At 41.0% G+C, this 1128545-nt stretch overlaps 11 protein-coding genes, 3 long non-coding RNA genes, 3 other non-coding genes, 8 pseudogenes and 14 gene segments (V, D, J or C); 29 read left to right on the top strand and 10 right to left on the bottom strand.

Moving 5' to 3' along the window:
- The first annotated feature begins 10531 nt into the window (after nt 1-10531).
- On the top strand, nt 10532-22962 carry LOC128588631 (T-cell receptor alpha chain V region PHDS58-like). The segment is given in 3 exon segments: nt 10532-10722; nt 10849-11202; nt 22625-22962. Coding segments are annotated over 3 exon segments (738 nt in total).
- Nucleotides 22963-37760: 14798 nt separating this feature from the next.
- LOC128587407 (T cell receptor alpha variable 4-like) lies at nt 37761-38800 on the top strand. The segment is given in 2 exon segments: nt 37761-37859; nt 38312-38800. Coding segments are annotated over 2 exon segments (336 nt in total).
- A 13330-nt stretch (nt 38801-52130) lies between these two features.
- On the top strand, nt 52131-53834 carry LOC128588630 (T-complex protein 11 X-linked protein 2-like; annotated as a pseudogene).
- Nucleotides 53835-55034: 1200 nt separating this feature from the next.
- LOC128588629 (uncharacterized) lies at nt 55035-57700 on the top strand. The gene is made up of 3 exons (XM_053595520.1): nt 55035-55143; nt 55317-55616; nt 57366-57700. The coding sequence occupies exons 1-3, from the start codon at nt 55092-55094 to the stop codon at nt 57698-57700; spliced, it is 687 nt and encodes a 228-aa protein (XP_053451495.1). The 5' UTR covers nt 55035-55091.
- A 16404-nt stretch (nt 57701-74104) lies between these two features.
- LOC128587401 (T cell receptor alpha variable 8-1-like) lies at nt 74105-74753 on the top strand. The segment is given in 2 exon segments: nt 74105-74238; nt 74365-74753. Coding segments are annotated over 2 exon segments (384 nt in total).
- Nucleotides 74754-89128: 14375 nt separating this feature from the next.
- LOC128588628 (ADP-ribosylation factor-like protein 2-binding protein) lies at nt 89129-90919 on the bottom strand (annotated as a pseudogene).
- Nucleotides 90920-93944: 3025 nt separating this feature from the next.
- On the top strand, nt 93945-94548 carry LOC128588627 (T cell receptor alpha variable 14/delta variable 4-like). The segment is given in 2 exon segments: nt 93945-94073; nt 94241-94548. Coding segments are annotated over 2 exon segments (357 nt in total).
- Nucleotides 94549-115988: 21440 nt separating this feature from the next.
- On the top strand, nt 115989-116588 carry LOC128588626 (T cell receptor alpha variable 12-2-like). The segment is given in 2 exon segments: nt 115989-116037; nt 116266-116588. Coding segments are annotated over 2 exon segments (372 nt in total).
- Nucleotides 116589-127158: 10570 nt separating this feature from the next.
- On the top strand, nt 127159-127842 carry LOC128588625 (T cell receptor alpha variable 8-3-like). The segment is given in 2 exon segments: nt 127159-127353; nt 127472-127842. Coding segments are annotated over 2 exon segments (417 nt in total).
- Nucleotides 127843-147961: 20119 nt separating this feature from the next.
- Nucleotides 147962-148510, top strand: LOC128588624 (T cell receptor alpha variable 14/delta variable 4-like). The segment is given in 2 exon segments: nt 147962-148054; nt 148203-148510. Coding segments are annotated over 2 exon segments (357 nt in total).
- Nucleotides 148511-152620: 4110 nt separating this feature from the next.
- LOC128587393 (BRO1 domain-containing protein BROX-like) lies at nt 152621-154092 on the top strand. Its single transcript, XM_053593469.1, is given in 1 exon segment — nt 152621-154092. A coding segment is annotated over 1 exon segment (1233 nt). The 5' UTR covers nt 152621-152631; the 3' UTR covers nt 153865-154092.
- Nucleotides 154093-192614: 38522 nt separating this feature from the next.
- Nucleotides 192615-194038, top strand: LOC128588622 (T cell receptor alpha variable 12-2-like). The segment is given in 3 exon segments: nt 192615-192739; nt 192962-193248; nt 193934-194038. Coding segments are annotated over 3 exon segments (465 nt in total).
- Nucleotides 194039-194744: 706 nt separating this feature from the next.
- Nucleotides 194745-203347, top strand: LOC128588621 (T cell receptor alpha variable 14/delta variable 4-like; annotated as a pseudogene).
- A 9665-nt stretch (nt 203348-213012) lies between these two features.
- Nucleotides 213013-837681, top strand: LOC128587405 (T cell receptor alpha variable 8-3-like). The segment is given in 3 exon segments: nt 213013-213200; nt 213310-213600; nt 837618-837681. Coding segments are annotated over 3 exon segments (342 nt in total).
- Nucleotides 232907-244160, top strand: LOC128587408 (T cell receptor alpha variable 9-2-like). The segment is given in 3 exon segments: nt 232907-233024; nt 233147-233351; nt 243980-244160. Coding segments are annotated over 3 exon segments (291 nt in total).
- LOC128587402 (T cell receptor alpha variable 18-like) lies at nt 303833-304868 on the top strand. The segment is given in 3 exon segments: nt 303833-303985; nt 304113-304405; nt 304669-304868. Coding segments are annotated over 3 exon segments (363 nt in total).
- LOC128587403 (T cell receptor alpha variable 19-like) lies at nt 336440-337133 on the top strand. The segment is given in 2 exon segments: nt 336440-336555; nt 336808-337133. Coding segments are annotated over 2 exon segments (363 nt in total).
- Nucleotides 371697-372652, top strand: LOC128587399 (T cell receptor delta variable 1-like). The segment is given in 2 exon segments: nt 371697-371813; nt 372033-372652. Coding segments are annotated over 2 exon segments (552 nt in total).
- LOC128587412 (uncharacterized) lies at nt 380507-384250 on the bottom strand. Its single transcript, XR_008380587.1, has 3 exons — nt 384120-384250; nt 382707-383024; nt 380507-380565 (listed from the first exon to the last, which is right to left on the bottom strand). It is a non-coding gene; the product is annotated as an uncharacterized LOC128587412 (long non-coding RNA).
- LOC128589325 (U6 spliceosomal RNA) lies at nt 451450-451556 on the bottom strand. The gene has a single exon (XR_008380920.1). It is a non-coding gene; the product is annotated as a U6 spliceosomal RNA (small nuclear RNA).
- Nucleotides 472225-473913, bottom strand: LOC128587392 (T-complex protein 11 X-linked protein 2-like; annotated as a pseudogene).
- LOC128589388 (U6 spliceosomal RNA) lies at nt 619607-619710 on the bottom strand. The gene has a single exon (XR_008380980.1). It is a non-coding gene; the product is annotated as a U6 spliceosomal RNA (small nuclear RNA).
- On the top strand, nt 638042-868682 carry LOC128587398 (T cell receptor alpha chain MC.7.G5-like). The segment is given in 6 exon segments: nt 638042-638102; nt 638358-638450; nt 864514-864771; nt 866264-866308; nt 867397-867504; nt 868172-868682. Coding segments are annotated over 5 exon segments (552 nt in total).
- LOC128587655 (60 kDa heat shock protein, mitochondrial-like) lies at nt 662947-669574 on the top strand (annotated as a pseudogene).
- LOC128589474 (small nucleolar RNA SNORA70) lies at nt 672730-672863 on the top strand. The gene has a single exon (XR_008381042.1). It is a non-coding gene; the product is annotated as a small nucleolar RNA SNORA70 (small nucleolar RNA).
- Nucleotides 710049-718883, bottom strand: LOC128587410 (uncharacterized). The gene is made up of 3 exons (XR_008380585.1): nt 718790-718883; nt 715546-715681; nt 710049-712380 (listed from the first exon to the last, which is right to left on the bottom strand). It is a non-coding gene; the product is annotated as an uncharacterized LOC128587410 (long non-coding RNA).
- On the bottom strand, nt 719401-733531 carry LOC128587411 (uncharacterized). The gene is made up of 3 exons (XR_008380586.1): nt 733465-733531; nt 725026-725130; nt 719401-721851 (listed from the first exon to the last, which is right to left on the bottom strand). It is a non-coding gene; the product is annotated as an uncharacterized LOC128587411 (long non-coding RNA).
- On the top strand, nt 745805-786727 carry LOC128587409 (immunoglobulin lambda-1 light chain-like). Its single transcript, XM_053593478.1, has 7 exons — nt 745805-745912; nt 746059-746356; nt 776985-777049; nt 782483-782761; nt 783349-783459; nt 783780-783899; nt 785676-786727. The coding sequence occupies exons 1-6, from the start codon at nt 745867-745869 to the stop codon at nt 783896-783898; spliced, it is 918 nt and encodes a 305-aa protein (XP_053449453.1). The 5' UTR covers nt 745805-745866; the 3' UTR covers nt 783899; nt 785676-786727.
- Nucleotides 868683-881211: 12529 nt separating the features above from the next.
- Nucleotides 881212-904099, bottom strand: DAD1 (defender against cell death 1). Its single transcript, XM_053593476.1, has 3 exons — nt 903776-904099; nt 892897-893068; nt 881212-881450 (listed from the first exon to the last, which is right to left on the bottom strand). The coding sequence occupies exons 1-2, from the start codon at nt 903984-903986 to the stop codon at nt 892938-892940; spliced, it is 342 nt and encodes a 113-aa protein (XP_053449451.1). The 5' UTR covers nt 903987-904099; the 3' UTR covers nt 881212-881450; nt 892897-892937.
- LOC128589502 (uncharacterized) lies at nt 903558-903696 on the top strand (annotated as a pseudogene).
- Nucleotides 904100-911998: 7899 nt separating the features above from the next.
- ABHD4 (abhydrolase domain containing 4, N-acyl phospholipase B) lies at nt 911999-925389 on the top strand. 2 transcript variants are annotated; one of them, XM_053593470.1, is made up of 7 exons: nt 911999-912092; nt 915319-915407; nt 917109-917481; nt 917638-917792; nt 919910-920021; nt 923147-923333; nt 923976-925389. In XM_053593470.1, the coding sequence occupies exons 1-7, from the start codon at nt 912031-912033 to the stop codon at nt 924063-924065; spliced, it is 1068 nt and encodes a 355-aa protein (XP_053449445.1). In that variant the 5' UTR covers nt 911999-912030; the 3' UTR covers nt 924066-925389. The 2 variants fall into 2 exon arrangements, with proteins under 2 accessions (XP_053449445.1, XP_053449446.1); XM_053593471.1 differs by having other exon boundaries at nt 912083-912205.
- Nucleotides 925390-930823: 5434 nt separating this feature from the next.
- LOC128588620 (olfactory receptor 6J1) lies at nt 930824-935576 on the bottom strand. The gene is given in 2 exon segments (XM_053595519.1): nt 930824-931967; nt 935372-935576. A coding segment is annotated over 1 exon segment (1044 nt). The 5' UTR covers nt 931868-931967; nt 935372-935576.
- Nucleotides 935577-950925: 15349 nt separating this feature from the next.
- Nucleotides 950926-952214, top strand: LOC128588619 (eukaryotic translation initiation factor 3 subunit L-like; annotated as a pseudogene).
- A 29982-nt stretch (nt 952215-982196) lies between these two features.
- On the top strand, nt 982197-983126 carry LOC128588618 (olfactory receptor 49). The gene has a single exon (XM_053595518.1). It carries the CDS (start codon nt 982197-982199, stop codon nt 983124-983126), a length of 930 nt encoding a protein of 309 aa, XP_053451493.1.
- Nucleotides 983127-991078: 7952 nt separating this feature from the next.
- LOC128589434 (uncharacterized) lies at nt 991079-991179 on the top strand (annotated as a pseudogene).
- A 41463-nt stretch (nt 991180-1032642) lies between these two features.
- Nucleotides 1032643-1050794, top strand: OXA1L (OXA1L mitochondrial inner membrane protein). Its single transcript, XM_053592995.1, has 10 exons — nt 1032643-1032771; nt 1033217-1033378; nt 1034090-1034303; nt 1037159-1037302; nt 1047337-1047422; nt 1047609-1047773; nt 1048241-1048345; nt 1048457-1048619; nt 1049543-1049623; nt 1049707-1050794. The coding sequence occupies exons 1-10, from the start codon at nt 1032709-1032711 to the stop codon at nt 1049832-1049834; spliced, it is 1311 nt and encodes a 436-aa protein (XP_053448970.1). The 5' UTR covers nt 1032643-1032708; the 3' UTR covers nt 1049835-1050794.
- Nucleotides 1050795-1051190: 396 nt separating this feature from the next.
- SLC7A7 (solute carrier family 7 member 7) lies at nt 1051191-1098542 on the bottom strand. 5 transcript variants are annotated; one of them, XM_053592990.1, is made up of 11 exons: nt 1097288-1098542; nt 1095142-1095247; nt 1092277-1092822; nt 1059981-1060106; nt 1058735-1058879; nt 1055355-1055478; nt 1054987-1055090; nt 1053584-1053680; nt 1052266-1052415; nt 1051869-1052052; nt 1051191-1051684 (listed from the first exon to the last, which is right to left on the bottom strand). In XM_053592990.1, the coding sequence occupies exons 3-11, from the start codon at nt 1092773-1092775 to the stop codon at nt 1051578-1051580; spliced, it is 1536 nt and encodes a 511-aa protein (XP_053448965.1). In that variant the 5' UTR covers nt 1092776-1092822; nt 1095142-1095247; nt 1097288-1098542; the 3' UTR covers nt 1051191-1051577. The 5 variants fall into 5 exon arrangements, 4 of the variants coding, with proteins under 4 accessions (XP_053448965.1, XP_053448966.1, XP_053448968.1 ...); XM_053592991.1 differs by having other exon boundaries at nt 1097762-1098542; XM_053592993.1 differs by having other exon boundaries at nt 1098188-1098542.
- An 11947-nt stretch (nt 1098543-1110489) lies between these two features.
- Nucleotides 1110490-1114651, top strand: MRPL52 (mitochondrial ribosomal protein L52). Of its 8 annotated transcripts, none has more exons than XM_053594294.1 (5): nt 1110490-1110538; nt 1110646-1110703; nt 1110780-1110847; nt 1113068-1113132; nt 1114476-1114651. In XM_053594294.1, the coding sequence occupies exons 1-5, from the start codon at nt 1110511-1110513 to the stop codon at nt 1114626-1114628; spliced, it is 372 nt and encodes a 123-aa protein (XP_053450269.1). In that variant the 5' UTR covers nt 1110490-1110510; the 3' UTR covers nt 1114629-1114651. The 8 variants fall into 8 exon arrangements, with proteins under 8 accessions (XP_053450269.1, XP_053450275.1, XP_053450271.1 ...); XM_053594300.1 differs by having other exon boundaries at nt 1113068-1113139; XM_053594296.1 differs by having other exon boundaries at nt 1110499-1110542; nt 1110643-1110703.
- A 3395-nt stretch (nt 1114652-1118046) lies between these two features.
- MMP14 (matrix metallopeptidase 14) overlaps nt 1118047-1128545 on the top strand; it is a 12470-nt gene continuing 1971 nt past the window's right edge. Inside the window, exons 1-10 of one of the 2 annotated variants that reach the window (XM_053594292.1) lie at nt 1118047-1118433; nt 1123485-1123633; nt 1123866-1123988; nt 1124360-1124667; nt 1125190-1125351; nt 1125618-1125778; nt 1126826-1126964; nt 1127089-1127239; nt 1127720-1127835; nt 1128535-1128545. The exon at nt 1128535-1128545 is cut by the window's right edge and continues 1971 nt beyond it. In XM_053594292.1, coding sequence (XP_053450267.1) covers nt 1118326-1118433; nt 1123485-1123633; nt 1123866-1123988; nt 1124360-1124667; nt 1125190-1125351; nt 1125618-1125778; nt 1126826-1126964; nt 1127089-1127239; nt 1127720-1127835; nt 1128535-1128545 — 1428 coding nt within the window. In that variant the 5' untranslated portion in view covers nt 1118047-1118325. Of the gene's footprint in view, nt 1118434-1123484; nt 1123634-1123865; nt 1123989-1124359; nt 1124668-1125189; nt 1125356-1125617; nt 1125779-1126825; nt 1126965-1127088; nt 1127240-1127719; nt 1127836-1128534 lie in introns of both variants that reach the window. The other variant, XM_053594291.1, reaches the window with a different exon arrangement.

Below are 1128545 nucleotides of genomic sequence, written 5' to 3'. Positions count from 1 at the left end.
AGGATGAGTTCTGGTCTGGGTGTCAGGCAGTCAATTAACAATTTATACATGCACACAGCCCTGTTCTTATTACGTGATAGGAGTTTCACCACAGTGATTAGAAGAAGCATTTGTGAAGCATTCCTTAGAGTAGGGGCTGGCTTAGGTCTCACCCCTCTGTCGAGCATACCTCAGGCATGTATCCAGTCTAGCTCAGATATCTTTCCAGACTCACATGTGTACACACCCACATACAGAGGTATTTTTAAAAATACAGAATATTTCTTTTTTTTTTTGCATTTTAAATATATTTCTTTTTAAAGATCCCATTGTTATAGAGAAAGGAAAACAATACAAGCATGAGTGGTCATGGAATAATACAGAATATTTCATTGATAGTTCCTTGTGTTCTCTCCCCAGATTCTCTCCAGCATGGATGCTGGAGTTTCTACATGGTGCCTCCTGGCTTCTAAGAGCACAAAACACAGAACTGCTGTCTTCAGCTTAAGCTCAGAATTGGCAGGATACCACTCTTCCTGCAGTTTATTGGTTATGTGAACACAGACCAGCCCAGCTTCATGGGGAGGGGTCTACACAAGTCTGTGAATATAGGAAACAGTTTTCTTTGGGAGTCACTAATGTAAGAGACTACTGCAATCATCAATTTGGAAAATATGGAAAAGAATGATAAACTAAATGGATAAAGAAATAAAAATGGCTTCAAATCTCAACACCGTTAGTTAACGATAATTTATATATTTTGGTACATATGCCTTTGGAATTTTTCCACAAAATATGAACGAGTTAATTCTGTGTGTTTAATAAAGTTCCCGTGTGTGAGATAAAAATTAAAGACCATTTGAGCTATGACTTTGGCAAGTATTGTGTGTTTGTTATACCTTCTGGATGAGTTGATTCTGAAAGTAGAAAATCAGTAATAGGGTAGGTTTTATGGCAGTACAGTGTTTTTACCCACAAGTAAATGGTGTACTATGATCAGATATCTTTTATAGTACAGCTTTTTCTTTTTCATGGACTTTCTAATTGCTTTTATTTCCTATACCCTTTTTATCCTAATGTCAGTCTTTTTTCAAATTCCTCAATGTAGTTGATTTTGTCAAATTTCTTTCTTCCTGAAGACTTCTCAGTAATAGTTGTGGGAAAATTTGTTCTGCTATTTTTTAAATAAATCTCTCTCTTTCCTTTGGTTCTATTTTTCTGAGACAAACATTATTTGCTTGTTTTATCTTAACATCGATTTTCTATGTGCTATATTATATTTTAGTATATTTTTTACTCTTTTTCTTCTGTGTCCAGATTTTCTCAATTTTGTTTTTCAGATAATGTACAGATTTTTAGTTGTGACAACAGTAGTTTAGTCTTTAAGAGGTTTCTTGATTGTTAAATTTTTCATGATATATTAACACAATATTTTTGAAAATTCTGTTTTATTCTTGGAATTTTCTGTTTCCTTTTGTGTCAGGTTTTCTGAGTTTTTTCTGGGTATTTTGTATTGCTTGCTTTATATTTATGATTCATCCTCCTTCCTGTCCCTTCATATTATGGTAATGAAGGATTATGCAGCTGTCGTTGTTTAAGAAGGTCTGCATTCCATTATTTTTCTTGGAAGATGTGATTTAGTTAAGGACCTTGAGATAGGAAGATTATCCTGGATCATTTAGGTAGACTCAGTCTCACCACATGGGATATTATAAAATTGGAGAGACTTTCCTTGCTGTGGTCAGAGGGAGATGTAACTATGGAAGAATGGTCAAGGAGATAAAACACTCCTGGCTTTCTAGATGAAAAAAAAAAAAAAAGGCCACCGGCAGCCTCGCAGCGCTCCCTCTGAGCCTGCGTCGCTGACTGAGTGACCTACTGATCGCCCGGGCCGCCGGCTGAGGGAGCAGCCGACGTCCGGACGCTGCCGCTGCCGCCCACCCCCGGTGCGCACAGGACTCGGTGCCCCCACTGCCCCCGCCCGGCCCCGCTCCGCTGTGCCTGCGGCCCTGGCAGGAGGAGACAGCTCCATCTTTTCCTCGCCTGGGTCTGCCCTGGGTTCCTTTTCAAAATTTGTGAGCTGGTTCCACACAAGCCCACTGTTGCCCTAGCTAGCCAATCCACAGGCACGAGAACTTAAAGAGCAAGAAGAAGTGAAAGGAAAATTAGGGCAAGGAAACAGATAAAAGAAATCACTCATGAGGAAGAATCAGCAGAAAACTCCAGGCAACATGAAGAACCAGTCCAGAACAACCCCGCCAAGGGACCATGAGGTAGCTACTGCAGAGGATTCCACCTATACAGAAATGTTAGGAATGACAGAAAGGGAATTTAGAATACACATGTTGAAAACAATGAAAGAAATGATGGAAACAATGAAGGAAACTGCTAATAAAGTGGAAATTAACCAAAAGGAAATTCAAAACAGAATCAAATAAGAGATGAACGATATGAAGAATATAAAAAGGATATAGCAGAGCTGAAGGAAATGAAACAGTCAATTAGGGAACTTAAAGATGCAATGGAAAGTATCAGCAACAGGTTAGACCATGCAGAAGAAAGAATTTCAGAGGTAGAAGACAAAGTTCTTGAGATAACTCAGATAGTAAAAGAGATAGAAAGCAGAACGTTCACTGTCAGAATTATGGGACTTTATGAAGCGTTCCAACATATGAGTTATAGGAATTCCAGAAGGGGAAGAAGAATGCCCCAGAGGAATGGAAGCCATACTAGAGAATATTATAAAAGAAAATTTCCCAAATATCACCAAAGATTCTGACACACTGCTTTCAGAGGGCTATCGGACCCCAGGTCGCCTCAACTTTAACCAAGCTTCTCCAAGACACATTGTGATGAACCTGTCCAAAGTCAAGACCAAAGAAAAGATTCTGCAAGCTGCCAGGAGTAAGCGCCAGTTGACCTACAGGGGCAAATCCATCAGAGTTACCGCAGACTTCTCTAATGAAACTTTCCAAGCAAGAAGACAATGGTCATCTACCTTTAATCTACTTAAACAGAACAATTTCCAGCCCAGAATTCTGTACCCAGCTAAGCTAAGCTTCAAAATTGACGGAGAAATCAAATCATTTATGGATATACAAACATTGAGGAAATTCGCCACAACAAGACCAGCTCTACAGGAAATACTTCAACCTGTTCTGCACACTGACCACCCCAATGGATCAGCAGCAAAGTAAGAACTCAGAAATTAAAGGACAGAACCAAACCTCCACACTGATGCAAAAGATAAAACTAAGCAATGGACTCTCACCAAATAAGACGAATAGAATACTACCACACTTATCAATTATCTCAATAAATGTTAATGGCTTGAATTCCCCACTGAAGAGACATAGATTGGTTGACTGGATTAAAAAACACAAGCCATCCATTTGCTGTCTGCGAGAAACACACTTGGCTTCAAAAGACAAATTAAAGCTCCGAGTCAAGGGTTGGAAGACAATTTTTCAGGCAAATGGAATTCAGAAGAAAAGAGGAGTTGCAATCTTATTTTCAGATACATGTGGATTTAAAGCAACTAAAGTCAAAAAAGATAAAGATGGTCACTTTATATTGGTCAAGGGAAAAATACAACAAGAAGACATTTCAATTCTAAATATCTACGCACCCAATTTAAATGCTCCCAGATTCTTGAAACAGACCTTACTCAGTCTGAGCAATATGATATCTGATAATACCATAATAACAAGGGACCTTAACACTCCTCTTACAGAGCTGGACAGATCCTCTAAACAGAAATTAAACAAGGATATAAGAGATATAAATGAGACCCTAGAACAACTGTGCTTGATAGACGCATATAGAACACTCCATCGCAAAGATAAAGAATATACATTCTACTCATCACCCCATGGAACATTCTCCAAAATTGATCATATCCTGGGACACAAAACAAATATCAACAGAATCAAAAGAATTGAAATTTTCACCTTGTATCTTCTCAGACCATAAGGCACTAAAGGTGGAACTCAACTCTAAGAAAAATGCTCGACCCCACCCAAAGGCATGGAAATTAAACAATCTTCTGTTGAATAACAGATGGGTGCAGGAAGAAATAAAAGAGGAAATCATTAACTTACTTGAGCATAACAACAATGAACACACAAGCTACCAAAACCTGTGGGATACTGCAAAAGCAGTTTTGAGAGGAAAATTCATCGCTTTAGATGCCTACATTCGAAAAACAGAAAGAGAGCACATCAACAATCTCACAAGAGATCTTATGAGATTGGAAAAAGAAGAACAATCTAAGCCTAAACTCAGTAGAAGAAAAGAAATATCCAAAATCAAATCAGAGATCAATGAAATTGAAAACAAAAGACTCATTCAGAAAATTAATGAAACAAGGAGTTGGTTTTTTGAAAAAATAAATAAAATAGATAAACCATTGGCCAGACTAACGAGGAATAGAAAAGTAAAATCTCTAGTAACCTCAATCAGAAATGATAAAGGGGAAATAACAACTGATCCCACAGAGATACAAGAGATCATCTCTGAATACTACCAGAAACTCTATGCCCAGAAATTTGACAATGTGAAAGAAATGGATCAATATTTGAAATCACACCCTCTCCCTAGACTCAGCCAGGAAGAAATAGAGCTCCTGAACAGACCAATTTCAAGCACTGAGATCAGAGAAAAAATAAAAAATCTTCCAACCAAAAAATGCTCTGGTCCAGATGGCTTCACTCCAGAATTCTATCAAACCTTCAAGGAAGAGCTTATTCCTGTACTGCAGAAATTATTCCAAAAAATTGAGGAAGAAGGAATCTTCCCCAACACATTCTATGAAGCAAACATCACCCTGATACCAAAACCAGGAAAAGACCCAAACAAAAAGGAGAATTTCAGACCAATCTCACTCATGAATATAGACGCAAAAATCCTCAACAAAATCCTAGCCAATAGATTACAGCTTATCATCAAAAAAGTCATTCATCATGATCAAGTAGGCTTCATCCCAGGGATGCAAGGCTGGTTTAACATACGCAAGTCCATAAACGTTATCCACCATATTAACAGAGGCAAAAATAAAGATCACATGATCCTCTCAATAGATGCAGAAAAAGCATTTGATAAAATCCAGCATCCTTTTCTAATTAGAACACTGAAGAGTATAGGCATAGGTGGCACATTTCTAAAACTGATTGAAGCTATCTATGACAAACCCACAGCCAATATTTTACTGAATGGAGTAAAACTGAAAGCTTTTCCTCTTAGAACTGGAACCAGACAAGGTTGTCCTCTGTCACCTTTACTATTCAATGTAGTGCTGGAAGTTCTAGCCAATACAATTAGGCAAGACAAGGAAATAAAGGGAATCCAAATGGGAGCAGAGGAGGTCAAACTCTCCCTCTTTGCTGACGACATGATCTTATACTTAGAGAACCCCAAAGACTCAACCACAAGACTCCTAGAAGTCGTCAAAAAATACAGTAATGTTTCAGGATATAAAATCAATGTCCACAAGTCAGTAGCCTTTGTATACACCAATAACAGTCAAGATGAGAAGCTAATTAAGGACACAACTCCCTTCACCATAGTTTCAAAGAAAATGAAATACCTAGGAGTATACCTAACGAAGGAGGTGAAGGACCTCTATAAAGAAAACTATGAAATCCTCAGAAAGGAAACAGCAGAGGATATTAACAAATGGAATGACATATCATGCTCATGGGTGGGAAGAATCAACATTGTTAAAATGTCTATACTTCCCAAAGCAATATACCTATTCAATGGCATTCCTATCAAAATACCAACATCGTACTTTCAAGATTTGGAAAAAATGATTCTGCGTTTTGTATGGAACCGGAAAAAACCCCGTATAGCTAAGGCAGTTCTTAGTAATAAAAAGAAAGCTGGGGGCATCAGCATACCAGATTTTAGTCTGTACTACAAAGCCATAGTGCTCAAGACAGCATGGTACTGGCACAAAAACAGAGACGTAGACACTTGGAATTGAATTGAAAACCAAGAAATGAAACTAACACTTTACAACCACCTAATCTTTGATAAACCAAACAAGAACATACCTTGGGGGAAAGACTCCCTATTCAATAAATGGTGTTGGGAGAACTGGATGTCTACATGTAAAAGACTGAAACTGGACCCACACCTTTCCCCACTCACAAAAATTGATTCAAGATGGATAAAGGACTTAAATTTAAGGCATGAAACAATAAAAATCCTCCAAGAAAGCATAGGACAAACACTGGAAGATATTGGCCTGGGGAAAGACTTCATGAAGAAGACTGCCATGGCAATTGCAACAACAACAAAAATAAACAAATGGGACTTCATTAAACTGAAAAGCTTCTGTACAGCTAAGGACACAATAACCAAAGCAAAGAGACAACCTACACAATGGGAAAGGATATTTGCATATTTTCAATCAGACAAAAGCTTGATAACTAGGATCTATAGAGAACTCAAATTAATCCACATGAAAAAAGCCAACAATCCCATAGATCAATGGGCAAGAGCCATGAATAGAACTTTCTCTAAAGATGACAGACGAATGGCTAACAAACAGATGAAAAAATGTTCATCATCTCTATATATTAGAGAAATGCAAATCAAAACAACCCTGAGATATCATCTAACCCCAGTGAGAATGGCCCACATCACAAAATCTCAAAACTGCAGATGCTGGCGTGGATGTGGAGAGAAGGGAACACTTTTCCACTGCTGGTGGGACTGCAAACTAGTACAACCTTTCTGGAAGGAAGTATGGAGAAACCTCAAAGCACTCAAGCTAGACCTTCCATTTGATCCTGCAATCCCATTACTGGGCATCTACCCAGAAGGAAAGAAATCCTTTTATCAAAAGGACACTTGTACTAGACTGTTTATTGCAGCTCAATTTACAATCGCCAAAATGTGGAAACAGCCTACATGCCCACCAACCCAGGAATGGATTAACAAGCTGTGGTATATGTATACCATGGAATACTATTCAGCCATTAAAAAAAATGGAGACTTTACATCCTTCGTATTAACCTGGATGGACGTGGAAGACATTATTCTTAGTAAAGCATCACAAGAATGGAGAAGCATGAATCCTATGTACTTAATTTTGATATGAGGACAATTAATGACAATTATGGTTATGGGGGGGGAAGCAGAAATAGGGAAGGAGGGAGGGGGGTGGGGCCTTGGTGTGTGTCACACTTTATGGGGGCAAGACATGATTGCAAGAGGGACTTTACCTAACAATTGCAATCAGTGTAACCTGGCTTATTGTACCGTCAATGAATCCCCAACAATAAAAAAAAAAAATTAAAAAAAAAAAAAAAAAAAAGCCGGGCGTTGTGGCGGGCGCCTGTAGTCCCAGCTGCTCGGGAGGCTGAGGCAGGAGAATCACGTAAGCCCAAGAGTTAGAGGTTGCTGTGAGCCGTGTGACGCCACAGCACTCTATCCGAGGGCGGTACAGTGACACTCTGTCTCTACAAAAAAAAAAAAAAGGGCCACCAGCCAAGATATGTGGGTGGCCTCTACAAGCTGGAAAAATGGAGAAAACATTCACCCCTAGAAGTTCAGAAAAAAATACAGTCCTTCTGACACCTTGATGTTTGGTCCTATGAGACATTTACTTAACTTCTAACCCACAGAACTGTAAGATAAGTTTGTATTGTTTTAAGTCACCAATGTTACTTGACAAAGGGGTCTCACCACCTATCACTGTCCAGCCAGTACTTAGAGACAGGGGATATTTCCACCAAGGTTTATTATATATCCAGGGGCAGCAATTCTGGAGAAGAGTGAGAGTAGACCTTTCAAGAATATTCTGCCCCTTTTTTCCAAAACCACAGTTTTACATACAAAAGTTCATAGCTAAAACCATATTAACCCGTATCTTAAACAATAATAAACAATAAACAGCATAACCCACTACCTATTACAACATTTCTAATTGAAAAGTTAATCTCCTAAATCAATCACTCTAAACTACTCAAAATATACATTTTTAGGTTGAAGCTAACTTTGCAAAAGAACAAGACTGGAAGATGTGAGGTGAAGGTCTTGTAGGACCAGACCAGACTGGCTGTGTAGTCTCTGCCCTAGCCTGACTTACTCCACCTTATTCTTTCTATGAGGAATATCACCAAGTTTGTGATAAATTGTTACAGAAGCTGTAGAAAACTAATAAAGTAGTCAACACATGTCAGCTTGTAGCCTTTCGTTTAGAGTATGTGAACAGGGTTTTCTATTTGCTGCTGTTTAATCTCCTACCTCTAGAATCCCCCAGATCTCCTCCCATCCCTCCATCATGCCAATGCCAGTTTGAAAGGTTATTCATTATAATTTCCATTACAGTCTTGTCGTGGGGTGTTTTGTTCTGCTTCACTCTTACTTTCACTTCCCTCATTTGCACATTATCCCTTTGCACTTTTGTCAGTGGGCAATTTGTAGAGATAGGCAGAGAACAGATATGGTTGGTCGATACCAGGAATCAGAAGCATTATTCATGGACATTTAGAGTGTGAAACTGGCCAGACATAGTGTATCATGCCTGTAATCCTAGCATATTGGATGGTTCAGGTGGGAGAACTGCTTGAGGCCAAGAGTTTGATACTGCTTGGACAATTGTCTTGGACAATTTCCAGACCCTGCCTCTACAAAAAATTTAAAAAAGTAGCTAGGTGTGGGTGGCACCTGTGGCTCAAGGAGTAGGGCGCTGGCCCCATATACTGGAGGTGCAGGTTCAAACGCAGCTAGGTGTGGTGGTGTGCACCTGTAGTTCCTGCTTCTTGGGAGGCTAAAGCAGGAGGATCACTTGAGTCCAGGAGTATGATGTTGCAGTGAGCTACCATTATGCCATTGCATTCTAGCTGGGGCAAAAGAGCAATACCCTGATTCAAAAAATAAAAATTAAGTGCCAACATAAAAATAAAGTGTCAAACAACAAATTCTGAGAGGTAGGAGCCAAGATACAGGCAAAAAGAAGCAAGAAAATGAGGATCCTGAGGGCAGTTTTGATGTTATATTGCTAGAAACAATCACATCCCTGGCAAAGAGGCTTTCTCCCTTTAGAAAAGGGCCCTATCTGCCCCAGGGGAGGCAGCTTGTTTTTCTATTCTTATTTCCCCTGAAAGGGTGTAATAGTCACTTTTTTAGCCCCAGGGATCTATAAGCTTAAGTGGGTAGGAAGAAAAGGCTTCTTTCCAATTGCTGTTGGTCACAATTAACACTGCTCTCATTTTATAAGACCTGACTTTCAGTTTAATAAAACTGCTACTTGTCTCTGTGAGATTTCATGATCAAACTGCTCCCATGTCTTTTATTCCTCTGAGAAATTTCTTTTAGCTCCTGTCTAATGGGTGTACTCCCTCTAAGATTCCAGGATTAATGCAAAGGTATTTTTACTCTGTCCTTAATTTTGTCAAAAATTATTTATGCTTTATTTGTCAATACCCTCACCAGTCTGCTCAGTTTCAACTGTAGAAACTAAAATTTATCAATGTTTCATTAAAAGTGTGGTACCTAGAGTTGAGCGGAATACTCCACTCATGTTGTGAGCAGATGTCAATGTTATTTAACTTTTTTATCGGACTATTATTATTGATGTAAAGCCACTGAATATTTGTAGTTCTCTTTGACGTAGACAAATTGGTAATTCATTTTCCTTGGTGAGGACCCTTGTTTTAGCCTTTTATTTTGTAGATCCAGTCTTATTTTTATTTTTATTTATTTATTTTTTTTGTAGAGACAGAGTCTCACTTTATGGCCCTTGATAGAGTACCGTGGCCTCACCCAGCTCACAGCAACCTCCAACTCCTGGGCTTAAGCGATTCTCTTGCCTCAGCCTCCAGAGCAGCTGGGACTATAGGCGCCCGCCACAATTCCCGGCTATTTTTTGGTTGCAGTTTGGCTGGGGCTGGTTTTGAACCCGCCACCCTCGGTATATGGGGCCAGAGCCTTACCGACTGAGCCACAGGTGCCGCCCCCAGTCTTATTTTTAATATTAGCAATCAAAACAATTATCTCTGGATCCTCCACATCTGATTCTCACTGCCACTAAGTCATCTAAGCTCAGCCTAGAAAAGTTGATCTGATTGTTTCTATGGAAAGACTCCACTGCTTTTACACAAAGGTGCTGATGGACTCCAATATCTGATAGATTTATTGTATGATCATTTTCTTTGTAAGGTAAATTCTTCCTCTATTTTACAGTCTTCATTTTTTTCATTTCTGCTAGGATTCATGTAATATACTAGAGCGGATGACATAGTACAGATTAGTGAATAAAGAAATATGTTCAGGGGAAGTTTTCTATACATTTCAAAACAGAAGGAAAGCACATAATAGCTTCCCGTCGGGAGTCTGTGTCTTCTGTCCTACATCTGACCTCCAGAGGGTGATGTTTCACAAACTAGAGATTCTCCATTTCCATTTCTGATCAACACTTTCTTCTGATGAGCCCCTCCTTCCTGCAGCTGACTGACAGACGCACCCTCCCTGAGTTCTTTGAAGACAAGAAGAGTGAGACGACTCAGAGTCAGAAAGCACCCAAGATCATCTCAGAAGGTTTTATATTTTTACAGAAAGGAGGGACTTGACTAGCCCAACCTTACTCACACCTCCTGTTTCCAAGAACTGGGTTCCATAGCCATTTTCCTGATTTCCCAAGAGAAGAATTTCCAGAGAGACACCTGCAGCATCTCCCCTGCTCAGTCATGCTCCTGTTGCTCCTGGCAGTACTGGGGATGATTTTTGCCCTGCGTGAGTAACATTCCATTATGGTCCCATGTTCTATAGAAGTTAACTGTTTTCTGTTCAAATCCTAGTAGACATGCTTTTCATAGACAAGCCTGCACTGCTTTCACTGATACAACATTAATTTTTCAGGAGATGCCAGAGCCCAGTCTGTGACTCAGCAGGTCGGCCCTGTCACTGTCTCTGAGGGAGACTTTCTGGAGTTGAGATGCAACTATTCATATGGTGCTACTCCTTCTCTCTACTGGTATGTCCAGTACCCAGGCCAAGACCTCCAGCTTCTCCTCAGATACTACTCAGGGGACCCCATTGTGAAAGGCATCAATGGCTTTGAGGCGGAATTTAGGAAGAGAGAATCTTCCTTCAACTTGAGGAAACACCCAGTGCATTGGAGTGACTCAGCTGTGTACTTCTGTGCTGTGAGTGCCACAGTGCCTGGGACTGCAGGGGGAGCTGAACACAAACTTTGTGAGGATGCTAGGGAGGGTGAGTGTCTGAAAGATTTTGAATTCTGACAAAGTAGAAGCCATGGTGTTCTTACTTCACAGTATGGAGGTTCTCAGAGATTTGCTGTGCAAGCTAGCATGAGACTGATACACTATAATGGTGGGTATGGGTATTGTGATGTGGCACAGAAGAATTTTGCTTTCCATTCATCATTTTGTTCTTCAGTGATCCAAAATGAATGCAAGCCACCTTTTGTAGGCATATCTTCTTGAATACTTAACTGCTTCCCCAACTAGTTCATTTCAGGGTAGTTTTCTTAGAGTCTTTTTTTCTGGCTCCTCTCAATATAATAGCATGTTCATATAGATTTTAATAATTTATTGGGAATATTGAAGAAAGAAGAATGAATAACTCAAATTCTTCAGTATTTTTTAAAGGACTATTAAGGAGAGAGGGGATGGTAAATTTAGATGCCACGTTCCATTAATTTTACATTAAAACTTATTTTATTTTTCCCAGTTGTAACAATTGATTCTTATTCTTTTGGTATCTTACATTCTCCAAATGCACATCAGAAATATTCAAAACTGAAGGGATAGTAACTTTTGCCAATGTTGTTTTTGTTTTCTTTTTTATTATTGTTGTATTTTCAGATGATTTGACAGTTGGGATATTAGAAATCAATTCTCATATGTTTAAAATTGCTACAATTTTTTTTTACTCTTTTTAAAAAATTAAATCATAGCTGTGTACATTAATGCAACTATGGGGTACAATGTACTGGTTTTACATACCATTTGAAATATTTTCATCGAACTGGGTAACATAGCCTTCACTGCATTTTCTTAGTTATTGTGTTAAGGCATTTATATTCTACACTTAGTAAATTTAACATGTTCCCTTGTAAAATGCACCGTAGTTGTGTTCCCACCAATTACCCTCCCTCTACCTATCCTCCCCAACTCCCTCCCCTCCCTCTCCTCTTTCCCCTTTTTCTTGGGGTATAGTTGGGTTATAGCTTTCATATGAAAGCTATAAATTGGTTTCATAGTAGGGCTGAGTACATCAGATACTTTTTCTTCAATTCTTGAGATACTTTGCTAAGAAGAATATGTTCCACCTCCATCCATGTAAGAATCAGTTACTCTGGGTTGAAGTCTCAGCTGTGGAGAAATACCAGCAATTAAGGCCCCCCCCGCCAAACAACAATTGGAAAAGGTAAATCAAACCTTCCCACAACCACACACCCAGGGTACCACTTGGATAGTCCTTGGGTGATTGGCCCAGTTCAAGAGGTCCAAATCAACTGTCTCAGTCAGCACCTATCTCAGGTGGGAGAGTTCAAAATGTCTCCAGCAACTAGATAGCAGGGATCTGCTGGAAGCTCAAGTATGACTCACTACGGTGCTCTGTGAGGTCAGAAGGATCCACTCGGCAAATAAATTAGTCTTGGAAGACTAATGCCTCCTTCCCCACCTTGCACCTCTGTCACACCCAGTCACTGATAACCTTTCAGGGCTGTGACCCAATTCCCTCCAATGAGCAGATGCTCCAGGGGTTTGTGCCTGCCTGAGTCACAGGGAAATCTATGTCTCCTCAGTCAGACTGCTGCTCTCTGCCACTATCTGGTAGGGGGAGGTGAGGTCTGACAATCTTGGGTGCTTAATGGAGGCTGGGGCGATTCACTCAGTTCTAGCCCGGTCCCAGTTGATGTTGCTGACAGAACAGAACAACTTCACAGAATTTGTTTCTGTCCCAGCTATATTCCCCTGCAGATCAAATGCTGTTTGAGTTCACAGAAACTGCGACTCAGGCCCGGTCTGTGCCGCTGCCTGATCTCTGCTGCAGTTTGTGTTGGGGTGGCTGTCACACTCGGCTGTCAGTTTCAGCCTCTGCCTGCCCGCCTTTGTCTCAGCTATGATCCCCTGAGGGCCGGGTGCATCTTAGGCTCAGTAAAGCGGTCCTCTGGGTCAGCCCTGCCCTGGGAGTCTACCATCTCTGCATGTGCATATTCTAGTCCAGGGGTCCTCAAACTGTGGCTCGTGGGCCACATGAGGTGGTGTGATTGTATTTGTTCCCTTTTTTTTTTTACTTCAAAATAAGAAATGTGCAGTGTGCATAGGAATTTGTTCATAGTTTTTTTTTTTTAAACTGTAGTCCGGCCCTCCAATGGTCTGAGGGACAATGAACTGGCCCCCTGTTTAAAAAGTTTGAGGACGCCTGTCTAGTCCATGTGCTCTGCCCAGGCCCATACTGCCTCAGGCATACCCTTTACTCATGGGGCCTGCATTTCTTTCCCAGATCTGTTCTGCCAGTGGCTGCCATCGGAGAAGATGCCTGGCCTCCTCTGGTTGCCCAGAGAGACAGGGGGTGCCTGTCCAGAATACCCCCAGGGGTGTGAGCCCTATTACTCCCACTGAAGCTGCTGCTCTGTGCCTTGGGGCACCGCTGCTCCTGTATGGTTCCATTTCAGTTGACCATCTTCTCCCTATTCCTGAGCCACAGAATCAGCACTGACCAGCAGCATTCCATGCCCTGTCCACACCTCTCAAGAACATACCCAAGAATCTGGACTCCATGGGGGACAGGCTTCCAGACCTCAGGGTGAGAGTTGAGGGGAGTGCTGGGAGTTCAGAATTGTAGGTAGAGAATATATACAGTTTTATGCCTGGCCTGAGAGTGCCATGGCAACCTAGTAGGGGAAGGAGGTCTGGTTTTGAGAGGGTCTCTCCCATGGGATAAAATGGGAGGATATTTGAACTTTGCTTGCTTGTTTGTAGAAAGTGTGCTGCGAGTGTTCTAATGGGGGAGGGGACTCCCGTCCACTTGGCGATGGATTCTTTTTTTATATTTTTATTTATTTTTATTAAACCATAGCTGCGTACATTAGTATGATCGTGGGGAACCATACACTTGGTTCATAGATCGTTTGACACATTTTCATCACATTAGTTAACATAGCTTTTGTAGCATTTTCTTAGTTATTTTGCTAAGACCTTTACATTCCACATTTACTAGGATTCACATATACCCTTGTAAGATGCACCGCAGGTGTAATCCCATTAATCCCCCTCCCTCCCCCTCCCTCCCCTCCCTTTCCCCTTTCTCCCTATTCTTAGGCTATAACTGGGTTATAGCTTTCATGTGAAGGTCCTACATTAGTTTCATAATAAGGGTGAGTACATTGGGTACTTATTCTTCCATTCTTGAGATACTTTACCAAGAAGAATATGTTCCAGCTCCATCCATGTAAACATGAAAGAGGTAAAGTCTCCATCTTTCTTTAAGGCTGCATAATATTCCATGGTGTACATATACCACAATTTATTGATCCATTCGTGGATCGATGGGCACTTGGGCTTTTTCCATGACTTAGCAATTATGAATAGGGCTGCAATAAATATTCTGATACAAATAACTTTGTTATGGTGTGATTTTTGGTCTTCTGGGTATATGCCCAGTAGGGGGATTACAGGATTGAATGGCAGATCTATTTTTAGATCTCTAAGTGTTCTCCATATCTCTTTCCAAAAGGAATGTATTAATTTGCATTCCCACCAGCAGAGCAAAAGTGTTCCCTTTTCTCCACATCCACGCCAACATCTCTGGTCTTGAGATTTTGTGATATAGGCTAGTCTCACTGGAGTTAGATGATATCTCAAAGTAGTTTTGATTTGCATTTCTCTGATGATTAAAGATGATGAGCATCTTTTCATATGTCTGAAGGCCATGCGCCTGTCTTCTTCAGAGAAGTTTCTCTTCAAGTCCCTTGCCCAGCCTGCGATGGGATCCCTTGTTCTTTTCTTGCTAATGCGTTTGAGTTCTCTGTGGATTCTGGTTATTAAACCTTTGTCGGAGACATAACCTGCAAATATCTTCTCCCATTCTGAGGGCTGTTTGCTTGCTTTACTTACTGTGTTCTTGGCTGTGCAGAAGCTTTTTATTTGATCAAGTCCCAGTAGTATATTTTTGAAGCAGCTTCAATTGCCTGGGGGGTCCTTCTCATAAAAAACTTGCCCAACCCAATTTCTTCAAGGGTTTTCCCTACACTCTCTTCTAGTACTTTTATAGTTCCATGTCTTAGGTTTAAATCTTTAATCCAGTGAGAGTCTATCTTGGTTAATGGTGAGAGGTGTGGTCCAGTTTCAGTCTTGTACAGGTTGCCAGCCAGTTCACCCAGCACCATTTGTTAAATAGGGAATCTTTTCCCCACTGAATGTTTTTAATTGGCTTGTCAAAAATCAAATAGCGGTAAGTAGCTGGATTCATCTCTTGGTTCTCTATTCTGTTCCAGACATCTACTTCTCTGTTTTTGTGCCAGTACCATGCTGTTTTGATCACTATCGATTTGTAGTATAGTCTGAGGTCTGGTAGCGTGATTCCTCCTGCTTTGTTTTTATTTTTGAGTAATGTCTTGGCTATTCGAGGTTTTTTCTGATTCCATATAAAATGAAGTATTATTTTTTCAAGATCTTTAAAGTATGACAGTGGAGCCTTAATTGGGATTGCGTTGAAATTATATATTGCTTTGGGTAGTATGGACATTTTAACAATGTTGATTCTTCCCAACCTACCATGAGCATGGTATATTTTTCCATTCGTTAACATTCTCAGCTATCTGTTTTCTTAGAGTTTCATAGTTCTCGTCATACAGATCTTTCATGTCCTTTGTTAGATAAACTCCCAAGTATTTCATCTTCTTTGGCACTACTGTGAATGGGATAGAGTCCTTAATTGTTTTTTCAACTTGACTATTGTTGGTATATATAAAGGCTACCGATTTATGAATGTTGATTTTGTAACCTGAGACACTGCTGTATTCCTTAATCACTTCTAAGAGTTTTGTAGTAGAGTCCCTAGTGTTTTCCAGATATACAATCATATCATCTGCGAAGAGCAAAAGTTTGATCTCTTCTGACCCTATATGGATACCCTTGATCGCCTTTTCTTCACTAATTGCGGTGGCTAAAACTTCCATTACAATGTTAAAAAGCAATGGAGACAATGGGCAGCCTTGTCTGGTTCCTGATCTGAGTGGAAATGATTCCAATAACTCCATTCAATATGATATTGGCTGTGGGTTTGCTGTAGATGGTCTCTATCAGTTTAAGAAATGTCCCTTCTATACCGATTTTCTTGAGTGTTCTGACCATGAAGGGATGCTGGATATTATCAAAAGCTTTTTCTGCATCCATTGAGAGAATCATATGGTCTTTGTTTTTTAATTTGTTTATGTGCTGGATTACATATATAGATTTACGTATATTGAACCACCCTTGAGACCCTGGGATAAAACCGACTTGGTCATGATGTATAATTTGTTTGATGTGTTGCTAGATTCTATTTGTTAGGATCGTGTTGAATATTTTTGCATCTATATTCATTAGTGATATCGGTCTATAATTTTCTTTTCTTGTTGGGTCTTTTCCTGGTTTGGGGATCAGGGTGATGTTTGCTTCATAGAACGTGTTGGGTAGTCTTCCTTCTTTTTCTACCTTTTGGAACAGGTTGAGTAATATAGGTACTAATTCCTCTTTAAAGGTTTGGTAGAATTCTGACGTGAAACCATCTGGTCCCGGGCTTTTTTTTTTAGGGAGGTTTTGTATGGTTGATGCTATTTCCGAACTTGATATGGGCTTGTTCAACATTTCCACTTGATTCTGGCTAAGTCTTGGAAGGTGACGTGCTTCCAAGTATTGGTCAATTTCCTTCAGATTTTCATATTTCTGAGAATAAAGTTTCTTGTAATATTCATTAAGGATTTTTTTGATTTATGAAGAGTCTGTTGTTATTTCATCTTTCTTGTTTCTGATTGATGAGATTAGAGATTTTACTCTTTTTTTCCTGATTAGGTTGGCCAAAGGTTTATCTATTTTATTAACCTTTTCGAAAAACCAGCTTTTTGATTTATTGATCTGTTGTATTATTCTTTTGTTTTCAATTTCATTTAGTTCTGCTCTAATTTTGGTTATTTCTTTTCTTCTACTGGGTTTGGGGTTGGAATGTTCTTTCTTTTCCAGTTGCGTGAGATGTCCCATTAAGTTGTTAACTTCCTCTCTTTCCGTTCTCTTGAGGAAGGCTTGTAGTGCAATAAATTTCCCTCTTAGAACTGCCTTTGTGGTGTCCTAGAGGTTCTGATAGTTCGTGTCTTCATTGTTGTTTTGTTCCAAAATATTGGTGATTTCTTTCTTAATCTCATCTCTGACCCAGCTATCATTCAGCATACGGTTATTTAATTTCCATGTTTTTGTATGAGTATGCAGATTCCTGTTGTTACTCAGCTCAGGTTTTTTTCCATGGCAGTCCGAGAAGATGCATGGAATAATTTCTATTCCTTTAAATTTACTAAGGTTAGACTTGTGACCTAAGATGTGATCGATTTTGGAGTAAGTTCCATGGGCTGATGAGAAGTATGTGTATTCAGTTTTGTTAGGATGAAATGTTCTGTAGATGTCTGCTAAATCCAAATGTTGGATGGTTAAGTTTAAATCTAAGATTTCTCTGCTCAGCTTCTTGTTGGAGGACCGATCCAACACTGCCAGGGGAGTGTTGAAATCTCCGACGATTATGGAGCTGGAGGAAATCAAGTTACTCATGTCTGTTAGAGTTTCTCTTATAAATTGAGGTGCATTCTGGTTGGGTGCATAGATATTAATAATTGAGATCTCATCATATTGAGTATTGCCCTTAACAAATATGAAGTGACCATTCTTGTCCTTCCTTACTTTTGTTGGTTTAAAGCCTATTGTATCTGCAAATAAAATTGCAACAACTGCTTTTTTCTGATTACCATTTGCCTGAAAGTTGGACGACCATCCTTTCACCCTGAGTCTGTATTTGTCTTTTAAGTTAAGATGTGACTCTTGTATGCAACAAATATCTGGCCTGAGTTTTTGTATCCAATCAGCTAACCTATGCCTCTTTAGAGGACAGTTTAAGCCATTCACATTAATGGAGAATATAGATAAGTGTGGTGAAGTTTTGGGTATTGAGTTTTTCAAAAGTCCAGTCGGCAGTTTTAATCCTTTCACCAGTGTGGAACTTGGAGTTTGATCCGAAGTTTCTGAGTGAGTTCACTTTTGTGGTATAGGATTGGGTTGGTCATTATGGAGGATAGGTCTGAGAATATCCTGAAGAGCTGGTTTTGTTATGGCAAATTTCTTCGACATATGAATGTCATTAAAGTATTTAATTTCTCCCATCATAAATGAAAGTCAGTTTAGCTGGATACAAGATCCCGGGTTGAAAGTTATTTTGCTTTAGGAGATTAAAAGTCGGTGACCACCCTCTTCTGGCTTGAAAAGTTTCAGCAGAGAGATCTGCAGTCATTCTAATATTCTTCCCTTTGAAGGTAATGGTTTTCTTTCTCCTGGCAGCTTTGAGGATTTTTTCCTTTATATTTACTTTAGTGAAGTTAATTATGATATGCCTGGGGGATGTCTTATTGGGGTTGAGTCGTGCTGGGGTCTGAAGCTGTCTGCTATCTGAATTTCAGAATCTCTAGGCATGTCTGGAAAATTCTCTTTCATAATTTCATGTAGAATGGCCTCTGTGCCCAGCGAGGCCACTTCATCTGTTTCTGGAACCCCTATGATTCAGATATTCGCCTTCTTCGAATTATCCCAGAGCTCTCAGAGCGAGTGATCCATTTTGCTCTGCATTTCTCTTCCTCTTTGAGAGTTTGGGAGCATTCAAAGGTTTTATCTTCGATGTCAGAAATCCTTTCTTCTGCTTGCTCCATTCTGTTGCTGAGGGATTCTACTGTATTTTTTATATCTTTGAGGGCTGCCAATTCTTGCTTCAGTGTGTCTAAGTCTTTGGTGGTTTTGTCTTTAAATTCATTAAATTCTTGAGACGGCTTTTGAATTTCTCCTGGAATTCCTAATTCCACTTTGTTAATCTTGTCTGCAATCCAAATTCTGAATTCAATTTCTGACATCTCAGCCAGTTGTTTATGAATGGGATCTTCAATTGCATCTGCCATATCTTTCCTTGGGGGGGTTGATCTATTCTGGTTATTCATCTTACCAGAGTTTTTCTGCTGATTCCACCCCATGGTTGTTTTACTCCCTCTGATTTTTTCCCCTGGAGCTTTGTTGAAGGCCTGTACAGTGTTGTGGCCTGAGAAACTGGGGCCCTGTCTGGTGTGGTGGGGCTAAATGGTTCTGTCTTGTTTTCAGCTTGTTTCTGTTCCACCCTAGTGAAACAGATACTTTGGATTTAAGTCTCAGCTGTGGAGAAATATCAGCAATTAAGTCACCCCGCCCCCCACCGGCAAACAATTGGAGAAGAAAAATCAAGCCTTCACCGTGCACCCAGGGCACCACCTGATATGTCCTTAGGTGATTGGTTCAGTTCAAAAAGGTCCAAATCATTTGTCTCAGTCTGCACCTGTCTCAGGTGAGAGAATTTAAGAGGTCTCTGGGCACTGGACCACAGGGGTCTGGTGACTACTCTGGTGTGGCTTGCTCCAGTGCTGCGTGGAGTCAGGCGAAGCCACCCAGCCAATAAATCAGTCTGGGAAGGTTGCTGCCTCCTTCCCCACCTTGCACCACTTCACATCCAGTCACTGATAGCCCTGCAGTTGACTGACCCAGTTGCCTGTAGTGAATCGGTACTCCAAGAGTTTGTACCTGCCTGAATCACAAGGAAGTCTGCCAGGCCGCTGCGCTCTGCCTCTCTCCAGCAGGAGGAGGTGAGGCCTGACAACCTCGGGCACTTGATGATGGTTGAGGGGTTTTCACTCAGGTCCAGTCTCACCCCTGATTAATGTTACTGACAGAACAGAACAGAACAACTCTGCGGTTCCCCTGCAGAAGAGAAGCTGAATTGAGCTCCAAATCAGCTTGTCTTTGCTCCTGTATTTTCTATAGGCTGACGATCCCCTGAGGGCCAGGTGCATCTTAGGTTTAGTAAAGTGGACCTCTGGGTCAGCCCCACCCTGGGAGTTTCCCTGGTTTGCAAGCTGGAGTTGCCTCAGGCAAACTCAGAGTCTCTGGTTGCCCAGGGAGACAGGGGCTGTGGCTTCAGAATATTCGGTAGTGAGCCATATTGCTAGCAAAAGAGGGCCGCTGCCCTATGGCTCAGGCAACGGACGCTCCGGTGTAGCTCCCCTCCAGCCAACCCTCGTCTCTCCGCTCCCGCACCGCAGAGTCTGCACCGACAGGCTGCAGCCCAGCACTGTCCACACCCCTCGAACAATTGCCCAAGAGTCTGGACCTCTGGGGGTCAGGCCTCCGGACCTCGGAGCGACAGCAGAGGGGAGCGCGGGGAGCGCTGGGAGCCTGGGGCTGCGGGCAGAGAACACACAGAGCTCCACACAGTTTTATGCCTGGCCGTATTGTCACCAAAAGATGGCTGTCGCACTGTGCCTCAGGGAACTGCCACTCCGGTGCAGTCCCGTCTCTGCCAACCGACCGGGACTGGCCTCCAGACCCCAGTGTGAGCGAAGGGGAGTGCTGGGAGCTCAGAATTCCAGGTAGAGACTATATACAGTTTATACAGTTTTATGCCTGGCAGCAGGATGCCGTGGCACCCTAGTAGGGGAGGTAGGTCCAGTTTTTAGGGAGTCTCTCCCATGGAGTGTAGTGTGAGGACCTTTGAACTCTGCCCGGTTGTTTGTGGGGCATTCTGAGCCGTTCCCATGGGGGAGGGGACTCCCGTCCACTTGGTGATGGATTTTGTACCTTTTGTTTGTATCCTTGTGGTTGCAGCTCGCCTCAGAGGGGTTGACATGCGTTCTACAACCTTCTCTCTTAGTGCAGCTCAAATCCACCAGGTTACTTGCTGAATTTTTATCCTTTAACTCTCCTTCTGAACAGGAGCCTCTGTGGAAAGCTGGCTTCAGTCAGCCATCTTGTCTCCTCCCCCCCCAAAAGGACCAATTTGAAATATTTTCATCAAACTGGTTAACATAGCCTTCATGGCATTTTCTTAGTTATTATGTTAAGACATTTATATTCTACACCTAGTAAATTTCACATGTACCCTTGTAAGATGCATCGTAGCAACTTCTTTAAATTAATACTCACTTCATTCTTTTAAATTTGAATCTATTGACAAATGCATTTAGTGTAACCAGGTTTCTTGTACCCTCAGTGAATCCCCAACAATAAAAATAAAAAAAAATTTTTGAATCTATTTAATAATTAAAATGCTATTGTGATATTTTTTCATACAAAATTTTAGCCTATCCTCCCCTCAAATGAGCCCTTTATCACCATAATAATACCCCAGCTTTAGTTAACTACACATTTTTACTGAATATGCAGTTCCTTTGATGTCTGTTTTAAGTAGCCTCTGCATGTGGAAAATATCTATTTTCAACACCTTCAGAAAGGTTTTCTTTGCTTTTTATCTACTGTTTAATAGAACAAATCTGCCATGAGGTGTTCAAAATACCTAATCTTCCTTTTCTCTCTCAAAAGACATGTTTATGGAGAAGCTTGAAGGTTCTTTTTGTATGAATCTTTAACTTCTGAGTTACTATTTGTTCACCAAGAGTTTACATAGACACCAGCTCTAAATTACTTCTAAAGAGAAGAACAAGATTCTCATTTCTTTTGTAATTTCTCTTCTCTTTCCTTACTTTGTCTCCTGTTTTGCTTTTTCTTATCTCTTATTTTTATTTTTCTCTCTGTCTTCTTGCAAAGGTGCACATTCTCTTCATTTTCCTATTTATTTCCTGAAATACCATTTGGGAATATGGTGTGCACCTGTAGTCCTAGCTACTTAGGAGGCTGAGGCAAGAAGATTATTCGAGACCAGGACTTAGACATTACAGTGAGCCACTATGATTCCAGTCTGAGCAACATAGTGAGAATATCTCAAAAAAAAAAAAATTCTTTTTCCCTTCTTTCTGTCTCTACATTATCTTAAGAGAACACAAGTCATTTAAAACTTCATCCACTCAGCATGTACAGACTTGTTTCTTTTCCCTTGAACACCAAATTCCTCCATTAAGTCTCTCATGGGAAGTGTAAATGTCCACAGGTTGGCCCAGTAAAGGGACTAAGAAGCACTTGCTACTTAACAGTCAAGTCACCCACCCCACCCTGTGTGGTCTCTAGGGGGCAGTGCAGTGTAAGGTTTATCCCAGTACAAGAGTTGGTGCAGGCTTGCTCCCCACAGAGGTCTGGGGAGCTAGACCAGGAGTGTGCTCAACAGAGAGAAGATACAGGTGCCAGGAATCACTAGGTTTCCTGAAAAACCCTGTGTTGATACAGGGGATGCTGATCCCTCTCTAGAGCACAGTCTCTGAGGTGGGTTTGTATCCCCAGGCAAGGAGGTCTGGGAAGGAATCCTCAGCAAGCTCAGCTGGAGCCATGACTTCCGCATGCATCTTGACACTTGTGCTTCTCTTCATGTTGAGTGAGTAAACCCTCTGACCATATCCACTTATATAGTCCACTTACATTCTCTTCATCAGCTTCACTAACATGCAATCTGAATTAATTTGCAGGTGAACTGAGAGCTCAGTCAGTGACTCAGCCGGACGCTCAGATTACTGTCTCTGAAGGGAATCCTCTGACTGTGAAATGCACCTATTCAATTTCTGGGAGCCCTTATCTCTTTTGGTATGTCCAGTATCCCAAGGAAGGCCTCCAGTTTCTTCTAAAATACATCACAGGGGACAACCTGGTTAAAGGCAACTATGGTTTTGAGGCTGAATTTAATAAGAGCCAAACCTCTTTTCACCTGAAGAAAACATCTGCCCTTTGGAGTGACTCTGCTGTGTACTTCTGTGCTGTGAGTGACACACTGATGAAACTTCAAGGGAAGCTGAACAGAAACGCTTGAGTACAGCCAAACCCATTTTCTGAGGTTTTTATGTCCCCCACCAGGGAGTAGTGTGGCTCTAGATTGTGTCTCTGAAACTACAGTTTAAAACCACAGATTTTGTGTGCTAAGTGTTGGTCACAATAGAATGAAAGAACTTTAAAACAACTAGAAGAAATCATAGGAGAAAGCTTTATGACATTGGTCCAGGCAAAGAGTTTTTGGATATGACCACAAAAGCCCAGGCATGGAAGGAAAAATAGACACATGGGATTATATTAAATGAAAAATTTCTGCACAGCAAAGGAACAATCAGCAGAGTGAAAAGACAAGTGATGGAATGGGGAAAACATTTGTAAAGTCTACATCGGATAAGGGGGTAGTATTCAAAACCATTAAGGAACTGAAACAACTAAATACCCAATAAACCCTAGTAACCTGATTAAAAAACGGGCAAAGACATTTCTCAAATGAAGGCATACAAATGGACAAGAGGTATATTAAAAATGTCCTAGTATCACACTGCTCATCAGAAACAGGCGAATTAAAACCACAATGAGAGATCACCTTCCACTTGGTAGGATTTCTATTATAAAAGGTACTGTTGGTGAGAATAAGGAGAAAAGGGAACTCTTTCACACTGTCGGTAGGAATGTAAATTAATATAGCCATTATGGAAAATAAAACAAACATTTCTGGAAAATTAAAAATAGAACTACCATATGATCTTGTTGTCCCACCATTGAGTATATTTCCAAAGGAAATGAAGTTGGTATGTCAAAGAGATTATCTGCATGCATCCTACACTCATTGCAGCCAAGACATGGAATCAACCTAAGACTCCATCAGTAGGTGAATAGGTATAAATTTGTGGTGGATACTACAATGGGTATCTCTTTAGACTTACAAAAGACAGAAAGCCTGCCATGTGTGACAGCACTGATGAGCCTGGAGGACATTTTGTTAAGTCCCAACGTAAGCCAGGCACAGAAAGACAAATACCACATGACCTCACTTACCGAATCTAAGAAAGTTGAACTCATAGAAGCAGAGAGTATAATTGTGGTTGTTAGGGCTTTGGGGGGAAGGCAAGAGGACAGGGAGAGGTTGGTGAATGGATACCAGATTTCAGTTAGACAGTAGGAATAAGTTTAAGAGATCTATTGTAATGGCGACTATAGTACATAGCAATGTATCACATACATGAAAACTGCTAAAAGTAGATTTAAGTGTTCTTATCACAATAAATGATATGTGAGGGAGGGCATATATATATTAGCTCGATTTAGCCATTCCACAAGGTGTACATATTTCAAAACTCAGATTGTACACCACAAATATATGCCATTTTTATTTTTCAACTACAAAAGAAGAGTTGAAAGAAGCTCTCCTTGATCTCTAGGTATGATTCCAAACATTTATGAACCCATTCAATTGTCACATTATTAGCATAAACTTAGTTTATAGAGGAAGAAACTAAAGTGCAGAAAAGTTAAGTATCTTACTCAAGTCACAAAGCTAATAACAGGCAATGTGAAACCCAAGCGGTCTGCCTCTAGGGCACATGGTCTAACCGTTCAGTTCTCTGCCAGTCCATAAGCTCCTTGAGGCACGAAGTGTGATTTCCGTGAGGACGTAGCCCTAACTTCAGAAATGGTCCCTGTCAAGAAGCTATTGGTTGTACGAGCGAGCAGTCAACTAAGAAAACAGTTTGGTAAGTGCTAAGATAGAGAATGCACAAAATGCTATGTGAGGTGGGAATATAGAGACAGAAGAGCTGTGAAGGAAGGAGAGAGGCAAACTCCCTTGATTCCCGTCACAGGAAGAGAGTTTCAATTAGGGGAGGATTTTAATGTATAGTTTTATGTATAGCTGCCTAGAGTTCCTGTGTTCATATCTCACATAGTGAGAGAGGATATCTGGGGAGAATGTGTTCTGACTTGAATAAAAAACAAAACAAAAGACCTCTCATACATACCCAAGGACACTCCTTCAAGGTCCTCCCCATGGTAACTCAGCTCTTAAGAATTTATAAAATTTAGCTTCCTAAGTCCTTGAAACTAACACTAGCTGCTTGCTTCTACTTCTGTAAACTCTGATTTGACACCTCTACTTGAGAGAGGATACCTGGAAAGGGTGAGTTCTAGGAGAATAGTGGTCTTGTCAAGGAGACCCCAAGGATACACCTGCAGGGTCCTCTCTATGGTGACTCAGCTCTTAGGAATTTGTAGACTTAACTTCCTGAAACCTGGAAATTTCCACTTGTGTGCAATCCTATAATACTGTGGGAGCTGGAACAACTTCTCCCGCTTGATTCAAACTGACCAATTAGAAAGGTTGGAACTGGGCGGCACCTGTGGCTCAGTCGGTAAGGCGCCGGCCCCATATACCGAGGGTGGCGGGTTCAAACCCGGCCCGGCCCCGGCTTAACTGCAACCAAAAAATAGCTGGGGCATTGTGGCTGGCGCCTATAGTCCCAGCTACTCGGGAGGCTGAGGCAAGGGAATCGCTGAAGCCCAGGAGTCAGAGGTTGCTGTGAGCTGTGTGAGGCCACAGCACTCTACTGAGGGCCACAAAGTGAGACTCTGTCTCTACAAAAAAAAAAAAAAGAAAGGTTGGAACTTTTTGACTAGAGATAAAAAGGGAAAGACCAAGCTAGTTGGTGAGTGCAGCCATTCGAATTCTTCTATGCCACAAGCTCCCCAGGCTGAAATAAAGCCCTTTCTCTTATAAACATGGTGTTTGGGTGCTCTTTTTCTCCATTGGGCCTCATTTTCCTGCAACATCATGAGAGGCAATATGGTAATTCCTTTGTCTGTCTACTTGTGAGTCCAATAAAAGGACAGAGACAGAAGTGATGGGGAATTTGACCATTTTGGGTTCTAGTCTGCTGCAACTCCACGGGCTGAAATAAAACTCTTCCCCCTCTGTCATTGGTTTTTGTGTCATTCTTTCTGTTTGCTTTCTCTCCAGCAGGACTAGATTCCTGCAACAATATATTCTTAGGAGGGACAGACTTCACTTTTTTGATCTCTTCTCAAGTTAGAATGTCTTGGGAAGTTAACAGTTTGAGAGTCAGTGGTGGACAAGGGTGTGGGCTCTCGGTGTTAGCCCGGGTTGGCTTCTGCTTTTGGCCAGTCAATAATGGCTCAGGGGAGGATTCTGCAAATTAGCAGCTCTATTTTTGTTTTAAGTGCAAATTTATTGCATTGACTTTAATATTTTCATATAAATAAGACAAATCAGAGAAGAAATATTGCAAAGGCAAATCAGCATTCACAGAAATGTATTATATTATCATTGCGGGTAGTCTGAGATAGAACATTCACTTGAAATAAATGCAAAAGATCTTAGAGACTTAAGTGAATGGTTTTGAAATGTTCCTAATAAGGACATGCTTGAGTCAGTGCTCAAGCAAGTGTAAGTGGGCAGCAAGATACACCCTATATTCCTAGGAGCAATGGAGGGTTGATACATATGAAAAGAACAGAATTGCAGGACACTTCCCTGTTCCAACAGCTGCATCCTCTTTTCAATTTATAATCTGTAAGACTAGATACATTAAAAAAGTAATTATAGCTCCTTCTGGGAAGATGGTTCTTGAAAGACTCATGCAGACTTTAAAAGTGGATTGAGGACATTTGTGAAGGGAGTTCTGGAATCCTGGAATCCTGGATACCCAGAGCATGGCCTAGAAAGGGTATTTAGACTCCAGAGTGTCATGTCCCCTTGTGGACTTCTTGTAGGTAGAAGGGTAGAAACAGATGAATGTTGGCTGTGGTGGGACGTAACTCGCTCAGGTCTAAGGGTAGCCCTGTCCTGTGCTGTTAATTGCCCCAAATACATTTGTGTTCATGAAACCATAGTTCCTGTTGCAGATTTAAATACACAGTTGCACTTAAATACACCTCTAGGTCTGACCTCAACTTGTCCTACCTCTGTTTTTGTTCATGCCCAGAAGGATATTCTCAGCACATCATCCCATTGACCTTTGATACTTTTCAGTAAGTTTTATGCAAGTTCTGTGGAGGAAAAGTCATTTTACACAGTTTTGACTCTTTGATTCATTTAGCCACTCACTCATTCACTCAACAATTGTTCACAAGGTTCCCACTATGTGCCAGGTGTTGTCATCACTGGAGATTTGATGGTGACCCAAAGCTTCCCTCTCATCATTCCCCAGACTGCAAAAGTGTTCAAACCATTTCCCTACCCAAATGTAACTATTTCTTCGTCAAAGAGACATGGCTCTCAAGAATTTTCCTTCCCAGAAATATTTCCCAAGGTCAGACTAGCCATCAGAGATTGATCTTTTGCTGTATAATGGTGATTGGTGGTAGTTATGGGAAAGGAGTCATGTAGGGAAATGGGAATTAATATTTTCCCCATTTTTGAAGTGGTCAGGAAGAAGCAACTGTGTGACTCCTTGGAAGTTCTGTTTAGACTTTAAAAAGTTAACTTAGTAGTCTATTTTCCTGTTTGTTGGAAAATACTCCTTGTAACCAGGTAGCTTTCAGGCAAAACCACAAATTCCATAGAATTTATCTTCATAATATTCATTTTTGTACCCTTTTTATCTTACTTCAAGAACTTTGTGGAAGAAATACTTGAGTTAAGAATTAGGAATCAGGTTCAGCACCCGTAGCTCAGTGTGTGGGGCACCGTCCACATATACTGGGGCGGCAGGTTCAAGCCTGGGCCTGCTAAACAACAATGACAACTGCAACAAAAAAATACCTGGGCATTGTGACAGGCGCCTGTAGTCCTAGCTACTTGGGAGGCTTAGGCCAGAGAATTTCTTGAGCTCAGGAGTTGGCGGTTGCTGTGAGCTGTGATGCCATGGCACTCTACTGATGGTGACATAGGACACTACGTCTCAAAAAAAAAAAAAAAGAAAAGAAAAGAAAAAAGAAAAAGAATTAGGAAGCATAAGTTTTTTCTGATTCTTCCTCTAAGTAACTATGTGACATTGGACATACCATTTATAATCTCCATGCCTCATTTCTTAATAATGAAATTGAGATAATAGTAAGGATTGCTGTTGTTTGTAAAAATATTCCTTGGGCCCCAAATAAAAGTGACTGCAAAGGGTGAGATAACAACCAGAAGGGGAGGCCCCTGATATTGTAGAATCTGTGTGTCTGCCCTGACCTGATGATAATTGAACTGTAACAGGAGGAAAAATACTGTCCTACCTTGTTAAACTATTTTACTTTGGCTTTTGTTGCTTCAGCTGGATCTGTATTATAATTCCATCTTCTATGTCCAAAAACCTGCTTTTAGCAAACAAACTAAAATTTCTATTTACATAGTAATGGAGTTTCATTTAAGCAACAACTTAAAAAAATTATCTTTAGAGTCATGGCATTTGTCCCTGAAATACAATTTTAATCTTTTTATAGAAGATAGATCTAGAAAAACATGTTTGGGGCAGAAAAGTTGCCCTGGTTTTCTTTTTTTTTTTTTATTAAATCATAGCTGTGTACATTGATATGATCATGGGGCATCATTCACTAACTTTACAGACCGTTTACCAAGTTTCACATATACCCTTGTAAGATGCACCGCTGGTGTAATCCCACCAATCCCCTTCTCTCTACCCCCTTCCCCCCTCCCTCCCCTCCCTTTCCTTCTTCCCCCTATTCTTAGGTTGTAACTGGGTTATAGCTTTCATGTGAAAACCCTAAAGTAGTTTCATAGTAGGGCTGAGTACATTGGGTACTTTTTCTTCCATTCTTGAGATACTTTACTAAGAAGAATATGTTCCAGCTCCATCCATGTAAACATGAAAGAGGTAAAGTCTCTATCTTTCTTTAAGGCTGCATAATATTCCGTGGTGTACATGTACCACAATTTATTAATCCATTCGTGGATCGATGGGCACTTGGGCTTCTTCCATGACTTAGCAATTATGAATTGAGCTGCAATAAACATTCTGGTACAAATATCTTTGTTATGATGTGCTTTTTGGTCTTCTGGGTATATGCCCAGTAGAGGGATTACAGGATTGAATGGCAGATCTATTTTTAGATCTCTAAGTGTTCTCCATGTCTCTTTCCAAAAGGAAAATATTAGTTTGCATTCCCACCAGCAGTGCAAAAGTGTTCCCTTTTCTCCACATCTGCGCCAAGATCTCTGGTCTTGGGATTTTGTGATATAGGCTAGTCTCACTGGAGTTAGATGGTATCTCAAAGTAGTTTTGATTTGCATTTCTCTGATGATTAAAGATGATGAGCATTTTTTTCATATGTCTGAAGGCCGCTCGCCTTTCTTCTTCACAGAAGTTTCTCTTCAAATCCCTTGCCCAGCCTGCGATGCGATCCCTTGTTCTATTCTGCTAATGCGTTTGAGTTCTCTGTGGATTCTGGTTATTAAACCTTTGTCAGAGACATAACCTGCAAATATCTTCTCCCATTCTGAGGGTGTTTGCTTGCTTTACTTACTGTGTTCTTGGCTGTACAGAAGCTTTTTAGTTTGATCAAGTCCCAGTAGTGTATTTTTGAAGCTGCTTCAATTGCCCGGGGGGTCCTCCTCATAAAATACTTGCCCAGCCCGATTTCTTCAAGGGTTTTCCCTGCACTCTCCTCTAGTATTTTTATAGTTTCATGTCTTAAGTTTAAATCTTTGATCCAGTGAGAGTCTATCTTAGTTAATGGTGAAAGGTGTGGATCCACTTTCAGTATTCTACAGGTTGCCAGCCAGTTCACCCAGCACCATTTGTTAAATAGGGAATCTTTTACCCACTGAATGTTTTTTAATTGGCTTGTCAAAGATTAAATAACAGTAAGTAGCTGGATTCATCTCTTGGTTCTCTATTCTGTTCCAGACATCTACTTCTCTGTTTCTGTGCCCATACCATGCTGTTTTGATCACTATCGATTTGTAGTATAGTCTGAGGTCTGGTAGCGTAATTCCTCCTGCCTTGTTTTTATTTCTGAGTAATGTCTTGGCTATTCGAGGTTTTTTCTGATTCCATGTAAAACGAAGTATTGTTTTTTCAAAATCTTTAAAATATGACAGTGGAGCTTTAATGGGGATTGCATTGAAATTATATATTGCTTTAGGTAGTATAGACATTTTAACAATATTGATTCTTCCCAGCCATTAGCATGGTATGTTTTTCCATTTGTTAATATTTTCAGCTATTTCTTTTCTTAGAGTTTCATAGTTCTCTTTATAGAGATCTTTCACGTCTTTTGTTAGGTAAATTCCCAAATATTTCATCTTCTTTGGCACTACTGTGAATGGGATAGAGTCCTTAACTGTTTTTTCAACTTGACTGTTGTTGGTATATATAAAGGCTACCGATTTATGAATGTTGATTTTGTAACCTGAGATGCTGCTGTATTCCTCGATCACTTCTAAAAGTTTTGTAGTAGAATCCCTGGTGTTTTCCAGATATACTATCATATCATCTGCGAAGAGCGAAAGTTTGATCTCTTCTGACCCTATATGGATACACTTGATCGCCTTTTCTTCCCTAATTGCAGTGGCTAATACTTCCATTACAGTGTTAAAAAGCAATGGAGACAATGGGCAGCCTTGTCTGGTTCCTGATCTGAGTGGAAATGATTCCAATTTAACTCCATTCAATATGATATTGGCTGTGGGTTTGCTGTAGATGGTCTCTATCAGTTTAAGAAATGTCCCTTCTATACTGATTTTCTTAAGTGTTCTGATCATGAAGGGATGCTGGATATTATCAAAAGCTTTTTCTGCATCGATTGAGAGAATCATATGCTCTTTGTTTTTTAATTTGTTTATGTGCTGGATTACATTTATAGATTTACGTATATTGAACTAGCCTTGAGATCCTGGGATAAAAACCGACTTGGTCATGATGTATAATTTGTTTGATGTGTTGCTGGATTCTGTTTGTTAGGATCGTGTTGAATATTTTTGCGTCTATATTCATTAGTGATATCGGTCTATAATTTTCTTTTCTTGTTGGGTCTTTTCCTGGTTTGGGGATCAGGGTGATGTTTGCTTCATAGAACGTGTTGGGTAGTCTTTATTCTTTTTCTACCTTTTGGAACAGGTTGAGTAATATAGGTACTAATTCCTCTTTAAAGGTTTGGTAGAATTCAGACGTGAAACCATCTGGTCCCGGGCTTTTCTTTTTAGGGAGGTTTTGTATGGTTGATGCTATTTCCGAACTTGATATGGGCTTGTTCAACATTTCCACTTGATTCTGGCTAAGTCTTGGAAGGTGACGTGCTTCCAAGTATTGGTCAATTTCCTTCAGATTTTCATATTTCTGAGAATAAAGTTTCTTGTAATATTCATTAAGGATTTTTTTGATTTCTGAGGAGTCTGTTGTTATTTCATCTTTCTTGCTTCTGATTGATGATATTAGAGATTTTACTCTTTTTTTCCTGATTAGGTTGGCCAAAGGTTTATCTATTTTATTAACCTTTTCGAAAAACCAGCTTTTTGATTTATTGATCTGTTGTATTATTCTTTTGTTTTCAATTTCATTTAGTTCTGCTCTAATTTTGGTTATTTCTTTTCTTCTACTGGGTTTGGGGTTGGAATGTTCTTCCTTTTCCAGTTGCTTGAGATGTCCCATTAAGTTGTTAACTTCCTCTCTTTCCATTCTCTTGAGGAAGGCTTGCAGTGCTATAAATTTCCCTCTTAAAACTGCCTTTGCTGTGTTCCAGAGGTTCTGATAGTTCGTGTCTTCATTGTTGTTTTGTTCCAAAAAATTGGTGATTTCTTTCTTTTTCTTTTTTCTTTTTTTTTTTTGTAGAGACAGAGTTTCACTTTATTGCCCTTGGTAGAGTGCTGTGGCATCACACAGCTCACAGCAACCTCCAACTCCTGGGCTTAGGCAATTCTCTTGCCTCAGCCTCCTGAGTAGCTGGGACTACAGGCGCCCGCCACAACACCCGGCTATTTTTTTTGTTGTTGCAGTTTTGGCCAGGGCTGGGTTTGAGCCCACCACCCTAGGATATGGGGCTGGCGCCCTGCTCACTGAGCCACAGGCGCCACCCGGTGATTTCTTTCTTAATCTCATCTCTGACCCAGCTATCATTCAGCATAAGGGTATTTAACTTTCATGTTTTTGTGTGAGTATGCAGATTCCTGTTGTTACTCAGCTCAAGTTTTATTCCATGGTGGTCCGAGAAGATGCATGGAATAATTTCTATTCCTTTAAATTTACTGAGGTTAGACTTGTGACCTAAGATGTGATCGATTTTGGAGTAAGTTCCATGGGCTGATGAGAAGAATGTGTATTCAGTTTTTTTGGGATGAAATGTTCTGTAGATGTCTGCTAAATCCAAATGTTGGATGGTTAGGTTTAAATCTAAGATTTCTTTGCTCAGCTTCTTGTTGGAGGATCATCCAACACTGCCAAAGGAGTGTTGAAATCTCCGACTATTATGGACCTGGAGGAAATCAAGTTGCTCATGTCTGTTAGAGTTTCTCTTATAAATTGAGGTGCATTCTGGTTGGGTGCATAGATATTAATACTTGAGATCTCATCATATTGAGTATTACTCTTGACAAATATGAAGTGACCATTCTTGTTCTTCCTTACTTTTGTTGGTTTAAAGCCTATTGTATCTGCAAATAAAATTGCAACACCTGCCTTTTTCTTATTACCATTTGCCTGAAAGATGGATGACCATCCTTTCACCCTGAGTCTGTATTTGTCTTTTAAGTTAAGATGTGACTCTTGTATGCAACAAATATCTGGCCTGAGTTTTTGTATCCAATCAGCTAACCTATGCCTCTTTAGAGGACCGTTTAAGCTGTTCACATTAATGGAGAATATTGATAAGTCTGGTGAAGTTTTAGGTATCGAGTTTTTCAAAAGTCCAGTGGGCATTTTTAATCCTTTTACCAGTGTGGAAATTGGAGTTTGATCCGAAGTTTCTGAGTGAGTTTACTTTTGTGGTATAGGATTGGGTTGGTCATTATGGAGGATGGGTCTGAGAATATCCTGAAGAGCTGGTTTTGTTATGGCAAATTTCTTCAACATATGAATGTCATTAAAGTATTTAATTTCTCCATCATAAATGAAAGTCAGTTTAGCTGGATACAAGATCCGGGGTTGAAAGTTATTTTGCTTTAGGAGATTAAAAGTCGGTGACCACCCTCTTCTGTCTTAAAAAGTTTCAGCAGAGAGATCTGCAGTCATACTAACTTCTACCCCTGTCCCAATTTTTTTTTTAGGGTCTCACTGTGTCACCCTTGGTAGAGTGCTGCGTTGTCACAGTTCACAGCAACCTCAAACACTTGGGCTTAAGTGATTCTCTTGCCTCAGCCTCCCAAGTAGCTGTGACTACAGGCACCTGCCACAACACCCGGCTATTTTTGGTTTCAGTTGTCACTGTTGTTTATCAGGCCTGGGCCAGGCTCGGACCTGCCCGCTTCGATGGATGTGACCAGTGCCCTCCTCACTAAGCTACAGGCGCTGAGCCCACTGCCCCCAAATTATTCTTGCCAAGTTTACCAAAAGATTTCTTGGGCTAAATACAATGACTGATCTATTATTCTTTCTTTGAAATCTCACCCTCTCCTGGCTGCTGGGATACCACTTAATTTCATGATTGTCTTCTCCTGTCCTTTTTTGTGAACTTGTGATCTTCTGTGCACCCTCTAATATTGGTTCTCCTTAGGGTCTGGCCTTGTCCTGCTTATTTTCCCAGTCAATGCAATCTCCCAGGGAAATTTTATTTATGCTCATACTTCAGCTATTTTCTGGTAATTACACTCAGATCAGATATCTCTTTTAAGCTTCACTTCAGTATATCAGACTGGGGTTTTGATTCTATGTGGATTTTTTTTTCTTTGAGACACAGTCTCACTTTGTCACCCTTGGTAAAGTACCATGGCATCACAGCTCACAGCAACCTCAAACTCTTGGGCTCAAGCAATCCTCTTGCCTCAGCTTCCCAAGCAGCTGGGACTACAAGTGCCTGCCACAATGCCTGGCTATATATATAAAAGTATATACGTATTTTTAGAGATGAGGTCTCTCTCTGGCTCAGGCAATTCATCCACCTGGGCATCCCAAGTGCTGGGATTACAGGTGTGAGTCAATGTGCCGGCCGATGCACATGGATTTTCCAGAAGCACTGCAAATTAAATAGTACTCTTCGTCTTCCTCCATTCTTCAAAATAAGATAAATTCACCCATTCATTTGAGTTTTTTATATCAGACATTGGTACCACGGTCTACCCAAGTGCCCTTCACCCTCTTGGTCCAAGTCTGTCTGTGTTTGCAGCCCTCTCAGTTTGGCCCAGTCTTTGTCAGGCTCATTGTCCCCTTGTCCTTAGGTTTTAGTTGAGGTATCAGCTAAACCTGGGGCTGGGAAGCCTTCCTAGAACCCCACAAGTAAAACAATTTCACTTCATATGTGCTCCTATAGTAAGTACTCTGTTCTTTCCCTGTCACAGCCCTGACGGGGGACTACCATTTCTCTCTAAACTCTCTTCCTTCTCTCTAGACCACTGGGTCTTTCACAGAAGATGGATGTCCCAGTTCAAGCAGATAGAGGAAATTTGCCTTTCTTCTGCCTTTTTGCTCTATTCAGGCCTTCACTTCAGGCAGTGTCCACCTGTATCAATTAGGGAGGTCTTTACTCAGTCTACTGATACAAAAGCTGATCTCTTCCAAAACCACCTTCGTAGACACTCCCCAATACAATGTTTTACCTGCCCTCTGCATATCCCTTAGCCCAGTCAAGTTGATGTATACAATTAATCAATATGAGATATAGAATATATGACATAATTATTGGCACCATGGATTAGTTTGCTATGCTGCTGTAACAAAGTACCACAAACTAGGTGGCTTAAACAACAGAGTTTTTTGGTGTGTCTCTCACAGTTATGGAGGAAGCAAGTCCAACATCGGGGTGTTAACAGGGTTGGTTCCTTCTGATGGCAGTGATGGAAGAATCTGTTCTGGGCCTGGCTTCAAATTTCCCCTCTATTTATTTGCCTCAGTGTCCCATTTCCCCCTTTTTATACAGGATACCAGTCATATCGGATTTGGGCCCACCTAGATAACCTCATTTTAACTTGATTATCTCTGTAGAGAAACTATCTCCAAATAAGGTCACTTTGTGAGGTACTGGGGGTTTGGATCCCAACATAGCTTTATTGGGGGACAGGAGGGGACACAATTCAACCCACAGCATACCACCACCATCAACTATGGACTTTCATTCCATAGACTGAAGCATAGAAAATCTTCTAGTGTTTCTTCCTCTAGTTACTTGGTACCCAGCATATTCTCCTCAGTGAGATAACAGGTGGCAACACAGAAACATTCTCTATGTTGGCTTGAAAATACAAGATCATTTTGGTTTGGGGCTATTTCCTGGCTCAAGCCTAGTTTCTATTTTATGGAATACTCTAGTTTAGAGAGAATTTACTTCTGCTCATTTGAATGATCCTTACAATCTCTCTTGCAAGAGGTCAAGAAATTGTGTCTCTCAAAGGGTAAGTGATTTGTACAAATTGGCTTGGCTGTCAAGTCTGTAAAATGGTTTACAATTCAGGTTGTCCAATTCTTCATTCAATGTTTTGTTCAATAACATAAAATAAATTACACAGTCCATGCCAGGCTACCTGTCATTGTGTTAACCAAGAAATATATATAGTAAGACCCATAACTTGCCTGAGTCTGAGACCTATTGTGATATATCTCTGCTATTTGAGTATCTACCACATGAGGTCGCCTTTGCTTTGAGTTGTGTCAAAAGTGTAACCACGTATTTTCATATTTGTACAAGGTATCAATATTTTGAGTTCCCTCATAAAATCTTCCTTTCTTGAGTTCCCTCATAAAATCTCACTTCCTTGGTACTGAGTGAAATTTGGTTATTTACTTCTTGAATGGTGATATCTACTCTGTCGAAGGTTACTAGAAGTCATTAGTACTTAGTGACTTTTTTTGTTTGTTTGTTTTTTTGCTATAGGAAAATAGAAACATTGTTCACTCAGAATGCTTTGGGAAATTCTAGACATACAAGAGGCACTTCTTGAATATTTCTAGTGATTTTCCATGCCTATATTGTATTATAAAAACACAAACACACTATCTTTTCCACGTTAATGTAAGTATCTAACATTTTTTAAAATAGCATTTGGCTGATTCAATTCACATTACAGCATCTTTGGATATGGCTCTTTTCTGGAATGGCTGTTACTGTTATAGAGTTTATAACAGAATGTTTTTTGAAGAAGAGGTGCCTGAGTCAAATGAGAAAGGAAGGACTTATGTACAATTTAGGTTAAGAGTTAAGTTACTTTTCTCTAAACTCTTGCCATGTAGCCTAATCGGCTGTCACCTAGTGATAGAGAGAAAGGATAATGTCCATGCTGTTGCCACAAAGGGGCACATAGCTGGGATGTAGAAGAGTCTATTTCTCAAGGAAAAAATTTTGTAATTCCAAACAACAATGTTACCAATGTGTATTTTAAACCCTAGAAATATTTGTTATCTGGCTTTCACAACTTCATAAAAATGAAACAAAGAAACAAAGAAACAAACAAACAAAAACAACAACCCATAGAACCTGACCTTGTAATAGATTTTTGATGAAGTTGTATGTGGAGAGGTCAGGAAATTCCTAGGAATTCTTTATGGAAGATCATTTGGAGGAGAATTCTTCAAATGTAAATTAGCCTCTGACTGAGCCATTTTAAGAAACCCACCTGGGTTTTTAGACATGTAGTCCAAAGGCTAAGATTCCAAACTTTGTTCACTCCTTCTAACAGCATTCCATGTGCTGACCCTGAAATAAATAATATTGTTCCTATTTTGCAGATGAAGAAACTGAGGTGCAGAAGAGTGAGTTCCCCAAGGTTGTCAGTTAGCAGAGCTGAGATTGGGATTTAGACCTGTCTGACTCTGAACTTGTGCCTTTTCTCCTTCATTTCACCCCCTCCCTGGTTATGTGGATGATTCTTCATGAAATGTCCTATCCTAGCAGGTGAGTATGGACTAGCAAGGGGTCTGTTTCTCTGTGTGACACCTTTAAACAGGACTTGAGGAGGGCAGTGCCTATGGCTCAGTGGGTAGGGTGCCCGACCCATATACTGAGTGTGGTAGGTTCAAACTTGGCCCGGGCCAAAAGTGTAACAAAAAATAGCTGGGCATTGTGGCGGGTGCCTGTAGTCGCAGCTAATTGGGAGGCTGAGGCAAAAGAATAGCCTAAGCCCAGGAGTTGGAGCTTGCTGTGAGCTGTGATGTCATGCACTCTACCGAGGGTACTAAAGTAAGACTCAAACTCTAAAAAGAATAAAAAAATAAAAACAAACAAATAAATAAACAGGGCTTGAGAAGCAGATATACAATGTAGATTTAGTGGAACCAGAAAAAAACAGCAGAGTGTTAGGAGATGGAAGGTCCAGTTCAAATCACCTCATTTGCTCTTTTTTGGAATAAGGTCAGGATTCTCTGTTTCATCTTGGTGAAATAGGGATCAGTGGAATATTTTAGAGGAGAAAGTACTGGGTCAAGATGCTGAGAGCAATGAGTGTCCACAAGTCCATGAGCCTCAGACTGACTACTATAAATGACCACCCTCTGGGGTTATGCAAGTGCAATGGGGAATGAGGAGCTTGATGGAATCTACCTCCTCATAGAATTGCCTCATTTAAATCTTGAAGGGATTAGACCTCAGCAAAGATCGAAGATGAAATTCAGGCTGCTATGCTCTGCTGCCAGTAGTTTTATCCCCCTACTCATTTGGGAGTTCAGTTGACCTTTGAGGGAGCCCTGCTCTGAGGAGCTGCTGCCCTGCTATTGGCTGCTCTTGGGGAGACAGCCCAGGTGAGAGCTGCTGTTATCAGCCCTGGCAGTTGCTCAGACAAAGCAAAAGAGCCTAGAACCTGGGTCCTAGTTTTCCTATGGAATATGAAGCAGGTGGCAAGAGTGATCGTGCTCCTGATCCTGGGTGAGTTATTTTGGTATAAAGAATCAGATCTGGGCCTGAGGGTGTTGGATAGGAATCTGCAGTCTCGCCTGCTAGTAATGTTCTTGATACTGAGGGAGCGCTTTTGAGTCCCATTTCCTCCAGGCAGCTCCTAAGGCTTTATATGTGGTGTGTTGCTCAAGGCAGTAAAGGTAGTCTGGGTTTCTTATTTACCATCCATGGTCAGGGGTTTGGTGGCACAGAGAAAGTAGACCTGTCTTCATACATATTTTCCTGGGCCTCCCTGGAATGCATATAAAGAATATTTTTGCCCCAAAACACAAATGAGAAGTAAATTATATGGTATGTAGATAGTGGAAAAGCAATGGTGGGAGTGGATTTGACTGTGGTGAGAACCATGGAGGTGGTGAGAGGAATGATCCAATTCACCTCAGTTTCGGGATAAGAGCTAGTTTTGTGTTTTACTCCCATAGGTACTTTGAGCCTCGCTAAGACCACCCAGCCCATCTCCATGGACTGTCATGAAGGAGAAGAAGTGAACTTACCTTGTAGCCACACAACTATTGCCACAAATGATTATATCTTCTGGTATCGACAGCTCCCTGCCCAGGGACCACGATTTATTATTCAAGGATATAAGACAAATGTGACGAATGAAGTGGCATCTCTATTTATCCTTGCTGACAGAAAGTCCAGCACCCTGAGCCTGCCCCGGGTGGCTGTGAGTGACAGTGCTGTGTACTACTGCATCGTGGGTGACACACAGTGAGACAGATGGGTCTGCACCTGCACAGTATCCCTCTGTGGGGTGGGAGTTGCAGTCTGTGCATAAGTCCCAAAACTATGTTTTCTAATTTTTTTTTTATTTTCAGAAGGTGTTAGCAAATTTATGTGTTTTGTAGTCATTTAAAAATGATCTTATTTGTTAAGTAGTGATTTTATTTACATGATGTACAATTTAAAAAGCATAAAAGGGTATTCAGTTCATTCCATTATTGTTCAGTCCTCATTCCATTATTGTTCTTGGCTACTCAGTTATCAAAACAAGGTTATCTAAGGTAATTATACTGCAGTTGCTTAGCTCACTGTTGCTGCTCAGTTTGGGTGTATAGATAGACACAGACACACACGTACACAGGCTATGCACACACCACACATACATTATATCCACATAGTACATAGTCAATATGGGAAAGATGTTTCTCAACTTTTGAAACATTTAGACTAAGAGTCAGTTTGTTATTTATTTATTTTTATTTTTATTTTTTTTTGAGACTCTTGGTAGAGTGCCATGGCATCACAGCTCATAGCAACCTGTAGTTCTTGGGCTTAAGCAATTCTCTTGCCTCAGCCTCACAAGTATATTTATTTTTATAGTAGAGCTGAGTACATTGGATACCTTTTCTAACATTCTTGAGGTACTTTGCTAAGAAGACTATGTTCCAGCTCCATCCATGTAAACATGAAAGAGGTAAAGTCTCCATCTTTCTTTAAGGCTGCATAATATTCCATGGTGTACATATACCACAATTTATTAATCCATGGGCACTTGGGCTTCTTCCATGACTTAGCAATTATGAATTGGGCTGCAATAAACATTCTGGTACAAATATCTTTGTCATAATGTGATTTTTGGTCTTCTGGATATATACCTAGTAGAGGTATTGTAGGATTGACTGGCAGGTCTATTTTTAGATCCCTAAGTGTTCTCCAAACATCTTTCCAAAAGGAATGTATTGGTTTGCATTCCCATGAGCAGTGTAGAAGTGTTCCCTTTTCTCCACACCCATGCCAACGTCTCTGGTTTTGGGATTTTGTGATGAGGGCTAATCTTACTGGGGTTAGATGATATCTCCAAGTAGTTTTGATTTCCATTTCTCTGATGATTAAGGATGATGAGCATTTTTTCATATGTCTGTAGGCCGTGCACCTGTCTTCTTCAGAGAAGTTTCTCTTCAAGTCCCTTGCCCAGCCTGAGATGGGATCCCTTGTTCTTTTCTTGCTAATATGTTTGAGTTCTCTGTGGATTCTGGTTATTAAACTTTTGTCAGAGACATAACCTGCAAATATCTTCTCCCATTCTGAGGGCTATCTGCTTGCTTTACTTACTGTGTTCTTGGCTATACAGAAGCATTTTAGTTTCATCAGGTTCCAGTAACTTATTTTTGGTGTTGCTTCAATTGCCCAGGGGGTCTTCCTCAAAAAATATTGGCCCAGGCTGATTTCTTTAAGTGTTTTCCCTGCACCTTCTTCTAGTATTTTTATAGTTTCATGTCTTAAGTTTACATCTTTAATCCAGTGAGAGTCTATCTTAGTTAATGGTGAAAGGTGTGGGTCCAGTTTCAGTCTTCTGCAGGTCACCAGCCAGTTCACCCAGCACAATTTGTGAAATATGGAATATTTTCCCCACTGAATGTTTTTAATTTGCTTGTCAAAGATCAAATGACGGTAAGTAGCTGGATTCATCTCTTGGTTCTCTATTTTGTTCCATACATCTACCTCTCTGTTTTTGTGCCAGTACCATGCTGTTTTGATCACTATCGATTTATAGTATAGTCTGAGGTCTGGTAGTGTAATTCCTCCTGCTTTGTTTTTATTTCTGAGTAATGTCTTGGCTATTTGAGTTTTTTTTCTGATTCCATATAAAATGAAGTATTATTATTTTGCGATCTTTAAAGCATGACAGTGGAGCTTTAATAGGGATTGCATTAAAATTGTATATTTCTTTGGTATGAAAGAATGTTTAACAATGTTGATTCTTCCCAGCCATGAGCATGGTATGTTTTTCCATTTGTTAACATTTTCAGCTATTTCTTTTCTTAGAATTTCATAGTTCTCTTTATAGAGATTTTTCATGTCCTTTGTTAGACAAACTCCCAAATATTTCATCTTCTTTGGCACTACTGTGAACAGAATATCATCCTTGACTGTGTTTTCAGCTTGACTATTCTTGACATATATAAAGGCTACCAATTTATCAGTGTTAATTTTGTAACCTGAGACACTGCTATATTCCTTGATCACTTCTAAGAGTTTTGTAGTAGAATCCCTGGTGTTTTCCAGATATACAATCATATCATCTGCAAAGAGTGAAAGTTTGATCTCTTCTGACCCTATGTGGATACCCTTGATTGCCTTTTCTTCCCTAATTGTGATGGCTAAAACTCCCTTTACAATGTTAAAGAGTGGTGGAGAAAATGGGCAACATTGCCTGGTTCCTGATCTGAGTGGGAATGATTTCAATTTAACTCCATTCATAGGATATTGGCTGTGAGTTTGCTGTAGATGGCCTCTATTAGTTTAAGAAATTTCCTTTCTACACCAATTTTCTTAAGCGTTCTATCATGAAATGATGCTGGATATTATCAAAAGCTTTTTCTGCATCTATCGAGAGAATCATATGGTCTTTATTTTTTAATTTGTTTATGCGATGAATTATATTTATTGGTTTAAGTATATTGAACCAGCCTTTAAATCCTGGGATAAAACCCACTTGGTCCTTGTGTATAATTTGTTTGATGTGTTGTTGGATTCTGTTTGCTAGGATCTTGTTGAATATTTTTGCATCAATATTCATTAGTGATATTGGTCTATAATTTTCTTTTCTTGTTGGGTCTTTTCCTGGTTTGGGGATCAAGGTAATGTTTCTTCATAGATTGTGTTGGGTAATATTCCTTCTTTTTCTGTATTTTGAAAAAGGTTGGGTAATATAGATACTAGTTCCTCTTTAAAGGTTTGGTAGAATTCTGATGTGAAGCCATCTGGTCCTGGGCTTTTCTTTTAAGGGAGATTTTGTATAGTTGATGCTATTTCAGAACTTGATATAAGTCTTTTCACCATTTCTGCTTCACCCTGGCTAAGTCTAGGAAGGTGGTGTGCTTCCAAGTATTGGTCTATTTCCTTTAGATTTTTATATTTCTGAGAATAGAGTTCCTTGTAATATTCATTAAGGAATTTTTGAATTTCTGAGGAGTCTGTTATTATTTCATCTTTACCATTTCTGATTGATGAAATTAGAGATTTTATTCTTTTTTTCCTGATTATGTTGGCCAAATGTTTATCTATTTTATTGATCTTTTCAAAAAACCAGCTTTTTGATTTATTGATCTGTTGTATAATTCTTTTATTTTCAATTCCATTTAATTGTGCTCTGATTTTGGTTATTTCTTTTATTCTGCTGGGTCTGGGATTGGAATGTTCTTCCTTTTCCAGTTGCTTGAGATGTCCCATTAAGTTGTTAACTTCCTCTCTTTCCGTTCTTTTGAGGAAGGCTTGTAGTGCTATAAATCTCCCTTGTAGGACTGCCTTGCAGTATCCCGGGTTCTGGTAATTCATGTATTCATTATCGTTTTGTTCCAAAAACTTGGCAATTTCCTTCTTAATCTTATCTATGACCCAGCTTTTCTTCAACATAAGGTTATTTTGTTTCCATGTTTTTGTATGAATATGCAGATTCCTGTTGTTATTCAGTTCAACTTTCATTCCATGATGGTCTGATAAGATGCAAGGAATAATTTCTATTCTTTTAAATTTTAGAGGTTATACTTATGACCTAAGATGTGATCAATTTTGTAGTATGTTCCATGGGCTGTTTAAAAGAATGTGTCTTCAGTTTTGTTAGGATGAAATGTTCTGTAGATGTCTGTTAAATCCAAATGTTGAATGGTTAACTTTAAGTCTAAAATTTCTTCGCTTAGCTTCTTTTTGGAGGATCAATCCAATACTGCCAAAGGAGTGTTAAAATCTCTGACTATTATGGAACTGGAGGAAATCAAGTTGGTCATGTCTGTTAGAGTCTTTCTTATAAATTGAGGTGAATTCTGGTTGGGTGCATAAATGTTAATTATTGAAATCTCATCATATTGAGTGTTTCCCTTAACAAATATGAAGTGACCATCCTTATCTTTCCTTACTTTTGTTGGTTTAAAGTCTATTGTATCTGTGAATAAAATCACAACACCTGTTCTTTTCTGATTTCCATTTGTCTGAAATATAGATGACCATCCCTTCACCATGAGTCTGTATTTATCTTTTAAGGTAAGATGAGATTCTTGTATGCAGCAGATATCTGGCCTGAGTTTTTGTATCCAGTTAGCCAACCTGTGCCTCTTTAGAGTGCAATTTAAGCCATTCACATTAATTATAAATATTGATTAGCCTGGTAGAATTTTGGGCATTGAGTCTTTTGAAAGTTTAGTGGACATTTTTAATCCTTTCGCCACTGTGGAAGTTGGAATTTGATCAAAAGTTTTTGAGTGAGTTTACTTTTGTGGTGGAGGATTATGCTGGTCATTATGGAAGATAGGTCTAAGAATATGCTGGAGAGCTGGTTTAGTCATGGCAAATTTCTTCAACATGTGAATGTCATTAAAGTATTTAACTTTTCATCATAAATGAAACCCAGTTTCACTGGATACAGGATCCTGGATTAAAAGTTATTTTGTTTTAGATTAAAAGTTGATGACCACCCTCTTCTAGCTTGCAAGGTTTCAGCAGAGAGCTCTAATATTCAGCAGTCATTCTAATATTCTTTCCCCTTGTAGGTTATGGTTTTCTTCTGTCTGGCTGCTTGCAGAATTTTCTCCTTCATTTTAACTTTGGCAAAGTTAATTATAATGTGTCTAGGAGATCTCTTATTCGGTTTGAGTTGTGCTGGGGTTCTGAAACTGTCTGCTATCTGAATTTCAGAATCTCTTGGCATGTCTGGGATGTTTTCATTTATTATCTCATGAAGAAGAGCCTCTGTGCCTTTTGAAGCCACCTCATCACCTTCAGGAATTCCTATAAGGTGAATATTAGTTTCTTTGAATTATCCCAGAGCTCTCTGAGAGAATGATTCATTTTTGCTCTCCACTTCTTTTGTATCTGACTGCTTGGGAGCATTCAAAAGCTTTGTCTTCAATGTCAGAAATCCTTTCTTATGCCTGCTCCATTCTGTTACTGAGGGATTCTACTGTATTTTTCAGATCTTTGAGGGCTGCAAATTCTTGTCTCAATGTGTCAAAGTCTTTGGTGATTTTTTCTTTGAATTCACTGAATTCTTCAGACAACTTTTGAAATGCTCCTTGAATTTTTAATTCCAACTTTACCTCCATTATATTAATCTTATTTGTAATCCAAATTCTGAATTCAATTTCTGACATCTCAGCCATTTGTTTTTGAATGGGATCTTCATTTGTGTCCTCCATGTCATTCCTTGGGGGAGTTGATCTACTCTGGTTATTCATGTTACTGGAGTTTTTCTGCTTATTCTGCCCCATGATTATTTTACACCATTTGGCTAGATAAGCAGATAAGGTGAAGTTGGGTTGGGGGCTCCTGGAGTACTGATTAACCCACCCTTTGCCAAAGAACTGGAACTGGTGTCTATACCTTTTCCCCTAGAGCTTTGCAAAGGACCTTACAGTGCTATTGCCTGAAAAACTGGGGACCTGCTTGGTGTGGTGGGGCTAAGTTACTCTGTCTTGTTTTCAGCAGGTCTCTGTCCTACCGTAGTGAATCAGTTACTCTGGGTTGAAGTCTCAGCTGTGGAGAAATGCCAGCAATTAAGTCACCCCATCCCCCACAGGCAACAACTGGGAAAGGAAACCAAACCTTCCCACAACCACACATCCAGGGTACCACTTTGCATATATCTGGCCACTTTGGGTAGTCCCTGGGTGATTGGCCCAGTTCAAGAGATCCAAATCAATTGTCCCAGTCAGCACCTGTGTCAGGTGGGAGAGTTCAAAATGTTTCCGGGACTACTGGCAGCTCAAGTATGACTTGCTCCGGTGCTCTGTGAGGGCAGAAGGACTCACCCAGCAAATTAATTAGTCTGGTAAGATTCATGCCTTCTTCCCCACCTTGTACCTCTGTCACACCTAGTCACTGGTAATCCCACAGGGCTATGACCCAGTTCCCTCCAATGAGCTGATGCTCTAGGGGTTTGCGCCTGCCTGAGTCACAGGGAGATCTATGTCTCCTCTGCCAGGCCGCTACTCTCTCCCACTATCCTGCAGGATGAGCTGAGGCCTGACAACCTCGTGTGCTTAATGGAGGCTGGGGCAGTTCAGTCCTACTCTTGATTGATGTTGCTGACAGAATAGAGCAATTTCGCAGAATTTTTTTTTGTCTCAGCTATATTTCCCTGGAGTTCAGATGCTGTTTGAGATTATGGAAACTGTGACTCAGCCCCGGTCTGTGCCACTGCCTGGAGCTGGGGTATCTGTTTCGGCTGCAGTCTGTGTTGGGGTGGGCATGGTTAGAGCTCACACTCAGCTTTTGTCTCAGCTATGATCTCCTGAGGGCCGGGTGTGTCTTAGGCTCACTAAAGCAGTCCTGGCTCAGCTCTGCCCTGAGAGTATGCCGTCTCTGCACAGGCATATTCTAGTTCCTGCACTCGGCCCAGGCAGGTAATGCCTGAGGCATACCCTTTCCTCACGGGGCCTGTGTTTTCATCTCAGGTCTGTTCTGCCAGTGGCTGCCACTGGGGAAGATGCCCGGCTTCCTCTGGTTGCCAAGATAGGTAGGGAGTGTCTCTTCAAAATATCCTCAGGGGTGTGAGCCCTATTATTCCCGTTGCTGCTCCTGCTCTGTGCCATGGGGCACCACCTTTCCCTCTCCCATAGGGTTCCCTCAGCCTCAGTTCACCATCTTCTCCTTACTTCTCCTTACTTCTACTCCCATGCTGCAGAATCAGCACAGACCTACAATAGCCCATGCCCTGTCCACAGCTCTCAAGAAAATTCCCAAGAATCTGAAGTCCTTGAGGGACAGTCCTGCACACCTCAGGGTGAGAGTGGAGTGGAGTGCTGGGAGTTCAGAATTGCAAGTAGAGAATATATACAGTTTTGCATAGTTTTATGCCTGGTGGGAGAGTGCCATGGCACAGTTGTAAGTCCTCTCTAGGGAAGGAGTTCCAGTTTTTTTAGAGGGTCTCTCCCTTGGGATAAAATAGGAGGGGATCTGAACTCTGCTTGCCTGTTTGTATGGAGTATACTGTGAGCTGTTCTCATGGGGGGAGGGGACTCCTGTCGGCTTGGATGGATTTTGTACCTACTGTTTGTTTCCTTGTAGTCGCAGCTCACCTCAGCAGAGTTGATATGCATTGTTCAACCTTCTCTCTTGGTTCAGCTCCAAACCATCAGCTTACTTGCTAAACTTCTGTCTTTAACTCTCTTTCTGGATGGGAGCCTCTGTGGAAAGCTGGCTCAGTCAGCCATCTTGCCTCCCAGTTTGTTATTTATTATTAAGAAATTTTGAACATTTTAATGACCCCTTTTAAGTATGTAAATATTGGTTTCCTTGTATCTCTGAATTCACGTCTTAGTTCCCTGGTGTCTGTCTTTGTCTTCTCTTTTGTCCCAGGACCCTGTGGTGGATGGTACAGCATGAGAATGGAAATGATGGAAGCATTTTTTGTTTCTTCTTGGCTTTTTAGATTATTTTTAGAATACCTGAAACAGAACCATAGAAAATGTGGGTCATTATCCCTTTTTAGAGCTGGATTCTTTGGAGACCCGAGGGAGATAGGAAAAATAGCAAAGTTGCTGGGAATTTTACTAGTGCTACTGTGGATTTGTTAGGCCTATGAGGTACTTTTTATTTTTTGTTGTTGGTGGGGGGGAGTTGTCAGATTCTGATCAGAGAGAAAGCATATGTGATGATATTTTCTAATGCAAGTAAAGGACTAGGCTTGGGATGGGAGTATGTTTTCAGCTAGGTCATCTTAGGGCTTGGTAGGGTAGTTGTATTGTGGGAAAAAACCAAATAGAGTATTAGAGCATGTAAGCTCATTTTCTTTGGCTCACATCTTTCTAGGCAGGAGTGAGAAGCTTGTAGAAGTGGAACAGAGTCCTAGTCACTGAATGCCTGGGATGTAGCCACATCTTTCTTCAATTGCATCTAAGAAGATCGTTGTTTCATGTGGTATAGACATATCACTGAAAAATTCTAAGGATTCTGATTCCCACACTCTCAAATTGACAAAATTGCGAAGGAACAGTTGTAGCTCATTTGAATAAAACCTTTTGTATGGCACAGATCCAAAGGTTGGAGATTCTACCATCAGCAACTTCACAGCGAGGTCAGAGTGATCCCCAAGCTGGACAGCTTCTGCCTTAACCAGTGGTGGAGGATCCAGGAATGAATGAGGAACTTTTCTTAAAGTTCTAGATAATGAAATCTGTTTGTGAATACCTGAAAAACTGAATGGGTAGTTGGAGGTTAAGAAGAGTTAGGAGAAGGAACTGGAGAGCACATGGTAAAACAAAATCACTGAGCACACTGGGAGGATATTTCTTGACTGTTTGTGCAATTTACTCAGATCTTTCATTTTAATATAATCTCAAGAAGTTGGAACTCAGACCTACAAGAATCCATTACTAGATCAGATTGAGGAGGGCATGGGTTGTGACAGTATGACAGAGATGTAAATTTGAGCACTCCTAAGAATGAGTTGTTTAGGGGCAAGTTGTTTAGGGGCAAGTGTTTGAGGTTTCTTTTCTATTTTTGTTTTCCTGACTTTTATAACTAAAAATTCTTATCACACCCTTCTACTTCCCTGATTAGAAATTTCTCCAATGTTAGCCAGTTAGACGAAAATATTTCAAATTGTATATAAAACCAGCACATTGTACCCCACGATTACATTAATGTACACAGCTATGTTTTTAATAATAATTATAATAAAAAAGAAATTTCTCCAATACTCTGAATGAATTCTTTCTCCTATATCTCCTCTAAGAAAGAAATAATAGAAGGAAATAAGAGAAATAAACAGGAAAAGTAGAGAGAGTAGTAAAGGGGGGAGAATTAAAGAAAGTATTAGGGAAAGAAAGAGAAACATTTTGTTAGAATGGCAGTATGTGGCCCTTACCCTATGTTCAAAGAGCAGAATCAGTCATTTGGGTCTGCACAATGTAAGAGAAAAGGATTAGATGAGAGAAGGGAGGAGGGGAGAATGAGATCAAGGTGAATATCTTACACATGCCCTATTTGTTTTTTGTCATATGCTATGTTCATGTATAAATATAAATCTGTAGTGCTTTTGCAAAGCTATTTTATTTTCTTGTATTTACTTTTCTAAAATAGGGGATTAACAAAATGATATGTATCCTAAAAGAATAATAATTTTGAGATAGTCCACATAAGTAAATTCTCAAATTCTGTGTAAAACGATATGCCTTGCATATATAGTTTAAGTATATATATAGTATATAAATATATAGTTTGTATATATATATATATATGTATATATGTACAAACAAGGTCACTGAAGTTGTGGTTCTGCAGAATGATTGAGTTGGATGAGGCCCTTGTTTCTCTTCAAGTTGTCCTCTTCCTCTTCTTACCCTCCATGCAAACTTTCAAATGTTCCTCTTTACATCGTTTTCAGAAAAGACTGAAAATGTTTGGAATACCTCTCTTTACTGCTCCCTTCAACTCTACCAGTGCTTGTTCCACCTACCCACCATGCATGTGCGCACACACACACACACACACACACCTGAAAAAGATTTCACCTTCAGCCTGGGATCAGCCATCATTCTTGGAACTTCCTGTTAAGAAACATAGTGCAAAGCTCAGATGTCACTGTGACTGAGCTCAGTGAGTCTGGAGAAAGCTATTAGACTGTAAGAACATAATTTGTCTGGACCCACACCTGGACACTCCAGAGGAGGGGTGAAGGCACCCCAGTAAGTGGGCAAAGAGCTGTGGAGAGGAGATTGGCAGCTCTGCTGGGGCTTCTGTGGGTCCCAGTTTGCTATGAGTTGGGGGTCATTGCAGGTGGGGGGGAATGAGCGTTCCATAACTGACATTGGGAAGAAGGGGAAGGGACCTGACACAAAGCTTCTGTTCTGTCCTACATCGTCTTGGGTATTTCTTGCGAAGTTTCATAAGTTTAGAAAGTATATTAATAATTCTGCATTGACATCACTTGTGTTTGCTTTTCTCTTTCCAGGCAGGGATGAGAGGGCTGCAGGTGAAGTTGAGTCCTGAGTCTCCAGGAAGTAACTAGCCTTACTCTGAGGTGCAAGTTTTCTGCCACCATTAACAGTATACAGTGGTTCTGACAGAATCGTGGGGTGGCCATATCCATCTGTTTTTCATGGCTTCAGAGATAAAGTAGAATGGAAGGTTAATGCTAATAATGAATACTAAGAAATTCTCTACTATCCAACTCATCACAGTCTCTCAGCTGGAAGACTCAGGAACCTCTCTCTGCTCAGTGTAGGTACAGTGTTGCCATGTAGTCTGCTTCCTGGGCCCAAAGTGCCCCTGGGTTTGCTCCACAGCCTCTGGTATGGGGAAGACTTGCAGAGCAGGACTGTCGCAGCTTGGGGTTTTCTGATTTATGTGGGAAGCATTTTAATTCCCTTTATAACTATAAATATATTATGCTCAGATGGAGCTCTTAGAGATGCTAGAAATGATGGCAATAGTCAAATCCATGTTGAAGTAGACAGTGGAAGTAGACTCATGGACAGTGCTAGAGCCTCAATGAGTAGACACTAAATAGGTTGGTATGGAGAGAACGCAAAAGAAGTTCATATGCTGCTGGAGCAACTTGCTTGTTAATACCAGCACATGGCTCAGTTTTTTAGGAAGGTAAAAAAGAGCAGATTTTTGGAAAAACAGAACAAATTTGAAAATCATCCATTTAATAAAAGTGCCAACTCACATATCCTAGAAAATTAGGTAAACTCTAATAGGAAACAAATAAATGACATCCAGGCACACCATGGTCAAATTGCTGAATCCAAGATAAAGAGAACATCTTAAAAGTGGAGAAAAAAAGATATATTGTATATAGAGGAGTAACAAGGAGAATTTTTACTGACTTCCCATCAGAAATAATATAGGCAGGAAGACAATAGAATTAAAGTATTGACAGTAATTTATAGAACACATAGACAGACTATCAGCAAAGATAAATGACACTGAAACAATCAACTTGACATTTACAGAACACTATACCCACAATTGTAGTATACACATTTTTTTCAAGTACATCTAGGCCATTCATCAAGGTAGACCATATGTTCACATATTAAACAGTCTCAATAAATTTGAAAGAAGTGGTCATACAGTTTGCTGACCACAATAGAATTAATTTAGAAACCGCTAACAAGATATGTAGCAGAAAATCCCCAAATGTTTGCAAATTAAGCAACACACTTCTGTGTAGCCTCTTGGTAAAAGAAGATATTAAAAGCAAAGTTAAACAAATATTCTGAACTAAAAACTAATGAAATTCACAAAGAAATTCTAGGTTCAGGTGCTTAAAGGATAAATTGAATCAAACATTTAATGGAGATTTAATTCGAATCCAACATCCAACCCTTTCAGAAAACAAAGGAGAGCAGTCCAGCCTTGTCTGCGGTCATCCAAGTTTTGCTAGTCATTGATGATCATCAGCAGCAACATCACTTGGAGTTCATTAGAAATGCAGAATTTTAGGCCTAACTCCATATCTAGTGATTCAGAAAATGCATTTTAACACAATCGCTGATAATTTGTATCTTTTTGATCAGCAGTGTGATTCTGGAGTAAGGAAGTGAACAGAATGGTAAAGAGAGGCAGGGAAAATTGTTTTTATTTTCGAATTCTAGTTCATTTTCTAGTTAATTATTCTATTTTATTGAACTTCTCAACTTTCCTTAAATTAGTTTCTTTCTTTGTGAATGAAATTGGGCCAGAGCAGGGGGTCTCATCTTCTCTGGGGATATTTGACAGTGTCTAGAGACATTTTTTATTACCATGACAAGGAGTTGAAACTTGTATTTTGTGGACAGAGATCAGAGATGCACAAAACATCCTATAATGTACAAGACAGTCTCCAGCAAAGAATTACTTGGTACAAAAGTTAATAGTGCCAGTTTTGAAAAACACTGGACTACAGAATCTTAAAGCTCCTTACTGGTCTGAAGTTTTGGGATTCAGTTTAAGAGAGCATTCACTGAGTACCACGGTCTTCGGGACTTACATTGGTATGCCAATGGGAAGACATTGTCCCATAGCATGGGTATACATTATCTGGCCACCAACCACATATGTCACCACTGGTCTATGCCCACTAGACCATACATGTTCAGAATTTTGGAAAGTAGAGATCTAGGCTCAGATACTTTCACTCTACAAGGAAATCAGTAGATTATTCTCTGGAATCACTAAGAGCAGGCCAAGGACCTTTTGTAACCAGGTTTTCTACCCAGATGTATTTTATGCTAACAATAATAAATTGTAGTCTTTATCCTGCATTTGTAAGTATAATGTATGTTACACATACAATGAAAGAAAAAAATGACCAAGGGAAGAGAAATAGTAGGTAAATTGGGATCAAAGCAAGTATTACTTGTGCATATAGCGGTCCATGCCAGTACTAGAAAATAGAGATATTTTATGCATATGTTTTTGACAATGAGGCAAGATTTAATGAAAAAATAATAAGGGTGAGAGTTTGCCAAGGTGATATTTATACCAGGGCTCTAGAAAATGTGTGGAACAGTGAGCCATAAGTCAATCACCTTCAACTAGTGCTTTCAACCATGGATTATATGTACCAAAAGCACACATATTGACCCAAAAGAGTCAAGGAAAGTATAAGAAAATTTGACTAAGATGTGTGATAAAGAATCTGAAATTTATATTGCATGGAAAATGAGTGAAAGAATAAAAAATTTCAAAATGAAAAATTTAAATGGATTTATTTAATATATATGAATTAACATATATTTTGCAATATGTACTTATCTTTCTATCTTAGGAATGTGACTCTGCATAACCACCTTCTTGAGATACATCAGGTGTGCCATGTTGATGAGGGATTAGCTTAATTTTCTATACTGGTGAGAGATCTACTAAGTGAAAGCACAGAGAAGGGACTTTCACTTGTGAAAAACAGTCATACTAAGTTTCTCTGGGCTGAGAATAAATTTGTCACTATCAGTTTCCTATATATTACATCACAAAAAGATATTGGTTTTAGGCTTATTTATATTTATCCCTATAGGAATAGAAAGATCCAAGAAATTAAAATAGATGAGAAGGGGTTTGAAGGACTGAAAGACTTTCACAGGAGGATATCTAAGCAATAATTTGAACAGTAGGGAATACAATCTAGAAAAAAGTTTTTGGGTTTAGAATCTAAGTGAGGAGTGTCCAGAGTAAAAGGAGGAGAAATTCAGCTACAGATAATTATTCAGTAATCCCACTTGAGGAGAAGCCATGCACTTTGACATTAAAAAATAAAACAGAGACTCAGCCGCGGGGCAGCCGGTCCAGAACAGAGGAAGAGATAACATCAAGATGCCCAAGAATGAGGAAACTGTACTCCAAAATGATCCCAATGAAGCAAAGTGTGGGGCCCATAATTCTGAAACATCAGAGAAGAACCAAGAAGAGGGAGACTTCTGTTTAAATAACTACTCTCCTTGTCTAATAGAAACAATTAATGAAGTTTCCAGGATGAGCATTGCTCATGAAATCATGGTAAACCAAGATTTCTACATGGAAGAGAATGTTTTATCTCCAAACAGTCTGGAAGACAGGTTCATGGAGACATTGTACAATGTTTTTTGGGACCATTTAAGAGAACAACTCTTGAGTAATCCTCCTGAATTCACTTGTGCTCTTGAACTTATGACAGAAGTTAAGGAGGTTTTGCTATCACTGCTATTACCACGCCACATCCGCGTAAAAAATGAGATTAAAGAAGTTCTGGACATGGATCTCCTCAAGCAAGAAGCAGAACATGGAGCCCTAGATGTCTCTCGTCTCTCTAGCTACATTCTTAGTTTGATGACCCTGATATGTGCACCAGTTCAAGATGAAACAGTAAGAAACTACAGAGCATGACAGATCCAGCACAGTTACTGAGGGGCAGCTTCCATGTTCTGGGCCTAATGAAAATGGACATGGCGAACTGTACCATCCAGAGCATTCGACCCTACCTGCAGGAATATTCCATCCAGTATGAAAGAGCTAAATTCCGGGAACTCCTTGACAAACAACCCAATCTCCTTGATTACACCAAGAAATGGCTAACCAAAGCAGCCACAGACCTCATTACGCCATGTCTGAATTCTCCTGACATCCCCAGCTCCTCCAGCATGGCCTGTTCACCTCCAGACAAGGCAGCTAAGAATTCAGATCCTGAATCCTAGTAAATGTGGAATGTAAAGGTTTTAGCAAAATAACTAAGAAAATGCTACAAAAGCTATGTTAACTAATGTGATGAAAATGTGTCAAAGGATCTATGAACCAAGTGTATGGTGCCCCACGATCATACTAATGTATACAACTATGGTTTAACAAAAAAAAAAAAAAAAAAAAGAAAAAAAAGAATTCAGATCCTCCCAATCCCATAGTGGTGCTATACCAGGGCTACCTGAATCTCCTTCTCTGGGATCCTGAAAATGAAGAATTCCCTGAGACTCTGCTGATGGACAGAATCCGGGTCCAGGAAATGGGGTCCCATTTGACCACTTGACTATATTGGCCTCAGTCTTACTAGTGGCTAGAAGTTTCTCTGGTTCAATTTTATTCAACTCACCTGGATTTGTGGATAAACTGAAATGCATAACCAAGGCTGTGACTGAGGAATTTAACTCCAAGCCTGAAGAAGCTATGTTGAATGTGAGTGAACAGGTGTCTCAGGAAATTCATTGTGGCCTCAAGGACCTGGGCTTTACTGCTCTAAGCAGTGAAAACACAGTATGTCTTATAGGACAACTCCAGAACATCGCCAAGAAAGAAAACCGTGTCCGTAGTATCATTGATCAACGCCTCCTTTTGTTTCTCAAATGCTGTTTGGTTCGTGGCATGCAGGAGTCTCTGCTACACTTCCCTGAAGGCCTTAATCACATCGAAGGAGAGTTGACAGAACTAGGCCGGAAGTTTGTCAAGCTGATGCATCATAATCAGCAGGTATTTGGCCCATACTATGCTGAGATCCTAAAAAATGTCGATACTCTAGTTCAAGCACAAGAAACAGAAGTGGAACCTATCTGATAGTGCTGGACTCCACATGGCAACAGGGACCCAGGAGAGAGGGCTCAGCATGTTCCTGAGATGATATCACCTGTGGCCAGCAGAGAAGCCAGCCATCTTCCTCACTACAGCCGGGATACAGGGCTGCAGGGGTCAGCATGTAAACACCAGCTGACCCAACCCCCTTCGTTAATAAATTTCTGAGCTGCAAGAAAAAAAAAATAAAAAAAAATAAAACATACCAGTAAGAGACATACATTTGTTTCCATTATCTCAATCTGCAGGCTGGTGTTTCTGCTTTATTTTAGTACTTTGCAATGAGGAGGCCATATATCTATAATATCAGATGGCCTGTTCTCCCAGAGGCAAAGATTTCAGAGTGCATGTCAGATTTCTCATTATAATTTACAACTGAATCTAGTCCTTTTAGTTGGACTAATACTGTTAACTCATGGAAGCCTGTCTCCCTCCTTTCATCTTTTACTGTGTAATTTTAGTCCATGTTACTAAAAGTACATTGATGGTTTGACCATGGCATTTTCAATTTCTTGGGAATGGTAAGGTCAGGAGCCAGACCAGGCTTGAAGAAGCAGGGCCTGCCATGGTGTGCATCTGACATGCTTAGTGAACCTGTTTTATGCCAATCTTTGTGCCTAAGTGCTACCTTAAAGAGTTTTCCTGAATGAGAGCTGAGCCAAGATAGTTGACTTTGCTGATCAACTCTCTGGCCAATTCCAAAAGTAGTAGAAGTATGAGGAGGAATAGTTTGATTGCTCAATTGCTTTGCAGACTGAATTATGGCATTTTTTTCTTTTCAAATAAACTAAGTCTGTTGAATAAACATGGAAAATCTCTAATTTGTTCAAATTCATTTAAAATGACTTAGTAGTGGGATGAGAAAAAATGGCATTCTGAAACCTACATTTGCTCTATGTTTTCCTTCTGCTAATCATGATAATTCCTGATTGGGAACTTTATTTGATCTTTTGTTGCTTTTTGGTGTTACAATCTCTCACAGATGGAAGATAAAAGATTTGACCAATTGGTTTAGCTTTTGGGGATCCGACCACAAGGTGGCAGACCATCTCTGCTGATGCCGAAAACGGTGTGTGAAAGGGTTCTTTTGTGTGGTTGACTTCTGTGAGAGTAGGCTAAGGACAGACGCAGACACCTGTGTAGACAGCTTACAGAACCACTGCTTTGGGGGAAAGGAAGAGATTATCTGGTAATAGAAGTAGCTCTCCTGTCTGGATATTGCAGGTTCCAGTGGGGAGAACAATGAAGACACTAAGTGGATCTTTGTTCTTGTTTTTCTGGCTGCAGCTAGATTGTGAGTTGAGAGCTTTTGGAGAACAGTATGTTTAGCACATATTCATTAGGAGACAAGCCTTTTTCAGAATGCCTGAAATTACAACTGCTAAAAAAGATATTATTAATACTAATGAAAACAAACTCTGGAGAATGATGACTTGATGAGCTTGTCTGACTTTTCCTTCCATGCAGGCACGAGTAGAGGAGAAGAGGTGAAGCAGAGTCCTTTCCTGAGTGTCCGAGAGGGACACAGCTCTGTTATCAACTGCACTTACACAGGCAGTACCTCGATCTATTTCTACTGGTATAAGCAAGGACCTGGAGGTCTCCAGTTGCTTATGACTGTTTTTTCAAGTGTGGAGAAGAAACAAGAAGGAAGACTCTCTGCCTGGTTGAATAAGACAGAAAAACATCTCTTCCTGAATATCTCAGACACCCAACCTGGAGACTCAGCTGTCTACTTCTGTGCAACGAGTACACATTGCTTCTCAGGCACCTACAGCCTGTACCCAAACCTATGACTGGGGCTGAAGCCACCTTCTTTTTTGGGGGCACTGACTTTCACATCAGGGATCTTGCTGTATCATATTCTTAATGTTATAGACATTATAAAACATTCTAAGAAATCAATTTCAAAATGACCTAGTAGATTTTAGAAAATTTTGATTGAACTGTTTTGGGGAGTTAGTGATTTCTTAGTTAAATGTCTTGCTCCAAAGGTTGACTTTATGGGTCCCTTTCAGGTTTCTCCCCTAACAAGGACATCTTGGTGTCAGTGTCAGAGAATACCCTTTACAGAATCTTTTATCTTTTAGTATTAGTATTTATTAACTTTTCCAATTATAACAATATTAATGATATGATATAGTAAAAACAGTAAAATATAAAATTAAAGTCTTTTGTAATCCTGTCACCCAGACAATTTATGGTTAACCTTTGGTTTTCCTTCTTCATTAAATTAAAAACTGGGATTATAGAGATTTATGTTTTAACTTATTTCTACTTAATATTATATCCTATCCTGAATATTTTCTACTATCAAATCTTTATAAAAACTAAAAGTGAGCCTCCCATTTTTACTCGTATTGGTTTCTCCACAGGCAAGAAAATTACTGTTTTGAAATCAAATTTCTTTTTTCTTGAACTTGTTGGGATATAGCAAGTGGACATTCAGTTTAAATGAAGCAATAACTCAAATCAGTAAAGGTTCTTTTCCTGTTTATGCACAATATCTTGTGATAGGATATTTAAAGCTATTTCAGAAGGACAACAGTCCCCTTATTGTATACATCGTAATTTATTTCTTTTCTACTTTGTTAATGCCAGGTAGCCCACTCCCTTGATCTGAGAAAGATTCCTAGCACTTAATCATGTTTTCTCCCATGCTTTATGTCATTTAGAGCACATGACATCCTTTGGCAACTGTAGTGGGAACAACAGAATAGTTCCACTAGGCAATGGAATGGAGACCTTGGGAAACCTGATCATTTATTCTGTATCCAGAATTAATATGTAGTAAAGCAAATTCCATTTTATGTACCATGCTCCTACACTTGCTACTTACAAGTGTGGTCTGAGAACCAGCAGCATCAGCATTACCAGTAAGCTTGTTAAAAATATAGACTATCCAGACCCACGCCAGACCTAATGAAACAAGAGTCTGCATGGTAACAAAATCCCTAGGTGACTTGCATGCACTTTAAGCTTTATCATTTCTGCTCCATTATTGTAATAGTCTTCTGAACACCAGGGGGCAGTGTTTCCTATGCCTCAGAGCCTTTCTCAGATAGGAAACAAAATTTCACAGTATATAGTTGGATTAGGCCAGTGTGTGTTAGGGAGTGGGTGAACAGGCTTTTCACTGATTGGCTGAGTCAGAAGGCTGAAACCTCTTCCTAGGAATAGAAGAATCTCAGTAACACCCACCAAACTAAACAGAATGGCTTATTGACTTTGGAGGCTGAGTGCACCACGTTTCAGTTCACTGTTGGGGAAAAGAATGGAGCCATTCCTGGGAGGTGTTTTAGTGATTTTGTCACTTCAAGTGGACTGTGAGTTGAAGGTTTCCTGGTGATGGGGACAGAGAGATCCAGGGACACAGTATGCAGACTGGAGGGGAAGAGCCATTATCTACTCTGCTTCATCTTTGGTTCTATCTGGGGCTGTGGGAGGAAAATGGATTCTTACAACTGTCAGTACAGTTACTAAACCTCTTGTTTCTGGCATTATGTTTCTGTCTAGGGGTGGCCAGCCAAAAGATAGAACAGGATTCTCAGGGCCTGAGCATCCATGAAGGCAAAACAGTCGCTCTGACCTGTAACTATACAAGTTATTCTCCAACATCGTTTCAGTGGTACCGACAAGATCCAGGAAGAGGCCTTGTCTTCTTGCTACTAATACGTGAAAATGAACACGAAAAACATAAAGGAAGATGGAAGGTCACCTTTGATACCACCCTTAAACAGAGCTCCTTTTATATCAGAGCTTCCCAGCCTGCAGACTCAGCCACTTATCTCTGTGCTGCAGACACACAGCAGTGCCCTGGTAGCCACTTCCTGCACCCAAACCCTGCTTAGCCTCAGAAAGTCAACGGAGCTGGTCCCTGTGCTGTTCCCCGAAGGCTTACCACAGCTCCCAGCAAAATAAGGTGGAGCTTATCTGACAGGGACGACGTGTGTTGGACAAAGTAGGGAAGACATCTTGCAGTCTCAGTTCTGCTGACTTTGAGTCACTCTAAGCACTGGTCTCCGTTTACCCATCTGAAAATAATGGGCTCGCAAACATGATTTCTCAAGTTTCTCTCAGCTCTGAAATTCAAACAAGTCTCTTTTTCCCCTCTTGGAACCAAGAAACTCCCTGAAGAATGCCCATAGCAAGGAAAGAGGATTTGCTTCTTAAAAGACGTTAATTCTGTCCAGTTTTTGTGACTTGCTTGGAACAGCTTGAGAAATACATGAGGTTAACATATTCCCCTTAAGCATAACAAATACATTCCTCCAAATGAAAAAATAGTCCAAACATTTTTGAGACCCTGAACATCAGATAATGGTGTTGATGGTGATAAGGATAAAAAATTCACCTGTATTCCTTGCTATTATTCATCTTATAAATGAATGACACCACCATATTGTCAAAGTGTCATAAGTCATGAACTCAGCAAAGGTAAATTCAGAGCCCGAGTTTACTATGGGGGTGGTTATCAGTGAGTGTGTCTATATATAACTATTTTGAAAAGAGGGAAATTGTAACTTCTCATGTTAGGCATAGGATCTGAGTTGATAACCTCTCTCTCTCTGTTTTGTTAGCTTGTACTACCATTTTCATCATTTTTGTCATGTATGTATTACTTCCTGTCTTGATCCATTTTCAGATTATTGCTGAGATAAATTGATTCCACATGGCATGCCATGTTCAGTTATTGACAAGGCAGCATCTGTGGGGTTCCCCCCTTTGGTTTACAGTCATTTTCATTTGTTTATTTATTTATTTGTTTTTATTTTTGGGGATTCATTGAGGGTACAAGAAACTCTTGTATAGTTGTATAGTTACAGTTGTATAGAATAGAGCAGTACAGAATAACTTGTATAGTTACAGTTTCCCCAGTTTACCTTCTTGTTTGCTTTATTGAAGATTAGGTGGTTGTAAAATGTTAGTTTCATTTCTTGGTTTTCTATTCCATTGTTACACTGATTGCCTTTGTTAGGCAAAGTCCCTCTTACAATTGTATCTTGCCCCTGTAAAGTATGTCACACACCGAGACCCCACCCCCTACCTCCTTCCCTCTCTCTGCTCTTCCTTTCGCTTACCCTCCTCCCTCCGTCTCTTTCTCTGCTCTCCTCTTCCCCCACCCGCCACCATGTAGTAGGTCATTAATTATCCTCATATCAAAATTGAGTACATAGGATTCATGCTTCTCCATTCTTGTGATGCTTTACTAAGAATAATGTGTTCCACTTCCATCCAGATTAATACAAAGGATGTAAAGTCTCCATCTGTTTTAATGTCTGAATAGTATACCATGTGGTATATTCCATATACCACAGTTTGTTAATCCATTCCTGGGTTGGTGGGCATTTAGGCTGTTTCCACATTTTGTTGATTGTAAATTGAGCTGCAATAAACAGTCTAGTGCAAGTGTCCTTATGATAAAAGAATTTTTTTTCCTTCTGAGTAGATGCCCAGTAATGGGATTGCAGGATCAAATGGGACGTCTAGCTTGAGTTCTTTGAGGGTTCTTCATTCTTCCTTCCAAAAAGATTGTATTAGTTTGCAGTACCACCAGTGGTGTAAATCCACGCTAATGTCTGCAGTTTTGAGATTTTGTGATGTGGGCCATTCTTGCTGGGGTTAGATGGTATCTCAGGGTGGTTTTGATTTGCATTTCTCTCATAATTAGTGATGATGAGCCTTTTTTTCATGTTTTCTAGCCATTCATCTGTCTTCTTTAGAAAAGGTTCTCGTCATCTCTCTTACCCATTGATACATGGGATTATTGTTTTTTTTATGAGGATTAATTTGAGTTCTCTATAGATCCTAGTTATCAAGCTTTTGTCTGATTCAAAATATGCAAATATCCTTTCCCATTGTGTAGGTTGTCTATTTGCTTTGATCGTTGTCTCCTTAGTTGTACAGAAGCTTTTCAGTTTAATTAAGTCCCATTTCTTTATTTTTGTTGTTGCAATTGCCACAGAAGTCTTCTTCATAAAATCTTTCCCCAGGCCAGTATCTTCCACTGTTTTTCCTATGCTTTCTTTGAGAATTTTTGTCTTTTCATGCCTTAAATTTAAGTCCTTTATCCATCTTGAATCAATTTTCATGAGTGGAGAAAGATGAAGGTCCAATTTCAGTCTTTACATGTGGATATCCAGTTCTGCCAGCACCATTTATTGAATCAGGAGTCTTTCCCCCAGTGTATGTTCTTGTTTGGTGTATCGAAGATTGAGTAGTTGCAAGATGTTAGTTTCATTTCCTCATTTTCTATTTGATTTCAAATGTCTATGTCTATATTTTTGTGCCAGTACCATACTGTCTTGACCACTATGGCCTTGTAGTACAGCTTAAAGTCTGTTACGCTGATGCCCTGGCTTTGTTTTTATTACTAAGAACTGCATTAGCTATATGATTTTTTTTCTGGTTCTATACAAAATGAAGAATCATTTTTTTCCAAGTCATGAAAATATGATGTTGGTATTTTAATAGGGATGGCATTGAATTGGTAGATTGCTTTGGGAAGTATAGACATTTTAATAATATTGATTCTTCCCAGCCATGAGCATGGTATATTCTTCCATTTGTTAATATCCTCTGCTATTTCCTTTTTTAAGGTTTCATAATTTTCTTTATTGAGGTCCTTCACCCCTTTTATTAGATATATTTCTAGGTATTTCATTTTCTTTGAAGCTATGGTGGAGGAAGTTGTGTCCTTAATTAGCCTCTCATCTTGGCTGTTATTGGTGAATACAAGGGCTACTGACTTGTGGACATTGATTTTATATCCTGAGACATTACTGTATTTTTTGATGACTTCCAGGATTCTTGTGGTTGAGTCTTTGGACCTCTAAGTATAAGATCATACCGTCAGCAAAGAGGGAGAGTTTGACCTCCTCTGCTCCCATTTGGATGTCCTTTATTTCTTTGTCTTGCCTAATTGTACTGGTTAGAACTTCCAGCACTATGTTGAATAGTAATGGTGACAGAGAACAACCTTGTCTGGTTCCAGTCCTAAATGGAATAGCTTTCAGTTTTACTCCATTCAGGAAAATATTAGCTGTGGTTTTGTCACAGATAGCTTTGATCTGTTTAAGAAATGTGCCACGTATACCTATATTCTTCAGTGTTCTAATTAGAAAAAGATGCTGGATTTTATTGAATGCTTTTTCTGCATCTATTGAGAAGATAATATGGTCTTTGTTTTTGCTTCTGTTGATATGGTGAATAACATTTATGGAATTGCGCATGTTAAACCAGCCTTGCATTCCTGAGATGAAACCTATTTGATCATGATGTGTGACTTATTTGATGATAAGTTATAATCTATTGGCTAGGATTTTGTTGAGAATTTTTGCATCTATATTCATGAGTGAAATTGGTCTGAAATTCTCCTTTTTATCAGGGTCATGTTTGCTTCGTAGAACATGTTGGGGAAGATTCCTTCTTCCTCAATTTTTTTGAATAAATTCTGCAGTATGGGAATAAGCTCTTCTTTGAAGGTTTGCTAGAATTCTGGTGTGAAGCCATCCGTTCCAGGGCATTTTTTTTTTGGGAGATTTTTTATTGTTTCTTTGATAGCAGTGCTTGAAATTGGGTTGTACAATAGATCTATTTATTCCTGGCTAAGTCTAGAAAGAGGATGTGATTCCAAATATTGATCCATTTCCTTGTCATTGTTAAATGACATCATAAAATTTCTGGACATACAGTTTCTTGTAGTATTCAGAGATAATCTCTTATATCTCTGTGGCATCTGTTGTTATTTCCCCTTTATCATTCCTGATTGAGGTTACTAGAGATTTTACTTTTCTATTTCTAGTTAGTCTGGTCAATGATTTATCTATTTTATTTATTTTTTCAAAAAATCAACTCCTTGTTTCATTAATTTTCTGAATGATTCTTTTGTTTTCACTTTCATTAATCTCTGATTTAATTTTGGCTATTTCTTTTCTTCTGCTGGGTTTAGGCTTAGATTATTCTTCTTTTTAAAATTCTATAAGATGATTTGTGAGTCTGTTGATGGGCTCTCTTTCTGTTTTTAAGATGTAGGCATCTAAAGCCCTAAATTTTCCTCTGAGGACTGCTTTTGCTGTATACCACAGGTTTGGTAGTTTGTGTCTTAATTATTATTTTGCTCAAGGAAGTTAATAATTTCCTCTTTTATCTCTTCTTGAACCCAAATATCATTCAGAATAAGATTGCTTAATTTCCATGCCTTTGTGTGGGGTTGAATGTTTTTGTTAGAGTTGAGTTCCACTTTTATTGCCTTGTGGTCAGAGAAGAGAAATGCTAAAATTTCAATTCTTTTGATTTTTTTTTTCTTTTTATTGAGGTTTGATTTGTGTCCTAGGATATGATCTATTTTGGAAAATGTTCCACGGGCTAATGATAAGAATGTATATTGTTTAGCTTTGGGATGGAGAGTTCTATATATGTCTATCAAGCAAAGTTGTTCTAGGGTCACATTTTTGTCCCTTGTATCTTTGTTTAGTTTCTGTTTAGAGGATCTGTCCAGCTCTGTAAGAGGAGTGCTAAAGTCCCCTGTTATTATGGTGTTTATAGGATATCATATTGCTCAGACTAATCAAGTTCTGTTTCAAGAATCTAGAAACATTTAAGTTGGGTGCATACATATTTAGAAGTGACATGTCTTATTGTATTGTTTCTGTGACCAATATGAAGTGTCCATCTTTGTCTTTTTTGACTTTAGTTGCTTTAAATCCACTTGTATCTGAAAATAAGATTGAAACTCTTTTCTTCTGAATTCCATTTGCCTGAAAAATTGTCTTCCATACTTCAACCCTGATTTTTAATTTGTTCTTCACGGCTAGGTATGTCTCTTACAGACAACAAATAGATGGCTTTTTTTTTTTTTTTAATCCAATCAGCCAGCCTGTATCTCTTCAGTGGGGAATTCAAGCCATTTTCACTTATTAAGATAATTGATAAGTGTGGTGGAGTTCTTTTCATCTTATTTTTTGAAAGTCCATTGCTTAGTTTTATCTTTTACATCATTATGGAAGCTAGGTTTTACCCACTAGTTTGTAGGTGTTTAGTTTGCTAGTTGTTCATTGTGATGGTCAGTGTGTAGATTAGGTTTACGTATTTCCTGTAGAGCTGGTCTTGTGTGGCAAATCAGTGTTTGCATATCAGTAAAATATTTGATTTCTCTGTCAGTTTTAAATCTTAGCTTAGCAGGATATAGAATTCTAGGCTGCAAATTGTTTTGTTTAAGTAGATTAAAGTTAGATGACCATTGTCTTCTTGCTTAAAAAGTTTCATTTGAGAAGTCTGCCCCTGTAGGTCAATTGGTGCTTACTCCTGGTGGCTTGCAGAATCTTCTCTTTTGTCTTGACTTTGGACAGGTTCATGACAATGTGTCTTGGAGAAGCTTGATTTGAGTTGAGATGGCCTTGGGTTCAATGTCCCTCTGAAAGGAGTGTGTCAGAATCTTTGGTGATATTTGGGAAATTTTCATTTATGATATCCTCTAGTAGAGCTTCTAAACCTCTGGGGTGTTCTTCTTCCCCTTCTGGCATACCATATAACTCATATGTTTGAATGGTTCAGGAAGTCTCATAATTCTGTCAGTGAATGTTCTGCTTTCTTTCTCTCTCTTTTTTTTTCTTTAATTGCCTGAAGTTGCTTAAGAGCTTTATCCTCTACCTCTGAGATTCTTTCTTCTGCATGGTCTAGTCTGTTATTTATACTTTCTACTGCATCTTTAAGTTCCCTGATGGATTGCTTCAATTCCTTAAGCTCTGCTACATCCTTTCTATATTCTTCATATTGTTCATCTCTTATTTGATCCATTTTTGGATTTCCTTTTGGTTATTTTCCACTTTCTCAGCTATTCCTTTCATTGTTTCTACTATCCACATTTTAAATTCCCCTTCTGTCATTTCTAACATTTCTTTATAGGTGGAATATTTGGCAGTCGCTACCTCATGATCCCTTGAGGGAGTTGCTCTGGTCTGGTTTTTCATGTTGCCAGGATTTTTCTGCTCTGTCTTCCTCATGAGTGTTTACTTTTTGTCTGTTTCCTTGCTCTACTTTTTCCTTTCACTTCCTCTTGCTCTTTAAATTACTGGACCTCTGACCCAAGGTGTTGAAGTGTCCTTTTGGTAAAGGACTAAAAGGATGAGAAGAGTGAAGAGCAAGAAGGAATAAAAAGTAAAAAGAGAGAGAGAGAGAGAAGAGAAAAGAGAAAAGAGAAAAGAGAGGAGGTGAATAAAAGGGACAATTGACAAAAAGAAGGGAGGAACAGAAAGAGAGAGACAGGAGTAATAGTGTTGTACAGCAGGTACTGTGATCCACACCACAAATCCCAACCTCTTGGAGGTCTGGGTTGTGTGGGTCCCTTCCTTGTTGTTTGCAGCTCTTTGTCAGCCTGAGCAGACACAGGACCCCACCTCCACTATATAGAAAAACATAAATACTATAAATAAGGCTAAACAAACAAACAAAAACCTTAAGAGATAAAATTGGGTTGGGTCAAAAACAAATATCAGGGGCAGAAAAACCAGCAAAAATGAAGTTTTTATTATTAAAAAAGGCAACAATGAAAAAATATATTTACATGAGAAACATGAAGATTAAAAAATAAAGAAAAATATTGGGGGAAAAATTTGAAAAACAAAAAAGAAAAAAATTTTTTTGAAAAGAAAAAATAATCAGACAAACTAACAATAACAACCTCAACAACAACAACAACAACAACAAAAGAAATAAAAACTATGTATATATATCTTTCTGAATATTGCCTGGGCAACAAGAGATCTTCTGGGATATGAGATGTTAATCACAATACAGCTGTATAAGATGGAGACTGGAAGCCTCTGCTGACTTCTTTGCCCCCCAAACCAGGTTGGGAGCCTGGATCTTTCCTCAGGCCACTTAATATACATGCCTGAACGTTTCCAAACTGTGTCTCGTGGCTAAGCAGTGGCTATCCTGGGAATTGGTATGTTGCTCAGATCTCTCTGGGAGTGGCTGCCCACTTGTCAGGTGTGTCTGAATGGCCTTGCTCTAGGACCCAGAGTGCTGTGCCTTTAAGGCAATTTTCCCACAGTGGCTGCACATGGCCTGCAGCTGAAGATTGAAATGTCTGCTCTGCCCTGTTGGGTCAGTTCCTACCCCTGGGCTCTGTTCAAAGTCACTTGCTCACTCACCCAAGGTCTCCCAAGGTAACGCAACCAAGTGCCCAAGTCCAAAAAACCCCACAGGGAAGGCTTTCTCTGCCTGTACACTTGCACCCCTGCTGTAGTTGCTGATGCCTGCAGCTGCCATAGCTGGTGGCCTCGGATCAAATGCAAACACTTGCCCTTTCACCACTACTTTCATCCTCTTGTGGTCCTGAAGTCTCCCACTGCTTCCCTGTGCCCTGGAAGGGATCTTTCTGAGTGAAGCCCTGAGTTGCCTGGAGTCTTCTTTCCTCTAGCTTCTTTCCCCAACTCACAATCCTGACTTGTCTGGAGTCTTCTTTCCCCTAGCTCACTGTGCCAAGTTTTAAAAAAGCTGTTTTTACTCCCCTATCTTGCTCCACCTCCATCCCTTTGCACTTCTTTTATCAGTGAGGATTTTGTAGAGATAGGCAGGGAGCAGATATGGTTGGTTGTTATCCAGAATCAGAAGCATTATTCATGGACATTTTAATTAATTAATTAATTAATTTATTTATTTTTGTTTCACCAAGAAAGGATTTTATTGAGAGTTGTACTTTTTAAAATTAAATTATAACTGTGTACATTGATGCATTTATGGGGTTCTGTGTACTGAATTGATATACAATGTGAAATGCTTATATCGAGCTGATTAACACATCCATTACCTTGCTCTTATTTGTTGTGGTAAGACAATTATACTCTTTTCTTAATAGTTTTGAAATGTACCATTGCATTATGCACATTAGGTGAGGTATTCATGGACATTTAAAGTGTGAAACTGGCCAGACATAGTGGCTCACACCTGTAATCCTGGCACTTTGGAAGGCTGGGGTGGGAGGACCGCTTGAGGCCACTTGGACAATATTTCCAGATCCTGCCTCTACAAAAAATTTAAAAATGTAGGTAGGTGTGGTGGTGTGCACCTGTATTCCCAGCTACTTGGGAGGCTGAAGCAGGAGAGTCACTTGAGTCTAGGAGTTTGAAGTTGCAGTGAGCTACTGTTATGCCATTGCATTCTAGCTGGGGAAACAGAGCAATAGCCTGATTGGAAAAACGAAAACAAGTATCAACATAAAAATAAAATGTCAAACAACAACTTCTCACATGTAAGAGACAACATATAGGCCAAAGAAGCAAAGAAATGAGGATCATGAGCACAGATTTGGTGTTATCTTGCTAGAAACAATCACATCCCTGGCAAAGAGGCTTTCTCCCTTTAGAGGCCCTATCTGCCCCAGGAGAGGAAGCTTATTTTTCTATTCAATTCTCATTTCCCCCAATATTGACCTCTTGGTATAATAGTCATTTAGCTCCAGGAATCTACAAGCTTAAGCGGGTAGGAAGAAAGGGTTTCTTTCCAAAGCCTGGTTTTACTGTTGGCCACAATTAACACTGCTCTCATTTTTCAAGACCTGACTTTCACTTTAATAGCATTGCCAGTTGCCTGTTTCAGATATCATGTTCAAACTGCTCCCATGTCTTTTGTTGTTCTCAGAAATGTATTTTAGCTTTGGTCTAGTTGTGGTACTCCCTCTAGGATTCCAGGGTTAATGCAAATGTCCTTAATTTTGTCAAAAATTATTTATGTTTTATTTGTCTTTGCTTTCATCAGCCTGCTCAGTTTCAAATGTAGATACTAAAATTTATCAATGTTTATCATTAAAGATGCGGCACCCAGAATTTAGTGGAATATTCCAGTCATGTCGTGAGCAGATGTCAATATTTTACTTTCTTTTTTTTTTTTTTTTTTTTATTGTTGGGGATTCATTGAGGGTACAATAAGCCAGTTATACTGATTGCAATTGTTAGGTAAAGTCCCTTTTCCAATCATGTCTTGCCCCCATAAAGTGTGACACACACTAAGGCCCCACCCTCCTCCCTCCATCCCTCTTTCTGCTTCCCCCCCCATAAACTTAATTGTCATTAATTGTCCTCATATCAAGATTGAGTACATAGGATTCATGCTTCTCCATTTTTGTGATGCTTTACTAAGAATAATGTCTTCCACTTCCATCCAGGTTAATACGAAGGATGTAAAGTCTCCATTTTTTTTAATAGTTGAATAGTATTCCATGGTATACATATACCACAGCTTGTTAATCCATTCCTGGGTTGGTGGGCATTTAGGCTGTTTCCACATTTTGGCAATCGTAAATTGAGCTGCAATAAACAGTCTAGTACAAGTGTCCTTATGATAAAAGGATTTCTTTCCTTCTGGGTAGATGCCCAGTAATGGGATTGCAGGATCGAATGGGAGGTCTAGCTTGAGTGCTTTGAGGTTTCTCCATACTTCCTTCCAGAAAGGTTGTACTAGTTTGCAGTCCCACCAGCAGTGTAAGTGTTCCCTTCTCTCCACATCCACGCCAGCATCTGCAGTTTTGAGATTTTGTGATGTGGGCCATTCTCACTGGGGTTAGATGATATCTCAGGGTTGTTTTGATTTGCATTTCCCTAATATATAGAGATGATGAACATTTTTTCAGGTGTTTGTTAGCTATTCGTCTGTCATCTTTAGAGAAAGTTCTATTCATGTCTCTTGCCCATTGATATAAGGGATTGTTGGCTTTTTTCATGTGGATTAATTTGAGTTCTCTATAGATCCTGGTTATCAAGCTTTTGTCTGATTGAAAATATGCAAATATCCTTTCCCATTGTGTAGGTTGTCTCTTTGCTTTGGTTAATGTGTCCTTAGCTGTACAGAAGCTTTTCAGTTTAATGAAGTCCCATTTGTTTATTTTTGTTGTTGTTGCCATTGTCATGGCAGTCTTCTTCATGAAGTCTTCCCCCAGGCCAATATCTCCCAGTGTTTTTCCTGCGCTTTCTTTGAGGATTTTTATTGTTTCATGCCTTAAATTTAAGTCCTTTATCCATCTTGAATCAATTTTTGTGAGTGGGGAAAGGTGTGGGTCCAGTTTCAGTCTTTTAAATGTAGACATCCAGTTCTCCCAACACCATTTATTGAATAGGGAGTCTTTCCCCCAAGGTAAGTTCTTGTTTGGTTTATCAAAGATTAGGTGGTTGTAAGATGTTAGTTTCATTTCTTGGTGTTCAATTCGATTCCAAGTGTCTATGTCTCTGTTTTTGTGCCAGTACCATGCTGTCTTGATGACTATGGCTTTGTAGTACAGACTAAAATCTGGTATGCTGATGCCCCCAGCTTTATTTTTGTTACTAAGAACTGCCTTAGCTATACGGGGTTTTTTCTGGTTCCATACAAAACGCAGAATCATTTTTTCCAAATCTTGAAAGTACGATGTAGGTACTTTGATAGGAATGGCATTGAATAGGTAGATTGCTTTGGGAAGTATAGACATTTTAACAATGTTGATTCTTCCCATCCATGAGCATGGTATGTTCTTCCATTTGTTAATATCCTCTGCTATTTCCTTTCTGAGGATTTCATAGTTTTCTTCATAGAGGTCCTTCACCTCCTTCGTTAGGTATATTCCTAGGTATTTCATTTTCTTTGAAACTAAGGTGAAGGGAGTTGTGTCCTTAATTAGCTTCTCATCTTGACTGTTATTGGTGTACACAAAGGCTACTGACTTGTGGACATTGATTTTATATCCTGAAACATTACTGTATTTTTTGATGACTTCTAGGAGTCTTGTGGTTGAGTCTTTGGGGTTCTCTAAGTATAAGATCATGTCATCAGCAAAGAGGGAGAGTTTGACCTCCTCTGCTCCCATTTGGATTCCCTTTATTTCCTTGTCTTGCCTAATTGTATTGGCTAGAACTTCCAGCACTATGTTGAATAGTAAAGGTGACAGAGGACAACCTCGTCTGGTTCCAGTTCTAAGAGGAAAAGCTTTGAGTTTTACTCCATTCAGTAAAATATTGGCTGTGGGTTTGTCATAGATAGCTTCAATCAGTTTTAGAAATGTGTCACCTATGCCTATACTCTTCAGTGTTCTAATTAGGAAAGGATGCTGGATTTTATCAAATGCCTTTTCTGCATCTATTGAGAGGATCATATGATCTTTATTTTTGCCTCTGTTAATATGGTGGATAACGTTTATGGACTTGTGTATGTTAAACCAGCCTTGCATCCCTGGGATGAAGCCTACTTGATCATGATGAATGACTTTTTGGATGATAAGCTGTAATCTATTGGCTAGGATTTTGTTGAGAATTTTTCCATCTATATTCATGAGTGATATTGGTCTGAAATTCTCCTTTTTGTTTGGGTCTTTTCCTGGTTTTGGTATCAGGGTGATGTTTGCTTCATAGAATGTGTTGGGGAAGATTCCTTCTTCCTCAGTTTTTTGGAATAATTTCTGCAGTACAGGAATAAGCTCTTCCTTGAAGGTTTGATAGAATTCTGGAGTGAAGCCATCTGGACCAGGGCATTGTTTAGTTGGAAGCTTTTTTATTGTTTCTTTGATCTCAGTGCTTGAAATTGGTCTGTTCAGGAGGTCTATTTCATCCTGGCTAAGTCTAGGGAGAGGTGTGATTCCAAATATTGATCCATTTCCTTCACATTGTCAAATTTCTGGGCATAGAGTTTCTGGTAGTATTCAGAGATGATCTCTTGTATCTCTGTGGGATCAGTTGTTATTTCCCCTTTATCGTTTCTGATTGAGGTTATTAGAGATTTTACTTTTCTATTTCTAGTTAGTCTGGCCAATGGTTTATCTATTTTATTTATTTTTTCAAAAAACCAACTCCTTGTTTCATTAATTTTCTGAATGATTCTTTTGTTTTCAATTTCATTGATCTCTGACTTGATTTTGGATATTTCTTTTCTTCTACTGAGTTTAGGCTTAGATTGTTCTCCTTTTTCCAATTCCATAAGATCTCTTGTGAGATTGTTGATGTGCTCTCTTTCTGTTTTTTGAATGTAGGCATCTAAAGCGATGAATTTTCCTCTCAAAACTGCTTTTGCAGTATCCCACAGGTTTTGGTAGCTTGTGTCTTCATTGTTGTTATACTCAAGGAAGTTAATGATTTCCTGTTTTATTTCTTCCTTCACCCATCTGTTATTCAACAGAAGATTGTTTAATTTCCATGCCTTTGGGTGGGCTTGAGCATTTTTGTTAGAGTTGAGTTCCACCTTTAGTGCCTTATGGTCTGAAAAGATACAAGGTAAAATTTCAATTCTTTTGATTCTGTTGATCTTTGTTTTGTGTCCCAGGATATGATCAATTTTGGAGAATGTTCCATGGGGTGATGAGAAGAATGTATATTCTTTATCTTTGGGGTGGAGTGTTCTATATGCATCTATCAAGCATAGTTGTTCTAGGGTCTCATTTAAATCTCTTACATCTTTGTTTAATTTCTGTTTAGAGGATCTGTCCAGCTGTGTAAGAGGTGTGTTAAAGTCCCCTGTTATGATGGTATTATCAGATATCATATTGCTCAGACTGAGTAAGGTCTGCTTCAAGAATCTGGGAGCATTTAAATTGGGTGCATAAATATTTAGAATTGAAATGTCTTCTTGTTGTAGTTTTCCCTTGACCAATATAAAGTGACCATCTTTGTCTTTTTTGACTTTAGTTGCTTTAAATCCACATGTATCTGAAAATAAGATTGCAACTCCTCTTTTCTTCTGAATTCCATTTGCCTGAAAAATTGTCTTCCAACCCTTGACTTGGAGCTTCAATTTGTCTTTTGAAGCCAGGTGCGTTTCTTGCAGACAGCAAATGGATGGCTTGTGTTTTTTAATCCAGTCAGCCAATCTATGTCTCTTCAGTGGGGAATTCAAGCCATTAACATTTATTGAGATAATTGATAAGTGTGGTAGTATTCTATTCGTCTTATTTGGTGAGAGTCCATTGCTTAGTTTTATCTTTTGCATCAGTGTGGAGGTTAGGTTCTGTCCTTTGATTTCTGAGTTCTTACTTTGCTGCTGATCCATTGTGGTGGTCAGTGTGCAGAACAGGTTGAAGTATTTCCTGTAGAGCTGGTCTTGTTGTAGCGAATTTCCTCAATGTTTGTATATCTGTAAATGATTTGATTTCTCTGTCAATTTTGAAGCTTAGCTTAGCAGGGTACAGAATTCTGGGCTGAAAATTGTTCTGTTTAAGTAGATTAAAGGTAGATGACCATTGTCTTCTTGCTTGGAAAGTTTCATTAGAGAAGTCTGCGGTCACTCTGATGGATTTGCCCCTGTAGGTCAACTGGCGCTTACTCCTGGCAGCTTGCAGAATCTTTTCTTTTGTCTTGACTTTGGACAGGTTCATCACAATGTGTCTTGGAGAAGCTCGGTTAGAGTTGAGGCAACCCGGGGTCCGATATCCCTCTGAAAGCAGTGTGTCAGAATCTTTGGTGATGTTTGGGAAATTTTCTTTTATAATATTCTCTAGTATGGCTTCCATTCCTCTGGGGCATTCTTCTTCCCCTTCTGGAATTCCTATAACTCGTATGTTGGAACGCTTCATAAAGTCCCATACTTCTGACAGTGAACGTTCTGCTTTCTCTCTCTTCTTTTCTGCCTCTTTTATTGTCTGAGTTATCTCAAGAATTTTGAGTTCTACCTCTGAAATTCTTTCTTCTGCATGGTCTAACCTGTTGCTGATACTTTCCATTGCATCTTTAAGTTCCCTAATTGACTGTTTCAGTTCCTTCAGGTCTGCTATATCCTTTTTATATTCTTCATATCGTTCATCTCTGATTTGATTCTGTTTTTGGATTTCCTTTTGGTTATTTTCCACTTTATTAGCAATTTCCTTCATTGTTTCCATCATTTCTTTCATTGTTTTCAACATGTGCATTCTAAATTCCCTTTCTGTCATTCCCAGCATTTCTATACTGGTGGAATCATCTGCAGTAGCTACCTCATGGTCCCTTGGAGGGGTTGTTCTAGACTGGTTCTTCATGTTGCCTGGAGTTTTCTGCTGATTCTTCCTCATGAGTGATTTCTTTTATCTGTTCCCTTGCCCTAATTTTCCTTTCACTTCCTCTTGCTCTTTAAGTTCTTGTGCCTGTGGACTAAGGGTTACAGGACCAGAAGGGTGAGAAGGTTGAAGAGCAAAAAAAGGGGATGAAAGAAAGGAGGACTGAGTGATAAGAAAGAAAGAAAGATAGAGAAAGGAGAGGGGGTGGGTATAAGAAATATTGACAAAAAGAAGAGAGGCACAGAAAGGGGGAGACAGGGCAATATAGGTGTACAGTAGGGTACTTTGACACAACCTTAGAAAACCCCACCTTCTGGGGGTGCCCAGTTGCGTGGTTCCCTTGAGGTCAGCAGCTCTTTGCTAACCTGATCAGACACAGTACCCCACCTCCACCAAGTAGAGAGGAAAGACAAAAATGCTATAAATCAAACCAAAAGAAGCAAACAGAAAACTTTACGGGGATAAAATTGGGTGAAAAACCAAATTATATTGGTAGAAACACTAGCAAAAATGAAGTTGAAGTTATTAAAAAAGGGCAGCAATGGGAAATTATAATTAAACTAGGAAAATTGAGAAAGAAAAAGGGATCTGTGTGGAAAAGATTGAAATTAAAAAAACGAAAGAACATCAGCAACGTCAAAATAAACAAACAAAAAAAAAACCAAACCAAAAAAAAAAAGAAAAAAATACACAACCAAGAACAAAGCAGTTTGTATATGTTATTGAATATTGTCTGGGCAACACGTGGTCTTCTGGGGTATGAGATGTTAGTCACAGTTCTGATACGACTGGAGGCTGCTGATTTCTCAAACCCCAGCAGGTAGACACCCTAAATCTCTCTTCAGCCCACTTAAAAGGCACTTTGAACATGTAAACTTGCTGAGTAGAAGCTTTCCCAGCTTTCTCGCTGGAATCGCTGCTGAAGTGTCTATCCACTTACCCAGTGTGCCAAAACCGGTCTCACTCTGCCCCTGAGGGTTAGGGCTGCAAGGCAGCTCAAACCCCACCCTTAGGCTACTTGGTTGCTGGGTTACCAGCTCCCACCCGTTTCTAGCTCTGCGACCCTGAGGGCGGAGCTTGCCGGGGCAAATCACTGACAATGGATCCGTGTGACCCACCGCCAAACACTATTAGCTCCGTCTGGCTCAGCGGCTCAGACTGGGGCCCTAGACAACGGCCAAAGTTCTCCGCACTCCCGCTCAGGCCTTCCCCAAGGCAGTTCAACTCAGTGCCAAGTCCAAGGACATCAAAACAGTTCACAGGTAAGGCCTTTCTGGTTTGCAGTCTCGCTGCTACTGAACTTACAGTTGTGGGCCGGTTTAGACGGATTGAACACACGCGACCACTTGCCAGTTTTCCACTGTTTTAGTCCTCCTCTTGGGGTCCAGAAGTCTCTCGCTGACTCCCTGTATCTTCATAGGAGTGATGATAGGCAGTTCCCACCAGCCAGAGATGCCTGGAGTCCTATCTCCCCAGACTCACGGTGCCCAGATGCAAGGAAGCTGTTACTTGTCTGCCATCTTGCTCCGCCTCTCAATATTTTACTTTCTTATCTACTATTATTGATGCAAAGCCACTGAATATTTGTAATATTCTTTAAAGTATACAATGACATTGTTACTTCATTTCGCTTAATGAGGGCCCTTGTTCTTACCTGTTATTTTGTAGAACTGATCTTATTTTTAATTTTGGCAGTCAAAACAATTCACCTCTGCATCCTAACACATGTGATGCTCACTGCTACAAAGTCATATGATGCTCAGCCTAAGAAAGTTGATCTGAATTTTTCTATGTAAAGACTCCACTGCTTTTACACAAAGGTGCTGATGGACTCCAAAATCTGATAGATTTATTGTATGATCATTTTCTTTGGAAGGTAAATTTTCCTCTATTTTACAGTCCTAATTTTTTTAATTGCTGTGATGTACTAGAAAGGGTGCCTTAATACAGATTCGGGAAGAAAGAAACATGTTCAGGGGAAGTTTTCTACACATTTCAAAACAGAGGGAAAGCACGTAACAGCTTTCTGTGGGGAGCCTGTAGACTCTGTCCTGCATCTGACCTCCAGAGGGCGATGTTTCACAAAATGGAGATCCCCATTTCCATCTCTGATCAACACCTTCATCTGATTAAGCCCCTCCTTCCTGTGGCAGGCTGACTGAAGCACCCTCCCTTAGAGAGGAGAATCAGAGATCAGAAAGCACCCCAGATCATCTCAGAAGTTTTTGTCTTTTTACACAAAGGAGGGACTTGACTAGCCCAACCTGTTTCCAAGAACTGGGTTCCATAGCCACTTTCCTGATTTCTCAGGAGAAGAATTTCCAGAGAGACATCTGCAGCATCTCCCCTGCTCAGTCATGCTTCTGTTGCTCCTGGCAGTACTGGGAATGATTTTTGGGCTGAGTGAGTAACATTCCATTATGGTCCCAAGTTCTATAGAAGTTAACTGTTTTCTGTTCAAATCCTAGTAGAAATGCTTTTCATAGACAAGCCTGCACTGCTTTCACTGATACAAAATTGATTTTTCAGGAGATGCCAGAGCCCAGTCTGTGACCCAGCAGGATGGCCCTGTCACTGTTTCTGAAGGAGATGTTCTGGAGCTGGGATGCAACTATTCATACAGTGCAACTGTTTATCTCTACTGGTATGTCCAGTACCCTGGCCAAGGCCTCCAGCTTCTCCTCAGATACTTCTCAGGGGACCCCTTTGTTAAAGGCATCAATGGCTTTGAGGCTGAATTTAGGAAGAGTGAATCTTCCTTCAACTTGAGGAAATACCCCGTGCATTGGAGTGACTCAGCTGTGTACTTCTGTGCTCTGAATACCACAGTGCCTGGGACTGCAGGGGGAGCTGAACACAAACTGTGAGATGCTAGGGAGGGTGAGTGTCTGAAAGATTTTGAATTCTGACAAACTAGAAGCTATGGTATTCTTACTTCACAGTATGGAGGGTCTCGGAGACGTGCTGAGTGAGCTAGCATGAGGATGATATAATTTAATGGTTGGTTATGGGTATTGTGACATGACATGGCACAGGAGAGTTTTGCTTTTCATTCATCATTTTGCTCTTCAGAGATCCAAACAAAAGTGACCCACCTTTTGTAGGAATATCTTCTTGGATATTTAACTGCCTTTCCAAATTGGTCATTTTATGGCAGTTTCCTTAGAGTCTTTTTCCTGGCTCCTCTCAAAATAATAGCATGTTCATATAGATTTTAATAATTTATTGGGAATATTGAAGAAAGAAGAGTGAATAACTCAAATTCTTCAGTATTTTTTAAAGGAGAGGAGATGCTAAATTTAGATGCCAATTTCTATTTATTTACAGTAAGGCTGATTTTTTCCCCCCAGTTATATCAATTTATTCTTATTCTTTTAGTATCTTAAATTCTGCAAATCTACTTCAGAAATTTTCAAAACTGGTGGGATAGTAACTTTTGTCAATGTTGCTTTTGTTTCTTTTTTTATTATTATTATATTTTGAGATGATTTCACAGTTGGGATATTAGACATTGATTCTTATCTATTGAAAATTGCTATAATTATTGATGTGAAAAGTTTAACAATGTCTGATCCCTGAATAGGCATGGGTTAAGTATTGCAATGAGAATTAAAAGGTCAAAAGGTATGTGATAAATGTATCACTTTCCTCTAGCTTTGAGGAATAGAGTAATAAACCTTTTTATTCTTTTTTTTTTTTATAATGAGTTACTTGGTTTTTACTTACCAAGATGACACATAAGTATAATGAAGAAAAAACAAAGTCTGTGCCAATACACTATAATAATGCCTGTTTTCTTCCATTTCCCTAATCACAGCCTAGTGATGAAAATGCATTTTTTAATATTCTTTTGGAAAAACCTTGGTAAAATGACTATGATCACTACTGCCTCATTCTAGAGGTAGACTTTAACAAAGGTGAGTGCCTTTTTTTTTTTTTTTTTTTTTAATGGTGAGTGCCTTAAGCCAAGTGCCGAAAGGTAGAATTTTAAGCATTAGTGATATGTGAGGTACTAGGTATTCTGAAGATCATAAATATTCACTTCAATTTGGCCTTCAGTACTGGTTCTTTTTTTAAATTTGAGCCAGACACTGTGTTAGTATCTAGACTTACACAAGATATTTTCTAGCTTCAAAGAAGCTTACAGTCTATAGGAGGGATATAGACACTGCAAAATATAGTCACAGTGTGATTAGTGATTCGGAGTAGTGTGTGGCAAGTAGTGGGAGTCGAGAGAAGAAAGAGTGACTAACTCCTAACTCTGTCTCTGAGATGGAGGACATCTTTATGGAGGAGGTAACATATTAACTGGGACTTAAAGACTTTGTATTCTTGAGTACCTGAAACTTTGGATGTTAATGGCAACTTGGAAGGAAAAAGGAGAAGGAAAAATGTTGGACATTTTTGTTTTGTGCTTCCTGATGCTGTCATGGATAAGAGATTAAGGTTAAGGGAATTAATAAAGTACAGAGAATAATGGTGGATTGTGTCCAGTGATTTACTGTAGGCAAAGGGGATACCAATAGAAATTAGTATTATTTTTAAGTCATATTGACATAGTTATTTGTGATATGAATGGGGTATGATATATAAAATTATTCATAAGAAATTCATTCTTATTTAATATGTCTTATTCTTCAGATTATTTTCTCTGTTATTTCTGAGAAACTGATTACCTTTGAGACTTAAGAACACAATTCAACTCTGTGTTTCACAATGGTGTCATATAGGTACTTTGTATAGTAGGTATGAGCAGGAGAAATGCCAATTTCTTTCAATTCCAAACTGAAGCTTAATATGGATGAACAATAATTCCTGGCACCAAGGACTTCACGTAATTGGGAAGGTATTTTACATCTTTATACCAGCAACCCTGCCTGAGATATCAAAGTCATTTTCTTCATATGATTATTTTACAAGTAGGACAATTTTAACATAATACATAATTATATTAAGGATATTTAAAACATAATTATGTTTGCCATGTGAATAAAGTATAACATCTTAACAATAATATTATATATTAATCTCCACATATTAATAAATATTGTTATCTCCCAATATGAAGTTCAAAGTTTTAAAAAAATAAATAAATGTTACAAATAAAATTGTCATCTTTCTTATTTTTCTCTTTAATCGCATTTCCTCTCTCTCTTTTACAGAATAAACTTGTTATGAATTTTATCAAATCCATGTTTTTACATTTCTAATACACATATGTTTCAAACAATGCATGATGCTATAGTTTATGTTTTCTAAATTTATATTAGATGCTATCCCATTGTTAGTGTAATTATAAAATTTGCGTTCCTTATTAAAAATATTTTTGAGATACAGAAAAATATATAAATGTGTTTCATTATTTTTAATTGCTGTATATTATCCCTTTTTATAAATAGACCATATATCCCTTCTTGATGGAGATTTTAATTGTGTAGTGCAATTGGTGATAATTGTACTTTCAACTAGACAATGAAATTGCAAATCTCAATAGGCCATACAGATATTGGTTTCCCTCACGCCAGAAGTGTTTTTAAGAGGAGTCCCCTCATCCGTCCACACAGTTCATGAACTATTCTTTTTGTGATTGCTCCCTTCCTTTCTCTCATATTAAGTGTTCAGGTGTGAGAAAGCAAGACCAAACAGGCCACTCAGACTTAGAAACACCTTGTCCAAAATGGGAAACAATATCTCCTGTAAGAGTTACAAAAATCATTTCCCCAAAGCTATGGGGTCTACCAAGTATTTACAGTCTACTTACAGTCCAGGAACAATTTATCAATCAGGAACACTTTAATCATAGGACTGTTCCTTAGTAATACAGTCAACATTCTATTTTTATTTAGTTTCCAGAGAAACAGAGACAGAAAATTAACTTATTTTGTTCATGTAGAAGATGAAAGGATTTTGTCACTTCTTTATTCAAGGAGTGTTTCCAATTTTTTATCACAATGATTCTATAAGGAATGTAATTACAAACATTTCCTTATACATAGGTGCAGAATGCTTTATGTTATACACCTGGAAGTGACATTTGCTGGTTATATGATTTGAACTTTTAAAAATTTACTTGCTTTTGCCAGATTGCTCTCAAGATGTTTTTGCCAGTTTTCACCCCCAGCAGAAAAGAAGAACTCCTTTTTCCTCACACCCTTGTGAACACTTGATATTTTCTATATTACATCCCCTCTTCTCTACCTATGTTCTTGTACATCCCAAGTAAACTACAGTAGGACCTCCATAGTGGACCACCTCTCTACATTGACCACCTCTTTAAGTTGACCTAATTTTCATAGTTTGGACAAGCACCACATTTACATATCAATACAAAAGGCCTTGTTCCTTATGTTGACCACTTCCATATATTGACCAGTTTGTTATAGTCCATTGGGTGGTCAACTCAAATGCTGTTTTAAAGATTTGCTTCTGGAGGAACCTAATATAAGAGATTTGGTATAGAAGCAGTCATAAGAAACAAATAGAATGGGGTGCTGGGATTAAATTATTCATGGCAACAAAGATCCATTCTTTGAGGAAGGGAGGGTGGTCATAAGGGCTGAAAGGTTGGGGCATCACAATTACTAATTGTGGTGAATGGGCATGGGATCAGATGTAAGTTGTTGCAGTAGTTCAGGTGATATCTTAAGAATTTGAGAAGTATTGTGATAATGGTAATTTTCTGATTTGTACGGTTCATTATTTGCTTTTAGATGCCATCATCGTAGAAGAGCAAGAACAAAATTGAACATGCCAAACCCTCTGTGTCTTTCACTAGTTCTACTCAATGAAATCTTCAGAAGGTGATGAGTGCTTCTTCTTCTCTGCCTCCAAAAACTTGTGCAAATTGACTTTTGTACTTAGAACCATAAAGAAAAGGGGACTTTGGGAAATGTAGTTTCCTGTGCAACAACAGTGACAGACTAATCCAGTATAGACAACCAAGAAACATTATTAACAAAAAGAAAACTTTAATGACTTTCTACACACTAGACTCTTTCAATCCAGAGATTTCTCAAATTTTTTTTATTACATTTGGTGATACTTATTCAGGAATCATCATAAATATCTGAGTAGGATGGAATGGTTGGAGTCCTAGCTTCAGACAGTAGAAGACTGTTGTTATAACAAATGGGAGACCATGGACAAGAAAAGTTAGGGATAGAACTAGACAGCATGAAAGCCAGAATTTTCAAAAAGTATATTAATTATGAGATAGTAGTCACTGACTCATGCTTGTAGAGTCTCACTCTTCACCTCAGTAACAAACCAAATTTCTTGAGTTATTTTACAAGCAATTTACTAAGTACACATAACACATCTTTAGACCTTATGGTAGGTCTTAAAGTCTTAAAAAGTTCATGTAATAATGGAATGCAATGTATTTTTCATTAGCTTAATTTCCACTTTTCATGTGATGGCTCTTTTTGTATTTAGTGCCATTATTCTGAAAAGTAACAAATTCTAAATGGCAATGTATAAAACATGAAATGGTCATAATCTATATTTAGTTACTATCTACTGTAAATTATTATTATTTGAGACAGTGTCTTACTGAGTCAGTCTGGGTAGAGTGCCATGGTGTTGTCATTATAGATCACAGCAACCCCAAACCCTTGGGCATGAGCAATCCTCTTGCCTCAGCCTCACTAGTATCTGGGACTACTGAGATGGGCCACAATGCACCACTAACTTTTCTATTTTTAGTAGAGACAAGGTCTCACCCTTGCTCAGGGTGGTCTTGAACTCCTGAGCTTAAGAAATCCATCTGCTTTAGCCTCTCAGAGTATTAGGATTACAGATGTGAGCCACTGCACCTGGCCTATCTGCTGTAATTATTATTGAGCTCTTCTGATTACAAATCATAGTTGTGCTAGTTTCTCTAAGTTTAAATTACATTTTACTTGGTAAATATTTTAACCCTTCTTTGGCACTGTTGGATAGATCCTCCAATAAGAAGCTAAGCAAAGAAATTCTAGATTTAAACTTACCCATTCAACATTTGGATTTAACAGCCATCTACAGAACATTTCATCCTAACAAAACTGCATACACACTCTTCTCATCAGCCCATGGAACATACTCCAAAACTGATCACAACTTAGGTCACGAGTCCAACCTCAGCAATTTTAAAAGAATAGAAATTATTCCTTGTATCTTCTCGGACCATCACGAAATAAAAGTTGCACTCAGTAACAACAGGAATCTGCATACTCATACAAAAACATGGAAACTAAATAACCTTATGCTGAATAATAGCTGGGTCATAGATGAGATTAAGAAGGAAATTACCAAATTTTTGGAACAAAACAATAATGAAGACACGAATTATCAGAACCTCTCAGATACTGCAAGTCTTAAGAGGGAAATTTATAGCACTGCAAGCCTTTCTAAAGAGAATGGAAAGTGAGGAAGTTAATGGGACATTAACTTAATGGGACATCTCACGCAACTGGAAAAGGAAGAACATTCCAACCCCAAACCCAGTAGAAGAAGAGAAATAACCAAAATTAGAGCAGAATTAAATGAAATTGAAAACAAAAGGATTATACAACAAATCAATAAATCAAAAAGTTGGTTTTTTTGAAAAGGTCAATAAAATAGATAAACCTTTGGCTAATCTAACCAGGAAAAAAAGAGTAACATCTCTAATTTCATCAATCAGAAATGGTAACGATGAAATAACAACAGACCACTCAGAAATTCAAAGATCCTTAATGAATATTATAAGAAACTTTATTCTCAGAAATCTGAAAATTTGAAGGAAATTGACCACTACTGGAAAGCATGCCACTTTCCAAGATTTAGCTAGAATCAAGTGGACATGTTGAACAGGCCCATATCAAGTTCTGAAATAACATCAACCACACAAAATCTCCCTAAAAAGAAAACCCGGGGACCAGATGGCTTCACATCAGAATTCTACCAAACCTTTAAAGAGGAACTAGTACCTATATTACTCAACCTGTTCCAAAATATAGAAAAAGAAGGAATACTACCCAACACATTCTATGAAGCAAATATCATCCTGATCCCCAAACCAGGGAAAGACCCAACAAGAAAAGAAAATTATAGACCAATATCACTAATGAATATTGATGCAAAAATACTCAACAAGATCTTAACAAACAGATCCAGCAACACATCAAACAAATTATACACCATGACCAGAGGGTTTTATCCCAGAGTCTAAAGGCTGGTTCAATATATGTAAATCTATAAATATAATTCATCACATAAACAAATTAAAAAACAAAGACCATATGATTCTCTCAATTGATGCAGAAAAAGCTTTTGATATTATCCAGCATCCCTTCATGATCAGAACACTTAAGAAAATTGGTATAGAAGGGACATTTCTTAAACTGATAGAAGCCATCTACAGCAAACCCACAGTCAATATCGTATTTAATGGAGTTAAATTGAAATCATTTCCACTCAGATCAGGAACCAGGCAATGTTGTCCATTGTCTCCACTGCTCTTTAACATTGTAATGGAAGTTTTAGCCATGGCAATTAGGGAAGAAAAGGTGATCAAGGGTATCCACATAGGGTCAGAAGAGATCAAACTTTTACTCTTTGCAGATGATATGATTGTATATCTGGAAAACACGAGGGATTCTACTACAAAACTCTTAGAAGCGATCAAGGAATATAGCAGTATCTCAAGTTACAAAATTAACACTTATACATTGGTAGCCTTTATATATGCCAACAATAGTCAAGCTGAAAACACAGTCAAGGACTCTATCCTGTTCACAGTAGTGCCAAAGAAGATGAAATATTTGGGAGTTTACCTAACAAAGGACATGAAAAATCTCTATAAAGAGAACTATGAAACTCTAAGAAAGAAATAGCTGAAGATGTTAACAAATGGAAAAACATACTATGCTCATGGCTGGGAAGAATCAACATTGTTAAAATGTTCATACCAAAGGAATATACAATTTTAATGCAATCCCTATTAAAGCTCCACTGTCATAATTTAAAGATCTTGAAGAAATAATACTTAGTTTAGTTTTGTATGGAATCAGATAAAACCTCAAATAGCCAAGACATTACTCAGAAATAAAAACAAAGCAGGAGGTATCACACTACCAGACATCAGACAATACTATAAATCGATAGTGATCAAAACAGCATGGTACTGGCACAAAAACAGAGCGGTAGATGTATGGAACAGAATAGAGAACCAAGAGATTAACCCAGCTACTTACCATTATTTGGTCTTTGACAAGCCAATTAAAAACATTCAGTGGGGAAAAGATTTCCTATTTAAGAAATGGTGCTGGGTGAACTGGCTGGCGGCCTGTAGAAGACTGAAACTGGACCCACACCTTTCACCATTAACTAAGATAGATTCTCACTGGATTAAAGATTAGAAGAAAGTTCAGGGGAAACTCTTGAAGAAATCGGTCTGGGCAAATATTTTATGAGGAGGACCCCCCCGGGTAATTGAAGCAGCATCAAAAATACACTACTGGGACCTGATCAAACTAAAAAACCTTACAACCTAAGAATAGGGGGAAGGGGGAAAGGGAGGGGAGGGAGGGGGAAGATTGGTGGGATTACACCAGTGGTACATCTTACAAGGCTATATGTGAAACTTGGTAAACGTGGAATCTGTCTTTGCACAGTAACTCAGAGAATGCCAGGAAGACTATGTTAACTAGTGTGATGAAAGTGTGTCAAATGATCTGTGAAGCTAGTGAATGATGCTCCTTGATCATATCAATGTACACAGCTATGATTTAATAAAAAAAAAACAAACAAAAAAACCCAAACAAACTAAAAAACTTCTGCACAGCCAAGAACACAGTAAGTAAAGCAAGCAGACAGCCCTCAGAATCGGAGAAGATATTATGTCTGTGACAAAGGTTTAATAACAATAATCCACAGAGAACTCAAACATATTAGCAAGAAAAGAACAAGTGATCCCATCTCAGGCTGGGCAAGGGACTTGAAGAGAAACTTCTCTGAAGAAGACAGGCACACAGCCTACAGAAATATGAAAAAATGCTCAGCATCCTCAATCATCAGAGAAATGGAAATCAAAACTACTTTGAGATATCGTCTAACCCCAGTAAGCTTAGCTCACATCACAAAATCTCAAAACTAGAGATGTTGGCGTGGATGTGGAGAAAAGGGAACACTTCTACACTGCTGGTGGGAATGCAAACTAATACGTTCGTTTTGGAAAGATGTTTGGAGAACACTTAGAGATCTAACAATAGACCTACCATTCGATCCTACAATTCCTCTACTAGGTATATATCCAGAAGACAAAAAAAATTGCATTATAACAAAGATATTTGTATCAGAATGTTTATTGCGGCCCAATTCATAATTGCTAAATCATGGAAGATGCCCAAGTGCCCATTGACCCACAAATGCATCAATAAATTGTGGTATATGTGCACCATGGAATATTACAAAGCCTTAAAGAAAGATGGAGACTTTACCTCTTTCATGTTTACATGGATGGAGCTGGAACATATTCTTCTTAGCAAAGTATCTCAAGAATGGAAGAAAAAGTATCCAAAGTACTCACCCCTACTATGAAACCAATTTATAGCTTTCATATGTGAAATGTGAAACTTACTAAATGTAGAATGTAAAAGTCTGAACATAATAATTAAGAAAATGCCATGAAGGCTATGTTAAGCAGTTTGATGAAAATATTTCAAATTGTATATAAAACTAGCACATTATACCCCATGACTGCATTAATGTACACAGCTATGATTTAATAACAACAACAACAAAATAACAAATGGGACTTAATTAAACTGAAAAGTTTCTGTACAGCTAAGGAGACAACCTATTTGCTATAGAGTGTGGGAAAAGGATATTTGCACAGTAGGAAAGGATATTTGCATATTTTGAATCAGACAAAAGCTTGATAACTAGAATCGATAGAGAACTCAAATTAATCCACATGAAAAAAGCCAATAATCCCATATATCAATGGGCAAGAGATATGAATAGAACCTTCTCTAAAGAAGACAGACTAATGGCTAGCAAACATATGAAAACATGCTCATCGTTCCCAATGATTAGAGAAATGCAAATCAAAACAAGCCTGAGATTTTATCTAACCTCAGCAATAATGGCTCACATCATAAAAAATCTCAAAACTGCAGTTGCTGGCATGGATGTGGAGAGAAAGGAACACTTTTGCACTGCTGGTGGGAGTGCAAACTAATATAACCTTTTTGGCAGGAAGTATGGACAACCCTCAAAGAACTCAAGCTAGACCTCCCATTTGATCTTTTTTTATTTTTTTTTTTGGGTTTCTTTCTTTCTTTCTTTCTTTTTTATTAAATCATAGCTGTGTACATTGATATGATCAAGGGGCATCATTCACTAGCTTCACAGACCTATTGACACACTTTCATCACACTGGTTAACATTGCCTTCCTGGCATTCTCTCAGTTACTGTGCCAAGACACTTACATTCACATATACCCTTGAAAGATGCACCGCTGGTGTAATCCCACCAATCCCCTTCCCTCTACCCACCTCCCCCCTCCCTCCCCTTCCTTTCCCCCTTCCCCCTATTCTTAGGTTGTAACTGGTTTATAGCTTTCATGTGAAAACCCTAAATTAGTTTCATAGTAGGGCTGAGTACATTGGGTACTTTTTCTTCCATTCTTGAGATACTTTACTAAGAAGAACATGTTCCAGTTCCATCCATGTAAACATGAAAGAGGTAAAGTCTCCATCTTTCTTTAAGGCTGCATAATATTCCATGGTGTATATATACCACAATTTATTAATCCATTCGTGGATCAATGGGCACTTGGGCTTTTTCCATGACTTAGCAATTATGAATTGGGCTGCAATAAACATTCTGGTACAAATATCTTTGTTATGATGTGATTTTTGGTCTTCTGGGTATATGCCCAGGAGAGGGATTACAGTATTGAATAGCAGATCTATTTTTAGATCTCTAAGTGTTCTCCATATCTCTTTCCAAAAGGAATGTATTAATTTGCATTCCCACCAGCAGTGCAAAAGTGTTCCCTTTTCTCCACATCTGCGCCAACGTCTCTGGTCTTGGGATTTTGTGATATAGGCTAGTCTCACTGGAGTTAGATGGTATCTCAAAGTAGTTTTGATTTGCATTTCTCTGATGATTAAAGATGATGAGCATTTTTTCATATGTCTGAAGGCCATGCGCCTGTCTTCTTCAGAGAAGTTTCTCTTCAAATCCCTTGCCCAGCCTGCGATGGGATCCCTTGTTCTATTCTTGCTAATGCGTTTGAGTTCTCTGTGGATTCTGGTTACTAAACCTTTGCCGGAGACATAACCTGTAAATATCTTCTCCCATTCTGAGGGATGTCTGCTTGCATTACTTACTGTGTTCTTGGCTGTGCAGAAGCTTTTTAGTTTGATCAGGTCCCAGTAGTGTATTTTTGAAGCTGCTTCAATTGCCTGGGGGTTCCTCCTCATAAAATACTCACCCAGACCAATTTCTTCAAGGGTTTTCCCTGCACTCTCCTCTAGTATTTTTATAGTTTCATGTCTTAACTTTAAATCTTTAATCCAGTGGGAGTCTATCTTAGTTAATGGTGAAAGGTGTGGGTCCAGTTTCAGTCTTCTGCAGGTTGCCAGGCAGTTCACCCAGCAGCATTTGTTAAATAGGGAATCTTTTCCCCACTGAGTGTTTTTAATTGGCTTGTCAAAGATTAAATAACGGTAAGTAGCTGGATTCATCTCTTGGTTCTCTATTCTGTTCTAGACATCTACTTCTCTGTTTTTGTGCCAATACCATGCTGTTTTGATCACTATCAATTTGTAGTATAGTCTGAGTTCTGGTAGCATGATTCCTCCTGCTTTGTTTTTATTTCTTAGTAATGTTTTGGCTATTCGAGGTTTTTTCTGATTCCATATAAAACAAATTATTGTTTTTTCAAGATCTTTAAAGTATGACAGTGGAGCTTTAATAGGGATTGCATTGAAATTATATATTGCTTTGGGTAGTATGGAAATTTTAACAACGTTGATTCTTCCCAGCCATGAGCATGGTATGTTTTTCCATTCATTAACATTTTTAGCTATTTCTTTTCTTAGAGTTTCATAGTTCTCTTTATAGAGATCTTTCACGTCCTTTGTTAGATAAATTTCCAAATATTTCATCTTCTTTGGCACTACTGTGAATGGGATAGAGTCCTTAACTGTTTTTTCAACTTGACTATTGTTGGTATATATAAAGGCTACCGATTTATGAATGTTGATTTTGTAACCTGAGACGCCATTTGATCTTGCAATCCTATTACTGGACATCTACCCAGAAGGAAAAAGATCCTTTTATCATAAGGACACTTGCACTAGACTGTTTATCACAGCTCAATTTACAATTGCCAAAATGTGGAAACAGCCTAAATGCCCACCAACCCAGGAATGGATTAACAAGCCATGGTATACTATTCAGTCATTAAAAAAGATGGAGACTTTACATCCTTTGTATTAACCTGGAAGTGGAAGACATTATTCTTTACATCCTTTGTATTAACCTGGAAGTGGAAGACATTATTCTTAGTAAAGCATCACAAGAATGGAGAAGCATGAATCCTATGTACTCAATTTTGATATGAGGACAATTAATGGCCTAGTACATGGTGGGGTATGGGTGAAGGGGAGAGCAGAGAGAAAGAGAAGTAGAGAGGGGGTGGGGTCTCAGTGTGTGACAAAACTTTTGGGGCAAGACACAATTGCAAGAGGAGTTTTACCTAGCAAATGCAATCAGTGCAACCTGGTTCCTTGTACACTCAACAATCCCCAACATAAAAAAAGAAAAGAAAAGCTCCCTATGAATAAATTTACATGTGTTTACCTTTCCAATTTGTAGCCCAATGTTTTCTGAGAATGTCTCCTCTTTTTTTTTTGTTGCAGTTTTTGGCTGGGGCTGGGTTTGAACCCGCCACCTCAGGCATATGGGGCTGGCACCCTACTCCGTTAAGCCACAGACACTGCCCTGTCTCCTCTTTTTTTCAGTACTTTGAAGAATATAAGACACACACCACTGGGAAGAAATTTCTTAAAACATGCCTTATTTCTTATTTGAAATCTCTCCCCACTATGGATCAAATTGTTGCTTAATTCAAGGAACTGACTTCCTTGCTCCCTTATAATTAGGAATTTTAACTTTACTAAAGCAAGATTCCACATTTTGACTGTTGGTACAGTCAATTCTCTGGGAATAGGAAAGTCATAGGGAAGACCAGGCTTGGAGGAGCAGAATCTGAGACAAAGTCTACTTGATGTAGTGAGTGGTCTTTCCTCTCTTAGTCTGATCTTTGGCTTCCATATTCGTTTAAAAAAGAGTTTGTCTCTATACAAACAAACCATGATGACAAATTTGGCTGAAAAAGAAGGTAGTATTTCATTTTTTTTCTCTTTAGGAGAGTGAATCATGGTGCTTTCCTGATTTCAAACATGTAAACTCAATCCATCAGTGGATAAACACTAATAGCATCTAACTCCTTCCAGCTTACTAACAATGATTTGGTAGTGTGCATACGTACAAATCTTGATCTCTCGGTTCTTACTGTGCATTTAATCTCTGATCTAACACCTAATTTTTTTATCTATTACTGCAGCTTTTGTGTATCCACGCCTTTCGTAGGTAAGAGAAAAACAAACAAAAGACCCCCAGATCAAGCAATGAGTTCAGCAGTTAGGAATGTGACCACAAGATGGTAGTATACCTCCTCTGATGCAGAAAATGGAGGGTTCGTTTACATGGATTCTGAAGGGATAGGCTTGCAATAGAAGCAGAGCCTTTTTCTTATTGGCTGAGTAGAAAAGGTGAGAAACCACTGTGATTGTTAAATGATAATAGAAGTAGCTCTAATGGTTGGAGATCGCAGGTCTGAGACTGATCCTAACTGGGAAGAACAATGAAGACATTCACTCAAGCTTTATTTATGTTCTTGTGGCTGCAGCTAGACTGTGAGTTGAGCGTTTTGGGGCGGGGTGAGGGGGGAGTATATTAGTGGATATTCTTTAGAAGTCCAAGGAGGAGACTAGACTTATTCAGGCTTCTTTAGTTACTAAGAAAAGAATATTCTAGAGAGTAATGATCTAACAATCTTCCTTTCTCTCATTTTTTCTTTCTGCATAGGGGTGAGCAGAGGAGAGAATGTGGAGCAGAGTCCTTCTACCCTGCCTGTCCAGGAGGGAGACAGCTCTGTTATCAACTGTACTTACTCAGACAGTGCCTCCAGCTACTTCCCTTGGTATAAGCAAGAACTTGGAAAAGGTCCCCAGCTCTTTATAGACATTTTTTCCAATGTGAAGAGAAAAAATAAAACAAAAAGAATTACTGTTTTATTGAATAAGGAGGCCAAACATCTTTCCCTGCACATTGAAAGCGCCCAACCCGGAGACTCAGCTGTCTACTTCTGCGCAGCGAGGGCACATTGCTTCTCAAGCACTTGCAGCTTGTACTCAAACCTGATGCTGGGCCTGAAGCTCCACCCCTTTTCTTTGGCACTGACCTTCAGCCACAGCACTTATCACATTGTTTATTTGCAAGTGAAAACTAACAAATGAAAATTAAAAGCATAAAATAAGTTTAGGTGCAAAATGATCAGAAAGAGTTAGACCATTTGTTTTCTCATCTTTGCTTAATGCATTCTTAAAGGGAATTAGTGGCATTTTATTTTGAAATTCATGTTTTAACACTGTATGTTTGCCATTCAGTCTCCTTTTTTATAAATAACTTATTAATATCAACACAACAATCTCTTTTATGAATGGGCTTTTACCTCTTACCTTTCAAAAGTATATTTATTATTTTTATGATTTTAAAAATTTACATGCCAAATATAGAAAATATGTGAAATATAAAAATATTAGGTTAGCTGGGTGTGATGGCTCATGCTTTTAATCCTAGTGCTCTGGAAAGCTGAAGGAGGTAGATTGTTTGAGCTCAGGAGTTTGAGACCAGCCTGAGCCAGCAAGAGTGAGACCCAATCTCCACTAAAGACAGAGAAACAGCTGGGTTTTATGGCAGGCGCCTGTAGTCCCAGCTGCTTAGGAGCCCGAGGCAAGATGATTGCTTAAACCCAGAATTTTAGGTTGCTGTGTGCTATGACACTACCCCACACTATCTAGGGCAATGGAGTCAGACTGTCTCAAAAAGAAAAAAAAAATTTTATATAAAGGTTATAATTTTGTACCTAAATATTGCTAATATTTGGTTTACTGTCCTCATAAATATTTTTATAAGTGGATTCTAATTTTTTCCCCTTGACATTTTATCTTGAATTGAGCATTTTCCATTTCTTCATGTCCTCTCCTCAAACACTTGCCTTTTAGAACCTGCATGATAGCCTTTTGGCATTTTGGGCAAAAGATTCATTGGGCTGGATGTAGGACGTAGTGCTGCAGATTGTTCTGGGAAATTGGTGTAGAAGATGATTTCCACAATCAAACCAATGCTTAAGATCCAGACTCTGGTCTTGCTTTTCTGCTCTGTAGTTCAGAAACATTTCTTTAAAAGCCGGAACATGCATAAATATGAGCAGCATGTTGAATATTTCACCGGCCACTTCATCCTTATGGTGTTGTAATATTGTGGAGGCTGCCATGTTAAATCCTGGAATCTGCTCTGGCAGCTGTTTCTCAATGTACTTTTCTACCAAAGAAATATATTTATTAAAAAGAGGTGCCTATGGCCGGGCGTGGTGGCTCACACCTGTAATTCTAGCACTCTGGGAGGCTGAGGCCAGTGGATTGCCTGAGCTTACAGGTCTGAGACCAGCTTGAGCAAGAGTGAGACCCCTGCCTCTAAAAAAAAAAAAAATAGCCAAGCATTGTGGTGGGTGCCCATAATCCCAGCTGCTTGGGAGGCTGAGGCAAAAGAATCACTTGAACCCAAAGAGTTTGAGGTTGCTGTGAGCTATGATGCCACAGCACCTTACTGAGGGTGACAAAGTGAGACTCTGTCTCAAAAAAAAAAAAAATAGATTCCTAGGTGAGTTTATTCTCTTTTTTGTCTTCAAATTCCTGGTAGCACTTGTACATGAAATTTCTCTGTAATAACCGGAACTCATCATCCCTGAGGATGTTCTTTAAATACTACACCACAGCATTAAATCCCGCAACAGAAATGGAGGAAAAGGACAGTGTGAAGCTCTCATCTTCTAAGGCACTATTTTTCAATCTATTTTATCTCATGGCACACTTGAACTTATAGTTAAACTTCCATAGCACACTTAAATTATGTTGATCATAAAAAAGAGTAAAAATAAGAAAGCACTTACTGTGTTTTAAACTTCTTACAAAAATAATTTAATTAATAATCTTTAAAAAATTTCATGGCACACCTAATATCCTCTCATGGTACACCAGTGTGCCATGGCACGCTGGTTTTAAATCACAGTTCTAAGGTGTCCATTGTCACCTTCACTGCATCCACCCAAGCAGGTGAGTGGGCCAGTTGGGCTCCCAACTTGCCCATGGCCTGGAGCTGGGTCCAGCCTCTGTTCTGTCCTGCAAGGCCCCAGCCTGTGTGGAGAGCCTGGCACTCAGCTGGCTAGTAGGAACCCAGTCGCCCATGGCATTTAGTGCTTGTTCATCCTTTTGTCTTTCTTGTTCATGCACTCCTTCTCCAAACGAGAGCATGTCAATTTGTGCTATTACCTTAAGAGAGGTGGAGTACAAGCCAGTTCCTTGGGATGCAGTTGGGGTGTTAGATTTGTGTTCCAGTTCCTTCTTTACTTGTAGAGAAGCTGAGAGCCAGAGTTTACCTTTTACTCATTCTTCCCTTTACCAAAAAGAGATGCCTTTACTCTTGATCAGATTGTTCACTCTGAACCTGGAGAGATAACTACAGAATGTTTTCAAGTTTAAGTCACATTTTTGTTCTCTGTGGTCTGAACTTTTTTGCTAAAGTAAGCCAGGGAATAAGGTATAGAGAGTGCACACAATTCTTTTTGACCAAGAAGAAGTTATACCTTCCTAACAGGGGAGATTTCTTGTCTGGAGTTATTGCTGAAGTAAGTTGAGGAGGAAGGCTCAGGAAGTGCTCGCCTTCCCTGTAAAGCACATGTTCCCACTTAGGCCTTTTAGGCATTTTTCCAGCTTCCCACTAATGAGAGATTATAGAAATTCATCCAGTGGTGATGTAGGGAGCAGGTGCAGAAGTGAAATCCCTCCTGTTGTTGTTGGTAGAGGCTTCCAATATCATTCTATAAAGAGATTGTAGGGTTGGTTTTACAGCTGCAGCAAGCTGGGGAATAAGATGTTAGGATTTCTGTCCTTTCTGCTTAAGTTCAAGGAGGTTTATTCTTTATTTGCTACATAGGCTTCCAGATACTGTCTTGTTAAATTTCAGAATCACAGGAATGTTCTAGAAAATATGTGGCAAAACTCTTTCCAGGGACAACTTGGAAACTGGGCTGATCCCACAGACTATAGCTGCTGGGAGCGCTTGCATTCAAAACCCCCTGTGTTCTTTGTGTTTGAGGAAATCCTATGAGACCCTTCCCTTCTGTTCCTCAGAAATGGTGAGTTAAGGGTCAATCTCTCCATCACAGAGTATAAAATGTGGGCACTTTTATAGTGTGGCATAAGCCTATTGCCCCCCAAGAAGAAGCTGGGATTTGGGGTTTCCTTCCTAACTGAACAATGTTGTGCTCAGAGTGGAGTTAGTGGGAGACTGTACTTTTGTTTTTCCTACTTGTTTTGTGGATATTTTCTCAGTTGTCCACTGGGTAGGACTCTTTCAACTGGATTCTGGCTTTCTCTTGGAGAGAACTGATCTACGTGTAGGTGTTTACTTAAGAGAGGTTCAGTGTGTCTTGGAGGAAAGAAAGACACGAGCCTTCCATTTTGACATGTCACTAACATCCTGTGTTCTAAATTTTTATACATACCTATTTTCTAACATTTCAAGGTAATTTTATTGACCAAAATTCACTCAGCTGTACTTACTGGGATATAATTATTATTTGAGTTTTGCCAGGCATTGACATAGTCAGTAACTCTTTTAAGCTTTTTGCACTAGCACTGGTTTTGCAGAGCTGAGTTATAGCCTTTAGGGTAGTTATGCCTCAAGGGAAGCCTATACCTAGAAAAGTTATTTCAAAGTAGTGTAAATTAGAAATATATAACATTATACCATTAAAGTGAGAAAATACAATAAAAGTAAGAAAAACAAAAGAATGTAAAGGAGAGTATGACAGTCAGTGGTTTCAATCGTCTAGAAAATTCTATTCAAATAGTCTTGGATGAATTGTCTATTTTATGCAATTATGTATATTTGAAGGACCTTAAGACATTGCTCATCTTCTGTGGAATGTCTGCTTTTGAAGGTTCTTTTGAGAGCCCAAATTATATAAATATGTATCCAAGAATAAATTTCTTGTACTTTATCCAGTGAACTAGTAGTACAGAGTACCTAATAAGGTCATTTCCACAAGGTGAAAAATCAGTCTTTTTCTGAAAAAATTTTTTTAGTGTCAAATTACATATGTTTAGGTCATGTGAAGGCTGATTAAGGGAAAGGCTGATAAAGGCAACCTATTGATAAATGGACTGAATATTGTAAATTTATTCATTTAATTCGGTGGTGAAAGAATGGAATATATATGGTTCAGGATATTCTGAGTAATATGGACCTACGAGTGACCGGTTCACAGCAAGACAGCATAGACTTTTTAAGGAGGAAGAATGTCAGGCTGTGAGAACTAAGGATAATAATATGTTAGGCTATGGGAGTTTAGGATGTCTGATACAGTAATTAATTTCAATATTCCATCTGTTGTGTCCACATTTTCAGATACCTGGAGGTGAGAAGAAAAGTGAAATTGCAGATCTCTGTCTCTTACCATATGTAAAAACTCACTCAAGGTGGCTTAAAGACTTAAATATAACGCATGACACTGTAAAAATTCTAGAAAGAAAACATAGAAAAAACTTTAGTAAACACTGGCCTATGCAAAGAATTTATGACTAAAATGCCGAAAGCAAATACCAAATCACTACCAAGAAGAAAGAAATGGGACTTCATAAAATGGAAAAAGACCTGCACATCAGAGGAAATGATTAGCAGAGTAAATAGCCTCCAAAATGGGAGAAAATATTCACAGACTATACCTCTAACCAAGGGCTAATATCTGGACTCTGTAAAGAACTCAAACAAATCAGTAAGAAAAAACCAATAACCCCGTCAAAATTAGGAAAACAGACATGAACAGATTTTTTTTTTTCCCAAAAGAAGACAAATGGCCAACTGTTGTGGGAATGTAAACTAGAACAACTTCTATGGAGAACAATATGGAGATTTTTCAAAGAACTAAAAATAGACCTACCATTTGATTCAGGAATTCTACCACTAAGTATCTTCCAAAAGGAAAAAGAGTTATTTTATGGAAAAAAAAAAACAACCACCTATACTTGAATATTTATGGCAGCACAATTCACAATCACAAAGATATGGAATCAATATAAGTGCCCATCAGCTGATGAATGGATAAAGAAAATGTATGTATATACATACATACTCAGCCATAAAAAGGAATGAAATAATGTCTTTTGCAGCAACTTGGAGGGAGTTGGAGACCATTATTTTAAGCAAAGTATGTCAGGAATTGAAAAATAAATACCACATGTTCTCACTTATCAGTGAGAGCTAAATGAGGGGTATATAAGGCCATAAAGTGGTGTAATGGACATTGACAACTAAAAGGGGGGGTGGGGGAGGAAGGAAAAAAATCGCCTATGGAGTATTGTGAAGACTATTCTTGTGATAGGTCTATTCAAAGTTCTGACTTTAGCATTATACATTTTATTCATGTAACAACAACCAATTTTTTTCCTAAGTTTATTGAAATAAAAAGAAACTGGAGCAACAAAAAAATTCAATGACTGAATGTAGTAGTTGGTTGAATTATTCCCTTTCAAAATTTTCATGTGTTTTTTCAGATTTAATTGTTATCACATTAAGCGTTGGTTAATCCAAAAGGAAGCTTGCTTTAGGTGAGATTCTCAGCCAGTACATACAGCAGTTTCACATGACACACACCAACTTGCTACTCCATAAAACCTCTGTTTCCTGCTCTAGGGCAGCAGCAACAGCACACAGCTCAGTGCTTCTCTCTGTCAGGTTCACTTCACAGTGGGGAGCCCTGGAACCATTGAAGAAGAAGGTATTTTCCTGCTAGAGGAAGAAATAGACATGTTGCTCTGCAGCCTGTTGAAGGTGGTCACAGCTTCCATGTGGCTAGGTAGGGATGGCCCAGTGGGAATATGCTTCTGCTATTATGTAAGGACTGGGGGTACAGGATGGACTTATGGAGATGTTGGGAAGGAGGGGTGACAGTATATAAAAGTAGAATTTCTTTGTCCCACACCACTTATCCCTTAACTTACCAATTCTATATTTTTCCTTCAGTGTCTGGTATTGCCCAGAAGGTAATTCAAGTCCAACCGGCAATGTTGATGCAGGAGAAGGAGGCTGTGACTCTGAGCTGCACATATGAAACCAGTGAAAGTAGTTACAGTCTATTTTGGTACAAGCAGCCCCCCAGTGGGGAGATGATTCTCATTATTCGCCAGAACTCCTATAGCCTGAAAAATGAAACAGAGGGTCGTTACTCACTGAATTTCCAGAAGACCAGCAAATCCATCACCCTTGTCATCTCAGCTTCACAACTGGGGGACTCAGCAACATATTTCTGTGCTCTGCAGAACACACACTGAGAAAACTGTTGGAAGAAGGGGCACAAAAACCCAGGAGTTGGCTTGAGACATTCACCTGCTGTAGGGACCATCACAGACAGGAAGTGGCTAGGTATGTGGCAACACAGCTGCAGAGTTTGAGGGAAACACAATGTTAAGGAAATAGTTCTGAACAGTCATAGAGCATGTCCAGTCAAAAACATTCTTATCTCTGGATCTTTGGCTTGATGTTAGACACAGAACTTTTGACTGAAGATGGAAAAGAAAGAACAGCTGTAATAAACAATTTGCCTTTGGCCACTAGAATGACCTAGAATAATTGATTAAGGAAGTTCAGAAAAATATCACTGAAATATTAGTTAAAATATTTGTGAATTCCTGGATTTTTAGATCAATTTATTCAATAAATATTTATAGGGTGCCTATTTTTTTAATTACAGAGGTCTTAAAAATCTCTCTGTATGTTTTCTTTCTTCAGAAGTACAAGAGAAATGAGAGAATGTCCATCTGTCAATACATTTTTTAATCTGTACAATAAATGCTTCATGTTTTCCTGTCTTGGAAGGTGCACTGTCTGAACATACACTCACTAAATTTGCCAAATTCATTCTAACTTCACTAAATTTATCTTGAAAGTTGAAGATATCTATTCCCTGTGTTCTAGTCTCAAGGGTACCCATAGTGTGTAAGAGCATCTTCTAGTATGACCTGAATGAGGTAAAAAGCCTGTGCTGAGTCAGTAGCATCAGTTGATTCATCCAACACAATTGAATAATTTATATTTTCCTTTTGAACTAGCCCATGAAGTTGTTCTGTTGAGGAGCAAACATCTTTCATGACAGAATTTCTGGTGTTGTGATAGTTGAGTGGGGGAACAGAATATTTGTCTCATTTGTGTCAAGTCAATTCATGTAAGTCAAAAACATCAGGCATCAGTGGGAGTATGAATTCTTTAATATAATCATTCTATTCCCTTAATAGAAACTGTTTGAATTCCCTTAAAAATTTAGTTAAGGTTTAAATATCAAAGGTCAAGCTGGGCATTGTGGCTTAGGCCTGTATTCTAGCACTTTGGAAGGGCAAGGAGGAGGATGACTTGAGACCAGGAGCTAGAGAGCAGCCTGAGGAAGAGTGAGATTTGTCTCTACTAAAAATAGAAAAATTAGCTAAAAATTGTAGTGAGCTCCTATCTCAGTTACTTGGAAGGCTGAAGCAGGAGGATTGGTTGAGCTCAGGAATTTGAGTTTGCTATGAGCTAGGCTGATGCTACAGCACTGTAGCCTGGACAACAACAGACTGAGGCTCTGTCTTAAACAAACAAACAAACAAAAAACTCAAAGGGCAATACTCTTCTAAGAATAAATATTTTAACATTTCGTGATTTCCTGATGCAGAATTTGTAGTAGGGTATTAATTTTTAAGACTAATTTTTATTAATAGCAACCAAAAATAACTAATCAGGAGGAAATAAAATCCGCTCTAGTTTCCGCACTATAAAGACATAGATTAAGTTTTGCATTATTTGTCAAATATAGTGAATCAAAGATATAATATTTAAATTCATTTCATTTGATTTCAGTTGATGGATTTTCATCATAAATTGCAAAATAAGTCATTTCAGTATATAACTCAAGAAGATAGAAAATACACAGTAGGGTGGCGCCTGTGGCTCAGTGAGTAGGGCACCGGCCCCATATACCGAGGGTGGCGGGTTCAAACCCGGCCCCGGATAAACTGCAATCAAAAAATAGCCGGGTGTTGTGGCGGGCGCCGGTAATCCCAGCTACTCGGGAGGCTGAGGCAGGAGAATCGCTTAAGCCCAGGAGTTGGAGGTTGCTGTGAGCTGTGTGAGGCCACGGCACTCTACCGAGGGCAATAAAGTGAAACTCTGTCTCTACAAAAAAAAAAAAAAAAAGAAAATACACAGTAAAATAAAATGAATGATAGAAGATTAAAAGAATTAAAGATAAAATTCTTAATATGTCAGTTCTACCCTGATTAATGTATAGATTCAATGTAACCCAAATAATAAATCCTACCATACTTTTTGTTGAAATTGACAAGCTGATTTTAAAATTTATGTAGAAATATAACAGACCTAGAGTAGCCCAAGCAACTTTGGAAAAGGGCAAAGTTGGAGAGCTAATAATCCCTGACTTTTGATAGTTTCCTTCAATATCAAGACAATGTGGCTTTTGTGTACAGATAGACAAATAAATTAATGGAACAGAATAGAGAGTCCTGAAATACACCTGCACATGTTTGGATAACTAATTTTTGACATAGGTGCAAAGGCAAGTCAATAACAGAAGCATAGTTTTGAATATTTAATTGCTGGCAAAATTGAATATTAATATGCCAAAAATCAACTTTGACCCTTATCTCATAGATCAGATTTACTCAAAGTTGATCATAGACATAAATGTAAAACCTTAAATGATAACACCTTTAGAAAAAAGCAATAGGAGAAAATCTCTGTGACCTTGGCCTATGCAACAATTCCTTAGTTATGGCTGCAAAACATAATCCATAAAAGAAAAGAAATTAATAAATTGGACTTCATAAAATAATAACTTTTGGGCAGTGCCTGTGGCTCAAAGGAGTAGAGTGCTGGCCCCATATGCTGGAGGTGGCGGGTTCAAACCCAGTCCCAGCCCAAACTGCAAAAACAAACAAACACAAAAAACAAACAAACAAAAAATGTTTGCTTTTTTGAAAGAATGTCAGTAGAGTTAAGAGATAAACTATAGACTGGGAAAAACATTTGCCTATCATGTATCTGACAAAGAGTTGAATTGAATTGTATAAAGAACCCTCAAAACTCATTAACAAAAAAAAAGAACAAAGATTTAAATATTTGAACACACACTTCAGCGAAACTACATTAATGGAAAACAGGCTCAAGGAAATATGTTCAGCATCATTATTCATTAGGGATATGCAAATTAAAATCACAATAAAGAACCACTCTATACCTGTTAGAGTGGGGCTGACAAGGATGTAGACCAAGCAGTGCTCGATGTAGTATTAGTGAGAATATAAAATGGCATAATTATTTTGGAAAACAGCCTGTCAGTTTCTTAATGAGTCAAATACACACTTACTGTATAATGTAGCCATTGTATTCCCAAATATTTCCCTAAGTACTCAGCAATTAAAAGCAAAGAATCATTGATCCATATAATACCGTGCAAAACTCTCAAAATAATTGTGCTGAGTGAAAGAAGTCAGACCAAAAAAAAATACATAATTTAATTTGTATGAATTTTTAAATATAAAAATGAACCTATAGTAACAGCAGAGTTGCCTGGATATGAAAGGAGAAGGTGGGAAGAAGGTTGAGAGTATGATTACAAATAGACATGAGGAAATTTATGGGTGACACAGTGTTCATTGTGTTGACTATGGTGGTAGCTTCACAAGTCTACATGTATGTCAAATCTTATAATCCATGTATTGTTCACCTAAGTAGGTGCAGTTTATGTTTATGCCAATTATACATCAATAAACCATCTAAAAATCCAAGTGTAACAAGTGTCTTCCTTTAACGTTGTGTATGTCTTCTGGTGTGACCCCAAATGCAAAAATGTCCTGACTGGGTTTAAATCATTTTTTAGAGTATGGTGAGAACTTTCTGCTCACATGGGCTCTACTGTTTATTTTCAACCTAACATCATTCCAGCTTACTTTGCAGCCTCCCCTGAATGTCAGAATAGACGGTTGTAGCTGATTTTCCTGAGTTCCTTTCTAGCATAGTTCCGTGCCAGGTTCTGACAATAGGATTTGGAAGATGGAAGAGAAAAAGGGACATGTGCTCCCAAATGACAGTCGGGCCTGAATGTCTTACTTAAGTCTATATCTAGGAAACTATTCATATATTGACTCTGAATGCACGAAATTACTTTCACTGAATTTGTAGAGCATAAACTCCAAAAAACAGACTGAGCTTAGTCTCCATCCATGTGATTAAGCTTAAATGTTTACAGGGCCTTTCAGAAAATTCCATTCGTCTCCTAAATTTGTCCTGATAACACCCCAAGAGGGTCTGCTTTTCCTTTTTGGTTATAAAATGAAAAGTCTTAAGAAGTTAAGAAGTCTTCATAGAAAAAGACTAGTTTAAAAAAATTTGTGCAATCATGGGGACGTTTTCTCATGATGAACTCAGAGCACTCTCTGGCATAGGATGCTATTCACAAATGAAATCTTATAGACTGGTATTAAACTGAGTGCAATAAAACCACCTGAAGACTTTTATAAAATAATAATCTTGGAACTCAATGCTACAAATTATGATTCTTTTTTTTTTTTATTGTTGGGGATTCATTGAGGGTACAATAAGCCAAGTTACACTGATTGCAATTGTTAGGTAAAGTCCCTCTTGCAATCATGTCTTGCCCCCATAAAGTGTGACATACACCAAGGCCCCACCCACCTCCCTCCTTCCCTCTTTCTGTTCCCCCCCATAGCCATAATTGTCATTAATTGTCCTCATATCAAAATTGAGTACATAGGATTCATGCTTCTCCATTCTTGTGATGCTTTACTAAGAATAATGTCTTCCACGTCCATCCAGGTTAATACAAAGGATGTAAAGTCTCCATTTTTTTTAATGGCTGAATAGTATTCCATGGTATACATATACCACAGCTTGTTAATCCATTCCTGGGTTGGTGGGCATTTAGGCTGTTTCCACATTTTGGCAACGGTAAATTGAGCTGCAATAAACAGTCTAGTACAAGTGTCCTTAGGATAAAAGGATTTCTTTCCTTCTGGGTAGATGCCCAGTAATGCGATTGCAGGATCAAATGGGAGGTCTAGCTTGAGTGCTTTGAGGTTTCTCCATACTTCCTTCCAGAAAGGTTGTACTAGTTTGCAGTCCCACCAGCAGTGTAAAAGTGTTCCCTTCTCTCCACATCCACGCCAGCATCTGCAGTTTTGAGATTTTGTGATGTGGGCCATTCTCACTGGGGTTAGATGATATCTCAGGGTTGTTTTGATTTGCATTTCTCTAATATATAGAGATGATGAACATTTTTTCAGGTGTTTGTTAGCCATTCGTCTGTCGTCTTTAGAGAACGTTCTATTCATGTCTCTTGCCCATTGATATAAGGGATTGTTGGCTTTTTTCATGTGGATTAATTTGAGCTCTCTATAGATCCTAGTTATCAAGCTTTTGTCTGATTGAAAATATGCAAATATCCTTTCCCATTGTGTAGGTTGTCTCTTTGCTTTGGTTATTGTCTCCTTAGCTGTACAGAAGCTTTTCAGTTTAATGAAGTCCCATTTGTTTATTTTTGTTGTTGTTGCAATTGCCATGGCAGTCTTCTTCATGAAGTCTTTCCCCAGGCCAATATCTTCCAGTGTTTTTCCTATGCTTTCTTGGAGGATTTTTATTGTTTCATGCCTTAAATTTAAGTCCTTTATCCATCTTGAATCAATTTTTGTGAGTGGGGAAAGGTGTGTAAAAGACAGTTTCAGTCTTTTACATGTAGACATCCAGTTCTCCCAACACCATTTATTGAATAGGGAGTCTTTCCCCCAAGGTATGTTCTTGTTTGGTTTATCAAAGATTAGGTGGTTGTAAAATGTTAGTTTCATTTCTTGGTGTTCAATTCTATTCCAAGTGTCTATGTCTCTGTTTTTGTGCCAGTACCATGCTGTCTTGAGCACTATGGCTTTGTAGTACAGACTAAAATCTGGTATGCTGATGCCCCCAGCTTTATTTTTGTTACAGAGAACTGCCTTAGCTATACAGGGTTTTTTCCGGTTCCATACAAAACGCAGAATCATTTTTTCCAAATCTTGAAAGTACGATGTTGGTATTTTGATAGGAATGGCATTGAATAGGTAGATTGCTTTGGGAAGTATAGACATTTTAACAATGTTGATTCTTCCCATCCATGAGCATGGTATGTTCTTCCATTTGTTAATATCCTCTGCTATTTCCTTTCTGAGGATTTCATAGTTTTCTTTATAGAGGTCCTTCACCTCCTTCGTTAGGTATACTCCTAGGTATTTCATTTTCTTTGAAACTATGGTGAAGGGAGTTGTGTCCTTAATTAGCTTCTCATCTTGACTGTTATTGGTGTACACAAAGGCTACTGTAATCCTGAAACACAACTGTAATTACACAGTTGTAATTACACACAAAGTAATCCTGAAACATTACTGTATTTTTTGATGACTTCTAGGAGTCTTGTGGTTGAGTCTTTGGGGTTCTCTAAGTATAAGATCATGTCGTCAGCAAAGAGGGAGAGTTTGACCTCCTCTGCTCCCATTTGGATTCCCTTTATTTCCTTGCCTTGCCTAATTGTATTGGCTAGAACTTCCAGCACTACGTTGAATAGTAAAGGTGACAGAGGACAACCTTGTCTGGTTCCAGTTCTAAGAGGAAAAGCTTTCAGTTTTACTCCATTCAGTAAAATATTGGCTGTGGGTTTGTCATAGATAGCTTCAATCAGTTTTAGAAATGTGCCACCTATGCCTATACTCTTCAGTGTTCTAATTAGAAAAGGATGCTGGATTTTATCAAATGCTTTTTCTGCATCTATTGAGAGGATCATGTGATCTTTATTTTTGCCTCTGTTAATATGGTGGATAACGTTTATGGACTTGCGTATGTTAAACCAGCCTTGCATCCCTGGGATGAAGCCTACTTGATCATGATGAATGACTTTTTTGATGATAAGCTGTAATCTATTGGCTAGGATTTTGTTGAGAATTTTTGCATCTATATTCATGAGTGAGATTGGTCTGAAATTCTCCTTTTTGTTTGGATCTTTTCCTGGTTTTGGTATCACGGTGATGTTTGCTTCATAGAATGTGTTGGGGAAGATTCCTTCTTCCTCAATTTTTTGGAATAATTTCTGCAGTACAGGAATAACCTTCTTCCTTGAAGGTTTGATAGAATTCTGGAGTGAAGCCATCTGGACCAGGGCATTTTTTGGTTGGAAGCTTTTTTATTGTTTCTTTGATCTCAGTGCTTGAAATTGGTCTGTTCAGGAGCTCTATTTCTTCCTGGCTGAGTCTAGGGAGAGGGTGTGATTCCAAATATTGATCCATTTCTTTCACATTGTCAAATTTCTGGACATAAAGTTTCTGGTAGTATTCAGAGATGATCTCTTGTATCTCTGTGGGATCAGTTGTTATTTCCCCTTTATCATTTCTGATTGAGGTTACTAGAGATTTTACTTTTCTATTCCTCGTTACTCTGGCCAATGGTTTATCTATTTTATTTATTTTTTCAAAAAGCCAACTCCTTGTTTCATTAATTTTCTGAATGATTCTTTTGTTTTCAATTTCATTGATCTCTGATTTGATTTTGGTTATTTCTTTTCTTCTACTGAGTTTAGGCTTAGATTGTTCTTCTTTTTCCAATCTCATAAGATCTCTTGTGAGATTGTTGATGTGCTCTCTTTCTGTTTTTCGAATGTAGGCATCTAAAGCAATGAATTTTCCTCTCAAAACTGCTTTTGCAGTATCCCACAGGTTTTGGTAGCTTGTGTCTTCATTGTTGTTATGCTCAAGGAAGTTATGATTTCCTGTTTTATTTCTTCCTGCACCCATCTCTTATTCAACAGAAGATTGTTTAATTTCCATGCCTTTGGGTGGGGTCGAGCATTTTTGTTAGAGTTGAGTTCCACCTTTAGTGCCTTATGGTCTGAGAAGATACAAGGTAAAAGTTTCAATTCTTTTGATTCTGTTGATATTTGTTTTGTGTCCCAGGATATGATCAATTTTGGAGAATGTTCCATGGGGTGATGAGAAGAATGTATATTCTTTATTGTTTGGATGAAGTGTTCTATATGTGTCTATCAAGCACAGTTGTTCTAGAGTCTCATTTAAATCTCTTATATCCTTGTTTAATTTCTGTTTAGAGGATCTGTCCAGCTCTGTAAGAGGAGTGTTAAGGTCCCCTGTTATTATGGTATTATCAGATATCATATTGCTCAGACTGAGTAAGGTCTGTTTCAAGAATCTGGGAGCATTTAAATTGGGTGCATAGATATTTAGAATTGAAATGTCTTCTTGTTGTATTTTTCCCTTGACCAATATAAAGTGACCATCTTTGTCTTTTTTGACTTTAGTTGCTTTAAATCCACATGTATCTGAAAATAAGATTGCAACTCCTCTTTTCTTCTGAATTCCATTTGCCTGAGAAATTGTCTTCTAACCCTTGACTCAGAGCTTTAATTTGTCTTTTGAAGCCAGGTGTGTTTCTTGCAGACAGCAAATGGATGGCTTGTGTTTTTTAATCCAGTCAACCAATCTATGTCTCTTCAGTGGGGAATTCAAGCCATTAACATTTATTGAGATAATTGATAAGTGTGGTAGTATTCTATTCATCTTATTTGGTGAGAGTCCATTGCTTAGTTTTATCTTTTGCATCAGTGTGGAGGTTAGGTTCTGTCCTTTAATTTCTGAGATCTTACTTTGCTGCTGATCCATTGTGGTGGTCAGTGTGCAGAACAGGTTGAAGTATTTCCTGTAGAGCTGGTCTTGTTGTAGCGAATTTCCTCAATGTTTGTATATCCGTAAATGATTTGATTTCTCCGTCAATTTTGAAGCTTAGCTTAGCAGGGTACAGAATTCTGGGCTGGAAATTTTTCTGTTTAAGTAGATTAAAGGTAGATGACCATTGTCTTCTTGTTTGGAAAGTTTCATTAGAGAAGTCTGCGGTCACTCTGATGGATTTGCCCCTGTAGGTCAACTGGCGCTTACTCCCGGTAGCTTGCAGAATCTTTTCTTTTGTCTTGACTTTGGACAGGTTCATCACAATGTGTCTTGGAGAAGCTCGGTTAGAGTTGAGGTGACCTGGGGTCCGATATCCCTCTGAAAGCAGTGTGTCAGAATCTTTGGTGATATTTGGGAAATTTTCTTTTATAATATTCTCTAGTATGGCTTCCATTCCTCTGGGGCATTCTTCTTCCCCTTCTGGAATTCCTATAACTCGTATGTTGGAACGCTTCATAAAGTCCCATAATTCTGACAGTGAACGTTCTGCTTTCTCTCTCTTCTTTTCTGCCTCTTTTACTATCTGAGTTATCTCAAAAACTTTGTCTTCTACCTCTGAAATTCTTTCTTCTGCATGGTCTAAACTGTTGCTGATACTTTCCATTGCATCTTTAAGTTCCCTGATTGACTGTTTCATTTCCTTCAGCTCTGCTATATCCTTTTTATATTCTTCATATTGTTCATCTCTGATTTGATTCTGTTTTTGGATTTCCTTTTGGTTATTTTCCACTTTATTAGCAGTTTCCTTCATTGTTTCCATCATTTCTTTCATTGTTTTCAACATGTGTATTCTAAATTCCCTTTCTGTCATTCCTAACATTTCTGTATAGGTGGAATGCTCTGCAGTAGCTACCTCATGGTCCCTTGGCGGGGTTGTTCTGGACTGGTTCTTCATGTTGCCTGGAGTTTTCTGCTGATTCTTCCTCATGAGTGATTTCTTTTATCTGTTTCCTTGCCCTAATTTTCCTTTCACTTCCTCTTGCTCTTTATTTTTTTATTTATTTATTTATTTTTTTTATTAAATCATAACTGTATACAATGATATGATTATGGGGCATCATACACTCACTTCATAAGTCATTTGACACATTTTGGCACAGTAACTGAGATAACGCCGGAAAGGCTATGTTAACCACTGTGATAAAAAATGTGTCAAATGGCCTCTTGTTCTTTAAGTTCTTGTGCCTGTGGAAGTTGCGGGCGGGTTTAGACTGGTTGAACACACGCGACCACTTGCCGGTTTTCCACTGTTTTAGTCCTCCTCTTGGGGTCCAGAAGTCTCTTGCTGAATCCCTGTATCCTCTCAGGGGTGATGATAGGCAGATCCCACCAGCCAGAGGTGCCCGGAGTCCTATCTCCCCAGACTCACGGTGCCCAGATGCAAGGAAGTTGTTACTTGGCTGCCATCTTGCTCCGCCTCCCCCTACAAATTATGATTCTTAAGGTTAGTGATGGAATTCCAGCATCTGTAAGTTCAAATCACTCACAAGCTGAATTTATTTTCAAATAGCCAATTTTGGGAACTTCTATCTCTTGATGTGTCTTTATCAATTGGAAAAGCCAAGGATAAAGAGAGCACTAACTGATGCTCTGGTGTTTTGATACACATTTGAATTTCTACACTGTGGGGGAAAATTATTCAGTTGACATTTGGCAACAAAATTTTGGCAGATATACAATGGTAGAAAGCATTCTTTGGGCTATCTGAAGGCTAGCAGAGCATCTTTTATGGTATGGAATTTGTAGTTGTTGCCTGACTACCATATTAGAGTCTCCTCACTTTGGAGTCACTGAAATCATGAGGAATAAGATACTGCACTCACATCATTGTATAGGGATTCAGTAACTTTAATTATGATGTTTTTTCTGTCTAGGATTCATATTTTTCCCTTTTTCATAATTCTGAAATGCAGGAGTATTTATTTATTGATAAGATAGTGTGACTTTATCCCCTGAAAAGCTTTTATTAAAATGAAAGCATTCCTTATAATTAATATTATTTTAGAATTGAGGAAATAATTGTCTTTCAAGTGGTAGTCATTCTCTTTTTATTGTTTGGGATTCATTGTGGGTACAAACAATTAGGTTACACTGTTGCATTTGTTAGGTAAAGTCCCTTTTATAACTGTGTCCTGGCTATAGAGGTGTGCTATACATTATGACCCCACACCCCCCTCTCTACTCCCCTATCCCCTCTCCCTCATTCCTCTACCTCCCCTGACCTTGTATTAGATCATCTACTGCAGTGGTTCTCAACCTTCCTAGTGCCTCTTAAAGCCATGACCCTTTAATACAGTTCTTCATGTTATGGTGACCCCCAACCATAAAATTATTTTCGTTGTTCCTTCATAACTGTAATTTTTCTACTGTTATGAATCGTAATATAAATATCTGATATGCAGGATGTATTTTCATTGTTACAAAGGGGTCATGACCCACAGGTTGAGAACCACTGATCTACTGCCTTCACATTAGAATTGAGTACATTGGATTCTTGCTTATCTATTCTTGTGATGCTTTACTAAGAAGAATGTGTTCCAACTCAATCCAGGTTAATACAAAAGATGTAAAGTCTTCATCTTTTTAAATGGCTGAATAGTATTCCATGGTATACATATACCACAGCTTGTTAATCCATGCCTGGGTTGACATTTGGCAACAAAATTTTGCCAAAATTTTGGGCATTTAAGTTGTTTCCACATTTTGACAATTTTAAAGTGAGCTGTGATAAACAGTGCAGTGCATGGTAGTGATTCTTTTTTGTTTGTTTTTGTTTTTACTAAATCAAAACTGTTTACATTGATGCATTTATGGGGTTCAGTGTACTGATTTGATATACGTGTGAAATGCTCACCTGGAATTGATCTATCACAATTATACTCTATATAATCTATCACAATTATACTCTTTTCTTAATAGTTTAGAAATGTACCATTGCATCATGCACATGAGGTGAGGTCCCCCCAAATACCCTCCCTCCTCACCCCCCCTTCCCCTCTACTTTCTGAACTACAGTTATGTTTTACCATTTGTATGAATGTGTAGGTGATTATATACTGATTTTATAGTAGTATTGAATACATTAGATACTTTTTTTTTTTTTGCAGTTTTTTTTTGGGGGTTTGAACCTGCCATGTTGGGCATATGGGGCCAGCACCCTATTCCTTGAGCCACAGGTGCCACCCTGGATACTTCCCCTCCCCCCCATTCTTGAGATAGTTTACTAAGAAGAATATGTTATGGCTCCATCCAGGTAAACATAAAAGATGTGAAGGCGCCATCTTTTTTATGGTCACATAGTATTCCATGGTGTACATATACCATAATTTGTTAATCCATTCATAGTCAATGGGCATTTGGGCTGTTTCTATGTCTTGGCAATTATGAATTGGGCTGCTGAAGGAGCACAGTCCCCTGCAACCTTGTAAGATGAATCCGTCTCATTTGTGCTCCTTGAGGTATGAGGCCCTGAGAAGGAACATTTCCAGTACTTGGGCTAGATATGAGTTTTGAGGGATATTCTCCCCCACCTCGCAGAAGTGGCCTTGCTGAAAAATGCAAGCAGTTATGCCTTAAAGAAAAGAATGTGCCGGAGGGCCCCACCAAATTGTAGCTGGGGACAAATCATCTGCCTGGGGCAGTGGACTGTTGCACTTTGTTCCCTATCTCAAGTTACACAATGACTTTCAGTTAGTCATATAGGGAAGTGGGCACACAGAGCAGACAACACAGCACCTTTGTAGTTTATCTCCATTGTTGTTTATCTCCAAGCAGGACATTCTTAGTTTGGAAAGGTGTGTACGTACTTTGCTGCATTAAGGCTGATAAGGAATCTTTATGACAGTTTTTGTTACCTTTTGTCTTCTATATTCTTGGATTATTTTTATCCGATGAGTTTGGATATATAAGAAAGCGAATAAAGATGGCTGATTGCTGATGTGCCTGAGCGAGCACCAGCCTTCCCTGTTAAAATCATTCATTTTGTCTGCGGTGCTTCCTCTTCATCATTGACCAAGTAGCCCAGTGGACAGCAACAGGCTGCAATAAACATTCTGGTGGAAATGTCTTTGTTGTAAAATGATTTTTGATCATCTGGGTATATATCTAGAAGAGGAATTGCAGAATTGAACTGTCGGTCTACTTTTAGTTCCTTGAGTATTCTCCAAACTTTTTCCCAAAAAGGTCCTATTAGTTTGCATTCCCATCAGCAGTGTAGAAGTGTTCCCTTCTCTCCACAGCCATCCCAATATCCTTAGTTTTGTGATTTTTTGATGTGGGCTAATCTTACTGGAGTTAGATGATATCTCAAAGTGGTTTTGATTTGCATTTCTCTGATGATTAAAGATGTTGAGCATTTTTTCATGTGTTTGTAGACCATGGGCCTGTATTCATCAGAGAAGTTTCTGTTCAAGTCTCTTGCCCACAATGAAATGGGATTATTTGTTCTTTTCTTATTAATTAATTTGAGTTCTGTGTGGATTCTAGTTATCAGACCTTTGTTGGAAGCATAACCTGCAAAAATCTTCTCCCATTCTGAAGGTTGTCTGTTTGCTTTACTTACTGTGCTCTTGGCTGTGCAGAAGCTTTTAAGTTTGAGCAGATCCCAGTAATGTATTTTTGGTGTTGCTTCAAATGCCCAGGGGGGCCTCTTCATAAAATATTCTCCCAGGCCAATTTCCTCAAGTGTTTTCCCTGCACTCTCTTCTAGTATTTTTATAGTTTCATGTCTTAAGTTTAAATCTTTTACCAATGAGAATCAATTTTTGTTATGGTGAGATGTGGGGGTCCAGTTTCAGTCTTCTACAGGTCACCAAGCAATTCGCCCAACATTGTTAGTTAAATACCGGAGTTTTTCCCCCACTGAATGTTTTTATATGCTTATCAAAGATCAAATGATGATAAATAGCTGGGGTGTTCTCTTGGTTCTCTATTCTGTTCCATAAATCTACCTCTTTGTTTTTGTACCAGCCAGTACCATGCTGTTTAGATACTATATAGTATAGCCTGAAGGCTGGTAACATGATACCTCCTGATTCATTTTTATTTCTGAGTAATGTATTGGCTATTCAAGGTTTTTTTCTGATTTTATATAAAACAAAGCACTATTTTTTCAAGTTCTTTAAAGTATGACAATGGTGCTTTAAATCTGTAGATTGCTTTGGGTAGTATGGATGTTTTAACAATGTTGACTCTTCCCAGCCATAAGCATGGCATGTTTTTCTATTTGTTAAGATCTTCAGCTATTTCTTTTCTCAGAGTTTTGTAATTCTCTTTATAGAGCTCTTTCACTTTCTTCGTTAGGTAAATTTCCAGATATTTCATCTTCTTTGGCATTACTGTAAAAGGAATAGAGTCCTTGATTATATTTTCATCTTGAGTATTATTGGTATATATAAAAGCTACTGATTTGTAAGTACTGATTTTGTATCCTGAGACACTGCTATATTCCTTGATTGCTTCTAAGAGTTTTGTAGTTGAGTTCCAGGGATTTTCCAGTTATAGGATCATATCATCAGCGAAGAGTAAGAGTTCGATCTCCTCTGACACTATTTGGATACTCTTGATCACTTTCTCTTGTTGATTGCCATGGCTAAGAGTTCCATTATTATGTTAAATAGCAGTGGAGACAGAGGACATCCTTGCCTAGTTCCTCATCTAAGTGGAAATGTTTGCAATTTTATTCCATTCAATGTGACATTTGCTGTGGGTTTGCTGTAGATGGCCTCTATCAGTTTAAGAAATGTCCCATTCTATGTGTATTGAAAGGGTGCTGTATATTATCAAAAGTTTTTTCTGCATCAATTAAGAGAATCATATTGTCTTTGTTTTTTATTTTATTTATGTGATGTATTATATTTATAAATTTGCATATGTTAAACCGACCTTGTAATCCTGGAGTAAAACCAACTTATCATGGTGTATAATTTTTTTTTTTTTGTAGAGACAGAGTCTCACTTTATGGCCCTCGGTAGAGTGCTGTGGCCTCACACAGCTCTCCAACTCCTGGGCTTAGGCGATTCTCCTGCCTCAGCCTCCCGAGTAGCTGGGACTACAGGCGCCCGCCACAACGCCCAGCTAATAGTGTATAATTTTTGATGTGTTGTTGAATTCTGTTTGCTAAGAACTTATTAAATATTTTTGCATTGATATTTATTAATGATATTGGTTCATCATTTTTTTTCTTTGTTGGATCCTTTCCTGGTTTGGGGATAAGGGTGACATTTGCTTCATAGAATGTGTTGGGAAGAATTCCTTCTTTTTATATTCTTTGGAAAAGGTTGTATAATATAGGTACTAATTCCTCTTGAAAGGTTTGATAGCATTCTGATGTGAAGCCATCTGGTTCTGGACTTTCCTTTTTTGGGAGAGTTTGTATTGTTGATGCTATTTCAGTGATTGATATAGGTCTATTCAAGATTTCTAATTCTTTCTGGTTGAGTCTAGGAAAGTGGCATGCTTCCGGGTATTGGTCCATTTCCTTCAGATTTTTATATTTCTGGGAATAGAGTTTTTTAATAGTAATCATTGAGGATTTTTCAAATTTGTGGTTTCTGTTGTTATTTCCCCTTCATCGTTTCTGATAGACTATATTGGAGATTTTACTTAGGACTGCCTTTGCAGTATCTCACAGGTTTTGATAATTTGTGTCTTCATTGTCATTTTGTTCCAAAAATTTGGTCATTTCCTTCTTAATCTCGTCTTTGAATCAGCTATCATTCAGCCTAAGATTATTTCATTTCTATGGCTTTATTTGAATATGAAGATTTCTGTTGTTGTTGAGTTCAACTTTTATTCCATGGTGGTCCAGGAAGATACAAGGAATAATTTCTAGTTTTTTAAATTTTCTGAGGTTAGACTTGTGTCCTAAGATATGGTTAATTTTGGAAGATGATCTGTGGGCTGATGAGAAGAATGTATATTCAGTTTTATTAGGATGAAATGTTCTGTAGAGATCTGTCCATTTGTTCTAGGATCAGGTTTAAGTCTAATATTTCTTTGTTTAGTCTCTTCTTGGAGGATCTATTCAAAACTGTCAAAGTGGTGTTAAAATTTCCAACTATTATAGTGCAGGAAAATATCATGTTGTTCATATCCATTAGGGTTTACTTTATAAATTGAAATCTATTCATGTTGGGTGTTTCCCTTGAGAAATATGTAGTGACCATCCTTGTCTCTCTTTATCTTTGTTGGTTTAAAGCTAATTGTATCTGCAAGTAAAATTGCAACCCCTGCTTTTTTCTGGTTTCCATTTGCTTGTATTATAGATGTCCATCCCTTCACCCTGAGTCTATTTTTATCCTTTAAGGTAGGATGAGATACTTGTATGCAGCAGATATCTGGTCTGAGTTCATGTATGTAGTCAGCCAACCTGTGCCTCATCTTAACTTTGGCAAAGTTAATCACAGTGTGTCTAGGAGATGTTTTATTCAGATTGAGTCTTGCTGGTGTTCTGAAACTGTCTACTAATCTGAATTTCTGTATCTCTTGCAATATTTGGGAAATTCTCCTCCATAATCTCTTGGAGTAGAGCATTTGTGCCTTTCTCTTATCCTTCAGGAATTCCTGTTAGACAAATGTTTGCTCTTTTGGAGTGATTCCACAACTCTCTCAGGGAATGATCTGTTTTTGCTCTTCATTAATCCACCTCTTTGAGTGTTTGGGAACATTCAAAAGCTTTGTCTTCAATTTCAGAGATCCTTTCTTCTGCCTGGCCAGATCTATTACTGTGGGATTCTATTGTATTTTGGAGCTTCTTGAATAACTTTTTCATTTCCTTGAGCTCTGCTATCTTTTTTCTCGTTATGTCCATATCTTTGGTGACTTTGTTTTTGAAGTCATTTATAGAAAAGGCACCTGTACTTGAATGGTTATTGTAGCACAATTCTCAATCACAAACCCGTAGAATCATCCTAAGTGCCCATCAATTCATGAGTGGATTAACAAAATGTGGAGTAGTACTCAGCAATAAGAAGGAATGAATCAATGTCTTTTGCAGCAATTTGGATGAGCTTAAGACCATTATTCTAAGTGAAGTATCTCAGGAATGGAAAAACAAATACCATATGCATGCTCTAATAATTTGGAACCAAGCTATGGGTACACATGGCAGAGAGAAATCAAAGTCACTGGACATCAAGAAGAGGCAAGAGGGGAGGATGGGAGGTGTAAACAACTACCTAATGGGTACTATGAACAGTATTTGTGTGATGGGCACACTAATGCCCATCCTCTAAGTATCACAAAAAGTGACGCTTTTTAACCAAAGAAAGTGATCCATTTAACCAAACCATTTAACCATTTAAACAAACCATTGAACCATTTAACCATTGTACCCCCTAAATATTGTGAAATAAAAAGAAAAGAAAAAAGTGTTGGTCATACTGATAGGAGTGAATAGATGTCTTATGGTGGTTTTGGTTCGCCTTTCTCTGATGGCTGATTATTGTTGAATATTTTTTCACATATCTGTTAGGGGTTGTATGTCTGTTTCAAAGAAATGTATGTTTAGGTCTTTTCCACAATGTAATACATTTTTTTGTTTTATAAATATTTGTGTTTCTTGTGTATATTGAATATTGACATCTTGTTAGATGTGTGGATTGTGAGCATTTTCTCCATTCATAGTTTGTTTCATCATTCTGTTGATTTAAATTGGTGCTGTGAAGAAGCCTTTTGGTTTGAAGTAATTCCATTTGCATATTTTTATTTTTGTTGCCCAGGATGTTAAGTTATATCCAAAAAATAATTATTCAGATCAATTTTCTGGAGTTTTCACCTTATATTTTCTTGGATCAGTTATAGAGTTTCAGGACTTGGGTACTTACCCAAATTGGGGACAACCCAAATCTGCATCAAAATAGAAATAAGTAAAGTAGGTTATGTGTTCTTTCAAAAATGGTATTATACACATATTGCCATATTACAGATATATATGAAACTTTTAAGAATAATTAATTCAGGTTGACATAAAACATACATTTCTTTGATTTCATTTAAATAAAGGTTCACAGTAAGCAAAACAAAAGAAAATTAAATAGATCTGTTTTATTCTAGACAGAGGTTCTCAACCTGTGGGTTGTGACCCCTGTTAGGGGTCGCCTAAATACATTTTGCATATCAGATATTCACATTACAATTCATAACAGTAGCAAAATTACAGTTATGAAGTAGCAATGAAAATAATTTTATGGTTGGGGTCACCACAACATGAGGAACTGTAATAAAGGGTCACAGCATTAGGAAGGTTGAAAACCACTGTTCTAGTACCTATAACTTCACTTTGTTTTCATAGTCATTTCCTAGCCACATACAAACCTTTTGGAGGAACAAATAGCAAGAAAGACAAGGGTATATTCATGACATTTACAAACAACCATTCTATTCACCACCTTGGGCGATCCTCCCAACCCCCAAGCCATTGTGCAGGAATTTGTAAAGCAGTGTTATACTCAAATAAATGATAGTTAACCTCATGATCTAGGACTATGTTTATCCAGCAAAAGAATCCAGGTGACTGAACAAGAACTAACTTTAATACCATTCTGGCCAGTTTGATACTAGCTAAGTGTACCAACCAGGTTGGGCTAAGATTGCTGTTGGGAGAAAGAAAGAAGCATTGTGACTTCCACTTCTAGAAAGGTGAGGTAGATGCACTTTTTTATATTCCGCCTGTTAAGTATAGCTATCAATCTCAGATGTTACAGATGCTTTGTGATCTATAATGGAATTACTTCCAGATATACTCATTGTAAGTTAAAAATACTGTAAATCAAAATGCATGTTAATACACCCAATATACTGAACATCAAACTTAGCCTATCTTACATTAAACATACTCACAACATTTATATTAGATTGTTGGGCAAAAATTATCTAACACAAAGCATATTTTATGCTAAAGTAGTGAATATATCTTGTAGTTTGTTGAATATCCTGAAAGAAAAAAAAACAGAATGGTTGAGTACTCAAAATATAGTTTCTACTCAATGTGTATCACTTTCACACCATCAAAATATCATTAAGTTGAACTATTAACTAGGGAGTCATCTATATGCAAAATCATAGGATATGAAGTGTCTAAAACATGGAGAGAAAAAGTCAGCCTGGCTAAGGAATGTAGACCTGAGTAATGCTAGAGCAGTGAGTTCCATGTGTTTCTTTTTGCTTCATATAACCCAGTTGCATCCAGGAGTCATCAGTAATCTGGAAATGCCAGTGGGTACAGACTAAAGAGCCCACAGAAAAGCCTGCTTTCTCTAGCCAAAAAAAAAAAAAAAAAAAGCAGGAAAAGGTTAGACTCACAAGACAGAAAACTGTAAGACCATAACCAGACTACTCCAGCCAAATACCATAGAAAGGTTTACAGCAAACAGGAAAATACTTAATAAAAGGGAAATGTAACCTGCTAAGAGAGCTGTGTGGTACTTTAACTTACCTTTGCTCCTCTTGCCTTCACTGGCTTGAAGACAGCTTTTAATAGCAGCCTGCATCCCCAGTGTGAGTTCCTGTTGCTGAAGGGAGCAGAGTGGACCTTGTTATGGAACAATAGTGCTTGGCACTTTGATCTGCCAGGTGGCTCCCTGTGGAACATAACTCACAACTCTCTCAGGGTGAAGTGGCTAAGCAGAAGAAATTTTCTCAAAAACAATTTGCTAAAGGTTCAATGGCAGGCAAGAGAAAGCATTTGCATACTCAAAGATAGGTCAGTTGAAATTATTCAGTCTAAGAAGAAGAGGAAGAAAAGATGAAGAAAAATGAACAGAGTTTAAGAAACTTGTGGGACATTATTAAATGTATAGGCTAAAGTAAGATTCTGGAATGACAGGAGAGAGAGAAAGGAAACGATACTTAAATTGGACAGAAGACATAAATCTAGAAAATTTACTCATAGAAGACATATCTAGAAATTTTGCTACTGTGAAAAATACGTGCTGATTTCTTTTTGATGGATTGCTGTACCATTTTCCTATGAAGGAGCTTCCTATTTCCTTTAGACATCATTAGTCACAGGAGCTTTTGCAGGAAAATTTTGATGCTGTATAAATTCTGGTATTTTAGTAGCACTGATAAGACTCTTGGTCAGCTACATTACATCTATTGACTAACTCATACTATTTTTGTTACAAATTTTAAAAATGGAGGTACTTATTACAAAGCTGTGCTTCATGTCCACATTCAATGTTGAAGATGTTATATTTGGTTTTCATAGATTTTCCAAGACTGTGGTTGGCTGTCATCTGTGTTGCTGTCATTTCTCCTTGATTTTTACATTACTGAGAAATGTCTTTGTGATTTCTGTCAAGTGGAATATATTCTTGGAGAAAAAGATTTCAACATAAGAATCTTCTCCCTCATTCTATTTCCTATGCAGTTGTTGGTGGGAATGAGAATATTCGGTGGGTACTGGTTACATGGCTCTTCAGTAGGAAAGGGCTGTGTCATTGCTGGCCTATAGACACCAGCTTCTGCAAGAGCATGAAGTAGATTGTAGGACAGGAGAAGCAGCAGCTCTCTGTGAGTCTCTGTACACCTCATTCAACTTCTTGCCTAGATTGCTCTCGGATAGATGTGGTTTGCTTTTTAGGTGAGGATGGAAATGCAGAGAGAAGATCCATAACTTTGGAGATTAATTTGTGGATATCAGCTTTGTACAGGAAAGGGAATAATAGAAAGTAGGCAAATGAACAGGTATATTGGGTTTTCTTGATAGTGTAAGTAGTGAGGGTAGGTCTATCTCTATTGTACCAATCCAAAAGGTTGTGGGTTTAAAAATTATACAAAGATTCTGTTCTGCCAATTAGAAAAAAGAGGGCCTTTTACCACCACTGCTGCATCACTAGGCCGCTTCCCTGATATATATATCCTCTGTCTCTCTCTCCCCCATACACACTGTTTTGACACAGAAGTGTAATTGGTATAAAATGGAATGACAGATTTCAAGCTCCTCTCATTCCTTAACTTGATAAAAATGTTGCCCAGGTTGTTTATTTAGATTTTAGGCACTCTGGTTTTTTTTTTTTTTTTTTTTTTTTGAGACAGTCTCAAGTTGTCACCCTTGAGCTCACAGCAACTGCAAACTCTTGGGCTTAAGCGATTCTCTTGCCTCAGCCTCCCAAGTAGCTGGGACTGCAGGCGCCTGCCACAACGCCCAGCTACTTTTTTTTTCTTTTTGTTGTTGCCAATGTTGTTTTAGCTGGCCCAGGCTGGGTTCAAACCTACAATCTCGGTGTATGTGGCCGGCACACTTACCCACTAAGGTATAGGCGCCACCTATGCACTCTGTTTTTAAAGAATTTTTTTAAGTTGCATGAGATTTCTTTAAGAATTGGAGATAATGGAGTGATGTAAGGGGTGTCTGGCCTGATATAGAGAAGATCTATATACAGATGCTTCCTGAATTGCAAGAACCTCATGCAAGTATTGAAATACTTCATGATTCTTCTTTCACTGTAGGAAGGTGGCTAGTGAAAATGCTGTTACTCCTGGAAGAGTTGCCATTTGATATAAAACATGTATACACATATACACTCCCCCCAACCACATTGATTTGGAGCATTTGCTACTCAACTTTTTAATTTAACTAAATTGTTATATTTTTACTTTCATCAGCTTGCATAATAAAGGTCTATACTTTGAGTATATGTTTGATCACTATCATGATTCCACAAGATGGCAGTGTCTTCTTAAGACCTTGAGGAAATCTCTTAAGTGCTCGTGTGTGTGTGTGTGTGTGTGTGTGTGTGTGTGTGTGTGAGAGAGAGAGAGAGAGAGAGACAGACAGAGAGAGAGAGATAGAGATATATATGATATATCAGGGGAGTGGCATAGCAGGGGTGATGAAAAGAACCTCTTTTTTCTAATTGGTAGAACAGAATCTTTTTATGATTCTTAAAGCAGAAAATCTTTTTTTTTTAAGGTTTAAAATTTAGTCCTAGGGAGTTGTGGAGATGAAATCCTTGAGAGTTCTACTAGCCATCCTGGGGATTCATTTAAGCTGTGAGTTTTGGGCATCTCTTGGGAAATTCCAATAGTATAATTTTTGGATGTATTTGGAGGTATTGTCTACCTTAGGCCATCAATAAAAACATAAATGTCTTTTCCTTCTAACTAAGTGTTGGTAGTGGGTGGGAAGCCTGTGAAAAGATAATTTTAATTTTGGGGAGTAAGCATCAAGTATCCACTACCCAACCAACCTTCTTTGTCTGAACATTGTCTTCCGTACAGGGGTGAGGAGCCAACAGAAGGAGGTGGAGCAGAATCCTGAATTTCTCTCTGTTTCTGAGGAAGCCGTGGCCTCTCTCAACTGTTCTTACAGCAACAGTGCTAATCAGTACTTCATGTGGTACAGACAATATTCCGGGAAAGGCCCTGAGTTGCTGGTGTCCATATACTCGAATGGTGACAAAACAAAAGGAAGGTTTACAGCACAGCACAATAAAGCCAGCAAGTATGTCTCCCTGGTCATCAGAGACTCCCAGCTCAGTGACTCAGCCACCTACCTCTGTGCAGTCAGCACACAGTGCTCCCCAGGCACCTGCAGCCTGTAGTCAAACCTGCTAGGGCCCCAGGAACACCTGGGAACACAGCTTAGTCTGTTGTATGGAGACATTCTCTCTTTCCTCTCTAGAGGCAAACAGAAGTTAAAAATAGTAGTATGGAGGGATTGATTAATTAGGAAAGTATTTTCACAATTCTGAAAATAATAGTGAAGAAAAATGAAGGACATGATACTGCTCTGGATGAAATGTTTCCCACTCTTCTCTTTCTACTCTAGTTTTTAAAATTACGATTTAAATTTATTGTTGAGTTATGACTGCATACAAAGTGTGCACATATTTGCCTCATATACTTGTTGTATTTGCAGACAAATATAAACCCATTAAATCATCATCATAACCTACACACCAAAAATATATCCATTACCTCTAAAATTTTCTTCTTCCTTTTTTTTTATTGAGATGGACACAAAAAGGTGTGCGTATTTAATGTATACATATTGATGCCCACTCTGGTTTTGTCGCACAACTTGTCTTAATGGTATTGATTTTATGATTTCTTTTATATATAAGAAAAAAATGTTTTAGTAGGATAACAGATATTCCCTCATAATTCCTAGTTTACCTTGGTCTTGCCTCATTTAATTACTCACGATATTAGACAGTTGTAACAAAAGTCATTTGCTCTAGAAATTCAGTGGCAACACAGAAATGGGAAGGGAAGGAAAGAGTCATTAAAACCCTACTTTGAAAAGCTGTAAGTCATACTCGCAGTTAAAGATACCCATATTCACCCTCAGTTGCAACGTCACTTCCCTGCCAGATAAAGATAACTTTGGTGGACAAATGGAAATGAGTAGAGTCAGGGGATGAGGACTAGTTAAAATAAAAAGCTCATTTTTATTTTATTTTTATTATTTGAGATCTTACATTTAAGTCTTTTTTTTTTTTTTGTAGTTTTTGGCCAGGGCTGGGTTATGAACCCACCACCTCTGGCATATGGGACCAGCGCCCTACTCAATTAAGCCACAGGCGCTGCCCTTACATTTAAGTCTTTAATCCATGTTGAGTTAATTTTTTTTTTTTTTTTGGAGACAGAGTTTCACTTTGTTGCCCTTGGCAGAGTGCTGTGGCATCATAGCTTCACAGCAACCTCAAACCGTTGGGCTGAAGCAATCCTCTTGCTTCCGTTTTTCATTTTTAGTAGAGATGGCCTCTCACTCTTGCTCAGGCTGGTCTTGAACTTGTAAGCTCAAGTAATTCACCCTGTCTCGGCTTCCCACAGTGGTAGGGTTACAGGCATGGGCCACTGCACTCGCCCATGGAGTTAATTTTTTTACGTAGCTCACTATGAAAGTTTTGAGACAGTGTTACGATCCATTATTTCATTATTTCACTTCCAAGAAACACAGTCAACAGTGTCCTTTCTGATTCATCCATGCAAGATTTTACATTTCTTTAAAAAAAATAAGGTTTTACATTTGTTAATCTCTGAGTGTCTCAAAACTTTTTTTTTAATTTTTATTTTTTTTATTAAATCATAGCTGTGTACATTAATGCGATCATGAACTTTTTTAATGACCCATATATCAATATAATTTTGGTATATGGTGAGAAATAGGGATTCAATTTCATTCTTATGCATGTGGGTATCCAATTTTCCCCGTACCATTTATGGAATAGTTCATCCTTTCCCCATGTATGTCTTTGTGTGCTTTTTCAAAGATCAGTTGGTTGTATGTGTATGGTTTTGTTTCTTAGTTCTCCAAAATATTCCATTGATCAATGTGTCTACTTTTATACTAGTATCATGATATACTTTTTTTGGCCGGGACTAGGTTTGAACCCACCACCTCCAGTATATGGGGCCAGCACCCTACTTCTTTGAGCCACAGGCACCACCCCATGGTATACTTTTATTACTATAGCCCTGAAGTATAATTAGAAATTAGTTGTGTGATGTCTCCAGTTTTGTCGTTTTTGGTTAGAATTGCTTTGGCTAGTTTGACCTTTTTTGGACCCACATGAAATTTAGAATTATTTTTTCTAAAACTTTGAAAAATTATATTGGGCTTTTTATAGGAATTGCATTGAATTTGTAGATGTATGTAGTACTGTGAGTGGGGTGTTGAGGTCCTCCATATTTATTGTGTTATTGTCTATCTCTTTCTTTAGGTTCTGTAATATTTGTTTTGTGAATATGGGTATTCATATGTTGGGTGCATATATACTTAGAGTCATTATATCCTTTTGCTGAACTGATCCCTTTATCATTATATATGACCTCTTTGTCATTTTTTTTCCTGTTTACCTGATATAATTATACCCACTCCTGCTCATTTTGGTTTTTGTTTGCATGAACTATTTCTTTCCACTCTTTAACTTTCCATCTATGTATGTCTTTATGAGTAAGGCGAGTTTCTTGTAAGTAGCATATTTGGATCATGTTTTTTATCCATTCTGCTGCTCTATGCCCTTTAAGTGGAACATTTAATGCATTTACATTGAAGGTTAATATTCATATGTGAGGCTTTGTTCTTGTCATAGTGTTACCTGATTTCTAGTTGCTTTGTAATTTCTTCATTTCTTTTTCTTAGTATTTTTGTCTTTCTGGTTTGCTTAACTTCCGTTATGTTGTCATTTAATTCTTTTCTCTCCCTCTTCCTCCTTGTTCATCAAATCTGTAAACTTTAAACTTTTGTTTGTTTTCATGATGGTGAATTTTGAACTTTTATTTCCACATTTAAGATTCCTTTCAGCATTTCCTATAGGGTCGGTCTAGTCATGAAAATTTTTCTCAGTGTTTGCTGGTCCAGTAAAGATGTTATTTCTCCATCATTTATGAAGATTTTCTCTGGCAAGACATAAAATTCTTGAATAGCTAGGCTTTCACCACCTACATTTTGAGACTAAATCCTATTCTCTTCTGGTCTGTATGGTTTTTGCTAAGAGATCTGCAGTAGTCTGATGGGATTTCCATTTCTGGGTGTGTTGCGTGAAGTTCTCTGATCAGCGTCACAGAGACAAGGCCAGCAGTCAGAATGTTTCAAAGGATCAGAGGGCCACAGCTCTCTCAGGCATGTAGCAACCTCACTTTATTTCTATCCATTTATATATTCTAACAATTTAACATTCTGCACGTACACACGTATGACATCAAGTATGTTTACAACCTATACTCAGACCAGCTCGCACAGATGGTTCCAAATATTACAATTCAAAGAAATCATAAACCTAATCTATTTATAGCTGCAAGGAACAAAACATTCATCTAAAAAAACAGGTGCAACCTTTAACTTAGGTGTACATTAATCTTATCTTGATTTTCCACTCCTCAGGCTCCTTCCAGGAAATTCCAGACCAAAGCAGGCCATGTTTGCAGTGCTTGCCTCCTACAAAACTAGTTTACTAATCACTTAGGAGGGTCTTCAAAAGAACATCCTTTCCCGTAGATCGTGAGACAGCTTTCCACCAAGTATAAAGTTATGATAGTCTAAGTTTAAACATGGTTACATTATCCTCCAGGGTGACTAGCTGCTGTTCTCTTGCTAATTTAAAAATTCTCTCTTTGAGTTTGACTTGATTTAATCTGATTAAGATATGTTGCTATGAGGTCTTTTTTGCAATGTATTTGCTTGGGGATTGTTCAGCCTCTTATACTTGAATGTCTAACTCTCCTGCTAGTCTTGGGAAGTTTTCATTGACTATCTCCTTAAATAGGTTTTCTAAACTTGTTGATTTCTCTTCTCCCTCAGGAAGACTGAAAATTCGTAAGCTCAGTCACTTTTTGTAGTTCCAGATATCTCAAAATCATTCTCTTTTAGTCTTCTTTTTTTATTTTTGTCTGATGGATTATTTCAAAAGCTCTGTCTTCATGGTTTTAGATTCTTTCTGTTGTATGACCTAAGTTTCTCCTTGAAGCTTTTGAATGCATTTTGTATTTCCATCAATGCATTTTCAGCCACAGAACTTTTTTTTTTTTTAACTATCTTTGGTAAATTTCTCATTCATATGCTGAATTGATTTTTTGATTTCTTAGTATTAGGTTTAAGATTTCTTTTCCATCTTATTGAACTTCTTAAGAATCAATATTTGAAATATTTTGGCTTTATGAGGAATTATTTTTTATTTGGATCCATTGCTGGATGATTGTTGTGGTCCTTTGGTGGTGTTACATTTCCTTGCTTTTTCATAATTGTTGTGTCCTCCCATTGATATGTGCGCATCTGACCTGGCAGTCACCTGTTCTAATTTTTTAAAGTTGCTTTCGAAGAGGAGAATTTTTTCCTGGAGATAGATTATGTTGTTGGTTTAGTAGGGGACTTTGGCTTGATTTTGGTGCCTACAGTGGTGTGATCCTTGTATAGGTTCCTAGGCAGTAGGCAGGTTAGTGGTATTTGTGATTTTCTTGGTAGCCAAGAGAACAGTTATTAGTTTAAACTGCGCTGAAGTTTTTCTGGGAATTTGAACATAAGCTGAGCCAAGCTTTGGGCCCCAGAAGTGAAGAGAGGCAATGGGGTGAGTATGCCTGATATTAGGCCCCAGAGCAGCTTATACTGACAATGGTATTAGTTTGTTTAGGGGGGCACACTTCCTGGGCCTTCAGGTAATTTGCTTAGATGCTAGTATTTGGAGCAGAGGGCCTTGTATGGGTAGGTTATCAGGCCCCTGAGCAGCTGGTGTGATATGTGAGGTGGCAGTAGCAGTGGTGGAGCCATCCACTCGGTGGTTTGTGTTGGTGTTACTGGTTGTGATTACTGCTAACTATGATGGGATGGGTAGACACGTCACCAGTCCCTTAGCTACTTGTAACAGGGTATGGGGTATTATCATAAATGTGTTTAGGGTCTCCCCAATCCTTTCTGGCCAGGTGACAGCTACAGCCATGTCACTTTGAACTTGGCCTGAGGGTGGGGCATAGCTCAGCATTAAATTCTCAAAATGGTATTGGATGTGAGTTTGCAATCAAAGTGGACAGGGACCCTTTCAGGCAAGAGTCATTGGCAAGTAACTATAGAGAATGCTGTTTGCTTGCATCTCAGTATCATGGGAGCCAATAGAAGGCTGTGGGAATTGTCTCAGGTGTAGGTAGAAGAGCTTGGGTTCCTCTGTCCCTCCTCAGCCAGGTGGAGCTACAGCTATATCAGCCCAAAGTCAGTCCAAGGGTAATGTGTTGCCGAGCTTCAAACTCCCCAAATTGCTCCCTGTGTCTGTGATCAGAGGGTAATATCCATCTCAGACAGGCAGCACAGGGAGCATAGTCTAATCAAGATTTGGCCCCATGGCACAGCCAGCTGCAGGATAGTGGGCACCATCCCAGATATATGCTGGACGGCCCTGTTTCCCTGCCCCTCTCCAGTCAGGCATAGATTGTAGCTGCATGAGCACAAACTCAGCCTGAGGGCAGGTTGTGGCAAAGTGTTAAACTCTGAAAATGGCACCTTGAACTTGTAGCCAGAAAGGCTGGGGCCCCACCCAGGCAGGCAATGTGGGCAGAAAATTGTGAGAAATGCTATCCGTTCACATCTCAGTCTCAACAGCAGCCTACAGCAGGGCTTCACATGGGTGTGTGGAAGCACCTGGGTTCCTCTATCCCTGCATGCATCTGTGCAGTGACTGCAGGTCCACTTGTGGTTCCCTGGCATCTAGGCTCTCAGAATGGCATGTGGCTCAAGCTGCTCTAGATGCAGATGTTTGTGGGATTCCACGTGAGTTCTCTTTCTGGAGCAACATGTCTGTGTAACTTCTAAGCAGCTGCCTGTGTTAGACCCTCCAACACTTGCATAGGCTTCTTTGTAGCCGACAATATAAGAGTTTGTCTCAGAGAGGGCAGCCCTGGTGGGTTTTCTCTTACCATTCCCATGTCCCAGAGCTTCTCCCAGTTATTAGCCACTCCCCAGATAGGCTAGTTGCCCCAAATCCTCTTCTTACCCACTTCTGGTATTTCCTATCATTTCCTTGGTAAATTCAAGCATTCTGTCCCTGAAGATGTGTTCAAAATGTGGAACCCTGATTACTATTCTGATTCCTCTCCTTAGAAGAGGCACATACTACCTGTTTAGTTGGCCATCTGGTTCCTATCTATATGGAGCCTGTTTAATATGTTTGGTAGAATTTAACAGTAAACTTATGCATCTTAGGCTTTTTGGTAGGGGCATATTTTTATTACTGATTTGATCTTATTACTTGTTATTGGTTTGTTCAAGATTTTTTTATTTTTCCTGATTCAATCTTGGTAGGTTGTATGTGTCCACCAATTAATCTATTTCCTCTTTTCTAATTTATTGGTGCATAGTTGTCCATAATATTCTCCTTTTGTATTTCTGTGGTGTTAGTTGCAGTGTCTCCTTTTTAACTTCTGATTTTATTTATTTGAATCTTGTCTCTTTTTTCTTGGTTATTCTAGCTAATGGTTTATTGATTTTGATTGTTTTTTCAAAAAAGTCTTTCTGTGTTATTTATTCTTTGAATTGTTTTTCTAGTCTCTATTTCATTTAGTTCTGCTCTGATTTTTAGTATTTCTTTCCTTCTACTAATTTTCAGTTTGGCTTATTCTTACTGTTCTACTGGCACACTTGAGGTGTGCCATTGGATTGTACATTGTCTATTTGACTTTTTAAAAATTTTATTGATGAAAACTTACTTCTTAGCACTGCTTTTGCTATACCTCATAGGTTTTGACATGTTGTGTTTCCATTTTCATTTGCTTAAAGAAAAGCTTTGATCTCCTTGTTAATTTCTTCACTAACTCAATGATTGTTTGGGAGCATTTTGGAGGTATTTATGCTAACTAAAACAAGGAGACAAGTGTGGCATCTTTTCACTTATTTGTGGGAGCTAAGTCAATATTGTGGAGGTAGAGTAGAATGGATGGAAAGGGTAAGAGGAATTGAAGAGGGGGTATGTACGTGGGATGTTAATGGGTAAAAACATATGGTTTGATAGAAGGAATAAGTTCCAGTGTTGGATAGCACAGTAGAGTGACTCTAGTTAACAATGATTTACTGTATATTTCAAAATAGCAAGAAGATTTGAGATGTTCCCAACACAAAGAAATGACAAGTGTTTGAAGTGATAAATATATTACATATCTTGATTTCATCATTAGCCATTGTATATGTATCAAAATATCACATGTACCTCCTACATATGTATAATTATTATGTACAACCTTTAAAAAGCCTAGAAAGTTACAGATATTAAAGATTAGAGAGAGTTTCTGTTGCCATTTTAGATTAAAGTCTGAATAGAATACAAAATTCCTCGTTTGACCAGTGTGATGGCTTATGCCTATAATCTTAGCACTTTGAGAGAATGAGGTGAGATGATTGCTTGAGACCAAGAGTTCAAGACCAACCTTGGTATTATAGTGAGACTCAAAAACAAAAATAAAAAAAAATAACCAAGTATGGTGGCCTGTGCCTATAGTTCCATCTGCTCAGGAGGCTGAATCAGGAGGATCGCTTGAGCCCAGGAGTTGGAGGTTGGAGTGAGCTGTGACCACACCACTGCACTCCAGCCTGGACAACAGAATGCGATCTTATCTCAGACAAGACACCCTGGCTTGATTATTGTGTGGGAAAGTTTATTGATCCCTGTGTCCTTGAGTGTGGCATGGAGATCACAGGGAACATTAACTTTAGTCATAGAGGGCATCATACACCCAGCAGGATGAGAAGGAACAGAATGACTGCAGATGTCTAGAGAAGGATCTCTAGAAAGAGTCCCAGACACCAAAAGGCTTTGTTATAGTGAGGAAAGACCTATATCGAATAATTACCAAGGCCATGTAGCATATTGAGAATGTTTTGGCAAATATTGGTCAGGATAGTTGAAATCACTGAAGATGTCTCTCTCCTCTGATTTCTAGACACCATTAATTTGCCCTGCAACTTTTGCCAAATACAGAAAAAATGTCTGTGGCCTAATGGAACATAAGACCTATAATCAATATTATATTTAATTCCAGGAAAAATGTTAATGTCACATTTATTGTAAAACTGAAGTTGTGGTCTGTCAGTCATGACATTGTTTATGTAATCCAGCATGTAGGAAAAACTTAGAAATGCAGAATTAAGTTTTTTGTTCAGTTTGTTTGCATAGTAACTCAGGAAAAGAATGCAACCCAATAAGAATTTGCTTCAAATTCTCAGTCAAAAGAACTGAAGATGCTGGAACAAATTATTTCCAAGTCATGGAAGAAAGATTTGAAAGATACTGAGGCAGATTATAAAGTTGTGCTGGAAACAGGATACTTAAATTTTAGTTCTAGCTTTATTGTGTACCTTCTGGCATCACAGAGCCCTGGAAAGAACCCATTTCTCATTTGAATCTCTATCCTGTTACTAATGGGCCATTTGATCTTATGCTGTGTTATTATTTATTATTCAGAATTGGTTTCAGAATTAAATGAGATATTTATACTATCATCTCATTTAACAATGCTTGTCCCAAGCAGACCCTGAATTGGGAATTCTTTGCCCATAATTTATTGAGGGAAGCAGGTTAATCCTGAGATGGTAGAGAAAGGCTAAACATGGATGTGGCTCAGCAGGAGTCTTGATTCAACCGGATCAGGGGAGCTCTGGAGTTGAATTGCATCACAGTGTTGATCCCTCTCACCTTGGAGCAAGGGGCCATACTGCTGAGCAACTGTGTGTAAGAATAGTCATTGACTGTGGTCTTAATGGGGGTAGAGGTATACTCTACTGCACAATGGTGACTCTCACTGGCACAGGTCAGTTCTCTGGGGAACAGGGCCAAGAATAGCCAACACTGACAGTAGTTGGAGATTGGTTACAAAGGACCGGTAAAGGGGATTAGGCTGGGCAATAACAGTTTTCACTATTAACACTGAACTTTCTTGGCACATGGGCAGTTTTCAAGAAATGATTGACTTTATAATTATTATGTACTAAATTTTAATTTCTTTATTTAGTAGAGTTTATATAGCTTGTCCTATTAATCTTGAAAAGTTGAAAAAATTCAGGTTAAAGCACTTGTTAACAGAAAACATCTTAATAAATAGAAGGAATACATATAAGAAAATACAATTCAAAGCCAAGAGTCAGGATTTTTTAAGAATAATGACTACAGAACTTTGAACACACTGGGCTTTGCCTATGCCCAGGAACTGTGAGAGGAGTTAAAATTATCGTTCATCTGAAAGCCAACAGAAAATGCTTCTCATAGCTTATTTTTCATTAGTTTTTCCTATCCTAACTTTAATCTTCAATATGATCCCGTCCTCTGAGATGCCAATGCTGGTGGATTACTTTAGCTCAGGAGTTTAAGAACAGCCTGAGCAAGAGCAAAACTCTCTCTGTACTAAAAATAGAAAAACTGGCCAGTTTTGTGGCAGGCACCTGTGGTCCCAGCTATTCAGGAGGCTAAGGCAAGAAGATTGCTTGAACCCAGGAGTTTGAGGTTTCTGTGAGCTAATGATGGCCAGGGCACTCTATCCAGGGTGATAGAGTGAGACTCTGTCCTCTAAACAAACAAACAAATATATATACATATATATTTGTATATGTTTATATTTATATATGATCTCATTTGTATATATTTGTATACATACATATATGGTCTCATCCACTTTCCATCTGATATATATATATCACCAGATAATTGTTCTCCAGATAATTGTTATTCTTTGTACTCTTGGGAACTTTTGTTTATTTCCATTTAAATTTCTACTATTTTAGTCAGAAAGAAATTTGGAACTGATGGAAGATAAGCATATAGCTGCAGGAGTCAGACATCCATGTCTAGGCTACAAAATTTACAAAATAATTATATTACAAAATCTTCTGTGTGAAAGACTATCTCTCCAATCAGGAACAAGTGAATAAAGAACTTAAGGAGATGACTCATACTCCTAGAATCAAAGAAAAGACGTTTTCTGACGTTGTCAAAGAATTGCATTGGCTACAGAGAAAGCAGTGAATTTCTTCATTCTCATGTTTTTGGAGTTTTCTCTCTTGGTCTGGTGTTATTTTCCTTAGCAACAGACATTTCTGTAGTTATATTTCCTCTGGGCATAGGGTCAAAGCCTTCCCCTCCAGAGTTGCATCTTGACTTTAGTCACACAGAGGCACTTTTCTCATTTTACGTGCCGTGTTTTATTGCTATGAGTGCATAAACTTCATCCAGGGGAAATATCTCTATTACCCTCTATCACTAGGATGGTAGTGCTGGACCATCCCGTATCATCCTGGGACAATGTGTCTGATTTTAAAGACTCTTACAGAGTCACATCTGAATTCTGGCATACTATTTAAAAATTGGTTTTCTCAGTGAAGTGACTTGTTATTCTACTTCATATGACTTTCTATTTCTAATGAACTTTAGGACTAATACATCATAATAGATTTGAGATGAAAGGAACATGTGTGAAAGTTGTGATACGTCTCATAAAATAGAAGGAATACACACGAATGAGTTCTCTGTGCTAAACTCTGGTTCTACACCTCGCCTCCAGGAGGCGATGCTACACAGACGCAAGATCTTTTTTCTGGTGAATATCGTCATCAATTGCTCCTTTTCTTCTCCCTTCAAGTGACTGAGTTCTTTGCAGAGACATGTGACAAGAATCAGAGATCAAAAAGCATCCGAGCCTATTGTAGCAGCTTTTGTACTTTTATCTAAGCAAGGAACTCGTCCAGCTGAACCTTCCCCACACCTATTTCCAAGGTCTTTGCTTCCCAGTCACTCCTGCCTGTTCTTGGGACATCTTTTAGAAAAAAGCCTGCAGTATCTCCCTGCTCAGCCATGCTCCTGGTGTTCATCACAGTGCTGGGGATACATTTTGCTCTGAGTGAGTAAAAAAATTTCTTTATGGGTTTTGTTTTTGTCAGTTTTGCCTAGAAATGCTTACTCTTTTTTACACTGGTGTCTGAACTGTCTTCACTGGTGACACAAATTTAATTTTTCAGGAGATGCCAGAGCCCAGACTGTGACCCAGACTGATGCCAACATCACTGTCTCTGAAGGACACTCGCTGGAGTTGGGATGCAAGTATTCCTATAGTACAATACCTACTCTCTTCTGGTATGTCCAGTACCCTGGAAAAGGCCTCCAGTTTCTCCTCCGGTACTATTCTGGGGACACCCAAGTTCAAGGCATTAAAGGCTTTGAAGCTGAATTCAGGAAGAGTGAATCTTCCTTCAACCTGAGGAAACATTCTGTGCACTGGAGTGACACAGCTACATACTTCTGTGCTGTTAGTACCACAGTGAGTGGGACTGCAGGGAGAGCTGAACACAAACCACTAGGTGGGTGGAGTTTTCAGAGAGTCAAGATGTGACTTCAGAATGTGAGCTTCAGATTAGACTCACCAATCTTTCCTTCTTTTTCAAAATACTTATTAATATCAGTTCATCTTAACTTTCCCAATAACTAATAAGGGAAAGCTGGGGGAAGGTAAGATGGCTGACTGGAGCCAGCTTTCAATAGAGGCTCCTGTCCAGAGGGAGAGATAATGGTCAGAATGAACTCAATGAAGCTGAAGGTTGGGAGCTGAGCTGAGAGAGAAGATTGATGAGTGCACGTCATCCCTGCTGAAGCAAGCTGCGACTCCAAGGAAACAAACTTCAAGTATAAAACCCATTGCCATGAGGATGAGAGGCCCCTTCCCCCAAAGAGTGTCTCCACTTTGTGGTCTCTACAAGCAAGCAGTGAACAGAAGTTCTGTTGTTTTACCCAATGGGAGAGAGCAGCTGAAAACCGGGACTTGTTCTCCAGAGAGGTCCTACCTGTGAGCACAGGCATTCTCTTGTCTGGCATAAAAGTTGAACAAATATTTTCCCCACAATTCTGAACTCCCAGTCCACTCTTCCACCCTCACCTGGTGGTCTGGAGGCCTGTCCCCTGCAGAGCCCAGCGTGTCTGGCAGTTTCTTGTGAGGGCTGGGCATCATGTGGGCCACAGCCAGCTGTGCTGAAGCTATGACTTGAGTGGAAGTTGGGAGACATGAGTGAAGGAGGATTGGCATGGCAGCACGAAAGTGCGTGGTGACAGTGGGGCAGTGGCAGCAGCAGTGGGTTAGCAGCAGTGGCATGGTGGTGGTGAAACCTCGAACAGTGCAGTGGTGAGGTATGATGACTGGCACAAAGACCTGTGCGGTGACTTGCATGGCAGCAGAGGCAGCACTCTTGCTGGGGTCAGATTTTGGAGCTACACTTTTCTGATTCTGTGGTCTGGTGGAGGAAGCCAGACCTTGGCCCACAGAAGTACTGGAGGCGAAGTGCAGCTGTCGCAGAGGCATGGACTCTGTGGGAGAGAAATATGCTCCACAATGGTAACCACCAGCTTGGGACAGACTTTGGTGGAAAACTTCCCAGTTTCTGTTGAGCACTGGAGGGAGCAGGGCTTGAGCCCCTCCAGGTTGTCTGCTGAGGGCTGAGAGTGGTGGCCAAGGAGGCACTGACTCCCTTTTGATTCTGGCAGGTGCATATCCCTGGCTCATTTGCTCATTGGAGGGAACTGGTCACAGCCCCACAGGGTTATCAGTGGTGTGGTGTGGCTGTGGTGTAAGGCAGGGATGGAGGTGCTGGCCCCCCTGGACTCTTATTCTTTGGCTGGGTGGGCCTTCCTGACTTCACTGAGCACTGGAGGGAGCCACACTCCAGCCTCTCAGGTCTTCTGGACAGAGCTGCTAGTGGATCCCTGCTGTCTGATTGCTGGAGTCTGTTAGAACTCTCCCAGTTAAGCAGTGATTGTGATGCCTGGGACAATTGATTTGGAATTTTTGACCTGGGCTGGCCATCTGGAGACCATCCAATGTTGAGCTCTGGTTTTTGTGTTGTAGTGGGAGGGACTGATTCTCCTCTTCCAGTTGTTGTTGGAGGGAGCCGGGGGTGTCTTATTGCTTGTATCTCTCTCCAGCTGAGATTTTAGCCCAAATACAGGGCTGAAATCAGACTCACTAGAATTAGATAGAGGCTGGCTGAATACAAGACAGAGCTACCTAGCCCCATCACACCAATCAGGTCCTCAGAATCTCTGGCTACAGGATGAAAGGGTCCTTTGTGAAGCTGTAGGGGAAAAGCCACAGTCACCAGTCCCAGCCCTTTGGAGAAGGGCTGGTTAACTATAATTCCTGGAGCCCTCAATCCAATCTCATTCTATCAGCTTCACCAGCCAAACTGTAAAAAATAATCAAGGGACGGAACCAGTGGAAAAACTCTGGCAACATGAATAATAAGAGTAGATCAACTCCCCCAAGGAACCACAAAGGAGATACACTAGAAGATACCATTCATAAACAAATAGCTGAAATGTCAGAAATAAAATTCAAATAGGAATGGCTAATAAAATGAATAGAATGGAGGAAAAGATAGAAATAGAAATCCAAAGAGTTGTGCAAAAGTTTTCTCAAGAAATCAACGAATTCAAAGACAAAATTTCCAAGGACATGGACACATTGAGAAAAGAGAGCATAGCTCAAGGAAATGAAAAAGCTATTTGAGGAGCTCTGAAATACAGTAGAATCCCTCAGTAATAGAGTGGAGCAGGCAGAAGAAAGGATCTCTGAAATTGAAGATAAAACTTTTTTTTTTTGTCAGACAGAGTCTCATTATGTCACCCTGGGTAGAGTGCTGTGGCGTCACAGCTCACAGCAACCTCAAACTCTTGGGTTAAGCAATTCTCTTGCCTCATCCTCCCAAGTAGCTGGGACTACAAGTGCCTGCCTCTATGTCTGGCTATTTTTTTTTTTTATTGCAGTTGTCTTTGTTGTTTCGCTGGCCCTGGCTGAGTTCAAACATGCCAGCCTGGGTGTATGTGGCCAGCACTCTACTCCTGAGCTATGGGCACCACGTGAAGACAAAGCTTTTGAACACTCCCAAATGCTCAAAGAGGCAGACAAATGGAGAGCAAAAACTGCTCAGCCCCTGAGAATTGTGGGACCACTCCAAAAGGTCAAAATTCATCTTATAGGAATTTCTGAAGGAGAAGAGGATGGTCCTAAAAGCACAGATACTCTATTTCAAGATATTATGGAGGAGAATTTCCCAAATGTTGCAAGAGATAAAGAAATTCAGATAGTAGACAGTTTCAGAACCCCAACAAGACTTAATCCAAATAAAGCAAATAAAGCATCTCCTAGACACATTGTAATTAACTTCACCAAAGTTAATATAAAGGAGAAAATTCTTCAAGCAGCCCATTGTAAGGAAAGTATAACCTACAAGGGGAAGAATATTAGAATTACTGCAGATCTCTCAGCTGAAACTTTTTAAGCCAGAAGAGGCTGGTCATTGAACTTCAATCTCCTAAACCAAAACAACTTTCAGCCCAGGATCCTGTATCCAGCTAAACTGAGTTTCACCTGTGATGGATAAATCAAATACCTTATTGACTTACACATGTTGAAGAATTTTTTCATAACTACACCAGTTCTCCAGGATATTCTTATAACCATCCTCCATAACGATCAGCACAATGGTCTACCACCAAAGTAAACTCGCCAAGAAAGCCTTGAACAAAACAAACATCCATAATGATGAAAGGATTAAAAATGTCCACTGGACATTTGAAAAACATGATGCCCAAAACACTACCATGCTTATCAATTCTCTCAATTAATGTGAATGGCTTAAATTGTGCTCTAAAGAGGCACAAGTTTGCTGACTGGGTACAAAAACTCAGACCAGATATCTACTGTATACAAGAGTCTCGCCTTACCTTAATGGATAAAAAAAGACTCAGGGTGAAGGGATGGATGTCTATAATACAGGCAAATGTAAATCAGAAAAAAGCAGGGGTTGAAATTTTATTGGCAGATGCAATTGGTTTTAAACCAATAAAGATAAGGAATGATAAAAACGGACACTACATATTTGTCAAAGGAAACATTCAAAATGAAGAGATTTTGATAATGAACATTTATGTGCACTACCAGAATGTCCCTCAATTTATAAAGCAAACCCTAACAAATATGAACAATTTGATATCTTCCTGCACTATTATAGTTGGAGATTTTAACATCCCTTTGGCAGTTACGGTTAGATCCTCTGGGAAGAAACTAAACAAATAAATAATAGACTTAAACTTGACCCTAGATGGATTTAACAAATGGATTTAACAGACATCTATAGAACATTTCATCCTAATAAAATACATTCTTCTCATCAGCCCACAGATCATCCTCCAAAACTGATCATATCTTAGGACACAAGTCTAACCTCAGCAAATTTAAAAGAATAGAAATTACTCCTTGTATCTTCTTGGAACATCATGGAATAAAAGCTGAACTCAACTGCAATAGGAATTTTTAAACTCAAATGAGTCATGGAAACTAAATAATCTTATGCTAAATGATAGCTGGGTCAAAGATGAGATTAAGAAGGGAACCATCAAATTTTGGGAATAAGATTATAATGAAGACACAAATTATCTAAACCTATGGGATACTTCAAAGTCAGACCTAAGAGAGAAATTTATAGCATTGGAAGCCTTCATCAAGAAAACAGAAAGAGATGTCAACAACCTAATGGGACATCTCAAGCAACTGGAAAAGGAAGAACATTTCAACCCTAAACCCAGCAGAAGAAAAGAAATAACCAAAATTAGAGCAGAATTAAATGAAATAAAAAACAAAAGAATCATCTAGAAGATCAACTAATCAAAATGTTGGTTTTTTCAAAATATTAACAAAATTGATAAACCTTTGACTAACCTAACCAGAAACAGAAAAGTAAAAACCCTAATATTGTCAATGAGACATGATAGAGAATAAATAACAACAGACACCTCAGAAATTCAAATAATCTCCAATGATTACTATGAAAAACTCTATTCTCAGAATTATGAAAATCTGGAGGAAATGGATCAATACCTGGAAGCATGCCACCTTTCTAGACTCAGCCAGAAAGAATTAGAAATTTTGACTAGACCTATATCAAGCACTGAAATAGCATTAACTATACAGAATCACCCCAAGAAAGAAAAGTCTGGGGCCAGATGGCTTCACATCAGAATTCTACCAAATCTTTAAAGAGGAACTAGTACCTATATTACATAACCTTTTCCAAAACATAGAAGAAGAAGGAATACTTCCCAACACATTCTATGAAGCAAATCACCCTCATCCCCAAACCAGGGATGATAAGATCCTATACCTGGAAAACCCTAGGGACTCAACCACAAAATTCTTAGAAGTGATCAAGGAATACAGCAGTGTCTCAGGATATAAAATCAATACTTACAAATCAGTAGCTTTTATATATACCAACAAGACTCTAGATGAAAATATAGTCAAGGACTCTATTCCTTTTACAGTAGTGCCAAAGAAGATGAAATATGTGGGAATTTACCTAACAAAGGATGTGAAAGATCTCTAAAATGAGTATTATGAAACTCTGAGAAAAGAAACAGCTGAAGATGTTAACAAATGGAAAAACATACCATGCTCATGGCTGAGAAGAATCAACATTATTAAAATGATCATACTACCCAAAGCAATCTGTAGATTTAATGCAATCCCTATTAAAGCACCATTGTCATACTTTAAAGAGCTTGAAAAAAATAGTACTGTGTTTTATATGGAATCACGAAAAACCTTGAATAGCCAATACATTACTCAGAAATAAAAACAAATCAGGAGGTATCACATTACCAGACTTCAGGCTATGCTATGAATCTATAGTGATCAAAACAGTATGGTACTGGCACAAAAATAGAGAGGTAGATGTATGGAACAGAATAGCAAAGCAAGAGTGGAACCCAGCCACTTATCATCATTTGATCTTTGATAAGCCTATCAAAAGCATTAACTGATGGAGGGAATGATTCCCTATTTAACAAATGGTGCTGGGTGAACTGGCTGCTGACCAGTAAAAGACTGAAACTGGACTCCCACCTTTCACCATTAACAAAAATTGATTCTCACTGGATAAAATATTTAAAGTTAAGACATGAAACCATAAAAATACTAGGAGAGACTTTAGAGAAAATGCTTAAAGAAAGTCGCCCGGAAGAATATTTATGAGGAAGACCGCCCCACCCCTGGTAATGGAAGCAACACCAAAAATATATTACTGGGATCTGATTAAACTAAAAAACTTTTGCACAGCCAAGAATACAGTAAGTAAAGTAAGCAGACAGCTCTCAGAATGGGAGAAGATATTTTCAGGTTATGCTTCTGACAAAGGTCTGATAAGTAGAGTCCACACAGAGCTCAAACTAATTAATAAAAAACACACAAATAATCACATTTCATTGTGGGCAAGAATGAACAGAAGCTTGAACAGAAGCTTCTTTGAAGAGGACAGGCACGTGGTCTACAAACACATGAAAAAATGCTCATCATCTATATTCATCAGAGAAATGCAAATCAAAACCACTTTGAGATATCATCTAACTCAAGTAAGATTAGCTCACACCACAAAATCCCAGAACTACAGATATGGGTGTGGCTGTGGAGAGAAGGAAACACTTCTGCACTGCTGGTGGGAATGCAAGCTAATAAGACCCTTTTGGAAAGAAGTTTGGAGAACACATAAGGAACTAAAAGTAGACCTGCTGTTCGATCCCGCAATTCCTCTACTAGGTTTATGCCCAAATGACCAAAAATCATTTTACAACAAAGATATTTGCACCAGAATGTTTATTGCAGCTCAAATAATAATTGCTAAGTCATGAAAGTAGCCCAAGTGCCCATCAACCCATGAATGGATTAACAAATTGTGGTATATGTATACCAATGAGGCTGGGAGGAGAGAGGGTATTTGGTGGCACCTCACCTAATGTGCACAATGCAAGGGTACATGTCAAAACTATGAAGAGTATAAATGTCTTAACAAAACATATAAATAAGTGAGGTGAAGGTTATGTTAACCAGTTTGATGTAAGCATTCCAAATTGTATATAAAATCAGCGTGTTGTACCCCATAAATGCATTAATGCACACTGTTATGATTTAATGAAAAGGCAGTATGGAGAACCATCAAAGAACTCAAGTTAGACCTCCCATTTAATCCTGCAATACCATTACCTGGCATATACCCAGAAGAAAAAAATCCTTTTTTTTGCACTAGACTGTTTATCGCAGCTCAATTTGCAATTGCCAAAATGTGGAAACAGCCTAAATGCCCACCAACCCAGGAATGGATTAACAAGCCATGGTATACAGGGAGGCGGAGCAAGATGGCAGCCGAGTAACAGCTTCCTTGCATCTGGGCACCGTGAGTCTGGGGAGATAGGACTCCAGGCATCTCTGGCTGGTGGGAACTGCCTATCATCACTCCTATGAGGATACAGGGAGTCAGCGAGAGACTTCTGGACCCCAAGAGGAGGACTAAAACCGTGGAAAACTGGCAAGTGGTCACGTGTGTTCAATCCGTCTAAACCCGCCCACAACTATAAGTTCAGTAGCAGCGAGACTGCAAACCAGAAAGGCCTTACCTGTGAACTGTTTTGATGTCCTTGGACTTGGCACTGAGTTGAACTGCCTTGGGGAAGGCCTGAGCGGGAGTGCGGAGAACTTTGGCCGTTGTCTAGGTCCCCAGTCTGAGCCGCTGAGCCAGACGGAGCTAATAGTGTTTGACGGTGGGTCACACGGCTCCATTGTCAGTGATCTGCCCCGGCAAGCTCCGCCCTCAGGGTCGCAGAGCTAGAAACGGGTGGGAGCTGGTAACCCAGCAACCAAGTAGCCTAAGGGTGGGGTCTGAGCCGCCTTGCAGCCCTAATCCTCAGGGGCAGAGTGAGACTGGTTTTGGCACACTGAGTAAGTGGATAGCCACTTCAGCAGCGATTCCAGCGAGAAAGCTGGGAAAGCTTCTACTCAGCAAGTTTACAAGTTCAAAGTGCCTTTTAAGTAGGCTGAAGAGAGATTTAGGGTGTCTACCTGCTGGGGTTTGAGAAATCAGCAGCCTCCAGTCGTATCAGAACTCTGACTAACATCTCATACCCCAGAAGACCACGTGTTGCCCAGACAATATTCAATAACATATACAAACTGCTTTGTTTTTGGTTGTGTATTTTTTTCTTGTTTCTTTTTGTTTGCTTGTTTTTTTTGTTTGTTTATTTTGACGTTGCTGATGTTCTTTTGTTTTTTTAATTTCAATCTTTTCCACACAGATCCCTTTTTCTTTCTCAATTTTCCTAGTTTAATTATAATTTCCCATTGCTGCCTTTTTTAATAACTTTAACTTCATTTTTGCTAGTGTTTCTACCGATATAATTTGGTTTTTCACCCAATTTTATCCCTGTAAAGTTTTCTGTTTGCTTGTTTTGGTTTGATTTATAGCATTTTTGTCTTTCCTCTCTACTTGGTGGAGGTGGGGTACTGTGTCTGATCAGGTTAGCAAAGAGCTGCTGACCTCAAGGGAACCACGCAACTGGGCACCCCCAGAAGGTGGGGTTTTTTAAGGTTGTGTCAAAGTACCCTACTGTACACCTATATTACCCTGTCTCCCTCTTTCTGTGCCTCTCTTCTTTTTGTCAATATTGCTTATACCCACCCCCTCTCCTTTCTCTATCTTTCTTTTTTTCTTATCACTCGGTCCTCCTTTCTTTCATCCCCTTTTTTTTTGCTCTTCAACCTTCTCACCCTTCTGGTCCTGTAACCCTTAGTCCACAGGCACAAGAACTTAGAGAGCAAGAGGAAGTGAAAGGAAAATTAGGGCAAGGAAACAGATAAAAGAAATCACTCATGAGGAAGAATCAGCAGAAAACTCCAGGCAACATGAAGAACCAGTCTAGAACAACCCCACCAAGGGACCATGAGGTAGCTACTGCAGATGATTCCACCAGTATAGAAATGTTAGGAATGACAGAAAGGGAATTTAGAATACACATGTTGAAAACAATGAAAGAAATGATGGAAACAATGAAGGAAACTGCTAATAAAGTGGAAAATAACCAAAAGGAAATCCAAAAACAGAATCAAATAAGAGATGAATGATATGAAGAATATAAAAAGGATATAGCAGACCTGAAGGAACTGAAACAGTCAATTAGGGAACTTAAGGATGCAATGGAAAGTATCAGCAACAGGTTAGACCATGCAGAAGAAAGAATTTCAGAGGTAGAAGACAAAGTTCTTGAGATAACTCAGACAGTAAAAGAGGTAGAAAAGAAGAGAGAGAAAGCAGAACGTTCACTGTCAGAATTATGGAACTTTATGAAGCGTTCCAACATACGAGTTATAGGAATTCCAGAAGGGGAAGAAGAATGCCCCAGAGGAATGGAAGCCATACTAGAGAATATTATAAAAGAAAATTTCCCAAACATCACCAAAGATTCTGACACACTGCTTTCAGAGGGATATCGGACCCCGGGTCGCCTCAACTCTAACCGAGCTTCTCCAAGACACATTGTGATGAACCTGTCCAAAGTCAAGACAAAAGAAAAGATTCTGCAAGCTGCCAGGAGTAAGCGCCAGTTGACCTACAGGGGCAAATCCATCAGAGTGACCGCAGACTTCTCTAATGAAACTTTCCAAGCAAGAAGACAATGGTCATGTACCTTTAATCTACTTAAACAGAACAATTTTCAGCCCAGAATTCTGTACCCTGCTAAGCTAAGCTTCAAAATTGACGGAGAAATCAAATCATTTACAGATATACAAACATTGAGGAAACTCGCCACAACAAGACCAGCTCTACAGGAAATACTTCAACCTGTTCTGCACACTGACCACCACAATGGATCAGCAGCAAAGTAAGAACTCAGAAATCAAAGGACAGAACCTAACCTCCACACTGATGCAAAAGATAAAACTAAGCAATGGACTCTCACCAAATAAGACGAGTAGAATACTACCACACTTATCAATTATCTCCATAAATGTTAATGGCTTGAATTCCCCACCGAAGAGACATAGATTGGTTGACTGGATTAAAAAACACAAGCCATCCATTTGCTGTCTGCAATAAACACACCTGGCTTCAAAAGACAAATTCAAGCTCCAAGTCAAGGGTTGGAAGACAATTTTTCAGGCAAATGGAATTCAGAAGAAAAGAGGAGTTGCAATCTTATTTTCAGATACATGTGGATCTAAAGCAACTAAAGTCAAAAAAGACAAAGATGGTCACTTTATATTGGTCAAGGGAAAACTACAACAAGAAGACATTTCAATTCTAAATATCTATGCACCCAATTTAAATGCTCCCAGATTCTTGAAACAGACCTTACTCAGTCTGAGCAATATGATATCTGATAATACCATCATAACAGGGGACTTTAACACACCTCTTACAGAGCTGGACAGATCCTCTAAACAGAAATTAAACAAAGATGTAAGAGATTTAAATGAGACCCTAGAACAACTATGCTTGATAGACGTATATAGAACACTCCACCCCAAAGAAGAAGAATATACATTCTTCTCATCACCCCATGGAACATTCTCCAAAATTGATCATATCCGGGGACACAAAACAAATATCAACAGAATCAAAAGAATTGAAATTTTACCTTGTATCTTTTCAGACCATAAGGCACTAAAGATGGAATTCAACTCTAACAAAAATGCTCAACCCCACCCAAAGGCATGGAAATTAAACAATCTTCTGTTGAATAACAGATGGGTGAAGGAAGAAATAAAACAGGAAATCATTAACTTCCTTGAGCATAACAACAATGAAGACACAAGCTACCAAAACCTGTGGGATACTGCAAAAGCAGTTTTGAGAGGAAAATTCATCGCTTTAGATGCCTACATTCGAAAAACAGAAAGAGAGCACATCAACAATCTCACAAGAGATCTTATGGAATTGGAAAAAGAAGAACAATCTAAGCCTAAACCCAGTAGAAGAAAAGAAATATCCAAAATCAAATCAGAGATCAATGAAATTGAAAACAAAAGAATCATTCAGAAAATTAATGAAACAAGGAGTTGGTTTTTTGAAAAAATAAATAAAATAGATAAACCATTGGCCAGACTAATGAGGAATAGAAAAGTAAAATCTCTAGTAACCTCAATCAGAAATGATAAAGGGGAAATAACAACTGATCCCACAGAGATACAAGAGATCATCTCTGAATACTACCAGAAACTCTATGCCCAGAAATTTGACAATGTGAAGGAAATGGATCAATATTTGGAATCACACCCTCTCCCTAGACTCAGCCAGGAAGAAATAGAGCTCCTGAACAGACCAATTTCAAGCACTGAGATCAAAGAAACAATAAGAAAGCTTCCAACCAAAAAATGCCCTGGTCCAGATGGCTTCACTCCAGAATTCTATCAAACCTTCAAGGAAGAGCTTATTCCTGTACTGCAGAAATTATTCCAAAAAACTGAGGAAGAAGGAATCTTCCCCAACACATTCTATGAAGCAAACATCACCCTGATACCAAAACCAGGAAAAGACCCAAGCAAAAAGGAGAATTTCAGACCAATCTCACTCATGAATATAGATGGAAAAATTCTCAACAAAATCCTAGCCAATAGATTACAGCTTATCATCAAAAAAGTCATTCATCATGATCAAGTAGGCTTCATCCCAGGGATGCAAGGCTGGTTTAACATACGCAAGTCCATAAACGTTATCCACCATATTAACAGAGGCAAAAATAAAGATCATATGATCCTCTCAATAGATGCAGAAAAAGCATTTGATAAAATCCAGCATCCTTTGCTAATTAGAACACTGAAGAGTATAGGCATAGGTGGCACATTTCTAAAACTGATTGAAGCTATCTATGACAAACCCACAGCCAATATTTTACTGAATGGAGTAAAACTGAAAGCTTTTCCTCTTAGAACTGGAACCAGACAAAGTTGTCCTCTGTCACCTTTACTATTCAACGTAGTGCTGGAAGTTCTAGCCAATACAATTAGGCAAGACAATGAAATAAAGGGAATCCAAATGGGAGCAGAGGAGGTCAAACTCTCCCTCTTTGCTGACGACATGATCTTATACTTAGAGAACCCCAAAGACTCAACCACAAGACTCCTAGAAGTCATCAAAAAATACAGTAATGTTTCAGGATATAAAATCAATGTCCACAAGTCAGTAGCCTTTGTATACACCAATAACAGTCAAGATGAGAAGCTAATTAAGTACACCACTCCCTTCACCATAGTTTCAAAGAAAATGAAATACCTAGGAATATACCTAACGAAGGAGGTGAAGGACCTCTATAAAGAAAACTATGAACTCCTCAGAAAGGAAATAGCAGAGGATATTAACAAATGGAAGAACATACCATGCGCATGGATGGGAAGAATCAACATTGTTAAAATGTCTATACTTCCCAAAGCTATCTACGTATTCAATGCCATTCCTATCAAAGTACCTACATCGTACTTTCAAGATTTGGAAAAAATGATTCTGCGTTTTGTATGGAACCGGAAAAAACCCCGTATAGCTAAGGCAGTTCTTAGTAACAAAAATAAAGCTGGGGGCATCAGCATACCAGATTTTAGTCTGTACTACAAAGCCATAGTGGTCAAGACAGCATGGTACTGGCACAAAAACAGAGACATAGACACTTGGAATCAAATTGAACACCAAGAAATGAAACTAACATCTTACAACTACCTAATCTTTGATAAACCAAACAAGAACTTACCTTGGGGGAAAGACTCCCTATTCAATAAATGGTGTTGGGAGAACTGGATTTCTACATGTAAAAGACTGAAACTGGACCCACACCTTTCCCCACTCACAAAAATTGATTCAAGATGGATAAAGGACTTGAATTTAAGGCATGAAACAATAAAAATCCTCAAAGAAAGCATAGGAAAAACACTGGAAGATATTGGCCTGGGGGAAGACTTCATGAAGAAGACTGCCATGACAATGGCAACAACAACAAAAATAAACAAATGGGACTTCATTAAACTGAAAAGCTTCTGTACAGCTAAGGAGACAATAACCAAAGCAAAGAGACAACCTACACAATGGGAAAGGATATTTGCATATTTTCAATCAGACAAAAGCTTGATAACCAGGATCTATAGAGAGCTCAAATTAATCCACATGAAAAAAGCCAACAATCCCATATATCAATGGGCAAGAGACATGAATAGAACTTTCTCTAAAGACCACAGACGAATGGCTAACAAACACATGAAAAAATGTTCATCATCTCTATATATTAGAGAAATGCAAATCAAAACAACCCTGAGATATCATCTAACCCCAGTGAGAATGGCCCACATCACAAAATCTCAAAACTGCAGATGCTGGCGTGGATGTGGAGAGAAGGGAACACTTTTACACTGCTGGTGGGACTGCAAACTAGTACAACCTTTCTGGAAGGAAGTATGGAGAAACCTCAAAGCACTCAACCTAGACCTCCCATTGGATCCTGCAATCCCATTACTGGGCATCTACCCAGAAGGAAAAAAATCCTTTTATCATAAGGACACTTGTACTAGACTGTTTATTGCAGCTCAATTTACCGTTGCCAAAATGTGGAAACAGCCTAAATGCCCACCAACCCAGGAATGGATTAACAAGCTGTGGTATATGTATACCATGGAATACTATTCAGCCATTAAAAAAAATGGAGACTTTACATCCTTCGTATTAACCTGGATGGAAGTGGAAGACATTATTCTTAGTAAAGCATCACAAAAATGGAGAAGCATGAATCCTATGTACTCAGTCTTGATATGAGGACAATTAATGACAATTAAGGTTATGGGGGGGGAAGCAGAAAGAGGGATGGAGGGAGGAGGGTGTGGCCTTAGTGTGTGTCACATTTTATGGGGGCAAGACATGATTGCAAGAGGGACTTTACCTAACAATTGCAATCAGTGTAACTGGCTTATTGTACCCTCAATGAATCCCCAACAATAAAAAAAAAAAAATGAACATTCATAAAAAAAAAAAAAAACAAAAAACAAGCCATGGTATATGTATATTTTGGAATACTATTCATCCACTAAAAAGGATGGAGATCTTACTTTTGTATTAACATGGATGGAAGTGGAATACATTATTCTTAGTAAAGCATCACAAGAATGGAGAAAGAAGAATCCTACGTACTCAATACTGATATGAGGACAATTAATGACCTAGTACATGGTGTCAGGTGGGGGAAGGGAAGAGCAGAGAAATGGAAGCGGGAGGGGTGAGGCGGTCATGATGTGTGGCACACCATTTGGGGGTGGGACACAATTATAAGGGTCTTTATCTAACAAATGCAATCAATATAACCTGATTCTTTGTACCCTCAATGAATCCCCAACAATAAAAAAGAAAGAAATACAAGAAAAAAAAGCAACAACAAAAAAAGGGAAGGCTGTATGTTTTAATTGCAAGCTTTATCACATAGTCAGTAGACTTTTGCTAAAGAATGGAAAAAGAAGTGAATTCTGCTATACTATATTAAAGTTTTAATTTAGGCTTTGTGGTTAAATTAAATATATAAATTGATTTGTGAATAATAAAACACCTAAAAAAGCATAGTTAATTACATATTATTCTGTAATGTAATATTTCTTGCTGCTTATCTATATCTTTTTTCTCTATAAAGTTTTGATATTTTAAGATAGTTACATTTATTCCCAGACATTTAATTCCTTTCTTTCTTTTCTTTTCTTTTTTTTCTTTTTGAGACAGAATTTCACTCTTTCACCCTGGGTAGAGTGCCGTGGCATTATCATAGCTTACAGCAACCTCAATTTCTTGGGCTCAGGAGATCTTCTTGCTTCGGCCTCCTGAGTAGCTGGGATTGCAGGCACCAGTCATAATGACTGGCTAGTTTTTCTATTGTTAGTAGAGACAGGGTTTTGCTCTTGCTCAGGCTAGTCTGGAACTCCTGAGCTCAAGTAATCTATCTGCCTAGTCTTGTGCTAGGATTATAGGTGTGAGCCAGAGTGGCCCCAGACATTTAATTTTATTTGCTATCTTTATCTTCCTTTTGGGACATGTGGGAAAGTTTTTCATACATATTTTTGAGCTACCTCTTAGCTGAGTTATGGTTGTTAGTTGTTAACTAGACTTGTTCTTATAGGGAAACTCATTAGATTAAGTTCAGGTTAAAACAGCTGAACAAGAATGGTATTAAGGCCCAGCACTTCAAGTGGATTTTGTTATTTGCCTTTATATTCCACTAGCTCCTGTCCAGTATAAACAAGTTGATTCTTGATTGACCCATTTTCTGCAAGAATGAAAATGGAATGAGTGGAATCATGGCTTATATTCTATTGGTTTACTTCTTGGTTGAAAGCCAGGGAGAGTGTCATTGCTATTGGTTTAATTGATGTATCTTACTTAGGTTACAGTTTTTCCAATGGAAGGAAAAGCAATTCTTTATCCACAGTATACAGAACCAGAATAGAGTTAGCTCTGGTTCAGACATATTTAAGTTTTAAACCTTAAATGGAAAAGAGTAGGGGTGAACAATTTAACCTAACAGGTAATAAAACTCACTGTAAAACTACCTTGTGAGGTTTTCATGGAATGAAACAAATAGATCAATGGAACTAAATGAAACACATGGAACAAATATACTAATGTTGGTTATTTTTTTCTATTGCCTCTGTACCAATTTTCTGCTTTAAAACAAGAGAAATATTCTTGTAATAAGTTTCACTGGACAGACATGGAGGTGCCAGTAGGGCCCCTTCCAGAGGCCATGGGGAAGAATCTGTTCCTGACCTCTTCCAACTCTGATGGTTGTTGGCATTGCTTGGTCTGGGGCCCTATTACTCCACTCTCTACCTCTCTACAGCCATGGTGGCTTCTCGTCTCCAGTTGTCATGTCTCTCCCTCTGCCTCCCTTTCATAAGGCACATGGGATTGCCCTTAAGACCCATATAATACAGTATACTCTTCCCATCTCAGGATATTTCTGTTAATAACATTTGCAGATTTTTCTTTTTTTCCATAAAAAGTAACATGGAAAAATTTCAGGGATTAGGACCTGATTTTTTGTAGCCATTATTTTGCCTACCCCAGTTGGCATGGCTGTTTTTTTTTTTTTTTTCAACTTCAGGAAATGATGTGTGTATTATGCAGAATCCAGTTATGAAAATAGAAAAAACACCAATTGTTGTATTTTCTCAGTGTTTTAAAAATTTTATTTCAAAAATTATCATATGGAAATAATAACCCCTTTTTTGTGTGCAGTGCAGTCTGTGAATTTTGAATTTTTATACATTGAATAGATTTGTGCAACCATCACCCACACATGACATAGTACAGTTTTATCATCCCCAAAACTTTCTTGTGCTGTTTGTTTGCAATCAAACCCTTCCCATCCACAACTGCTTGTGCACCTTGCTCTGCTCCTTTATCTTTTCCAGGATGTCATGTGAAGGAAACCGTACAATATGTAAACTGTCGTTAAGTCTGAGTATTGGTTAGAGGAAGTACATGCTTGATCTCCATCCCTGCCATCATGCACAGGTTTTCCTGTGCTTGAATATTTGAAACTTTTAAGCTATTTATAAGATTAACTCATCATTTCTAGTGATTAAATACCTTCAGAAATCTGTTTTATAGTTCTACAGGCTATGGAAGTTAGTTGTACTAACTCTATTCTAAATTTTTATGGATATTTTTTCTAACACTTTAGGGTAATTTTGTTGATAAAAATTTACTTTAGTCATATTACATGGGCATGATTGCTATTTAGGTTTTTCCACCATTCTTTAATATTTTGTACAGCTATGACTTTGTCAAGCTGAATTATAGCATTAGGGTGGTTATTGCTTCAAGTAAAGCCTGTATATGACAAATTATTTTATTACCAAAAGAATAAAATCTGGTAAATTAGAAATATGTAACTTTAAATCACTAAAGTGAGAAAATACAACTCAAGGACCAAAGGCAAAAGTGTGGGGAGAGTATGACAATCAGTGGTTCCAATCATCTGAAGAGTGCTACTCCATGGGCAGCACCTGTGGCTCAAAGGAATAGGTGCTAGCCCCATATACTAAAGTTGGTGGGTTCAAACCCAGCTCTGGCCAAAAACAAACAAACAAACAAAAAAACAAAACTGCAAAAAAACTGCAAAAAAAAAAAAAAAAAAGAGTGATACTCCATTAGTCTTGGATGGAGCTGCCTAGTTCATGAAATTTTGCTTTTTTCAAGGATTTTGGTTTAGCACTCATCTTCTGAGGAGGTCTACTTCTGAAAATTCTCCAGAGAACTTCATTTTAAGATGTTCAATGTGGGTAACATTCAACTCTTGTCATTTAAAGATGGTTGATGTCAAGCTAATCATTAAAAAGTACTCTTTGTGCTTTATCTACTGATCTGGTAATAAATAGTACCTCAGAAAGTCAGTTTCAGGAAGTCAAAGGCAGTCTTTCTCTGGAATTTTTCTCAGAATAAGAAGTCACCCAGATTTAGGTTAGAAAGACTGATTAAATAGGCCTAGCATGGTGGATCATAAGTGTAATCTAGCTTTGTGGGAGGCAGAGGCCAGAAGATTGCTTGAGGTCAGGTGTTTGATACCATCCTGAGCAAGAGAAATCCCCCATTTCTACAAAATAGAAAAATTAGCAGGGCTTGGTGACACATGCCTGTAGTTCCAGCTACTTGGGACGCTAGAGCAGGAGGATCACTTGAGCCCAGGAGTTTGAGGTTGTTGTGAGCTATGATGACAGACTGTACTCTACTATACCCACAACAGTTGGGACCTGTCTCAAAAAGAAAAGAAAAAAAGACTGATTAAATAAAAGACCATGAAACGCAACCTGTACTGAATATCATAGGTTTACTCACCCTAGTTAAGAGAATAGAATATTTATGGCTCAGGACATTCTGAGTAATACGGACCTATTAGTAACAAGTTCACAGTGAGATAACTCTGACTTTGTAAGGGGGAAGAATGCAGGGCCATGAGAGCTAAGGGTAATTAATATATTAGGCCATTGGAGTTCAAGGATGTCTGATACAGTAATTACTTTCAGTTTTAATATCTCATTTGTTGTTTCCACATTTTCAGAGAATCAGGTGGTGATTAAAAAAAGTGAAATTCTTGAGTGTGGGCAAACGTTACATAAGTGTCTCCAAAAGATATGTTCCCATATGCATAGATAATTTCAAATGTCACAGGTAGGGAACAGAAAATCTTATTGATTTTTAGTGGTAGTTAGTGCTGTGTCTTTCTGGCAGGAGAATATTTCAACCCATGTAGAAAATAGAATTACCAATATAGGCTCATAACACACACACGGAATATACAATCCTTTTGTAGATTCTCCAATGTTTCCTTAAGACACTAGTTACATTTTTTGCTGTACTAACAAAGTTTCCCCACAATGACTTTTTTTTTTTTGTAGAGACAGAGTCTCACTGTACCGTGAGTGCCGTGGCGTCACACGGCTCACAGCAACCTTTAACCCTCGGGCTTACGCGATTCTCTTGCCTCAGCCTCCCGAGCAGCTGGGACTACAGGCACCCGCCACAACGCCCGGCTATTTTTTTGTTGCAGTTTGGCCGGGGCCGGGTTTGAACCCGCCACCCTCAGCATATGGGGCCGGCGCCCTACTCACTGAGCCACAGGCGCCACCCATGACTTTTTTTTTAATATCGCAGCCATATGCCCTGTGATGAGCTGTTTCTGGATGGCTTCAGTAAGTTATTTGGAGATCATCGAGTTCTACTAGGAAACTTCTCTGGCTTTGATATTTCTAAGCTTCATTGATAAAAAGTTAATAATTCATCTCAAGTTGGAATTACTGACCTTTCCCATGAATTTGTCTTTCTGTTTTGTCAGAGGTACTTGCATAAGGACGTTAGTCAGAAAGGCATGTTTAGCATCATTGTAGGCTTAAGCATTTTTTCCTACCTTCTATAGTGTCCTTCATAGTGTGGAACTTTGTCTTTATTACAAAAATTTCCTTGGGTAGCATCAAGACATCAAATAATTTATGTATTTGGTGTCTATTTTTAAAAAGATACATGAGAAAGTTAAGAAAGGGTGAAAAAGTTTAAGAAACCTCATTGTCTTCATAGTATTTCGAAGTTGTGAACTACATTAAAATATCCAAACTATAACTCTTTGCATTTTTTGTAATTTGACATGCTGAAGAGAAAGTCACAAATTCAGCTACTTGAATTAATTTTGCTCCTGCAAGGGAATGGGTTTCATAATGGAGTATGTGTTAGATACTGCATAATCAGTAGTATATGATCTCTTTTAAATTTGAAGATATTAAAAAATAAAATTGAGAGGTAGGCATGAGATTGTGCAGATACCTCTTGAATGATAGAAGTACAATTATGAAACTCTTTGATAAATGTAATAGAATTGAATACAATAAGGGGAAATTTATGATATTTCATAAACTAATTGTAAAAAATATTGGGGCATTTTTAGAGAGTGGAAGTGTTGTATTGTATGTGCTTTTGTCATATTTAATGGTAATTCCATGAAAGATCTGAAGATGCTTCAACCACCTGAGAGAAGACCAAAATTATTTTGAGACAAAGACGATACGCTATGTCTACTATATGTGTTTAAGGAGTAGGCTGGGATAGGCAATAAGTTTTCATTGTTTGCCAAGTCTTGGGGTGATATCCCTAGGGTATGGGGTTCACTCACAAAGAAAGGTTTATCACAATCAGTGCTGCTATGATCAGCTGTCTTGGGGAGATGTACAGGTCTTCTAGGATACGTTCTATTCAGAGCTCGGCATAGACAACGTAGTGCCTGCTTGTGGCTCATTTAAGGTTCCAATTGAAGTAATGGGAAAAACATAAATTCAAAGATTTGATAACTTAATGACCACACTCTGGTGCCTAATCTGGCTTTTATAAACAGAGCTGGATTGTCAAAGCTAGATAGAAAAGTGAAGGAGAGGTTTATAATAGGACCCAGTGTCTGAACGCTTCCCTGTTAACACTTCAGCAAAGAAAGATTAGTTTTTTTATGCTGATTGGCCCCAAAATAGGCAACTGAAAAGGCAACTAAAGTGAGGAGGAATGTTGCTATATCACCAAGGAAGTTGAAAGGCCTGCAGAAATCAGTCCAAATAGCTTTTCCTTTTTATCATAACATGATTTTTTTCTATTTCAGGAGAAACAGCAAGATGCACAGATGTGAGGATACATGACTACTACATCTTACCTGTCCCTCTAATCCACAAAATGTAGTATTTTTGAATTTTTATCATTTCTTTCTTAAAATTAAATAATCTTTTAGTTGTTATGAGTACATACTAGTTGTATATACATGTATTATTTTTAAATAAGTCCTTATCTCCTAGTTCTGTCACAGATATACTGACTTAATATAGTAGCTGGTCCAATTATAGTTTTCTTTTCAATATACCTAGGTTTTTTTCAGATTTAATTGTTATCACATTAAGCATTTGTTAATCCAAAAGGAAGCTGCTGTAGGTGCGATTCTCAGCCAGTACACGGAGCTGTTTGACTTGACACACACCAACTTGCTACTCCAGGAAACCTCTGTTTCCTGCTCTAGGGCAGCAGCAGCAGCAGCAGCACAGCCAGTGACTTTTCTTCCTCTCTGTCAGATTCACCTCACAGTGCAGAGCCCTGGAACCGTTGAAGAAGACAGTATTTTCCCTGTAAAGGAAGAAACAGATATGTTGCTCTGCAGCCTGCTGAAGGTGGTCACGGCTTCGATGTGGCTAGGTAGGGTTGGCCAGTGGAAATACGCTTCCTCTATTATGTGGGGACCAAGGGTACAGGATGGATGTATGGAGATATTGGGAAGGAGGGATAACAGGTTATAAAAATAGAACTTCTTTACCACTTAACACTAAATTCTTTTTTCCTTCAGGATATGGTATTGCCCAGAAGGTAACTCAAGTCCAACCGGCAATGTTGGTGCAGGAGAAGGAGGCTGTGACTCTGGGATGCACTTATGACACCAGTGATAGTGATTACTATCTATTCTGGTACAAACAACCCAGTAGTAGGGAGTTAATTCTTATTATTCGCCAAGGCGCCTATAGCCAGAAAAATGAAACAGAAGGTCGCTACTCACTGAATTTCCAGAAGGCCAGCAAATCCATCACCCTTGTCATCTCAGCTTCAGAACTGGGGGACTCAGCGATATATTTCTGTGCACTGAGTGGCCCACAGTGAGAGGACTGTTGGAGGGAGCTGTACGAAAACTTCAGGTGTCTGCCTGTGACATCCACCTGCTGTCAGGACCGCAGCAGGGAATCACCATGACAGACAGGAAGTGGCTAGTTCTGTGGCAACACAGGTGCAGGGTAGGAGGGGAAAGATTCACCTTAAGAAAATACTCCTCTAAATTCATAGACCATTTCCAGAATTATCATTCATCAAAACGTTCTGTCACTGAATCTTTGGACTGAGGCTAGACAGGCAAAAGTTTTGACTAAATATTGAAGAGAAAGAACAATCACAAGAAGCAACTTGCCTTTTGGCTGTTGGATTGAGCTGGAAGAATTGCCTAAGGAAATGCAGAAATATGTGGTTGAAAAAAAAACATTAAATATTTGAATTTTGGATTTTCAGATAGGTTGTTCAGTAAATATGAGGGATCTTTAAAAAGTTAATGGAAATGCACATTACAAAAAACTGCATGGATTTCAGTTTTTCTCGTATAAAAATAAACTCACACTATTTGTTATATCATGTCTCAATAGGATCTAGTTTGAAGCACTAAGAAGGATATGACATCGGTTTGAAAACAGCCCCTAATAGAGCAACATGAATCTTGGCAAATTTGAAGCAAGCCCAAATATTGAATTTGTGGTGAAACTCAAATGGAAGAATGGTCAAATCACTGATGTGTTCTGAAAGTTTTGGGGAGTAATTCCCCTCAAGGAATCACTGGTTTATAAATAGATAACTTGTTTTAAGAAAGGATGAGACAATGCTGATGATATAGTCCACAGTGGGAGACCATCCACCTCAGTTTACAAGGAAATCATTAATCTTGTTAATTAAAGAGGACCCATGATTAACAGAAGACATGTAGCCAACACCACAGACATCTCAACTGGTCCAGCTTGCACAATTCTTACTAAAAAATTAAGGTTGAGCTAATTTTCTGCTGTACAGAGGCTAAAACAGTTGCACCCAGATCAGCTGCAGGCAGGAGCAGAGCTTCAATGAAAATTTTAAACAAGTAGAATCAGATCCTGAAGGATTTCTTTGAACAGCTGCCACAGGAGATAAAGCATGGCTTTACCAGTGTGATTCTGAAGACAAGACAAGATAAAAGCAATGGCTACCAGGAGGTAGAAGTGGTCCAGTCAAAGCAAAAGCAGAGCAGTCAAGGGAAACATGGTTACCAGTTTCTTGGGATACTTCAGATAATTTGGTATTAACTTTCTGGAGGGTCATAGAAAGATAACATCTGCTTATTACAAGAGTGTTTTGAGAAAGTTAGCCAAATGTAAAGCAGAAAGATGTTAGAAGGGAAATCTTCACTCGAGAGTTCTCCATTGCAACAATGCTCCTGCTTATTACTCTATCAAACAAGGGCAATTTTGTGATAGTTTTGATGGGAAATTATTAGACATCCACCTTACAGGCCAAATTCGACTCTTTCTGACATCTTTTGCCGTCTTAGTCTTATAAAATCTGTAAAGGGCACCCATTGTTCTTTAGTTAGTAATGTAAAAAGATTGTATTCACATGATTAAAATCCATCCCACTTAATAGCCTTATTGCAATCTCTAGCAAGGAAGAGCTCACATTCTATACTGTAGGTTTACCTGATCCCATCCCAGACTTATGTATAAAGAGACCAATAATTACTGCCTTTTATTTATTTATTTTGCAGTTTTTGGCCAGGGCTGGGTTTGAACCCACCACCTTGGGCATATGGGGCCAGCACCCTACTCCTTTGAGCCACAGGTGCTGCCCAATTACTGGCTTTTAGAGGGACTTTGTGAAGAAGCTGAGAATGAATTCTCTCTTTTCTCTGCTCTTGTCCTTCACTTCATCACTTCTTCAAGAACATTTAATGCCATCATGTGGATAATTTTGTTCACCCCCAGACCTGTTATGCTCAATCAATGTTCCACAATCAAAAATTTTTATTTTTTCCAATTTCCTTCTTCTACCTGTAACAATAGTTTCACTTGCCATAAAATATGAATTGTAATAGTTGGGTGGTAAGTGGTCTTGTATTTTAAGTTCCCCTTATGTTTGGATTTGGAAATTAGACGCATAGAGTAGAAATCCTAAAGAAAGCATGTTTAATTTTTTAAATATTTTAATTATAGAAAAATACACATGACAAAATTTATTTTAACCACTTATACGTTTATACAGTTCAGTGGTATTAAACACATGCGGAGTGGTTGAGCCTTCACTTACCATCCATCACGAGAACTCTTTTCATTTGCACACCTGAAACTATGAATCCACTAAACAATAACTGTTTATTCCCCATCGCCCGCAGCCCTTGAAAACTACCATTCTACTTTGTGTTTTTGAATTTGACTACTCTAGGTATATAAGTGGACAAACATTCCCCTCTTTCCCACTGATGACAGGAGTTCAGCTGGATCCTCCACCGCTGGAGGGCAGAAGTTGTCCAGGGACTTGAGGATCACTCTGAGCTGGCTGTGAAAATGTTGATAGCAGAATCTCTAACTTTTGAATCTGTGCCATAGAAAAGGCTTTTATTCAAATGAGCTACAACTGTCCCTTCCCAATTTTCTCAATTTGAGAGTGTGAGAATCAGAATCCTTAAGATTTCTCAGTGATAACATCTATACCACAAGAAATAACGATCTTTTTAAATGTACTTGAAGAAAGACCTGGCTACATCCCAGGCATTCGGTGACTGGGACTCTGTTCCACTTCTGCAGGCTTCTCACTCCTGCCTAGAGAGATGTTAGGCAAAGAAAATGAGATTACAGGCTCTAATACTGTACAATTATTGTTTTTGTTCCACAATAAACTACCCTACCAAGCCCTAAGATAAGCTAGATGAAAACATACTCCCATCCCAGGCCTAGTCCTTCACTATCAATAGAAAATATCATCACATATGCTTTCCCTCTGATTGGAATCTGACAACCCGCCCCCCCTGCCACCCCCAACAACAAGAAAAAATGAAAAGCACCTCATAGGCCTAACCAAGCCACAGGAGCACTAGCAAGATTTCCAGCAACTTTGCTATTATTCCGGTCTTTCTTGGGTCTCCAAAGAATCCAACTCTAAAAAGGAATAATGATCCAGAATCTCTATGGTTCTGTTTCAGGTATTGCAAAAATAATCTAGAAAGCCAAGCAGAAACAAAAAATGCTCCCCTCCCCTTCTCTCCCATCATCTCCATTCTCATGCCGTACCGTCCACAGCAGGGTCCTGGGACAAAAGAGAAGACAAAGACGGCACCAGAGGAACCAAGACTTGAATTCAGAGATACAAGGAAACCAGCGTGTAGATACTTAAAAGTGGCCATAAAAATGTTCAAAATTTGCTTAATAATAAATAATCTGACTCTTAGGCTAAATGTTTCAAAACTTGAGACACATCTTGTCCACGTTGACTGTGTGCTGTGTGCAGAGCATGTGTACGCGTGTGTCTGTGTCTATCTATACACACAAACTGAGCAGCACCAGTGAGCTAAGCACCTGCAGTATAATTACCTTAGATAACCTCGTTTTGGTCACTGGGTAGCCAGGGATCAGACATTGCACTGGATACCCTTTGGTGCTTTTTAAATTTTAGAACATGTAAATAAAATATCTATTAAATAAATAAGACTAGCCCTCCACCCCGGGCCGCCATCGCTATTGCGGCGCTCCCCTCCTCACCGAACCCGAACCGATGCCTTCTTTCCTCTCTGAGGAAGAGGCCGCAGCTCAAGAGGAAAAACCAAGAAGGAGAAGTTGGAGAGGGCTGATGAACAATGTGTTCTGAGGGGTCTGAAACACCGCGACAGCCACTCCACCTCTGGGCGGCGCCATAGCTGTCACGGTCCCCGGACCACATGACTCCGGCTCGGCGCCGGTCCCGCTTCGCCTCGCTCTATTTCAGTAGCCTTGATTCTCCGCCTCCCTCCTTTTCTTGTCGCGGACTCCAATACTGCCTTTCTTCCCTCAGGAGGCCTGCTGCACAGACCCAGAAATTCCATGCCTATTAGGAAAGAAGCGTACGCTGGTGACGGCGCGTGCGCACGGTCTGGCCCGCCGCCCGGACTGCACCGGGCACCAGAGAAGAGGCTGCGTGGACGCTCCAAGCTCTGGGCGACGCTCAGAAAACATCTGGAGAAAATGACCCATTGGTTTCATAGGAAGCCATTAAAAGCCGCTCCTGTTTCTTTTAATTACTATGGTATAGCCACTGGCCCTCCTGCTTCAAAAATTTGCAATGATTTGAGATCATCCAGGGCACGCCTCCTTGAACTGTTCACTGATTTGAGCTGTAATCCAGAAATGATGAAGAATGCAGCAGATTCATATTCTTCGCTTTTACAAGGCTTCATAAATTCATTGGATGAATCTACTCAAGAAAGCAAATTACGATATATTCGAAATTTCAAGTGTACTGATACATTACAAGGACAGGTTCCAAGTGCCCAACAGGATTCTGTTTTCGAATTAATTTCCATGTGATTTAATGTAGCTTTATGGTATACCAAATATGCTTCAAGACTGGCTGGAAAAGAAAACATAACAGAAGATGAAGCAAAAGAAGTCCATCGAAGCCTAAAAATTGCAGCTGGGATTTTTAAACATCTAAAGGAAAGTCATATCCCCAAATTTATTACACCTGCAGAAAAGGGAAGGGATTTAGAAGGACGGCTCATAGAAGCTTATATTATCCAGTGTCAGGCTGAAGCTCAAGAAGTAACAACTGCTCGAGCAATTGACCTAAAACCTGCTCCTGGACTAATTGCCGCACTGGCATATGAAACAGCCAATTTCTATCAAAAAGCTGATCATGTTTTATCCAGTTTGGAGCCTTCGTATTCTGCTAAATGGAGAAAATATCTTCATTTGAAAATGTGTTTCTACACAGCTTATGCTTTCTGTTATCATGGTCAGACTTGATTGGCTAGTGACAAATGTGGAGAAGCAGTCAGGTCTCTCCAAGAAGCAGAAAAATTTTATGCAAAGGCAGAAGCAGTATGTAAAGCATATGGAGAAACCAAAGGACCTGGGCCAACAGTTAGACCTTCAGGACATTTGTTTTTTAGGAAACTTGGAAACCTTGTGAAGAATACCCTAGAAAAATGTCAAAGAGAAAACGGGTTTATTTGCTTTCAAAAAATTCCAACGGAAGCCCCACAACTGGAACTCAAAGCAAATTATGGTCTTGTAGAGCCTGTACCTTTCCAATTTCCTCCCACAAGTGCTCACTGGACACCAGAAACATTGGCTGCATTTGATCTCACCAAGAGACCCAAAGATGACAGTACCAAACTCAAACCAGAAGAAGAAGTAAAACCTGTGAAAGAGCCAGATATCAAACCTGAAAAGGACACTGGCTGCAGCATCTCCTAAAATACACCTGAACTTCAATATGCACTTAGAATTTCTCTACTAGCAAATAAGACAAACCACAGAACTTCAGTGTATATTTCTCAAAATGATTTCTCTGAAGCCTGTAGAGCAATTATTACATTCAGAGGGAATCTGCCTTTAGTTTATTTGTTCTTGATTTTTAATATAGTGAAGATATTTCACGCTTTGCTTTTGGATTCTCCTTTTTAATCAGGACAACATTTGAGAGATTTTATTGTGTCTCTAAATGGTAAAAAAAATAAGATTAAATTATTTAAATAATTACAATGTACATAAATTTGCTAATGTCTTATGAAATTAAAAATAAATAAAAATTTCAGAAGGCATTGCTTCTGGGCTGAGGCACAGACACTAACTCCCACCATGCAGAAGGAGACTGCTCAGGTGCAGACCCATCTGTCTCACTGTGTGTCAGCCGCGATGCAGTAGTACACAGCAGTGTCACTCAGGGCAACCTGGGGTAGGCTCAGGGTGTTAGACTTTCTGTCAGCAAGGATAAATAGAGATGCCACTTCATTTGTTATATATGTCTTATATCCTTGAATAATAAATCTTGGTCCCTGGGTGGGGAGCTGTTGGTACCAGAAGATATAATTGCTGGAGCAGTATTTGTGTGGCTACAAGTTATGTTTACATCTTGGCTTTCATGTAAGTCCATGGAGATGGGCTGGGTGGTCTTAGCGAGGCTCAAAGTACCAAAGGGAGTAAAACACAATACTAGCTCTTATCCTGAAAGTGAGGTGAAGTGGAACATCCCTCTGAGCACCTCCATGGTTCTCAACCATTTTCAAATCTACTTTTATCCCCTGCTTTTCCACTATCTACATACCATACAATTTACTTCTAATTTTTGTTTTGGAGCAAAAATATACTTTATATTTATTCCATGGAGGCCCAAGAAAACATGTATGGAGGTAAAAGGTCTACTTTCTTTGTGTCACCTCCACCACCATGGATGGACCCTGTAAATTAGAAATCCAGATAACCTTTACTGTCTTAGGCACATATAAAGCCTTAACAGCTTCCTTGGGGGAAGATGGGACCCCAAAGCTCTCCCTTAGCATAAAAAACAGCTGGCAGCAGGCAAGACTACGGATTCCTATCCAACATCCTCAAGGCCCAGATCCAATTCTTAATTCCAAAGTAACTCAACCAGGTTCAGGAGCATGATCACTCTTGCCACCTGCCTCATATTCCATGTAAAAACTAGAACACAGGTTCTAGGCTCTTTTGCTTTGTCTAAGCAACTGCCAGAGCTGATACCATAAGCTCTCACCTGGGCTGTCTCCCTGAGAGCAGCCAATAGTAAGACAGCCTCAGAAGGGCTTCCCTCAGAGTTCAACTGAACTCCTGAAATGACTAGGGAGCAAAAAATACCAGCAGCAGAGCATAGCAACCGGAATTTCATCTTACATATTTGCTGAGGTATAATGCCTTAAAGGTTTGAATAAGGCAAACCTCTGAGGAAGTAAATGCCATCAAGCTCCTTATTCCTCATTACATTTCCATAACCCCAGAGGGTGGTCATCTATTGTAGTCAGTCTGACGCTCATGGACTCATGGACACTCATGGCTCTGAGCATCTTCATCTGGTACGGTCTGCCCTAAAATACTCCACTGATGCCTATTTAACCACGAAGAAACAGATAATCCTAATCTTTTTCCAAAAAAGAGCAAATGAGGCAATCTGAACTGGACCTTCCATCTCTTGACACCCTGCTATCTTTTTCAGTTGTCCTTTATCTGAAAATGTCTGTATTCTTTATTTCACCTTTATTTCTGAAAGATGTTTTCACCTGATCTGTAATTTTGGGTTTACATTTCCCCTCTTCACTTTAAAGAAGCTGTTTCATTGTCTTACAGATTCACATCTGAATTCACACTTTAAAAATTGGTATCTCAGTGAAATAATTCAATACTTTGTTTTTTCATGACATCCCATCTATTTTACTGTTTCCTCTGGCTACTATCACTTTCACTCATTGCTTTCATCATGTTCTTATGTGATTTTACAGTTGGAGTATTGAAGATTGATACTTATATGCTCAAATTGTGATAATCAATCATGTAGTAAGTTTAGACATGCTGACCTCTGCTGGAAATACTAATAAAAATTGCAGTGGATACTAACATCTAGTATTAATCCCAGTATAAGTTTGATTTATATAGAAAGAACTGTATTCAAAGTTTTTATACTCCTTGCATGCTTGAATCTTTGCAGGATACTGAACACTCTGACATAATGTAGGGGGAAGAGAAGGGAAACTTTCTAGTTTTTATTTAGCTCATGCTATAATGAATAAGATGGTAGGAATCCTCAAACTACCTGGAGAATAAGTTGAATGTGGCCAATGGAATGCACTAGCCAAATGATGGATTGGGAGATCAGAAGTATTTTTAAAGACATAATTATATGGTTATATTTGAAAAATCTGTTTGAGTGATTGCTGGAGTGATGTAAGATAAATGGAAGGTAAATGGGCAGTAGAGACATAAAATTATGACCAAGAAATACATGCCCATTAATGTTTCCCTCTCTTCCTCCTTCCTTTCCTTTCTATTTCTGGACCACACTCTCTTTTATCTTCCACGAGATGACTAATTTCAGGTGACTCACTGTCATCAGCTCAGCCATATTGCCCAAAGAGACCATGGTGGACACTCTCCAGTTTCTTTGGATCTGAACTCAAGCTGACTTTCAAAGAAAATTATTTTCCATACCAAGGACCTCTAGCAGCTGAGAGAACACCCTCCATCTCCCCCCCCCCAAATTTTGCCTGAGTATTCAAAGTAATCTCTACTTCCTATTTTTATTTTATATACAAACTTTGGGCCTTTTGTCCCAGACTGAGTAGTGGCTTCACCTTATCTGCAATCCCTGTATGCTTCAGAGTTATTCATTCCATTTTATTTTTATCCTCTCTTATGTATAATTCTTAATTTTAAAATTCCTGGTTTAAGATGTTTGGGACTTGTAAAAATATAAGTAAATAATAAAGTCCCTTAATTAAAGTAAATAATTAAGTCCCCAAACAACTGATGCTGGTGTGGATCAGAGAGAAAGGAACTCTTGCACACTTTTAGTGGGACTGTGAACTAGTACAGCGTGTATGGAAACTGTGTGACAATACTTCAAAGTACTTAAAAGTAGACCTACCATTTGATCAGGAAGTCCCATTGCTGGAAATATACCCAAAGAATAAAAATTCATGTTATAAAAGGACACCTTCACTTGAATGTTTATAGGAACACAATTTACAACCACAAAGATGTGGAAACAACCCAGTGTCCACCAATACATGAATGGATTAGTAAAATATGGTATATGCATACTATGGAGTACAACTCAGCCATAAAATGAAATCTTTCTATCAGTCATGCAGTTTTCCATAGAGGTTGTACTATTTTACAGTCTTTTGCGACAACATGGATGGAACCAGAACCCATTGTTCTAGGTGAAACATCACAGAAATGGAGAAACAAACACATGTACTCAATACCAAGTTGGAACTAATTGTTCAACACTTAAATGCACTTATGGAAGTAAATCTCAATGAAAATCAAGCTAGAGGGAGGAAAAAGAAGGGAATGGGTAAATTCACACCTATTGGGCATAGTGCATGCTATCTGAGTGAAGGGCACACTTATAACTTTGACTCAATCTGTACCAAAAATAAAAATAAAATTAAATTAAAAAAATATAAATTAAAAAAATATTAATTAAAAAATATAACATTTTTAGGTTCATATTACTATGTGTCTTTCTCTTGATTGGACCAGACTTATATATGCACCAAGGACCTCAAGTAGCTGATGAATATCTTCTATCTCTGTATCCCATTCCTAAGATATCAAAGTAGATGGCTTACTTGCTTGATTTATGTATTGTTTTGTGTGTATTTACTGTACTCTATAATTATCAGAAACTTCTTGTAGTAAAGAATTATATTACTATGGGCATTATGAACATTTATACAATGTTGATTCTAAGTATACCCATTCTTGAGCATGGGATATTTTCCCATTTGTTTGTATTATCTGTAATTTTTTTCTTTCAGTAAAGTTTTGCAGTTCTCCTTGTAGAGATCTTTCACTTGATTAAGTATATTCTTGGATAGTTTATTTTCTTTGTATTCATTATAAATTCTATTAAGTCCTTGATTTAACTCTCAGATTAACTGTTATTAGAATATAGAAATGGGATTGATGAAAATTTATTCCTGAGCTGAGGGAGGCACCCGAAAGGAGAACCACTCAAAACCATGGGGAGCTGGGCAACCCAATGGAAAATTGAAGGGAAGGGATCCTGCCCGGGAAACAGACATTTTGAACTATCCAAAATGGCAGACGCCTTCCCTCAGAACAACAGGAGTGATTAAATAGACCGGAACATTCCTGGTGGGGAATGTTGGAGGGGGCTGGCTGTTCAGGCTGCTCCGCGAACTGGCGGGTGGCTGGACTCAAAAGTCCCAATTCAAAAGGGAGACTCTGAACCACAAAACTGAGAATAAGGTCCCCGAGTGCTCCAGCCACAGGAACTGGCTACAGCTCTGGGACTCTTCAGCAACTGTGGGAGCTGCCAGCAGCCAACACCCTCCCCACAGCCGATTGCAGTTGCCAGTTTGCAGGAGAATGTGGGAGCAGAGTGGAAAGATTTGTGAAGTGTGGACTCCTGCACTGAGTTGGGAGGTTGGATAGGAGTGCCGTCTGGAACAGAGCAGCTGAGGTTGCACAATAGTTAGGTGACAAACTTTTACAGAAACTCCAAAATGGCGATAGGACAGGTAGGGTGGTTACTGTGGTAACAGCATGAACTGTGAATCAGGTATAAGCTTGGGAACCACTCACAGCACCACCTGGTGTCCAGAAAGTATATTGCATTATAAATATATTCCTATGAAAGTTGATCCCTACATCATACATATAGATGTATATTTCTAGATATATATAAGAATAATATTTTTGTGGTTGGTGCCTTTTTTTGTTCTGTTTTTCCTCACCATTTTCTTGGAGGAGCTATTGTTAATTTATTATTTTTTATAGATATGTTTTTTATTTCTATTTTTTCTATTTTTAATTTCTCCTTTCTTCTTTTTTAACTTTTTTATGAACACCACTTTTTTCTTTTTTTTTCAATTATTTTATGATTATCACTATTTTTATTGTAGTTGTTTTTTGTTGTTGTTGTCATGGGTGTTGTCTGTATGTCTATGTGTCTCCATCTGTGTATCTATGGGCTCGTGTGTCTGGTAGCCTTTGTATCTGTTTATTTGCTCATTTGGTCTCAATGAGCTTGGTGTTATGACCTCCAATTCTGAACTCCCAGGATTCCCCTCCATTCTCACTCTGAGGTCTATAGGCCTGCCCCCCAGGAGTCCAGATTCTTGGGTGATGTCTCGAGAGATGTAGACAGGACCTGGACTGCAGCTGGACAGTGCTGATTCTGCAGGATGAGAGTAAGGAGACAAAAGTCGGCTGAGACAGAATCACACCAGAGTGGCAGTGCCCCGAGGGGCAGAGCAGCAGCTGTCTTTAGCAATAACAAGGCCCACCCCCGGATATCCCAAAGCCCTCCCCCTGTCTCCTTGGGCAGCCAGAGGAGGCCGGGCATCTTCTTAGATGGCAACCACTGCAGAACAGATCTGGGACTGAAACACAGACCCCATGAGTAAAGGGTTTGCCTGAGGTGGTACTGGCCTGGGTGGAATGCGGGGACTAGACTATGATGCACCTGGCCCTCAGGGGATCATCAGCCTGTAGACAAAGGAGGACAGGAGGCTAGAGCTGACAGCTAACCGTGCTGCAAATACAAACCTTCAGGAGCAAATACAGGACCTGAATCATAGGTTCTGGGAACTCAAATCGGCCCCTCTTTTGCAGAGGAATTTAGCAGGGACAGAAACAAACTCCCACAGGGTTGTTCTACTCTACCAGTAACATCAATCAAGGGCGGGGCTGGAACTGAGTGAACACCTCCCAGCCTCCATCAAGTGCCCGAGGTTGACAGGCCTCATTGCCCCTGCTTTATAGAGGCAGAGAGCATTGGCCTGGCTAAGCAGATATGGACTTCCTTGTGATTTAGGCATGTGCAAAACTCTGGAGTATCTGCTCACTGGAGACAACTGACTGGGTCACAGCCCTGCGGGGCTAGCCAGTGACTGTGTGTGACAGAGCTGCAAGGTATGGAAGGAGGCATCAACCTTCCCAGACTAATCTATTTGCTGGGTGGGTCCTCCGGGCTTCACGGAGCACTGGAGCAAGTCATATTTGAGTTGTCACCAGACCCTTGCATTCCAGTTGCCAGAGACCTTTTAAACTCTCCCACCTGAGACAGGTGCTGACTGAGACAATTAATTTGGACCTTTTGAACTGAGCCAATCACCTGAGGAATATTCAACTGGTGCCCTGGGTGTGTGGTTATAGGAAGTTTGATTTTCCTCTTCCAATTGTTGCCTGTGGGGGGCAGGGTGACTTAATTGCTGGTATTTCTCCACAGCTGATACTTCAACCCAGAGTAACAGTTTCACTAGGGGTGAACAGAGACCAGCTGAAAACAAGACAGAACCACTTAGCCCCACCACATAAAATAGGTCGCCAACATCTCAGGCCGTAGCACTCACGGGTCCTTGACAAGGCTCCAGGGAAAAATCAAATTGCATAAAGTAATCATGGGGTGCAATCAGCAGAAAAACTCTGGTAACATGAATAACCAGAATAGATCAACCCCCCCAAGGAAAGATATGGCAGATGTAACTGAAGGTCTCATTCATAAACAGTTGACCGAGATGTCAGAAATCGAATTCAGAATTTGGATTGCAAACAAGATTAACAGAATGGAGGAAAATTTGGAATTAGAAATCCGAGGAGCAATTAAAAGGTCAAAATTAGAAATTCGAGGAGAAATTCAAAAATTGTCTCAAGAATAGAGTGAATTTAAAGACAAAACCACCAAAAATTTTGATGCACTGAAGCAAGAATTTGCAGTCCTCAAAGACCTGAAAAACATAGTAGAATCCCGCAGTAACAGAGTGGAGCAGGCAGAAGAAAGGATTTCTGACATTGAAGACAAGGTGTTTGAATGCTCCCAAACTCTCAAAGAAGAAGAGAAATGGAGAGCAAAAATGGATCATTCTCTTAGAGAGCTCTGGGATAATTTGAAGAAGGCTAATATTCGCCTCATTGGAATCCCTGAAAGTGATGACGTGGCCTTGCAAGGCACAGACCCTTCTCCATGAAATTATGAAAGAAAAATTTCCAGATATGTCAAGAGATTCTGAAATGCAGATAGCAGACAGTTTCAGAACCCCAGAACAACTCAATCCAAATAAGACATCCCCCAGGCATATTATAATTAACTTCACTAGTGTCAATATGAAGGAAAAAATTCTGAAAGCAGCTAGACGCAAGAAATTTATTACCTACAAAGGGAAGAATATTGGAATGACTGCAGATCTTTCTGCTGAAACCTTTCAAGCCAGAAGAGGGTGGTCATCTACTTTTAATCTCCTGAGGCAAAATAACTTTCAACCTCGGATCCTGTATCCAGCTAAACTGAGTTTCATTTATGATGGAGAAATTGAATACTTTAATGACATTCATGTGTTGAAGAAATTTGCCATAACCAAACCAGTTCTCCAGGATATTCTCAGACCTACCCTGCATAATGACCACCCTAATCCTCTACCACAACAATAAACTCACTCAGAAACTTTTGATCAAACTCCAACTTCCACAATGGTGAAAGAATTAAATTTCTCCACTGGACTTTTGAAAAACTCGATACCCAAAATTTTATCAGACCTATCAATATTCTCCATTAATGTGAATGGCTTAAACTATCCTCTAAAGAGGCACAGGTTAGCTGACTGGATACAAAAACTCAGGTCAGATATTTGCTGCATACAAGAGTCACATCTTACCTTAAAAGATAAATATAGACTCAGCGTGAAAGGGTGGTTGTCCATATTTCAGGCAAATGGTAATCAGAAAAAAGCAGGTGTTGCAATTCTATTTGCTGACACAATAGGCTTTAAACCAACAAAAGTAAAGAAAGATAAGAATGGTCACTACATATTTGTTAAGGGTAATACTCAATATGATGAGATTTCAATTATGAATATTTATGCACCCAACCAGAATGCACCTCAATTTATAAGAGAAACTCTAACAGACATGAGCAACTTGATTTCCTCCAGCTCCATAATAGTCGAGATTTCAACACTCCTTTGGTAGTGCTGGATAGATCCTCCAATAAGAAGCTGAGTAAAGAAATTTTAGATTTAAGCCTAACCATCCAACATTTGGATTTAGCAGACATCTACAGAACATTTTTATCCCAACAAAACTGAATAGATATACTTCTCATCAGCCCACGGAACATACTTCAAAATTGATCACATCTTAGGTCACAAGTCTAACCTTAGTAAATTTAAAGAATTAGAAATTATTCCTTGCATCCTCTCGGACCACCATGGAATAAAAGTTGAACTCAGTAACAACAGGAATCTGTACACTCATACAAAAACATGGAAGTTAAATAACCTTATGCTGAATGATAGCTGGGTCAGAGATGAGATTAAGAAGAAAACTTGCCAAATTTTTGGAACAAAATGACAATGAAGAAGTGAATTATCAATACCTCTGGGATACCACAAAGGCAGTCCTAACAGGGAAATTTATAGCATTGCAAGCCTTCCTCAAGAGAACGGAAAGAGAGAAAGTTAACAACTTAATGGGACATCTCAAGCAACTGGAAAAGGAAGAACATTCCAACCCCAAACCCAGTAGAAGAAAAGAAATAACCAAAATTAGAGCAGAATTAAATGAAATTGAAAATGAAATAATTATACAACAGATCAATAAATCAAAAAGTTGGTTTTTTCAAAAGGTCACTAACATAGATAAACCTTTGGCTAACATAACCAGGATAAAAAGTGTAAAATCTCTAATCTCATCAATCAGAAACAACAAAGATGAAATAACAACAGACTCCTCAGAAATTCAAAAAATCCTTTATTTATTTATTTATTTATTTATTTTTATTCAATCATAACTGTATACATTGATATGATCATGGGGCATCATACACTCGCTTCATAAACCATTTGACACATTTTTATCACAATGGTTAACATAGCCTTTCCGGCGTTATCTCAGTTACTGTGCCAAAATATTTACATTCTATATTTACCAAGTTTCGCAAATACCCCTGTAATATGCACCACAGGTGTGATCCCACCGATCCCCCTCCCTCTACCCACCCCCCCCATTCCCACTTCCCCCTATTGTTAAGTTGTAGCTGGGTTATAGCTTTCATGTGAGAGTCCCAAATTAGTTTCATAGTAGGGCTGTGTACATTGGGTACTTTTTCTTCCATTCTTGGGATACTTTACTAAGAAGAATATGTTCCAGCTCCATCCATGTAAACATGAAAGAGGTAAAGTCTCCATCTTTCTTTAAGGCTGCATAGTATTCCATGGTATACATATACCACAATTTATTAATCCATTCGTGGATCGATGGGCACTTGGGCTTTTTCCATGACTTAGCTATTATGAATTGGGCTGCAATAAACATTCTGGTACAAATATCTTTGTTATGTTGTGATTTTAGGTCTTCTGGGTATATGCCCAGCAGAGGAATTACAGGATTGAATGGCAGATCTATTTTTAGATCTCTGAGTGTTCTCCATATATCTTTCCAAAAGGAATGTATTCCTTGGATGCTCCATGGATGGAGCATTCCCACCAGCAGTGCAGAAGTGTTCCCTTTTCTCCGCATCCACGCCAACATCTCTGGTCTTGAGATTTTGTGATATAGGCTAGTCTCTTTGGAGTTAGATGATATCTCAAAGTAGTTTTGATTTGCATTTCTCTGATGATTAAAGATGATGAGCATTTTTTTCATATGTCTGAAGGCCGTGCGCCTGTCTTCTTCAGAGAAGTTTCTCTTCAAATCCCTTGCCCAGCCTGCGATGGGATACCTTGTTTTTTTCTTGCTGATGCGTTTGAGTACTCTGTGGATTCTGGTTATTAAACCTTTGTCAGAGATATACCCTGCAAATATCTTCTCCCATTCTGAGGGCTGTCTGCTTGCTCTGCTTACTGTGTTCTTAGCTGTGCAGAAGCTTTTTAGTTTGATCAAGTCCCCGTACTGTATTTTTGAAGCTGCTTCAATTGCCCGGGGGGTTCTCCTCATGAAATACTCACCCAGACCAATTTCTTCAAGGGTTTTCCCTGCATTCTCCTCTAGTATTTTTATAGTTTCATGTTTTAAGTTTAAATCTTTAATCCAATGAGAGTCTATCTTATTTAATGGTGAAAGGTGTGGGTCCAATTTCAGTCTTCTGCAGGTTGCCAGCCAGTTCACCCAGCACCATTTGTTAAATAGGGAATCTTTTCCCCACTGAATGTTTTTAATTGGCTTGTCAAAAATCAAATAGCGGTAAGTAGCTGGATTCGTCTCTTGGTTCTCTATTCTGTTCCAGATATCTACTTCTCTGTTTTGGTGCCAATACCATGCTGTTTTGATCACTATCGATTTGTAGTAAAGTCTGAGGTCTGGTAGTGTGATTCCTCCTGTTTTGTTTTTATTTCTGAGTAATGTCTTGGCTATTCGAGGTTTTTTCTGATTCCATAGAAAACGAAGTAAAGTTTTTTCAAGATCTTTAAAATATGACAGTGGAGCTTTAATAGGGAGTGCGTTGAAATTATATATTGCTTTGGGTAGTATGGACATTTTGATAATGTTGATTCTTCCCAGCCATGAGCATGGTATGTTTTTCCATTTGTTAACATTTTCAGCTATTTCTTTTCTTAGAGTTTCATAGTTCTCTTTATAGAGATCTTTCACGTCTTTTGTTAGGTAAATTCCCAAATATTTCATCTTCTTTGGCACTACTGTGAATGGGATAGAGTCCTTAACTGTTTTTTCAATTTGACTGTTGTTGGTGTATATAAAGGCTACCGATTAATGAATGTTAATTTTGTAACCTGAGACGCTGCTGTATTCCTTGATCACTTCTAGGAGTTTTGTAGTAGAGTCCCTAGTGTTTTCCAGATACACAATCATATCATCTGCAAAGAGCAAGAGTTTGATCTCTTCTGACCCTATATGGATACCCTTGATCGCCTTTTCTTCCCTAATTGCGGTGGCTAAAACTTCCATTACAATGTTGAAAAGCAATGGAGACAATGGGCAGCCTTGTCTGGTTCCTGATCTGAGTGGAAATGATTCCAATTTAACTCCATTCAATATGATATTGGCTGTGGGTTTGCTGTAGATAGCCTCTATCAGTTTAAGAAAAGTCCCTTCTAGACCAATTTTCTTGAGTGTTCTGATCATGAAGGGATGCTGGATATTATCAAAAGCTTTTTCTGCATCAATTGAGAGAATCATATGGTCTTTGTTTTTTAATTTGTTTATGTGCTGAATTACATTTATAGATTTACGTATATTGAACCAGCCTTGAGACCCTGGGATAAAACCAACTTGGTCATGATGTATAATTTGTTTGATGTGTTGCTGGATTCTGTTTGTTAGGATCTTGTTGAATATTTTTGCATCTATATTCATTAGTGATATTGGTCTATAATTTTCTTTTCTTGTTGGGTCTTTTCCTGGTTTGGGGATCAGGGTGATGTTTGCTTCATAGAACGTGTTGGGTAGTCTTCCTTCTTTTTCTACATTTTGGAACAGGTTGAGTAATATAGGTACTAATTCCTCTTTAAAGGTTTGGTAGAATTCTGACGTGAAACCATCTGGTCCCGGGCTTTTCTTTTTAGGGAGGTTTTGTATAGTTGATGCTGTTTCTGAACTTGATATGGGTCTGTTCAACATTTCCACTTGATTCTGGTTAAGTCTTGGAAGGTGGCGTGCTTCCAAGTATCGGTCTATTTCCTTCAGATTTTCATATTTCTGAGAATAAAGTTTCTTGTAATATTCATTAAGGATTTTTTGGATTTCTGATGAGTCTGTGGTTATTTCGTTTTTGTTGTTTCTGATTGATGATATTAGAGATTTTACTCTTTTTTTCCCGATTAGGTTGGCCAGAGGTTTATCTATTTTATTGACCTTTTCAAAAAACCAGCTTTTTGATTTATTGATCTGTTGTATTATTCTTTTGTTTTCAATTTCATTTAATTCTGCTCTAATTTTGGTTATTTCTTTTCTTCTACTGAGTTTGGGGTTGGAATGTTCTTCCTTTTCCAGTTGCGTGAGATGTCCCATTAAGTTGTTAACTTCCTCTCTTTCCGTTCTCTTGAGGAAGGCTTGCAGTACTATAAATTTCCCTCTTAGAACTGCCTTTGCAGTGTCCCAGAGGTTCTGATAGTTTGTGTCTTCATTGTCGTTTTGTTCCAAAAAATTGGCGATTTCTTTCTTAATCTCATCTCTGACCCAGCTGTCATTCAGCATAAGGTTATTTAACTTCCATGTTTTCGTATGGGTATGCAGATTCCTGTTGTTACTCAATTCAAGTTTTATTCCATGATGGTCCGAGAAGATGCATGGAATAATTTCTATTCCTTTAAATTTACTGAGTTTAGACTTGTGACATAAAATGTGGTCAATTTTGGAGTAAGTTCCGTGGGCTGATGAGAAGTATGTGTATTCAGTTTTGTTGGGATGAAATGTTCTGTAGATGTCTGCTAAATCTAAATATTGGATGGTTAGGTTTAAATCTAAGATTTCTTTGCTCAGCTTCTTTCTGGAGGATCGATCCAACACAGCCAAGGGAGTGTTGAAATCTCCGACGATTATGGAGCTGGAGGAAATCAAGCTACTCATGTCTGTTAGAGTTTCTCTTATAAATTGAGGTGCATTCTGGTTGGGTGCATAGATATTAATAATTGAGATCTCATCATATTGAGTATTACCCTTAACAAATATGAAGTGACCATTCTTGACCTTCCTTAATTTTGATGGTTTAAAGCCTACTGTATCTGTAAATAAAATTGCAACACCTGCTTTTTTCTGATTACCATTTGCCTGAAATATGGGTGACCATCCTTTCACCCTGAGTCTGTATTTGTCTTTTAAGTTGAGATGTGACTCTTGTATGCAACAAATATCTGGCTTGAGTTTTTGTATCCAGTCAGCTAACCTATGCCTCTTTAGAGGACAGTTTAAGCCATTCACATTGATGGAGAGTATTGATAAGTCTGGTTGAATTTTGGGTATCGAGTTTTTCAAAGGTCCAGTGGACATTTTTAATCCTTTCGCCAGTGTGAAAGTTGGAGTTTGATCTGAAGTTTCTGAGTGAGTTTACTTTTGTGGTATAGGATTGAGTTGGTCATTGTGGAGGATAGGTCTGAGAACATCCTGAAGAGCTGGTTTACTTATGGCACATTTTTTCAACATATGAATGTCATTGAAGTATTTAATTTCTCCATCATAGATGAAACTCAGTTTAGCTGGATACAAGATCCTGGGTTGAAAGTTTTTTTGCTTTAGGAGATTAAAAGTTGATGACCAGCCTCTTCTGGCTTGAAAAGTTTCAGCAGAGAGATCTGCAGCTATTCTAATATTCTTACCTTTGTACGTTATAGTTTTCTTTCGCCGGGCTGCTTTGAGAATCTTCTCTTTCATGTTAACTTTAGTGAAGCTAATTATGATATGTCTGGGGGATGACTTATTGGGGTTGAATCGTGCTGGGGTTCTGAAGCTGTCTGCTATCTGAATTTCAGATTCTCTAGGCATGTCTGGAAAATTTTCTTTCATAATTTCATGCAGAAGGGCCTCTGTGCCCTCGGAGGCCACTTCATCGTTCTCAGAAATTCCTATAATCCTTATGTTGCTTTTTTTCGAATTATCTGAGAGTTCTCTGAGTGAGTGATCCGTTTTTGCTCTCCATTTCTCTTCCTCTTTGAGAGATTGGAAGCATTCGAAGACTTTATCTTCAATGTCAGAAATCCTTTCTTCTGCTTGCTCCATTCTGTTACTGAGGGATTCTACTGTATTTTTCATATCTTCGAGGGCTGTAAGTTCTTGCTTCAGTGTGTCTAAGTCTTTGGTGGTTTTGTCTTTAAATTCGTTAAATTCTTGAGACAATTTTTGAATTTCTCCTCGAATTCCTAATTCCATTTTATTAATCTTGTCTGCAATCCAAATTCTGAATTCGATTTCTGACATCTCAGCCAGTTGTTTATGAATGGGATCTTCAATCACATGTGCCGTATCTTTTCTTGGGAGGGTTGATCTATTCTGGTTATTCATGTTACCAGAGTTTTTCCGCTGATTCCGCCCCATTGTTATTTTACTCCCTTTGGTTTTTCCCCTGGGGTTTTATCGAGGGCCCGTACAGTGTTGTGGCCTGAGAAACTGGGGCCCTGTCTGGTGTGGTGGAGCAAAGTGGTTCTGTCTTGTTTTCAGGTGGTTTCTGTTCGATCCTACTGCAACTTCTACTCTGGCTTGAAGTCTCAGCTGTGTGGAAAAATCAGCAATTAAGTCACCCCGCCTGCCCACCTCTGGCCCCAGTTGGAAAAGGAGAATCAAACCTTCCTACAATCGCACACCCAGGGCACCACCTGAAAAGTCCTCAGTCTATTAGCCCAGTTCAAAAGGTCCAAATCAACTTTCTCAATTGGCACTTGTCTCAGGTGGGAGAGTTCAAGAGGTCTCTGGGAACTGGATCACAGGGGCCTGGTAACTCCTCTGACACGGCTCACCCCAGTGCAGCATGGAGTCAGGAGGAGCCACCCAGCAAACAGAGCAGTCTAGGAAGGTTGACGTTTCCTTCCCCACTTTGCCCTTCCGTCGGACCCAGTCACTGGTATCTCTGCAGATGGCTAACCCAGTTGCCTGCAGTGAACAGACACTCCAGGGGTTTGCACCTGCCTGAATCGCAAGGAAGTCTGCCAGGCCCCCGCAGACTGCCGCTATCTAGCAGGAGGAGATGGGGCCTGACATCTTTGAGTGTTTGATGCAGGTGATGGGAAGGAGGTGTTCACTCAGGCTTAGCCCCGTCCCTGATGGATGCTGCTAACAGAACAGAACAGAACAGAACAGACAACTTTGCGGGGTTCTGTCTCTGTTCCTGTCGAAATCGCCTACAGGAGACGGGCTGTTTTGAGTTCAAACGTCTTTGCTGCTGGAGATTTGCGTCCGAACACCTCTCTGGGTCGGCCCTGCCCTGGAAGCTTCCCGGGTTTGTGAGCAGTGTCAGGAAATCCCCCGCTCACCGGTGGCCTCCTCTGGTTGCCCAGGGAGACAGGGGGTGTGGCCTCAGAATATCCAGAAATGAGTGTTCTGCCGTTAAAGAAAAAACGGCTGTTGATCTACCTCCAGGGAACTGCTGCTCTGGTGTGGGTGCTCAGGCGACCCTTTTCTCCTCTGTCCCACGCCCCAGAGTCAGCACTGAGTGGCCGTAGTTTGTGCTGGGTACACACCCCTCAGGAGATCCCCCAAGAATCAGAACTCTTGGGGGATGGGCCCCCAGACCCTGATTGGGATTGGGGGGGGAGCTAGAGTTTCATTCAGTTTTACGCAACACTACGGCCCGGGGAGGGCTCTTGCACTGCACCACAGGGAAGTGCCGCCAAGGCTTGATTTCCCCTCAGCAGCGTGCCCTCTCCTCACTCACGTGTCCCAGAGTCAGCGCTGACCTGACACAGCTCAGGCACTGTGCACTCCCCTTGAGAAATCACCCAAGGATCCGAACTCCTGGGGCATAGGCCCTCAGACCCCGAGTGAGAGTAGGGGCTCTCAGCTCTCAACGGGGAAGCTAGAGTCTTATTCAGTCTTGTGCCCCGTAATGTTGCCCCGGGAGGGTTGGTGCACTGCACTGCAGGGAAGTGCCGCAAGGCGTGACTCCCCCTCAGCCCGGTGCCCTCTCCTCACTCGCGTGCCTCAGAGTCAATGCTGACCAGTCGCAACTCGGGGACTGTCCACTCCCCTTGAGAAATCACCCAAGGATCCAAACTCCTGGGGGACAGGCCTCCAGACCTCAGTGGGCGGGAGAGGAGCGCCGGAAGGGTTGCTGCGAAGGATTCCCAAAGTTTTATTCAGTTTTATGCCTGGCAGGAGAACACCACGACACCCCAGTAGGGGAGGTAGGTCCAGTTTTTAGAAGGTCTCTCCCATGGAGTGTAGTGGGAGGGCCTTTAATTTCTGCCTGCTTGTTTAATTGTGGGGCTTTTGAGCCGGTCTCATGGGGGAGGGGGACTCCCGTCTGCTTGGTGGTGGATTTTGTACCTTTTGTTTGCATCCTTGTGATCACAACTTGCCTCAGCGGTGTTGATGTGCGTTCTTCAACCTTCTCTCTTGGTGAGGCTCAAGTCTACCAGGATACTTACTAAATTCCTGTCCCTTAACTCTCCTTCTGGACGGGAGCCTCTGTTGAAAGCTGGCTTCAGTCCGCCATCTTGTCTCCCTCCCGTCAAAAAATCCTTAATGAATATTACAAGAAACTTTATTCTCAGAAATATGAAAATCTGAAGGAAATTGACCAATACTTCGAAGCACTTCACCTTCCAAGACTTAGCCAAAATCAAGTGGAAATGTTGAACATGCCAATATCAAGTTCTGAAATAGCATCAACCATATGAGATCTCTCTAAAAATAAAAGCTTGGGACCAGATGGTTTCACATCAGAATTCTACCAAACCTTTAAAGAGGAACTAGTACCTATATTACTCAACCAGTTCCAAAATGCAGAAAAAGAAGGAAGACTACTCAACACATTCTATGAAGCAAACATCATCCTGATCCCCAAACCAGGAAAAGACCCAACCAGAAAAGAAAATTATAGACCAATATCACTAATGAATATAGATTCTAAAATACTCTATAAAATCCTAACAAACAGAATCCAACAACACATCAAAAAAATTATACACCATGACCAAGTCGGATTTATGCCAGGGTTTCAAGGCTGGTTCAATATATGTAAATCTATAAATGTAATTCAACACATAAACAAACTTAAAAGGGTGGCACCTGTGGCTCAGTCGGTAGGGCACCGGCCCCATATGCCGAGGGTGGCGGGTTCAAACCCGGCCCCGGCCAAACTGCAAACCAAAAAATAGCCGGGCGCTGTGGCAGGCGCCTGTTGTCCCAGCTACTTGGGAGGCTGAGGCAAGAGAATCGCTTAAGCCCATGAGTTGGAGGTTGCTGTGAGCTGTGTGAGGCCACGGCACTCTACTGAGGGCCATAAAGTGAGACTCTGTCTCTGCAAAAAAAAAAAAAAAAAACAACAAACTTAAAAATAAAGACCATATGATTCTTTCAATTGATGTAGAAAAAGCTTTTGATAATATCCAGCATCCCTTCATGATCAGAATACTTAAGAAAATTGGTATAGAAGGGACATTTCTTAAACTGATAGAGTCCATCTACAGCAAACCCACAGCCAATATTGTATTGAATTCAGTTAAACTGAAATCATTTCCACTCAGATCAGGAACTAGACAAGGCTGCTCATTGTCTCCACTGCTCTTTAACATTATAATGGAAGTTTTAGCCATCGCAATTAGGGAAGAAAAGGCAATAAAGGGTATTCATATAGGGTCAGAAGAGATCAAACTTTCACTCTTCGCAGATGATATGATTGTATATCTGGAAAATACCAGGGATTCTACTACAAAACTTTTAGAAGTGATCAAGGAATACAGCAGTGTCTCAGGTTACAAAATCAACATTCATAAATCGGTAGCCTTTATATATACCAACAATAGTCAAGCTGAAGAAACAGTTAAGGACTCTATTCCATTCACAGTAGTGCCAAAGAAGATGAAATATTTGGGAGTTTATCTAACAAAAGACGTGAAAGATCTCTATAAAGAGAACTATAAAACTCTAAGGAAAAAAACAGCTGAAAACGTTAACAAATGGAAAAATATATCATGCTCGTGGCTGGGAAGAATCAACATTGTTAAAATGTCCATACTACCCAAAGCAATATACAATTTTAATGCAATCCCTATTAAAGCCCCACTGTCATACTTTAAAGATCTTGAAAAAAATAATACTTAGTTTTATATGGAATAAAAAAACCCCTCGATAGCCAAGACATTACTCAGAAATAAAAACAAGGCAGGAGGAATTACACCACCAGACCTCAGACTATACTATAAATTGATAGTGAGCAAAACAGCATGGTACTGGCACAAAAACCGAGAAGTCGATGTCTGGAACAGAATAGAGAACCAAGAGATGTATCCAGCTACTTACCGTTATCTGATCTTTGACAAGCCAATTAAAAACATTCAGTGGGGAAAAGATTTTCTATTTAATAAATGGTGCTGGGTGAACTGGCTGGCAACCTGTAGAAGACTGAAACTGGACCCACACCTTTCACCATTAACTAAGATAGACTCTCATTGGATTAAACATTTAAACTTAAGACATGAGACTATAAAAATACTAGAAGAGAGTGAAGGGTAAACCCTTGAAGAAATTGGTCTGGGTGAGTATTTTATGAAGACCCTGCCCCCTCCCAACCCCCCCCCCCAGGGAATTGAAGCAGCTTCAAAAATACACTACTGGGACCTGATCAAACTAAAAAGCTTCTGCACAGCCAAGAACACAGTAAGTAAAGCAAGCTGACAGCCCTCAGAATGGGAGAAGATATTTGCAGGTTATGTCTCTGACAAAGGTTTAATAACCAGAATCCACAGAGAACTCAAATGTATGAGCAAGAGAAGAACAAGGTATCCCATCGCAGGCTGGGCAAGGGACTTGAAGAGAAACTTCTCTGAAGAAGACAGGTGCACGGCCTACAGACATATGAAAAAATGCTCATCATCTTTAATCATCAGAGAAATGCAAATCAAAACTACCTTGAGATACCATCTAACTCCAGTAAGATTAGCCCATATCACAAAATTCCAAGACTAGAGATGTTGGGGTGGATGTGGAGAAAAGGGAACACTTCTACACTGCTGGTGGGAATGCAAATTAATACATTCCTTTTGGAAAGATGTTTGGAGAACACTTAGAGATCTAAAAATAGACCTGCCATTCAATCCTATAATTCGTCTACTAGGTATATACCCAGAAGACCAAAAATCACATTATAACAAAGATATTTGCACCAGAATGTTTATCGCATCCCAATTCACAATTGCTGAGTCATGGAAAAAGCCCAAGTGCCCATTGATCCACGAATGGATTAAGAAACCGTGGTATATTTATACCATGGGATATTATGCAGCCTTAAAGAAAGATGGAGACTTTACCTATGCAGCCTTAAAGAAAGATGGAGACTTTACCTTGTTCATGTTTACACTGATGGAGCTGGAACATATTCTTCTTAGTAAAGTATCTCAAGAATGGAAGAAAAAGTATCCAATTTGCTCAGCCCTAGTATGAAACTAATTTTTGGCTTTCATATGAAAGCTATAACCCAGTTATAATCTAAGAATGTGGGGAATGGGGATAGGGAGGGGAGGGAGGTTGGACAATGGGCGGAGGGAGGGTGATAGGTGGGATTACACCTGCGGTGCATCTTACAAGGGTACATGTGAAACTTAGTAAATGTAGAATATAATTGTTTTGACACAATAGCTAAGAAAATACCAGGAAGGCTATGTTAACCAGTGTGATGAAAATGTGTCAAACTGTTTATAAAACCAATGCATGGTGCCCCATGATCTCATTAATGTACACAGCTATGATTTAATATTAATAAAAAAAATAAATATATAGAAATGGAGGAGGAGCCAAGATGACCAACTAAAGCAGTATTCACCAGAGGCTCCTATCCAGAGGGAGAGATATTGGACTGAAGTGGACTCAGAGAAGCTGAAAGTGGGGAACTGAGCACAGAGACAAGAAAGTGAGGTGCACATCATCTAGGCTGAGCCAAAGGGCAGAAACAAGAAAGACAACAAAGAACACGTATGGAGCCCAGTGCCATGACAATGGGTGACCTTTTCCTCATATAGGAGCTCTGCAGCAGGCTTTCCTGAGAGCAGGCCACGAGCAAGCAGGGAGCAAAAGTCTTCTCACTGTACTCCATGGCAAAATGCTGCTAAGCTCCAGTCGTCCTTCATCAATGAGGTCCCACTACACAGCCTAGGTCCCATCCCATGAAAGTGATGATACGTGTTCCTGCAATCCCAAGCAAACAGTTCATCCTCCCCTCATCTTAGTTGCTGAAGGTCTGCCCTTTGGATGGAGGTTTTGGTGAGTTCACTGAGAGGTCTAGGAAATCTGCGGGCAACCAAACTTCAGCTTGAAAACAGTAATGCCACAGTCCTAACTTAGGTAGGGAGAGGGGCTAACTACCCTCCTTCAGCTCCTGAGAATCCTTGAGGATTCTCAGGCAGACCTGCCTGCAGTTTTCTGTGTTTGGCCTACCAGGCCAAACTCTGAGCTTAATTGGGAGGGCCTAGTGCCTTAGAGACTTTGATTTAAACCCTGGCCAGTGCTGTGTGCCAGGTTCTGGCCCTCTGAGCTCAATTTGGAGGGTGGAGCCCACTGCCTTGGCTACTTTGACTGTAACTCTGGGCCAGTGCTGTTCATTGATTCTTGTCCCCATGGAATCACTGCCTGGGGCTGCTGATTCATCACTTATCTGCCTTTGTTATAACAGTGGTTGTATTGCAACAGTGAGGGGAAGATTCTGCAGGTAAGTTTGCATGTTACCCTCCTCCAGCTATCCCTGGCGGGGGTGGGGCCACAGGTGTCTGTGTCTTTGCCCAGCAGAGATTACAGCCTAATACTGCAACTTTTTGGGATTGGGTAGATAGCAGGCTGACATCAAGACAGAGTCAGGCCGTGCAGTCTCACCAAGCCAGCCCTCAGAATCTCTGGCTACCATCCTATAAATGACTTCTGTGAGACTGTAGGGCATAAGCCACAACCATAAGCTCCAGCTGTGGAGAAAGGGTAGTTAGCTCCAGTTCTTTGGGTATCCCAAGCTGATCTTACCCCACCCAATTTAATTCCTAAATAGGTTAGTACAGTGCTTCCCATGGAGCACCTGTCAGATTATCTCTCAAAAACTATTCAGGAACAACCTATCAATCCAACTAAAAAGTATAATTAACACATTTAAGAAAAAGAAGAAGCCAAAAACATTCATTGGAAGGAAACAGAAGAAGAACTTTTGCAACATGAAAAATCAGAGTAGATCAACTCCCCCAAGGGATTTCTGAGATACATCAGAAAATAACCATCCACAGGGAAATTGCTGAAATGTCAGAGATAAAATTCAGAATAAGGATGGCAAATAAGATTGGATTAGAGGAAAAGATGGAAATAGAAAACCAAAAAATAGTTCTGAAATTGTCTCAAGAAATTAATGAATTCAAAGACAAAGTTACCAAGGATATGAACATAATGAAGAAAGATATAGCAGAGCTTAAGGAATTGAAAAAGGCATTTGAAGAGTGTCAAAACACAGTGAGGATCTTCAGAAATAGAGTTGAACAGGGAGAAGAAGGAATCTCAGAAAATTAAGACAGGACTTTTGAACTGTCCCAAGCATTCAAAGAGGCAGCAAAAAGGAGAACAAGAATAAAATATTCCCTGAGAGAGTTATGGGATCACTCCAAATAATCAAACATCTGAATTATAGGGATTCCTGGAGAAGAGGATGGTCCCAAAGGCACAAATTCTCTATTTCAAGACATTATGGTGGAGAAATTCCTCAGTATTGTGAGAGACACAGAAATTCAGATAGTAGATAGTTTCAGAACCCCAGCACAACACAATCCAAACAAAGCATCTCCTAGACATATTGTAATTAATTTCTTCAATGTTAGTATGAAGGAGAAAATCCTGCAAGCATTCAGATGTAAGAAAAGTATTACCTACAAAGGGGAAAATATCAGTATGATTGCGGATCTTTCAGCTGAAATTTTTCAAATCAGAAGAGGATGGTCATTGACCTTTAATCTTCTTAAATAAAACCATTTTCAGTCCAGGACCCTATATCCCACCAAACTGAGTTTCACTTGTGATGGATAAATCAAATACTTTATTGACATTTGTATGTTCAGGAAATTTTCCATAACTAGACCAGCTCTACAGGAAGTACTCAGACCCATTCTTCATAATGACAATCACAGTGGTCTACCACCAAAGTAAACTCACCCAGAAATTTAAGAACAAAGCCTAGCTCCCATAATGGTGAAAGTGATAAAAATAAGCTCTGGACTCCCAAGAAACAAGATGACCAAAATCTCCATTATACCTATTGATTCTCTCAACTAATGAAAATGGCTTAAATTCTCCTTTGAAGAGGCACAGGTTTTCTGACTGGGTACAAAAACTCAAGGCAGATATCTGTTGCTTCCAAGAAACTCACCTTACTTCAAAGAATGAAACAAGACTCAGGCTGAAGGGATGGGCAACAGTAAGCTAGGCAGATGGAACGCAGAAAAACGCTTTCCATCACACCTCTCACGATTGACGAAAATTGATTCTTGCTGGATAAAAGATTTAAATTTAAGACAGAAAACAATAAAATTTCTAGAAAAGAGTGTGAGGAAAACACTTGAAGATATTGACCTGGGAAAAAACTTTGTGAGGAAGACCCCCCCTAGCAATGGCAGCAACATCAAAAATAAATAACTGGGATTTGATCAAGGTAAAAACTTTTGCACAGATAAGGGCACCATATATAAAGCAAACAGACAGCCTTTGGAATGAGAGAAGATTTTTGCATGTTATGAATTTGACAAAGGCCTGATTACTAATCTTTATAAAGAACTCAATTTAAACAATAAGAAAAGGGCAAACAACCCCTCTATGAGTGGATAAGAGACTTAAACAAAAACTCCTCCAAAGATGACAGATGAATGGCCAACAAACACATAAAAAAAATGCTCATTGTCTTTAATCATCAGAAAAATGCAAATCAAAACCATTCTGATATATCACCTAACCTCAGTAAGATTACCCCATGTGGAGAGATGGGAACACTTCTGCACTGCTGGTGGGATTGCAAACTAATACAACCTTTTTTTGGAAAGAAGTATGGAGAATCTTGAAAGAACTAAAATTTGACCTTTCATTTGATCCTTCAATCCCATTACTACGTATCTACCCAGAAGAACAAAAATTATTTTATCACAAAGACATTTGTACCAGAATGTTTATTACAGCTCAATTCATAACTACCAAGTTGTGGAAGCAACTCAAGTGCCCATCAACCCATGAATGGATCAACAAATTGTGGTATATGTATACCGTGAAATACTATTCAGCCATAGGAGAGATGGAGACATTATATCTTTTATGTTTACCTAGATGAAGTTGAAACACATTCTTCTTAGTAAAGCATTACAAGAATTGAAAAATAAATATTTAATGTATTCAATACTAAAATGAAACCAATATATAAAGAATTACATGCTCATGTGAACAATAAAACACAAATAGTCTACTACAGGGGTAGGGGGATAAAGAGAAAAGGGGGATGGGGGATGATTGACAGAAGGAAGGAGGGCATTTGATGATATCTTACCTAACGGACACAATGCGTGGGTATATACCATGTCCCCTGGATAAAGGGTTGTTTTACAACTGGAACTTTATCTTAGAGATGAAAATGATGCAATCTAAAAATTTGTATCCTCATATTAATTTGAAATAAAAAAAATAGCAATGCTATTAATTTGTGTACACTAATTTTGTAACCTGAGTCTTTGCTGAATTTATTTATCAAATTTAGAAGTCTTTTTGTGTAGTCTTTAGAGTTTTCTTTTTTCCCTTTTTATAATAGGTGGTAAGATAACTTTTATTTAGTCACTCATGTATTTGTCTATTCAACATTTTTATTAAAAACTGTAAACATGCCAGGAGCACTTTTAGGTACTACGGATACAGAATTTTTTGAATATATATAATTTTTATCATAACAATGTATCTTTTAGTATTAGAGAAATAGACAATAAATGTATGATAATACACTAGTCAATTTTTTCTTATTAAATTCTTTTTACTTTTTATTTTTATTTCTGAATTATTATAGGAGTGTACATGTTTTCATTACAAAATTTGCTTTTAAGTACATTTTAAGTCAAAGTTATCAATGTGCGCTTCACCCAGAATATATGTGCATTACACAAGATATGTGTGAATTTACTCAACCCATCCTCTCCCCAACCACCTACTTGATTTCTGTCGAGTTTTACTTCCATATGTGCACATAAGTATTGATTGAGCCATTCCAATTTAGCACTGAGTACATGTGATGTTTATTTTTCCATTCTTGTGATACTTCACTTAGAAGAATGTTCTCTCATTTCCATCCAGGTTGCTACAAAATATATTAGGTAACCATTTTTATATGGCTGAGTATTACTCCATGGTGTACATAGATTGCATTTTATTAATCCACTCATGATGATTTTTTTTTTTTTTTTTTTGAGATAGAGTCTCACAGTGCTGCCCTGGTTAGAATGCTGTGGTGTCATAGCTCACAGCAACCTCAAACACTTGGGCTCAAGCAATCTTCTTGCCTCAGCCTCTAGAGTGGCTGGGACTATGGGTGTCCACCACAATGCCCAGATAACTTTTCTTTTCTTTTTTTTTTTTTCTTTTTCTTTTTAGTAGAGACAGAGTCTCACTATTTTGCTCAAGGTGATCCTGAACTCCTGAGCTTAAGCAATCCAACTGCCATGCACTCCAAGAGTGCTAAGATTATACGTGTGAACTGCCATGCCCAGCCTCCACTCATGTATTTCTGGGGGCAGTTGGGTTGTTTCCACATCTTTACAATTGTGAATTGTGATGTGGTAAACATTTTAATGGAGGTGTCTTTTTAATAAAATGTCTTCTCTTTCTTTGGGTAAATATCTAGTAGTGGGATTGCTGGATTATATGGTAGGTCAAGTTTTATTTCATTGAGGTATTACCATACTACTTTCCATAGAGGTTATTCACATTTTTTTCTTTGTAAAACTGAATGAAAATGTATAGTAATGACCTAAAAAACATTCACTGATACAACATAGCCCTTAACCAGTTGACACTGCTATCTTAGGTGTTAAAATTTAGCACTATAGAAAAGCCTGTTTGTTAATTTTTGATAGTTAATGCATGTGGGATACAGTCCTACCTTTGCCTTAGACTCAGCTTAAGACTCCATGGAAAAAAATCTTCATAGGAATAAAGGATGAGGTTCAGAGTAAGCCTATTTAATAACTCAAAATTAGTAAGTTAAGTTTTGAATGAAGACTGAAGACTTTTGTCTTACTAATCCAGCAGCCACATTTACAATGTAGGAGTTTCAGTTGGTCCATTTGATGTTGAGCAAGCATGCTAGTCTCCCATGCAGACATTTTCTTGGCCTGCAGAGAAAAGGCTAGTAAGTTGAGAATTAATTTCTAGCCTTACTAACTCTTTAGGGTTTTGTAGAGAGCAGATCATCAGAGCATCAGAATACACACACACACACACACACACACACACACACACACACACACACACACACACACCATGGAGTACTACTAAGTCACAAAAAGGAACAAAATTGTGTCTTTTTCAGCAACTTGGAGGGAACTAGAGACCATTATCCTAAGTGAAGTATCTCAGGTGTGGAAAAACAAACACCACATGTAATTTTTAATAATTAGAAGCTAAACAATGGGCATCGGTGGGCACAAAGAGATGTAAAGAACATTGGAAACTAAGAAGGGGTTGGGGTGGGGTAAAAACTTACTTATTGGGTACAACGAACACTATTCTGGTGATGCGCACAATAAAATCCTGGACTTAAGCATTATACAAAGTATGCAGGTAACAAAAATATTTGTATCTCCTTAATATTTTGAAATTAAAAAAACAAAAACCCATTTCACATATTCATTATGCTATTTAGTATACCACTAATTTTTTTTTTATTAAACTTTTTTTTTTTATTGTTGGGGATTCATTGAGGGTACAATAAGCCAGGTTACACTGATTGCAATTGTTAGGTAAAGTCCCTCTTGCAGTCATGTCTTGCCCCCATAAACTGTGACACACACCAAGGCCCCATCCCCCTCCCTCCTTCCCTCTTTCTGTTTCCCCCCCCATAACCATAATTGTCATTAATTGTCCTCATATCAAAATTGAGTACATAGGATTCATGCTTCTCCATTCTTGTGATGCTTCACTAAGAATAATGTCTTCCACGTCCATCCAGGTTAATACAAAGGATGTAAAGTCTCCATTTTTTTTTAATGGCTGAATAGTATTCCATGGTATACATATACCACAACTTGTTAATCCATTCCTGGGTTGGTGGGCATTTAGGCTGTTTCCACATTTTGGCGATTGTAAATTGAGCTGCAATAAACAGTCTAGTACAAGTGTCCTTAGGATAAAAGGATTTCTTTCCTTCTGGGTAGATGCCCAGTAATGGGATTGCAGGATCAAATGGGAGGTCAAGCTTGAGTGCTTTGAGGTTTCTCCATACTTCCTTCCAGAAAGGTTGTACTAGTTTGCAGTCCCACCAGCAGTGTAAAAGTGTTCCCTTCTCTCCACATCCACGCCAGCATCTGCAGTTTTGAGATTTTGCAATGTGGGCCATTCTCACTGGGGTTAAATGATATCTCAGGGTTGTTTTGATTTGCATTTCTCTAATATACAGAGATGATGAACATTTTTCATGTGTTTGTTAGCCATTCGTCTATCGTCTTTAGAGAAAGTTCTATTCATGTCTCTTGCCCATTGATATATGGGATTGTTGGCTTTTTTCATGTGGATTAATTTGAGTTCTCTATAGATCCTAGTTATCAAGCTTTTGTCTGATTGAAAATATGCAAATATCCTTTCCCATTGTGTAGGTTGTCTCTTTGCTTTGGTTATTGTCTCCTTAGCTGTACAGAAGCTTTTCAGTTTAATGAAGTCCCATTTGTTTATTTTTGTTGTTGTTGCAATTGCCATGGCAGTCTTCTTCATGAAGTCTTTCCCCAGGCCAATATCTTCCAGTGTTTTTCCTATGCTTTCTTGGAGGATTTTTATTGTTTCATGCCTTAAATTTAAGTCCTTTATCCATCTTGAATCAATTTTTGTGAGTGGGGAAAGGTGTGGGTCCAGTTTCAGTCTTTTACATGTAGACATCCAGTTCTCCCAACACCATTTATTGAATAGGGAGTCTTTCCCCCAAGGTATGTTTTTGTTTGGTTTATCGAAGATTAGGTGGTTGTAAGATGTTAGTTTCATTTCTTGGTTTTCAATTCTATTCCAAGTGTCTATGTCTCTGTTTTTGTGCCAGTACCATGCTGTCTTGACCACTATGGCTTTGTAGTACAGACTAAAATCTGGTATGCTGAGGCCCCCAGCTTTATTTTTGTTACAGAGAACTGCCTTAGCTATACGGGGTTTTTTCCGGTTCCATACAAAACGCAGAATCATTTTTTCCAAATCTTGAAAGTACGATGTTGGTATTTTGATAGGAATGGCATTGAACAGGTAGATTGCTTTGGGAAGTACAGACATTTTAACAATGTTGATTCTTCCCATCCATGAGCATGGTATGTTCTACCATTTGTTAATATCCTCTGCTATTTCCTTTCTGAGGAGTTCATAGTTTTCTTTATAGAGGTCCTTCACCTCCTTCGTTAGCTATATTACTAGGTATTTCATTTTCTTTGACACTATGGTGAAGGGAGTTGTGTCCTTAATTAGCTTCTCATCTTGACTGTTATTGGTGTACACAAAGGCTACTGACTTGTGGACATTGATTTTATATCCTGAAACATTACTGTATTTTTTGATGACTTCTAGGAGTCTTCTGGTTGAGTCTTTGGGGTTCTCTAAGTATAAGATCATGTCGTCAGCAAAGAGGGAGAGTTTGACCTCCTCTGCTCCCATTTGGATTCCCTTTATTTCCTTGTCTTGCCTAATTGTATTGGCTAGAACTTCCAGCACTACGTTGAATAGTAAAGGTGACAGAGGACAACCTTGTCTGGTTCCAGTTCTAAGAGGAAAAGCTTTGAGTTTTACTCCATTCAGTAAAATATTGGCTGTGGGTTTGTCATAGATAGCTTCGATCAGTTTTAGAAATGTGCCACCTATGCCTATACTCTTCAGTGTTCTAATTAGAAAAGGATGCTGGATTTTATCAAATGCTTTTTCTGCATCTATTGAGAGGATCATGTGATCTTTATTTTTGCCTCTGTTGATATGGTGGATAACGTTTATGGACTTGCGTATGTTAAACCAGCCTTGCATCCCTGGGATGAAGCCTACTTGATCATGATGAATGACTTTTTTGATGATAAGTTGTAATCTGTTGGCTAGGATTTTGTTGAGAATTTTGCATCTATGTTCATGAGTGAGATTGGTCTGAAATTCTCCTTTTTGTTTGGGTCTTTTCCTGGTTTTGGTATCAGGGTGATGTTTGCTTCATAGAATGTGTTGGGGAAGATTCCTTCTTCCTCAATTTTTTGGAATAATTTCTGCAGTACAGGAATAAGCTCTTCCTTGAAGGTTTGATAGAATTCTGGAGTGAAGCCATCTGGACCAGGGCATTTTTTTGGTTGGAAGATTTTTTATTGTTTCTTTGATCTCAGTGCTTGAAATTGGTCTGTTCGGGAGCTCTATTTCTTCCTGGCTGAGTCTAGGGAGAGGATGTGATTCCAAATATTTATCCATTTCCTTCACATTGTCAAATTTCTGGGCATAGAGTTTCTGATAGTATTCAGAGATGATCTCTTGTATCTCTGTGGGATCAGTTGTTATTTCCCCTTTATCATTTCTGATTGAGGTTACTAGAGATTTTACTTTTCTATTCCTCGTTAGTCTGGCCAATGGTTTATCTATTTTATTTATTTTTTCAAAAAACCAACTTCTTGTTTCATTAATTTTCTGAATGATTCTTTTGTTTTCAATTTCATTGATCTCTGATTTGATTTTGGATATTTCTTTTCTTCTACTGAGTTTAGGCTTAGATTGTTCTTCTTTTTCCAATTCCATAAGATCTCTTGTGAGATTGTTGATGTGCTCTCTTTCTGTTTTTCGAATGTAGGCATCTAAAGCAATGAATTTTCCTCTCAAAACTGCTTTTGCAGTATCCCACAGGTTTTGGTAGCTTGTGTCTTCATTGTTGTTATGCTGAAGGAAGTTAATGATTTCCTGTTTTATTTCTTCCTGCACCCATCTGTTATTCAACAGAAGATTGTTTATTTTCCATGCCTTTGGGTGGGGTCGAGCATTTTTGTTAGAGTTGAGTTCCACCTTTAGTGCCTTATGGTCTGAGAAGATACAAGGTAAAATTTCAATTCTTTTGATTCTGTTGATATTTGTTTTGTGTCCCAGGATATGATCAATTTTGGAGAATGTTCCATGGGGTGATGAGAAGAACGTATACTCTTTATCTTTGGGATGGAGTGTTCTATATGCGTCTATCAAGCACAGTTGTTCTAGGGTCTCATTCAATTCTCTTATATCTTTGTTTAATTTCTGTTTAGAGGATCTGTCCAGCTCTGTAAGAGGAGTGTTAAGGTCCCCTGTTATTATGGTATTATCAGATATCATATTGCTTAGACTGAGTAAGGTCTGTTTCAAGAATCTGGGAGCATTTAAATTGGGTGCATAAATATTTAGAATTGAAATGTCTTCTTGTTGTAGTTTTCCCTTGACGAATATAAAGTGACCATCTTTGTCTTTTTTGACTTTAGTTGCTTTAAATCCACATGTATCTGAAAATAAGATTGCAACTCCTCTTTTCTTCTGAATTCCATTTGCCTGAAAAATTGTCTTCCAACCCTTGACTTGGAGCTTTAATTTGTCTTTTGAAGCCAGGTGTGTTTCTTGCAGACAGGAGATGGATGGCTTGTGTTTTTTTAATACCGTCAGCCAATTTATGTCTCTTCAGTGGGGAATTCAAGCCATTAACATTTACTGAGATAATTGATAAGTGTGGTATTATCCTATTCGTCTTATTTTGTGAGAGTCCATTGCTTAGTTTTATCTTTTGCATCAGTGTGGAGGTTAGGTTCTGTCCTTTGATTTCTGAGTTCTTACTTTGCTGCTGATTCATTGTGGTGGTCAGTGTGCAGAACAGGTTGAAGTATTTCCTGTAGAACTGGTCTTGTTGTGGCGAATTTCCTCAATGTTTGTATATCCGTAAATGATTTGATTTCTCCATCAATTCTGAAGCTTAGCAGGGTACAGAATTCTGGGCTGGAAATTGTTCTGTTTAAGTAGATTAAAGGTAGATGACCATTGTCTTCTTGCTTGGAAAGTTTCATTAGAGAATTCTGCGGTCACTCTGATGGATTTGCCCCTGTAGGTCAACTGGCGCTTAGTCCTGGCAGCTTGCAGAATCTTTTCTTTTGTCTTGACTTTGGACAGGTTCATCACAATGTGTCTTGGAGAAGCTCGATTAGAGTTGAGGTGACCTGGGGTCCGATATCCCTCTGAAAGCAGTGTGTCAGAATCTTTGCTGATATTTGGGAAATTTTCTTTTAAAATATTCTGTAGTATGGCTTCCATTCCTCTGGGGCATTCTTCTTCCCCTTCTGGAATTCCTATAACTTGTATGTTGGAACGCTTCATAAAGTCCCATAATTCTGACAGTGATCGTTCTGCTTTCTCTCTCTTCTTTTCTGTCTCTTTTACTCTCTGAGTTATCTCAAAAACTTTGTCTTCTACCTCTGAAATTCTTTCCTCTGCATGGTCTAACCTGTTGCTGATACTTTCCATTGCATCTTTAAGTTCCCTAATTGACTGTTTCAGTTCCTTCAGGTCTGCTATATTCTTTTTATATTCTTCATATCGTTCATCTCTTAGTTGATTCTGTTTTTGAATTTCCTTTTGGTTATTTTCCACTGTATTAGCAGTTTCCTTCATTGTTTCCATCATTTCTTTCATTGTTTGCAACATGTGTATTTTAAATTCCCTTTCTGTCATTCCTAACATTTCTTTATATGTGGAATCCTCTGCAGTAGCTACCTCATGGTCCCTTGGCGGGGTTGTTCTGGACTGGTTCTTCATGTTGCCTGGAGTTTTCTGCTGATTGTTCCTCATGAGTGATTTCTTTTATCTGTTTCCTTGCCCTAATTTTCCTTTCATTTCCTCTTGCTCTTTAAGTTCTCGTGCCTGTGGACTAAGGGTTACAGGACCAGAAGGGTGAGAAGGTTGTAGAGCAAAAAAGGAATGAAAGAAAGGAGGACCGAGTGATAAGAAAGAAAAAGAAAAATAGAGAAAGGAGAGGGGGTGGGTAAAAGGAATATTGACAAAAAGAAGAGAGGCACAGAAAGAGGGAGACGGAGCAATATAGGTGTGCAGTAGGGTACTTTGATACAACCTTAAAAAAAGGAAACCACCTTCTGGGGGTGCCCAGTTGTGTGGTTCCCTTGAGGTCAGCAGCTCTTTGCTAACCTGATCAGACACAGTAGCCCACCTCCACCAAGTAGAGAGGAAAGACAAAAATGCTATAAATCAAACCAAAACAAGCAAACAGAAAATTTTATGGGATAAAATTGGGTGGAAAACCAAATAATAGCAGTAGAAATCCTAAGAAAAATGAAGTTCTAATTATTGAAATAGGCAGCAATGGGAAATTATAATTAAACTAGAAAAATAGAGAAAAAAAAGGATCTGTATGGAAAAGGTTGAACTTAAAAAACAAAACAACAATCTACAACATCAAAATAAACAAAAAAAAACAACCAAACCAAAAACAAACAAACAAACAAAAAAAAAAAACAGAACCAAAAACAAAGCAGTATGTATATGTTATTGAATATTGTCTGGGCAACACGTGGTCTTCTGGGATATGAGATGTTAATCACAGTTCTGATACGACTGGAGGCTGCTAATTTCTCAACCCCCATCAGGTAGACACCCTAAATCTCTCTTCAGCCCACTTAAAAGGCACTTTGAACTTGTTCACTTGCTGAGCGGAAGCTTTCCCAGGAAAGTGCTTGTGGCTGGAATCACTGCTGAAGTGGCTATCCACTTACCCAGTGTGCCAAAACTGGTCTCCCTCTGCCCCTGAGGGTTAGGGCTGCAAGGCGGCTCAGACCCCTCCCTTAGGCTACTTGGTCACTGGGTTACCAGCTCCCACCCAATTCTAGCTCTGTGACCCTGAGGGCAGAGCTTGCCGGGGCAGATTGCTCACAATGGCTGCCTGTGACCCAGAGCCAAACACTATTAGCTCCGTCTGGCTCAGCGGCTCAGACTGGGGCCCTAGACAAAGGCCAGATTTCTCCGCCCTCCCGCTCAGGCTCTCCCCAAGGCAGTTCAGCTGAGTGCCAAGTCCAAAGACACCAAAACAGTTCACAGGTAAGGCCTTTCTGGTTTGCAGTCTCGCTGCTACTGAACTTACAGTTGCGGGCGGGTTTAGACGGATTGAACACACGGGACCACTTGCCAGTTTTCCACTGTTTTAATCCTCCTCTTGGGGTCCAGAAGTCTCTCGCTGACTCCCTGTATTCTCTCAGGGGTGATGATAGGCAGATCCCAGCAGCCAGAGATGCCTGGAGTCCTATCTCCCCAGACTCACGGTGCCCAGATGCAAGGAAGCTGTTACTTGGCTGCCATCTTGCTCCACCCCCCAGTATACCACTAATTTTTAAAATAAAAACTCAGTATCTGATATTCTCTATGCTATGTGTATTTAGCAGATTTTCAGTATCTGTCAAGATGTAGATACCAGAATTAGAGTTTGCTTTGTGTGGCCTTCTGTTACTGCAGTAGCTGACCACTTTGGAGTTTGCTTTCTTGATTAGATCAGTTGACTCTCCTTAGAGTTGAGACTTAATTTAACTAGCACATGCTCAGCATGTATGATTTGTGTTGAAAAATATTTAATGTAAATTACATATCCTAGCACTTTGATGGATTCATTTTTCCTTGGTAAGTGATATACAGATAGTTTGAACAATTTATCATTGGAATTGTTACAAGGTTTTAGATCTGTAGGTCATGTAATTGTAATTTTCCCTCAACAGTTGTTCTAGGGAAGTTCAAATTTAAGATTTAGAGCCACTTTGCTATAAAAGGGAAATATTAAAATATCAAAAATTTGTTAGGTAACTTATGAACATAATCTCACTAATTTATTATTTAATATTGAATATACAGCACATCTAATACAAATCTCTAAGCAAAAAGCACATTGACTGTATATTATTAGGATTATTGAAGTTCCACATGTAATGCCTACGGGGATATCACAGACAAAGAAGCACCTTTATTCAGGAAATAAATGCACTAAAACATGAACATAAAAGGTAGATTATTCAGATGTTGGGTGGCGCCTGTGGCTCAAGGAGTAGGGCGCCGGTCCCATATGCTGGAGGTGGTGGGTTCAAACTCAGCCCCGGCCAAAAACCACAAAAAAAAAAAAAAAAGAAAAAGATTATTCAGATGTTGAAGATACTTTATATGTACTGTCATAGGGGTAGGGTTCATCTTTTTTTTTTTTTTTTTTGAGACAGAGTCTCACTATGTTACCTTTGGTACAATGCCATGAAATTGATAACAAATACAGTTAGAAAATAAAGTCACTGAACGTCAGCCACTCTCTATGGCTTAGTATATATAGTATCTTGGCACTGACGTTTTACAAATAGGTACTTTCTTCACACTTTGCACATGTGTAACCCGGGGATCACAGAGCATAGGTGTCTGGACCTGGTGATGTGTTTGGGGGAAGGCTATTAATTATGCAACGACTTTTTTTTAACAGATAGATACAGGATTATTCATATAATCTAGTTCTTCGCGCTTGAGTTTTGGCTATATTATATCTTTCAAGTAATTTATTCATTTCATCTAGGTTGTCCAATTGGTAGGCATAGAGTTTTTTTTTATAGCATTCCTTTGTTATCCTTTTAAGTTGGTATTGTTTGGATGTGGTGGGATCCTACTAAAAGGCAAGTTGAATTTTAATTGTTCATATATCATGTTGGGAGTTGGGACTTTTAAATAGTGATTAGATTATTAACATGAATTAATATCCTTCTTGAGAGGCTGGGTTAGTCTTCAAGAGACTGAATTAGTTCTCATGAGACTGTGTTGTCATAAAGCAAGTCAGCCTTTTGGTTCCCTGTCTCTTTTGCACATAGCCCGTTCCCATTCTCCTTTTCCACTGTAGGGACTCAGAAATTGATATTCCAAAATATACATGTTGACATGCTGAACTGAAGAAGACTCAAAGTCTCTTTGACTCTCTCTCTTCCCACCATCTATCAAAGAAGTTAAAGTTCCTTTATCTGTCACTAAGGAGAATAACTGTTTTTCCTTCCCCTCCCTCTAAGACCACAAATGTCACTATAGTTGAACAGACCCTTTCACTGACAAAGAGAACTGTTTAAAAGTTAATCTCTGTTCATTCATTCTCCCTAGTTCCATAGTAATCATTTATTGTCCCTCAACAGAATTCCTCTTTACCTTCTTCCCATAACCTGTTTTGCTAGGCTGGCACATATGTTTCTGAACTTTCTTGAGAGGGAGGAGTGGGGAATAGAGAGTGGGTAATAACTCTGTGACTCTCTTTGTGTATACACATTTAACAAATTTGTATGCCTTTTGTAGAGGATGCCAAGAGCCAGACGACCTCTGAGCAAGATGATTTGCAGCTAGGGGGCGGACCCTCGGGCAATTCGTCTGCAGGTGCTCCTTGCGGAGAAAGAGCCAGAGCCCCTGGCGATCCTTAGGCACGTAGTCATTGTCTAATACTACCCTCATCCAACTCGTACTGTTTCAATAAAAGACTATTGAGGAGGTTGCTTGGGGCTACCCTGCAATTAAGGTTAGCCCATCTCCTGCAAGCTTGTATTTCTTTCTTTTTTTTTTTTTTATTGTTGGGGATTCATTGAGGGTACAATAAGCCAGTTACACTGATTGCAATTGTTAGGTAAAGTCCCTCTTGCAATCATGTCTTGCCCCCATAAAGTGTTGTATTTCTAATGCATGTCATGCCTGGTTGGTTCCTTCCTGCGGGGATGGAGACGAGGGGCATGGGGGCTGTGACACCTTTTCTCCAATTAATCATGCTTTTGTGAGTTGATTTTTTTTCTGTGAAATCACAGAGCCGAGGGTCTTAGCCCTTATGCCAACATGCATAATACTGTATGAAGCCCTCACAAGAAGTTGACCAGGTGTGGCTGCCTGATCTTGGAGTTCCCAGACTTCAGAATCTTGAGCCAAATAAACCTCTTTCCTTAAAAAATTACCTAGTTGGAAGCATTTTGTTATCATAATAGAAGACAAATTAAGATATAAAATTGATGTTGAAGGTGGTGCTATTGCCACAAAAATGCTTGAAAATGCGCAAGTGGCTCTGTAACTGAATAATGGACAGAGATTGGAAGAATCTGGACAAATGTAGCACGTTAGGAATGATTCTGATGAAGGCTAAGAAGACCAGATGACTGGGAAAAATCGTTGTGACCAGAATGTTGATGAAAATGTGGACAGTAAAGGCTACTCTGATGAAGTCTCAGAAGGAACATAGGAACAAAGTATTAGGAACTAGAATAAAGGCCATGTTTATTTTGTAATTGCCAATAACCTGGCTGCATTGTGTCCATGCTATAGGGCTTTGTGGAAGGTGGAACTTAAGAGTGATGAAGTAAGATTTCTGATATAAGAAATCTCTAATCAAAATGCAGTAGTTGCATTGTTTCTTTTAACTTCATACAGTAAAATTTTTTTTTTTTTTTTTTTTTTTTTTTTTTTTTGGTTTTTGGCAGGGGCTGGGTTTGAACCCGCCACCTCCGGCATATGGGACCGGCGCCCTACTCCTTGAGCCACAGGCGCCGCCCTCATACAGTAAAATTTAAAAGCAAAAGGAAGCAGAGCACAAAATTTTGTAAAAATTTTAGCTTGCCTTGTAAAGAGTAAGAAGTGTGTTTGACAGGACAAAATAAGGGTGTGGCCAAGTAACTGGTTACTGAAGAGATCATGCATAGAAAGAAGCTAGGTACTAGTTAAGACAATGGGAAAATGACCCCAAAGTCCATTTCAGAGATCTTTGGGGCTGTCCTTCCCATCACAGGTCCAAAGTTCTAGGAGGACTGAATGGCTTCAGGGGATGTGTGCCTGCCCAGGGCTGCCTCATTGCACAGGGTTGCCAGAGGTCTGTGCAGTGCCCCAAACTGTCTTTAAAAACCCTGTCTTCTCAATTCTCAGGGAAGATAATTTGAGAAATTCCTTCTGTCTCCCTACTTAGCACTATGAGGAATAAACTCTTTCTCTGCCATAAACCCTGTTGTTTCTGGGTACTGGCATCCTGTTGGGCACTGGGCAGATGAACCTGGTTGGTTGGTAACTCTATGGGTTAAGTGGGCCCAGATATGGCTTGTGCCATAGCTCTGAAAAGCATAGGCTATAGCCTTGGTGATGCCCAAGTGATGCTAATTTTGTAGGCATGCAGTTTGCCAGAGCTATGGAGGCATAGTTTCTTCCACCTAGATTTCAAAAATGTTATAGAAAGCCTATAGGAGCAGGCATAAACTTCCACAAAGGTGGAGCTACAAAGAATTCCTGTGGGGCAATGCTTGGTGGACCCATGAGAATGGGGATGTTGCTGCGACCCCAGAACTCTTGAGCTACCAGCAACATGCCATATCCACTTCGAAAGGCTTCAGCCCCAGCATGTAACTCCAACCAGTGAGAGCAGTCATATGGTGGCACCTAGTAAAACCTTGAACACAGGGCTACGTGAGACCTTGGTTGCCTATTTCCCCTCACCACTACCACAGTATGTCCAGAAGGCTGCACATGGAGTAAAAGATTATTTTGGAGCTTTAAGATTTAAGATCCTCCCTGCTGGGTTTTGGACTTACTTTCGTCCAGTTACTTTTTTCTTTATGTCTATCTTTCCCTTTTGGAATGGCAATGTTTGCCTTTTGCCTGTTCCACCAGTGTCTTGGAAGTAGATAACTTGTTTTGATTTTATAGGCTCACAGCCAGAAGTTTGCTTTGAGTTTCAGGTGACACTTTGGACTTTGAACTTTTGAGTTGGTGATAGAATGAGTTAAGACTTTGGGAACTATTGGGATGGCATTATTATGATTTGCATGTTAGAATGATATGAGTTTTTAAGGGCTAGGTTCAGAATACTATGGCTTGGATGTGGTTTGTCTTCACCAAAAATCATGTTAAATTTTCATTGCTAACATATTAGTGGTGGCAGGTGGGAATTTTAAGAGGTGATTTGGTCATCAAAATGAATTAATGGCTTTCTTGAAAGACTATGTTAGTTTTCCTGAGAGCAGGTTGTTATAAAGCAAGTCACTCTCCTTTGTCCACTGTCTCTTTTGTACATGCCAACTTCCCCTTTTACCATGAAGGTGAAGCATGAGGCCCTCACCAGAAGCTGACCAGATTTGGCTGCCCAATCTTAGGCTTCTCAGCCTCTACAATCAAAAGCCAAATAAACATCTTCTATTATAAATTACCCAGTTGCAGATCTATTGATTTCTTGTTTTCAGTTTCATTGCTTTGTGCTTTAATTCTTATTATTTCTTCTTCTTTTTTTTTTTTTTGAGATAGAGTCTCACTTTGTCACCCTCAGTAGAGTGCTATGGCATCACAGCTCACAGCAACCTCCAGCTCTTGAACTTAGGTGATTCTCCTGCCTCCACCTCCCAAGTAGCTGGGACTACAGGCACCTGCCACAATGCCCAGCTGTGTTTTTTGTTGTTGTTGTTGTTGTTGTTGCAGTTTGGTTGGGGCCAGGCTCAAACGTGCCACCCTCAGTATATGGGGCCACCGCCCTACTCACTGAGCCACAGGTGCCACCTCTAATTCTTATTATTTCTTGGCTTTGTCATATATGAAAGTGGTTTGGCAGTGTACCTAGAGATGAGACTGGGAGAGGTTCAGGCCAACTTTAATGAAAGGGACAGAGACTTGTCTGGGCAAAGATAGTGTCTGCACTGAGGGTGGTTGGAGGTTTGTTTTTATACTGGGTATAGAGAGAGTGAGAATCTACAGTTTCCTGGAAGGTTCTGTTGGGCTAGGGTATTTCCAGTGGAATTCTTGGGCAGGATCAGGTAGGCTTTTTGTTCTAGGAGGAGAGAAGGAGGAGAGGGAAGTGTTTAGGCCCCCAACAATATAATTGTCATATATGTGTATATATTCTTTTTAAAAAAGTTTATTATTACCTTTTAACTTTATTTTTCCTATTAAGGTTTTCAACCTAGTCATTGTTTTTTCATCCAAATGTACTTTATTAAGAGTGGTGCATCATGCCAATGATTTATTGCTGGATATGAGAGTAATATATGGCCAGTTACTCTCAAGCCCACGGTAGAAATAAGTACAGAGAATATGATGTGAATAGAAAGGATACTAGTAGAGAAGGAGGTGTCATCTAAGGAATGACATACTTCTTAAGAGTATAGAGTGAGGTGTCATCTAAGGAATGTAAACCATCTGCCAGTTTTCCCAAATCTATCAGTTGTTTTGAGTTGAGAGGATGAAGAAAAAGCAGTAGACAGCCTTGTTCACAAATTGCCCACCAAGTGAGAAGCAGACAAACAACTTTGGAAAACAAAGACAACTGTGAATCTTTTTGTTTTTTTTGAAGAGGAGAATTAAGCAATTTGTTTTGCTTCTCAAATTTGTAATTTAACTAAACTGTTAGATTTTTACTTTCACCAGTTCGCATAAGGGTCTACATTTTCAATACATCCTTGATCACTATCATGACTCCACAAGATGGCAGTGTCTTCTTAAGGACCTTGATGAAAACTCTTTCAGTGTTTCTGTGAGAGAGAGAGGAAGAGAGAGAGAGAGATACGATATATCAGGGGAGTGGCATAGCAGGGGTGATGAAAAGAACCTTTTTTTTCTAATTGGCAGAACAGAATCTTTTTATGATTCTTAAAGCAGAAAATCAGAATTGCTTAAGTTAGGCTCTTTTTTTTTAAGGTTTAAAATATGAGTTCTCAGGGAGCTGTGGAGATGAAATCCTTGAGAGTTCTACTAGCCATCCTGGGGATTCATTTAAGCTGTGAGTTTTGGGCATCTGTATGGGTAATTACAATAGTACAATATTCGGATATATTTGGAGTTATTGTCCATCTTAGGGCATCAATAAAGATATAAATGTCTTTTCCTTTTAAGCAAGTGTTTGTAATGGGTGGGAAGCCTGCAAAAAGCTAATTTTAATTTTGAGGAGTAAGCATCCGCTACCCAACCAACCTTTTTTGTCTGAACATTGTCTTTCATATAGGGGTGAAGAGCCAACAGAAGGAGGTGGAGCAGAATCCTGAATTCCTCCCTGTTTCCGAGAAAGCCAGGGCCTCTCTCAACTGTACTTATAGCAACAGTGCTAATGAGTACTTCGTGTGGTACAGACAATATTCTGGGAAAGGCCCTGAGTTGCTGGTGTCCATATACGTGGGCAATGAGAAGAATACAAATGGAAGGTTTACAGTCCATCTCAATAAAGCCAGCAAGTATGTTTCCCTGCTCATCAAGGACTCCCAGCCCAGTGACACAGCCACCTACCTCTGTGCAGTCAGCACACAGTGCTCCCCAGCCACCTGCAGCCTGTAGTCAAACCTTTTAGGGCCCCAGGAATGCCTGGGAACATAGATTAGACTGCAGGACAGAGATGTTCTGTTTGCCCTCTAGACACAAACAGAAGTTAAAGGTAATATGGAGGGATTGATTAATAAGGAAAGTCTTTTCACAATTATGAGTGAAGGGAAATAAAGACATGATTCTTCTCTGGATAAAATATTTTCCACTCTTCTCTTTCTACTCTAGTTTAAAAAAATTTTTATTTAAAGTTAATGTTGAGGTATGACTGGCATACAAAATGCACATATTTACTTTGTACGTGTTGATGTATTTGCAGACAAATATAAACCTATGAAATTATTATCATAATCTACACACCACAAATATTTCCATTACCTCTAGAAGTTTCTTCTTTCTTTTTTTATTGAGTTATAATCAGTACACAAAAAGGTACACATATTTAACATATACATCTTGATGTCCACTCTGGTTTTATGCCACAGCCCATCTTAATGGTATTGATTGTATGATTTCTTTTATATATAAGAAGAAAATATTTTAATAGGATAACAGATATTCCCTCACAATTCATAGTTTACCTTGGTCTTTTCTCAGTTACTCAAGATCTTTGACAGTCATATCAAAAGTCATTTGCTCTAGAAATTCAGTGGAAAAACAGGAAGGCAAAGGGAGTCATAAAACTGTACTTGGGAAAGCTGTAAGTCAGACTTTTATGGCTACCCATTTCCACCCTCTGTTGCAACTCCACTTCCCTGCCAAATAAGAATATAGTTGATGGTAAATAGAATATACATAGAGTCAGGGGGTGAGAACTAAAGTGAAAGCCTATTTTAATTTTATTTTTTTATTGCTTGTGATCTTACATTTAAGTCTTTAATCCATTTTGAGATAAGTTTTTTACTGGGTCACTACGAAAGTTTTGAGACAGACTATGTTACTGTTCATTATGTCACTTCCAAGAAACACAATCAACAGTGTCCTTTCTGATTCACCCACGCAATATCTTACATCTTTTAATTTCTGAGTATCTCAAAACTTCTGAAATGACCTATACACTGATGTAATATTGGTATATGATGAGAAATAGGGACCCAGTTTCATTCTCTGCATGTGTCTATCCAATTGTCCCTGCACCATTTATTGAATAGTGCCATCCTTTCCCTTGTGTATGTCTTTGTGTGCTTTTTCAAGATAAGTTGGTTGTATGTATGTGGTTTTGTTTCTGGGTTCTCCATCATGTTCCATTGATCGATGTGTCTACTTTTATACCAGTAAAACAGAGACAGCTCTGTTATTAATTGTGCTTATTCAAAGAGTACAAATTAATTAATTGTACTTATTCAAAGAGTGCTTTGGTCAACTTGCCTTGGTGTAAGCAAAAACTTGGAAAATGTCCTCAATTCATTATATATAATCATTCAAATACAGACAAAAAGCAAGAACAAAGGTTCATAGTTTTATTGAGTAAGATGGCCAACCATCTCTTCCTGCATATTGCAGCTGCCCAACCTGGAGACTCAACTGCCTACTTATGTGCAGAGAGTGCACATGCTGTACATCTGTAATCTAGGTGCAAACCTGAGTCTGGGCATGAATCCACACTCCCTTTCCTTAAGCATAGACCTTTAATTTACATAGTAAAAATGAGCAATCAGATAGCGAGATCCATAGGGTAAGCTATGGGGCAGGGGTACTGAAATTCCATTCTTTCTTTGGCCATGTTCAGCAATCAGGAAGCTCCGCCTAATGGCTTCTTAAAGGCAATGAGTGAAGTTTTATTTTGAAATTCAGGCTTTAAAGATGACTTTACTTTTGCTATTTAGAACCCTTTTGTGTCAATAACTCACTAGTATCCACATCACAATCCCTTTAAGGTTGAACTTTCAACTTTCGTGTTTTAAAAATTGCTTTTGTTAGTTTTTTCTGATTGTAAAACATTGGATGCCAAACATGGGAGATAGAAAATTGATAATTCTGAGCTTAGATAATTTTTTGCTAAGGTTTGGTTAATCTCTTCCTAGACTCTTACTATAATGATGGTCATGATTTTTCACTTATTTTGTCTTGAATTGAGGATTTTTCCTATAATCAAATATTTTCCTCAAACATATGCTTTTTAATAGCTTCTTGACAGATTTTCGTAAGTCACAGTGATTTTCATTTTCTTACTCTTTATATCTGTTGTAAAATTTGACAGCCCTTTTTACTTGCTATTTCTTGTTGACAAAATGTGACTTAGGCTTTCCTTTAGAATCTAATCAGGATGTATGCTGTTCATGTATTTGAGGAAAATTATGATAGGAAATAATTTGAGAATGTGAGATTAGATTCACCAATCTTTCCTTCTTTTTCAAAATACTTTTTAATATCTATTCTTCTTAACTTTTCCAAGAATTAAGAAGGGAAAGCTGTATGTTTTAATTTCAAGCTTTTTTTTTGAAACAAGAGTTTCACTATGTCACTCTCAGTAGGGTGCTGTGGCATCACAGCTCACAAACCTCAAACTCTTGGGCTTTACCAATTCTTTTGCCTTAACCTCCTAAGTAGCTGGGGCTACAGGCACCTGTCACAATGCCAGGCTATTTTTTTGTTGTAGTTGTCATTGTTGTTTAGCAGACCCGGGCTGGGTTCGAACCTGCCAGCCCCAGGTGTATGTGGCCAGCGCCCTAGCCACTGAGCTATGGGCACTGAGCCAATTGAAAGCTTTTTCACATAGTTAATAACCAGTAGATGTTTGCTAAAGAAAGTAGAAAGAAGTGAATTTTGCTCTAGTATATTAAAATTTAATTTAGTCTTTGTGGTTAAATTAAATTTCTAAATTGATTTGTGAAGAATAAAACACTTTAAAAAGTATAGTTGATTACATGATTGTTCTATAATGTAGTATTTCTTGCTGCTTATCTATGTCTTTCTTTCTCTGTGGAAAGTTTTTTTATTTTAAGGTAGTTAAATTTATTCCCAGACATTTAATTTCCTTCCATCCCTCCCTTCCTTCCTTCATTCTTTCCTCTTTTTTTTTGTTTGTTTTTGAGAAAATTTTACTCTGTGACCCTGGGTAGAGTGCTGTGGCATCATCAGCGCTCACAGCAACTTTAATCTCTTGGGCTCAAGAGATTGTCTTCCCTCGGCCTCCTGAGTAGCTGGGACTATAGGCAACAGCCATGATGCCTGGCTAGTTTTTCTATTTTTAGTCAAGTCAGAGTCTTACTCTTGCTCAGGCTGGTTTCGAACTCCAAAGCTCAAGCAATCCACCTGCCTAGGATTACAGGTGTAAGCAAATGTGCTTGGCCCCAGACATTTAATTTCATTTGCTGTGTTTATCTTTCTTTTGGGGATATGTGGGAAAGTTTTTCATATATACTTCTCAGCTACCTTACTCAATTCTTATTAGTGGATTTCAGGATGTTTTTGGACTAATTAATTTAGACAGCTTGCTACAAATATCTCTGACTCACTTTCATATTTTGACTGAATTAAACAAGTTTCTTTTATAAGTTGTACCTTCTAGTGTTGTAGATAAATCAATGGAAATAAAGAGGTTGCATAAATATTTGATTTCCCAATTCTCCTCCCTCTGGTCAAGGCAATGTTAATTTTAAGATTCCTCATATTCTACTTATGGATGGATATAATTGCCAATTTGTATAGTGACAGTGGTCTGTCTTAACTGATTTATGGTTGTTAGTTATTAACTAATTGACTTGTTCTTATGGGGAAAACTCATTAGATTAAATTCAGGTTAAGACAGCTGAACAAGAATGGTCAATACCAAGGCTCAGCACTTCAAGGGGATTTTGTTATTTGCCTTTATATCCCACTAGCTCCTGTCCAGTAGAAACAAGTTGATTCTTGATTGGTCCATTTTCTGCAAGAATGAAATGGAATGAGTGGAATCATGGTTTATATTCTATTGGTTTACTTCTTCACTAAAAAAGAGGGAGTGTGTAATTGCTATTATTTTAATGGATGTGTCTTACTTAGGTTACAATTTTTCTAATGAAAGGAAAAACAATTCTTTCAGAACCAGTACAGAGTTATCTGGTTCTGTACAGAGTACAGAGTTAGCTCAAGTTAAGACACATTTAAGCTTTAAACCTTAAATGGAAAAGAATATGGGTGAAGAATGATTTAACCTAGCAGGTAATAAAATTTACTGTAAAACTTTTGTCAGGTTGGCATAGAATGAAACAAATTGATTAATGAAGCTAAATAAAACGTGTGAAACAAATTTGCTAAGGTTACTATAATTTTTTTTTTTATTGCCACTGTACAAATTTTCTGGTTTAAAACAACAGAAATATTTTTGGCCTGGCACGGTGGCTCACACCTATAATCCTACCACTCTGGGGGGCCGAAGCGGTGGATTGCCTGAGTTCACGAGTTGGAGACCAGCCTGAAATAGAGCGAGACCCCACCTCTAAAAATAGCTGGGCATTGTGGCCAGCACCTGTAATCCCAGCTACTTGGGAGGCTGCGACAAGAGAATCACTTGAGCCCAGGAGTTTGAGGTTGCTGTGAGCTATGACGTCACAGTACTCTTCTGGGGGTGACAAAGTGAGACTCCATCTCAAAAAACAAACAAACAAAAAACAAACCCAGAAATATTGTTGTAATAAGTTTCACTGGACAGAAATGGAAGTGTCGGTAGGGATCCTTCCAGAGGCTGTGGGAAAGAATCTGTTCCTCATCTCTTCCGACTCTGATGGCTGCTGGCATTGCCTGGCCTGTGGCTCCATCACTCAAATCTCTACGTCTGTGGCCACGTGGCTTCTCATTTCCTGTAGTCATGTCTCCCTCCCTTTCATAAGACACATGGCCCTTAAGGCCTGTACAATACAGTAAAATCTTCCCATCTCAGGATCTTTCCTTCAATTACATCTGTAAAGTTTTCTTTTTTTTGATCCATAAAAAGTAGCATGCACACGTTCCAGGGATTAGGATATGACTTTTGTAACCATCATTTTGACTACCACAGTTGCCATGCCTGGTTCTTTTTTATACAAAATGAGGAAAGGATATATATATGCTAATATATATATATATATATATATATGAGTCCAGTTAGGAAAATAGAAACAACATCAATTGTTGTATTTTTTCAGGGTCTTAAATTTTTATTTAAAAAATTACCATATTGAAAAATGAACACTTTTTGGTGTGCAGTTCAGTCTGTGAATTTTGAATTTTCATACATTGTACAGATTCATGTAACTATCATCCACCCATGATATAGTACAGTATAATCATCCCCAAACTTCCTTGTGTTCTTTGTTTGAAATCCAACCCTTCTAATCCCCAACTGCTTGCACACCTTGCTCTGCTCCTTTATCTTTTCCAGGATGTCATATGCGGGGAGTCATAAATATGTAAACTTTTGTTAAGTCCGAGGATTGGTTACAGGAAGTACATGCTTGATCTCCATCCCTGCCACCATGCACAGGTTATCCTGCACTGAAATATGTAAAACTTTTAAGCTATTTATAGGATTAACTCACCATTTCAAGTGATTGAATATCTTTGGGAATTTGATTTATAGTTCTACCAAAGAAACACTATAGCAGTTAACAATGGAGAGGTTTAGTTGAGAGTTTTTAGTTGTACCAATCCTATCCTAAATTTTTATGTATATTTTTCTAATATTTTAGGATAATTTTCTTGATAAAAGTTCACTTTAGTCTTATCACTTGGCTATGATTGCTGTTTAGGTTTTCCCACCATTCTTTATTTTCATTTTATTTTATTTTAATTTTTTAGAGACAGAGTCTCACTTTGTTGCCCTTGGTAGAGTGCCATCGTTTCACAGCTCACCGCAACCTCCAGCTCTTGGGCTTACGTGATTCTCTTGCTTCAGCCTCTGGAGTAGCTGGGACTACAGGCGCCCACTACAACACCTGGCTATTTTTATTTTGTTATTGCAATTTGGCCGGGGCTGGGTTCGAAACTGCCACCCTCGATGTATGGGGCCAGCGCCCTACTACTTGAGCCATGGGCACCTCCCCCCACTATTCTTTAATATGTTGTTTTAGCTATGGCTTTGTCACACTGAATTATAGCGTTAGAGTGGTTATTGCTTCAATTAAAGCACATATCTGACAAACTATTTTGTTATCAAAAGAACAAAATCTGGTAAATTAGAAATATGTAACTTTATATTATTGAAGTGAAAAAATACAATTCAAGGACAAAAAAATAAAAACAAAAACAATAACCAAACAAAATAAGCCAGCAAGGCAGAGTATGACAATCAGTGGATTCCGTCATCTCAAGAGTGCTACTCCATTAGTCTTGGATGGAGCTGCCTAGTTCATGAGATTTTGCTTTTTTAAGGATTTTGGTTTAGCACTGATCTTCTGAGGATGTCTGCTTCTGCAAATTCTCCAGAGAACTTCAGTTTAAGATGTTCAATGTGGGTAACTTTCAACTCTTGTCATTTAAAGATGGATGATGTCATGCTAATCATTAAAAAATAAACACAGATGAACTCTTTGTGCTTTATCCACTGAGCTGATAATAAATAGTACCTCAGAAAGTCAGTTTCACGAAGCCAAAGGCAGTCTTTCTCTGGAATTTTTCTCAGAATAAGAAGTCACCCAGATTTAGGTAAGAAAGACTGATTAAAAAGGCCAGGCATGATGGATTATGAGTGAACTCTAGCATTTTGGGGGACTGAGGTCAGAAGATTGCTTGAAGGCAGGAGTTTGAGACCATCCTGAACAAGAGAGACCCACGTTTCTTAAAAAAGTAGAAAAATTAGTGGAGCTTGGTGACCCATGCCTGTACCCCCAGCCACTTGGGAAGCTAAAGCAGGAGGATCACTTGAGCTCAGGAGTTTGAGGTTGCTGCAACCTATGCTGACACCATTGTATTCTGGTATACCCGGTAATAGGGTAAGACCTGTCTCAGAAACAAACAAACAACAACAACAACAACAACAAAAGACTGATTAAATGAAAGGCCAGAAAAGGCAACCTGTACTGAATATCATAGGTTTATTTATTTAGTTGTGTTTGTAAGAGAATAGAATATTTATGGTTCAGTTCACAGTGAGAAAACAGATGACTTTGTGAGGAGGAAGAACGCAGGGCCATGAGAACTAAGGGTAATTAATACATCAGGCTGAAGGAGTTCAAGGATGTCTGATACAATAATTATTTTCAGTTTTTATATTCCATTTGTTTCCACATTTTCAGAGAATCAGGTGGTGATTAAAAAAGAAAATGGAAATTCTTGAGTGTGGGCAAACCTTATATAACTGCCCTCCAAATATATGTTTCCTTATGTATAGATCATTTCAAATGTCACAGATAGGGAACACAAAATCATAGTGACTTTTGGGGTTATTGTGAGTGTTGTATCTTTCTGGCAGGAGAATATTTTAAACCATGTAGAAAATAGAAAGACTATTACAAATATAGACTCATAACACACATAAGGAATATAATTATGGAAAATCCTTTTGGAGATTCTCCAATGTTTTGTTAAAACACTACTCTAGTTCAGATCCCATTTTTATAGTTTTCATGGTTCCAAAAAGAACATGAACTGGCTAGATTTCTTGTTGTCTAGCAAAGTTTCCTCACAAGTGTTTTCTTTTAATATCACAGCCATATGCCCTTCTGTGATGAACTGTCTCTGGATGGCTTCAGTAAGTTCTTTGGAGATCATTTGGTTCCAACAGGAAGTTTTTCTTGCTTTGATATATTTAATACTCATTGATAAAAAAATTAATAATTAATTTAAGTTGGACTTACTGACCTTTGCCATGGATTTGTCTTTATGTCCTGTCAGAGGTACTTGTATAAGGACTTTATTCAGACAGGCATTATTTAGCAGCATGATAGGCTCAAGCATTTAATCCTCCCTTCTATAACATCTTTCATACTATGGAACTTTGCTTTATTACAAAATTTCCTTGAGCAGCATCAAGACATCAAATAATTGATATATTTTATATCCAGTTTTAAAAGATTCATGAGAAAATGAAGAAATGATTAAAAAGGTTGAGAAACCTCATTGTCTTCATAGTACTTGGAAGTTGTGAACTACATTAAAATATCCTGACTATGACTCTTTACATTTTCTGTAACTTGACATGCTTAAGAGAAAGTCACCAATTCAGTTACTTGTATTAATTTTACTTCTGTAAGGGAATGGATTTCATAGTGGAGTCTGTGGTAGTTATTGCATAACCAGCAGCATTATTATCTCTTAAATTTGAAGTCATTAAAAAATTAATTAAGAAGTAGGTGTGAGAAGTGCAATTATGAGACTCTTTTAACTGATAAATGTAATAGAATTGAATATGATAAGAGGAAATTTATATTTCACAAAGTAATTATAAAAAATATTGGGGTATTTTAGAGAACTAGCAGTTGTACCACATGTGGGTCCATCAAATTTAATGGTGATTCCATGAAAGATCTGAAGATGTTTCAACCAACTGAGTTAACACCAAATTATTTTGATAAGTTATGGCTACTGTATGTGTCTAAGGAGTAGGCTATGATAGGCGGGGAGTTTTTATCGTTTGCCATGTTGTTGGGTAATAACCCTAGGGCATGGGGTTCACTCACAAAGAAAGGTTTATCGCAATCAATGCTGCTATGATCATTCCTGGGGAGATGTACAGGGTCTTCTAGGATATATTCTATTCAGAGCTGGGCATAGATAATGTGGTGCCTGCTTGTGGCTCATTTAGGGTTCCCATTGAGGTAATGGAAAAAGTATAAATTCAAAGATTTGATAACTTAATGACCAGACTTAATGACTGGTGTCTAATCTGGCTTTTATGAACAGAGCTGGGTTGTCAACGCTAGATAGAAACGTGAAGGAGACATTTATAATAGGACCCAGTGTCTGAGGGCTTCCCTGTTTTACACTTTAACAAACAGAGATGAGTGTTTTATGCTTTTTGGCCCCAAGATAGACAACTGGAAAGACACTGGAAAGACACTGGAAGTGAGGCGGGAATATTGTTATATTAATAGGGAAGTTGAAAGGCCTGCAGAGATAAGTCCAAACAACTTTGCCTTTATATTATAACGTGATTGTTTTCTATCTCAGGAGAAACAGTAACATGAATGGATGTGAAGGTACACGATTATCACATCTTAAGTAAGTCCTTATCCCCCAGTTCTGTCACAGATACAGTGACTGAATAGAGTAGCTGGTCTAATTATAAATTTTCTTTTCAATATGCCTAGGTATTTTTCAGATTTAATTGTTATCACATTAAGAGTTTGTTAATCCAAAAGGAAGCTGCTGGAGGTGCGATTCTCAGCCAGTACACGGAGCTGTTTGACATGACACACACCAACTTGCTACTCCAGGAAACCTCTGTTTCCTGCTCTAGGGCAGCAGCAGCAGCAGCACACACCCAGTGACTTTTCTTCCTCTCTGTCAGGTTCACCTCACAGTGCAGAGCCCTGGAACCGTTGAAGAAGACGGTATTTTCCCTGTAGAGGAAGAAACAGACATGTTGCTCTGCAGCCTGCTGAAGGTGCTCACAGCTTCGATGTGGCTAGGTAGGGATGGCCAGCAGGAATATGCTTCCTTTATTATGTAAGGACCAGGGGTACAGGATGGACTTATGGAGATGTTGGGAAGGAGGGGTAACAGACCATAAAAATAGAATTTCTTTGTTTCACACCACTTATCCCTAAAACTTCTAATTCTTTTTTCTTTCAGGATCTGGTATTGCCCAGAAAGTAACTCAAGTCCAACCAGCAATGTTGGTGCAGGAGAAGGAGGCTGTGACTCTGGAATGCACGTATGACACCAGTGATCCTAGTTATAACCTATTCTGGTACAAGCAGCCCAGCAGTGGGGAGATGATTCTCATTATTCGCCAGGACTCCTATAGCCAGATAAATGAAACAGAAGGTCGCTACTCACTGAATTTCCAGAAGGCCAGAAAATCCATCAACCTTGTCATCTCAGCTTCACAGCTGGGGGACTCAGCAACATATTTCTGTGCACTGAGGGGCCCACAGTGAGAGGATTGTTGGAGGGAGCTGTACAAAAACTGCAGGCGCCTCCTTGTGACATCCACTGCAGCAGGGAATCACCATGACAGATAGGAAGTGGTTAGACCATTGGCAGCACAGGTGTAGGGTTGGAGGGAAAACATTCACTTTAAGCAAATAATTTCTCTAAATTCATAGATCATTTTCAGAGTTATTATTCATCAAAACGTCTATCATTGAATCTTTGGATCGAAGTTAGACAGAATTTTTGACTGAATATTGAAGCGAAAGAACAACCACAAGAAGCAACTTGCCTTTTGGCTATTAGACTGAGCTAGAAGAATTGCCTCAAGAAATTCAGAAACATGTGGTTGAAAAAATTATTAGAAGTTTTTTTCAATTTTGGATTCTCTGATCAGTTGTTCAATAAGTATGAGGGATCTTCAAAAAGTTAATGGAAATGCACATTACAGAAAAATCTGCATGAATTTCACTTTTTCTTACATCAAAATAAACTAATACTATTTGCTATAACATGCTTGAAATAGGATCTAGTTTGAAGCACTAAGAAGGATGTGACTTCAGTTTGAAAACAGCCCCTATTAGAGCAACAGGAATTTTGCCAAATTTGCAGAAAGAACAAATATTGAATTTATGGTGATGGTTGGATGAAAGAATGGTCAAATAATTGATGCATTATGAAAAGTTTTGGGGAACAATTCCCCAAAAGGAATCACCAGTTTGTAAATAGATAACTCCTTTTACGAAAGGATGAGAAAATGCTGATGATGTAACCTGCTGTGGGAGAACATCCACCGCAGTCTGCAAGGAAATCCTTCATCTTGTTAATTGAGGAGGACCCATGATTTTCAGAAGAAATGTGGCTAACACCACAGACATCTCAATTGGTTCAGCTTGCACAATTCTTCCTGCAAAATTAGAGGTCAACAAACTTTCTGCTGGATAGATGCAAAAACAGTTGCATCCAGATCAGCTGCAGGCAGGAGTACAGCTTTAATGAAAATTTTAAACAAGTGGAATCAGATCCTGAAGGATTTCTTTGAAGAGCTGCCATAGGAGATGAAGCATGGCTTTACCAGTGTGATTCTGAAGACACAGCAGGATCAAAGCCATGGCTACCAGGAGGTAGAAGTGGTCTAGTCAAAGCAAAAACAGTCCAGTCACGGGAAACATGGTTAATGGTTTCTTGGGATGCTTTAGACATTTTGGTGTTGACTTTCTGGAGGGTCATAGAAAGATTACTTCTGCTTATTGTGAGAGTATTTTGAGAAAGTTAGCCAAAACTTAAGAGAAAGATGCTAGAAGAGAAATCTTCACTTGAAAGTTCTCCACCCCAACAATGCTCCTGCCTATTCTCATGAAACAAGGGCAATTTTGTGAGAGTTTTGATGGGAAATCATTAGACATCTATCTTACAGGCCAAATTTGGCTCCTTTTGACATCTTTTGCTTTCTTAATTTTATAAAATCTGTGAAGGGCTCCCATTTTTCTTTAGTTAGTAATGTAAAAATGATTGCATTGATGTGACTAAATTCCCACAATCCTTCCCACTTAATAGTCTTATTGCAATCTCTAGCATGGAAGAGCTCAAATTCTATACTATGGGTTTACCTGTCCTCATACCAGACTTATCTATAACGAGGTCAATAATTACTGCTTTTAGAGGGACTTTGTGAAGAAGCAGATAATGAATTCTCTCTTTTCTTTGCTCTTGTACTTCACTTCATCACTTCTTCAAAAGCACTTAATACTAGGGCGGTGGCCCCACATACTGAGGGTGGCAGCTTTCAACCGACCCTGGCCAAACTGCAACAAAAAATAGGCAGGTGTTTTGGTGGGGGCCTGTGGTCCCAGCTACTTAGGAGGCTGAGGCAAGAGAAGGAGGCTGAGGCACTTCAGCCCAAGAGCTGGAGGTTGCTGTGACGCCACCGCACTCTACTGTGGGTGATAAAGTGAGACTTCATCTCTTAAAAAAAAAAAAAAGCACTTAATACTACGATGTGGATAATTTTGCACACCCCCAGACCTGTTATGCTCAATTGATTTCCACAATGCAAAATATTTATTCTCTTCAATTTCCTCCTTCTACTTATAGCACCATTTTCACCTGCCTTAAAATATGAATGGTAATAGTTGGTTGATAAGTGATCTTGCATTGTAAGTTCCTTTTATATTTGCATTTGGAAAGTAGACATGTAGAGTAGAAATCTTAAAGGAAAGGCATGTTTAAATTTTTAAAAATATTTTAATTGTGAAAAATTTTAATTGTGGAAAAATACACATGACAAAATTTATCGTTATCATTTTAACCACTTGTAAGTGTATACAGTTCAGTGGAATTAAACACACGAGCATAGTGGTGCAGCCATCACTTGTCATCCATCATGAGAACTGTTCACATTTTGCAAACCTGAAACTATGAATCCACTAAACAATAACTCTTTACTTCCCAACCACTTGTGGCTGGAAACCACCATTCTACTCTATGTTTATGAATTTGACTACTGTAGATATGTAAGTGCAATCATATCGTATTTATGTTTTTGTGATTGGCTTATTTCATTTAGCCTAATACCCTCAAAGTCTGTCAAAGTTCTATCACATTGTCAGAATTCCCTTCCTTTTTAAGGCTGAATGATATTCTGTAGTATATATATATCTGCACACACACACATATATACACACACATACATATACAAATATATGTGTAAACATATTTTGTCTATTTAACTAGTAATGGATATTTGGGCTGCTTCTCCCTTTTTGTTATTATGTATAAACTCGCTTGATTACAGGTGTGAAGATATCTCAATATTATGGGTATATACCCAAATTATTTTAATTTGAGGGATTTATACTATGAAGTGGAATTATTGTATGAATCTTAGGGTAATTCTACTTTTAAACTTTTGAATCAGTGCCTGTTTTCTATAGTGGCTGCTCTACCATTTTCCATACTCACCAAGAGAGTGGAAAGGTTCTAGTTTCTCCACATTCTTATCAGCACTTCGTCTTTTTTTTTCTCTTGATGTAATCATCCTGATGGCTATGAAAAGGTATGTAAGTATGGTTTTCATTTGCATGACCCTAATAATTAGTGATTATGAGCATCTTTTCCTGTACTTACTGATCCATTGAATGTATGTCTCCTTTGGGAAAATACTGATACAACTCTTTTATATGTCTTTTAATTTGCCGTCTATTTCTTGTTTCTGAGTTGCAGGTGTCCTTTATATAGTCTGGATATTGACTTTTTCTCAAATATATATTTGATACAAATATTTACAAATATTTTTCCCATTCCCTCGATTGTTGTTTCACTCTGTTGGTTGTGTTTCCTTTGATGCACAGAAGTTTTAAACTTTGATGTCGTCAAATTTATCCAATTTTTCTTTTGCATCCTATACTTTTGGTGTCATATACAGGAAATTATTGCCAGTACCAGTGCCATGAAGCTTTCCTCCTGTGTTTTCTTCTAATGCTTTTATAGTTTTAGCTTTTAAATTAAGGTTTTTGATCTATCTTTTGGTTTGATTATTATATATGGTATAAGATAAGGATCCAGCTTCATTCTTTTCCATGTGAAATTGGTTTTTGCTGAAAAGACTTTCCTTTCATCCTTGAATAGTTTGTGATAATTTTCCAAAATCATTTGACCACATATGAGAAAGTTTTACTTTGGACTCTCCATTTTATTCCATTGGTTTACATGTCTGCCTTTGTGGAAATACCATATACTTTTGTTCCATTTCTGAAGCATTATAATCAGTTTTGAAATCATAGACTGTAAGACCTTCTGAACTTATTCTTTTTCAAGATTATTTTGACTATTTGAGTTTCATTAAGATGTCACAAATTTTTGGATAGATTTTTCTATTATAGGAAAAATACTTTCGGAATTTTATAAGGGCTTCTATTGAGTCTGTAGATTCTTGTGGGTAGTATAGACATTTTAATATCCTTGAATGTAGAATATATTTCTATTTACTTGCTTCTTAGAGCATTCTTTAACTTCTTTTAGTAACATTACCTAACTTTTATGGTACAAGTCTCTAGCATCCTTGTTTAACTTTGCTCCTAAATATTTTACTCTTTTTGGTACTGTCAAAATGTAATTATTTTCTTGATTTCCAGACTGTTTATTGTTAGAATATAGAAGTGCAATTGATGTTTGTGTGCTGTTTCTGTATTCTGCAAGTTTGCTGAGGTAAATTATTGGTTCTAAGAAGCATATTTAAAGGTGGAATTTCAAGTGTCATGACAGTTGAATGAGGAACAGAATATTTGTCTCATGTTCCTCAAGTCAACTCATATAGGCTCCAAAACTTTAAAATAAATAGGAGGATGGACTTCATAATGTAATAATTGTATGTCTTTAATATATCAATTTCTTTAAAATTTAATTTAAAGGTGGAGAAGTCAAAGGACTATGTTTTTTTAATAATAGATATTCTAACACATGATGGTGTATACAACAAGATACAGAGTTTGTAGTTGGGTCCTAATTTTTAAAACAAGGTTCACCTAGTAATTGAAAATACTAAATTAGGAGAAAACAAAGTACACTCCACTTCTATACTATAGAGACATAGGAGCATTAATTTTTACTGCAGTTCACAAATCTAGTAAATGAAAGATGCAACATCTCCACTCAGGTCATTTTCCTTCAGTTGATGGATTTTCAACAAACAATAAAAAATAAAAATAAACCAATGTAAGAAGTTAGATTTACTATAGAAAATCAATAGTAAAACGAAATGAGTGAGAGTGGCAGCTAAATTAAAGCTACACAAGGGCACACAGAATGGTATAATGGACATTGGAGACACAAAGAAGGGGAGGGTGAGGTTGAGCTTATTTCTAAATCAGGAGAAAACGAAGTCCTCACTATTACTCAGGCTGGTCTTGAACTCATGAACGCAAGCGATCTACCTGCCTCAGCCTCCCAGAGTGCTAGGATTACAGACAGGAGTCACTGCGCCCAATCACAACAATCTGGTACTTTGAAAGCAACTTGAACACTAAACACAGTCCAGAAAAGAAGTGAGTAGGGACAAACACATGCACAAAAAAGTAGTGAGTAGGGACAAACACATGCTTAATTAAGTTGAGTTTCTTTCAAGAATGTAAGGATTATTTAATACTTAAAAGTCTGTTTATATATTGCTTCACATTAAAAAGTTTTAAAAGACCCAAGTGTTCTCAAACCTGGTTTGATGGAGTGCTTCATTTGTATTTGGTATGATTTGCTGCTGTACCTGTAACTACATGTGTATTTGTGCAAGCTCATCTGATTATGGTTGCTCTTAAAAATATTTGATTGTCTCTTTGATTTGACCTCAATTGTAGATGTGTGAAGTGTGTTTGGGTTCTTTAATTTCCTGTAGCATTTAGATTATTTCAGTGGGGTTAAGGGGAGAATGATGAGTTTATTCACTCATATTTATGTTGAATTCTTGGCTTCACAAATATTACTGTTTATGTGTTCGTCTGTCATTGTGGACTTCTCTAAGTTTTATCCTAGAATATGCCAGATTAATAATTATGGTTGAAATTTATGGGTGGTATAGACATCAGATGCCTGGAATATTTCTTAAAATTATTCTCCATTCTGTCCTTGAACCTCTCATAATGTTGTGAAATTAGCTTCATAACTGTGACCAATTATGTACCAAAACACAATAGTAGTCATTAGGAAGAATCAAGCTATAAATCCTGGTTAAAAGACATTTACCTTGGTTAATTTAAACACCTGTGTTTTAGACTCCTTTATCACAGGCAAGTTTCAAAGAGCAGAATGAGAGTAATCACTAACCATGAATAACGTTCCAGTACCCTCCTGGTTCACAGAATCCTAGAAGCCTTGTAGCCTTGCTAAAATCAGGTGCCTAAATAATTTGAGAAAAATACTCATGTCACTACCTGGTGGTCAGTTCTTAAATTACAGTTTGTGCACCTTTTAAAATATGTTTCCTTTCCTCTTTTTGTCAAAGCCCCGACTTGTAATTATTCAATTAAAAAATAGTTTAAAATAATGTCATTTAGAAAAAGACAGTGCCTATTAACTTACTGTCTTAAGATATTTCAAGGGCTTGATTAGAAGTCATTTTTCTACCCTCTATCTACTCTCTCATTTTCTCTGACAATAATCCATGCTGGAAAAAACAGAGAACACTGATTTTGCCATTAGAAAGATCTATGTTCAGAACTATTAGCTCTGCCATGTACTTGTTAAAACACCCTGTGAGCTTTGTTTCATTATTTATGAAATGTGACAGTAATATTTTCCTTAATATTTTTTTGTGAGAATGTATCAATAATGTATCCAAAGAGATTGACAATTAGCTAATGATCTATTAATGAGGGTTTTTCAATAGGTACAAAGAAAAACTTTGACAAAATTCAGCGTCCATTCCTCATTAAAAACTGTCTGTGAATGAGGAATTGAAGGGAACTTCCTCAACTTGATAAAAGACACACATACAAAAAAAAATCATGTCATACTTGATGGTGAAAAATGGAAGGTTTCCTTCTCAAGATTAGGAACAAGGGAAAAATTATTGCTCTCACCACTTCTATGCAATATTGCAGTTAGAGGGTCTATCCAGTACCACAAGTCAAGAGAAGGAAATAAAAGGCATACAGTTTGAATAGGAAACAGTGAATCTATGTTTGTCTGCGGACAGCATAATCATTTGAGTAGAAAGTCCATGAGACTCTCCAAAAAATCTGCTAGCACTAATAAGTGAGCTTGATAAAGTTGCAGGATAAAGAATCAATTATGAGTCAGGTGTGTTCCTATATACTCAACATAGAACAATCAGAAATTAAAATTAAAACAATAATACCATTTATGATAGTATCAGTAATATTAATGACAAGGATAAATCTTATAAAATATGCAACACAATGTCACTTAAAGCTACAAATTTGCAAAGAGAAATTAAGACCTAAATAAATAGAGAGATGGCCTATGTTCCTGGACAAAGACTCCATCTTGAAATAGCAGTTCTCTTCCAGTTAGTCCATAGATTCAAGATACTCATAATAAAAATCCTATCCATTTTTTTTGTTTAAATAGCAAGTTGATTCTAAAACTCATACGGAAATGTGAAGGATCTAGAGTAATCAAAACAAATTTAGAAAAGGATAAATTTGGAGAGACAACATAACCTGACTTTAATCCATTTTCCAGAGTAATGAAGACAATGTGACATTGTCAGAAATGGACCCACACATATATGAACAAATTTTTGACAAAGTATCAAAGGTGATTCAAGGGAGAAGGGATAATCTTTTCTACAAACAATGTTGAAACAGTTGTCTTTCCATATGGAAAAAAAGATCCTCACTTCATACCAAAACTTTACTCAAAGTTAATCAGAAACATAAATATAAAACCCCAAACTGTAACATATCCAGGAAAAAAAAAACAGGAGGAAAGATTTGTGATCTTGACCAATGCAGATATTTCTTAGATGTCATAATAAAACATGGCCCATAAAAGAAAAAAATTGATAAATTGGATTTTATAAAACTTAAAAACTGTTTTTCAAAAAACTTTACAGCAAGAGTTAATAGATGAACTAGAGACTAGGAAAAACATGTACAAATCATGTATCTATCTTCATGTCTCCATGAATTCAATTGTTTTCAATTTTTAGTTCCCACATTTGAGTGAGATTTGTCTTTCTGTGCTTGGCTATTTCAGTTAGCACAATGTTCTACAGTTCCACCTATGTATAGTTGAGGGGAATGAATGCAAATTAGCATAACCACTATCAAGAACAGTATGGAGGGTCCTTAAAAACTAAAAATAGAACACCAGATATATCAGGGGCCGGGTTTGAACCCACCACCTCTGGTGTATGGTGCCAGGGCCCTACTCCTTTGAGTCACAGGCACTACCCTTAATCCTAAGAATTTAATGATACCCAAATGCTCTGTCTTGAATCATAAGATCATCAGTTCTTGACATCTAGACTTGCCAACCAGAGCTACATTGTTAAATTTTTTTAGGCATGTATTAGATTTCCATAAAAACTTTGTTTAAAAGTCAACTTCACACCACACTGTCAGTTTTGGTCTTAATAAAATTATAAAACCTGTGAGCTCAGGCAATCCACCCACCTCGCCCCCACCCTAGTGCTGGTATTACAGGCATGAGCCACTGTGCCCAGCCTTGAGACATCAATTTTTCAATGAATCTACACTTCTAGTTGCCTAGGATGTAGGAAGGTTGGGTTGCAGTGATAAAATTTTTTAAAATTGATTTTGGTAATGGCCGAACAATTTTATGAACATACTAGCAAGCATTGCATTTTGGTTTAAATGGACAAATCGTATGGTACACATGTTATATTTTAACAGAGATATTAAAAATATAAAACTACTACAAGTTGACTACTGTAAGCCTTCTTAAAGTATGCACTTTAAAAAATAAAAAAAAAAGTAAAAGAAAAAAGTCTAGTGGCTCAGCCTTTTAACTATAGCTAGATCCTATGCATTTCTCACTACCACTGTTGCTACCATCCTAGTGGAAGCCCCCAATTGTCTCTTACCTAGATAAGAGATAACTCATCTCTCTTCTTGCCCAGACTCTCAGACTCCCTATTCACTAGGCAAACTTCTACTCATTCAGCTCAAGTGTCTCCTCTTCCCTGCCTGACTCTTTTCAAATCATTTGAATATTGGGTGGCACCTGTGGCTCAAAGGGGTAGGGCACCGGCCCCATATGCCGGAGGTGGCAGGTTCAAACCCAGCCCCGGCCAAAAACTGCAAAAAAACCCCAAACAACAACAACAAATCATTTGAATATCTTCTAATATTATATTTTAATTTATCATTGCCTTTTTGGCTATGTCTCTTTGTAATTTTTTGAGTGGTTTCTCTGGATATTATAACATACATGCTTAGCTGTTCAGAGTCTACTAAGAGGTAATATTGTATATCCTTAGGTAAAATGTAGAAATCTTGCACAATGCGTCTCTTTATCCACCAACACTGAAGTTGGTTATACTTGGTCATGTATATTGCATCTATATACATTGAAAACTTCACCATACAAAGTTATAATTTTTGCTTTAAAGAACTGAATATACTTTATAAAACAAGAGGAAGTAAAACAAATATTTTCCATTTAACAGCTGTTTACTACTCCTGGTGTTCTTCCTTTCCTTCTGAAGATTCAAGTTGTCCTCTGACAGCAGGGAAGGTGTCAGAAATGCATTTTCCTTCAAACTTGAGAAACATCCTTTAGCATTTCTTCTAGAGAAGGTTTGATGGCAGTTGCCCTTTATCTGAAAATGTCTTTATTCTCTATTTCCTCTTTATTTCTGAAAGACGTTTTCATCTGATTTGTAATTTTGTACTGACATTTCCCCTCCTCACTTTAAAGAAGCCGTTTCATTGTCTTATGGATTCACAGCTGAATTCTGACATTTTAAAAACTGGTTTCTCAGTGAAGTAATTTATTACTTTGTTTTTTACATGACATCCATTTTTAATGAACTTTAGGACTTAGCATGATTCTTGATTTGGGAAGGAAGAAACATGAAAGTCTAGATGCATCTCCGAAAATAGGTCCCTAATGAGCTCTGTGTACTGAACTCTGGTTCTGCACCTGGCCTCCAGGGGGCGACGCTGCACAAACAAGAGACAGTTTCTCTTGAAGATCATCATCAACTGGCTGAATTCTTTGTAGAGACACATGGCAAGAATCAGAGGTCACAAAGCATACAGGTTCTGATAACAGCTTTTGTTTTACCTAAGCCAGGGACTAGTTCAGCTGAACCTTCCCCACACCTGTTTCCAAGGTCTTTCTTCTGCAGCCAGTCCTGCTGTTCTTGGGACACTTTCTGGAAAAGACCCGATAGCACTTCCCCTGCTCAGTCATGCTCCTGCTGCTCATCCCAGTCCTGGGGATACATTTTGCCTCGAGTGAGTAAAAAAATTTCTTTACGGTTTTTGTTTCTAGATTCTGCCTAGAAATGCTTATTCTTCATAGCAAAGCAGCATTCTTTTCTCCAACACTTACCGACTTTTGCAGGGGATACCAGAGCCCAGTCTGTGACCCAGCTTGATCCCTACATCTCTGTTTCTGAAGGAGAATCGTTGGAATTGAGATGCAACTATTCCTATGGTGGACCTCTTTATCTCTTCTGGTATGTCCAGTACCCTGGACAAGGCCTCCAGTTGCTCGTCTGGTACTATTCTGGGGACACTGTGGTTCAAGGCATTAAAGGCTTTGAGGCTGAAGTCAAGAAGAGTGAATCTTCCTTCAACCTGCGGAAACAGTCTGTGCACTGGACTGACATGGCTAAGTACTTCTGTGCTGTGAGTGCCACAGTATCTGCTACTGCAGGGGGAGCTGAACACAAACCACCAGGTGGGTGGAGTTTTCAGACACTCAGGATCTCCTCCTGTGGCATTTTCAGATACCCTACTATGTGATGGCAATGAGGCAAAGTGGGGTGACCTGACTCAAGTACTTTTACTTGTAAGTCTACAATTCCTACTGTGCCCCAGGTCTGATAAACTTTGTTTCTGAGGCTTTTTGCTCATTGTAGAAATCATTTAATAGTAAACAGTATTCTAGAATGGTGGAGGATAAAGTCTTCTCATCACATAATAATCAATACTTTAAGGATTCACCCTGATGTTGACTGTCAAAAGGGGCTGACTATGTGAGTTGTGTAATGGTCTAGAAGAAGCCAGATTTTTATATGTTATTTTATCACTGAACCGACTCAGAAAACAAAAGATGAGGCTTTCATGTTATTTCCCGTAAATTTGTCTTTTTGTCGACTTGGCGTTTTGTAAATTATTTTCTTGAGTTTTCTTGTGGTTCTAATTATGCTAGTCATAATGCATTAGAGTGTTTTAAAAAACTGGTACAGTATTAGGGTGACAAATTAGGAAAGAGTCTCCCAAATTATTAACGAATAGGAGACTGATTAAATCATGATCAGCATAGAACATTGTCATGGCAATGTTTTGGCCACTATTCAGGAGTACTGCAGAAGGAGAATGAAGATTTAGAATTTGCCAGTGTTTCTCCAAAGACTTTTTCACAGTTGCACAAGTAGTTCCTATTCTTTGATTTCACAAATTATGTAAATCTACATCAGAAATTTGTGGATATAGTCTACTTTTTTCTTCTGGCTTCTGTCACTTTCATCCATTCCTTTCATCATGTTCTTGTGTGATTTTACTGTTGGAGTATTGAAGATTGATACTCACATGCTAAGACGGTGATAATCAATGATGTAGTAAGTTTAGAAATGTTGACCTCTGCTGGAAATGTTAATAAAAATTGCAATGGATACTAACACTCGATATTGATCCCATTATAAATTTATGATAAATACAGAAAGAAGTATATGCAAAGCTTTTATACTCCTTGCATGCTTGAACATTTGGAGGATAATGAATACTCTGAAAAAACGCAGGAGGAGGAGAAGGGAACTTTCTAGCTTTTAGTTAGCTCACGCTATAATGGATAAGAGGGTAGGCATATGGGAACTCTCAAACTACAGGGAGAATAAGTTGATTGTGGCCAATGGAACACACTAGCCAAATGATAAATCAGGAGGTAAAAAGTATTTTTAGGACATAATTATATGATTATATGTGAAGAATCTGTTTGATTTTTCATATTCTGGAGGGATCTAGGGAAGGTAAATGGGCAATAGAGACATAAAATTATGAACAGGAACTATATGCTCATATAATGTTTCCCTCTCTTCCTCCTTCCCTTCCTTTCTATTTCTGGACCACACTCTTTTATTTTCCATAAGATGCCTAAATTCAGGTGACTCACTGTCATCAGCTCAGCCACATTGCCCAAAGGGACTGTGGTGGACCTTTCTGCAGATTGGTGTGAGAAGGAGAACTGCCAGTTTCATTTGCTTCTGAACTCAAGCTGACTTTCAAAGAAAAATATTTTCCACACCAAGGACCTCTAGCAGCTGAGAGAACATTCCCCCATCTTCCCAAACAACTCTGCCTGAGTAATCAAAGTAATCTTTACTTCCTATTTTTGTTTTATATGCAAACTTTAGGTAATAAACTTTATGATTTAGTGTGTAGGTAACATAATTTTCACAAGGACTCTCACTAAATTTGAAGTTATTCTTTATCGTATTAATATTATCATTGTTGAAGAAAATGACCCTTGGGGCTGTCAATGTCCTAATTTGGGGGAAAGGAGAGAAGTTTTCCACTTGTAAGAAAAATTTCAGTATCTCTAAATTACAGTTTCCATAGAAATACATAATGGGTTTTTGCATGTGTTTTAAATGTGGGTAGAAAGTTGCCTGTCAGTAGTTGAAGGGGAAGATCAATTTATTGACTCTTAGTTCCAAATTCACTCATTGCCTGTTTTGTGAAGATGAATCTGAGTGCTTCAACTATTTTCCTTTGCCAGTTAGTACAATGTTAAGCTTTGTGAGAAGAGAGAGGACACGGGAAGGAAGTTTTCTTTCTGGTTTCTGTGTGCTCACTTGACAGGATTAGGCAGGCTGGGAGGGTCCTCCCCTGCTCAGCTCATGCAGTGCACCTGCTCCAGGTTTCTGCATGGCACAGTGGCCAGAGCTTCCTCCAGCACGCCCATTTGGGGGTTGTTTTGTAGAAGAGCACCTCCAGTGAGAAACCACTCTGTGAATAGCTTTACCTAGCACCCTAGAGGATAGCTTTTTGGCTAGTTCTAGAGGGGTGGGTTTCCAGTTCTGCTGGTACAACACCACAGTGACCACTCTGTTATCTAGTGAGCCCCAGCTGTGCCTTTTCCAACAAGCTCTCTGTCTCAGTCCTGGGGGCCTCTTTGCTGGGCTTTTTGTCCTATTGTGAGGAGTAGTGGTTTCACCTTATATCTACTATTCCTGTATGCTTCAGATTTATTCACTCTGTTTTACTTTTATTGTAAAACAATTTATAATTCTTTATGATTTATAATTCTTTATGTTAAAATTTCCTGGTTCAGGTTTTTTGGACTTTTGAAAATATATTAAGTCCCCAAACAACAGACGCTGGCATGGATCAGAGAGAAAGGAACTCTTGCACACTGTTAGTGGGATTGCAAACTAGTACAATGTCTATGGAAAATTGCGTGGTGATACTGAAAATAACATAAAGTAGACCTACCATTTGATCAAGCAATCCTATTGCTGGGTAAATAACCAAAGGACAAAAGGTCATGTTATACAAAGGACACCTGCACTCGAATGTTTATAGCAGCACAATTCACAAGCACAAAGATGTGAAAACAACCCAAATGCTCACCAATACATGAATGGATTAATAAAATGTGGCATATGCAAAATATGGAGTACTACTCAGCCATAAAAATGTGATCTGGTATCTTTTGTGACAACTGGATGAAACTGGAAACCATTGTTCTAAGTGAAACGTCATAAGAATGGAGAAACAAACACATGGACTCAATACCAAGTGAGAACTAATTGTTCAAAATTTAAGTGCACATAAGGAAGTAAATCTCAATGAAAATCAAGCTGGGGGAGGATGGTAGAGAGGAGGGGTAAATTCACACCTACTGGGCACAGTGCATGCTGAGTAAAGGGCACACTTGTAATTTTGACTCGATCTGTAAAACAACAAGTATGTAAACAAAAAATGGGTATCCCTTACTTTTCTGAAATTAAGAAATATAACATTTCTTGTTTTATATAACTATGTGTCTTTCTTTTGATTGGACCAGACTTATATGTGCACCAAGGACCTCAAGTAGCTGAAGAATACCTTCTATTTCTGTATCCCACTCCTGCTTGAGATATTAAAGTAGATGGCTTGCTTGTTTGATTTATTTATTGTTTTATGTGTATTTACTGTACTCCATGATTATTCTGTAATCATGAGAAACTTCTTATAGTAATGAATTTTGTTACTGTGAGCATTATGGACATTTCTACAATGTTGGTTCTACATGTACCCATCCTTGAGCAAGGGATGTTTTCCCATTTGTTTGTGTTATCTATGATTTTTTTCTTTCAGTTCTTGTAGAGATCTTTCACCTCCTTGATTAAGTATATTCCTAGATATTTTATTTTCTTTGTACTTATTACAAATAGTATTGAGTCCTTGATTTAACTCTCAGATTAGCTGTTATTAGAATATAGAAATGCTACTGTTTTGTGCACATTGATTTTGGAACCTGAGTCTTTAATTTATCAATTTTACGAGTCTTTTGGTAGAGTCTTTAGGATTTTCTTTTTTTTTTTTTTTGAATAGGTGCTAAGATAACTTTTACTTAGTCACTCATGTATTTATCTATTTTTTTGGCAGGTTTTTTTTTTTTTTTTGGCCAGGGCTGGGTTTGAACTCACCACCTCCAGCATATGGGGCCGGCGCCCTACTCCTTTGAGTCACAGGTACTGCCCTATCTATTCAACATTTTTATTAAAAACTATAAACATGCCAGCAGCATTTTTAGGCAATAGGGACACATAATTTTATGAATATATTTCATTTTTATTATAAAAATGTATCTTTTAGTAACAGAGAAATAGACAAGAAATGGATGGTCATATACTAGTCAATTTTTTTCACACCGATTTCTTTTTACTTTTTTCTTTTTAATTTCTGAGTTATAGGAGTACACATGTTTTGGTTAGATAACTTGCTTTCGTATATTTTAAGTCAAAGTTATAAGTGTGCCTTTCACCCAGAATATATGTGCATCACACAGATAAGTGTGAATTTACTCAATTTATCCTCCCCTCTTTCACCTACTTGATTTTTGTCAAGTTTTACTTCTATATGTGCACATAAGTGTTGACTGATCTTTTGCTGCTGAGTTTGGGCATCCAAGTCTCTCATAGGTAAGAGAGGAAAAAACAAAACAAAACAAAAACAACCCAACACCAAAAGCCATTCAACCCATGAGTTCAGTAGTTAGGAATAATGTGACCACAAGATGGTAGTATACCTCCTCTGATGCAGAGTATGGAGGGTTCATTTACCTGGATTCTGAATGGATAGGCTTCCAATAGAAGCAGAGCCTATTTCTTATTGGCTGGGTAGAAAAGGTGAGAAACCACTGTGATTGTTAAATGATAATAGAAGTAGCTCTAATGGTTGGAGATTGCAGGTCTGAGACGGATCCTAACTGGGAAGAACAATGAAGACATTCACTCAAGCTTTATTTACGTTCTTGTGGCTGCAGCTAGACTGTGAGTTGAGAGTTTTGGTGGAAAAAAGTATATTAGTGGATATTCATTAGAAGTCCAAAGAGGAGACCAGATTTATTCAGGTTTCTTTAGTTACTAAGGAAAGAATATTCTAGAGAGTAATGATCTAACAATCTTCCTTTCTCTCACTTTTTCTTTCTGCATAGGGATGAGCAGAGGAAAGACTGTGGAGCAGAGTCCTTCTACCCTGTCTGTCCAGGAGGGAGACAGCTCTGTTATCAACTGTACTTATTCAGACAGTGCTTCCATGTACTTCCTTTGGTACTTCCAAAAACTTGGAAAAGGTCCCCGGTATTTTGTAGACATTTTTTACAATGTGAACAGAAAAAATGTAATCCAAAGAATTGCTGTTTTATTGAATAAGGAGGCCAAACATCTCTCCCTGCGCTTTGAAAACACCCAACCTGTTGATTCAGCTGTCTTCTTCTGTGCAGTGAGGGCACATTGCTTCTCAGGCACCTGCAGCTTGAACTCAAACCTGATATTGGGCCTGAAGCCCCACATCTTTCCTTTGTCACTGACCTTCAGCCATATTCATTTGTCACATTGTTTATTTGCAAGTGAAAACTAACACATGGAAATTAAAAGCATAAAATAAGTTTATGTTCAAGATGATTCAGAAAAGGTTAGACCATTTGTTGACTCACTTTTGCTTAATGCATTCTTAAAGGGAATTAGTGATGTTTTATTTTGAAATCGGGGCTTTAATATTGACTGTATGTTTGCTATTCAGACACTTTTCCTATAAATAACTTCTCAGCACCAGCACAACAACCTCTATTATGAATGGAGTTTTACCTCATACCTTTCAAAAATTACATTTATTATTTTCAGTGATTTTAAAACCTTACATGTCAAAGAAAATATGTGAAATATAAAAATATTAAGGTTAGCTGGGTGTGGTGGCTCAAGCCCTTAATCCTAGTATTTTGGGAGGCTGAGGAAGGTAGATTGCTTCAGCTTTGAAGTTTGAGACCAGCCTGACCAAGAGTGAGAGCCAGTCTCTACTAAAGACAGAAAAAATAGCCGGGTTTTAAGGCGGGTGCCTGTAGTCTCAGCTACTCTTGGAGGCTGAGGCAAGAGGATTGCTTGAGGCCAAGAATTTGAGGCTGCTGTTGTAAGGACCAAGTTAACTCAATTTTGTTAAAACTAACTTCATCTTGTCCCTCAGTCTTCATTTTGTAGCTGCATACCAAAGGTGTTGGGCAACCTGTTCTCTTCCCTGCCCGCTGTCCTTGCCCCATGATCCGTGCCTTTGCACAACATCTGCTCCTAGCAATAACACTCTCCCAGACAGCCAAGGATAAGTGCTCAGTCCCCGAGACCCCCTATCAACTCGCCCCAGCAGATCACCTCACCCTCTCCTTTTTTTTTCCTTTCTGTACCCTTAAAAACCTCCCTCCTTTTCGAGACTGGGGCTTCTCTGCTCTCCTGCTGTGCCTGGACCAGGGAGCCCAGGCTTGAGCTTGTAAATAAGCAACCTCTTGCTTTTGCATAGGACTTGGTCTCTGGGTGATTTACGTGTGGATCCCACAACTTGGGCACAACACTGTGAGCTGAGGCCACCCCATTTTACCCAGGATAATGGATTGAGACTCATTCTCAAAAAAAAAAAAAAAAAATTAAGGTTATAATTCTGTACCCAGATAATTTATTGGTAATATTTGGCTTACTTTCTTTATAAATTTAAGTGGATCCTAGTAAATTACACTTGATATTTTATCTTGAATTGAGCATTTTCCATTTCTTCATGTCCTCTCCTCAAACACTTGCCTTTTAGTATCTGCATGACAGCTTTTTGCCTCTTGGGCTGGTAACATTCAGAATGATCCCATTCTTTGGGTTGGATCTGGGACCTAGGGCTGCAGATCATTCTGGGCAGTTGGCATAGAAGATGATTTCCACAGTGAAACCAATGCATAAGATCCAGGCTCTGGCCTTGTTTTTCTGCTCTGTGGTACAGAAACATTTTTTTTTTAAATACCAGAACATGCATAAAAATGAGCAGCAAGTTGAATATGTCACCAGCCACTTCATCCTTATGATGTTGTAATGTTGTGGAGGCTGCCATGTTAAATCCAGGAATCTGCTCTGGCAGCTGATGGAGTTTTACCTCATACCTTTCAAAAATTATATTTATTATTTTCTGTGATTTTAAATGTACTTTTTACCAAAGAAATATTTTATTCAAAATAGGTGCCTAGGTGAGTTTATCCTCTTCTGTGTCTTCAAATTCCTGGTAGTACTTGTCCATGAAATTTCTCTGTAATAACTGGAACTCATTATCCATGAGGATTTTCTCTGAATATCCAACCAAAGCATCTAATTTTGCAACAGAAATGGAGAAAAAGGACAGTGTGAGGCTCTCATCTTGTAAGGCAGTGTTTTTCAACCTATTTTATCTCATGGCACACTTGAACCTATAGTTAAACTTCTGCAGCACATTTAAATTATGTTGGTTAAAAAAAAAAAGGAGTTTAAAAAAAGAATATACTTACTGTGCTTTAAACTTCTTTCAAAAATAATTTAATGAATTATCTCTAAACATTTTCATGGCATACCTAAGATCCTCTAACACAGTGGTTCTCAACCTTCCTAATGCCTCCTAACGCTGTGACCTTTTAATACAGTTCCTCACATTGTGGTGACCCCCAACCATAAAATTATTTTCATTGCCACTTCGTAATTGTAATTTTGCTACTGTTATGAATTGTAATGTAAATATCTGACATGCAGGATGTATTTTCCTTGTTACAAAGGGGTCGTGACCCACAGGTTGAGAACCACTGCTCCAACAGCACCTAGAAAATCACTGTTTTAAGGTTTCCATTGTCACCTTCACTGAACCCATCCATTCACGTGAGTGGTACAGCTGAGTTCCCACCTTGCCCATGGCCTGGGGCTGGGTCCAGCCTCTGTTCTCTGCAATGCCCTAGCCTGTGTGGAGGGCATGGTACTCAGCTGGCTGGTATGGACCTACTAGCCCAGGCAACTGCCTGTCACTGCTCAGCCAGGTCAGCGCATGCACTCAAGGCCTGATGTCAGGCTTCCTGGCTATGGTCATATGCCAGCTGGGCCTCTGGGCCCTGCAGGCTGCACTGAGTGTACTGCCATCAACTTTGCGTTCTTTAACCAATTTCTGTAGCTGTGTTTATAAAAACAATTTTGTCTTTTAACCTTCATGTTAGAGATGTAATTGATTTTCACACCACCATTGCAGAATAATCATTCTGAGTTTGACTATTTGCTTATCAGTGAGTTTTATATTTTAATATGCTTTCATGTTGTTTTTGCTTAGTGAAGTTTTTCATCAGCTCGAAGGACTGATTTTAGCATTTCATGGAAAACAAGTAATACATTCCCTCTGCTTTTGTCTGAGAAAAGTTTTTATCTTTCTTTTATGAAGGATGGGAATTCTGGGTATTATACTCTTGGTTGGTAGCTTTTCTTTCAGCTTTTTAAATATGTTATCCTACCCTTTTGGGGCCTGCCAAGATTCTGTTGAAAAATTAATAGAAAGTCTTATACAGTACTTTTCTATGTAACACGTCACTTTTCCCTTTCAAATTTCAATATTCTCTGTTTTTAACTTTTGACAATTTTATTATTATAATGTGTCTTGTTATGGGTCTCATTGAATTCATCCTATTAAGTGTCCATTGAATCTCCTATTTGTCCTCTAGATCTGGAAATTTTCTGACATTACTTCTTTGGATATGTTTTTTGTCACTTTTTATTCTCTGTCTATTCTAGTAATACATACTTTATTCATCTTAATGGTGTCCTAGAAGTTCATTATACTGTCTTAATTCTTTTTTTTTTTTTTTGAGACAGAGTCTCAAGCTGTCACCCTGGGTAGAGTGCCATGGCATCACAGCTCACAGTAACCTCCAACTCCTGGTCTTTAGCCATTCTGCCTCTGCCTCCCAAGCAGCTGGGACTACAGGCGCCCACCACAATGCCTGGCTATTTTTTGGTTGCCACCGTCATTGTAGTTTGGCAGGCCCAGGCTGGATTCGAACCTGCCAGCTTAGGTGTATGTGGCTGGAGCCTTAGCCACTTGAGCCACAGGCACCGAGCCTACATTGTCTTAATTCTTTTGTCTTTTTGCTCCTTAGTGTAAATGATTTCCAATGACCTGTTTTTAAGTTCTCTCATTTTTTTTCTCTGCTAGATAAAATCTGCTATTGCACTTCTCTATTGAATTTTTGCTTTCAGTTATTGTAGTCTTTAGCTGAATGGTTTATATTTGGCACATTTTTACATTTTCTGTCTTTGTTGAAATTCTTATTTGTTCTTGCATTGCTCTCCTTACCTTGGTAAGTGTCTTCACCATTGTCATTTTGAATTTCCTGTCAGGGAAATCATATAGCTTCATTAGATTTGGTTTCTAGAGATTCATTTATTATTATTATATTTTTCTATTCAGAACATATTCCCTTGTTTCTTCATTGTTATTGAATCTCTCTGCACATTAGACAAGAGAGCCACCTCACCTGGCCTGATTTTATGTGTGTGATATTCCTCCTCAATTAGGCTGGGCAGAGATTCTAGATGTCTGTAAACTTTTTTTTTTTTTTAGAGACAGAGTCTCATTTTGTCGCCCTCAGTAGAGTGCTATGACATCACAGCTCACAGCAACCTCCAACTCTTGGGCTTAGGCAATTCTCTTGCTTCAGCCTCTTGGATAGGTGGGACTATAGGAGCCCTCCACAATGCCTGGCTTTTTTTGGTTGCAGTTTGGCCAGGAACAGGCTCCAACACACCACCCTCAATATATGGGGACGGTGCCCTACTCACTGAGCCACAGGCACTACCCAGATGTCTCTAAACTCTTCAGTGCTTGTTCAACCTTCTGTCCTTGTTGTTCATGCACTCCTTCCCCAAATGAGGAGGTGTCAATTTGTGCGATTACCTTGAGAGAGGTGGGATGTAAGCCAGTCCTTTGTGATGCAACTAGAGAGACTGGGGTTTCAGATGTGTGTTCCATTCCCTTCTTTATTTACAGAGAAGCTGAGAGCCGGAGTTGATCTTTTATTCATTCTTTCCTTCACCAAAAAGAAGTACAGAGATGCATTTAGTCTTTATAAGGTTGTTTACTTTCAACCTGGGGAGATAACCGCAGAATATGTTCAAATTTAAGTTACATTTTTGTTCTCTGTGGTCTAAAAGACTCATGAGTGCAGAGCTCTGTACGTTCCTGGAGTGGATGATGCATTATTCAGTCCTCTGGGTGAAGACTGTGAAAGTTGGGGTCCTCAAAAATGACCATTTAAACGCCAAGCTCTCTTTTATGGAATATACAGTATAGTCCCTGTAGATGCGGTATAAGGTCATTACCCCTCAGGAAGAAGCTGAGATTTGGGGTTTACTTCCTAATTTAATGATATTGTTAGTGTGAGAATATATCTTAGTCTTTATTTTTTACCATTTGTAAAAATTAACTCAAGATGGCTTAAAGACTTACATATAATGTATGACACTGTAACAATTCTAGAAAAAAACTTTTGTAAATGCTGGCCTATGCAAAGAATTTATGACTAAAATCCCCAAAGCAAATATAGCACCACCGAAAAGGAATAAATGGGACTTCATAAAAATGAAAAATACCTGTACATCAGAGGAAATAATTAGCAGAATAAATTGTCAACCTCTATAATGGGAGAAAATAGTCACGAACTACACATCTACCAAAGGGTTAATACCTAGAATCTGCAAAGAACTCAAACAAAGCAAAAGAAAATAACCAATAACTCCATCAACACGAGGCAAAAGACACGAACAGATATTTTTGCAGAAGATAAATGGCCAACTGTTGTGGGAATGTAAACTAGAATACTTCTATGAAAAACAGTATGGATAATTTTCAAAGAACTAAAAGTAGATCTAACATTTGATTCAGCAATTCCACTACTGAGTATCTCCCAAAGGTAAAAATGTCATTTTATAAAAAAGACACCTATACCTGAATATTCATGGTAGCACAATTCACAATTGTAAAGATGTGGACTCAACAGAAATGCTCAGCAACTCATGAATGCATAAGGCAAATGTATGTATATATCATTGAGTACCAGTCAGTCATAAAAAGGAATGAAATAATGTCTTTGCAGCAACTTGGAGGAAATTGGAGACCATTATCCTAAGTGAAGTATCTCAGGAATTGAAAAAAAAATACCACATGTTCTCACTTGTGAGTGAGAACTAAATGAGGGGTATATAAGGCCATAAAATGGTGCAATGGGCATTGACAACTTACAAGGTAGGAGGTTGGGGGAGGAATAAAAATCACTTATGGAGTCCGGTGAACACTATTCTTGTGACAGGTCCATTATAAGCCCTGACTTTAGCATTATACAATTTATCCATGTAACAGCAACAACAAAAACCTCTCCTAAGTTTATTGAAATAAAAACCAGAAGCAACAAAAAAATTCCACAACTGAACATAGTAGTTGGTGAAATTTTTCCTTTCAAAATTTTCTTCTTCTTTTTTTTTTTTTTTAGATTTAATTGTTACCATATTAACTGTTGATTAATCCAAAAGGAAGCTTGCTTTAGGTGAGATTCTCAGTCACTCCATGGAGCTGTTTGACATGACACACCCAACTGGCTACTCCACCAAACCTCTGTTTCCTGCTCTAAGACAGCAGCAGCACCAGCACGCAGTTCAGTGACTTCTTTCTCTCTGACAGGCTCATCTCATAGGGCAGAGCCCTGGAATCGTTGAAGAAGAAGGTATTTTCCCTATAGAGGAAGAAACAGACATGTTGCTCTGCAGCCTGTTGAAGGTGGTCACAGCTTTGATGTGGCTAGGTAAGGATGGCCAGTGGGAATATGCTTCCTCTATTATGTAAGGACCGGGGTACAGGATTGACTTATGGAAATGTTGGGAAAGAGGGATAATAGGGTATAAAAATAGAATTTCTTGGTCTCATGCCACTTATCCTTAAACCTTCCAATTCTTTTTTCCTTCAGGATCTGGTATTGCCCAGAAGGTAACTCAAGCTCAACCAACGGCTTTGGTGCAGGAGAAAGAGTCTGTGACTCTGGGATGCACCTATGACACCAGTGATAGTAGATATAGTCTTTACTGGTACAGGCAGCCCAGCAGTGGGGAGATGATTCTCATTATTCGCCAGGATTCCTATAGCCAGAAAAATGAAACAGAAGGTCGCTACTCACTGAATTTCCAGAAAGCCAGCAAATCCATCACCCTTGTCATCTCAGCTGCACAACTGGAGGACTCAGCGACATATTTCTGTGCACTGATAGAACTCACAGTGAGAGAACTGTTGGAAGAAGGTGCACAAAAACCTCAGGAGTTGGCTTGCAACATCCACCTGCTGTCGGGACCAAAGCAAGAGTCTCCATCACAGACAGGAAGTGGCTTGACCTGTGGAAACACAGCTGCAGGATTTGAGGGAAACACAATCCTAAGGAAATACTTCTGAACAGTCATAGAGCATGTCCAGATTAAAAACATTCATCAAAAATATTCTTATCTCTGGATCTTTAGCTTGAGGTTAGACACAGAACTTTTGACTGAAGGTAGATAAGAAAGAACAGCCATAATAAACAATTTGCCTTTTGGCTATTAGATTGAACTAGAATAATTGGTTATGGAATTTCAGAAAAATATGACTGAAGTATCAGTAAAAACATTTGTGATTTGCTGTATTTTTAAATCAATTTATTCAATAAATATTTATAGATTACCTATTGTTTTAATTACAGAGGTTTTAAAATCTCCCTGTAGTTTCTTTCTTCAGAAATACAAAAGAAATGAGAGAATGTCTCCATCTTTCTTTAAGGCTGCATAGTATTCCATGGTATACATATACCACAATTTATTAATCCATTCGTGGATCGGTGGGCACTTGGGCTTTTTCCATGACTTAGCTATTATGAATTGGGCTGCAATAAACATTCTGGTACAAATATCTTTGTTATGTTGTGATTTTTGGTCTTCTGGGTATATGCCCAGCAGAGGAATTACAGGATTGAATGGCAGATCTATTTTTAGATCTCTGAGTGTTCTCCATATATCTTTCCAAAAGGAATGTATTAATTTGATGGAGACTTTACCTCTTTCATGTTTACATGGATGGAGCTGGAACATATTCTTCTTAGTAAAGTATCCCAAGAATGGAAGAAAAAGTACCCAATGTACACAGCCCTACTATGAAACTAATTTGGGACTCTCACATGAAAGCTATAACCCAGCTACAACTTAACAATAGGGGGAAGTGGGAAAGGGGGGGGTGGGTAGAGGGAGGGGGATTGGTGGGATCACACCTGTGGTGCATCTTACAGGGGTATTTGCGAAACTTGGTAAATGTAGAATGTAAATGTTTTGGCACAGTAACTGAGATAACACCGGAAAGGCTATGTTAACCACTGTGATAAAAATGTGTCAAATGGTTTATGAAGCGAGTGTATGATGCCCCATGATCATATCAATGTATACAGTTATGATTTAATAAAAAAAAAAGAAATGAGAGAATGTGAATCTGTCAATATATGTTTTAATCTGTGCAATAAATACTTCATGTTGTCCTGACACGGAAGGTGTACTGTCTGAACATACACTCACTAAATTTGCCAAATTCAGTCCAACTTCACTAAATTTATCTTGAAAGTTAAAAATATTTATTCCCTGTGTTCTTTCACAAGAGTATCCAAAGTGAGTAAGAGCATCTTCTGTTATGACCTGAATGAGGTACAAAACCTATGCGGCATCAGGTTCATCAGTTGATTAATCCAAAACAATTGAATAATATATATTTTTCTTTCAGAGTATTGTATGAAGTTGTTCTTTAAAGTTGATGGGCAAACATCTTTCATGGCAGAATTTCTTTTTTTCTTTTTATTAAGTCATATATACATAGATGATGAATACATTTATGCTTTCGTGGGATTCAATGTGTTGATTATTTGTACAAATTAGAGTGCTTACATCCTACTTATTAACATAGCTTTCACCTCATTTTCTTAATCACAGTGTTAAGACATTTGTGTTCAAAACCTGATAGATTTGACTTGTACTTGCAATATGCTCCACAGGTGTAGTCCCACCATTAACCCTCCCTCTAGCGAATCTCCCTTCCTTCTCCTCCCCCTCCCATTCTCTCCTGTACTCAGTACTACTATAAAACCAATTTATAATCACTCACAATTTCATATGAGAGATGAATCATAACTATAGCCCAGGATGAAGGAGACATGGCAGAATTTCTGGTGTTGTGACAGTTGAGTGGGGGAACAGAATATTTGTCTCATTTGTGTCAAGTCAATTCATGTAAGTAAAAAATCTCAGACATACATGGGAGTATGAACTCTATAATATAATCATTCTATTTCCTTAATAGAAATTGTTTGAATTCCCTTCAGAATTTAGTCAAGGTTTAAATATCAGTGGGTCAGGCTGGGCCTGGTGGCTCAGGCATGTAATTCTAGCACTCTGGCAGGTCAAGGAGGAGGATGGCTTGAGATCAAGAGGTTGAGACTAGCCTGAGAAAGAGTGAGACCCTGTCTCTACTAAAAATAGAAAAATTAGTCAAAAATTGTGCAGACACCTGTCTCAGTTACTTGGGAGGCTGAAGCAGAAAGATTGGTTGAGCCCAGGCATTTGAATTTGTTGTGAGCTAGACTGATGCTACAGCATAGTAGCCTGGGGAACAGAGTGAGGCTCTGTCTCAAAGCAAACAAAGAAACAAAAAAACCCAAAGGCAACAGTCCTTGAAGAGTAAATATTCTAACATTTCATGGTGTCCTGATGCAGAATTTGTTGTAGGGTATTCATTTTAAAGCTATTTTTTATTAATGGCAATCAAAAATGCCAAATCAGAAAAAATTAAGATATGCTCTAGTTTCCATAACATAGAGACATAGAATAAGTTTTATCTCATTTACCAAATCTAGTAATAAAAGATCCAACATTTAAATTCATTTCATTAGATTTCAGTTGATAAATTTCCATCAAATTTTGAAAAATAAGTCAATTTAGCATATAACTCAAGAAGATGGAAAATACACAGTAAAATAAAATGAATGAGAGTAGATTAAAAGAATTAAAGATAAAATTCTTAAGTTGTAATTTCTACCCAAATTAGTGTATAGATTCAATGTAACCCAAATAAAAATCCTACCATAGTTTTTGTTGAAATTGACAAGGTGATTTTGAAATTCATATGGAAATATAAGAGACCTAGAGGAACCCAAGAACTATGGAAAAGAGTAAAGTTGGAGAGCTAACACTCCCTGACTTCAGACAGTTTTCCATAATAATCAAGACAGTAAAGTATTTGTGCACTGATAGACAAATTAATGGAACAGAATGGAGTCCAGAAATACACTCAACACATATATGGACAACTAATTTTTGACAACGGTACAAAGGCAATTCAATGACAAAAGCATAGTTTTCAATATTTAATTGCTGAAAAAATTAAATATTAATACACTAAAAATCAAACTTTGACCCTACCTCATACCATATACAACAGATTTACTCAAAGTTGATCATAGACATAAATGTAAAACCTGAAAACAATAATATCTCTAGAAAAAAGCCACAGGAGAAAATTTCTGTGACTTTGGCCCATGCAACAATTCCTTAGTTATGATTGCAAAAAAATAATCCACACAAAGAAAGAAATCAATAAATTGAACTTTATAAAATAATAACTTCTGTCATTTGAAAGAATGTCAGTAGAGATAATAGATAAACTATAGATTGGGAAAAATATTTGCCTATCATGTATCCATTAAAGGAGTTGATTTGAATTGTGTAAAGGAGCCTCAAAACTCAATAACAACAACAACAAAAAGAAAGATTTGAATATTTCAGCATATACTTCAGCAAAGAAACTACATTAATGGAAAAATGTGCATGGAAAGAAGCTCAGCATCATTATTCATTAGGTATATGCAAATTAAAATCACAATGAGGAACCACTGCATACCTATTAGAGTGGGGCTGACAAGGATGGAGATCAAGCAGTACTCGATGTACTACTAGTGGCAATATAAAATGGTATAATTACTTTGGAAAGCAGCCTGTCAGTTTCTTGATGAGTCAAATATACACTCACCATAGGATGTGGCCATTGTACTCCCAAATATTTCCCTAAGTACTCAGTAATTAAAAGCAATGAATCATTGTTCCATATAATACCATGGAAAACTCTCAAAATAATTATGCTGAGTGAAGGAAGACAGACAAAAAAGCATATATAATTTAATTTGTATGAATTTTTAAATAGAAAGATGAACCTAGAGTGATATCAGAGTTGTCTTGATAGGAAGGTGGGAGAAGAGAAGAAAGTTGAGAGTATGATTACAAAGAGACATGGGGAACTTTTTGGGTGACACGTGTTCATCGCATTAATTATTATGGTAGCCTCACAAGTCTATATATGTCAAGTCTTATAATACATGTATTATTCACCCTAACTAGGTGAAGTTTATTTTTATGCCAATTATGCATCAACAAACCATAAAAAATCCAAGTTTAACAAGTGTCTTTCTTTAATATTTCATAAGTCTTCTGGTATGACCCAAAATGCAAAATGTCCTAACTGAGTTTAAATCACTTTTTAAATTATAGGTGATAACTTTCTGTGCACATGGGCTTTACAGTTTATTTTCAACCTAACATCATTCCAACTTACTTTGCAGTCTCAGCATATCAGAATAGAAGGTTGCAGCTGATTTTCAAGAATTCGCTTCTAGCATAGTTCTGTGCCAGCCTCTGACAATATGATTTGGAAGGTGGAGGGAAAGAAGGGATATGTAGTCTCAAACAATAGCTGGGACTAAATGTCTTACTTAAGTCTGTGTCTGGGAAACTATTCATACATTGACTCTGAATGCATGAAATTCCTTTCTCTGAATCTGTGGAGGGTAAGAAAACAGACTGAGGGTCAAAAAACAGACTGAGTTTAGTCTCCATCCATGTGTATAGGCTTATGTGTTTATAGGGCTTTTCAGAAAATTTCATTCTCCTCCTAACTTTGTCTTGATAACATCCAAAGAGGTTCTGCTTTTCATTTTATTTTGTTATAAAATGAAAAGTTCTGCTTTTCATTTTATTTTGTTATAAAATGAAAAGTTAGCAAAATAAAATGAAAAGTCTTAAGAAGTTAGTATAAAAAAATGCTTGCTCTTATTGCTGATACTTCACAGAAAAAGACTAGTTTAAAAAATTTGTGTAATCATGGGGACATTTTCTCATGATGAACTCAGAGCACTCTCTGGCATAGGATGCTATTCACAAATGAAATCTTGTCGACTGGTATTAAACTGAGCACAATAAAATCACCTGAAGAGTTTTATAAAATAATTTCTTGGATCTGAATGCTAGAAATTATGATTCCTAAAGTTAGTGATGGAACCCCAGCATCTGTAAGTTCAAATCACTCACAAGTTTATTCTATTCTCAAAAATCCAATTTTGAAAATTTCTACTATTTCCAGATGTGTCTTTATCAATTTGAAAAGCCAGGGATGAAGATTGTTAAGTGATGCTCAGGTCTTTTGATGCAAATCCACATTTGGATTCCTACACTGTGGGGGAAAATTATTTGGTTGACATATGGCAACAACATTTTGGCTAACTCAGGGCTAGCAGATTATCTTTTACAGTATGGGATTAGTATTTGTTGCCTAACTATCATATTCTAGTCTCCTTACCTTAGAGTCATTGAAATTATGAGGAATAAGATATTGAACTCAGATCATTCTATAGGGATTTGTTAACTTTAATTATGATGTTTCTTCTGTGTAGGATTCCTATTTTTCACTTTTTCATAGTTTTGAAATGCAGGAGTATTTAATTATCGATAAGCTAGTGTGACTTTGTCCCCTTAAAACCATCTATTAAAAAGATAGCATTTCTTAGAATTATTATTACTTTAGAATTGGGGAAATATTGTCTTTCAAGTGGTAGTGATTCTTTTTTTTTATTTTTATTTTTTACTGGTTGGGCTTCACTGTGGGTACAAACAATTAGGTTACACTGATTGCATTTGTTAGGTAAACTTCCTCTTATAATTGTGTCCTGCCCCCAAGAAGTGTGCCATACACCATGACTCCCCTTCCCCCTCCCTCCTCTCCTCTCCCTGCTCCCTCATTCCTCTACCCCTCATCTTGTATTAGATCATCTACTGCCTTCACATTAGAATTCAGTACATTAGATTCTTGCTTCTCCATTCTTGTGATGCTTTACTAAGAATAATATTTTCCAACTCAATCCAGGTTAATAGAAAAATGTAAAGTCTTCATTTTTTTAAGTGACTGAATAGTATTCCATGGTATACATATACCACAGCTCGTTAATCCATTCCTGGGTTGGTGGGCATTTAGAGTGTTTCCACCGTTTGGGAATTGTAAACTGAGCTGTGGTAAACAATCTAATGTGTGGTAGTGATTCCTGAATCAAAGACTTTGTGTTTATCTGGATGGAGCTGAAACATATTATTCTTAGTACAGTATCTCAAGAATGGAAAAAAAAATCTAACGTATTCAACACTAATATGAAACCAATATATAAACAACTACATGCCCGCCTGAAAGATATGACACAAATATAGTGTAGCAAGGGAGAAGGGAGAGGAGACAGTGGGATGGAAGGAGGAGGGAGGGCAACTGGCAGGATCTCACCTAATATGTACAATGTGAGGTTGCTCAGAACGACCCTGAGTTGCAGAGCTCAACTACAAGTTGAATTTCACCTTAGAATTGAAAACAATGTAATCTAAATATTTGTACCTTTATATTAATTTAATATAAATTTTTTCCTGAAAAATTCAGAGAAAATAACAAAAAATATTTCGTATTCTTTTTTTGTTTGTTTTATTTGACAAGTATTTGTTGAGCACCTAGTAAGTCACTAATATATAGTCACTGTTCTGCATATTGGAGTACAGTGCTGAAAAACACAGAAATCACTCAGTGAAGATTTGATTTCTTATTACTTTCCAAGATTTCCACCCCAAATGCTCTCCTGACATCTAAATGTGTTATAGGCTGACAAAGAATGGATACATAAAAATATGTGTATAAAGGCCAGTACTAAAGTGTTCAAGAAAATTCCTGTCTTCACAGTTAACAGAAATGCTCTGGGATGCTGTACTAGGGAAATTCCAGTTCAGGAAGTCCTAAGAACAAAAGAGACTTTAGAGCGTATGACGGCTGTCCTTCAGGTTTGTGATGGCCACCTGAGACTGATGTGTGAGCCAAAACACAAAATGTTCTGGCTGGGTTTAAATCATTTTTAAAAGTATAAGTGAGAACTTACAAATGAGGTCAGAGTTGAGGACCTATTTCTGGCTTGCGGCAGGAAGCCTTGAAAATATTCATCCTAGTTCAGTCCCTGCCCACCAGGGGGAGTGGCTTCCTCACACAAACTCATTTCCTGTGTGAATTGTAGGTTAGATTTATCATAACACTGTGACTTCAACATTCTTCCTTTTAAGAATCAAGAACATTATTTAGGCGACACTGTGAAGATGAACTCTTCTCCAGGCTTAGTGACTGTGATGTTCTTGTTGCTTGGTAAGTAAAATGCCTCCCCAAATCCAGGGTCTTTCTCCTATCATGTCAGCAAGATCTTTAACCATAACTTTATGTAAGAGTTCTATGGCCAAAGTGACACAGGTTTCTTTTTTTCCCCCCAGGAAGAACCTGTGGAAACTCCGTGACCCAGAGGGAAGGTAAAGTGACCCTCTCAGAAAGGGATTTCCTGAAAATAAATTGCACTTATACAGCCTCAGGGTACCCTACCCTTTCCTGGTACATCCAGTATCCTGGTGAAGGTCCTCAGTTACTCCTGAAAGCTGCAAAGGCTGATAGTGAAGGAATCAACAAAGGTTTTGAAGCAAGGTATGATAAAGAAACCACCTCCTTCCACCTGAAGAAAGCCTCAGTCCAGGAGTCAGATTCAGCTGTGTACTACTGTGCTCTGCAGGACACAGTGACAGGAACTGCAGGGGGAGCTGAACACAAACTCTGAGCAGCACAGGGCCTGGCTGCTGAGTGTCTGCCTCCGTGACCTGCTCAGGTTTCAGTACGATCTGTGGCTAATACAAAACCATATGGATGGTCGTAGCAGAAGAACAAGCAGTAAACATCCCAATACCCAACTCTTCCTAAGTGAAAAGAAAACAGAGCCTGACATCAGCATCAAATGCTTCCTCCTCCCAGACCAGAGCAGTGTCAAGGTATAACCACCCAACAATGAAGTAATCTCTATGCCATCCTTGAAGACAAAAATCTAGCCCCCACGTCTGGTTCTAGGTCACATTGAAAGATATTATAAATAGATATGTTTTATTAATTTTTAGATAGCCAAATATGCCAGAGGAGGTGGCTTCTATATAACATCTTCCTCACAGAGTACACATGAGAGATGATAGCAGAGCTACAGCCTTCTAGCAGCAGGATTCTTAATAAAGAAAGAAGGAAAGAGAAGAAAAGGAAGACAAACACAATCTCACATGTAACAAAACAATGCACAGAGAGGAAATAACATTTATCATAGAGAGGAAAAGTTTCATTACTGGAAAATCAGATGGTAGATAGAGGCTCATGTTCAAAGACAAGGGGAGTGGTGGAAAGCCTAAGAAATGACTCATGTCTAAATCATGAGAATTCCTCAACAGTCACACAGAACAGTTGGCTTTCTAACAAGTCTTCGAGTGAGTTAGTTTTGCAGTGCCAATGCACATGTATTTATCTCTGCTGTCCTTTACCTTATAAAAGAAACAGTAAAGAATATGATTCTTCACTTGACAAGTTCTTTGGGTTTTGGTTTTACCAATCTTTGAAATGAGACTGCTGGAATAAATAATCTCTAATGACCTCTCTAATTCTATAACTCTCCTATTTAAAATAAAGTTCTGTTTTTGAGAGGAAAAAGAAAAAGAAATAAAAAAGTCATAAAGCCCAGAAAAAGTACAGGAGATGACGTTAGGCAGTGATGTCTACAAAATTATACAGTGTGAGAAGTATAAGGAAAAATCAAAACTTGCATAGCAGACCAGTTAAAGAAGAAACTTGAGTGAAGTAAAAGCTAACAAGGAGTACCCTGATGTGCATTGTACCCTTGCTTTAGGGTTTAGAAATTAGAAGCACCAATTGCCTTTGAATAATTGTGAAAGATAGTTCTGTGTGTGTGTGTGTGTGTGTTTGTGTGTGTGTATTATTGAAGGCATTTGGAAGGGAGGAAAGAAAAAAGAAAGGAAAAGAGGACCAAGTGATAAAATTTATAAGTAAAACACAACCCGTACTGTCCACCACTGCTTGTATAACAAGCAATGATCACTTTCCAAACTCAGCTGAAAATTGAATTTAGTCTCTGATGATTTGAAGGATAGCATTATTCAGGAAAATGAACATACTCATGGTCTATGTGGTTCAATAAAATTATCTTCTAGGTAAGTTTCACTAATTTACACCATCCAGTACAGATTATTAGGCAGTGGATTTCTTCTAAACCTTGTGTATTACTAAGACTTTTTACTTTGTCTTATCCACTGGGCTTTCTTTTTTTTTTTTTTAATAATTCATTTAATTATGAATAATGTGGAGATTCATTAACTATATTTAAAAACTGTTTTCATTTTCTTGTCTGTTGCCCATTTTCTACTTTTTTCCCCTCATGTCTACCATTTTCTCTCCTATCCCATATTAAACAAACTCACTCTTTTTTATAAAATATTTTTTTTTGAAGAGCAGTTTTAGGATATAGCAAAATTGAAAGGATGATACAGAGATTTTCCATATGTCCCTTATCCCCCACTCACATTGTCAACATCGTCCACTAAAGTAGTGCATTTATTACAATTGATGAACTTGCATTAAAACATCATAGTCAAAGTCCATAGTTTATATTATGGTATATTGTTTGCATTTGAGCAAATGTATAATAATATATATCTACCATTCTAGTATCATACGGAGCACTTTTTCCCACTGCTCTAAAAATTGTCTGTACTCTGCCTGTCTATTCTTTTCCCACCAAACCCCTTGCAACCACTGATCTTTTCACTGTGTTCAGAGTTGTGCATTTTCTAGAATGTCACAGCTGTCATCATAAAGTGTGTAGTCATTTCAGATTTACTTCTTTTACTTAGTAATATATATTCAATGGTCCTGTGTGTTTTCATGTCTTTTTTTTTTAGATGTGCAATTTTTATTAACACATTACTGAGTAATATTCCATTGTATATACCATAGTTTATTCGTCTCATTGTCATTTCTTCCAAGTTTTGGCAATTATGATTAAAGTTGCCATAAATATCTTTATGTGGGTTTTGGTGTAGATGTAGGTTTCCACCCACTTTGTGTAAAAACCAAGGAGCCTAACTACTGGATCATGTGGAAAGAGTATGCTTATAGTTTTTTTCCAGAGTTTTTAAACATCATTTAATAAAGACTGCCTTTGTTCCATTGCATTAATATTTCCTTTGCTTCTTTTTTTTTTTATTGTTGGGGATTCAGTGAGGGTACAATAAGCCAGGTTACACTGATTGCAATTGTTAGGTAAAGTCCCTCTTGCAATCACGTCTTGCCCCCATAAAGTGTGACACACACTAAGGCCCCACCCCCCTCCCTCCGTCAGAAATAGTTGACTATGTGGATCTATTTTGGGGCTCTCTATTCTGTTCCACTGATTTATTTGTCTATTCTTTTATAAATGCCATATTCTCCTGATTCCTATAAATTTATATTGTTTTGATGTCAGGTAGTTTTAGTCCTCTGACTTAGTGTTTCTCCAAGGCTGTCTTGGATATCCTGGGTGTTTTGTCTTTCTATATTAGTTTTAAGAGCAGTTTATCATGCCACTGCACTCTAGCCCAAGCAATAGAGTGAGACTCTGTCTCAGGAAAGAAAAAAGAAAAAAAAAAAAAAGCAATTCATCAATATCCAAAAAATACTTGCTAGAATTTTGGTTGGGATTGAATTGAACCTACAGAACCAAGCTGGGAAGAAGAAACATTTTGACCATATAGAGTCTTCTTCATGAACATTAATTATCTCATTTCTTCATTGTCTTTTTATTTCTTTCATCAGAATTTTGTAGTTTTCCTCATGTGAATTTGATATATATTTTGTTAGATTTATACCTATTTATTTTATGTTTGGGGTGTGCATGTGAATAATATTGTGATTTTGATTTCACATTCTCATTGCTCATCGCTGGCATATAGGAAAGTATATATAATAAATAAATAATTTTTATTAGATGCAATACATATTATAGAACCTCTGTAAGTTAATCACCCAAGAGACTACAACAAACTGGTCAACATATGGAGGTGGTCACCATAAGAAATTAGGGTTTACTGTACTGATATGTACATGTGGTGCATGTCCAGTCTATGAAATTTACATCCATTTAAGGAGGTGATCAACATGGGAGGTGGTCAACTATAGAGGTTCTACTGGTATTTTGTGTGACAATCTTATATCCTACAAACTTCCTGTAATTGCTTATTATTTTCAGGAATTGTTTTTGTCAATTCTTTTAGATTTTTTACATAATCATGCCATCTGGAAACAAAGTTTTGTTTCTTTCTACTCAATATGTATGCCTTTTATTTTCTTGTTTTATTGTATTAGGTGTGACTCCAGTATGATGCTGACTGAAGAGGAGTGAAGAAAAGGTTCCTCCTTTCTTGTTTCTGACCTTAGTGGGAAAGCTTCAGGTTTCTCATCATTAAGTATGACATCAGTTGTAGATTTTTGTAGATATCAGTTATCAATTTGGGGAAGTCCCCCTCTATTCCTATTTTACTAAGAGTTTTTATTCTGAATGAGTAAAATTGTTAAATGCTTTTCCTGAGTCTTTTGATAATGTGATGTGATTTTTCTTTAGCTGGTTGGTGGGAGGGATTGCATTAACTGATTTTCAAATTTTGAACCAGACTTGCATATTTGGGATAAATCCCTCTTGGTTGTGATGTATAATTCTTTTAATAGATTGTTGGATTTTTCAGGGTTCAGGTATCCGCTCTTGCCCTAAGAATGACCAGACCCAACAAAGCCAGGCAAGCACAAAACAAAGTTTATGAGGAAGAGAAAGGTAGGCTTATAGAGCTAGTGCAAGATACAGGTTTACAGAGAAAGATGCAGTGCCATAGACAATGAACTGGCTGGGTCCCCTTTGTCGTGACAAAAAAGGCTCTGGTAGTAGGCTGGGGTTCTTTCTGTTTTATGCTGTCTGGGTTGACCAATCCTCATGGTTTAGATGTTACCATGGAACCACTTTGATGGATAGTTGACAACATGATAATTAACTCTAAGTCACTTTGTAAATCCTGTTGTTCCTGGTCTGCCTGGCTTGTGGGCATCCCTCCTTCCCCTCAGGTGTGGTAGTTCATTGCTCAGTATTGGCTTAGGGTGGGTGTCTTTTTTCCTCAGTTAGCTTGGCTAGAAGCTATCAATTTTAGTGATCTTTTCAAGGAAACAGCATTTGTTTTTGTTGATTTTTTCTATTGATTTCCTGTTTTCAGTTTTATTGATCTGTGCTCTAATTCTTACTATTTCTTTGCTTTGTCATATATGAAAGCTATTTGGTGGTATACCTAGAGATGAGATGGGGAGAGGGTCAGGCCAAGTTTGATGGAAGGGACAGAGACTCAACTGGGCAAAGATGGCATCTGCATTGAGGGTGGTTGGAGGTTTGTTTTTATGCAGGGTACAGGAGGAGGAAGATTCCACAGCTTGCTGGGAAGTTCTGGCAGCCTAGGGTCTTTCTAGTGAAATTCTTGGGTGGGGCCAGGTAGGCCTTTTGTTCTAGGAGGAGAGAAGCAGGAGGGGGAAGGTTTTAGGCCCCCAATAATATAATTATCATATACCTGTATATATTCCTTTTTAAAAAGTGTGTTATTACCCTTTTAACTTTATGGGTTTTTCTTTGTCATGCGGAATTTAAAAATATTATGTAGACAAATTTATCAAAATTTTCTTCCATGGAGTCTAAGTCCAGTTTAAAAATTCATACCACTGCAGAACGGTAGAATTTTATATCATATTTTCATTAGTTTTTCATATTATTCTCATGTTTAAATCTCTTAAACATGTGGGGGTGCAGGGGAAAAAGGAGGTTGAATTCCAAGGCTTTTTATGTCCCTCACATTATGTTTGTTTCTTTATTTTGAGGCAGTTACTCAGGATCAATTTCCATTCTTGACTAGTGTATTTTTCTGCCTAGATTTAAAATTTTATCTCTGTCTATTTTTTGTGTTTCTTATTTTTTCCTATTAAGGTTTTCAACCTAGTCATTGTTTTTTTTTCATCCAAATACACTTTATTAAGAGTGGTGCATTATGCCAATAGTCTACTGGATATGAGAGCAATATATGGCCAGTCACTTCCACACCATGCTAGATATACATACGGAGAACATGATGTGAATAGAAGGGATATTGTTAGAGAAGGAGGAAGAGATAAACTACTCCTCTACTTCATAAGAGTGTAGAGTGAGGTGTCATCAAAGGAATGTAAACTATCTGCCTGTTTCCCCAAATCCATCAGTTGTTTGAGTTGAGAGGATGAAGAAAAGCCGTAGACAACCTTGCTCACAAATTGTTCAGCAAGTGAGAAGCAGACAAACAACTTTGGAAAACAAGGACAACTTCGGACTTTTTTTTTGTTTGTTTGTTTTTCCTGAAGAGGAGAGTTAAGTAATTAAGACTTTGTTGTAGAGTTCTGATAAGTACTAACTACCTGGCAAGCCTTGAAATCTGCTACTGCTTCAGTGTTTGGGATGCTGTCATTATTTTGGAAAATTTTTGAATTTTTTTCTGTTACCACGTATTCTTCTTGATAATGTTTTGATACATCCATTGCTGTAATTCAAATAGGTCTCTGAAGATATTGTTTAAAATTGATTATATTTCAAACACACTATTTCTAATTTAAGCAGAATAAGTATGAACAGGTTTGTTGACACTGAAATTCCCTCTTTTGAACGTTTTCTCTCCTTCCCTCTCTTCCTTTCCCTCTGTCCTCTGTCCTTTCTTCTTTCTCTTTGTTGACTTCGATAAACTGATTCTGTGTTTTCGTTCTTTCCTGAAGTAAACATCTCTGAAAGAGCAACCATTTCTTTGGGCTGCAAATAATCATCATCAACATTTAAAAATCATTTTATTATGAAATGAAATAGCTGTTCACAAAAGTTTATAAAACCTACAAACATGATTTGGTGCATATGTATTAAGTCTGAGACGTCCATATCTATCTATCTATCTATCTATCTATCTATCTATATAGATTTATTTTAAGGAATTGTTTCATGCAACTGGGGGCAACTTCTGCAGGTCAGGCTATTAGGCTGGAGACCCATGGAATAGTTGACTTTGCAGAAAGCAGACTGGAGGCAGAATTTCTTCTTATTTGGGGAACTTCAGCATTTTTCCCTTAAGACCTTTAGCTGATTGTATGAGGCCCACCCATATTATGGACAACTATCTGTATGTAAAATTATAGGATAAAAAGCATTTAAAACACGGAAAGAAAAAGCCAGCCTGGAATGTAGGAATGAATGTACCCCTGTATTCTAAGGAATGTAGACCTGAGGAATGCTAGAGCAGTGAGTTCCATGAGTTTGCTTTTGCTCCATATAACCCAGTTGCATCCAGGAGTCACCAGTAATCTGGAAATGCCAGTGCATACAGACTAAAAAGCCCAAAGAAAAGGCTGCTTTCTCTAACCAAAAAGCCAGGAAAAGGTTAGACTAGCAAGAGAGAAAACTGTAAGATCATAACCAGACTACTCCAGCCAAATACCACGGAAAGGTTTACAGCAAGCAGGAAAATACTTAATAAAAGGGAAATGTAACCTGGTAGGAGAGCTGTGTGGTACTTTAACTTACCTTTGCTCCTCTTGCCTTCCCTGGCTTCAAGGCAGCTTTTAATAGCAGCCTGCATGCCTGGTGTGAGCTCCTGCTGCTGGAGGAGTGCACCTTGTTATGGAAGCATAGTGCTCGGCACTTTGTCCTGCCAGGTGGCTCCCTGAAGGGCTAATTCAAAGGACTTGCCTGTGTTTCGCATAACTCAAAACTCTTTCAGTTGCTATGCAGAGGAAATGTTCTCAAAAATAATCTGCTAATGGCAGGCAGGAGAAAGCATCTGCAAACCTGAAGACAGGTAGATTGAAATTACTCAATATAAGAAGAGGAAAAAAGGATGAAGAAAAATGACCAGAGCCTATGAAACCCATGGGACATTATTAAAAGTACAGGCTTAAGTAAGATTCTGGAATGACAGGAGAGAGAGAACAGAAACAATACCCATATTGTACAGAAGACATGAATCTAGAAACGTTAGTCATAGAAGACATATCCAGAAAATTCACTACTGTGAAAAATGCAAGCTGCTTGCATTAAATCAGATGGGGAAGGGGACTGTGATTTCTTTTTGGTTTATTGTTGTAATTCCTTCAGGCATATGAAGGAGCTTCCCATTTCCTTTAGACATCATTAGGCATGGAAGATTTTGCAGGACAACTTTGATGCTGTATGAACGCTGGCATTTTAATACCACCGATAAGGCTCTTGGGTCTACTACAACATTAGATCTATTGACTAATTCATACTATTTTTGTTACAAATTTTACGAAGGGGGTACTTATTACAAAGCTGTGCTTTACATCTGAATTTAACGTTGGAGATGTCATATTTGATTTTCATAGATTTTCCAAGACTTTGGTTTGCTATCATCTGTGTTGGTGCCACTTCTTGAGTTTTACATTTACTGAGGGATGCCTACTATGATTTCTTTTTTGGTTTTTTAACTTTTTAATATAATTTTTTTTTGTTTATGTTTAGGTATTATATTTTGTATTAGAAAGGAATTTTAGCACTTATTTTTTAACATATTATGATATAAGAAGTTTTATGTAACAAACAATTATAAAACACAGGAACAGATATAAGGTATAAGAAATTTTGTGTACCAGTAACAAGTAAACAATATTTACCCATCAATAGAAGGGCTGTTGTGATTTTTGTGAAGTGTAATGTATTCTTGGAGATAAATATTTCAATATAAGAATCTTCTCCCTCGTTCTATTTTCTACGTAGTTGTTTGTGGGAATGCAAAGTACCTGACCAGGACATATTCAGAGATACTGGTTACATGGCTCTTCAGTAGGCAAGGACTGTGTCATTGCTGGCCTGTAGACACCAGTTTCTGTAAGAGCATGAAGTAGGTTGTGGAACGCAGGAGAAGCAGCAGATGTCTGTGAGTCTCTGTAGACCTCATTCAACTTCTTGCCTAGATAGCTGTCTGATGGATGTGGTTTGCTTTTTTTTTTAATTTTAATTTTAATTTTTCACATATACATGTGTTTATTAGGTTTCCATTTTTTGCCTTCACAAAATTAAAGAGGCTTAAAATTTAATAACCATAACAATGTTTAAGATAAGGACTAGAAACAAAAACCTCATAAATAATGAACGAACATAAATACATTCAGAAAAGAAATCAGAGAATTGCTGCATCGAAATATTAAGCAATAATAATAATGCAAAGAAAGTAACATTCACATTGTCAAATAAGAGTATGTCTATTATAGAATGCTTTGACTCTGAGATTCAATATGGAGTCATCAGTTAACTTCTTATTTTTTCTAAGTCTCAAAAAATAGACAACTAATATTTATAAATAAAAGTAAAAGATAATTTCAAAAAAAAAAAAAAAGATCATGCCAAATCTTATAGACAACAGAAAAAGAAGAAATACTTCAAAATCATTCTACTTGATCTGGGTACACCTGATATTCAAATTGGAGAGAATGGGTGGCGCCTATGGCTCAAGGAGTAGGGTGCTGGCCCCATATACCAGAGGTGGTGGGTTCAAACCTGGCCCCAGCCAAAAACTGAAAAAAAGAAAAAAAATTAGAGAGAATATATTATTATAAAGGGGAAATTACAAACATATTTCACTTATAAATGAGGATGCAGTATCCCAAACAACATATTAACAAATTGAATTAAAAATTAATGTTTAAGTAATGTACTTTGGTCAAAATTAAATCCAATTTATGTGAGAATTAGTCACTATTTTCTTTTGTCTTTTTTTTTTTCTTCTTTTCCTTTCCTCCAAATCACTCCTGTAGTTTGCTTTTTAGGTGAGGTTGGAAATGCAGAGAGACATAAGATCCATAACTTTTGGAAATTAAATTCATAGACACCAGCTTTGTATAGGAAAGGGAATAATAGAAAGACGAATGAATAGGTTTTGTTGATAGTCAAAAAAAAATGGAAACTTAATTAACACATGTATATGTAAAAATAAAAATAAAAATAAAAATTCCACTAATAGTCTAAATAGTGAAGATAGGTCTATCTCTATTGCACCAACTCAAAAGCATACTGTTTTGACACAGATGTGTCATTGGTATGAAATGGAATGACAAATTTCAAGCTCCTTGCATTTCTGAACTTGTTACAAAATGTTGCCCAAGCTGTTTCTTTTTTCTTTTCTGTTTTTTTTTTTTTTTTTTTAGATTTGAGGCTACTCTGTTTTTAAAAGATTCTTTTGAGTTGCAAGAGATTTCTTTAAAAATTGGAGATAATCTAGTGGTGTAGGAGGTGTCTGGCCTGATATAGAGAAGAGTTATTCAATACAAACTGTTCTTCAATTGCAGGAACCTCATGCAAAACTTCTGTATTGAGATACTTTATGATTCTTCTTTCACTGTAGGAAAGCGGCTATTCAGAATAATTGCTCTTACTCATGCAAGAGTTGCCATTTGGTATAAAACACATATATAAACTTCTCCCAGCCACATTGACTTGGAACATTTGCTTCTCAAATTTGTAATTTTACTAAACTGTTAGATTTTTACTTTCACCAGTTAGCATAATAAGGATCTACATTTTGAATACATCTTTGATCACTATCATGATTCCACAAGATGGCAGTGTCTTCTTAGGGACCTTGAGGAAATCTCTTAAATGCTTTTGTGTGGGTGTTTGTGCGCGCATGTGTGCAGTGTGGTGGGGGGAAAAGGGGGAATAGAGAGAGAGCTAGAGAGAGAGAGAGAGAGATGCTATATCAGGGGAGTGTCCTAGTGGCATACAGGGGCGGTGAAAAGAACATCTTTTTTTTAATTGGTAGAACAGAATCTTTGTATGATTCTTGAAGCAGAAAATCAGAAATGCTTAAGTTAGGCTCTTTTTTTTAAGTTTTAAAAAACTGAATCTTCAGTGAACCATGGAGATGAAATCCTTGAGAGTTCTACTAGCCATCCTGGGGATCCTGGGGATTCATTTAAGCTGTGAGTTTTGGCCATGTCTATGGGAAATTCCAATAGTATAATATTTGGATGTATTTGGAATTATTGTCTATCTTAGGCCATCAACAAAGGCATAAATGTCTTTTTATTCTAACTAAGGATTGGTAGTGGGTGGGAAGCCTGTGAAAAGATAATTTCAATTTTGGGAGTAAGCATCCACTATGCAACCAACCTTCTTTGTCGGAACATTGTCTTTTGTACAGGGGTGAGGAGCCAACAGAAGGAGGTGGAGCAGAATCCTGAATTTCTCCCTGTTTCTGAGGAAGCCATGGCCTCTCTCAACTGTTCTTATAGTAATAGTGCTAATCTGTACTTCATGTGGTATAGACAATATTCCTGGAAAGGCCCTGAGTTGTTGGTGTCCATATACTCGGGCAATGAAGAGAATACAAATGGAAGGTTTACAGCACATCTCAATAGAGACAGCAAGTATGTCTCCCTGCTCATCAGAGACGCCCAGCCCAGTGACTCAGCCACCTACCTCTGTGCAGTTAGCACACAGTGCTCCCCAGGCACCTGTAGCCTATACCCAAACCTGCTAGGGCCCCAGGAATGCCTTGGAACAGAGCTTAGCCTGCTGGGCAGAGATGTTTTCTTTGCGCTCTAGAGGCAAACAGAAGTAAAAAGTAATACTAGGGAGGGATTGATTAATTAGGAAAGTATTTTCACAATTCTGAAAATAATCATGAAGAGAAATGAAAGACACGATACTTCTCTGGACAAAATATTTTCTACTCTTTCTACTCTAGTTTAAAAATTTTTTATTGAAAGTTATTGTTGAGATATCACTGGCAAAGTGTGCACATATTTCCCTTATACATTTCATATATTTGCAGATAAATATAAACCCATCAAATCATCATCATAATCTACACACCACAAATATATCTATTACCTCTAAAATTTTTCTTCCTCTCTTTTTTATTGAGTTATAGCTGATTTCCCAAAAGTTGCACATATTTAACATATACATCTTGATGCCCACTCTGGTTTTATGCCAAACTCGTCTTAATGGTATTGATTTTATGATTTCTTTAATATATAAGAAGAAAATATTTTAATAGGATAACAGATATTCTCTCACAATTCCTAGTATACCTTGGTCTTGCCTCATTTAGTTACTCAAAATATTTGACAGTCATATCAAAAGTCATTTGCAAAAAAAAAAAATAGTCATTTGCTCTAGAGGGAATTTCAATGGCAAAACGGAAATGGAAAAGGAAGGAAAGAGTCATAAAAACCCAACTTTGTAAAGCTATAAGTCATACTTTCAGTTATAGACACCCATTTTCAGCCTCAGTTGCAATTTCACTTCCTTGCCAGATAAGGATACATTTGATGGGTAAATGGGAGATGAATTAAGTCAGGGGGTAAGAACCAGTTAAAATGATAAGTCCATTTTTATTGTTTGCAATCTTACATTTAAGTCTTTAATCCAACTTGAGTTAAATTTTTTACGTGGGCCACCACAAAAATATTAAGACAGACTGTGTTACTGTCCATTATTTCACTTCCAAGAAACACAGTCAACAGTGTCCTTTCTGATTTACCCATGCAAGATTTTACATTTCTTAATTTCTGAATATCTCAAAACTTCTGTAATGACCTATATACCAAAGTAATATTGGTATATGATGGGGAATAAGGATCCAGTTTCATTCTTCTGCATGTGTCTATCCAATTTTCCCTGCACCATTTATACAATGTGCTGGTTTTATATACCATTTGAAATATTTACATCAAACTAGTTAACATAGCCCTCACTGCATTTTCTTAGTTACTGTGTTCAGATATTTATGCTTCCACACTTAGTAAATTTAATATGTACCCTTGTAAAATGCACCGTAGGCGTGGTCTCAACAATTGTCCTCCCTCCACCCATTCTCTCCCACTCCCCTCCCCTTTATCTCCTCTTTCCCCTTCTTCTTGGGCTATAGTCGGCTTATAGCTTTCATATGAAAGCTATAAATTGGTTTTACAGTAGGGCTGAGTACATTGGATACTTTTTCTTCAATTCTTGAGATACTTTGTTAAGAAGAATATGTTCCAGCTCCATCCATGTAAACATGAAAGAAGTCTCCATCTTTCTTTAAAGCTGCGTAATATTCCATGGTGTACATATACCACAATTTATTGATCCATTCACCCTGCACAATTTATTGAATAATGCATCCTTTCCCCTGTGTAGGTTGTTGTGTGCTTTTTCAAAGACAGCTGTTATCAACTGTACTTATTCAAAGAGTGCTATGGACTACTTGCTTTGGTATAAGCAAAACCTTGGAAAAGGTCCACAATTCATTATAGACATTTGTACAAATATGGACAAAAAGCAAGAACAGAGATTCATTGTTTTATTGAATAAGATGGCCATTCTTGCACATTGCAGCTGCCCAACCTGAAACTCAGCTGTCTGCTTCTGTGTAGAGAGTACAGATTGCTGCACATCTATAACCTAGGTACAATCCTGAGACTGGGAGTGAAGCCACATTCCCTTTCCTTAGGCATAGCCCTTTAATTTACATAGTAAAATGGAACAGTCAGATGGAGAGATGCATAGGGCAAGCTATGGGGCAGTGCCTACCGAACTTCCATTCCTTCTTTGGCCGTGTTCAGCAAGTTTTATTTTGAAATTCAGGCTTTAAAGATGACTTCACTATTTAGAGTCCTTTTGCATAAATAACTTACTAGTAACCATATCACAATCCCTTTTTGGCTGAACTTTTAACTTCTGTGTTTTAAAAATTGCTTTTGTTGGGAGGGTGGAGACAAGATGGCTGACTAAGCCAGCTTTCCACAGAGGCTCCCCTCCAGAAGGGGAGTTAAAGGACAGAAATTTAGCAAGTAACCTGATGGATTAGAGCTGCACTAAGAGAAAAGGTTGAAGAAGGCACATCAACCCCGCTCAGGTGAGCTGCGACACCAAGGATATAAACAAAAGGTACAAAATCCATCACCAAGTGGACAGGAGTCCCTTCCCCCATAAGAATGGCTTGGAGTGTCCCATAAACAAATGAGCAGAGTTCAAAGGTCCTCCCACTACACTCCACAGGAGAGACCCTCTGAAAACCAGACCTACCTCCCCTACTAGGGGCCACGGCATTCTCCTGCCAGGCATAAAACTGTATAAAACTGTATATATTCTCTACCTGCAATTCTGAGCTCTCAGCACTCCCCTCCACTCTCACTCTGAGGTCTGGAGGCCTGTCCCCCAGGAGTCCAGATTCTTGGGTGATTTCTTGAGGGGTGTGGACTGAGGCCCTAGACTGCAGCTGGTCAGTGATGATTCTGTGGCATGAGAGTGAGGAGAGGATGGTCGGCTGAGAGGGAACCATACCGGAGCGGCGGTGCCCCAAGGCTCAGAGCAGCAGCCGTTTTGGGCAACAATAGGGCTCACTCCCAGATATTCTGAAGCCACGCCCCCATCTCCCTGGGCAACCAGAGGAGGCCGGGCATTTTCTCAGGTGGCAACCACTGCGGAGCAGATCTGGGACAGAAATTCAGGCCCCATGAGTAAAGGGTTTGCCTGAGGTGGTACCGGCCTGGGTGGAGCATAGGGACTAGAAAACGCATGTGCAGACCTGGGAAATTCCCAGGGCAGCACAGACCCAGAGGACCGCTTTACTGAGCCTAAGACATACCTGGCCCTCAGGGGATCATCAGCCTATAGACAAAGGAAGGCAGGAGGCTAGAACTGACAGCTAACCGAATACAAACCTACAGGAGCAAACACAGGGCCTGAGGCGCAGGCTCTGGGAACTCAAAACAGCTTCTCTTCTGCAGGGGAATTTAGCAGGGACAGAAACAAATTCCTGCAAAGTTGTTCTATTCTGTTCTGTCAATAACATCAATCAGGGATGGGGCTGGAACTGAGTGAACACCCCCCTAGCCTCCATCAAGTGCCTGAGGTTGTCAGGCCTCACTTCCCCCTGCTGGATAGAGGCAGAGCGCAGCGGCCTGGCTGAGCAGATATGATTTCCTTGTGATTCAGGCAGGTGCAAACCCCTGGAGTATCTGTTCACTAGAGGCAACTGGGTCACAGCCCTGTGAGGCTATCAGTGACTGGGTGTGACAGAGGTGCAAGGTGGGGAAGGAGGTTTCAACCTTCCCAGACTAATCGATTTGCTGGGTGGGTACTCCTGACTTCATGGAGCACTGGAGCAAGTCATATCTGAGTTGTCACCAGATCCCTGCGATCCAGTTGCCAGAGACTTTTTAAACTCTCCCACCTAAGACAGGTGCTGACTGAGACAATTGATTTGGACCTTTTGAACTGAGCCAATCACCCAAGGACTATTAAAGTGGTGCCCTGGGTGTGTGCTTGTGGGAAGGTTTGATTATCCTTTTCCAATTGTTGCCTGTGTGTATGTGTGGGGTGTGACTTAATTGCTGGTATTTCTCCACAGCTGAGACTTCAACCCAGAGTAACTGTTTCACTAGGGTCAAATGGAGACCAGCTGAAAACAAGACAGAATCACTTAGCTCCACCACACCAAACAGGGCCCCAGTTTCTCAGGCCATAGCACTGTACAGGTCCTTGACAAAGCTCAAGGGGAAAAATCAAATGGTGTAAAATAATCATGGGGCAGAATCAGTGGAAAAACTCTGGTAACATGAATAATCAGAATAGATCAACCCTCCCAAGGAAAGATATGGCAGATGTAACTGAAGATCCCATTCATAAACAGCTGGCTGAGATGTCAGAAATCAAATTCAGAATTTGGATTGCAAACAAGATTAATAGAATGGAGGAAAATTTGGAATTAGAAATTCAAGCAGCAATTCAAAAAGTCGGAATTAGAAATTCGAGGAGAAATTCAAAAGTTGTCTCAAGAATTTAACGAATTTAAAGACAAACCACCAAAGATTTTGACACACTGAAGCAAGAATTTGCAGCCCTCAAAGATCTGAAAAATACAGTAGAATCCCTCAGTAACAGAGTGGAGCAAGCAGAAGAAAGGATTTCTGACATTGAAGACAAAGCCTTTGAATGCTCCCAAACTCTCAAAGAGGAAGAGAAATTGAGAGCAAAAATGGATCATTCTCTCAGAGAGCTCTGGGATAATTCAAAGAAGGCTAATATCTGCCTCATTGAAATCCCTGAAAGTGATGAAGTGGCCTCGAAAGGCACAGAGGCCCTTCTCCATGACATTATGAAAGAGAATTTTTCAGACATGCCAAGAGATTCTGAAATTCAGATAGCAGACAGTTTCAGAACCCCAGGATGACTCAATTCGAATTAGACATCCCCCAGGCATATCATAATTAACTTCACTAAAGTTAATATGAAGGAGAAAATTCTGAAAGCAGCCAGGCGTAAGAAATCCATTACCCACAAAGGGAAGAATATTAGAATGACTGCAGATCTCTCTGCTGAACCTTTTCAAGACAGAAGAGGGTGGTCATCGACTTTTAATCTCCTAAAGCAAAATAACTTTCAACTCCCTGATCTTGTATCCAGCTAAACTGAGTTTCATTTATGATAGAGAAATTAAATACTTTAACGACATTCATATGTTGAAGAAATTTGCCATAACCAAACCAGCTCTTCAGGATATTCTCAGACCTATCCTCCATAATGACCAGCCCAATCCTCTACCACAAAAGTAAACTCACTCAGAAACTTTTGATCAAACTCCAACTTCCACAGTGGTGAAAGGATTAAAAATGTCCACTGGACTTTCAAAAAACTCAATACCCCAAATTTTAAAAAGTAGGCATAGGTGAACTCTTTGTGCTTTATCCGCTGAGCTGATAATAAATAGTGCCTCAATAAGGCATTTGCACGATGTTCAAAGGCAGTTTTTCTCTGGAATTTTTCTCAGAATAAGAAGTCACCCAGATTTAAGTCATAAATACTGATTAAACAGGCCAAGCATGGTGGATCATGAGTGTACTCTAGCATTTTGGGAGATTGAGGCCAGAGGATTGCTTTAAGTCAGGAGTTTGATACCATCTTGAGGAAGAGAGACCCCCATGTCTACAAAAAATAGAAAAATTAGCGGGGCTTGGTGACACATGCCTGTAGTCCCAACCTGGGAGCCTAAAGCAGGAGGATCACTTGAGCTCAGAAGTTTAAGATTGCTGTGAGCTATGAGGACCCCATTATGCTCTACTATACCTGGCAACAGAGTAAGAACTGTCTCAAAAAGAAAAAAAAAAAAGACTGATTAAATAAGAGGCCACGAAAAGCAACCTGTACTGAATATCATAAGTCTATTTATCAAGTTATGTCTGTAAGAGAATAGATTATTTAGAAGTTCAGGGAATTCTGAGTAATATGGACCTATTAGTGACCAGTTCACAGTGAGACAACAGATGACTTTGTGAAGGGGAAGAATGCAGGGCATGAGAGCTAAGGATAATTAATACATTAGGCTGAGGGAGTTCAGGGATGTCTGATACAGTAATTACTTTCAGTTTTAATATTCTATCTGCTTCCACATTTTCAGAGAATCAGGGTGATTTAAAAAAGTGAAATTCCTGAGTGAGGGCAAACCTTACATAATTGTCCCCAAAATATATGTTCCCATATGCATAGATAATTTCAAATGTCACAAGTAGTGAACACAAAATCATATTGATGTTTAGTTATTGTGAGTGCTATGTTTTTGTGGCAGGAGAATATTTCAATCCTTGTAGAAAATAGAAAGGGTATTACCAATATAGACTCATAACACACACAAGGAATCTAATTATGTAAAATCCTTTGGGAGTTTTGCCAACATTTCCTTAAGATACTATTCTAGTTCATATCACATTTTTACAGTTTTCATGGGTGTTCTTGGTTCCAAAAAGTACATGAACTGGCAGTGTTTCCTGCAATCCTAGCAAAGTTTCCCAACAAATTTTTTTTTTTTTTTTTTTTTTTAATATTGCAGCCATATGCCATTTCTGCAATAGCACATCTCTGGATGGCTTCAGTAAGTTCTTTGGAGATCATTTGGTTCCACCAGGAGGCTTTTCTGGCTTTGATATATCTAATCTTCATGGACAAAACCAATTAATAATTCATGTAAGTTGGAGTTATTGATCTTTTTCATGGATTTGTCTTTCTGTCCTGTCAGAGGTACTTGCTTAAAGACTTTAGTCAGAAAAGCATGTTAAGCCTCATGACAGGCTAAAACATTTTTCTCCTACTGCCCATAATGTCTTTCCTCGTGCAGATCTTTATCTGCATTACAAAAATTGGGTAGCATCAAGACATCAAATAATTTACGTATTTGATGTCCATTTTAAAAAAGATACATGAGAAAGTTAAGAAAGGATGAAAAAGGTTAAGAAACCTCATTGTTTTCATAGTATTTGGAAGTTGTGAACTACATTAAAATACCCTGACTATGACTCTGCATTTTTTTTAACTTGACATGCTCAAGAGAAAGTTATCAGTTTTCTTTTCAATACACTTAGGTTTTTCTCAATGCATAATGTTATCACATTTTTCCTTTCAAAATTTTCTTTCTTTTTAAGATTTAATTGTTGTATTAACTGTTGATTAATCCAAAAGGAAGCTTGCTTTAGGTGAGATTCTCAGTCACTCCATAGAGCTGTTTGACATGACACACCCAACTGGCTATTCCACCAAACCTCTGTTTCCTGCTCAAAGGCAGCACACATCAGCACACAGTTCAGTGACTTCTTTCTCTCTGACAGGCTCATCTCACAGTACAGAGCCCTGGAATTGTTGAAGAAGAAGGTATTTTCCCTGTAGAGGAAGAAACAGACATGTTGTTCTGCAGCCTGCTGAAGGTGGTCACAACTTTGATGTGGCTAGGTAGGGATGGCCAGTGGAAATACACTTCCTCTATTATGTGGGGACCAAGGGTACCAGATGGATTTATGGAGATGTTGGAAAGGAGGGTATAAAAGGGTATAAAAATAGAATTTCTTGGTCCCACACCACATAATGCTAAACTTTCTAATTCTATCTTTTTTCCTTCAGGATCTGGTATTGCCCAGAAGGTAACTCAAGTCCAACCGGCAATGTTGGTGCAGGAGAAGGAGGCTGTGACTTTGGAATGCACGTATGACACCAGTGATCCTAGTTATCATCTCTTCTGGTACAAGCAGACCAGCAGTGGAGAGGTGATTTTAATTATTCGCCAGGACTCCTTTAGTCAGAAAAATGAAACAGAAGGTCGCTTCTCACTGAATTTCCAGAAGGCCAGCAAATCCATCAACCTTGTCATCTCAGCTTCACAACTAGAGGATTCAGCAAAATATTTCTGTGTACTGAGGGCCGCACAGTGAAAGAATTTTTGGAGGGAGGCGTATAAAAACTCTGCTTGTGACATCCACCTGCTGTTGGGACTGCAGCAGGGAATCACCATCACAGACAGGAAGTGGCTAGGCGTGTGGTAACACAGGTGTAGGGTTGGAGGGAAAATACTCACTTCAAGAAAATACTTCTCTGAATTCATAGATCATTTCCAGAGTTATTCAACAAAACATTTTATCACTGAATCTTTGGGTTGAGGTTAGACATGCAGAATTTTTGACTGAATATTGAGGAGAAAGAACAATCCCAAGAAGCAATTTGCCTTTTGGCTATTACACTGAGCTAGAAGAATTGTGAAGAGTGACAGTTTGATCTCCTCTGGTCCTAATATATTCTCTCTGTGTGTGTATATATATGTATATACAGAGAGAGAGAGAGAGAAGGGGAGAATTATTAGTCCCTAATCATTAGAGGGACTAATAATTCTCTCTCTCTCTCTATATATATATGTATACTCTCTCTCTCTATATATATGTATACTCTCTCTATATATATGTATACAGAATATATATATATATATATAGAATATATATATGTATACATATATATAGAATATATATATAGAATATATATATATATATATATATATACACAATTTGTTTGTGTGTTTAACTGTCAATGGATATTTGGGCTGCTTCTCCCTTTTTGCTACTGTGTATAAACTTGCCTGACCACAGGTGTGTACAAATATCTCAATATTATGGATATATACCCAAATTAATTTGGGGACTTTATACTAAGAAGTAGAATTGTTGAATGACTCTTAGGGTAATTTTACTTTTAAACTTTTGAATAGGTGCCTAACTGTTTTTCAGACTGTCTGTTGAACCGTTTTACATTCTCACCAAGAATGCAAAAAGGTTCTAGTTTCTCCATATCCCCATCAACAATCAATCTTTCTTTTTTCTCTCAACCATAGTCATCATAATGGCTGTGAATAGATATATAGTTGTGGTTTTTGTTTGAAGGACCCTAATAATTAGTGATTATGAGCATCTTTTCCTATACTTACTGATCAACTGAATGCATACCTTCTTCAGGAAAATACCTATGCAACTCTTTTGTACATCTTTTAATTGTCTGTCTATTTTTTGTTTCTGAGTTGTAAGAGTTGTTTACATATTCTGGATATTGACTTTTTATCAAATATATGATTAACAAATATTTTTTACTGTTCTCTGGGTTGTTGTTTTACTCTGTTGATTGTGTTTCCTTTGATGCACAGGTTTAAATTTTGATGTGGTTGAATTTATTCAAATTTTCTCTTGCATCCTATGCTTTTGATATCATATACAAGAAAGTATTGCCAAATCCAGTGCCATGAAGCTTTTCTCCTGTGTTTTCTTCTAATGACTTTATAGTTTTAGCTTTTATGTTTAGGTTTTTGATCCTTTGGTGTGATAATGGTCCAACTTTGTTCTTTTCCATGTGGAATTGCTTTTGCTGAAAAGACTTTCCTTTGACCCTTGAACAGTTTATGATCATTTAAAAGACTAATTTGACCAGATATGCGAAGGATTTCTTTGGACTCTCCATTTTATGCCATTGGTCTAAATGTCTGCTTTTGTGGAAATACCTTTCTTCTATTACTGAAGCTTTATTTTCAGGTTTGAAATCATAGAGTGTGAGACCTTCTGAACTTGTTCTTCTTTTTCAAGATTATTTTGACTATTTGAGTTTCATTAAGATGCCATATAAATTTTTGAATAGATTTTTCTATTTTAGAAAAAAAATCGTTGAAATTTTGTAAGGGCTTGCATTGAATCTGTAGATTCTTGTGGGTAGTATTGACATTTTAATAATATCCTTGAATATAGGATATATTTTCATTTATTTGTGTCCTGGAATGTCCTTTAGTTTCTTTTAATAATGTTACCTAACTTTTATCATATAAGTCTTTAGCAACTTGTTTAAGTTTGTTGCTAAATATTTTCTTCTTTTTGGTACTGTTGTGAATGCAATTATTTTCTTGATTTCTAGAGTGTTCCTTGTTAGAACATAGAAGTGAAATTGATGTTTTTGTGCCATTTTTGTATTCTTCAAGTTTGCTGAAGTAAATTATTAGTGCTAAGAAGAAGCATATTTAATAGTGGAATTTCAAGTGTTGTGACAATTGAGTGAGGAGCAAGATATTTGTCTCATGTTCCTCAAGTCAACTCATGTAAGCTCCAAAACTTTAAACATAAAAGGAGGATGGACTTCATAGTGTTGTCATTGTATGTCTTTAGTGTGTCAACTTCTTTGAAATTTAATTTAAAGGTTGAGAAGTCAAAGAACTATGTTTTTGTAATAATAGATATTCTAACATATGATGGGGTGCTCAACAAGATACAGAATTTGTAGTTGGGTCCCAATTTTTAAAGAAGTGCTCAGCTAGTAATTGAAGTACCATATCAGTATAAAACAAAGTCCACTCCATTTTCCATACTATAAAGACATAGAAGGATTAAGTTTTACCCCAGGAAATCTAGTAAATGAAAGAGCCAACCTCCACTAAGGTTACTTGACTTCAGCTGATGGATTTTCAACAAATAATAAAAAATAAAAATACTCTCAAACTGGACTATATTAGTGTTTTATTGTTCACATGAACATGTAATTATGTAATTATTTATGTGTTGATTTCATATTAGTATAGAGTACACTGGATATTTATTTTTCTATTCTAGAGAACAATAAAACACTAATATAGTCCAGTTCAGGGGTAGAGGGAAGCGGGAGGGGGAAAGGGTAGGATGTATTGCAGAAGGAGGGAGGGCACAGGTGGAATCTCATCTAATGTGCACTTGTAAGGGTGTGTAACACCACCTCACCCCGGGTGAGGGGCTCTTCTACAAGTGGAACTTTACCCTGTAAGTGAGAGCAATGTAACCAAAAAATTGTGCCCTCATATTAATTTGAATCAAACATAAAATAAAATAAAATATGAAACACCTAAAAACCAAAAGCTGTAAATAAATAAATAAATAAATACAGCATGCAATGTAAAAAGTTAGACAATCAAATCAGTAAAACAAAATGAATGAGAGTGGAAGCTAAACTATAGCTACACAAGGACACACAGAATGATATAATGGACACCGGAGACTCAAAGAAGTGGATTGTAATGGAGTGAACATTGTAGAGTACAATGTTCACTATTTGCGTGATGGGTACATTGAAAGCTTAGAGTTCACCAATGTACCACATATATATGTAATGAAATTCAAGTGTACTCCCTACATTTGTTAATATAAAAACTTCATAAAATAAAATGAAATAGAGCAGATTGGAGGAATTAAAGATAAAAACAGAAATTGATTGCTCAAATAAAAATAATAAAATCAATGACAAAACAACAATGTGAAATTTTGAAAACAACTTGAACACTAACACGATCCAGAAAAGAAGGGAGTAGGGGCTTATTTCAAGAATGTAAGGATGATTTAATACTTAAAAATCTGTTCATATATTGTTTCACATTAAAAAGTTGTACTAGACTGTTTATTGCAGCTCAATTTACCATTGCCAAAATGTGGAAACAGCCTAAATGCCCACCAACCCAGGAATGGATTAACAAGCTGTGGTATATGTATACCATGGAATACTATTCAGCTATTAAAAAAAATGGAGACTTTACATCCTTCATATTGACCTGGATGGAAGTGGAAGACATTATTCTTAGTAAAGCATCACAAAAATGGAGAAGCATGAATCCTATGTATCAATCTTGATATGAGGACAATTAATGACAATTAAGTTTATGGGGGGGGGAAGCAGAAAGAGGGATGGAGGGAGGAGGGTGGGGCCTTAGTGTGTGTCACACTTTATGGGGGCAAGACATGATTGCAAGAGGGACTTTACCTAACAATTGCAATCAGTGTAACTGGCTTATTGTACCCTCAATGAATCCCCAACAATAAAAAAAAAAAAAAAAAAAAAGTTTTAAAAGACCCAAATGTTCTCAAGCCTGGTTTGATGGAGTGCTTCCTTTGAATCTGGTATGATTTACTGCTATACCTGTAACTACACGTATATTTGTGCAAGCTCATCTGATTATGGTTGCTCTTAAAAATATTTGATTCTCTTTTTTGATTTGACCTCAATTATGGATGTGTGTAGTAGTGTGTTCTGGTTCTTTAATTTCCTGTAGCATTTAGATTATTTCAGTGGGGTTAAGGGGAGAATATTGAGTTTATTCACTCATATTTATGTTGAATTCTTGGCTTCACAAATAGTTTATGTGTTTGTCTGTCATTGTGGACAAATGACAGTTGCAGTTTATGTGTTTGTCCATCATTGTGGACTTCTCTAAGTTTTATCCTAGAACATGCCAGACCAATAGTTATGGTTCAGATTTGTGGATAGTATAGACATCAGATGCCTGCAATACTCCTTGGAATTATTCTCAATACTGTGCTTGAACTTCTCATAATCTTGTGAAATAAAGCTTCATAACTGTGACCAATTATGTGGAGACCAAAACTCAATACTAGTCATTAGGAAGAATCAAGCTATAATCCTGTTTAAAAGAAACATTTACACTGGTTAATTTGAACACCTGTGTTTTAGACTCCTTTATCACAGACAAGTTTCAAGGAACAGAAAGAGAGTAATCACTAACCATGAATAAAGTTCTGGTATTCTGCTGGTTCACCGAATCCTAGAACCCTTGCAGCCTTGCTAAAATCAGGTGCCTAAATAAATTTGTCTGAAAAAAAATACTTGTGTCAATACCTGGTGGTCGGCTCCTAAATTGCAGTTTGTGCACCATTTACAATATGTTTCCTTTCCTCTTTTTGTCAAAGCCCCGACTTGTAATTATTCAATTAAAAAATAATTTAAAATAGCAGGGCGTTGTGGCGGGCGCCTATAGTCCCAGCTGCTCGGGAGGCTGAGGCAGGAGAATCGCGTAAGCCCAAGAGTTAAGAGGTTGCTGTGAGCCGTGTGACGCCACAGCACTCTACCTGAGGGCGGTACAGTGAGACTCGGTCTCTACAAAAAAAAAAAAAAAAAAAAAAATAATAATAATAATAATAATTTAAAATAATTTCATTTAGAAAACGACAGTGCCTGTTAACTTACTGTCTTAAGATATTTCAAGGGCTTGATAAGAAGTCATTTTTCTACCCTCTATCTACTCTCTAATTTTCTCTGAAAATAATCCATACTGGAAAAAATAGGGGACACAGATTTTGCTATTAGAAAGATCTATGTTCAGAACTATTAGCTCTGCCACATACTTGCTAAAACATCCTGTGCGCTTTGTTTCATTATTTGTGAAATGTGACACTAATATATTCCTTAATATTCTGTTGCAAGAATGTATCAATAATTTATCCAAAGAGATTGACAATGACCTGATGATCTATTAATGAGGGTCTTCTCAGTAGGTACAAAGAAAAAATTTGACAAAATCCAGCATTCATTCCTCTGTGAATGAGGAATTGGAGGGAACTCCCTCAACTTGATAAAGGACACTTAAAAAAAAAAAGTATCATGTCATACTTGATGGTGAAAAACCGAAGGTTTCCCTCCTAAGATTAGGAATAAGGGAAAAATTATTGTTCTCACCACTTCTATGAAATATAGAATGTATATCTAGTACCATAAGTCAAGAGAAAGAAATAAAAGGCTTACAGTTTGGAGAGGAAAAAGTGAATGTATATTTATTTGCAAACAAATGCAGACAACTCATAATTGTCTGAGTAGAAAATCCAAAGGAGCTGCAAAAGCCTCTAACACTAATAAGTAAGTTTAACAAAGTTGCAGGATAAAGGATCAATTTATAAAATTCAGGTGTGTTCTTATATCCTCAACAAGGAACAATCAGAAATTAAAATTAAAACAATAATGCCATTTACAATAGTATCAGTAATATTAATATATAAGGACAAATCTTACAAAATATGCAATACTATGTCACTTAAAGCTACAAATCTGCAAAGAGAAATTTAGACCTAAATAAATGGAGCAATAGCCTATGTTCCTAGAATGAAAGACTCAATCTTGAAACAGCAATTCTCTCCCAATTAGTCTATAAATTCCATATACTCATAATAAAAATTCTATCCATTTTTTTTTTGGTTAAATAGCAAGCTGATTCTAAAGTTCATAAGAAAATGTAAAGGACCTACAGTAGTCAAACAAATTCAGAAAAGGATAAATTTTGAGAGACAACATGACCTGACTTCAAGCCATTTTCCAGAGTGATGAAGACAGTGTGACATTTGTATACAGATAGACAAATAAATCATTAATAAATCATTTTAATGGAACAGTACAGAGCATCCATAAATAGACCCACACATATATGAATAATTTTTTGACAAAACATCACAGTTGATTCAAGAGAGAAAGGATAATATTTCTACAAACAGTGCTGAAACGATTGTATACACATATGGAAAAAAGATCCTCACTTCTCACAAAAACTTTACTCAAAGTTAATCATAAACATAAATATAAAACCCCAAACTAGAACACATCTAGAAAAAAGAGGAGAAAAGTTTTGTGATCTTGACCAGTGCAGATATTTCTTAGATGTCATAGTTAAACAAGGCCCATAGCCAGGTGCGATGGCTCTTGCCTGTAATCCCAGCACTGTGGGAGGCTGAGGAGGGAGAATTGCTTGAGCTCAGGAGTTTTAGACTTGCCTGAGTGAGAATGAGACCCCCAACTTCTAAAAAAACTGAAATACACAGCTGGGCACCACAGGAAGTGCTTATAATCCTAGCACTTTCCGGAGGCTGAGGCAGTGGGATGCCCACAGCCTGAGTCTGAGGCTGCAGTGAGCTATGATGCCATTGCACTCTGTTCAGGGCATAGAACTCCATCTCAACAACAACAAAAGCAAAGAAATAAAAATGAAAAAAATAAGCAAGGAAATAAAACATGGCCCCCAAAAGAGGAAAAAAATAGTAAATTGGATTTTGCGAAGATTAAAAACTGCCTTTGGAAAAGCTCTACCACTTGAGTTAATAGATGAACTAGAGACTGAGAAAAACAAGTACAAATCATGTATCTAATGAAAGAGTTCATTTGAGTTATATAAAGAATCCTCAAAACACAACAACAAAAAAGAAACAAATAAATAAAAGCAGGCAATATATCTGAACAGGCATTTCAGTGAAGAAAATATATGAATGGCAAATAGGCACATGAAAACGCACACCAGCATCATTAGACATTGGGGATATGCAAATTTAAATCCCAGTGAGATACCACTATGTACGTATTATAGTTCGGTTGACAGGGGTGTTGAGCAACTAGAAATCCATGGACTATTGGATTTAGTGGAAATATGAAATAGTATAATTACTTTGGAAAACAATCTAGCAATTTCTTAATAAGTCAAATATACACCTATCAGGTGATGCAGCCATTCTACTTTCAGGTGATTTAGCTAAGAAAAATAAAAGCATATGTCTATTCAAAAACTTGAGGACACATGATCATGGATGTTTTATTTGTAACAGCCTCAAACTTGTACTACAATGTTGTACATCAACAAGTAAATGGATGAACAAATTGTTTTATATCTGTATAATGGGATAGTACTAATCATCTATAAAAATCAATGAATCATTGATCCATATCACATCATGGAAGAATCTCAAAATAATTATGCTGAGTGAAAGAAGACAGACAAAAAGAGTATATATTATACCCTTTGTATAAATTATAAAATTCACAAGTTTATCTATAATGACAGCAGAATTGCATGGAAATGGGTGTGGGATGTAGGAAGAGTTTTGAGAGTAATTAAGTATTGATCTCAGGTCATAATATAGGAATTAAGTAACATTAATTAAGGTGTTTCTTCTGTATAGGGTTTGTATTTTTAACTTTTTATTAATTCTAAAATTCAGGAATATTTGACAATTGAAAGGTAATGTGACTTTTATTCCTGAAAAGCCATTATTAAAAAGACAGTATTCCTTATACTCACATCAGTTTAGAACTGAGGAAATGTTCTCTTCCAAGTAGTAATAATCTCTCAATAAAAGGCTGTCTATTCATTATTTTTGTTTTATTTAACCAATATTTATTGTGCACATAGTAGATGCCAGTCTGTTCTACATATTGGGATGCAGTGCTAAAAAACACAGAATCATTCAATAATGATGTGACTTCTTAGAATGTCCTCTGATCCCAATCCCAAGCCCTCCTCTGATGTCCCAATGTGTTAGAGACTGGCCTACAATAGATAAATGAGACTATGAAGTCTAGTATAAGAGTGTCCAAGAAAATTTGATATCTTTTCAGGTACAGAAATACCCTGGGAGGCTCTGCTAGAGAAATTCCATGTTAGGTAGTGTTCTATGGACAAAATAGACCTTGGCAACTGTCCTTCAGATTTACGAGGGCCACCTGAGACTGGCATGAGCCTTATAAATGAGGTCAGAGTTGAGGATCTATTTTTGGCTTATGGAAGGAAGCCATGAAAACATTCATCCTAGTTCAGTCCCTGCCCACCAGGGGGAGTGGCTTCCTGTGTGTAATTTAGGTGTAGATTTATCATTAACACTGCGACTTCAACATTTCTTCCCGTTAAGAATCAAGAACATTATTTAGGAGACACTGTAAAGATGAACTCTTCTCCAAGCTTAGTGACTGTGATGCTCTTACTGTTCGGTAAGTAAAATCCCTCTTAAAATTCGGGCTCTTTCTCCTGTCATGTCAGCAAAACCTTTACCCATAATTTATCTAAGAAAAAGTGACCCAGGTTTCTTTTCCCCCCCCAGGAAGAACCTATGGAAATTCAGTGACCCAGAGACAAGGTGAAGTGACCCTCTCAGAAGGGGATTTCCTAACAATAAACTGCACTTATACAGCCTCAGGGTACCCTGCCCTTTTGTGGTACATCCAGTATCCAGGTGAAGGTCCTCAGTTCCTCCTGAAAGCTGAGAAAGCCAATGATGAGGGAAGCAACAAAGGTTTTGGAGCAAAGTATCTCAAAGAAACCACCTCCTTCCACTTGCAGAAAGCCTCAGTCCAGGAGTCAGATTCAGCTGTGTACTACTGTGCTCTGCGGGACACAGTGGCAGGGACTGCAGGGGGAGCTGAACACAAACTCTGAGCAGCACAAGGAGCCTGGTTGCTCAATGTCTGCCTCTGTGATCTACCCTGGTTTCAGCATGGCCTGTGGCTATTTTCCCTGCAATTTTTCTGGTTGAAATCATACAACTAGCAAAAATCATACAAATATCTGCAGCAGAAGAATAAAAAGTGAACATCCCATATGCAGCTCTTCATTAGTGAAACTGAAAACACTGACCAATGATAAGTATTTCCTCATCAAGGACTAAAGTAATTTCAAGGTAAAACCACATAAACAATGAAGTAAGTTGTCCCTGTGCTCATTCTTGTAAATAAAGTCCAGTCCCCACATCTTGTTGCCCTGGTAGACATTGCCATGTCTTATGTTTTTAGCCACATATGCCAGAGAAGGTGGCATCTGTGTAATATCTTCCTAACAGAGAATAGCAAGAGAAATGACAGGGGAGCTACAGCCTCCCCATCCCCTGAACAGGATTCTTAATAGAGAAAGAAGGGATGGTAAGAAAGGAGGATAAACAAACTTACAAGTAATAGAAGAATGCAAAAAGAGGAAGGCAATGTTTATCTTAGACAGGAAAGTTTTCTCTTTTGATAATCAAACTAGATTGTAGGTACAGGCTGATATTCAAACAAAAAAGGGGGGATCAAGGTCATAAACAAAGAAGTAACTCTTATCTAAATCATGAGTATGCCCAACCAATCAGATCAGCTGGACTTCTGACAAGGCCTAAAGTGGGTTAGTTTTGCAGTGCCAAAGGAAGAATAAGCATGGTATCTCTGTATCTCTGTGAAATCCTATTTAAAAGAGTATAGAAATTGAAAAGGGCACAAGCTCATAAAAATTAGAAAACACAATAATAGCAGACAGCGATGTCAACAAAATTTTACAGAATGAGAGGAATCTGGAGAAATGAAAAATAGCAGACTGGATAAAAAAGAAACCAGGGCCTGGGGGGAAGCCAACAAAAGGCACCCCAATGTTTGTTTCACCCTCATGCAAAGGTTTAGGAATCTGAAGCACCATTTGTCTTTGAATAATTGTGAGAGGTAATATTGTACATTTCTGTGTTGAGGGTATTTGAATGTTGGGTATGAAAAAAGGAAGATGAAGTGAGAATATCTGTAAGTGACACACCACCCACTACTCCCTGCACAACAAGCAATGAGCACTTCCTAAACCCAGAAGAAAATTGGAAGCTGATCTTCGATGAACCGAGGAACAGAACATAATGAAGTAAGAAAAAAAAAAGAAAAACATAGAAGAATATAATAGTACATTATTCAATATATAAAATATAAAATATTATTTAATAAAAGGGAAATATTCATAGTAGTCCATATGGTTCAACCAAATAGTCTTCTAGATAAGTTTCAATAACTTATACCATCAGTAGTGGCATGGACAGAATACCTGTTTTCTCTAAACCGTGTGTATTACTAAGCATTTTGACATTTGCTTAAAAGTTAGAAAATTTTAATTTGAAAATTTGTTCAATTATTAATAAGATGGAGCTTCATTTATGTTTTCCTAAATATTGCCATTCCAATATCTGCCCATTTTCTACTATTATTGTCTTTTCCCCATCTATCATTTTTCCATCTATCAGATATTAGCAAATCTTCATATCTTCAAAAAATTCTTTATTTTTTGAGAATAGTTATAGGTTATAGTAAAATTGAGAGGGAAGTGCTATTTTTGTCCCACATACCTCAGTATGTCCTCACAGCTTTCCCAATGTCAGTATCTGCCAGCAGAGTGGTATATTTTTTACAATTTATGAACCTACCTTGACCCATCATAGTCCCCCAATGTTTCTATTTTACATTAGGATTCACTCTTAGTTTTCTATGTTACATGGACTTGGACAGAGGTATAATGATGTGTGTATACATCGTAGTATCAAAGTAATTTCACTGCCCTACATATCCCCTGTGCTCTACCTATTCATTCCCAATCTATCCCTTGATGACCACTGATCTGCTGTTTCCATGGTTCTGCCTTTTTCAGAAGTTTAGATAGTTGGAATCATAAAGCATGCAATCTTTTCAGGCTGACATATTTCACTTAGCAACATACATTTAAGATCCCTCTGTGTCTTTCATGGCTTGATAGCTCATCTCTTTGAGCACTGAATAATATAACATTCTTTGGATATACCACAGTTTATTTACCCATTCACCTCCTGAAGAGCATCTTGGTTGTCTCCAAGTTTTGACAATCATGAATAAAGCTGCTATAAATATCCCTGTGCATATTTTTGCATGGACAAAGTAGTTTTAACTACTTTGGCTAAATATTAAGTGTAACTACTGGATCATATGTTTAGTTTGTTTTTTTTTTTTGTGATTTTTGGCTGGGGCTGGGTTTGAACCCGCCACCTCTGGTATATGGGACTGGCGCCCTACTCCTTGAGCCACAGGTGCCTCCCCATATGTTTAGTTTTATAAGAAGCTGCCAAACTGTCTCTCAAAATAGCTGTATCATTTTACATTTCCACCAGCAATGAATGAAAGTTTTTGTTGCTGAAAATCTTTGCCAAAATTTTATATTGTCAGATGCCTGAATTTCAGCCAGTCAAATGAGTGCATGGTATTATCTCATGGTTATTTTAATTTTCATCCCCCTCGATGCAAGATGATGCAGTCCATCTTTTTATAGCTTGCATTCTATTTGTATGTTTTTGGTGAAATCTCTGTTAGGGTCTTTTATCCATTTTTAATTAGATTGTTTGTTTTCTTATTGCAGAATTCTAAGACTACTTTTCAAAGATTTTTGAATTTCAGATTAATATGAGGGTACATACGATTAGGTTACATTGTTTGCATTTGTGAGGTAAAGTCTGAGTTGTAGTTGTGACCTTCACCCAGTAAGTGTGCCATTTACACCTACGTTGTATCTGTTAGGTGGGAACCTAACAAACTCCCTTCCCCCTCCACCCTTTTTGGATTCAACTGAGTTTTTCTCCTATATGTGTACATTTTCATTAATCTATAAATTTCAACTTAGTATTGAGAACATGGGATGCTTGATTTTCCATTCTTGTGATATTTTACTTAGGAGAGTATTTTCCAAATCCATTCAAGCTATAACAAAAGATAAAATCTCCATATTTTCATGGCTGAATAGTATGCCATGGGATACATATACCACAATTTGTCAATCTATTAATGCATTGAAGGGCACTTGAATTGTTTTCACACCTTTGCAGTTGTAAATTGGCCTACTAAGAACATTCGAGTGCAAGTATCCTTATGATAAAATGACTTATTTTTCTTTTGGGTAGACACCTAGTAATGAATTTGCAGGATCAAATGGAAAGTCTACTTTTAGTTCTTCGAGAATTCTCCATACTACATTCCATAAAGGTTGTACTAGTTTGCAGTGCCACTGACAGTGCATGAGTGTTACCTTCTCTGCTCACCCATGCCAGCATCTGTTGCTTTAGGATCACAGGGGTTAGGTGATATCTCGAAGTGATTTTGATTTGTGTATCTCTAAAAATTAGAGACAGTAAACCATTCGTCTGTCCTCATGAGAAAAGACTCTGTTTATGTCTCTTACCAGATATTTTTTGTCTTTCTTTTTTTTTATTATTATTAAATCATAGCTGGTACATTAATGCAATCATGGGGCACCATACACTGGTTTCATAGACCATTTGACACATTTTCATCACACTGGTTAACACAGCCTTCCTGGAATTTTCTTAGTTATTGTGTTAAGACATTTACATTATACATTTACTAAGTTTCACATATAACGTTGTGAGATGCATAGCAAGTGTAATCCCACCAATCACCCAACCTCCGCCAACTTCCCCCCTCCCTCCCCTCCGTTTCCCCTTTCCCCCTATTCTTAGGTTATAACTGGGTTATAGCTTTCATGTGAAAGCCATAAATTAGTTTCATAGTAGGGCTGAGTACATTGGATACTTTTTCTTCCATTCTTGAGATACTTTACTAAGAAGAATATGTTCCAGCTCCATCCATGTTAACATGAAAGAGGTAAAGTCTCCATCTTTTTTAAGGCTGTATAATATTCCATGGTGTACATATATCACAATTCATTACTCCATTTGTGGATCAATGGGCACTTGGGCTTTTTCCATGACTTAGCAATTATGAATTGGGCTACAATAAGCATTCTGGTACAAATATCTTTGTTATGATGTGATTTTTGGTCTTCTGGGTATATGCCTAGTAGAGGAATTATAGGATTGAATGGCAGATCTATTTTTAGATCTCTAAGTGTTCTCCAAACATCTTTCCAAAAGGAATGTATTAATTTGCATTCCCACCAGTAGTGTAGAAGTATTCCCTTTACTCCACATCCACGCCAACATCTCTGGTCTTGGGATTTTGTGAGATGGGCTAATCTTACTGGAGTTATATGATATCTCAAAGTAGTTTTGATTTGCATTTCTCTGATGATTAAAGATGATGAGCATTTTTTCATCTGTCTGTAGGCCATGCGCCTGTCTTCTTCAGAGAAGTTTCTCTTCAAGTCCCTTGCACAGCCTGGATGGGATCACTTGTTCTTTTTTTGCTTTTATGTTTGCATTCTCTGTGGATTCTGGTTAATAAACCTTTGTTGGAGACATAACCTGCAAATATCTTCTCCCACTCTGAGGGCTGTTTGCTTGCTTTACTTACTGTGTTCTTGGCTGTGCAGAAACTTTTTAGTTTGATCAGGTCCCAGTAGTGTATTTTTGAAGCTGCTTCAATTGCCTGGGGGGTCCTCTTCATAAAATACTCGCCAAGACCGATTTCTTCAAGGGTTTTTCCTGCACTCTCTTCTAGTATTTTTATAGTTTCATAAAATAGTTTCATGTCTTAAGTTTAAATCTTTAATCCAGTGAGAGTCTATCTTGGTTAATGGTGAAAGGTGTGGGTCCAGTTTCAGTCTTCTACAGGTTGCCAGCCAGTTCACCCAGCACCATTTGTTAAATAGGGAATCTTTTCCCCACTGAATGTTTTTAATTGTCTTGTCAAAGATCAAATAACGGTAAGTAGCTGGATTCATCTCTTGGTTCTCTATTCTGTTCCAGACATCTACTTCTCTGTTTTTGTGCCAGTACCATGCTGTTTTGATCACTATTGATTTATAGTATACTCTGAGGTCTGGTAGCATGATTCCTCCTGCTTTGTTTTTATTTCTGAGTAATGTCTTGGCTATTGGAGGTTTTTTATGATTCCATACAAAACAAAATATTAATTTTTCAAGATGTTTAAAGTATGACAGTGAAGCTTTAATAGGGATTGCATTAAAATTGTGTATTGCTTTGGGTAGTATGGACATTTTAACAGTGTTGATTCTTCCCAGCCATGAGCATGGTATGTTTTTCCATTTCTTAATATTTTCAGCTATTTCTTTTCTTAGAGTTTCATAGTTCTCTTTATAGAGATCTTTCACGTCCTTTGTTAGATAAACTCCCAAATATTTCATCTTCTTTGGCACTGCTGTCAATGGAATAGAGTCTTTAACTGTTTTTTCAGCTTGACTATTGTTGGTATATATAAAGGCTACCGATTTATGAATGTTGATTTTGTAACCTGAGACACTGCTGTATTCCTTGATCACTTCTAAGAGTTTTGCAGTAGAATCCCTGGTGTTTTCCAGACATACAATCATATCATCTGCGAAGAGTGAAAGTTTGATCTCTTCTGACCCTATAGGAATACCCTTTATTGCCTTTTCTTCCCTAATTGCGGTGGCTAAAACTTCCATTATAATGTTAAAGAGCAGTGGAGACAATGAGCAGCCTTGTCTGGTTCCTGATCTGAGTGGATATCATTCCAATTTAACTCCATTCAATATGATATTTGCTGTGGGTTTGCTGTAGATGAGCTCTATCAGTTTAAGAAATGTGACTTCTATACCAATTTTCTTAAGTGTTCTGATCATGAAGGGCTGCTGGATATTATCAAAAGCTTTTTGTGCATCCATTCAGAGAATAATATTATCTTTGGTTTTTAATTTGTTTATGTACTGAATTATACTTATAGATTTACAGATATTGAACCAGCCTTGAGACCCTGGGATAAAACCAACTTGGTCATGATGTATAATTTGTTTGATGTGTTGCTGGATTCTCCTTGTTAGGATATTGTTGAATATTTTGGCATCTATATTCATTAGTGATACTGGTCTATAATTTTCTTTTCCTGTTGGGTCTTTTCCTGGTTTGGGGATCAGGGTGATGTTTGCATCATAGAACATGTTGGGTAGTCTTCCTTCTTTTTCTACCTTTTGGAACAGGTTGAGTAATATAGGTACTAATTCCTCTTTAAAGGTTTGGTAGAATTCTGACGTGAAGCCATCTGGTCCCAAGCTTTTCTTTTTAGGGAGATTTTGTATGGTTGATGCTATTTCAGAACTTGATATTGGCCTGTTCAACATTTCCACTTGATTCTGGCTAAGTCTAGGAAGGTGACGTGCTTCGAAGTATTGGTCAATTTCCTTCAGATTTTCATATTTCTGAGAATAAAGTTTCTTGTAATATTCATTAGGGATTTTTTGAATTTCTGAGGAGTCTGTTGTTATTTCATCTTTGTTGTTTCTGAATGATGAGATTAGAGATTTTACTCTTTTTTTCCCTGGTTAGGTTATCCAAAGGTTTATCTATTTTATTGACCTTTTCAAAAAACCAACTTTTTGATTTATTTATCTGTTATATACTTCTTTTGTTTTCGATTGCATTTAATTCTGCTCTAATTTTGGTTATTTCTTTTCTTCTACTGAATTTGGTATTGGAATGTTCTTCCTTTTCCAGTTGCTTGAGATGTCCAATTAAGTTAACTTCCTCTCTTTCCATTTTCTTGAGAAAGGCTTGCAGTGTTATAAATGTCCCTCTTAGGACTGCCTTTGCAGTATCCCAGAGGTTCTGATAGTTCGTGTATTCATTGTCGTTTCATTCCAAAAATTTGGCAATTTCCTTCTTAATCTCATCTCTGACCCAGCTATCATTCAGCATAAGGTTATTTAACTTCCATGTTTTTGTATGAGTTTGCAGATTCCTGTTGTTACTGAGTTCAAATTTTATTCCATAGTGGTCCGAGAAGATGCAAGGAATAATTTCTATTCCTTTAAATTTAGTGAGTTTAGACTTGTGACCTAAGATGTGATCAATTTTGGAGTATGTTCCATGGGCTGATAAGTAGTATGTGTATTCAGTTTTGTTGGGATGAAATGTTCTGTAGATGTCTACTAAATCCAAATGTTGGATGGTTAGTTTAAATCTAAAATTTCTTTGCTCAGCTTCTTTTTGGAGGATCTATCCAACGCTGCCAAAGGAGTGTTGAAATCTCTGACTATTATGGAGCTGGAGGAAATCAAGTTGCTCATGTCTGTTAGAGTTTCTTTTATAAATTGAGGTGCATTCTGGTTGAGTGCGTAGATATTATTAATTAAAATCTCATCACATTGAGTATTATCCTTAACAAATATGAAGTGACTATTCTTATCCTTCCTTACTTTTGTTGGTTTAAAGCCTATTGTGTCTGCAAATAGAATTGCAACACCTGCTTTTTTCTGATTACCATTTGCCTGAAATATGGATGACCATCCTTTCACCCTGAGTCTATATTTATCTTTTAAGGTAAGATGTGACTCTTGTATGCAGCAAATATCTGGCCTGAGTTTTTGTATCCAGTCAGCTAGCCTGTGCGTCTTTAGAGGACAGTTTAAGCAGTTCACATTAATGGAGGATATTGATAAGTCTGGTAAAATTTGGGGTATGGAGTATTTCAAAAGTCCAGGGGACATTTTTAATCCTTTCACCACTGTGGAAGTTGGAGTTTGGTCAAAAGTTTCTGAGTGAGTTTACTTTTGTGATAGAGGATTGGGCTGGTCATTATGGAGGATAGGTCTGAGAATATCCTGAAGAGCTGGTTTGGTTATGGCAAATTTCTTCAACATATGAATGTCATTAAAGTGTTTAATTTCTCCATCATAAATGAAACTCAGTTTTAGTTGGATACAGGATCTGGGGTTGAAAGTTATTTTGCTTTAGGAGATTAAAAGTCGATGACCACCCTTTTCTGGCTTGAAAAGTTTCAGCAGAGAGATGTGCAGTCATTCCAATATTCTTCTCTTTGTGGGTAATGGATTTTTTACGTCTGGCTGCTTTCAGAATTTTCTCCTTCGTATTAACTTTAGTGAAGGTAATTATGATATGCCTGGGGGATGTCTTATTCGGACTGAGTCATGCTGGGGTTCTGAAACTGTCTGCTATCTGAATTTCAGAATCTCTTGGCATGTCTGGAAAATTCTCTTTCATAATTTCATGGAGAAGGGCTTCTGTGCCTTTCAAGGCCACTTCATCACTTTCAGGGATTCCAATGAGATGAATATTAGCCTTCTTTGAATTATCCCAGAGCTCTCTGTTTAAAATTTTTGCCTGTATGCTCATGGGAGATATTAGTCAGTAGTTTTCTTTAGCTGTAACATCTTTCTCATTTTGGTATAAGGCTTCATAGAACAAGCTAGAAAGTATTCACTCTACTTCTATCATCTGAAAGATTATTTGGAATTTTTATTTTTCTCTTTGACTTCCTGTTTTCAGTTTCATTAATTTGTGGTCTAATCTTTATTATTGTTTTCTCTTGCTTTTTTAAGGTTTAATTTTCCTTACATGGAAACTTATTTAGATCTTTAATCTTTTATAATACTATATGCAGCAATACTATAAATTTGCCTCTAAGAACTGTTTTTGCTGCCTTTCACAAAAAATCAGTGTTTTAATTGTCATTTAGTTCAAAACATTTGTTCATTTCTCTTGGCATTTATTTTGTAATTTATGTGTTATTTAGAAGTATTTTATCTCTATGACTTTTGAGATTTTCTGATAATTTTTCTGTTATTGTCATTAATTTTATTATTTCAGAGCAGACATTGTATGACTTCTAACCTTTTAAATTTAAAAGGTGTGTTATGACTCAGAATGTAGCCTATTTTGTTGAAATTTTCATTCAAGCTATGGAAAAATGTGTATTCTGTTGTTGATGGATGAAGTAGATATCGATTATATCTAGTTGATTTATAGTGCTCAGTTTAACTTTGTTCATATTGATTTTCTTCCTGATATATCAGTCCATTTCTGACAGAGGGCTATCAAAGTCTTTAACTATAAAAGTGGGCTTAACTGCTTCTCCTTATAGTTCTTTGCCTCACATATTTTGATGCTTTGTTAGGCTTATGCATATTTAGAATTGTTATGTCTTTTGGGGAACTGATTTCTCTGTCATTATGAAATGTCTCTTTTTATCTATAATAACTTTCCTTGCTCTAAGTCTTCTCTGTCTAAAATTAATATACGAATTATAGTGTTAGCATGATTTATTTTTCTCCATCCATTCACTTTTATCTATATGTAACTTTATATTTAACGTGAGTTTCTTGTAGACAAAATATAGTTGAGTCTTTTTCTTTGAATTCACTCTGCTAGTATTTGCCTTTATATTGGACATTGAAGTTCAAAATAATTATTGATATACTTGGCCAAATATCTACAGTATTTATTTAGAATTTTCTATTTGTTCCCATTCTTATTTTTTATATTTTTGTCTTCAACTGTTTTTCTGTCATTTGTGGTTTTAATTGAGCATTGTACATAATTCCATTTTTTGCTTTACATTAGCACAGGTGTCCTCAAACTTTTTAAACGGGGCCAATTCACTGTCTCTCAGACCGTTGGAGGGCCGGACTATAGTTAAAAAAAAACAAAAAAACTATAAACAAATTCCTATACACACTGCATATATCTTATTTTGAAGTAAAAAACAAAATGGGAACAAATACAATTCACACTGTTTCATGTGGCCCGCAGGCCGCAGTTTGAGGATGCCTGCATTAGCATATCACTTATTTTTTCATAATTTGTTTAAGTGGTTGCCTTATAGTTTGAAATATAGATTTACAAAGAGTTTAGGTCCACTTTCAAAAGAACTGTGGAATTTCACAAATAGTGAAAGTATCTAATGACAAAAAAGTTTATAATTCCTCTCTCCTATTATTTGTTTACTTTTTATTTCAAAATATTTAGGGAGTAAAAATGTTTTTATTAAATGGGTTCATTATATGACACTGAAGACAGGATTTTTAGTGTGTCCATAACTAGAATTGTGTTGACTGTAATTGATAGGCAACATTTTATCACTATTCCCATCTTAGTTTCCAGTGTCCTTTATATCTCTTTATGTGCATTGTTTAGCTTGTAATTATTAATGAGTCTATGTGGTCTATGTGGTGATTGTTTTTCCACTCCTGAGGTACTTCACTTAGGATAATGGTCTCCATTTCTACCCAAGTTGCTGTGAAAGACATTATTTTATTTCTTTTTATGGTATACACATAGTACATTTTTATTTTTACATTTTCTTTATCCACTCATAAATTGATAGGCACATATAAAATTCTATTGTCAGCAACTGATTTGGATACAGTTTACTTCTTGCATTATTGCTCTACCTAGGACTTCCAGGACCATGTTAAATAGAAGTGGTGACAGTGGGCAAGATCTTTGGCCACTTTCTAATGAAATTTTTTGATTTTTTTACTATTGAGTTGTTTGAGTTTCTTATATATTCTGAAATTAAAGTGTCAGATATTTTTATTTTAACAGTTCATGTAACAAGGGTCTGTATTTTGAATATTTTTCAGTCATTATCTTGAGTCCACAAGATGGCAGTGTATTCTCAGGGACCTTTAGGAAAGCTGTTACATGCTTCTCTCTGTGTATGTGTATAAATATGTGTGTGTGAGAGAGACAGAGAGGGAGGGAGATATGAGGGGAGTGGCTTAGTGCCATAGCAGAGGTGATATAAAACGTTTTTCTTCCAATTGGTACAATAGATTCTTTTCATGATTCCTAAGGCAGAAGAATTATTAATGTCTGAGCTATAATCATTTTTTAGAGGTTAAAATTTGAATGCTCAGTGAATCAGGGGAGAAAAGAATGAAATCCTTCAGAGTTTTGGTAGCAATCCTGTGTCTTCAGTTAAGCGGTGAGTTACGAGCATCACTCTAAGAACATAAAATACACAATTATTATTGTCTATTGTAGGCCTATGGGCAAAATCATGAACTTTTTTTCTCTAACTAAGGGAGGGTGGGAGGCCTGTGAAAAAATAATTTCATTTTGGAGGAGTAAGGATCCACTACCCAACCAACCTTCTTTGACCATTGTTTTTTTGCATAGGGGTGAGGAGCCAACAGAAGGAGGTGGAGCAGAATCCTGAATTTCTCCCTGTTTCTGAGAAAGCCATGGCCTCTCTCAACTGTACTTATAGCAACAGTGCTAATCAGTACTTCATGTGGTACAGACAATATTCTGGGAAAGGCCCTGAGTTGCTGGTGTCCATAGCGGCTGGTGAAAAATCAAACGGAAGGTTTACAGCACACCTCAATAGAGACAGCAAGTATGTCTCCCTGCTCATCAAAGACTCCCAGCCCAGTGACTCAGCCACCTACCTCTGTGCAGTCAGCACACAGTGCTCCCCAGCCACCTGCAGCCTGTACTGAAACCTGATAGGGCTGTAGGAACACCAGGAAACAGAGCTCACCCTCCAGGGCAGAGATGTTCTCTTTGCTCTCTAGAGGCAAACAGAAGTTAAAAATAATAGTGTGGTAGGTTTAATTAATTAGGAAACCAATTTCACATTCCTGCAAATAATAGAGACCCTAAAAAAAAGGAAAGACACAATATTTCTCTGGATGAAATGTTTCCAGTCTTCTTTTTCCACTCTAGTTTAAATTTTTTTTTTTTTTTTTTTTAATTTGGCCAGGGCTGGGTTTGAACCCGCCACCTCCGGCATATGGGACCGGCGCCCTACCCCCTGAGCCACAGGCGCCGCCCAATTTTTTTTAACTGGAGTATGGCTGGGATACAAAAAGGTGTATATATTTACTTTATATATTTTGAAATTTTATAAGTTATAATTGTTTCAGTTATAGAATCACCACCACATCTCTTCTCACAACTGTAACCCACTTCCGAATTATATAAGTACACGTTTGATAGATAGATGGAAGGACTAGAGTCAGTGGATGAGCAATAGTTAGAACAAGAAGCCTAGATAGTTGCAGAGATTAAAGGGGGCATATGTTACCATTTGGTTGTAAAATCTGAATCAAACTCAAAAGTCTTGGCTTGAATGTTGCGGAGAGTTTATTAATCCCTGTGTCCTTGAGTGTGGCATGGAGATCACAGGGAACTTTAGCCTTAGCCATAAGAGTGCCCTGGGGGCTAAGCAGCATGTCGGAGCACAGAATAACTGCAGATGTCCAGAGAGGGATCTCTGAGTAAGTACCTAAGAGTCCCGAACATTCAGGGGCTTTGTAGTGTTGAGTAAACACTTGTTTGGAGCAATGACCAAAACCCCTAAACAAGATAGTCTTCAGGATGATCAAATGTTGGTCAGGAGAATTGGAAACATTGAAGATCACGTGAATGTCCCCTCTCCTGAATATGTGGCGCTATGGATTTGCCCTGTAACTTGTGAAAAGTCCAGGAAAATTATATTTGTGACCTAAGGACAATAAAGCATTTAACTTATATTAAGTTGAATTAAATGAAAAAAAAATTTAAAGTCGTCTGTTAGTTATCACATTTTTATGTGATAAAATAATTGTATTCTGGGCGGTGCCTGTGGCTCAGTGAGTAGGGCGCCGGCCCCATATACCGAGGGTGGCGGGTTCAAACTCAGCCCCGGCCAAACTGCAACAAAAAAATAGCCGGGCGCTGTGGTGGGCGCCTGTAGTCCCAGCTGCTCGGGAGGCTGAGGCAGGAGAATCGCATGAGCCCAAGAGTTGGAGCTTTCTGTGAGCCGTGTGACGCCACGGCACTCTACCGAGGGCGGTACAGTGAGACTATGTCTCTACAAAAAAAAAAAAATAATAATTGTATTCTATGTAATCCAAGAGGTGAAAAATCTTGGAAATAGAGAATGAAGATCTCTGTTCAGTTTGTTCTCACAGTCATGGACAAAAAAGGATGCAGCCCAATCAGAATTTGCCTCAACTTCTCAATCAGCTGAACTGAGGACTCTGATTGAATATATCCAAGTTATGGAAGAAAGATTTGAAAGGCAGTGAGCAACACCAGAACACTGTGCTGAAAGCAAGAGTCTCTTTCCATCAATGCATCTTACCCAGTCCAATCAAATTAATATTAATTAAACAAATCTACATTTTCTGTGAGAAAAACTAAATTACTTGCAAATTCCTGAAAGTGCTGTTTATCTTTATGCTTAGTGTCCTCATCTATTGATTTGCAAATATCAGCGTCCTCAGGTCCCTCCTGGTCCTCACTAGTATGTAAATGGTAATGTATTTAGCTAAAGAAAGTAGCCATGTATCAGGCAATTGAACAGCTGCTAAAGATGACAGATTGTTATGGGGGCTGTGTGGGCTCATCTAAGAACTACAGCTTTGCCCTGACAGCAGCTATCAGAAGAGGGAAGCACTTCCACTGTTAAATTGCTGCATCTCCCTATGGGATGACTGCAGATGCAGACTCAGATCATTTTAAACTACTCTCTTTTCTCTGTCAACCCTTGGTTTTCTCTCTACTCCATTGTATCCCTTTTAGGAAAGAGGTGATCAGGATCTTATTTTCAGTCTTTCCTTCACTTCTTTTCCCTGTCTTTCATACCTAAATTAATACTTAGTATTTCATATAAGAAAAGGTGGATATTAATGTCTAAGTCCTTTAAAAGCATAGTTCTGGGAAGGAGATGTGGAGGTTATAGTTGAACGGCAGGCCACTGACAGTAATAAATTTTTGTTTTGAGTAGAGAAACGAGTGTATGTCAGGAATGCTTCTGCAATTGCAGCCCAATTTTTTTGGCAGTTATTTTCATTGACCGGGAAAAAAAAGAAAAAATATTGTCTTTGTGTTAATTTGCATTAATTAATTATTTTCATGTGATCCAAGTTTATTTTAAGTATGAATTCCTTGTCTAATTTATTTTTTTTCCTTTAGCACCAAATAAAGGAATGATCTCTTTAATGAGTTTGATGCTCACATGTAGCAGCACAGGGTCATATGAACTAATTGATATTCTCCACTCTTCCTAATGGATAGCTTTGTAACAACAAAAAATAGAGTGTCTTAATGGTTAAAGTTCAGAATATTGTGTTTTGTGACTAAATTCTCAGTGAGGTAAATTATTCTTCTATTTGAACATAAATCTCATTTTCATGTATTAATATTTTAGGATTGATAGCATGTACTACAGGTGACGGGTTCGGGAAGGAAGAAACACGTTCTGCCTGAGTTTTGGTAACACATCTCCACAAAGGGAAGAAAGAAAGGAAACAATTCGCTGTTATGAATCCTTGCCCCCACCGCTGCCCTCCAGAGGGCGATGTTGCACAAAGGCGGCACCTGACGATGCGGATCGTCATCACGGTGCCTTGAGCCCCTCCTACCGGAAGGTGGCTGATGGACTTCGGGATGTCTGTGTTGCTAGGGGCGTGTGACAAGAACAAGAGGACAGAAAGCATGCGGACTCCTTAAGGGGAAAGCCTCTTTTTAGTCATCTTTGAAACTTTTCAAAGCAAGCGACTTGTCCAGCCCAGGTCTCCATTCCTCCTGGGCACTGAGGCTCAGTGATCTTGGCCGCCCATCTGCCCGGTCCTGGAGTGGTCCCACTGCTCAGCCCTGCCCCTGCTGCTCCTCCCAGTGCTTGAGGTGATTTTTGCCCTGGGTGAGTAACATTGCATTTGTTTCCCTCCTTTCATGAAAGCGACTGAGTTCTAACTGGATGTGAATAGAGATACGTTTTCTTCCCAGCGAAGTCTGAGCTGCTTTTACTTACAATAGCATTGCCATTGTAGGAGGAACCTGGGCCCAGTCAGACTCAGCCTGACGTTTCCCTCCCTGTCCTTCAAGAAACCGCTCGAGCTAAGGTGCAACTTCTTGACTAGTTTTTCACCAACTCTTATGTGGTACGTACAATATCTCAACCAAGCACTCCAGCTTCTCCTGAAGTAGTATCAGGGAACACCGTGGTTAAAGGCATCCAAGGTTTTGAGGCTGAATTTATGAAGAGTGAATCCTCCTTCCACCTGCGAAAACCTGCAACCCAATTGAGCGACTGGGCCCAGTACTTCTGTGCTGGGAACGACACAGAGCCTAGGGCTGCAGGGGGAGCCTAACACAAACCTCCTGAGACTCTGGGACTTCCTGACTCAAGAACTCAACCTAGGGAGTTTTCAAAAAGGTCTCTTTTTCCCTGTGCCTCCTGTGAAGGCAAATGGAGCAGGGTTGGTAGGCTGAGGCCTGGAGAGTGCTTTTCTCTTGTTTTGACATCACTGCTGGGCCCCATTTAGATACACTTTGTCCCATAAGGAGGTCTTCTGGTGAATTTCTTCAGGTGAGATCTCCTTCATTCCCAGCACTAAGTCCCATTTTTACACTCTGAAGAAAGTACATCATAAAGTGTCAGGCTTCTAAAATTAAAAAAGGTGACAACAATTTATGCATTTTTCCCTAGCACTCATTATGGCAATTAGCACTGCTTCAGGTTTTAATGAATACATGAATTTCTCATGCATTTGGTTGCTATGTCAGCTGACAAGCTGTGCAGAATAGATTCTCAATCAGTGCACTAGAGATTCTCAACCTGGATTATAACGCTTAACTTCCAGCACATACATAATATCACACTGTGTGCTATTGACATATTTTAAAGAAAATTATACCTCATAATATTGAGATTTTTTTACTTGGGGGCATTACACAAAACCAACAAACAAACTGAACATAATTTTTAATGTAACATTGAACATCTAAAAACCACTTAGTTGTAACTTTTCTTTGAAACAGGTATTTTAGTGAATAGGTATTTTTAAAAAATTAAAAGTTTCAGGAACAAAAATTTAACCTATAAAGAGATAGCCATAGATCTCCAAGGTATTCCATTTTCATTGGAGAAGCTATGAAGGGTACTGTAGCTTTGATTTGATTCTCAGCTTGCCTGTTGTTGGCGTATATCAAGGGTACTGATTTGTGACCATGGATTTTATATCCTCAGACAAAGGTTGTATTTTATTTTCCTTTGTGGTGTCCTTTGAATCACAAAATTTACTTTTGGGGGTTTTCATTATCTATATATTTTGTTTGCTACTTAGTTTGGGCTGTTATACCTAGAAAATGATTGCTTAATCCAAAGTTATGAAATTTATACTTATTTTTTCTAAGAGTTTTATGGTTTTAGTTCTTAGATTAAAATGTATGATCCATTTAAATTTTATTTTTGTATGTAATTTGAGTAGGGATCCAACACTATTCTTTTGTGTGTAGATACTCATTTGCTCCAGTACCATTTGTTAGAAAGACTATTCTTTTCCCATTGAATTGTCCTGACACGCTTGTGGCAAATATTTATAAAATTTATTACCATTATTATTTTTAAAAGATAAGGTCTCACTCTATTGCCCCAGGCTGGAGTGCAATAGTGTGACCTAACCTTAACCCTAACCCCTGCAGACTTGGGCCCAAGTGATCCCCCTCCTCAGCCTCCAGGGTTTATTTCTTGACTCATTTCTGACATCATTTCTGTTGCATTGATATATATGCTTTTTTCCACCCAGTATTACATTCTCTCTAATGTTTTATGGTAGAGATTTATTGTTTCATCTTCCACATTTAGATATGTGATCCATCTTGAATTAACTTTTCTTTCTTTTTATAGGTATTTTTACTATTTTTTATTTTTATTTATTTATTTTATTAAATCATAGCTGTGTACATTGATATATTCATGGGGCATCATTCACTAGCTTCACAGACCGTTTACCAAGTTTCACATGTACCCTTGTAAGATGCACCGCTGGTGTAATCCCACCAATTCCCTTCCCTCTACCCTCCTCCCCCCTCCCTCCCCTCCCTTTCCCCCTTCCCCCTATTCTTAGGTTGTAACTGGTTTATAGCTTTCATGTGAAAACCCTAAATTAGTTTCATAGTAGAGCTGAGTACATGGGGTACTTTTTCTTCCATTCTTGAGATACTTTACTAAGAAGAATATGTTCCAGCTCCATCCATGTAAACATGAAAGAGGTAAAGTCTCCATCTTTCTTTAAGGCTGCATAATATTCCATGGTGTACATATACCACAATTTATTAATCCATTCGTGGATCGATGGGCACTTGGGCTTTTTCCATGACTTAGCAATTATGAATTGGGTTGCAATAAACATTCTGGTACAAATATCTTTGTTATGATGTGCTTTTTGGTCTTCTGGGTATATGCCCAGTACAGGGATTACAGGATTGAATGGCAGATCTATTTTTAGATCTCTAAGTATTCTCCATATCTCTTTCCAAAAGGAATGTATTAATTTGCATTCCCACCAGCAGTGCAAAAGTGTTCCCTTTTCTCCACATCCGCGCCAACATCTCTGGTCTTGGGATTTTGTGATATAGGAGTTAGATGGTATCTCAAAGCAGTTTTGATTTGCATTTCTCTGATGATTAAAGATGATGAGCATTTTTTCATATGTCTGAAGGCCGTGCGCCTGTCTTCTTCAGAGAAGATTCTCTGCAAATCCCTTGCCCAGCCTGCGATGGGATCCCTTGTTCTATTCTTGCTAATGCGTTTGAGTTCTCTGTGGATTCTAGTTATTAAACCTTTGTCAGAGACATAACCTGCAAATATCATCTCCTATTCTGAGGGATGTTTGCTTGCTTTACTTACTGTGTTCTTGGTTGTGCAGAAGCTTTTTAGTTTGATCAAGTCCCAGTAGTGTATTTTTGAAGCTGCTTCAATTGCCTCAGGGGTCTTCTTCATAAAATACTCACCCAGACCGATTTCTTCAAGGGTTTTCCCTGCACTATCCTCTAGTATCTTTATAGTTTCATGTCTTAAGTTTAAATCTTTAATCCAGTGAGAGTCTATCTTAGTTAATGGTGAAAGGTGTGGGTCCAGTTTCAGTCTTCTACAGGTCGCCAGCCAGTTCACCCAGCAGCATTTGTTAAACAGGGAATCTTTTCCCCACTGAATGTTTTTAATTGGCTTGTCAAAGATTAAATAACGGTAAGTAGCTGGATTCATCTCTTGGTTCTCTATTCTGTTCCAGACATCTACTTCTCTGTTTTTGTGCCAATACCATGCTGTTTCAATCACTATCGATTTGTAGTATAGTCTGAGGTCTGGTAGCATGATTCCTCCTGCTTTGTTTTTATTTCTGAGTAATGTCTTGGCTATTCGAGGTTTTTTCTGATTCCATATAAAACAAAGTATTGTTTTTTCAAGATCTTTAAATTATAACAGTGGAGCTTTAATAGGGGTTGCATTGAAATTACATATTGCTTTGGGTAGTATGGACATTTTAACAATGCTGATTCTTCCCAGCCATGAGCATGGTATGTTTTTCCATTTGTTAATATTTTCAGCTATTTCTTTTCTTAGAGTTTCATAGTTCTCTTTATAGAGATCTTTCACGTCCTTTGTTAGATAAATTCCCAAATATTTCATCTTCTTTGGCACTACTGTGAATGGGATAGAGTCCTTAACTGTTTTTTCAACTTGACTGTTGTTGGTATATATAAAGGCTACCGATTTATGAATGTTGATTTTGTAACCTGAGACACTGCTGTATTCCTTGATCACTTCTAAGAGTTTTGTAGTAGAGTCCCTAGTGTTTTCCAGATACACAATCATATCATCTGCGAAGAACGAAAGTTTGATCTCTTCTGACCCTATATGGATACCCTTGGTCGCCTTTTGTTCCCTAATTGCGGTGGCTAAAACTTCCATTACAATGTTAAAAAGCAGTGGAGACAATGGGCAGCCTTGTCTGGTTCCTGATCTGAGTGGGAATCATTCCAATTTAACTCCATTCAATATGATATTGGCTGTGGGTTTGCTGTAGATGGTCTCTATCAGTTTAAGAAATGTCCCTTCTATACCGATTTTCTTAAGTGTTCTGATCATGAAGCGATGCTGGATATTATCAAAAGCTTTTTCTGCATCGATTGAGAGAATCATATGGTCTTTGTTTTTTAATTTGTTTATATGCTGGATTACATTTATAGATTTACGTATATTGAACCAGCCTTGAGACCCTGGGATAAAACCAACTTGGTCATGATGTATAATTTGTTTGATGTGTTGCTGGATTCTGTTTGTTAGGATCTTGTTGAATATTTTTGCATCTATATTCATTAGTGATATTGGTCTATAATTTTCTTTTCTTGTTGGGTCTTTTCCTGGTTTGGGGATCAGGGTGATGTTTGCTTCATAGAACGTGTTGGGTAGTCTTCCTTCTATTTCTACCTTTTGGAACAGGTTGAGTAACATAGGTACTAATTCCTCTTTAAAGGTTTGGTAGAATTCTGACGTGAAACCATCTGGTCCCGGGCTTTTCTTTTTAGGGAGGTTTTGTATGGTTGATGCTATTTCCGAACTTGATATGGGCCTGTTCAACATTTCCACTTGATTCTGGCTAAGTCTTGGAAGGTGATGTGCTTCTAATTATCGGTCAATTTCCTTCAGATTTTCATATTTCTGAGAATAAAGTTTCCTGTAATAGTCATTAAGGATTTTTTGGATTTCTGAGGTGTCTGTTGTTATTTCACCTTTGTTATTTCTGATTGATGAGATTAGAGATTTTACTCTTTTTTTTCCTGATTAGGTTGGCCAAAGGTTTATCTATTTTATTGACCTTTTCAAAAAACCAGCTTTTTGATTTATTTATCTGTTGTATTATTCTTTTGTTTTCAATTTCATTTAATTCTGCTCTAATTTTGGTTATTTCTTTTCTTCTACTGAATTTGGGGTTGGAATGTTCTTCCTTTTCTAGTTGCTTGAGATGTCCTATTAAGTTGTTAACTTCCTCTCTTTCTGTTGTCTTGAGGAAGGCTTGCAGTGCTATAAATTTCCCTCTTAGAACTGCCTTTGTGGTGTCCCTGAGGTTCTGATAGTTCGTGTCTTCATTGTTGTTTTGTTCCAAAAAGTTGGCAATTTCTTTCTTAATCTCATCTCTGACCCAGCTATCATTCAGCATAAGGTTATTTAACTTCCATGTTTTTGTATGAGTATGCAGATTGCTGTTGTTACTCAGCTCAAATTTTATTCCATGGTGGTCCGAGAAGATGCATGGAATAATTTCTATTCCTTTAAATTTACTGAGGTTAGACTTGTCACCTAAGATGTGATTGATTTTGGAGTAAGTTCCATGGGCTGATGAGAAGTATGTGTATTCAGTTTTGTTGGGATGACATGTTCTGTAGATGTCTGCTAAATCCAAATGTTGGATGGTTAGGTTTAAATCTAAGATTTCTCTGCTCAGCTTCTTGTTGGAGGATCGATCCAACACTGCCCAAAGGAGTGTTGAAATCTCCAACTATTATGGAGCTGGAGAAAATCAAGTTGCTCATGTCTGTTAGAGTTTCTCTTATAAATTGAGGTGGATTCTTGTTGGGTGCATAGATATTAATAATTGAGATCTCATCATTTTGAGTATTACCCTTAACAAATATGAAGTGACCATTCTTATCCTTCCTTATTTTTGTTGGTTTAAAGCCTATTGTATCTGCAAATAGAATTGCAACACCTGCTTTTTTCTGATTACCATTTGCCTGAAATATGGATGACCATCCTTTCACCCTGAGTCTGTATTTGTCTTTTAAGTTAAGATGTGACTGTTGTATGCAACACATATCTGGCCTGAGTTTTTGTATCCAGTCAGCTAACCTATGCCTCTTTAGAGGACAGTTTAAGCCATTCACATTAATGGAGAATATTGATAAGTCCTGTGAAGTTTTGGGTATCGAGTTTTTCAAAAGTCCAGTGGGCATTTTTACTCCTTTCGCCAGTGTGGAAATTGGAGTTTGATCCGAAGTTTCTGAGTTAGTTTACTTTTGTGGTATAGGATTGGGTTGGTCATTATGGAGGATAGGTCTGAGAATATCCTGAAGAGCTGGTTTGGTTATGGCAAATTTCTTCAACATATGAATGTCATTAAAGTATTTAATTCTCCATCATAAATGAAACTCAGTTTAGCTGGATACAAGATCCGAGATTGAAAGTTATTTTGCTTTAGGAGATGAAAAGTTGATGACCACCCTCTTCTGGCTTGAAAAGTTTCAGCAGAGAGATCTGCAGTCATTCTAATATTCTTCCCTTTGAAGGTAATGGTTTTCTTTCTCCTGGCAGCTTTGAGGATTTTCTCCTTCATATTAACTTCAGTGAAGTTAATTATGATATGCCTGGGGGATGCTTTATTAGGGTTGAGTCGTGCTGGGGTTCTGAAGCTGTCCGCTATCTGAATTTCAGAATCTCTAGGCATGTCTGGAAAATTCTCTTTCATAATTTCATGTAGAAGGGCCTCTGTGCCCAGCGAGGCCACTTCATCTGTTTCTGGAACTCCTACGATTCGGATATTTGCCTTCTTCGAATTATCCCAGAGCTCTCTGAGAGAATGATCCATTTTTGCTCTCCATTTCTCTTCCTCTTTGAGAGTTTGGGAGCGTTCAAAGTCTTTATCTTCGATGTCAGAAATCCTTTCTTCTGCTTGCTCCATTCTGTTGCTGAGGGATTCTACTGTATTTTTCATATCTTTGAGGGCTGCAAATTCTTGCTTCAGTGTGTCTAAGTCTTTGGTGGTTTTGTCTTTAAATTCGTTAAATTGTTGAGACAACTTTTGAATTTCTCCTTGAATTCCTAATTCCACTTTGTTAATCTTGTCTGCAATCCAAATTCTGAATTCGATTTTTGACATCTCAGCCAGTTGTTTATGAATGGGATCTTCAATTGCATCTGCCATATCTTTCCTTGGGGGGGTTGATCTATCCTGGTTATTCATGTTACCAGAGTTTTTCCGCTGATTCTGCCCCATGGTTGTTTTACTCCCTCTGATTTTTTCCCCTGGGGTTTTGTCGAGGGCCTGTACAGTGTTATGGCCTGAGAAACTGGGGCCCTGTCTGGTGTCGTGGGGCTAAGTGGTTCTGTCTTGTTTTTAGATGGTTTCTGTTCCACCCTAGTGAAACAGATACTCTGGATTGAAGTCTCAGCTGTGGAGAAATAACAGCAATTAAGTCACCCCACCCCCCACCGGCAATAATTGGAAAAGAAAAATCAAACCTTCCTACCACCGTGCACCCAGGGCATCACCTGATTTTTCCTCAGGTGATTGGTTCAGTTCAAAAAGTCCAAATCAGTTGTCTCAGTCTGCACCTGTCTTGGGCGAGAGAGTTTAAGAGGTCTCTGGGAACTGGATCACAGGGGTCTGGTGACTACTCTGGTGTGGCTTGCTCCGGTGCTTCATGGAGTTAGAAGGAGCCACCCAGCCAATAGATCAGTCTGGGAAGGTTGATGCCTCCTTCCCCACTTTGCACCGCTGTCACACCCAGTCACTGATAGTCCTGCAGTTGGGTGACCCAGTTGCCTGTAGTGAATCAGTACTCCAGGAGTTTGCACCTGCCTGAATCACAAGGAAGTCTGCCAGGCCGCTGTGCTGTGCCTCTCTCTAGCAGGAGGAAGTGAGGCCTGACAACCTTGGGCGCTTGATGAAGGTTGGGGGGTTTTCACTCAGGTCCAGTCTCGCCCCTGATTAATGTTACTGACAGAACAGAACAGAAGAACTCTGCGGTTCCCCTGCAGAAGAGAAGCTGAATTGAGTTCCAAATCAGCTTGTCTTTTCTCTTGTATTGTGTATAGGTTGATGATCCCCTGAGGGCCAGGTGCGTCTTAGGTTTAGTAAAGCAGACCTCTGGGTCAGCCCCGCCCTGGGAGTTTCCCCGGTTTGCAAGTTGGAGTAGCCTCAGGCAAATCCTATACTCAGAGTCTCTGGTTGCCCAGGGAGACAGGGGGTGTGGCTTCAGAATATTCGGTAGTAAGCCGTATTGCTAGCAAAAGAGTGCTGCTGTTTTATGGCTCCGCTGCTCCGGTGTAGCTCCCTTCTGGCCAACCGTCCTCTCTCCACTCCCGTACCCCAGAGTCTGCACTGACTGGCTGCAGCCCAGCATTGTCTACACCCCTCGAACAATTGCCCAAGAGTCTGGACCCCTGGGGGACAGGCCTCCAGACCTTGGAGTGAGAGCAGGGGGGAGTGCGGGGAGCGCTGGGAGCCTGGGGTTGTGGGCAGAGAACACACACAGCTTTACACAGTTTTATGCCTGGCCGTATTATCACCAAAAGACGGCTGTTGCACTGTGCCTCAGGGAACTGCCACTCCGGTGTGGTCCCCTCTCCACTGACCGGGATTGGCCTGCAGACCTCGGTGTGAGTAAAGGGGAGTGCTGGGAGCTCAGAATTCTAGGTAGAGACTATATACAGTTTATACAGTTTTATGCCTGGCAGGAGGATGCCGTGGCACCTTAGTAGGGGAGGTAGGTCCAGTTTTTAGAGGGTCTCTCCCAGGGAGTGTAGTGGGAGGACCTTTGAACTCTGCCCAATTGTTTGTGGGGCACTCTGAGCCGTTCTCATGGGGGAGGGGACTCCCGTCCGCTTGGTGATGGATTTTGTACCTTTTATTTGTATCCTTGTGGTCACAGCTCACCTCAGCGGGGTTGACGTGCGTTCTTCAACCTTCTCTCTTAGTGCAGCTCAAATCCACCAGGTTACTTGCTGAATTTTTGTCCTTTAACTCTCCTACTGGACAGGAGCCTCTGTGGAAAGCTGGCTTCAGTCAGCCATCTTGTCTCCTCCCCCTTTGAATTAATGAAGCCTCCTTCATGTGAAAATCTGCCACTGCTCACATGTATCATTTGGTCATCAGTGATTTCTTTTACTGGAAGTTGTTCCTCAGCCTTTCCTGGTGCTCTCTGTTGTCCCAGGTCCAGACTCACCCATCAGGGCTGCTTCTAAGGAAAACAGACGTGGAAGCCACCTCACGGCTGACTGGAAATCTTGAAATGTGTGTCCGTTCTGTGGGTTCTCAGAGATCCGGCTCCAGCAGGCCATCTACAGCAGGCTGGGCGTGTTCAGTCAAAGGCAGATGACTGGGGCAGGGCTTGATTGTTTACAGTCTGAGCCGGTTCAGTTCCAAATTAACTTTTCTATATGCTGTCAAGTGGGGGGTCAAAGTTCATTCTTTACATTTAATACTTAGAGCAGAATTTGTAGGGCAGGGGCTGGGGTTAGAGCCCAGGACTGGCAGAAAGGGCTCCCTGAGGCCCACACAATTAAGTTCTGTGTGACACAGAGTTGTGTGTATCTGTTTGACATGGTGTACCATTCCTTCTCCGCTTCTTGTCATCAAATGCTGAGAGAAGGGCACTTAGATTCTCCTCTGTCTTGTAGCACCGTGGCACTGCTCACTACTACATAATACCTCCTCCCCAGTAATTTGGGAAGATTTCACAGAATTAAACCTTCCGAGCAACAGACTTAAGTTCTGAGAGGGAAGCTATTTGTCTAGATACTTGCGCTGGTCTTGGGTTGTATGCCAGAGTCTGTGACTTCCTTATATGCTAAGTAAATATTGGAAGTATGCATATTATGAGAGGAAAAAGGATATAGCATTTGAGAGTGTACTATTATAAAAGCCTAGATAATGAGAAACAAACGTCTACTTAGGAATATTTCCTTTGTCCAAATTTGCTTTGTAATTTTTTTTGGTGTGGCAAAAACATAATAAAAATAATTGAATCTTCTATCACAAATGATTAATAATATCCCTTAGAAATAAGAGAGTTACCTAAATTGATAGGACAATAAATATTCTAATAGAAAATAGGCAAAAGATAGAAATAATTTGGAGAAAATATTGTCTCAAACATGAAAAATGTTGAGTCTCTCTCCAAAGAGAAGTATACATGAAAATTATGTTGAGATGTTAGTTTTCACCTATCAGATGGGCAAAGATAAAATGTAATGAATTAAAATTATGAGGAAACCAACTCATGCATGGTTGGTGGGAGTATAAATCAGCATCTTTATGAGGAGGGCAATTTGGCAATGTTTTCAAAATGTACATACATTATTGGCTCAGCCATTCTAGTTCTAAGAATTAATCCTTCAACTCTACTTGCTCATGCATAAATCAAAACATTTATAAGGTTATTTATGTGTATTACAGCACTATTTATAATGCTAAAGATTAGAAAAGGCTCGTCAATAAGAAACTATCTCAGTAAATTATAGTCTGCCCAAACAATGTATTATGTAGTCATTAAAAATAATGAGGAAGTTTTTTAAACATGCAAGGGGAAAGCATACATGTCAAATGAAAGAAATGTAGGATGCAAAATTATATCAAAAGTACAATCTCTACCATGTAAACATTTGCATAGAAAAATCAATGGAAAGGCATGCTGGCACATGCCCCTAGTCCAGCTGCAAGGCTGAGGCTGGAGGATTGGATATTTTATTTTACTTTTTTTCATCTGTTGTAAGTGGGATTGAGTTCTTGATTTGAGTCTCAGTTTGGTCCTTATTGGTATATAGCAGTGCTTCTGATTTGTGTACATTGATTTTGTAACCTGAGATCTTACTGAACTCATCTGCCTAGAAATTTCTTGGAGGAGTCTTTAGGTCTTCCTTTGTTATAATCTCTTATGATCCTTTTTATTTCTGTGGCATTACAGATATTACAGCTTGTAATATCTCCTATTTCATTTTCTGAAAATGAAATACTTTATTATCTGAGTCTTCTCTTTTTTTTTTTCCAGTTTAGATAAAGATTTGCCAAATCAGATTTTATTTTCAAAAACCAACTCTCATTTTTTCCCATTATTTTCTATTCTATGTTTTATTTACTTCTTCTCCAATCTCTATTTTCTCTGTTACTAAATTTGGCCTTCATTTTTTTCTCCTAGTTCTTCGAGATGTGAAGTTATGTATGTTTTTGTTTGAGATCTTACTTCTTTTTTTATGTAAGCATTTATCACCCATGAACTTCTCTTTTAGTACTGTTTTTTTTTCTGAATCCCATGAGTTTGATATATTGTGTTTTTGACTTCAAAACATTTTATAATTTGCTTTTTCATTACTTCTTGATCAATAGAGATTAGAGCAGAAGTAAATAAAACATAGAATAGAAAATATTGGGAATAAACAATTGATACTTAGCTAGACTAATCAGAAACAGAAAAGTAAAATGTCTAATAACTTCAATTAGGAATGATAAAGGGGAAATTACAATAGAAACCACAGAAACAAAAAAAATCCTCAATGATTATTACAAGAATGATATTTTCAGAAATATGAAAATTGTGGAGGAAATGAACCAATGCCTGGAAGCACACCACCTTTCTAGACTCAACCAGAAAGAATTGGAAATTTTGAATAGACCTATATAAAGCACTGAAATAGCATCAACTATACAAAATATCTCAAAAAAGAAAAGCCTGGGACCAGATGGTTTCACATCAGAATTCTACCAAACCTTCAAAGAGAAAACTAGTACTTATATTACATAACATATTCCAAAACATAGAAAAGGAAGGAATCCTTCCCAACACATTCTACAGAGCAAATATGACCCTGTTCCCCAAACCAGCAAAGGACCCAACAAAGAAAGAAAACTATAGACCAATATCAGTAATGAATATTGATGCAAAAATATTCAATAAGACACATATCAAAAAAGTTATACACCACGATCAAGCTGTTTTTATCCCAGGGTTATAAGGTTGGTTCAACCTACACAAATCTATAAATATAATACACCACGTAAATAAAATAAAAAACAAGGACCATGTGATTCTATCAGTTGATGCAGAAAAGGCTTTTGATAATATCCAGCATCTTTTCATGATTAGAACACCTATGAAAATAGGCTTAGTGGGGACATTTCTTAAACTGGTAAAAACCACCATCCACAGAAAACTCACAGCCAATATCATATTGAATGGAGTAAAATTGAAAGCATTTCCACTCAGATCTGAAACTAGACAAGGATGCCCATTGTCACCACTGCTATTCAACATAGTACTGGAAGCCCTAGCCATTGCAAAAAGAGAAAGAGATCAAGAGTATTCAAATGGGGACAGAGGAGGTCAAACTCTCACTTTTCATGAATGACATGATCTTATACTTGGAAACCTCTAGGGACTCAACTACAAAGCCCTTAGAAGTGATTAAGGAATATAGGAGGTTCTCAGGATACAAAATCAATACTTACAAATCAGTAGCCTTTATATATAGCAACAATAGTTAAGCCAAGAATATATAATCAAAGACTATATTCCTTTTACAGTAGTGCCAAAGAAGATGAAATATCTGGAAATATATCTAACAAAGGACATGAAAGGTCTCTATAAAGAGAACTTTATGGAACCCTGAAAAATAAATAGCAGAAGATTTTAACAAATGGAAGAATATACCATGGTCATGGTTGGGAAGAATCAACATTGTTAAAAAGTCCATACTACCCAGGCGGTACCTATTACTCAATGGGTAGGGTGCCAGCCACATACACTGAGGCTGGCGGGTTCCAGCCAGGCGTGGGCCTGATAAACAACACTGACAACTGCAACCAAAAAATAGCCGGGTGTTGTGGCAGGCACCTGTGCTCCCAGCTACTTGGGAGGCTAAGGCAAGAGAATTGCTTAAGCCCAAGAGTTTGAGGGTGCTGTGAGCTGTGACGCCACAGCACTCTTCTGAGGGTGACATAGTGAGACTCGCCTCAAAAAAAAAAAAGAAGTCCATACTTCCCAGAGCAATCTACAAATTTAAAGCAATCCCCATCAAAGCACAAATGTCATAATTTAAAGAACTTGAAAAAAATAGTACTTCACTTTATGAGGAATCAGAAAAAAAAATAAATAGCCAATACAATACTTAGAAATAAAAATGAATCTGGAGGCATCACACTACCAGACTTAAGGTTATACTACAAGTGTGTAGTGATCAAAATAGCATGGTACTGACACAAAAACAGAGATGTAGATATATTGAATAGAAAGAGAATCTAGAGATGAACCCAGCCACATATTGTCACTTGATCTTTGATAAGCCTAACAAAGACAAACACTGGGGAAAAGAATTCCTATTTAACAAATGGTGCTGTGAGAACTGGTTAGTGAACTGTAGCAGACTGAAACTGGACCCACATCTCTCACCACTAACAAAAATTGATTTTCTCTGGATAAAAGATTTAAATTTAAGACATGAAACTATAAAAATACTAGAAGAGAGTGCAGGGAAAATGCTTGAAGATATTAGCCCAGGAAAATATTTTATCAAGAAAACCACCCTGGAAATTGCAGCAACATCACAAATAAATTACTAGTATTTGATCAAACCAAAAAGCTTCTGCACAGCTAAAGGCACTACAACCAAAGCAAACAGACAGGCTTTGGAATGGAAGGAGATTTTTGCATGTTATGATTCTGATAAAGGTCTGATAACTAGAATCTACAGAGAACTCAAATTAATCAATAAGAAAGGAACAAACAACCCTATTTCTTCATTTCTTCATGGGTAAGAGACTTGATCAGAAACTTCTCTGAAGATGACAAACAAATGCCCAAAAAACACATGAAAAATTGCTCATCATCTTTAATCATCAGAGAAATGCAAATCAAAACCACTCTGAGATATCACCTAACTCTAGTGTGATTAACCCACATCACAAAATTCCAAAACTGCAGATGCTGGCGTGGATGTGGAGAAAAGGGAGCACTTCTACTGCTGATAGGACTGCAAACTAATACAACCTTAAGGAAAGAAGTATGGAGAATCTTTAAGGAACTAAAAGTTGACCTTCTGTTTGATCCCACAATCCTCTTACTAGGTATCTACCCAGAAAAACAAAAATTATTTTACCACAAAGACATTTGTTCCAGAATGCATATTGCAGCCTAATTCATAATTGCAAAGTCACAGAAGCAACCCAAATGCCCATTCATTTTTTAATGAATGGATTAACAAATTGTGGTATATATGTACCATGGAACACTATTCAGCCATAAAAGGTGGTGATTTTACATATTTTATGTTTACCTAGATGGAGTTAGTACATATTCTTCTTAGTAAAGTATCTCAAAAAAGTATCCAATGTACCCAGTACTATTAAGAAACTAATATATAAACATGTACACACTCATACAGATGATAAAACACAAATATAGTCTCACAAAGGGAAGGGGAGGGAGGAAAGGGAGGGTGATTGTTGGGAGGAGGGAGGGCATTTGGTGGGATCTTGCCTAATGTGCACAATGCAGGGGTATATTTCAAAACAACCAAGAGTAAATTTTAAATGTCTTACCACAAAAAAAAAGTAAGGAAGGTGATGGTTATGTTAATCAGTTTGATTTAATCATTTCACATTGTATATCAAATCATCACATTGTAGCCCATAAATGTATACAGTTATGATTTTAATTAAAAATTAAATAAAAATAAACTTACTAAAATTAAAAAAATAAAATTACTAGCTAAAATAAATTTAACAAATGGGACTTGATTAAATTAAAAAGCTTCCTCATAGGCAAGGAAACTTATCAATAGAGCAAATAGACAACTTGTAGAATAGGACAAAATATTTGTATGGTATACATCCAATAAAGGGCTGATAACCAGAATCTTTAAAGAACTCAAACAAATCAGCAAGAAAAAAAAATCAAACAACGCCATTGAAAAGTGGGTGAAAGATATAAACAGAAGGTTTTCAAAAGTTAAACTAATGGCCAATAAACATATGAAAATGCTCAAAATCTCTAATCATCAAGGAAATGCATGTCCAAACCACAATGAGATATCACCTAACTCCAGTTAGAATGGCATTTATCAAAAATTCCCCAAACAGCAGATGCTGGCATGGATGCAGAGAGAAAGCAATACTTACCCACTGCTGGTAGGCCTGCAAAGTAATACAATCTCTTTCAAAAGTAGTATGGAGATACCCTAGAGAGCTAAAGGTAGGCCTACTATTCAATCCAGCAATCCCAATGCTGGGGATTTACCCAAAGGAAAAATAGTCATAAAAAAAGACACTTGTCCATCAATGTTTATTGCAGCATAATTCACAGTCACAAAGATATGGTCTCAATCCAAGTGCCCATCAATACATGAGTGGATTAATAAAATGCAGTATATGCACTCCATAGAGTACTATGCAGCCATTAAAAGGAACAGTGAACTAATATCTTTTGTTACAACCTGATGGAACTGGAGACTATTTTGCTAAGTGAATTATCACAAGAATGGAGAAACAAACACCATATGTACTCACTACTAAGCTGGAATTAATCGTTCAACACTCATGAGCACACATGGAAGCAAAACTCAGTGGAAACCAAGCATGTGGGAGAGGAGAGCAGAGGATTGGTAAATTCACACCTATCAGGTACAGTGCATGTTATTTGGTTGTTGGGTACATGTATAAGTTTGACTCAAACTGTAAAAAAGCAATTCATGTAACCACAATGTTTGTATCCCCATAATATTCTGAATTTTTTAAATTGTAAAAAAAATTAAATAAGTAAATTTATAGTCCACTGCATTCTGGAGAAAACAAAGAAATGCCTCCCTATTTCTAGGTTCATTTTGTGCTTCAGGGGTACTATAAGACGTATAAATTAACACACACAAATATGTTTGTCCTTCCCACTAGACTGCAATGCCTTGTGAGAAGAGACAACGATCTTATCAATTTTTAAAATTTAAGATCTAGTACAAATCTAGCTTATAGTAGACCTTGAATAAATTACTAGGGACTTATTTTGAAATAAATTGGAGAAATCATATTCAACTTTGAAGATGCAATTTGACAAAATATTTTAACGTGGTATTCTTTATTAAATGGAATTTTGAGACAGAAGTTAGTTTACTTTAAAAAAGAATCCCCATCAGCCTGATATCCTTTTGTTCTTGATAACCTGTAGATAGTTCCTCAGGGGAGAATGGAATGAGGGCTCTGAGGCTCTGCTGATGAGCTAGTTAGTCTGATGGTTTTAGACCACGAGGAGGCGCCCTAGACTTTACTCTAAGTGAGGAACTTTTTCTCAAGTTCTGAGATAGTTGAGTACTAGTGAAAATTTGAGGGTTAGCAAGCTGCTAGGAACACATCTGAATAAATCATACGGTGAAAAGACAATGATAATCTCCATACAGTCAACTGTGAAGATATTCTGTGGCTGTAAGGGGTGTCACAGAGATGATTCCCCAAGTGGAAATAAGAATAGGAATCAGCCAGGGTCCTGGTAAAGTTGGAAGCTCTCGAGCTATGATTTTTATCACTTAACAATCCGAAAATATGAGTTTCTGTTCTGACTTCAAAATTATTTCAATGATTTCTAGCATCTCTTGTACTTCTTCTGAGACAGAAAAACAAGACAAAGGAGATAAGAAAAAATAATGAAAATATTCAGAGAGAGGAGGAAAGAGAGATTAAAAAAATGAGAAATTAGGGGCAAAGAAAGATGACATATTTAATTGAATTTTAACATGTGGCCTATGCCTCATATAGTTTAAATGTTGGAATATGAAAAAGGCCTAGAGATCTGTTGAGTGACAATATGAAGATACTTAACACTACTGAATTGTTCTCTTAAAAAGAGTAAAAAATGTGACCTCTACCACATGTTCACAGAGCAGAACTAACTAGATAGGTCTACAGGGTGAATGGGGAAAGTGTTAGACAGGAAAGAAGAGAGATGGAAAGGAGGTCAGGGTAGCCAGGATATGCAGGCCCTGTTTCTCTTTCTATAAACCAAGTCTTGTTGGAGATATTTATATGTTCATGATGTCCATATGTCTTAATAGACTTCTCCTACTTTAATTTATTGTAATTATTCCTTTAAGGGGATTAACTAAATAATTAATTCAATGAGACCAGTCTTCCTCTGTGAGAGCTTTCTTATAAATGAGTTCTTAATACTTTCAAACTATGGGTCCTGACTTTTTCGCTAAGGAAGTTGGATCACTGACCCTGATGCTTTTCTCAGGCTATACTTGACTCCAACAAAGCCCTATCTGTCCCTGGGGTATCTTTTCTTTTTTTTTTCCATTCTCTTCCTGACATATGTGATTACTGGGTCATTTTAGCTGAAAGCAACCCTGTGAATGTGAAAAATCTAGACATTTCTGTGTCTGGGTCAGCAACACAGCACTCGGCAGGGTACTGACAACATCAGTTATGCCAGTACCTTGCTGAAAACACTAGAGTAAAAACTTCTTTGCTCTATGATCTCTTTGTCTTCCACCTCATTTGAAGACAGATAGAACTTACCTTGTCTGTTACTATCTTCTCAGTTATTTGGGGTCCAGAGGAGAAACTTTCTCAAGAGAATCAATTTCCTTTTCAGAGGTCCCCTGATATCTGCAGGACAAGCTATCTCCATGATACATATTTTCTGCTCTTCTTCCTGGAGTTCCCTGCTACTTGAAGCCAGATTTATATCTGATCCCCAAATGGGATACCTCACTCGAGTACTCTTAGCATAACCTGGCCAGTGGCCAAAGAAGCTCTTTGGTGAAGGGCAGAGGGTCAGGGACATATTTAATCTACCATCTTTCTAGAATTGTCCGCTCTCTAAGCCAAGTGGTTGTTCCTTTACTGGTGGCCTATTTTTTTTTTTTTTAACTTGCAGAACTAAAATTCTGAAGGGCCACATCTTTGGTGGGAAATGTCAGTATCAATGATGAAGGAAGGAAAACAATTTGATCTGGTAATGTTTAAATATTTTATTAAAATACCTGTACAGAAGTCTAAATTCTATGAAGTGTGATCTATCAATGTTTTTGCTTAGATTTTCTGACTTCCATACTTAGAAAATCCATAACTGGCCAGGCGTGGTGGCTCACACCTGTAATCCTAGCACTCTGGGAGGCCAAAGTCAGCAGATTGCCTGAGCTCAGGAGTTCGAGACCAGCCTGAGCTAGAGTGAGACCCTGTCTCTCAAAATAGCTGGGCATTATGTTGGGCACTGTCATCCCAGCTACTAGCGAGGCAGAGGCAAGAGGATCCCTTGAGCCCAAGAGTTTGAAGTTGTTGTAAGCTCTGATGCCATGGCACTCTACCAAGGGTGACAAAGTAAAACTCTGTCTCACACACACACCCAAAAAAGAATATCCACGACTGTCATAAATGTATTTAAAAAGTTCATCTTTATTTTATTTAAAATATTAAATTTACCTCCCTTCAATACATGAATGGATAAAGAAACTGTGGTGTATATGCACTACAGAATACTATGCAGCCATAAAAGATGGAGATTTTGTATCTTTTGTAACAACAAAAGATTGGGGGAACACTCTCCTAAGCAAGTATCATATGAATGGAAAAACAAGGGTCGCATGTACTCTGTACTAAATTGAAACTAGTAGATGAATAAACTAAAGAGAAACAACTTTTCTCTCTGCTCACATGAGAGAAAAACTCAATTAAATTCAAGAAGCAGTAGTTCTGCAAGTTCCCAACCAATGGGAACAATGCACCAGTATAGGGCACACTTCCTGGGTGAAGGGCACAATTACAATTTGGACTTTACCTTACAAACACAAACAATGTAACCTAATCATATGTACCCCCATATTAATCTGAAATTTAAAAATTTTAACCATAATATCCTTTGGAATTTATTTTATAACAGATTTTAAGCTATACATCCAAATTTATTCATTAACTTCTACATGTAAATGACTCTTCATTCATGATAGCACATTTTAGCAAATATACTATCTTTCCCTATTTTGTTTTATCTAAATTCCCGTAAAGATTTGTATGTATAGGCTCTATATTATGGTCTATTGATCCCTACATATGAGCCTTTTTGGTAAAATTCATTTTCAGTTAGTATAGCTGTACACTTTGTTTTAGTAACCATGGAGGAAATCTATGCTTTGAGAATTTGAAGGCTTCCTCCAGCCAAGATTATCTGCAGTATCAGATTTGGCCTTTAGAGGGAGATGCTTCACAAATTGAACTTCATAGCCACAAGCTGCTTTCAGGAAGAGCGTTTTGCTTTACCGGCTGTGTAAACTCACCGCCTGCGCAAAGAGTCTGTGTAGATGACTTGTTACCAGAAAAGACCTCCAGAAAAGTGCTGCACATTTCCCCTTTGCTCAGACATGAAGCCCATCCTCATCCCAGTGTTTATGATGGTATTTACACTCAGTAAGTAAAGTCTCTTTTTAGTTTATCTTTCTACGGTCTTCTGACTTAGAATCATTTTAATGAAATATTGTCCTCATCTGAAAGACTCTCATTGATCTACACTTGGTGTTACAGGAGGAACAAGGGCCCAGGCTGTGACTCAGCCTGAGGAATACCTGTCTGTCTTGGAGGAGACACCAGTGCTGCTGAAGTGCAACTACTCATATTCTGGGAGTCCTGAACTTTTCTGGTATGTCCAGTACCCCAAACAAGATCTCCAATTACTACTGAAATATACCTCTAGAGAGAGCATCAAAGGTTTCACAGCTGATCATAACAAAGGCGAGGCATCCTTCCATCTGAAAAAAACATCTGCTCAAGAGGAAGACTCAGCCATGTATTACTGTGCTCTGAGTGGCACAGTAGCTGGTTTTGTAAGGGAAGCAGAACACAAACCCTTTAGAAGTTACAGAAAACATTTCTTTGTAAGCCACAGTGGATCATTCTTTCTCCAGAGACTGAGAGTGATATAGCCCTCTCTATACCTATTCTGTAGCAGTATCTCAATTTTCCCTTAGTGATTAGTATCAATTCCTCCAGCCAATAAAGTAAGCTCCTTTCCTACTTGCTGATTCAGTGACATATGAAACTCAAAATAGCCGTATGGCAGTGTCATCTTCCAATTCAATAGGATCACTATTGGGTCTTCTGGTGGAAGCATTCCTCTCTTTAGAGAACAAGACCTCCACAAACCAACACAGTTCAAAGTTACATAGACAAGAATCACAAATATGCTAGTAGGTTACTGGTAATAATGGTGAAAGAATCCACTCCCTGAATTACTTTCTTGATGGCTAGACTCATGCATTCTGCCTTTGAGGGAGACAACACCACATAATGGTCTTTACTGGCATCTTGAAAGACAGAACCCCATCTTTTCATGGTATCTTTAACTGATGCCATAACTCAATCAATAAAATAGTCCATATTTCAGCAGGCTTGTAGTGATGGGGCATGTGGTAAGACTATATAATTCCATGGGGTTGTGACCACTCATGTAATCCTTTTCTGTAAAAATAGTTCTTTCATTTTCCCAAATGCTGTGGGGATTATCCTGATGGTGAATTAGGAATTCTGTGAGTTTATGAAGCTGATACTGGCAGAAGCAATACAAGGAAGGAAGACAAATCTATATGCAAGTGTATTGCCTATTCCAGTGAAGACAGATCTTAGCCATGTTCATGCTAGAAGAGTTATAATCCAAACAATCTGTCAATGGTTATCTGGTTGGTTTTCTGGGGAATGACACCATATTTAGAGTTAAGTGTTAATTTCCGTGGCTGACAGATTAAGAACTCAGCAGTAACATTAGCTAAATCAGCCTTAATAAGCTGAATTCCATGCTTTTGGGCTCATGTACAACTTTCATCTTTTCCAATAAGGCCACTTTGTTATGGAACTGTTGAACAAGCACTGGGATGGCTGGGGAGAGATTTGACATATTCATAGATTCATCATTTTGTCCATGATAAAAGTTTCTACTGCAATGTTTTTTCTTGGTCAGTACTCACATGGAGAATGATTATTTTGGTAGACTCTACCCATTCTGAGAGGTCCATTAAGGTATCTCCTCTTCCCAAGATTTCCTTATTATTCGTCTTATAATCCTATTCCTTCTGAGTTTTTTGAGATCCAGTCAAATAATTAGCAACTGCCCACAAATCAGTGAAGATCAGTACTTCTGGTCAACTTTCTCTTTAGATAATGGGGACAACCAAAATGAAGCACTTGATGTTTTGCCCACCAGGGAAATTTTTCTTCATCTCTGTCCTTTAGTGGTCCTGCAGTGCTAGTTTTCTGTGGTACTAGTATAATGTGAAAATCCACATGAATAATAGACTTGCTTTTCTTCTGTTGATGTTCTTCAGTCAATTGTCTGAAAGGAACTCCCCAGGAGACTTATAGGCACTGATTAAGGGAGAGGAAACAATAGAAGAACAGTCAGTGTCAGAGGAATCTGAGCCACCTACTCATGTAACTATATTGTACCTCCTGGATTTGCCTGAATATAATCTCTTCTATAAAATTTCTGCTTGATGATAGTTTGCTCCCGGGCATGTCTGCTATTACGGCAAAGTGGATCAGACAATGCTTGGTTTATGATGGAAGATCAGAATGTCCCTAAATTAGACATTCAGACTTCACTGAGGTCAGTTATCAAGGTAGAAGCTATTTCTTAAAAAGGAGATTATTTATCTGTAGAAAAGAGTTTATATTCTCCCAAGTACTAGAATCTATGCTGTGATTCTCCTATTGGCATTTCCCAGAGTCTCCACACAGCATTCCTTCCTATTTGCCATAGAAACTCCAAGTGTTATTGTTGGGTGTATTGAATCATAAGCCCAATGTAGTAAAGCAGAGTGCACTGAAGCCTGAACATGTTGCAGAGCTTCCTCTTTCTCTGGTCAGTTGGCAGCTTTACAGGTGACTCTGCAAACAGGGGGTCAAAGGAGCACACCCACATGAGGCATGTGCCACCTCCAAAGTTCAAAACCGTCTACGGAGAGCCTAAGCCCCTTTTTCTGTGATAAGTTGTGTGGGGTGCAGCAACATGTCTTTCATCTCTGAGGAGATATCAACATTCTCTGCACCACTGAACCCCTAGAAACTTCACTGAGGTTACAAGTCCTTGAATGTTTGTGGAGTTTATTATTTCACCTACTGATTATTCAATTTTCAGCTTAAGTACTTCTTATATTTTAAGCATCTCATAAGTTCTGGAGTGGCAGCCTCACCCCTTTACTACTGACACTGTGATATGTTAATTTTCATCCTGGCACTCATCACAGTGCATTAAGATTTTATCTTGTTTCCTCTTCTGATTGCACTGACTGTTCCAGGGAAGAGCCACCATATTCTCTCCACTTTCAACTTGACCTTCTAAAACAGCATGGAATATACAATATGACTGCAGTGAAGGAATGTTAAATAAATCATTAAAACAAATGTGAAAAGTAACAATCATTTCCTATGAAGGAAAAGGATTTCCAGACAGCCCCTGTTAACATGACTTCGCTGGTTTTTTTAGAGAACTGTGTTATGCCAATTTATATAAGCAAATGGTATGTTCATCTAGGTAAACAGATGGCTAATCAGAACAATAGTTTTTTTAATTGGACTAATAACTTGTATATCAAAAGTTTTCTCATTAAAATTCACCTCAAGAGACCAGGAGAATAAAAGCACAGAGGTCATCTGTTGATGACCAGGTGAGGACTCGCGCAAGAACATGACCCTCAGGAACTCATGGGGAAAGGCCTCTGGAGAAACTCAGCTGGCCAATACTTTGGCCTTGGACTTCTAGCCTTCAGAACTGTGAAAAAATAAATTTTTCTTGTTTAAGTCACCCAGGCTACACTATTTTATTACAGCGAACCTAGCAAACTAATATAGTACACTTGTGTCCAGCCTAGTGTAGAGACAGATGCAGGAACATAACTTGGACTCCAACAATCAGATTCATTGTTCCCAAACTTTGATTCAGGAATTACTTATGTCAAAAAAGAAAAGGAAAAATTAAGAGTTTTATTTTTGGGAGTGGTGGTAATTGTAACAAGATGGTGATGATAGTTCACAGAGCAGCAGGGCAGTGGAATCACAGCTAGATGTATCGTCCTGCAGAAACAGGCTTGGAGGAACTAAGTGAAGGCTCGAGCTCGGACGAGGAGCCAGGGAGGTGCTCAAGAGGATCCATCTTCAGAGTGATTTTCTGTATCATTCCTGACTCAAAGTTTTGAGTTCAGTTCTCTTGATCCTATTGGAATTTATGAGGCAAACCTAGTATTCATTTATTTATTCATATTCTACTTAATTCAGCCAGAGTCACCAACAAGTACTCTGACTTATATATAATCTCATTTTAGCATTAGGCATTTTCTCCCTAAACAAAAGCTCATAGTACATTAGCAGAGGTTGTAGTAACATTAGGAAACTTAGCAGTGTTTCTCAAAGGTATTCTGTAAATACTGGGCACCAATTTTCTTTCTTAATTGAGTTCTTAACTGACGTGGTATCTGTTCTTACTATAAGCTGGAATTAGACTTCAGAAACAGATTAGGTTTGTAATTTCTTCTGAATCAGCTCTGTATATTCATTGTCATTCCAGAGGACATCCTATTAGTAGGATGATGATGTTGCCACCACCAGATGACAGTGCCTCCCTCTCAGACTCACATGGCTTTAACTTGGCATGTGTATGTTTGAAGCAAAGGATTGAGCTTGCCTCTGATGGGCTAGGTAAGAAACTTGACATGGGAGCAGAAGGACTGTGAATAAAGAGAACTTACTCTTTTGCTGAGTCTTTCACGATCCCAGTAAAGAAGAATAGTGGAGAATCTCCTGGAAGTGTATTTATTTGATGATTCTATAGCTTCAACTGGCCAGTGAGTGGGGGCTCTTGGTGATGGGAATAGGGATACTAGAGGTCAGAGCTCATAGGAACAAAAGTTAAAACCTTCTTATTAATTTGAAAGTGCAATGACTGACTCCTAGTCTCTCACTTGTCTTTCTGCCTACGGCTGAACACTCAACAGGGATAAGAGAATCCTCAGGCCCTGAACATTAGGAGGGTGAAAATGCCGGCATGAACTTCAGTTACAAATCTAGAATAAGCAATTTACAGTGGTATAGACAAGATTCAGGTAGGGGACTTACCCTGTTAATATTAATATGTTCATATTATAAAAATGAAGAACATCATGGGAGACTAAGAGTCACTGTTGATGCCTCCGTCAAAAGCAGCTCCCTGAACATCACAACTTCCTCTGCTAAAATTGGCATTAACTTTTTCTCACATAATGAAGCTCTGTAATGTACAGGGCTGGCACAGTAGCTTTATTATGTTATGAAGGATTCGGGATCTTTTCAGTCTATTATTTCTCATCTTTAGGTCAGCACCCTTGTTTTTATACTTCCAAGAGACTGCTAGAGATTCATCCATGTCACAACTTTCAGGCAGGAAGGAGAAAGTCAAAGGGCAAATGAGTATATGCTGGCTGAGTCAATCTTTTCCAGAGGCCTCACTGAAAGACTTCTACTTCAGTGAGGCTTCTACTTGCATTCATTTACCAGAGTGTTATTTGATCTCCCTCCTCCCATCTATAAGGGAAACTTGGGATATCAGGGTTTTTTTTTTATCTGAACATGTTTCCATCTGTATCATATTGGGGTTCTCATAGTAAGAAATAGGAGAAAATGGACATTGTAAGGGAGCAGTCTCTACCATAAACTCACTTTAGGGAATATTAGGATTCGTTTGGTATGCTTGGTTCATAGTTATTCATTTTTCTGAATTACCCTATCCCATCTAATGCCTGGTTCTATAGAATTTCCCACCTACTAAATCTTCTAGAAGACATCACAACCTCCACACCCTAACTAAAAATCTACCTCAATCCTTGGCTTCCTTTCTCCTAGCCCGCTTGACAGACCCCTGTCACTGGTCAGTAGAGTCATTTGTATACTGTAAGAGTGACCTGGTCAGAGGACAAATTTGACCATGTCAGTCACCTGGGCCCTCATGTGTTCTTAGGATAGAGAACACTCCTCATGTGATCTTCGTAATTTTGACTCTTACTACCCCTCCAGTCTCTGTCCACAATATGTTATTATATTTTCTTTTTCTTCAATAACTTCTTCTACGTAAGTTTCTTGATAGCACCTTGTTTCTCCTATATAACCCCTTCAAAGCGATTTTAGGATATTGTCTTATTCTTTTTCTTAAAATTCTTTTGTATTCCCACAAAAGAAAAAAAAACTAGTAAATGACTACTCATTCTTGTGCATCTGCCCAAAAGTCAGTAACAGAAGAAAGCTCAATCTGCTCTGTTAGAATCATGGACCTCTCCCTTTTCATACATGTACTTTCTCCTTTATTTATTTATTTAGGTAAGAGCTATCTCTATTACTACTCTATGTGCCTTAAAATCAGGGACCATCATCTGTGCTGCCAACACTTGAATCTTTAGCACCAAAGTAAATTAGGCTCTTGGATCATAAAATCTCCTTCTTTCTCCTATTAATTTACTTAATCTTATTTGTTTAGAGACAAGATCTCATTCTGTTGTCTGGGCTAGTGTCTCAGCCTCCCAAAGTGCTAAGATTATGGATGCGAGGCACCTACTTCCTTCATTTTAGGACTCATCAAAGAGTTACTATAATGTAGTGAAAGAACACATCCGAAAATAAGGTTGAGTTTCTCAGGCTGCAATTCATGAATCTTAGGACGTGTATGGATAAATTATTAGAGTATAGCAGGGGTCAGAAAACTGTAGTCTGGTAGTCAAAACTTTCTGCCACCTGTTTTTGTAAATAAAGTTTTATGGTAAAACAGTCTTGCCCATTCATTTATGCATCACCTATGGCTGCTTTCATTCTACGACAGCATAGCTGAGTAGTTGTATCAGAGACTATATGACTTCAAAGCTTTAAGTATTTATTGTTTGCCAATCCTTGAGATATGAGTATTACATGAGAATTTTTAGATTTGTATTTTTTTGTTTGATGACAACAAAATAAAATGATAAAGGTATATTTCTAATCATATAGATGAGTAACAGAAGCATTCCCCTTGATTTTCTTTTTCTTTTTCGAGACAGAGCCTCACTATGTCATCCAGGCTGGAGTACAGTGGCAAAATCATAGCTCATTTCAGCCATAAACTTATGGGAGCCCCTTTGATTGTGATGCTTTATTCCTGTCATTTTTACCAATTTAAAGGAAAATGGAATAATAGTATTCTACAAATGAAGGCATTAATGTTTGGGTGGAGAAAAATTTTCAGAAAATTTTGGGTATGAGGTAGTACATAGTTAAGCCAAACTCCACAGAAATGCTTTATCAGAGTAACTACCATATTTCCATTGAAAGATTATATATTACTCACATTCACTGTATGTATCAACATGGAATTCAGTAGACATAGAAGTAACAGCAAATGCCAAGTATATATTTTTTCAATTCTGAAGTTCTGAATGCTTCACTAAATAGTAAAATTGTATAATGAGGACTGACATGAGTATTTCTGAATGTAAAGAGTGAAAAAAACTTGTAATTACTAATCACAATAACTCAGACAATATAGTACATCTAGTTTCAAATCACTTTAATCTAGTCAGTTATTCAACTATGTGTGTCTATAGCTTTCTTTTAATAAGCCTGTGCTCTTTAGTTTCAGTGAAAGATCATCCCTTACACTAATGTTTTTATTTTAATGTTATTGATTTTATATTTTGTTTGCCTTTTCTGTTGGATTTGGTAATGGTATAAAACCTATGAGCCTAGAAATCAATGTATAATTTTATTATTGTGTATATAAAGACACCAGGATATTTTTTTAAAAAATAGTATGAGAATGAACTCTTGTAAGAAGATCTGTCCCTTACTCAATCTTCAGAAACATTGATTGCACTTGTTATCAGGTCCTGGCTCTACCTCTTGAAGAAGCAAGTCATACCGGGGTCCCTAAGACACATCCTTTCACATAGACTGTCCCTCATCAAAAGATAATTTTATACATCAGACATGTCCGTCCATTCATTTATTAGCCCATTCTTCCAATATTTTTTGTGCATCTCATATGACCTGAGGTTCTGTATATTTTGGGAAATGAGCTACTGATATAAAATGGGATTTAGCTGCTGATCTCAGGAACACCAAGTGGAGCTTGAGGAACAGGACAGAAATGATTCTAATATGACGTGGTGAGGACAGTGATAGATACATATAGAAAGTATGGGGTGGGAGAAGGTGGGCACTAACTCAGCCTAAAGAAAGAATGGTTTCACAAGCAGGTGGTGTGTACTTTGGTTCTTTTCTTTTCTTTTTTTTTCTTTGGAGACAGAATCTCACTGTCACCCTGGGTAGAGTGTCATGGCTTCATAGTCAATAGAAACTTCTAACTCATGAGCTAGAAGTTAGAAAGTTAGAAGTTAGAAACTTCTAACTCATGAGCTTAAAGGATTCTCTTGCTTCAGCCTCCCAAGCTTCTGCCACAATGCCTGGGTCTCACTTTGGCTCAGGCAGGTCTTGAGCCTGTGAGCCCAGACAGTCCACCCACCTTGGCCTCCCAGAGTGCTAGGATTACAGACATGTGCCACCTGGCCTGGCCTGTACTTTGGTTCTTAAAGAATAAATAGGACTCATCTAGGCAAAAAGTAGGGAAAGAAAAAAGGGCATTCTAAGAAGCACTCATCTCCTCAGATCAGCAGGGAATATGCCAAGAAAAGATCACACAATGTGCTTTTTTCACTCTCAGGAGATACTAAAAGGCCTAAACTAACTTATTAGTAGATGGGAATGGACATTAGGTACTGGGACTGGGGAGATTTAAGGGAGTCTTATTGCCCTGCACCTTATAGAGGGTGACAGAGGAATTGCCCATTTTGTCAGCCCCAGGGACCAGTGTGAAATTCGCAGAAAATGTTTTGCGCTTCCTTTCTGGAGTCTTACCCTTCTTCACCTCAGACCCCCATTTCCCTTCCATATCTGCAACTTAAACTCTACTCCAGGGTAAATGTCATTCAAAGATGTGGAGCAGGCTGCAGGTGCAGAGAAGGACCAGAAGAGGGCACTGCTTCCTTAAGGTGGGTGGTTCCACACAAATTCATCTTCCCTTTCCTGAGCGTCTCTCTCTTTTTTACAGCCTGTGGTATGATCTTGTAGAGCAGTATGTTTTGCTTACCACACGAGCCAAGATTTGGTAGAAGATACCTAACAAAGGATCAAGCAACCAGAGAAACAGGGCTCTCAGTTTTGGTGTATCTCTGAACAAAACCTCTACTGCTTCTCAGCTGGCCATGTTGTCTGCTTTTTGCTCAGGCCTTGTGATCTTGTTGATATTCGGTGAGTAATGTTTACTCAAAACTTCTGAGATGTCATATTCCTTGGTTTTAGGATGATCTTTTACCTCTTCCACACTGAAGACTATGATCTTACCCTGCCAATATAACAAAGCCTTTACTATTTTTAGGAGGGACCAATGGCGACTCTGTGACCCAGACAGAAGGCCCAGTTACCCTCCCTGAGAGGGCAGGTCTGACCTTGAACTGCACTTACCAGAGCAGCTATTCAGTTTTCATTTTCTGGTATGTCCAGTTTCCAAACAAAGCACCCGAGCTCCTGAAAAACTCATCAGAAAACCTGAAGCCGCACAGCAGAGGTTTTCACGTCAATCATGATAAGAGTGACCGGTCCTTCCACCTGCAGAAACCCTCCGTGGAACTATCAGACTCGGCTGTGTACTACTGTGCTCTGCAAGACACAGTGAGAGGGGCTGCAGGGGGAGCCCTACACAAACCCTGAGGGGCGCAGGTGGGGCTGGGTGTGAGCCACCTAGTATAGGGGGCGTTATTTCTCTTTCCAGTGTTCTCCGTTGGGGGCTTCTTCCAACTACCTCTAGCTCTGATTCTTCAGAGCCAAGGAACAATGGAGTTCTTGGACTACTCTCCAGAGAGGAGCTGGAGAGGGGCACAGTATAAAAGGGAACCTAAATTCTGTTTTCTAGAGATGTCTCTTCTTTCCCCCAGGTGGCATACATTCCTGAGAAGTGACATTAACTCTGCTACATGACAGTTGTTCTTCACAGAAATATTTCAGAACCTATTAAGAAATTCTAAGGAAAAAATAGTTCGTGGACTAAGGTATCACCTGGATTCTAATCCCTTGTGTTTACAACTCAGACCAGAGTCGTATGTCTTGCTGAGTTTCACCTGCACAAACTCCAGCTGCAGAGACTGGTGCATTTATTCTCTCATCCCTTGACTTTTCTTTTTCCTGTGTTGACCTCAAAAGGCTGTTGCATAAGTTCTATGAAGAGACAGCCCTGACAGGAGGTTTTCTTTACATCACAGAGGCCTTTGGTTTCAGAACAGCCCAGTCAGTGAAAGCTATGTCCATGGAGTGTTCACACGGTGCTGAAATGTGTACAGCCGATCTTCCTGTCAGCTCAGCACCTCTTTCTTGTAAAACTACATAATGTTCTAGATGTTGACCTTTAGGACCTGGGTTACAAGAAATCCTGTGTTCTGTACATGGTTATAACTGTGGAACCTAATATATTGTCTTTACCATTGCATTTATGCCCATGATTTTTCCGTAGTATGTCAAGTTCAACAGCCTGGGAAGAAGAACCCAGGTGACTGTCTATGAAAAAAGGAGGATACACATGACTCTTGTTCACTGAGACCCCAAACAGATAAAATAATTTATGTCTCTTCACACCAAAGTAGCACAAAACAGGAATGTTCACCCCTCACTGAAACCCTCAGTGGCTGTAGCTCACCAAGAGAAACTCTGTGGGTTTGACAGGTATGGAGGCAGGTTTTGCAAGACTTGAAGCTTTTTGAATTTCTGGGGCTCTCTTTAAGAAAACAAAATTACAAATACAAGTTTCTGGGTCCTGAAGTAGGAAAAGACCCTGAAATCAAAGCCTGAATTCACTTCATGGTAAACATGTGTCTGGAGTCCCATAATGATCACCTTCTTTAAGAGTGAAATATTATAAGCCTTACTTTGTCCTGATATTGGCAGGTTCCCTACACTTGGTCCTCCTTCCCACTGCAGCACTTTTGTCACTTTAGCTATCATTAATATGAGTATTTTCACCTGTCACTTTTAATAACAGCTTTATTCAATAGAATTCACATACCATAACTTCATTCTATTTTTTTTTTTTTTAAGACAGAGTCTTACTTTGTCACCCTCAGTAGAGTGCCATGGCATCATAGCTCAAGGCAACCTCAAACTCTTGGGGTCAAGTGGTCCTCTTGCCTCAGCCTCCCTAGTAGCCGAGACTATTGGTGCCCACCACAATGTCTGGCTATTTTTAGAGACAGGGTCTTGCTCTTGCTCTGGACTTGTACTCCTGAGCTCAGGCAATCCACCCGCCTCGACCTCCCAGAGTACTAGGATTATTGAGCCACCGCGCCTAGCCCAACTTGATCCTTTTTAAGTGTTCTAAGTCAATGGCTTTTAGTATATTCTCAGATTATCCAATTATTACTACTATATAATTCCCAAACATTTTCACCATTTCACAAAGAAACTCTGTATCCATTAGCAGTCACTCCCTTTCTCTTCTTACCCCAACCCCTGGTAACCACTAGTCTATTTTCTACCTCTATGGATTTATATGTTTGGACATTTTATATAAATGGAATCATATAATATATGGCCTTTTGTATATAAGGCTTATTTTACATAGCACAGTGTTTTCAAGGTACATTCATGATATACAGCTTATATCAGTACTTTACTATCTTTTGTGGCCACATAATAGTCCACTGTATAAATACAACATTCATTTCTTTAACCATTCATCAGTTCATGGACATTCAGGTCTTTTTACTTTTCAGCTATTCAGCTAAGTAATGCTGCTATGAACGTTCATGTACATGTGCTCTGTTATTTTAAACTCCATTATATTTTGAGTTAGGAGTTTCTGTTTTGTGTTTATTTTTGGTTTAGTTTTTTGGGGGAGTTTTTGGTACTAACATCTTTATAGATATAAAAAGAATAAACATATAAGAAAATGCTCTTTAAAAGTAATGAGTTATACCAAAAAGGGACTTAAATGTTTTTGATACATGACCAGTATTCTTCTTCTTCTTTTTTTTTTTTTGAGACAGAGTCCCAGACTCTGTCCCCCTGGGTAGAGTGCTATTGCATCATAGCTCACAGCAATCTCCAACTCTTGGGCTCAAGAGATCCTCTTGCCTCAGTTTTTTCTATTTTTTTTCTACTAGAGATAGGGTCTCGTTTTTTGCTCAGGCTGGTCTCAAAACCATGAGCTCAAGCTATCTACCTGCCTCAGCCTCCCAGAATGCTAGGATTACAGGAGTGAGCCATCACTCCCGGTTCCATAACCAGTATTCTTAACAATGATATGATAGAGCCATCTAGAAATTTGTCTTCTTTTTTCCCAAATAATCCAATTATATTTTTAGATTTCATGACTGTTAACATTCGAAGAAAACTCTAATGCAATATTACAAACTGCAGTTTATTCAAATAACAATCACAAGAGCCTAAATATCTGCATATCAAAGCCAAAAAACTCAGTCACCATCTTTTATGTTCTTGAACCATAAATTTACTTAGATCCTTTCTGACTGAATAGTCTGGCTGCTCCAGGAGCTTCAGTAACTATTATAAGGAACATAGTAGTATTCACCAAGAAAATAGGGACTATGTGTTGTTGTTGTTGTTGTTGTTTTGGTGTGTGAAGTCTTTTAAATTTTATTTTTAACCTCTAGGCATTGGCATCCCCTACTACTTAGGGAGATGCTTCCACAGGGAGGTCTTGGTGGGAGGGCCAAGCTGTCTAGCACAGCCTATATCACCCAAGATTCCACAAATTAAGTCCCAGACAAAATGGTTTCAAGCAACTATTTTCACATCATCCAAGGACTATATTCTCATAGAGACTCAGAACAGAAGTTATGGACTGCCTTGGAGCGATAAGGGCAAATTTCCTCACTTGACACCTTGTCTCTAGACTTTAAGTCTAAACATATGGCCAGCGGTAAGAAAGGTGGCTGTGAGTCCAGTTGTGGAATCCTGGAGAGTTTAGCAGTCATGCTGCCAAACACACATTTACCCTTGACATATACTGACAGATGTAAAAATGTTTATTGTTTTTTTATCTTAAAAATCTGGTCCCACAAAAGCCCAATACTTTTTTCAGTTCATGGAACACTTTTTCCAATTCATGGTCTTGACCCTTCAAAAACAAATTTTTCAATCGAGAGATGAGCTGATAAAGGCAATTTCAGGAGTATGCTCCAATAAAATAATTTTTAATTAATAATGTTTATGAACCAGTAAACCAGTAACCTGGACTTCCAGTTCACTGAGCTCTTTCTGTCATTTACAGTTTCTGAAGGAGAAAAGAAAATGGCTGTCTGCAGATAAGACACTTTAGAAACCACCAAAGAGAAAATCCAAGTCCTCTGGGAGCTGCACTGTCAATTTGCAAGCTCAGAGAGCTGCCAACAGACAGGTGGGCTGAGCCCACGTCCATGACAACAAGGTCCACCTTTCTCCCCAAACACTGCTCCATCTGGCTTCCAGTGCCTGACTTGGCTTGCACTGCCTACCTGGCCTGGAAGATGTGAAAAGGGAAAATACAAAGATTACTTTACATGGCAGATGTGTCTGTTCATTGAGACTATAAAACAGCATTTTCTGGTCTACTATGATGAATATCTCCTTTTGAAATTTTGTTTTTGTATAATTGGTAAATAAAGATATGATGTCAATATGATGTAAAAGTTATTGCATTGATTTTCTGATTTTTCCCAAGCACATTAATAACTGCATCATACTAAAGAACTCTGAGTGGCAGATTTCTTACCACATACTTTGGGTATGGCAATGATCAAAGACATGGTCAATGAAATAATGAATTTATCAGCTGGACTTTATTAAAATTAAAAAAAATCAGTTCTGTAAAACATACTGTCAAGAGAATGAAAAGATAAGCCACAAACTGGTAGAAAATACTGGGAGAAAACAACAAAATGGAGACTATTATTCAAGGTCTACAAAGGCATATAAAACTCAATGATAAGAAAACAACTAATTAAAAAATGATCCAAGGACATTAACAGATACTTTACCAAAGAAGATATACTGATGGAAAATAGCATATGAAAAGATGCTCCACATCATATAGCAACAGGAAATTGCAAATTAAACAATGAGATATCATTGCACACTTACTAGCATGGTCAAATTCCAGAACACTGACAACAACAAGTGTTGGCAAGGATATGGAGCAACAGGAACTCTCATTCATTTCTGGTGGGAACGTGAAATGTTACAGCCATTTTGAGAGACAGTTTGGCAGCTTCTTAGAAAACTTACCACACTCCAACCATTCAATCCAGCAGTTGTGCTCCTTGGTATCTACTCAAAGCAATTGAGAACTTATGTCCACACATAAGGGATATTTACACCAGCTTTGTTCATAATTGCCAACACTTGAAAGAAATTATTAATAAGATGCCTATCAGAAGGTGAATGGAAAAATAAACTATGGTACATCCAGAAAACAATGGAATATATTCAGTGCTAAAAATAATTGAGCTTTGGGGGAGAGCTTTGGAGAAGAGTGGAGAGAAAATGTGTGAGATTACAAGGGACTCTGGAGTACTTAAAATTGAAAGAAGTGTTGCTGTGGTTATGAGTCTGACATTTGTTAATGTCACTTAAGAAACATGAATAAATTTAAAACTATTTTTAAAAAATCAGCAGAGTATAGCGGCTCACACCTGCACTTGCAGCACTTTGAAGCCAGGAGTTCAAGACCAGCTTGAGCAGCATAGCAAGACATTGTTTCAAGAAGGAGAAGGAGAAGGAAGAGAAGAAGAAGAGAGAAGAAGAAGAAGAAAGAAAGATCAGCAAGGTGTGGTGGTGTGTATGCTTGTTGTCCTAGCTACTTGGAAGGCTTAGGAGGATCACCTGAGCTTAGGAATTTGAGGTCACAGTGAGATGTGATTGTGCCACTGTATTCCAGCAGGGACACCAGAGCAAGACCCTGTCGCAAAAGGAAAAACAATGACAACAACAACAACAACAAAATTGAGCTATGAAGCCATGAAAAGACTTGAAGCAACAAAACGAATATTACTAAGTGAAAGAAGTCAATCTGAAAAGACGTATATTGTATGAACCCAACCATATGCCATCCTAGAAAACACAAAACTACGGAGATAGAAAAATGATCAGTCATTGCCAGGGATTAGGGAGCAGTAAGGGATGAATAGGTATGTCATACTCTGTATGATACTATAAAGATGGGTACATTTTATTCTACACTTGTCAAAACTCACAGCATTTCCAACACCAAGAGTAAACCCTATGGACTCAGAGTGGTAATGTGCTACTGGTGGTTCATCAATGAACAAATATGTAATTCTGGCACAGGAAGTTGATAATGGTGGAGACTAAGCATATGTGTGGGTGTGGGAGCAGGGACTAAATGAGAAATTTCTGGACCTTCTGCTCAATTGCTCAATTTTGTTGTGAACCTAAAACTATTCTAAAAATAAAGTCCATGGGGGGGAAAAACACTGATGATATCCCTATGTATGGTGTTAAAGATACTGATTTATGAAGAATGCTAACAAAAAATTTTGATAAACTTGGTCTTATTAAAAATACATGACTTCTAATTAGCCTGTAATTAGTAGGGTAAAAGTCATATCCCAAAAATCTGAAGCCTTTATTGACTATGATACAATAAACAAATGTGTAAGCAGTTGAACTCTACTGGCGTTTTTAATATGATTTATATCATTTTTAATAATGCTCTGGTTACAATTGTATATTTGGGGGTTTCCTCTATCCTAATTTATACAATAATTAATGTGTGTGGTTTGAAAGGCCAGGATGATTTTTAGGAATGCATATCTTGAATTACAACAGAAATTCCTGTATTTGGGCACTGTGTAGAATTTCTGGAATTTATCTTTGTTTACACATAAAAAATGCATGTGTAAACATACATACATATACATATGTATATGTGTGTATATGTATATGTGGATATATATCTCCCCATATAAATATATATTTCATATATACATGTCATATATATGTATTTGTATTTCCCTGTTACTTGATGTGGCACACACTTGACAGATTTTGTGACTCAGGATGTATGATATAAAATCATTCACTAACAATAAAATATTTCTTGCATAACTTTCACTGGGTTCCATAACTGGCAAGGTAAGGAAAATGATCGAGACTAAAGTTTTGTCTTTCTGTTAGAGTCAAAACTTTTCACCTCAATTCTGTCTGGAGAAAAGGAAGCAGGTATGAGACCAAAGGATGTGTAACTGTATTGACCCATGCATTGACTAGAGCTCATAATAAATTGTAAGTTACATATTTTCCATCAAAGATGAATTAGCTGAACATAATTTGATTTAACTGCTGTTTGTTTCCAGTCCGATAGATTATAATGAGACAAAATAGGCACTTAGGGAAGCCTAGCACCTCCCACCTACGCAGGAAGCATGTAGAAAAACAGTTAAATTTGTCCTATATCTGCTAGCTTTATTTCCTGTACTTGGTAGAAGCACCACACAGCCCAGCGACTGTGTGCAAGGTGCAGAACTAAGATCTGGGTTGAAAACAGAACATAGGCCATTTTACTCAGGGGAAAAGCTACCAACATGCTGATCACCAGCCTGCTGAGGGCAGTTATTGCCTGCATCTGTCTTGGTAAGGATGACCACAGCATAGGACTCAGGCTCCCTTCAGCTCCAACTGATGTGGGGAGAGGCAGAACATTATAGTCTAATGATGCTTAGAAAGGAGGGACAATGGGCAAAGGAATGACAGCACTGATCTTAAGCCACTTCACCTCTTATATTCCCAGGTTTACAAAAAAGGGAAAAAAAGGGATCAGTCTATTTTTTTTCTCTTTCTTATAGGACCCAGCATGGCTCAGAAGGTAACTCAAACTCAGCCTGAAATTTCTGTGGTGGAGAAGGAGGATGTGACCTTGGACTGTGTGTATGAAACCCGCGACACCACTTATTACTTGTTCTGGTACAAACAACCACCAAGTCAAGAAATGATTTTCCTTATTCGTCAGGACTCTTTTAAAGAGCAAAATGAAACAGAAGGTCGGTATTTTCTGAACTTCCAGAAATCTACCAGTTCAATCAGCCTCACCATCACAGCCACACAGTTCATGGACTCAGCTACGTATTTCTGTGCTCTGAGAGAAGCCACAGTGAGACAGGTGCCTGCAAGAGCCCTACAAAAACCTCAACAAGAGATAGTGTCACTGGGGAGTGACTCCATCACAGACAGGAAGAGGCAGGAGCTGTGTCAGCACAGGTGACAGAGGCTTATTCCAGCTCCTGTGAATAAGGTGACTGATAATGACCCTTAGGCTCTAACCCTGCTACTTCCTAAAGATACTTCTCTCTCTTCAAGTGTTCCCTGAAATTAGTCAACCTCATGCCCCATGTCTCATAGCCTCTGATCTTGCACAAGATATCTTCACTGCAGACTCAATTCAAGATGCACACACACAGAGCTGATTAAGCTGATGAGCGGTCCAGGGTCCTGAATCACTTAGTTTACATAACTTCTGGACTCTAAGGATTTTTTTTTTTTTTCTAGAAGAGTGAAAACGAATATTAGGTACATATAATGTGTGATATCAGGAAGCTCTGAACTGTACTCCTCATCTCACTTCGTGTTACTGTATATTGCAGTCGCCTTTCGCCTGACTCCCTAGTTCAACCTGTCTGCCACCTACATGTTTGTTGTGCTTATTCTCATGCCCATCTTCTTCCAGAAAATTAACACAGGTCCACAACCACACATGGAAGCTTTATAAACCTTTCCATTTTATTTTATAACTAAAGTTTTCTTTAGAAAAGAGAAAAATTTTCCATCAGAGTAATATATCTTTGGGAGTGACCACTACAATGTCAAGTGTGTATTCTCTTCTGGTTTAAGACGAAATCCCTAATGTTTTACACCATCATTATTCCATAATTTCCAGTCTCCCTCAGCATTTCTAAATAGAGAAAAACAAAATTAGCTGGACTTGAAATGGTAACTCAATTCAATGGGCTTCCAAAAGAAGGGGAAGATATTACCTTCTATATCCAATCACCAATTTATAGTAAGCACAAAAAACAGAGTAAGATATTAAACCTATAACACATACACAATAAACAAAACTCATGGTATGGAAAAACTACAGGACAAACATACTTTTTTCAAAAATAAACTACAAAGAATGAAATGGAGTTAGGGAACCTATAGATTAAAAGGAGTTAGGGAACCTATAGACTAAAAGAAACTTAAAAACATATGGATCAATCATAATAGGTGACTTTTTGGTGGATTCTGAACCAAAAAAAATTTGGTTCAGAGAAGTCTGACCAGGAATTGATAATTAATGAAAGTTAGTGATGGGTACATGGAGTTTCACTGTTCTGAATGTATATTTTTACATGCATTTGAAAATATCTTTAATAAAACTACCAGTAGAAATTGGCTAGATTCAAATCCTGCCATCTTCATCAGAATGACTTTTTACATGTTCTTTAACCTGTTGATGCCCCAGTTTCCTTATCTGTAAAATGATGATAGCAGAATCTACCCTATGAAATTGAGATGAAAACTAAAATCATATATGTGAATTAAAGGATACATAATTTTATACCATCCTGACATAGCAGAAATTCAATTCATGATAGCCATTGTTACTATGGAAGGTAGAATTTGTTAAGGGACTACACCAGATTATCAACTTGGAACTCTTTTTATAAAACCATACTGCTTCTTGACATGTTTTTGGGGAGAGATCCTAAACTCACTGATAAGGCTGGGGACATCTTGGCACTGCTTGAAAATAACCACAACAGGGGACCTACATGCCCCCTGGTAAATACCTCCATTTTCAACTGTCTCTCCAACAGTACCCGCCCTCCTGACAAGCCTCAGGCCCTGTCAGGGAAGCAGCAGGTGACCCATGTTTGACATGAAAGTGCTGTAGCCAGTGGGGCTACTTTAGTTCCTCTAGGTAAATTAAGGTACATTTTCTCATATTTTCTAATAGTCAAGAAATACTCTAAGACAGTGGTCCCCAACATTTTTGGCATGAGGGACTGGTTTGTGAAAGACAATTTTTCCATGGATCAGGACTGGAGGGATGGTTTTAATATGAATCTGCAAGCAATTGATTTACTGTGGTCTCTGTGCAGTCAAACCTCTCAGCTATGATAATGTGTATTGGCAGCTGGTCCACAGCACTGGCATCACCACCTCGCCTCCACCTCAGGTCATTAGGCACTAGATTCTCAAATGAAACCCGCAACCTAGATCCCTCACATGCACAGTTTCAGTAGGGTTCACTCTCTGGTGAGAATCACATGCTGCTCTAAATCTGACAGGAGGCAGAACTTAGGCAGTGATGCAAGTGATAAGGGGCAGCTGTAAATATGGATGAAGCTTCCCTCATCAGCACTCATCTCCTGCTGTGCAGCTTGGTTCATAATAGGCCATGTACCATGGACTGGGGCTTGGGGACTGCAGCTCTAAGATATGATCAATATTCATACCAGCCTTCAAACTGATTTGGTTTCAGTCTTTCATAGTATTGAAAGTTCCACATGTCAAGATAAAAGTTAATGGAAAAATGGAATCTTTTCCCCGGAACAAATATACAACTAATAGATGATTTGTCCAATACTAAATCTTTATATATGGAGGTTTTTCCTCTCCTATGTTATAAGTGGATAAAAACTTTTAAAATATATTTGGAATATGATTGATTGCTGAATTAATCTCTTCCTTAAGGTGATATAATTATTGGCAAAGAAGATATCCAGTTTAAATGCAAGGTACCTTGTGAATGGGATGAGAATTATAACCTGCTCTAGGAAGCTAGGAGAAAGTATAATGAAGCAATTGGCAATATCTACTAAAGCTAAACATATGTGTTCCCCATGGCCCAGCAATCCCACTCTATGTACATGCCCTCAAAAGTAACATATGTTCAATCATAAAACATGTAAGGGAATAGGAACATTTATTAAATTAGTAATTATAATATCCTAAAGCTAGAAAAAATCAGGGGTCCATCAGAAGTTTTAAGAAAAAAAATTATGATAGGCAAATACTACATGGCAATGAAATTAAATAAATTTGCTATCTGCTCAGTGTGGAAAAAAACCACACAAATATTACTGAGTAAAAGATGTTAGACAGAAAAAAGTTTATAAAAAGGCAAAACTGGTCCATGAAGTAATAAATCAGAAGAGTAAGGACAGAGGTTATCTTTAGGCAACATAGCAATTGAGAAGGGAGGCTTCTGGGATGTTGGTAATGCTGTTTCCCAATGTGGGTGCGAGTTATATGGGTGATTTCTCTTCATGAAAGTTCACCAATGTTTACACTTAAGGTCTCTGCACTTTTCTGATTGTATATTATATATCAATAAAGTTTAAAAAGATAAACCTGATCCACCCCATTGAATACATTTTGAGAACACAATTCTCATTCTATCCATCTTCATGTCCTCGCCCTTCACACTAGCCCTCATTTAACAGGTACTTAATAAGCGTTCATTTAATAAAGGACTTTGCTGCTTTTGATACTTATGAGTACTTGCAAAGATGCTCTGCTCCCAAATCCAAGAACGCAATATATTACTAGGTGGAACTTGACCTGCTCTCTGTACCTTGCTGATTTCTGCCCTGGTTCAGTTCCTCAGCATTTCACACCTGCTTTTCAGCATTTCACAGCCTTTTAACTGGCCTCCTTCTCCTAGGATCTCTCCCAGTAATTGCCTCATTCCTTGTGATTGACTTATCCTTTTAAAAAAATACGGCATCAACCACACCAGTTCCCTATTTAACAACCTTAAATGATCCCTTGCCTGGAGGAGTAAAGTTAAATACTTATATTCAAGTTAGGGGGAGGAGGAGGAAGGAAAGCGGAAAGGGGAAGAAGGTGTTGGATTAGTAAACTCTCACCTAAGGTGCACAATGTAAGGGTATACAGTACATCCCCTGCTGAAAGGCTCAACTACAACTTGAACTTTACCTTAGAAATGCAGTGTAACCTAATCATTTGTACCCTCTTATTAATCTGAAGTCAAACAAACAAACACACCACTCCACGTAGCTCTTGATGGCCTCTGCAATCTTGACAGGAACTTTGTGCTTCATCAGATTAAGTCTGATTCAAGAATGATGCTGGGAAACTTTCACTGGCCTAAAGAGCTCTGCCTGTAGTCCTTTGCTCCCATCACCACATCTATCTGAACGCTTGCCATCATTCTTCCTCCAAATCCTAGAGACCAGAACAGATCTTATTCCTCCAGAAGAATTCCCTGGTCATTCTCACCCATGGTGATCTCTCTCTTCTGATATTACCCAATGATTTTTTAACTGTACCACTTAATTTTACAACTCACTCTCATAAGCATTATTTCATTCCCTCATTACAATAACATTGTGAACAAGGCAAAGTATAGAGAATTAATTTTATTTTGCAGATTTAAAGAATGGAGATTTAGGGGGATGAATTGACTTGAACCAGTGTATTCAGTTGAAAATAAATCCCACTCTTCTCATCCAAACTCTATACCAATTACCTAGATATGAATTTATACATTATCACCCCCATGAGCTTACACATTTTTGAAATGTGATCACACTTTTATATCTTTCACAACACTGGATAAGGAATTATGGGGCACTATACAGTTGAATAATTTTATTTCAACATTTGTCCCCACCCAGCTCAAGGACTGATAATGTATACTGCCTCTGCTCTATAGGATGTTTGTAGCAGAAATAGAGTTCTTCAAAGAAACAATCACTGAATCTCCAAAATATTTAGTTTCTGGGAGTAAGGAGGAGACAAGAAGAAGATCCCTTTTAAGGTCCAGCAGCCTTAATTTTACATTTATATCCTAGGCTCCATATTGAAAACAGTTTCAAGGAGGCTATCAGAGGTAGCAGCAAGAGGCTATAAGCACCATAATTTAATTACAATGAAATAAATTTCAAATCGATCAAATTCCATAAACCATTCTTCCTCAAGTAATTCAACTTGCAAGCAAAGTGGGGAAATTTTTGTTTCTAAAAATTAGTTTAATAGCACTTAAAATGCATAATATAAAATGTAATTTTCTTTATTCCAAAACCGTAATACTAAATATTTCTGGAAGCTAGTCAGAGAACTAATGCAATAAAAAACTAGATGGGTATTGGGGCACCGAAACCTGAAGGTAAATGGTCCCTTATACCCCACACCCTTGACCTTAGACACCTGAGCCTTAGAGGTTAAACACTGAGATACAAGGAGTAAGAGAGGGAGAGGGAGATGCAAAGACAAAAATAAATTTGGACACTGTAAATAAGATCTTCAAATAGGCTTTATTTGCCTAGTGCTAAATATGTCAGGTATCTATAGTCTGACCCTTCCTTCCAAACATTAGCAGGAATATAGGTGGGGAATAGGATTTAATTTACTTATCTGTTCTTCCCTTGATTTGAGGGAAGTATTACGTTTTGTTTTGAATTATGTGGGGGTTTTATTTTATAGAGCTTAGCACATTGTAGATTACCAAACTTCTGGAAATACTTGGGCTTAGGGATTCCTGAGCACGCACAATTGTTTAAGAACAGGTAGATTGTCTGTTTACCCAGGAATCTTGTCAGCATGGTGACTGTACTCATGATCATAATTATAGTAAGTGTAAAAGAGTCTGAGGAATTTTAATTGGTGGGAAAATCTATTTAGCATAAATATTTATCATTTGAATATTATCCTTATGTTCAACTGATTTTAATTACAATTGTTGTTATCATTCTGACGACACTACCCCTCAGAGCCCGTGTAGAAAATAAATCATAGCCATCTGCAGTGACAAAGTCCCAATACTTTAAAATGGTTTATGTAAGCTTATGTTTTGACATCTCACTATAACACAATCATACCTTGTATAAACTAAACCCAATCTTAGAGAAAGATGGTCTATGAAAACGATCCTTTTAAATCTTCTGCCAGGCTTATTTTACTAGCACAAATAATTACAAAGGAACTAGATAAACAATCCAACAAACACCTAGAAAATAATACTTTTAACTAAGATTCCTGAAATCCCTAATAAAACAAACAGGATACAATTAAAGTCCAGCTAAATGCCTCTGGAGTGGAGAAGGCCTGGGTTATAACATTAAACATCTAAAACCTGGTTTTCTAAAAGAAAATACTTAAGTTTGAACAGTGATATGAAACAAAGTTATCATTTCAAGGACCAAATTACTAAAATAAGGTTACCTAGATCTCAGAAGGTTAAGATTGCTGTCATCCAAGTATGGTCCAGGGAACTTGAGGAAGACCTTTCAGGGAATCTGGCATACTAAAACAATTTTTGTAACAACAGTAAGACATTATTTGCCTTTTTCACTTTCATAGTCTCTAGCTGTATATGCAAAGTTTCCGGAGACTGCATAATATGAGTTATATAATGTCATCACTTTCATAGTTAATAGAATGTATCTCTACCTCTATCTCTGTCTCTATCTCCATTCCACATAAACAAACCTCTTTGAAGTCTCCTTGGAATCTCTTTGTAAGAATATAAAGGGGTCCTCAGACCAACAAGTTTGAGAACGCATGCTTCATAGTTTATACATTCAATTTATTGCAGTCTGACTTTGAATATTTCATCACTTTGCACAGTGTAATAAATTTACATTTATCCTCCATCCCTTGTGCTATTGTTACCCATTTTTATTCTACATAAGTTAAACACTCTACAACATAGTTTTATAGTTTTCCATTTAAACAATAATTTTTAAAATTATTTTAGCACTTTAAAGTTGAGCTCTGAGGCTGGTGACTCATGCCTGTAATCCTAGAACTCTTGGAGGCCAAGGCTGGTGGATTTCTTGAGCTCAGAAGTTCCAGACCAGCCTGAGCAAGAGTGAGGCCCCATCTCTACTAAAAATAGCTGAGCATTGTGGAAGGCACCTGTAGTCCCAGCTGCTTGGGAGGCTGAGGCAAGAGGATAGCTTGAGCCCAAGAGTTTGAGGTTGTTGTGAGCTATGATGCCACGGTATTTGCCCAGAGCAACAAAGTGAGAATTTGGGGGAAAAAAAAAAAGTTGAGCTCTGACATGCATTGTTTCTGATGAAAAGTTGGCTGCCATTCTTAGCTTTGATTCCTTGACCCTAATGTATTCTTTTCTGGTCTTCTCCCCAATCCATCCTAGCTGCTTTTAAGATTTTCTCTTTATTATGTGTTTTCAGAAACTTGTTTATGATGAACCTTGAAGTAATACTATTTATAATTCTTTTTATCTGTGAATTTAAAATTAAGCCTGAAATTTTATCAGCAATTTTTTCTTTAAATATGTTTCCTCTTTTAAATTAAAAAAAGAAGATTTTTGTGAGATAGAGTTTCAATCTCTTGCCCAGGCTAGAGTGCTGTAGTATCGTCATTGCTCACAACAACCTCAACCTCAAACTCAATGACTCAGTTATCCTCCTGACTCAGCCTTCCATGTAGCTGGGACTACAAGTGTGTACCACCATGCCTGGATAATTTTTCCATTTTTAGTAGAGACAGGGTCTTGCTCATGCTCAGGTTGGTCTTGAACTCCTGAGCTCTAGCAATCCATATACCTTGACCTAGAATGCTAGGATTACAGGTATAAGCCACTGTGCCTGGACCCTCCATGAATATTTTTCTTTCTTTCTATTTTTTCTTCTGAAACTCAAATTACACACATATTTTACCACTCAAGCTTGTACAGCTCAAGGACAATATTCTGTTTTCAATCCTTTTTCTCTTTGCTTCATTTTGCATAATTTCTACTGCTTTTTGGTGAAGTTCCCTTAGCTTTTTCCCACTGGCTTCTAATCTGCTGCTAATCCTATTCAACTTATTTTTCATTTATTTATCAATTATTTCTACAATCTCTATTTGGATTTTTTATATATTTCATCTTTCTCCTACATTTCTTTACATCCTTAACTATTAATAGATATATTTCACAATTGTTTTAAAGTCCTTTTATAGTAATTATTTAATCTGTGCTTTGTGTGTGTGTGTGTGTGTGTGTGTGTGTGTGTGTGTGTGGTTTTTGGGCAGAGCTGGGTTTGAACCCGCCACCTCCAGCATATGGGGCTGGGGCCCTACTACTTTGAGTCACAGGCGCCGCCCGTAATCTGTGTCATTTTTAAGTCTGTTTCAATTGACTGATTTTTCTTCTAGTTATAGATTATATTTTTCTGGTTCTTCACATGCCTGATAATTTTGATTGGGTGCTAAATGTTATGTATTTTACACTGCTGGATGTTGAATTTTGTTGTATTACTTTAAAAGGCATTGGAAATTATAGCTAGTCTATAAAGTTAATGTTGAGTACTTTCTTCTTAGAGTGTTACTCCATTCTCTCTACTATCTACCTTCTGTTCAATATATTTTATTAGTATTACTAAAACACAGTCTAAGAAATGGCTGTGATGCATTTTGCACGGAAACCACCAGAGGGCGCCGCCTTTTCGGATGTGGCTTGTATGTGCTTTCGGGTGGGGGGTGGTCTCACCCGCCTGTTTTCATTGAAGTCGCAAGACAGACTGTTAAGCAAATCTCACCGGAGACTAGCCCTGCTAGGTCTGAGGTATTGCAAGGAGCAAGGATCATTTATTTCTACCAACATGCTTTCTGTCACTTACTCAGTTCTTGTGATTTTAATATTTCGTAAGTAATATTTTTATCTTAAGCCTTAATGAGATTTCATTTTCCTATAATAGTGATAACCTTCTGCTCCATATAACAAAATTCTTTCTTTCTTTCCTTTTTTTTTTTTTTTTTAGGGAGGAGCAATGGAGACTCAGTGACCCAGACAGAAGGCACGGTTACACTCTCAGAGGGGGGACCTATGATCCTGAACTGCACTTACCAGGCCACTTATTCAGGTTCTTTCCTCTTCTGGTATGTCCAGTATCACAATAAAGCTCTTCAAGTACTCTTGAAGAGCTCAATAGACAACCAGAAGAGAGAGAATCAAGGGTTTTGGGCCAATCTTGTTAAAAGCAACAACTCCTTCCACCTGCAGAAATTCTCGCTCCAAGTGTCAGACTCGGCTGTGTACTACTGCGCTTTGTCAGACACAGTGAGAGGGCCTGCAGGGGGAGCTGAGCACAAACCCTGAGGGGCACAGGGGGTGCCCACAGTGAGCAGCCTCAGGAGGTGATTGATTTGCATGCTGTTTCTCCTGTGATCCTGATTGTTAACCCCTCCACGCTCTTGCCCACGTGCATTTTCCACTGTGGGATTCTACGGGCCTGGTCCATCTGGATTTCCTCTGTATGTTTTCACAGGTGTTTTAAGGTACATTCCCATAGTTGTGTTTCTGGATGAAGTATTTCTTATTTTGTTCTGATAGTGGAAACTTTGTAATTTTTTTCTGATAATGGAAACTTCTCTTTATTCCCCTTCACCAACTTCAAGAACTGAATTATTTTATTTTATTTTATTTTATTTTATTTTATGTTACTTTATTTTATTTTATTTTTTGTTGTTGGGGATTCATTGAGGGTACAATAAGCCAGGTTACACTGATTGTATTTGTTAGGTAAAGTCCTTCTTGCAATTATGTCTTGCCCCCAGAAGGTGTGGCACACACCAAGGCCCCACCCCCTTCCTCCTTCCCTCTCTCTGTCCCCCCCATGACCTTAATTGTTGTTAATTGTCCTCATATCAAAATTGAGTACATAGGATTCATGCTTCTCCATTCTTGTGATGCTTTACTAAGAATAATGTCTTCCACGTCCATCCAAGTTAATACGAAGGATGTAAAGTCTCCATTTTTTTTTTAATAGCTGAATAGTATTCCATGGTATACATATACCACAGCTTGTTAATCCATTCCTGGGTTGGTGGGCATTTAGGCTGTTTCCACATTTTGGCGATTGTAAATTGAGCTGCAATAAACAGTCTAGTACAAGTGTCCTTATGATAAAAGGATTTTTTTCCTTCTGGGTAGATGCCCAGTAATGGGATTGCAGGATCAAATGGGAGGTCTAGCTTGAGTGCTTTGAGGTTTCTCCATACTTCCTTCCAGAAAGGTTGTATTAGTTTGCAGTCCCACCAGCAGTGTAAAAGTGTTCCCTTCTTTCCACATCCACGCCAGCATCTGCAGTTTTGAAATTTTGTGATGTGAGCCATTCTCGCTGGGGTTAGATGGTATCTCAGGGTGGTTTTGATTTGCATTTCTCTAATAGATAGGGATGATGAACATGTTTTCATATGTTTGTTAGGCATTTGTCTGTCTTCTTTAGAGAAGGTTGTATTCGTGTGTCTTGCCCATTGACATGTGGGATTCTTGGCTTTTTTCATGTGGATTAATTTGAGTTCCTTATAGATCCTAGTTATCAAGCTTTTCTCCAATTCAAAATATGCAAATATCCTTTCCCGTTGTGTAGGTTGTCTATTTGCTTTGGTTGTTGTCTCCTTAGTGGTACAGAAGCTTTTCAGTTTAATGAAGTCCTGTTTGTTTATTTTTGTTGTTGTTGCAATTGCCATGGCAGTCATCTTCATGAAGTCTGTCCTGAGGCCAATATCTTCCAGTGTTTTTCCTACGCTTTCTTTGAGGATTTTTATTGTTTCAAGCCTTAAATTTAAGTCCTTTATCCATCTTGAATCAATCTTTGTGAGTGGGGAAAGGTGTGGGTCCAGTTTCAGTCTTTTACATGTGGAGATTCAGTTCTCCCAACACCATTTATTGAATAGGGAATCTTCCCCCAAGGTATGTCCTTGTTTGGTTTATCAAAGATTAGGTTGTTGTAAGATGTTACTTTCATTTCCTGGTTTTCTATTCGATTCCAAGTGTCTATGTCTCTAGTTTTGTGCCAGTACCATGCTGTCTTCATGACTATGGCTTTGTAGTACAGCCTAAAATCTGGTATGGTGATGCCCCCAGCTTTATTTTTATTACTAAGAACTGCCTTAGCTATACGGGTTTTTTTCTGGTTCCATCCCAAATGCAGAATCATTTTTTCCAAATCTTGAAAGTACGATGTTGGTATTTTAATAGGAATGGCATTGAATAGGTAGATTGCTTTGGGAAGTATAGACATTTTAACAATGTTGATTCTTCCCATCCATGAGCATGGTATGTTCTTCCATTTGTTAATATCCTCTGCTGTTTCCTTTCTGAGGATTTCATAATTTTCTTTATAGAGGTCCTTCACCTCCTTTGTTAGGTATATTCCTAGGTATTTCATTTTCTTTGAAACTATGGTGAAGGGAGTTGTGTCCTTAATTAGCTTCCCATCTTGACTGTTATTGGTGTATACAAAGGCTACTGACTTGTGGACATTGATTTTATATCCTGAAACATTACTGTATTTTTTGATGACATCTAGGAGTCTTGTGGTTGAGTCTTTGGGGTTCTCTAAGTATAAGATCCTGTCGTCAGCAAAGAGGGAGAGTTTGACCTCCTCTGCTCCCATTTGGATTCCCTTTATTTCCTTGTCTTGCCTAATTGTATTGGCTAGAACTTCCAGCACTACGTTGAATAGTAAAGGTGACAGAGGACAACCTTGTCTGGTTCCAGTTCTAAGAGGAAAAGCTTTCAGTTTTACTCCATTCAGTAAAATATTAGCTGTGGGTTTGTCATAGATAGCTTCAATCAGTTTTAGAAATGTGCCGCCTATGCCTATACTCTTCAGTGTTCTAATTAGAAAAGGATGATGGATTTTATCAAATGCTTTTCTGCATCTCTTAAGAGGATCATATAATCTTTATTTTTGCCTCTGTTAATATGGTGGATAACGTTTATGGACTTGCGTATGTTAAACAAGCCTTGCATCCCTGGGTTGAAACCTACTTGATCATGATGTATGACTTTTTTGATGATAAGCTATAATCTATCAGCTAGGATTTTGTTGAGAATTTTTGCCTCTATATTCATGAGTGAGATTGGTCTGAAATTCTCCTTTTTGTTTGGGTCTTTTCCTGGTTTTGGTATCAGGGTGATGTTTGCTTCATAGAATGTGTTGGGGTCCTTCTTCCTCAATTTTTTGGAATAATTTCTGCAGTACAGGAATAAGCTCTTCCTTGAAGGTTTGATAGACTTCTGGTGTTAAACCATCTGGACCAGGGCATTTTTTGGTTGGAAGCTTTTTTATTGTTTCTTTAATCTCAGTGCTTGAAATTGGTCTGTTCAGGAGCTCTATTTCTTCCTGGCTAAGTCTAGGGAGAGGGTGTGATTCCAAATATTTATCCATTTCCTTCAGATTGTCAAATTTCTGGGCATAGAGTTTCTGATAGTATTCAGAGATGATCTCTTGTATCTCTGTGGGATCAGTTGTTATTTCCCCTTTATCATTTCTGATTGAGATTAGTAGAGATTTTAGTTTTCTATTTCTAGTTAGTCTGGCCAATGGTTTATCAATTTTATTTGTTTTTTCAAAAAACCAACTCCTTGTTTCATTAATTTTCTGAATGATTCGTTTGTTTTCAATTTCACTGATCTCTGATTTGATTTTGGATATTTCTTTTCTTCTACTGAGTTTAGGCTTAGATTGTTCTTCTTTTTCCAATTCCATAAGATCTCTTGTGAGTTTGTTGATGCGCTCTCTTTCTGTTTTTCGAATGTAAGCATCTAAATCGATAAATTTTCCTCTCAAAACTGCTTTTGCAGTATCCCACAGGTTTTGGTAGCTTGTGTCTTCATTGTTGTTATGCTCAAGGAAGTTAATGATTTCCTGTTTTATTTCTTCCTGCACCCATCTGTTATTCAACAGAAGGTTGTTTAATTCCATGCCTTTGTGTGGGGTCGAACGTTTTTGTTAGAGTTGAGTTCCACTTTTATTGCCTTATGGTCTGAGAAGTTACAAGGTAAAATTTTAATTCTTTTTATTCTGTTGATATTTGTTTTGTGTCCCAGGATATGATCAATTTTGGAGAATGTTCCATGGGGTGATGAGAAGAATGTATATTCTTTATCTTTAGGATGGAGTGTTCTATATGTGTCTATCAAGCATAGTTGTTCTAGGGTCTCATTTAAATCTCTTATATCTTTGTTTAATTTCTGTTTAGAGGATCTGTCCAGCTCTGTAAAAGGAGTGTTAAAGTCCTGTGTTATTATGGTATTATCAGATATCATATTGCTGAGACTGAGAAAGGTCTGTTTTAAGAATTTGGGAGCATTGAAATTTGGTGCATAAGTATTTAGAATTGAAATGTCTTCTTGTTGTATTTTTCCCTTGACAAATATAAAGTGAACATCTTTGTCTTTGTTGATAGTTGCTTTAAATCCACATGTATCTGAAAATAAGATTGCAACTCCTCTTTTCTTCTGAATTCCATTTGCCTGAAAAATTGTCTTCCAACCCTTGACTCGGAGTTTTAATTTGTCTTTTGAAGCCAGGTGTGTTTCTTGCAGACAGCAAATGGATGGCTTGTGTTTTTTTTTTTTCTGTAGAGACAGAGCCTCACTTTATAGCCCTCGGTAGAGTGCCGTGGCATCACACAGCTCACAGCAACCTCCAACTCCTGGGCTTCAGCGATTCTCTTGCCTCAGCCTCCCGAGTAGCTGGGACTACAGGCGCCCGCCACAACGCCCGGCTATTTTTTTTTTTGGTTGCAGTTCAGCCGGGGCCGGGTTTGAACCTGCCACCCTCGGTATATGGGGCCGGCGCCTTTACCGACTGAGCCACAGGTGCTGCCCAGGCTTGTGTTTTTTAATCCAGTCAGCCAATCTATGTCTCTTTAGTGGGGAATTTAAGTCATTAACACTTATTGAGATAATTGATAAGTGTGGTAGTGTTCCATTCATCTTATTTTGTGAGCGTGCATTGCTTAGTTTTATCTTTTGCATCAGTGTGGAGGTTAGGGTCTGTCCTTTAATTTCTGAGTTCTTTGCTGCTTGCTGATCCATTGTGATGGTCAGTGTGTAGAACAGGTTGAAGTATTTCCTGTAGAGCTGCTTTGTTATGGCGAATTTCCTCAATGTTTGTATATCCGTAAATGATTTGATTTCTCTGTCAATTTTAAAGCTTAGCTTAGCAGGGTACAGAATTCTGGGCTGGAAATTGTTCTGTTTAAGTAGATTCAAGGTAGATGACCATTGTCTTCTTGCTTGGAAAGTTTCATTAGAGAAATCTGCAGTCACTCTGATGGATTTGCCCATGTAGGTCAAATGGCGCTTACTCCTGGCAGCTTGCAGAATCTTTTTTTTTTTTCTTGACTTTGGACAGTTTCATCACAATGTGTCTTGGAGAAGCTCGGTTAGAGTTGAGGCGACCTGGGGTCTGATATCCCTCTGAAAGCAGTGTGTCAGAATCTTTGGTGATATTTGGGAAATTTTCTTTTAAAATATTCTCTAGTATTGCTTCCATTCCTCTGGGGCATTCTTCTTCCCCTTCTGGGATTCCTATAACTTGTAAGTTGGAATGCTTCATAAAGTCCCATAATTCTGCCAGTGAACATTCTGCTTTCTCTCTCTTCTTTTCTGCCTCTTTAACTATCTGAGTTATCTCAAGAACTTTGTCCTCTGCCTCTGAAATTCTTTCTTCTGTGTGGTCTAACCTGTTGCTGATACTTTCCATTGCATCTTTAAGTTCCCTAATTGACTGCTTCAGTTCCTTTAGCTCTGCTATATCCTTTCTATATTCTTCATATCATTCATCTCTTATTTGATTCTGTTTTTGGATTTACTTGGGTTATTTTCCACTTTATCAGCAGTTCCCTTCATTGTTTCCATCCTTTCCTTCATTGTTTTCATCACGTGTATTCTAAATTCCCTTTCTGTCATTTCTAACATTTCTTTATAGGTGGAATTCTCGCAGTAGCTACCTCATGGTCCCTTGGAGGGGTTGTTCTGGACTGGTTCTCGTGTTGCCTGGAGTTTTCTGCTGATTCTTCCTCATAAGTGATTTTGTTTATCTGTTTTGTTGCCCTAATTTTCCTTTCACTTCCTCTTGCTCTTTAAGTTCCCATGCCTGTGGACTAAGGTTTCGATGAGTCCTTTTGGTAGAGGACCAGATGGACGAGAAGGTTAAGGAGCAAGAAGGGATAAAAGAAAGAAAGAAAGAACGAATAGAAAATAGAGAAAGGAGAGGAGGTGGGTAAAAGGGAATATTGAGAAAAAGAAGAGAGGCACAGAAAGAGGAAGACAGAGCAATATAAATGTACCGTAGGGTACTTTGACACAGGCTTAAAACAACTCCCACCTCTGGGGGTGCCCGGTTGGGTGGTTCCCTGAGGTCAGCAGCTCTTTTCTAACCTGATTGGACCCAGTAACCCACCTCCACCAAGTAGAGAGGAAAGACAAAAATGCTATAAATCAAACCAAAACAAGCAAACAGAAAACTGTACGGGATAAAATTGGGTGAAAAACAAAACAATAGGGGTAGGAATACTAGCAAAAATGAAGTTCTAGTTATTAAAAGAGGCAGCAATGGGAAATTGTATTTAAACTAGAAAAATCGAGAAAGAAAACAATGAAAAAAACGAAAAGAAAAAAATCTCTTTGGAAAAGGTTTAAATTAAAAAACAAAACAACAACAACATCAAAATAAACAAAAAAATACCAAAAACAAAGCAGTATATATATCTTGTTGAATATTGTCTGGGCAACAGGTGTGGTTCTGGGGTATAAGATGTTAATCACAATGCTGATACGACTAGAGGCCTCGGCTGATTTCTGAAACCCCACAGGGTAGACACCCTAAATCTCTCTTCAGCCCTCTTAAAAGGCACTTTAAACTTCTAAACTTGCTAAGCAGAAGCTGTCCCAGGAAAGTGCTTGTCGCTGGGATCACTGCTGTAGTGGCTATCCACTTATCCAGTGTGCCAAAACTGGTCTCACTCTGCCCCTGAGGGTTATGGCTGTAAGGCAGCTCAGTCCCCACCTTTAGGCTGCTCAGTCACTAGGTTACTAGCTCCCACCTGATCCTTGCTCTGCGATCCTGATGGCACTTCTCTCACAATGGCTCCCTGCGGCCCATAGCCAAACACTATTAGCACTGTCTGGCTCAGCAGCTCAGTCTGGGGCCCTAGACAATGCCCAAAGTTTTCCACACTCTTGCTCAAGCTCTCCCCAAGGCAGTTCAACTGAGTGCCAAGTCCAAAAACACCAAAACAGTTCATAGGTAAGGCCTTTCTGGTTTGCAGTCTTGCTGCTACTGTACTTACAGCTGTCAGTGGGATTAGACTGATTGAACACGTGCAACCACTTGCCAGTTTTCCACTGTTTTTTTCCTCCTTTTGGGGTCCAGAAGTCTCTCGCTGACTCCCTGTATCCTCAAAGGGATGATTATAGGCAGATCCCACCAGCCAGAGATGCCTGGAGTCTTATCTCCCCAGACTCACGGTGCCCAGATGCAGGGAAGCTGTTACTCGGTCGCCATCTTGCTCTCTCCCAATAACTGAATTTTTAAAATGTCATTAGTTGGAGTTTTCTCCAGTCTTGCTATTCTAATGTATATATACACATATACACACATATATGTATTCACATTACATATACATACATATGTATTCACATTATATGTGTGTACGTGTATATAGTGATGTGACTGACATTTTAGTCAATGACAGATTACATATATGACAATGGTTCTGTAAGATTCTAAAAGAGTTAAAGACTTACTATTGCCAACTAATGTCATAGCCATCATAATCTTATAGCACAATCCATTATTCAAATTTGTGGTGATGCTGGGGTAAGAAAACCTATCAGTTATATAAAAGTATAGCACATACAGTTGTGTACTTTACATAATACTTACTAATGAAAATAAACAACTGTGTCACCAGTTTGTGTGTATATTTACTATACTATACTTTTTAAAAATTAAATCACAGTTGTATCATTAATGCATTTATGGGGTACAATGTGCTGATTTTATACACGATTTGAAATATTTATATTAAACTGGTTAATATAGCCTTTACCTCACTTACTTAATTATTGTGTTAAGACATTTATACTCTATACTTAGTAGATTTGACGTGCACCCTTGTAAAATGCACCATAGGTGTGGTCCAACCAATTCCCTCCGTTTGGAGAATATTTTATGAAGAGGACCCCCCCCCCCCCGGGCAATTGAAGCAACACCAAAAATACATTACTAGTACCAGATCAAACTAAAAAGCTTCTGCACAGCCAAGAACACAGTATGTAAAGCAAATAGACAGCCATTAGAATGGGAGAAAATATTTGCAGGTTATGGCTCCGACAAAGGTTTGATAAGCAGAATCCATAGTGAACTTAAATGTATTAGCAAGAAAAGAACAAGTGATCCCATCTCACTATTGGCAAGAGATTTGAATAGAAACTTCTCTGAAGAAGACAGGCACATGGCCTACAGACACATGAAAAAATGCTCATCATCCTTAATCATCAGAGAAATGCAAATCAAAACCACTTTGAGCTATCATCTAAATCCAGTAAGAGTAGCCCACATCACAAAATCTCAAAACTATACTATACTTTTTATCACTATTTAAGAGTGTACTCTTTCTACTTATTGGGAACAGATTAACTATAGCACAGTCTCAGGTGGGCCCTCAGGAGGTGTTCCAAAAGGCATTGCTACCATGGCAGACCACATCTCCATGTGTGTTATTGCCCCTAAAACCTTCCAATGAGCAAGGATGCGGAGGTGGAAGACAGTGAAACTGATGACCCTGACGCTGTATATACCTACATAATGTATGAGTTTGTGTCTTAGTTTAAAATTTAATTTTTAAAATTTAAAAATTAAAAAGTTTTAAAAATAGAAGAAAGCTTATAGAACAAGTGTATAAAGAAAAAATATTTTAGTATAGCTGTAAACTGTGTTTGTGTTTTTACCTAAATGTTATTACAAGAGAGTCAAAAAGTTTAAAAAATAAAAAATGTATAAAGTAAAAAAATTAAGCTAAGGTTAATTTATTATCAAACAAAAGTGTTTGATAATATGCTTATAAAGTCTACAGTAGTGTATAGTAACATCCCAGGATTTCACATTAACTCTCACTACTCTCTCTCTCAATGACTCACTCAGAGGCACTTCCTGCAAGTTGGGCCCATTCACATGCCCAACACATATGAATATTTTTTTTATCTTTTGTACCATAGCATAGTGCACCTTTACTGAGTTAGATATGATTAGATACACAAATACTTACCATGGCATTATAGTCACCTAACAGTGTTTGGTATAGTAACTTGCTAATAGGATTGCAGTCTAAGTGCAAAAGACTATGCCATATAGCCCAGGAGCCTAGATGGGTAGTGGACTATAATATCTAAGTTTGTGGAAGTGCACTCTATGAAGTTGGCATAATGACAGAATTGCCTAATGACACATTTCTCAGGATGTATGCCATCATTAGGCAATGCAGGACTGTAACGGGACTAAATTAGAAATGCCATTTTTTTTTTTTGGTAGAGACAGAGTCTCACTTTATCACCCTCAATACAGTGCCATGGTGTCACACAGCTCACCTACAACTCCTGGGCTTAGGTCATTCTTTTGCTCAGCCTCCCGAGTAGCCGGGACTACAGGCGCCCACCACAACGCCCAGCTATTTTTTTGTTGCCATTTGGCCAAGGCCAGGTTTAAACATGCCACCCTCAGTATATGGGGCCAGTGCCCTACCCAATGAGCCACAGGCAACACCCTAGAAATGCCATTTAGTTGATAGTAAATTACACCATTTGAAGAAGCTATTATTCCCAGTTACACTGAATCCATTCATGAAATAGTATGGATAGGCAGCTTTCCAGGTCTGGGAATATCACAATATACATGAGAGAATCTTCTTCCTAAGAGTCCTGAGCTTTAAAAATATCCTAAATATTAATGAGAATTCTCCATAAAAAACAAACAAACAAACCAAAAAAACAGAACAAATAGGAGTAGATAGATATACACAGAGATTTGTTACAAGGGTTTGGCTCCTGTGATTATGGAGGCTGAGAAGTCCCATGATCTGCCATTTGCGAGCTGGGGGCCCAGGAAAGTTAGTAGTGCAAGTCCTGGTCTAAGTCTGAAGGCTTGAGAACCAGGAACACCTATTCCTGGAAGACAATGTTCCATCTCTGTGAGAAAGAGAGAATTTTCCTTTTCTCTACCTTTTCCTTCTATCCTGGTCCTCCACAAATGGTGGATCTTCTTTACTCAGTTTACTAATTCAAATGCTAATCTCTTCAAGACACCCCTTACATACAATCTAGAAATGATGTTGTACCAGCTACCTAGGCATTCCTTATCCCAGATGTCCCTTACATGCCTACACAAGTGTGTGGTCACACTCAGTGTGACTAGAACTAAAGGAGTGTCCCCACTCGATTGTCCACTATTTTTCTGATTGATCTGGCAAAGAGGGAGCAAAGGGGATGCTGGTATGATTACCCAATTCTTGCCCAGAGAGGAATATCTTGGTATAATGACTATATGTTTTTTTTTCTCCCCTAAATCACTTCAAAATCTTTTTCTCTTTGACATGATGCAGTGGTCCTGGGACCAAAGCAGTAGCTACAAGCACTGGAAGCAGGGATGCTTCCTAAGCGAGAAATTACCTAGGTTTTTATACAACTATATCTCTGGATAGTAAGATGGCCCACTAGTTCTGCACTGAGGTAATCTTACTCTAGCTGAATGAGGAGGAAGTACTTGCTAGACCAGGATTGCTACCTGCAATCCAGATCAGCACAGAGGCAATTCTAATGTCCCTTCCAAAGGTAAAAAGTTGGGCTATTGTTAGAGAGAAGGAGAAATAGAAACTGAGGGTGAAGAAAGGAAGAAATAAGGGATGGATTGAGGGAAATCCAATATTACATTCACACCTCAAAACAGACTTAGAGCAAAAGACGACACTGTCTCTTAGCTCAATTATACCAGATGCCTAAAAGGTGAAGCTTGTGTTTACCAAGACAACTCCCCAAAGAGTTGGGGTACACCACCCTCTCCCACACATGGTTAAGTGTTGTTTACTCCTGCTTTTAGACAAGATCGAGTGGAAGCCTGCAAACCTAAGTAGCTTCATCCTGAGAAATATTCATACATTATGATAGACTGGACTAATTATTAATGACTGAATGCTATTCTAGTAACATGCCAGTATCTTTTAAGTTGTATGTCCTTTTGATATAGGGATTTGGGTTTGGAGACTGGGAGTGGACTATGTTAGTGTGAATTATATATTTGGTCTTTGACTCTGATTCCTGGCATACGACTCCTAGAATCCTTAGAAAAAACAAAATAGTGTATTTTTGTATGCTAATGAATTAACTGATGGTTGGCGGTCCCTACGTAGCTTCAGGATGGGGGATGGAAGACCAAGGCTAGATTAGAGGTTTGGGACTTTCTTTTTTTTTTTTTGTAGAGACAGAGTCTCACTGTACCGCCCTCGGTAGAGTGCCGTGGCGTCACACGGCTCACAGCAACCTCCAACTCCTGGGCTTAAGCGATTCTCTTGCCTCAGCCTCCCGAGTAGCTGGGACTACAGGCGCCCACCACAACCCCAGCTATTTTTTTTTGTTGTTGCAGTTTGGCCGGGGCTGGGCTTGAACCGCCACCCTTGGCGTATGGGGCCGGCGCCTCACTCACTGAGCCACAGGTGCCGCCCGAGGTTTGGGACTTTCAACCCAGCCCCCAACCTCTGAGGAGGAAGTGGATCTAAAAGGTAAGTTGATCATCAATGACCAACAGTCTAATCAATCATCCCTATGTAATGAAGCCTCCATAAAAATCCAAAAGGACAGAGTTTGGAGAGCTTTGAGGAAGCTGAACACGTGGAGGGTTACAGGCAGGTGAATAACACTTATTCATGTTTAGGACAGGGTGGCTTACCCCAACTCCTTGGGGACTGAAGCTCCTGTTCTTGAGACCCTTCCAGACCTGGTCATATGCATCTATCTCTTCATCTGGCTTTTTATTTGTATTCTTTAAAATATCCTTTGTAATTAATTGGTAAATGTAAAAAAAAAAAAAAAAAAGGAAAGAAAAGATAGATAAATAGGACATGAGTAAAATTTTAAAGTGGTGCTCATCAAAAGATAATATTAGGAAAATCAATAAATAATCCAGAATCTGAAAAAATATTCTAGGGAGAAATAGCTAAGAAAGTATTATTTCAAGAATATATAAAGAACTCTAACAAAACAATAAAAAGCTACCACAATAATAAAATACAAGTAAATGGAATGACCAGTAAGTACTACCACAAGCTGAATATTTGTGTGCTCCAAAATTCATATGCTGGAACCTGTTGTGATTTTAATTCGTTATGGTTTCTTTCTAATTTGGTTTTGAGGTGTCTCTCTTGTGAGTAGCAATAAAACAAACTAGCCCCTGTCTAGGAGAGGCTTGACAGTGGGGAAAGTTAAGTTTAGGTATGTGGGTCAGGTTATACATAATGAGGAAGTGAAACCAAAATGTGTAAAATAATAGAAATTTATTACTCATAGGTCCTAGAGAGGGTAGGGGTGCCAACAGGAAGCAGAGAAGTTTGGAGGCAGCAGGGAGCTCAACCAGCAGGTGGGGAGAGAGGGTGGGGGTGTGCAAAGGGGGAAGTCAGCAGCTGGGGGATGTGTTGAGTTTTGGGTTAGGGGAATGAGGAGCAACCACACAGGGAGGGGAAGTTTCAACGAGGCCAAAGGTGATAGAGCACGACTTATGTTAGGCCTAAAAATGGATGTCAAGGCTACGACTGTACTGAACAAATTTATGACAGAATCTAACCCCAATGGGATGGTATTTGGAGTGGGGCCATTACAAAGTGATTGAGTAATGGAAATAGTACCCTTATAAAAGAGGCCCCAGAGAGTTTGCCCCTTCTGCCACATGAGGACACAGTGAGAAGGTGACTATCCATAAACCAGGAAGCAGGCCTCTCCCTGGTCACTGAATCTCCTGGTGATTTGATCTGACATTTCTCAGTCCTGAAGAAATATATTTTCTGCTGTTTATTAGCCACTGAATCTATGGTATTTTGTTTAGCAGACCAAATAGATTAAGACAACTACATAAAATTGACTAAACATCATGAGTCACTAGGGAGATGCAAATGAAATCCACACTCAGATGCCATTTACCTCTGCTAGAAGATCTAAAAACAAGGTATTGTTTATTGGCAAATATGTGGAGCAACTGCACCTTTCATGCAGTGTTGGTGGGATCATAAAATGTCACAATCACACTGGGAACATAGCAGGTAAACTCATGGGTGTTTAGCAGAGAAAAGTGAAAACATAGGCCCTCAAATGTTTGGAAGAGCATATTTCTCACAAGTTGGAAACAGCTCCAATGTCTATCAATAGGAGAATGTGTGAACAATTATGGTACAGCCAAGTGAAGAACTATTACTCTATAAGGGAACTACTGACAGATAGCACAACAGTATTCAGGCGTCTTTAAAACCTTATGCTGAGCAGTAATAGAAAGCACACCCTCCTCCCAAAATACAATTCCACTTCTATGAAATTCGGGACCAGAAAAAACTAAATTATGGTGATAGTAATAAAAATATAGCTGCCTCTGGGATGGAAGGTTTGACTGCAAAAAGGCAAAGAGAGATTTTCTGGAATCATGCAAATGTTCTATTTATTGTTTTAGGTGGTGATTACACAGATGTATAAAATTCTTTTTTTTTGTTTTGAGACCTCAAGCTGTCGCCCTGGGTAGAGGGCCGTGGCAGCACAGCTCACAGCAATCTCCAACTCCTGGGCTCAAGTGATTCCCCTGCCTCCACCTCCCAAGTAGCTGGGACTACAGGCACCCGCCACAACGCCAGGCTGTTTTTTGGTTGCAGCCATGATTGTTGTTTGGCAGGCCTGGGCTGGATTTGAACCCGCCAGCTCAGGTGTATGTGGCTGGCGCCTTAGGTGCTTGAGCCTCAGGCGCCAAGCCAGATGTATAAAATTCTTCATCTAACTAAAATGAATAAATAATATCTGTGCATTTTGTTATGTCAATTATACTTTAATAAAATGAACCAAAAATAAAACAACATAGCTGAAGTATAGAGAAATGTTCCCTGTGTAATCCTAGACTTAGATAAATTTACGCAAATTGGAAAAGCTCATGAAATTAGCACCCATATTAAGAAAATGGGCATAGCCCACATCCCAGGCCACTCTTGTACCTGTGCCCTATTTCTACCAGCCCAAATAATAGTTATTTGGGTGCAAAGAATAGTTTTGTACTTTATGTAAATGGGATCATTTAGTATGTGCTGTTGCATATTGTTTATTCTCCACAATCTTAACTTTATGAGATTTATTTGTATAATTAAGTGTAGCCATTGATCTTTACTCTCAGAGATGAAGGATATTCCATTTTCTTTAATCATTTCATGTTTGTATATTTAGCCCTGCAGGCATATTAATGTCCAGGTCATCTTTGTTGATTCTCAGTCCTAGGCAGTTGTCCAAGGGATTGGGGGTAGGTGCCAGGTTATAACCCTGGGGACCACGGCTGTTCTGCAAACAAATTTCTGCAACAGCTGTAGAAATCTGGCAAACTCATTTTTCCTTCTGTGTATTTTATTTTTTTATTGAGGTACATTTTTATACAATGAAATGCACCTACACGTTCAGTTTACCATGTTCTGAGGACTATATATACTCTATAACACAGAAAGTTCCATTTTGCCCCTTTCTAGTCAATTTCCTCCTCTTAGAGACAACCACCTTCTGGTACTTTTACCACTATTTAAATCATGCTGGACTTGAAAATACATTATTTTTTCATAATATAAGAGCACTGTGGCGGGCGCCTACAGTCCTAGCTGCTCGGGAGGCTGAGGCAAGAAAATCACATAAACCCAGCAGTTGGAGGTTGCTGTGAGCCGTGTGACATCATGGCACTCTATTGAGGGTGGTAAAGTGAGACTCTGTCTCTACAAAAAAAGAAAAGAAAGAGGGACTTCAAATGTCAGTAAATTTAAATATTTATTGAAGAAAAAGAACACAAATAGACAATTAAAAGCTGCAGTTAATTGAATCACAGTCATCAATCAGCACCCTGACACCAAGAATATTAATCATGGCCTTTCATGCTGCTAAAACATAAAGATGCTCCCGGTGAAAAATCCTTTGTCTATACCTGTAGCAGTGAACTGACAAGGGCACTTGCAATTTCTGAATTGTTTCATTCATGATATCAAATAACATGTGGTCTGGTGGTCTGGATGCACTCGATTTGAATACAGGGTGCAATATTTGAAAGCCACATTTTTTTCCAGCACAGATTTACTAGTCACTGCTATTTGACACATGGAACTGGACAAATCTTATTAATCAGGAAACTTTGTAGCACCGTTAAGAAGATGAGGAACTTTATTTAATGTAAATTTTCCCAGAATTTTCCTTGGAGTGGAGGAAGAAAGTTATAATGATTGGGAGTGAGCAGTTTTATCTTCCCTTCTGGAAGAAAAATCTATGAATATATTTCATTGTATATGGAGACAAAAAAGTATAATTTGTTGTCAGTAGTCACCATAACCCAGAATTGTATTTCTTGGGAAATTTATGAGTCCATCTTTGATGCATGGACTAAATATAGCAAATGGTTGAACTATCAATGCCTTTCTATTTAATTTAACTCAGATGCAGATCCACATATAATTTCTGTCCCTTGAATTATAATAAGACCAAATAAGCAGGTTAGAGTCTCATGAAAAAAAAAGCCTTGGCATAACACAGGAAAACTGACATCAGCAGATTACATTTCCTGTTGTGGCACAGAAACATCTTGCAGCTCAGTCACTGCTCATGCCCCCTCAGGCACAGGTAGCCATCTATGATCTAAGTTTGAAACTGAGCAAAGCCATTTCACTCAGAGGAACAACCTCCAACATGCTGCTCCCCTTCCTTCTGAGAGTTGTCACAGCCTCCATCTGCTTTGGTAAGAATAGTAAGGACAGCCACAAATGCAGGATCCAGGCTTTTCTTAGCTTCCCAGAATGGGGTAGAATGAGATTGTTGTATTATCTAGTGTGGTTTAAGAGAGTAGCATAATGGTTGAGGGAATCAGAGTCCTGTCCCGCATTAGTTTCTTACAATGCCATGGGTACCTCATAAAGAATCCATCTAATTCTCTCTTCCTCCCTCTCTCTTCTTTCTTGCTTTCTCTCCCCACTCCCTTTTTTCCCCTCAGGATTCGGCATGTCCCAGAAGGTAACTCAATCCCATGCTGCAATATCTATGCTGGAGGAGAAGGCCGTGACCTTGGACTGTGTATATGAAGCTATTTCTTTCAGTTATTATTTATTCTGGTACAAACAACTGCCAAATGGGGAAATAGTTTTGCTTATTCTTCAGGAGTCTTTTGATGAGCAGAATGCAACCAATGGTCGGTATTCTCTGAACTTCCAGCAACTGACCAGTTCTATCAGTCTCACCATCGCAGCCTTGCAGTTTGGAGACTCAGCAATGTATTTTTGTGCTCTGAGGGAAGCCACAGTGAAATAGGTGCGTGCAGGAGCCCTACAAAAACCTCTCATCAACATAAGGCATCCCCCAGGTGTGAACACATAGCAAGAACACGGGTGAGAGTCACAGCATGGATAGGAAGAGTCAGGAGCTGTCAGCAGAGATGAGGGTTTAGAAGGGAGAACTTCTTTCTAAGGAAAACGTTCTCTCTGGCTCAGAGAACATACCTAAACATGCCTTTCATCAAAAGCATCTTATCATCAATTATTCATTCTTGAATTAGATTATTTGGCCAAAGATATTTTTCTAAAAAATATTTTCTGTGGTGATTACATTAAAGTGGAAATTGACTTTAAAGTAGTTCAGAAACAACCAAATCTACATGAATCATTGGATGATTCCGGTTCACTCTGCACATATTTATGCATTGTTCAAAGCCTGAGCTTTGCTCTAGAGCTGCAATTACACCTCTTGGACTTCTCCCCTTGACTCATGCTGCACCATGAATAACTTGGAGTGATATGCCCAGGATAAGTGTTACCACAAATTTTAACACAAAGGTGAAATGAAACTCTTGATTTTTCTCAGAACCTTGTTGTGCCCAGATCTTGAAATCCCCCACAAAGACCACCAGGGAGCCGAGTCCGATGCAAAAGCAAAAAAAGCCATTTTATTGCAAGTTCGAACTTGGACTCCTGGGGTCTCCGCTACAACGGATCCATGCCCCGAGCTCTGGAGCAGGAGGGTTTTATGGTCCTGTGCAGCGGGTGGGTGTACACAGCTTGAAACAAAGGGGTGCTTCTGGATTGGTTAGGTGGGGGAGGAAGCAGGTTGCCTATCACCTTTAGTATGCAGCTGTAAATTGAAGGCTGTGAGGCAAAGTGGGGTCAGTGAAGGCTGTGAGACAAAATGGAGTTAGTTTTAACAAAATGAAGTTAGCTTGGTCCTTTCAACCTCACCACATGATCACAATCTTTACATGCACTTACAAAGTTATCCCTGTTTTAAGTTAGAAAACAACAGAATACCGAAAGAAAGACTGCTAAAATAAAATAACTCCAAAATTCTACCAGAAAAAACTATATTATGGAGTCACATGATATAGACTGTTTTTAACCCAGTAGTATATTGTGAAATATTTATACAATGTTACATATAGATCGACATCACACATTTTAATAATAGCATTCAAGTGCATGATTTTATAATACTTTATATTGGCAATTCCACTTTTTTTGCTATTTAAATTGTTTTAACTATTCACTGTAATAAATCATACTGAGATGAACACACATATACAGTTATATCATGATTTCCTAGATAACGCCAAGAGTTAAATAGCTGCTATTTACCTTTAAATCTTTCTAGTGTGGCTCTCTGACCATTTTTGTGACCCTGGAATATAACACACTTTAATTCTGCAACCACTAAGCACTCTTGTATTTGCCCTGGTTCACAAAGTTCTCTGTCTCATTCCTAACGACTTTATTATCATTAGTAAGCTATCATAAGGAGCTACTTTACTATAACTCCTGAAGATGCCAATTTCAAACAATCCTTCATGTGCTGCACATCCTGCATCAGATTCCATGCAATTTTTAAAATTGTATTTTCCAATTGTTGCTATTGGTTTTGAGACAGCATAGAGACAGGACTTCAATCCTTCATCCCTGACCACGGAAGTCCACACAACCTGGCCCAACTAACCACAAAAGAGTTATAGCAAATATTAATAGTTTTTTGACTGCCAGAATTGAGCCCATATTCATATAAGGAAAGAGTGAGACTGTCCTGTAATGTTTTTCAAGACCACTAAAGCAAGACAATGAAGGGAGCTGATAAGGCACCAGCCCTATAGGAATCCGCCTCCAGCCAGAATAGACCCAATACTTCCTGTACCCTGACATTTTCCTGATTATAATCTTATTTTAATGCTAAACATCACACCTGGGGGTAAAGATTTAACTTGCTGATGAGACATATCACCCATGAAGGAGCATATAAGAAAACGACACAGGTGCAAGAAAATCTCCACCTCCAATGGAGTCACCCTTTCCCGCCTAAACCTCTTTTTGAAAAAAAAAAAAAAAAAAAAAACGCTCCCTGAACTCCTTTGGGAGAGGCAGCCTGAGGACTATTTCCTTTGTGCTGCCTCCTTTGTGTTGGAGCATAAGCTCCCATAAAACTTCTATGTCTCTCCTAGGGCCTCTTGTTAATTTCCGTTGCATAGAGAGCCCAAGGGCCTGCACCTGTAGCAGTTTTTACACACGGACCTTGTATTCCTTGAACTTGCTCAATCTACCAGCTAATTCTAATCAATCATGGATTCTTTTGGATTTTCCACATCCATCATCATGCCATCTGCAAATGAAAAAAAGTTTCATTTTCTTCATTACCATCTATATATATCACTTATTTTCCTTGCCTATAGGCCACCCTTGGTGACAGGGCTGGGGCTCCATGTGCATAGGAGCATGCAGTCCCAGCGCCCAGCGTTTGGAAGGGTTTCTCACATGGGGTTCAATACTCTATGGTTGCCATCTTGAAATTCTTAATGATTTTATCTTTGAATCTATGTTTTGTAAGTGAAGAGTGAGGGGGCAATGGGGCAGGTGCCAGAGGTTTGGAGCCTCAGCTCGCAGGTCCTTCTAGTATTTCCGTGAGGGAGCTATCTGCCCCTGGCTCCCAGCCCCACCCGGCCTCTCCTTCTCATTCATCTGAAACCGAGAGCTAATCTGTTTCAGTCCGCCAAATTTAGCCCGCCTTGCTAGCTTTTAATCCTTACTTCCCTGTCTGATCTTGAAACTTATGTAAAGTCACTTAGCCAAACTCAGCCGTATAAATCCCCACGAGTCCGTGTAGATACCATCTCTATGGGTCACTAGAGCAATGGTGGCTTAAAGTTGCTATATGGTGGCTTAAAGAAAGGTGATTGGCATAGCCCCAAGCCAACCCTGCTGCACCCCTATCACTTGAGGCCTGGAGTTGGAAACCAGCCTGAACAACACAACCAAACCCCAGCACTACAAAAAATTTTTTAAAAGGCCACCTACAGTCTGAGCTGTCCAGGGGGATGAGGTGCAAGGATCGCTTTAGCCCAGGAGTGCCAGGCTGCAGTGAACTATGATTGTGCCACTGTACGCCAGCCTGGAAAACAGAGCAATACTCCTTTGTTTTGTTTTGTTTTCCCTTTTCTTTTTAAAGGCTATGATAGGCTAACCTCAAATTGGGTCATGGCTTTATTTCCCTATTAGGCATCTGAGTGAAATCAAAAGTGAAAGAGGTAGCCGATGACAACCACATGGGACTAAAGTAACTGTACAGGTCTGTTTATTACGGTAGGGAGGCAGAGGCTTAAAAATGTAAGAGAGTGAGCAAAGGAGTGGATTCTGGAGTCCTACCTATTAAGTCCATCTAATGATTAGGGTCCTGCTTATAAATGGTCTTTGAACAAGAGATTCAGTTGTTCCCACCCCTCCTTTGTGGGAAGAAAATGAGCAGAGGCCTAGAAAGAAGGGAACAGTAGTGGGAGCTTCCTGAGTTAGGGAGAGAGACCCAGTATTTTTTTATCCACATCACCTGCTTTGGGTTAACAGCCTTGTAATTTGCCGATATATTCAGGTAAGGAGATAGAAAATCACCAAGGGATTCCTGCTTTTACCTGCCCCACTGTGTCATCGTCATCACCATCGTCTTCATTATCATTTGTTGAACTCTTAGCACCCACCAAACTCATTGCTCAGCACTTTACATATTCATTTAATAAAACAAAAACTATGAAGTAGTGTTAACCTATTTCTCAGATGAGAAAATTGAGGCTTAAGTAAGTTTTGAGATGAGGGCATTTTTAAGATAAAGTAAATGTTTCAGGTACCATAAAATGAGATGGGGAGGGGGAACACCTGGAGTTAACCTACTGGACAGTATATCTCAAATTTTACTGTGAAGAACCATGTAAAGAGTTTATTTTTTAAAAATACTTCATCCTCAGGTTCAAGTAATTGAAAAATCTTTGAAAAATACTGGAAATGGGAGAGTGCTGCATGTGGGAAGGATGCACGATGCAGATCTGCAAATGATCGTGTGTCAACTTAGACAACAGGTGTGCAGGGACCCACGAAACCATCCAGGGATGCCTTAAATGCAGGTGACACCTTATTCTGAGTAAATCATATCCTATTCTGATTAGTAGAAATCGCTTGTTTTAATAAGTAAAAAGATAATAATTTTTGTTTTCAACAGTAACAAGAAAAGTAAATTTATCCATGATTGAAGAAGCAGCAGAGAGGGTTAGGGGATAGATAAGCTTTTTAGTTGTAGACTTCTCAACCAGAAAATAGCCCAGAACAGCTTATTTGATTCTCCAGTATGGATAAAAGATTTTTCATTCTTTATTTTTAATTAAAAAACAAAATCTGTACATCTTTCAAAATCCAAAAGCCAATTATCACTTAGTATTTTCTCTTTCATTCTAAATTTAAACGTATTGTCATTATTTTAGTAACTCTGTTACTCTCTGAATTCTTTACAACCTGTCGAGTTTTATTAAAGAAAGCTGCGTACAACACTGAAGAAACTCTGGTTATTGAAGAATATAGCACGGTAGTTTTCTAATCTCTGCCTTTATGGTTCTCATAACAAATCCGGGATAAACCACACTGATACTCATGACTGTCAACTACATTCTCATAACGAGGCTTTCCTTTTCTAATATCTATGGCGAATTTTGGTGGATGTGAGGCCTATTTCTGTTCTTTGTCCCCAAAGCTCACATAAATAGTATATTTTTAATATTATTGGAATACACATACTGTATATCTATATATTTATAATCCATACATCATACATATTCACATTTATATATAATAAATGTATAATTATGGGAATATACGTATATATTTTTATTCCTTTTTTTTTTGGAGAATTAGAAGGCTTTATTTAGAATAACTTACAGAATCAAACAGACTTTTTCCCCATTAGATGAAGAAGACTTAAGTGGGCTATTTTCTGTTGTTATGAGTTTGACAACTAGGACCCAAAACTAGGAACCAAATAGACATTAAGCACTCACCAGTTTTCTTTTCTTTTTTTTTTTTTTTATTAAATCATGGCTGTGTACATCAATATGATCATGGGGCACCATACACTTGGTTCGTAGACCATTTGACACATTTTCATCACATTAGTTGACATAGCCCTCCTGGCATTTTCTTAGTTACTTTGCTAAGACATTTACATTCCACATTTACCAAGCCTCACATATACCCTTGTAAGATGCACCACAGATGTGATCCTTTCAATGCCCCTCCCTCTACCCCTCCCCCCCCACTCCCTCCCCACTCCCTTCCCACCCCTTTCCCCCTCCCTCAGTTTTCATTGAGAATGTCTCTCAAATGAACATTCCCTCCATGGTTTATGAAGAAACAAAGAAATGGGCTCTGCGACCCCCAGTTCTCACCCCTTAGCTGATGTGAGGAGGTAGCTAGGAATGGGAGGAGTTGGGAGGAGGGAGCAAAATATCACCAGAGTGTTCCCCATTTCCCACATGCTACTTGGGGGGGTCAAGACTCACAACTGAGTACTTTCAAAGAGAGAGGGCAGCTGAGCAGGAAAGAAAATTGCATGAAATTTCATCTTTGTATCTGAATCAGATTTCGATCTACTTTTTCATTTTCTTAAGCAGAAAATGAGGAAACTGGGAGAGGGGCAGGCATGGGCTGCCTGGGTTTCTCCCCTGGGTGTGGTGAGGAGGCACCAGTGTGCTTTGGGCAAGTGCTGCCTGTGAGGCAGCAGGGCCTGCCGCCCTTCCAGAGCTGCACCCAGGAGAAGACAAAGGAAGAGGCTTTGAAGTGTGCTTCTGAGTGGGAGCCAACCACAAGAGGGGACCCTGGCTGTGAGAAGCCCAGGTTCTCTTGGGTGCTCTCCACAGGGGCACTCACCACACAGAGGCAGCAGAGGTCAGCAACAGCACCAGAAGTGCACACCAGTTAAGAAAGAAGATTTTGCTGTTTTGTCCTCCTTACTTTTCTTCCATCGTAACCTCAGGGGAATTAAAAGTAAAGAAACAAAGGCGGAAGAGAACTGAGTAACTTCACTGTAGCCAGGGGTCAGCCCTGAAATTCAGAAAGCAGAAGAGAGGTAAAGATCAGAATTTTATCTAAAGACTTTTATTTAAAGACTGCATTGAGATTTATTTAGTAACTGAAAGTGGCCAGAGGTTTTGGGATTTTCCTTCTTAAACATCTGTAAGGGGATAGGGTCAGAGTCCCTTCAAAGGACCCCAGCACAGTTAAGCCTCTTTGATTTTCTTTGGTACCCTTTCCTCTCTTCTCCCTCTCACTCCACCTAGAAACTGTTTATTTAGTCTCAGGTAGGCAGACTTGTATTATACCTTTCTGTCACTGCCTGTATTTATAGTTCCTGCCAGATTCCTTCATTTGCTGACAGAGCTGTAACTCTTAAAATAAAATGGTAGGAATGACTTCTTCATCTTCTTTTTCCTGCTAAACCTCCTTTTCTAAAAGTGATGAGCATAGAATTACTCAATTGAATATTATGATTTTAAAAAATGAAACAAAGCAAAAACTCTGTTATTGCAAAAATTGTCTTCTTTCACACAGTGATCATTCTGAAAGCATAAAAAAGACCAAAATTTGTTCAATTCTTTCTGTAATATCATAAGCACATCTAAGCTATCCTCCTCCAAACCTGTAAAGCAATTTATAAAAGTAAGATGGTGGACTTACACAGGATATGAATGAAAGCTTTCGTTCATGTATTTAGTCACAAGACAAGGCATTGAATCTGTCAATAAAATCCCTGTTCAGTTGGGAAAGAGTGTTTGGCTCACATTCAATATTGAAGTTGTGCAGAAATTGTGACAAGTGATATACAGCACTTTATTCTCTTTGTTATAAGCAGGGTGATCCATCCATGGCTTCCAACATTCAATAATTCCTTGTCTTGTCACAATCTATTAGGCAAATTTTTGTTTTCATCTAAAATAGGATGCCACAGAAAGAGGAAGTGGCTATACAGCTTTCAAGCTAAATTGATCCACTTTTGATGTATTTGACAGTGATGAGAAAATTAGAATTTTTTTTTTTTTTTTTTGGTTTGGGAGAGAGGGAATTATTTTTCTCGGTCTATTTCAATTCTCCTAAATTTAAGACAATAAATGAGAAAAAGTTTTCTGGGCTACTTCTTCCTTCCTTCATGGAATGGCTTCCCCATCCCACCCCCTTTTCTTTTCCTCTGCAGGTCAATTCTTGAGGCATGTCACCACTAGGGGCACACGCACAGAATGGGGGAGAGGGTCAGGGTTTGTGGGGTTTGTGGGGTACAAGAAGGAGGACCACCCCAGGTCTCTTGTTTACTTTGTACCAAGACATGCAGCCTAGAAATATCCTTCAAGGGACACATGTATCTGCAGGCATTTTTGGTGACCAGAGAATCACAGTCTCAAGAGACTTGGATTTCAGATCAGGCTAAACTGTACCTTTTCCAGTCACTTTGGACAATCACTCTCTGCTTCTGAGCCTCATTTGCTCTTTCTTGTCATTAAGATGAACTTTCTCTATCTTCTCATAACTGTATAAGCCTTGGTGGGGGGTTTCTGAATATTAAAAAATGTCTTTGAGCCATCAGATGCATCTGATCACTAATGTGGTAGGTTCTTCCTCTCGAGTTGTTAAAAATTGATGAAAAGGGTTCTGAGTGAATGCTGTCCTTAAGATATTTTAGATTTTAAGACTCATACACGTCCTGAAGGATACCCCTGGGTTGAGAATGAATGCTTGTTTCATATTTTTACTCTCTTTTTAGAGCTACAACTAAACCTATGGAGGATGTTTCAAGAAAAGGGCTACTATCTCATTGTGTGACTCTCAGCCTAGGGATTCCCCAGAGTGACAGTCACCAAGCAAGGGGATGGGCTGGTTGGAGGTGGCTCTCCTGATGAGTCTTTGTTGTGTTACCTTCTCCAGCTCTAAGCTGAGCTATGAAACTTGGATTCCAGTGTCTGCTTGAAATTTGAGGCTGATGACGGGTGACTGGGCTCCTGACCCTCCATTAGAGTTTTAGGGCTAAACAAGGATGGTATTTGAAACTAAGAAATCAGAAATCTTCTGACCTTCACTCAAGATGCTAAGGGCATGAGTCTAAACAATACCTATTCACTGTTTGAGGCAGTCACAACCCCAGTGTGAGGTTGCGTCATACTCAGTATATTAGTTTGCTAGGGCTGCTATTACAAAGCTCCATGGACTAGGTGTCTTAAATAAAAGAAATGTATTACTTCATGGTTCTGGAGACATTATCTGAAACCAAGATACCATCAGGGTTGGTTCCTTCCGAGGGCTGTAAGAGAAGGGTCTATTCCAGGGCTCTCTCTTTGGCTTCTAGATAGCCATCTTCTCCCTGAATCTTCATATTGTCTTCTCTCTATGTGTGTTTGTGTCCAAATTTCCTCTTTTTTATTGCATTAAGGCCCACTTTCATGTCTAAGTTTAACTTGACGATTTCTGCCAAAACCCTGCTTCACTGGATTTTGGCCAAAAGGCTGAGAAGTAATTTACAAAAAAAATAACGATTTTAAATAAAGTCACATTCTGAGATACTGGGAGTTAAGTCTTCAACAGATACCTGTAAAAGTTAGGAGAATAGAATTTACTAGATAACCCTCAGTGAAATCTCACAGACATTTTATGTAAAGAATTTCCTCTGTCATTGTGCCCCAGAGAAAAAAGCAAGACAGATCAAGAGTCCTGCCTCTTGCCAAGTGAATGTAGGTAACACTAGCCTTATTTGGCTCTTTCCATAGAACAGAAATGAGAGAAAACTGAAGTAGAGGGTAGGACTCATAGATTAAATTACCTCTAGGTACTGAATTAAGGGTTTTCAATGAGTTCATGGGAAATGTACATCATGAGGAACTATACCTAGATTTCAAAACTTTTTTGCACCCAACTAAACTTGTACCCATATGTTACAACGTGTCTGAACAGGATGTGGTTTGAGGCATAAATAAGGATAAAATATCAGTTTGAAAGGAGACTCTGTCAGAGCAACTTAAATTCTCCTAAAATTGAAAGAGTAATAAGCATCAAATTTATGGTGAAACTTGAGTGGAAGAATGATACAATAATTAATGCTTTGTGAAAAGTTTATGGGGACAACATTGCAGAGAAATCAACAGTTTATAAATAGATAATCATTTTAAGAAGGGATAAGAGAATGTTGAAGATGAAGCCCATGGTGGCAGATAATTCACATCAATTTTCGAGGAAAATGTTTATCTTGTTTGTGCCCTAATTGAAGATGACTGGTGATTAAAAGCAGAAACAATAGCTAACGTGACAGACATGTCAACTGATGAAAAGCTAAACTTTCTGACTGAAAAACTAAAACTGAGCAAAGTTTCTATTCAATGGGCGCCAAAAAAACTGTTCTGCCCAGATCATCTGCAGACAAGAGCAGAGCTTTCCATGGAAATTTTAAACAAGTGGGGCAAGATCCCAAAGCAATTCTTGGAAGAATTGTAACATGAGATGAAGCAGGGCTTTACCAGTACCATCCTGAAGGCAAAACACAACCAAAGCCTAACTATCAAGAGGTGGAAATCTTCCAGTTAAAGCAAAAGCAGATCTGTCAGGAGCAAAGATCGTGGTGATGGTTATTTGGGATGCTCAAAGCATTTTGCTAGTTGACTTTCTGGATGGCCAAGAAACAGTTAACATCTGCTTATTATAAGCGTATTTGAGAAGTTAAACAAAGCTTTAGCGGAAAAGTGCCTGTGTTTCCATCACTAGAGTCCTACTCTAACATGACAAAGCTCCTGCTCAGTCCTCTCCTCTATCAAGGGTGATTTTTGGAGAGTTTCTTGGGAATCATGCATCTACCTTACAGTTTGCTTTCTAATCTTACAAAATATTAAAAGGACACCTATTTTTCTTCAGTTAATAATGTACAAAAACTGTATCAGCATGGTTAAATTCCCAGGGTGCTCAGTTTTTTAGAAATGAACTAAATGGTTATTAACATCACAAAAATGTCTTGAATGTGATGAAGATTATGTTCAGAAATAATGTTTGTATTTTTTATTTTTATCTTTTAATTCCATTTTTCCATGAATTTTTAAAGTCCCCTCATACTTTGACTTAAAAAGTAATCCCATGATCTGGAGGTCTGGAGATAATGTGATATTTTCTTCCCTCAGAGATTATGTGTAGTGTTGAAATCACACAGCATGACTCTTTGCTGAAAAACAAGAAGTGAATATGTTCCCACTCCACCATTGGAAGGAGTAAAAACATAATCTGGTATTGATAGTTTGATGACCATGGCCATAGCATCTGATTTGAGGTTTAAAGAACAATGTGACCAATAAAATGTCTTTGTAGCCCATCCGTATGGACAGAAAGTCCAGTCCCCTGATCTTCCACTAGATTACCCTGAAAAATAGCACGGTTACCAGAGATGCATGGTGGGGCAGAATGGGACACACTGTCTCCCTAGTGGGGAGGAGAGATAACCCTCATTTAAAGAGGTCATTGCATAAGAGACTGTGAGATTAATGGAACAAACTGGAGAATGAATCAAGAAGGAAAGGAGAAAAAATGCACATGAAAATCAAGAACTGGGCCAGAAAATAAGTAGCAGGAAGAAGGAGGAGCCTGGATATTGTCCTTTTTTCAATCTAACGTTTTCATTCTTGTTGAAGGTCAAGTGTGAAGCTCATAAATTGAGCATTATTCCTCTGAGAAATGTCTGGGTTCTCACAATTTGTTCAACTATAGAGCATGCATTTGAAAAATAAATGAATCTTGAAAGTTTGCTAGAGAAAAACAATTACATTAATATTTCTTATTTCAACTTTTTCCTGTTTCCTATATGCCTGTTAAGTACTTTATAATTAATGAAATTATAAATTAATATCTAATTATTTAAATAGTTAATATAGAATAAAAAGAAATACTCTGTTTATTTGCCCCTGACAAAGTTCTCACCACTGTTGAAGGTGTGGTGAACACATATCCACTGTTTGTATTCATTTAGATACAAACTCGTAATAAAAACACTTTATTTATTTTTTTAATTAAATCATAGCTGTGTACATTAATGCATTTATGGGGTACAATGTATTGGTTTTATATACAATTTAAAATAATTTCATCAAACTGGTTAACACAGTCTTCACCACACTTCCTTAATTATTGTGTTAAGACATTTATACTCTACACTTAGTAGACTTGACAGATACCCTTGTAAAATGCAGCATATTTAAAAGCACTTTTTAAAAACAAAAATAGTATCACACTATATGTTGAATACTAATTGAATAAGTCAGAGAAATCTTTGCAAGTCAAAACATTTTGCCTACTTTATTCTTTTACACAACAGTGTAGTATATCATAATATAGATCTACTATAATGTAGTGGCTATTGTATTGAAAAGATAAAGTTTTCCGCACTTTTTTTACTGTGCATACAATATACAATTTTATACATGTATTTCTGAATACATGTATTCAGTATTTCTGAAGAAAAAAATTCCAGTTGAATGGAATTTCTGTATCCAATGAGCTGTGAGATGAGAAACCCGGGGGCCTAGATCTTTATTAATTTATATTCAGTCATCAGGATATGAGAATGTCCTTTCCTGATATCATCAACAGCAGAATATTAATATCATGATTCTTAACTCCTTTTGCAGTCTGGTAAGTGAGAAATGGTAGGAAAAGGCTTTTCACAGAAGTGTGAGTTGAGAGAAACTGGTTCTTAAGGGCTAAAGTGGCAAGAGGAGGGGGCGGTCATAGGAATCTGGAGAAGGTACTTATCACTAGATGATGAAGTTTAAATTTCTTCTTTTCTAGCATAGGCATTTTTGTTTATTCAGGAGAAGGAGGAGAAGGAAGGGAGAGAAGGCTTTCTGTAGCAGTGCTGTGCTTGGTCCTGAGATGGCAGTGTTTTCACCCCCACTTGCCACACTCTGCACCTCAGTGTGTGAGTATGTGTGCTGGTGTGTGTGTGTGTGTGTGTGTGTGTGTGTGCGCGCGCGCGCTTGTTCCGATTGGCGGAGCCGACACTGTGTTCTGTAGAAACGCCAGATAGCAAGGCAGATCCTTTGTCTTGTGAGCCACTGTTGAGATTTCAGACACAAGAATTTGGTTCTCCGTGAGTCTGAGTGACAGAAGAAATGGAGAAACCCTTGGGCCTGCTCATAGTTTGGCTGCATCTGGACTGTGAGTTAGAGGGACCTGGAAATGGGCAAAACCCAGGCAGACTCCAGGGCATTTCTCCCAGGGAAGAGAGAGAAAGATGGGGAGTTCTGCCTCTGGTTTTCTAGGAGTTTATGTGGAACTTGAAAAAATAAACTTGAAAGTAATTTCTAAAGAGTCATTATCCACTAACCAGTCTGTGGTTCTCTTTCTGAACAGGGGTGAGCAGTAAACAGGACGTAATGCAGACTCGTGCAGTTCTGAGTGTCCCAGAAGGAGACAGCTTGGATCTCAACTGCAGTTTCACTGACAGTGCTATTTACCAAGTTCAGTGGTTTAGGCAGGATCTTGGAAAAGGTCTTACGTCTCTGTTGTTAATTCAGTCAAATCAGAGAGTGGAAATGAGTGGAAGACTTAAAGCCGCGTTGGATAAATCATCAAAATATAGTACTTTAAACATTGCAGATTCTCAGCCTGGTGACTCAGCCACCTACTTCTGTGCTGTGAGGCACAGTGCATGACAGCCACCTGCAAACAATACCCAAACGCTACTCCCTCTAGGATCCAACCGCACATTGTCCTTCTTGCTTTAAGAGGTTTTCTAAACTGATGCTCTCTCCAGATAGACACAGTTAAATATACAATACTTGCTATAATGATTTGAAGTTAAATTGTGAATTCTTTAAGTTTTTATCAACTTTAACAGATTTAGTGAGATTAATTTACATGCCATACAGTTCACCCTTTTAAAATGAACAATTAAGTGGCATTTAATACATTTGCAACACTGTGTAACTACCCCCTCCATCTAGTTTCAAAAACTTTTCAACACTCCAAAGGAAACCACATACCCCTAAAGCAGTTATTCACCTTCTCCTCCTCCTCCCTAGCCCCTGGCAACCACCAACCTGCTTTCTAGCTCTATGGATTTACCTATTCTGTATATTTTATATAAATGGAATCATGTAACAGGTGGCCTTTGTGTATGGCTTCTTTCACTTAGCATAAGTTTGGAGGTTTATTCCATTCAGGATGAATTAGGGAATGCTAAATATATACCTCTAATCAATCATATCAGATGCCTCACTTCTGGTTAGCCTATCTATAGCTTTCCCATGCAATGGCCACCAGTGGAGCCCACTTGAAGCTTTATTCCTCCGTCTGCCTTCACTATAAATCTTCACCACTCTCCTGCTTTTGAATCTCTGCCAAAACACAAGTGATGGTAGCTGACTCCCTTGGTACACCAAGCTCTGTATAAATAGCCTTTGCTTTTCTCGTTTGATCTTCACTTACTTCCATATAACCCATCTAAAGACACTTAATTTTTCTTCCCATCCAAGTTATCACTTTGCCTCATTTTGCACATGGAAAATCATGAATCACCACAAAGAACATTAAAGCTGGGGGCAGCTCGGCTTCCATTCAAATAGGTAATTGATGTGTAGATTGACAATATTATTTTGATAAGTCAGAAAGAAACTTTGAAGTAAAGCAGTTCTCAATATTTTTACCCTAAACTGTATCATAAGTATGATCTGAAAACTCCCAAGAAACAGCTTGGTCTTCCTGGGAATTTCTTACCTAGAATTGCTTGTTCATATCTTTTACTACATATTTAGGCTCTATATTATGTGATGAGGGGAATGGCATGCCACTCACAATATCTACCATGTACGGATTACAAAGCTGCCTTCTTTCTCATCTTTCTAAATGAAGTTGTAGATAAATTATACATTCAGGGATGTGAGGTAGAAAGGAGCTATGTGAGAGGGAATTTCCTAGCTATTTTTCCATGCTCTGAATGAACCTCTTTTGTTAATAAAAATGAATGAACCATATGACAAAAACAAAATGAATGTTCATTCTTGAAAGAAGTTACTCTCTTCTACCCATATGCTAGCAGCATGTTATGCAGGCAAACCTTTGCTGTTGGCAATCCACATGTGAACAATTATAATTTAACAGGGCAGATATGCACATACCACAGCAATTCAAATGCCATAATATGATAAGGATAATAAATTTTGAAATGTGAATCATGAAAGATTATACAATTGGGAGCTGCTTTAGGTTGGGAGGGTGGGGAGTGTACTGCTCATCAGAAAGGGCCTCTTTGATAAAATAGTTACATTGAGATATGTCAGGAAGATGGGCCAAGGCTCTTGGTAAGAAGTGCTAAAGAAAAAGGAAACAGTTTGTGTGAATGTTCTGGACAGGGATAAAAGTGGGTATAGTTAAGAAATTGAAGAAAAGACAGAGTGGCTGCAATAAAATGTACAAGAGGGGAGTAAACCAAAGCCAGAATTTTAAGCAAAAAATATACACGACTTGTGGGCCACGTAAGAAGTTTGAGTTTTGTTCCTAATTGAGAAATAATTGAATGTATATAAGAAAGTCATAAAAATAGATATATTCAAAATAGTTTTTGGAGCTAAAATTGCCAGGGCTTGATGATAAATTAGATATGCTGAATGAACAAAGAAGGAAGTGATAAGCAGCGTGGTGGGCTGAAGAACCACTTCTTATGAAAGGGATGATGGGGGGAGAGAAGATTTGAAGGGAGGAATCAAATATTCAGCTTAGAATATGTGATTGACATTTGAAATTTGTTTGGGATTTGAATGTGTGTTGAGGGTAGATAACGAGATTGTTAAATGGATATGTGAAATAGGCAGTTATTTATATGGGTTCGTGTCATAGACTATGGATCTCATCTGAAGGTGCAAACTGAGAAAGCATGACGTTATGGGTACTTTTACGACGATGAGAGATCAGGAAATTTCCCAATGGGAATCATGTGAAGTTAGAAGAAAAGATTATCCATAATCAAGCTGTGAAGAATTATAACATTTTGAGATGAGATAGAGGGGAATGAGCCAGTAAAATGGAGTGAGAAGGAGCAGCAAGCTTGGTTAGAGAAGAGCCAGAGGCATGTGTTTCCACGGAAGGCAAGTAAAGAAGTATGCTGAAAAGAATTCAGTAGAAAACTGCAGGGAGATTTCTCAGAGTTAGGAATGTCCACTGAAAAGCATTCAGTGGACATTTGCATTATGAATATTATTGAAGATTTTGGCAAGAGTGGCTATGAGGGCAGAGTGATGATGCAGAGCTAAATTTTGTGGATTGCAGAATGATTCCATATCAGCAATAAGACTGTTTTGCTTTCTTATCATTCTTGTGTTCTGGAGTAGAACTTTTAATTTCCTCTAAGAACTTTCATTCTTGAAAGAAGTTACTTTTTCCTACATATGTAGCAGCAGCATTTTAGGTAAGCAGACACCTTGCTGTTGTCAATACAGCAGTGAACAATTATAATTTAACAGGGGGTAAATACACATACAGTTCAAACCAACATATAATTTCAACATATGATAAGCATAATAAATTCTAAGGAGGCTATGATGAAAGATTATAAAATTGGGACCCTGTTTGTACCATATACAGTGGTCACATACAAAGCCCACGTTACAACTTACCTCTCAGTCTTCAACATTTCAATTTCAAAATTTAATTCCACAGGCAAATGTCATTTTACTGCACTTCACTTTATTAAGCTTTGCAAATATCATGTGCTAAATGCGACATGCATTTAGCAAGTCTATCGGTGCCATTTTTTCCAACAGCATGTACTCACTTCATGCCTCTGTCACATTTTGCTGATTCTCACAATATTTATCTGTTATGGTAATCTGTGATCTTTGATGTAACTATTAGAAGTGTTTTGAGGTGCCAGCAAACTTACTTGGTAAATGTGTGTGTACTGGCTACCCGACTGCCCAGACAGTCCCGTTTCTCTTGCCCTTTTCAGACCTCCGTATCACCTGAGACACAATATTGAAATTCAGTCAATTCACAGTCCAACAATGGTCTCTCTATGTTCAAGTGAAAGGATGGGCCACACGTCTCTCACTTTGAATCAAAAGGTAGAAATAATTAAGCTTAATGAGGAAGGTATGTCAAAAGCTGAGATAGGCTGAAAACTAGGCCTCTCACACCAAGAAGTTAGCCATGTTGTGAGTGCCAGAAAATGTTCTTGAAGGAAATTAACAGTGCCACTATCGTGAACATAGGAATAAGAAAAAAAAACGACCTCATGGAGAAAAAGCTTTAGTATCAAACCAACCAGCCACGACATTGCCTAACCCCCAGAGCAAGGCCCTAACTTTCTTTAATTCTATAAAGGTTGCTAGAGATGAAAAAGCTGAAGAAAGTTTGAAGCTAGCAGAGTATGGTTCACAAAGTTTAAGGAAAGAAGCTGTAATATAGCATGAATATAAAAGTGCAAGGTGAAGCAGCAAGTGCTGATGTAGAAGCTACAGCGAGTTATCCAGATCTAGCTAAGATAACTGATGAAGGTGGCTACAGTAAAATAACAGGTGTTCACAAAGGAAATAGCTTTCTGTTGAGAGACGATGCCAGGGGATCGTCTTCTATATCTGGAGGGGAGAATTCAGAGCTTCAAAGGACAGACAGGTTGATTCTCTCATTAGGGACTGATGCAACTTTAGGTTGAAGCCAATGCTCATTCACCATTTTGAAAATCCTAGGACTCTTAAAAATTATGCTAAGTCTACTCTGTGCTCTATAAATGGAACAACAAAGCCTCTGGGATATATGCCAAGGAGTATAATTACTGCATCATACAGGGAGTGTAAGTTTAGTTTTATAAGAAGCTGCTGAATTGTTTTCTAAATTGCTGTACTCTTCTGCATTCCCACCAGCAATGTTTGAGTAATCTAATTTCTCCTCATACTTGTTAACATTTTGGCTTACCATTGGTTTTAATTTTTGCAATTTCTTTAGGCATGTAGCATTCATTGTGGTTTTAATTTGCATTTATCTCATAGCTAGTGATGTTAAATATATTTTGCTTTCCTTCAAAAAAATAAAAAACTAAAGCTCACAGTTTGTTCTTATCTCCTTAATTTTTACCTAATGTCCTTTTTATGTCTTCATGGTCTATAGTAACATCCTCTGTTTCATTCTTGGTATTAATTTTCTTTTTCTTTTTTCCTTGTTTGTCTTGCCAGAAATCTATCAATTTTATTGATCTTTTAAAAAAGACCAACTCTTTGTTTCATTGCTTTTTCCCTATTATTTTCTATTTTTAATTGCATTGATTTCTGCTTTTATCTTTGCTAATTCTTTCCTTAGACTTGTCTTGGGTTAATTTTTGTCTTTTTTTTCTTTGTGCCTGAAGTGGGAGCTTAGATTATTGATTTCAGACTTTTGTTCATTTCTACTGTTTGCATTTAGTGCTACACATTTTCTCTCAGTACTGCCTTATCTTAGATGGTACAAATTTCAGTATGTTTTATTTTCATGGCCACTCAGTTCAATATATGATTGATTTCCCTTGAGACATCCTCTTTGATACTTGGATTCTTAAGAAGTATATTGTTTAATTTCCAAGTGTTTCATGATTTTTCTGCTATGTTTCTGTTACTTATACTTTTATTCCATTGCAGCTGGAGAAATACTTTTTATGAGATCAATTCTTTTGCAGTAAATTTGTTGAGACCTATTTATGGCCTACAGCATGATCCTGTTATATCATATGTTCTATGGGTATTTGAAAAGAGTGTTTATTCTGCTGTTGTCGGGTGGAGTGTCCTATAAATGGCTATTAGATACTGTTGGTTGACATTGTTGAATTTGTCTATATCCTTGCTGATTTTATGCCTAGTTGTATTATCAGTTGTTAAGAGATGAGTGTTGAAATTTTCAACTATAATTCTAGATTTGTCTGTTTATTCTTTCCATTCTATCAGTTTTTCTTCTACTTATTTTTCAGCGTTGTTGATTGGAATTGGGAATTACTGTGTGTTCTTGGTGGATCCATTCTTTAATGGTAAATAATGTCTCTCTCTGTTGTTGGTAATTTGTTTGCCCAGACATCTACTTTATCAGATATTAACATAATTTACTCTTGCTATCCTTTGACTAATATTTGCATGGTATATCTTTTACTTTCAATATGCATATACCATTATAAATATTAGAAATGAATTACTTGTACATACTACAGTTGGGTCATGTTTTTTAACCCACACTTTTAACTCTCTCTGTATTTTAAATGTCTTTTCATTGGTGTGTGCTGGCCAATATCACTAACTTACTTGGTATTATGGATAATTTGCATTTAATGTAATTTATATTTATGGGTCAATTGTCCTTTTAACTTTTGGGTTTTGTTTGCTCTCTGTTTTTTGTTTCCCTGTATTTTTTTTCCCCTGACTTTCTGTGGGTTATTTGATATTTTCTAAAATTCTACTTTAATTTGTGTATAATGCTTTGCATGTATATCTATGGATAGCTTTCTTCAGTGGTTACTCTAGTGGCTATTATAGATGCATAACACAGTCATCTACTGGTCATTTTACCAGTTTGAATGAATTATAAAAATATTGCCTTCCTTTACATTCAGTAATCTTACTCAATTCAGAATACAAATCACTTTATATTTTCACCAATACATCTTTAGAACTGAATCAGATAGTGTTATAATTTTTTGTTTGATCCATTAGCCATAATTTAGGAAATTACAGGAAAGAGAAAGCATGTTTTATTTATCCATATTTTTACTTACTGTGTTCTTTCTTCTTTTCTGACATTCCAAGATTCCCTTTTATCATGTTTTTCATGTTTAGAAAATTTCCTTTAGATACTTTCTTAGGGTAGGCCTACTAGTGAAAATCAGAGACTGTCTTGATTTCCTCTACATTCTTGAAGAATAATTTTATATTTATATGATTCTGATTGATGATTCTCTTTTAGTACTTGAAAAATATTGGGCCACTTCCTTCTGGCCTCCCTGGTTTCTACTGAGAAATCTACTCTCATTGGAATGAGAGTCCCTTGGGTAAGTTCTCGTTTTCCTCTGACTTCTTTCAAAATTTCTTCTTCTTTTAAGTTTCAGACTATATTATGATATGTATTGACATGAATTTCTTTAGATATATTCAGATTAGTTGTGTTCTCGGCATCTTGAATCTGTAGGTTTATGACTCTTTACACAAACTTGGAAGTCTTCAGCTATTACGTATTTGAGCATTTTTTCAGCCCTATTTTCTTTTTCTTCTCTGTATAGGATTCTGATAACACAAATAGTAGACCTTTTATTATAGGTCTCTAAGGATCTGACAACCTTTTTAAATATATTTTTTCTCTGGCTCAGATGGGCAAGTTCTATTATTCTGCCTTCTATTTCACTGATGCTTTTCTCTGACCCATTGTTTTGCGGTGGATCTTTCTATGATGCATCCCATGCTCTAATTAATATATTTGAGGCATGTGCTCCTTTGGAGGGCCCCCACCCTTCCTTTCCACAGGGCCTTTCACACTCTTTATTACATCCAGGATTGCCAAGATATGTCCTTCAAGTAATAGAATAATGACCTTTCTTTTATCCCTCTCACTCCACCACTTTCCACCCCTTCCTCAGCCAACTTTGAGCTGGTGGGCGGGGCTTCCTGTCAGACTGCTGCTGAAGAACTGGGTACTGTTTGGGAGTGAGCAGGGTCTGTCCAGGGAGCTGACTGGTTGCCAGAGCAGGAAGAGTTCCAGACCCAAAGCTTGACAGGGTTTAGCAGTGGTGGCAGTGTTACTGGGGGTGGCAGTGTTACTGGGGGGAGGAAGGGAAGAAAGCTCTTAAGTCCTGAAGACTTTCTATCTTTCTCATAATCCACGGAGACATTCTCAGGTCACAAGGCCCATTACCTATGCCTGTTCTCCATTTCTGATCAGGTGTGAGAGGGTTACAAGTGGAGCAGAGTCCTCCAGCCCAGAGTCTCCGCAAGGGAGACAATTCTATGCTGTGGTGCAATTTTTCTTCTACTATAAGCAATGTGCTGTGGTTTTGCCAAAATCCAGGAGGACCCCTCATCAATCTGTTCTACATTCCCTCCAGGACAAAACAGAAGGGAAGATTAACTGCCACAACAGTTGTTCAAAAACGCCACCACTCACTGTACATTTCCTCCTCCCAGATGGCAGACTCAGCCATTTATTTCTGTGCTTTGGAGGCACAGCACTTCCCCCACAACTGCAGCTTGTGAGCAAACTCTCAGCAGGGCTCAGCTCCTCCCCCAGACTCAAGTACATCAGGGGGCCACCAGGGTAGCCTTTGCACAGCTTAATGTTCCTTACCTACACAGGCAGAGCTCAAACTCTAGATGCTTTTTGGCTCTACAGGTTGGGACTTTGGTGTTGGTTTTTCCTTTCTCAATATACATCTCCTCCTGCACTATCAGTACCTAACTTGGAACTAGTAGAATAGCTGTTAAGAAGACATAATCAAAATAAATGTTTAAGCTTAAGTGTGCTGGACCTCAAAAGGGTCATAAGTAAAAGGAATAAAAAGAAAAGAGAAACGTTCCAATAAAGATGTTATTAGACATCTATGCAATGATCTACTTTGGTTGGGTTTCTCAAGCATATTCATCTCTGCTTCACCAGAACATGTACCAGGCAAGGGCAAATGTTTGTATCCCATCCTCCTAGTGGAGCAAGGAAAAGTAAAATTTCTCTGAATACTTATATATTGGTAAGTGGCTGTGAAGAAAATAGTTTAAAATACTATGTTCCACACAACTAAGTCATTCATGTTCTTGAGACTCAACATTACAATATATTGTAATAATATGTATTGATAACAAAAGATGAATACAATTCACACTGAGCACTTCTTGTGGTTGCAGAAGTCAAATGTAACTTAAGTATTACAAGTTTAACAGTTTTCTCCTTTCTTAAAATATTCATACAGTGATTTGGTGCCCTTTTTGTTCATGTGTGTGTGTGTGTGTGTTTATAAAATTATATACTGAGCCTGGCAATCAAGTTTGTGTTTGCCACTTTGTGCTTACCTTGGCAGTACTGTACAAACAACTTGGTAAGATTTCATAACCTTTGTATATCAGTGTCTCACAGATGTATTAGTTTTGACATGTAGCAATCTCTTGATGAGTAGAATTCATTATTGTTGTTGTGTGCCTTTGTATGCCATTGTGAGATCATCAGAATTTAGAGCAATGAACAAACACTAAATTTATATGTTTTCTTTATTTTTCTATATATTTCCTATATTTTTTTCTTTGGGTCAATCAGAGAGAATTCTTTGCTGTTGCTGATGCTTCTTGTTGATTCTAAATCAGCAGTCCCCACCCTTTTGAGCAGCAGGGACTGGTTTCACTAAGATAATTTCCCAATGGACCAGGGGTGGTAAGAGCACTAGATTCTCATAAGGAGCTTAAAACATAGATCCTGGCATGCACAGTAGGGTTTTTCTCCTATGAGAATCTAATGCTACTGGTTATGTGACAGGATGTGGTGCTCAGGCAGTGATGCCACCAATGGGGGAGTGGTTGTAAATATAGAGGTAGCTTCAGTCACTCCCCCGCTATGCAACCTGGGTTACTAACAGGCCACAGATTGGTGGGGATCCTATACCTGAGGGTTGGGTGCTGTGGCTATAGATAATGCTGCAGATAAGTTAATAAAGATGAGTTAGATAAACTGGAAGATAGTTGTTTAAGATAGACATAAAAAATCATTTGGACTTGTTTCCTTAATCAAGTCTGGGAAATCTTGGGTCATGGTTGCAAGTGTCTTACAGTTCCTTTTTTATAATATTTCTAGATCTATTTGTTGTTGTGTGATTCTTGTGAGGGGGGTTCTACATGTCACCATCCAAACAAATGACTCAGAATGTAATGCAAACACTAAAACTCAATAAAATTCATGCTGATTAATGTATGAACTAAAGATTAGATCTCTATAGCCAAAATGTTTGTCAAGAAAATCAACAATAGGAAGTACAGGGCAGCGCCTGTGGCTCAAGGAGTAGGGCGCCAGTCCCATATGCCGGAGGTGGCAGGTTCAAACCCAGCCCCGGCCAAAAACCACAAAAAAAAAAAAAAAAAAAAAAAAATAGGAAGTACAGAGAATCCTTAAAGAACTCAAACTAGACCTCCATTTGATCCTGCAATCCCATTACTAGGCATCTACCCAGAAGAAAAAAAATCCTTTTATCATAAGGACATTGCACTAGACTGTTTATCACAGCTAAATTTGCAATAGCAAAAAAAAAAGAAAATCAACAATAGCGAGAAAGATCTGCGCAATCCTGAAATAGTCTTTTGCAGCTTTGGTTAAATGAAGACCAAAAGAGTATGGAAGACAGGTGATGAAAATAAAATTTATTACCATACACTTAAGAAAAGACAGATCATTCCACATCCATGGTAAGAAGTAGCCACCAAAATTAGTTTTGTGCCTGTTCAATGAGTTAACAAGTAACCTCAGTGAACAAGCTTTTGCAAACCAATCAATGTTAGCTCCTGGCTTCTGAAAGTCAGCCAGTCCTGAACACATGCCAGTGAACATGCCCTCGAATGCCCACCAGTCAATAACAGCTTCACTATAGTGACCATGCTTCTACCGATTATGTTAATTCATTAACAGCTCTGAAGTGTGCCAATCTCTGAATTCTATGGTTCCCCCAAACCCAATGTAAATCAGCCATCTATGTGCTCAGCAAGATCATGTCTGATTGGCATAGCTTTCCTCTGCTATTATTCACAAGTACAAATTGTCTTTTGATTTCACACATTGAGTAGTGTCAAATTCTTCAGCAGCTGTCAGAACAGATCTTTGTGGGACATTTGAACTTGGACCAGTTTTCTTACTATGTTTTTTAAAAATATTTAATTTATTTTATTTAATTAATTTATTTTTTTGGGACAGAATCTCACTATATTGCCCTTGGTAGAGTGCTGTGGCGTCACAGCTCACAGCAACCTCCAACTCTTGGACTTAAGCGATTCTCTTGCCTCAGCCTCCCAAGTAGCTAGTACTACTGGCACCCACCACAATGCCCACCTATTGTTGTTGTTGTTGTCATTGTTGTTTTAACAAGTCCACGCCAGGTTTGAACCCTCCAGTCCTGGTGTATGTACTGACCAATAACGACTGAGCTATGGATGCCGAGCCATTCTTACTATGTTTTTCAACACTCAAAACCAAAATAACATCAAGGATATCTGTTCTTTTTTGAAATCAATATCAGCAGAAGTAGTTGATGTGGTATCAGAACTTGAAAAATCATCCAACTTTATGATTATGGGAAAATTAATGTCTCTGTAGATCATTGTACTTATAATAGTGATGTTTATTCTATACATCTGTACAGTCACTGATTCCAAAACCAGCTTTTTGAAAGCAGTTGTGAATTACATTTAGGGCAATTGTGTTCCACAGAGCAGTAAGATTCTTCATTGGATAAAGAACATGACAATTTTTAAAAAGTCTTCACTGAAAATATTTCTTCTTATTTCACATAATATACTAGTGCTTACAGCAAAAAAGTTGTGATGATTAATTATGCCTTCATCTAATGATTGTATATAAATTGTACTGAAAAGCAAAAAAAAAAAAGCTGCATGTCTAGTTGCTTTGGGTGTTCAAAATAGATTTTGCTTATTTTGGTAAATCATTCTATTACCTAATTGTAGGGACCATTTACCAAATATTCTTGCAGGCATCAGTGTATTCAACACACACACACATTTGTGTACATAAAGGGGATTTTCAAATTTCCCTACAAATGGTTCTACTGTCTCTGTCTGTTATCAGCATCACAGTATGGTAAGACTTTTAATATTTTTTAAAAATATTTTAAAGACAGAGTCTTGCTTTTTCACCTGGGCTAGAGTGTAGTGGCATGATCATAGCTGACTGTAACCTCGAACTCAAGCGATCCTACCATCTCAGCCTCCCGAGTAACTGAGATTACAGACATGCACCACTGTGCTGGGCTTTAAGACTTAATTCTCTCCACATATATATGTATGTGTGTATATATATACACATATTCACAAATATTCTTCTATCTGAGGGAACCATTGGCTCAGAAGAAAGACTTATTTCAGTGCACTGATAGATGCAGGGGTTACTAAACACAAAGTTTTAAGAGGCTGGAAAACTGTTCAGTGTAAATTCCCTATATGGCCACAAAGGGGCAATGCCGTGTCAAAGAAAGTTACATATATTCATCAAATAGCCAGAGATTATCTTTTAAAAGTCTTGTAAATTTTAATCTCCTAGTCTTCTCTAATTAATCACTACTTGAATATATGTATACACACATATAATGGATCTATATATATGTATCTGTCCATCTAAATGGTATCTGTGTTAGAGTTGAAAAATATGACTTTTTAAGTCAGCCATTCTTTGAATGATACATGATATACTTCCAGGCTGCCTCATGGCTCTAAAATAAATTTAAAGTATTTTTACCCACACACAACCCAACCTCTAGCTACTCTAAGTTAAACTGTCTACAATTCTCTTGTTCTGTTCCATTACTTTAGCTTGTAATGGAATATTATGGCTGGTGTTTGTTCTCAGTTAATTTTATTAATATTTGTAATGAAAAAAAGAAATCCCACTACACACGCTAATGTAGCTTTATGGAAGTCCCTCTCTTCTACTATTGTAGAATAAGGCAAGCTCTCTCTGACACATTCAGCTGTTCTACCATATGATTTTTAACACTCTAAAAAATATGAGGAAAAGGTAGAGGGGGGTTGAGGAGAGAAATTTTAAACTGATTTTTATCTATGTGTAAGAAGAGGATTTCTGATTCCCAATGAATGTATTTTTAGCAATTCTAAATGTGGACAAAATGGGGAAGTGCTTCCTTTAACAGAATTGGTTTAAGTGAAAGTACTTGCGAAAGGGTGGGGCCTGTTGAAAGAATTCAACCCAGCAAGAACAGAGTTGTTCTTGAAAACTCAGAGTTGAGGAGAAAAACGCTGGAGTTGTTTCTGAGCTCTGGTGCCAGGAGAGATGGACAAGATCCTGGGAGCATCATTTTTAATTCTATGGCTTCAACTATGCTGTGAGTTGTGAAGGAGAAAAACAGATTATGTTGCTAATTGGGTGGATGAGAAAATTGGGGTAGAGAAAAACTCATGCAAGCAAAAACTAAGAAGGAAATATTACTTGGGAGGCCTAATGACTTTTTGTCACTTTCTAAGCAGGGGTGAGTGGCCAACAGAAGGGAAAAAGTGACCAGCAGCAGGTGAAACAAGATCGTCCATCTTTGGTAGTCCAAGAAGGACATACTACAATTCTGAAATGTACTTATGAGAACAGTGCTTTTGACTACTTCCCATGGTACCGGCAATTCCCTGGGAAAGGCCCTGCATTTTTGATAGCTATACGTTCAGTTAAGAGGGAAGAGGAAGAAGGAAGATTCACAGTCTTCTTCAATAAAAGTGCCAGACACTTCTCATTGCACATCAGGACGTCCCAGCCTGAAGACTCAGCCACCTACTTCTGTGCAGCAAGCGCACAGAGCTCTCCAGGCACCTGCAGCCTGTACTCAAACCTCTAGCTGAGTCTCCAGGCACACCTGGCCATGGGAGCTTACACAGGCAGTTGTGTGGAATACTTTTCCTTAGCATGTAGAAGTGATGAAATAATGTATAAACCCTAGTGTAACTGCATGAGAGGGTGGTAGCTAAGGTAAACAAAAGAAATTTAGCTTAATGAGTGACCAAAATGTAAAAAATTTTTCATAATAGTTAAAGTATTTGAAGTTGTTTTAAGCATTTAGCCAGTTGTGGGGATACTAAGATTTATACATTGTTGGTGGAATGCAAATTGGTATGCAATTGGAAAGCCATTAGGCAGTTTCCTACAAATTAGTATCAACACATGATCAGAAATTCTTCTGCTAAGTGTTTATCCAAAATAAATAAAAACAAGGCCAAGCATGGTGACTCATACCTGTAACCTTAGCACTCTGGGAGGTGCAGGCAGGTGGATTGCTAAGCTCAGGAGTTTGAGAACAGCTTGAGCAAGAGAAAGACCCCATTCTAAAAACAGCTGGGCTTTGTGGCAAGCATGTGTAGTCCCAGCTACTCTGAAGGTTAAAGAAGTAGTATTGCTTGAATTCAAGAGTTTAAGGTTGCTGTAAGCTATGATATGATGGCATTCTACCCAGGGAAACAGAGACTCCAGAAGCCAACAAGGATGTCTGGAGCTGGGGAAGACCAGCACAGAAGGAAAATGCCTGGGTATGGTCAGAGCCAGCCAACTGGCCCTCCCTTTGATGACTAGGGACAAGAAAGAGCTGTCCTGCAGTTTTATTTAAATTTTGGACTGAGCTGCTCACTGCACTACCTGTGAGTAATCAAAAACAGCAACTTGCAGTTGACATTGAATCCTGGGTGGGGTGGATCTCCCATTGGCTTGGCTACTAACAGGGCACCACCATTGCGGGAAGGCTGCATAGGAGGAATAGTCCACAGGGCCCCAGTGCACAGCTGGCTCTGGCATATCTGCTGAGCTCACCAAACATCCTTGGGGTGAGCTGAACAGTGGCCCTGGGAAGGCCACATTGTTGTCAGGGTCACTGTTTGATGTGCTTCCTAAGAAATCTGGCAAGAGCTTTACATCCCCAGTCCTCAGGAGACTGATTGTTGACAAAGCAACCAGGCCCTAATTGAGGGCAAATAAGTCAGGAAGACAGGATCTGTTCTCCTCTACAACCAGAGAGTGGCTTTGAGTGGCCATCTCATACAACAAAACAAGAACTGTGTTTTCTCCATCTCCTAGCACCACAGCACCATAAGATGTCCAGGCAGAATGTGTGTGTGTGTGTGTGTGTAGCAATATATATATATGTGTGTGTGTGTGTTTTTCATTTTTTGGTCTTTTTCTCAAAATTTTCCTTAGATTTTTTCCTTTTATGTTGTTGTTATTTTGGTTGTATTTTTATTTTTTCATTTTTACTTTCTATGATACCAAGGTCTTCCCCCATTTTTGTTACAGTTTTTCCAGCCCCTTTTATTTTCATTATTTCTTTTTTATTTCACTCCTTTTTTTCTTTTAGTAGAGATTTTTCTACTTTTCTCATCTTTCCCACAAAAATTTCTCATACAACAACTAAGATATCACTTTTTTCTTCATCTTATGTAATTGCATTTTTAATGTTATTTATCTATTTTAATATTTTGTTTATTTCTCTGAGGTTGGCAGGTCATGACATTGGTCTCGCTGGTTCATGGCATTGGTCTAGCTCAAGGAGGCCATGAGATCACGGTCTACAGTGACCTGTTAGTTTTGATCTTTGGAAAGATGGTACTGGTAGGTCCTCACTGCAACATACTGTTGATTTTTTTCTATATTTGGCAGAGGTGGGGATCTTGCTTTTGCTCAGGCTGGTAAGGAGCTGCTGACCTCAATGGACCTGTAGAGCTTGGCCACCCAAAATCACAGAGTTTCAGGTGTGGGTCAAAGCACCCTGGTGAATACCACCATTTCTCCTGGTGCACTCTTCTCTCTTTCTGTCCTTCTCCCCTTTCCTTCAATTATTTCTTTTCACTTCAATTATTTCTCTTCTTTTTCCTCTGCTTCTCTGTTTTCTCTTTATGTTTTTCTTTCCTTTCTCCATTCTTTGCTCTCTATCTTTATCTTCTTTTGGCCTATATCAAAAGGCCACTTCTACCCCTAAGCTCAGAGACAAGGTAATTTAACATGAAGGGAGTAGTGAAAAGAAAAAGAAGGGAAGGAAGTGAAAAATAAGAAAACACATATGAGGAGGAAGCAACAGAAAAATTCTGGCAACATGAAAAAACAAAACAGAACAACCCCCACCCCCCCGCCCCAAAGGATTATGAGGTAACTACCATGCAGATTGCACCTATAAAGAATTAATGGAAATGACAGAAAGGGAATTGAAAATATGGATGGCAAAAACAATAAAGGAAATTGATGAGAAAGTGTGACATAACCAACAGCACATCCAAAAGTAGAATCAAGAATGGATGAAAGATATGAAGAATATAGAAAGGATATAGTAGAGCTTAAGGATTTGAAAGAGTCAATCTGGGAACTTAAAGATGCAATAGAAATTATCAATAACAAATTAGACCATGGAGAAGAAAGAATCTTAGAGCTAGAGGATAAAGCTCTTAAGATAACCCAGAAAGTTCAAGAGGCAAAAAAGAAGAGAGAGAAAGCAGAACATTCATTCAGAGAATTATGAGACTTCACAAAGTGTTCAAACATACTAATTATAGGAATCACTGCAGAGGAAAAAGAATGGCCCCAACATGGAAGCCCTTCTGGAAGATATCATAAATAAAAATTTCCCAAGTATCACTGAAGATACCAAAACACTCCTTTTACAAGAATATCACACCCTGGGTCATCTCAACATAAACATCATATCGCCAAGACACATTGTAATGAACCTGTCAAAAATCAAGATGAAAGATAATTTTGCAAGCATCTAGGACTAAGCACTAATTGACCTATGGGGGAAGATCCATCAGGGTGACAGAGAACATTTCAGTTGAAACTTTCCAAAGCAGAAGAGAATGGTCATCTACGTTTAACCTTCTTAAACAAAACAATTTTCAGCCCAGAACACTGTATCCTGCTAAACTAAGCTTCAGAATTGATGGACATATCAACTGATGGAGATATTTACTGGTATGCAAACACTGAGGAAATTGATCAAACATGACCAGCTGTACAGGAAATACTAGACTTGTTATCCACACTGACCATCACAAAAGACCACCAGCAAGGTAAGTACCCAGAAACTAAAGGACAAGAACTAGTTTCCACAATAGCACAAAGGACAAAACTAAGCAATGGACTTTCACAAAATAAGATGAATAGAACGTAGCCAAACTTATCAATTCTTTCAATAAATGTTAATGGCTTGAATTCTCCACTGAAAAGGCACAGGGTGGCCAATTGGGTAAAGAAAAAAACAAAAAAACAAAACACGAGCCATCCATATGTTTTTTCCAGGAAACACACCTAATCTTGAAGGACAAAACAAGATTTAGGCTGAAGGGTTGTAATACAGTATTTTAGGCAAATAGACATCAGAAGAAAGAAGAGGTCACAATTTTATTTTCAGATACAAGTGGATTTAAAGCAACTAAAGTTAAGAAAGACAAAGATGGTCCTTTCATACTGGTCAAAATAACAATACAACAAGAGGACATTGCAATTCTAAATATGTATGCACCCAACATAAATGCTCCCAGATTCATGAAACAGACCTTAACTGATCTGAGCAATACAATATGGTATCTTGTAACACCATAATAGCTGGGAACTTTAACATCCCTCTGACAGAAATGGACAGATCCTCTAAATAGAAACTAAACAATGATACAAGGGACTTAAATGCAACCCTAGAACAAATGGGCTTAATAGACATATACAGAATATACCATTTAAAAGATAAGAAATATATGTTCTTCTTGTCAGCTCATGGAACATACTCCAAAATAGATCATATTTTAAGACACAAATCAAATCTCAACAAAATTAAAAGAACTGAAAGTATTCCTTGTTTCTTTTCAGACCACAAGGCAATAAAGATGGAGTTCAACTCCAACAAAAATTTTCATTCCCACATAAAGGCATGGGAATTAAACAACCTTATGCTGGATGACAGTTGGGTCAAGGACAAGATAAAGAAAGAAATTATTAAATTCCTTGCACATGTCAACAATGAAGCTATAAGCTACCAAAATGTGTTGGACGATGCAAAAGCAGTCCCCTCAGGGAAATTCATCACATCAGATGTCTACCTGAGAAACAGAAAAACAGCAGATCAGCAATCTAATGAATCATGTTAAGGAAATAGAAAGAGAAGAAACATCCTATCCCTAACCCAGCAAAAGAAAAGAAATAACCAAAATTATATCAGAAATAAATGAAATTGAACACAAAAGAATCATTCAGAAAAGTAATGAAACAAAAAGTTGGTTCTTCAAAATGATAAACAAAATTGATAAAACTTTGGGCAAATTAACTAGAAACAGAAAAGTAGAATCTCTAATAACCTTAATTTGAAATGAGAAAGGGGATATAACAACAGATATCATAGAAATACTAGAGATTATCTCTGACTACTACAAAAAGCTCTACAAGCAGATTTGACAATGTGGTGGAAATGGACCAATATCTGGAAACACACCATCAACCTAGACTTAACCAGTAAGAAATAGATCTTGAGGAGGTAGAGCATGATGGCAGACAGGAAGGACGTTTAGCTCAGCTCTCTTGAAACAACAGGTGAGAGTGAGTGGGCTAGATCATTCCTGCGTGGAATATTGATGTGGAGTGGCAGTTTGGGGTGTGCAGTGAGGTGGTGGATTGCTGGACTTGCAGTGTAATCTGGAGCTGCAGAGATTGCAAGGAAAGGTTCTGTCCTGGGCTACAGTGGCTGCCTGCAGCAGCAACAACAACCAGCCCCACCACAGAGGATTGCAGTTCCAAGTTTATGAGTGAGAATCAAATCACTGCACCTGGCCGATGCGAAAAGTGACTGCCACCACTGCCACCTCCCAAATTCCAAAAAAATGGCCTCTTCCTATTTGGGATCTTTCCCATCTGAGTATCTCTCCCGCTGCCTAAACGTGATGGTGCAGCACCAAATGGCATTCCACTCTGGCTGCCTAATTCCACTCAGGAGTCCACACTTCACCAGTCTTTCCACACAATACCCAGTTTCCAATCCCAAACACAGCAGAATAAAAAAAAACTAAAATTAGAGCAGAATTAAATGAGATCGAAAACAAAAGAATTATTCAAAAGACCAATGAATCAAAAAGTTGCTTCTTTGAAAAATTCAACAAAATTGATAAACCTTTGGCCAACCTAACCAAAAATAGAAAATTAAAGTCCCTAATATCATCAATCAGAAATGACAAAGGTGAAATAACAACAGACACCTCAGAAATTCAAAGAATCCTTAATGAATTCTACAAAAAACTTTATTCTCAGAAATATGAAAATCTGAAAGAAATTGACCAATATTTGGAATACCAATTTTCTAGACTTAATCAGAAAGAATTGAAAATGCTGAACAGACCTATATCAAGTACTAAAATAGAATCATCTATACAAAATATTACAAAAAAGAAGAGTCCGGGACCAGATGGCTTCACATCAGAATTCTAGTGCACCTGCTCAGCGTCCGGAGGGCAGAAGACACTGAACTGACGTAGACTCAAGGTGGGGAGGTCCAGAGTCAGCCTAATGCAGACAAGCCACCACTTGCTCATAATTCTACCATTGAAAATGTGGATATGATTTACCAAATGGAACTGGCTGAACTGCAGAATTGTGACTCTCTGAAAGACGCATTCAAGTCAAGCAGCCTTCCTAATTTCTATGCATCTCTCTCCCCTCTGAGACATATCCTAATCTCAGGAACCATGCACTCAAAATGGCAACCCTCTTTGGCAGCACTTATGTCTGTAAACAGACTTTTTCCAGAATGAAACATCTGAAATCTCCAACCAGATCTAGACTAACTGATGCACACTTGCATCACTTGTTATGACTAGCAGTGACAAACATAGAACTGGACATTGACCATCTCATTAGCCAAAAGCAGGCCCATAGTTCCCATTGAAATACTGGTAAGTTTGTTAATTTAACTTTACTTGTTCTTCATTCTAAATATTGTATTTGTTACCGTTTTGTTTTTTTACTTCAAAATAAGATATGTGCATTGTGCATAGGAATTTGTTCATAGTTTTTTTTTTTTTTAAACTATAGTTGGGCCCTCCAACAGTCTGAGGGACAGTGAACTGGCCCCCTGTTTAAAAAGTTCGAGGACCCCTGGCATAGAGAATGGGACCCTATTTACCTACGTTTGCCAGGTGTGCTCTGATAGCCCACATAATTGCCAATAAAAATTTCATTGAAAAAAATTCTCTAGTTCATAATTAATATGATGTTGAACCTGAAATAAACAAACCAGAGGCTCCTTCCACCAGTTAACAGGCAAACTCTTTTAATACATAAAAAGAGAAATTGAAAAAAAATTAAATCAGCGTCTTTTAGCAATGGGAGATGTGCCCACAAGATGTCAGCATATGAACTCCTCCTGGCTCTCAAAATTTGTTTCACTTTCTTTTCTAGTAGTTTGAAAAATTAGAGAAGAAATGTGAAATATTTATGTCTGCTTGCAGCAGCTTTCATTGAACTGAAATGCACAAGAATAAAACAGAACACAGTTTCTAGGTCAGCATCTGAGGAAGGACATTACTGAGAATTTAAGAGAGAGGAGGATTAGAGGGATCTGGGAACCTCAGTTGTGATTCTGGGGCTTCATTTAGTATGGGAGGCTTTCTTCATGGGTTGGCCAAGCAAAAATACACTATTTGCAGTTTGATAGTTTGATGTAAACTCTCACTCGATGAGGTTTCAGCATGAATTGGAAAAGTATGCTCATTGTTTCAATAAGCAAAGAGGGAAATATTTTTATTTTGGACAATATTTATACTAATGAAGTTTTGAATATTTTCACTGATAATAACAGCATTTTATGAGAGGTCTTGACTTCCTGAAAGCTATTAGAAAAATTAGAAGATACATCAAACAATACCCATATGCTCATACAACATGGATGAATACTTGAATTTAGAGGATCCTTAGAATTTCCAATAAAATTAAGCAAAGAGTTATATTGTAAACAGTAGGCCTTTACTGCTGCCTCTATTGATGATACTCTGGTACACAAAGGAGATTTTACAACTTTAAAATTTCATTTGTCTAAGCAGATGCTTAGCTGTTATGAAGTTCCCAGTTCCCATGGCTTGATGAGTAAGTAGAAAGGAGGGGAGATGAGCACTTCTGGGTTTGTCTCCTGTATTGAAGGCAAGAATTGGTGAGCCTGGTTCACTTCAGAATCTGTTGGGAGGCAAGAGAACAATCAAAACAGAAATGAAAATGAATATTTGCTGGAAAAAAAGCCATTATTCATAATAAATCGGTTTCAGATAAGCCCCTAAGACAAATTATAGATTAATTTACTGAATGTGGAAACTTCAAACAATTAATCTCCTAATACTTCATTAAAGTTTTGTACTCTTCTTTTACCATATATAATCATTTTTCATTTGTTAATTACATCACAAGAAATGAAGAAACAATGTTTAAGATCAACTCATTTCCCGAAGTAGGTGTCATATCACATTCAAATTTGACCCAAAACCACATTAAAGGGGCAGCTGCTAAATGTACCTGAGGGACCCTGCATCTCTGCGGTGAAGGCACAGAGCATGGCTGCTTCTACAGGAGGAAAATCCTGCCATCGTGCTGCCTCCCAGGCTGCTGCAGCATTCATGGTCTCATCCACTTAGGTACAAACAATTTTAAATCACTGTGTGGCTGTGTGTCAGCAACAGAGGTGAATGGGACAGAGGTGCAGATGTCTCAAATAATGAGAAAGTCTTCCCTGCACCACTCAGGGATATTTTATTTTTATCTGTATAAAAAAAAAACAAAAAACTGGAAATGTTTTAGAGACCTTGTCTGTACTTTCTTTTCTAGTTGTTTCTTGGTCACTTCATATTAATTCATCCATTAAGATAATCAAATCGCATAAGATATTAATAGCTTCATTGCACCCAGTCACACAAAAACATACAAAACAACTTCAGAGGTGTTGACATGTACAAAAGCGCTTGCAGCCTATTTTGTTTGGTAAGAGAAGATTATGGCATATTATCACTGAAAAATCGGGTATGCTTGAAATCACTTTATTTTACAAGTAAAAAGAACTTCCCAGCCACAGGTTTTAACAAGGATTACTGAATATTTTGGATATATAATAGAGAAAATGTTCATCAGGACAATTCTAGAACTTATGATCTAAGTACAATTCTACCTGTGAAAAAAACAGGATTGAGTATCCTGATGATAGTTGAGTACATAAAACTCAATGTGAGATTTTGAAAAAATTGTATTTTGTGCCTGTTACAATTTTATGAAAACACAAAGAACTATACAACCTCAGTCAGAAAAGCTGATTTTTGTCATTTGATTCCGCAGTGGCTTTACTTCCTGTAGAATATAATTATAGCCCTAGAACTCAGTAAGGAAGAAAAAAGATGCAGTAATTATGACAATAGGACTGCCTTTCACAAACAGAGTCAAAGATTTTTGAGTGTTTTTTATTGATATTTAATTAGATTCTGGATGGAGAACTATATATCCATGTCGAATGAATGACTAGTAAATAGATTATAAATTCTACTTCAAACAAGTCCCCCAAATCATTCCACAGAATAATAGTAGCATACATCATCCACTGGGTCAACTCCATTTCCCCTCATCTCCAGCCTTCAATATACATTGCATTTTCCATGCCTTTTTTTCTAAGTGCTATCTAACATAATAACTAAAAAAATGCAAGTAGATAAAGTATAGGTTTGGAGTTAGCCCAATATTTTTTTCATCTCTGCCCATAGACCACATGTCTATGAACATAAGAAACCCAGTTTCCTTTGTGAGGAAGTAACATCAGAACACAGGAACTACACACACACACTGCTGGGTGCTCAGAGGCACTACATTCAGAGTTTGAGGTAGCACAGAGCACATCTGTGCAGGGGGAACACAAGCCACATGCCGCTCTGCAGCCTGCTGTGGGTGTTCATGGCCTTCAGCTACCCTGGTATGGATGATTCCCAACGTGGATAAGAAGGTTCAGGCTGAAGGGACTACACACAGGCATGCGGTACTTATGCACCGAGGAGGAAAGGAGAAATCAGGGAAAACTGGGCATACTATGATTTCAGTTTGGTTTGTCTTGGGGTCCTAAATTGGTCTAATTCTTGCAATATGTTTTTCACTACATCACAGGATCAGTTCTGTTTTCTGATTTCCCCCCCAGGATCCAGTGTGGCTCAGAAAGTTACTCAAGCCCCTCCAGCAATATCCATGACAGAAGGGGAGACAGTCACCATGAACTGCTGGTTTGAAACAACATGGACTACGTACTACATTTACTGGTACAAGCAACTTCCCAGCAGAGAGATCATTTTCCTTCTTAGCCAGGGTTCTGCTGGTCAACATGCAAAGAAAGGCCGCTATTCCGTCAATTTAGAGAAAGAAGCGAAATCTATCAACTTCACCATTTCAGTTCTACAGCTGGAAGATTCCTCAAAGTATTTCTGTACTTTCACAGAACTCACGGTGTTTGAAGTGATTGCAAAGGCAAAGCAAAAAGCCCAGGGCTCAGGTAAAGAGAGCACCCCTTGTGCTAGAGCCAGGCTGAAATGCACACCTGCAGATCCCAAGCAGGAAATGGCAGTGACTGTGGTCTCTGGGCATACTCTGTGGTCTGGATCAGAAGATTTAATTTTAAGTAACTCTTTCTATTTCACTTGGCAATAGTTATTCAGAGCAACTTTCTCCTCATACTTAAATTTTTGACTTAAAATAGGCCATACAAAAACTGTGTGAAGTTGTCTAAAGTTGAAAAAACTTGCCCCTCAACCATTTAAAGTGGCAGTTTCACTTAAAAATGGCCACAGCATAGTGAATGATGCCCCATGATCATATCAATGTACACAGCTATGATTTAAGAAAAAAAAAAAAAAATGGCCACAGCAGAAATCTGGGTTTAGTTATAGGGAATCGCTGAGAAACTCATTTCCTTAATCCTTTCCTTGGATTTGGGGTTAGCCTGACACTTTTTTTCTCATTTCTGCTCATAGACGTTGTATCTATGAACATAAGAAACCCAATTTCCTGCGTGGAGAGGTAACAGCAGAACACAGGAACCACACATACCCCTGCTGGTCTCCCAGAGACAGTGAATTTGGAGTTGGAGGTAGCAGGGGGCACATTTGTGTGCTGTTTTAAGTCCTGAAGTTTGTGGTCGTTTGTTACAGCAGCAATAGGAAACCATAAAATAAGAACAGGAGAAGTTAAAAGAAGACATGTATAGTGATACAGTAGACATTTAGAAATGTAATAAGAGAAAGTTAATGTACAATTTGAAACAATATATTTTACATTTTTTAGGAGAAGCAACAATTTCATAGAATAATATATGCCATAAATGGTTAACCTCAGAAGAAATAGGAAAGCTACATAGATGTATAACCATTAAAATTATTTGATAAATAGAAGTAAAATTCTCTAATGAACTTTTAAATCTGCTGTGTGCCCACTACATAATTAAGAATAGGACACATGCTGGGATGTATATGTAAAGTACAGAACCAAGAAAGTTGTAGAAAGGTTACTAAGCACTCATATGAATAATTAAGAAAAATATCCAAAGTAATACCAGATAAGGATGTAAAAGGCAATTCAAGGAAATCAATTGACAATGTAAAACAACAGTGAATACACAACTTTCTTCCCAATACGTGAATTTTTGACTTAAAATAGATCATACAAAAAATGTGTGAAGTTGTCTAAAGTTGAAAAAACTTGCCCCGTAACAGGTATAGTGGCAGTTTCACTTAAAAATGTCCACAGAAGAAATATGGGTCTAGTTACCTGGAATTGCTATAAACCTTATTTACTTAGCTCTTTTCTCTGATGCCATGTGCCCATTAGGTTACTTCAGAAAAGCAGAACCACCATGAGTGATGTAGAATAACAGACTAATGATAAGAATCTGACCTCACTCACTTGCTGGAGCTGGTGGATTTCAGAAGCTATTCAGTTGTTCATGTTTTATGAAATTATAACAAGAATGACATATTATTCTGTCAAAAATCTGACACCAAGTTTTATCTACTAGTCTCTAAAGAGGATCAGGATATTCAGTCCTGTTACCTTCATGGGTAGAATGGTGCTTATTATATCAAGTGTGCTAGAATTTCCCTAATTTTACTTTTACTTTTAAAATGTTTATATTTCATTTTAGAGTATACAGGGATACACATATTTTGGTTACAAAGTTTGCTTTTGTACATTTTTTTTTTTTTGAGACAAGAGTGTTATGTCGCCCTTGGTAGAATGCTGTGGCGTCACAGCTCACAGCAACCTCAAATTCTTGGGCTTAAGTGATTCTCTTGCCTCAGCCTCCCAAGTAGCTGGGACTTACAGTCTCCTGGCACAACACCTGGCTATTTTTTTGTTGTAGTTGTCATTGTTGTTTAGCAGACCTGGCTGGGTTCAAACCTGCCAGCCCTGGTGTATGTGGCCAGTGCCCTAACCACTGAGTGATGAGCACCAAGCCTGCATTTGTACATTTTAAGTCGATGCTATAAAAGTGCCCTTCACCCTGAATATGTGCATTGCACTGGTGATCTCCTCCTCCCCACCAATAGATTTGTGTTGGGTTTTACTTCCTATATGAACATTAGTGTTAGTCAACTAGTTCCAATTTAGTATTAAGTACATGTAATCCAGACTAGATCCTTTTACATTTTCTATCCCATTTACTCAAAGTATTCAGTCGTCCCTGTTAAATTCCCTGGCTGTGCATTTTTAATGTGTGAAATTAAGTTATGCTAAGCAGGCAAGACGACATCTCTGTGACACAAGGCACGATCTGTTCCTACTCCTATGAACAGCTACTGTCTTTGAATCTGCTAGATTTTCCTTGAGAAGGAAAGTTGGATGTGGGCAAAAGCATTCATAAATTGTGACTTGTAAGGACACATTGGAACCCATGAGGACAAGTGGAATCCACAAGAACAAATTAATACTTGTCTTACCTCCTTCAGTTTCATAATGGTTTGTGACCTTTATGAGAAGCAGTGGCATTTGCTATCCTGCTACCTGGTTACTTGGCCAAAGATAAAAAGAAGGTGGTGGAGGAGATCTCCTGGGAGGTGGAAGAGTTATAAGTCAACAATAAGATGGGCTAGCAGAGAATGTGTGTTCCTTGAGCCTGACAGCAATCATGCATGATGTTTCTTTTTAAGTTTAACCAAGAACAATACTGGGAAGTAAAGTCTGAGAAAAACATTTCCAGATTCTTAAATCGAGACAGTAGAAAGCTAGCACAGTGCCTCTTCCAAACCCTATGAACTTGACAGTCATATGTACCTCTTATGACAAAACTTAACTTTCAAATAAAGACAGAAAATTTATGCTTTGTGCTCATGTGATGCAACTATTCTTTATTTCAGTAAAAAGCATGCCAACTCTCGTCTCTAAAGAGGACACAAAGTTCATGGATCCCTCTTTTTGTGATGACCTTCCCTTCTTCTAGCTGAGTCACACTCCATGATTTTCAGGTAGCTTACCTACTGAGATACAACGAGATGTAAGATTAACTGATTGCCAAGGCTTATGTTACCACACATAGGCAAATGGAGTGAGAGTAAAAAAATAGTTAATATATACTTAAACATACTCTCATCACAGCGAAAAATAAATTTTCATCATATTGTACTTCTTTTTTTATGGACAATCACATGATTGTAGCTGGTTTCTGTACTTTTTTTTCCATTGTCCATTTCATACTTTCTTTGCTCTCACCAGGCACCTTCACTCTCTCGACTACTTGACTGCCCATAACAGAAGCTCCTTCTAAGCACGAGTCAAGATTAAAAGAAGTTAGCTCCTGGGTACAAAAAAAGAAAATACCATTAGAGAGAAAAAATAAGTTCTAGTCTTTGAAAACCAAAAAGGAAATGATAGTTAATTAGTTGTATATGCCAGTGTAGCTAGAAGAGAAGAATTTTAATGATCCCAACACACAAATAAAAAGATAAATGTTTGAAGTAATGGATATCCCTAAGTGCTCAACTGGGTTATATATGTTTATCAAAATATCACGAGTACCCTCAAGGTATGTACAACTATGATTTATTAATTTAAAAATCTTCACAAAATACTAGGAATTTTTTTAATTGGAGAAAATCCTCTCAAATGCTGCAACTACTTTATGAACTAAGTTTCTGTAATATTCAAATCCTTTGTTATCATTTAACAATAACTGCATTCACATTGTTTTGACCAGAAGTAAATTCCATCTCAAGAAGCCACCTTCTTTGCTCATCCATAAAAAGTAATTCCTCACTTGTTAAAGTTTCATCATGAGATTGCAGTAATTCAGTCACATCCTCAGACCCAGATGCTAAATCTATTAGTCTTGTTATTTTCACCACATTTACAGTTACATCCTTCACTGAAGTGTTGAACCCCTCAAGGTCCTCCATGAGGGTTGGAATCACCTTCTTCCTCATTACTGTTAATACTGATGCTTTGACTCTTCTCATAAGTCACTAATGTTCTTAATAGCATTAGAATGTGAATCCTTTCCAGAAGGTTTTGAATTTACTTTGCCCAGATCCATTAAAATACAAATGCACCTCATTTAATGTGCTCACAGATATTCCTGAAATACTTTTCTCTACTCAATGAATTGTCTTGGCATCTTTGCTGAAAAGAAATTAAACATGTATTTGTGAATCTATTTATGTACTGTCTGTTCTATTTCATTGATGTGCCAGTATGATTTCACCAAAACCAAACTCTTTGGATTACTATTCTTTATAACGTCTTGAAATCAGGTAGGCTTAATTCTCCAACTTTATTATCTTTAAAAATTGCTTTGGTCATTTTAATTTTTTTACATTTCTAGATAAATTTTAGAGATTTAGGTTATCAATTTCTACACATACTTCTGCTGAAATTCTGAGTCCTATTGCATTGCATTTATAGAATATTTTGGCTACAACTACCATCTTAAAACTATTGAGTTTCTGAATTTGTAAACATGATAAAGTCTTTGATTTTTTAAATTTTTGCCAGCATTGCTTTTGGACTTTGTGGTGGAGAAGCCTTGGAGATCTTCAAGAAATCAAAACTATAAGCCACTGACTAGAACTTATTATTTAAAATCATCTTCTCTCTGTGTGTGTCCCTGTCTCTTCACATGACTTTCCCTTTACTTGTGTAATGATGCTATGTATATTGCAGTAGGGGCCTGAAATACTCCAGTATGACCTCACTTTAACTAAAGTTATTATTGGCAATGACCCCATTTCCAAGTAACTTTCCATTCTTAGTTACTAGAAATTATGACATCAAATCTTCATACCAGAGATATGAATTGTGGGGTGCACAATGCAACTGAATAACATATGGCAAAAAGTGACTTTGCAGATGTGATTAATTCATGGATCTTGAAATGGGACGATTGTTCTGGATTATCTAGGTAGACCCAATATAATTATAAGGCTCCTTATAAAGGAAGATGGTAGAGTCAGAATGAAAAATCAATGTGATGAGGGAATAAGGACATACACCTTTACATTGTGCCCATTAGGTCAGAGCACACCATTCCCCTTCTCTCCTAGTCCTCCCTCTCTCTCCTCCCCTCTTACCCTTCCCTGCTGCCCCTACTCACTTTAAGTTAATTATGTTTTTCTCTTATATGGGTGTGTAGTTGTTCATCTACAGGTTTTACATTAATATTGAGTACATTTTTCTTATACTTTACTAAGAACAATCTTTTTTAATTCCATCCAGGTTAATACAAAACAAATTTCCAAATGTTTGTTAGCCATTCATCTGTCTTCTTCTTTAAACAGGTCCCCTGAATTATTTCACTGAATGATATCAACATAAGTCCACTTGTTCAATTCTCTTTCCGCCATCTCCAGCCTTTAGTATGAATTGCATTTTCCATGCTTTTTTTCTAGGTACTATTTTGGGGGCCTGGTCCCTACAGCCTTTGCTGGGATCTGCACTAAAGGCAGTTGATGTGAAAAAAAACTCAGACTTAGTTATCTCAGGTGAAATAACAAATAGGAGCCTGTGAGAGGTACGCACTCAGCCAGCAGCATCTCAAGTGCAGCCACCAAGTGCAGCACTGGGCCATTGTCCCATAGGTCTCTTTATTCAATCATAAATCATCAATCAAGTTGCCAGTATAATGCATAAACTTAACTCAAGTTATTCAAACAAGGTGCCTTAGGTAACCATTAACAATCACAAGGAAGGAAACAAAGGAAGGGAAAATCATGCACACCATGTGATTACAACATAAACTTTGCAAATTGGGGATAAACTTGTCTAACTAGCTTTAATGATTTCTATCTATGTCTGGGCAGGCCTCAGGCAATAACAATCTCTGCTTGCTAGGCACTGTTCTCAGATACCAGGTAACAACAGAACTCTCTGTGGCCCAGGAAAAGGGGGAGCATGGGATCTTGGACTGTGGTCAACAGGACCTCCCGGAATCCTAACCCTGAAACTGCCAGGTGCCAGAGATCCCATGTAGACCACCAGGCTATTGCTAGCCTTGAGGAGTATGAGGAACTCAGATTCTGGTCAAAAAGTCCTCCAGAAATTCCTGGTTTAACCTCCACTACAAACCTGATTCCCACATACTATCTAATGTAATAACTAAGAAAAATTAAGTTGACATAGTATAGATTTGAGGTTAGCCTAACATTTTTGCTCATCTCTGCACAAAGACCTTGTGAGAAACCCAGTTTCCTGTGTGAGGAAGTAACATCAGAACACAGGAACTACACGTACACACTACTAGGTGCTCAGAGGCATTGCATTCAGAGTTTGAGGGAGCACGGAGCACATCTGTCCAGAGGGACACAAGCCACATGCTGCCCTTCAGCCTGCTGTGGGTGTTCATGGCCTTCGGCTACTCTGGTAGGGATGGTTCCCAACATGGGTAAGAATGTTCAGGCTGAAGGGACTGCTCACAGGCATGTGGTACTTCTCATGCACTGAGGAGAAAAAGGGAAATCAGGGAAAACCAAGCATACTATGATTTCCGTTTGGTTTGTCTTGGGGTCCTAAATTAGTCTAATTCTTGTTTTTTCCCTATATCACAGGATCAGTTCTGTTTTCTGTTTTTTCTCACAGGATCCATTGTGCTCCACAAAGTCACTCAAACCCCTCCAGCCACATCCATGACAGAGGGGGAGGCAGTCACCATGAACTGCATGTATTAAACTAACTTGACCACATACTACATTTACTGGTACAAGCAACTTCCCAGCAAAAAATTCATTTTCCTTCTTCGACAGAGTTCTAGTGCTGTGAATGCAAGCGATGATCACTATTTAGTCAACTTCCAAAAAGAAGCTAAATCCATGAACGTCAGCATCTCAGTCTTAAAGCTGGAAGATGCTGCAAAGTACTTCTGTGCTTTCAAAATGCGCACGGTATTGCAAGTGATAGTAGAGGCAAAGCAAAAACCCCAGAGCTCAGTGAGAGAAAGCACCCCTCGTGCTACAGGAGCCAAGCTGAAATGCACATCTGCAGATCCCAGGGAACAAACAGCAGTGACTGTGGTCTCTGGACTTAACCTGTGGTCTGCATCAGAAGATTTAATTCCAAGTAAAACCTCCTTCTCGCTCATTTGGGAACAGGTGTTCAGAAGAACTTCCTTTCAATACTAGAATTTTTGATTCAAAATAGATCATACAGAAAATGTGTGACATCTAAAGTTGAAAAATACTGCTTTACAATAATTTAAAGCGGAAGTTTCGCTTAAAGATGATTACAGGAAAATTTGGGTCAAGTTATCTAGTATCACTATAAAAATGATTTCCTTAGGCCTTTCCCCTTAATGGATAAGCTTTGTATCCATTAGGTTACAATCAGAGAGGCAGAGACACCATGAGTGATGTAGAGTAAGAGACTAATGATAAGAACTTGACATCATGCACTAGCTGGAGCTGATGGGCTTTCAGAGGCTGTTCAGTTGTTCATGTTTTATGAAATCATAACACTTATATTAATCTTTCAAAAATCTACCACTGAGTTTTATTTACTAGTCTCTGAAGAGGATCAGGGTTTTCAATCTTGTTGCCTTCATAAGTAGAATTTTACTTAGTAGATCACTGTTCTAGAATTGTTCTGATTTCAGATTTTCTATCCCACTGATCCAAAGGATTCAATCTCCCTGGTTAAATTATCTGGCTATGCATGTTTTATGTGTAAAATATAGCCATGATAAGCACACTAGGCATCTCTGTGATCCAATTCACAATCAAGTCCTTGTCCTATGTAATGCTGTTACATCACTCATGGTGTCTCTGCATCTCTGATTGTAACCTAATTGATACAAAGCTTAAGGGGAAAGGGCTAAGGCAATCATTTTTTTAGTGATCCAGATAACTTGATCCAATTCACAATCTAGTCCTTGTCCTATGTAACGCTGTTATCTTTGCATCTGGTATTGAGCCTGATTTCACTGCAGGTCAGCTAGACTAACATTTGAGAAGCAAAGTTGAATATGGACAAGAGGATGCACAAAACATGACATACCATCCACATGCACTTCTTTTAACAAAATTTAACTTTCAAATAAAGGCAATAGAAAATGGCTGCTTCTTGCTAATGTGATGCAATTTTTTTTTATTCAATTAAAACCATGTTAACCTCTCCCTTAAGAAGGATACAAAGTTCATTTACCCATCTTTGGGTTCTATTCTTTCCTCTTCTTGCTCTCACATTGATATCAGGTAGCTTAACTACTGAAATAAAATGAGATGTAAGATTAACTTATTAGCATATCTTTCGCTTCTGCATGTAGGTACATGGGGGAGAGTAAAAAATGGTTAATGTGTACTTAAATATACTCATATAAAGATGAAAAAGAAAATTTAATAACACCGTAGTTCTTTTTTTACACATGATCACTTTGTCACTCGGGCTGGAGTATAGTAGCCTCATCATAACTCACTGTAATCTCAAATTCCTGGGTTCAGGAGATCCTCCTGCCTCAGCTTCCTGAGTAGCTGGGACTACAGGCATGCATCACTGTGCTCAGCTAATTTTTCTACTTTTTGTAGATATGGGCTCTCACTCTAACTCCTGGTCTCAAACGACCCTCCTGCCTTGACTTCCTAAAGTGTTAGGATTACAGAAATGAGCCTCTGCGCCTAGTCCTGTAATTGGTCTTTATAACTACCTTTTCCATTACCCATTTCATAATCTCTCTGTTCTCAGCAAGTGCATTCACTCACTGGCACATTCGACTTTCTATAAAACAAGCTCCTTGGTCAAGAGCAATGCCATAAGGAAAGCCATAAAGTTGGATAAGGAATTCTGTCAGCCCACTGCTATGGTTTTGTCAGAAACATTGCAGGCATAGAAGACAAGTTCATGTCCTCAGCCTTTATTTAAGTAGAAAAAAATGCCCACAAGACACAAAACAATTTTATAACTAACAACCAGAGAGAGTTGATACAGTGTTCTGAGAAGATGACGCCTGGCTTCTCATCAAAATCAGTAGAAGTCAATGAAGAAAAAGTTTTTTCAAGTGTTTAATCAAAATAAGAAAACTTTCTGGCCGGGGGCAGTGGCTCACGCCTATAATCCTAGCACTCTGGGAGGCTGAGGTGGGTGGATTGCCTGAGCTCACAGGTTGGAGACCAGCCTGAGCCAGAGCGAGACCTTTTCTCTAAAACTAGCCAGATGTTGTGCCTGGTGCCTGTAGTCCCAGCTACTCAGGAGGCTGAGGCAAGAGAATCACTTGAGCCCAAGAATTTAAGGTTGCTGTGAGCTACGACAACACAGCACTCTACTGAGGGTGACAAAGTAAGTCTCTGTCTCAAAATAAAATAAAATAAGCAAACTTTCAAGCTAGTTTCCTATGAACATACAAATATAAACCATCCTTCTTAAAAAGATCACTGTGGAGAAGGTAGAAAGTCAATGCATAGACTGGAAAACTGTACTTGTATTTCTGAAAAAGAACTCAAATACAAATATATGAAAACTTTATATAGATCAAAATGAAATGAAACAAGTGATGAGAATGGCAAAAATTTGAAGAGATATAAATTATGAAACTATGATATATAAATATAATATCAATAGTAATAAGCATACAAAAACCAGTTACTATCATTACTCATTAGGGAAACGAAAAATAAAACCCCATTTGAGTGTTGTATCTGTGTCCCTTAAGCTTCCCAAATGTATTAATGTATCCAGGAGGAGGCGACCCTTAAGAGGTTAGAGAAAAATAATGAATACCCCCCAAGGAAAGGGGTGGTTGAATATGTTTTCTAGAAACTTCCATTACTGAACCCATGGACAGAGAAAAAAGGTAGTAATGGACCAGAGACTGAACAAAGAAGGAAAGGCAGCGTTTACCAAGAAAAATAAGTTTGTATTTATTAAATACTCTACGCGTCGGGCACTGCTTTACACATTTGAGATTCATTAAATTTAAACGTCATAAACCCTATGAGACATATTTTATTGTTCCCATTTGTTTTATATTTGGTAGATGAGATATAGCTTTCCTTAACTTTGAAAAACATGTCTAATTTTTGTCAACCAGAGTGTAGTCCCTTAGAAGCCTCCGGAAGAGCAAGGTTTGGATTATGGAGAAGACTTTGCCTCAGCACAGAGAGTTGGCTGTCTCCATGAGGGAGACGAGATACCACACCTAGGATTAGACCAGGAAATTATCAACTGACAGGTTAACAACGCTGAGCATGTTAGCGAGTCTTTTCTACTACAGCGTTCTGGGAGTTTAGGGGCTAGAGCGAAAGGCCAGACAATACTCCTTAAACTCTATCGGGACGTTGCCCCTTACCTTTGCTCTCTCAGCCTCTAATCCTATTCCCCAAGATATCTTCCCTTCCTTTATGTCTTTACTTACGTGTCACCTCTTTGTGAATCCTTTATCAAAAAAAACTTTCAATTTTCTTTCTTTGAGAGTCACGCTGCAGCTTAGGTCTCGCGTGAACTGAAGCGTTCTTTGCCGAAGTGCTGCCCCCTGGTGTCTGGCTGAAATGCCTGGTGAGGCTTGCGTGGCCTCCCTGCTGCCCCCCTGTGGTGAGGGGTTGGGTCGTGGCAAAGCCTAGTCGCTGTAGGGCCTACGTTTCCCAACCAGTTAGTACCTGCCCATGGCGGGATTGAGGACTCAGGAGGACTGGCCGGGTTTTCATCTCTTGGCCTGAGGATGTGAAGGTATTGACTTGAAAAAGACAAATATATGACAGTATTTAGGCCAATAAGATGCCTTGGAAATAAAGTTTGGTGTTGTTCACAAAGTGGGAGGTCTTTCTCTGTTAAGATTGTGTCTATGGCACTGTCCTTTATTGTATAGGAATATCCTGAAAAGTGAGAGCAAGAGTCAATGCTGGAGAAAAATAAGCCATTGTAGGGAATACTGCGTGGTATACTCTCCCCATGTTATGTGTTATATGTCTTCCCAGCACACTGATTTCCCATCAAAAGTAAGAAACATGGCCGGGCACTGTGGCTCATGCCTGTAATCCTGGTACTCTGGGAGGCCAAGCTAGGTGGATCTCTCAAGCTCAGGAGGTCAAGAGCAGCCTGACCAAAGTGAGACAAGGTCTCTAAAAATAGCTGGACGTTGCATGAGCCAGCTGTAGTCCCAGCTACTTGGGAGGCTGTGGCAAGAAGATCACTGGAGCCCAAGAGTGTGAGGTTGCTGTGAGCTATGATGCCATGATACTCTACCAATGGCAACAAAGTGAGACTGTCTCAAAAATAAAAAAGAAAAGAAAAGAAACATGATAGAACATGAAAATTTATGATAATACACGAAATCCTCTATACAAATTTCAAATTACACTTCATGCAAACACTGAGCTTTATCTCGTGGCTAGACTCCACTGTATTTTCAGATCATGTCTCCCTGAACCCACCATATTTTCTATACTATCTGGTTGAGTGCCTAAGATAGTGAAGGTTATCTTACCAAGTGATTTAATACCTGTTCTCATTTAATTCCTATTGGGCACGGCAAGCTTTGTAACATCCTCCTTTAGGGAGGCAATCTAGCAAAGGTCTTGAGACCATAGGCTTGGATTGGATTTCTAGAGCTAACACACATCGTTGAATAATCTTAGGAAAATTACTTAATACTTTTTATGCTTTAGTTTTCTCATCCTTATAATGTGGATGTCCATAGTTTCCATTAGAAAAGGGTTCTTTTGAGTAGTAAGTGAAATGATGAATGCCAGCACTTAGCCTACTACCAACGAAAAGCTACTGGTTATTTACAGAAAAGGAAATTGAATATGAAAGGAGTCAAATATCTTACCTTGTGCCACAAAGTAAGTGTCAAAGTTGAGATTTCCCTCCATATCCTATGCAGAGCAGATACCTCTTCACTCCAAGAGTCACTCTCTATCTCTTTACAGTATTATATTGTCTTTATAGTGCTTATCATTATATAAAATTGTCTTTCAAAAAAATCCATCCATTTAATTTCTTCTCCCTCCTTCTCCGTCTCTTCCCCAGTATACTCTCCATGCCTGGAACAATTCCTGCCACACAGGAGGCATAATCAGTATATACTTGTTGAACGAATGCATGAAAGGTAAAATTATGTCTAGAGTCCTTGCAATTCAAAGATTAATATAAAAGAAATACACATTTGAAGTTCGTTCTCTGATTTTAAACATCATAAACTCACAAAATGGGTTTTATTTTTCCCATTTGTTTTATATTTGGTAGATGAGACATAGCTTTCCATAGCATTGAAAAGCATGTCTAACTTTTGTCAGCTAGGGTGGCCACCTTAGAAGGCTCCTAAAGAGCAAGGTTTGGATGATGCAAGCCTTTGCCCCAGAACACAGAGTTGGCTGTCTCAGTGAGGGTGACAAGGTTCCAAACCTAGGTATAAATTCCCTCAGGATCAATAGATAAGGAAATCATCAACTGATGGGTATTCTCGTCAGAAAGCAGCTGCACAGCAAGGGGACTTTCTGAACGATGTGGCCATCCCTTCACTCTCCTGCCACTGGGTTACTAAATGCTGTGATCTACAGAAAAAAGCAACTTGACTTGGAATGGCTTCTGTTTGCCTAGAGCCCATTCCTAACCCTCCTCCTCACACTTCACATAAGGAGTCCTCACTGAGGCTTTCAGAATCTCCTTTCTTAACCATAACCTCATCTCCTTTTTTGGGAAAGAGAGCTAGAAGTTAGCCATTGAGATGTCTCTCAATTCTGTTCCATTTTTCAGAACGTGATTTAAAATAGTTTATTTAGCATTTGAAATATTAGTGAGCATAACAAATGTAGGTAGCATGGCAGATTCCACAGATCATAGAGTCCAGAGCTAGACAGATATATATTCTAATTCTTACTATGCCATTTATCAGATAACTGGCCTTGAATGAATTACTTTATCTGTTCAGGCTTCAGTGTTCTTGTTTATACATTAGAAATAATAATATCTCTATTCTATCATTTTTATATTAGATTAATGTACATAAATAGTTAGTTTAACACTTAAATGTATGCACATTTATAATTCTGGAGGATTTGAAAGTTTAAAACAATGTTTGAAAATTCATACAAAAGATTCCTAACAAAGTGTTTATTGTCATCCATAAATTGTCATCCTGGCTGCAGTTCCCTCTAAATTTGAGTAATAGTAATTCATAAAGAGGCATCCCACATGTGAAAAGTTTCTAATTCTTTTTGTGTTCCAAACTCATGGACTATTTCCTCAATGTTTGCAAAATTGTCCTCAAGAATGCAGTCAGTTACTGATCCCTCTTTGTGAAGCATGGGAAAATGAATGTAGGGTAGAGTGTTTCTAGGATGTTTATAGGACTTTGTCTCTGATTGGCTGGCCAAACAGATGCTGAGTCCTGTTTTCAAAGCAGAATATTTCTGTAGAACTAGGCTCCAGAATATTTGTCTGCTGAGGATACTTCAGCAGGAAAAATGGAGACGAATCCTTTGGCATCCTCAGAGGATGAGAAGACATTCTGAACAGTAATGAGGAAAAGGAAAGATCCAGTCAGAAACTTCTAGGCTTTATTTAGGGAGGTGTGAAAGAAAATGTAAACTCTGTAGAGAGACTAATTTCTATGTTTGACTCTTTCTAAACAGGAGAGAGCAGCAGATTACACATGGAGCAGAGTCCTCAGTCAGAGCACATTCAGGAGGGCAGAGAGCACAAATTTCACCTACAGCTTCCTTTACTGCTTGGTTTTTGCCTTACACTGGTACAGATGGGAAACTGAAAAAAAAAAACTCCATATTCTATTAATAATTACTTTAAATGGGGATTTAAAAAGGAAGGGTAAATGCATATCACTCTTAAATCATTAGCATAATTCAGCTTGATGACACAATACGCCTCTGTGCCTTGACATAATGGTCTTCAGGTACCTGCAGCCCAAACCCAAACTTGGCTCTGGTGTTGCTCAGCACCCAGCATCAACGAAGAATCATGTGTAGGACAGAAAAGGAAAATCCAGTGAATTATAGTTTCTTGAAGGGGATTATGCAAACATAGAAAACCAAACATGCTAGTTATCATAACTCCTTCAACTAACTGAACTCTTACAAAACATTGCTAAGCCTGACCCCCAACAATACATGAACCATATGGTTGAGTCATGGCCATTTACTCCTTTTTAGGCATGATTCTGAATGAACTAGATAGCTACTCAAATCTATCTAAAATAATCTGAGTTAAAAAAAGGTCATAGCTACTCACCGTTGTTGCTGCATCCTGGAAGCAAGTTCTTCCACCATACGGCCTCATGATCAGAACTGGAACAGATGGATGTGTCATTTCTTCATACACCTTGCATGGGAATCTGCATGTTTGGTATCAGAACAGGTATGCTGCCTCGTTTAATCTGTGGAGGATTCTGGTTTTGCTTTAGTTCAACCTTCTTTCTACATGAACATTTGCATTTCATTTTTTCTCACATGTGTCTATTCTCATTCTTAAAAAAGCATTCATGATACCATAAAAGAAAACTGGGTACAGGTTTTCAGCAACTAGACAGCAGGGAAAAAATGCTCATCAGAGAAATGCAAATCAAAACTACTTTGAGATTATCATCTAACTCCAGTAAGATTAGCCCACATCACAAAATCCCAAAACTACAGATGTTGGTGTGGATGTGGAGAGGAGAGAACACTTCTGCACTGCTGGTGGAAATACAAAATAATACATCCCTTCTGGAAAGAAGTTTGGAGAACACAGGAAACTAAAAGTAGACCTGCGGTTTGATCCTGCAATTCCTCTGCTAGGTATATTTCCAGACAACCAAAAATCACTTTAAAACAAAGATACTTGCACAAGAATGTTTATTGCAGCCAAATTAATAATTGCCAATTCATGGAAGCACCCCAAGTGCCCACAGACCCATGAATGGATTAGCAAATTGTGGTATATGTATGCCATGGAATATTATGCAGCATAAAAAAGATGGAGACTTTCCCTCATTTATGTTTTCATGGATGGAACTGGATCATATTCTTCTTAGTAAAGAATCTCAAGAATGGAATAAGGGGGAAGGCGCCAGCCCCATATGCCAGAGGTGGAAGGTTCAAGCCCAGCCCCGGCCAAAAACTGCAAAAAAAAAAAAAAAATACCCAATGTACTCAATACTATCATGAAATCAATATATAATCACCCATAGTTTCATATGAAAGATAAAACACAATTATACAATTATAGCCCAGAAAGAAGGAGAGAAGAGGAGGACAAGGAGAGGGGTGGACGGGTGGAGGGAGGTAATCGTGGGATCTCATCTACTGTGTATATTGCAAGCTTACATGTCAAATATATTAATAGTAGAGTATAAATGTCTAAACACAACAATTAAATAAGTGAGGTGAATCATATGTTAACCAGTTTGATGTCAACATTCCAATATAAAGTCAGCTGATATAAAGTCAGCAAGTCAGCACATTGTACCCCATAAATGCAGTAATGTACACAGTTATGATCTAATAAAATAAAAGAAAATTGATTGGGAACTTTTACTAATAAATATGACCTACTCTGTCCCCCACCTTGGACTGTGATTATGATATTGAATAACTGAACTCTGTTATTGAAATTTTTTCCTTTGTACAGGAATCAGAAATCTGCTCCTTTTGCAGATTTCCAAACAATCTACTAGTTTAAGGCAGTTTTGATATTCTAGAGACCTCTAATTTGGAGGTTCTGGAGTACTTTTCAACATGAGTTAACTTGTTTCTGGGCTTCCTCAACCGGTATCTTGAGTTTTAACCTCCAGACATCTCCATTATTGACTATTTATCCAGCTTCTAGCCAGTGTCCTGAATGATGATATATCACTGTTGCTGTTCTTTTTTTCTTTGTGGCTTTATGTATTTAAAAATATTATTATTGTCAGTATTACATATTTAGAAAAAACATCCTATGTATGCTAAAACAATACTGGATTGCATACAAATCCCTTAGACTGGATCCATTTAAAAGAGACATACACTGGGGCAGCGCCTGTGGCTCAAAGGAGTAGGGCGCTGGCCCATATGCCAGAGACGGTGGGTTGAAACCCAGCCTCAGCCAAAGAAAAAAAAAAAAAAGAGAGAGAGAGAGACATACACATAAAAAGATATTTTTTGCAAAAATTATTCACCTGGTAGTAATGAGTCTAACAGACGATCAGATTCGTATTGCTTAAATCTGTAATATTATTTAAATGTGTATGTAGAATTGGAAGTGTAAAGCACAGGACTGAGTGAGAGAAGCTATGGCTCATTGTCCACTAGTGCTGGTGGAATAGAACAACACACAAAAAAGAGAGCAACCACTGTTCCAGCTGCTGGTTAACTTCCCACGCTGGGTTTCCATCATTAGTGGCCTAAAGATCAATGGAAGAATTTCTAATATTTCAAGTAATGATCCTGTGGCTTTAGCTGACTCTGAATTGATAAAAACAAAAAGCGCAGGTAAAAAGTAAAGACAACGCCTGCTCATTTGTGCAAATATAGAAATGGATTACATTTTACAGCACTCTAGTGGAGAATGGTGCTACTTGAAATTGGCCCCTGACTCCCACTTCCATGAGCCTTCTGCCTGCCTTAGGCTCTGAGGGGATAAAGGTCTCCCCACCAGCACAGCCAATCCTGGAGGTGGTGGTGTGTAATTTGACCCAATCAGATTGGGATTGCTTAAATCTGTAATATTCTATCTATAATATTAAATCTGTGCCACATATTTCCAATTCTACATGTAACAGAAAATCTACTGTTATAAACATGCAGAAAATGCAAATCTGCCATGCAGAGTCCATGCAAAAACATTCATCACTTTATAAAAGCTGTGTGTAAACAAGGAAATGTAAACCCACATTTTCAGTTTCCAGGTTCTAAAATTGATCTGAAATTGAAAATAATTAGTTAAATTGTGATTATTTATAAAGACACAGGCAAACCTTCGTAAATAGCCCCTCATCATTTTTTAAGTAAACTTAAAAAATGGAATAAGAAGAGTGAGTTGAAATAGAAAAATCGTATTTAATAAGAAATTACAGATCTCTGTGAAGTGTAAGGTCCCACCTGCATGATCAGCCATCTGTCCCCACACTGTGGAAGTGCAGAGCTGTGCCAGCACCTGAGCTTTGCCACCAGGTCTTCCGTGCAGAAGCACTAAGATGATATTTGAAAAGGACGGTGAAACGGGCAGATGTTTCAGGTCAAGCTATTAAAGATGATCAGAAGTCAGACGGAGGAAATCTACATTGTCACGGTTGATTTCTCTCAAGTTCAAAAACACTGTTTTTTTTCACAGGGGGACTTTAGTGCTTTGGGTGTTTGCTGCATTACAAACCACAAACTAAAACTTGGTGGCTTAAGACAACTGAGATTTTACTATATGACGGTACTTCTTGCTAGGGTCCCCTGAGGGCTTGATGAACCGGAGCTCTCCCAGATTGCTCACTTACACATCTGGAACTGTGCTGGGAATGCTGGAAGGCTGGCTTGGCTGGAATGGAGATGGCTGGGCTCATCTCTCACATAACGGGCGTTCAGCGCCTCTCTGCTCACACAGACCCTCTCCATGTGCTTTCTCCTTGTGGTCTCTCTAGAGGGGAAACTGTACATCTCTCTGGTGACTTGGGGCTTCCAAAGCACAAAAGTGAAAGCCGCCAGGCCTTTCTCATGTTTGTGCCAGAACTGGCGAGATGTCCCTTCTGCTGCATTCTGTCATGGAGCCAGCCCAGAGTCAATGTGGAAGAAAACTACACAGGGCATGACTACTGGGATACAGGACTCATGGGCCATTCGTGGACACTGGCTACTGGAAGAGCTAATGGAGTAAACACATTTCTTATGGCAGACAGATACCGAAGTGCTAGCAAAGTGTAACACACATCCAGTTATCATCAAAGTCACGTCAATGTGAACTCTCAAACACCACTCACACTCAGTTTCTTTATTCCGGTACTCCTTCTTGCTGTCCTAATTCAGGCATTCAGCACCTCTCACTCCGATGACGAGAATGGCCTCCCAACTGTCTTCTTGCCTGTAATCTGAAACTCCTAGACTCTAACTTCTACATGACCACTAGAATTGTTATCAAACTTACATGTCATTAGATCACTTCCTGCTTATCTCTGGGTATGAGGAACCACTAGAAGTTGTAAAGTTCAAACTCTGTATTAATACAGGGGCATCTACAGTTTTCCGTAAGTTACCTTTGCTTTAATCTTCCATTCTTTTCCACTATCTACTATAGATGTATATATGTATATGTGTGTATACACACAGACACACACACACACACATTATCAGTCATTTTAAAATTCTAACCATTCATGCACATACGATGCTCTTTCCTAAATCTGTCCTCTTTGCCCAGAATATACACCTTCTATTATAAAATGTACACAAATCTACTTTCTTTTCATGGCCCAATTCAGATAGTATTATTTATTCCCTGAGATTTTATAGTATAACACTTGTAACATTTTATTTAAAGTATGTATTCTTGGGTCTTGTTCTCTCTTACAATTGTTTTGACAAGAATATTTGCTACTAAGAGCGATTTGATGCTTGTATTGAAAGGAAGCATTTCCGCCAGCAGTGCAGAAATTCCTTTCACTCCTTAAACTAACGTCTGGCCAGGTCACCTTCTCTTCCTTTAGCACATTTCCACTTTAAAAGGTAAGATCTAGAGAGAGGTTACAAGAGAGACAGTGCTACAAGTGGGGAAAGGGCAAACTTCTAGGCAAGATTTCCCCTGTCTTGGTTTACATCTCTTTATATAAAATGAGGCAGTGGTGCGTTCGTGTATGAAGATTATAGAACTTTCAAAGCGTCCACAGGGACTGCCTCCAGACGCCCTGCTCTTTTGAAATGGGGAAGGATCCCTTATTGCCAGAAGATTGTTATCTTCGCATTTATTTGGGGAACCAAGTCCAACAACCAACCCTAAGGAAAGAATAGTATCCTAAAGGTATTTGGACAAGTGTGTCTTCCTTCACAGAATTTGTCATGTTCTAGTACATCCTAAAACTGCTTTTTAATCTATTTCCATTTTATGTAGTGATTCAGAGTTAGATTCACTTTTGACCCTACGTGAAATGTTAAGACTTCTACTTCTCAGATACTTTAAAGACATTGGAGTTCTATTTATTGACTGGTGGCCCCCCTAGAAGATATGTCCATATCCTAATCACTGCGAACGGTGAACTTGTTTGGATAAAAGGCCTTTGCAAATGTAATTAAGTTAAGGCTATTGAGATAAGGTCACCTTGGATTATTCAGGGGGTGCCTAAAACCAATGACAACTGAGCATTTAAGAAACACACGACTGAAAAGGCCCTGTTGAGATGGGGCAGAGACTGGAGTTATGTAGCCACAGCCCAGGGATGCCTGGGATCACCAGAAGCTAGAAAAGGCAAGGAAGGATTCTCCCCTAGACCATCCAGACATTTCAGACTTCTGGCTACTAGTAGTGTAGGAACATAATTTTTTTTGCCATTTTAAGCCAACAAGTTTGGAGTTCTTTGTTAGGGGAGTCCCAGGAAACAAATACTGACTCCAAGGATAAGATATTTGAATAGCTACAAGCAAACTTTGATTGTTGCCATGTGCACAGAAAGGCACATGGCAAACCAAAAATTTGATTGGTCTTTGGAATTTTCAAGTTCAAATCCTCACATATTATGTGCAATCACACACTTTTATTTATCATGTAATGAATGTTTTAGTATTTGTGATTTATCAGGCTTTAGAGCAGGTTCTGAGGACATGTTGATGAAGAATAGACAAATATTTATTGAGTGTTTACTACATATCAGGGAGTGTACTTGTGACACATTAGCAAACAAAACAGAAGAAATCCCTCTTGCCACAGACCTTGCATTCTAAAGCAGTGCTGTCTGGTACAACTTTCAGAGAGGGTAGAAATATTCTACATCTGCACAGCCCAATAACCTGTGGCTATTCAACATTTGAAATATGGCTAGTATGAATGAGAATCCAAACTATAAATTTAATTTAATTTAAATTTAAGTATCCTCATGTAGCAGGTACCTACCATTATAAGAGTGCATTTCTGGAAAACAATACACTGCACACCCTCAACATACATGAGGCCAACTCAGTTAATTAACACATAGTTATACGGGTAATATGCACTGTGGTACATGTGACCAAAGTTCTTCTATTTTTTTCTTCTACCTATTTGACCACATACTTTATCTGGACCCAGCCAGAATACATCAGAACAGGAAGCTACTCTATTCAAGTGTTTTGTTTTTTTTAAAGAAATCTTCCTATAGGAATTGATATCTGATGGCTAACATTTTTATTTCTAATTATATTAATGTGCTGTCCAACCTTGCTGTCATGTGTAAAAGTAACACAATAGGACAGTAGATAAGAGCTCTAACATTAATAATTTACAAAGGAAATCTTGATGACCAAAGGGAAATATGTATTTTTAACTTCCATTTTGAGATAGTGGGTTGTCTAATAATAAATTATATGAATCTTTCTCCCATTTATTAAAATGTCTGTGACCTAATATGTCCTATTAGCACATGTACAAATCCATACTGCATGGCACATCTTGACTATTGATGACAGTGGCAATGACAAAATGGGACATTCTATCCACTTCTGATACCCTAGTTTTAAATCAGAGAATCCATTTTTAAAAGGCAAATTATTCCTCCTTGAATAATGTGAGTACCAGTAAACTCTTTCCTTTTGAGTTTTGTCACATTTACATATCTCCTAAATTAGAAAGCAACTTTAAGAGAATCAATGCTGAAACCATCAGTTTTTGAGCCCAGTGACAGGGGGCAGCACCTGCAAACATAGACTCTCCTCTGAAGTGGGTGGGTAAAATAGTTTGATTGGTTGCATCAAATTGCTGTCACCCTTCTCCCCTTCCCAAAATGTACACTACTACTTTACAAAATAGACCACAACTATTTCTTCGGATCTGGAAGAAGCTTGTATAAAGGAAACCCATTTAGGTGCAGTTAGATTAAACAACTCTTTCTGAAGAATAAGGAGAGGGAGATGCTGTTCACTGGACCATTGTTGATCTTATGGATGCAACTGACACGTGAGTTTGAGACTTGCCTGATTGCTTTCAGAAAATCCAACATAGTAGACAATTATCCACAGGCAGGGAATAGACTTTCTGTTTGAGGGAACAAAAAAAAAAAAGAAGGAAAGGGAATAAACATGAGGGTAGAAGGAGAAGGGAGGGAGGCATGGAAAGAAAAAGAAAAATAGGCACAGACAAGAAGAATTGGAGAGACTCTGAAGCCTGGGACTGGAGATCTGCCCTGATTTTATCTGATGCCTCCCATTGTCTTTCTGAACAGAACTGAAAGGACAACAGGTAAAGCAAATTCCTCAGTTCCAGGACATCCAGGAAGGAGAGAACTTCAGCACATACTGCAATGCCTCAAGCTCTTTAAACAATGTACAGTGGTATAAGCAGAAGCCCGGGGGAAGCCCTGTCTTCCTGATGATGTTAGCAAGGGCTGGAGAAACGACGGAGAAAAGTTTGACAATTCAGTTTGGAGAAACGAGAAAAGACAGCTCTCTGCACATCACAGCTGTCCAGACTACAGATGTGGGAACCTACTTTTGTGCAGTGACACAGTGCTCCCCAAGCACCTGCTGCCTGTCCCCAAACCTTGCCTTGGGGCATCAAGGGCAGCCCCTTCCATTGTCTCCTCAGAGCATGAGCCAGAGACAGCTGAAGTCACAATGTCAGTGAGGATGTAGTACAACTCTTCTCCATGTGCAATAGAAATGCACATGAAAATCCACTCTATAAAGACCTGGAAGAGTTTGACATTTTTACTTTATAAAACTCAACTATTTCTTCTATGCAGATGTCCCCGGGAATTCCAATTGCCCCAGGAATAATCAGCAGGTTTTGAAAAATTGTGTGCCTCTTTCAATGATGAAGAATCTTCACCAGAGTTTCCAAACAGTTTCTTCAATGTTTTAGCCCAATTGTAATGTAGAAGATTTGGAAATAGAGCATTTTTTCATTATGTACTCAAAATTTAAAAGCTCACAGCCACCTCCCTGAAGAGTCACCGCAGAACTCATCTGCCTCAATGCAGTTCAACATGCACGATGCAACTACCTTTCCAGGGAAATGAGTGAACAGAGATCTTTTTAAAATAAGGAGCTCAGAAGAAACCAGGAGTTCACCAAGAGATTTAGACATGATCATTTGTTTTCTCTCCCTAAGCTCAGGCTAAGTTAATGTTGTAACATCTGGTAACCATGTTAACCAGTTTCACCACGGGAAAGAGATAATAGACATAAATTTTTAGATTCCAAAATATGTCCATTAATTGGACCAATTGCCCTATTTCTCTGAACTTATAAATATTTTTGTCCTGAGAAAGGGAAGAAAAAAAACAACTGTGTTATAGAGGTTGAACATTAAAATTAAGTGAGATGTTTATGTCACAGCTGAATGGTCAAAGTGAAGTTTTTGCAATCTTTGTCATTAAATATTTTATAGCCATAGAAATTATTGTAGACCAGGAGTGGTGGCTCAAGCCTTTAATGCTAGCACTTTGGGAGGAAGACTGGAGGAGCCTGAGCCCCAGAGTTCAAGGCTGTAGTGAGCTATGATCATGTACTGTATTCCAGCACAGGCAACAGAGTGAAACCTCACCTCAAAAAGTAAGGGAGAAAGAAACAAAGGAATAAAGAAAAAGAAGGAAGGAAGAAAGGAAGGAAGGGAAATTATCATAATGAAAATTTGATAACATGGGAATCAATTTAATATATGAAAGGAACAAAGCCAAATACAAAATATGGTACTGTGCCACTTATAAAATAATGTATGCATACAGAAAAATATGGATGGTAGCTCACACACACTTAGGTTAATTTCTAAAGTAGTGTAGTTATTTGGTGCATCTTACAAGGGTACATGTGAAACTTACTACATGTAGAATGTAAACGTCTCAACATAATAACTAAGAAAATGCCAGGAAGGCTATTAACCAGTGTGATGAAAATATGTCAAATGGTATATAAAACCAGTGTATGGTGCCCCACGATTGCATTAATGTACACAGCTATGATTTAATAATAAATTAAAAAATTTTTAAAAAATCTAAATTCAAACTAAAAAAAAGATAATTTTTCATCCATTATAAGATTTCTAAGGCTATTACAAGGTTGTGCCAAAGATAGACACATCAAAGTTATTTTCAAAAAATTCCTTACTTCTCTCTGCCACAGTCTTGACCCATTTGCACATTGGGCCTCTTAAATAATCACCTCTTTTCCTTTTTCTTGGATCTTTATCTCACCAAGTTTTCACCTCTTTTTCTTTTATCTTTCATGTTTTCTGCTGTTTTTCTGCTCAAATCACTCCAAAGTAAAAGATAAATAAACAAAATAACAAGCATTAGAAAACAGAGATGAATTTTAAAAAGCCTCATAAGTAATTCGTGAAAGAGAAATAAAAAACAATGCCTGTGAGAGCCAGTAGGGAAATGATTTCATCCATCAAAACAGCTGCCAGAGATGATTTCACCTGTAAAGAAAAAATCTTACCTGTGTAATTAGGATCCAGTTTTGGTTCTTTATCAAATTTAAACAGTGTGGTCTGATAATTCTTGATTCTCTTCACTAATTGTTTTTCTTTCCTTCCCAGTACCTCTGTTATTAAGCACATATAAAGGGCTCTAATCTTTTGACTCTTGGACAGTTTCTTCCTAGGATATACCATGTACAGGACAAGGGGCTAGCTGATAATTTCAATTTGACTCTAGTTTGAAGGAAGTTTATTGACTTCTTCCTCCAAAAGGCCTTTCTTCATTGATTACTTGAACATTTTTCCCAAAGCCTGCATTCACCTAGTTCAACTACTTTTTAAAAGCATACCAGCAGAATCCATTTAAAAGACCTCTTTCCGAAGGTATTAATTATGCCCTTTTTTGCCCATATCCAACCCGAATCTCTGTGCTGTAAAAAGAGTGATTCTTCCTTAGGTCTTTATCTTTACTAGGCCCATTAGTCCACATCTCTGTTTTTCTCCCTTGCTCACAAAAGATAAGATTAAAAACAAGTGATAATAATACTTTATGAAACACATACTACAATTCCCAGTTTATAAATGAAGAATGTGAAACCTCGGGTGGTGCCTGTGGCTCAGTGGGTAGGGCGCCGGCCCCATATACGGAGGGTGGTGGGTTCAAACCTGGCCCTGGCCAAACTGCAACAACAAGAAAAAAAATAGCCGGGCATTGTGGCAGGCGCCTGTAGTCCCAGCTACTTGGGAGGCTGAGGCAAGAGAATTGCCTAAGCCCAGGAGTTGGAGGTTGCTGTGAGCTGTGTGACCCCCAAGAGCAATAGGGCGAGACTGTCTCTACCAAAAAATAAAAAAGAATGTGAAACTTCAAGAGGTGAAGTGACTTACTTCTGCTCACCTATAAACATGGCTATAATTCAAATATATGATAATATCAAGTGCTGGTGAGGCTGCAGATCAACTAGAATTCTCACTCATTGCTTGTAGGAAAGAAAAATGGTGAGCCCTTTGTAAAACAGTTTGGCAGTTCTCATAAAATTAAACTTTCACTTACAATATGATTCAGCAATCCCTCAGCCAATAGGAATAAAAATTAAGTTCACACAAAAATTTATTTGTGAATAAGTTTTAGCAGCTTAATTCATAATCACTAAAAACTGGGAACAACCCAGATGTTGAACTGGAGCATGGGCAAAGTGCAGAATAGCCACATGAATGAGTAGAATTCAGCAATATAAAGGAATGAATTATAGATTCATGCAAAAAATGGATGAATCTTCAATGCACTTTAGTAAATATAAGAAACAAAGACCAAAAGACTACAAATTGTGTGATCTCATCCCCATGACATATGGACTGAGGCAAAATTATAACGAGGGGAAACAGACCAAAGGATTGCCTGGGATTGGCAAGAACTGTACCCTAGAACTTGTACCACAAAGAGTAAATTTTACTGTGTCAATTAAAAAAAATAAGATTGTGACTGGAACCCCAAATGAAATAGGATTGTAACACATAAACCTAACTATATTACAATGATTAATACATGTACAGCCATGCTGAAATTCCTTAGTGTAGAAAAAAAAGTTAACCTACGTAACTTTTGAAAATAGTATTTTGAGTGGATACACTAAGGCTAAAGGCAAAAAAGGGCACACAAATACCATTCTCTAGTGAATAAATTTGTTTCTTAAGGGTATGGGTTAGCAATTCTTAAGCTAACTTATGTGTACTATTAGGATGTATAAATAAAATATGTAGTAGACTACAAGAACCAGATTCCTCACTGTTGGGAGAAGTGACAAGTAATGAAGTGGAAGGTTATACAAACCCAGTGGAGTTGGATTGAAATATGACGGTATGAACTCATTTTTTAACATATATACACATAGGTTGACATAAAAACAAAATTATTAGAAGATTGAGTGCTTCCTGATGCCCAACCACAAAGGATAAACCTTAAGTTCTTTTATTTGAATTGATTCAAAAGCCTAAGAGAATCTTCAGCAAAGCAAATAAGAAGTGTCAGGAAAACCTAGATGATCCTGATGTTAGGAAAGCTGCAGGATGTTATTTGTGTTGTCACCATATCTACTTCTGATCAATTCAGCACATCTCTTTGGCTTTTTATACTGAGGCATAATTTACAAACAGTAAAATAAAATGCATAAACCTTGGGTGTGCAGTTTGGTGAATATTCACTCATGCATATACCTGTGTAATAATCTTCCCCCAATCAAGACGTAGAGTATTTCCCTCAACTCAGAAATTCTTTCATTCCTCTTCGCAATCAATACCCACCCAAGATAAAAACTACTTGATTTCTATCACCTTAGATTAGTTTTGCTTTGTCTTAAATTTCATATAAATGGAATCATTTTTTATATTTTTTATATGACTGCCATTCCATTGTATGAATATTCCTTCCTGTGCATTCATTCATTTCTCTGGTAATGGAAATTTGTGTGGTTTCCAGTTCAGAGCTACCATGAGGACAACTGCTGTGAATGTTCTTATGTGCGTTTTTTTGTGGACATGTAAACTTGTTGAACATTCTTTTGCAAGTTTTATTGATGGGGTAGAATTATTAGGCCACAGGATGGGCATATATTTGACTTTATTAAAAACTTAAAGGTTATGTCATTTTATACGTCCCCCAGAATTGTAATAAGTTTCAGTTGCTCTATAATCTTGTTAGTACTTAATATTGTGACCCATATATTTTTTTTGTGACCCATATTTTTAATTAAGCTTTTTAATTTTGAGATAATTATAAATTCACGTTTTAATAAATGAAAGAGATAGTGTGTATGCTTTACTCAGTTGACTCCAGTGGTAACATCTTGCCAAACTGTGGTACAATGTGACAAGAGGATATTGACACTGATACGGTCAGGATACAGAGCATCATCAACCCAAGGACGCTTCTTGCTCTCATTTTATAGCCACATCCATTTCCTTCCTGTCCCCACCTCTTCTTTGGTCACTGGGAACTGCTAATCTGTTCTCCATTTCTATAATTTTATCATTTAAAGACTATTACATAAATGGAATCCGACTAGGGAGTATAGTCCTATAACTCCCTAAAACTCTGTTCATTTTTTATCACTCTGTTTTCTCTTTATTATTCAGGTTGGGTGATATCTTTTGTTCTGTCTTCCAGTTCAGTGATAATTTTCTCTGCCCCTCTCAGTTTGCTATTGAGACCATCTGATGGGCTTTTTATTACAGTCATTGCCATTTTAAATATTAATATTTTCATGTGATTCTTATGTATTTTGCTTCTTTGCTTAGACTATTTCTGATGCTATTTTTCATCTGTTCCACGTATGTTTGTAATTTTTTAAAAGCATTTTAATCATGGTTCCTTTAATACCTTGATTAGATAATGCTAACATCTCTGTTATCACAGTATCTGCACTGTTGTTTGTAAGATATTTCTGGTTCTAAGTATGATGAGTAATTTTTTATTGAAATCTAGACATTTAACTATTGTATTTGAGCCTCTGGATCTTAATGAAAACTTCTGTGTATCTGGCATTTTTTGATACCCCTCCAGCAGGACGAGAGGAACACTATCTTGCTACACAATGGAGACAGAAGTCCAGGATCTGCATTTGACCTCCACTGACATCAGAGAGTAAGGCGGATCCTCAAACTGGCACTCCTCAGTCCCTAGATAGCCAAATTTTTGTCAGGAAGTCTGACACTGTCATTTATTTTTTTCTTTTATAATTAGTACCTTTTGTGCACATTTAAAGAAATCTCAGCCTACTTCCAGGGTAATAAAGATAATCTCTTATGTCTTTGTTTAGAAACTGTAGTATTTGCTACCTTTTATATTTAGGTCTACGATCCAACTGGAATTTTGTGTGTGTCATCTATGAATAAGTAGGGTTTTACTTATTCCTTTCCAAATTTTTTGTGTTTTATTTTTTCCTATTAATGCCAATTTTTCTAATGTGGTTGTGAATAGAAGTGTAATATTGTATCTCTTTAGAGGGAAAATGTTCAGTATTTTACCATTAATCATAGTTTTGACATTGTATATTTTCATAGATATGGTACTACTAAAAATTTTATTCTTTGTTTCTTCTTATATTTTCAGTAGTATTGTACTGTTTACTGATACTTTTATAATCTGACACATGTAGGCTCCCAAAGAATGTTTGTTAAATGAATAAAATATTATTACTATGACTTTTACTCTATATTTTTGTAACCTGATTCCCCCCTCAAAGTTTGGTGAATTTGTTTTCTATCTTTGAATATAAGTCTGACCCTGTTGTCTTTTGTTTTTTGGAAAACTAGAAGGTATGCAGAATAATTTAAAGATTTTACCAGCATAAGTTTTCTCAATAAGTTTGTAAATAATGACTCGTCTACTCAGTCATGAAATATAATTACTGAATGGTTATTTTGTGACAGTCTCTCTCACAAACATTAAATAGTATGGGCTTTTGAACCAGCCTTTAAATAAGAACAGAAAGGAAAAAAATTAAAATCAGCAATTGAGAATCATAATGGGGATACTGTTGTAATTGAAAAGTAATAAAAATAGTTAAAAATTTCCTTGGAATGTTATGGGGCCAATAAAACAAAAATGAGTGCAGGAGAGTGAGGGCAAGATGGCGGCTGAGTAACAGCTTCCCTGTAACTGTGCACCATGAGTCTGGGGAGATAAGACTCCAGGCATCCCTGGCTGGTGGGATCTGCTTATAATCATCCCTTTGAGGACACAGTGAGTCAGAGAGAGACTTTTGGACCCCAAAAGGAAGACAAAAACAGTGGAAAACTGGCAAGTGGTTGCATGTGTTCGATCTGCCTAATCTCGCCGGTAGTTGTAAGTACAGCAGCAATGAGACTGCAAACCGGAAAGACCTTACCTGTGAACTGTTTTGGTGTTTTTGGACTTGGCACTCAGTTGAACTGCGTTGGGGAGAGCTTGAGCAGGAGTGCGGAGAACTTTGGGCATTATCTAGGGCCCCAGACTGAGCCACTGAGCCACACGGAGCTAATAGTGTTTGGCTGTGGGCCACAGGGAGCCATTGTGAGAGAACTGCCCTGGCAAGCTCTGCCCTCAGGGTTGCAGAGCAAGGATGGGGTGGGAGCTAGTAACCTAGTGACTGAGCAGCCTAAAGGCAGGGACTGAGCCACTATACAGCCTTAACCCTCAGGGGCAGAGTGAGACCAGTTTTGGTACACTGGGTAAGTGGATAGCCACTTCAGCAGTGATCCTAGCAACAAGTACTTTCCTGGGAAAGCTTCTGCTTAGCCAAGTTTAGAAGTTTAAAGTGCCTTTTAAGAGGGCTGAAGAGAGATTTAGGGTCTCCACGCTGTGGGGTTTGAGAAAACAGCAGAGGCCTCCAGTCGTATCAGCATTGTGATAAACATCCCATACCCAGAAGACCACCTGTTGCCCAGACAATATTCAACAAGATATATTCACTGCTTTGTTATGTTTTTTGTTTGTTTGTTGTTTATTTTGGTGGTGTTGTTGCTGTTTTTTAATTTCAACCTTTTCTGTACAGATTTTTTCTTTCCTTTTTTTTCTTTCTTTTCTTTGTCCATTTTTCTAGTTTAAATACAATTTCCCATTGCTGCCTTTTTCAATAATTAGAACTTCATTTTTTGCTGGTGTTTCTACCCCTATTATTTGGTTTTTCACACAATTTTATCCTGTAAAGTTTTCTGTTTGCTAGTTTTGGTTTGATTTATAGCATTTTTGCCTTTCCCCTCTACTTGGTGGAGGTGGGGTACTGTGTCCAATCAGGTTAGAAAAGAGCTGGTGACCTCAAGGGAACCACCCAACCAGGCACCCCCAAAGGTTGGAGTTGTTTTAAGCCTGTGTCAAAGTACCCTACAGTACATTTATATTGCTCTGTCTCCCTCTTTCTGTGTCTCTTTTTTCTTTTTGTCAATATTCCCTTTTACCCACCCCTTCTCCTTTCTCTATTTTCTTTTCTTTCTTTCTTTCTTTTATCTCTTCTTGCTCTTCAATCTTCTCATCCTTCTGGTCTTGTACCAAAGGGACTCATTGAAACCTTAGTCCACAGACACAGGAACTTAAAGAGCAAGAGGAAGTGAATGGAAAATTAGGGCAAGGAAACAGATAAAAGAAATCACTCATGAGGAAGAATCAGCAGAAAACTCCTGGCAACATGAAGAACCATACCAGAGCAACCCCGCCAAGGGACCATGAGGTAGCTACAGCAGAGAATTCCACCTATAAATAAATGTTAGGAATGACAGAAAGGGAATTTAGAATACACATGATGAAAGCAATGAAGGAAATGATGGAAACAATTTAAAAAAGCTAATAAAGTGGAAAATAACCAAAAGGAAATCCAAAAAACAGAATCAAATAAGAGATGAATGATAGGAAGAATATAGAAGGATATAGTGGAGCTCAAGGAACTGAAGCAGTCAATTAGAGAACTTAAAGATGCAATGGAAAGTATAAAAAACAGGTTAGACCATGCAGAAGAAAAAATTTCAGAGGTAGAGGACAAAGTTCTTCAGATAACTTAGATAGTTAAAGAGGCAGAAAAGAAGGGAGAGAAAGCAGAACGTTCACTGTCAGAATTATGGGACTTTATGAAGTGTTCCAACATACAAGTTATAGGAATCCCAGAAGGGGAAGAAGAATGCCCCAGAGGAATGGAAGCCATACTAGAGAATATTATAAATGAAAATTTCCCAAATATCACCAAAGATTCTGATACACTGCTTTCAGAGGGATATCGGACACCAGGTTGCCTCAACTCTAACCGAGCTTCTCCAAGACACATTGTGATGAAACTGTCCAAAGTTAAGACAAAAGAAAAGATTCTGCAAGCTGCCAGGAGTAAGCACCATTTGACCTACATGGGTAAATCCATCAGAGTGACTGCAGACTCCTCTAATGAAACTTTTTAACCAAGAAGACAATGGTCATCTACCTTGAATCTACTTAAACAGAAGAATTTCCAGCCCAGAATTCTATATCCTGTTAAGCTAAGCTTTAAAACTGACAGAGAAATCAAATCATTTATGGATATAAAAACATCGAGGAAATTTGCCACAACAAGACCAGCTCTACAGTTACTTCAACCTGTTCTACACACTGACCATCACAATGGATCAGCAGCAAAGTAAGAACTCAGAAATTAAAGGACAGACCCTAACTTCCACACTGATGCAAAAGATAAAACTAAGCAATGGACTCTCACAAAATAAGATGAATAGGATACTACCACACTTATCAATTATCTCAATAAATGTTAATGGCTTGAAATCCCCACTGAAGAGACATAGATTGGCTGACTGGATTAAAAAACACAAGCCATCCATTTGCTGTCTACAAGAAACATACCTGGCTTCAAAAGACAAATTAAAACTCTGAGTCAAGGGTTGGAAGACAACTTTTCAGGCAAATGGAATTCAGAAGAAAAGAGAAGTTGCAATGTTATTTTCAGATACATGTGGATTTAAAGCAACTAACGTCAAAAAAGACAAAGATGGTCACTTTATATTGGTCAAGGGAAAAATACAGCAAGAAGACGTTTCAATTCTAAATATTTATCACCCAATTTAAATGCTCCCAGATTCTTGAAAGAGATCTTACTCAGTCTGAGCAATATGATATCTGATAATGCCATAATAACAGGGGACATTAACACTCCTCTTACAGAGCTGGACAGATCCTCTAAACAGAAATTAAACAAAAATATAACAGGTTTAAATGAGACCCTAGAACAACTGTGCTTGATAGACGCATATAGAACACTCCACCCCAAAGATAAAGAATATACATTCTTCTCATCACCCCATGGAACATTCTCCAAAATTGACCATATCCTAGGACACAAAACAAAACTCAACAGAATCAAAAGAATTGAAATTTTACCTTGTATCTTCTCAGACCATAAGACACTAAAGGTGGAACTCTAAAAAAAAATTCGACCCCACACAAAGGCATGGACATTAAACAACCTTCTGTTGAATAATAGATTGGTGCAGGAAGAAATAAAACAGGAAATCATTAATTTCCTTGAGAATAACAACAATGAAGACACAAGCTACCAAAACCTGTGGGATACTGCAAAAGCAGTTTTGAGAGGAAAATTTATCACTTTAGATGCCTACATTCAAAAAACAGAAAGAAAGCACATCAACAAACTCACAAGCCCTTTTATGCAATTGGAAAAAGAAAAACAATCTAAGCCTAAACCCAGTAGAAGAAAAGAAATATTCAAAATCAAATCAGAGATCAATGAAATTGAAAATAAAAGAATCATTCAGAAAATTAATGAAACAAGGAGTTGGTTTTTTGAAAAAATTAATAAAATAGATAAACCATTGGCCAGACTAATGAGAAATAGAAAAGTAAAATCTCTAGTAACCTCAATCAGAAATGATAAAGGGGAAATAACAACTGATCCCACAGAGATACAAGAGATCATCTCTGAATACTACCAGAAACTCTATGCCCAGAAATTTGACAATGTGAAGGAAATGGATCAATATTTGGAATCACACCCTCTCCCTAGACTTAGCCAGGAAGAAATAGACCTCCTGAACAGACCAATTTCAAGCACTGAGATTAAAGAAACAATAAATAATCTTCCAACCAAAAAATTCCCTGGTCCAGATGGCTTCACACCAGAATTCTATCAAAACTTCAAGGAAGAGTTTATTCCTGTACTGCAGAAATTATTCCAAAAAATTGAGGAGGAAGGAATGTTCCCCAACATGTTCTATGAAGCAAACATTACCCTGATACCAAAAACAGAAAAAGACCCAAACAAAAAGGAGAATTTCAGACCAATCTCACTCATGAATATAGATGCAAAAATTCTCAACAAAATCCTAGCCAATAGATTACAGCTTATCATCAAAAAAGTCATACATCATGATCAAGGAGCATTCATCCCAAGGATGCAAGGCTGGTTTAACATATGCAAGTCCATAAACGTTATCCACCATATTAACAGAGGCAAAAATAAAGATCATATGATCCTTTCAACAGATGCAGAAAAAGCATTTGATAAAATCCAGCATCCTTCTCTAATTAGAACACTGAAGAGTATAGGCATAGGTGGCACATTTCTAAAACTGATTGAAGCTATCTATGACAAACCCACAGCCAATATTTTAATGAATGGAGTAAAACTGACAGTTTTTCCTCTTAGAACTGGAACCAGACAAGGTTGTCCTCTGTCACCTTTACTATTCAACATAGTGCTGGAAGTTCTAGCCAATACAATTAGGCAAGACAAGGAAATAAAGGGAATCCAAATGGGAGCAGAGGAGGTCAAACTCTCCCTCTTTGCTGACCACATGATCTTATACTTAGAGAACCCCAAAGACTCGACTACAAGACTCCTAGAAGTCATCAAAAAATATAGTAATGTTTCAGGATATAAAATCAATGTCCACAAGTCAGTAGCCTTTGTGTACACCAATAACAGTCAAGATGAGAAGCTAATTAAGGACATAACTCCCTTCACCATAGTTTCAAAGAAAATGAAATACCTAGGAATATACCTAACGAAGGAGGTGAAGGACCTCTATAAAGAAAACTATGAAATCCTCAGAAAGGAAATAGCAGAGGATATTAACAAATGGAAGAACATACCATGCTCATGGATGGAAGAATCAACATTGTTAAAATGTCTATACTTCCCAAAGCAACCTACCTATTCAATGCCATTCCTATCAAAATACCAACATCGTACTTTCAGGATTTGGAAAAAATTATTCTGCGTTTTGCATGGAACTAGAAAAAACCCCGTATAGCTAAGGCAGTTCTTAGTAATAAAAATAAAGCTGGGGGCATCAGCATATCAGATTTTAGTCTGTACTACAAAGCCATAGTAGTCAAGGCAGCATGGTACTGGCACAAAAATAGAGACATACACACTTGGAATCGAATAGAAAACCAGGAAATGAAACTAACATCTTACAACGACCTAATCTTTGATAAACCAAACAAGAACATACCTTGGGGGAAAGACTCCCTATTCAATAAATGGTGTTGGGAGAACTGGATACCCACATGTAAAAGACTGAAACTGGACCCACACCTTTCCCCACTCACAAAAATTGATTCAAGATGGATAAAGGACTTAAATTTGAGGCATGAAACAACAAAAATCCTCAAAAAAAGCATAGGAAAAACACTGGAAGATATTGGCCTGGGGACAGACTTCATGAAGAAGACTGCCATGGCAATTGCAACAACAACAAAAATAAACAAATGGGACTTCATTAAACTGAAAAGCTTCTGTATAGCTAAGGAGACAACAACCAAAGCAAAGAGACAACCTACACAATGGGAAAGGATATTTGCATATTTTGAATCAGACAAAAGTTTGATAACTAGGATGTATAGAGAACTCAAACAAATCCACATGAAAAAAGCCAACAATCCCATATATCAATGGGCAAGAGACATGAATAGAACCTTCTCTAAAGAAGACAGACAAATAGCTTACAAACATATGAAAACATGTTCATCATCCCTATCTATTAGAGAAATGCTAATCAAAACCACCCTGAGATACCATCTAACCCCAGTGAGAATGGCCCACATCACAAAATCTCAAAACTGCAGATGCTTGCATGGATGTGGAGAGAAGGGAACACTTCTACACTGCTGGTTGGACTGCAAACTAGTACAACCTTTCTGGAAGGAAGTATGGAGAAACCTCAAAGCCCTCAAACTAGACCTCCCATTTGATCCTGCAATCCCATTACTGGGCATCTACCCAGAAGGAAAAAAATCCTTTTATCATAAGGACACTTGTACTAGACTGTTTATTGCAGCTCAATTTACAATTGCCAAAATGTGGAAACAGCCTAAATACCCACCAACCCAGGAATGGATTAACAAGCTGTGGTATATGTATACCATGGAATACTATTCAGCCATTAAAACAGATGTAGACTTTACATCCTTTGTACTAACTTGGATGGAAGTGGAAGACATTATAGTTAGTAAAGCATCACAAGAATGGAGAAGCATGACTCCTATGTACTCAATTGTGATATGAGGAAAATTAATGACAATTAAGGTCACGGTGTGGGTGGGGGAAGGGTGAGAGCAGAGAGAGAAAGAAAGAGGGAGGTGTGGAGAAAGGAAGAGCAGAGAGAGGGAAGGAGGGAGGGGGTGGGGCCTTGGTGTGTGCCACACCTTCTGGGGGCAAGACACGATTGCAAGAGGGACTTTACCTAACAAATGCAATCAGTGTAATCTGGCTTATTGTACCCTCAATGAATACTCAACAATAAAAAAAAAAAAAGATGAGTGCAGGAAGTGTAATAACAAAGATAATCTTTCTGCCTTCAAACCTGAGGTCTCTCAAAAAGTTGCAGTTCATTTATTCAGTCACAAGAGGGGGTTGCTTCATCTGCAAACTTAACTTCTTTTGGGCGAAGGGAAGCTAAGCTTATTTTCTACTGAAGTTCCACAGAAAACAGGGAAAAGGACACTTTCATCTTCTTCAAACAATTTGTACTTTATGAGATCTTTTTGAATTTTTGGTTCAAGGCTTCAGGAGCCCTTACACCAATGACCTAACCTGAGCACCTCCCTAAATAAGCTTCCTCTGTTTCAATCATCTTTCTTCCCTATTTTTCATATCTTTTCCTACCTTCCTTTATCTATTATTACCCCCACTCATCCTTGTTTGCTTTGCCTACTGTGTCTTCTTTTTTCTTCAGTGTCTTTTGTGCACAGCAGCCATAAGTGCAGGCTTAGAAATGTGAAAATGAGCATTAATGCTATGTGTTTAAGGAGGGTAAGTATTATTCAGAACAGCAGTCACTATACCTAGAACAGGTGCATTGAGTAACGCCTACCTAGATGATGGCTAATACATGATTCCAGGGACCTCTATAGAAAACCCAAGTTTCAGAAAATTTGGCTTTCAGTCTCAATGTTACTAGTCTTTCCTTTCCCCTTGAGCACTTCGCAATCTACTTTTGAAACGCACTTGCAATTATATGTAGTTGGAATTTTTGCTCCTTACAATGTGGAGCTCACTACAGGTTTCTGGAATTAAATGGTTTCTGGGATTAAACGACACTTTCTAAAAGCCCACATAGAGCAGCAGACAATTTCTTTGGTGCATTAAGAAAGAAAAGATGGAACAAGGATTCTAGATAGAAATAATATATCTGTGTGATTGATTTTTCTCATCTGGAACCAGCCTCTTAGACTTTAAAGCTCATGAATAGTTTCAGCAGACACTCTCTGAGTTGAGGATGCTTTGTTGATATTTTCAACCTCTTCTCAGGGGCCTGACTAAAACTGGGAAGGATGAGCTAGACAAGGAACTGCTCTAACATTGGCTGACAAGATCCTGTTGACAACACAGTGACAGCTGCACTCCTTGCAGGTCTTTACTAATAGCAGTTGCTTCTGTTCTGTGGAAACTTGTCCAGGCTAGAGTCAGATTAAAAAAAAAAAAAAAACTGAACTCTGAGTGCACGATTCTAATTTGTCCTTGAAGTATGAGGCTGGTGACAGGAGTAACTGTGTTTCTGACCTTGGGTAAGTGCTCTGGGTCTACCAAGGGGTGGCTTTTGAGGTCAAGGGATCCTGATGGGTGATTTGCTCTTCCTTCCTTTCCCTGTGTTTTATTCAGAGTGCTAGAGGTAAAAAGGAGAACTGGTCTGTGCATTTGTCTGGGAAGTACACACTAAATGACAGGTTAGACCACAGCCATGATCCTAGGACAGCCCTTAGCAGTGTCCAGTTGTAAGAAATCTCTAGGTTTTTGAGCCAAGGACCTATGGAATACAGCCCATAGAGTCTCTGATTATTGTCATGTATTTTTGGTCTGTAATTAACACCAGTGATATCTTTGTGTTCTTGCAGGACATAAATTAAAACAGGTGCTTAGGGCCAAACAGGAGAGTTATGGGAGTGTGAAGCATTATATTCTTGATCCATAGTATGACATTGATTTGGGTGTTGGGAGCTAATCTTATTTTCTTACCCTATTAGGGACTATAACTGACGCTAAGACTACCCAACCCAACTCCATGGATTGTACTGAAGGAGGAGCTGTAAATCTGCCTTGTAACCATTCTACCATCAGTACAAGTGAATATATATATTGGTATCAGCAAAATCCCAGTAAGAGTCCAGAGTATCTAGTTCATGGTTTACAAAACACTGTGACCAATGACATGGCATCTCTGATCATCGCTGCAGACAGAAAGTCCAGTACCTTGGTCCTGCCCCATGTCACCCTGACAGACACTGGCATATACTACTGCATCGTGAGTCACACACTGGAACAGATGGGGCTGCAGCTGTGCAATATCTCCTGGTGGAAAGTGGGGGGGAGGGTTAGGCAGGACTTGGGAAAACAAAAGATCAACAAGAGTCAGGAAGGGGAGAAAAGAAGAAGTGAAGGCAATGAAAGAGGGAAGAAGATGAAAAGGAAAAGAAGAGAGACAGGATCACAGGGAAAAAGACAAGGAATAAAGACTCATTTGTTGAAATGGCAGAGAAGAATTACGGGGCGACTGATACAAAGTTTTCCCCATTTGGGGCTGGACAAGGACCCCTGTTTAGGCCTAAACAGACTTTTTATTTCCAAACTGCCCTCTCTGAATACAAGTAAGACAGGACGGGGCAGTTTTCCCATGTAAGCTAGGACTCTTCTGGAGTGGACTTCCTGCCCCTTTTTCCTGGAGCTGAAAGAACTGCATTCATTTTTTTAACACCCTCATTCAGTCACTAATCAACATTGAAGTCTGTCAAGTTCTTGCCAAGTGTAATTTCTGAAACAGTATACAGCCTCCAGAAAAAAGACTCATGGAGGGGATTTTCCCACTCGGGTCTCCCCACTTCTGTCAGAGGCTCTGGTGCCTTCCTTTCCTTCCCTATTATTTTCTACCTAATAAATCCTATGTTATCACTGATCTCCATGGTCTGTGGGTTCATTTTTCAAATCTCCAAGATCAAAGACTTACGGCAGACAGAAATTCTGGTAACAGGACTAAGAATCATAATCTTAAAATAACAATAAAATAAAGATATTCAAGAATTTGTCATGACTTCTCCACATGTCAAAAAAATGTGGTGCTTTTCCCCTCCCAGTGTGATAGTCTTAATGAAAAGTGTGAGAAAAATAAAAGTAATTCTGCTCGTCCCAAAGATTTCCTTTATCCTGATTCAAATGAATTTACCACTAGACATAAATAAGAGATAAAAATTTTGAGAGAAATAAAGCACACACACATATACAAATATGAAACATCCCCCCAAATATCGGAGCACAGAGAGGAGAAAATTTCTGAAAATAAATTCTTGTAGTATTTAGAATAAAAGTTTAAAAAACTGCCTGGTATCTCAATGGAATGAAATAACCTGTGAATGTTAAAGATGAAACAAATTTTCAAAGTAAAGATTGAAATGAGAGATATAAACACACTTGAAACCAAACTACTTCTCAGTGCTATTTGTACCAGTAGCATTATTCATAACATGATCTATAATGGAGTTCTCAGTATGATATATGCATAAGATGATGATGGAGATAAGTAATAAAATTTGTGAAAAAAATATTAAAATAGTTTTAAAATCAAAATTGGAAAATACTTGTGCTGTGTGTCTTTGGGCAAGTAATTTACCTTCATTTACCTTCATAAAGAGTTTCCCATATATTAAGTAAAGTAAAATCGCCTCTAAAGGGACATAATGCAAAGTGTGCAGTAGTTATAATGCAGATTATAATACAGTAGTAATAATGTGGATTCTTGAATCATACTATTGAGATAAACTCCGCTTCTGTCACTTACTGTGATATTGGACAAATTACATCTTTTCTTCCAAGCTTCAGAAAAACGAAGATGATAAATGCCATTTAGTTCATAGAATTAAACGATGCTGTTTAGCTCATAATATTAAAGCAGCTTCTTAATAAGCAGACCCCTGAAAACACTGTCACCAGCATTATGCAGCTGAGAAATTCAAACCTAGATGGGAGACAAACTACAAAACTTTGAGACTCATTTTGTTTCTGTAATTGACCTACAGGGGGCGATGTTTCGTTAGGCTGGAAATGTCTCTACTAAGAAAAGGTGTCACTCCTGAGCTGCTTTCCTTCACAGTCTCTGAGGTGCGCATTCTGAGTAGTATCTACCAGAGCAGGTGCTGTTGAGGAACTGTCTTTTACTAATAGACTTTAGGCCTTACCTAAGCAGGGAACTTTAGAATCTCAGATTTTCTCCATTACAAGGACTCAGTAATCTCTGGCACATTCCTCTTTGCTCAGGAATATCTTCCAGAATAGAGCTCTCAGCTTCATTCACTGCCCAGCCATGCTCTCAATGACCATTTTACTGCTTGGAATGCTCCACACACTGAGTAAGTAATATTGTATTCCCTGTTCCTGCCTCCATAGAAGAAATGTTGTTCCAATTGGAGTTTATAGAGAGATAGTGTTTCATTGCAGGTAGGTCTATTCTGGTCTCACTGATGCAGTATTGATGTTTCAGGAGGAACCGGAGCCCAGTCTGTGACCCAGCCTGACATCCAAGTCACTGTCTCTGAAGGAGTCCCACTGGAGCTGAAGTGCACTTATTCCTACACTGGAATTCCTTCTCTCTTCTGGTACATCCAATACCCTGGCCAAAGCCTCCAACTTCTCCTCAAGGTCATAACAGGGATCACCTGGGTCAAAGGCATCAAGGGTTTTGAGGCTGAATTTAGGAAGAGTGAAACCTCATTCCACCTGAAGAAACACTCAGCCCATTTGAATGACTCTGCTGAATACTTTTGTGCTGTGAATGACACAGTATTTGGGGCTGCAGGGGGAGCTGAACACAAACCTCCTGAGAGACTGGATTTTCTGAGACGCAAAGGCAGCCTTACCTGTTTGCAGAAAGGTCTCTCATTTAATGAAAGCAAAGAGGATGAAAGAACAGAATCATTGGGAGAGCCAGGTTCCTGAGAAGAAACAGGACCTTCAACACATTCCTTTTTTTACTGCCAGGTCATGTCCCACAAGACCTAGGACGCAGAGGTGTATATGAATGTTCTCCATCTACTTGGAGATACTGCATTCCAGAGGATCAGGATTCTAATTTAGTGTGACCAGTGTAAAACACCTGGTCTTCCCCCACTGAAATGCCCCTTCTACTACCTTTGGTGTTTTGATTGATAGCAACTCCCTTCCCGAATCTCTGGACATAACCTCGGATTTATCTTTGACTCATATTTTTTCTGTCACTGTTCACATCTAATCAATCAAGAAATCTAGTTGGTCCTATCTTAAAAATTGACCTGCACTCTGATCACTACTCTTTCCCTGGCCAAGCCATCCTCATTTCTCAAATAAATTACTGTCACAGCCTTCCAGATGGTCTCCCTGCTTGCTATTTCCACAGTGTATTTCTAATACAGCAGCCAATGACATTTTAAAACAAAGACTAGGTAACTCTTCTGCTCAAATCCTTGCAATAATAACTTTCCATTTTCTCAGAGTTAAAGTCCTCACAACGGCTTTGAACAATACATTATCTATCTTACATTACATTTTGGAAATGCCAACAAAAAAATAACTCTGTCAACCCTAAATTCTACAATCTCAGTGAAAATATCCCAGAGAAATTATAGTAAAAAAAAAAATCTCAAATGAAGGAAAACTGAGTGAATTCACTGTGAGCAGACCTCCTATAAAAGAAACTCTAAGGAATTTCTTCAGACTGAAGGAATGGATACCAGAGGAAAATTTAGAATTTAAAGAATGAAAGAAGAGCAACAGAGATAGTAAATAATGACAAAATACAAGATATTAATTTTCTTTTCCTTTATTAAACCAGCTTTATTGAGGTAGAATTGACATATAAGAAACTATAGATAGTACCTGTTTAATGTACACAATTCAATGAGTATGGACATATGCATGCGTACTCGAAACCATCATTACAATCAAGGCAATCAACCTACCCATCACTTCTCAAAATTTCCTTATGCCTCTTTACTTTGTTGGTATTGTTGTTACAGCTATTGCTGATATTGTAGGAACACTTAGCATGAGACCTACTCTCTTAGCAAAAAAAATGTTTTGGACAATTGTCAGGAACAACAGGAATCTTTTACCAAATTTTGAGTTCACAATAATATACACTTGTTAGCAATAGACACTGTGTTGTACAAAAGATCTTAGAACTTATTTTCACATAATTAAAACTTTATAACCATTGAACAACAATTCCACATTTCTCCCTCCTCTAATCCATGGAAACCACCATTTCATTCTCTACTTCTAAGAATTTCAATATTTTAGCTATTTCACATGAATGGAAGCATGCAGTATTTGTCCTCCTGTGACTGACTTATTTCAGTTAGCATAATATCCTCCAGGATTATCCATGTTGTCACAAAAGGCAGGATGTCTTCCTCAAGGCTAAATACTATTTGATTTTATGAATATGTCACTTTTTCTTTATTCATTTATATACCACTAAATTTTTGAGTTGCTCCCATATCTTGCTATTATGAACACCACATTTAGAAGAATTAAATCGGGCCCCTATCTTATATACACAAAATTGACTCAAAATGGGGTAAAGACTTACATATAATACTGAAAATGTGAAACTACTAGATGAACATATAAAGGAAAATCTTCATGACATTGGTCTTGGCAATGATTTCTTGGATATGTACCAAAAGTAGGGGTAACAAAAGCAACAATAGACAATTGGGATTGCACCAAACAGCTTCTGCACAGCAAAAAAGTAACTTAAGGAAATGAAGAAAGTGTTTGCAAACCATATATCTAATAAGGAGCTAAAATCCAAAATACATAAGGAACTCCTAAAACTCAATAGTAAAAAAAAAAAAAAAAAATTTAATGGTCAAAGGACTTGAATAGACAGATGTTTCTCCAAAGAAGACATACAAATAGACAACAACTGTGTGAAAAGATGTTCAATATTACTAATCATTAATGAAATGCAAATCAAAACCACAGTGAGATATCACTTCATCAGTGTTAAGATGGCCATTATAAAAAATATATAACAAATGTTAGTGTGGCTGTTGCAAAATTGGAACCTTGTACCCTGTTGTTGGGGATGTAAAATGGTGCAACTGCTATAGGAAAATTATGGAGGTTCCTCAAAAAATTAAACTAGAACTACCACATAATCTAGCAATCTGACTTCTGGATATATATCTAACAGAACTGAAATCAGAATTTCTTTTTCTTTTTATGTTTACAGCATTTTATTCTTAATAGTCCAAAACTGGGAGTAATATACATGTCCACCAACAGGTGAAAAGATGAATTGTGGTATACTTATACAACAGAATACTTCTCAGTAACAAAAATTAACCAAGACTCTATAACTATCAATAAATATCAAACATTTTGTGTTGCATGAAAGTAGCCAAATTCAAAAGCGTGCAGGGTCCACATTATTATGGTTCTTTAAATGAAGTTCTAGAAGAAGCAAAACAAGCTGTGATAATTATCTAAATCAGAACAATGGTTGCTTTAAAATCAGGATTTCAAATAGCTATCTCCACTTCCATGTTCATTGTAGTGCTATTCACAAGAATTTTCTCTTCTTAATTAATTTAAAATGCTTATAACTACTGAAATCAATTGTTATAACAATGCCTATTCACATTTTCAAAGTTTGAAGATAGAAGACATCTGACCTTATAACATAAAGGAGTGAGTGAGGATAAAGAAATCTACATAATTATAAAATTTCTATTATTTTCTTGAAGCAGTAAAATAAATCAAAATAGACCATGAAAGGTTAAGTGATAAGTGTAATGCAATCAATTAGAGAAATCACTAAAAATATGATATGATACAAAAAGAAATAGTCAAAAAGCAAACAGATAAATTAGAATATTGAGGAACCGAAAAAGAGGGCACGAACAAGTAATAAACAATAAATCAAACCAAATGTGAGTGGTCTAAACACATAAATTTAAAGAAAGAGGTTGTCAGCATGGACTAAGGACTCATCTGTAAGTCTACATAGCGCCTGCTTTAAATAAAATGGCATAGATAGATTGAAGGTAAAAGAAGATAATTCCAAGAAAAGGGCAATATTAGTGTCAGACGAAGTAGACTTCAGAAAAAGAAATATTACAGAAATAAAGAGGGATATTAGATAATAATAAAATTATTCACTGTGATAATATTAGATACTGGATATTAGATACTAATAAATTAATTCACTGAGAAAACATAATGTTAAATATGTATGCAGTAACAACAAGAGCTTCAAAATGCTCAAAGATAAAAATGTTAGAACTAAAATAAAAGTGGACAAAACACGATTAGATTTGGAGACCTTAACACTTCACATTTGACAAATAATAAAATAGTAGTAGGAAATCAGCTAAGATACAGCAAACATACTCAAAATTATCAACCAATTTGACCTTATTGATATTTATGGAATATTTACTCAACAACAGAAGTAGCACATAGAAGAAAATTTGTAACAGTAAATGTTTACTTTAGAAAAAGAAAAAAAAAAATCTCATTCCCTTTTGTTTTTTTAATTTTTTTTTATTAAATCATAAGTGTATACAATGATATGATTATGGGGCATCATACACTCACTTCATAAACCATTTGACACATTTTTATCCCAGTGGTTAACATAGCCTTTCCGGCGTTATCTCAGTTACTGTGCCAAAACATTTATATTCTACATTTACCAAGTTTCGCAAATACCCCTGTAATATGCACCACAGGTGTGATCCCACCGATTCCCCTCCCTCTACCCACCCCCCCCTTTCCCACTTCCCCCTATTGTTAAGTTGTAGCTGGGTTATAGCTTTCATGTGAGAGTCCCAAATTAGTTTCATAGTAGGGCTGTGTACATTGGATATTTTTTCTTCCATTCTATGGATACTTTACTAAGAAGAATATGTTCCAGCTCCATCCATGTAAACATGAAAGAGGTAAAGTCTCCATCTTTCTTTAAGGCTGCATAGTATTCCATGGTATACATATACCACAATTTATTAATCCATTCGTGGATCGATGGGCACTTCGGCTTTTTCCATGACTTAGCAATTATGAATTGGGCTGCAATAAACATTCTGGTACAAATATCTTTGTTATGTTGTGATTTTTGGTCTTCTGGGTATATGCCCAGCAGAGGAATTACAGGATTGAATGGCAGATCTATTTTTAGATCTCTGAGTGTTCTCCATATATCCCTCCAAAAGGAATGTATTAATTTGCATTCCCACCAGCAGTGCAGAAGTGTTCCCTTTTCTCCGCATCCACGCCAACATCTCTGGTCTTGAGATTTTGTGATATAGGCTAGTCTCATTGGAGTTAGATGATATCTCAAAGTAGTTTTGATTTGCATTTCTCTGATGATTAAAGATGATGAGCATTTTTTCATATGTCTGAAGGCCGTGCGCCTGTCTTCTTCAGAGAAGTTTCTCTTCAAATCCCTTGCCCAGCCTGCGATGGGATCCCTTGTTTTTTTCTTGCTGATGCGTTTGAGTTCTCTGTGGATTCTGGTTATTAAACCTTTGTCAGAGTTATACCCTGCAAATATCTTCTCCCATTCTGAGGGCTGTCTGCTTGCTCTGCTTACTGTGTTCTTAGCTGTGCAGAAGCTTTTTAGTTTGATCAAGTCCCAGTAGTGTATTTTTGAAGCTGCTTCAATTGCCCGGGGGGTTCTCCTCATGAAATACTCACCCAGACCAATTTCTTCAAGGGTTTTCCCTGCATTCTCCTCTAGTATTTTTATAGTTTCATGTCTTAAGTTTAAATCTTTAATCCAATGAGAGTCTATCTTAGGTAATGGTGAAAGGTGTGGGTCTAATTTCAGTCTTCTGCAGGTTGCCAGCCAGTTCACCCAGCACCATTTGTTAAATAGGGAATCTTTTCCCCACTGAATGTTTTTAATTGGCTTGTCAAAAATCAAATAGCGGTAAGTAGCTGGATTCATCTCTTGGTTCTCTATTCTATTCCAGATATCTACTTCTCTGTTTTTGTGCCAATACCATGCTGTTTTGATCACTATCGATTTGTAGTAAAGTCTGAGGTCTGGTAGTGTGATTCCTCCTGTTTTGTTTTTATTTCTGAGTAATGTCTTGGCTATTCGAGGTTTTTTCTGATTCCATATAAAACGAAGTAATGTTTTTTCAAGATCTTTAAAATATGACAGTGGAGCTTTAATAGGGAGTGCGTTGAAAGTATATATTGCTTTGGGTAGTATGGACATTTTGATAATGTTGATTCTTCCTAGCCATGAGCATGGTATGTTTTTCCATTTGTTAACATTTTCAGCTATTTCTTTTCTTAGAGTTTCATAGTTCTCTTTATAGAGATCTTTCACGTCTTTTGTTAGGTAAATTCCCAAATATTTCATCTTCTTTGGCACTACTGTGAATGGGATAGAGTCCTTAACTGCTTTTTCAATTTGACTGTTGTTGGTGTATATAAAGGCTACCGATTTATGAATGTTGATTTTGTAACCTGAGACGCTGCTGTATTCCTTGATCACTTCTAGGAGTTTTGTAGTAGAGTCCCTAGTGTTTTCCAGATACACAATCATATCATCTGCGAAGAGCGAGAGTTTGATCTCTTCTGACCCTATATGGATACCCTTGATCGCCTTTTCTTCCCTAATTGCGGTGGCTAAAACTTCCATTACAATGTTGAAAAGCAATGGAGACAATGGGCAGCCTTGTCTGGTTCCTGATCTGAGTGGAAATGATTCCAATTTAACTCCATTCAATATGATATTGGCTGTGGGTTTGCTGTAGATAGCCTCTATCAGTTTAAGAAAAGTCCCTTCTAGACCAATTTTCTTGAGTGTTCTGATCATGAAGGGATGCTGGATATTATCAAAAGCTTTTTCTGCATCAATTGAGAGAATCATATGGTCTTTGTTTTTTAATTTGTTTATGTGCTGAATTACATTTATAGATTTACGTATATTGAACCAGCCTTGAGACCCTGGGATAAAACCAACTTGGTCATGATGTATAATTTGTTTGATGTGTTGCTGGATTCTGTTTGTTAGGATCTTGTTGAATATTTTTGCATCTATATTCATTAGTGATATTGGTCTATAATTTTCTTTTCTTGTTGGGTCTTTTCCTGGTTTGGGGATCAGGGTGATATTTGCTTCATAGAACGTGTTGGGTAGTCTTCCTTCTTTTTCTACATTTTGGAACAGGTTGAGTAATATAGGTACTAATTCCTCTTTAAAGGTTTGGTAGAATTCTGACGTGAAACCATCTGGTCCCGGGCTTTTCTTTTTAGGGAGGTTTTGTATAGTTGATGCTATTTCTGAACTTGATATGGGTCTGTTCAACATTTCCACTTGATTCTGGTTAAGTCTTGGAAGGTGGCGTGCTTCCAAGTATCGGTCTATTTCCTTCAGATTTTCATATTTCTGAGAATAAAGTTTCTTGTAATATTCATTAAGGATTTTTTGGATTTCTGATGAGTCTGTGGTTATTTTGTCTTTGTTGTTTCTGATTGATGATATTAGAGATTTTACTCTTTTTTTCCTGATTAGGTTGGCCAGAGGTTTATCTATTTTATTGACCTTTTCAAAAAACCAGCTTTTTGATTTATTGATCTGTTGTATTATTCTTTTGTTTTCAATTTCATTTAATTCTGCTCTAATTTTGGTTATTTCTTTTCTTCTACTGGGTTTGGGGTTGGAATGTTCTTCCTTTTCCAGTTGCGTGAGATGTCCCATTAAGTTGTTAACTTCCTCTCTTTCCGTTCTCTTGAGGAAGGCTTGCAGTGCTATAAATTTCCCTCTTAGAACTGCCTTTGCGGTGTCCCAGAGGTTCTGATAGCTTGTGTCTTCATTGTCATTTTGTTCCAAAAAATTGGTGATTTCTTTCTTAATCTCATCTCTGACCCAGCTATCATTCAGCATAAGGTTATTTAACTTCCATGTTTTTGTATGGGTATGCAGATTCCTGTTGTTACTCAATTCAAGTTTTATTCCATGATGGTCCGAGAAGATGCACGGAATAATTTCTATTCCTTTAAATTTACTGAGGTTAGACTTGTGACCTAAAATGTGATCAATTTTGGAGTAAGTTCCGTGGGCTGATGAGAAGTATGTGTATTCAGTTTTGTTGGGATGAAATGTTCTGTAGATGTCTGCTAAATCTAAATATTGGATGGTTAGGTTTAAATCTAAGATTTCTTTGCTCAGCTTCTTTCTGGAGGATCGATCCAACACTGCCAAGGGAGTGTTGAAATCTCCAACGATTATGGAGCTGGAGGAAATCAAGTTACTCATGTCTGTTAGAGTTTCTCTTATAAATTGAGGTGCATTCTGGTTGGGTGCATAGATATTAATAATTGAGATCTCGTCATATTGAGTATTACCCTTAACAAATATGAAGTGACCATTCTTGTCCTTCCTTACTTTTGATGGTTTAAAGCCTACTGTATCTGCAAATAAAATTGCAACACCTGCTTTTTTCTGATTACCATTTGCCTGAAATATGGATGACCATCCTTTCACCCTGAGTCTGTATTTGTCTTTTAAGTTGAGATGTGACTCTTGTATGCAACAAATATCTGGCTTAAGTTTTTGTATCCAGTCAGCTAACCTATGCCTCTTTAGAGGACAGTTTAAGCCATTCACATTGATGGAGAGTAAGGATAAGTCTGGTGGAATTTTGGGTATCGAGTTTTTCAAAGGTCCAATGGACATTTTTAATCTTTTCGCCAGTGTGGAAGTTGGAGTTTGATCCGAAGTTTCTGAGTGAGTTTACTTTTGTGGTATAGGATTGGGTTGGTCATTGTGGAGGATAGGTCTGAGAACATCCTGAAGAGCTGGTTTACTTATGGCAAATTTTTTCAACATATGAATGTCATTGAAGTATTTAATTTCTCCATCATAGATGAAACTCAGTTTAGCTGGATACAAGATCCTGGGTTGAAAGTTTTTTTGGTTTAGGAGATTAAAAGTTGATGACCAGCCTCTTCTTGCTTGAAAAGTTTCAGCAGAGAGATCTGCAGTTATTCTAATATTCTTACCTTTGTACGTTATAGTTTTCTTTCGCCGGGCTGCTTTGAGAATCTTCTCTTTCATGTTAACTTTAGTGAAGCTAATTATGATATGTCTGGGAGATGGCTTTTTGGGGTTGAATCGTGCTGGGGTTCTGAAGCTGTCTGCTATCTGAATTTCAGATTCTCTAGGCATGTCTGGAAAATTTTCTTTCATAATTTCATGTAGAAGGGCCTCTGTGCCCTTGGCTGCCACGTCATCAGCCTCCGAAATTCCTATAACCCTTATGTTATGTTTTTTCGAATTATCTGAGAGCTCTCTGAGTGAGTGATCCGTTTTTGCTCTCCATTTCTCTTCCTCTTTGAGAGATTGGGAGCGTTCGAAGACTTTATCTTCAATGTCAGAAATCCTTTCTTCTGCTTGCTCCATTCTGTTACTGAGGGATTCTACTGTATTTTTCATATCTTTGAGGGCTGTAAGTTCTTGTTTCAGTGTGTCTAAGTCTTTGGTGGTTTTGTCTTTAAATTCGTTAAATTCTTGAGACAGTTTTTGAATTTCTCCACGAATTCCTAATTCCATTTTATTAATCTTGTCTGCAAACCAAATTCTGAATTCGACTTCTGACATCTCAGCCAGTTGTTTATGAATGGGATCTTCAATCACATCTGCCGTATCTTTTCTTGGGGGGGTTGATCTATTCTGGTTATTCATGTTACCAGAGTTTTTCCGCTGATTCCGCCCCATGGTTTACTCCCTTTGGTTTTTCCCCTGGGGTTTTATCGAGGGCCCGTACAGTGTTGTGGCCTGAGAAACTGGGGCCCTGTCTGGTGTGGTGGAGCAAAGTGGTTCTGTCTTGTTTTCAGCTGGTTTCTGTTCTATCCTATTGCAACTTCTACTCTGGCTTGAAGTCTCAGCTGTGTGGAAAAATCAGCAATTAAGTCACCCCGCCTGCCCACCTCTGGCCCCAGTTGGAAAAGGAGAATCAAACCTTCCTACAATCGCACACCCAGGGCACCACCTGAAAAGTCCTCAGTCTATTAGCCCAGTTCAAAAGGTCCGAATCAACTGTCTCAATCGGCACTTGTCTCAGGTGGAAGGGTTCAAGAGGTCTCTGGGAACTGGATCACAGGGGCCTGGTGACTCCTCTGAGACAGCTCACTCCAGTGCAGCGTGGAGTCAGGAGGAGCCACCCCGCAAACAGAGCAGTCTGGGAAGGTTAACGTCTCCTTCCCCACTTTGCCCCTCCGTCGGACCCAGTCACTGGTATCTCTGCAGATGGCTAACCCAGTTGCCTGCAGTGAACAGACACTCCAGGGGTTTGCACCTGCCTGAATCGCGAGGAAGTCTGCCAGGCCCCCGCAGACTGCTGCTATCTAGCAGGAGGAGATGGGGCCTGACATCTTTGAGTGTTTGATGCAGGTGATGGGAAGGAGGTGTTCACTCAGGCTTAGCCCCGTCCCTGATGGATGCTGCTAACAGAACAGAACAGAACAGACAACTTTGTGAGGTTCTGTCTCTGTTCCTGTCGTCGCCTACAGGAGACGGGCTGTTTTGAGTTCAAACGTCTTTGCTGCTGGAGAATTGCGTCTGAACACCTCTCTGGGTCGGCCCCGCCCTGGAGGCTTCTGGGTTTGTGAGTCGTGACACAGGTGGCCTCCTCTGGTTGCCCAGGGAGACAGGGGGTGTGGCCTCAGAATATCCAGAAGTGAGCGTTCTGCCGTTAAAGAAAAAACGGCTGTTGATCTACCTCCAGGAAACTGCTGCTCTGGTGTGGGCACTCAGGCGACCCTTTTCTCCTCTGTCCCGCGCCCCAGAGTCAGCACTGAGCGGCCGCAGTTTGTGCTGGGTCCACACCCCTTAAGAGATCCCCCAAGAATCAGAACTCTTGGGGGATGGGCGCCCAGACCCGGATTGGGAGTGGGGCGGGGGGAAGCTAGAGTTTCATTCAGTTTCACGCAATACTACGGTCCGGGGAGGGCTCCTGCACTGCACCGCAGGGAAGTGCCGCCAAGGCTTGATTTCCCCTCAGCGGAGTGCCCTCTCCTCGCTCACGTGTCCCAGAGTCAGCGCTGACCTGACGCAGCTCCGGCACTGTGCACTCCCCTCGAGAAATCACCCAAGGAGCCGAACTCCGGAGGGATAGGCCCTCAGACCCCGAGTGAGAGTAGGGGTTCTCAGCTCTCAGCGGGGAGGCCAGAGTCTTATTCAGTCTTGTGCCCGGGGAGGGCTCCTGCACTGCACTGCAGGGAAGTGCCGCCAAGGCTTGATTTCCCCTCAGCGGAGTGCCCTCTCCTCGCTCACGTGTCCCAGAGTCAGCGCTGACCTGACGCAGCTCAGGCACTGTGCACTCCCCTCGAGAAATCACCCAAGGAGCCGAACTCCGGAGGGATAGGCCCTCAGACCCCGAGTGAGAGTAGGGGCTCTCAGCTCTCAGCGGGGAGGCCAGAGTCTTATTCAGTCTTGTGCCCGGGGAGGGCTCTTGCACTGCACCGCAGGGAAGTGCCGCCAAGGCTTGATTTCCCCTCAGCGGAGTGCCCTCTCCTCGCTCACGTATCCCAGAGTCAGCGCTGACCTGACGCAGCTCAGGCACTGTGCACTCCCCTCGAGAAATCACCCAAGGAGCCGAACTCCTGGGGGATAGGCCCTCAGACCCCGAGTGAGAGTAGGGGTTCTCAGCTCTCAGCGGGGAGGCCAGAGTCTGATTCAGTCTTGGGCCCCGTATGCCCGGGGAGGGTTGGTGCACTGCACCGCAGGGAAGTGCCGCGAGGCGTGACTCCCCCTCAGCCCGGTGCCCTCTCCTCACTCGGCGCGCCTCAGAGTCAATGCTGACCAGACGCAACTCGGGGACTGTCCACTCCCCTTGAGAAATCACCCAAGGATCCGAAGTCCTGGGGGACAGGCCTCCAGACCTCAGTGGGCGGGAGGGGAGCGCCGGGGATTCAGGGTTGCCGGCAAAGGATTCCCAAAGTTTTATTCAGCCCTATGTCCGGCAGGAGAACGCCACGGCACCCCAGTAGGGGAGGTAGGTCCAGTTTTTAGAAGGTCTCTCCCGTGGAGTGTAGTGGGAGGGGCTTTAATTTCTGCCCACTTGTTCAATTGTGGGGCTACAGAGCCGGTCTCATGGGGGAGGGGGACTCCCGTCCGCTTGGTGGTGGATTTTGTACCTTTTGTTTGCGTCCTTGTGATCACAACTTGCCTCAGCGGTGTTGATGTGCGTTCTTCAGCCTTCTCTCTTGGTGAGGCTCAAGTCCACCAGGATACTTACTAAATTCCTGTCCCTTAACTCTCCTTCTGGACGGGAGCCTTTGTTGAAAGCTGGCTTCAGTCCGCCATCTTGTCTCTCCTCCTCATTCCCTTTTGGATGTGTTCCTGGCAGTAATCTAGGAAACTCTTTTTTTTTTTTTGGTTTTTGGCCGGGGCTGGGTTTGAACCCGCCACCTCCGGCATATGGGACGGGCGCCCTACTCACTGAGCCACAGGCGCCACCAAGGAAACTCTTTCTTAAGTTTAGTATTTTCCACTGCTACTGCACCAGGTACCCAGCTGGAGAATGAGAATTTATATTGTTCTGATAGTCTCAAAGATTAAATTGAGGTCAATTCTATCACATAATATTCCACAATTCTGGTGTAGATTATTAGCTTTCCTATTATAGTAATAATCTTAGAAGAGGTATAGGAGAGCTTTCTTCCTTTATCTTTTTTAAAAAAGTTAATGCCGGGTAGTGCCTGTGGCTCAAAGGAGTAGGGTGCTGGCCCCATATGCCAGAAGTGGCGGGTTCAAAACCCAGCCCTGGCCAAAAACTGCAAAAAAAAAAAAAAAAAGGAAAGAAAGAAAGAAAGAAAGTTAATGCCTGTGAGGATTATCTGCCACAAAATGAATGCTGTTATACACATGATGAATTATACGAGGACATACAATACATGTCCATATTTTCATACCATGTCAGACATCACTAATTATTAAATGGAACTCTGCCACTACTTTTTCCCTTATCCTTTGAAAGGGCAAACGTAAGAATATCAAGTCATGCAGTGAGAGGAGCCTATGAACAAATTATAAGCTGGTAGAGTAAACCATGACTCGGGCTAAGCTCTGAGCTAGCTAGAAGCAGCACATGATAAGCCCACAGTTCAGAACAGAGTGAAATTTAAGGACCCTATACCCCTTACCCAGTGCATTGTGCCCACTTTTCTCTTTAGTTTTCACTAAATGTGTCCCAATATAACAATGTAATAACACATTGACAGTTCATTTAACTGTCAGAGGCATTATAGGAAATCATAGAAGAAAAACCAGTTTTTCCATATTCTGTTTGATCCGTGAGAGTGTAACAATCGATTTTTGGTGGGCAAATACAAGAGAAAGTATATGGAAACTCTGTACTTTCTGCTCAATTTTTCTGTCAACCTAAAACTGCTCTAAAAATAAAGTGTGTTAACTTTAAAAAATCAATTTTAATATAGAAGCTAAAAAGACAAAAGAAAAATCAGTTCTATGAGCTCCATCTCATAGAAAATATTTACTGTGAACAGCTCAGGTTGTTTATCACTTTCTTGCCCTGCCTGTCCTCTTTAGCTTTTTTGTGTTGGTGCTTCTCTGATTGCGTATTTACGAGGCAGCATGTATTATGCAAGAATTTTATATATATTATATCACTTAGTTTATATAATTTACATCTACTTTCCAAACATGGAAAGTAGAAGTAATTCCTATTAGGCAAAACAATATGATAAGTCATTTAAGAATTTAGGTTTATGTATTAAGTCGTCATCGCAACATTGTCATCAATTGAATTATAGCAGAAAAGTTAATAGACATTTTAAATTCCAATGTTATGCTCTGTATATTAGGGATTGTGATCATTACTCTTCAACAGTTGTTCCAACTATCAAATAATAAAATATCTTCCACGGGTTTACTTAGCTCATATGGAGGCCCCCCAAACAAATAATTTTGCCCATAATCACGTAAAATGTATTGCATTTCTTTACTTTTCTTTCTTTCTTTCTTTCTTTCTTTTTTTTGAGACAGAATCTCACTTTGTGGCATTGTAGCTCACAGCAACCTCAAACTCTTGAGCTCAAGCAATACTCTTGCCTCAGCCTCCTGAGTACCTGGGACTACACGTGCCCTCCATAAAGCCCAGCTATTTTTAGAGATGGGGTCATGCTCTTGCTCAGGCCAGTCTCAAACCTGTGAGCTCAGGCAATCCACCTGCCTCAGCCTCCCAGAGGATTACAGGCATGAGCCACCGCACCTGGCCCTATCTAGTGTATTTTGGAGAGTCGGCTGAACTGGCTAGCATGTTCTCACTTGTAAATGGAAGCTGAGCTATGGCTGAACAAGGACACACAGAATGGTATCAGTAGACATTGTAGACTTAAAAGGCTTCAGCGTGCGAGGCAGGTGAGAGATGAAAAATTACCTAGTGGGTACGATGTACTCTGCTCAGGTGAAGGGCATACTAAAAGCCCAGACTTCATCATTATCCAGTATGCACATGTAACAGAATTCAAGTCCTACCCCCCAAATCTATTGATATTAAAAAATGTATATCCCTGGCTATAAAATTTAAACCAAATGTTTTCAATTTATTGTATTACTGTTATATACATGTATTTGGAGTCAAAGATGGGCAGAATAGAACAAAAGTAGAAAGAAAGCCAGAAAGCACAGAAAGCACTTTGAAATCACCACATAAACGTTACCTCTTCAGATATGTAACCACAGATGTAGTCCCTGACACCTGTTTAATACTAGGGCTGCACCCCTGATAAAAGAGGACCTGGCACAACATCTTCCATCCAATAAAAGAGAACCTGGCATGACATCCTCTAACCTTCAATTGATTCGTTGACCTAAATCTGTCAACATCTCTCTACAAGGTTATAAATGTCATGCCATTTACAGCTACTTTTCCTTGTGCTGATGAAATGGAAAATCATTTCTCTTCTGTCCTGGCAGAGCCCTGATTACTAACTGGGGTCACAATACCTTTTCTTATATTGCTATGCAAACTACATGAAAAGCTTTCTTTTTATTCTTAAGATCGTTTCTTAGGCCAATTGGCAAGCAAGGAGGAGAGGATTGTTCACTTTATTTTTCCATTACTTGGCAGGAGAGACTTTATATAGATGAAGAGGGACCCTGGCAGTTTAACTCCTGGACTGCATGAGCTTCCTTTTGTAAAGACCTCAGTCCCCAATATCTTCCCAGGGCTCTTGTGTCTCCTTCTCACTGCCACTGTCTTCAACAGCCAGCTCTTTCCTGGCAGATCTTAATACGGAAATTAAAAAAGTATGTTACCACAGACAGATGGATGGGGTCAGGCCTGAAGGAATTCTGTAGAAAAACTCAGTGATAGAAGCAAAAGTTACAATGAGACATACAGTTAGGAAATACTAAGCAAGAAAATATAGTAGAGACAGGACACCCACATCCTTATTTCGGCTCCATGACTTCAGGTACAACAGAGAACACATGAAGTCCTAAGGACAGAGGGTATGTACTAAACGTTGGAGATACGTGGGTATCGTCTCATCAGAATTTCCTGTTTTTACCAAATGTCCTTTAATCAGTGGGTGATTTGCTGAAGACTTCGGTACTGGATGAAGAATTCCCTAAAGGGCTGACTCTGTCTCTCCTTATTCTGTCCCTAATCAGTGCCAAGATTTAGGCTATATGTCATCTGGGATTGAAGACCCCATTGAAGACAAGCCCCAGTGTCCCTGTGTGGCGCCCACTGTGCTCCTCTCCTGGGAGGGGCTGGTGCTCACTGGGGCTGTGCAGTGCCTCTGCGCCAGGGCTCTTCTCCAGTCCTGGAGTCTGCGCTTAGACCCTGCGTTATCTCACAGCAGCTACCCAGGAACGGATAGCCAACTAAGCAAGTAATGAAAATGTAGCCTAATCCTGATAGTATCCCTCCAGAGGCTCTATTTTCTTATTTGAGGATACAAGAGTTTTGTAACAAATTCCACGAACAATTTCAATTGTTCCAGACAGAAGGTGCAGCAACCAGAGCCTTCCCAGGGGGAAGCCGAGAGATGCCACTGCACATGCCTGTGCTCTGAGAGCCATGAGAGTGACAGATGAAGCTGCCCGCATGTGACAGGCCCATGGCAGAAATAAAAAGATGTGATCCTTGGAAGCCAGGGGAAGAAAATACACACAAAAACACTTTCCCAAGAACAGAAGGCTTACTTTCTCTTTTTGAATAAAGGCCGTATGGGATGTGCTTCCCATACTATTAAACTGGAGTAAAAGGCAGAAGTACAGTCAAAAATGACTACTTTTAGCAGAAGAAAGATGCCCCAAATATATTTCAGTAACATTCAACTGTGATTCCAAAGCAATATTCTCAACTAGTGTTTTAACTACAATGGTGCCTGGGGATGAGACTTTGAATGGTGGATATCAATAACTTAGACAGTTTCCGCATTTCAAGAAGATAGACCTTGTTAGTTTCTTCCACATAGCAAGTCCTCCACTGGCCCATTTTTATACTTGAAGAATTCCTATTTGTTCTATAAAACAAGATTATAGAAAACAAAGCAGGTGAGTTTTAGAATAGGAATAATTTAGATTAAAATCTTCTTTTTGAAAGTATCTAGCTTGGTGTCCTTGGGCAATTATTCATTTTCACGCAAGCTTCCTTAAAAACAAATATTAATAAGAACACATCTCTTGCTCAGTTGCTATGAATTAAATGAGATAAAAATGTATGAAATTATCTGAAGTCCCAGGCATAGCATATGTACTCAATAAATATCTCTAAACAAATGTTATTAAGTCCCCTAATAAATGTCACCCCTACCATGGAATTTTCACTGAATCCTCGAGGGGTAATGAATTATTCTCTACCTAGTATTCTGAGTCCCCACTATAATAGTCAGCAAGGCATACATGGCAAGTTGCCAACCTGATCGCAATTCTCTTCTGCTTCCTTATAAGCAGAGCTCACAATTTTGATTTGGGCAACCACATTCACAACTTAAACTCAACACTATATTACACACCCTTTCTTACAGCAAGGGATTCCCCATATAGAACAGTTTCTGATCCCATCATGGGATCAGAAATCTGCTGGGGATTTTCCATAGTATTTTTTTCTCTTGATACAAGCACCCCATCTTCCCATCGCCTCTCCACCTTTTTTTCTTCCTGAAACATGGAACTCACAACTTTACTGGAAAGGAAAGCAGAGGCATAACCTTCCTCCCCAAACCCATGTTTGGTAGTCCTTTAGGTATCAACTCAAATCCAGTTACCAGATATATTTTGTATGAAGACTTATAATAAATAATTATTTGATTGAGTGTTTTTGTTGTTGTTGATGTAGGTAAACCCAATCCTAATTATCGTAGGATTGACATAAAATAGCTTTGTGATTTTTCTGTTCTTATATGTTAGTGAAGGAAAATATATATAAACAAACTACCATGTTTATACAAAGAAGAGATCTTCATTTATATTGATCATGGGTATTTCTTAATGTTCCCATACTTTTTATGAAGAAAAGAAAACTCTACCTTCCAATTTGCAAAGGCTTGTTTTTAAATTTCCATGTCCATTTCTTTCACTCATGTGAGATTATGAAATCCAGCTTTTCATCCTAAGTCTTTTAATCATAGATGATTATCAATTTCCAAGCAAACAAACACTATCACTTTACATTTTTCTTACTTTTAGATTGCAAAGGTTATTTTTCTTGTTTTTAGACCTTATACTACCCAGTAACCATTCCAAAAACATCCCCCAAAATATTATCACATTGAACTCTTTCATTCTGAAGATGCTAAGGGCAAATGCAAATTAAAAATAAGAAAACAAGTTTATTTTATTTTATTTGTTTTTTATTAAATCATAACTGTGCATGCAAATCATTAATGCATTTATGGAGTACAATGTGCTGATTTTATATATAATTTGGAGTGCTTACATCAAACTGGTTAACATAGCCTTCACCTCACTTACTTAATTGTTGTATTAAGACATTTAGACTGTATGCTTAATAGATTTGACATAAAACCTTGCAATAAGATAACAATTTTAATTCTCCCTGGTGCAAACAAGAAAAGACACTCTCCCCTCCCTTTTCTTAGAACATTTATTTTATAAAACTTGTAATTGTGAATTATTTCTCTTTTCCTCTGAAATGGATGTAAATCTTTTTAAAAGCTAAATAAACCTTTTGCCAGTTTTACAACCCAGCACTATCTTTCACAAGCACCTGGGAGACAACTTTTCAAATTGCAGTGATCAAGGGAGATAGCGCCCAGTTTCTGTGGGAGGTTAAAAGCCTAACTTCAGCTGGCACTTTGCTCCAAATTGCAAACCTTTCCCCCGTCCTAAATATATGAGAAATTTTTCCTTCCTATGAAGGCAATTAAAGAACACAGGTGGCTACCTCAATTACCAGGTAAATTGAGGATGAATGTGCGACAAATGATGCTGTCAAGTCCTCTTTCTTGAGGACTAGTTGTGGTTTATCTTGAGCAATTGATTAGTTGCATCTGCTTGACTGTAAAAGAGGATAAGATTTCTTTTAGTCTTTGTAATGTCTTCAGTGGATCGCCTATGATATACATCACATTTGGGTTCAAAGATTATTCAATAATAAAACTATTTCCTCTCTCTTCTATCTTTGTGAAGAGGTGTTATAGGTTGGCAGCAGATTTTACTTTCCCAATAAGATTGCCCAATGTCTTTTCATAAGCACTGTGCTTATATGTCTTTCTCCCTGAAAAGTGACGTGGTAAAAAGAGGGAGGTTTCTTATGGCTCTGCCACTTACTGACTAGGTAACTTTGGGCATTTTATAGTAACTTTACGAGCATCAGTTTCCTCAGATGTACTGCAGGAAATAAGTATAAGTATTTAATTTACAGTGTTATTGTGAGGATTAGAAACGTTTGAGGAAATGCCTAAAATAACGGATTTAAAAAAATTAAAATTGAAGTGGCAACCACACCTTCCATATGGTATACTCAGAACTTAGTGTGTGTCCTAATATATGCTGTGTACTGGGAATATGGAAAGGACAAAGTCTCTGCTTCCAAGGAATTCACTTTCCTGTGGATAGAGCAGCAGAGACTGGTTCCCACAGCCATGGATCTCCATTGGCTGTAATCTGAATAACTACAACCTCCATTCACAGCACTCATTTCTAAGAGCAATAGACACCATCCCCCCTCCTGCAGCATTCTGGGCCTTTCCTAAAAATACACTAATGGTATCTAAAACCAGACACAAACCCTGAGTGGCAGGCCGTTTTGCTGCAGAGGATACATTTTAGAAAAAAGAACAGCTGTAAATCTAGTATAATCAGGAAAAGCATAGACCTTCAAAGAAGGCCTTTAGCAACATGAGTCGCAAGGGACAGAAAAGGGAAAAATAGTGATAAGGTGTGTGGTCTTCTGTATTTTCATGAAATATTGGGATTAAGGAGACAAATTTATCACTATGTGAGAATTTAGGAATTATTTTTCATTTAAAAACTCTTCTAAAAAATTACTTATACTTTTATGAATAATTTAAAATATATCAATCTAATTCTGAATTGTTAGAATAAAGATATCAAAGGAATAAACTCCCACGTCTCACAAATTCCTGGTAATATAACTAAGTAATCTTTATCAGAGAAGAGAAACTTCTTTTTTTTTTTTCTTTTTTTTTTTTTATTGTTGGGGATTCATTGAGGGTACAATAAGCCAGTTACACTGATTGCAATTGTTAGGTAAAGTCCCTCTTGCAATCATGTCTTGCCCCCATAAAGTGTGACACACACCAAGGCCCCACCCTCCTCCCTCCATCCCTCTTTCTGCTCCCCCCCCATAACCTTAATTGTCATTAATTGTCCTCATATCAAGATTGAGTACATAGGATTCATGCTTCTTCATTCTTGTGATGCTTTACTAAGAATAATGTCTTCCACTTCCATCCAGGTTAATACGAAGGATGTAAAGTCTCCATTTTTTTTTTTAATGCCTGAATAGTATTCCATGGTATACATATACCACAGCTTGTTAATCCATTCCTGGGTTGGTGGGCATTTAGACTTCATGAAGAAGACTGCCATGGCAATTGCAACAACAACAAAAATAAACCAATGGGACATCATTAAACTGAAAAGCTTCTGTACAGCTAAGGAGACAATAACCAAAGCAAAGAGACAACCTACACAATGGGAAAGGATATTTGCATATTTTCAATCAGAGAAACTTCTTTAAACTTCTGTGGCTTGGCTTGGCTCAGTCCCTGCAAAATGAATAAAGATATACTGTAACAATTGTCCCATCCCTCCCCCAAACAGTTTCCTGTGTGGATAGGGCTGCTGTGTCACCCATCCCAGGGATTCTGCACAGGGCTTGTCATAAAAACTGAACAAGACTGAGGTCAAAGCTCTTGAGAATGATTAGTCACCAGAAACAAAAGTGCAACATGACTTTTCATAGCAGGGATACCATTCTTTGCATTAATGTGGAAAGCCCTTTAGGGAAAACTGAGACTTTAACAAATTCTATGGGCTCAGCTTGAGCTCTCCCAGAAGCTTAACACACTTGGAATCTCTTTCACCTCCACAAAGGAACCTCCTGTTCTTATATAGCTGAGGCATCATTAATTCTTGTAACGATCATCACTCTAAGTAGAAAAAAGTTCTATTTCATTCTAATTGTTCTATGATATGATTTAGAATAACTTTAATGACAGATAATCTTTAGTATGAGAACCTCTCCTGCTTCCATCATTGATATCCCAGGAGGACATACCGAGAGGAGAAACTCCTAGTAGTTAGTCTGAACTCCATGTTTCTGCCTCTGACTGGCTACGAGGCAGGCGACCTGAGATTCCTCAATTGCTCAGTCCATATGTCCCTGTTCTTTCTGCCATATCTAGTATATTATGCAAGACCTCCTCTTTCTCCTGAAATACACCTCAAAAGAGAGCATCACACTGATCTGGACCAGGAGGAGACATCCTTCCATGTACAGCGGCAGCCAGCTAAGGAAGACGACTTGGCCACGTGCTACTGTGCTGTCAGTGGCGCAGTAGTATGACGAGAGCTTCCGGGACGTTGTCATTTCACTTTTGTATATGTCCATAGGCAAGGATCAGTATATTTCTCTTTTCCAAAGTATTACAAAGCAAAAAATAATCAGCTGCCAATAAATCACAATCACCCCCAAAGCTTGCTGAAGAAACTTGTACCAACACTTCTCCCAATTACACCAGTTTTCGGTAGCAAGACAAAGGTCACTCATGTCCAGTGATTCTACGTGGGGCTTATGGTCTGTGCTTAAATTTGAGCATTATGTATTTTGTATTTTGTATCCTACATAATATGTATGTGTGTGTGTGTTGGAGGTGGAGTGGGAGAGAGAACAAAAACATTGTTGTCCAGTAGTCCCCCTGCACTTGGAAAATCACCTCCTTACACATGGCCCACGCATAGCTCCTTATGTGTTGCATGGGACTTCCCTTCCTAACATCAACTCATAAATTTCCTACACACAGATACTAAACTCAACCTCTGGTAAACTGAGCACATTTCCTGAGCACTCCTGGGTATGATTTGTCTGTGTACTTTTGAAATTGTAGATACCTTGTCTAGAATGCTTTTTCCTATGCACCCAACTTGCCAGTCTTCCTTGATCTCTTAAGATCAAGCTAAAGAGCTCTACCTCTGTGGGGTTTCCCTACTGCACAGGGCTAGCCTCCTCAGCAGAACTAATGGTTCACCACTGTGTCTTCCTCACTAAAGCTCTCAGGTCTCATGTTTGAAGTATGTAGTTACACATATGTCTTTTTCTTTTAGACTGTTAGGTATTTAAAAATGAAGATTGTTTCATAATCATATTTGAAACCCTAAGCCAAGCATAGTATCATTATCTCATAAAGCTAAATAAATGTTGAGTATATAAGTACATAAATAAATTAGTGAAAATTTCTTTAGTAGAAAGACTGAACTGCATGAGTTTAAATACTGTAACGTGCAAAATGGATAATTTATCCAATTTTCCTGAACTGGGCAATTATTTTTAATGGACTTAATATATTAATGGATTTAATATATTTTAATAAAGGTGTTGTGAATCCTCAGGATATTAGTTTCATTATTATTCAAATGAAAATTCAAAATGTTTATAACTGCAGTGAAATAGGCATCAAACATTATGTTATTATGTGTTATCTGTCTTGGCTAAAAGTAATTTCAAAAGATATTTTTGGGATTTACTCTTAGCTGCAATCATTAGTTGCCCTTATTGAGTTAGCATTAAAAATACAATTGGCTGAGCATTTTGGCTCATGCCTGTAATCTTTAGCCCTCTGGGAGGCTGAAGCAAGAGGATTACCTGAGCTCAGGAGATTGAGACCAGCCTGAGCAATAGTGAGACCCCATCTCTACTAAAAATAGAAAAATTAGGAGGCTAACTAGGAGGCTAATCAGGAGGCTGAGGCAGGAGGATCACTTGAGCCCAAGAATTTGAGGTTGCTGTGAGTTATGGTGGCACAGCACTCTACCCTGGGCAACTGAATGAGACTCTGTTTCTAAATAAAGAAATAAATAGAAACAAAAGTACAATTTTTGTTCCTTCCATTGTATTAAGCTGTGGAGAAATACACTATATATGGACCAAATGTGAAGGTTAACAAATATATTGCCTTTTTTGCATCTTCTGGTAACTTTCACAATTGTCTCAAGTTGTCTATAAACTTTATAGGATTACATCATTTTCTCATTTGAAAATACAGAACACACTAAATGATCTCATTGGAGTTTGAAGAGAGATAATTTAGTGCAGAAGGTGATCTAATAATACAGAGGATAATTTTTGATGGGTTGATTTGTATCTTCAAGAAAGACATCCAGATTTTGAATTTAACAATTATCTTGTGCCATTTATTTAATCATAAAAAATATGGACACATCTGAAGATCAAGTTAGAATTCATTTACATTAAAGACAAAGCTACAAATACTTATAATTATTGTATTAAATAGAACACCATATCCATATGCATTCCCAGTAAGCACCAATTCTTTTGTTTAAATTGCTTTTATTTCAGAATATTAGGGGGTACACAAGTTTTGTTTGCATTTTTATTTTTGTACAGATGGAGTCAAAGTTACAAGTATGCCTTTCACCCATATAGTGTTCACTATACCCAATAGATGTGAATTTATCCTCCTTCCCTCTCTCCCCAGCATGATTTTTCATGAGATTTACTTCCATCTATGCACTTAAGTGTTGATCGATTTGTTCCACATTGGTGCTGAGTACATGTGTTTGCTTCTCCATTATTATGTTTCTCTTAGAAGAATGTTTTCCTGTACCATTCAGGTCGTCACCAAAGATACTATTGGCTGAGTAGTACTCAGTACTCCATTGTATGCATATACCACATTTTATTAATTCATTCATATATTGGTGGGCACTTGGGTTACGTCTTTGTGATTGTGAATTATGCTGCTATAAACATTTAAATGCAGGTGCCCTTTTTCTAAAATTACCCTTTTTCCTTGGGGAGTTTACCCCACAGTGGGATTGCTGGATCAAATGATAGGTCTACTTTAAGTTCTTGAAGGTATTGCCATACAACTTTCCATAGATGTTGTACTAGTTTGCAGTCAACATGGAGAGTTTGCCAAAGAATGCCAATTCACAACATGCCAATCGTTTGGCCCAATGTAATTTTCTATATTCTCAGGTATCATTCTTTATTATTGTATAAAAGATACACATTTGCATATGTGTTCTTTGAAAACCTTTCCTTCTCTTACAATCTCTTATTTTAACTTTCTAATAGAGGAGGCATTGTACTTTCATCTTTAGGTAATATAGAATTACATTTTTAGAAATTTTTTTTGCATTTGGACTAAAGGGGGCAGTGTGTCCTTTCAAAAAGATAAATGCCTTTAGTTAAAAGCAGGGCTGTTCACAAGTGATTTAGAAGGCTCTGTGGAAGAAAATGAAAGAAGTATGGGAAATTGACATCAGATTGCAGCTATCTAGAGACAAGACAACGTACACCTTCACAGGAGGAATGGGCAAGCTCCTGGGAGCATTATTGCTGATTCTGTGGCTTCAGCTAGGCTGTGAGTTGAATTGGAAGGTTTGAATACAGTAGAAAAACTCCAGAGAACACTCCAATGATAGAAGATGAGCTAATTGGAGTTTTTGTTTTGTTTTATTTTCATGATCATCATGGCTTTCTGTGGGGATGTTAAGAACAAAATGTAAAATTTGTTACTTTCTTTCCAAACAGGGGTAAATAGTCAACAGAAGAGTGATGAACAGCAGGTTAAGCAAAATCCTCCGTCCCTGACAGTCCAAGAAAGAGGAATCTCTATTCTCAACTGTGACTATACCAATAACCTGTTTGATTATTTCCTATGGTTCAAACAATACCCTGCTAAAGGTCCTGCATTCCTGATATCTATGATTTCAACTGAGAATAAGAAAGAAGATGGAAGATTCACAGTCTTCTTAAACAAAAGTGCCAAACATCTGTCTCTGCATATCAAGACCTCCCAGCCTGGAGACTCAGCCTTGTACCTCTGTGCAGCGAGTGCACAGTGCTCCCCAGGCACCTGCAGCCTGTACCCAAAGCTGCTTGGTAGCCCCAGACTGGGAAACACAGACTTGCTTCTGTTTACCCCAGCAGTGTAAAAGCATGTGCTTTGGGGCGGCGCCCATAGCTCAGTGGGTAGGGCGCCGGCTACATACACCAAGGCTGGCAGGTTCCAACCCAGTCCCGGCCAGCTAGCATCAATAAAGACAACAGCAACAAGCCAGGCAGGGCGGCGCCTGTGGCTCAAAGGGGTAGGGTGACGGCCCCATATGCTAGAAGTGGTGGGTTCAAACCCAGCCCCAGCCAAAACCTGCAAAAAAAAAAAAAAAAAATAGACAGGCATTGTGGCGGGCACCCGTAGTCCCAGCTACTTGAGAGGCTGAATCAAGAGAATCACTTAAAGCCCAAGAGTTTCAGGTTGCTGTGAACTGTGACGTCACAGCATTCTACCAAGGGCAACATACAGAAACTCTGTCTCAAAAAGAAAGAGAAACAAAGAAAAGAAAAGCATGTGTTTGAAGTGTGTGAGGCAAATTGAGCTTAAAGGAAGACTGATACAGGCAAGCTTTACAAATAAATTACAAATGTTCCCTGAGAAAACCCTTGAAGAAATCGGTCTGAGAGAGTATTTTATGAAGAGGACCCCCCAGGCAATTGAAGCAGCTTCAAAAATACACTACTGGGACCTGATCAAACTAAAAAGCTTCTGCACAGCCAAGAACACAGTAAGTAAAGCAAGCAAACAGCCCTCAGAATGGGAGAAGATATTTGCAGGTTATGTCTCTGACAAAGGTTTAATAACCAGAATTGACAGAAAACTCAAACGTATAAGCAACAAAAGAACAAGTGATCCCATTGCAGGCTGGGCAAGAGACTTTAAGAGAAACTTACCTGAAGAAGACAGGTGCAGGGCCTACAGACATATGAAAAAATGCTCATCGTCTTTAATCATCAGAGAAATGCAAATCAAAACTACTTTGAGATATCATCTAACTCCAGTAAGATTAGCCCATATCACAAAATCCCAAGACCAGAGATGTTGGCATGGATGTGGAGAAAAGGGAACACTTCTACACTGCTGGTGGGAATGCAAATTCATACATTCCTTTTGGAAAGATGATTGGAGAACACTTAGAGATTTAAAAATAGATTTGCCATTCAATCCTATAATTCCTCTACTAGGTGTATACCCAGAAGACCAAAAATCACATTATAACAAAGATATTTGTACCAGAATGTTTATTACAGCCCAATTCATAATTGCTAAGTCATGGAAAAAGCCCAAGTGCCCATCAATCCACGAATGGATTAATAAACTGTGGTATATGTACACCATGGAATATTATGCAGCCTTAAAGAAAGATGGAGACTTTACCTCTTTCATGTTTACATGGATGGAGCTGGAACATATTCTTCTTAGTAAAGTATCTCAAGAATGGAAGAAAAAGTATCCAATGTACTCAGCCCTATTATGAAACTAATTTACGGCTTTCATGTGAAAGCTATAACCCAGTTATAACCTAAGAATAGGGGGAAGGGGAAGAGGGAGGGGAGGGAGGGGGGAGGATGGGCAGAGGGAGGGTTATTGGTGGGACTACACCTGTGGTGCATCTTACAAGGGTACATGTGAAACTTACTAAATGTAGAATGTAAATGTCTTAACACAATAACTAAGAAAATGCCAGGAAGGCTATGTTAACCTGTGTGATGAAAATGTGTCAAACAGTCTATAAAACCAGTGTATGGTGCCCCATGATTGTGTTAATGTACACAGCTATGATTTAATTAAAAAAAAGAAAAGAAAAGAAATGTTCCCTGAGTGTAACTATTTTTCACTTTCAGAGAGAGGTGGCTGGTTTAGCTAAAGCACAGATCTCCAAAGATGTTTTATTCCCTCTGGCTTCTGAAATGTGGCTGCTGTGTTTCCTTTGTACTTGAGAGGAAAAGAATGTGTATCTGGAAAGGGAAAACTGAGGTCCTACTAAACGTTCTTCCAATGAAGAACATTTTCATTTTATAGGTGTCTCTCAGCAAAGGTATATATGTGTGAATACTAACCTGTGTATATCCACATATCTATAAATGTTTCTATATATAGCATAAAAGCTACATTATATTAAGTTCAGCATCAGTTCTTACTGATGTCTCCAATTCATTACTGAATCATTACCACATGGATCCTACTAGCCTCTTTCCTTCCTCACCCATAAATTCCCACTATAAAAATGAGAAACATGGCTCCCACGGTTAACAACAAAAAAAATTATTCATTAACTTTTGCATGCAAGGCAGAATTTATTTAGGACCACCATGATAGGCATAAAGACTATTGCGATGAGATTTTGCAGGGAGAGCGAGAGAAAGGTTGCCCTTAACTCTGAATACAGCATGGGAGGATGGAAATGTATAGCCAAGGAGCAGGGTGGGAATAACTGGATGGGAAATTACTAAGAGGAAACATAAGGGACAAAGAGATTCTGGCTAAACTGACCTAATGGGATTCTTGCTGAAGATGAGGAGAGTGATCGGACATGATCACCTGGAGGATGGTAGGAGATCAGATGCTTGGGTATCAGGAGTGGGGTTTCTCACCAAACTAACTTAGCAAGGTTCTTATTAAAATTGGATTTTATCAGGAAATGCACAAATGGGCTTAGGAGAAAATTCAGGAGCCTGACTAAAGTTTCATCAAGCAAAGAATTTTTATCATCACCACCCACCATTCATTTACATAGTAATTAATTCCAGTAAAGATACATATCAATTCTGGAATTGTTAACTTGTACTAGGAAACAATTTTATCATTTAGAGGATACTGGTGAGTAATGGTAATAACGTTGGAATCATATTGAACTTCTACTATACCACCTGCTTTGCATGCATTATCTTTACTAATCCTCCCAATAATTCCTTAAGACAGCTGTTAGAATAACTCGTATTTTAGTAGAGAAAACATGCTGTGGAAGTTCAGTGATTTGCCTACTGCCACTAACCTTGTGAGAAAATGGAGTTCATGCTCACACAGCTTGTCTGTAGGACCCACTCCCCAGACCACCAACCGTGCAGCCTTCCTACAGAAGTCATTAACAAGTCATGCACACCTTTGAAAAGCTGTCAGTTTCCTTAATTCTGAGCACCCATTTTCTCCATTATTGACCCAGAGAAGAATCTGATTATTGCTCATAGACAATAAATTATGCTACAATTATGGTTTTATTTATATACATCTTATTTAGAGATAAATGGTTAGAACTTGTCCCTCATGGACTAATTTTCTGAAGCTAAAGATTTTTACAATGAGATGTAAAAATTCAGAATGCCTCCCAAGAAGCATGGGGAGGCCTCTGTAAATCTCATTACTTGTGAATTTAGCAGAACAGTGAGTTCAGAAAATGTAACTATAAGGTAAAGTCTATAGGTTGATTCTCTCATATTGATTCAATTTTACTGTTAACATGGATGCAGTGTGGCTTACCTTCATCATCCCTGCACATCTCTCCATATCCAGGAGCACCCATCTCTCATGCAGTATTCCTTCCACTCTTTTGATGGCTTACATTGATAAGCAGGAAAAAATTACAAGATCCTTTTTGTAATGCAAATAAATGAGAAGGAAAAAGAAGGAATACCAAGTGTCACTCTTCATAATTAGGATGGGTTTGATTTCATACACATCTCAAACCCCCAATGCAAAGACTCAGCCACTCTGAGTGGAATCCCTACCGTGGATGCTTTGCTCACAGGCATCCAGAGCCTGTTCTGAAAACTCAAAGCTGCAGCCACAGATCCCAGCAAAAGTGCAAAGGCACATGATGGTTGTTGCTGACTTCTAGAAGGGTGAGGGAGAATATAGCTCTAATGAATCACTTTTTTGATTTCAAAAAAATATGCAAATGCAGGTAAATGATCAGTCTAGTTATTCTATATCCTTGCTCCTAACAAAATTATATCTAACACCATAAGACAATAAACCAGGTTTTCTTATTTTCAGGTACTAAACATAATTTATGAATTATTCAAACACAGTTATGAAGTTCAATTACAATGGACTATTTTCACTCTAATTGCTGTTACACTTACCACATTTCATGTCTTTGCATGATGAGAGGGAATATATTGATGCCTTCTCTGTTCTGCTAAGGTGACAGAGTCATCCAGGAAAAGGAATACTACATGAAATCTCATTCCTGTTATCTTGGTTCAAGCTCTGCACACTGCTTCAACTTTCACATTTTATTCATCCCCACATTTATGTATTTGTATTCTTTTTTCATCTAGTGTTTTTGGGAAACCGCATTGGTACAGAGCTATTTTCTAGTATTGTGCGGGCCATGAGTGTGCTGCCTTATCTTGAGCAAGTGGATTGACCTCCAAACATGTTATATCAGGACCTTCATTGGTAATGCAAGGACAATAATTTCCAGAAAGCATTGTTCTCCAGTTTTATTCATTCTTTCAGTGAGCAATTATTCACTGACTTCTATATACATGTTACATGCTAGAGAAAAAGAGTGTAAGAAAATATGTAGTATCTTTTCTCATTAAATTTGTGGCCTAACTGGTTGCAAGATAGCTGATCAGACAGAGGAAAGTGAGACAGCACCAAGCTTGGGAAATCAAGGGGTAGTATGAAGGCATGTAGACAGTCCTACCCCTACCTCAGCCTTAGAGGAGAGTCAGGGACCACCTGGAGTATGTAATGCCTAAGCTGAGACCTAAAGATTTAGTAGGACCAATCACACCAAAAGACCAAGGAGGTGAGAGAAGTGATCTGAAAGGTAGAAATAACACATAATCAGACAACAGAAAATATGGTGAATCTGAGGACTAAAAGCCAGAGTTATGCTATGAATAATATAAATATATGTCATAAAATTTTCAAATAATTACTACAAAGTAGCCATACTCTCAAATCTCAATTTTATAAATGAGCCACCATAGCATTTATGAAGTTAACAAATATGTTCTGTAATTACTTGAGTATAAGTGTAAACACTTAATAAGCATACTCATTTGACACCTAATATGTATCTGGGACTCAAAAACAAGAGATGAGAAGAATGAGACTGTTTCTGCCTTCAGGGAACCTTAACAACACAGAATGGATTACAATACAGTATAATAAAAGCTATCACAGGAGAAGAGTAGAATGTGACTGCCTAACCGTGGAATTTAAAGTGGAAACAGAATATAAGGAAATCAACCTCAAGGAGGTGGTACCAGAAGAACAAAAATCATTTTGCCACAAAGACATTTGCACTAGAATGTTTATTGCAGCTCAATTCACAATTGCCAAGTAGTGAAAGCAACCCAAATGCCCATAAACCCATGAAGGGATCAATAAGTCGTGTTCATATTGAGTACATTGGATATTTATTTTTCCATTCTTATGATACTTCTTAGAAAAAGTATTGCAAGAATGGAAAAATAAATAACCAACGTACTTAATACTAACATGAAACAGATATATAAACAATTACATGCTCATATGAACAATAAAACACAGATATGGTCTAGTACAGGGCACGGGGATGAGGAGAGGGGAGGAAGGAGGACTATACTGACAGAAGGAGGGAGGTCACTTGGTAGGATCTCACCTAATGGGCACAATGTGGGGGGAATACTACACTCCCCGGGGGCGGGGCTCTTTTACAACTGGAACTTTACCTTGTAAGTGAGAACAATTTAATCCAAAAATTTGTACTGTCATATTCATTTGAAATAAAAAAAATTAATTTTCAATAAAATTTGTAAAAAAAAGATGGCCAAAAATGGAGTCAGAGGAAGAGTATTATAGAAAAAGAGAACTAGAGAGTATACGGACATGAAGTCAAAATTTAATTTAAAAGAATGACATTAAACTAATTTGAAATGGCTGGAGCATGCAATTCAAAGTGGGCAGCAGTAAATACAAAACTAATGCAGTAAGCAGAAAGTACTTTGTGAAGAGAATTAAAAGCCATTAAAGGATGCTTGTACATTATCTTGAAGGCAATGATGAGCACTGAAAGGGACCTGTGCAAGCAAATGGTATAATGAAATGTCACTATTTGAAAGATTACTCTGATTTCATGCATGCATATATATTTATATAATTAAATGTGTATAGACACTAGAACCTCTGTAAGTTGACCACCCAAGGGACTGTAACAAACTGGTCAACATAAGGAACTAGGCCATTGTACTGATATGTACATGTGGTACACGTCAGTCTATGAAAATTTGGTCAACTTAAGGAGGTGGTCAATGTAGGGAGGTGGTAACCATGGAGGTTCTACTTGTTTATATATAATTGTATATATATCCACATGTGCATGTGTATGTACATATAATAAATTTTCCTTTGATATTTGTTTTTTTCCTCTTAATCCTGGAGAAATTTTTTCTCTAATACAGCAGATAGATAGGTCCTTCCTTATGGTAAGAAAAAGACATCTCGAATGAAAACTTATTTGAGAAAAGCTAAAATCCACATTTTAATCAACACTTCTCAGTCTGGCCACAGGACAGCACTATTTAAAAAGTTTTCTACATAGATGTACATAGTTCTATGCAAAGAATAAAAAGTGTTGGGATGTCCCTCTGATTGGTTGCCCCTAAAGTTGCAGTATCCTGTAAACAATTGTAATTGGCCTCATTTTGAACTGAACATAATTCCTGCTAAAGATGCCTGCTCAAAATTGGCCTGGCCAGGGACCCAAGGATTGAGACCTTGGTGCTAGGGAGCCACCCTGTTGTGGCTGTTGATCTGTGAATACACAGTTCCGTCTGGAAGAGATTATGATATGGCAGAAACCTTCTGTCCCAGAAAGGGCCCTTTTGAGAACCAGACCTGAGAAGAAGTGCAGAACATGTTCTGCAGTTATGTGGGAATGCTTGTGTTTCAAGAAGTTGAGGAGAAAATCATCCTTTCCTTGATAAGATTGTGTATCTCATGAGGATTTCCTGTCTTTAAATGTCTTTCTGATCAGGGTCTTTAGGCCTGATCAACTGGATCAGAGTCTTTAGGCCTTGATTATGCAAAAAGGGGAAGATATTACTACCAACTGCAATTCTTTACAGACTTTATATTCTGTATACTGGTCTAGGAAGAAGCATCATGAAGCACTCATATTTCTGATGATGTTACTGAAAAGTGGAGAAGAGTCAAAAAAAAAAATAGCTGCCACATTTAATGAGTAAAAGCAGCAAAACTCCCCATACACCATGGCTTCCCAGCCTAGCTACTCAGGTACCTACTTCTGTGCAGGAAAAACATGGTGATGCCAAGACCACCAACAGCTATACTCAAACCAGAAGCTGGGCCATAGATGCTCACATACCACTGGGCTCCTGTGGGACACATACCAGAAGGGTCATCTATGAAAAAGAGGCATCAGAAAAAAATTTTCAATTGCTTCCACATATAATGAAAAAGTGAGCTATGCCCTTAAGATCACATCTACTTTGACAATATTCCCTTGATAATTACGTAATTTCTTAGTAAATAACTTAGATTGAGGAGAGAATCACATGAATTTCAGTTTCAAAAACCAGAGTAAGTTACTATATGACTTAAACTAAACAAGTGAACTACTTTTGTGTCCTTACTTTCCTATAAGAAGGTGAAAAGTAAGCTCTTTTTCTTCTAGGCACTCACAGCCTGCCTACAGAAAGATAGTAAAACACACACACATACAGAAAAATGTTTTGTCTGGTTCTTGGTAAATGCTGTTACTTGAACAGGTCACTAGCGATATCTTTTCCAATGGTTTTAAATATCTGTCTTTGAGCAATGGCCTTTAGAAGCACTTCCATTTTTAAATTTGCCCATTTTTCTTTTAGTGCTTTCGTTATCAACATGACACTTTCTTCTACCAATTTGTCCAAATATACAATGGTCAAGATTCTTCCTCAGTTGTTCCCCATATCAGCCCATGCATAACACTATCATGTAGTGAACAGTCAAAAAATTTTGACTGATTAATTTCTGATAACAATGAGGAATAATGTTTCTTCATTATTAGAGAAGTTAAAATACACAAATAGAGGGTGGCGCCTGTGGCTCAGCAGGTAGGGCGCCGGTCCCATATGCCGGAGGTGGCGGGTTCAATCCCAGCCCCGGCCAAATTAAAAAAAAAAAAAAAAAAAAAAAAAAAATACACAAATAGAATCATAGTCACTGATCTTCAGTACGCAATCAAATGTTACTAAGAAAATAGAAATTCCTAGTCAACAGAATGAACTTTATATGGCTTAGAGGTTGAATTTAGCAGAAAATTATTTTAAAGCCACCATAATAAAGAGGAGTAAACAAGCCAAAGAAAATATCTTTGAAGAAAAAAAGAAAATATCTTTGAAGAACTGAAGAAAAAAGTGTTCTTAATATATGAACTAAAATAAAATGTCATGAAGTTCCTAGGACATGATAAATGTTCAGAGAATTTTAGATAGTACTGCTATTATTAACAAAAAGTGGTCATTTCAAGTGAGTGTATATTCTCTTAATAAAATTGTGGAAGGTGATTAATATGATATGACAGCTCCAGAATTTTTTCTTTTCTCTCTGAGGGGCTGGAGATGAAAGTAGAGAAAAAAGATAAATACCTGCAGAAACCGTGGCTCGAGCCTGTAATCCTAGCACTCTAGAGGCTGAGATGGGTAGCTTGCTTGAGCTCAGGAGTTCAAGACTAGCCTGAGCAAGAGGGAGACCCTGTCTCTACCAAAAATAGAAAAACTAGACCAGGCATTGTGGCAGTCACCTATAGTCCCAGCTACTTGGTAGGCCGAGGCAAGAGGATCGCTTGAGCCCAGGAGTTTGAGGTTGCTGTGAGCTATGATGCCACAGCACTCTATCCAGGCCAATGGACTGAGACTCTGTAAAAAACAAACAAAAAAAAAAAACAAAAAAAAAAACCAGAAACAGTCTGCTCCTCTCTCCTCCCCCTTGCTTCCTCTCTCACCAAGTGATCTCTGCATACATGGACTCCCTGTACCTTCTGCCATGAGTGGAAACTGCCTGAGTCCCTCACCAGAAGCGGATGCTGGAGCTGGGCTTCTTATACAGTCTGCAGAACTGTGAACTAAATAAACCTCTTTTCTTTATAAATTACCCAATCTCAAGTATTCCTTTACAACACAAAAAGGACTAAAACAATGGGGAATAATACCTCATCATAGAGCTCATTTTCTTTTACAGCTGAGCCCAGAGAAAACATAATTGAATAGAATGAAAATTTTCTTTTGTCTTAATGAAATGTAGTTACCTAGATTGCACATTAGGAAGACAATCGGAAGTCTAAGCTAATCAGAAAAGACAGAAGACTTTAAAGGTGAATTCTGAAATTATGAATTGAGAAAGAAAGAAGACAGGGAAGAATGCCATGGGTTACATGATTATCAAGAAATTTTGTGTGTAAGAATGTATATCTATCCACATCCAAGGATACAGAGGCACATCTGCACTTTAATTCAAAATAGCTTTTCTTTATTTAGAAAAGGATATATAGTTATTGTATTTTTAATGTCAATCTAAATCTAGGAATAAAATTTTGTGGCTTAATAATCTCTGGAGCATAACTGAACAACTTTTGTTAGGGGAAAGAGGCTATCTTAAACACATCTAGTGGACCAATTTAGTCTATGCAAACATGAGCAGGAAATGATCTGACAACTTGCCCCTCCCTCTGCTCACCATACAAATTTCCTGTTCTGAGACAGCTGCACTGCCTACCTCCAATAATTCTGGTGGTGGTTTACATAAACTTAATAAACTGAGTACCAGACTCAGAGCAGGGGACGTTTTCCTACAGACAGAAGAGCCAACATGACTCTTCTCAGCACATTATGGATATTGATTGCCTCCATCTTTCTTGGTAGGAATGGTAGCTGATAATGAGGCTGAGGACTACCTCAGATTGGGAGGAGGTAGTGGAGAGGACACAGGGGCAGACAAATTGATCATATGTGATAAACACTAAGGGGTAATAAAAATGAAGGGGAAAGGAAGGAGATTCTGACTCCTTCTGCCTTGACTGAAGGTTTAACTCCTGCCCCAGACATTCCTGGAAGCTCTTTTACAGGTCAGCTCAAGGCATCAGTCTTGCTATTTCTTCTTGTCTACAGGATCTAGCTTGTCCCAGAAGGTCATTCAATCCCAGCCGGCAATATCTAAACAGGAGGGTGAGACCGTGGAACTAGACTGTTCATATGAGGCGAGTACTGCATATTATGTGTTGTTTTGGTACAAACAGCCTCCCAGTGGGGAGATTATTTTCCTCATTCTGCAGGACACAGAATCATTTACCAAAGCAGCACAGAGTCGATATTCTGTGAACTTCCAGAAAGCAGCTAAAACTATCCGGCTCATTATATCATCATCACAGCCAGAAGACTCTGCAACATATTTCTGTGGTCTCAGAGAGCCCACTGTAGAAAAAAGTGATAGAAGAGACTTACAAAAAGGCCACAACTCAACCTGAGGCAATTGCCTATTCCTGCACTCTCAGGGTAACTTTATAGAGTCGTTTATTAGCAGTTGGTGGTGAAGGTGCATAAGATAAGATCTAGAAAGGAAGTCACGGAATACATTCTAGGAAGCACTCCCTCACAGCTGCACTGGAGACCACACAGGACTATAAATAGAAGTCATACTCCTCAGATAATATTGCATTTCTATTTCTTCCCATGCAGTATGACTTTAAAAAGTAACATTTGAAGGACAGAATCTTAAAACTATAGTTGATAGTTCCAGACTTTGTACTCGATCCAATCTCTTGAGGAGGACAGTATGAAAAACACTAGGACACAAAGAGCACACAAAATAAACAGTTTTTATACTGAGATGCCTGAAGACTGGCCAGAAGAAGGCAATCTCAGTGATTACAGATTGGAGTACATTGATTGGGCTATGTAGAACAACAACCTATTCTGTACCAGACACATTTTTCTCTCGCCTTGGCTAGATTTCACTCTTATCCTTGCCAACTCCAGCTTGGCTTCCCCTGCCCTCTGATACTCATGCTCCCTACAGCCACATGCCCATCACAGGCTTTAGTAAACCACAACAGAGAAAGGAACTATGTGAGGAGACACTACTCCAAATGCTGGGATCTGAAGTTGATCATGGAGCCATCTGACTAGTCCAGCAATGAGACTGCAGCTTCTAAAGCACAATATTCCTTTATGCAGTCATCTACTTTAGTCTTCTGACTCTGATGAGTTATTTTTCTTGCCTTAAGGAATCTCAGATAGCAATACTCTGCTAGATGCTGAATGGACCCTATCACATGTGGCTGTAGCCCTGACACAATGCCTAGTACATACTTTTTCTCCTTTTAATCCTGTGTGCTCTCAATTAAAGTTTTGACATTGTTCTAGAACTAAAAATGGAATACATGAAGTGCAAGCTCTTTCCTGTTTGTTACCTATTTCTGACCAATTTGGGGATTCATTTTAAGACCACCATACTTGTTAGATGCTTACTCTCATTAGTTTGATGAATCACTTGTTCATTGAGGAAAAAAAGTTATGCCCTATGTAAATCTCTCCAGTGATTTTTCAATTACTTCAAGATAATTTTCTAAGTTCCCTTGTATGGATTAAAAAATGTTTCTCCCCACAACTTTTGGACTGAGCCCAAGATGAATGATAATGTAGAGAATGTTTCCTGGATCCCTATAATACCTATCATCCCTCTTCAGAATCCATTTTTCAAGGTCCCAGAGATAGCCCACCTGGATGAGAATAAACTGCAGTTATCTAATTCCTCAGCCTTGCGATGCTCCTTGGGATTTCTTTTTTTTTTTTTTTACAGTTAATTTATTTTTTTTCCTTTTTTTTTTTTTTTTTATTGTTGGGGATTCATTGAGGGTACAATAAGCCAGTTACACTGATTGCAATTGTTAGGCAAAGTCCCTCTTGCAATCATGTCCTGCCCCCATAAAGTGTGACACACACCAAGGCCCCACCCTCCTCCCTCCATCCCTCTTTCTGCTTCCCCCCCCCATAACCTTAACTGTCATTAATTGTCCTCATATCAAGATTGAGTACATAGGATTCATGCTTCTCCATTCTTGTGATGCTTTACTAAGAATAATGTCTTCCACTTCCATCCAGGTTAATATGAAGGATGTAAAGTCTCCATTTTTTTAATGGCTGAATAGTATTCCATGGTATACATATACCACAGCTTGTTAATCCATTCCTGGGTTGGTGGGCATTTAGGCTGTTTCCACATTTTGGCAATGGTAAATTGAGCTGCAATAAACAGTCTAGTACAAGTGTCCTTATGATAAAAGGATTTTTTTCCTTCTGGGTAGATGCCCAGTAATGGGATTGCAGGATCGAATGGGAGGTCTAGGTTGAGTGCTTTGAGGTTTCTCCATACTTCCTTCCAGAAAGGTTGTACTAGTTTGCAGTCCCACCAGCAGTGTAAAAGTGTTCCCTTCTCTCCACATCCACGCCAGCATCTGCAGTTTTGAGATTTTGTGATGTGGGCCATTCTCACTGGGGTTAGATGATATCTCAGGGTTATTTTGATTTGCATTTCTCTAATATATAGAGATGATGAACATTTTTTCATGTGTTTGTTAGCCATTCGTCTGTCGTCTTTAGAGAAAGTTCTATTCATGTCTCTTGCCCATTGATATAAGGGATTGTTGGCTTTTTTCATGTGGATTAATTTGAGTTCTCTATAGATCCTGGTTATCAAGCTTTTGTCTGATTGAAAATATGCAAATATCCTTTCCCATTGTGTGGGTTGTCTCTTTGCTTTGGTTATTGTCTCCTTAGCTGTACAGAAGCTTTTCAATTTAATGAAGTCCCATTTGTTTATTTTTGTTGTTGTTGCAGTTGCCATGGCAGTCTTCTTCATGAAGTCTTCCCCCAGGCCAATATCTTCCAGTGTTTTTCCTATGCTTTCTTTGAGGATTTTTATTGTTTCATGCCTTAAATTTAAGTCCTTTATCCATCTTGAATCAATTTTTGTGAGTGGGGAAAGGTGTGGGTCCAGTTTCAGTCTTTTACATGTAGACATCCAATTCTCCCAACACCATTTATTGAATAGGGAGTCTTTCCCCCAAGGTAAGTTCTTGTTTGGTTTATCAAAGATTAGGTGGTCGTAAGATGTTAGTTTCATTTCTTGGTGTTCAATTCGATTCCAAGTGTCTATGTCTCTGTTTTTGTGCCAGTACCATGCTGTCTTGAGCACTATGGCTTTGTAGTACAGACTAAAATCTGGTATGCTGATGCCCCCAGCTTTATTTTTGTTACTAAGAATTGCCTTAGCTATACGGGGTTTTTTTCGGTTCCATACAAAACGCAGAATCATTTTTTCCAAATCTTGAAAGTACGATGTAGGTACTTTGTTAGGAATGGCATTGAATAGGTAGATTGCTTTGGGAAGTATAGACATTTTAACAATGTTGATTCTTCCCATCCATGAGCATGGTATGTTCTTCCATTTGTTAATATCCTCTGCTATTTCCTTTCTGAGGAGTTCATAGTTTTCTTTATAGAGGTCCTTCACCTCCTTCGTTAGGTATATTCCTAGGTATTTCATTTTCTTTGAAACTATGGTGAAGGGAGCTGTGTCCTTAATTAGCTTCTCATCTTGACTGTTATTGGTGTATACAAAGGCTACTGACTTGTGGACATTGATTTTATATCCTGAAACATTACTGTATTTTTTGATGACTTCTAGGAGTCTTGTGGTTGAGTCTTTGGGGTTCTCTAAGTATAAGATCATGTCGTCAGCAAAGACGGAGAGTTTGACCTCCTCTGCTCCCATTTGGATTCCCTTTATTTCCTTGTCTTGCCTAATTGTATTGGCTAGAACTTCCAGCACTATGTTGAATAGTAAAGGTGACAGAGGACAACCTTGTCTGGTTCCAGTTCTAAGAGGAAAAGCTTTCAGTTTTACTCCATTCAGTAAAATATTGGCTGTGGGTTTGTCATAGATAGCTTCAATCAGTTTTAGAAATGTGCCACCTATGCCTATACTCTTCAGTGTTCTAATTAGAAAAGGATGCTGGATTTTATCAAATGCTTTTTCTGCATCTATTGAGAGGATCATGTGATCTTTATTTTTGCCTCTGTTAATATGGTGGATAACGTTTATGGACTTGCGTATGTTAAACCAGCCTTGCATCCCTGGGATGAAGCCTACTTGATCATGATGAATGACTTTTTTGATGATAAGGTGTAATCTATTGCCTAGGATTTTGTTGAGAATTTTTCCATCTATACTCATGAGTGAGATTGGTCTGAAATTCTCCTTTTTGTTTGGTTATTATCCTGGTTTTGGTATCAGGGTGATGTTTGCTTCATAGAATGTGTTGGGGAAGATTCCTTCTTCCTCAGTTTTTTGGAATAATTTCTGCAGTACAGGAATAAGCTCTTCCTTGAAGGTTTGATAGAATTCTGGAGTGAAGCCATCTGGACCAGGGCATTTTTTAGTTGGAAGCTTTTTTATTGTTTCTTTGATCTCAGTGCTTGAAATTGGTCTGTTCAGGAGGTCTATTTCTTTCTGGCTGAGTCTAGGGAGAGGGTGTGATTCCAAATATTGATCCATTTCCTTCACATTGTCAAATTTCTGGGCATAGAGTTTCTGGTAGTATTCAGAGATGATCTCTTGTATCTCTGTGGGATCAGTTGTTATTTCCCCTTTATCATTTCTGATTGAGGTTACTAGAGATTTTACTTTTCTATTTCTAGTTAGTCTGGCCAATGGTTTATCTATTTTATTTATTTTTTCAAAAAACCAACTCCTTGTTTCATTAATTTTCTGAATGATTCTTTTGTTTTCAATTTCATTGATCTCTGATTTGATTTTGGATATTTCTTTTCTTCTACTGAGTTTAGGCTTAGATTGTTCTTCTTTTTCCAATTCCATAAGATCTCTTGTGAGATTGTTGATGTGCTCTCTGTCTGTTTTTCGAATGTAGGCATCTAAAGCGATGAATTTTCCTCTCAAAACTGCTTTTGCAGTATCCCACAGGTTTTGGTAGCTTGTGTCTTCATTGTTGTTATGCTCAAGGAAGTTAATGATTTCCTGTTTTATTTCTTCCTTCACCCATCTGTTATTCAACAGAAGATTGTTTAATTTCCATGCCTTTGTGTGGGGTCGAGCATTTTTGTTAGAGTTGAGTTCCACCTTTAGTGCCTTATGGTCTGAAAAGATACAAGGTAAAATTTCAATTCTTTTGATTCTGTTGATCTTTGTTTTGTGTCCCAGGATATGATCAATTTTGGAGAATGTTCCATGGGGTGATGAGAAGAATGTATATTCTTTATCTTTGGGGTGGAGAGTTCTATATGCGTCTATCAAGCATAGTTGTTCTAGGGTCTCATTTAAATCTCTTATATCTTTGTTTAATTTCTGTTTAGAGGATCTGTCCAGCTCTGTAAGACGTGTGTTAAAGTCCCCTGTTATGATGGTATTATCAGATATCATATTGCTCAGACTGAGTAAGGTCTGCTTCAAGAATCTGGGAGCATTTAAATTGGGTGCATAAATATTTAGAATTGAAATGTCTTCTTGTTGTAGTTTTCCCTTGACCAATATAAAGTGACCATCTTTGTCTTTTTTGACTTTAGTTGCTTTAAATCCACATGTATCTGAAAATAAGATTGCAACTCCTCTTTTCTTCTGAATTCCATTTGCCTGAAAAATTGTCTTCCAACCCTTGACTCAGAGCTTTAATTTGTCTTTTGAAGCCAGGTGTGTTTCTTGCAGACAGCAAATGAATGGCTTGTGTTTTTTAATCCAGTCAGCCAATCTATGTCTCTTCAGTGGGGAATTCAAGCCATTAACATTTATGGAGATAATTGATAAGTGTGGTAGTATTCTATTCGTCTTATTTTGTGAGAGTCCATTGCTTAGTTTTATCTTTTGCATCAGTGTGGATTTTAGGTTCTGTCCTTTGATTTCTGAGTTCTTACACTGCTGCTGATCCATTGTGGTGGTCAGTGTGCAGAACAGGTTGAAGTATTTCCTGTAGAGCTGGTCTTGTTGTGGCGAATTTCCTCAATGTTTGTATATCCGTAAATGATTTGATTTCAAAATATGGAATGCTTCACAAATTTGCGTGTCATCCTTGCGCAGGGGCCATGCTAATCTTCTCTGTATCATTCCAATTTTAGTATATGTGCTGCCGAAGCAAGCACTCCTTGGGATTTCTTATTGAGTCCAAATTGACTACTGACTCACAACCTAGCTGGAGCCATAGAATCAGTAAAGATGTCCTCAAGACACTTGCCCATTCCTCTATCAACAAAGAACCAGTAAGGACTCTAGTCTCTATGAGGCCTTTAACAATGTATTATAAAATTGACTCAAACTTTTCTTTACAAAAGGAGCTTAGTGACAGTAAAAGTTAAAGTACAGGAACAGCCAGCAGAAGGCAAAAGAGTGTCCTCCTTCGCAGACTGAATAGGAAGGAAGCATTTCAATTATGATTTGTTCTTTTTTTTCTTTCTCTCTTTTTTCTTTTTTTTTCCTCAACCATTTTTTTTTTTTTTTATTAAATCTTAGCTGCATACATAAATGCAATCATGGGGCACCATACACGGGTTTTAGAGACCATTTGACACATTTTCATCACACTGGTTAACATAGCCTTCCTGTCATTTTCTTAGTTATTGTGTTAGGACATTTATATTCTACATTTAGTAAGTTCACATGTACCCCTTTTACAATGGTAATTATGGTTTACAATGCTTCTTATGCTTATGGTTCAGAGAGAATGCTGACAAAGATCCTGATGCTCTTATGTCAATATTTCAATTTTAGATATAAGAGATGATGGGTAGATTTCTAATCTCCCCCTTAAATATATAAAGCATAAAAGTGTTGCTTCTACCTTAACAAGTAAAGCAGAATCATAATCATAACTTTGTTTAACCCATCAGATAGCCGAGATTACAGACAAGATTAACAAGTAAATAGAATTTTGATGCAGAAAAGGCTTCTCTAAGGAGAGATGGACATATGGACTGGCAGAGTATAGGAAAAGGAAACACTGCCTACCATACTACTATACAAGCAAGAAAAAGGAAATCAGATAAAAGACTGAGAGAGGGCTCTCATCAGAATATAAAACTTCTGGGAATCACAGACACAGGAGGAGTTTGCAACTACTAGTACAGCCATTTTCATGGATGTTCATGAAAGTGATAGGGTGGTATGGGACCCAGAGGGAGCCCCACCCAAAGTGTAAGCCTGTAATATCAGCTGCCCCTTCAGGAAAGCACAAATCCTAGCACCCCTGCCTAGACCAGCCTCTTACATGCAGGAAAAGTCTTAAACGTTTAGGGATGGGGATGAAGAGCTGACAGCAAATTCTATCCTCCATCCCCAAGTCACAGGTTAAGATCTATTGCAGCAGAGAGAAGAGTCAGAGAAAAAATCCTGCTACCTTTGAGTAAGGAGAGGGGCAGGAAACCATTCTAAGCTGAAGATCCTATAACAATACTGTCCTAATTCTGATAGCTATGAGAGAAAGGCAGAAAACTCTCTTGCACAAGACCCACAGAGAAACATGGCAAGGTTTGGCTGCTGTGGGGAGGAAAATCATGAATGTTGAGAAAACCTTAAATCCAAGATCCAGGCACATGGAGTCAGTCTAAGATTGAAGCTGGGCCAAGACAACAGAGAAGTCTGTCTACCCACACAATGAGCCTAGTAAGCACTACATAACTAGCAACAGCAACCTATGGGAGGGGAGGAGAAAAGAGAGAAGGAGAGAGGGTTGGAGGGGAGAGAGAGAGAGAGGCCATGCTGCAGGAATCCAGGGACAACTAAAAGTTGAGGTGGAATACTCTAAAAGACAGGAATTCCTTTTTAAGATAACCACAATATAATTATAAATTTATATAAATTGACAGTATTTCAAGAAGCCAGATTTTAAGTGACTCATGAAGTAATAAAATAATTTTAGGAAAACATTGAAATGTAAGGGCAACCTTATTGTGAAACCCTCTATTTTCAGGTCTCTGCATCTCCTACTTTCTAGAGGCAGCATAGTTTGACATCACCATCAGGGCCGTATTTGGCCCGGTGAACGACCATTCTTGTTTGTATTACATTATCTTCCCTCGTTTCTTTATCTCCATGGAGTTTTACCTTAAAAGATGTTAATTCATGTTTTTATTCACTAGGTATATTCTGAGGAAGCAGATAAAATGAATGTTTCTTATTAATTTTTTGTCTGTCCAAGATTTGTTGTAGGTGCTGATATGGTAGCAGAATGATATGATAAAAAAAAAAAAACCTGATCGATTATCAGATATATCTAGGTTCATATGCTGCCTCTTTGTGTTAACTAACTCCTTTGAGTTTTTTCCCTTCACTCTAAATTTATTTTGAGAATTAAATAAAATTCAAAGTACAGTGGTTGGCATGTGGTAGGCACAAACAAGCCACCGAAGACTGGGATATGTCATATCCTTTCATTGCTGCATCTGCAATGTTGAGTTTCTAGCAGGGAAATAATGTAGATATTACTGCATACATATTCAGGAGACTCTGGACTAAGACTCAGGAGCATCACATTTTTACTTTACAATGTACATTGCTCAAATATGGTCAATCCTCCTGCAGCTGCTTAGGGCTCCCAATCTTGATAGAACACTCGGGACTAACTGATAGGAAATTGTCCAGATACCTATGTTGGGAAGTAAACTAAGTAAGGCCATTTGGGGCAATGGCTTATAGGTCTTTGGGGGCAAGTTTACATATACCTTGTCTTCTGATATGTTGAATAAAGGTAGTCTAATTGACATTTACTTTAGTATTTGGTATATTGAAATAAGTGAAGTCTCATACTACGGAAGTTTCTTAGAAAGAATTATTACAAAGAATATGCTTCTGAAATACTTGAAACTCATTAGCACTTCAAAGTGGCTGAGTTCAAAACTACTTTCAGGAATTTCAGAAATTGGCTTCCCCAGAAATGTGGTTTATAACCATCTGAGTGTGGAGGCATGAACATCCTCACTTGTTGACCTTAAAGGAGAGACTTGGAGACTTGGGAGATATATGACCTTAATTCTAGTCAGTGGATGGTTTAGGCAGAAGCACTGATGTTCATCTGGAGTCTTTTATATTGGAAAACAAATTCCAGGAGAGAAGATCTGATCATTTTTACCATAATTATACTGGCATTATAATTTCAAAAGGAGAAGGGGTAAATATGTTTTACTAAGGGGCATATGCATTCATTTTTCAGGTAGACTAGAGTGACTGGACTGTCAAAGGATAATTAGCTTAAGTGCTAAGTTGTATGCCTTTGTATTCACATATACACAGATAATGTCTTTAGCTCTGCTGATACAGGGAAAACAAACTAGAATTGAAATACTGACAATTTTTGCCTACCCTACACCTTTTCGGTGGTGTCAGAGCTCCTGACCCCATCTTACAAAGTTGGTAATAATTCAAGAAGACAAAGACCCATTGATATCTTTTAGACTTTAATATTTTGCAAAATATTAAAAGAGACTTGAACTGCATCTTTATCATCTTGTGGGGAAAAAGCGATATGTCCTGAAAAAATTTTTGCTGTGCACAAAAATGAAATGGATGACAGCTTTTATAGGTCTATCCACTGAAGCCTTGCTATGTCAAAACATCCTTTAAATTTACACTGTTCAGAAAACATGGTTAATCTATCAGTAAAAAAGATGTTTACTCTTCTATGAGAATTCACAGTGTATTTGGTACAAGGAAAACACACAAGGCTATATCTCATCCTTTTTTTTTTTTTTTTTTTTTTTTTTTGGAGACAGAGTCTCCCTCTGTTTCCCCAGGCTAGAGTTCTTTGGCATCATAGCTCACAGCAACCTTAAACTCCTTGGATCAAAAAATTCCCTTGCCTCAGTCGCCTGAGTAGCTGAGTAGCATCTGCCTCACCACTCATATAGTTTTTCTATCTTTAGTAGAGTAGGTCATGCTCTTGCTCAAGCTGGTCTTGAATTCCTGAATTCAAGCAATACACCCACCTTGGCCTCCCAGAATGATAGGATCACAGGTGTGGGTCACTGTGCCCAGCTGTATTCCATCCTCTTGAGGACCAGTAGGCAGGAAGGAATTCAATTCAGCACATGATCATCCAGTGTTTTAAAGAGTGTTTCTCCTTCAGAAAATAGTTACTAAGCATCTCTTTGGGGAAAAAATAGGCACACCATACCAAAGGCTTCGTGAAATAATACATTTTCAAATTCCTTTCCAATTATTTGCTTCTGATATTACCAGATACTTGGTAAATTCTGCAAAAATTTACCAAATTTATATCCTAAGATGCTCTACTTTTTCTTTCCAACAGCCATATTGATAACATTAAGGAACTGGATGTGAAACTCTAATACATGAACTAAGTTTGCATGCCAACTGGTACACTTATTCAATAGAGGGAAGCCTTCCTATTGAACTTTATTGTGCCCCTGAGTTTGAACTTCTTTTATTTAAGCATTTTTAGTATGTGAGACCTTCTATTCTCATTTCCTTTTCTTCCAATTAAACTTATTGAGAGCAAAGAATAGAAAATTCAGCATAGTTAACCCTAAGTTTCTAAAAGATTTCCAACTAGTGGTAGAACATGGGTAGAACAATCTATAATTTTTGGTTAGAAACACCACCTATAAAATAGTATTGATCAAAAGGAGAACAGCTCAAGTTTGGCCAACATACCCAAACTCTCAAAACCACAATCTATACTTATGTGTGGTTGACTGGTTTCTAGTTGCTAAATTTCAGTGAAAAAATAATATCAAAGTTGCACATCATTTCTTTGAGTATATTTTTCCTGTTGGATCCAAAATGGCTAATAAAACTAGAAGTACAATCAGTCTAGATTCTAGGACCAGGAATGGTCTCAGAAACCCAAATGAATAACTCCAAGGGTCTCTCTGAAGACCCTGAGGTGTCCCTTCTTTAAACAAAAACATTAAAATAAGAAATCTGAATTTCTAATAAAATATTTGTCTCTCCCAGACTCTCATGACATGAGCCTGGAGTGATCATTTCAGGACAATAGACCGTAATTAGAGCAATCATTTAAGCATCAGTTCTCTCATATTTGTTCTGTCAGTTGTTCCTCAAACTCCCATTCAATAAAATTTAGAAGTCTGCATTGACAGGAAAAACTTTCTCAATAGTTCTGAAGTTTAGCTCCAACACAGCTTGTCTTAAAATAGGGACTTTATTTTATCAAGACTTTACCCTATCAAAGAAGATTTCTTCAATATGGGATAAATAACTACTTGCTTCTGTATAAAGAGAATGCAAAAGGCATCGAAGGGTAACATCCTCTACACTTTCATTTAAGTATACTTGGTAAATTTTACATGGTCTTACTTGGTACTGTTAGACACTTTTCCTTTTATATCTACCTTCAGCCCTATAAAGAATGATCGTAGAACAGGAATTTTAAATGCAAGTTCTCTGATTTAATCACCAGAAATAAAAACTTTCACTTACTTCTAATTTCCTACTTGAGAAATAAGAGGTGTTCCTAAGACAGACAGACACGCCAGCTCTTCTAAAGACTGAATGAGTACTGTACAAGTTGCCTTGTTAATGAAAGATCTGTGCACAAGGTGGCAGCACATCATTCTCACATACGGGGAAATGAATGTTCACTCTGTTTAACTGCGCAGAGCAGAGCTTGTCTCCTATTGGCCCTTAGCCAGGTTAAAAAAGAGTAGGAACACATAGACTATGTTCTCTTTCTGAATGTATAGCTCATTGGTGATTCTAAAGGCAAGAATGGAGAAGCCCTTGGAAGCTTTATGCGTGCTCCTACGCCTCCAGCTGAACTATAATTTCAGGAGCTTCTGAAGGGTCCATCACAATTCTAGGGAAAGAGATGAAAGTCATTCTGGTTCTCCCTAGGTTTCCTGAAAATTCTCCACAAATAAAATGTAAATTTAGAAAATGGCCTAGTAATTCATCTTCTTCGCCTCAACCGCAGTGAAAGGATGTGGTACAAAGTCTTTTGATCCTAATATCTGGGAAAGGGAGACAACCCTTGTCAACTACAGGCATACAGCTAGAACTTCGAATTATTCCTCTTGGTACAAGAAGAAAACAGTGAAAGGGACAAATTGCCTAAAGGAAATTTGTTCAAACAAGGACAGAAAACAGGACAGAAGTTTCACAGTACTGTTGAATAAAAATGCTAACCATGTGTCCCTTCATATCACAGCCACCCAACCAGCAGATTCATCATTATACATCTGTACAGCAAAAGCACAGACCTTGTCAAACACCTGCAGCCTATACTCAAACCTGCAGGTGGGGCACCAGTCACATTCTTTATCACTGACTTTGATTTGGGTTAGAATGGTTCACCATGCTGTGCTTGTTTCAAAACTGAAATGATTACAGAGATCTAATAATTGTGATTACAAAATTTCACTTTTAAAATAATTCAAGATGAGCCAGTACTGTATGTACTGACTCCATGTGTCTTTTTATTGCCGAGTTCTTTATATCTTCTGGATGCTAGACCTTTATGAGATGCATAATTTGTACATAGATTCATGCATTCTGTGGGTTACCTTTTTCACTTGCTTGATAGTATCTTTTGAAGCAGAGAGGTTTTAATTTTGATAGAGTCTAATTTATCTGTTTTTTATTTAGTTGCTTGTGCTTTAGGTGTCATATTGAAAGACACCTATCCAAAGTCACAAAGATTTACATCTATGTTTTCTAAGAATTTTATAGTTTTAATTTGTCCATTGAGGTGCTTTGTCCCCTTTAGTTAATTTCTGAATATGGGATTCAACTTCATTTTTTTTGCATATAGATAACAAGACCTTTGGCAGTCTCCAATGAAAAGAAATCTGAGTATATATGCTAATACTACATATCAGATAAAGTAGACATTAAACCAGCAATTATTACTAGAGATAGGGAAACTCCACTTCAAAATGATTAAGCACACAGTGTATCAGGAAGATAGAACAGTTCTATTTTTATTTTCACCTAATATCATAGCTTCAAAATATATCAAACATAAACCCATAGAGTTGAGTAGAATTATAGTAGCAGAATTTATTGTTTAAAAGATCAATAAATAAACATACAACCACAGCGGCAGGCATTAACACACATCTGTCAGTAGTAATGATAGAAAATGTGACCAAAAGAGTTAATATTCTTTAACTAATTTACACATATAGAACACTTTACCCCCAAATAGTAGAATACATGTTCTTTTCAAGTGCACATAGAATATTTATAAAAATTGACTATATTTTAGGTCATAAAGTAAGCCTTGGTCAATTTCAAAGGATTTAAATCATCCTGAGTACAGTTTCTGACCAAAATAGTAGTAAGCAAAAATTCAACTGCAAAAAAGATCGTTAAACTTCATTCCTATATCTTGCAAGATCTAATATCTTTTTTTCAAATGTAAAAACACCAAGACAAAACAGAAGTTTGAGGTAGGGTAGGATTTTCAGTCTCTGAGCAGTGTAACCTTGTGAACTTTGTTTCCTGTTTGGGGACTGAAAGTATGACATCCCCACGAGCTCTGCACTCTGTCATTCAGAGAAGAATTGGTCTCTGGGCTTTAGTGAGAAGAAGACAAATTTTGACGAGGAGAAGAATTTCTATCATGCTCTGCCCTGGCCTGTTATTGGCATTCATGGCCTCCTTTGGCTTCAGTACGTATATGTGGCCCCACACATGGGCCCTCAGTTTACTCGAAAATGGAACTATGCAAATTGTAACTGGTGGGAGCATTAAGAGGGAAGAGAAGTGTGGAAATGAAACACCATGTAATTCTTTTATTTGTCCTTGCACCATAAATTAATCTATTCTTTGTGACCATCTGAGACGCTTAAGGGCACCAACTCTGTCTTCTGCTTTTTCACAGGATCTGGCATGGCGGAGAAAGTAACCCAAGTTCAGGCCACAATAACAATGCGGGAAGGGGAAGTTGCAACCTTGGACTGTATTTATGAACCCAGATGGAATGTTTATACTTTGTCCTGGTACAAACAGCCTTCAAGTGGAGAAATGGTTTTCCTTATTCTTCAGGAGTATTCTAAGCCAAATGAAAAGCAGGATCGCTACTCTATGAATTTTGAAAGGGAGAAAAAATCCATCAACCTCTCCATCTCTTCTTTACAACTGACAGACTCAGCACAGTACTTCTGTGCTCTCCGGGATACCACAGAAATAAAAATGACAGTGGAAGATAAGCAAAAACCTTAGGGTCCCATAAAAGCAGACACCTGCTGAGGGGCTTGAGAAAAATGCATGAACCACAGATGCGAAGATGACAGGCACGGCGAGACCTTACAATGTGAACTAAATATTAAAAATGTTGCTATATTTGAGTATAAAACAGCATTCTTCCTACAGATTTCCAGGCATTATGTTTGTATCTTGGATTAAAATAAATCAGAAAATGATTTATTTCAAATCGTAAAATGAGTTTTTCAACTGTTTCTATAATCCATTGAGATTTTGGAGTTAATTATTATAGCAAGAAAATTGCCATAACATGACAGGTATACTACACTTATTTGAATATGGGTGGGGGGGAAGTAGGAAACATTGCTCCCAATATTTTATGATGCCAGCATGACTTTGATACTAAAATATAAGACACCCTTACTCAATGAACATAAATTCAAAAATTCTAAATAAAATATTAGCAAAAAGATTATCAGTTTATGAAAAAGGATAAAATATGACAACTAAGCTGGGTTTTATGTAATGTTTATTTAACATTTTAAATCAATCAAAGTAATACTCCCCATCAATAAAAACATTATATAATCACCTCAACAGTTATACAAAAGTATTTAATATATAATAAAGAAATAAATTCCTCGAAAACTAGGAATATAAGAAAAACTTTCTCATTTCTGTTGAAAGACATATACTGTAGTAAACCAAACATAAAACTTAAGGATAAAGTTAAATGCTTTCTTTCAAGGAAGCCAAAAAACACTATTTCTATTACACAATATCCTAAAGGTCCTAACCAGTATTCACAAAAAGAAGAAAAGAAAATTTTTAATAATTAGAAATGAAGGAATATAAATAACAGTAGTCATAGATGCCACCATTTCAAATAGAAATAACATAGAAAGATCCAATAGAAATATACAACCCAAAATAATCTATAAATACATTACTAAATGAATTTATCAATCTAATATTATATTAATTATATTATATTAATCTATATTCAAGCATCGGAAATTTTAAATTAACTTAAAAAATTTAAAATAGCATAAAAATATAAAACAAGAGTAAGTTTTAAAAAATATATGGAAGCACAGAAGACTATAAAACTAACATAAGGAATTGAAGACCTAAATAAAGAGGAGAATATATGATATTCATGAATTAGAAGATCTATAATGCAAAGACATCAATTCTCTCACATTTGAGAAATAAATTCAATGAAATCTTCATCAGTATTAATTGTGGGTATTTGTATAAATGGACAAGCTGATTCTAAAATATGTAGTTTTTAAAAGTCAAGAATATTCAAAATATTCTGAGAAACAAAACAGGAGGACTTCTTCTACCTCATATTAAACCTATGAAATTGAAACAGTCTGTACAAGTGAACAGATAGATAACTAGACCCAATCCTGTCAGCTAAAGGTGCTCCCTTTGTCTCTCAGATCTACTCTCCAGCTATCTCCTCCCTGCCCTCTGCCCTTGTAAGCTAATCTGGATGAACCAACTCAATAAAGATACTTTTCCCGCTGATCTAGTGGATCACCTCTGTAGTGAGGTACCCTCTGCAGAAGTCTGAAGGAGATAACAGAGTGAGGTCAGGATGTTTATTCCCTGGTTCCCACCCTAAGAGATCTACATCATTTGTTCAAAGATCACACCACATTTCAACTTGGCTATCTCTACGCAACTGTGTTTATTTGGGTTTTGATACTCCTTTCTTCCCTTTGGACAAGAAATAATAAAAGCTCCACTGTATATTCTGGTAATCCATAAAGGAAATAAAAGTCATGACAATAAAAATCAAGTTAATGTTTATGTTTGGATGGGAGGAAATATTTTCCATCTTCTTTCAAGGGAGTGTCAAAACATCTATAGAAAATCAAACAGGCCAGGAAGTGCTACCATCCCGAAGATTAGCATGAGCTGTAATAGAGAAAGGAAGAACAAGATAACAAACAGAAGTTGTATCCGGACTTCAACAGCACCACAAAGAGCTAAATCAATGGCTGAGCCAGTCAATCACTGGCTCTGTCAATGAGGACCAGAGAGCCACAATTTTCAGCAGTGTTGGAAACTGCAACAGCAAATGCAACCAACACAGAGGCTGATATCCAGCAATGATGAGCAATACTGACTTGAGGTCAGATGGAGCCAGCAAGAAGGAAGTCACAAAGCAAAGATTCCCATCCTCAAGAAGATTCCCTTCCTCAAGGGAACTCTGAAGAATAATAATAGAAAAGAGTACAGTATCTGATAGCGAAAAGAAACACTCAAACCTCGAATATGCACTATAATCTGATAGAGATCTTATTTCAATCAAAAGACATATGAGATAACTTGATGCAGTCTAATTGTATTTTCCTACTTTCAGAAATTTTTTTACTTTTACAGAAAATAAGATAAATTGCATTATTTCCCTATATCTGAGCCTTAGTGAGTAATACTAACCCTACTAGTTAGACTTACAGGGGGGTAACTGAATTGAGCTCTTCATTCATCCACATGTGGAAACTCCGTCATGCTTTCTAGAAACTACTTAAGAGTAGAAGATCTGCATTTGCAGATCATTGCATAGCAAGAAAAAATGAGGAACACCTTGATTTTATGTTACAGTCTCTCTATGGTACTTACAATATATTTAATAAAGTTAGAAAACTTCCTCTTGCTTTATTGAAAGGAAGTTGAAGACACTGCGTGTGTTTGAAGCAACCAAGTTTGGTGAACCAAACATTCTATATATGACCCTTTCAGCCTCAGGAAAGAATTTATGAAGAAGACCCCACTGGCAATTGTAGCAGTGGCAAAAATAAAGAAATAGGACCTAATCAAGTTAAAATTCTGCACAACTAAGGACACAATAAATAAAGCAAAGAGACAGCCTACAGAATGGGAGAAGACATTTGTATGCTATGAATCTGACAAGGGGCTAATAACCAGAATCTACAATGAATTTAAGGAATCAGTAAGGGGAGATCAAATAATCCCACTAAAAACTGGCAAGAGACATGAACAGAAACTTCTCTCATGAAGACAGACAAATGGCCAACAAACACATGGAAAACTGCTCATTGTCCCTAATCATCAGAGAAATGCAAATCAAAACTACTTTAAGATATCACCTAACCCCTGAGAGAATGACCCACATCACAAGGTCCCAACGCAACAGATGCTATCCCTGGTACATAGAGAAGGGAACACTCATGCCCCTTTGGTAGCACTACAAAATAATACAGCCTATGTGGAAAGAAGTATAGAGATTCCTCAAAGAACAAAAGTAGACCTACCATTTGATCCTGACATCCCATTACCAGGTATCTACCCAAAAGAAAAAAAGACATTTTCCCATAAGAACATTTGCACTTAAATACTTATAGCAGCACAATTCACAATTGCAAAGATGTGAAAACAACCCAGGTGTCCTTCAACACATGAATGGATTAATAGATATCAAGGGGGATGATGGGAAGATGGCAGACTGAAGCCAGCTTTCCACAGAGGCTCCCGTCCTGAAGGAGAGTTAGGGGACGAAAATTTAGCAAGTAACCTGATGGATTAGAGCAACACCAAGCAAGAAAGTTGAAGAACGCACATCAACCCCGCTGAGGAGAGCTGTGACCACAAGGAAGAAAACAAAAGGTACAAAACCCATCACCAAGCGGACGGGAGTCCCCCCTCCACCACCTGATTGGCTTAAGGGCCCCACAAACAAAAGGGCAGAAATCAAAGGCCATCCCACTACACTTCATGGAAGAGACCTACTACAAACTGGACCTACCTCCCTTACTAGGATGCCTAGGCGTTCTCCTGCCAGGCATAAAACTGTATAAATCTGTAAATATCCTTTGCCGGCAACTCTGAGCACCCAGCACTTCCCTCCACTCTCTCTGAGGTCTGAAAGCCTGTCCCCCAGGAGTTCGGATTCTTGGGTGACTCCTAAAGGGGAGAGGACAGACCCAGAGCTGCGGCTGGTCAGCGCTGATTCTGGGGCACGGGATACAGGTGAGGACAGTCAGCGGAGGGAGACCCTCACCAGGGTGGCACTTCCCCGAGGCGAGGTGCAGCAGACCTCCTTGGGCAACAATACAACCAGGCATATAACTGAGTGGAACTTGCTACCAGCTGCTCTGAGCTCCCTGCTGCTCTGAGCTCCTGGCGCTCCCCCCACCCTCATTCTGTGGTCCAGAGACCTGAGCGCCTGCCGTGTGACCGAGCAGGGAGCCGGGTGGAGCTGAGTCTGTTTTTCGCTGCCTGGCGGTTCTGGGCTCCAGCCACTCCCTCCACCCTGCCCCCACTCTGAAGCCTGAAGGTTTGTGCTGCGACAGTACAACTGGGCGAGAGACTGGGAGGAACTGAATTTGCTTGCTGTCCACCGGGCTCCCTATGGCTCGGAGCCCCTGCTGACTCTGGGCTCCCGGCACTCGCCCCGACCTCGCTCTGTGGTCTGGAGACCTGAGCGCCTGCCGGGTGGCCGGGCAGGGAACTGGGTGGAGCCGAGTCTGTTCACTGCCCAGCGATTCTGGGCTCCAGCCGCTCCCTCCACCCCACCCCCACTCTGAAGCCTGAAGGCTTGAGCTGCAGCGGTACAACCGGGCAAGAGACTGGGAGAAACTGAATTTGCTCGCTGCCGACTGGGCTCCCTGCGGCTCGGAGCCCCTGCTGGCTCTGAGCTCTCGGCGCTCCCCGCCCCCCCATCCTTGCTCCGTGGTCTGGAGACCTGAGCGCATGCCATGTGGCTGGGCAAGGAACTGGGTGGAGCTGAGTCTGTTCACTGCCTGGCAGTTCTGGGCTCCAGCCACTCCCCCCACCCCGCCCTCACTCTGAAGCCTGGAGGCTTGGGCTGCGGCAGTGCGGTGGAGCCAAAGATTGGAAGGAATTGAGTGAGCTTGCTGCTGGTGGCTCTGAGCTCCCAGCACCCCACCCCACCCTCACTCTGGGATCTGGAGGCTTGTTCCCCGGGAGTGCAGATTCTTGAGGGATTTGTCGGGGCATGCACAGTGCCCGAACTGTGGCTGGTCGGTCCTGACTCTGGGACACAGGAGTGAGGCTGGGGGAGACCCACATCAGAGCGGCAGTTTCCTGAGGTGGCTGAAGCCATATCCCCTGCCTCCCTGGGCAACCAGAGGAGGCTACCCCTGAGTATAGGATTTGCCTGAGGTGACTCACAGACCCCGGAAACATCCAGGGTAGGGCCGACTCAGAGAACTGAGACTTCAACCCAGAGTAAGTGCTTCCCTGAGGTCAAACAGAAGCCAGCTGAGAATAAGTCAGAACCACTCAGCCCCACCACACCAGACAGGGCCCCAGTCTCTCAGGCTACAACACTGAACGGGCCCTCAACAAAACCCTAGGGGAAAAATCAAAGGGAGTAAAACAACCATGGGGTGGAATCAGTGGAAAATCTCCAGTAACATGAATAACCAGAATAGATCAACCCCCCCAAGGAAAGAAATGGCAGATGTAATTGAAGATCCCATTCATAAACAACTGGCACATGTCAGAAATCGAATTCAGAATTTGGATTGCATACAGGATTGATAAAATGGAATTAGGAATCCGAGGAGAAATTCAAAAGTTGTCTCAAGAATTTAAAGACAAAACCACCAAAGACTTAGACACACTGAAGCAAGGATTTGCAGCCCTTAAAGATATGAAAAATACAGTAGAGGGTGGCGCCTGTGGCTCAGTGAGTAGGGTGCCAGCCCCATATACCAAGGGTAGAGGGTTCAAACACGGCCTCGGCCAAAACTGCAACCAAAAAATAGCCGGGCGTTGTGGCGGGCGCCTGTAGTCCCAGCTGCTCGGGAGGCTGAGGCAAGAGAATCGCTTAAGCCCAAGAGCTGGAGGTTGCTGTGAGCTGTGTGAGGCCACGGCACTCTACCGAGGGCAGTACAGTGAGACTCTGTCTCTACAAAAAAAAAAAAAAAAGAAAGAAAAATACAGTAGAATTCCTCAGCAACAGAATGGACCAAGCAGAAGAAAGGATTTCTGACATCGAAGATAAAGCCTTCGAATGCTCCCAAACTCTGAAAGAGGAAGAGAAATGGAGAGCAAAAACGGATCTTTCTCTTAGAGAGCTCTGGGATAATTCGAAGAAGGCAAATATACGAATAATAGGAGTTCCAGAAAACAATGAAGTGGCATCGATGGGCACAGAGGCCCTTCTGCATGAAATTATGAAAGAGAATTTTCCAGACATGCCTACAGATTCTGAAATTCAGATAGCAGTTTCAGAACTCTAGCACGATTCAACCCCAATAAGTCATCCCCCAGACATATCATAATTAGCTTCACTAAATTCAACATGAAGGAGAAAATTCTCAAGGTTATCAGGTGAAAGAAAGCCATTAATGACAAAGGTAAGAACATTAGAATGACTGCAGATCTCTCTGCTGAAACTTTTCAAGCCAGAAGAGGGTGGTCATCGACTTTTAATCTCCTAAAGCAAAATAACTTTCAACCCCGGATCTTGTACCCAGCTAAACTGAGTTTCATCTATGATGGAGAAATTAAATACTTTAACGACATTCATATGTTGAAGAAATTTGCCACAACCAAATCAGCCCTTCAGGATATTCTCAGACCTATCCTCCGTAATGACCAACCCAATCCTCTATTACAAACGTAAACTCACTCAGAAATTCCTGATCAAACTCCAACTTCTACAACGGCGAAAAGATTAAAATTGTCCACTGGACTTTTGAAAAACTCGATACCCAAAATTTCACCAAACTTATCAATAATCTCCATTAATGTGAATGGCTTAAACTGTCCTTTAAAGAGACATAGGTTAGCTGACTGGATATCTGTTGCTTACAAGAGTCACATCTTAACTTAAAAGACAAATACAGACTCAGGGTGAAAGGATGGTCGTCCATATTTCAGGCAAATGGTAACCAGAAAAAATCAGGTGTTGCAATTTTATTTGCAGACACAATAGGCTTTAAACCAACAAAAGTAAGGAAGGACAAGAATGGTCATTTCATATTTGTTAAAGGTAATACTCAATATGATGAGATTTCAATTATTAATATCTATGCACCCAATCAGAATGCACCAAAATTCATAAGAGAAACTCTAACAGACATGAGCAACTTGATTTCCTCCAGCTCCATAATAGTCGGAGATTTTAACACTCCTTTGGCAGTGAGCGATCGATCCTCCAACAAAAAGCTGAGTAAAGAAATTTTAGATTTAAATCTAACCATCCAGCATTTAGATCTAGCAGACATCTACAGAACATTTCATCCTAACAAAACTGAATACACATACTTCTCATCAGCCCACGGAACTTACTCCAAAATCAATCACATCTTAGGTCACAAATCTAACCTCAGTAAATTTAAAGGAATAGAAGTTATTCCATGCATCTTCTCAGACCATCATGGAATAAAACTTGATCTGAGTAACAACAGGAATCTACATACTCATACAAAAAAACATGGAAGTTAAATGACCTCATGCTGAACGATAGCTGGGTCAGAGATGAGATCAAGAAGGAAATTGCCAAATTTGTGGAACTAAACAACAATGAAGACACGAACTATCAGAACCTCTGGGACATCGCAAAGGCAGTTCTAAGAGGGAAATTTATAGTGCTGCAAGCCTTCCTCAGGAGAATGGAAAGAGAGGAAGTTAGCAACCTAATGGGACATCTCAAGCAACTGGAAAAGGAAGAACACTCCAACCCCAAACCCAGTAGAAGAAAAGAAATAACGAAAATCAGAGCAGAACTAAATGAAATTGAAAACAAAAGAACAATACAACAGATCAATAAATCAAAAAGCTGTTTTTTTGAAAAGGTCAACAAAATAGATAAACCGTTGGCCAACCTAATCAGGAAAAAAAGAGGAAAATCTCTAATCTCATCAATCAGAAATGACAAAGACGAAATAACAACAGACTCCTCAGAAATCCAAAAAATCCTTAATGAATATTACAAGAGACTTTACTCTCAGAAATATGAAAATCTGAAGGAAATGGACCAATACTTGGGAGCTTGTCACCTTCCAAGACTTAACCAGAATCAAGTGGAAATGTTGAACAGGCCCATTTCAAGTTCGGAAATAACATCAACCATACAAAACCTCCCCAAAAAGAAAAGTCCGGGACCAGATGGTTTCACATGAGAATTCTACCAAACCTTTAAAGAGGAATTAGTACCTATATTACTCAACCTGTTCCAAAATGTAGAAAAAGAAGGAAGACTCCCCAACACGTTCTATGAAGCAAACATCACCCTGATCCCCAAACCAGGAAAAGACCCAACAAAAAAAGAAAATTATAGACCAATATCACTAATCAATATAGACGCAAAAATATTCAACAGATCCTGACAAACAGAATCCAGCAACATATCAAACAAATCATACATCAGGATCAAGTTGGCTTTATCCCAGGGCCTCAAGGCTGGTTCAATATATGTAAATCTATAAATGTAATTCAGCACATAAACAAAGTAAAAAACAAAGATCACATGATCCTCTCAATCGATGCAGAAAAAGCTTTTGATAACATTCAACATCCCTTCATAATCAGAACACTTAAGAAAATTGGTATAGAAGGGACATTTCTTAAACTGATAGAGGCCATATACAGCAAACTGACAGCCAATATCATATTGAACGGAGTTAAATTGGAATCATTTCCACTTAGATCAGGAAGCAGACAAGGCTGCCCATTGTCTCCATTGCTTTTTAACATTGTAATGGAAGTTTTAGCCACCGCAATTAGGGAAGAAAAGGCGATCGAGGGCATCCACATAGGGTCAGAAGAGATCAAACTTTCACTCTTCACAGATGATATGATTGTATATCTGGAAAACACTAGGGACTCTACTACAAAACTCTTAGAAGTGATCAGGGAATACAGCAATGTCTCAGGTTACAAAATCAACATTCATAAATCAGTAGCCTTTATATATACCAACAATAGTCAAGTTGAAAAAACAATTAAGGACTCTATCCCATTCACAGTAATGCCAAAGAAGATGAAATATTTGGGAATTTATCTAACAAAGGATGTGAAAGATCTATATAAAGAGAACTATGAAACTCTAAGAAAAGAGATAGCCGAGAATGTTAATAAATGGAAAAACATACCATGCTCATGGCTGAGAAGAATCAACATTGTTGAAATGTCCATACTACCCAAAGCAATATATACCTTCCGTGCAATCCCTATTCAAGTTCCACTGTCATACTTTAAATATCTTGAAAAAACAATACTTCATTTTTTTTTTTGTAGAGACAGAGTCTCACTTTATGGCCCTCGGTAGAGTGCCGTGGCGTCACACAGCTTACAGCAACCTCCAACTCCTGGGCTTAAGCGATTCTCTTGCCTCAGCCTCCCGAGTAGCTGGGACTACAGGTGCCCGCCACAACGCCCAGCTATTTTTTGGTTGCAGTTCAGCCGGGGTTGGGTTTGAACCCGCCACCCTTGGTATATGGGGCCGGCGCCTTACCGACTGAGACACAGGCGCCACCTGAAAAAACAATACTTCATTTTATATGGAATCAGAAAAAACCTCAAATAGCCAAGACATTACTCAAAAATAAAAGCAAAGCAGGAGGAATTACGCTACCAGACCTCAGACTATACTACAAATTGATAGTGATCAAAACAGCATGGTATTGGCACAAAAACAGAGAAGTAGATGTCTGGAACAGAATAGAGAACCAAGAGATGAACCCAGCTACTTACCGTTATTTAATCTTTGACAAGCCAATTAAAAACATCCAGTGGGGAAAAGATTCCCTATTTAACAAATGGTGCTGGGTGAACTGGCTGGCAACCTGTAGAAGACTGAAACTGGATCCACACCTTTCACCACTAACCAAGATAGACTCTTATTGGATTAAAGACCTAAACTTAAGACATGAAACTATAAAAATACTAGAAGAGAGTGCAGGGAAAACCCTTGAAGAAATTGGGTTGGGTGAGTTTTTTATGAGAAGGACCCCCCGGGCGATTGTAGCAGCTTCGAAAATACACTTTTGGGACTTGATCAAACTAAAAAGCTTCTGCACAGCCAAGAACACAGTAAGTAAAGCAAGCAAACAGCCCACAGAATGGGAGACGATATTTGCTGGTTATGTCTCTGACAAAGGTTTAATAACTAGAATCCACAGAGAACTCAAACACATTAGCAAGAAAAAAACAAGGGATACCATTGCAGGCTGGGCAAGAGAATTGAAAAGAAACTTCTCCGAAGAAGACAGGCGAGCAGCCTTCAGACATATGAAAAAATGCTCATCATCTTTAATCATCAGAGAAATGCAAATCAAAACTACTTTGAGATATCATCTAACTCCAGTGAGACTAGCCTATATCACAAAATCTCAAGACCAGAGATGTTGGCGTGGATGTGGAGAAAAGGGAACACTTTTGCACTGCTGGTGGGAAAGCAAACTAATACATTCCTTTTGGAAAGATATATGGAGAACACTTAGAGATCTAAAAATAGATCTGCCATTCAATCCTGTAATTCCTCTGCTGGGCATATACCCAAAAGACCAAAAACCACATCATAACAAAGATATTTGTACCAGAATCTTTATTGCAGCCCTATTCATAATTGCTAAGTCATGGAAGAAACCCAAGTGCCCATCGATCCACGAATGGATTAACAAATTGTGGTATATGTACACCATGGAATACTATGCAGCCTTGAAGAAAGATGGAGACTTTACCTCTTTCATGTTTACATGGATGGAGCTGGAACATATTCTTCTCAGTAAAGTGTCTCAAGAATGGAAGAAAAAATATCCATTGTATTCACCCCTACTATGAAACTAACTTAGGACCTTCACATGAAAGCTATAACCAAGTTACAACCTAAGAACAGGGGGAAGGGGGAATGTGTGGGGAGGGAGGGGGAGGTGGGTAGAGGGAGGGGGATTGAAAGGATCACACCTGTGGTGCATCTTACAAGGGTACATGTGAGCCTTGGCAAATGTGGAATGTAAATGTCTTGGCAAAGTAACTAGGAAAATGCCAGGAGGGCTATGTCAACTAATGAGATGAAAATGTGTCAAATATTCTATGAAACAAGTGTATGGTGCCCCATGATCATATTGATGTACACAGCTATGATTTACTTAAATAATAAATAAATTTTGTATTATTATGAAAAAAATAGATATCGAATACGTGTTCAATGGAATACTATTCAGCCATGAAAAAGATGGAGACTTTACATCTTTTGTAACAACCTGGACAGATATGGAGAACATTTTCCTAAGTGAAGTATCATAAGAATGGAAAAACAAGCATCACACATGCTCAGTACTAAATTAGAACCAGTACATTAACAAGTACATGCTCACAGGAGAGAAAAACTCAATTAAATTCACACGAGGGGGAGAAGGAGTGGGTAAATTCCTGCCCTATGAGTGAGTGCATTGTGCTGGTATGGCACACTTCCTGATGAAGCTGAACTACAACTACAATCCAGACTTTAACCCTACAAAAGCAAACTATGTAACCCATATTAATCTGAAATTAAAAAATAAAATAAAGAACTTTTGAAAGTAATTTGTAAAATAGAAGAGAGTGAACCAAATTCTGTATTGAATGATGTATAATGTTCTCATTGTCATTTAAAATAACAGTCTTTCATGGTCTCTCCTCCATAAGAAACAAAAAAATTCTGCTTCCAGAATGGCAATGTGGGGAGCTACACACACCCGCTCCCCAGCAAAACAACCATACCTGAAGAAAATTATTCTTTAAATAACCAAACTCTTGGGACTGTACTAAGGGCATACGACAAATGGAGTAGCATATATTCCAGATTATCTACTAAATCTCAGTAAACAAAATTAAATAAGATGTGGTGTGTGTGTGTATATCATATATATAAAATTAAATATAATACATTCTATAAAAGGAAGGAAATGATAACACATGGCTCAGTCACATATATGAAACCTCGAAGAGATTATGCTAAGTGATAAGGCAGTCAAAAAGACAAATACGTTATGATTCCTCTTTTATGAGGTACCTAGAACCTCAGTGTGCCCTTGAACTATGAGGTTGGTGCCAAGGATTACTGCACTCCTAACTTCAGATAAGTATTCTGGGCCCAAGAGCGGATGGCTTTTGAAGCACAAAAGTTTTAATTTTGATGACATTGGATTTACCTATTTTATCTTTGGTTACTTGTGATTTTTGTATCATCCCTGATGAAGAGAGGTCAGGATAGCCAGAAAGGAACAAGAACCATTGAAAACATTGCAAAACTTCGCCCAATTGTAGTAGAAAGCTCTTCGCTGAGCCTTGGCATGAGAGGAAGGTAGCACATCTAAAATGTATTTAGACCTGAAACACAAACTCAAAAGATTGCTGACACTTGGTTCCCAGTTCTAAGGAGTCACAAAAGGGAACTGGTACAGCTGCAAATCCAAGCTCCTTCTAGGGTGAGGGAGAGACCATCACAAGTTCTACAAAAAAAGTGTGTGCTCATTGCTTTTGTCACCTTGTACTTTACAGTATCTTCTTGAGTGCATGCACATCTTCAAAGATATGGCTAAACAGAGCAGAGATGATCCCACATGGAAACAAGAGAGGTGATTAATACATAGTTCATTTTTTTTTATTTATTTATTTTTTTTTTTTCTTGCAGCTCAGAAGTTTATTAACCAACAGGGTTGGGTCAGCTGGTGTTTACATGCTGACCCCTGCAGCCCTGTATCCCGGCTGTAGTGAGGAAGATGGCCACAGGTGATATCATCTCAGGAACATGCTGAGCCCTCTCTCCTGGGTCCCTGTTGCCATGGCTGGAGTCCAGCACTAGCAGATAGGTTCCACTTCTGTTTCTTGTGCTTGAACTAGAGTATCGACATTTTTTAGGATCTCAGCATTGTATGGGCCAAATACCTGCTGATTATGATGCATCAGCTTGACAAACTTCCGGCCTGGTTCTGTCAACTCTCCTTCGATGTGATTAAGGCCTTTAGGGAAGAGTAGCAGAGACTCCTGCATGCCACGAACTAAACAGCATTTGAGAAACAAAAGGAGGCGCTGATCAATGATACTACGGACACGGTTTTCTTTCTTGGTGATGTTCTGGAGTTGTCCTATAAGACATACTGTGTTTTCACTGCTTAGGGCAGTAAAGCCCAGGTCCTTGAGGCCACAATGAATGTCCTGAGACACCTGTTCACTCACATTCAACATAGCTTCTTCAGGCTTGGAGTTAAATTCCTCAGTCACAGCCTTGGTTATGCATTTCAGTTTATCCACAAATCCAGGTGAGTTGAATAAAATTGAACCAGAGAAACTTCTAGCCACTAGTAAGACTGAGGCCAATATAGTCAAGTGGCACAAATGGGACCCCATTTCCTGGACCCGGATTCTGTCCATCAGCAGAGTCTCAGGGAATTCTTCATTTTCAGGATCCCTGAGGAGGAGATTCAGGTAGCCCTGGTATAGCACCATTATGGGATTGGGAGGATCTGAATTCTTAGCTGCCTTGTCTGGAGGTGAACAGGCCATGCTGGAGGAGCTGGGGATGTCAGGAGAATTCAGACATGGTGTAATGAGGTCTGTGGCTGCTTTGGTTAGCCATTTCTTGGTGTAATCAAGGAGATTGGGTTGTTTGTCAAGGAGTTCCTGGAATTTAGCTCTTTCATACTGGATGGAATATTCCTGCAGGTAGGGTCGAATGCTCTGGATGGTATAGTTTGCCATGTCCATTTTCATTGGGCCCAGAACATGGAAGCTGCCCCTCAGTAACTGTGCTGGATCTGTCATGCTCTGTAGTTTCTTACTGCTTCATCTCGAACTGGTGCACATAGCAGGGTCATCAAACTAAGAATGTAGTTAGAGAGACGAGAGACATCTAGGGCTCCATGTTCTGCTTCTTGCTTGAGGAGATCCACGTCCAGAACTTCTTTAATCTCATTTTTTACGCGGATGTGGCGTGGTAATAGCAGTGATAGCAAAACCTCCTTAACTTCTGTCATAAGTTCAAGAGCACAAGTGAATTCGGGAGGATTACTCAAGAGTTGTTCTCTTAAATGGTCCCAAAAAACATTGTACAATGTCTCCATGAACCTGTCTTCCAGACTGTTTGGAGATAAAACATTCTCTTCCATGTAGAAATCTTGATTTACCATGATTTCATGAGCAATGCTCATCCTGGAAACTTCGTTAATTGTTTCTATTAGACGAGGAGAGTAGTTATTTAAACAGAAGTCTTCCTCTTCTTGGTTCTTCTCTGATGTTTCAGAATTATGGGCTCCACACTTTGCTTCATTAGGATCATTTTGGAGTACAGTTTCCTCACTCTTGGGCATCTTGATGTTATCTCTTCCTCTGTTCTGGACCGGCTCCATAGTTCATTTTTAAATGGTAAAATATTTGTTGCCATTTGCTAGACTGGCAAGCTTATTTGTTTAACAGAAAAGGATGAATAATTTTAATTTTATTCCTTCCCATTTCTATTTATTTATTTATTCCAGAGACAGGGTCTTTTCTGTCTCACCCAGGCTAGAAGGCAGTGGTCCAAACATAGTTTACTATAACCTTGAACTCCTGGTCTGAAGGGATCCTTCTACCTTAGCCTTCTGAGTAGCTGGGACAACAGGCATGTGCCACCATGCCCAGCTAATTTCTTTTATGTTTTGTAGACATAGTTAGGCCTTAAGCAATCCTCCTGCCTCTTCCTCCCAAAATGCTGGGATTACAGGCCTGAGTCACTGCACCAGCCCCCATTTCTTTAATAACAATTTTTGAGAATAACTAGAGAAAGCCTTTTGTTCTTCAACCTCTCTTATCAAATGGCATCTCATTCGCTTCTCCAAATCTTCTTTTCCCATCTCTTCTTTTCTATTTAGTGTCCTCAAGGTGTGCCACTGCTAAGCATCAGCAAGGAGATGAGAAAATATGTGTTAAAGAGGGGCTCACACGGGGTACAGCTAGGTACCACTCAAGTCATTGGCTCCTGTTCCAAACCAGAGCCAACCCGGCAATGTCCCTCTAGAAGACACTGAGGACACCATTCCAGAAACCACTGTGGGAGTCCTAAATACCAAGAGACCAGCTTTTAGCCTGAGTTCTAAAATTAACTTTTCCTATCATCGTGCTGACCACAGTACTATCACGCAACTATGAAATTATTTGATATCTATATGTTGTGAATATTTTCTTCCATGGTGTCATTTGATTTTTAACTTAGCTTAATGGCGATTTTTTTTTGACCAGAAATAAGTTTCTAACTTTTGAAATTAAATTATGTATTACTGCTTCCAAGACTTACTTGCTCTAGAGATATGGATAGCAGTTCTCTTTTTCTCCTTATAACACAAGGCTTACATGGGACTTCTCAAAATAAAAGGCATTACCTACCAACTCAACAGAGCATTAAACTCCCAACTAGTGGTGTACTTTGTTTTTACTACAAATGAGAGAGGGATAATCTCATTGTGAAGGGTTGTTACTCATATAGACATGGCCTACTTGAGTTTGAATCTTGAGAATTAACCTGGGTGAAATCTTCTGAATTAGGGCCAGATAGTGGGAAAACATTCTTACCTCTCTTTTAAAGTTTTATTTTAATTGAAAAATAATTATTATATCTTATCCTCTTTTTAAATGTATGTTTAAGCCTTGGGGTCAGGGCAGACCTACTTAGAAGGCTGTTGTCTTTAGCGGATGCTTGGCTGAGGAGCAATCAGATGACAACTGGCTGGCTATGAGGACTTGTGGGTGGCTGTGCTTTGCTGCTTGAGACCTCCCCCAACCTAGATCAGACACACATTCTGAGCTCTGAGACCTGGAACCTCAGTATGATTTTGAACTATGAGGTTGCTGACGGTAATTACTGTACTCCTAACTTTGGGTAAGTGTTACAGGGTGCTATTGTGGCAAAGACATAGGAGAGGTATCTGCTATCTCCACTTTGACTTAATAATTGCTGGAAAGAATTTGGGCCTATTTGTTTCTTTAGAAAGTTTGAGCATCATTGGAAAAACCTGGTCATATCCATTACTCACAGGGGATCCCCCAATTCTCAAATCTCTCAGGCTGTAAGGAGTTTTGAAGTTCATTGAAATCAAGGGTCAAGAAAAGTGGGCTATTTATTTATATTTGGCCTTGAGGCTCCAGATGGCTCAGGAATAAATACCAGTAATATTCCTTTTGTCTTGTGCAACACCCACAAAAATACTTAAGTATGGTGTAGGCTGGGGAGGAGAGTTCTGGGAGTGTTTGTAAACCTGACCTTCAGATTGTCACCAACTGTGACAATCCAGAGTTAACCTATTATTTCTCATCCCTCAGGTGTTATGGGTGATGCTAAGATCACTCAGCCAAATTTAATGGAGAGTACTGAAGAGGAGCCTGTGTACTTGCCTTGTAACCACTCCACAGTTAGTGGAAGTGATTATATATATTGGTATCGACAGATTTCCCTCCAGGGTCTAAAGTACGTGATTCATGGTCTAAAGAGCAATGTGACCAATAGAAATGCCTCTCTGGTCATCTCTGCTGACAGGAAGTCCAGCACCTTGATCCTGCCCCACATCACCCTAGAAGACACTGCCGTGTACTACTGCGCTGTGAGACCCACATTGGGTCAAATGGGGCTGCACCTGCACAATATCTCCCAGTGGGGGAAGGGAATGGCAGCTGCCTGCTGAGGAGACCACTGCACAGGGATGAGCAGAAGCTCAATAGAGGAAGGAAAAAATATAGGAGAAAAGCAGAAAGAAATAAATAAAGATAAAATGGTGAGGAAATCAAGGAGGAATGCATTAAAGGAATAAAGAGATTGAAGAAGAAGAGCTGAATACGTCCCAAAGAGGTCCTGGAGAAAGCACTAAGAAGCTTGCAAGGAGGCCAAGATTCACAATTGCAATTCTTCAATGAAGAACACCGCAAATAAGAACTTTCCAGGCCACTTCTTTTAATCAAATGTTGCTTTCTGTCTAGGTGTCATCATAAAAGAAAACTTTTGGTTGTCTCAGGGAAGTACCAGGGCTCTGAATATTACAAAATCTCAGTCCCTCTAACCTCTTTAAAATAGATCTGAATTTCAGAAATTGATTCATTTGCTGTTTAGAAAAATTTGAAATTTTCTTTGTTGCTCAGCAGTAGCACACATTCTTGGGGTACAGAGAATTTTTGGAAGGGAACACGAAACAGATGTGGATATTAACTTTATTTTTTAATCTATATTGAAATATAGAACAAGAAGGGGCCCAAAGGTAGGGCTAGAAAGAACTTTGGGGAGTGGTGGAGATGTTCCTTGCCTTGATTGTGATGATGATTTCACATATGTATATCCATTCAAAAACTATTAATTATTTCTTTTAAATATCTGGAATTGATTATATGTTAATTATACTTCAACAAAGATAATTAATTTTTTTACCTTTTTTTTTTTTTTTGAGACAGAATCTCAAGCTGTCACCCTGGAGAGAGTGCTATGGCATCACAGATCACAGTCACCTCAAACTCTTAGGCTTCAGTAATTCTCTTGCTTTAGCCTCCCAAGTAGCTGGGACTATAGGCACCCATCACAGCACCCAGCTATTTTTTGCTTGTATTTGTCATTGCTGTTTGGCAGGCCTGGGCTGGATTTGAACCTGTCAGCTCTGGTGTATGTGACTGGAGCCCTACCTGCTTGAGCTACAGGCACCAAGCCAACAAATGTAATTTTTTAAAAGGTTGAAATCAAAAGCAGACAGAGCTAAATATTGAAGAAAAATTACTCTGTACTATAGAGAGTATAACTTTTCACTTTCTCTTAATTCTGAAAAGGAAATTTTTTTAATCATTCAAGCATAATAGGATATGTGTTATATCTCATAATACATAACTCTTGTTTTTTATTTACCTTTTACCTTCCCTGAATTTATTAGAATACAGTAAGAAATATAGTGCACAACTCACGAATTACAAAAGTGATCCATGTAACCAAAAACATTTGTACCCCACTAATATTTTGAAATTAAAAAAGGAAATACAGCGCACAAATTCACCTCTATGGAGATGCCAGTTAGAAAGCTCTAGATGTGTAACAGATCTAAAAAGCCAAATAACAATATAATAGTTATATTCTGAGGCACTAACATAGAGATATCACAAAGTTTACAATAGAGTGCCAAATGAACTACAATGATTAATGCTCTGTGTTTAGAGGAACAAAGACTGTTTTAAGGCAAAATGGTCAGCAAAAATATTTAAACAGGCTCTAATTCTTAACTTCTTAACTATATTCCTAACTCATTAATTTTCATCATGAATCTTAGCTTTATCATTTCAAAAACCAATGTAAGTATTATTATGTAAAGACATGTCTTAAAATCTTCCAAATTATTTTTCAGATATTTATGATTAATTTATCTACATTTACATAGAAATGAGTCATATGTATTTAATTGTAATAAATAAATTTGTAGCAATGCTTTTATAGAGTTTTTTATTTTTTATTTCTTTATTAAATCATAACTGTGTACATTAATGTATGCAGCCATAACTTTCTTGCAATAAATGGATGTATCTCATATACAACTTAACTCCAGAAAAGTCACCCAGTAGTCAACATTTTTCAGTCTGGCCAAAGGGTGGCAGTGCTTAAAAAGCATTTATGTTAAGATTGTACAGTGCTGAACAAATAGGAATTCAGATACAGTTTCTGGTTGGTGTAGTCTCTTGCACCAATGAGCAAAGTAACATCTTCTGGGGAAGCCCATTCAGGAAACCTGATTTGGCTACGTTTTCTGAAGAGCCAAGGAATGGAGACTTCTCTGAAAATACTTGCAGGGATACTAGGATTGCAATTAGCCTGTGAGTATGTGGTTAGTCTGGGAGGATTATGAGATGATAACAACATCCTGAAGGTGGAACTGGGTCATCTTCCATCCTGAGAAGGCCCTTTTAAGAGCCAGATATGTATTACAAAAATGAAAACTTTTTGTTGTTGTTGATGTGCTGATGCTGTTGCTTGGGAAATACAGAAAGAATAAGAGAAACACTATCCCTCTATGACCATGAAGATCTTTTAAAAAACCTGTGTTTTCTTTACATTATCTTCTTGAACAGGGGTCAGTTGCCAAGAAGTGGAGCAGAATCCTCAGTCCTTGGTCCTCCAAGAGGGAGAGGATCTCACCATAAACTGCAGTTCATCAAAAACATTATACAGCATACACTGGTACAGGCAGAAGTTTGGTGAAGGTGGTATCATTTTCCTGATGTTGCTACAGACAGGTGGAGAAAAGAAAAGTCATGAAAATATAACTGCCAAGTTGGATGAGAAAAAACAGCAAAGTTCCCTGCATATCACAGCCTCCCAACCCAGCCACTCAGGCATCTACCTCTGTGGAGCAGAGGCACAGTAATCCCCAGGCCTTTACCAGCTGTCTTCAAACCTGCAGCTGGGCCACAGATGCTCTCTGACATGGGGCTCCTGAGGAGTGGTTGGGACACTTGCCAAGGCAAGAAGTCTGGGGATGATGCAATTGTCTCTTTACAAAAAAAAAAAAAAAAAAGGGGGGGGACCCACTCCATTATGCTGTAGCCTTGACAACTTTCCAAACAAAAGGTTGGGTGTTATAATAGGAGAAAAAGAGCTATAGAGAAAATAAAATAAGAAAATATAAAATAGAATTACACAGAGTTCCACAAAGAGAAGAGACAGAAGGTAAGTGAGGTAGAAGCAACATAGAAAGAGATGACGAATAAGCAGTTTTCAAATATGGATGGAAAACATCAATTCACATGTTCAAAAAACAAAAAAAGTCCTAGGCAATTTATAGAAAAGGAAATATGTATGTATGAAATATGTACGTATGTGTATGTGAGAGAGAGATGCATATGTGTGTGTGCATGTGTGTGTTTGTATGTATATTCAGAGTAAAGCAACTGAAAATCTTAAAGACCAGGGAGAAAGAGAAAAAAAAATCATCTTCAAAGAAGCAAGAAGTAAACTAACAGATGAGACCTTTCAAGAGTAACAATAGAAACTAAACGAAAGTGGGATTATACCTTCAATGTTCAGAGAAAAAATAACTGTTAACAATTGAATTTTATACAAAGCAAAACATTTACTTCAAAAAAAAAAATTTAGGAGAACATTTGCAGAATTTATGAAAACATATCAACACTAAAGGAAATTCCAAAGGAAGATGGAAAATTATCCCAGGAGGAAGTTTAGAGATGAAAGAAATAAAAAGCAAGGAAAATAAAGATACATCCAAAACATAAAAACGGGAAAAGAAGATGGAATCAAATAAATGAGAAAATATATCATGAAAAATATATTCAAATGAAGCTGATATAAATGTATGAATATCAAAGTAGACTATGAGGGGAAAGGATTATTGTAGCAGTAGGGTTTTTCCATAATAATTGAAGGTTCAGTTTACCAGAATGACAAACTCTGCTCCTAAAAACATAACCAGGAGATAGATAGTGGAATGCCACCTGCTGGCAGGAAAAGCCAAGAGTACTCATGTAAGGAAGAGCATAACATGATTCAACTGACCTATATCACCATGCCCTTAGCGCCCTTTGTGGAGATGAAGGGAAAGAAACCAAAAATAATTTAAAGAATACCTAACACAGATCCTCCAATAGGGAAGGAGAAAGAATTCTAGCACTTAAGAAATAGCATGTCTCTGCCATTCCTTTCTTTTTTGTAGCTCACTACAACCTCACACTCCTGGCCTCAAGTGATCCTTCTACTTCAGCCTCTTGAGTAGCTAGAACTATAGTCCTGAGCCACTACACCCAGTTAAGTTTTCTAATTTTTGTACAAACAAAGTCTTGCTCCTGCTCAAGCTGGTCTCAAAATCCTGGCTTCAAGTGATCCTCCTGCCTTGGCTTCCCAGAGTGCTAGGATAATAGGCATGAGCCACTGCACTTGGTCTTCTGCCACTTCTTAATTGAGTGATTTTGAGCAAGTCACTTAACCACTATGAAGATCAGTTTTATCATCAGCAAAAAGGGGATAATAGTACTTACCTCGGAGAATTATTTTGAGGATCATAAAAGGTTCTGAGAGTACTCAGCACTCTTCATTTATATATCTGTTATATATACAGTAGAACCTCTAGAAATTGACCACCAAGGGACTGTAACAAACTGGTCAACAGAAGGAACTTTTGTTGAGTACATGTCATGTACGTCTGGTCTATAAAAATTAGGTCAACTTAAGGAGGTGGTCAAGTAGGGAGGTGGTCAACTTTGGAGGTTCTACTATATTATGGCAATATGTGGCAGACTGTGTGTATTGTTTATCCCATACCCTCTTCATTTAGAAAATACGCATATTCATTTTTCAGATGAATCTGAGTTCAGAGAGATTCAGTCACATGCCCAAGGTCATCTAGTTTGGAAGTAGGTCTTGTATTCGAGTGATAGTGAAGCTTACAAACCTTTAATCTTTTTACTGTGCTGCCTATGAAATAGGTAAACTTTCGCCAGTTTTCTGAGACAGACTAGTTACCTGCTATTCTTCCATCTAGAACTCTTGCTAACACAGTCATGCCTCACTCAATAACTGGGGTTCTGAGACATGCCTCATTGGTGGTTTTTCATTGTGTGAATGTCATAGAGTATACTTACACTAACCTAGATGGTCTGCCTACCACAAACCTAGACTATGTAATATAGTCTTTTCCCCAAACTAGGCTACAAACCTGTACGGTATGTTACCCAATACTGTAGGCAGTAATAACACAATGGTAAGTATTTATGTATATAAACATCTTAAGTTTGGATGATAAACAGTAAAAATGTGATATAAAAAATATATTTTAAAAAAAGATAAGGCGGCGCCTGTGGATCAGTGGGTGGGGTGCTGGCCCCATATACGGAGGGTGGCGGGTTTGGACCCGGCCCCAGCCAAACTTCAAAAAAAAAAAGATACATCCATATAGGATGTAGGTCATATAGGGCACTTACCATGAATAGAGCCTGCTGGACTGGAAATTGCTCTCAGAGAATTAGTGAGTGAGGGGTGAGCGAATATGAAGGCCTAGGACATTACCGTACATTACTGTAGACTTCATAAACACTATACACTTAGCTACAGTAAATTTATTTAAAAACAATTCACTTCTTCGAAAGTCACCTTAGCTTACTGTAATATTTTACTTTACAAACTTTTTTTTTTTTGCAGTTTTTGGCCGGGGCTAGGTTTGAACCCACCACCTCCGGCATATGGGGCTGGCACCCTACTCCTTTGAGCCACAGGCACTGCCCTACTTTACAAACTTTTTAATTTAACTTTTTGACTCTTAATAACAGCTTAACAAATGCATATTTTGTTTACAAAAAGAATTTTTCTTTACATCCTTATTCTATAAGCTTGTATTCTATTTTTAAACTTTTAAAATACGTTTTAAGCTTTTTGTTTTAAAAGCTAACACACAAACACACACATTAGCCTAGGCCTACACAGGGTTTTCTACTTCCACATCTTGTCCCACTGGAAGGTTTTCGGGGGCAATAATATAAACGGAGCTGTCATCTCCTCTGCTAACAGTAACTTCTCTGGGTCTACCTCCTGAAGGACCTACTTGAGCCTTTTTGACAGTTAACTTTCTTTTATATAAGTACAGTACCCTCTGAAATAATAATAAAAAGTATAATATAGTAAATCCACAAACCAACAACAGACTCATTTATTATCATTGTCAATTATGTGTGTACACAACTGCATGTGCTAGACTTTTATATCACTGGCAGCACAGTAGATTTGCTCACACAAGCGTCACCACAAACAAATTAGTAATGCATTGGACTATGACTTTACAATGGCTGTGAGGTCACTAGGGTGGTAGGAACTTTTCTGTAAGAGTAAGGTTTTCATATTATTCAAATTTTTATTTGCTTTTGTAAAGAAAAACCAGAACATAAACAAAACACATGCACCTCCTAATATTCTGAAATATAAATAAATAAATAAGGAAAAAAGGAAAGAAAAGCCAGAATGTTCACAGCACCATGTTAATAAGCAACGCTAACCTTCTTCTTGCGTTGTCTCCGTCAAGTCCTTTTCTCTTTTCCTGTCTTTGTTTTTGTGTCTGCCTTTCATATTAAGGGATTTTTCCAAAATGGCTAATGATACTGCAGTGCTCATTCATATTTAATGTGGGATATAAATCTGGGATTCAAGCAAAGGATGATGGCTCTGCTTTCTCTGTTTTTAAATATTTGCCTCACTTCACTCTCAGCTAAGCCTGGTATCCCAGAAGGTTATGCTTCTTTTTTCAGTATCTTCAGAAACAAATAAGTTTTTTCCCCATAAAAGTGGTTGGGAAGCAGTGGACCCCTGACTTTTCCATGTAAACAGGAAACATGAGAGTATAATTGTACTTTTATATAATTGTCCCTATGCTTTATACTTTCTGTTTAAAGTCCCTCCTTACCCCAACCTTCCTTATGACCTTCTGAGTACCGGGTGCCCTAACTATTGAGATCTCCAGGGCATCTGGATTTTGTTGGCATTTGCCTCTACAGGCCCTGGGATTCGTCTTTCTCCAGTTAAGTTAGTTCTCACTTGTCCATTCACTCATATTTCCCAGAACATCTCACACACTGTCATTCCTCACCTGTTCCATATATCCTTTTGGGTTCATAACTTTTTAAAAATGTTTACTCTAATTTCAATGGCTCCTCAGAAAGGAACAGTGAAAAACATGTCTTCTATTCACCATCAGCCTTCATTGAGTTTCCAGAGCAAAGATGTCCAGGGACAGAGTTCCCATCTGTCTCATTCCTGTCTCCGTATTTCCCTAGTATACAGTGAATACTCAGTGTGTTCATCAAATAAACGGGAGAAATAGGGGGATTATCAAAAGAAACTGTGAAAGAGGGCGGCGCCTGTGGCTCAGCGGGTAGGGCGCTGGTCCCATATGCTGGAGGTGGCAGGTTCAAACCCAGCCCCAGCCAAAAAAAAAAAAAAAAAGAAAGAAATTGTGAAAGAGCGGCATGTAAGGACAGCAATCTCGCCATAGGGAGTGATGTCTCTATTCATATTTAACCTTCAAGATTAGCACAATACCAGAGGAAACATCCAGTAAGAGACCAGACTGGCTGATCTACAGAACAGATATTCTGACTTCATGGTAAGGTGAGGTAAGTTCACCCTAAGCCCAGAAGAGTTTCTTAAGGCAAAAGAACCATTCAGGAAATAATTCTTTGCTCATGGAGCTGTTCCTTGAATGTTTACTAATTATCCTACAGATGCAGCTTAATCTGGGCCCATGAAAAGAGGAAAACAGAAGGAGAAAAGCCAGAAAAGAAGAAAGGAAAGGAAAAACACAGAGGCAGGGCTGGGAAGTTCAGGGATACAGTGTCCATCACAGCTCTGAGAAAGGTGATATAAACACAGAGGATCTTAGCTACCCTCTTTTGTCTTTCCAAATAGGGGTAAGTGGTCAACAGCTGCATCAGAGTCCTCCGTCTATGCCTAACAATGAAGGAGAGGACACCTCCATAAACTGCAACTCCTCACGCATATTTCACACCTTGCTGTGGTACAAGCAGGATCCTAGGGAAGGCCCTATTCTCTGAATTAACCAGAAATGTGAAACTGACTGCTCAGTTTGTTAGAACCAGAAAGGACAACTTCTTATAGGTCTCCGCCTCTGAGCTTGATGACGTAGGCACCTACTTCCCTCTAGCTGGCAGACAGTGCCCCACAAACACCTGCAGGCTGTCCTCTCCTCCAACTTGCAGCCGAGGCTTCAGTCACTATGCTGCTTTCAGCAGCTACTCCTCTTGGCATGATTATGCAAGTAAATTACACCCTGCCATTCCATAACTGCAAATGCTTGTGTATTCAAGAGTTTATCTTTCAAACATTATACTCTTTGCTTGGTGAACTTTCTCCCTGCCAGCTCCTTATTAATGTGTACAGTAGATTTGCTTACTTGAATTTGTCAGGACATAAGGAGAACTGATCAACACACAATCACAGTAAGATATTCTAATATATCTCTCTTAAAAATAGGTATAAATAAAATAGAATTGAGAGTACAGGAATAAACCCATACATCTATGGCCAACTGATTTTCAACAACAATGTCAAGGCCATTCAATAGGAAAAGAATAGTCTTTTCAACAAGTTGTGCTAAGACCACTGGATAGCCACGTGCAGAAGAATAAGGTTGGATCTCTACCTCACACATGTACAAGTTAGCTCAAATCAATCAAAGACCTAAGAGCTAGAAATACAAATGAATAAAACCCAGGTATAAATCTTTGTGACTTTGGACTATGAAATAGTCTCTTAGATACAACACCAAAAGAATAGCAACCAAAGAAAAAATAGATACATTGGACTTCATCAAAATTAAAACCTCTGTGCATCTAAATTCACATTTTCCACAAAACAAAGTGAGAAAACAACTCACATAATGAAAGAATATATATATATATATTTTTTTTTTTTGCTATATGATTTATTTTCTTTCTTTCTTTCTTTTTTTTTTTTTATTGTTGGGGATTCGTTGAGGGTACAATAAGCCAGGTTACACTGATTGCAATTGTTAGGTAAAGTCCCTCTTGCAATCATGTCTTGCCTGAAAGAATATATTTGCAAATCATATACCTGGTAGGGATGTAGTATAAAGAATATATTTTCTAAAACCCTACCACTCAACAATTTAAGATAAATGTCAATTCAAAAATGGTCAAATGATTTGAATAGTCATTGATCACAAAAGATATACAAATGGCCAAAAAGCATGTGAAAACATGCTCAACGTCATTTTTCACTGAGGAAATGCACAGCAAAACCACAATGAGATCCCATATCACACCCAATAGGATGTTTATAATAAAAAAGAAAAAACAAGATGAGAGAGAGAGAAATGGAAAATAATACAAGTTGATGAGTATGTTGGCAAGTTGGAATCCTGATCCACCACTGGTAGAAATGTAAAATGGTACAGCCACAGTGGAAAACAGTTAGGCATAGAGTTACTGTTTTATACAGCAATTATATTCCTAGAAATCTACCTAAGAGGTCTAAAATGTGATGTATTTCATTGGCCAGAACTGTACCATATGGCCAGCACTAATTGTAAGGGAGGTTTCCAAAGTGAGCATTTATCTTATCTCGCCTCTGACAGGGAGAGGAGGATAAAAGATGGCAACTGGAGATAATTGTTGGGTTAACCATACAAAAACCCCTGGCACATCATACTAGGTCCTCCCTCCCTGGAAGAGACTCTGATGATACCCCTTGATATCCTTATTATTGGTATTACTCCAACAGCATGTGCCAAAGAAAGCGGAAGTCCATAAAGAGCTACACAGAGCTGTCTCAAATGCAGTACTGCTTTTGCTCCAAAAGAAATGTACTTCAGATTTTCTTCCTTGTGGGCGTTTTGAGGAAATCAATATCCCTCAGAAGGACATTTCTGAAGAAAGATGGCACAGTGATATGGGCAGTTGCAGGCAGTTCTTAAAGCTAGTGGCTTTAATGTCTCACAGAGATCATCATGTTCTCAAATGTCAATAAGGAATTCCCTTCCCTCCTAATGGGGAGCAGTCCAATGAAGATCCAGTATTTCTACGGGTCCCACATAAGCACATAATATAAGCCTCAAAATCCTGTGACTGTTCTAATTCAGGTAATGCTTTAATATCTATAGAGTCCCTAGCACAACTTTATTCCCAAGAACTTTAAAAATGGGTATTAACTAACCGTGGATAGCCATATTTCTTCTGCCTTTCCCATTCCCATTCAGCTATAGGTAGACACATTTGCCGTCCTAACCCTTTCAGTGGTTAAGCTCTATGGATTATTTCACAGCTATATCTGTAGTCTAGTGTTGAAGGTAAAGATTGCCTCATTTGATTATGTGTGCTCCTCAGTTCCTGGCACAAAGAAGATAGTCAATAAAAAATGTTAAATGAATTAAGGAGCAAGAAGCTACTTAGTTCTCACATCTGTGCCTCTCTGCCACCGGAAATGCACAAGGAAACTTAAAACCAAAGCATGGGTAAGTTATCAGCCTTCATGGAAACAGTACAAATTATATTCATAGCCAGTAATAGAGTATACTGTAATTTGGCTTATTGTCAGATCTTTTAGTCTCTTACTTTATGCTTCCGGATTTTGATTCTTGTTAAAGATCTGGAGAATTAGACCATAGTACCATTGTCACAATAAGTATGACTTGGAAACCAAGTGATCCATCACTTTATCTCTACTGGACAATTCAGCTTTTCTGGAATTCAAATGTTCGTCTTCATCATGGGGTCTGTACTTTCTAATAAGTACCTTTTTTTTTTTATTAAATCATAGCTATGTACATTGATATAATCATGGGGCATCATTGATATAATTCACTAGCTTCACAGACTGTTTACCAAGTTTCACATGTACCCTTGTAAGATGCACCGCTGGTGTAATCCCACCAATTTAATAAGTACCTTTTTTAGTGATCATGAAGATCAAGCAAGAAATTACTAGTCATCTTGGTTTTGGACACTCCCTAGATGGATTATACATATTTTACTAAAATTAGACATTCCTAGACCACAACAGCAAGCAAACTACATAATAACATTTGTGGAATGGAATGCGTCCAAAGCTATACTCCAACTGCATGAGTAAGATAAGCTAAACTATGTTAATAAAGGAATGCCAATCATCTGGAGACATAAAGAATAAGGTTTGTCTCTCTTGTGGAAGTCTGGAGTGAATATTCAGTTCAGCATGTGGTTCTGCCCTACATGATTTTTGTGGGACCCAGATCATTTCCATTTAGGGACTCTAGCATTCCTCAGGAACTTGCCAGCACATGCAGGGTCATGGCTTGGACCTGCCACCAGGTAACAGTAAGTAAGTTGATGAAAGAAGAGTATGGAGCAGGCATGCCCACTCCCATAAGGGTCTTGTACGAGAAATATAGAATTCTTATATAGAATTTCTGAGTCACGGTGACGGGTAGCTTTGAATACTCTGTCCTCCCATAGTAAGACAATTATAGAAGAATCTGCAGTCATTAGTAAAACATGTGCATACATGTTCTCAGTTGCTCTGCACAGCTCACAAGATGGCAGTGTTCAATTGTGAATGAGTCCTGTGGGTGATGGGATGGGAGGGACTTGAATTTGAGCCAAATGATTCTCCTTTTATGGTTGGCTCAATACGCAAATTGCTGTTTCTATTGCTGTGTGTGTGTGTGTGTGTGTGTGCACGCGCACATGCGCGCGCTGGAGGAAGAGGGCGTTGGTTCAAAATAGAAAAAAGAAATCTTAGGGCAATGCACCACTTTTTGCCCAGGCAAACTCTTGAGAAGTAAAGGATGGAGAAGTATCCACAGGCTTCACTTGTGATCTTTTGGCTTCAACTGAGCTGTGAGTAGAGTTACTACCAAGGAGGCCTGAGGTTTGATCCTCAGAAAACTAAGAGGGGAACATAGAATTTGCCTGACTTACCTGGGAGCCCTGTGGTTCTGATGGAAAATAATTACTACTTTTTTCTACACAGGGGCAAGCAGTGAAGACAAGGTGGTACAGAGCCCCCCATATCTGGCTGTCCACGAGGGGGAGAGTGCAACTCTCACCTGCAGTTATGAAATGACTTACTTTCAAAGCCTACAGTGGTACAAGCAGGAAAAGAATGCTCCCACATTCCTGTTTACACTACATTCAAGTGGGATTGAGAAGAAGTCAGGAAGATTAAGTAGCATTTTAGATAAGAAAGAACTTCTCAGCACCCTGAACATCACAGCCACCCAGACTGGAGACTCAGCCATCTACCTCTGTGCTGTGGAGGCACAGTGCTCCCCTGGCACCTGCAGCCTGTACCCAAATGCTACAGCTGATGCTTTGCAACTATAAGACAGGGAGCTTATGAAACTGAGCAAAAATAAGCTGTAAGGAAAAGCAGCTATTGGTCAAGATCCTTGTGCCCATGTTGACAATTATGCAGCTTACTGAGTCCTAACTCAGATGGAGCCAAGTCACTGCATTGACTACCTTCTCTGTGCTTCTTGGGAAGGATTTAGCATAACTAATATTTCTAGAAGGTCATTCTTAGGATACCAACTCTATTATTAACACATCATTATGACCTGTGGTAGAAAAAAAAGCCCTTTTATCAGGATTGTGCTGGCAACTAGTATGTCACTACCCAGCAATTATGATGTGTTATCTTCCCACCCAGAACAGACACATTTATGGGTAAAGTTCTGTGAAACTTTTCTTGTTGGACCTATTAGCAAAGAACAAAAGGGAACAAACGAGCAGGTATCATTATATAATTCAAACAAAAGTTTTTCCTTCCCACTTGGCAGTCTTCTTATTTACTCTTATCATTTTAGGATTGTTACTTATTCTAGGCACTTCATAAAAGTGGTGATAGAATTTTCTCAAGATATTATGCATTAATTTGAACACTGAATACCTTAAGCAACCTCCCCCAAATCAAGGAGTTAGCTAAGATAAATTATGCAAAATTAATGTAAACTTAGCTTAGTTATGTTATGATAGAGTCCTTTAATGAATTATATAATCATATATATCATATTTGCAAAGGATTTGCGATGAAAGCTATTGTTTATTCAGAGCAAGCACTTTACAAATATTACCTCATTGAATTCTCAAAATAACTCTGATGGATCATTAGAATTATTTAAGATATAGGTTAGCAAATGCATACTCAGAAAGATTAGGCTCCCCTCAACCCTTCCCCAGATAAGTAGAATCTGAAAGCAAGTCTATCTACAAATTTTATGCTTTCTCCCTTACATATTCTATGTGATATTATAGGGGAAAAAATTTACCCACAGTATGACCACAATTCTGTACAAAAAACGCATGCCAACCATTGGAATAACATGTGTTTAACATGTGGATAGAATAGCATGTTCACAATGACAACTGTGCTTGTCATACAAACATCAAAATGTTTGTATCAGTTTTCATTGTCATTGATTACCGGGTGTAAGACTGCTTATTGTTTTCTTGCTTTATAATAGTCTTTATTTTTCAAATTATCTACTGTGAACTCAGTACTAAGAATTATTTTTGAAATAGAAAAAATGCATATGCTTTACAATATCAAAATCCAAGCAGGCTGAAATGGTATTACATGATTATTACCTGACACTGGCAGTTTAGCTCAATTTCAATAAGGAATAGACATAACCATACACGACCAAATAATGCAGCATTAAAACAAGATTTCTGATTGCCAGCTTTTTAAACTACTATAAACTGAAACTCCCTTACATCATAAATGTGTTCAAATCACAAAGTGACTACTTGTCCTGATAATTTATTTTAACAACTATCCTACAGTAGGGAGCTTTGCTACCCCATCTCAGTATAGAAGAGTGCAGGCAGGAAAGGCCTCCTGGACTCCTGAGTTTGTTAGAAAACTCACTGCTAATCAAGCACAGTTCAGATTTCACTGCCGAGGTAATGTGGAGAGAGTTTAAGAAAAGAGCAGGTAGTAGTTCAAAGAAGAGGGAAAGATATGGCATAAAAAATTAGGACAATTCTGCCATTTTCAGTCTGCAAAGACCTCCATCCATTTTCCTTTCTATCTACACTCAAACACCGAAACCAGGTAGCGAATATGAGTGGGGAAGCTGACTTTCATTTATTTAAGGCTACAAAATGGAAGTGTAAAATCCTCTATGAGACACCTGAGTGTTTCCGGCTCTGGGATAATTGGAGTTCACAATTTAGAAGCCAGAGGTCTAGTTGCCTTTGACGGGGGGACACACAGCTGGAAGGGGGAACGTTTCTTTTTCACACTTTCTTGTTGCCAACCTTAAGAAGAACCAAACAATTTACATCTTAAAAGATTAACTTCTTACCAAAACAACATTCACTGTAAGATTAAATATTCAATTGTTGTAACAGACAAACATGAAATTAAAGAACATCCATAACCTCAACCTCCAGAAGTTACCATTGCTAACTGTTTAGCATTTTATTTCCATTCCACCTGTGCCAATGAACATGAAAAAAATAAGTCTAGAGAGATGTGGGAAATTCAACTGATTTCAAACAAAGAACAAATGTTACTGTTCCTTAAAAAAATCTAAGTACTTAAGTTGAGCTCTTCCCACTTTTGACTTGTGAGAGTCTGTAAGAAGCCTCCAGAACGCTTATCTCATGGACTTGGTTAGACGATGCCTTCAGTTTGAAACAGCCACTGAATGATGTAAGATCATAAATCAGGAATCCAGAAGAAATGGATAGCAAGTTTATCTTCACTTCACTTCCAGCACTCACCCTTCCAGGTAACAGTCCTGCTGGGCACCTGGAGCTGCCTTCCTGGCAGAGGCAGCTGGCGTGACTGCTGCTGACATGCGTTTTGTGTTGCAGGGCCTGGGCGAGCAGACTGGATCACATCCCAGGAAGCAGAAGTATCTAGAAGAGAAGGGGAATCCGTGGATCTGATTTGTAGTTATGGTACATCTTCAAGTTAGGCTTCTCTCTACTGGTTTTGACAATATTCGAACCAGGCACCGGAATATATTCTCTACAGAGGGTGGGGACACTCTGGAAGTGGAGATGCTGCTTTTGCCAAAAAAAGGTTTTATTCGCGGAGTACAGCAGATACAACAAATTTATACATCAGAAATCTGGTTCGTGCAGACACCGCCCTATATTACTGTGTTCTGAGAGGCACAAAGAGAACACTTCATAGGGGAGCCGTACAAATACGCCAACACAAGGAAGAGGAATGAGGCACAGACATAACCACACTGAATTTTTTTTTTTTTTTTTTTTGCAAGAGCCATCATCATAGTTGGGAGATTCTAGATCAGGAAAATTCTATCTAATAATAGCTACATAATTATAGGCAAATAGCTTAAGCACTTAGAATACAATTTCGGTTTCCCAAAATTAGATATAGCAATTCTGCTTTGTTGCTATAAGGCGTGGATTTAATGATTGGGTTAAGTGTTTCACCTGTCTCTCTCGAGCTCTCTCTAGGCCTCAAAAGGCCTTTCTATCATTATCTGAGAGTCTCATATATGCCCTGCTGGCAAAAATTTAGTTAAAACCTTAAAACATAAGAAGTCCAGGACTAGAGTAGTCTTCTTGCAGGGATCCCTGATCACCATGCCAGGCTTTAACGTGCATGCTCAGCAAGACCAACAATTAGAGGACAAAGTGGCCCTGAGGCAATAGCTCCTAGCCTATATCCCTGGATATGGTGGGAATAGCATGGGAGAGTTCCTCACAGGCCTAAAGGGAAGAGAAAAATGTTTTATGTTAGGTGGGTGATGGGTGAGGAGAGAGAAGTTGCTGGGGTGACTACTGCCATGGTTCTGTAAATAAATTGAACTATGAAAAACTTTTTCATGAAAGCATAAAATAATCTAAAGGGAGTAACATGGAGTCTCACTTGGCTTCTGTTAGTGGGGAGTTGTTATTTTCACAGCCTGTTGGGGGTGACACAATAAATGGGTACAACCCTTTACACACTGAACAACTTAGAAAGGGATTTTGAGATTCAGTAAACAGTTCATACCTTTGACCTGTTTTGAACTGAATGAATACCTTTTATCTAGTTCTCAGAATTTATGTTAAGGATGGACTGATTTTAAGTAAAAACAAAACAAAACAAAAATTCTAGGCAAGAAAATACCCCGGTAAAAAAAAAATCATCCTTTAGAGGAATTTGGATAGCAACTTGACTGACTGGCTGGTCTATGACCAATGCTCTTGACATACAGTTAAGTCAAATATAAAGACCCATGTCATAGCCATGTTGCACTCACACTAATATCAGACAATTGAAGCACATAGATAAAAGCTAGAAAGTTTGATGCAAAAATAAAAGTATGAATGAATTTACTATATATTTTCTTAGCATTTTAATTGTTTTCATGAAATAATTATGAATTTGTTTGTTCAATAAATAAAAATGTCAAAAGTCTCTGAGCTCCAAATTTTGTAGCCAGGGTTGAACAATGGAGGATGCTTCTCAATCCCAGCTCTGTGCCGAGCTGTTCTCCCTTTCTTGGACTCTGGGGCACCAGTGGTTCGTTGCCCACCCCCCAACCAAACTTCTCTTCCATCATTCTTCTCCAAGATGCGCTGACAGAGCCTTCGCTAAGATATTCTTTGTGTCTTAAACCCACCTTATGGGCAGATAAGAAAGAACTACCCTGGCGGTGCCTGTGACTCAAAGGAGTAGAGCGCAGCACCCATATACTGGAGGTGGCGAGTTCAAACCTGGCCCAAGCCAAAAACTGCAAAAAAAAAAGAAAGAAAGAAAGAACTACCTTCAGCTCTTTTCTCTGCAGTAGACTCAAGAAGCGAAAGATCAAGCTGATTGTACCCAAAACTCTGAATTCCCCACTGACATCTTCTGGGAAACCACCTCTAGTTTCAAAGATGGAATATTAGGTAAAGCTGTAGCCTCACATCGAATTTTGTCTTACAATTGCTTCAAAACACCTGAGTATATACTTCAGTTATTGAATTTATACATATAAAAGATAAATGCTCCATCATTTTTAAAAATTTGGAACATTACAGGTAAAGCTTAAGTCCTCTGTGCTCAGGTCTTCATCTGCTCTCTTTTCAGAGCTAAATGTTGCTTTGGGTTTGTAATTTACATTTTTGTCCCTATTATCGCAATGTATATGTATGCATATACTCACAGAATATGCATACTCTTATTTTGTGGCATTTTACATAAATGTTAACATGATTATATGTTTTTCTCCACAATTTTCTTTTATTTTACTTGACAAGAGGTATTTACAAAGAGTCAGGATGATAGATGGAAATCATCTCATTTTCTTTTAACTCAAGCAAAGTAAATCATCCTACCAATATGCTATATTGTATTTAATAATAATAGCAAAAATACTATTTCTGTATAAGGTAGAGAACTAAGGCTCAGAAAGATTGATTTGCCATGGTCACACAACTAGCAAGTGGCAGAATGGAATGTAAATAAGATTTCTGATTTTAATTAGAACTTTCAGCTTAAGTTTTTCCTGTTTCTCATTTTTAAATGCTTAGTGGCTAAGAGGAAGGTTTTCTTCACAGAAACCCAACCTCCCAAGCAAATTCAAATATATGGATTTTTACACAACTTGTCTCTCACTTGGCTTTATTCTCATGCCTGTTGGGGGAAAAATAGCAAAAACTTTCTCCCCCATATTTGAAAACTTTCTAATAATGTAACATTATGTTGATGCTATTTTTTTTCTTCATTTCTTCCTCTTCAATCAAAGAAGTATATCTCGGTTTAAAATACTCAACAGAGACCCGGTGGGAGACTGAGATGAGAGGATCGCCTAAGCCCATGTATTGAAATCCAGCCTGGATAACATGCCTCTTAAAAAATACTTTTAAAAAGAAAATACTCAACAGTGAGAACCAAACCTGATACTTGTTCTCTAATAGAAACAAAGCAGGCATTTGGTGGCAGTAACTGTGAAGAGTCAGGACATGAAGGACAGTCTGCACCACCTACCCAGAAGGCCCATTTCCTGCTGGGTAGCTGTCGTGCCCCACAGCTCCAGTGCTCTGCATAAGGCTGGCTGTGCACACAAGCAGAGCTAAGCTCTGGGCTTTGCCAGAACAAGACACATTTTACTCAGGGAGAAAAGGCTTGAGAGCACACTACCCCAGCTGTGGCCGATTGTGGCCTCCACCTTACCCAGTGGGGACTGACTGACTGAGAGAGGCTGACACTTGGAAAGCATCTAAAAGATGCTTAGGACCAGGGAGAGAAAAAATGACAGAAACCAAGCTGTGCACTCTCACCATGTCAGTTGTGAGGCCAAGAAACTTACAAGAGTAGTCTGTGCACTCGGGATACTCATAGTTAAAAGAAAATAAAAACTATAGTGTAAAAAAAAGAAACAAAAAACCTCAAAGGCTATACCTCAGTCTCACCAGCTGCAGGGACTGGGGGAGATCTACATCTGAAAAGATTAGAGGCTGTGGGCAGCATTATGTAGTATAGAGAGGAAACGGGTAACTGTGTTGCAGAGAAAACCATCCTAAACTATATTCACTGAGCAATGCTTTCATTCCACAGTCTCTCATCTTCAAATTTTAGTAGATTACAAAGCAATATTTTCTTTAATCCAATTATTTTATCTTTAAACTATTTATTTACGATACTTAAAATTATGAAAACAATACTGCTGCTGTAATAAATGAAATAATAAAAGAAAAAGTTCATCCTCACTCCCCAGGTCTCCTTCATCCTTACCAAGGTAAAGAGTGTTAGGAATGAGTGCCCTTTCCCATCTTTCTTCCTAAACATAGGCAATCATGTCTCCCAGTGAGATCAAACATTTGTTCCTAAGTTTATGGCCATTTGGATTTTTTCTTCTGTGATTTCTCCTTTTATATCTTCATTCATTTTTCTTTTAGGTTATTTACTTCTCATTAAAATTGTATGCTAAAGATGTCAAAATGTTTTTGTCATTTCTCCCATCTATTGTTTGCTTTCTGGCTTTATTTATACAGTATACAGCATAGAATATCTTTCCTTTTAATATATTCCAAATTTTAGATAATTAAATGTTCCTGTCTTCTTTATAGTGTCTGCATGTCTACCATACTTACAAATAATCCAAGTTCATACAAATATTTTCAGATTCTTAGCCAACAATTTTATCATTTTGGTTTTTAAAATAAAATATTTCAACCATCTGGAAATTGTTTTTATATATGCAATCTATGTTCCACCAGGGCAATTTCTTTGTCATATTTTATGTTATGATTAAACATAATCAAATAATGTAACCCCATATTAAGAATGAAATACAGACTTTATCTGCCTCCAGACATTTCGGAATAGTCTAAGAATCAAAGTAGAATTGGGAGCTGGAGAGAACTATCACTAAACTGTCTGTTTCCAGGTTAAAATAAGAAAGTATTTGGCCATTCCTCTGGGGTGAGAGGGCCCAAGCAGTTTGACTGATGTCAACAAAAGAGATATTACAAAGGAATGGGGATCATCAAGTGATGTCTTGGAGGAACACAAATACTGTGCAGAAGGGAGGAAGGTGTTTGACTTATCCTTGGCAACTCCCTTCTTAGATGACCAGCCACACCTAGTCCAGCCTTCATCTGCTCACAAAGTTGAGGTCTGGCTATTACCATGTGTCTTGAAGACAACCAGCTTCTGAACTGACCACAATCTCAGATTCTTGTGGCAAAGAGAAAAAAAGTGCAGGAGAAAAAGAACGTGCAGTAGCCTGTATTCTCACCTTCTACTGAGGCAATTTTCCATGGATTTCTGTCTAGGTTTGAGTCGACTTGCCTGCACTCACCCTTGCTGTCAAAGAGCTGCCACATAGTAGGACTGTAGCAGCAAGAGGCTGATGGCTCCAAGTGTGAGGTTGGTGAGGAGGAGGAGTTCAAGCTGGGAGCTGATCACTCATCCCAGGAAACTTTGCAGGTGAAGAACTCTGTAGGCCCCCAGGGAAACAACCACCCCACCATTGTGAGAAAGCACACAGGTGGATTATCCTCCACCAAGAAGGATTCATGGCCAGGCATAGATAAGAACCCATCAGGAAGGGGAAGGGAACTCTGCACCACAACATGGAGACTGAACAATTAGCAGTCTGAACAACTAGGAAGACAAGGCTGCTTAGCCCAGGAGGGGTGAGAGGAGGGTCCCTTAGTCTCTCCTCCCTCTCTGCCCAACACTGAGGACTGATGTGGTTTTATCTGAAAGAGCAGCACACTCACAGCCACTGGAGCCTCTGGAGACCTCCTGCTGGGTGACAACCCAATCATTATGAACAGCATGTTTAGCTCCATGCAGGTCCCAGACTCAGCTACCAACTTCTGCCCCATAATCATGAGGACCTCCTGGCATCTTCAGTACTTACAAAGCCCCACAATAGGGACCACTCACTCACTTCTTCTAATCAGCCCAAAATCATGTTTTTCATAATCCATATCCAAGGCTTTTTTATTTCCTCCTCTCTACATACATTTTTAGGCAACATAAAAAGTTATTAGGCATGTTGCTTGTACATAAATAAGCTTAAGATCTTACAGACATGAGAATGTGTCTCCCATTAGATTTTAGCTTTATGATGACATCATTTTTCCCCAATAAACACTAACCAAACAATGGTTGAATGAATAAATGCTAATTACATTACTTCGATCTGTGTGTAAAGGCAAATTTATGGCTAATGGTTAGAATTTACTTTTAAAATTTCAGCATACCATACAGAGGAACTAGCAATTAAAGGTTTCCCAAAATGAAGCACAGTGCTTTAAGGTATTAAAGTAAGATATTCTTTACTACAGGAAATATTAAAGTGAAGCAGAATGTCCACTTTCCAGTGATGTTGAAGACAGAATCACAAAATAATACAATTTTGTGGAAAACAAAAAATGTTAAATTTTGCACAGGAGCAAATAGCATTTAAAAAAAAAAAAGCTAGGTTGAATCTCTTCAAAATTAATGAAAATTGGCTTTTGGACATATAATTGAAGGATATGTAGAATTTTAAATGAGGGAGATGGCAAGAGAGCACATTCCAGGCAGGACAAATTTATCAAGGGCAATGATCAAGAAATAATAAGAATAGTTTAGGAAATTAAAAGTTTTAAAATGTGACTGAAAGAGGCAATTTTTATTGGGAAGTTCTGTGAGATAAGATGAAATATTAGCTTGAGGCAATTGTTAGCATAAGACTCTAAGAGGGAGAAAAAGAGGAGAATACTTTTACACTGTTGGTGGGAATGCAAACTAACACAATCTCTTTGGAAAGAAGTATGGAGAATCCTCAAAGAACTCAAATTAGACCTCTCATTTGATCTTGCAATCCTATTACTAGGCATCTACCCAGAAGAAAAGAAATTATTTTATCACAAGAACATTTGCACTAGATTGTTTATCAAAGCTTAATTTACAATAGCCAAGATATGGAAACAACCTAGATGCTCACCAACTCGGAATGTATTAACAAACTGTGGTATATGTATACCATGGAATACTATGCAGCCATAAAAAGATTAAGACTTTACATCTTTTATATTAACCTGGATGGAGTTGGAATACATACTTCTTAGTAAAGTATCACAAGAATAGAAAAGCAAATATCCAAAGTACTCAATACTAATACAAAGGCAGCGGTATTAATATTGTTGGCTAATACTTTGCCCACATAAGAGAAAAAGTCAATTCAATTCAATTTGGGGACTGAGGGATGAGAGAGGGAGGAGAGGGAAGGAAGGGAGGGGATTGGTGGGCTCCCACTTAATGGAAAAAATTTAAGGGTATGTGGCACACCTCTTGGAGATAGAACAATAAGAGGGGCTCTACATAACATATGCAAATACTGTAACCTAGTTGTTTGTACCCTCACATTAATCTGAAATTTAAAAAAATAAATAAGAATAAATAAAAATTAAGTACATTAACTAGTATAATCACCCTTTTGATTTGCTCTGTCATTTTTATTTTCTTAAAAAAAAAAGAAACGGTAAAGAAAAATTATAGAGTTTATCATTATCATGAATGGAACTGTCATTTTTCCCAACATTCTACTCTCCTGTCCAAGATTAGGTTTTATCAAGAATAAATTTGGCACCTCGGTTACCTCTTTACTGTTGTCCTAAACTGAAAGAACTCAGAAAACATTTTCCACTCTTGTTGGAAATTGTAACCAAAAACCTGAAAGAGAGACAAAATTATTAGAAAAAGTTTCAAGTCTCCTCACTGAGACCTAATCATCTGTCCCGACTGTCACGGAACTTCCTGCTTTGAAGGAGAGCTGTCACCAAGCACAGAGGAGAACCCAGATGAGAGCAGACTTTTCACCCTGCAGGGGAACGCTGTCAGCATGACACCTGCTAGCTGGCTGTGGGCAGTGGTGGTCCCACCTATCTTAGTAAGGAAGGTGCAGGCCTTATTTATAATGGCATCTAACAGGGCTATGAGTAAGAGGAAAGATGCACAGAACAGAACTGCCCTGTCTCTGAGAGTCCAGCTACCTGGACATAGAAAGCAGATATGTGCTGAGGCTTGAGTGGAAAAGAAAGATGTGAGGGTGGGAGCCAGCTTGAGAATCTATCTGTCCCTCTCTGTGACAGGATACCCCAGTGAAGCCCTTTCTCTCCTCTTTCCCACAGGATCCAGTGTGGCCCAGACAGTCACTCAGTCTCAACCAGGGATGTCTGTGGAGGAGGCAGAGATGGTGGCCCTGGACTGCACATAAGTGCAAATATGATTTGTTCTGGTAAAAACAGCTTCCCAGCCAGCAGATAATTCTCATCATTCGCCAAGAAGCCTCTAAACAAGAGAATGCAACAGAGAAGCACTTCTCTGTGAACTTCTAAAAAGCAGACACATTTTTCAGTCTCAAGATCTCAAACTCACAGCTGGAGGACACTGCAATGTTTTTCTGTGTTCTGTCAGAACGGGCACCATAATGAGACAAGCAATAGGGAGAGGCTTACAAAAACCTCAGATCTTAACATCTGTGCAGATGTGAGGAGGAAGAGAGGGAGTGTCCAGGGTTACAGGAACATGGAGAGAAAATCGTCGTCTTCTTCAGAGGCAATAAAATAATGCCTCCCCTTCACGGTTAAGCTCCCTTGTGGAGCACTTATTTCTGTCTGCCCACTTAGGCAAGTGAAAGAGAGTCTGGAATGATGCTCTCACAGCTGAAATAATTAAGTCCAATGAGTGGGTTTCAGAGATTAGGTTGGAGCTATGTTTAGACTTAGTGATGGGAGTGACCAAATCCGGCCAAGGCCAAGGGGAGGCCAAGGCCAAATTGCCCAGTCCTAACTGAAATCAATGAGTCATGTTCAATCCCCACTCCCACCACTCTATACACATCAGCATCCCACACCCTAGCTCAGCCCATTACCTTTGTTTAGGCTTCTTTCTGCTTCAGCTTATGTGGAAAAGTGGGTTAAATACCGAGCTCAGTGAAAGTATCCCTCTGACACAGGATAAATGTATCAAGGGCAATGATCAAGAAATAATAAACAAGAATAGGAAATTAAAAGTTTATAAATATAACTGAAAAGACAATTTTTATTGTGAAGAGCTGCAAGATAAGATGAAATATTAGCTTAAGACAACCATTAGTGTAAGAAGACTGCATGTAGCCAAAAACTGGTTTGTTCTAGACAAAGAGAAAATGTGGTATGAAATTATTCATCTTTACCATAAACAAAATTAGGAAATATCTTGAAATTGTTTTTTACAAAGAGTTTTTAATCCAAATTTATACTGTCAAATAACATCCCGGATGTACTTTTATAAGCACATTTCTAAATGTATTGAATAATTCTACTTCCATAATAATTGATCCAATGAAGAAATAAATTTTCTTTTCCTTGGGCAGTTCTACCATCAACCAACAGCCCATATTGCAAGAAAGGAAAAAATCTCAACATTTCCCCAAATTTGTTGCTATTTTATGATCAGTTTCCAGCATGGGTTTTGTTTATGGGGAGGAGGATGCTAATAGCTTCCCTGCACTTATTCATTAACCACATAAAGGACAAACTTTCATATTAAATAACATAAACCAAATCAAACAGAGCTACATCCTTCTTTGTTTTACACTTTGTTCTCTTCCTTGTCTGGCTGCAGAAATCTTTCAGTGATTTCCATTAAAAATAGCTCCTGAATGGATGTGAGATTTCACTTAACCCAGGCACTCATTTTGATATGTTCCATATTCTTTCCCACTTGTCAGGGTACTGAGTTATGATAAGGATAAACCAGGCAGAAAATCTTTAGATATTAAAGTTAATTTCTATTTACCCCCCCTCCACCTGTCTTTCTTTTGTTATTATAAACCTTCTTGGTGTCTAATTTGGTTTACTCTTACAAAAGCTTGGCTTGGTGTACATCAGACAAAATGCTCCTTCAGGCAGCCATATGCTAAACTTTCAGATCTTGGAGTTCCATTTTTCTATTAATTGGTGCAGGATTTTATAATCAAGTAAGCTCTTCAAAAGTAGGTGTCAACCTTATAGTAAAGCTAAGGCAATTATTCTGTCTTTTGCTATTATTTCCACATCACTCAGAGAAAAGTACTCTGAACCTAGGCCTAAAACATACTCACTACTCTCTCTCTCAAGTCAGTGGTTCTCAACCTTCCTAATGCCACAGCCCTTTAATACAGTTCCTGTGGGTCGCATAGCTAACAGCCACCAACTTTCCCTGGTTATTCAAGGTGTTTTTATTAGGGGATTTGAGAACGTGCACATATAAGGCAAAAAGTGAGAAGGTAACAGTTTCATGTTTTAATTAAACAGGCAGTTCTTTGTTCAAGGAATAAAGTTATTAGACTGAGGGACACAGGAGCAGTAAACTACAGCTCAAAGAATATTTTGGGTTGGATTTAATGAGGGAAAATTATAGGGTGGTGCCTGTGGCTCAAGGAATAGTGCACCAGCCCCATATACCGGAGGTGGCATGTTCAAACCTGGTCCCGGCCAAAAAACTGCAAAAAAAAAAAAAAAAGAAAATTACAACCTGCAGGTCAGACAAGCACAGCTGCAGGGTATTTGCAGGGAGGTTACCAGCTACTTTCTATCTTTATTTACATACTGTCTCTAAGGTGCTGATCTCTATCTAGACATTTCCCAGACTATTTTCTCCTCTACTCTTCTGGACATTTCAATTCTCCTCATCACCTTAGGTGAGCAAACAGCACTGGACAGGCTGGGCTTGGGCCATTCTTCCACATGAATCCTTGGGGGAGGGGGGGGCAGCAGCCTACTCTAGCTTTCACCCACAGTGGAGAAAAGAAAAATGAGAAAACAGAAGCATCAGCATGACCTCATTGCTCAAGCATGTTCTAGAGCAGACCACTTTTAGGAAAGTCTTCATAAACGACCAAGAGTACATGATTATAGTCAGTCTGAAGAGTGCTGGTCTCAAATTGAAACCAATCACACATTTTTCACCAACAAACTCATACCTAGAAGGAATATGTTTTCCAACATGCTTATTGAAAAGTCATCGGGCGGCGCCTGTGGCTCAAGGAGTAGGGCGCCAGTCCCATACGCCAGAGGTGGCGGGTTCAAACCCAGCCCAGGCCAAAAAAAAAAGAAAAGTCATCCTGCCTCCAGTGATTTGAGATGCTGTCTTTTTCATATACTAAAGGGCCAATACAATTAGACCTAATTATTAATTTACTATTCCATTTAATTGACCTGTGTGCCTAGTCTTAATTTTCACATAGAAATTTCCTTTCCTTTCTCTTTCTTTTCACTTTTCTGTGATAGAAAATGTGCTCTTTTGTTCCACATTTTCTGTTAACTATTTCTGGTTTTGACATGTGAATGACAGACTTTTTTTTTAATGTTGTTTATATTATAACAAGTCTTTGATAATAATGGTGTTTGATTTCTTTTAGGTTTCTGATATACAATTATCTCATTTACAAACATACAGCTGATTTTTTTTTTTTTTTTTTTTTTTTTGCAGTTTTTGGCCGCGGTTGGGTTTGAACCCACCACCTCCAGCATATGGGGCTGGTGCCCTACTCCTTTGAGCCACAGGCGCCGCCCCATACAGCTGATATTCTTACCTCTGTCTTTCCACTTCTTACCCCTCCAATTGTTTTCATCTGGGCAGACTGATAAGCTGGTGGCTCCAACACAATGCTAAACAGCAGCAGAGGTAATGGACATCTTTCTCCTCCTACTTCCGTAGGAAATCTTCTTGTGCTCCCCCATAACTAGGTGCTGGTTTGGGCTTGTAACATAAGAAGGTTTTTTTGTTGTTGTTGTTAAAGAATTGGTTATTAACTTCTCTTTGTGAGGGTTTTTAACATGAATGTGTGTTACATTTTTTCAAATGCCTTTCCTGCATCAATAGAAATAATGTTATTTTTCTTCTTACTTCTTATGCCAGTAAGCTTACTTCTTTAAGCTCCTCACCCTAAGTTGCAAATACTTTGCTCTTAATGTTTTGTTTCCATAGTAGAAAGTGCTGGTGCCTATCAAGAACTACCCCCTAAAGTTAGTTAACTTTATAGGTATGTTTGTCTTATCTCCCCAACTGTATCTTAGCATATTCCACTGTGTACATTTTCTTGAACATCCCCACAGGGTGAAGGTGAATGGATGTGCTGTGGTAACAGCACTCAACAGTTATTGTTTACTTGCCTAACCTCTGTTTATCATTGCTCAGCAAAATCTTTAATCATCTTTAACTAGGTATATGCTTGCTGCTACTTATCTGGAGTGTTGAAATCACCATACTGGAGACAGGACAAGAGAAAATCCAAGGGAAACACTTATTTAAATGTTACTTCTTCCATATAACTGGAATAGCTCCTTCTACTCTTCCCCAGACTAAAATCCCCTTCTTGGAGAACATTCCTGGTAAATATCTTTATCAACAGACAAAAAAAAAAAAAAAAAAAATGTTTAAAAAATTAGAAATTTTGCTAGCATTTCCGTAGTTCAGACTTGATGTGATTTGGGGATTCTCTGCTTGGGAAGAAGAATAATCATAAGGGTGTTCACAGCCAGTGCTGCCCTACATAAGTGTCTGGCACCAGGACCACCTCTGTCTCTCCCAGTTTGTAGTTAAGTGAAGACCAGCAGTCTCCTGCGGTGCTAGTGCTGGGTGCACCACTCCCCCCACACAAGACCACCAGCCAAGGGACTCAGCACCTACCTCTGGGCCACAGGAAACCTGTGCACCCCAGAAACCACCCAAATGCACCAGACCCCATACCCTACATTGGGACCCCCACACAGAGGTGACTAAACCACTTCCTCTGACAAAAGAAAATGGTAAATGAATACAACAAATCAAATAAAACCTTATAAAAAACATTTTAAATGTTTTTTGTTATTGTATTTTCAGCTAAGAAGTTGAGAATGACGAGAACAGTAACCATGAACTGCCTGACATGATCAGGACTGGGGACCATTGTGCTCCCTGTAGGGGAGGCTGCCCAGCCAGGAGGGAACGGCTCTGTGATTACAGCAGCTTCTCCCACGTGGGCCACTGACTGCTGATGCACTTCAGTTTCTGCATCTGGACATGGTCTCCCATAAGACCATCTGAGTAGGTACAGGAGACTCACATATTCTCCAGGTTTTTACTTTTATAGTCTAACCAGCTAACTCCAGTGAGAAATTATGGGACAATAGTTGCCAGATAGGGATGACATCCCAAGGGAGGACATTGGGATTTCTTATACTGCACAAGAGGAGTTCTACTTCCAGAAAAAGACAACTGTCTGTCCACCCTCACCCCCATATTTGCTCAATTAAATATTCTTCTATATATATCATTTTATTTGAACTTCAGGGTCTAATAAACTGCTGAACTAAATATGGAAGTTGGGAAGTAACTGGATGATGAATACAACATACTAAAGTTCTGACTAAGTGGGCCAAAGAATCATAAAACACTCCAACATAGCAAGATAAAGCCTCCGAACAGCATTATAGGAACCTTGAGAGAAAGAAAACATCCTCTCCTGAAAGCCTCATGGGTGAACTCACAGCTTCAGTTGGACTGAGATTGGGAGAGATGACAGCCCAATCATCTATAGTTTCCTGTGGAGACTGGAGAAGAAAAGGGGGGAAATCAGAAAATAACAGTATAGTTACCAATGTCCTGTGACTTTGCCCAGAACACAGTAGGTACAGCAGAAGTCTAACACTGAGCAAACAAGGGGGAAATCTGTGCCACTCACAGCAACTCAGAAAGTTGCACTTTAAGAAGTCTCTGAAGCTGAGAACAGCTATGCCACAATGCTCACTTAACCCTGGGTCCAAATGGAAATAATGAATAAGAGCATTAAGTCCACCACTTTCTTAAGTCAGCTTTTTTGGGGGGGAGCGGGATTCATTCAGGGTACAAAGAATTAGAAATTAGGTTATACTGATTGCATTTGTTAGGTAAAGTTGCTCTATAATTGTGTCCCAACCCCAAGAAGTGGGCCATATACCATGTTCCCCCAACCCTGCTCTCCTCCCCTCCCCCTGCTGCCTCATACCCCTACTCCCCACCATGGATTAGCTCATCTACTGCCTTCATATTAGAATTGAGTATGTTGGATTCTTGATTCCTCATTCTTGTGATGCTTTACTAAGAATAATACATTCCACCTCAATCCAGGTTAATACAAAAGATGTAAAGTCTCCATCTCTTTTAATGGCTGAGTAGTATTCCATGGTATACATATACTACAGCTTGTTAATCCATTCTTGGGTTGGTGGACATTTAGGTTTCCATGTTTTGGGGATAATAAATTGCACTACTATAAACAATCAAGTGCAAATGTCCTTATGATAAAATGATTTTTTTCTCCATGTAGATGGAGTAAGCAGCTTTTGATTTAGTCTTTTATTCTCCCTCTTATTTTTTGAGGGTAACAATTTTACATAAAGCTGGGCCATGGCAATGGCCTTAACTAAGACTGGATGACAAATTCAATGAGGAGAGAAAATTAATGCAAATGAGACTAGTGGCCCCTGCAATTGTAGTTTTCACTTTCGTTCTGTTACCTCTTCTTTGAAATGGAGACTGTGATTCCTGACCCCTCCCCTCATGGGAAAGAGAGTGTGCATGAGGGAAGAGAGTGTGTATGAGGAAAACCGAGATGCCAGTGATGAGCTGCCAGATGTGCCACTCAGAATGTTCCCAAGTGAAGGCGATGTTGATTGTTCTGATTCTTCCTTCACAAAATCATTAATAGAAGGGCCCAAAAGTCCTCACAGCAACACTTGCCTCCAGTATTGCAGAGCTCCCTGACACAACCAGAATCAGCTAATCTTCTTCTTCTTTTTTTTTTTTTTTAAAGAAAGTCTTCAGCATATTGCAGTGTAATCATATATCAAAACTCTGGTTTCAATTTTTTTTTTAACTATCTGAATGTTATTGATATTATTGTCATTATTTTGTCATCATTAATGACAATAATATGACATCAATAATGTCATCTCATTATTATTGAGAAATATTGTCCTCATTTATTGAAATGATGCAGTCTGTTCAAATAATAATATAAGCAATACATATTTTATCACAACTCAGAGACTATCTTTTTGATATTCACTTCCAGAGAGAGGGGGAAAAACGAAAACAAAAGAAAAGAGGGAAGGGAACTTCTTCCCCAGAGAGGACCTACTAGTGTGCCATGGCACTCTCCTGCCAGGCATAAAACTGTATATATTCTCTACCTGCAGTTCTGAACTCCCAGCACTCCCCTCCACTCTCACCCTGTGGTTGGGAAGCCTGTTTCCCATGAAGTCCATATTCTTGGGCATTTTCTCGAGAGGTGTGGACAAAGTGTAGCCTGTTGTAGGTCTATGCTAATTCTGTGGCATGGGTGTAAAAAGAAGACAGTGGACCAAGACAGAGAGAGAGAAGCAGTGCCCTGTAACACAGAGGAGCAGCAACAGCAGCAGGAACAATATGGCTCACACCCCTGGGAATATTTTGCAGAGACACTCCCCACCTCTCTTAGCAACCAGAGAAAGCTAAGCCTCTATTTTGGAGGCAGCCACTGGTGGAACAGATCTGGGATGAAAATGCAGGCCCTTGGAGTCTTCAACCTAGAGCTACTAATTCACTAGGATTGACAGGGACCAGCTGAAAACATGACAGAGCCACTTAGCCCCACCACACCAAGCAGGTCCCCAGTGTCTCAGGCCGTAGCACTGTACTAATCCTTTGCAATACTTTAGGGGAAAAGGTACAGACACCAGTCCCAGCTCTTGAGCAAAGGGCTGGTTAATCTCTACTCTAAGAACCTCCAACCCAACTTCACCTTATCTGCTCAAAGACCAAATGGTGTAAAATAATCATGGGGTGGAATCAGTGGAAAAACTCCAGCAACATGAATAATCAGTGGAGATCAACTCCCCCAAGGAACGATACGGTGGACACACTGAAGATCCCATTCATAAACAAATGGCTGAGATGTTAGAAATCAAATTCAAAATTTGGATTGCAAATAAGATTAATAGAATGGAGGTAAAGTTGGAATTAGAAATTCAAGGAGCATTTCAAAACTTATCTCAAGAATTCAATGAATTCAAGGACAAAATCACCAAAGATTTTGACACAGTGAGGCAACAACTTGCAGCCCTCAAATATCTGAGAAATACAGTAGAATCCATCAGTAACAGAATGGAACAGGCAGAAGAAAGAATTTCTGACATTGAAGACAAAGCTTTTGAACACTCCCAAACACTCTACGAGGAAGACAAGTGGAGAGCAAAAATGGATCATTCTCTCAGAGAGCTCTGGGATAATTCAAAGAAAACTAATATTCACCTTATAGGAATTCCTGAAGGTGACAAGGTTGCTTCAAAAGGCCCTGATGCTCTACTCCATTAGATAATAAAAGAGAACTTCCCAGACATGGCAAGAGATTCTGAAATTCAGAGAGCAGACAGTTTCAGAACCCCAGCACAACTCAACCCAAATAAGGCATCTCCCAGACACAGTATAATTAATTTCACCAAAGTTAATTTGAAGGAGAAAATTCTGCAAGCAGCCAGATGGAAGAAAACCATAACTTACAAGGGGAAGAATATTAGAATGATATTCTGCAGATCTCTCTGCTGAAACCTTTCAACCTAGAAGAGAGTAGTCATTGACTTTTAATCTCCTAAAACAAAATAATCCCTAAAACAAGGATCCTGTATCCAGCTAAACTGAGTTTCACTTATAATGGAGAAATTCAATACTTAAATGACATTCACATGTTGAAGAAATTTGCCATAACTAAACCAGTTCTCCAGGATATTCTCTGACTTATCCTCCATAATGACCAGTGCAATTCTCTACCACCAAAGTAAACTCACTCAGAAATTTTTGATCAAATTCCAACTTCCACAGTGACAAAAGGATTAAAAATGTCTGCTGGACTTTCAAAAAACTCAATACCCCAAATGCTACCAGACTTATCAAAATTCTCAATTAATGTGAATGGCTTAAATTGTCCTCTAAAGAGGCACAGGTTGGCTGACTGGATACAAAAACTCAGGCCAGATATCTGCTGCATACAAGAATCTCATCTTACCTTAAAAGATAAATATAGACTCAGGGTGAAGGGATAGTCATCTATATTTCAGGCAAATGGAAATCAGAAAAAAGCAGATGTTGCAAAATTTATTCACAGATACAATAGGCTTTAAACCAAAAAAAGTAAGGAAAGATAAGGATGGTCACTTCATATTTGTTAAGGGTAACACTCAACATGATGAGATTTCACTTATTAACATTTATGCACCCAACCAGAATGTGCCTCAATTTATAAGAGAGACTCTAACAGACCTGAGCAACTTGATTTCCCCCGGTACCATAATAGTTGGAGATTTTCACACTCCTTTGGCAGTGTTGGATAGATCCTCCAATAAGAAACTCAGCAAAGAACTTTTAGACTTAAACTTAACCATACAACAATTGGATTTAACAGACATCAACAGAACATTTCATCCTAAAAAAATTGAATACACCTTCTTCTCATCAGCCCATGGAACATCCTCCAAAATTGATCACATCTTAGGTCACAAGTCTAACCTCAGAAAATCTGAAAGAATAGAAATTATTCATTGCATCTCTTCAGACCATCATGGAATAAAAGTTGAACTCAGTAACAACAGGAATATGCAAACTCATACAAAAACGTGGAAACTAAATAACCTATGCTGAACGATAGCTGAGTCATAGACGAGATTAAGAAGGAAATTACCAAAATTTTGGAAAAAAACAATAATGAAGACACGAATTATCAGAACCTCTAGGATACCGCAAAGGCAATACTGAGAGGGAACTTTATAGCACTGCGAGCCTTCCTCAAGAGAACAGAAAGTAAGGAAGTTAACAACTTAACAGGACATCTCAAGCAACTAGAAAAGGAAGAACATTCTAAACCCAAACCCAGTAGAAGAAAAGAAATACCCAAAATTAAAGCAGAATTAAATGAAATTGAAAACAAAAGGATTATAGAACAGATCAATAAATCAAAAAGTTGTTTTTTTGAAAAGGTCAATAAAATAGACAAACCTTTGGCTAACCTAACCAGGAAAAAAAAGAGTAAAATCTTTAATTTCATCAATGAGAAATGGTAAAGACAAAATAACACAGACCCCTCAGAAATTCAAAAAATCCTTAACAAATATTACAAGAAATGTTATTCTCAGAAATATGAAAATCTGAAGAAAATCGACCAATACTTGGAAGCATGTTACCTTCCAAGACTTAGGCAGAAGGAAGTGGAAATGTTGAACAGGCCTATATCAAGTTCTGCAATAGCATCAACTATACAAAATATCCCTAAAAAGAAAAGCCCAGGAGCAGATGGCTTTAGATGAGAATTCTACCAAATCTTTAAAGAGGAACTAGTACCTGTATTACTCAATCTTTTCTAAAATATAGAAAAAGAAGGAATACTACCCAACATGTGCTATGAAGCAAACATCACCTTGATTCCCAAACTAAAAAAGACCCAACAAGAAAAGAAAATTATAGGCCAATATCACTAATGAATATTGATGCAAAAATATTCAAGAAGATGCTAACAAACAGAATCCAGCAACACATCAAACAAATTATACACCATGACCAAGTGGGTTTTATCCCAGGGTCTTAAGGCTGGTTCAATATACGTAAATGTATAAATATAATCTATCACATAAACAAAATAAAAAACAAAGACCATATGATTCTCTTAATTGATGCAGAAAAAACTTTTGATAATATCCAGCATCCTTTCATAATCATAACACTTAAGAAAATTAGCATAGAAGGGACATTTCTTAAACTGATACAGGCCATCTATAGCAAACTCACAGCCAATATCATATTGAATGCAGTTAAATTGAAATCAGTTCCACTCAGATCAGGAACCAGGCAAGGTTGCCCATTGTCTCCACTGCTTTTCAACATTATAATGGAAATCTTAGCCATTGCAATTAGGGAAGAAAAGGTGATCAGGGGTATTCACACAGGGTCACAGGAGATCAAACTTTCACTCTTAGCAGATGATATGATTGTATATCTGGAAAACACCAGAGATTCTACTACAAAACTCTCAGAAGTGGTCAAGGAATACAGCAGCATCTCAGGTTACAAAATCAACACCCATAAATCTGTAGACTTTATATATCAACAATAGTTAAGCTGAAAAAACAGTCAAGGACTCTAATTCCGTTCACAGTAGTGCCAAAGAAGATGAAATATTTGGGAGTTTATCTAACAAAGGATATGAAAGATCTCTATAAAGAGAACTATGAAACTCTAAGAAAAGAAATAGTTGAAGATGTTAACAAATGGAAAAACATACCATGCTCATGGCTGGGAAGAATCAACTTGTTAAAATGTCCATACTACCCAAAGCAATATACAATTTTAATGTAACCCCTATTAAAGCTCCACTGTCATACTCTAAAGATCTCGAAAAAATAATACTTTGTTTTATATGGAATCAGAAAAAAACCTCAAATAGCCAAGACATTACTCAGAAATAAAAAAAAAGCAGGAGGAATCATGCGATCAGACCTCAGATTATACTATAAATCGATAGTGGTCAAAGCTGCATGGTACTGGCACAAAAACAGAGAAGTAGATGTATGGAACAGAATAGAGAACCAAGAGATGAACCCAGCTACTTACCGTTATTTGATCTTCAATAAGACAATTAAAAACATTCAGTGGGGAAAAGATTCCCTATTTAACAAATGGTCCTGGGTGAACTGGCTGGCAACTGCAAAAGACTAAAACTGGACCCACACCTTTCACCATTAAGATAGATGAAAGATTTAACTTAAGACATGAAACTATAAAAATGCTAGAAAAAAGATTAAAGATTTAAACTTAAGACATGAAACTATAAAGATACTAGAAAAAAAGTGTAGGGAAAACACTTGAAGAAATCAGTCTGTGTAAATATTTTATGAGGAAGACACCCCCGGGCAATTGAAGCAACAGCAAAAATCCACTACTGGGATCTAATTAAACTAAAAAGCTTCTGCACAGCCAAAAACACAGTAAGTAAAGCAAGCAGTATGAGAGAAAATATTTGCAGGTTATGTCTCTGACAAAGGTTTAATAACCAGAATCCACAGAGAACTCAAACATATTTGCAAGAAAAGAACAAGTGATCTCATCTCAGGCTGAGCAAGGGACTTGCAGAGAAACTTCTATGAAGAAGACAGGCGCACAGCCTACAGACACATGGAAAAAATGCTCATCATCCTTAATCATCAGAGAAATTCAAATCAAAACCACTTTGAGATATCATCTAACTCAGGTAAGATTAGCCCACATCACAAAATCCCAAAACCAGAGATGTTGGTGTGGATGTGGAGAAAAGGGAACACTTCTGCACTGCTGGTGTGAATGCAAATTAATACATTCCTTTTGGAAAGATGTTTGGAGATCACGTAGGGATCTAAAAATAGACCTGCCATTCGATCCTTCAATTCCTCTACTAGGTATATATCCAGAAGACCAAAAATCACTTTATAACAAAGATATTTGCACCAGAATGTTTATTGCAGTCCAATTCATAATTGCTAAGTCATGGAGGAAGCCCAAGTGCCCATCAACCCATGAATGGATTGATAAACTTGTGGTATATCACACCATGGAGTATCATGCAGCCTTAAAAAAAGATGGAGACTTTACTTCTTTCATGTTTACATGGATGGAGCTGGGACATATTCTTCTTAGCAAAGTATCTCAAGAAGTGGAGAAAAAGTATCCAATGTACTCAGCTCTCCTATGAAACCAATTTATAGCTTTCATATGAACACTATATCCCAACTATAGCCCAAGAAGAGGGGGAGGGAGGAGAGGGAGAAGAGGGGAGAGGAGAGGTTGGGTGGAGGGAGGGTAATTTGTGGGAACACACCATTTTACAAGGGTACACGTTGAATTTACTAAGTGTAGAGTATAAATGTCTTAACACAATAACTACGAAAATGCAGCAAAGGCTATGTTAACCAGTTTGATGAAAATATTTGAAATGGTATATAAAACCAGCACATTGTACCCTATGATTGCATTAATGTACACAGCTATGATTTAATAAAAAAAAAAAAGAGGGAAGGGCAAAAAGGGAAAAAGAAAGCAAAAGAAAGGGGGAAGGGAAGGAGAGAAGAAGGAAGAAAGCAGAAGAAAGAGCAAAGGGGAGGAGGAAGACATAGTGAGATAGAGAGACAGAGAGAGAGAGAGAAAAGCTTACGGAGAAAAATTAGAGTCCCATTAACGTTGCACGTTGCCTGTCTTTCCTCCACTCATCCTCCTCTCTAGATTACACATGGTGGACATACAGTTTCTTTAGCATAGTTACTTTAAAATAATTTAAAATAGTAATGGCACAGGAACTTTATGTCCACCATATATCTTCACAAAAAGGTTTCACGGCTCCTTCCCCTCTTCACTTTTATCCCAGAATGAGTTACAATTCTGATATTATTTTTTATTTGAAATTATATAGCCACACTGCTACTCCTGGAAGCCAAAGACCAAAAGCACTGATGAGCTTTCCTGAGGAAGACCACAGCACACACCCTCCCACTTCCTGTCCTGAAGCAGTGACGTCAGGACACAGCTGATAACAAGGTCCAGGGCAGAACAGGAGGCTGCTCAGCCTGCAGGAGGCAGCTGCCGGCATGACATGCCCTGGCTGGGTGTTGGCACTCGTGGTCTCCGCCTGTGTTGGTGAGGAAGCACCTACTTGTATTGGCTTTGACTAGTATCCCACAGGGCTGGAGAGTAGGAAGGAAGAGGAATAATGGCACAGGCTCTAATCCCCTCATGGGCCCAGACACTGTGGGTGAGAGAGATGGAGGGTTTTGAAGAAGAAAGGTGGGTGGGGATGGGAAGCAACTTGTGAGACTGTCTGTCCCTCTCTCTGACAGGACACCCCACTAAAGCCCTTTCTTTTCTCTTTCCCACAGGATCCACCATGGCCCAGAGAGTCACTCTGTCTCAACCAAAGATGTCACCAGAGATGTCTGTGCAAGAGGGAGAGACAGTGACTCTGAGCTGCCGATACGATCCTAGCGTGAACTACTATAATTTGCTCTGGTACAAACAGCCTCCCAGTGGGCAGATGATTGTGGTTTTTCGTTATGAACGTTATAAGCAAGAAAATGCAAGAGATAATCGCTTCTCTCTTAACTCCGACAAAGCAGCCAAATCCTTCAGTCTCAGGATCTCAGACACACAGCTGGAGGACACCTCAAAGTATTTCTGTGCTCTGTCAGTACGCTCTGTGCGTGATGTGTACTCAGCTGGACAGCACAGTGAGACAAGCAATAGGCAGAGGCTTTCAAAAACCTCAGACCTCAGCATCTGTGCAGACATGGGGAGAGAGGGAGGAAGTGTCCATGGTTACAGTAATATGCAGAGAAAATCATTGTCTTCTCCAGAGGAAAAATAACAATGCTCCCACTCGCCCCTTCACCGTTAAGCTCCCTTGCAGAGCATTTCTTTCTGTCTGCCCACTTTGGGTGAGTGAAAATTTTGGAATGACATGCTCACAGCTGAAATAATTAAGTCCAATGAGTGCATTCCAGACCTTCTGTTGGTCCTATGTTTAGATTGAGTGCTGTGAGTGACTGGATCTGGGCAAGGCCAAGGGAAGGATAAGGCCAGATTGCCCAGTCCCAATTGAGATCCATGAGTCATTTCCCAGCCCCCCAGCCCTCACTTTAAACACCTCAGCTCCTGGGACACCATGCTCCAGCTCAGGCTTATCTGGAAAAGTGTATTAAATACCAAGCTCAGTGAAAGTATCCCTCTCACACAAGAAAGGTATGGTCAGGCTGATCAGGTGCTTTGGTTTTTCATATTTGTTGGTTTTTCTTGAGAGACCAATGTCTTGCTCTGGAGTACAGTGGTAGTATCATAGCTCACTGTGGTCTTTTTTTTTATTATTAAATCATAGCTGTGTACATTAATGCAATCATGGGGTACAATGCACTGGTTTTATATACAATTTTAAATACTTTCATCAAACTGGTTAACATAGCCTTTCTAGCATTTTCTTAGTTACTGTGTTAAGACATTTATATTCTACATTTAGTACTCACTGTGGCCTTTAACTGCTGGCCTCACATGATTCTCCAGCCTTAGCCTCCCAAGTATTAGGATAATAGGCACCAGGCATACAGGCCCAGCTAATTTATTTTTGATTTTTTAGAGACAGGGTCTCCCTCTGTTGCCCAGTCTGGTCTTGAGCTCCTAGTCTCACATGATCCGTCTGCCTCAGCCTCCCCAGCACAATTCAGATTGTACCTTCTCCTTCACCCCTGAGGCCCAGTGAGTCACTACCACTCACAGATTCAGGCTAATTACCAAGTTTGTAACAGAGCTTGGTTCTCCTTTCCACCTTTATCCCAGTGTCTTCATGCACCTCCTCTCATTTCAACTAATAAATAATTATTCCCCTAGCCTCTCTGTCCTCAAGTGAGTCCCCTGCAAACACTGTTTTTCAGAGCCACCCAAATGGTCTTCCTATAGTAAAAATCAGATCATGCCCACCCCCCACTTCCATAAAGCCCTATTTCCCACAGAAATGGGGGAATGTGATTATCAGAGTGTAAGTCCAGCACAGCAGAGGCCACCTCTGTCTCTTCAGCACCTCCCATGCCGGACAGGGTGAACAGTAAAGGGTCATCTACTGATGGATTATCAGTTCCCCGCTTAGCAAGTCAGCCTCATCTGTTGCCATATCACCATCCCCCACCCCACTTACACACCCATCATTTCAGAACATGAAGTTGTTTCCTGGACCTGGGCCGTTGCTGGCGCTGTTCCTGCAGCGTGGAATGCCCATCTGCACTTGACCCCTTGGCTATGATAGAGGTTTGCAAGCTTCCCCTCCTCTCCCAATTCTTGTCCTGACTTTTGCCTCAGGAGAACTGACTGCTTTCTCCTTTATCCTTAAACAAAATGAAACCCTAAGCGTACCATGTATTTCTAATGTATCAAATTTGAGACATTGTGCTATTTATATATGTTTTTCACTATGTCTCCACTAAAATGCAAAATTCTGTTATCAGGGATGAAGTTGTATTCATTTCAATAGCAACAGTACTTACAATATTCCTAATTCACAGACATGATTTTTTTTAAGTTTTGTGAATGAAGTTAATTAATGGTATTTTCCTCATTATACATGATAAAGTAAACAATGATCAATTTTTATTTTGCCATCTCATCCATAGTTGTGTTAACTCAGGATTCTGAGCTAACTCAAAAGAATATGTATGGCATGCCAAGAATTAACAGTAATTACAAGATCATGTTGATAATAATATCAGAGGTAGCTAACCCTCACTGAGGGTGTGCATGTGCTGTATATTCTGATAGGTGCATAATAGGTATGATTCAATGAATTAGTCCCAACAAATATATGTTGTAGATACTCTTACTGTACCAATAAAAGCCCAAAAATGTTAGCTTCCTAGAATCAGACAATGTATGTGTGACTCCTACACCACTGGACTCTGGCCCCCCAAAAGGGAGGTGAAATTCTACAGCATCTCAGTCTCATTAATTTAATAGACATATAGATAGAATATAAGAAATAAATGCATGGAAACAGTACAGGACCTTACATACATGTACAGTCTTCTCACTTTATCTAGGGTAGTAATTGCAAAATGGAAATTGTTTCATTTGTCTTTTTTAATGATTGCAGCCACTGTCATCCTAAATAACCATGACATCCACAGTGCTGCTGGACAGGCTATGGCAGGACCAGTCAGGTCTATGTGTTATTTATTCACTTACAAGGCATTCTGTCATAGATAAACAAAATATGGGACATTCCAACACCCATGGTGCTGGTCAAGGACCCAGTGCACATCATCACTTAGTAAACTATTGACTAGCTATAAACTTAGTCTATAGTTGGAATGCTTTGAAGATGTAACCACTCAGAAATTAGGGGAGTATTTTCTAATCTTGAACCTATGGGGTGAATTTCTTTAATGTATGCTATGATGATTGATAACATTGCTAATGTTTGCTTTGGCAATGAGGGTATAAAAATAACAAAGGAAAACAGGAAGGCAGGACAGGACTTTGAAGAGATATCCTCACTGCTCTATCCAGAAGGATACAATCAGTGGATTTAGAACCCTCCCACTCATGTTTTTTTCTACCAAGAAAAAGTTTTCTTGGTACAGAATGTGGGTAATTCTGTAGACTTATTTGAGGTCTTGACTGGGTAGAAGGGACAAAGAACAATTTAAGAGAAAGGGAGAAGGAGGAGGAGTGGATCTATGCACAGAGAAGATCTCTCCCAAAGGGCACATTCGACGTTGCCTCTAATCTATCACATAATCAAATTTGAAAGACTTATTAGCATAGATTCACAGCATCTCAAAGCTGAAACTCATTATGAAAAAAAAAGCTAAACACAAAGAAGCAAGTGAGACCTGAGTACAGCTGCTTTCAGGCAGAGCCACGTTAGAGAGCTTTCTTGTTTCTTTCTGACCAGTAGAGCTGCCGCATCTTCATCACGGCATAACTTCAGGGGCTTCTCATTCACAGAAAAGAAGGACGACAATACTGAGCTATGAAGAAAGACAGATTTCTGAGAGCATGAGAGACTATAATTTGCCTCTGCCTGAAGCTACAAAAATATTCTCTTTGGGCATCAAGCCAGCATGAGGTGAGATTCTGTCACTTATAATCAATAGATCCATTAATTATTATAGCCAAAAGAAAAGGGTATACTTTTGATTATATTCTATTTTATGAGCTGAATTTATGATGCATAGTCAAAATAACATTTTTTAGTCAAAATGGAAAGATGAGATAATCATATATATATGATTTCTTATTTCTTATTTCATTATGGGAAATAAGAACCATGTTAGTGTTATGTTTGTTTTATAAGTTTTAGATTGAAAAAATTTCAGTGAATGTTAAAAATACTCTGCCACATTTAACTTAAGAACTCACTATTTTTATTTCTTTTACTTTATTTTTATTTCCTTTTCTCCTATTATTACTTTCATTACTTGTTTCCCATTTTTGTACATCATTACATCACATGGTAGGAATAACCTTATGTTCTTTTATTACTAAAAATTCTTTGCATTTATAGTTTGAATTGATTATTCACACCATAGGTATATCATACTGAATTTTATAATTCTTCTGATTTGATAAATTGTAATTATTTACTTCTAACTTTCAATCATTCTAAGTAGTACTGTGATATATCCTTTAAATATAAATTTTAATTCAAATTTCTCCTTATTTGATTAAAATTGCATCCTAGAATGGGAATTTGCAGTTCAAGAGGTTAAACAGTTTATAGTCGTTTTATCCCTTGTCTCTCTTGTTAACACAGCTCCTTTAAAAATTTTTCTGAATTCATTATCTCTATTCCCTAATAGCTCCCTTCCTTAAACCCAATCCAGACAGATTTTTATCCCTACTGTTCCCCTGGAATCACTCTGCTAAATCACCAATCACTTTCATAGCCACAAATCCAATGACCTATTACCATTCGTTATCTTACTGAATCTCTCACAGTAGTTTGACAATATGGCTATTTTCTACTAGAAACATTATCTTTGCTTGAATTAAGGACACTATGTTCTCCCAGTTTTCCTTCACCCTCACAGTCCACTCTTTCTCAGTCTCCCTTTCTAGCTCATCCTCTTGCTGACCTCTTAATGTTGCATATCTCAAGGCTTGAGTCTCTAAGTAATCTCATACAGGAACTTTGCTTTCATTACCATCTATGCATTGATGATCAGCAAATTTTCACCTTTATCTCAGACCTTCCCATCGAAAGCCAGGCTTATATACACCATAGCCTATGTAACATCTGCTCTGTATGTCTAACTAGCATCAAAAGTTTAACATATCTAAAACATAATGCCTGATTCCATATGGCCCTCTCACACTTGACCATTTCAAGAAAATAGCAATATAATTCGCTTAGTTACTAAGCCAAAAATTCTGGAATCTACTTTAACTTTTCACTTTATCTCACGCTCCATTTTGTCAACAAACTAGTCCCACTAGATTTATTTTCTACCAAAAAATAGTCTGATTTCATTTTTCAATTCAATAAACATGTTATATGATGGTGTCCAATGGCAACCACTCATTTTATAAATCTAATACTAAGGTAGAGAAATGGATAAGGGAAGGAAACTTGCATTGAGGCTGTTGCCAGTTGAAATATATCTCTGTCTTGTAATATATTTTCCCTTAGTTTTGGGGCTAGCTTCTTCCCCTCAGAAGCCAAAAGCTAAGTAATTGTCTTTTTATTTGGTACCTTGGAGATTTTTAAGCACCCCAGAGCAAGGCACCGTTCAGGATGGTTGAGATGTGTACTTTCTTGAAGTGGTTAGAGAGAAGGATGATGGTGGAAAAAGAAATGAGAAAAAAGAAGAAGCAGAGTGAAATCTGGGCCTCAAGCATGTTCTAGAGTAGACCAATCTTAGGAAAGTCTTCATATACCTTCAAAGAGTACATGACCACAGTCAGTCTGAAGAGTGCTGGTCTCCAGTTCAGCACTGGACTGGACTCTCCAACTCAATCACAGTCACATTTGTCACCAGCAAACTCATATCTAGAAGGAATATAAGTTATTTCAACATACTTACTGAAAAGTTATCCTCCCCCACCGATTTGAGATACTGTCTTTACCACATACTAAATGTCCATATACAATTTGGTCTAATTACTGATTTGCTATTCCTTTAAGTGAACTGTCTGCTGAATCCTAATTTTCACTTAGGAAATTTCTCCTTTCTGTTTCTTATCACTTTTCTTCAATGGAAAATGTGCTCTCTTCTTCCATACTTTTTGTTGACTGTTTCTTGTTTTGACATATGAAGGGCAGGAATTTCTTTTTTAATGTTATTTATATTATAACCAGTCTTTTACTAATGGTGTTTGATTTCTTTGTTTTATGATACACAATCATCTCATTTGCAAACATATAGATGATATTTTTACTTGTTTCTTTCCAATTCTTACACTTCTAATTGTTTTCATCTCGGCTGACTCCAACACAATGCTAAACAGCAGCAGAGGTAATGGATATCTTTGCCTTCTTTCTATTTTAGCAGGAAATCTTCTTGTGCTTCCCCATAAGTAGGTGCTGGTTTGGGGTTATGGCGTAAGCATTTTTATGTTAAACAATTCGTTACTAATTTCTATTTTGGGGAGTTTTTAACATGAATGTGTGTTACATTTTCTCAAATGCCTTTCTAGTATCAACAGAGATAAACGTATGATTTTTTTCCTCTTCTTAGCTCTTGTGTCTGGTTTTAAGCTCCTGACTCTAAGCTGCATCTTATTTGCTCTTACATTTTGCTTCCACAGCAGGAAGGGCTGGTCCCTATCAAGCAATGTCCCCTAGAGTTAGTTTACATTTAGGTGTGTTTGTCTTATCTCCCCAACTGTACCTTAGCATATTCCATTGTGTACATTTTCTTGAACAGCCCCACAGGGTTAAGTTGAATGAACATGTCAAGGTAACAGCACTCAACAGTTATTGTTTACCTGCCACAACCTCTGCTTATCATTGCTCAGCAAAATGTTTAATCATCTTTAACTAGATATATGCCTGCTGGTACTTACCTGGAATGTTGAAATCATCATACTGGAGACAGGACAGGAGAAAATTCTAAGGGAAACACTCATTTAAATGTTACTTCTTGCAAGCAGCTAGGATAGTTCCTCTACTCTTCCCCAGACTAAAATCCCGTTCTGGAGAACATTCCTGGTAAGTATCCTTATTAATAGAAAGAAAAATGTTTTAAAAAATTTAAAGAAACTAGAAATTTTGCTAGAAAACACATTTCTGTGTTTTCAGACTTGATGTGATTTGGAGATCCTCTCCTTGGGAAGAATAACGCTGAAGCTGTTCCCAGTTGTCGCCGCCCTGCTGCCTCCGTCTAAGGCAAGGGCCGCATCTAGATCCGCGTTCTAGCTGAAGGAGAACGGGGGTAAGTGGTTCATACAAAGCCGACTGGCAGCAAATCTGCTTCTGGTAAAGCTCCCAGGAAGCAACTGGCTGTAAAAGTGCTCAGAAGAGTGCGCCCTGTACTGGAGGGGTGAAGAAACCTCAAGGCCGCAGGCCTGGTCCGCTGCACTCCATGAAATTAGATGTTATCACAAGTCCACTAACTTGTGAGTTCCCGACTTCCTTTCCAACTATGGGCGGGAGAAATTGTTCAGGACTTGAAGACACATCTGCCTTCGAGAAGGCAGCTATTGCTGCTTTGCAGAAGGCAAGAAAGGCATATCTGTTTGGCCTTTCTGAAGACACCAACCACTGTTCTATCCATTCCAAACGCATAACAATTATGCCAAAAGACATCTGGCTAGCAAGCTGCATTAAGTGGTGAACATGCTTGAGAATCTATGATGAGAAAACATCTTATTATTTCAAAAAATTCTTTTTTTCCTGTTATAGGTAGTTCTGAAAATTAGATATTATTTTCTGCAAGGTCAAAAGAAACCTAAGTCCATGGTTGCAAGTGGAAAAATAGGGCACAGAAATCAAGTATTGGCAGTTGTTCAATTTTCCTTTGTGTGTGAATTTTTAATATAAATTCGGGGATATGAAGCATTAATGCAAGTCAAAAGGTTTCAGTGAACAAGTTTCAGCAGTTCAACTTCATAACAATTATTAATAAATCTGTTCGATTTTTCTGGATTATGTCAGCATTTGGATTTTTTCAAAATAAGCTCATTTCTTATTCACAGCAACTAAATGCTTTTTGTAGCATTTTTATTGTACAATGGATTCCATCAATTCACTATACTTCTGAGTTCTACGTGTAAGTACATGCTGTTAATGTCATCTGTCTTCTGTGCTTTTCCTGTCAATTTGCTATTAAAATACATTAAACTTAAAACAAAAAAAAAAGGAATGATTATAAAATACCAGGAAAGTACACCAATTTACAGACAACCAGATTCTCCAGTGACTACCTCATGTGTCTATTGTTTTACTCACACAGAAGTATGAGGATGGGGCAGGGAGTGTACAGTCTTATGGACATTGCATCTCCAAGAAGAAAGCTGACTCCAGTCTGAGGTACAATAACACTGTACCTAGCAGAAGCTAAGAGAATGCTAGCAGAGGTAAACTCTCCCTGTTTTACATAATTTCATACATGAAGAAAAATGGAAATGCAATGTTCACAATTAACAATGAAGACAATCTCTTTACTTTTCATAGACTCTCAGCATGGAGGCTCAGCCACTTACCTCAGGACCACAGTAAGGAACAAGGAAGAAGAGAATGGGGAAAGGTTTTCCAGGGCCAGGACTTTATCCACAAAACATACCTGAGAAGATGTGGGCAAGTGGTAGGCACCTAGAACCAGCAGGGTGAGAACGGGAGGCAAAGAATAGGAGAGAGCTTTCTTCCCCAGCCTCTCTCTCTTCATCTTTAGTCTCTAGTCATTGCTAAAAATACCAGAAACCCTAAAATAGAGTTTCATGAAACTAATATGTAAACACAAGGAATTACCAGAGTCTACATAGGTGCCCAGATCTAAATGTAAGAAGCACTTAGATGTTTGCAGAAGCACTAGCATGTTCACAGTTAGCCAGATACCAAGGTGCTTTCTCACATCTAAAAATATATTAAAGAAAGGACACTATATTTTCATTCATTGTATTTTTAGACAGATTCTAGGGAAAAATCGAACTCTTTAATTAATTTAAATCTCTTCAGAATGAGAAATATTATGAAATTATGGTAGGAAAAGAACCAGTTGAGAGAAAAATCAGGTCCTCTCTCACCCTGTTTCTAGCCCTCAAATGTCCTGCAGTGTCAGACAGGAAAGGACCTGCACAGATTTCCATTAAAGCTGAGGAGAGGGAAGGAGGGAGTGTCAGATGTTAGGATATATAGAGAGTCAGCACAGGAAATTGAGAATATTTGAACACTGTTTTTTTGTTTTCCTGTTTGTATGCTTTTTACCTTTCTGTGTGTTCTACCTGCCTTTAACAGCATGAGTTACTTTGCATTAAGAAAAAAATGAAATACTTTACTAAGTAGGATATGTTCCAACTCCATCCATGTAAACGTAAAAGAGATACAGTCCTCATCTTTTTTTAAGGCTGCTCAATATTCCATGGTATACATATACCACAATTTATTAATCTATTCATGGGTTGATGGGCACTTGGGCTTCTTCCATGACTTGGCTATTATGAATTGAGCTGCAATGAATAATCTGGTGTAAATATCTTTGTCATAAAGTGATTTTTGGTTTTTTGGATACACACCTAGTAGAGGAATCACAGGATTAAACAGCAGGTCTACTTTTAGATCCCCGAGTATTCTCCATACTTCTTTCCAAAAGGGACATATTAGCTTACATTCCCACCAGCAGTGCAGAAGCGTTCCCTTTTCTCCACATCCACGCCAACATCTATAGTTTTGGGATTTTGTTATGTGAGCCACTCTCATGGGAGTTAGTAAAGTATCTCAAGAATGGAAAAAAAATATCCAATGTACTTAGTACTATTATGAAACCAATTTACAATCACTCACACTTTCATATGAAGAATAGATCACAACTATGGCCCAAGATGAAGGAGGGGGGTGGCAAGGGAGGGGTGAAGTCAGATCGAGGGAGGGTGAATGGTAGGATCACACCAATGGTGCATAATGCAAGGGTACATGTCAGATCCATTAGTATAGAGTATGAATGTCTTAACACAATAACTAAGTAAATGAGATGAGGCATATATTAACCATTGTGATGTAAGTGTTCTTAATTCTATATGAAATCAGCACATTGTACCCCATAAATGCAGTAATGTATACATTATCTATGTGTTTATGAATTTGTAAAAAATAAAAATAAAAATAAATAAAACAAAGACAAAAACAAAAAAAAAAGAAAAAGAAAAAATGAAAAAATATATATTAATAAAAAGTTCCGACCACAAGGGGGCAGTGCTCCCATTGAAAAAGACACTGCAGGAAACCAGAACCAGCTAAATGGAGCAGATGGAGGGCAGACATTCAAGAATGTGTTTAATGTGACAGTGACATTTTTGATTGGTGTGAAAACTGAATGAAGATGCCCTGGGGAAGGTCAGTTCCAGGCCTCCAAACTGAAGCAGCAGAGGGTCCAGGAAGAAGAAAGAATGGAAACTGCCCCGAGTGCTTCCCTGATGCTCCTGTGTGTGCAGCTGACCTGGGGGTGGGGGGGTGGGAGGGTGGGGGGTGGAGTGAAGACGGGAGGAAAGGCACAAGCAACAAGGGAAAATGGGGACAGCTCTGGCACTAAAATCTAACAGGATCCCAGGGACAAACTGGGGTCTCTAAGGAATGCAAAACAAATACAAAAATTCTAAAATAAATAAAACAAAAGTGTTTTGTGTTGAAATCTTTCATTCATTCCTCTGGAGCAGGATCAAATGGACAACCACCAGTGGGACAGAGTCTTCCTTCTCTGAAAGTCAAGGAGGGCCACAGCTTCACACTGAACTGCAGTGACAAGAGACAGCGCTTCCAATTTCCTTCCTCCTGAATCTTCCTCTTGAGGAAGACCTCATGTCCCTGTCACAAATGCAATCAAATGTGAGGGAGGAGATCAGGGGAAGATTCCCAACTGGCATTTCTCCCTGCTCATCCAGGAGTCCCAGCCCCAGGACTCAACCCTGCTGCTCCGTGAAGCAGCACACAATGTCCCCAGGCACCTGTACCTGCACCTGACCTTGTGAGGGGCCCAGCCTCACCTCTCTTCATAAGGATGCAGGGACACTTCCTCTAAGTTTGCTGTGAGGAAAAATAAATACAAAGGGTTTTTTACTATGTAATGTCAGATGTAACCAAATAGAATACCATGTGTAGAGGGATGCTCCTTTCAAAAACTCTCTACTATATTTTGTTTCTCAGTGTGAAGCCATTTCTCTGTTAAAACTAGTTCAAAACTTGAGGCTTAATATCAAAAAAGAGAGAACACCACAGAACAAAGGAAGAACAGAGGGAAATTCTTGCCTTTGAGCTCCTTTGTAGACTTTCAAAAAGGTACAGAAAATATAAAATCTAAAAAGCCATGATCATCAAATTCTGCATTTCCAAAACATATACTTTTATATTCCAAAAAGATTGACTTAGAAAATCAAGTACCAAAATCAGAGGGAAAATGATAAAAAGTTCGTAAAGGAAAAGTAACAAGGACAACTGAAGATAATGGAATGCCAGACTAGAGAACAAGTGAAGGGGTATGACCGGAGGCTAAAACAGTGAGGGTTTTTGAGAAGTGCCCAGCATCCTACTCTTTTCCAAGGTCAGAACCCTAAGTAGGGGGGGCAGAAGGAGGGTTAGTCACATTCAGAGTGACCACAAATGACAGAGCAGTGAGTGCAGGTGGCAGCCCAGCTGATCATTGTGTTTCACGTCAACACACACAAGAGGGCATCAACCTCCGAGGAAGCTCTAAATGACTGTATGGACATAGAGGATGTTGACCGCTGAGAGGATGTCTGTCCTTGTCCACTTCAGTACTTGAACAATACACCCTTGAATAGATGAGTCAAGGGGACAGAACTGAGGCTCTCCATAGCCCAAAAGCATGAGTTTTCTTTCACCAAGACCAAATTTAGCTACTTCCGCTGCCAAATATCCATCTTGTCCCCAGTAGTCCATGAGCCTTCAACGTGGAATCATCCTGCAAGGACACCAACCACCTATTTGTTAGGAAGATGATAACACTGGACCACTTCCACCCTGGAGGTTTCAGAAATTTTTTTATTATGAATACATAGTCTAGGCATGAGTTCGCCTTCCCATCTGCAGTGCTACACTTAGCCACGTAAACTTGAGGGCTCAGAGTGTGTGACTGACTCTTATGATCATCAAAAGATCTCACATCCCTTTGCATCAGTAGACCCACTTTACAGTCCAGGGGGTGTGACCATAGGGACATGTCCATTGGGTACACTGACCTAAACATAAAACATTAGCCACAAACTAGTAGCCTGATAGAACTTTAGAGTGACTACTGAAAGACTCAGCTATAGCACCAGGTTAGGCATGGTGGTCTGAGAAGTTGAAAGGCTATTTTTCGGAAGGAGGGAGGGGGGTGGGGCCTTGGTGTGTGCCACACCTCTGGGGGCAGGACATGATTGCAAGAGGGACTTTACCTAATAAATGCAATGAGTGTAACCTCGTTTATTGTACCCTCGATGAATCCCCAATAATAATAATAATAAAGGCTATTTTTCAAGAGAATGCTATGTTGTATTGTATAAAATACATAGACCCAGGCACGAATGGGTGGAAATGGGACTATCTCCTCATTAATTTCCACTAACAATGGCCCACTCTTATGCTTCCTATTGTTATGTCTGTAGGTACTGACATCCTTTTGTCCTTTGAGGAAAAAAGGGAGGAGTATTCTCTACTGGGGAAAGAATAAGGTTTTGCCAAACCTAAAGTTACATATACTGCCTGGTGATTTGGGGAGCCTTCTGCCAATAAACCGGAAGGCCTAGAGAGGACTTACTGCTCAGGCAGGGACAATTGATCCTGATTATCAAGAAAATACAGTTTTGTTACTACTTGGTAGGAGCTGAGAAAATATATCTAAAACTCAGAGATTTCCCTGGGATGATTTTCACTTTTATGGCAGTTGATTACTATAAAGAGACAATTGTAGCAACTATGGACTAACTATAGAAGAATAGTCAGGGGCTTCAATGCCTTAGGAATGGGGGTCTCCTCTAAATTATCTCCCTGGGAAATAAATCAAGCCCAGTGGAAGAGTTAGCCACAGGTGGAGAGAATCATGAATAACTGGAAGAAAATAATATCTATGCACTACAGCCTGAGAACTACAGCAAGTGCAACTTCTCCCTCTAACCCTCCTGTTGTCTTTTTCTTTCTTATTTTTTTTCTTAAAAATGACTAGTTATCTAAGTGAATTTTACAGAGCACAAGTAGATCTGGTTAGAGCAAGGAATGAACTACACAGATGCTGGTATATAGTTCCCACCCAGATTCCCATGGAAGTCACGTCAGCACACTGAACACTGCCCTCTGAAAATCCCAGCACCTCTATAAACTCCTTTCTGGCCATGGGAGCAATGCAGACGGTGTGCAGGACAAGACGGAAATGCCAAAGAGTAGGAGTGATGGACAATGAGGTTGTAGGTGACTACTCCAGCTCTTCATGAGTCATTCGAGACGACTCTAAAGAGTATGCTATCCTGTCTCCTGGAGTTTCCCAGCTGGATTAAGGGCCAATTGCCCTGTAGTGGTAACTGTCTAGATGGCACACCCTGCACTAGCTTCTGCCCTCCCTGATTCACTTCCTACCAATGTTCCCCGGAATCACCAGCAATAAGCTGTGTACACACAAATCCTTCTATTGCATCTGACTCTCAGGGAGCCAAACCAAGATCAAGGGATTCAAATCATGAGACAAGGATGGAGAGGATGTAGGAGAAATTTTGGAGCTCCTTCTTCCACAGTCATCACACTGAGCTTTGCAGCACAGGGGAGTTGAGCAGCCTCAGGCAGGCCTGGGCACAAAGATTTGACTCCCTGCACATCTCTCTGACCTACCTCTGCTTCTGAGAACCCTGCTTCTCTGACAGCTCTGAGTAGGTAAGTGGGTCCCTGTTCATATTCCCAACTGGGAAACGCCAATTCTGGAATGACATAAGGATCCTGGTCACCTCTTTCAGAAATGCAAAATTCTAATAAATAAGAGTAAGGTTTTATTAATGATCTTTGTTCAAAATGTTTCTTCAAAAGGAAATGAAAATGATCAGAGCAACTCTTAATATAAACTATATTTATGAGTCAATAGAATACTGATGAGAGCTTCCATGGTAGTTATTTCAGAGCTTCCTGCTGTAGCATAAACACAGACTTTTTTTTAATCCAAGGAAAATACAAGCACAATTAGACACCCATGTTCTGCTTTTACTAGTCTCTGAATTTAGTCAGTGCCCTTTCAATCATGAGCTTATATATATGGGAAAAATGTAAAAAATAGAGTACATTAACAGGTAAATAATTATCACCCATAATTAACTTTTCATATTTTATCAGATTTGCTCTGTCATTTATGTTTTTTAAATAGAAAAGAAAAATGACAAGTTTGTCATTGTTCTGAATAGAATCTACCACTTCTTCCTTCCCTTCCCCTCTCCTATTTAAGATCAGGTTTTATTAAGAATAAACTTGCCACCTCTGTTTCCTCTTTATTGTGGTCCTAGACTAAAATAACTCAGAAAACATGCTACGCTGTCATTGGAAATAATAAACAAAGGCCTATTTTCTGAAAGAGAGACCAAAAGGTGTTAGAAAAACTTTCCTCAGCTCGGCGCCCATACTCAGTGGGTAGGGCACCGGCCACATACATGGAGGCAGGTGGGTTCAAACCCAGCCTAGGCCTGCTAAACAACGACATTGCACACAAAAAAATAAAAAATGAAAATAGCCAGGCATTGTGGTGGGCACCTATAGTCCCAGCTACTTGGCAGGCTGAGGCAAGAGAATGCTTAAGACCAAGAGTTGGAGGTTGCTGTGAGCTGTGACATCACAGCACTCTACCAAAGGCGAAATAGTGAGACTCTATCCGAAGAAAAAAACTTTCCTCCTTGAGACATGATCTTCTGCCCCACCTGCCACAGCATTTCCTGCTTTGAAGGAGAGTTGTCACCAAGCACAGAGGAGAACCTAGATCAGAAAAGAACACTTTTCACCCTGCAGGGGAACGCTGTCAGCATGACACCTGCTAGTTGGCTGTGGGCAGTGGTGGTCCCCACCTGTCTTGGTAAGGAAGGTGCAGGCCTTCTTTATAATGGCATCTAACGGGGCCGTGAGTAAGAGGAAGGATGCACAGAACAGAACTGCCCCGTCTCTGAGAGCCCAGCCACCTGGACATAAAAATGCAGATATGTGCTGCCTGAGGCTTGAGAGCAAAAGAAAGGTGTGAGGATGAGAGCCAGCTAGTGAGTCTGTCTGTCCCTCTCTCTGACAGGACACCCCAGGGAAGAAGCTGTGGGAGCAATGCGGAGGGTGTGCAGGTCAATCCAGCAATACAAAAGAGCTAGTGTCCCCAAAGCAGTTTTTAATCAATGATGGATTTTCTCTCCTCTTTCCCACAGGTTCCAGCGTGGCCCAGACAGTCACTCAGTTTCAACCAGAGATGTCCGTGCAGGAGGCAGAGGCAGTGACCCTGGGCTGCACATATGACACCAGTGAGAGTAATTATTATTTGTTCTGGTACAAACAGCCTCCCAGCAGGCAGATGATTCTCATCATTCGCCAGGAAGCTTATAAGCAAGAGAACACAACAGAGAATCGCTTCTCTGGGAACTTCCAGAAGGCAGCCAAATCCTTCAGTCTCACGATCTCAGACTCACAGCTGGGGGACGCCGCAGTGTATTTCTGTGCTTTCATGAAAGGCACAGTGGGACAAGCAGCAGGGAGAGGCTTACAGAAACCTCAGACCTCAGCATCTGTGAACATGCGGGGGTGGGATGGATGGAGTAGCAGGTCTAAAATCATTGACTTCTCTTGGGAATAAAAGCTCCTCCTCTTTGACTACAAGAAATAAGGAGGGATGGATGTTTACAAGCTTCACTCCTTAGGGTCACAGTAAAAATAATGACTTTCCAGTTTCCACGGTGCTGTTACAGGTACCATTGCATTTGAGCCTCAGAGTTTTGTATGGTACAGTAACTAAGCATTTGGTACAGACTTGCTAAGCATTTTCTCTGTCCAGAGAATCTTTATAATTTGCTTCCAGGAATCTTAACCTTTCCCATTGCTCAATTGTTCCTTATTCTTTCAGTTGTCCATCTAATCCAAAACTGCATCTCCTCAGAACAAGGTACCCATTTTAGACACATCGGGTATGACACTAGGGGTGATAACCAGAGAGAAGACAGACCAGGGCACACCATGTATTAAAAGATGACCTTGTCCATGGCACTAGGTGAGAGAGCCTAGGAGAATGATGGCATGGCCCGGAAAAGGCTGTGCTGTGGAATTGCAGCAGAGCCTTGGTTGGAATGCTGCCCTCCACAAGTCATAGTATTTATTAAACCACTGGCTGATACACGGTGCTGTGGCAGGAGTTTAGAAACCATGAAATGGAAGTAAATACACTCTTCTCATATCACTCCCTTCAACTCATTTTCAGAATTTGTGTTTCTCTTTCTACAAGGCTCTGCTGGATTAGAGGTCTTGGTTCCCAAAGGATGCCTCCATCAGGCATTCAGTAACCTATAGGTGTCACTGTCACCCAGGCCTCTTTGAGTTCCTATGTCAGTGGTCCAGCAGGCAAAGGAGTAATTAGAATGAGAGGGTAATTGGCCATACTTATTATGAAGCACCAGGCTGTTATGACACAATGAGGATGAGGAAGAATGAGTCTCACATTGGTGTCTCCTGGTTTTCATGCCCAATAAAAACAAGTGGCACTTATTACCACAAGGGCCAAAAAAGCAAAGTGACCAAGAATTGACACCCCTCAGCAAGGACGTCCTGAAGAGCTGAAGCTCAGGTCATGTAACCTTCCTGTATAAAGTGTTTCAAAGAGATCACAGCCAGCCACCACCCTGAAGACTCAGGGACACTGTGCCAGTGCTGCAGGGGAAGCTCACCTCTGAGCAGTGCACAGAGAGCTGTAACTGGTATCACAGGCGCTGCCGTCCAGCTAAACGTCTATCTCTGATGTTAGCCGGAGCTGTGGTAGACAATTCTGGGGGATCTCATGCTCTCCTCAAGCTGGTAACACCTCACATTAAGCACATACCGAGTATTCTCGTCTGCTGCCTACCCCAGGGTTCATTTGCCACCTCAGGAGCTCCCTCAGCCCATGGGAAACTTCAGCATGAAAGTCCAAGCCCCACTGTAGGAGAATTATCACCCCTGCTGGCAAGCACAAAAGAATGGGCACAGCCAGCCAGTGTGTTCGGCAAGCAGACATTTCTGAGAGGCATCCTTTACCCTTCTGGGGGATGCTGGCAGAATTAAGCTCCACTATTGCTCTATACGTTTTCTCACCCCTGTTTCCCAGATGCTTTCTTATGGCTGAAACATAGTAAGGAGAGGATACTATATGTTCCTTCTTTGTTTCCTTAAAATCTGAAAAAAAATCCTAACCCTTTTACCTAAGTGGAAACTGTTCAGAATAAGGAATGTTATGGACCTGGGGTGGAAAAGAACCAGTTGAGGGAAAGAATCAGGTCTTCTCTCACCCTGTTTCTAACAAATGTCCTACAGTGTCAGGCAGGTAAAGGACCTGCACAGATTTCCATTAAAGCTGAGGAGAGGGAAAGAGGGAGTGTCGGGTGTTAGGATATACAGACAGTCACCACGGAAAGTTGAGAATGTTTGCTTGCTTTCTTTTTTGATTGCTTTTTACCTCTTTCTATGTTCTACCTTCCTTTAAATCAGCAATTCTCAACCTGTGGGTCGTGACCCCTTTGGACTGTATTAGAGGTTCACGGCATTAGGAAGGTTGAGAACCACTGCTTTAAACCAACATAATGATTTACTTTCCATTAAGAGGAAAATGAAAAAAATACTAATAAAAAGTTCAGACCACAAGGGGGCAGTGGTCCCATTGACAAAGGCGCTACAGGAAACCAGAACAAGGTAAATGGAGCAGAGGAAGGAAGGACATTCAAGAGTGTGTTTAATGTGACAGTGACATTTTGATTGGTGTGAAAATGGAATGAAGATCTCCTGGGGCTTCCAAACCAAAAGTGCCAGAAGTATCCAAGACAGTGAACTAGGCCCATTGAACACCGTCAGTTCCAGGCCTCCAAACTGAAGCAGCAGAGGCTCCAGGAAGAAGAAAGAATGGAAAGCGCCCTGAGTGCTTCCCTGATGCTCCTGTGTGTGCAGCTGACCTGGGCTGGGGTAGGGTGGGGAGGAGAGAAGAGGGGAGAAAAGGCACAAGCAACAAGGGAAAGTGGGGGCAGCCCTGGCCCTGAAACCTAACAGGATCCCGGGGACAAAATGGGGTCTCTAAGGAATATAAAACTGATAAGGAAAATCCCAAAACAAAACTAAACAGTTTATGTATGGAAATCTTTTATTCCTCCGGAGCAGGGTCAAATGGACAGCCTCCAGTGGGACAGAATCCTCCTTCTCTGAAAGTCTAGAAAGGTGACAGCTTCACACTGAACTTCAGTGACACAGACAGTGCTTCCAATTTCCTCCAGTGGTTTAGGTGGGACCCTGAGGGAGGCCTCATCTCCCTGATACAAATGATCAGGACAGGATCCACAGCCAGGCTTAACAAAGGAGATCAGCACTTCTCCCTGCTCTTCCAGGAGTCCCAGGTCCATGACTCCACCCTGCTCTTCTGTGCAGCAGCCCACAGTGCCCCCCAGGCACCTGCACCTGGACCTGACCTTGCTGGGGGGTTTACAAGGGCCCTGGGACACTGACTCTAACTTTGCTGTGAGCAAAAATGAAATATGAGGGGCCTTTTTGTAATGTAATGTCAAACATTACCAAATTTGAAGATCATGTGCAGGAGGATGGTGCTTTCAAATACCTTTTATTATATTTTGTTTCTCAGGGTGAAGCCCTTATTTTGTTAAAACTAGTTCAAAACTCGAGGCTGGGGATCAAAAAAGAGAGAACACTACAGAACAAAGGAAGAATAGAGTAAAATTCTTGCCTTTGAGCTCCTTTGTAGACTTTTACAAAGATACAGAAAATATAAAATTGAAGGTATAACCATCAAATTCTGTATTTTAAAATGCATATTTTGATATTTTAAAAAGATTAACTTAAAAGATCAAATACCCTAAATCTGAGGGAAAATGTAAAAGTTCGTAAAGGAAGAGTGAAAAAGAGAACACAGATGATTAAAAAGCTGGTTCTTCCTTAAAAGCGAGTTACTTGTTCATCTGACTAGAGAACAAGTTAAGGAGTATGACTAGAGGTTAAAACAGTGAATCTTTTTGAAAAGTGCACAGCATCCTACTGTTTCAGAAGGTCAGAACCCTGAGCAGATGGGGCAGGAGGAGAATAGGTCACACTGAGAGTGACCACGAATAATGGAGCAGTGAGTGCGGGAACAAACTGTTGGCCCATCACTTCTGATGTTAACACCCACAAGAGAGCACCGCTATGGCGGAAGCGCTAAATGACCAGATGGAAACGTAAATGACCTCTATACCCAGAGGATTTTAGCCAGCCAGAGGGTGTCTGTCCTTGTCCGTGTCAATGCTTGAAGAATACACCCTTGAATAGATGAGCCGTGGGGACATCATCAAGGTTCTCTATAAGCCCAGAATCATGAGTTTTCTCTCCCCAAGACCAGTTTAGTTACTTCTGTTAATTATCCATCCTGTCTGCAGTAGTCCATGAGCCTTTAACATGGAATTATCCCACAAGGATACCAACCACCCACTTGTTAGCAAGTTAGTAACACTGGACCCCTTCCACCCTAGAGATGTTAAAAATTATTTTTATTATTAATATATATCCTGGGTATGAGTTTGTGTTCCCCTGATAGGGCAATGTGTAGCCACATGAATTGAGGACTCAGGGTATCTAACTAATTATGACAATCATCAGAGGATCTCACATCCTTTGTACCCATAGACCTACTTAATAGCAGGGGTGTGTCAATGGGCGCATATTCGTTGGATACACTGACCCTAAAACATAAAGCATTAACCACAAACTACTGGCCAGATAGAACTTTGGAGTGACCACTTAAGGACTCAGCTACAGCACCAGGTTAGGTAGGTATGCACTCTGAGAAGGTGAAAAGCTATTCTTCAACATAAGACTATGTCCTTGTTAAAAATAACAAAGGCGCCAAGCTGGGCGCCAAGCTGGGCACCAAGGGGCGGAAGTAGGACTCTCTCCCATCACTCCCACTTCAATGACCCACTCTTTTGCATCCTGTTCTCATGACTGGCTGAACCAGATGTCCTGTTTTACTTTGAGAAAAAAAGTAAGGAACATTCTTGTCTGGTAAAAAGTTCATATGTTGTAGGGTTAGGAAACAGAAAGGTTTTTACCAAACCTAAAGTTACATGCACTGCCTGGTAATTGGGGCATCCTTATGCCGGTCAAGGCCAAGAAAGAAGTTATTAAACTGGCAGGGAAAATTGATCCTGACTATTATGAAGCTACAGGGTTGTTACTACCTGGTGGGAGTGGGGAAATATATCTACAACTCAGAATTCCCTGGATGGTTTTCAGCATTTTTATGCCAGTGATTGCTATAAACATAGCAACTACAGCCTGACTAGTGCAGAATAGACAGGGGCTTAGATGCCTCAGGGATGAAGGGCTCCAGAATGTTACCTCCCTGGGAAAGAAATCTAGTCTAGTGGAAGAGTTAGCCAGAGGGGAAGAGAATCAGGAATGAATGGAAGAAGACAATAAATATGAATTGCGGCAGAGAATCCACTACAGCAAGTGTAACTTGTCCCAGTAGCTCTACCGTTGTCTTTTCCTTTTTTATATAAAGAACAAGTTATGTGAGGGGATTTAACGGAGACCTAATGGATCTGCTATGTTTCTAATACAAACAAAAGGGCTAGAACAATGCTCCTTTATCTAGAGTCCAGGTCAGATTTACACATTTTGGAAAAAAGTTCTCCATAGTTTCAGAAAAGCCAAGACATGGAAGAGCTTTTACCAGATACATTTATGTCTTCCTGGCTGCACTGACAGAATTCATGTATTCAAGAACCCAGAGCATCCCAAAGCTTCTGAGACCTGGCTCTATCTTTTACAGAAAAGATTCTAAAGACAAAGTAAGTTTTTAAATGCACGCTTTCGTATCTTTTTAAGAAAATGAGCTATCACACAAAGAAAAAAGAAAGTCCTTCCTAACATCAAGAAGCCCAAAGAGACAGAACAAACAGGGGGTACACGTAGATACAGGGGAGGGGATTTATTAGGGGGACTGGATCATATTATCATGTAGACCAAGTCCCCTGACAGATGCCTGCAAGCTGAGAAGCCAGGATGCTGCCAGCATAGATCCTGGGATTCAGAGTCCAGAGAGCATGGCGTTCTGATGTCTAAGAGCAGGAGAAGAGTGTATTCCACACTGAGAGAGAGTTGTCCTCTGTGTAGTTCTGGCCAGGCACCCAGCTGGCTGCACAGCCGCATTCAGGACGGATCTTCCCACTTACTCCCCTCAGACTCCCAGGCCAGTATCCTTGGGAATCTCCATCACAGTCACGCCTAAAATAACGCTTTACCAGCATTCCAGACAAGTTGACACATAAAATTAACCTTCACATCACCCAAAAAGAAAAGAATTTTATCATCTACTGTAATCATTTGAGCAGTCTTTCCCCCACAGGTGCAGAGTGAGAAGGATCCACATAGAATCCCCCTAGCGCCTTTGTTTCTGTCCTAACTGACTCAGGCTTTGTAGCCCAGAGAAGACCAGCAGCCCCCTGCAGTGCTAGTGCCGGGTCCATCAGTCCCCACACACGAGGCCACCAGCCAAGGGACTCAGCCACCTACCTCTGTGCCACAGAGAACCTATGCACCCAGAAACCACCTAAATGAACCAAGCCTCATCACCTGAATTGGTAGCCCACGCAGCGGTTAGTAAACAATCTCCATCACTTCCTCTGACAAAAGAATATGGTAAATGAATATAAAGAATCAGAGAAAACTTCTTTAGAAAAAGAAAAATTTTTAAAGGGGCAGTGCCTGTGGCTCAAAGGGGTAAGGCACCAGCCCCATATGCCGGAGGTGACGGGTTCAAACCCAGCCCTGGCCAAAAAAAAACAACAACATTTTAAAAGGCCTTTGTTCACTGTATTTTCAGATAAGGAGGTGAGAGTGAGGAGAACACTAACCATGAGATGCCTGAGGTGACCAGGACTGGGGACCCTGTGCTCTGCAGTGGAGGCCAGCCAGCCAGGAGATGATTAGAGCAGCTTCTCCCATGTGGGCCACTGACTGCTGATGCCCTTCAGTTTCTGCATCTGGAAATGCTCTCCTGTGACAGCATCAGAGTAGGTACAGGAGACTCACATTTTAGAAAGCCTTGGACAGTAGTTGGCAGATAGGGTTGCCATCCCAAGGGAGCACATTGGGATTGCTCAGACTGCCCAGGAAGGGTCCTGTTTCAAAAAAAAGACACCTGTCTGTACACTCTCACTCAGATTACCTGCTTAATTAAATGTTCTTTCATATACATGATTTTATTTGAACTTTAAGGTTTAATAACTTGATGAATTATCAGTGGAAGTTGGGGGAACTAATTGGATGATGAAATCAAGATATTATAGTTCTGATTCCCTAGGCCTAAGGATCAGAAAAGGATCCAAATTGGTGAGATAAAGCCTCAGGCTTGGGATCCCTAGTCAGCATTACAGGAACCTTCAGAGAAAACATCCACTCCTGAAAGTCTCCTTGGTGAACGCACAGCTGCAGCTGAACTGAGATTGGGAGAGGTGACAGCCTAATCATCTAGAGTTTTCTATACAGACTAGAGAGGAAAGGGGGGAAATCAGAAAGTAATAGCACAGTTACCAATGTCCTGTGACTTTGCCCAGAACACCGTAGGTGCAGCAGAAGTCTAACACTGAGCAAACACGGGGGAAATCTGTGCCCCTGACAGCAACTCAGAAAGCTGCACTTGATGAAATCTTGGAGCTGAGAGCAGCTACGACACAATGCTCACTTCACCACTCTTTACAAATGGAAGTTATAAACAGGAGCATTAAGGCCACCACTCCCTACAGGGCAGCTCAGCTTTTGATTTAGTCTTTTATTCTCCTTCTTGATTTCATGGGGGAAAATGGTTTACGTAAAGCTGGGCCAAAGAGATGGGCTTAACTAAAACTGAATGACACAAATTCAATGGGAGAGAAAATTAATGCAGATGAGACTGCATTAGCAAGTGGTCCCTGACTTTGTGAGCTTTCACTTTTGTCGTGTCCCCTCTTCTATGAAATGGAGACTGTGGTTCCTGACCTCTCCCCTCCCGGGGAAGAGAGTGTGCACGAGGAAAACCAAGATGCCAGTGACGAGCTGCCAGACGTGCCACTCAGGATGTTCCCAGGTGGAGGTGATGTTGCTTGTTCTGATCCTTCCTTCACAGAGTCATTAACAGAAGAGCACAAAGGGCCGTACAGCAACACTTGCCACCAGGATTGTAGCGCTCCCTGACACAACCAGAATCAGCTATTCTTTTTATTTTTGTCTTTGACAAATTGCAGTGCAATTATATACCAAAATTCTGATTTTGATAGTTTCTAGACTATCTGAATGTTATTGATGGTTTTGTCATTATTTTAGTCATTCCTCAATTTAATCAATTTAATATTGATTAAATATAACACAATTACAACCCAGAGACTTTTTGATATTGGCTTCAAGACAGAGGAGAGGGGAGAGGAAAGGAAGGAAGAGAGGCAGGGCGGGAAGGAGGGGAGAAAGGGAAAGAGAAAGGAAAAGAAAGGAATGCAGAGAGAAAAAAAGGAAGAAAGCAAAAGAAAGAAAGAGAGAAGGAGGAGAAGAGGGAGATAGAAAGAGAGAGAGAAGCTTATGGAGAAAATTGAAGTCCCATTAATGTGCCTGTCTTTCCTCCACTCATCCTCCTCTCCAAATTATACAGGGTGCACATAAGTTCCTGTGAAATTTAAAATAATTTACTATTTTAAATTATTTTAAAGTAATTTTTCTGTAGCAAATTATTGTAAATTGCATAGGAACATTATGTCCACCATGTATCTTCACAAAAAATGTTTACCAGCTCCTTCCCCTCTTCATTTTTATCCCAGAATGAGTTACAACTCTGACATCTTTTTATTTCACATCGTAATAGCCAGTTTTATTCTCTGAAGCCAAAGACCAAAAGCACTGGTGAGCTTTCCTGAGGGAGGCCACAGCACACACCTCCCACTTCCTGTCCTGGAGCAGTGACGTCAGGACACAGCTGATAACAAGGTCCAGGGCAGAACAGGAGGCTGCTCAGCCTGCAGGAGGCAGCTGCCGGCATGACACGCCCCGGCTGGGTGTTGGCACTCGTGGTCTCCGCCTGTCTTGGTGAGGAAGCACCTACTTGTATCGGCTCTGACTAGTGTCCCACAGGGCTGGAGAGTAGGAAGGAAGAGGAATAATGGCACAGGCTCTAATCCCCTCATGGGCCCAGACACTGTGGGTGAGAGAGATGGAGGGTTTTGCCTGAGGTTTGGATCAAGGAGAAGAAAGGTGTGTGGGGACAGGGAGCAGCTCGTGAGTCTGTCTGTCCCTCTCTCTGACAGGACACCCAGTGAAGCCCTTTCTCTCCTCTGCCCACAGGATCCAGCGTGGCCCAGACAGTCACTCAGTCTCAACCAGAGATGTCTGTGCGGAAGAGAGTGTCGGTGACCCTGGACTGCACATATGACACTGGTTATACATACTATGATTTGTACTGGTACAAAGAACTTCCCAGTGGGCAGATGGTTGTTGTTATTCGCCAAAGATCTAATCAGCAAGGAAATGCAAGACAGAATCGCTTCTCTGTGAACTTCCAGAAAGCAGCCAAATCCTTCAGTCTCACGATCTCAGACTCACAGCTGGAGGACACCGCAGTGTATTTCTGTGCTCTCACAGAACGCACAGTGAGAGAAGCAGTAGGGAGAGGCTTACAAAAACCTCAGACCTCAGCAACTGTGCAGACGTGGGGAGGGAGGGAGAGTCCAGGGTTACAAGAACGTGCAGAGAAAATCATTGTCTTCTCCTGAGGAAAAGATAATGCTGTCCCCCTTTCACTGTTAAGCTTCTTTGTGGAATATTTATGTCTATCTACCCATTTTGGGTGAGTGAAGGAGAGTTTGGAATGACACTCTCACACTGGAAATAATTAGGATCCATGAGTAGGTTCTAAAGCTTAGGCTGGAGGTATGTTTAGAATGAGTGATGGGAGTGACTGTATTTGGGCAAGGCCAAAGTGAGGCCTTGGGATTTTGTGATATAGGCTGGTCTCACTGGAGTTAGATGATATCTCAAAGTAGTTTTGATTTGCATTTCTCTGATGATTAAAGATGATGAGCAAAATCCCAAGACCAGAGATGCTGGCATGGATGTGGAGAAAAGGAAACACTTTTGCACTGCTGGTGGAATTACAAATTAATACATTCCTTTTGGAAAGATATATGGAGAACATTTAGAGATCTAAAAATAGACCTGCCATTCAATCCTGTAATTCCTCTACTGGGCATATACCCAGAAGACCAAAAATCAAATCATAATAAAGATATTTGTACCAGAATGTTTATTGCAGCCCTATTCACAATTGCTAAGTCATGGAAAAAGCCCAAATGCCCATCGATCCACGAATGGATTAATAAATTATGGTATATGTACACCGTGGAATACTATGCAGCCTTAAAGAAAGATGGAGACCTTACCTCTTTCATGTTTACATGGATGGAGCTGGAACATATTCTTCTTAGTAAAGTGTCTCAAGAATGGAAGAAAAAGTACCCAATGTACTCACCCTTATTATGAAACTAATCTAGGACCTTCACATGAAAGCTATAACCCAGTTACAACCTAAGAATAGGGAGAAGGGGGAAAGGGAGGGGAGGGAGGTGGGAGGTAGGTGAAGGGAGGGGGATTAATGGGATTACACCTGTGGTGCATCTTACAAGGGTTTATGTGATCTTAGTAAATGTGGAATGTAAATGTCTTAGTAAAATAACTAAGAAAATGCCAGGAAGGCTATGTTAACTAGTGTGATGAAAATGTGTCAAATGGTCTATGAGCCAAGTGTATGGTGCCCCATGATCATACTAATGTACACAGCTATGATTTAATTAAAAAAAAAAAAAAAGTGGTGAGGCAAAGGCCAAATTGCCCAGTCCCAACTGAAATCCTTGAGTCATTTCCCAACCCCCATTCCCACCACTTACCCTAATCACATCACTTCCTGGGAGACCACACTGCAGCTGAGCTCAACATCCAGGCTTCAGCTTCTCTGGAAAACTGGGTGAGACATCAAGATCAGTGAAAGCATCCCTCTCACACAAGAAGGATATAGTCAGACTATTTGGGGAGGGGGGGGAGGTTGTTTGTTTTTCTTAAGAGACTAGGATCTTGCTCTGTCACCCAGGCTGGAGTGCTGTAAAGTATCATAGCTCACTGTTGCCTTGAACTCACAGCCTCAAGCAATCTTCAGCCTCAGCCTCCCAAGTAGCTGAGACTAGAGGCATGCAGGCCCAGCAGATTTATATTTTAATTTTTTAGACACAGGGTCTTGCCCAGGCTGGTCTTGCATTCTTAGCCTCAACTGATCCATCTGCTTCAGGCTCCCCAGCACTATTTAGATTTTACCTTCTCTTTTACCCCTTAGGCCCAGTAAGTCACCACCACTTACACATTCAGACTAGTTACCAAGTTTATACCAGAGCTTGTTTCTCCTTTCCACCCTTGCTCCCAGTGCCTTCATCCAGCGCCTCCCATTTCAACTAATACATAATTATTCCCCTAGTCTCCCTGTCATGAAATATTTCCCCCTTCAAACATTATTTTTCACAGCCACCCAAGTGATCTTCTTATTTTAAAAATCAGATCATGTCACCTCCACTTTCCTGAAGCCCAATTTCCCACAGAAATGGGGAAATGTATTATCAGAGTGTAAGTCCAGCACAGCAGAGGCCACCTCTGTCTCTTAAGCACCTCCCATGCCTGACAGGCTGAACAGTAACGCATCATCTACTGATGGATTAATCAGTCCCCTGCTTAGCAAGTCAGCCTCATCTTTTGCCATATCTCCACCCCCCATCTCCCATACACTTCTCCCTTTTTAGTACGTGAAGTTGTTTCCTGTACCTGAGCCACTGGGAACTGTACCCGCAGTGTGGAATGCCCATCTGCACTTAACCCCTCAGCTATGATGGAGATTTGCAAGCCTCCCTTCCTCTCCCAGTTCTTGTCCTGACACTTGCTCCAGTAGAACTGACCACTTTTTCCTTTAGCCAGAAAGAATGAATGATTCCCAAAGACCTTCCCTAGTGATCCTGTGGCATCAGTGAAGGTATAAACGGGAATGTTTCTGCACAGGGGAAAAGCAAAGTATAAATGATATTCCCAAAAAGACTGCAGAAAGAGTAAATGCAAGTTGACTCTTTGAGGCGTTTCCAGAGAAGGTGGAAAAATAAACTGAATCATTTTAATGAGCGCACAGCTGATGCCTGACCTTCTGTATCTGTTTCCCTTCGAACAGGGAAGAGAGTGAGAACCAACAGACAGTGGAGCAGACTCCCCAGTCCCAAGTGTTCAGGAAAGACAGGTATTTATTTTTAATAGTAGTTACCCAAGGTTATTGGTTCTTATGGTTCAGACAAAGGGCTGTCAAAGACCTTGTCCTTGTAATTGTCGGTATTTCAGAGACAAAGCAGAAATTTATCTGCGAAAGTGAGATCCCTAATCATTAAGAAGAGCATGTTTAGCTCCCTGCAGGTCACGCACTCAGCTGACAACTTCTACCCCATGACCATGGGGACACCTGTGCATTTGGTCTTTACAAAGTCTCACGAGAGGGGACCACTTATTCACTTCTTCTTCTAAGCAGCACAAAGACAGGTTTTTCATAATCCACATCTGAGGCCTTCTGTTTCCTCCTCTCTACATACTTTGTTAGGCAACATAAAAAAGATATTAAGCATGATGCTTGTACACAAATAGCTTGCTATCTGATTAATAGATATAAGAATATCCCACATCTTCTTTTATTTTTATTTTTGTATATAGCTTGATCTTTTTTTACGTTCTTTTTTTTTAATTTCAGTTTAATGTGAGGGTAAAACAACTAGGTTACAATCTTTACATTCGTTAGGTAGATGCCTCTTGTAATTGTGTGCTGCACCTAAGAGGTGTGCCATGCACCTTTACATCGTGTCCTTTAAGTGAGAGAACACCAGTCCTCCCCTCCTTCCCTTTACCCCTCCCCCCAACTTGAATTGAATTGAGTCTTTCTCTTCTGTGAGCATGTATTATATCATATTAGTATTGAAGTAGTAAGAGCCTCAATTATTAAAAAGGAGCATGTTTACCTCCCTACAGAAAGAATTACAAAATGATACAATTTTGTGCAAACCTAAAAATGTTAAGTTTTGCATGGGTGCAAATAGCATTAAGGAAAACCAAAACCAAACAAAGAACAGCCTGTAAAATGCATCATGGATAAAAACAAAAGTCACTTTCAACATCATGGAAATTGGATTTTGGACATAGACTTGAAGAATCAGTAAAATTTTACATAAGGGAGATGGCAAGAGAACACATTGCAGGCGGGATAAACTTAGCAAGGCCAATCAATCATCAGGAAATAATAAATAAGAACAGTTTAGGAAATTTAAAATTTTCAAATATAACTGAAAAGGACAGGTTTTATTGAAAAGAGCTGTGGGATAAGATGAAATGTTATCTTGAGGCAATTTTTAGTGTAAAAAGACTGCATGTAACTCAGAACTGGTTTCCTTCCAGACAAAGAGAAAATGTGTTTCGAGATTATTCCTCTTTCCCATAAACAACTTAGGAAATACCTTGAAATTGTTTTTCAGAATGAGCCATTAATCCAAATTTAAACAGTCAAATAACATCAAAGATGTACTTTTAAAGTACATTTCTAAATGTATTTAATAACTAACTATATTTTCATAATAATTGATTCAATCGACAGATAAATTTCCTTTTCCCTGAGCAATTCTACCACCAACTGATAGCCCATATTGCAGGAAATAAAAAATCTCAACACTTTCCCAAATTCGTTGCAGTTTTATAATCAGTTTCCAGCATGGATTTTTGGGGGGATAAGGGGACACTAATAGCTTCTCTGCAGTCATGAACCACATAAAGGACAAACTTTCCTATCAAGTAACACAGATCAAATCAAACAGAGCTCCATCCTTCTTTGTTTTACACTTTGTTCTTTTCCTTGTCTGGCTGCAGAAACCTTTGGGTGATTTCCACTAAAAATAGCTCCTGAATGGATGTGAGATTTCACTTAGCCCAGGCACTTTACAGGCTTGGTTTTGATCTGTTTCATATTTGTCCCATTTCATCAGGGTACTGAGTTGCTGTAAGAATAAACCAGGCAGACTGTCCCTACACATTAGGGTTAATTTCTAATTTACCCCCCCACCCCCGTGTCTTATTTGGATCATCACAAACACACTTGGTGTCTAATTTGGTTTACTCTTACAAAAGCTTGGTTTGGTGTACATCAAACAAAGTGGTTCTTCAGGCACAATATGCTAAACTTCAGAGATATTGGAGTTCTGTTTTTCTAGTAGCTGGTGCAGGATTTTAGAATCAAGGAAGCACTTAAAAAGTAGATGTCAACATTATAGTAAAACTAAGGCAGTTATTGTGTCTTTTTCTGTTATTTCCACATCACTCAGAGAAAGAAAAGAACTCTTTAAAAATTGAGAACAATGAGGAAGAGAAGTCTGTTTTATTGAGGAAAAAGGCTTTTGTTTGGAAACATCTAGTCATAGTTGGCTCCTTTTCTTTGCATCAAGTATCTGTCCAGAATGGATCATCCTAGAAAAGCAATCAGTGGATTTAGAATCATCCAACTCACCCTTGTTTCTACCAAGAAAAGGGTTTCTTGGTAAAGCACGTCGGGTAATGCTATAGACTCATTTTGGGTCTTCACTGGGCAGAAGACACAAAGACCAATTTAGGACAAAGGGAGAAGGACAAGGAATGAGTCCATGGACGTAGATTATTGGCCACAAAGGGCACATTCAAGATTTGTTTTTTTAAATTTTCAGATTAATGTGAGGGTACAAACAACTAGGTCACAATGTTTGCATTTGATAAGTGGAGTCACTCTTACAGCTGTATCCTACACCCAAGAAGGTGCCACTCCTTCCGTCGTACCTTTCCATTGTGCCGATGAGTAGGAGAAACCAATCGCCCTCCCTCCGACCTTCTTTCACTTCACTTGCTCCCCCTCTCACAACTTGAATTGAATGTTTCTCTTGCCTGAGCATGTATTAGATGATCTACTGGCTTCCTATTAGTTTTGAGTACAATAAACACTTGCTTTACCATTCTCATGATACTTTACAAAAAATCCAGCTTAATACAAAAGATGTAGTCTCTGTCTTTTTTATGGATGAATAATATTCCACGATATATTTTGTTTGCAAATATAACATATATTATTTATACCACAGCTTGTTATCCATTCCTGGGTTGGTGGGAATTTAGGTTGTTTCCACATCTTGGAGATTGTAAATTAAGCTGGGATAAACAATCTAGTGCAAATGCCCTTATGATAAAATGATTTTTTTTTTAATTTGGGTTGATGGTTAGTAATGGGACTATGGGAACACATGAGAGGTCTAATTTGAGTTCTGTGAGGATTCTCCATACTTTTCTCTGAAAGACTATTATTAGTTTGCAATCCCACCAACAGTGTAAAAATATTCCCTTCTCTCCACAGCCTCTCCAACATCTACAGTTTTGAGACTTTATGATGTGGGCTATTCTCACTGGGGTTGGTGGTATCTCATGGTGGGTTTTTTTGTTGTTGTTGTTGCTGTTTTGTTTTGCTTTGTTTTTGAGACACAGTCTTATTATGTTGCCCTCAGTAGAGTGCTGTGGCATCACAATTCACAGCAACCTCAGACTCTTGGGCTTAAGCAATTCTCTTGCCTCAGCCTCCCAACTAGCTGAGAAGACAGGCATATGTCTGTCTTCAGACATATGAGCTACAGGAGCTGAGCCTCATGGTGGTTTTGATTTCCATTTCTCTGATGCTTAGGAATGATGTTTTTTCATGTTTATTAGCCATTCTTCTGTCTTCCTCAGAGAAGGTTCTGTTCTTGTCTCTTGCCCAGTGATAGATGAAATTGTTTGCAAGTTTTTTGTTAATTTGAGTTCTCTATAGATTCCAGTTATCAACCCTTTGTCAGATTTGTAACATACAAATATGTTTTCCCATTCTGAAGTTTGTCTATTTGTTTTCATTGTTGCGTCCTTAGCTGTACAGAAGCTTTTCAGTTTAATTAATTCTTATTCGATTATTTTCATCATTGTTGCAATTCCCACTGAAGTCTTCATAACATCTTTCCCCAGGCTGAAATCTTCAAGAGTTTTTACCAACACTTTCTTGTAGGATTTTTATCATTTCAGGTCTTAGATTTAAGTCTTTTATCCATCTTGAGTCAATTTTTGTAAATGGTGAAAGGTGTGGGTCCAGTTTCAGTCCTTTACATGTGGTTATCCAGCAACATTTATTGTATAGGGGTTCTTTTCCCCGATGTATAATTTTGTTTGGTTTATCAAAGATTAGATGGCAATAAGAGATTGGTGTCATTTCTTGCCTTTCTATTCAGTTCCATATGTCTATGTCCCCATTTTTTGTACCAATAACATGACTATTTGATCACTTGTGGACTTATAATCTAAAGTCTGGTAGAGTGATGCATCCTGCTTTGTTCTTATTATTATTAGGAATTGCCAGCTGGGTGCAGTGGCTCAAGCCTATAATCCTTGCACTCTGGGAGGCATAGGCTGGTGGATTGCTTGAGCTCATGAGCTCAAGACCAGCCTGAGCAAAAAGCAAGGCTCTGTCTCTACTAAAAATAGAAAAACTGAGTCAAGAGGATTGTTTGAGCCCAAGAGTTGGAGGTTGCTGTGAGCTAGGATGATGCCACAGTACTCTACCCAGGGTGACAGCTTGAGACTCTGTCTCAAAAAAAAAAATTTTTTTTTTTTAAAGGAATTGCCTTGGCTATGTGGGATTTTTTTCTGGTTCCAAATGAAATGAAAAACTATTTTTTCCACTTATTCAAAGTATGATCTTGGTATTTTAATTGAATCTGTAGATTCAATGCAATCTGCTGCTTTGTGTAGCATAGACATTTTCGATGTTGATTCTACCCAGCTAAGAGCATGGTATGTTCTTCCATTTGTTAATGTCTTTAGCTATTTTTTTTCTTAGGGTTTCATAATTCTTTCTGTAAAGATCTTTCATCCCTTTTGCTATATATATATATTCCTAGGTATTTCAGTTTTGTTGAAGCTACTGTGAAGGGAATTGTGTCCTTGATTAGCTTCTCAATTTAGCTCTTATTGGCGCATACAAAGGCTATTGATTTGTGGACATTGATTTTATACCCTGAGAGGTTACTGTGTTTCTTGATCATTTCCAGAAGGCTTGTGGTTGAATCTCTGGGGTTTTCTAAGTATTAAGATGATATCATCAGCAAAGAGCAAGAGTTTGACCTCCTCTGCCCCCATTTAGATGTCCTTTATATCCTTTTCTTTTCTTACTGCATTGGCTAGAACTTCCAGAACTATGTTGAATAGTAGTGGCTATAGAGGACATCCTTGTCGGGTTCCTGCTCTAAGTGGAAAAGCTTTCCACTCCATTCAGTATGATATTAGCTGTGGATTTGTCATAGATAGATTCAGTCACTTTGAGAAATATGCCACCTATGCCTATGTTCTTAGAAAAGGATGCTGAATTTCACCAGATGCTTTTTCTGCATCATATATTCTTTGTTTTCTCTTATATTGATATGGCAAATTACATTTATGGATTTGCACATGTTAAACTAGCCTTGTATTCCTGGGCTGAAGCCTAGTTGATTATGGTATATGATTTTTTTAATGTGTACCTGTAATCTATTAGCTAAGATTTTATTGAGTATTTTGCATTACTATTCTTTTGTGAATTTGGTCTGTAGTTCACTTTAGTTGGGTCTTTTCTTGGTTTTGGTATCAGGATGATGTCTGCTATCAAAATGATATTTGCTTCATAGAACATACTGGGAAAGGTTCCTTATCAATATTTGGAATAGGTTCTACAGTTTAGGCACACGCTCATGTTTGAAGGTTTAGTGGAATTCTGGTGTGAAGCCATCTGGTTCAGGGCTTCTTTTAGTTGGAAGATTTTTTTATTGTTTCATCAATCCCTTGACAGTTCAAGAGACCTGTTTCTTCCTGATTAAGTCTAGGGGGATGGTGAGATTCCAGGTATTGGTCTATTTCCTCTATTCTGTCAAATTTCTGGACATAGAGTTTTCTGTAGTAGTCAGGGATAATCTTTTGTATCTCTGTGGTACTTGTTATTTCCCCCCTTTTTTTCTGATGAAGATTATCAGATTTTACTTTTCTGTTTCTAGTTAATCTGGCCAAATGTTTATTGATTTTATTTATCTTTTTGAAGAAGGAATTTCTGTTTCATTAATATCCTGAATGATTCCTTAATTTTTAATTTTATTTATTTATGATTTAATTTTGGTTATTTCTTTTCTTCTGCTAAGGTAGGCATTGGATTGCTCTTCCTTTTCCATTTCTTTGAGATGATTCATTAGGTTATTGATGTGCTCTCTTTCTGTTTTTCAAAAGTGTTGAAATGTTCTTTTGGAATAGGGCCAAAAGGAAGAGAAGAGTAAGTAAGAGAATGGAAAGGGGAAAGAAAAAGATACTTTAAAAAGAGGGTGTGGAGTGAAAGGAAAAAATTTAAAAAGAGAGAGAGAGATAAAAAGGACAGAAAGAAAGAGACAGGAGAAATGGTGGTTGTTGGCAGAGTGCTTTGACCCACAGTCACAATTTCAGGACTCTGCAGGATGGAATGGGGTGGGTCCCTTAAGGTCAGGTGCTCCTTACCAGCCTGGGCAAAAGCAAGATCCCACCTTTGCCAAATATACCAAAAAAAACAGGTGTATGTCACAGCTGATTTTAGAAGGACACTCTAGACCATGAGCTCAAGGCCTTCTTGAGTCAGAAAATTGCCATGACCCCACAGTCCAGGCTCAGAGTAAGGCTCTCTCCCATAAATAGAATACAAAATGAAATAGAATAAGGAAGATGAGAGAAAATAATAATAATATTAGATTAATAAAATTAAAAATACAATTACATAAGATAAAAAAATATCTTATTTGTTGTATGAGAAATTTATGTGGGAAAGATGACAAAACAGACAAATCTCTACCAAAAGAGAGAAAAAAAATAAAGAAACCAAAAAGAAGGAAAGAATAAAGGTGACTAAGAAAACATAGACATGGCAAAGCCTTTCCTATTGAAGAAAGTAAAAATGAAAAAATAAAAATACAACCAAACAAAACAAAAGTAAAACAAACAACCAAAAATAAGGAAAAATTTGAGAAAAGAAGGAAAAAAAGAAAAATACATATATGTATATTTGTATATTGCCTGGACACCTGATAGCACTGTGCTGTGGGGAAATACAGAACATACATGCTGGTTTTGCTGTATAAAATGGGGTCTGAAAGCCATGATCTAGTTCCTGAGGAAACCTGATCCTCCCTTCCTGATTTATTTGCCTTCAATCGGGGCTTGGTCATTTCTCTAGCATTCATTTCCCACAAGATTGTGATCCTGAAGCTCTCGCCAGATTTCTCTGGAGACACATCTTGACCTTCCAAATACTGGTTTCTGACAACAAAGTGGCTTTCCTGGGGGTACAGGAGATGTTGAACTCACCACAAGGATGGCTGCCCAAACTCAACAGGCACCCCCAGAGTCAGCCATGCACTAGGACCCTGTGGACTGTTCCTGTCCTCATTTTATTAAGATAAACTGGAATTTGTGGTTCAATAGGTAAAATGTATTTTTGTTCCTTATTAGGATAGATCCTTTTAAAAGTTTTCCAAATTCATTATCTCTATTCCCTAACCCTCCCCCACTTACTTAAACCCAGTTCAGGCAGATTTTTAACCCTACTGTTCCCTTGGAATCACTCTGCTAAGGTCGCCAATGACTTTCATAGCCACAAATTCAATAACCAATTACCATCCCTTATCTTACTGAATCAGAAGAAAGATTACGGCTATTTTCTACTTGAAACACTATCTTTGCTTGAGTTGGGGACACTATATTCTCTGAGTTTGCCTTCACCACTGTCATGGTCCCTTTGTGGACACCACTTATCAGGGCCTAGGACTGGTTGGTCTCTGGCCCCAGCCTATCCAGCTGTGTTCTGGACTTGGACTGCTATGCTGTTATCTCGCTCAGGAACAATTGCTCTTAAATGCCTGGGAGCTATTTACCTTAGCAGAAGGGAGAGAGAGATAGTCTTTGAGGGTGAAGTAGTCTTAGAATAGATCTTAGCCTTTAGCAGAGCTTAGTGATCTTCAGCAGAGAGACGCCATGCTGGCATTCTGCAGGCAGGAGAAGAGACAGAGTGAGAGTAAGCGGGTCCATGATAGAATGTGCACACTCCTGACTGCCTTCTCCTCTGTCCTAATATAAGGCTGATCTCGTACCTCTCAACACCACAGGTGGAGAGACTGCTAATTCACCAATGCTCTCATCTCACAAGCTCTCTCATGCTTGTTACGAAAGCTAAATCCCTCTCCATGCCATTCTCACTCTCCTTTTCTACCTCATCCTCTTGCTGACCTCTTGATGTTGCATATCTCAGGGCTTAGCCCTTAAACAGATGCTCTCCACCTTCTCTCTCTAAGTGATCTCATTCAGAAACATGGCTTTCATTACCACCTATGCATTGATGACTCCCAAATGTTTATCTTTTTCCCAGCCCCCTCCACTGAAAGCCAGGCTTATACATACTATAGTGTATGTAACATCTACTCTGGATATCTAACTGGCATCAAAAGTTTAGCATATCTAAAACATAATGACTAATTCCATAGGCCCCTCTCACTCTCCTCCCATTTTCAGAAAATGGCGATATAATTTGCCTGTTTACTACAGCCAAAAATTTTGGAATTTACTTTAACTTTTCTCTTTCTCTCACACCCCACATTGTCAACAAACTAGCACCATTAGATTTATTTTCTACTGAAAAAAAGAGTCTGACTTCATTTTTGTATTCAATAATGGTATTATATGATGGTGTCTAAGGACAACTACTCATTTCATAATTCTAATTCTAGGGTAGATAGATGGATAAGGGAAGAAACCTTGCATTGAGGCTGCTGCCAGTTGAAATATATCTCTGACTTGTGATATATTTTCCCTTAGCTGCTTGAGACTTCCCCTCAGAAGCCAGAAGCTAAGTAATTGTCTTTTAATTTGGTACCTTGGAGACTTTTAAGCACCCCCAGAGCAAGGCACCATTCGGGAGGGTTGATATGTGTACTTTTTCTTGAAGTGATGGGAGGAAAGGGTGATGATGGAAAGAGAATTGGGAATAAAGAAGCAGCAGTATGACATATGCGCATCAAGCATGTTCTAGAGCAGACCAGTTTTAGGAAAAGTCTTCATATACCTCCAAAAGTACAAGACCACAGTCAATTTGAAGAGTGGTAGTCTGGAAATGAACCCAATCACACACACATTTGTCACCAGCAAACTCATATCTAGAAGGAATATAAGTAATTCCAACATACTTACTGAAAAGTTGTCCTCCCCACACTGATTTCAGATGCTGTCTTTTTCATACACTGAACGGCCACATACAATTGGGCCTGTTACTAATTTGTTGTTCCATTTAAGTGACCTGTCTTCCTAGTCTTAATTTTCACTTAGCAATTTTCTTTCTTTTCAATTTTCTGCAATAGTAAACATGCTGTCTTTTTCCACACTTTCTGTTAACTGTTTCTTATTTTGACATACAAATTAACAGGAACTTTTTTTGTTGTTTATATTATAATTAGTCTTTTGCTAATGGTGTTTGATTTCTTTAAGTTTTCTGTTATACAATCATCTGTACACACACAGAGATGATATTTTTATTTGTTTCTTTACAATTCTTATGTTTCTAATTGTTTTCATGAGGGCTGACTGATAAACTGGTGGCTCAAACATGATGCTAAACATTGATAGATATAATGGACATCTTTCTCCTCCTCCAACTTGAGTAGAAAATCTTTTGTGTCCACATAAGTAGGTGCTAGTTTGGAGTTGTGACATAAACATTTTTATGTTAAAGATCTGGTTATTGTTTTCTATTTGTTAGGTTTTTAACATGAATGTGTGTTACATTTTGTCAAATGCCTTTCCAGCATCACTAGAGATAATCACATGATTTTTCTTCCTGTGCCAGGTTTTAAGCTCCTGACTCTAAGCTGCAAGTGCTTTGCTCTAAGCTGCAAGTGCTTTGCTCTTACACTTTGCTTCGTAGGAGAAAGTGCTGGTGTCTATCAAGCACTGCCTCCTAGTATTAGTTAAATGTTAGGTGTTTTTTTTCTTATGCCACCAACTGTACAGTTACCATATTCTATTATGTACATTTTCTTAACCACAGGGTTAAGTTGAATGAACATGTTGAGGTAATAGCACTCAACAGTTATTGTTTACCTGCCACAACCTCTGCTTATCATTGCTCAGCAAAATCATTAATCATCTTTAACCACATATATGCCTGTTGGTACTTATCTGGAATGTTGAAATCACGATACTGGAGATAAGAGAGAATAAAATTCTAAGGGAAACTCTCATTTAAATGTTACTTCTTCCAAGCAACTGGGATAGATCCTTCTGCTCTTCCCCAGACTAAAATCCCCTTCTTTGGTATTATTCCTGGTAAGTATCCTTATCAATAGACATAAAAATGTTTTTAAAAATTAAAAAATAAAAACTAGAAATTTTTCTAGCATTTCTGTGGTTTCAGATTTGCCGTGATTTGGGGATTCTCTGCTTGGGAAGAAATATAATCATGAGGGCATTACCAACTGCTGCTTCCCTGCCAAAGGGCTGGCACTAGCTGACTGTGTTCCCAAGGAGAAGGGAGTAAGTTAGAAGTTCTTTCTACCATGGCTTATACAAAGCAGACTGCCCCAAATTCATCCATGGTAAAGCACCCATGAAGCAAATGCCTATGAAATCCATCTCTACTGGATGGGTCAAGAAACCTCATCTCTATAGAACTGGTACCAATGTACTTTGTGAATTAGGTGTAATCACAAATCCACGGAACCTCTGATTCCCAAACTTCCTTTCCAGAGTCCCATGGGAGAAATTGCTCAGGACTTTAAGACACATCTGGCTTCCAGAGTACAGCTATTGGTGCTTTGCAAGAGGCAAGTGAGCCCTATCTGATTGGCCTTTCTGAAGACACAAACCTTTGTGCTATCCATGCTAAATGTGTGTCAATTATGCCAAAAGACATCCAGCTAGCACACTGCATATGTGGTGAACATGCTTAAGAATCTATGATGAAGGGAGTTGGGACAAGATGGCATGGACTAGAGACATCTCTCCCCAGCCACTCACAGTGGGACAGGGGAGGGAGGACTTCTGCCACCTCTGGTTCGGGGATTCTACCCTAAAAAATCATTCTGGGGGCACAATGAAGCAGTTGGGGACTCCAGGAGCCAACAAGCATGTCTGGAGGTGAGTAAGACCAGCACAGAAGGCAAGTGCCTGGGTATGGGCAGAAGCCAGGCTTCCCTCCCCTGGAGAACAAGAGGCAGAAAAGGGTGTCCTGCAGTTTTTTGTTTTTAGACTGGGCCACTCGTTGGAGTACTTTTCAAGGCTTAAGTGAGGGTGTACACTCAAACAGTGTCCGGAGGCCTGATTGAATCACCGGGCAGGGTGGTACTCCTATCAACTTGGCTACTAGCAGGACACCATCATTGTGGGAGGGCCACCTGGGAGGAACAGTCCTAAGGGTCCTAGTGCATGGCCAGATCTGGCATGCCTGCTGAGCTCAAGAAGCCATCCTTGTGATGAATTGAATGTCTCCCACATCCCCAGGAAACCCCATTTGGTTGTCAGGGGGCACTATTTGGAAGATCAAGACATGCCCTTAAGAAATCTGGTGAGGGGGGTGGGGCCTTGGTGTGTGTCACACTTTATGGGGGCAAGACATGATTGCAAGAGGGACTTTACCTAACAATCACAATCAGTGTAACCTGGTTTATTGTACCCTCAATGAATCCCCAACAATAAAAAAAAAAAAAAAAGAAATCTGGTGAGAGCTTCAGGATCCCAATCTTGTGGGAGGTGAATGCTAGCAAAACAACCAAGTCCTGTTTGAGGGCAAATAAATCAAGAAGACAGGACCAGGTCTCCTTGGCAACTAGAAAGTAGCTTTCAGCCCCCATTTTATACAGCAAAACCAGCATGTGTGTTCTGCATCTCCTGATATCACAATGCTACCTGGTGTCAAAGCAACGTATAAATATACATATATATTTATTTCTTTGTTTCCATCTTTTCTCAGTTTTTTGTTAGTATTTTCTTGTTGTTGTTGTTTGTTTGCTTGTATTTTTATATTTTTATTTTTACTTTCCTCAATAGCAAGGGATCCTCCATTTTTGTTACAGTATTTTAGCCATTTTTATTCTTTATTTCTCCTTTATTTCTCTCCCTTTTTTTTTTTCTTTTTGGTAGAAATTTCTCTAATTTTCTCCTTTTTCCCACATAAATTGCTCATACAACAACTAATATATCCCTTTTTTCTTTCTTTCATATAATTGTATTTTTAATTCTTTATTTATTTTTATTAATTTTTCTTTTCTCTCAGGGGTTGGGGGGGTTACAGCATTGGTCTGGCTAGTGGTGGTTATAGGATTGGTCTGGCTCAGTTAAGCCATGGGGTCATAGTGTAGGGTGTTCTTCTTTAGGCATTGGAAAGAAGGTATTGGTCAGTTCTGTAGACAAACTGCTAATGTTTTTCTATATTTGGTTGAGTCTTGCTTTTCCCCAGGCTGGTTAAGAGATCCTGACTTCAAAGAACCCACCCAACCTGGCCCCCAAACTCCTGGAGTTGCAGGTGTTGGTCAAAACATCCTGCTGAACACCACCACTTATCCTGTCTCTCTCTTTCTCACTTTCGGTCCTTCCTTTCTTCTTTTTTCAGTTCTTTCCTTTCACACCCTGCCTTCTTTTTTTTTATTACCTTTTTCTTTCCTTTCTCCATCCACACAATACTCTTTGCTTCCTTTTGGCCTTATACCAAAAGTCCACTTCAACATCTAGGCTGAGAGACAAGGTCATTTAAAGCAATGGAGGTAGTGAGAGGAAAAATTAGGGAAAAGAACAAGAAGAAAACATACATGGGGAAAAATCAATAGAAAAATTTTGGAAACATGAAAAACCAGAACAGAGCACCCCACCCACCCCCCACCCACTCCAAGGATCATGAGGTAGCTACAACAGAGGATTCCACCTTCAGGTGCAGTGGCTTATGCCTGTAATCCTAGCACTCTGAGAGGCTGAGGTGGATGGATTGCCTGACCTCACAGGTTTAAGACCAGCCTAAGCCAGAGTGAGACCTCAACTCTAAAAATAGCTGGGCACTGTGGCAAGCACATGTAGTACCAGCTATTTGGGAGGCTGAGGCAAGAGAATTTCTTGAGCCCAAGAGTTTGAGGTTGCTATGCGCTATGACACCATGGCACTCTACTAGGGTGATAAAGTGAGAGTCTGCCTCCCCCTCAAAAAAATAATAATAGTGAAAATGACAGAAAGGAATTTAAAATATGGATGGCAAAAACAATAAAGGGTATTGACAAGAAAGTGGAAAATAATCAAAGGAAATCTAAAAGCCGAACTAAAAAGTGGATAAAAGATATGAAGAATATAGAAAAGATACAGCAAAGCTTAAGGAATTAAAGAAGTAAATTAGGGAACTTCAAGATGCAGTAGAACATATCAATAACAGATTAGACAAAGGAGAAGAAAGAATCAAAAAGATAGAGAATAAAGCTCTTGAACTAACCCAGGAAGTTAAACAGGCAGAAAAGAAGAGAGAGAAAGCACAACAGTCACTCAGAGAATTATGGAATTTCATGAAGCCTTCAAACATACAAATTAAAGATATTCTTAAAGGGGAAGAAGATGGCTCCAAAGGAATGGAAGCCCTACTGGAGGATATCATAAATGAAAATTTCCAAAGTATCACCAAAGATATAAAAATACTCCTTTTAGAGGGATGTCAAACCCTAAGCCATCTCAACACAAACAGAGCATCTCCAATACACATTGTAATGAATTGTCCAAAGTTAAGAGGAAAGAGAAAATTCTGCAAGCAGCTAGAAGTAAGTGCCAATAAACCAACAGGGGCAAATCTATCAGGATAACAGCAGACTTCTCAGTGAAAAATTTCCAAGACAGAAGAGAATGATTATCTACCTTTAACTTTCTTAAACAAAACAATTTTAAGCCCAGAATTCTGTATCTTGATAAACTAAGCTTCAAAATTGATGGAGAAATAAAATTTTTTGTTGACATGTAAACATTGAGGAAATTCTCCAAAACCAGGCCAGATCTATAGGAAATACGTTCACCCATTCTCCACACTGAACACCACAATAAACCACCAGCAAACTAAACACCCAAAAACTAAAGGACAAAACCTAGCTTCCACAATAGCACAAAAGATAAAACTAAGCAACATACTTACACAAAATAGGTTAACTAGAACTCTACCACATTTATCAATTCTCTCAATAAATGTAAATGGCTTGAATTCCCCACTAAAGAGGCACAGGATGTCCGATTGGATATGAAAACACAAGCTATCTATATCATGTCTCCAGGACACACACCTAAACTAAAGAACAAAACAAGATTAAAGGTGAAGGGTTGGAAGACAGTATTTCAGGCAAATCGAAATCAGGAGAAAGGAGGAATCACAATCTTATTTTCCTATGCAAGTGTATTTAAAGCAACCAAAGTTCAAAAAGACAAAGATGGTCCCTTCATACAATACAAGAGGACATTTCAATTCTAAACATTTATGCACCCAACTTAAATTTTCCTAGATTTATGAAACAGACTTTAATCAGTCTGAGCTATGTGATATTCTATTTTTTTTTTCTAAAGAGGAGGGGCTTTATTTCAGCCTGTGGAGTCTTGACAGAGTAGAGTCCAAAATGGCTGTGCTCCCCGGCCTGCTTTGGCTCTGTGCTTTTATAGGGTTATTCTATAACACCATAATACCTGGGGACTTTAACACACTTCTGACAGAACTGGACAAATTCTTTAAACGGAAACTAAACAAAGATACAAGGAACTTAAATGCCACCCTAGAACAATTAGGCTTAATAGACATATACAGAACACACCATCCCAAAGCTAAAAAACACATGTTCTTCTCATCAGCCAATGGAACATACTCTAAAATAGATTATATCCTAGGATACAAATCAAACTTCAACAAAATTTAGAATTAAATTATGCCTTTTATCAGACCACAAGGCAATAAAGGTAGAAATGAACTCAAACAAAAATTTTCATTGCCACTCAAAGGCATGAAAATTAAACATTATGCTGAATGACAGCTGGGTTATGGAAGAGATAAAAGAGAAAATTATTAAATTCCTTGACACAACAACAATGAAACTACAAGATAACAAAACCTGTGTGATACTAGAGAAGCCATCCTAAGAGGGAAATTTATCACATTAGATGCCTACATCCAAAAAACAGACAGCCTGTCAACAATCTAATGAATCATTTAAGGAAACAAAAAAGGAAGAACAATCCAATCCCTACCCTAGCAGAAGAAAAGAAATAACCAAAATTAAATCAGAAATAAATGAAATTGGAAATTAAAGAATCATTCAGAATATTAAGGAAACAAAAAGTTCCTTCTTCAAAAAGATAAAAAAAAAATCAATAAACATCTGGCCAGATTAATTAGAAAGAGAAAAATAAAATCTCTAATAAATCTATTTTCCACCAGAAAAAAAGGAGGAAATAACAGGTACTAGAGAGATACAAAAGATTATCTCTGACTACTACAATAAACTCTAAGCCCAGAGGAAATGGACCAATACCTGGAATCACCATCTCCTTAGACTTTACCAGGAAGAAATAGATCTCATGAACAACCCAATATCAAGGACTGAGATTGACAAAACAATAAAAAACTTTCCAACAAAAAGAAGCCCTGGACCAGATTGCTTCATACCAGAATTCTATGCAACCTTCAAACATGAGCTTGACCTATACTGCAGAATCTACTCCAAAACACTGATGAGGAAGGAACCTTCTTCGACATGTTCTATGAGGCAAATATTTCCCTGATACTAAAGCCAGGAAAGGACCCAACTAAAGAGGAGAACTACAGACCAAATTCATTAATGAATATTAATGCAGAAATACTCAATAAAATATTAGCCAATACTCCACATCCATGCCAACATCTCTGGTCTTGGGATTTTGTGATATGGGAGAAAAGGGAACACTTCTGCACTGTTGGTGGGAATGCAAATTAATACATTCCTTTTGGAAAGATGTTTGGAGAACACTTAGACATCTAAAAATAGACCTGCCATTCAATCCTATAATTCCTCTACTAGGTATATACCCAGAAGACTAAAAATCACATTACAACAAAGATATTTGCACCAGAATGTTTATTGCAGCCCAATTCACAATTGCTAAGTCATGGAAAAACCCCAAGTGCCCATTGATCCACAAATGGATTAATAAACTGTGGTATATGTACACCATGGAATATTATGCAGCCTTAAAGAAAGGATGGAGACTTTACCTCTTTCATGTTTACATGGATGGAGCTGGAACATATTCTTCTTAATAAAGTATCTCAAGAATGGAACAAAAAGTATTCAATGTACTCAGCCCTACTATGAAACTAATTTTTGACTTTCATATGAAAGCTATAACCCAGTTATAACCTAAGAATATGGGGAATGGGGAGCGGGAGGGGAGGGGGTGAGGATGGGTGGAGGGAGGGTGATAGGTGGGATTACACCTGCGGTGCATCTTACAAGGGTACATGTGAAACTTAGTAAATGTAGAATATAACTGTTGTAACACAATAACTAAGAAAACACCAGGAAGGCTATATTAACCAGTGTGATGAAGATGTGTCAAACTGTTTATAAAACCAATGTATGGTGCCCCATGATCACATTAATGTACACAGCTATGATTTAAAATTAATTTAAAAAAGAGAAAAAGAGAAAAAAATGTAGAGCAACAACTACAATCTATAGGTTTGTGTCAATTAAAAAAAATATTAGCGAATAGATTATAGTTATACATCAAAAAATTACACATCACGATCAAGTAGCCTTTATTCCGGGAATGCAAGGTTTATTTCACATAAGCAATCCATAAATGTAATTTACTATATCAGTAGAAGCAAAAACAAAGACGCCTCTCAATAGATGCCAAAAAAGCATTTTATACAATTCAGCATCCTTTTCTAACAAGCACACTTAAGAATATAGGCATAGGTGGCAAATTTCTTACAGTAATTTAAGCCATCTAGGACAACCCCACAGCTAATATCATACAGAATGGAGTAAAACTGAAAGCTTTTCCACTTAGAATGGAAACCAGACAAGGATATCCTCTACCGCCACAACTATTCAATATAGTTCTGGAAGTTCTAGCTAATGCAATGAGGCAAGACAAGGATTAAAGGACATCTAGTCCTTTAATTTACGGTAACCAGGGTATAAAATCAGTGCTCACAAATCAATAGCCTTTGTATGCTCCAGTAACAGCCAAATTGAGAAGCTGATCAAGGACATAGTTCCCTTCAGGGAAGCTTCAAAGAAAATGAAATAACTAGAAATATACCTAACAAAGAGGTGAAGGAGCTCTACAAAGAGAATTATAAACCTCTAAGAAAAGAAATAGCAGAGGACATTAACAAATGGAAGAACATACTATGCTCTTAGCTGGGAAGAATCAACATTGTTAAAATGTTTATCCTACACAACACAATCTACAGATTCAATGCAATCCTCATTAAAATACCAACATCATACTTTAAAGAACTAGAAAAAATAGTTCTTTTTCATTTGAAATCAGAAAAAATCCCATATAACCAATGAAATTCTTAATAATAAGAACAAAGCTAAATGCATCACTCTACCAGACTTTAGGATATAAGTCCACCGTGATCAAATCAGCATGTTATTAGCACAAAAATGGAGATATAGACATATAGAAATGAATAGAAAAGCAAGAGATAAAATGAGCCTGTTACTGCTATCTGATTTTTGATAACCCGAACAAAAGCATACACTGGAGAAAAGAATCCCTATACAATAAATCGTACTGGGTACCAAAGAATCACTGGATAATCACATGTATAAGACTGAAACTGGATCCACACCTTTCATCACTTACAAACATTGACTCAAGAGGAGTAAAAGATTTAAGTCTAAGACATGAAATAATAAAAATCCTACAAGCAAGTGTGGGAAAAACTCGTGAGGATGTTGGCCTGGGGAAAGATTTTATGAAGATGACTTCAGTGGAAATCTCAACAACAACAAAAATAAACAAATGGGACTTAATTAAACTGAAATGCTTCTTCACCGCTGCAGATACAAATGAAAGAAATACACAGCCTTCAAAATGGGAAAACATATTTGCAGTTACAAATCTGACAAGGGGTTGATAACTAGAATCTATAGAGAACTCAAATTAATGAACAAAAAAGTTGCAAGCAATCCCATCTATCAGTGGGCAAGAGACATAACAGAAACTTCTCTGAAGAAGACAGAAGAATGGCTAACAAACATATGAAGAAATGCAAGTTGTCCCTAATCACAAGAGAAATACAAATCAAAATCACCATGAGATATCACCTAAACCCAGTGAGAATAGCCCACATCACAAAGTTCCAAAGTTACAGATACTGACCTGGATGTAGAGAGGGGAACACTTTTATAGTGTTAGTGGGATTGCAAATTAATACAGCCTCTTTGAAAAGAAGTATGGAGAATCCTCAAGGAACTCAAATTAGACCTTTCATTGATCCCACAATCCCATTACTAGTCATCTACCTAGAAGAAAAAAAAATCATTTTATCATAAGTACATTTGCACTAGATTGTTTATTGCAGGAAATTTACAATGGCCAAGATGCGCAAACAGTCAAAACGCCAACCAACACGAGAATGGATTAACAAGCTGTGATATATGTATACCATGGAATACTATTTGGCCATAAAAAATGGAGACTTCACATCTTAAATAAGTAAATTTCTAATTGACAGCAACGAAATTCTGTTTGTAGCATTTTTATCATAGATTCCATCCATTCATTTACTTCAAACTGAATTGTCCTACATGCAAGTACCTGTGTTTGAGGTTGTCTGTCTTCTGTGCTTTTCCTGTAAGTTTGCTATTAAAATACATTACACTGGGCGGCGCCTGTGGCTCAGTCGGTAGGGCGCCGGCCCCATATACCGAGGGTGGCGGGTTCAAACCTGGCCCCGGCCAAACTGCAACCAAAAAATAGCCGGGCGTTGTGGCAGGCGCCTGTAGTCCCAGCTACTCGGGAGGCTGAGGCAAGAGAATCGCTTAAGCCCAGGAGCTGGAGGTTGCTGTGAGCTGTGTGAGGCCACGGCACTCTACCGAGGGCCATAAAGTGAGACTCTGTCTCTACAAAAAAAATAAAATAAAATACATTACACTAAAGAAAATAAAAAAAATGATCATAAGATTACCAGAAAAGTACACCAACTTACAGACATCCAGATTCTCCAGTGATTACACCTTATGTCTATTGTTTTCTTCTCATGCAGAAGTGTGAAGACAGGGGCAGGGAGTGTTCAGTCTTACCCAGACCCTGTATCTCCAAGAAGAATGCTAACTCCAGTCTCTGGTACAATAACTCTGTACCTAGAGAAGCCAGGAGAATGCCAGGAGAAGCAAACTGTCCCTGTTTTACATACTTTCATACATGAAGGAAAAAACGATGCCCACAAGAAACATCAAAGACAATCTTTACTTTTCACAGACTTTTAGCATGGAGGCTCAGCCACTTGTCTCAGGACCACAGTAAGGAACAAAGGAAGAAGAGAATGGGGAAAGGTTTTCCAGGGCCTGGGCTTTATCCCAGGAATATACCTGAGGGGATGTGGCAAGTGGCACATAGAATCAGCAGGTCAAGCACTGGAGGCAAACAATAGGAGAAAGCTTTCCTCCATAGCCTCTCTTTATCCTCAGTCCCTATCCATTGTTATAAATAGTGGAAACCCACAGAGTTTATAGAAAACTAATACGTAAACCCAAGGAATTGCCAGAGTCTACATGGGTGCCCAGATCTAAACACAAGAAGTACTTGGATGTTTGAGAAAGCACTAGCATGCTCACAGTTAGTCACGTACCAGCTGCTTTCTCACACCTGAAAACGTATCAGAGAAAGGGATACTTTATTTTCCTTCTTTGTTTATTTAAAGAAAATCTGGAGGAAAAACTGAACTCTTTCAACATATTGAAAATTGTTAAAAATGAGACATATTATGAATTGTGGTAGGGAAAGAATCAGTGAGACAAAGAATCAGGTCTTTGTCCTATAGCGTCAGACAGGCAAAGGACCTGCACAGATTTCCATTAAAACTGAGGAGAGGGAAGAAGGGAGTGTCAGGTGTTAGGATATACAGACAATCACCACAGAAAACTGAGAATATTTGTTTGCTTTCCTTTTTGATTGCTTTTTACCTCTTTCTGTGTTCTACCTTCTTTTAATTTAACGTAACAAGTAACTTTGCATTAAGAGAAATGGAGGGAAAAAAAGAAAAACTAATGAAAAAGGTCAGACCACAAGGGGGCAGTACTCCCATAGACAAAGGCACTGCAGGAAAGGTGAATGCAACAGAGGGAGGTCATTGAAGGGTATGTTTAAGATGACAGTACCATTTTTGATTGGCTGTGAAAACACAATGAAGATTCCTCCAGGGCTTCCAAACCAAAAAAATCCAGGACCATGAAAAAGAGCCAGAAAAATCCAGGACCATGAACTAGGCCCATTGAACATGGTCAGTTCCAGGCCTCCAAACTGAATCAGCAGACACTCCAAGAAGGAGAAAGAATGAAAACTGCCCTGAGTGCTTGGTGATGCTGCCGCGTGAGCAGCTGACCTGGGGTGGAGTGGAGAGGGCTGAAGAGGGGAGGAAAGGCTCAAGCAACAGGGAACCTGGGGGCAGCCCTGGCACTGAAATCTAACAGGATCCCAGGGGCAAACTGGGATCTCCAAGGAATGTAAAACAGATAAGGAAAATTCTAAAACAAAACTAAGTAGTTTATATGTGAAACTCTTTCATTCCTCTGGAACAGGGTCAAATGAACGACCTCCAGAGGGACAGAGTCCTCCTTCCCTGAAAGTGTAGGAAGGCAACAGCTTCACCCTGAACTGCAATGACCCAGACACTGCTTCCAATTTCCTCCAGTGGTTTAGGTAGGACCCTAAGGGAGGCCTCATCTCCCTGATACAAATTTGAGCAAATGTGAGGGAGGAGATCAGGGGAGGGTTTACAGCCAGGTTTAATAAAGGAGATCAGCACTTCTCCCTGCTTATCCAGGAGTCCCAGCTCCAGGACTCCACCCTGCTCTTCTGTGCAGCAGCCCACAGTGTCCCCCCAGGCACCTGCAGCTGGACTTGACCTTGTGAAGGGCCCAGGCTTGTCTCCCTTCATGAGGATCCAGGGACACTTCCTCTATGTTGGCTGTGAGCAAAAAGAAATATGAGGGGCTTTTTAAAAACGTAGTGTCAAACTTTGCCAAATTAAAGACCATATGCAGAGGGATGGTGCTTTCAAATACTCTCCAACGCATTTTGTTTCTCAGTGTGAAACCCTTACTCTGTTAAAATTAGCCCCCAAATTGAGCCTTCATACCAAAAAAGAGAGAACCCTACAGAACAAAGAAAGAACAGAGTAAAATTCTTCCCTTTTAGTTCCTTTGTAGACTTTCAGAAAGATACAGAAAATACAAAATCTTGAAAGCCATGACCATTAAATTCTACATTTAAAAAGTATATATTTTGATATTCCAAAAAGATTGGCTTAGAAGATCAAGTGCCACAATCTGAGGGAAAGTGGCAAAACGTTCATAAAGGAAGAGTGAGAAAGAACACAAGGTGCTGGAATGTGGGGCTAGAGAACAAGTTAAGGGTATGACCAGAGGTTAAAACAGTGAGGCTTTTTGAAAGATGCCCAACATCCTGCTCTTTTGTAAGGTCAGAGTCCTAAGCAGTTGGGACAAGAAGAGGGTGAGTCATATTTAGGGTGACTATGAATGACAGAGCAGTGACTGCAGGTACAAACTATGTTGATCATTATGTCTGACGTCAACACTCCCCACAAGAGCACCCATTACCCAGGAAGAGCTAAATGACCCTGTGAACACAGAGAATATTGACCACTCAGAGGATGTCTGTCCTTGTCCATTTCAGTAGTTGAACAATACACCCTTGAATAGATTAGCCAAGGGCACAGAATTGAGGTTCTCCAGAAGCTCAGAAGCATGAGTTTTCTTTCACCAAAACTCATTTAGCTACTTCTGCTGCCAAATGTCCATCTTGTCCCCAGTAGTCCATAAGCCTTCAACATGGAATCATCCCAGAAGGAGACCAACCACCTACTTGTTGGGAAGGTGATAGCACTAGACCACTTCCACCCTGGAGGTTTCAGAAATTTTTTATTATGAATACATATTCTAGGCATGAGTTCATCTCCACCCCCCCCATCCACAGGGCTACACTTAGCCACTTAAACTGAGGGCTCAGTGTGTGATTGACTATTATGATCATCAAAGGATCTCACATGCTTTGCATCAACAGACCCACTTTATAGCAAAATGAGAGTAACCATGGGCACGCATCTATTGGTATACAGACCCTACAAATAAAGCATTAGCCACAAACCACTAGCCTGATAGAACTTTAGAGTGACCACTGAAAGGCTCAGCTACAGCGCCAGGTGAGGTAAGGCACTCTGAGAAGTAGAAAGGCTATTCTTCAAGACAATGTTGTGTCCCAGTTGTATAAAATACAAAGTCCTGGGCACACAGGGGTGGAAGTAGGATTACCTCTCATTAATTTCCACTTTCAATGGCCCACTCTTATGCTTCCCGTTGTCACATCTGTAGGATCTGCTGAACTAGACATCCTGTTACCCCTTGAGGAAAAAAGGGAGGAGCATTCTTCCACTAGGGATACACAAAGGTTTTGTCAAACCTAAAGTTACATATACTGCCTGGTAATTTGGGGATCCTCCTGCCAGTAGATCAGAAGGCTTAGAGAGGAGTTACTGAACTGGCAGGGACAATTGATCCCAATTATCATGAAAATGCAGGTTTGTTACTTCCTGATGGGAGCAAGGAAAATATGTCTAAAAACTCAGAAGTTTCCTTAAGATGATTCTCAGCACTTTTATGGCAGTGATTACTATAAAGAGACAATTGTAGCAAGTATCGCCTTATGAAAATGAGAAAAGCCTGGGCTTGCATTCCTCCAGGATGGGAGTCTCATCTAAACTATTTCACTCAGAGAGAAATCCAGCCCAGTGGAAGCATTAGGCAGAGGAGCAGAGAATGATGAATGACTGCAAGAAGATAATAAATACGTATTACAGCCAGAGAATCAACTACACCAAGTGGAACTTGTCCCACTAGCCTTGTTGTCTTTTTATTTTTTCAAAAAATATCTAGTTATCTGAGTGGATTCAATAGAGCACAGGTAGATCTGAATGGGGCAAGGAATAAACTATAAAGATGCTGGTGGTGCCCCACCCATATTCCCAGGGAAGTCTCCTCAACACACTGAACGCTGCTCTCTGAAAATCCCAGAAGTTCTGTCGACTGTGTTCTGGCCCTTGGAGCAACGCAAAGGATGTGCAGGGCAAGACAGAAATGCCAAAGAGTTAGTGCCCCCAAAGCTGTCCTTGATCAGTGATGGACAATGAGGCTATAGATGACACTCCAGCTTCTTCATGCCTCATTTTTTGATGACTCCAAAGGGTGTGCTATCCTGTCTCCCAGAGTTACCCAGCTGGACTAAGATCCAATTTCCTGTAGTGGTAATTGGATGGCATGCCCTGCATTGGCTTCCAGCTCTCCCTGATTCCCTTCCTACCAGTCTTCCCTAGAATCACCAGCAAGAAGTTGTGTACACACAAATCCCTTCTATTGGATCTGACTCTCAGGGATCCAAAACCAAGATCTAGGAATTCAAATCATGAGACAAGGATGGAGAGGATATAGAAGAAACTCTGGTGCTCTTTCTTCCACCGTCATCCAACTGATCTGCTCAGAACAAGGGATTGGAGCAGCCTTAGTTAGGCTGTGCCAAACCTCAGATCTCTTCCCATCTCTCTGAGCGGGAACACTCAGCCATCTACCTCCGCTACAGAAAACCCTGCTCCTGTGCCAGCACCAGGCAGGTAACAAAGCCACTGTTTATACTCCCACCCGGGAAACTCCAATTCTAGACTTCCATAAGGATCCTGGTCACTCCCTCTGGACATATAAAATTCTAATAAATCAGACTAAGGTTTTTAAAAGTTTATTGTTCAAAATATTCCTTCAATATGAAATGAGCATGATCAGAGCAACTCTTAACATGCGCTGAATTTTCTGAGTCAATTTAGTGTTGATGAGAACTTCTACAATAGTTATTATTTCAGAGCTTCCTGATGTAGTAGCATAAACACAGTCTTTGTTTTTAATCCATGGAAAATATGAGCACAATTAGACACCTCATGTTGTTCTGCTTTTACTTGTCTCTGAATTTAATCAGTGCCCCTTCAATGACAAGCTTATACATGTTTTCTCCTTCTGGGGTTATTTTGAGAAATTGTAAAAATGTCAAAAATTGAGTACATTAATAAGTGTACTCTTATCACACATAAATGAGTGTTCATGCTTTATTAGATTTCTTTTGTCAGTTTTATTTTAAAAGAAAAAGAAGAAATGAAAATCACACACTTTGTCACCATTGTGAATGGAATCCATCACTTTCTCCCGCGCTTCCCCTCTCCTGTCCGAGATTAGGTTTTATTAAGACTAAATTTGCCAGCTCTGTTTCCTCTTTACTGTTGTTCTAGACTAAAAGAACTCAGAAAACATTTTTCACTCTTTTTGGAAATTATAACCAAAGACCTATTTTCTGAAAGAGAGACCAAAAGGTATTAGAAAAACTTTCCTCGCTGAGACATGATCACCCACCCCACCTGTCACAGCATTTCCTGCTTTGAAAGGAGAGTTGTCACCAAGCACAGACGAGAACCCAGATCAGAAAAGAACACTTTTCACCCTGCAGGGGAACGCTGTCAGCATGACACCTGCTAGCTGGCTGTGGGCAGTGGTGGTCCCCGCCTGTCTTGGTAAGGAAGGTGCAGGCCTTCTTTATAATGGCATCTAACGGGGCCGTGAGTAAGAGGAAGGATGCACGGAACAGAACTGCCCTGTCTCTGAGAGCCCAGCCACCTGGATATAGCAGATATGTGCTGCCTGAGGCTTGAGTGGAAAAGAAAGGTGTGGGGATGGGAGCCAGCTTGTGACTCTGTCTGTCCCTCTCTCTGACAGGACACCCCAGTGAAGAAGCCTTTTCTCTCCTCTTTCCACAGGATCCAGCATGGCCCAGACAGTCACTCAGTCTCAACCAGAGATGTCTGTGCAGGAGGCAGAGACGGTGACCCTGGGCTGCACATATGACACCAGTAACAGTGATTATTATTTGTTCTGGTACAAACAGCCTCCCAGCGGGCAAATGATTCTCGTCATTCGCCAGGAATATTACAAACAGGAGAACACAACAGAGAATCGCTTCTCTGGAAACTTCCAGAAAGCTACCAAATCCTTCAGTCTCACGATCTCAGACTCACAGCTGGGGGACACCGCAGTGTATTTCTGTGCTTTCATGAAAGGCACAGTGGGACAAGCAGCAGGGAGAGGCTTACAGAAACCTCAGATCTCAGCATCTGAGAAGGGGCAGAGCTGGGTGTGGCTGGAGTTACAGGTCTAGAAAATCGTTGACTTCTCTTGGGAATCAAAGCTTCTCCTCTCTGACTACAAGAAACAAGGAGGGATGGATATTGCAGCTTCACTCCTTGGGGTCACAGTAAAGATAATGACTTTCCAGCTTTACACAGTGTGTCATAGGTACCATCGCATTTGAGCCTCAGAGCTTTCTATGGTACAATAATAGGTCAGACTTGCTAAGCGTTTTGTCTGTCCAGAGAATCTTTATAATTTACCTGGTAGCTCTTACCTCCAGGAATCTTAAACTTTTCCATTTTCTTAGTTGTTTCTTGTTCTTTTAATTGTCCATCTAATCCAAAACTGCATCTCCGCAGAGCAAGGTACTCATTTCAGACAAAACAGGTGTGACACTGGGGGGATAACCAGAGTTGACCAGGCTTACCATAAACTTGAGAGATGATCTAGCCCATGGTACTAGGTAAGAGAGCCCAGGAGAATGATGGCATGGCCTGGGAAAGGCTCTGTGAATGTTAGGTGTGTAGTATAGTTTAGGCCAGGCATTTCTGGAGGGCTTCTTGACCAGAGGCTAAGTTCTTCAAACCTCATAAGTGCTGACACATTGTCCTTGAGGCTACCAATAGCTTGGTTGTCAGGCACCCGGTGGCTTAGGGCTAGTATTCCAGAGGTCCTGTTTGACCAGAGTCCAAGACCATGGCTCTCCAGGTGCTGCAGATGGCCAGACTGATAGCTTGTGGCTGAGAAAGAATACTTAGCAAATAAAGATTACTATCTCCTGAGTCCTGCCCAAGTAAAGATAGGAATCACCCAAGCGAGCTAGGAAAGTTCACCCCCCAGTTTGTAAAGTGTATGTTGTAATCACATGATGTGTTTCCATGATTCCCTCTCTTTCCCTGCCCTTCTTCTCATTGTTAATGATTACTTGGGGCATCTGGATTTATGCCCCATGTACCCCCTGGCCACATGATTTATGAGTTTTGACTGAATAAACAGACCTCTAGAAGAATGGATCAGGGCTGCACTCACTAGATGCTACTGGTACAGTGTACGCCTCTCACAGTCTCCAGTTGTGGTTGTTTTACCTGAGGTAACTGAGGCTGAATTTTTTCTCTCTTCAAATGCCTTCAGTGCAGATCCTGGCAAAGGTTGTGGGGACTCAGGCGCCCACAAGGCTCTGCTGCAGAGCCAGATCCAGGGCCATACCTCTGTGGTTGGAATGTTGCCCTCCAAAACCGATAGTATTTATTAAACCACTGACTGATCCATAGTACTGTGGCAGGAGTTTAGAAACTCAGAAATGAAACTAAATACAGTCTTCTCATATCACTCATTTACATAGAACTGATTTGCAGAATTTGTGTTTCCACAAGGTTCTGCTGGATTAGAGGCTAAGTTCCCAGAGGAAGGATGCTTCCCCCAGGGGATTCAGTAACCTACAGGTGTCACTGCCACTGAGGTCCCTTTGAACTTTTGTGCCAACAGTCCAGCAGGGAAAGTGATTAGGATGGGAGGGTAATTGATCCTGATTTTAGGAAGCACCGGGTTGGTATGACAAACACAACGAGGATGTGGTGAATTACCTAGAACTTCAGTGATTCACATTGGTGTCTCCTGGTATTTTAGGGCCCGATAATAACAGCAAAGGGCAGTTGTACTCACAGGGCTTGCAAAAGGCAAAGTGACCAAGAACTGACACCCCTGAGCAATGAAGGCCTGAAGAGCTGAAGCTCTTCTCATGAAACCTCCCTGTATTAAGTGTATGAAAGGAATTGCAGTCGGCTACAACTGTGAAGACTCCAGAACACTGTGGCAATAATACAGGGAAGCTCAGATCTGAGTAGGTCAAGAACATTGTGAGTCAGTGTCTTTCAACTTCTCACGGCACACTTAAACCTATAGTGAAGCTTCCCTGGCACACTTAAATTATGCTCATAAAAAAAAAGTAAAAAAATATACTTAATGTGCCTGGATGTCTTTTAAAATAATTTAATTAATGATCTTTAAATTTTTCATGGAACAAGGGTTGAAAATCATTTCTGTAACTGATATCACATGTGCCTGTTGTCCAGCTAAATGTCTATCTCTGATGTTAGCCAGAGCTGTGGTTGATAATTCTGGGGGATTTCATGCTCACCTCAAACTGGTAACACCCCACATTGAGCACACACTGTGCAAGCTCTTCTGCTTCCTGCCCCAGGGCTTTCTCTGACCCATCAGGAGCTTCCTTAGCCCATGTGTAAGCACAGCATGAAAGTGTAGGCCCCACTCTAGGGAATCACTACCTCTGCTCCAAGCACCAAACAATGGGGAGAGGGAGCTTGTGAATAAATGCACTTTCTTTGTGTTCTGCAAGCAGACACTTCTGAGAGCCATGCTGTACACTTCTCAGGAGATTCTGGTAGAATTAAGCCCCAGTATTGCCGCAGTATTGCTCATTCCTGTTTCCTAAGAGCATGTCCTAAATAAACTACTGTTACCCAAGTCTTTGCTTCAAGTTTTATTTGAGAGACAAAGACAAACTAATTCAGAGATTCTTCAAAAATTTAATAGAGGAAGGAGCGGACAGTTCGGGGGAATCTTCCTAGGTTTATTGCTAATAAGGGCAGGTGAGAACTTGAGTGAGTAACTGGGGAAAAAGTTTTCACTTTATTTTTTTTAAGATGATGAGACAGCTCACACTCGCTAAACTTCAATCTCCGCAGATTTGTGATCACATCTATTCATTAATCAAAAACCTGGGCAAGGGTAAACTATTTTAACTCTCTTTCATTGCCCCCTCCACAAATCTACTCACCCTCTACCATCTAAATTTCATCACCGCTTCTTCCCAAAATATGCCTTTGTTCCAGTTAGCTTAGTTTCCTCACTGACCCACAGGCACCTCAAGCTCCCTGATGGCTCCAGCGTTTCTTTTTCTGCTTGTTCCACACACCCACATTTCCCTTCCATATATATTTCAGGTTGTTTATACCATATTAATCCTGTCATGCCCAGGGCACAGCTCCTTTCCCTCCAATGGTTCTTCCCTAATAGTCGGAAAAAACCCTCACTTCCTTCTCCTCCAATGTCATACAGGAACTGGATAGGAGCCACACAGCCCGACCTGCAGTGTCACACCTTCTTAAGGCTTTTGCTATTGTTTTTAGGTACTCACCTCCCTCCCTTAGGTACTCACCTCCCTCCCTTGACATGTCCCATCCCTGTGTGCATGGACACCACCCCAGAACAGCATTAGGCACATAGTGAGAGCTGGTAAAGCCCTAAGATGATGCTGAAAATTGATATTATGATCACCCTGTATTCCTCAAAAAATATCAAGGGGAACAAAGAGATTTCTTTGAAAATTCAAATACTTATAAAGGAAATGACAGGGTACATTTTAAATTTCAAGGCCTTTTTCTTTAGTATAAATATAAATCATATAAGCTCATACAGATTACTTCCAGAACACTTTTCTTGACTAAACTAAGTTCTTTCCCCGTGAAGGAAGAAATCATAGAAATTGCCTCAGTAATTATGTCTTCAACCTGAAGAGGGCACTGCTTGCTCCAACAGATGCAGAAGTTTTCTGCTAAAGCCTGAACGAACCTGCTGAACGATCTACAATGTTCCTAATACAAATAAAAGGACTAGAACAACTCTTCTTTATCTATAGAGTCTGGATCTGATTTCCACATTTTGGAATCAAATCCTCTATAATTTTAGAAAAACCAAGACATGGAAGAGCTTTAGGAACCACATTTACGATCTGCTGCCTTTAGCTGACAGAATTCATATCACCAGGGACCCAGAGGATCCACAAGCTTCTGAGAACTAGTCTCTATGTTTTATAGAAGGAATTTAAAGAAAAAAATAAATTTTTAAATGGACACTTTCATATTTTTTTAGGAAAATGAGCTGTCAGATGTAGAAAGAAGGAAGTCCTTCCTAACATCGGGAAGCCCAGAGAGACAGAACCAACAGGATGTACATGTAGATACAGGAGAGGGGATTGATTAGGGGACTGGATCACACTGTCACAGAGCCCAAGTCCCATGACAGAGAGATGTCTGGAGACCTGAAATGCAGGGAGCGTGGCAAGGTCCAAACTCAAAGGCCTGAGGACCCAGGGTGCTGTCGGCATAAGTCCTGGGGTTCAGAGCCCAGGGAGTCTGGAGTTCTTATGTCTAAGAGCAGAAGAAGCGTGTGTTCCAGCTCCTGGAGAAAGAAACCCAATTTCCTGTCCTCTGTCGTGTTCTACCCAGGCACCCAGCTGGCTGCACAGCCACATTCAGGACAGATCCTCCCAGTTATTCCACTCAGCCTCGCAGGCCAGTATCCTCTGGGATCTCCCTCAAGGTCATGCATAAAATAATACTTTACCAGTTCTCTAGACATTCCTTAATCTAATGAAGTTAACACATAAAATTAACCACCACAGCATCCAAGGAGAGAAGAATTTTATCATCTACTGTAATCATTTGAGCAATCTTTCCCCCACAGGTGCAGAGTGAGAAGGATCCACACAGAATCCCCCTGGTGCCTTTGTTTCTGTCTTTACTGACTCAGGCTTTGTAGCTCAGGGAAGACCAACAGCCTCCTGCAGTGCTAGTGCTGGGTCCACCACTCTCTGCACAGGAGGCCACCAGCCAAGGGACTCAGGCACCTACATCTGAGCCACAGGGAACCTGTGCACCCAGAAGCCACATAAATGCTCCAGGCCTTACACCTTGTATTGACACCCCCCCCCGGGGGGGCGGATGTTAGTAAGCAATCTCCATCACTTCCTCTGAGAAAAGAATATGGTAAATTAATATAACAAATTGGAGAACACCTTTGAAAAAATTTTTAAGTTTTTTGTTCACTGTGTTTTAAATAAGGAGTTGAGAGTGATCAGAACACTAACCATGAGCTGCCCGAGGTGATCAGGACTCGGGACCCTTGTGCTCTGTAGTGGAGGCCGCCCAGCCAGGAGGGAACGGCCCTGTATTTACAGTAGCTTCTCCCACGTGGGCCACTGACTGCTGATGTGCATCAGTTTCTGCATCTGGAAATGCTCTCTGGTGGGAGCATCAGAGTAGGTACAGGAGACTCACATATTCTTCTCCTAGTTTTTACTTTTATAGTCTAACCAGCTAACTCCAGTGAGAAAGCCTTGGACAGGAGTTGCCAGAGAGGGCTGTCATCCCAAGGGAGCACATTGGGATTTCTCAGACTGCCCAGGAAGGGTTCTACTTCTGAAGAAGACAGCTGTCTGTGCATCTTCACACCCATATGTGCTTAATTACATGTTCTTCTATATACATCATTTTATTTGAACATCAGGGTTTAATAATTTCATTCACTATCTACAGAAGTTGGGAACTAATTGGATGATGAATACAACATACTAAAATTCTGATTGCCTGGACCCGAGGATCCAAAAAGGCTCTAAAGTGGCAAGAGAAAGCCTCTGGCTTGGGATCCCTAGTCAGCATTACAGGAACCTTCAGACAAAGAAAACATCCACTCCAAAGAGCCTCATTGGTGAACTCGCAGCTTCAATTGGACTGAGACTGGGAGAGATGACAGCCCAATCATCTAGAGTTTCCTATAGAGCAGCGGCTCTCAACCTGTGGGTCGCAATCCCTTTGTAACAATGAAAATATGTCCTGCATATCAAATTCTACATTAAGATTCATAATAGTACAAAATTACAGTTATGAAGTAGCAACAAAAATAATTTTATTGTTGGGGGTTACCACAACATGAGGAACTGTATTAAAGGGTGGTGGCATTAGGAAAGTTGAGAACCACTGCTCTAAACTATCTGAATGTTATTGATGGTATTGTCATTATTTTAATCATTTCTCTAAATGATATGGTTCGGCCAAAAATAATACCATCATATTTTATGCCTGAAGATTTCTGGCCAATGTTGACACATTTCCTCAAGACCACCTGTCCACAAGATAGGAAAAGCAACACTTAAACCCCCTAGACTGTAAACTCCGGGGACTTCCCACTTAGATTCCCACCCCCTCCACTCTCCCAGGATCTGTTCTCCGTTTGGTTCCCCCTCTTAACGCTGATCATACTTATCAATCTCTCTCCCTGTCAATAAACTCCATCCTGTTGCTTAAAAAACAAAAACATAGAAGAATACAACCAATATCTATTTTATCACAACCCACAGACTATCAATTTGATATTGGTTTTGAGATAGAGGGGGAAGAGAGACAGGGATGAAAAAGGCAGGAAAGGGAAAAAGAGAGGAAAGAAATGGACAGCCACAGAAAAGAAGGAAGAAAGCAAAAAAAAAGAAAGAGAAAAGGAAGGGAGAGAGAGAGAAGCCAATGCAGAAAATTGTGTCACATTTACTTGGCCTGTCTTTCCTCCACTCATCCTCCTCTCCAAATTAGATCTTTACAAAAACAATTTACCAGCTTTGGCCCCTCTTCATTTGGATCCCAGAATGAGTTACAACTCTGACACCTTTTTTATTTCACATTATATAGCTAGTTTTATTCCCTGAAGCCAAAGACCAAAAGCACTGGTGAGCTTTCCTGAGGGAGGCCACAGCACACACCTCCCACTTCCTGTCCTGGAGCAGTGACGTCAGGACACAGCTGATAACAAGGTCCAGGGCAGAACAGGAGGCTGCTCAGCCTGCAGGAGGCAGCTGCCGGCATGACACGCCCCGGCTGGGTGTTGGCACTCGTGGTCTCCGCCTGTCTTGGTGAGGAAGCACCTACTTGAATTGGCTTTGACTAGTGTCCCACAGGGCTGGAGAGTAGGAAGGAAGAGGAATAATGGCACAGGCTCTAATCCCCTCATGGGCCCAGACACTGTGGGTGAGAGAGATGGAGGGTTTTGCCTGAGGTTTGGATCAAGGAGAAGAAAGGTGTGTGGGGACGGGGAGCAGCTCGTGAGTCTGTCTGTCCCTCTCTCTGACAGGACACCCAGTGAAGCCCTTTCTCTCCTCTGCCCACAGGATCCAGCGTGGCCCAGACAGTCACTCAGTCTCAACCAGAGATGTCTGTGCCAGAGGGAGAGTCGGTGACCCTGGGCTGCACATATGATGCTACTTATGCAAGTTATGTTTTGTACTAGTACAAACAACTTCCCAGTGGGCAGATGGTTTTTGTTATTTTCCAAGGATCTAATCAGCAACAAAATGCAAGACAGAATCAGTTCTCTGTGAACTTCCAGAAAGCAGCCAAATCCTTCAGTCTCACGATCTCAAACTCACAGCTGGGGGACACCGCAGTGTATTTCTGTGCTCTCAGAGAGGCACAGTGAGAGAAGCAGTAGGGAGAGGTTTACAAAAACCTCAGACCTCAGCATCTGTGCCGAAGTAGGGCGGGAGGGAGTGTCCAGGGCTACAGGAACATGCAGAGAAAATTATTTCTTCTCCAGAGGAACAAATATAATGCCCCCCCTTCACTGTTACACTCCCTGGAGAACATTTCTTTCTGTCTGCCCACTTTGGGTGAGTGAAGGAGAGTTTGGAATGACACTCTCCCAGCTGAAATAATTAAGTCCAGCGAGTGGGTTCCAGAACTCAACTTGGAGCTATGTTTAGTCTTAGAGGTAGGAATGACTGGATCTGGGCAAGGCCAGGGGGAGGTCAAGGCCAAATTATCTGGTCATAGTTAAGATCCCCGAGTCATTTCCCAACTCCCCATTCCCATCACTTTAAACAATCAGCTTCTGAGACAACACACCCCAGCTCAGCTCAGCACCATGCTTTGGATTATCTGGTTAAGTGGGTGGGACATCCAGCTCTGTAAAAAAATCCCTGTCATACAAGGAACAGGCCATCAAGCTGTACTTGGGAGCTGGGATTTTTGGTATTTTTGTTTGTTTATTTTTCTAAACAGAGTGCGGAGGTAGGATCATGGCTCGGGGTAGGATCATAGCTCACGGTGGGCTCAAACTCCTGGCCTCAAGTGAACCTCAGCTTCAGCCCCCATGCAGCTGGGACTATAGGCATGCAAGTCCAGCTAATTTATTTTTGATTTTTTTAGAGACAGGGTCTCCTCTGTTGCCCATCCTTGTCGTCAACTCATAGCGTGAAGTGATTCATCTGCCTCAGCCTCCCCAGTACTATTCAAATTGTACCTTCTCCCTGAGGTCCAGTGAGTCACCACCACTTACACATTCAGGCTAGTTACCAAGTTTGGACCAGAGCTTGTTTCTCCTTTCCATCCTTACTCCCAGTGTCTTCATCCAGCTCTTCTCATTTCAACTAATAAATAATTATTCCCCTAGTATCTCTGTCCTCAGTTGCATCCCCATCCAAACATTATTTTTCACAGCCCCCAAGTGATCTTCCTATAGTAAAAATCAGATCATGTCCACCCTTTTTTCCCCAAAGCCCCTTGTCCCACAGAAATGGGGAAATGTGATTATCAGAGTGTCATTCTCGCACAGCAAAGGCCACCTCTATCTCTTCAGCACCTCCCATGATAGAGTGAATAGTAACAGGTCAGCTACTGATGGATTAATCAATCCCCCCTTAGCAAGTCAGCCTCATCTGTTGCCATATCCCCATCCCCACCCCGTAGGCTACTGTCATTTCAGAACATGAAGTTGTTTCCTGCACCTGGGCCATTGCTGGCGCTGTTCCCACAGCATGGGTTGCGCATCTGCACCTGACCCCTTGGCTTTCATAGAGGTTTGCAAGCCTCCCCTCTGCTCCCAATTCTTGTTCTGACACTTGCCCCAGTAGAACTGACCACTTTCTACTTAGCAAACAAACTGAAACCCTAAGCCTACCATGTATTTCTGATGTAGCAAATCTAACACTTTGTGGGATTTATATGTGTTTTTCACTCCTTCCCCACTGAAGTGAAACATTAGTTATCAGGGACACAGTTTTATTCATTTCAATAGTAACAGTACCTATAACATTCCTTAACTCATATGTATGGTTTTTTATGTTTTTTGAATGAAGTTAATTAAAGACAGAATTTTCATCATTACACATGATAAAGTAAAAAATGATAATTTTGTTTTTATTTTACCATCTTGTTCATAGTTGTGTTAACTCAGGATTCTGAGCTAACTCCAAAGGCCATGTGGCATGCCAAAAATTAGTAGTAAGTACAAAGTCATGTTGATAATAATATCAGAGGTAGCTAATCCTCACTGACTATGTAAATGTGCCCTATGGTCTGAATGGTGCATCATAGGTATGATTTCATTTAGTAGTCCGAGCAAATCTATGCTGCAAGTACTACTAATATCCCACTTTAATGAGGAATTAAAGCCAAAAAATGTTAACTTGCCTAGAATCACAAGACTATGTGTGACTTTAACCCCTGGACCACTTGCCTCAACAAAGAATGGCAAAATTCTATAGCATTTCAGTGTCACTAATTTACTAGACATATAGACAGAATATAAAAAATAAATACACGAACACTACAGTACCTCACGTACATTTACAGTCTGTTCTCACTTTATCTGGGGTAATATTTACAAGATGGAAAATATTTCATTTATCTTCCTTAATGATGAAGCCACTATTATCCTAAATAATCATGACATGCACAGTGCTGCTGGACAGGCCCTGGATGGGGTCATATGCTGCCATCTGGACTTATTTATTCACTTGCAAGTCCTTCTGTCATAGATAAACATAGAAGACTGGACATTCCAAGGCCCATGGTGCTGGATGAGGACCCAGTTCACTTTGACAATTTATAAAGTATTGACTAGCTATCAATTTAGTCTAGAGCAGGAATGCTTTGAAGATGTAACCACTTTGAAGTTAGGGGAATATTTTGTAATATTTCAAGGAACCTATGGCGGGGAGCTGTTTAATGTATACTATGATGATTGATAACATTACTAATGTTTGCTTTGGCTATGAGAGTATAAAAATAACAAAGGAAAACAGGAGGGCAGAGCAGTTCTTTGAGGAGATGTCCTCCCTGCTCCAGAATTGCTGCCATTTTTGTCAATCAAGTGAGACTATTGATCTCTCATCTGCTTCTCCTTTAATTGGCTGGAGTAACAGGTGCACAGACTCCTTAGTCTGGAAACCTCAGGATGGGAGAAAGAATGAATGATTCCCAAAGACCTTCCCTAGTGATCCTGTGGCATCATTGAAGGTGTTAAATGGAATGTTTCCAAACAGGGGGAAAGCAAAATATAAATGATAGTCCCAAAAAGACTGCAGAAAGAATAAATGCACATTGGTGTTTCCAGGGAAGTTGTGAAAATAAAATGAATCATTTTAATGAGTGCAGAGCTTTGTTTCCCTTTGAACAGAGAAGAGCATGAGAACCAACAGACAGTGGAGCAGAGTCCCCAGTCCCAAGTGTCCAGGAAGGAGAGGTTTCTATTTTTAAAGGAAGTTACAAAAGGCTATTGGTTTTATGCTTCAGACACAGTGCTATGAAAGATCTTGTCCTTGTCATTTTCATTATTTCACAGATAAAGCAAAGCAAGAGTGACAGCCCCAATCATTGAGAAGAGCATGTTTAGCTCCCTGCAGTTCACAGACACCAACATCAGCCCCACCATGGGGACTTCCTGGAGCCCCTGATCCTTACACAGCCCCAGAAGAGACACCACTCACTCACTTCTTCCTTTAATCAGCACAAAGTGATGTTTTTCAGAATCCACATCTGAGGTTTTCTGTTTTCTCCTCTCTACATACTTCATTAGACAACATAAAAGCATATGAGGCACGATGCCTTTATGCAAAGAGCTTATGGTCTAAAAGACATGAGAATATTTCTCTCAGTAGATTTTAACTTTATGGTTACATCATTCTTTTTATTCAAGAAACACTAACCAAGCAATGCTTGAATGAATAAATGACTAGTTGTACAATATTTACTGACTCCAATGTAAAAGGCAAATTTATGGCCAATTCTTAGAATTTATTTAAAAACAAATTTCAACTCTCTCTAATGGAGCAATTACAGGATTCCCAAAATGAAACAGAGTGCTTTAAGGCATCAAATCTCCCTTACTACAGGAAATATTCTAGGAAAAAAGGAATGCCCAATTTCTCATGATATTGCAGACAAACTTACAAAATGATATAATTTTGTGCAGAACTAAAAATGTTAAGTTTAGCACAGGAGCAAACACCATTAAAAAACTCAAAGCTGGGATTAAAGATGGCGACTGAGTAACAGCTTCCCTGCAACTGGGCATGGTGAGTCTGGGGAGATAAGACTCCAGACATCTCTGGCTGGTGATATCTGCCTATAATCATCGCATTGAGGATACAGGGAGTCAGCAAGGGACTTCTGGACCCCAAGAGGAGGACAAAAGCAGTGGGAAACTGGCAAGTGGTTGTGAGTGTTTGATCGACCTAATCATGCCAGCAACCATGAGTACAAGCAGCAGTGAGACTGCAAACCAGAAAAGCCTTACCTGTGAACTGTTTCGGTGTTTTTGGACTTGGCACTCAGTTGAACTGCCTTGGGGAGAGCTTAGGAAGGAGTGCGGAGAACTTTGGGCATTGTCTGGGGCCCCAGACAGAGTCACTGAGCTGGGCTGCAGGGAGCCATTGTGTGAGAGAACTGCCCTGGCAAGCTCCACCCTCCAGGTCCCAGAGCAAGGAGTGGGCGGGACCTAGTAGCCTAGCAACTGAGCAGCCTAAAAGCGAGGACTGAGCTGCCTTACAGCCTTAACCCTTAGGGCAGAGTGAGATGGGGTTTTGGTACACTGGAAGCTCGGGCTGTTGCCCTGGGTAGAGTGCCATGGCGTCACAGCCCATAGTAACCTCAAATTCCTGGGCTTGGTGCTGCCTGGACCTCCATAAGATCTTATGCCACAACCCCACACCAACCAGGCCTCCACATGCCCTGACCAGGAACTGCAGGAGTCATGCAACCCTGTGTCCTCTCTCCTGTGTCCTCCCAGCCTCCACACTGGCCCGCTCATCTGGCCAGGGATACTGGTAGCTGCGTGCCCCCTGCAGCCCTCCCTGCCTCTATGCAGAGCCCTTCTCCTGGCCAGAGACTGCTGGAGCCTTGGGCTCTCTGTGCCAAAGTCACTGGGGGCCAGGCACTCCCAGAACTGTGCGCACCACCTCCTGCCCTGTTGCTGGATCCTGGTGTGTCACACGCCGGAGCTGCTTGCACAACCAGAACTCCCTAGCTGGAGCAGCCCCAGAGGAACTACACAGGGTCACTCTGTACAAAGATCAAGCAACAATAGAGTGATCCTTCTGAAATATAATCTTGGAGAGAAACCTCCCCAACTCTGAGGACAGCCAGAGGCAATGGTGAAAAACAATCATGAGGCGAAATCAACAGAAAAACTCTGGCAATATGAATAATCAGAGTAGATCAACTCCCCCAAGGATCAATGGGGCAGACACAGCACAAGATCCCATGCACAAATAGCTCAGATGTCAGAAATCGAATTCAGAATCTGGATAGCAAATAAGATTGAATTAGAACTCCGAGCAGTAACCCAAAAGATATCTCAAGAATTCAACAAATTCAAAGACCAAATGACCAAATATTTTGACACATTGAGACAAGAAGTTGCATCCCTCAAAGATCTGAGAAACACAGTAGAATCCCTCAGTAACAGAATGGAGCAAGCAGAAGAAAGGATTTCTGACACTGAAGACAAAGTTTTCTTCACAAAATCCCAAGACCAGAGATGTTGGCGTGGATGTGGAGAAAAGGGAACACTTTTGCACTGCTGGTGGGAATGCAAATTAATACATTCCTTTTGGAAAGAGATATGGAGAACACTTAGGGATCTAAAGATCTAAAGCCATTCAATCCTGTAATCCCCCTACTGGGCATATACCCAGAAGACCAAAAATCACACCATAACAAAGATATTTGTATTGGAATATTTATTGCAGCCCTATTCATAATTGCTAAGTCATGGAAAAAGCCAAAGTGCCCATCAATCCACGAATGGATCAATAAATTGTGGTATATGTACACCATGGAATATTATGCAGCCTTAAAGAAAGATGGAGACTTTACCTCTTTCATGTTTACATGGATGGAGCTGGAACATATTCTTCTTAGTAAAGTGTCTCAAGAATGGAAGAAAAAGTACCCAATGTACTCACCCTTATTATGAAACTAATGTAGGACCTTCACATGAAAGCTATATCCCAGTTATAACCTAAGAATGGGGAGAAGGGGGAAAGGGAGGGGAGGGAGGGGGAGGGAGGGGGAAGGAGGGGGATTGGTGGGATTACACCTGCGGTGCATCTTACAAGGGTATATGTGAATCCTAGTAAATGTGGAATGTAAAGGTCTTGGCAAAATAACTAAGAAAATGCTACAAAGGCTATGTTAGCTAATGTGATGAAAATGTGTCAAACGATCTATGAACCAAGTGTATGGTGCCCCATGGTCATACTAATGTACACAGCTATGGTTAATAAAAATAAAAAATAAAAAATAAAAAAAAAAGTCATTGCTTCTCAAAAAAAAAAAGAAGACAAAGTTTTCAAATGCTCCCAAACTCTCAAAGAGGTTGAGAAATGGAGGGCAAAAACAGATCACTCTCTCAGAGAGCTCTGGGATAATTTGAAGAAAACCAATATTCATCTCATAGGGATCCCTGAAAGCAATGAAGTGGCTTCACAAGGCACAGAGTCTCTTCTCCATGAGATTATGAAGGAGAACTTTCCAGACATGCCAAAAGATTCTGAAATTCAGATAGCAGACAGTTTCAGAACTCCAGCACGACTCAACCTGTATAAGACATCCCCCAGACACATCATAATCAATTTCACTAAAGTTAATATGAAGGAGAAAATTCTGAAAGCTGCCAGAAAGAAAATCATTACCTACAAGGGGAAGAATATCAGAATAACTGCAGATCTCTCTGCTGAAACCTTTCAAGCTAGAAGAGGATGGTCATCGACTTTTAATCTCCTAAAACAAAATAACTTTCAACCCAGGATCCTATACCCAGCTAAACTGAGTTTCATTTATGACAGAGAAATTAAATACTTCAATGACATTCACATGTTGAAGAAATTTGCGATTACTAAACCAGCTCTCCAGGATATTCTCAGACCTATCCTCCATAAAGACCAGCGTAATCCTCCACCACAAAAGTAAACTCACCCAGAAAATTTTGATCAAATTCCAACTTCCACAGTCGCAAAAGGATTAAAAATGTCCACTGGACTCTCGAAAGGCTTATCAATATTCTCAATTAATGTGAATGGTTTAAACTGTCCTCTAAAGAAGCACAGTTTGGCTGACTAGATACAAAAACTGAAGCCAGATATCTGCTGCATACAAGAATCACATCTTACATTAAAAGACAAATATAGACTCAAGGTGAAGGGATGGTCATCTATATTCCAGGCAAATGGAAAGCAGAAAAAAGCAGGCATTGCAATCCTGTTCACAGATGCAATAGGCTTTAAACCAACCAAAATAATTAAGGATAAGGATGGACACTTCATATTTGTTAAAGGTAATACTCAATATGATGAGATCTCTATTATTAATATTTATGCACTCAACCACAACGCACCTCAATTTATAAGAGAAACTCTAACAGACATGAGCAAGTCAATTTCCTCCACTTCCATAGCAGTTGGAGATTTTAACACCCCTTTAGCAGTGCTGGATAGATCCCCCAAAAGAAGCTAAGCAAAGAAATTTTAGATTTAAACTCAACCATTCAACATCTGGACTTAATGGACATCTACAGAACATTTCATCCCAACAAAACTGAATACACATTCTTCTCATCAGCCCATGGAACATACTCCAAAATTGACCACATCCTAGACCACAAATCTAACCTCAGCAAATTTAAAAAAATAGAAATTATTCCTTGCATCTTCTCAGACCATCATGGAATAAAAGTTGAACTCAATAACAACAGGAACCTGCATACCCATACAAAAACATGGAAGCTAAACAACCTTATGCTGAAGGATAGATGGGTTATAGACAAGATTAAGAAGGAAATCACTGGGCAGCGCCTGTGGCTCAGTCGGTAAGGCGCCGGCCCCATATACTGAGGGTGGCAGGTTCAAACCCGGCCCCGGCTGAACTGCAACCAAAAAATAGCTGGGCGTTGTGGCGGGCACCTGTAGTCCCAGCTACTCGGGAGGCTGAGGCAAGAGAATCACTTAAGCCCAGGAGTTGGAGGTTGCTGTGAGCTGTGTGATGCCATGGCACTCTACCGAGGGCCATAAAGTGAGACTGTCTCTACAAAAAAAAAAAAAAAAATGGAAATCACCAAATTTTGAGAACTAAACAACAATCAAGACATGAATTACCAGAACCTCTGGGATACTGCAATGGCAGTCCTAAGAGGGAAATTTATAGCACTGCAAGCCTTCCTCAAGAAAATGGAAAGAGAGAAAGTCAATAACTTAATGGGACATCTCAAGCAACTGGAGAAGGAAGAACATTCCAACCCCAAACCCAGCAGAAGAAAAGAAATAACCAAAATCAAAGCAGAGCTAAATGAAATTGAAAACAAAAGAATTATACAACAGATCAATAAATCAAAAAATTGGTTTTTTGAAAAGATCAATAAAATAGATAAACCTTTGGCCAACCTAACCAGGGAAAAAAGAGTAAAATCTCTAATTTCATCAATAAGAAATGGTAATGATGAAATAACAACAGACCCCTCAGAAATTCAAAAAATCCTTAACGAATACTACAAGAAACTCTACTCTCAGAAATACGAAAATCTGAAAGAAATAGACCAATACCCGGAAGTACGCCACCTACCAAGACTTAGCCAGAACGAAGTGGAAATGTTGAACAGGCCTATATCAAGTTCTGAAATAGCATCAACTATACAAAATCTCCCTAAAAAGAAAAGCCCAGAACCAGATGGCTTTACGTCAGAATTCTACCAAACCTTTAAAGAAGAACTAGTACCAGGTGGTACCTTGGCTCAAGGAGTAGAGTGCTGGTCCCATATGCCAGAGGTGGCGGGTTCAAACCCAGCCCCGGCCAAAAAAAAAAAAAACAAGAACTAGTACCTATACTACTAAACCTCTTCCAAAATATAGAAAAAGAAGGAATATTACCCAGCACATTCTACAAAGCAAACATCACCTTGATCCCCAAATTTTCTTGTTGGGAAAGACCCAACAAGAAAAGAAAATTACAGACCAATATCACTAATGAATATTGATGCAAAAATAATAAGATCCTAACAAACAGAATCCAACAACACATCAAAAAAATTATACACCATGACCAAGTCGGATTTATCCCAGGGTCTCAAGGCTGGTTCAATATACGTAAATCTATAAATGTAATTCAACACATAAACTAAAAAATAAGGACCATATGATTCTTTCAATTGATGCAGAAAAAGCTTTTGATAATATCCAGCATCCCTTCATGATCAGAACACTTAAGAAAATTGGTATAGAAGGGACATTTCTTAAACTAATAGAGGCCATCTACGGCAAACCCACAGCCAATATCATATTGAATGGAGTTAAATTGAAATCATTTCCACTTAGATCAGGAACCAGGCAAGGTTGCCCATTGTCTCCCTTGCTCTTTAACATTGTATTGGAAGTTTTAGCCATTGCAATTAGGGAAGAAAAGGCAATCAAGGGTATCCACATAGGGTCAGAAGAGATCAAACTTTCACTCTTCGCAGATGATCTGATCATATATCTGGAAAACACTAGGGATTCTACTACAAAACTTTTAGAAGTGATCAAGGAATACAGCAACATCTCAGGCTACAAAATCAACACACATAAATCTGCAGCCTTTTTATATACCAACAATAACCAAGCCAAAAAAACAGTCAAGGACTCTATTCCTTTCACAGTAGTGCCAAAGAAGATGAAATGTTTGGGAGTATACCTAACAAAGGATGTGAAAGATCTATACAAAGAGAACTATGAAACCTTAAGAAAAGAAATAGCTGAAGATGTTAACAGATGGAAAAACATACCATGCACATGGCTGGGAAGAATCAACATTGTTAAAATGTCCATACTACCCAAAGCAATATACAATTTTAATGCAATTCCCATTAAAGCTCCATTGTCATATTTTAAAGATCTTGAAAAAATAATACTTCGTTTTATATTGAATCAGAAAAAACCTCCAATAGCCAAAACATTACTCAGCAATAAAAACGCAGCAGGAGGAATCACGCTACCAGACCTCAGACTGTACTATAAATCCATAGTGATGAAAACAGCATGGTACTGGCACAAAAGCAGAGAAGTAGATGTCTAGAACAGAATAGAGAATCAAGAGATGAATCCAGCTACTTACCGTTATTTGATCTTTGACAAGCCAATTAAAAACATTCAGTGGGGAAAAGATTCCCTATTTAACAAATGGTGCTGGGTAAACTGGCTGGCAACCTGTAGAAGAGTGAAACTGGACCCACACCTTTCACCATTAACTAAGATAGACTCTCACTGGATAAAAGATTTAAACTTATGACATGAAACTATAAAAATACTTGAAGAAAGTGCAGGGAAAACTCTTGAAGGAATCGGCCTGGGTGAATATTTTATGAGGAGGACTCCCCAGGCAATTGAAGCAGTATCAAAAATACACTACTGGGACCCGATCAAACTAAAAAGCTTCTGCACAGCTAAGAACATAGTAAGTAAAGCAAGCAGACAGCCCTCAGAATGGGAGAAAATATTTGCAGGTTATACCTCCGATAAAGGTCTAATAACCAGAATCCACAGAGAACTCAAATGTATTAGCAAGAAAAGAACACGTGATCCCATCTCAGGGTGGGAAAGGGACTTGAAGAGAAACTTCTCTAAAGAAGACAGACTCACAATCTACAAACATATGAAAAAAAGCTCATCATCCTTAATCATCAGAGAAATGCAAATCAAAACTACTTTGAGATACCACCTAACCCCAGTAAGAGTAGCCCACATAACAAAATCCCAAAACCAGAGATGTTGGCGTGGATGTGGAGAAAAGGGAACACTTCTACACTGCTTGTGGGAATGCACACTAATACGTTCCTTCTGGAGGGATGTTTGGAGAATACTTAGAGACCTAAAAATAGACCTGCCATTCGATCCTATAATTCCTTTACTAGGTTTATACTCCAAAGACCAAAAGTCACAATGTAACAAAGACATCTGTACCAGAATGTTTATTGCAGCCCAATTCATAATCGCTAAGTCATGGAAGAAGCCCAAGTGTCCATCGACCCACGAATGGACTAGCAAATTGTGGTACATGTATACCATGGAATATTATGCAGCCTTAAAGAAAGATGGAGACTTTACCTCTTTCATGTTTACATGGATGGAGCTGGAACATATTCTTCTTAGCAAAGTATCTCAGGAATGGAAGAAAAAGTATCCTTTGTACTCAGCTCTGCTATGAAGCTAAATTATAGCTTTCACATGAAGGCTATAACCCAACTATAGCACAAGACTATGGGGAAAGGGCCAAGGAAGGGGAAGGGAGGTGGGAGGTTTTGGTGGAGGGAGGGTAATGGGTGGGGCCACATCTACGGTGCATCTTAGAATGGGTACAGGCGAATCTTACTAAATGCAGAATACAAATGCCTACATACAGTAACTAAGAAAATGCCATGAAGGCTATGTCGAACAGTTTGATGAGAATATTTCAGATTGTATATGAAACCCGCACATTGTACCCCTTGATTGCACTAATGTACACAGCTATGATTTAACAATAAAAAATAAATAAATAATAAATAAAAAAAAACTAAAAGCCAAACAAGGAAGGAGCTTGTGAAATGCATCATGGATAAACAGAAAAATCCCTTCTAACATCATGGAAATTAGATTTTGGACATACAGTCGAAGTGTTACCAACCACTGTTAACCTGAATGGCCATTTCATGCAGGGCGTGACTGGTCAGGCCTAACAAGGCAGGATGACCCCAAGGGCTGACATCTGGAGTAGCCTTCCCAGGCTACTGTCACAGATAAGTTGGGGAACTGGATTTCATATTACCAGGCAAGGACTCAGGGCACTCTATGCACATGGTAAAGTGTTGACTAACTATATATTTAGTCTAGAATAAACATGCTTTCAAGAAATAACTACTTTAAAATAGGAAGTTATTGTAACCTATGAGGGAGAATCTGCTTGAGTGTACTATGAGTAGTAATAATATTGCTGATGTTTACATTTGCTATGAAAATTAAAATTAACAAAGGGAAAAGGGGGGCAGAGCTGTTCTTTGGGGAGATACTGCCACTGCTCTCTGGAATCCCAGGGTTTTCTGTAAATAAAAGTCAAACTATTGACCTCTCATCTGCTTCTCCATTGATTGACTTGGGTGACAGGCAGATGGACTCCTTGGTCCAGCAATAGCAGGATGTGGAGGATTTTAGATGAGGGAGATGTCGAGAAAACACATTCAGGCAGGATAAACTTATCAAGGGAAATATCAGAAAATAACAAACAAGAATAGTTCAGCAAATGAAAAATTTTCAAATATGACTGAAAGAGACAGTTTTTATTGGGAAGAGCTGTGAGAAAAGATGAAACATTACCCTGAGGCAATTGTTAGTGTAAGAAGACTGCAGGTAGCCCAGAACTGGTTTCCTTCCAGACGAAGAAAAGATGTGACTTATATCTTTACCAGAAACAATGTTAGGAAATATCTTGAATATTTTTCTTGGAAGAGCCATTAATCCAAATTTAAACTGTCAAATAACATCAAACATTTTTATAAGCACATTTCTAAATGTGTTGAATAACTATATTCCCATAATAATTGATTCAATGGACAGATAAATTTCCTTTCCCTGAGCCATTCTACCATCAACTGATAGCATATATTGCAGGAAAGGAAAGATCTCAACACTTTCCCAAATTTGTTGCAAGTTTATGATCAGTTTCTACCATGGATTTTGTTTGGGGACGGGGGACACTAATAGCTTCTCTGCACTCATGAACCACATAAAGGACGAACTTGCATGTCAAATAACACAGACCAAATTAAACAGAGCTTCATCCTTCTTTGTTTTACACTTTGTTCTCTTCCTTGTCTGACTGCAAAAGCCTTTGGGTAATTTCCATTGAAAATAGCTCCTGAATTGTGTGAGATTTCACTTAGCCCAGGCCCTTTACGTGCCTGGTTTTCATATGTTCCATATTCTTCCCCACTCATCAGGGTACTGAATTGTGATAAGGATAAACCAGGCAGACAGTCCCTAGACATTAGGGTTAATTTCTAATTTACCCCCCCCACCCCATGTCTTTCTTGGATCATCACAAACACATTTGGTGTCTAATTTGGTTTACTCTTACAAAAGCTTGGTGTGGTGTACATCAAATAGAATGGTTCTTCAGGCAGCTATTTGCTAAACTTTCAGAGATCGTAGAGTTCCATTTTTCTATTATTTGGTGCAGGATTTTACAGTCAAGATGCACTTGAAAAGTAGATGTCAACATTACAGCAGAACTAAAGCAGTTATTCTGTGTTTCGCTGTTATTTCTGCATAATTCAGGAAGAGAAAGGAACTCTTTAAAATTAAAAACTGAGAACAACGAGAAAGAGAAATCCATTTTATTGAGGAAAAAAGGCTTTGAATTGGAAGGGACAAAGAACAATTTAGGAGAAAGGGGAAAGAAGGAGGAAGAGTGAATACACAGACAGAGAAGATTCATCCCAAAGGGCACATTCCACCTTGGCTCTAATCCATCGCATAATCAAATTTGAAAGTGCACAGCATGTCAAAGCTGATACTCATTGTAGAAAAGCAGCTAAACACAAAGAAGCTAGAGACACGTGAGTACAGTTGCTTTCAGGCAGAGCCCCATTAGAGGACACGTGCAGCTTTCTTACTTCTTTCTGACCGGTAGAGCTGCCGCATCTTAGTCCCTGCATAATTTCAGGGGCATCCCATGCACGTCTTCGTCTGAGTCATGAAGGAAGACAACACTGAGCTATGAAGAAAGACAGATTTCTGAGAGCATTAGAGCCTGTAAATTACTTCTCACTGAGACTAGAAAAGTCAAAATAATTCCTTTGGGATTAAGCCAATATGAGTTCTTCTTTTTTTTTTTTTTTTTTTTTTTTTGAGACAGATTCTCTGTTGCCTTGGGGTTAAGTGCTGTGATGTCATCATAGCTCACAGCAACCTCAAACTCTTGGGCTCAAGAGAGCCTCATATTTCCATCTGTCAAGTATCTGAGACTACAGGTGCCCATCACAATACCCAGTAATCTTTCCAATTTTAGTAATTTTTCTATTTTTAGTAGAAGATGGTGTTGGTCCTGAAAATGCAGCAGAACAGCTGCAGAAGAACTCAGGCTCCAAAGGTAAGAAAGAATTTAAGAGATACACTAAACAAGGGTGACCTTGAAAGAGACTATGTAACAAATAACTTCACTCCGGTTTCTTGAGAAATATAATCATTAACTTTTTATGACTTCTTTTGCCTGCTAACTAAAAATTTACCATGACCTAACATCTGTAACTGTAACTCTGTATATGTCTTCCTAGAACAGTATCTAGAAGGAATATGAGTTACTCCAACATACTCACTGAAAAGTTATCCTCCCGCCACTGATTTGAAATGTTGTCTTTCTCATATACTAAATGTTGATATACAATTGGGTCTACTAACTGATTTGCTATTCCATTTAAATGACCTACACTTAATTTTAACTCAGGAATTTCCTTTCCTTTCTGTTTCTATTCACTTATCTGCAATGTGCCCTCTTCTTCCACACTTTCACAAACTATTTCTTGTTTTGACATATGAATAACAGGAATGGGTTTTTTTAATGTTGTTTATATTATAACCAGTTTTTTGGTAATGGTGCTTGATTTCTTTTAGGTGTTCTGCTATACAATCATCTCTGCAATGTCTATGCTTCTAATTGTTTTCATCAGGGCTGACTGCATAAGCTGGTGGCTCCAGCACAATGATAACTAGTGGTAGAGGAACTGGACGTCTTTCCCTTCCTCCTACTTTAATGCAAAAGCGTCTTGTGCTGCCTCTCATGTAGGTGCTGGTTTGAGGTTGTGGCACATGCATATTTATGTTAAAGAATGCGTCATTAATTTCTATTTTTGAGATGTTTTAACATGAATGTCTGTTACATTTTGTCAAATCCCTTTCCTGAAGACTAGAGTAGATCATATGATTTTGCTTCTTTGCTCTTGTGCCAGTTATTAAGCTGCTGACTCTGAGCCACAAATACTTTGCTCTCACACTTTGTTCCCATAGGAGAAAGTGCTCGTCCCTATCAAGTACTGCACCCTAGAGTTAGTTAGCATTTAGGTGTGTTTTCCTCATCTGCCCAATTGGATACTTAGCATATTCCATTCTGTACGTTTTCGAAAGAGCCCCACAGGGTTATTAGGTTGAATGAATGTGTTGAGGTAACAGCACTCAACAGTTATTGTTTACCTGCCACAACCTCTGCTTATCATTGCTCAGCAAAATCTTTAATTATCTTCACCTAGATATATGCCTGGCTGGTACTTATCAAGTATTGAAATCACCATATTGGAGACAGGAGAGAAGAAAATTCCAAGGGAAACACCCATTTCAATGTTACTTCTTTTAAGCCACTGGGAAAGTTCCTTCTAGTCTTCCCCAGACTAACATCCCCTTCTTTGGGAACATTCCTGATAAGTACCATTATCAATAGACAGAAAAATGTTTTCAGAATTTTTGCTAGCATTTCTGTGGTTTCAGACTTGATGTGTTTTGGGGATTCTCTGACTGGGAAGAATAATGATCGTAAGATTTCCAGGAAAGTGCACCAATTTCCACACAGCCAGGTTCTCCAGTGACAACCTCGTGTGTCTCTTATTTTCTTCTCAGGCAGACGTGCAGGACAGGGGCAGGGAGTGTCCAGGTGAACCTAAACCCTGCAGCTCCAGGAATAAACCTGACTCCAGTCTGAGGTATAATAACACTGTACCCAGGAGAAGCTAGGAGAATGCCAGGGGACGCAACTTCTCCCTGTTGTACACAGTTTCATACGTGAAGGAATGATGCCCACGATAACATTCCAAGAGGATTTCTTTATGTTCTACAGACTCTTAGCATGCAGGAACAGCCACTTACCTCAAGACCACAGGAAGAAACAAAGGGGAAAGATTTTCCAGGGTCAGTGTTTCACCCAGGAAGCATATCTGAGAGGATGTGAACATGTGGAGGCGCCTAGAATCACAGGGTGAGGACTAGAGGCAAGGAATAGGAGAGAGGAGGAGAGAGAGTTCTTCCCCAGCCTCTCTTCATCTTCAATCCTTAATCATTTGTACAAATACAGGGAATACGAAAATACAGTCTCAGAAAACTAACATGTGAACACAAGGAATTGCCAGAGTCTACACAGGTACCCAGATCTAAATATAAGAAGCACTTAAATATTTGCAGAAGTACTAGCTTTTCACAGTTAGTCAGATACCAAGGTGCTTTCTCACACCTGAAAGCATATTTAAGGAAAGATACCTTATGGTCCTTCTTGGCATTTTTAGACAGAATCTGAAAAAAAAATACTAAATCTTTTAACTATTTTAACGCTGTCAGAATGAGAAACATTATGAAGCTATGGTTGGGAAAAAAAACAGTTGAGGGAGAGAATCAGGCCTTCTCTCACCCTATTTCTAGCCTTCAAATGTCCTACAGTGTCAGACAGGGAAGGACCTGCACAGATTTCCATTAAAGGCATCACTCTTCCTCTGAGGAGAGGAAGGGAGAAAGGGAGGGTCAGGAGTTAGGATATACAGAGATCACCATAGAATGGAGAATGGTTTAACACTATGTTTGTTTTCTTCAGTTTTTGTTTGCTTTTGGCCTCTTTCTATGTTCTATCTACCCTTAATTTAACGTAATGGGTCACTTTGCATTAAGAGGGAAAAATAATAATAAGAAGTTAACTGATAACTCCATTCTGAACTTCAAAGTCAAAGCATTCTATAATAGACATACTCTTATTTCGCAATGTAAATCTTACCTTTTTTGCATTATTATTATTATTGCTTAATTTAAAAAAAAAAAGTTACTTGTTTTGGGCACTCTTGTGAACAGAACCAAAAAAAAAAAAGAAAAGAAAGAAAGAAAAGAAATCACAGTAAAAAAGTTCAGACCACAAGGGGGCAGTGCTCTCACTGACAAACACACTGCAGGAAACCAGAGCCAAGTGAATGGAGCAGTGGGAGGGAGGACATTTAAGAGACTGGGTTAATGTGACAGTGACATTTTCCATTGGCTGTGAAAACACAATGAAGATCCCCTACAACTTCCAAACCAAAAGAACCAGAAGAACCCAGGACAGTGAATTAGGCCTATTGAACATAGTTCCAGGCCACCAACTGAAGCAGCAGAGGCTCCAGGAAGAAGAAAGAATGGAAAGCGCCCTGAGTGCTTCCCTGATGCTCCTGTGTGTGCAGCTGACCTGGGCTGGGGTGGGGTGGGGAGGAGAGAAGAGGGGAGAAAAGGCACAAGCAACAAGGGAAAGTGGGGGCAGCCCTGGCCCTGAAACCTAACAGGATCCCGGGGAAACTGGGGTCTAAGGAATGTAAAACAGATAAGGAAAATTCTGAAAATAAACCAGTTTATGTATGGAAATCTTTCATTCCTCCAGAGCAGGGTCAAAGGGACAACCTCCAGTGGGACAGAGTCCTCCTTCTCTGAAAGTCCAGGAAGGTGACCGCTTCACACTGAACTACAGTGACACAGACAGCGCTTCCGATTTCCTGCAGTGGTTTAAGCAGGATCCTGAGGGAGGCCTCATCTCCCTGATACAAATGCTATCAAATGTGAGGGAGGAGATCAGGGGAGGATCCACAGCCAGGCTTAACAAAGGAGATCAGCACTTCTCCCTGCTCATCCAGAAGTCCCAGTTCCAGGACTCCGCCCTGCTATTCTGTGCAGCAGCCCACAGTGCCCCCCAGGCACCTGTACCTGTACCTGACCATGCTGGGGGGTTTATAAGGGCCCTGGGACACTGACTCTAACTTTGCTGTGAGCAAAAAGAAATATGAGGGACCTTTTTATAATGTAATGTCAAACGTTACCAAATTTTTTTTTTTTTTTTGTAGAGACAGTTTCACTTTATGGCCCTGGGTAGAGTGCCATGGCATCACATAGCTCACAGCAACCTCCAACTCCTGGGCTTAAGCGATTCTCTTGCCTCAGCCTCTCGAGTAGCTAGGACTACAGGTGCCCGCCACGGTGCCCAGCTATTTTTTTTGCAGTTCGGCCGGGGCCAGGTTTGAACCTGCCACCCTCGGTATATGAGGCCGGCGCCTTACCATCTGAGCCACAGGTGCCGCCACCCACTGGCTGGGTTTGAACCCACCACCTCTGGCATATGGGGCCGGCATCCTACTCCTTTGAGCCACAGGCGCTGCCCAAACGTTACCAAATTTGAAGACCAGGTACAGAGGGATGATGCTTTCAAATACTCTCTAATGTATTTTGCTTCTCAGTGTGATGCCCTTACTCTGTTAAAAATAGTTTAAAACTTGAGGCTTGATATCAAAAAAGAGAGAACCCTACAGAACAAAGAAAGAACAGAGTAAAATTCTTCCCTTTGAGTTCCCCTGTAAACCTTCGCAAAGATACAGAAAATACAAAATCTTGAAAGCCATGACCATTAAATTTTGCATTTAAAAAATATGCATTTTGTTATTCCAAAAAGATTGACTTAGAAGATCAAGTACCACAATCTGAGGGAAAGTGGTAAAAAGTTCATAAAGGAAGAGTGAGAAAGAGACCTCAAGATGATGGAGTGTGGGGCTAGAGAACAAATTAAGGAGTAAGACCAGAGGTTAAAACAGTGAGGCTTTTTGAAATGTGCCCAGCATCCTGCTCTTTTCCAAGGTCAAAACCCTGGGGGGAGGCGGGAGGCGAGTCACATTCAGAGTGACCATAAATGACAGAGTAGTGAGTGCAGGTGGAAGCCCAGCTGATCATCGTGTTCCACGTCAATACCCACAAGAGAGTACCCACCTCCAAGAAAGCTCTAAATGACTATGTGGACACAGAGGATGTGGACCACCTGGAGGATGTCTGTCCTTGTCCATTTCAGTATTTGAAAATACACCCTTGAATAGATTAGCTAAGGGGACAGAATTGAGGTTCTCCATAAGCCCAGAAGCAGGAGTTTTCTCTCATCAAGACCAAATAGCTGCTACTTCTGCTGTCAAATAGCCATCCTGTCCAAAGTAGTCCACGAGCCTTCAACATGGAATCATCCCTCAGGAAATCCAACCACCCACTTCTTGGGAAGATGATAACACTAGACTGTTCCACCCTAGAGGTTTCAGAATTTTTTTATTATTAATACATGTTCTGGATCTGAGTTTTTCTTCCCCAGCACAGGCCACATGTAGCCACATGAATGAGGGCTCAGAACGCCTCATTGACTGTTATGATTTTCAAAAGATCTCATAGCCTTTTGCATACACAGACCTACTTTATATTCAGGGAGGAATGACAATGTGCTCATGTCCATTGGTACACTGATCCTAAAACATATAGCACTAGCCACAGACTACTAGCCAAATAGAACTTAGAGTGACCACTTAAGGGCTCAGCTACACCTCCAGATATGGTAGGGCACTCTCAGAAGTTGAAAGTCTAGTTTTCAGGATAATGCTGTGTCCTTGTTATATAAAATACGTGGACTCGGGCACCAAGAGTTAGAAGTAGGACTATTTCCCCATCAACTTCCATTTTTAATGGCCAACTCTTATGCTTCCTTTTCTCATGACTATCGGTTCTGCTGAACTAGATGTCCTGTTGCCCTTTGAGGAAAAAAGGGAGTAAGATATACTGAGGAGATGGTTATGCTAATCAATTTGATGTAAGCATTCCACATTGTGTATCAAATCAGCACATTGTACCCTGTAAATGTACACAGTTATGATTTTTAAAAAGAAAATCATTGCTGTAATTGATATCACATGTGCCTGTAGCCTAGCTAAATGTCTATCTCTGATGTTAGCCAGAGCTATGGTAGACAATCCTGGGGGATCTCACACTCGCCTCAGGCTGATAGACAATTCGTGGGGATATCATGCTCACCTCAAGCTGGTAGCACTCCACATTGAGCACACACTGTGCAAGCTCTTCTGCTTCCTGCCCCAGGGCTTCCTCTGACCCCTCAGGAGCTCCCTCAGCCCATGGGCAAGCACAGCATGAAAGTGTAGGCCCCACTCGAGGGAATGCTCACCGCTGCTGGCAAGTGCGACACGTGGGGAAAGGGAGCTGGTGGGTACATGCACTTGCTCTGTGTTCTCAAGTCCACGTTTCTGAGACTCCTGCTGTGTGCTTCTCGGGGATTCTGGCACAATCAAAACCCAGTATTGCTCTACCCACTTTTTCATTCCTTTTTCCTAAGAGCGCATCCTAAATAAACTACTGTCACCTGAGTCCTTCCTTCCGGTTTTATTCGAGGGACAAACGCAAACTAATTCAGAGATTCTTCAAAAATTTAACAGAGGAAGAGGAGCGGACAGTTCAGGGGAACCTTCCTAGGCTGATTGCTAATTAGGGCGGATGAGAACTTGAGTGACTAACTGGGAAAAAAGTTGTCACTTTATTTTTTGAAAAGATGATGAAGCAGCTCACACTCGCTAAACTTCAATCTCTGCAGATGTGTGATCACAGTTTTTCATTAATCGAAAACTTTACTTGGCAGGAGTAAACTATTGTAACTCTCTCTCATTGCACACTCCACGAATCTGCTCACACTTCAGTATCTAAATGTTACTACCACTTCTTCTCCCAATATGCCTCTCTTCCAGTTAGCCTGTTTTCCTCACTGACCCACAGGCGCCTCAGGCTCCCTGCTGCCTCTAGCATTTCTTTTCTGCTTGTTCCACACGCCCACATTTCCCTTCCATGTATGTTTCAGGCTGCTCACACCGTATTAATCCTGTCATGCCCACTGCACAGCTCCTTTCCCTCCAAGTTCTTCTCGCGTAGTCAAAAAATCCCCCAGTTCCTTCTCCTCCGACGTCATCCCAGAACTGGATCTGAACCACACAGCCCAACTCACAGAGACACACCTTCTTGAGGCTTTTGCTGTTGTTTTAAAATACTCACCTTCCTCCCCAAACGCATCCCAGAGCCTGTGTACATGGACTCCTCCTGTCCCTGCAGCATCCTCACTGCTCTCAGGACGGTGTTAGGCACACAGTGAGAGCTGGTAAAGCCCTAAGATAATGCTAAAAATTGATATTATGATCACCCTACATTCCTGAAAGAGATGTCTTTGAAAAAAAGTCAGGCAGTGATAAAAAGAAGGATGGGGTCCATAAACCATATAACCTCATATAAACAGATTACTCCCAGTACAGATTTCTTGACTTAAATAAATTCTTTCCATGTAAAGGGAGGAAATCATAGAAATTGTCTCAGTAATTATCTCTTCAACCTGAAAATGCTTGGGCTCCCACTGACCAAGTTAGAAGTTATCCACTAAAGCCTGTCTCATGTTAAAGAATCTCCTATGTGCCTAACACGAATGGAAGAACTAGATAACCCACTTGTGTCTGTAGACTCTGGGTCATATTTTGAAATTTTGGAATCAAATCCTTCATAATCTTAGAAAAATCAAGATATGCAAGAGCTTTTAGGAGCCACATTTATGATCTCCAGGCTGCAGCTGACAGAAGGCTGGAACCCAGAGGACCCACAAGCTTCTGAGAACTGGTCTCTATCTTTTTACAGAAGGGATTCAAAGGAAAAATGAATTTTTAGGTGGACACTTTCATATCTTTTTAAGAAAATGAGCTAACAGATGTAGAAAGAAGAAAGTCCTTCCTAACATCAGGAAGTCCAGAGACACAGAACCAACAGGATGTACATGTAGCCACAGGAGACGGGATTGATCAGGGGACTGGATCACACGATCACGGAGACCAAGTCCCATGACAGACAGATGTCTGCAACCTGGAGACCCTGGAATACCAGGGGCATGGCAAGGTCCAAATTCAAAGGACTGAGAACCCAGGGTGCTGTCAGCATAAGTCCTGGGGTTCAGCGACCAGGGACCCTGGAGTTCTGAGGTCTAAGAGCAGGACAAGAACAGTGTGTTCCAGCTCCTAAAGGGAGGAAACCCAATTCACCTGTTCTACGTCTGTTATACCCAGACACCCAGCTGGCTGCACAGCCACATTCAGGACGGATCCTCCCACTTACTGCACTCAGCCTCCCAGGCAGTGTCCTCTGGAATCTCCCTCATAGACCCGCCCAAAATAATGCTTTACCAGTTCTCTAGATATTCCTTAACCCAGTAAAGTAGACACCTAAAATTAACCTTCACAGCATCCAAGGAGAGAAGAATTTTATCATCTGCTATAATCATTTGAGCAGTCTTTCCCCCACAGGTGCAGAGTGAGAAGGATCCACCCAGAATCACCCGGTGCCTTTGTTTCTGTCCTGACTGACTTGGGCTTTGTAGCTCAGGGAAGACCAGCAGCCTCCTGCACAGCTACTTTCAGGTCCACCACTCTCTGCACTTAAGACCACCAGCCAAGAGACACAGCCACCTACCTCTGTGACAAAGGGAACCTGTGCACCCCAGAAACCACCTAAATATACCAGGCCTTACACCTACACCCGCATTGCGACCCCCACGTGGAACTCAGCAAACAATCTCCATCACTTCCTCTGACAGAAGACAATGATAAATGAATGTAACAAACAGGAGAAAACCTTTTGAAAAAAATTCTTTGTAAGTTTTTTTCTTCACTGTGTTTTAAATAAGGAGTGAGAGTGATCAGAACACTAACCATGAGCTGCCCGAGGTGATCAGGACTCGGGACCCTTGTGCTCTGTAGTGGAGGCCTCCCAGCCAGGAGGGAATGGCCCTGTGATTACAGCAGCTTCTCCCACGTGGGCCACTGACTGCTGATGTGCATCAGTTTCTGCATCTGGAAATGCTCTCTGGTGGGACCATCAGAGTAGGTACAGGAGACTCACATATTCTTCTCCTAGTTTTTACTTTTATAATCTAACCAGCTAACTCCAGTGAGAAAGCCTTGGACAGGAGTTGCCAGATAGGATTGTCATCCCAAGGGAGCACATTGGGATTTCTCAGACTGCCCAGGAAGGGTTCTACTTCTGAAGAAGACAGCTGTCTCTCCTCCCTCACCCCCATATGCACTCCATTAAACATTCTTCTATATACAGCATTTTAGTTTAACATCAGGGCTTAATAACTTCATTCACTATCTACAGAAGTTGGGAACTAAATGATGAATACAATATAATAAAGTTCTGATAGCCTGGGCCCAAGGATCAGAAAAGTATCTAAAGTGGCAAGATAAAGCCTCTGGCTTGGGATCCCTAGTCAGCCTTACAAGAACCTTCAGAGAAAGAAAACATCCTCTCCTGAGACCCTCATTGGTGAATTCACAGCTTCAGCTGGACTGAGATTGGGAGAGGTGACAGCCCAATCATCTAGAGTTTCCTATAGACACTGGAGAGAAAAGGGGGAGAAATTAGAAAGTAACAGCACAGTTACCAATGTCCTGTGACTTTGCCCAGAACACAGTAGGTGCAGCAGAAGTCTAACACTGAGCAAACACGGGGGAAATCTGTGCTCCTCACAGCAACTCAGAAAGCTGCACCGTAAGAAGTCTCTGGAGCTGAGAGCAGCTATGGCACAATGCTCACGTCACCACTCTTTCCAAATGAAAACAATAAATAGGAGCATTACAGCCACCACGGTCTACAGGGCAACTTAGCTTTGAATTTAGTCTTTTATTCTCCTTGTTTTACCGGGGAAATTTTTTACATAAAGCTAGGCCATGAAGATGGCCTTAGCTAAGACTAGATGACACAAATTCAATGGGGAGAGAAAATTAATGCAAATGAGATTAGTGGCCCCTGAATTGTGAGTTTTGACTTTTGTCGTGTCCCCTCTTCTATGAAATGGAGACTGTGGTTCCTGACCTCTCCCCTCCCGGGGAAGAGAGTGTGCACGAGGACAACTGAGATGCCAGTGACGAGCTGCCAGACGTGCCACTCAGGATGTTCCCAGGTGGAGGTGATGTTGCTTGTTCTGATCCTTCCTTCACAGAGTCATTAACAGAAGAGCACAAAGGTCCGTACAGCAACACTTGCCACCTGTTATAGAAGTTTTCAGCAAGTTGCAGTGCTAGTCAAAGTCCTAGTTTTGATTTTTCTCTAGACTATCTGAATTTTATTAATGGAATTATTTGACTCATTTCTCTAAATGATACAGTTTGGCCAAAAATTATACCATCATATTTTCTGCCTGCAGACGTCTGGCCAATGTTGACACACTTCCTCAAGACCCCCTGTCCATAGGATAGGAAAAGCAACACTTAAATCCCCTAGACTGTAGACACCAGGGACTTCCCACTTGGATTCCCACCCCCTCCACTGGCCCAGAATCTGTTCTCTTTTTGGTTCCCCCTCTTAACGCTCATCATACTTATCAATCTTTCTCCCTGTCAATAAACTCCATCCTGTTCCTTAAAAAACAAAAACACAGAAGAAAACAACCAATACCTATTTTATCACAACCCACAGACTGTCATTTTGATATTGGTTTTGAGATAGAGGGGGAAGAGAGAAAAATAAGGAAGAGAGGCAGGGATGAAAAACAGGGAAAAGGGAAAAAGAGAGGAAAGAAATGGACAGAGAGAAAAAAGGAAGAAAGCAAAAAAGGGAAGGGGATAGGAAGGGGTGGCTCATCACCTGCAGCTCAAGCAGCTAGGGTGCCAGCCACATACACTGGAGCTGGTGGGTTCGAATCCAGTCCGGGCCCACCAAACAACAATGACAGCTACAACAAAAAAATAGCCTGGTGTTGTGGTGGGTGCCTGTAGTCCCAGGCTGGCTGAGGCAAGAGAATCACTTAAGCCCAAGAGTTTGAGGTTGCTGCAAGCTGTGATGCCATGGCATTCTACCCAAGGTGACAGCTTGAGACTCCGTCTCAAAAAAAAAAAAAGAAAGAGAAGAAAAGGAGGGGGACAGAGAGAGAAGCTAATTGAGAAAATTGAAGTCATGTTAACTTTCCTCCACTCATCCTTCTCTCCAAATTGCATCTTTATGAAAACAGTTTACCAGCTCCTTCCCCTCTTCATTTTTATCCCAGAAGGAGTTACAACTCTGACATCTTTTTTATTTCACATTATAGAGCCACACTTTTATTCTCTGAAGCCAAAGACACAGAGCACTGGTGAGCTTTCCTGAGGGAGGCCACAGCACACACCTCCCACTTCCTGTCCTGAAGCAGTGACGTCAGGACACAGCTGATAACAAGGTCCAGGGCAGAACAGGAGGCTGCTCAGCCTGCAGGAGGCAGCTGCCGGCATGACACGCCCCGGCTGGGTGTTGGCACTCGTGGTCTCCGCCTGTCTTGGTGAGGAAGCACCTACTTGTATCGGCTCTGACTAGTATCCCACAGGGCTGGAGAGTAGGAAGGAAGAGGAATAATGGCACAGGCTCTAATCCCCTCATGGGCCCAGACACTGTGGGTGAGAGAGATGGAGGGTTTTGCCTGAAGTTTGGATCAAGGAGAAGAAAGGTGTGTGGGGACGGGGAGCAGCTCGTGAGTCTGTCTGTCCCTCTCTCTGACAGGACACCCAGTGAAGCCCTTTCTCTCCTCTGCCCACAGGATCCAGCGTGGCCCAGACAGTCACTCAGTCTCAACCAGAGATGTCTGTGTGGAAGGGAGAGTCGGTGACCCTGGGCTGCACATATGACACTGGTTATACATACTATGAGTTGTTTTGGTACAAACAACTTCCCAGTGGGCAGATGGTTTTTGTTCTTCTCCAAGGATCTGAGCAGCAAGGCAATGCAAGACAGAATCGCTTCTCCGTGAACTTCCAGAAAGCAGCCAAATCCTTCAGTCTCACGATCTCAAACTCACAGCTGGGGGACACCGCAGTGTATTTCTGTGCTCTCAGAGAAGGCACAGTGAGAGAAGCAGTAGGGAGAGGCTTACAAAAACCTCAGACCTCAGCATCTGTGCAGAAGTAGGGTGGGAGGGAGGGAGAGTTCAGGGTTACAGGAACATGCAGAGAAAATCATTTCTTCTCCAGAGGAACAAATATAATGCCCCCCCACCCCCCGCTTCACTGTTACACTCCCTGGAGAACATTTCTTTCTGTCTGCCCACTTTGGATGAGTGGAGGAGAGTTTGGAATGACACTCTCCCAGCTGAAATAATTAAGTCCAGTGAGTGGGTTCCAGAACTCAGCTTGGAGCTATGTTTAGACTCAGTGGTGGGAGTGACTGGATCTAGGCAAGAGGGGGAGGCCAAGGCCAAATTGCCTGGTCATAATTGAGATCCCTGAGTCATTTCCCAACCCCCACTTCCATCACTTACTCTAAACAATCAGCTTCTGAGACAACACACCCAGTTCAGCTCAGCACCCACACTTTGGCTACTCTGTTAAAGTGGGTGAGACATCCAGCTCTATAAAAACATCCCTGTCACACAAAGAAGATGCCATCAAGCTCTTCGTGGGAACTGAGATTTTGCTATTTTTATTTGTCTGTTTTTCTAAAGAGTCCAGGGTCTTTTGCTGCCTCCCAGGCTGCACTGCAGGGCTAGGATCAGAGCTCATGGAAGACTCAAACTTCTGGCTTCAAGTGAACCTCAGCCTCAGCCCCCCACGCACCTGGACTACAGGCATGCAAGTCTAGCTAATTTATTTTTATTTTTTTTAGAGACAGGGTCTACTCTGTCTGTCGCCCAGGCTGGTCTTGAGGTCGTGGCCTCAACTGATCCATCGGCCTCAGCCTCACCAGTGCTATTCAGATTTTACCTTCTCCTTTACCCCTGAGGCCCAGTGAGTCACCACCACTTACACATTCAGGCTTATCACCAAGTTTGGACCAGAGCTTGTTTCTCCTTTCCATCCTTACTCCCAGTGTCTTCATCCAGCTCTTCTCATTTCAACTAATAAATAATTATTCCCCTAGTCTCTCTGTCCTCAATTGTGTCCCTGTCCCCTTCAAACATTGTTTTTCACAACCCCCAAGTGATCTTCCTATAGTAAAAATCAAATCATGCCCACCCCTACTTCCCTGAAGCACCTTGTCCCAAAGAAATGGGGAAATGTGATTATCAGAGTGGGAGTCCATCACAGCAGAGGCCACCTCTGTCTCTGCAGCACCTCCCATGCCTGACAGGGTGAACAGTAACGGGTCTCTACTGATAGATTAATCAGTCCCCCGCTTAGCAAGTCAGCCTCATCTCTTACCATATGCCCATCCCCCACCCCGTACACTCCCGTCATTTCAGAACATGAAGTTGTTTCCTGCACGTGGGCCGTTGCTGGGGCTGTTCCCGCAGCGTGGGATGCCCATCTGCACCTAACCCCTCGGCTATGATGGAGGTTTGCAAGCCTCCCCTCCTCTCCCAGTTCTTTCCTGACTCTTGCCCCAGAAGAACTGACCACTTTCTCCTTTATCTCTCAACAAACAGACATCCTAAGTGTATCATGTATTTCTAATATGGCAAATCTAACACTTTGTGGTATTTATATGTGGTTTTACTACCTCCCCACTGAAGTGCAAACATTAGTTATCAGGGCTAGAGTTTCATTCACTTTGATAGTAACAGTGCCTATAACATCCCTTAACTCATATGTACGATCTTTTTATGTTTTTTGAATAAAGTTAATGAAAGATGGAATTTTCATCATTACACATGATAAAGTAAAAAATGACAATTTTTTTTACTTTGCCATCTTATCCATAGTTGTGTTAACTCAGGATTCGGAGCTAACTCAAAAGGCCACATGGACAAAAAATAGTAGTAATTACAACATCATGTTGATGATAATATCAGAGGTAGCTAACCCTCACTGACTACGTGAATGTGCCCTACGGTCTGACAGGTGCATCGTAGGTATGATTTCATTTAGTAGTCTGAGCAAATCTATACTGCAAGTACTACTAACATCCCAATTTCATGAGGAATTAAAGCCCCAAAATGTTAACTTGCCTAGAATCATAAGAGTATGTAGGATTCTTTAACCACTGGACTCTTTGCCTCAATGAAAAGTGGCAAAATTCTACAGCATTTCAGTATCGCTAATTTAGTAGACATATAGATATAATATATACATGAACAGTACCGTACCACACGTACATTTATAGTCTGTTCTCAGTTTATCTAGAGTAGTAATTGCAAGATGGGAAATATTTCATTTATCTTCCTTAATGATGGAGCCACTGTTATCCAAAATAATCATGACATGCACGGTGCTGCTGGACAGGCCCTGGCAGGACCAGACAGCCCATGTGCCATCATCTGGAGTTATTTATTCACTTACAAGGTCTTTTGTCATAGATAAACTTAGAAGACTGAACACTCCAAGGCCCATGCTTCTGGACAAGGACCCAGTTCACTTCCATAATTTATAAAGTATTGACTAGCTATAAATTTAATCTAGGGCAGGAATGCTTTGAAGATGTAATCACCTTGAAAGTAGGGGAATATTTTGCAACCTTGAACCTACAGTGGGGGCTCTGTTAAATGTATACTATGATGATTGATAACATTGCTAATGTTTGCTTTGGCTATGAGAGTATAAAAATAACAAAGGAAAACAGGAGGGCAGAGCAGTTCTCTGAGAAGATGTCCTCCCTGCTCCAAAATTGTTGCCATTTCTGTCAATAAAGTGAAACTATTGATCTCTCATCTGCTTCTCCTTTAATTGGCTTGAGTAACAGGTGCACAGACTCCTTAGTCTGGAAACCTCAGGATGGGAGAAAGAATGAATGATTCCCAAAGACCTTCCCTACTGATCCTGTGGCATCAGCGAAGGTGTTAACTGGAATGTTTCCAAACAGGGGGAAAGCAAAATATAAATGATAGTCCCAAAAGGACTGCAGAAAGAATAAATGCACATTTGAGGCATTTCCAGGGAAGTTGGGAAAATAAAATGAATCATTTTAATGAGTGCAGAGCTGATGCCTGACCTTCTGTATCTGTTTCCCTTTGAACAGGGAAGAGAGTGAGAACCAACAGACAGTGGAGCAGACTCCCCATTCCCAAGTGTCCAGGAAGGAGAGGTTTCTATTTTTAAGGGCAGTTACATAGGCTGTTGGTTTTTATGCCTCAGACACAGTGCTACGAAACACCTTGCCCTTGTAATTTTCATTATTTTAGAGATAAAGGAAAGCAAGAGCAACATCCCCAATCATTAAGAAGAGTATGTTCAGGTCTCTGCAGGTCACAGACACCAACATCAGCCCCATAGCCATGGGGACCTCCTGGAGCCTCAGATCCTTACACAGCCCCAGAAGAGACACAACTCACTCACTGCCTCCTTTAATCCCCACAAAGTGATGTTTTTCAGAATCACATCTGAGGTTTTCTGTTTTCTCCTCTCTACATACTTTGTTAGAAACATAAAAGGATATGAGGCATGATGTTTGTACACAAAGACCTTATAATCTAAAAGACATGAGAATATTTCTCCCAATAGATTTTAACTTTATGGTTGCATCATTTTTCTTATTCAAGAAACACTAACCAAGCAATGGTTGAATGAATAAAAGACTACAGTATTTAGTTGTACAGTAAATTGTAAAGTATTTACTGAAACAAAACTAAAAGGCAAATTTACAGCCAATTCTTAGTATTTCTTTAAAAACCAATTTCAGCTCACTGTAACAAACAACTAGCAATTAGAGGATTCCCAAAACGAAACAGAATGCTTTAAGACATCAAATATTCCCTACTAAAGGAAATAGTCTAGGAAAAGCAGACTGCCTGATTTCTAGCGGTATTGCATTAAGAATTGCAAAATGATATGATTTTGTGCAAAACTAAAGATGTTAAGTTTTGCATGGGAGCAAATAGCATTAAAAAAAAAAATCAAAACCAAACAAGGAAAGACCTTGTAAAATGCCCCTTAGATGAACAGAAAAAGCACTTCCGACATCATGGAAATTGGATTTTGGACACATACTTGAAATGTTACCAGCCCCTGTAACCTGAATGGCCATTTCATGCAGGGTGTGGCTGGTCAGGCCTAACAAGGCAGGATGACCCTATGGGCTGACATCTGGAGATTGTTTATTTATTTCCCAGGCTACTGTCATAGATAAGTTAGGCAACTTAACTCTATGTTACCAGTTAAGAATTCAGGGCTCTCTGTGCACTCAGTGAAGTATTGACTAACTATAAAGTTAGTCTTGAATAAAAATGCTTTCAACACACAGCCACTTTAAAACAGGAAGCTACTGTAACCCACAGTGGAGAATCTATTTGAATGTACTGTGGTGATTAATGACATTGCTGATGTTTACTTTTGCTGTGAAAATAAAAAGTAACAAAGGGAAGAAGGAGCCAAAGCAGTTCTTTGGGGAGAGACCACCACTGCACTCTGGAATCCCATACTGTTCTGTAAATAAAAGTGAAACTCTGAGGCAAGAGAATCACTTAAGCCCAGGAGTTGGAGGTTGCTATGAGCTGTGTGAGGCCACGGCACTCTACCCAGGGCCATAAAGTGAGAGTCTGTCTCTACAAAAAAAAAAAAATAATAATAAAAATAAAAGTGAAACTGCTGATCTCTCATGTGCTTCCCCATTGATTGATTGACTTGGATGACAGGTGGACAGATTCATTGGTCCACAACAGAAGGATGTGTAGGGTTTTAGATGAGAGAGATGGCAAGAAAACACATTCCAGGCAGGATAAACTTATCAAGGGCAATATCAGAAAATAATAAACAAGAATAGTTTAGCAACTGAAAATTTTCCAAATATGACTAAAAAAGAAAGTTTTTATTGGGAAGAGCTGTGAGAAAAGATGAAATGTTAGCCTGAGGCAATTGTTAGTGTAAGAAAACTGCAGGTAGCCCAGAAATGGTTTCCTTCCAGACTAAGAAAACACATAGTGCTAGATTTTTATCTTTACCATAAAGAACATTAGGAAATACCTTGAAATTTTTTCTCAGAAAGAGCCATGAATCCAAATTCAAACTGTCAAATAACATCAAACTTGTACTTTTATAGGCACATTTCTAAATGTGTTGAATAACTATATTCCCATAATAATTGATTCAATGGACAGATAAATTTCCTTTTCCCTGAGCAATTCTACCATCAACTGATAGCCCATATTGCAAGAAAGGAAAAATCTCAACACTTTCCCAAATGCGTTGCAAGTTTATGATCAGTTTCCAGCATGGATTTTGTTTGGGGACGGGGGACACTAATAGCTTCTCTGCACTCATGAACCACATAAAGGACAAATTTTCCTATCAAGTAACACAGACCAAATAAAACAGAGCTACATCCTTCTTTGTTTTACAATTTGTTCACTTCCTCATCTGGCTGCAGAAACCTTTGGGGGATTTCCACTGAAAATAGCTCCCAAATTTATTTCTAATTTTTAATCATTCTAAATAGCATTATGGCACATATCTTCAAATATGAAGTTTAATTCAAATTTCTCCTCATTCTATTAAGATAGCATCTCAGAACTGGAATTTGTGGTTCAGTAAGTACAGTCTTTTTTTTCCATATCTCTCTTATGAACATAGCTCCTTTAAAAAGTTTTCTGAATTCATTATCTCTATTTCCTAACCCCTCCCTAACTTAAACCCATCCCACACAGATTTCTGTTCCTACTGTTCCTCTGAAATCACTCTGCTAAGGTCACCAAGGACTTTCATAGTCATAAAACCAATGACTATTACCATTCCTTATCTTAAGCAATGTCTCAAAATAGTTTGACATTATGGTTATTTTCTACGTGAGACACTCTCTTCGCTTGAATTGGGGACACTGTGCTCTCTGGGTTTGCCTTCACCATCAGAAGCCACTTCTCACTCTCCTTTTCTAGCTCATCCTCTTGGTGACCTCTTGATGTTGCATATCTCAGAGTTTAGTCCTCAAACACATACTCTCTACTCTCTTTAAGTGATCTCATCCAGGAACATGGCTTTTACTACCAGCTAGCTATGCGTTGATGATTCCCAAATGTTCAACTTCATCCCAGCCCTCTAGATGTCTAACTGGCATCCAAAGTTTGGCATATCTAAAACATAATGCCTGATTCCATATGGCCTTCTCACACTCTTCCCCATGTTGAGAAAATGGTGGTATAACTCGCCTAGTTACTACAGCCAAAAAGTTTGGAACGTATCTTAACTTTTCTCACACCCCTCATTGTCAACAAACCCCGTTAGATTTCTTTCCTATTTAAAATAAGAGTCTGATTTCATTTTTCAACTCAATAATAGCGTTACATGATGGTGTCCAGTGACAACCACGCATTTCATAGCTCTGATTCTACAGTAAATAGCTGAATAAGGGCAGGAAGCTTGCATTGAAGCTGCTGCCAGTTGAAATATATCTCTGTCTTGCAATGTATTTTGTCTTTGCTGGTGGGGACTTCCCCTCAGACGCCAAAAGCTAAGTAATTATCTTTTTATGTGGTACCTTGGAGGTATTCTAGCACCCCAGAACAAGGCACCATTCAGGATGGTTGAGTGTACCTGAATGAAGGAAGGGTGACGGCAGAAAGAGAAATGGAGACAACAGAAGCAGCAGCGTGACATCTGGGCGTCAAACATGTTCTAGAGCAGGCCAGTTCTAGGAAAGTCTTCATATACTTTCTAGAGTATATGACCACAGGCACTTTGAAGAGTGCTGCTCTCAAACCGAACCCAATCACTGTCACATTTGTCACCAGCAAACTCATATCTAAAGGAATATAAGTTATTCCAACATACTCACTGAAAAGTCATCCTCCCCCCCAAAACTGGTTTGAGATGCTGTCTTTCTCACATGCTAACAGTCCATATACAGTTGGGTCTAATTACTGATTTTCTATTCCGTTTAAGTGACCTGTGTGCCTACACTTAATTTTCACTTAGGAATTGCCTTTCCCTCCTGTTTCTATTCACTTTTCTGCAATAGAAAATGTGCCCTCTTCTTCCACACTTTCACTTAACTATTTCTTCTTTTGACACATGAATGACAGGAAGGGTTTTTTTTCTTCATGTTGTTTATATTATAATCAGTCTTTTGGCAATGGTGCTTGATTTATTTTAGGTTTTCTGCTGTACAATCATCTCCTCTGCAAACCTACAGATGATTTTTTACATCTTTCTTTCCAATGTCTATGCTTCTAGATGTTTTCATCAGGGCTGATAAGCTGGTGGCTCCAGCACAGTGATAACTAGTGGTAGAGGTAATGGGCATCTTTCCCTTCCTCCTACTTTGATACAAAAGCTTCTTGTGCTTCCTCTTAAGTAGGTTCTGGTTTGAGTTTGTGGCACATGCATACTTATGTTTAAAAATTTGTTATTAACTTCTATTTTTGAGAGTTTCTAACATGAATGCCTGTTACATTTTGTCAAATGTCTTTCCTGAATACTAGAGATTATCATATGATTTTTCTTCTTAGCTCTTGTGCCAGTTATTAAGCTGCTAAATCTGAGCTACAAATACTTGGCTCCGACAGCAGAAAGTGCTGGTCCCTATCAAGCACTGCACCCTAGAGTTAGTTAACATTTAAGTGTGTTTCCTTATCTGCCCAACTGTATACTTAGCATATTCCATTCTATACATTTTCTAAGGAGCCCCACAGGGTTAAGTTAAATGAATGTGTTCAGGTAACAGCACTCAACAGTCATTGTTTACCTGCCACAACCTCATTGCTCAGCAAAATCCTTAATTATCACTAACTAGATATATGCCAGCTAGTACTTACCAAGTATTGAAATCACCATATTAGAGACAGGAGAGAAGAAAATTCCAAGCGACACTCATTTCACTGTTACTTCCTTTAAGCCACTGAGAAAGTTCCTTCTAGTCTTCCCCAGACTAAAATCCTCTTCTTTGGGAACATTCCTGATAAGTATCATTATCAATAGACAGAAAAATGTTTTTTAAAATTTTGCTACTATTTCTGTGGTTTCAGACTTGATGTGACTTGGGGATCACTAATTGAATAATAATGATCCTAAGGTTTCCAGGAAAGTGCACCAATTTCCAGACAGCCAGGTTCTCCAGTGACTACCTCACGTGTCCATTGTTTTCTTCTCAGGCAGACGTCTAAGGAGGCAGGGAGTGTCCAGGAGAACCTAGAACCAACAGCTCCAGGAGTAAACCTGACTCCAGTCTAAGGTATAACAACACTGTACCTAGGAGAATGCCAGGGGTACAAATGCAAACTCTCCCTGTTGTACATAATTTCACACATGATGGAAAATGGAAGAGTGATGCTCACAGTAACGTTCAAAGAGGATTTCTCTGTCCGTTCCACAGACTCTTAGCATGCAGGTTCAGCCACTTACCTCAACACCCCAGGAAGAAACAAAGGAAGAAGAGAATGGGAAAAGATTTTCCAGGGCCAGGGCTTTATCCGGGAAACATACCTGAGAAAATATGGACATGTGGAGGTGCCTAGAATCACAGGGTGAGAACTAGAGGCAAAAAATAGGAGAGAGCTTTCTTCCCCAGCCTCTCTTTACCTTCAGTCCCTAATCATTGCTACAAATATAGGAAACGGGAAAACAAAGTTTCAGAAAACTAACATGTGAACACAAGGAATTGCCCGAGTCTACACAGGTACCCAGATCTAAATATAAGAAGCACTTAGATGTTTGCAGAAGCACTAGCATGTTCACAGTTAGCCATATACCAAGGGGCTTTCTCGCACCTGAAAACATTTAAGGAAAGACATCATATTGCCCTTCTTGGCATTTTTAGACAGAATCTGAAAAAAAATATCCTAACTCTTTTAAATAATTTAACACTGTTCAGAATGAGAAATATTATGAAGCTATGGGATGGAAAGAATCAGTTCAGAGGAAGAATTAGGTCCTCTCTCACCCTGTTTCTAACCTTCAAATGTCCTGCAGTTTCAGACAGGAAAGGACCTGCATAGATTTCCATTAAAGCTGAGGAGAGGGATCGGGGGAGGGAGGGTCAAGAGTTAGGACATACAGTCATCACCAGAGAATGGAGAATGGTTTAACATTGTTTTCTTCAGTTATTGTTTGCTTTTTGCCTCTTTCTATGTTCTATCTTCTCTTAATTTAACATAATGGGTCACTTTGCATTAAGGGGGAAATGAAAATAAATCACAGTAAAAAAGTTCAGACCACAAGGGGGCAGTGCTCTCACTGACAAAGACACTGCAGGAAACCAGAGCCAGGTGAATGAAGCAGTGGGAGGGAGGACATTTAAGAGAGTGTGTTGAAAATATGCAAATATCCTTTCCCATTGTGTAGGTTGTCTCTTTGCTTTGGTTATTGTCTCCTTAGCTGTACAGAAGCTTTTCAGTTTAATGAAGTCCCATTTGTTTATTTTTGTTGTTGTTGCAATTGCCATGGCAGTCTTCTTCATGAAGTCTTTCCCCAGGCCAATATCTTCCAGTGTTTTTCCTATGCTTTCTTGGAGGATTTTTTTTTTTTTTTTTGTAGAGACAGAGTCTCACTCTATGGCCCTCGGTAGAGTGCTATGGCATCACACAGCTCACAGCAACCTCCAACTCCTGGGCTTAAGGGATTCTCTTGCCTCAGCCTCCCGAGTAGCTGGGACTACAGGCGCCCGCCACAACGCCCAGCTATTTTTTTTTTGGTTTGCAGTTCAGCCGGGGCCGGGTTTGAACCCGCCACCCTGGGTATATGGGGCTGGCGCCTTACCGACTGAGCCACAGGTGGATTGTTTCATGCCTTAAGTTTAAGTCCTTTATCCATCTTGAATCAATTTTTGTGAGTGGGGAAAGGTGTGGGTCCAGTTTCAGTCTTTTACATGTAGACATCCAGTTCTCCCAACACTATTTATTGAATGGATCTATAGAGAACTCAAATTGATCCACATGAAAAAAGCCAACAATCCCATATATCAATGGGCAAGAGACATGAATAGAACTTTCTCTAAAGATGACAGACGAATGGCTAACAAACATATGAAAAAATGTTCATCATCTCTATATATTAGAGAAATGCAAATCAAAACAACCCTGAGATATCATCTAACCCCAGCGAGAATGGCCCACATCACAAAATCTCAAAACTGCAGATGCTGGCGTCTTTTCAGTCTTTTACATGTAGACATCCAGTTCTCCCAACACTATTTATTGAATGGATCTATAGAGAACTCAAATTGATCCACATGAAAAAAGCCAACAATCCCATATATCAATGGGCAAGAGACATGAATAGAACTTTCTCTAAAGATGACAGACGAATGGCTAACAAACATATGAAAAAATGTTCATCATCTCTATATATTAGAGAAATGCAAATCAAAACAACCCTGAGATATCATCTAACCCCAGCGAGAATGGCCCACATCACAAAATCTCAAAACTGCAGATGCTGGCGTGGATGTGGAGAGAAGGGAACACTTTTACACTGCTGGTGGGACTGCAAACTAGTACAACCTTTCTGGAAGGAAGTATGGAGAAACCTCAAAGCACTCAAGCTAGATCTCCCATTTGATCCTACAATCCCATTACTGGGCATCTACCCAGAAGGAAAAAAATCCTTTTATCATAAGGACACTTGTACTAGACTGTTTATTGCAGCTCAATTTACAATCGCCAAAATGCAGAAACAGCCTAAATGCCCACCAACCCAGGAATGGATTAACAAGCTGTGGTATATGTATACCATGGAATACTATTCAGCCATTAAAAAAAAATGGAGACTTTACATCCTTCGTATTAACCTGGATGGAAGTGGAAGACATTATTCTTAGTAAAGCATCACAAGAATGGAGAAGCATGAATCCTATGTACTCAATTTTGATATGAGGACAATTAATGACAATTAAGGTTATGGGGGGGGAGCAGAAAGAGGGACGGAGGGAGGAGGGTGGGGCCTTGGTGTGTGTCACACTTTATGGGGGCAAGACATGATTGCAAGAGGGACTTTACCTAACAATTGCAATCAGTGTAACCTGGCTTATTGTACCCTCAATGAATCCCCAACAAGAAAAAAAAAAAAAAAAGAAAAGAACAAACAACCCCATTTCATTGTTAGCAAGAGACTTTAACTTTGGGCTTTTAAACTTTCTTCCTTCTTCTAATTCTTTGCAGAATCATCTTCCTAAATGATATTTCAGATGCATTCCTACACGAAAAACTTTCACTGGCTTCCCTTTTCCGGCTGCACAAAATGCAAACACCCGAAAAGAGCACCCAACGGGCCTCCACACTATAGTACAGAGCATTGCTTTTGCAAAAATAAACCTTCCCTACTTCACACACACACACAAAAAAAAAAGAGAGTGGGTTAATGTGACAGTGACATTTTCCATTGGCTGTGAAAACAGTGAAGATCCCCTACAACTTCCAAACCAACAAAGCCAGAAGAATCTAGGACAGTGAACTAGGCCCATTGAACACGGTCAGTTCCAGGCCACCAACTGAAGCAGCAGAGGCTCCAGGAAGAAGAAAGAATGGACAGCGCCCTGAGTGCTTCCCTGATGCTCCTGTGTGTGCAGCTGACCTGGGCTGGGGTAGGGTGGGGAGGAGAGAAGAGGGGAGAAAAGGCACAAGCAACAAGGGAAAGTGGGGGCAGCCCTGGCCCTGAAATCTAACAGGATCCCAGGCATAAAATGGGTCTCTAAGGAATGTAATACAAACTCTAAAATAAAATAAAATGAAAGTGCTTTTGTACGGAAACCTTTCTTTCATTCCTCTGGAGCAGGGGCAAATGGACAACCACCAGTGGAACAGAGTCCTCCTTCCCTGAAAGTCCAGGAAGGCGACAGCTTCACACTGAACTACAGTGACACAGACTGTGTTTCCGATTTCCTCCAGTGGTTTAAGTGGACGCTGAGGGAGGCCTCATCTCCCTGACACAAATGTGATCAAAATTGAGGGAGGAGATGAGGGGAGGATCCACAGCCAGGCTTAATAAAGGAGATCAGCACTTCTCCCTGCTTATCCCAGGTCCATGACTCCACCCTGCTCTTCTGTGCAGCAGCCCACAGTGCCCCCCACGCACCTGCACTTGCACCTAAACCTTGCAGGGTGTTCTTTAAGGGCCCTGGGACACTGACTCTAACTTTGCTGTGAGCAAAAGGAAATACAAAGGTTCTTTTTATAACTTAATGTCAATTGTTGCCAAATTTGAAGACCATGTGCAGAGGGATGGTGCTTTCAAATACTCTCTAATGTATTTTGCTTCTCAGTGTGAAGTTTACTCTGTTAAACTAGTTCAAACCTTAAGGCTTGGTATCAAAAAAGAGAGAACACTACAGAACAAAGAAAGAACAGAGTAAAATTCTTGCCTTCAAATTCCTTTGTAGACTTTCACAAAGATACAGAACATACAAAATCTTGAAAGTTGTAACCATCAAATTCTGCATTTAAAAAAATATGTATTTTGATATTCCAAAAAGATTGACTTTGAAGATCAAATACCACAATCTGAGGGAAAGTGGTAAGAAGTTCATAAAGGCAGAGTGAGAAAGGGAACTCAAGATGATGGAATATGGGGCTAGAGAACAAGTTAAGGAGTAAGACCAGAGGTTAAAACAGTGAGGCTTTTTGAAATGTACCCAGCATCCTGCTCTTTTCTAAGATCAGAACCCTGGTTGGGGGGGAGGTGAGTCACATTCAGAGTGACCATAAATGACAGAGTAGTGAGTGCAGATGGAAGCCCAGCTGATCATCATGTTTCACATCAATACCCACAAGAGAGCACCCACCTCTGAGGAAGCTCTAAATGACTATGCGGACACAGAGGATGTGGACCACCCCAAGGATGTCTGTCCTTGTCCATTTCAGTACTTGAACAATACTCCCTTAAATAGATTAGCTAAGGGGACAGAATTGAAGTTCTCCAGAAGCCCAGAAATCCAGAAGCATGAGTTTTCTCTTATCAAGACCAGTTTAGCTACTTCAGCCTGAAGAGGGTGCTGCTTGCTCCCACTTGCACAAGTTAGAAGTTACCTGTTAAAGCCTATCTCCTGTTGAAGAATCTGCTATGTTCCCAACACACACAAAAGGACTACAACAACCCTTCTCTATCTGCAGAGTCTGGGTCAGATTTCCACATTTTGGTATCAAATCCTCCATGATCTTAGAAAAACCAAGACATGCAAGAGCTTTTAGGAGCTACATTTATGATCTGCTGGCTCTGGCTGATAGAATTCACATCATCAGGAACTCAGAGGACTCAGAAGTTTCAGAGAATTGGCCTCTATTATTCACAAAAGGGATTCAAAGACAAAATAAAGTTTTAATTGACACTTTAATATTCTTTAGAAATGAGCTATCAAACAAAGAAGGAACAAAGTCCTTGCTAACATCAGGAAGTCCAGAAAGAACCAACAGGATGTACATGTAGCCACAGGAGAGGGGATTGATTAGGGGACTGGATCACACAGTCACGGAGACCAAGTCCCCTAACAGACAGATGTCTGCCACCTGGAGACCCTGAAATGGCAGGAGCGTAGCAAGGTCCAAATTCTTTTTTTTTTTTTTTTTGGTTGCAGCCATATTGTTGTTTGGCGGGCCCAGGCTGGATTCGAAACCTGCCAGCTCAGGTGTATGTGGCTGGCGCCTTAGCCTCTTGAGCCACAGGCGCCAAGCCGCAAGGTCCAAACTCAAAGGCCTGAGAACTCAGGGTACTGCCGGCATAAGTCCTGGGGTTCAGAGCCCAGAGCACCTAGAGTTCTGATGTCTAAGAACAGGAGAAAAAGAGCATGTTCCAGCTCCTAGAGAGACAAAACCCAGTTCTCCTGTCCTCTGCCTTAGTCTACCCAGACACCCAGCTGGTTGCACGGCCACATTAAGGACAGATCTTTATTGCTTACTCCTCTCAGACTCCCAAGCCAATATCTTCTGGAATCTCTCTCACAATCACAACCCAAATAATACTTTATCCATTCTGTAGACATTCCTTAACCCAGTTAAATAGACATATAAAATTAATCATCACTTCATCCAAGAAGAAAAGAATTTTATCGTCTACTATAATCATTTAAACAGTTATTCCCCCACAGGTGCAGAGTGAGAAGGATCCACACAGAATCACCCTGATGCTTTTGTTTCTGTCCTGACTGACTCGGGCTTTGTAGCCCAGGAAGACCAGCAGCCTCCTGCAGTGCTAAGGTTGGGTCCACCACTGCCCATACACAAGGTCATCAGCCAAGGGACTCAGCGACCTACCTCTGAGTCTGTGCACCCAGAAACCACCTAAATGAGCCAGGTCCCACACTCTGTATTGGAACCCCCACTCAGAGGTTAGTAAACAATCTCTATCACTTCCTCTGACCAAAGACTATGGTAAATGAATACAACGAATTGGAGAAAACCTTTTTAAGAAAATGTTTTTAAGTTTTTTGTTCACTGTATTTTCAGATAAGGAGTAAGAGTGACAAGAACACTAACCGTGAGCTGCCTGAGGTGACCAGGACTGGGGACCCTTGTGCTCTGTCGGGGAGGCCGCCCAGACAGCAGGAAATGACCAGTGATTACAGCAGCTTCTCCCACGCGGGCCACTGACTGCTGATGCGCTTCAGCCTCTGCATCTGGAAATGCTCTCCCGTGATGGCACGGCAGCAGGTGTATGGGACTCACATTTTTTTCTTCTAGTTGTCACTTTTTACAGTTTAACCAACTAACTCCAGTGGGAAATTGTGTGACAGTAGTTGCCAGATAGGGTTGCCATCCCAAGGGAGCACACTGGGATTTCTCAGACTGTCCAGGAAGGGTCCTGCTTCCAGAAAATACAGGTGTCTGTCCACCATCATCCCCATATTTACAAAATTAAATGTTCTTCGTTATACATTTTATTATCTTAAGGGTTTAATAACCTGATTATCTATGGAAGTTGGGAATTAATTGGATGATGCATACAAGATACTAAAGTTCTGACTGACTGGGCCCAAGAGTCACAAAACACTAAGATGGCAAGATGAAGCCTCAGGCTTGGGATCCTAACCAGCATTACAGGGACCTTCAGAGAAAGAAAACATCCATTCCTAGAGCCTCATGGGTGAACTCACAGCTTCAGGGGGACTGAGAGTAGGAGACGTGACAGCCCGATCATCTAGAGTTTCCTGTTGAGACTGGAGAAGAAAAAGGGGGGAATCAGAAAGTAATAGGACAGTTACCAATGTCCTGTGACTTTGCCCAGAACTCAGAAGGTGCAGCAGAAGTCTAACACTGAGCAAACACGGGGGAAATCTGTGCCCCTCATAGCAACTCAAAAAGCTGCACCGTAAGAAGTCTCTGGAGCTGAGAGCAGCTATGGCACAATGCTCACGTCACCACTCTTTCCAAATGAAAACAATAAATAAGAGCATTACAGCCACCACGGTCTACAGGGCAACTTAGCTTTGAATTTAGCCTTTTATTCTCCTTGTTTTACGGGGGAAATTTTTTACATAAAGCTGGGCCATGAAGATGGCCTTAGCTAAGACTAGATGACACAAATTCAATGGGGAGAGAAAATTAATGCAAATGAGACTAGTGGCCCCTGAATTGTGAGTTTTCACTTTTGCCCTGTCCCCTCTTCTATGAAATGGAGACTGTGGTTCCTGACCTCTCTCCTCCCGGGGAAGAGAGTGTACACGAGGACAACCGAGATGCCAGTGACGAGCTGCCAGACGTGCCACTCAGGATGTTCCCAGGTGGAGGTGATGTTGCTTGTTCTGATCCTTCCTTCACAGAGTCATTAACAGAAGAGCACAAAGGTCCGTACAGCAACACTTGCCACCAGGATTGTAGAGCTCCCTGACACAACCAGAATCAGCTATTCTTTGAGAAAAAAAAAAAGTCCTCAGCTAATTGCAGTGCAATTAGATGTCAAAATCCTGGATTCAATTTTCTTTAGACTATCTGAGTGTTATTCGCCATTATTTTAATCATTTCTCAAAATTATACAGTTACGTCAAAGAATACTATAACCAATACCTATTTTATCACAACCCAAGACTATTTTTTTCATATTGGCCTCAAGAGGGAAGGGAAGAAAGAGAGGGAGGGAGGAGAATAAAGAGAGAAAAAGACAAAGGGAGGAGAGGAGAAAAAAAAGAAGAAAGAAAGCAAAAGAAAAGAGAGAAAGAAAGAGAAGCTTATGGAGAAAATTGAGGTCATGTTAACTTGGCCTGTCTTTCCTCCACTCATCCTCCTCTCCAAATTGCATCTTTACAAAAACAATTTACCAGCTCCTGCTCTTCTTCATTTGGATCCCAGACTGAGTTACAACTCTGACATCTTTTTTATTTCACATCGTATAGCCAGTTTTATTCCAAAGACCAAAAGCACTGGTGAGCTTTCCTGAGGGAGGCCACAGCACACACCTCCCACTTCCTGTCCTGAAGCAGTGACGTCAGGACACAGCTGATAACAAGGTCCAGGGCAGAACAGGAGGCTGCTCAGCCTGCAGGAGGCAGCTGCCGGCATGACACGCCCCGGCTGGGTGTTGGCACTCGTGGTCTCCGCCTGTCTTGGTGAGGAAGCACCTACTTGTATCGGCTCTGACTAGTATCCCACAGGGCTGGAGAGTAGGAAGGAAGAGGAATAATGGCACAGGCTCTAATCCCCTCATGGGCCCAGACACTGTGGGTGAGAGAGATGGAGGATTTTGCCTGAGGTTTGGATCAAGGAGAAGAAAGGTGTGTGGGGACGGGGAGCAGCTCGTGAGTCTGTCTGTCCCTCTCTCTGACAGGACACCCAGTGAAGCCCTTTCTTTCCTCTGCCCACAGGATCCAGCGTGGCCCAGACAGTCACTCAGTCTCAACCAGAGATGTCTGTGCGGGAAGGAGACACGGTGACCCTGGACTGCACATATGACACTAGTGAAAAGTATTATGATTTGTTGTGGTACAAACAGCTTCCCAGCGGGCAGATGATTCTCATTTTCAGGCAAGCATCTGATCAGCAACAAAATGCAAGACAGAATCGGTTCTCTGCAAACTTCCAGAAAGCAGACAAATTCTTCAGTCTCACGATCTCAGACTCACAGCTGGAGGACACCACAGTGTGTTTCTGTGCTCTAGCAGAGCGCAGTTGGAGATATGAGTACTATTACAGACACAGTGAGAGAAGCCACAGGGAGAGCTTTACAAAAACCTCAGACCTCAGCATCTGTACAGAAGTGGGGAGGGAGGGAGAGTCCAGGGTTACGGAACATGCAGAGAAAATCACTGTTTTCTCCAGAAGAAGTAAAATAATGGTCCCCTCCATGTTTAAGCACCCTTGTGGAGGATTTATTTCTGTCTGTCCACTTACACTGAGTGAAGGAGAGTTTGGAATGACACTCTCACAACTGAAATAATTAAGTCCACTGAGTGGGTTCCAGAGCTTAGGTTGGAGTTATGTTTAGAATGAGTGGTGGGAGTAACCAGATCTGGGCAAGGCCAAGGGGAGGCCAAGGCCAAATTGCCCAGTCCTAACTGAGATTCCAAACTCCCCACTCCCACTATTCACTCAAAACACATCAGCTCCTGGGACAACACACCTCAGCTCAGCTCAGCACCCAAGCTTCTGCTTCTCTGGAAAAGTGGGTTAAATACCAAGCTCAGTGAAAGCATTTCTCTCACACAAGAAAGATGCCATTAGGCTATTCCTGAAATTTTGGTTTTTTGTTTCCTTGTTTTTCTTAAGAGACAAGGGGCTCCCTCTGTCTCCCAGGTTGGAGTGCAATGTAGGATCATAGCTGACTGTGGCCTCAAACTACTGGCCTCAAGCAAGCCTCTACCCTCAGGCTCTCAAGTAGCTAGGACTACAGGAAAGCAGGCCCAGCTAATTTATTTTTGATTGTTTAGAGACAGGGTCTCACTCTGTTACCCAGGCTGGTCTTGAGTTTCTGGCCTCAAGTGATCCATTTGCTTCAGCCTCCCAGCATTGTTCAGATTTTACCTTCTCCTTTACCCCTGAGGCCCAGTGAGTCACCACTACTCGCACATTCAGGCTTGTTACCAAGTTTGTACCAGCGCTTGTTTCTCCTTTGCACCCTTATTCTAGTGTCTTCAGCCAGCAACTCTCATTTCAACTCACAAATAATTATTCCCCTAGTCTCTCTGTCCTCAATTGCGCCTGCTTCAAACATTGTTTTTCACAGCCACCCAAGTGATCTTCCTATAGTAAAAATCAGATCATGTCTACCCCCACTTCCCTGAAGCACAATTTCCCAGAGAAATGGAGAAATGTGACTATTCCGAGTGTAAGTCCAGCAGAGCAGAGGCCACCTCTGTCTCTGCAGCACCGCCCATGCCTGACAGGGTGAACAGTAATGGATCATCTAGAGATGGATTAATCAGTCCTCCGCTTAGCAAGTCAACCTCATCTGTTGCCCTATCCCCATCCCCCAATCCCCATACACTCCTGTCATGTCAGAACATGAAGTTGCTTCCTGCACCTGGGCCATTGCTGGCGCTGTTCCTGCAGTGTGGGATGCCCATCTGCACCTGACCCCTCGGCTATGATGGAGGTTTACAAGCTTCCCTCCTCTGCCAGTTCTTGTCCTGACTCTTGCCCCAGTAAAACTAACCACTTTCTCCTTTTCTTAAACAAACTGAAAACCTAAGCATACCACATATTTCTAATGTAGCAAATCTAACACACTGTGCTATTTGTATGTGTTTTTCACTATCTCCCAATTAAAATGCCAACTTCTGTTATCAGGGATAGAGTTGTATTCATTTCAATAGCAACACTGCTTACAACATTCCTTAATACACAGATATAATTTTTTTAACTTTTGTGAATGAAGTTAATGAATTTATGATATTTTCATTCTTATGCATGATAAACAATGATAAATTTGTTATTTTGCCATCTCGCCCATAGTTTGTTAACTCAGGATTCTAAGCTAACTCAAATGACAGCATGGCCTGCTGAAAATTAATAGTAGTTACAATATTGTGCTGAGATAATATTAGTTCTAGCTAACCCTCACCGAATATGTTCATGTGCCGTACATTCTGATAGGTGGGTCATAGGTATGATTTCGTGTACTAGTCCCAACAAATCTACATTACAGGTACTATTATTATCCTAATAATTAGTAATTATTAAATTACTAATTTAATACTACTAATAATAAAATTATTATTATTAAAGCCCCCAAAAGTTAATTTACCTAGAATCACGCAATGTACGTGTGACCCCTATACCACTAGACTCTTTGCCTTCCCAAAGGGTGGCAAAATTCTATAGCATCTCAGTCTCATTAATGTAACAGACATGTAGCTAGAAAATAAAAAATAAATGCATGAAAACAGTACAGTACCACACATACATTTACAGTCTCTTCTCACTTTCTCTAGGGTAGTAATTGCAAGATGGGAGATATTTCATTCATCTCTCTTAATGATGTCGCCACTGTTATCCTAAGTAACCAGGACAAGTACAGTGCTGCTAGCAGGTCCTGGCAGGACCAGACGGGCCCATGTGCCACCATCTGGAGTTATTAATTCACTTACAAGGACTCTGACACAGACAAATGTAGAAGACTGGATGCCCCAAGGGCCATAGTGCTGGTCAACGACCCAGTGCACTTCAACACTTAGTAAAGTGTTGACTAGCTATTCATTTAGTTGAGAGTAGGAATGCTTTGAACATGTAACCACTTTGAAATTCGGGGAATATTTTGTAACCTTGAACCTATGTGGGAGCTCTGTTTAATGTGTGCTATGATGATTGATAACATTGCTAATGTTTGCTTTGGCTATGAGAGTATAAAAATAACAAAGGAGAACAGGAAGGCAGAGGAGCTCTCTAAGGAGATATCCTCCCTGCTTTCCAAAATCACTGTCATTTCTATCAATCAAGTGAAAATATTGATCTATCATCTGCTTCTCTAATTGGCATGAGTGACAGGTGAATGGACTCCTTATGGCAACATCGGGATGGGAGAAAGATTGAATGATTCCCAAAGACCTTCCCTAGTGATCCTGTGGCATCACTGAAGATATAAACTGGGATGTCTCCTAACAGGGAAAAGCAAAATATAAATGGTATTCCCAAAAAGACTGCAAGAAAAATAAGTGCAAGGTGACTTTTTAAGGTGTTCCAGGGAACTTGGGACAATAAAATGAATCATTTTAATAACTGCAGAACTGATGCCTGACTTTCTGTAACTGTTTCCCTTTGAACAGACAGTGGACCAGAATCCCCCAGACTCGTGTCCAGGAAAGACAGGTTTCTATTTTTAATGGCAGTTACACAAGGCTTATTGGATTTTATGCCTCAGACACAGTGCTATGAATGAACTCGTCCTTGCAATTTTCAGTATTACAGAGATAAAGCAGAAAGCAAGGGTAAAAGCCCCAAGGGTAAGAGCACATGTTTAGTCCATCCTTGCAGGTCACGGACTCAGCCACCAACTTCTGCCCCATAATCGGGGGGACCCCCTAACATCTTCAGAACTTACAAAGCCCATGAGAGGGACCACTCACTCACTTCTTCTAATCTGCACAAAATCACGTTTTACATAATCCACATCCAAGGGCTTTCTGTTTCCTGCTCTCTACATACTTTGTTAGGCAACATAAAAAGGTATCAGGCGCAATGCTTGTACACAAATAGCTTATTTTCTAACAGACAGGAGAATGTGTCTCCCACTAGATGGTAGCTATAGGACGACATCATTTTTTTCAATAAACACAAACCAAACTATGTTCTAATGAATAACTAGTTATACAGTATTTACTTATACCCATGTGTAAAGGCCAATTTATGACCAATGGTTAGAATTTGAATAAATTCTAAATTTCAGCTTTATGGAAGGAAGAACTAGGAATTAGAGGTTTCTCAAACTGAAACAGCCTGCTTCAAGGCATCAAATATTATTATCAAATATTATCAAATATTATTACAGAGAATATTCAAGGAAAGGCAGAATGTCCACTTTCTGGTGAAACTGCAGAATGGATTGAAAACTGATATGATTTTCTGCAAAGCTAAAAGTGGTAAGTTTTGCATGGGAGCAAACAGCATTAAAAAAAATGAAAGAGCTTGTAAAACACATCATGGATTAAAAAAAAAAAAAGTCACTTCCGACACTATGGAAATTGGATTTGGGACATATACTTGAAGGATGTGTAGGATTTTTAATGTGGGAGATGGCAAGAAAACACATTCCAGAGAGGATAAACTTATCAAGGGCAATGATCAAGAAATAATTAACAATGGGCGGCGCCTGTGGCTCAGTCGGTAAGGCGCCGGCCCCATATACCAAGGGTGGCGGGTTCAAACCCGGCCCCAGCCAAACTGCAACCAAAAAATAGCCGGGCGTTGTGGCGGGCACCTGTAATCTCAGCTACTCGGGAGGCTGAGGCAAGAGAATCGCTTAAGCCCAGGAGTTGGAGGTTGCTGTGAGCTGTGTGAGGCCACGGCACTCTACTGAGGGCTATAAAGTGAGACTCTGTCTCTACAAAAAAAAAAAAAAAGAAAAGAAATAATTAACAAGAATAGTTTAGGAAATTAAAAGTTTTTGAATATGAATGAAAGGGGAGTTTTTATTGGGAAGGGCTGTGAGATAAGATGAAGTGTTAACTTGAGGCACTTGTTAGTGTGAGAAGACTGCCCGTAGCCCAGCACTGACTCCCTTCCAGACAAAGAGAAAACACGGTAGGAGATAATTCATCTTTGCCATAAACAACATTAGGAAATATCTTTTTTTTATTTTGAACATATATATATATTTATAAAACTAAGAGACAAAAATATGGAATGCTTCACAAATTTGCATGTCATCCTTGCACAGAGGCCATGCTAATCACTGTATCATTCCAATTTTAGTACATGTGCTAACGAAGCAAGCACAACATTAGGAACTATCTTGAAATTGTTTTTCAAAAAGAGCCTTTAATCTAAATTTAAACTGTCAAATAACATCACTGATGTGCCTTTATAAGTACATTTCTAATTGTATTGAAAAACTGTATTTCCATAATAATTGATTCAATGGACAGATAAATTTCCTTTTCCCCGAGCAATTCTGCTATCCACCAATAGCCCATATTGCAGGAAAGGAAAAATCCCAACACTTTCCCAAATTTATTGCACGTTTATGATCAGTTTCCAGCATGGATTTTATTTGGGGACAGGGGGACAATAACAGTTTCTCTGCACTCATGAACCACATAAAGGACAAACTTTCATATCACATAACACAGACCAAATAAAACAGAGCTCCATCCTTCTCTGTTTTACACTTTGTTCTCTTCCTAGTCTGGCTGCAGAAGCCGCCTTTGGGTGATTTCCATTCAAAATAGCTCCTGAATGGATGTGAGATTTTACTTAGCCCAGGCACTTTACAGGCCTGGTTTTGACATGTTCCATATTCTTCCCTACTCATCAGGGTACTGAGTTGCCATAAAGATAAACCAGGCACACAGTCCTTAGACATTAGGGTTAATTTCTAACTTACCCTCCTGTGTCTTTCTTGGACCATCACAAACACACCTGGTATCTAATTTGGTTTACTCTTAGAAAAGCTTGGTGTGATGTACATCAAGTAAAGTGGTTCTTCAGGCAGCCATATGCTAAACTTCCAGAGATCTTGGAGTTCCATTTTTCCATTAATTCGTGCAGGATTTTAGAATCAAGCAAGCAATTTAAAAGTAGACGTCAACATTATAGTAAAACTAATTCTGTCTTTTGCTGTTATTTCTGCATCACTCAAAGAGAAAAGTATTCTTTAAAATTAAAAACTGAGAACAATGAAGAAGAGAAATGTAATTGACTGAGGAAGAAAGGCTTTTGTTTGGAAACTTCTGGGGAAACTTTGCACCTTTCCTTTGCATCAAATATCTATCCAGAATGGATCGTCTAGAAAAGCAATCCCTGGATTTAGAATCATCCCACTCTCCCTGTTTCTACCAGGAAAAGGTTTTCTTGCTCCAGTAGTGCTATAGACTCTTGTTGGCTCTTGACTGGGTAGAAGGGACAAAGAACAATTTGGGAGAAAGGGAGAAGGAGGAGCGGATCCATGCACAGAGAAAATTTGTCACAAAGGACACATTCAACGTTGGCTTTATTTAATCTATCATATAATCAAATTTGAAAGAGTTACTTTCAGATTCACGGCATCTCAAAGCTGTAAATTATTGTAGGAAAGAAGTTAAACACAAAGAAGCAAGCGACACGTGAGTACAGCTGCTTGGCAGGCAGAGCCGCCTCAGAGGACACGTGCGGTTTTCTTGTTTCTTTCTGACCAGTCGAGCTGCCGCATCTTAGTCACGCGTAACTTCAGGGGCATCTCATTCACATCTTCAGCTAAGAGACGCAGGAAGGCAGTACTGAGCTATGAAGAAAGACAGATTTCCGAGAGCATTAGAGACTGTAAATTTACTTCTGCCTGAAGCTACAAACGTCCAAATAGTCTCTTTGGAGATCAAGGCAGCATGAGGTGAGATTATGTCATTTATAACCAATAGCTCCATTCATTATTATAGCCAAAACAAAAGGGGTATACTTTTGATTATATTCTACTTTATGAGCTGAATTTATGGTGCATAAATGCATTTTTTAGTCAAAATACACAGAAGAATGGAAAGGCAGATAATCATTGCTCTGCTTTATAATGGAAAATAAAAACCATATTAATTCTATGCTTGTTTCATATATTCTGGATTGGAAAATTTTCAAAAAAGCTAAAAATTCATAATCTCTCACATAAATTTAGGAACTCATTATTTTTACTCATGTCTAGATTTATTTTATTTTTGTTTCCATTTTTTTATTTTTACTTTATTGTTTCACATTTTTGTACACTATTACATCATATGGTAGGAACAATTTTATGTTCTTTTATTACTAAAAATTCTTGGCATTTATAGTTTGAATTGATTATCCACACCAGGGATATACCATACTTAATTTTATAATGTGCCTGGTTTCACACACTTTAATTATTTCCAATTTTTTTTTTGTTTGTTTGTTTTTTGAGGCAGAGCCTGTTGCCCTGGGTAGAGTGCCGTGGCATCACAGCTCACAGCAACCTCCAACTCCTGGGCTCAAGTGATTCTCCTGCCCCCCACCTCCCAAGTAGCTCGGACTACAGGCGCCCACCACAATGCCTGGCTATTTTTTGGTTGTAGTTGTCATTGTAATTTGGCAGGCTCAGGCTGGATTCAAACCCGCCAGCTCAGGTGTATGTGGCTGGCACCTTAGCCACTTGAGCCACAGGCACCAAGCCAATTATTTCCAATTTTTAATAAACAGCATTTATGATAAATATCTTTAAACATAAATTTTAATTCCAATTTATCCTCATTTGATTAAGATAGCATTTGGGATTCAATAGGTAAAACAGTTTACAGCCTTTTTGTTCCTTATCTGACTTACTAACACAGTTCCTTTAAAAGGTTTTCCAAATTCACTATATTCCTTAACTCCTCCCTTACTTGAACCCTGTCCAAGCAGATTTTTATCCCTACTGTTCCCCTGGAATCACTCTGCTAAGGTCACCAATGACTTGCACAGCCACAAAACCAATGGCCTATTACCATTCCTTATCTTATTGAATCTCTCAGAATAGTTTGACGTTATGACTGTTTTCTACCAGAAACTAGGGATACTATCCCTTCCAGGTTTGCCTTCACCCTCCCAGTCCACTCCTCCTCACTCTCCTTTTCTAGCTCATCCTCTTGCTGACCTCTTGATGTTGCATATCTCAGGGCTTAGTCCTCACACAGATACTCTCAACCTTCTCTCTCTAAGTGATCTCATCCAGGAACATGGCTTTCATTACCACCTATGCATTGATGATTCCCAATCATTCACCTTCATCCCAGCCCTCTCCACTGAAATCCAGGCTTATACATACTATAGCCAATGCAACATCTGCTCTGTATGTCTAACTGGCATCTAAAGTTCAGCATATCTAAAACATAATGCCTGATTCCATATCAGGCCCTCTCACACTCTTCCCCATTTCGAGAAAATGGTGATATCACTCACCTAGTTACCACAGCCCAAAATTTTGGAATCTACATTAACTTTTGGTTTTTTCTCACACTCCATGTTGTCAACAACCTAGTCCCACTAGATTTATTTTCTATCAAAAAAACTCTGACTCTATTTTTCAACTCAATATCGGTTACGTGATGGTGTCCAGTGACAACCACTCATTTCATAATCCTAATTCTAAGGTGGATAAAGGAATGAACCTGGCATAGAGGCTGTGCTAAATGAAATACATCTTTTTCTTGCAATATATTTTGCCTTTGCTATTGGGGACTTCCCCTCAGAAGCTAGAGCTAAGTAATTGTCTTTTTATTTGGTACCTTGGACATTTTTTAGCACTGAGAGAAAGGCACAATTCAGGAGGGTTGAGATGTGTACTTTTTCTTGAGTGGGATGCGAAGGTGGGATGAAGTAGTGGTATGAAAGGGTGATGATGGAAAGAGAAATGGGAAAAAAGCAGCAGCAGCATGACATCTGAGCCTCTAGCATGTTCTAGAGCAGACCAGTTTTAGGAAAGTCTTCATACACTTTCAAGAGTACATGACCACAGTCAGTATGAAGAGTACTGGTTTCAAACTGAACCCAAACACACTCACATTTGACACCGGCAAACTGATATCTAGAAGGAATATAAGTTATTCCAACATATTCACTCAAAAGTCATCTCCCCTCACACTGATCTGAGATGTCGTTTTTATCATATATTACATGTTCATATACAGCTGGGCCTAATTACTGATTTGCTATCCTTTTAATTGACCTGTCTACCTAGTCTTAATTTTTCACTTAGGAATTTTCTTTCCTTACTCTTCTTTTCACTGTTCTGCAGTAGTAAATGTGCTCTCTTCTTACACACTTTCTGTTAACTGTTTCTTGTTTTGACATAAGAATTACATCAATTCTTTTTTTTTTTTTTCCAGTTTGGCCGGGGCCGGACTCAAACCCACCACCTTCAGTATATCGGGCCTGCACCCTACCCACTGAGCCACAGGCTCCGCCCTTTTTTTCTTTTCATCAATTCTTTTTTTAAAGTTGTTTATATTATCCCCAGTCTTTTGGTTATTATGGTGTTTGATTTCTTTTAGGTGTTCTGTTATACAATCATCTCCTCTGCAAACTTGCAGATGATATTTTTACCTCTTTCTTTCCAATTCTTATGCTTCTAATTATTTTCATCTGGGCTGAGGGAGCACTGCTTATCAATCACACACAAGGTTGAGCAGCGGCAGAGGTGACGGGGCTCTTCATCCTCCTCCTGCTTTAGTAGGAAATCTTCTTCTGCTTCCCCATTAGTCGGTGCTGGTGTGGGGTTGTGACATAAGCACTTTTATGTTAAATAATTACTAATTAATTTCTGTTTGTGATGATTTGTGTCTGTCTTCATTTTTTTTTGGCCGGGGCTGGGTTTGAACCTGCCACTCCCGGTATATGGCAGGTATAGGCCGACGCCCTACTCCTTGAGCCACAGGCACCGCCTTTGTGATTTTTTTAACATGAATGCGTGTTACATTTTGTCAAATGCCTTTCCTGCATCAAGAGAGATAATCATGTGATTTTTCTTCTTAGCTCCTGTGTCAGTTTTTAAGCTCCTGACTGGAAGCTGCAAACACGTTGCTCTCAATGCTTTGTTCCCATAGGTGAAAGTGCTGTGCCCATTAAGCACTCCCCTTCGAGTTAATTAAGTTTTAGGTGTGTTTTTCTCATCTGCCCAACTGTCCAGGTAACATATTCCATTGTGTACACTTTCTTCAGGGTCTCACGTTGTTAAGTTGAATGAACATTTTGAGGTAACAGCACTCCCCAGTTATTGTTTACCTGCCACCACCTCTGCTTATCATTGCTCAGCAAAATCTTTAATCATCTTCAACTAGACATATGCCTACCATACTTACCTAGAATGTTGAAAGCACCATACTGGAGATAGGACAGGAGAAAAGTCTAAGGGAAACATTCATTTAAATGTTACTTCTTGCAAGCAACTGGTTTAGCTCCTGCTACTCTTCTCCAGACTAAAATTCCCTTCTTGGAGAACATTCTTGGTATCCTTATCAATAGACAGAAATATGTTTAAAAAATAACAAAAAAACTAGGAACTTGTCTAGCATTTCTGTGGTTTCAGACTTAATGTGATTTGGGGATTCTCTGATAGGGAAAAAGAATAATCATAGGGATATTTGCAGCTGTCACCACCCTGCCATCACTGTGTAACACCAGGGCCCTCCTCTCACTTGCCAATTTCTAATCAAAGGACAAGATGGTTAAGTGAGAAGGACTTTACACCATGGCTCATATAGAGCAGACTGCCCACAAATTCACCCATGGGAAAGCATCCAGGAAGCAACTGGCTATAAAAGCCACTTGCAAGAGCCCATCCTCTATTAGAGGTGCAAAGAAACCTTAACACTACAGGCATGATACCATGATACTCTGAATTAGACGTTATCACAAGTCCACTGAACTTCTGATTCAGAAACTTTCTTTCTAGCTTCGGGTGGGGAAATTGTTCAGAACTTCAAGACACATATGCACTTCCAGAGTCCAGCTATTGGTGCTTTCCATGAGGCAAGAGAGGCCTATCTGGTTGGCCTTTCTAGATGTCACCAACCTGTGTGCTCTCTATACCAAACATGGAACAATTATGCCAGAACACATCCAGCTAACATGTTGCCTACATGGTGAACATGCTTAAGAATCCATGATGGGAAAACATTTCATTACCCAAAAAATTCTTCCCGCTATTGGTAATTTTGAAAGTTAGATTTTTTTTCTGTAGGGTCAAACGATACCTCAGTACATGGTTACAAGTGGAAAACTAGAGCATAGAAATCAGGTATTGACAGTTGTTCCATTTTCATTTGTACGTGAATTTCTGATATCAATGCAGGGATGTGAAGCATTAATGCATGTCAAAAGGTTTTAGTGAACAAATTTCAGAACTTCAATTTCACAACAATTATAAATGAATGTGTTAAATTTTTCTGGACAATGTCAGCATTTCAATTGTAACGTAAAGTAAATTTCTTGTTGACAGCATTTAAATGCTGTTAGTAGCATTTTTATTAGACAGTAGATTCCATCCATTCACTTACGATTTGTCCTACATGCAAGTACTTGCTGTTAATGTGGTCTGTCGTCTGTGCTTTTCTTATACATTTGCTTTTAAAATACATTAAATTTAAAAAATAATAGTAACATAAGATTTCCAGGAAAGTGCACCAATTTACAGACAGCCAGATTCTCCAGTGACTATTCCACGTGTCTGCTGTTTTCTTCTCAGACAGAAAAGTGAGGACAGGGGCAGGGAGTGTCCACTCTTACCCAGACCCTGCGTCTCCAAGAAGAAAGCTGTGTCCAGTCGGAGGGACAGTAACACTGCACCTAGAAGTACTTAGGGGAATGCCAAGAGAATTAAACTCTCCCTGTTTTACATAATTCCATACATGAAGAAAAATGGAAGAGTAATATTCACAATTAACCTTTACTTTCCACAGATTCTCAGCATGGAGGCTCAGCCACATACCTCAAGATCACAGTAAGAAGCAAAGGGAGAAAAGAATGGAGAAAAATTTTCCAGGGCCAGGACTTTATCCAGGAAACGTATCTGAGAAGATGTGGGCAAGTGGTAGGCACCTAGAATCAGCAGGGTGAGAACCGGAGGCAAAATATAGGAGAGAGCTTTCTTCCCCAGCCTCTCCTTATCTTCAGTCCCTCATCATTGCTACAAATACCAGAAACCCTAAAACAAAGTTTCAGAAAACTAATATGTAAACACAAGGAATTGCCAAAATCTACATGGGAGCCCAGATCTAAATATAAGAAGCACTTAGATGTTTGCAGAGCACTAGCATGTTCACAGTTAGCCAGATACCAAGCTGCTTTCTCACATCTGAAAACATATAAAAAGAAAGATAGTATATTTTCCGTTTTATTTTTAGAGAGAATCTGAGGGAAAAATCTAACTCTTTTAACTAATTTAACACTGTTCAGAATGATAAATATTTTGAAGCTATGGTAGGGAAAGAATCAGGTCTTCTCTCACCCTGTTTCTACCTTCAAATGTCCTACAGTCTCAGGGAAGGACCTGCACAGATTTCCATTAAAGCTGAAGAGAGGGAAGTTTGGGGGGGGTGGGGGGGAGTGGGGGGGTTCGTCATGGTTTGGGATATTCAGAGTTATCACCGGAGAATGATGAATGTTTTAATGCTAGGTTAGTTTTCTTATGGTCTTGTTTGCTGTTTGCCTCTTTGCTTGATCTGTCTACTCTTAATTTAACATAACGAATTACTTTGTGTAAAGACAGAAACGAAAATAAATCACAATAAAAGAGTTCAGACCACAAGGGGGCAGTGTTCCCATTGATAAAGGACATGGCAGGAAACTAGAACCTGGTGAATGGAGCAGTGGGAGGGAGGACGTTCAAGGATGTGTTTAATGTGACAGTGACATTTTGATTGGCTGTAAAAATAGAATGAAGATTCCCGTGGGGCTTCCAAACCAAAAGAGCCAAAAGAACCCAGGAGAGTGAACTAGTCCCATTGAACATGGTCAGTTCCAGGCCTCACTCGAGGAAGAAAAAGAATGGACAGCGCCCTGAGTGCTTCCCTGATGCTCCTGTGTGTGCAGCTGACCTGGGCTGGGGTGGGGTGGGGAGGAGAGAAGAGGGGAGAAAAGGCACAAGCAACAAGGGAAAGTGGGGGCAGCCCTGGCCCTGAAACCTAACAGGATCCCAGGGACAAAATGGGGTCTCTAAGGAATGTAAAACTGATAAGGAAAATTCTAAAACAAAAGTAAACAGTTTCTGCATGGAAATCTTTCATTCCTCTGGAGCAGGGGCAAATGCACAGCCACCAAGGGGACAGAGTCCTCCTTCCCTGAAAGTCCAGGAAGGCGACAGCTTCACACTGAACTGCAGTGACGCAGACAGCGCTTCTGATCCCCACCCCCATGTGGTTTAGGTGGGACCCTGAGGGAGGCCTCATCTCCCTGATACAAATGCCATCAAATGTGAGGGAAGAGATCAGGGGAGGATCCACAGCCAGGCTTAATAAAGGAGATCAGCACTTCTCCCTGCTCATCCAGGAGTCAAAGCTCCAGGACTCCACCCTATAGCAGCCCACAGCGCCCCCCAGGCACCTGCACCTGCACCTAAACCTTGCTGGAGGTTTATAAGGGGCCTGGGACAATTCTTCTAAGTTTGCTGTGAGCAAAAAGAAATATGAGGGCCCTTTTTATAACGTAATGTCAAACACTTCCAAGTTTGAAGACCATGTGCACAGGGATGGTGCTTTCAGATACTCCCTAATGTATTTAGTTTCTCCGTGTGAAGCACTTATGCTCTTAAAATTAGTGCAAGACTTGAGGCTTGATATCAAAAAGAACACTAAAGGACGATGGAAGAACAGAGTAAAATTCTTGCCTTTGAGCTCCTTTGTAGTCTCTTGAAAACATACAGAAAATACAAAATCTTTTTGGTTTTTTTTCTTTTTTTTGAAGAGTTTCACTTTGACACCCTTGGTAGAGTGTCACAGAATCATAGCTCACAGCAACCTCAAACTCTTGGGCTCAAATAGTGCTCTTGCCTCAGCCTCTCAAATAGCTGGGACTACAGTTTTCCATCACAACGTCTGACTATTTTTAGAGACAGGGTCTCACTCTTGCTCAGGCTGGTCTTGAACTCCTGAGCTCAAGCAATCCACCTGCCTTGGCCTCCCAGAGTGATAGGATTACAGTTGTGAGCCACTGTGCTCAGCATGAAAATACAAAATCTTGAAAGCCATGACCATCAAGTTTAAAATACGTATTTTGATATCCTAAAAACATTGACTTAGAAGATCAAGTACCAAAATCAGAGGTAGAACCCTGAGCAGGTGGGACAGGAGGAGGGCAAGTCACATTGAGAGTGACCATAAATGATGGAGCAATTAGTGCAGGAAGCCTAGCTGATCATAGTGTTTCACGTCAACACCCACAAGAGAGCGCCCACGACCAAGGAAGCACTAAACGACCGTGTGGACCCAGATGATTTTAGCCAGCCAAAGGAAATTTGTTCCTGTCCATTTCAGGACTTGAACAATACACCTTTGAATGGATTAGCCAAGAGGACAGAAATGAGGTTCTCCAGAAGCCCAGAAGCTTCTCACCAAGACTAATTTAGCTACTTCTCCTGCCAAATATCCATCCTGTCCACAGTAGTCCATGAACCTTCAATACAGAATCATCCCACAGGGAGACCAACCACTGACTTCCTGGGGTATTGGTAACACTGGACCCCTTCCACCCTGGAGGTTTCAGAAATTTTTTTATTATTAATATATGTTCTGGGTCTGAGTTTTTCTTCCTGGCACAGGGCCACATGTAGCCACACGAGGGCTCAGAATGTCTAATTGACTATTATGATATTCAAACAATCTCACATTCTTTTTCATCCACAGACCCACTTTATAGCCAAGGGGGTGTAACTATGGGCACATGTCTGTTGGCTACATATATAGCATTAGACACAGACTACTAGCCAAACAGAACTTAGAGTGACCACATAAGGGCTCAGGTACAGCACTAGGTGAGGTAGGGCACTCTGAGAAATTGAAAGGTTATTTTTCAAGATAATGCTGTGTCGCTGTTGTATAAAACACACAGACTCGGACACCAAGGGGTGGAAGTAGGACTATCTGCCATCAACTCCCACATTCAATGGTCCACCTAAGGCTTCCTGTTCTCACGACTGTACAGGTTCTGCTCAACTAGTAGTCCTGCTGCCCTTTGAGGGAAAAAGGTAGTAAGAGGCTTCTACTAGGGAAACAGAAAAGGTTTTGCCAAACCTAAAGTTATACACATTGCCTGGATATTTGGGGATCCTCCTGCTAATAGACCAGAAGGCCAAGAAAGGAGTTAGTACACTGGCAGGGAAAATTGATCCTGACTACCATGTTACTGCCTAGTGAGAGCTGAGCAATGTGTCTAAACGCAGAGGTTTCCCTGACATGATTTTCAGCACTTTTATGTCATGATTATGGTAAACAAGCAATTGCAGCAACTATGGCCTGCTAGAGCAGAATAGCCAGGGGCTTAGATGCCTCAGGGGTGAAGGGCTCCAGAAGGTTACCTCCCTGAGAAAGAAATCTAGCCCAGTGGAAGTGTTAGCCAGAGGGGAAGAGAATCGGGAATGAATGGAAGATAATAAATATGAAATACAGCAGAGAATCCACTACAGCAAATGGAACTTGTCCCAATAACCCTCCCAGTGTCTTTTTTTTTTTTAAGCACTAGTTAACTGAGTAGATTTAACAGAGCACAGGTGGATCTGAGCAGGGCAATGAATGAGCTGAACAGATGCTGGCGATGCCCCACCTTCACTCCCTTGGCAGTCACCTCAACACTCTGAACACTGCTTTCTGAAAATCCCAGCAGCTCTGCAGACTGCTTTCTGGCCATGGGAGCAAGGCAGACGGTGTGCAGAGCAAGACAGAAATGCCAAAGGGTTCGTTGCCCCAAACAGTCCTTGATCAGGGATGGAGAATGAGGCTACAGATGACTACTCCAGCTTCTTCAAGCCTTATTAGGGCGGACTCCAAAGGGTGTGCTATAAGCACAGTTAGGCACCCCATGGTCTGCTTTTAATTCTCTCTGAATTTAGCCAGTGCCCTTTCAACCATAAGATTGTATTTTCTTTTCATCTGCAGATATTTGAGAAATTATAAAAGTGTAAAAGATTGAGTGTATTAATAGCTATATTCATACCACCCATAATGAAGTATCCTTATTTTATCAGATTTGCTTTGTCATTTTTATTTTTTAAAGAAGGAAGAAATGAAAAATCACAGAGTTCGTCACTGTTGTGAATGAGATCCATCACTTTCTCCGACCTTTCCCCCTCCTGTCCAAGATTAGGTTTTATCAAGAATAAACTTGCCAGCTCCATTTCCTCTTTACTATTGTCCTAGACTAAACGAATGCAGAAAAACTTTTACACTTTCATTGGAAATTATAACCAAGGCCTATTTTCTGAAATAAAGACTAAAGACATTAAAAACCTTTCCTCACTGAAACATGATCATCGCCTCACCTGTCACAGCATATCCTGCTTTGAAGGAGACTTGTCACCAAGCACAGAGGAGAACCCAGATCACAGCAGGGGACTTTTCACCCTGCAGGGGAACGCTGTCAGCATGACACCTGCTAGCTGGCTGTGGGCCGTGGTGTTCCCCACTTTTCTTGGTAAGGAAGGTGCAGGCCTTATTATAATGGCATCTAATGGGGCTGTGAGTAAGAGGAAGGATGCACGGAACAGAACTGCCCTGTCTCTGAGAGCCCAGCCACCTGGACATAGAAAGCAGATATGTGCTGCCTGAGGCTTGAGTGGAAAAGAAAGGCGTGGGGATGGGAGCCAGCTTGTGACTCTGTCTGTCCCTCTCTGTAACAGAACACCCCAGTGAAGAAGCCTTTTCTCTCCTCTTTCCACAGGATCCATTGTGGCCCAGACAGTCACTCAGTCTCAACCAGAGATGTCTGTACAGGAGGCAGAGACGGCGACCCTGGATTGCACATATGACACCAGTAACAGTGATTATTATTTGTTCTGGTACAAACAGCCTCCCAGCGGGCAGATGATTCTCATCATTCGCCAGGAAGCTTATAAGCAAGAGAATGCAACAGAGAACCGATTCTCTGGGAACTTCCAGAAAGCAGCCAAATCCTTCAGTCTCACGATCTCAGACTCACAGCTGGGAGACGCCGCAGTGTATTTCTGTGCTTTCATGAAAGGCACAGTGGGACAAGCAGCAGGGAGAGGCTTACAGAAACCTCAGACCTCAGTGTCTGAGAAGGGGCAGGGCTGGGCGGGGCTGGAGTAACAGGTCTAGAAAAATCACCAACTTCTCTTGGGAGTAAAAGCTCCACCTCTCTGACTACAAGAAACAAGGAGGGATGGATGTTGCGAGCTTCCCTTCTTGGGATCACAGTAAAGATAATGACACATTCAGGGATTCCCAGTTCTAAAGAGTGCCTTCGTGGTGCCATTGTACTTGAGCCTCAGAGCTTTGTGTGGTACAGTAATAGGTCAGACTTTCTAAGCATTTTCTCTGTCCAGAAAAATCTTTATAATTTGCCTCCAGGAATCATGATCTTTTCCATTTTTGTCATTGTTGATTGTTCTTTCAATTGTCCATCTAATCCAAAACCTCATGTCCTCAACGTATCCATTTAGAAGACAACAGGTGAGACAGAGTTGACCGGGTGCACCATAAAATTGAAAGATGACCTAGGTCCATGGTACTAGGAGAGAGGGCCTAAGAGAATGATGGCACAGCCTGGGAAAGGCTCTGCTGTGGAGCCAGCTCAGGGTCACACCACTGTGGATGGAATGCTGACTCCTCCAGAAGCAATAAAATTTACTAAACCACGGACTGATACACGGTGCTGTGGCAGGAGTCTAGAAATAAGAAATGGAAGTGAATACACTCTTCTCATATCACTCCCTATAACTCATTTTCAGAATTTGTGTTTCCCTTTCTAAAAGGCTCTGCAAGGATGTTTCCACCAGAGGATGCAGTAACCTGCAGATGTCACTGCCACCAAAGTCACTTTGAACTCCTGTATCAGTGGTCGAGCAGAGAAAGAGAGAGTGATTAGAATGGGAGGCAATTGGCCCTGGTTATAATAAAGCACCAGGTTGTTATACCACGATGAGGATGTGGAGGAATTGCATGGAACTTAAATGTTTCACCTTGGTGTCTCCAGATTTTTTCATGCCTGATAAAAGAAGTTAGTGGAAGTTGTCATAACAAGGTCTGAAAAGGCAAAGTGACCAAGAATTGAGACCCTCAGAAACAAAGGCCTGGAGAGCTGAAGGTCATGTCATGCAACCTTCCTGTATTAACTGTTTCACAGAGATGACCGCCACCCCAACACCGCTAGACACTGTGGCTACAATTGTGGGGAAGCTCATATCTGAGCAGCGCAGAGAGAGCACTGTGACTGGGATCACAGGTGCCGTCGTCCAGCTAAATGTCTATTTCCGATGTTAGCCAAGGCTGTGGTAGACAATTCTGGGGGATCTCATGCTCGCTTCAAGCAAGTAACACCCCACATTAAGCACACACTGTGTAAGTTATTCTTTTTCCTACCCCAGGGCATCCTCTAACCCTCAGCCTACGCGCAAGCACAGTAGGCTCCACTCTAGGGAATCACCACCTCGGCTGCCAAACACCAAACAATGGAAAAAGGAAGCTGGTGGATAAAGGCACTAGCTGTGTTCTGCAAGTCCATGTTTCTGAGAAGCATCCTGTATGCTTCTTGGGAGATTCTGGTAAAATCAAGCCCCAGCATTGCTCCATTTTCTCACTCCTGTTTCCTAATAGCATGTCCTAAATAAACTACTGTCACCTGAGTCCTTGCTTCAGGATTTATTTGCGGAAGAAACCCAAACTAATCCAGAGATCCTTGAAATATTTAATACAGAAAGAACAGAGGATAGTTCAGGTGAACCTACCCGGGGTGACTGCAAATAAGGGCAGGTGAGAACTTGAGTGACTAATTGGAAGGAAGAGTGATGAGGTGGATCACATGTGCTAAACTTCAATCTCTGCAGATGTGCGGTCACATCGTTTCACTACTCAAAAACTTTACTTACCAAGTCCAAACGCTTTTGACTCTCTCTCACTGACCTCTCCCCAAATCTACTCACCCACCGTTATCTAAATTTCATTACTAATTCTTCCCCAAATGTGCCTCTCTTCCAGTTAGCTTGTTTTCCTCACTGGCCCTTAGGCACCTCAAGCTCCCTGATAGCTCTAACATTCCTTTTGGGCTTGTTCCACACACCTACATTTCCCTTCCATGTATATTTCAGGCTGTTGATACCATATTAATCCTGTTAAGGCCACTGCACAGCTCCTTTCCCTCCAACAGTTCTTCTCTAATAGTCAAAAAATCCCCAGTTCCTTCTCCTCTGATGTCATCCAAGAACTGGATCTGGGCCACACAGCCCGACTCACAGTGACACACCTTCTTGTGGCTTTTGCTGTTGTTTCAAGCAAACAGCATGGACTCCATGTGTCCCTGCAGCATCCTCACTGCTCTCGGACGGTGTTAGGCACACACTGAGAGCTGGTAAAACCCTAAGATTATGCTGAAAATTAGTATTATGATCACCCCGTATCCCTGAAAGACTATCAAAAGGAAGAAAGACATTCTTTGAAAAGGTAAAGCAGTGGTAAGGGAAGGATAGGATATATTTTAAATATCAAGGCCTTTTGGTTTAGTATAAATACTAATCATATAAAGTAATATGAACAAATTACCTCCAGAAAAAATTTCTTTTTTCCTTTTTTTAATTTGAGATTAATATGAGGGTACAATCTGGTTTGTTGTTTACATGTGTTATGTGAGTCCAAGTTGTCCTTGAGCCCTTCACCCAGGAGGTGTGTCATATACCTGACATTGTGCCCATTAGGTGAGAGCTTACCAGTCTCCTTCCTTCCTCCCCTCCCCCACCATATCCTTCCTCTCCATTTGAGTTTGATTCAGTTTTTCTGTCCTGTAAGCCTGTAGTTGTTCACCTACTGGCTTCATATTAGTATTGAATACATTGCATACTTGCTTTTCCATACTTGGGAAACTTTACTAAGGATAATGTTCTTCAACTTCATCCAAAAAAATATGAAAGATGCAAAGTCTCCATCTTCTTTATGACTAAATACTATTCCATGGTATGCATATACCACATTTTATTAATCCATTCTTCGTTGATGGGCACTTGGGTTGGTTCCACATCTTCGCAATTATGAATTAAGCTACAATAAACATTCTAGTGCAAATATCCTTATGGTAACATGTTTTCTTTTCTTCTGGGTAGATACCTAGTAAACAGATTGTGGATCTTGACTAAACTGAGTTCTTTACAAGTAAAGGAAGAAATCACAGAAGTTGCCTCAGGAATTATTTCTTCAACCTGAAGAGACCACTGCTTGCTCCCACTGACACAAGTCAGAAGTTATCTGCTAAAGCCTATCTCATGTTGAAGAATCTGCTTTGTTCTTAATACAAACAAAAGGCCCAGAACAATGCTCCTTTATCTACAGAGGTCAGATTTCCACATTTTAGAATAAAACACTCGATTTTAGAAAAACCAAGGTATGGAAGAGCTTTTAGGAGCCACACTTCTGATCTGTGGGTTCCACTGACAGAACTCACATGATCAAGAACCCAGAGGACCCAGAAGGTTCTGGGAACTGGTCTCTATCATTCATAGAAAAGATTGAAAGAAAAAAATAAATTTGTAATTGACACCTTAATATTTTTTAAGAAAATAAGCTATCAAATGAAGAAAGAAGAAAGTCCTTCCTAACATCAGGAAGTCCAGAGATACAGAACCAACAGGATGTAAATGTAGCTACAGGAGAGGGGATTAATTAAGGGACTGGATCACACGATCATGGAGACCAAGTCCCCTGACAGACAGATGCCTGTAAGCTGGAAACCCTAGAATTCCAGGAGCATGTCAACGTCCAAATTCAAAGGCCTGAGAACCCAGAGTGCTGCCTGCATAAGTCCTGGGGTTCACAGCCCAGAGAGTCTGGAGTTCTAATGTCTAAGAGCAGAAGAAGAGCGTGTTCCAGTTCGGGGAGAAAGAAACCCAATTCACCTTTCCTCTGCCTTGTTCTATCCAGGCACCCAGCCGGCTGCACGACCACATTCAGGATGGATCTTTCCCTCCTTACTCCACTCAGCTTCCCAGGCCAGTGTCTTCTGGAGTCTCCCATACAGGCACACCCAAAATAATGCTTTACGAGTTCCCTAGACATTCCTTAACCCAGTTAAGTAGACACCTACAATTAACCGTCACATCTTCCAAGAAGAAAAGAATTTCATCGTTTTCTATAATCATTTGAGCAGTCTTTCCCCCACAGGTGCAGTATGAGAAGGATCCATACAGAATCACCCTAGTGCTTTGGTTTCTGTGCTACTGATTCAGACTTTGTAGCCCAGGGAAGACCAGCAGCCTCCTGCAGCGCTAATGCAGGGTCCACCACTCCCCGCACACAAGGCCACCAGTCAAGGGACTCAGCCACAGGAAACCTGTGCACCCCAGAAACCACCTAAATGAGCCAGGCCCCACAGCCGGCATTAGGACCCCCACTCGGAGATTAGTAAACGATCTCCATCACTTCCTCTGACCAAAGACTATGGTAAATGAATAAAACAAATCAGAGAAAACCTTTAAAAAAAAAATTTTTTTTTTTTAAGTTTTTTTGTTCACTGTATTTTCAGATAAGGAGTAAGAGTGACAAGAACACTAACCATGAGCTGCCTGAGGTGACCAGGACTGGGGACCCTTGTGCTCTGTCGGGGAGGCCGCCCAGACAGCAGGAAATGACCAGTGATTACAGCAGCTTCTCCCACGCGGGCCACTGACTGCTGATGCACTTCAGCCTCTGCATCTGAAAATGCTCTCCCATGATGGCACGGAAGCAGATGTATGGGACTCACATTTTTTTCTTCTAGTTGTCACTTTTTACAGTTTAACCAACTAACTCCAGTGGGAAACGTGTGACAGTAGTTGCCAGATAGGGTTGCCATCCCAAGGGAGCACACTGGGATTTCTCAGACTGTCCAGGAAGGGTTCTGCTTCCAGAAAATACAGGTGTCTGTCCACCATCACCCCCATATTTGCTCAATTAAAACAGTAGCAAAATTACAGTCATGAAGTAGCAATGAAAATAATTTTGTGGTTGGGGGTCACCACAACATGAGGAACCATATTAAAGAGTCGCGGCATTCGGAGGCATTAGAAGGTTGAGAACCACTGATCTAGAGTTTCCTGTAGAGACTGGAGAGGAAAAGAGGGGAAATCAGAAAGTAACAGTGTAGTTACCAACGTCCTGTGACTTTGCCCCGAACTCAGAAGGTGCAGCAGAAGTCTAACACTGAGCAAACACAGGGGAAATCTGTGCCCCTCACAGCAACTCAGAAAGCTGCACCGTAAGAAGTCTCTGGAGCTGACAGCAGCTATGGCACAATGCTCACGTCACCACTCTTTCCAAATGGAAACAATAAATAGGAGCATTACAGCCACCACGGTCTACAGGGCAACTTAGCTTTGAATTTAGCCTTTTATTCTCCTTGTTTTACCGGGGAAATTTTTTACATAAAGCTAGGCCATGAAGATGGCCTTAGCTAAGACTAGATGACACAAATTCAATGGGGAGAGAAAATTAATGCAAATGAGACTAGTGGCCCCTGAATTGTGAGTTTTCACTTTTGCCCTGTCCCCTCTTCTATGAAATGGAGACTGTGGTTCCTGACCTCTCTCCTCCCGGGGAAGAGAGTGTGCACGAGGACAACCGAGATGCCAGTGATGAGCTGCCAGACGTGCCACTCAGGATGTTCCCAGGTGGAGGTGATGTTGCTTGTTCTGATCCTTCCTTCACAGAGTCATTAACAGAAGAGCACAAAGGTCCGTACAGCAACACTTGCCACCACGATTGTAGAGCTCCCTGACACAACCAGAATCAGCTATTCTTTTTTTAAAAGAAGAAAGTCATCAGCAAATTTCAGTGTAATTAGATGTCAAAATCCTGGTTTCAATTTTCTTTAGACTATCTGAGTGTTATTGATGGTATTGCCATTATATTAATCATTTCTCAAAATTATACAGTTTGGTCAAAGAATAATATAACCAATACCTATCTTATCACAACCCAATATTTTTTTCACATTGGCTTCAAGGTGATGGAGAAGAAAGAGAGGGAGGGAGGAGAATAAAAGGAAAGAGAGAGAAAGACAAAGGGAGGGGAGGAGGGAGAAAAGAAGAAAGAAAGCAAACGAAAGAAAGAGAGAAGGATGGAGGATGAGAGAGAGAGAGAAGCTTGTAGAGAAAATGGAGATCACGTTAACTTTGCCTGTCTTTCCTCCGCTCATCCTCCTCTCCAAATTGCATCTTCACAAAAACAATTTACCAGCTCCTTCCTCTCATTTTCATCCCAGAATGAGTTACAATTCTAATTTTTTTTATTTCACATTATAGAGCCACAGTTTTATTCCCTGAAGCCAAAGACAAAAAGCCCTGGTGAGCTTTCCTGAGGGAGGCCACAGCACACCTCCCACTTCCTGTCCTGAAGCAGTGACGTCAGGACACAGCTGATAACAAGGTCCAGGGCAGAACAGGAGGCTGCTCAGCCTGCAGGAGGCAGCTGCCGGCATGACACGCCCCGGCTGGGTGTTGGCACTCGTGGTCTCCGCCTGTCTTGGTGAGGAAGCACCTACTTGTATCGGCTTTGACTAGTATCCCACAGGGCTGGAGAGTAGTAAGGAAGAGGAATAATGGCACAGGCTCTAATCCCCTCATGGGCCCAGACACTGTGGGTGAGAGAGATGGAGGGTTTTGCCTGAGGTTTGGATCAAGGAGAAGAAAGGTGTGTGGGGACGGGGAGCAGCTCGTGAGTCTGTCTGTCCCTCTCTCTGACAGGACACCCAGTGAAGCCCTTTCTCTCCTCTGCCCACAGGATCCAGCGTGGCCCAGACAGTCACTCAGTCTCAACCAGAGATGTCTGTGCGGAAGAGAGTGTCGGTGACCCTGGGCTGCACATATGACACTGGTTATACATACTATGATTTGTACTGGTACAAAGAACTTCCCAGTGGGCAGATGGTTTTTGTTATTCGCCAAGGATCTAATCAGCAAGGAAATGCAAGACAGAATCGCTTCTCTGTGAACGTCCAGAAAGCAGCCAAATCCTTCAGTCTCACAATCTCAAACTCACAGCTGGAGGACACCGCAGTGTATTTCTGTGCTCTCAGAGAACACACAGTGAGAGAAGCAGTAGGAAGAGGTTTACAAAAACCTCAGACCTCAGCATCTGTGCAGAAGTAGGGCGGGAGGGAGAGTCCAGGGCTACAGGAACATGCAGAGAGAATCATTGCCTTCTCTAGGAGTAAAAATAATAATGTCCCCCACCCACCTCCTTCACTGTTAAGCTCCCCTTGGAGCATTTATTTCTGTCTGCCCACTTGAGTGAATGAAGGAGAGTCTGGGATGACACTCTCACAGCTGAAATAATTAAGTCCAATGAGTGGTTCCAGAGCTATGTTTAGAATGAGGGATGAGAGTGACCAGATCTGGGCAAGGCCAAGGGGAGGCGAAGGCAAAATTGCCCAATCCTAATTAAGATCCCTGTGTCATTTCCCAACCCCCCACTCACTCCAAACACATCATCTCCTGGGACACCGTTCCCCAGCTCATCTTGGTACCCCAGCTTCCGCTTATCTGGAAAAGTGGATAAGACACCAATATCAGTGAAAGCATCCCTCTCACACAAGGAAGACGCCATCAGTCTACTTAGGGGGTTGGTTTTCTTGTTTGTTTGTTTGTTTTTCTTAAGAGACCAGAGTCTTGCTCTATCACCCAGGCTGCAGTGCAGTGGTAGGATCATAGCTCACTGTTGCCTTGAACTCCTGGCCTCAAACAATCCTCCAGCCTTAGCCTCCCAAGTAGAAAGGACAACAAGCACGCAGGCCCAGCAAATTTATTTTTTGAATTTTTTAGAAACAGGGTCTTGCTCAGGCTGGTCTTGAGATTCTGCCCTCAGGTAATCCATCTGCATTAGCCTCCCCCAGTACTGAAGATCCTCTTGATTTTATCTTCTCCTTTACCCCTGAGGCCCAGCGAGTCTTACAGATTCAGGCTTGTTACCAAGTTTGTAACACAGGTTGGTTCTCCTTTCCATCATAACTCGCAGTGTCTTCATCCAGCTCCTCTCATTTCAACTAATAAATAATTATTCCTCTAGTCTCTCTGTCGTCAGTTGCGCCTACCTTCAAACATTGTTCTTCACAGACACCCAAGTGATCTTCCTATAGTAAAAATCAGATCATGTTCACCTCCACCTCAGTAAAAGCACCACAGAAATGGGGAGATGTGATTATTCAGAGTGTAAGTCAATCAAAGCAAGGGCCACCTTTGTCTCTTCAGCACCTACCATGCCCTACCACAGAGTAAGGGGTCACAGATCATCTACTGATGGATTAATCAGTTCCCCACTTAGCAAATCAGCTTCATCTGTTACCATATCCCCATCCCCCACTCCATACACTCCCGTCATTTCAGAAGTTGAAGTTGTTTCCTGCACCTGGGCCGTTGCTGGCCCTGTTCCCGCAGGATGGGATGCCCATCTGCACTTAACCACTTGGCTATGATGGAGGTTTGCAAGCTTCCCCTCCTCTCCAGTTCTTGTCCTGACACTTGCCCCAGTAGAACTGACCACTTTTTCCTCTATCCTTAAACAAACTGAAACCCTAATTGTATCATGTTTTCTAATGTAGCAAATCTAAGACATTGTGGTACTTAAATGTGTTTTTCACTATCACCCCACTAAAACGCAAACTTTTCTTATCAGGGATAGAGTTGTATTCATTCCAACAGCAACAGTGCATACAACATTCCTTAGTTCACAGATATGAATTTTTTTTAATTTATTGAATGAAGTTAATTGATGGTATTTTCATTCTTATGCATAATAAAGTAAACTTTGCCATATCATCCACAATTGTGTAACTCAGGATTCTGAGCTAACTCAAAAGACAGAATGGAATGCCAAAAATTAACAGTAATTACAATATCATGTTAATAATAGTATCAGAGGTAGCTAACCCTCACTGAGGAGGTGCACGTGCCCTACAGTCTGATAGGTGCATATAGGTATGATTTTATTGAGTTGTCTCAACAAATCTATAGTGTAGGTACTATTAATATCCCAATTTGATGATGAATAAAAGCCAAAACATGTTAACTTCTCTAGAATCACACAAAGTACATGTGACTCCTTAACCACTAGATTCTTTGCCTCCCCAAAGGGTGGCAAAATTCTACACCATCTCAGTCTCATTAGTTTAATAGACATAAAGACAGAACATAAGAAATAAATGCATGGAAATAGCACAGTACCATCTATACACTTACATCTGTTCTCACTTTACCTAAGGTAGTAATTGCAAAATGGGAATGATTTCCTTTATCTTTCTTAATAGATGTTAATTATTACAAATAACAGTGCCACGTTACCATTCATTTTTTACATAGGAAATTTGTGCCCTTTGAATATTACTTTGGAATTATTTGACTTGTGACTAATTCTAACACATGTGAATAATATCTAAAATTGTAAACTTCTTCAGTGGAAGGTGCTTTTTTCCCATTGTAGGTTATACTACAACCCAAGACATTTTTAGGGCTTGACCTAGAACTCTGGCTTCCTCACCTGGAAAAATGTATATGTGTGTCTTTGTTTTAATTACTTTTACACTAGACTTTTAATGTACTAGAAACTACAGCCTCCTGCTCCCAGAAGTTAGTTTTCACGTACATTAGGTCCTGCGCTGGGTATGTGGCCTAGTTTCAGGAGAAATGTGCCCATGCTTATTTTGTGAACTACTGTGAGCTCGTGCATCAGCACAGGGTCAGTCATCTGCTGGAATACTGAGCTCAGAATACACGACTCAGAAAACCATCCTGTCTATTTTTGCCTTTTTAAATGACTCTTAAAAGTTACTTAGCACTGATTTTTGAGGGGCTGTGGGGTTAGTTGAAAGGGCGCCTATTCTGAGTCCCTGGAAAACTTCTCTGTAGTCCATAGAGAGAAGTGGAGGTGCTCTGTGGGTTAATGGAGTTCTATAGATGGTCTACCCAGGCAGACACTGCCCATCCAGCAGTGGAGGAGAGCACTTCTGCTTGGTGTGGATTAGTCCAGAGGAAGGCAAGGCCTGTGGGCAGGGGAGCTTCCTGGGTGTGGCTAAGAAGTTGAGTCTATGCAATTCATGTATACTCACAGGTTAAGGTATACGGGGAGGGGGGGGAGGCAGATATATATAGTATAGACTTATGTGAGTGTGTACATAGGTATTCTTATTTCTCTCAGACAGGCCATGTTCTGGCAACTCCCTTATTCTCCATTCCTGACTATGCTATCAGATCTAGCCATAGATACCCCAGGAGATTTTCTTTTAGAAAAGTGCCCTGTATCTCTAACTTAATATTCATCATGGCTATTTCAATACAGGATTCCTATGGCTCCAGTATATTAGCATTTTTTTTCCTTCATGTCACTGTGCTTTGGCATGATGCTCTAAGTTTACAGTAAGGGATATTGCAAATAACAGCCCTACAGAACTCACTATTGCACATACTACAGGATCTTTATGGAGGACGTGGTTTATATATTATCTTATGTTTTTATGAGAAGGCATATGAAAATTATCTCTGAAGACTTAGCATGTATACCTATACATTTTTTTTATCATATGGGCATGGTAAGTACCATAGGAATGAGTACAGTAGAACCTCTGTAAGTTGACCTCCCACCCCCCACCCCACCCCACAAGGGACTGTGTAACAAACTGGTCAACATACAGAGGTGGTCAACATAGGAACTAGGCCTACTATACTGACATGTACAGGTGGTCCATGTCTGATTTATGAACTTAAGGAGGCGGTCAAGGTAGGGAGGTGGTTAACTATGAAGGTTCTACTGTATTTTCCTTTATTCCACTGACTACTACTAAGTCCAAAGCCAATGTTAACTTATGTAGTGACTGAGTGCATATATTTTAATTCCAAACCTAATCCAAAGTTTGTGTTTTTTTCATTTTTTCTTCTTGATTTTTAGCCTCCTTTGTTATTATTATTCTGTTTGTAGATTTTTGTCTCATATGCCTCTTTCAAAGATAGCTAAAACAGTGTATGAATTCAGTAAGATGGATAAATAGGTAAGTGGATGAAAGAATAAGGCAGAGAGAACGAAGGAAAATTTATATGGCAGAGTAACAAACTTAGATACCTATGGAGAGATATGCAAAGAAAAAATTCTCTAATAGATCTGATATTTCCCATGAACTATTCCATCCATCAAGTAGTTATTAAACTTAAATTTTGAAACTCACAATTAACAATACCTCAGTTTCTTCAGATTTATAGAGTCCCTTTCACTTTAAATTTTCAGCCCATTTAAAGTTCAACTCTATGTTAGGAATGATCTAACATCTCTCTTAAAGTCCCTTCAGGTGCTTTGTTTGGAATTCCACCACCTTACTTTCTCTTCCCTATGGTGACATTTTGGTAATATGACACAATTGAGTGTCATCTGAGGCTAAAAAAAAAAAAAAAAACCCCAGCCTAAAATGCATTGTCTTCTAGATGGTTTGGTCTGTACAGCTGAGTTTGCTCCCTGGGTGGGTAACTAGTTGTATGGCCTTTTGAGATGACGTGTTGATATCACTACTAAAGCCAATTGTCCTGGCCATCTCAAAGTCCCTCATTGTAGAAAGTTCTTTGTCCTTGCTCCAGGACTTTGCCAACCCAAGCCTCTCAACTTTCTGCATCCAGGTGGATGCACAGGGACTTCCAGATTCCCTGCACCTGTAAACAGACCTCAGGGATCCTAGAGAGTGATCTCTGCTCATGTAGCCACCCCCAGATTTTCCTCCAGTGCCACCTACCCATGCTATACCCCAAATTTCTTCCAGAAGCTTGCAGCCTCCTCCTTGAACACCATGAGAAGTGTCCCACTAAACAATACTCTTGTGTCATTCCCTACTTATCTAAATATTTCTCACCTTTCCTCACTCCATGAGTGTCAGCCTTTAGTGAGCTTCTCACCTCCTGTATGTATAATCTACGGAAATTAGGTACTTCAGCTCTTCCTCTTGGACAAGTCTGCGGAAACTAGGGGTGGAATGTCAACTACTTCAGCCTTCCTAAATTCAGGGTGAAATTTTCTTTGAACATGAAAGTAGAAACTTCTGCTGAAGTACAGTGGCAGCTCAGCAGGAAGTCAGCACAGACCTCCAAATCAGAAGGCCTGAGTTTTACCCTCACCCCCACTCTCACAAGGAACCCTGCTCTAGAAACCTCCATAGGATTAAGAGAGGAAAACAATAGTTCTGCTGCCTCAGGTCCTGACACACCAAAAATTTGAGTAAAACATTGAGATGTGGTTTCTGACACTATCCTGACTCTAGGATTAAGCAACTTCTCTTCTTTTGTGTCTTTTTATAAATCTCTCCTTGGAGAATTTTTCTGGATGGATCCTTGTAAAACCTATTAAAGAGGAAAGCAGAGTTGTGAAGATTAAAGTTAGAAAAAAGAAATATTTTTTCTTGCTTAGTTCTATTTCCTCATTTTTATGAGGCAGCCAAGATCCAGAGATGTCTCTCCCTTACTCTACGTGGCGCTGCACGGGGTCCCCACAGGATTCTGTTCTAGCACTATGATTCCCTCCCCTAATCTATGTGTGTTCTGAAGTTCACACCAAATAATATATAGGTTATTAAATATTAAACATTGTGAATATCACCCATGCCTAGAAGGAAACACACAATATATACGATACACCACACAATAACAGATTCTCTACTCGGTAACAGAGAGCTAATGCAGGCGAATGAAGAAACAAGAGGAAGAGACCGAACACAATGACATCTAGAGGTGCCCATAAAATAAGAGTCTAATAGGTTAGCAGGTATGAGCTAATCTGATCAAATTCTTTTTCTGCCCCACTGTCCAGGTTAGAATGTGCACTTCCCGCTTCTGTGCCTATGATAATCCTAGTCTTGCTTAAGAACTTGGCCAGAGCAGAACCTTTAGGTATTGTGACTCCATCAGTGAATCCCTATGGATATTTTGCTCCCCACTGATACACATGTAGTCTTTACTACTAACCCTTGCAGCCTGCTTTGGTTGTTGACAAAACTAGTAGCGTGGAGCTTTAAGGCACACTTCAACTTGAGCTCTTTGACAACTGCATTCTCTCTCTGACAGCAAGAATGAGCATTTCCCATCATATACAGCAAAGTTTAAATCTCTTTTGATAGGCAGAAACACTTTCTGCTTAAAAAGGAGATGAAATAAGTAACCCAGTTGATATGTGCCACACACCCCTCCTCCTCCACCACAGCTCAGCATTGCACTATTTGATAATTTCCTGCATATAACATCTGCAGGTTCAAAAAGGTGAGTGATGTGGAACCTAAAGTTTCCTTGTTCCATCTTGTTTCATCCGTATTCAGGTCTGAGGGGAAACATTCAAGAAGCTGCATGAATTTCAATAGGACTGGTACTTACCGAGAAAAGCTGTAGGAGACACAAGTTTAAAGAATGGTGAGGGGATTGAACATAAACGTATTAATATATTGTCGGTAATTCCCGCATTGTCATCAAAGTGTGTTCATATTTGTAGGCCAACTACTAAGGTCATTTAGAAAACTATAAAATTTTTAAGATGACTTCTAAAATATTTAATCATTAGCTTAAAGGTTTAAATAGCTGCGAAAGTTGTACATTTCATTATTTTATAAATATTGACATTTTCAAATAAAATTCATAGAATGGCTTTTAAACATATCCAATGTAAACTTAATACCTAAGTGAGTTGATAACCATGAACATACAATTAAAATTCAGGAACAAGCTCTTTGTTAAGAATTGAAGACTTTATATCGCTCTTTTCTTTCCTTGAAATCATATTTCCATTCAGCTTCTCCTGTAGAACTTAATATTAATATAATATATTTTTGTTCAAAAGTCTTGCCTACTCAGGCTGGGCAAGGGACTTGAAGAGAAACTTCTCTGAAGAAGACAGGCGCACAGCCTACAGACACATGAAAAAATGCTCATCATCCTTAATCATCAGGAAAATGCAAATCAAAACTATTTTGAGATATCATCTAACTCCAGTAAGATTAGCCCATATCACAAAATCCCAAGACCAGAGATGTTGGCGTGGATGTGGAGAAAGGGGAATACTTATACACTGCTGGTGGGAATGCAAATTAATACATTCCTTTTGGAAAGATGTTTGGAGAACACTTAGACATCTAAAAATAGACCTGCCATTCAATCTTATAATTCCTCTACTAGGTATATACCCAGAAGACCAAAAATCACATTATAACAAAGATATTTGTATCAGAATGTTTATTGCAGCCCAATTCATAATTGCTAAGTCATGGAAGAAGCCCAAGTGCTCATCGATCCACGAATGGATTAATTGTGGTATATGTATACCATGGAATATTATGCAGCCTTAGAGAAAGATGGAGACTTTACCTCTTTCATGTTTACATGGATGGAGCTGGAACATATTCTTCTTAGTAAAGTATCTCAAGAATGGAAGAAAAAGTATCCAATGTACTCAGCTCTACTATGAAACTAATTTATGGCTTTCATATGAAAGCTATAACCCAGTTATAACCTAAGAATATGGGGAAGGGGGGAAGGGAGAGGGAAGGGAGGGTGATGGGTGGGATTACACCTGCGGTGCATCTTATAAGGGTACATGTGAAACTTACTAAATGTAGAATATAAATGTCTTAACACAATAACTAAGAAAATGCCAAGAAGGCTATGTTAACCAGTGTGATGAAAATATGTCAAATAGTCTATAAAACCAGTGTATGGTGCCCCATGATTGCATTAATGTACACAGCTATGATTTAATAAAATAAAATAAAATAATAAAAAATAAAAATAAAAAACGGTCTTGCCTAAATGTCTGCAATAAAATCATGTATGAAATTGAAATTATTTCCTCTGACCATATGGCTCTAATTGTTAAAAAATGATTTGCCTAGATTGAGTTATAGATAGAATTATTATTAATCTACCTTTGATTAAATGACATATTATAATTTTGATAGGATTTTAATAGGGCAAAACATTTTTAGAAATGCATTTTTTTAATTATTTCAGATTAATGTAAGGATTACATTGTTTGTGTTTGTTAGGTAAAGTCCAGCTGCGGTTGTGCCTTATGCCCCTACACTGTGCCCATTAGGTGAGAGCTTACCAATCACCCTCCCTCCTTCCCTCACCGTATTCACCCCTCCTTCCCCACCAATTGAATTTAATTGTATTCTTCTCTTATGTGGGTGTATAATTGTTTACCTACTGCTTTCATGTTAGTATTGAGTACATTGGACATTTGCTTTTCCATTCTTGTGATACTTAAGAGGATGTTCCCCAGATCCATCCAGGTAAATACAAAAGATGTAAAGTCTCCATCTTTCTTTATGGCTGTAGAGTATTCCATGGTATACATCTACCATAGTTTATTTATCCATTCATGAGTCGATGGGCACTTGGGTTGTTTCCAAATCTTGGTGATTGTGATTTGAGCTGTGATAAACATTCTAGTGCAAATGTCCTCATGGTAAAATGATTTTTTTTTCTTCTGCATAGATACCTTGTAATGGGATTGCCGGATCAAATGGAAGGTCTACTTTTAGCTCTTTGAGGGCTCTCCCTACCTCTTTCCAGAAAGGCTGTATTAGTTCGCAATCCCACCAACAGTATATGAGTAAGTATTCCCTTCTCTCCATACCTACACCAGCAGTGGAACTTTGGGCGTTTGTGATATGGGCTACTCTCACTGGGGTTAGGTGACATCTCAAGGTGGTTTTGATTTGCAAGAAATGGATTTCTTAATAAAATAACTGAAGTCATAGTTATGGTGCTTTAATTAATGAAGGCTTCCTTAAGATCAACAAATTGTCCCTTTGTTTAATGACACAGAAGTTTTTAAATCTGCAATACTGCAAAGGAAGACTTCTTCTTGAACAAGATTGGAGAAGAATTGAAATAAAGACAGGAAATGAGAACTACAGTCAAGTTCGAAGGCACATTCATTTTCAGGAAAGGTTACACAAGGAATTTGAAGATCTGGAAATTGATCCCCTTAACATGCATATTTGTTCCCTAGTTTGAAAAATCTCTGCCTTATACTTACTGATTAATTCTCAGCCAGTCTTTATTAAGTGATGAGGTTGGAGGAAAATCAGTAGGAGATTTGAAGAAAAGATCCTGGAGTTTCAATAAATTTGAAAAATTTCCTAAAACCTGTTTGACATTTCTGACTTGGAAGAATACCTACTGATAAGTTAGAAAATTATGGGAGATTGAGTTCTTGAGTGACACAAAGTCATTTGAACACGTATCTTTATCTTGGGAAAGGCAGTTTTAAATGTCATGGTCATTCATTAATAACATTGTGAAAGAAAAAGTTATCTCAATCTTAGAGAAAAGAAAAATGATGACTCCTAGATCTTTTTTTCTCTGTCTGCAAGAGAATTTTCAAGTAAGCATTTATCTGACATTCATGACAACATCTGTTGTCATGGCATGTTTATCTAGTCATCCATAAGTGAGAAAAGGCTTAGATGGTTTACATGCCTGTGGGTTGGAAGTTAACCTGCAGAAATGGAAGAAGTGTTATGAGTTTGTAGCCTGGAAAGGAAATTAACCTCAAATTACAGTATCAACCCTAAAAGTATTTAATTTTGCTATCTATGCATTTATATATTTTTTTCTGTAAGCACTTGTAGAATTAGCTCTTTTTATTAATGATGCTCTCACTAAGGACTTTGATAAGATGGGAACACAGGCTCACTTCCCATTTGTATTAAAATTTTGTTTTTTAGTACCAGGAAATCCTGGCATTAACTCATATAATTACTTTCTGTAACCTAAGCTATAAAATCCTGGTTCCACAAACATCCATGGAACAGAATTGCACAAAAAAAAGTGTAGCTGGGCATTATTTCTATAATTTGATAACATATTTAAAGATTTTATCGTCAGAAGAAATCTAATGGGCCAGATGTCATGAAACATTATTTTGCAGTAGTCTGAATTTAGTCATGAAGGCAAATGAAGGTAGATGATTAATTTATGGTCAGAGTTTCAAATCTCATGGATTGTATTATACCTTTCTCCACACTACTTGGCACATTCCAGGTTTGAACGGATGCTTTACAAAAACATGATCTGTAGATGTGGAGATCTGGCATGAAGCAAATTTTCTCTAATCCATATCTTCATCGAAAGTTTTCATATCTCTAGGTCAGAGTCCCTACTGGAGATGAGGAGAATCTATCGGGTAAGTACTAACCACGTGTTATGAATGTGGACTGCCATCTTACTCATACTCAGGAATGTGCTGCTGAATGACCTGGAGGTGGACACCTGACCCGCCAATCATATTACATATACTTCAGTCTAGTGACAAATTGATCTCCTGGAGGGCAATCTGGCTCAGAACAAGAAAATCAATCTCCCATATGTTTTTAATTTAGTGTTTCTTTGCTGCTACACTGTGAGATGAACCCCAGCCAGAAAAGGTTTGTAATCACATCTTTTGCTTCTTGGTGGAATCCTTTGTGAATGAATGAACCTAATACATAGAGAGAAGCATAATGAAAGGAGAATTCTTGAAGGATTAAGTTCCCTGGCACCCTGGATGCCTGAAACTCAGATATACTAATACACTTGCCAAAGTTACAGAAGTCAATGCTTTTTTCTTCTTGCTTAAGTATATTTGAGTTACATTTCTATTATTGAAAAATGACCTCACTGAATGTATGAGATTTTCAAGAACTAGTTTGCCAAGAAAATTTTAGGAACACTTTGCTGCTTTACAAGAAGCAAATTCCACCTGTATATTTATCAATTCTATGAAATATTTTCTCAATAATTTCTCTAAATATCCTGAAGAGGGCACTGTTTCCATTCACAACTTCCGTCCAAAACAGCCTTTTTTTTTTTTTAATTTCATGAACGGGAGGAACTGAGTGAATTGTATGATGTGATTCTAACTGGCTGAAGCAGCTGTTGAAATTGTGTTTCTGTAGAGAACGAAAAAACTACTATATTTGAAGAGCTCTGGCTGGCTTTCAGATCTCCTAAATCTGAATCTTCAGAGAACTGGGCAGAAAAAAAAAAAAAAAAACCTACTAGCAGTGATTCTGTAGATTCACCCAGAGTATGAGCTGAGAGTTTATTGGAAAGGGGGGGATAAGGGTGAAGGAACTGTCCATGCAATGTTCAGGGGTAGAGACAAGATTCAGCACTACTCATGTTGGTTCCCCAGGGAGGAAATACCAGGGATGCCTCCCTCTGAAATGTTCTCTTGGACAGGTATTACGTGCAGAGATGAAGGTGAACCAAAGGCCTCTGTCCCTGAGCACCCAGGAGGGAGAAGATGGTACCGTGTATTGCAATTATCCAAGCTCTGTTCAGATAGACTGCCCTGGTACCAGCAAGATCTGGGGGAAAGCCTGGAATGTCCGTTTGCGCTGCTGTCAAATGGAGCAGTGAAGCAGGAGCATTAACCAGCCTCACTTGATACCAGGGCCCGCCTCAGCGCCCTGCACACTGGCGCCGGCCAGCATGGCCTCTCTGCCACCTACTTCTGTGCTGGGGACACACATTGCTCGCCTGACACTGGCAGTCTGTACCAAACCTGCAGGCTGGTGCCCCAGGCACCCCCCTGCTTCAGGGACTACAGCCCTGAGGCTTAGTTTACTGTCTCTGCGTCTCTTTCTGCAAGGAAAATTCTGAAATGAATAAAAGAGAAAGTGTTTTGATTTTATTTTCTTAAGTATGGATATTTTTTTAAAAGATAAATGGATTTGGCGGGGTGAGGGAAGAATCTTAAATGTGTCTTTCCTGAGAAAACGAGGTCTCATCCTTTACTGCCTCACAGTCAAGATCCATTAGTCTTCCATCGCAGAATGGTTTTACAGTGAGTGCCACTGTCACAAATAATTCGTATGAAATATAGTATCATGACTTGTTCAATATATGAATATAACATATAGCATTTACCAATAGAAAAAAACGAATAAATGCTATATAAAATATTTGATGAGATGTCCCTTATCCAGTGTTTTCTGCTAAAATGTTGATTGTAGGAATCAGCTAATAACCACGTGATCTAGATATTTGTTTATCCAATGTGTAAAGAGATTCTTGTTTTTAAGACTTTAAAAGAAAATAAAAAGGTTAATTGAAAGGCCTGGACCCACACCAATATGCATATACCTGGTCTACAAACCCAGGATACAAATGCTCTAGTCTCTCCTTTATTTTTCCAATGAATTATTACAGACTCTCCCTGCCAAATAAGCAGAAAGTTCATTATCTAACTCTCGAGGCCCTCTCCACTACAATATCTGACTTGTCCAAGAGTTCAGGAGATTTAAGCCTTTCAGAAAGTGTTAGTCCAGCTTCCACACCCAAGCAGTAGACCTTACCTCGTTTTCTGTTAACACCAGTCACCCCTGTGGCCGCTGCTGATGCAGTCCCACAGGGCAATCCCACTCCTGAGGTGTCAGTTTGGCCAAAGACAGCTCATTACTTCTTAAAAGAAAGAATTGAATAAAAGGCCCCTAAGGAAGCTTCTCAGAGCCCTGAGTACATAGTGTCTCATCTCAGACCTGTTGAAGCTGTGACAGAGAGAGGAGTTCTGAATAAACCCAGCAGTGCCCACCACTGAATGTAGAATTTAGTGCTTTCTCTCCTCCACCATTTCTCCATCTCTAGAATGGGCTCAATAATTGTGTAGCTTTCACTCAAGGGAAAAATTTTTTGGAAAAATAAGATGCTCACTGAAGCTACCAGTCGAAAACATGTACCAAAAAGCATTTGATTTAAAGTGGCATTTTCCTTCACACTCAATCACACACAGTCTCAAGACCCTTCCAAGAAATGTTCCAGGGTGTCATCTCAGGAAAATTTATCCTTGGGCTCTTAACCTGGATTTACCTCAGACCATCTGAGTGTCCCTGCCAATCAGAAGACTATCATATTTTTCCTGTACTAATTGCCCTTCAACTTGTTTATTTTTACTCTGCTAAACTATATAATTTATGTTTAATTTTTTTGCCTTTTTAGATTAGGTCAGGACAAATTTTACTTTCAGGAAAATCGTAAGAAATCCCTAAATCGAGTGCCATACAAAAGTAATCCAAAAAAAGTTTTTCTGTTCCACCAGTGAGATGAACAAGCCCCAATCAGTACTCTGAGATACTAATGTCATCAGATAGTCACTCCACACTTCTAGAAAAATAATAATCTTAATTCAGTCAAGCTTTTAAGTGAAAATATTCCAAAAATTACAATTGCAAAGTAAAATCTGACCTTAACGTTTCAACATGTGGATCCTCCTAGGCAACAACCCAGTTTAAAAAATTAAAATACTTATTTCCCCAAATTGCTCCAGAGTCTTTACAAGCTGATCAGCTTCTGCAGCAATTTGCTAGAGCCTAGGAAAGGGCAGCAGTGTATGGGCCAGAAGTTCCTGCTTCCACTCACAGCCTCCAGGACAGATTGTAATGACTTCCATATTTAGATAAAATGAAATTAGACATGAAAAACTGACTAGTTCCATCCATCACCCTTTGATTCAAGCAGAGGCTTCACCCTTACAGATCAGGCTGGAAGAACTTTGACCTTGTGTTTATAAATATTCAGAAGATCTCTTACGTTTCAAATTACCTAGACCAGGGCAAATTTCCTCCTTAATGTCTGTTGCTCAGGAAAGTTTCATTTTCTATTTATTAACTCAATTTCTGTGTTATTACATAATCAGACCACAGGATGTTACAGCAGATTTTCTATGGCCTTTCTGGAGCATTTGACAGCATATCTTCACGCTGATTTCCATTTGAAAACAACTTCACAAAGTAACCATTCATGACTGGGGAAAAAAAAAATTATTGCTCAACCAACCTACTTTACTTAAGGAACCATATTCACTTAAGTCTATGAATCTTTTCCTTTTTATAAAGGACTCTTGGATTCTGAAGATCAAAGTTTTATATCTTTTTAAGATCAAGAATATAGGGGCGGCACCTGTGGCTCAGTCGGTAAGGCGCCAGCCCCATATACTGCGGGTGGCGAGTTCAAACCCGGCCCTGACCAAACTGCAACCAAAAAATAGCCGGGTGTTGTGGCGGGCGCCTGTAGTCCCAGCTACTCAGGAGACTGAGGCAAGAGAATCGCTTAAGCCCAGGAGTTGGAGGTTGCTGTGAGCTGTGTGAGGTCACAGCACTCTACCAAGGGCAGTAAAGTGAGACTCTGTCTCTATAAAAAAAAAAAAAAAAAGAATATAAACAACTTCCAAACAAATCAATATGATTCAGAATTTCATTAATTTGAAATTTTGGAACATAAAAAACTAAGTTCTTCCCACTTCCCTTATGACCCCATCTTAATATATGAATAAAAAAATTTTTTTATTTCTTTTTCTAAAATCATTTACTGCCACTGAAAATACATCTTTAAACCTTATCATAAAAGGTACAATATAGGCATTCAAAACTGAACTAGTTGATTTTATGGGCGTGATGATATAATAAGAAAACGTTACCAGAGGTGACAATTTCCAACACATTAGAGCATGCTAAACCAAGTATTTTATTGGTTTAGCATGCTCTAATTCACCCCAGTGAGACCTTCATGAATGTTCCCAGTAATGTTAATCCCAGCTTCTGGCACTTTATGTCAATAACCAGAGTTTCTACCGACAGGAAACTCTGTAAAATACTTGGAGTCGTTCTTATCAGATACACCAGTTGCCAAGACCACTTACTGCAGGAATTAGGAGACATTTTTCTCAATTGTGCTATTTATGTCCCAGAAAAGGGACAAAATAATTTTCCTTTGAATATACCTTCCACTCTGTCTCATAGGTTTGCATGTGAACTATTCTCTTTTTCTTTGTTTTTGACACAGTTGGTTATTTTTTCTTTTAATATTATGTCTGCGTCAAAGGTTGTCTAGAAGTTCATTTCTGGTTTTCTTTTTTTTTTAGACAGAGTCTCAAGCTGTGGCCCTGGGTAGAGTGCCATGGTGTCACAGCTCACAGCAACCTCAAACTCTAGGGCTTAAGTGATTCTCTTGCCTCAGCCTCCCAATCAGCTGGGACTACGGGTGCCCACCACAATGCCTGCCTATTTTTTTTGTTGGAGTTGTCATGATTGTTTAGCAGGCCCAGGCTAGGTTCAAACCCGCCAACCTCCGTGTATCTGGCCAGCGCCCTAACCACTGTGCTACAGGCACAGAGCCTAGAACTTCATTTCTTAATATCAAAACAGTTAACCTTTTTTCCCTTTTTATTACTAATTTTTATGTTTACTGGATTATGATCAAAGAAGATACCTATAAGAGCTAAGCTTTCATTAAGAATTACTTTGAGGTCAAATACATAATCGTAATTGATTTTATTTGAAAGCTACAAATTTATGTATGTGGGGCATTAAATCTTCCTATGCCCTTGTTTTTGTTTTCTGTTAAACCTGTCACATTCTGAAAATGGAATGTTGAAATATTCCACTTTTATTTTTTTTGAGACGAAGTCTCACTATGTCGCCCTCCGTAGAATGCCATGGCATCATAGCTCACAGCAACCTCAAACTCTTGGGCTTAAGAGATTCTCTTGCCTCAGCCTCCCAAGTAGCTGGGACTGCAGGTGCCCTCTACAACTATTTTTAGAGGTGGGGTGGGGGGATGTCTCGCTCTGGCTCAGGCTGGTCTCGAAACTGTGAACTCAGGCAAGCCATCCACCTCAGCCTCCCAGAGTGCTAGGATTATAGGCATGAGCCCCACACCTGGCCAAAATCTTCCACTTACATTATCAAATTTGCCTTGCAAATTGCTTTTGTTTTATTGACTTAGCTGCAATGTTTTTGGTGTATATGGTTTATGACATACATCTCTCCATAAAGTCTTTTTAGCATTAATCGTGTTCAGGAAATTATCCATTTTCTCTGGATTTTTATTATTATACAAAATCCTTCTTTGTCCTTTGTGGTACAGCCTACTATTTTTCCATCAACATCCATTCTGCTGGCTTCCCTTCCTTTATTCTGCCCCTCAAATAAAGCCTGTGTTACCCAGACCACTTTGGAACAAGGTATGGCTATAAACTAAGTTCTGCTCAATAAGATCTAAGTGTAAATGTTATGGGGTGCTTCTGAAAATTTCTCTGAGACTCAGTGTGCAGGCTTTCATTCTCTTCCAGCTACCTTGACCCCCACTTGCTCTCTTGATCCTCTGGAACTCAACCACATTCTTTACCTACACTATACCATGGACCTTCTTCAATGAGGTCCCCTGGGGACACAGTTCTCAATTCCCAGCTACTTTCCATGAACTCCCTCAAGCTAGCAAATATTTACAGAAGATATTTTTTAGAAGACAACAGTTTTTTTTTTGTTTGTTTGTTTTGTAGAGACAGAGTCTCACTTTATCACCCTCAGTAGAGTGCCATGGCGTCACACAGCTCACAGCAACTTTCAACTCCTGAGCTTAGGCGATTCTCTTGCCTCAGCCTCCCAGTAGCTGGGACTACAGGCACCTACCACAACGCCTGGCTTGTTGCAGTGTGCCCAGGGCTGGGTTTGAACGCACCACCCTTGGTATACCGGACCAGCGCCCTATGCACTGAGCCACAGGTGCTAACCGGAAGACAACATTTTCAAAGATCATAGTGTCACTGCTACCCTACTGGGTGTGAAATACGTTGCAGTAGGTCATTCTGTAAAGCTAGTTTCTCTCAGAATTCCAGATAAGAAGGAAGAAAAAATTCTGTTTGTGGCTGATGGCCAACCTATCTTGTAGCTTTTGTCATCAGCGTTACTAGCTTAGAGTTTTAGACTCAGGATGTGTGATTAAAAAAAACTGCCCTGAAACCTCAGGTTCTGATCTTGACATGTAAATTCTCAAAAGGAGAAATAGGCCAGGCAATTGGCTCACTCCTGAAATACCATCCCTCTGGGAGGCTAATTGGGGAGGAGCTCTTGAGCCCAGGAGTTTGAAACCAGACTCAGCAACATAGTGAGACACTGTCTCTAAAAACGAACAAACAAAAATTATCCAAGCATGCTGACACAGGCTTGTAGTCCCGGTTACTTGCACAGCAGAGAGAAATCCTATCTCAAAAAATAAAAAGAAAGAAAATAATTCAGATGCCTGGGTCCTGTAATTCAAAAATACTTTGATATTTTCTCCTCTTGAGACTTTTTAAGTCCGTTTTGAAATACAAAGTTAAAAATTCGACTCTTTGTTCTTTGTTCTCTTGCAATCTCCCTTTCTTGGATCAGTAAGATTCATCCCCCAGAATTTATGGCAAACAGATTCTGTAGGGAAAAAATAAATAAATTTTAAATAAGGAAAATATGATATTTGAAACTACTATCCTACTGCATTGAGACCCAAAGATTCTAATAATACAATAGCGTGCACATCAGACTTGGTGTCAGAAGAAATTCCTGCCTGTCCAGACTTTTCTACTATGAGCCCTCTGCCCTTAGGCAAGTTTCATACTTAAGCCTCACTTTTCTCATCAAAAAATGTGGAAAAATAATAACCACTTGCCAAAGTTTTTATGACATTTAAAATGAGATGATATATATGTCAAGTAAACATCAAACATAGCAGACCTTCTAGAACAGTGTTTATGGGAGAAAATTCATAAAAACAAGAGAAGGAGCAGTGTGGAGTTTCCCCAGGAGCAACACATGCCCCGTGGTTCCCATATAGACAGCAGACAGCAATCTAGCAGGGCCAATGTCAGAGTCTAAAAGGAGACCCCAGGCTTGAGCTGTGGAACTTTTAAGTTGCATTATTGGGAAAACAGCAGGCCTTGTGCTGGCATGGGGGCTGGGCACCAAGCTAGGTGATTATAAGAATATAAAGGAAACTTGGGGCCTCTAGTCCTGATCTACTACCTCAGCACTTGCCCAAGATTAATTGACTCAAGCAGTAGGCTGAAGCTCTATTAGGAAAACCAATTCTCTCTCTGGAATGCCACCCTTCAGGCAGTTGGTTACCTTTACTGCTCAGCATGTAAAATGCACTAGCACAGGGCTGGGCATGTAGTTGGTGTAAATGTAGAATAGATATGTATGGCCATGGGGGAGAATGTCTCCAGCCCCTTTGTAATGCACAAAGTGTGTTTGTCATCAACAAAGCTTTTTCAACAAGTGTTTATTGAGTGTCCAGTGTGTGCCAGGCTCTCTTCTTTGCTATATCTTTAGCAACATGCATAAAGATATCAGATGTTATAAAGATTGCAGTAATAAGCATAAACATGATTAGTCAGCATATTAGAAGACAAGTCTATGGAGATGAGAATCAGAGCTGGCTAGGGCACAGGGCACGCTGGGTGGGGCAGAAGGAGGCTGGTTCCCTTTGTAATCTTAGGTAAAATGCCACAATAGGCTTACTGGGAGGAGAACATTTGAAGAAGACGAGTGAGTGAGTCTTTCAGTTGTCTGGGCTGAGAGCTCTCCAGCCAGAGGAAAGACTCTAGTCCTAAATTAGGAAATAGCTAGTATGTGCAAGGGCTGGGTGGAATGAGAATTCCCAGGAGGGTTTGAGAAACACATGCTATAATCTGACTGCCATTTAAAAGTCTCACTCCAACTGCTGTGCTAAGAATAAACTACAGGTAGTCAAGATGAAAGCGGGAAGATTGTTATTAACATCAGAACCAACAGTGTCTGGTGTCTGAGCTCAGAGTCTTCTCCTCCATGAAAAGCTCCTTCAGGATCAGCTGTTGTTACTGCTCCTGCTGATGACAAAAGGACACACAGTCGAGAGCCTTGATCCAGATCCTCTGACTGCAGGTGACCTGTGAGTTTGAGGACAAATGACAGGAAGGAATCCTACTCTCAACCATAAGAAGGTTTGTTGTGAAGGCATCTTCCAGAAGGCCATATTTGTGCTTTCTTCTATTGGCAAGTTAAGGACCTTAGAAAATTGTCCTGTGGCGATAAAAGGTAATGGAAAAGTGGAGTAGAGGGCAAATAAAAATCCCACATGCCTCAGAGAATGGCTGTGTAATAGAGAGCTTCGCTGCCTCCTTGTTCTGAACAGGGATGAGTGATCAGCAAATGGAGAATGCTCAGTCCCTCAGCTTCCAGGAGACACAGGCCTTTAACAAGACTGACTACAAAACATGCAGGGCCCAGTGCAAATGAAAGTGCAGAGCCTCTTATTCAAAACCCATTACAAATTTCAAGATGGTGACAGGAAAGCATTAAAGCATGGGGCCCACCAAGCTGTTGTCCCATAAGACTGTGCAGTCCTCACATCTGTGAATCTGGCCCTGCTCTCCAGCTTGAACTGCTATTACTCAAATAAAATTATTCCAGTATAGACAATACAGAAGGGAGCATGGGAAAAAAAACTTCTCATTAGTTTGATCACAACTTAGAAAATAATCCAGTAATCAGTATGATCCAGAATGAGTTCACCAAAGAACTTTTTTTTTATTAAATCATAGCTATGTACATTAATGCAATCATGGGGTACCATGCGCTGGTTTTATATACAATTTGAAATACTTTCATCACACTGGTTAACATAGCCTTCCTGGCATTTTCTTAGTTATTGTGTTAAGACATTTATATTCTACATTTAGTAAGTTTCACATGTACCCTTGTAAGATGCACTGTAGGTGTGGTCCCACCAATTATCCTCCCTGCACCCATCCTCCCTCCTCCCCTCCCTTTCCCCTTTCCGCATATTCTTGGGCTATAATTGGGTTATCACTTTAATATGAAAGCTATAAATTAGTTTCATAGTAGGGCTGAGTACACTGGATACTTTTTCTTCCATTCTTGAGATACTTTACTAAGAAGAATATATGTTCCAGCTCCATCCATGTAAACATGAAAGAGGTAAAGTCTCCATATTTCTTTATTTTTGCATAATATTCCAACACCAAAGATATTTTTAAAACAAGGCTACTCAATTTAAGGAATTTCCATGGACTTAAACTGTGTCAAATGTTTGCAAGACATTTGGTAATTTTTTTCTCACTGTATCATTAATTTAGGCAGATCAAAAGTCCATAGCAGGTATCATTTGTTAAGTGATGTATTTATCATAAGCCTTATTGTACTATCCATAATAATAGCTAACACCAAGTGCTTATTATGTATGAAGTGCCATTCTGCAAGTGTCATGTATATCAATTGATTCAACCTTCACTACAGCCTCCTGGAGTAGGTCTGGTGATGAGTCTTTAAAGTTAAGAAAACCAAGGTACAAAGAAATAAACTAACTTGCCTGAGAAAACAGAGTTAGTAAGAGGACAGCTGACATACAAACACAGATAAACTACTCCAAAATCTCCATTCTTTTTTTTGTTTTATTGAGATAGAGTCTTACTTTGTCACCCTCAATAGAGTGCCGTAGCATCACAGCTTGCAGCAACCTCAAACACTTGGGCTTAATTGATTCTCTTGCCTCAGCCTCCCAAGTAGCTGGGACTACAGGCGCCCGCCACAACCACCAGCTATTTTTTGTTGCAGTTGTCATTGTTGTTTGGCTGGCCTAGGCCAGGCTCGAACCCACCAGTCTCAGTGTATGTGGCTGATGCCATAACCATTGTGCTACAGGCACTGAACCCCAAAGTCTCCATTCTTGACCATATACTTTTTCAACTCTCAATGTTCTTTGTAATCCTCATCAGAAAATTACAAGTGTGGTGCTGTTATACCCAGTATACAGATGAGGGCACTGAGGACTGGAGAGCTGTGGTAGCTACTTGAAACCTAGTAGTATCTAGTAAGTCGTAGGGCTAAGTATTACCACTATTCAATGTAAGTTCATTTGGCGCCCAACTGTCTTTTCTTTTCATCTTGCTGTTCCACATGATGTTACAGCTGATGGATCCACGTCTGAGAGAAGGGTCATATATAAAGATCTGATTTAGAGAAATGTCTCTATTGTTGCACCACAGGATTTTCTCCTTCATCCCAACCTGTGAAGTCACATAAGATATGCCCATCAAATGCATAGATAGCAAATTGTTGAGATCGGTAGCTAATATGTTTATTTATATCATAAATCAAAGATTGAAAATCTTCTGAACAAACAGAAACATGGACAGAAACTTCCAAAATAAAATTTAATAGAGATAACTGTGTATTTGTGAAGTGGTTTTAAAAAATCAATTGTGATATATAGAATGAGGGACCCTGAATTTATGGTATTTTTTGTGTAACCCATTCATAGTAGCTCCGAGAATGGAAGATTTTCTGAAAGGACACTGGAGAGTTCTTAAAATCCATTTTTTAAAAATACAACTAGGCCTCACGAAAGAAAGAAAATCAATTGGCTATTCTTTCTGAACATACTTCTCTCTGAATACATAATCAGTTCTCTTGGGAGACCAGATTCCACTGTAAATCTATCAGACTCTACTCCTCAATAACTTGAATTGACTATACCCATCTTTCATTTGCCAGGGGATGACTCCAGTTTGAACCCCACAGGGTTTAATAGCTCTAATGCAAATACTGTCTAACTCCCCTTTTTATATCTCTAGTCCAAATTAATGAGCCTGGTAACTACCCAGATCCCACATAGCCAGGGAAAGGAGCTCACTTAGTACAGAAATGACCTCTAGATTCTTCCCAGTGGAGATGACATGGGATGGGAAGGAATCCCCAAAGTAGATAATGACTACAAGGTCAAAATTATTCACCATTGTGATAATACATGAGTGAAAACCAGATGAGTAAAGTAAAACCCTGACAAGACAACAACACCTACAGTGCATTGGAAGAAACATGAACAAATTGTTAACACTTCCGAGGAAAAAAAAATAAGACTAGGAAAAGAATATGAAGTTATATGCAGAGAAACAGGGGTATCAGATGAGGAAGCCAGAGATGTTTATGAGGACAGCTTTAAAAAAGAGAAGAAACCTGCCCTTGGGTTTTCAGAAGATACTGTGTGAAATGCAGCTACTCTGTTTAACCTACCATGTGTGGCTGGCTGAAGCTGAAGAATCCTCAGAGTTCTGTTCCCCAACCTTACCCCACTCCCGGAACTCCAAGTCAGATGATGTTAAATTTGGTTCTCTGTCTTGTTTTATTCATCAAAGTATTTGACCTACATAATAAATGTCTATGCAGCTTTCCTCTGGCGTCAATGTGAGCGTTGCACAGAGTGTCTCAAAGGCTGCCCAGAAACTTGCTATCCACAAGAAAAAAAGGAAATTGTAGCTCAATATACTTTTATTTACAAAATGTTTGTTACAAAATTTTACAAATAGGTTGCCAATGTGCACAGAATATTTTGTAAGTATTTTGTACATATGCACCATTGCATCGGCTTTCCCCACTGCCAGCTCCTTCTCCCTTGATCCCTCACTCCCGCTCCCTGAGATCACTTCCCAAATAAATGCCCTGTATGCGAAACCTTTCTTAGACTCTGCTTTTTAAGAGAATCTAGGCTAAGACACTGCCTTTGCTCCTTGTGAACAGAGAGGACACAGAGTGGGAAGACACCCAATCCTCTGTCTGTTCTCACAGTGTCTTATCCCCCTTCAGAAGTTAGATACTGGCCTGGGTAGCTGTCCCAGTGACTACTGTCAGCAGCCTCCCTATTGGTGATACATGTTCCTATAGCTTCCTGTTTTTAAGTACTAGACACAGCTGGATCACTTCCCTGAAAGAAGGTAAAGAGTGCTGAGGTTGGAGGGTCCAAGTGGAATTTCAGCACGAAATAGAAGAAAACACAGGAGACACTGGCCCTAACACAGAGAAAGCAAAAAGCTGTTCTTATAAGAAATGCCTTATCTGTCTGAAGCTCCACTGATCCTTCCTAGAAATTGAAACACTTTTCCATCTAATAAACTCACAAGTAAAGAGAGAAAACACAAACGTGGATAAAAATTTCTTCACAGAGTTAACAAGATCATTCACAGAGACAGGCTTCCTGGTCTCAAATTTCTCAGCGTCCTCAATGTTTATTGCATGGACAGTGTGGTTGCAGAAAGAATGCCAGGTGTAAAGAGGCAAAGCAATTTCTTTGTATCAGGTTGCTCTGGAGTCAAATGAATGAACTAGTAGAAGCTGCTGACTTGGTCGGCTTCCCTTTTGACTATCAGTCATAAAATCTGTAGGTGCATATAGAGCACCCACCAGGGACCAGCTTCTAGCTGGAGTGGGGCTGCCAGAACTCTGTCCAAAGAACTGAGTCAAGTCTCATTCCCATGAATCAGGCAGTTTGTGAAACAAACATACTGCAAGCTCCTTGAGGACAGGCCCTTGGGTAGTTTCCAAATCTTGCTGATTGTAAATTGAACTGCGATAAACATTCTAGTGCAAATGTCCTTATGGTAAAATTATTTTTTTCCTTCTGGGTAGATACCTTGTAATGGGATTGCAGGATCAAATGGAAAATCTACTTTTAGCTCCTTGAGGGTTTGGAAAGAAGTCTTGAGAACATTTTATCTTTTTCATCAGAAAGGACCTGCTTTCTGAGTTCCTTTCCATGCCTCCAGGTGTTTTCCTTTGCTTCCTTATAGATTGTCTTTTTACCCCGCATAGAATATAAACTCTGTGTGGTTATGAAAGAACAGTGAGTCCAGAACACAAGTAAAGAAAGACTCTTACAGATTAGGACCCCCTAATATACACTGACTTGGTAAACAAAGACCTAGAAGCATGTATGGGCTACAAGACCACTGGAGGAGCATTTGCTCCCTTGGATGCTACTGGTGGCAAATTCTTCCTCCACTGTAGATTGCTATGTCAAACAGAAAGCTACTTCCTAGGGCTTGAAAATTAATTTAGCAATATATATTGGCTTCATGCACTCTGAATCTGTAATTCTACTTCTAGAAATTCCACTCCCAGAAATTCCTTCTTAAGAAAACAGTCAAATGTGTACAAAGATTTATATTTTCAAAATGAGAACTTTACTTAAAAGAGTGGAGAAGGAGGGGAAATCCCAATGTCTAACATTAGAGGAATTCATTTAAAAATTTGGGGCTCATTTGTATAATGGATACAACCATTAAAAATCATACTACCTGGACTTCTGCTTCTAGCCACGCCGGAGTAACAGATAGCAGATTTACTTTTCCACTTGAAACAACAACAACAACAACAAAAGCCCCAAATTACAGAAAACAATGACTTTCAAACCACCATACACAAGCAATGAATGAGCGTGATCCATAGAGATGGGAAACAAATGAGGTGAGCCCTAACACTGCCCTAGCTAGTCCCTCAAAAGAGATTCTCAGCCACAGGGCAGACAAAGGGAATTGAAGCAGATCCTGGTGGGTTCCCTGAGTTGAAAAGACAGACTGAGAATTAGAGAAGACTAAGGCAGAACGAGTTCATGGGCCAGAATAGCTGAGAGGAGAGACATTCATGGGGAGAAGACCCCAGTGATCTGCAGAGGGGCCCTTCACATAAGTGGCCAGCCCAGTGCTTATCTGTGCGTGCATTGCGTGCATGTGGAAGCTATCCCTGGATGGGGAAAGAACCATCAAGAAGGACTGGAGGAAAGACTGCCTCTCCTCTTTAAATATTTCTAGAATTCAGAAAGAAGCTCAATGCTTGACCATATATTCCTTAATTCCGTAATTAATATTTTATACATTTCATTTTCTCTGGTTCTAGTCACTTATTACTGCCGGCCATTTTCAAATAATCATTTCACGTAAATATTTAGGAAATTGCTCTGCTTGATTTAGATAAAGAGTAAGGACAAAAATAAGTGTCATCCACATGGCATGGCAAGAAAATCATTGGTAATCTTGATTTATTTTTCTATTATTTGTACTATGATGACCCTTAAAAACTAGTTTTCATTTCTCATCCCTGAAATTCTTAACATGTAATGGCAAATTAATGAAAAATTCAAACCATGATGACACTTGTAAGGATGTGGCTTTATGTGATATAAGGCCCTTTTTCTTAAATCAGCTTCAAACATTAGTTCTGCTATTTTAATGATCCAAGTTCATTTCACTATTGCTTATGACATTTTAAATATTAAAACTTCCACACATTTCCTCTCATTTTTCATCTTCTAAGGCTGAGAATTCCTAATCTTTGAGACTCTTTTTCTTATTGCTGCAATCACTTTTGTTTTGTATATCTCTAGGTATTCTCTTTTACTTTAGTGAACAACATCATGAACTGATTCCAGAAAGGATTCAAACATCATCTCCACATTGATAGTTCCATACACTATGAACCTCACCTTTCTAAGGTAGAAATTTTTTAACAACAACCTTTCCCAGGCTCCCTTGCAACTAGGGTGCAGACCTGTATTCAGCCAAGTCTTTGATTAGAAAATGAGCCAAATGAAGAATAGAATAGGCAGGGGCATCCCTCTTCTTGGTTTAGGGACAGTAGAGGCTATATGGGCTCAGACTGGCAGCAATTGAATCTTCCTGATTGGACCAGTTTGGCTGTATGCTCTGTGGCTGGTGGCACGGGGGGCAGCTGTGATTGGGACAGGGAAAGCAACTTCTTTACCACACCGGTTGTATGGGTGATTCTGATCACTGCTCCTGGAAGTCAGGCATAGAGTCTCTTCTTCTAGCCTGTCTGATGATTCTGTGAGCCAGATAATATCCCTCCCCAAATCCCCATGTGCTTAGTCTAGGTAAAGTAGTCTCCTCTTTCTTTCTTGTCCTTAGAACACACACATTTCCCAGTGTTCAATCTGAGACCCACCGAGACTTTCATTCCAATAATCCAGTATCTTCAACCTTTTTTATCTCATGGCACACTTGAACCTATAGTTAAATTTCCATTGCACATTTATACTATGTTGATCCAAAAAAAAAAAAGAGCAATAAAAAAAAGAATGTACTTACTGTCCTTTAAAATTCTTTTGAAAATAGTTTAATTAATGATCTTAAAAATTTTCACAGCACACCTGAGATCCTTTCATGGCACACCAGTTGAAAATTACAATAATCCTTTAAGCCAAGTATCGGAGCTGGTTAACCTTTCATTGCAGTATACTTGTCTCATCTCACTGAGGTACAGTTCACAATGCTATTTACAAAGATTTCTGATTCCTTTGCCTGGAAAAAAAAAATGTGACTATGCAAAAGAATAAAGTTAATTTTGATAATTGGACCAAGACATATCTGGTAAGAACAGCATGATGTGACCTCTAAATTTAATCTTAGCACTTCTCCCTCCCCACTCCCACGAAATGAGGAAAATGGCTCTTAACTAAATTTGAAATTCAAGGGCACTTTAATCTAAGGTTCTTACTAGCTCTGGGGGTTAAAAAGAAACTTAAATCTAAAATAAATCTATAACAGGCAGGGCCATTTCCTAAATATTTACGTAAAATGATTCTTTGTTTGAAGGTGGCCAACAATGATAAGTAACTAGAGCCAGAGAAAATACTCTGTCCTATGCTGTAAAGAAGAAAGTACAGTGATCTTATTAGCCAGATCCCACAGGTGCCCATCTACTAAAAGATGGAAAAGAACCTTCCATGGGTGGCACCTGTGGCTCAAGGAGTAGGGCTCTGGCTCCATATGCCAGAGGTGGAGGGTTCAAACCCAGCCCTGGCCAAAAAAAAAAAAAATTGCAATGAAAAGAACCTTCCATTGCTGCAGATGTAGATATGAGATAAACAGAAAACTTTCCAAAGTCATCTTCTCTTGGAATATTTCTTCATAACCTCACTAAATATATAACTACATTTCTTTTTAACCCCCAGAGCTAGGAAGAACCTTAGATTAAAGGGCTATTGAATTTCGAATTTAGTTAAGAACTATTTTCCTCATTTGGTGGGAGTGGGGAGAAGACAAAGCAAAAGTTAAATTTAGAGGTCACATCATGCTGATCTTAGCAGCTCAAATCAAATCAGTTTCTAGTCACTCAGGTAATAATTACCCTTTTTTAAGTTTTGAATTAAATGTCACTTCTTCAAAAAACACTTTCCTCCCTCTCAACCTAAATGTGTTCTCCTTGTTTTACTGTTTTAAAGAACCCTGTAATTTCCTTTGCAGGCCTTATCACAATTTCTATGTATTTGTGTGTGATCATCTGTATAATATCTGTCTTTCCCATTAACCTCTAAGGTCCACTAAATGCCCCTGTTCAGAATAGTGCCTGCCACATGGAGTGTGACAAATAGTTGATGAATGACTGAATCTAAGCCATTGGGCATGTACCTTACTCTGTCCTAGGCTGTCCCTCAAGTGTGGATGCTCCTGGTGCCAATACCATTAATTCCGACACTGACCAAAGAGAATTGAAAGCATATGAAGCCATGCTTCTGGGACTGAGGCTATAGTCCAATATAAGCGGGGAGACTTTAAAGAGAGTTCACACAAAAATAGATTTCATCATTTTTGAAAACCACAGAGGGTATGTCTGTGTACATGGTGGACACTGCAACAGCACTAGACCAATTACCTCCAAACTGCAACCAGGAGGTGAGAGGCCCTAGTGATCCAGGCTCTGTGGGACAAAATGTAAATTTCTGACATTGACACTTGATGGTTCTTCTACTAATGTGAAGTGAAGAATTCAGCCTCACAAAGCCAGACAGGTCTGGTCTTTATCCTAGCTCCTGGGAGGTAACTTCTGAAGTCTTGGAATTTCCGGAATCATAGGAGTATCTTTGTTATTGATGGTAGGCCCCTTGGATTACAGGTGATAGCTTCAGCTAACAAGATGACTGGGCAATGGGGCTAGCCAGACTCATAATCTTGGGGTCAGGGGCTGGCTATGCCAGGAAGACCAATTATGTACATTGGGGTGGGAGGTTTGGGTTACAAGATATCTCTCAACATAGAGACATTTCAACCACATAGGTAATTAATCAATCATGCCTATATCATGAAGCCCTGATAAAAATACTGGACACCAAAGCTCAGCTGAGCTTCCCAGATTGGCAATATTCCATGAGTATCATCACACATTGATACTGAGAGAGCCCCCCATCCCTGAGGACAATGAAGTTTCACATTTGGAACCCTACCAGACTCTGCCCTATGCATCTCCTTCTTGGGCTAATTCTAATGTATCCTTTCCCTGTAATAAACTAATTATGAGTATAGCAGGTTTCACTGAAGTATGTGAGTCTTTCTAAAAAATACTGGAACTTGTTTTAGGAAACATTAAACTTGTCGTTGGTGTCAGTAGTGACAGTAGTCTTTTGTCTACACAAACTCTTCGTGGTTGTATGAAAGTGACCACATCCACATGTGGTTGATGAAGGTGATTCCTTGAAGTTGGGGTCAGACTTATCAGTCTTGAGTATTGTGCTCTTGACCTCAAAGTTTAGTGAACTCTGGGTAGCTTATTTTGTATTGAGCAACTCTATATGGATAAAAGAAGTTTCACTCATATAATGCCTAAACAACTAATCAATTATGTCAAGAGAGTGAAAAATGGTTACAAGTAGCTGTCACATGCAAAATAAAGAAACAACTGAAAGTCTAAGATTTGATGATTACATGTGTTGTTTAGAACACGTGTATTTTTTAAATATTTAAAATATTTCCAACACATTGATTGGCAACAGCTACTAACTGACTTCTGCTCTGAGTTTTACACATTAACTAATTAAGTTCTCATAACACCCCTGGTTAATAGTCCAATGTATAGAAGCTGAGGCAGAGGGAGGTTAAATACTTTGGTACATGTCACACACTCCCAGTATTTATTTGAATCCAAATCTGACTCCACAGCTAATGCTCTTAACCAGTGCCACATATGACTTCTCAGAAGGCAATCACTTAAAATTGCTTTCTGGTCTCATGAAAAGTTGTTAGAAGACTGGTTGTCTTAACTCCCAATCCTAGTTATCTTTGCAGAAAAGTAATATTTCATATAAACAGATGTGCATTTTATTGCTGACAATCCCCTTCTCCTTGCCAAGCTAGGCAGCAGCTAGGGAAGTTCTGATCCCCTTCCTGTATCAGAGAAAGGAATTCACAGTGAACACAAAAGAAAAAAGTATAAATTCTTTGTATTCAAGTCTCAAAATAAAATGTGAAAACTTTCTCTAGAGATAAGAAAAGGGGGAAAAAGAGTTTTGAGTTTAGATCATGATATTTTTAAGTTAAAAAAATCTGTCTTACCCTCACTTGCTGCCAACAACCTGCCACCCTGCCACCACCCCACAGAAATGATCAATTACCCACAGTTCTTCGCCAGATAAGACTAGTGTTCAGGGCACTGGCTCCTCATCTCACTTGGGCTTATGCCAAAGATGTTAAATTTGGTAGAGATGCCCAAGCCTTAATGCTTCAAAGTGTAGACCAATGCTGGAGCCATTACAATGAGGCCAAAGGGAAGAATAGTGATTATTGCAGAGTTTGGGAAATCCCAAAGTAACAAAAGATGGTGTGACTATTGCAAAGTCAATTGAATTAAAGGATAAAATTAGTGGAGCTAAACTTGTTCAAGATGTTGCCAATAACACAAATGAAGAGGCTGGGGATAGTACACCACTGCCATGTAGTTGGCACGGCCTATTGCCAAGGAAGGCTTTGAAAAGACTAGCAAAGGTTGGCTCAGCACCTGTGGCTCAAGCGGCTAAGGTGCCAGCCACATACACCTGAGCTGGTGAGTTCAAATCCAGCCTGGGCCTGCCAAAACAACAATGATGCTTGCAACCAAAAAAACAGCCCATTGTGGTGGGTGCCTGTAGTCCCAGCTACTTGGGAGGCAGAGGCAAGAGAATCGCTTGAGCCCAGGAGTTGGAGATTGCTGTGAGCTGTAATGCCACGGCACTCTACCCAGGGTGACAGCTTGAGGCTCTGTCTCAAAAAAAAAAAAAAAAGATTAGCAAAGGCGCTAATCCAGTGGAAATCAGGAGAGGTGTGATGTTAGCTGTCAATGCTGTCATTGCTGAACTGAAGTAGCAGTCTAAACCTGTGACAGCCCCTGAGGAAATTGCTCAGGTTGCTCCGATTTCTGCAAACGGAGACAAAGAAATTGGCAGCACCATTTCTGATGCAATAAAAAAGGTTGGAAGAAAAGGTATTATCGCAGTAAAGAATGTAAAAACACTGAATGATACATTAGAAATTATTGAAGGGATGAAGTTTGATCGAGGCTATATTTCTCCATGCTTTATTAACACATCAAAAGTTTGGAAATGTGAATTCCAAGATGTCTATGTTCTATTAAGTGAAAAGAAAATTTCTAGTGTCCAGTAAGTTGTGCCTGCTCTTAAAATTGCCAATGCTTACCATAAGCCCTTGGTCATAATTGCTGAAGATGTCGATGAAGGAGTTCTAAGCACAGTCGTTTTGAATAGGCTAAAAGTTGGTCTTCAAGTTGTAGCAGTCAAAGCTCCAGGTTGTGGTGATAATAGAAAGAACCATCTTAAAGACATGGTGATTCCTACTGGTAGGGCAGTGTTTGGAGAAGAGGGATTGACCCTAAACCTTGAAGATGTTCAGCCTTATGACTTAGGAAAAATTGGAGAGGTCATTGTGACCAAAGACAATATCATGCTCTTGAAAGGAAAAGGTGACAAGACTCAAATTGAAAAACGTATACAAGAAATCATGGAGTAGTCAGAGATTACAACTAGTGCATATGAAAAGGAAAAATAGAATGAATATCTGGCAAAACTTTCAGATGGAGTCGTTGTGCTGAAGATTGGTGGAACAAGTGATGTTGAAGTAAATGAAAAGAAAGACAGAGTTACAAATGCCCTTAATGCCACAAGAGCTGCTGTTGAAGAAGACATTGTTCTCAGAGGGGGTTGTGCCTGGCTTCGGTGCATTCCAGCCTTGGACTCATTATCTCCAGCTAATGAAGATCATAAAATTGAAATAGAAATTATTAAAAGAACACTCAAAATTCCTTCATTGACCATTGCTAAGAATGCAGGTGTTGAAGGATCTTTGAAAGTTGAGAAAATAATACAAAGTTCCTCATAAGTTGGTTATGATGCCATGATTGGAGACTTTGTGAATATAGTGGGAAAGGGGATAATTAATCCCACAAAGGTTGTAAGAACTGCTTTCTGGATGCTGCTGGGGTGGCTTCTCTGTTAACTACAGCAGAAGTTGTAGTCATAGAACTTCCTAAAGAAGAGAAGGACCTGGAACGTGGTGTGGGAGGTGGCATGTTCTAATTCCTAGAATAGAGCTTTACCATTAATGAACTGTGACAGGAAGCTCAAGGCAGTGTTCCTCACCTATAACTACAAAGAAGTCAGTTGAAGAACATAACCAGTTTGATGTAAGCATTGTATATAAAATCAGCACATTGTACCCCATAAATGCATTAATGTACACTGTTATGATTTAATTTTTAAAAATTAAGAGAAAAAAGAAAAGGTTGGCTGATGTTTAAGAAAATCACTATGACCATTAATTACTGGTTTCAGTTGACAAATATAATGGTTTACTGCTATCATCCATTGTCCATGGCTACAGATAATTTATTTTGTATTTTTGAATAAAAAGACATATGTACATTCCTGATTTAAAAAATCTGTCTTAAAAAGTTATAATATATGTTGATGATACAAAGATCAATTATGCAACCCTAGATTTAAACAATCTGTTTATATTAGACAACTCTATTGTCAGTCAGTCTCTCTGAGAAGAATTAGTTACAAATCCCTTCCACTCTGCATTGCTACCTCCCCTACCCTACTGGTGGAAAGGTGTACAGAGGTCATCGCCAATGTCTTGCTTTCTTGCTTTCATCTCATTACCCCAAGAGATTCTCCCAAACCAAGAAATTGGGCATGTACCTTACTCTATCCTAGGCTGTGTCACTATAGCCTCAGGAGCATCCACACCTGAGGGACAGTCAAGGACAGAGTACGGTACATGCCCAGTTTCTTGGTTTAGGAGAATTTCTAGAGGTGATAGAGATAAAAGCAAGAAAGCAAGACATTGGCAATGACCTCTATACACCTTTCCACCAGTAGGGTAGGGGGAGGCAGCAATGCAGAGTGGAGGGGACTTATAACTAATTCTTCTCAGAAAGATTGAGTGACAATATCTTGCAATTTTACACCAGAGACAGCTGTGCAGTGTTGTCATAAAGGCCAGAGAACCCAAGATAGCCCCACTCTGCCAGACTGCCATTAGAGTAGCTGAATTGTTATAAGCACACAAAAAGCATAGAATTTAACTAAGAGAAACTTACTGGACCTAGAGGGGTGTCAATATCATAAAACAGGCTCTGCACCCATAGCACTGTGGTTATGGTGCCAGTCACATACACCAGGCCTAGCAGGTTCGAACCCAGCCCAGGCCAGCTAAACAATAATGATAACTGCAACAAAAAATAGCTGGGCATTGTGGTAGGTGCCTGTAGTTCCAGCTACTTGGGAGGCTGAAGCAAGAGAATCACTTAAGCCCAAGAGTTGAAGTTGCTATGAGTTGTGACACCACAGCACTCTACCAAGGGAAACAACAAGAATGTGTCTCAAAAATATATATATTATAAAACAAAGGACATATAGCATTAAACATCCAGGGACCTACAGGGATTCAGACATATGAATATTAGAAACAATATTGTCCCAGATCAGACCCTGAGCTCTGAATCCCGGAAGACGCCATCCCAGCCACTACTAGGACACCAGTTAAGGCCTCTAGAATTAACATGTCACCCTAAGGAGAGAGATAGGGAGAACTTAAACTGATGGAAGAAATCCTAAATTGATTTAGAAAAGTCAATGCTTAACCAAGAAAATCCTTTATTTTCTAAAAGTAAGTTTTCTAATGCCAGGCAAAATGGCTACTGGAGTTAGAAATTAAGTTATTGTAAAAGATAAGCTTGTCCTGGTCTGTACAAAACGTTTACCCACTACATCTCTATTCACTAGATCAATTGTATTCAACCTCTCCTCTGCTCCCATACAAATGACAAATGACCAGGAAACCAAAACACCGCAACTAAAAACCACTAACCTGAGTACTTCCTAAAAGAAATCGCTTGTGTTCATATAGAATTTGGTGTAAGCCTCAAGTGTGGGAGTTTGTTACTACAGACACCAGAGGAACACCACATTTCCTATTAGGGGATCCTGCTGACAGTATATTACAACAAAGGCAGTGATTGGCAAACAGCAGTTTCAAATAGGCACATAAACAAGCATTGAAAAACAGTAAACACATAAGATAACTCATTTAGACACTTTTATATGCAGCGTGTATAGGATTTAAAATAACATTCCCAAGTTAAACTGAAAACATTACTATGTAAATGCCACAACTAAGTCAAATGAAATAGTAAATACAAGCCTGGCAAATTGGTCTCCCTCAAGGGCACTCAAAGGAGCCAGATAGCATGTTGCTTGCTATCTTAAGAAAGGTTTTCTCCATCAATCATTTCTGTTTTGACATCAAACCCATTGATTTAGAATTTCCAAAATTGACTTTCAAGGACTAACATTTATTCTCCACCTTCTAAGAAACCTCATAGCAACCACTGTTGCCAATAAAAAAAATCATAAATCTAACCCCAATACCGAGATAACTTCAAGAGAATGGACACCCCCACTCCCCACATGGTTTGGGCACATCTGCGTTGACTCTGTCTGTGTCCTCCCACACAAGCCAGAGATCATCAATCAGCAGGTGTCACCAAGCACCAGTCAGATTCACTCAACAGAAAAATCGAGTCTTTTTTAATTCCCTATTGTCACCTACTAAAATGTAAGTTGCCTTGTTGATCTCATCACCCTGAGTTATGTTTTAGTGAAGTGCTGAAAAGGCCCAGCCTGCACATATTCTTGAAGTTTGGAAATAATGGAGCAGTGAACAGATGTACACATTCTCCCAACAGCTCTTTGTGGAAATGAATTTTTTATGAGCCCAAAATATCCTTGATTCATCCCTGATCAAAACTCAAGTGAAAACTAAATACTATACTATTTTTTTTTACAAGAAACTTGAGAGAAATTTTAGGAAGTTATTGACATGAGGACTGGTGAGACTGAAAAACATGGGGTTAACAGTAAGCTTTTGTTTGGTGAAATAAAATAATAGTATAAGACAGAGGTAAAAAAGCATAGGCTCTTGGGCCACATTGTTCAGGTTCAGATTCTTCGTGTTTGAGCTGTGTAACCTTGACCAAATTACTCCAGTTTCATACTTCAGTCTTTTTTTTTTAATTAGGATAGTAGGGCGGCACCTGTGGCTCAAAGGAGTAGCACACCAGCCCTGTATACCAGAGGTGGTGGGTTCAGACCTGGCCCCGGACAAAAAAAAAAAAACCTGCCAAAAAAAAAAAAAGAATTAGGATAGTAAATAATAGCTATTTCACCTGCTGCCAATTAAGCCAACCATGCTACTTTCCTCTTGGAGGCCTGGTGTGCAATGGCTGCAAATAGCAGCCTCCCTGGTAGTGTATGCAGCCTATTGATTATATGGGTGCTCTAAGGGACCTTGGAAAGAGTCATTTTTGATATATGTTCATGTGTCAGACCTTGTGCTGTCCCCCCAATCTAGGCTTCAGACAGGTATACATGGTGCCTTTGGAAAGCCCCATGGTACCGTGGCCAGGGTTCACATTGACCAAGACATCATGTCCATCTGCACCGAACTGCCAAAAAGAAGCATGTAACTAAGGCCCTTCACAGGGCCAAGTTCAAGCTTCCTGGCCGCCAGAAGATTCACATCTCAGAGAAGTGAGGCTGACCAAGTTTAATGCAGATGAATTCGAAGACATGGTGGTTGAGAAGCAACTTATCCCAGGTGGTGTGGGGTCAAATACATCCCCATTTGTGGTCCCCTGGACACGGGATAGACCTTGCACTCATGAGGGTTTCTATTGTGCTGCCCCCTCATTCATACCTCCAATAAATCCTACTTCTTGTCCAAAAACTAATAACAATAACATCTATTCTATAGGGTTGCCAGAAGACAATATACTTTATAAAAGGTAAAATTATGTGCATGTAGAAAGTACCTGGCACCTAGCAAAGTGTTCGATTAATACTAGTTATTATTTGTGTTATATATAAGTAGATAAAAGAAACAGTTAATGAATAGTTCTATTCAGACTCTACTAAAATTGGGAACATAGCTAGAGGCATTCTTCCTTGTAACAATGCATTTTAGACAATAATATGGTTCTAACAAAGTCTCTTTAAAACACAATGCAGTATCTCTATCTTAAATGACAATAATATCTTCTGTCTGATAGCATTCAACTTACTATCAGATTTATTCAGCACTTTCTCAACTTCACAAGCACTTGAAAACACATAAAAGAGGGAAAATGTCTTTTTTCATTTTCAATTGTTACATGACAAATACTTTTCAAATGTCTTTCATATTTACCGTGTCTTCGACATGTAGCTCTGAAAATACAGTGTTTCAGAGTATTGTACCCTGAACACAATAGTGACGATGAGTAAAAATGGGCATCATTCCCTTCCCACCTTCAGCTGTGTGAGCCATGCAGCATGTCCTGCACCTGCACCCTCTGGCTCCACCAGGAATGAAATGTGGAGTCTATGGCTGAAGCCTCCAAAGCCCAGGACATTCTGTCTAGTGGCCTGTGGCCTGCAGTTCAGGAGTTGCCAGGGAGAAGAGGACAGGAAAAAGGAAGGAGAGACACTACTGATGTAACAGCCCTTTGGTTTTTACTGCGAAATGGGTGGTGACCAGGTGCTCAGATGTGCTCCTTCTCTGACACATGTACCTTTGGCTTGCAACCCTCACCCTTCTCCGTAGGCCTTGCAGGGCCATCAAAGAGCTGCAGGAATCACAGATAGGCAGCAAGCCCGCTCCAGGGAGGACCGCAGGCATGGAAACTCACAGATCCTCACCAGAAGCCCTGCTCCTCCGACTAAGCCTGGGAACTTAAAACCGGCACAAAAAAATAAAGCCCCTGAGATGGATTCCAGATTCCAGGCCAGAAAGTGAAATTAAGATTGATGTTCAAATAACTGAATTCCTGCAACCTGCCCTGAGATCCACTTCTCACTTTTAATCTTGTGTTAATCTTCAGTACAGGGAGGTTTTATCCCATGTCCTAACTATGGATGGATGGGTTCCAATCCTTCTGAACATGGAGGCCTCATTTTTAAAGCCAAAAATATTTCAGATAGTAATGGATTTTTAATAGCCACTGATTGAAAAAAAAATACTGTGAATAAAATAATACTTTTAAGTAAATTTGCTTTGGAGGGGTTAATATGAGGATACAGGTGATTAGGTTACATTACTTACATTTGCAAGGTAAAGTCCAAAGTCTGAGTTGTAGTTGAGTCCAGAAGCATGCTGTATACCCCTACATAATATAGGGGGGAACTTACTGAGCCTCTCCCCACCTCCTTCTTGAATTTGTCCTTTTCACTTTGTTTTTAACTAATCATGATATACCTCTGTGTATATTTAACTTAAAAAGACAAGTATGTATAAAACAACTGTCACAGTGCCTGACATAGCAAAAGCACTTGATAAATATCAGCTATAATTACTGCTATTGTTGAAATTTATTTGGTCCATAGATAATGCCTGGCCCACACATGGATTCTCAGAATCCTTACAGAACTCAGCAGCTCATAAGCTGTACCAGATTTTCTACCCTAGAAACTTCATCATATTTCCCTACTCCCCGCCCCCCAACATTTAGCACTGCCTTGTGTGTAGGAAATTTTTAATAAATTAATTGAATTGAAAATATTATGAAGATAGGAAGCTTCTTGGTCCTGTACCTTATCATTTTTAAATCTCTACACTGTTTTTTCAAATATGTATGGATGTCTCAGCATGAATCACTTTTGTAATTTAAAGATATAGAAAAGTTACAGATGGCTAATGCCTAAGTAAAAAGGTAAGGAGAACTTTGGAGTACCTGACGGCTTTGAATTGAAGATACAAAGGGGCTGGGTTCAGAAATTCATGCTTAGACTGCTAGCATTCCAGGAGGGCTGAGGCAGGAGGATCACTTGGGGTCAGGAGTTTGAGACCGAGCAAGAGCAAGACCCCGTCTCTTACAAAAAATAGAAAAAATTAGTCATGTGTGATGGCACAAACTTGTAGTTACTTGAGAGGCTGAGGCAGGAGGGGATCCCTTGAGCCCAGGAGTTTGACTTTGCAATGAGCTATAATAAGGCCACTACATTCTACCCCAGGGCAACAGAGTGAGACTCTGTCTCAGAAAAACAAAACAACAAAAAAAGGGCGGTGCCTGTGGCTCAAAGGAGTAGGGCACCGGCCCCATATGCTGGAGGTGGAGGGTTCGCAGCCCCGGCCAGAAACTGCAAAAAAAAAAAAAAGAAGAAGAAGAAGAAGAAAGGAAAAAGAAGACACAAAGGTTCAGTAATGGAAAGAGCATGTACTTTAGATTCTAAGCATTACTACCACTTGAGAGAGAAAAAGAAAACATTCATATACATTTGTCCCATTAATTCTATTCCTATGAACTTCATTCATAGGAAAAATCATAAATGCACATAATTAATTATATTGAAATATTTCATTGGGCATCTTACTATATCAAAAATTGGGAAAAACATTAAGAGTCTGCCGCGAACAGAGTGTGTAAATAAATCATGGCATTTACTATACAAATGCTGCCATTAAAACCATTCTAAGGATCTGGAAATGCTCTTAAGGGGAAAAAAAATTCAATAAATGAAACCAAATATACCACATTATTACAATTTTTAATATTTATAAAGCTAATACACTAAGTTTTTAACAAAGGTGATCTCTGCATGTATGATTTTAAAGGTGATTTTTATTTTCTTCATTTTTTTCTGCTTTTCCCCATATGTATAATTAATATGAATTCCTTCAAAATCAGAATAATATTATAAATATTTTTAAAGAATCCTAGGAGAGACCAAAGGTGGGCAGAATAGGGAAATCAGTGAGAAAATACAAGAAAACTCACTTAATATTCCTTTCCTACTCAGATCCCTCATTTTCTGACCTCCCCCAAGACACTGAATTAAAAACTGTCCAATGAGAGACACTTGTCAGATATATATGAGACAACATATGCATAACGTAGATGATACGATAGTATATTTTTATACGCTTAGCTGGAATGATTCAGCAGAGAGACAAAAATTGGTTATGCAGAAGAGAGAACCTGACCTTATGAAGTTGGGTTGAGTTGGCAAAGGGGACAATGTCCAGTAACTAAATGGAGGGCGTGGCCTTAGGATAAGCAGAGATGGTGTGCCCATTCAACAGAAGGAAAGCAGACAAGGGACAATGGGGGGTAAAGATGCAACAAGGTGGGCAGAGTCAGAGTGAAGGAGAGGTGTGCCGAGTGCTTCCGTGTCCTCAGTGAAATGAGAAGGGAGGTTGTTGGCTGATCATATGCAGGGAGGGGAGAAGGTGTAAAATGGTCTACGACATTTTGCTTGCTTTCTCACTTCCATTCACAATTCTGGGGAAAATCCCATCTTTAGAAATTCTGTGAAAAATCTCAAAAAACTTTAGAAGCATTTTCTAAATACCCTTAAATGGTTATCCATCTCTTTCAAAAAAAAATAGAGAAATAGAATTATAGAACAAGGTCCCTCACCATAGGGAGCTCACATTTTTATTGGTGAAGTAAAACACATATGCAATGACAAGGAAATAATTCAACCAACAGAAAAATGTTTGCAACAGACTTACTAAATAAAATAGATGTGCCATTTATGATACCAGGAAGCAGCACCCTCAGGTATGGACACATTGCTGCTGTCTATCGTTATCCCTCAGAAAGCCTTTACAGAACTTTTAGATGACCTCAGAGAGGAAGGGATTAGGGTAAAGAATTAGGTCAGAGTAGGTACAGGCTCAGCACCAGGGCGTAGCACCATTAATAAAACCAAACACACATAGACACCATCATTAACTTAGACATCACTTCCAGTAGCTTCCTCTGGTTTGAGACCATCCCATGTGGCTCTCTACATAGCAAACCAGATCTCAGCTGTGTGAGATCAGTTACTATGATTTGAGTACATGTAGTGGGCATTCAAACAACACTTGTTTCCAGTTGCGGTGGCCCATGCCTCTAATCCCAGTACTTTGATTAGTACTGAGATTAATCAGTACTGAGACAGCCTTGAGACCAAGAGTTCCAGGCCATCCTAGACAATAGCAAGGCCCTTGTCTGTACAAAAAAAATAAAAATTAGCTGGGCATGGTAGCATGCACCTGTAGTCACAGCTATTTGAGAGGCTGAGACAGGAAGATTACTTGAGCCCAGGAATTTGAGGTTATAGTGAGCTATAATCAAGCTAGTGTACTCCAGTCTGAGGGAGCAGAGTGAGAACCTGTCTCCAAAAAGAAAATAATAATAATAACAATTTTTTAAAAACTTGTTAGATCAATAAATACAAGTCAAATAGCTAGTTTTCATTCACTCTAAAACAGTATCGAGGCTTGATCTTGAGAATGTAAGATTGTCATTTTGCAAACAAGCCTCGGGTATGAAGAGGAAGCAAGGGAACAAGATCAGCAGACGGGATTCGGCAAGATCTGCTATGAGCCTGTCCTCCCAGAAATGCTTTTGCCTGTTCTGGGGCAGCAGTGACAAAAAGTTCTAGGGACTCTGCACATGATCTGTCAAGTATCCACCTTGCAAGAGGGGGTAAGCTCCCACCTCCCACCAAAAAATAAAAGGAAAAGCCAGATGCATCTGTAGTCCCAGCTACTTGGGAGGCTGAGGCAGGAAGATTACTGGAGCCCAGGAGTTCAAGGTTGCAGTGAGCTATGATCACACCTGTGCATAGGGACTGCAGTCCAGCCTGAGAAATATATTGAGACCTCCATCTTTACTAAAATAAAAAAAGGACGAAAGAGTTGAATCCTGGCCTGCTTTCTCCAGTCTGGACTGTGATTGTCTTTATCTTCCTAGTTAAATATGACCCCAACCTAGAACTGTGTCACCTTTCAGGCTCTGAGCCTTGAGAATGGAAGAAGGTTGTACCTGCTGGTGATTTGGAGCATGTATAGTGAAGAATTAACTTTTTCAAACAGAAGTCTGACCTTTGCCCTCAGCTACAAGGAGGTGAACTCACACAACATGGGTAGGAGAAGGTAACACCACCCAGGTCTCCACAGGGGAGGACTCCAGAAGCTGCATGTTGAGAAGCTTTCACCTTGTGCTTCTCTCTTTTGGTTGGTTCTGACTCGTATCCTTTTGCTACAATAAAACTATAATTATAAGTACAGCACTTTCCTGAATTCTGCATGTTCTATGGAACTCTCAAAACTGAAGGAGAAAGGGAACCCCCAAATTTGCAGCCAGTTAGTCAGAAGAGAGAGACCCCTGACTTGCAGCTGTGTCTGGAGGGAGGGCACTCCTGTGGAGACTGTGCCTATATCCTGCAAGGTTTGGCCTACCTCAGGCGACTCGGGTCAGAACTCATTACAGGGCCATTCAGAGGAAAGGAAGGGGAGTGAGCCAATGGGGCCTGACACAAAGTTCCTGCCAATCCCCTAGGAAGCCCCCCAGAGATGCTCTGGTTCTCTTACCTGTAGGTTCCAGGGAAGCTCAGAGGACCATCACTTCCAATAGCAATATGTGTGCAGGAGAGGGGAGCTGTGATTCTCTTTCAGTCTGAAAGGACACTATCTGTGTTACTGATACTTGAATTTTACAAACAGCTTCCCAGTGGAAAAAGATTTGTCTCATTTTTCTGTGTAACTAGAATGATTATTTGACAAATGGATGCTATCCAGTGAACTTCCGTAAAGAAGCCAAGTTTATCGACCTTATCAACTCACAATTCCAGCCTGAGATCCGTATGTGCTCTCAGAGAGGACGTAGAGAACAGAGTGACAGCAAAAGACCAACAAAATGAGCCAGGAGTCAGCCAAAACCATCCTGGAGGGACCCCAAAATACACCCAGGAAGAGGCTGCAAACCAGGGACTGTGAGTGGTCCTCTGAGGCCTGGAGGGAAACTACTACTGATTATTTTAGGGAACACATTCCCACAGCTGGCTCGGAGGCTAGAGAATACTGGTGCACAGACCTCGCTCTCAGAAGCGTTCTCCTCCCTGAATTTGGTACTTGAGATAGTTAGGCAGTAGATAAAAATAGCACTTTCTCAAAATAAAGCAAATCATTTTTAAAAAATAGGTGGCTGTCTGAGCTTTGTCTCACTGTGAGACTCAGAAACCAACCAGATCCTCCAGCTGCACACCCTGGCTACACGTCCAGGATGGAAGATTTGTGACTCCAGTCCCTGCTCCTCCCACATGGCTCAGTCAGGAGGGCCAGGACGAGTCGCTAACACCGCCTTCCCACTGCTGTCCCCGTCTTCCCACGGCAATCGCCTTCCCACTGCTGTCCCGTCTTCCCACGGCAATCCTCTCGCGCATACGTGTCCCTGTGCCCTGCCTGCCTGTCTAACCCATCCTGCAGCTGCAGCCAGACCAGACTCCCAGACTTTTTCCCCTCCTCAGCACCAACCCAGGATTCCTCTGCAGACTACACTTGGCCTGAAAACACCCTGTGCTTTGCCACCTCCACACTCTTTCTCAGGCCATTCCATTTGCCACAAAGACTGTGCACTCTATTTTTTAGTGCTGAAATCCCATCCCAGTTCACGCCTATCTGAAGTCATCCCCTTCACCCTTGCCAACTCTAAAACCTACTTCAATCTTATTGCTTTAGATTGCATTTATTTGTGGATAGTGACAGGCACTATGTTCGACCCCGAAGATACATGCTAAGGAAAACAATATCTGATGATAAATTTCTTATAGTCTGATGGGAAAGATACATAACAAGGCGTATGTAAATTAGAAGGAGTGTTATGAAAACAACAGAGGCTGCCAGAACAAAGGGTTCGATTTAAATGCTTTTTCCCTCTTCTGGGAGAAATGAGTTAGGAGGTTGTAGAGAAGTCAGAATCCCTCCACTAATGAACATTTCTGTGCTTGAAAACACAAACCAGGGGAAGGGAGATTCAACTCCGGAGAGGTATGTAAGTATATGGATCACATAGCCCAGAAAACCTGACCCACGCACACCTTGCTGACACTTCTCCATGGGAATTTACCGAATCTCCCGTGTTCCTCTCGCCGAGATAACATGGTGTGATTTTGCACAGTGTCTGTCTAGGAAAATTGTACTCTCTGCTGCATAAATCATAGTTAGTTGATATTCACGAACACCACATCTCTCCTTACAATGCTACGGTAGGGAGCTGTGCTAACCGGCTGGAGGTCTGGATTCTTAAGAGCAAATGTCTAGTTAGCAACCGAACCTCTCATGACCACCCAGACTTTAAATTACTGTTCAGCTCAGCAGCTCATTATCATCTTCCTGGAGCTGGAGTTCCAACAAAGAAAAATCATCTCCATGTAGAATTGTTGCTCTTTTTTATCAAAAACCATACGCACCTTGAGAGAGTAGACATCAAAATTCCAGGACTTTTTTTTTAAACTTCTCTTGGGAGTTTAAAATAAGATTCCGGGACTAACTGATGGAAATACAATCTGAGAACAGCCACTATCTATTATCACACGACATGATCTGAAACTAAGCAACCTTGTTTTTCTTACACAATTCTATCAGACTTCTAGGAAATTCTCTGGAAATCTATGCACCACCACATTTAAAACAAAATAGCTCTACTTTTAGATGCCTGAGAAAGGTCTATCTTACAGTGTGATTGAGCTGCTATGTAGAGCTGAGACATGAGGATTATTCCAGAAATAGAGAAACATGGTACAAATAACTTGCACTCATGGCATTAGCAGTGCCTGGGAAACACCATTTTTTGGCAGCTATTGCTTTCATCAATACTTTCTCAGCAAAATTGCAATAGCAATCTCTGAGAACTTAGGAGCACTGCTCAGAGTCTCTAATAGGACCCTCTATAATGAGAATTCCTATTGACTGGAGTAACCTTTGGGGATAAGAAATAATGTTGAGCTAAGAGAATCTTTCAATCATTCATTGCAAACATATTTATCCACCATGTGACAAACACTGCAGTCAGTGCCAGTGGTATAAACTTGAAGACGTGTTTATATGTGAGTTCCCATCCCCAAGGAACTCCCACTTTTTTTGACATGCCTGGCACAGACGCCTTAGATGGGCTGGTCAGCGGTATGCTCCTGCATTGCTCAGAGTGGTAAGGAGGAAGGATAAATGTAACACCTACATGTGTATCATTACACAAGACATTTAACTATTCTCTCCCCTTTCAAACTCTCCCTAAAGTGTCCCCTCAAAGAACCTTGACTGCTCAAAGCTTCCGGATTCCCTGTGAGATTGTGTTGTCCTCAAGACCGTATTTTGCTCCTGCTATTTGCTTTTTTTGAAACATGTTCACTCCCCATTTCCACCATTTGAAGTTCAGCATCCTTCAAATCCTATTTCACACCTCTCCCCTAGTGCTCTGGGGACAATCCTCAGTTAGAAGTCACTCTTCTCTCCACTGGTGGGCTGGGCCAGTTAGTACCTGCTGGGGAGCTGAGTGTGCTCATCTCTTCCCAATCCTGCCTTCAGGGATGTCGTGTTGGCAGCAAAAAAACAGCCATGATGAAAATACTCACACCGTAGAAATCAGCAAGCACTATAATCAGGGCTTTTACCCCTAAGAGAGCTGACTTGCCAGCCCTCCACTGCCTCTCCCTCTGCCACGCACTGTTACTGCATCAGTCATCGTGGTTAATGCTGCTTGCCTTGTATTGTACTTGTGTATATATTAATAACTTCTTAGCTTCCCCTCTGCGTGAAAGCCCCTTGACTTAGTATGCCTTTTGTTTTGTTGTTTTCTAATTCCTCGGGTTACTTAGCATAGAGCTTTCACAGCATGGGTGTTTAATAATAACAACAGACTATTTGGAGGCAAGGGTGTTTTGTTTTGTTTTGTTTTGTTTTGTTTTTTCACTGTTGTAAAACAGCTGGGTGAGGAGACATTGTTATATATAAACACAATGGGTAAAATACCCCAGCTGAACAAATGCTTTCGAAAGACCTCCAGTCACTGCAGGAGTTCAGAGAGGAAACAACTCCTCCAAGCTGTTGTACACTGAATAGTGGGTTAGTTCATTCCTCCCCTCCCTTGGAGCACTAAGGGTGGGGCGGGGGGTGCGGTTCGGAAAGCTTAATAACTGAGAAAAACTTTCATAAAGCCATCTTTAGTGCTTATTATAACTTAATGTCATTTCTTCCATAGTCCATAGTCTTTGAATAAGTGTTCTACCTGCCCACCCACTCAACTCTCTGCCAAACAAACTTAAACACATTTCCAGTCAAAACAGTAAAAGGATTGCTATTTTGTAATTTTTAAAAGTGGTTTTAAAGGTTATCAGGAAAAATAAATGAGATATATAGCCAATAAAAATTGAACATTTGCCAGATCAGATATTAAAATGTATTCTAAAGCTATGCTAATTAAAATACTTAGATATCAACAACACAGAGATAAACAGACCAATAAAATCATTAAATCTAAAGTAATAAGAGACTCGAGTTATAAGAATTTTGCACATATGTTAAACTTAGCATATCAAACTAGGACAGCTTGTCAAAAACTGTTGGAAGACACCTGGATAACCATCTGGAAATTAATTAAGTTAGAGGCTTACCTCCACAAATACATTCCAGATAAAACAGTTTATAATTTTTTTTAATAATAAAAGTCCTGGAAGAATATATAGAGGACTATTTCCATAACTTTGAAAATGGAGAAGTATTGTGTAAAAAATGACAAATGCAGAAATCATCTGTGTGAAAGAATTTGATGTGTAATAAAAATACACATATAAAAAAATACACACAGATTTAGCTAAATAAATGTTCAAACATCTAAATATTAAAAACTCTGTGAATAAAATTAAAAGACATATGAAGTAGAAAGTATTAAAAATATATCTTAAGTAAAAACTACATATCATTAGTATATAAGAATATTTCCAAATCATTAAAAATAAATTGAACACAAATAGAATGAAATGACAGTGGAAACTAACAAGCACAAAAGAAGACTATAAATAACTAATAAACATACAAAAAATGTCCATCCTAACATAATAAAAGTCAATTGAAAGCAATCAAGTATGATTTTCTGCCGATCAGATTGGCAAAGATCATACTATGTGTTGACATTCCAATACACCGCTGGTGAAAATAGAATTTACAACTTTTATGAGCAAAATTTGGGCAATAAGTGTCAGTCTTAAAAATTATCATGCTTTTTGACCCAGTCACTTTAGTTTTAGGGATTTACACTTAGGAAAGAATTTGATGTGTAATAAAAATACACATATAAGGACATATATAAGAATGTAGTGAATAATACCACAAATCTTAAGCAGTACAACTGTGTAAACAACAATGAATGATAGTGAATTGGTTAAATAAATTTGGCATATTTACATCATGTAACACTATTGTCAAATGAAGCAATGTATAAATATTTTTTGTCATAAAAAAATGTGAATTTGTAAGTCAAAAAATAGCGGCTGGACTCATATTTAGCTTAACATAGTACAAATCGATGCATGTAGAAATAGATTTCCCTGTTCTGCCAATTGAAAAGCAATGACATCTCAGCAGCAACAAGCATGCCTAGATCCCAGAACTTGGTTTCGAGTCTTATTTTCCAATAAAAGGAGTCAAAGCTCCTTGAAAAAATGGCTGATACTAGGGCTGGGGCAGGGAATACATAAGACAAATCTGCAAAAACTTAATATGCCAAGAAATATGTGAGTGCTCAAAACAGCAACAACAAAAATACTCACAGTGGCAGTAAGATGTCAAAGGAACATAAGAGCCAACTGAAAAAGTTTTCTTTGTCCAAAGCCAGAACAATTTGAGGGATAATATAAAGTAGTATTGAGTAATAATCTAAGGTATAAAATAAGTACACATGGATCAATACCAATATAAATAAATGACTGAATAAATAAATGGGAGATAATAGACAAATTTTCCATGCAAAAGAATTCCAAATAATTTATGTAGACACGTCACAATTAAGGAGGTGAAGCTTAACTCCCCACCCCTTAAATGTGGGTCACACATAGTCACCTCCTTCCAAATAGCACAGTGTGGAAAGGGGTAAGAAAGAATAACTCTACAAAGGTAAATCTGGAAGAACCACCTCAGCCAAGAAATCCAAGTTGACACCAATAAGTCATGTTTATGGCATATAACCTTGATACGGTGTGATGAGAAATGGCATTTTACCTATGTAGTCTCTCCCAGGAACCTATAACCCTAGAGCATTCATGAGGAAATCATCAGACAAGTCCCACTTGAGGAAAATTCTACAAAATACAAGGCCATTATCCCTCAAAACTATGAGGGTCCTCAAAAACAAAAAATGTCTGAGAAAACTAATACCTAGTGGTCATGCCTCCAACCTTGATTTTGTCCAGACCTACACATCCAACTGCCTTTTGGTCAGATGACCCTTGGGCAACCCAAACCATACATGCCTAAAGCCCAGCACCTCTTCACCTCCCTACTCCAAGTTCTTCTACCTCTGGATATCTTGCCTTTGTTAATGACACCACCATTAATTGAAATAGCTGCCTCATGGCTCTATGTAAAAAGCAAACTTAGTTATTTTACCTCATTTCTCAAAAGTATACAGACTTGGCAGCATACAAGGCCTGAGCTACCATTGTGTGCCTTTAGCTACCAATGTTTCAATTCCTGGCACACTTCTCATCAGCATCGACCCTCTAGAAATATCAAACAGACTCAGGAGATATCATGAATTATTCCATTTGCCTTCACCTGGCCTTCTTCCTTCTTCTTGGAGTGTCCAACCTCGTCACCACCACCTCCTCGTGGTCCCCTGACATCTCCTCTCTAAAGCTTTCCTCCATCTTCCAGGCAAATTTAGGCTCTTTCTCCTCTCACTCCCTTTGAGCTTTGTACACATCTCCAGCATAACAACTATCCCATTATATTACAATGCCTGCTTCCTCTAGGATACTCTCTGTGTTCCTTGAAGACAGAGATTATACCTCATTCACCTTGGTATATACAACATCACACAGAATATAACAAATAGAAACTCTTGACTTTACTGAATACTTTTTATCTTTCTTCACCTTTCTCACTTTTTTGTGGCCACTCTTACCCTAGAATAGTCTAAATATTTCCTGAGTTCCAAGCAGGCTCACCTCTGAGTCTGCCCCTACACAGTATTCCCCCAGATGGCTCCCTCCATAATATCATTCAGTCACTGCTCAAATGTCACCTCAGTGGAGAGGTCTTTCCTTCAAACTTAAATAAGACAGTGCCCACCCAACCTATACCTTCTTTCCCCTTACTCTATTTTACTGTTTTCATGGCAGTCATCATTAGCAGACATTATATTATGTATTTTTCTGTGTATTTCTGTCTGTCTATCCATCAGAATAGTAAGTATCAAGAAGCCAAGGGTTTTGAATTTTTCAACAAATGAATAAAGATCTGATGCATGAATAAATAAGTAAATGATGTTATTTATCACCTAAACATGACACTGTCTCTCTGCCTTTCATTTTCCCTTCATATGCTTTTTTTCACATCAAGTCATGAATCTGGGACAAAAAAGAGGATTAAGACACAACCTTCAAAAATTGGCAAGTATAATGAGGCTGATTGAGCAATAAAATTATAACTTGAAAAAGAACATCAGCTCAGCTAATCGTATTTTAAATTTATTTCAAGAATGTGTCTTATCTTCTAATTCATTTATTCAACAAATATTTATATCACACCTATCACAAATTCTTTTTTAAAAGATATCAAGTGTCTCTTACATTTGCATCACAAGTTTACAAGGTCCTTTCTGACACTTATTTTAACATATCCTCATAAACAGTTATTTGAGGTAAGCAGGGCTTATGAGAAATGAATCTTAGGAGAATGACTTCCCAGATTAAGGATCACTGCATTGTAAAAATTTTGCACTATGAAAGTATTCCATCGTTTTATTGTTGATACAGCTATATACAGAAGCCCATTATCAATCTATTTATTTCACCTCAGAGAGCTATAATACACACATTGTCCATCAGTAGCAGTACATTAATTCTCACTTCTGAGACTCCTACTCTTAGCTTTAGTGTTAATATGAATATTTCATGGTACTGTGCACAAACTTTGAGGGAGTCACAATGCCTTCTTTGTTGGTTCTACTTACATTCAAGTTTTGCACATACTGTGGGTTCTCTATAAATATGCATTGGCAAAAGAATAGCTATTAATGTAAAAATTTCTATTCAGAAAATATTCAAGGCAACTGTGACAGCTAGTCTCCAAAGACGGCCCTCCAATGAGCCATGCCTCTCAATATTCAGACTTTTGTGTAATCCCTTCTCCTTCATCTGAATTGGCTCTGTGGCTTGACTATAATCAATAGAATGTAATGATAGTCATATAATGTGACTTCTGATGCACAGTCAAAAGCAGCTTTGCCCTTTCCCTCTTGGACTCTTAGAATACTTAACTCCGTGGGAAAGCAGCCACCATGAAAGCAGTCACACTATTTTAACACCATCATACTATGAGGAAGCCCAGGCAAGCCAAGTGTAGAGACAGATTCTTAGTCAGCCCTCAGCTGATCAGTCATCCCATCTCAAGCTCTAGTCACATAGTGAAGAAGCTATCTAGGATCCACCCAATCAAGTCTTCAGATGACTCCTGCCTAGCCAACTTCCTTTTTATTTCATTCAAAATATTAAGAAAGTACAAATGTTTTTGTTACATGGATACCTTTTACAGTGTTAGGGGTTGTAGTATGCCTGTCACCCAAATGGTGCTCATTGTAGGCTTTTTTACTCCACACTTTCTTCCCCTCTCCCCTTCTTGATTTCCTATGACTTTTACATCTCTTTGTGCCTGCATGTGGTCATCAGTTAACTCCCAATTATTAGTGAGAACATGCAGTGTTCATTTTACCATTCCTGAGATACTTCACTTAGGAAAATGGAGTCCAGTTTCATCCAAGTTGCTGCAAATTTTTATGGCTGAGTAGTACTCCATGATGTACTGATACCACATTTTTTTTATCCACTCATAAATACACTTGGGTTGATTCTATGTTTGTGATTCTGAATTATGCTGTAATAAACATTCAAGTTCAGGGGGGTTTTTTGTTGTATTTTTTTTTTTGTAGAGACAGAGTTTCACTTTATCACCCTCAGTAGAGTGCCGTGGCGTCACACAGCTCACAGAAACCTCCAACTCCTGGGCTTAGGCGATTCTCCTGCCTCAGCCTCCCGAGCAGCTGGGACTACAGGCGCCCGCCACAACGCCCGGCTATTTTTTTGTTGCAGTTTGGCCGGGGCCGGGTTTGAACGCGCCACCCTCGGTATATGGGGTCGGCGCCCTGCTCACTGAGCCACAGGCACCGCCCCTAAGTGCAGGGTTTTTTTTTTATAAAATCACTTCTTTTCTTTTAGGTAGATACCCAGTAGTGGGATTGCTGAGTCGAATGGTAAGTCTATATCTATTTTTTTGAGGGATACCCATATTGTTTTCCATAGAGATTGAACTAACTTGAAGTCTCACCAAGAGTATATAAGGCTATAGTAATCAAAACAGAATGGCACTGGCATAAAAGTAGAGACATAGATCAATGGAACACAAGAGAGAACCAAGACATAAAACCATCTACCTAAAACCAACTGATGTTTAGCAAAGCAGACAACAACATACACTGGGGAAAGAAAGCCCTATTCAATAAATGGTGCTGGGAAAACTGGATAGCCACATGCAGAAGAATGAAACAGGACCCCTATCTCTTGCCACTTACAAAAATCAATTCAAGATGGATAAAAGACTTAAATGTAAGCCATGAAAACATTAAAATAAAGGAGAAAACACAGGAAAAACTTGTCTACACATTTGTTTAGGAAATGGCAAAGAACTCAAAGGCATTTATAGCAACAACAAAAATAAATAAATGGGACTTGATTAAATTAAAAAGCATCTGCACAGCAAAGGAAATAACAGAATAAATAGACAACCTACAGGATGGGAGAAAATATTCACAAACTATACATACAATAAAGGGCTAAATCCAGAATCTACAAAGAACTAAATAAATCAGCAAAGAAGAAAAACCCTTTAAAGAGTGGGCAAATGATACAAAGAAAAGTTTTCCAAAAGAAGATAGACAAATGGCCAAAAACATGAAGAAATGTTCAACATCAGTAATCATCAAGGAAAGGCAAAAAAAAAAAAAACAATGACATATTACCTTATCGTGGTCAGAATGGCTTTTACTAAAAAGTCAGAAAAACAGTGGATGCTGATGAGGATGCAGCAAAAAAGGTACACTTATACCAGCCAATTTCTGATGATAAGCACATGAGAGACCCCCAGTGAGACCTGCCTGGCTGAGTCCAGAATATCCACAGACCTTTAAGACATGACAATAAAGTAATTATCTTAAAGCACCTAGGTTTGGAGTGGCTTGTTACACATCAGTTGTAACCTGTTTCATAGGACTTTCACCATGTCTCCTGGCAAGAAAGCAACTATGTAAGGGGTCAGGACCTCCAAACTGCATAGTGTAAAGTTGTGGAAACAAAAAGCACAAAATCTCTGTTAGGTCACAGAGAGTGAGACTAAGTGAGGCCACTCCTGCTTCCACCCCTTGTTTCCCAGATCCATGTACCCTTCCTACTGGGAACACAGAAGCAAAGAGGTCTCTGGTTTAGTGCATGTATTACATCCAGAGTACAAAACCCCATCTAGCTATCATTTTTCCTTTAGTAGGCCATTCTAGCACTCTATGAAGCAGGCTGCTTCCAGAAAGTGTGGTGTCTGATTCAACTTTAATTACAGGCCCATCTTTGCAACTCCTTTATTATACAGTGAGTCCCCTGGGTGGATGCTCTGTTATGTGGGATTCCATGTTTGTGCACCAGGCATTTTATAAGACCAAGGAAAGTAATACTGGCTGAGGCTCTGCAGGCAGAAAAGCCAAACCTATCCCTAGAATAGTTACTCATCTCTGTGACAGTGATCTGCAGATTCTTCCAGGATGAAGAGGGTGCAGCTGATTTTTCTCTAAGTGGTTAGTGAGGTACTTAAGAATTATGCCACATCAAGACTCAAAATTGATCTCTGTTGCTGGGAGATTGGAAATTCAGAGGTGGCATTAGTTGCATCAGCCTTGATAAGTGATAGGCCATGCTGCTGTGTCCATGCTTAGCCCACATAGCAATTTGTGGCAGATAGCCAGTTCCAAGTGGGTTCATGATGAAAGCCAGCTAACGTCAGCTGAATGAGTCATTTTGTCTACTTCGTTGTTTGGTGCTAAAGTCATCTACTTACTCTGTGCCTTTTTCACAGTGGATGGTCTCTAATGAATGTTAATATGTGATATAAAAATCTTCACGTATGTTCACCCACATGCCTTTACCCCAGATCCCAAGGTCTTTACCCTTTCAACTCTTTTTTTTTTTTTCTTCCAGGCTCCTAATCGGCCAGCTAGACTATTGACAACTGCCCAGGAATCTATATACTCTCACCTCAGGCCACTTTTCCTTTTAAATAAAACATAGATTAACAGAATACTGATCACAGATCCACACACAGGGAAGATTTTTTCTCCTCACCCCTGAATGTTGCTATAATGCAGTTGCTGTACACTTTTGACTTGGACACTGATACCAAGCAAATCCAACCATAAATTAAGTTCAGGCTTTTGCTTTCTCCTTCCTCTAGTCACATGCCCAACCTCATATGGCCACAGATGAAAGATGTGGGTGGGGCATCATGCAATTGTGGGAAGTGTCCTTGGAGTCTGGATAACCAGCCCTTGCAATGTTTTTGTGAACTTTGGTCCAAGTTGAACTCAATCCCAGATATATTATTTCTCTTTACAATGCAGTGCTGCTAGGCTCATTCAAATTTATGCCTTGGAAGGTCCAGAATGACCCAGCCATCAAGGTTATTATGCTAGGATTTAACTGAAGTTATTGGCCTGGAAGGCAGGAGAGAAGGGAGGTAGTTCCTGAAGAGGCACTGCTTGCCTTGCAGGATAAGCCTTCACAGCATCTTCCTGCACAGGGACAATACTAGTTTTCACTATGGGAGTCCACCTCTGCAGGCTGTGAGCACTCACAGCAAAAATCCGCAGGAGCATCCATACAGATATCTCCAGCCCTCATTTCAGAGTTCCAGATTTTCCCAACCAGGGCCCTGTTACCATAGCATAACAGATTTTCCCTGGCTGGAAATTTAAACACATCTGGAGCTCTGCAACTATATCAAATCTTATCTGTTTCTCAGCTGTGTCTGCCCTTCCTCTGAAGGATATAAGGGTGACTTCATTATCAAATAGGCCCTCTGGCTCTCATGCTTAGCCATTAGCTGTTTTTAATGCTGTCATTTGTCATTACCTCTTTTCAGGGTTTTAATACAATTTAGCAATATCCAGTAGACTCTTTTTTCTTTGTAGGCATTGTTCACCTTATGTCTTTCAAATGCCTGAATCATTGCACATGCATGGGAATTCTCTCTCACCAAAACTTCCCCACCACCAAAACCACCAGGGGCATCTTCAGCAATTGGGCCTCCATCTTTCACTAAGAATATCAATCCCCAAATACCACCAAGGATGGGTTCCCCTTGACCAGTGGGGGTGGTAAGTAAGTCAGACCCAAACCCTATCTATTTTCATGAACAATTCATGATGCCAACTGCATCTGTTTGAGTCCCTTTCCCCAAAGAAAGAACAACCATATGCTCCAGCAGGATTAGAGGTTTATTGAAAGAAACATCTGTGACAAATATAGGGAAAATAACTGGAAGACCTTCAGACTGTGATGCAGAGCTGACATCTGTAAAAAGAGAAGAGCAAATAAGGATTGGACAAAGTTCCAATCTGCAACACAGTTCTAAAAAAGTTTCCACCAGGCCAGTGCTAAAATATACACATTGAAGTCACCCGTTAGAGAAATCTTGCATCTTACAGGAATGAACTGGCTCGAGTAACTCCAATGTTCAATCATCAAGTTGGAGCAGCCCAGGACTGCAAGACCCCAGTGAAAATGCAATGGAAGATGCAGAGGGATGATATGTGAAGCTGTCAGTCAACTCTGGTCTCCCACATAGGTTCTCTTGAAGGAGACCTTAGTGGCACCCACATATTGCCACCTCAATTTTCAGGACTCCAACTCTATCACAACCTATGTCCTCATTTTGACTGTAAGATACCTTGAATTGGATGTGGAGAGAAGGTAACACTTCTACACTGCTGGTGGGATTGAAAACTAATGCAGTCTTTTGGAAAGAAGTTTGGAGAATTCTCAAAGAACTAAAAACAGACCCACCATTCGATCCTGCAATTTCTCTACTAGGTATTTACCCAGATGATAAAAAATTATTTTACAACAAACACATTTGCACCAGAATGTTTATTGCAGCCCAATGCATAATTGCCAAGTTATGGAAGCAGCCCAAATGTCCATCAACCCATGACTGGATTAACAAATTGTGGTATATGTATGCCATGGAATACTATGCAGCCATAAAAAACAATGGAGACTTTACATCTTTTATGTTTACCTGGATGGAACTTAAACATATTTTTGGTAAGGTATCACAAGAATGGAAAAACAAGTATCCAATGTACTCAACACTATTATGAAACCAATATATAATCACCTTACACATTCATATGAATGATCAAATACGACTATAGTCCAAAAGAAGGAGGAGTGAATAAGAGAGAGAGGGGAGCAGAAGGGGAGGGAAGAGAAGGGAGGGTATTTGGGGGGACCTCACCTATTGTGCACAATGCAATGGTACATTTCAAATCTATTAAGAGTATAGTACAAATGTCTGGCCACAACAAATAAGTAAGTGAGGTGATCGTTATGTTAATCAGTTTGATGTAAGCATTCCACATTGTATATCAAATCAGCACACTATACCCCATAAATGTACACAGTTAGGATTTAATTTTTTTTAAAGATACCTCAAATTAAATTGGAGTCGTAATCCAACTACCCACAGTATTAGTTTTTATTGATTTTCAGAAATATCAGACCTTGCAGCTATTAGAGCTAACAGTTTCTTTCAGAGTAATCATGGAGATTTTCCAGTTCCTTGTCTAGGTCTTGAACCGAGAATGTAATGCCCCGAGCTCATTTATTTTTTTTCTCCATTTGTTCCATGGCACTTTGAAGCAAACCCACAAGTCCCATAGTCTTTATCATCTTATTTCCACTACGTTGTTCTAAGGCAGAAGCAACCTGGTAATCTAATGCCTTGTCTTCCATAAGCACGTGATGTCAGGGGCTTCTAGCGCCCTGTATACCACAAGCAATAGGATAAGCAATGCCTCATCAAAACCGAGAATCAATATCAAATTCCCATCCTTAAGGTTTTATCTCTGGAATCACTTCCAGGACCAATAACTGTATCAGTTAGGAGTCAGCCAGGGAAGCAAGACAACTGTGAAGGAAAAAAAAAATAAAGGAATAAGGAATTTGTTGTAGAAATAGACCTTACACATGTAAGAGAAACCAGAGAGATAAAAATCTAACAGAGAGAGTCAGAGGATCAGAAAATGGGTCATTATTCTGTCTGCCTAAAGCAGGAGCACGGATGGACAGGACAAGCTAGGGTTAAAGGAAACCCAAGAAACTAAACACTTTCAGCCACCAAAAACTGACTTGAAGAGGAGCTCATGGAAAAATATGTGAAGAGCAGTTACCTCTCCATAGCTGCCACTCATGTGGGTCCACAGCCAAGCAACTGGTGATGGACCTGGGGCCTCTGTTGCTCAATAGGGCCCAGAGTTAGAAAGATCAGCTGGGGGCGGTGCCTGTGGTTCAACGGGGTAGGGCGCCTGTCCCATATGCCAGAGGTGGCAGGTTCAAGCCCAGCCCTGGCCAAAAACCACAAAAAAAAAAAAAAAAAAAGAAAGATCAGCTGGATGCAGAATGGAGGGAAACAAACCTTCTGGGACCTACCAACACCTCTGCATCTGTCTATCATTGCATCTGACCACAGTCACCTTCTAAGAGTAATTGGTATTGCTTCTTCTTCCAAATCTTGCATAGTTTCATCTTTTAGTCAACTCTAATGCAGAACTACACACAAAAGGGCATTCTTGGAAACTTAGATATCTGCTTAACTAAGTTGACCAGTATAATCCAGCACAATTCCTAAAGCTCTTGTCCTTGTCCCAAATATCAGAAGACAGCAAATTCAGGCAGAAGAAAAAATGGAGATGCTCCTGGGCCTCACTGGTGACCTTGTAACTGCACCTGACCTGTGATTTGGGGGATTTCTGGAGAGTGCAATAGGGGCACACAAGGAACTCTCCTTTCAAATATGAAGATGTTGATCTGAATCTACAAAGAGCCCTTTTGGAGATAGTGAGAATAAAAGGAACTTTATAAGATACGATGAGCAAAAGGCCCATTTCCCATATCAGACTCCATCTACCTGAATGAGGATGAACACCACAAGGAGGATGAACCGAGTCCTCAAGCTGTCTGAATTCTAAAATGCAGAGAAATTCATTCTGAACTGTTTTACACAGATGGTGTTGAGCTCTCATTGATTCAGGAAGGATCTTGCCCAATGAGAAAGAGGGAAAGAGAGAGAGAGGTGTGGGGTGGAAGACTAATAATCCAGCTCAGTGAAGATGCTCACGTTTCCTCCTTGTACATCATAATACCCCAGCTCAGCCACCTGCCTCTGTACCATAAGCAGACAGAGTTCCTCAAGCATCTGCCTCCTCACCCAAGCCCTATGACTTGCCAGTGACTCTGGCAGTAGTGGTACAGCCAGAGCAGAAGAGAAAACTATCTGCACAGGGAAACTCCAAGTTCCCAGGACCACATAGCAATACTTAAAGTCAGATAAACCTCCTTTAAAGGACAAATAATTTTCTCAGACCCCAGGGTTAACTAAACTACTCTTAACATAATGCTATTTAAGCATGTAGAAACACAAAATGGAGCATAAACTCTATGTGCTTGTAGTTTTTATACAACTGCAAAAAAAAAATAAATAAATGCAAGTTAGACAGGCACTAAACTTCCAAACTACTGAAAGCCTAATTGATGATTTTAACTTTGAGTTTAATCGATGAAAAATAAAATGTGATTTATTTTGCTTATCAACTTAGTTCTTCTGATTTTGTGCATGATTTCCATCATTGTCATTTTTCCTTTGTTCTATGATGAATTCATATCGAACTGTTATTTCATTCATTTGATGGGCCAATTGATTTACTATGTACTCACAGTAAAATACTGAAAGAAAAGATTTTAACCTGTAATGAAACATTCTTTACACATAACTTCGACTACACCTATTGCTAATCAGCTGTAGCTACATGATTTATACAAAAGATGAGCTCCACACAGTCAGCCATGTGAATGGCGAACATAGTATTAATCATTCATTGAGTCCCCATGCCCATAGCATCTAACTCGTGGTGCTCATATTTTTCCAGAATTGTTTTCTCTTCAGTTTACCTGGCACTCTTTGGGTCTTACTTAGTATTACTATTACTTAAAAAGCAAAGGAGAGCACTTAAATTTGCAGCAATATTTGCTTATAAGATAATCATTCATATATTAGACAATCATTCCTATAAGTCCCAACATGAGTCAGTTGCATTTTATGTGGCATGAGTATTTCTTAAAATTTTATATACTTTAAGGCTATTTCCATGGGAAAAGAATGGAGAATTGATTCACAGAGCCTTATATCTACAATTTCTAGCACATTTCTGTTTTGATGCTGCTCTTTATTTTTTAACATTATCTATAATATTTAGTAACTGCTCTTTTCTAAATTAATGGTAAAGCACATCAAGCAGCTGTTTGGCTTTCTTTGTGGCACTTAATTATAGATAATATCTGCTTACAGTAGAGCCCCCAGAGCTGACCACCTCCCTATATTGATCCTCTCCTTAAGATGACCTAATTCTCATAGACCAGACATGTACCACATGTACATATCAGTAAGCCTACCTTACTGTACAGTAAACCTTACCTTACATTGACCAGTTTGTTACAGTCCCTTGTGTTGTCCACTTACAGAGGTTCTACTGTATTTTAAATTGGTGCACATTTTTCAACATAAGCTTTGGTATGAGTTCTTAATGAATGCTAATATACGGAGAAATAATTGAAATTATTTTTCAATTGAAAAATTTGAAATTATTTTTAAGTGATTGTTAAAAAATAACAGCATAAAAATAAACAAAATCTGTTACAGAAATTCTCATTAAGCACACAGTAGAACACATACTAATGAAGAATGACTGGTTATTTCTGTTACAAGTTAATGTGGCTCCACCATGTGGCAAAAGTGAAAACAATTTACAATTCATTGAGTTTGTTCATCAATTGAAATTATGCAAATCGTAATTTAAATTTGGTGAGAATCATACAATTACTGATTTTTCTCAGAATATGTGAGTTATTAATTCTTCTATCACACTACTTAAATTTCACATAATTTATTCTGTCTAACCACATTTTAGACTATCATTCTATTGAAAACACATTTTTAATTCTCGTAAAAATATGAAAACCCATAAAAATTCTAAAGATGCACATATTCCAACTATGACAAAAATTACAAGTAACTTTTAAATTTACATTTTTTAAGTTTAAAGTAACTCTTGTTAAATTATAATTTCCCTAGAGATCTTAGAAGTATCTTAAAAGTAATAATAACTTTGAGTCTAGGTAAAAAGAGTACTATTCAAAAAGGGACAAAAACTTAATAAAATGTGGAATACTACCTTTGTCATTAACATATAAAATGCACAAGTCCTTTGCTTTCTAAATTCTTCAATCAGAAATCCAAAAAATGTAAACTTTTGGCATATTTAAACCATAATTTATTATTTTGTTAATTTCAAAATGGGATAACAGTAAACCGATCTTTAAAATTAATCGTGACCAAATCATAATTGTTTCTAATTCCCTAGAAAAGTATGACATTATTAAGTATGAACTATCCCAAATCCTAGGAATAGGGTGACTACTTGCCTTCCTTCTACTGTTTCAGATTTTCTAAAATTTCAATTTAATAAGCATAACCTAATTTTATGACAAAATGAACTTTTTTGGAAAATGTTCACATTAGAAATAAATGATATAATTACCTACTTTGAGTGCAATATATAATAAAAGGAAAGGAATATAGCATTTTACCCTGGTAGTGAGGAAATAGGAGAAGCTGAGGTATCTTTTCTATTACAACATTACAGTATATATGAGTAAATACTATGAATGGAGAAAATATATTCTATGACCCAGAAATTACTGGGTCTCAGTTTTATCATTACCCCTATTATAAAAGAAAGTATGTACAAGTAGTTCACATTGCAGAAACTGTGGGGTGAGAAAAATCTTGAAGGAACAAAAACATATAGCAAAAAGTGGCATAAGACGTTATGGTAAGTCTATATTCCATATAGTTAAGTGAAGTGGGTCTATGTATAATAATAGGAAACAATGTCCAAAATGCATTATTGAGTAAAAAAAAGCAAGTTGCAGAAACATCCATAGAGTAGGATGCTATTTATGTTAATGAAAATACTTGTATAATATACATCCTAAATATTATCCAGTAAAAGGATTGTAAGTACATGAATGAATTCTCTATTCTCAGTGATCTCTGAGAGGGGGAATTATATTGGAGGAAGGGAGGACAGTCAACAGAGATTTGGGTTTTAATTCATGTTTTCATTTTTGTAATAAGAATATTTTAATACAGTACTAATTTAGAATTTTTAAAGTTTTCTTGTCTACCCTTACACACTTGCGTTCATATATATACGCAAATAACAAAACCACCTTTGCTGGGGATTTGTGACTAGCACTTTTCTAAGCACTTTAACTGCATTATGCCTTATAAACTTACCATTAACCTTATGATATTAATATGAGATAGTGAAAATTTTTAAATCACATGGGAAAAAAATATCTTTCTCTGAAAATTGAATATACAATATACTCAACAAGGTAAGCAAATACACTTAAGACCAAAGACTAGAAGGAATACACCAAAATGATACGTCAGTTGTCTCTGGGTAGGGGGATCACAGGTGATTTCCTCCTTTGTCCTCTTTTTATAATTATATGTAAATCTATTTTTTCCTTCCATGAGAACACACTTTTATAGCAAGAAAAATGATCTGTTTAAAACATCTTTTAAATACTATGTTATTTGCCCTGAAAAACACTCCTACTTTCCCCTGAAAGAGGGTTGTTTAATTTAGATAAATTTTTCTATATTTTTCTAGAGCACACATTCACATACCCTTAGCCTAAAGTAAGGAGTTTCTAAAATCTGCCTATTATGTAAAGTAGAACTGCCTTTAATTTTTTTCTGGAATTTAACTGTTTCATACTTCAAGTAAAGCTCTTTATTATTTCTGTCCGACAGCACAAGCCACAAACCTAATCTGTTCAATGGGCCATTTTTATTCAAAATTGAAATAATACTTTGTTTTTAAATCTGGAGGAACAGGATACCTAATGTTGGGAAACAGAGGAAGCAATCGAGATGGAACACAACATTGTGGTTGGCATTGTCCTTCAAAAAATTCAACTAAATTCAATAATTCTGTAGACCAGAACAAATCTACCAGTAGGTAAACAACGCATATTCCCGAAGGAAGGACAAGGAGAAGAGGTGACAAAAGTGCTCTTTGGGGGAATAGAATTATCCTCAAACCAAAAAGTATTTCGGGAAATGACTGTCCTTTCCTCAGCTAGAGAGAGAGTGAGAGGGGATGAAATTGGAGGGCCTCAAGCTTGCATTCTGATCATGGTCCCCAGCTAACTATAAGGTGGAGCAACCCCTGGATCTCAATTTCCCACCATCAAATGGTGGGTGGACTAAAAGACTTCCAAGTTTTCATTTTAACATCACATGGGTCCGTGAGACTCTAGGCTGGCTGGCCCCTAGTGGCACCTGCAGGCTGTGGTTTTTGAGCATTTAGTAGTCTAAGTGCTGAATAAGGACATAGTTCCTCAGTGTGCGATTTTAGACACTGTGCCAGCACTTTGGTTCTTTAAAAGAATTAGTTGGTCCCTTGGCTGTCTCTTATAACTTTAATATTTACACTATGACAAAGCGAAAGTGCTCATTAGTGTGTTTGAGCCAAAGTAATACTGTTCTCTTTATTCATTCCAATGAGCTGATTTTATATTAGCGAGAAAGAGCTGGAGAGATAGAGAGGCCCATGGGGTATTTGTCTAGCCAAAGTGAATCTCAGATGGGAGATACCTTTGAAAAGCATTAGTGTTAAGACCAGTAAGAAATCTGGTTCTTACATCTGACCTCCACAGAGCAAGGCCACAAATAAGCAACTTTCCTTCTCTGGGTCAATCCAGAGCTGCCTTCAGTTTCCAGATGATGTGGTCTCGTCAGAGAGAACCGGGAGTGATGGCAGCTGGGGGGCCAGGGCTGTGGCAAACAATAGTGAAACAAAGATCTCTTCCAAATTTCCACTTGCTCAAAATTTCTCCAAGACTGTGAAAGTCCAGATCCCTTTTAATGCTGCATTTTCTTAGCTACATTCTCTCTACTTGTCTCAAAAATAAACATCTCTTCTGAGTTTATGGTACCTTCTGCTTCATTTCTGTCACTGTGTGTCATGGCTCCACTTGGAATTCACCCAGCAACGCTTTCTCTTTCAGAGGACTGGTTGTGAGCTCTTGCCCCCCAGGATCAGCTGTGTTCTTACAATGGGGATGCGAACACACTCAGCCACAGGGCCCGGAGCAGAAACTGTCGCTACAAGGGCACCTTCATGTACTGGGGGAGCCCTTTGTCCTTTCTAGTACACTCCGGGGGAAATCTGGGAGAGTCACCAGAGACTTTTGAAGATTAATTCTGTAAGAACTTCTTACCCTGAAGGGAATCCTCCTCCAAGGGATGCTTCTGCTACGTGTTTCTGAGCTCTAATGGCAGTCACATCAGCATCAGTGGGGTCTGCTGCAGACAAGGAAAACCACCCACTGGAGCTGAGGGGGAGGCTGCTTCTCTGTAGTTCAGGAAATGACCAGAGGCACAGCTCAGCTGATCCAGTTGAAAGTTTTCTCTAACATCAAAAACAGACTGTGATTTGCATTCGAAATTTTCCAGAATTCCTCATTTTAGGTCAGGACTGACCTTATCCATAGGTTAATGATATATGAGGTAGGATTTCACACACAAACACACACACACAATTTTTTTTCCACAAAAGAATTATATCCCCACCAACCTGCTGTAGCATCTGAAATCCATCCATTAGTGACCCTTTGGAGCTCAGCCATTGAAGGAGCAAGTTAAAATGCAAATTTGTTAGAAAAGTAATACATAGAAGCATCACCTACTGTTAGTGATCCCACATTGCTGTAATGTGAGACTAAGAAGTTTGGGTTAAAATCAATATACCAATAAATTAAGACCAGCTGTATATACTGCAAATTTAATTTATGGAAATGGTAACATTAAAAGGTGATACCAAAATGCATCTAGAGTCAAGATCGCTTTGGATAAATTAATGCGTGACAGATCCTTGATATGGTATTCATGGAAATGAGTTTGAGAGATATAGTCTAGCTTTGGAGATTAGTGTCAAGAAGAAAAGCTGTCTCCTCTGGTGGCCGTGGCAGAAGCAGAATGTCAGTACAATTCACCATGGATCAGCTTCAAATTTGTAATGCAGTGTAAGTGGTTTAAATGATAGAGCAGAAAGATCCCATTTTGACTCTGTCTGCCACTTAGGAGGTGCATCATCCTGTTCAAGCCTCCTAAGCGGTGTGAGCCTCCAGTTACTCATCTATAAAACTGGGATGTAGGAAAGAAGATGAACTGTAAAATTCTCATTCAGTAATTCTCTGTTAGACGACCTCTTCTCCTCCTCCATTCACATCCATCAGGGAGAGGCATGGGCTTGAGGCCGGCTAAGGACCCTTAGCACACCTAGACCTATTCCTGAGCCATTTGTTGGGAGCTCAGAATTTGGAACAGGCATGTCACTCCCGTATCTTTAACATTGTGAACAAAAACCTGCAAATAGGTGAACTAAATCCCTGGTGAAAAGATATTGTTACTTCCTGGGTAGGAAGGGATGTCCTTTTGCACTACTCTGCATCTCTGTCTGCCTTTGGTGTAAAACGAGCCTGCTGATTAGACTGGAAGCTTCCAGACAGCAGAGTTCCTTTCTATTTTAAGAACTGAAGACAGTGTTTAACAGAGAATCACACTCAAACAGGGGTTAAACAACACATGGTGTGAGGCCCTGAATATTAAAGGAGATTTCTTACAAAAGAAAAACCTCCCTCTCTCACCCACTAACTCCCATATTCTATGAAAACACAACCAAAATGCAAATTTCATAACCGTGACAATGGAATTAAAGCACTCTGGCTAAAATGATTACTTTCCATTTGTCACCCAGAGGGATCCTGGAGGTCTTCAGAGCTTGGAGAAAACCTTTCTGTGTCTCCACCCACATTTTTACAGAGAGGAAATCAAATTAGGCTGAGCACCTGCAGCAGCTTCCAGAAGAAAACAAATGGCAGGAGGGCCTGGTGCTGCCTGAGGAAGTGCAGAGAATGTGGGAAGAGCGAGCCCTCTGGGAGGAACCTGGGTTCTTGCCCAGCTGATCATGTAGTTAACCCTTTTCTTTCACAGACAAAGCAATCTAAGCCTAGAAAAGTTAAGGGTCTTGCCCAAGGCTCAAGGTTAGAAGGGGGTGTTAGAGCTGAGAATTACTCATTCAAGACTTAGACCGAAGCAGGTGACCATATTTTTCAAAGTCTATAAGACCCTACTTAGCCTTGAAAACCCCTGTCTATTACCATTACATAGTGAACCAAAGATGACCAGGTTTACTTAAAAGCCATTTAGAAGTCCTGCACCACTTCCAAAAGTCCCACCCTCATAGAACACTTGCCCATGCAAGACTATCTTAAAACATCTTCCTTTTACTCTCCCTTCAAGCCCTTGGAGCCTGTGCCAGCAAGGACAGTGCCTGACAACCTTGCTATAGTCTGCTGACCAGCTCCCCAAGTGGCCATGGTCCTTTGGAATGTTCACATCTGCCCTCTCAATGCAAGTCCACAGCCCCTCCTGTGCTCAGTTGTTTCATCCTGGCCCCAGCTCTACCTAATGAGCTTTGGCCTGTGGTTTGAACACTGTGGCCTTGTTTGTCTCACAAACATTAGTGTCAATTCTTCTGATTTGTTCCAAAGCCAGTAAAATCTATAATCACTGTTCCAGTCCCTCACTGAGCCCCTGGAGTGTAGCAAAGACTGAAGAATCTGGAGGTCTCAGCCAATTTTATCCCCTCCCTCCTCTGGGAGGTGGAAATCCCCAGCCTCCATGGTCCCCTGTGACTGTGAGGATTCTCACCCCAGCAAGTGCCACTTTGAAGGAGCCATGAGAGACCAGCCCAGAGCCAGTGGCACCACCCTGCCCGCTGCGGGGCCATGAAGAGAAGGGCTGGGGTGGGCACTCCTGCCGACAGTCTTCCTCCTTTGGGAAGTGAGGACGAAGTGCAGCAGTGGTCCGGGCATTTGGCCCTGCCCTGACATCCTTGGGAGTTTGGACCCTGGGAACAAGATCCAGCTGAGGATCTGCAGTGGTGCTGGCTGGTTCCGACCCTAAGGACACTGAGGGTGACAGCAGTCTGTTGAGGATTGTAGCAGTGACTGGGCTATTACCTGCACACTGCCTCATCTGGGAGAAGCCCTAGTCCTCATCCCAGCTCCTGCTAAAGCTTGAAGCTGCCTATCAGAGTGAGTGGATTCCTGACACTTGGTGGGGGTAACAGGGAAGCCATGGGACACAGCTGAGGGATCTCCCACCTCCCGACAATTCCTGGGCCCTTTCACAAGGACAGTGGTCTGTGGTGGGTAGAGAAGGAAGGAGAATTGGCCTGCCTCTTCTTCTTGGCTATATATAAACATAGACGTTGCCAGAATTTTCAGCCTAGTTTCAAATTCTGTGTCTGGAACTAATGAGCTCTAAAACTTTGGGGAAATTATTTAACCTCTCTGGTCCTCTAGTTCATAAAATGGAAAAATAATACAACTCTCTCTTGGTGAGGAAAGTTATATGAGCCGGTGTTGTAAAGTTGAGGGCACACAGTAGACTCACAGCAAGAATTAAACTCCCTTCCCCAGTTCCCACCTTGAGAGTCTGAGGTTAAACCCATTTGATCCCAGGGAAGACAGACGGCGATAAAGGGGTGTGGTTCCCATAAATTCACACCAAGCTTTAAGCGACAACACCCTCACAGTGCCATGAAATTCAACAGAGTCTCCTCTTTTTTTTTTTTTTTTTTTTTTTGTAGAGACAGAGTGTCACTTTATGGCCCTCCGTAGAGTGCCGTGGCCTCACACAGCTCACAGCAACCTCCAACTCCTGGGCTTAAGCGATTCTCCTGCCTCAGCCTCCCGAGTAGCTGGGACTACAGGCGCCTGCCACAACGCCCAGCTATTTTTTGGTTGCAGTTTGGCCGGGGCCAGGTTTGAACCCGCCACCCTCGGTATATGGGGCCGGCGCCTTACCAACTGAGCCACAGGTGCCACCCCAGAGTCTCCTCTTTTTTCTGAAATTTTCAGAAATTCAGAACCAGAGAGAGGGAACCAAGACACGGAAACTCTGATTTTTAGCTCCACTTTGGTTCCAAAGCCATGAGCTAATGGTATTTGGAGCTTTATCTGTTTGTCCAAACCATGTGGATTACACCAAGGCAACCCAGCACATCTCTAGGACACAGCTAAAACCAACAGGCAGTTCTTTTTTTTTTTTTTTATTAAATCATAGCTGTGTACATTGATATGATCATGGGGCATCATTCACTAGCTTCACAGACCGTTTACCAAGTTTCACATATACCCTTGTAAGATGCACCGCTGGTGTAATCCCACCAATCCCCTTCCCTCTACCCCCCCAACAGGCAGTTCTGTCCTGTATCCAGCACCTATGGAAATGCTTAAGTTATGTGGTACCAGCCATTCCCTGGCAGTCTCTGTCTCCAGAATATAAACCCCCAACAAGAGGATTGGCAAAGCAATAAGGCTCTGGAGTAATATGCCTACTGCTGCCCCTTATTTCATTTCATTTGGTAAGAAATAAAGGAGGCCCCAGAAGAGGGGTGGGGGAGACAGGGAGTCTAACGTTCTTCTGACAGAGACTACATGAGAAAAAAAGAAAGGACTGAGTTAAAGTAATAAAAGGTTGTGAGTTTATTTACAACTCAACTAAACAAATTATATTCTTACACAAACATTCTGAGGATTAAGTGAACAATATCATACTTTCTTGAGCTCTTTCTCATCAAATGCTTTGCTGTTAAAGGTTATACTCCTGGGGAGTTGATATCATAGCTTCTTGTTCCTTGTCAGTAAACATAAAAAGCAGCCAATCCTGTGTAAATTTAAATTACATAAAACCTTTCCCCCAACTGTCTGCTCTCTGAACAGCCCCTTTTTACTGAGTGCTGGTCATGGAATGTAAATATCTTTATCTTAGCAGTGCAGATCTTTGAGAATTTGACATAATAGAATTTCTTCCTCCCAAGGCATACTAAACACTATAGCAAACTACAATCTACTTTTAACCAAGACTAAAGCAGAGGGTCTTTGTTTACTTGCTTGTTTGTTTGTTTTTAGACTCTTTCCACCTGACCAATAAAGAGTTCTCTCTGACCATCCCTGCTGACTGCTCAGGCACCCCCAGAGATGAAGGGATTGTAAGAAAGCACAGCAGGACGTGGGGGACAGCAGAAAGAAAGTAGGAGGAACCTGTGGGCTGATTTCTAAGTGCAACAAAGAATTACCAGGCAACTAACAAAGGAAGTGACTTTAGATGGAGATTAAAATTTTCAGTGATTTTGGGCGGCGCCTGTGGCTCAGTGAGTAGGACCCGGCCCCGGCCAAACTGCAACAAAAAAATAGCCAGGCGTTGTGGCGAGCGCCTGTAGTCCCAGCTGCTCGGGAGGCTGAGGCAAGAGAATCGAGTAAGCCCAAGAGTTAGAGGTTGCTGTGAGCCGTGTGACGCCACGGCACCCTACCCAAGGGCGGTACAGTGAGACTCTGTCTCTACAAAAAAAAAAAAAAAAAAAAAATTTTTCAGTGATTTTAACTTGACTCTGTTCTCTGAAGCTCCAATTCAGTGTCAAGCTGGTGTGAAAACTTAGAAAATGTTTTTGGACTTACTGCTATAACCCCAGGGCTAGCACAGTATAGATTTTAAATGAATGAACATGTCAATCAATGAACGGATACTGTCATATTGAAAAGCGGACGAAATCTATTGCAAGTCAATACTTGGGGGTCCTAGAAGATTCCCCTCTGTACCCTGTTGTTTTCTGACCCAAGGAGACAACAGTTGGAGCATGGTGGGTGTGCTTGGGGGAATGGGGACCTAAGAAGTCATGCATCTTAGGAGCATTTCACTGTCAAGCACAAGTCCTTAAGCAGTCTGAATCAATTATTTCCATACTATGCTCCAAGATGCCGCAACCTCTAGTGATTGTTCCTGTTTTGAATCACTTCATATGTTAGGAGTTTTTCATTTGGAGAATTAATACAGCCTCGACTGTTGTCCTTCCCTGCTAAGACCCATAAGGGTGGAGATTCTGAAATGCTGGTTTTTGTGTCTACTTCACTGCATATCCTAGAGCTCAGCACATAGGGAAGAATGAATCAATTAATAGAATTAATGAATACATGCCAAGGCTTAAAGAGAAGGACATTAATTGCTTGATTTGACAACAAAAAGCAACATCACTCTTTGCGTCTAGCACCTAACCCAGAACTACAGATACCACCCTCATGTGGGGGCCCACGGCCGTACACAGACACCTGCAGCCCGTGCTTAAACCCAGCAGCTGGCACGGGCCTGTCTGCTCTTCCCCTGAAGCTCTCACATGTTGTAATCACTGAGTTCAATTCTTCACCGCTACGTAATATATTCCATACTGGGAACTGTTTCCCAGCTATCCCAAACCCCAAACTGATGGATCAGGGCTGGAAACACACTCCCAGCACAGATACCGAAGCAAATATTAAACATGGTCAGCCTTAGAAATACAGATCCTAAATTGAGACAGTGAGGCCAGGATTGCAGAGAGCTTCCACTTACAGGACTTTGAATGAAAATAAGCGAGCAGGCCCTTGAAAAGGCCCATGAATTTCCCTTCCATCCTGTTCTCCATCCTGACCTGTCGGGACTCCTCGACATATTAGGGGAGATTTCAGAATGGGGTGTGGAAATGTCCCCACACGAGATTCAGCTAGGCTTTGGAAAGACCTACCCAGTGTGCCAGGTTTTCCTGGTTTGCATTTGGAAGGTGAGACTGGAAGGTGGATGGATTTGTGAGGAAGTCGACAGAGGATATCTCTCCACAGGTAAAGAGGGCTCTCAGGGTCCGGGAGGCAGTCCCAGGGCCCAGGCGGACGTCAGGAGGTAAGTACCAACCCTCCTTTGCAGCTAGGAATCTGAGACCCACGATTACCATCTCGAAGATGAAAACGACGATGCAGAAGAGAGAAGTGGACGCTAGATGGCAGCAGAGGGCAAGAAACGTGGGTCTGGAGCGGGCTCGGGGAGTCAGGCTGGAAGCCCCTCCATTTTGCTTTACATCTTTAATGAGATATGCGAAGAAAATGAGTCCCTTACATGCCAGACACAGATGCCACAACATATGGAGAGATGCCGCACAGCAATATTTCTCTGGTTATTAAACAGGAGGCGCTAACCAGTCATTCGCTGCATCATCATGCAGGGTTGTCCTTTATGTCTCCGGATACTGTTGTCGACAAGGTGGTAACTGAAGCAAGCCTTGAGGAGACTGCTGTAGGTGGGCGCGAGAGGCACGGCCATGCGGGGGGCGCGGCGCAGTGCCAGGAAACCCGGGGCAGCCCGCAGGGGACGTTTGCTGAGGCACCCTGTGGCTGGCGCTGTCAGACTCAGCCCGGCAGGCGTGCAGGCGCCGGTTGCTCTCTGGTCTCCCTGGCAGTCCTTGGGGGCTCATTTGTTCAGAACCCCCATTACCACCAGACAACGCTGTGGTCTGACCTTTCACCACAAACCGCAAGTGGGAAAGGGAGTTCTGGGCATTTAAGAGCAAACCATGTTTTCTTTTCTGGCAGAATTAAAGAGATGTAGCATAACAAAAATGCATTCAAATGCACATAGGTGGTAACACAGCGTTTCTGAGTAGCCTTCAACAAGTCCAGTCCTGCTAAATGCAGGCAGCGGCTTCACTCGGGGGACAGTTTTTCCTGAGAAATCGTTGCCAGGTCCAGAGCAGGCGGGTATTACTCTATTTTATTAACGTGTTGCACTCAATTTCCCACTCCCTGCCCCTTTCCCCAACTCCAGCCTCTCAGTCTGATCATTCCTTATTTAATTCTCCCATTCTCTCAAAGGAAAGGGCTTCTTAAAGCCTCACTGTGGCTGGTAGAACAGTTTACTCAGTCCAGGCAAGCTTCCCTCTCGGGTTCAATAAGAGACTGTTCTTTTAATAACTCCAAGCCCAAAGCTCCCAGGATTTCTCAGGGTCACCCCAAAACCACTTTAACAGTTCTGACATGGTGCAGTCCTAGTACTCTAGGAAGCTGAGGTGGGTGGACCACTTCAGCTTAGGAGTCCAACGTCAGCCTGAGCAAGAGCTAGACTCTATCCCTACTAAAAATAGGAAAATTCACCTCCTGCGTTGCCTGTGCCTGTAGTCCCAGCTATTTGGGAGGCTGAGTGGGAAGATGGTTTAAGCCCCAGAGTTTGAGGTAGCAGTGAGCTATGATAACACCACTGCCCACTACCCTGTGTGACAGAGCAAGACTCAGTCTCAAAAAAAAAAACCTGAAATGAAGGTAAATAATATAACCATTTTTCACATAGAAAACTGAGGTATAGAACTGAAATGCACCTTGAGTTTGCCTGGTCCCCACCCCTTTTTGACCCTCTCAAGCATCCTCCAGTGACAAAGTAGTGACAAGATTCGCCCTGTCACTATTTCCCTCCCTTAGAAAATGACTCCATAAACTAGAAATCCTCACTGGTGTGCGTGACCCTGGATGATTCACTTAGCCTCTCATTTACCATCTGTAATTTGAGGGGCTAGAAATGGATGATACCCAAGGCTCACTCCAGCTCTATGATCCTGTGCTTTAATTTCCCAGGCTTCTGCCAGCCCTCCAAGAGTGTCACACAGGGCACTTTTTCTAACAATAGCCAAACTCAACAGGAACAAGCAGAATTTCCTTCTCTAGTTGAGAAGAAATGTGGTCATGGTTGGAGTCTCACTGGCGTCCTTTGTCCTCAGAGTGAAACAAATAGGGACGCTTTGGATGTATTGGCAATAACAGCAGGAGCTGGAGGTGGCCACACTGTTGTCGAAGGGCCCTGCCGAGCTGTCCCTGTGAGCAGTGGAGATGCACAGCCAAGACTGAAGGATGTTTTAATAACTATTTCCAATAAAAAGACCTATTTTATTCTGCACAGGTGTCTGGGGGCAAATCCAGGTCTCTCAGGAGGAATCTACTCTCACCCATAATGAGGGATTGGTTCAGCTCAGCTGCTCATACAAAGGGCCAAATGCAGCGTGCAGTGGTACAGGCAGCTCCCCGCAGCTCCATGCGAAAATGACTCACAGCAGTTATAAATATCAAGCCTCCTTTGATGTGTTCCCAGACATGAGGAACAGCCACAGGGGGTGGAGATGGACTCTGGTTGCTGGTCTGTGGGGGGGATGCACAGAGAACCTGGACACATCTGGTACCATCCTGAAGCTCCAGGAGAAATCCAGGCTGGGTAATTACCTAGGACTTCCTAGGATAACAGCGCTCCCTTTCATCTCTCTCTCCCTCTCTCTCTCTTTCTCTGTCTCCAGCTACAGGAGAATTAGATTCTCCGAGAAATTACAACCTATTTCTATACCTTCACCTTTCCCGAGGGGATAACAATTCACACTTCTGAATAAAAGTTGTTTTATTGAGCACAAAATGAATGCACCCCCTCACGCAGCATCTGTGTCAATTGCTTTCAAGCCATAGACCTGGCCCCCGTCAGCCAAGCGGAAGGATTTCCTCCGTAATGGCCATTTCCAGACTCCCAGCCTTTTGAGTGGCCGCATGGTACCTTGTTCTCCTAATAGGCTCTCAGCAATGATTGAATGCAAAGCCTCTAAGTCTCTCTTCTGTCAGCAGCTCTTGAGACTAGATCAATCACACCCGTCTATGGCAGACGACAGAGCTGTGATGACCGTCATCCGAGCACCGGGGCTGGCAACAAGAAATGGGCCACCGCTACGTCTTGCTCATTTCAACGGAAATCTTAATTATCTGCAAAGGGTTCTCCCCTTCTCGAGGGCTTGCGCGAGAGCACATGGTTCCCTGGAAACTTGGGCTAAGTCCTTACAGTTGCGGAAGGGAGTGGCAAAGGGCATATGGGGAGAGAATCTGTTCCACCCCGAGCCTGCATCTTTTCATTTTCTAAAATGAAGCGGATTTTATTTTTCGGTTAAGTTGGGCTTTGACTGTAAAACTCTCATGCACCCACAGAGAGCTGCACACACCCGCAGCATGGACTTAATACAAACAGCCACTGTTTACTGAGCACTGACCACCTGCCAGGCAGGACAACCAGGGTGCCACGAGCAACATCTGTTCTAATGCTCACCACATCCTGGGTGTGGGCATGTGGGATGGTGTTGTTATCCCTGTTCTACAGAGATAGAGGAGAAGCCTAAGGCACAGAAAGGCTAAGAAACTTCCTTAAGATTAAACAACTAACATAAAAGAACTGAAATTCTAGACTGTTGGATTCCAATGCAACCTCCTTTAGCCACCGCGATGGGGGGGAAATATGCTTGTTATCTAAAGCTTATTATATTCAAGGCCCTGGGATTATGAGGAAGCACAGGAAAGACACAGTTCTTGACCATCAAGCTTCTGTTTAACCACACACCAGTGCACAGAGAGCCACACCCATGCAGTCATGACTCCTGAAACCACGGTGCCCAGGTTCCAGCTTCCTTGTGATCCTGCTCTCAGGCCTCCTGCCCTTGACTCAGTTTGAAATGTTGATATGGTGAAGACCGGGCCTTCTGCAGGAGGGCTTCAGCTGCTTGAGTTTTGCAGGCCACGACATCAGCATTTCCACCTTTTGTGCATTATGCTCTAGTTACCCAGGTCATGAACGGGTCACTGTTTGCTACTCTATCTTTTCAGGGCGCAGGATGGGGCAGCAACAGGGGCAGAGACAGAAAGGATTCAAGGTTTGAAAGACAAGCCATAGTTTGACTAAAAGGAATAAAGCAGGGAAGGCTACAGGAAGGAGGATTCGCTGCCGCCATGACCTCATAAGGTGAGTGGCAATATATCTGATGGACGCTGATGAGTGCTAAGGTGAAACAGAAAGAAATAAGCAAACACTGCACTAATTGCAGATTTTGCCAAGAGCAGATTGGCTGCCAAGGCTACTTCAGCCTTGACTCATGCATAGATCCATGATCTGAGAGGCAGGACAATGTCCTACTGTACTGGACATCTTCCAATGACATTGACCCAATTAGGGGTGAGAGGGGACACCTTGATGTTCAGAGAGCCTACATGTAAACCAGGAAGAATGCAAGCTTACCTCCGTATGGACTATATTTCTTTGAAAATATAATGAAAAAGAAAAGCACATTATGCACAGAAATCTGCAACCAATTTTATTTCAGGAGAATTGCGCTCCTTCTGCCTATGAATCTGGAGGTAAAAATTCTAGATCAGGGTCTCCCTAGAACCTTGGAAAGGGTGTCCTGAGAAGACAAGGTGTACAGCTATAGATGGCCATTCCCCTGCCGTCTGGCACCATGCTTTCTAATCCCAAGGCAGCCTGGTCATTTTTTTCAGCCAGTTACTATTTCTCCTGACAAAATCCAAATTGGGAAACCAATGTAGATTTCGTTCCTAGTTCTCTCCGTGCACACCTCTCAAGGTATCCCGTCATTAGTGAATCTTAATCCTCAACTATGGTTCCCAGTTCCTCTTTTCCCAACCTTTATCTGGGGAGCCATTCCAGAACCCCCTTATTTTTCCATAGACACAAGTCTCAGAATTTCATTCTCACAATTCTTCCTTCCCCACTTCCCTGCAATTGACCACTGGAGGGCAATGGTGGACTGGCCAAGTCACCCTGTGTGCGCTGCTTCAGCTTTCTCCCCACCTTAACCCAGGATTTCAGGATGCAGCCCCTGGGAAGAAGCCAGAACCACTGGAGTCCCCCAAGGCCAGCAGCACACCTGAGAGCACAGGAATAAAAGGCAGCAGAAAATAGATCTGGCTCCATGGGTCACACAATCCCCCAGGAAAAAGCCTGAGAGGGAAGCTCATCTAATTGTGTCATTAGCTGGGGACCATATGTCTCTCTGACTAAAGATGCAGGCTCCTACCTGTCTCCACTCAGATGTAGGCTCTTTAGGATAATGTCTTCATAAGCTCTGCATTCCTGGTAGTAAGCACCGTGTTTGGCAACAGATAGTATTTGCTGGCTGGCTGGCTGGCTACATATAAATTGTAATTGGTCATTTTCAGATTTGTTGCTGTTTTCTAGCTCTTATCACACCTAAAGTTGAAGTCATTAATAAGTTACCAAGCATTCTTAGTCTTAAAGACAGCTAAGGATAGTTAGGCAGTTAATTAAACCAGTGGTTGTCATTGTATAAGTGTTATTTCAAAGTCCACTTTAAGAGTTTCAAGTCACATTTTTAGGAAGTCCTTAATTATGTCATCCATGTGTCCTCATACCTCACCAGCCTGTGGATTACAAAATACAGACACTATTTTATTAATGTCCAATTTACGATAACCTGAAGTCTCATCATTTGGAATATTAAGCATCCATTATGTTCCCCACATAATTTATGGAAATTTCACACCCTGTAGTGTGTCCCAATGGAGCTCCACTGCACTGTGGCTCTTCTTCAGGCTCCCTTCTGTCACCTCCTAAGACTTTCCTCCAGGCTGCCCTCCCCTCTATTTCCCATGGATCCCATGTCAGTGTGGACACAGTGTGCTCTCCTACTCATTCTAAGCACAGTCAAATGTTTGAGGAGAAGGGCTGCACCTTTGGAGAATGACAACGCCACATATGACTTTACCTCCCAGCAGGTTTCCACGTGTCGGGGACCAGCTCAAAGCTCCCGATAACATCTGCGGCCATCTCTACATCTCCAAGTGCAGAAAGCAAAGGAAGTCTTTTCTTCTCATTCCAAACCAGCTCATTTTCTGCCCCAAGATGATTGACAGTAGGAAAAAAACATTTCCTCCAGGAAAGTCTTCCACCTGCTCCTCCATGTGCCCCTCCACCAGCCCCAACAAGGCATGGTGCTCAGCTATGTCATTAGAGCTTATACCATGAATAGTCAACAGCTCTGACTAAATTCACATTTTGGAGAAAATATGCCCCTCATTCTAACTAAAAAGATAGCATTTTATTGTTCTTAACAAAACACTCAGTACTTTGATGTATATCTGTGTTCAATTTTATGATGATTTTATAATCTCCAATACAATGAGTGAATATTTATTTCAGATGAGAATAGCTTCATTCTGAACTTTATCAGGTTTTCTCAACAGAAGAAGAGTGCTCCAAAGTTCATCCAGAGTCTTTACCTACAGAAATCTGAAACCGTCAGCAGTCTTCAAGGAGCAGTGCTGCTAACGGCAAAGAAAGAAAGAAAAAAGTCCTGCTTTTATAAAACACTCCTAGTATAAAGATGTCTCACTTAAATCTCTCCCTATAGTTCAAACCTAGGTCCTCAGAGTGCATCGTCCTCATCCGTCTCATAAAAATGCTTTTTTAAAAGGTGTCCTTTGACCAGAGAACAAAGATTGAAAAAATATTCATTCTCAGATAGCATTCTTCCATTACTGTCCATGGGAGTTGAGTTGATCATTTGTTAAGCATGTCTTATCCTATGTTCTTCTTCAGGATGTCCTCAGTGTGAGGAAGGGACAGGCCTCTCGGGTAAAATCTCTGACAATACCTGCAAAACACAAGGTATAGAAAGAGGAAAGGAGAGAAGAGAGGAGTCTGACAGTCATTACATAAGACTCCATAGGCAAGGAAAGGCTCCAGGGTTCGCTCACTGCATTCAAATGCAGACCTGCCTCTGCATTCTGGTTTCCAGGTTCAGATCTCAGTGGGTGGATGATACCTGGGGCTTGATGCCTGGCCTGATGTCCAGGTTTAACACAGATGGCAGGCCACAGACTCTCCTTCCTTATGATTTTGAAAAGCCCAGAATCTATCCCAAGTTTTCAGCCTACTGATGCTCACCTTGGCCCAGGTGAAAAGTGTCTGCAATTGTTTTCTTTGAAACCATAGTTCTTTCTTACAAATCCAAAGCCAAGTATCCCTGATTATTATTTTGTTTTAATTTCAGGTTGATACGAAGGTACAAAGAAACAGGTTACAATGTTTGCATTTGTTTAAGGCAGAGTTTCTCATAATTGTGCCCCACCCCCAAGATGTGTGCCATACACCCTAACATTGTGCCCATTAAGTGGAAGAACACCCATTCCGCCTTCCTTCTCTCTCTCCCCTCCTTCTTTCCGCCCCCCCCCACTTGGAATAGATTTGAGTTTTTATCTTATATGGGCATATATTAGATTGTCTACTGGCTTCATACTAGTATTGAGTACATTGGATACTGGCTTCTCCATTCTTGTTGTGCTTTACTAAGAAGAATGTATTTCAACTCCATCCAGGTTAATATAAAAGATGTAAAGCCCCCATCTCTTTTAATGGCTGAATAGTATTTCATGGTATAAATATACCACAGTTTGTTAATCCATTCTCGGGCATTTAGTTGTTTCCACATTTTGGCAATTGTAAATTAAGCTGTGATAAACAATCTAGTGCAAATGTCTTTATGATAAAGTGATTTTTTTTCTTCTGAGTAGATACCTAGTAGTGGGATTGTGGGGTCAAATGGGAAGTCTAATTTGAGTTCTTTGAAGATTCTCCATACTTCCTTCCAAAAAGGTTGCATTAATTTGGAGTCCCACTAGGAATATAAAAGTGTTCCCTTCTCTCCACATCCACACCGGCATCTGCAGCTTTGAGACTTTGTGATGTGGGCTAGTCTCACTGGGGTTCAGTGATATCTCAGGGTTGTTTTGATTTGCATTTCTCTGATGATTAGGGATGATGAGCATTTTTTCAAATGTTTGTTAGCCATTCGTCTGTCTTCCTCTGAGGAGGTTCTGTTCATGTCTCTTGCCCAGTGGTAGATGGGATTGTTTGCTCTTTTTTGGTTGATTAATTTAAGTTCTCTGTAGACTTTAGTTATCAACCCTTTGTCAGATTCATACTATACAAACATCTTTTCCAATTCTGAAGTTTGTCTTTTGGCTTTAATTGCTATGTCCTAGCTGTGCAGAAGCTTTTCAGTTTAATTAAGTCCCATTTGTTTACTTTTGTTGTTGTTGCAACATAATTATTATTATTTGATTTTTTTTTATGCCACTGTGTCAGAGCAGGAAATTTTGGTCAGTCCTTCCAAACTGCACAAGTTCAGCTACTCCCTGGGGACATGATCATATTACACTACCTTGTTGACCATCAAGGACCCCAATAAGGACTGTGAGCCCCAAATATTGCTAGTGGGGGAACCAGCTCCTTTAGTTCATTCACCAGAAATTATCCAACCAAAAAAGTCTTCTTTCACGTTCTGTTTAGAATCCAGCGGTTTGCCTACAGAATTCAGATGAGACTGCTGCATATCAGCCTTGTCTTACACAGTGCATGCTGGTAGCACCTTGAAAATCAATCCCCTAGGAAATCTATCTTTTAGAAATGAACCTTACTAATGACAGTGAGAGAATGGGAGGGGCATATATTTTCCAAAGGGAGACATATATAGACCTTCATACCACTAATTTCTAAAGTCAGACATGATAAATGTTGGTCAGATTGCAATACACAGTTGCCCAAAGGAGGGAGAAATTAGCTTGGTTCAGGAGGACTAGGAGAGGCTCCCTGTGGATGTTATAGTAGAAGTGACTTAAAGGGTGAATGACTTTGACAAATGAGGGCTGGAGAAGGACACAGCAGGCAGAGGGAGTGCAGCTTTAGCACAGTCGGGGAGGGACAGAAGCACGCTTGCTGAGCAGTGCTCACCGTGGGAGTGGAGTCTGGGGCAGGCAAGTGGCTGGAGTGACAGGTTGCAGTCTGATGGAGAAAGGTTTTGTGAGCCAGGCTAAGGGACCTAGATTCTGTTCTATGGGAAATGGGCAGAAATCAGAGGTACAAGGTGCTGAGAAAGTGTTTTAGAATGATTACTACAGATGAGAAGAATTGTTCTAAGACTGAAATCAGTGAGATCAAATATAAAGTTAATACGAAAATTGAAGTGTACATTGAGAAGGATCAGATATAAGTACTTGGAAAAAAAATAGTTTGAAGAAACACCTCAAAAGCAGAAGAATGACAGATAGGGATAAAGGAGAAAAGAGAGATGGACTCTTCCTGGCATCCTGGCTGTGTGCTAGAAAATTCTCTAGGTTCCATCCACCAAAGGCTTGCCACTAAAAATTCATCCTTATTCATTTTTTAAGTCCATTAAGGCTTACGGTGTCAATCCTTCGAAGAATATTTTTATGTTTCTATAGCCCAAAAGGTTAATCTCTAATGACAGAATTCCAGGTACCAGTTGAGGAGATTTGGGGGCAGGGGTCTTCTCAGGCCTCTCAAAGGTGTTTACATAGTTGACTTCCCACTTCTCTTATTTATGAAGCCAGTTGTGTGGTTAAAGCACTCAACTGCTGCACCTGTAACCATTTTAACCATTTGATTATTGCTTGAATGTGAAATCTAAGCTAAATATCCCTATACTTTTTCTTTTCTAATTTCTATGTTTGCTTTTCTCTTCAGTCTGGAACAAGGAAACCCAGATCCAGAGAAAATGTGTCATAAGTCTGTGACCTCCCATCCATCCAGTTAGAACCACATCCCAGTAAAATGGCCATGGGTGTGATGTAGCCCCCATACCAGGGACAGCCTTCCCTGGGGCCTGTCCAAGGCCACTAATGCAGCACATACACATCTTCCCAACCATCTCCCCTGTCCCCAGCATCATGCTCTGGAAGACCCTGGGCTACCAACGCCACCCACCCGCTCTGGTGGGGACACACCACAGCCATGCTACCTGCACTCCACTTCCCGTGTCTCTGTGTATCTAAGTGGTCACTGCTGTCTTCTGTATAACTCTACGTCCAGGCATCCTGAGATGGGTGTCTCCTTATTTCCTTGTCTTTTGTCCTGCCATCCCTTTCGTGTTGTTCCTGAGAATATTTTGCAGAAAGGCTAATAGGCTTGGAGGAGAGAGAAGGAAAGAGATGAGGTAAGAGAGAGGGAGAGGTGGGGGTAGGGACTGAGAAAGGCAATAAAAGAGGGAGGATCCTTGACCTCCCTCGGCACTGACTCCCCAAATAAGATTGGCCCTAAAGCCGGAGGTGGCAGGTTCAAACCCAGCCCCGGCCAAAAAAAAAGATTGGCCCTAAAGATAGCTTATTGTTTACCCCAAATTAAAATTTCCTGGCTCTGCAGTCATTGTATACACAATGAAAAGAAAACCATCACACAAAAGCCCAGTTATCCTCACGGTGGCAACAATCACAGCCAGGCTGACTCTGCTTCAAAAATAGAAGCTAACAGTGCTAAGTCAGGAACTCCCAAACTTTGTCAACAAATGGAATGATTTCTTGGTGGGAGAATAGCTGGGAAGGAAAGTGAGCAGAAAAGAGCCCCTCTGACTCTAGGACGGGGCCTGTGTTGCCAGGGAAAGTTCCAGTCTGGACTCCTCTGTGGTGAGCTCACAACAGCTGTGCTGACTGAGAAAAATAACCCACCTGGACATGTGTAGACCCCAGAAGCCTCCTCACCTCACCCCTGCCCAGCTTTGTATCTGTTACCTAACCCCCAAGCAGCCACGGAAGAGTACCAGTCTGCGGCCTGCTAGGAATTGGGCCCCAGAACAGAAGGTAAGGGGCAGGCAACAACTCCATCTGTATTTACACTGCTCCCTGTCACTTGTGTCACTGCCTAAGCTCCGCCACCCGTCAGATCCTCATGGGAACATGAACCCTCCTGTGAAATGCACATGTGACGGGTCTAGGCTGTGCCCTCCTCAGGAGAATCTAATGCCTTTCTCTCATCCATGGAAACTTTTTCTTCCATGAAACTGGTCCCTGGTACCAAAAAGATTGGGGACCAATGTGATAGGCCACCTCTTTCTCTTGCTTGAAATAGAATATCATCACCAGACTTTAAACTCCATGATGGCAGAAAGTTTGGCTGGTTTTTGCTTTCATTGCATCCTCCGCACTCAGCAGAAAGTTTGTATATAGTTGGCACTCAATAAACAGTTGTTGAATGAATGGTTACTTGATTAATTTATTAACCTGTTAATATTTTTTTTTTTTTTTGCCTCGGGCTGGGTTTGAACCCGCCACCTCCGGCATATGGGACGGGAGCCCTACTCCTTGAGCCAAAGGCACTGCCCTAACCTGTTAATATTAAATGAAATAATTACTTCCCTGTCTGCCTTCTGAAGAGTAAGTCCCCAAATCAGAAACTGCCAGACAGGCACCAGAAGGCACAATGCATTCAGAAAAATCTCTGTTCCTACCTTTATTCATCCGTCTGTTCACCTTAGATTCCTGGAACTCAGGAACAAGGACACAAGAGATCATGACCCACCAGGTGTCCCAACAACAGACATCGCCCTGGTTGTTTCCTTTAGGAGAATAAGCCTGGTGGGGCTGATCAGGGAATGGCGTCATGTGCTGAAAACACAGGCCCTGAGTGGTAGGGGGACACCAGAGCCTCCTCTAAAGGGCCCTGCTGGATCATAGCCTTTGAACAAATCTGAGTGTGTGTTTTTTGATAGCACGGGCACCAGACACCCCCAAGGACCTCTTTCCTTTTTAGCAGCAGCAATGAAGCAGCCACATGGCTGTTGTAGATAAGGTGGCCCCAGTGCATTGTGCATGCAAAGTAGGCTGCACGGGACACTGCACTGAGAAGATGCTCAGACGCACCGGGTGCCGGCTTCTCTGCACCACACTGCCCTTGCTCTGTAAGTGGCCCCCAGGTAAGTGCATGTGATTTCCAAACACTTCACATTTCCCATTTACTGTGCCTGTGCAATCTTCTAACACGACCACCGTGATTGGGAGAGATGTGAAGTTCCGATGCCAAAATATCAGTCCTGATGGGAATTAGATTCTCTGTGCTGATACCTGCAGACAGCTAACCAAAGGCCCACCTGTATCTGCTGTGCCTTTCAGGGCACCATGAAATCAGTTATCTATGAACAGGAACTTTTTCTCCAGTGAGGAAAGAGAAATAAATCTTATACTTCTTAGTGATCCTGAGAAAGCAGCAGGAAGCTGCAAAAGAACTCCCCCTCTAAAGATAAGAACAAGCCTTACACTGAGCTAAAATAATCTTGAAAAGAAAAAGAAAAAAAGACTCTGTAACTAATAACTATACCCTGGCTTCTGACATCTGTAGCCATAACTATGTAGCTGATATTGAACTGAAGGGGAAAAAAGGTATAAAAGAGTTTGGGGAAAAACTATTCCCCAGAACTCGGCATTTAGTGCCTGGAGGCACCTGAGTTCTCTCTCATTATATTGGTGTAAGTGTCTGTCTGTTTTAATTCTCCATTTTCCAGCAACACCAGGACCTTAACCATGAACTACATGCAGCCAAGAAACAAAGCCATGTACTACTGCGTACTGTGGGCACCACGATGCGTGCTGGACATCACACTGAACAAAACCATAAGCCCCGGGCAGGCTGAGCGCTCAAGAGATTCTGAGGGTCTCCCAACAAGACTCTGCATGTTCGCTGTCGTCTTGAACTTGCCCTGCTTGTGTATCAATTCATTTATTCAAAACCAACAAGCCCTTATGGCTTACACATCGGTGAACTGAGTCGCTTGAGAAGATATAAAGATATAAACAAGCACTTCTCAAACAGTAGAATGTATTCAGCAGGCATCACCTCCTCACTTTTATCTTGCTAAACCATAAGATGTGAAAATTAAATCCTGTTGAATGACTTCAATCTGCCTTCTGGCAAATAAAAACACAGTCCCTGACACCCAAAGGGAGAAATGAATTGGACACACATACAAGGTCAAGGCCAGCAGTTAACATCTTAAGTATAGACCTTTAACTCACTGACATTTCTAAAAGCCTGAGAAAATACTAAATATCTATATATACACATATATAGTATAGTATATGAGGAGGAGAGAGAGAGAAAGAGAGCGGGGGTGTAGAATAGGTAGAAGGGTAAAGTAATGGAGCTCAGTTCAGACTTAAAAGGCAGACTTCTGAATCTTCCACTTACAGACTCATTAGCTATATATGGACACTTACTTTGTGCCTTGCAGGGCGGCGCCTGTGGCTCAGTCGGTAAGGCGCCGGCCCCATATACCGAGGGTGGCGGGTTCAAACCCGGCCCCGGCCGAACTGCAACAAAAAAATAGCCGGGCGTTGTGGCGGGTGCCTGTAGTCCCAGCTGCTCAGGAGGCTGAGGCAAGAGAATCGCTTAAGCCCAGGAGTTGGAGGTTGCTGTGAGCTGTGTGATGCCACGGCACTCTACGGAGGGCCATAAAGTGAGACTCTGTCTCTACCAAAAAATAAATAAATAAATAAATAAGACTTTGTCCCTTGCTTTCCTTGTCTATAAAATAATGATAACAATAATACCCACTTTAGAGGATTGTTGCAAGAATTGAGTGAACTATCATGAGTGTAGTAGGCTTGGCACATAGAGAGCACTCAATAAGTATTAACTATTCTTGTGTTGTTGTTATTGTTTATTGTTGGAGATTCATTGAATGTACAAAGAACCAGGTTACACTGATTGCATTTGTTAGGTAAAGTCCCTCTTATAATTGTGTCCCATCCCCAAGAGGTTGTGTCACACCCCATGACCCCCTACCCGTTTCCCTCCTTCCATCTCCCAGCACCCTTCTTCCCTTACCATGTACTAGGTCATCAATCCGTGTACTAGGTTATCCATTGTCCTCATATCAGGGTGAGATATCCTAATGATGACCGCTGTGTTTCCCTACTGTTGGGCTGGGTTGAGCCTGCAGGAAGTAGTTGCTAAAAAATATGTCAGTCTCTTGGACCATTACGCATTCTTTTCTACATTAGTATCCCTTCTGGTAGGAACTAATTGTCAATGAAAATTCAGAGAAATACAATTCAAAAAACTTTCAGGACCTTTTTCACTGGATGCTGATAAATTATCAAAGGCTTCCTACATAGAAAAATAAAACAGAGGAAAGTTATTTCTGCTTGACTCTCATAAAATAAGCAAATATAGACTTTGGGAGTTATTAAAATATGATAGTAGCCCCACTCATTAAATGGATAGCATAGTGGGATAATTTATAAATGTGGAGCCAAAAATAAAAAAATCAAAGATGTTTATGAATATAATCATAAGTAAGGAGCTAGTTCTAGCAATGTAGCTAGCATATCAGATGACCTAAAAAGGTTCCCACGTTCAAGAAGACAACAAATTTACTTCAAATATGCCTGACCTGATGGCATCCTGAGAAGCTGTCAGATGAGGATCTGTCAGGCTCCACCAAGTCACATCCACATCAGCTGCTGCTTTTTCAAGGGCCCACCCATGGAAGCTCCTGGATGTGAACTGCTGAGCTGAGATAGAAGGGTAAGCAGAGGCTGGCTTTTCTATTTTCTCTTCTGAAGATGTGGGGTTTCTGCTTCAGATCCCGTGTTTGTTCATCAGGGGAAACTCTAATCCCCTGCTGTTTTGCCTGCTTTCTCATTTGGAGCCAACATATGGCTCTGGTGCCGCCCGAGAACAGCCCTTCAAGGGCATAGAAAACACAGAATAGGAGGTCTCTCTTGAAATAAAGAATGTGGGAGCGATCCTTCGCAGAATTTGGTTTTGGGATCACAGTTCAAGTTCTTAACGCTCATAGGACAGGCATGGACCCGCCAGTGTTGAAAGAGTAAGTCTCTATTCCTCCTGGATTTGGTCTTCCTCAGGCTCCTCAGGGTCACTGGGGAACTCAGGTTTCCAAACAGACACACACAACTCTGATAACCCTACTGTATTCCCTGACAGTGAGGAATAACTGAGAAATTCCTCCCCAGAGTCAAAGTTCAAAGACCAATGCCATGTTACATGCAATAGGAAAATGTGTCAGGTCTCTGATTTTGTCATTTATTTCTCCATGCTAAGAGTCTCGATGACAGAAATTATCTTTCCTCTTTTTTAAAACCAGCTGTCATCAAAGGCAAAGGAAAGTTTAGGGGAAGAAGAACAGAGTCTTTACAGAACTATGCCTTGACCGGTGAGCACTGCCCAAGTGCACATTTCTGGTAGTGATCCATGGGAATCCAAACAAAGTGTGGTAGAGCTGATGAAATATTTGAGAATCTCTGTCCTAACCTCCTCATCATCTAACTGGGAGCCCTCTGATCTCCCCATGCAATCTTTGAAAAACACTCATAGAAGAAAAGGTGAACAGGAAAGTTAAACTAGTTAACAACTGTTTATCAAATATCCTCATGTCTCAGCATATAGAATCAACATGGTCCATTTTTGTATTCAGCAATGTGTACGAGTGTCTACTGTATGCCAGATGCCATGTCCAGAGCCAAGGACACCAAGGCGAGCAATACAAGCTGTGTCCCATTCAGGAGTCTGTGCCATGGTAGGGCTGACAGTGTAATAGTGGAGGCAGGTCAGACACATGCGGGAACACAGAAATGTTTGGTTGTAGTAATTATGGGAGTGTTCCAGTGTACAGATGGAAATTAGGTTATTTAGATTTCAGGATGAATTGAGTGATGGGGGCCAGGAAAATATCCTAAAGGAATTAGACCAGGAGCTGAGGCTAAATAAGAAAAGGTTTATTTATTTGCATCCCAAAGTCCCAAGTCAGTCACAGAAGCAGAATTACAACTCAAAAAAGTCGCAACTTGTCTCCGTGCTGTTTTGCTCGGCAGCTGCTTCATTCAGTGCTACACAGCTGGGTAAGTAAGTTGCAGATGGAATACTGGCAGCCAAAATCTTTTTACAGACAAATGACACTGTGATTTTCCTTGACACCCATTGAAATTTCTCACTAATGTCCAAAAATATCTCATGTTTGCTTTGAAACAACCAGCAAGGCCCAGACATTTTGGGAAAACAAATCAGAGAAACAAAGTCTGAGCACTCTAGCCCAAATCAGACTGATAAGAAGAATCACTTACATACCGAAGGCAGTCCTGGGATACCCGGCAGCTGGGAGGTCCTGACCAACAGCATCCTGACCAAGAGGAAACACGTAGTCTCTTCTCTTCTTTCATCTCTGTTCCTGTTCTTCAGTTGCTTTCCTAACCAGCTGGACACAGAGCAGAGAAGCCAGAGAGCAGACACAGCAACTAGGACCGGGGAAAACAAGTGCCTAAACCGAGACAAATTGTGGCTTCTGATTTCAATGCAGGAGTTTGAGGGTAATGAGCAAAAGATAAAGCAAGGAAAGGGCTTTTCTTCATTAAATTTCTCTCTCTCTCTCTTTTTTACCCAAAGAACTCTCAGGGGGTGGAGAAAGAATGAACATCTTCTCAAATCAAAGGCAAAATAAGTTCTAAAGCTTCCAAGAGAGAAAATCAGAAGTCCCCGCCCTCTCTCCCACTGATGTTCAAGTAATCCTGTGGATAAAAATCCTTGATACGAAGACCCCAGAGCGGCATGAGCCATCAGAGAGAATGGCACTGGGCTGGGCCCATGGTACTCCAGTTGATTTGATTTGACCTTGGCATCTTTTTGCTTTTGAAAGTCCCCCTTTTCTTTCTTCATCCTATATGGACAAAGACAACTGGGACTGTAGTTTCTGTGTGGCTTCCATCCTTACAGCCTGTATATCTCTGGCATGGCTCCATTCAGCTCATTCATTCCCCGGCCCTAAGTCCTACAGAAAGCCTAACATAGCTCAGCAGACGGCCTCCTGCCTCAGAGGAATTTGCTGTGCCTAGCTCTGTATCTGCCCTGGTGACTGTGGCTCAGAAAGGGAGCTATGACCAGGCCAATAACCCCATGATGGCAAAGCAGAAGAGATGAGGTGAAGAAGCCAACAGCTGTGATGGGCTTACAGCAGTGTGCCCAGCTCAGGAATAAGTGCTTCACACATGTTCTCTCATTCAATCTCACAGCACCCCTGCAAAATAACTACAACTATTCCATTTGCAAATGAGGAAATAACTGCAAAAATATCTCAAATAACTACTACTACCCCATTTGCAAATGAGGAAATTAAGACTCAGAAATAGAATCTGCCCCGCTGTTGGTAAGTGGCAAAGCAAGATTCAAAACCAGGGCTGTTAGACCCTCAAAGCTAGTGCTCCTTTCACATATGATGAGGTGGGTAGTGACGCTAGCTGGGCAGGGAGCCACAGCCACTGCAGGCAGGTTCTGTTCCAATAGGAGCTACCTGGCTGCTGCAGAGTGCTCTGCCTCTCCCTGCACCTACAACAGTGGGCAGAAGACCCAGATTCCACAGGTGTTAGTTACCTGGGTTGTTGGCAAATCTCCTCCTAATCCCAGCCTTCACTAGATGAGCAGCCAGCCCTCTAGGTTCCTTGAGAGTCAGGGGCAGCCTCTGGACAGAAATCCTGCTTGGACCAGCAAGTATCTGATGAACTCCTAATACTGAGAAACTCTGTGCTGGGCACTAGGACTGTGAATATAAGTACAATACAATTTCTATTCTGAATCATCTTCATGTTCAATGCAGGAAACAAACTCTCAGACAATTACAATAGAGGTGACAAGTGCCATGTTCCCACAGGCAGGGAACCCAGGGAAACACCTCCCTCAGGTGAAGGTGGGGAGGGGAGGAGAAGGAAGGGATGCTTTTTCCAGGAAGAAGGAGCAACCAGCAAAAACTGGGCATAAAGAACACCTGAACGCACCTTTGAGCCTGCAGGTATATTTATATGGCAAAAGCATTGAGCATGAGCGCGCAAGTGGCCACAGTGAGACTGCAAAAGGCAGCAGATCAGGAGGTAGTAGGGACTGCATGGGACATGTGTGGGGGCACAGACTGGTCTGCTCCTTCGGGCCCTCGGGGCTCTGCCCACGCAGCTCTCTCCTGGGAAGGCCCTCTGGACATGAAGGCTAACAAGTCCCACTGAGCTTTCAGGGCTCAGTTCAGAGTTGCCTCTTCCGAGCGTTCCCAGGAGAAGCAGCTCCTTCCGCCATGCTCCAGGAACATTTTGTACCTACCTCTTTTATGGGAGTTAACACAACACTATATACGCACTTAACCCTCCTCTGTAATTGTAATTACATGTCAGTCTTCCCAGAAAATGGAATTCTTTGAAAGCAGAAGCCATATCTTGCTCACCTTTATGTCTTAGTATCTGGCCTGCAATTGGTTGCAGAACTTGAATATATCCAAGTTTGCTGAATAAACCACCTGTGACCCTACCAGCCTGTCAGACCTCCCTCTGAGGAAGTGACTAACACCAAACCACCTTTATAACGGACAAAAGTTTCCATGGGCAGACAGGAGTGCACCAGCCTCCTGCAGAGTCACCCCCCACCCCATGAAGCCATGGTGTGGACACATCTCCTCTTCTACCTTGCTGGCTTGCATGCAGGTAAGGACAGGTCTCAGGGACTTTTACTCTTAGGAACATTGTCACTGGTGCGATTTGCTGAGGGCCTAAAAGGGTGAACCATTGCTGCGCATGGCTCTGGTACTCCATCTGCTTGGTGTGGAAGGAGTTCTTTAGAGTCTCTCTGACTCTGGGCTTTTTATTTCAGGGGTCTCATTGGATATAATTTTGGAGTCAGACAACGAAACTCTGACAGTTCTAGCTGGACAGCCTGCCACCTTACGCTGCAGGATAACGAGAGGGGACCTACGGAACTATCAGATGAGCTGGTATAAGAAGAATGAAGATAATTCCCTGATTTTAATGTACAAACTGAGCAACAATTCTAATGATGATTCAAGGAACAATTTCAAAGGGAAAATTGATTCAGTAAAAAGTCAACTTATACTTGACATTCAAAAAGCAACAACCAAAGACGCTGGGACATACTACTGTGCATCCAGTATCCACAGTGCTACTGTTTTGCTCCCAGTCGACTCAGATACCCTAGGGTCACACGAAGGTGGCAGATCCGATGACAAGCTACATTGAGCTAAAATGCGCACCACATCTGAGATGAGACCACCACATAACCTCCACAGGAACATCTGATAAGAGAGGCCAGGAGTTGAGTTGGGTCAAGGGCCTTATCTTTACAACTGGTTTAGAGGAGCCTTCTTTATCAGTTGAAGAGAACAGAAGTTGGTAGGGTTGATGTGGAGAGACCAAGGGGGCCCTGCATCTGCCTCTTCAGACTCCTGAGGAAAGGTTGAATATAATAGCTTTCAATACTGAATCAGCGCTCTCATTGTGCAGGCAGGCTGAGATAAACAGGACTTTTACTGTCATGAGTGCCGTAGCTCATTGCAGGCTTTATTATGAAAGTGCTCGGGTGCATAGACTAGATAAAGCAAGGATGGTTTTCCATTACCATCCTAATCAAAATTTCCAAGCCTATTAAAGATAGCTTTAACTCTTACCCTGTGAAGAAGGATGAATGGAGTCATTTTCTGGGATGTTTCCATAATGATTTCAGGTATTGAATGTTTTATGTCTTCCCTTAGCTACAGAGCAGTCCTGGGAACCTGTGGGGGTGGGGAGAAAGGGGGTAATGCACAGGCTTTTCATGCTGAGAGAGATCTTGGAGACAATTACTTGTGGCAATGTGGGATTTCTGCGTTGGTCATCAGTCAATTAAATAAAAATAAACAGATTCCTGAGTCCCAAGTTGAAGTGGGTGAGCCAAGAAGGTTTGGAACTACAGGGAGCCAAGGCCCAGAAACCCACCGAGCATACTCAAGGCAGGGGGCTTAAAGATCAAACATTGGAGAGTCATGTTTGATCTTTAGGGAAGGGAAGGGCATTCAACCTACTGACTCTCAGCCAACTCTTTGTTCTGCTTATGTATCTGTCTGGAACCCCCTCTCCACATAAGGTTAGAAATCAGGGATTGGGACATAGAGCAGACATAATTGTGAAAACTACAACTAAAAGTCAACCCTCCTGAGGCTTTCTAGTCAATATTTCTTTCACTATAGTATCATCTTCATCACATGATTTTATAGGGCACTGATTATATTCATGGTTTGGGGATAAATCATGAGAATAGAAAGAGTCCTAAGGCAAGTTCTATCCTAAATTCTATTCTTATCAATGTGTTTACAATTTCTTTTTAAAGACAGAGCGTTAGAAATTACAATTAAAGACTACAAAAGAATATGAAAATACCATATAACAGTGCGTGTTACTGACTCATGCACAGAAATCTAGGAATTCATGAAAGGACTGACCACTATGGGGAAAGTTCCCTAGAAAAGGTGAGGCTTGAATGAGGTGGGACCTGGATAAGTGAGAGGAGGAGGAAGGCTGTTCCAGGGTGGGCATACTAAGGGTCTATTGTTACACAACAAATAACCTCAAAACTTAAAGGGTCAAAACAATATTTATCATCTCACAGTTTCTATGGGTGAAGAGTCTAGGTGTGGTTTAACTAGATCCTCTGGTTCAAGGTCCCTCATCAGGCTGCTATCAAGGTGTTGGCTGGAGCTGTAGTTGTCTCAAGGATTGACTGGAAGAGAATCCACTACAAGTTCACTCTTGTGGGTTTTGTCAGGCCTGAGTCCTCACGTGGGTTTTGTCAGGCCTGATGCCTCCCCAGAATATGGCAGCTTGCCTCCCTGAGAATTCTGAGGAAGAGAGGGCATCCAAGCTGAAAGACATAGTTTCTGTGCAACCTAATCTAGAAAGTGATAGTCCATCACTTCCACCATATCTTATTTGGTAGAAGCAAGTCAGTAAATGCAGCCCACACTCAAGGGGAGGGGGTTACATGAATACCTGGAGGTGGGGACCATGGGGCCAATTAGAGGCTGCTTACTACAGGACATTAATGCAGTGGAGCAGGTTAAGAGAGGGCTCAGAAACTCTGGTTGTCACCAAATTGTTTAAAGACCTCTGACTACAAGGCTAAAGAGATATGATTTTATTTTATAAACTCCAGTACTTCTCAGACTTTATTGTGCATACGAAGTACTTGGAGAGATTGTTTCCAAAGCAGATTTTTGAGTTTAGGCTATAATTATTCTAATTCAATCTGTCTGGGGGCAGCCTCAGAAATATGAATTTGTTACAAGTACCCTAACTGATGCTGATGCAGTTGGTCTAAGGACATGCTCTGAGAAATTCTGTAAACAGAAGAGGAATTATTGATTTTGATTTTTTTTTTCAAGACAGAGTCTCACTCTGTTGCCCAGGCTAGAGTGCCATGGCATCAAGCCTAGTTCACTGCAACCTCAAACTCATGAGTTCAAGTGATCCTCCTGCCTCAGCCTCCCAAGTAGCTGGGACTAACAGAGGCTTCCACTACAATACCCAGTTAATTTTTCTATTTTGAGTAGAGATGGGGTCTCACTCTTGCTCAGGATGGTCTCAAACTCCTGACTCAAAGAAACCTCCTGCCTTGGCCTCCCAGATTTCTAGGATTATAGGCACAAGTCACCACACCTGGCCTTGACTTTTTAATATAAGAAAGATGTGCCCAAATTCTCCTGCCCTGACTACAGAGAAATTGACATTAGATGCAGTCAAGGCATCTCTAGAATAATGGATCCACCTGAATATTTGAATCTCCTGGGGAAAAATCTTTGAAAATACTAATGTATAGGATATATCCCCAAAGATTTTTATTGAATTGGTGTGGGTCTCTGGCTTCCTAGCTAATTCAACCTTTTCCCTTTCCTATAGCCCTTCCCTCCCCCTGGAGGGGAAACCACTGGTCTTAAGACCTTGCTATTCCAAGTGTAGTCTATAGCACCAGCATCAGTATCACCTGGAAGTTTTTCAGAATCCAGAATTTCATGCACCACCCTAGATCTATTGAATCAGAATCTACATTTTAGCAAGATTCCCCAGGTAAGTTATACACATATTAAGATTTGAGAAGCAGGGCGGCACCTGTGGCTCAAAGGAGTAGGGCGCCGGCCCCATATGCTGGAGGTTGAGGGTTCAAACCCAGCCCCGGCCAAAAACTGCAAAAAAAAAAAAAGATTTAGAAGCACTAATTTCCTGGAGGCAGGAAAATATAAGTTACCTTTCCTACATGCCACCCAAGAATTCATATTTGTAAAAAATATTCCTGAAGGGACTCTGATGTGCAGGTGGGCCTGGGACTTGCTGGTAAATAACCAGTCATCTCCAAATCAGGTTTAGATTATTTGTGTTACTAATATCATAAATGTTCTTACTGGGGTGATATTGTGCCTTGTATGCTTCTTGGAAAAAAAGTATTACATAAATTCTAGGTATGACCATATCTCATTCATCATCCACAAGCAAATTAGGAAATGAATTAGTATTTATTGAGTCAATATACTTTTTAACACACCATCATGGGACTACGTGATGAAACCCAGGATCTTGTGCCACACAACTTCAACTCAAGGTCAAGCTAGAAAAAAACAACATAATGCATTAGTGTCTGATTTAGTCTGATTGTTGGGAAGAGGTGGGACAGGAGACATGAGAACATGTGTCTCTAGTGAACACTTTCTCCTGCAAGGGGGATAGGACAGGAAGTTCTGACTCCTGTTGGGTGGGGAAACTCAGAACATGAGATGGGCAAGAGGTGAGCATGAAAAACAAACCCTAGAGCCAAGGAAGAGGGACAAAAATGAAAAAAGAATCCAGATAAGAATTAAGGTTTAAAACCTGAAGAAATTCAAGTAATTCCTGAGCTTGCTGGTAGGTAATTGAGGAGGCCTATTGTATAATACCTGAAGTCTCAGACTACAGGGAGACAGGGCCACTGAAGGACCTACCAAGTGTTTCTGTAGAAATCCCAAAGCCAGATGAATGCCACGAACACCAGCTATTACTTTTGTATTGTTCGTTGTCTACCCTCATTCCACCAGTAAAGGCAATTGGGAGTTGGCTAAATTTATATTATTTTGCCTCCATTGTTCTGGTTCTGTGATTTTTATCCATCATGAGAAGGGCTCACTTGAAAGAATTCAGAGCAGTGAAGGGAAATCCCCAAAAATCGGGCAGCGCCTGTGACTCAGTGAGTAGGGCACCGGCCCCATATACCAGAGGTGGCGAGTTCAAACTCGGCCCCAGCCAAAAACTGAAAAAAAAAAAAAAGAAAAGAAATCCCAAAAAGTGTCTGCCAACCCACTAAAAAATCTGAATTCACCTGTCAGAGGTTGGGAGGGACTAGACCTGCCCCTCCCACCAGGCTCCAAGTAGGGGAGTCCATAGGCGTGGTGTCAGCTAGAAACAGAAGCTTCTGATGGCCAAAGGCAGCAAGGAGGAGGAATCCTGCGACCAAGTGCCATCAGCTAGCTGCACATGCAAACAGGTCATCCAACATGGCGGAACCATGATTAAGAGTAAGAGGCAAGAGAAAAGAAGGGAATCTAAGACCATGTAAGCATGCCTCTTCCCCTGCGCCAGAGGACGCCACATCCAGCCATTGAAGAGAATGTTTTTCTATCTTGCAACACATTGTATATTCTGAAGGTGTAATAACCTTAAGGAGTGACTCATTACACCATCCTGAAAGTTCCCAGGGATTGTATAGGTAGAGTCCAAATAAGGAAATGAACTCAAAGAAATTCGAGTCATGACCTTCATTATGAACAATTAAGATTTTAAACAGAAAATTAGAATCATTGAATTTGAAAGCCAAAAGGATCTTAAAGGTTAAGCAGGAATCTCTCCATTCAATTTACATGTTCATTAAATATTGATTGAATAAATTACCATCCAACCTCAATTTAAATATCTTCAATGGCAGTTCTTATTTCAAAAAATCACTTCCTATACCAAATTGAATTCTGCCTCCCTGTAACTTTCTATCTTTGTATTTGTTATGCCTTCTGGAGCAACACAGACTGAGTTCACCTTCACATATTCAAATATCTGAAGATAGCTATCGTGTCCAACCATTCTTCACGACTGCCTAATAAATTCTAAGCTCCTTAGGGAAGAATCCAAGTTCAATATATTTTCCTGCACCATTCAATTCTTAATAGAGTGACTAACATGTGGGTAGTCAATAAATATGTGTTGAATACATGAATTAATATCTGTGTGTCCACCTAACCAAAGTTTCTTCTTAGCTGTCCCAAATGCACTTCACCTCAACCCCAAGACTTAAATCACCATCTTTCTTGCACATATAGTCCTTTTCTAATGTCCCCTATCTCAGGGAATAACACAATCATCTCAGACCATCCACTGCTCTCCATCGTCCACTATAATCACCCTGGTTTAAACTACCATCTTCTTCTTGGAATTAATCTCTATATCTTTTTAAATAAGCTATCTGCTTCTAATACCTCCCAACATGTCCTCCCCAAAGCAGCAAGTGTTCTCCTTAAAATACCAATATGATTATTCCATGTTCCTGATTAAAAATTCTTCAGCAACTTTCCATTGCTTATAGGCATAATACCAAAATCCTTAAAAAAAAACCTCTAAGACCCAGCACAGTCTGGCCCCCTTCTGCCTGCTCTGCAACACCCCTCACTTTCCATGTTCCCATCCAACTTGTCTTTTTCCAATTACTTGAGTATACCAGGTGCCTCCAACCCCAGGGCCTTCGCACATATTATTCTCTCCCTGTGGATCACTCCTTCCACCTCCTCAACCTGTTTAATTCCTACTCATCTTTTAGATCAAAGTCATCTCCATATTAATTCCTCAAAGTCATCTTGGGACTCCTGACAAGTTCATTTGGGGTCTTTTAAAATGCTTTCATATATAAGTTTGTAATATTCCATTAATTTGGTAATGCCTACTTCCTCACTAGTGTGTAGGCTCTGTGAAATCAAGGACCTGGTTTTACTTGTCATCGAACCTGACAAACTGCATAAACATAGCTCTATGAATAAATTGCCCAGAATTTGCAGACTCTGGGCTGCAGTAGGGCCCCTAGACTTGCCACATTCTGATTTTTAAACGGTCTTGGAGACTCCAACATCACCCTGAGCTGAAGACTAAGACTTCTCAGAGGTACTGGTTTTCACCTCTTCTGTCTGGCATACTCAAGAGCCCATTCTTGGGCACAGAGGACAACTGAGCAGGGTCAGAGGGGTCTCCACAAGTCTGAGCAGCTCCCACAGGGACCCTGAACAGGTAGGTAAAAGCTGCCCAGAGACTCTAGCCAGCTATGAGGAAATCAGGGGGCTTGATATGATTATTATTTTCTCAGCAACTTCTGGCTAGGCTTATGATGAGCCCTTTTGGTGTTTTTATTTTGTGTGGCTATTTTCAGCAGCTATATTATTAAAATGCACAAGTCTGTAATTACAGAGATGCATATTCTCATCCCTCAAATATGTACTGAGCACGGACAGTACTCCTGGGGCTATAGCACATGCTGAGTTACAAAAGCAACCAAAGCTCAGTTCCTGTCCTGCAGGGGCTCTTTGTAGTGGCAGAAACAGACAGGAAAATAGACACTTTTGGATAGAGAAAGGAGCAAACAGTACTGCAGTCGGAGGAAGGAAGTGAGGGCCTGGAGCTGGGGAGGGCATCCCAGAGGAGGGGACATGTGCTTCTTCAGAGAACATGCACTCCCCTGAGGAGGGTGCACTGGTGGGGTCCTCAGGATGGGCCGGGGAGGAAGAGGAGCATTCTCAACAGCTCACACACACACACCTACCTTTGTCCAAGATGCTTTCAGTGTTTACAAGTTAATACAAATAACTAAAAATAAACTGAAATGTGATAGAAAATACTGAGCCCTAAACCAGACACAATCAGTCTCTCTTTGTGAGGAAACAACTGTGTACCAGAGCTTTCATAGGGGCTCTATAACCACCGGATGCAGCTAATTCCCTGCCAAATAAAGCTTTGATATTTCTAAAATGCAGCTATTGGACACTCATAAAACAAACCAATTAAAATGGTACTAAAGATTGAAAATTAAGAAAAGCAAAGAGAGCAGGGCATGGTGGCCCATGTCTATACACTCTGGGAGATTGAGGCAGGAGGATTCCTTGAGGCCAGGAGTTCAGGACCAGCCTGAGCAAGAAGGAGACCCCCCCATTTCTACTAAAAATACAAAATTAGAAAAATTAGTGGGGCATGGTAGTGCACACCTGTAGTCCCAGCATTTGGGGAGGCTAAGGCAGGAGGATTGCTTCAGCCCAAGAGTTCAAGGTTGCTATGAGCTAGGTTGACTCTACTCAGGGCAACAGAGTGAGACTCTTGTCTCCAAAAAAAATAATAATAATAATAAAAAGAAAGAAAAAGAAGAGAGAAAGGGAAAGAAAAGAAGGGGAGAAGGAAAGAAGAACATTGTTTCTTGAATAATGATGACTCCCTTGAACTCTTTGTTATTAAAAAACCATTTGGCACTGCTGGGCACTGATCTCCTTCCTCCCATCCCGCTAACGGAGACTGTGGAAACCCAGAGACAGTATTAAGGAAGTCACACACTCTACTGGGAAGCAAACCATGCCAGTGGGGTTGGCAGTGAACTCTCACTTTGGTGTGTTCTTTGATTTCATTTGGTGTGAAATAGCAAGATTTCTTCTCAGATGTGTCAGCAGCTTATAACCTCGTAGATCTATAAATCTTTATCTGGGCTAGATTGAGCCGTTTTTGTTCATGGAGTTGTTTTTAATCGAAGCAAGAGTAAAATTTTTCTCCTGTGAAGTATAAAAAAACAATTCAACTATAAACTGAGCAGTTCTGATTCTGCTTTCTGCTTCTCTAGAGCTATCTCTTCTGAGAGCTTTGGAAGAAAACAGCCATCACATTCATGTCAACTTTCCATATTTTCTTCTTTGTATTAAGTCAACTGTGCTGTGGTAACAACAGTACCAGGACCTCAGTGGTTTCCAGCAATAAACATTTGCTTTCTGCTGCTGCTTTTACTACACATTGGTGGCTACAAGTCGGCTGCTAAGCTCTGCTCCCTGTGTCTTCCCATTCCAGAGCCCAGGCTGAAAGATAAGTCACTATTTGTTACACACTGTTCTTATGGCAGATGAGAAAGAACAAGGGAGCTGCTAGCAGAAACTCAAGGCATGGGCCAGGCATGGTGGCTCACACCTATAATCCTAGCACTGTGGGAAGCTGAGTCAGGTGGATCCCTTGAGCTCAGCAGTTCAAGACCAGACAGAGCAAGATCAAGAGGCTGTCTCTGCTAAAAATAGAAAAATTATCCAGGGTTGTGATTACAGAGGGCACCTGTAGTTGCAGCTACTTGGGAAGCTGAGGCAGGAGGATCACTTGAGTCGAGGAGTGTGAGTTTGCTATGAGCTACCATGCCACAGCATTCTACCCAGGGCATGGAGTAAGATGGTCTCAAAAATAAAATAAAGAAAAGAAGAAAGAAAAAGGAAACTCAAAATGGTTCTCAAAGCTTCTGCTCAGGCACAGCAGATACCACATCTGCTCACACCCATTGGCCAAGGCCTTTCACAGCCAAGCCCACCCAGAGGGACGTGCACCCCTCCCACAGAAGGCACTGCAAGGCACACAGCACTGGGTAAGGATTGATCATCCTTGTGCACAGAAGGAGGGATCAAATACTTCAGAATAATAATTACAGCCTACCACACCCTCTGACTCTACCGTGTAATTTATCTTCATTATGGGGAGTTTCTCCTGATGTCAACTAAAAAGGAAATTTTTTTTCCTTCTTAGAATTATTGCAAAACTCTGGGGCAATTATTTGCCAAATTGTTCTTCAGAATGTCACTCTCCCTCAAGATGGTAACAGTTGTTACACAATTCAAAAGAAGTCTGTGGTCAGATAATTTTGGCAAAAGCTACATGTTAATGACCCCCTCTTAATATTTACAGTTATTACCATATTAACTGCTCTGAGAACCCCTGCTATAAAGATGCCTAGTTTAGGGATTGGGATCACAGAATTCTTTTTGAAATGGCACACCCATTAATACCTCATGAAATTTTAGAGTCAAACACTGTCCTACAGGACTATGGGGGGATCAGTCAGCTGGATTCCTGCTGTGTCCTCTCTTCTGAGCTTCCAGATCGAAGAACACCTAAGGATGACGTTGAAAAGAGGTGTGCCCAAGGCCAACGAGTCTGGACAGGCCTCCAGAAGGACACTTGCATTTTTGCTAAGATCAAACTCAACATCAGGAATCTGAAAATGCTATTCATATACCAATCTTTGCCTACTGACTTAGTATAAACACTTGGCATTGGCTTTGTATTCCTTCCTTTCTTTATGCAACAAACACATCTTGAGTCCTACTCTGTTCCAAGTGCTGAGGCAGGCACTGAGTACACAGTGTGAACAACACAGACGTGGCTCCTGCCCTCATGAATATAGCAGTTTAAAGTAAGAGGAGACAGACACAGGTAAATAGCTGGTGATCATACAGCCTCCCAGTGGGGCACTACACTGTCGGCCCTCCTTGCTCTCGGAATGCTTCCCACACTGAGATGCCATCCTTGCCACAAGTGTCCTCTACACCACTAGCTGCTTCATCTCAGTCCCCTTTGGTGGCCCATCCTCCTCTAGCTAGCTTCCAAGTACTAGAACATCCAGGGCCATTGCCTGGACCTCTCTTTTCTGTCTCTCCCTAGGAGATCTCATTCATGATCCCAGCTTTGCATTACACACACACTCGTGATGCCCACATTTGTGTCTCCAATGCAAAACTGTCCTCTGAGACTACAATCACCCCCCACCTCCTTCAGTTGAATCACTTTAGAACTTACCTCTCTTATTTCATGTGTTTTCTCTTTAGCCATGAATGTTTGGATACCTCCTTCATGCTCCTCCTAATTTATACCCCCTCCAGGGCTGGAATCTTTGGTCTGTTTCATCATCAGTTACCGCAGTGTACTGCATCATAACTGTTTAATACATGATTACTGAGTTCAATGTTTGAATCAAATTCCTGCTTTAGGTATCACTGATACACAGATGTAATGAAAGGGAATATTTCATTTAAAGAAATAATGCCTCATCCTTCAGCATTTCCAAATGAACAACCTCAAATGAGAGAACACATACATAAATTGGCATGAGGTGAATATTTAAGTTTAAAAATGCTAAATTGAGCCAGTATAGTCCCTTGTGGTTACAGAAACTGCTCAAAGGTTTTATAAATTGCCAACCTTCCTACTCCCCATCTGGCGATGCTGCCGCGTTACAGCCATGGATGACTTACTTTTCACAATACCCTTCACTTGGATCTGAAATGAAAAGACAAAAAGAAGACAAGGGACTTGGGTAAAACTCTCGCACCCAGAGTAACTGTTCAGTCGCATAATGTTGACTCCTCAATTTGGACTCAGGACCAAAGAGGAGGTCAGAAGAGGAAGACTCCCCAGATTGCAGAAAGATGTTTCGGCAGCAGTCCTAACAATAGCATATGGCAACTGCACCTCTGGCCCTTCATCTGAATTTTAATGCTGTTCCTTTCCGAGCCTCTCCCAAGGCCTCTTCCATCAGTCAAAATCGGCTAGGTCCCAATGTACTCAGCCCTACTATGAGATTAATTTAGGGTTTTCACATGAAAGCTATAACCCAGTTACAACCTAAGAATAGGGGGAAGGGGGAAAAGGGAGGGGAGGGAGAGGGGAGGTGGGTAGAGGGAAGGGGATTGGTGGGATTACACCAGCGGTGCATCTTACAAGGGTATATGTGAAACTTGGTAAACGGTCTGTGAAGCTGGCGAATGATGCCCCATGATCATATCAATGTACACAGCTATGATTTAATAAAAAAAAAAAGAAAAAAAAAATCGGCTAGGTTTCCTAATGTGTTTAGAAGAAAAGAGGACTGATGGAACCTAAGTATTGCCAGAGCAAAGCTGAGAGCCTTTTTATATTGCTGATCATCTGAGTGAATCAGGGTCCCAATCACCACCCCGGGAGGGCCCGGGGATGCGGATCCATTTGCACAGCTCCCACATGTGTGTACAGAGAGGCTGCTTTTTTTCATCCTGGTTACCTTAGAGGGAATTTGTTCTCAGCACATACTTGAAGCTCAGTGTTGAGCCTATAAAAATTAGAGGAAATTTGTCCAGAATTGCATCTTTTCTGCAAAAATAAACATTTCTCATTGGCCATGGTATTTTAAACTATGTTTTCTTTCTCCACTAGTGTCCGTTCCCTATTGTACTTCCCTGGATATATCGTTTATACTGTAACATTTACTAGCGAGGAGTCCCCTGGGCAGGCAGCAGCCTTAGGAGTTTCTTCTCGGCACTTGGTGTACTGTCCAGCTGCCTCCCCAACCACGTGGAGAGTCAACACAAACACAGCACGTTTGTGATTAAAAGCAACAGTCATCTTAGCGCGCTGCAGCTGTGACTCTCAGCTCAGCCTCTGGGTCACCAATCTGAGACTTGAGCTGGCACTTTTAGAAATAAGGTATTCTGATAGAGATGGATCATTGTCAGTTGAATCTTCCAGAAATCCTCTTTCCCTGGACCATTGGCCTTCATCCTCTCGGCATGTGTTGTTCCCTGTGCATCTTTTGTTATCCTCCATCCTTGGTTTCTCCCCACAACCTGGACACCGCGGCTGGGTTAGATTGATACTGTGTGCTTTGTCCAATGTACTGTGCTTTCATGCACAATGTTATTTCAGTTTGATGAATGCTGAGGTTGTTCATCACGCGAAGACAGTCTCGCTGCACAGAGTGTGTCCTTAGCCCTCCTACCTTGTGCCTTCCCAAGTTCCCATAGTCACTACTCAGTTACACACGCGTGCTAACTCTCAGACCACTTTGCATTTAAAGCCCTGCCAACTGGATGGCTTGTACTTCTATTCAATAATCTTCTAAGCATTCATTACACCGCTCAATGTTAAGAGTCCTTTAACTTGTCATATACATGATGTATATAACAGCCCTTGCATTCTAAACTAGGCTTTGACACAGCAATATAGTGGTGCTTGGAAAACAACCACTCTTGTGGTGTCTCTGGTGAATGTTATAATTAAACTGTATTTCCCCCAGTCCTTGCTGCTACACCTGTCTCCACTCACCACTGAATACCCATTGTAAACCCCACATAACCAATGAGAATGCCTGTGAAACAGAGGTCATGGCTACAGGCAGCAGCAGGTGCAAAGTAGGCCCTTGAGGCATGGCCAGGACACTGGGTCATAGTGGCCAAGCCACTATAGGGTCAAGATCCTGCTCAAATACTGTATAACTCTCCCTCTTCACGGTCTAAGACCTCTCTTCTTCCAGTCCCCAAAGCTACCTTCAGGGCTACTTTTTTATTTTTATGTCTTCACAGCTACCTTCCCCAAAATGCCCTGCAGTGATTTTGTTTCTCTCTCATTATTTCCCCAGTTAGCTCCGACTCCATGTGTTGGCACTCTTTCAGCCTGGCTCCTCTCTCCTCCCATCCCTAAGCAAAAAGTAGCAGATGGATTAGCTGAGAGCCCTGGGGAACTGGATGATACAAGTTTTTGTCTCTGACTGTGCCCCAGAGGGCCAGACCCACCACCCTCTGTCCCAAGGAGAAGGGAGTGCATCCTCTCCATCCGTCCTCTCTCTCTCTGGCATCATAGGCTCAGCCCACAGGACAGGGTCATCTCATTCTCTCTCCTGCTGAGACAAGCAAGGAGAGTGTCACTGCCAGACAAGCTCCCGCAGCCCTCTCCTCTCCCTCTGCCCTTTATTTGCTTCCCTGTGGGAGATGAGCAGGAGTTTCCCTGGGGTCCTGGGAGAGCCGAGTTATGTCACCGCCCTGTGCCCTAAAGGACACACACAGCAGCCGGAGGGATATGAGATGTATATAAGAAGATCTTACTTCCACAGAGGTACAGTTGCAGCTGCAAAATTTGAGCTCCTTATCAGCACTAAAGCAGCCGCATTCTACTTCCTCCTAAGTCCCACCCCGAAAGCATTTATGTTCTCGCTAACCCTGAGCTATCCCCCCAGCCTACTCCCAACCAAGAACCTTGAGCAATATTCTTTTCTCCATTTCAGAGGAGGGAAGTGGGAAGTGCTTTTTCTCATAGCAGGAAATACTACAAAGTGGGAAGGGCTTCTGTTCAGGCCCCTTTTAAAATAATTACCCTGGTAAATGTAGAATGTAAATGTCTTGGCACAGTAACGGAGATAATGCCAGGAAGGCTATGTTAACCATTGTGATGAAAATGTGTCAAATGGTCTATGAATCGAGTGTATGATGCCCCATGATCATATCAATGTACACAGCTATGATTTAATAAAAAAAAATTATAGTGAAAAGTAAAAGAGAAAAAAATAAATTAAATAAATTTTTTTCCAGATCTTTAAAAAAAAAAAAATTAAAATAATTACCCAACTGCTCCCAATGCAGGTTTGTTTTTTTTTTCTCCATTTTTACCTTTCTCTGGATATTGTCAAATGGAAATACAAAATTACCATTTTTTGTTTTTTATTTTTCATAAATTGGCTTCAATCACCAAAGACATAAGGTTAGTCTATTATTACATGAAAACCTCTGTCTCTGTTACAGTCTTCCAGCAAGCAGGGAAAATCAAAGTGGATTTCCAGGGACAGCAATAACTTTACATTCTACCCACAGCTCTCTCTGCAGCAGCAAATCTTCACTGGGAAATCTGCAATTCCAGGACAGCAGAAGGTAATCAACCTTCCTCCAAAAACAGGTGGCCACTTCAGAGAACTGGACACATTTGCACTCTTAATGACAGGCCTCCTCAGACTATTGTGGTCTGCTGTGAGCTTGGGGATTATATGACAAAAATCAAAATGGAGGAAGGACGAGAGGGAGGGTGGGACGGGAGGAAGGAGAAGAGAAAACAAAGTTGAAAAATAGCAAGAACCCGTCACTCTGTGATCTGGTGTGCTGCAGGCTATGTTCCATCTCGCTCTCTTTCTCTCTCTCTCACACACACACACACACACACACGTGTGTGTGCAGAGTGATATGTTGTCTAGCATGAGAAATCACAGCTAGTGGACCCTCCTGGCTGAATTCCACCTCTCAGAAGAAAGCTGGATAGGACAGAATTTAGATCTGAAAAGTCAGGGCAGAATTAGGAGGAGGAACCAACAACACAGACTTAGCCCATTTGACTCCGCACAGACGGGCTCAGAAGGCGAGGATGCTGGCACCCAGCAGATACTTAGTACGTGTCCCCTAAGTGCCCAGCACACTGAAGAAGCTGAGAGGGACGGAAAGACGACCATCGGTGCTAACCTGGGCCCTCACAGCCCTCATCTGTGAAAAGCCAGCAGTGAGTCTAAACTCACCAGGCAGGAGAGCTTTGGGCCCCTCACAGCTTATGGCGGAAGGGCAGGAGCAGAAGCCCCACAGCCCTGATCCCACCCCAGCCCCCATGACCACAGGAGACACCTTTGCCTTGTCCCCTGGGGGACCCTGCAGCAAGCCTTTACTTGTTACACAGTGGTTTTCAACCCCACCTGCACATCAGAATTCTCTAGGGAGGGTTATAAAACCATGTTGCCAAGAACCCACCTCAGACTAATTAAATCAGACTCTGGAGGGTAGGGGTTAGCACCCAGGTCTCAGGGTTTCTGGAAACTCTGCGGGAGGTCCCCATGGGGGGGCAAGATTGAGAACCACTACATGGAAGTAATTGTCCTAATTCCCTCCCCAGCTTTCCTCTGCCTCCCCATTCCTTGCATCTAAACTTTATTTCCTTTTTATTTTTAGTTTTTCTACTTTGTCCTTTCAGTAGATAATTCCTATAATACTCCATTAAATCTTGTTTCATGCATTAACTTTGTTCTTTCTCATTTAATTTGCATTGCCCGCTCCACTTACTCCGTCTTTCCATTATGTTTGTTTTGTTTCGTGTTTTCTTTAGTCCAGCATCAACATTTACAGGGCGCTTGATATGGGCAGAGTACTACAGTAGGCACTTAACTGCTGCTAAAAATTACATCTAATGCAATAATATTTTCCATTAAACCCTGTGCTATGGTTATAGGCTTTTATCTTACGGATGATTGGCATTTTGGCAAAGTATATCTGTCTTCCTAGGAAGCAGCTGCCTTGGTGTATAAAAACAAGATCCAAAATAAATAGATTGCAACAAAAAATTAAAGAAGCATTCACAAATATGAGGCAAAGAAGCACTACCAGCAGTCTGAAGCTAAATATCAACATCTCCCCTGCCAAACTCTTGGCCTCCCTGTAGGAGGAAGATGCTGCTATTTGCGACAGAAAGAAAAAGGAGCCAGAATATCAGTATAACTAGCAAGGCTGTTCTCTGACAACATGGACATCTGGTGATTTAGGTTTATTTTAGTTCCTCATTGTCTGCAGGCCCAAGACACACAGGCCAGTGAGTTGAGATGTGTAAGAAAGGGCCAGTAGGTGGTCCAGAGCGGAGTGCTTCAGCCCCCAGGAAGCCATGCAGAGGCTGTGCCTGCCTGTCCTGCTGCTCAGCTGAGAGCAGCCCTGGAGTCCCAGAACCACAGGCCCTGCAGCTGCCTGGTCTCAAGGGCCCCCTGAAAGCCCAAAACATTGCTTTCCCCACAGATCCAATCCCAGCACTGAAAACACCCCTGAAGCTAATGGATGTTTGCCAGATGGTTGAATGAATAAATAAATGACTCCCCCAGTGAAACCACCCCTGGGAGAGTCCATGGCACTGACAAGGAAGGTGGATCCCACACCGGGACCCCGTCCCCTGATACTCTGATACAGCTCCTCAATTTCTCTGTCTTCCTTTTGCCTTTTTTTTTTCTTTTAGGAATCAAGCCAGATACCTTGTTAGAGCAATGAGAGCTAGAGACATTTGTTCCTTTTAGAAGAAGCAAAAATTTTCAGTGCCTAACGGCTGAGCAGGAGGTGAATAATTATATTATGTCCTGATGTAAAAAGAACCAAGACAGCTCCCTAACCTTTGTATGCTGACAAGGAGACTTCTGTGGCCCTGGTCTCCTGCATGCTCTTCCTGGTAGAGCTGAGAATTCAAGCAATTGTCCCTGGAGACTCTCAGAGCCACAGTGAGAGAGGAGGAGATTAATCAGTGCTGCCCTATCCATGGTGCCACTGCTCTGCCTGTAGGTGGGACACACACTGAAGCCTGGGTCACCTGAGCACCAGGGCAGCTCTAACTTAGATTACAAGGTATACTCATGTGCCTAATTTCAGACTACCAGCAGCACATGGAGCAGGGTCATTCCCATGTCATTGTCCAGGAAACCAGAGGCCTAGAGAGTTAAGTGCCTTGCAAGTAAGACGTGGAGTTAGATGCAAACCCAGCTCTTCTGAGTCTAAACTCAGTAGTCTACACTGCAAGCTGCCACTCGACTACTACAGTGGGCAATGAGGAAACGGGACCCCAAGTTCCAGGACCCCTTCCACCAGTATTCTATGTAATATTCTCTCTGAGGCTTACTTGAGCAGATAGGGCTACCCAGCCCCCTGCTCCTCAACAGTCTGTACAAATTCAAAGAAATGTGAGTTCAAGGAACTCATTTAAAGAACAGGAAAAGCAACTTTCTACTCAAGGTTAAGGTAAATGAGGGCTGAAACATGGATCAGAAGACTCTAAGTTTCCTCCACCTTCAAGTCATTCATTCTTCTTTCTGTTCCCAAGGAGGCCATAAACACATCTTCCTCCATCACTATTTAATCTGCTGGCTAATTTGTCTGGTGCTCCCAACCAGCACTTTGCCCCTGGAAATGAAATATTAACTGCATCAGCCTCACAGCCATCTCCAGCCATCTGATGCTAATAGAAAAGCAGGAAAGCTCATGGTGGTTTGTGCATTAGGACCAGCGGTGCCTTTCTTAACCCTCCCCTGTCAGGTAGGGCTGAAGGCAGAAAAAATTGCTGTAAAGGCAAGGCCTGTTTTTAGCACCACAGCCCAAAGACCTGGGGTCCTTCCTGTAGCTGTGATCACGGCAACAAGCTTCTTACTGCTCTTCTTTCGCTCTTGTGTATACTGGACAGCAACTTGTTTTCAGGTGAGACATCCCGTGAGCGGAAAAAATCATTTCACTTCTGTGAGCATTTTTGAGGATCAACATGGGTTCAACAGGTGCTTCTGGAGGATTACACAGGAGATAAAAACAGACCAAATAACCAGTGAGGCAGCACTTACAAATCATAGAACACCATATACAATGACAGCTTCAGAATTTCTGCAGATAAAAGGCTGAGGATAGAAACCTGGTTGGAAGATGCCATAGGAACTTGCCTTGAGGCTGTGTTTTCATAACACATAAGACTGGGAAAGACATGAAAGAATGGGAGTCTGATGGAGATTATGGGGGAGAAGGGATAAAGCCCCCAATCCACTCTCACCTGTCCTAGGAACCCAGGTATCATTATTTTTATGGCAAGGAGAACATTAACAAGCAGTTAAGCAATGAGCCAACTGTTTGCAAGTATAATTTCATTTATTTCTCTCAGAAACACTCTGAGTTATCTTCCCTAATTTTATAGACTGTAAAGAAAAAAAGGAATTCTCTCTAGAAGTCACATGAAGGGACAGACATGCCCCAAGGCTAAGGAGGGGAACACACACTGTGCAGAGCTTGAAAGGGTAGAGTCCAATCAAGAGCCCTGACTGAGGTTTCTGCCTTCCACCTGGGCACCTGGACCCAAGCTATGTTTTGTTCATGAAAGATGTAAACAATGGGGCCCAGAGACGAGGCCAGAGCAGAGCTGGTCAAGCCTGGTTTGTTGAAAGGGGAGAGTGGTGGTACATGCACACCATGGAATACTATTTAGCCATAAAAAGATGGTGACTTCACATCTTTTGTAATATCCTGGATGGAATTGAAACACATTCTTCTCAGTATAGTATCACAAGAATGGAAAAGCAATTATCCAATGTACTCAATTCTAATATGAAGTCAGTAGATGATCTAATGCATGCCCACACAGGAGAAAAACTCATTTCAATTCAAGTCGGGGGGAGGGGTAATCAGGAAAGGGGAGGGGCTGGAGTGCTTTCACTGAATGGGCACAGGGTGGGAGTGTTTGGCATATCTTTTGTGTGTGAGACATAACCACAAGAAGGACTCTATCTAACAAAATCAAATTTTTTGACCTGGTTGTTTGAAGCCTCACATTAACCTAAAATAAATTTACTTAAAAAAGAAAGAAAGAAGGAAGGAAGGAAGGAAGGAAGGAAGGAAGGAAGGAAGGAAGGAAGGAAGGAAGGAAGGAAGGGGTGGGTGACCCACCTGGGCAGTGCAATGGTGGCGTCTGCACCTGGGGGCAGTTAGAGACCACTTTTTATATGGGGCTGTAGGGAGTGGGCAAATTCCACAGCTTGCCCAGAAAGTTAGGGTCCTTTGGCTCTAACTACTGGGGTGGGGTGTGGCCTATCCAGATCCTTTGTGTCTTTGTCGTAGGAGGAGAAGACTAGGAGAAGGAGGAGGGGAGGGTTCGTGTGTGGCTACACTAGGCCTCCCAGCGGTTCACATCCCTCTTACCCCTGCCATAGACCCAGGCCAAGCTGACGGTCCCTGACCAGGTGGAGCACTTCCCCTAATCACACCCTGCCCCACGTTCCCACCAATCATGGGCTGTCCTCTCCTGGTCTTCTGCTTCTGGCTTTGATTTACTGTTCACGCCAGCAAGCTCTCTCTCTCCTATGCCTAGAGGAAGGTTGTTTGGGGGCATTAGCAATAAATTCTTAAAATTACTTCTAATCTGTGGAAGGTATAAATCACAGTCACAAATATAATATGCATTCTTAGGACTTTTCAAAATGACTTCCAGAATAATTTGGGATGGTTCAACAGTAATTATCTAGAAAAACAGGCTTATTTTGCACCCTGCTAACTGTTCTTTTGATAACAATATAACTTTAAGCCCTCAGTGCTTCTTCCTCCCTCGGGCTACACACACACAGAGCCTCACACATCCCTCCTCATTTCTTATGTAGAACGTTCTTTCTCCACACACGCCCCATACCTGGTGTTCTGGTGTCGCAGGCAGGATCCCAGCAGGACACAGAGGGCCCTATCAGGGTGATTCATGAATATGTGGGCAGGTGTTATGCATTGAATTGCATCCTCGAAGGAAAGATATGGTAAAGTCCTAACCCCCAGTACCTTAGAGTATGACCTTATTTGGAAATAGGGTCAGTCACTGTAGATGTAAGTAGTTAAGATGAGGTCATACTAGAGCGGGATGGACACCTCATCCAATATGACAGATGTCCTTATAAGACAGCCATGTGACGACAACAACCTCCCCAGAGAACACCAGGTGACAATGAAGGCAGAGATTGGAGTCAGGCAGCTGCAAGCCAAGTCCAAGAATCTCACAGGTCACCCGTAAACCACCAGAAGCTGGGAAGAGGCCAGGAAGGATCCCCCTATGGCTTCAGAGAGAGCACAGCCCTGCTGACGCCGTGATTTCAGACTTCCCATCTCCAGGACTGGGAAACAGTAAACTTATGTTTTTTTAAGTCACCCAGTTTGTGATGTTTTGTTACGGCAGTTGTAGGAAAATAATACAGAAGGGTTATGAGAAACCAAAAATAGATGCTAAGACATCCAGAGGCCGGCCACAGAGAATCCCCAGCACCTCAGCCTGAAGCATAGAGGGGAGGAGCCTTCACTGAAACCTGCGGCTGTCAGGGAGAAGCTGTAGCTTCCAGGAGAGGAAGGCACCCCCCTCCCCATCAACCCACCGCCTGGCAGGAAGGGGCTGGGGTAACAACGCCCTAACTCACTCTCCTCCTACTCTCCAGTTTCAGTTTCCTCCCCATTAACAGTTTCCAAGGGTTGGATAAGCCAAATGGGATGCCAGAGAGTCAAGGAACCAGGTGGGTGTGTGAAAGTAGAGTGGCACACAGACTGAGTCCCAACTGCGAAGTCACCGCCATTTCAGGGAATCCTTCCCCGCCCTTCTGACCAGCAGCTGGCCCCTACGACATGCTCTCGCAGTCCTGCTCCCGCAGAATACTTATTACAACCACAATGGAGGAGCTAATTATACAAATTATTAAGTGATGACTGGCTCTCATGCTAGCATATAAACTCTATGAGGGAAGAGACCACATCGGTCATTCGTCAGCGAACCTTCAGAGTCTGGCCCAGAGCAAAAACGACTAGATTTGTAGGATGTGCCGAAAGCTAGGCAACCTGATATAAAAAGATCAAGTATATAAATCCAAAGAGGTTGCCCTTGGCAACTTTCAAACACTATAAAGCATGGTCACCATTACGTTCTGCAGGTGAGTACTGATGGCACAATTTATAATATCCCCAAATGTGACTGGCTAGAGCACTTGCTCACAGTCCTCCGGGAGTGGCTGGTGGGATGGGCAGTAGGGCAAAGTGAGGTGAGGCAGAGGTGGGTAAGGAGAGCATCCACCATGGAGGCCAAGCAAACTTGAGCAGCTCTTGTCTACCTTTTTTCCGGGCAGTCTAGTCTCAGTCACACTAGGGAAACCAAAAAAGCTTAACCAGATCTTTCCCCGACTAACGTGGGAATTAGGCCCCAGACTCACTCTCAGATAAGGGAAACCCCCTTTGCTCTTGCCTTTTTGCTTACCAGATGACCCCCTTCCTAACTTCTGCTGCACCCTCTAATTCCAATAAGTAATTTACCAGTTTAATTTCAAAATTTCAAATTTTATTAGTCTTTACATTCAAAAGGATAGGTCCCAAAATTGAAACACTCTCCTCTTTTGAAGCACATACATGTTTAGGCTGTCATACATTGGGATATAATGGTGGTTTCTAAGTATTTTACAATATTTAGCTGTGTGTAATTCAACATAGCTGACCTAAGAACCCTTCAGAAAAGATAGATGAGCTCAATAAAGATTAGGAAACTCCAGCTCAGATTTGGAAGACAATGTTTCATTGGATTGCTCTTTTACACATGGGTGAATCACCCTTATCCAACTTTGCCAAGAGGGAGTTTGCAGTGGACACAACGATCATTACAAGATTCTCGGAGTCTTTGTGCACATCCATCGATCTCCTCGTTTGATTACTGCTGTAAATGTCAATAATGCTTTCTCTAGGTATTAACTGTTAACATCACCACACCACAGAGAGTCCACCAGGTATATCTACTTTGAATGGAGCAGCCGTATCAAATTTAACTTCTAAGGCAGGAAGCAGAAACCTTGTAATCAAATAGCTGCCCTAACCTCCTCTCAGTTGGCCTGACTTACCTTGCCCACATTTCTGTCTTGAGGTTGGCATTGTCATCCCATTAACAGGCAAGGAGTAGGCCCCATGAGCCTCCCCTGATCAGCAAGACTCTGCTGGGCAGCTGGGCAATAAAACAGTTGCTGACAGGAACTGGTTTCCTCAGGCACAAGTGGGTCACAGAGGAGGTGTTGACTCAGAGGCGGGACCACCCAGAAACCAGTTGGGAGGCAGAGCTGCACCAAGTGAGCCATGCAGAGGATCTTCTCCTTCATCCATCTCTCCCTCTTCTGTGCAGGTAAGGTAGATCCTGGGACCCCAGCCAAGCAAGACTCAGCAGCATAGGAGACATCAAGGCTCCCAAGACCTGGAACTCAGAAACGTTGCCTCTTACCCAATGATCTCAGCCCCCACTGAGCCTCTCTCTTGTATCTTTTCTCTCAGGAGTCATGCCAGCTGTTGTGTTGGTGCCTGGAAACCAAAAAGTGACTGTGTCTGTTGGGGAGTCTACCACCCTCAGGTGCTCTATGCAAGGTGGAACAATCGGTGACTACTACTTAAACTGGTACAGGAAGACCCAGGATGGCGCACTGACTTTCATATACCGAGAATCCAACACGTATGGCCCTGGTTTCACAGACGGTTTCACAGGTGCTGTTGATAATCAAAACAACCAGGTTGTCCTGATCATTTCTAAGGTATCAGAGAGAGATGAAGGACTTTACTACTGTGCCTGTGACTACCACCCTGCTGCAGGTCTACTTCTGAGCAGCTCAAAAACCACTGAGATCAGTGGAGAAAGGCAGTGCCAGAAATATCATGACTTTCTCTCAAACAAATAATTTAAGAAATGGAAGCCAAGGAAAGCTGGCATCCCTGCCTTCCCTGCAAGCTCATTCTCATCTTGCCCATGCACTCCACGATGCTCAGACAGTCAACCACCCAGTGGGGTATGGCCCAGTGTGGAGCAGAAGGGAGAGATGGAGCAAAAGGAACAAATTGTAGAATCGACTCTCACAATTTTCTTAGAGCTTTATAAAAGATTTGGCCACAGACTCAAAGTGCTTAGGGTATGGCATAGATTAAAAAGACACTTCCCAAAGAAAACAATGGGTAGCATCCAGCTTCTCTCCAATCGTATGCACCATGATTATAGATGTTCTAGAGAAGAAGGATGGGACTGTGACCTTTCTTCAGCATCAGATAGTGTGCACTATCTGTCACCCTGCCCAACATGGAGGGCAAGGCTCCATCCTTGCATTCCGTACTGTTCTGATGATCTCTGGCTGAAGATGGTATTTCCTTTCTACCTCTTTACTTTTTCCAGATGTGCTAAAAACAAAATATTGAAAAATTGCTTTTACTGGCACTTTTTTATCCTTTTTTGGATAGCTCAATTTAATACTGAACTTCTGTTCTGAAAAATGTACTTTTCTAAATTTAGATGATTGACAGGACTTTCTATCCCAAGGCTGAAACTGTAGCAGAAATCGGCCTTCCTGCTGGCCTCATCTAGAAAATCTACCGTTCACCTTATTAAATAGCCTCGTTGTAACTTATGGTGATGGATATGTTCAGTAACTTGGTTGTGGTGATGGTTTCACAGATGTAGAGGTATGTCAAAATTCATCAGACTAAGTACTGTAAATATGTGCAGTTTATTTCATACCAAATGTGCCTCAAAGTTGTAAACGTATTTGTTAACATCTAAAATAAACATTTTTTAAGCCTCCTTGGACTACATCAAGCAATAGCTAGGTAAAACTTTCTCCAACTAACCCTTCTGATCAAATATCCTGCCTACGGCAGAAGCACAAAGGGCTGACTTGGGTCTTCCAATCCAAGCACTCACTCTCTCACTGAGTCCTCCCTCCTCTTGCGGCTCTGTCTGGCCATTCATATATGTACACATTTTATAAAGCCATAAATGTTATGGTGTATAACTGTTCCATGCACTTTAGTTGTGACTTTCCCCATGACCTCATTTATCTCCTGTTATTATCACTCCCCTCCTCTCTTCATTCCTAAGCCCACTCACTCTGCCCTGCTGCCAAATTGTAACATGGACCTGTCACCTGCCTTCTACTTTTCTGCCCCCCCTGGGTATCTTCTTGGGTTGAACTGTCTACAAGTCCCTGGACATTGGTTCTGCCCTCAGGCATAATCAATTTCCCAAATAAACAGGGCACCTTGAGCCCAAATTTCTGGAAAGGCATTTGGACCCAGTCTGCCTAGGATGTGTTCAGGTCACCACAGAAAGCACATCACAACTCATCAAGCCCGCCACCTGCTGCTCATATCCAGTTATTCTTCCTCAGGCAAATGATAGGCAGGAAGGTAGAGTGTATCTCCAACACTGAGAGGGTACAATTCTTCTCCTAGTTTGAAATCATGACTTCGGAAAAGAACAGCATTTTGGAAAGATGGCTACGCAGATGTCAAAGTTTGGAAACAGTTTTATATAGTGTACAAGATAGATCCCTAGTAAGACACCTAATGAGTCCTCTGAGGGACACCAGGAAGAATGACTCTGAGGGGAAGGAAGTGAAAAGAATACCTGGAAAATCCATAAAACTGTATGTTAGTTGTAATAATAACTAACATCTGTTGAGTGCTTACCATGTGCTAGGTACCATCCTAAGCACTTTGAATATGTCATTTGGTTTAACCTTCACAATTACCCTAAGATTCATTTTCTATTATTGTCCCCACTTTACAGATCAGGACCTTAAGGTTCAGACAGGCTGGAACACTTGCCCCAAATATTATAGCTAGTAATGGAGAGCAACAAATGCTGGGGTCCATGCTGGAGAAGTCAGAGTGTAATTCAGCGAGGTGGTGGCCCAGAGAAGAGGCCATCTCCAGGACATGTCTGAAACAAGGGCAACAGGGGTTCTACCTCACCACCAGACCTGTACAAATTAATGCTCCATGACTCTGTCAAAAAACTGGGACAATGGAGCAGTGGTCCCAAGTGACCTCCCAAACATCTTCTAACTCTGGGATTTCATGATCCTGATGTGAGCTTCACAGTCTTCCAAAATCGTCTATATCTCTCCATCTATGAAATGGAAATAATGAGTTCCAGCTTCACTTTGCTGTAAAAAATCTAATGCTAGGGGTAAATAAATTGCACTGCACATAGTAACTACTTGATAAATGTTACTTATTAAAAGAAAGAGCAAACTATATGGTAGAATAATTGAGTACAAAGTGAACAAATTACTGATCATCAACAAGATGCCATTTTGCAGATATGAACTCACTTATACTTCTGACAACCCAGTAAAGTCATTTTTATCAGCTCCATTTTATACTGGGGAAACTGAGCCTCAGAGAAACTGGATAGCTTGCTTACAGAAACACAGCCAGAATCTGCGTCTGACTTGAAGGCCACAGTTGAAGCTCCTGCCACTAGGCTGGGAGCTATGGGATATCCTAAAGAAATACCTTCCCTCTAGCAACATCTCATGTAAGGGTGGCTGGGAACAGGGGCGTGAAGTCCAGTCATCTTTGCTGATTTGCAGGTGGCTTTTGATTCATTGGCCACTTTCCAGAAGATGGAATGGGAGTGGGTGTATCCAACTCCTTCCACTTCCTGTTTCCCCTCCCCTACTTTAAAACATCAGTGGCAATTTCAGCTTCCAGGCTGTTCTCCTGAGATGTCTCACTCTCGTGTTTGAAGGAAGACAGCTGCTACCCTACCCAGGCCACTTACATTCCTGAGCACACCCTGGGTCAGCCCTTTTCTCCCATCCTGTAATCTAAGAAATGAGCCCACATGTGCCTTTCTTCTGAATGCTTCCCTAAGGTAGTACCTTGTTGGACTCCCTTAGAGTCTCTGGAGGTGCCCACACATTCACTGCCCTTTCCTCCCCCTCTCAGGGGCCTGCCTGGAACAGCAACCTCAGGGGCCTGGGCCTGGTATAATAAAGGCTGGCGAGATTCTGTGGGTTTCTGTCAGGTCCATAGAATTGCTAATTCTACCACCCATATATATCTCTTCTGTGACGTAAAGTGTGCAAGTTTGTCTCTGCCATTGTTATCAACTTATTACTTATACCAAGGCAGCAAGAGGGCTCAAGATGTGACATTCACAGTTCTCTGAATTCAAAAATGAGCAAATAAGAACCAGAAGACAATGGAGGATTAAGATGCAGGAGCCATTGTGCAAAGAATAGAAATTAATTTCTAGCCAAGCCTTCGCTGCTTTAGGGAGGTCTTAGCCTCCTGCCGTGTCTCAGATAAAACATGCAGGCTGAGAAATTTTCTACACTGACAAGGTGAACAAATGCAGAATTAAGGCTTCTTTCCTACTCTTCATTCAACACATTTCCCCAAAATATGAATTGAAATGATAGGATTATACAACTTTAATTTTTTTGTCAAAGTGCTTTATTCATCTTCCAGCAAATACCACCTCTTGTATCTGCTTAATTTTTCTCCATAGTATTTGTCACTATTTGATATGCTACGTATTTTACTTGTTTATTCTTTTACTGACCAACTGTATGTCCCCTGGAACATAAGATCCTTGATGGCAGGGATTTTTGTCTGTTTTCTTCATTGCCTTAACTCCAGCTCTTAGAATGAGTCTGGCCCATAACAGGTGTGCAATCAATGTATTAAACGGATGAATGAATGAAATACAAGTGAGTGCTATGTCACCTGCCCTGTGCCGGGTGCTGGGAACACTGATGCTGACTCTGCATTCCAAGATGGTTTCTCCCAGCCTCAGCTGTCCACTAATAAAGAACTATTGAGTGTAACAATATTCTCAGAAGAGTTGATTTTAAAAAGTACTCTAGAACATCAACTAACTTACTCTGAAGGTCAGACATCAATGCTCCCAAGTTCCTTGCACATCCCTGCATGACGGGGATGAAAATGAAGAAGATAACAGGCTTTCTTCTTCCTCTACCTTTTTCCTCTATTGAGTCCCAAGATCCCAGGCCATGAGTCTTGGGCTGTCAAGGAAAAAGCTAAACACTTCTATTTTATTTCACAAAGGAATTTTGCAAACCTTCTCTTCCAACAGCCCCTCTGGGGCATGCTATTTCACAATCAAAAGCCACAATAACAAATTTCCCTAAACAAAAAAGCAATTCCTAACTCCCTTTCACTCTACCACCTGGACTACCAAATGATTTTAATACTCCACAAGAATACAGAATCCCCTGGGGCACTGGTTTTGGGGTTTTTTTTTTATTTACATATACATAAACACATACATTTGTGAATGGTAACAGCATAGGTAGGGTGCAACAAACACTAGAGTTCTCTGAAGGCATGCCCCAGATGCTCCAGCGCCCCAAGGCCGCAGGCAGCCAGTGCTGCACTATATTTAATAGGAAAAATACCTGGTGTCGGCAAGTCCAGCCCACCTGCCTCCTTTGCACAGTAGGCAGCGCGTCAGTCTCATAATCTGAAGGAAAGTCCAGCCAAAACGCAGTCTCTTGTATTAATGCAAATAAAGCCAGGTTCTCGAACTTTGTGAGAACTCTTTTAAATAAGAAATTTAACAGGCATGAATAAGTTTTCCTTTTACCTGCATGCTTGTGGGCAAATAGGGAAGTTTAAATTATCTTCTTCTGGGTCAAGGAGAAAACTTCATGAGTATTCATAGCTTTTATACTTATACTAAAGTAAAAGCTATAAATATCTTTTAATCAGTATAAATATATTCTTAGAGCAACAAATTATTAAGAAAGAAAACCAATCCAAAGTATAGACCTGTGGAGATTAAAGTGGCTTTCATAAAACAATCATTATGTGTTCATTCTATAACAATGTGTAAAGTACATACTATGTGCCAGGTACTTTTCTAGACACAGCTGCCAGACACCTCAGAAGCTTCATTTTAATGGAAATAAACACAAAAGAAAAATAAATAAGTAAAATATACGTTACCAGTAATTGCCATAGAGAAGAATGAAACAGAGAGGGAGAGAGCATGTTACCAGCAGGCTAGTAAATCAGGTTGTCAGGAAAGGCTACAATGAGAAGGTAACATTCCAGCAAAGGCCTGCATGTAGGCCCGGAGTACAATAGTTGGAGTCTGGATGTTTGCTGTACTCCTCTGTTAGAAGGAGTTTGGGGGGGTTTGGGGGGTTGTTTGTTTTGTTTTTTGGGGGGTTTTGGTTTTTTTTTTTTTTCAAGTACAGATTTAAGACACATAATAGTGCCAGCTTTTCTGAAGAAAATAGGGAAGAGTTTTTTTCTTTCTTGTCTTGCTAAGAGCTCTTTCGCCACTGGTTCACCTTTCTATCTGAGGACCAAGTGCTGGAATTCCGTGCATGAGTGTGAGGCGTGTTGGAGAGCGGGTGGGAGGGTGCGTCAAGGAAGCAGTGCTGAAACGGTCAAAATCTACAACATGAAAGGGAAGATGGGGGAGAACTGACCATTGACAGATGGAAAACAGGACATGAGATGTTGAGCACTTTACCTTGACTCTCCCCACCCACGTAACCACATTCCGTGGACTGATGAGTGTTTCTTCCTGACCATAAAAGGACACAAGGAGCACCGAGGGGGTGATGTGTTTCTCTGACCCGTCCCAGGATGGCTTCTCTAGCAGCTCGGGAAGAGAATCTGTAGCCTCAGCTCTCCTTGTGTGCCCCGAAAACTGTCGCAATATAGACTGTGTAGCTGAAATAAATCATGAGTTCATCTCAGTGAGGTTCTGAGATTTTTCCTCCTCTCTGGGAAGCCAACCACAGAGCTACTGAGGAATTTAGAGTGACTTTGGAGAAAGCTGGAGTGTCTTTACGGTACTGAGCAAAGCTTTAAGGATTCACCTTCCAGGGCTCCTGGGTGTACTGGAACCAGAGGCCCAGGGTAGGCCCCAGAGTCTTTTCCACCTCTGCTTGCCACTGACAGGAGGGAGAAATATTACTCAGAGGCAGAGAGAAGGAATGGCGGCATCCACGGGGACGATACCAAGGAGACACAGCTTGAATGTGGGTTGTCATATGCTCTGTCACGTCAAAGGCCTCCTCATATGTAGGGACATCACTGTGTTTGCATAGCACCTGTGTTATAGTCATGAGTGACTGATCAAGAATTAAATGCCTCAGTCTTCTAACATGGTAAAAAGGGTTTTAAGTGGATAAATATGGTCACCAGGGGGCCAGTGTAACTGACGCTATTGGTTGAAATCAGGGAGGTGGCATAATACCAATAATCCTCTTTCATAGTAAGAATCAGTTTAAGTGTCTGAGTCCACAGCTAGTCCATTTCTCAGCATCAACTCGTACTTCCCTTCTGAAGGATATCCGCCCCCACTTACACACGCAGAGTGTTAGAGCAGGGAGACATTTACTCACTACCTGGCTCACCCTCTTCAGTTGAAGATGAAGAAACCAAGGAACAGAGAAATTAAGTGCCTTTCCCACCATCACACAATATAAAGCAGATAGACAAAGTGATGTACTACATTTCTGTCTCTTTCCCCCAATGTCCTCAAAGTCAAGGGCTAAGTAAAAACAGAAAGGGCAAACCATGTGATCATGCCGAGGTGAAAGTAAGATGGGATGGGGTGTGGTTTTCTCTGCGTTCTAGACGACTACCTCCTGTAATCTATCTCACACATGCAGATCCAGGGAAATGTTGTCATTGCTTTAATAGAAAAGCTCCTGGCACAATTTTAGTAAGTGTATTTTCCTCTTAGATAGCAGTATAGTGCTGCTGTTTAAGAGTTAAAGATAGGCAAAGTGATATACAGAAATAAACAGCCTTAACCATTCACAAAAATACCAATGTGTTGAACGTACAAACAATAATCTGCAAATTGTCTCTAACTTTGGCAAGATCCTTTCATCTATCTTAAAATGAATAAGTTTAAAAATGTGGGCTGTAAACTGCATATATGTTTTATTTTATTTCATTTGAGACAGGTCTCACTCTGTCACTCAGGCTGGCACAATCACCGTTTATAGCAACCTCAAACTCTTGGGCTCAAGTGATCCTCCAGCATCAGCCTCCCAAGTAGCTGAGACTACGGGTGCCCTCCACAACACCTGGCTATTTTTAATTTTTTCATTAGTGAGATGGGGTCTCACTATGTTGCTCAGGCTTGGCCTTGAACTCCTGGCCTCAAGCAACCCTCCCACCCTGGCTTTCCAAAGTGCTGGAACTACAGGCATGAGCGACTGAGCCCGACCATGAGTTAGTTGTTTCAGCAGGGAAAAGAGAATGGATTCTGGAATAAGAGGAAACTGAGTAAGATGACAGCTCCCCCCTTACAAGGTCTGGGACCTTGAAAAAGTTTTCTCAACTTCTCTAGAGCTCTATTCAGTCATCCATACAATAAGAATAATGATTTCATAGAGCTCTTACAAGGATTAAAGTAAACAATTGCTAGTAAGCACCAAGCACACCTGGATGTCCACCACCCAGAGATGCTCAGCAGGGAACAAGGCTTGGTTGTCCTTAATACCTGATGATCTGAAGCAGAGCGGTTTTACCCAGAAAAGGGAGCTCCAATAGGAGGGAACATGGCCAATGACCACTCACTTTTTTCCAAACCAAAATCTAAAAATATTCCAGGACATTTTTCACAAAAGTACCTCCTCAGGAGTATTCTTCCTGCACAACCTCTCTGAATTCTTTCCCTGCACTAACAGTCATGAAGTCCCAAAGGCAAGACCTTCATTGGGCAGGTCTAGCTCAATGATGAGACACTGCATCCCAAAGGCCTTCCACGTACCTGGATATGGGATATGGCCCCGTGTCAGCTTCCCCAGTGGTAACATGAAGAATGAATTTTTCATACCAAACATTTGTAACAGACTTTGTCCAGATATCTGAGACAAAAGTTAGGCAAAGGGGTCCCAATTTTCAGAAAACTCAGCCTTACCCGCTTTAGGGATGCTCTCCCAGAAGGCCTCCCTAATCTTAGGATACATTTAATTAGTATACCCTTTTAGAAATAGAGATTTTTTTCATGTCCTTAAAAAGGAACCTATGAAGTTTATCATAATGTCACTGTGAGGGGTGACATTTGTCCATCTTCTTGCTGCCCGTGTGGTCTACATGGAGTTACTCTTCATAGCAGAACTTACCCAAGGAAATTAAGTTTCCCTAAATGAATCCCAAGGATAAACAGCCTCATTCCAGAACCTCTGACTTTTTCCATTAAAAAATCACAGGGACCTGGTCCAGAGGAAGTGTGGGGGGGAAGCCAGAGAATCAGAGCCCATGTCTTGCCAAAAATTCACATTCTGATGGGAAAAAATAATGAAAGTTATCTGTGCCAAATCACATACTGGAAAGAAGCTCTCTGAGATCTGAGGAAACATTCACCTGTTATAAAGAGCTAGCAACCTAGTAATTTCATTGTTGTTGTTGTTGTTCTTTTAATCATTTGAGAGTCAGAACTCCTACTCCTAACTTTGTGTATGACTTTAGACAAGTCAGTTAACCTCTTTGTACCTCAGATTCTCATTTGTGTAATAAAGAGTTTATATTCGATTATGGCTAAGGTTCCTTTAACACTAACAAGCTACAGGTCTCTGCCCAGCAAGAAAGAGAAGGAGGTAGCCATAGGACAAAAGAGATCAAATTTGACAGATTCTCAAGACTTAGGAAGCACAGATTCCTGCCTAGCTGATTCCTTTATGTAATCCAGTAAGGATAAAATCGAACAGGGAACTAAATGAAATACTCTCTTGATTAATCAAAGGGGATTGAAAGTCATTGCTAACCTCACACCTACCTTGCATCGCCGCCAGCTCACCTCCCCTGGGACACTCCTCCTTCTCTTTAATGCCTCATCATGATTCTCAAAAACTGTGATCACTCAAGGTTGAAGCTTTTAATCTCCCATGTATAAAAGGATATGCAAATAGAGTTCAGTTTCCTGTTGAGTCTCTGCCAAGGTCTTAGCCTGGCAGTTCTGGGAAAAGAGCCAAAGACCTCGTATTTCTTAGCTGTTAACATTCTCCCATCTGTGCTCAAGTCAGCAGCCTAGGCTTCAGGCTGTGGTTTGTCTTTCGTATTATACTTTCCCAATTTTTCTGAAAGAACCCTTTAGAATGAAAGGCTCTAAAACCTTTCAAAATAAGTAAGATTCAGCTGGCTCCCAAGTAATCCGACAGAGGGTTATCTGTTCACATTTGAGGGCAGTAAGAGAAAGACCAAAAGATCTATATTTCTATAATCCTTTATTATGGCCTCAGAATCCAATCTCGCAAGCTACTTGAGATGGTTAAATTAATTAGGATGTAGGCAGGGCTTTCCATAAGTCATCTGTGTCTCTGATCTGGGATGTCTCGCATTGTACATAAGCAAAATGAAAAAGGCAAGGTCTTCAGGTACAATAACAGCTCTGTACAACATCGAAAAATAAAAGGCCTGAACATCACAAAACATCTCAGGGTATTTCTAGGCCAAAAATTCTACTGAACAATAGAATCAGGGACCAGACTAACTGTCCCCTGCATTTCCCTGATTGAACTCACATAAAACAGCAGCTATCGTTTTTACTCAACGCAAGGCATTGAGACCTGAGTTTACCGAAATGTTCTAACAACATTCTGATGGGAAATCATATGTTCCAAGCTGTGTTAAATTTTACCATTTATTAAGCATGGAATTTTCACTTGTTCTATAAGTGCTATAGTGCATTTGTATTTCCCCTCTGAAGCTAACTCCCACAAGGGCTTTCCCACACATTCTCATTTCCATTACAAGGTTAATGTACAAGTTACACCTTTGAACTTCTTCAGATAAGAGATTTCCTCTTTCATTTCTGTGTTAGTCCAGGCAGCTATCAAGAGCTCAAGCCTGGACTGAATACCCTGGAATAGGGCATCAGTAAAAAGCATTCTCAGGGCTGTTATTTCATACTCTTTCACTTGTTGCCCTCTGCAGAATTTGTTTCTAAATCTCTCTCTCTATTCTTGACACTTGAGCTTTCACTTTTAAAGTTATATTTTCTTTGTAGTCTACTCTCTGAGTGTTGATACTCTACATTTTTTCCACTTCTCATTTCCCTCCCAGCCTCTCACCCTGAGCCTTATACCCTCCAAGAGTCATTATTCCTAGACCATTCATTTACATCCCAATAGGGAAGTAATGTAAAATATTAAGGGCGGCGCATGTGGCTCAGTCGGTAAGGCACAGGCCCCATATACCAAGGGTGGCGGGTTCAAACCCGGCCCCGGCCAAACTGCAACCAAAAAATTGCCGGGCATTGTGGCAGGTGCCTGTAGTACCAGCTGCTGGGGAGGCTGAGGCAAGAGAATCGCTTAAGCCCAGGAGTTGGAGGTTGCTGTGAGCTGTGTGAGGCCACAGCACTCTACCGAGGGCCAGAAAGTGAGACTCTGTCTCTACAAAAAAAAAAAAATATATATTAACCAGGTCCTTTCCTATTCCTACTTGGGGTGGGGGGGTGGGGGGGTTGTCTTGTTTTGTTGGTTTCCTTTCTTTTTTTTTCTTTTGGTTGGGGACAGTGTTTTTCTTCTTTGTCCCACTCCAACCCAACCCATGCAAGTCTGTAAGTTAGCACCACCTTGCGCCATTTGTGGGTATTTTTCTCTGAGATGTGTCCCCAGAGCAGCATTTTGAGACTGCAGTCCACTGACATTATGACCTTTGTAGGTGCTTAGCTCAGGAAGACTCAGGAGTTTCTACTTAAATCCAGTTCCAACTACTTCATCACAGTAATTTGTTATTGGAAAAGTTTGGACTATCAACATATCACTCCTGTAAAGGTTCAGAAGTGAATCTTAGATTCTATAGAATATATGGATTCTCTACAGGTCCTTGGCAAAGACTTGACTTCCCCAGTTCTGTGACTCAGACAACAGGAGGCATCCAGATCATCTGCCTTTGGGTGGCAGAAAAGAGAATTGTCATCGCAGACAACAACAACAACTCTGGTCTACTTTTGTTTTCCTATACCACACCTCATTATACCATGTATGTCTGGCAGGCCTTGAACAAGTCAACACAGCCTTGTATTAGGGTGGGGGCCCAAGGTAAAGTAAGAGAATCTGACTCCAAATAAAAACCTTCTCCTCGTGGGGGTGGGGGAGGGGGAGAGCAGAGAAAAAACAAAGGAGGGAGGGTGGGGGAAAGGAAGGGCTGAGAGAGGGAAGGAGGGAGGGGGTGAAGTCTTGGTGTGTGACACACCTTTTAGGGGCAAGACACAATTGTAAGAGGGACTTTACCTAACAAATGCAATCAGTGCAACCTGGTTTCTTGTACCTTCAATTTATCCCCAACAATAAAAAAAAAAAAACCTTCCCCTCTTTCAAGGCAAAGATTCCAAAGACTGTGTATACATTCTGTACACTCTGTATTTCCATTTGAATATATTTCTCCCAGTTTCGGCACATGTTTGTGCGCACACAGAATTCAGTGATACAAATCAAGACTCTGTCCTGCATACACTAATTAAATCAGCTATCCGTGCAGATTGATTATGTGGAAGGGAGGCAATTTTGCACCAAAATTTACTAACCTCCACTTTAATGAGAAAAACAATAGAAAAACTTTCTTCCTACCATGACTCTCTCTCTGAATAGATTGCTTTCCAGGAAGGGGTAAGATAATTCTGCCATGGCTCTTTGGCTTCCATGCCCCAAGCCCGTCTGGTCTCCGTCACATCTGGAGAAAGGATTGCCTTTATTCAGCAGTATTTACACCATCACACTGATACCAATAGTCAGACCTGACTATATAGCTTGGCTAAAAAACCTGGAAAAGTTCATGTTCTAAGAGAGAAGTGGGAAGTGGTGGGACCCATGGGGCCTGAGTGCTTGGAAACTCACATCCACTGCTGACTTGCTCTTCTCACCAGCTGCCAGATCTAGCAGGTGTGTCTTCCTTATGAGGCACTGAATATCCACATCCTGTGGTCCCCTGTACCCCTGATACCCCACATTTGAGGTGCTTTCCAATTCAGAGTACAAAAGCTGCTGGCTTGGAGCCAATTCACAACGGCAGTAGGCCACAACCACCAACTACCCAGGAAGCATCCACCCAAGCAGACATGAGAATCATATTCTTAGAAATTCCCATATATGCAATCCCATCAATCATCCAACACCTGCTCAAAGAGGGCAACTGGGAGACTTTCTCCAGCACATCTGGAGGGAACTAAGAAGACCGAGGTTATGACCAAGATTTAAGAAGCTGAGATAGAGTTAAGGAAATTATTGGAACGTAGATGTTCCAACTTTACATGTAATTTAGGAAAACCTGCAGATCTATCCACACCTTTGACATAAAGCCTTCATATAACACTGACCTTACCGGTCCTACTCTCTGAGTCCCACATGGTGGTCACACACTGTAGACACTCACAGCCATGAGCAACAGGACCATGCCTCTCTCTGCATGCATGTAGAGAGGGACTCTGTTTGTGCTAAGCCTTACAAGGATATCCTTGGGTTGCAAATGTCTGTAAGAGATTGTACCTTGACTACCCAAAGTCTGTAGAGTTTTTACTTTCTTTTTTCATTTCTCCCACCAAGGAAATGGTCACTGCTATCCACTGCCTATTTGGTAAAGCTAAGAAAGATAGGAAGGAGAAGGAGATCAAGTTCAAGGAGAAAAACAAAGATATTAGCTCCAGGGAAAATACAGAGAGGACCTAATTTAAACTAATTTAAATTGCACATGAACTTTATGCCCACCCTGTATTGTGGTCTCAGAATATTTGTCATTTGGGTTTTTTTGGTTTGTTTTTGGCCAGGGCTGGGTTTGAACCCACCACCTCCAGTATATGGCGCTGGTGCCCTACTCCTTTGAGCCACAGGCGCTGCCCTGAATATTTGTCATTTGAACTGATATTAACCTACCACCTCAGAAAATGTCAAGGTCAGTATTAGAAGATATATTTTCTTAAGGAACTCTAAAAGAAAATTGAAGAATTCAAGGAGTACTACTGCAAAATCCACATACACCAAAAGAAAAAAGTGCTTAGTCATGTCTGGAACCATCCAAATTCTTGGCAATAACTAAGGAGGCTGCACCTGTCAGCCCACTGTTACTGCAAAGTATGCCATCTGTACCACCCCATTTTAATCTGCCTGTGTCCTCTTCTTGGACCCGCCTCCTCATCACATCATTCATATGCTTTCATTCTATTTCCATCAAAACCCCATCTCAAGAAATGACCTGAAACTAACCCACACTCATGCTTAAGTAATGAATATAGAGGGAGGCTTCAGCTTTTCTAAGGTTGGGGGGAGAGGAAGCATTCCCTTTTTTTTATTATTATTATTAGTATTAGATCATAGCTGTGTACATTAATGCCATCATGGGGCACCATGCACTAGTTTTATAAACAGTTTGACACATTTTCATCACACTGGTAAACATAGCATTGTCTCCGACAAAGGTTTAATAACCAGAATCCACAGAGAACTCAAAAGTATAAGCGAGAAAAGAAAAAGTGATCCCATCTCAGGCTGGGCAAGGGACTTGAAGAGAAACTTCTCTGAAGAAGACAGGTGCATGGCCTACAGACATATGAAAAAATGCTCATCATCTTTAATCATCAGAGAAATGCAAATCAAAACTACCTTGAGATACCATCTAACTCCAGTAAGATTGGCCCATATCACAAAATCCCAAGACCAGAGATGTTGGCGTGGATGTGGAGAAAAGGGAACACTTCTACACTGCTGGTGGGAATGCAAATTAATACATTCCTTTTGGAAAGATGTTTGGAGAAGCATTCCCTTTTTATGGAGATAATAGCTAAAGACTGAAGCAACCATCACAGAATTTTCAAAATTCAAGGAATACTGCCCAAACTGAAAGATGAAAGTCTGTTCTTTCTTTTTTGGAGGCTCAGTGTAAATCATATCAGGAGCGTCTGGAGCCTCCCGAGTGGCCAGGAAGGAGTCCAGCTGGAGCACACACCAGAGTGAGCCATAGCCTGGCCTGGAGAAGGCAACAGAGGGGAAAATTGAGGCCAATAGAAAAAAAAAAAATAGACACCTGAAAAGAGATTCCATTTCAATAGCAGGAATAGCTTTGCTGTGGTTGGCAGCCACTCAACAATGAAACTAGCATCCTTGTCAGTGGGTGAATTCAATGGATGACTACACTGGAAAGACTATCTACATTGGCTGGGCGCTAAACTCAATGACCTGAGCTATTTTCCTCCCTAGAATTCATTATAGAATTCTATGTTGAAAGACTATCAGGCCTGCCAAATTATACTCGGTGTATGTAATTATGCTCCATACATGTATTTGTATCCTCTTTAACAATATATAATCAGTTTCTATGTTATTGGATAATTTTCCTAATCAGTATTTTAATAAGCTACATTAATCTTGTATCTAGGGGAATACTATAGTTTACTCAATCTGTTCTCTTATGGACAAGCCCTTAGGAAACGTCTACATTTTTCCTATTATAAAAATTGCTATGATGAACATATTTGTACTTACAACATTTTCATTACTTAAAATTATCATATATGTGAGGAAACATTAATACATAAAATAGAGTAAGCCCTCATTTTCCTCAATTACAAAATTCAAAGTTAAGAATTTTGAGGGGTTAGGCACTGTGGCTCATGCCTGTAATCCTAACTTTCTGGAAGGCCAAGGTGGGTTGATTGCCTGACCTCATAGGTTTGAGATCAGCCTGAGCCAGGGGGAGACCTTGCTGTAAAAATAGCCAGGTGCTGTGGCAGACACCTGTAGTCCCAGCTACTTGGGACGATGAGGCAAGAGAATCACCTGGTCCCAAGAGTTTGAGGTTGCAGTGAGCTGTGACGCCACCGCACTCTACCAAGGGGGATAAAGTGAGACTCTGTCTCCAAAAAAAAAAAAGAATTTTGGCCAACTTGAATATATAAACCCTCCTCAGGATTATAGCATTCTACTTTAAATTTTTTACTGTATTACTTGTTTACACTTGCATATTTAAAACTATATGTTATATAAGATAATGTATCAACTTTAATACTGCTTTATATTTGCATAGCTCATAAAACAAGTATTTGAATTCTTCACAGGCACCTCAAATCAATGTATTTGTTGCCCTTAGGTCCACTATTTTTTTTTTTTTTTTGAGACAGAGTCTCACTTTGTCACCCTTGGTAGAGTGCTGTGGCATCACAGCTCACAGCAACCTCAAACTCTTGGGTTCAAGCGATCCTCCTGCCTCATGCTCCTGAGTAGCTGGGAATATAAGTGCCTACCCCAACACCCAGCTATTCTTAGAGACAAGGTCTCATTCTTACTTAGGCTGGTCTCGAACTTCTGAGCTTAAGCAATCTCCTGCCTCGGCCTCCCAAAATGCTAGGATTAAGGGTGTGACCCATCGCACCAGGCCCAAGGCCACTATTTTTAGTTTTCATTTTTCCAGATTATATTGGATTCACTTTCATCTGACTTGTTTGAATTATTCACCATATATAAGCTATCACAATATCCATTTTTGAAGGGTAAAACCCACTAACATAACATTAGAAATGTTGTTTTGCCATTTATCCTAAAAGTGTATATTCTTGATCTCCACAGTAAGACATTTACCTGAAAGACTTGTCTAAACAATATCAAACATTGCAATTTCAAAGGCAGTGGGAGACCCAAAAACAGTAAGTTTTTGTTAAACTACTTAGTCATCTTTTTCACTAATTCCATCAGCTGACTTCCATAAACATCCATGAACTTGCATTGATGGAGATCGTTCCAGATTAATTCTTCATTAAACTGTACTTAACTGTTCAAAATAAAATCATTAAGCAAAATCATTGTAATATAGCGCTTTATAATTTTTGTAAGGGATCAAATATAAGAAATCTCCTCTTCTCTGAGAATAATAAACCATAGTTTATGTTCACCCATGCATAGGATTTTCTTATAATAAATTCCCCAAAGTGGAAATAGCTGTTCAAACTGTTATATTTTCACCCTTTTTACACTAACTAATTGGCTTCCAATAACAATTAAATAATTTATATCACTTTGGGAGTGTCACCTTTTCTAGCAAAAGCATTGATTAAATATCTGACCCCCCCCCAATGGATTCTTAATGCTTTATATACATTTTTATTACTTGAGGATTAAAACAATTTTTCTCAGTTTATTAACCAATGATTAACTTTCTTCCTTTGTCCTTTGTCCATTTATTTGGGGGTGGGGGGGTTCTTAGTGTTTTGCTTATTGACTTGTGTGATTGCAATCATTTTGTGCCTGAGTTTTATGGCGTTTAACCACAAAAACAGCACTGGTGAGAGCATATTTTACATGTATTGTGGATGGCAGAGAGCGGTGATGGCAAAATGCCAAGGGAAGGGAAAAAGGAAGAAGAGGGTTCTTGTACTGAGGTGTTTCACTGTGACTACTTACCACAGAGGTTGGAGTGCAGTAAGCATTGTTCAAAAACACCCAACTATGATGTTGTATGCATGTCTCACCACTGGGAAGAGTCCTCTGAGTGCCCTGGAAAAATAATACATAAGCTTAGTTCTCCTTTACCCCATCTCCTTTCTTTAGGTATTTATTCCACATTGCCTACAGCAGTAGTAGAATATAAACAGGTATCACCAAAGTCATCAGTGATAACTAACCCCAACCACACATTTCAATGTTAATTAAATATACCCATGCCACTGTAAGGAGACTATCATGTCAGAGTAAAGGAAATGGGACCAACAGTGGCAGAGTGCTTGGATCCTAAGTCACACATTAGCATCTGAGGAACCCAGAGGTTAGACCTAGCTCTGTCTAACTGACATCATGCCTTCCTTCTAAGAGTTTTAGGCATAGTATGAAACACGGCAAGTGTTCAAAAAAGTGGTTGCTGGGAACTGAATTCATCTCATTGCTTGTGGAGTCCCAGCTTTTTCAAATAATGTATTTCTTAAGACCATAAATGGAAGGAGATCCACATGGTGATATTCTGACATTAAATGCCCAAATCCTAACGGGTCACGTGCTGCCTTGTTCTGGTGAGAAAACTACCAAAAGAAGGAGTAGCAGCTGCAAGAAAGTTGTTAATAGGTAGCATGGGACAAATGACCATGATGTGAAGAAAAGTGCAGACTCTTCAAAAATCAAACCTAAGCTATTAGAAAGTCACGAGTAAATAAACAGATGGTGGGAGGCAAAATTTGGGGGGTGGAGTTAGCCAGTAAGAGATTTTGGAGGAGGTGGATCTTGAGCTAGTCCTTGCAGATGATGAAAGACTTAGAATGAACTGGGCATATTATTGAGAATCAAGGAATTGCCATTTCTGAGGTCATTAATGCCACCAGTCCCTTCATCTGAGACTAGAGATAAAACTTATCTCCACACACTAGAACTATAAATTTTTGAAAGATATTTCCTGGGAACAAAGCAATATTTATGACCACTTCAGAGGATCAATCAATGCCAACATCACAGATCTGAGGGCCTACAGGCCTAGACTCTACTCTTCTCTTGACCTTGTGTGAGTTTGATCCATTAATCCTTTCATTTGGGGATTACAATCACCATTTGGCACACCAAGTCTAGATGCTGTTTTTAAGTCTAGGAGGAGAGCAAAAACAACGTAAAGGGGAAGAAAACTATGCCTAGACCTCCTCCCTAGGTTGTTCAAAGTCACTGGATTTATGACTTCGAGGATAGACTACATCAACCCAATCAAAATTAAATCAAAGTACCTCTTTTCCATGGAATATAAATAGTTCACGGAGATAACACAGAGAAATTTAAAGAAATTTTCATTTTTATTGCAGAAATGGAACATAACATCTTTGGATTACTTATTCTGTCAAAGTGAAGTCTCTTTCAAATATTGCTTTTTCAACATACAGTGATGAGTTTATAACCTTTTCAACATACAGTGATGAGTTTATAATGGTTACAGAAAAAATATGACTAGCTTCCTGCTTCATGCAAAGATACTATAGAAAATAATATTCCAAGCCAAAAAAAAAAAGTTTTAAGACATTTTGAAGTCTCATATTACTTGCTGGTGACAATGGGAAAGTATAACTTTACAAAAATAGATCTGTGTGCCACCATCTTATCCTAGTGCTCAATCTCCTTCTCTCCGAGCCATTATCTCCATCCTGACATGCTGCAGGACAACGTGCACATATCACCCACACAGGATTATGAAAACAAACTAACTAACTAAAACAGATAAACACTTTAGTTCTAACAGGAGACAGGAAGCTAGAAAAATAAGTAAAAGGATTCCATAAAGAAAGATTTTGACAAATTCAGAAGGTGAGACATTCTAGTGGACAACAGGTCAAGCCCCTTCAATAACCAATATCGTGTAAAGAAAAAGGAGGAGAAGCAGTGGAAAGAGAACTATTACAGATTAAAGAGAATTAAAAGATTCAGACCAGGTGCAGTGGCTCGTGCTTGTAATCATAGCATTCTGGGAGGCCAAAACAAGAGGATCACTTGAACACAAGAGTTCAAGACCAGCCTGAAAAAGAGGGAAACCCCATCTCTACCAAAAACAGAAAAATTAGCCTGGCACCTGTGGTGGGCACCTGTAGGCCCACCTGCTTGGGAGGCTGTGGCCGAGGGATCACTTGAACGCGGGAGTTTAAGGTTGCTGTGAGCTAGGCTGAGGCCACGGCACTATAGCCTGGACAACAGAGAGAGACTGTTTCAAAAAAAAGAGAGAGAAACTTAAGGATTTAACAACCAAATGAAATGCATAGTCTTTCATAGTCTTTAAATGGATTCTTGTTATTAAAAAAAAAAAAAAAAAATTTTGTTGGCTTGGCACCTGTAGCTCAAGCAGCTAAGGCGCCAGCCACATACACTAGAGTTGGTGGGTTCAAATCCAGCCCGGACCCACCAAACAACAATGACAACTACAACCAAAAAATAGCCAGGCATTGTGGCGGGCACCTGTAGTCCCAGCTACTTGGGAGGCTAGGCAAGAGAATCTCTTAAGCATAGGAGTTGGAGGTTGCTGTGAGCTGTGATGTCACCGCACTCAACCCAGGGTGACAAAAACAGTATCTTGAGGCTCTGTCTCAAAGGAAAAAATAAAAAATTTAAATTAAAAAAAAAATTTTGTAAAAGACATTTGGAGAGAGGATCGATGCCCGTAGCTCAGTGAGCAGAGCGCTGGTTACACACACCAAGGCTGGCAGGTTCAAGCCCAGCCTGGGCATGTTAAACAACAGTGAAAACTGCAACCAAAAAATAGACGGGGTGTTGTGGTGGGTGCCTGTAACCCCAGCTCCTTGGGAAGCTGAGGCAAGAGAATCCCTTATGCCCAAGAGTTTGAAGTTGTGAGCTGTGATGCCACAGCACTCTACCAAGCATGACTTAGTGAGACTCTGTCTCAAAAAAAAAAAAGACATTTGGAGGGAAACTGAAAAAAATTGTAGTAAATTACTATTAACTTTGGAAAAGGGAATTGTGGTTATGTAGAAAAATACTCTTTTTTTTTTAAATGTACACTGAAGATAATCATTGTCATGATACCTGTAATTTTACATACTTTTAAATACTTGAGCAAAATTAAAAATTTTGGACAATATTAACAAATTTTAATATTCTCATTCTCTTAATCTTTTTTTGGAGTGTTTCAAAAACTTGCTTTTTAAAAGTTTTCGGCTTTTTTATTTATTTCAGGGTTAATATGGGGGAACATATAATGATGTTACATAAATGGGTTTTATAAGGTTAAAGTCCACATTACAGTTGTGTCCTTCACATAGTAGGTGTGCCATATACCTGTGCAATGTACCTATTGGGTGGAAACTTACCCAACTCTTTCCCTCCACATTTGGATTTAATATAGTTCTTCTCTCACATGAACATGTAGTTGTTAACCACTATCTCCAAACTGGTACTGAGTACTTGTGATGCTTATTTTCCCATTCTCATGATACTTTGCCTAGGAGAATATTCTCCAAATCCATCCAGGTTGTTACAAAAGATACAAAATCCCTATCTTTTTTATAGCTGAATATTATTCCATGATACATATACCACAATTTATTAATTCATTTATGTGTTGAAGGGCACTTTGGTTGTTTCCACATTTTTGCAATTATGAATTAGGTGCAGATGTCCTCGTGGTAAAATGTCTTTTTTTCTTTAGGGTAGATGCCTCCAGTAATGGGGTTACAGCAGCAGTTCTAAACCTGCGGGTCGTGACCCAGAGGAACTGTATTAAAGGGTTGTGGCATTAGGAAGGTTGAGAACCACTGGGTTATAAGATCCCCTTTAGGGGAGGTCTACTTTTAGATCTTTGAGGAATCTCCATACTGCTTTCCATAAAGGCTGTACTAATTTGCAGTCTCACCAACAGTGGATGAGTGTTCCCTAGCCCTCAGCAACATCATAATCTATATCCATCAGCTATTTCTGTTGTGATTATGATCTATAACAAACAACTCCAAAATTTCATTTGCTTACAACAACAAACATAGAGCACTTTTGCCCACTGGTCTGCAGGCCAGGGGGACTTGGCTTCGGGATGTGGGTTGGATTCAGGTCTGCTCTATGCGTCTTCATTCTAGGAGCAGTGACTGAAGGCTGAAGCAGCAGTGACTGCCAGGACCATATTCTTATCTCAGAGGGCGAAGGTTCAAGAATGCTGGTGGAGATCCCCAATATGTAGCCCCTCAGAGGCTCATCTTGGACTGGCACACTGACACTTCCACCCATCTTCTGTGGATCAAAGCATGACAAAGACCCAGTGTCAACAGGGTAGCATGAATGCTCCCCTACAACAAGAAGTCCTGAAAAATCATGTGGCAAAGAACCTGAATATATAGGGAGGAAGGGAAGAGTTGGAAACCACAACAGAGGCTTTCTCATCAGAGTTCCCAACTTTGTGTTTCCTGTAACACAATGTTCTGTTCAAACCAGTTCCTAATGGCTGCTTCTTGGAAAGTCTGTACACAAGCACTAGGAGAAAGTCAATGAATCTCATATGGGTTAGACAGAAGCCTAATTTACTATTTAACACAGGAACCACCTACCTTTTGCCATTTCAAAGACTAGCACCTAAGGCCAGCTGGACTCAAGAGTCCAACTTACGGGCGGTGCCTGTGGCTCAGTCGGTAAGGCGCCGGCCCCATATATCGAGGGTGGCAGGTTCAAACCCAGCCCCGGCTGAACTGCAACCAAAAAATAGCCGGGCGTTGTGGCGGGCGCCTGTGGTCCCAGCTACTCAGGAGGCTGAGGCAAGAGAATTGCTTAAGCCCAGGAGTTGGAGGTTGCTGTGAGCCATGTGACGCCACGGCACTCTACCAAGGGCCATATAGTGAGACTCTGTCTCTACAAAAAAAAAAAAAAAAGAGTCCAACTTACAATTCTTTATCCTCATCTGATTCCTCCAAGAGGCACACATTTTCCTGCCTTCGGCCCTAAGCCATTCCTGTCACACTGTTGTTGAGCCCAAAACATTTCTTCTTTTCTCATTTTCCGATTTGTTTTATCAGCAAAAGAACCTTAGACTTTATATGTAGTATACAGAGATTATGTTGCTTGAAGTTTACAGGATAAGCATGGACGTTGTATGTAGCATATTGAAATTGTGATAATTTAATTAAACCATGGATTTAATGGACCTCCCGGGAAAGTGTGAAGATCAACCTTTTTAAAACCCTACTCCCTGTTGATGAACAACAGCAACAACAACAAACTCATGTTCTCCTTCATGGTAAACATTTAATAAGGGCACTTTCTATTAGCTTATTATACTGCTTTGTTTTCATAGCAATAGAAACAGAGATCAAAGGCAAACAAGACTAGTGTCTTGAGAACCCTGGGGAGAGGATTTTAGAAGGGGAAAATTGGGTCAAAAATCAGAGGTCAAACAAGAATATCACTAAAACTAATCGGTTAGATTTGGCCAAAGCCACCACGGCTAGTTGCACAGGTTGTACCTTGCACAAGGGCACTCGCCCAAAAGGACAAGTGGGGCTAAAATTCAGCACGTGCCCTGTCTGCCAGCCTAGACAAGGCCCTCGTGCAGGCTGGCATCATCTGGAGAAAGGAATGCCATTTATAAAGCACACAAGGTTGTGATCTGATTTCCAAGCTCGAGCCCAAAGAACTATTCCTTACATTCACCCAGTGGGGTCACATTTTCTAAATAGCACAATGCACCATATGAGCTACTGGACCTGAATTTAGCAACTGAGAGGTCAAATGGGAGGATAAAAATTTTAATTTACATGACAGCCGTTTGTAAACCTATAACACTATTCAAGCATAAAGCAGGGCAGGCCAAGGTGATTCAGAAGCATAGCAGGTGACAGCAGAAATTACATTGACCACAAATATTTTCAGCCTAACCCACAGCAGGTAGATTCCACATGAGATACTCAGATATCTAACAAACTCCTCTGTGGGCAATCATTTGAGAACAGACTGGCCAGAAAGTACAGATGGGAGTGGACGTGATGATTTCTAAAAGTCCACCTTGGTTGCAAACCCCAGGGCAGATCTAGCCAATAGGGTAGAAAAAAAACTCAGACAGCAGCACCTGAGCCAGCCTGGCCTGGCATAACTGCTTTGATCTCGCCAAGTTTGACTTGAAGAAAACATCTGGTTCCGGGGCTTCTCAGAGGCCAGTTGGTGCAAAACCAAGGGGAGGTTTTTGTAAAGGTCTGTAACATCGTGATTGGGGGGATACGCACAGTGCTACAAAACCCACAGAGACCTGTACAAAAACTGCAGGGGCAAAAGTGTTATTTCCCTGGGAAATTCTCAGCCTGGGAACTATCCCCCAAGGGATGAATTCACCAGGCAGCTTTCTTCCTTGCTTGGTGGCCCAGAAAGGATGCCAAGAAGTTGACTGACCAAGGAAGATGACCTCTCACTCCCTATTGTTCTCCCTTGGGTGAAACTGTCATTTCAATATTTTCTTACAGCACTTTTGGGGAATACAAAAAGGTGTTCTTTAAAAACTACTCTTATCTTGCTTTCGTGCTGATTCTACTACAAAAGAGAATTCTATGAGCTACTTATATGGTATGTATGAATCCAACTCCCTAGAGACATTTGCTCAAATGCTTTGCTTTGCGGTTGGGAAGATGGATTTGAAGAGAGATTGATTTGTTTGTAGGCAATCACCAGCCACCGCTGCTCATTCTGAAACAATTGTGTAAATCACCCGAACCTGATCAATGCTTCACGCCACCTCATCTCCTCTTATGGGGCCACACGTTACCTGCCCTCACAGCAGCATCAGTGACTGTAAATGCCTTGACTCTGAAGTAGTCACAGATCCAAGACTCATCATCTTTCAGAGACTGAGAGCTATATGTAGGTCTAGGAAGAAAGAACAATCTAAAACAACAGAAAGCGACCTTTCGGAGCTCCTGGTAAGGTGTACTGTGCAGGGAATATTCACGGCAGGAAGACGGCTCCTGCACGCTCCTCACACAGCAGCCTCCTGAAGCAAACCCATCCCAATCTGCAGTGGATTAAATCATCAGGAACCAGCTAGATGAACAACAAGTGCCATCTTCCAAGGAGCCAAGCCCTAAAGATCCTCCAGTTCTAAAGCTGCTGAGGAGGAGACAGGCAGGAAGTACTGTGGGGATTATAGAGAGGTCGTGGAACGCCGTGATACAGATAAGCTCATCTTCGGACAAGGAACCCGTTTGACTGTGGAACCAGGTAAGTAATTCTTTTCTTTGAAATTTGGAGTTAAGGCATCTTCCATCTAGGAGGCAGAAATATTAGAAAACAGGAATGGGTGAAAAAAGCACTTATCTAGGGTTAAGAATAACTCCTGGGAAGAAGCGAACTATGGTTATTCCCCTCCATGGGAGCGGGGGAGGGAGGTGTCTGCAAAAACAATGGTCCTTAGGGGATATCGAAAAGCCCATACAGGTCGGGAAAACTGAGAGAATTCTGCCCAATTCGTGAGATTCAGGTCCAGCTATAGAAACCAGAGTCATTGACCCAACACCTGAGCAGAATCACAACTGACCCAAAATGAGGCTGATCTGAGTCAGGGTGATTCTATGGAGGTGATTCCAAACATAAACAATTCTGACCTTCCTTAGGCCAAACACATCCATCCCCTGGGCATGGAAGGTGAGGCCAGAGCAAGTGGTCACTGGCAATGCTGCATCTCTCTTTAGAGGAAAGGAATGTGTTCCAGACATTTGTTTCTAATTGTTTGAGCTGCAAAGGAAAACTAGGTTACTAGTGAGAAGTATGGAACATTTTGATTCTCATTGATACCAGATGCCAAGCATAACAAAGTGAATGTGCAATGCTTCCAACTAAGAAATGTTTTGCAGTCCCTAGGGCTCAGCCACGAGTAGTCCCCTACTCGTGGCTAGTCCCCTAGTGTGTCCATCTCACAAAGAGGACAGGGAGCCACTCAATTAACTATTATGAGGGAATCATACTCAACACAGAAAGCATCTTTTGGTGTCCTTTAAGTGGCATTTGAATTCAACTGTGTCTTGCTAAAAGAAGATAGAGGTCTCCACTTAGCAGAAACTTCCCATTAGATAATGCATGTTAATTTTAAGCCAGAGAATGTGATAAACCAAGACCAAAAGCCAGAGCAAAGTTCCCAGGGAAGTCTAGCAGTAGGGGTTGTGGTCCCAAGTCGGCCCAACTGCCTACTAGAAAAAAGGAGCTTTGGCATCCATCTTGTGTTTTCCAAGGTGAAAGAAGGCTCTAGAGAGAGAGGGTGGAAGAGGGTGATGAGTGGTGTCTCTCAGAGACTAATTGAGGACTGGGTGGCCCTGGTGTAAGCAGTGAAGGAGGCCAGGGGGAAAAACAGGCATCTACACCACCAAGCCCCACAATCTGTGGGAAAGAGAACAGCTTTGCCTTTTGAGAGAAAGAGAGAGACACCCAAAAGAGATGCATTCAGGCTTTTCCTTTTTTAAATCAAAATCTTGGAATGATTTAGAAAATTCAACTAATTCAGGCCCTTGCCTTCCAGGGCATCCAAGCTATGAGCCAGCAGGCCACATGGAGGTTATCTGAGGCCTGTTTTGCTTATCTGCGGTATCAGACACTGTAAAAAGTACACTTGAACTTTTTTTTTCTTTGCTTATCAGCTTTAGTTAGCATTTATGTCTTTAATGTGTGGGCCAAGACAACTCTACTACTTCCAATGCATAGCAGAAAATAAAAAAAAGGTTGGACACCCCTACAATGCCTTTTTGGCTTTAAAACATCTCACTAAAATAATAGTTTACCCACATTTCCAACAAAATAAATGACTGATTTCCTAATTTCCCTTTGTTGGCCAAGTTCTTCCTAATGGATTAAGTTCCTCTGTTTACAGAGTTACATGGTCCAATATTTCCCTAAGTGTGGAATGCACAGTGCAGGATTTTAGATGGTAGATGGATAGACTTTCTTTTCATTTTAACAGCTCTATCTTTTTTTTTTTTTAGATATTTTCTTTTTTTCTTTTCTTTTTTTTTTTTATTGTTGGGGATTCATCGAGGGTACAATAAGCCAGGTTACACTGATTGCAATTGTTAGGTAAAGTCCCTCTTGCAATCATGTCTTGCCCCCATAAAGTGTGGCACACACCAAGGCCCCACCCCCCTCCCTCCGTCCCTCTTTCTGCTTCCCCCCCATAACCTTAATTGTCATTAATTGTCCTCATATCAAAATAACAGCTCTATCTTTTAATGGATATCAGAATAGTACAACTAGATCATCAAAACCATGTGATTTAAATTTTTCTTTTAATTATATTCCAAGTAAATTTTTTTAAAAATTATTAAGCAAATTATGACAGATGGATGTGCCCAAAAAAAGTAAATAAATAAAAACCTCAAAGAAGATGTGACTAATTGAAGTTTGGAAAACACTGACCTGGTGCATTCTGTCATCCTTTGAAGTGAAAATATAAAGGGCTTCCAGAGGGGGCAGGACACTGAATGTCTTTGAATGGTGCCTTCTTTTTTTAGCCAACTAATATTGGATTAAAGAGGCATCCGTGCAAACCCAGGGCCTTTATCTTTTCAGAAGCCTTTTGATGCTTTCTTTCCTCAGGAGCTTCTTTCAAGTTCTTACTCATAGGGCTCCCAGGTAGCACAAAACTAACAGAATGGGTCTATAGAAACCCATGGGTACGGGTCCCATCATACGGTCCCATCGTACATTTCAGCCCTCCAAATAGAGTAAACCAGAAGACAGCACTTCACTTCGTAAGACAGAGCCAGAGAACAGGGCAAAACAGCATGGAAAAAAGTGCTGCTGTGTAAATTTGTGCTTCTGACGGTGGCGATGGCAGGGCTTAGATAAGGGTGCTGGTCATCAGCAACATCTGTATGGAATACTATCTCTTATTATATGTCCTCTTTGTATCACTGACCACTGTTTGAGTGCTTGTCCTTTATCAGGCCATAGGAATAGGCATTTCGATGAATGTCGTTTTGCTCCATTCTCACAATGATCATGTGGAATTAGATACCATCACTTGCATTTTACAGATTAGGACACTGAATCTCAGGGGAGCTCCCCAAGATCAGGCAGCTTAGCAAAGGCATAATTTGAATCATCTGTCTGATTCCGGGATCTGTGCTCTTAAGAACTTGGCCATTCTGTCCGGGCTGCAGCTTAATGGGGGCACAAGTAGAAATTTTTCCTGCCTGGCCCAGGATTCAGCAGCTTGCAAAGCTGAATCTTAAACAAAAGCTATGCTACTTCCCTTCCAGCACCATCCCCACCACCTCCTTCACAGAGAAAGAGCTCCTGCCCACCCACCCTAGGTCAAAGTCAATTATGCAAAGACAGCTTCTTCTTCCCAAGGAGGAGCCCAGTGAGACCCACCCCTCGCATTACATCCCTGGAGAAATGTCTAGGGAGTGATCAGAGCATCACCCTTTCCTCCAAGAAAGAGGAGATCACAAAGTTCTGGACTCATCAACACATGCTCAAACTTCCAAGAGATGATGTTCCCATTTCTCCCGCCCACTGGCCCTTGCTTGGCATCTTTGGCATTCCCTCCCACCCCAATGAGCATCTCCCAGAACCCAGATCTTGCACCTGCAGATCCCTCTACCTGAGACCACTTTCTCCCAGGAACTCACATAGCTTTCTCCCTCCCCTCCTCCAGGTCTCTACCAAATGTTACTTCTGGTGAGGCCTTTCCCAACCATTGCTTGTCATTTTGCAGACTCCTTTCTTGCTCACGTCCGCCTGGAACTGTGGGTGCTCATTGACTGTCTCTCATGGAGCAAGGATTTTGAGTTGTTTCTTACTATAGCTACAAATAGTGTATTGAAGGCACTAAATAAATGAATGAATAAATGCAGAAAGGAATGAATGAATCAGAGGAAAAGTCAGCTGTGGTATAAGGCGAAAGGAAATAGAAATGGAAGTAATCTGGCAATCTGCAGAGCCAACCCTGAGTCCCAGCTCTGCACCCTCTCATCACATGCCTAGCACTATTGTATGTGCCAGCGTGAACAAAGTAGACAAAACTTCATGCTATATTGGAACTTACTTTCTAATGGCAAGAGACAGATGGTAGGAAAAGTTAATTAATTAAATATATAGTATTTTAGGTGGTATTAAGCCCTGAGAAGAAAAGCAAAGCAGGGAAAGAGAATAAAGAATACTAGTGCGAGGAAGCAATGTGCAGTTTTAAACAGAAGTCACAGAAAGCCTCCTGGGAAAGGTGGCATTTGAGCAGTGATCTGGGGAGGCAGCCAGAGCAGGAGAGCGCTTCCCCATCGTGCTGCCTGGGGAAGAACAGCAAGGGGGCTATGGGGACAGAACTCAAACATCAGGTCAGGTTGTGATGGGGGGGGTGTGTGGCTCGTAGGCCACTGTAAGGGCTTCTGCTTTTGGATTCAAAGGGAAGATCGGAGAATAAAATGGAGGTCACACATGACCTAGAGAAAAGACAGAGAGGACTGGACTCCAGTTCTCACCCGTGACCCTGAGAAGTGATCACCCTTCTCAACTCAGAGAACAACAAAAAATCAAATTCTCTTCTTCCTCGGCAACCTCTCCCAACAGCCCTTTCCCCAAAGAGGTGTCCTGGTAGTAATACATCCCCCCTGCTTCAAGTAGAACTTATTTTCTCTGAATCTAACCCTTAAAAACATTCTAATAATTACCTTGAGGCTTCCTAGTTTACAGAATGCTTTATGTAGACCCTGTCACTTAATCTTTCAACCTCTAATACAGAGATATTATCTGCATTTTATAAAGGAGACAGATAAAACTCAGTAAGCTTAAAGAACTTGGCCAAGATTATACACTTGGTAAGGGACAGAGTCTTCTGATATCTTTCTACTTCAAATGAGAACCACCCTCATGTTAGTGATTCTCAACGTATGATTTGTAGTCCTTTATGGGAGATAAGCTGACCTAGAAATGCATCTTCCCTTTTTGGTTTTTATGAGTAACATACAGACAACCTCATAGACTCTGATTCTTACATATTATAGGAGCTAATGTAACTGTCTTCTAAGTGTGAGTGTGTCATTAAAGCTTGCTGCAATTTAGTATTCATGAATAGTTATTAAAATGAGCTGAAGAATTGAATTCTATTTTATACTAAAAAGTCTGGCTGTTGCACGATTCTTGGCAATGATGCAAAGTTCTTGGATATGAAATGGAATTCCCCTAAAAGGCTAGAATAAGTGGTGCATATAACCCCGTAGGCCTTTTCCCCACCTAAATGTAGCCCAAAGTTTAGGAACCACTACTTTATAACCAACTGAACAATATCACCTCATAGAGATTTTTCCACTTCTCTTTAATCCTAATCAAACCAAAATCTCCATTCTCGTCAACATTTATTCTCTCTCCTTTGGAGCATAAATTCTGTCAAATTGTGACATGGGCAAAAACTTGGATTTCTATTTGACATTGGAGTCATCTCCTGCTCCATCCTGAAGAACAGCCTCCAAAACTGAGGATAAAATAGTTTAGACCAGCAAGGGCAGAAAATGCATCCAACAGATACCACCTGATTTGGCAACCGGGGCTGGGGTTACTGTAAAGAGAAAATTTGCATTAAATTTGCCAGCTGTGTAGAACCTCTGATCTTTGGCAAAGGAACCCATCTGGAGGTAGAACCACATGAGTAGTTTGCTTTTCCTCCTTACTACATTTGGCAATTATCTCTATTAAATATTTTCCTAAATTATCAGATTGGGAAACAGTTCTCATACTGTTGAAAAATTCCTCCAGCAGATAATTTAGTGTGGGATGGTTTGTGGAAAAGGGATTGAGTTTCTGATAAAGTCCAGGAGTGGGTGTGTGATTTGGACAACCTTCTTGATCCACTGTCTTTCCCAGAGAGTCTTCCTTGTCTTCCTGCTCACTGACTAAGTTTGGAGAACAGCTTACTTAACACCTGTGCAGTCACCTTATATGTACAGAGAGGGCCACGCTTATAGCACTTCCGAGCAGTGGATGGGAGGTGGGCGGAACAAGGAGCACATAATACTGAGACTTCAGAGACCAAGTTCTAATCCTTCTGATGAACTCAGTGACTTAACTTCAATGCACTCTAATTTCCCTGTAGTTACACTGACAGATTTCCAAGGTGTCTTCCAGCTCAGCACATGATGATCCTGATTGTCCCCCAGACTAGTTCTTAGGGACGATTTGGTAGGAAAAGCAACAACACCCAATGGTGCAAATATCTTATGACTCAGGCAGAATTCTGTGACTTCATGGAAAGAAGTGCTGTCAAGGAAGTAAAACTGTCCCTGTGCATCCATTAATTAGCCCTCGTGTGACCACAGGGGTTTGGAAAGTGACCACTGAGGTTCCTTTCAACCCTATTCTATCACTCTAGTTCCACAGATGGAAACTGGAGTCCAAAGATCTGAGAGAGAGGCCTGGTTCAGCCACTCAGTTAACCACTTTTAGCTTCAGTGACTTCATCTGTAAGATGGATGTAATAATATCACCTCATGGGGTTTGTTACAATGATGTTTGTGGAAGGGAAAGGATGTTAGGTAGAAAAGCACTTAATACAAATGGAGAGCAGCTATGGTTATTCTGATCCTCTGGGAAGATCCCAGGTCTTTTGCATCAGTGGTTCTTGCAATAACCTTCATGTCTTTCCACCCCTCACTGAGACACAGTCCTGTTGTGATTGATTTAATTGAGCCTTAGAGTTAGGTTTCTGCTAACAATGGCCATTTGGCAATTCTCAGCAAAACCAAAATGATTCCTTTCTCCCTATGAACATATGATCCCAAAGCAAGATCTGGGGGTAAAAAGAGATGGCAGGATGAGGAGATAATAGCAGAAAACCTGCTGACTTTCCTAAATGCCAACACTCAGAAGATAACAGACATCAAAAACCTTCCAAAATGTAATAATGTTCAGATCTCAGAAGCCCCTTGCAAATCTCTGTCTCTAGCTACACCCATTCTGCTCTACCCATCCCCTTCCAAACAGATGAACTAGTCTGATAGGAGGAACAAGTGGCAAGATTTTTTGTAGTGATGTCTGGGGTGGTGCTTTGACAGCACAGCTCTTCTTTGGAAACAGCACTCAACTCATTGTGGAACCAAGTAAGTTGTGTCTTTTACTATAGGTCAATGTGTGTATATTTTCTTGGAGTTGTTGTAGCTTTGTCCTGAATGAGCAGAGTTTTTGAGGAAGTCAGTTGGCTCTAAATTGGAAATTCATTGTTGCAAAGAGCTGGGGTAAAATTCGAGGGCAGATGCATTAGATTTCTCTTAAGAAAGTATTCTGTACATGCTTGGAAACTCTGTTCTGAGGCTTGGTATTGATAAGTCTCTTACAGCTACCTAAGAAAGCCCTAGTCAGGCTTCTGGTTCTGGTCTCCTGAGCCCAGGGAAAAAGCAAGCTGCAGATGCAGATGAGAGAAAAGAGTCATGGTCACTGTGTAGGAAAAGGGAGAGGTAGAAAGAAGAAAAATATTATAAAAGGAGATAAATAAAGAAGTTCTCTCTCGCTCTCTCGCTCTCTCTCTCTTCCAATATAATCCTTCTCAATTTTTTCTAAGAACGTGCATTAAACAAACATGACTGGCTCAGACTAAACGGTCCCCAAGGGCTCATCCTAGCCTCAGTCTACTGAGAGCAGTTATAAGCTCACCTTCCGTGTTAGCCCTGAGCCTGGGGACTCAGCACAAGAATTCAGGAGCCCTTATCCAATGTAGAAACACAGCCCCAACTTCAGGATGGTAGAAAAGTCATGGTGCTCTCCTGGAGACAATGTCTCCTTGGCCTGTCCCACTATTTGGAAATCCAAGGCCTACATTCAGGTATTTTGGGTAATTGCTAACAGGCAATCACTGGGACCAGTGCAGAGAACAAGAGTCTGTCAGACACTTTCCAAAATGCCAAGTACAATGGGGCAGGCATTACCTCTTACATGGATAGATTTTTATTTTGTTAATTGAGAAGAAATAAGGAAGTGGGGAAAGGTAAATGGATGTGGGGAGGCTACATCATGGTCCTATAAGTGACTGGTACTGTCAACATGGTCTCTGCCTTTCAGAGGATTATATAAACTTATAAGGGTCCTTCATTTCCTGTTGCTTCCAGGGAAATAGTGGGATTTGGTGAGGTTCCTTATCTTTGAGGGGAGAGAGACTAAAGCAATGAAAAAGAAGGAAACAATCTTGTTATAGCTGATTGCAGTCTGATTGATGTTTAGCAAATTGCATCTGAGCAGAAAGTATTGTGTTTCATTTTCCCCTTTAAATCATTTCCACTTGAAATTTCGAATTATCTCCACTGTTAGAATCAAATCTTTGAGACTGTGCCTTTGGGAGTCTTAGGGAAGAAGGAAATTGATGAGACTGATGCTTAGCCCTTCTGCCAGGACGCTGACCATGCTCCCCAATGACACTCCACTTGCCTCTCTGATCTGCTTCTCCTGCAGTGATGGAATGTAATATGATGATGTGAAGCTCAGGTAGGACATGAGAATTTTCAATCAAGCGCCCCGTCTTTAGGGTTTTAACAGTGAATAATGGGCCTGCCCAACTGTCATTCTCTTTTGCCTGGTTCTAGCCCTAGGCCCTTGATTTTTGGTGATGAGACAGAGTAATTCATGTGGTCTTTAAGTTCTCTTTCACATGATTACTATATACTCCTGAGACTTGTATCCGGATCCAGAGTCAGGAGAAATTATAAAACAAAAATAAGCAATCCAAAGTAAGCCCTGGCTTCTCTGACCCACAGCCATGACACACAGCACCACTGGGCTTCCCCGATGGCAACCAATTTCTTGTTCAATCCTCAGGTTCTTAGAAAGCCTTTCACTGGGTTCAGGGGATTAGAAAGCAGATTCATTATTGTTGTGAGACTCTGAATGATGGGAAAAATTAAGTTTCTAATCAGAAAGCTATGTTTATGACCCAAGAGAAGGGAAGCAGAGTATGAGAATGGAACCTGTTTCTAAACCTTCCTTTCCTCAACCTAACATTCTTTGTAAGAAATGTCAATGGTCAGTGCCCCATCCCTACCCCAGGGCTACTATGGTCTTCTTGGAAGGCCCTTTCCAATAAACAGGCAGTTAAATTTTCCATCTTGAAGGCAGCAATCAGTCAACTGTCACCCTCTTTTTTTGTTCTGTCTTGTCTCTGTCCCAGCTTGGATGGGGACTTCATCTCTCTCCAGAAGTTCAACTATCATTAGCTTCAAAGGGAACTGAGACTCTGTGCACTCAGCCCCCTGGTCTCATCATGGCCAGCTTTGTAGTTCTCTGAGCCGTGGGCTCTCCAGGCTGAGACATGCAGCTAGGGAGGCAGAGCACAGATGTTTCAGCCCAGGCCCCAGGGCCAGCCCCAGGCTGGTTACCTGTCTGATAGTGTTGCAATGTGCTCTGAGGCCACCAGACACATGTTTTTTGGTACTGGCACCAAACTCTTCGTGGAGCCCCATGAGTTGATCTTTTTCCTATATTTCTAGGGAAATTTGAGTCCTGGGACTGGAGCTGCCATCCAGTTTGCTTTACAAATTATAACGAGCAGATGACATTATAACTAGGAGATGGAGTAGCATAGACAAGCAGTGAGCCAGAGTAAAAAGGCTGGACTAAGTCACTGCAATAGTTCTGTGACTACCTTTAATTTTAAATATATATACTGTATATTAAAACTCTAGTTTCCACTTATTTCTGAACTCTTCAGAGCAGCCCAGAAAACACAAGGAAATCTAGAAGAATTACACTAAGAATTAGAGCATTTAGGTGTAGGGAGAGACAATGGCAGGGCCGCTGTGGTCCTCAGGGGACTGCTTCATCCTTCCTATCCCTTTGGCTGACTTGAGCATGCCTCATTGCAAACTGAAAGCAAATACCTTGCAGCTTGGAAGATTCTGGAGAGAGGTTGTTAGCCTGGTCAGAGTAATCAGGTATAGCCAACTTTTCTTTCTAGGTTTAAATTAAATCCCATATTGGCAGAAAATCTTGAAATTCTGAGTGACATTTATTATAGATGTTGCCATTCTTAGGGACTGTGATTCTAAAACATAGATGATTTCTAAGTTTATAAATTAAGAAAGCCTGTTCAGGAAGGGTATACAGTTCTTTTTGTATTATCTACCAGTACATAACATGAGCATTGTATTGGTAATCATGAAAAGAGAAAGTCTGAAAATAAAACAATGGTCCAAACAAATAGCACTTGAAACACATGTTGTAATGTAATTACACTTGGCAAATCCTCAAAAGATAAACCATTAAGTTTTTCTTTTTCTTTAAATTTTGGACTACAATTTTATACAACTTTAAATTTTGGTTTAAGCCAAATATAAAATGGTCAGACAACTATTTTGAGTGCATTCCATTTTTTTAAAAAGTTTTAATTCAATCAGATAGCTTTCTCTTAGGTTACTAAAATTAAAAGAAAAAAAGCACCTTCCCTTCAAACAATTGTTTTGAACATATAGACTTTAACTTAGAAAGATAGTCTGAGAAAATGGTTTTCCCAAATCAAGGCATTACGCTCCATCTGAAATGCTAATAGATTCAGAGCTCAGTATCATAAGTGCATGACTTTCTTCAGGTTCAATTTCTTCACCAGTGTTTAAATTATTCAAATCACATCTCCCCAACCCCAAGCGATCATTGACAATTGTCTCATGAATTCAGGTTTTGAAATCCCAGCAAGCCTTAATTGTCAAACTAAATCAGACTAGGATTAAGTCATATGCTTAAATAAACAAGTGGTGTTGTTGTTTTAAATGGACAAGTTTCCTTTCTAGCTCATAATTCCCTTAAAAGTCAATCAGAATACATCTCAGACCAAAGTCAGGATAGTGAACAAGAAATGTAGCAGTGCTGAAGGAAGGTGAATGAGCAACACATGTGGTTTCCAGCCCTTACTAGGGTTATCTGTTTCTGTTATCAGTGGCTTCAGCTATTCGAGGAAACAAAACAATGAAGGTTTTCTCACGCAGGTTGAAAGCAGGTTCCAGGAAGGCCCTTTGAAAAATTCCCAGTCCTCTCTCTTATCTAGATCTAAAGCCAAAGATACAAGGAACCAGAGTATAAGGAACAAGTTTTCTGCCCTGAGTGACGGGAACAAAATTCGTCTTTCAGCTGTGCTTCTCAGCAGAGAAAAGATGGAGAACTATGATGGCAGTGATGAGGAGGCTGCTCTGATTTCCTAGGAAAGCCATGATTAGCCATTTACCGAGGGGTGATCAGCAGGAACTTCCTAACTAGCAGTCACTCTCTCTCAACCAGTTGAGTTTGTTGTAGCTCTACTACCACGAGCTACGTAGCTGAAGCCCAAATCCAGATTCATGGTAAAGCACTAGAAAAATTACTTATTTTCCATTTACACATTCATTACCAACTATTTGTTCAGCAATACCTAAGATCCTGATTGTAGACCATAGTAGATAAAATGTACACTGGAATTCAACATATTTTTCATTTGATGCCAAGAAGCCAAACTCACCTAAGTTTTAAATCCTAAGAGCCATATTTATGGGAATAATTAATATAAAAAATCAGCAATTAAGTTGAGGATTGGAAATATAACCAATTTCCCTTTACAAACTGATGGTCTTCCCTGATTTTAGGACTCCTTCTTTAGCAGTCATCTGAAGAGATCATAAGAATCCAAATCTCCATGGACACAAAATTTAATCACAATTCAAAAAACTTCAATAAAGCTTCAAGACTTTTGGTTTTGAGACAAACAAAAAAAACAAATGCATTTACAGAGTAGCAGATAGATGACAGCCCAAGGCGAGGCATGAGGGAAGAGAACACCAGGAGGAGACCCAGTTACTGAGCCAACATTCCATAGCTCCTCTTAGAATAAAACAAGAAAAGGGCTTCTACTCATTTTCTGCCTATAAGGACTTCTTGAGAGTGTGAGTTTTTATTCTCTGATTAAAGACTCAAGGGAAACTCTGGTAGTCAGTCCCTTACAGAAGAGTAAGTGCTCACCTAAAGGCAAAGACATTCCATTTAACTTTAACAGATCCCTTTCAGTCCATAAAACATGGAAGACTCCTGCAGTGACCCAAACACCCCCATCCTCAGAGCATTTGGACCAATTATGCAGTTTTTCTCAGACCCTCCATTCTTTAATTGACATAATGCTAATCATGAGCACCTGCTCTGTTGTCCTTCCAAGGGCCCATTCATTTAAAATAAACAAACTAGGGCAGACAGATATTCAACCTGACCTTAATTGTCCAGAGGATTGATCAATAAAACATACATAATTGAAACTCAGATGATCCAGAAACTTCTTTACAGTCGTTACTTTCCATCTCTGCTTCCATGTCTCTCTTGGCAGCTCCTAACTAGAAGCCAAACTGACTGCCTTTCCTGTCCACTCCCCTTGGCCATCCTTTCATGAGGTGCTCACAAGCCCAGATCACTCACAGGATGCATGGAGGTCTAGAGTGTAGTGTTTGGCCCCAGCGTAACTGGCATAATCACTACTGTTCAACTCCCACAAAGTTGTAGATAAATCATTTCATAAAATAAGTTTATTATATTTACAGAGTATCAGGCTCCTACCAAACCATCTGTTTTTGTCATGAAAAATGGGACAAATGTCGCTTGCCTGGTGAAGGACTTCTACCCCAAGAATGTGAATATAACTCTCAAATCATCCAAGAAGATAAAAGAATTTGACCCTGCTATTGTCATCTCTCCCAGTAAGAAGTACAGTGCTGTCAAGCTTGGTCAGTATGAAGATCCAAATTCAGTGACATGTTCAGTTGAGCACAACAGGGAAACTGTGCACTCCACAGACTTTGAATTGAAGACAAAGTCTTCAGGTGAGTCAGATCTGGCCTTAAGGGGTGGAGATTATGGGGAACAAAAATTAGGGGAAAGGCAAGTTAGAGATGTAAGCTCTGGAAAGATACTTCTCAATGTGGCATCATACTGGAAATAGACTTAGGCCCAACCACAGCCTTCCAAGGACTGGGAAGGAAAAGCTCTGCATCCCTCAACTGGAATCTAAGACAAGCCAGTCTTGTTTCATTCCCATCTCTCCTCCTTACCAGCCACTGCCTCTTTCATATGAGCAACTGTCCTACTACTAGACTCTGGGGTCAAAAGCCCATGTGCAGTGATTCAGTGCTAAATTCCAAAACAAAGGGCAGCCCAGCCCATTACAGGGTTAAGAATTTTCATTCTTCCTACATATTAGAAGCATGCCTAGATGTTGGCCTCATGGTGCAATGAAAAAAGCCCAGAACGGGAAGCATGTTGGTTGTGTCAATAGCTGTTGGACCTTAACCAGGTCACACCCTCTGGTCTTCAGTTTACTTATTTAAAGTCTCCCCCAGTTTTAAAACCCTATGGTCCTTTGAGCCCCTGTAGGTACTAATGTATCCCTGACGCCTGAGGTTTGTTCCAGATAATCAAAAACCAACAGAACCTGGAAAGACAGAGCCTCCAACGGCAGACCCTCAAAATGCAGATCCTCAAAAGACAGAGCAAACTTCGGAGAGCTGCCATAAACCCAAAGGTTAGTTCGAATCACGGGTCAAGCTTCAGAATTAAGAGTTAAAGCAAAACCTGTCATTGTCAACCAGGGTCAAAAAGCATCAGATTTTAAAAGAAAACAGAAACCACACTGAGCCCAGTGAGTTCTCTCAAGCCTCTGACTCCCCCAAATCCCCACGGAGCTTGCCTGGCTGGGTATGACCACCAGCCTGGAGGTCCTACACTGGTCCTGCAGGTCAGCGAGAGCACAGATCTGGGGCAGACTGGTGTCCATGTTATAAGCCCAGTTTGGGGAAGGGAATTGCATCTCTCCCTGAAGCCACACTCTTCACTCTTGTTTAGCCACAGTCCGTGCCGAGAAAGTGAACATGCTGTCCCTCACTGTGCTGGGGCTACGAATGCTGTTTGCCAAGAGTGTTGCCGTCAATTTTCTCCTGACTGCTAAGTTATTTCTCCTTTAAGGTAAGAATTAGCCATTGCTTATTCCCACCTCCACCCAAACTACACTGCACAGGGGGGAAAGAGGTTTGGACATTCTAAGAAACCAAGAAACACTGGGGAGGGAAAATAAAGACAAATTCAGAACTGATAAAGTGACCTGTCTCAGATACTCAGCCTAACAATATCCCATCTCCTGCTATCCTTTCATTTTAAGCCAGAAACCTATTAGGAAGTAGAATGCACTGTTTTTCTAATATACCAGCCAATAACCCCCATCTCTATCCCAGAGAGAAAATTGAAGCTAAATAAGGAGAAGAATTAGTCTTCTTGAACTGCTATTTTGTTTATTTGGCCAAGAGGCCACAGGTTATTTGCAAAGCCTTATATAAAGCTTCACCTGAAAGATATTCAAGGGAAGCAAGCAGAACCCATCTTTGCCCTGATAAAGGGAATCCCAGCTCCTGCTCTTTTGTCATTGGGCCAGCCTATTTGGTATGAACCTACAGCCCCTCTTAGTAGTGAACATCCCACTGCTAGCTGGATGCACTCAGGATGTGCACAAAGTTGGGGCTGAGACATTATTTGCTTGATCCTTGTATTCCTCTTTCCAAGTGATCTTGTGCTTGAAATTCATACAAGGCCTAAGTTTTCCCATGAAACATGTCCCCCTTACTCCTTCTCCAGTACTCCAAATACTTATCAGTCCCAGCTCCTCTTCTAGGTACAACCTTAGACTTAGAGTGTTGGACTGATCTGACCCAGTCTGTAAACATACCCAGTCCTTCCCACATGGGCATCCAGCCCACGTGTTATTTTACTGACAGTCCCATGGACACAACCAGTGTGGGTTTTAGTCCTCACTTTGTCACTAACTCACTGGTTTTCCTTAGCCACGTTGCGTCACCTCTATGGACCGGGGGTTTTGCATCAGTAAGACAAAGGGGTTAAAAATGACTAGAGTCTGCTTTGATTGGGTCTTAAATGTATACAGAGAACAGAACTTTATGAATGTTCACATCCTTAAACAGCATTTAAATGTGGTCTTCCAAAACAGGAAAATACAGCAAATGCCGCCGTGGGGATCTCATATTTAACGAATAGAAAATGCTTAGCTGGGGCACTTCAACTTCTACATAGAAATTTAGGGGACAAAATCACTCATTACATTAAACTGAAATATTGCCTAGCTGTGTTTACTTGTCTTTAATCCTTACTGTTATCCCTCAACTTCTCACTCACCCTAGCAGCCTTCTTTATCTTCCACCACAAGACTTTTTTTCTTAGAGAAAGCTGTTTAGGGAACCTCGCATATTAAAGAAGAAAATATAAAAATTATCATCTCTCCTTTCCCTTTATTGTACCTTTCATATAAATGTGTGATAACACCTGTAATTCTTTAATATTTGTTTGCAATCTTGTCTCCAATGGCAAAAAAGCAGGAAATATTTTCAACTGTCATTATATTCCATGCCTAGCAAGCACATTGGCCAATCCCATGTCCTCAAAAAATGTTTATATTAAACGTTCAATTAACAATGAAATTAAAACAGGTAAATTTAAAAATAAAAATAAATAAAAAATGATTAAAGGAGAGCTAATGGGTTTCATGATTTGTGCCAACATTGATAGCTCCACGAGGTGAACTATCGCCATATGTGGAAGGGAAGTGAGTCACGAGAGATTAGTGATGTCTGCAGTGCCTCAGCAGAGCAGGTGCTGGCCACTCCCAGACTACACAACCCCTACGATTCCCTCCAGCACTGGCAGCCTATGACTCTATACTTTCTTCATTTGCAGGCTGATGGGCACGAGGAGGCTACACTCCCTGAAGGAAAGCAAGAGTTTACAAAGATGCTTGCACCTGGGCTTCTCACTTCCAGGTGATCCCAGCTGACCTGCCACAGCCTTGTTTAAATAGCTGCTAGAAAAACCAGTTTCTCTTTGAAGGCGACAAATCCAGCTCATCCTGAAAGTCTGGAGAGTGGGGGCTTATGGTCCTAAGTGCTTTGTTTGTTGCTTTATAAAGGATAGAGGAAATTAATGGATGTAGGACTCATTTTTTTCTTCTACAACTGATCACGTTGAAAATGACATTTCATCCCTGTTGACTTTCTTTATGTTCAGAAGTTGAAAGTGGGAAGCAACAAGTTTCCAGCTTCAACCTTCATGAAGAAAAAAGGACCCAGGGGAGGAAGAGCAGGTGTCCTTTTACCTAAACTTGGACATCTCTGTTTAACTTGCCAAGATTTGCCCCAAATCAGCATCTTTCTAATTCATCCTCCTCGTGGCTTTTCCCACCCTCTAGATCTGTGGGTCTCAACCTTCCTAAGGCCGCAGCCCTTTAATACAGTTCCTGTGGATCGCGGCCCACAGGTTGAGAACTGCTGCTCTAGATTCACTTCAGCAGCCACACTAGAAATTTTGCATGGTAAGAGAAGGGGATAAAGTTTCGGCACTTTCTGCATTTCCTAATACTTGATAAACAATGAACATTTGACGTTCCTAATACCCTTTGAGCAGGCAATGGGGTTTCTAAAGTCTCATCTCAACACTCTCCAATCTATTAGCAAAGATCAGAATGAGATAGGTACTTTTTTCTATTAATTAATTTAAAATATATGAATTGATTCCCTGTGGGTCCTGCTTTCAAGCAAGTGTTTTGGAAAAGAGGGATAGTAAAGACATCTCTATCATTCCTTATAAAATAATCTTTTGACTGTCTGTTGCCTACCAGTCCGTGTAAGGGGAGTTGGAGATCAGTGGACACTGATTCTTTTGCCTGGCTTTGTTGTTGATGGTTTTCTGCCTTTCTTCCCAGCACCCATCTCTGTTGCACTTATTAAACTGCACTGTATACACCTCAGCTCTGGCTTGGTTCTTTTTTGACCACTGCAGGGGGAAAGTCCACCCTGCAAACTCACTATTAGTCAGCTAAAAGCCAAACGGAGCTTATAGGTCACACCACAGCTTCCTGTGCCCCAAACCTACAGACCCCCTGCCTTGGGGACCCAGCCCTGGGTTTCCTGTGGCTGCTGCTGCCAGAGCAAGAACAACAGCAGGGGCCCGGACAGGCGCCATGGCCCCTCCTCAGGAAAGCCACAGCTTTCCCAGGTGCACCCGCTCAGGGGGCAGCAAGCACCCTAGCAACACATTACTGCGGCTTCCTCGGCGCCTACGTGCGATGTCAGGTGGGGGTGTATGAGGTTACAAGTGACAGAGCAAACATCACCCCCAAGTCCCCTTGCCGTCGCGCACTGCAAGCTCCCACAGCACGTCTTCACAGCCCAGCAAAAGAAAGGAAGCCAGCACGCCGAGAGTCAGTGCGTTAAGGGCAATCTAGCTGGATAAGCCAGGTCCATCCCAGGATCAACAATCGAGAGACTCCCCACAGCTTCATCTTGTATGTGGGAAGAATGTCTATTTCTGAAACAGTCACCTCGGTTACCTTGTGTAACATTAGGATGTTTCTCTGCAGCTGCTAGGAATGAAAAGATCACATTCTCATTTCAGGTGAAAAAAAGCACTCCCTCCACTCTACAAAAAAAAAAAAAAAAAATGTATGCACCTTGTCCAAAGTCATTCCGTAAGGCAGGGATATTGCTTGGGGCAGAACCCAGGTCTCAAGACTTCCAGTTGCACAAATGTCCGTGTGCTGGATATTGGAGACTCACAAGGCGGGAGGGAGAGGGATGAAAAGGTGCCTGTGTGGACAACGTACCTGACTGGGGTGACAGTTGCACCCAAAGCCCAGATTCCACCACTGTACAATACAAATGTGCACCAGAAATCAGCTTGTACCCCCAAATCTATTAAAAAATTTTTAAAGAACGAAAAAGTCATAAAATTATAATAAAACCGTTACTGCAAAGTCCCTGCTACAAGAGCATCCCACACCCCTTAAATGTGGTCAAGGTGTCAATCTGAACACCAGGACTGTCCTATATTTAAAATATAAATGAGCCACTCTCTGGCCCCCTTTGCCAGACACAAAAGAAATATCTAGCATATCGTCATGAATTTCTTCCACCAAAATGAACCTTCAGAAAAGATGTAAGGCTAGAGCCAGGGAGGACTATGGCTGCCTTCCAATTCAGGGTTCATGCATATGGACAGTGTGACAGATATGTGACACATCCATACATATGGACAGTGCGACGGACATGTCACACACCCAGGCATGTGGACAGTGTGACGGACATGTCACACACCCATGCATGTGGACAGTGTGACAGACATGTCACACACCCAGGCAGAACAGGGTCTCCAGGGGCCCAAGCCACTTGCCCAAGGCCTTTGGCTCCCTCATCTTCTTTCCATGGCTCCGTATCACGGCTACTCTTCACCCATCTCCAAAGTGCAGACACACTGCTGCCCACGCTGCCTAGGACAAAGCCTCAAGTGCAGCCGCGGGAGAGCCCTGCAATGCAGTGCCACATCCCTGGCTCCGTTTTTAGCCAGCTGTGAGACCCTGGGAATGCCCCTGCTCCTCGGGGCTGTAGCATATTTCCTATAAAATAGTGCATAAGGCCTCTTCCATTTCTAAGACTGTGTCTAACAGCTCTAACAGTGCTACTGAGGCAGAGAATTCGACAGAAGTAGGGGGAAAGGGGCTTAGGGTGGATCTACCACAACAACACAGCCTGGGTGTTCCCCAGAGACGGTCTCTCTACTGGAGACACCACTGAGCTCCAGACTCGGGCACATGGACGCTGGGATTCTGAGATTCACAGACAACTCTCTAGGAGTGCTCCGTGCTCTGCAGTGAAAGAAAAATGTTCTCCAATTACAGTAAAAGGGAGACATCAAAGAGCAACAGGGAGAAACAAGCTGGCTGGGACTGAGAAGATGTGAAAGGCAAACTGGGGAAACTTTTAAGTAAATAACTTTGTGTTGAAATTGATTCCTAGAAGGAAAACAGATCCTGTCACAGTAATGAATAAGTAATGATGGAGGCTAAAACATGAAGACTGCTGATGGTTACCCCCTCACCCACACCATCTGAAACCCTCGCAGCCAACGCAGCACAGATCTGTCCAGCCGCACTCAGTGCCTGGTATGCCCTGGCCATGACAACAAAAGGACAGTGCCCCTCAGACACACGGCTTTGATTTGCGTACCATGAGTCACTCAGATGGTGCAGGCCCACTAAGCCGGAAGTGGGGCAATCTTCTGTTCCTCTGAAGAGCCCCTGGATATGACCAGGCCTTTCATTATTCAGGACACCTCTTAAGGCCAGGCTGGAACACAAAATGGACGCCAGGTCTGGGATATGACCTGCCCTGAGAGGCACCTCGGTGGAGCCCCGCCCAGGGGTTTGTGTGCAGACCTCCTAGACACCGATGACACTGTGGCAGAGTCACATTAGTGTCACTGTCTTCGGTCCTTACTGGGAGATCACCAAGTAGAAGGCTTTCTGGGTCTGACTGTGCATCACAGAAAACGAACCCTGAGTAAAATCTGTATCTGGAGACCTGGTAGCATCCTTGGAAAGGATAAACTGAAAGGAACAGTCAGGCCTTATTTGGAACCAGAATAAATCTGGATTTGAGAATCCAATGTTGTAAGTGCAGCACAGTGTCACCTCACTGCCACTCGCTACCATCTGGCCCAAAGTCACTTCAATACACAGCACACCCTTGTCCGTGAAGAGGAGAAATGAGAAAATAGTGAATTCCACATTCCCCAGGCATGGGGTCCAGCACTGCCGAGCCCAGAAAAACTCAAAGAACAGGGGCAGAAGGACATAGAAATAAAACCCAAGGCAGAGATAACTGTAAAGCCAAGATTGAGGGGGACAGAGGCCAAGCTTTCCAACATCAGGGAAAAGGAAAAAGGAATCAACCAGGTAGAGAGCAGGAGGAAGGAGGAATGTAAATAAACAAAAACCAGAGGTGAAAGCCTGCGTAAGAGTCATCTTTCTTCTTTTCTTATGGGGCAGAGGATAGACAAGAAAACAGGGTCCTAGAAGTCTGTGAGACCATCCTAGGGCTTCTGGTGGGAGGGAAGTGAGGGGAGACAGGGGCCCAGGCTGTCAGATGACTGAATAGGCTGTGGCCCCCGAGCCAGATGCCCCCGGCCAAGGAAGCCGTTGTTATTGTGATCTTGGGCCTCAATCCATCTTGAACTAATTCATGCTTTTGACAATGAAAAATAATTACATTAAAAAAAGAGAGAGAAAAGGAAACGGAAGCAAGGGAGGGAGGCAGAAAGGAAGGAAGGAAAAGAGGGAGGGAAGGAGAGACAGCACAAGACAGAGGACGGCATTCTTGGCTCTGGAATGCGATAAACATTGTTTACTCTCCATTTCTATATGGTCTGGTGCAGACTGGTGTGCCAGTCCTGTCACGGTGCTGGGTCCAGCTCCATGCACTTTGTTGTACTCAGTAAAGGAAGTAAATGGATGAGCCCCTTAGACAAGTCCCTTACTCCTCTGTGTAAGGAGGGAGAGAAGGGGGTTGGAGGAGATTGGTTCTGAAATCCATCCTAGACTTGAATTCTGGAAATCTTTTATTTCAGTTGCTTAAGGGAGTTCCCTGACCCTGAAAGTACGTTTTGCACTTCAACAGCACGACTTTCCACCTCTCACTGGGCCCACTGCAACACGCGCTTGGCTCTAGCTGGGAAATCCTCCCCTGCAGCTGAGCTTCTCAGTGCGTTATAAGCTTGCAAAGATACTGCTCAGAGTGGCCGTGGGTGCCTTGGGTGGCTGGAACCTCTAAGCCAGAACCCCTTCCAGCCACAAGCCATATAAAGATGGTTTTCCACATAAGCTATGACATGGCAACAGTTGGGAAGCGCTGTTACCAAAAACAGAATACAACCCACTGACTTCCCAAAACCCAGGAGTGTTTCCGGGTGTTCCTCTGCACCAGGTCAGCAATAAGACCTGTCAGTTCTACGTGAAAATGTATCTCCAGTCCTTCGGCTGCCTATCCCATCTCCACTGCCACCAGCTCCTGCCAACACCATCACCTCTAGCTGGGACCACTGCTTTAACCCCTTAACTGACCCCCTTGCTCCTGCTTTGTTCCTGGACAATCCATCCTCCAGATCGTCACACAATGTAAATCATATAATACCACCTCCTTCCCAGGCCTATAACCCCCTGCAAGTCATCTGGCCCCCGCCTCCCCCACAGCTGTTTCTCTCTCTCTGGCAAAGTGGCCACCTTCTTATGCCCCGGTGCCTCCCTTTACTAGCTGCCTAAAATTCTGGACACAGTTTTTAATCTCAACTCAAAGAGCTTTCCCTGGGCACTCTAACTAAATTAGTCACCAACCTACCCATAACCACCCTCGATTACATCTCTGTTCTTATTTTCCTTCATGTCCCCATCTGAAATCATCAGATTTATACACATTCATTGTTTGTCTCTCCCATCGCAACCCTCCCACACCCCGTAATATAAGCTCCATGAGGGCGAGACCTTGTGGATCTTTTCACTGAAAGGTCCCCAGCCCCTACGTGACTGACTGCCACATCACAATTAATAAATATTTGTGCAATAAAGGAATGCATCTTTCTCCACTTAAAAACTCACCATTGACACAGATAAGGTTGCCAGATTTAACACATAAAAATAAAAGGTACCCAGTTAAGTGTGTATCTGAAATAAACAACAATAAAAAATTTTAATAATACAGGTACCTGGTACATACCAGATTTGGAACATATTTATACTTTAAGTATTTATTATTTACCTGAAATTCAAATTTCACTGAGCATTCTATATTTTATCTGGCAATCCTAAGTCATGGAGACTATTGAAAATAAACACCAGGGCTCAGTGCCTGTGGCTCAAGCGACTAAGGTGCCAGCCACATACACCTAAGCTGGTGGGTTCGAATCCAGCCTGAGCCCGCCAAACAATGACGGCTGCAACCAAAAAATAGCCAGGCATTGTGGCAGATGCCTGTAGTCCCAGCTACTTGGGAGGTGGAGGCAGGAGAATCACTTGAGCCCAGGAGTTGGAGGTTGCTTTGAGCTGTGATGCCACAGCACTCTACCCAGGGGGACAGCTTCAGGCTCTGTCTCAAAAAAAAAAGAAGAAGAAGAAGAAAAGAAAAGAAACACCAGGCAGACCAAAGCCCCACCGTGAACATCCCCAGGGCCCCTGGATGTGGGAGAGGAAGGTTTAAGACTCAATGTCCTGCACCGCCACCTGCTGGCAGGGGTCCTGTCCACAGGCACCCCAGCCCCTGCTGGAGGAAGTTAATGTCAGAGACTGTGGATCTCCCAAGCCCAAGGATTCTACTCAGTCCCCCACCCATAGTGTCCTGATATCTGTCCCTGCTTAAAGGTGTTACCCAGGCTTGGTATTTATTTGAGAGCTGATTGCTCCCTTCCTGATCTAGATCATAGCAGGGTTCAAGTTGAACTGTACCTCCTCTTTCAACAGCCCAACTCCAGCTCCATCTGACCACACCCAAGCACAGAGAAGTGGGCTTTGTGGACATTCACAGACACATCCTCGCTGCTAATGCTTCACACAGAAAGTTCAGACACTGAGCCCTGCTTGGAATGCCATAACCATGACTCTCCTGCCCAGGTGTCCTCCCAATGCTCCTTGACAGGCGTCCCTTCAGGAAGGGCACTTCTCAGGACAGCAGCACAGTATCATGGCTAAGATTGGGCTCCTGGAGCCAGCTGCCTAGGTTCATAGCAGTTCCAACATTTACTTTCTATGTGACCCTAAACATGACATATCCTTCCAAGCCTCAATTTCTCCACCTGTAAAATGGAGATAATAATAACTTTTGCACAGGACTATTAGCAAATAAATGATCTATGAATATCAAGTATTGATGTTACCATTATCGTTTTTATTAAACACACAGATGAATATAGTTCCTAAGAGCGTTAGTCTCATCAAAGATGTTCAGAAAAAAAGATGCTGTGTAAATCTAAAATTTAAAGTTTTAAAATTTAGCAAAAGATAGATTGTACCAATCAATGGTTAAAAAAAAAAAAAAAAAGACTAATGCCTTTAATTTGGTATAAGTACTGCAAGCATGTCCTAGAGCTCTGTGCTCCCCTGAGCTCTGAGACAGCTGTGCTCTCCCCCAAACCTCTAAGAGTATGAGGAACAAGCAAAATATGCCTTCTCGCCCGCTGTTCTTTTGTCTTCCAAAGGTTGTAACTGGCTTGTGGGAGACCACAATGTATGACCAAGTAACCCCAAAGTTTAAGAATAAAAGATAGTCTCAAGATTTAGGGACCCACCAAAGAAGTATTGCGTCTGAGCGTCTGAGCGTCTCCACCCTATCTCCCTTAAACCTGCTGATGGGTATCTGCAGCCCGTGTAGCTCCCCAAGACACCCATCCACCCACCCACCTCTCTCTGGCCTGAAACTGCCACTCAACAAGGGTCCTCAGACTAAGTGGGGGCCAAGAGATTCAGTGAACAAAGCCATCTTGGTCCCACAGTTTGGTTCTTGATCACTCCTATCACTCATTAAAGGGACTTGGCTCCCAGTTTCCTTTGAGATGGGCCGCTTTGTTTTTGACCTTGCAGCGCCCTCTGCTGCTCTAATTATCCGATCTCCGTAAATAGGTCATACTGGAGATTGACAAAAAATAGGTCAGGGAAGGAAAACATTCTTTGTTCACAACTCAAGTCAAAACTGCTGTTTCGGTCTCCAGTCCCTCTTTCAACCCTGAGACTGGCACCTGCCTCTGTGTCTACCCAGCCTTCCCATTTCCAGCAAGTCACCCAAGGAGATACGAGATAGCATCCTAAAAGGACAGGTAGACGTTTTCTTGTCTATGACAAGCCTAATGCAGCAGTAGAGGACATAGGAAATTTCTTGGGATGGATACAGACAAGTGCACCTCTTCCTTATGAAAGAATAAAAACATGATTAAAAAGAAAAAGCTTTGAAATAGCTGAATGTGTGGTAATGGTGGTGAGCGGTCTAGAGAATGGATTTCTGCATCACTTTCTTCCTGTGCCACATCCCATTCCAAGATCCCAGGGACAGACATGGCCTGATGGACAGCAGGAAGCATACCAGAGAGGGACAAGGCTCGGCTGATGACCTCAGTCCCCAGGCATGGGCAACGTAGTGGTGACTTCCGAGGAAAGACCTTGCTGAAGGCCCTTTGAGCAAGAATGAGCAGGAAGAACCTTTCCCTGGTTTTTTACCTAATGACCTCTCCAAAGCCAGCATTTGAAGGGAAGCTGTGAGAAAGAAGGGATTCTCCATGGTGTTGCCACCTCTGGAAAGTTGCGGCCTGTGAAAAGAACAGTCTTGGTCCAACCAGGTCAGTGATACTTTCCATTATGGGGCTGTGTGGGAACTGGTCTGACTCTTGCCAACTAGGTTTCTTAAACTACCCATAGGGTCTTGTCTCCAGTTATTCTCCAGGGCTGCAAGAGTAAACAGGTTCTATCTCAATTTCCACCAAGAACTGACAACCGGGAGTGGCTATCTGGAGCACACTGGTAGAAGGATTCTGAGGTCATGTGTACACTCAGAGGAGAAGAGTGATGAGTCTATTAGCAATATCTGCCACGGGAGCAGGAGGGAACAACAAACCGTTAGTATTTGCCATCCCTGCTCTACGTGCCATTCCCTGTAATGAGTCCTGCAGAGAAAGAATAATCAGAGCCAACTCTCTGTTGGATTATGCTTTCGGTAAAGGGCAAATTTTTCAATCTCTATCTTTTCCTTGGCTTCCTTGGGATCTCATGGGCCATTTCCCCTGCTATCAATTGCTGTTGCCTGCAGCCTTAGAAATAAACAATTTTAAATGAATTAGGAGGTTCTATAATTCTCTCTAACATCATAAAAATATGTGCCAAAGCCAAACACCTCCCTTGTATGATTTATCCGTTGTTTAACAGCGATAATCATACCCTCGGCCAGCCAAAAGACACCAGCACCCAGGGAAGGTCCTCGTCCTCTTAATTTACATCAAGAAAGCAATAGAGGCAGGAAGGAAACCCAGAAGTCCTGAGTTCTAGTCCCAGCCCTGCCTCTGCCTACGTATAGGACCCTGGGCAAATCTACCCCTCAAAGCTTCAGTGTCTTCATCTTTAAAATGAGGGCATTGGCCCAGGTAGTCACCAGTTTTCCTTTGGGGTCTCACCTTCTAGGATGCTGGTGTATAAAGCTACAGAGCTGACCCTACAGTTATTAGTTTATATCCCCCTGTGCAGGATGCTTGGATTCCTCATTGCCCAGCAAGAGGAAACAGGAAAACATGCTTCTTCATTGGGGGGTAGCATAATTTCTTGGTTCAATATGTATGACTCATCAAAGCCTGGAGCTTCATGCCCAGATGCCAAGCTGGAATCCAGTTATTACTGCATCTAGGAGAGAGAAAAGTGCTGAAAACAGCCTTTGGGAAACCATCAATTTGGCCACACAAAAAAAAAAAAAGATGAAGAAGGCAACTCTGTCTAGTGTGATAACATTTTGATATCTTATTTACCATCTTTGTCCCTGAAATCCACTCTGTTCCCTCCTATCTCTGCTCTGAAAGATAGAAGAAGGGCAGCCCTCTCCCAGGCAAGATGAGGCATCTGTGGGGAACAGAGGGTTTTCTCTCTAGTGAGGAAAGAGCAAAGTTGATGCCACATCCCTTTCAACCCTCCTGACACCTCTGGTTTTTGTAAAGGTGTTCACTCCTGTGGGTATAGAGTTAATACGAAACTGACATTTAGAGCCAAGACTAGAGGAATCATGAAACCCAGCAAGTGGTATCTGGCAAAATTAATTTTCTTCTATCTGAAAATTGTCAGAGAGAGAGTCAAGTGTTCCTTAACAACAGAAACAAAAGATGAATGCTTAGGACAATTCAGTTTAACAAATATTTATTAAAAGCCAGAAGTTTTTCCCAAGGATCATTTGAGCCAGTTTCTGACGAGGCATTATTGTTGCCCTAAGGGAGGCAGGGAGTTTGTCAATGACCACATACTGGATGAACAATGACAACAGATTTATCTTTGGGACTGGAACACCATTCAACAGTGGCCCTGAGAAAGTAGCTTAGTTTCAGAAAATAATGTTCACAATGGCACGAGTAATCTAAACCACCAGGTAACCAAAACATTACTCGATCATTGGCTTCAGCATGTATTTCATTATTGTATACAGCAGGTTTGTCTTTCCGGTTGTAAGTTTCTTTAAGCTGATCTGTAAAGCCTATGGAGGAAAGGCACTTTAAGAATTATGCATTTCTGAAAAGAGGCTCCCAGCAGCCAGCAAAGGAGAAGTGGTGCTTTTGTCTTTCCAGTAATGAGAAAGGGACCCTGGCATCCCTTGTACACTTGATGATCCACAGGGGTCCCCTTTCCTGCCCTAGATCAGAACCAGTGGTAAACCACCAGGCAATTATTATCTCATAAATCTGTGCAATGTGGTGGACAGCAAGAAACAGCTGGTAGGTTTTCAGGTAATGGGATCCTTACAAAGCCAGAGGACTTTGGATCATCCGACATGCTTGGTCCTGCTGTCTTCACAGCCAAAGTCCTGGGCTACCCGAGTAGGAGAGGGCCACCCCGGATGACCACTCACAGCCAGCCTCCTCTCCTGCCCTTCCTCACATTAGACACATGCAGATTATTTGAGGCCTATTTTGCTTATCTGTGGTGTAGGATATCATGAAAAGTCTGCACGGGCCTTTCTTTTTTGCTCTTCAGCTTTCATTAGTGTTTATGTATTTAATGTGTGGCCCAAGGCGACTCTTCTTCTACTATTCAGCAGGAAAGAAAAAAGTTGGACACCCCTGCAAGACGTGGCTAGGGCCTGAGTAGAAGGAATTGCAGCCCAATACAAGTAGTGGCTTGGTAAAGGGCGCAGGCTCTGTGTGAAGGTCACTGGGATGCTCAATGTTGGGAAAGAGGACTCAGCTCATTGTAAGTCTGGGCGAGTACCTCCATTCCCATGGAACTTTAGCAGAGCCCCCAGTACCTGCCACCCTGGCAATCAGAAGGCTGAAACACTTGGCCAAATAATGAATTCTCTAATTTGGTGGGGAAAGGCTGCAAAGATCACCTCACCTTCCTGTGGGTAAGGCAGAGTCTATAGTTTATTTAAAGGCAGCAACCCCTGTGGTAAGGAAGGGAATAGGAAATTGACATTTGGAACTGGGGACTTGTGTGAGAGTGAAACTTAGTAAGTGCTATCTTTAAACCAAAGGTTTTGAATTATCTAAAAATCCCAAAGAAAGGATAGTTCTTCCTAAGCACTTGGTTACAAAATTCGGACTTCAAACTTCTAAAAAGATTAAATGTTAAGGCAGACAGTAGGCTTAGGAAACTCTATTTCCCTATGTAATAAAGACCTACTCTTTGGTTTTCTTGTTTGTTTATTTTGTTTAGGAACTAGGAAGGAAGATTAGATGCCCTCGCCTCGAGAAAAAATGTGCACAGCATTTTTGGATAATTTAGATCCAGAGAATCAAATCAAAAACCCTCAACTCAGAAAGTCCTTAAAGATCCCCTCACCCACCTCTTTCTTTATGCTGAAATGTGAATCTTTGTGAGTTTGTGAACCTACTCCAGGTCACACAACTGAGGTCCAGGACAAAGCCAAGACAGTTCATGGCTCTGACCAGCCCAGACCCCATGGCAGGATCATTTACATCCCAATCATTCTTTTCTCAGCTCAGAAAGGAACCCCAAGTTCCAAAGGGAGATAAAAATCATTCTGTGCCTATGGAAAGGAAAGGCTAGCTGGAGTGAAACAATAATTGAATTTAATTCTAGGGCAACAGTTGCAGCCATCTGCAAACCAAGGCAGGGATGGAAAGACAACAAAAGAATGAAAATGCTAGTCTTGTTTTCAGAAAGTGACAATGACCATCAAACACTACCTATAAATTGTGCATAGCTAATTTCTTTCCCAGTGGGAGTTTATATTCTATGATAGATGGCTTCAACTATGAGATTGCTTTGGACCACAGAATATGTATACAGAATTGGCTTGCTGAGCCTTCTGATGTCTTGAAGTGAAAAACCAAATCTCTGGACAAACCTCTTCAGCCCTGAGGCCATAGGCTGCTGGAAAGAAAGGCATCCTCACTTACCCTTCCTCTAAAGCTTGGAGGTTGGAAGAAAACTCCAGTTCTTAGGAAGCTCTGCAAAGCTGGGTTCATTAAGCTGGTGCCACAGGTTTTTGCAAAGCCCCCCAGCACTGTGTTCAGCAAACCAGTGACTCTAAGCTGACATTTGGGGAAGGAACACAAGTCACAGTGAATCCTGGTAAGTGGAGACAAGCATTGAACCCTTTTCCTGAAAGTGATTGAAGAAGGATATGGCCTCTTGCCACATATCTGTCAATCTTCGGGCCCTGCCTGGCTAAAAGATGCCCTCTCCACGTTCCAGGGAGGGGTGCCCATGCAGCTTCATGCATTTTTTTCTAAACTGTCACAAAATCACTTAATGACCTGGTCATTGGTGGCTATTTAGTGGCTCTCTTGTGCCTTCAGAGCGCTGCTGGTTTATCAGTTAGAGGAAGATACATGCCCAAAGACTTTCAGATTTTGAAGTCATTGTGAAAAGAGAAATACTAGCAATGTGTTTGCCTTCTTGTAAGGAAAAAAGATAATAGTGATTTACTGATTGCATCTGTGGGTTAGGTGCTATTATTATCCTCATTTCATAGAACAGAACTTTTCATATTTGTATAGAGACACAGAAAAATTGGTAACTTGTTCAATAACTTGCTGGTAACTTGATGCAGTAAGAAAGAGGACCTGGAATTTCATTCTTGGCACTCAGATTCCAGAGCTGAATGGTTATTAGTGAGGGGATTATGTTTAGGAGATAAGTCACTGGTGTTTTGTTCCCTGGGGTTGCTACAGTAATCCCTAGAGAAATGTGCTCTCAGCAAGCACTGACCAGCAGGAACACTGGGACCCGGTTATATATTCTTAATCCATTCTCTCCACTTTACAGATGAGGAAACTGAGGTGCGGCAAGTTAAGTTAATTTCCCTGGGTTTCAAACCCATCTGTCTGGCTCCAAGGCCTGAGCTCTTTCAACTTCACTGCAACTACCAACCAGCTAAATTAACTACTTAATTACGAAGACAACACTCTAACAGGCTATTAGGTAAAAAAGTGATCACATTTCCTCCGTGGTCCCTCTCTCTTTTCAGGAATAACCATAGCTTGTATGATGTTATGTATCCCTTGGGGGAGTGAGCAAAAGGGCCTTGGCAGTATTTGTAAAGGAGTCTGTGGGGGTGTTACTCAGGGTACATCTGAAAAGCTCATCTTTGGAAAGGGGACAAAACTGACAGTAAATCCATGTAAGTTTGAATAACTATTGTTTCCAAATTTCTCTCTGGAACCCTGATTTGCCAGTTTTCCATTTTGTTTTATTACTCTAGTCCAGCAGTCCCTGTAATGGATTCCAACGTATAACTACTGCACACAGGACGCTGCTGCCTACCCTCACGTGCTATTTCATCTGATAGATGAGGATGACAGTGCTGGTGGAGCACTGGACTAAGGAAACAGACTAAGGAGTCCCAGGATAATTGGTGGAGTTTCCCTCTGGACTGTGAGAAAATTGATTAACCCTCTGTGCCTCTTTCTTCCTCTTCTGTAACATGGAGGAGGCACTTGCTGCTTCTGTTTTAGCAAAGCAGGCAGGCTGTGAGGGAATATTAGCACATTTTCTGTAAAGCGACAATAAGTACAGGGGAAAAAAGAAGGCCTCAGGTGGTCCATAAACTCCTCCACCAGTTCCTCGCTATTTTTAAAGAGCTGGTTTTATGGGGAGGTGGGGGTTCTTGGGGGATGAGTAAACATGTCAGTAAGTCAAGAGGAGTTTGGGCAACCGAGTTTTCGTAGAGTCTCGTGTCATTGTGTGATACAGGAGCCAGTAATAAGCTGATGTTTGGGAAAGGAACAATCCTGCATGTCAGACCAGGTATGTGTTAATGAAGATTATTCATTTCCAAATGTAAGTTGCCATCCTTAGAAATCCGGTGAATGGTAGCTGAATCACCCACCCAGTTATTAGCATCTGTCACCAGGGGTCTTTCTGCTGAAAATCACAATCTGGGTAGTTCCAGACTGGATCCCCTTCAGGATGGTTTCTGCAACACCTTTAAGCCCCTGAGAATGTTAAGTGTGTTTTGCTTAATTTTAGAGGTGTGTGTCTGACAAATGGAATCAGAGTTGAAGTTTCAGTGTGTAGGAACAGAAAGCATTTAGAAAGGAAGGGGAAAAGGGAAGGAAGATTAGACTAAAGCACATAGCAATGGAAGGGAGCGTGCAATGCAACCTGACCCAAAAAGAGTGAGCTGTAGCCTAGTGGTATCAATAATTGAACGACCTTGGCTTATCAAGGCTTCCATGTAGGTGCAATTAGGAAAAGAGTTGTCTAAACCCTATAATGCTCAAAATCTTGGAGCAGAGCTAGTTGTATAAAGCCACATAAGATTTTCTGGTATTGATGTTGCCAACTAGCTGATATTTAAAGAAAGGTAAGATTGAAAGCAAATATTCAAATTAGTCAGAAAGATCATGAACTTCTAAAAACATGCCCCAGAATGCTGTTAACCACTGTGTCTCTAATTGGGTCCTTGTGGACTATTTTCATCCCTGCTTTGGCTGAACTTGCGGCATCAAAGAAGACCCTTTTCACACCCACACATTTCTGTGCCTCTCATTGAAAATGCGGCAACTAAGTTTGGGGGTATGAGACAAGGATTCCCTATTCCAAATGTAATACCCAGAGGGATATTTTGAGTGTTGCCCCACCATTCTCAAAACAAACCTAATTTCAGTTTACTCGAATGTAGCTGAAATTTTGCTTCATGAGCAAATTTCTATATTCTATTACAAGGGAAGCTCATTCCAAACAATTGTTTGGGGTTTAACTTTTGCTTATAATTTCCAAAAGATACCAACTACTCAATGGGTACCTCAACATAAAACTCCTGCTTTCATGACCAAATTCTTCTCCCCATTAGAAAGATTAGAATCAAAATGTTGTAGTATTATGTTGGCACCATATGACCTTCCTAAAGTGCCTTATGCCTAAAACAGTGTAAGACAGAAAAGCATTTCCATGCTGACTGATGTGCACGGGGGCTGACTGTTAACTGAAGGACTGGTGCATGCTTATGTTTCCAAACTGGATTGGATATTTACAGTCCTCCAGATATTAAAAATGATAACCAGAAATGGCACGTGCAATTCCAGTTTTTATTTATAATTCTCATCTTTCCCAGAGAACTGCTATAAATTTTCTCCCAAAGGTGTTACATTCATCCTTCCTTTGGGTCCTCTGTACTTGATGTGTACAGAGATGAAATATTGGTTACGATTCAAAAAACATCCAGGAGACTTAGCTTAAGCTTTCCCTGTCAGAGAGATTCTAAGAGCTAAAAAAGATGGGAAGCTGATATTTGGGAACTACATTAAAAAGAAAATCCAAATTAATCCCAGGGAGCAATGCTCAGTTGATGGTTCTTTAGACACATCAACCCTGCAAGCCTCGTTGCTCAGTTGGCTGGAATGGCCCTATCTTGGTCTTACCCAAAAGAGTAATAATAACTTGTTTGCCCCATTCCTGAGAAATGTCAGCCTCCAGGCCTAAAATTCTCCTAGAAATTTGGTTTATTTCTGTAGAGTTTATCATTATACACTGTGTTCTGGAAATAATAGAAAAGTGCGTTCAGAGCTTCTGCAAATGGAAATGTAAATTTAGATCGTAAATATTTGACTGCAGTAAGTAGATAGCAAGAAAAAGGATGAAGAGATTAGAAACTTGCCACATTTCTCTAACCCTAAAGTGGATGTGTCTATAAATAGTTTAAAACTATGGGTGGGGGGTGATGAAGGAGGAAAACAGAAGTAAACAGATTTTCTCCTAATCTTCTTCACTTTGAAAAATTAGAAATTGTTTTTCAATCAAATTTCCCTGAGCAGAAGAAGAAACCGTGTTTGTTTCTGAACTCCATTCCCTGTGGGTGGGTGTCTCCCAGACCTGATTCTGAGGATGGCTCCCTGTTAGAGCCTCGGCTGGGAGGAAGGGGATGGGCACAGAAATAAATCCCAGTAAGTGTGCTGGAGCACCAAGGCCACAGCCAGCAGGATTTCCCTCAGATTTTCTGCATTGCCTTTTAACCTCTCCTGTCTTAGCCCGATAAATTAGGTCCCAGACGAGCAGGCCCTAAGATTCAAACCAGAAGCTTTAAGGAGGAAGCCAGCTTAACTTCACTCGGGAGACCTAGTGTACTCTTGACTTTAAAGATTCTTTTAATCCAGCTGTTTTTAGGGAAAACTCTGAAACAGCTGAAGGAAAAGTTTTTTTAAAAAGTTAGACTTCTATGAAGTGAAAATAAAGATGTTAAATATTTGACTGGCAAAGTAACTGAAAAGGCTGGCACGTGGGTTCAGAGGCTGAAGGGGACTTTGGGAAGGAGAAAGTGACAGCTCCCAGGAGACCCTGTCCTGAATGCCTCTGGTTAGTGAGACGTGGGCCATCCTCCCAGGCGCCTTCCTTGGCAGGGAGAGAGAGGGCGCGTCTACAGTTTCTGTAAAGCTGTGTGCTGTGGTGTAACTCAGGGAGTGGCGCCCAGAAGCTGGTATTTGGGCAAGGAACCAGGCTGACCGTTAACCCAAGTAAGTGTAAAAGGGTGACTACACGCGACTCACTGCAGTCCTTTCCTTTCTGGGCCATGTCCTTCCAGCTGTCCTGGAGGGACATATGCTTAGTCCATTATAGAGACCAGGAAAGATGGAAAAGCCCTCAAATTTCTACCTTTAAATGTATTTCTGTAAAAATTCCTTGCTCTCTTCCCCTTCTGCAATCAGTTTCCAGTAAACCAGAATCCAGTGGGTTGACATGAGCAATTTCAACAAAAAGCAGAGAAACAGTTACCTCCAGAGTGTGATAAAGTAGAAAGTATGTGAGTACCAGCCAGGGAAGACAATTAGGAGTGGGAAAGAAAAGAAATGGATTACCAAAACCAAGGTTGTAGCTTAGTCATAAAAAGAACAATAAAAATTTTTAAATTTAATTACAAGTAGAGTATACATACATGTGTGTGTGTTTATAATATATGTCAGGCTCCATTGCCCTCTGGAAGCCCAGCTCTCACCTCCAGCAGCTGCCTTCTGGGCTTACCATCAAATAATCTGCAAACCTGTATCATGAGTGCAAGGTTGAAAGATTAAGACCATACTGACACCCAGGGCCTTTCTACAAAGAGCAGCTCCTGTTCCTGTTTTTGTAAAGCCTTTCCTGGCTGTGAGAATACTGGAAGTAGCACCTATAAACTAACATTTGGAAAAGGAACTCTCTTAACTGTGAATCCGAGTAAGTTTGAATGGCTGGGGGGGAATAGGGGTGGGTCAAACAATTTTAACTTAAATTACCTGCCCCTCCAAAACTTCACAACTTACCTTTCAAATCTAATGTTTGTACTAGGGGGGATATGATCCCCATCAGAGGGATTAGAATGCCATTGTACAAAGACTAAATTACTTCCAGCCAAAAACGTTCCTATCATTCATCCATCTTAAACAAGATTATTGGTGCAGGGAGAAAAATTAGATACAGGATCCTGAGGGATTCAGCTAAGGTCAGGAAATATTTGCCAAAAAGATAGACAGGAAGTTGGCATATTGTGACTATGCAAATTCAGTAGACGAAATATAAATTTTCCTGACATACTAAAACCCCCAAATTTATCTCCTGAAATAATGGCAACCTGCAATTTCATTAACTAATGATGAAAATTCTATGAGCAGATTTCTTTTCTTCTTTTACCTTCACTTTCTCTCTCCTAAAGAATCACTCGCCCAGGTCACCATGGGTGGAATTGTCTGGTTGACTTGAGCAGAGCACTTAATCCCCTTTTTCTTTGGTTATCAAGGTAATCGATTCAGCCTCCACTTTACTTAGTTCATCTGAGAGGGAAAAAATTTATCCATCCTCTGAGTCCTGAGAATAGAGCCGTACATTCTCTCCTTCAAATATACACCCACCCTTCCCTAATGATAATAATGTGTGTGTGAGAACTTGAACAAGTTAAAAATGCTGTATATAAAAGTAAGGAAGTGTGGTTGCTATTGGTGCTTCTTGAAAATCTGTGCTGCTGGCGGACTGATAAACTAATGCTGGGGAAAACAGACTTGTTATAAAATTCAGGTAAAGTAAAAATGAGAAAAAATTGTTGAAGGGCTCCAGGGTCCTTTTGGTATAAGCTAAATGCCCTGGATGCTGAGGAAAGGCTACTACATACCCCAGTTGCATTGATTCACATCAGATCTGCTTTCTATGGGTAAGAGATGTCATTCTGGGAGAGGCACTTTGGAAAACACAATCCAGGAACGATTCTAAAAATAACTGGGGGAGGGGGCTTGTAAATGATTCAGTGACACAGCATGTGCAGTGTTGGGGGAGTTAATGCAGTCCTGGTAGCAGACAGTGGGGAATGTTCTGGAATAGGCCCTGCATGAAGAATATGCAACGTGGTTAGCCATGAAGTTCTCATGCACAGAAGTGCCTCACTCAGCAAGGGCAAAATCAGCAAATCTGCAACATCAGGCACAATAAATAATATACGATGTTGTTAAATAAATCCCATGAGTTCTGCAATCTCTGAGGTCTTATCAAATCAAAGCTATAAGGGGTTTCATACGAACATCTCAGGAGATTCCAGGGCTCAGTTGCTTTTCAGAGGACGGGCACGCAAGGCAGGAGACGGTACATTTTATCATTGGTGTCTTACTAGAAACACAGGAGGGTAGGGGTGTGAGGTGGGTTTTCTAGAATGTGAGAAGCTGGGAGCCCCTCTGAGCCCTTAGTTGACCTCTTGGGGGACTAAGAGTTCTAATCAATCTTACACTTTAAAACACTGGAAAGGCCAGGGAGTTTGACAGCCTAAAGAGGCAAAGGAAATATCTGTGCAAGGCAAGCATTCTTCCAGAGCTCTGGACAGTAATTGTGTGCCAGATTTTCCATGCAGTGAACTCTTTATGTGCAGGAGCTACGAGGCAAGGCTGGAGTCCAAGGAAACCATGATTAAATTCTGTTTTCCTGCAATCAGCAGAACATAGAGATTATTGCTACAGCAACACTTTGGTGGCTGTTTGAGGGCTTCAGCTGAGGGCAGGCATCTGGTTTTGCTTATGTCCTGTGGAGGCTGGAGTGGGGGATAGGGAGCTCTTTAGACAGTGAATGCTGGGAAATAGTGAAGGGACAGGAGGGGTTGTTTGAATCCCTATCCTTAAAGGAGACAGGTACTTAGCTAAATAATAGCCTTTTTCTCACAGCCTTTTTGTGGTAGTAAGCAGGCTAAAACTTTAACCTTTTGCTAATAAATGGTTGCTTGATGAGCTGATTAGAAAGGCCAGCATAAATTCAGCCCAAAAAAAGTTTGAAAGTCTAAAATTTGAATTCAATTAAAGATAAGAAAAAAAAATCTGTTTTTTTATACTCTTTGGGGATAGGGTCGAATCACCCCCCTACCATATAATGAGACTGCCTGACTTTTGCTCTTCCCAACTTTTGTGGTAGCCAGCAGACACAGCCAAGGACTCCTGTGGTTGTCTCTGCCAGAATGGAAGCTTTGTTTGGTCAAGAGATGAAATTTACAGTAACCCAAGTAAATATGCAAGAGCCAGCCTCTAACAGAGACCTCACTTAACTCTACCACTGTGGCCACAGGGCTGCTCTGTGAGGTCAGAACACCTGAGGTGAAACCGTAAGGTGACCAGATGTCTAGATTTTCCTGGGATCTTAAGGTCAAAGATCCTTCTTTGCTGAATCCAGAATGGTCCCCGGGAGAGTCAATTACCACAGCAAGTCTCAGGTATAAACTTTCTGTGAGTTACTGCTTACATTTCACCAGGTTCAAGACTGACAAAAAAAAAAAAAGCTACATGTGAAAGCTCAGTTAAATGCACCATCATTTTCATTTCTTATGCCAGGGCATGAAGGGAAGCTCAGGAGATGGTGTTTTCATGGGGCTGGAGTCTAAACCTCATCTAATTCTAGTCAGCCTCCAAAAAGCTGAGCACTCTTCTCCTGTCTCCTTGTAATCAATTCATTGTCATCAGAAATGTGTGACACCTCAAGGGGAGGGAGAAGAGGACATGTCTTGAAAACTGATCAGAGAAATTGTCTTGAAAATGATGCTGTAAAATGGAAATGAGACCTTTAGAAAGAGAGATGCCGAACATGAGAAATCAGTAAGCCTCGGGACAAAAACAAGAGGAAATGGGGAGAGGCAGGAGGTGGGCTCGGGAGACAGCAGACCAGTGTCCCAGCCCCAGACGTGGAGACGGTCCTCTGACCCTCAGAGGAAACTCAGGCCACAGATCCAGGCCCTCTTGGGTGAGTTCATTCTCCCCAGGATTAAAGGAGGAAGACATCTGTGAGCCTCATAGTGCCCTCCGAGGTTCTTGTAATGGCCTGCACTACAGTGCTAACACTGGAAGTGCTGGCTTTGGAAAGCTGACATTTGGACAAGGGACCACCCTGACTATCCATCCAAGTAAGTGTAACAGGACACAGCAGCATACTGGAAAATTCTGGAATTTCACCACTGGTGTCAAGTTTAAAAGAAATGTATGTTGCTGGGATACCAGATCTTGCTTGAAGTAAAGTAGCCTCATCCTGCAAGGCTTTCTCTTCTTCTTCTTTAATCTCAACATACAGTAGATTCCCTTTGAACTCAGAGCCATCAGGTCTATCTCCCTGCTGTGAGTACAGCTGACCTTGACCCTAGAAAGACAAAAAGAATCTTTTCTGCTTTCAGAGCTTTCTCTGGAGGGGATAGTTTTTTATTTGGGGGGCCATCACCCTTTCCAACTGACTCCCCTGAGTAACCCATTCTTATGTTTCATACCATTCCCTGTCGGAAAGTTCTTCTTCCTATCAATCTTAAATTCTTCTTAGTGCAGCTGAGGCCATTTCCATCAGTATCTTCCACAGTGAAGAGGAATAATTGAGAGTGGAGTTTGAAAAGGTATGTGGTATTCGGTTCAGAATGGGTTTTAAATGAAAGCAGAGAAGGAAGAAACGAAAACTGAATGGGAATCTGAGGTCTTATTTCAAATCCCTCTGTGTCTCCTGCATGTCTCCCACTGCTTCTATAGATACAAAACCTACAAAGCAGGGCAGGGGGAAGGTAGACAAAAATAAGCATCCGCTGCGTCCATTCCCTATCGCGGAAACCACCAGGCAAGGGATTACAATTAAATCCAAAGAGTCTCAGATACAGGCTTAATACCTTTCCTCCTCCTGGTGACTTGTATCCTTGCTGATAATTAGAGCAGATAGAAAGATTTGGCTTTGGTGTGTTTGCTACTGCACCCCGCAGGGAAGAGAGAGAAACTCGGCTGTTTTTTAAGATTCATAAAATTCCTTCTGTCGGTCCTTGTAAAACTCCCTGAGGCAAGCAGCTGTGTGGCAGCTATGAGATGCTGATACTGGGAAAGGGGACACAACTAACCATGAAGCCAGGCAAGCTGGAAAGACCCATCTCACAGTGCACACACACACACACACACACACACACACACCATGTATTTTGCTCCCTTCCCCATTTCAGGCCCTTTGGCTCTTCCTGGTCAGAATTTTAAGAGAGTCAAATGGAAATGGACTCAAGAGAGTCCGGAGCCCTTGGGCGCTCAAAAATGATAAATGAAAAGGATGAGAGACAAGAAAGAAAAAACGTCAAGAAGTAGGACTACCCCTTTCCCTGCAGCGTGTTAAGGCTGAGATGGGATGTGCATATGGAGAAGGGTATCATCACTCCCACTGTCATCACAGGGCACTCTGTTTTCCTAGGACCTCCATCAAGGGCAGCCTACTCTCCCTGTATTTCTGGAGTAGCTGCTCTTGTTGTGCAGGCAGATAGCATAGGACCAGTTCTATGTGTGCGGAGGACGCCATCTGACATTGCCATCTTTCTGTGCTCCACTGAGTGGCAGCATAAATTCATACCAGCTACGTGTGGCACTAGCATGTTCCAATGATGCTGCAAGGCCGAATATTGGGTCCTTAAGATCATCTTGAACGTGTGACATACCTGCAAGTGAAGTACGGTCATGCACAGGGTGCAGCTTGGACCAATATTGACCATTTTTTGTTGTTTCTCCAAGCCTGGTAATGTGGAACCAACCCAGAGGCTGACATTTGAGCTAGGGATCCTATTGACTAAAATATGGCAAAGGGATCTGAAAGGCCAAAACTGCCTTCAGAGCTCAGCCTTTGTTGTTAGCTCGCTGGCAGTTGTCATTTCAGCAAAATCCATCCACTTAAAAAGGTCAGCTCTTCATTAGCCAGACAAATGAGAACAACATATTGACCAGAGATAAGGAGTGGGGAGCCCAGATCCCAGCCTCTGAGAGCCTGGCATTTCCAGTCCTATAATCACGCACGCCAGTGAACATACGCTGTCTCAGAGAAGGCAGATCAATGGTGCCCGAGCACCTGGTGTCACCAAGCTAGGGCTCAGAGATGGAAATGAGATGCAGATGGGGATGTTGTGTGGACGGGAGGATAATGGAGAAGGGAGCTCGATGGTGCTTTTTAAAACCTGCAGTGTGTGAAATCGCAATGGCACCAAGGTGAAGTTCACATCCCTAGCAAGTTTTCCATTATCCCCCCCAGAATCTGCCCTGACCATGAGGCTCCAACTCACCGAGCCTGTAGGTAATAGTGAACAGTGCCTGAAGTGCCTTTTGAAGTGGTATCAAGTAAGGCTGTACTCCAAGATCTGTAACAGTCACCTGTCAGCTATTATAAAGGGTGGGGTGGCTGTGTGACAACCTCTACAACAAGTTGACATTTGGGCAGGGGACAAGCTTATCCGTCATTCCAAGTAAGTCTCCCTGTGATATTGGCTGTGGAGTGCAGTGGGGCTCAAATGGCTATGCAGGCAGCATGGTGGTTGAAGACACAAAGCTAAAAAAATTGAGGTATATTAAGAAGAAAGGTTAAAGAATAGCAAATGTGGTTTATTCCTTAACAGGTTAAGGTTTATTCCTTAACAGGTGGCATAGAGAACAGGGAACTTGAAAGTGGTGATTAGAAAAACAACCTGTGATCTACTAGCACTTTCTCCCTGCACGTGGGAGACCAGCCTGGGGGCCAAGCAGGGGTTGGAGAAACAGGAAAAGGACACTGCATAATTGGGGGTGTTAGGAAAATAAGGCAGGCTGGAAAAGAGCAAGGCGACTAAAGCCTCATACTGGGTTAATCCAGAGGAAATGAATTGTTCCAGAAGTTTCACAAAGAACTGAAGTCAAAAGATGCAATGAGGAGGCCTGATTAAAATGCACTTCAGAGTCATATGATCATCAGGAGAGAAATTAAGTCTTAAAAGAGAAAGAATTTTTTAAATGCCCAAGCATAAAACAAATGGACCTATGCCTTTAATTAGCGAGCAGCACCAGCAGCGCATTAGCCTTCCTTTTAATCCCCTCTCGGAGGAATGGGTCCTCCAGCCACACTTGGTGGCAGGTGCTCTAAGCCCTGGAGTCCCTCCCACTAACATCCTCCGGGACCTGAGGGAAGAAGGAGCCAGCGACCTGCCTGTCCGTCCTCAGCTGGTGGGGCCCCAGGCATAAGCTCTGCTCTCTCTCCCACCTGGTTTTTGTTGAGCTTCCTATCACAGTGGAACACTGGTAACCAGCGGTTCTATTTTGGGACAGGGACAAGTTTGACAGTCATTCCAAGTAAGTCAAAGAAAAATTTCCTTCATGGTTGTGTTGAGCAAACCCTTCACACTGCAGAAAGAATCACAGAAAGTCTGCTACTCTGTTTCCCTGCTTCTAGGTATAACTTTATCTGGACCCAAGCAAAGAGCCCCTCCCCCACCCCCAGAATGATTTATACCAGGGCAGGTCTGTATTTCCCTGCCTGAATATTCCTGAAGAAAAGGGACAGACAAGGTCATTGGCAGAGCCGGCCAATTCTTCTAGCCCACCCCCACCCCTGCAATGACCAGAGAGGCTTGACGCTTTGTGGCACAGGACTTAGGAGCAGAAACTGGAGGGACAGGTCTCAACTGAGAGGAAAGGGACCAGAAGGTCAGAGAAGGGAAATGAGATGACCTCCCAGGAAACTGAACACGGGCTAGGGTAAAGGGATGAGAAAGGCGACAGGGTGTCCAGACTCAATGCTGTGTTTAGACCTGACGGATGCGTTGATACTACCTGGAGAAAGAAAGAGAATTTCTGTTCTTCTCTCTGAAGAAAAATTTGGCAGAAAAATCAAAACAGATCGCACTTGTCAAGACTCTCCTAATTACAGCCTTTTATCCTGGTTTCTCTCAGCTGTTTCAGCAGAAAATGGCAGGAAAGGGTCACTGAGGGCTTTCACGTTGTGGAAGCATAGCAGGGAGGGGGTCACAAGATCTGGGGGTGGGGAATTACAGGGGAGTTTGGAGAGTTTTGGAGTGGTGGTTTTTGTAATGACTTAGAACACTGTGTCTAACTATGGAAATGAGAAATTAACCTTTGGGACCGGAACCAGACTCACCATTACACCGAGTAAGTTCTTCACCCTTGGTCAGAGATCAGCCTGTGCACAATTCAGTAGGACCACGCAGGCTTAGAGCACTTCCATTTGTCCTTTGTCTTAACTGGTAGAGATAGGTGCCGGCCAAATATCCGAATTTTCTGGGGTACCTCCAGTCTTGAATAGTTAATTCAAAACTAGAAAACATGATTCATAATTCTGTTTTTTCTACTGCCGTCAAATGCCAACGTGACATGGGAGGAGAATTTAGACAGAATGATCACCACATCTTCACTTTTATCTTGTATGATAATTTTAACTTTGAGTACTGCAAGTGTTTGGGAGAAATAGTAGAAACATAGACTATCAAAGAGACCCAGAGAGGCAGGCAGACAGAACGTCAGGCGTGTAATTTTACAAAACTAATCCGGTGTTATGTCTCCCTTTGCAGATGGTAAAAGGTTATTTGGAAAGGTGCTGAGAGCTGGTGTTCTGGGTGCGGGAGGGTTAACCAAATAGGAGAACTAAGTACTGATCTCAAGGGAAAAGTTTAAACTTGGAAAACTCTGCTGGCTTTTTTTTTTTTTTTTTATCAGTATGACAGCACATCTGCATTCAGTTAATTACAGTTCAGGCAAGGCATAGAATTAACTGTTAAAAAACAATTATGTCTGAGATGAAGGGTAGGTGGATATAGCTACACAGAGTGGAATAATGTGCAAAATGTGGGGCAAATGGATTTGTTTGCACCTGCAATTAAAAGCTGTGGAAAGTTTGAGTATGTTCACTGTGTAACCAAAGACAACTTCACAAAATGGAAAGAAAAGCACACCAAAAGAGCAAGAATTGAAAGGGTGGAACCTTTCCAAGTCTGCATTTCCCAACTGTCTTAACGACTCGCTTACCTAAGGCAATCTTTTTTCTTTTCTCTGCGTTAGAAATTAAAGGCATGAGTATTGAGGATTTGAATAGCTCAGACTCTTCTAGTGAAAACTACTTTATAAAGCACCTCGCAGCAGGGTTGGATAAAGCACCTTTAGACTTCAAAGTCTTTTTCTTCTCTTCTCTCTGGATAAGGTAGGATAGTGGTCTCTCCTTACTTTATATCTGGGGACAGGGAGACTGAGGGAGTCCCAGAGTTATAAAGCAAGACGGTGGCAAGGCTGAGCTGTGGGGACTGGGGACCCAGTGACAGGCAGTCTGCTCCCTCCCAAAGACAGTCTCCCAGAAACATCCAGGAAACTGTCTCCAGGGGAGAACTAACAACCCCAGGGGAAATGCCACATTACCCTCTGCTAAAAACAATTCAGCTTTACCTAGTAAGGAACAGTCAGAGTGGCTTTAAACCAACCCAGAGCCCCAAATATTTGAAAACTTTGTATGGAAGCCAGCTATCATGAGTTCATTTTCCAAGCGGTGCTTCCAGAAGTTGTTAGTGGTTGGTAGTTGCTATGGATTTTGAAACTGAAGGACATCACAGCAGAGTGGAATTATTTGGAACAGAGGGATAGGAATTAGAATTAATGAAATGAAAGGAAAGTCTGGCTAGAGAACTAGAAAAATACAGAAATAAAAGATACAGTAAACCCTAAGTGATTTGTAGCATTTATCCTAGTCCAAGCAGCAAAGGGCAAACACAGCCCAAAAAATTCCAATACACAATTCACCTGTTCACATTTACAAGTTCCTACAATTACCCTATTTCCCCAAAAATAAGACATCCTTCGAAAATAAGACCTACTTACAGGAAAGATGAGATGTCCCCTGAAAATAAGACCTAGCGCATCTTTGGGAGCACACCTTAAAATAAGACACTGTCTTATTTTCAGGGAAACAGGGTATTACCAATGTCTGGCTTGCTGGCCAAATACTAGTGGGTCCTAAATGCAAAATGGAATGGTCCTCTGTGTTGAGAACCAAGTAACTCTCTCCCACCCGAACCCAAGCACTGTTTCTGTAGAGGGGTTTGATGCTGTGTGAATATGGAAACAGGCTAACATTTGGCTCAGGAACTATTTTGAGAGTTCAGCCTTGTGAGTATAAAACACATTCATTCCAGCCCACCCTAATTCCAATGTGAGTGTCTTTACCTTTTAAATAGACTCATTCTCTCTTAGAAGTATTTGATTCTAAAGAAAGAAAAGGCAAAATTCCAGGTACAACACAGGACTTCATTAATGTGATTCATTTCAGAATTTCCATGTGTTAACTTTGAGCTATTCCCACCAATTCACTGCTGTGAACCTTTAAAATTGAGTTTAAATTTAAAAACAAAAACTGTCAGCGTCTCTGTGGACTGCAGAGCTTGGCTTTTGAGTGTCTAGACTTGCAAAATGGAAACCTCAGCCTGAAGTTTGGAGCTTAGAGATTCATCCTAGGCCTGTGACTTGGAGATATAAGAAAAGCTGCACACAGCTTGGCTTGCAGGGTGTTTCAGGGATCAGTGTCATGAGAAAGCCCAGGCAGACGGGTTGGTGAGGAGACGTTCACGGCAGGTGTCTGCCCGGTTTCTGTAAAGCTACTGACAACAGTGGGAAGACAGGCGCCGGGGACAAGCTGATTTTTGGACCTGGGACACATTTGGCAGTTAGGCCCAGTAAGTTTGAGATCTATGTCTTTGCCTATTATTTGCTCTAGCCTGATGTTCGAGTTGCCCTCCTTTAGATTCCAAGTAAACAAACCATAGTGTCTTTTGTGCCCTTTTTGATATTCATGGCTAAGGGGCTCTGTTCTTCCCATCCTCCCCTCCAAGATAGGAGAGTCTGTGGCCAGGTCAACACTCATGAAGAGGTGGGCAGCAGTGCAGCTGGTAGCTGTGTCAAGCCATTCCCAGTCCTCGTCCCTGGGTCCCTTCACCTGCTTTTGTGTCTCAAGCATTTATACCAGCATAAGGGATAGGAAGAAGTGAACGGTAGTGCTGGCCAGGGCTGTAAGCAGTCCTGGTGTTTGTGGGCTTCAGAACAGCTGTGGAAGTTCTAGGAGGTTCAGGGCATGAGTTTCTGGCAGAGAGGTTTTTTTGTTTGTTTGTTTGCTTGCTTGCTTGCTTTTTGAAATAGTCTCACTATATCACCCTCAGTAGAATGCCGTGGCATGATAGCTCACAGCAACCTCAAACTCTTAGGCTTAAGCAATTCTCCTGCCTCAGCTGGGACTGCCACAACACCCGGCTTTTTTTTTTTTTTTTTGCAATTGTCATGGATGTTTAGCTAGCCCTGGCTCGGTTTGAACCCGCCAGCCTCGGTGCATGTGGCCAGTGCCCTAACCACTTTGCTATGGGCGCCGAGCCATGGCACAGAGGTTTATGTAAAAGGTTGGCCCAGTGTGTGAATACAGGAGCAGGTGGTGGGCGGCTCACCTTTGGGAGAGGGACCCAGCTGATCGTCCAAACCTGTAAGTGCTTCTGCCGGGAAGTGGGGGTCTAAATGCAGCCTCCCCAGGGATCTCCAAACCCTGTTCTTGAACCTCTGGCACCACCTTCATTGTTGGCACTGTCCTAAGCACAAGGAGGTTTTGAGCCGCATAGAGGAAGGTGATACAGTCTGTGCTGTGGTGGAGTCCCGAGAACTGCCCTTTAGCTGCTACTCCTGTATTTGACCACAATTCCACTATTGGAAATTCTGGGCTCCAGTGGCAAAGTTTACAAGCGTAGGACTGGGCCAAGAACACATGCAGGCCACTTCTCTGGCAGCACCTTTGCAATAAAAATTACTCTCACAGGAAATGTGGAGATGTCTTTGTAGACAAGCGATGGCCATTTCTCCTCTTCTTTCTTCATGCCCTCTTCTCTGCCTGGCTTAGGGACCTGAAATTACAACAGTTATTAATCATTTGATTTCTCAGTCCCATCGCTCATCCAGTGTGACAAGAGGAATCCATTAACATAAACCCATAAAGTGAAAGGAGAAAGAGTTCAATTCCTAATGTCTTCAGAGTTGAACTTGACAACTCCTCAGCCTTAATCAACTAACCCCATGATCAACTGAGGTCAGAGAAGGCAACTAGCAGGTTGCATTAGCTAAGCAAGTGTCTGGCCAGAGCCTTGCTGCCCTCAGAGGAGTCAATTCTACAGAGTTTGGGAAATTGTAGTAGATGCCCAGGGCTCAGCAGGGGAGAGGTCATGGGGACAGCACTGAGGGAGAGAGCAGAGGCCAGATAGCAAGGCAAGTGGCAGGTTTCTGCTATCTCAGTATCAGCACTGGCAGTGCCAGGAAACTCGCTTTGGGGACAAGACTCCAGGTGACCCTTGGTGGGTAATAGGAACCATGAGGAACCTGTGTGTTCTTTTAAAACCCGGACTGCCATGGAGGGGATATCCTGGTTGAATGCAGTCTTTCCTTCCTCCCGGTGGAGGTGATCTCACTGAGGATACCACATTCAGTCTGTGCTATTTTTATTTCTATTACTGAGGTTTCATCTCCACCTGTGAAAACAGACTTTTCTCTGTTCCAAGCTTCCTCGGTCTTCCTTACCCCCTGTGTTTCCTTTGGGACAGTGGTTTGGGAATTGCCTTATCTTCAGGACTCTGTCACTGTGGACAACCAAGTGAAAAGGGCTCAGATAGAGAAGAGACAGTCCTGCTTACTCTGGTAACTTCTCAGGGGTGCGGGGTGATGTGTGTAAGTGAGAGGGAGTGGGCTAGGATGACCTTCTGGTGACTGTTTTAGAGAGACTCTGAGGAAACTTGCATCCTACACCCTCAACTTGTTAGGCCCTTGGTGACATGAAAGCAAAACCTTGACCCTCTGAGAACATGATCAAATGCTTTTAGTATCCCCGCCAAAGCACTGCCACACTTTTTTGTTTATAATAATGAAATGAATATATAATTCACGTGAAGTTATATAAATGAGTAGTTTGAGTATTTCGAACCCATGATTAAGATGCAAACCAACTATAGACGTTCTGGAGCGTGTCATCAGGCAGCTCCTCACACATAGCAGTGCCTAAAGACGAACAGCGTGCCTGGGCAGGATTTGTTTGCAGTGTTGGGTTTATACATCGTACAGGGACCTGTTTGAAAGCTGATTATGTCTCAGATTGCCAATTTGGGGTATCATTGCGCTCAGTGCACTGAAAAGCATAACGAAACGGCCCGTTCCTGTAGGAAAAGGAGCATGAGACTGTGTACAGTGTGGTGTTTGATGGTGCCTCTTCCCCTGGTCCCTGCCATGCTGGGAGCTGCCTGCAAGGTTTCCCCAGGAGGTTTTTGCAAAAGCATGCATTGCTGTGACAATAACAATGACCTGCGCTTTGGAGCAGGGACCAGCCTGACAGTAAAACCAAGTAAGTTGGGGGCAGGGAGCAGTTCTGAGAGCTGACCTGAGGGAGCGGAGGTGCTGTTCTGTGCGGTTTCAGTGGGAATGAGGCACTCCCGCTTCCCACAGGACCCTTGTACCTGGTTTCTTTGTCCTGAGACCCTGAGCTGGTTAGAAGTCTACTAGGTGATGAAGTCTGGCAATTGTAAGGATTAGACTAAGAAGAAATAAAAGATTTCACTGGCTTCTTCATTGGCCCTGCATATATATTAATGTAAGTGCTAAAGACAATACAGAAAACCTACATTTGGTGATAAAAAGACCTAACAACTCAGAAATCAAGTTTTCCTGATTAAGAATCCCTGCACTCTGAGGGGAATGCAATCAGCTCCTCAGTTGTTTTTTCATTTGGTGGGGTTTTTATGATTCTTTCCAAGAATCATGGCTGTGAAAGCGGCACGGTGCTCCTGGTCCCCAAAGAACCCTCTCGGACCCCAGCGTTGACCTCCTGTGCCAGGTGGCATGGCTCTGCCCAACCCAGCTATGGTTCCCATGTGTTTCTGTCACTAGCAGTCTGTCAGAACCCAGTGTTCTGGGAACAAAACTGGGGATTTAAGATCAAGCTCAGATCTGTCTGTACAGCCAGTTGTTAGGTTTAGAGAAATGCCCTAACCTCACCCAGGGGCTGAGAACTGAGGCTGCGGGGTAGTGAGACTTCTGCTCCCCTCACTCCTTCCCACCTGCTGGTTATTGTAAGGCCTCATATGGCTGTGTGAATTATGGAGGAAGCCAAGGAAAGCTCAGCTTTGGAAAAGGCACTAAACTCTCTGTTAAACCAAGTAAGTGTTGGGGATTCAAAGACTACATCGGTGAGTGCAATTAAAGTACACCCCAGAGTGAGTGAGAAGAAACTTACCAACCCCTTTCTCTGTGATATCTTCCCCCCTTCACCCTTGAACCCCACAGAATTGCTCCTAGTCCATGCCCTCTACCTCAGTCCAGACCCCACCTGCTCTACTGGACATGGGAAAACTCCAGGCTTCATCACATGTAACAGGGCCCTTCACTAGGATGGCAGTGCTCAATAGTGACTGCCCAAATCACTGTAGGGAACCATGACCTCTCAGCAACGGTTTCATGGAAGAAGCAAGCCTTACCTGCACCATCAAGGCCCCTGGATGACCCATAGTCTGTGTGATTGCCACATGATTGGGTTTTAGACATTAGCTTTAACAGGGGGTCGTAGGAGGAAGAAGAACAGGATGGCTACTGCGAAGGGTTTTTTGTTTAGGGAGAATGCACTGTGGAACTCAAACTCCGGGTTTGCACTCAACTTCGGCAAAGGCACCTCGCTGTTGGTCATGCCCTGTGAGTTTTTCTGGTTAACTAATTATCCTATCGGGAAAGAAATCCAATGAGGCCTGTTGAAACACAGCCGAATTTAATTGCTTTATTTAGCGTGCATTTGTTAACTGTGTCCCATGTGTGAGCAAGATATTAATACATGTTTCCCTGGAGGCTGGATTTAGTTATCAGGTCTAGGGGCAGTTTTTGATAAATTGTACTAATACTGCAATCAGTGTTTCTCTAAGGTCCACAAAGCACGTTGTGGCTTTGGGAAAGAGGAAGAGATAAGAAAATGTTTGTGATAGAGACAGAAACAAACCAATGAAAAGGGAGGCCACCAAAGCGGCAGTGTGTGGCCAAGGAAGCGTGTCCTTAACTGATATGTGATGAGGACCCAGTTGGGTTTCTGCCTGTGGCGTCTGATAGAATTGGAAAATAAGGACTGAAAACTCCGGGGAGGGAGAACCACGGGAGGTCTGAGCTTCTCATGGCTTTTGTTCTCTGCAAGAATGACAGAACAATGGGACTGTCTCTGGAGGGAGGACTGCCCTTGGTGTATCATGTCAATGGGTCCATTTCTCTTTGGACAAACCCCTTCTTCACACCAGGTCCTAAGCAGTTCCCCAACACAGCCCTCACCCCTTCACCTGGGCTAGCTGTGTCAACCCCAGGGGAAAAGCAGAGAATCCCAGTGCCGTGGAAGGCCTCCCCTCAATGCTGGATCATCTGTAATAAAGTAGAATGTTTATCCAAGTTGTGAAGCTGTCAGGGAGAAAGCAATAGAGCTGGATTATAGGAAGCAATATTGAAAATTTACTAGCTATTTCCACACTCCCAGAGCGCAGTGTTTTTATTATTTGTTTATTTTGTTTTTCTGTTAGAATTGCAGAAACAGAGAGGCTTTCCTTGCAGGCACAGTATTTGCAGAAATGTCTTCCCTCTCACATTTCAGTAGTTTTTCCTCAACAGTCCTCTGTGCCTGAACCAGGTGTGAAAATAAGGTAATGGGGCCGATCTGCTAACAAATAGTTTATACATTTGCATGGCCCCATCAAAGCACCCAGCTGGAAGTGGCTCACCTCCTCTTTTGAAATTGCCTTCAAAGGCCATAGCACCTACTTTTAGTATCATCCATGAAGATAGATGTTGAAGATCTATCCACATGTTGAAGATAGATTTTGCTTTCATTAATAATTAAAAGCTTTTCAGAACCAAGACTTGTAAATAGAGGAGGGGATCAACTTGTTGGTACTGTTTCAGATCCAAAATGAGCTACAACTATAAAACAATGTCATCAGTTTGTGTGGTTCATAAACTGACTCTCAGAGAAAGTCCTAAAGAAAATGCTTCAAAGGATTCAGCAATCATTTAGATAGTTGACGCCTCCTTACATTTGCTAAATCAACCTCTTTAGTTAATAAGTACACATAAAGTAAAGAAAATATGAGCTTGAGAAAGTTTTGCAAACTCAGACCCAGTAGAAGCAGTGAATACTTTCTCTAGGGACTGAGATACAATCCCAAGTAAATTCCCTTTAGAAAAACATGAGGTCAAGGGCTTCCAATGGGCAAAGTGTATGTGATGCCCTCCTCATGGAGAGTAAAGCTGCTTCAGGAAATGGTAACCTGACACTGGTTTATGTAGAGACACATAATACTGTGACTACCTCAGGAAACTACAAATACGTCTTTGGAGCAGGCACCAGGCTGAAGGTTTTAGCAAGTGAGTATTACAGGCAAGACAGACGTCATGTTAAAAGTTGTTAGTGTTCATGTTTGAGGGGCAGGGAAAGGCAGAATAAAGGAGGTACCTGTTACAAAGTAGGGAAGCTAAAATTACTGCTGTCTAAAGTGGCAATTCTGGGTCCCTCTACTATGGACAGGAGGGGTAAAGGAGCATGCTGAGGCTTACCATGAAGGACTGACCACCAACTTTATAAGAACTGCATTAATCATTAGAAAAATCTTGACCACTGGAAGACCTCGAGAGACTCCTGTAAACAAACACAATAGGAATTCCATGTCCTTTATTCTCTTCTTTGAAAATTACATTCTTATTTCACAGCTTTCACTTGCTTTTCCCCTCCTGTTTCTCTCTCGCTGCCTAACTCAGTGCTTCACCTGGGCATTCATATTTTGAGAAACTATCTCAAGGAAAAACCATGTCCAGATCCTAGCCTGTCACTTAGCTCTCTAGAATCTGGGTCCTTTCTGTTCTCTAAATTTCATCCCAGGTATTCCCTTTCATGACTGCTGTTCTGCAGGTGAATTAGGCACCTGCTTGCCCTAAATGCTCATTCATACGCACGCTGCTCCCTGTGTCCACACATCAGACATCCTGGACCCACTCCTGAAAACACACTGGCACAGGTCAAACAGGTCAGTTTTCACAGTCTCTTAGCCTAGAGACCCAGCACAGGTGTCACTCGGCAATTTCATAGGGCGAGCTTGAGGAATTTATATCATTTTTTAATTAAGGAGGCAAAGATAAGAGAAGCAGGAGGTACATAGTGAAGTCAGAAGGAAGGGGATGGCTTCTGTAATGGGTGTGGGAAGGAGGGATCTGTCCCTGGGAAGGTATTCCCTGGAGCAGAAATAACACTGATGTAATCCAGGTGGGAAGTTTCTATGCTGCACGTTTCTGGGGTTCCCTCCGGAGTGGTTGATTCCCAGTGTGGGTTGTTAAGTTCTTGGTCCTCAAGGTGACCAGTGGGGAGGAAGTGCAAAGAGATCATGCTGGACACTCGGTCATCATGCCTATGGAGTCTCTGACTCAGATTTCCCCAAATTGAGAGAAGCTCAAATAGATCACATAGAAAGGATGGGAGAAGCTACCATCTTAATCATAAAAGAATGATTTCCAGTTGGCCCTTGAGCTGTGTTATATCCTGGGAAGGGGACAGTGAGAGTGGAAAAATCTCTCCTAGAACAAGGTTAGGAAGTGGTGAAAAGTTCTTTTCCTGGTGATTGTCTAAGCGGGGGATGAAAAGTGAGTCCAGCGTGAATTCCAGGGCAGACCAAAGCATTGGAGTGTCTCTAGCTGGATGGAATGAAAAGGCTGTGTATCCCCTTGGATGTTCCAGAGCTGACCTTGGTCAGAGGCCTGGCTCCCGTACCCTCAGGTGTGGATCCACATGCCGACCCCACTTGCCAGGTGGGCAGTGATGGCTGCCTCTACCCCTCCCACAGAGCCAAGTCTCTCTGACTGTTTTTGCTTTGGTGCCGTGGACATAAACTTTTTCCTACTTTGTCCAAATGAGGTACATGATTTTCAGAACCCTGGAGAATTGATATTCAAAACACCAGAGGATATGCTAGGATTTTGGCCGTCAGTATTCTGGGCCTGTGCAGGAAAACTCTTTCTTTAGAACATTTAGAAAGAATATCCTATATTTATTCAACATGGAAACAGTCCTAAAATCCAAACTGGTACTAGGATTCTGTGCCAGGTTATTACTGTGACAATTACTTAATATTCTCTGTGCTCACGATATCGCTCCTTCCAGAAGATCTTTAGGGAAAACTTAGTTCAGTTTCTAGGAGGTTTTTGCTGAGCTGAAGATCACTGTGTGAATAATAATGCAGGCGGCGTGCTCACATTTGGAGGGGGAACAAGGTTAATGGTCAAACCCCGTGAGTATCTCTCCTGAATCCATAATGAATGCTCTAATTTCAAAAGGAAACCATAGCACTGAGCTCAGTTTTCTGTTTTCTCTGCTAGATTCTATTTCTTATATTCATCCCAACCATTAATTCTACTGATTCGTAGGGTGTTAACGTGTATACATGGCATATGCACATGTGAAAATGGGCTCATATGGAATTCCCTGCACAAGAACAAATGCACTGGGAAAACAGGTTCCTTGTCCTTTTTGTCTTAACCATTTGGGTCAGAAAGTCTGACTATGTTAGACACAGGGTTGGTGAGTACTGGAGTAGGAAAATCCTTCTCCAGCAGCTTTGTCAGGATTACACCACTCCTTCTTGGCTAGTCAGGAGGCAGCTTGGTCTGGAAGTGGAGGGATGAACTATTTAACCTCAGAAGAGCCAGGCCATGCTGTGAATTGACCGCCATAATAAACAGTCTTCTCCGTCGCCTCTTCGGCTGGAATCCCAACTGGAGGAGCATACCAGACGGATTTGGGGATTGAAAGGGATTTCCTGATACACATTGGCCTGGTTGGTTTCTGTTAAGCTTTCTGTGACTGTGTAATCTTGGCAACAAGCTGATTTGGGGACTGGGGACAAGTCTGGCGGTAAATCCAAGTGAGTCTTCGTGTTAACTCTCTCAAACCTGTCTGTGCAGTTTGAATGTCTCAGAAACAGCCTCCTTCTTTTTTTAGCCTTGAAAATGCCTAGTTGTGGCTAGTGTTTTGTCCTATTCACCAAAGCTGAACCCTGTCTACCCCTCAATCAAAGTAACTAGATAGAGGAATCCAGAAGCACATGGTCGGCAGGCAGTGGGAGCATTAGGCTGTTTTCTTGCAGAGCAGACAGGTTAGCCTATTCCAAAAAGGGCTGTCAAGGAATTTTGAATTTTGCTACTAAGCCAAAATACTAGTTTGGTCAGAACACGCGGCATGTTTCATTATTTCTTTTTGTTTTTTGTATCTTGGGTTTTTTTGAGACAGAATCTCTCTGTGTCACCCTGGGTAGAGTGCCGTGGCGTCCTAGCTCACAGCAACCTCAAACCTGGGGCTCAAACCATCCTGTTGCCTCAGCCTTCCAAGGTGCTGGGACTAGAAGCGTCCATCACGATGCCCCAGTAGTTTTTTTCTATTTTTAGTAGAGACAGGGTCTAACTCTTGTTCAGGCTGGTCTCAAACTCCTGAGCTCAGGCAGTCCTCCCACCTCAGCCTGCCAAAGTGCTGGGATTATAGGCGTGAGTCACCACACCTGACCTCATGACCTCTTTAGTCCATCCTGCGCCAGCCTCACCACAGACAGTTGGGAAATACTGTCTCTCTCTAACCAAAGATGAGTTAAATGCTGTTGGGAACTCTTCAGGTCTCAGGGCCATCCCAGTGGCAATGCTAGAGGACATTGCCCCACCACGGATTATCTAGAATGACATAAACTGGCCATATAACTCAGGTATCTCTCAGTTCTCGTTGGTTTAAAGCCTTGTTGTGGATTTGCTGGCAGAAATAATAATTCTCACCCTAATTCCCACCTTCCCAGGGAAATTATTCTCAAACTCCTCAGGAACATCTTTAAGACCACCTACCTTGTTAAAAATTTTGCTATGGAAACCAAATTATATTCCTAGCAGTGTCTGCAGTAGCCTTGGCTGGGTCAGTGCTGGCCTGCAGGCTTGGCCAGGCTGGAAGGGGGAGCAGAGCCTACAGCAGAGCCCAGGGGCTCTGGGAAAGGCACCTTCGATAGGAGCACACATGAATTTCTACAGAGCTTCCATGTGCCAGCCCGATAAGACTCTCCAGGGAGAAGCTCACCCTTGCCTTTGCAGCTCTAAATGTAAGATGTATAGTAAAATAAAATGGGCAATGGCAATTACAGTGCCAAAATGAAGAGAGAGTATAAAAACAGGGCCAATTTGATGCTAAGTTTATAAAATGTTAAGCCTTTCAGAACAACTACCCTAGAATGTATTCTTTAGGGTCAATGAGCTATTTTGTCAGTGGTTCCAGTATTCACACTTCAAAGGACAACCCAAAATGGGGGAAGGGGGCTAATAAAAGGTATGGCATAGTGGTCAAGAATGTGAATATGGAATCAGACTCTTCAGGCAAATCCTAACTCTGCCATGTACTGGATATGTGACCTTGAGCAGGTCACTTAATCTCTTTATGCTTCATCTTTCTCATCTGTAATGACCAGTTCTCCCATCCAGCTCACTGAGACGTTTTGGGCATTAACAGAGTTAACGCCCATAGTAAGTCTTCAGTAAATGTTTTTATTATTACTTGATCAGGTTGCTGGAGAGAAGGAAGGAAAAATAGAAAATGATCTTCATTTACTGTTTTTGTAAAGTACAGCATCAGAGTGTGACTCTGGCAACTGGAAACTAACCTTTGGGCAAGGAACAACTTTACAAGTAAAGCCAGGTAGGACAGAATGTCCCCACATTAGCCATGAATGTCTACTATGTCCATTTTTTTTTATTAATCTCCTCTGCCTTTTCAACGTCCAACCAAAGTCTCTTATTTTTATGTTATATTTTCCTTTTATAAAAGTAAGAAGAAGATGTGGAAAGTCTGCCTAATATGGTCTTTCTAACTCATTTGGTTTTAGCTAGTGGCAAAAATTGTGACAAATATAGCTCTTTATGCTTAAAAAAAAAGAGCAACAAGCCTTGAGATGAGTTAGGTCTAGAATTTCTAGGCTAAGGCTGAAAGAATGGAAATTTGGCTGACTTGGGAGAAATAAAAACATCAAATATGGGTGGCTCACAAAGAGTAGAGGTGATTTCACATAGTAGTACAGTAAAGTAGAAGCCCCCCTGCGAACACTAGAATTCTTCAAACATTGCTTTCCAGGGAGAAAATGGGTAGCATGGTTTGGCAAGCTTTTGTATGGCGAAAAAAATTGGAGAGAGAAAGGGGACTATTGGTTATTTGGATTTTTTTTTTGTTAGGAACATTTTATAGGATGGTTTTTTAAAAGGTTATCACCAAATAGGAGTCCAAATGTGTAAAACTTCACAGAGGAAGAAGAGGAAGTTAGCAGAGTAGGAAAGTTTTTATACTGGGGAGAGACACTGTGTCAACTTCTGGGCTGAGCAACCTCCGCTTTGGGACTGGAACAAGACTCACTATTATTCCCCGTAAGTCCTTTGCCACTTGAGAAAAAGCTCTTAATCTGTAATGACCACCTCTCACATCCCAGACACTTAATGAATTGCTAAATGAGCTTCCATATGTGAACCTGATAAGACTCTCCAGGGAGAAGGTCACCCCTACCTTTGCAGCTCTAAATGTTAAGGCGTGTTGTAAGAACACTGGGGAAGCATCAATTGCAGTGCAAAAATGAAGACAGTGCTTATAAATATTGGCCCCGTTTTAATGTTATGTTTGTGAAATGTAAGCCTTTCAGAGGCACTATCTCGGGTCACATTTATTAGTGTGTGTCTATACAGCACAAGCGTCCAGTTAATTTGATTAATGAGTGTAGCTGATGCAGATATTTAGCCATTTCCTGGAGAAAACCTCTTTGTGCTCAAAATTGCTTAAATTGACTGTCACATTACCTAAATAATTGCCAAATCTGTTTCACTTTGTGCTGTATAGACTCAACCTAATAAAAACAAATGCTGTTGCGTTTTTCCCCCAGTCTGTCTCCTCTTCACACAGAAAGTTCTCCTTCTACAACACAGTATCTCTTCACACAAAGAAAAGATTCCCCAGCAAGCCATTTGACTTACTGCCACTGCTGCTTTGCATTTATATGACTCCTTTGCTTGGAAAAGATTAAGGCACTTTATAGGACTTATTAGCTAAACAGATTGACAGCCTAATTGGGAAGAGAGAAACAGATTCTGAGTATCTTTTTGTGTCTGTACCCCCTCATGCAGAACATTTGGTCAGATGGCCCTTGAAGACAGAAAACAGGGAGGTGGTCTCCTTTTGTGGTGTGGGGCTTCTCAGCTGCATGTAAGAGGTCACAGAGCTAGAACAGTACTAAATAGGTCAGAGCAACTGACGGAGCCAGAGGAATTTCTTCCCCCAGAACTCGTGTGTACTCACAAAGCAGAGTGTGACTCATCTTGACAGAAGCTGCTAGTATGTGTCTACCCTCCTTGCCTCTGTTTTCAGCCCCTTCCCATCTCTGTCCTATCTCTTCCATCTCCAACTCCGGCATCTAACTCCTTGCTCTGTCCTTTGATCCTTTGAATTCCTGGCTGCTGCGCCCACACACGGCACTGGCACCCTCCTCACACACTGCTGCCTGCCTCTTTAGCCATCAGTTGTATTTCCAAGTATTTTCTTAACTCCTTTAGAGATCCTCAAATCCTCCCCTGAGGGCAGGCCCAGCACAGCCCCTGCAGGGGTGGAGGTGGCTGCCAAGTGAGACTGTTGCCTACTTGAAGGCTGGAGCTGGGCCGGAGATAAGGAAGAGCCTTAGAAAGGAAGGTCTGAGGTGGAATAAGGAATACCACAGCCTCCATGACCTGTGTGCCTGAATCCCCTTTCATGCTGAGAAACTTTAGCTTCCACCTTTCGAGCCAAGACGTGGCAAGGTTTTTGTAATCAGGTGATCCATTGTGCACAGACGGGCTCTGGGGCTGTGCTGCATTTCGGGCCCGGCACTCAATTGAGTATTATGCCACGTAAGTGTGTCTTTTCTACTTTCCTGTGCCGGTACGTCTATAAATCACATAGAGGACTTCTTCACACACATTCACTTCCCACCTAGTCACTGATGGGATACCATTTCTGGGTCAACGTACATAGCCAGTTTGACCATTAAGATGGTCGCATTCGTTTTTAAAAATAACTTTGGTTCCATTTAACACTGCCAACAGCAAAGGGAAATTAGCATGTCATGGGAACCTAATCTATGCTTATTCATTGCTGTGGGAGGATAATCATTTCTTCTTCTTCTTCTCTGGCTTTAAGTCCTCCGAATTAAGCTGACCTTTTCCATGCCTGGCTCTTCTGGCAGATTAAGTGGTACATCTACTAACTTTCTTATGGGAAAACACACAAGGCAGATACTTTCTCCTTCGGTTTTCACTAAGAAAGCCTTTCTGTTAGTTACTTTGACAATAAACTTCAGCTACCATAGCGTAGTTCCTGCTATTTTTGTGAATAATATCTTGACTTGAACCATCATGTTCTTCCTACATTATTCAAAATACATTTTGATCTGTAACCCACTGCACGACGACCAGTCCTTTTATCCCACAGTGTTCTCTAATAAGGTAAACAGGGTCATGCATCATCCAACATACAGAAAAGCAGACGAGTTAAGTAATTTCAGCCAAACCCTTTCCCCCTAAAAAAATCGAAACTGGGATTAGAGACTCCCTCCTTTCTTACACTGAATTATCTTGAGCTGTCACTTTGTGCATTGCGAACATAATAAGCACAGGCCGTGGGCATTTCTAGGAGATGAAACTCAACCCAAACAAAAACTGACTGTTTGGTTGCATTGGTACTTTAAATGTATCCCCAAACCTTCTCTGCTCTTGCTAGTCATTTGGTACCAGTGACAGGAAAGAGCAGCGGGGCTTAGGTTTTTGTTAGTCTCAGAATCACTGTGTCCTCAACTACAAAAAAACTCACCTTTGGCAATGGGACCAGATTGCAAGTCTTTCCAAGTAAGTACTAGAAACCAAGGAGCAATTTTGAAGGAGTGTTCTGTATGCACAGCCGATCCATTTTGTTCCTTCTCCCCATGCTGCAGGCCACCCTGTCCAATGATGGGATTGACAGAGGCCTTTTGCACCTCTAGCTGCCTGGGTCCACAGCCGACAGGTGCCTTTTCTCACAGATAGAATCCTCTATAAACCAAGACAATTTAGTCTGTATGCGAACACCATGGTGCTCACTAAAAGCATATCAGCAGCGAAATTAAGACACTAGAGAGTAAGATGCATTATGACACCAAACAAATGATCTGTTTCTCTCTTTTGCATTTTTATTTAAAATATCACAGAAAATGAAGTAAGTTCAACTTCTCCAATTTGAAAACTGTTTATGAATTATGCTTCCCTGACATGCAGAGAGACCTAGATTGACTTTGGATATTTAGTCATTTGATCTCATCCTCTATGTCTGGAATCTAAATGGGCAAGGGAATCAAATGTAATTAAATGAGCAAATAATCTCCAATGGCCAATATTCCTACGTTGTTTAGTTGCTTTGATCTAGACTTTTTATCTGGGCTTTATCTCTAATAAGCTCCCCAGAAGGACACTAGAGGTTTTTGTTAAGGTTTTTGTGTCTGTGTGGATACCAACTATCAGTTGATCTGGGGCTCTGGGACCAAGCTAATTATAAAGCCAGGTAAGACTCCGAGATGTGACTCTGAGGGACAGGAGACACTAGTTAAATAATGTGCAAAGCATGGCATGCAAATTTATTTCTAAGGACAATCCAGTCTACTGGAGACAATGCCTTCTACTCAAGTGGGGTCTTCATGCCTGGTGAGAGGCCATTTCAGCCACCAACTCTTTTGTTTGGTCTAGTTGCTTCCAGAATGAATAATGCTTAACTAGCCCTCTAAGAGAGCAGAGCAGGTTGTTAGGGAGTGTCTCATTCCCTCTGAAATGGTTTGAATTCTTTCCCAAGGATAGAAAAAGCCTCATTCCATTGGAAAAGCAGAAAAAGGGAAAGGGTCATAGTCGAAGACTGAAATTTTTAGTTGTGACATCCTTCCCAGGCTGCTGTCTCAAAGCCCCTTGTCACTTGCAGAAATCTCCCAGGCTGCCACAACTTAGAGCAAAACTCGTAAGGATGTAACTTAAAAGGCAGTGTCAGATGTGTCAGGGGAATATGAAGGTTGGAGGGATACCTGGCAAGTCGTCTCTGGCAGCAGTGGGACTGAGCTGTCCTCACCCGATCCTGCCATGCTCCCAGCCCCCAGCAAGGGTTACTGTAAGGCTCTGAAGACTGTGCGAACTATGTAGCTGTAAACAAGCTCATCTTTGGGACTGGCACTCTGCTTTCTGTCAAGCCAAGTACGTGAGTAGTGGGCTTTGTCAGGTGGATCCTGTGTCCATGGCAAGTGGGAGGTTGCAGCCAACCTTTGAGGAAAAGAAGGACTGAAGGTTGACTTTGTTCCAAGCTGTCATTCTTTAGCTGCCCACAGTAGGGAAACTCTCAAAATTTCCCATTCTCCTGGATGGCACATCATGGTCAGGGAAGGGGAAATGTGATAATTTTAAGATAAACCCCAAAGGGGGGAAAAAAAAATAAAAAATAATATTGCGGGGAAATTGTTTTCATCTAAATTGCTGCAGGCTTTCTGCTTCTGTGAACCAAATTTCCTGGCCATTTATCATCTCTGGTCGTACCTTTACCTCTGCTAACCTAGTTACCCAATTCTGTGTCATCTGGTATAAGCACCTTCTTCTATAGGCCATGTTTATTTTTCTTCCAAAAGAGACTCCAGAGCCATACTTTGGAAGAGTGCTGAGAAGTCAGGCAAAACCGGCCCCCTAGGGAGGGGAAGGGGAGAGAAGGCTTAGGGTGGGTTAGCTCCATTATCAGCGCTGTGATCCATGTAACACCTTCCTCTGTTTCCTACACTTGCTTCCCTTTCTTTTTCCCTAGAGTAAGTCCTTTTTGTTTGTTCTGGACGCCCACCACTCCCAGGCTGACAGGCGAGAAATAAAATCAGTTTTGAACTCTTCCTCTTCAAATACAAAGAATCAACAAGTCACAGTCATTTTAGAGATGGGATCAAGTCTCCTTCTCGCTCCAAGCTTAGAATTCTATTATTTAAGCTCTGCTTTTAACCAAGAAAGTCAATGACCTGGTATCACCGCCTGGGATGCTCACACCTCTGTTTTCTCTGGATATTTAGTGTATTCTAAAGCCCAGCCAGTGCTCAGCTTTGTGATAAAGGAGCGCTCGTGTGCCCACATCCTTGCCTTTAGGACATGATCTTCTTTATAATAGAAAGTGTTCGCTTCTTCCATTTATTTCAGGACTGGGCTTTCTTCAGGCCGTGGGAGATGGTGTGTCATTACTCTTTACCCCCTTCCTGGCTGAAGAAACATAGGAGTCCGTGGTAGAACTTCTTGGGGAAAAAAATAGGACTGTTTGACTTTTGTTACTCTTTGCTCCTGAAATATTTTCTTAGGCTGTCACATCAACACTGTTGCACACAGAGAAGGCTTCGCAACAACTTGACCAGTGAGTAGGGGACAGGGTCTTGGAGTTTAGGTAGAGTTTGGGGGTGAGTTCAGACGTTTCTGTAGCTGGAAATATCCCCGTGGAGGTAGAAATGAGTCATCCTTTCAGACTGTATGTCTAAGGCCGACTTCACCCATGTGACAGCAAGAGTTGTTAACAAGTTATTTGACTCAGCTTTGGCAGATTTAAGCCTAACAATGAAAAAGGGGTTTAAAGCTCAGAAGTTTGGTCTTTTCAAAGGAGAAATGTTTTGCTTCATGTACCAGAAACATTTTTTTTTCTTCCCATGATAAAAAGCCAATTTCCAGAAACACAGGGGAAAAAAAACAAAAAACAGTCCAGGGCGTCCAACTGCCTCCTCACCAGAGTTCTGCGAGCTTGGTTGGGGTTCACTAAAGCTTTTAGTAAAGGCAGGAAATGCTGTGGGAATAACAATGCCAGGGTCATCTTTGGAAACGGAACCCAGCTGGTGGTGAAGCCTAGTAAGTGGCCCTGTTCTGTTTATATTTGACCAAACAAGTATGTCCTGTGGAGTTAGGGGAGATTTGATTTACTATGTAAACAATGTACCTCTTGAAAAATGATTTTTGCAAATACGTGAAACAGTCATGATTGCTGAAAACAAAGTAATGACGATAAATAGATGCAAAATAAGACCCCAGATCACCTTTAATGTGGTAACTCAGCTCTTCTTCCGGAGATATATGGGGGTCCATGAGTTATTTACAGCCACAGTAGCTCCTAAATTATGTTCTGTAATGATTTGTGTGTTTACTGTGATTTCTCCCATAGAACTTATCTTCCCTTGTATAAAAAATGAGAATCTATCTTATTTTAAATGCTACTAATATTTATAAGGTAACTTTTTTGTCTCTTTTGCCTGCATATATATTTATTCTACAAGATCTAATAAGAAAACCAAACATTGTCCCATTTGGACAAACGTCCACATCTAGTCCCATACATGTCAAATTTCACTGAACACACAGCCTTACTATTCAAATGCAAGGGGGGGGCAATTTAGAGATGAATTGCCAATCATCTTTATAAACACCTGAAAGGAAATGCAGAGTGAAATAGAATAGCAGGCATAGGTGACAAGATTTTTACTTAATGATTAGTTCTTCCATGGAGATTAAGAGCATTTAAATATACCTCATTGGAAAGGAGGAAAATAAGCCATTCAGCAGCCTGGTTTTCTTGGGGGTGCTCCTGGGGTGTCAGTTCCCCCACATTGCCATAGAGGCAACAACAAGACTCATCCAAATGCCAGATCAAAAATTAATATTAAGAGGCAGGCATCATCAAGTTGACTAACTGGGTCATTAAACCTACAACAGGTTATGATTGCAACTGGGCTGACCAATGCAAGGAGCTTTAAAGTCAGATAGGCTATTTTTAAATAGTATAGCTGTGAGAAATGCCAGCAGACAAGGAAATGAGGTCGATGTCTCCATAAGTTTGTTTTAGAGCTAGTAAATGTAACTACCCCATGTTAATTTTTTTAAGACTGTGGCAAAGAGCAGCCTTGGGGTGAAGGAGATGATGAGGAGGAGGAAATGGGACTCGGTTCTTTATGTGGTGAGCAAGGGTCAAGTCAGGATTGATGGCGACAGCACACGGCTTCCCTCTCTTGGTGGTGAGAGACCACATCCACGGACTGTGAAAGGAGAACATTTCCCCCCAAAACACTGAGATCCCTTTGGACCAAAATGAATGGGCCCCACTACCCCAGCTTGGACAGGGATAAAATGAGTGTACGAACATATGCTTGTCCTGCAGCAAGGTACCCTCAGAGTGCGGTGGCATGGCTAGTTCTGGAACTTAAGGCTCAGAGCTAGGGTGAGGTGAGGGCTCTGGGGTGAAGTCCATCTCGGGTAAGTGGAAATTCAGATGTGTGTCCAAACACTCCATTCCTGTCCCCATTTTGGTTGGGACTCTGAAGAGTAGATTTCTAGTTCAGTGGCTGTCTGCCAGGTATTTTTTTGCCTGCAATAGCAGAATTGCGTTTGATATCAGAAAGGGGTTTGTTGAATTGTTGCTTTTATAATTCACTCTCAGTGTCAAATGAGGTCATTCAATTTCCTCTCTGCGTGTTTGCAATAAGCAGCATAAAATTCAGGCAGAACAACCAAGAGACACAGAGAAAGATGACTGAGCAGATAATGAGGCCTGTTTATTATAGGGAAAAGAGACAATATGGGAATGTGTTAAGGCCCACGAAGGTGAAATATCCATCAAGGAATGTGTAGCTTTCCCAGAAAGAGTCACTAAGAGTTTTTATTATGATCCCAATCACAGTGTGAACAAAGTTTGGTACAAAGAAAAGTCATCTTTGGAAAAGGGACACGACTTCATGTTCTCCCCAGTAAGTGTTGTTCATGTGATTTAACATTAACTCCCATCTAGTTAAAAGTGCTGTGAGTGTTAGGTGGAAAATTTCTTAGGTCTTAAGACGTGTGGATGGCCTTGGGTCCTGGGCCCTTCTTCTCTTGCAGAAGCCTGGTCCTCAGACTTTCCACAGCTTACCAGGTACCAAATTCTCCCCATCTAATGCTGAGAAGTTGCTGCCTAGCTTCTTCCTAAGTATCAATTATCTTTCTCATTGTTTATCTATTATGAAGAATAAAAAAAATCATGAAACTCTGTCCAGAATTCATTTTCAAGTCTTTCCCCCAGGCTTGTCCCTAGTGGACTTTGTTTGGACACATTGTTAAACCTCGTGTGATTTTTGGCTCTAACTAAATTGATTTTTTTTTTTTTGTGGTTTTTGGCCGGGGCTGGGTTTGAACCCGCCACCTCCGGCATATGGGACTGGCACCCTACTCCTTGAGCCACAGGCGCCGCCCGACTAAATTGATTTTGTAAATAACCCCAGCGTACCCATGACCCCTCTCCTTCCACCCTTCATAGAAGATCTGCTTTGCTCTCTTTGGCCTCTGCTGAGGTTCCTGGCTCTGATGCTCCGTGCTCTCTAATTTCCCTTGTTCCAGGAGTGGATGTGAGATAACTTTCTTAGGAGCTACTTTAATGTCAGAGACAACAAAGATGGTCTGTGGCCAAGAGCTACATTTTGTATCGAGCCTTCTCACTCTCTGCCATTTTCCAAGTATTTCTTTTTTCATTTCAAAGAATTCATCATGAGGCCAAAAACAAGGGTTTCCTTTGGAATATTTATCATAGGCTAACAATAAGCTGGAAGTCTTCAGATAGTTCAGAAATGCATTCTAGGGCCACAACTCCATCCATGTACAGAAGCTCTTAAAGAGCAGGTGGGCAGGCAAAGCTGGAGACATTTTGATTATAGCATACTTTGTAGAGGCTTGGGGAGGAGGGGACAAAGATCTGCTAAGGAAAAACAAAACCTATGTTTAAGTAGAGAGATTTCTCAATGATTCTACCAAGGAAGAAGATTAACAAGAGGAAACTTCCAGGGAAAACTGACTTCCAGGCCAGTCGTTCAGGGTTCTTGTTATGGAGGCAATCACTGTGGGGAATCAGGCAACAGGAACTTTGTCTTTGGAAAGGGCACAAGACTCTCTGTGATTGCAAGTAAGTGTTCCTGGCTAAACCTAATTTGGATCAGCAATAACTTCTTCCCTTGAATGATTTTTCAGTGTACAAAGTAATGCATTTTCCCTCAAGAACTGGTCCATAAATATTGAGCAAAAAGATGAACAGTTTATTATAATTTAAAAGCCAACTAGACAGTCATGGTAGCACAGACTGGGCCCAGCACTGTGCCCTGGCTTCAGTGCCTTCAGCCTGTTCTGGCACACTTCTGCCCATTTCCCTCCTCTGATCCCAGGAGACCAAAGCCCTAGCACAGACAACTCAGAACACTTAGACTAGGGGAGCACAGAAAGGCTTGTCCAAGACCCATTTTTAAATACATTATATGTTTCTATTTAGTGTTATTATTTACTTTAATTTGCACAAAGTAATACATAAAAATGTCTTATGTGAACCATTCAAATTATAGATAAAGCCAACATTCACCTGACCCCTTCCTTCAATATTAGCTTCCCCAAACGTGACCACGGAGACTGGTTTGCTGTGTTGTGATGAGTTTTTCTGTGGAGTATGCTGACATGAAATACCATCTCTACCTAGGGAATCTTAAGTGGCAAAGGGCTCAGGGCCCAGATTACAGTCTGTAGAATTTCAATTAGATTTAAGGAATGGTTGTAAGGGCTATTAGCAAAGGAAAATTCTTCAAAACTAGCAGCCCTTAAAAGCTAGACATGTCTTTGGTCAGAAAACATCTCAATTGAAGAGAGGAGGACAAAGTAGACAACCTCTAAAAGACTGGCCAGGTCTCTGTAGGACTCTGAGGGATGGTCCATCCCATGCCAAACTTTGGTAATGCCCTTCTCTTTTGCCTGTTTGATTGCTGTTATAGTCTAAGCTTTTGTCAGAGCTGCTGCTATGCTGTGAATGGTCTGTTTTTTCTGAGCATCTTCAGGGTTTTTGCAAAGAAAGGAAACTGTGTGCGTACTCTGGCACTGGGAGTTACCAACTCACTTTTGGGAAGGGCACCAAACTCTTGGTCACACCTAGTAAGTTCTTCTTTCTGGCTAATTATTCTTCCCAAGAACCCCATCTTCCATCATGCAGAAGCTGTCAAAACACAGGTGGTATTTTCTTTGCTTGGTTTGTGTTGGTTGGTTCTTGATACCAGTTGGAAAACAAGATTATTAATGCACATATTCCTCAGGGTATTGGACTTGGGCTTTTAAAACCCATGTAGTATCTCCCTGAGAAACTATGTGAACCTCCACAAGGAGGAAGGCCCAAGAAAAGCAGTGGGGGTAAAAGGCAAAACTGGATGAAAATAGACAACAGACAAGGCAGGATCCCAGGAGACAAAGCAGTAGCCACTTCTAGCCAATTTCCCAGGAGGTACTCCTGCCAAAGCCGGTTCTTTCCAGGAAAATTACAGCAAATAGAATCAGGGTGGGCAGTTGCTAGTTATTAGTATTCCTCCCACGTTATAACCTAATTACAAGGAGGTTGTTTTGGCCATGGGCAGTCATCTCAAGTTTTGTTTTCCTGCTTGCCATCCCCACCTCCACCTGTCTTCCTAGAAGCCCCAGTCAAGGTTATTGCAATAGCACTGCACACTGTGTAGCACCAACACGGGCAAATTAACCTTTGGGGATGGGACTACGCTCACTGTGAAGCCAAGTAAGTTGTGTTCTTCTTCACTTGGGCCTTCAGGGGCAATCAATCAAATCATTAGTTTGAAAACTACTTTAATCCTGTGCATCTGCTTGGGCTCTTTATTAATGTTATTTCCCCGGGCCAAAGAGAGTTAGTTCTCTTCTCTGCTTTGAAATGAGATGTGAGTGCATAAATACACACACATGCACGTACACGCTTGCTCCAGCTCACGCTGAGGGGTCCTCAGGAGCAGACACAACATTTTGAAAGAAATAGAGATACAAAGAATAATTGAGGCAATGAGGATGTCAGAAGAACCTCCAGGGGACTCAGTGCCCACCACCATTGCTTCCTAGCAGTTTTCTTGGCCAGATGGGATGTGCCCTGGCTCTGTGGAATGGTCTAGGGCAGGGAAACTCCTCAGCCTTTCTCTGTAATCAATTCCAGAATTTAGCAGCTCTTGCTTCAGAAAGTACTTTCTCACATCTAACGTTGACCCCCCTGCTGTAATTTAAACCTGTTTGAAAAGAATCACTAGAACTCTGTGCATCTACCTCCGGTGCTTCTTTTCATTGAGAATGAAATATCTGCTGTGGAAAGTGAGACTGAGCAATGAGGCCACTTATGCAGCCCCTCTGAGAGGCCATGTGTCCCCTCTGGACATTTTGAGCTTAAGTAATTATGGATTAGGCAATATAGCATGAGCTTTGGAGCTAGGTTACCAAATTACTTACCCTCTTTGAGCCCCAGCTTCCCCATCCTTAAAATGAAAGTAAAAATATACCTACCTTGTTGAGTTATTGTAAGGATCAAATGAAATAATACAGCTGAAGTATTTAGCATAGTGCTGAGAACATAGAAAAATCTCATTAAACCCCAGCTATTAATAATAATGATAAACATCATCTCTAAAGCACAGTTGAGCTTCTGTTTCGCCCCTCGGGCTCTTCTGTCAAGGCTCTGTCATGCATCAGGAGCAGAGCTGGAATGGGGGGAGGGTGGAGAATGTCAGCCTGTTCTGTGAAATTCTTCACCTGGGATTTGAAAGTGGAAATAGAAAGAATCCTAACTAATTTGAATACAAAATCATCCCAGTGTCAGAGGCAGGGTGGGGGCGGGGGGAGGTTTCTGCAGAGAGCTGCATAGCTGGGACTCTGGAGGCTCTTTGGAGCAGGGACATGGTTCACAGGATGGCAGGGCAAGCGTTGCAGAAACTGAAACCTGAACCAGCCCTTCAGCAAGCTGACCCCAGTGTGACATCCTCCAGAAGAGCCTGAGCCCTTCCCAAGAGATGGCCTCCCCGTGTGGAAACGCAGTGACAGAGGGAAGAGGGAAGGACATCTGCCCCAAGGGGGTCCTTCTACTCTTCAGGGTAGAGCAGTTCATGAGAGACAGAACTTCTGAAAATAGCCATGGAATGGGACTCTCAAACCTGGATGGGGAGGATCAGTAATGTTTGTGGAGGTTAAAAATAGGGCAATTTACTTCAAAGAATAGAGGTTGCTGGTAAAGTAGCAGTTGAGTCATATCTAAATCTGGGAAAGGAAGTGTTCCAGGGGTCCTCAAACTTTTTAAACAGGGGCCAATTCACAGTCCCTCAGACCGTTGGAGGGCCGGACTATAGTTTAAAAAAAAAACTATGAACAAATTCCTATGCACACTGCACATATCTTATTTTGAAGTAAAAAAACAAAATGGAACAAATACAATCACACCGCCTCATGTGGCCGGCGGGCCGTAGTTTGAGGACCCCTACTGCTGAGACAGAAGATGGAGGGGCTCCTGTTCCAGCCCCACCAGGATTCAGACCACAGGACAGGACTAATACTGAAAGAAGGGAGTTAGGTTGGTACTAAAACCTTTTAAATAGGTTTTTGAACAGTGAAAATGAGCTGCCGGGAGTAGTTGCCAGGGTACTTTCTCTGGAGGGTTTCTGAAAGGAGATAGACGCCCTCCTGTCCAGAGTGACTAGAGTGCAGTCATGCCTCCAGGCAGGAGGAGAAGTGAGAAGCCTCTCTAAGCCTCTCCCCAGCCCCCAAAGCCTCTCTCCACGAAAAGACTCAGGCTCATTAATGCAGAGCTGCATCCTGCAGGGCACAGGGAGTTGCGGGGTTAAGTTTCAGAAGCTCTGCTTAGTCCCAAACTCCCTTTGTTCTGAGGACTTGACAGGACAAATGGGCTGATCTTTTCACTCTAAAGCCAAAAACACAGGTTCTAGGTGCTGGGTGGTGTGAGGTGCCCTGGCATGTGGGGAGGAAGCTCTAGGGGTTTTTGCTAAGCCTAGAAGCACAGTGAATAACTATGCCCAGAATGTGGTCTTCGGTCCTGGCACCAGACTGTCGGTGCTGCCCTGTGAGTACAGTTAAGTGGGGAGAGGAGATGCATCCAGTGCTCATCCTAGAGAAAAGCTGGAGGGGCTTGAGGCCAGGGGTCCACTGTGACCTCAGGAGCAGTGTTGGAGACAAAGGGAGAGTGCAGAAGAGCCGTGGGGGCCATGAGGAGTGGAAGAGCCCACTGTATGCATTACTGGGGGGAAAATGCTTTAAAAGTTTGCTTCTCAGGAAGGCTTTGTGGGGGGAAAGCTGAGCTGGCAGGTTTTTGATGCTGAGATAATCACTGTGAGGAAGGACAAGGCTTCTCCTTTATCTTTGGGAAGGGAACAAGGCTGCTTGTCAAGCCAAGTAAGTGGCGTATAATTCAAGTTATGTATTGAATATGATTATCTCCAAGAGGAAAACCTGCTGACTTTTCCATGGGGGGCCTTCTTGGGTCAGAAAGGCATTGAAAGGGTTGAGCAGACCAAGGCCCGGTGCCTGGTCACTTTCTTCATCCTCGAAGGGGCTTTGGGAGGTATAGAGAGGAGCAAACCCCACCCATAACCAGACCTTGACATCTGTCCACTCTGGCAGACTTCCAATAAGTAAAACCTCAGATGGCAAGATCTCCCTCAGAAGGAGACTGTAACATAGTTATTCCCATTTGATAGATTTAAAAACTGAGGTAGGAGAGTTTATGATTAATGATTAATATTGTTCTAATAGGAACAGAACCCAAGGATCCCAAAATAGTTTTTCCTCTACAGGATGTCCCAAAAGTCACCTCTAAAGTCACCCTGCATAGGGAAAATGAGAAATTATAGCCAAATGTACATTTACTTACAAAATACTCGTTTCAAATTTTTTCAAAATATTCTGCACATGTTGGCCACCTCTTTGTAAAATTTTGTAATGAATGTTTTGTAAATAAAGGTGCATTTGGCTACACTTTCCCCTTTTCCCCATGTATAGTGACTTTAGGGGTGACTTTGGGGGCACCCTGTAAACTCATGAATCCAAAACCCCAGGTTATTTAAATGAGAGGGTAACAGTCTTGTTTGAGCTGCAGTGGTGCTGGGGACTGGATTTAGTCTGAGCGCACTGCTGGACTGGGACAGTCCTACCCCTGCAGAGTCTCGAGCTGCTGCCCAGGCTTCATTAACCCTCGTGGTGCTACTTTTGGGCCCAACTGCCTGGGAAGTGCAGCTCTTGGCACACGTCGCCTTCTGTGTCTTAAAAGAAGAGAAATTAGAAGAGAAGGGGAGAAAAGCTTTTATCTCATATCATGCAGTCACCTCATTTTGCAGCAAGATTGTTTCCCCATGAGCAGTTTGTCTTCATTTAACAGCTGTCTTCTCTGGGGAAGCCATTTTGTAGAGGTGTTTGTCACAGTGTGACAACTGATGGCTGGGGGAAATTGAATTTTGGAGCAGGGACCCGGGTTGTGGTCACCCCAGGTAAGCCGAACTCCCTGGAGCCTCACCTGCCCTTAATTTTAACCCCTGCCTGCCACGTATTTCTAGCTAAGGCTCTGAGAAATACATGGGAAAGGAAGCCATTTCCCAGAATGGCAGAACCCAGAGCCATTAAACAAAAATGAACCATCAGTTTGGTGTTAAATAGAAACATTTTCAGGTAAATAGGAATTCTCATTACTCTCCATCAGTCCCCTGTGTGAATACCATTATTCCCCTTATAAGGAAAAAAGTTACAATAAGACATATAGCCATGATTCACATTGTGGTGTGGGAGCAGTCTACTGTGGATTTGGGGGCGGAGGATTAGAAATGTGTTCAGGCAGATTGGATGTGTTTTTGACAGGATATGTAACACAGTGTGAATTATAACCAGGGAGGAAAGCTTATCTTTGGACAGGGAACCAAGTTATCTGTGAAGCCCAGTAAGTATAAAATTATATCCCTGGATTAAGCAATGTTTGTGGATTAAGGGCTGATTTAGACCCAATTATACACTAGATGAAGGATGTTTAGAGAGGGGAATGAGTGTCAAATAGGAGGCTACAATTCTCCCTGGCCAAGATCTGGCATCTCTGTGCAAAATGGGCCATGTAAGAGTGTCTCTGGGACTTACTCCTGAATGTACGTGTTGCGACTAAACTGTATGACTGATTACTAGGGGTAGTGGCTTGGATCACAGCCCCAGATTTGTGCAGTAATTGGTGACAAGATTTCTAAGTCCTTAACAAGCCTTCTAAGGCATGATTCTCTTTGGCTGAGATTATGTCAATTTATAGAAGGAAGGAACCTTGTAAATAATAATCATTGGCCAAAATAAGTATGATTAGTCTCTCCCAATGTCTGAAAATCACTTTTTAAAAAAAGTTTATTCTTGAGTACTAAAGGATACCCTCTGTCTCTGAGAGAAGCTTTAAAATCTACCTTTCTGGCTATCTCCATTTATGAGAAAACTGGGATACAGGGAAGAGACTGATAATGGCCCTACAACCAGTCTGTGAATAAGCAACAATTAGACCTTAAATCTCTAGTTTGCTCAAATCTAAAGTCTGAGGAGTCTACAAGATGCAGCTGACAAATATTTTCATGTATCTACTCTATGCCAGGCTCAGTGCTCTGACCAGGGACCCAGCAGGAAACAGAGTCAATGTGATGTTGTCCCCAAAGGACTTACATTCTGTAGGGGGAATCCCATTTCTTGTCCTGGCTATGACAATGCACACTTTGTCCCTCTTGGACCATGACTCTTTTATCCATCCCCACTACCTTAGGAAAATGATTTTAAGGGCAGTTTGAAAGTCTTTTAGCAGGTAAGTCAACATAGATAACACTTTAGTCATGAGAAAGGAAATGGCTGAAAAGAGGAAAACTAGCAATTTCCCTGGTAATTGATCATAATACAATTATTGTATCAATATGAAACTAGTGGCCAAATTCACTGGACAATGCTAGTTCTAAACCTACCTCATTTAGATTTTGCAGACTCAGACTAAGGAGGATTCAAGAATTTGGGCAGTTTTGTGGTGGCCATTGATGCCCACAACAGAGGAAAAATATTCTTTGTTCCGGGCTTTGTGAGTTCCTTAGATGAATATATCCAAATTCTGGTTTGACATGCAAAATCAGAGAGCACTTGCTGTACATATATATTGAAAACCTACATTTGATGCCTAGAACTCTGTAGCAGAAAGTAAAGATCAAAGATCCCCTAAAGAAAAAAGGGAGATTATAAAGACAAAGAATTTATTTAGGATTTATAGCAGTCAATTTGGTTACTCCAGACCAAACTCAGACTGACAGTGACACAGACCTAATTCATAAAGCAACCAGCTGCCATCTCTTTACCCAATGCCCTGCCAACCTGGCCTATTTGATCTGGTTTTTGTTACTGGGCATATCACAGTGTTTCTTCTGGCTCAAGCTGGCAACTGACCTTTGGATCCGGGACCCGATTGACTGTTGTTCCTGGTAGGCTGCCACAATTAAATCCTATTTGCACTGATTAATTAGTCTATAAATATTTTCTGTATGTGTAATTTAACAGGCCTGGGGTTGAAGATGGGGAAAGACACTAGTAATGCATATTGGAAGAGGTAAAGTGAGAAGAGAAATATTTATCAGAGACAAAGAACCTCTTTGCTAAGTTTAAAGAGGAATTGATGAAAATGACTACAGAAGAATCCATCCTAACCTAGAAGAATTACAGAATAATAGGAACAGATTTCATAAAGGGAACTTCTGTTTCTCACAACATTTGCTCTAGGAGCAGACCATGTGCTACAACATGGTTTTACCAAGAACTATCTTAAACCAAGTCTAGTTGGCAGGCTACATTTCTGGCCTATCCTAGCTTCTTTCTACATAAGTCTTGAAACACCAAGGTGCCTATTTAAGATATTTAAATGAGTCTCTTTTTCTATCGCTCTCCTCCAGTGCCCTTCCAGCAAAGCATTCCTGTAGCACACTGCTTATCATTTCTGCAAGTAAGAACAAGTAAGCCCCTTGCCCTCCAAAACTGCAGAAGTATTATAATTAGTTGGCTTAGACTGAAGTCACCTCTATTTCATTTCTCATAACTGTGTTCATTTGTTGAGATTTGTTTAAATCCACAGTGTGGGCATCTAACTGTTGGCACTGAGGTTTCCTTTCTCTTGAAATTGTCAGCAAAATATTTTGCCCATAAATAATGTTTCATCTAGACTTGCAAATGACAGCCAACACTGCAGCCTCTTTTTTCTCTTTCTTTTTTTCACTGCCAGCGGGAATATGCAGGCAAGAATCAGGGGGGAAAGAAACAAAGCCAAAATGTAGAGATTCACTGTGGAGTCTGGGAGGGCAATTTCAATGTGTATCTTAAAGTACATTTTGTTGTAAAATGTAAGTACTTTAACCGTCGATGGTGATCTTGTTAGATCATACACAGAGAGTGTAGCTGGTTAGCTGGTGTAGTTCAGGATGTCCCTGAGAGAAGTTGGGTCTAGTTGTAAAATATAACTCAGAAGAGAAGCTTTCAGATAGCCCTGGAACTAAAGGCAGAATAAGAATTTTCCTCTTAGTTAAGTCCACCTGAGGGATATTTGCATTTATAATTAGGAAAAGAAAAAGGCAAAGAGCATTTGCTGATCATGGCCTTGTTTCAAATATCGTGTGCATTGAGCACAGAGGACACAAGAATGAACCCAAGCAAGAAACAAAAGGAAAGAAATCGATAAAACTAGTGAAGAAAACCAGTCGCCCTTCTCTTGCCTGTCTCTGATAATGAATGTGTCTTCTCAGCTCATTCTTCACTTTGGTTTGCAGATTTCCTGGGGAATTAGCAAAGAATTGACGGGGCTGGGTCAGTCTTGGCCTAACTTGGGTAGTCATCTCTGGATAAGACATCTCCTTTTTAGGAAGGCCCAGGGGACTTTTGGTAATGACAGTGAACATGGTGTACAATGCCAACAGATTTTACTTTGGATCTGGGACCAAACTTGATGTGAAACCAAGTAAGTTGTCATTGTCTATAAGAAGAAGTTACCAATATATTATACGAAATTCCTCTTACCAGTTTGTATTGAAGTTCTTTTATGTTCTGAGTCCCTACTCATAACATTTTATTATTCCTTATTTCATTTGTCATTTGAACAAAAATAAAATGTAATAAACAAATCCTGTGATTCAGTAAACATTCTGAATCTTCCAACTATGCTCTTGGGATGTTATCCTATATAAGGAAAATAGCCCAATTTAAACTGTTGCTACTTGACAAAAGAGCATTTGTATATAATTTGTCAGAGAGAAGACATACAAATTAAAAGTATATGTATTTTTAAAAGATGAAAAGAATTAGATAGCCTTATTAATACTCTAATTACTAACATTTATTGAACACTTAGCAGTGTGCAAAGCCCTATCTTACCTTAGCTCATCTGAGGTACCAAGCTTCTGGGATAGCTTTATTACCCCCCTTTCACAGATGAGAAGGCTGTGTGAATGTTAAAAACAAAGCAAAGAGGTTGAAATAGCTACCCCAGGGCTCATGGCAGGTAATGGACAGAGCCAGGCCTGTCCCTTAGCCAAGGTCTTGACCAGGTTTGTGTAGTGAGACCTACCACTGTGCCTATGATAACTACAAGCTCAGCTTTGGAGCTGGAACCACAGTAACTATCACAGCAAGTAAGTAAAAAAGAAACATCCAGAATAATTTTAGGCAAAATGATAGATGTGTTTTTGAGAATTTTAACCTGAGAAGTGTAATGGTCAGTAAATAAATTCCAAAAGCTTTCTCTGTGTGCATTAGGACTGTAACCTTTCTACCCTTCTTCACTGCCTCACCTCCTCTTTCGCCCCAAAATAGCTCTCCTCCTCAGGTACGCCCCCACAATGACTCATTTGTTGAGGGCATAGTCTTCACGGTCAGATAAAAACTGAACTATCTGAAATGATCTCAGGTCTCTAAAATAGGTGAGAGAGGATATCTCTAGACTGTATTAAGGAGAAACAGAACTTTCCAAATACATGAAGAGCTATTAGACCCGGGAAGGAGTTAATACAGAAGCAAAATCAAAGCCAGCAGGTGAAAGCAGATGTCCCCAAGCCTCCTATATGACCTGTCTGAACAGGCAGAACTGTGATGCAGAGGGACAGCTGCGTCCTCGGAGAGCATCACACTAGGTCCTTAAGGCCGATCATCAGATGTTGCGAAAGGGATTCTGTGCTGTTTTAGACATGACATTGAATAACCTCTGGGCTGCCTTTCAACTCTAAACACTAAGACTCTATGACTCAAACCTAGAGAATTAAAAGGTGAGCTCAGACCTGCTGCCGCTTATTATTTTGATAGCCAAAGAAATAGTTCATCAAATTATTCATGAACTAAAGCCTACTTGGGGGTTTTTACACCTCGAAGATGGTGAGGTACGATTTCCCAGTGCAGTAAATGGGAAAATAAAAGGAGATGTCAGAGAGGGGGAAAAAAGTAGAAACAAAGGGAATGTCTGGAGGGAGGACCAGAGGTCAAATGAGTGAAATGGGGGGATTTTGCAGAGGACAGACTTGGCCTATCAAAGTTGCCACAACCTCAGCTTGGGAAAGGGATGCAAACATAATGTCAATCGTAGTAAGTGAGCAGCCTTTTATACTGGGAAATCAGGCCAGGGGAGCAAAGTTTCTTTCAATTTAAACACACTCAAAAGGATGTAGTAATTGCTTTCTGAGGGGAGGGAACTCTGAAGGTAGAAAAACTATTGTTACCGCAGATCATTTGTCCCTGGAGATACAGCCTCTGAGGACTGATTGTCTAGCTCAGACTGCCAGCTTCACGAGAAAAAGATGTAATGCCACTTAAATAAGGTGGAGGTGAATTTTCCACCCTGTGCCCAAAGCAGTCAGGGAGAGAGGATGGGAATACCAGGGCCAGGTTCAAGTAAAGGGATCCAACACTGTGTCAACAGAGGCTCAACCTTGGGGAGCCTGTACTTTGGAAGAGGAACTCAGTTGACTGTCTGGCCTGGTGAGTGGGTCATTTTCTACTCAGGGAGACATTACTATGAAGAAATTGAAAAGGGAGATGAACGAATTCCTTTAGTCTTGAAACTAAAGAAATGTGTATGTTCCTCCTCCCGGAGGACCCTCTCCCCAGGTAGACTGGGGTATTAAAGCAGAGAGAAGGCCAACACAGCTGAGAGGCCCTTTTAGGGGCTCAAAAATCCAAGAGGAAACTGTGATGATCCTTGCTGGAATAGGCACAGTATCCCCAACACCTGCTGGTCAGACCCAGCACTTGAGGAAGCATGTTGCTCTCCACCCAGAATGGGCAAGCCAGGCTGGTAGGCAGATTCACAAGGTTTATTTTTCTTGGGCCCTGTGATTCTTGGCCATCTCCCTGGCAGAGGATCCACTGACCACTGCACTCCTTTCTTATTGAAAATGGCCTCTTCATGTTACTCTGTAAACTTTCCCCAAAAAACCTGTTCACCCGCTTCCTTAGAGCAAGCCCCACCAATGGATGGGCTCTAGAATAGTTAGAAGGGGTCTGGGTCTGAAACTGATCTAATAGAGTAAAGCTGATCCAGGCAGCACAGCAAGCATGACAGCTAAAAGGGCTCAAGTATCTATCATCCCTCCGGGGCCCTTTGTAGGCTCTACATTGAATGGAGAGACCCTGTTAGCAAGCACATGCATGTGTATGAGTCAGTTCGTTCAGTGAGTCTACTCTGGATGTATGAACTGCCTGACCCTGAAGGCGCCTTTTTGTTCAGGAAAAAAAGGGCCTTTGCAAGTTTAAAATGTCCAAATGAGCCCTGAATGAGGTTGTGGCAGAAAGCTATTACTCTTACTCACAGAGCCAGGTCCAAACAGCCAAAGCTGAGTAGTGAGTAACTATACAAAGGAATTAGACCCAAATTTGTGCCTGCCTTCAAGCATTCCAGCTCTGGGAAGTGCTAGGAGACAGGATTACACTGAACATTGCAACCCCTCCACTTCTCCAAGGGCAGAGAGAAATTTCTCTGTCTGGTGTCTGCCAAGTGTGACTTCCTAGGTCCTCTGGTTTGTGTTGAGCCTCAAATCATTGTGTGATTAACACTGCAGGGAACAAGCCAACTTTTGGACGTGGAACCAAGGTGCTCGTTAAGCCAAGTAAGCATGGGGACTTGGCCCATAATTGAGCCCTGTCATCAATTTTAAATTGAGTGTGTGCTATCTTGACCCAGATTAACAACTCTAACTTGCCTTAGAAATGTTTAGCATGGCTCTTGTGCATAAACACGGATGTATGAACAAATTCAGCATGGGTAAAGGGCATCACTGTCTCAAGGTTTCCTAAGGTCTAGTTTCTTAAAAGAAGGAAAACAATAAAGGTCTTTTCTTATTTCTTTACATCTTTTATTTGATCGTCCCAAGAGGCAGAGGAAGGTGGAAAGGGGTGTTTCTCTCTATTCAGAATAGTAAAGTGATTTGAACATGGTCACAATGGCAAGGCAAGGACTCCCATTTTCTAAGGATCTAAACATTGGTGCCAGTACCAGGCTGCAGCCTCTATAACCACTATTCTGATTTATTTCCTCTGGCCCTCATTTTTCCCAATTATGTTAACTATGATATTGGTAACTCTTATCTCCTGGTTCACAGAAAGTATGTGGGGATTAAAAAGACACTACTCTAAAAAGGATTTGAGCTGGAGGGTTTTTTTCTGAGGAGGGAGTATTATTTTGTTGATGATATTGTCTCTTTCATTGGGGAAGGGCTTAGAAGGGACTTGTACTTGAAAGGCAGAGTGAGATGAGCAACACGTGAACGTGTACAAAATATATCATGAAGGTGCTTAGGTAGCAGCCAAAAGCGAGCATGGATCCCAGATCAGCCTCTCCTAACCATGTAGCCACAAGATTACTTGAGCTCTCTAAGCCTAAATTCTCTTCAAACGTGGACAGTATGATTCCTGCCCTGACTATGTCAAGGGATGGTTTGAGACTCAAGGGAGATAATATATGTGAAATCTCTTTGAAAATTATGAATGGGCTGGTAATTTATAATTTTTTTAAGTGAAATTTTATGAAAACTTTCATTTGAGGGTAAACTTAAAAGATGAACGTGTTTAATCTACTTTGCCTATGGCAGAGAAAGGGTTGAATCTGGATGTAAGGGAGAACTTTCTAATTATGAGAAGAAAAGAACATGAGAATTGGTGACCAGGAGTTTCCCAGGCCTTCAAAACCCTGAGGCCACTCAGTAGAGAAGGATGGGAGGCTGGGAGATTGTAGTCAATGGTTTCCAGGGATTTGTACTGTTCCTAAAGTGAGTGAGTTTAAGATTTTTCATGATTTTGCCTAGATGTGTGCTTAGTGGTGGATTAGGTTTCAGCCAAGCCAAAGAACGCTGGGAAAATCCCCATGCTTGAAAATGAAGCACCCTTTGTTTTTTTGTGGTGAAATGGATCACTGTGGGGTATTCGAGCTCCCAGAAGCTGGTTTTTGGAAGGGGGACCCTGTTGAAGGTGGATCTCAGTAAGTATAGCTGCATTCTGAATTAGATTAGTTGTTGAAACCAGTCGCAAACTCTTTTGGAAATCTAAGTACAGTGCCAAATGTTCTCAACTTACCCAGATTTCATGGGGAGCAGAGCGTTCTCCATGCCTTCCCCATCTTAACTAGAAGAACTCATTCTTCCAGGAAATAGTTTACATTTTTGGCACGCTTAATAGGGAAGCAGAATGGAAAACAAGTCCTTAGCTCAGTGCCAGTTCCATCAGAGGAATTAGCTCTGAGATCCCAACCCTCTCTCTGCTGGTGTCCCCTTACCAACTTACTGCCCTCAGTGGCCTGTGCCACAACACCCTTGCCTGGATAACATCCCACAGTCACTCTAGAAGAGTGCCTGCCTTACTTTATCTTTTCCAAGCAGGAATTTATTACATCTAGCACTTTAGCAGGGAGAAGGCCCTCAATCTGTAAATGGGGGTGATGATTAACTCCTCCCTGCCTAGACCCCACTCTGACATCAAATCAGAGAGGCCTTTCCTGCCCAGCCAATCTAAGAAGCCACCAGGCACACTGCCTGGTTATTCTCCATCCTGTTGGAGGCCTGATTCTAATCCACAGGCTTCTATCACTGGACATTATTATCTATGTATTTGTTTATGGTTTCCCTCCTCCTAGACCATAAGTGCCATGAGGACAGGGACAGTGTCTGAGCAGCTCTCACTGTGTCTTCAGTACCCAGGGCAATGCCTTACACAATGGGGTGTTCAGTGAATAGTTGCTGAGTGAATAAAGGACCTACTACCAGCTGCCCCACTTCTCGTGAATTACAGAGCTTTGTTACTACAGAGCCAAACACTGGAAACTCTTGGTAGGGCTAAGACAGAATGCGAGTTTCCATTGTTTGTAGTTCTGCACAGAGAACTACAAACAATGTAATTGTGAGCAGGCATATGAGGAATTTGCAGAGCCTCGTTTCACTGTGCCTACCAGGGAGGAAATACACTGATCTTTGGGAAGGGATCCACCGTGTCAGTGAGTCCCAGAAAGTACTTGGTAATTATTGATCATCATGCTTGTATTATCCTGTGGTCTTACATTGTACATATGACTAAATATCCTTAATCTTCAAGTCAAAGATTATTGGAATTTAATGAGGATAATCATTAAAACAAAACGAAGAATGAGTGTTGTCCCCCATCCCTAATCCTTCAACCATGTCCCTTGTGCCACTCCATGGCCACAAAAATTTTTTAAATAAGGCAATGAAAGAAAGATTGCCTACAAGGATGTTAGCAGTTAGCTAACCACTGGTAAAATGAGATTATGTAGAGGTACTTATTCCTAGGTAAAAATGAGGATCAAAGCTGATATCCTTTGACTAGGAAAACAAGATTACTTGGTGGAATTACGCGGGTCTTTTTCAACTGAATGTTGGAGTTGTCTAGAGAGTATCACTTGGACTCTTCTTGGGCTTTTCACTACATCCATTGTATCACTACTATTGTGCCCTGAAAAGAGGTTTTCACAGGCTTAATTCCATGGCTTAGTTTTTATTCCAATATCAAAACGAGGGAATCCTAACCAGAGCTCCCAGGAGGTAGGATAGATACCTGCTAATCACATTAATCTATTATCAAGGTAGCTCGGGCATTTTTTTGTCAGCTAGCATGATGCTGTGATTTATAACACATTCATCTTTGGGAGTGGGGCCAGATTATCCATTAAACCCAGTGAGCAATGTGTCACCGAAGCAGGAGGCTTAATGTGGCGACTAAAGCCCATCGAACTCCCTGCCGTATTTGTAAGGCCCAAGTGTTGAGAAATTAATAGCTCATGCAGATTTAAGTGCATTTTGATGTAGAAAGACATGATAAAGGAATGGCACAGAGGATAGAAAGAGCTAGGTGTGGAGAAAAAATAGTCATGTACATGAACCAAAAATAACAGACTAAAACAGCCCAAAGAGTTGATCCTGAAAAAAAAAGGCAGGATGTTTGGCTGAATTCTCTCATACTCAATTCTCTTATACCCAGCTTGAATAGTGTCTCCAGGGCACAGTTTTTTTATCTGTAAAATGAAAGCATTTGTTATAATATCACCACATAAGTTATTTTAAAGATCAAATAAGCCAAGGTATGTGGAAGTATTTTATAAATTCTTAAATGCTATACACATGTACAATATTTATTATTGTTCATTCATAGAACAAAAAGAGCTAGGTCAGATCATATACTTTTTTTTAACGTGAAGAGAATATGTAAGTTCTTAGTAAAATAGCTGTTTTCATGTGGATCTATAGCCGTAGGCATGGCGGGGAGGGGAATACTCTCTCTTCTGCTCAAAGGTAGGGACTTGAGTGTTACCCAAAAGAAAATAGCAGGGGAAGGGAAGCCATTTTGTAAAGGCCTGTGCTACAGTGTGAACTCTGGGGGTTACCAAAAAGTTACCTTTGGAACTGGAACAAAGCTTCAAGTCATCCCAAGTGAGTTCAGTTTCCGAAGCATTTCCTCTTCCTCGTGTTGTCTCCTCTCTGATTGTAACGTTTGGAGCTCATAATGGGATATAATGGGCCTGCTCTTTTCTAGCTATTTTCAGGAGCCCTCATCCATCCCTTAACATTTTAATAGTATTGTTTCATCCAATTTGTGTTCATTTTTAATATTAAAAAAAAAAGCTAAGACATTGCCTGTAAGGCCAATGGAAAATAGTAGGTTTGCAAATGATAATTGAAGAGGAGGCAAATGGTGCTTTTTACTAAACTCTAAGCATAGTGAATGTTCTTTAATCAAAGGGACACTTGGCTTTGGGGACAATAGGACTCAGTAAGTAATAAGGCTATCATGGAGTTACTGAGTTTATAAAACAAACTAACTCAAGGGAGCAGGAAGCTGCCACTCATCATGGTCTAGGGGCTATCCCATGAAGTTTTAGATGGATTGAAGTTAAAATCAGGATTGATACTATGTCAGGAATAAAAAATAGATAACTGTAATGGAAATGAAAGAAAGGCTAGCTACATTTGTTGGATAAATAGATAAATCAGGAGTTTGGGAGGTGCCTGTGGCTCAGTGGGTAGGGCGCTGGCCCCATATACTGAGGGTGGCGGGTTCAAACCCGGCCCTGGCCAACCTGCAACAAAAAAATAGCCGGGCACTGTGGCGGGCGCCTGTAGTCCCAGCTTACTCAGGAGGTTGAGGCAAGAGAATTGCCTAAGCCCAGGACTTGGAGTTTGCTGTGAGCTGTGTGATGCCACAGCACGCCACTGAGGTTGATAAAGTGAGACTCTGTCTCTACAAAAAAAAAAAAAGAGAAAGAAAGAAAATCAGGAGTTTGATGGCGATAGACCCAGAGATGTGGGTAGGTAGAGACTTTAAGTATTGCACAGTAAGTAACCCAAATTTGGTCAAATAGCCTATTATGAGGAATGCAAAAAGAAAGTAAGATGTGGACCCCTTTTTAGATAAAAGGGTCATATCTCTCTTAGCTATGAGAAGGATGTGTGGGTTTATAGGTGTTTTTGGCTGACTATGAAACACTGTGGGACAGATGGAGGCTATAAATGGACCTTTGGGAGTGGGACCAGACTGCTGGTCAGACCTGGTGAGTAGGAATCAGACAGGTAACAGAAAGACTAAGGGTGAATGTCTCCATGTCTCAAGAAATGATTGTGTAATAGATGAGCTGAAGATTATATGAATCATTGTCGCTTGAATTCTGATGTCTGGTTCTAGCAAAAGAATTACCTTCAGTATAGCTGTAATCCCCTCTCAAAGGAAAAAGGAGGAGGATTCTCCTATCCCCTAAGAGCTCCTCCTGAGATATATGTGCCCAAAATGTCTTGTATCCAGGATATTTGTCTTTGTTAGCAGTGCTGGCCCAACCTGCTCAGCCTCAGATCATTCCTCATCTGCAAAATAATGACATCTAAGTTCATGGCACAGTTGTGACCCAGAAGTGATGCAATAGCTATGAATTATTAACCCACTTGGCACCTTATACTCCACGAATGCTGATTTTCTTTCCCCTTCTCTAAGTAGATCACGGGTTGAAAAGCCCAACACTGCAGGCCATTTTTGTAAGGGGGTTGGCTATAGTGTGACTGCAGGATACAACAAACTCATCTTTGGAAAGGGGACTGTGCTTCTAGTCTCTCCAGGTAAACACTGACCACCGCGCCTTTGTTTCGTGTGGTTTAAGGGTTCAAGGTGTATTGTATCATCCTCGGATTGCATCATACTTGTTGACCTTACGTGAATTTAAGATTGAACTTCCATGGGCTCTTCATTTGAAAATGGTAATAGCTAACAGAGGAGCTGGAAATAACAGTAGAACTGTTTGATTAGGTCATGACAGAGTAGAGACTAATACCCTAGACGATTAGGATAAACATAGTTTCTCCAGAAATAGCCTCGCTTCCTGTTTAAAGCCTAGACTGTGGTCTCTCCCCCAGGCATCCTTCACATTCCTCTAACCTTCTGTATCCCAAATTTAGCTGGAATTTTAGACAATCTGCAACAGAGACAGCTATAGAAATCTTTTATTACTGAGAATATCTGCCTATTAAAACTAAAAGATCCTTGAGAACAGAGACTCTTTTATATACTGTGAAGTGTCTAATAGAGTCCTTTACAAAAGTAAGTGCTTGATAAATTCTTGTTTAATTGGAATTAAACACCCAAAGAAATCAAGTTTCTGGGCCAAAGAGAAAAAGAGAATAAAGTAAACGGCACAGTTCACATACATTCAATCATGTAGAGGAAAATGAGAAATTTGGATTGAGAATCAAATGTTTTAGTCTCTGCTACCAACTAGTAATATAACTTAGAACAGATCTCTTGCCTCCAAACCTCAGTTTCCTCATCTGTAATTGAGGAGTGGGCCCAGATGACCCCTCTGGTCCCTTAGTACCAACAGTCTATGAGTTATTCCCATTTGGGATGGGGGAGTACCTTTTCCTCATATGAGTGAGTCTAACAGCTATATTAAATCTTGAATGTTTTCTAATTCATGAGGGTGAATCAAGAAAAGGGGTAGAGTAGCAGAGGTAGTTTATTGTGAGGCATTGGACACTGTGGGGCTTTGGGGGAGGAGGAAACAAACTCACCTTTGGGACCGGCACCCAGCTAAAAGTGGCACTGAGTAAGTATGACATTCTATGGCAGCTACAAAATGTATGCTGCTGACATTGAATAGGAGAAAAGGAGATATTTTTGTCATTACCTTATTTTTAATTAATCTAACATGGAGCCATTAAGAATTGTGATGCTCAAATTAGTGAAAGTATTCAAAGACTATGTGAGCATATTTCCTTTGGGGTGGAACTTAGCTAACCATGAAGACTCTTTCCTAGACATGAGGCTGACAGAAGCTCTGTTCAGCGTTAGTGTTTTTAACAGTGGAATTGAGCTGAATGGAAGAAAAAATCTGGAGTAGCAGAAAATTGCATGGTCATGATCTAATAGACCCTTCTACTTCCACTATAGATTCAGAGGAACATTCAGGAGAGGATAGTCAAGGTCATTTTATCCATGTGCCACGTAAGCCCAGTTCACTCCAGAGATTGTGCCCCCTTATGCTAAACTTTGTTCAGGAAGAGTCAGTGAAGTGCAGAGCCCAGGGTTTCTAGTTTCAGTCCAGAGTCCTAGATATGATTTGGCCCCAACTGGCTGTGTGATGTTGAACAAGTTATTGCTCCTCTGTGGACCTTAGATACTCCCAGGAAAAAAGGACTCAAAGTACTCAAAATCTGTGGTTCTGGGATCTCACTCTTATACTACCCTAGAGTTTATAGGACTCAAGAGTATAGAGTCTTGTGGACATGTTATAAACAAATTCTACAACCCTAAAGAAATAATCTTGTTAATCAATAATCTAACTTAATATAGAAGTAATAACACTCATCTCAGCCCCTTTGATATGTGGGTGCAATGCTAGTGCATGGCATATAGTATTGTTTGTCCTTAAACAACCCTATGAGGTAGGGGCAAGTATCCCTATTTTATAGAAGAAGAAACTGAGGCTCAGAGAAATCATTGCCCAAGATCCCAAGGCTCATGAATAGAGGGCCTAAATTCAAACCCAAGTCTGCCTGCTGTATCTCAAAGTCCTGCTCTTTCAACTACATGACATCCCAAACTTTATGCCAGAGTTTACTTAGAAATGAGAGATGAAGCCTGGCAAGGTGGCTCACACCTATAATCCTAGCACTCTGGAAGGGCAAAGTCGGTGGATTGCTTGAGCTCAGGATTTAGGAGACCAGCCTGACCAAGATTGAGATCCCATCTCTACTAAAAATAGAAAAAAAAACTAGCTGGGCATAGTGGCAGGTGCCTGTGGTCCCAGCTACTTGGGAGGCTGAGGCAAAGAGGATTGCTTGAGCCCAAGAGTTTAAGGTTGCTGTGAGCCATGATGATGCCACAGCACTCTACCCAGGGTGACAGAGTAAGACTCTGTCTCAAAAAAAAGAAAGAAAAAGAAATGAGATGACACCAATCACAGTAAGTAAGGAAATGCTTGGAATTTATCCTTCCTGCCCTTACATATTGCTGTGAGTTAGAGATGAAGCTATGGATGACCCAAAGGTTTAAAGGATCCTCTTCCTCTTTCAATGATGAAACCAAAAGTACAGAGCTGCTAGGAGATTTACCCCAATGGGGAGGGGAGAGAGAGGAGCTGGCAGTGTGGACTGTCCCTTTCCCTTGCTATCTCTTGTATTACCCTAGCCATCAGTGTAAACTGACCTGGAAGTGCCAGCCTGGTTTGTAAGTTATAGAAAATGCAGAGGGGGGCGCTCTGGACAGTGCTGGATCACAGAACTTTAGCTCTGAGAGAGAGCTTAGAAATTAGCTAATTCAGGCCTCTTTATTTTTCTAATAAGGATATTAAGAACCCTTGACTTTCTCATAAGGTCAGTAAAAACTAAGACTGGACTAAAACCTGGGGACCCTGATCTGGGAACCATATTTGAAGACTGCTGTTTGGTGAACTAAGCTTCTGGTAGTTAGGAGGTGTAAGATGTGTTTACAAGCAGGAAAAAAACAAATAGGTTTTACCAGGGGAGTAGGAAAACCTGCTTCTTAATATTAACACCTTACTATGGGCTCCCAGTTATGGTATAAAAATGGAAGAAAAGGAAATGGCCCATTTTGTCACAGTACAAATCACTGTGGGAAATACAGGAGGCTTCAAATTCGTCTTTGGGAAAGGAACAAGACTGCTGGTTGACCCAAGTAAGTTCCATAAAATAATCTGATTTGTGGTACAATGTAGGTACATCTGTTTTCATTGATTCTTTTCCTTTTTTGGGGGGGGGGGCATGGTTTTATCTGCTATTTAAATAAGAAGATAGTTGGCAGTAGTGATATTGCATTGTATTGTCCATAGAGGTCATCCTTACAAGAAACATGTAACAAACACTTAAGTAAGAGTGGATAGATAAAACTTTCCTAGGTCCTGTCTAGAACTGAAACTATAATTATATAATTAACTTTTCTGGCCTGAGTATTCATGACATTTTTTATATAATCCACTATATACAAATATAGATGGATATATCCATTGGATTCTGACTTATTTATTGCCATTGGTCTTAAGAAAATGAAAGTTAAAGGTAAACCTCTTCCAATGGTCTTAAGAAAATGAAAGTTAAAAGTAAAATCATATGCCTTCTACCACTTTGGTGCATATATGTAGACAGAGTAGCATCCTTAGCAACTAACTTGTGTGTGACTGAGGATTTGCAGGCTATGGCCCAGTTACAAGGTGCCATTTTGTATAGAGTTATGTCAGAGTGTGAATACAGTCTCTCAGAAACTTGTCTTTGGAAGTGGCACCCAACTTCTGGTCAGCCCAAGTAAGTCAGATCTCCAAAAATATGTAGTCCCACCCTTACTATTGGGTTTATGTCTATATATTTATATTTATAGCATTTACTCCTGTCATGATAGATTATTATTACTGCTATTTTGTTATTATTAATCAAAATAAGGATCTTAACGTAGAGTATACATTTTCTGCCATATTATTCTTTTTATCCTTTAAGGAGAATCTCTGTCAAGATACAAGAAGAAAAATGTTTGCGTTTCCTTTGAGTCAAATTTCTTATTCATTTAGCTCCCATCTCTCTGCTGAGGGTCAATTTGAACCTCACAATGCTTTGGTTATTCTACTGCCTTCTTATTATCTCTCTTAGAAATACTGCTTTGATTTTTCCTTGCCTAAGCACTTAGAATTTGAAGCTCACATTTACCCAAAGTATACTCTCCAAAAACTGGCTTCCTTGTCCCAATAATTACGTACAGTAAAAGTCAGTTCAACTCAGTGACTAAGTATTGAGTGTCATCAACAAGCCAGGAACCGTAGTTGGTTTAGAAAGAAAGAAAGAAGGAAAAGAAGCCTAAGATAAGACCTCTAATCTCAAGAATTTACAATCTTGTCAGAGAGACAAGCCTCATAATGAAAAGGCTAACAATTTATATGTGCATGTGCCAAGATGGGGCTGTGGGGAGAGGGGGACAGAGAGCCCTGATGGCTGGAGACAGGACACAGATGACAACAACAGGCCCCATGACCCAGCAGAGGACAAGAACATTCTACCCCAAATGTTTCTGGAACAGGATTCGAGTCTGTTCTGTGCTGAAATGTTTGACTTTCCAGAGGACAAAAAGCCCCCTTGGCAGTTAGCATCCTTAGCGAGGTGAGAACAGAAACAGAAATGAGTCAGGTATGAGTCACCCAGGACTGTCGCTCAGCCCCTGGAGGACGCGGTGCTCTGAGTCATGTCGAGACATGTCTGTAGCGTGTGGCCCAGAACACTGTGCTGGAAATGCTGTTGCTCCTGCTCTTTCTGGCAAAGTGAGAAATATGTTTTTGCTCATGTCCCCAAATGCAAAATGGTGCTTCTTCTCAAGTATGGCAGAAGAGGTGGGAAAATGCCCGCCTGCTCCCTGGTATCTTTAGAAATACTCACACCCACCCAGCCTACACAGTGTTTTCCACTAAGTTTTGTAAAGACTCTGGATTTCCCAGAGGAGAATACCCAAAGGCTATATTTGTTGATAGTGTGATAAGGAAAATGAAGGCCGGGCACTGAGGGTGGGTGCTGTGTACACCCACTAGAGGCCTCCCTCAAGTTCTCGGACCACCCACTATAGGGAAAACTTTAGGATCAGCCTTGTAGAGTTTCCAGATCCTGGATCTACTGCAAAGGGGGTATGTCTTCCATGGGAGGGTGGGCAAAACCAGAGGTTTTGGTAATGCACTAACCCAGGGTGTGATGGGAACAAGACTCACTTTTGGGACAGGGACCCAAGTGGTGGTCATACCAAGTAAGTGATCCCCCTTTGCCCCACCTGCCGCTGTCCCTGCTCTGGTGTTGGACAATCTCTCATTGTACTTTCATGGGAGTCGGGCAGGACATGCCATTCATCAGTGCCACACCAAGGATGCTAGATGGTCGCTGTCCAAATCTTTCCTTGCCTCTGGTGTCTTCCCCACTCTTCTCTCAGCATCTCCACTGACCACACTCCCATTCTCTGTATGAAGCTGCCCCTGCTCTTCCCTGAGGCTGGATTTCAAGTTGAACAAAGGATCCCAGATGTGAGGCATCTTGCTGGTATTATAGGGGAGCCTGAGGCCCCAGATCAAGCATCTGTCCATGGTCAGTGCAGAGTGGTGTCAGGGCCCCAGCCCTCACTGCCTCCTGAGTTTAGTGGAGCCACATAGCTCTTTGCTAAGTGACCCTCAAACCCAGCATGAGGTAAGCTGAGTGTCAGCAGTACTGATGGGCCTGGGAACCCCGGGCTGAGTTTCCGTCTCAGCCCAGGTCTGTGGCCCAGGCCGTGACTTCCCTGAGTTTCAGCTTTCATGTCTCTGAAGTAGGCAGCCTGGTCTCTGATTGCCTCTCATCTTAGAAAAATGTTATGGAAGTTATTGTGACCTTTTTTTCCTGAAGTCATAGAGTTTCACACAGGCAGCTCCCTGTCTAAGTCAAGGTCATTAGAAATAAAGGAATCAAGGGCTTTGGATGTCTTGGCCTAATTCCAGGCAGTAAAGAGGGAAGGATAAAAGCATAATCTCAGGAAGGGCCTGAATCCTGCCTGCCCCCATCCCTGTCCCTCGGCACCAGGACTTGGGGACTCTGAAGACCATGCTTCCCAGAAGTGTTGCCCCAGCATCACTGGGGCCATCAGTAGGGGGAGGTCCACATGAGACAGGTCTTATCACACGCTTTTCTCAATATGTGCATTAGGAGGAAAAGACCATCTTAAAGTTTGGAAGAGGAACCAGCTACATTGTTCATCCGTGTGGTGTCATGGACATGATCAAGGGGGATTTTGTTGGGAGACTGTATTATGGAAGATATCACCATCCCAGGAGAGTCTGTGGTGTGGTCTACTCTGTCGTTAAAGGACCTTTGTTGCCCTGAAGTAACTATCAGTTGTCAGGTCTAATGGAGTGACTGAGGTTGTGCTGGATAAGAGTTTGGCAGCATGTTTTCAAAGGACAAATCCCCAGGTGTTGAGAAAAGACTTCACTCTTGATTAAATTTCCGAAGCAGGACTTTCTTCTTGGCATCCAGGGGTCCCCCCTGACCATCACCCCTAAGGCTGAGATTCTGTCACCACCTTCCCTCAGATCCTGGAGATGTCTGGCCTACCAGCCAGAGTATAACAGCCAGAGCACGGGTACTCTGGGGTGCTGGAATGGATGGTGCAGGGATGGGCTTCCTCTGGCTGCAAGAAGCCTCATCCTTTCCCCCAGCATAAAGCAAGGCTGGGAATCATCCTGTTATGAGCTGCTGTTTACTCAGTGCCTGGACGAGCCAGTGACCATACTGTTCTTCATATAAGTTCTCAGTCAATGCTCACATCCATCCAGAGGATAGATGGCTGGTATTGTGCCCCTTTTACAGATGAGGAAACAGAAGGTTGGAGTAAGTAATTTGCCCAAGATCCTCTAGCTAGAAATAACAGAGCTAGAGTTTATGCAAATGTATTTAATTTCAGAGCCTTACTGTTGACCGTGCCACTACACTGCTACCACCATGTCTCTGCACTCAGCAAAGGGCACCCTCGCACCTGTAAAGGCACCTGTTTGGTCCTTTATTTGCCCATCCTGAGCCTTCTTCCCATAGTGGCCATGGCATGGCAACTCAGCATTTCTGGAGAGATCAGTAAAGTTGCTGGTTTGGGATGGCAGGACGCAAGTGTAACAGGGAGAAAAGGAAGACTTGGGGGGACTGTATACTGGGCATAAGGTTACACGGAAAGAGGAATTTATCATCAGAATCATGGAACAGACTTAGAATCCTTGTTCCCTGAGAGAGAAGCCCATGACCATGCGAGGTGGCAGAGGGCAGGTATTTGTACTGCGCTGTACCAGAGTGTGGACACAGGCAGCAGAGTACTTACTTTTGGGAGTGGAACAAGACTCCAAGTACAGCCAAGTAAGTGCCTAAAGGTAGGGTCTGGACCGGACACAGAAAGTCCCTATTCTGCTTTCTTAGGTGATGAAATCTGTACTTCCTGAACTAATTTTTCATGTTTCTTTATGAGGCTTAAATGTCTTGAAATTTGAATTCCCAGCCAGTGGCTGAATAGTAGTTTGTTTTCTAATGGTTGTTATTGCTACTGGGAATTGGCCTTTTCATCATTACAGAGACAGATTCTTTTTCTGTGTTTAGATTCCCTTGAGACAAAAAGAAAAGAAACTGTGACTGATTGTGCCAAATGGTTTATTTTTGTTACCATTTGGTTTTCATGAAAGGTGATGAATTATACTTCTCAAAGACTCTGGGCATTGGACACATAAAACTCCAAGTCCAATTGAGAGATATGGGAAAAACTTAGAACCTAAATAACACCATAAAAATAATTAAAAGTTTAGAAAATGGAAGCATACAGAAGTTAAAGGAGTAATGAAATAGTCCTAACGAAGAAGGTAGCAGGACTGTATTCCAAATGAATTGAAATACTAGAAGGCTTATACATTCAACAATATTTATTGAGCAACTATTTTATTCTAAGCACTATGCTAGATATAAGGAAGGAAAAGTAGAAGGAAGTAAAGGGGAAAAGAGAAAGGAGGGGTGGAAAGAAGGAAGGGAAGGAGAGAAGAAAGTCCAACGCAGAGTCTCTGCCCTGTTCTAGGGGAGGAACATGTAAGTTGCAATGGGAGCACAACAGAAGGCGCACTTGACCTCCTCTCCTAGTTGCCTGGTACTTACATGCATCTTCCAGCATCATAAGCCTGGTGAGGGCAGGACCCTCTCTCTTTCATCCTCACCTCTCCACAGCTCAGCACAATGCCTGACATACAGATGTTACCAAACAAATGATTGTGAAAAAAATATCTTCTGGCTAGGAGAGTCAGGGAAGCCTTGGGTGGAAAGGGTGTTTACTGTTTACAACATAATGGTTTAGACATTAACAAGTATTCTCCGACAGAGAGAGTTATTAGACCTCAAAATTGGGAAATTACAGTCCATCCAGATGTACATGGGTGGGAGGTAGCCCATGTCTCCAGGGAAGAGCACCTCTGTATTTATCTGTTCATTTGTGTGCTTCGCCAAAGCCTCTTCCCCACCACAGCACAGGTACAGGCTGGATTTAGAAAGCCTGAAATCTGTCATACCTCTCAAGAACCAGAGTTCAGAAGCAAAAGGATTATAATATCTGTGATAGAGAAGCAGCATGAATGAGTTTTAGCTGTAAAAGGAAAGAGATGTGATAATAAATAAATGAAGTCTATGTCTCCACTTGAGGGAACACCAGGAAATAGTTGTTCTAAGGAAACTTTTCTGCCTTCGGATCAGAATCATCTTTGAAATGTATAGCTCCAAGGTGTGTTGGGAAGGCGTGCAGAAAGAAGGCCAAAAATTCACATTTGGGAAAAGCTTTAAAGTGGTCATTGTTCCCAGCAGGCGACCCCTGCAAAGTATAGGGCAGCATGGGTCCTGTGCATTCGCCTCATCCAGAGCTGCGCTGGAGCTGTTCCCAGCAGGGGCAGGAGCATTTGCTACACAGCTGCCTGGGTGTTCAGCAGTTGCCAAAATAAAACGAAGCTATTTCATGATGATTAGAAAGAAATGATCAGCATCAACGAGGCTCCTAACTGTGTTTGCAGGAGTGGGTAGGAGGAACTAAGACCTGACAGTGAGAGTTTCTCTCATAAAAGGAAAGTTGACTTGGGAGGGAGCCTAGAAATCAGAAACAGGAGGTGGAGAGCACCAGGCTGGTCATGCCCAGGTTAGAGTTCTTACAAAGCACCCTCTGACTGTGTGTCGTCTGGTGGCTTCAGTAAGCTGACTTTTGGAACAGGAACCAGGCTGGTTGTGTATCCATGTGAGTATGACCACACAAATGACCAAGGCAAGAAAAACCAACAACTTCTCTATGAGAAAACAGGCAATGATTTACAGCAGACTTGGGGATAGAAGAAGCATTTATTTTCTCTTTCTACACGCTTTCTTGATGAAATGTTCCCATTTCTCCTGTTAAAGACAGAGTGCCAAGAGCCGATTGAGTAAATGAAAATCTGACCAGAATAATTTACAGAAACATAAAAAGAGTTCTAAATACTCAGTGTTTTCAAGCAAAGATCATAACATCAGCACCAGATAATCTGAACATTTAGGAAATTAGCTAAGTGCCCTTGGGGGAAAGAGATGAGTTAATGGCAAACACAAATTCTCTTTTATTGCAGCAGGTAGCTAAAGTCCCTGGACTGTCTAATGAGCATGGTACAGAGATACCTGCTCATAGAATCTGCCTCTCTGGAGTCTAATAGAGTTTTAAACCCTCTCCTAAGAGTAGAAGTGACCCAGACCCCTATCTGAATGGCAAGTAAACCACATGGAAAAACAAGGTGTGGAGGCCGCAACATACAGGGAGGTCCACAGACCTGGGGGACATGCTGGCTCTGCTCTCACCAGTTATATTCAATAAAGCCTCCACTTTCTCAGCAGAAAAATGACAATAACTACATCATAATTGTTTGAAATAATGCCCAGAATATAATAAGTGTTCAATAAGCAGTAGCTTTTCTAAAATATTACTATTATAACTATTATTATCAAAGCTTTGCTGTACTAAAGTTTACACTACTGTAAATAGAAAGGGGAATAGTTTCTTTGAGAAATAGGAGATCTAAGAAACAAAGACCCAGTGAGCCTTTTAGAATGGCGCTCTAAGTCCCCACTGGCTTCCAGCAGATTAGCATCAGGATGTTTATTGCAAAGACCTTACCCACAGTGGGGTACAGCAATGGCTACAAGCTAATCTTTGGATCAGGGACCAGACTGAGCATACGCCCAAGTAAGTAGAGTGGGAAAAGAGTGGACATTGTCCGCTATTTCTTTCTCTGTCCAAGATACTGACTTGAGCCCATGTATTTTCCTCTGTAGGATCTTAAATTGTTCTTTCCAGTCATTCCCAGAAAATCCTCCCTTTCAGCATTCAGTGCTCTGAATTGTTAATAGGCTGGGACCTTAAGAGTCATGAGGCAAGTGATGTGCAAGTCATCCCGGGCCTTCCACAAGAGTATCCAAGACACTGCTGCACTGAAAGGGGGTTTTATTTTACTGGACCTTGGTTTGTTAGAAGCACAACCTCAGTGCGGGGCACAGAAAGGGGCAGGAGAGAAAGGACTGTACATGACAGAGACAAAATTTTAATACAACAGAACAGATCTAACTCTCAGGATTGTAATTCTCCTGTCCTTAAATAGGAGAGAAGTACTTCTCCTACATAAGCAGTAGGTGGTAGGTAGGTCTCAGGTGTTTCTGTAATGGTATCACCTGCAGTGGGCATATTGGCGGAACAGGTGGGAAACTCACATTCGGGAAAGGAACCCAAGTGTCCGTTCTATCTGGTGAGTCATCCCAGGCAGCGCCATTTGCAACTGCCTGGGCCAGTGTCATTAATTCTTTCCTAAGGGATATCAGTTACTACAGTGAGGCTAAGTGTGGCTGTTATAAATAACTGTCTTACAGAGGCCTGGAAAGGGAAAATGAATCACTATCAATTGCAAATATTTGTGTTTCTCTAGGTCAAATACATTAAAATTTGACTTGAATCATTCAACAGACATTTTTAAATGCTTCCTATGTGACTGTCCTTCTATAAAATGTTAGACTGAGTTTGAAGTTTAAGATAGATGCCTAAATTATCCCCAAATAGCCAAAGGTACAGAGCTATTGTAAATTATCAACCTATGAGGTATTTTAATATTAACTGATTGATGATGTTGGTGAGCACAACAGAGACTCAGAGGGATAGGCCTAGATGGAGAGAGTTTTACGTGGTACAAAGGATTCTTTGAGTTCTGAAGGTTGGATAAGATCTGTAGGGACAAAGAAAAGAAAAAAGGTGAGTTCCAGGCATAAGACCAGCCAGAAGGGAGGCATGATGTTGGCAATGAGAAAGGTATATGCATTTTGGCCTAAGTAAACACACTTGATAATGTTGGATGGAGGGTATGGGAAATAAGAGGTCTTCTTAGACAACGGGAAAAAGGAATACTACATCATTCAAGAGAACACAGAAATTAGGGCCAGGACCACCTACAGGGAAGTTGAGAATCCAGGAGTTTTTTTTTGGGGGGGGGGGCGTTGAGACAGAGTCTCACTCTGTCACCCCTGGTACAGTGCTACAGCGTCATAGCTCACAGCAACCTCAGACTCTTGGGCTCGAGCAATTGTCTTGTCTCAACCTCCCAAGGAGCTGCGACTACAGGCACCCACCACAACACCTCTATTTTTAGAGACGGGGGCTCGCTCTAGTTCAGGCTGGTCTTAAACTCATGAGATCAGGTGATCTGCCCACATCGGCCTCCCAGAGTGCTAGGACTACAGGTGTGAGCCACCACACCCAGCCCGGAGAATCTAGTTTAGAAATGCAGACCAGATATGAAAGTAAGAGGCACCAACTGTGATGTAGTGGCCTTCCCTCTCCTTCCTTCCTCAGTGGGCTCTAAGAGGGCTTACCCCATGCCTCAGAGGAGGAGAAACCTGAGGGTTTCTGTAATGGAGATGTTGAGAGTGGAGTGCAGGATTTGGTTTCCAGTTGCAATTTGGCAGGGGAACCCGAGTTTCCATTATTCCTGGTAAGTCTGCCCATGCTGTTTCTGACACTCAGCAGAGCCTCAGTGGGACTCAGTCAGTGTCACTCACTCTCTTTTCTGGGTTCCGAGTGCTTAGCTTCAGAGCACAGATTTATTGGTAACAGAGTTTTCAATCACTGCTGAGCCCTTGGGGATCTAAAGCATGAGAGCATTCACACATGTGCTTCTGCAGTTAGTTTTTCATTAAAATGACAAGTTAGGGTCTAGAATAATTGAACTTCCACACTGGAAAGTCAATCCATCTTGCTAAGGCTATCTCTGATATCATCAGTGATAGGGTGTGTCTTTCTCAGTTAGGTGAAATAGGATGCCTCTCCCCACAGGGCTCTGGCAGATTGACCCTGAAAGACCTCCAATTCAGAGTGGCTCATTTCTTATTTTCAGACAAAAAGGTTGCATTAAAGGTACATGGAGACTAAAGTAACAGGGGACTAAAATTAAGTACCTCTAACTCAGTTCCTGGTGCCATTCCCAAATCTCATGTTGTGTAGCATTGTGCTTCCTGGACCAAGACTGCCCTACAGAACTTTCTGTGACAATGGGAGTGTTCTGTCAATCCACAGTTCAGCGCAGTAGCCACCAGCCGCATGTGGCTACTGAGCTCTTGAAATGAAGTTTTCATTTCTAATAGAATTTTAAGTTTGATTTAGTCTTGGTTAATTTTATTTCTTCTTTGCATCTGTTTGTTTGTTGAGACAGAGTCTTACTATGTCGCCCTGGGTAGAGTGCGTGGCATCATAGTTCACAGCAACTTCAAACTCTTGGGCTTAAGCCATCCTCTTGCTTCAGCCTCCTGTGTAGCTGGGACTACAGGTGCCCGCCACCATAGCCAACTAGTTTTTTTCTATTTTTAGTAGAGACAGGGTGTCTGTCTTGCTCAGGCTGGTCTAAACTGAGCTCAGGCAATCCACCTGCCGTGGCTTCCCAGAGTGAGAGGTGAGCCACTGAGCCCAGCCTATAGTCTTGGTTAATTTTCAGTTAAATAACCAAATGCCTACTGGCCCCAGGGCTTAAGTGAACCAAATGCCCACTGGCCCCAGGGCTTAAGTGAACCATCACATAGGCCTTCTCTGATGCCCACTGGCCCCGGCTTTAACCAGGACTCAAAGTTGGGCTTCTGGCCCCCAGAGCAGCCCCTTTCTCCTCTAAAGCCAAACTCTGTCCTGCAGCACCTGATCACCTTTCCCTCAAGGCCACATTCTCTCAGCACTTCTGCACTCTTCCATGTCTCCTCTTTAGTCCCACCCAAGGACCCCCCACCCACCCCTGTTGATGACTGCCAACCCACTGCAATGTGTCAGTGGAGCTAACCCTTTGTCTCTCCTCCCACTAAAGAAACTATGTTTTAGGGTCAGAGTGATGCCAGGCTGCCCAGGCATGTAGAGGTTGGAGGGGAGCAGAGCTCTAGGTGTCTCTCCCCCCTGACCATGGAGCTTCCCGCCTGCTCTGCAGCTCCGGGTCCCCACACTGTAGGCAGCTCTGCCTTGATCAGCATCCAAGGACGAGCCAAGGGCTGATTTCTTTGGATGTCATCCAGCTGGCTGTCTGCATTGCCAAGGCCACCCTGGCTGGCTCAGCAAGTGGGTGTACAGACCAGGGCCTCAGAAACCTTGTGTGTATGTGAGGAGCTGTGGGATCAGAGAACCACAGGGGCAGGAAATTCTAATCCCGGCCCTGGTGGAAACTCTCTGGGTGGCCCCAACTTGCTAATCCTCCCAGCAAACCTCTGCTTCCTCCTCTAAAGGCAGAAGGTTGGAAAGAATAAACAATGAGAGTCGCATTAAAAACACAAAATCCTACGGAAATACTAAAGAATAAGTCTCAGCACTAAGGAAACGGAAATACTAAAGAATAAGTCTCAGCACTAAGGAAACGCTTCCCGCAGCTCCTGCTTCCTGCCGAAGAGTCAAAACTGTGACTCTGTGTTACTCAGAAGCACTTTTTCACGGCAATGTTCTGGCAGCATTAGTAGTGCTAACTACTAACCTTTACAGTAAATTAAATACATGTTTACATGAAGAAACTCTCATTGGTTTCTCAGAATAGCCTGGTTAGGAAAGTGGATGAGGCAGCATCTTCATTTTATGCATGAAATTCCTGAGACTTCACAAGCTGATATGTCTGATATTTACTAATTACTATTTAGTAGAGCCAGGGCTTGGACACGGGTATTCTGATTTATAGTCCAAAACTTTTGTCAGTGAAAGCGAAATCTCCTGATGATGTGACACATTTTCCAACTTAATGCCAGCAGATCAGAGACCTCCAAATCCCACCAATGGCCAGCCCAAGTAGGGGAGACCACTCCAAATTCCAAGACGTATGGTTTGCCTCGCTGGGCCTTTTCTCTATGCTTGTCTTTGCCCCGCCTGAGCTGTGTTATTTCCTAGAATTGCTGAGGTTTTGAAGAAGTTCCTGTTAAGTAGAAGAATAAGCAATATCATCAAATAGCCCCGCATTTCTGGTTTCCTTCACTGACTGACAGGGCCTGGCAGAGAATGTTCACTGAGAGCCCGGCCTCTTAGCCAGGACTGATGGCTTGTGCCTGTCCTTGAGTCCCAGTCTGTCACAAGCAGCTGGTTTCTAAAACGTTACTTCCCATGTAAAGCCTGATCCCATGACCCACAGAAGCCCACTCTGGTCATCTCTGGCATCTGGGCTGTGGCCTGGCTTGGGGCAAAGAGGGAAATAAGAGCATCTCCTGACCTCCATCTTCTTGGCCCACAGATATCAAGGACCCTGACCCCGCCGTGTACCAGCTGAAAAGCTCTAAATTCGGGAACACTTCTGTCTGCCTGTTCACCGATTTTCCTTCTAATAAAACAAATTCGTCCAATGTTGAATCGGGCGTGTTCATGTCAGACAAAACTGTGCTGGATATGAGGTCCACGGGTTCCAAGAGCAATGGTGTCTTGGCCTGGAGCAACAATGCTGATTTTGCATGTGCAGACACTTTCATGGAGGATCCCTTCTACTCTAACTCAGGTGAGTGCAGACTTGGTGCCTTTGCAAGAGGAGTTTCCTTGCTTCAGGAGAGGCCCGGCTCTGCCCAGAGCTCAGGTCAATGGTGTCTAAAAGCCACACTGATTGGTAGTCTCAGCCTCATCAATTGTCATCAAAGCCCTGCACTGTGTTTCCTAAGGAGCATTGAGCCCTGCCCTGGCAGTTCACATTATGTCCTGGGCAAAAGACAGATGCACAGGTGGCAGGAGAGGACACTGACCCAGCCTTGGCCTCCCTACTCTGAGCACTCACCTCCCTGCCTTTGCTCAGGCTGTTTGCCCCTTCCTGCTCCACCAGGCCCTATCCTAATGCCCTTCTCTAAGAGGCCTGCCTTCATTTCTCCCTCTCTGCCAAAATATCTTCCCCTGCTCCTGACCTCACCCAGTCACTCATTCACTCAGCAACCATGGGCTATGCAATGTCAGGTGCTGGAGTAGAGGAAGAGAACGCCAGATGAGGGGGCCTTCCCTGAGGAAAGTCCATTCTAGTTGGGGGAGCCCGTCCATCAACAGGGGCAAATCTAAGAAATTTCAGATTGTAATGTGTGCATTAACTTAGGGTTAAGGAAACAGCCACCATCTGGGGCCAAAGTCAGGGACGGGCTATCTGAGGAAAAGCTATTTAAAGATAGCAGCCAAGGACAGAGAGAGGACCCCAGAGAAGCCTGAGACAAAGGTGCAGTCAGAACAGAGAAGAGCAGCAGGAGCTGGGTGAAGCCAGCAGGGCCAGGACCCAGGGCCTCGAAGGCCGCGAGAGGGCAGATGCTATGCCAAGTATCTGGGAAGCTGTTGGTTGGCTTCAAGCAGGGGAAGGACACCTAATTTCCTTTTATAAAGATCAGCCTGACAGCTGTGAGGAGACTAGGCTGTAGGCTTCTACAGAAAGGGAGTGATCGCAACAGAGATGATGGGGGCCTGGGTGGGGTGGTGGCAGCACCATCAGCTTTCAAAGGTAGAAGCAGGCAGGGATGAGAAGGAGAGGAGGGGATCAGAGACGGAGGTGGGGTTCAATGCCTGAGCAGGCGAGTCAATGGTAGCCCTGTTTACTGAGATGGAACAAACTTAGGATGGAGCTATGGAATAAATTTGAGGTGCAGGGATCAAAAATTTTTGGAATACTTGAAAATGTCCGTACCCTGTGCCTCTTGTCACTGTGTATATATTTCACGGCCCCATTAGACTCCAGACGGAAACTACCCAAGGGCAGTTGTGTGTGATAGTTCCCTGTGGCCTGTCACATAACATGTACGTTGCACAATGAGCATGTGTTGAGTGAATACAATGGTGCCCAGAAGCTGCAGGGTTGGTCCTACTGGGGCCAGGGGTTCTCCCCCAGCAGGTACCCAGGTGGCACACATTCCATCCAGTTCTCTGCCCAAGGAAGTGCGGGAAGGCTGCCCCATAACAAGGAGGTCTGGGGTGGAAGAGTCAACATGCTGTCAGTACTAAGAAAATTTCTTTTTTTCTCCTTTTAGAAGTTTCCTGTGATGCCAAGTCGGTAGAAAAAAGCTTTGAGACAGGTAAGAGAGGGGTCTAGCCTAGCTTTGAACATGGGAGAGGAGGCAATGGCCCATAATAACCCTGACTGGATAGAGGAGCTGGGGAGGAATTAGCAGGTGTGGCAACAACGTTACCAGGAATGAGAACAGAGTCTGAGACCTCCTCAGAGCCGCTTGGGGTCTTGCTTGAATCCCTCTCAGCTCCTCGGACTTTCTTTTCCATTCTAAATACTTTGAGAATGAGTCTCTAGTTCCGCGAGACCAGTGACTCACTGCTAGGCCTCTGTATTTCCGGTCAGTAGCTGTCAGGACAGCCAGAGAGCGCTTCTGTGTGGCCCAGCTATGAGGTTCTGACTCCCTAAACCAGGCGTCCTCAAACTGCGGCCCAGGGGCCACATGAAGCGGTGTGAATTGTATTTGTTCCCGTTTTGTTTTTTACTTCAAAATAAGATATGTGCAGTGTGCATAGGAATTTGTTAATAGTTTTTTTTTTTTAAACTATAGTCCGGCCCTCCAACGGTCTGAGGGACAGTGAATTGGCCCCCTGTTTTAAAAGTTTGAGGATGCCTGCCCTAAACTAACCTCATCCTGAGGACGTATTCACGCCATAGCCAAGAGATTTTGCCTTCTTTCAAGAAAAACAGCAGCACCCACACAGGCTGGAGGCAGTGATCCTATCTCTTAAGGATTGCCCTCTGCCCACCCCCAGCAGTGCTGACAACTACCCTGGGCCCAGTTGTTCATTTCATCTGTTCTACCTGAGTCATCCCTACTGTGGTCCAGCCACCAGATTCTCACAGAAGGAGCCCAGACCCAAGGGATGACAAGTCCTGAGCACCTACCTCTACCCCATCCTCAGAGGAGCTCAGGAAAAGAAGGGCCAAGTCCAGTTAGTGTTTTCATTTTGAAACACAACACTGTTGACCGTGGAGGAATGCACAAACATGTTCGCAAGGGAGTGTGCACAGAAGCTCAAAGGGAGAAGCAGGCCCCAGAGCTGAGGCCCACCCCCCCTCACCCCCTTTGTTTAAGCCTTGGGTGCGTCCTGCAGGGCTGAGCAGACCTCAGGCATGCACACCCCTCACCACTGTGACCTTTTGGTTTTATAGATATGAACCTAAATGTTCAGAACCTGTCAGTGATTGGGCTCCGCATCCTCCTCCTGAAAGTGGCCGGATTTAATCTGCTCATGACACTGCGGCTGTGGTCCAGCTGAGGTGAGAGGGCATTGAACAAGGACCAAGGGTTTTGGGGTGCAGGTCTCAGGGTGGGTACCGAGATCTGAGGGCAGGAACCTCCCTGCAAGGCCTCGCTTTTAAGTCCTAAGCACCGACCCACCAAATTCTTCTATGTCTTCATGTTATTAGTTCCTCATGTTAGTAACAGTGTCCCAGAAACACACTCATAGCCAGCTCAGCTGAGCCATGTCTCCTCTATGAGGTAGGAAGAACAGCTCTTATTATCCCTGTTTTAGAAATGAAGAGAGTCCAGGTGACATCAAGGGCCGCACAGCTAAAGGGTGAAAGAAAAGAAACTCAGGGCCAGTCTCATCTGCAGCACACGCCCTGCTCTCCCCAAGTGTAACTTAAAGGGCCCCACGTCCCTTCCTTGGGTCCTCTCTCCCACCATGGCTCCTTCTGCACAGAAAAAAAAAAGTCATTACGTTCGTTCATATCAGCCTGGTCCAGGCTAGAGCCTCCAGCTCACCTCCCCCAGGGAACCTGGTCATCTTGCTGACAACCGCATCCCATCCCAAAGAATCCCAGGTCCTCTTGCTCCTGGAACTCCATGACACAGCCCCAAACAGAGCCATAACCGTCACATCCCTGTCAGTCCTGCATCGTCCTCAGCACCTAGCCTGACTTCTGCTCTTTGTCACCCCAGGTCAGCAAGACCATACGAGCCCGTGCCCCCTCGCTCCGTGCTCCGAATTGCCCTCCTCTGCCTGTTACAGCAGAGGGAGTGATTCTGCCCCACAAGAGGCTCTCACCGCCTGTCGGGCTCCCTGGCAGTGCCACCACCAAGATTCTACCTGGCTTTGTGATGAAGATTGCTGAGGAGCTGCCAAACACTGCTGCCCTGTGCTCTGTCCCCTGTTGCTGCTTGTCACTGCGTGACACCCGCAGCAGAGGCAGGGCTGCTGCAGCTCTCCCCAGAGACCGACTGCCTCTGCAGCCCGCTGCGTGGCACAGCTCCAGTGGGTTCTCTCAGATTCTAGCTCCTAGAGAATATTGTGAGGAGCTTATTTTTTAAATAGTGTTTATAAAGAAATCCGTGTTACTCTTTTCCTCAATCTGTGGGGGAAATTTTTCTCATCGTCTAGCCCTGCCATGCTGTGTACCCCAGCCATGTTGTAAACCCGCTGCCCAAGGCTTCATTAAAAGTGATTTGGAAGAACAGAGATGGTGCTCCCATTTGACTGGGTTTGGCTGGGGTTATTTTCTGCTTGCTGGTGATCACTAGCCAAGCAGAAAGAAACCAAGGCATTTGTCCATGATGCAGTCCAGGGAGCCCAATTCATTACGCTGCATAAGTCAACCTCTTTTTGGAATAACATCCAAAAAACTCCCCTTAGCAGGCTGTGCTGGGGGTCGGGAAACCCCACTTAAAAACTTGAGCCCCTCCTCTCCTGTCCTCAGGCCACGCCAGGAGGCCACCCACAGCAGGAGGCCCACACACATGGGTGGTAGTGACCTGTAGTCAAAATTTGGCAGGCAGGGACCACACAGCAAGAGTCCCCAAAATGCCACCCACGGTCTCCTGCCCTCTAGAAACATTTCCTTTGCCTTTCCTCTCAGACTGGATCTCCACTGAAACTGTACATTGCCCCAAAGATTCATGGCTAGAGACCACCCACCACTCTACTGCCTGGGTCCCAGCCATGCCCAGCACCTTGAGGTACACAGCCTAAGGAGCAGGGTGGGGAGGAGGCTGTGACTCCAGCAGGACTTTACACTCCACCATCCTGGACATGAGAATGAGAAAAGGGGAGACAAGCTCTCTCCCCTCAAGGCCGGGGACTTGTCCAAAGAGAAAGGATGTCTCAAGCTGTCACCTAGGAAACAAGGAGTGGGATTCCCTGGAGATCCACAGTACACTGCCCATTCTCTGGGATTCCTGCTGCCCAAGCACCTTTCCCCAGGTCATAGATGCTGATGGGACACACCTCAGGGACCACTCAGCCACCCACCTAACCACAACCACTACCAGGACTCAAAGCTGAGTGATTACTAATTCCCAGGAGGAGGAGGGTGTTCGAGTCCCAGATATCTTTACGGTTTGTCCACAGATTACGAATCCCTTCTCTGAAATGCTTATAGTTTGGATTTTTTCAGATTTTGGAATGTTATACTTGTTATACCAGTACAGCATCCCCAGTCTGGAAATCCGAAATCCAAACTGCCCCAGTGAGCATTTCCTTTGAGTGTCATGTGGGCACTCAAAAAAGTTCAGATTTTGAAGCATTTCTAATTTCAGATTTTCAGATTAGGGCTACTCAGCCTCTAGCTTTAATAGACGACCTAGGGCGCACCCTTCCCTCTGTGAGTTTGAGGATCACCATCTATACGAGGTCAGGTCACACTGGAGGCTACCTCTAGCCCTGCACGTCTGATTCCATAGCTCCTGTAGAACTAAGAATTAGCGTCCCTTCTACTGAGGGCAGTCACAGAATCCCCGTTCCTTCCATGCTGCCTAAATACAACCCCTTTAAAGGTCACCAAAAGAAAAGGTCTCAGAAGAACTCCCATAGGAACAGGGTCCCTCTCGCCCAAGGGAGGATAGTGCCGCCTTCCCACCCCACCTGCAGGGAACTCTGAGAGGCCTCCTGCTTCAAACTGCCTCCTGACACAATGCCAGAGACTCCACCATGGGGGATTTCTTCTCATTCAAGCATTTTCTTCCTGTATTAAATGAAAATGCCCCTGGGAGGGTTAATACAACCAGCCTTTATCAACCATTAAAAACTTAGGGCAAATTACTTCCTCTTCTTTTCCTAAAGTGGTAATTCACTTTTCTCCATATAAAGAAGATCCAGGCGAGGGACATGTGAGTGGCTGGGCAGTCAGGTCTGCTCTGTGCATTGGCTCAAGTGAGGCTGAGACTGAAGGGACACAGGCCTTAAGGCAGGGGACAGGAGCCTGGATAGCAGCAAAACCCCTCCAAGCACCTCAAAGGGGGCCTCTGGGGGCCTCTGGGGGCCTGCCAGCCCAGTGCCCTCACAGAGCAAGGCCCAGTGGCCACTGGTCTCCTAAGGCCACCTGAGGGTGATGCAGCAGGGACTGGAGCCCCACCCAGGAGGGCGTAAGGCCTCCTTCTTCCAGGCCCCACCTAAGCTGAAGTATAGGGTGACAAGGCCTGGACATGTAGGAGGCCATCTGGAGAACACAGTCAGCTCTGCCTCCTGAGAAATTCCCATCTAAAATCAGGGGTTCCTCAGTTCAGTAAGAACCATCCTTCAAGTATGAGGCATTAAAGGCAATTAGGGCTGAGGTCAAGGAGGCTGAGCCTGAGAAAATGATGGGGATGGGGGCAAAGACTCCATCCATCTTGACTGCTCTGTTCTCACCTCTGGCCCCAGGCCCCACTTGGGATATCGCTGGGAATGGAAGTGGCCTTGTGGGAGGAAGGCCTTCCTTCCCCACTAGGAAGCTCAGAACTGGCCCTAAGGCCACGACAGTGGGGCCCCTCAGTTCCTCTAGCTATGATGAACTGGGCATTGTTTAGCAAGAAGGGAATAAGCTGCTGAGGACACCTGGAGACATGGTCATGAAAACCCCTGGTCTCTGTGAGCCAGGGCAATGTCCAGTCTGCAGTTCTGCCAGTCTGGACCCATCCTCACAGGGGGAGGGGCACACCGCAGCAGGAAACGTGTTGCCAAGGCCAGCAATAGAATGGGCTTTTCTGGACAGATGCCCTACTGTCTCCAAAAGGCTTCAGCACAGGGAAGCCCTGGGGGCAGAAGAATGAACAAAATGCCCTCTCATGACCGACCGCTGGCCTAAGACCCTAGAAGATTCTCTGAAACTTCACTCAGAGACCTGACCTCTGAGTGCAACTATAACCACAGCCTACTCAGGAGAAGGGGGCAAGGCAAAGCAGGAGTATGATCCAGATGGATGCAGAAGGGGTCTTCAGCACTGACAGAGCACCCCTCTGCTGTTACCCCTCACTGGAGGGGCGGCTAACCGAGTCTTAAAGGACTATTTACATTTTTGGTTTGCCCATAAAATCCAGCTCCCTAGAGTCACACATAAAGCCCTTATTATCAGGTTACATCTCATCAAGGAAGTCCACCAGCCTGTGTGCTCCTTGGGATGGGAGCTGGACCTTGTTCATCAGTGTCCCCAACAACTAGCAAGTGCCTGGCCCACAGCAGATGCCATCAGATAAACAAATGCAGAATTCCTGCAATTAGGCACTGGGGAGGGAGCTAAAAGAAGGTGGGGAGTATGGAGAAAGGAAACTATGGATTAATAGAGGAGGTGGCCAAGTGAGCTACTATTTCACAGTTTTGCCAAGAGCTAAGAGTAACTTAACAAGAGCTATCAGAAGGGGCGGCGCCTGTGGCTCAGTCGGTAAGGCGCCGGCCCCATATACCGAGGGTGGCGGGTTCAAACCCGGCCCCGGCCAAACTGCAACCAAAAAATAGCCGGGTGTTGTGGCGGGCGCCTGTAGTCCCAGCTACTCGGGAGGCTGAGGCAAGAGAATCGCTTAAGCCCAGGAGTTGGAGGTTGCTGTGAGCTGTGTGAGACCACGGCACTCTACCGAGGGCCATAAAGTAAGACTCTTGTCTCTAAAAAAAAAAAAAAAAAAAACAAGAGCTATCAGAAAAAGCAAAGTCAGAGTGGCAGCCCTTTGGCCAGGGCAGCCCCCCAGGCACTCATCTATTCAGTGAAGCCTGAAGGACACCTTCTCTGTGAAAGCACAAAGGATACCCAGGAGTCTGAGCTCCTATCACCACATGCCCACACCAACATCCAGGACTGAAGGCACTTTCCAGTTCCACCGCAGTTTCTCCACGTGTCTCATCCTAAAACCCAACTCCAATCTACCTCCTCAAGCAAGGTGACCCAGTAGTATCTTTCTCACTAACAAAAATACGGATTGCTGCTGTGGCGGCAGGGCCACTAGCACCCTGCCTCTGTGTAAAGGCACCTGGGCAGCAGGGAGGCTGCAGACCTCCTTGCAGAGTCATGCATGCATAAGGTTTCCTCTGAGCAGACGCACAGACCTGCACTTTGAAATTAATAAACAGGTCACACATTGAGTCAGTAGCCAGAAGTAGAACAGGAAGTGGAAAAAGTCGCCCACTTCCCTCCAGGTGTTTGGGGGCTGGGGCAGCCCCCTCCCATTTCCATGACATCATGGCTGCCAAGAGGGGCAAATAGGGCACCCTTTGAAGCTTTCCCACAAAACCCACATCCTCTGGAAAGAAGAGTTAAAAATACTGAGTTAGAGATAGCATTGCCCAAGGCCACGTGCCAAGGGGAGCAGGCTGAGCCGTTACACCACCCCCAAACCGCAGGTGTGACAAGAAGGCCAGGAAGCCAAGCTGGGAGGGGCTCTCCATGACTAACACCCACACCCTAACACCCACACCCAGCAGCAGGCTGGGGTGACCCTGCCTCCTCCCTGCTGAGACGCCATTCCTCCAAACCAGGCCCTCGGGTCAAATCTTGGTATCATCTGATTAAGCACTAGTTTAGTACAGGACAGATCCTACAGGCTTATATCCAGCCCACCCTTCCGTAGAAGGGACATGGGAGCTACATCTGCCCCCAACACACAGCTGAGGCTAGTTCCCACAGGGATCCTCCCAAGGCAGTCCCACCCTCGCCCCCATTCCAGACCGAGGCTGAAGTGCTGGGTAGTGGCCCTGATGGACATCTGCCTCTATTCAGTGACCTGGAGAGCAGGATTCTTCAGGAGAGAAGCTACAGAACCTGAAACCCAAAAAAACGCCAGGCTTGATGCCCTGCTTGGTAGCAGTGTCCCTGGACACCCACTTGGGGGCAGCAGCGCTCCACCAAAAAGGCTTCCTCTCCCTTGGTCTGTTATTATAAGAGACGGCAAAGCGTAGAAAAACCTCTTTTCAGAGGAAAATAAAAGGGCAAGTGACTTTCATCTCACAAGTCCCTGCCATGCCAGTCACTGGTGGCACTGGGCTCCAGTCACAACCCTGCAGGGGAGCAGTGGGGCTAGGGGTTAGCCTGGTGGGCAGCAGGGGGCACCACCTGCCCAGGATCGTCAGACTCATGCCACCGGGGCACTAGAGGAAGCCCAGAGGGAGGTACCGGAAACCAAGAGTGAGCTTTGGGTTCAGAATCTGGGAGCCTGGGCTAGGGTTCAGGATCCACCATATCATGGCCCCAGGCAGTCACTAACTACCCACAGCCTGGGTTTCCTGTAACCTACTTGATTCTTAGGTAAAGAATCAAGGCTTTCTTTCACACTGTATGCCCGCTGTGTGCCACATGCTGTACCAGGCTCTGGGGATTCAGTCTCTGTACAAACTGTGTGACCCTTTATAGATGAGGGTCTAGAACAGGCAAAGGACAAAAGGAATCACCAGTGCTAGAAATCAAAACAGTTTGCAGATACAACTATTAGACACCCATGATTTTTATTCTTTTTTTTTTAAGACAGAGCCTCAAGCTGTCAGCCTGGGTAGAGTGCCATGCAGCACAGCTCACAGCAACCTCCAACTCCTGGGCTCAAGCGATTCTCCTGTCTCTGCCTCCCAAGTAGCTGGGACTACTGGGGCCTGCCACAACGCCCAGCTATTTTTTGGTTGCAGCCATTATTGTTGTTTGGCAGGCCCAGGCTGGATTCGAACCCACCAGCTCAGGTGTATGTGGCTGGCACCCTAGCCAGTTGAGCCACAGGCACCGAGCCGACACCCATGATTTTTAGAGCTTTAAAATTTTGTTTTTAGGGTACAAATTTCTATGATAACAAAGTGATTGGAAAGGGGCATGAGGGTACCTTCAAGGGTGGTGAAAATGTTTTCTATTTTGATCTTGGATGATGGCTACACGGGTGCAGACCCCTGTCAAAAGGCTTCAATCTGCACACCTAAGGAAGAGTAGGGATTTTAGCGTGTGTAAATTACATCTCCATAAAGTACTGCTCCCGTTAATACAGTTTCTGTCTCCAGGAACTAACAGTCCAGTAAACATACGCAGTACACAGGAACTAAGTCCAGTAAGTACATGGTATGAAAAGAGATGCCTCCATGGCTCAATTACATGACAGAGGTGTTATATTTTTGTCCTAAAGCATGATCCAGGAGAACTAGTTAAGTTTCACTGCCCCTCACTAGCTTTCTTCCTGGAAAAAAACTGGGATTTTTTTTAAATCCCCAATTTTTATTATTTATATGGAGATAAAAATACCTACCCACCTGCTTCCCAGTGTTGTTCAAGGGATCAAAAAAGCTAATGGGTATGGAAATGCTTAGTAATTGAGCTCCCAATGCAAATGTAAAGTGAGAGTGCATTAGAAAGCCAAGACGGATGAACCATGTCAGACTGCACCACCTCGCAGAGAAGAGTAGGGCTGCTGCTTAACTAAGTCAGCACCCAGGAGAGCTTAGGACAGCCTGGGCAGCGGGTAAGTCGGCCTTTTTCATAGTGGATGGCCACTTCTCCCACCACTGTGGTCCCAGGAGCCACTATAATGTGTATTTGGTCACTCCCTCCCGGCTTCTTGCATCCTGGCTTCCTGGAGAGCTTGATGGAGGAGAAATTATAGGGCCAGGAGGCACTGGCAAGGCTGTGGCCTAGCTTCTGACAGAAGCCAGAGCTCCTTGCCCCTCAGCATTCACGTCCTCCCAGACTCCCCTCACTGCATCACTCCTGAAGAATGCCATTTCTTATCTTCCTTCTCACACCCCCAACCCCAGTTCTCCCGTTTTCCAAAGGACCCCTTTTACGCCCTGGAGGACACAAAGCCTGAAAGCATGGAGCCTGACCTCTGTGGCACCCTCTAGCAGGCAGGTCCTCTGGGCAGCTTTCTCCTCTCAAGACAGAACACCCTAAATCTTTCCAGGAGGATATCACCACCTTTGAGAAGAGAGAAGCCCAGCGTCCCTGTTTGTTCTGGGAATGTGGGCCTGTTACCATCCATTCCAGAGGAAGTAGGATCCAAGGGAGAGAGCCTCCCATTTTCCAAGCCTTCATAAAATCCCACTGAGAAACAGTTTGTCCTTTCCCTGAACTACCCATATCAAATTTAGCAACCAAAACTAAAAGGAGAACACTAGAGGAAGAGCACATAAATGTGAGAAGATAGGGCTGGCCGGACTGGAGAGTGTAAGTAGATGAAGGAATGTGGTGTAGATAGTGGTGGGCACCTGGTCTCCATGTCATGCTTCCAGCGTCAGTGGGAAGCAAGTAGGTTAGCCTTACTGATTGGCAGTGCCCATAGCTCAGTGGGGAGGGCGCCAGCCATATACACCCAGGCCAGCGGGTTCAAACCCAGCCCTGGCCAACTAAACAACAATACAACTGCAACAAAAAAAAAAAAACAGCGGGGCGTTGTGGCGGGCACCTGTAGTCCCAGCTACTTGGAAGGCTGAGGCAAGAGAATTGCTTGAGCCCAAGAGTTTGAGGTCGCTATGAGCTGTGACGCCACAGCACACTACCAAGGACGACATAGTGAGACTTTGTCTCAAAAAAAAAAAAAAAAAAAGGACTTCTTTCCAGTGGAGACTGTGAGACACAATTTTTATCAAACTCTAGGGTGCCTACCCTGCTCTTTGCTGACCCAAGTCATTCCACTGATTTAGCAAGGGGTGGGATGACATCCTTATCTAGACCTTCTGCTAACCATATCCTGTGTCTGTGCAGCAAAGCAAACATTACCCACTTTGATCTTCACAATTAGCCTAAGCACTAGGCAGAGTATTATCTCCCCCTCTGACAAATGAGGAAATGCTTAGCATCACAGGCCCTGATCCACACTAGCTAGACTCGGATCCCTTAGCTTTCCACCAAGCCCTGTAGACACTAAAGTCTCAGGTGGTTCAGCTATCATAGGAGCATGAACTGAAGGGTATTCTAAGGACCCCCTTCAGGACCAGTGTCTTGTATTTGCCCTCAACGTCTGTCCCCTTTGTGACTGTTTGCACCTATTTGATCCCTTCAAAATTAGGTTAGAATGACAAAACAGAGCTCTGTACCTTTAGGAGGCACTCCCTCAATAAATATTTGTTGATGTTAGTGATCTCATGATTCTATCGCAATGAGGGTTACTGAAGTAGTATCTAGACACACTCCCCTAGCTGTCCTATGGCTGGCTTTCTCAGCTTTTAGATCTCAGCCTAAATGTCACCTGCTTAAAGAAGTCTTTCCTCACCACCCTGAACAGCTCCCTCCCATCCCCATTCTCCTTCACATTATATGGTTTATTTCCTTCATCTCACTTATACCAAAGTATTCCACTTATGTGCTAATTTGGCTCTCTTTCTTACTAAAATTTAAGGCTCATAAAGGGAGGCACCTTTTCTGTTCTAATTTCTACTGTATCTCTAGCACCCAGCACGTAGTAGGCACACAATGTAATAGCAGACAGAATGAGCACTCCCCACCAGATGTCTCTTATTAATAATACCTTGCAACAAGATTGGGGCAAAATGTTGATAATTGTTGAAACCCAACTAGGTACGTGGAAGTTTACTTATGTCACACGTGTGTGTGTGTGTTCATGTACATTTTCATATAAAAAGAAAGTTAAAAAACAAAGTTGTTCACCCCTGGGATTTCACAAAGCAGAGCAGGTCTGAAAAGCAAAACTCAACAGGTCCTCCCAAGGAGGTCTCTCTCCTTCTCCCTGGCAGAGCCAGGTCTGCCACTGCCACCACTGTCTTTTAACTGAAAGTCAGTAAAACTGGATGTGCAGTTGAGGAAAAAAAGTCATATGCTGTAGAAAAGTTCTCAGAGTTTCTGCTGAGCAGTGAGATCATGGATATATTTAAAGAGCAGTTACATTAATAAGGTGCTTTCACTTACATTTTCTGGGGACATTATGAAGTATCATCCCAATGCTTATTAATCTCATGTAGAGCCTACACCAAATACTTTGAGCTAGATAGAAGTAAGATTCAAACCCTAACAACTGGCAAACTGAGTCTCCATTTTCTCATCTGGAAAATGAGACTACTACCCACCTACTTGCTGGGATGATAGGAAAGTGAGTCACAGGAGGGCCCTTAACAGTGCCAAACACATGGCAGACTCTGATGTTGGCTTGCTCACTCTGGACAGCAAGGGCTGTGTCTTATCTTTTATAACCCCATGCGCTATCTAGCACAGAGCCCTGGTGCCTAATTATTTGCAAGATTTTAGAGATAAAGGTAAATGAAAGGTCAACAGACTATCAGTGGAGACTATCAACAGACTATCAACAAGTCCTTGAATCAACACTTTCAGATCAAACTGTTCTCTGCAACCACAAGCTGCTTCTTTGGCGGTTTGAAAATACTTATTTTTTATCTCATTGACAAAAGTTTTGCATGAACTTAGACTTACCCATAAATTCAGCGTGAGCAAATACTGTTTTGTTTAGTCCTGCACAAGCTCCCTCCCATATTTTTCTCACTCTCTCAACTAAGACTCTTATTCTAGAAAGTGTTTTCTCCCATTTTTGGTATTTGTTAAATTTTTTAGCACCAGCTTAAAATATTTTTTGTTTTTTTAAATTAACTGTAGTTAAGTCATTTAGCACTCAAACTTTTAGTCCAGACTCCCAAAGCCCAGAGCACAACCCACCAAGATAGAGGGCCGCAGGTCACGTTGAGCTTGTACAGAAGCGCAGAGGCCCACCTCTGGCCACTAGCCAGTGCTAGCTCGCTGAGCCTCTGACACCACGAACAGGCCTCTGTGACCTCCCTAAGTATTTTCCAGCCATCAAAACAAAGTGTTTTGAAGCCCAAGATGAAAAGATGTGATCAAAGAAACCAAAGGTATAGGCTGCTAAGAGAAGAAAACACGAGAGATGGTTTCCATGTGATAGGAGCAGGAAATGTGTGGGCAGGAGGTGCTCAGGGCTGGGCTTCTCACCACTGCAAAGAATGGCAGGGAACAGACCACGCACAGTGGTTGTGGTAAATGGTTTCCGGCCCTACCAAAGAACACAGAAAATAAAAATAAACCACCCCATAGAGGTGTGGAGTTAGAGGCTGCAGGAATTGAATGCTAGATACATTAATAATTCACTCTCCATACAGTAGTACTCAAAATCAACTTGCTCAACACACTTCAACTACAACAAAACATCTAAAAGTCAGAAACCCAGTGGGAGAGGGGATCCATTTCTTTAAACTTGCAGGATTAACTCCACAGATAATTAATATCTTTTAGAGAGGAGTCCTCACTAGGCTGAAGGACCATTCACCGGTCCAGCTAATTCTTGTGTACATACATATGCACTGAGAACCATAAAGCAAGTCAACAGAAAACTAAAAACAAATGAGTCACCTGTAATGAACCTTTAACTAAATCTAAACCCAGGACATCAAAAGCGGTCTGTAGATTTCTGCCCTACTGCAAATGCTTAAAGGACACACCAAAGATGAATGTTTCTTGTTGACGCTAATTGACTTGGGCACAACCTGAGACAATAGCTAATCCAAAATAGGAACTTAGTATCCTGTGTATCTCAAGATCATTGTGAAAAATTAAACCTTAAAAATTAAAATTAAAGGCTCTGAAACTGTAATGTCTTCCTTGATAAAAATTATTGCTATTATTCCCAGTTTTCAGCCCATTCATCTCCAGATGCTTTTCTTAATTCAAAATACCCATTTCTGGCCCACCTATAATCTTAGCAATTTGGAAGGCCAAGGTGGAAGGATTCCTTGATGCCAGTAGTTCAAGACCAACCTGAGCAACACAGCAAACTCCTGTCTCTACAAAAAAAAAAAAAGAATAGCCAAGCATGGTGGTGTGTACTTATATTTCTAGCTACTTGGGAGGCTGAGGCAGGAAGATCATTTAAACCCAAGAATTTGAGGTTGCAAAGAGCTATGATTATGCTACTGAACTCTAGCCCCAGGCAACAAAGATGCTATTAAAAAAAAAAAAAATCCCATTTCTCCAATTTAGACTAAGAAAAATCCAGAACTCTCCTGATAAAGCTCTATGACATATGTGTGTTTTAAAGCAAATTGAACTGTTAGTCATAATCATGGTGAACTAGTACCCCTTAGGGATGGCAAACCATGGCCCACATACCCACAGCCAGTTTTTGTAAATAAAGTAATAGTGGAACATAACTATGCCCTCTTGTTTTAAGAAAAAGATTGCGGACTCCTGAGCTAAAACTGTTCTCAAACTTTATCATCAGATAGGCAGAAAGCTAATAAAGAACACAGAGGCCCAAGCTTTTCACCAAGTGCCCAAGTAATTGTGAGATACACCATAATTTGAGAATACTGCTCCAGGACAGCGCCTGTGGCTCAGTGGGTAGGGCACCGGCCCCACATACCGAAGGTGGCGGGTTCCAACCCGGCCCCAGCCAAACTGCAACAACAACAACAACAAAAAAAAAAATAGCCAGGTGTTGTGGCAGGCACCTGTAGTATCAGCTATTCAGGAGGCTGAGGCAAAAGAATCGCCTAAGCCCAGGAGTTGGAGGTTGCTGTGAGCTGTGATGCAACAGCACTCTACCAAAGGCAATATAGTGAGACTCTGTCTCTGAGAAAAAAAAAAAAAGAGAGAATACTGCTCCAGATCACAGCTTCTCAAACTTTATAGTGTCCATACAAATCACCTTATTAAAACAAAGATTCTGCTTCTATAGGTTTGGGGTGGGACCTAGAGTCTCCTTTTCAAATAAACTACTAGGTCAGCGGTTCTCAACCTGTGGGTTGCAACCCACAAGAACTGTATTAAAGGCCCACAGCATTAGGAAGGTTGAGAACCACTGTCCTGGTAATGTCAATACTGCTAGTCAGTGACTACGTGATAAGGAGCAAGGATCCAGAGCCATGCTTCTCTAATATGGCGGCACGTTGAATCACCTGAGTAGCTTTCTAAACAGATGCCACCCCTAAAGATTTTTGTTTAATTGATATGGGGTCTGAGGGGTTTTGGGCATTGGGGTTTTCTTTTAAAGTTCCCCAGGTAATGCTAATGTACAGCCAAGTTGGAGAACCTCACAACTCATCATCTCAGAGGTCATCTGAGTTTAAATGGAATTCTCGACATAGCTGATTTCTCATATATGGCAACTCTATAGCACCCAAGATGGAAATAGGGCAGCTTGCAAGGTACACATAAATCTGCTAGACTTCAGCCAACAGACCTATGTCCTACCCAAGCTTGTCATCAGCTCTGATCTAAGCAAGTCACAAACCTGAGCTTCCATTTCCTCACTTACCTAGTGAGAACTGGACTCCCTGAGATAACAGCCAAGAATAAGAGAATATCTGTGAAGATGCTTCGGAGAACACTGTATCTTACCAGACCAATATCTATATACATCAACATATATATACGACTCCCATTTTTTGCACTCTGCTTACATTGCCTAAGGGGTACATATTTCATTTTTACCACTAAAGCATGTTAAAACAGAAATGTGGAAGCACACAGCTCAATTTCTAACAAAGTACTTAATGATGCAGTTCCAGGAATGCGCTGTAGCATAAGAACAGAAGTACCTGTAACAACTAAAGGATTAGTAAAGGATTACCTGCTCTAGGGAAAAGACAAAGAAATGACAGTCCTTTGTCTTTTCCCAGGGTTGTCAGCACTGCCTTTTGTCATGAACTTCAGATACACTTAATGAAAATAAGAAGGTAACTTCACAATTGCAAGTTACCAAACCAAAAAGAACTTAGCACAGAAGACTAAAGGGGGAAAAAAAGGATTTCAAAAGCAACAAAGAATAAAAACAAAAAACAGAGCCTGAGGCAAAGAGAGGAGTGGCATGTAGTTTTTTTAATTTGGAAGGTAAAAGGCTGCACTTAATAGAAGGCAGAGATCAGGTTAATAAACATTCATTACAAAGTTGTTTTGACACAGAGCGAGGGAACTTCTCTGGGCTCTCCACTTGCATACCAAGTAATAGTTGGTAGTAAGCACAAATCTGAAGAAAATCCACGTGTCCAACAAGCAGCCATCTCAAGAACTCTTATCCAGGAAAATCAAAAGTGAACCTAAAAGAAACAAGCAGAAAGGTAAAATGTCTTATGATATTACAGACAGGACCTCAAATCCTTCAATCAAAATTCTAACCCACACGACAGTTCAGGGATTCCTAGACTGAGGACAGTAATTAAACCAGGCTAGAAAACCAGAATAAAGCAAATACATTTCACAGAACATTTTCTGCACAGTGTCCAGAAAAATTAGTGTTCAAACCTAAATTCTAAGCACACCAAGATAAAACTGACTAGGAACTGGAAAACATGGGTTCTAACTCCAGCTCTATTGTTAATTAGCTGCCTGGCTTTTCCATAAGTCACTCTGAGCTCCTTGGACCACAAATTCTTTGAGGTGAAGACATTGCAGTTTACCCCAATAAGCTCTTCTGGATCTAAAATGCTTATGAAGGGCCAGGCACAGCAACTCACCCCTGTAATCCTAGCACTCTAGAAGGTCAAAGAGGGTGGATCTCCTGAGCTCAGGAGTTCGAGACCAACCTGAGCAAGAGCAAGACCCCATCTCTAAAAACAGCCAGGCGCTGTGGCGGGCACCTGTAGTCCCAGCTACTCAGGAGGCTTGAGGTAAAGGGATCACTTGAGCCCAAGAGTTTGAAATTGCTGTGAACTATGATGCCACAGCACTCTAGTGAGGGCAAAGTAAGATTCTGTCTCAAAAAATAAATACAATACAATAAAATAAAATGTTTATGAAGCATGGATTTCTGGTTTGGGGAAGAGGAGAATAGGGGAAGGAAAAACTCAAGAAACAAAGTAAATTTGGGACCAGCCTGGGCAACAGTAAAATTCTATCTCTACAAGAAATAAAAAGTAATAATAATAATCAGATGAGTATAGCAGTCTCAGCTACTCAGGAGGCTAAGGAAGGAGGATCGCTTTGACCCCAGGAGTTGGAAGTTGCGCCAGTGACAGAGTGAGATCTGTCTGTAAAAAAACAAAAACAGAGAAAAGTTCCCAATCTCAGATTTCACAAAGGGCCAAAAGAAAATAATTCAGTTGTTATTTAAAAATCAAGTTAGCCACACTCCATGCCTGTAATCCTAGCACTTTGGAAGACCAAAGCAGGTGGATCACTTGAGACCAGGAGTTCAAGACCAGCTTGGGCAACATTGTGAGATCCTGTCACCACAAAAAATTTAAAATTTAGCCGCTGTAGTATAGTGCAAGCTTGTAGTCCCAGCTACTTAGGAAGATTGATTAAGCCCCAAGTTTGAGTGTATGTGAGCTATGACTGCACCACTGCACTACAACCTAGGAAACTAAGCAAGACACCATTACCAATATGAATATGAATAGAAATACATATTTAGGAAAAGGAAGGAGAATAGAGGAAGGGGAAGGAAAGGATGAAAGGAAAAGTTACTTTTAGCATAAAGAAAATGAAGAATATTTCCACAAAAAGTGGCTACTTTGCTGCTAGAGCTAAATGGAACTGGAATCTATGCATTGTGAGATGGATCCTCCCCAAAATATACAGGCTTCCTTTCTAGTCCCTCAGAGGAGAGCTCCCCACCTAGAGGACTTCAACATGGGCATGGCCAGGAATGGACCTCTTGGCCCTAGGCGCCCTAGCCCTGAGCAGCCAATTTTCTCACCAGGTGCCATAAAAATGCTATAATCTTCTATGTGTGCTGAGACTTGAAAAAGGTTGGGAAATTGTACCTTTCAGAAGAACTGAACTACCCTGGTAGGTAAAAAGGCACCATGTTATTTCACATATTGGTTCAAGTGACCTGGAGATTTTGGCGTAAGAGCTTAAAGGTAAGATTTTAGACTTTCAGCCAGAATGCTTTTATTTCGCTAACAGTGGTATTTAGAGAAATGCTACATAATTGCAGAACATTCTTATATTAGAACTGTGAGAAATACAGTAAAAAAGGAAGAGCAATAACAGGGAGCAAAAAGTGTTCACAGTGTCAAACACGAACATACGTATCAAAACTCACCTATTAATTCCATCAAATTTCTGAACACAAACTCTCTAGCAATAGACTATGAACCAATAAAATATATCAGTTCTAATGACCAAAGTGAGAAAGGACTACAGCAGAAACCCATTGTCAGTGAACAAAACTTGGACACTTTTGGAATAATAAAAGAAATCCTAATTTAGTACAAAAGTTAAGTTTTGGGATTTTTATGCTATAAAAATATTTAAATCTAAGACATCGAGACCAGACCACGTAGAAGGCAAAAATGATCCCTGATAATTAAGACTCTGATAGTGGTTTTCAGAAAATCCTGTTCACAAAGATCTGTTCCCTTCTTTTAAGGCAGATACATATATGTATATTTACTAGACACTATTCTAAAAGAAGATATTCTAAGATTCTTTGAAACATTTGCTCACAAAATTGGACCGTTCAACAGCTCAGAAGAATGGTTTCAACTGTTAACCAGGGCAAAAAGATTTCAGGAAACAGACTATTAATAATCTCCTCCCCTGATACCAAAACATGCAACATGGAAAACACCTACTAAGAAATGTTAGCATGACTTCTTCAGTCTATGTCACCCATGCAGAAAGACAGCTCCATTTGATCAGTCAGTTCTAATTATCTTAAAAACAAGCAAGGCACAACACAAAGAACTGTTAAAAATAATTACTCTCTGCATAGATAGGAAAGATAATGCCAGACAGGGTCATTTCTATTCAGAATCTATATTCTTGTCCAGCACCATCTCTATTCAGATATGCTCAAATACTGATTTCCCTTTGAATCCATCTCATCCTGGATCCTGGTTACCCAATTAAAACTGAAATTAGAAATAATGTTGAATCATAGTCCATTCTTCAGAAATTCTAGATTTTGAGCTCAATTTTAATCACTATAATTTTAGAAGGCACAGATCATATAAAATTCTAAAAAATAAAAAGAACTTTAAATATCAGTGTAATTTTCTCACTATAGAGATGAGTAAACTCTAACCTGATAGTATTGGCAAATTTGTCCAAAAACATAGCCACTAGCCACAGGCGACTATTTAAACTTAATTAAAATTAAGTAAAATTAAAAATTCAATTCCTCAGTCACTTAGCCACATTTCAAATGTTCAATAACCACATGTGACTGCTAGTTACCACGTTGGGCAATGCAGATCCAGAAAATTTCCACACTGTAGAAAATTCTATTGGACAGTACTGTACCAGGTCACCCTGGATGGACAGAGTCAGGTCTCCTGCTCTGCGTTCTCCACCGTTTCTCCTGGACCACAGTATGGACAGGCAACTTTGCAAAAACATTTGCAATAGCATGTCTTCTTCCTTTCTTATCATCATCTTCCAAATTTTTCCCATTTAGAAAAGAAAATCCAGGGGCGGCGCCTGTGGCTCAGTGAGTAGGGCGCCGGCCCCATATGCAGAGGGTGGCTGGTTCATACCCAGCCCCGGCCAAACTGCAACAAAAAAATAGCCGGGTGCTGTGGCAGGCACCTGTAGTCCCAGCTACTCGGGAAGCTGAGGCAAGAGAATCGCTTAAGCCCAGGAGCTGGAGGTTGCTGTGAGCTGTGTGATGCCAACGGCACTCTACCAAGGGGCATAAAGTGAGACTCTGTCTCTACAAAAAAAAAAAAAGAAAAGAAAAGAAAATCCAGTTTAATATTTTTGATGAAAACCTTCTAACAGAAAGATGTATATAGTCATCACCTCAAAGTCCTAAACGTAACAGAGAGGAAGAAATATAAAAGTGTGGAGTTCAAATGTCTGTTATCAAGTCCCCACTTGATCATTTATTAGTTCCAGGATCTGGACAAGTCAACTTGGTAATTTTACCAAGGTTTAGCTACCTCAGGAATAAAACAGGAATGCTACTATTTGTCTACCTCCATCACAAGGAGGTGCTAAGGATCACATGAGTTAATGTATAAAAAGCAAAAATGACATGAATCCTGGAAGCCTGGTAATAACTGTAAAACATTTTATAAATGTTGTTTAATTTTGTAATAGGCCTTAGACGAATATTGTACATTTTATTATAAACAGTCACATTTTGTAACTTTCTACTTCCTGTGAATAGATAATGGGAATCTGAGAATATCAATAAAAAACAACAATTAAAGAGGGGGGGAAAAAAGCAAAGCCCAAATAAGTATCCACAGAAACAGTACAATACTCTTCAAACACAATAGGGACCACCATGAATTATACTGAGAGACTTTAATAACTATAAAAGACACTGATGAACACACAGGCCCATCCCCTCACTATGCAGACAGAGAAACTGAGGCTCAGAGACAAGCTTATCTGTCCATTCAACTCATTAACAACGCAAAGGCTACAAGGCAAGTCTTCCAACTTCTCATCTCATGCTCTTCTTTCCCCCAGTCTCCAGCATGAACCTTTTTCTTGGCTTTTCTCTCCCACAGCATTTTCCACATGTCTTAGCATCCAAGTAACTAAAGATATAACTATTTTTCTTGAAGTTAAAGATGACCTATTCATTCATACACTCATTCAATAAACATGCATTGTGACTGTTAGCCCTGTGCTAATTCCTAAGGTGCCTACCCTTGGGGAACTTGAGAGTCCATTGGGAAAGACAGACAAATGAATAGTTTCATAACAATATGGTAAGTACAGCACTAGAGGTATGCACAGTAGACCCTGAAAGCCCAGAGAAGAGGCTCCTATTGCAAAGGGGGAGAGGAGATGACTTGAAGTAGGAGTCCCCTGAGCTGGAAGGATGGAGAAAATAAGGCAGGGAGTTAAGGCATCAATGAAATTCATAAACACAAATCTACTTTTGAAAACATACACACATCTACTTGCCATTCTCTCTTACCCTTTTTTTTGACACAGAGTTCCATTTTGTGACCCCCAGTAGAGTGCTCTCATATCATAGCTCACAGTAACCTCAGTCTTAGACTCAAGTGATCCTCTTGCCTCAGCCTCCCAAGTAGGTAGGACTACAGGCATCCGCAGTAATACCGGGGTATTTTTAGAGATGGGTGTATCACTCTTGCTCAGGCTGGTCCTGAACTCCTGAACTCAGGCCATCCACCTGCCTCAGCCTCCCAGAGTGCTAGGATTACAGGTGTGAGCCACTGCACCCATCCTCTTTCTTTTTGATAGCCTTAAATGGACCAAATATAAAACAGAGTTCATTCACCAATTAGAGCGTCATTAATTATTGTTTTTTTAAGCAAATAGAATAAGCAGATTCAAGGTTTTAAGAATAATAGGTAAGGGGCAGCGCCTGTGGCTCAGTGAGTGGGGCACCAGCCCCATATACCGAGGGTGGCAGGTTCAAACCTGACCCCAGTTAAACTGCAACAAAAAAAATAGCCGGGCATTGTGGCAGGCACCTGTAGTACTCAGGAGGCTGTGGCAAGAGAATCACCTAAGCCCAAGAGCTGGAGGTTGCTGTGAGCTGTGATGTCACTGCACTCTACTGAGGACAACAAAGTGAGACTGTGTCTCTAAAAAATAATAATAATAATAATAGTAACAATAATAGGTAAAGAATTAGTCTTCCAATCAGGGAGAAATGAGTTGAAAAAAGTTATGCTATGCCTACCTCAGAAGATTTTCTACAAATTTAGGACAGTTCCCTTTTGAAGAACTTACTTGGTGACTGGAACTGATTCAATTTAAGATGGAAATGTCAAAGATAAAATGAAATAAAGATAAAATAGACACCTAACCAACAAAAATTAAAGATGGCTCAGTGCCTGTAGTTCAGCGGGTAAGGCACCAGCCACATACACCAGAACTGGCAGGTTCGAATCCAGCCTGGGCCTGCTAAACAATGACAACTGCAACCAAAAAATAGCCAGGCATTGTGGTGGTTGCCTGTAGTCCAGCTACTTGGGGAGCTGAGGCAAGAGAATTGCTTAAGCCCAAGAGTTGGAGGTTGCTGTGAGCTGTGAAACCACAGCACTCTACCCAGGGCAACAGCTTGAGACTCTGTCTCAAAATAAATAAATAAATAATAAATATAATTGCTGGTGGAAGGTCACAGTTAAAAGTAATAAAAGATCTAGATTAACCCAAAAGGGAGCTCTCAGACTGACAAGACAAAAAATGGAAACAAAGGGGAAATCTGAGGGTCTATAAGTACACAGTTGGTCTTCCCTATATATAAAAAAAAAAAAAAAAAAAAAACCCTTGGTTTTAGGGCCCATGCCCTTTTGTTCCTAACTCAACAATGCCCACTTCTGGCCAGAAAGTAAATCAAACCCCCAAACCCAGCATGTAAACCCATTTGGACCTCTGCTGCCCTCCTATGACTGGAAAGAAACTAAGTTTTATCTTTAAAATAACAGTGGCTTTTTCCCCCAAACTCAATTTCTCTGGTGGGTTGTACCTTCTCTCAGTATATGAAATGTACGATCCAACAGGTGGCAGTAGAGCCCAAAGAATAACATTTAGATCCCTTACATAAGGGATTCTCAATTACTATACTTTAACTGATGAATTCAAAAAGTCAACCCAACTGCATATTTGCAAACAGTATTGTCAGTCAGAGTCTAAGATGTTCTTTCCAGCCCTCTAGCCCTCTTGCTCCAGCTAAGATTAAACACTACGAATTTTTAAAAACCTACAGGAGAACAGGCTCCATTATAAAAACAAACCATCACTTGCAAGGCTTTAATACAAGCATTTGGCAAATATTCTTGAGTATAGTTCCAAGTTTGAGTTTGTCTTTGTGTCCGGTTCATCTTTACTTCTGATCCAGGGCCCAGTTCATCAGGAACTTTGATTCCCAAACTATGACCCAATGCAGCTCAGTCCCTCTTTTCCTCATTACCCTTCTGAACACCTGAGAGGCTGACATTTTTTGGTAAAGAATTTCACAAAGAAACATGGAAAAATAAGAGGAAATAATTACAGAAAGCATATAAAATTTTAAATATTCAAATCCACTGAGCTTCTGTGCTATCCATTCATTTAAAAATTTGCTGCCACCGAACATCAAAAATTAATCATCATTTCAGAAGTGCACGGATTCTTGGGGCTCAGAAGCATACTGGGAGCATTTTTACTTTTTTATTTTCATTTTATAATGTAAAATTAGTCTTTCTTGACCACCTGGATAGCTACTCAAAACAAATATCACTGACTTCTACAGCAGCTAACTTTTATCACAAGGTTTCTCAAACTGCCATTTGTGTTTGGACATGTTTTTAGGAAACCACAGAATCTGAAGTTAGAAAAGGTTGTATGATTACATGTATGTATTATATTAGTCCTCAGTGAACAAAATTGCCATGAAAAAGTTCAAAAATTATAAGACAGGGAAGGTATTAGGACTAGAAAGGATTTAAAGGGAACTTCAACTGAATCTATGATATTTAATCTGTCCATTCCAAATGTGGATACATGGGTGTTTGCTACATTATTATCTGTACTTTTCCCCTCATTTATTTGTCACTATAAAAGCAAAGAAAGGAAACCAGTAAGGTGAGGATAGTGGATAAAACAACTGTGGTATCTTCTTAAAATGTTATCTGTTTAACTCTGCAATTAACAAATATTCCATAAGAAACACCTGTGAGCAAAAAGGGGCTATAAAAATTGCTGTTTTTCAGTGCGTGCCACACCTTCTGGGGGCAAGACATGATTGCAAGAGGGACTTTACCTAACAAATGCAATCAGTGTAACCTGGCTTATTGTACCCTCAATGAATCCCCAACAACAAAATATTTTTTAAAATATTGCTGTTTTTTGAAGTCAGACTAGATCATCAGACTTATTAGTTATAACATTTCTAGCAAGTCTCTCACAACCTCAGTTCCCCATCTGTAATTGGGAATAGCAAGCCTATCCTCAGTTTTTTTTGGTTTGTGTATTTTAAGAGACGGTCTCCCTATGATGTCCAAATTGAAGTACAGTGGTTATTCACAGGCACCATCATAGTGCACTGTAGTCTCTAACTCCTGGCCTCAACTTCCCACCATAGCCTCCTGTGTAGCTAGGATTACAAGCACACCCCCACAGCCAGTCCATCATGAAGTTATTCTGAAAATACAATGAGATACAGAATGAGAAACACTATAGCACAGCATACAGAAAGCACTCAGTATGCTAACTTCCTTAATTCCCTTTGGATATATTGATTTTTTAACTCAATGCCATTTTCTTTTGATCTGCCTTTTTCAGAGTAGCTGCTAGTTTGAAATGTCATCCACAAATTCATGCAAGATCAGTTAAATTATAGATGCTGATTTATTTTTTAATACCAAACTCTCAACTTAGTTGGAAAATATGAAAAATGTTCAGTCTGTTTTGTTCCACTTTCTGAGCTGGTATAAATACTGAGAATTCATTTGGAACTATTTTTAAAGTGCTTTGGCACACTGTAGATGTAGCTGAGTTAGAGGCACATAAAAGGGGCAAATAAATGTGTATTTTAAAAAAACTGAGAGGACAGTGTAGTATATGTCAAATGAAGAATCTCTAAGAAAAATGCTCTGGGCAATTCCACCAGAGAGAAGAATTTTTCTATACACATATTCTCTACAGAATGATTTAACACTGCAATCTGGGATTGAAGATTTTGCTGTACCTGGGGCCCATAATTCCCAGCCAAACAGGTGGTCCTAAGTTGTTAATATGGTCGATAGCACAGTTTCTGCTGAGCTTGCTTTTTTTCTGTTTTTGTCGTAATTTTGAAATACTAAGCTCTCTGCAGTACAGTCCTCTTCCAATCCTGACAGCCTTAGGAAATAATTTTCCATGATTTGGTATTTCCCTGAGCCTAGAAAACATCCTTGAAGTGTTTGCTCTCTCCCCTTCCTAAGTATACACATGATTCATCTAGAAAAACAGACCTTCAGAAAACTAGCAGGCAATCAGAAAATTGATGACCTTTCCAGAAGTCTCTATCAAAAAGCCCAAGAGTTATTTGCAGGCATAAGGTCAATGTTGATAGATCAACTTTCTAGCTGCACTCAAGAAGGGAAAGTCCAAGACCTTCTCTGGGCTCTCACAGTATTTGGTTCTGATTTTTAGTGAGGCTCTATTGTATTTTAACTGTTAGGGTTACATGTTTCTCCCCTACTAGATTGCTCACATCTAGAAGGCAGAAGCTACATTTTACTTTTACTTACATTCCCAGTAATAAGACATTTGACTGGCAAATAGGGAAGGAGGGAAGATAAAACTGAATCTAATCAGGTTATCAAGCAGTTGAATTATATTAGAATAAAGTGGTTCCTAAATTTTTTCACTAATATAAAACCACTCTGTTAACTTACCATTATCAAAAATGAAACCTTACCCAAACTAACGGAAATGTTTTTGAGGTAGTATCAAAGAAAAGATGTATGTAACATAAGTAAATGACTAATTCATGTCAGAAAATATTAATACAGTCATTATCACATTATTGCATGCACTTTACACATACGTGCTCCAACTCTTATATTAGATTTCTACCAGTTAATACAAAAAGGACAGCCTTTCCATGTAGTGACAGGGGTTCTCTTTTCTCTACCACCACTAACAGTAACATTAAATCCTGCAATGCAAAAACAAGTAAGAGTGCACACATTCATCAGTAATGTGTGCACATGGGGTACTGGAAGAAGCACTGGGCCAAGAGCACCACACCACCAAGGCACTATCCGGCAAACATTTAACTATGTCGCCAGGGAAGGCCACTGGATTGTTCTACACCTCTGTTTTCTCATATAAAGTAACAGTGTTCACATATAGTCTGGGAAACACTTATATACTTATTAGAGCTTTAGCTAAACTTAAGAAGGTGTAGCTGCGCTCAAGAAGGGAGAATCAGAGGGAGGCCTAGATGGGTGGATTGTCTGAGTTCAGGAGTTAGAGACTGGCCTAGGCAAGAGTGGGACGCTATCTCTAAAAATAGCAGGGCACTGTGGTGGGTAGTCCCAGCTACTTGGGAGGTTGAGGCAAGAGAATAACTTGAGCCCAAGAGTTTGAGGCTGCTCTGAGATATGATGCCAGGGCACTCTACACAGGGTGACAGAGTGAGAGAAGAATTTTTGAGTGAGATAGATAGATAGATAGATAGATAGATAGATAGATAGATAGATAGATAGATAGATAGATAGACAGACAGACAGACAGACAGACAGACAGATAGATAGATAAGACAGACAGACAGACAGATAATTAGTTTGGAAGAAAGGGATGGAAGCAAGGGCATACCACACATAAAGGAGAGGCCAACCTGAGAATGCTTTCCAATTTATGTCCATTGAAACAACTCTAACTCTACTTCTGTTTTATATACCAGGATTCTATACAGAGGTTTCAGAGGAAAAAAGAGCTCTACTGCCAATAAAAGACAAAATGGCATTCCAAGTTACTGCAAAGATTTAAATGTATGTGTGTGCGTATATACAATTTTTTTTTTTTAAGAAAGAGAAAGAAAAAAATGGCAAATGAACCAAACAGCATCCCATCTTATATTTTAAAGTCTTTTCATAGGACGCCAAGACTGGTGGACTGCTTTAGCTCAGGAGTTCAAGACCAGCCTAAACAAGAGGGAGACCTTGTCTCTACTAAATAGAAAAACCAGCTCGGCATTGTGGCAGGTGCCTGTAGTCCCAGCTACTCGGGTGGCTGAGGCAGGAGGATCACCTGAGCCCAAGAGTTTGAGGCTGCTGTGAGCTGTGACACCAGAGCACTCTACCCTAGACAACAGAGTAAGACTCTTGTCTAAACAAACAAATAAATAAATAAACATAAAGTCTTCTCACAAGTTAATTGAATTTCCCCATGTACTTCTACTTGAGGACTAACATTAGCAAATGGACATATTCATTCATTCAATATATACTAGATGCCTATCAGGTTCAATAATGGGTACTATGAGGACAATAGCATTTAAAGCCACCTGAGATCAAAATCAGAAAAAAATTAAAGACCAATCTAAAGGGCGGCGCCTGTGGCTCAGTCGGTAAGGCGCCAGCCCCACATACCGAGGGTGGCGGGTTCAAACCCGGCCCCGGCTGAACTGCAAACCAAAAAATAGCTGGGCGTTGTGGCGGGCGCCTATAGTCCCAGCTACTCGGGAGGCTGAGGCAAGAGAATCGCTTCAGCCCAGGAGTTGGAGGTTGCTGTGAGCTGTGTGATGCCATGGCACTCTACCGAGGGCCATAAAGTGAGACTCTGTCTCTACAAAAAAAAAGACCAATCTAAAAGCAAAACCTACAATTTATGTCTCTTCTAAAATCTGAGTTATTTTCATGGAGTTACTGGTGCAAAAATTATTGTACTAGCTACAAGCTAACACTCATTTTCTGTTATCTTAATGATTTACAGAACAGTGAGAAGACAAGGAATTTATGTAAGCAGCAGCACTGGTGAATCATGATGATATCATATTAATGCACTTTACTGACTAATGGAAAATTTTACAACATCCTCAATTTGGAAGCCTTGCCAATCTGAACAAAACTAGCCCTATACAACTTCTCCTAAAATCAACATTATCATACAAGGACTATGATCATCACTTACATTCTTGTCTCTCACTCCTCAATTAAGGAAACGGAAATGATTCAGCCAACAAAGTTCATGACAACAAGATGCAGGATGGTGCTGGCAAAGAGAAAATCAGCAAAGGCTCGCTCTGGGGAGATGCCTTGGAAATCCGCTTTGTTCTGTGGGTTGATCTGTATTCTCAGGCAAACTGTACAAGAAGTAAAATACAAGAATGATTAGGTACAAGTATAAAACAAATATGACTGCTAATGACCTAACAATTCTACTGTAACAGAAATGAACACAAACATGCATTAAAAGACACACACAGAAATGATATCCATAACCTAAATGTCTACCAAAAGTAAAATGGATAAATTACAGTATATGCAAATCATAGAATACTATACGACCATGAAAAAGAACGTCCCCTATATACAAAATGGATGAACTCCATGAATAAGTTGGGCAATATACTCAAGATGTTAAAAGTGCCTACTGTATGCTGCCATGTATGTAAAGCTTTAAACCAGGCAAAACAAGGCCATAGTAAATCAAGTCAGAATAATGATTTTTATCTTTCATGGCAGCAAGGGTGACTGGGAAGATGCCAAGAGGCTTCTCTGGTGCTAATATTGTTCTGTATCTTTTTTTTTTTTTTTTAAGAGACAGGGTCTTGCTCTGTCACCCAGGCTGGAGTGCAGTGACACAATCATAGCTCACTATAGCCTCAAACTCCTAGACTCAAATGATCCTTCTGCCTCAGCTTCCCAAAGTGCTACAATTACAGGTATGAGCCCCTACCCAGCAATGTTCTACACTTTGATCTGGGTGGTAGTTAGATGGGTAAATTTAAAATTTCATCAAACTGTACACTTAAATTTTGTACTCATAATTCTTTGTTAAAGAAACATGACTTCTCAGAGTTATGCTAAAAACTAGAAGCTTACTCAGAGAAAAAAATATATATAACCAAAAACCCCTGAGGCTCTCATAGGCTTTAATTTAAAGGCTTCAATTATACCTAGAAGAGGATGCAGTTGAGGCAGTAACAAAGGAGCTGAGCTGAATAACAAGAAGTTATAAGGCTGTGAATTATTTTCTAATAGAACAGGTAGAGAATGGATAAGAGAGATTATAAACACAATAGGCTCATCCATGAGGACCTCAGGGTTGTAGATAAACTATCTTTGATCTGAAAGTTCTAGCAGCTGCTTATTTGTCTCCAAGAAGGCAGGAGACTGAAGCTATGTAACTCTTGACAGAAAACTCTCCACTGCCACATTCTATACAGCCTTGAAGAATCTAGCCTGTCACATTAGCAACAGTCACCAATGACAAGGAAGAAGCTCCAGGAGTACACTCTTCCAAAATATCTTTTTATGCATGTGATAAATTATTACGATACTTAAGAAAACCCAAATTTGCTCCAGGCTAGCATAATCCCATCACTAACCAAGAAAAAGTAACAAACTGAGATTTAATCCAAAGGTCAGAAAACTATCAAACTAGTTCTCTAGTGTCCATCACCATGGCAACAGCTTTCATTATGTTTAAACATGTAAACACCTTGAAAACATCATTGATATTTTTTTGTTTGTTTGAGACAGAGTCTCACTCTGTCACCCCAAGTAGAGTGCAGTGGCATCATCACAGCTCACTGCAACCTCAAACTCCTGAGGTCAAGCAATTCCCCCATCACAGCTTCCCAGAGTGCTAGGATTACAGGTGTGAGCCACCTCGCCCAGGCCATGATTGATCTTTTTAGACACCCAGATCCTTCAAAATATGAAGGACACTGACTGAACGAAAGGCAACCAATTAAAATCATGCTATAGGCAGTGCCTGTAGCTCAGTGGATAGGGCACCATCCACCACTGAAGGTGGTGGGTTCAAACCCAGCCAGGCCAGCTAAACAACAATGACAACTGCAACAACAACAAAAAGAAAGAAATAAAATCATACTGTAGAAGGCAGATTGGTTTATCCATTTGGGACAACAACCAACAATATCCACTAATATTTAAAATATTTTTACCTTTGGCAAAGGAATTTATTTTATAGAACGAAGGCATTCAGCATGTTTGTAAAGTTGAAAAAAATTAAAACAGCCCAAATGTATTCAAGGGGACTGAGCTACCCTACTGACATGCAATGAAATCCCATGCAATTATTCAAGAGAATAAGGTAAATTCTGGGCTCAGCGCCCATAGCTCAGGCCACGTACACAGAGGCTGGTAGGGCACAGGCCATGCACACAGAGGCTGGTAGGTTCTAATCCTGCCAGCTGGGGCCTGCTAAACAATGACAACTGCAATAACAACAACAACAAAAAAAATAGCTGGCATTGTGGCGGGCACCTGTAGTCCCAGCTACTTGGGAGGCTGAGGCAAGAGAATCGCTTAAGCCTGAGAGTTTGAGGTTGCTGAGCTGGGACACCACAGTACTCTACTGTGGGAGACATAGTGAGACTCTGTCTCAAAAAAGAAAAAAAAAAAAGGTAAAGTCTGTATATACGGATAAAAACATCCATGATATAAGTGAAAAATGTCAAAAATTACCTATGCCGTATTTCTCTTTAAAACAGAGACATATATTTTATGTATATAGAATATACATAAAATTTTATACATAATTTATCACATGCATAAAATTTATTTTATAAAACAGAGAAATCTATTTTATGTATATAGAATATACATAAAATTTATATAATGACATATATAATTATTTTGTCATTTGTTTTACTTGAGATCAAGAAAAATATCTAGAGAAACAGATGTCAAACTATTAATAGTGGTCACTGAGGTGGTGAACAGGGATGGAGTTTTGGGGAAATATGAGGGAACAAAAGAAAAAATCTACATGAAGATGGATGTTATCATCACCAGATCATTTCAGTGACAACCCAAGAATCAGAGTCCTACAGAGATGCAAAGGATCTCCAAGGTCCAGATCAGACAACCATTTAATGCATAAAATACACAATGGGTGCTAGGAGGTGGGCAAGCTAGGGGAGGCTGCTGTGAATGACCTTTCCAAAGTATACTTACAACTTACAGAAGCTAATAAGCCACCCCCAGATGGAGGATTATAAACTTTCCAAAGCCTGTATTACTACTGATAACAGTGTCTCAACTCTCAGATGCACTGGAACAAACAAAGCAAAGAATGCCTGTTCAAAAAGTTCCTCCACAAAAGTTACTTCTCTGAGAACTTCCAAAGATGGGAATTTACACCGTCCTCAGGGAGCATGTTCCATTTTAGCAATCTGAACTTAATCTATCCTCTTGAATGTTCATTCATTCGGCAAAATATTTACTGAGACTCTACTATGTGACATGCGTCAGTCCAGGTGTTGGGAATATGGCACAGACCAAGGTAGACAAGAAAGTTCTCAAGGAACTTTTACTCCTATGAAGAAAAATGTAAAATAAACAAACAACAAGGAACTATCAGGCAGTGATACATGCTATGAAGAAAATAAGATAATAAAGAGTGACTGGGAAGCTACTTTTTTATTCAATCATCACAGAAGATGCTATTTAAGACTAGTATTTCAAAGATAAGGTACTAATCATGTATACATCTCTGGGCAAAGCAGTCTACGTAGTAAGAACAATCTTGACATGTTCTACATAATAAGAAGGTCAGACTAACAAGGCTGTAGTGATTAAGAGGACAGAGAAAAGGGCCAAACCCTGTGGGGGTTTGTAACCTGAGAAAAGAGTTTGGATTTAGTTCTAGTATAATGGAACAGTATGTCAGCATTCTGAATTGAGTAAAATAATCTGATTTACACTTTTTGTAAGATCGCTAGAACTGCAACATGGAGAATGGTTTGCAGCATTTAAAAAAGCAGCAAGGGCATTACTTAGGAGCCAAAGAGCTGGGGTAATGGTAGTAACACTGGACAGAAGTGAAGAGATACAGAGCTTGCTGATGAAAAGAATATGGAGACAGAGAAATCAATGGACCAGGGAAACCTAAGTGTTTACATTCAACAGTTCAATCAATGTTGACACCACATACTGACTGGTTAAGAGCCGGATGGCTGGGCAAGAAGTTTCAATTTGGGACATGTTAAGTCCAAGGTATGTATCAGATATCAAGTTGGCAATTACATTAACTAATTTGGAATTCAGAGGACAGGTCAAAACTATATAGATGTTATTTAAAACCACCTGTGGAAAGAAATACAAAGCAAAAGGATCTAGAACCATGCTCTCAGTGAGAACCACACGCAGCACAAACAGTATTAAGGAAAAACCAGGCAGGTAGAAGGAACAAGCAGGAGACTGTCATATTATAAAACATTTTGAGAAAAAAAGCTTCTTTCACCCAGAAGGAAGCAGCCAACTACGTTAAATGCGAAATGTTACGACATAGCAAAAGTTGTTTCAGTAAAGTGGTGGGGAAAGACCACCACCAAGTGTCGGTTAAATAATGAACGGAACATGAGAAAGTAGAAACAATACAAACAATTCTTTCAAGAAATTTTGTGATGACAGAGAAGAAAGAGAATGGTAGCTGAGGTCAAATGGAATTTTCTTAAACTGGACAATACTGCCGCATGTTTGCATGATGGGAATGATTCAGTAGCAAGAGAGAAATTTATGATGCAGAAGTTAGTATCCAAGGGAGTAAAAGAGGACCAGATCCTCTGCACAAGTGAAGGAGCTTTGATAGGAAATGGACACATTATCCCCAAAAATGAGAAGTCAGAGAATATGGGGCCAGAGGCAGGCAAGCTGCTATGATTCGGAGATTGGCAGATGAAGCTGCTATCTACTCTGATTTTTCTTTTTTTTTTTTTTTTTTGAGACAGAGTCTCAAGCTATTGCCCTGGGTAGAGAGCCATGGCAATCACAGCTCACAGCTACCTCAAACTCTAGGGCAGGCATCCTCAAACTGCGGCCCATGGGCCACATGAAGCGGTGTGAATTGTATTTGTTCCCGTTTTGGTTTTTACTTCAAAATAAGATATGTGCAGTGTGCATAGGAATTTGTTCATATATATTTTTTTAAAACTATAGTCCAGCCCTTGAACAGTCTGAGGGACAGTGAATTTGCCCCGTTTAAAAAGTTTGAGGACGCCTGCTCTAGGGCTTAGGATTCTCTTGCCTCAGTCTCCCAGGTAGCTGGGACTACAGGCACCTGCCACAATGCTCGGCTATTTTTTTTTTTTTTGGTTGCAATTGCCATTGTTGCTTTCGCTGGCCCAAGCCAGGTTTGAACCCACCAGCTTCGGAGTATGTGGCTGGCACCCTACCCACTGAGCCACAGGCACCGCCTCTACTTTGATTTTTTTAGTGAAAAAATAAAACCAAGATCATCAAGTGCTCCTGTTCTCACCAATGTATCTCCAACAGCACTGTATCTCTAAGTGCTTGTGTGTATCTCCCATTGGATAATAAACCACGAGAGCAGAAACCATGTCTGTGTGCTTCACAGTTGAATGCCCAGCACCTTGGCAGAGAACTTAGCACAAAATTGTTCAGTATTTCTTAAATTGTTAAATGCATGCTTACAATTTAATATACATAGTGTTAAGCACTGAGGATACAGAGATGAAAAAGCCTCTTCCCTCAAGGGCTCACCTTCCAGAGGGAAAGACAAACACAAAACAAATAAACCACAGTCCTCTCCCTCTCCCTCTCTCTCTCTCTGTCATACACACACACACACACACGCACAGAGATGTAAGAATATAGGAGAAAGACCCAGATTTCCTGGGAGAATCAGGGAGGAGTTCTAAAGGGATATCGAACTTGAGCTGAGAAGTCTTAAGAAATGAAGGAATTTTGAAGGCAGTCAAGCAAAAGTAAAATAGCTTGAGATATCACAGAGTGTTCAGAGAATGACAAGCATCTCAATAATGCTACAGCATAAAGTACAGAGGAGGCAGAGGCAAGAAAAAGTGGAGACAGCAACAAAGCCAGATCATGAAAGGGCCAATAAGCCAGGAAAAAAATTTTTACTTTGGGAACCACAGACAAATTTTATGTGGGAGTAACACAATCAGATCTGCGAGTCAAATCGAGCCTGCAAATACAGAAGATAGACTGGAAGGAGACCAAGAGGCTGAAAGGCCTGTAAGGAGAATTACCGTAGTCTAGGTAAGAGATTTTGGGAGCTTGAGACATTGAAGATGAAAAGGTAACAATGGACATGTGAAAGATATTTAGAAATAGGACTATCAGACATGAGAGTGGCAAACTTCCTCTTGGATAGCAGTTATGGGACAAAATATTAGGATCCACAAATCTAATGGAAAATTCCAGAAGAAAGGCTAGATCCTACTCTACACAGCCCAACAGTTCCCATGAGATAGAAAATACTCTGGATTAGGCCATCTTGCCTTTCAAAATTAAACTGTTTGGGAATTGTAAACTAGAGAGAAAAAAACTATTAAAAAAAAAAAAAAGTAGAAATTGTTTCACATAGCTTAGAGAACAGAATAGACAGAATAGACCAAAGCTGTAAAATGATTTGAAAACTGATTTGAAGAGCAAAGACTTGTTTAAGGATGATCTTAATGTTTTCCACTTATCTCTCCTAAAAAACACAGATTTCCCTCCTAAGTAAGCACAGATTTCAGTTGGGTGAAAAAAAAATAAACTAAAAGGGTTGCCAACACTGAAATATTATTCTAAAAAGGGAACAGGTGTTCTCCTCTACAGCTATCTAACCACAAGATAAATAGCCAGCTGCTGAGAATGTTTAAAATCTGTCTCAAAGAAGAAAATATTCTATCTCTGAGGTCCTTTTAAAGCTCATGTACAACACTCTGTTCATCTAAAAAAGATCTCGCAATTTTCTACCTCTGGCTCCTTCTTCAAACTATGGTTAAGTCTCCCAGCTATGAGGGAACAAAAGAAAACAGACTATTTTCAAGAACATATGCTAAATTAATATATGTACAGGCAATGAAAGATAATAAACTGCCAAAAAGAAATTAGAAAAGATTAAGGAATTTTTCTCTGCAATTCACCTTACATACTAACAACAATTTTAAGTCTCCTCCTTTCTTTCTGGTTTTTTTTTTTTTTTTTTGAGACAGGGTCTCAGTCTCTTAAACCATTGCTCCACCAGCTGGATTGCAATTGCAGCAGTACAATCACAGCTCACCATAACCTCAAATTCCTGGGCTCAAATGATTCTCTTGCTTTAGCCTCCCAAGTAGCTAGAACTACAGAAACATGCCACCATACCCGGCTAATATTTTTTTTTAATGTTGCCCAGACCAGTCTACAACTTTTAGTCTCAAGGGATCCTCCCACCTCAGACTCCCAAAGTGCCAGGATTACAGGAGTGAGCCACTATTCCTTTCTTTAAAAAAAATAAATAAATAAAAGTTTAAGGCATGAAGAGTTGTTGAAAATAAAAAATAGTAATAAAAGAAAAATCCTTGAATGCTTTCCTATTACCTACAGAATAAACTCCAGATTCCTTATCTGGCATTCAATGCTCTAGCACCCAGCACAACCTAAACCCTTCAGCATTAGCTCCTACAATTCCCCTTCTCTGGCCAAAGTGGCCACCTCCATTCTCTTTCAACAGTTAACACACCACAGGGAAGTTAGAAACCCGAGCACCCTAAACAGGTAAAAAGCTTCCTTTCCCAACAATCAAAACAAAGAATTAACATCCAAACTTCCCATTAAAACCAGTCTCTAACCCTGGAGGAGTAGCTCCCTCCTATATCCTAGCACTTTGAGAGGCTAAGGTGAGAGGACTGTATGAGGTCAGGAGTTCCAGACCAGCCTGAACAGGAGCAAGACCCCCATCTCCACAAAAAAATAGAAAAAAATTAGCCAGGCATGGTGGCACACCCAGCTACTCAGGAGGCTGAGACAGGAGGATCACTTAACCCCAGAAGTTTGAGGCCACAGTGAACTATGGTGATGCCAGCCATTGCACTCTAGCCAGGGCCAACAGTGGGAGATGCTATCTCCAAAAAAAAAAAAAAAAAAAAGTCTCCAGTTGATGTTCTAAGCCAGTGATTTTCAACCAGTGTGTCATAGCACACTGGCGTTCCATGAAAATTTTTAAAGATAATTACTTTTGAAAGCAGTTCAAAACACAGTTAAGTATATTCTTTTTTTACTCTTTTTCATGATCAACATAACGTAAGTGTGCTGCGGAAGTTTAACTATAGGCTCAAGTGTGCCGTGACATAAAAAAGGTTGAAAAACACTGATCTAAGCAAACAAATGGCAGAGGAGGCAGGTTTTAGTAAAGTCAATGCTATCAAAAGAAACAAATGTAAATCATATTCTTCTCTGACAACTACGAATTGTCATAAATCCCTTCTGTTCCTAGAGGCATTTCAATTCTCTAGTTCTATTATCTGTTATCTAATAGCCGTGGAAATCCCAATCCCCCATATTGACCCCACTAATAATATGCCGTTTTATTAAGCTTTCTCCTCCCTTTTCCACTGGAGAGGAGGGAAAGGGGTCTTCCAATTCAATTTTAGCCACAACAGGCTCAAAAACCGTACTTGACATAAGCAAAAGTCATCTCGGAAACCTCCTGGCTTTACCAAACTAATAACCTGTAACTCTAGTCCATGTCCACTCTTAAGCAAATCACACTCTTCCACGCAACCCTGATGTAACCTCTAACCCTGAAAAGTCAGGGTGACTTTGGCATAGAGAAGGTTTCTTTATGTAAAATCAGCTTTCAGGACCTGCCCTGTTAGTAGTCTTCTAGACCTGGAGACAAAAATATCAAACAAAATTAATCAAAAGTTCCTTCTGGGCTCAGTGCCTGTAGCTCAGCAGCTAGGGCACCAGCCACATACACCAGAGCCGGCAAGTTTGAACTCAGCCCAGCTACAACCAAAAAATAGCCAGGTGTTGTGGTGGGTGCCTGTAATCCCAGCTATTTGGGAGGCTGAGGCAAGAGAATCACTTAAGCCCAAGGGTTGGAGGTTGCTGTAAGCTGTGATGTCACAGCACTCTACCGAGGGCAACATAGTGAGACTGTCTCAAAAAAAAAAAAAAAAAAAAATTCCTTCTGATCAGGGTTTCTTCTCCTGGCCAACTAGTACAATTCCTCGCCACATACTAGAGCAGAGGACAGGGGGCTGGGAGGGTGGAGAATACATAGAGCAAAGAGCATAATGTATTTGGTCTGACAATGGTAACATATCCTAAAGACCAGGAAGCTGCCACAAAGGACCAAGTCTTGGTCATCTAGACAAAACTCAAAGATGGTAAAATATCCATTCGACAGGCTAACTCTGTAACTCCAGACCAGGTTCATACCTAAGTCATTAGGTCCTTAGGCCTATTTTAATTTCTGAAAAGTAGAAGTATCTCGTGTGTCTGAACTAACAATGTGAACATGTTAAAAGCATTCTATAGATTTGTAACTTTAAGCAGACTACCACTGTAAAGTCTCCAGACAATCCTATAATTCTGTGTTTTGTCTGTACCCCAACTAGACTGTAAACTCTTTGAAGACAAGAACAAACATATGCCTGTTTACATACATCAGGCATCCCCAAAGCTTTTACCATAATACCTTATATTCAACTCAAAATGCAATGGATGGCCTGACTGATGATCACACACACAGAAAACATGAATTCTGTCATGTTTTCAAAGTTAAGCAGCAGGTTACCAATGATGGAAATGGCCTATGTGGTGGCCGCCTAAAAACTGTGTTACCGAATACTCGATGGGACAATCCTGTTTTCAGAATTCATTGAATCTCTGCTGGACAAGAAAAGTCAGATTTTGGCAAAAATTTATGGACACATTTTCCATTATGACAGTCTATAAGGTTATCCTGGAATCATTAGGAAATATAAAACTAAAAGAGAACTGGGCGGCGCCTGTGGCTCAAGGAGTAGGGTGCAGGTCCCATATGCCGGAGGTGGAGGGTTCAAACCCTGCCCCGGCCAAAAAAAAAAAAATGAATAAAAATTGAGTTCAGGATAGTGAAACACCAGCTTTACCCATAGAAGTAGCAGCAGCTAAGAACTAAAAACAAAGAAGGATTTAACGAGCAAAACAACTATATTTATATTCTTTACACTTTCATTGAAACATTTCACTGAAAATTAGTAGTGATTAGGCCAAAATGAGAGAGATCATTCAAGTTCAAAATTGGGTTTTTCATCTTAAAAGTCTACTAACTTTAAAATTATGTTAAAGTTATGTGAAAGCTGGAATGGAGTTTTCCCAGGACCAACACAAAGTGAAGAGTGGCTCACCTGGTTGAGCAGCAACATAAGGGTGGTCCCTTTAGACTTTTAATTCTAGCTTCTAGACAGCCATTTGGTATTAGACATATCTAATTTTTCTGAGCCTCAATTTCCCCATTTACAAAAAGCAGGCAATGCAGGTTCTTCTCATAACGTCATGGGGTGGTAGTCTGATATAAAAGAGTACTATGGGTTAGGCGCCTGTAGCTCAAGTGGTAAAGGCGCCAGCCACATACACCAGAGCTGTAGGGTTCGAATCCAACCCGGGCCTGCCAAACACCAATGACAACTACAACCAAAAAATAGCCGGGCGTTGTGGCAGGCGCCTGTATTCCAGCTACTTGGGAGGCCGAGGCAAGAGAATCGCTTAAGCCAAAGACTTGGAGGTTGCTGTGAGCTGTGACTGCACAGCACTCTACCCTGGGCGAAAGCCTGAGGCTCTGTCTCAAAAAAAAAAAAGAGAGAAAGAGTACTATGAGACTTCCTGGTGCTTACCACAGGCTATGTTCTTACACTGACTGTATAGAAAGAGGAGGCAGAGTAAACCTACCCTATGTACAGTAAGTACCTCAGCCCAGGCCCTATGTCTGGTCTGTATTGCGAATGAGGGAACATGGAAAAAAAAAGAGTACTATGGAAACAAAAGCAGCGCACCAAGGTGACACATTACTATTGCGATTACTTAAGAATCATTACCCGCTAGGATGAAACTCCCCACACAAGAGATGAAGCCCGAGAGGAAGGAGTTGAAGGGAAAGGTCCCCACGAGGAGACAGTAACCGAACTGCAGCGCCCCCGTCAGCAGTATATACAGGAGGTACGCATCCAGCAACTTCAGACGCTGCGGGGTGGAGCTCAAGTACTCTTCTAAGAACCGTGAGATGACCGACACTACCGACGCCGACATGACTACCCGCAGAGAACTCCAACCACAGATCCTCAGCCTCCGGGAGGACCCGACAACCACAACGGATGTGGTGTTTGCGCATGCGCACCATCATGCCCCAGCTCCGCCCTCCACGGCGAGCCAATTTTGCGCAAGCGTACAGCTGGCCACGGCGCGCGTAACAAGTAATGCGCATGCGCAGACTTCCTGAAAAAGGTAATACGTCTGCGCAATGGCTTTATCAATGGTCTGGAGACGTGTACTTTTTTTGTTCTGTTTCAGCGGTCTGATTGGTGACGCTCACAGTTGCTCTGGCAACAAGATACTGCCCAAGGAAGCGGGAAGATCGCGCAGCTAACCAGAGGGTTCCGGCCGTCTTTGGTCCTCACGCGTCCTCAGAGATTTAACTTTTGGGATCTGCGTTCCCGGGGTTTAATACCAGCCCGGCCCTAATTCAGTTAAGGGCGCTGTCTGCAGATGCCTGTCACATAATTAAATGAGTAAGTCAATTTTCTCCGCAGTGGGAACCACTGCAACCAATCACCTCAGGCACCAATTCAGACTTAGTGGGGGCAGTGGGTGTGGTGCGTGGGTTGAAGAAGAGTGCTTGACCTCTACAGGGTGCTCAACTGGAACTGCAGATCCTGGCCTGCAGCGCAACATCCTCGTGCCCTATGTTGTGCTAAGTTGAAGATCCTTTCAGGTGAATCAGGTACAGTCGTCACCTTAAAAGAGCTGTTGAAGAGAAAGATAACTGTCGAATATCATGCTTAATATATGATCAAGGTTAGCAACTTTCTCCCCACAAGCTGGCATCTGGAACCTTGTGTAATATCCTAGGATTTCGGCTCCGAAAAGCCAGCAAGAGCAGGCCTGATTTAACCTTACCTTCTCCAACTCATTTTGGTGAAGAAATAAGTGAATGTTTGAGGTTTTGTATCTTAAGAGTTGAGATTAGTCATTTATTTTTAATGTTTTAGCTTAAAACAAAAAAAAAAACTGCCTCCTGGCCTTAGTTGCACTTTAATTTCTTCTAGACCTAGTTCATCCTACCTTTCAGCTGCAAATCTTTCTGCACATAACCAGGCACTTGATTGTCAGCTTTTTTTCCCTTAATTTACAGTAAGTAAATTTTCAGCCTCTTAATAACTTTGAACTGTCCTAGATATAAACGCAAGCAAAATTCCTAAACTAGCAAGTAAGCAACAATGTTCCTTCATTTTCATTTTTTATTTCTGCCTAGACTGGAAACTCTTTCATCTTTAATAAATGTATTGATTATCAGTGGTGAGCAAAGCCTTCCTTGGGTTCTAGAAAGAAGTAACCAATGTCAGAAAGCTTTGCAATCAATTTGAACATATAAATTCACGTTTACACCCATGGAGATTTGTACCTCTGTATGAACTTAAATTCAGCCTAAACCCCCTGATGTTGTTGAGAAGGCAGGAAAGAGGGAAAGGGAGGAAAAGAAAGGAAGAAATGACAAATTGAAACTTTCTCCTTGCCTCATCAACAAGTAGAAAGGGAGCTTCCTCACTTCCAACTTTACAGGCTAAGCAGATACTATTCAACTTCCAACTTTACAGGCTAAGCAGATACTTTTTAGTCATTCGGAAGTGGATTCCTTCCATGCTTTCTGTTCCATCAGCCAGACTCCTACCAGTAGTTTCTCCCTCATGTTTTGTATGCCTTTGATCCATGTCAACTGTAATCATTAACATCTCCATAGGAATTCTCACACAAGGGAAACAGAAGAGAGATGAAAAACATCACATTCACTTATTGAACACATCCCTTTCTTTTTTTTTTTGTAGAGACAGAGTTTCACTTTATGGCCCTCGGTAGAGTGCCGTGGCCTCACACAGCTCACAGCAACCTCCAACTCCTGGGCTTAAGCGATTCTCTTGCCTCAGCCTCCCGAGTAGCTGGGACTACAGGCGCCCGCCATGAACACATCCCTTTCTGAGACCTGCAAAGTCACACCCTATAATGAACTAAAGCTTTTCTAAACTAGTTAAAACAGAAGAAAAGATCTTGCTCTGTGTTCAGTTTATGATTCTATGATCATTAAAACATTTAAACTAATGTCAATACAAAATTGCTAATACTAGTATTGGTTTTAGTTTTTGGTTTTTTTTTTTGTTGTTGTTGTTGTTTTGAGACAGTCTCCAGCTGTCGACCTGGGTAGAGTGCTGTGACATCAAAGCTCATAGCAACCTCAAACTCTTGGGCTTAAGTGATTCTCTTGCCTCAGCCTCCCAAGTTGCTGGGATTATAGGCACCCTCCACAACGCCGGGCTATTTCTTTTGCTGCAGTTGTCCTTGTTGTTTTAGCTGGCCTGGGCCATGTTCAAACCCACCAGCCTCGGTGTATGTGGCCGGCGCCCTACTCACTGAGCTATGCACTGCCCAGTTTCAATTAGTTGAAGTCACAATATTAATATATATGAAAAGTCACGTCCATGGTGGCACCTGTGGCTCAACGGAGTGGGGCACCGGCCCCATATGCCAGAGGTGGCAGGTTCAATCCCAGCTCCAGCCAAAAACCGCAAAAAAAAAAAAGAAAAAGAAAAGTCATGTCCAAAATAGTATCAGGCTCTCCAGGTCAGGCCAACCTACGTTTGAATCTTCATTCTGCTGTTTACTAGTTGTCTCATCTGAGATAAGTTATTCAATGTGATAATCTCATTTTCTTTTTTTATAAAATGAAAATAACAATACTTAACTGCTCATTGATCAGTGTAATGTTATAATTATTTTTTTTTTCTTTTTTGCAGTTTTTGGCCAGAGCCAGGTTTGAACCCACCACCTCCAGTATATGGGGCCAGCGCCCTACTCCTTTGAGCCACAAGTGCCACCCAAGTAATGTTATAATTATTAAATGACATGATGTTAAGCATTAAGGACCCAATAAAAGTCAATAAACGTTTAACTATGTCTGATTCTCCTATTTCACTGAATAAAAGTTGGCTGAACTACAGATTCCTACTATTTGGGGCATGCAAAAGATGGCACTGGAGGAACTATAACTCAGATGGCTCTCAAAGGCAAATAAACTTTGAAAGCTGAAGCTTAAGTCTGAACATATCTTAGGAGTTTCATTACCAAAACATTGAACAATGGGACAGTGCAGGGGTAAGAAGCTTCCCAGAGGGGCAAAGTCTGATTTTATACCACCTCTATCTACAATAAGAAATCACACCTTGGGCAGTGCCTGTGGCTCAAAGGAATAGGGCACCGGCCCCATATAGTGGGGGTGGTGGTTTCAAACCTGGCCCCAGCCAAAAACCACAAAAGAAAAAGAAATCACAGCTCGAAATTGTAGCTCAGCAGCTAGGGCACCGGCCACATACACTGGCGGGTTTGAATCCAGCCAGGCCTGCCAAACAGTGACAACTACAACAAGAAAATAGCCAGTTGTGGCAGGCGCCTGTAGTTCCAGCTACTTGGAAGTCTGAGGCAAGAGAATCCGCTTAAGCCCAAGAGTCTGAGGTTGCTGTGAGCTGTGACGCCAGGACACTCTACTGAGGGCGACATAGTGAGACTCTGTCCCCTCCCCCCCCAAAAAAAGAAATCACATTCTTTACAAAAAGAAACAAATTCTCCAAAGTTCAAATAGAAAAGGACTCTTCTGAAGAAAATCTTTGCATGGAAGAGAGTCTCTTTACCAATTACTTTCCTTTAAGCTTCCTCCTTTTGTTTCTCTCCACTACTATTACATATCACTGCTCTATCTTTTAAACTTTGTCCCCCCCCTTTCCTTATTGTCTAATAGAACAGATAAAATAGATTATTATTTTCAAAGGGGAATCAAGCTGAAAACAGCACAAAGTCCAGTTTCTAAAGTTTCAAGTTTCTGATCCAGGTACTAGTAAAGCAGCAGATGTCTTCAGTGAACCCATAGCTCTTCATCCTTCCAGTTTCTGTGAAAATGAGATAACTTTGCAGGGTCCATTGGCCCATTTCCCTTCTTTCTAGCTCTTTGAGGAGTCTCATAAAAGTCTCAGTATTGCCCCCTCCCTGGCACCCAAAAGGGAATCTACCATATTGTCCTTTCCAAGGGCAAAATGCTCCCCACAACATGGGGCTGAAAGCATCAATGCCTGAGCAACACTCTCAAGTGGAATTTTCTATGATAATGAAAATATCTCTGCATTGCTTCTGCACTGGTAGCCACTACACATACGTGTCTACTAAGCACTTAAAATATAATGAGTGTGACGTAGGGAATTCATTTGGTTTTTCATTTAAATCTTACGTAGCCACTTGTGGCTGGTGGTTATCATTGGACAGAGCAACTTTAGAGCTACTCACCTCAATTCTTATGTTTAGTCTAAGAGTCACATCTTATTCATAGTTCATTCAAAAGGCAATGAATGAACTCCCTACAGGGTGCAGTGGCTCATGCCTATAATTCTAGTACTTTGGGAGGCCATGGTGGGAGGATTGATTGAGGCCAGTAGTTCAAGGCCAGACTTTTCAAGAATGAGACCCCCGTTTCTATAAAACAATTAGAAAAATTAGTCAGATGTGATGGTATGAACCTGTAGTCCCAGCTACTTGGAAAGCTGAGGCAGAAGGATCACTTGATCCCAGGATTTTAAGGTTGCAATGAGCTATAATGATGCCTCTGCACTCCAGTCAGGGCAACAGAGCAAGAACCTGTCTCAAAAAAGGGAGTGGGGGCAATGACACCCATTTGAAACAAAAAAATGATCTCTGCCAGGCCTGAACTGTCAATTTATCAGCTCCACCCACTTTTGTAATATTTAATGATAACTCACAGGCACAGGAAAGAGAGTTTGTCAAATCAATTTCTTCCCATAAAGACCATATTAATACTTAAATCATACATAAATAACACATAATGGAGACAGAAGGAAAATGCATTCTTTCATACTTGCACATAGTATATCTTGTCTTGAAGATAAGGAGAAAAAGGTACCTTACATCTTCTTCCCAGAGGCCTGCCTAGAGTAAACAGTGAGAGTACTTTCCACTCTATAATTCTATCAGATCCAGCCCAATCCTGAGATATCCCAGTATGCATACATCCCAGAAGGTATGCATTCTCCATACATTCAAATGACCTGCTTCCAAGCAGTCTCTACTTTAAAGCCGGTTTGGTCATGAAAACAAAATACAAAAGCTTCTCTGTACTTCCTTCTGAGAAAGAACCTAGAGAGATCTAAAACCAGTTCCAGCCCAGTGATCCTGTCCTCAAATTTCTACATCTTTTAGGTTTTTATCTTACATCTTACAGGTTTTCAGAAAAGTGGGGTATTTCCTTGTCCTGTCTCAGAGCATGGAATTTCCTTTATGGTATAACTTAGAATGTAGCTCCCAAACTCTTTGACACTTAGCATACTATTTTATTGGTAATTATTGGTGCTTCGGCCTCCTCACTAGACTTTGCATCCTTTCATTTACCCACCAAGTACTGAGCGCCTACTCTGTGCCACACCTGTTCTGCATTTTGGGAACAAAGTACAGAACAAGACAGACAAGGTCTCCCATGAAACTTAGTCTCTAGTGAGGTAGACTGATAATAAATCCACAATACTATGTATGCAAGATAATTTCAAGAGTAATAGATGTTATGAAGAAAATAAAAATAAGGCTGGGTACAGTGGCTCATGCCTGTAATCCTAGGACTCTGGGAGGCCAAGGCGAGTAGATTGCTTGGACTCAAGAGTTCAAGAGTGGCCTGAGCAAGAGCAAGACCACATCTCTACTAAAATTAGAAAAACTAGCTGGGCATAGTGGCACATGCCAGTAGTCAGTCCCAGCTACTTGGGAGGCAAGGCAAGAGGATTGCTGAAGCCCAAGAGTTTGTGGTTGCTGTGAGCTCTGACACCCTGGCACTCTACCCAGGGTGACAGAGTGAAACTCTGTCGGAAGGAAGGAAGCAAAGCAAAGAAAAACAGGGTAATGTTACCTCAGAAGGCCAAGGCAGGAGGAGTGCTTAAAGCCAGGAGTTCAAGGCCAGCCTGAACTGAACAAGAGCAATACCCCATCTCTACAAAAAATTTAAAAATTACCCAAGGGTGGTAGCACACACCTTTAGTGCCAGCTACGTGGCAGGCTGAGGCAGGAGGATCACTTGAGCCCAAGAGTTTGAGGTTGCTGTGAGCTGTGGTCGTGCCATTACACTCTAGTCCAGGCAGCAGAGTGAAACCCTATCTCAAAAAAAAAAAGGTAATGTGATCAAGTGATGGTGATCTCTTTAGACCCTGTGGTCAAGAAAGACCTCTGAAAAGAAGGCTTTCTTTGAGCTGACATCTGAATACAAAGTTGCCAGCTTTGTAAAGACAAGAGCAACCTAGTATAGCACAGATAGAAAGTCTATGTTTACCACTATGGCAGGTTCTTTATTTCCTTTTGATAATTGTATTTTCAGTGCTTAACATAACGCTTGGCTTTAAAGAATAATAACAGCGACAATAGGTAACATTTTTAACATAAGTAAATTTACTAAATGTTTATTCAAATTATCTTGATTAATTCTCATAAGATGCAGCCAGGAGAAGAAATTAAGAGATACTAAATAACCTGTTCAAGGGCATACAATAGGTAAGTGGCAAAGCAAAGACTGACCTTAACACAGACTTCTGACTCCAGAATTTATGCTTCTAATTAACCAATGAATCTCACTGAGCACCAGAATCTGCAGTGCTTCCTAGAAATGCAGCCTTCTAGCATCAAGCCAAAACAGTTGAATTAGAATCTCAGAGGGTAGGGATTAAAATTTGAATGTTTAACAGGCCCTCCAGACAATTCTTACACACACTGAAGTTTAGGACCACTGTGGTTTATTGCAAGAATAAATGGAAAAGTCCTGTGCTGTTTGTACCTCTTTGCCTCACATCTTGCAAATTCCTAAACCCCTTAAACTATAAATACCAGTTCTCTTAAACTTTAGTCTTTATAATAATCAGCTTAATACTGTTTTACAAAAAGGAAGAATCTCAGAATCTACTAGGTCCAGCAGGTAGGCTAAAGAAACATGCCTTGATAAACCCCCCTGCCCCCGCATTCTCCCACCCTACACCCCCAAGCCTGGTTTTAACTTAACCAAGGGGATGTTCTAAAATCTGCCAGCTTCAGGGACATTAGGCACTGTTTACCAGTTCAAGTAAAGTTTACATCCAGGCTCAAGGTTTAACTCCTCCTCCAAGCAAGCCTGAAGTGCACTAAAGACCTCTGAGCTCAGCCAGTCACCTTAGCTCCCATGTCCTCACACCCACATACCCAAAGCAGACCCAGCCTTTTACATTAGTCCTTCAACTGCGGTCTTCTACACTGAAGAAGACCTGGAGTTGAGCAACATTTTCCCTGTAAATTAGGTTGGAGCCAGACTCAACCTCAGAGCAGAAGAATGCCCTTCTTGACATATGTCACATAGATTCAGGATTGTCAATAAAATACAGATGTCCAATTATGTCCCAAATATTGCATGGCACATATTTGTTCTAAAAAATTGTTTTATCTGAAATTTAAATGTAATTTAGTGTCCTGTGTTTTATTTTTGAAATCTGGCAAGTATGTACATTCAATCCAAGGTATTGTCTACACACACACACACACACACACACACATCTTAAGCATCCGATTGGAAGGAACACTAACAAGGGGAGATTTCAGGGGGAGAACTCTAACAGGAAGCCCGAAGAGTATGTATGAGCTCGTGCTGGGGTAGTTCTGTCACTTTTTAATTACCAGAGAACAAAGTGCGGATGGAGCTCCATGAAGAACTTGGGTTTTTTAGGACTACCACCCTCCTTCACTGTCCTCCAAAGGTGTGACCAGGATTGCTGTCCTATTTTATAAGACCCCCAGAGGCAGTTCTGCCTGGACATGACATGTCAATACCCGAAAACTTAGTAAGAAGGGCTCCACTAGCTCAAACCAATTTGCCGAGTTTCATCCGTCAGCGGCCACCCTGCTACCCAGCTCCGCCCCCGAGCCCATAGCCCCGCCTCCCCTGACAAGCGGACCAGTGGCCACGCCCCTTTTGTTATCTGAGACTTTTCTGGGTCAGCTGGTGCTGGCGTCAGGAGGAGGGATGGGCTGGCTCTGCTTGACCCGGCAGGGCTTGTTTACTATGGCTGATGATCTGGAGCAGCAGTGAGTTAATCCTGTCTCTTTCTCTTTCTCTCTCTCTCTCTCTGGGCCATGATCCTGGGACTATCTGTGGCTGAAGAGCTGTTTTAGACACCTTCCCGCCTTTCCTTTTTCAGGTCGGCTTCCGGGGAGGGCTGGCGTTGCGTTCGCTTGCTTTGCTTTTGCCCAGCGGAGGCGGCCGCAGAGCCTGGGAAGCAACGGTAGATGAGCTTGCCTGGGGCTCGGTGATTGTGACTTTCCACCTTAGTCTTCTCCACTGCCCCTCATTCTCCTCTAGTTGCTGTGCTCTGAGGGTAGATTTAGGGGCAATGTGTGAGATCCCAGAAAACAAGCTTGTGCTACCCGTGGGAGTAGCAGCCAGGTGTGTTCGCCTCAACCTGCCCCGGTCGGTAGTCGTGGGTGTGGAGGATGTGTAGCCAGAGGTCTCCACCGCGGTAGGATTGGCGTGGAGTAAAGGACTTACAAGTTTCTTTAGCTCTTGCCCACCGAGACATACAACCGCTTATGGTCCTGGTTGATAAATGTTTTTAATTATCATAACAACATCCGTAATGCAGTGGTTTCAGAACGATAGCTATTGAGATTTGTTAGCAGTGTCTGAAGGGCATTAGGTTTGGGATACCACCTGTAGGTGGTGTAACTTATAGTTGGAAATCTGATAGGAGCAAGTTAAAGTTGTTTCTAGAAGAATGACTCAGCTCCCAGCCAAGCCTTGGTTTCACCAGAACAGTGCCTTTCCTGGGCCTGGTACTCCCCCCAACCCCCCAGACCTGCAGAACCAGAAGCCTGCAAATCTAATTTACTTTATGATAATTTATAAATAGCTTCCTGGGCTTGAAGGAACTGCCCAGGAGAATGTTGCTTTCTAAGAAAACTTTTCCAAGAGGAAATTTACAACACCTAAAATGACTTGAGGCAGAATATTGGAGCTGGAAGAGACCCAGGTAGTTAAGCTCCTTTTTACGAATGAAGAAGCCAATATCCATAGAAATTAGGAGTCTTACCCAAGATCACACAGGTCTAGAACAGAATCTTCTCCCAGCACAGAACTCCTTCTGCTTCATCCCCATCAGGATGGACGAGACCATCCTAGCCCAGCTAAGTTCATGGCTAAGTGGCTTCTCTGCTCCTTGCCTCAATTTCCCACTCCTGCCCTTTCCTCCCCCATAGAACTGAGCATACAGTGTATACCAGGCGCCATTTTCAGTGCTTCACCTGTGACATTTTTGGAGAAGAACAGCAAAGTACATCTCCCCCCATCCCACTCAAGGAATATCTGCTGAGCAGCCCATGGTGCTGTTCCATGAGACAGCATTTCTCCTGAGCTGTACACTGGAGTGCTACAGGGCAATGTTAAAATAACATTATCACAGTATCTATGACTTAGAAAGTTTGTCTCTTAAGACTGGCAAAATTCCAACTCCAGGTCTTGGTCCCCATACTTTAAGGCTACAAGAGATTCCAGTAGAATATGAAAAGGGTTCTGAGTCTCTCTGGGATTAGATAGATTTGACACTGACAAAACTCTCATTTGGCTAAAGCCATCAAGGTACCAATCCCAGCTGTAACCCCAGGTTTTCTTTCAAACTTCATTCACTGAGAGTTGCTACTTGCAAACATTGGTAATGAAGAGAGTTTGTAATTTAGCTGAGGGGAAAGAAGGTTTATTGGGTGTTTGTCTTATGCTAGGCATGATTCTGTGTGCTTTAGATGTGCTCCTTTAATCCTTATAACAACCCTCTGAGGTATATAGTATTACCACCTCCCTTTTAAAGATGAGGCGGCTCTGACACAGAAAGGCTAAATAATGTACCCACAATCACAGTGTTGGTAAGTGACAGTGCTAAAATTAGAACTCTGACTTTAGATCACAACCTCCTTTCAGTAAACAGTGTGAAAATGTGGTTATATACTCTTGAGTATTTATGTATGGCCTTGAAAAGCTGAGGTTAGACAGTCCATGGAGGACATACTGAGAAATCTGGATTTGAGATCTGGGTTCTGGTTCTGTTCTTTCTCTGGGTATTAGTTTGCTCATTTGTAAAATAAAGAAGCTGGACTGAATGATTTCCAAGGAAACATCCTATCTAAAATTCTGTACTTCAAATGACATATTAGGAAGCCCAGGAGGTTTAGTGATGATTCTGTTCCCACACAAAATACCCTGCCTTGACTATTCTGGTGTTCACAGGCCCTTCCTATGGCTGTTAATGTCTGTCCGGAAACCCCCTTCACCCAAGCAGAGTTCAAGAATAGAAATAGCATGTGGGATGGAAAAAAATAATAATAAAAACTGCATTCACTGAGCATCTAATTTGTACTGGGCACCCTACAAGGTCCCTTACATATCCAAATGGTCAAAGAGAGGTTATTTATTGGTCCAAAGCCATTCTTCTCTTCGTAGATAGTGCTGTGATTCGAATCCAGGAGATTTTCTTTTTATTCCAAAGCTGATGCTTTTAACCCCTGTCTTTCAATGACTTAAAGTCACTGGGTATGAAGGAGAAAGCAGGATGGGTCTAATTTACTGCATGTTGTGGGAGCTGAGGGCATAAGTGAGCTTTCCACAACTCATTTTATAATCTGGAAAACAAGTCAGAGACAACCTATGTCCTGTCAGTGAATTTGTCAAGAGTTCTTGAACCCAAGTGTTCTGCCTCCTGCTCCCCGCCTTCCCCATCTCCATGTTTAGGGCTGAGTGAACTGATTACCCGAGAGCTCAGGGAATCAGACCCTAACACAGTGGTGCTCCATATTTCAAAGGCCTTGGAAGAGGGTGCCCTACCAGGAGGGAGGTGGCATGGGAGTTTGTCTGTCCCACCCTAAAAGAACAGCTAGTCCTGGGGATGACAGACTAACTGAAACATTAATTGCTTATCCTCTCCTTTTAATCTCCTTGAACATAAATTATGATAACCAGTAACAAAGGGAAGTTGTAAACCTCAAATGAGATAATAAATGCAAAAGAGCTTTGTAAACTGTAAAGTATTGTACATATTACATTCTGAATATCTATTGCAACAAGGGCATGCTGTTAATAACCATTTACCCAAGAAGAGTAACCATATGTCTTAAGGTAGCTAGTAGGAATTGCTGACTGCCACAGTGGGCAGGTCTCCTGAGGCTGGGAAACATCCTGTCTCCTGGTAGCTCTTGTAACTGTGAGCAAAGCTAAGAGCATCAATGTTTCCTTTTCAATGTTGCCAATGTTGTCTGTGTCTCCTGTCAGGCCTCAAGGCTGGCTGAGTAGCTGGCTGCCTACTTGGCGCCCCACTTCCATGTCTCAGCTGAAGAATGTGGAAGCCAGGATCCTCCAGTGTAAGTAGAAGGGACAGCTTGTCCCACTTCTCTCAGGGGGCCCAAGAGGGGTACAGGGTATGCACAGAACTGGGTACGTTGAGGCCACTGATTTCCTGATTAATAGTGCTTTGGATGGGAGGAAAGGATGTCAGTGATTTGAGGGGAAGAGATTCATAAAGAGGGCACAATATTCTGTGATAGTGGTTTCTCACCTCCTTCCTAGCCATATGCCACTTCCTGCCACATCCTATAGTTTCACCTCAAACCCTACGCCAATATGGGTTAACACACACAGACATACACATCTTCCCCCTCCCTCCTTCCTTCTCTCCCATTCCTTTCTTCTCTCCCTCTCTTTTCTAAACACACAAGCACTTCTTAGATTTACCATCTGCCTACCCGAGGACCAGCAATCCTACATTCTCTAATATGCCCTGTGTTCTAGCTGGTTTGGGCCTACCTCCTGCCTGGTCACTATAGTAGTTTGGGATTTGTAAACCAGCGCTGTTACCTGGGGGCAGGGCATCTCATGAGCAGTAGCAGCACTAGCTCAAACAAGACCTATGGGCTATGTCTCCCCATATTTCCCATATGATCTTCCCCAACCTGCCACACTACCCCAGCCATGGCCACGCTCACTCTTATCATCCTACGTCAGAGCAGCCACAGCTTTCAAGCCTCCATCCAGGATCTAGGCAGCTCTGCCATGTGATTGCCACCACACCAGCAAAACAAGCCCTCCCCACCTCAGTCTCTACGGTGAATAAGTCCAAGGCCCAGCCCACACCCATCACCCCCTCCCCCTGGCTGGACTATAGTTCTATCCACCTGTCAAGCTTCAAACACACACGGGTTCAAGAGTGTTGGACACAAGAGCTCTGTAGTGTGTCACTGCTACCCTGGGCCCAAAGGGAGCTGGGCAAACAGCCTCCAGGAATAAGATAGCCTTTAATACCCACAGACCAGTCTACAAATTGTGCTTGGAGTTGAATTCTGTAGAATGTATAGTTAAACACACGACGTGTAGTTTCTTTAACAGAAAAAATTTATTCTTACACATTAAGTTGGTTCTTACCAAGGTTATTCAATACTGATGCAATAGGGGAGAGAGATGGGCTCAACTCCAAATACAACAAGGACAAGTGGGGATTTATAACCAAGGAACAAGGTGACAGGGTCTGTGGATGGAGAAGTACTGGAGAAGACATCAAGGATAAGGGGATTCTTGCAAATAACCATTTACCCAAGAAGAATAACCATCTATCCAAGACCATAATGGGCAGGTCTCCTAAGGCCTCACAGCCTGCCTCCTGGTACCTCTGATAACTGTCAGCAAGGCTGAGAGCTGTAATGTTTCCTTTTCATCGTTGCCAGTGAGTGTTTCTGTGTGTCCTCATCCCAGGCCTCAAGGCTAGGGAAGAAGCAGCTTGGTCAGGAATGACTGGCTAGGGGATTCTTGCTAAGACTGGGATAGGCAGGCTATAGGCAGGCTGGGGCCAGGGGCCAGGGGCCAGGCCTAATCAAGAAGAGGGCTCAGAGAGCTCTCCTAAAGTTTGGTCAAGGAGAGAGTCTGTGTCAGAGTTGTGGAAGGAAAGACCTGAGGGAGATTAGGGAGGTCTGGCAATGGAAAGAGATCTGAAGTGTGGTGGTCATGGGCCATCTGGGCAGAATGTCGGGAAGTGGTCTTATTGATTTACCCTGGGATTCTCCCCACCCCAGGTCTCCAGAACAAGTTCCTGGCCAGATACGTGTCCCTTCCAAATCAGAACAAGATCTGGACGGTGACTGTAAGCCCTGAGCAAAAGGGCCGCACCCCCCTGGTGATGGTGCATGGCTTCGGGGGTGGCGTGGGCCTCTGGATCCTCAACATGGATTCACTGAGTACTCGCCGAACACTGCACACCTTTGATCTGCTTGGCTTCGGGCGAAGCTCAAGACCGACATTCCCGAGGGACCCAGAGGGAGCTGAGGACGAGTTTGTGACCTCGATAGAGACGTGGAGGGAGACCATGGGGATCCCCAGCATGATTCTTTTGGGGCACAGTTTGGGAGGATTCCTGGCCACTTCTTACTCTATCAAGTACCCTGAAAGGTAATGAGCCACCTGCCCTTATACCCTAACTCCTTACCTTGCTGGGAACTTTCTAGTGTTCTTTTCCAATAATTCTCTCCTTCCCAGGTGATTGAAGGACTCTGGTGCTTCCAAGAAAATACAGTGTGTCTTCTCTTCTTTCCCCCTTTAATGTAGAGTAAAACACCTCATCCTGGTGGACCCGTGGGGCTTTCCCCTTCGACCGACTGACCCCAGTGAGATCCGAGCTCCCCCAACATGGCTCAAGGCCGTGGCATCTGTCCTAGGGCGTTCCAATCCTTTGGCTGTTCTTCGAGTAGCGGGGCCCTGGGGTGAGTAGCCTGCAGATGAAGAAACTATCCCCTTATAACAAGGCTATCCCATTCCAGAAACCTCACTGTTTGTCCCACTTACTCATAAAAAGTGAGAATGGGTCTAGCATTATCATTTAAAGCTATTAATCTGAGCCAGATCTCTTTGTTTGAGGTTTCAGAAGGCTCTTTCCCCTCTTCATCTGCATGGAAAAAGCTTTTCTATACAAGGGACAGATGGAGCAGAGCAGCCACCCCATACCTTGGCTATATCCCCAGAGGAGAAGACTGTGAGGCAGGTCCTCCTCTGCTACATGCGTGAGTCTTTATGGCAATCTATTGGTGATTCAGGCACAGTAACCACCTCTGGATCCCATCCCTGTGGGTCAGGATGGGATCAAGCCCTGTTCCCATCCCTGTGGGTCACCCAGCACCCACAGCAGGGAGGGCAGGACCAGAGCCTCCAGCATAACCCACCGTGGCCCACAAGCCCCTCTGAACTGTGCACTGCTTCAGGCAAGCACCTTATCTTCACCTGCCCTGTGTCATCTAGTACTTAGTAGCCATCAGAAAATTCTGCCAGTAAAAGGGAGGGAAAGAAAGTGGGGCAGGAGGAGCCAGTGTAATGAATAGGTCAATAGATTTGGCTTCCTGACCTTGCATTGCCAGCATCCCTTCCTTCTAGAGAGCTTATAACTCGGATGAAGTAAAAAGTAGATTCCCTTCATGGAAAGCTTAGTGACCCCTATTCTGTACTAATGGCTTATGTTTACATAGTAATATTCAATAGCCAATTTTTTGTGTGTATATTTATGCATATACTTTTTTTTTTTTTTGAGACAGAGTCCCACTTTGCACCCATGGTAGAGTGCTGTGGCATCATAGCTCACAGCAACCTCAAACTCTTGGGCTCAAGTGATCCTTTTGCCTCTGTTTTTCATTTTTAGTGGAGGCTGAGGTCTCACTCTTGCTCAGGCTTGTCTTAAACTCCTGACCTCCAGTAGTCCATCTACCTCAGCCTCCAAGAGTGCTAGGATTATAGGCGTGAGCCACCGCACCTTAATTATTATTGTTAATAGCTAAAGAAGAGTTCTCTCACTAGGCCCTTAAAGAAAAACAGAATGGCTTCAGATAAAGGTGGGGGAAATGAGCATTTTGAGTAGAAGGTAGGAGTTTAGAAGTTCTGAGAGAAAGGAGGGCTTGCAAGAGGCACAGGTGGCAAAGGAAAGAAAGTAGGCAGAGGGCTGACCCCCTGATTCCGCACACTGCGGATTCCAATAGACTCCACAGTCTTTTCCAGGGAGAAACCCTGCTCAAGCCACCCTCTCGTCTTCTGGCTTTGGATCTGGCCATTTCTTGCAAGGGCATCAGAGGTATTATGGTTGGGGCAGTTGCCTGGCAGCCAGAGAGGGCTATGCCAAGAGGGAGGGCCAGCACCCATGGAAATCTTGGTTGTACCTCCCCAGTCCCTTCACATCTCCCTCTAACCCCCTTACTGGTTACATGGAGAATACCAGAAGAGAGAGATCAGAAGTTGACCAGTAGGCCCAATTTTTACAGCCTGTTTTTGTTTGTATATATACCATAAAAAAAGGTGAAAGGAACAGATTGTTCTAAAATAGTACTCGGAGTCTGAGACACTAGTGTTAAGTTCACCTCCCCATGTATTCTATTACAGGTTTGAAAATGAGAGGGTTCTTGAGAGGTGGTCTAGTTTCATCTGCTACCTTCAGAAGATTAGAAGGCCATAGGGTTTCAGGGAGAGAAAGAACACAGACTGTGAAAGAAGAACATCTCAACTATGCACTCGGGAGAGGGCTTGTGATCCTTGCAGGGAAAGACCTTGGGACTTCACTGAACTGAAAATAACCTGATTCCTCAGTGATGTTAGACTGTCTTTAAATTCTTTGGTAACCAAGTATCATTTGCAGTCATCTGGAGTTTCCCAGTAGACTCCTGCACTCTTTCCGCCACTGTAATGTTAAATGTATAAAGCAAACAAACCCTTAGGAGAAATATTACTTAGTTAAAGTTGTTAAAACATACATAGGCAGGAGTCTTGCCCCACCCCCACCACCCCACCCCACCCCCCGGCCACATCTGAACTGGCCACTATGGGTTTTTCTATCCCTTCCCAGGGCCTGGCCTGGTGCAGCGATTCCGGCCAGACTTCAAGCGCAAGTTTGCAGACTTCTTTGAAGATGATACCATATCAGAGTATATCTACCACTGCAATGCACAGAATCCCAGGTGAGGGCAGCCCCCAGGCTAGCTTGGGATGGGTGCTTTGGATATAAAACTCCAGCTGCTGGAGTTCTGTGCTTTACTTTTTTTTTTTTTTTTACAAAGCTCTGGCTAAGTTAGGGAACATAGGCACTAATAGGCTTGATCATTTCCAGCAAGATCCCCAGGGATAGACACAAAGGAATATAGAAGATAATAGATTAATTAAGCACATTGCCCATCTCTAGAGGAAGCTCTTCCTTACGGATAGGGAGTTGTCCTGATGAGCAAAAGTCTGAAAAACATTTTATTTTTCTTATTTATTTGAGACAGAGTCTTGTCCTGTGCCCTGGGTTGAGTGCCATGGCATCATAGCTCACAGCAACCTCAAACCCCTGGGCTCAAGCAATCCTCTGGCCACAGCCTCCCAAGTAGCTGGGACTGTAGGTGCTTACCACAACACCTGGCAAGTTTTTTTATTTTTAGTAGAGATAGGGTCTCGCTCTTGTTCAGGCTGGTCTTAAACTCCTGTGCTCAGGCAATCCAACCACCTGGGCCTCCCAGAGTGTTAGGATTACAGGCATGAGCCACCACACCCAGCCTGAAAAGCATTTTAAAAGATCTTTTTTTTTTTTCTTTTTTAACTGAAAAGGTGATACAAACATGGGGCCAGTGTGGGGGGGACAGTTGTAAAGGAAAAGAAAGAAATCTTCTGTCTCAAACCTGCAGTCCCCAAATTTCCTTATTATTTCCAGTCTGGGATATCATGTGCCATTGCTTCAGAGGGCCTCCTTGCACATATTCCTTTGCACACGTGTGATTGTATCTAAAGAGCACATTCCTAAATATACAATTGCTCATCCAATTTAAAATTGAATCAGGTGAACTTTGAAATGATTTAGCATTGGGACAGAAATTCTTTTGTATCTTTGTGAGACTCAGGAGTCCTTAGAACATTGCAAAGTTCCCATGTGTGGCTACTTACATACACAGCAGGCCCCACAGCCTGCCAATCTGCAGTCTTGGCAACATCGAAGGCCAGGGCATAGTCAGGGAGGTAATCTTCCTCTATGGCAGTGCCCTGTGAGTGGCTGATAGCATGAGGCCACGTTGGCGGCACCACGACTGTGAGGGCCTCACCCCCACCTATTTGCAGAGCCAAAGTCACTGCCCCACCTCCTTCCAAGCCTGTCCGTATCACCTGTTGTGGGCCATAGCTGTGAGGAAGGTAGGGGTTTGCATTCCAGCAACACTGTCTGAGCATTAGCCTGAAACCCAGGCAGCTGTGGGGCAGTGTGGGACCTGTCTGTCCCACTGCACTGCACATGTGCACTGCACATGACCTGGACCCTGGTTAGGCAGTAGTATAGAAGTTTAGCTCAATGGTCAAATTGGGTACCCCTTGCTTCCTACTCTTAGCTCCTCTCTCAGCCCTCACAGACTCCGTGCCAGTCTGGTATCCACCTGAGGCCCCACAGGCCCAACCCAAGCTCTTTCCTCAGAACTTTGCTCATCCTAGACCTACTTCTGTACGACGGCCTCCCAATCTAAGCCATAGACTGTATAATCCCGCAATTCATTCATGTCCAGGAGGAAGCAAAGATGACATGAGTGACCCCCCTCCCAATACCATCACACTATTTTGTGACCCCTTGGGTTATTTTGAGTTGTAACCCTGATAAGCTCCTGCTAACTTTTATTTTTATTTTCAACTTTTCCCTTGGAAAACATGAAACATGGCCAAAGAGCAAAATGTTTGAAGGTTACCTACTTCTACACACCCAAACTTAGGGGCTTTGTATATAGTATTTTTTTTTTGAGACTGAGTCTCACTATGTTACCCTCAGTAGAGTGTCATGGCGTCACACTTGACAGCAACTTCAAACTCCTGGGCTTAAGTGATTCTCTTGCCTCAGTCTCTCAGTGGGACAGGCACCCGCCACAGCACCCAGCTATCTTTTTTGTTGTTGTAGTTGTCATTGTTGTTTAGCAGGCCCTGGCCGGGTTTGAACCCGCCAGCCTTGGTATATGTGGCCAGTGCCCTACCCACTGAGCTACGGGCATTGCCTATGTATAGTATGCTTTCATTTTTCTAATCATGACCTAAAAAAATGGGCATAGTACTCCCAATTTGTAAATGAGAAAGTCAAGCTATATCCTGGTTATATGACTGGCTAAGAAAACATAGCCAAGGATTTGAATTTATGTCTTTCTGACTCCAAATTCCATGACTTTTCCACTGCCCTGCAATGTCTTCAGGAAAAATTATCCATTTCTGGTGGCCTGGGCAGAACTTGGGCTCCCTTCTTGCCTGGGATGCAAAGGAAAGTATGGATGTAACCAACCCCAAACAGGTCAAGCCTAGGAGGCAGCAGTGTCCCCAACCTCCCCTGTCTCCCACAGAACCTACAGACCAGCCCAGAGAGCTGGTTCCTGTCACAGCCTTGCAGACACCTCATGATACGGCCTCAATTAATCCTACCTGAGGAAATGACCAGAGAGTAAGGTAGACTAAATCAGCATTTGTTGCTTTTTACTTAACAAAAACTGCTGCTCCCCTGGTCCTTGTAAGACTGGTTTATAATACCAGAGTCTTCTTAGGCAGCATTTGTTACTACCCTAATGCCCCCTTCAGATTCAGATGAACTCCTTGATGCTCTCCCTTCACCTCAGCAGTCTGAGTCCCCAGCCCACGTTCCTCTAGCACTCAACCACCCTTTCATCATTCTTGGGAAATTTTAAGTTAAATAATTAATCACATGATTAGCTGTGTGATGCCTGCTTTCCTACAATGTGAGCTCCAGGAGGGCCAGCACCCCATCTGTCCTGTTCACATCTCCTCACCCAGCCCAGGGTGTGGCACATAAATATCTGTTGAATAAGTAATAGTCCACTCCATTCCATTCTTGGATGGTTCTTAGTGCCTTGGAGTTTTTCACAAGTGTGTTCCTCCTAAGTCTTCCCCAATAGGAGACCTGTGGCATTTCCATCATCTCCTAATCGTACCAGTATTGAATAAGCCCAGTGCTGACCTTTGAGAGGAATGCAAAGGTGACTGAGATATTGCCCCAGCCTCTGGAGGACCACAAGTTGACATTTTCAGCTGCAGTGTTTATTCTGTTAATTGCCTCACCCTGGTTTGCTTCTGTCAGTGGTGAGACCGCATTCAAAGCCATGATGGAGTCCTTTGGCTGGGCCCGGCGCCCCATGCTGGAGCGTATTCACTTGATTCGGAAGGATGTGCCCATCACCATGATCTATGGGGCCAACACCTGGATAGATACCAGCACAGGAAAAAAGGTGAAGATGCAGCGGCCGGATTCCTATGTCCGAGACCTGGTATGTTGGCCACCCACAGAACGGGTTGAGGAGGAAGTGCTGTGAATTGAATCCCAGCACATGCTGGTCGCCTCTCAGTCAGTCAGCTCTCAGCCTTGGGGTAGAGGAGGGTGATCAGAGAGTCGGGGGAAAGAGAGATGGACAGATGGCCATGGGGCAGGGGGTTTGGAAAGTCTGTCTTTGTAATAGGTAAAAGGGGCTCCCCACTTCTTTGTAGCCTACGTCAGCCAAAAGCAGGTTCTTATCCAGTAGCCAGGTGGGTGCTGCCTCTGACAATCCCCACCCAGGACCAGAGCCTGAGGCCTTCCTACCACACTTCTGCCTGCTGCTCCCCACCCTTGTTTGCCAGTGAGTGGGCTTAATTAGGCTAGGTGCCACCCCTGGGCCCTCCTTCTGGGCCTTTGGATAAAACCAGCCCATCAGTGGTGGTGCTAACATGGAAGGAAAGATACGGTGAATGTCTGTAGAAGAAGTAGGATGGGCTAGTGGGATTCATTGGCTCCCAAAGGAAAGTACCAAGATCCAGGGAGAAGGGTGAAGCATTGTTCTTGATAACAGCTTGTGGGTGACAGCAAACAGTGTAAGGGGAAAAGAAATGGTGACTGAAGGGCTGTCTCACCCCTGGTGGGTCCTCTCTCACAGGAGATTAATGATGCCTCGCACCACGTCTATGCCGACCAGCCACACATCTTCAATGCTGTGGTGGAAGAGATCTGCAACTCAGTTGATTGAGCTGCTCTCTAAAGGAAGAGGAGAAAGCCAGAGAGTCACTGTCGCCTCCCTGTCTGCTTACTCACCCCTCTGTCCTTTCCTCACTGACTAACACGTGCCAGCCTGGCAGTCTTGGGCTGTCCCCAGGACAGGACCTCCGTGGAAAAGAGCACTTCTGACCCCATGCTAAGGGCTGGAGGCGGAGCCACGAGAGGCCTTGAGCTCCCCACCCTAGGGAAGAACATAAAGCGTTGCACAATGTCACCCATTCTCTCCATGCCAAGTGTTACCCAAGTGTTGGTTATGAAGGATTGCACTGAGCCACATTCCCTCCCTGTGCAGCCTTTTCTTCCTCTGGGTAAAGGAGAGTTCCCAGTCCCCTTTCCTAGCTCTAGCTGGGGTAGGTCCCCTGCAAGGACATCTTCCTCCTCCAAGACTCCCTCAGCCCCATCCTATGCCAGTTCCATCCAGGGTCTGGCTAGGACTGGTTCCCACTTAACTACCAAGAGCGGGACCTAGAGCTCCCTGTACCTGCTGAGTCCCTTCCACGACCTAAGAAGTCATATCCAAAGTCCTCACTGACAGATGAAACAGGACGTGGCTGGCCCATGGTGACACAGTTCTGTGTGGTGTGAGTCCAGCAGATCTAAGGCCAGATCCCAGGTCTGCAGACACCCACTGCTTATTGCACACTTGATTTCCTACACTTCGAGGCAGGCACCATTGCCATGAGGCTGATCCTACTTGCTGGCCAAGGATAAGCCCATCCTTGCCCCACATTCAGTTCTGTTTGCAGGGATTCTGTTGTCCTGCCCTGTTCTCAGCCCTGGCTGCCTAAGCTGGGAACACTCAGTGCTCCTTGCTTGACCCACCTTCCAACTGGAGGCCTCTGAGCCTCCCTCTGTGCCTTGGGCCCTGAAGCCCCACATGTAGTATTGAGCAAAGGTGGCCCCTGGTGGAGAGAGCAGGGAAGGGCCCTTCACCCCCGGTCATGTCTGGGTTCTTCATGCCCACCAGTATCTGCATTTTTCTACCTGCCCCCAGAACTGAGGCCCACTGTAAGCCCCTGCCTATGATCCAATTCCCTGTCCACGTCAGCCACAGCGTGGTTCCCACCATCTGACCCTCTGCCTCTGCCCTCTGTCTCCATGGTCTCCTATGTCCAGGGGCTGCTATGAGGTCATAGGCAGTAGGCTGGGCCTGGCCGCAGACCCAGGGCAGCTCCTCCCTGCTCCTTCACTTCTGTAAAGCCAACCCTTTCACCAGAATAGCATTAACTCCTGGTGCTTTGTACTACTGGTCCAGCTGCGTTGGGTTCCTTTTCTATATTAATAAAGAAATGAGTTAAAACTGCTGGCAGTGGTGAGATTTAGCATTGCTCTGAAAAGAGTGCTGAGTGGCCCTGAATTTGGGTGATGCCTGAGTTAAAGAAGGGAGCCCTGAGAGGTACCTGAGAACCCCCCACTCCCTCTCCTTTTAACTCAGTATTTGCCTCTAGACCCAGCCCAGAGTCCGGATCCAGGGTATAGATGGGTCAAGCCCCAATTCTGAAGAAGAGAATTGGGCAGCACTGGGTGCTGCCTACTGTCATTAAGTCCCTGGTCTTCCTAAGCTCAGATGGTGCTCCCTGTAGCCTGTTCTCCTAACTCCTGTTCATCCTCTGGATCTCAGCTTAGACTCCTCATGTGGGAAGCCTTTTCCTGACTCCCCAGACTAGACTTGGACTCCCTGTTCCACTTCTCCATGCCACACTCAGTTGCCCCTTTTGCCTCAGCCTCCCAAGTAGCTGGGACCACAGGCACCCGCCACATGCCCAGCTATTTTTTTTATTGCAGTTGTCATTGTTTAGCTGGCCCAGGCGGGCTTCAAACCCTCCAGCCTCGCCGTATGTGGCCAGCACTCTACCCACTGAGCTACAGGTGCCACCCTCAGCTGCCCCTTTTGTAAAACTATCTTGTAGTTCCTTGTTTAAAATCTCTTTCCTCCCCAGACCACTAGCCATGTAAGGACATGGAGCATGTCTGACGTATAGTTCATGTCCATTAAGTGTTTGTTTTGATCAAGCCAAGGGAAGTGAGACACACCAAGTGCTCAAAATGGTGCCCAGCCTGTGCTGGCTGAGTCCAGCAAGGTCCAGAGTTCCATAACTCTAAACAGCACATAATACTCCAGATGTTCCAATGAATGAATGAATGAGTGGACAAATGGACAGAATGGCTCCTGGGTATAATTACAGATCTCTGATCCATCCTAGGACCCTGTGTCTCCCCTGACTGCTGTAGGTGGGGAGCAGAGGCATTTACAGCCTACTACATGCCAAGCTCTAAGGCTTTAGCAGTGAAGAAACACACAGTCCCTGCCTTTATGGGCAATTCTAGGCTACCTGGAGAGACACAGCTCCCACTGGAGTTGGACAAGTCTCCAGCAGAAGTGACCCTGACAGATGACCCTGAAGGGGAGGGGGGCTGGGGAAGAGGAGGAAGGAGTGTCTTTGGAGAGGAGAGCAGGGAGGTAACTGAGAGATGAGTCTGGGAAGATTGGGGTAGGGATCAGCCACATGAAGAATGTTGTGTTCCTCCTAAAGAGTAATGGAAAGAAAGGAGTGAGGGTCAAGGTGGGGTGGAGAGCGTGACAGAATCAGACCAAGATTGAAACAGCCACTCTGGCTCTCTGTGTGGTACAGACTGCAGGGGGACGAGTCTTTCTCTGCAGGGGGAACTTTGAGGCACTACAGGGGTCCAGGCCAGCAATGCTAGGAGTGGACTTGGCTAGTGGCTAGTGGACACAGGAGAAAAATGTGAGAGATCTCTAGGAGGTAAGATCTAAAACTACCAATGTCAACACTGAGTGGCACTATCACCCTCTTGAATGTGCCAAGTGAGGCAGTGGTTACCACACCTGCTGACATAACGCAACAATCTTGGGGTATTTTTTTAAACTTTAGATTCCCCAATTCCTGTGCTGTAATCCCCAGAGTGACTACAGGAATTGTGTTGTAGTCCCCACTCACAGAGTGTGACTCAGTAAATCTGGATGGAATCTGACCATGAAATCTTCATTTAAACACGTTCCTAGGAGATTCTGATACCCCGTGTCTGTTCTAAAGAACACCATGTCTCTGACTCAGAAGGCCCATGTGGAGTACAGCCTGTGCCCAAAGAGTTCATCTTGTTCACTCCAGAATCACTTCTCTGGGTGGCTGTACAACATGCTGACTTTATTTTCCCAAACTCAACAAAGGGCAAATGCATTCCTTGGGATCAGGCACAAGAAGAGTCTGAGAAAGGTCACCCAGAGTGCCCTGTGTATACTACTGGGCCCATGTGCATAGCCACACGCCAGCACATATACATTCTAGTATACACACACAAACACACACACGCACACTCCATCTGAGAGGGGCGTCCTAACATTCCCCAGACTGGGACTAAGAAATAACAATGAATATGCCACCCAGTTGACACAATTCCTGGTGGGCTCTAAGGATTTATGGTGACAATTTAAGTCATAAACATGGGCTCCTCAAAGGCCTGCAATTTAAAAGGAGAGATTACACAGATAGACATAAAGGACTGTGACTCAGCTTAAGGCCCAAGAAGTGCTGCACTGTTTAGTGACTAGCAGGAAGTGTGCTAAATTTAACTTTCCTCTCTGGATAGACACCAATACATGTGTGCTAAAAATACAGTCCAGTTTCATTGTCAAAGGGCTGGCGAAATCTTGACAGAGCCTCACTCTGTCACTCTGGCTAGGGTGCCATGGCATCATCATAGCTCACAGCAACTTCAAACTCCTGTGCTCAAGAAATCCTCCTGCCTCAACCTCCCAAGTAAGCAGCTGAAATAGGGGGCACATGCCACAATGCTTGGCTAAGTTTTCTATTTTTAGTAGAGACAGGGGGAGAGGTGTCTCAGGCTGGTCTGCAACTCCTGAGTTCAAGGGATCCTCCCACCTTAACCTCTCAGAGTGCTAGGATTACAGACATGAGCCGCAGCCATGAGATGCCTCTTGGATGGGCAAGTCCCACCAAAGAATCTTAATCTTAGGACTTGAGGTCCTTCAAAGAAGAGGGTCTTTGGCACATGAAAGACCTCCTCAGTTTCTACTGCCCTCTTTCTTGGCCTAAAAAAAAACAATAAAACTCTGCTTACCCGAGCTCACCTTGCACCATCTGTTCTCAAGAAATCTTATTTTCTGCTTGGGGAGGATTGTCTGTCAGTTTAGACTTATAAATGTTATAAGAACATTTGATGCTATTAGAACTGAGAGACTACATACAAAAACAGGAAATAGCCAGACATAGACGACAGTAGAGCTCTGACTCACAAACTCTGAAACAACCAGCCAGGAAAGCCAAACCATGACCAAACCTCTGAAGCAGTTGGCCCAGAACTGCCAAGACTTTATCATGATCACCAGCTTCCCTGTATTTTCCCTTCTCTCCATCCCTTTTCCCACTTCTTTCCAAGCCAGGACTAATCAGAGAAAGCCAAACATGCTTCCCGAACCAGTCATATAAGATGCCCTGCTTCTAGTTAACCCACCTCCAGCTTCCCCATGCTCAAAACCTCCAGCCAAGCGTAGCTGAGCCTTCCCCCCACTTTTTTTTTTTTTTTTACCACGAAGCTTTTCTACTTCCCTGTCTGCTTTTGAGTCTCTACCAAACTCTAGTGATGGTGGCTGACTCCCCTGGTATAGCCAGTGCTGACTAATCAGCTGCTCTCATTTGACTGGTCTTCATTCATCTCCACAGAACTCCAGAAGCCTCCCTTTGGGTGTGCGTGGGTTCTGTGCAGTTCTGTGCTGGAGCATAGGTGTTATTTTGGGCAAAGTGAGTGCTGCAGAGCGTGAAGCAGAGTGGGATGGGAAATGAGGCTCACAGACTGATGGGGTGGACAATCTGGTCTACACTGAGCTGAACTGTAGGCCTAGGGGTACCAGGTAAGCACCCAAGGCAGTGTTTGGGCACCAATAATTCAGCCTGAGTTTTATTAAAAACAGATTCTTTCCGGTTCTATGGGGCCAGAAAGGGGGAGGCGCTATGCTCAGTGGAGAGAGAAAGAACTTTGTGGTCAAGCTGATTTTTGGCCACAAGAAACCAAGACTTTCTCAATATAGCTCAATAAAAAGGGATTTGATTTACAGGTACAGGCAAAACTCATAGAATCCAGGAACAGGAATTAAAACTCTACTAGTTGACCAGACACAGTGGCTCATGCCTGTAATCCTAGTACTCTGGGAGCCCAAGGCAGGAGGATCGCTTGAGCTCAGGAGTTCAAGACCAGGCTGAGCAAGAGCAAGACCCCATAGGTTGATTGGATTGGAGCAATTCTTTTTTTTTTTTTTTTGTAGAGACAGAGTCTCACTTTATGGCCCTCGGTAGAGTGCCGTGGCCTCACACGGCTCACAGCAACCTCCAACTCCTGGGCTTAAGCGATTCTCTTGCCTCAGCCTCCCGAGTAGCTGGGACTACAGGCGCCCGCCACAACGCCCGGCTATTTTTTGGTTGCAGTTCAGCCAGGGCCAGGTTTGAACCCGTCATCCTCGGTATATGGGGCCGGCGCCTTACCGACTGAGCCACAGGCGCTGCCCAGATTGGAGCAATTCTTAATAGGATTAAGCTTAATAATGCTTGAGCCTAGGAATTTGAGGTTGCTGTGAGCTAGACTGATGCCATGGCACTCTAGCTCTAGGGTAACAGAATAAGTCTCTGTCTCAAAAAAAATAAAACTTCACAGGCAGCGCCTGTGGCTCAAGGAGTAGGGCGCCAGTCCCATATGCCAGAGGTGGTGGGTTCAAACCCAGCCCTGGCCAAAAACCAAAAAATAAAATAAAATAAAAAAAAGTAAAACTTCACCTGTTCTGGCCTGGAAATCCATTAGAGAGGAAGCCCTTTCACTTTGTTTTCCTACAACTGAGGAGGGTGTCTACTATCTCTTCCCACATATCAACTCATTCACTCTGATGGGCAGGCTGGTTTCTAATTACTCACCAATTTATACCTGGCTCCCAAAATGGCCACTCCAGCTGCCATGCCTACTTGAGCTTCACCATTGTCTGGTATCATCTTTGTGTTTCTTGGTTCAAATTCTCAAAAAAAGAGATATTTGTCTGCACAGTTTATCTGTTTCAGCCAATGGCCAGACAATGGACTATGCCTTCTGTCAGATCATCTATCCATGCGTCAATCACTGGAGGCCAGGGGAACAGGGCCATGTCTTACATAAAGATGTGAACATGTTGGATATTATAGAAATATTCTATTCTAGAAAATAATATTATTAAATAATACAGACTATTATTTAATCATTACAAATCTCCACTAGGAAAAACAATACAAAATATGATAGTGAATTGGAGAATAATGAAGGTAATTCCTAGAAAGATTCCTGGAGAGAATGGAATGAAGGAAGGTCCATGCAGCAGGGTTCAGGAAGGAGTTTGTGGCAAACTGGTAAAACAGTTACGTCCAAGATCCATAAGGAGATGAGGCCAAACATGTTAGGACTTCCAAGAGTACACAGGCTACATAACCCTTCTGCAATTCTTAAAATATTTATTGTGGAAGAGACTTAGCTATCATCAAGTCAAGACCTGTCCTACCTCAGATGAGAACACTGAGGGCTGTAGTGTTTGTGACACAGCTGTGACCACATATTTGAAATTAGAACCAAGTCCAGATTCAGAGTCACTGTCTCCAAGCTCAGACTTCTTCCCACAATGGACTACTCAGGATTCCCTAGCTAGCTCTCTCTTTTGCTAAAGCAGTCCCTCTCTTTCTAATACTGGGGCTTTCTATTATAGATCTATGGTGATAAAGAGGAAGCCCTTCCTTAGTGTTCTTTGATGGATCTGCTCCTCAGCACCATCCTCATCCTCTTTTCTAAAACTCCTCGAATTCTAACCCGCATATCCCTGAGGATCCCCAGCACTGTGTCATTCCTCAACGTGTACACAAAGGGGTTGAGGAATGGAGTCACCACACTGCTCAGTACCGAAGGGATCTTGTTGACCTCCAGATATTCTTTCTGGGATGGAGTCACATAGATAAACACAGTGATGCCACTAGAAATGATGACGAGGGTCAGGTGGGAGGCACAAGTGTTAAAGGCCTTCTTCCTTCCACTCGCAGAAGGAATGCGCACTATCGTCAAGATGATGAACGTATAGGAATAGGCCACAAGGACCATGCAGCAGAGGATGACCATGGACGAAAGCATAAAGTCCATCAGCTCAATGGCACTAGTGTCTGCACAGGCCAGGGCCAGCAAGGGCCCACTGTCACAGAAGAAGTGGTTAATGACATTGGAGCCACAGAAGGGCAGCTGGGAGATGAGGATGGTGGGAAAGAGCACCGACAGGAAGCCTCCCAACCAAGAGAACATAACAGTCCCAATGCAGATCGGAGGTCTCATAATGACAGTGTAGCGCAGGGGGTCGCAGATGGCGGCATAGCGATCATAGGACATGACTGTTAGCAGCAGAAACTCAACTGTGCCCAGGAAGAAGTAGAAATAGCATTGGGTGATACACCCGGCAAAGGAGATTGTTTTATTCCCTGAAGCTAAGTTTCCTAACACTTTGGGAGAAATGACTGAGGTGAAGAGGATGTCCAGGACAGAGAGGTTGCACAGGAAGAAGTACATGGGGGTGTGGAGGCGGGAGTGGAACAGCACGATGGAGATGATGAGCAGGTTCCCCAGCAGAGTCAGCAGGAACGTGGGCAGCAGGAGCACCAGAAGCAGCAGCTCCACCTCCCTGCTGAGGGCAAATCCCAGCAAGATAAACTCAGTCACTGCTGCCGTCTGATTCCCCCTGGGCATGGTAGGCTGGCTCAGTGACTCCAATGGAACACGGGGAGATAACGCTGAGGAGAGTACTCAGTGCACATGACTCAGCACTATTCACCAGGAAAATACGAACCTAGAGCAGGAAATAGAAATATGACAATAACAGTATTGAGAAGGATGTAGATCCACAGAAATCCTTTTATTTTTATTTATTTATTTTAAATTGTTTTTAGAAATCCTTTTACATTGATGGTAGGAGTACAATTTTATATAATTGCTTTGGAAAATAATTCGTCATTTCCTTGTAAACATTCATATGCCCTGCAACCCAACACTTCTACTCCTGGGTAAAGAAACTTGCACATGTGCCCCAAAAGACAAACAAGAATGCTCACATGGCTCTGCGCCTGTAGCTCAGTGGGTAGGGTGCCAGCCACATACATCTGGGCCGGCAGGTTTGAACCCAGCCTGGGCCTGCTAGAACAACAACAACAAAAAAAAAATAGCTGGGCGTTGTGGCAGGCACCTGTAGCCCCAACTACATGGGAGGCTGAGGCAAAAGAATTGCTTAAATCCAAGAGTTGGAGGTTGCCATGAGCTGTGATGCCATAGCACTCTACCAAGGGCGACATAGTAAGACTCTGTCTCAAAAAAAAAAAAAAAGAATGCTCACAAGAGGGAGGAATGTAAAAGAATGGAGGGAGGAAGGAAGGAGTTAAAATGTAATGTAAAAGAATGGAGGAAGGAAGAAGTTAAAAATGGGGTGGGGAGTGTCCAAAGATAGGAGAATAAACAGTGATCTGAGCACAGAATAGAATATTATGCGATCATGAAATGAACAAACTTCAGTTCAACCACCAGTGAGAATGAATCTTCAGAATATTACAGAAAAGAGCAATCCTGGAGGATCACACACAGCAAGAATTTGTAAAGTTTAAGCTTAAAATCAAATAAAACAAAACAAATATTATTTTTTTGCTTATATTATCTGGATTTTTTTTTTACAATGAACAGTCTAAATAATAGACTGTTTAGACATTGCAAACGTGCTAAAATATTATTTTTAAAAGGAAGGGAATGATGAACACAAAATTCAGAACAGGGTTAGCCTCTGGGAGAGGGAGGTAGGGGATGGACTAAAGGAAGAACTCATCTTAGTAAACCATCAATTTTGGATTTGGGTGGTGGGCTCAGTGGTGTCCAACATATTATTAAGCTTTATACTTTAGATAAATGTTACATACTTTTTTTGGTATATTTCAAAATTTGTACTTAAAAAGATAATAAAGAAAATATAAACATGTGTATGTCAAGAATAGTAAAAGGAAACATGACAGATTGTTAACAGTCATCATTATTTGATGGTGGCACTCTAAGGGATCTTTATTTTCTAAGAGATTTTTTTTTTTTTTTTTGCAGTTTTTGGCCAGGGTTGGGTTTGAACCCACCACCTCTGGTATATGCGGTCAGCGCCCTACTCCTTTGAGCCACAGGCGCCACCCGGGATCTTTATTTTCTTCATGATTGCTTACATTGTCTGGATTTTTTTTTTTTACAATGGACAAATATTGCTTTTATACAAAAGAAATTTGAATTATCCTAAAAGGGAAAAAAATATAGAGAGAGAGAGTTTGATTACAGTTATGCCTGGTGAGGGACACACACAGGGGTAAGGCCATACTGAGTGGCAGCTCAGCAGCAGGGTCTGTGATGGATGCAGTCTGTACAGATGATAAATAATGCCTGCCCTTGCACGGCTCTCAGTATTACAGAGATGTGAAGAAATCTGATCTCAGGGAAATCACAGAAACACAGGAAAAATTAAAGAACAGAAAAGTTCTTCCATAGGATATTTGTCCTGGGCCATTAGTCTAAAAGCAAACCAAAGGCCAGGAAAATGGACGGATTCCAGGGACGAGGTCTAATGGGCTCAGATAACAATGAGAAGTTGACCTAGACTCTGGAAAGAAGTCCAGAGTGCTTACCAGTGACTAAGAGGTCTAGAAAAAACAGAAGAAAAAACTAGTAAAGGGAAGGCCTAAAAGAATCCTGAGGACTCAGTTAATCTTGATCCATGTCAGCTGAGTCACCATTCTGTATCAGCCACTCCTGGGCAGAGCTTCCCCATATCCCGCCCCCACCTCTGTGTAGTCATGGCACATGGACAGTCCACCCAGGCAACTCACTGCATCTGTATTGCCACGCTTTTCTTTTTAAGGTTTATTGTGATATAATATGATTCAAACACCACATAACCAACACCTTGAAGTGTACACTTAATAGCTCTTAGCACACTCACAGACTTGTGCTTCTGTCACCACAATCAATGTCGGAACATTTTCATCATTACACCCTGCAATCCCTGGCAATCCAATCTACATTCTGGGTCTATGAATCTGCCTGTTCTGGGTTTTCTAGAGAAGTTGTCCTTTGTGTCTAACTTCTTTCACTTCCTGTAACATTTTCAAGGTCCATGCATGTGAATCATTGCCCAGGATTCTGAAGTAGGAAGGCAGCAGGAGGAAAGGCCACAGCCCTGGGAGAAGCCCGGACTCCTGACACGGCAGAAACACGCAAGTCTGTGTACACACACAGCAATGACGAACAACAGAAATATGTAGAGTCTACGAAATCTAGAAGAATAAGACGAAGGATGAACTTGGGTTTGGTCACCAAATCTGAAAAATGGTAACATAAAGGAGGAAGACCCAACTCATTTAATTCTCATAATACGTCCTTGCTGGAATTGAAAACCACTCCCCTACATCAGAAAGGCCATGAAGGCAAATACACATGCCTTAGTTTATAAGAGAGGCTGCTGTGCTCCAGGCAGCCCCAAATGCTGAATGGTTGCTCTGCATCCATCTCGTCTGGGATCCCCTCACTCCACCTCTGTAGCACAGGTCTACTCACCTGGGCTTTGCTGCCATCTCAGATCTCCAATAGTGATCATCTTTATCAAAAAGCCACAGTGACCTCCACAGGAGACCACCAGCCAATGGGAGGTGAACCCTTTGACAAGTGCGGTGAACCCTTTTCCAGCTCATCTGAATTTTTGCTCTAGCTGTGACCTCTTGCCTGATGAGCACATATGTTGTCAACAGCTGGAAGGTGTCTGTCAGAAGTTACAGAATATGGCACCTGTTCTAGCACGAAGAGGTCTACACATCCTCTAACCTCAAGTGGATGAGGGTAGCCTTCAGTTTAGCAGGGCCATCCACTGCCCAGCTGGGTCCCCCCATACTGTGTACACAGTCTGCCCCGCTGGGGAGAGAGGAGGCAGACTCTTCACAAAGCTCCTGGATGGTACTCTGTTCCCTTCTTCTGCTGCCATCTTCTCTATCCCTCCCCAATCGCCCGCTCAGCCGATTGTGATTGTCTCTTGATTCCAGAGCAATGGGAGAAAGAACACTGTGCTCACTCGTAGGCAACAATTTTCATCCTGCTTCTGTCATTTACCCCTTTTCTGTCCCCTCAATCCAGCGCGCACCACCACCACCCTCAACATATTTTTTCAGCAACTGGCAGGCCAAGTACCTGAGGAGAGTTATTACAGGACAGTGGAATTATGTCAAGAGGCTATACTGCTGCTGTGTGCAGAAAACTCCAGACCTGGAGCCAAGAGACCTGGGTTCCAGCCCCCGCTCTGCCTTTTACCTCCCTTGAGACTGGACAACTCGCCCCACCGGTCCGCACGTCTGCATACGAATCCTCACATGACAAGCGAGGATCAGGCTCTTTTTTCTCATCTTTCTCACAGCCTGCTGGAGAAGCACAAAACGGAAAATAAGACGGTCATATGAAACCACCATATCAGAAGTTGCAGTTATTTCTAGAAGCTCTGCTATTCTGCAATTTTGGCAAAGAACAAACCTTATCTTGTTCTTGATTCATTTTTATTCTCCCCCCCCCCGAGATATTGATCACCCCTATGAACACATCTTACCAAGCCACAGTTCTGTCTTTTTTTTTTTTTTTTTTTGTAGAGACAGAGTCTCACTTTATGGCCCTCTGTAGAGTGCGGTGGCCTCACACAGCTCACAGCAACCTCCAACTCCTGGGCTTAAGCGATTCTCCTGCCTCAGCCTCCTGAGTAGCTGGGACTACAGGCACCCGCCACAACGCCCGGCTATTTTTTGGTTGCAGTTTGGCCGGGGCTGGGTTTGAACCCGCCACCCTCGGTATATGGGGCCAGCGCCTTACCGACTGAGCCACAGGCGCCGCCCCACAGTTCTGTCTTATTCGATTGCCATCTTCTTGGACAGCATAACCTGCTGGGCTACAAGGTGTGAAGACTAAGGGAAAATGCTTCTCCATGGGAATTTTGCTTGCCTAAGACTTCTGGGAATGAAAAACCACCTCCCAACCCCTGTCCTCCTTTGTCTGCCCTTTACAGAGGGGCCAGTAAGCAGGGGTGCCAGGGGATTCAGAAACACTCACATCGGCCTAAATGAGGTGACAGGTTTGGCCCCCAGCACATCCTGCCCACACGGCATCATAGGCTTGAGGCTGTCACACAAAGGCTTCTGCTGTCAGAGCTAAAGGGGGAAATACTATAAAAGGATCCCACGTTTGGGTCCCATGTTTGGAGCCCACTGGGGCAGGGCAGAGTGAGATTGGCTCTGGTGAGAGCACACACTTCCAGACAAGGATCCAATCACAGGGCGTCCTCAGGGACACAATTTACAGAGCTGTCCCTGAACACCAAGCCTCGGCCCGAAGCCCCTGAGGCCTACTTAGGAAAGGATTCAAATCAAACATGTCTACACCAGCACCAGCAAGAACTGGAGCCAGAACACTAGCCAACATCAACACCACCAGACGACTCTCGCAGAGTCTCTCACCGGAGTCCTCCAGCCGCCCCTCTCCAGACCCACTGTGACAATTCTGGGCATGCCTGCCGCTCCATGCTAGGACCCTCCTCTCTAACATTCTAAAGTACTGCCAAATCTCCCGTGATCTTGCACTACACAAAAGAAAAAACCCAAGCTGTTTAGCCTGGTACTCACACCCCTCACCCCTCGGTTTCTCCCGCATTACCTCCCAGCCTCAGTTCCCACCTCACACACTTCCCTATACATCTTTTACTTCGTCAAACCACACTAGTCACTCTGCCCCAAACTGGCCCTGTGCTTTCTTACTTCACACTTGTGCCCACATGTGTCCCACCACTGGGAATGTCTTTTCCACTCCTAATCTTTAAGGGCTTGCTCTTGTCCCTTCTGCTCAAGCCTAAGCTGGGTTCTCCCTCTCCAGACGTACTTTTCTTGCCCTTGGAATCAGGATTCCACAGTATAGAACTTGAATGCTTCTAACCTTTTTGATTCAAAGGTAGCGTGATTCAAATGTATATGTATATATAGAAAAGTGCACAAGTCAGAAGTTCAATGAATTATCAATAAAGTGAACACACCCATGTAACCACCACCCAGGTCAAGAGGCAAACTAGTACTAACCTTCCAGAATACTTCCCAAGTTCCCTCGTTCCATCCCAAAGGTAACCTGATTATCCTAATTTTTAACACCGTGAATTAATTTTGCTTGTTCTGGAAATTCATATAAATGGAATAATATATAGTATGTCTTGTTTGGGGTCTGTCATCTTTGCTCAATCTTATATTTGTGAGATTCAGCCATGCTGTAGCATATGATTCATTTTTATTGCCATAGATCTCATCATTCCATTTGTATTTATTTCACCTCTGGGCAGATTTTTAAGTTCTTTGGGAAGAGGGATTTTCATAAAATTGTTTTATAATCCCCATAGAACATTTAACCCAGGAAAGCAAAAATTGCTCAGTCTGTATAGATTTTACTCCAAAAAACTCCTAACTTCAAACTACATATTCTATATCTTCGCAAATAGGCAATACTATCTAATAATTTTGACAATTTCTTTTTCTCACATCTGCTATCCAATCCATTAGCAAATCCTGTTAGTTCTATCTTCCAAATGTACTCCAAAGTCAACCATTTATCACCTTGCCACTACTCTACCCTAGTTCAAGTCACCAATATTGTAGAACAGTTAATGATATAAAGAGGGTGTTACAAACTAATATAAGTAGTACCACCCCCTTTTAATTTTTAAGTCACACATTAACACATAGATAAAAGAATGTAGATATAGAAACTAAATTACTAAAATGTTAATTGTGATTATATCTGTGTGCTGGATCTATTCTTTTTTGTTGTTGTTTTTATTGTTTTTTTAGTCACAAACGTATTTGCAATTTAATATAATACAAAGAGAAATTTAATGCAATGTGAAAATAAAGGGGAAACGTATATTATTTTACAAGTCAACTAAATGTCTTCCTTCCTCTGACTTTAATGGTAATATTTAACAATAAAAATAACGTGTTGTTTTTATTTTGAGACAAAGTCTTGCTCTCTCACCCTAGTTAGAGTACAGTGGCATCATTGTAGCTCACAGCAACCTTAAACTCCTAAGGCCTCACCCTTAAAATCCTCCTGCCTCACCCTCCAGAATATCTGGGACTTCTGTGCACCACCACAATTGGCTAGTTTTTTGTTTGCTTTTTTTAAGAGAGTACTATGTCGCTCAGGCTGATCTCAAACTCTTGACCTCAAACAATCCCCGCCCCCTGCCCCCCAGCCTGCCAAAGTACTAGGATTAAAGGTGTGAGCTACCACACCCGGCCCAGCAACTAGATTTTACTTATCTTTACTTGTCTCAGCCAAGCCTAGTGCCAGGTCAGAGACAAGAGAGAGACTCAATAAGTGAGTAAATAAGGAGGGAATGAGTGAGTGGGTGGGCAAGTATATATAAAACCTCACACCAGAGAAGTTTATGTAGGAAAAAAAAAAAAATAGGACATGGCCTCAGTGAAAACTTTCAGTTAAAAGGCAGGAGAAGGAGTCGCCACCGGAGATAAGAGGAGACATCAAAAACCAAACCAGCAGAAAGCGAGTGGTCCACGGTTAGCAGGAAAAGATTACGGAGTCCCTAAGAGGATCTCACCACAGGAAAGGTCTGAACTGGTGAGCTCTGCTCAGCACCAACTTCTTACACAGTGTCTGCCTTCCGGGCAGAGGAGAGTACAGTGGGAGAATCAGTGAGCACGTAGACATGTGACTTGGTGGACCTCCTTTGCTAAAGCTTCTAATACTATGGGTCTCCGTCCACTTTACTATAGGGTTCTGATCCTTTCTGAACTCACAGCAATAGGCCAGCAATTTCTGGAAGTGACAATGGCAACAGTAGCTCCCTGACTTACTAGTGGTGGCAGAGGCCTTTGAGGGAACCAACACCAGCTGTTGTGGTGACTCAGGCCTCAGCATCTATCCAGGACCCTCCTGGAACACAGTAGACCCCAAGATGCTCAGCAAATCCATCACATCTGAATTGCTAGATTCAGTGATGCATTTAGAACAAATTTGTTTTCAACTCACTGTAAAAAAAAAATACATAGCAATGTAAGAAACCTCAAAATGTCACTTCTCATCTCTTTCCTGAGATCATCATTGATTCCACATGTCACAGAGCACCAGACTAGGTCAGGACCAGAGGCTTAGGAGAGTGAAGACCTCACAGTCCATCAGCCCCTGCTTTAAATGCCAAGAAGATCAGTGCCCAGGCTATGAATACTGCCAGCCTCAAAGCCTCCTGAGCTGCCAAAGCTGCTGGCACTGGCTCTCCAGCCTGGCTTCTGCAGAGGCTGCCAGGCAAGTGCTGGTTTGCATCTGCTCTTGTCACCTAATAAACATGTGCTGACACCTCCTGCACCTCGGGCACTTGAGGCAGATGCTGGAACACATCAGAGAACAAATCCAGTCCTCACCTTCCAGGCCTTTATAGTCTAGAGCAGAAAGTCCATACATGAACTTCAGGGAAAACCCTTCAAGTATACACAAAACTGTGTCTCAGTAGACTGGTAGGGAGGTGGGAAGGGTCAAATTCTCTAATGGGTTTGTGACTCAGAAATGTTAAGAGTCACTGATTTGGGACCATCTATGTCCCTCATTTCTAAGCTCTTAGCACCCCAACACTTTGTGACAGCACCTCTTGGGTGTCTCTAACCTTCTGCAGGATTCGGGATGCCTTCCTCACCAGCTCGTGGCAGACTCCTGGTGGTAGAGACATGAAGCACAGCTCATTAGACATTATCTCTAAGTTCCTGGGGAGCTATCCCAGGAAGAGTGATTTTATCCAGTCAGATACAGAAGGCTGCCCCTGCTCTTCTGGATGACTTTGGGTCGAGCCAGTGGGCAGACCACTGCCTACCCCTGATAGGCACAGTAAGTAGGAAAGAATTTTTATCCCCTTCTAAAGTAATGCCTGCTTCCCAAGACTTCTTCAGACTAAACATCCACTGACTGAGTTGGAGTAACATGCTTTTCTTCTGTAAAGGGTCAAAGAGATCCCAGCAAGTAGTTCAGACCAGGAGGAAAAGAGCTGAGAAGTGAATACACTGGGCAGGGAATTTCTGCTCTAATAGTCTTATTTCTTGTAAAATGAATGAAATGTTGTTCTGAAGTGTTCATCACTCTTGAGAACATTTTTGTTCGTGTGACTCGCTCTCAAAACACCCCACACACACACACACACACTGTGAGCCTTCAAAAGTGGAGACAGGAATCACATTAATGTATAGCTATGATTTAATAAAAAAAAAAAGTGGGGACAGGGGACAGACAGATGTCCCTGGCCTTCCCTTGGCTGACACCAGCATTCTCCTTCCAGACGTTTTACTAGACTGCTGATTCTGAGGCTATAAAACACATTTAAAGAAAAAAATGTACCAAAGTGTTCTAATGAACTTGAACACCAATATCTTTAAAAAATGTAATGTCAAGAAACCAGGGCAAGTTACTTTTAAATTACCAGCAATTTCCTGATTCACTTTTTGGAGCAGACTCTTTTGTTTATTTGTTTGCCTTGAGAAAACACTTCAGTGGCTTTATGGCAGTAAAGCCAAATTTATGTTCTGGTGTAAAACAGCATCGTGATACACAGCTCTCCTTCATGACATTGAGATGGCCTGCACTGTGGGAAGAAATCCATCTCTGCAGATGGGGGTATGTCCTAGGAAGTGGGTCTGGGGCCAAAATGGGATTTTTCCTTCTCATTGAGACTCATAGATCAGGGGCCTGCATCTGGGTGCAAAAGGAACAGAGAGAGACGCAAGCACGAACACTCCCTGGCAGAAGCTAGGTTTATGGTGATGTGGCAATAGACAAAAGTGTAACAGAAGAAACAAAACAAAACGCCCTATGTAGGTGTCTGGCTTGTTAAAACAGAGATCATAAGCCTGACAGGACAGACTCTGAGGCTGTAAGATACCAAATCATAAATAGTACCTAAGGCCATGCCAGGCAAGGGTTCAGTCATGCACCCCTATGCTAAAAGCATAAATGATGTTCTATTAAAAGCATAAATGATGTTCTACTAAAAGCATAAATGATGTTTTACTAAAAGCATAAATGATGTTCTAACAGCCACAAAGTTTTTCTTCTTTTCTAACAGCTAAATAAGCACTGACCTCACGATAAGCAATATTAAAACAATTTCAGCTCATCCACCACCAGACGCTGACTAACAGACTCCCCTTGTTCCTCAAGCCACAATTACAGCTTTGACCGAACGAGAGGCTGATTTCAGTAACTTTCTCCTGATAAGAGACCACAGACTGCTTCTGGCTGATTGAGAGAGGCTGAGTGCCTTCTTGTCCCTGTTTCACCTTTTGGTGTATAGGCCTAACTGTAATATATTTAAATGTTAAGTCTCCACTCCAAAGTGAGTATGGGAACATGTGTGACATGCTTATTTGCTTACTACACATGTGCGTGTTGTCACTTCATAAATACTGGTAGCGTCTCCTATAACCAGTTAAATGTGTTTATTTGACCAACCTGTTCAGGATAAACTCCTGTCTTTCACCTTTCCTCCTTTGAAGTGCTCATTTTTGCTCTCTGCAGGGGGCTGTGCTTCCCAGCCTGTCAGGATGGCCATCCCACAGGTGTAGCCCTTTCTAAGAAATAAAGCTCTCCTTTTCTTTCTTTCTTTTTTTTTTTTTTTTTGTAGAGACAGAGTCTCACTTTATGGCCCTCGGTAGAGTGCCGTGGCGTCACACAGCTCACAGCAACCTCCAGCTCCTGGGCTTAGGCAATTCTCTTGCCTCAGCCTCCCGAGTAGCTGGGACTACAGGCGCCCGCCACAACACCTGGCTATTTTTTTGTTGCAGTTTGGCCGGGGCTGGGCTTGAACCCACCACCCTCGGTATATGGGGCCGGCACCCTACCCACTGAGCCACAGGAGCTGCCCAAGCTCTCCTTTTCTAAATGTACAGGACTCATGAATTTTCAGTTGAAAGACTGGTGGATTTTAAAAATAATCTCCTGTACTTTTTTCTACAGATTTTCCATCTCTTTTCTACACAACGATTCCTTCCTGTTATCCTAAAGCTTTTGATGTCACAGCTGGTCCCTGACATCCTTGGGGTGATAATGGTGGGGCCTGTGTCTAGACTTGGAATGAAGGCATGTACGGAAAGCAGTGGCAGTTGGAGAAGCTGGTCACAACATGGCCAGAGGTGACTAGCAGAACTCAGAAGCAGCAGAGATCTCCAGGAGGTGAAGCATTCCTCTGAGAATTACATAGCAGATGATGCAGAAACCGCTAAACTTGCCATGGCTGATCACCACGGGGGCTTAGACTCATAATTTTAAGCACCAAAGGGCAGGGTAACTTTTGTAGACCAGAGAAACTAAAGACTTCAAAGTTCGTTTCTTGAGTTATTCAAAACAGTTGATGGCCAAATGTCATGAATGTATGAACAGTAAGACTTAAAGGAGTTCAGAGGCAGGAAAGGCTGTTCTTTGCCATGATGGCTAGAAAGATTTCACAAGAGAAGAATTTGAAGTAGGTCTTGAAAAAGGGATAGCAATTGGAAAGGGGGGGATGGGATAGCTCTCCTATTAGGAGAGATGGCAAGAGCAAAAGCATGAAGGCGTCCAAGTGTAAGGTGTGCTTTAGACAAGGAACGGCCCTAGCCGACTGGAAGCAAGTCTGTCGTCTTGAGCATCCATCCTTCATACTTCACATCACTTTAGGCCCCATTCTTGAGGCCCAAGGTTGGGAACATAGGAAGCTGGTGTCTATGGAGCAATCAAAGGTACTGAAGACATCTTGAGTTAACCAGTGCTAGTTCTCAAAGAGGCTGATCATCCCAAGGGACAAAAATTGGTCTAGGTGATTCTCCCTTGGCTTTCTCATGCCTCACAGCCCCTTCTCAAAAGGCATCCTGCATAAGGATGCCCCAAACCCCAGCAAAATGCTGCAAAAAGTACTCCTGTCTCCTCAGTTCCTACTCCACAGGCTATTCTGATCCATCACAAAGACTCTGCTGGGCAAGAGGTTCTTTCTTATGTTGATCAAAAAATATTTATTCAGTGACTATTGTCAAGCACTGTTCTAGGCACAGGGATGCAGCAGTGAATAGGTCAAAGTTTCTGTCCTCATGGAATTGTACTTCTAGTAGGGAAAATATATAAGTATGTAAAGAAAATAACAGACAGTGCTATGAATAAAAGTCAAGCAGAGTAAGGGGACAGACCGAGTAAGGGGGACTTTCTTACAAGACAGACAAGAAAAATCTATTTGAAGAGGTAACCTGAGCAGAGGCCACAGGGCATGTTCGACATTTACTGCTGTGTCGAGTGCTGAGCTGGGCACAAGCTGGCGTGGCTGAAGAACAGGAAGGCCTCCGTGGCTGGAGTAAGCTCAAAGAGCATGGGAGACAGAGCAGTGGAGGGGCAGGCAGAGACTCCTAGAAAAGGGGCAGAGGATGGTCTCCTCCTCGCCCATCACAGAGACACGGTACATGCAGCTTCGGCCTATGGCCATAACCTTAATGTCCCAATCCTTGGAAGATCCTTACCTGCCATTTTTCCCTCCCTTCCTCGACAACTCATTATACTTCATCCAAAGTTACTGTGCTCTGCAGCTGTGGGAAAATGGGCAAACTTCCCGTCTAAAAGTTACAGCAATCAACAGCCTAGGGATTTGGTGGTGGCTGGGGCCTTGTTTTCACTGTAAGGAGTCTCAAGAGAGGCCCCACTACTTCACTCCAGACAAGGGAAATCTCCCCTTCGTGGAGTGATACTTGGGATTCCAAGTTTCATAACCCCATAGAAACCGGGAAGCAATCCAAACACACCAGCAGGACCCCGGGACAGCCTACCGCTGAGCTTAGTGAACCTCACTACCTCAGAGACTCCAAGGCCATCTCCCCAGGGTGATTCACTTGCTCCTCCACCAGCAGAACCCAAAGGAGGACTCAGTCCGCTCCCATAGTGGAGCTAGAAAAGCAGGCAGCTTCTGGGAGCCTGGAAACCCCCTCCAGCTGGGTGACTAGGAAAATCCAAGAGCAAGTAGGGGCTTCTCAGCCCTGAGATAACTTGGGGTCTGGCTAATGTAGCTGAGTCATTAGAAAATGAGGAGCATGGGGCTTGTCAGAGAATACAATACAATCACACTAAAGGATAGTAACAGGGAACACTTAGCAAACACTGTCTGCATGCCATTCCAAGCACTCTACACGTTATCTCATTTCAGCCTCCAAACAAACGCTGTAAGCTAGATGGTCCTTTGATAACACCCAGCCCATCAGGAAAGAAGATGAGACACAAGAAAGTAACACACTTGCTTTTCAAGTTATACAGCTGGTTAACAGGAAAGTAAGGATTTAAACCAAGCTTAAAATCTAGAGGCTGTACTCACAGGTGGCATGGCTGTGACACTCTGGAAATAATTCGGTAGCCTTAATATCCTCGGTATGGCTCTGGATATAGTCAGCACCAACTAATTTTTTGCATGAATTATATTTTACACAGAAATTTTCCTAACCAATGTTGTGAAGATTGTTTCTCTTAGAAAATTTTATGCTTTTGTAAGTGCTAGATGCGTGTGAAGTCTTTGTTCCCAGAAGAATAAAGAGCTGGGCTCTGTAAGCTCTGCGGTCCCTCCCTAACTTGTTCAGACTCTGGGTGAAATGCAAGGCAGAGGCCAATCTCTAGAGGAAAACTCTGGAGGCCAGTGTGTCCACAGCAAGCAGAATCCCTGCCTGGAACTATCCACTGTTTGCAGGGCAGCTGGACACTGCCCAGCTAACTCTACACAGTTGTGTGAGTTGCATCTGTCCCCAGGGATGTCTGAAGAACCATTCTGCTGTCTCTGCTCTCCAACCAAAGGGACAGCCACAGTGCCTAGGTGCCACCGCTATCCTAGACAGAGAGCACCTGTGGCACGCTTTTTTTTTTTTTTTTTTGAGACAAAGTCTCACTATGTCATTCTCCGTAGAGCAATTCTCTTATCTCAGCCTCCCAAGTAGCTGGGACTACAGGCGCCGGCCACAACGTCTAGCTATTTTTTGTTGCAGTTGTCATTGTTTAGCTGGCCTCAGCCAGGTTCCAACCCGCCAGCCTCCGTATATGTGCCTGGCGCCATAACCACCTGTGGCGCTCTTAAAGACAATCAAGGACAAGAAGCTGCATGGCCTCCCATGGAATGACATCTTGTTATAGCTAAATATTTCCTGCCACCACCACCCCCAGCATTTCTACTCTCCATGAGGAAAATCAACAAAGGATGGTGGCTATCTACTTATAACCCAAACAGTTCCCATCTCCCTCCCCATGGCTGACCTCTCCTATCTCTGGAAATTATAGATAATTTCTATAGCATTTCTAGATGTCCCTTGTAATTATATAAATAGTTCTAATTTTCTCCAACTTTTTATTACAAAGCGTTCAGCTGAACAGAAAATCTTAAAGAAGTATACAATTAAAGCCCATAACTTAATTTAATTTTTAAACTCTTAACTAAGGAAATTTCAAATGTTCACAAGAAGCTTAAGTAATGATTATAATCAATGGTGAAATATAAAATAATTCCAAGTATGAAATCAGAAAAATACATGTTCCCTATTCATTAATCTGACCCTGGTTAGAAATCATAACTGAAGACAAAAGCTGTAAGACTTACTTGCAATTTAACAAAGTGCCTTGAAAGAAAGGACACTAGCATAAATACTTTAAGAAAATAAAGCCCTTTGCCAGGCATGGTGGTTCACACATGTAATCCTAGCACTTTGGAAGGCCAAGGTGAGGCCAGGAGTTCAAGATCAGCCTATGCAACCTAGCAAGACTCTTGTCTCCCCCTGGCAAAAAAAAGAAAAAAAAAAATGTTTACAAAATTAGCCAGACATTGTGGCATATGCCTATAGTCCCAGCTCCTTAGGAGGCTAAGGCAGAAGGATCACTTGAGTGGAGGAGTTCAAGGCTACAGTGAGCTATGATTACACCACTGCACTCTATCCTGGGCAACAGAATGGGATTCCGTTTCAAGAAAAAAACCAAAGTCCTGAACCAACTATTTCATATTACTAGGTAGATAAGAAAACAGCAAAAATATTTACATACCAGTTACTCAAAAAATTAACTATTCTGTATTTCTTGGTGTCTTACGCTGGATCAGAGGTCCTCAAACTTTTTAAACAGGGGGCCAGTTCACTGTCCCTCAGACCATTGGAGGGCTGAACTATAGTTTTAAAAAAAAAACTATGAACAAATTTCTATGCACACTGCACATATCTTATTTTGAAGTAAAAAAACAAAACGGGAACAAATACAATCACACCACCAAATGTGGCCCGCGGGCCATAGTTTGAGGACCCCTGGAACCAAAAATGCCAAAGAGCTTTCCTACCATATTAAAAGATTTTTAAAAAATAATTCCAGGAACAGTTACCTTGTAACATTATGCCATGGTTTGAATGTGTCCCTCAAAAATTCATATTCAGGCTCAGCACCTGTGGCTCAAGCAGCTAAGGCGCCAGCCACATACACCTGAGCTGGCAGGTTTGAATCCAGCCCGGCCTGCCAAACAACAATGACGGCTGCAACCAAAAAATAGCCGGGCATTGTGGCGGGCGCCTGTAGTCCCAGCTATTTGGGAGGCGGAGGCAGGAAAATCGCTTGAGCCCAGGAGTTAGAGGTTGCTGTGAGCTGTGATGTCACAGCACTCTACCCAGGGCGACAGCTTTAGGCTCTGTCTCAAAAAAAAAAAAAATTCATATTCAAACTTAATCCCCAGTGCAACAGTAGTAAGAAGTGATTAATGTAGCAGTATTAATTGTCTTTATGAAGTGATTAAATCCTGAGGATGGAGCCCACATGAACTAGATTAGTGACTTTATAAAGGGCTAGAGCTGTGGTTCTCAACCTTCCTAATGCCTCGACCCTTTAATACAGTTCCTTACGTTGTGGTGACCCCCAATCATAAAATTATTTTCATTACTACTTCATAACTGTAATTTTGCTACTGTTATGAATCGTAATGTAAATATCTGATATGCAGGATGTATTTAGGCGACCCCTGTGAAAGAGTCGCTCAACCCCCCAAAGGGGTCGCAACCCATAGGTTGAGAACCGCTGGGCTAGAGGGAACCAGCTATTCCCTTTTTACCCTTCTGTCCCTTCTGTCATCTGAGGACCCAGCTTTCCAGGTGCCATTTTGGAAGTCGAGTTTTGGCTTTCACCAGGCGCTGAACCTGTTGGCACCTTGCTCTCAGACTTCCAATCTAATAAACCAATACTGAGTCTCATACAATGTGAAATCTATTTTGGATCCTCCATTTTATTCCACCAATCTACTTGTTATTTTTATATCAATACTGTCCTGATTTGCTGTATAGCTTTTGATATTGGAGAAGGCAAGCACATCATTGCTAGTTTTTTTATTTTTCCACACTCAAAAATATATTCCTTGGCTATTATGAAGCCCTTATCTTTTATTTAAACTTCATTCTATACATACATACACATAAGTATTATAATTTCATTAAATTTACTTAATATTTCTTAAGAATATGGTATGTCTTTTCATTTGTTCAGGTTTGTGTAGAATTATTCTCTTTGTAAATATGTTACCTTTCTTGTTAAATGTATACATAAAGCATTATCCAGCTCTTGTTGCTATAGTCCGTGGTGTGAATTCATTGTTTTCCCCATTTACTTATTTACTTATTAATTCTAGTAATATTTTACCAAATCTCTGGAGCTTTATACAATCATATTACCAGCTTGAAGAAATGTGTTTATCTCTTCTTTTCCAATAACTCAACTAGCTATTTAATTTTGTGTTACTGTATTTGCTAGAAAGTCTACAAGATGATGTCAAATAACAAAACAGATATAAAGCGTCCTTATCTGGTTCCTAATTTTAATTGAAACCATATTTCAATTAGTTTTACTTGTGTGTTTGGTAATTGGTTTTTGTTATATTTAAGTAGTCTATCTCCATCCCTATTTTTATAGTTTTAAAATTAAGAATGGCTGTCAAATGCACTAATGTACACAGTTATGATTTAACAATAAAAATAAATAAATAAATAAAAAACCTTAGGAGAAAAAAAAAAGAATGGCTGTCAAAGTTTGTCAAATAACTTTTTTGCATCTATTGACATGATCATATTATTTTTAATTTGTTATTATCATAAATTATGTTGCTAAATTTACTAATATTGAACACAGTTGTATTCCTGAAATAAACTTTTTAGATCATGATTTAATACTCTTTTAAAATACTAGATTGTATTTAGTAGCATTTAATTCGGATTTTTTCTTCATATGCTAAAGCAAACCTGGTACAGGTCTCTCTCTTTTATTTTTAGGTTTTAGGTTAAAAATTATGTCTACTTTACAAAATGAATCAGAGATTTCTGTCATTTTGTATGCCCTGGAATAGTTTAAATAACATTGATATTATCTAGTCTTGAAAGATGACACAGAGATTTCTATCTTTTTCTATGCCCTGGAAGAGTTTAAATAACATTGATATTATCTGGTCTTGAAAGATTACACACAATTTAGCTGTGACTCTATATGGTTATGCCCCTTTTCATTGTTAAATCTTTAATCACCTTTCCAGTCTCTATCACTTGATTGGTCTGTTCAGGCTGCAACATCTTTTTGTTGTTTTTTTTCTGCTTGTCTGTATATTTTGGAAAGGCTGCAACATCTTGATATCTGTTGCTTATCATTTACATTTTGCAAGGAAAATATTTTTTTTAAAAAGAAGATTTTCTTGGCTGGGCATGGTGTCTTATGCCTATAATCCTAGCACTCTGGGAGGCCAAGGCAGGAGAATCCCTTGAGCTCAGGAGTTGAGGACCAGCATGAGCAAGAGTGAGACTCTATCTGTACTAAAAATAGAAAAATTAGCCGACATTGTGGCAGGTGGGTATAGTCCCAGCTACTCAGAAGGATGAGGCAAGAGGATCCCTTGAATCCAGGAGTTTGAGGTTGCTGTGAGCTATGCTGACACCATGGCACTCTAGCCTGAGCAATAGAGTGAGACTCTTGTCTAAAAAAAAAGAAGGATTTTGTTTTTGCCAAAGCATTTCACCTAAGCTCTTATAATTCCTTTAATTTTTCTTAAATCTGTAGTATGTTTCATTTCTGATTTCTAGTCTTACATAAAGAGTTCCTATACCGGGCATAGTAGCAAGTACCTATAATCCCTGCTATTAGGAGGTTAAGGCAGGAGGATTGCTGGAGACCAGGAAGTTAAGGTTATGGTACAACATCATCATGCGTATGAATAGCCACTGCACTCCAGCTTGGGCAACATGGTGAGATCCTGCCTGAAAAGGAAGAAGAGAAGGAAGGTAGGTAGGAAGGAAGGGAGGGAGGAAGATTTTACAAATTAAAAGGAAATATTTCAACAAGGTGAATACTACAGTGAAAATAGGCAAAGGCCAAGCATGAATAATTTACAGAAACAAAGAAATACAAATGGTCAATAAAGAAAGATAAAAAAAAAAATCTACCCAAATATACAGTGTTGTACAAGAAACTATCTGCCCACAGCCCCCTGAAGCCTAGAGAGATATGTAAGGAAAGGACATTGGGAACTGTTGGAGCAGTTGGACATTTCCTCTCACCTCATGAAGGAACAGAGTGGATAATACTTGGGGCTGTCATCCTTAGATTAGACCTGGTCTCTGAAGAATGAATTATCTGTCTAAAAAGGATTCATGTGGAGGATATTGAGATCGGAGGAGAAAATGCTGAGTTTGAAAACACAGAGAAAAATGTTAAGATGCAAGAGGCAGCTCCACCCAGAGGGTGAAATACACTGAAGTCTATCTCTACAAAAGCAAAGAATTGTTTCCATAGGCAAACAAAATGCTTGAGTCATTGTCCTGCCTAGTTCATACCCTCACACCCTAAAAAAAAGTCTAGCTGTTGACAAACTCAGCCAAATTAATACACAGCCAAAGGTCAGCCCTCTAATTTAAGGGAAGGTCCTTTGATAATAATAGACCTGTCCAGCCAGGGAGAAAAACCCACATCAGCTACACTTATTTAACAAAGCATTTATTCATGAATATATGTGGATACCCAAGTACTTCCAGATATATGAATTATGATCAATACTATGAAGAAGGAGTACAAAGATGAACAAGTAGGCAGCTGATATTGGAGAATTCTGAAATTATTCAAGAAATTAAAAATAACTTTTTTTTTTTTTTTGAGGCAGAACCTCACATTGTTGCTCAGGCTTGAGTGCCATGGCATCATAGCTCATAGCAACCTCAAACTCCTGGGTTCAGGCAATTCTTCTGCCTCAGCCTCCCAAAGTAACTCAGACAATAGGCACCTACTGTGATGCCCAGGTAGTTTTTCTATTTTTACTACAGACAAGGTCTCACTCTTGCTCAGGCTGATCTTGAATTCCTGAGCTCAAGAAATCCACCCACCTCAGCCTCCCAGAGTACTAGGATTATAGGCACGAGCCACTAACTTTTCAAATATGTTTTTAATACTCTTATAATAATTGGAATGGGTGTGATATCCATAAAATCAGATAGTCTGAGTGGAAAAAGGAACAATCAGAGAACAAAAATGTTTTCAGGTATTAAAGATAATATTGCCAAAAACTTGTATTGGGCTGCCTGAATAATACAATGAACATAAATCCTTAATTAGAAATTGGAATTAAATTTAATCTCCCTTAATGGATACTAGAATTCAAATACATTAAAAATAAATGTAAGTTTCCGGCAGTATTTCTGAGCACCGCAGCCATGTCCTACCCAGCTGATGACTATGAATCTGAGGTGGCTTATGATCCATATGCCTACCTGAGCAACTATGATATACATACAGGAGATCAAAAGCAGGACCTTCCTTATGAACGTCAGTATGAACAGCAGACCTATCAGGTCATCTCTGAAGTGATCAAAAACTTCATTCAGTATTTCCACAAAACTGTCTCGGATTTGATTGATCAGAAAGTGTATGAGCTACAGGCCAGTCATGTCTCCAGTGATGTCATTGACCAGAAGGTACATGAGATCCAGGACATCTATGAGAACAGCTGGACTCAGCTGACTGAAAGATTCTTCGAGAATACACCTTGGCCGGAGGCTGAAGCCATCGCTCCACAGGTTGGCAATGATGCTGTCTTCCTGATTTTATACAAAGAATTATACTACAGGCACATATATGCCAAAGTCAGTGGGGAACCCTCCTTGGAGCAAAGGTTTGAAACTTACTACAACTACTGCAATCTCTTCAATTACATTCTCAGTGCTGATGGTCCTGCTCCCCTTGAAATATCCAATCAGTGGCCCTGGGGTATCATTGATGAGTTCATCTATCAGTTTCAGTCATTTAGTCAGTACCGCTGTAAGACTGCCAAGAAGTCAGAGGAGGAGATTGACTTCCTTCGTTCCAATCCCCAAATCTGGAATGTTCACAGTGTCCTCAATGTCCTCCATTCCTTAGTAGACAAAGCCAACATCACCGGCAGTTGGAGGTATACACAAGTGGAGGTGACCCTGAGAGTGTGGCTGGGGAGCATGGACAGCACTTCCTTACTAGATGCTTGGTTACTTCAGCCTGGTGGGGCTTCTGCGCCTGCACTCCTTGTTGGGGAATTACTACCAAGCCATCAAAGTGTTGTAGAATATTGAACTGAATAAGAAGAGCATGTATTCCTGTGCACCAGAGTGCCAAGTTATGACATACTATTACATTGGTTTTGCGTATTTGATGATGCGTCGCTACCAGGATGCCGTCCGGGTCTTTGCCAACATTCTCCTCTACATCCAAAGGACCAAGAGTATGTTCCAGAGGACCACTTATAAGTATGAGATGATTCATAAGCAAAATGAGCAGATGCACGCACTGCTGGCCATCGCCCTCACTCTGCATATCGATGAGAACATATCGATACCCCATGCATATCGATGAGAACATTCACCTCCAGCTGCAGGAGAAGTATGGGGTTCATGCCCTCCGTTCTCCGCTTGGGTTCCTGGAATGTGGTGATGTTTGTAACCTATGAGCAGCTGAAACGGGCCCTCACGGCTGCCTGCACTTCACATGAGGCTCCCTGTCGAGTCTCTTGTGCTGTTGACTTGATCACCTCTGGCTTTGGCTCCAGCTGGGCCCTGTTTTCCTTTTCCTCTTTTCCTCTTTCCCTTTCCTCCTTCCCCGCCTCTTTCCTTCACTCCTTCTTTTCCCCACCACCTCCCTTTCCTCACATTCTCAGCCCCTTCCTCATCTCCCCATTGTCTCTCAGTGCTGTTGGAGCTGAGCCCATTCAACAGCACGGGAGGATCCCAAAGCCCTAGTTCCTTAAAAATAGCCCAAATCTTCATCATACCCCCAGCCTGCATGTCCCTCATAAAGCAATCTCAACCTTGAAAAAAAAAAAAAAGAAGAAGAAGAAAGAAAGAAAAATCTCCATACTACTTTAAGGTTTTTATTTTTTTTTTGGCTGGGGCTGGGTTTGAACCCACCACCTCCAAGCATATGGAACCAGCACCCTACTCCTTGAGCCACAGGCACTGCCCTAAGGTTTTTATTTTTAAAAATCCAGATGCTAGGCTTGGCGCCTGTGGCTCAAGCGGCTAAGGAGCCAGCCACCTACACCTGAGCTGGCAGGTTCGAATCCAGCCCGGTCCTGCCAAACAACAATGACAGCTGCAACCAAAAAATAGCCGGGCATTGCGGCAGGCGCCTGTAGTCCCAGCTACTTGGGAGGCAGAGGCAGGAGAATCACTTGAGTTGGAGGTTGCTGTAAGCAGTGATGCCACAGCACTCTACCCAGGGTGACAGCTTGAGGCTCTGTCTCAAAAAAAAAGAAAGAAAAAAATCCAGATGCTAAATAACATCCACATCAGGATCCATTTTCTAAAAATCTGTGGTAAGTATAAATGTGTGATGTCCAAAGTAACATATTCCAAAATGTTAATAATTATTGCATCTAGGTGATAAGAGTGCAAGTGATTTTTATTTTGCTCTTTTTGCTTGTCTAGATTTTCCAAAATTTCCTCTGAAGAACATAAATTATTTTGTATTAAAAAGAAAACAAAAATGTTATTTTAATATACTTTTCCTTACTTAATTCATTCTGCATTTCTCCTGATTGAAATAAGGCCACATAGATTTTATTTGTCATTCTTGTCACAATTGAATATTTATTTGAGTCAAAATCTGTTTGACATCACCCTCAAATCAAAGTCAGGAACAGAGATGTCCTTCAACCCACCGTGATAAGGAAAACACAGTTTCATAGCTAAAGGAAGATAAAGAGAACATCATTTTTCTGCTACCTAGTGCAGCGGTGACATCGATTTCTGAAGCCAAGGACAGGAGAATCTAAATCATCAGAGCTTGACAACAAAGCACAGCTGAGTTCATTGTGGACTCATTCAATGAGGGATGCTCATTTCAAATTGCTTTGGGAAGGCAAAGTTACTGCTGCTAAATTTTGTAACATCTAAAAAATCTGTGACTTTCCCAGTCATAAAGAACAGTCCTGTAAACCTTGATAAGAAAGTTTACATCGACTTCACCATTACAACAGATTTAAAGGTGAGAAAACAAAGGCTAAAGCAGTAGGGGCTAACACTCTAGTGAAAGTTTCCATCTAAGTCATTTTTGTTATCTCAAAGCAAGCATGAAGGCCATCGAGACTTTTCCTCTGATTTCAGACATTTTATTTCACACAAAAGGCTGCTCTGTACTTCAGAATTCAAGAAGACACTTCAAAGGTAACCACAACATACTTCTATCCAATTTCATTTGTATTTTTTGGCCTTGACCTATCTAAACTTAATCAGATAATTCTGAGAACTAGAAGTCATTCAGAAAAGCAAACTAGTGTTTACACCAAACTGAGAAATTCTACAACGAGAAGTGTGGGAGTAATAATAATGGTAGCATTTATTGAACTTTTGCAATGCATCAGGTACTCTATTAACTACTTCACATGTACCTTCCTCATTTGATACTCACAAAACCTTATGACATAGGCAATAATATTATCTACAAGTGGTAGATTGTGTTTTCTAAGTATGGCCACAGAATTATCTCCTGTTCCAAATATTTTCTTTTCTTTTTTTTTTTTTGGAGATGGAGTCTTACTGTGTCACCCTCAGTAGAGTGCCATGAAGTCACAGCTCACAGCAACCTCAAACTCTTGGGCTTAAGTGATTCTCTTGCCTCAGCCTCCCAAGTAGCTGAGACTATGGCACCCACTACAACACCCGGCTATTTTTGGCTGTAGTTATCATTGTTGTTCTTTTTTAGGAGATTCAGGCCAGGTTCAAACCCACCAGCCCTGGTGTATGTGGCCAGGGCCCTAGCCACTGAGCTACAGGCAATGAGCCCCAAATACTTTTCTATATGTGACCTTAACACTCCTCCTACCAGGGCGGCGCCTGTGGCTCAAAGGGGTAGAGCGCCAGTCCCATATGCCGAAGATGGCGGGTTCAAACCCAGCCCCGGCCAAAAAAAAAAAAAAAAAAAAGAAATCTCAGCCAACACTCCTCCTACCAATACGTTGGGGCCTGTATACCCTCTCCTCATTCCCTAGTAGGCTTTGACCAATTCAGAATGGCAGAAGGATGTCATATAACAGTTCAGAAAAGGCTCCCTTGGGATGTTTGTTCTGGGAGAAACCACACACGTCACTGAAGTCATTCTACCATTAGTCCATCATGCTGCAGAGGCCATGTGTAGGTGTTTCTCATCAATTGTGTCAGGTGAGCTCCCAGCCAACAGCCAGCCTTCACTGCCATGTGAGGGAGCCATCTTGGACACCCAAGTACAGTCAAGCCTTCAGATGACTGCAGCCCCAGGTACCCAGGTAATATCTGACTGCAAGTGTGTGGGACAGTCTTCACGCAAGATTTTCCCAGCCAAGCCCTTTCTGAAGTCTTGTCCCACATTTCACACCTCCAAGTTTAGGGTGATTTGCTACACAGTAATTATAACCAGAACATCCCATTTTGCAAACGAAAAAACTAAGGCTTAAAGATTGACTTGACTCAATCAACTTAGCCATCACTTCATCCTGCTCCAAATGTTGGGCAAATAAATTTTGTCTCATGCTGAAGAAACCGTCTCAACACACATGTTCAATTCAGCATATCCATTAGCAGAATATGCTAATGGAAAAGTGAACTCATTAATGTGGAGACAAATCTATTTTACTGCATTTAAGGATGAAGCCATTTTCTCTGTTTCCAACTATTGACCCATTAACTGAACTATTGAAAACTGCTTACAAATTACATTATTATAACAAGGATGAGTGCCCCAAACTGTGGTAGGCAAAATTCCCAGGAGATAACATTTCTCTTTCTCTAAAATCACTTCTAGCTGGTTGGGTTGAAGTTTCAAAGGTCAATTCTTTCATCTTTTTCTCAAAGGATGAACTATGTGACTAACATTTGGGGGAATTTTAGAGATAGATTTAAAACAAATTTTATACAACTTGGTTTTAAAATTAGGATGTATACAAAACATAAACCAAACATGAGAGGAGTTTTAAGATTTTTACAGAGTTTTAAAATGCTTGTATGCATATATAAGGCTCCAGGTTTGACCTTCAGAACCACCACAAAAAAAAAAAAAAAGAGCGAGAGGGAGAATTTTTTAATTAAAAAACTTGTATGAGGGCAGTGCCTATGACTCAGTGGGTAGGGCACCAGCCCCATATACCGAGGGTGGTGGGTTTGAACCCAGCCCCGTCCAAACTGCAACAGAAAATAGCCAGGTATTGTGGTGGGCACCTGTAGTCCCAGCTACTTGCGACGCTGAGGCAAGAGAATCGCCTAAGCCCAGGAGTTAGAGGTTGCTGTAAGCTGTGATGCCACAGCACTTAACAGAGGGTGATACAGTAAGAGTCTGTCTCAAAAAAAAAAAAAACTTGTATGAAAGACTTATCTATTAAAATGTATTAATATGTAAATTAACCCTTGTAAGAGCTGACTTCTTCTTTTTTTTTTGAGACATAGTCTCAACCTGTCACCGTGTCACAACTCACAGCAACCTCAAACTCTTGGGCTCAAGCAATCCTCTTGCCTTAGCCTCCCAAGTAGCTGGGACTACAGCCACCAGCCACAACGCCTGGCTATTTTTTGGTTATAATTTCATTGTTGTTTGGCAGGCCCAGGCGGTATTCAAACCTGACAGCTCCAGTGTATGTAGCTTGTGCCCTAACCACTTGAGCAACAGGTGCCAAGTCAAGAGCTGAATTCTTGAAGAACTTTACACTGCAGTTTTATGCTCTTGAGAAGATACCATTGTCTTCCATCATTACAACAGACCCTTTGGGGTGTTTGCCAATTCACAATCCATCTTCATTCTCTAGGCTACTGTGATCATGCTTTTTACTATACGCAGGTCATTACAAAAGTTTTGAAATACACAAAAATCAAGAAACCTAAAATCCACATGGACAGAAACAAAGCCCTCCCAGCAACACCAATAAAAGTAAAAAGATGCTAAATATCCAATGTTCTAAGTTCAAGAAACCAACAACAGTTGGAGCCCCTTCAGGCTCCTCCTGGGGCTTATTGGAAGGCACTGGAGCAGACCTGTCTCTCCACTAACCATCACCTCCACATGCTTGCACACAAACACAAGTCTTAGAGGAACGTAGTGTAGGTCTTTGGAAGAATGTAGCACCCATCCATGAAATCATGAGAAATGCCTTAGAGAGAATTACTCCTAGAGATTAGGCATGCCTTACAGAAGACATTTTTGCCTTTTTTTTTCTTTTTTTCTTTGAGACAGACTCTCAAGCTGTTGCCCTGGATTGATTGCTATAGAGTCACAGCTCACAGCAACCTCAAACTCTTGGGCTTAAGCGATTCTCTTGCCTTAGCCTCCCAAGTAGCCAAGACTACAGGTGCCCACCACAGCGCCCAGCTATTTTTTGTTGTTGTTGTTGTTGTTGCAGTTGTCATTGTTGTTTTAGCTGGCCCAGGCCAGGTTCAAACCCTCCGGCCTTGGTGCATGTGGCCGGCACCCTACCCACTGAGCTACAGGTGCCTCTGACATTTTATCCTTTGATTCAGTTCTTTTTGGGCAATGGGCCTGCTGATCTGCTCTGTGCTAAAGAGAATGAGATTTAGAAAGTGAAACCAAGGTTAGGGGCTGAGGCATTCATGAGACATTCAGTGCACCCACTGTTTGATGGGTAAGGATGTGTTTCTTATTTAAGCAGACATCAAGGAAGATAGCTGAGCCTGAACCATCTTGCTGAGAACCCATCCAGAAGAACTGCAACCGGGAAAGGAAACCCAGCAGTAAGAGACCATGAGAAGAATAGCTTTCCATGGGCACTAACAGGGGCTTGGAAGAAGTTGGGCAGATCCAGATCTGTGGCTCAGGATCTTCTGAGGACCCTACCATTAAATGCCTACCATATTAGTTCTTCAACAACTAGTCAGCTTTGTCCACAAAAGCAAAGACAACACACAGAGAAAACTATAGTATCACCATTTAATGGAGACATCTCTTCCTTTGTTCTCTACCTCCTTCAGAAGGAACTAAATTCTAGAATGAATGAAGAGGGAGAGGTGCTTGAAGCCAAGGCAGCTCACCCTCACCTCACGCTTCACTCTAAACTCATAGAAGCTGGAGCAAGAAACAGACTTAACCTTCAAAAGAAAAACCTTCACTCAGAAATAAGTTTGAAATCAAAGATTAAACTTAACAGCACTTAAAACTAAGAAAGTCTTGGGGGCGGAGACAAGATGGCTGACTGAAGCCAGCTTTCCACAGAGGCTCCCATCCAGAAGGAGAGTTAAAGGACAGAAATTTAGCCAAGAGAGAAGGTTGAAGAATGCACATCAAACCTGCTGAGGTGATCTGCGACCCCAAGGATACAAACAAAAGGTACAAAATCCATCACCAAGCGGAAGGGAGTCCCCTCCCCCATGAGAACAGCTTGGAGTACCCCATAAACAAATGAGCAGAGTTCAAAAGTCCTCCCATTATACTCCACGGGAGAGACCCTCTAAAAACTAGATCTACTTCCCCTACTAGGGTGCCATGGTGCTCTCCTGCCAGGCATAAAACTGTGTAAAACTATATATATATATTCTGTACAAGCAATTCTGAGCTCCCAGCACTCCCCTCCACTCTCAATCTGAGGTCTGGAGGCCTGTACCCCAGGAGTCCAGATTCTTGGGTGATTTCTCAAGGGGTGTGGACAGGGCATGGACTGCAGCTGGACAGTGCCACAGCTGATTCTGTGGCACGGGAGTGAGGAGAGGACAGTTGGCTGAGAGGGAACCACACCAGAGCGGTGGTGCCCCAAGGTGCAGAGCAGCAGCCATTTTTGGCAACAATAGGGCTCACCCCCAGATATTCTGGAGTCACACCCCTTGTCTCTCTGGGCAACCAGAGGAGGCTGGGCATCTTCTCAGGTGGCAACGACCAGCAGAACAGATCTGGGATGGAAACACAGGCCCCGTGAGTAAAGGGTTTGCCTGAGGTGGTACCGGCCTGGGTGGAGCACGGAGACCAGAAAACATACATGCAGAGCCAGGAGATTCCCAGGGCAGGGATGACCCAAAGGACTGCTTTACTGAGCATAAGACACACCCGGCTCCCAGCGGATCATCAGCCTAAACAAAGGAGGGCAGGCAGAGGCTGAAACTGACAAGTAACCATGCTACAAATACAAACTACAGCTGAGACCATACAGAGGCACAGACAGGGCCTGAGGCATAGGTTCTGGGAACTCAAAACAGCTTCTCTTCTGCAGGGAAATTTAGCTGGGACAGAAACAAATTCCCGCAAAGTTATTCTGTTCTGTCAACAACATCAATCAGGGGTGGGACTGGAACTGAGTGAACAGCCCCAGCCTCCCGAGGTTGTCAGGCCTCACCTCCGCCTGCCGGTTTGTGCCAGAGAGCAGCAGCCTGGATGAGCAGACATAGATTTCCTTGTGATTCAGGCAGGTGCAAACTCCTAGAGTATCTGCTCATTGGAGGCAAGTGGGTCACAGCCCTGCGGGGTTATCAGTGACTGGGTGTGACAGAGATGCAAGGTGGGGAAGGAGGCATCAACCTTCCCAGACTAATCTATTTGCTGGGTGGGTCCTCCTGACCTCACGGAGCACCGAAGCAAATCATATTCGACTTGTCAGCAGACCCCTGCGATCTAATTGTCAGAGACCATTTAAACTCTCCCACCTGAGACAGGTGCTGACTGAGACAATTGATTTGGATCTTTTGAACTGAGCCAATCACCGGAGGACTATCCAAGTGGTGCCCTGGGTGTGTGGTTGTAGGAAGGTTTGATTTTCCTTTTCCAATTGTTACCTGTGTGGGGCAGGGTGACTTAATGGCTGGTATTTCTCCACAGCTGAGACTTCAACCCAGAGTACTGTTTCACTAGGATCAAACAGAGACCAGCTGAAAATAAGGCAGAGCCACTTAGCCCCACCACATCAAACAGGTCCCCTGTTTTTCAGGCCAAAGCACTTTACGTGTCCTCAGCAAAGCTCCAGGGGAAAAGTCAAATGGTGTAAAATAAACACGGGGTGGAATCAGTGGAAAAACTCTGGTAACATGAATAACCAGAGTAGATCAAACCCCCCCCCAAGGAAAGATATGGCAGATGTAACTGAAGATCCCATTCATAAACAGCTGGCCGAGATGTCAGAAATAGAATTCAGAATTTGGATTGCAAACAAGATTAATAGAATGGAGGAAAATTTGGAATTAGAAATTCGAGGAGCAATTCAAAAGTTGGAATTAGAAATTCGAGGAGAAATTCAAAAGTTGTCTCAAGAATTCAACGAATTTAAAGAACAAACCACCAAAGATTTTGACACACTGAAGCAAGAATTTGCAGTCCTCAAAGTTCTGAAAAATACAGTAGAATACCTCAGTAACAGAGAGGAGCAAACAGAAGAAAGGATTTCTGACATTGAAGACAAAGCTTTTGAATGCTCTCAAACAGGAAGACAAATGGAGAGCAAAAACAGATCATTCTCTCAGAGAGCTCTGGGATAACTCAAAGAAGGCTAATATCCGCCTCATTGGAATCCCTCAAAGCGATGAAGTGGCTTCTCAAGGCACAGAGGTCCTTCTCCATGAAATTATGAAAGAGAATTCGCCAGACATACCAAGAGATTCTGAAATTCAGATAGCAGACAGTTTCAGAACTCCAGCATGACTCAAACCAAATAAGACATTCCCCAGGCACATCATAATTAACTTCAATAAAGTTAATATGAAGGAGAAAATTCTGAAAGCAGCCAGTCGTAAGAAAACCATTACCTACCAAGGGAAGAATTTAGAATGACTGCAGATATCTCTGCTGAAATTTTTCAAGCCAGAAGAGGATGGTCATCGACTTTTAATCTCCTAAAACAAAATAACTTTCAACCCCGGATCCTGTATCCAGCTAAACTGAGTTTCATTTATGATAGAGAAATTAAATACCTTAATGACATTCACATGTTGAACAAATTTGCCATAACCAAACCAGCTCTTCAGGATATTCCCAAAACTATCCTCCATAATGACCAGCCCAATCCTCCACCACAAAATTAAACTCACTCAGAAACTTTTGATCAAATTCCAACTTCCACAGTGGCAAAAGGATTAAAAATGTCCACTGGACTTTCGAAAAACTCAATACCCAAAATTTTACCAGACTTATCTATATTCTCCATTAATGTGAACAGCTTAAACTGTCCTCTAAAGAGGCACAGGTTGGCTGACTGGATACAAAAACTCAGGCCAGATATTTGCTGCATACAAGAATCACATCTTACCTTAAAAGATAAATATAGGCTCAGGGTGAAAGGATGGTTGTCCATATTTCAGGCAAATGGTAATCAGAAAAAAGCAGGTGTTGTAAATCTATTTGCAGGTACAATAGACTTTAAATCAACAAAAGTAAGGAAGGATAAGAATGGTCACTTCATATTTGTTAAGGGTAATACTCAATATGATGAGATTTAAATTATTAATATTTATGCACCCAATCAGAAAGCACCTCAATTTATAAGAGAAACTCTAATAGACATGGGCAACTTGATTTCCTCCACCTCCATAATAGTCGGAGATTTCAACACTCCTTTGGCAGTGTTGGATAGATCCTCCAACAAGAAGCTGGGCAAAGAAATTTTAGATTTAAACCTAACCATCCAACATTTGGATTTAGCAGACATCTACAGAACATTTCATCCCAACAAAACTGAATACACATACTTCTCATTGGCCCACGGAACATACTTCAAAATCGATCACATCTTAGGTCACAAGTCTAACCTCAGTAAATTTATAGGAATAGAAATTATTCCTTGTATCTTCTCAGACCACCATGGAATAAAAGTTGAACTCAGTAACAACAGGAATCTGCATATTCATACAAAAACACAGAAGTTAAATAACCTTATGCTGAATGATAGCTGAGTCAGAGTTGCTATTAAGAAGGAAATTGCCAAATTTGTGGAACAAAATGACAATGAAGACATGAATTATCAGAACCTCTGGGATACCGCAAAGGCAGTCCTAAGAGGGAAATTTATAGCACTGCAAGCCTTCCTCAAGAGAACGGAAAGAGAGGAAGTTAACAACTTAATGGGACAGACATCTCAAGCAACTGGAACAGGAAGAACATTTCAACCCCAAACCCACTAGAAGAAAAGAAATAACCAAAATTAGAGCAGAATTAAATGAAATTGAAAACAAAAGAATTATACAGCAGATCAATAAATCAAAAAGTTGGTTTTTTGAAAAGGTCAATAAAATAGATAAACCTTTGGCTAATCTAACGAGGAAAAAAAGAGTAAAATCTCTAATTTCATAAATCGGAAATGACAAAGATGAAATAATAACAGACTTCTCAGAAATTCAAAAAATCCTTAATGAATATTATAAGAAACTTTATTCTCAGAAAAATGAAAATCTGAAGGAAATTGACCAATACTTGAAAGCACGTCACCTTCCAAGACTTAGCCAGAATCAAGTGGAAATGTTGAACAGGCCTATATCAAGTTCTGAAATAGCATCAACCATACAAAATCTCCCTAAAAGGAAAAGCCCGGGACCAGATGGCTTCATGTCAGAATTCTACCAAAACTTTAAAGAGGAACTAGTACCAATATTACTAAACCTGTTCCAAAATGTAGAAAAAGAAGGAAGACTACCCAACACGTTCTATGAAGCAAACATCACCCTGATCCCCAAACCAGGAAAAGACCCAAGAAAAGAAAATTATAGAACAATATCACTAATGAATATAGATGCAAAAATATTCAACAAGATCCTAACAAACAGAATCCAGCAACACATCAAACAAATTATATATCATGACCAAGTCAGTTTATCCCAGGGTCTCAAGGCTGGTTCAATATATGTAAATCTATAAATATAATTCAGCACATAAACAAATTAAAAAACAAAGACCATACGATTCTCTCAATTGATACAGAAAAAGCTTTTGATAATATCCAGCATCCCTTCATGATCAGAACACTTAAGAAAATTGGTATAGAAGGGACATTTCTTAAACTTATAGAGGCCATCTTCAGTAAACCCACAGTCAATATAGTATTAAATGGAGTTAAATTGAAATCATTTCCACTCAGATCAGGAACCAGACAAGGCTGCCCATTGTCTCCATTGCTCTTTAACATTGTAATGGAAGTCTTAGCCATTGCAATTAGGGAAGAAAAGGTGATCAAGGGTATCCATATAGGATCAGAAGAGATCAAACTTTCACTCTTCGCAGATAATATGATTGTAGAAAACACCAGGAATTCTACCACAAAATTCTTAGAAGTGATCAAGGAATACAGCAGCGCCTCAGGTTACAAAATCAACATTCATAAATCAGTAGCCTTTATATATACGAACAATAGTCAAGCTGAAAAAACAGTCAAGGACTCTATTCCATTCACAGTAGTGCCAAAGAAGATGAAATATTTGGGAGTTTATCTAAAAAAGGACATGAAAGATCTCTATAAAGAGAACTATGAAACTCTAAAGAAAGAAATAGCTGAAAATGTTAATGAATGGAAAAACATACCATGCTCATGGCTGGGAAGAATCAACATTGTTAAAATGTCCATATTACCCAAAGCAATATAAATTTTTAATGCACTCCCTATTAAAGCTCCACTGTCATGCTTTAAAGATTTTGAAAAAATAATACTTCGTTTTATATGAAATCAGAAAGAATCTTGAATAGCCAAGTCATTTCTCAGAAATAAAAACAAAGCAGGAGAAATCACGCTACCAGACCTCAGACTATACTATAAATCGATAGTGATCAAAACAGCATGGTACTGGCACAAAAACAGAGAGGTAGATGTATGGAACAGAATACAGAACCAAGAGATGAATCCAGCTACTTACCGTTACTTGATCTTTCACAAGCCAATTAAAAACATTCAGTGGGGAAAAGATTCCCTATTTAACAAATGGTGCTGGGTGAACTGGCTGGTGATCTGTAAAAGACTGAAACTAGACCCACACCTTTCACCATTAACTAAAATAGACTCTCACTGGATTAAAGATTTAAACTTAAGACATGAAACTATAAAAATACTAAAGAAAGTGCAGGGAAAACTCTTGAAGAAATCGGTCTGGGTGAGTGTTTTATGAGGAAGACTCCCTGGGTAATTGAAGGAGTTTCAAAAATACACTACTGGGACCTGATCAAACTAAAAAGCTTCTGCACAGCCAAGAACATTGTAAGTAAAGCAAGCAGACAGCCCTCAGAATGGGAGAAGATATTTGCAGGTTATGTCTCCGACAAAGGTTTAATAACCAGAATCCACAGAGAACTCAAACATATGAGCAAGAAATGAACAGAGATCCCATCGCAGGCTGGGCAAGGGACTTGAAGAGAAACTTCTATGAAGAAGACAGGTGCACGGCCTACAGATATATGAAAAAATGCTCATCATCCCTAATCATCAGAGAAATGAAAATCAAAACTACTTTGAGATATCATCTAACTCCAGTAAGATTAACCCATATCACAAAATCCCAAGACCAGAGATGTTGGCGTGGATGTGCAGAAAAGGGAACACTTCTGCACTGCTTGTGGGAAGTTAATACATTCGTTTGCTGGTGGCAAATTAATACATTCCTTTTGGAAAGATGTTTGGAGAACACTTAGAGATCTAAAAATAGATCTGCCATTCAATCCTATAATTCCTCTACTAGGTATATACCTAGAAGACCAAAAATCACATTATAACAAAGATATTTGTACCAGAATGTTTATTGCAGCCCAATTCATAATTGCTAAGTGCCCATTGATCCACGAATGGATTAATAAATTGTGGTATATGTACACCATGGAATATTATGCAGCCTTAAAGAAAGATGGAGACTTTACCTCTTTCATGTTTACATGGATGGAGCTGGAACATATTCTTCTTAGTAAAGTATCTCAAGAATGGAAGAAAAGATATCCAATGTACTCAGCCCTACTATGAAACTAATTTATGGCTTTCATATGAAAGCTATAACCCAGTTATAACCTAAGAATATGGGGAAAGGGGAAAGGGAGGGGAGGGAGTGGAGAGGATGGGCAGAGGGAGGGTGATTGATGGGATTACACCTACGGTGCATCTTACAAGGGTACATGTGAAAATTAGTAAATGTAGAATATAAATGTCTTAACACAATAACTAAGAAAATGCCAGGAAGGCTATGTTAACAAGTGTGATGAAAATGTGTCAAATGAGGGCAAGGAAACAGATAAAACAAATCACCCATGAGGAAGAATCAGCAGAAAACTCCAGGCAACATGAAGAACCAGTCCAGAACAACCCCGCCAAGGGACCATGAGGTAGCTACTGCAGAGGATTCCACCTATACAGAAATGTTAGGAATGACAGAAAGGGAATTTAGAATACACATGTTGAAAACAATGAAAGAAATGATGGAAACAATGAAGGAATCTGCTAATAAAGTGGAAAATAACCAAAAGGAAATCCAAAAACAGAATCAAATCAGAGATGAACGATATGAAGAATATAAAAAGGATATAGCAGAGCTGAAGGAAATGAAATAGTCAATCAGGGAACTTAAAGATGCAATGGAAAGTATCAGCAACAGGTTAGACCATGCAGAAGAAAGAATTTCAGAGGTAGAAGACAAAGTTTTTGAGATAACTCAGATAGTAAAAGAGGCAGAAAAGAAGAGAGAGAAAGCAGAACGTTCACTGTCAGAATTATGGGACTTTATGAAGCATTCCAACATACGAGTTATAGGAATCCCAGAAGGGGAAGAAGAATGCCCCAGAGGAATGGAAGCCATACTAGAGAATATTATAAAAGAAAATTTCCCAAATATCACCAAAGATTCTGACACACTGCTTTCAGAGGGCTATTGGACCCCAGGTCACCTCAACTCTAACCAAGCTTCTCCAAGACACATTGTGATGAACCTGTCCAAAGTCAAGACAAAAGAAAAGATTCTGCAAGCTGCCAGGAGTAAGCGCCAGTTGACCTACAGGGGCAAATCCATCAGAGTGAGCGCAGACTTCTCTAATGAAACTTTCCAAGCAAGAAGACAATGGTCATCTACCTTTAATCTACTTAAACAGAACAATTTCCAGCCCAGAATTCTGTACCCCGCTAAGCTAAGCTTCAAAATTGACAGAGAAATCAAATCATTTACGGATATACAAACATTGAGGAAATTCGCCACAACAAGACCAGCTCTACAGGAAATACTTCAACCTGTTCTGCACACTGACCACCACAATGGATCAGCAGCAAAGTAATAACTCAGAAATTAAAGGACAGAACCAAACCTCCACACTGATGCAAAAGATAAAACTAAGCAATGGACTCTCACCAAATAAGACGAATAGAATACCACCACACTTATCAATTATCTCAATAAATGTTAATGGCTTGAATTCCCCACTGAAGAGACATAGATTGGTTGACTGGATTAAAAAAACACAAGCCATCCATTTGCTGTCTGCAAGAAACACACCTGGCTTCAAAAGACAAATTAAAGCTCCGAGTCAAGGGTTGGAAGACAATTTTTCAGGCAAATGGAATTCAGAAGAAAAGAGGAGTTGCAATCTTATTTTCAGATACATGTGGATTTAAAGCAACTAAAGTCAAAAAAGACAAAGATGGTCACTTTATATTGGTCAAGGGAAAAATACAACAAGAAGACATTTCAATTCTAATTATCTATGCACCCAATTTAAATGCTCCCAGATTCTTGAAACAGACCTTACTCAATCTGAGCAATATGATATCTGATAATACCATAATAACAGGGGACCTTAACACTCCTCTTACAGAGCTGGACAGATTCTCTAAACAGAAATTAAACAAGGATATAAGAGACTTAAATGAGACCCTAGAACAACTGTGCTTGATAGACGCATATAGAACACTCCATCCCAAAGATAAAGAATATACATTCTTCTCATCACCCCATGGAACATTCTCCAAAATTGATCATATTCTGGGACACAAAACAAATATCAACAGAATCAAAAGAATTGAAATTTTACCTTGTATCTTCTCAGACCATAAGGCACTAAAGGTGGAACTCAACTCTAACAAAAATGCTCAACCCCACCCAAAGGCATGGAAATTAAACAATCTTCTGTTGAATAACAGATGGGTGAAGGAAGAAATAAAACAGGAAATCATTAACTTCCTTGAGCATAACAACAATGAAGACACAAGCTACCAAAACCTGTGGGATACTGCAAAAGCAGTTTTGAGAGGAAAATTCATCGCTTTAGATGCCTACATTCAAAAAACAGAAAGAGAGCACATCAACAATCTCACAAGAGATTTTATGGAATTGGAAAAAGAAGAACAATCTAAGCCTAAACTCAGTAGAAGAAAAGAAATATCCAAAATCAAATCAGAGATCAATGAAATTGAAAACAAAAGAATCATTCAGAAAATTAATGAAACAAGGAGTTGGTTTTTTGAAAAAATAAATAAAATAGATAAACCATTGGCCAGACTAACAAGGAATAGAAAAGTAAAATCTCTAGTAACCTCAATCAGAAATGATAAAGGGGAAATAACAACTGATCCCACAGAGATACAAGAGATCATCTCTGAATACTACCAGAAACTCTATGCCCAGAAATTTGACAATGTGAAAGAAATGGATCAATATTTGGAATCACACCCTCTCCCTAGACTCAGCCAGGAAGAAACAGAGCTCCTGAACAGACCAATTTCAAGCACTGAGATCAAAGAAACAATAAAAAATCTTCCAACCAAAAAATGCCCTGGTCCAGATGGCTTCACTCCAGAATTCTATCAAACCTTCAAGGAAAAGCTTATTCCTGTACTGCAGAAATTATTCCAAAAAATTGAGGAAGAAGGAATCTTCCCCAACACATTCTATGAAGCAAACATCACCCTGATACCAAAACCAGGAAAAGACCCAAACAAAAAGGAGAATTTCAGACCAATCTCACTCATGAACATAGACGCAAAACTTCTCAACAAAATCCTAGCCAATAGATTACAGCTTATCATCAAAAAAGTCATTCATCATGATCAAGTAGGCTTCATCCCAGGGATGCAAGGCTGGTTTAACATACGCAAGTCTATAAACGTTATCCACCATATTAACAGAGGCAAAAATAAAGATCAAATGATCCTCTCAATAGATGCAGAAAAAGCATTTGATAAAATCCAGCATCCTTTTCTAATTAGAACACTGAAGAGTATAGGCATAGGTGGCACATTTCTAAAACTGATTGAAGCTATCTATGACAAACCCACAGCCAATATTTTACTGAATGGAGTAAAACTGAAAGCTCTTCCTCTTAGAACTGGAACCAGACAAGGTTGTCCTCTGTCACCTTTACTATTCAACGTAGTGCTGGAAGTTCTAGCCAATACAATTAGGCAAGACAAGGAAATAAAGGGAATCCAAATGGGAGCAGAGGAGGTCAAACTCTCCCTCTTTGCTGACGACATGATCTTATACTTAGAGAACCCCAAAGACTCAACCACAAGACTCCTAGAAGTCATCAAAAAATACAGTAATGTTTCAGGATATAAAATCAATGTCCACAAGTCAGTAGCCTTTGTGTACACCAATAACAGTCAAGATGAGAAGCTAATTAAGGACACAACTCCCTTCACCATAGTCTCAAAGAAAATGAAATACCTAGGAATATACCTAACGAAGGAGGTGAAGGATCTCTATAAAGAAAACTATGGGTCGGCGCCTGTGGCTCAGTGAGTAGGGCACCGGCCCCATATGCCGAGGGTGGCGGGTTCAAACCCAGCCCCGGCCAAACTGCAACAAAAAAATAGCCAGGCATTGTGGCGGGCGCCTGTAGTCCCAGCTGCTTAGTCCCAGCTGCTCGGGAGGCTAAGGCAAGAGAATCGCGTAAGCCCAAGAGTTAGAGGTTGCTGTGAGCCGTGTGACGCCACGGCACTCTACTGAGGGCGGTGCAGTGAGACTCTGTCTCTACAAAAAAAAAAAAAAAAAACTTAAAAAAAAAGAAAACTATGAAATCCTCAGAAAGGAAATAGCAGAGGATATTAACAAATGGAAGAACATACCATGCTCATGGATGGGAAGAATCAACATTGTTAAAATGTCTATACTTCCCAAAGCAATCTACCTATTCAATGCCATTCCTATCAAAATACCAACATCGTACTTTCAAGATTTGGAAAAAATCATTCTGCATTTTGTATGGAACCGGAAAAAACCCCGTATAGCTAAGGCAGTTCTCTGTAACAAAAATAAAGCTGGGGGCATCAGCATACCAGATTTTAGTCTGTACTACAAAGCCATAGTGGTCAAGACAGCATGGTACTGGCACAAAAACAGAGACATAGACACTTGGAATCGAATTGAAAACCAAGAAATGAAACTAACATTTTACAACCACCTAATCTTTGATAAACCAAACAAGAACATACCTTGGGGGAAAGACTCCCTATTCAATAAATGGTGTTGGGAGAACTGGATGTCTACGTGTAAAAGACTGAAACTGGACCCACACCTTTCCCCACTCACAAAAATTGATTCAAGATGGATAAAGGACTTAAACTTAAGGCATGAAACAATAAAAATCCTCCAAGAAAGCATAGGAAAAACACTGGAAGATATTGGCCTGGGGAAAGACTTCATGAAGAAGACTGCCATGGCAATTGCGACAACAACAAAAATAAACAAATGGGACTTCATTAAACTGAAAAGCTTCTGTACAGCTAAGCAGACAATAACCAAAGCAAAGAGACAACCTACACAATGGGAAAGGATATTTGCATATTTTCAATCAGACAAAAGCTTGATAACTAGGATCTATAGAGAACTCAAATTAATCCACATGAGAAAAGCCAACAATCCCTTATATCAATGGGCAAGAGACATGAATAGAACTTTCTCTAAAGACGACAGACGAATGGCTAACAAACACATGAAAAAATGTTCATCATCTCTATATATTAGAGAAATGCAAATCAAAACAACCCTGAGATATCATCTAACCCCAGTGAGAATGGCCCACATCACAAAATCTCAAAACTGCAGATGCTGGCGTGGATGTGGAGAGAAGGGAACACTTTTCCACTGCTGGTGGGACTGCAAACTAGTACAACCTTTCTGGAAGGAAGTATGGAGAAACCTCAAAGCACTCAAGCTAGACCTCCCATTTGATCCTGCAATCCCATTACTGGGCATCTACCCAGAAGTAAAGAAATCCTTTTATCATAAGGACACTTGTACTAGACTGTTTATTGCAGCTCAATTTACAATCGCCAAAATGTGGAAACAGCCTAAATGCCCACCAACCCAGGAATGGATTAACAAGCTGTGGTATATGTATACCATGGAATACTATTCAGCCATTAAAAAAAATGGAGACTTTACATCCTTCGTATTAACCTGGATGGACGTGGAAGACATTATTCTTAGTAAAGCATCACAAGAATGGAGAAGCATGAATCCTATGTACTCAATTTTGATATGAGGACAATTAATGACAATTATGGTTATGGGGGGGAAACAGAAAGAGGGAAGGAGGGAGGTGGGTGGGGCCTTGGTGTGTGTCACACTTTATGGGGGCAAGACATGATTGCAAGAGGAACTTTACCTAACAATTGCAATCAGTGTAACCTGGCTTATTGTACCCTCAATGAATCTCCAACAATAAAAAAAAAAAAAAAGAAAGAAAATGTGTCAAATGGTCTATAAAACCAGTGTTTGGTGCCCCATGATCGCATTAATGTACACAGCTATAATTTAATGAAAAAAAAAAAAGGAACGCTATAACCCAGTTATAACCTAAGAATATGGGGAAGGGGGTGAGGGAGGAGAGAGAGGGGGGAGGATGGGCGGAGGGAGGGTGATTGGTGGGATTACACCTACAGTGCATCTTATAAGGATACATGTGAAATTTAGTAAATGTAGAATATAAATACACAATAACTAAGAAAATGCCTGGAAGGCTATGTTAACCAGTATGATGAAAATATGTCAAATGGTCTATAAAACCAGTGTATGTTGGGAGGCTGAGGCAGGAGAATCGCGTAAGCCCAAGAGGTTGCTGTGAGTCCTGTGACGTCATGGCACTCTACCGAAGGCCGTAAAGTGAGACTCTGTCTCTACAAAAAAAAAAAAAAAAAAACAGTGTATAGTGCCCCATGATCACATTAATGTACATAGCTATGATTTAATAAAAAAAAGAAAGAAAGAAAGAAAATGCCAGGAAGGCTATGTTAACCCGTGTGATGAAAATATGTCGAATGGTCTATAAAACCAGTGTATGGTGCCCCATGATTGCATTAATGTATACAGCTATGATTTAATACAAAATAAAAAAAACCTAAGTAAGTCTAAGTCTTACATAAAATCTGAGAACTCAGAGTGACTGAAAATATATAGACACTGGATGAAATATTGTCATAGAACCTGTGACCTGTTAGAGAAGAGAGGTTTTACATAGCCCAATTGGAAAACATTTGTTGGGGTTTTACATAGCCCAGTTGGAAATCATTTCATGATTTCTGTGGATCAAATTTTGTCCTCCCAAATTCATATGCTGATGCCCTAAACTCTGAAAATGACTATATTGGGAGATAGGTCCATTATGGAAGTACTTGAGGTTAAAGGAGGTCATAAGGGTGGGCCTAATCCAATAGAACTGGTGTCCTTATGAGAAAAGGAAGACACGCCAGAGCTCTTTCACCCTCTCTCTCCACATGCACACAGAAGAAAAGCCATATGAGGACATAGTGAGAAGGCAGCTGTCTGTTAGCCAGGAAGATAGTCCTCAGCAGAAACCAATGCTGCTGGCACCTTGATCTTGAGCTTCCAGCCTCTCAGAAATGTGAGAAAATAAATTTCTATCATTTAAGCTGCCCAGTTTGTAGGCAATAAATATACCACATTTTTTTTTTTTGAGACAGTCACCCTGGCATTATCATGGCTCATAACAACCTCAAACTCTTGGGTTCAAGCAATCCTCTTGTCTCAGCCTCCCAAGTAGCTGGGACTACAGGTGCTCACCACAAACCCAGCTAGATTTTTCTATTTTTAGTAGAAATAGGGTCTTGCTTTGCTCAGGCTGGTCTCTAACTTCTGAGCTCAAGCTATCCACTTGCCTCTGCCTCCCAGAGTGCTAAGATTACAGGCGTGAGGCACTGCACCAGGCATACCACATTTTTTTAAGATAAAACCTTACTTAAGATACCTGATGTTCTGCAAACAATTCAACACAGTGAACATATTACCAAAAGATATTTCTTCTTTTTTTTTTTTTTGAGACAGAGCCTCAAGCTGTCGCCCTGGGTAGAGTGCCATGGCATCACAGCTCACAGCAACGTCCAACCCCTAGGCTCAAGCGATTTTCCTGCCCCCACCTCCCAAGTAACCGGGACCACAGTCACCCGCCCCAATGCCTGGCTATTTTTTGGTTGCAGTTGTCATTGTTTGGCGGGCCCCGGGCTGGATTCAAACCCACCAGCTCTGGTGTATGAGGCTGGCGCCTTAGCTGCTTGAGCCACAGGTGCCAAGCCACCAAAAGATATTTCTTCTCATGCCAGAAGAGTAATGATTTCCTCAGCTACAACAGCATGAAGCATGCTAGAAAATAAGACAGGACCATATACGATACTTAGGGATTAGATTCTACTCACAATTTGATACCACACTGTGTGAACCTTTACAGTGCAGTATGAAAGGAGAGCTCCATGCTCAGTTCTCAGACTTTTCCTCTTCTTTGTTTACTACTAACTCCCTAGGTGAGTTCATCTAGGTCCCATGGCTCTAAAAATCACCTCCAAAATGTATATCTCCAGACTCAATCTGTCCCCTCAGCATACATTCAATTGTTTACTCAATGTGTCCACTTGACTGACCACACAGGACTGTTCATTATCTTCCAGCATACATTCTACCTTTTGCCCCAGCCATGTCCCTGTAAGAAAATATTCCCACCCTCTTCAGCAAGACGTGGCCATGGGATAGATTTTGGCCAAGGGGATAGAAGTGTTGAGTACAGCTTCCAGAAATGTTCTTAACAGGAGTGGATACAAAATGATAACTGGTGCTCCAGTCATCATTTGGACCATAAAGCAAGATAAAGGATTCTGTGGCTGGGTACAGTGGCTCAATCCTGTAATCTCAACACTTTGGGAGGTCAAGGCAGGAAGATTGCTTAGGGCTAGGAGTTCAAGACCAGCCTGAACAACATAGTGAGACCCTATCACTACAAAAAACTTTAAAATTAGAGCAGATGCAGTGGCTCACACCTGTAATCCTAGCACTCTGGGAGGCCAAGGCAGGTGGATGGCTTGAGTTCAAGATCCACCTGAGCAAAAGTGGACCCCATCTGTACTAAAAATAGAAAATTTAGCCAGGTGTGATGGCACATGTCTGTAGTCATAGCTACTTGGGAGGCTGAGGCAAGAGAATCACTTCAGTCCAAGAGTGGGAGGTTGCTGTGACCTACAACACCATGGCCCTTTACCCAAGGTTATTGAGTAAAATTCTGCCTCAAAAAAAATAAATAAATAAAAATTAGCTGGGCATACTAGTGCTTGCCTATAGTCTAGCTACTCTGGAGGTTGAGGCATGAAGATCATGTGAGCCCAAGTGTTGGAGGCTACAGTGAGCTATGATACCACTGCACTCCAGCCTGTGTGACAGAGTGAGATCCTGCCTCTAAAATGACAAAAACAAAGAATCCTGGGTCTTTGATTATGAATCTGTCTTTTTAGCCTTGGGTTTCTTCTACATGAGAAAGAAAGTATTTTTTTTTTTTTTTTTTTTTTTTGGTTTTTGGCCGGGGCTAGGTTTGAACCCGCCACCTCCAGCATATGGGACGGGCTCCCTACTCCTTGAGCCACAGGCACCACCCGAGAAAGGAAGTATTTTTTAAGCTACTACTTTGTTTACTACTAACTCTCTAGGTGAGTTAGTAGTTTAACAATAGCTTCTCTACTAACCTAGAGAGTTAGTAGTTTAACAACAGCTTCTATTGTTTTATAAACACTGCAATCTCATCTTCATTTATATCAAATCAAACAGGCAACTCAAAGTTAACATGTCAAAAGAACTACTCTTGACTAGTTCCCTAAATTTGTCCCTCTAAATGAACAGCACTATCATTCACATGGTTACTCAGGGAAAAACCTAAACACTGCTGAAGACAGAAATTAGTGAGCTAGAATATAGATCTAAGACATTTATCCCAATTATGACTTAGATACAGAGAGATGAAAAATGTGAGAGACAGATTAAAGCTCCAGTGTGGGCCCTTTCACCCTGAATGGGGCTGAGCCACATAACCAATAGGATATTAAGGAAACAGCAGTGTGTGTTTCAAAGCTGGGTCAGAAGAATCACCAAAGGTTCCAACCTGCTGTCTCTCAGATAGCTTACTCTGAAGGATGCCCAGATGCTATGTCATGAAGACACTTCAGCAGGCCTGAACATTCTGGTGCAAATATCTTTGTTGTACTGTGATTTTTGGTCTTCTGGGTATATAAACCTAGTAGAGGAATTATAGGATTGAATGGCAGGTCTATTTTTAGATCTCTAAGTGTTCTCCAAACATCTTTCCAAAAGGAATGCATTAATTTGCATTCCCACCAGCAGTGTAGAAGTGTTCCCTTTTCTCCACATCCACGCCAACATCTCTAGTCTTGGGATTTTGTGATATGGGCTAATCTTACTAGAGTTAGATGATATCTCAAAGTAGTTTTGATTTGCATTTCTCTGATGATTAAAGATGATGAGCATTTTTTCATATGTCTGTAGGCTGTGCACCTGTCTTCTTCAGAGAAGTTTCTCTTCAAGTCCCTTGCCCAGCCTGCAATGGGATCACTTGTTCTTCTCTTGCTTATACGTTTGAGTTCTCTGTGGATTCTGGTTATTAAACCTTTGTTGGAGACATAACCTGCAAATATCTTCTCCCATTCTGAGGGCTGTCTGCTTGCTTTACTTACTATGTTCTTGGCTGTGCAGAAGCTTTTTAGTTTGATCAGGTCCCAATAGTGTATTTTTGAAGCTGCTTCAATTGTCCGGGGGGTCCTTTTCATAAAATACTCGCCCAGACGGATTTCTTCAAGGGTTTTCCCTGCACTCTCTTCTAGTATTTTTATAGTCTCATGTCTTAAGTTTAAATCTTTTATCCAGTGAGAGTCTATCTTAGTTAATGGTGAAAGGTGTGGGTCCAGTTTCAGTCTTCTACAGGTTGCCAGCCAGTTCACCCAGCACCATTTGTTAAATAGGGAATCTTTTCCCCACTGAATGTTTTTAATTGGCTTGTCGAAGATCAGATAATGGTAAGTAGCTGGATTCATCTCTTGGTTCTCTATTCTGTTCCAGACATCTACTTCTCTGTTTTGTGCCAGTACCATGCTGTTTTGATCACTATTGATTTATAGTATAGTCTGAGGTCTGGTAGCATGATTCCTCCTGCTTTGTTTTTATTTCTAATACCACCAATGTTATCAATAGCCGACTGAAAATCTATGAATGCCGTAATCTGGAATTTAGCTATGATTCTGTCCCAGTGTAGTCTCTACCAACAAGGCAATGGAGAATATAGGATCACCCAAGAGACATAACCACATCCTAGCAGTACTGAGCCAAATCAAATATTTATATACACCCTAAGGTCCAGCTATCCCACTCACACAGGAAATTCTCACAGCCCCATAAGGCTACTTGTAACAAGATGTTTGTAGCAGGACAATTCCAGCCATCCAGATGACCATCCCTGGAAGATGGATCGGTAGAACATGGTAATGCACAGGATGGGATAATATGTAGCAGTTAGAAGCATCAGACTAAGAGTACACATATGGATATAGAGTAGGTTAAAAAGAGTAAGAAAAAGAACAAGAACTATGTAACACCATCTATGTAAAATAAAAATACACAAAAATTTAATATGTTATACTTTACATAGATAACAGGCAGATTCAATTACAGTGACTATTTGCAGGGCAAAGGAATGAGAGCTTAGAATGTAAATGAAAGGAAATGAACAAAGACATAGAGACAGACAGACAGACATAGAAGACACACGACGGCATCCCATGCCATCCATTGAGGGTGTCAGCTTCTGAGAGCTTACTGTGCAAGTTTCTTCTCAGCTCTGCATTTAGAAACATCACATTGGTGCCCAAAATCAGCCACGGCCAGGTGTGGTAGCTCATACCTGTAATCCCAGCATTTGGGGAGGCCAAGACGGGCGGACAACTTGAGGACAGGAGTTTGAGATCAGCCTGGACAACATAATGAGACCTCTATCTCTAAGAAAAAAAAAAAAATTAATAGTCCCAGCTACTAAGGAGGCTGAGGCGGGAAGATGGCTTGAGCCCAGGAATTTGAGACTGCAGTGAGCTATGATTGCACCACTGTGCTCCAGCCTGGGTGACAGAATAAGAACCTGTCTCTTAAAAAAGAAAAAAAAAATTATTTTTAATTGCCCATAGTGGGAGAGATTTACACCAAGGAAATCAGCAAATTCTGTACTACAAATCAAGGTACCTTTTGTTTTCCATAGAGTCTATTGTTAACAATTTGCCAGCATACTGCTGCCCCAAAGTCCACATTCTTCCTTCCTTCCCAGTGATTCTTACCCTCAAAAACAGGTGGGTGGAGGGACATGGTGGCTTGAAAATTCCTGCCAGGTGTTGCTGATACAACAAGCCCTACCTAGCCCCCAGCTGAACTATTGTTCTATATCAAGCTGCCTTTCAAACACTGCCGTTTGTGTCAATTTGACAAGGAATCAAAAACCTTGAAAACCAGCTCCCTCCGGACTAGTAATTCCAGTTCTAGGAATTTGTCCTAAGGAAATATCTCAAACATAGAAAACACTTCCTATACAACAATATTAATCCATGTCCTATTTTACAATGACAAATGAAAACAACTGAAATGTAAAAAGGAAATAATTCTGCAAACAACGATACATCCTGCATTTAAAATTTTATTTATGTCTGGCCTGGCACAGTGGCTCACGCCTATAATCCTAGCACTCTGCGAGGCTGAGGCAGGTGGATTGCCTGAGCTCATGAGTTCGAGACCAGCCTGAAAAAGAGAAAGACCCTCCATCTCTAAAAATAGCCAGGCATTGTAGAAGGCACCTGAAGTCCAGCTATTCAAAGGCTGAGGCAAGAGTTTGAGGTTGCTGTGAGCTGTGACCCCATGACACTCTACCAAGGGTGACAAAGTTTATTTTCTGTCTCAAAACATAAAATAAAATACTTATATAAAATTTTAATTGCATGGAAAACACTTCTATTATTGGTTTAAATTAAATAGCTACATATATATATATAGTGAGCAATCCTCCTGCCTCAGCTTCCTGAGTAGCTGGGATTATAAAAAATTTTTTTTCTTAGAGATGGAGGTCTCACTATGTTGCCCAGACTGGTCTTAATCATCTGGCCTCAAGTGGTCCTCCCCTTTTGACCTCCCAAAATACATCCAGCATTTAAAATTATATTTATGGGCTCAGCGCCCATAGCTCAGTGGTTAGGCTGCCAGCCACATACACCAGGGCCAGAAGGTTTGAATCCGACCTTGGCCTGCTAAACCAACAACAACCACTACAACCAAAAAATAGCTGGGCATTATGGCGGGCGCCTGTAGTCCCAGCTACTTGGGAGGCTGAGGCAAGAGAATCACTTAAGCCCAGGAGTTTGAGCTTGCTGCGAGCTATGACGCTACAGCACTCTACCCAGACATACTGAGACTCTGTCTCAAAAAAAAAAAAAAATTATATTTATGTAGAATTTTAAATTTCCTGAAAAACACTTCTACTATTGGTTTAAATGAAATAACTGTCTCTCTGTGTATGTGTAAATATAATGCAGTCACCTGGGAATCTTGTTAAAATAAAGATTCTGATTCAATATGACTAAAGTGATGCCTGGGCTTCTGCATTTATAACAGAAATGACTCCAGCGCTGTGGATCTACAGATCACTTTTTTTTTTTTTTTTTTTGAGACAGAGTCTCACTTTGTCATCCTTTGTAGAGTGCCATGGCTTCACAGCCCTCAGCAACCTCAAACTCTTGGGCTTAAGTGATTAGTTTGACTCAGCCTCCCGAGTAGCTGGGACTACAAGTACCTGCCACAATGCCCGGCTGTTTTTTTTAAGAGATGAGATCTCACTCTGGCTCAGGCTGGTCTTGAACTCGTGAGCTCCGGCAATCCACCCACCTCGGCCTCCCACAGTGCTAGGATTACAGATCACTTTCTGAGTAGCAAAGATATGTAGACTACAATCACACCTATGTAAGAAATGTGTAAGAGAGGCTCGGTGCCTATAGCTCAAGAGGCTAAGGCACCAGCCACATACACGAGAGCTGGCAGGTTCGAATCCAGCCTGGGTCTGCCAAACAACAATGACAGCTACAACCAAAAAATGGCCAGGCGCTGTGGCAGGCGCCTGTAGTCCCAGCTACTTGGGAGGTTGAGGCAAGAGAATTGCTTAAGCCCAGGAGTTGGAGGTTGCTGTGAGCTGTGATGCCACAGCACTCTACCCAGGGCAACAGCTTGAGGCTCTATCTCAAAAAAAAAAGAAAAAAAGAAATAAAAATAAATGCGTAAGAGAAAAAAATCTGATCAAAAATTCACTATTGCATCAATGGTATTGAGCTGGGGCCATGAGTGAAGGATTTAAAAATATACTGGCTCGGCGCCCGTAGCACAGTGGTTACAGTGCCAGCCACATACACCGAGGGTGCTGGGTTCAAACCCAGCCCAGGCCAGCTAAACAACTGCAACAAAAAAAATAGCCAGGTGTTGTGGCAGGTGCCTGTAGTCCTAGATACTTGGGAGGCTGAGACAAGAGAATCGCTTAATTGTCTCAGTGCCTGTGGCTCAAGCAGCTAAGGCACCAGCCACATACACCTGAGCTGGCAAGTTCGAATCCAGCTTGGGCCCACCAAAACAACAATGACAACTATAACCAAAAAATAGCCAGGCATTATGGCAGGCGCCTGTGGTCCCAGCTACTTGGGAGGCTGAGGCAAGAGAATTGCTTAAGCCCAGGAGTTGGACGTTGCTGTGAGCTATGATGTCACAGTACTCTAACTAAGCCTCATTGAGAATCCAGCCTCTGTATGTTTCATTATTTTTTCCTATTTTATTAAGTATTCCTTAAATGTATGTTTCTGAACTTTTTTACCAAATTCTTTCACATTTTTAAGCAAAGAAAGAAACTTAATTCCAGTTTTTTCATCTCCTTCCATTTTGTCCCTTGCCCCTGAAGGCTTCATCTGCTCCCATCTCCCAGTTCCAAGGGGATAGGGCCCGGAGAGGACTGGCCAAGGCTCTTAATCATCCTTATATCCCCACAGTAATGGGGCTGCCTAATGATAGACAGGAGTTCACTATTTTTGAGGCATAATTGGATTACTTCTTTTAACTAAAAGTAGCTGTTATTCTTGATCTAAACAAACAACAGAAACTTTTGTTTGTAAAGTGATCGTAAGTAACAGCCAAGAGAGCTGGAAAGAGGCAGAGTGAGGCTCATTATACTAATTCATTGGGGATCCCAAGCCCCATCAAACTAGAGAGACAAATAGATCCCTTAAGAAAACAAAGCTGCAACCCAAATCTTTCAGCCGTGATGTCACCTCCACAAAGATGTGTTTATTCCAGGGTAGCTTACCCACTGTCTCCTAGGGCCCCATTGTCCACAGAAGAAACAGAGACTGGGGTCATGTGAGAGTGAAATAAAAGTCTGTATCAGTCAGAATCAGCACACTAGGCCAAGAGGAAGATGAAGAAGTGCTGTTCCAAATGATAACTATAATTTTCCAAGGCTTTCTCCAGGTTGAGCTTGCTAAAAATGGAAGAGTTTTAAACACCCTAGACTCTTCAGACCCTTTGAACTGAATGACAAGGCCAAGGATATCATTCTACTTTAAGTGACTCAGAGAATGCATCTGCCCATTTGAGAAGCTTTGGGAAAGGACAAGTGTTCTTAGAGAACACCATCAAATTCATGAAGATGTAGCTCTCACACCAAAAATATTAGACCTGCATTTAGAGCCCACAGGCAATATCGCAACCTCAAGAAAAACCCATGGGAACCAGTTGTCTCCTGTAATCCTGTGAGTAGTGTGTTTGGAATGGTTCTGACAGGGACTTTCTCAGAGGGGCTGGTAGACATCTGACAGTGAACCTGCCGGGTAGTCCCCACCTTGGCGCCTCAGGGGATGGCAGAGCAGGGTTTTGTCTTCAAACCATCCTCCTACTGGCACTTTTTATGTTCCATTATAAGATCTGGCACATCAGTGAGAAGCACTGGGTCTCATCTGGAACTTCAACCCCACCATCCAGGTCAATGCTGAACACAGCAGGTGCGACGTCAGTGTTTATTCGATCAGAGCCATTACCTGACTCACGCTCACTGAGAAGCTTTGCCTGGCCTGATTTGCACAATGTTGTCCCGCTCTGTGCTCCATATAATTGCCCCCTTGGAAAACACAAAATTCTGGACAACATGGAGTCTGGGTGAAACTCCTAATACTTTTCCTTTGAAGGGGAAGCTCTCACTCACCCTCCTTCTTTGTGTCCTGGAATTGTTCAGAAAAGCATAAGTTCCAGTCATAGTAGGGCAAATCTCCAGGTCATGCACACTTTCCCACTGGGCCCTACATGAGTGACCCTTAAAACAACAGACAGTCAGAGGTGGCTGGTACTGCTGTGTCCAGGCTCTCAGGCTGCTGGGAAGTCTCCCCTTTCGCTCATCAAGCATGTAGGGCAGAGGGGGTAATAACTGGGATTTATTATGTGCCCCACTTCATTTTGTATCTGGAAGGCCCACAGCTAGTGACCTCTAGTTGAAAAAAATTTTAAAACCACAAAGTTCATCAACAGCCCTGCCCAGGTGCTATCTCCTTGAGCTGTCCACGATGCCTTTGCAAAGTGTTAAGCTCATGATGACTCGGTGGAAATATTTCCCCTAGCAAATATCAATACTACAAAAATGGCATGTTCTCAACTTCTTGTATGTCACCAAATCCCTCTCTCAGACATTTGAGGTGTGATTCACTTATTCAATAAGTGTCTACTAAAGCTGATTATTTCCAGAAACTTTTTATAAATGCTATAGAAAATACAAAGAATAATAAAGAAATTTTTGACTCAATGGCAAACAAAAAACAACTACAAAAATAAAATGAAATGAGATATTAAATTATGAGAGATACAGAGAAAAGACTTATTCAATTAGAAGAGAAGGCCTCATAGAAAAGATATCAGTTATTGAGGAAAAACAAAGGATAAATAAGATTTGAAAGGCTGATATCTCCAAACTGAAAGACTGCTGTGCGCAAACACATAGGTGTATGTGCAAATGGATAAAGAATCAAAATATTGCAAACAGACTATTATATCTAGAGCTCAGGGTTTGTGTGAGGATGTAATAAGAGAAAAACCTAGAAATATCATTTGAAAATAGATCATTAAGAATATTGAATATCGGGGGGTGGGGCCTTAGTGTGTGTCACACTTTATGGGGGCAAGACATGATTGCAAGAGGGACTTTACCTAACAATTGCAATCAGTGTAACTGGCTTATTGTACCCTCAATGAATCCCCAACAATAAAAAAAAAAAAAAAAAAGAATATTGAATATCAAACCCTCACCAAAGAATTTTGATTTATGTCAATACGACTCAAATTTTCTTTATTTGATTTGTAAGAATTGTACTTTTCTCTCAGAGATTTCCTCTATCCTTACTTATTGATCCCAATATTAGTGAAAGGCATCAAAAATTCAGATAATCTTGAAACAGAAACACCACAAACATGAATTGTTTATGAATAACAGACACAATGTTGGAGTAAATACAAGAACAAAAATACATTAAAAACAAGGTATATGACTAGGAGCAAAGGAAACTATAGAGGAATCGGGAATAAAAGTTTTGGTTAAAAAAAGTAAGAAAGGTCAGGCACAGTGGCTCCATACCTATAATCGCAGCACTCTGGGAGGCTGAGGTGGGTGGATTGCTTGAGCTCAAGAGTTCAAGACCTCACTGGCCTGAGTAAGAGCAAGATCCCACCTCTACAAAAAATAGACAAACTAGCCAGGCGTGGTAGAAGGCATCTGTAATCATAGCTACTCAGAAGGCTGAGGAAAAGGATCGCTTGGGTCTAGGAGTAAGTTAGAGGTTGCTGTGAGCTGTGACACCATGGCACTCTACCAGGGCTACAGAGTAAGACTCTGTCTCAAAAAAAGGGAAGAAAGGCTAATTTTTGGCTCTAAGCCTTCTGTGACCACCCTGCACACCACCCCTTTCTCCTCTAACAAACAGATACACCAGAGACCAGACATGAGATGGGCACCCTAAGAGGCTCTGCAAACGAGCCTGAGAAGTCAGGGACGGGAAGCTAAGTCCTCCACAGAAACAAAGGACTCCTTCAGCCCAAAATTCAGCTCTTATTCCTCTTTCACTTTCAGGTTGTTCTCAGACCCGCAGCATCACAACTCCCAACTGAACACTTTTGATGGGCCATCCCCAGCAAGGGTCTCAGGAGCCATGGAGAACCGCACCATTGTCACTGAATTTATCCTGCTGGGGCTCTCAGCTGCCTGTGAGCTGCAGATGCTCATCTTCCTGGGGCTCCTCCTGACTTACTTCCTCACGCTGCTAGGGAACCTCCTGATCGTGGTCATCACCCTCGTGGACAGGCGCCTCCACACCCCCATGTACTACTTCCTCCGCAACTTTGCTGTCCTGGAGATCTGGTTCACCTCGGTCATTTTCCCCAAGATGCTGACCAACATCCTCACGGGACATAAGACCATCTCCCTCCCAGGCTGCTTTCTACAAAGTTTCCTCTATTTCTTCCTGGGCACCACAGAGTTCCTCCTACTGGCAGTGATGTCCTTTGACAGGTACATGGCCATATGTAACCCCTTGCGTTATGTCACCATCATGAGCAAAACGGTCTGTGTCCAGCTAGTGCTCTGTTCGTGGATGACAGGATTCTTTCTCATCATTGTTCCAAGCTTCATCATATTTCAGCAGCCATTCTGTGGCCCCAATATCATCAATCATTTCTTCTGTGACAACTTTCCACTCCTAGAACTTATATGTGCAGACACAACCCTGATAGAGCTTCTGGGTTTTGTCATAGCCAACTTCAGCTTACTGGGCACTCTGTCTGTGACAGCCACTTGCTATGGCCACATCCTCCACACCATCCTGCACATCCCCTCAGCCAAGGAGAGGCAGAAAGCCTTCTCAGCCTGTTCCTCCCACATCATTGTTGTGTCTCTTTTTTATGGCAGCTGCATCTTCATGTATGTCCGATCAGGCAAGGGTGGCCAGGGAGAGGACAGAAGCAAGGTGGTGGCATTGCTCAACACAGTGGTGACCCCAATGCTCAACCCCTTCATCTACACCCTGAGGAACAAACAGGTGAAGCAGGTGTTTAGGGAGCAGGTGAGCAAGCTCCTCTCATAAAGATGAGCCAGAGGAAATGTTGCCCCCTTGCCTGAACCTCTGCAAATCAAGCTCACCTCCTGACCTCCATGGACTATCCTCATAGGCATTTTTTTTTAATGTGTTCTAATTTATAGTAGTTCCTCACTTGTGTTATTAGCGGTGCATTCAGTCTTATTCAGAGAGTACAGAAAGCTCAGTACACCACCATCATGTATGCTATCTCTTGATGTTTCTAACCCTAGCTGATATCAGAGTTCCTTAATCTTGTCTCATTTTAAAATTATAATATTGGGCGGCACCTGTGGTTCAACGGAGTAGGGCGCCGGCCCCATATGCTGGAGGTGGTGGGTTCAAACCCAGCCCTGGCCAAAAAATAAATAAATAAAAATAAAATAAAATTATAATATTAAACTTAGAATTCCTTCTTTGCTAGAACCTTTCAAAATTGATAAAAATAGCCTCAACAAGAATATGTTTATGATAAACCTCAAAAATATTACATGTATGTGAAAATTAATAAAGGGGAATAACCAAGAAACATGGATAAAAAAAGTATCCGATATTAAACACTTAAAGCAAGATCTAACAAATATAACAATGAAAGTGGATAGACAGCCTAGAAAGAAACTGAAGTACATATAAGAATCTAGTGGATGATAAGAATAGACTTTCTAATAAGTAAAGAATATTGGTTCAGTAAATGATGCCAAAACCTTTGGCTAACCATAGTAGAAGGCTTTCTTCCAAAAAGATTGGGACCAGCACTTGGTTCACTATGAGGGGAGAGAGAAGGGAGAGGGAGGAGAGTTTATTTTTTTTTTCAGGGTAACAAAGAGCAATTGTATTACAAAGAATAAAGAGAAAATTTAGAACACTTCCAAAGAGAGTTGGAAGTGAGTCTCTCATGGAGGAGAAAAGGTAAGAGAGACTAGAAGGGGAGTTTAAAGCAGAACAATTTAAAAGGTTGAATTCATTAAATATTTATTTGAAATTAAAGCCTATAAAGATATATCCATTCACTAATGTCCTTTTTGTCATAGTCTTTTTCAGTTAAACTACATTCATAATACATCTTATATAATTTTCAGGATTTGTTTCAGTAGTACAAAAAAAATTTTTTTTTTTTTGGTTAGGTAAAGTCCCTCTTGCAATCATGTCTTGCCCCCAGAAGGTGTGGCACACACCAGTAGTATGAAAATTTTGAAAATGCTTGAGAACTGAGCAAAACTCTAAACTTTTTACTCTTTGTCTGTTTGCCGGTCTTCATAGTATTTGCCCACACCTAATTTGATAACACTTTTTTTTTTTACTACTTGCCTTTATGGAATCTATTGAAAGGCATCAACTCAGTTTTCATAGAAACAACTTTCTTTTTATACTCATAATTTATTGGTTTATCTTTGTTTAGTTAAAATACGTAATTACAACAAGTCCAATTATCAAAGAAGAGCTTAAAAACAAACAACTGATTCTTGGTATAAGTCAACTGGTGGAATGAAAGTATGCATGTAGAGAAGCCTATGAGCTACAAAGCTCAGCATGCTGTGAACCAATAATTTGGGGAGACAGTTTAGCACCTAGATTGACGACAGAGTTACCAGAAGCATGCTGCTTGCATTCATACCCCAGCTACCTATTAGGCATTTCATCTTGAACAAACAAGACTTCTCTGTATCTCAGTTATGCTCAAGAGGCAACAGTGGTGATAGTATTTACCTTACAGAATCCTATAAACTTGAGTTAATATTTGTTAAAATTCTGAGCACAGGGCTTGGTATAGAGAGTCATGTTAAGTATTCTGTATTATGTTTTATAGAAGGAATCGCTAAATAAATGAAGGTAAATTAAGAGATTCACCACTAGCCAGGCATGGTGGCTGACTCCTGTAATCTAGTATGCTGGGATGCTGAGGCAGGTGAATCTCTTGAGCTTAGGAGTTTGTGACCAACCTAAGCAAAAGTGAGACCCTGTTTCTATTAAAAATACAAAAAAAAAAAAAAAGGCTCAGCACCTAAAGCTCAGTGAGTAGGGCACCAGCCACATACACCAAGGCTGGTGGGTTCAAGCTCTGCCCAGGCCTGCTAAACAACAATGACAACTGCAACAAAAAATAGCCAGACGTTGTGGCAGATGCCTGTAGTCCCAGCTACTCAGGAGGCTGAGGCAACAGAATCGCTTAAGCCCAAGAGTTGGAGGTTGCTGTGAGCTGAGACGCCATAGCACTCTACTGAGGGTGACATAGTGTAACTCTGTCTCAAAAAGAAAAAAATAGCTAAGCATCATGGTGGGCACCTGTTGGCCCACCTACTCAGGGAGGCTGAGGCAGGAGGATCTCCTAAACCTAGGAGTTTGAGGTTGCTATGAGCTAACCAGCAGTTGACGCCACAGCAGTCTAACCTGGGGCAACAAAGTGAGACTGTATCCAAAAAAAGAATAAGAAATAAGATGCTTCTATCTTATGGAAAAATTAAGTTAGATTCTCATTTCATATCTTAAAATTAAATAAATTCAAAATGAATTAAGTATTTGTGGTTTCCTGTACTCTAAAGGACAAAATGAATTAAGTAGGTAAATATGAAACCTGAAAACATAAAAAAGAAAAACATTAAGTAAATATTATCTTATTAAACATAGAAAGTGGTAAAAGAAATTTGAGGAGATTAAAAAAGATTGAAGAATTAAAAAATTAATTTATAAACTTGGCTGTGTAATGTTTTGGGAATTCTTTAAGTCATGGAAAAAAACATAAATAATGTAATGGTCACATGTAGTTTCTACCTGCCTGGCATCCACTCCCCATTCGTAACACAAAAGGACTCTGATTTTTCTCAGGAAAGCCTCTCCATTCTCCATCCATGTAGCTAGGGTGGTGCTGACTTCATCATTAAGCAATCAGAGAACCGCCATGATTGTTGGTTTAGAGATAGCCGCATGCCTAAAATCATGCCAATAAGACAAAATGAGTCTCAAATCATAGATACTTATAGGAATTGAAGGAAAAGAGGTGCTTTCTTTACTAGACACGAAGGTAGGAGAATATGGGCCTGAGAAAAACATTAACCATTTTGCAAATCACTTTAAAAAAAAAAAAAAACTTAAACCCCAAACTGAAAAGATCATTATAATAAAGAAAATTTACAAACCAATCCTTCTCACAAAAATGCAAAAATCCTAAACATCAACAAACTGAATGAAATGGCACATAAGAAAGATTAATACGGGCGGCGCCTGTGGCTCAGTGAGTAGGACGCCGGCCCCATATGCCGAGGGTGGCGGGTTCAAACCCAGCCCCGGCCAAACTGCAACAAAAAAATAGCCGGGCGTTGTGGCGGGCGCCTGTAGTCCCAGCTGCTCGGGAGGCTGAGGCAAGAGAATCGCGTAAGCCCAAGAGTTAGAGGTTGCTGTGAGCCTTGTGACGCCACGGCACTCTACCCGAGGGCGGTACAGTGAGACTCTGTCTCTACAAAAAAAAAAAAAAAAAGAAAGATTTAATACACCATGACAGTGGAACTTATTCCAGGAATGCAAGGCTGGTTTAATATTATAAAATCTATCAATATAACTCAGCACATCAACAGAATAAAGAAAAACCATACAACCATCTCAATAGATGCAGAAAAAACGTGCTAAAATTCAACAACTGTTCCTTAAAAAAAAAATAGCTCTTTAGCACACTCCAATGGAATATCTGTAATCCAATAAAGGGTAACTATAGAAATTACTTTTTGTTTTTTTTCTGTACAGACGGATTCTCACTACATTGCCCAGGCTGGTCTTGAACTCCTGGCCTCAAGCAGTCTTCCTGCCTGAGCCTCCCAAAGTGTTAGGATTACAGGCATTAGCCACCACATCCAGCCAACTATAGAAATCTATACTAAATATCATTCTTTATGGTAAAAAGTTAAAAGATTATCCTCTGAAATCAGGAATAAACTAAGAATATCTACTATTACCCAAATCCACTATACTAGAGTTCCTAGCCAGTGCATTACAGCAAGACAAAGAAATTGAAGGATTTTGTATTGAGAAAGGGATAAATAATACTATCATTACCACCCCTGACATGTCATTAGTATTAAAAAGTTCAGCTGATAAAAGTTTAAGCCACTAGGGCTGTGTCTCAGTGAGTAGAGTGCTGGCCCCATATACTGAGGGTGGCAGGTTCGAACCCAGCCTGGGCCAGCTAAACAACGATGACAACTTCAACAACCTCAACAAAAAATACAAAAAATAAGGGCGGCTCCTGTGGCTCAGTGAGTAGGGCACCAGCCCTATATACCAAGGGTGACAGGTTCAAACCCAGCCCCAGCCAAACTGCAACAAAAAAATAGCCAGGCATTGTGGCAGGCCCCTGTAGTCCCAGCTTCTCAGAAGGCTGAAGCAAAAGAATCGCCTAAGCCCGAGAGCTGGAGGTTGCTGTCAGCTGTGATGCCATGATACTCTACCGAGGGTGACAAAGTGAGACTCTGTCTCTAAAAAAAAAATAAATAAATACAAAAAATAGCTGGGCATTGTGGTGGGCACCTGTAGTCCCAGCTACTTGGGAAGCCAAGGCAAGAGAATCGCTAAGCCTGAGAGTTTGAGGTTGTTGTGAGCTGTGATGTCATGGCACTCTACCTAGAGTGAGATTCTGTCTCAAAAAAAAAAAGAAAAGAAAAAGACAGCAACCCAATAGAAAAATGAGCAAGAGATTTAAACAGGCATGTGGTCAACATATTCAATAAATATATGAAAAGGCTCTGCACCTGTAGCTCAGCAGCTAGGGCACCAGCCACATACACTGGAGCTGGCAGGTTCAAATCCAGCCCAGGCCTGCCAAACAACAATGACAACTACAACCAAAAAATAACTGGGCATTGTGGTGGGCACCTGTAGTCCCAGCTACTTGGGAGGCTGAGGCAAGAGAATTGCTTATGCCCAGGAGTTTAAGGTTGCTGTGAGCTGTGACGCCATGGCACTCTACCCAGGGCAACAACTTGAGACTCTGTCTCAAAAAATAATAATAAAATAAAATAAATATATGAAAATTATTTAATCTCAATAGTAATCAGAAATAGACACCTTAAAACTCATACCCACCAGAATACCTAAAATCAAAAAGATTGACAGGGTAAGCACAGTGGCTCACGCCTGCAGTACTAGCACTGTGAGAGGCCGAGATAGGTGGATTGCGTGAACTCAAGAGTTCAAGACCAGCCTGAGCAAAAGCAAGACCCCATCTCTCAAAAAAACAGAAAAATTAGCTGGGCATTGTGGCAGGAACCTGTAGTCCCAGCTACTCAGGAAGGTGAGGCATGAAGATCTTCCTGAATCCAAGAGTTTGAAGAATTTGAAGTTACTGTGAGCTACAATGACTCCATGCCACTGTATATACCCTGGGAGACAGAGTAAGACTCTGTCTCAAAAAAAAAAAAAGTCATGTGTTTAGAAATTTTTTTAAATATATCTAACTATTTCACAGGTCAAAGAGTACTAAATTAGAAGTTAGAAAATTAATTAAACTGAACAATAATGAACATACCATCTATATAAAACTTCGCAGGATATAGCTAAAGCAGTACTTAAAGGGTTACTTATAAATCAAAATATTTATTTGAGAAAAGAAAAAAAGATGGAAAATAATGAGGTTACCATCCTGCTGAAGAACTGAGAAAAAGAGATCAGGAAAAAAAAAGAAAATGCTGAAAAGAGAAAAAATAATAGAAAAAGAGTAGAAATTAATGAAATAGAAACAAGAATATAACAGCAAAGGCAAAAGTCAGTTCTTTAAAAAGACAAAATTGAAAAACTGAAAAAAATGATCAACAAAATAAATTTAAAAGGTAATAAAGTGAAACATAACAGATGCTGGAGAGATTTAAAAGATTGTAAGCCGGGTATGGTGGCTCACACCTGTAATCCTAGCACTCTGGGAGGCTGAGGCAGGTGGATAGCTTGAGTTCATGAGTTTGAGACCAGCCTGAGCAAAAGCGAAACCCCTGTCCCTACTAAAATAGAAAAACTGAGGCAAAAGGATCACTTGAGCCCATGAGTTAGAGATTACTGTGAGGTATAATGCCACAGCACTCTATCCAGGGTGACAGCTTGAGACTCTGTCTCAAAAATAAATAAATAAATAATCATAAAAGAATATTATAGTCAATGGGTCTTATGCATACATTTGAAATTTTCGATTTAAAAAGACATAGTCTCAGAAAAATACAACTCACCAAAACTGACTCAAGAAGAAATAGAACATTTGATTGGTTTTAAAACAGTAAGTTGATTCTATTATTAAACTTCTTGCAAAGAAAAGACCAAACTCAGATAGTTTTAAAGAGAAATGTTACCAAGCATTCAAGGATCAAATTGTTTGCAGCAATTTTCTAAAGTACCCCCCCAAAATTCTATGACACTCCTCCCACCAAGAAGTAGGCTCTATTCCATGTCCTCTCCCCTTGAATCTAGGCTCTGTGATTGTTTGACAGAACAACAGATGTAACACTGCGCCAACCTCAGGCCCAGACAGCTCTCTTGACCAGCTGCTTCCACTCCTTGTCTCTTGGGAATGCTTGCTTTTGGAGCCCAGCCACATTCTGAGAATAAGCCAAACAGCCACATGGAGAGGGGACATGTGTATGCAGCCAACAGCATCCCTGAAGTCCCAGCCAACAACCATCATCATTGCCAGGCACGTAAGTAAACAAGCTTTGAGATGATTCCAGTTCCTCCTTTCTCTGCCCCAGCCTTTGAGCTGCCCCAGCTGTCACACCTGCGGAAGAAACTAGTTGGCCCACCAAGTCTTGCCCAATTACAGAATTAAAGAAGTAAAAACACAACTGGATTCCTCCCTCACACCATACCTAAAAATCATTTCTGAGAAAATGATTTATTTAAATGTGAAAAAAAAGTAAGAGAAAAAAAAACAGAAGAAAAAAAGAAGACAATATGGAAGAATGTCTTCATACTTTGAGTTAGAAAACAACAACCACAATCATAAGAAAAAATTAGAATACATTCAACTTAATTAAGACATCTATTCATCTAGGGGTTCCCGTAGCTCTATTAGGGTGCTGGCCACATGCTCTGGGTTGTGGATTCGAACCCAGCCCTGGCCTGCTAAACAAACAAACAAACAAAAAAAAAAAAGCTGGGCATTGTGGAGGCTGCCTATAGTCCCAGCTACCTGGGAGGCTGAGGCAAGAGAATCGCTTAAGCCCAAGAGTTAGAGGTTGCTGTGAGTGTGACATCACGGCACTCTACCAAGGGCAGTATAGTGAGACTCTGCGTCAAAAAAAAAAAAAAAAAAAAAGAAGAAGAAGACTTCTATTCAGCTAAATTCAGAAAGTGAACCAATAAGCCACAAAGTGAAAAAAAAACCTAAGACTAAAATCTACAATAAATTTAAACTACTAAATATTAAAAATACAAACTTAGAAATCTTTAAGAAAAAGACAAACAACCTAATTTTTAAAACGCTTCAAAAAGTGGCCAATAAACATGCAAAGATATGCTTACTCTTATTAGTATTAAGAGAAATGTACATCAAAGCCACAATTAAAGGCCACTACCCACCTACCTGAATGGCAAAATATTAGAGTCTCACATACCAAGAATTGGCAAAAAACATAGAACTCTTATAAATTACTAATGAGAGAATAAATTGGTACGATTTTACATTGTCTATTAAAGTTGAAGATATGCATAACATACCCAGTGAAGCTACTTGTAACCATATACTCCGAAGAAACTCTTGTGCATGTGTCCAAGAAAACTCATAGCAGCACTGCCAGAAGTGGGGAAAGGATCTGAAAATCATCCAATGTCTGTCCACAAAATAATGGATAAAGCCATTTTTACACAGTGGAATACTGCCCAGCCATAAAAACTAACTATCCCAGCCACACACTTCAATGTGGATGACTATCAGAAACATAATATTGCAGTCACAAAACAACATACACAATTCGATGCCAAAGTAAAAATATACTGTGCTTGTTTCAGCAGCATATATACCAAAATTGGACAGAGAAGGTTAGCATGGCCCCTGAGAATGGATGACATGCAAAGTAAAAATACATTATTCAGGAATACATACAAGTATGTATCTAGTAACACTGTAAAGGAAAGTTAGGAATAGATCAAAGCAAAATTCAGGATTGCAGTTAGCTCAGAGATGGGCTTAGGGAGGGCACATGTGGGCTAACAGTACTGACAGTGTTCTGCTTCTCAAGCTGGCTGGTAGAAACATGTGTTCATTTACTTTTGTTCTTCTATCTTACATAAACATTATTTAGTATGTATTTAATGCTCAATACAATAATTTTTAAATAAAATTAAGTTAAAATCCCCAGAAGAGGCACTTTAAGCCATAATTAATAATGGTATACACTTAGCTGAGAATCAACTTAATCATACATAATCCTGCCAATTGCTGACTGAGGACTGCCCACTAAAGAAATAAGAGTTTGATGGATAGGAAGGAAATGCAGACATGACATTTTGAGAGCATGGAATCCTAACCACTAGACCACAGGGAGAACATTAGACATGACATTTTGAGCAATGTATAAGTCATTTCTCAGGAAGACAGGTCTTGATAAAAAGCGGAGAGCTTATAATACTTAGAAAGCACTTACACAAACATTACATCATTTGAGACTCATATGGGCCCCATTTTCCTTAGAGGAAGCTAAGAATCTCAGAGGTTAAAGGAACGTGTCTATAACTGGCAGAGTCAGAACTTGAACCTAGAACTTCTAATTCCAGGTCTAGTGCGCCCCTTCCAATATACAGCACTGTTCAACTTGAGGGTAGCAGGGAGGCTATGGCAGGAAAGAATCCAGAGGAGATGTAGGCTCAGGGGAGAAAGAGAGATGAAAAGATGATTTTAGCCAGCTGCACAGCTTTGCCCAGGACCAAGCCTCACTCAGGCTCCCGCCCAGGCGAGGATTCCCACACCAGCCTGTGGAGTGCTCCTCAGGGCCACTCATCCAGACGCCGACAACTTCCCACAGACATGAACACGCTATGAGAGTCCACGCTGTCTAGGTCAGGTTCCCAAATTTGATGATAATATTTGGGAAAATCCCAACCTGTCTCCAAAGACGGCTATTTTAACTGTGCCTATAAGATACAGACTTGAAGGGCCTGTTGGGATTTGTGGAGAAGACAAAAGAGCAGCTCTATGTCCCCTGCTCAAAGTTACCTCCTCTCATTTGTCACAAGTTGAAGAATTTCTGGAGTTCACAAGCTTTTTCACAAATATGCAAGGTGGACTACAAAATCCCTTAAAAAAAAATTTGCTCTGCTAGGAACAGTGGCTGAGGTAGGAGGATCACTTGAGACCAGGAGTCCCCATTGGTAGGAGTTGGAGGGATTGTGCTAACCACAGAATTCACCACAAAAGATGTTAAAAAGCCAGGTATGGTGCCTCACGCCTGTAATCCTAGCACTCTGGGAGGCCAAGGCAGGTGGATGACTTGAGCTCATGAGCTCGAGACAAGCCTGAGCAAAAGTGAGACCCCTGTCTCTACTAAAAGTACAAAAAACTGAGGCAAGAGGATCACTTGAACCCAAGAGTTGGAAGTTGCTTTGAGCTATGATGACGCCATTGCATGCTACCCAGGGTGACAGACAGCTTGAGACTTTGTCTCAAAAAAAAAAAAAAAAAGTTAAAAGATGTGATCCAGATTTTACTCTACAAATAGCCAAGGCAAAGCACTTAACTCTCTGAGAAACAGATTCTCTCACTGTTACACACATTGAATTATTAGGGTCAGGGAGCAGAAGGTGGGTCCCAGGCCTCCAAAGGAAGCTTAAAGAAACACAACTCCTTCTGTACACATTTCTCTGAATTTGCAGCTACAAATCCTAATTTTCATGACTTACTTCAGCTTCTCACTGACTTGGTCTCAGATTTGCCTAAAAACTGACCCTAAAGCTTGCTGGACATGGCTTGGCAACCCCAATTGGGCAGAACCTGGCCTAACGCTCATCCTGCCACCACTTTTTCTGCTGTAGTAACTAGACATTGGTTTCTCATTCAACCCATTATCCATCAAACAAATTATACACCACGACCAGGTGGGTTTCATCCCAGGGTCCCAAGGATGGTTCAATATACGTAAATCCATAAATATAATACATCACATAGACAAATGAAAAAACAAAGACCATATGATTCTCTCAATTGATGCAGAAAAAGCTTTTGACAATATCCAGCATCCTTTCTTGATCAGAACGCTTAAGAAAATAGCTATAGAAGGAACGTTTCTTAAACTGATAGCGGCCATCTACAGCAAACCCACATCCAATATCATAGCAAATGGAGCAAAATTGAAATCATTTCCACTCAGATCAGGAACCAGGAAAGGATGCCCACTGTCTCCACTGCTTTTTAACATTGTAATGGAAGTCTTAGCCACTGCAATCAGGCAATCCCCTGTAGAAGGCAATCAAGGGGATCCAAATAGGATCAGAGGAGATAAAAATTGTCACTCTTTGCAGATGATATGATTATATATCTGGAAAACCCCAGGGAATCAACTACAAAACTCCTAGAAGTGATCAAGGAATATAGTAACGTCTCAGGATACAAAATTAACACTCATAAATCTGTAGCCTTTATATACACCAACAATAGTCAAGGGGAGAAAACAATTAAAGATTCTATTCCCTTTACAATAGTGCCAAAGAAGATGAAATATCTGGGAGTGTATCTAACTAAGGACGTGAAAGATCTCTATAAAGAGAATTATGAACGTCTGAGAAAAGAAATAGCTGAAGATGTTAACAAATGGAAAAATATACCATGCTCATGGCTGGGAAGAATCAACATTGTTAAAATGTCTATACTACCTAAAGCAATTTACAGATTTAACGCGATCCCTATTAGAGCACCTCTCTCATATTTTAAAGACCTGGAAAAATTAGCACTTCGTTTTATATGGAAACAGAAAAAACCTCGAATAGCCAAGACATTACTCAGAAATAAAAACAAATTAGGAGGAATCACGCTTCCAGACTTCACACTATATTATAAATCAATAGTGATCAAAACAGCATGGTACTGGCACAAAAATAGAGAGGTAGATGTATGGAACAGAATTGAAAACCAAGAGGTGACCCCAGACACTTATCGTCATTTGATTTTCAATAAGCCTATTAAAAATATAAATTTGGGGCGGCGCCTGTGGCTCAGTCAGTAAGGCGCCAGCCCCATATACCAAGGGTGGCGGGTTCAAACCTGGCCCCGCCAAACTGCAACCAAAAAATAGCCGGGCGTTGTGGTGGGTGCCTGTAGTCCCAGCTACTCGAGAGGCTGAGGCAAGAGAATCGCTTAAGCCCAGGAGTTGGAGGTTGCTGTGAGCTGTGTGAGGCCACAGCACTCTACCGAGGGCCATAAAGTGAAACTCTGTCTGTACACAAGAAAAAAAAAAAAAAAAATATATATATATATATATATATATATATATATAAATTGGGAGAAAGGTTCCCTATTCAATAAACGGTGCTGGATGAATTGGCTGGCAAATTGTAGAAGACTGAAACTGGACCCACACCTTTCTCCTCTAACAAAAATTGACTCTCACTGGTTAAAGGACTTAAACTCAAGACGTGAAACTATAATATGCTTACAGAGAGTGCAGGGGAAACACTTGAGAAAATTGGCCTGGGAGAATACTTCATGAGGAAGACACCCCGGGCAATTGAAGCAACATCAAAAACACATTACTGGGATCTGATCAAATTAAAAAGCTTCTGCACTGCCAAAAACACACTAAGTAAAGCAAATAGATAGCCCTCAGAATGAGAGAGGATTTTTGCAAGTTATACTACCAACAAAGGTCTAATAACAAGAATCCACAGAGAACTCAAACTTATTACTAAGCAAAAAACAAGTGATCCCATTTCATTGTGGGCAAGAGACGTGAACAGAAGCTTCTCTGAAGAAGACAGGTGCATGGCCTACAGACACATGAAAAAATGCTCATCATCTTTAATCATCAGAGAAATACAAATCAAAACTAGTCTGAGATACCATCTAATGCCAGTAAAAGTAGCCCACATCACAAAATCCCAAAACAACAGATGTTGGCGTGGATGTGGAGAAAAGGGAACACTTCTGCACTGCTGGTGGGAATGCAAGCTAGCACGTTCCTTCTGGAAGGAAGTTTGGAGAACACTTAGGGATCTAAATGTAGACCTGCCATTTGATCCTGCAATTCCTCTACTAGGTGTATACCCAAAGGACCAAAAATCATTTGGCAATAAAGATATTTGCACCAGATTGTTCCTTGCAGCTCAATTCATAATTGCCAAGTCATGGAAGAAACCCAAGTGCCCATCAACCCATGAATGGATTAATAAATTGTGGTATATGTATACCATGGAATACTATGCAGCAGTAAAACAAAATGGAGACTTTACCTCCTTTATGTTTACATGGATGAAGCTGGAAAATATTCTTTTTAGTAAAGTATCTCAGGAATGGAAACAAAAGTATCCAATGTACTCTGTGAAACCAATTTATAATAACTCACACTTGCATATGAAAAATGAAACACAACTTTAGGCTATGATGAAGGAGGGAAGAGGAGGGCGAGGAATGGGCAGGGGGTGGGAAGGATAGTAGGGGGACCACAAGTATGGAGCACATTGCAAGTACAAGTCGGTTCTATCATGTGTAGAACACAAATGTCCTAATGCTATAATTGGGTAAATGAGATGAAAGCTATTCTGATTAGTATGATGTAAGCACTCCAATTTGTACAAATAATCAACACACTGAAATGGGCATAAATGTATTTATGATCTATGTATAAAAGACTTAATAAAAAAAAAATTATCCAGCCTGTGCATGGGCTAGTTTTGACTTCTTTATTCTCGGAGTAAAGTCTACTCATATTGGTCTTGCCTATATGGTTGGAGCAAGATGTCTCCCTATATTGGATTAAAAATATCCCAACTTTGGGGTGGCGCCCATAGCTCAGTGGGTAGAGCACTGGCCACATACACCAAGTCTGGCAGGTTCAAACCCAGCCCGGGCCTGGTAAACAACAATGACAACTGCAACAATAACAAAAAAATAGCCAGGCATTGTGGCAGGCGCTTGTAGTCCCAGATACTTGGGAGGCTGAGACAAGAGAATTGCTTAAGCCCAAGAGTTTGAGGTTTCTGTGAGTTGTGACGCCATGGCACTCTACCCAGGGTGACAGCTTGAGACTCAGTCTCAAAAAAAAGTATCCCAACTTCTGCCTCTAGAGTTAACACAGTAAATCTGAGTGAGTGACAGCTGTCAACACTTTGAAGCCAGTTGCCATGCTCACCCATCCCCTCTGCAGGTCTCCCTCTGGAAAGCTGTGGAACCCCCACCAACACCCAAGAAGAACTTTGACTACTTGGTGATTTTGTCCCTACTCAATCCAAAAAGGAGTATAGCAGAGCCTTGAGTGACCCCTCCGCCCCAGCATCCACTCAGCCCTACCTTTTCAACACCAGTGACTTCTCACATCACATCTCAAAGAAATCTGCAGGCTTCTCTGGCCACAGGAGCTGCTCTGCCCATCCTCATGTTCCAGGAGCTGCCCCTCACCTCCCTCCTTTAGGTAGGCTGCCTTCAGTCTCTTAGGAACCTTCAAAGGGAATATCCTTCGTGAGCCCAAGGTCATTCCTCTTTCCAAGGGAGAGTCCCAAACAGATTCCATTAGATTCCCCTAAATCCCCTTGTGGGAAAAGAGGTGGCAAAGGAGCCTGCCTACAGTGATTCAGGGTGACTTTCAACTTTATAGAGCCTCTGTCACTTTTGAAAAGAACACACCAATTTAACCTATAAGTATTTTCCCTTGAAAGTAATTTTGTTTGGGTTTGGGGGGGGTTTTGAGACAGAGTCTCATTCTGTCACCCTAAATAGAGTGCCCTAGGGTCATCACAGCAACCGCAAACTCTTGGGCTCAAGGGATCCTCCTGCCTCAGCCTCCTGAGTAGCTGGGACTACAGGCACCCAACACAATGCCCAGCTAATTTTTCTAATTTTAGTAGAAACAGGGTCTCACTTATGCTCAGGCTGGTCTCAAATTCCTGAGCTCCAGGGATCCTCCCATCTCAGCCTCCCAGAGTGCTAGGATTACAGGCATGAGTTGCAGCACCTGGCCATTTTCCCTTGAAAGTGTATCTCAGCATCAACCCCTTCTCTCCATCTCCATTGCTCCCACCTTGTTCAGGCCTCTGGAGTCTGTCATGAATGGCTATGGTCTCCTCCCCATTCCCATGGCCTCTTTTTGCCCACCTCCAGTCCATCCTCCACACAGCAAACAGGTGATCTTTATAAAACACAATCAGCCCCTATCTAAAAAAACTCTTTAACATCTTCCTTTTGATCTTAAATAAAACCCAAATGCCTTGCCCTAACACTCAGTGGCCTTTGGTGATTCTGAGGTCATTGATTTTCTAAGAGTGACCCCCCCCCCAATTGCTATCCCTCACCTACCACCTTCCAGCCACACTGGCCTCCTTTCTGGGTCTGGGACCTCTACACTGCATTTTCCTCTGGAGAGTTAGTTGTTTTTTCCCCAGTTTTGCCTGTGATGAGTTCAGCTCATTCTTCAAGTATCAGCTGAAGTCTTCCCTGACCAACCTATTTACACAGGTCCTCTCACCCCAACATTTTCTATCTCAACACCCATTTGTTTCACTTATATTTCAAAGTTAAAACAAATCCTTCCTCTTCCCACTTCACTGTAAGCTTCCTAAATACAGGAACTTATTTTAGGTCTGGAATAAAGTTGATGTTCAGTAAATGTTTAATGAACAGTGGGACATAATGCTGCGCATATATTCATTAATTCAGTTACTGTTATTTCATTATCCTCTTGGTGCCTACAGACAGGACAACAAGGTCTACCTTTGTTTGTATTTCTCTACCACTATTTACTTTATCCCTCAGGGTTCTATTCTCTCAAGACATATTACAAAGTTTTAACAATTGAGTGGAATTATTCTTAGCTTGTCCCCTAGAGAACAGAGTTGGCTTGTAATTGTACTTCTGCCTTGCTTACCTGAACAACTTGGAGAGGAAATCTAAAGTTAGGATCCAGTGAGCTCCTCAGACTGAAAGGCCTTTTCCCTGCCAGCAGAATAATCATCAGATGACTGGAGGCAAGAGCCCAAGGAGTACAGAGGGGCTCTCTTTCCTCACCCCTTCACTGGAGGAAGGGAAAGAAACTTGGCCATTGAGAAGGAACACTAAGACATCAATCTGGATTCTCTCCCTAAACACATCTCTGAATCCTGACTCCATGAATAACTTCAGCTCAAAATTTCCCTCTACGTGGGATCTTTGGTAGAAAACATCCCATGATCCTCAGAAGTAGACACTATACTCAGTGGGGGGTTTGGTTGTTTTTGAAACAATGTCTCACTCTGTTGCCTAGCTAGAGTGCAGTGGTATCATCATAGCTGTGTCCCTGGGGTCTCCTTGAGAAGACCTCTGTTCTCTTAGATCTCACTTTTCCCGAGTGTCCTCTCTTGGTTGGGAGGTGTAATTTCACTCTCCACCTCAGCAGACAGCACTGATCAGCATCAAAATAGTGATGCTGTGAGCCAGGTTATCTATCATTTCCCTCGATGGCCCCATAATCAGTCAAGCAACAATTATTTATTGAATACTTGCCATATGCCTAATATTCATTCACTCATTAGTTCAAAAAAACTTTATGTTGCCAGGATCTGTAATAGGTGCTAAAGTGCAAAAATATTAAAATGTGGTCTCTACTCTCAAATAGCTCATTTTCACAAAAAGACCATCAATACATACAAGGGAAGTACAATCTGAGCTAAATCACATGGTCCTAGCAATCCATGTTCGTAGACAGTAGAGCTCAGAATTGGCTGAAGTTGTATAAAAACAAAAGACGAAACCAAAAAATTTCTTAAAGGAAGTGCCTGAATGGAGCCAGAAAAGAGAAGTAAATAATAGATGAGCTAAAGAAAGGAGGGAAGGCACCCCTGCCTGTGGGAACAGCTTTGGCAAAGGCCAGAGGCTGAAATAGGCTCCAAGTGCTTTGGGAACGGCAGGAAATGGAAAGGACAAAGCAGGCTCTTCATTAGCTCCACAAACCAGTTTCTAAAGGCGGGGTAAAATTTTGTTCAGATATTGTGTGTGAGTTATGAGTCTTTAAATTGTGGTGCCTTATAATTAAACCATTGTGTCTAGTCATTGTTAGATAGCTGCTGAGAAAAACCAGTTACCCCATGCTAATGTATAACTTCTTTGTTTTATGCAAAATAGTCAGATCCAGTCCAAAAAAGAGCCTCTATTCAAGTGGTAATGAATACCTCCTCTGGCTGGACCAGAGAAACTGGAGGGCTTTAAGGCTCACAGGCGGTGAGAAGAGAAAGGGCTTCCAAGGAGTCGAACTGAAAGGAAAGATAAACCACCAGGAAATGCTTTTGTCTACAAAATAAAACTTGGAACAGATAAAGAAAAAATTAAGAACGAGTAAGGGAAACCCAGAAATATATTTTATTCATTTTTTTAATTTAAAATATGGTCAAAGAAAAAAATATATATATATAGCCAGAGACAAAATATTTGACACTCATGGTTGGTCAGTTGCCAATGGTGTTCATTTTGGTCATCTGACCAAAGCGGGTGAAGAGGCTCTGCCCCCATAGCACAGTGGTTACGGCGCCGGCCACAAGCACCAAGGCTGGCAGGTTCAAACCCGGCCCGGGACAGCTAACAACAATGACAACTGCAACCAAGAAATAGCCAGGGGTTGTGGCGGGCGCCTGTAGTCCCAGCTACTTGGGAGGCTGAGGCAAGAGAATCCCTTAAGCCCAAGAGTTGGAGGTTGCTGTGAGCTGTGATGCCACAGCACTCTACTGAGGGTGACATAGTGAGACTCAAAAAAAAAAAAAAAAAAAAGAGGGTGAAGAGAAGCCTGAGGATTAATGAGCGATGGTCAGAGATAAACAGGATGGGGATTCAGTGTTCTCTATTCCTAGACTGGAGGATCTCCCAGTGAAAGGTTTAAGTGTAGAGACAGGGAGAGGGTGCACAAGGAGAAGAGGCCAGTCCAGGGATAAGGAAAGGCTTTATTAGAGCAGAGCTGAGTAGAATCTAACCAGGAATCAGTTCCCTCCCACACATCTGCCAGAGGCTTTTGTGAGCTTTATCAGTATAGCTGGAATGGGGGGAGGGAATGGGAGTCATTCTCCTCTGATTGATGTTTGTGTCAGGGTTGCCAGTGGCCGAGGACTCATCCCTAATGCCCACCAGGATATAGGTATGATGTTTCCCAGGAACTCTGGCCTTGAAGCACTCCAGGAGTCCAGGGAGGAAGGTTGCTGGTTTCTGACCTGTTTTTCTTTATTTTTCTTTTTGTGACACAGTCTCACTTTGTCGCCCCCCTGTAGAGTTCATGGTGTCATAGCTCACAGCAACCTCAGACTCTTGGGCTGAAGCAATTCTCTTGCCTCAGCCTCCTGAGTAGATAGGTCTACAGGCACCTGTGACAACACCCGGCTATTTTTAGAGATGGGTGGGGGTGTGTGGTGGGGGATGGTCTCGTGCTAGCTCAGGCAGGTCTCAAACCTGTGAGCTCAGGGGATCCACCCCTCTGCCTCCCAGAGCTCCAGTGAGCCACTGCACCTGGCTATTTTTAGGTTTTATGACTGGCTTTGGGAAAAAGGTGTTCTGGTTTTTATGACACACCTTGGGGAAGGGATGATTCTAGTTTCTATGGCTAGCCTTGGGGGAGAATGGAACTGAGAGACAGGAGGGCAGAAGAAAGTCAAAGAAGAACTTTTGCTTCTGAAGTCTTTATGTTGGCTTTTGTTTTCTGAGCTTCAACATTAGAAACCGAATAATATCCCTATAGGGAAGGGCCACGTTTCCACTTCTCCTTCTCCCGCTCCCAGCCCCTCCAGTCACTCTTCACATCCTCCCTATTCCACGATGTTCACTTCCTCATCCCATTTATAGATCTGCCTAAGCCTGCCACCGCTCTCTAGATGCATTCATTCCTTAATCTATTCATCAAAACATATTGATTGGTTGCTTAATATGCAACAGTTATTGACTAGGAGCTGAATATAAAGATGAATAAAATACAAAGGAGGTTGGAGAGAAGACAAATTAGGTGATAGGTAACAGGAGACCAGGTTAAGTGGAGGCTCGGAGATGAGAAAGAACATGCACTGCAGACTTAGTTTTGTTAGAGTGAATATTTTAATTAGAGTGGGAAAACTGCTTTCAAGCAGTCAGGAGATTGCGGGAAGCCCCTGCTGACTCCACAGCCCTAAGTCAGCTGACACAGCAGGAGATCACCAAGGCCACTGCTCACATCCAGGCAGCCTGTAAGTCCATTCACCAACACAGACAGAGGAAAAGGGGGGGAATTGCCTCTGAATCTCTGTTGCTTTCTAAATATCCCACATTGGCAGTACATAAATTACAGCAAGAACCCTGAAAACAAAGGAGTTTGGGGAGTACCCTTCCCAGGTTACCAGATTAAAAAAGATAGGAAGGAGAGAGCAAAGTGGATGGGCAGAGCACCTTACCGTTGGGCCCTTATCTTAATGCTTCCTTTCCTTCAGCATCCTTATGAGATGCTGGATTCTGCGTCTATTTCATTCAACCTCATATTTTAGCTGGTCAACCAAGTTGTAAGTTCTCCGAGAGAAAAGTCCAGAAAAATCCCCCCCCAAAAGTCTTTTTTTTCTGAATCCTTTCTTTGAATCCCCTCAATGCCTAGGAAACATATTGTTTTACACTTAAAGGTACACAGTCGATACTTGCAAATAGATACAGTGTTGCAACTAGAATTCTGACCTTCAGGCTGAAGTTCAGAGTTCTACCCAACATCATTTAGCCTTTTTTTATTAACAGGAGGATCTTTTTTTTTTTTTTTTTTTTTGTGGTTTTTGGCCAGGGCTAGGTTTGAACCCGCCACCTCCGGCATATGGGACCGGCGCTCTACTCCTTGAGCCACAGGCGCCGCCCAACAGGAGGATCTTTTTTTAATGAGTTAAATATGAGTTTGGAATCGCATGGTTCAGTTTTACTTTGTAGGGAAATCTCTCTGGAGTAAAATGTATTGAATAGACTGCAATGAATGAGAAGAAAAATTCTCAGCAAACACTGCATCATATTAGTGGAACGAAAGTATCTGTGAAGGGCAGTTTAAACTGCTAGCTGCACCGCCATTTTCCAGAATGGACCAGCCTAATTTCATCTATTTCAAACTAATAGGAAAACAAGGGTGCTCCTTATACATTTTATTAGTAAAAAATTATAAGCTGGGGGCGCCTGTAGCTCAGTGGTTAGGGTGCCCACCACGTGCACCAGGGCTGCTGGGTTCAAACCTGGCCCGGGCCTGCTAAACAACAACAACAACAAAAGAAAAGAATAGCCAAGCATTGTGGCAGGGGCCACTAGTCCCAGCTACTCAGGAAATTGAGGCAAGAGAATCTCTTGAGCCCAAGAGTTTGAGGTTGCCGTGAGCTATGACACCATAGTACTCTACAGAGAGCAACAAAGTGAGATTCTGTTTCAATTTTTAAAAAATTGGTGAGCAGCACCTCTGGCTCAAAGGAATAGGGCGCCAGCCCCATATACCGGAGGAGGTGGGTTCAAACCCAGCCTCGGCCAAAAACTGCACAAAAAAAAAAAAGCACCAGCCACATACCTGAGCTGGCAGGTTCTAATCCAACCCCAGTCCGCCAAACAACAATGACGGCTGCAACCAAAAAATAGCGGCCGCCTGTAGTCCCAGCTGCTTAGGAGGCAGAGGCAGGAGAATCACTTGAGTCCAGGAGTTGGAGGATGCTGTGAGCTGTGATGCTACAGCACTCTATCCAGGGTGACAGCTTGAGGCTCTGTCTCAAGAAAATAAAAATAAAAATAAAAATTGAGCGGTGCCTGTGGGTCAATGAGTAGGACACGTCCCCATATACCAAGGGTGGCAGGTTCGAACCTGGCCCCCAGCCAAACTGCAACAACAAAAGAAATAGCCGGGCATTATGGTGGGCACCTGTAGTCCCAGCTACTTGGGAGACTGAGGCAAGAGAATCGCCTAAGCCTAAGAGCTAGAGGTTGCTGTGAGCTGTGACATAATAGCACTCTAAGAGGGCAACAAAGTGAGACTCTGTCTCTTAAAAAAAAAAAAGAAAATCTTGATCCTAGTGATATGGGCATAATTACTTACTTGTTTTTTTTGGTTTGTTTGTTTGTTTGTTTTTGTTCTGGGGGGGATAGAGTCTCGCTTTGTCGCCCTTGGTAGAATGCCATGGCATCATAGTTCACAGCAACCTCAAACTCTTGGGCTCAAGTGATCCTCTTGACTCAGCCTCCCAAGTAGCTGGGACGACAGGTGCCCACCACCATGCCCTGCTTTTTTTTTTTTTTTTTTTTTTGAGATGGGGGGTCTCACTCTGGCTCAGGCTGGTCTCCAACTCCTGAGTTCAGGAACTCAGGCAATCCACCCGAATGCTAGGATTACAGGTGTGAGCCCCTGTACCCAGCCTAATTACTTACTTGTTTTAGCTAATGTATATTAGTTTCAGAAAAAATAATGCCAATATTATCAGTAATAGTACAACTATTGAATACAAAACCAAGACAAATAAAAAGCCTTTGAGTTATCTCACTTAAATCTCACAACACCCAAATGTGGCACTTTTACAGATTTTACAGATGAGGGAAATGAAGCAAAGAAAAAGGTAACTGACATAACTAAAGGCATACAGCTAGTAACTGGGGTCACTGGGATGCAAACCTAAGCAGGCTGAGACAGTCCTCACTCTTAACCACGCAGTTCTCTACACAGCCAGATATGCAATACCTGGGCAATTACTAACCACTGTAGAAAATCAAATAACCATGTTTTATAAACCACTAATAATGATTCCATCAAACAAATCATTGTATTTAACATTACTCTAATTCACGAAGCTGCTAATTGCTGTTTTCTATTTACAGATGTGAGCCAAAGTCTAACTTTATAACATTAGATGTCACTTAACTTTTCCAAGTTTGATTCCAGACTACCAAACTCCTGTTCTTTCTTGTTTATTAGATAAACCGTGGAGGACAATTGGTCTGCCAAGGAGTTCAAGAAATGTATTATGGCTCAGTGTCCATAGCACAGTGGTTAGGGCCTCAGCCACAGACACCAAGGTTGATGGGTTCAAGCCTGGCCCAAGCCTGCTAAACAACGACAACTGCAACCAAAAAATGGCCAGGCATGGCAGGCACCTGTAGTCTCAGCTACTTGGGAGGCTGAGGCAAGAGAATTGCTTAAGCCCAAGAGTTGGAGGTTGCTGTGAGCTGTGACACTACAGCACTCTACTGAGGGCAACATAGTGAGACTGCCTCAAAAAAAAAAAAAAAAAGGAAAAGAAAAGAAAGAAAGAAATTTATTAACCAATGAACAGGGCAGTGGATGTCATTATACTAGATTAGAGCTGAGGAAGGATCCCATGGTGTTCCTCTGCCCTCCAGAGGCCGTTTTGACCTGGTTATGGCTTTAGGGAGCCTGAAAAGTCTAGCCTGACCACAGGACATCTGGGAAGGCAAAGTTGATCCCAAAATGTGCATGCCTCTCTAGGATGGATCCGAAAACCCATCTCCCATTTCCACTCCAACCAACCCAGCCTTTCTATAGCAAGCTCTTGCTCTGGCCATGAACACTGATAAGAACCATTATCCTTGTAAAATTAAAACCGGAGTTGAGTTCTGTCTATCTCCAATGGGAATGGTGATTGCTTATCTTTCCCATATTTTATCCTCTCTGTCTGTTCCTGCTGATTCTGTTTTCCCTATTTTCACTAAACAATGATTAATCGTGCAAATATTAGTCACTTTAAGTTATAAAATAACCCAGTACACTGGACTATCTTGAAGTGACAATTCCTGAGGAGTGTTGGATTCTCACTGAGGAAGCAGGTGAACATCGGAATGGCTCTTCCTCTTTCCTCTTCCCCTTCTATACCATGTTCATCCCTTGAAGGAGGCAGCATGGCCACCAAGGAAGCAGCCACAAGGAGACAGAGAACCAAGGCAGATGCTAACCACAGAGATGGTATCAGAGCTGGGACTGAGGAATTGGCAAGGTCAAGGAAAGGCTGGCTAAGGAGGAAGCTTATGCAATTGGGAGATTAGTTATACACACAGGGATTGAAGAACTAAGTAAATATACTGAGGATGAGAGCCAGATTTAGGGATGACTGAAGAGGGATTTTATAAATATAGAATGGGAGAAGACTGGAAAAGAACCTGAAGTATTAGATTGAAACTGAAGGCATTGGTGTGAATTTATACTTGATAGGTGATTGATTATAGGTGATATGTGAAGAGAAAAATAGGTGGATGATAGACAAATAGACAGAAACAGATAATCAATGTATATGTGTGAACTCTAGTTACAATGAGCATTCTAAGCACCCAAACTCACTGAAGGAACCAGGGGTTCTTGGAGAAATGATTGATTTCAGGCCTGGGACATAAGATGAGCATAGAACATTCTATTATAACAGAAAATAAGGAAGCAGAGGGAAAAAAAGAAAACAAGGAAGTGCTCCAATAATAATGGGGATATGTCTAAAGAATGTGAGACTTAGCTTGAGAGAGTTTCACTGATCAAAACTGGGATAATCTGAGCATTGGAATAAATAATGACAGTAACAGATCCCAATCCATTGATTAACATAGTTACCCAGGGAGCCATACAGATGTGAATAAATGAATGAATGAGTCACTGAATAAGGAAGAGGAGAGGGTCTTTACGGAAGAATGCCATCTAACAATATTGAAGGAATGATGAGCTAAAAATATCACCATGTGGCAACCATCATAATGGTGGCTGATTCAGGCAGAAGTCATCCATAAATACTAAGGCTGGTGGTGAAAAGTTTGATAAGAAATAGGATGTTGGCATAGTTTTGGACTATCTCCCCACAAATGCTATTTAATTACAAATGGAAATGACTTGTCAGTAGCAAAAATTGGCAAATGTCAACCTGGCCAAGTGATCAAAGGTAAGGTCACTAATAGGACAAGCTGATATCGGATGTCTTCTGTTGTAATATACTGAGAAGAGTATAGCATCATTGGGGGTTGAGGGGTCACTCTTGCCAAAACTGCATGACCTGAATCTGAATAGGAGAAAGCATCAAATAAATCCCAATTGAAAGTACTTACATAGTGAAAGTATATACTTTTTGAAACTATCAAGGTCTTAGAAAACAAAGACACATCAAGGAACTATCCTAGGTTGAAGACGACTAAAGAGTCATGATACTAAATGCAGTGTGATACTGGGTTGGATTCTAGAAGAAAAGAGAGAGAGAATGGGAGAGTCAGCAAAATTTGAACAGGATCTGTAAAGTGGCTATAAAGATAGAAAATGTTGATTTCCTCATTTTGGATGGTTGTAGTATATAGGAAAAATGTTCTTTTTCAGGAAAAATAACACTATAGACTTTAAGGGTTAGGTCATCACATTTGCAGCTTGTTCTTCAATGGTTCAGAAAAATAACCATCATATACATTAGAGAGAAAAACATAGTAAAATGTTAACAATTAGGGAATCTGGGTAGAGAATATGGATGTTTGTATACTGTTCTTGCAACTTTTCTCTAAGTCTGAAATCATTTCAAACTAATTTTTTTTTATTTCAGGTTAATGTGAGGGTACACACAACTAGGTTACAGTATTTTCATTTGTTAGGCAGAGTCACTCCCTCTTATGGTTGTGTCCCACACCTAAGAGGTGTGCCATATGCCTTTACATTATGCCCATTAAGGGGAGAATAAATATTTTTTAAATTAGATGCCAGAATAATTAATATTAAAAAGATAGATAATGTCTAGTGCTGTCAAGGATATGGAAGAACAGGAACTATCATATACTATTAGGGGAGGTATAAATTAGTACAACTACTTCAGAAAACTCTAAGACAGAATCCCAAAAGCAAATACATTAACGACAAAAATAGGGCAGTGCCTGTGGCTCAGTGTGTAGGGCACCAGCCCCATATACCGAGGGTGGCGGGTTCAAACCTGGCCCCGGTCAAACTGCAACAACAACAACAAAAATAGCCGGGCGTTGTGGCGGGCGCCTGTAGTCCCAGCTACTTGGGAGGCTGAAGCAAGAGAATCGCCTAAGCCCAAGAGCTGGAGGTTGCTGTGAGCTGTAACACCATGGCACTCTACCAAGGGTGACAAAGTGAGACTCTGTCTCTAAAAAAAAAATAATAAATATAAATAAATAAATGAGATTTAATTAAACATAAACGTTTCTATATGGTGAAGGAAACAATCAACAGAATCAATAGATAACCTACAGAAGAGGAGAAAATATTTGCAAACTATATAGTCGGAAAAGGGCTAATATCTAGACTCCACAAAGAATTGAAACAAATCAGGAAGAAAAAAAAACAAATAATCCCCTCAAAAAGTGGACAAAAGATACGAACAGGCCGCACCTGTGGCTCAAAGGAGTAGGGTGCCAGCCACATACATGGGAGTTGGCGGGTTTGAATCCAGCCTGAGCCCGCCAAACAACAATGACAACTATAACCAAAAATATAGCCGGGTGTTGTGGCTGGCGCCCTGTAGTCCCAGCTACTTGGGAGGCTGAGGCAAGAGGATCACTTAAGCCTAAGAGTTTGAGGTTGCTGTGAGCTGTGACACCACGGCACTCCACCCAGGCTGACAGCTTGAGACTGTGTCTCAAAAAAAAAAGAGAGAGAGACAAATGGCCAACAAGCATATGAAAATATACTCAATATCTCTAGTCACCAGGGAAATGCAAATTAAAACCACAATGAGATACCACCTCACCCCCGTTAGAATGGCCCTTATTCATATGTCAAAAAACAACAGATGGCATGGATTCATGAAAAGGGAATATTTATACATTGTTGGTGGGAATGTAAATTAGTACAACCTCTATGGAAAACAGTATGGAAATTCCTCAAGGAACTAAAGGGAGACCTACCATATAATCCAGCAATCCCACTATCCCACTATTGGGTATCTCTACCCAAAGGAAAAGAAGTCATTTTACAAAAAAGACACCTGCATCGAAATGTTTATCACAGCACAATTCACAATTGCAACCTATAGAATCAACCTAAGTGCCCATCAACTGATGAGTAAAGAAGATGTAGTATACACATACCACGGAGTACGACTTAACCACAAAAAGGAATGAAATGTCTTTCACAGCAACTTGGATGGAACTGGAGACCATTATCATAAGTAAAGTATTTCAGGAATGGAAAAACAAACACCACATAGTCTCACTTATAAATAGGAGCTAAACTAGGGGTAGACGTGGTCATAAAATAGAGTAATTAACATTGAAAATTGAGAAGGGGGTAGGGTAGGAAGGAGGGGAGGATAAAAATCTACCTATCATGTGCAATGTACACTATTCTGGTGATGAATACACTAAAAGCTCTGACTTCAGCATGATGCGATTCACCCATATGATAAAAAAATTTAGAGAGTTATCTCTAAATCTATTGAAAGTGTTTTAAAAAGTATCTATTGCTGCAAAACAAATTACCTCAAATGTTAACAACTGATAACACAAACATTTATTATCCCACAGTTTCTGTAAGTCATTAGTTTCATAAGCCTCACTGGACTGGCTTGTCGGCAGGCCTCAGTGTCTCACCACACAAGCCAACACAGAGAACCACTACGTGACTGATTTCCCCAGGTAGACAATCCTAGAAAGGAAGAGAGGAGTACCCAAGATGGAAGCGTAGGGGTGAGGGGAAACTTGCTCTTTCCCCAAAAGTTCACTGAAAGATCAACTCACAATTAAGGCAGAAAAATAAGAGAAAATGTTTATTTCCAAATACCATGTGCATGAGGAGAATCACAAGAGAAATTACCCAATATCCCAGTGAAGTTCAGATTGCTTTTTTTTTTGAGACAGAGTCTCATTATGTCACCCTCAGTAGAGTGCCGTGGCATCGCAGTTCAGAGCAGCCTCAAATTCTTGGGCTTAAGCGATTCTCTTGCCTCAGTCTCCCGAGTAGCTGGGACCACAGGCACCTGCCACAACACCTGGCTGTTTTTTGTTGCAGTTGTTATTGTTGTTTAGCTGGCCTGGGCCAGGTTTGAACCTGCCAGCCTCGGTGTATGTGGCTGGCGCCGTATGCACTGTGCCATGGGTGCTGAGCCAAGTTCAGACATTTTTACACCTGTCTTTTTGGAGGGGATTCTGATTAATGGTGACAAATGGTCCTGGGAAGGACAAATGGATGGAGGAAACAGATAAACACGTAAATTACTCTCTTTGAAAAATTAAATTAACCTGAGAAACAAGTGTTATGTTTGAAACAATTTGGGCCAGGTATGGTAGCATTCTTGATCTTCTTTTCTGAAATATATTGAGATAACAGAGAGTGGAAAGGAAGGCAATTGCCCCCTTCAGTCTTTAGATCAGATCAGTCTAAAGTCTCCTCCAGGGAGGATCTCAGGGGCCTGCAATTCAAAATATTCTGTATAAGCTCCGCGCCCACAGCTCAGTGAGTAGGGCACCGGCCACATACACAAAGGCCAGCAGGTTTGAGCCCAGCCGGGGCCTGCTAAAACAATGACAACTGCAACCAGGTGGTGCCTGTGGCTCAAAGGAGTAGGACGCTGGCCCCACATATCGGAGGTGGCGGGTTCAAACCCTGCCCCAGCCAAAAACTGCAAAAAAAAAGACAACTGCAACTGCCGGGAGCCAAAACATATCACAAAAATGCCCCTTGCTATCTTGATTTTACGAGCAAACTATTCTCAGGAATTCAACTGTAAACAGCAACGGTACTTTCCCCTTGCATATCTCCTCAAAAATGCACCCCCCGCCTTAGGGTCCTTCTCCTAGTAATTTTCCAGAAACTAGCCCCCTCCCCGCCCTGTTGGGAATAGCCCTTAGTTACTTCCTCATTTGTGTGCTTATAAGCCCAGCTGAAACAATAAACTCTTCGGAGCGTGATCAGACTCTTGACTTGCTCTCATTCTTTCGTGTCTCTTGTCCCCTCATTCGACTGACCCCTTTGTTTCCCAGGTCCCCGTTGAATTCCCCGTGGGCCGGGGCATGCAACCAAAAGATAGTCGGGTATTGTGGCAGGCACCTGTAGTCCCAGCTACTCAGGAGGCTGAGGCAAGAGAATCACTTAAACCCAAGAGTTTGAGGTTGCTGTGAGCTGTGATGCCACAGTGCTCTACCAAGGGTGGCATAGTGAGACTCTGTCTCTCTCTCTCTCTCTCTCTCTATATATATATATATATATATTCTTTATACCAAGGAGTCATATTTTGGGGTGAAATTTCCTGAGCTCCTTCAGAAGCTACAGGCTTTCACTAGCATAATTTCAGAACTGATATCTCATCACTTGCCATATCATATTTATTAGAAGCTAGTCACTAGCCTACATGCAAGGGGAGAGCATTATTCAAGGTCACAAATGACAGGAAGCAAGGATTTGGGGAGGCCATCTTAGAGGCTGCCTACCACGCAGCCCACATGCCCAACAATTACAGAACGAGCAAATAAATCGTGGTCTGTTTAAATACAGTGGAACAGTAAAGAATAAGACAATGAGTGAACTACAGCTACTTGCAACAAGAAATGAATCTTACAAATATAATGTTGAAAAAAGAATATGCACATAAAAAAGAATCACATGGTATGATTCTATCTATACATAATATAACATTCAAAAACAGGCAAAACTAAACTGTGACAATAGAAATCAGATGGTAGTTAACTTTGTGGATGACGGATGAGATAATAACTGGAGAGGTACTTCCAGAGTTGTTGGTAGAATTAACTCTACCCCCAAAATTCAGGACTTGGCTTATTTGGTAACTTTTTACTGTGATATAATTTTAAGTTTACAGAAAAGTTGCAAGTACCCTACAAAGCACTCCTGTATATGCCTTCACAAATTCACTAATCAGTTATATTTATCCCACGTATATGAGTGTATATGTGTTCTAATTCGAGGTTAAATTGCAAACATCATACCTATTTACCCCTAAACACTTCAATGTGCACTTCCTGTGAATAGTTGGACCACTGCTCACCTCCTACTATATGGCCCAGTTCCTAGCAGGCACCAGGGACCAGTTTCATGGAACAGAATTTTTCCATGGATAGGGGGCAGAGGGAGGATAACACAGGACAGGCAGTGATGCTGCACACCCCAGGTCCTAATAGGCTGAAGCCTGGTACTGGTCAGCTGCCTGGGGGTTGGGGATGCCAGCCTTATATAAGCACAGTACAGTTGTCAAAATCAGGACATTTAACATTGATATAACACCATTTTTGATCCAGTTCATAGCCAAATTTCATCAGTTGTTCCAACAATTTTTTTTCAGTCTCCAATTTTCATATTACATGTTACATCAAGTTATTCCAGGGGTCCTCAAACTTTTTAAACAGGGGGCCAGTTCACTGTCCCTCGGACCATTGGAGGGCCGGACTATAGTTTAAAAAAAAAAAACTATGAACAAATTCCTATGCACATTGCACATATCTTATTTTGAATTAAAAAAACAAAATGGGAACAAATACAATATTTAAAATGAAGAATAACTAAAGTTAAATCAACAAACCTGCCAGTATTTCAATGGGGACTATGGGCCTGCTTTTGGCTAATGAGATGGTCAATGTCTGGTTCCATATTTCTCACTGTTAGTGGTAACAAGTGATGCAAGTGTGCATCAGTTAGTCCCGAGACTGAGAGGAGAAGTCAAGAGACAGAGAGGAGGGGAGTCAGAGAGTGCCGCGCACATTCCACACATGCTCACTGTAGCAGGACGGGCAGCGGTGGCAAAAACACCCAGAGGGCTGGATCAATGTCCTCAGCGGGCTGCATGTGGCCCGCGGGCCTTAGTTTGAGGACCCCTGAGTTATTCTATCTCTTTAGTCTCCTTTAAGCTGGAACTGTTAATCAGTCTTCAATGACCTTAACATTTTGATTACTATAAGCCAGTTGTTTGTAGACTACCCCTCAATTTGGGTTTGTCTGATATTTCCTCATGTTTAGATACAGCATGTGAATTTTTTGGCAATAATACCACAAAAATGATGTGTCCTTGTCAATACATTACATGACAAGCACGTGATGTTACTTGGTCCAAGCAGTTTCTCAGGGATTGCACCACTGTCAAGTTACTCTTTTCCCCTTTATAACCACTACATAATCTCAGGAGAGATAATTTGAGACTATGTAAATATCATGTTCCTCATCAAACTCCTCCACTAATTTTAGTTTCCATTAAAGATTCTTGTCTGAAGTAATTACTGTTGTGACAGTTGCCAATGGTGATTTTCTAATTCCATCATTCCTTCTACATTTATCACCATTCTGCTCTAAGAAGGTGCTTTTCTTTTCTCTACCTTTATTTTTTTTTTCATTCATTATGAACATCAGTATGGACTCTTGGATTCCTAATTTAGGCAGTGGGATATTATGTTTTAGCCATCATTATTGATTTTGAACTCGAATTCTCCCAGAATTGGCTAGTGGAAGATCCAGGATGTATTCTTGCCCTAACCTATTCATTTCTAGCCAAGTGATCTCGTACTCCAAAATTTCCAAACACTAAAGTAAAAAATAGTGCATTTGAACTGCACAGTGTATCCAACTACAATATACACGTGAGGGGAAGGCAATATGACATAAGATAACAAAGAGTGAAAAGTAGGTAAATGCTATGAACTACAAGTAGAATAAACTCCCTAATTTCTCTCTGTACATTTCAGCAATATAGGTCAACTCAAGGTAAAGGGCAGTAGCAGGAATGAATTTTAAAACTTTACTAAAATCAGCCATGTTTGAAATTGGGAATAAATAATAGTTAACGTTTATAGAGAAACAACATCAGACCTCTTTTCTCTTTGCCATAGCATAACAGGGGTAAAGGTCTGAAAAAGGGCAAAATGTATTTTAAGAATTGTCTCTTTAAAACCCAACCCCACACTTTTTGGGAATTAAAGCCTGAATTCCTGCCCAAGGCCAGTAATCAAAGGGGTAAAAAAAGTTCTTTATTCTTTGTTTTCTTTTTTTGTTGTTGTTGTTGTTTTTAGAGACAAAGTCTCACTTTGTCACCCTCGGTAGAGTACCTTGGGTCACAGCTCACAGCAACCTCCAACTTTTGCGCTTAAGCAATTCTCTTGCCTCAGCCTCCCAAGTAGCTGGGACTACAAGTGCCCACTACAACGCCCGGTTATTTTCTTGTTGCAGTTTGGCCCAGCCGGGTTTGAACCCCCTGGCCTCGGTATAATGGGGCCGGCACCCTACTCACTGAGCCGCAGGCAGGGCCCTATTCTTTGTTTTCTAGTATCTTAAACCACAGGAAATGGCTCAACAGAATTGTCCAGAGGTCATGGAGGTCCTGAGATCATCTTCAGCAGAGATAAAGTCCACCAAAAACAGGGCAGTGCCTGTGGCTCAAAGGGGTAGGGCGCCAGCCCCATATGCCGGAGGTGGTGGGTTCAAACCCAGCCCCCGCCAAAAACTGCAAAAAAAAAAAAAAAAAAAGTCCACCAAAACCACCAACTACAGTTAAATAACAATAGCCCAAAGCCATGCATCCTATACTGGTCACATACACCCAAGCCCAACCTCTGAAAACCCCCCTTTCAAAAGCTCTGTATTTCTGCTTAAAGGCAAGCCTGCAATCTTTTGAGATGCTTGTCTGCTGCCCTCCCTATGTGCCAGAAAATTAATAAACTTTTCTTTTTCCTCATTGTCTTCTTTCTTAGTTCTCACTGACTCAGCCTCAGGGACAAGTACCAAACTTTCTCTCAACTCACAGTGCTCATTTCTCTGTTGGGCCTAAAGCTCCAGGATAAGTATCAACTAACAACAAGAACCGGAAGCTCACCTGTAATTTTGCACAATACAAAAAGAAATTGTTTATAAGACCAGATTATCTTTTCTTATTTTTTCCAGTCTCCTGGGATGATGATGTTTTTCCAGTTACAATTTCTTATTCATGGAGAGAATTCTTCTCACACAGCAATGAATTCTATTTTCTGCATCTTAAATGACAAAATAAAATCTCTAAGAAGCATTCTACTTTTCAAAATGTAGACCATGTTAAATAACTCCTACATTTAAGAAGAGAGAAAAACCTATCAAAAGATGTAGGGTATTTTTCTTACATAGAGTCCTGTCAGTCACACTTAGGAGTGGCAGTAAATACCTCAAGAACTCTAAAAGTTTGACAAACAAAATCAACATGCTGGGCGGCACCTGTGGCTCAGTGAGTAGGGCGCCGGCCCCATATGCTGAGGGTTGTGGGTTCAAACCCAGCCCCAGCCAAACTGCAACAAAAAAATAGCTGCGTTGTGGCGGGCGCCTGTAGTCCCAGCTGCTCGGGAGGCCGAGGCAAGAGAATCGCGTAAGCCCAAGAGTTAGAGGTTGCTGTGAGCCGAGTGACGCCACGGCACTCTACCGAGGGCGGTACAGTGAGACTCTGTCTCTACAAAAAAAAAAATCAACATGTTCCAGTAGGAAATAAAAAATGATGTGCTCATTTAGGCTATGAGTGTGCTCATAGCCTAAATGATTGAATTAATATATCTGAGAGATTAGAAATGCAAAGCTTGAGACTTGGAGAAATGAAGGTTGTTGGAAAGGCAAAATTTGTCAGGGTTTGTGTCCCTAGTATTGACAGTGCATATAGTGAGAGTAAGATGGAGTCAGTCAAGCTAGGGCTGAGATCGATACGGGATTTCCCCACTCAAGGCTAGACAGGGACCTCCCATTCTGTAGGCCCAGGCGAGCTCAGAAACCAGACCCGCATCTCCAGGCACAAGTAGGCTGCCCTTTCCAGGCCACACCCTCTGGGTTCTAGCAAGGTCATGAACAAAGCAGCCTGAAACATTTTGGATGGTTCCACCTTGAGTAGGGAGCACACACCCTAATCTCTTCCCCGAGACACAAACTGCTAAAATCTAATAACCTTGCGCGCGCGCGTGTGTGTGTGTGTGTGTGTGTGTGTGTGTGTGTGTGTGTGTGTGTGTGTGTGTGTGCAGTTTCTGGCCGGGTCTGGGTTTGAACCTACCACCTCCAGCATGTGGGGCTGGTGCCCTACTCCTTTGAGCCACAAGCGCTGCCATAACCTTGCCTTAAGTGGAGGGACTGCATTCATTCATTTGTTAATACACTCACTAACTTTGAAAAGATATTTTTCCACCTACCAAGACCTGGCCAAAATGTAATATATACTCCTAGATAAAGAACCCATGTAGGAGACTTCCGACTTGGGTCTTCCCCTTTGCCAGATGCTCTGGTGCTTTTAACTCCTTTTATATTCCTTTCTGTCTAATAAAATCCTATCTTACCATTGGTCTGTGGTCCATGGGTTCATTCTTCAAATCCCTGAGACCAAGGAACTACTGAAGAAAGAAATTCTGTTAACAGGATGACACACTGGTCTGGCCAGTTTAGGTCCTATGTGACCTTTACCTCATGTCTCCCACTCTTGTTCTGTAAATTTAGCTATAACCTAAAAGTGTACATATTGAGTAGTTTAGGGCTATTGATTCAGGAGATTGTTTTGTTTTGTTTTGTTTAGAGACAGAGTCTCACTTTATCGCCCTCAGTAGACTGCCATGGCATCATAGCTCACAGCAACCTCCAACTCCTGGGCTGAAGCAATTCTCTTGCCTCTGGAGTAGCTGGGACTACAGGTGCCCACCAGAACACCCGGCTATTTTTTTGTTGCAGTTTGGCCGAAGCCAATTTTGAACCCGCCACCCTCAGTATATGGGACTGGCGCCCTACCCACTGAGCCACAGGCACCACCCCTAGGAGATTATTTTGAATTAGAAATGTTGTGGGTTATGCCAATCATTGCTTATTATGGATCATGGGTTATGCTGATCATTATTGTTTAAGGGTTAACATGGTTTTTGGCTTGAATTTTTTTTCTTTTCGAGACACAGTCTCACTTTGTCACCCTCAGTAAAGTGCTATGGCCATGTCCACGTAGCCCACAGCAACCTCAAACTCTACGCCTTCTGACAAAGTTTGGTGGACCTTGAGAGGTTAAGCACCAAAAATGAGTGATTATGCCAAGACGTGAACAAAAGGAAGCGGGATCCAGGTTCTGTGTGGGCAACGTAACCTTTATTCACTCAGGTGCAAGTGGGCTGAGTTCAAAAAAGAAGTCAGCACGTGGGTTAAGGCAGATAGGAATTTAAGGGTTCGGAGGGGTAGGGATTGGCACATTCACTCCTTCCTGGGTGGGACATTCTTTCCTGGGCAGCTGGTTCTCTTTGGGCGGGTCCCTTCATTCAGCCTTATCAGACTTATCCTATCCCTGCATATTGGCTGACAGTGACCATAACAGTACTGTTCTAGGAAGAGACTATATAACAAAAAACAGTTTCTGAGAAGACTAGTTTCTTTTTTCTTTTTTTTTTGAGACTGGCAGAGTGCCATGACATCACAACTCACAGCAACCTCCAACTCTTGGACTTAAGCAATTCTCTTGCCTCAGCCTCCCAAGTAACAGGGACTACAGGCGCCCGCCACAACGCCCAGCTATTTTTTTGTTGCAGTTGCCATTGTTGTTTTAGCTGGCCCAGCCTGGGTTCGAACCCGTCAGAACCCGTCAGCCTCAGTGTATGTGGCTGGCACTGTAACCACTGTGCTACAGGCACTGAGCCAAGATTGGCTTCTTTAACAAGGTTCTGGCACAAATATCTAGACCTCCCAAGCTGAGGATTGACATCAGCTTAATTTTAACACCATTGGACAAAATTATACAAAGTCTATCTGAGCAGCAATCAGCTTTTGGTGACACCACTATTTCTTTGCGTCCCCATCAAACTGCAGAAGCTACGTTGAAAATTAAGCTCAGTATATACAGTCATCCAAACTGTTTTGAAATGGTTAAAAAGGACAGGAAGAAAGTACTACGTTTTACTATGAAAACCAAAAGAGAAGAATGTTAGAAAGAAAAGTAATCAACAATGTCAGACACAATTGAGAAGTGTCAAGAGAAAAGGCAAGGAAAATCCACTGTGCCTGGTGATTAGGAGGCCTGGACTGCCTTCAGCAATCAGTTTGAGTGACAGGGAAGAGGGCTGACAGAACAGAAGAAGTCAAGAGAGCAGAACAAGGAGTGACTGTGCCCTGAGAGTTCTGTCCTCACACACACAACTATAAAAGGGTGAGAAAAAGAGAATAAAAGAGGCAGCAAGGTCAAACGAAGGTTTTTTACTTTGGGTTTCTTTTTTGTTGTTGTTGTTTCAGTAAGGGAGAAGAAAGACTATGTCTGCAGGCAAAAGAGAGAAGAGGAAATTAAAGGGGCTTAAACTAGACGAAAAAGGAGATAATTTAAAAAGAAAATCTTTGATTCCAGATGTTATAGCACCCACAAGGGAGGAAAGGGAGAAAACAAAGGATTAAGAGAACAAGGACAGTTTAAAAAAAAAAAATTTTTTTTTGAGAGACAGAGTCTACTCCCTCGGTAGAGTGCAGTCGTGTCACAGCTCACAGCAACCTCTATCTAGCTCTTAGGCTTAGGCAATTCTCTTGCCTCAGCCTCCCGAGTAGCTGGGACTACAGGCACCCACCACAATGCCCGGCTATTTTTTTGTTGCAGTTTGGCTGGAGTTGAGTTCGAACCCACCACCCTCAGTGTATGGGGCCGGTGCCCTACTCACTGAGCCACAGGCGCCGCCCAGAACAGTTTAAGTTTTAAAACAGGAAGTTCAGCTCCTCATCTGAGGGTGGGGAGAGAAAGAAACAGAGAGCTATTGTGGAATTAATTAGAAGGCTCATTTCACATGGTCTTTATTCTGTCAGGGAAATAGGAGATAGTCCCTATCAAAGATGAGGGAGGTACAGGCACTAAGAGGCACCAAGAGAGAAAAGGCTTAGGACAAACGTGGGCAGGAAACCACACGTGGAATGGGCACCTGACACAAAGGAGGCACTCAGTGGACATGTGAATAACCTAATAAGACATGAAAAAATAACCATCAAGTAACATGAAGAGCCCAGATAATAAAATTTTCTCATAATTTTTATAACTTTCTGCATTGCCATTATGGTGTTGATAGGAGACTGACAGAATCAAAAGATAGAAGAAAAAACTAATCACTGACTTCACTACGAGATGGGAGCTCTCCCCAGTGGTCCCAGAGGAAAAGTAAGACCTCCAAGGTACCTGGGCTTTTATGGGTAAGGATAGCCTCAATATTGATACAGACTTTGAAACAGGGGTTGGGCAAGAATTTAAGGGTAGCCAGAAAAAAAAAAAAGAAAATCTAGGTTTAAGCTTCATTTGTGAATGTTTTATCATAAATTTATCACAGTATCTTCAATTTTGTGATTTTTTTAAATTTTGCTGCCTTTTCTTTGTGAGGCCATCTGCTGTTGGCATCTCATAGCATCCACTCAGAAAATTCTAGCAGTTGTATACTTTCCATCATCACATCAGTGCTCACAATAACAAATTATTTCAGGCTCAGCAACTGTAGCTCAGTGGTTAGGACACTGGCCACATGCACTGGGCTGGTGGGTTTGAACCCAGCCCGGGCCTGCTAAACAAAAATAAAAAAAATAGCTGAAAAAAAAAAAATAGCTGAGTGTTGTGGTGGGTGCCTGTAGTCCCACCTACCAGGGAGGCTGAGGCAGGAGAATCACTTCAGCCCAAGAGTTTGAGGTTGCTGTGAGCTGTGAAGCCACAGCACTCTACTGAGGGTGACATAGTGAGACTGACTCAAAAAAAAAATTATTTCAGATTCCATCTCTTCCACAAATTCCAGGGCCATATTTAATCTATGTACAAGATATCTCCACTTGGATAGCCCACTATCATTGTAAATTTAATATATCAAGGGTGGCGCCTGTGGCTCAGTGAGTAGGACTCTAGCCCCATTACCAAGGGTGGTGGGTTTGAACCCAGCCCCGGCCAAACTGTAACAAAAATAAATAAATAAAATAAAATAAAAATAAATAAATTTAATATATCAAAAAACAAACTTGGGCTGGGCGCGGTGGCTCAGGCCTGTAATCCTAGCATTCCGGGAGACTGAGATGGGAGGACCACTTGAACTCAGGCGTTCAAGACCAACCTTAGCAAGAATGAGACACCATCTCTACTAAAAATGGAAAAATTATCTGGGCATGATGGCAAGAGCCTGTAGTCCCAGCAACTCGGGAGGCTGACGCAAGAGGATCACTTGAGCCCAGGAGTTTGAGGTTGCTATGAGCTATGACATCACGGCACTCTACCTACCCAGGACAACAGAGTGAGAGTCAGTCTCAAAGAAAAATAAAAACTTGACACCTTTCAAAAATAAAAAAAAGTCCAGCCCCAGCTATACCTCTACTTCTATAATAGTCAAGGTCTAATCAGGAGACAGAAACCGGACTCACTATTTGGATGGAGAGAAATGAATATAAAGTATTGTCAAGTGGGTGTAAAATTGTTAACTAGGTAACTGAAAGGGTGAAAGGAGAGCTCTAAAGGACCACAGAGTTAGCAATTGCAGAAAGTAGCTACCCTTAAAGATGAAGGAACAAAGGGAAGAGACTAGGGTTATTAGAACTTTGAAGCTTACTGAAATTCAGGCATCTGAGGAGAGAGCACCAGCCAGCTGGTGCTGCTGTCTCTGAGGGGGTGTGATAAGACTAGTTCTGCATGTGCTGGGAAAATCAAAAACTGGATGCAGCTCCTGCTACTAGAAGCACTGCTGGGGTGAAGAAGCCCTGTTAGGCTCTGCTCACAGGAAATGCAATTAGATAGGCATTCACTTTTCCCTCCACCAGCCCTCTGGCATCCCTCACTGGCAGAGTTGAACAGGCAGCCAGCTGGAGAGGCAGAAAAGCAGTTTGTGGAATACCAGCCTGAGTCACAAAACAGGTGGGTTTGGAGCTAACAAACAATAACTTAGTAACACAGGTTTGGCGCCTGTAGCTCAGCGGCTAGGGCGCCAGCCACATACACCAGAGCTGGCGGGTTCTAATCCAGCCCAGGCCTGCCAAACAACAATGACAACTACAGCCAAAAAAGAAATAGCCAGGCATCGTGGCAGGCGCCTGTAGTCCCAGATACTTGGGAGGCTGGGGCAAGAGAACCACTTAAGCCCCAGAGATTGAGGTTGCTGGGAGTTGTGATGCCACGGCACTCTACCCAGGGGGACAGCTTGAGACTCTGTCTCAAAAAAATAAATAAATAAAAATTAAAAATAAATAAATAAATGACACAGCTTCTGAACTACATTAGATAGGGTCCAGCCAGGAAATAGAAACCACTCTAAGAATTTCAGAGGAATTTTACTACAAGGAATTGGCACATGGGTAATATAAGAGCTAAGAAGTCAAACAAGGCACAAGGAAGCAATCTGGAAATTGGCAACAGCAGGCAGCTGCTACCACCCTTGGGCCAGAGGGACAAGAGGAGTTAGCAGAGTTACTGGAGCCCGGAATCAGAGGGCATCAGAGGGCACTAGCATCACAGCAAGGTCTGCACCAGGGGAACTAGAATCATGGAAAGAAAGGCTGTCTGACCAAGAAGGAGAAAACACAGCTGCTAACAATGAATAACACGGGCAGCACAGAGAAAATGGGAGAAAAATACTCTGGATCCTGTCTTCCCAACACTACAGTTGTCTGCCAGTGACTTCCACTGCCACAGCCTATCCAGAAGCTGGGGACAAGAGAACCTGGGAAATGTGTCACGTGATATAAGACAGAAAAGGGAAGAACAGAAACGGCTCTGAGAGCAACAAAGCAAATGACTATTTTATGAATTTATCCATTTATGTCAGGGGCACCGTCATCTTCCCAACTTCCCTGTTCAGAATCCCCATTATCAAAATCCTCTGGGGTGGTGCCTGTAGCTCAAAGGAGTGGGGCGCAAGCCCCATATGCCGGAGGTGGTGGGTTCAAACCCAGCCCCAGCCAAAACTGCAAAAAAAAAAAAAAAAAAAAAATCCTCCTACACTCCAAGGCAAACCTGGACTGTGAAGTCTATAGTTCCTTCGGCAGTAGCAATTATTATTATTATTGTTTTTTTTTTTTAGAGACAGAGTCTCACTTTGTCACCCTCGGTAGAGTGCTGTCACATCACAGCTCACAGCAACCTCCAACTCCTGGGCTTAGGCTATTCTCTTTCCTCAGCCTCCTGAGTAGCTGGGACTACAGGCACCTGCCACAATGCCCGGCTATTTTTTTGTTTCAGTTTGGCTGGGGCCAGGTTCGAATCCGGCACCTTCAGTATATAGGGCTGGCACCCTACACACTGAGCCACAGGTGCCACCCAATAGCGGTAGCAATTATTAAGGTTCTATATTCCCAGAGTGGTTGCACACACAGCTTGCTCTCCTTAGAGATTCCATTTGCCTTAACCTCTACAGATTAAAGACTATAATAGAAAAAAATATTCTTGGGGGCTGCCTGCCTGACCTCTTTCACATGGCATTCACTGATAAAGGAAGAAAATAAGTTAGGATCCGGTGAGCTCCTCAGACTGAAAGGCCTTTTCCCTGCCAGCAGAATAATCATCAGATGACTGGAGGCAAGAGCCCAAGGAGTACAGAGGGGCTATTTCTGTCTCTCTCTGTCTTCTCCTTCTGCCTGAAACCTGAAGCTCTGTATCACTTTTTATAATTCCTCTCCACTCCCGAATCCCGCTTTAAAATATACACATATGCACACATACACACATACTTACATATTCCCTGCAAACACAGTCAAGGCATACCAACTCCCCCTTTTTTTTTTTTTTTTTAGAGACAGAGTCTCACTCTGTTGCTAGCTCACAGCAACCCCAAACTCTTGGGCGATCCTCCTGCCTCAGCCTCACTGGGACTACAGGTGCCCACCATGATGCCCAACTAATTTTTCTATTTGTAGTAAAGATGGGGTTTCACTCTTGTTTAGGCTGGTCTCAAACTCCTCCTGAGCTCAAATGATGCTCCCACCTTAGCCTCCAGAGCACTAGGATTAGAGGTGTGATCCATGGCACCCGGCCCATACCAACTACTATTTTTAACCACCAAAATTATGGTGTTCCTTTGAAAGTGACTGACTTGCTAAATGAAAGTGAGCCAACACTTCAAAAACTAATGTCCCTGGGATGTGTGAATCTTTTTTTTTTTGCAGTTTTTGGCCAGGGCCGGGTTTGAACCTGCCACCTCAGGTCTATGGGGCCATCACCCTACTCCTTTGAGCCATAGGCACCATCCCATGTGCGAATCTTATGAGGTTAAAAAATAGAAGGAAAAAATAACTGAGTCTAATGAAAATAAAAAAGACATTTGCAAAAAATGGGAGACATAGTCCCTACCTCTAGAAATGTACACTCTACAGGGGAAAAGAGCACCAATTCCCATGAAAATAAATGTTACAAATAAGTGCAAACTAATATAAACCATACCTCAGTTAGCTCTAGTGGTAAGGAAATGCTCTTTTCCAACAACAAATACCCATTCACTTAACACTAGAATACAGGCATACTATATTTTATAGTGCTTTACTGTATTGCCGTTCATAGTCACTGCATTTTCTTTTTTTTTTTTTTTTTGGAGATAGAGTTTCAGTATGTTGCCCTCGGTAGAGTGCTGTAGCATCACAGCTCACAGCAACCTCAAACTCTTGGGCGGAACCGATTCTCTTGCCTCAGCCTCCCAAGTAGCTGGGACTACAGGCACCCACCACAATGCCAGGCTATTTGACTATTTTGTTGTTGTTGTTGTCATTGATGTTTTAGCAGACCCGGACCAGGTTGGAACCCACCAGCCCTGGTGTATGTGGCTGGCACTGTAACCACTGTGCTACAAGCACTGAGCCCATTTCTAGCTTTTAATTTAGAGCGAGAGATGTGTGGCCCTTCCTTTCATGTGAACACTTATAGGCCATTGTAGGGTTATGAATTGGCCTAATTTCAATACTGTTGTGTCTCAGGGAATAGAGAAGCTCAAGGAGAGGGAGAGAAATGAGCAATGGCTGGTTGGTGAAGCAGTCAGAACACATTGATTAAGTTTGCTGACTTATATCACCATGGTGTGGCACCCCCAATTACAATAGTAACATCAGGCTGTGCGCAGTGGCTCATGCCCATAATCCTAGCACTCTGAGAAGCTGAGACGGGTGGATCTCTTGAGCTCAGTAGTTCAAGACCATCCTGAGCAAGAGCAAGACCCCGTCTCTAAAAATAGCCAGGCATCATAGTGGGTGCCTATAGCTACTTGGGGCCTGAGACAAGAGGATCCCTTGAGGCTTGGCACCTGTAGCTCAGCAGCTAGAGCACCAGTCACATACACCAGAGCTGGTGGATTCAAGTCCAGCTGGAGCCTGCCAAACAACAACAACTACAACCAAAAAATAGCTGGGTGTTATGGCAGGCATCTATAGTCCCAGCTACTTGGGAGGCTGAGGCAAGAAAATTGCTTGAGCCCAGGAGTTTGAGGTTGCTATGAGCTATGACGCCACAGCACCCTACTGACAGTGACAGAGTGAGACTCTGTCTCAAAAAAAAAAAAAAGAAAGGAGGTGGAGCAAGATGGTGGCTAAGTAACAGCTGGGCATGGTGAGTCTGGGGAGATAAGACTCCAGGCATCTCTGGCTGGTGGGATCTGCCTATAATCATCCCTTTGAGGATACAGGAAGTCAGCAAAGGACTTCTGGACCCCAAGAGGAGGACAAAAACAGTGGAAAACTGGCAAGTGATTGCGTGTGTTCGATCGAAGTAATCACGCCAACAGCCATAAGTAGAAGCAGCAGTAAGACTGCAAACCAGAAAGGCCTTACCTGTGAACTATTTCAGTGTTTTTGAACTTGGCACTCAGTTGAACTGCCTTGGGGAGAGCTGAGCAGGAGTGCGGAGAACTTTGGGCATTGTCTAGGGCCCCAGACTGAGCTGCTGAGCCAGACGGAGCTAATAGTGTTCGGCTGTGGGCCGCAGGGAGCCATTGTGAGAGAACTGCCTCGCCAAGCTCTGCCCTCAGGGTCGCAAAGCAAGGATTGGGCAGGCACTAGTAACCTAGTGACTGAGCAGCCTAAATGCGGGGACTGAGCTGCCTTACAGCCTTAATCCTCAGGGGCAGAGTGAGACCAGTTTTGGCACACTGGAACCTCAGACTGTTGCCCTGAGTAGAGTGCCATGGCGTCACAGCTCATAGCAACCTCAAACTCCTGGGCTTGGTGCCGCCCAGACCTCCGTAAGAGCTGCACCATGACCCCAGACCCACAACCCGTGCCCGCCGGGCCTCCGCATGCCCTGACCAGGAATTGTGGGAGCCACGTGACCATGTGTCCTCCCTCCCTGCCTCCACATCGGCCCGCTCATCTAGCCAGGGACTCTAGTAGCCGCATGCCCTCCAGAGCACTCCCTGCCTCTGCACAGAACCCTTCTCCTGGCCAGAGACTGCTAGAGCCTTGGCCTCTCTGTGCCAAAGTCACTGGGTGCAAGGCACTCCCAGAACTGTGCACACCACCTCCCACCCTGTTGCTGGATCCAGGTGTGTCACACTCCGGAGCTGCTCCCACAACCAGAACTCCCTGGCTGGGGCAGCCCCAGAGGAACTACACAGGGTCACTCCCTACAAAGATCCAGCAACAATAGAGTGATCCCGCTGGGGTCTAATCTTGGAGAGACACCTCCCCAACTCTGAGGATGGCCAGAGGCAATGGTGGAAAACAATCATGAGGTGAAATCAACAGAAAAACTCTGGCAATATGAATAATGAGAGTAGATCAACTCCCCCAGGGATCAAGGGGGCAGACATAGCACAAGATCCCATGCACAAACAAATAGCTGAGATGTCAGAAATCGAATTCAGAATCTGGATAGCAAATAAGATCGAATTAGAATTCCAAGCAGTAATCCAAAAGATATCTCAAGAATTCAACGAATTCAAAGAACAAATGACCAAAGATTTTGACACATTGAGACAAGAAGCTGCAGCCCTCAAAGATCTCAGAAACACAGTAGAATCCCTCAGTAACAGAATGGAGCAAGCAGAAGAAAGGATTTCTGACATTGAAGACAAAGCTTTCGAATGCTCCCAAACTCTCAAAGAGAAATGGAGGGCAAAAACAGATCACTCTCTCAGAGAGCTCTGGGATAATGCGAAGAAAACCAATATTCGTCTTATAGGGATCCCTGAAAGTGACGAAGTGGCTTCACAAGGCATAGAGTCTCTTCTCCATGAAATTATAAAGGAGAACTTTCCAGCCATGCCAAGAGATTCTGAAATCCAGATACCAGTTTCAGAACTCCAGCACAAATCAACCCAAATAAGACATCCCCCAGACACATCATAATCAATTTCACTAAAGTTAATATGGAGAAAATTCTGAAAGCAGCCAGATGAAAGAAAACCATCACCTACAAAGGCAAGAATATTAGAATAACTGCAGATCTCTCTGCTGAAACCTTTCAAGCTAGAAGAGGATGGTCATCAACTTTTAATGTCCTAAAACAAAATAACTTTCAACCCAGGATCCTGTACCCAGCTAAACTGAGTTTCATTTATGACGGAGAAATTAAATACTTCAATGACATTCACATGTTGAAGAAATTTGCCATAACTAAACCAGCTTTCCAGAATATTCTCAGACCTATCCTCCATAGAGACCAGTGTAATTCTCCACTACAAAAGTAAACCCACCCAGAAATTTTTGATCAAATTCCAACTTCCACAGTCACAAAAGGATTAAATATGTCCAACGGATTCTCAATAGGCTTATCAATATTCTCAATTAATGTGAATGGTTTAAATTGTCCTCTAAAGAGGCACAGGTTGGAGGACTGGATACAAAAACTCAAGCCAGATATCTGCTGCATACAAGAATCTCATCTTACATTAAAAGACAAATATAGACTCAGGTGAAGGGATGGTCATCTATACTCCAGGCAAATGGAAAGCAGAAAAAGGAAGCGTTGCAATCCTATTCACAGATGCAATCGGCTTTAAACCAATCGAAATAAGGAAGGATAAGGATGGACGCTTCATATTTGTTAAAGGTAATACTCAATATGATGAGATTTCAATTATTAATATTTATGCACCCAACCAGAACACACCTCATTTTATAAGAGAAACTCTAACAGACGTGAGCAACTTGATTTCCTCCAGTTCCATAGTAGTTAGAGATTTTAACACCGCTTTAACAGTGCTGGATAGATCCTCCAAAAAGAAGCTAAGTAAAGACATCTTAGATTTAAACTTAACTATTCAACATCTGGATTTAACAGACATCTACAGAACATTTCACCCCAACAAAACAGAATATACATTCTTCTCATCAGCCCATGGAACATACTCCAAAATCGAACCACATCCTAAGCCACAAATCTAACCTCAGCAAATTTAAAAAAATAGAAATTATTCATTGCTCTTCTCAGACCACCATGGAATAAAAGTTGAACTCAATAACAACAGGAACCTGCATACCCATACAAAAACATGGAAGCTAAACAACCTTATGCTGAAGGATAGATGGGTTATAGACAAGATTAAGAAGGAAATCACCAAATTTTTGGAACAAAACAACAATCCAGACATAAATTACCAGAACCTCTGGGATACTGCAAAGGCAGTCCTAAGAGGAAAATTTATAGCACTGCAAGCCTTCCTCAAGAAAATGGAAAGAGAGGAAGTTGATAACTTAATGGGACATCTCGAGCAACTGGAGAAGGAAGAACACTCCAACCCCAAACCCAGCGGAAGAAAAGAAATAACCAAAATCAGAGCAGAATTAAATGAAATTGAAAACAAAAGAATTATACAACAGATCGATAAATCCAAAAGTTGGTTTATTATCAATAAAATAGATAAACCTTTGGCCAACCTAACCAGGAAAAAAAAGAGTAAAATCTCTAATTTCATCAATCAGAAATGGTTACGATGAAATAACAACAGACCCCTCAGAAATTCAAAAAATCCTTAACAAATACTACAAGAAACTCTACTCTCAGAAATATGAAAATCTGAAAGAAATTGACCAATACCTGGAAGTACACCACCTACCAAGACTTAGCCAGAATGAAGTGGAAATGTTGAACAGACCTATATCAAGTTCTGAAATAGCATCAACTATACAAAATCTCCCTAAAAAAAAAGCCCAGGACCAGATGGCTTTATGTCAGAATTCTACCAAACCTTTAAAGAAGAACTAGTACCTATATTACTAAACGTCTTCCAAAATATAGAAAAAGAAGGAATACTACCCAACACATTCTACAAAGCAAACATCACCTTGATCCCCAAACCAGGGAAAGACCCAACAAGAAAAGAAAATTATAGACCAATATCACTAATGAATATTGATGCTAAAATACTCAATAAGATCCTAACAAACAAAATCCAGCAACACATCAAAAAATTATACACCACGACCAAGTGGGATTTATCCCAGGGTCTCAAGGCTGGTTCAAGATATGTAAATCTATAAATGTAATTCAGCACACAAACAAACTAAAAAATAAGGACCATATGATTCTTTCAATTGATGCAGAAAAAGCTTTTGATAATATCCAGCATCCCTTCATGACCAGAACACTTAAGAAAATTGGTATAGAAAGGACATTTCTTAAACTAATAGAGGCCATATACAGCAAACCCACAGCCAATATCATATTGAATGGAGTTAAATTGAAATCATTTCCACCTAGATCAGGAACCAGGCAAGGTTGCCCATTGCGTCCATTGCTCTTTAACATTGTAATGGAAGTTTTAGCCATTGCAATTAGGAAAGAAAAGGTGATCAAGGGTAACCACATAGGGTCAGAAGAGATCAAACTTTCACTCTTCACAGATAATATCATCGTATATCTGGAAAACACTAGGGATTCTACTACAAAACTTTTAGAAGTGATCAAGGAATACAGCAATGTCTCAGGCTACAAAATCAACACCCATAAATCTGTAGCTTTTATATTTACCAACAATAACCAAGGCGAAAAAACGGTCAACTCTATTCCTTTCACAGTAGTGCCAAAGAAGATGAAATATTTGGGAGTATACCTAACAAAGGACGTGAAAGATCTCTACAAAGAGAACTATGAAACTTTAAGAAAAGAAATAGCTGAAGATGTTAACAGATGGAAAAACATACCATGCTCATGGCTGGGAAGAATCAACATTGTTAAAATGTCTTTACTACCCAAAGCAATATATAATTTTAATGCAATTCCTATTAGAGCTCCATTGTCATATTTTAAAGATCTTGAAAAAATAATACCCAGAAAAAACCTCAAATAGCCAAAACATTACTCAGCAATAAAGACACAACAGGAGGAATCATGCTACTAGACCTGAGACTGTACTATAAATCGATAGTGATCAAAACAGCATGGTATTGGCACAAAAACAGAGAAGTAGATGTCTGGAACAGAATAGAGAACCAAGCAATGAATCCTGCTACTTACCATTATTTGATCTTTGACAAGCTAATTAAAAACATTCTGTGGGGAAAAGATTCCCTATTTAACAAATTGTGCTGGGTGAACTGGCTGGCAACCTGCTGAAGATTGAAACTGGACCCACACCTTTCACCATTAACTAAGATAGACTCTCACTGGATAAAAGATTTAAACTTAAGACATGAAACTATAAAAATACTTGAAGAAAGTGCAGGGAAAACTCTTGAAGGAATCGGCCTGGGTGAATATTTTATGAGGAGGACTCCCCAGGCAATTGAAGCAGTATCAAAAATACACTACTGGGACTGATCAAACTAAAAAGCTTCTGCACAGCCAAGAACATAGTAAGTAAAGCAAGCAGACAGCCTGAAAATATTTGCAGGGTATACCTCTGATAAAGGTCTAATAACCAGAATCCACAGAGAACTCAAACGTATTAGCAAGAAAAGAACATGTGATCCCATCTCAGGGTGGGCACGGGACTTGAAGAGAAACTTCTCTAAAGAAGACAGACGCACAATCTACAAACACATGAAAAAAAGCTCATCATCCTTAATCATCAGAGAAATGCAAATCAAAACTACTTTGAGATATCACCTAACCCCAGTAAGAGTAGCCCACATAACAAAATCCCAAAACCAGAGTTGTTGGCATGGATGTGGAGAAAAGGGCACAATTCTACACTGCTGGTGGGAATGCACACTAATATGTTCCTTCTGGAAGGATGTTTGGAGAATACTTAGAGACCTAAAAATAGACCTGCCATTCGATCCTATAATTCCTTTACTAGGTTTATACCCAGAAAACCAAAAATCACAATATAACAAAGACATCTGTACCAGAATGTTTATTGCAGCCCAATTCATAATTGCTAAGTCATGGAAGAAGCCCAACTGCTCATTGACCCACGAATGGACTAGCAAATTGTGGTACATGTATACCATGGAATATTATGCAGCCTTAAAGAAAGATGGAGACTTTACCTCTTTCATGTTTACATGGATGGAGCTGGAACATATTCTTCTTAGCAAAGTATCTCAGGAATGGAAGAAAAAGTATCCAATGTACTCAGCCCTACTATGAAGCTAAATTATAGCTTTTACATGAAGGCTATAACCCAACTATAGCACAAGACTATGAGGAAAGGGCCAAGGAAGGGGAAGGGAGGGGGGAGGTTAGGTGGAGGGAGGGTAATGTGTGGGGCCATACCTATGGTGCATCTTAGAATGGGTACAGGCGAAACTTACTAAAGGCAGAATACAAATGTCTACATACAATAACAAAGAAAATGCCTTGAAGGCTACGTTGAACAGTTTGATGAGAATATTTCAGATTGTATTATGCAGACATAATATCCCTTAAACAAAAGCCTAATCCAAAACAAGATCGTAACTCTCTTCAGTTCTACGAAGCCTAAAAGAGGCTTAGAAGTGGCACAAGAAAAGTTTGAAGCTAGCAGATATTGGTTCATGAGATTCAGGGAAAGAAGCCACCTCTATAAAATAAAAGTGCAAGGTCAAGCAGTAAGTGCTGATGTGGAAGCTGCAGCAAGAAGATCTAGCTAAGATAATTGATGAAAGCAGCTATACTAAAAAACAGATTTTCGATGTAGATAAAACAACCTTCTAGGACTTTCATACCTACAGAGGAGAACTCAATCCCTGGCTTCAAATCTTCAAAGGACAGGCTGGTAACTTTAAGGTGAAGCCAATGCTCATTTACTATTCTGAAAATCCTTAGCCCTTTAAGAATTATGCTCAATCTACACTGCTAGTGCTCTATAAATGGAAAAACAAAGCCTGGAAAATAGCATTTCTGTTTACAGCATGGTTTACTAAATATTTTAGATCCATTATTAAGACCTATTACTCAGAGAAAAAAGATTCCTTTCAAACTACTACTGCTCATTCTCAATGGGCCTAGTCATCCCAGAGTCTGATGCAGATGTCCAAGGAGATTAACGTTGGTATGCCTGCTAACACAACATTCTTTGTGCAGCCCATGTATCGAGGAGTAATTTCAACTTTCAAGTCTTATATTTTAAGATGTGCATTTTAGGGTGGCGCCTGTGGCTCAGTGAGTAGGGCACAGACCCCATATACCAAGGGTGCTGGATTCAAACCGGCCCTGGCTGTTGTGGCAGGTGCCTGTAGTCCCAGCTACTGGGGCAGCTGAGGCAAGAGAATCACCTAAGCCCAGGAGTTGGAGGTTGCTGTGAGCTGTGATGCCACAGCTCTCTACCAAGGGTGATAAAGTGAGACTCTGTCTCAAAAAAAAAAAGAAATGCATTTTAGGCTAGGCATGGTGGCACACACCTGTAGTTCCAGCATTACAGAAAGCTGAGGCTGGAGAATCGCTTGAGCCCAACTGTTCAAGACCAGCCTAGGCAACATATGGTGAGACCTCCATCCTGGAAGAGAAAAGGGAAGGAAGAAAGGGAGGGAGGAAGGGAGAAAGGGAGGGATGCTAGGCTTTTGCTTCAGCCTCCCAAGTAGCTTCTCCGCCCCACCCACCCCCAGCTATTTTTAGAGACCAGATCTCATTCTTGCTCAAGCTGGTCTTGAACTCCTGAGATCAAGCAATCCACCCACCTCTGCCTCCCAGAGTGGTAGGAGTACACTGTGAGCCACATGCCAAGCCAAAACTTTAATGTTTTAAAGCAACATCTTAAAAAAGAAAAAAAATCAATATATGTTTACAATAGATGTTTGCATATCAAACAAATCAACCAAAGTACTGACTGGATGGTTCAGTGAGAAAAATCAGACAAAAAAAATGTATTAAAAAAAGTATCCAATGTACTCAGCCCTACTATGAAACTAATTTATGGCTTTCATATGAAAGCTATAACCCAGTTATAACCTAAGAATAAGGGGGAAGGGGGAGAGGGATGGGAAGGAGGGAGGTGAATGGGCCCAGGGAGGGTGATTGGTGGGATTACACCTGCGGTGCATCTTACAAGGGTACATGTGAAATTTAGTAAATGTAGAGTATAAATGTCTTAACGCAATAACCAAGAAAATGTCAGGAAGGCTATGTTAACCAGTGTGATGAAAATGTGTCAAACTGTTTATAAAACCAGTGTGTGATGCCCCATGATTGCATTAATGTACACAGCTATGATTTAATAATAAAAAAGTGTATAAAAAAAAAACCTATTGATGTTTACAATAGCATCCAATATATGAAAATGTTAGGTCATACTGCTAATTATCACTAAATGTGCATCATATTTCCATGCCTCCTATCTTTAACATTTCTGTTAGGTATGAGTACATCCAAACCATCCCAAATTGGCAGTGACTGAAATCATTTCAGGCTATGGTTGTTATCATTCCCAAACTACATCGTTCATAAAGCACTCTGTACCTTAAGAGATTTTGTAAGGGTTCAAATATAATTTTTTTTCTCCCTTGGAAGACAGGAACTTCAACTTACATATCTTTAAGTATGCGTTGAGCTTCAAGTAACAGAATACCCAAGCAGCATAGGCTTAGAGACTAAACAATAAAGACCTTGAATTATCTTACACAACAAAGTCTAGAGATAGATGGTTTCAAGCGTGGCACAGCAGCTCAGTGACATCATCACCTATTCAAGTTTTTTCTATCCTTCCATTCAACTATCCTTAGCATGTCAGTTTTTTAGCTTTAGATTTGCCCCACATGGTCAAGTATTCACACAACCTCACTTAAAGAAGAGAAAATAGAAAGGTGGAGTGTCCTCTTGAAAAGTGTTCTTTTTATTTGGGAGGAAAATATTTCCCAGAGGTTGTCGTCCCTCCATTAACGTCAGACTCTCTGCAATTACAATATTATCTAAAATAAGAACATCATTAGGCGGGGAAAAACCCCAGCCAACCACAACCAAAACTGTCCTGAGGCTATTTTTAACTCAACATACGACAGTACAATCGCGGCTTTAGAGATATAGTTGTACAGTTCACACCGTACTAACGACGGCAGCTAACGTGGCTTTCCCCCGTCTTTCAATCTCCAGGAAACACCTTCGGCGCCATCTTCGCACAGTGGTCCTTTGCGTCTTCTTACCCACTTCAAATATGGCCGCCAAGCTCCGTCGTCCTTTACAATCCGATGGGCGGTGGCAACTCTGGCTTCATAACCACTTCCAAAAGGGCCTCCTCCTGCAGGGTTCCGGTTCTGAGTGCGCACGCGCGAATGCAAATCCTCTTCGAGGCAACATGGCGATGGGAGTGATGTGCGGACGCGGGGAACTTTTGCGGCTCCTGCGGCCTCAGCGGCAGGTAAGGATACCCCGGCGTCTGAGGGCCGGAGTGCTCCCCTGACCTTGTGACCCGAGCTCAGGAACAGCTAGTGCTGAGGACATGAGCAGACGCTTACCTGCTCTCGGTACCTGAGTGTCATGATCTCGGGTCGCGGGAAGGACGCAGAGGGTTAAGTTCCCAGCGCCGCCGGCTCAGCGACCTGGTTTAGTTGTCGGTTCAAGGAAACTGACCTTTCCCCTGCTACGACCACCTCTGGGACCCATGTAGGTCTGCCGGGGACCCAGGCTTGAACTCTGCGTGCACTAGGCATGCCTTCGCACGCCAGCCCTCTGCGCGGGGAAAGCAGCCATGCACTTAACTGGGGTAGCCGGGCTGCCTGCTTCTTGGGGAGAGAATGCCTGTTGTCCCCACGCTGGGACTCCTGCACTCAGTAAAGGGTTCCATCATCGTTTTGCTTGCTCAGTTCCACAGTGTTGCAAGGCTCTCGCAATGGCCCCAGAAACCGGTGACTGCGAGGCTCCTATTCGCAGCCAGTCCGTGCCGCAGTCGCCAGTGCTACGTCCTCCTCGCAGGCCCTGGTCCCCGCTGCCTCAGTACCTCTGCCATATTTTTTGCAGAAGCCCAGGTAAGAGCAACGTTAGAAGTGGAGCTTCTTGGTTTGTGTCTTTTTATTTTGTATTGGGGGCGGGGGTGGGGGTGTTGCAGAGCATAGTTTTTAGCCACACTCCAATAGCTCTCCAAATTATTAGCATCTCTGCTTGGGATGAATTTTCACTTAAGTGGGGGGAAATGATTGAAATCACAACGGGAGAGATTTTATGTTATCTTCACGATTGTGTTTGCCAGAGTAGTGACAAGCCACTTGCAGTTATGTGAGATGTGATTCTGGGTTTGTGTGTATTAGAAAAATTATAACTTGGATATCAAATACGTGATTTTGGGGATATTTTGTTTTAGAAAGAGACCAAGTGGGGTTGGGGGGGGCGGTCTTAAAAACTGAGGTTTTGGGTTTTTTTTTTTTTTAAGAAACGTTTTAATAGTTTCAATATTGGCAAAACTCATGACATTGATATTCAAATGGCTGAAGTTTAGGAAACAAGTGATACAAGAAATCCCAACATGAAGAGAAATCATGAAATCTTGCTCTAAGAGACTTCCCTTCCTGCCTAGGGACAAATATATGATGTCCTTGTTAAACTTGAATTCTGTGGACACTGTAGTTAACCTGGGAAAACAAGAGGTAAAGAGAACAGAACCCAGTACAGGGTATCATAAGGAGGCCTCACTTTCTGAATGTCTCCCCACTGAATATAACGCAAGGCTTCCTTTCACACAGGTTCAGGCTACTCCTGTTGTTCCTGCAACTCCCTCACCCGCAGCAATACCTGAGGTGGCTTCTGGAGAGACTGCGGACATAGTCCAAGCTGCTGCAGAACAGAGCTTTACTGAACTGGGACTGGGGTCATACACTCCAGTAGGACTGATCCAGAACTTCCTGGAATTTATGCATGTTGACCTGGGCCTACCTTGGTGGGGGGCCATTGCTGCATGTAAGGGGAATATACCCTGGGCAACAGTTGAATAAATGAGGACTTAGGAATAGAACCTAAAAGGTGGTGGTCTTTGAATGGATTGAGGAAATGCTTGCAGAAGTTTAGAGGTCAGAAAAGTAGATGATTCAAATGAGAGCTAGAGAGTTGTGAGACCTAGATGTACTCTACTTATTATATATTTCCCAAAGAATATTATGAAACCACTAGATCCTACAAGATTCAAGAAGTATATACATTTAAATGTGAGCATGGGATTAGAGTAAGGAGACTTTCGGTTTTTTTTTTGTTTGTTTGTTTTTTGTAGAGACAGAGTCTCACTTTATGGCCCTCAGTAGAGTGCCGTGGCCTCACACAGCTCACAGCAACCTCCAACTCCTGGGCTTAAGCGATTCTCTTGCCTCAGCCTCCCGAGTAGCTGGGACTACAGGTGCCCGCCACAACGCCCGGCTATTTTTTTTTTTTTTTTTTTTGGTTGCAGTTTGGCTGGGGCCGGGTTTGAACCCGCCACCCTCAGTACATGGGGCCGGCGCCTTACCGACTGAGCCACAGGCGCAGCCCGAGACTTTCGTTTTTTTTGAGACAGCATCTCTGTCACCCTGGGTAGAGTGCCATGGCACTATAGCTCACAGCCCCCTCCAACTCCTAAGCTTGAGCAGTCCTCTTGCCTCAGCCTATAGTAGCTGGGACTATAAGCATGTAGTCACAATACCTTCCTATTTTTTTTTTTTTTTTTTTTTTAGTAGAGACAGGGTCTCTTGCTCAGGCTAGTCTTGAACTCCTGAGCTCAAGTAATCCACCTGCTTCAGGCTCACAGAGTGCAAGGATTACAGGTGTGAGCCTGGGGACCATAGGGGATCATATTAACAGTGATGAAGCTGCCATGGTTTAGAAAAGTAGAAGGTCATGTTAGGCACTTAAACCCCCAAATTAGGAAGCCACTCACATTACTCTTGTAAAAGCTAAAACTATGCTTTGAATTCCATTTCTTCTACACCTTGCTCCATGTAGTATCTCTTCCCTTTGTGCCTTCAGTATCTTGCTCCTTGAACATATAAACATGCTCAAGCATACCCACATGTTACTTGGGAGAAAATTTATTTTCTTCATCCTTAATTCTCCTTTACCTACTATTCTTTCTTCTTCCTTTGATACCTGTTATTTAAAAGAGTGTTGTGCATTCATTAAGACTACTTTCTGGGCGGCTCCTGTGGCTCAGTTGGTAGGGTGCCGGCCCCATATACCAAGGGTGGCGGGTTCAAACCTGGCCCCAGCCAAACTGCAACCAAAAAATAGCCGGGCGTTGTGGCGGGCGCCTGTAGTCCCAGCTACTCGGGAGGCTGAGACAAGAGAATCGCTTAAGCCCCAGGAGTTGGAGGTTGCTGTGAGCTGTGCGAGGCCACGGCACTCTACCGAGGGCCATAAAGTGAGACTCTGTCTCTAAAAAAAAAAAAAAAAAAAGACTACTTTCCATTTACTCTTTGACCCTCAGCAATATGGCTTTTATTAGTTATCACTTCATTGTAACTGCCAGTGACATTATTACTAAATCCATTTTTCTTATCATTCTTGACTTTTCTGCATTAGACACTGGACATTTTGAAATCCATCTCTTGGCTTTTGTGAGGATCTTAACCTGATTTTCTTCCAATCTTTCTGACCACATCTTCACATCTCCATTACCCAATACTCTACCCATCCCTCCAATACTTTACCTATCCCTCACTTCAGACTCCTGGGCTCAAGGGATCTTCCTGTCTCAGCCTCCTAAATGGCAGGACTACAGATGCACATCACCATGCCAGGCTGATTTTTTTCTATTTTTGTTAAGAGATGGCTGTCTCACTATTGCTCAAACTGGCTTCTTTCTTTCTTTTTTTTTTTTTTGAGAGAGAGTCTCACTCTGTCACTCTGGGTAGAGTGCCATGGCATCATAGCTCATAGTAACCTCAAACTCTTGGGTTCAGGTGATCCTCTTGCCTCAGCCTCCCAAGTAGCTGGGACTACAGGTTCTCACCACAACACTCAGCTAGTTGTTTTTTTTTCTATTTTTAGTAGAAACGGGGTCTCACTTTTGCTCAGGCTGGTCTCAAACTCAGAGCTCAAGCAGGAGCTGAGGCTGCCTCAGCCTCCCAAAGTGCTAGATCACAGGCATAACCACCATACCCGGCTCAGACTGTTTTCTAAGTCCTGAGCTTAAGTGATCCTCCCACCTTGGTCTCCATCATAATGTTGATAAAAATCTAAACCTATATCTTCCACCCAAGTCTTCTCAGCCCAGACCCATGTGTATATCTACAGATACCACAAACTAAACATTTGTTGGTATGACTAGGAAATATGAAGTATAAGAAAAAGAAAAGCTAAAGCAGTGGGCTACCAGAGTACTTCTAGCTCTGGGGATTTCTAGAATAGTATTCAAACTTCATTCCTAGGAGCCCAGAGTTCTACAAAGGTACCTTTTGCTGAGCAAGGTGAAGACTAGAGCCTAAACAGTCCTATAGCCAAGCTTTTCCTTCACCCAGTACAGATTGATATGTTTGTTTTTGGTCATAGAAAAGTAGAAACCATTGATCTGGAAAAATACTTCTGTCACCTTTTTGTTTAAGGAAACAAACGGATTCCTCATCACCTGCTTAGAGAAGTTAATGCCAGACTTTTGTGATGCCAGAGCAGAAAACTGAGCCTTGAAGGAACTAAGTTATATCTTGACCTTACTTCTGGACCCCTTGGGCATGAGTTAGTGTGGAAAACACTGAAATAAGACAGACCCTTTCAGTAAGGACTTAAAAACTTTAATATTCTACTTGTAGAACTGCTTTAATTTTATTCCAATCCTAGTTTGTGTTTTCCAGGTACAGTCTTTGCCCGCTGCCTGGTTTTTCCTCTCATCGTGAAGGGCCAGCGAGAGGCAGCCAAGATCCACAACCACTTGCCAGAGATCCAGAAGTACACCGCTCAAATCAGAGAGGCCAAGTTGGCAGGAGACAATGCTGAGTGTGAGTCAATTGCAGGATGAGTGTGGGAGAGGATCACATTTTCACTTTTCCTGACATTCTGGTTAGGGAAAAGAACAACCTAAATCAGGAATTGCAGCTGGGCAAGTTCTAAAGCTTGGGCCTAATGCTTCCAGAGACTGACTAAGGTCATTTAGAAATTTCATAGGCCGGGCGGCACCTGTGGCTCAGTCGGTAAGGCGCCGGCCCCATATACCAAGGGTGACGGGTTCAAACCCGGCCCCAGCCAAATTGCAACCAAAAAATAGCTGGGCGCTGTGGCGGGCACCTGTAGTCCCAGCTACTCGAGAGGCTGAGGCAAGAGAATTGCTTAAGCCCAGGAGTTGGAGGTTGCTGTGAGCTGTGTGAGGCCACGGCACTCTACCGAGGGCCATAAAGTGAGACCCTGTCTCTACAAAAACAAAAAAAAAAAAGAAATTTCATAGGCCAGGCCCATGCCCATAGAACAGTGGTTACGGCACCAGCCACATAACACTGACGGGTTCGAACCCGGCCCAGGCCAGCTAAACAACAATGAAGAGTGCCGCGGACCGCCAGTCGAATGAGTCTCAGTCCGAGGGCTTTCAGGGCGAAACGGCTCAGGTTGATTGGAAGGTCGACGCAGGGTGAATTGACAGACTACTAGACACCACAAGTGATGATGAAAGCAGCTGTACTTTACTGATTTTTAGGCATGGTATTTATACATTTTTGACAATGTCTTACAAACTACAAAAGATATTTTTATGACTTGCTGATGCTTACAAAGTTCTTATCGAGTTTTGTAGATGGGAGTAGTCAACCGTCTTTTCTTAGACAATGTTTCTGCCCGTAAGGGGGAACAAAGGACTGCTGCTTATCAGCAGTTACTCTTTTACTTCTCTTTATCTATGTTTAAACCTTCTTTCTTTGTAAAACTGCTTTGTTCACATTTTGTATTTTTATATTTTTATATTTGATTATGATTTTTATGTTGTTAGTGAATTGATAGTGAATTATGTATATGTTTTAAGTGTATAGTGACAAAATTATAGAGAAAGCAATTTCATAGAAAACTTATTTCAAAGAAACAGTTTCAAAGGGACATAAGGTAGAGATAAGAGACCGGAGGGAGCGGGTATCTGGTAGGAACATCTTAACTTATCATCCCTGCATTCTCTTGATACATTGTTTCAATTAACTGACCTTTATGGTGGGAACGTGTTCCCTTGGAGACATCTAGTCTCCATTGTATAGATGAAGTCATGGATTAGTAAGTCATTATGTTTATTCTTAGTTTCTGAGGACATTCAAGCAACAATTAACCATTCAACTCAACAAACAAGTTTCAAACAGGTTTCAGGGTAAAGGTTATTCAGGCCTTTATGCCGCACCTCATGAATTCTTACGTTCACTAAAAGGCATGCTAGGCAACTTATGCGCTGCTGTCGCAGGCCGGGGGACCGGGGGCAACGCTCCGGGGAGCACTCACCGCCTTACCACAGTTTTTACAACGCGGACAGAGCCATCCCGCCACGGCTTGATGCCGGGGGTGCGGCATTTCCCCCTTTTTTGTTAATGAAACGTAGCTCAAAGAGGTCTTGGCGAACAGCCTTTAAGGAGGAAAAGACACAACGAAGGAGACAAGGTAACAGTAAAACAACACAGAATATTAAGCATCCAATAATGACAATAAACACAATGTACTGAATTCAGGACACAGGATTTAAAGATTTAAGATTGTCAGAGAGGGATTGAGCCAGTGAATCAAGAGAAGTGTTAGGTAAATGAGCTTCACTGATGGCAGTGATATCTTTTTGAAGAGTATGTAAATCATGTGTAATATCATTGTCCTTCCAGACACCCTGTAGATGAGCTTTAGTTTTGTTCCAGGAAGTGGACATATTATAAGGTAAAGGAGTTACACAAATAGCAGGAAAGGCAGAATGACATCTGGTTTGGAGTTTATGTTGTATAAACTTTATATCTTGTCCTAAGGCTAAAACTACTTCTTCTAGGATGTTAAGTTTTGCTTCAAGTTTATTATCTATGCTGGCTTGAGTCATTAAAGCTAGAGTTATGTTGCTGCTGAGAGAATTAACAAAGTGAGCTGTGTGAACTTCTTGAACCAAAGCAGTAGTGGCTACCGCAAATGTTGTGACTATAGAAATTAAAGCTAAAATACCGAGAATTAAAGCAGCTACAAACCTCTTAGGTCGAATTAACTGATTAACAGTATGTAAAACTTGTAAAGCAGAATTATCATACCAAGGATCATCTTGTAAATCAACAGGTAATAGTACATAAGAGGGTCTTTTAACAATTAAAACAGAATTAAACAAGCGTTCATTGAATAAATCAGTAGAAGTAAGACAATTTGTAACTTTACAAGCGGTACAAGAAATATGATAAGAGTTTTTAGATTGTGTAATAGTTAAATACTTATTTGGAGCTAAAAGTAGAGCATATGGATATCCAACACAAGTTCTTACTGACATTGCATTTGGTTTTGGCATATTAGGTTTTTTTTCTAATATTAAGTTGGATGCAGCAACAAGTCTAAATAAATCATAGTGTATTTGAGTTTTATTTTTGTCTTGAGCTACCCATATGGGCTCAACTAGACCAGGTGTGAACCATCGTCGTATTGGTTGGGGAGTACCAGACCACTGATACTGATGAAATTTATCTAATTGGTTCGAGAAATATTTATTATGATTAAAACAAGAAGTAGGAGAATAATCCCAGATGACTGTGTTTGAATTTATAGGAGAATGCTTGTTGGCAGCATTTGGGAATTCACAGGAAAGCCAAGTAGGTGTTTTAGTTAATGATGATTCCCAGAATTGATTTTTATTTCTATATTTTTTTTTACAGTTAGGGAGAGGTAATGAGTTAACAGATAAACAGGTTTCATTATAATTAGGACTTCCAATAGTTTGTAACTCATATTCCCAAACATAACGTCTATTTGCATTATGAGGATCTGGAGCATCAGTTAAAAATACCCTGTAGTTAGTAGGTAAACAAAAAGGAGGTGTGTTGTCTCTTAAAGTAAAGCAAATAGGCAAGGAGTCGGCTTTGCCAGTGAAATTAATTAAAGCCGCAGCATGATGTCTGGATTCTGAGTCAGTTAAACCTCCTAAGCGGATAGACTCATTAGAAAGAATTTTTATGGGGTCTGGGTCTAGCCAGCCCACAGGGTGTAGCAGTGGAGGATTAGGAACATAAGACCAATAAGCTGCAGTTTCTACCTTAGGAGTAGAGATTAGTGATAGAAACGCAAGAAAGTACATTGTAGGAGTTAGAGGGTTTCCTTGAGATATGAGAAGTTGTTTAGCTTGTTTCACCAGGGCACGGATCTGTGTCCACGTGGTCTTGGAGGGTTTCGGTGAAACTTCCACAGTCGTCCTCATTTGTGCAGATAGGATTTTCATCCGCCGCAGGCGTTGTCTTCTGCGCCGGGGTCTCCGGAGGAGCCGGTTTGATGAGCCGGTCTGGAATCCAGACGGGAGAGTCGGCATCCTGTGGAAATATGCAAGCATAGCCTCGTCCGGAGGTTAACAATACATCAGGGCCTTTCCATTGGCCCGATAATAAATCTTTCCAAAGAACTTTAGGAAGGGTGGCAGCCGATTGTGGCTGCCAATGGGAGAGAGCAGGGGTTAAATTGTTGGAGTTTACATTAAGGTGATTTAGGACGAATAAAGCATGGGTTAAAATATGATGAGGAGAGAAATATTTATGAGCTTTTTGTAGGCGTTCAATTTGTAATTTTAATATTTGATTAGTTCTTTCAACAATTGCTTGACCCTGAGGATTATACGGGATCCCCGTAGAATGAGAAATCTTCCACTGTATACAAAATTGTTCAAATGCTCGAGAGGTATAAGCTGGAGCATTGTCTGTTTTTAATTGATGAGGAACACCTAGCTGCTGAAAGCAGTAAAATAGGTGCTGTACAACATCTTTGTAGGCCTCGCCAGGTCTTGCAGAGGCACAGATAAAATGAGAAAAAGTATCAACAGTAACATGTACATATTGTAATTTTCCAAAACTAGACACATGTGTTACATCCATTTGCCATAATACATTGGGGCGTAAACCCCGAGGATTAACACTAAATTTTAAAGGATGATGAGTAATAGGACAGGCTTTACACTTTAAGACTATTTGTCTTGCCTGTTCTCTAGTAATTTGAAACATTTTTCTTAATGCGTTAGCATTTTGGTGATGTAAGGCGTGGCTTTCTTCAGCTTCAGCCACTGATGCCACCATAGTACGTGTTAACAAATCTGCAGTGGCATTTCCTTGGGCCAAAGGGCCAGGTAAATTAGTATGTCCTCTTATGTGACCAATATAAAATTGATTATTCCTTTGCTGAATTAAAGTTTGTAGTTTCTTTAATAAAGGTAGAATAGTTGAGGTTCCTGTTAAAAGAGCAGTTTCAAGAGCTGGAAAAAGAGAAGCAATATATTTTGAATCTGTGTACAAGTTAAACCTTTGTTTGAAATTATTAAAGGCCGAGATTAGAGCCCATAATTCTGTTTGTTGGGCAGAGGCTTGTGTGACCTCTTTAATAAGAGGAGACAGGCCTGGGCTAAAAACTACAGCTCGACCTGTAGAGGAGCCATCTGTGAACAAGGTTATTGCGTCAGACAGAGGCTGTTTGGAACACATAAGAGGAAATATAAGTGAAACTGTTTTTGTAAATTCAATTAAAGGATGTTTAGGATAATGGTATAAGATTTGACCTGCATAGCCTTGTAAGGCCAATACCCAATCATCATTATTTTGAAATAGTTGTTCCACTTGAGTTTTATTATAAGCAGTTACAATTACATGAGGATCTTTACCAAATAATTCCCGTGATTTTTTTCTTCCTTTATCAATTAATAAAGACACCAGGTATGGATAATCAGCAACAATCTTTGTCTGAACATGTGGTAAATGAATCCATTCTAAAATACCTTCCTGCCATAGGCAAGCTGTAGGAGTATACTCAGTAGAAAAAATGAGTAGAGACCATGGATTTTGATAATTAATTTGTTTAACCCTAGCTTGAGTTAAAGCCTGTTCAACAACTTGTAAAGCCTGCAAGGCTTCTGGAGTTAAATGTCTAGGGGAACGGGGATTAGAGTCTCCCTGTAAGATAGTAAACAAAGGACTAAGGGTTCCCGTAGTAATCTTCAGAAAAGGTCGAATCCAATTTATTTCTCCCAGTAATTTTTGATAATCATTAAGAGTTTGTAATTTATCTCTCCTTATTTGCACCTTTTGAGGTGCAATATAGTCAGAGTGAATCCATTGTCCCAGATAACTTAATGGTTTATCTCTCTGAATTTTCTCTGGGGCAATGACTAAGCCAAATTTAGTTAATTGTTCTATAGCTTTTTCTAGCATTAGCTGTACTTTTGGCAGCTCAGGATGAGCTAGCAAGATATCATCCATATAATGAATTATGTAAGCACTAGGAAATTGTTTTCTCAGTGCTGCTAATGCAGCCGCCACAAATTTTTGGCATAAGGTAGGGCTGTTTTTCATGCCCTGTGGTAAAGTTTTCCATTGATATCTTTTAAACGGTTCCTGTAAGTTTAGAGAAGGAACACTGAAAGCAAAACGAGGACAGTCATCAGGATGTAAATTAATAGTAAAAAAGCAGTCTTGTAAATCAATAATTATAAGCGACCATTGTTCAGGTACTGCTACAGGAGATGGGAGCCCAGGTTGAAGGGAGCCCATGTCTTCCATAATGGCATTAACTGCTCTTAAATCTTGTAAAAGTCTCCATTTGCCAGATTTTTTCTTAATGACAAACACAGGAGTGTTCCATGGACTAGTGGATTCCTCTAAATGACCTTTATCTAATTGTTCTTGTACTAAAATTTGTAATGCCTGTAACTTTTCTGTTGTTAGGGGCCACTGACTAACCCACACAGGAACATCTGTTAACCATTTTATCTTACAGGCATAGTTTTCTGCAGTGGCCCCTATGAAAAACACTGATCGTTCAGCTGATCCCCTGTAACTAGTTTCATATCTAGAACATGTAAAAGATCTCGTCCCCACAAAGTATAGGGTAGAGAGGGTAACACATAAGGTTGAAAGTAAATTTTCTTATCCTTATATTCACATAATAAATGAGATGTACTCCGCATAACACCAGAAACAGAACCTAAACCAACTAATGAAGACCCAGTCCGATGTACTGGCCAGGATTTTGGCCAGTCAGAAGCTGCAATGCAGGTTACATCAGCTCCTGTGTCCATTAACCCTTTAATAGGCCTGCCCTCAACTTTCATTTTTAACATTGGTCTATCATATAAATCATGTATGAGAGCTACACAGTCCTGATCAGTAAATCCAAATTGACCCTCTCCCCTGGCATCATGTAAGTGATAGGTGGGAAGTGGTATATATGGCAACAACAATAACTGAGCAATTCTTTGTCCCTTATGAATTTGTGTAGTTTCTACTAAAGACTTTACCATGACTTTAATTGTATTCTCAGTGTCAGAATCAATAACTCCCGGAATAACTTCAAAATGTTTGGTATAATTGGAACTGCGACCTAAAATAACACCCACTGTGCCCGGTAACAATTTTCCTTTAATTCCAGTAGGAACTAGAGTAACACCATCATGTTTAGATATAATTATGTCTTTAGAGCTGGCAAGATCAAGGCCTGCACTGCCAGGAGTTCCACGCGGGAGGTCATGAATTGTCCATTCTGGCGGTATACAATTAGTGGTAGATGTAGGCTCTAAAAAAGGTTGTACTACAGTAGACTTAGGCTCTCCCTTGGGGTCGGGGCTGGGAGAATGCCCCTCATCTAGTTTTTTGACCTATTGCCATTATTAGCATTTGCACCCTTGTCAGACAAGGGGGTTCCATCTTTATGAAACTTAGATTTACATTCATTTCTCCAGTGCCTGCCCTTCTTACAACGAGGGCATGGTCCCGGGGGTAGCCCACGAGACTTATCATTACTATTATTATTATTGGAAAACTTTTTACAATCCTTTTGTATGTGGCCATGCTTCCCGCAATTATAGCAGGTAGGTATGGCATGCGGGGGTGTACAACCAAAACATGTGTTGCTAGGATCTCTATCAAGAGCATTCTTAACATATGAACTAAATTTCTGACCCCGCATAGCTGCAGCAAACGCCATTCCCTGGACGATTGCTGGTGAGGCATCCATGCATGCTTTAATATAATCTTGTATTGTACCTGTTTTCCTGAGTGGACGTATTAAGTCCTGACACAGCGTATTTGCATTTTCCCAAGCCAACTGCTTGAGTAATAATGCTGTGCCTTCAGACGGTGGGAGCATTCTATTAATAGCTTCTTCTAGGCGAGAAATAAAGTCAGGATAGGATTCTTCCATACCCTGTTTTATGCCTGCTAAAGTTGTGCCCTTAGTACCTGGAGGAGGTATTCTGCGCCAAGCAGAAACTGCATTGTGGTTAATCATTTCTAAAAATTGCCGTGGTAGTTTAATTTGATTTTCAGAGGTGGCAAATTCATCTGTTCCTAAAAGCATAGATAACGTGGGCTGTGCCTTTCTACCTACATGTTGATTAACGCTTTCTCTGCATCTATCTTCATATTCTGTTCTCCATAAAATATAGTCACCTGGGGAAAGCGTGGCCTTGGCCGTTTGTTGCCAATCATACGGAGTAAGCCACTGACTACTGATTGATTCTACAATTTGTAAAGTATAAGGGGCAGAAGCTCCAGATGTACGGACAGCTTGTTGCAATTCTTTAAGTGTCTTTAACGACAGAGGTTCCCAGGTGGGTGGTGCCCTTTCCTCGGTAGGAAAACGTACCGGGAAAGCGAAAGTAAAATCTCCCTGCTGACGGGCTTCTCGCACCGCCGCCTGAAAGCCTATGGGCGGCGGGGGGAGACAAGGAGGCACACGGGGAAGTGGAGCCCGCAAAGTTGGCCTGGGTGTAGTTACAGGCACACGGACTGCCGGATAAGCTCGGCGAGGGTGAATGAAATCATGCATGTTATCTTTTTCATCTGGTTTAGTAAATTCATCCACCACATCCCACTCGTCACTATCCGATGAATTATCAACCGGTGGGAGCGGCGGTAGAATATTTTTGAGTGTTGGAGCTGAGGGAATGACGCCCTCAGCATTAGATATTGGCTCGGGGTCTTTAAGAGCCTCTGGGGGGACTTCATCGTAAATGGGTGCCACCTTAGTTTCAGGGCTTCCAGCCTCCGAATCAGTTTCTCTTATGAATGCTTCTAAAAAGGTATTGTCAGCTAAAAGTTCTCTAACCTGTAACCACAAAGGAAAAGCTTGTGGGGGCAAAACCTGCTCCCCATGTTCCTGCATGTAATTCCGCATTTCGCGTCCCACTCTCTTCCAGTCGGAGAGAGAGAGAGAGCCTTCCTCCAGAAACCAAGGACTAACCAACTTTATGAAATGCATAAGCTCCTCCAACCGTTTGAGAGACACATGAAAACCATTTTTTTCTAACAAACGCTGTATCATGACACCGAGCATGTGTTCCTCTTTTGCTAATGTATGCCCCATGTTGTCCTGCGGATTACTCACACTTAACCGGTCAGCCTTTACCGGCGGGACTCGAGCTCCCTGGTGAGAGTCGCCTTCAATCTGAAAAGAGAGGAAAGAAAGAAAAAGAAAGATCACCTGTCCTTCAGGTCCCTGTTCGAGGGCGCCAGCTGCCGCGGACCGCCAGTCGAATGAGTCTCAGTCCGAGGGCTTTCAGGGCGAAACGGCTCAGGTTGATTGGAAGGTCGACGCAGGGTGAATTGACAGACTACTAGACACCACAAGTGATGATGAAAGCAGCTGTACTTTACTGATTTTTAGGCATGGTATTTATACATTTTTGACAATGTCTTACAAACTACAAAAGATATTTTTATGACTTGCTGATGCTTACAAAGTTCTTATCGAGTTTTGTAGATGGGAGTAGTCAACCGTCTTTTCTTAGACAATGTTTCTGCCCGTAAGGGGGAACAAAGGACTGCTGCTTATCAGCAGTTACTCTTTTACTTCTCTTTATCTATGTTTAAACCTTCTTTCTTTGTAAAACTGCTTTGTTCACATTTTGTATTTTTATATTTTTATATTTGATTATGATTTTTATGTTGTTAGTGAATTGATAGTGAATTATGTATATGTTTTAAGTGTATAGTGACAAAATTATAGAGAAAGCAATTTCATAGAAAACTTATTTCAAAGAAACAGTTTCAAAGGGACATAAGGTAGAGATAAGAGACCGGAGGGAGCGGGTATCTGGTAGGAACATCTTAACTTATCATCCCTGCATTCTCTTGATACATTGTTTCAATTAACTGACCTTTATGGTGGGAACGTGTTCCCTTGGAGACATCTAGTCTCCATTGTATAGATGAAGTCATGGATTAGTAAGTCATTATGTTTATTCTTAGTTTCTGAGGACATTCAAGCAACAATTAACCATTCAACTCAACAAACAAGTTTCAAACAGGTTTCAGGGTAAAGGTTATTCAGGCCTTTATGCCGCACCTCATGAATTCTTACGTTCACTAAAAGGCATGCTAGGCAACTTATGCGCTGCTGTCGCAGGCCGGGGGACCGGGGGCAACGCTCCGGGGAGCACTCACCGCCTTACCACAGTTTTTACAACGCGGACAGAGCCATCCCGCCACGGCTTGATGCCGGGGGTGCGGCAGAAGAGCACAACAAAAAATAGCTGGGCATTGTGGCGGGTGCCTGTAGTCCCAGCTACTTGGGAGGCTGAGGCAAGAGAATCACTTGAGCCCAAGAGTGTGAGGTTGCTGTGAGCTGTGATGCCACGGTACTCTACTGAGGGTGACATAGTGAGACTCTGTCTCAAAAAAAAAGAAAAGGGCAGCACCTATGGCTCAGTGGAGTAGAGTGCAGCCCCATATGCCGGAGGTGGTGGGTTCAAACCCAGCCCTGGCCAAAAACTGCAAAACAAAAAAAAAGAAATTTCATGGTCCAGGTGACGAGGATGGGTGTGTGCCATAACTGATAGTCCAACCTTTAATTTCCCCTCACCCTACAGTTTACAGGGCCTCCTCAGAGATGACACTTTACCAGAAAAAGCATGGTATCAAACTCTTCAAACCTCTCATTCTACCTCTGACTCAGGTGAGCAAAAACATTTCCCCTCTTATTTTATCCTGAACCCATTAAATTTCCTCCTCTATGTTTCCTGTGGCCTAAATTCCAAAAAAAAAAATAAGTAGTGGTGATATTACACGTGGCTTTTGGTAATGGAGTTATGAAAACGTCCCCTTTGGTAAGGCATGCTGAAAGTTTTATCCTCCGTAATAGGCTCCAGTCTTCATCTCCTTCTTCATTGCTTTGAGAGAGATGGCCAACCTTCCTGTGCCCAGCCTGCAGACAGGTGGCCTCTGGTGGTTCCAGGATCTCACAGTATCTGATCCCACCTACGTGTTACCACTGGTAGTCACTGCTACAATGTGGGGTGTCCTTGAGGTAAGCCCAAGTTAGCCAAATGCCAGGCCTATACATAATAAAGTGAACTGGGGCAGCACCTGTGGCTCAGTGGGTGGGACGCTGGCCCTATATTCTGAGGGTGGCAAGTTCAAACCTGGCCCTGGCCAAATTGCAACAAAAAAATAGCCAAGCGTTGTGGCAGGCGCCTGTAGTCCCAGCTACTCGGGAGGCTGAGGCAAGAGAATCGCCTAAGCCCAGGAGTTGGAGGTTGCTGTGAGCTGTGTGATGCCACAGCACTCTACTGAGGGTGATAAAATGAAACTCTGTCTCTATTAAAAAAATAAAAGTGAACTGGGAGGGAATGGTAAGTAGTTGTGCAGAACGGTCGCCCTTTACTCCCTGGAGAAATAAGAGTTTTTAGGTAAGAGATGAGAAACAAGAGTCACTAAAATTGATGTGTTTCACTGCTCTTTTCCTGTCCATCACCTCCTACCTTTTTTTGGCAGCTAGGTGCTGAGACAGGGGTGCAAAGTTCTGACCTTCAGTGGATGAGAAATGTGATCAGAGTGATGCCTCTGGTAGTCTTGCCCATAACCATCCATTTCCCCACGGTAGGTAATGGCTTAGCATCTGGTTCCAAGGCCTTCCACTTAGCCCAGCCACTTACAAGCCAGCTGACTGAGGATGCAGCTTCTGAACACCTTCTCTGTATTCTCACCCAGGCAGTGTTTATGTATTGGCTCTCTTCCAATCTGTTTTCCCTGGTCCAAGTGGCCTGCCTCCGGATTCCAGCTGTGCGTACTGTACTTAAAATCCCCCCACATGTTGTACATGACCCTGACAAATTACCTCCACGAGAAGGCTTCATAAAGAGCTTCAAAAGAGGTAAGGCTTCAGGCTTTTCTTATGTGAAACAGGATTGGAGAGGAAATCTAAAAATAGGGATGATGGCTGGGCATGGTGGCGTGCACCTGTAATCTTAGCATTCTAGGAAGCTGAGGCAGAAACTTTTTTTTTTTTGGTAGAGACAGAGTCTCACTTTATGGCCCTTGGTAGAGTGCCGTGGCCTCACACAGCTCACAGCAACCTCCAACTCCTGGGCTTAAGCGATTCTCTTGCCTCAGCCTCCCGAGTAGCTGGGACTACAGGCGCCCGCCACAACGCCCGGCTATTTTTTTGGTTGCAGTTCGGCCGGGGCCGGGTTTGAACCCACCACCCTCGGTATATGGGGCCCGCGCCTTACCGACTGAGCCACAGGCGCCGCCCGAGGCAGAAACGTTGATTGAGCTCAAGAGTTCAAGACCAGTGTGAGCAATATTTTTCTATTTTTCTACTAAAATTTTTCTACTAAAAATAGAAAAATAGCTACTCAGGAGGCTAATGGAGGAGGATTGCTTGAGCCCAGGAATTTGAGGTTGCAGTGAACTGTGATGACATCATTATACTCTAGCCAGGGTGACAGAGTAAGATACTGTCTGAAAAAAATTAAAAAAGTAAAAGTAGGCTCGGCACCCATAGCTTAGTGGTTAGGGCACCAGCCACATACACTAGGGCTGGTGGTTTCAAACCTGACCCAGGCCTGTTAAACAACAATGACAACTACAACAAAAAAATAGCCAGGCATTGTGGCGGGCACCTGTAGTCCCAGCTACTTACTTGGGAAGCTGAGGCAAAAGCATCGCTTGAGCCCAAAAGTTTGAGGTTGCTGTGAGCTGTGATGCACGGCCCTCTACACAGGGCGAAATAGTGAGACTGTCTCAAAAAAAAAAAAAATAAGGAGGGGACTGACTGACTTGCCCTTTACACAGGCTGGAAGAATGCTGAAATGGCACATAGGGTTCAAGAGCGTCAGCAACGCATGCAGAATCACTTGGAGCTTGCAGCCAGGGGTAAATAATCCTTTCAGGTTAAATTCTGTCTTGTCTTTCTTCCTTTCCTTTGTTTATTGAGATGTTTCCTCTTCTTCCATCAGGTCCCTTACGACAGACCTTTACTCACAACCCTCTACTACAGCATGGGAAGAATCACCCTCCCAACACCCCTAACAGCATCGGTGATAAACCAAAGTCAAAGCAGCCCTGGCGTGACACACTTAGCTGATTTACATTTCCTGTTCATTCTGGCAAGAACTTTGTCTTTTCAAAGACTCATCCTCAAAACAAGACTTGACACTATGGAACTGTGGCACACAAATGTTCATTTTAAGAATGTATTCCATTTAGTGCAAGTGGCGGTTTACTAAAAAATAGAAGAAAAGAATGTATTTCATGACAGTCTTACATGGTATAAGAGACTCAGGAGCCAAGTGATCTTCCCATTCTGAGAGTTAGGAAACCTGTGTGCTATGTGCTGATTGCTGATAACTTAGGGAAGCCGGTATGTGCTTCACAAAACTGAAGAATAGAGTGTGTCGTGATTGTTCTTGCTGGACCATGGTCTTTGGAATTTTTTTTTTTTTTTTTTTTGAGACAGAGCCTCAAGCTGTTGCCCTGGGTAGAGTCGTGGCATCACAGCTCACAGCAACCTCAAACTCCTGGGCTTAAGCAATTCTCCTGCCTCTGCCTCCCAAGTAGCTGGGACTACAGGCACACCCCACAACACCCAGCTATTTTTTTTTTGGTTGTGGCCATCGTTGTTTGGCGGCCCTGAGCTAGATTTGAACCTGCCAGCTCAGGTGTATGTGGCTGGCACCTTAGCCGCTTGAGCCACAGGCACTGAGCCAGCCTTGGGAAATATCTTACTATCATAATGTTTTAACATGGCATTAAGAGCCTAAACTTTCAACCCATACATGTGTTGTTCCATCCACATTTGCTTTGCAGTCATGGAGTAACCACCTTTTTTAATCCTAAGATTACCTATAAAATATCCTTCAAGAAGTAAATGGCCAGGAGTGGTGGCTTATGCCTTTAATCCTAGCACTCTAGGAGGGGAGTGCTGAAGCAGGTGGATTACTTGAGCTCAGGAGTTTGAGAACAGCCTTAGCAAAAGTGAGACCCTGCCTCTACTAAAAATAAAACTAGCCAAAAAACAAACAAACAAAATAAAATAAAACTAGCCCAGCCTTGTGGCAGGCACCTCTAGTCCCAGCTATTCAGGAGGCTGAGGCAAGAAGACTGCTTGAGTCTAAGAGTTTGAGGTTGCTGTAAGCGATGATGCCAGCATACTCTACCTAGGGTGAAAGAAGTAAATGTACGCAAATTCTTAATTTAAAAATGACATGAACTTTCATTCTTATGTACCAACAACCAAACATTAAAAAAATAAATACTTTACTACAGCAAATTAGGTTTTCTCTTGTCTATGTACAGAGAATGGTTTTATCAGCCTTCAGCAGCTAGCTTTAGACAGAAGAAGTACTCAAATACTTTGGAGGATAAGATTGTTTTTAGTCTTTCTGGATATTTTCTGGCTAAACATACATATAGACACTACATAAAATGAAGCCATTCAAACTTTAGAAACATAACCCTTTTATTGTCCAGCATCTGTGACAGTTTTGTCTCTCAAAAGGAGACAAGTTTAGAGCATTGTGGGCCTTTTAAAGGGAAAGAGGAGTGGGTAGGTTCACCCAGAGGTGCTACTAGAACAAGCCAGCATGCGACATACTCCCACCACAGTCTGCTTTATCATCCCTTTTAAAAAGTCTGGAACAATATGTAGCAAAACAAATAAGTTACTTTTCATCTCTCAAAAAATAATTTCAAAGGTTGAAGCTGCCTTGAATGGGCTTCTGGACAGCTGCCTCCAAAGAAGTGAGCTTTCCTTTTTTAACTTCCTTAGGTCCAACCGGTAGGAGACAAAAAGCCCCTGCTTCCCACATCTCAGGATTCCAGATGACATTTAGTTAGACTTGGGATCTCTTTGTTTGGGCAGCTCTCCTTCACCTTCCAAATCCATTTCTGCGGCAACTGACATACACAGGACCTGGAGGTACTTTGTGGTAGATGCTACAAAGAGAAACCTGAGTTGAAACTGGGAATGGGTCAACAGGGCTGAGTTTAAGTGGTCCTGAATGGGACTGGCCCTGAGGGAAGTGATTCAGTGAAGCTGAAGGGTTAATAGCAGGAAGGGGCTAAGGCAAAGGTGTTCTGGGAACCTAGATCTGCAGAAATCACGCCATACAATACTTACCCACAATCCTTCGAAGGCAAAGAGGCCGTTTGTGTTCTGGCACTCTGATGACGAAGAAGTAAAAGGGCAAGCCTGAGAGGGCGATGGCTATGCCGATGAGGGAGTTGATGGTGTCACTGTAAAGCGGAACAGCCACCAGGAAGATGGTGCAGAGGCAGAAAACAATGGGGAAGAAAAGGCTGAGCTAAGGACAGAGGAGATACAACTGGGGGTTAGATAGCCCAGGATTCTTAACAGCTAAAATAACCCTACCTGAACCTTCTTTCCATCCCCTTGCAACACACTGCCACCACCAGGTGCTAGACAAAGGTTCTGAATCAACTGCCTTGGAAGTATCCCCTGCAGCAGCAGCTGTAGCTGTTCCAGATAGAACAAAGGTAGAGTGAAGGTGTGTTACCTTGAGGGGACGAGGTCGATCTGGCTCCTTCCAGCGCAGGTAAAGCTGACCCACAATAGAGAGCCCCACAAAGAACCAGTAGCTGAAGCTGTAGTAGTTAATGAGCTGGAAGATATCCTCCACACACAAGTAGATCAGTGCCATGATACCCTGTAAGTATGAGCCCAAGTCACTTCCTCCCACAGTCTGTGTCATTAAAAGTGCTTTTCATTCCCTTTATCCCCCCACAAATCCATTCCCATCATCTTCTCCTCTGTTCCATTCCCTTTACCACTCTAGTTTCAGTACTTACTTCCTTCTCTACTAGAAGTCAGTAGCCTCTCACCTGGTTTTTCAGTCCATTCTTTAAGTTAACCCTCTCAAAACAATCCTCCAGCCTCAGCACCTGTAGCTCAGCAGCTAGTTTCCTTTTTTAACTTCCTTAGCTCCAACCGGTAGGAGATAAGAAGCCCCTGCTTTCCACATCTCAGGATTCCTGATGACATTTAGTTAAGACTTGGAATCTCTTTGTTGTGGTGGGCCCCTGTAGTCCCAGCTACTTGGGAGGCTGAGGCAAGAAAATCACTTAAGCCCAAGAGTTTGAGGTTGCTGTGTGCTGTGACACCGTGGCACTCTACCCAGGATGACATAGCGAGACTCTGTCTCAAAAAAAAAAATCCTCTAAAAGTCTTACACAAGGCCCTTCTCATGATGGCTCTAACCTACATTTCCAGCTTGTATTTCCTACTACAGATTGAATATCCCTAATCTGAAAACCTAAAATGCCCCAATGAGAATTTCCTTTGAGTGTCAGGTCAGTACTCAAAAAGTTTCAGATATTGGAGCAAATTTTAGATTTTCAGATTTTAGATAAGGGATACCCTACCTGCATTCAGCCCCACACTGCTTTACCACAGGGCTTTCTGATGCAATTTCTCTTACCTAAAGCCCATCTCTACCGTTTGCAATCCCAACTTTCAAAATGCACTTTGTCCGATAAGTATTTTTTCATTCACCCTCTACTCCCATGGAAGTGATCCTTTCTTCTCTTAGATATTATATTATTCACTATTTGTCATGGCAATCAATTGTTTCAGTGCAATCCATATACTTTATGCCTTATCTTAGACTACAGGTGGTTACCACCCTTCCTTATAGCAGTTAGATTCTCAATGTAGCATTTAGTACTGTGCCTGGTCCATGGGGAGTGTTTTGTTCCACAGATAATTTTTCTATCAGAATCTCCTTTACAGCTTTCAAAAAGCTAGAACAATCACTTTATTATTATAAAGTTTCCCTCAATAGCCTGGCTTTCAGTCTCATCCATAAGATCACTTACATTGAAAAGCAGAGAAGGAACTGGAGTGAATCGCTCAACATGGATCATACAGATGGCATCAGGGAGATGGCCTTCTCTTGAGCCCACAAAGAAAAGCCTATGGTAGATAAGATAGGAGAGGCTGAGAAAATTGTGGGACATGTATCCTGGTTTACCTGCCACATGGTCCTCCTACTGTGCCATCCCTTTCTTCAAAAGAATTTGAATAACATGGAATGGAGTTCAGTACTGAGATTAGTGAGAACTGGAGACTGCTAATGGGAACAAGAAGAGGTCGGGCCAAGTGTAGTGGCTCACACCGTAATCCTAGGGATGAGGTAGGAGGATCCCTTGAGCTTAGGAGTTCAAGACCAGTCTGAGCAAGAGCAAGACCCTGTCTCTACTAAAAAGAGAAAAATTAGCTAGGCACTGTCATGGCCACCTGTGGTCTCAGCTGCTCAGGAGGCTGAGGCAGGAGGATCACTTGAGCCCAAGATTTAAGACTGTGGTTCAAGCAGCTAAGGCACCAGCCACATACACCTGAGCTGGTGGGTTCAAATCCAGCCCCGGCCCGCCAAACAACAATGACGGCTGCAACCAAAAACTAGCCAGGCGTTGCGGCAGGCTCTTATAGTACCAGCTACTTGGGAGGTGGAGGCAGAATTGCTTGAGCCCAGGAGTTAGAGGTTGCTGTGAGCTGTGATGGTATGGCACTCTACCCAGGGCGGCAGCGTGAGGCTCTTTCTCAAATAATAATAATAAGATTGCTGTGAACTGATGACAATGCCATGGCACTCAATCAGGGCCACAGAGGGGGATTCAAAAGAGGTTGTGGGGTAGCACCTGTGGCTCAGTGAGTAGGGCACCGGCCCTATATACTGAGGGTGGTGGGTTCAAACCCGGCCCCGGCCAAACTGCAACAAAAAAATAGCCGGGCATTGTGGCGGGCGCCTGTAGTCCCAGCTGCTTGGGAGGCTGACACAAGAGAATCACCTAAGCCCAAGAGCTAGAGGTTGTTGTGAGCTGTGACGTCACAGCACTCTACCGAGGATGACAAAGTAAGACTCTTTCTCTAAAAAAAAGAGGTTGTGGTGTTATCTGGAGAACACAGGTGATTAAAGATTAAAGTCCAGATCCTATAAATTCTACCATCCCTACACTGGGTGCAGTGGCTCATACCTATAATCCTAGCGCTCCAGGAGGCCAAAGCAGGTGGATTGCTTGAGCTTAGGAGTTTGAGACCAACCTCAGCAAGAGTTAGACCTTGTCTTTACTAAAAAAACTGAGGCAAGATGATTGCATGAGCCCAAGAGCTTGAGGTTGCTGTGAGCTATGACACCATGCCAGAGTGAGACTCTGTCTCAAAAAAAATAAATAAATAAAAGTTCTGCCATCCCTGCCCCAGCAAAAGATGCCACTCTTACCTAGAAGCAGCTACAATGGAGGCATTGAGGCCACCAAAGCAGGATAATGCAACTGCCAGTGGAATTGTCCAATTGAATATTCCAAAAATCTGGTCTGCAAAAGTCTAAGAGAAAGGAATGGAAGAGAATGATTAGCAGAAGCTAAAAGGAATAAAAGGCATGGTCAGGTATACACCCAGTAGGGGGAATCTACTGGGAATGCAACCCTTGTTCCACAATGAGGATAACAGGAACTTCCTGCAAGCCTCGTATCCTAATTGAACTCCTTCAAGGCTGTCAACCCCCTTTCCAAGACCTTCAAGAGTTAGGATATACCCAGTAGCCCACAACACACCCTCAACCCTCTCCTGCTAGGGAAAGTCCTTTACCACAGCAACAGCATCACTGGCCAAGATGTCCCTCATGTCTAGCACCGTATAATAGGCCACATTGGTCAAGATGTATATGATGGTGACAATGGGCATGGAAATGCCAATGGCGAGCGGCAGGTTCCTACCACCAAGAAAAATAAAGGACACGTTAGCTCACAGTCACATCCCTATCTCCCCTTTAATCCTTGGACTCTGTACCACACCCATCTTTCCAGGGTTGGAAAATCCTTCTGCACTTCCTTTGTGCATTGTCTTTGAGGTTGCCTAGGATATTGGTTGAAGCTCTGAACTCTAAAGATTATTAGGGGAAAGGAATATCACATTAGGAGAAAGGGCTATCCAAAAAAAGAAGGCTGGGCACAGTGGCTCATGCCTGTAATCCTAGCACTCTGGGAGGCTAAGGCAGGTGGATTGCCTGAGCTCCCAAGTCCGAGACAAGCCTGAGCAAGAGTGAGACCCTGTCTCTAAAAATAGCTGAGCGCTGTGGCAGGTGCCTGTAGTCCCAGCTATTCAAGAGACTGAGGCAAAAGAATCGCTTGAGCCCAAGAGTTTGAGGTTGCTGTGAGCTATGACGCAATGGCACCCTACCAAGGGCAACAGAGTGAGACTCCGTCTCAAAAAAAAAAAAAAAAAAAGGGCGGCGCCTGTGGCTCAGTGAGTAGGGCGCCAGCCCCATATGCCGAGGGTGGCAGGTTCAAACCCAGCCCCGGCCAAACTGCAACCAAAAAATAGCCGGGCGTTGTGGCAGGCGCCTGTAGTCCCAGCTGCTCAGGAGTCTGAGGCAAGAGAATCGCGTAAGCCCAAGAGTTAGAGGTTGCTGTGAGCCGTGTGACGCCACGGCACTCTACCCGAGGGCGGTACAGTGAGACTCTGTCTCTACAAAAAAAAAAAAAAAAAACAAGGAACAATGTCACAGCATACTATCAGCACAGGAAGATGGGAGGCTACTTTGTTTTTTACATCCAAAGGTCTAGAAATAGAAGAAACTATGGAGGCAAATTGTGAAATCTAACATCTCCAGAGAAAAGATAGGCCTTCAGTACAAACAGCAGCTTGTGTATCTGAAAAAGCAACACAGGAGACATGTCTATCCAGCCCCCTTCCTCAGTTTGAGAACCTTGGAAGCATCCTAGCTGGTAGTCAGAAGAAAGATGCAAAGACCTCTTCATGTTCCAGTAGCCCAATAAAGCCATGATTCTTATAAACATCCTTGACAGACTATGAAAAGGAGGCCAGGTGCAGTGGCTCACACCTGTAATCCTAGCACTCTGAGGGACAAGGGGGGAGGATTCCCTGAGCTCAGGAATTTGAGACCAACTTGAGCAAGGTGAGACTCCGTCTCTACTAAAAATAGAAAACTTAGCAGAGTATGGTGGCGCATGCCCATAGTCTCAGCATCTCTGGGAGTCTGAAGCAAGAGGATTGCTTGAGCCCAGGAGTTTGAGGTTACTGTAAGCAAGGCTGACACCATGGCACTCTAGCCTGGGTGACTGAGTAAGATCCCATCTCAAAAAAAAAAAAAAAACTGTCAAGAGAGGAGAGGGGCAAATACTCTGGAGTCATTCAGTTTCTGTCCAGTAGGTGGAGGTACCATGTAGGCCTGACTCCTGCTACTATTACCTCAGCTCCTATAGCTGCAACACTGGACATGTATCAAGAATGCTCTGTGTTTCTCAAGCTGTTTCTTGGTAAGAGATTGTTATTCTTCTGACTTGAAAATTTACAGAAACTCCATTCCCTGGAAAATATTAGTTCCCAGAATCAGAATTTTAGAGCCAGGAAAGGCCCTGAAGTCTATGTAATTCAATCCCCTCAATTACAGGTAAGGAAGCAGCAAAGAGATGGTGGGGCAATTACTGCAAATCACTGGAAAGACAAATTCTAGGCTTTTTTTTTTTTTTGAGACAGCCTCAAGCTGTCACCCTGGGTAGAGGGCTGTGGTGTCACAGCTCACAGCAACCTCAAATTCCTGGGCTTGAGCAATTCTCTTGCGCCCCAGCCTCCCAAGTAGCTGGGACTATAGGTGCCTGCCACAACACCCAGCTATTTTTTGGTTGTAGTTGTCTTGTTGTTTGGCAGGCCCGGGCTGGATTTGAACCTGCCAGCTCTGGTGTATGTGACTGGCACCTTAGCTGCTTGAGCTACAGGCACTGAGCCAAATTCTAGGCCTTTTGCATCCCTGTCCAGTGCTCTCATCATTCTGCATGATTATAGGGTTGAGTGACTGAAAAAATATCACAGTATCATTATGAATTTGAGAAAGCAGGCAGTGATCAAAAGGGAAACAGAAAGATTTCTGTAAGTCTATATCCTAAAGGGGACATATTGTTGAAAAGGGTAGGTTTAAGACCTATCACTTAAGCCCAAGAGTTTGAGGTTGCTGTGAGCTGTGATGCCACAGCACTCTACCAAGCATGACGTAGTGAAACCCTGTCTCAAAAAAAAAAAAACCTAAGGTTCAGCACCTGTAGCTCGAGCAGCTAAGGTGCCAGCACATACACCAGAGCTGGCAGGTTCAAATCCAGCCGGGGCCTGCCAAACAACAATGACAACTACACCCAAAAAATAGCTGGGCATTGTGGCAGGCACCTGTAGTCTCAGCTACTTGGGAGGCTGAGGCAAGAGAATTGCTCAAGCCCAGGAGCTAGAGGTTACTGTGAGCTGTGATGCCATGGCATTCTACCCAGGGCAACAGCTTGAGGCTCTGTCTCAAAAAAATATATATATATATATTTTAAAAAATACATAAATAGCCTATAGTCCCAGCTACTTGGGCGGCTGAGGGAAGAGAACTGCTTTGAGCCTAAGAGTTTGAGGTTGCTGTGAGCTGTGATGTCACGGTACTCTACCGTGGGCGACATAATGAGACTCTGTCTCCAAAAAAAAAAAAATATATATATATATGTACAACAGAACAATTAGCCAAGTGTGTGGCAGATGACTGTGGTCCCAGCTACTTGGGAGGCTGAGGCAGGCAGATCACATGAACCCAGGAGTCTGAGGTTGCTATGAGCCAGGCTGACATTATGATACTCTAGCCTGGGCAACAGAGTGAGACTCTGTCTCATAAATAAATAAATAAACAGACAAGTACATAATACAACCTGCTTTAATTAATGCAGTAATGAATGAACAAATATGAAAAAGCCTTTTTAAAAGAATTTTTATAATGCAAAGCATATATGAGAAAGTTCACATTTTAGCTCTATTACTGTGATCGTAAGACAAGCTACTTCTGGGCTTCAAACCTTCCATCTATTACAATGGGGCTGATAAAATCACTTCTTAGGTAGTTGTGGTATGCTGTTAGGTACACAGTAGGAGCTTATTAAATGATGGCTATCATTACTATGGAAAGTTGGTGGTGAGGTACGTACCTCTCAGGATTCTTGATCTCTTCAGTGACATAGTTGAGGGTGTCCCAGCCCGAGTAAGAGAACAGAGCTGAGTACAGTGCCAGAGCAATGTCACCCATTGCAAATGATGAATCTTTAAAGGAATCCTCAAAATGCGTTGAGGCTCCTGGAACCCAAGAGAGAGAATATTGGAAGGCAGAGGATTAGTGGCCCATTCTCCCAAATTTAAGGCAACTGAATAAAGAAGTGGAAGAAAATGGAAATAGCAGGCAAGCGGCTTAGAACACTCTTGGCAGCCAGAGTACCAATGAAGGAATAGAGAACAGAAGAGAGCCACCTACAAAAATGGTCTGGAATGCAGGGAACGGCATGGATGGGGATCTTGACAGGAAGGACCACCATGGAGGAGAATGGCTGAGGACAGCTGCCTGGTTCCTGCCCCATTTCTTTTTTTTTTTTAGAGAGACAGAGTCTCTCAATAGAGTGCCCGAGTAGCTGGGACCACAGGCACCCGCCACAACGCCCGGCTATTTTTTGTTGCAGTTTGGCCAGGGCTGGGTTTGAACCCATACCCCTCAGTATATGGGGCTGGTGCCCTACTCGCTGAGCCACAGGCACCTCGCCCGTCCCCTTTCTAACACCAGACAGAACTGATACAGGGTAGAGGAAGAGCAGAGCTCAGAATACCCAGGCCAACAGCAGTTGTAGGGTAGGTATTTGAACCTGGAAACTGGGGGAAAGCAGGTACAAAAATTCATTTCTTTTCTTTGTTTGTTTGTTTTTTGTTGCAGTTTGTCCGGGCTGGGTTTGAACCCACCACCTTCAGTATATGGGGCCAGCGCCCTACACACTGAACCGCAGGCGCTGCCCAAGAAATTCATTTCTGATTTGCTTACTCCTAAGAGCAGAACAGTCAGAACCATAGCACTGGACCCAACAATCTGCAAAGCTAACTACCAGGGCATGGCTGTCAGCCATTTTACCAAGATCAGCCTTCTCTGGGAGACAGCAGGCACAGAAGTTAAAGGACAGACTTTGGGGTCAGTCTGCCTGGGTACTAATTTTAGGTCCTTTACTTACCACTAGAGTCTTGGGTAAGACACCTAATTCTATAGGCTGTTTGCTCATCCATGAAATGGGAATAATAATAGTACCTACCAAATAAGGTTGTGAGAATTAAATGAGACAATGCACAAAGAGCACTTAGAGGAACATGCCTCACAGAAAATGCTTAATCCATGTTACTGATATTAATATTATTTCTTACCCTGGCCGAGTCTAACAATGCCTGCAATGATGACTGCGATCAGTGCCAATACTTTGGCATAGGTGAAAATGTCTTGTACCAGGGTTCCCCACCTGACATAGGCACAGTTAATGAAGGTTAAGAGACCTGAAAAGAAAAATAATACTGATTGGTGACTGAGCCTTAGACTCCAAGCAATTTTCCCAGTACCAGGCACCAAGATATACCCTTTGGCCAAAGACAAACCCTCTGACCTGCTTAACATTGGAAACCTGCCCCAAAACAGGCTCACCATTATCATTCAGAGGTACTTGCTGAGCACTGGGTACACAGCACCGCCATACTCCCTACCCCAGCACTTTATGTGGGAGACAAAGACAAAGTTATTGTGGATTTGCTTACATACAAAATACACCCAAATTCCCAGTCACGGCAGTGGGAGACAACTGGTAGCTGTGCAAAAGTAGTGATTAGTATTCAGAGCCAAGAGGGAGAAAAATCAGTCTTTCCCTTCTACCCTCCCATTCTACATGGGCTCCAGGACACAGCACTTTGACTCTGTGGTTATTATTGTTAACCTTAATGAGTCCTGTTGTAACTTATCCCATGTTTGGGCCAGCAAGTCAGGATGTATGGCCAAGGATTAGAATGGGGGCCAGACTTCCTGTCCACTGCCTGGCAGCTTAACTGCTTGTTTTTGTGCTTGGAAGGATTCTTACACAGCTAAGAGCAGTTCCTGTAGAATGGCAACACGCATTTTTCCTGACTGGATGATGTAGAAGAGCCACAAACATTCCTCAAGTCCTTCTACCCTGGGGTAGAGATAATACATTTCCCTGGATAAGCTTAAGTTGATGGATCATCTTAGAGCCAGGGTCTTAACCAGAGCCTCCACAGGGCCCAAAATTCTTTTGCAAAATGTGTGTATGAGTACATATATGCATTATGCATCTGTCTCTCTCTCTCTCTCATTTTTTTAAAGAGATAGGATGTCACTCTGTCATCCAGGCTGTAGTACAGAGACCCAATCATAGTTCACTGCAGCCTCAAACTCCTGGCCTCAAGCAATGCTCTTACCTCAGCCTTCCAAAATGCAGGGATTATAGGCAGTAGCCACCGTGCCTGGCCTCACATATGCATTTTTCTATGAAAAGAGTTCATACCTTATCTTTTTTTTTTTTAGAGACAGAGTCTTTCACCCTCAATAGAGTGCCATGGTGTCACAGCTCACAGCAACCTCTAGCTCTTGGACTTAAGGCGATTCTCTTGCCTCAGCCTCCCAAGTAGCTGGGACCACAGGCGCCCGCCACAACGCCCAGCTATTTTTTGTTTCAGTTTAGCCAGGGCCAGGTTTGAACCCACCACCCTCGGTATATGGGGCCGGCGCCCTACTCACTGAGCCACAGGCGCTGCCCATAAAAGAGTTCATGCCTTATCTTAATGAACATAGTTTTTTCATCAGAATCTCAAAGAAATCCAGCCTGAGCAACATAGCAATAAAAATTTAAAAATTAGCTGGGCATATTGATGCATGTAGTTCCAGCTACTAGAGAGACTGAGGCAGAAAGATCACTTAAGCCCAGGAGTGTGAGGTTGCTGTAAGCTATGATGATGCCACTACACTCCAGCCTGGGCAATAGACTGAGACCCTGTTCCCCAGCACCACGAAAAAAGAAATCTCAGAGAAATCTAGTACCCTTCCCCAAAAGTTACAACCTACTACCTTAGAAGAAGAAATTCAAAAAGAGAAGCCCACAAATAATTGTGAGGTTCTGACCAGTAGCCCCAGGATATGGTGGGGAAGAAAGATGGAAAAAACAATACAGACACTCAATACAGAATGTTCCTTGGATCCCCCTCTAAGCTCTTTTTTTCTTTTTCTTTTTTTTTTTTTTTTTTTTTTTGTGGTTTTTGGCCAGGGCTGGGTTTGAAGCTGCCACCTCCGGCATATGGGACCGGAGCCCCACTCCTTGAGCCACAGGCGCCGCCCCCCCACTAAGCTCTTAAGTGGACAGGCAGGCACACCCACACCACTGGGAATCACATCGCTGCTCCCTCCTTCCCAGCTCAACAACTGGTACACTACAAGGAGAGCTTAACTCTAAAGCCCTTCTCCTAAGGGCTATGAGGGCAAGGACAGTGTCACCCTGCCTCACCACAGGTAGACTCAGGCCCAGTGCCGGGCTTGCCTGCTTCAGGCCACCAACATAGTCAAGAACTGTTTTCTGTATCAGTTCTGGCAGTAGCATAGCCTTCTGTGTCCTTAGTCCCACTGTTTTGTTGTGTCCTGGCCTTATTACAATCTGGCCCAGAGACTAATTCGTCCGGAGAAGCAGGAAAAGCTGGCCCTTGGAACAGCTGTCCCACCTTCTCTCTCCCTCTCCGATCCACCACCACCCCTCATCCTACTCCCTGCCCAGATCCCTCTCTGCGCTTCCTGAGCAGCGGCATTCCTGTCCTACACGAACACTGCCTTTCTGCCTAATAAACAAGACAATAAACAACCAAACCTTATCACAGGGCTGGGCAAAAATGCACCCACAGCTCCACGCCACCAGTGCTAAGTTAATAATTAAAGACAAGTGTGCAGCGCCCTACAAAATGACCAAAGTGCCTGTATCTTGCCCTCCACAGATCTTCCTCAGCCAGTTCTGAGTCCTTTCTTCACTCCTCACTGGACTGCAGCCTCTAGCCATTCAACAGCCCTTTCACCCTTTATCCTCAGTCTGTCACCTCTGCCTGTATCCTCAGGCCAACCAGAAACACCAGGCACAAGTGATGCTGCCACATTCTCAGGGGTCCCCAATACAAATTCCTGCAGGTTAGCCTGCAGGGCAACCAGGGGTCACAACACCAAACTGGAACAGGCTTAAAAGACGAGTTTTAGTTCATATAGAGTCTCTAGGTATGGGCCAAGAGGCTCTCCTCTCAGCCCTGTCCAGGGATGTAGGCAGGGAAAAGTAAGGATAGACAGCCAATTCCTTACCCATTCCTGCAGCAAATTCTGAAACAGAAATATGTGGCTTGTTTATATGTTAATCCCTACTGCTTCTCTACTTCCATATCCAGTCATTTGTCTCCCTCACATTACCCACCAGTATCCTGCCTCCCCACTCCTGAGCCTTGTTCCTCAGCCACTGACCTACCATTTTGCCCTGATCTACTCTGTACAGAGCACTGACTGCTCAGCTTGAATGAGGAAGGGAATCCTACAGAGAGAAGGCAGAGAGCAGGGGAACTGCCTGATGACAGCTGGCTGGCCCTCACCTTCCCTGAGCCATGAGAACAGGAAACGGGTATGGCAGGCAGCAATGCTGACTAGGCTCTGTCCCCACCCCCAGCGGATACAGTTGACTGGAGGCCCCAGAGCCCAGCCAAGTGCACTGCTCTGGAACCCAGCCTCCTGCTTCTGAGTCAGGGACAGGAAGGGACCATGGGGTTAGAATAATATGGCAGCAATAGCAAGTTAACCTCAAGGATGGAGAGACCCTACCTTCTACCTCCAGAAGCAATTCAGTCCCCACCCAACACTGGGCCACTCCATAGGAAGATAACCTGAAATTACCTTTTATTAATTTGAGACAGAGTCTCACTTTGTCACCCAAGCTAGAATGCAGTGGTATCATCAAAGCTCACTATAACCTCAAATTTCTGGGCTCAAGTGATCCTCCTGCCTTACCCTCCTGAGTAGGCTGGACCATGTCCAACTAATTTTTCTATTTTTTTGTAGAGATTTTGCTCAAGCTGGTCTCAATATCCTGACCTCAAACCATCTTTCTGCCTCAGCCTCCCAAAGTGCTAGGATTGATTACAGGCGTGAGCCACTGCCTGAAATCACCTAGGAAGCTTGACTCCATTACTGTTGACCCCAGGGGGGAGGAAGAATAATCTGTAAATAAGTCACTCTTACAATCACCTAAAGAGATGTCTCTGAATGGATCATCGGGCCCGGCCTACATAGGATCCCTAGAGTAGGAACCCAGTTCCGGCACTAAGGCCCAGCATCAGCTCTAGAACTAAAAGCCAGAAAGCACTGGACCAGGCAGATCCAGAATGGAACAAAGCTTACAAGCGCACACTGGATCAGATGCCCTGATTTGGTTGGTTTAGTTTAGATGCCTAAACCAAATAGTTCTTGAAAAAGAACATTAGACAGCCTGGGCACGGTGGCTCAAGCCTGTAATTCTAGTACTCTGGGAGGGCAAGGTGGGTGGGTTGCTTGAGCTCAGGAGTTCAAGACCAGTCTAAGCAAGAGCAAGATCTTGTCTCTAAAAATAACCAGGCATTGTGGCCAGTGCCTGTAGTCTCAGCTCTTGGGAGGGTGAGGCAGGCCAAGTGAGAAAGTGAGACTTGGTCTCAAAAGAAAGAAAAGAACATCAGGCCAGGCATGGTGGCTCATACCTGTAATCCTAACACTCTGGAAGGCAGAGGCAAGAGAATCCCTTGAGTTTAGGAGTTTGAGACCAATCTGAGGCAGAGGCAAGAGAATCCCTTGAGTTTAGGAGTTTGAGACCAATCTGAGCAAAGAGACCCAGTCTGTACAAAAAAAACAGAAAAATTAGCCAGGCAGTGTGTGGGCACCTGCAGTCCCAGCTTCTCAGGAGGCTGAGGCAGGAGGATCCTTGAATCCAGGAGTTTAAAGTTGCTGAGAGTTAAGCTGAGGCCCTGGCACTCTTGCCTGGGGCAACAGAGTGAGACTCTGTCTCACAAAAAAAGAAAAAAGAACATTAAATCACAATCCTCAAAAAAAAGAAGAAAAGAATATTAAACCACAATCCTTGAAGCACCATTACCCTTAACTACATACAATGAAACACACAAAGCTTAAGCTGCTATTTAAATCCATGTTCTGCTTCAAATTCCCAGGGACTATAAAACCTCAATACTTTATTAGGCAACTCATTCTATTTTTAAAGAGATCTATAGCTCTTCCTTCCATAAGCCAAAAACTTCTCTCTCCTGTCACTTTTACCCAGTAGTTCTAGATCTCTCCCTGACCCACACAGAAAGCCTACTGCTTTCCCAATGAATGATGGTGTCTGAACTTTCCCTAATCACCTTTCTTTTCACAGCAGGCTCACCAGGACTTGCACTGGACTTTTGCTTTGAAGGCGTGATCATAAGGGTAAACACAGACTCACAAAACAGAAAAGTTAAGACAGAGTGATGCTGTGCATGCGTGAGTGACTGTCTATACAACAGCTGTCTAAACACAAAACTGGCCAGGTGCAGTGGCTCACGCCTGTAATCCCAGAACTCTAGGAGGCCAAGGTGGGTAGGTTGCTTGAGCTCAGGAGTTCAAGAACAGCTTGAGCAAGAGTGAGACTCCATCTCTAAAAATAGCCAGGCATTGTGGCAGGTGCCTGTGGTCTCAGCTAAGGCAAAAGATGATCACTTGAGCCCAAGAGTTTGAGGTTGCTGTGAGCTGTGATGCCACAGCACTCTAGTAAGGGTGACAAAGTGAGATCTATCTCTAAATAAATAAATAAAAATAAACGCTAAAACTAGCTGCTGAAGATGCTATGCCAGTGAACTATTTATACCACGCAGGTTTACATGCACAGAAGAAACTAGTTCCAGAATTATTAATATAATTATTTAATTATATTAATTTAATTTAATTATAAGTCATCTTTATGAGGGGAGCCTTTGGATTCTGTTTGTAAATACCAAACACCATAAATTAGGTCATCCGTTACCCAGGGACTGCCTATAGAACATTCATGTTAAAACGTTCATAGCTAATAATAGTAAAAATCTAGAAACGACCCAACTGCCCAACAAGAGAGAAGATGAATAAATACAATATTAAATAGCAGTAAGAATGAACAATCAGAAACAAAAACTACAGACAAAAAAAATGGATGAGCCGGCAGAGTGCCTTATCCCTATAATCCTAACACTCTGGGGCCAAGGTGGGAGTGATCACTTGAGCTCAGGAGTTTGAGACCAGCCTGAGACCCCATTGCTCAAAAAAAAAATAGAAAAATCGGCTTGACACCCATAGCACAGTGGTTATGGTGCAGCCACATACACAGAGGTTCAAACCTAGCCCAGGGCAGCTAAAACAACAATGACAACTACAACAAAAAATAGCCAGGTGTTGTGGTGGGTGCCTGTAGTCCCAGCTATTTGGTTGGCTGAGGCAAGAGAATCACTTAAGCCCAGGAGTTGGAGGTTGCTGTGAGCTGTGATGCCACACACTGTACTGAGGGTGACATAATGAGACTGTCTCAAAAAAGAAGAAATAGAATAATCACCCAGGCATGGTGGCATGTACCTATATTCGCAGCTACTGAGAAGGCTGAGACAGGAGGCTCACTTGAGCCCAGAAGTTGAGGTTAGAATGGGCTATGATCATGCCACTGCACTCTAGTCCGGGTAACAGAGCAAGACCTTGTCTCAAAACTATAAAACAAAACAAAAACATATGGATGAATCTCAAACCTATTAAACAAACAAGCCAGGGCAGCGCCTGTGGCTCAGTGAGAATGGCGCTGGCCCCACATACCAAGGGTGGTGGGTCCAAACCCGGCCCTGGTCAAACTGCAACAAAAAATAGCCGGATGTTGTGGTGGGTGCCTACTCAGGAGGCTGAGGCAAGAGAATCGCTCAGGAGTTGGAGGTTGCTGTGAGCTGTGATGCCACAGCACTCTACCGAGGATGATAAAGTGAGATTCTCTAAAAAATAGAATAAAAAAATAAACAAACAAGCCAGATGCAAAAGAATGCATACCATTAACATCATTTACATGAAACTAATCCATGCTACTAGAAATCAGAACAGTGATTTCCCTTTGTGTAGCACGAAAAAGCAGAGCCTGGAAGAGGCCCAGGAGTGGTTCAGGGGACTGATTTTTTTTTTTTTTTTTTTTTAAGAGACATAGTCTCATTGTATCAGCCTAGCTCACAGCAACCTCAAACTCCTGGGTTCAAGCAGTCCTCCTCCCTCAGCTCTCGTCACTACACCCAACTATTTTTTTTTTTTTTTTTTTTAGTAAAGACAGGATCTTACTCTTGCTCAAGCTGGTCTTGAACTCTCAACCTCAAATAATCCTCCGATCTTGGCCTCCCAGAGTGCTAGGATTACAGACGTGAGCCACTACATCCTACCAGTGGACTGATTTCTTGATATGGATGCTGGTCATACATATGCGTGCTCAATTTGTGAAAATTCACTAAGCAGTCCACTTATGACATTACACTGTTCCTTCTGTATATTACTTGAACAAAAAAATTAAAACTGAACCCAAAACTGAGGTTAGCTTAGCATGGCTTGTTCTTAAGTGAACTCAGACAGGTTATAAGTGATCTTCCTTTCTTCTCATACTTCACTGACAGGTTTAACTGATGGGCCTTGAATTTAGGCAAGAATCAACCTCAAGTCATTAGTCCAGAAGGTTCAGAATCCACCTTTTGTGGTAAGTGGGGCTATCACTTGTAGTAGAGTGGCCCCCTAAAGATGTCCATATCCTAATTCCTGGAACCTGTGAACCATGTTATATTGCATGACAAGGGAAAATTACAGGGTGGCACTTATAGCTCAGCGGCTAGGGTGCCAGCCACATACACTGAGGCTGGTGGGTTCAAACCCAGCCCAGGCCAGCTAAAACAACAATGACAACTGCAACAACAACAAAAATAGCCCAGCATTGTGGCAGGTACCTATAGTCCCAGCTACTTGGGAGGCTTAGGCAAGTGAATGGCTTAAGCCCAAGAGGTTGAGGTCGAGGTTGCTGTGAGCTGTGACACCACGGCACTATACCCAGGGTAACAGCTTGAGACTCTGTCTCAAAAAAAGAAAGAAAGAAAAGAAAAAGAAAATTAGGGCAGTGCCTCTGGCTCAGTAAGTAGGGCGCTGGCCCCATATACTGAGAGTGGCAGGGTCAAACTGCAACAAAAAATGGCTCAGTGCCTGTGGCTCAAGCCGCTAAGGCACCAGACACATACACCTGAGGTGGCAGGTTTGAATCCAGCCCGGACCTGCCAAACAACACTGACAGCTGCAACCAAAAAATAGCTGGGTGTTGTGGCGGGCGCCTAAAGTCCCAGCTACTTGGGAGGCAGGGGCAGAGAATCACTTGAGCCCAGGAGTTTCAGGTTGCAGTGAGCTGTGATGCCACGCACTCTACCCAGGGTGACAGACTACTGAGGCAAGAGTCCCAGGAGGCAAGAGAATAGCCTAAGCCCAAGAGCTGGAAGTTGGGCTGGAGGTGACGCCATGGCACTCTACCGAGGGCAACAAAGTCAAACTCTGTCTCTAAAAAAAAAAAAGAAAGAAAAAGAAAATTATAGTAGTACACGGAATTAAGGATGCTAATCAGCTGACCTTAAAATAAGGAGATCATTCTGGATTATGTGGGTAGACCCAACATAACCACATGGGTCCTTAAAAGATAGAAGAGGGGGCGGCGCCTGTGGCTCAAGGAGTAGGGCGCCGGTCCCATATGCCGGAGGTGGTGGGTTCAAACCCAGCCCTGGCCAAAAAAAAAAGATAGAAGAGGAAGCCGAGAGTGTCAGCGTGATATAAGAAAGATTCTACCAGCCGCTGCTGAGTTTGAAGCCTCTAGAAACTAGAAAAAAACAAGAAAATAGATTCTCCTTTAGAGCCTCCAGAAAAGAACACAGCTCTGCTAACACCTTGATATTAGCCCCTGGAGACCCATTTCAGACTTCTGGCCTCCAGAACTATGAGATAATAAATATGTGTTATTTTAAGCCACTCGACTGGTGATAACTTGTCACAGCAGCAATAGGAAACTAATATGTCACTTAACAGCTTCCTTTATACACCCTTCCTGCTCCTCAAGATCCTACAGGTGCCTAGTGGTGATTCTGTGACCTCAATTATAAATTATTTCCATTTGTCTGCAACTGGACAGTTAAAAATATTTAAGGCAGGGCGGTGGCGCCTGTGGTTCAGTGGGTAGGGCGCCGGCACCAACCGAGGGTGGCAGGTTCGAACTCGGCCTGGGCTGAACTGCAACAAAAAAATAGCTGGGTGTTGTGGTGGGCTCCTGTAGTTCCGGCTACTCAGGAGGCTGAGGCAAGAGAATCGCCTAAGCCCAGGAGTTGGAGGTTGCTGTGAGCTGTGTGACACCATGGCACTCTACCAAGGGCGAGAGAGTGAGAATCTGTCTTCACAAAACATGTATGTATATTTTAGGCAACAATGCACTTAATTACTATCTCAACTCTATTGGTCTCACTTAGTTGTTGGCCTAACCGCATTTATTGAATCCTTTCTAGGTTAGCAATCCTTCTAGTAGATAAAGAAGTTGTTGTTTTATGTTTTTCTTTTTTGAGACAGAGTCTCACGCTGTTGCCTAGGCCAGAGTTCCATGGCGTCAGCCTAGCTCTCAGCAACCTCAAACTCCTGGGTTCAAGCCATCACCTGCCTCAGCCTCCTATAGATGCCCACCTGGCTAAATTTTTTATTTTAGTAGAGATGGAGTCTTCCTCTTGCTCAGGCTGGTCTCAAACTCCCAACCTCAAGTGATCTTCCTGTCTCAGTCTCCCAGAGTGCTAGTATTAGAGATGTGAGCCACCGCACCAGGCCTAGATAGAGATGTTTAGAAGAATGGGGCTTTCAGCCTTCTTCTTTCTCACCCCCATCTATTATCATAGAACTAACTGCCCCCAGACTGTCTAGCCCTGCCCTTGCTGGTGTCATCTGCTCATGCCTCGCAGAGCCTTTTATCGTCCTTGGTCAGTTCTTCAGATGTTAGTTCATGCTCGGAATTTGCCTTCAAGACACTGTTCTTACAGTTATAGGTGGTACCTATTTTGGCCTTGGTTGTATCTCTTAGCATTTCTTGTATATCTTATTTCTAAAAATCTAAGTTCATCAAAAAGCAGTCTGCTAAATCACACTGGTTTATTGGGATAATTCTCCGTTTTTGCTTAAATAAGATTATTTTCAGCTGTTTTGTGAGAATTTCAGTTTTGAAAAGTTCCTGGTCATGGGCAGTGCTTGTAGCTCAAAGGAGTAGGGTACTGGCCCCATATACAAGAGGTGGCAGGTTCAAACCCGGACCCAGCCAAAAACTGCAAAAAAAGAGAAGTTCCTGGTCTTTTTTTAAGTCCTTGGCTATGAGATTATAGTTCTGTTTCCTGAACTTTTTTGTAATCTCTCTTTGCCTAAAATTTAGAGTACATCTCTGAGAATATACCCAGCATTTCTTTTTCTGAGAGTACAAACTCTGAGCAAGCATGGTCACTTACTTCCTCACAAGAATTCCACATTTCCACCAGTTATGTTAAAAAAAAAAAAAAAGGCTGTGCAAAATGACTCAAACCTGTATTTTCAACACCTTGGGAAGTCGAGACAGGAGGATCACTTGTAGTAGACAGAGTGGGCCACACTGAAATACCCCATCTCTACAAAAAACAGTTTTTTGTTTTTTGTTTTTTTGGAGACAGAATCTCACTCAGTCACCCTGGGGTAGGGTGGCTGCTCAAGCAATCCTCCTGTCTCAGCTTCCCAAGTAGCTGGGACTATAGGTAACCACCAAAGCATCCAGCTAGTTTTTCTTTTTTTTTTCAGTTTTTTCAGTTTGAACCCACCACCTCCAGCATATGGGGCTGACACCCTACTCCTTTAAGCCACAGGCACCACCCCTCTTTTTTTTTTTTTTAAGTAGAGACAGGGTCTCACTTTGTTCAGGCAGGTCTGGAACTCCTGAGCTGAACAATCCACCTATCTTGGCCTCCTAGAGTTCTTTGTTTATAGGCGTGAGCCACTGCACCAGGCAACAATTTTTTTTTTTTAATTAGCCAGACATAGTGGCATATGGCTATAGTCCCAGCTATTCAGGAGGTTGAGGCAGGAGGATCACCTGAGCCTAGAAGTTTGAGGCTACAATCACCTCTGGTCACACCACTGCACTCTAGCATGGGTAACAGTAAGACCCCTTCAGAAAAAAAAAAAAAAAAAGTAAGTCTGGCTGGGTGTAGTGGCTCACATCTCTATAATCCTTGCACTCTGGGAGGCTAAGGCAAAAGGGATTGCTTGAGCTCAGGAGCTTGAGACCAGCCTGAGAGAAAGTGAGACCCACCCTCTACTAGAATAGAAAAATTAACCAGGCATTGTGGTGAGCACTTGTAGTCCTAGCTACTTAGGAGGCTGAGGCAAGAGGACCACTTGAACTCTGGAGTTTGACATTGCTGAACCAGGCTGTTATCATGGCATTCTAGCTTGGGGCAACAGAGTGAGACCCTGGGAAAAAAAAAAAAAAAAAGGCTCTGCGCCCATAGCAGGGGTTATGGCACCTGCCACATGCACCAAGGGTGGCGGGTTGAAGCCCGGCCCAGGCCAGCTAAACAACAATGAAAATTGCAACAACAAAAAAATAGCCGGGCGTTGTGGCAGGTGCATGTAGTCCCAGCTACTTGGGAGGCTGAGGCAAGAGAATCACTTAAGCCCACAGAGTTTGAGGTTGCTATGAGCTGTGACGCCACAGCACTCTACCAAGGGCAACATAGTGAGACTCTGTCTCAAAAAAAAAAAAAAAAAAGATGCTCACCTACGTTGAACAGTTTGATGAGAATATTTCAGATTGTATATGAAACCTGCACATTGTACCCCTTGATTGCACTAATGTACACAGCTATGACTTAACAATAAAAATAAATAAATTAAAAAAAAAAATGATGCTCAGGAGCTAAGGCTGCCATCACTACTACATTTTCCCTTTTGTAGAGTTTTTAACATTTTTACTAGAAAAGCAAAATATTCTTCTGATCTAATGATGTGCAGTACATATGCTCACAATTAGATCACATTTTCTGAAGATCTTCAGAAAAATGTCCTGAATGGAACATAAAAGCTCTTCAACAGCACCATGTAATAATTCTTCTTCCCAAGGTAAGCAGATAGGATTAACAGAGGTTGGCATCTTTGTGCCCCTTTTAAAATATGGGCCACATATCTGAATGAGGGAGCAAAGACCTCTCTTGTTTGGCAAAAAGAAGAAACCTACCTGCAGGCAGAGAACTGGAAACAGTACTAGATGGTACTGTTGAAAATAAAGGGGAAGGCTCGGCACCTGTGGCTCAAGCAGCTAAGGTGACAGCCACATACACCTGAGCTGGTGGGTTCAAATCCAGCCTGGGACCACCAAACAATGATGGCTGCAACCAAAAAGTAGCCGGGCATTGTGGCAGGTGCCTGTAGTCCCAGCTACTTGGGAGGCAGAGGCAGGAGAATCACTTGAGCCCAGGAGTTGGAGGTTACTGTGAGCTATGATGCCATAGCACTCTACCCAGGGTGACAGCTTGAGGCTCTGTCTCAAAAAAAAAAAAAAAAAAGAAAGAAAAGAAAACCCTTGACAAGTTTCTGTATCTTGGTGTACAGAAATTTCTCTTTTGCTGCTATCAAAAGAATTCAAACGTGACTTTACCCAGAGGGGGCAAGCATCCCTTACTACCGCAGACACTCATACAAGTATGTACATCTCCCGTACAGTGTATCCATCACAGAGTTTCTACAAGTCCGTCACTTTTGAACAAAGTATTATATATCCATTCACTATGATAATCTAATCAAATATCACTAATGGCTATGAAATTGTTTCCTGCTTACAATATGTTTATTAGCCTCACTTGTAATGCTTATAGATGATTTCAAAAGCATCATTCCTGATGTTCTATCCTATTTTCTCCAAACACATTAGGAGCAACTCCTCCACCCTTATTCTTCTTGCTTTGTACAACCTGATAGCCTCTAAAACCCCTATATTTGTACTTTTATCTGTGCATTTTCTCCTTTTTTCTAAAATTTCAGTGTAAAGCCATATTAGATAGTTCCCTCCCAGTCCCTCTGATCCCTGCTCTACCCTTAGCCAGGGATCTTTCTGATATCTTAGAATTTACAGTCAGGTACTCTGTCCTGTGTTCTTTGTTTCACATACACAGCTTCAGTTGACACAGAGATGAAAATTCCATCTGCATGTAGTTTGCTATCTTAAACTCCACGTCACCAGTGACACATCCTGGGTGTCTTCTGACGGGTGACATCATTTATCCCACAGCAATAAACAGAAGAATAATAGTGTGGAGGCATGATTGGCATGAGCAAGCTCTTCCCCACATTAGGCTGTTCAGGGCAGCAACCGAGCTGTTTAACTGCTATGCTCAAGCCTGCCAATATCCTAATGTTTCCAGAACACTCCATCACTGCTGTTTCCCCAGAAGGTCCAGATTCAAGTTCTCTGGAAAAGCCTCGTATCTGTTGCCTAAAGCCAGAGATTGAGTTTTTTCTTTCTCCTTTTCTTTGTTGCATCCTTGTTTGTTTTGTCTAATGCTGGTTTGGGACCCTCTCTATATGCTAAAATCATTTTTTTCTTCCTGGCTTCCTTTTTTTTTTTTTAATTGAGACAGAGTCTCACTTTGTCACCCTTGGTAGAGTGCTTTGGCATCACAGCTCACAGCAACCTCAAACTGTTGGGCTCACGCGATTCTCTTGCCTCAGCCTCCCTAGTAACTGGGACTACAGGCACCTACCACAACATCCAGCTTTTTTTTTTTCTTTTTCTTTTTTTTTTTTTTTTTTTGGCTTAGCAGACCTGGGCCAGGTTTGAACCCACCAGCCCTGAAGCATATGGCAAGCATCCTAACCCCTGAGCTATGGGTGCCCTCTTCCTGACTCTTTTTTTTGAGACAGAGTCTCACTATGTTGCCCTCCGTAGAGTGCTGTAACATCACAGCTCACAGCAACCTCCAACTCTTGGGGTTAAGCGATTCTCTTGCCTCAAGCTCCCAAGTAGCTGGGACCTCGGGCACCCATCACAACGCCTGGCTATTTTTTGGTTGCAGTTGCACCCTTGGGGTAAGTGGCCGGTGCTGTAACCACTGTGCTACAGAGGCCCAGCCACTTCCTGGCTTTCTTGCTGGATTATTTCTCCCACCCCTTCTGGATGCTATTATTTCTCTCAGATAGCAGATGGACCTCAATTCTTTTTTTTTCTTCTTCTTCTTACCCTGCTGGGCCACAGAACCATTTTGCTTACTCAGACATAGTACGTGAGGGCCTCTGGCAAGAAGACACAGCCAAAGGCTGTCTCCCATAGCCCTGCAGGTCACTGGATCAGACCCTCCTGCCCTCCTTCCTGGAACTCAGTCAGCACTTTAGTCCCTGTGGCTCTGACCACTCTGAATGAGGGTGCTAGCAAGCAGTTAGTACCAGGAGGCTCTGGTATGAACCACATCTGCTTCCGTCCCAAAGCCAATCAGATCCTTGCTGGTTTGCTCATGTAGGTTCAGTACAACTCCTCCAAAACCAGACCCCAAGCCTGAGGGAATCACATGAGGAATGTGTCAACTTATAGCTTCAGGGCCCACACCCCACTGTGATCCAGTGGTCTGCCTGCTTTGGTTGTACTGCCTTAGGTAATCACCTACAGAAGTAACCACATACAGGACAACTGTGGTCAGAATAAGCCTTAACCCTTCATGAACTGAGGGTTCCTATCATGGCTGCACATTGGCATCACTTGACAAGCTTTAGCAAAGTCCAGTGCTCAGACCCCACCCGGACCCATGAAGTAAGCATCAGCATGTTTTTTTCTGTTTTGTTTTTGAGACGGAGTCTCATTATGTTGCCCTCAGTAGAGTGTCATGGAATCACAGCTCACAGCAACTTCAAACTCTTGGGCTTAAGCGATTCTCTTGCCTCAGCCTCCCAGGTAGCTGAGACTACAGGCACCTGGCACAATGCCTGGCTATTTTCTTTTTCTTTTTTTTTTTTTTGAGACAGAGTCTCACTTTATCGCCCTCAGTAGAGTGCTGTGGTGTCACAGCTCACAGCAATTTACAGCTCTTGGGCTTAGGTGATTCTCTTGCCTCAGTCTCCCGAGTAGCTGGGACTACAGGCACCCGCCACAACACCCGGCTATTTTTTGTTGCAGTTTGGCCAGGGCTGGGTTCAAACCTACCACCCTCGGTATATGGGGCTGGCGCCCTACTCACTAAGCCACAGGGGCTGCCCAACGCCTGGCTATTTTTTCGTTGCAGTTGTCATCGTTGTTCAGCTGGCCCAGGCTGGGTTTGAACCTGTCAGCCTCAGTGTATGTGGCTGGCACCATAACCACTTTTCTGCAGGCTAAGCTGCATCAGCATGTTTTTAAAGCTCCCCTAATCTGGGCATGGTGCCTTATGCCTGTAATCACAGCACTTTGGGAGGCCAAGGCAGGAGGATTGCTTGAGGCCAGGAATTTGAGACCAGCGTGAGCAAGAACAAGACCCTCTCTTTACAAAATAAAATTTAGGCCAGGTGCAATGGCTTACGCCTATAATCCTAGCACTCTGGGTAGCCTGCTTGAGCTCAGGACTTGGAGACCAGCCCGAGCAAGAGCGAGAACCCATCTCTACTAAAAAAATTTAAAAACTACACTCTGGGAGGCTGAAGCAGGCGGATCACTTGAGCTCAGGAGTGTGAGACCAGCCTAAGCGAGAGACCCCATTTCTACTCAAAATAGAAAAATTAGCTGGGCATTGTGATGGGGGCCTGTAGTCCCAGCTACTTGGGAAGCTAAGGCATGAGGATCGCTTAAGCCTAAAATATGAGTTTGCTGTGACCTATGATGCCATGGCACTCTACCCAGGGCAACAGAGTGAGACTCTGCCTCAAAATAAATACAAGAACCAAAATTAGTCAGGCATGGTGCCACAGCCTATCCCAGCTACTCGGAAGAATTAGGTGGCAGGATCCCTGGAGCCCAGGAGTTAGAGGCTGCAGTGAGCTAAAATGACACTCCAGCCTAAGTGACAGAGTGAGACCCTGTCTCAAACATAATACATAAAGAAGCTCCCCAGACCCCTTAGGTGATTCTGCAGCACGATGACAATTGAGAACTGCTCTTCCCACCTCCAGCGACAAAAGACCCCAGTCAGTTCTTCTCGGCACAATTTTTTTCCTGCCTCAGTGCTCATTCTCCAAACCAATTCCCATTCTTCTGCCCAATGGTTCAGATTTATTTAGTCAGGGACAGAGAGTAATGATCATTTGTTTTTTCAACTCCCTAGGTGACTCCAATGTACAGCCAAGGTAAGGACCAACTGTCCGCTAGCTCCTTCCCCAACCTCCTCTGGGCTGTCCCCTCAGCTTCTTCTGAGGGAGAGAGAAAGAGAACAGAGAAAGTAAGAAACCAAGAGTGAGTTCTCAAAGAGACTTGGGAATCTATCTGTTGCCTAAACCCAGGGATTCCAAGTTTCTTCTTTCCTCTTTTCTCGGCTGCATCCTGATCTCTGCTTTGTCTCATGCTGGTTTGGGATCCCTCTACACTCAACGCTCTTTGGGGGCTCACTCTTGGTCTACTCCCTTCACTGCTGGTGAAGAGTTTGTTCCAAAGTTCATGCTGAACCCAACACTGACTCCTGCCTATTTGTTAAGGTGAACATGGGCCAGGAAAAGTAAGTTTCCTCACTTCCACCTTAAGATGGTTCTCGGTGTGGTGCACCTTACACTGAGAAATGTGAAACTTAGTAAATGTAGAGTAAAAATGTCTTAACGCAATAACTAAGAAAATGCCAGGAAGGCTATGTTAACCAATGTGATGAAAATGTGTCAAACTGTTTATAAAACCAGTGTATGGTGCCCCATGATCGCATTAATGTACACAGCTATGATTTAATAATAATAAAAAAAAAAGATGGTTCTCAGAAAAAATCCTCTTTTTTCTACTAGCTTCCAAGTAGAAGGTTCAAAGGGCAAAAATAAGTTAGGGGCCTGGTATCTGGCTGTTCCACCTCATTAGCCATAGTCCATAAGGTCAGTCATTCGGGTACTAAGAGAAGCTGCACAAGGACACTGGGCCAAAGCTTTCTCAGGCAGACATGCAGAGATCCAAAGTCCTTCACGGCCCACAGAGGCTCCAGCAGACTCAGGGTGAGCTGTCTGCCACTCTTCTGCCCAGTGCTTACAGCAGCCCTCAGCAGTCCCATTCCTGAGAGCCAAAAGCACAAAACACCCTTCTCAGCCAAATTAAACCCAGAAACATATCTTCTGCTCATTAATCCAGCCAATATTTATTGAAGAACCTACTACATGCAATTCACTAGTGCCAAGTGTGAGGGACACACAGAATCTTTGCCTGATCCCTAAAGAACGTCCCCTGTTCACAGGGTCCCTAAACAGCCAGGTGCTGCTGGCTGACTGGCACAGTAGGTACAAGGGGCAAACTGAAGACAGAGGTTAAAAAAAATACAATAATAAACTAGGTCACAGTCTGGGCAAGTATAATAGAGGTAAGAACAGAAATCTCCAAGTAAGGCCAGGCACAGTGGCTTACATCTGTAATCCTAGCACTCTGGGAGGCTGAGGCACGTGGATTGCTTGAGCTCAGGAGTTCAAGACCAGCCTGAGCAAAAGTGAGACCCTGTCTCTACTAAAAAATAGAAAAAACTGAGGCAAAAGGATCGCTTGAGCCCAAGTTGGAGGCTACTGTGAGCTATGATGCTACAGCACTCTACCCAGGGTGACAACTTGAGAGTCTATCTCCAGAACAAAAAGAAGAAAGAAAAAGAAATATCCAAGTATATTAACCGTGGGACAAAACACCTCAGCAGTGCGGCACCTGTGGCTCAGTGAGTAGGGTGCCAGCCCAATATACAGAGGGTGGCAGGTTCAAGCCCGGCCCCGGCCAAACTGCAACAAAAAATAGCTGGATGTTGTGGCAGGTGCCTGTGGTCCCAGCTACTCAGGAGGCTGAGGCAAGAGAATCGCCTAAGCCCAAGAGCTGGAGGTTACTGTGAGCTGTGACTTCACAGTACTTTACAGTAAAAAAAAAAAAAAAACACCTCAGCACTGAGGAAAGGACAGTCAAGTGGAGCTGGACTTCTGGACACCTATCCCTGACATTGTCAAGAGAAAATTTCACCTCTCCTGCAAAACAGAAAGAAAAATCTCAGCCCTCCTTTCTGATCTCTAGGCTATTGTAAAATTAAAATTGCTGGCCAGGGGCAGTGGCTCACACCTGTAATCCTAGTACTCTGGGTGACTGAGGCTGGTGGATCACTTGAGCTCAGGTGTTTGAGAGCAAGAGTGAGACCCCACCCCTACTAAAAATAGAAAGAAAAAAAAATTTTGCCAGACATTGTTGTGGGCACCTGTAGTCCATTCCAGCTACTCAGGAGGCTGAGGGAAGAGGATCACCTGAGCCTAGGAATTTGAGGTTGCTGTGAGCTATGATGATGCCACTGAAACAGAGTGAGACTCTTATCTCTAAATAAATAAAATTAAAACTGCTTTTAAGTCATCCAAAGACAGAATATGGAGAATAAAATTTTTAGAAATTAGATACACATTTGGATATAATCTGCAGTAGTGGATACTATTTTTGGCTGATAATCATATGCCAGATCACTTACATACTTACATATACCTTCTAACTTAATCTGACAGATAGTGGTCTTATTATCTTCATTTTACAATTGAGAAAACTGAGGTTCCTCAGCCAGTGGCCAGCTCCAAATCCTACACCCACCCCATCACATCACATCCCTCCCTAATTGTATGCAAGGGCATGGGCATAGGAGTGGGATTATCTCTGTCTAGGTAATGGAGATACGTTGGTTTTCACGGAAGTGGGCTAATTCACACAGACCTCTAAGAAGCCAGAATTGCCAACTTCAGGAAAGGCCATCTTATTTCTCTGGTTGACAAAAGCAACCATTTTTAGTACCCTGGACAAGACAGTAAGTTTCCTTCCAAACTCAGAATTCACTCATTCATTCATTCATTTAACAAGCATAGTTGGGTACCCACTATGTTCCAGGCCCTTTGCAGGCTCTGAGATTAAGATCCAGTCTAGCCCAGGCCCCAGCCTTCACAGAAAAATATCCGTGGCCAATTAGAAGAATCAAGTGCTATGAGTGTCATTGAGAGGAAATCTGTCCAGTCTTGGGGGCTGAAGGGGGTGCAAGTGGGCACCGGGACCATTGTTACCCGGACCAAGTGTATGGAGGCTGGCGCTGTGGGTAGGGGAGAAGCAGCAGCATTCCTGGCAGAGAGGGCAACATGTGATTACCCCGCCAATGCAGTCAGTAACGAATGAAGTCAACCATCCATACAAAAAACTTAGCTAAACAATAATCAGTAAATGATGTCAAGGTCTATTAGCAATACCAGACTAGCTAGAGCTATAGTTTAACAGTTCAAAGGAAGACCATGCCTGCCAAGGGATGGTAAGCCACTGACGGAAGCAGAAACTGTATTTGCTCTCTTAAAATTGTCATAGTTTATTTATTTACTTTTCTTTCTTTTTTTTTTTTTTTGAGACAGAGCCTCAAGCTGTCGCCCTGGGTAGAGTGCCATGGCATCACAGCTCACAGCAACCTCCATCTTCTGGGCTCAAGCGATTCTCCTGCCTCTGCCTCCCAAGTAGCTGGGACTACAGGCGCTCACCACAACACCCGGCTATTTTTTGGTTGCAGCCATCATTGTTGTTTGGCGAGCCCGGGCTGGATTCAAACCCGCCAGCTCAGGTGTATGTGGCTGGCGCCTTAGCCACTTGAGCCACAGGCGCCGAGCCAAAATTGTCATAGTTTTGGGCGGCGCCTGTGGCTCAAGGAGTAGGGCACCAGTCCCATATGCCAGAGGTGGCGGGTTCAAACCCAAACCCGGCCAAAAAACACACACAAAAAAAAACAAATTGTCGTAGTTTAAATAGAAAAGGAGGCCGGGTACGGTGGCTCATGCCTGTAATCCTAGCACTCTGGGGGGCTAAAGTGGGTGGATTGCTTGAATTCATGAGTTTGAGACCAGCCTGAGCAAAAAAGCAAGACATCGTCTCTACTAAAAATAGAAAAACTGAGACAAGAGGATTGCTTTAGCCCGAGTTGGAGGTTACTGTGAGCTATGACGCCATAGGACTCTATCCAGGGCAGCAGTTCTCGACCTGTGGGTTGCGACCCCTTTGTAACAATGAAAATACATCGCGGCATTAGGAAGGTTGAGAACTATTGATCCAGGGTGATAGCTGGAGACTCCACCTCAATAAAAATAAATAAATAAGTAAATAATAGAAAAGGAATGAAAATGTAGTATAATCATAGATCATACCTCTATGAGATCATACCTCCACTCTACAGAAGAGGAAACAGAGTAATATTAATAAATTTGGCCTAGGATTGAACCCAGTCCTGATTCCAAGCTCTTACCCACAGAATGCACCACTGCCTCCCAAAGGGGTGAGGGCATCCCCTGCACTGTTCAAGGAAAAGAAGTCAGATTCAGAACACCCTACTCTTCCAACCACTGAGAAGGTCATATTGTAGGGTATGGCTATTTCATCCTACTCTTCCAGAAACATACCCCCAGCCAACTTAAGGCAGGCTTAAGTCTTTCCCATAAAATCCTCCCTCAACCTTGGTCCCTCCCTCTAACAACTATCCTCCTTGCTCAAATAATCAATCTTCTAGAAAGCATATCTACATTCCCTCCCCTTCCCTTGTCTCTACAACACAGTCTGAGACTATAACCACCTCCTCCTTCACCCTGCCAAAGTTTCCCTTAACCGCCTTGTTGCTGATTCCAAATAACATTTCATTCCTTATGTTAGTAATTCTTCCGGAAAGGATACTTTTAAGTATAAACCCACCTTCCCCTTAGTATGTTGCCCTTTTTCTGTGTTCCCACCACCCCACACTACATTAGAATCATTTACACGTCCGTCTCTCTCATGTATGTGAGCTGTGTGAGGCCAGAAACTGAATAAGAGTCATCCATGACTCCTGGGCCTAGCCCAGAACTAAGTACATGGTAGACATGAATACATCTTTCTGGTAGACAATGAATACATTTTTCCAAGTAAATGAATGATATCTCTGAAATCTGATTCCATCTTCACTTCCCTGAAATATCACTGCCTTAGGGAAAAGCCCGCATGAAAAGTCACCTGTGACCTCCACGTTGATAAATCCAATCAACTATACTTATCTAGCTTGACCTCTCAGCTTATTGGACCCTGTTGGCCACTCATTTCTTCTCAAATAGTTCTCATTTGCACACCATCTCTCAATGCTCCTCCCATCTCTCAGGGGTCCTCAAACTAGAGCCCGCAGGCCACATGTGACGGTGTGATTGTATTTGTTCCCGTTTTGTTTTTTTACTTATGTGCAATTTGCATAGGAATTTGTTCATAGTTTTTTTTTTAAACTATACTCCAGCCCTCCAACGGTCTGAGGGACAGTGAACTGGCCCCCTGTTTAAAAAGTTTGAGGACCCCTGCGTCTAGATGCTCTTGCTCCACCTCTTTGCAGGATACCTATCCCTCAAATGTTGGTATTCCTCAGAATGCTGCTCTAAGCCTTTTTGTCCTCCCTTTCTTATCCAGTCCCAAAGTTATCTCATCTGTTCCCATGGTTTCAACCACCATTTATATGATGATGATTCCCAAAAGTATATTACCAGCCCCAGATTATTATTCCAGATACATATGAATATCCAACCACCTACTGGATATCACCAAGCACATCAAATTCAACACATCCAAAACCAATTCCATCAGTTTCTCTAAAACGCATTGTTCCACCAGTGTTCTCTGTATCAGTAATTCGCATCATCACCCACTCATCCACCCAAGCCAGAGACCTGGGCATCTTATTGTCATCGATGACCTCCACCCATGTCTAATCAGTGTCCAAGACTTAATCCCAAGTCTCCTCATCCCCAAACCAGGACTCTAGTCTGAGACACTATCATTTCTCACCAGGATCACAGCAACAGCTTCCTAACTGATCTCCCTGCTTTCAGTCCTGCGTAGTAAAACCAGAGTAATTTTCTAAAAACCATAAATTCTAAAATGTAAATCACATGTCACTCTCCTACTTTAAAATCTTGAGGTTTCTACTGACTTAACAGAAAGCCCAAATTCTTTAACATAGTTCCCACAATAGACTATAGTTTTTGAAGATGTCTCAACAATGTCTCCCATCCCGGGTGCCCTTCTTGCTATGTGACTTTGACACTCCACCCACCCAGACTCAAGATCTATATTCCTCCTCCTGAAACAGGATTGTCTTCTGTGAACGATTCTATCTATAGGGTATGGAAGAATTAACACTATATAACTTTAAAGGCTAGGTCATAAAAGGCACTATAGCTTCCACTTTGGTTGCTGAAACACTCCTTCTGGAAGCCTTCAGCCTTCAGTAAGCATTCTGACTGCCCCGAGGCTGCCATAGCCATGAGAAAGCTCAACATGGTCCATATGGAAAGACCATATAGAAAGGTCCTGACACAACTTGAAAATAAAAAGAAGTCCAGATACTCCCTATCCTCCTCAGCAACCCCTCTGCCAGCTTCTGCCATTGTCTGACTGCCCCTTCCTAAATTCCTGAACCACAGAAATCACAAAAGAATAAAATAACTATTGTTTTAACCCACTAAGTTTTATTTTATTTGTTTATTTTGATTTTTTTCTAAGACAGTCTCACTGTGGTGCCCCAGGTTAGAATTCCATGGCCTAGCTCACTGCAACCTCAAACTCCTAGGTTTAGGAGCACCTCCTGCCTCAGCCTCCTGAGAAGCTGGGACTACAGGCGCCCACCACAACAACCAGCTAATTTTTTCTGTTTTTAGTAGAGATAGGGTCTCCCTCTTGCTCAAGCTGGTTTTGACCTCTTGACCTCAAGGGAACTATCCAGCTTGGCCTTCCAGAGAGTTAGAGTTGCAGGCATGAGCCACCACACCCAGCCCTATCTATTTATTTATTTATTTAGAGATAAAGTCTTTTTTTTTTTTTTTTTTTTTTTTTTTGAGACAAGAGTCTCACTATGTCACCATAGCAGAGTGCTATGGCATCACAGCTCACAGTAACCTCAAACTCTTGGGCTCAAGCAATTCTCTTGCCACAGCCTCCCAAGTAGCTAGGACTACAGGTGCCTGCCACAATGCCCAGCTATTTTTAGAGACGGGGTCTTGCTGTTGCTTAGGCTGGTCTTGAGCCCGTGAGCTCAGGCAATCTACCTGCCTCAGCCTCCCAAAGTATTAGGATTACAGGTGTGAGCCACCTGGGCTAGAATGGCATAGCACCAGCCTAGGTCACAGCAACTTCAAACTCTGGCTCAAGCAATCCTCCTAGGTAGCTGGGGCTATGGACACCAGCAACAACGCTGGACTATTTTTAGTAGAGACAGGGTCTCGGGCGGCACCTGTGGCTCAGTGAGTAGGGTGCCGGCCCCATATACCGAGGGTGGTGGGTTCAAGCCCAGCCCCGGCCAAACTGCAACCAAAAAATAGCCAGGCATTGTGGCAAGCACCTGTAGTCCCAGCTGCTCGGGAGGCTGAGGCAGGAGAATCGCGTAAGCCCAAGAGCTGGAGGTTGCTGTGAGCCATGTGACGCCATGGCACTCTACCGAGGGCGGTACAGTGAGACTCTGTCTCTACAAAAAAAAAAAAAAAAAGTAAAGAGACAGAGTCTCACTTTGCTCAGGCTGGTCTCAAACTTCTAAGCTCAAGTGATCCTCCTACTTCAGCCTTCCAGAGTGCTAGGATTTTAGGCATGAGCCACCGCATCCAGCCAGCTTAAAATTCTAAAGGAAGGGATTCTAAACTCCTAGACTAGGATGGGTTTCCTCCTGAGACTCCCTGTGCACCAAAAGTTACAACTCTCATCACAATCCATTGTAACTCTGTGTAATCCTATAGTGGGTTGCCCATCTTGACCCCCAGCATGCACTGAAGCACCCACACACAGCTCCATGAAGACAATGACCAGTGCTGGGAAGGTAGCAAGTGCTTCATGAACATTTGTTGAAGGCTCAATCTCCCTATCTCTTTGCTAAGTTCCAAATGGGCACATCCACCTAACATCCTAAAAATAAATTCCAAATTCAACATGACCACCTGCTTCTCCTCTCCCCTGTAAACAAGTTGTCCAAACCAGAAACCTCATCTCTTCATTGAAAAAATATCAGGCCGGGCACAATGGGTCACACTTGTAATCCTAGCATTATATGAGGCTGCAGTGGGTGGATAGCCTGAGCTCAGGAGTTTGAGACCAGCCTGAGCAAGAGCAAAACCACATCTCTAATAAAAATAGGAAAAACTAACCGGGTATGATGGCAAGCACCTGTTTTCCCAGCTACTCAGGAGGCTGAGGCAAAGAGGATCATTTGAGCCCAAGAGTCTGAGGTTGCTGTGAGGTCGATGACGCCATGGAACTCTACCTCACCAAGTAAGACTGTCTCAAAATAAAAAAGAAAATTATTAAACTTCTCTCTGTTTCTTTGCTGGGGATTGATACACTGGCTTATAAGACAGGTAGGTACAGCCTGTAGTCCCAGCTACTCGGGAGGCTGAGGCAAGAGAATCGCTTAAGCCCAGGAGTTGGAGGTTGCTGTGAGCTGTGTGAGGCCACGGCACTCTACCGAGGGCCATAAAGTGAGACTCTCTCTCTACAAAAAAAAAAAAAAGACAGGTAGGTACAGCTCTGGCTGGCACAGAACTTGCAGCTAACACCTGATATACCAATAGGGCTCACTGGTTGTACTGATGGTATATATACTTTCTAAATGCTGTCAGATCTATCCTTTCTGGTCCACTCCAGCTGCTACCACCCTCATTCAGGCTTTTGCCATTTCCTGCCTGGATTGCTACACGAGCTTCCTAATGGTGTGTCTGCCTCCAGCCTTGCCCCCTATGTTCCACTCCAGCTACATCACTCCCCTGTTTAAAATCCTTCATGACTCTTCATCTGCTTTAGGATAAAATCTAACTCTCTAGGAAGGTATGTCTGTGCTCTAGCCCCGTCCCTCCCTTTGCTCCTCATATCCACACCCATACATCTGTTCACCTTGTGCCTTTGCATTGCCTTTCACTGTTTTTAGAACGTCCTGCCGCCCCTTCTTCTTTTCACAGGTATTTACTGAGCACCTAGCAGATGCCAGGCACTGTACTAGGTGGAGACTCAGCGGTGAGAAGAATACAGTCCTTACTCTCACGATGTTTACGTTCTAGAGGGAAAGACAGACAAGAAATAGTAACGAATGTCAGGTGGGGAAAAGTGCTATAAAGAAAAACAAAACAAAATGGGGGACTGAGATAGGATGAGACTCTCGGGTAAGGTAGTAATTGTGCAAGAGGTGAATGGATTGAGGGAACAAGCTCTGGGGGGATCTGAGAAAAGGCCTTCCTGGCAGAAGGAACAGCACAAAACCCCTGAGGCAGGAACATGCAAACAAATGTGGGAAAGCCAAGAGGGTCAGAGAAGCTGGAGCTGAGAGCAAGGACAAGAGGTCTGAGATGATCAGAGAAGTCAGGTGGCAGAAGACAGGGCAGAGATCTGGGTGCTTCACCCAAGCTCGTCTCCTTTCATTCCCCAGTGCTGATGCAGACACGATCCGAGTAAGCCACACTCCAACCCCTCCCAGCACTTGCCACCTACACTGTGCCCAGCTGACCTCACTTGCCTGTCCACACTGTGAGTTCCCTGCAGGCAAGGCTCCACCTCTCAACTCTGTGTCTCGTAGAGCCCACTACATTCAGAAAATTTGTCTCAAATGCTCAAAACTCCCTTCTTCTTAGGACTTATGTGCATAACCAAGAAAAACCAAAAATTATCTTTTGTTCTGATTCCAGGCACTGCAAGCAACTTCCTGATTACAAGACTGGTTTCCCAATAATTGTTTCCAGGAAGGGGATGCCTTGATAGTGAACACATCCATTCTGGTTGTTAGAAATTACACATGTACTGATAAGATGTGGTGGCTCACGCCTATAATCCTAGCACTCTGGGAAGCTGAGGCAGGTGGCTCACCTGAGCTCAGGAGTTCGAGACCAGCCTAAGCGAAAGCAAGACTCTGTCTCTAGGCTGGGCATGGTGGCTCATGCCTGTAATCCCAGCACTCTAGGAGGCCAAGGGGTGGATTGCCTGAGCTCACAGGTTTGAGACCAGCCTGAGCAAGAGCAAGAGCAAGACCCGTCTCTAAAAAAAAAAAAAAAAAAAATAGTCAGGCATTATGGCAGGCACCTGTAGGCCCAGCTACTGAAGAGGTTGAGGCAAGAGAATTGCTTGAGCCCAAGAGTTTGAAGTTGCTGTGAGCTCTACTGAGGGCAACAACTCTGTTTCTACTAAAAATAGAAAAAAAATAGCCAGGAGTTGTGGCAGACGCCTATAGTCCCAGCTACTTGAGACGCTGAGATAAGAGGATCACTTGAGCCCAAGGGTTTGAGGTTGCTGTGAGCTGATGCCACAACACTCTATCCAGGGCAACAGAGTGAGACTCTCTCTCAAAAAAAAAAAAAAAGAAGAAGAAGAAGAAGAAATTACACATGTATGCTCTCCATTGTCCATTAATAAACAGACATCATCATTCATTCACACATCAGCCTCTTTTATAGGTTAAGTGTGACTCAACTGCTGAGAAGATGGCCCAAGTCTGGGTCATGATGATCCAAGGATGACTTGTATGAGCAGCCCAGCAGAAGCTCCAGAGGCTCCCTCTAGCTCACACTAGAAATAGGGAAGCCCACCTTCCCTTTGTCCACAGTCAAATCCTTACCTTCACCTCTGAGAGCTCCCACTTTGCTCATATCCAAGGTCCTAGAACTTCCACTAGTCTTTTTTTTTTTTTTTTTTTTGGAGACTGAGCCTCAAGCTGTCGCCCTGGGTAGAGACTCACAGCAACCTCCAACTCCTGGGCTCAAGCAATTCTCTTGCCTCAGCCTCCCAAGTAGGTGGGATGACAGGCACCTGCCACAATGCCTGGCTATTTTTTGGTTGTAGTTGTCATTGTTGTTTGGCAGGCCCGGGCTGGATTCAAACCTGCCAGCTCTGGTGTATGTGACTGGCATCTTAGCCACTTGAGCCATAGGCGCTGAGCCAAACTTTCACCATTCTTTATCCACCCTCTCACCTCTGTTCCCGAGGCCACTCTGCAGTGCAGACCTTCACCATCTTTCACACTGACTCAGGTTTCAGCTCTCTAAACCAGTCTCCCCACTTTCCACCTCTCCACCATCTATCTCTTGCTCTTTCCAAAAACACTCTCCACATAGCCACCAGGTTCTCCTTATAACCAAATCTGATCATCTTTCTAGTTCCTATGTCTTTGTCCAAATAGCTTCAATAGCTTCCCCTTACCTTGAAGATAAAGTCAAATCTGTTTAGGTACCAACCTAGACTTGGGCTGCCTCCTCACCCCTCTCCCACTCCACATTCTAGCCATACCAACGATCTGGAATTCTCTGAATCTTCTGAGCCTTTTAACACCTCCACACTTTTGCACACACAGCTTCCTTTTTGAGGAAGATCCTAGGAGACAGTGACGCACCCTTCCAAAATTCAGCTCAGACACTATGTGCTCTGTGAAGTCTTCCTAAGCTGTCTTCCCTACAGTAAACGAATTGTCCCATTTGCTCCTATGGTGCCCCTATTGCAGCACTAATTTACATTGCATGCCAATTACTTGTTAACATGTCTGTCTTCTCCTGGACTGTAAGCTCTTAGATGGCAAGGGCCACATATTATCCTTCTTTGTTTCCCAGCACTAAATAAAGTGTCTAATACTAGCATGTTTGTTGAGGGAGGGGATGACTGAAGGCTCTATATTAAAGGCCTTCTCTTGGGCAGTGCCTGTGGCCCAGTGAGTAAGGCGCTGGCCCCGTATACCAAGGGTGGTCAAGGGTGGTGGATTCGAACTCAGCCCCAGCCAAACTGCAACAAAAAATAGCCAGGCATTTTGGCGGGCGCCTGTAGTCCCAACTACTTGAAGGCTGAGGCAAGAGAACTGCCTAAGTCCAAGAGCTGGAGGTTGCTGTGAGCTGTGATGCCACAGCACTCTACCGAGGGTGACAAGCAAAACTCTGTCTCTAAAAATAACAATAAATTTAAAAAAATAATAAAGCCCTTGTCTTGCTAAATGTACAGATGCAGCCCAAGTCCTCACTTAGGCTAACCAGAGTTCCCTCCCATGTCTCAGCAACTAGCTTGTGTTAGGTGCTCATTAAACAAGTGGGTAAAGGAATAAACCCATGAATCACCTGTCACTAAACTCTTACAATTTTTTTTTTTTTTTGTAGAAACACTCTCACTTTATGGCTCTCAGTAGAGTGCTGTGGCATCACACACAGCAACCTCCAATTCCTGGGCTTAGGTGATTCTCTTGCCTCAGCCTCCTGAGTAGCTGGGACTACAGGCTCTCGCCACAACACCCGGCTATTTTTTGTTGCAGTTTGGCTGGGGCCGAGTTTGAACCCGCCACCCTTGGTATATGGGGCCGGCGCCCTACGCACTGAGCCATAGCCGCCACCCAACTCTTACAATCTTCCTTGCCCTTCTGAACCTTCTTCAGATTTCTGTGTCCCTCTGAAGTTATTAAAAATGAACAAAGTCCAGATACTACTGTGCAGTAATATTTATCTAACCACCACTGCACAGGTAAAAGCAAAGAAGCAACCAAGAGAGACCTTAAACATAGCAGTAGCCAGGTGCAGTGGCTCACAACTATAATCCTAGCACTCTGGAAGCTGGGGTGGGTGCATTGCTTGAGCTCATGAGTTCAAAGTAAGCAAAAGCAAGACCCCGTCTCTACTAAAAATAGAAAAACTGAGGCAAGAGGATCACTTGAGTCCAAGAGTTTGAGGTTGCTGTGAGCAGTGCTATGATACCACAGCACTCCACCCAGGGGCACAGAGTGAGATTCTGTCTCAAAGAAAAAAAGAAGCAATAATAATCACAAGTATCTTACACTTAAGCAGTGATTTACAGTGTTCACTGAATCTCATTCTACTCCCAAAGCAGCCTGGAAGGAAACAGTCACTGCACCTTGCCTAAGGACACACAGGTATTGAGCCCAACCTCAACCCAAGTCTAAGTGCATTTTTCACTGTACCAAAGTTGTCTCAAATACATGCCATAAACCATGCACAAAACTCCTCACCTTTTACTCACTCGGAAGCTCTGAGAACTAACAACTCTGGCTACTTTTCATGTGTTCTCACAAGGGAATGTATGCATGTGAATTTGCATGTGGGTGTACAAGGCTTTAAGCATGTATGTCTCTTTTCTCAAATTAGAAGCAGAAAATTTATTTTTTTCCTCACTCTGTCACTCTGGGTAGAGCGCTGTGGCATCATTGTTCTTAGCAACCTCAAACTCTTGGGCTCAAGCAATCCCCTTGCCTCAGCCTCCCGAGTAATTGGTACTATAGGCACCCACTACAACTTCTGGCTAGTGTTTCTATTTTTAGTAGAGATTGGGGTCTTGCGCTTGCTCAGGCTGGCTTGAACTCCTGAGCTCAGGCAATCCATCTACCTCAGCCTCACAGCGTGCTATGATTATAGGCATGAGCCACCGCATCCAGCCACTGCATCCAGAAAAAATATTTTTCTTTTTTTTTTTTTTTTTTTTTTTTTGTTGAGACAGAGTCTCACCCTATACCCTGAACATAGTGCAATGGCGTCGTAGCTCCCTGCAACCTCAGATTTGGGCTGTGGGCATCCTGCTGCCTCAGCCTCTGAAGCCGCTGGGATGACAGGCACTCGAGGCAGTGCCCAACTAGGTTTTTCCATTTTTTCATGTGTCAGGGTCTCTCTCTCTCTCACTCAGACAAGCTTCGAATTCCTGTGCTCAACAATCCTCCCGCCTCAGCCTCCCACAGTACTGGGATTACAGACACAAACTGCGCCTGGCAAGCAGAAAATTTTTCAGGGGCGACTGGTAGAGGTAGGCACAATGCCAGAATCAAGGAACAACAAGTGCCATAGAGGACACAGAATCCATAAAAGAATACAACCTGAAAAACTGAAGTCAGACAAGCAGTCTGAGGCCAGAAGCAGCAAACATCCTTCCCCACCTCAATGGCCTGGGAAAACCACAGTCGTGAAGGAATTGAGATGTGTGAGGGTGACTGTAAGTCACCAAAAGAAATGCCATGCTGGGCACAGTGGCTCACTCCTACAATCCCAACACTTGGGAGCCTAAGGCGAGTGGATTGCCTGAGCAAGAGCGAGACCCCATCTCTAAAAACAGTCTGGCATTGTGGTGGGCACCTGTAGTCCCAGCTACTTGGAAGGCTGAGGCAAGAGAATCGTTTAAGCCCAAGAGTTTGAGGTTGCTGTCAGCTGTGAAGCCACAGCACTGTACTGAGGGGGACAACGTGAAACTCTGTCTCAAAAAAAAAGAAAGAAATGCCAAACTGTAAGAGCAAGCAAACACATTATTAGTTTTAAAAAGATTTCAGCTTAGAATGGGTAGAGGCGAAATTTACTAAATGCAGAATACAAATGCCTACATACAGTAACTAAGAAAATGCAAATAGCCAGGTGTTGCGGCAGGCGCCTGTAGTCCCAGCTACTAGGGAGGCTGAGGCAGGAGAATCGCTTAAGCCCAGGAGTTGTAAGTTGCTGTGAGCTGGGTGAGGCCACCTTTATACCGAGGACCATAAAGTGAGACTCTGTCTCTACAAAAAATAAAATAAAATAAAATGCCATGAAGGCCATGTTGAACAGTTTGATGAGAATATTTCAGATTGTATATGAAACCTGCACATTGTACCCCTTGATTGCACCAATGTACACAGCTACGATTTAACAATAAAAATAAATAAAATAAAAAAAAAGATTTCAGCAAAGATGGTAAATTAATAGAATCTGATACTTAAAAGAATGCAGCCATCTTGGAAATATTACTTAAATCAACGGTTCTCAACCTGTGGGTTGCAACCCACAGGAACTGTATTAAAGGGTTGCGGCATTAGGAAGATTGAGAACCACTGACTTAGATGGAATGATCCTGCTCTACACAAGATATGTAACTATTTACCCACATTTTAGGGGGCCCCAAGACCAAGAAATCCTAAAATTAGTTTTACCAGTAAACAGCCTATCAGATCATCTGCAAGTGATGCAAAAGAAAATACAGATCTCGTTGACTGCCTCAGGGGAAACTCCCTTCTTGTAACACGAGGGAATGCCTTTCACCCTCCCTAATTGTTGCCACACAGGACAAACATCCCATATGCAGAGTCCGAGCCACAAACATGGACACACAAAACACAGGAGAACCCCACAGTTCTCTGAACAGAGTAAAATCAGGGGGCTGGAGAGGAAGCTGAGGAGTAAATGGGACAGTAGAGAAACTGAGGAGTGGTGCCTGTGGCTCAAGGAGTAGGGCGCCCGTCCCATATGCCGGAGGTGGCGGGTTCAAACCTAGCCCCGGCCAAAAACCAAAAAAAAAAAAAAAAAGAGAAACTGAAAGAAAAAAGGACACCACCTGGCTGGAGCAAGGTGAGCAATTGTAACTGGTGCAAAATCCCTGTGCCCCAAGCTACCTCTTAAACGGACTGTCTGAGATTCTTCAAGGTTGTGGGGTGGAAAGCATCTCCAAGGCCCAGGGTCTCCCAGGTTGGAAGGGCATTTTTCAACAACAGAGGCACCTGAGGCAACAGGGCTATAGAGGATCATCCTCTGAGCACCTGCAATGTGGCTTTGCTGAATGTACAGATTTAAATAATATTTTATTTATGAGATGGATTAAAAAGTCAAGGTGGATTAAAATAACAGTTTTAAGGATCTAGCCCATAGAAATACTCATGCATGTGCAAAAAGACATTCACTAGGGCCTTATCTGTAAGACCGAAAAATTGGAATCAAATGTACATAGCCATTAACAGAAGATTGGTTAAAAAAACTACAATACGGGTGGCGCCTGTGGCTCAGTGAGTAGGGCGCCGGCCCCATATACCGAGGGTGATGGGTTCAAGCCCAGCCCCGGCCAAACTGCAACAAAAAAATAGCTGGGCGTTGTGGCGGGCGCCTATAGTCCCAGCTGCTCGGGAGGCTGAGGCGAGAGAATCGCGTAAGCCCAAGAGCTGGAGGTTGCTGTGAGCCGTGTGACGCCACGGCACTCTACCCTCGGGCGGTACAGTGAAACTCTGTCTCTACAAAAAAAAAAAAAAAAAAATACAATACATCCTTAAAATCAACATGGACTCACATGAAGTATTAAAAAATAAAGCAGATGTGTATATAGAATAGAATGTCACTGAAATGCGAGGAGGAAATGCACACTGTAGAATTATACAAAAAATAGTATGATCTCATTTTTGTAAAAGAACAAAACTACACCTCTTGAAGGAAAAAATATCAGGAAAAGCATGCAAACTGCTAATGTCATGGTGGAAGTCGGAGGAAGGTGAGTTGCTGTCTTTTGTTACACTGTGGGACTGTTTGAATATTCATACAAAACATACATTGTATATATATATATTGTCAGAGGCATTCCTTTCCATCCCCTGCTTCCTCCCTGCTGGACTCCATCCCAGCTCTGCCAGCCCTCCAACCCACCATGTCCTGCCCCACTCCATCCCCACTTACAGATGCAGGCAGCTGCCAGCAGGCGACTGGCAGCATAGGGTGCAAAGCAGCTTGGGAAGAAGGGCTGCACCAGGTAGTTGGCAAAGGTGATGGCAATGATGGCCTGACTGGTGGGCTCGATGATGAGCAGGGAGGTCCAGAGTCTGATGAAGGCAAGGAATTCCCCGAAGGCCTCCAGGATGTAGGCATAGCTGGCCCCAGATTTCTTAATGGTGGTGCCCAGTTCCGCATAACAGAGGGCCCCAAAGACAGAGAAGAGGCCCCCAACAGCCCAGATGACCAGGGAGAGGCCAAAAGAAGCACTGTACATGAGCACACCTTTGGGGGAGACAAAGATGCCCGAGCCAATCATGTTTCCCACGATCAGGCACACACCATTAAGCAGCGAGATCTCCGTCTTCAGCTTTACCTGCTCGGACCCTGAGCTGGCCTCATCAGCCAAAGGGGAGGCATCCGCCTCATGCTGAGAGGCCACTTCATACTTAATGCTGTCAGCCATGGTGGGGAAGCAGAGGAAAGCCTTCACCAGTTTCCTGGCATTGCCCTCTAAAGAAGAAAGATATATTTTGGATGGTTGTCAACTATACAGAACCTACTATAGGGACTGATAGGGACAGTCCACCTACCACTTCAGACACCTCTCTCTTGCTTCCCAACTCCAAATAACCTCTTCTTCAGCTGGTTCATCAAAATGATCCCAACTTAGGCCCACACAGAGGCTCATGCCTATAATCCTAGCACTCTTGGAAAGCCAAGGAGGGTGAATTGCTAGAGCTCAGGAGTTCCAGACCAGCCTAAGCCAGAGCAAGACTGTCTCTAAAAATAGCTAGGCAAAAAAACATAAAATAAAATAAAATAAAATAAATAAATAAAAATAGGTAGGCATTGTGGAGGGCGCCTGTAGTCCCAGCTACTTGGAAGGCTGAAGCCAGAGGATCACTTGAGCCCAAAAGTCTGAGGTTACTGTGAGCTATGATGCCACAGCACTCTACCAAGGGCGACAAAATAAGAGGGTCTCAAAAAAAAAAAAAAAAAAAATCCCAACTTAAATTACTTGTTGTTTTTTTTTTTGGGGGGGAGGAGGAAGGTTTACAGTTTTAGCCAGGGCCAGGCTTGAACCCGCCACCCCCAATATATGGGGCCATCACCCTACTCCTTGAGCCACAGGTGCCACCTCCAACTTGAATTTTTTTTTTTTTTTTTTTGTACAGACAGAGTTTCACTTTATTGCCCTCGGTAGAGTGCCGTGGCGTCACACGGCTCACAGCAACCTCCAACTCCTGGGCTTAGGCGATTCTCCTGCCTCAGCCTTCCGAGTAGCTGGGACTACAGGCGCCAACTTGAATTTTTAAGGACAGAACTCTCCCTAAAGAGAAAGCATCTGCCTCTCTCCATTAGGATGGCGCTGACCACCTGGCTTACCAAGTAGGAAACTAAATCTCCGTTCTATTTGAGCTGCTAAGATACAAGCAACTCCCAGGTATAACCATAGTGGTTTGGGCCTGTGTTTTCAGCCTTACCCCAAAACAATCTGCCTTCCCTCCAATTTCAATCTCAGCTGTCACTTGTGCTAAGATGCAACATTAGGAACCAAGCTTGGCAAGCAGCTAATCTGTGGGATCTCCTCCTGCTGCTGTTCTTCTCCCCCCAGACTCAACTCTGGCAAACCTACAGGCTTCAGAGATCTGCTGGAAACCCACAACTATCCCTCTGTTCAGGGAGTATCCCAAACAGCCCCATCCCAACCTGAAAGACAGGCTATTTTCCTCTTTTCTCTTTTTTTTTTTTTTTTTTGAGACAGAGTCTCAAGCTATCACCCTGGGTAGAGTGCTGTAGCGTCACAGCTCACAACAACCTCCAACTCTTGGGCTCAAGAGATTCTCTTGCCTCAGTTTCTCTGTTAGTGGAGACGGGGGCTCGCTTTTTACTCAGGCTGGTCTTGAACTTGTGAGCTCAAGCTATTCACCCACCTCGGCCTCCCAGAGTGCTAGAATTACAGGCATGAGCCACTGCACTCAGCTGCTAGTCTCATTTCTGTTGCCTCTCCTTTCCCAGATACCTTTCGCAATCTCTAGTATTCTAGTCCTCCTGCCACCCAATCCCTCACATCAGCATAGTTGGAGCATTCAAAAAAGTATGAGTGAGAGAAGAGATCCAAGTGTACAGCAAAATCTAAAGGTGTTGGAGGCAGCTGACGAATGTTCCTCAACCCAGACCTGCAGCTGGAGAAACACCATAGAAAGACAAGGCAGGGTGGCGCCTGTGGCTCAAGGAGTAGGGCGCCGGTCCCATATGCCGGAGGTGGCGGGTTCAAACCCAGCCCCGGCCAAAAAACCAAAAAATAAAAAAAAAGAGTAGAAAGACAAGGCAAAGAAACAGCTGAAGCTAGCAGCAAATGCTGGGGAAAAGATCAGGAGACAGCTAAGAAAACAGGAGCTGGGCCAGGTGCGGTGGCTCATGCCTGTAATCTTAGCACTCTGGGAGGCCAAAGTGGGTGGACTGCCTGAGCTGACGGGTGACGGGTTCAAGACCAGCCTGAACAAGAGTGAGACCCTGTTTCTAAAAACAGCCAGGCATTGTGGTGAGCACTTGTAGTGCCAACTACTGGGAAGGCTGAGGCAAAAGAATCGCTTGAGCCCAAGAGTTTGAGCTTGCTGTGAGCTGTGATGCCAGAGCACTCTACCAAGGGTGACAAAGGAAGGAAAGGAGAGAAGACAAGATAAGACAAAAGAGGAGCAGCTAATCAAGCAAGTGCAGAGATAGCAGGGCAAGAAGCCAGCAAAGAGGGTAGCAAGGTGAGTGGGGAGGAAGGGAAAGGGTGGCACACACACTCACTCCCAGGTCCTGGATATAAAAGGTTCTCACCGCAGTGGCCAGCAGCAGTCAGGGAGAGATGTGCCCTCCAGGATTCCCCCAGGATCTGTGCTCCAGTGCTCCTCCTTTCAGCCTGCAGTTTTCACTGCCAAAATGCCTACAGATTTAAGTCAAGAAGGGTGGCAAGAGTAGGGCAGTGGACAAAAGAAAGGTTGAGGGAGGAAGAAAGGAGTGTTAAGCAACTGTCTGGGTCCAAGGTTCACTGGCCTTTCACATCTGCAAAAGGGGCAGCTAGCTCTTGGCTCAGCACTTTCTGTGATAAGGAGGCACTCTCTGGAATCTCCTTTGTCAGCTCTGCTCTGGGACTGGGAGCCCTAAAGAAAGGACAGTCAGCTGGGTGCAGTTTCTGCAGCCTGGGGGGGGGGGGGTTTAGTGTCCCTGAGCAATTTAGCTGAGGACAGGGCGGTGGCACAGAAGGAATGCACAGCATTCTCTGTGTCCTCTATGCCCCACCCTAGCCTCTCTTCTCTCTCATCCCAAGCAATTTTAAAAGGCAGGAAGGTTTCACAATGACACAAAGGCTTGTTCACGTGCTGAGATTAGAGGAAGTGTAAGAGTAGTCCCTGGCCCCATGATTGAGAGTCCTAAGAGGAGAACTCTGCACACTTCCCCACACAGAGAGACAAGTGGCTCCCCTAAACTTGGGTCATTACCCCCAAACTGAGGCTACTTCAAAGGAAACAAGGTTAAGAGATCAAACCTCTAACTGCATCCCCACCCAACCCACCTGCCCTTTTATTCTTAAGAAAACATACCAAGATCTTTGGGATAAGCATAAATTCCTATGAACACCTTCCTCAGATAAGTTTACTCCACTTTTCCTATTCTAAAAATAAAATAAGGAAATAAGATTTCACTGAGCTATCCTGGACTGACAGGCCCAGAATAGCCAGAAGCTGGGCACTTTTTGGAAATCATTTAGTTTATGCTTGCGGTGGAAATATACCTGTTCCTTCCCCAACTGATAAGGGTGTCCCTTCTCACACCCTTCTTAACCCTCTTTAGTTATTCCATAACCAGAGAATAGACATCAAAAAATCCCTGGGAGGGCGGCGCCTGTGGCTCAGCGGGTAGGGTGCCAGCCCCATATGCCGAGGGTGGCGGGTTCAAACCTAGCCCCGGCCAAACTGCAACAAAAAAAAAAAAATAGCCGGGCGTTGTGGCAGGCGCCTGTAGTCGCAGCTACTTGGGAGGCTGAGGCAAGAGAATCGCCTAAACCCAGGGATTTGGAGGTTGCTGTGAGCTGTGTGACACCATGGCACTCTACCAAGGGCAATAAGGTGAGACTCTGTCTCTACGAAAAAAAAAAAAAAAATCCCTGGGAGACTTATCTCTACTCTACATCCTCCCAATCTAACACCTTAAACTTTTCATTTAAACCAGGAGGGGCAACCCAACACAGCCCCATAAAACTCCGAAATCCATCCAAAGGAAATGGTCCTTTTGTACCTTTTATACCAGGACCCCCTTAAAATGCTTCCATAATAATAACAGCTACTATGTATTGACACTTATCCAGGCCAGACACAATGCTAAGCACTTAAGTGCCTTATCTCATCAAACCCTCCTTGCATCCCCTAAGACAGGTACTAAATTACTAGCCAGGGTGCCCAAGTGGAAAGGGAGGTGGGTCAGCTAGACTCCAGAGCTCACACACTCTCAGCACAGAACTACACTATCTCCCCACCTCCCCATGGTTCTAACCTGCCCCAGTCTCTAGGAGGCCTTCCTTTTAGACAGGAAAGGGCTACAGGTGGTTTCCTAACGAATCACCTCACCTGGGGCAAGATGTGATTAGATTAAAAAAGAAAACCTCTGCCAACCTTCAACCTGAGCCTAGGCTAAAGGCTGCAACAAAGCTTATTCATCTTTCCTGGCTGCTTCCTCATTCTGTGCAGGGATGAGAGGCGGTTACAAGTCCTCTTGGCAGTGCTGCAATTGCTAGGGTGCCCACTTGTAAAGCAAACAAAAACACATGCAAACACATCATCTAGCCTGCCCTTTTAAGACCAAATTCACTAGCACCATGGGGTGGGCATGCACCCTAATGTGATGTAAAAGCAAGAAGCAAGGCACAATGAAAGGGAAGACTCTGAGAGCATATGAGAAGATAAGTGTGCAAGATTTCATTCCTCACCGGTGATATCCCAAAATGAAGTCCTGTTCATCGAATCTTGAGACAAATCTGCCAGGGATGAAACCTGCATTCCAGCAAACAGCACACCCTAGTGGTCGCACCAGGAAATACTTGTAGTGGAATGCACTCCAAGCTAACCTATTTCAGTCAGCCCACACCAAGTGGGCAAGGGAGACTGACTACCATTCTGGAGAAGGTGAAGCCCCTCTTTTCTCAAACACTGCCTAACACTGTGGGCAGGAAAGCACCATCATTAGCAGCTCACAAACCTCCCTAAGGCCCTGGGTCTCGGGGTAATGCTTCCACTCTTCAGGCAGCCTTGAATCAGCAACACCTGTAGGCTCTCCTGAAGGGACTCTCCCACCCCTGCTTTACAGGAGAAGCCTCATGGTAAAACAGCGCCACTTGTCATCTTCCCCTGAAGCGCACCCATCTCTGAGGACCTTGTGGAAATTACAGGATAATACAACTCACCAGCCTGTGTAACAAGTTTCCAATTCACAATTAGGCAGCGGGGTCCCCAGCAGCAGTGCCCGACAGCAGCCAGTGGAGCCTCTTGCCCTGACCCCACCCTCAGATGGCAACACTAAAACACACTCCCTCCAGGAAACAGCACACAGTTGTGGGTCTCCTTAGCCAAGTTCAGGGAGCTACTGTGAGAACACACTTTCTCCCCCCAGAGACCCCATGTTCTGCCTTCCTGGCTCCAATTGTACTGCCTCCCCTAACAACAGAAACAGAAAACAGATAAACTCTGGTATGGTTTGATTTCCCCATCACTCCATGCTCAAAGCTCAGCTCCTCCCTCCTCAGTTCTTCATTTGTTTTTCTATATTCCACAGTATCTAAGGCAGTCCCTTTAAAAAAAAAAAAAAGTGAAACAAGAAAGAAATTGTTTACTCTTGTGGCCAGGGCTTCTATTAACGAAGGGATGAAGTCTCTGGGCAGACCGTTCTGCCCAGGGAGGGCCAGGGCTGGGACCAGGAAACAGGAGGTTCTCGGGTCTCCCTCCGTTCAGCTGATTTTCAGGACTCACTCCATCCTCCTCCTACACTTCCCCTCATTCCTTTGTCCCTCTTCTCCCACCTCTTACCTGTCCTTTGACCTTTGGGCAGGTGCTGGGAGGAGGGGCTACCAGCACGCTGTGAGGGGTGGGAGGGGAAGGTGCTAGTTAGGGGAACCAAGGGTATGGCTCCTACTGCAGCAGCTGTTGACTCTGAGGAGCAGAAAAAGGAGAGGGTGACGGGACTGAAATGCAAAACAGGAAAACACATGTGCAACTCTGGCCGGCAGCGGGGAGGGGCCAGAGGACGGGCTGGAGCTGGGACTGCCTGGTCAAACTCAGAGGCCTGCCAGCCTCCAGGCACCTTCTCCACTGAGTCTCAGCTCCTCCTCCTCCCCAACCCAGCCCAGGTCCTTTCTCATTGCCCCACATTTATTGGGCACTTAAGCTTTCTCCGTGATGTACTGTTCTCTCTGATGCCCCTTACAACTCCCCTCTTCCCTCACTCTGCTTCCTACTCATCTTCCACTGTCCTTTAGTGCTTCAGAGGGCATATGATCACATGGTTAGGGCAACAAAACTCTGCAGTCCCATCTCAAGAGTTTCAGTGCCATTTCAGCCCCTAAAGCAGTGGTTCTCAACCTTCCTAATGCCGCGACCCTTTAACACAGTTCCTGTGGGTTGCGACCCACAGGTTGAGAACCGCTGCCTTAAAGCAAGCCAAGGAAAGCCACCTGTGGGGGGGAGGGTACAGCCACACACACTCAAAACACCAAACAAGCCCACTCATAGTGCAGATCCTGAATTGGTTCAGGTGATGTTGATGTGTTACCTGGTAAGAGCCACCTGGGCCCAGGCACCACCTTCAAACCATTGTTATTTAAATATCTGTTTAGTGTTGACTTAGCAGGGGTGAGAAAAACAGCAATTTTCCCGGAAGAAAAACTTTGTAAGCCTCTTCATATTCCAAGTTAGAGATTATTACATAAATTCATCACATGCAATTTTCTGAAACAGACTTCTTGGTAGGTGTATTAAACTATTTATAATGTAGACAATAGCATAAATCTCTGTCCTCAGGGAGCAGTACTTTCACAATGCATCATGCATTTTCAGAATTCCAGCTGTGACTGATGCCTTTAGGCAACTGTAGCTGGCTGAACTCTGGGCCACACTCTGCAACTTGCAACAGTGTTGCAAAATTGCTCGGAGATAGGTGGTGGAGATAGGTGGTCCAGGTGAGGAATCATCACGTCTTCTTTTTTTTTTTTTTTTGTAGAGACAGAGTCTCACTTTATGGCCCTGGGTAGAATGCCGTGGCATCACACAGCTCACAGCAACCTCCAACTCCTGGGCTTAAGCGATTCTCTTGCCTCAGCCTCCCGAGTAGCTGGGACTACAGGCGCCCGCCACAACGCCCGGCTATTTTTTGGTTGCAGTTTGGCCGGGGCCGGGTTTGAACCCGCCACCCTTGGTATATGGGGCTGGCGCCTTACCGACTGAGCCACAGGCGCCGCCCGTCATCACGTCTAAGTCACTGGATCGGAGCCAATTTACATTTCCCCAAGACATAGAAATCAGAGTTTACTGGCATCAAGTATCTGAATTACTCGGAAGATAATTTTGTGCTACCCAGCTGGCCTGCCCCTTAAGAGACTGGTCCAAGTAGCCAGCAAAAGTCCTGGAAAATGAGACAGAAAGCTGTCCCTGTCAATAGTGGCCCTTTCTCCCTCCACTCCAGCCACACTGGACTCCCTGCTGTGGCCACACAACAGGGTTGCTCCCACCTCAGAGCTTTTACAATTCCCATTCTCCCTGCCTGGAACCTTCTTCCCAGTGATACTGTTCATTCCCTGTGTTGGGTGGTTCTTGTCACTTCCCCCACTAGAATGTAAGCATCAGAAAAGCTTTGTTCACCACTGCATCACACAGTGCAAGGCTCATACAGGCAGTCAATATTTGCTGGGTGAATAAATGAATCAATGAACAGTGTTGATTCTCCTTGACTGATTTCCCGGCTGGTTGGGCTGCCAGGCAGGTCTGTGTGCTGCTGCCCTGATTCCTGAGCAAGGAGTATTTCGAGGTACTTATTCTTCCGCACAGTAACGGGTTAAGGGAAGAAAATTATGGTTTTCACAGTTTTACTGAGAAGTCTACAGTGGTTTGATACAGACTTGTTTCATTAACGGAAAAAGCAGGACAAAACAAAATCCCCTCATCTAATGCTCTTTCCCCGGATCCGGGAAGTTCTTGGCTGCTCTGTTCCACACCCAGGCTCAAAGAGACAGGTCTGGGTACGGCGTGGAGGTGAGAGCGAAGTGCTACACGACAGAAGTGAACGGGTGAAAGGACAGGGGAGAAGTGGGAGGGAGGCAAGCGCCCAGGTTCACGCAAATGCAGGCGGGCTCCAGAAGAGAGGAGCCCGCAAACGCCTACGCGTGAACTCAGACCCCCGCGCGGCCGACTCCCTACCCCCAGCTCTCCCCTCCCCCGCGATCCTCGCAGACTTCTCTCGCCCCTTCCCATCCCCCTCCGCCCCCGCCCAGCCAGCTGGCGGTGCTCACCTTTGCCCCTTTCTCCCACATTCCCACCCACCTACTCTCGCTTTCTCCAGGCCCCGCCGGTTCCATTTATTTCCCTCTTTCCTCTGAACCCCGAGTTCCATGTCCGCGGCCCCAGGAGTTTGCCTTCCTTCCCACCGTCCGCTCCCAGGCCCCTCTGAAGAGCAGGGTCGCCCCTGACATCCAAGTCTGGCTGTAGGGGTCAACCCGGACTCTGCCTTAGGGACCTCACCCCACTGGGCGTCCCTTTCGTTCCCGCCAACTGCCCGAGCAGCCCCCGCCCTGCACCGACTCTAGGAAGCGCTAGAAGAAGTGGTTGCGGTGAGTGTATGGCGAAAGAAGCAAATGTCCGAGGTCCGAGAACCGAGAGGCCTCGAAACCCGCTCCCCTGCCCTCTCCTCGCTCCGGCACAGCTTCACTGCCCAGGGGAAATGAAAACGATCACGGATACCCTGAGAGACTAGTTTTTCGTCCCAGGAACGCTCAGCTTCCTCTTCCCTCCCTCCCAGTCTAGCTTAAGCAGGCGGCCATACAGGGGTCTGGGCGAGAGCCCCAAACCCAGGTAACCTGCCTCCAGCCCGGAGAGCTGGGCTGAACTCCGTAGGGCCCCTAGACCCGGAAGCCCCTTTGCAAGCCGGGAGTGGGGGTAGGGGTAGGGGAGGGACGGCGCCTGCATGGAGCTGGGGGAGGGGTCTCCCGGAAGGCAGTCTCCCGCGCGCCAGGTTCCCAACTCCCCGCCCCCTCGCGGGAGCAGTTGCGTCAGCTTTGAAATTCCAAATTAGAGCAAGTGGTCTCCTCCAAGCCTGGTGAACATCGGGCAAGGGAGCTGCCGCCAGGAGGCAGCACTTAATCAAGAATGTCAGGGCCAAGGGTGTCCGGAGGTTAGAGTCTCCAAGAGCACCCTTCATCCGAAGATGTGAGAGGCAGCGCAAAACCTAACAAAAGGGAGGGTCGCTGAACTCATTCAAGAAAAGGAATCTGGGCGGCGCCTGTGGCTCGTGAGCAGGGCGCCGGCCCCATATACCGAGAGTGGCGGGTTCAAACCCAGCCCCGGGGCAGCGCCTGTGGCTCAAGGAGTAGGGCGCTGGTCCCATATGCCGGAGGTGGCGGGTTCAAACCCAGCCCCAGCCAAAATCCACAAAAAAAAAAAAAAAAAAAAAACCAGCCCCGGCCAAACTGCAACAACAAAAAAAAAATAGCCGGGCGTTGTGGCCGGCGCCTGTAGTCCAGCTACTCAGGAGGCTGAGGCAGGAGAATCGCCTAAGCCCAGGAGTTGGAGGTTGCTGTGAGCTGTGTGACGCCACAGCACTCTACCGAGGGCAATAAAGTGAAACTCTGTCTCTACAAAAAAAAAGGAATCTGTGGTCGGCCCGGTGGTTCACGCCTGTAATCCCAGCACTCGGGAAGGCTGAGGCGAATGGATTGCCGAAGCTCACGACTTCGAGACCAGCCTGAGCCAGAGCGAGACCAGTCTCTAAAAACAGCTGGGCGTTGTGGCCGGTGCCTGTGGTTCCTCGGGAGGTTGAGGGAAGAGGATCGCTTGAGCCTAGGAATTTGAGGTTGCTGTGAGCTGTAATGCCACAGCACTCTGCCCAAAGGTATAAAGTGAGACTCGTCTAAAAGAAAAAAAAAAAGGAATCTGGAAATGTTTCACCAAAAAGATGGCTTATAAACAGTACAATTACCTTTTGAACGATCCAGCTTTGGCTTTTTTTGTTTTGTAGAGACAGAGTCTCGCTTTATCGCCCTCGGTAGAGTGCGGTGGCATCACAGCTCACAGCAACCTCCAGCTTTGGGGCTTAGGCAATTCTCTCCCCTCAGCCTCCCGAGTAGCTGGAACTACAGGCACCCACCACAGCGCCCAGCTATTTTTTGTTGCAGGGGCCGGGGCTGAGTTTGAACCTGCCACACTCAGCATATGGGGCCGGCACCCTACCCACTGAGCCACAGGCGCCACCCCAGCTTTGGCATTTTTGAAAGCCAGTGTTGCAGCTCTGCAGACAACCACAAAGAGCCACCCGCTTTCAAGACCAGTCTGGTGGAAAGACATGGAGCTTAAGGGACTTTCCAGCCACCAGGCAAAAAGAAGCAGTGCAGCCCAAGTCATAATTTGCCTGTCTTGAAGGCTAGGACATTTAACACAGAATTTACCCAGTACTGAGTTAGCAGAGATTTGACAGGTCTGGGGAAAGAAGAGACTATGTTACAACAAATTATGTAATTAGTAAGGAAATAATATGCAAAGCAGAGTATTGTGTGGGTGATTTATAGGCTTTAGTTCTCTCATTTCTTTGTCTTTTCTTTCTGGTTTTTTTCTTTTTTTTTTTTTGAAACAGAGCCTCAAGCTGTCACCCTGGGTAGAGTGCTATGGCATCACAGCTCACAGCAACCTCCAATTCCTGGGCTCAAACGAGTCTCCTGCCTCTGCTTCCCAAGTAGCTGGGATTACATGCGCCCACAATGCCCGGCTATTTTTTGGTTGCGGCTGACATTGTTTGACAGGCCTGGCTGGATTCAAACACGCCAGCTCAGGTGTATGGGGCTGGCGCCTTAACACCTTAAGCCACAGGCGCCAAGCCTAGTTCTCTCATTTCTTGAGTGAGTTGAGTGATTTGATCTTCGTGCCATCCTAAAGGGGAAGATAATGAAAGAATCTCAAACAATTCCCACTCCTCTCCACAACTTCTTCACTTCAGAATTTTGTTTCCTGCAAAAAGAGGAAGAGATTGCAAAACAAAGTGGAATTGACTACCCAGAGTCAGCTTCACTTGTGTTCCTTCTCCAGCGTCATCGTTATTAATCACACGTTAAACGTCCCCCAATTTTCCAGAGCAATAAATACATTTGTGCAAAAGCAACTACATAAGTACAGACCCACAAAACAGAAGGATGTTAGACAAAAACATGAGTGGATAACAAAATGTTACAGCCAAATAAAATATAGGCATGAAGCTAGTGAAAGTCAAAGGAGAATTAAGAGAGGAAAGACATGAAGCTCAGATGCCTAATGCTTCATATTGCTCTTAACTCCAGTCTTTGCCAGATGAAGTCCAGAGGTTAAAAGACATTCAGTTAGGGTGACAAAACTGGTTTCCTGTGGCTTCTAAGGCTGTTGAAGTCATTGAGGAGTGCTGTCCAGGTGCCAGACGCCCTCCCTCCTACAGTATTCCACGAGGTCTCTGAGAATGCTGATGATGTTAGTTGTCAGCACTCTGTTTTCTCAAAATCCTAACCCACATTTCCTGCTATTTACAACCCACGAATTGTCCCCTGCCACATCACATTAACCACGTCAAGGGCTGAACTCGTCTTCCTTCCAGAGACCCTTCCCCTCCCAGATTTCCCAATTCCGGTCAAATTTCCCATCCTCCGGCTCTGGCTCCTTGACTCCTACAGCTGTTAAATAAGTGCACATGTCGCAGGGAGTGGTAGCTCACGCCTGTAATCCTAGCACTTGGGAGGCCAAGGTGAATGGATTCCTGAGCTCACCAGTTCAAGACCAGCCTGAGCCAGAGCAAGACCTCGTCTCAAAAAATAGCTGAGGGGCGACACCTGTGGCTTAAGGAGTAGGGCACCGGTCCCATATGCCGGAGGTGGTGGGTTCAAACCTAGCCCCGGCCAAAAAAAAGCAAAAAATAGCTGAGCGTTGAGGTGGGTGCCTGTAGTCCCAGCTGCTTGGGAAGCTGAGGCAAGAGAATCGTTTGAGTTCAAGAGTCTGAGGTTGCTGTGAGGTATGACGCCATAGCACTCAACTGAGAGTAACAAAGTGAGATTCTGTTTCAAAAAATAATAATAATAATTGCACATGACCACTTGCATGCTGTGTTCATATTATACCTATTATTTGTTCACCTAATATACATTTCCTTTTCTATGACTATGCAAAGTGATGGCATCCTCCTTGTGTATGAACTACTAAAAGTTAGGAGTGTTACTGGTTCAATTCCTTTATATAGTATAAGTGTAAGTGGTTGTGCCAGCCTGTCATCTTTTCTGTCAATCATGAATGTTGGTCCCCAGGTTATTCTTTGAGCCTTTAGCTTCTACTATTTGATTCCCCAACTGTAAACTATGGGATTCCAGTGCTTCTACCTCAGCTGTCTTTCTCAGGACCAGCCAAAGGCTCAGAGTGACAAAGCTGCTCAATCCTGTAATCCCAGCCTTTGGGAGGATGAGGTAGGAGGATTGCTTGAGGCCAGCAGTTCAAGAGCAGCCTGGGCAGCATAGCAAGAAACCATCTATAGCCCCACCCACCCACACAAAAAATAAATACACAGCCAAATACTGGTTCTATTTCCTGATCCCTGAAAGCTACAGGCAATCTCTATAATAATTGCTTCCTGAACTGTTTTACCTACTTTACAGGTTTATTATGAAAATCTTATGAAATAACTGATGTGAAAGCAATTTGTTAAGTAAAAATGAAGTGTATGACTGTACAATAGTAGTGGTCCTCTTTGTCTTATTTCCCTTGCTTATTTTTTTTAGTCTATCTGTTGGCTTCTAGCCAAGTCTCTTTTGTTCCTATCCTCTCTTCTTGTTTAGCCATAGCCTGTACCATTCTTACTGTTATCAAAATAGCTGCTTATACTTCTTAAACCAGGATCCACCCTTCCCCTCTTTCAAAGCACAATTCAGAGCCACCTCCTGTGGAAAAACTGCCCAGTCTTGCAGAAGGAAATGATAAACTTCCAGATAGATTATTACACAACTCCCTCAGGTTCCTCTAGGCAGCATATATTGAAGTGTCTAGCCTAGAACACAAGCAAGGGGCTCTTTTATAGGAGGGTTACCATTTATATGGCACTTTCATTCACATTATCACCCTTAAAATGTTTTCACAAATGTGATATACCAAGATTTTTTTTTTAATTTGATTAAGAAATAATCCTTGGCTTGGCACCCATACCATAGTGGTTACAGTGCCAGCCACATATACCAAGATTGGAGGGTTTGAACCCAGCCCAGGCCAGCTAAAACAACTGCAATAGAAAATCGCTGGGGCATTGGGGCGGGTGCCTGTAGTCCCAGCTACTTGGGAAGCTGAGGTAAGAGAATCGCCTAAGCCCAAGAGCTAGAGGTTGCTGTGAGCTGTGACACCACTGCACTCTACTAAGGGCGACAAAGTGAGACTCTGCCTCTAAAGAAAAAAAAAAAAGAAATTAAGGATGGGCCAGGCATGGTAATGCATGCCCATAATCTCGGCACTTTGAGAGGACAAGGCAGGAGGATCACTTGAAGCCAGGAAATTAAAAGCAACCTGGACTCGGCACCTGTGGCTCAAGCGGTGAAGGCGCCAGCCACATACACCTGAGCTGGAGGGTTCAAATCCAGTCCAGGCCCGTCAAACAACAATGACCGCTGCAACCAGAAAACAGGTGGGCATTGTGGCAGGCACCTGTAGTCCCAGCTACTTGGGAGGTGGAGGCAGGAGAATCGCTTTTGAGCCCAGGAGTTGGAGGTTGCTGTGAGCTGTGATGCTATGGCACTCTACCCAGGGTGAGAGCTTGAGGCTCTGTCTCAAAAAAAAAAAAATCAATAAATAAAAATACACCCTGGTAACACAGTGAGGATCCCAAATCTACAAACTATACAAACAAAGAAAAAGAAAGAAATGATCAGCCTAGGAAACAGCAAGACCGCTCTCTCTAATAACAATAGAAAAACTAGCTGGGTGTTGTGGCACATGCTTATAGTCCTAGCTACTCAGGAGGCTGAAGCAAGAGGATCATTCAAGACCAACAGTTTGCTGTGAGCTAAGACACCACGAAAATCTACCCAGGGCAACAGACTGAGTTTTTTTTTTTTTTTGTACAGACAGAGTCTCACTGTACCGCCCTCAGGTAGAGTGCCATGACGTCACACAGCTCACAGCAACCTCTATCTCTTGGGCTTACGCGATTCTCTTGCCTCAGCCTCCCAAGCAGCCGTGACTACAAGCGCCCGCCACAACGCCCGGCTATTTTTTTGTTGCAGTTTGGCAGGGGCTGGGTTTGAACCAGCCACCCTCGGCATATGGGGCCGGCGCCCTACTCGCTGAGCCACAGGCACCGCCCCAGACTGACATTCTTGTTTCAAAAAAAAAAAAAAAGGGCAGCACCTGTGGCTCAAAGGAGTAGGCTGCTGGCCCCATATGCCGGAGGTGGCGGGTTCAAACCCAGCCCTGGCCAATAACTGCAGAAAAAAAAAAAAGAAAAAGACGGTAGATTGCTTGAGCTCAGAGTTCCAGATCAGCTTGAGCAAGAGCAAGACCCTGTCTCTCAGAGGCGGGGTGCAGTGGCATCCTAGCACTCTGGGGAGGCAGGTGGACGGCTTTAGTTCACAAGTTTGAGACCAGCCTGAGCAAAAGCGAGACCCCATCTCTACTAAAAATAGAAAAACTAAGGCAACAGGATCACTTGAGCCCAAGAGTTGAAGGTTGCTGTGAGCTATGATGTCATAGCACTCTACCCAGGGCGATAGCTTGAGACTCTGTCTCAAAAAAAAAGAAAAAGAATGGGGCGGTGCCTGTGGCTCCAAGGAGTAGGGCACCAGCCCCATATGTCAGAGGTGGCGGGTTCAAGCCCGGCCCCAGCCAAAAACTGCAAAAATAAATAAATTAATTAATTAATTAAAAAGAGAAAGAAAAATGAAAGATAAATAACTTCTCAAAGGCAGTACTGACTAGCAAGTGATAAAACGAGGGAAGAAGTCACAGATCAGGGTATGCAACTTATTAGTACCTACTTCACAAGATTTTTTTTTTTTTAAAGTATGTTTAGACAGATCTTTTATTTATTTATTTATTTATTTTTGGTTTCAGCCAGGGCCGGGCTTGAACCCGCCACCCTCTGCATATGGGGCCGGCGCCTTACCAACTGAGCCACAGGCACCACCCCTACTTCACAAGATTATTGCAAAGATTATGTTGGGCGATGTGTGGTGGTGGTAGCTCTTATAAAAATGGAGTTAGGGGGCAGCACCTGTGGCTCAAGGAGTGGGGCGCCAGTCCCATATGCCGGAGGTGGCGGGTTCAAACCCAGCCCTGGCCAAAAACCACAAAAAAAAAAAAAAAAAAATGGAGTTAGGGCTCGGTGCCTGTAGCTCAGCAGCTAGGGCGCCAGCCACATACACCAGAGCTGGCAGGTCCAAAACCAAACTGTGCCGGCCAAACAACAATGACAACTACAGCCAAAAAACAATAGCCGGGCATAGTAGTGGGCTCCTGTAGTCCCAGCTACTTGGGAGGCTGAGGCAAGAGAATCACTTAAGCCCAGGAGTTGGAGGTTGCTGTGAGCTGTGATGCCACAGTACTCTACCCAGGGTAACAGCTTGAGGCTCTGTCTCAAAAAATAGATAGGCTCAGCACCTGTGGCTCAAGTGGCTAAGGCACCAGCCACATACACCTCAGCTGGCAGGTTCCAATTCAACCCAGGCCCACCAAACAACAAAGACGGCTGCAACCAAAAAATTGCTGGACATTGTGGTGGGCGCCTATAATCCCAGCTACTTGGGAGGAGGTGGTAGGAGACTCACTGAGCCCAGGAGTTGGAGGTTGCTGTGAGCTGTGATGCCATAGGGTGACAGCTTGAGCTCTGTCTCAAAAATAAATAAATAAATAAATAAAAATAGAATGGAACGGGCAGTTTCTGTGGTTCAAAGGGGTAGGGCGCTGGTCCCATATGCCAGAGGTGGCGGGTTCAAACCCAGGCCCGGCCAAAAAAATGGAACTAAATGATCAACATGCATGTGCGCATATGGTAGTAAATTCAATGGAAATCAAGCAGGTGGAAGGAGGGAAAGAGGGACTGGGGTGTGTGTGTGTGTTTGTGTGTATATATACATATATAGATAGATAGATAGATATAGATATAGATATAGATATAGATATAGATATTTTTTTTTTCTGAGACAGAGCCTCAAGCTGTTGCCCTGGGTAGAGTGCTGTGGCATCACAGCTCACAGCAACCTCCAACTTTTGGGCTGATGCGATTCTCCTGCCTCCACCTCCCAAGTAGCTGGGACTATAGGTGCCCGCCACAATGTCTAGCTGTCTTTTGGTTGCAGCCATCATTGTTGTTTGGCGGGCCAGGGCTGGATTCGAACCAGCCAGCTAAGGTGTATGTGGCTGTTGCCTTAGCTGCTTGAGCCACAGGCACGGAGCCTGACCGATATATTATACCTACAGAGCATGTCTCTCTCTTGGAGAGAGACACAATTATAGCCTTGACTCAAACTGTACAAGAGTAAAGCAGGTAACCAAACCATTCCTGAACATTCTGAAATTCAAAAATAATTTTTAAGAAATTTTAAAAGGATAGTGAACATGTGTGGTTTTGGTCTCCATAGAATCTCCTGTGCCTAATACAGTGCTTCTCATACGGAATTTCTTTAGTTTTGTTGGATAAACGAGTGAAATATGAAACCAAAAATTTCTGATTTACTTACTCTAGACTTCATCACTTCTTTTAGTCTGGAAAAAATATGTTACAGTTATGCGGGAGACTGCAGAATAAAGTAATGTGTTTATTACTTCTCTGAGATCAAAGTCGCTATCAATTTCAGTGGACTACAGACTACAGGAGGAAGGTTGTGAGAATAGTTCACAACGGTTCGCTCTGAGGAGACATGAATTCCCCTAAAGGTGCGATCACCACTGAAGATTCATGCGCAGAACAACAGTTAACTCTTCCCGCAGGAACCTGGGTCTCGAGGGTGGCACCTGTGGCTCAGGAGTAGGGCGCAGGCCCCATGTACAGAGGGTGGCGTGTTCAAACCCAGCCCCGGCCAATCTGCAACAGACAAAGTAGCCGGGCGTTGTCCCAGCTACTCAGGAGGCTAAGAAAAGAGAATCGCCTAAGCCCAAGAGCTGGAGGTTGCTGTGAGCTGTGACGCCACAGCTCTCTACCGAGGGCGACAAAGTGAGACTCTGTCTCTAAAGAAAAAACAGCTGGGGCGGCGCCTGTGGCTCAGTGAGCAGGGCGCCGGCCCCATATGCCGAGGGTGGCGGGTTCAAACCCAGCCCCGGCCAAACTGCAACAAAAAAATAGCCGGGCGTTGTGGCGGGTGCCTGTAGTCCCACCTACTTGGGAGGCTGAGGCAAGAGAATCGCTTAAGCCCAGGAGTTGGAGGTTGCTGTGAGCTGTGTGAGGCCACGGCACTCTACCAAGGGCCATAAAGTGAGACTCTGTCTCTACAAAAAAAAAAAAAAAGAAAAAAGAAAGAAAAAACAGCTGGGGGGCGGCGCCTGTGGCTCAGTCGGTAAGGCGCCGGCCCCATATACCGAGGGTGGCGGGTTCAAACCCAGCCCCGGCCGAACTGCAACCAAAAAATAGCCGGGCGCTGTGGCGGGCGCCTGTAGTCCCAGCTGCTCGGGAGGCTGAGGCAAGAGAATCGCTTAAGCCCAGGAGTTGGAGGTTGCTGTGAGCTGTGTGAGGCCACGGCACTCTACCGAGGGCCATAAAGTGAGACTCTGTCTCTACAAAAAAAATAAATAAATAAATAATAATAATAATAATAAAAACAGCTGGGTCGCAGTTTTGGCTCTCATTTCCGTACAATAACCCAAGATGGCGCGGCCCATGATTGAAAAGTAGATTCAAGATGGCGGCTTCCGCCTTCCCCTGAGGCATCGCGCTTGCCCTCGAGGACACGCCCACTTCCGTCTACTTCAAATCAGCATGGCCCCTTTAGGGATTATGCTCTCGAGTGCGTAGGTATAGGGTGTGTGGGCTCGGGAGCCGGTGGGGGTTGGACCCGGGACCCCAAGCCGGCTGTGCGGTCTCTACCCCAACCCTGCCCCACTTTCCCAGCAGGTGTCCGTAGGCTGCACTGCAGCGCAGCGGCTTGGGCAGGCGGCCAGTGGCGACTCCAGTGAGTGCTGGGATGAGGGGATGTGGGAGGCCAGAAGCTGAGTCAGGTCCTCATCGAACTGTTTTTCTTTATCAAGACAGGGCCTGGCTGCCAACCCCTCCGGCTATGGGCCCCTTACGGAGCTACCAGACTGGTCGTACGCAGGTGAGCGCGGATCTGACAGTTAACTCTACTTAAGATTTTCACCCAGAGGGAACGCCCCTGGACTAGGCTGGGGAGAGGTGTCAGGGTGGGGACGTGTCTGAGTGAAAAACTATTGAAATTTTATGTGGAAAACGAGTTTGGGAAAGAAGCTCTCTTGTTTATTTTGTGAATTAAACTTCCACTAGGAAGGTAAATCTAGACAGAATCTTCTTGGCTTGTCTCCGGAGATAAGCAGATGGTAATTCTGACTTGGAGGTGGGAGAGATTGGCAAGACTTAACGTTTCTTAAAGGGGAGCATGGTTTTTAAAAAGCTAGGAAGTACGTGTGGTGAGTTCACCTCGAGAATTTGGTACCTAATGCAGGAAGAGCTCTTTGAAAGACTGCAGAAATGAGCGTCTTAGGGGGATAGAAGGGTGAAGATTGAGGATGGCAGGCTCCCTTTAGAAAGTCTTTTTCCGGCTCGGCGCCTGTGGCTCATGCGGCTAGGGCGCCAGCCATATACACCTGAGCTGGCGGGTTCGGATCCAACCCGGACCCGCCAAACGACAATGAAGGCAGCAACCAAAAAATAGCCCGGGCGTTATGGCGGGCGCCTGTGGTCTCAGGTACTTGGGAGGCGGAGGTGGGAGAATCGCGTCCAGCCCAGAAGTTTGAGGTTGCTGTGAGCTGTGATGCAACGGCAACCTGTGATCCACCCAGGGCGACAGCTTGATGCTCTGTCTCAAAAAAAAAAAAAAGTCTTTTTCCGGGCAGCGCCTGTGGCTCAAAGGGAGAGGGTGCCAGTCCCATATGCTGGAGGTGGTGGGTTCAAACCCAGCCTCGGCCAAAAACCACAAAAAAAATAAAAGTCTTTTTCCTTTACTGAGAAAGAATAGACATTATTGAAGGGAGGGACCTTAAAAAAGTGGAGGCTACTCCCCACTCTCCTTATGGGACTCCAGTGTACAGGCGGGAATATTGAGGCCTGTGGAAATGAATTGTCTGTGATCGTGCAGCTACTTAATAGCAAAGCCAGGACTAGAACTGAGCAGCGGCTTGTCCTCCTTCACAACACAGAGACCTGAGTAGTAACATCCTATTGGTATTTAAATTTTTTTTTTTTTTTTTGAGACAGTCCTACTTTCTTGCCCTCAGTAGAGTGCTGTGGCATCATAGTTCACAGCAACCTCAAACTCTTGGGCTTGAGTGAACTTCTTGCCTCAGCCTCTAGGCCCCCACCACAATGCCTGGCTATTTTTAGAGACAGTGTCTCCCTCTTGCTCAGGCTGGTCACAAACTCCTGAGCTCAAGCAATCCACCTGCCTCACCATCCCACAGTGCTAGGATTACAGGCATGAGCCACCACTCACTCCTGGCCTTAAAAGCTTATTCCTTTTTTTTTTTTTGAGACAGTCTCACTTTATCACCCTCAATAAAGTGCCGTGGTGTCACAGCTACAGCAACCTCCAACTCCTGGGCTTAGGTGATTCTCTTGCCTCAGCCTCTGGAGTAGCTAGAACTATAGGCGCTCACCACAACACCTGATTATTTTTTGTTGCAGTTTGGCCGGGGCCAAGTTCAAACCTGCCACCCTTTGTATATGGGGCCAGCTCTCTACCCACTGAGCTACAGGTGCCACCCTTAAAAGCTTAATTCTTTTTTTTTTTTTTGACACAGAGCCTCAAGCTGTCGCCTGGGTAGAGTGCCATAGTGTCACAGCTCACAGCAACCTACAACTCCTGGGCTTCAGCGATTCTCCTGCCTCAGCCTCCCAAGTAGCTGGGACTACAGGCGCCAACCACAATACGCAGCTATTTTTTGGTTGTAGTTGTCATTGTTGTTTGGCAGGCCTGGGCTGGATTCAAACCCGCCAGCTCTGGTGTATGTGGCTGGCGCCTTAGCCACTTGAGCTACAGGCACCAAGCCCAAAAGCTTATTCTTTTTTTGTGTGTGTGTGTGGTTTTTGGCCGGGGCTGGGTTTGAACCCACCACCTATGGCATATGGGACCAGTGCCCTACTCCTTGAGCCACAGGCGCCGCCCAACCAAAAGCTTATTCTTAATGGGTTTGTCATACCTTGTTCTTAAAGATGAGGACATATTTGAGGATAATTAAGCTACGACGTGTGTATAAAGTGGAAGAGAGGAGATTGGTTCTTCCCTTATTTCTATCACATTATTTAGACAAGATGGTGCAAACCCTCTTTTAACACTTGCCACTTCTGTAACTTCTATCTGTAGATGGCCGCCCTGCTCCCCCAATGAAAGGCCAACTTCGAAGAAAAGCCCAAAGGGAGCAGTTTGCAGTAAGTAGCTAGTTCCCCAGCCAGGACTACCTGTGTGTAACTGGAGGGATCATAATTGGTCTTAAACTGTGTTGCACCTAATCTAACATATATCTCTCATACAAGGTTTTAATAGCCAAAGGTGTTTTTGTTTTGTTTTATTTTGAAACAGTCTTAAGCTGTCACCTTGAGTTGTAGTTTTTTTCTTTTTTGGCTGGGGCTGGGTTTGAACCCACCACCACTGGTATATGGGGCCGGCACCCTACTCCTTGAGCCACAAGCGCGGCTCATGCTGTCACCTTGGGTAAAGTGCTATGACATAGCTCACAGCAGCCTCCACTCTCGGGTTGAAGCAATCCTCTTGCCTCAGTTGTTCTATTTTTAGTGTAGATGGGGTCTTGGTTTTGCTCAAGCTGGTCTCAAACTCATGAGCTCATGGTATCTCCACCTACCTCGGCCTCCCAGAGTGCTAGAATTACAGGCATGAGCCACCGAGCCCAGCTAACAGCCAAAGGTTTTTGTTTGTTTGCTTTTTGGTTTTGTTTTTTTCTCTAAGATAGGGTCTTACTGTGTTGCCCTGGCTCTAGTACTCAAGTACAGTGACATCATCATAGCTCACAACAACCTCAAACTCCCAGATACAAGTGATCCTCCTGCCTCAGTCTCGTAAGTAGCTGAGACTACAAGTGCACACCACCACACCATGATAATTTTCCTACTTTTTGTAGAGACAGGGTCTCGCCATGTTACTCAGGCTGGTCTTGAACTCCTGGTCTCAAGCAGTCTTTCCACCTAAGCCTCCAGAGTGCTGGAATTACAGCTTTGAGCCTCAGTACCTGGCTACTATCAACGGTTTTAATAGCCCCATGAGAAGAAAGGAAGAAAGCGGGGCCAAGCAAAGTGGCTCATGCCAGTAATCCTGGCACTCTGGAAGGCCGGTGGATTGCCTGAGCTCACAGGTTCGAGACCAGCCTGAGCCAGTCTGGGTGTTGTGGCAGGTGCCTGTAGTCCCAGCTACTCGGGAGACTGAGGCAAGAGAATCACTTGAGCCTAAGAGTTTGAGGTTGCTGTGAGCTATGATGCAACAGCGCTCTACCCACAGTGACAAAGTGACAGTCTGTCTCAAAAAAAAAAAAGAAAGGAAGAAAGTGGGGTACTCCTAGGGCAGGAATAAGTAGTAAACATCCTGCCTCCCATTTTGCTGTCTCCCTTCTGCTTTCCATGCCAAGCTTGGACCCACCTTTTTGCCAGTCAACTGTGTCATTTTCCAACTGAAACCAAAGCTCTAACTTTGTGAGTAATAAAATATATGATAACAGCATTTAAGCCCCAGATGTTATCCACAGTTTTCCTGTCTGTTTCAGAGACGAGTCGTACTGCTGTCACAGGAAATGGATGCTGGATTACAGACATGGCAGTTCAGGCAGCAGGAGAAGTTGCAGGAAGAAGAAAGGAAGCAGAAAAATGCTCTTAAACCCAAAGGGGCTTCACTCCAGAGCCCACTTCCAAGTCAATAAAAAATAACTCTTGCTACCCTTCCCCAATCTGTCCCTAGCTTTTTTTTCTATCACCTTGATGCCTCATGCCAGCCACAAGAAATCTTTTGTGTTCCCTATCTGTCTTCAGGGTGAAAGAGCTTGGACACCAGGAAGAACAGGCTGTAAGAGTACCGCCTGGGAGGCTTGGCTCAGTGCCCTCAACTGTGCCTCCTTTCAGTTCAGCTGAATCTTGTTCTAGGGTAGGATTTTTTTACTCCTTTGCAGGCCATAGTCCCGGGCCCAACTATGAACAATGGCAGCTCTGGAGACATGACAAGGGGACAGTAGTTTTTCTGCTTTTTTTTTTTTTTGTGGTTTTTTGGCCGGGGCTGGGTTTGAACCCGCCACCTCCGGCATATGGGACCAGCGCCCTACCCCTTTCAGCCACAGGCGCTGCCCTCTGCTTTTTTTTTTTTATAGACAGAGTCTCACTTTATCACCCTCAGTAGAGTGCTGTAGTGTCACAACTCACAGCAACCTCTAACTCCTAGGCTTAGGCGATTCTTTTGCCTTAGCCTCCCCAGTAGCTGGGACTACAGGCGCCCACCACAACGCCTGGCTATTTTTTGTTGTTGCAATTTGGCCGGGGCTAGGTTTGAACCTGCCACCCTCAGTATATGGGGCCGGCGCCCTACTCAACTGAACCACAGGCACCACCCTAGTTTTTCTGCTTTTAGCTAGGCACTCAAGCCTGTAACAGCCCATACAAAGCTCAGGCCATGTTCATTTGGCATCTAATAAATGTTTTGTTTTGATTTTTTCTGAGACTGAGTCTCACTACATAACCCTTGGTAGAGTACCATGGCGTCACAGTTCACAGCAACCTCAAACTCTTGGGCTTACGTGATTCTCTTGCCTCAGTCTCCCAAGGAGCTGGGACTACAGGCACCTGACACAACGCCTGGCTATTTTTTGATTGCAGTTGGCATTGTTTAGCAGGCCTGGGCCAGGCTCAAACCCGCCAGCTTTGGTGTATATAGCCTGCACCCTACTCACTGAGCTATAGGCACTAAGCCCTAATAAATGTTTTGGTGAAAAAGGCTTTCTAGCTGAGGTCCTTTTCTTGGCAAGCAACTGGTGTCAGGTTTCCTGAAGTCGAGATATGTGGTCCCAGAGGATATCTCCATAGAGAAGGCTGATGTGGGAAGAACCAGATGAAGGTGTTGCATGTTCTGCTAAAAGAGTTGGGTTATGAAGCCTCTGATTCTGATTACATTCCACAGTTGACTGAAGTGGAGCCTGTAGCTCCCCACCCATTTGTATAGGGAAGCCCTACACAAGGACTCAGCCCTCTAATAGTTATTATAGGATAGGTATCTAATCCCTCCCATGTACCACCACAAACCTGAAAGCTGCCCAGTACTTGGGAAACCTTTCATTTTTTTTTTTCTTTTTTTTTTTTTTTTTTTTGTAGAGACAGAGTCTCACTGTACCGCCCTCGGGTAGAGTGCCGTGGCGTCACACGGCTCACAGCAACCTCTTAACCCTTGGGCTTACGCGATTCTCTTGCCTCAGCCTCCCGAGCAGCTGGGACTACAGGCGCCCACCACAACGCCCGGCTATTTTTTCGTTGCAGTTTGGCCGGGGCTGGGTTTGAACCCGCCACCCTCGGCATATGGGGCTGGCGCCCTACTCACTGAGCCACAGGCGCCGCCCGGGAAACCTTTCATTTTATTGATCATGGCTCCTCCCATAAATTCTGAAGGCAAAGGACCTTTGTCCCCATTCTAATACAGAGCAGCAGACTTATGCCACAAACATGCAATAGTTCCTGAGTCTCTTGGATTTCTGAAGCTTCCTACCTTGCCTATTTTCTGTCCACCTTCCTTTATTCCTTCTCTTGCTTTTTTCTCCTCTCTTCCTCCCCCTTACCTCCCTCCACTCTAGCTGACCAAATGCAATTCTTGAATCTTAGATTTTGCTGATGATTGAGTTTTCTGTCTCCCACACTTTTCCTGCTTCTGTTGTGCTGCTTTTCCAGATCTAGTTCTCAACCTCTTATCTGTCTCTCTTTCTCACCAGCAGCTTTAGCATGTCCTACCCTTTCCGTGCATACCTCCACCCTTTTTTTTTTTTTTTTGTGAGACAGATTCTCACTATGTAGCCCTTGGTAGAGGCTCTGGATCACAGCTCGCAGCAACCTCAAACTCTTGGGCTTAAGCAATTCTCTTGCCTCAGCCTCCCAAGTAGCAGGGACTACAGGCACCCGCCACAACGCTGGGCTATTTTTTTGTCACAATTGTCCTTGTGTAGCTGGCCCTGGCCTGGTTGCATACGGTGGGCACTGTAACCACTGTGCTAGAGACACCAAGCCAATACCTCCACTTTTTGTTCTAACAGTCAAGTAAGGACACTTTTACTCTTTAAGGAATTGCCTCCACTTCCAGTGGAGAGGTGGAACTAAACCCCAAAGTCCTAACTCCCAGGCCCTTCTTTTCCTGCAATTTCACCAAACTTGGTTAGCTTTTTCCCAGATTTGATAACCCCTCTTCTGCCCAGCCGGTTCTAATTTAAGAAGCAGCCAGATAACAAACAACAATAATAAAACGGAGCACGTTTGTCTTTGTACAAAGATGGAACCCTAATTCTGGTGTGGTTGAGGGGTTTGTTGTTGGGTAGCTGAATTTTGTTTCAGTTTGGATTTTTGGCAGAAGAGGGAGGGTGGGACGGAGGTGGTTTTCTACAAGTGCCAGCAGAATCCCCCCCACCCCAGCTTTTTTTTTTTTTTTTTGAGAAAGAGTCTCACTTTGTCATCCTCAGGAGAGTGCCGTGATGTCAAAGCTCACAGCAACCTCAACCCTTGGGGTCAAGTGATTCACTTGCCTTAGCCTCCAGAGTAGCTGGGACTACAGGCACACAGCACAATGTCCTGCTATCTTTTTTTTGGTGGTGGTGGGGGAGGGGAGTGTCTCGCTCTGGTTCAGGCTGGTATGGAACTCTTGAGCTCATGCAATCTACCCGCTTCCACCTCCCAGAGTACTAGGATTACAGGCGTGAGCTTTCACGTCCCGCCTACCCCCATCGTTTAGTAAACAAGCCCCTTCTCCAGTCCAGGTCTTGTGGATATGGAAGACCCCACCATCAGTTGGCCCTAGCCACTGGGCTTCCCAGTACTTCCCACACTGAGGTGAGACAAATGCTGAATACCAGAGGAATCAAGCCACCCAGAATATGCTTAGGTGGAGAAAATCTCCCACATCCCGTCCCAAGGGTCCTCCTGCAGCACCCTGCTGTCTTCTGTGGCTTCAACCCCTGCAGCCAGCGCCACAGAACGACACTAGGGTTGGTTTTTTTTTCTTTTTCTTTTTTTCCCCCCCTCCAGCTCTTCTGCACTGTAATTGGATTCAAGGCTAAAACAAACACGTCCCCAACCAGGAAAGGAGGGGGCGGAGGAGAGTCTGTGGGAGAAGGGAGGGACCAGAGGAGAGAGCCAGAGAGGGCTCCCGACCTAGTTCGCCAGCTAAGCAGAAGAAAGATCAAAAAACGGAAAAGAGGAGAAGAGCAAACAGGCACTTTCAAGAACAATCCTCTCAACTCCAAGCCGACGGCGCCCTAAGAATTCAAAAACCAGTGCCTACAGAAGACAAAGGCGCCCTGAGGGAGTGGCGGCGCGACCCCAGGGCGTGGGCCCCGCCGCGGAGCCCGCACAGCCCGGTTGCCCCGACGGTCGCGAACCATGTCTCCCGCCCCACGAGCCTCCCGCAGTCTCCTGCTCCCCCTGCTCACGCTCGGCACCGCGCTCGCCTCCCTCAGCTCGGCCCAAAGCAGCAGCTTCAGCCCTGAAGTAAGTGAGCTCCTCTGGCCCTGCCCGGAGTCGCGCCCACCGGGGGGGCGAGCCCGGGGGTCTCAAAGAGACAACCCTAATTCGGAGAGAAAGGATCTCAGATGCTTGGTACTGCAGAATCCCGCTCCTTTTCTTTTCCCTCCTCATCTCCAGACTTCCAAATCAATCCAACTTTCGCCTGCCTCCAACCAACTTCCCCCACCCCTAGCGCCGCTGACTCTCCCATTCCTTCCTTTGCTTGGAAGAACTTTACAGCTGGGGCCGACTTCCGTCCCCAGTTCCCCTGGGCTCTGCGCTCAGCTCTGGGACCAATTGGGGGCCCGATGAACATCTGGATTCCGCTCAAACCCCGTGCTGTTCTGGTTCGTTGTCATGTGCAAGAGTTGGTTGTTCCTTCAACTTTCCAGCTCCCCGCGCTCTCGCGCCCGCGCGCGCAGCTAGCCGGGTTCAGCGCGCCCTCGGCTGGGCCCCCAGCGCCTCGGCTCCCTGTGGGGCACGGCCCCTCCACCGACGCGTCTGCGGCCAGGTTGCATAGAGGGTGGACGCCGAGCGGCCCGGGCACCCAACCCTAGTCCCCGAGAGGACCCCTGTGTCCCAGCCTGAGTCCCTGGCGTCTAGGGTCGCAGCGCCAGCGCGCTGGCCGCGTTTCCGCACACACAAAGCTCTCCTTGTGAGCTGGGGGCTCGGCCTAGCCTCCGCCCCCACCCCCGCCCCTGTCGGCGCCTTCGGGCCTTTTTTGATGATTTTGTTCTTTGCTTTTTTGTGTTAATTGCAGGGAGACTAGGGGCATAGTTCCTGGAGTGGGAAGGGGGCCTGGCCCTGGGCGCCCTCACGCGTCGAGATTGACTTGGGCGTCCATCCCCACCCCACCCCTCCTCTGATGGTGGCCCACCGGGCCCAAGAGGAAGCCGCGTAGGAGTTGTCTGAGGAGTTTTTTCCTCTCTGCCTTTTATTTTGGGGTGAAGGTGGGAGACAGATTTAAGGAGCTTCTTATTTTGGGCCCTCCCAACCCACTCAGCCCGGCCAGGCCCTGGGTGCGGTCGGGAGGGGCTGGGATGGGCCCAAAGTGGGGGGATGGGATCTGGACTTCGTTTCCTCTGTCCAGGTCCCAAGCCTGGGCCTACCCAGGAGAAAAATCTCTCCAGGGCCTACCGGGGTGGTTCACGCCTGTAATCCTAGCACTCTGGAAGGCCAAGATAGGTGGATTGCTTGAGCTCTTAGGTTCGAGACCAGCCTGAGCAAGAGCGAGACCCTGTCTCCAAAAATAGCCGGCTTGTGGCAGGCACCTGTAGTCCCAACTACTGGGGAGGTTGAGGCAAGAGAATTGCTTGAGCCCAAGAGTTTGAGGTTGCTGTGAGCTGTAACGCCATGGCACTCTACCGAGGGCAACAAAGTGAGACTCTGTCTCAACAAAGCAACAATAAAAAACCCTCTCCAGAAAGAATATGAAGCTGAACAGAAAAGTATGACTCTAGGAATGGGAATAGGAGCCCCTTCCTCTGTGTGCTCACTGACCTAGAGGAGTAAAAATCTGCCCTGGGGCTGGGGGCTAGCCGGACTGTCAGGGAGGAGTTATCCTCTTCCCAGGCCTGGAGTCCTCTTCTGAGACCCTGAAAGGGAGAACCCCTAAGAAAAGGAGTCTGGGCATCTGGGAGCTGGGCACTGCCAACTTTGCCACCACCCTACCCTGTCTTTTATCCCTCCCTGCCCTGCTAGGCCCCCTAGGGAAAGGGCAGCAGCCCTGGCTCTGTTTTAAGTGGGTCATGGGCAGCGGTCCCAGTGCCAGAACCACCATTTGCTTCTGGGCCAGAGAAGGGTGGGAGCCAGAGGGAGGGAAGAACAGTCCCAGAGGCTATGATCCAGGGCCTGCTGGAGAGCTGGAGCTCCCCCAACCCTGTGCAGGACTCCTAATGGAGGTGAAAGGTGTTCCCTGACTTTCCCCTAAGGCAGTGGTTCTCAACCTTCCTAATTCCATGATGTATTTTCATTGTTACAAAGGGAACTGAGGCTGAGAACCTGGGAACCGCTGCCCTAGGGGGAATACTTTCTGTCTCTTACTCATCAGGTCAAGGCCAGCCTACCGAGTTCTTTGACCCCACGCAGTTGCTCCTTCTCCAGACCAATCTGGAGGGAAAGCTGCGAAGGTGCAGACCTGAGGTTGCTGGGTCCCTCCCAGCAGGCTTCCAGAGCCCTGCACCAGCTCCAGGACAGCCTCTCCTCCTCTCTGCCTGTCTGGTGCTAGGTCCTTGCTCTCACCCAGCCACAGATACAAGAGTCCTCTCTTCTGTGGCTTCAAGCTCATAGTATCTGTGAGGGAAGAAACCTGCTTAGGCCTGGGAGGAAGAGAGGGATGGGCATGCTTCTTTTCCAATCCTTGTGTCTCTCTTGACTCCAGGAAAGTCCCTTACTTGACTAAGCCTTCATTTTTCTCTATAGGGTATTGGGTGGAGATTGTGGGTGTGAATGTTTAGACCTGCCTACCTTCTTGAAGGACTCATGGGAAAGGGATTTATTTCTGAACTCCTGGATGTGGATTCTCTCCACCTTTTTCTGTAACCCTCCCTCTGACATCCTGCTCTAGGAGAGTTCTCCTCAGCTTTGCTCTCTGAGGGTGGAGGGGGCCTGACCTCAGTCCTACTTTCCAGCTCCTATTCTTCTCCAAGTCCTAAAACAGCTGTTCCCCCAGCAGGGGTCATAAGCCTGGGTGTGTGTGTGTATGTGTGTGTGGTGTGTGTGGTGTGTGTGTGTGTGTGTGTGTGTGTGTGTGTGTGGATCCTATAGGTGAGGCTAGGGGCAAAGGGAGTTCCTGCATACTTAGGCACAGGCCACAGCAGGCCTCCCCAAGGCAGTGGCTGTGGCATCAGCCAGCACAGGTCAGGACAAGCCTACAGCTCCCAAAGAGAGCAGCCTGAGACTGCAGCACTCAGCTTGGCTTCCCTCTAGTACACCAGAGGTTAAACTTCATGCCTTCCTCTACCACTAAGGAGGGGTTCTCAGAGCTTCAGAGCTGGGTGGTACCAGAGCTGTCCTGGCTAGGCCTTTTGGCTGAGAAAAGGCTGGAAAGCTGGGTTGTTTACATCTGGGGCCCTAACTCCTGTCAGCCTCAAGGGATCACTTCCCAGAAGCATGTTGCAATTCTTGCCCCTATGGGTTGAGGTCCCCAGTCATCTGCTCCTGAGTCACCCCCAATATCCATGTAAGAGCTGCTACATCACAAGGTGAAGGGCCATGTGGCAATCCATCCTAATGACCTTAGATAGGGGATGCAGCACACAATAGCAGCCTCTATCCCTCTCCCTTCCAAGCCCCTGCCCTAGGCAACCTGCAGCTCCTCTCTGGACTCCCTAAGAACACGAGGCTGGCTCAAGGACCCGAGCTGTGTAGGTAGTGTCTTCCCATAAAAGAATCCAAGCATCTTCATATTTCATGTATCAATGTTTTACTTTTCAGGCTTTAGTAAAACACTTCATTGTTCTATGATAAAGGCTGACTTTCCTCAACAGGGCTTTGCAGTGTGTGTACCTTTTAATCAAACACCGATCCCGGGTGCAGTGGCTCATGCCTATAATCCTAGCACTCTGGAATGCCAAGGCGGGTGGATTGCCTGAGCTAGAGTGAGACCCCATCTCTAAAAATAGCCAGGTGTTGGGCAGCGCCTGTGGCTCAGTCGGTAAGGCACCGGCCCCATATACCGAGGGTGGCGGGTTCAAACCTGGCCCCTGCCAAACTGCAACCAAAAAATAGCCGGGTGTTTTGGTGGGTGCCTATAGTCCCAGCTACTTGGGAGGCTGAGGCAAGAGAATCGCTTAAGCCCAGGAGTTGGAGGTTGCTGAGAGCTGTGTGAGGCCACGGCACTCTACCGAGGGCCATAAAGTGAGACTCTGTCTCTACAAAAAAAAAAAAAAGTAGCCAGGTGTTGTGGTGAGCACCTATAGTCCCAGCTACTCTGGAGGCTGAGGCAAGACGATCACCTGTGCCCAAGAGTTTGAGGTTGTTGTGAGGTGTGATACCACAACACTCTACCAAGGGTGACAAAGTGAGACTCCATCTCCAAAAAAAAAAAAAACCCACCAAAACTTCAAAATCTGACTTTAAGGCAATATGCTGGCCTCTATATTAGGAATAATTCACAACATACCTGAAATAAAATAGTCACCAAGTCTCCCCCACCATCTCCACCTCACTCTTCTACTGAGAACATTAAATGGACCTTTAGGTCCCAAACCATAGGTTTGCTCAGATACTGCTTGGTTAGGAATGGTAGCAGGATTATAGCTCCAGCTGGATCCTAAGTCTCACGGCATCCAAAGGCCCTAGCTTCCCCTTTCAGCACCCAGCCTACCTCTAGCTCTTTTTCTGCCTTCCTTTTTAAAGAGATCTCAGCTGTGAGAGATCCTGGAGGCATGATGCACCCCTGTCCCAGATGGGCTCATGTCAAGGCCAAAAGTAGAGCTCCTTCAGTAGAGCTACCTCCCTACCCATCATGGGCACAGCCCATAGTCAGGTAACACATGCTACAGGACTTCAAAACACTGACACAAACACAGCACATGCAAAACACACTGACACAAACACCAATTTGTTGATCAAGAGAAGTAATAAACGCTGAGTACATCTGGAGTTCAGGGGCCATCGCTGTCCCGTGCATAAAGGGCATCAACCCCCTATAAATTCTACTCTTAAAAAAAAAAAAAAAAACCCACTGACACAGAGGAGAAAGGTACTGAAAGGAATCATACCTCTGAGAAGACAGCCCGGAACTCTATTAAGTCACCTGGACTCTCATCCATAGAGATCTATGGCCAGAGTCTGTAGCTGTGGCCCCCCCACCCCTGTTTGAGCCCACAACCCCAAGAGGACAAGCCATATTGGGGCCTGGGCCACAGTTCAGGTCTAGCTTGGGAGTTCCACCAGACCTGCTGTCAGACCCAGGCTGGGAGTCCATTGCCCTTTCCTCACCAAGCCAAGGCCATATACCAAGTACTGGAGGGAGGCAGAGGCATCCTGTGGACCAAGTGGGGATGCTCTAAGCCACACCCATTTCCCTACAGGCCTGGCTACAGCAGTATGGCTACTTGCCTCCAGGGGACCTACGCACCCACACACAGCGCTCACCCCAGTCACTCTCAGCTGCCATTGCTGCCATGCAGAGGTTCTACGGTTTACGAGTGACAGGCAAGGCTGATGCAGACACCATGAAGTAAGTGCTAGACCCTGGCACAGCACCCACTGACAGCACTGAGTGCCTGGCTCCTGCCCTTGTACTTCACCCCCACATGCAGATCCCGGCCCTCTCATGTTCACCTTGACCTCATAACCTGGGCCTTTCCCCACTTGGACACACATGTAAGCCTCATCCAATGCTAACACTGAAGACCTTTCTGTTTCATACACTGTACTGACCCCAATCCTCACATTCCAACCTACTCCAGGGCCATGAGGCGCCCCCGATGTGGTGTTCCAGACAAGTTTGGGGCTGAGATCAAAGCCAATGTCCGAAGGAAGCGCTATGCCATCCAGGGCCTCAAATGGCAGCATAATGAGATCACTTTCTGGTGAGTGCAACAGGCAAGTGCCCTTTCTCGCATCTGATTACCCTTCCTATCAGTTGTGCTTATGCAGAGACTCAGAGACCTCTTGCCCTACTCTCCTTTCTTCCTGAGAAGCATCCCTGGGAGTGGGGAGGAGCATGGCTCAGATCCTGGAAAGAGGATGCACACCAATGCCAGACAGCCAAAGCCTGAAGATCCCTAAGCCCTCAGTTCTCAAGGCAGAGGCATCGTGCGTGCGTGAGGCAGCAGCAGGAGCTGGGTCAGGCAGAGGTGGCTGGGCAGTTCAGTCAGACCTGGGAGAGTGCAGGGTAGGAGAATTTTGCCCCTTGTTATCCTAACACACCCCATCCTCTCCCTGCGTGGCTGGAACTCAGCATCCAGAATTACACGCCCAAGGTGGGCGAGTATGCCACATTCGAGGCCATTCGCAAGGCATTCCGTGTGTGGGAGAGTGCCACACCACTGCGCTTCCGTGAGGTACCCTATGCCTACATCCGTGAGGGCCACGAGAAGCAGGCCGACATCATGATCTTCTTTGCCGAGGGCTTCCATGGTGACAGCACGCCCTTCGATGGTGAGGGTGGCTTCCTGGCCCACGCCTACTTTCCAGGCCCCAACATTGGAGGGGATACCCACTTTGACTCTGCTGAGCCCTGGACTGTCCGGAATGAGGATCTGAATGGTGAGGACATAGCCCTGGGACTTATTGAGGAAAATCAACTATCACTTGTGGTGGGAAGGGTGTTTCTCCCTCCTCCCAAATTTTCAGGGCTAGAAAGACTGCAAAGATTTCCTGTCTGACTTCTGACAAAAGCAAGAATCCTGTTTTGAGCTATTTATATCTAGGCCCTTCTGTCACCCTCTGACTGGCTTTCCAGACTTAAGGGATCCTCATCACCCACTTTTCCAGGCAAATGTCATGTCTAGTTCCTGAGAGAAACAGCCCAAGAGAAGACCTTGGGTTCCCCTAACACAGCTCTTCTTGGGATGGGAATCCTGCCCCTGTGTACTCTGTCTTCTCCACCTAGAATGGGTTGCTGGCTGGCTTTGTGCCTTAAATGTCAAATAGAAAGCTGGACCCAGTTGCTTTGGGTAGAAAATATGACCAGCAGGCTTGCATGTGGAACTGAAGCCTCTTGTGGAGAAGCAGGGAGCCTGAGGGAAGACACCAAAGCCGCCATCATAACTATCCCCATCCCTCCAGGGAATGACATCTTCCTGGTGGCTGTGCACGAGCTGGGCCATGCCCTGGGCCTTGAACACTCCAGTGACCCCTCGGCCATCATGGCACCCTTTTACCAGTGGATGGATACAGAAAACTTTGTGCTCCCTGATGATGACCGCCGGGGCATCCAACAACTTTATGGCGAGTAATCCAAGCCCACTCCATCTCCTCTCTCTGCTCCTTATCCCTTCCTGGCCAGTGCATGTCCCTTCTCTCATACCCTACAGTCTGTGCACCTCCCCACCTGACCCTTTCTTCATCGACTCCCACTTTTGATCCCATCTTTTTTGTCACCTCCTGGATTGCTTCAGCCTCCTGCAGAGGTCCATCCCCTGGGCCTGTCTGTCTATCCTTTCCTTCCTTCCCCACCCCCAAATCTGAAGTGCCCCTCATGTTCTCTGCCCCAGGAAGTGAGTCAGGATCCCCCACCAAGGTGCCCCCTCAACCTAGGACCACCTCCCGGCCCTCTGTCCCTGATAAGCCCAAAAACCCCACTTATGGGCCCAATATCTGCGATGGGAACTTTGACACTGTGGCTGTGCTCCGAGGAGAGATGTTTGTCTTCAAGGTGAGAGGGAGTGAGAAGTGGACTGCCTGAGGGGGGCAGGGGTTGGTGGAAATGACAATAGGAGGACTGAAAACTAAAATCAAGACAAAGGGAGAGGTAGCTCCCACCTGTAATCCCAGCACTCTGGAAGGCTAAGGTGGGTGGATTGCTTGAGCTCTGGAGTTCGAGACCAGCCTGGGCAAAAGCGAGACTCCGTCTCTATTAAAAATACAAAAACTAGGGAGGCGCCTGTGGCTCAAAGGAGTAGGGCGCCGGCCCCATATGCCGGAGGTGGCGGGTTCAAACCCAGCCCCGGCCAAAAACTACAAAAAAAAAATAATAATAAACTACTGAAAGAAAACTTTAAAAAAAAAAAAATATACAAAAACTGGGTGGCGCCTGTGGCTCAGTGAGTAGGGTGCCGGCCCCATATACCAAGGGTAGCAGGTTCAAACCCGTCCTCGGCGAAACTGCAACCAAAAAATAGCCAGGCGTTGTGGCGGGCGCCTGTAGTCCCAGCTCCTGGGGAGGCTGAGGCAAGAGAATCGCGTAAGCCAAAAAGCTTGGAGGTTGCTGTGAGCTGTGTGACATCATGGCACTCTACCCAGGGCGGTAAAGTGAGACTCTGCTTCTACAAAAAAAAAATAATAATAATACAAAAACCAAGGCCGGGCATGGTAGCTCATGTCTGCAATCTCAGCACTTAGGAGGCTAAGGCAAGGGAATCGCTTAAGCCCAGGAGTTAGAGGTTGCTGTGAGCTATGACACCACACACTCTACTAAGGGTGACAAAGTGAGACTCAAAAAAAAATAATAATAAATAAAAACAGGAAAACTAGCTGGGCATAGTGGCGGGTGCCTGTGGTCCCAGCTCCTAGGGAGGCTGAAACAAGAGGATTACTCAAGCCCAGGAGTTAGAGGTTGCTCTGAGCTACGATGCCACAGGGCAACAGAGTAAGACTGTCTCAAAAAAAAAAAGACAAAGGGTAGTGGAGGAGCCCTGGGGATTGAGCCAGAAGTCTAAGCTACAAGATAGAATGTCCTCTTCCCATGTTGACTGGCTTCCAGGAGCGCTGGTTCTGGCGGGTGAGGAATAACCAAGTGATGGATGGATATCCCATGCCCATCGGCCAATTCTGGCGGGGCCTGCCTGCATCCATCAACACTGCCTATGAGAGGAAGGATGGCAAATTTGTCTTCTTTAAAGGTAACTAGGTATTTCACCTTTGGGAGTGGGGAGGGTCCCCCTGGAAGAACTGATTCCTTTTGACCCCTTCACAAACTTTGGAGCCCAGATTGAACCAGATGCTGCCCTTCTCTTTCCTCCCCAGGAGACAAGCATTGGGTGTTTGATGAGGCATCCCTGGAACCTGGCTACCCCAAGCACATCAAGGAACTGGGCCGAGGACTGCCCACTGACAAGATTGATGCTGCTCTCTTCTGGATGCCCAATGGAAAGACCTACTTCTTCCGGGGAAACAAGTAAGACCTAAAGCCCTTAATCCCAGTCTTCCCTCCTCAGAAGTTACTACTACCACCCCAATTCCCTCAATTCTGGAGAAAGATCCGCTTTACTTCCAAGGCAATTCCCTAGAAAAGGAGCTGGCTGAGCCTCTGTTATTGCCTAACAATGGTCAGCCTCCTTTGGGACTGTGTGAGTGGGACATGACCGGGTCGACATTTCAGACCTGGTCATTTTACGCCTCCTGCTCCCAGCACTGAGCCTCCACCCAAGCAGCCAGGAATGGTTATTAAGGGCTACTGGTGGCTCCTTGTAGCCTGGGCCCTTCCTTCCACCCCCACCTTCCGCCACTTTCAGCAACAGGCCCTCATTACCCAAAACCCCTGTGTCCCAACCTGTCCACAGCTACCCGTTGCTCACTGTTGAATTCTGCCCTGGGTCCTGCTGCCCTCTCAAGACATGCCCAGTGCCCATGTACTCCCCTTCCCTCTCGCCCCCAGGTATTACCGATTCAACGAGGAGCTTAGAGCAGTGGACAGCGAATACCCCAAAAACATCAAAGTCTGGGAAGGAATCCCTGAGTCTCCCAAAGGGTCATTCATGGGCAGCGATGAAGGTGAGAGGGGCAAGGAAAGGGGTCCACAAGAGGAGGGTGGGAATAGGGAATTTAGGAAGAGCAAGTGGAAAGACTGATGAGTGAAGGCCAGGTGTGGTGGCTCACACCTCTAATCCTAGCACTCTGGAGGCCGAGGCAGGTGGATTGCCCTGAGCTCACAGGTTTGAGACCAGCCTGAGCAAAAGCAAGACCCCTGTCCCTAAAAATAGCTGGACGTTGTGGCGGGCACCTGTATTCCCAGCTACTAGGGAGGCTCAGGCAAGAGAATCGCTTAAGCCCAAGAGTTTGAGGTTGCTGGGAGCTATACAGCACTCTACAGAGGGTGCAAGGTTAAACTCTGTCTCATAAAAAAAAAAAGACTTGAGTCTGTGTCCTAAAGAAAACAGTAACAAAAAAAAAAAAAGGAAAGCAGTAACAGTGATAACAGTAGTGGGGTCCTTATCCACATGCCAGGCACTAAGCACCAGGTTAAGAGCTTTCCATGCATCGTGCCTTAATCCCACCACCCTTCAAACCTGGCCTGTAATTGCACTCCTTGAACAACTGAGGAAATGTGGGCCCAGAAAGATGGAGGTGACTCAGCTGGTCCTCACACTAACAAAGTTGCCTTTGTGCCTCTCCTCTCCTCTCTCTGGGTTCTCTCCTGGACCCTGTCTTTTCTTGTGCCTTCCTGACCACCATCTTGGGGACCCCCTGCAGTCTTCACTTAC

This window comes from Nycticebus coucang, chromosome 6 (genome assembly GCF_027406575.1).
Source record: "Nycticebus coucang isolate mNycCou1 chromosome 6, mNycCou1.pri, whole genome shotgun sequence".
Classification (NCBI taxonomy): Eukaryota; Metazoa; Chordata; class Mammalia; order Primates; family Lorisidae; genus Nycticebus; species Nycticebus coucang.
Note: the sequence above shows the minus strand (reverse complement) of the source record. Positions and strands in the feature narration are given on the sequence as shown.

What these genes read in the sequence shown, in the direction of transcription:
- LOC128588629 (XM_053595520.1), top strand. Translation starts at nt 55,092, where the DNA reads ATGAAGACACTAAGTGGATCTTTGTTCTTGTTTTTCTGGCTGCAGCTA. An exon ending in TTTCTGGCTGCAGCTAGATT is followed by an intron (nt 55,144 to 55,316) that starts GTGAGTTGAGAG and finishes CCTTCCATGCAG; the next exon opens with GCACGAGTAGAGGAGAAGAG. An exon ending in GAGTACACATTGCTTCTCAG is followed by an intron (nt 55,617 to 57,365) that starts GCACCTACAGCC and finishes GTTTCTGTCTAG; the next exon opens with GGGTGGCCAGCCAAAAGATA.
- LOC128587409 (XM_053593478.1), top strand. Translation starts at nt 745,867, where the DNA reads ATGCAGAGGATCTTCTCCTTCATCCATCTCTCCCTCTTCTGTGCAG. An exon ending in TCTCTCCCTCTTCTGTGCAG is followed by an intron (nt 745,913 to 746,058) that starts GTAAGGTAGATC and finishes CTTTTCTCTCAG; the next exon opens with GAGTCATGCCAGCTGTTGTG. An exon ending in GAGCTGCCATAAACCCAAAG is followed by an intron (nt 783,460 to 783,779) that starts GTTAGTTCGAAT and finishes ACTCTTGTTTAG; the next exon opens with CCACAGTCCGTGCCGAGAAA.
- DAD1 (XM_053593476.1), bottom strand. Translation starts at nt 903,986, where the DNA reads ATGTCGGCGTCGGTAGTGTCGGTCATCTCACGGTTCTTAGAAGAGTAC. An exon ending in GGGGAGTTTCATCCTAGCGG is followed by an intron (nt 893,069 to 903,775) that starts GTAATGATTCTT and finishes CTTCTTGTACAG; the next exon opens with TTTGCCTGAGAATACAGATC.
- ABHD4 (XM_053593470.1), top strand. Translation starts at nt 912,031, where the DNA reads ATGGGCTGGCTCTGCTTGACCCGGCAGGGCTTGTTTACTATGGCTGAT. An exon ending in GCTGATGATCTGGAGCAGCA is followed by an intron (nt 912,093 to 915,318) that starts GTGAGTTAATCC and finishes GTCTCCTGTCAG; the next exon opens with GCCTCAAGGCTGGCTGAGTA. An exon ending in TCGAGTAGCGGGGCCCTGGG is followed by an intron (nt 917,793 to 919,909) that starts GTGAGTAGCCTG and finishes ATCCCTTCCCAG; the next exon opens with GGCCTGGCCTGGTGCAGCGA.
- LOC128588618 (XM_053595518.1), top strand. Translation starts at nt 982,197, where the DNA reads ATGGAGAACCGCACCATTGTCACTGAATTTATCCTGCTGGGGCTCTCA.
- OXA1L (XM_053592995.1), top strand. Translation starts at nt 1,032,709, where the DNA reads ATGGCGATGGGAGTGATGTGCGGACGCGGGGAACTTTTGCGGCTCCTG. An exon ending in GGCAGGAGACAATGCTGAGT is followed by an intron (nt 1,037,303 to 1,047,336) that starts GTGAGTCAATTG and finishes CTCACCCTACAG; the next exon opens with TTTACAGGGCCTCCTCAGAG. An exon ending in CTTGGAGCTTGCAGCCAGGG is followed by an intron (nt 1,049,624 to 1,049,706) that starts GTAAATAATCCT and finishes TTCTTCCATCAG; the next exon opens with GTCCCTTACGACAGACCTTT.
- SLC7A7 (XM_053592990.1), bottom strand. Translation starts at nt 1,092,775, where the DNA reads ATGGCTGACAGCATTAAGTATGAAGTGGCCTCTCAGCATGAGGCGGAT. An exon ending in GAGATCAAGAATCCTGAGAG is followed by an intron (nt 1,055,479 to 1,058,734) that starts GTACGTACCTCA and finishes TCTTGGTGGTAG; the next exon opens with GAACCTGCCGCTCGCCATTG. An exon ending in TTGCCTTCGAAGGATTGTGG is followed by an intron (nt 1,051,685 to 1,051,868) that starts GTAAGTATTGTA and finishes TTCTCTTTGTAG; the next exon opens with CATCTACCACAAAGTACCTC.
- MRPL52 (XM_053594293.1), top strand. Translation starts at nt 1,110,511, where the DNA reads ATGGCCCCTTTAGGGATTATGCTCTCGA. An exon ending in TTTAGGGATTATGCTCTCGA is followed by an intron (nt 1,110,539 to 1,110,642) that starts GTGCGTAGGTAT and finishes CCACTTTCCCAG; the next exon opens with CAGGTGTCCGTAGGCTGCAC. An exon ending in ACCAGACTGGTCGTACGCAG is followed by an intron (nt 1,110,848 to 1,113,067) that starts GTGAGCGCGGAT and finishes TTCTATCTGTAG; the next exon opens with ATGGCCGCCCTGCTCCCCCA.